The sequence below is a fragment of the Podarcis vaucheri genome (assembly GCF_965113315.1).
Source record: "Podarcis vaucheri genome assembly, chromosome: 4".
Lineage (NCBI taxonomy): Eukaryota > Metazoa > Chordata > Lepidosauria > Squamata > Lacertidae > Podarcis > Podarcis vaucheri.
In genome coordinates this window covers 91,001,561-92,154,993 of record NC_138762.1, presented here as the reverse complement: position 1 = coordinate 92,154,993, position 1,153,433 = coordinate 91,001,561, and the positions used below count along the sequence as shown (strand labels likewise).

The 1,153,433-nt window shown below is 42.6% G+C and overlaps 4 protein-coding genes and 2 long non-coding RNA genes across 8 annotated transcripts; 2 read left to right on the top strand and 4 right to left on the bottom strand.

Annotated features, from left to right (window-relative positions):
- Positions 1 to 80,301: 80,301 nt before the first annotated feature.
- On the bottom strand, positions 80,302 to 85,284 carry LOC309531583 (uncharacterized protein; the record flags this gene model as incomplete). The annotated part of the gene is made up of 2 exons (XM_082221173.1): positions 80,302 to 81,233; positions 84,615 to 85,284. The coding sequence occupies 2 exons, from the start codon at positions 85,282 to 85,284 to the stop codon at positions 80,659 to 80,661; spliced, it is 1,245 nt and encodes a 414-aa protein (XP_082077299.1). The 3' UTR covers positions 80,302 to 80,658.
- An 11,084-nt stretch (positions 85,285 to 96,368) lies between these two features.
- Positions 96,369 to 100,719, bottom strand: LOC309530223. The gene is made up of 3 exons (XR_014218697.1): positions 100,630 to 100,719; positions 97,563 to 97,673; positions 96,369 to 96,626 (listed from the first exon to the last, which is right to left on the bottom strand). It is a non-coding gene; the product is annotated as an uncharacterized lncRNA (long non-coding RNA).
- Positions 100,720 to 219,699: 118,980 nt separating this feature from the next.
- On the bottom strand, positions 219,700 to 223,397 carry LOC309530173 (uncharacterized protein). Its single transcript, XM_082218881.1, has 10 exons — positions 223,228 to 223,397; positions 221,625 to 221,701; positions 221,305 to 221,336; positions 221,054 to 221,170; positions 220,847 to 220,926; positions 220,608 to 220,701; positions 220,418 to 220,501; positions 220,225 to 220,329; positions 220,043 to 220,094; positions 219,700 to 219,827 (listed from the first exon to the last, which is right to left on the bottom strand). Exons 1-10 carry the CDS (start codon positions 223,236 to 223,238, stop codon positions 219,802 to 219,804), a joined length of 678 nt encoding a protein of 225 aa, XP_082075007.1. The 5' UTR covers positions 223,239 to 223,397; the 3' UTR covers positions 219,700 to 219,801.
- A 112,423-nt stretch (positions 223,398 to 335,820) lies between these two features.
- Positions 335,821 to 345,754, bottom strand: LOC309530172 (uncharacterized protein). Its single transcript, XM_082218880.1, has 10 exons — positions 345,584 to 345,754; positions 338,483 to 338,559; positions 338,055 to 338,086; positions 337,804 to 337,920; positions 337,596 to 337,675; positions 337,358 to 337,451; positions 337,168 to 337,251; positions 336,975 to 337,079; positions 336,531 to 336,582; positions 335,821 to 336,315 (listed from the first exon to the last, which is right to left on the bottom strand). The coding sequence occupies exons 1-10, from the start codon at positions 345,592 to 345,594 to the stop codon at positions 336,290 to 336,292; spliced, it is 678 nt and encodes a 225-aa protein (XP_082075006.1). The 5' UTR covers positions 345,595 to 345,754; the 3' UTR covers positions 335,821 to 336,289.
- A 406,403-nt stretch (positions 345,755 to 752,157) lies between these two features.
- SLITRK1 (SLIT and NTRK like family member 1) lies at positions 752,158 to 759,098 on the top strand. Of its 2 annotated transcripts, none has more exons than XM_082221272.1 (2): positions 752,158 to 752,778; positions 753,478 to 759,098. In XM_082221272.1, the coding sequence occupies exon 2, from the start codon at positions 754,536 to 754,538 to the stop codon at positions 756,609 to 756,611; it is 2,076 nt and encodes a 691-aa protein (XP_082077398.1). In that variant the 5' UTR covers positions 752,158 to 752,778; positions 753,478 to 754,535; the 3' UTR covers positions 756,612 to 759,098. The 2 variants fall into 2 exon arrangements, with proteins under 2 accessions (XP_082077398.1, XP_082077397.1); XM_082221271.1 differs by having other exon boundaries at positions 752,896 to 759,098.
- Positions 759,099 to 772,823: 13,725 nt separating this feature from the next.
- Positions 772,824 to 773,434, top strand: LOC309531205. 2 transcript variants are annotated; one of them, XR_014219138.1, is made up of 2 exons: positions 772,824 to 772,910; positions 773,218 to 773,434. It is a non-coding gene; the product is annotated as an uncharacterized lncRNA (long non-coding RNA). The 2 variants fall into 2 exon arrangements; XR_014219139.1 differs by having other exon boundaries at positions 772,825 to 772,995.
- The last annotated feature ends 379,999 nt before the right edge of the window (positions 773,435 to 1,153,433 follow it).

Sequence of the window (1,153,433 nt, the reverse complement as noted above, 5' to 3'; positions counted from 1 at the left end):
GGCTTACATGTTTTCAGCTGTGTTTTCTTAAACAAGATTTAATAAAACGGTCTTAGTTATTTAGCCTGCATTCCTAACAGAGAAGACATCAGTGGGACTTACTCCCACTTACTCCAAGGTAAGTGGACTTATGATTGCAACTGAGTAAGTTGTTCATTTATTGCATCTTACCACTTTTACCAGGGTGGATATGTTTTAGTCTTATTGCTAGTTCTTCCTTCTAATTCCTTTTTGTGTTATGGTTTTATTGTGCTGAAGCTTATGGTTCTTTATATTGTGTATTGATTATTTGAAGCCACCTTGGGAGTGTTCTGTTTGTTTGTTTTTTAACATTTGCAAACAGTTGATAAATAAATGTTACAGAAAGGGATTAATCTCCACCAGTACTGTGGTCCTTATCCGATCACCCACATCCCTTTGGCTCATTGTGAATCTTCGTTGTCTCCTCTAGCTTGCAATCTTGAAGGAGATAAAGAACTATTATATTAGCATTACAGCTAAACTGGACATGAAGCTAAATGCATGGAAGGTAGAATTCCATTTGCGTGTGATTCAAACTTTAATAATAATAATAATAATAATAATAATAATAATAATAATAATAATATCTTTATTGTCATTGCCCCCTTCGGGGACAACGAAATTATTTGACTGCTCCATAAAAACACTAATTAAACAATACAATATAATACAGCAAGGGAGATTAGATGACTTTCAAAGTCCGGGCTTCCCATTCAGGGCCGAGATCGCTCTGGAGAAGAAGCTGTTCTTAAGATGGCTCGTTCTTGTCTTCATCGTCCTGTATCTCCGTCCCGACGGCAAGAGCTCGAAGAGACAGTGACCAGGATGCGATGGATCTTTCACTATGTCCAGTGCCTTCCTATGGCACCTTGTGGCATAAATCCTCTCTAAGGTGGAGAGTGGGCAGCCAACAATGCTCTCTGCTGCCTTAACAACCCTGCACAACCCCATCCTGTCCTAGGTAGTACAGCTTCCATACCACACACATAAGCCATAAGTGAGCACGCTCTCAATGGCACAGTGATAGAAGGCAAGCAGCAGTTTCTGCGGAAGATGGTTTTTCCTTAGTATTCTCAAAAAGTACAGTCTCTGCTGCGCCTTCTTCACAAGCCCCCTTGTGTTGACACTCCAGGACAGATCCTCTTGTAATTCAATGCCCAAAAATCTGAACGTTGTTACCCTCTCCACACAGACCCCAACATGGAGGTTGCCAAATAGCCAACATGGAGGTTGGATGAGTGAACGGGGTCAGTAGCACAAGATCAGTACCACAAAACACAAGGAATTAAGCACACACACACACACACACAAACCAATGTCAATGAACCTGCTTACCCTCATAAACTTCAGGAGGAAAGTTCCCTTTGGTGACAGTGAGAGCTGAACTTCCCTCTAATAGTTCTTATTGCTCTTCCAGGACCATGCTGGGTGAGAAAGAGTTAATTGCCCACACAGGATAGTCCTGCACCTTGCAGGTTAATTGCTCGTACACAATTAATGTCACATCTAGTTTGCCTCTTAAGTAGTCAAAATGTCTCACTTGACATGGCATTACACTTTGTTTCCCTTTTCTTTTCTTTATGTCTTTTCTTTTCACTGCTGGAATACTCCAGGCCACAGAAGTGACAGCTTGCAGCAGGTTGTTTCAGGCCTTTTTTCTCCCAACGCTCATTTGGATCAGCTACTTCAAAGCAAGGGGCGAAATGAGGGGAAGACACGGTGTCTTTTTCATTTCCAAGTCGGGGAATGCCATATCACATGCACAAACGCACACACCACAACTCTGTCAGCAATCTTTGCTGCCCCTGTCATTCAAGGAAGTTGCCAACTCAGTTTCAGAAAGCCTCTCCTGAATATGAAGAGAATGTAATGAATGATAGATTTTTTTCCCCCACTCAGATGGTACTGGAGAGGGGCAGACCTTTTGCCTTTCCATTTCCATGATAATGAGTGAGTGGATGCCCCACTGAATAAAGACATTTGCTCATAAATCGGGTCCTTCCTTAAAGAGGGCACGTATTGCGGTGAGACCTGGACACCCTGTGTTGTGGGTGGGTACGATTGGTCAGCCGCAACACCCAATTGGCAGGTCCCTCATAGCTGGGTGCAATCTGGCCAATGGGACGCAGTCCAAACGGTTTGAGGGACCTATTTATACCCAAGCATGTGACTCAGAGCTTCCTCTTTCGGCGCATGCATTCGGAACACCCGCCCCCCCCCTCTCCCTACTTTTAGGGCTTTGCCCTTGACCTTGCTATGCTGTCATGTGTCCTCTGTCGCTGGGACAGGGGCATGACAGGAATTTTCCCCACTTGACTGATTGGCCGTTGCCATTTGGGTTTCGCCTGCCGCATAGCAAATCGTCACAACTTGTAAGGTTGTGGATAGGCTCTGGTTCAGGTGATAGTGATGGGAAAATGCTCTCGCCATCCCTATGTGAAGGGTATTCTGTTAAAGGAATCCAGGGACTTGATGGTTTGGTCAACCCTGTGGGGGGGTTTTGCCATGCCTGAGTCCAGGGGGACATTTGGGTGGCAGAGATAGCCTGTTCCTGGCTTTCCGCTTATCCAGGTGTTCACCCTTGGCTGACCTATGCTGGAACCCTGGGTCAGCGCTATCTGCATGGCAGGGAACTAGTCGAACCAGAGCCTATGCAACCAGTCACTTTCTGTAATCAATAAAGATAGGTAGCCGTATTGGTCTGCCATAGTCAAAATAAAAAAAATCCTTCCAGTAGCACCTTAAAGACCAACTAAGTTAAGGTGCTACTGGAAGGAATTTTTTTATTTTGACTATGGCAGACCAACACGGCTACCTATCTGTAACTGGAACCATGGAAGGCACCACATTGAGCCGCATGAAATGGAAGTCCATCAACCTCACCAAGAAACTTAGTTGGTCTTTAAGGTGCTACTGGAAGGAATTTTTTTATTGTAATCAATAAAGTTGTGGCCTAAATTCTGTCAAAAATCAAACCAAAATTTGAGTCATGTGTGAATTTATTTAGGGGGAAGGTTTCTGGGTCTGAACACGCAATTGCTGTCTGGTGTCCTGGCGAACTCATCGTGTAAGTATCTCCAAACACCTTGAATCCTGTGTGTTGTCTGCACCAACCCTGGCCGAAATACCCTGCCTCCCTGCCTGCCCGCCTGCCCGCTTTTTAACATCTGCTTAAATCCAATACATCTCCTACCGTCCACAGATTTCTGGACCAGACAGGTTTGCATATTTTATACTTCCCTCGAGCCATTTGCAGGATGTACAGAGGTAGGGCGGAGGTGAGGGGGAGGGAGAGGGAACTTTCTGTTTGCATAAGCCTGACATGGTTTTAAATAGAATCCTGTTTCTTTCTCATCCTCTCCAAAAGCAATAAACTAGAATGCATTAAAACACTTGATGTTAATTATTTCAATATCCTTAATAATTCTCCTCATTCTGCAGATATACTAAAGGTCTATTAATCAAAATTTACGGTAATTATGCCTACCCAGGCTATCCATTAAATCTCAAAGAGGAACTTAAAGAAAACCAAGCAGACCTTTTTTATATATAGCTCTTTTTTTTTTACTTTCGTGAGTAATGTTGTGGACATTTTAATGCGTAGTTTAGAAGCTATTAACGGTATATTTAAAAATGAGTCCCTAACAGCAGATTTATGAGATGCCAATTATCTGATTTGGGTGAAGCCTCCGGCTGATTGCACCCCCCACCCTTTCTAAAGCCATCACAAAATTAAGCATTTATTTTTTTTTTTAACTACAGTAGATATGCTATGCCAGGTTGAGCATCTTGGCTCTTTTACTCTAAAGACTGCAGATAAGAGGCAGCAAGAGCCTACTGATGCCCTTTGGAATAAATTCAGGGGAAAATGCAGCCTCTTGTTTGCCTTGTTAGCCTGGCAGGCAATTGGATGTGGAGTTATTAAGTCACTCAGGCAGGATCACCCAGAATACCAATGCCAAGAACTATTAGCCTTGTCTCAACCTATTTTATTTTCCTAGGATGAGATGTAGAATTTGAGGTAATGAGTCAAACAAGACAAGAGTGAGTACTGCTTTGAGAATTCTCTGCTCACTTCTTATTTTAAGCATAGCACTTTGGAAAGAAAATGATGGTTGTAGCACACACCTCAGTTTTGACTACAGTAGACAGGAATATGGAACATGGCTTATTTTGTGGCCAAAATGATTGGGAAGGTATTGATATTAGAAAGATGCCTTCACTGTTTTGTTTTTGATGCCTGCTCAAAATTATTATTAATTATTATTATTATTGGGACGCGGGTGGTGCTCTGGGTAAAACCTCAGTGCCTAGGACTTGCTGATCGTAAGGTCGGAGGTTCGAATCCCTGCGACGGGGTGAGCTCCCGTCGTTCGGTCCCAGCTCCTGCCAACCTAGCAGTTTGAAAGCACCCCTAAGTGCAAGTAGATAAATAGGGACCGCTTTATAGTGGGAAGGTAAACAGCGTTTCCGTGTGCTGCGCTGGTGCTGGCTCGCCAGAATGCAGCTTCGTCATGCTGGCCACGTGACCCGGAAGTGTCTTCGGACAACGCCGGCTCCCGGCCTCTTGAGCGAGATGAGCGCGCCACCCTAGAGTCGGTCACGACTGGCCCTGACGGGCAGGGGTACCTTTACCATTATTATTATTATTATTATTATTATTATTATTATTATTATTATTACCACCAAAACATGTTAACCTGACTGTCAGGGACTGACAGGATGAGGAAGAGTGGTGGAAGCCCCCCCCCCCGAGCCCCCCAAGGAAGGCACAGAAGAAGATGACTTAGATCCCAGGTCCTGGTGGTTAGACACAGGCCACACATCAGAGGAGTGGACAAGCTGGGAGGTACTAGAAGAAGAAGCTTGAGGGATAGTGTGGCGTTCATACGGAGCCCCCGGTCATCTCATGGACTATTGACCCATACACCACTAATCCGCTGCCACCAACCAGGACCTCCCCGATAAATCATTTAGTCTCAGTCAGGTTCTCAAGTTAACAAAGAAGAGTGTAGTTTATTGCAGACACAAACAAACTTTAACTGCATTCCAAACATTGTTACTCTTTACCAACTTAGTCTTATTTTATCCTGCCTCTATCTCTTCTACCTCCCCTCACACAAGAACCCACTGCACTGTCTCTCTATTTCCAATTGCCTGCCAACTGCTTTTCCAACTGCCTTTCCCAACCAACCAACCCACTAAAACCAACCAATTACGCACACCCAAACCTTGGGCTAAGCCCTTTTATAAACAGGTAGGCTCCACCTCCGGCTTTCCTATTGGTCTACATTTTAACCCTTTCTCTTCCCCACCCCATACAGACATTTTCTAATGAACGGGCAAATGCCACAGATAGCGAAGAGGCAGAAGTAGGAAGAAGAAGAAGAAGAGTTTGGATTTGATATCCCGCCTTTCACTCCCCTTCAGGAGTCTCAAAGTGGCTAACATTCTCCTTTCCCTTCCTTCCCTACAACAAACAGTCTGTGAGGTGAGTGGGGCTGAGAGACTTCAAAGAAGTGTGACTGGCCCAAGGTCACCCAGCAGCTGCATGTGGAGGAGCGGAGACGCGAACCCGGTTCCCCAGATTATGAGACTACCGCTCTTAACCACTACACCACATAGGGCAGAGTGATGAGGTTTCCAATTCAAATGCAGAAATGACAGAGGTGAGCCAGATCCTGCATCTCTCCCACAGCTTCTCTGTTGATGGATCTCTGGCCCCACTTACTCCTAGAACGTGAAGGATGTTACGTGTTGTCAAGCAACGAGCCAGACAGGCACAGAGAGAAACACCTGGGGCTCCCCGTAGCAGAAGATTACAGGGGAGGAGCCCTGACTCAGAAGGCTAGAGAGTGAAGGGGCTGCACAGTAGAAGAGTCTGCCTTTATTAGCCTCCTTGTATTTCCCCCCTTAATAAAGAAACCAACTGCAAGTTAGCCTCACATCTCTCTCTCTCTCTGTCCTGTGAATGACCTGCTCTTCCTTTCATCCCTGTGACATTGACCATGTACTTTAACATGTAACTTAATTCTATTATTGATATAAAACTGGTGCTTTTTTGGGGTGGGGGACTAGATCAACTTTTTCAACTTCTTATTTTATCAGCATTTTCGAGGCATGCTTTATGTATACTGCTTAGAGGTTGTGATGATTAAGCAGTATATAAATCCCGTTCAAGAAGATAAGTAAATGTTACATTGATGTTCATCCCTAGGGTTGATTCTTGATTTAGTTTGCAGCTTATTTGTCAGCAGCATCTCAGAGTCAAGTACTTGCGTGTTGAGTCCCACAGTTGCCACCCCCAAATAATTCACACTTCACACATCAATTTTTGTTTGGGTTTTTGGCATAATTTTTGGCCACAACTTTATTCAATACAAAATATGTGAGTGGTTGCTTAGGCACTGGTTATGACTATCTTTCCATGCCCTCAGGGACAGAGCTGGCATTCCGGACACCAGTGGAAGCCAGAGGCATTCCGGACACCAGCGGAAGCCTTAGTGGGAAACAAGTATTGGGTGAGAAAATGAAGCTGGGCATCAGTCCCTCAATTCTCACCCTCATGTTCCTTTGGGGCTTGCACGGCCCAAGTCCGATGCCAGGGACAAGGACGAAAAGAATGGCAAGCCCCTGGATTCCTTTAACGGAATTCCCTTCGCATCATTTGGAGGGGTAGGCACTTACCCCTCCAAGAACCACCTTAACCAGTGCCTAACCGCCAACCTTACAAGTTGTGACGATTTGCTACGCAGTAGGCAAAAACCAAATGGCACCAGCCAATCAGCCAGATGGCAAAATTCCTACTGTGCCCCCGCACCAAGGCGGACGACACCATGACAGGCATAGCAATGTCAAGCGCTCAGGAAAAACCCTCCATTAAAGGGAGGGAGGGCGGGTGATCCGAAGCAAACGGCCAAGAGGAAGTCCAACCCCTGGCTCCCTATATTTATAGACTCTAACCCCTCCCCTGAATTTAGCAACATACAAAACTCCCCGGCAACCCAATATTAACCTTTTAGCAGGCTTGGGGTTTTTCCTCAAAACTGCCTAATCATGGCAAGGTGGCATGTTTCCCCAACCGCAACACGTGCTCTCTGGTTAGGGAGAACACGCTATACGGGATGCTGCCAGATCTAACTGTTTAGGACACTGTTACTTCTGTGCCAGTCTTTGATAGGAGGCAAAAGGTTATTTAGACACTAACCATTCCTTTGTTTCAGCAGATACATCTGCTGTCTCTTTCACTACCCTTCTCCGTGAGTGTTATTGTGTTAAGCAGCTGTGTGCCTTTGTATTGTACCAAACCAAAGCCACCTCCTTATTTCTTTGGTTCCTTTCTCAGCCTTCAGTGTTCAACATCACTTACTCATTCACCATACAAAACAAATCAAGTCACTCATTGCTGCTGCTTTCAATTCTTCTTTTCAACAGAATATCCATCTGTTCAGGTTTCCTCTCCCCAATGTTCTATATTCTTCAGAGCCTTGGGGATTCTGCTTTTATTTTTTATTTTGCCGAAAAAGTCCATTGCCATGATTTCATTAACTTCTATGCAAAGTTCAAGTTCTGTAGGCAAACTATTCTAACACTATGGTTATGTTTAACTTTACATAACAGTGGGGTGGTTTTTTGTTTTTGTTTTTGCTGGGCCATGAAGGATGGAGGAAATCTGAGAGCAAATTCTAGCTGTTGTGGGTGCCTTCTTATTAGAAACTAAAGTGCAATGACTTTTAATGAGACTTCATTATTCCACAACAACAGTTTCCAAAACTAAAAGCTAGCTGCTTTTCTTTTGATCAGTTGGCGGGGGATCTAAATAGTTTTCAGTAACTTGTGGCATTGAAGAATGGAGGAAAGTTTGTTTTGCATCTATTAAATGGTATGTATATAAATTACTGGAGGGAATTGTTTTCTTTGTTGATGGTGAAAAAAATAAGAACAAAGTAGTTCCTTCAGAGACGGAGACGTGATTGAAAGGCTATCCCAAAGCTTTATTCTTTAGATCCTGATTAGGATTTAAACAGAGATGCCAATGGTATGCAGTTGAATTGCAATTAAATTACATGGAATTTATGTTTCAGTGGCAACTTGGTATATGGGCCCTCATTTACAAATTGTTGTCTGTGCTCATTAGGCAAACATCAGGCAGCTGATTGCTTCTAATCAAGGAAAAACAAGGCAACTTGCTGATTGTTCCTTTCAGTTTGAAGAAAAGTGTGCTAGCATAATTAAAAATCTTTAATTTTTTCAAGACATCATGGAAGAGCTGGGCAGATGACTTCTGGTCCTGAAGAATAGCTCAGAGTACTTGAAATAGTATAAATATAATATGGGGAACATGATTTCCTGACTCCTTAGTTGGTCACAATGAGTAATTTTGGTAATGTGGGAGTAGGGATCTGGAATATGAGAAATTCCAAGGGAATGTGTGAGTGGGAAGGATTGGTTTGACATACCTATGGCTGTAGAGTAAGGTTGTGAATCAGCATGGTGTAGGGGCTAAATAACATGGGTGATTTGTCAAGGACACCTCCTGAGGTCAAGAACACCTCCTGAAGTATGATCAGGGACCTCACAAAGCCTTGGGTCACTTTGTCATTCCATTTTATTTATTTATTTTGTCCCTTGATATTTCTCTAGGCCCGTGGACTTTACAAGAAGTGAAATTGTAAAAAAAAAAGTTCCCTTGGGCGCACCGTTTTCTTTTTGTACAGCAGGGTTTCACCATCAACAAAGAAAACAATTCCCTCCAGTAATTTATATACATGAGGGTAGACTGTGGAAACTTAAGGGGTGGCACCCCCACAGACGTCCTACCCATCTCCACTGGGGAAGTGAAGCGAGGTGGTAGCAACTTCTGGCAAGGTCTTGCTAGACCTGCTGGAGCTATTGCAAGATCTTGCAGAGGTCATGTGAAATCTCACTGCCACTTGTCCTCCCTTCTCTGGCAATGATGGGCAGGACACCCACAGGGATGTCACCCCTTGGGTTTCTGCAGTCCACCTAGTCTGTATCTCGCAGCCAGACTTACCATATAGGCTTGTTCTGAATATAAAATGAGTGAGATGATGATGATGATGATGATTAAAATTTGCATACCACACTATGCCTGCAGGTCTCAGGGCGGTTCAAATGACAATCATGTATTACACGTTCGAGACTCAATCTATTAAATATATAAACATGTCACTATTGCCTCATTTATTATTGCTTCATTTAAGAGGACTGATACCATGTTGGTATCCTGGAAGACCTGCTCCCTGGCCTGGAAGGGCAGGGCGCTGACTGACTCCGAGGCCGAGGCTGTTGAAAATATTTTGGGACAGAGGTATTGTTTAAGGGGAGGGAGTTGTTGCTATTAATGTTAATTTTTGCTTTTTCATCTTTTTATGATTTATGTGGAAATCATTCAGTTTGGTTGTGTACTTTTTTGATGTTTTACTTATAATTTATTACTATAGTTATATTTTCAATTATGTTTCTTTTCATGTTGTAAGTTGCATTGAGCATGGTTTTGGTTATGGAAAGGTGGCATACAAATAAAATGATGTATGTATGTACTATGGAAGTGAAAGCTGGACCATAAAGAAGGCTGATCGCCGAAGAATTGATGCTTTTGAATTATGGTGCTGGAGGAGATTCTTGAGAGTCCCATGGAATGCAAGAAGATCAAACCTATCCATTCTTAAGGGAATCAGCCCTGAGTGCTCACTGGAAGGACAGATCGTGAAGCTGAGGCTCCAATATACTTTGGCCACCTCATGAGAAGAGAAGACTCCTTGGAAAAGACCCTGATGTTGGGAAATATGGAGGGCACAAGGAGAAGGGGATGACAGAGGACGAGATGGTTGGATAGTGTTATTGAAGCTACCAGCATGAGTTTGACCAAACTGCGGGAGGCAGTGGAAGACAGAAGTGCCTGGCATGCTCTGGTCCATGGGGTCACGACGAGTCGGACAGAACTAAACGACTAAACAACAACAACAACAATGTATGTACTAAAGGCTGGCATTAGGGCCAATGTGACCTTTCGGGGGGGGCATTCTGAACTGTTTCCAGTAACTAAAATCACTATTAAAATTTGGTACACCAATTAAGGAACATGTGTCTGCATATTTCATGATTTTCACATACATTTCTCTATAACTGACAAGCTTTCCATATGGAAAATAGTAGGAAGAGCCTTTTGCTACATAGACGTGTGAGTTTTATAGAGCAAGCTGCATGAATTAATAAAGCAAACCACTGAACTAAGGAACACCTCTACATTGTGGAATTAAAAACTTTTGATGGAAATAGTATTATTTATACTGCAGTCCCTCTGTTGTGTGCTATGTCACTCACTAAATAAAATCCTGGATCTCTTAGTCCTTGGTATCCGTCTGTCCTGAGAAGTTTGGAACTCTGATGAGCTGTACTTTAGTAGCCTTTTGTACTCCTAGACAGAGAACATGCAAGAATCCAGCCACAAGCTCTGTGAATCTAGAAGACTTAAGGTTAAAGAAAAGGTTAAGGGGGGGGGGAGCTTTAAAAGAATTGTCTCCATGAATCAGACCAAGGTGTATCGAATACAAAATTCTGTTTCCGATGACATTTGTTTATGGAAGTTCACAAGGAACGTATGAAGGTCATGGTCATCTCTTTTGTGGCCCCAGCAATGTACTTACTGTGAACACAGAGAACTTGTGACTAATAGCCATTCGCTGTTATCTGCCATGAACTTGTATTTTGATTTTTAAGACATGTCTAAGGTTTTGCTGGCCACACTAGGCTAACACTAAGAAAGGCAGGCATTTCCTCAAATCTCAGACCCTCCAACATTTCTCTGATGAAAATAGGGATGTCCTATTTTCCATCATCATCATCATCATCATCATCATCATTTTATTATTATTTGTACCCCACCTATCTGACTGGGATGCCTCAGCCACTCTGGATAGCTTCCAACATATATAAAAACATAATAAAACATTAAACATTAAAACTTCCCTATAGAGGGCTTCCTTCAGATGCCTTCTGAAGGTTGTATAGTTACTTATCTCCTTGGCACAGGAGTCACATAACTCCATACCTCCAACTTTTCTCTGATGAAAATAAGGACATCCTAAGGAAAAGTGGGACATTCCAGGATCAAATCAGAAACCAGGGGGGATTCTGGAAAATAGGGCCATCAAGTTTTGTGATCACCTTAGTGTTCCTTTTGTTGTTTAGTCGTCTTAGTTGTGTTCAACTCTCCATGACCCCATGAACCAGAGCATGCCTTGGAAACTCTCACTTTCTTCTCAAAGCTTCTCCTTTTTATGTCCATGGAGTTTTCTTGGCAAAATACTGGAGTGGTTTGCCAGTTCCTTCTCAAGATGGATCCCATTTAGTCTAAACTCTCGGTTATGACCTGTGCATCTTGGGTGGCCCTGCATGGCATAGCTCATAATTTCTTGGAGTTATTCAAACCCCTTTGCCATGACAAGGCAGTGATCCATGAACGGGAGTGTTCCTTTTAGATCCCCCCAAAAAGCTCAACAACTCTTGGCAATGACAATGGGTAGATCACAGTCAGTCTTTTTATACTGTGAGGAGCTCACAGTGTCTTGGGAGTTGGACAATTCTAGTCCAACCCACTGCAATGCAATGCAGGAATATGCAGCTGTCCCATATGGGGATCAAGCCTGAGTCCTTGGCAATGTCAACACCATGTTCTAGCCAACTGAGCTATGCAGAAGACATTGGAGGGTCTGAAATCTTCAAAGGCCCTTCACATCAAAACAAGACAGGAACAAGTCAGCTATATTCACAATTGCTCAAAAACACAACTGCAGAAAAAACACAGTCCAGGGCTGTGTTCAACTAAATCACTATTGAGTCTTGTTTTCTTCCTCACAACCTTAAGCCAGCTCAGCCAACAGTTGCCCTGCTTCTGAACAGAGTTGGGATCTGGTGTAACTTTACACTGGCTTGACTTACACTGGCTTGCTTTATGCCAACTTTTTGTGCACATGATTGCTCCCTAACCTGACCATGCTGGCTGGAGCAACTTCTGGAAGGAACCAGGTTTCCAATCTGTGTCTTAATCAAAGATTGACTTGACCGAGCACTTCTGAAATTAGCCCTTAGTCTCATACCATATGGAAAAGTCCTATAAAGCTACTTTATTGCTTACTTCCTGGTAATGAAACATTGAGCATTATACACATTAACACATACCAACAAGACTGTGGAAAGGATCAAAAGTTGTTTGGAAAACAGTAACGTTGTGCCTGCTTTGTTTTCTTCTCAAGCAACGCCTCACATATATTTGAGAATGCAAACCAAATTCAGACTGACATGGCCTATCTTTTAAACTCTGTGAATTTCTCACCCGCTCTCTCACTCTCCGGAGAATGCTTTTATTCATTGATATGCCAGAGTATTGATATGCCAGAAGTATCAAGAGGAGCATACAGTAACGGAATAGTTATTAGCCATCTCTGACACCAAGAAGAGTGGGATATTTTTCAGTTCTTCACCTCTGCTATTACAGATATGCAAAACACTTTGTTTCACTTGTCTTGAAGTTTGAAAAGGACACTCGGGTTTTGTTGGCCAAGTACGATGCCTGAATATTAGACTGTTCACAAAACTCTGCCCTCTGCATTCTTTCATATTTGTTGATAGCGTTATATAAGAATTTGGAGAGGGGAACAAATGCCAAAAATTACAGGCCTATATCATGAAAAATGATTAGATGTCTTGTATAGCCTCCAAGTATCCTGATTTTCCAGGGACAGTCCTGGAATTGTGAAAGTCACCCCAGCTTTTGATTTGATCCCAGAATGTGTGGTGGAGCCTCCTACTTTGGAGGTCTTTAAGCAGAGGCTTGACAACCATATGGCAGGAGTGCTCTGATGGTGTTTCCTGCTTGGCAGGGGGTTGGACTCGATGGCCCTTGTGGTCTCTTCCAACTCTATGATTCTATGATTCTATGATTCTATGTCCCTATTTTCTTCTCTAGCACCACGAGTGCCAAGCTTGGGGAGGAGGATGAGATGGCACTTGTGCCGTGCGGCAGTGGCAGCAGCAGTGGTGGCAGCAGTGGTGGCAGCAGTGGCAGGGTGCATATCAGCCCCATGATTTACCTTGTATCTATAGCTGCATTTTTTTTATAAAAAAATCTGTTCGGTTTCCAAGTTGCTCTGTTGATTCTTTACTTCAATCCCTACCCAGCCAATATAATAATGAATTTTAAAGTGGTCGAATTGGATGAAACACACAGGAACAAGAGCTCCATACAGAGTAGATTCAGCCAGTAGACAACTTGCAGGCAAAGCGGTTCAGAGGTGTTTGTTTGTTTGTTTTTTCGTGGGGGAAGTAAGAGGAATTCAACTTCCTAATGACCCATATTAGGGTAATGCATTAGTTGGACCAAATCAAAAACCCCAAATTCATAAGTTTGATATTGTGGGGTGGAATCTGTCTCCTGCTTAAAATAATCAAGAAGTGGCCATTTTTGTATATTCTTCCTTGTACACTTGTTTGAGCTTTGCAGCTTAGCATTGGCCTTTCCACTGGTCATTTGTGTCCTCCCAAAAGCCCTATTGATATCTAATAAGCCTGACAACAATAGGGTGTCTGTCAGCCTGCACAGTACAGAAGACCTCTTTTGCTTTCAGTTAAAGCTTTTTTGTTTGTTTGTTTTAATTTCAATGTTAACCGTTCTAACACACACACACACACACACACACACACACACACACACACTGCTACCTATTACTCAAGACTATTAATTTCAGTGGGTCTACTCTGAGACAAACTTACATGGAACACAACCCACAGGGTGGTATGTAATGAAACAGTTGCACTGGCGCAAGGGTATTCACCCCATCTTCCCCTGCACGTGCCTCATACCATCCCCAAATCTGTTCCTGTAACAGATTTAGGAGACGTGCAAGGGAAAGAACGGAACAAAATATTATGTTATGCAAGGACAGATCCTTGTACTAATGGAACCTTGGTGCCACATTGCATACAACACGCAGGTAAGGGGTCAAAAGAACCACATACGCAAAGATTCTTCATGCTGTGCTTTTCAAACAAGAAGCCTGCCCTTCTCTGCAAAGAAGGATGTTTCCAAATGGGGCGTGTGTATATATTTCAAAAGGAGTTTCTGATGGAACCAGAAAAGTGTCCTTGGACATGACTAAAGTAACTTGGACTACACATTGTACCTTTTTTAATGGATTACTCCTTTGAAAGAGATAATTTAACATAAACAAGCAAAACCACTGAAGGCAGTGATTTTTCAATGTCATTGTGACACGAGCTTTATTCAGATGTTCCACTTTTTCATTGCGAGAAGAGCTGTATTAAGTTGCTCCTCTAATGTGTCACTTCACTCCCGTTAGCTCCATCCCTCGGTTAGTTCAGGGTAATAATTCTGAGGCAAGGAGCCCCGTGTCCTCATGGAAGATCCACATATGATTCAAAATGCTAAATTGTGTGGGAAGCCTCAGGCTGCGCTCACATGATGGTTTATTCCTTTTTCTACCTTTCCTTAACTGTAAAGTTCCACATTGTATTTGAACTTTCACATGACAAAAAAAGCCACTACTGGAATTTGTGTAATATGGTGCATGTTTAGTGCTCATTTCAGTGTTATTTGCTTCTAGGTAAAATCCGTTTGCAAATAATAAGAAAATGAGTGCATTAACACAAGCTTGGCACCATAGTCTGTGGATCTTTCTTGGTTGGAGGCAACAGAATTACTGCTGAAAAGTCACTGTATTTGGGGCAGGATATCTTATATGTAAGCCATACCTCCTCCCCATGAAGGTCATGAGCAGAGCATGACGGAACAGCTATGTTTCCCTCAATTGGTGTTCCAGTGTGTACTGGCTCTAATCAGGGAAGGGTATAACTCTAGATCATTAATCTATGACTGTATTGAATGGTGTGTGTGTGTGTGTGTGTGTGTGTGTGTGTGTGTTTAGACAATGCTACCCAAGCAAATAGTCATATGGGCAAGCGGTGACTAACTTTAAAAGAAAGGGAAGCCAATCCTGAGTATGTTTACTCGGGAAAAAATGCCAGTTTTTGCAGTCATTTCGGTCTATTAGGATTGTAGCTTTAAAAGTGGGGTTGGCCCTGGGTGCCACTCCATGGTATTTCCTACGCATTCTCAATTTGTTAGTCCTTCTGTTAACAACTGATAATGCTTCTGACCTCTACCACCATTGATTAGGAGTATAGATGTATGGTAACTCATGGAATATTTCCCACATAAGACTGAGTAAACAAGGTTGTTGGGCTACCTCCAACCTCTACAGCAGATGTTGGGAACCTTTGGCCCTTCAGAGGTGGCCAGTGACCAGGGATGGTGGGATCTGAAGTTCAGCAATATCTGCAAGACCAAAGGTTTTCCACACCTACTCTAGAGAACATCAGCACCATCTCATTATCCAACAGGTCTCCAGAGATGTACCTACAATATCCATTTTTGTGGCTTCCCCTATTCTTCTCAGTGAAAAGGACATCCTAAAATTGCTTCGGATTGTCCTCTAAGCAAAACTCTGGCGATAATTTCAAAGCTTGAGGTGGCAGGGGTGGGGGAACTCTACAATGTGGCCTAGTCCCGATCTCTAAAATGCAGAAATCAACTCCTAAGAAAAAAAGCAGCCATTGCCTAAAACTTGGCTGTAGGCTAGAGGGCTGCACTTGCAGTTCAGCAAGACATAAGTCCCTTATTGCCAAATTACACTGTGTGGTACTGCAATGACCGCTCCCCGCTTAAAATGGGGGGGGCGCCCTTTGCATGGACGCGTGCAGCCCCTAGATCTGGAGCGGCTCCAACAGCATAGGCTTGGCTTTGCCTTCCCTCAGGTGGGATACCTGGAGGTCTCCGCCTACCTCAGTCAGTTGTCCAATCCCACCTGGGGGAAGCGTTGCCAAGGAGACCAGGCCAGGTAGGGGAGGGATTACCTGCCCACACAATAGAGGGAGGATCTTACCTAGGAATCCTCACTTGGCTCCAGAGCTTCTCCCACCCTACCCACCCTCAGTTAAGGTCTTATTTTGCAGGTTAACTTTTCTTCACAGGTTTTGCAGGTTAACTTTTCTTCACAGGTATGCGGGCGCTGCTACGTTAAGGTCGCTGTTAAAGGGCCGGAAAGGAATTTCCCTGCATTGGCATGTTTCGCCTTTCCCGTAGCAAAACGTCACAACTTTGGCGGTATCAGGCCTTGGGCGGAATCCTTTTGTCCATCTTCCTCTTGCGGCGGCGATACCAGGGTTCCCCGTTAAAGGAGTTTTCTGAAGGGAGGCTTTGGCCATACACCGAAAGGTCGTCATTGCTCCCTCCTGCGGCAGCGGCGTTACGGGGGCGGCCATCTCTGCTTGAACATATGTTCTCCAGAGCCGGCCCATCCCCCCCCCCACACACTGGATAACCCTGATGCTCCCTAGGTCCCCGACTGGGGACCGGGGAGGGAGAACGCCCAATGCCTGAGCCAAGGTCTACCCACATTTGAAATTTAATAAAGTTGTGGCCAATTTAATCCCATAGCACGTTGTCTTGAGTCGTTATTCACATGACGGGGGGACCATGCAGGATCTGGGGACTCCGCCTGTCCACGCAATGCAAATGGTACTTCTTCCCTCAATAGTGAGAACTATTGGGAGTCCAAAGTAGTGAGATTCTGAACTGTAAGGATGAAAACTAGGAAATATTAGTTTTGATTTCTCTTAGTGTCTCATTTTTTCAGTCTTGAGTTTCTCATGAATATTCACCAGCATTTTAAGGCACATTTCTCCCAATATACACATTTCTGTGTGCAATTCTGCCTAATATAATGCATTTTTGTTTGTTATTTTAATTAATATATGCATTTTCATGCATGTTATTTATCTGCATCAGGAAATTCAGGGAAGTGCAGATTTCAAAGGATAGCTATGTTTCAGCTTGCATATTGTTTTGGGAAGAGTGAATTCTGCTTGGCGTGTGTGTGTGTGTGTGTGTGTGTGTGTGTGTATACACATCTATACTTAACCAGATAGATCTCTTAGTGACACTGTCTGAAGAAAAAGTATGATTGAGAAGATCAAGTACCATTTTTTTTAAGGTGCTACAGCTTAGCAAAGTTGTACATTACTAGAACATTACTAAGAACATTACTAAGTGAGAAAGAGTTCAGTTTGCAAATGATGATCTCCTAACATATTATGTAAAACACTGTCAGGGAGATCATCTATTAAAGAAAAAAAGAAAATGCATTCCCTATATAGCAGGAGTGGATTAGAAAGAAGAGGTTTATTTAAGGGATTATTTGGGGAACATGATGAGCACAGAGAAAATATATTTTAGTACATCAGTAATTCCAGTGGAGATTATACCTGTTTTATTATGAAGTGCGGGATAAACTTTGCTGAAAAGATCAAGTAAATGTATGCACGAGAGGCACGGTGAAGTTTATGACAAAGGATAATAAAGAAAATGGGTACCAAAATGCCAGTAAAATGTCACCCTGCAACTTCTAAATGTTATGTATCTGAATGGAATGGAACACTTATGTTTTTTCTTGCCCATATTTTATTAAGATTCTTATGATTCTCTTTTGCTAGGTAATGCTGAAAACAACACCTGCTTTTCACACTCTGTTTTGTATGCATATTCTTTCCTGGAATCAAGACTAAACCCATGCTGCGAAATAATTAAATCTGCAAGCATTATTTTTTTTTCTTTTCTGAAGAGAGGCAGGAGAGGATTTTATTTTTAGGCAGTGACGCTTCTTGAGGAGATCTTCCTGCCTTAAAGGCCTTGCCTCTCTATCTAGAAGCACTGCAGCAAAGAGCCTCAGAATGGGAGCCAGGTTACCAGACACTGGCATCAGCCTCATGTTCTATTAAAACCAGTATGCCCAGCAGACAGACTGGAGGTTTTCCTCCTATTTCAATATATGTATTCTAGTCCTCATCTGCTCCCTAAAAGGTAAAGTTAAAGGACCCCTGGCAATTAAGTCCAGTCACAAACGACTTTGGGGTTGCGGCACTCATCTCGCTTTACTGGCCAAGGGAGCCGACATTTGTCCGCAGACAGTTTTTCCGGGTCATGTGGCTAGCAGGACCAGATCAGTGCATGGAAACGCCATTTACCTTCCCGTCAAAGTGGTACCTATTTATCTACTTGCACATTGACGTCCTTTCGAACTGCTAGGTGGCAGGAGCTGGGACCGAGCAACGGGAGCTCACCCCGTCGTGGGGATTCGAACTGCTGACCTTCTGATCAGCAAGCCCAAGAGGCTCAGCGGTTTAGACCACAGCACCACCCGCATCCCTGATCCCACCTGCTCCCTCCCTACACCCACATCTATAAGCACATGAATCCACTTGGCTGTATCTTGATAATAATGATAATAATACATATACAGCCCTTCAAAAGAAATTAACTGTGTAGGTTTCATAAACTAAAATAAAAATCCCAATTAAAATACAGGTAAAATAATTCAGAAAAATAATGAAACACACAGTCTAAAAAGGCAGCAAGATCTTAAAATGGAGATGGTTTCAAAGCACTTGTCTGAGTTTGATCGTGGACAGAGACTTTACCACTTTTACCTATCTGAAAAAGTGCTTCCGTTGAAGCTTAAATATAATATTTGTTAGGAAAAATAAATTAATTGTTCGCATTGAATTATGTGTGTGTTCTGATGTTTTCTTATTCTCCTTAAATATATTTTATAAGACCAGCATTCAAAATTCTGAAGGCTGGGAGCAAATTCCAAGGGTCACTTGAATGAATTGTGAATTAAACTAGAATGGGGCCAGTTCCTTTTTGGAAGGGGTGAACTTGAACTGAAATGAATTCTTTTGTGCACTGAACTTCCCCAGCACTGAACTGGGGAAGAAGGTAGTCCACTGGTCATCTGCTGTGGGTGGGTAGGAGAGGATCTGAGCTGGAGAAGGGACGGAATTCTGTCTCTATATAAACCAATGATTGGCAGTAGTTAAAAAAATCTGATTGATGATGTGCGTACAATAGTGACTCAGATCAGGCAGAGGACCTTCTCGGTAGTGGTGCCTTCCGTGTGGAACACCCTCCCACCAGATGTCAACGAGAACAACAACTACCAGGCTTTTAGAAGACATCTGAAGGCAGCCCTGTTTCGGGAAGCTTTTAATGTTTGATATAGTATTTTAATATTCTTTTGGAAGCCGCCCAGAGTGGCTGGGGAGGCCCAGCCAGATGGGCGGGGTATAAATAATAAATTATTATTATTATTATTATTATTATTATTATTATTATTATTATTATTATTATCATCTACATTTTCTGCACTGTACTGCTTAGAAATATGCCTGTGCTTTTGAATGATGATGATGATGATGATGATGCACAATTAGATGATTGTGGATAACAATATATATACAATTACTCGGGTCTGCATTGTGAAAACTGCTCATCTGCCTTTTTGCATAAGCATAACTGAGCATGCAATTCCAGTATGTTGGAAAGTCCCACACTTTGGTTAGTTGCATCAGCAGCTGATAAAGAGAAAGAAATGAGAAAGAAGCCCCTTCTGAGGCAGAAGTTGCATCCCCGAAACAAAGGTGAAAATTATCTTCTATGTTCTCTGTACTATGGGGTTTAGGAACCACTGATCAAGACCTTTGATTGCAGAGACTTAAAAAACACCTTTTGTTTCTTTGTTTGCATGCAAGCAGACTAAAGAATTGCTACAGCCAACTTCAGCATTGCAGTCATAAAAATGTTAAGGGGATATTTTTCTTTTCATTTTTGGTGGCCATAGAATAACAGTTACAAAAAAGGAGAATACATCAAATATAATTCACATACTGATATTATTTTGAGAAAACACTCGTTATTTCAACTTTGGGATATTACAAAACTACCAAGGTGACCTGGATAGCACCAAAATATCCATTTATCTTCTTGGCTACCCTTTTATTTTCTGAGTCGGAGACGATTGCATCTCATATATTTTGTTGTTTTTGTTCCTCTTAAATGCAGGCTCATAAATGGAATAATGTAAGTGAAGAGGTTGTTCTGGTTAGGCACTTTGCTCACTGCTTCCAGTTAGAACCTTGAAATTTATTTTTCTTCCTTCCTTCCTTCCTTCCTTTCCTTTCTATTCTTTTTGCTTTTCTTTTTAGTGCTTGATTAATGCATTGTCAGGGTTGGGGTCACATTGTTTGTGAATCTTACGCTCGGGATCATGAATCATGGTTCCTGATAAAATTTATGCATCCAGACAGGACTTCTCTTTGCTTCTGTTTTAAGAGGAAGGACGCTAAAACATTTATCTAAGTACCACATAGATATCTTAGCCCACTTCATTAAATGGGAAGAATGTGTGAGCAGAAAAGAAAAAGAGTTACTTTTGTGACACCCAAGATAAGCACCTAAATGAAATGGTGATGGATTGAAGCTTCCCTGATAACAAGGTTTGACTGATTCTTGGGGCATATGTGTGTGTGTGTGTGTGTGTGTGTGTGCGCGCGCACACACACACACACACACACACACTATGGGCCATTGAGAAATTCCACACTTTCCTGGCCAGAGGAATTTCTAAAATAAAGGTGTTCAATAACTAGGCATTGATTTTCCTCGTCGATTTCATAACTGCATGGACCAGGGAATGCATGGCCTCTCTTGATTCAGCTGTTATGGAGAACTAGAGCTGGATATCATCAGCATACTGATAGCACCTTGCCCCCAAATCCCTAATGACCACTCTCTGTGGCGTCATATAGATATTAAATAGCACGGGAGATAAGATAGTGCCCTGCGGCACTGTCCCAATGCTACTGTCTCGGATCAAACTCAAAAGTAGGATTGGAATAACTGTAATACAGTGCCCTCAATTCCCATTTCCTGGAACTGGTCCATGGTAGATGGTGCCAAAAGCCAATGAGAGACCAAGAAGCAGGAGCAAGTTAGACCGTCCTCTGTCCCATTCTCTGCAAAGGTCATCCGTCAGGCTGACTCAGTTTCACATTGGAATGGATCTAAATAATTTTTGTCATCCAGCTGCTGCACCACAACCCTCTCCACCACATTCTCCCCAGGGGTATTTGTGACTGGTCAATAGTTGTTCCAATCAAAAGGGCCCAGATCCAGTTTCTTTAGAAGTGATCACACCACTGCCACTTTTAATGCAGCAGGGACCAGCCCCTTACTCAAAGAAGCATTAGCCGTGCTCTGAACCCAACCAGTCATCTCCCCTCTGGTAGATTGAATAAGCCAGGAAGAACAGGGGTCAAGAGGGCACATGGTCGGATGTATTGCCACCAGCACCTTGTTCACATAAGCTCTTTGCATAAGCTGAAATTGATCGCACAATACATCCTCAATAAGGTCACTTGGTACTTGGACTGGAGAGGCAATGAGTGCAGAGTCAATATTACTCCAAAGTTGAGAGCTTTATCCTCAAACTGTGTGGCCAGTTGGCCATAGTGGATTGTCAATGCCTGGTTGGATGAGGAGGAGAGCCTCTGTTAAGTTAAGATGAACCTGGGACATTGCTGTATAATCATACCTTGGGTTACAGACGCTTCAGGTTGCGTGTTTTTGGGTTGCGCACTGCACCGCACCCGGAAGTACCAGAAGTGCCAAATCCCGACCCACACATGCGCAGATGTGGCACTGTGGGTTGTGAACATTGCAGGTTGCAAATGTGCCTCCCGCACAGATCACATTCACAACCCGAGCATCCACTGTATTGCTATTTTCTGCTAATAAAAAACTAATTGCATTCCATGCCTTCTCTGTGTGTGCCTGCCCTGTGGATGACCTGCTTCACTGACAGCTCCTTGACATATATCTTCAAATGCTCCAAAACTCCCTCCCCCACAATGGGTGTCAGTAACCTCCAGACCATCCAAAATAACTCTGCCGGCTGGCTAACAGAGGATGCAATACAAATGAGCCTTTTTCTGCAGTCTGCACTTCCACATGGCAGGGCACAATAATGTGCTCTAACCAGTATTTGGTCAGCTTCAGAGTGAAAATTGTGCCACTTGTTTCATAATCTGGAGTTCCTCAGAATACTGAGGGATCACTTGGGCTCTATGACACCAGAGAGGGTGCTCAGGAGCGGTCATGTGAAGCACCCATTCATCATGCTGTTCCATAGTGAGACCAGGGCTTTGACAGGATCACCAATTTTCTTCACTGAAAAATACCCCTAGAACATCTGGAATGCATCATGTTCCATTAGTCTCCAAGGGCAGACCATCCAAATGGGTCCATCACCATTACAGGAGGGAATTTCCATTGCCTGTCCAAACCAGACCAAATTAGGTTCAATCACGTTTAAATGTTAAATGAATTGAATTTCTCCCCCATCCCTACCACCAGGGTGCTCAACTAGGCAGAGAGGTTTCATCCTTCTTAACACCTTATCACTCTGTCTATTTCCCCTCCCTCATTTTTGCAAAATCAGTGGAGGGAGGGCTAAGAATTAGCTTGGAGGGCTATCTGGGGTTAGCCAATTTCAGAAGTGAACAGGCCTCATGAACTTTTAAAATACACTGACTCATTCTCTATCCCTTCTGTCTTTCCTTCTGACTAAAGCTTTCAAGGCCAATGATATGTTTACATGGATTCTCTATTGCATTCACAGTATCCACTTAATTCCTGTAAACCCTAGATTAATTATACACGGAGAGAAAATTAATCACATATAAAAAAGTGTACATGAGGATAAATACCAGGTTTTGACATACAACCTTCAAAAACATACTTGCCCATTCACTCCATGCTGTTTTCCAACAGACATTTCTGTTGTTGTTTTTCTCAGAAGCACCGTTTTACTCTGAAAACCATTCCCTGTACTCATATATGGGAACAGATTTCCTTGCAACCTTTCTAATCCCTGAAAGAAAGAGAATCTTAGGCCCTCAAAACAGACACTCATCAAAGTGGAGAAAACCATTTAAACAAAATGGCTGCCACTTTCCAGAATTCTGCACACATGGCTTCAGATTCTGGCATTCATTATTGCACATCCATTCTTGGCAGGGTTCATATGTTACTCCATTTTGTAGAAACAAAACTAATTCTGCTTTTAAATCTGGGCCGGATTTCCCCTCATAGCAAACTACAAGAGTGGCGGAAATAAGGCTTTATCATTTACAGTCTCTGAATTAAGATACTTTTTTGCTTCTTTCCCATTTGATATTTTTTTAATGTTATATGTAACAGATGGTGTTGGGTTTTTTTTTTTTTGTTTTTTAAAACCATTAACACACAACTTCTCTTGACTTAGAATAATATAAAGAAGCAAGCAAAGCTTTCGAAGCAAGTTTGAACAGATTATTTCCATTATATGATCCAATGGCAATGTGGCAGCTTGCTTGAAACATTCCTACAGAAAACCACTGGGAGAAAAATTTCCTGCACGTACCAACAATTCCTTGTTATTTCTAAGGACTGGTGTCAAATATTGCATATGCAGCCTCTCTCATAAAAGTGTTTTCGGAGAACATGTGACACCTACTATTACGGGATGCATAGTTGAAATAGATGAGAGCACGTTTCCTAAAGGGTGCCGTTTAGCAAGCTACCATCTCACAGACATGTCAGCAAGAAACAGTAAGGAATACAGAGCCAGGCTTATTCAGCTGATTATCTGGGCAGCTGCTTTCTAGGTAGATAAATCACAGAGTTAATTACGTACAAACAATTTCTCTTATACACTTGAGGCTAGGGGTCAAATGTAATGAAATTGTAAGCTATTATTCTTGTGCAAAATCTGCAAAATGTTCTGTGATTCTTGGGCAATGACCCTAAGCATAGGTACTATCCCATTTTATCCACACAAAAATCCTATGAGGTAGACTTAGAGAGATAACTGGCCAAAGGCCACTCAGAAGGTTTCCTGACTGACAACTAGACAATTGTTGCATGTCGGAGTCCAATACTTGGTGGGTGCTGGCTCACTTTTCTACAGGGAACTTGTTTTGTTTCCTGAGGAAACTAAAGTGCAGAAAAACAGAAAACAGAATTCCAGTTGTGGATTTTGCAATGCCTGCTTTTGTCATTCAGAATGCCATAATCCAGCAAATTAGTTTTTGTAACCAAGGTTCCATATATGGCGAAACAATCTTAAAATGTCTCTCTCTCTCTGTGTAGCAATTGCAGTGTGCTTCAAAAAAATATTCTCTTCGGACTGAGAGAGTGTTGCATCTTTAAATACAAAACTCCAGCCTCTCAGATTGTATTCAGAATCCATGTCACTGGTTAGACAAAGGCTCAGCTAAACAGCCACAGTGTACTGGAAGCTGGCCTTTGTATGAGTGTCACTGAAAATGAAGAATGGACACAGATTTTCCAGAAAATGGAATGCAACCTGCCCAGGGAAACAGTTAAGTATAATTGATCTTGAAGATTGTAACCACCACAGAGAGATGTGAGGAGGCACATTGTCCTTCAGATATATTCAGGCTCCAAGATAATGCACTTGGTTAGTGATTTCGAGCACAAATATAAAATGCATGAGATACCTGATGGTGCAGTGATGTAGAAAGGTCTTATCGGCAATAGCTTGTGATGGTTCTATCACACATGAGCAGGAACTGCTTAAGCACAGCTTTTCAGCCTTCTCAACTCACCTTGGGTGAAAAGCTATGACTTTGACATTCAAGTGACCCACTGCTTGCCTTTACCCAGGGTAGTACTTGAGGAATTAAAAAAGAAGAATAGCTGCTGAAGTAAAAAGAAAGGTATGGAGAAGGGACAAAAATGTGTTAATTGTATGTGATAATTATCAGAACTGTGAAGGCAGAACTGACGAACTGTGTGATATAAAGTGTGTTCTCTTTCATGGAGAGCACGTGTTGCGGTGGGGGCCGCCAGGACACTCCAAAGTTGGGGGCGGGCTAATTGATCGTTGGCCACTGATGCGATTGGGGCTTCCCTTGTTGTTGGGAAGAAGTTAATGTTGCCATTTGTTGATTGACAGCCAGAAATGCTAAAACTCCTTGCACGAGGCTAGGGCTTCCTCTTTTCGCCCGTGCATCGGATTGCCTGTCCCCCCCCCTAGAATTAGGGTTGTTCGCTTTGACCTTACTATGCCTGTCATGGGGTCGTCTGCTCTTGGGGCAGGGGCCCGGTAGGAATGTTGTCCATCTGGCTGATTGGCTGGGGCCATTTGGTTTTTGGCTACTGCATAGCAAATCGTCACAACTTGTAAGGTTCGCGGTTAGGCATTGGTTTATGGTTTGGTTGGTTGAGGGGCATGGATTGGCTGTGCCTGCCCCTCTAATGCTGCTGCTGCAAGGGATTCCGTTAAAGGAAATCAGGGGCTAACTATTGCTTGTCCACTCCGACAAGGGGGCTTGGGCCATAGCAATGAGCTCCTGGTTGCATATGGGGTGAGGGCAGGTTCCCTGCTCTGTCGCTACCCCCAAGTGTATTCCCCTATTCTGACTTTCGCACCGTGCGGAATGTCAGTCTGTCCCCCACGGTGGGGGCAGATAGTCACAACCAATGCCTAAGCAACCACTCACAAATTTGTATTTTAATAAAGTTGTGGCCAAAACTATGCCAAAAATCTTAAACAAAAAATTCTGTGTGATGTGTGAGTTATTAGGGTGGCCCTGGGGGCCTCGACAATCAATGGATGAACCTGGGGAGGGACCACTGACCCCTTAAGCTAGGTGGGTTATCATGATCCAGTCTCAGCTTAACCTACTTCGCAAGGTAGGCATGTGGATAAAATGAACAGAAGCAGTGCTATTTTTCTTTTTTTCTTTTTTAAAGTTTTTTATTAACAATTTCAACATAACAAATTATCAAAAAAAATCATCTTCATTATTTCCCCCCTTTTCCCCCTCCCCAAGGAACCCACCCTCCCTCAAAAAAACTTCCCTCAGCTCCTCTCTCTGATTTCTCAACTCATGTTATTCTCTGCATACTGTAAAATTGTATATATCCTTTTATTATCCGTCTACTATATTAACTCTCAATAAATTTGTGTATGTTTATTCAAAACCTGCCAAGGAGTCCAATTCCTTTTGTTGTCTTTTTAAATAGTTTGTAAAAAGTCCCCATTCTTCTTTCAAGTCACTGTTCTCCTTATCTCACAATTTGTATGTCAGTTTCGCCAGTTCTGCATAGTTCATCAGTTTCTCTTGCCACTGTTTGGGGTTTCCTCATTCTTCCATCCTTGTGCTATCAAGACTCTTGCCGCTGTTGTAGCATATATAAATAAGTTCTTTATTTTCCTTGGCAGGTCTTGTCCTACAATCCCTAACAAAAATGAGAAGCAGTGCTATTTTTCTTTAAAAAAGGGGTGCCAGAACTCACCATGAACACCTCCCTCGTTCTCTTAGAATGGTAATGGTGCCCATCTAAGAGGTGACATTACTAAGTTCCTGCAAGTTCCAACTGGGGGGGAAAGCCCCAGGCAGAAAAGAACTCAAGTTTCTTGAGGTAATGGTGAGAAAACGATGCAACAAACAAGCAAATGAACAAATATTCCTACTTCCAAGAAGAAGATGACTTAGGGCTACCTCACACCTGTGTGATAGTTGCTTGGTGATATTAAGTGATAACTGGAAAACTTGTGACTAACCAATTTTGGAGAGCAATTTTTCTAATGTCCTAGGAACTGCAGCAAGGAAGAGGCTCTCTCCGTACAAAGGACCATTGAGACGTCAGCAGCCAGCAGATCAATCCTCCTGCCTGCTCATCTATTTGCCTCTTTGAACATTCTGATCTATAAATGGCAATCTTGAACAGTGCTTCAGATTTGCCATTTTGTCATAACCTCCTAGTGACCAATAATTCTCATTTGAACTGCAAAGTGTGGATGAAGGTCTTCTGTTTTCGAGTGCAAAATTATATGTAATTGATTTGCCTGGGAATAGAATGCTGGTCATTTCAGAGCTAAAGAATTCATTGAGCTAGCAAACTGCCCAAATCTGCACTCCATTTAAAGTACACATTAGATAATTAAGAAATGTGCAAAAAATGTGTGATGAACATGAAGAGGATGTGGGAAAGCAGAGGGTGTGAGAAAGGGAGGAACAGAAGGAATTGCAAGATTAATTTAGTAACATGTAAATAAATAGTACCAGGAGAACATGTAAAAGAGCTTGCCAATACTCCTTCAGTTTCTTCTTCATTTGCCTTACTTTCTGTGCCTGGCAGGGATGAAACTAGAGAGTACAATTCAAATTCATTCATCACATTTGTATAGCTGATTTACCTTTAATGAATATTCAAATGTGAATATCTATGACAAGTTCAACTTTGAATGATGTGTTAATACTGTTGCACAAATGTCAAAGAAGAAGGCATGCTTCCGTGAGCATGAAAAATCCAGCTAACCAACCAGCCCTGCGTTATAGAAATCAAGAGTGGCAAATTTAGAATTACTCATTGAGACAGTCCCTATAGCCATGTCTTCAAAGGAAGTCAAAAAATACAGACAGCTGTTTTGATCCAATCTCTCTCTCTCACTCTCTCTCTCTGACACACACACACACAGACAGTGATGTTTAACTATTTGCTCATCGTAAAGCCAATGAAATTAATGAACATGGTGTGAAGGAAAGTTGGTTGTTTCAGTGGGCCTCCTCTGCTTAGTTTAATATCACCCATTGAACTATACAAAAAATAATAATAATAATTTAGCAACTTTTATCTTTTAACTAGAAATGCAAACGATCTTGCGAAGTGTTATCACTAAAATTGCTGGTGTTAAGCATAAGCTGTTTCAAATAAAAGTATCCAGCCTCTGCCTGGCTATTTTTCTCATTCCTTGACTTTCTCTTTGCTAACTTGTCACAAACCTGAATGTCTTCTTATGACCTCATTCATTTGCCAGAGCAAAGAGGGTCCATCAGTTCTAGCAAATGGCATCATTGCTCATGCTCATAAAGGAAATTAAGGTCTTCAGGAAAAGGGTCTCCCACATCTGAGAAAAGGAGGATGACTAACAGGACAGGGACTTTCTTGGTGGTGGCGCACCTGATGCTATCAATTTCCCCAGTTGAGGAAGGCTGTCATTTGAAACTGCATGGGAACAATCGCTTCTGTGGTTGGTTCAGTGATGAGCCCGCTCACACTGGGATCTTATTCAGGAGCGGAAAACTCTTGGCTCTCAGCCAGGATAGGATCAGACTAGGTGCTTCCATGCACTTCCTTCTTTTCCCAAATAGCATCAAGTGCTGCTAGCCAGATATTACAGTGATGGTCCTGAAGATCCTACCTGGATCACTGTCACTTCTTCCTATGGCTCTGGGGGAAATGGGAATGGGTCAAGCCTCAGAGCTGGCCCAGTAGTCAGGCAGCTGATGTGGCAGGAGATCTGCTTGGGTATCCTGCTAATCCTCTGAGGAGACTTCAGGTTTCAATGCCAGGCAGGGCTAAACACTGGTAGGCACCTTCTTTATTATCATTTAGGTGCCAGGCAGAGAACATTAGTGAGCCTTATAATCTTGTATGGGCTCTCTCGCTGTTTGTTCTGCTTGAATTTTACTATTGTTCTTCTTAGTTATTCTTTTGTAACTGTTCCGTTTGCTAAACTTTTGCTAAACTGAATTTTGTTGTTAACTGTCCTGAAGAGAATTTTATTCAAGAGCAGTTCTATTCAACTAAATCAAGGTTTCCCAAACTTGGGTCTTCCGCTGTTTTTGGACTACAGTTCCTACCCTCCCTGACCACTGGTCCCGCTAGCTAGAAATGATGGGAGTTGTAGTCCAACAGCAGCTGGAGACCCAGGTTTGGTAAACATGGAACTAAATAGATAAAGCCCTCAAATTTCCATATTTTAAGGCACTAATATGGGGCATAAGAACCCTCCTGGTCCTCAAACAATCTACATAACGTCCCCCTAATTATTACGCTCATCTGTCTGGCTACATTTGCAATTAGATGGGATCTTCACAAGGAGAAAGATCTGGTGCTTGTAAACATAAGTGGATGGCATCATTGCACATGGGAGGTCCCATGGCTTTTCTCTTTCTCAGTGTGTGTATGTGTAGCAGTAGCACTTTCTTCTCATGGAACTGAAGTCCATGTGAAAATGGCTTACATCCTAATATTTACACTGGTTGAAAGCAGACCGCGGCAAAGAGTGATGGGCTCTCACAAGCCGACAACTCCAAAATCGCGAATCTGTTTAGACTAAAAGACCAAAGGGTTTAGGTTTAGTCTGGGATGCCTTACATTTACAGAACCAGCAATATGATAACAGGCAACCAGCAAACACTCTTCTATTCTTGCATACCCAGTCTGCATCTGCAATTCCTACATTACTTGTCTTTGGCACATATCTAATGTTATGACAAGAACAGTCAGGAATGATTTCCTGGTGCAGAAACAAACCTGCATTGCCCTTCTTTTGCTTTCCTCCAAAAGCAGAAGCTAACATGGCAGTTACAGTAGAATATATAGCACATCTTAACATGTTGTGTATTAAAAATTGTTAGCATTGTTAAAGTCGGGGGAGTGGAGTTAAAACAAGCACCTGTGTTTTGCAGCTTCTAATGTGCATACTGCATTTTTGCCATATATATAGTCTAATGCATAGCCAATTTATCCCCTTTTTTGTATTTGGTAAAAAAAAAAATGCAACATTTATTTATTAGTGATTTAATGTATTTATGGACTGCACTTTCATTTTTTAAAAAAATACAGCGAGGCTGTATAAATCATGCAAATTAACAGCTACAGCATTAAAAGCATCCGTAAATGCTTTCAAAGAACTTCACACTGTAAAGACCTGTCTCAAAAACACAATTTTAGCAGACATTTAAAAGAAGGCAAGTAGCTTCTATTGGCAGGGAGTTTCACAGGGCAGGGGCTGCCACATTAAAGGCTTGATTCCTAAGTAAAGACCTAATCAGAAGAGTTTGGAACAACAATCAGCTTTTCTCAGTGATCTGGGTACACCATAAGGGGTCATAGAGTTCTGTTGCAGAACACGCATGAGAATGAGTTTCTTCCTGTCTTGAGTTATGAGTACTTTGTAGAAGTTCCTGTACATCCAGTTGCCACTTCAGAAATATGTCACAGTACATATGCAGTTATGATTCATGTCACCGGAGCCAATGGATGCAATCCTCCTTTCCCCCTCTATAAATCAGAGAAAGGGAGAGTTTCTCTGTGAATAATCTGACTCTTACACTGAGCGCAGTTTTTATTGAACCTTTACAGTTCAATCCTGTGTAGAGTAAGTTCCACTTAGTTCAAGCAAGACTTACTCCCAAGTACACAATCATAGCATTTAGTCCTTAAACATGAATTTGGAAAACATTGCATCAAAGGTGATATGAAAGATCTATCTGTGAGCTGTGTGTGACCCAGGATTCATCATCCACACATGCAAGTCTCCACTTGGCGCTGCAGCCACCCAGCCGTAAACATGAAAATGGGAACCTGCCCAAGCTATAGAACACACCTTTCTCATCATCATAAATTACAATCCTCACTGCGTTGGGTTTTTTTTTTAATGCACCTAATGCTATGAGGTGTGCCACAATAATTACAAAACCGCAGAGCATTGCTCCACAGGCTTATAAGCTAATCGAAAATGGCCATACGTGTTGTCATTCTTTTAATGATAACAGTCCATTAGCTCTTCAAGTAGGAACTTGTTCAGTTGCATACTTTTGCTTTGGGGATCTCAAAGTACAGAGTTTGTGCTTGTCAGCCAAGCTTCTACTGCATCCTGCTGTCAGTATTGAAGCAAAGAACATCTCTTTGAAGGGGTGCTCGTTTTTTCCCCGTTTAAAAAAAAGAAGAGAGGCTTAATAAGGTCTCCCTGGATCCTCCGGCTAAAACATGCCAAAAAATGTGTAGCAACTTCAGATTTAAGCTAGATTACTCCCTTTCTGTTGCAAGGAGTAATACGCTACTGGGGAAACTTTCAATTATTTTGGACATTTTGTTTTTAAACTAAATTCTGATTAACATCAAAAGAAACACTTCCAACGTTGTTTCTTAAGTTAATTTCCATTTATAAAATGTTTTCTGAGGATAGCCCTATGTGCATTTTCCCACAAGGTCGTGACTTTATAATTACTGCTCAAGCATAACATATTTTCTTAAAGTATGCTAATGATGGGTTCCCTTAAGGGACAAATTGAAAGGGTTGTGCAGTTAATTTTTCTTGACATATCTTAGATCTTAGATTTGCAGCAGTTTGAAAGCTAGTAAAGCGCAACCTGAAATATTCTGATTTGTCCCACTGCTAGGACTAGTTTCTTTCCGGATCCTCAGCTTTCTCTAAAATTCAAGCCTTTTAAGAGATATGCCACCCCAAAGCTCACTTATAGAGAAATCCTGCGCATGCCTGTTCAGAAGTAAATCCCGGATGAGTTCAATGAAATTTACTTCCAAGTGTGTGGGTACAATTTTTAGTTTTATGCTGAGTATCCTGGTTATACCTCATTTTGGTTTTGGGGAGAAAAATTACAGAGAAAGCTGGCACATTTACACGGGACTTCAGAAAGTCTGGTTATATTTACTGGTTATAGTTAGTTTCTTTCAAAACTTTAAACTCCTTGCAAATACATCCCATTCTTCAGAAGCAGAGTATGTACATGCATAAAACCCAATGTGTAATATGCAGACCCTTTGAGTTTGAAAGATCTAGGGAGCAGGATGGCCAATCACAGACAGAAAACTGTGCTAGGTGGACTAATGAACTGAATCAATATAAGACATATACTTGCTGGGTCATTTCTACCTTTCATCATTTAAACAGGGGGACTGTATTAACCTTAAAACAGAAATCAGCTTCTGAGTGGGGGATTTCTCTTAAAATAAAACTGCAGACTGGTTTAAGACGGTATTCAAGTAGTGTATCTTGTCAGCGCAAGGATTTCTGCTTGTACAACAGAACTTTTCTCCTTCCCTCTGTGTGCCCTCACCCAAATCTGCCCTAGGGTTTCCTCCAACCCTCCAGAGCAGATTGGGGGAGGGCAGGAAGCACATGGGGAGAGAAGTGTGGAGAAAACTGTGTTGCACGTGTGCAAATCCTTGCACTGATTGGACATATTGGTTGGATATTACCCATAGCAATTATTCCCTTAGTTTTCAACTGTAGCTACTCACCATTAGCTACTCACAATACGGCTGTCATATCTTTAGATACATACCCTTTAGGGAAGGGTTTGGCATTTCCCAGCATATAACAACTGTCATTCCTTCCTGCCTTGAAGATTCACATCTGGATGGCTTGATCCGCATAGAGAGGCTTTAATGAAAATACACAGTTCTTGCACAGTCCCTCATCCTCCCCCAGAGTTTTACATGGCCAAGACCAATCTGCAATTGGCATAAATAAGCTCACTCCTGCCATTGAAAGTTTTCTCCGTGTTAGGACAAAGCATAGCTATTGATACCCTTGGTGTGTATCCTAGAACATACCTGAGAACCCTTTTTTTTGTAATACCCAAGCTTTCTATAACCTAGAGGTCCATAAGGAGAGAGGGCATCTTGTAGGCAGAAAGCTTGAAAAACCATTGCCATACTGCACCATTCGTGTGTGTGTGTGTGTGTGTGTGCAGAAGTTCATACCCTCCAGCATTCCACCAATGAAAATAAGGACATCCTATTTTATTTTGATGATAGTGGTGATAATTTATACCCCACCCATCTGACTGGGTTGCCCCAGCCACTATAGGCAGCTTCCAATGTAAAAAAACAACAACCCACAATTAAGCATTAAGCATTAAAAAACTTCACAGGGCAGCCTTCAGGTGTCTTCTAAAGGTTGCATAGTTACTTATCTCCTGGGCTCGGGGAGGGGGGTGTTGCATAATTCCATACCCTTCAATGAAAATAGGGACATCCTACCATACCCTCTAACATTTCTCTGATGAAAATAGAGACAACCTAAGGAAATGTGGGACATTCCAGAATCAAATCAGAAACCGGGATATCTTTTGTAAATCAGGCACTGACCCTGGTCTGGAAGTTGAATTCTAGAATTAAAATCCACTAGGCCCAATATGTCTCCTCTTCATCTTTACTGGGAACCCATATTCCTTCCTGTACTTGTATACCACATAGTTAATCTACAGTCATTATACTTAAGGCCATTCAAGCTGAACTAGCAACAAGAGACTGCTTGTTTACTGATTTTACTTCACTCGTTACTATTCCCCTCCCCATTGATTTAAAGTTTTCTGTTTGCATGGATCAATGGCTGTAAAACACTAGCCATAATCAAAAGCCTTATTCTTCCAGTCGATGAAAGCAATGAGATAAGTTTCACTACCCCTACGGGGGGGGAGGGGGGAGAGGAGACCCAATTACATAATAAGAGAGGGAGACAGCCCAATTGTTTGATAAAACACAGAGAACCCCAATCATGCTAACCATCTCTTCTTTTGACATCTAGAAGTCAGTATTGTGTGCTCGAGACTGCTCACTTCAAACTGCTGGAAGTGAAGGCATTTGCCATTTTGATACTTATGCAGACTCACACAAAACCCCTTCTGTTGTTCAGCAGCCAAAGATCTGTACAGCTCATCTTACTATGGAAATCCTTTGCCAGACCATCGGCACAACATCTCTCTTTTCCTAACAATGCTTATTCGATTATCAAAGCTGGGAAGGGATGTGGCATTCATAATCAAATTCATGCTCATTCTTTTCTACATGCTACATGGTATCTGATGCTGTGGGGAGGGCAGAGGCTACACATCATGTTTAGTCTAAGGGTGGGGGGGATGACATACCTTCCAACAATTCTCTAATGAAAATACAGTGGTATCTCGGGTTAAGTACCGTACTTTTCGCTCTACAAGATGCACCAGACCACAAGATGCACCTAGTTTTTGGAGGAGGAAAGCAAGAAAAAAAATATTCTGAATCTCAGAAGCCAGAACAGCAAGAGGGATCACTGCGCAGTGAAAGCAGCAATCCCTCTTGCTGTTCTGGCTTCTGGGATAGCTGCGCAGCCTGCATTCTCTCCATAAGATGCACACACATTTCCCCTTACTTTTTAGGAGGGAAAAAAGTGAGTCTTATAGAGCAAAAAATATGGTACTCGTTCCAGAGGTCCATTCTTAACCTGAAACTGTTCTTAACCTGAAGCACCACTTTAGCTAATGGGGCCTCCTGCTGCTGCCACAATGCCGGAGCATGATTTCTGTTCTCATCCTGAAGCAAAGTTCTTGACCTGAAGCACTATTTCTGGGTTAGCGGAGTCTGTAACCTGAAGCGTATGTAACCTGAAGCGTATGTAACCTGAGGTACCACTGTAGTGTCGTCCTATTCTATTATTATTATTATTATTATTATTATTATTATTATTATTATTATTATTATTATTTCGTCACTATTTATACCCCACCCATCTGACTGGGTTGCCCCAGTCACTCTGGGTGGCTTGCAACATATATAAGAAAATAATAAAACATTAAACAATAAGAAAAAAAATCCCTACGCATGGCTGCCTTTAGATGGCTCAGAGGTCAGATACACGTCAACATTTCTCTAATGAAAATAGTGACATCCTAAGGAAAAGTGGGACATTCCAGTATCAAATCAGAAACCAGGCAGGATTCTGGAAAATAGGGCCATTTGGAGGGTCTGGGATGGTTATTTTCTTGTGGAGTATAAGAACCTAAGAAGATTGCTGCTGTATCACACCGCAAGTCAGTCAGGTCCAGGATTTTGCTTTGAGCTGTGGCTACCATATGTGTCTGTGAAATCGTCTGGGAAACCCCCCAAAATAGCCCAAAAAGGACTGAGCATGCTCTGTGGCCATGGAATACTGACTGACTGTTGAGGAAGAGAAAACTGGGAGGTGGAGTTGAGTGGAATGGAATGGAATATTATGGGAAAGGATGAAGTGACTGGGACCCTGAACAGGAACAGTTCACAATGTAGAATTTGGTCACAGATAGAAGAAGAAGAAGAAGAAGAAGAAGAAGAAGAAGAAGAGGAACCCTCCACCCCAAAGAGGGGCAATTAAACCAATCAAGTCAGCAGAACTGCTTAAAGGTTTTGAATATGGCCTTAAAGCTCATATGCAACACAATCCTATGCATGTTTACTTAGAGGTAAATCCCAGTGGGATTTAGGCTGCAACTCTATATGCATCTACCTGGGAATAAGCATAGTGAATTAAAATTAAAACTGGCCTTCCAGGTGTTATTGGATGACAACTCCCATTATTTCTGACCATTGACCATTCCAGTTTGAGCTGATAGGAGCTAATGTTGAAAACATCTGGAAGGCTGCATTTCCCTCTTCTTTGTTTTATAACATCAAAACTTTCAGACTCGTTTTCTGCCATTTGTGTATTTCCCCCTTCTCTTTAATTAATGTCAGATGCTAGCAAGGGACTGTATCAGAAGGTCTGACTCTAATCTGGTGCGTGATTACTCAGAAGTAAGTCCAGTTGCATTTGATGGCAATTTCTCCCAAATATTTGTGCAGAGCAGTATACAAAGCACTCTGTGACCCGAGATTGATGTATTTTGTAATGGATTGAAATTTTGATGAACGTTAATTGCTTTGTGTGTGAATTGCTAAACATTCAGAACCAGATGTAATGTGTTTTTCTTTGTTATGTGTTTTGTTATGTCTTTTTTGTGATAAACGTGGAAAATCAATATTTTTTTTGAAAAAAACAAAGAACAAAACCAGAGCTGAAAAGAATTGAGGGGGAAAGGGGGATTTTCACACTTCCAATTATGCATGTGGAAATCTATGTCTATAAATATAAACGTCGTATTTTGAAAATCTACCAGATTGAAGACATAAAGTATTAACATTTGGTTATTTGTCTGCTTTGACTGTAGCTTCATTCTAAAGGTGTTACGAATATGCAACTTTGGAGTCCAACACAAACATCTCCTCAGGAATTAGCAAGTTGTTAGTCATTGCCAGTAAATGTAATGGTTTAATCAATAATTATTTGCATGCAGGAATCTTCCCTGATGAGAAGGTTTTCGGGCCTATCATCTCTGACAGAGTTGATCACCAGTTTGAGACAGTGGGGGACGGATGCCTGAATTTTGTTCTTTTCCACCCTAAAATGGTTGTGCAAAACCTGCTTGCTGCTTGAGTAGATGCAATATGGTGAAAGGGAGGTATGCTTTGCAGGGGGGAACTACTGGCATCAGAACAGTTCTTGTTGGACATCAAATTCAGAAGAACAATAAGTGTGCAGATTAGCTTGTACCTTGACTGCACACTACCAGATTTAGAAACCATTGGTGAACGCTCAAAATCAGACCTTGTTAATAAAAGGAAATATAAAAATACCTCTTCTTTCCTATGTTTTACCCTTCCAAGCCACAGTCTTAACTGGTTAAAGCTGTAAATTAAGCTTCCCATACATTTGCTGGGGGGGGGAGCCCCATTTTCTGGACCACCGGCAAGGCATTTCCTCAAAGCAGTTAAATTTAAATAATGTCAAGAAAAGGTTTTCTTCCCCCATCCCAAATCTTTTGTATGTCAAAGTGTTGCCAAAAGTGATTGGTATTCAAGGCACAAAATGTTAAATAGGAGTTTTTAAAGAGAATTGCTGACGGATCCTTAACAAGAATAGGTCAATTAAGTCTTACTTCCTTTAAGGGGAAAAAAGTAAAGGAATAGCTTTTGGAAAGTTAGCATTTTATATTGCACCACCTAGCAGGTCTCACTTTAAGAAATGTTTCTTGCAGAATATCTAAAATCTACTTTTGTACTTTGCAGATCAAGATGATCATCTGCACAGTACCAAACAAGTCATCAGTTTACTGATCACCTTTCTTATATGTTACTGTTTGAACTAAACAAAACTCCAAAGAGAGGCTGTTCCTGGGATGTTCCACTTTCCCTTTGGGTGTCCCTATTTTCATTGGAGAAATGTTAGAGGGTATGCAACTCTACCATGCAGCAATACAATGTAGGCTGTTTCAGGTGGCAAACTTTAGGGGAATGGTATCTGAATGGTTGCGGGTGGCGCTGTGAGTTAAACCACAGAGCCTAGGACTTGAAGATCAAAAGGTTGGCGGTTCAAATCCCCGCGACGGGGTGAGCTCCCATTGCTCGGTCCCTGCTCCTGCCAACCTAGCAGTTCGAAAGTACATCAGAGTGCAAGTAGATAAATAGGTACCGCTCCAGCAGGAAGGTAAACGGCGTTTCCGTGTGCTGCTCTGGTTCACCAGAAGCGGCTTAGTCATGCTGGCCACATGACCCGGAAGCTGTACACTGGCTCCCTCGGCCAATAAAGCGAGATGAGTGCCACAACCCCAGAGTCTGTCACGACTGGACCTAATGCTCAGGGGTCCCTTTACCTTTATCTGAATGGTCAAATGTTTTTAAAGTGTTGATGTAAGCATGGTGGGGAAGGAATGCTTGGTGCTCTGCTTCACACAGCAAAATATTCCAACACTGGGCCGGATGGCAACAGGTATGTGATCCTCAACAAATTTTGACCCGAGGAAAGTTATTCCAGGGATAGCTAGTATGATTGAATTTTTTAATTCATTTGTTTCTTCTGAACAGAAAATTTTAGCTTGCGAGTCAAGGCCCTGAACCCTCCCCCATTTGTGGGAATAAATCACAATGACACCAGTAATTTAGGTTAATGGGCTAAAAAAGGCCACAACTTTATTGGTTATAGAATGTGAGTGGTATTGGCTTTAGGCATTGGATCTGAACCGACTATATCTGACTCCTGACCTCCTGCAGGAAGTCTCACAAGGGTTAACCACCAGTAAGGGGAGTCCTGTTGATGTACATCAATTTGGAGCTCCCCCAAGGGTCACCGGGGGTCATGCCATGGCCCTAGTCTCCACCCGGGCTTCAGACAGGAGCCATGACCCCTGGATTCCTTTAATGGAATATCCTTAAAGGGGAGGGGGTAGGTGATGGCCACAACCTCCCCTCCCATAAACCAGATTCTCCAGTGCCTAACCACCCAACCTTACAAAGTTGTGACGATTTGCTACGAGGTAGGCAAAAAACCAAATGGCTGGTGGGTGCCTATTTGCCAAGTGGAAAAAAGTCCTACCAGGCCCCTTCGACAGGTGACCAACCAATGTCCATAGCAAGGTCAAGGTGTCAAACACAAAAAAATAGGGCGGGAGGGCAGGAGATCCAAGGAAACATGAAGAGAAGAGCGAACTCCCTGCCACACGGCTGTTTAAATGCAGCAAGCCACGCCCCTAGCCAACTGGATTGGTTGGCTGTGGCGGTGATGCGACCAGGATTCCCCCTATGGTACGGGGGACTAGCCATGTCCCCCGCTGGATGTGGGAAGAGTCCAAGGCCTGACCACAACCTCGCCTGCCTCGGAAGGCGACTGGCTTTGTCACATTCATAGGTGTTTCCTTCCATCCCTCAAACACACATTCTGTTGACCTTTTCTCCCAGATAATGCTGTTGGAATCTTGCACATAATTACTGTGTATACACTCACAGAAGTTAATTGCCATCTTAATACACCGTATTATTCCATTTGTTAACCTAAATAGCTAAGCATAAGTTAAATTGATTGGTAAATAGCAGCAATTTCTTCTTCAAATTATAGGTTGCCAAATACTACTCCATTAAGCATGTAATTGACATACAACACTAAAATAGATGTGTGTTTGGTTTGGTTCCTTTGCAAAGATAGTCTGAAACACTTTGATTTAAGGGGATTTAAGTCCCAGTTCCCCCAATAATGAGAGAGGTACTTCTTCACACTGCTTTGGTTGTTGCTGTTGCCATCCATTTGTCTCTGGAGACAATGGAAGCATGCACCTTTGGGAATGAAGTCAAACTTTGGGAAGGTTACAGTGCCTGCTGTGGCTGTAGAGACCGATGCAAGAGAGACATGTTTTGTTGCAGCTGGGGCAGATGAAGGAGTCCAGTTATGCAGATATACCATGACGTTCCTTCTCTCTGCACTCCTTCCAATGGTACAAGTAAAGTTATGGCTTCAGTAGTCCAAATCTTCAAGTCTGAAGCTTTGAAACATCACAGTTCAAGAAGTTTAATGTGTGCATGAAATTCATCCACAGTTTTCCCAGACAGATCTATTGTTCTGAGTGAATCTAGTCACAGAATCCTAGTTCCTGAAGGATCTGAAATGTCTTAGAGTTGAACAGTTGCTGTGGGACAGGACCATCCATACTATGGGTTGAAAAATCTGCTGTTCCAAATAGAGTTTGCCGCTTGTTTGGGGTACGGTTTCATTCCTCCTTAAGGACCATGTACCTGTTTAGGAATCCTCCTAGACTCTGCACTGTTGCTGAAGGAGCAAATGGGATCAATGGCTAGGAATGCCCCTTTTCAAGTTAATCTGGTCCATCTTCTGGAATTCTTATCCGCAGAAAGCAGTAAAAACAAGGAGAGCCCTGAGTCCTCCCCTCTACACATTCAATAAATGCATTAAAGGGGATTAAGCGAGGGAAATGACAGAGCAGAAGGCTGATGGACATTGTGTTCAATCCAGAGTAGAGTTGACCTTGCCTGATTGGCAGTCGTGTTGGCAACTGGCATGAGGAAGCTGCCCCATGAGCTCTGTGTCCTGATTGGCAAGTGAATGCCAGCATCATCAAGAGAGTGGTGATGAAGATGCTGACGAACAAGCCAGCTGTAGCCTTCCTGGGGAACTTAACAGAGCTGCCCAGTTACAAACATATCCAGGCAGCCATTTCCAGGAAGTGGTGGCTCCCAAGGATGTATAGGCTCTTCCATTAACAAACCCTCTCGGATCCACTTGTTGAGACTGGTGGTTTCCCTGCTAAAGCCGCTTCCATGTATATGTGAGCCCAGGAGAGGCAGCTTTGTGCAGGCTCTCCAGACACCTTCGTGACTTTGAAAGAAGCACTCTGGGAATGTCAACTCAAGCACCTTTGGCCCTGGAAAGAGGGTCTTCTTAAGTTTACTAAGCAAGCAGCAAAACATGCACTGGTGAAAAGATAGCAGGAAAAGCTGCCCACAGAGGAACAACCTACTAATTTGAAACCTGATTTTGTATGTGTTGGAAGCCGCCCAAAGTGGCTGCGGCAAATCAGTCAGATGGGTGGGGTATAAATAATTATCATTATTATGTGATGAAAGCTAAAGTAGGGGCTCTAGGTCCAGTGGTACCTCGGGTTAAGAACTTAATTCGTTCTGGAGGTCCGTTCTTAACCTAAAACTGTTCTTAACCTGAAGACCACTTTAGCTAATGGGGCCTCCTGCTGCCACTGCGCCGCTGCTGCACAATTTCTGTTCTCATCCTGAAGCAAAGTTCTTAACCCGAGGTACTATTTCTGGGTTAGCGGAGTCTGTAACCTGAGGCGTATGTAACCCGAGATACCACTGTCCTGGATACTTTGGGCTGACAACACTAACTAGGAATTACTATACTAGGTCAAGGGTCTAAGTTCCATATAGTATCCCTAAGTGCTGAGTTCTTTTACATACATCTGTCATATCAGTTTGGTAAATATTCAACACTGATCCACGTTCTCTCATACACCCCCATTTGATTTCCAATTATTCATTATCTAATCACTGAATCAGAAATCCTCTTGTACAGATTTCAGTTCACTGGCTTTAATTAAACAAATTAAAATGAGTCCACCAACCCCCCCAGCTGTTCTTGCATCTTTCCAAATAATTTTAAACTAGTTCAGCAAGTAATTTGCATCGGCACCCTAACAACTGTGCCACCAGCAAGCTTAATATTGAAGTTATCTCACCTCAGGTTGAGCATTATTAAACTTATTGTCAAGCAGTTCTTTAATATTCTGCTCTGAGTTGAGGCAAAAATTCCTTTTCCAGTTCATTAGGTGTCATATTTCATTAGCACAACTAGATACACAATAATGGCTCATTCCCAAAACGCGGGGGACATGAAGACAAATATTTGTCTTGCATTACACATTCAGATAGATGGCACTGAACTCCCTTGCTGAAACTAAAATATATAAAGACTGAATCCCTCTCCTTTTACACAAGTGGGAGATTTTTGTCAATAGCAACATATATATGTATATATATAGGTTCCAAAATACGTTTGCATGCCTTTCTGGGAATTGAGAAGGCAGCTGGGGCCTCTGGCAAATGTGGCTGTTCTTGCCTGCCATTGAGGGTTTATAAGCATCTGTACTGCCACAGGCAACAATTTTTCTGACTGAAGAACCCCAAGAGAAATATTAACTAACTCCAGTTTCCTTAACGTAGACCAGGGAATCTTTCCTCATTTGAAAACTTTTACCGTCATAGCTTTGAAATGAAGCAGGAGTTGAAAGCAGCAGGGACCAACAAAATTATACACACACTTTCTGTCATTGCTCATGCCACGGTTTATTTGTGTGGCAGTATTGTGAGTGTATCAAAAACCAGCTAGTGTGTGCTAATAAAACGTCTGGGTACTGGAAGCAACAAATACAAAATTCAGAATGAGGTAGTGTAATAAAAGGTAAAGGACCTCTGGAGGGTTAAGTCCAAAGGAGACCAGGGTGTGTGGGGCTCATCTTGCTTTTCAGGCTGAAGGAGCCAGCGTTTGTCCACAGACAACCTTTGGGGTAATGTGGGCAGCATGACTGAACTGCTTCTGGCACAACGGGACACCGTGATGAGTACCAGAGCTCACAGCAATGCAGTTTACCTTCCCACCGCAGCGGTACTTACTTATTTACTTGCACTGGTGTGCTTTCAAACTGCTAGGTTGGCAGGAGCTGGGACAGAGCAATGGGAGCTCACCACCATTACACAGATTTGAACCACCAACTTCTGATTGGCAAGCCCAAGAGGCTTAGTGGTTTAGACCACAGTGCCACCCGCATCCCTTGGTAGTATAATAATTCCAAAGGTGAGGTAGAGAATTTTTTCACAGAGAAGACCTCAAGAGAAATCACTAGATCTGATTTTTCAGACCGTTAAGAAGGGCAATGCAAGCATAATAATTTTGCTGGATATTTGAGCTGGGACCCGATGAGAGCCCAACAGCCCAACTGCCTCACAGGGGTGCTCCATTGCATTAATTAGACTTAAGTATGTTGGTTATATGAGAATGATTATGCCGCACAAGGGTGAGGGAGTTAATCTGGGATAGCCAAGCTTCATCAGGAACTTTGTGGCTTAGATAGAGATCTATTGGCTCTTGACTTGCTCATCCTGGTGGAGATTGCTATAGAGTTGCTCCCCAAGTAGTATATTTCTGCTGGTGAAATGTTTTGTGCTAGTGGAAATTGTTAGGCAGGAATATGTCAAATTGGTTTGCTGGTAACTTTGTTGTTCAGCAGTCATATTGGATTCCTCTGTTGCGCAGCATTAAAACTCTCCCATTTGCTAGCAGAAAGAGAACAGATATAGCCTATGATTTTTTACTTCATTGTTACTTGTCATTGTTCGTTAGCCAATACAGTGGTACCACGGGTTACTGCGAGATTTCACCAGCTCCGGCCCATCTGGAGCTGATACAGGCTCGTCTTATCTTGAGCCCAAGCAGAGCGTAGTCACGCAGACGAAAGGATAAGCAGGTAATGTGCTACATGCTGAAGTTTATTTACAAGCTATGCTGAGAGCATACAAGCATACATCTTGCCTCTGTGAGAGCAGAGAAGCAACTCCCCTCGACACAAAGAAATGGAGAGAACAGTGAAAAACAGGAAACCAGTGTACGTCACATCCAGTCTCCCATTCCTGTGGGAACCCAACAGTAACTCTGACTGTGGAATGCAAAACAATGTCTTGTGACATGCATTCGCTGCTCAGTGAGGAAGAAGAAACCAACAGTTACATACACTTCAGGTTACAGACTCCGCTAACCCAGAAATAGTGCTTCAGGTTAAGAACTTTGCTTCAGGATGCAAACAGAAATTGTGCTCCGGCAGCACGGCAGCAGCAGGAGGCCCCATTAGCTAAAGTGGTGCTTCAGGTTAAGAACAGTTTCAGGTTAAGAACAGACTTCCGGAATGAATTAAGTACTTAACCCGAGGTATGACTGTAATGGCTGCCCAAGTGCTATGTAAGATCATATTTGGGTCTCATATAGCATGATGTTGTTATATTCAGTTTTGGAATGAATATACATTAAAGTTTTAATAAAACTTTAATATACATTAATGTTTTCAACACAATTCATAATGTCAGCACAGTGCCTCCTAAATTCTTATTCATTTCCAGCATAAAAGCATATTGCTTCTGTAATAGTTTGCAGTTAACATTGATTGATTCTTCTCCAATACTTAAGGGATAATATGAAGGTTACAGGAAGTCAACATTCTTTATTTCTATTTTAATCTTCTGTGTGTCTCATGGATGTTGGATACCAAAATGTGTTGGTACTCCAGGAGAAAATGAGTTCTTTAATTCTACTGTTTTCCATTATCTTTCAGTCTTACTGCTGTACAAATATTGATGACCGAGGAGACGAATCTTCAATAGCCCAAATTCATATTTAAAACTCTGATGTGAAATTAAAGTTGCTGATATAATTCATGGGCTTATTGAATATTTTGAACATCAATATTTTCCTCTTATTCCTCTAACTAGGAAGTGAACCTAGAGATTTAGTAAAGATTGTGCTGAATGGTAGTGTTTTCCAATAAAACTCTCAACAGTGTCAAAAAGCTTGCATGCCTTTCAGCAATTTTTCAGCACTTGCTCTGAAAGTAGGCAAAAGTCATAGCTAGTTCAGAGTTGGCAGGGGAGGGGGAGAGAAGGGAGGAAGCCTCAGATGTACAGAAATATGTTTACTGAGCTCAACAGCTATTGAATATGAGTGGCCGCTGAGACCACATAACACCAGTCTTGAAAGACCTACATTGGCTCCCAGTACGTTTCTGAGCACAATTTAAAGTGTTGGTGCTGACCTTTAAAGCCCTAAACGGCCTCAGTCCAGTATACCTGAAGGAGTGTCTCCACCCCCATCATTCTGCCTGGACACTGAGGCCCAGCTCCGAGGGCCTTCTGGCGGTTCCCTCACTGTGAGAGGCCAAGTAACAGGGAACCAGGCAGAGGGCCTTCTCACTAGTGGCACTCGCCCTGTGGAACGCCCTCCCACCGGATGTCAAAGAGAAAAACAACTACCAGACTTTTAGAAGACATCTGAAGGCAGCCCTGTTTAGGAAAGCTTTTAATGTTTAACAGATTATTGTATTTTAATATTTTGTTGGAAGCTGCCCAGAGTGGCTGGGGAAACCCAGCCAGATAGGTGGGGGATAAATAATAAATTATTATTATTATTATTATTATTATTATTATTATTATTATTATTACTACTACTACTACTACTACTACTTTGGTCTTCAACTCTTGTTTGGCTCCGTAAATATGTCAGTTCACCTTTCTTTTCCTGCATTTGGTTTGGTGCTTTCCCATTTTTCTTGTTCATTTTTTGTTTTCAGTTCAGAGTAAAGGTCACAGTGGATCAGTGAGAATTGCCCTCATTCTCAGTGGGCTTTATTCTTCTTTTTTACTTTTTTAAAAAGTCATTGACGACAACAACAACAACAACAACAACAACAACAACAACAACAACAACAAAGATTAAAATACAGTGGTATCTCAGGTTACATACGCTTCAGGTAACATACGCTTCAGGTTACAGACTCTGTTAACCCAGAAATAGTGCTTCAGATTAAGAACTTTGCTTCAGGATGAGAACAGAAATCACACGGAGGTGACGCAGCAGCAGCAGGAGGCCCTATTAGCTAAAGTGGTCTTCAGGTTAAGAACAGTTTCAGATTAAGAACCAACCTCCGGAATGAATTAAGTATTTAACCCGAGGTACTACTGTACATTAGACTGAAACCCCAACACTGAAACCCCAACAGAAAACAAAGTGAACATATGATGGGAAGTGTTGTGGAAATATCCCGCTGTGTGCTTCCTAACTGGGGGAATAAGAAAATTGCTACTCTAACACCTCAAAATGAAAAGAAAAAGTGAATATTTGATGCAGTCATAGTAAATAACTGGGAGGCATTTGTGTGTGGGTGTGTGTAGGACGAACTATGAAATCTGAGGAAGTAGAAATTCTTTGGCGATCAACAGATGTTTCTTTATGTGTGGTTCAAGCGGGGGGGGAGCCTCATTAGAATTCAAGCCATATGCAAATAATATTATATGCATCTACCATATAAAGGACTGAGTTGTTTATTTACAAGCAAATTCTTTTCAGTTAGCCTTGGTTTTCTGTTTCAGTACAGTACTAAAAGAAAGGGTCAGTTTTAAGCCACTGCATTCCTGCAGAAGAAATAATGAGTTAAAATGAGCAGTTTTAGCAAACTGGGCATGGCATTACTATAAAAAAGAAAGACACAATGGTCCTCTTGAAACAAGGATATGGTAGAAAAAAAATAGCAGTGGGGGTGGGGAGAATGGTAAGTCATGAAATGACTCACCTACAGGCTATGCCAATTTTTTTGCCAGCATAAATCCAGCTATGTTGACATAATATGGCTATATCATATTATTGTGTACGCTGTGCAACTGCAATACTTCATGCTAGGCTTTTAAGAAATGGGACCAATAGAATGAATGTGTGTGATTTGTGTGTGAAGTGCAAGGACTCCTGGGGTGCCACAACAAAGATGCTGAATGGACCACAAGAGGTGGAGGGCACCAAATTTTGCACTGCAATTTGAGAGCCCAAAATCTGCCACTTTTCTTCTTTTGTTTTCCTTTGTGTCCTCTGTGCTGGACCATTATTGGGGTCCAAAGAAAGTGGAATGGATTGTTGATGAAGGACCCTGAGTGAGATGCTGGGAAGGAAATATCTCCCAGGGTAAGATACTGAGAGAAGAAAAGAAAGCTCCCCAAGTAAGAGCAGAGAGGGTCCACCTCATTGTGTGGACAGGCAGAGCCCCCAGATCCTGAGGGGTCCCCCCCTGTCATGTGGAATAACGACTCAAGACAACGTGCTATGGGATTAAATTGGCCACAACTTTATTAACTTTCAAATGTGGGTAGACCTTGGCTCAGGCATTGGGCGTTCTCCCTCCCCAGTCCCCAGCCGGGGACCTAGGGAGCATCAGGGTTATCCAGTGTGTGTGTGGGGGGGGGGGATGGGCTGGCTCTGGAGAACATATGTTCAAGCAGAGATAGCCGCCCCCGTTACACCGCCGCCGCACGGGAGAGCAATGACGACCTTTCGGCATACGGTCAAAGCCTCCCATCAGAAACCCCTTTAACGGGGAACCCTGGTATCACCGCTGCAAAGAGGAAGATGGACTAAAGGATTCCGCCCAAGGCCTGATACCGCCAAAGTTGTGACGTTTTGCTACGGGAAAGGCGAAACCTGCCAATGCAGGGAAATTCCTTTCCGGCCCTTCAACAGAGACCTTAACGTAGCAGCGCCCGCATACCTGTGAAGGAAAGTTAACCTGCAAAATAAGACATTACTGAGGGTGGGTAGGGTGGGAGAAGCTCTGGAGCCAAGTGAGGATTCCCAGGTAAGATCCTCCCTCTATTGTGTGGGCAGGTAATCCCTCCCCTACCCGGCCTGGTCTCCTTGGCAACGCTTCCCCCAGGTGGGATTGGACAACTGACTGAGGTAGGCGGAGACCTCCAGGTATCCCACCTGAGGGAAGGCAAAGCCAAGCCTATGCTGATGGAGCCGCTCCAGATCCAGGGGCTGTGCACGTCCACGCAAAGTGTGCCCCCCGTTTTAAGCGGGGAGCGGTCATTATCTGCAGGAAGAGCTACCGTTGAGGGAGGACTCTGCATTCTCCTTTCTTTTTCTGTTTTCCTTTTTATTTAGATTAATTTATTTTAGTGTATTGTGTTATGAAATTGCTTTAATATAATCTGATGGGGGGAAATTCCAGTAAAATGCACATTTCTGAGCCAAGGTGATAATACGAGAACACAAAATGGAGGTGTGTTGGCGCTTTTAGACAACACCTCACTAGACGCTGTACAAAAACAAGAGCTCCCTGTACTATCAAATCAAACTAAAACCTGGAACACAGGCGAAAATCAAATTTATATACGAGCTTGTCAGTGGTAGAAAGTTCAGTTAGTGTGATTTTATGTAATGTAAGGAAATTTTATCTCTGCCTAGTTTCAGCACATCTTTATGCTGGTGGAAAGACACCACTGAAAAATAAATAAAAGGGTCATAGAACCTGCATTCATTTGAGGATAGTCTCTCCAATTCCACTGCTACTCTTTACAATGTAGCAGAATTCACACTTCATTCCGCAAAAGAGAACAAAATCTCTGTGGCACAATTGCAGTTCAGTTTATCACAGAGTGGATGAGAAATAGCTGGTTTTTTTCAGACTACCATTGAAAGGCAGATGCTAGAAAGACTAACTTGTTTCCTGAAGCAGCACAATTTTTAAAAAAATGTACAAGTAAAATAACATTTTTGCGTGCTTTTTGACGGAGTCTTCTGTGGGAGGATGGGGATGTGGGACATTTTCTTCTCATTAACAATGTTCACGAAATAGCCCACTGAAATAAAAAAAAAATCAGAATAGCTATGCTTGTCAGAGGGGTAGAATGGGCTTTGACTAACATAATGGTCTTGGCCATGTGGGAAATTATTTGACCATGAAGATCATTTGGGCGCAAGAGCATCCGATTTCACAGGAAGGCTGTGACAAGGCAAAATATAAATGTAACAAGCAAAGCACTCCAGATACTCAGTTAACTTTTACTCAGAGTAAACCAGGCATAGGCAAACTCGGCCCTCCAGATGTTTTGGGACTACAACTCCCATCATCCCTGACCACTGGTCCTGTTAGCTAGGGATGATGGGAGTTGTAGTCCCAAAACATCTGGAGGGCCGAGTTTGCCTATGCCTGCAGTGAACCTATTGAAATTAACAAATATGGCTAAGTTAGGTCTATTAATTTCAGTTGATCTAACCTGAGTAAACCATAGCTAAATACCACTCTTTGTCCTCATCCCTAGCAACTCTGCAGGAACCTGTCAACACCAGTCCCTACCCAGAATCTGAGTGAATAATGTTTTAAGGGGGCCTTGGAAGTGACAGAAACATCTGGGAGATTTTGAAAGCAGTTACAGTATTGTGAGATAGGTTGGCATTTGGGAATTTTCCTCCAAACTATAACGTTTAGCCATTTTGGGCATGCCGTCTTAAGGCAAAAGTAGTTGTTGTGGTTTAGTTTCACTTTCCTTGCTGCTTGTTAGTAGTTGTCAGTTATGTTGAAGCAAGCAGTAAAAGAAATCTCTGATAAAGTTCTCAACACCTCATCCATTGGGGATTTGTGGAATTATTATCTGGCCAGTGAGAATGAATAAACTTTTGTTAACACTTCTCAAATTTCTCCAGAGAGCAGAAAGACATTTGTACTGGAAATTTAAGCCACTCTTTGTGAAACAGCTAAGGAATTTTGAAGGGGAGAAAAAAGGATGCCTGCTCCAAACCATCATTCAAAACTTCCCTGTCAGAGGCAACATGATGCAATATAGTTCCTATGCTTTGTACTTTTATGAGCTTCGGTCTAAACTACAGAGCCTAGGGCTTGCCGATCTGAAGGTCGGCGGTTCGAATCCCCGCAACAGGGTGAGCTCCCATTGCTCTGTCCCAGCTCCTGCCCACCTAGCAGTTTGAAAGCACGTCAAAGTGCAAGTAGATAAATAGGTACCGCTCCGGTGGAAAAGTAAACGGTGTTTCCTAGCCACTCTGGGCATCTTACAGCACATAAAAGATTATAAAACATTAGACATTAAAAAGTTCCTGATACAGGGTTGCCTTCAGATGTCTTCTAAAAGTCATATAGTTGTTTATTTCCTCTGATGGGAGGGTGTTCAACAGGGTGGGCACCACTACCGAGAAGACCCTCTGCAATAATAATAATAATAATAATAATAATAATAATAATAATAATAGTTTTTAGTTATGTGGAATGAGTTGCAAGTGAAATTGAGTGAGTGGTTGTGTGGATAATGTTGGTTATGTTGTCTGAAAGTTTACATTAATAATAATATATAATATATAATATAATTATAATATAATATAATATAATATAATATAATATAATATAATATAATATAATATAATATAATATAATATAATATAATATATAATATAATATAATATAATATAATATAATATAATATAATATAATATAATATAATATAATATAATATAATATAATAATATAATATAATATAATATAATATAATAATATTATTTATTATTTATACCCCACCCATCTGGGTGGGTTTCCCCAGCCACTCTGGGCAGCTCCCAACAGAATTGAAAGCACAATAAACCATTAAACATTAAAAACTTCCCTAAACTGACCCCTAAGGCCATCTGACTTTTTACTGATATTGTGTTTATGTGTATTAATATTGTTTATTAATGGCTTTGTTTTCATGTAAATAATATGACATTTTCTGTACGAAATATATATTATTATATATCAGCTAAACAAGTATCCTCTAGGAATAACATTTGTTGCAAAAAAGCATTTAAAGTTGGCAGTGACAGAATGTCCAGATTGAATGTGGGCAGATATGTCTCTGATGGAAAAGTTACCAACAGAGCCTCCATAAGGCAACCACTCTGAGCCAGAAGATATGTATAGCTGACTGGTAACTGGTGTGTTGACACTGTTACAGGTGCATCATATGTAGTCTTTAGAACAGACTCCTAATCTCAAAACCCTACTGCAGGGATGGGGAATTTGTGGTCCTTCAGCTGCTATCAGATTGCATCTCCCATTGGCCCCAGTCAGTATGACACTAACAATCAGGGAAAATGGCAGCTGCAGTTCAACAACAGCTATTTTACTGAAACACTGAAGTACACATAAGTGAACTAATCACACATTATTATCCCTGTTTGCCCCTGTTTTGCATGTTGAGGTCCCCAAGCCACCCCCTAAATAAATCACAATTCACACAGAATTTTTGTTTAAGGTTTTGGGCATAATTTTGGCCACAACTTTATTAAAATACATAAATGTGAGTGGTTGCTTAAGCATTGGTTATAACTATCTGTCCCCCCCCCCACCCGGGGACAGAACTGACTTCTGGATTGCAGTGAAAGTCAGTAAGGGAAAACAATATTGGGGAGAAATGGGGCTGAGCCACAGGCCACCCCTCCCCACATGCTCCCATGCTCCCTTGCTGGGGATACGGACAAATGTATGGCAAGCCTCTGGATTCCTTTAACAGAATTCCCTTGCAGCAGCAGCATTGGAGGGGCAGGCACAGCCAACCCTTACCCCTCCACCAACCAAATTTTAACCAATGCCTAACCGCAACCTTACAAGTTGTGACGATTTGCTACGCAGTAGGCAAAAACCAAATGGCACCAGCCACTCTGCCAAATGGACAAAATCCCTACCAGGCCCCTGCCCCAAAAGCAGACAGCCCCATGACAGGCAGAGCAATGTCAAACGCAACAGCCCTAAATTAGGGAGGGTGTGTTGGCGATCTCATGCACGCAGCAAAAGAGGCCGCACCATGCTGCGTGCCAAGAATATATAACCTTCGGGCCAACCCTCTAAATGGTAACATTAAAATCTCCCCAACAACCAAAATTGGCCTAATCACAGTCATGGCCATCCAAATGGTCCTGCCCAGTAACCAAGAGGGGGTGTCCTGTTAGACCCCACCACAACACGTGCTCTCCATGAAGAAGAACACGCTTTGTGTCCATCTCTACATTGTAATCTCCTTGGGAGAGGGACTTGTCAAACCTGTTCTTTGGAAAGCATCGTCCCTTGTAGAAATAATACTATATTTTGCATTGTAACCAATGGGAACCTTCCACCAGCGGAACAGGAAGGGAAGCAATTTTCAGCAAACCCCCCCCCCCACAACTCCAGCCCCCTAAATCTGCTCCAGAGAGTATCTCAATCTTCTGAGGCTGATTTGGTGGGCTGCAGGAAAGCAGAAATCAGGGGAAATGGCTGCTTGAAGTTTTCTGTCAGCAGAGTGACACTTGGTTACAACCCAACCATAACATAAGTTCCCCATATTAGACTCATAAGGTTGTTGTTGTTGTTTAATCATCTAGTTGTGTCCGACTCTTCTTGACCCCATGGACCAGAGCATGCCAGGCACTCCTGTCTTCCACTGCCTCCCGCAGTCAAACTCATGCTGGTAGCTTCGAGAACACTGTCCAACCATCTCGTCCTCTGTTGCCCCCTTCTCCTTGTGCCCTTCATCTTTCCCTACATCAGGGTCTTTTCCAGGGAGTCTTCCTTTCTCATGAGGTGACCAAAGTATTGGAGCCTCAGCTTCACGATCTGTCCTTCCAGTGAGCACTCAGGGCTGATTTCCTTAAGAATGGATGCGTTTGATCTTCTTGCAGTCCATGGGACTCTCAAGAGTCTCCTCCAGCACCATAATTCAAAAGCATAAATTCTTCAGCGATCAGCCTTCTTTATGATCCAGCTCTCACTTCCATACATCACTACTGGGAAAACCATGGCTCATAATATTAGTTCTTCTAAATGCCATTAGCTTACTGTCATTTGATAGGTGTACAGATGGGACTTGAAACAAACCCAGTTAGGGCTGGACTCTGTAGATGTATGAATCAAATAAATGTCAGTGGCACAGGAAAAATATTCATTGAGAAGTATGTTTACTTTGCAAACGTTAACCTTCTACATCAAGCTGTTTTGAACCGGATCTAATGGATGTCTCCTGACTTGCTGTGTCACAGTCTACCCCCCCCCATGCTATTAAAGGACAGCAGGTTTTTGAATAAAGGCCACATGTGTCTGTCATAATGAACATAATTCATCTGGCTTTGTTCAAGCTTCTGAAGTGGATGCAGATGTTCTTGTTCCAATTTTAAGTCACCTTTCTAATAAAAACAGTGCACAAAAATGGTTAATTCTTATGGCAGAGCCATCATGTGGGAAAATGGACATGATTTCTATGCACCTCTGCAAATGGTTTTTAGGAGTCGTCACAATATCCATCTTAAAATAAGGTGACAATATCTTGACAACTTTTATTTGTTAATGCTCTTAAGTTGTGTTCCTGGGAACTCTGGGGTTTGGTGAAAGTTTTTTACGTTCTTCTCTGTAAGCCAAGGTGGCTCAATGATAGAGCAGAGAATTTGTATTGCATCTCTAGGTAAGGCTGAGGACGTCACCTGTCTGAAACCCTGGGCAGGGGGATGCTGCCAGTCGTTGTAGGAGATATTGAGTCTTTGACAGGGATGTAGAGAAATTCAATTCCATTTGCATTTACCTAATGTTCACTTTTTGAAACAATATGCGAACCCAAACACAGCCACTCTTTGAAATTCACACTTCCAAGTCTTGCAGTTATCCTGCCAAATAATGTGCACATATACGCTAGAGCAATGTGTGTTTACATGTGTATATTAATGAATACAGTATACAAAATGCATTATATTTGGGGAAATGGCTGGGCAAAAAATGTGTATATTAGACAAAATTGCATACAAAAAGGAGTTCATTTGGAGGGGAAATTGCACCGCAATGCTGATGAATTTTAATGAGAACCCTAAAAAAAAAATCACAAACTGATGTGGAAATGTGAAGAATTGAACTTAATAATGGAGAAATGGAGAGAAACCAATATTGCACTTCATTTGCCTGGGACCCTGAAGTGAGGAACAATGCGTAGACTACAGAAGAAAAATTCTACCTTTCCACTGTGTGCCACCCACATTATAACATTATTTTGCTAGTTGCTTAATCAGCAGTGTGCTATATATAACTTGCATACTTCCCTGTCTTAATTCTTTATTTCTCTTTCCCCTCCCATGTTTTCCCACATAAACACAGATGACAAAATAAAACCCAAGAGGAGAAACTAATTTCATTTCTTTGAAAACATATAACCATCTAGTCTGCATTAAGCTAATCCATCTCTCAGTTCTATACTACTTTGTTATCAATCCTTTGGCCTCTTCAAATGCATATATCTTGTTTGCCTCCCCTGTTTCAAACACTAAACGCACACACTGTTCCCTTGGCACCATTTTGAAAGCCTATAATAGGTTCTTATAATACAGATTACTTTAACCATAATAGCTAATAATTCCTTTTTCACTCCCAGTGGTCTTAAACTCTGTTCTGCTTTTGCAAATGTGTTATTTCTTTTGTCGTCGGAGTCTATTTTAAGCAGGGTTTGGAAGAGAAACCTGTTTCTTCACATTTATAATCCTCTAGCACCAATTGTACCTGAACAACAACTTTGTAATCTTATTTCGTTCCCCCTGTTGCAAGTTGTCATGCATAATTATGCAAAGACTTTTTTTCTCCACAGGGGGGGGGGGAGTTGTTGAGCTGCACTTTTATTATTTCTAAGTCGCAGGCTGTGCAGCTCTCTGTAGCTTTCTGTCACTGTTCAATATGTCTCAAGCAAGAAACTAAATTCACAGTACAATCCAGGTACCTTTGTTTTGTTTTTTAATGGACCTCAGCCTCAGAGAGTCAGAACACATGTAGAAAAGCTCATGGAGGTGGTTTATGGTGATGACTTATCTGTGCCCCCATTGCCAAAACATGCTGGGCCAGAAACTGCATATAAGGCGCACCTGACCATAAGGCGCACCTAGTTTTTAGAGGGGGAATTCAAGAAAAACAATATTATTTAAAGCGAGCATTGAACAGAGCCTGTATGCATCCCAGGCTCTGCTCAGCGCTCCCTTTCATGAGCCGCATGGAGCCTGTGTGCAGCGCTTGCAGGCTTTTCCCCAAGGAGGAAAAGCCCCCAAGAGCCACACACACACTCTGCGTGACTCTTTAAAGGGAGCGCGGCTCTTGGGGGCTTTTGTGGGAGGTGGGGGAAGTGAGAGAGCCTCGCTCTGTCACTTCCCCCACTCCTGCAAGAGCCGTGCACTCTTTGAAGGGAGCGTGGCTATCCCTGGCTTTTGCGGGAGGTGGGGGAAGGGACGGGACAGAGCCGATCTTTGTCCCTTCTCCCACCTCCCACAAAAGCCAGGGATAGCCGCACAAAGCTTCCACAGGGCAGTGGGATGAAGGCTCCCCGCTGCCCTGCAGAGGCTTCGCGGGCTACCCCAGAGCTGTTCAGGAGCTTGTGGGGCTGGTGGGGGAAGCCCGGATTTTCCCCCACCCCCCAAAAGCAGCTCAGGGAGCAGCGGACAGGCTGTGTGCAGCTTTCCCACTGCTCCCAGAGCTTGTGGGGCTGGCGAGGGAAGCCCGCCCCCCCCAGCCCCAGGGACCACACATTCGCTCCATAAGACGCACAGACATTTCCCCTTAGTTTTTAAGAGGAAAAAAGTGTGTCTTATGGAGCGAAAAATACGGTAATTCTGCCTGCCTGTGTTACGGAAAAGGAGCAATGCAGCAGCGAGCTGCAGCTGGCTGGAAAGCAAAACAGGATGTGAATGTTTGGGACTGTACCGTGAGAACAAAGGGGCAGTCTATTCACTGTGCTGAGCACCGGGTGTTAGCTCAGAGTGTCATTTGACCTGTACAGGAAGTACAGGAGGTGGAGTTCGTCTCTCTGCTGTTGGTGTCTGAAGAGAGCAGACACGTTTCTCTGTGATGCTGCAAAGACAGAAATAAAGGCATGTAAATACATTTCTGTCTATCTCTTTCCCCTCCCTGGAGGAGGCAGGGAGCAGGGAAGAGTGGTGTGTTCTTCTCACGCTTGAGGAGGATCGCCGATAGTGACCTAGCCTGTATCTTGCCGGGAGACGCAGACGGGGAGGTCAACAAGGAGATCAAGCCGGGTGCCTGGAGAGTGGCCAGTTCCTCTGATAAGGCTTGAAATCTGACAGCCTGCACCTGCATCTTTGATATAATGAACACTTGCCAATCATTGAAAAGAGGAAACACACACACACACACACACACACACACACACACACATTAAAATGCTTCCCTATACAGGGCTGTCTAGATGTCTTCTAAAGATTATATACAGTGGTACCTCTAGTTACGAACTTAATCCGTTCCGGAGGTCTGTTCTTAACCTGAAACTGTTCTTAACTAGAGGCGTGCTTTCGCTAATGGGGCCTCTTGCTGCTGCTGCACCGCCAGCACACGGTTTTCGTTCTCATCCTGGGGCAAAGTTCTCAACTCGAGGTAACTCTTCCAGGTTAGCGGAGTTTGTAACCTGAAGCATTTGTAACCTGAGGTGTTTGTAGCTCAAGGTCCACTGTATTTACTTGTCTCCTTGACATCTGACATTCCACAGGGTGGGTGCCACTACCAAGAAGGCCCTCTACCTGGTTCCCTGTAGCTTCACTTCTCACAATGAGAGAACCACTAGAAAGCCCTCAGAGTCAGATCTCAGTGTCCAGCCTGAACCATGGGGTTGGAAATGGTCCTTCAGGTATAAAGGACCAAGTCTGTTTATACACGGGTGCCCAAACTTGATCTTTTCTAGGGACTGAAGTTGTTGAGCCGAGACAAACTTTGGACATGCCTGGTTTAGGGCTTTAAAGGTCAACGCCAAGACTTTGAATTGTGCTTGGAAATGTACTGTGAACCAATCACAGTCAGGGCCAAATGAGGATGGTTGCTTTCATTAGATATTGGAAATGTTCCAGAAACTAATTCTGTTTTGCTATACATGGTCCATCACATGCCTACCTGCTGCCATGGGTTCTCTTAGTTTAAGCCAGCTTTGCTTCCTCTGTTATTTTGCAGCAGCACCATACCTATTGCTCAGAGCAAAACCAAACTACTCATTTAGTTTAAGGTCACATACAGATTTCCAGCTGAATTGAGCTTCTCAGTAACAGGTTAGAATATCAGACGAGGACTAGGAAAGTCCAGGTTCAAGTCTTCACTCAGACATGGACCTTACTAGGTGATCTTGGTCCACTCACTCACACACTCCCTGCCTTACCTTTCTCACAGGGTTGTTGTGATGATAACAGGGAGAGAACTGTCTAAGTCAGTCCCGTTGGAGGAAAAGTGAGATAGAAAATGTAACAAAGGTCCAGAGGTAGCATAATTATCAATTTATGATGGGGTGGGATGTTCACAGGCTATGAAGGACTTGCTCACAAATTTATTGACAGCTGCTCAAATTATTATAGCTAGGAGGTAGAAGAGGCGAGCAGAATATAAAATGGAAGAATGGTATAAAGAGGTGTGGGATATAGGTATCGATGATAACATGTGCCATTAAGGTAAGACAGGGAATATGTAGGAGAAATTATTTTGAGGAAATATGGAGGGTGTTTGTAGAATTTGTAGTGTTAAAACAGAAAGGGGTCAACCCATTGCAAGAGGTGTTGAAATTTGGGAAGGTTGGATACTTATAATGGAATAATGCCACTCTGGGCAGCTTTCAACAGAGCATTAAAAACAGAATAAAACTTCAAACATTAAAAACTTCCATAAACAGGACTGCCTTCAGATGTCTTCTAAAAGTCAGATAGTTGTTTATTTCCTTGACATCTGATAGAGGGCGTTCCACAGGGCAGGTGCCACTACCGAGAAAGCCCTCTGCCTAGTTCCCTGTAACTTCGCTTCTCACAGTGAGGGAACCACCAGAAGGCCCTCAGCGCTGGACATCAGTATCAAGGATGAACAGTGGGGTTGGAGACGCTCCTTCAGGTATACTGGACCGAGGCCGTTTAGGGCTTTAAAGGTCAGCACCAACACTTTGAATTGTGCCTGGAAATGTACTGGGAGCCAGTGTAGGTCTTTCAGGCCCAGTCTCGGTAGTAGGGTGCACATTTTTATTCTTATTTATTTATGATTATTACTTTGTAAAAACAAATGTATAAAATGTAAATAAATGTATAAAATATAAATAAAAGAATGAAAAAAATGTAACAAATGAATTAATATTCCCTGCAAACTCTGAACTTGCTGTGATCATTCCAAGCACACATATAGAAACCGATTTCCAGTTCTAACTGTGAAGTTTAAAGTCCTTTCACTTTAGGAGTCTCCATCACCCCCCCCCCATCCCTTGACTCCTAACAAAGGTTTAACCTGTGTCTTGCCTTCTGTTTCCTTGATCCCCATCTGGTATTCTGACACCTCAAATTACAACTCAATTCTGTCCCGAAGGCGCCACTGCTTAGATTCAGAGTCGGATTGGTATAGCCATCTGGCTGTAGGCCTCTCTGTCAAGATGCTCTGCTAATGACAATTGCAATGATGATTTTTGCAATTTTGTAATTGCCTTCTAGGAAATAGACTATGAGAATTCAGTTTGCTTCATCATGGCTATGACATAAGAATTTTGTACTTTGAGGCCAACCTGGAGAAAGTTCAGATTTCCTACAAATAAATGTTTTCTCCAATTTTATGATTGTATTCTTGACCTGCTCTGTAATTGTATATACTAATAAAAGAGCATTTTCCCCTTCTGCCCTTCTGATCCTCATGCAACACTAAACAGCCCATTCACAATGAATTAATTGCCTTCCCTGTGCCATGGACTTCCCCTCTGCACGTTAGCCTCGGGCATCATGTCTGCAACTCATTAAATCTGAACTATATTGTTACCCTATTAGACCAGCCATCACAGAGGCAGCCAAACAATCTTAGAGGGCCAATGGCTGAGCCAACAAAGAGGAAACGGCTCAAAACAGTTTTTTTTTTTAATTTAGAGATTATTTTTAGAAACCAAACTTTCTCTGACAAATGAGTTTTTTAAACTTTATATATTCCCTTTTTTAAAAAAAGAAATATCAGATGATATCTGACAGCAAGACTTGCAAACCCATAACTGATGGGAAATTTTCTGGTATGAATTTCCAAATTTGACTATCAAATTTCACCTGAGAAAGAAAGAAAGAAAGAAAGAAAGAAAGAAAGAGAAAATGATATATTTTTTTAAAAAATAAAGCTTTGAACTTCAAATCCTAATTTGCAGTTCGCATAATGAGTAGGTATGATTACTGACTGTACCACTTCATAAAGCTGATAAGGTTTCATATTTTGAAATTGTTCCCACCTGCAGAACTCTTTACATGGTTGAACATTCCAAAATATAACATCTAAACTGGAGTATGAATTGCCACAGTCCAGAATTTGATCACCTCAAACTACAGCCACAAGCCCTCTTCTCCCTTTCTTTTTACTATTTCTTTAACACAAGCAATATCATGGCAAGAATATGTATGGTATATGAAATATTCAGATTTGGATAGAGGGTTACAAACAATGTCCTTATAAATATTTACCCATCATCCCACCATAGCTTGCTCCATGTGGAAAGGGTGCTAGAGTTCTGTTTGCCCACTGAATAAAGCACTACCACTGGCCCATAGCTCAGCCTTCTCATATCAGCATAAAAAACTGTATCACAGCTATGGGGCACCCAAAGAGCCCATTCCCACATTAAGTCAGCATTCTGGAAACCACGACTCCTTCCTGTGCCATTGTTAAAAAACGAGGTACATGGGTCTGTTTGGAGGAAGGAACCCATAATGCAGGTTCTTAGCCACACTAGTGTTAAAGGTAAAGGTAAAGGGGCCCCTGACCATTAGGTCCAGTCGTGGCCGACTCTGGGGTTGCGCCGCTCATCTTGCTTTATTGGCCAAGGGAGCCGGCATACAGCTTCCGGGTCATGTGGCCAGCATGACTACGCTGCTTCTGGCGAACCAGAGCAGCGCACGGAAACGCCGTTTACCTTGCTGCCGGAGTGGTACCTATTTATCTACTTGCACTTTGACACGCTTTCAAACTGCTAGGTTGGCAGGAGCAGGGACCGAGCAATGGGAGCTCACCTCGTTCCGGGAATTTGAACCATCAACCTTCTGATCAGAAAGTCCTAGGCTCTGTGGTTTAACCCACAGCGCCACCTGCAACCTTTGATATGTGTAAGTAAATTACATATGATGTTATTTGTGTTGTTTGCCATTTTTTTGCTGTAGAAGTAGCCATTGTATGAGCTATTCAAATTTTAGGTGTAAGTCCCCAGATGATGACTGAACGTGGCTGAATGTAAATGTACAACCCGCAGGGTAAAATTCGTTTGTAATGCGTCTAATCACTACTGCCTGGTTGGCGTTGACCAATGACAGGGCCTTCCTCTTTTGTGGAAAGCGCCCCCCCCAGTTAAGCTACATTTGTCTCTCCTGTTACTAAGACCCGAGATGCATTAAAAAAAAATCCCTGCTCACTCAGGCATTTAATGACTGAAAGATGCCGCTTCTGGCTATTTTCAAATGTTCTTAATCAGATTTTTTAAAGGTATTAAATATTTTACAGTATATATAATGTAGAATTATTATTTTTAAAGGATATTGTTGTAAAATGGTTTAGATGTTTTTTTATTTTATGTCTTTATTGTCTTATTTTGTGTTAACTTCTTTGTGTTTGATGCCCTGGACTTCTTTCGGAGGAGTGGTGGGAGCTACATTTTAATATATAGCAACAACACACCTCTTCTCTTCACCCCTCAGATCCCAACACAGGTGCCCCCTCCCCCAGCTGCATGTTGCCCATTTCTGCAAGAAAAGTCACACACTCAAGAGAAAAGGCTTCCCCAAAGGCAGAAAGTTTGAAGAGCACTGCTGTAAAATGGCCACACACTTACCAATCCCCCGCTCAGTGTTAATCTTCCCATGTTACAGCTAAATGTATTTTCAACTTCTCTGTGTTAGGTTCTGCACAACATATGACTCACTAAGCTGAGCAGAACCTGTGCTGATTTTGCCATATATCTCCCTCCTTCCACTCACCCTGCAAAAAAATAAATAAATTGTTGGGTCCCATGTAAACTGCCTGTCATACAGTTTTTAATTTCTAGTCAGCAGACAGCAACTTGACCAGGTCTGATATGGAACACAGAGGCAATTAAAGAGCTTAGATCTACTACATCCAGAATAAATGGAAACTAAAATAATTTGTGCTTTGGTGTGAAACAGTATAGAGGGTGACTCCTGTGACCTTTTCTCTAAAAATGTCACTTTGCAACCCCATAGATATGAAAAAAGCATCCATGTTTCCCCACATGTTTATCTTTCCCAGCAAGGAGTGAGGATAAGAAACAGTGAGGTGAGCAACACTTGTCATTTCTCGGCAGTTTCATTTGCGGTTGCCCTTTAACGGATTCGTAATGAGACATTTCAAAGACGGTTGAGCCAAATCGTTTCTTTCTTTTTTAAGGAATAATATAGAGCCATTGGTGAACTGATAATAATGTGCATGAAAGGAAAGCTTCGCTGTTGCCAGTCGACGTAACGAGCTAGTGAGAAGACTAAAGTGAAAACTGACACGATGCTAACTTCAATTCCCTGCATCTGTCAGCTGACACCATGTAGAACGCATACGCTTATAAAAACCCATAGGGCTCCTCTCTTCCCAATCCTACTGTTTATTATCTCCATCTACAGCACACATGAAGAATTTGTGACTCTATGAATCTCAATATAGCCATGCTGGCTGGAATGGATGAGAAGTTGGAGTCAACTACATCTGAATAGCCACAGGCTCCCTATCCCTGGTCTACAACTCAGCATCCACACAAGAAGATACAGCAACCTGAACAATGGGGAAAATTGTGGAAAGAAGATATGAAATCCACTATGTGTTATATATTGAAAGAAAATTACCTTAAAATGCAACATAGATGGTATTTAACACTGGAAAGAATAGCAAAAATGAATAAAAATTGTAGCGATGTCTGCTGGCGGTGCAACACTGGAAAAGGTACTATGATACAAATATGGTGGAATTGTTTAGACATCAAACAATTTTGGGAAACAATATATAACGAAATGAAAAAAAATATGTTTAGATATTCATTTAGGAAGACACCAGAAGCTTTTCTATTGGGAATAGTACCAGGGAGTCTAAAGGAAGAAGACAAGACATTATATTTGTATGCAACAGTAGCCCCAAGGCTACTGATTGCGAAAAATTGGAAAAGTGGTATTATACCGACAAAAATAGAGTGGCTTGCCAAATTATCGGAGTACTACAATATATCCAAAACAATGGGAGAAATTGGAAGGACCTCAAAAGAGAAGATAGACAGGGATTGAAAGGTGTTTAAAGGATACTTGCAAAACCATATTGAAAATTCTGAACTCCTATTAGAATAAACAAGTTCCATTTTAAATACTGAAATACTAAATAAGATGGATAACAATGTGTAATAGAAAAAGAAGCATGCAATTAGGTTAAAGGTGTGTGAAAGAAAGTAATAGAAGTGGAAAGAAATTGCAATTGAGTAGATTGGAAGTCTAACAGAAAGGTGGGGTGAGGGTGGTGGATGGTGTTGGGAAAAGGAATTATCTGTGGGACTGAATGTAGGTATGTTTGAATATTTTTAAGGATTGTAAGAAATGTATGTTTTTATGCTTGTATATTTGCAATATGTGTGTATTAATGCTGAATTATTTTAACAATAAAAACTTTTCAAAAAAGAAAAAGAAAGAAAAAGAAAAGAAGATACAGCAACCAGCAGAGCTTATAACAGCAACACCAAGTGTACAGATTATTTATTGTGCCTCAAATCTTTGGATTTTCTCTTTTTCTAGTTCAGAGATCACCAATGTGGTACCTTTGGGCACAACGGTGCCCTTTTGGTCTTCCCCAGCAACCATGAAGCTTCTCAAAATTCTTTAATATGAATGGGGGGGGATTTGATTCAGTTTGCATTTAAATGTGAATCTATAAGATTCACACTTTCGGACACAATATGTGAACCAAAACACAGCTGTCTTTTGAAATTTGCACTTATCTGAATTTTGCAATGCAGTTCTTCAACCAACCAATGCTCTCAAAAATGCATACCTCAGTGGAAAGTGTACATAAGAGTAAAGGCATTTGTGAAAATAACATACAGAAACACATTGCATTAGGGGAAATTGCTTGCAGAACATGGGTTCATTAGCCGAAACTGCAGACAGGTGGCGACCATTTTGTTTGCATCTGATAGCTGTGCAACCGCTGACATGCACAACACAACCCCTTTGCTGATGGGGAGCTGCCTGTATCAAAGTGTGTTATTATTAAGAGTGTGTTTATTCCAGTTCACACTAAATTATAATGGAGTTTTTTATTTTTATTTTTTAAAGAGTTGCAAATGGCTACAGAAATGTGGAGAACTGAATTTAAGTTTGGAAAAATTAGAAACTGAGAAAACAATAATTGACAGATCCTTCCATCGGTACTTGAGGTAGTGAAGAAAACATAGAGCTGGAGGAGGAAACTGGAATAACGACTCTCTTTCCAACTTCCTCTAATAGCTCCGTGTGCTTTTAGGTCTATCGAATAAGGTCTCTTGGGAAAATGACATGGGTCTTAGAATGGGGGAGGTTCATCGAAACAGGACCAAAGGGGACATTGCCCACAGCAGTCACTCAAAAATCTAAATGTGTTCACAGGCTTAAAAATGCAGGTAACTTCCAATTAATAAGTATATTTGTATGTCCAAAACCCTATAGACATAATGTATATCAAACCTGGGTCTCCAACTGTTTGTTGGACTACAACTCCCATCATCCCTAGCTGACAAGGCAAGTGGACAGGGATGCTGGGAGTTATAGCCCAACAAACAGTTGGAGACCCAAGTTTGAGAAGCACTGAAGAGTCGCCACCAGTCAGTATAGTACTGAGCTAGCGGGACCAATGACCTGATTTTCTATGAGGCAGCTTCCTATGATTTGTGTTCCTATGTTCTACTCAGGAAAAAAAATCCCCTTTGAGTTCAATAGAACACACATTAAGTGTATATAATATCGTAGCCTAAAGCTTGAACGTGGTATTTTGTCAAAGAGGGATTCTAGTTCTTTGCTGCAGCTTCTCTTCTCCTTGCTATTGTGCACCTAAAATTCACATTTCTTTCAAGGGAGAAGAAAATAATTACCAAACTCGTCATCTCATATCCTCAATGGAAACTGACATCCTGTGTATGTCATGTGGAGAGCTCTCTCTCTCTCTTTCTCTCCTCTCTCTACTCTCACATCCTTGACATTTGAACTGGCTCCAGAACAAACAGATGGAATTTCTATAGCGTTACTTACAGATTACCAGATGTTTACATTGCAGTCTTCAGTGCAAACAGGGCAGGTCAGTTGTGTGTTACATTTACTTAACATTGCCTCAGGCTTGCAATAAAACTCTGGCACAGGCAACTCTCATTATTCATGGTCATCCATTTGATTAGATGCTCAAACCAGCTTGCAAGGGCTAGGACCATGGACATTCCCCTCACCTGTCAGGTATATTAAGTTGGGAATACTTCTATAGAGGTATTGGGGGTGTCTAGCTTTTGAAGTGATGCTTCTGGATTATGGTGCTGGAGGAATCTCTTGAGAGTCCCATGGACTGCAAGAAGATCAAACCTATCCATTCTTAAGGAAATCAGCCCGGAGTGCTCACTGGAAGGACAGATCCTGAAGCTGAGGCTCCAATACTTTGGCTACCTCATGAGAAGAAAGGACTCCCTGGAAAAGACCCTGATGTAGGGAAAGATGGAGGGCACAAGGAGAAGGGGGCAACAGAGGACGAGGTGGTTGGACAGTGTTCTCTAAGCTACGAACATGAGTTTGACCAAATTGCAGGAGGCAGTGGAAGACAGGAGTGCCTGGCGTGCTGTGGTCCATGGGGTCACGAAGAGGCAGATACAAACAAATGACTAAACAACAAGAAGCTTCTATTTTGTAAACTTGTGAATCCTTAATAGGGTGGGGGCAGTTTAAGTCTCTGTAATTTCTCAATAAATTTTAGTTTGCAACCCAAACACTCTCTCTCTCTCTCTCTCTCTCTCTCTCTCTCTCTCTCTCTCTCTGCAGTAGGCATTTTATGTACATGTCTCATTTCTTTGTTACAGTTATTAGGCATAGGCCCCATTTGCACTATACATTTAACACAGTATTACACCGAGGACTTTTTTTCAGCCGGAACTCAGTTCCAGCACCTCTCAGGTGGCCACCATTCCCATTCTAAGAATATGAGGTAGGTGTTTGTGGTGAGTTCCGGCACCTCTTTTTCTAGAATTATAACACTGATTATACCACTTTAAAAATTGTTAGGAGTCCCCTATCACCGTTTTAGAGCTACACTTCCCAGAATTCCCTGGGACTGTTTAACTACTCTGGGAATTGGAGCCCTGTGCTGTGAATAGGGGTCTCTTAGCAGATCTCAATGGGACACGGGTGGCGCTGTGGTCTAAACCACTGAGCCTACGGCTTGCCGATCAGATAGTCAGTCTTTTGAATCCCTGCGACGGGGTGAGCTCCCATTGCTTGGTCCCAGCTCTTGCCAACCTAGCAGTTCGAAAGAACATCAAAGTGCAAGTAGATAAATACTGTAAGTACCACTCTGGCAGGAAGGCAAACGGTTTTTCCGTGCGCTGCTCTGGTTTTACCAGAAGCGGCTTAGTCATGTTGGCCACATGACCCGGAAAAACTGTCTGCGGACAAACATCGGCTCCCTTGTCCAGTAAAGTAAGATGAGCGCCGCAACCCCAGAGAAAGTCCGTGACTGGACTTAACTGTCAGAGGTCCTTTACCTTTACCTTTTAGCAGATCTCAGCATCCTTAACAATCAACAGGATTGCCACAGCTGCTTAAAGCAGAGCATATATAAGCCCACTGTTACGTCCCATTCTTCTCCTTTTTCCTGCCACTTCTGGGGTCACAGAGATGCGTGCAGGCACAGTCACATGTGTTTTGAATGTGTGTATAATGGCCATTTCCTATATAAGGTTTATTTCATCCATGTTCTAAAAATTAGTGAATTCATCTTCTTGGCAGATAGTATGTTTTCCTAATATTATTTTTAATATGCTAGATTAAATCTTCTATTGATTAACTTCAGCATTATGCACTCCAATTGTATCATTGGAGGCCAAGTCTAATGAAAGCTTCATTTTCTCTTTTTAATCATCTCTCAAATTAATCAGTGAATTTCACCATTAGCAGAATATGTCATACTTTTTAACTGCTACATTTTCAATGAAGTTGCCTCTCTCACACACACTTTTCCATCTGTTAATTCCATACCAGTTCCTGATTCTCCAAATGCAGAGGATTGTATCCAGTGCGGTTTGCACATGGAAATGTCAGAGAATTCAGTGGAAAACAGAAACATGAGCGGAAATTACAGGTGTTCACTTATTTGTCCCATGTCTGGAACAGAAATCAATCCAGCAAAGAATTTTTCTTTTTTTGCTGTTGCTTTCAGTCTGCAAAGGATCCCTGATTGGTTATGCTGCCTCAGTTCGTATTGTGTTTCATTTGCATTAAAATGCCTTGGATGGAATAACAAAGTGGCAGTGTAGCTTATGCGATTTGCATAATTAATTATGTCAGTTACACAAGTTATATAATTTTGCCACCACGGACAGTGAGACAAATGACAGCAGAACAGAAACCAAGTTGCATGCAACGAATGCAAGGTGGAAGAGAAAACATTGCCACTGTATGACGGGAAGTGCTTTCACATAGTGCTCACAGAAACATTTAGATATTTTTGCATGACGCCCCAATCACCAAGCAGTGTGTCCAGGGGTTCCAGGATTTGTGTTTCCTTTAGAATGAGGTACAGGCAACATTGTGGTTTCTTTATAATATATGCTTTATTTACACATATATACATAACCTGAGCCTATGATGGAGGGTTTCATAGCATTAACACCCCAAGAGGGTCTTGCATCAGCCTGCTCTTTCCTCCAGCTTCTAGCTTATGCTCACAGAACTCAGCTCTGACTTATGGGAGCAGGGCCTACTTCTTTACTATCTGGCACACACTGGTGGAGGAAGAGGGGGGGCAGGGAGAGTGCACTGCCACCGGCAGCATGATCTCAATGGGGTGTCATGGCGGCTGTCCACCTCCCCCCCTGCGCTGGGCACCACACCCCCGCAGGTATCACGCCATGCCTCCGGGACACACGCCAGCCACACCCCCACCTGCTGTCCGCCTCCTGGTGCCGGGGCATGAAGCTCCGCCACTGCTGGCACAGAGCCGCTTCCTTTCTTACTTTAACAACCCATTTAGAGGGTCACACCAGGAAGCTAGCTTGGCTATTTCAGGAATTTGAATCATGGTACTTGCTGTACCCAGGAATTAGAAGGGTCTCTGCATACAGCCTTCTCCCCAAATTTCCACCCCGAACACATAACAATATCCTAACAGGACAAAGCAGACTTGTATATCTTAACATTAAGGCAGCAATCCTCTTACCTCTTACCTGGGAGAAGGGATCCGGGAACAGGGGGTGGGATTCAATTCAATTCACATTTAAGGATGGAACCTTCTAATTTGTGCTTTCTGAAACAATACGTGAACTGAAACAAAGCCATTTTTCAAAACTTCTCGGATTTTTTTTTTGATGCTGCTCCCCAAGCAAACAATCTTTATAAACATTAGGAGGAAGTATGCATAAGCTTCCATGTATTAATGAAGATAACACATAAAACTTTGAGAAGAAATTAGCGTGCAAAAAATGTGTTCAGTAAGCCCACAGCTTGCGCAAATTTAACTTGTACACATTCCACTTTGTATGTGTGGTGGTAATAATAATAATAATAGGGAGTGAGAAAGGGGTTGGGTTCTCAGGAAACTGACTTTGGCAACCCCATCTACCACTGAACCATAGCTGTCAACGTTTCCCCTTTTTAAGGGAAATTCCCTTATTCTGAATAGGATTCCTCGCAAGAAAAGGGAAAAGTTGACAGCTATGCATTGAACACAATCAGTTTTGACTATATACAATTTTGGTTTTAGGCCCGATCTCTGGAACCTAACCCCTATGAATGTTGGTGGCCTACTGTGTAGTATTCATAATTACGTACAAAAATGTGTATATTAGGGGAAACGCTGATAAATTTTCAAGATGTCTTTTTTGCAAAAATGGCCAACTGAGGAGAACTGAATTTAAGATTGCAAAAATGAGTAACTGAGAGAAACTGGAAATTGCTAGTTCACTCATCTCTACCTCGGAGTAAGCATCATAGGAGTTTATGCATAAACTTACGAAAGCCAAAGATAATATCTGATAGATGAGCATCAAAAATGCTGCTGCTGTGAGTCACAAGTCCCATTTCTTCTATTCACTTTTCCACAGTGGGCTTACATGAGAGTCATACACTGAACATTGTAGGAGCATTTGAAGTTTGTATGCAATGGTTTCTGCTAAAAAATGCAAAATTTTGATGTTGCTGTAGCCATCAGCATTGCTTGCATCCTTTCCCAAATTTGCTCTAAAAAGATCCAAGCAAACTACACATAGCAAGCTTGGTGTATTTTCTATGTTGAATAAAACTCCTTGAAATGGGGAACATATTGTACTTCATATGGTTTTACTCCCCCCCCCCAAAAAAAAACACAACAACAGCTTTTGCAGAATCAACATCTGATTTTTTGAAAGGACCAAGATTGAAACATTGAAGCTGCAAACTAAAAAGCCTTATAGTTTAAAGAAATACTCTGGGACTTATTATATTTCAGAGTGTTTGTTTAATATCCTTTTCATAGTAAAAAAATAAGTAGAAGAAGCATGTGTTTAAAGGTGTAATAAAGAAGTATCAACAAAGCTTCTTCAAGTATTGGAGTCTCTGCTACATCAGGAAGGAAATAAAAATATAGGTCTGCTTTGCTGAAATGTCACTTCAGAGTCAAGAGTCAGTAAATAAGTTTTGCAAAAGCAGAAAAAAAATGCTTCAATTTTCTTCAAGGAATCTTCTTAAAAATTGTATTCTTGTTTGGCCACTTCCTTCCAATTTAATGAATAAGGTGGTAGATGACTTTGTCTATTTGGGTTCCACCATAACCAGCAACATCTCCATTGATGTTGAGCTGTACAAGTGGATTGGCAAGGGAGCTATGTCAATAGCTTGTGTCTCCAAAATTGTATGGGAAAATGTGAAGATGAAGGTCTTGGTATTGGATTTTGAGCATGCTGCTTTATGGAAGTGAGTTGTGGGCAACTTACAGCTGTCATCAGCTGAGGTGACTGGTACCACTGAGAGACATGGTGAAACATTGTATTGGCTGTGTATGAATGTTCCCAGCAGAGACCAGATTCACACAGCCAAGGCAGCAGGCTTTACTCTCCATCCATCAGCTGATGAGCAGGAGTTAAATCCTGCTCAATTCAAGCAGGCCAGCATTCCTGTCTCAGCCTCTGGAAATCAGGCTCAAGCAACAGCAGGGGAGTTATCTAAAAGCTCTCTGTGAAAGGGCTTTAAAGCTGCCCAGGATTTCTGGCTGGAGGCTGAAACAGAAGGTGGAGGTTTGTTTGAAAGCCCTTTGCAAAAGGGCTTCCAACTAGTCCTGCACTACACGTTGAAGTCCTGACTATTGGAACTTCAAAGCTCAACATCACCTGATGAGAGATAACACTAGTGGGGAGAGAATGATCTGGCCAGAAGAGGTTCCCCAACTCTGCAATACGGAGTTAAATAAACACTTGGGAGAACACTTGTCAAACTTACAGTTCAGGATATGAGAGGCAATTGATATTTTCTGCTGGCAACAAGGAAATTTTGAGTAAGCTCAGTGTCTAATATTAAACCCATCACCCTTAAGGCTTTGAAAGAAGTAGATTTAAAATGTGAACAACAGCTGGCTGAAAGCTACAGCTGTTCCACTAAATGACACTGAAGACCTCATTAGCAGCATATTTATGAACCAAATGCCATTCACTTAATCTTAAAAGTGTAGCTAACAGTTAATAGCTTCAAGTCACTGCCTAATAACCAAAGGCATTCAAAATATTTACACTATAAGCTAATCAAACAGCATTTTCCCCACAGCAAAGGACCCTATCTTTCATGTTCTTAAAAGAAACATTGCTAATTTTGATGTTGAGGCATTTAAAGCTTGGCCAGAATGAAAGCTTACACTCTGTGGCTTGCAAGAAGAAAGAAAGAAAATGGCATAATACAAATCTGTTGAGGAAATGAAATAGTGTATTCTTGAATTTTAGGCCTTTAAAATATCAACAGTAAATGTATTTACTCCCTTATATAGCCTTCCCTACCTATGGAGAAAAGAAACTATTGTATGCATAAATTACATGAAATAAATGAGGTATGAATATTACATTGTTAAGAGACCCCATTCCCCTCACAGAGCTAAAATTACCAGAGCTCACTGGGAAGAGGGATTGATCCTTAAACCACTCTGGGAATTGTAGTCCTGTGAGCGGAAAAGCAGTCTCCGAACAACTCCCATCACTTATAACAAACTACAGTTCCTAGGCATCTTTGGAGAAACTCATGACAGTTAAAAGCGGTTTAATAGTGCTTTAAATTTATAGTGCAGATGGGGCTTAAGTTGCAACAACTGTAAACACAGATCTTCCAAGTGTCCCTATTTTCCAGGGACAGCCCCAGATTTACAGAAACTGACCCAGTTTCTGATTTGATGCCACAACACCCAGCTTTTCCTTGGGAAGTACCTATTTTCATCAGATAAATGTTGGAGGGTATGGAGTTATGCCAACCCTGAGCCAAGGAAACATATGAATCTATAGAAGGCAGCCCTCTATAGGGAAGGTTAATGTTCAATGCTTTATTATGTTTTTATAGCTGTTGGAAGCCACCCAGAGTGGCTGGGGCAACCCAGTCAGATGGGCAGGATATTATTATTATTATTGAATAGCACATCCCTGTTTTCATTGGAGGGTATGTAAACAACAAGACCATCTTAATCATAGGACAGCTGAGTAGGCAGATAATGGAAATAAGCAGCTGAGGTTGAAATCCTATACACACTTACCCATGAATGAGTCCACATGTATAGCAGTATATGCTAATACATATTGGCCACTTATTAATATGTCAGCTACTACTCACACCAGATTGTTAACTGTCCCATCTTTTTTATGGCAGTTTGCTAAGAAATACCACAAGTCTTTAGACAGTTTGGGCAATACAAAATGAGGTACTGTAAATGCAATATTATTATTATTTTATAACAGTGATAATTGTCAAGGATAAATTGGCATGTGCTGGTGTTCAGGAAAAGAAAAACAGCAACCCCCAAACCTTGCAGATGAAATTAAATCCTTCATATGAAGAGGAGAGAGAGAGAGAGACAGAGAGAGAGAGTCATATCTGCTCCACTGAGTTGAACAGTTTCAGTTTCTTACATGGCTAACATCATTAATGAATGTTTCCACTCTACCAAATGTTTTAAAACTCTGTTTAAAAAATGACAACCCACATATACAGTGAACCATGAAATAGGGGATAGCTTGCTCTAAGCATTAGGAGGTGATTTGAAGGTCACCTGAAAAAGTAGTGGATTACTTAATTGGTGGGGGAAATGCAGTTTGGGGGCAGGCGACTCTGTCATGAACGGTAGAGGGGGTGGAAATAATGTTTGGGAAATATATTTCATTCAGACATGCTGTTATGACGCATCTTCCTTTCAACTGTATTAATGTGTACAGTGGTACCTTGGGTTAAGAACTTAATTTGTTCTGGAGGTCCGTTCTTAACCTGAAACTGTTCTTAACCTGAAGCACCACTTTAGCTAATGGGGCCTCCTGCTGCCGTTTCGCCGCCACTGCACGATTTCTGTTTTCATCCTGAAGCAAAGTTCTTAACCTGAGGTACTATTTCTGGGTTAGTGGAGTCTATAACCTGAAGCGTCTGTAACCTGAAACATCTGTAACCCAAGGTACCACTGTATTATGATCTTCCTTTCAACTGTATTAATGTGATTGCCATGAAGAACATATTTAGAGATTCATATGAGAGCCACTGAATAGGTCAGGGGTCGGCAAGGTGATCTGGCCATGGGCTGGATCACTCCCGTGGAGCTTCTCCATGGGCTGGACCGGCGCAGTGCGATGCTGCAAATCACTTCTGTGCATACCCAGATGGCGAAAATTGCGCCTACGCAGAAGCGATTTTCTGCCTCTGGGCATGCACAGAAGTGATTTTCGGAGCCGCAGAAAAGAATCCCCATGCTGTGCTGTGCCGGTTTAGCGCAGCTCGCAGGGACTTGCCGAGCAGGCAGCTCGGCTCGGGGGCGGCTCGGGGGCCAGTTAAATGGCCTCTGTGGGCTGCTTCTGGTCCATGGACCTTAGGTTGCCAACCCCTGGAATAGGTGAACCCAGGGCTTTTTTTCAGCCAGGACTCAGTTCTGGTGCCTCTCAGGTGTGTGCCATTGCTATTATAAGAGAACAAGGGAGGCGTTCCTGGTGAGTTCCATCACCTCTTTTTCTAGAAAATAGCACTGAGTGAATCCCTGAAACAAAATGGAAGGAAAGTGGCCTGGATGAGAGCCAATAAACATAGCTTAAATCCTAGCAAGATGGAGGCCCTGTGGATGAATGGTTCCTATGTCTGGGAGAGATGCTCCTCCCTGAAAGAGAGGGGAGTGGTTGTGGGCGGGAGCCCGAGCACCGCCCAGCAGGGGGCATTTCCCCCTGCCTCCAGCTCACCTGGCTGGTGCTCAGGCCCCCCCCAGTGGCCACCCAACCTGGTGCTACGGAGGGGGCGTGTTCAGCAGTCTTTTGCTGCAGCACCAGCCTTTCCCCGGCCTCATTCCTCGTCGTCGTCCTGTCGCGAGTCACCCACTCCACTACCTTTTTGTTAGGGCTTAGGTCATTAGCTTTGCTATGGACCTTAGGTTGGTTGCCCTGGTTGCCCGGGGGGCCTAGTAGGAGTTTTTCCATTTGGCATTAGGCTTTTTGGTTTTTTCGCCTACCTCGTAGCAATCGTCACAACTTTTGTGGTATTGGTGGGTAGGTTAGGCATTGGAATAATGTGTTGTGGTGTGTCGAAGTGCTAGGTGTGGCCATCGCCTATGCCTTCAATTTTTAGGGGTATTCCGTTAAAGGAATCTGGCGGTCGTGTATTCCGTCCGAAGCCTACTTGGCGGGAGGCCATGGCACGACCCTCGGTGACATCAGGGGTGAGCCTATAGTTGGATTAGCATCAACAGGCTCCACCTACTGGTGAATAAACCCCCCTGTTTCGATCCAATGCCTAAGCCAATACCTTTTCATTGCTGTAATCAATAAAGTTGTGGCCTTTTCTAGCCCATCAACCTCATATCACGTGTCCTTGTGTTTTCATTTCACTTCGCGGGGGTCGGGTCCTCGAACCACAATTACCTCTTCTGCACTGCCTCCAAAGGAAAAGGTATAAGGAACAGGTATAAGGAACAGTCTGTTGGTGTTCTGTGTCACCTGATGTCCCTCTGCAGATCACCATATTGGCTACCCCTGAGGCAGCGTATTGTATTTGTACCTTGGCAAGTGTTTTCTTTTCTTTTGAAAAACTTATTATCATGTGAAGTAATGTGGTATAATCAAAAGGCAGAAATTGATTGAAGGATTTTGATTTTCTATATCCCTGTCCCACAAGAGATGTTCTCTTAATTGCAAACATGCAACCACCAAAGAAAAATACCCAAATAGAATAGAACCATTTGTAATGTTGATCTGCTGCAAGATCAATATACAGACGTATTCCTTTACAGCCTCATTCTGAGAAAGGTTTGTACTGCTGTTAAAGCGTGTTCTCCAATAAATGAGAGCACGTGTTGCGGTGTGGGCCACTGGGCCAGGCCTCTTGTTGCCAGGCAGGTTAATAGTTGTTGCCTGGCATTGTGATTGGATAACCGGGTTGCTGGGGCAAATTGTATGTTGCAAATTGGGTGGGTGGGACCATAGTCTTTAAATATTGGTGCACTCTGGTTTCTCTTTCTCTTTGCAGAGTGCATTGGATCACCCGCCCGCCCGCCCTCTTTTCCAGTTGACCTTGCTTTGCCTGTCATGGGGTCGTCTGCCTTGGCGCAGGGGTCTAGTAGGAATTTTGCCATTTGGTGATTGGCTGTGCCATTTGGTTTTTGCCTACTACTCAGCAATTTGTCACAACTTGTAAGGTTGCGGTTAGGCATTGGTTATAATATGCTGGTGGTGGAGGGGTCAGGATAGGCTGTGCCTGCCCCTCCCATTGCGCTGAAGGGAATTCCGTTAAAGGAATCCTGGGGCTTGCCATGATTTCGTCCAATCCCTGTCATGGGACCAGGGCCGCCCAATCCCTTGTCATGGGAATCCTTGTCATAGGATCTGGGCCGGCAAGCTTTCGGGGAGCTGCTGGGGTGAGCGGCGTGGGTCCGATGCTTAGCTCAAATGACCCCCAAGTATGACTTTCCTTTCTACTGGCTACTGATCGGACCTCGGGATGTCAGTTCTGCCCCAGGCAGGGGGACAGATAGTCATAACCAATGTCTAAACAACCACTCACTGATTTTGTATTTTAATAAAGTTGTGGCCAAAATAGTGCCCAAAAACCTAAACTAAAATTACGTGTTATGTGTGAAGTTATTTGAGGGGTGGCCTGGGGACCTACACACACAAAACTATTTGTGTGGAAGTGTTAAAACAGAGTTGGCTTTAGTGACCTAATTCTAAATAGTGTGTTTTTTTTAAAGCCTGAATAAGAAAAGCTCCCTCACAAATAGTTTCTTATATATGTAGCTTCTCTGAAAATGGTTGGCTTACTGTGTAGAATATATGATGTATTATTCATATAGCACATTTTCCTGAAGTTTCCTTACCCGTTAATTTATATGGTTTATGTGATCCTTTACACAATATAAAAGCCACTTCTGGAAATCTAGTGGAGTCTAGCAGAAGTTTAGCACTCATTTCCTCATTTAATGTTTCCAGAAAATATCCATTTGCAAACACATTAACCAAGAAATTTATTGGAGTTTGGTGCTGCAATTTCCCTGACGTTTTCATTGGTTGTACTACGACCACTCACATGGTGAAATTTGGGGTGGTATTCTGGTGAGCAGCTTTTGCACACCATCTTCATGGGGGAATAATAGGAGAACAGAAATCTGCATGCACATAAAGGGGGGCGACATGTCTGATGACTTTGGCGGCTGCATCACACTATGCCCACAGATTTGAATGAAATGTAGCATTACATGGCAGTATATCAATCAAAATACCGCATTCCACAACACAATAGGTGATGCTGTTGTGGAAAGGAATGTTAGGAACCAGAAGAAGACATCTTAACCAGGAAAACTAAGGCAATAACCCACATACAGTGGAACCTCTACTCACGACCACAATCTGTTCCAGAGGCCTATCCTTATGGTGAAACGGGTCGCTGGGAGAAGCGCCGCTGTGCGCAGGTGTGGGCAGTGATTGCCTGCATGTGTGAACGGCAGCAAACCCGCCGGTTACTTCTGGGTTTGCCGTGGTCGCAACTTGGAACGTCCGCGAGTGGAGGCAGTTGTAAATAGAGGTTCTACTGTACTAGAATGTACCCATATTGTCTCGGTAAGATATTATTTTATTTCCAAAATTCTTTTTAGTACAGTATCAAAATTAGTTGGGCTTGTTCCCACACATTTGGAGTTAATAGGGCTCCCCCCCCCCGCCGCCACCTAAATAAGTTTGCTAAACCAGCTGATAAGAAATGGAGATGATTTCACCAGCTAATAATAATTTGAAAGACAAAAACAGATTGCCTACTGTTCTTTGGCATGAATGTCAGGAAATGTCACACAAAGGCTGGCTAGCATAATTTGATATATACTTGCATTGTGATATGGTTATACAGATTTATTTCAATGGCTAAACTCTCAGACTACAGACTGTTGAATTTGATTGACAATATGATGTCCTGGCCCAATTATCTGAGTATGCTAAAAGTATTGGAGAAAAGAAAGAAGGAAGGAGCCTTAGCAGGTAAGATAAAAAGACTAAATACATGTCTATGAAAATAGATGATGTTCTCCAAACTTCAGTAAGCCAGTCTTTTCTATAAGTGGAGATGACTCAGGACATTTTGGTGCTGGGTCTGATCTTCTGTCAAATCCTGGCCAAAATATCACGTCTGAAGCAACTGATGCCTTCATGTAAGGCAGAGAGAAGGGCATTCCCAGTATAGGAACAGCAGCTGAAAATGCCCATTTTAGGGTCACTACTCAATGATATTTTGTAGGGTGTAGTGTCATGAGAAGTATTTCCTCAAATGCTCTAATGGGTCTATACAAGGGCATGCAATCTTTCAGATAACCTGGTCTTGAGTTGTTCAGAGCTTTATATACAGCAAGACCTTGAACATGTCCCAGCAGCTGATTGGCAGCCATTGCCAATCCCTCAGCACAGGAGCGATATGGCTGAATCAAGGTGCTCCAGTTAAAAACCTGGTTACAGCATTCTGCACCAGTTGTAACTTCTGGACCAGTCCCAAGGGAGGCCTCACATAGAGTGCATTGTTGTTGTTTAGTCATTTAGTCGTGTCCGAATCTTCGTGACCCCATGGATCAGAGCACGCCAGGCACTCCTGTCTTCCACTGCCTCCCACAGTTTGGTCAAACTGATGCTGGTAGCTTCGAGAACAATGTCCAACCATCTCGTCATCTGTCGTCCCCTTCTCCGTGTGCCCTCAGGGAAAGATAGAGTGCATTACAGTAGTCCAAATACACTAAATAGTTGGCAATCTGCTCCCCACAAAAGGTACACACAATCTGCTGCCTACTTGAGCACAAGACACCTCATCTTATTAGCAAAGTCAGTCTTGTCTATACTAAAATCATAGACTGCTAGCTTTTGGGTGGGGTGACAGAGGAACACCACACACACCTTACCTGAAATATCATTGCTATGAAGCCACAAATGCACTTGCTAGGACGCATGCCCCTTGCTTTCTGGTGATAATATCCAGCAACACAAAAGTCCTTATTTAGGTATGAATAGCAAAGAACTTGGGGAGAAATTTTAACAGACATAACTTTGAACAGGGATTTCCTAGGCTGCCCTAGGTGGTATTTTTCATGGTGAAATTTTGGGTGGTTTTCCAGTGAACAGCATATCTCCACCATTTTCAAGGGGCGGGGGGAGACAGTAACCTCCAACAGCAACAGGCTAGCTTAGGGAGTGTAGAACAGGCTTTGTGGTGTAGGCATCTCTGTTCTTCAATATCTTACCATTTCTGGTTTCCCTCCAGCACCATATGCCACCTGAGTCAGCTGCCTCACTCTGCCTAACAGCCCTCAAGCATCCATGTCATCTGAATATCTCATTTCACAAAGGGTTTGGCAAGGATCTCCAAGGGGTCCCTGGTAGCTTTGTGTCCTGGGAATATATCCCTGGCATTATTAAATAACGATGGATGCAGGTGTTCACATATGTGAGCATAACATGAGCCTCAACCCTGGAGCTGCAGGAAGAAAAGGAAGTGACATGCAATATACAGCCTAATAAAACCAGTGATGGAGCTGAAATGTGTTCGTAGCACTGGGTTTTTATTTCCAGAGGTTGCAGAGCTTGAAGGATGAGGTTATGGTAAAACAAATGCAGAGTGTGTTATATAGCAGCCAAGAGTGATCATAGTGTTCAAACAAATATGAAGCAGTGGTGTGTGTTTTTAAGGACCTTTGCTTGGGTCTTTCCTTACTGAGTAATTCAAGAAACACACCTGCCTTTAGAAAGTTTTCCTCATCTGCTAATTGGCAGAAGCAGAGTGTGAACCCAGGAAAACATAGTGTTATCCAAATTCTATTGCATATTTTTTCCCCTGAAACATTTGGTAATAGTTACTCCGGTCATAGCTAAGATAGAGGGGATGGCGCAGCTGTCCAAAATGTGAGTCTTTATGGTAGAAAAGTTGTTTGCGATTTTGATCAGTGTAGGCCATGCCCTGTTTACAGACAAGCTATAAACAGAGCATGACCTATGCTGGCCAAAAGTACAAACAACGTTTTTCTTCCATGGAGACCTGCCTCCCCTTTCCATGGGGTTTTAAACAACAGAATTTTCTAAATGTCTTGAACTTCATGCATGCAACAAAGGACCCCCAATTGCAGTGTTCTGGAGATGTAGCTGTAATATTTGCTAAAGAACTGAGCAAAAAGAGGGGAGGGGAGATATTTTTATTGCCTTGTGTTGCTGTTGCATTGCTGTTGTGTTTGTTCTTATGTTAGGGTTTTTTTGCGGGTGACGCTGTGGGTTAAAACACAGAGCCTAGGACTTGCCAATCAGAAGGTCAGTGGTTCGAATCCCCGTGACGGGGTGAGCTCCTGTTGCTCAGTCCCAGCTCCTGCCAACCTAGCAGTTCGAAAGCACGTCAAAGTGCAAGTAGATAAATCGGTACCGCTCTGGCGGGAAGGTAAACGGTGTTTACGTGCACTGCTCTGATTTGCCAGAAGAGGCTTAGTCATGCTGGCCACATGACCCGGAAGCTGTACACCGGCTCCCTCGGCCAATAAAGCAAGATGAGCTCCACAACCCGAGTCGGCCACGACTGGACCTAACGGTCAGGGGTGGTCCCTTTGCCTTTACCTTTATATTGAAACCACCCTGTGATCCTCGGATGAAGGGTGGTACATAAATTAAAATAAATGCAGAAGTCTGTCCACATTCCAGTGTAAACATAGGTAGATATTGTCAGGAGGAGGGATACTGGATTATATTAGTCTTCTACAGGGAAGTACTACTTTGGATAAAGACAACAAGGCAAGAGTTCTGTGTAGCATATGCTTCAAAACAAATCCATGTCAAGGTAATTCACCTTCTGCACCTAGAAAAAAAAAGTGTATTAATAAATTGCATAAACTAAGAAAATGTCCATGGCTGGTTGCAAAAGTGCTGTTGTAGCCATGCTCTCATACCTAGTGGAATTTTTGCCTTTCCTCCTCAATGTCTTTGCTTTACAGAGGCAAGTTCAGTGTTTGAAGGGCTAGGAACTTAGGCGTCGGATCACTGATCCATAGAGCTCAGTATTTTCTACACTAGCAGTGGTTCAAGGGTTTCAGGCAAGGGACATTGCCAGCCCTACAGTACCTGAAAATCCTAGAAACTGAACCTGGGACTGAATAATAATAATAACAATTTATTTATACCCCGCCCATCTGGCTGGGTTTCCCCAGCCACTCTGGGCAGCTTCCAACCAAATATTAAAATACAGTAATATATCAAACATTAAAAGGTTCCCTAAACAGGGCTGCCTTCAGATGTCTTCTAAAAGTTTGGTAGTTGTTCTCTTTGACATCTGGTGGGAGGACATTCCACAGGGCGGGCGCCACTAGCAAGAAGGCCCTCTGCCTGGTTCCCTGTAACTTGACTTCTTGCAGTGAGGGAACCACCAGAAAGCCCTCAGCGCTGGACCACAGTGTCCGGGTAGAATGATGGGGTTGGAGACGCTCCTTCAGGTATACTGGACCGAGGCCATTTAGGGCTTTAAAGATCAGCACCAACACTTTGAATTGTGCTCGGAAACGGACTGAATCTTCTGCATACAAGGCAGTTAAGAACATTAGAAGAGCCTGCTGGATGAAGCCAATTGCCCATTAGTCCAGCCTCCTATTCTCGCTGTGGTCAACCAGATGCATGTCGAGAGTTTGCAAGTAGGACCCAAACACAACAGCACTCTCTCCTCCTGTGGTTCCTAGCAAATGGTGTTCAGAAGCATTTCTGCCTCTGACCAATCCCTGCCTCCTGTGAGAGCAAGGTCCATAGTTTAACCATGTACTGTACCACTAAGATCTAGCACTGAGCTATGATTCTTCCCCTTGGAAGCAAAAGTTGTCAGCATCGCCCTAGAGCCAGTGCACCAACTGGACTCTTGCACCTCAACCCCGACTGGGCTGGGCGAGCTGGGTAGCACCGCCAGAGACCTCCTTTCTCACAGGAACAGGTCACAGTGCTGTGGACTCACACCTTAGAGCTGAGAGCACCGGATTCACTGTCTCAATACTACAGTTGTTGCGCAGCAGAGTTTTGCAGAGTCTTGCAGAGTATAAACCACTCGGAGAGCAGCTCTGTAGAATATCTTCCTTTTATTCTGTAACTACAACTATGATACAAAACTATATACAGAGCTGAATATTCTAAGCATAAATCAATGCTACACTGAGAGTCTGCAGCTGCTCTTAGCAGCAATCTTATCTCTAGGATCTCTAACACTCTCACTTTCTCTCCGATACACTGACTGACTGACTCTCTCTCACACACACAGATATGTTGCTGGGCAGAATAAGTAGATAGGCAGGACACACCTCCTACTCTCTGGAGAGTCAGTAGAGACCATCAGGAGATGATCAGGAGATTCTTGAGTATGGGAGGGGTGAAATCTCCTCAAAAGTGTTGTATTTAAATAAGTCCCACTCAGAGTCGGCCCACTGAAATTAATGAACCTAAGCTAGCCATGCACATTAACTTCAGTGGGCCTACTCTGAGTAGGACTAGCACTGAATGCCATCCAGAGAATCACAAAAAGAGGAAGCAGAGGCCTTGAAGTTGTCAATCAACAGTTAGCACCCAGTCACAGTCTTGTACTGCATTTCTATTTAAATTATAGTGAATCTTTCTAAATTTGCATCTGGATATATAAATTGCGTGTTGAGTTCCACAGTGCCACCCCCCAAAAAATTCACACTTCACACCAATTTTTTGTTTAAGGTTTTTGGCATAATTTTGTTTTTTTTTTTATAATAATTTTTATTACATTTTTCCAAATTACAGATAAGAAAAGACAGAATAAAAGAAAAGAAAAGAAAAAAGAACAAAAAGTCACATCCATTTCAATAACTTATTTCAAATTTCCATTGGACTTCCCCACATCTCCCGCATAATGCATTCTTGATAATAAAGTCATCAGCAAATTATACCCTTATTTCGTGTATTTCTTTATATTTTCAATTGCAATTTAAGTTTAAATCTCTTGTTCTCCGTTTACTCTAAAAATATAACCTGATATCGTTTTAACCCATTTAAACTTTGGTTCTTTCACGAATGTTAACAATTTCATAAATAATTAAACTTCATTGCTGGGGCTAACGTTCTAAATCATACGACATCTTATGTTTCATACAACTTGTAATACTTTTGCAAATAGTCTTTGAATTTTTTCCAATCCTCCTCCATTGCCTCTTCTCCCAGGTCCCGGATTCTTGCAGTCATCTCAGCCAGTTCCATGTAGTTCATCAGTTGCGTCTGCCACTCCTCCAGTGTGGGCAAATCTTGGGTCTTCCAATACTTAGCGATAAGAATTCTTGCTGCAGTTGTAGCATACATAAAAAAAGTTCTATCCTTTTTTAACACCTTCTGGCCGACAATGCCCAGAAGGAAGGCCTCTGGTTTCTTGGGAAAGGTGTACTTAAACACCTTCTTTAACTCATTATAGATCATTTCCCAAAAGGCCTTCAATCTTGGGCACGTCCACCAGAGGTGAAAGAATGTCCCTTCAGCCTCCTTACATTTCCAACATTTATTATCAGACAAATGGTATATCTTAGCGAGTTTGACTGGGGTCATGTACCACCTGTATACCATTTTCATAATGTTTTCTTTCAAGGCATTACATGCCGTAAACTTCATACCGGTGGTCCATAACTTTTCCCAGTCTTCTGACATGATATTGTAACCAATGTCTTGAGCCCATTTTATCATGGCTGATTTAACTGTTTCATCCTGAGTGTTCCATTTAAGCAGCAAGTTGTACATTCTCGATATTACCTTGGTCTTTGGTTCTAGCAACTCTGTCTCAAGTTTCGATTTTTCCACCTGGAAGGTTTTTGGCATAATTTTGGCCACAACTTTATTCAAATACAAAAATTGTGAGTGGTTGCTTAGGCACTGGTTTGACTATCTGTCCTTGCCCCCACAGGACAGTGCTGGCACTTCCGGACTCCACCGGAAGCCAGCGTGGGAAACAAGTATTGGGTGAGAAATGAGGCTGGGAATCAATCCAACACTTCTCACCCTCATGTTCCGGTGGGGCTTGCACGGCCCAAGCCCGGCTCCACGGACAGGACGAAAGAATGGCAAGCCCCTGGATTCCTTTAACGGAATTCCCTTTCCGCATCATTTGGAGGGATAGGCACTTATCCCTCCAAGAACCAATTTAACCAGTGCCTAACCGCCAAGGAGCACACAGCTCACCGCCAAACCACTCACAGCCCCAACCAAGACCTCAGCTTGGCCACCACCGCACCTATCCATGCCTCATTACCAGAAGCAGAAAGGTGTACGCCATCAACTCGGAAAAAGGATGGCTCCTGAGAAGAAATCTCAGGATGAAAAATCACATCTCCGCCCATCTCGAGGATTCTTAGAGACACTGCAGAGTTAATACGTCGTCTGGCTCTCTCCGTGGCGGCTGGGCAACGACTGCCCCTCCAAGCACGCCGTTGTAGCCACCTGGACCAAAATAATTTAGCTGACGGCACCATTGCCCGCAGCTCCTCCAAGTCCGCCAAAATTGCAGCACGCAGGGAAAAACAGTCCGAAAAAACCAGGTCGTTCTCACCCAACTGCACCACAATGGCCGAGGGGGGTTCTTCCACCAGCAGCTGCCTCCGAATCATCGGCAGAAGCTCCGACCACCGCATTCCCCTTCTGGACAACCAAGAAAGCTGAACATGCCGAGGAAGGCCGAGACCAGGACCCATTCCCGACTGCCGTGCTGCGACACAAGCCCAGTGAACAATGCTGTGTCCGACCATCCAAATGCGGACATCCGCAGAACCTGGGATGAATAAACAATACAATTGTAAAAAACTGTGCTAACGAACATAACGTTTAAACACATCCGATTTCCAGCGGCCCAAATCCTTTATTCTGGCTGCTGACAATCCCCAATGTGCTGCCGTCGTGGCAGCCCCAATCCTGAACGAGTGGGGGGCAAAGTCAGTTGCTACGCCGCCACCCGCCAGAATCGCCTTTCTCATAACCTTCGCAAATTGTTGCCTAGACAGGGGCAACCCATCCTCATGCCTAAACAATGGCCCATCTCCATGGGAGCGCAAAGCCAGGTACCTCCTGACATCTTTCACAGGGCAGGGGCCCGATTCCCCCGTAGCCGGGAGACGAATGAGGGCACCCTTGCCCTTCTGATCTGTCTTGGAACGCCTAATTGTGATACGAAGTTCCACAGGAGACAACTGCACATCCTGCATCAGAAGGCCCCGAGGACACCCAGTCCCCTGATTTTCTACCACTATTTCACCCACTCTTAGGGCGCCAAAAAAGGCGATCGAGAAGGCAGCCGAGAACAGGCGAGCCTCATACCCAGACCAACACACCACCCGCAGCTTTTTGCGCATACTGCACAACATGTCAAAAGTTATGGGATGCCTATTTGCAGGCCGAGAAGGGGAGATTCTACTCCAACCTTCCAAGGCTTTGCGAACGATGAATTTCGAACAAGGGTCCTTATTAAAAAATACCTTACAGAAAAATGCTATAGCGGCAGCTTGCACCCTGATTGTCCTAGCTGCCCTACCCAGTTGGAACAACTGTGCTAAATATTGTAGCACCTGAGACGATGTGGGCGGAAACCCCCTTACATCGCCGGCAGACTGCCGCAAAAATGCTACAAAATCAACCCAGGCTTTTGTGTATGATCTTAAAGTAGAAGGGGAGACCGATGCCGCTACTCCCTGTAAAACTAATTGCTGCCAAGGTTCCAAAGATGATCCGGGAAATATTCCGGACGTATCCGAGCTTCTGGAACCAGGAGTCTGAACCGCTCCATCTGAAAACGGGACAGAGCATCAGCAATTTCGTTAGACACCCCTGGGATAAAACGAGCTGAAAAAACTATATTATAACGTAAGCAATGTAAGACAAAAACTCGCAATAAGGCCGACACCCGGGGGGAGCGTGACGACAACTTGGCCAACACTGCCACCACAGCCTGGTTATCGGTCCAGAAGCAGGCACGACGGTTCCTGAACTCCTCGACCCACAAATGCACTGCCACTGCAATGGGAAAAAACTCGAGAAAAGTTAGGTCCCGCATAATGTCTCCTCCCAGCCATTCCGTCGGCCAACGCTTTGCACACCAACGGCCCTTCCAATACAGCCCAAAACCTAGCGACCCAGCAGCGTCTGACTGCACCTGGAAATCGTTATGCAAGTTCAAGGTATCTTGCCATAACGACACACCATTGAAGTCTGTAAGGAATTCCAACCAAATAGACAGGTCGGTTTTTACCTCCTTAGAGAGGCGCACCCTATGATGCGGGGCCTTCAGCCCTGCCGTGAGCCTAGCCAGACGAGAACAGAAAGGGCGCCCCGGCGCCACTACTCTACAGGCGAAATTCAAGTGTCCCAACAGCGATTGTAGCTGCCTAAGAGACACCTTCCTCAACGGGAGTAGTTCCTCTATCACCTTCCTCAAAGCTACCAGCTTGTCTCTTGGCAGGCTGGAAGTCTGAGAGACAGTATCCAAAAGGATACCCAGGTAAGTAAGCCGAGTCGAGGGACCCTCGGTCTTGTCTGCGGCCAGAGGGACCCCCAGCTCCTGGGTGAGGTCGGCGAAAGCCTGGAGGAGTACCGAGCACTCCCCCGTGTCACACGCCGAGGCCAATAAAAAATCATCCAAATAATGAGTGACCCCGCCCAAGCCAGTTTTTTCTTTGAGGGCCCACTCCAAAAAGGTACTAAAGGATTCGAAGGCGGCACAAGCAATCGAACATCCCATAGGCATGGCCTTGTCGAAATAATACTTGCCCTCAAACTGAAAACCTAACAACCAAAAATCCTCCGGGTGAATTGGCAACAAACGAAATGCCGACTCAATGTCGCATTTCGCCAACAAGGCAGCATGGCCAAATTTCCGAATCATCTTGATCGCTTGATCAAGAGATGCGTATTTCACGGAGCATAGCTCCGGGGGAATCACATCATTGACTGATGTGCCCAGGGGATGTGACAAATTATGAATCAAACGAAATTCGCCCGGCGCTTTCTTCGGCACGATACCCAGAGGGGATACATGCAGATTATGAAAAGGGGGGGTGTCAAAAGGTCCTGCCATACGCTGCATGGCCACTTCCTTTGTTATCTTTTTGCGGGCTACCTGAGGTAACTCACGAACTGATTTTTGGTTATCGGGATTCCGCGCTACCGGATTCCCCGTTACCGGAATGCGGAAACCGAATGAAAAACCATCATTCAAATAACAAGCAGCCTCCCTATTGGGGTAAGACTGCAGCCAAGACTGTAACTTCTGCAGGAGGACAGGAGTATAGGCTAACGAGGTCAAAGTGCTATTTTCCCGCCCCTGCAGCTGCGGAGGGAGGTGTGGGCTTAGGGGCCTGCTGAGGGCCCCCTTTTCCCCCACGAAAGGGCCGCCGACCCGCATAACAAGAGGAGGCGGGGTGCAAACCATTACACCTCTCACACATGTGTGCAAATTTGCAACCCGGACGCTGACAGGATCCCTTGTTGAAGTCCCAACATAACAGGCGACGGCCGGCTCTTGGAGCCCCTAGCCTAGCCTTCTGTTGCTCCGGCAACTTCTTCTCGATAAGTGGGGCCACATATGTGGTCCACACGTCGAGATCTTTTCGATCCCAACGGGCAGAGGGAATCTTGGCCGCTCGTCGCCTAAAGTTCTCATCATATTTTATCGCGGCTTTTTCACCAGCACTGGTGAATGCAGCCCGAACAATAGACTGGTAAACCATTAAATGAAGAGATCTCCGAGGGTAAGCTGCCATAACCACACCGGCAAAAACCTGGAAACAATCAAGCCAAAGCTCAAAAGTTCTGTCTGCAGTGGAAGTGCCTTGGCGTTTTTTGGCAGAGCTACCCTTCTCCCGGTCCTCCGAAGGAGGAGCCAACTTAAACATATCTACATAACGGCCGTTCAGTATTCTAGACCGTAACTTTGATGGCAAGTGCAAACCTGGAATAACATCTCTAGCGGAATTGGTAGAGACCTTAACGTCGGGTATCAAAACACCGTCTCTACACTCTTGAACGGCGCCATATCTGGCCCGATGAGAATTGGACCTACGCTCCCAAGCCCACCTTGGGAGCCCTGAAGCCGTCTCTCCAAAACCCCAGTAAAGCTCCAGCGAACTACCCACCTCATCGTCGGAGCTAGAAGATGACGTACCGGTATAGGAGCTAGAAGAGTCATCCTTCCTACGTTTTGCACGCTTCCGGGAAGATCTCTTGCGGCGACGCTTTCCGCCCGCGGACTTCTTGGCTGGGACTGGTAAGCTGTCCTCGAGAGAAGACTCAGAATCACCATCCGGCCGCGAAGGACCTGGGGCTGACGGGGAGGAAACGACACGTGAGCGGCCTGCAACAGACTGCGCTACCGCTGGAGGCAGGACATTCCCCCCCTGGCTGGTGGAAGGCGCCGCAGGGGCCCCTCTTCCAGAGGCCCTCCGGGAGGAGAAACGCGACCTCCGCGTCCGACCATGGACGGCAGGTAAGTAATGGGGCTGGGTTAACGTGGGATCGTTGTCCACTCCTTCAGCCGACAATCCCTCTCTCCCATCCTCACTAGAAGACGATACAATTGGCGACGACGCCCCCATTGGAGGAGGCGGCCCTGCAGACGTGGACGGCTGACTGGAACATTGTTGTAGAAAACCGTCCATCTGAGCCGCGAAGCGAGACAAGGCTGCCGGATCTCCGGCCATGCTGGCCACCAAGGACTGCATCCGTCCCACTGGCTGACTGGAAGCAGGTGAGCGAAGCGCCTGAGAAGGGCCCCTAATAGGCCGTTTTGCGGTTGAAGACATGCCGGGGCGAGCTGAGGCCTTCTTTGGAGCCATACCTGCTAGGTCAGAGACAGAGACAAGTCACGTACCACCCTGATAGCACCGATTTTAAAGAATGTTATGCCTTGCGAGGGTGTTGGAGAAAGCCGGCCGGGAAAAAACCCTCCAACAGAAGCGATGTTATTTCTTGTGTAACACAGGAAATATCCAAATGACCAACAATTAACCAGTAAGTGCCGAAAAGGCACTAAAATACCAACACAATTAACACCAACTATAAGCTAATAATAATAAATTCAATGCACTTCCACAGGCTGGACTACAGAGGCAGAAAAAACAGAACAGGCCCACGTAGCCGAAGCTCCTCTTTGATTAAACTGCTGTCGAATCAAAAGGCCCCTCAGGTAGAATCAGGGAAAAAACAAACCTTAATGAATTATTTCAAATTAAATAATGTTGGTGCAGTACACAGGCCAGCCAGCAGGTGGCGCCAATCAGGCCCAGCCACTGTAGGACAAGGAGGCTGCAATACCGGCTTGGCCACCGGGGGAGCTCGTGAGCAAGCAGCTGCACTGACTCGCAGCAGCCACTAGAGAGCCAACAGTGGATACTCCAAGACACTCCACTTCAGTGAAGGTCTTGTTTCCTTCCTCTCCCCTCCCCAGGAGAGGACCAGGCACACCGCGGTAGGCTCCACGGACCACCAGAGCCACCGCAACGCGCCCCCCGCCGGGACAGCCCCCGAAGACCGGCGTACAGGTAAGCCGGTTGCCTTTCTAAGGGGGTGGGGGGCGGGAAGGTGGGGGGGGCCCAGCCGGGCTCCGCGTCCGCGGAGGCCGCGCACCCAACACCCCTTAAGGGAGGAGCAGGCCCGGCCGCGCTCCGCAACAGCGGAGATCGCGGCAAGGCCAAGGAGGAAGCGCCCAGGCCGCGCTCCGCAACGGTGGAGGCCGCGGCCCAGACCAGAGGTGGGGGGGGGAGACGGGAGGGAAGAAAGGCCCCGGCCGCGCTCCGCAGCAGCGGAGGCCGCGGCAAGGACCGGGGGGAGCGCCCGGCTGCGCTCCGCAACAGCGGAGGCCGCGGCCCAGGCGGCGAAACGGGGGTGAGGAGGGGGAAAGTCCCGGCCGCGCCCCGCAGCAGCGGAGGCCGCGGCGAACGAGGAGGCAGGGGGGAAGCGCCCGGCCGCGCTCCGCAGCAGCGGAGGCCGCGGCCCAGCTCAAAACGTGGGGAGGGGGGAGGCGGGAAGGGTAGAAGAAGAAAGGCCCGGCCTCGCTCAGTAGTGCGGAGACCGCGGCTAAGCCGACGGGGAAGGTGGGGGGGGAGGCGAAAGGGGGCAGGAGCGGCCGGCTGCGCTCTGCCGCCGCCGAGGCTGTAGCCCCTCAAGAAGAATTCGGGGGGGCCTCTAACCGAATAGGCAAAGCCTCCCCCTGACTAGGGGGGTCGCCCCGCTCAGCCCTGCCCTCCCCCAAGAGGGGTTTAGTAGATAGTAGCAAGGATCAGGGAGAAAAAACCAGTAAAATCAGAATAGGGCGAAATGCAAAAATTGACCCAGAAAAAGGGGATAGCCAAGGCTCAATACAACCGTCTCGAGCGTAGCTGCTCCTTCTCCTTGATCCGATGCAAAACGGCCAAGAGGACGGCCCATCGTCTTGGCACCTATATTTATATACTCTGACTCCTCCTCCGAATTAGCAACACTCAAAAATCCCCAGCAACCCAATTAACCCTTTAAGGGTTTGGGTTCCACCAAAATTTGCCTAGTCATGAAGCAGTGGCCTGTTCCCCAACCGCAACACGTGCTCTCTCCTAGTGAGAACACGCTTTAGCATATGGACATTTCATGCAAATATGAATCCTCCATCATCTTCTCTGTGAACGGTGCATTTTCAGTGCATTGCCATTGCAAATGGCTTCTTTTTAAATGTATTTTCTCACAAAATGCAAATAACTAAACATATTTTGGCTTAATTTATGCAAGCGAGATAGATTTTGTTACATTTTCTGAGCTAAGCACTGTATCAGAAAATTTGGAGAAGGGCATCATCTGAAGGATCAATGTATTCTGATCTTCACATAATTCAAGATGTGTGGTTCAGATTAGTTCATATTGAAATGCAAAAAACAATTAAAATTATTCAAACATCCCAACCATCAAAATTTAGTAAACTCATCTGCTTTGGTTAGAAAAAGAATTTTATACATCTCAACTTTGTAGTATTTAGGGCAATTTTAAATGTTTAAGCAAGTTTTGTTACAGAAGAGAATAAAGAAAGGTTATTTAATGATTTAAGTGCTGAGAGCCCACACAATCTCCTAAGGCTGCATAATATTTAGTAAATAAATCACGAGCCAACATTTTCTGCCTTTACAGAAAGATGCTCAGAGGTTTGGGAAATCAAAGGGCCATATACACACAAAAACATCATATGGTTTTACCAGCTTTGGCCAAGTTATTTAATTAAGTCCCTCCTTCTGCATATTTCATTGCTGGCTCTGGAAGGTTATAGATTAGAATTAAGATGTGATAAAGTGCATACTTTAGGAAAGGTGTAACATCCTTAACTCATTGCTGGTCAATTTATAAATGGAATGATGTGGCAAGTAGCAATTTTCAGTATTCAGATGAGTGTCAAGTATCAGGTTATATAAACAATATACGTGGCTCCAAAATCCTTTTGTAAGATTTCTCAATAGCTGCAGGTTTAGATCACACATGCATAAGCTCAAAAAGCTGTGGATTATGTTGAGAAGGTGCCAATTTGACACTGACTGCATGTTAAAATTCAGTGGGGACTTTAGTATAATGCTTTACTTGGCCATTGTCCCTCCCAATTTCAGTATAGCTATGAAACTAGAATATTTCTTTGTTGATAACCTCCTGTCTCGAGAGACAATGGAGTGCACCTCCCAGGGTGAAGTCAAACCACTACATTCCACTTAAACAGGCTTTCTTATATCCAACAGAGTATAACAATAAAACAATGAACAGGTAGTGATACAATGACTACTGCAATCAACATAAGATAATATCACTAAGGCAACTATCTGTAAACAAACAATAAACGTACATAAAAATGGCAAAAGTAGTTTCTTTCCCAAATAGGTTTTAGCTTAAACAATAGCAAACACAGTAAATCAATTGTTCACTTGTAATATATCAGTGGTTCAATGCTCAGTCCTTCTCTTTCCAAAATAGATTTTATCTTGAACAATTGCAAACACAGTAACAAAGGGCCCACTTCTGATATACAGTGGTGCCCCGCAAGACGAATGCCTTGCAAGACGGAAAACTCGCTAGACGAAAGAGTTTTCCGTTTTGGAGGTGCTTCACAAAACGAATTTCCTATGGGCTTGCTTCGCAAGACGACAATGTCTTGCGAGTTCCTGCTGTGTGTTTTTTTCCCTTCCCCCCCTTTTCTAAGCCACTAAGCCGCTTATCAGCTGATCCGATCAGCAGATAAGCCGCTAAAAGCCGTTAATAGCGCTAATCCACTAATCCGTCAATGGGCTTGCTTCGCAAGACGAAAAAACCGCTAGACGAAGAGAATCACAGAACGGATTCTTTTCGTCTTGCGAGGCACCACTGTACCAGTGGTTCAGTGCTTGGATGCTGTTCCGATAATCCAACGTTTCGTTGCTAAAAAGCTTAGTCATCAAGCTGTCAAAATCGGTTGTAACAGAATTGCACTGAACTAACAAGTAGAATAAGGAAAATTGAAATGAAAAGTATTCCTGGCCAGGCACAGTTCTGGATGAATTTACCTAATTTTCTCAACTCCTGATATTCTGTTCTCACATTTTATCCATAGGATAATACAATTTAGCCCTAGTATAATCCCACAAAACAAGTGATACGGTGCTGAGAGCTAGGATTGGTATTAAATGGTTTCTATTACTGGGCATAGGGACATGGGTGGCACTGTGGGTTAAACCACAGAGCCTAGGACTTGCCGATCAGAAGGTCGGCAGTTCCAATCCCCCCGACGGGGTGAGCTCCCATTGCTCAGTCCCTGCTCCTGCCAACCTAGCAGTTCAAAAGCACATCAAAGTGCAAGTAGATAAATAGTTACCGCTCCGGCGGGAAGGTAAATGGCTTTTCCGTGCGCTGCTCTGGTTCGCCAGAAGCGGCTTAGTCATGCTGGCCACATGATCCGGAAGTTGTACGCCGGCTCCTTCAGCCAATAAAGCGAGATGAGCTCCACAACCCCAGAGTCGGTCACGACTGGACCTAATGGTCAGGGGTCCCTTTACCTTTACTATTACCAGGCATCTGCTGACGCCTGAACAAATTCAGGAGTTCCATTGCCACTGCTGAGCCTGAAGATTATGGATACTGCTGTTTCTCCTTCTCTTATTTATCTATCTATTTATTTATTTTGCCTCTGCTTGGTTACATGCCCTCTCCAAGCATTGGCATGAGTGAGAAGATGAATCATCCTTGCCTTTCCTCCTCCTTCTTCTTCTCCTCCTCCTCCTCTTCTTTTTTTTACTTTTCCTATGCTGATTGGGGCCAGTGGAAGGGGCATGTTAAGTGGTGAGAAAAAAAGTGGACATGGGAGCCCAAAACCAGGAGACCGCACTGCCCTGCGCCCAAAAGGAAAAGTGTCTTAAAATGGAGCAGGGAGCAAGCCCAGGTTCTGTGAACCACAGGTAGCACTTAGGGCCCACTTTCAGGCTCCCACTGTGAGCAAAGAGGGCTGGACTACATTGGCCTTTGGTCTGATCTAGCAGCGCACTTTTTACGGTAAGTTTTGGTTCCATTCTATTTCTTACAGCAGGAACTAAAACTCTTGAAATGTGTCAGGGAACTGCCATCACAGTCAGGAGTGGAGGAAGGGCTCCCGAGCGATGCCGGAGAAGGTCCCAGCAGGAAAGGAGGGGACTCAGCGACCGGGGAAGGAAATCAGCGTTACACCAGGGAGAAAGGCAGGCAGAGGCGGGCTTCGGAGGGATGGCTCCAGGACTCTTCACCAGAGACCAGCGGGGAGAGCATTGGTCCTCCACTGCCCACACCCACCCTGCGCAGAAGACTTCCGCGCAGGGAGGCTAGGCGGAGACTATCCGTCAAGGAACTTTTATGTTGGAAGAAGTTCAGGAAACGCCCACTGACGGATTCTGCCAGTGACTGAAACAGACGCGGAATCAGGACTGTCCAGCCAGGGAAAGGTTTATCCAGGCAACCTCACTGAGAGTGGCGGCAACTTACGCATGAGCAACCCCCAATTCCCATTACAAAATGGTATGTATTTTTGAAGGGGACAAGAGCTCAAAAAACGCTTCAACACTTGATGCAGTACATGTATCTGTGTGTAAGTCTATTCATCAGTTGGTTCTTAGTATGCAGTGGAATTCAGACAAATGTAAGATAGCCTTCCTTATGTTTACCCAGTTTTCTTTCTCTTTTTTTGTATTGAACCCTGCTGGAAACTTGCCAATAAAGGTTTGAGAATCTGATCTGATGTATCACTCCTTCTACCTGAGCATGGGATTCCAAACATGACAGAGCTAGCTTATCACATTTCAAAGAAAGGGAAGAAGTATACATTATTGCTCTCTAAACAGTGGACCCCCCTGTGTGGCCATTGTCCAGACAAAATTGCCTAACTTCACCAATTGAGTAACTGTTCTATTCCCTATACAATATTTCTGGCCCTCATGGCCAGAAGAAGACATTGCAAATTTGATGATGATTGAATAGTTATATAATTGTGGCATAGCTATATAGCAGTGGTTCTGGGGAACCCTGGAGCTCTTTGGAAACTTATCAGGGATTCCTCAATGACAAGATGACTAACAGTGGGCAAAACTCCCAGAAAAACAGCTTGCCTAGCATCACCAATCTTCTCCTACAATGTGTTGAGTGTTGTTTCAGTGTGTACAACAGACCTGGCCATCACCCCATGTGAACAGAGTGTTAAACCTAGCAAACTCCCAAAAACTATCTGTTCTGTGGTAGACATGCAGGGAAGTCCTGCAAAACAAGTTCGTTTGGAAAAGAGTTCTCCGCAGGTGGAAAGTTTGAAAAACAACCACTATACAGATTTGTCAGCCAGAGTCTCCAAATGTCCTTGTAATGAGTGGTTATTGTGATGTGTCCTCTTCTCTGTCTGTTGTTCATGGATGTAGGTGTATAACATCCCCAGTTACAGCATATCAGAGTGGTTTATCTATGTGTACCAACTCTACCTTGGTTTCCAGTACTGAGACTATTTACTGAGACACTTCCAAATGCAAGCTCCAGTGGTACCGTAGCTGGGATGTTGGCCAGCATATCTAATTGGCCAGCAAGCTTCCAGCAGGATGATATTATGTCAACAAATGTGTTAGAATCCAAAGGAGAACTCAGCTGCAGTCTCCTTGAATTTGCCAATGAACAGTGAAGGACAACACATCCCCATATAATTTCTTGGTGGGAAACTTGGGTGAATTTCAATTAGAAATTGTGCTGTTTTGTGGAAATAACAATGGTCAGGAAGAAGAGCAGTTGGTATTGTGTACCAAACTCCAACAAGCCAAGTAATCAAATTGCACCTTTATTCTACTTCCCACAAAATCTTGGTGGTTGGTCTTTGGGAGAAGGAGCATCCCAGAGCCTGGGAGGGGAAATCTAGTTAGCTCCTGGGGAAAGCTTCAGAGACACCATCACTACTACACCTGGGACTGATGTAGAGGCAGGGAAGCTGTGGCCCTTCAAATGTGCTGGACTGCAACTTGCATCATCTCTGGCCACTGGTGATGCTGGTTGGGGCTGACTGGGCTGACTGGACCAGAGGGCTGCAGGTTCCCCAACCCTGGGCTAAACTTTGCTCTTTATCTACCACGTCCAGCATACTCTTCAACATCTCTTCTGATGGAGTGCAAGAGATAACTGTCTGAAAAATCAGAATACTGGCATGGACCCAATGCTAGCCATATTCAGAGCAGGTCCACTGAAATCAATAGACATGGCTCCAACCCAATATTCTTTTTGGACCTTTTGGACTGAGTATTCTGCAGTGGTTTATTTTCTTTCTTAAAAAGAAATCTTATGTTTGCAATGTCTTTAAAAATATATTTTGCTATTTCACCCCCCTATCTATCTATTGATCATGAGCCCCTTGGGGACAGAACTACTAACATTTAGAGGTGGGGAAAAACTGTTGTGAGCTGCTTTGAGTTCATAGTTTCAATGGATAGAAAAGCAGACAAACCACCTCCATTGGCCACCTTGTAATGACAAAGTAAACTCATTCCTGTACCTAGGAAATTCTAAAGAAATTCTGTAGTCACCATGGCCAGCAGTCAGGGTTAATGGGAGTGATAGTAGGCAATATCTGGGAGACCACAGAATTCCCATCATTGAAGTTTTTGATTTAATCCAATTAACATGTATGTGTAAGTGAAAAGTAAGGAAGGGCAGATTTCTCTGCTTCCTGTATTGTTGCTCTGCATTCCTCCTGAATTCTGGTTTAAGTAGGACAATTTCTAAAACTATTGCTGGAATTGGAGCATGCTGCAGCTTTCATTAAAAAACAACAACCCCAAAATATGCCATAGCAAGAACAAAAAACCCCTCTTTTGATTTGGCTTTAGGATGCTATCACATTGCCAGATCCCATTGGCTAGGTGGTGTCATCAAGAAGCCAAATAAAAGGGAAAGCTTGCTTTTCAAAGCAGCCTCAAGGAGTTGGTACCCCAAGCCTTGCTCTTCAGTTGGGCCCCGTCCACAGCCCACCCCTTGTGAAACACTGCTGAAGGTGGAGGGTCTGTTTGCATTTTGGTCCCATTATATTATTGATGCCATATGTCACAAGCCAAACGCAGCTTCTCAGCCACACATGGCCGCCCACCAAGTGCTCAACGTATAAGCCTCCAGTTTTTGCTGCCAGTTTGGGATTGCTATTTGTGGGCAATTTTGGCTCAGCCCTGAGCCAGACTTTTGGAGAGCTTCTGGGACAGCTGCCTCCTTGTGATATCTGGCAGTGAACCCCGCAGCGTTCTATTCCGACAGGGGACTCTCAGCAGACTCCTCCAGTGGTGCGGCTGCAGGGATCAATCTTTACTTTACTCAAATTATTGACATCCCGCTTCGAAAACCAATTATCAAAGTTCTTTGAGCTGGCCTGGAGTCCAAGACGCCAGCCCCCGCTACACACAACAGCGGTGCTCAAGCTTGCAGAACACCCAATCTTTTCCAGCCGTACGTTTTCTATGAGCATAATCCAGAAAGCTCCGGCACAAATTAATGAAAAGCAACTTAGTTCCATCTATTTCCCACTCGCCTGTGCTGTTTTCACCGGGAAGCTGTCACATCGCAGTGAAGCTGTTACACACGCAGATGGCTGGGCTTCCTTGTAGGCATGGACATCTGCACCCATCCCTGGTAATCAGATCAGCACTTTCTACTAATTACCCTTTCAATGCACTCTGATTATCCTCAATTGTTCCCACTAGAAAGCCACTGGGGTTTGTGTTGCATTAGCTTTCACAAAACTGGGAGTGGGGAGACGGAGGATGTATGGACACGCAGCAGGAGCCATCTAAACATTCACATATATATCCCAATCCAGTGATTACAAGGGACATGAGGACTATTTGTCGAATTGTTACTTCAATCTCACTGAGCAAGGCATCTTGAGGAGTCACAACACAGTCGTGTCCTAACGTTCTCCCAAAGAACACCACCATTAAGAAGAAGAAAAATCATGGGGTCATAATCGTGATGACAGTCCGTGCCCCCAACCACAATTATAGCAGCAATTACCATAAAGCGAACCCAAACAACAGCAACAACAGCAGGAAAAAAAGGAGATACCTTGAACTGAGCTGAAAGCAAAGCGGATAAGAAAGACACCTTATTATCACGCTGAGCTGCTGGAAACGATAACCAGATCTCGCTTATTATCAAAACTGAGCAGCTGCTCTGCCAGGATACTTTTGCTTACCCTTCCTATCCGGTGCCATGCCCACTGTTTAGATCTGCTTTGGGGATTTGGTGACAGCTCAGTGTTGGGAGGAAAGATGCTGAGATGAATCGGACAGCCGTGTTGCGGCTCCATCTGGCAAATGCAAATGTTTCTGTGCCTCTGTAAGAATTCCTCGGGACCTTTGACTGACCCTGTGTCTGCACAAGCCATACTGAACCTCTAGAGGGGCCACATGGTGCTCTCTGCAGGTGGAGAACATCAGACTGGGGGCCGAATGCAGCCCTCCATGATTCCCTGTCTCTCCTCCTCCTTCTTCAACCCTGCTCCTCTTCAAGTGCTTTTGACTGGCTGGAATGTGTCCTTGAACTCTTGCTTCCCTGGATGGAGGATGGGAAAACGTGTGTGCTTTCGCACAGCTGGAATGTCATCTACTGTAAAAAGACAAGAGAGGTCATCCAACCAACCAGCTTTCTAGTTGAGGAAGGGACTAACTACTACAATGTCTCTCAGCATCAACCTGCTTCTTCCTCTGTTCTAAGAAGTACTGGGATATTGTTATACTTTACTAGCTCCAAGACAAATAGCAGATGGATGGGCAATTTTCAGCAATGCAGAAACAATAAAGAATCCTCTTCTTATACCATGGTTTTAAAATTAGTTTTAAAAGCCTGAAAGAGTCTGAAGCACAAGATTTAAAAATGACATAGCATAATGCTTATTTTGAACCTTGGTTCATGATAGGCATATCTTTTTTTACAGTCCCCCCCCCTTCCTGCCTGCCTGATGCTACAGCCTCTGAGAGCTCCAGTTAAGTGCCAGAGTAAACCCTAGGCAGTCAAAATCTCAGGGTCCTCCTTGCAAACCCTAGTATGTTTTTTGTAATTTTATTTCAAGATCAAATCAATATTATTTTTATCTGTTGTTGTAGGGTCCCTAAAAGGCATGGGGGGCATAGGCAGGTGCCAACTCTGACTACTTGGTAATCCAGCACCGACCCAGATCACACTGGGCTGCCCAAGGTGACCCACAACAGTCCAGGAGTAACTCAACCTGACTTGACCATGGCCCTGAATTAGCCCAAATCAGCTCAGGTCTTGGACCTTGACCAAATCTGGGGCACAACCTGCTCCTCTTCAAGTGCTTTTGACTGGCTGGAATGTGTCCTTGAACTCTTGCTTCCCTGGATGGAGGATGGGAAAACGTGTGTGCTTTCGCACAGCTGGAATGTCATCTACTGTAAAAAGACAAGAGAGGTCATCCAACCAACCAGCTTTCTAGTTGAGGAAGGGACTAACTACTACAATGTCTCTCAGCATCAACCTGCTTCTTCCTCTGTTCTAAGAAGTACTGGGATATTGTTATACTTTACTAGCTCCAAGACAAATAGCAGATGGATGGGCAATTTTCAGCAATGCAGAAACAATAAAGAATCCTCTTCTTATACCATGGTTTTAAAATTAGTTTTAAAAGCCTGAAAGAGTCTGAAGCACAAGATTTAAAAATGACATAGCATAATGCTTATTTTGAACCTTGGTTCATGATAGGCATATCTTTTTTTACAGTCCCCCCCCTTCCTGCCTGCCTGATGCTACAGCCTCTGAGAGCTCCAGTTAAGTGCCAGAGTAAACCCTAGGCAGTCAAAATCTCAGGGTCCTCCTTGCAAACCCTAGTATGTTTTTTGTAATTTTATTTCAAGATCAAATCAATATTATTTTTATCTGTTGTTGTAGGGTCCCTAAAAGGCATGGGGGGCATAGGCAGGTGCCAACTCTGACTACTTGGTAATCCAGCACCGACCCAGATCACACTGGGCTGCCCAAGGTGACCCACAACAGTCCAGGAGTAACTCAACCTGACTTGACCATGGCCCTGAATTAGCCCAAATCAGCTCAGGTCTTGGACCTTGACCAAATCTGGGGCACAACCATATTAAATAAAGGTGTAGATTGTTGTTTTTCTCTGTACAAAGTCACCACCAGACAGTTGTATCCAACAAACTCATCCCATGACTTCTCTTTGGCCAACAGAACTCACCCTCCTTGTACTTCCCTGGGGAGCCCCTGCCCCAATCTGCTTCAGAGGGTTGGGAGAACACATGGGGTAGGAAAAAGAGTTCCATTTCCCAAGCAGATATACTTGTATGAATGGGATGCAGCCCCTCCAAAAGAGTCTATTTTCCAGGGACTTTTCCTTAGGACACTTCCACTTTTCCTGTTTTCATCAGAGCTCAGAGTTATGTAATTGCAGCCAAACTTTATAAGAAGTTCTCCAAATAGTTTCACCCATTCAAACATTTTCCCCCTTTTAGCCAAATTTTGTAGCACATAGCTCCAGACTGGGCTGATGGTAAAGAGCCATTTGTCCGCTCTGCAGTTATCGTTTTGCTTGAAAGAATTGTTCTGCCTTTAAAGAACACCAAGTCTTTCTCCTGCATCTCCAAGCCGTTATTCACTGCAATCGGCATTCACAGAAAGAGTACTTTCTTTACATCTAACAAAGAGAGCAACTTGTGTCAATTCTTGCACACCAGTGTACGTCGGCATCTGGCATTGATATTAATTTCTTCCTCTGATCTATCATTTTAGGCAGCCACAAAGTTGTCCCCGCAGATCAAAGAGGCAGCAGAGATCCAACTGACAAAAAGTTGAAATGGGACTTCAGAGCAGCAGCAGAGAATCATTCCCTTTAATCATAGAGTGAGTCCAAGCCCAGACTGTGAGGAAGAAGAAGCCCAGAGATCAGGAGATTCTCTGCCAGTTTTTCAAAGTTATGCTAGAACATCAAGGCAGAGGACACATGTACTGGTGTGCAAGCAGAGATAGGGGCCAAGGGCCAAGTAAAGGGGGAAGTATCAAAAACCAGAGGAAGGGACATGTACATCTTATCTAGGGTTGAACAGAAAGTTAGAGTATTGGACTTTTTGCTCAGCTTTTTTCAGGGCAGGGGAGGTGTACCTAAAACTGGAAGGGGAAGAGACAGTATTAGAGAGGATTTAAAAGTATCAGGGATGCTACTTATAAACTGTGCTGGCTTCGCACATCTCAGCAGTTGTCAATGGTCGCATCTCCCTTACCCTAAATTCTGCAGGAATTATGCCATGTCATGATATAGCATTGTTCTGAAAGAAATTGAGGGACAGAAATGGCTACTCCATTTCCTCTCCTTAGAAGCCCTCTTGGAGCAGTGGTTTGCCTAACATTGTACCAAGAGAAATGCCATCCAACACAACACTACCATCAAAGATAAGTGCCCCTTGAAATGTTACAACCCCACTCCCAGCCATTTCTGAATTATACAATCATATTTATATGCAGCTATATACATGACACTCTGGGTCTGATCCGTAACATTTCCAGTTAAGTAGAATTTAACTTAGGGATAGGGAGCAAGTTGTTATTCCAGATGTTATTAGAAAAGAACTCTCACCTTGACTATTGGCATCCTGGCTGGGGTGATGTGTGTTGAGTCCACCAACATCTGGCAGGCCAAAGGTTTGCCATATCTGTTACAACTAATTTTGCTAGGGAATAATTCTGCCTGAAAACACAAAGGCTGGAATCAAAATATGCTTGTGCGTGGATCTGCTTTCAAATGTTTGGTCGGGTTCACTTGAGCATTCACAAGGTACTCTCATGATTACTCCATCGCTTCTCTGAAGAATTCACTGGCTTTTCAGTGGCCAGCTTTTCAGCAGCGTTGGCTGGATACATTTGCTCCCTGAGAAGAACAGCAAATGGATCTCTGCATCCTTGTCAAGATGCAAAATATCAAGGGGCAAGCCAAGTTATTTTTGGCGCGTTGAGTGAGAAAATCACAGGAAATTAACCAGGTGGTGACTTGGAAGCCCTGGTTAGCATTGAAAAAGGTCCCACCCATATATTTCATCTGGGGCAACATCAATGGTCTCCAGAGGTCCAGTTTGGTTTATTACAATACCTCATATGGAAATATATAAACAGAAAATTATTGAGCTGTCTTTGTGGAAGGATGGAATTAAAAATTGAGAGGAGAGGGGCACGTCAAAGGATCTGGGAAAATGTGTTCACTTACTAAGAAGCAATATCTTTCTGATACTGGATTTCTTAGCCTTTGACTAAAAAACTTCAAGTCCATCACTTTTTTGCTATTTATTTTCTGAAGGCAAAGCATACCCATTGAACAATACTTCCTTAACAGTTTCCCCAACCTGAAAATAGAAGCTGTGCTACCAAGAAGAAGCTAAGGCTTTTGGCATGTGGGGGATGCAGGTTGCTGTAGGGTATAGAAAGAGTCAGGAAATTTCCAGTAATTTATACTAATTTATTTCTTTTAAAATTTATTATTACATTTATATCCCAGCTTTGCTCCATGGAGCTCAAGGCAGTGCATATAGTTCTCCCTCTCTTCATTTCATCCTCAAAACCCTATGAAGTAGGTTAGGTTGGGAGACCGTGACTAGCTCAAGGCCATATAGTGAGCTTCATGTGTGTAGATTTGAACCCTGGTCTCCCAACTCCTAGCCCAACTCTCTAACGCTGTCAATAGTCTCAGTATGCATTTCCTGGACATCTTACCCCAGGAACACTGAGCTAACATTATACCTTATATCTGTAAGACTTGTATCCCAGTGCATGACTTGTGCCATATAGGACTGCTTAGTTGAACTGGGTTGGTAGGTAGGGATGAACAAACATGTCAGTTTTGGTTTCTCTCTATATCTCAATTCCCCCCAATCTTAAATTCATCCCTACACCAGTTTGCATTTTTTTTACAGGGTCCTTATGAAAATTTATTAGCATTTTAGTGCAAATTTATCATAATACACACATTTTTCTATGTGGTTTTTCTTAATCTACACATTTTCGCAAAGCATTTCCCCACAATATATGTATTTTAGTATGCTATTTTCACAAATATATGCATTTCTAGAAACACATTACACTGGTATATTGCTTCTTCTTCTTCTTTGGCAATCATTAGTAGCTGAGTAAGATTGTCTTCCATGAACACTGTCTTAACACTGAGTCCGTAAGTGACTGTGGACGCCAGTTCTGGATCCACACATCTTTCCACAGTGGGGACATAGTTTTTTGGGCAGGAGTTGAGCATGGTGAGGGTTTGCCAAGTGTGCCTTCCTTTTAGCACATTTCTCCCTTTTGTCCTGAGTTGGAGCATCTTCAAAGTCCATGACACCTTTGGTAAAGGCTGTTCTCCAATTGGAAAGCTCGTAGGCCAGTGTTTCCAAGTTGTTGGTGTTTAAACTACTTTTTTTTAAGATTTGCTTTGAGAGAGTCTTTAAACCTCTTTTGTTGACCACCAGCATTATGCTTTCCATTTTTAAGTTGGGAATCGAGTAGTGGCTTTGGAAGACGATCATGAGGCATCCAAACAACATGTCCAATGAAGTTGATGTTGAAGAATCATTGCTTCAACATTGGTGATCTTTGCTTTTTCCAGGACACTGACATTGTTTGCCTATCTTCCTAAGTGATGTGTATTTTTTTTTTCAGAAACACCATGGATGGAATCTTTCAAGGAGTTGGATATGGTGTTTATAAGTGGTCCATATTCCACAAGCATACAGTAAGGTTGGTAGTACAATAGCTTTGTAAACAAGCATTTTGGTTTCCCTGTGAATGTCCTGGTCTTCAAACACTCTGCACTTCAGTCAGGAGAAAGCTAAACTTGGAGAGCTCAGGCAATGCTGGATTTCGGCATCATTGTCAGCCCTTGTGGAAAGATAACTGCCATAGTAGGAGAAGTGATCAACACCTTCCAACATTACAAAGGGGTTGTTTTGTGCTTGTTAGTGCAGCACTTTGGTTTTTTGGATGTTGAGCGATAGGCCAAGCTTTCTGTAAGCTTCTACGAAGATATTTATGATGTTTTGGAGATCATCCTCTGAGCGTGCACACACTACGTTGTCATCACCATATTGAACTCTATCACGGAAGTTATGGTAACCTTACTCTTTGCTTCCAGCCTGCCCAAGTTAAAAGCTTTCCATCTGTTCAATATATGATTTCTACTCCGGTGGGGAGTTTCCCTTCCACATTGTGTAGGATCATGGCAATGAAAATAATAAATATGCATGGCTTGACTGCACTGCAAAATTAAAATAAGTGCAGATTACAACACCCTGCTGTGTTTCAGTTTGCACATTGCTTCAAAGAGTGCAAATTCAGCAAGTTCACCTTTAAATGTGAACTGAATCAAATTTACCCCCCATTCCTTTGGTAGGACACCATTTGCGCAGACTTATTTGCTATTTATGATGGCCAATCTGGGGCTTGCTTTTATTATTGTTTGAGACAAAACAGCAACAAGAGGATTGTGTGGGATGTTGACAAGACGCAGGATGTAGCAACTGGGTGGCATTCAGGTTGTTGGGCTCTGCTACCCTGTCCTAAACTTGCATGTTTCTGTAGAAGAAATAAATAACTCCTTTCCTGGGGACAACTATTATATAAGTGGTTTTTGCACATTCAGAAAATGGAGAAAATTTTGTTTGCACCTTGTCTTATTGGTTGGACTGGTGGCTTGTCAAGAGTACAGAATTATGGAATCAGTATATCACTGTAGCTCCCCTAATGCCTGAGACATAATGGAAACTTGGAGTCAGAGCCAAACATGTCATCTCCAGTTTGGGTGCTTCAGCAACACAGCTGGCCTTCATCCTTGTAGAATTTGGCTCTTTGGAACGAACAAGCAGCAACAAATAAAAATGGAAAAGAAACATGATACAGAGATAGATAATAAGACAATGAAAAACGAGACAAATTAGTGTATGTTACAATATGATCTTCATCCCTCTTCCCACAAAAAAAGACAGAAAGAACAACCTCAGGTTTGGGAAATAAAGATTCTATGAAGAGAACAAGGAATAGACAGACAGACAGACATATAGCAATCACAATTACTGGGAGATTCAAATCTGAAACGAGGGCAAAGAATCATGGCCAATTATCTTACTCTTTTAAGAATTTTAGAATAAAATGAAAGCCTCCATGTTTTTTAAAATTGTGAGAAAGATGCACACGGAGAACAGAGCAGAAAACAGGACAAGTCTGGCTGAAATTACCGTATTTTTCGCTCTATAGGACGCACCAGATGATAAGATGCACCTAGTTTGGGGGGGAGGAAAACAATGAAAAAAAGGAGGAATCTTGTGGCTGTTCTGGCTTCTGGGATGACCGCGCCAAGCCTCTTCAGGGCAGCAGGATGAAGGCTCCCCCTGCCCGGAAGAGGCTGCACGGGGCGTAGCGATCCCTCTTGCTGTCCTGGCTTATAGGATAGCCGCACGCAGCCTCTCTCGGGCAGAAGCCAGGGCAGGCACGTTGCTGAAGGGGCGCTGCACAGTTCTCCCTCTCTGCGCAAAGCCTCTCCTGTGAAGGAGAGGTGCTGCACAGAAAGGTAGAGCTTCAGCGAAGCGGGAGGAGGAACAGAAGGGGCTCCGTTCTTCCTCCCGCTTCGCTGAAGGGGCGCTGCGCAGCTCTACCTCTCTGTGCAGCGCCATTCACCCCATAAGACGCACTAACATTTCCCCTTACTTTATAGGAGGAAAAAAGTGTGTCTTATGGAGCGAAAAATACGGTACTTGATTTAAGAATGGAATATTTCTCTCTCTCTTTTTGCAAGTTTCCTCAGAAGTTGTTGTTTTGTTTTGTTTTTAAGGCACTGGAATCCAAATCAAGTTGGCAAGAATGTATTGGCTGAGGCTTTGAAAGAAGTATTTTTATCCTTTGCTTTCTTGAGAAAACTCAAGTGAAAGTTAGGAAATATGATTTTGATTATTTTAAATAAGCAGTGTACAAAAGACAGAAGCAACAGCAGGCAGCTTAAACAAAATATTTCAAAATTCGGTCATGTATAAAAATGTTACATTCATACAAAGTAATCATTACCTGGACATGGGATCTATGTCTGATTTCTACATTTACCTACCTGCTGCAAAAAAGAAAAAGAAAAAAAATTGTTTGCCATAATAAAGCTTTAAAGGTAAAGGGACCCCTGACCGTTAGGTCCAGGCGTGACCAACTCTGGGGTTGCGGTGCTCATCTCGCTTTACTGGCCAAGGGAGCCGGCGTACAGCTTCTGGGTCATGTGGCCAGCAAGACTAAGCCGCTTCTGGCGAACCAGAGCAGCACACAGAAACGCCGTTTACCTTCCCGAAGCTTTAGGCATCATCAAAATAACCACTACATGAGCAAATCAAGCCACTTTCGCATTCATAGCCTTGGTTCATGGCTTGGTACATGGCTCTATTGGCATCTGCTTTAGCAGCAGACAATTTCACACTCACTTTTGCCCAAGAGAGTTGATTTTTCAAGGATGACAGAGATAGCTGCAAATAAATGCCAAGTCTGCATGGAACGATTAGAAAACAGCTGTACTCATGTTCTGAAAACCCAAGCTGTTCAGGATGCAAATCCATTAACTTCTTTCCATCTTCAGAATTTGTCTCCTGAATTCGTATGTTATGCACCAGGGAGAAAATATTGTCCATTTGATGTCTTTTAGCATTTAGGATCTCACTTTCATATAAAAAGTGGACAGTGCTGATATTTAAGTCTGTTATTTAATAAAAAGCCCTGTTAATTCAATGTTAAGTAAAGTATAGTCCAAACAGTGAAATAATAGATGTCATCCTAGTCTTCTGTAATAGGAAGCAGATTAAAGTGTGTGGCAATTACATCACTAAACCACTGTAATAAACAGGACAATGACTCAATCAAGACTGCCATTTTGCAGATATGAACATCACAACTCTTTCTGATTTGCCATAAGGGAACATTACATAATGTTCCTGTAAATAAAGGTGCGAAACTGATCCCCCCAATCCACACCACTGGAGAGGATTAGGATACATTGAAGGTAACAATCGGCCAGTCTCTACTGGCCTTTTTTAATGGGGTGGTCTTAGCCACTATGGAGGCCCCTACCACACTCAGAATTGCAGGACGCTATTGCAGAGAAGCCCATAAATGGAAAATTTCAGACTGGGCTGCCAGTAGGGATGAATAATAATAATAATAATAATAATAATAATAATAATAATAATAATAATAATTTATTATTTATAGCCCGCCCATCTGGCTGGGTTTCCCCAGCCACCCAAGGCAGCTTCCAGCAAAGTATTAAAATACAATAATTCAAATATTAATCGCTTCCCTAAACAGGGCTGCCTTCAGATTTCTTCTGGAAGAAGGCATCAATTCCTGTTCTGACCTGTGTTCATCCCATGCAGCGTTCTTTCTGTTCTGCTACGGTTCAGTTTCCAGCAAAAACTAGATTATCTACTACCCATGTACAAAAGAAGCAACAGATTTTGTGTTTAGCTTTTGTGGATCGGGGGCGGGGGGAGCAACAGCGTCAGTTCACAAGTGGCTGTATTCATTTAAACAGTTGTCCAACAGTGATGTAGCACAGCAATGATTTAGATTCTGCTTTTTAGTGAGAGTATTTTTGAACTATTTATTGAATTTCCCTTCAAGAATTTTTCCCTATATCGGCATACAAAAAAGTTAACAATAATAGACATTGATATAAGTATTTAAACATCACACAGATGCCTGTTTCTCAAGTATTATATTTACTTCAGTTGGAACCAGAAGGTTCCCTTTTCCAGAAACATATCCAGCCTTTTTATATTATTGAATCTCTGCTCTCTTCAATTTTGCTATTTTCCCCATGTTCCATGTTTTTTCTCAAAATACTTTTTTTGTATTCTTGTCTAGAGCTGATGCTGAAAGCTCTCCCCCCCCCAGCAAGTTTTTTCTTTTCCAGTTCTTCCCCTGCTTTCAAACATTCTTATTCATTTATAGACTCTCTCTTTTTAAAAAAGGAGAAGTTTAAATTGTATTTTTTATGCCCCCAGAGTTGTGCAATGACCCTTTGGAAATACTCCATAGAATTCCATTCACTAACAAAATATGTTCAGTGTGCCTCAGAAATCATTATGAGGTGCATTCTACTGCTTCAATAGTACCTGATACTGGGAGAGAGAAAAATTAAATGGCGGCTATCTCAAAACCTATATCTGCATTCACAATATACGGGGTTTTTTGTGCAGGCAATATGTGCTCTGAAAGCCTTACAATCTGATATTTTCTACTTCTCTCCATAAAATATTTGACACCAGACAGCCATACAATAGAACATTCTCTCCCTTTAATCCATATTGCTAGAACTCAACTTTCTGCCTCAAATAACTTTTTGGAAATGTATTTTCAAATCTGCTTAGTGCCTAAGGAGAAATATCACAGATAAGCAATGTGGTACCCTCCAGATATTGCTGGACATCCAGTCCCATCAGCCTCAACCAGTACAACCAATGACAGGGATGATGGGAGTTATAGTTCTGCAACCTCTTGAGGGCATCTTGCTTGCTACTCCTGCATTACATATTTAAAAAATTAGAAACTGCAGTCCTGCACCCAGTATCCTGGAAGTACATAGGAGTAGACATGTTGAATGCTACAACCTGATTGGCCTACAGGAGGAGCCCAATCAGACCCCAGGAGGAAGTTAATCAGCCTATTAGGTCGGTAGGATACTAGGATGCAACAACTGATTGGCCTGCAGCAGCAGCCCAATCAGGCTCCAGGAGGGAAAACATAATCAACCAGTCTGTCGGTTCTAATTGTGTAAATAATGTATATAACGCCTGAGGTTCGGGGGGGGGGGGACAATCACTGTTCCTGTGAGCTGAAACAAAGAGCATGAAATTACTACTTGGCTCTGAGTATATTTCAAGAAGATTTCTTCCCTATGTTTTACAGCTGCCATGCTGAGTAGCTTCATGGAACTGATGACTCTGCCGACAATGTCCCAACTTTGTGACATGTCTATCTACCACTGCACTTTGAAAACACATGTCCCTACTTACATATGCTGTATGGTGGCACTCACCTGCTGAGTTGATGTTGCTTGTTGAGAAGGAGAGCAGGAGCATCAAGGTGGCGGAGAGGTCGGTGTGGTGCAAACACGCTAGCAGAAACACCAGATTGGCTCTGCCGGTGTGTTTGCACTATGCTGATCTCCATGAGATCTTGCTCCTCTCCTTCCTGGTAAGCAACATACCCTCCAACTTTTCTCCAATGATGCGGGTGGCGCTGTGGGTTAAACCACAGAGCCTAGGACTTGTCGATCAGAAGATTGGTGGTTCGAATCCCCGTGACGGGATGAGCTCCCGTTGCTCGGTCCCAGCTCCTGCCAACCTAGCAGTTCGAAAGCACGTCAAAGTGCAAGTAGATAAATAGGTACCGCTCCAGTGGGAAGGTAAACGGCATTTCCGTGCGCTGCTCTGGTTCGCCAGAAGCGGCTTAATCATGCTGGCCACATGACCCGGAAGCTGTATGCCAGCTCCCTTGGCCAATAAAGCAAGATGAGTGCCGCAACCCCAGAGTCGGCCACAACTGGACCTAATGGTCAGGGGTCCCTTTACCTTATTCCATAATAATATTCCAGCACCGAGGGCCTTCTGGCGGTTCCCTCATTGTGAGAAGTGAGGTTACAGTGAACCAGACAGAGGGCCTTCTCAGTAGTGGCACCCGCCCTGTGGAACGCCCTCCCTTCAGATGCGAAAGAAATAAGCAGCTATCTTCTTTTTAAAAGACATCTGAAGGCAGCCCTGTTTAGGGAAGTTTTTAAATATTTAATGCTGTGTTGTTTTTAACACTTGATTAGAAGCCATCCAAAGTGGCTGGGGAAACTCAACCAGATGGGCGGGGTATAAATAATGAATTATTATTATTATTATTATTATTATTATTATTATTATTATTATTATTATTATTATTATTTGTGTGTATATACATTACACACACACACACACACACACTGCCTGTCTAACTGGGTTGCCTTAGCTACTCTGGGCGGCTTCCAACATATATAAAAACATAATAAAACATTAAACATTACTAAACTTCCCTATACAGCCTTCAGGTGTCTTCTAAAGGTCAAATAGTTACTTATCTCCTTGGCTCAGGGATTGCATAACTCCATACCCTCCAACATTTATCCAATGTAAATATGGACATCCTAAGGAAAAGCGGGACATTCCGGAATCAAATCAGAAACTGAGATAGCTTCTGTAAATCCGGGAGTGTCCCTGGAAATTAGGGATACTTGGAGGGTCTGAAGCAGCAATGACTCAAGAGTTTAGGAGGACAGATGAGCACCTGCCCCTCCCATGTGCTCTCCGCTGTTGCCTATTTAAATCCATTGTTGCAAGGCATCATATTAAAATAACAAGAAAGAGGCTTTGCCACACCTCAGACATTAGCCCCACTTAGTTTAATAGCATTATTCCCAGGTAAGTCTATGTAAGATTGCAGTCTAAAAATATTTATACCATATAAAGCACCTGGCTTTTCTGTCCAATGAGAATAGTTGTTAAGAATGTCTGTGGAGCTTTGTTGCTATGGTAACAAGCAATTATACTCTCATGTCAGTTCAAGGGTTTATATCTTCTCTTCCAGATTTTCAGACATTTGGAAATAGCCATTTCCCCCTCTCATATTTCTTATATTTAGCAAAATGTGCCACATAGCTCCAGCATCTTAAAAGTTTTACTTACTGAGATCCTTTTAGTATGTTCTTTGTCAAGCCAATTAATGTGATAAGAGGCATGGCATTGTGGCAGGAAATTCTGCCCCCAACTGATGTGTGGTCCTTTGTCGGTAAGATGTGAAAATGCGCTTTTCCTTGGTTTTTCAACATTCCCTCCCCATGATCAACTGTAGGCATGGAGGTCTTTTCAGAGTCTTCGATGAAAGCATTCGGGTCAAGGTAAAGCCTGCCATTTATGTACTGCAAACACACACACACTTATTGTATACAGTAGGTTATGAACCACTGAAACCCATGTCATGAACCCATTGAATGCATTCATTTAAGATGTCATTTATAAAAGTCGATTCTAAGCTATACTTCCAAAGAAGTTCAAAATTGAACCAACCCATTGAACCAGCCGTTCATGCTACAATAACAGCTTGTCACTTGGAGGAAATTCCTGTTTAACATAGGTGACTAGTTGATTATCTACTTGCAAGACTTCTGGATAATGAACATGGCACTTTTAGGTTATACAGAGAGCTGAAATCACAATATAAATACGATGTAGTAGAAGTAATACTAGTAGCAACAGCACACATCCAGCTTAATACATATCTGCTTACTCTGCCCATTGATATACAGTGGTTTCTCGGTTTAAGAAAAGTCTGGCTTAAGAACGATTTGGTTTACAAACTCCGCAAAATCGGAAGTAGTGTCTTGGTTTGAGAATTTTACCCCAGTCTAAGAATGGAATCTGAATGGTGGAAGGGCACCGGCAGCGGGAGGCATCATTAAGGAAAGCATGCCTCAGTTTAAGAACAATTTTGGTTTAAGAACGGACTTCCGGAATGGATTAAGTTCATAAACCGAGGTACCACTGTAATTAATATAGGTGTCCTTGGACATTTTGATAATTTTACTAGTAATTGTTGATTTTATTGGCCAGTGTTGTGCTTTATTATATGGTGATCCAAACTGGCATTTATTTTTGTAAAAGAAAAGTGGTATAGAATAATAATAATAATAATAATAATAATAATAATAATAATAATAATAATAATAATGGCAACATTAATTAACAGTCTAAACTCATTATCCTGTCTCAGTGCTTCCCTTGTAGAGTGAGTAAGGAAGAGGACAGGAAAAAAACTAAAATGAATGGCCTCTGACCTTTAGTATCTCTGGCTCCACCCATTGGGGTCTCAGGCTTCTGGAAGGGACAACAGGGGCTTTGAAAAAGAATGGGAACCTTTTATGATATATTTGCAGAAACACACAAACACAAAATGGACTCGTTGGCAGGATTTATATAAATATTTAAAATTTTATTTACATAAAACAAGGACTATAACACTGTGATAACATAGTATTGTATATAAACAGCAGAATGTATCGTTTGATGTAATAAACCAGAAATGGAAGCAGAGGGAAGTCAACGGGGGGGGGGTATGTGTGTGGAAAACGTGAGGCACGTTTGCAACCCGCATCATTCACAACCTGCAGTGCCGCGTCTGCTCACATGCAGGTCATGATTCGGCGCTTCTGCGCATGCGCAAAGCGTGATTTAGTGCTTCTGCACATGTGCAAGTGCCGAAACCCGGAAATAACCCTTCTGGTACTTCCGAGTTTGGCGTGGTGTGCGACCTGAAAATGTGCAACCTGAAGCGTCTGTAACCCAAGGTATGACTGTATGCAAAATGCTACTGGGAGTAATCATATCCAATTGTCAGGCTTCAGGGGAATCTGATCCCTCCCACAGTGGCAGCGAAGAAGCAGATAAAAAAGAAGAGCTCTTACCAAGTATTTTATTCAATATTTACAGAGAGAACATAGAAATGCCGTCTCTCCTAGATAATGGCGTTGCTCCGAGCAAAGTCCCACCCCTCCTTCTTGCCTATTCTACATTATCCCTGCAACGGCAGATTTGTGCTCTTTGCCTCTGAGCTTCCTGTTCTACTACTCTCAATGCACGCCAGGTCCTAGGAGAAGGGGGGTCAGGAATGCTTTCTAATGATAATGTGTCAGCCAGCTCTGCTGTTCCCCCCCTCCCCTTCCATTATTTCACAGCTTTCCCCCTCTTCTTTCTCAGAGTCAGGACCTTCAGCAAACCACTGTTGTAATTCTATACTGCCCTCCTGTTCTTGGGAAAGTTCAGGAGAAGGAGAGGGGCTGTCTCCACCATTGCTCCTCCAATGTCCAGTTCCTGACACCAATTGGTGTAGGTGCACATGGATATAGATGGAAATAAAAACAAATAGACACTTGATGATATTTTATATTTTTCATAAAATTGTGCCTAAACATAGCTTGAGTCTTCTCTGATGCATCCATGCCCTGAAAATACACCCCATGTTTAAATTAAAGTTAAATGACTTGTTGAGCGGGGAAGTAGATTAAATATGCAAAAGTTTAGGGATCACATAAATGAGATTCCATTTCCCACTTTGTTGTCTTAGGGATCTGCTGGGCAGCAATTCTTTGCAGCCCTCCATTCTCCTTTATTCATTAGGAGCAAAGAAATTGAATCAAGGAAAACAACAACATATGCCTCTGAAGCCAAGTTTTTAATTATTGATGGTCAATTTGAGGATGAAAATCTTTGGGGAGGTGGGGGAGGGTTGTTGTTGTTGGCATAGCCTGCAAAATAATCTGAGAAATTTCAAGCTATATATTCTAAACAAAATGGCCGGATCTGAAAAATCTTAGTTGGCTACTGTAGTTATTTTAGCACAATTTTGTTCTTGGTTTACATAGCCAAAGATCCTACCTGGGACTATTAGCAAATATGAGTTTCTCACCTAAAAATGCAGGCTTTGTGAGCCTCTGGTGATTTTCATCCAGGATGGGAAATCTATTTCCTGTCTATGCCACTTTCCTTTGAATTCAATTCCCTTTCTGCATTAATGAGCACATTTTCTTTTTTTAAAAAAAAAACCAACAACTTTCAAATTACATCCCTAAATACATATTTATATCATTTATTTATTGTATTTATGCATCGTTCTTTCCTGAACATCGCTGAAACGAAGAACAGACAAGAAAATTAGATCAGTGATTAAAATGATTAAAACAAATGCAAACCTAAAATATTTATAATGGTCATTAAAAACGCAGTCCACATTCTGCCGTTTCAGAGTAAACATTGACATAACAGTCTGAAAAGACCTGAGTAAACAGAAATGTCTTTAGCTGATATATAAATCCCAACAATGAAGAGGACAGATGCCACTCTGAGGGGAGTGAAAGCCCCATCAGAAGTTGTCCACCCAATCCAGTTCTCATGGGAACTACAAGCAGAGCTCTCCTCCTCCTCTAGTGGCTTGGTACTGGAAGAAACACTCCTGCGGACGCATGGGCCCTGAGGTATTTAGGGCTTTAGAGACTATTACTTTGAATTGGACCTGTTAGTTTACCACAGCAAGTGCATAACATTTCTTCTTCTTTCTTCTTTGACAATCACTCGTAGCTGAGTAAGATTGTCTTCCATAAACCTGGTTTTAACTGTGAGTCCATAAGCGACTGTGGAGGCCAATTCTGGATCCACACGTCCTTCCACAGTGGGGACATAGGTTTCCAGGTGGGAGTTGATCACGGTGAGGGTTTGCAAGCATGTCTTCCTCTTAGCACACATCTTCCTTTCGTCCTGAGTTTGAGCTTCTTCAAAGCCCATGACACCTTTGGTAAAGGCTGTTCTCCAACTGGAGCACTCACAGGCCAGTGTTTCCCAGTTGTCAGTGTTTATACTACATTTTTTTTTTTTAGATTTGCATCACATTAAGGAGTGGTGATGGTCCATGGGGTCACGAAGAGTCGGACACGACTAAACGACTAAACAACAACAACAAGACTAAACAATAACAAGAAGAAGGAGTGGTGATATCCAAAGTCCTGAACAACTCAGGCCCAAGGTACCTTTATTAATAATAATAATAATAATAATAATAATAATAATAATAATAATAATAATAATAATAGAATTTATACCTATACCTGGAGGTCTCAGGGCGGTTCATAATAAAGATCAACACAAAAACTGTTGGGATTTTGCCTACCTGCAGCTTCCCACAGAGGCAATTAAGAGTTGGCCAAAGGCCAAGAAGACTGAGCAGAGGGAGTTATTCTGCCTCAAGATATGGGACCTTGGATACAACTCTGCTATTGGTTGAGGTCTCCACAGAGGCATGATGACTCATGACCTTCCTGGATGGATAAGTGGTTGGTCAGTGTTGTGTTCTGAGAGTCATTTGGAGTTTGTTCCGTGAGAGAGAGTTAAGATCCGTATCTGTGTCCTGTATATAGTAACTTGTAGAGTCTGTTGTAAATAATACACACCTCTAAGAAACCAAGTTACTGGTAGCAGCGTCTTGTTCCTGCTTCATCCTTCCTTCCTGCAATTGATTGCTTCTGGAAGTCTGTGTATGCTCTGCTATATTCAACTGGGTCTGGCTAAGATCCTGCAACAGATTGAAGTTGTGAAACACTAATAAAAACTGCAACACACACACACACACACACACACACACACACACACACAAAACAATCCAGTAACCCCCCCCCCCAAAAAAAAGAGTCATGTTTTAAAAGGGCATAGGATGCCAGGCAAACTTCCACCTGAGCCATTATATTTCAGCTCAGTCACTGAGATCATCTGGAGGAGCTGCTGTTAGATGTCCCTTGAGTCACAGAGGCCCAAACAGTCCTCAGGTAAAACACAGCATTAAGTATCACTGATCCCATTCTGCGGAACACTCTTCCAACTGAGATTCAGCAGGCATCCTCAGGGGCTACTATGAAACTACGCTACAGTGCCCCTAATCCGGGAGAGGGCCCAGTTGTGATTTTAGTCCATATTACTTAAAATTTTGGGGTCTAGTAGACCGGATTTGACTAGCAGGATTCAAATCATTCTATGATGTGTCATGCATGTATATAACATTTCCCCCTTAAATGACTCAAAAGCATAGGAAATTTGTATTTGCGTCACTGACTTTGACATGTCAGGTAATCCCATACAGTACAGCAATTTTATGAAAAATCTGAGGTGTAGTAGTTACAGTGATACCTCGGGTTAAGTACTTAATTTGTTCCGGAGGTCCGTTCTTAACCTGAAACTGTTCTTAACCTGAAGCACCACTTTAGCTAATGGGGCCTCCTGCTGCTGCCGTGCCACTGGAGCATGATTTCTGTTCTCATCCTGAAGCAAAGTTCTTAACCTGAGGTACTATTTCTGGGTTAGTGGAGTCTGTAACCTGAAGCGTATATAACCTGAGGTACCACTGTATTCTTTTTTTATTAAAAAAAAAACACAAAAACACAATTATGGTGATCTGTTAAGGAATAACCAAATTGAAAAAAGATAACAGTGGTTACCCAGACCTTGTTGCTAGTCGTGAAGGGGCCCCCATGGCAGTTCAAAAATGCAAATCTGTCAGTGGGCATCCTTGCATTGGACTGCCTGGCATCCTTTGAATACTTATTTAAAAGGCCTTTGCAGCTGGTTAATTCTGATTAGCCAGTTATTGATTATCTGTTCCTTCAAAATGTAATTTATTTATTATGTTTTAGTAGTGTGCATATTGATATAGAAATAATTTCATAAACAAACAAACAAAGAAATACTATACTCACTCCAGGAACAATGTCAGCAGGTGAAGTGACAATAGCTGGAAAGAGATACTATTTGTCACCCAATAATCTATCTAATTTATGATTTGCATGCCCCTTGTTCATGAGTTCATACATTGAATTCTTGGGGGTACATAAGTGGCTTTTATGTCCTTAGGTTTACATGGTTTTCCCATTATGACATTACTGCCTCATGCCCCATTTCAGAATTCACATGACATTCAGAAAGCTGCAATGAGTTAAAAGCAACAAAGGTCTGAAAAGAGGAAGACTCACAATTATTCTCTTAAAATCCGACTCGCAGAGATACATGTAAATCAAACAAGCAGCCACTCTCCACCAAATATCAGTGACTGAGATCAGTTTTCTAAGTGCCCTAGGGATAAATCAGCATTGAATCAGAATGTATGTCAGAACTCATGTGATTTATGAAGCTGTTTACTAAACTATATTGAACTGATTGTGCTCCACTGATGCCAGGTATGGGGGAAACTCATGCATGACAAGTAGAGAATATTATGTGTGCTCCCCACTTAGATGATTTTTGCCTTGTGTGACTTTCCAAAATGTGTGTTCTGGGGAAATAGGTTCTTGCAGTGGAGGACTGCTTTTGCATACAAAAAAAGGTAGATTGTTAAAAAAGAAAAGAAAACCGAAACTCTTAGCATATAGCCCTGAATTCCAGTTTCACAGTGCAAACTAGATCATATTAGCATTTGGCCTAGGGCATCATTTAGAAGAAATGATAACAAAAAGTCACTATCTCCTCACATCTCCCATAAAACATCAAGTGCTGCTTGTGAAGGTTCATTGCTGCAATGAAAGTAGTTCAAAATGAGGAGAAATTCCAAATACTTGTATATGCTTTGAGAGCTGATGAATTAGTCCCAGACATTTTGCCCTCTCATATTTTTCACCTAGAATATATTGGACTTCACTAGCCAACCCCTGCTTCATCTAGGGATAATTTAGTCCTGTTGAACACATTCCCTCGCACTTAACACCTGCTATGAAAACTTTATCTGCTGTTCTAATAGAGGACTATTTTGTTCTTAGCTACCCATGAGATGATTAACATACAAGCCATTAAAAAAAATACCAAGGGGAAGGGGACACAATAGAACAATTTACATGGGGGGGGGGGGTCCCATTGGCACCTGGTTAGTCCTTTTGACTGACTACCTCAAGCTGAGTTTGGCCCTTTCCTGGCACATTTATGTCTAAGCAGACCTGCATAAAAGTAGGAATTTAATGTGAGGTAGTTGTGGTGTAAAATGGAAGCAAGAAGATCTGTATGCTAGATTAGGTAATCCAGATCCCTTTTATCTTTGACCCCTGCCTATCATGAGTTCTGATCCCACCTACTGCTGGCGTGCAGGTCCTGACAGATTGCTCTCAAAGGAACATGACACTCAACAGGAAAAAATTGTAAGTGAAAGATACTACAGTGGTGCCTCGCAAGACGAAAAGAATCGGTTCTGTGATTCTCTTCGTCTAGCGGTTTTTTCGTCTTGCGAAGCAAGCCCATTGACGGATTAGCGGATTAGCGCTATTAGCGGCTTTTAGCGGCTTATCGACTTATCGGATCAGCTGATAAGCGGCTTAGCGGCTTAGAAAAAGGGGGGGAGGAAAAAAAAACCCCAGCAGGAACTTGCAAGACATTTTCGTCTTGCGAAGCAAGCCCATAGGAGATTCGTTTTGTGAAGCACCTCCAAAACGGAAAACTCTTTCGTCTAGCGAGTTTTCCGTCTTGTGAGGCATTCGTCTTGCGGGGCACCACTGTATTCTTGAATGTTCTCCTCCACTTTTTTTAAAAAAAAATCCCTATAATAAGAAAACTAGGAGTTAGGAAAAAAAATAGCCAAGTTCTTTTATTGTTCTGCTGGTTTCCTGTTTGCAGTGAGATATTAATATATTAATATTAAATAAATATTAATATGTGAAGACCTGCAATCTCAGAAATTGTTCTGGCCATTCTACCATCTCATCATTTTCCCCATCTTACTTTGCTGTGTGTACAGATGAGGTCTAGGACAAGAAGCTAGGCTACTTCCTGCCTAGGTTGTATATTCCAATTGGGAAGCATAAGGGTGACTCATCTGCATGCATGTCCAATTCCCATACTATTTTCAAGGAACACCTAATGAACCCTATCCGTGGAAGCCCTGCAAAAGGGCTTCCACTTGTGAAACATGGTTTCTGTCCTCTCTTCTCCCTGCACACCTCCTATGCCCTCTGAAGTTGACTTTGCAGGAAGAAAAAGAAGAGGAGGAGGAGTTTGGATTTGATATCCCGCTTTATCACTACCCGAAGGAGTCTCAAAGCAGCCAGTGTGGTGTAGTGGTTAAGAGCGGTAGTCTCGTAATCTGGGGAACCGGGTTCGCGTCTCCGCTCCTCCACATGCAGCTGCTGGGTGACCTTGGGCTAGTCACACTTCTCTGAAGTCTCTCAGCCCCACTCACCTCACAGAGTGTTTGTTGTGGGGGAGGAAGGGAAAGGAGAATGTTAGCCGCTTTGAGACTCCTTAAAGGGAGTGAAAGGCGGGATATCAAATCCAAACTCTTCTTCTTCTTCTTCTTCTTCCCCCACAACAAACACTCTGTGGGGTGAGTGGGGCTGAGAGACTTCAAAGAAGTGCGACTAGCCCAAGGTCACCCATCAGCTGCATGTGGAGGAGCGGAGACGCAAACCCAGTTCCCCAGATTACGAATATTCCGCTCTTAACCACTACACCACACTGGCTCCCGAGAGAAGGGGAGAGAAGGGGCTTAGGAGAATTTCCAGAACAGTAGTGGGAGGGGACATTTCACCTGGCAAGCCCCAGTGCTTGTGCAGACAGAACATTTGTAACACTGTGACATTGAATTCTACCCACAAGGTACTACGATAGACAATAAGGTCATCCTAATGGACATGCCATGGATTCTATGCACAAGAACCTATGGAAGCCAAACTTCCTGGAAAGCCATAAGCCCTATATATGAGAGTGAAGCCAGAGAATTAGAAAGTTATCTGAAAATTGGCCCTGCTTGCATTTAAAGCTGAATCAGTCAAATTCACACTTTCTGAAACAATGTTAACTGAAACACAAGCATCCTGCAAAATACACACTTATCTGAATTTTGTGAAGCAGTTCTTCAGCTAAGCAATGTTTGCAAAAATGAATATTTTAGAGGAGGGCGTACAGATATGTGAAAATATTAGTGAGACTGAAAATTGCATTCTGTTAGGAGACATTGCTGCAAAAATATGGACATCAGCCAAAACTCAATACAAAAATTTGTTTCTTATTTAAATGTGCAAATACAAAAATGTTATTACAATAAAATACTGAACAATTTCCATAATTATTATTTTTTTAAAAAAAAATATGCAAATAGCTGCAGAACTGTGGAGAATTGAATTTAAGATTAGAAAAATAAGAAACAGAGAAGTGAAATGAACAGATCCTTCCATCAGCACCTGGTTCATAATTTAATTTACTATTGTTTAGTAACCATAGAACTATCAGATGAAAAAAAAAAATTTCATAGCTTATAACCGCAATGAGTTTCTGCCTTGATGTATAATCCACTATTAAACTTTCTTCTTTTTCATTTTTTTCCTTTTTATAAAAAAGGGGCATCGTCTCCCATCCAAGTACTAACCAGGCCTGACCCTGCTTAGGGAGACCAGGGAGAAGAGTTGGTGAAAGAAGACTGGAAGAAATTTAAAGACTATTTACAGAAATATTGTAAAATTAATGAATGTTAGAAGGATGTTGGATAGAAACTAAGTGGTTTCCAGTTGTAATGCTTTAGGAGATACGAAAAAAAGGTTTACAAATGGGTTAAAGCTTAATGGTAAGGATTTGCTGAACTAACAAATTGAAGTGGAATACAAAGAAGGGAGGTATGAGGAGGTCTGGGGAAATAAGCGTAAGGAAGATATGTTATGGAAAATTATTTGTTTTTTAACTGTTTTTATATTGTATTTTGTTTCTTTTTATTTTTCATTTTCACTGTTATACTTTAAAAACTTTAATAAAAAAAATGAAATAAAAAAGGGGCATCGTCATGTGGGGCAGTTTCAGGCCACTTTGTAGCCAGATGGTTAAAGGTTGTCATTAAATTAGCAGAGAACAGCCAACTTCTCATCAATTCAATGTATATGTACCATAAATGGCAGATGAGTTTTCTTTGCACTGATTATGCAACTCACAACATCTGCCCATTTTCTGCTTCATTGGGTCCTGTCTGAAATAGTCATTCCCCAAACCTGCCACAGCCCAATTGAAAACCTGCTAGTTCTCGAACAAGCTTTCACGCACACAACTATTCAGCCTCTGCTTCCATCACAGCTTATCTTGTATCTTTAACAATATGTGATGAGCTGTGTAAAAGTAAACCATTAAATGCTAGGTGGCAAATAAGCACAGAAATTATATTTAACATTGCCCTGTTGCAGGAATCTTTATTGTTCTCCATTGGGGCTGCTGTTGTATGAATGAAAACTAGGTTTAAATTTTTTTCCCTCAGTCTTGATATACAGGACAGTGGCTATTCTGAACCAGTGTTTCATCTCACAACAACCCTGCGAGGTAAGTCATATGAAGAGATAGCTTCTGTGGCAATGCATACCTGCAAGATGCATTTTATTGGTTTAGTAGAGTATCTCTAGAAGATACTATATCCCACACTACAAATCCCAAGGCTGCACCCTCATCAGTTCCAAAATATGCATAGTGCTGTGGTACATTGTTGAAAATGTGTCTGCTCATGAACTATAGGTGTGCTCACAATTCTCTTCCAGCAGCCTAGTGTACTGGTGGAAATCTCAAAATGGTAATGAGTGATCCCGCCCCCCTCATTCTTCAGCCTGCTGTTCCAAATTCAGATAAGAAATTTGACCTCTCATATCATTCAGTCTTTCTGTAATGCCACTAAAAAAACAACAACCCCTCTGCTGTGGTGAGTAGGAATGAGGAACAAATCCAATTTAGGCAAACATGCACTTTCTGGAACAATATGTAAACCGAAACACAGCCAGCCTTTGAAATTTGCCCTTCTCTGAATTTTGCAATGCAGTTCTCCAATTGAGTAATGCATACAAGAATTCATATACTAGGATAAAGCATGCATTCAAATTAATATATATTGCTCAAAACAGCATATATTAGAGAAAGCTACCTTGCAAAAATGTGAATATGAGAAGAGGAATTACTCCCACTCTGTAACCCATCCTGGAAGCTCAACTGATTTTGAGCTTGCAATCTGTACATTTTCCTTCCATGTTTACGTTTATATTCAGTCAGAAAAATAAAAATACTCTTCTCTAATGTATCTTAGGACCTGAGATGACTGCTTCAACCACTTGTTGCTTGCTATATAAGCTCGGGGGGGGGGGACACCTTACACAAGTGTTTTACCAATAGAGTTGGGTTCTATTATGCCTTGTTCCATGCCCAACAAGCATTATATGCCTTTGCCCGGTGGTGCTGCGGTCCATAGATTGCAGCAAAATACTGGGCAAAGTTTTGCCCAGTATCCTCTATGTGTGATGGGCTCATGGGAAAAGCAGTCCCATGAGCCCTTGCTGAAGAGGGGAGGAGAAAGCCTCTATAAGGCTGCTTCCCCTGGAGCTCACAGCCATTTTGCTTTGAAAGCCTCCATCCACCACCCACCCCCAGGTTAGAGCCTTCACTGAACAATTTTGGGTTGCTGGGTGACAGGGCCAGAAATCTATTTTTTTCCTCTCAACCTGATTGGCACTTGGTTGTTTCCCCCGCTCCTTTCCCTCAGTGAAATTATGGCCTTCCTTTGTTATGCAGATAATGTTGTTTGTATGAGGGTGGAAATGGCATTGGGTAGGATCAACATAGTATACCCCGCCCTCGTAAGGAGTTGAGTCCCCATGGCAAACCCAAGTGTGGGTTTTGTATTTGCGTGTTCAGACCCAGAAACCTCCCCCCCCCCCTAAATAAATTCAGACAAGATTCAAATTTTGGTTTTGGTTTTTGGAAGAATTTAGGCCACAACTTTATTGATTACAGAAAGTTACTGGTTGCATAGGCTCTGGTTCGACTAACTCCCTGGCGTGCAGGTAGCACTCACCCAGGGTTCCAGCATAGGTCAGCCAAGGGTGGACACCTGGATAAGCGGAAAGCCGGGAACGGGCTAACTCTGCCACCCAAATGTCCCCCTGGACTCAGGCACGGACACAACCCCCTCTCAGGGGTTGACCAAACCATCAAGTCTTTGGATTCCTTTAATGGAATACCCTTCACATAAGGATGGTGAGAGTGTTCCCCCATCCCTATCACCTGAACCAGAGCCTATCCTCAAACTTACAAGTTGTGACAATTTGCTACGCGGCCGGCGAAGCCAAACAGCAACAGCCAATCAGCCAAGTGGGGAAAATTCCTGCCGTGCTCTTGTCCTACGACAGACAACACATAACGGCGTAGCAAGGTCAAGCGCAAACCCTAAATATAGCGAGAGGTGGGCGGGTGTTCCGAATGCATGCACCAAAAGAGGAAGCTCTGGGTCACATGCACGGGCATAAATAGGTCCCTCGAACCGTTTGGACTGCGTCCCTGCTGCTGTCAATAAAGATTTGGCCTGATTTTATCAGTGTACAGTCTTGTTATTTTGCTGCTCTCATGGGTCACATAATGTGCCTTCCTGGGCAACATATTTTTGCCTCTTGACTCACCCAAACATAAAGTAACTTCATACCCAAACCTACACCCAGAGATCTGGCAAAGGACATTGAAAGTATGGCATCCATCTTTAGGAGAGGGAAATGATTGCACTTCAAAATAACTAAAATCAAAAGCATCCAAATACACCAAATAAGTGCCACAAGGACTTAGAAGATGCACTCTTGTGAAGTCTGGCTTCAATTAAGTTGGTGAATTATTTATCGGTGCTTTTTGTTGCTGTCACAAGTAAAATTCACAAATACCTCAGGAGTTGCGAAAGTTGCATCAATAATAAATGCTACCAAGAAAAAGAAAAGAAAAGAAACTAATAGATTAAAGAGATAAGAAAGAGAGCAATAAAGAGCTGCTTATTTACTCGGTATTCAAATCAACCCGGATTAACCCCTCTGTCAAACTTTGCTCTTGATGTAATTGATTTCCAAAGAGGCCATAGAGTAATATTTAAGCTTTGTACATTTTGTGGCACTTTTGATATGTGGATACGCTACTTGATTAACCCTTGGTAGCACTTTATTTTAGAATTTATGTTTGTGCGTATTGAAGCACATATGAATGGCAGTGTAGCAGTTATAAGCATTTGATCCAGACTGAAATTTCTAGGATAAATTCTTGGGAGGAGAAACATTCTGACCCCAAATTAACTTTACTTGAAAGCTGTTTTCAGAGCCAATATCTGAATCTGAATCAACTTTATTACAGTCACAGACCAGCATAAGAAAAACATATAAATAAAATAGCAGTTAGGATTTAAACAGGTAATTTTTAAAGCAAATAAGAACAAAGAAACGAGCACTGGATAAAACATGTGCATGGAATATGAGATTAAACACGGATAATGGATGGATAAGAACTGATAATTAAAACAGGTAAGTACTAAAAGACACACAGTTAAAACAACTGTAAGAGGTGAAACTTAAGGGAATACAGGTCTTGGACTGTGTTAGCAGCATGTGACAAAACAAATGTTCTTGTGTCATTGTGATGCTAGAATTGTAACTAGCCCTAGCAGAACTTTTTTTTTTTTGGGGGGGGGGGAATACAGTATGCCAACCTGTGAGCAGCTTTACTTAGGTCAAAGGTACTCATTCCTATTTAACATTAAAATAATGAGTCTGAAACTGTGCAGCAGCAGCTGGTTGTGCACAGGGTTGATTGGCTGTTAACTGTGATGTTACTGAGAATCAGCCCTCCAGCTTTTGCTGGCTGTTTACATAATAAACATTGATTGATTGAGCCCTCCAATTTTGAATAAGTTTTGAAGTTTTTTAAAGAGTTTTATTTTTATTAATAAGGCTAAAAGTTAACAGAACATCTGTTAAATTTAATAAATACATATTTTAAATTATATATACATACAGTGGTACCTTGGGTTAAGTACTTAATTCATTCCGGAGGTCCGTACTTAACCTGAAACTGTTCTTAACCTGAAGCACCACTTTAGCTAATGGGGCTTCCTGCTGCTGCCGCGCCACCGGAGCACGATTTCTGTTCTCAACCTGAAGCAAAATTCTTAACCTGAAACACTATTTCTGGGTTAGCAGAGTATGTAACCTGAAGCGTATGTAACCTGAGGTACCACTGCGTATATATATGACCTATGACCTATCAAAGAAATGCAAGGAAGGACACTACTGTAACTGATGAAGTGTTTGAGTTATTAGTATGCATGCAATGAAATGTTAAATCATTTCTGTTGTGAATTTAGGAGGTAACTTCTCATCCCATGGCAAAGGGAAGTACTGTGAGCTCTCTTTTTGCATCAGAAACCACCCTGAGATACTAATTGTAGTATTGTTGTACTGCAGTGCTAGACATATTGCTAGGATCCATGTCAGTCTAGATATATGAAAGTGTTTGACATTCCTGAACAGCAGATTAGCCGATCTCGCAGTATATTAATTTGCTATATGACTAACTGATGAATATAATTATACACCAGGTTAATTCTCTTTAAATTACATTGCAGTGGATGATACTTATGTAAATATGGCATCCTCTCAAGAAGAGGAGAAGAACTCTAAAGGAAATCATTAACAAGAATTGTGAGTGCTTACCAGCTAGAGAAGACATTAAATTAGCAAACTGCTGCCTGTTGACAGGAGTGTTACCTTGGAGCGCCAAATGAATTCTTGCTGCCAAATTTAACGGCTCATTCCAAGAACCTCTTTATGCTGACATGTTCCTTGGAAGAATGATGGGGATTTAGTATGTAGGTCACAGGTAAATCAACAGAATATGTTCCTGTGAATGACTCCAGTTGTGGAAATCACAACACAAAAGCTACATTGGAGGGTTTCCTTAGAGAACTTTAAGCTCAAATTTAGGGATTTTAGGTGCAAGTTCCTGCCACTGGAACTAAAGTTGAACCTATGCCCATTTTGTATATGTCTGCCCTGTCTCATTTATGCATTGATTTGATTTTTTTTTTAAAGTCTGATAAAAATGTGGTATTTAAATGCATATATTCGATAAAAAAATACACATTTCTAAAAGCATGTTATTCTAAAATACACATTTCATGAACATTTGAGTGAGCTGGGAATTGCATCTTTCCCAGGGTTGGATTAGATGGTTCTCAGGATCCCTCCCTAAACTACATTTCTATGATTCAGAAAATCTGGAGAAGTGTGAAATCTGTAAGAAAACTGCATACTAATCCACACAATACTTCAGGCTGAGGAGATTCATATTAGAATTTGCGAATAAGTCACCTAGCCACCCACAAATTGGAGTCCATTTCATCCTCAAATATTTCTGAACTTTGCCTGTGAGGACGTAGGTTTGATTGTGTCTGTTCGATCTGAGGCCACAAGATGAAGCAACTTTAATGAAGCAAAAATAATAACGATTATTTTTATTTTTTGCGAGAAGTGAAATTACAGGGAACCGGGCAGAAGACATTTCAGTAGTCACACCCACCCTGTGGAACACTCTCCCAGAAGACGTCAAAGAGTTAAACAACTATTTCATAGACATTTGAAGGCAGCTGTGTTACAGGAATGTTTAATGATTGATTTCTTTTTCTTTTTCTTGTTTTCTTTCCCATTGTATTTTTATCGGAAGCCTCCCAAAGTGTCTGGGGCAACCCAATCAGGTGGGTGGGGTATAAGGAAGAAGAAGAAGAAGAAGAAGAAGAAGAAGAAGAAGAAGAAGAAGAAGAAGAAGAAGAAGAAGAAGGAGGAGGAGGAGGAGGTGGTGGTGTGGGTCAAATGAGTACCTCAGTAGGGGACTACCTGGTGAAGGTAAAGGACACCTGACAGTTAAGTCCAGTCGCGAACGACTCTGGGGTTGCAGAACTCATCTCGCTTTACTGGCCGAGGGAGCCGACGTTTGTCTGTAGACAGCTTCCAGGACATGTGGCCAGCATGACTAAGCTGCTTCTGGCGAACCAGAGCAGTGTACGGAAACAGAGCAGTACCTATTTATGACTTGCACTTTGACGTGCTTTCGAACTGCTAGGATGGCAGGAGCTGAGACCGAGCAATGGGAGCTCACCCTGTTACACTGATTCGATCCGCCAACCTTCCAATCGGCAAGTCCTAGGCCCAGTGGTTTAGACCACAGTGCCACCCGTGAGGTGACTACCTGAGAACCCCACTATTGTCAGCCTGAGTTCCATGATGGGAGAAAGAGGATAAATAAAGGTACAATATTAAAGTATTTTACAAACGAGCCTAGAAATGAAAGGCTATGCCATTTGTAGCGCAAGGAAAATATATATTAGATAGATGATAGATAGATAGATATAGATAGATAGATAGATAGATAGATAGATAGATAGATAGATGATAGATGATAGATAGATAGATAGTCTACATAGGTATCTTAAGTGTAGACTTATAAGCTGAGTTTAATACTCCCCCATTGCTGCCTAGCTTGTGAACAGTTTGCAAAGAAGATGAGAGAAGCAGCCATACATTCTCTCACTGAGTTAACATATCAAAATATAATTCCAAATCAATGAAGGTTTTGACAAAGGTCAGAATTATCTATTCTACTGCCATGGACTGATTGTTAGGATAGCTAGACACCTGGCTAATCAGTGTGTCTGATTTCAGTTCCTGAAAGGATAGCATTGAAATATGCTGCCGCTGTTTTATGCACACAGCTTAGACTAGAAAAAGAACAACATGTTGAAAGAAATTATTATTGTTATGAAGTGCTGCAGAACCAATAATGAATGAACCTATTCTCTGGCTCAATTCATGGTTTGAGGAAGCTGAGTTTTTTCCTCCCCTTCCAAATTATTCCAAGGACAATCTAAATTGAACCCTGTTGCATTCTGAGGATGCCCCTGAGAGAGCAGCACAGTTCAGGTCTTCACCCTAACCTCTTGACATCTATGAAGCCACAGTACTCTGAAGTGGCTGCTGCTGTATGGAGAAGGAGGAGGCAATGGCTAGCGCTGCTGTAATGACTGGCACAAAGGCACTCTAGGGACCGAGGAAGGTGAGACCTCCAACTGCTAAAGGAGCAGCAGCAAGAACCAGAGTATAGCCTGGTAAGTGAGTGAATAGCTGTGAGAGAGAAGTACTCCATCTCATATTAGAATCTGTTATGGGAAATAATCCAGGGCTGAAGTTCATTTTCCAAGTAATTGTGAAGTCTTTTGACATTATCACTTACAACTCTTTTCAAAATGATTTTTTTTAAAAAAAATGTCCTGGAGATACCATGTGTGCAATGCTTCAACCTGTTTTAGAAATGATCCTTTGTCCTATTTAGAAGGAAAATGTTTTATTTCAATATTTTTATTGCAGACTTTTACAAATGAAAACCACAACTACAGGTTTTTTTTCTTCTGTTTTATAAACGCTTCAGCAATGTCTATTTTCCTGGTACACATCCATGCTCAACATTACTTGACTTCTAGCTAATTATTCAGGGGTTCAGTATATTTTCCCCCCATATAAACTGCAGCTAGTCCATCTCTTTATCTGCATGTTACACAGCTAAATTCAGAGTCATTTTCCTGCCTTCTTAGGAATCTGTTGTATATCACATTCTCAACTCTTCTGCTAGTCAGTTGTGCTAACAAGGAATCCAAGTAATGTTTTCCAAGTCACTGCAAGCCATTTATTATTGTATTACATTAAAGTCTTTTGTATTGACTGGATAAAATAGGATTGGTTTACTTCCTTCCTGTCTGTCAAAAGCATAAGATGATAACATCCCCTTTCCCTCTCCTCTCAAGGCATCTATTGTCTATGTTTGACAAAGTGTGACTATTCACATAGGTTTCCTGGTAGAGCAATTCACTCTGGAAAACACATCACTGCACCAGCAGTTTTACTGTCTGTGGGTTTTGTTTTGTTTTTAATTGTTTTGTGAATCCAATAGTTTATCCAGTTGCACAATAGAGGATTATTTAAAGAATAAAACAGCCATTGGGTCAAAGCAGATGGATGAAAATAGGTTTTATCTAGGAAACATGCACTTGGGCTCATCCACACTCACCTATGCCCAAACCTTCTTGGCAGAGATCTGGGCTTCCCAATTCCCTTTTTTATTTACTACTGAATTGGAAGAAATAGCAATGAGTGGAAAATCCAATTGCCATTTGCTCTGATCCATTGATAAAACATAGGTTTTCCCAAGGAAAGAGCTGGGACAAAACAACAACCACAACTCAGTTCTGAACAGCTCAGAAACATGACACAAAAGGAAGTGTGGCATAGGAATGATGCAGCTTCACAAGCTACCATGGATTCCATCATCTGGCGGACAATTATGTATGCCTAATGAGGAAGGTGACAGAGCTCCAAAGAACGCCTCTTCACAGTTCAGCACAGTTCTGCAGACATTCGACCCCACACCACCTCCATCCTCTGGTTTCTAACCATTTTGCATACTCCACAAATGTTTACAATACAGTGGTAAAGGTAAAGGTAAAGGTACCCCTGCCCGAGCGGGCCAGTCTTGACAGACTCTGGGGTTTGTGCGCCCATCTCACATCTATAGGCCGGGGGCCAGCGCTGTCCGGAGACACTTCCGGGTCACGTGGCCAGCGTGACAAAGCTGCATCTGGCGAGCCAGCGCAGCACACGGAACGCCGTTTACCTTCCCGCTGGTAAGCGGTACCTATTTATCTACTTGCACCCGGGGGTGCTTTCGAACTGCTAGGTTGGCAGGCGCTGGGACCGAGCAGCGGGAGCGCACCCCGCCGCGGGGATTCGAACCGCCGACCTTTCAATCGGCAAGCCCTAGGCGCTGAGGCTTTTACCCACAGCGCCACCCGCGTCCCTGCAAATACAGTGGTACCTCAGGTTAAGAACTTAATTCATTCTGGAAGTCCGTTCTTAACCTGAAACTGTTCTTAACCTGAAGCACCACTTTAACTAATGGGGCCTCCCAATGCTGCTGCGCCGCCGCCACGTGATTTCTGTTCTCATCCTGAAGCAAAGTTCTTAACCTGAAGCACTATTTCTGGGTTAGCGGAGTCTGTAACCTGAAGCGTATGTAACCTGAAGCGTCTGTAACCCGAGGTACCACTGTATTTCTCAGCCATTATGAAGAGCAGAAAATACTACGGAGTTTAAATAAACCACTAAGCAATTCTTTCATTCCCTACATCAATAGTGTCCCTTGAATCCAAGCTACTGTATAGGACCAGGGATTAGGCTTTCACAGCTTGGAGTCTTGTCATGTAGCCTATTAAGCACCAGCACATGTGCTGGTTTCCACCCAACTTGGGGGGGGGGCACATGGTTGCATGTATGTGACGTGTGGCAGGAGGAGGCCCAACGGGGCCCATCATGGCTGCAAGAAGGACTGACGGGGACTGCTGCAGGCTGCAGAATATTGAGGGGGCCCAGACCTTGAGGGGGGTCCCGCAACCTCCCCTCTAGATTGTGCCCATGAGCAACAGTTTTTATTCAATGCCACATTGAATAAAAGTAAACCACATTAACTATGTTTATTCATGATAAGATTAGCCATTGTGTTGGACTTGATGGGGAACAATTTGATGTCATGTGTAAGCATGTTGTTTAGCCATTGGTTGTCACCAAGAGATAATAGTTAGCAGTCTAACTAGGACTAGTGATTTATGGGAAATCCCAGAATATATCTTGGGGAAAGTATAACATGAGGATGGAAGGCAAAAACAGCCAACTGCACATGCACATAAAATGCATTACTGGTTAAAGAAGAAAGGGCTTAATTTTATGCAACTTGATCTGGTGTTTGATTACCACCAGTCACCAATTTGTACAGAAGTCCTGTACCTCTAGTATTTAGCACTCAGAGATTAACATCAGCCAAATATATCGTCTGAAAGAACTGGTTAACAATAATAATAATAATAATAATAATAATAATAATAATAATAATAATAATAATAATAATAATAATAATAATAATTTATTTATACCCCGCCCATCTGGCTGAGTTTCCCCAGCCACTCTGGGCAGCTTCCAATCAAGTGTTAAAAACAATACAGCATTAAATATTAAAAACTTCCCTAAAGAGGGCTGCCTTCAGATGTCTTTTAAAGATAAGATAGCTGCTTATTTCCTTCACATCTGAAGGGAGGGTGTTCCACAGGGCGAGCGCCACTACCGAGAGGGCCCTCTGCCTGGTTCCCTGTAACCTCACTTCTCACAATGAGGGAACCACCAGAAGGTCCTCGGTGCTGGATCTCAGTGTCTGGGCTGAACAATGGGGGTGGAGATGCTCCTTCAGGTATACAGGACCGAGGCCGTTTAGGGCTTTAAAGGTCAGCACCAACACTTTGAATTGTGCTTGGAAGCGTATTGGGCTACAAAGTAGCCAAGAAAGCTGTTAAAAGAATAAACAATGCAATAAACTGTTAAAATCTACATAAGCAGAGAGGGGAAGAAAATAATAATAGAAGCTGTGTGCAATTGATGTATTTGTGCCATTGTTGTGGGACGAGCCAAAGACGTTACCGTAAGAAAAAAGAACATAGATTTATGCAGGGCTTTTTTCCTGGGGGGACGCAGGGGAACGCATACCCCTAAACATTTTGTGACTCTAGGTCTGGCCTCATTGATGGGCAGTATTTCACTATGAGTAGGAAAATGAGAGTACCCCTAAACATTTTTTTTTTTTTTTAAGAAAAAGGCACTGGGTTTATGCTACTGAGTAGTTTATATTCTTTCCCCCCATTGAGATAAAAGAGCATTATGATGCTGTATTTGATTCATCATGTGGTTGCTCTGCTGCCTCATTGTGCATTGGCTATTTTAAAATTGCCTATGCAATTTATAGAACATTTCTGGGAACTCGCAAAATCACAGATATTTCCAATTAAAAATGCTCCGTGAGAGGTGCTAAAGCATTGCTCATTTTTGGCACTCTGTAGGGAAATCAATATATTGTCTCCACCCACCTTAGAGGAGGATGAAGCTGAACCTTGCCGAACAATTATGCACAACAGTCAAGCATGAAGAACTACTGCTGTGGATATGCTATCTAAGAAATGAGCAGAAATACCAAATATATTTTAAAAAGAGCCCCAACTTTTCTGGAGGCAATTAAATGCCAACCGCAGGGATGTAAGTAACAGCAAGGCCATGGCACAAACAGATAAGACAGGAAATTAGAATTCTTAACTTTCACTGTGAGGTTAAAAAACAAAACCAAAAAGCCAAACGCAGACACAATGGGGGTGATTATGAAAAGCCGTAAAAAGTTTTAATATTGGATTTCTGGCCCAAATATTTCTTTAAATGAGTGCATGTAAAAGTTGCTGTGGATGAAATAGTGGAAGCTTCAATGAACTTCTGTTCTGTGCTTGTTTAGCAGTAAAATGACCACCAGAACACACTTAAACATTGGAACGACTACTGGGCTCTGGGCAGGGAAACCATTAAGAAGGAAAAGAAGACTAAAGAAAAAGAAGTCCTTTTTAGGCATTTGCTTTTAGAGTGCATGGAGCAAGAAATGTCCTCCCCTCCCAACACCTTCATCCCCACAAGCTGCAGCCTCAGGGTGATATCAAACAAAGATTGCAATCAAGGATTGATTGAAGGACAGCTGGGAGGGCACAAAGAAAAGGAAGGAAGAGGTTGCTAGCTGCGAGAGAACTCAAAGCTAGGTCCAAGTTTGATGGAAGTGTGTTTGGCAATAGCCTCTCCTCCCTGTGATGTTCTGAACTTCAGTGATTACAGTTTCTAATCTGAGGAGAAGAGGTGTTCTCAGCTTTATCTGTGTCCAGCACCTCCAATTGGGGACATTTTCCTGAAAGGCTTACCATCTCTTCAGAGGCGCTATGCAAATATATGAGGATGGATTTCTGGTTGTTGTGCTTGTTAGACCTGTGGGGGGGTGTGGTGTGGTGGAATCTAGCATGTAATACCCAATAACAAGGTGTGAAAAGCCATAAAATTCAGAGACAAGTTGATGCTGCCTCTTATCCTGCCATTTGCTCTTTCAAAAAGTAATGAAATATACAGGAACATGTGTGCTCTGTCAATTTCCTTTACATTTACATCCTGCAGAGATATGCCTCACTGTGGGAACCTGCTTTCCCTTCATGTTGTTGTCTTGTTTCATTCTCAGACACCATGAGTCTATTTTGTTGCCTTTGCATCTCTCTGTCTGTCACAAGAAAGATAATTACATTTGATGATAAGTTACAACGGAGAATAGGGAAACATGTAAGGGACTTTCTCTCGTTGCCTCCTCCAGTTTTTGCTTTGGAACGGGAGGAAAGTGACAGCTGCCTAGATTTTCATGAACACACAGCTACAAAGATTCCAGCCACTGATTTTCTCCATAGTAGGGTAATTGTATGTTTTGAAATGGTATGTTCTCCCTCACTATCCTTTAATCTTCATAACCAAATACATGGAATCCGTAACACACCAGGGGTGTATTTGCCTGGGCAGGAGCATTAATGTGACCCATGCGAACAGCAAAATAACCAGACTGTACAATGGTGATGGGATAAACGCAGACTAAATTTTTATTGACAGCAGCAGACAGGGTAAGAGTTTGCATGACACTGGGTCCCAGGATTAGTTCATTATTCCACAAGTCCCATGTTGATGGAATGTATGAACCACCCCAAACATGTTCTATGGGAGTCAGCCAGTGTTGAACCCTGTCGTGGTGCAAACCAAGTAAACAAGGACTCCCTGGGCAATTACAGTACAGATTCCAACCAGGCAAATATCCCAACCTGAGCTTGGGGGTGCTGTGGTCATTCACCCCCTCATGCCCCTTATGTGAGACTCCCTATACTATGTTGTTCCCGCCCAATGCCATTTCTGTCCTCATACAAGCAACATTCTTCTACTAACAAAAGAAACCCAGCCAAGTGCCAATCAGGTTGAGAGGAAAAAACTTCATTTCCGGCCCTGTCAACCAGAGCCCTAAAACTGTTTAGTGAAGGCTCTAACCTGAGGGTGGGCGGGAAGCTCTCAAGGCAAAATGGCCCTAAGCTCCAGAGGAAGCTGCCTTATATAGGCTTTTCCCTTCCCCTCTGCAGCAAGGGCACATGGGCAGTTTTTTTCCCATGAGCCCATCACACAAACAAGATACTGGGCAAAACCTTGCCCAGTATTTTTTATGCAATCTATGGGCAACAGCATCACCGGGCAAAGGCATCACACACTTTTTGGGCATGGAATGAGGCTTACGTAACCACAGGCATCTTCCGCAAGTCCAGGCATAAATTTCTCAATCTTGTCCTGATGGATGACCTTGCTATGGTTGTGATGAAGTAAGACTAATCTTAAAATAGACTTGTTTACCACTTTTGGCAGCCCAGGAAAGGAAATCCAAAAGAGGAGCCAAGCCAACACTGGTGGTCACTTTGCCCTCTACCAGCCAAATGTCTCCATTATTTCTGCTGCCCAGGGCAGCAGTGACGTGTGACTGAATGTGTACTAGCAATGTCATTCCTCTATAATTGTTGCATATCTAGTCCCTGACCATGCAGCTGTTTCTCCATTTATGCCTATCTCTCCTGGATGTCCTCTGCATTCACATTGTCTTTTGACACCTTTTATCTTCTCTTTCTCCTCTCAATCTTTTTCTAGTAGAAGGTGCTAGGCATTCTGGAAAAAGAATCTCTATTTGTGGAAGCCAACCTTCACTTGCAGTGCTCTTCCCTTAGGAAACCATGTGCAGCAAACCATTCCATGAAATCTTTGCCTGTCTATTGTGCTTTCCTTTGCCGGTGGTCCAAGGCAAAGTACCTTCTTCAAGGACATTCTTCAGCTGAAAAAGGAAGAAACACTGCCATTAATTTAGTGAATTTTTTTCTATGCAAATTGGAGGCCAGCTATTGCCACTTTGATGAACAAAGGGACATTTGTCAGACTTTGACAAACGTGTCTCTAAATAACACCTGTTTGTTACCCAAATAAAATGTGACCGATGATTTTTTTTGTGGTGGATAGAGTAGTAATTTGCAAACAGTGTTTCAGCAGGGCACACTGGTACGCCACAATAAAACTGGTAGTATGCTCTGAGGGGAAGAAATGAATTAACTAATTAAACCTCCCCTCTTGCAATCCCAAACCACTCATGAAGGAGACTGTTATCACAACTGTTCTGTCGTGAAATTTTACTCAGTATTGATCCAGAGTAGATTCCAATGTATAGTGAGCAGAGTAACAACTTAAACACTTCTGAAGAAGTGTGCATGCACACGAAAGCTCACACAAATAACAAACTTCGTTGGTCTCTAAGGTGCCACTGGAAGGAATTATTTTATTTTGTTTCAACTTAAACATGTTGTAGGATTCCCAAAAAAATAGACCAGAGGCAATTGTATTTCATCCAGCAGAACTTTACTGATACTGAAGGCAAATGAGCATAATGGTCACAAATCCAATACATTCAGGATTGACACTGTCCATAAGAAATCCAGTTGCAGCAGACTTAACTTAAACTTACAATAATATATAATAAGTCTAAACACTATCTATGTAAGAACACCACACCGGAAGGAAAAGAGATAGAAAGAGACAGTGTGAAACCCCGGCTTCTTCTGGACTTACTTTTAGTCAGCATGACCTTGACTGAAAAAGATAACAGAACTAGTTTAAACCAGTTGTACTCAGCTTCTCTCAAGGAATAACCCAAACATCATAAACCTTCTGCTTGTTTCTTTCGCACAGATAAGCTTCCAGAAGCTTCCAGAACCCCCTTGAATTAAGCAGAATAGGAAAGATCAGATCTACACATCAGATCAATACTTTCTGCACTAAGAAATGCAAACTGACATGTCCTTCCTGTGTCTCATAGGAACACAGACCCCTGGGTTCATTTAGATCAGCAATGTCTATGCTAACTGACAGAACCTGTCCAGGATTTCAGACAGATAGTCTTTCCTACCCTACCTGCAAATGCCACTGAGCTATGGTGTCACAGGAAGCTGTCTTCCTTTTTTTGTTTTTGTTTAACAGGATTTATTTATATAGTGCTTAATCATTCATAACCTCTAAGCAGTTTACATAGTATAATGTTCCTAAAAAGTTATACCACGCCAGACCCTTGGTCCACTTTGTTCAGTATTATCGCTCCAGGGCTTCAAACCCTACTTGGAGATACTGGTGTGTGATGTGCCACAGAACCACTATGTCCTTCCTCTCCGTCTCTGCAGGAAAAAGTAGTTTCTGCAGCATTGGATATGATTGGCCTAATCAACCATTCTTGAGAAAGAGATGCAGCTGAAATTACCTGTGTGACAGTGGTTCCCTGTAAAGTTCTCTTGTTTGTTAGCCACATCGCCATTGCAGACCCAACAACGAGGCATGGAGCACATTGCAGACCTCTTAGTTTACGAACCTAAGAACCTAATAAGAGTTCCAAAAGATCAGGCTAAAGGCCCGTCAAGTCCAGCAGACCTTTCTCACAACAGCCAACCAGATGTGCTTATGGAAAGCCCACAAGCAGAATCTGAGTATAACAGAATTCTCCCTGCATGCTGTCTGTAGCATCTAGTGAAAAAAGCTCATTCCTGACTAATTTTCTTTTTTGGTTGAATAGACAGACACACACACACACACACACACACAGAGAGAGAGAGAGAGAGAGAGAGAGAGAGAGAGCCATCTCAGGGGTTGAATGGTGGGGTTCCAATCATTTGTTGGAAATTGATCTGAAGGCTGAGCTTCAGTGACCTTAAGCCCCTGAATTTTGCTACCTGGAAAACAATGAAGACCTGAGAAGGACAAACCTGGATCCATCTTCATTACACCTAGGGTCAGAGTTGCAAGTTGCTATTTTTGGTCTGCCCTATCTTGTACAGGACAAAGTCGAATTTCTAAGCAAATATACATTTAGTTTGAATTGTATTCTTTACGTAGAATTGTTGGCTGATTCCACCGCACTCCATGTTTCCTGGCATGGTACCCCTTATACTCAAAATTGTATGAGACAAAGTAATGACATTGCTATTGGAGATGAAAGCTACTTTACTTCCCGCCCCCCCCCTCTCATCTGAACTCTCTCCATTCCAAATAATCATAGGTTACAAGTGAAACCGGAATTGAGCTTTATATCTTTATTATTCACTAAATTATTATGGTGAGTACACTTCCCTGTATACATAATTCATCTGCTATGTTTGAAGGGGGTTCGTTTAATCTGGATAATGGACTTATCTTCAGTTTTCAGACAGTCCAGACTGCATTATTCAAATGACTTGGCGCAGGCATTGCAGAAACAGCAGGGCCTCTCTACATTTCCCCTTCTACCCGAAGCCTTTAAAGAACTCCAACCCCACAGAAAGCTAGTCACAATTTGATGTGAAATACTAAGACTCTGTGTGCTTCTGCACATCACAAACACCTCCCTTGATCAGCACAACAATGAGGTTGTGATGTGTGGAAGGAATAAATGGGGAGCTAAGTTGCTAAGGGGCAACGAGGCATAAGAAAAACAAAAAGCAGATTACATGCACACAGAGAGAAAGCAAACAAAGCATACGGCAGCCATGCTTCACGGGAGGAAATGGCACATGTACGCACATGTTGTACGCAAGTGTGTATCTATCCCCTGAACAATCACTGCCTAAGCGGCCTGTTTTGATGAAATATTGTGAAAATGATGATATAATAATTGAAAATATATCAAAAGATGAGTCCTGCTGGATCAGACCAGATGCCCAGCTAGTCCAGCTTTGTGCTTTCATATCCAGTTGGTCACTGTGGTAAAATAATTCTGGACAAGATGGGCCTTTGGTCTGACCCAGCAGGGAAGAGATATATCCATCTATTTTCTTATTGATTTTCTTCACAATCGCACCCCCTCAGCAAAACAGTACAGTTCTTAACAAACTGTTCAGATCAGTCGACCGGTGAATTCCATCTCACATGCTGACAGAGTTTGATTCTTCTGCTTTTTTTCAGTAAAGCTGAAACAAAATGGTTGTTACAGAAATATTTTACATTTTCAGTAACAATTACCTTCAACCCTAAAGATGTAGTCTTTAGCCTTTGGCTAGAAGATCGGCACTACAACTGTAGGTCAGTAGATTCAAGTACTCCTTCTTGTCTTCTAGATACCTCCACTTCTGTTACATTTGTGGCATTCAAAGCAACCATGTGGTCAATAGTCACACAATGACTTCTCCCCGCATCAAATTGGGGGGGGCATTTTGTGTGTGGTTGCATGCAGCTCCCCCCACCCGATCCTATGTGGCTCCCTAAAATACAACCTGGCTTTGCCCCCTCCCACCACTTAACCTCAGACAGTTAACCAATCCCAGGGGGGGGGGGTGTTGCCAGGGGAATTGGCCAGGTAGGGTGGGACCGCCCTGCCCACACAACAGAGGGTGGAACTTACCTGGGAGTCCTCAGTCGGCTCCAGAACTTCTCCCACCCTGCCCTCCCTCAGTTATGCCTTCTTCTGCAAGTTAGCCTCTTCTCCACAGGTATGTGAGAGCTGCTATGTCATTGGTTGCTGTTAAAGGCCCAGCAAGGAATTCCTCTGCATTGGCAGGTTTGCCTTCCCCGTAACAAAACGTCACAACTTTGGCGGTTTCAGGCCTTGGGCAGAATCCTTTAGTCTATCTTCCCTAAATGGGGGGGGGGGGGCGTGAAGCAGTGACCCATTGCTGATAGGTTGTCAGTGGCCTCCCGTGCGTTGCGGCAAAATGGGGGGCAAGCTCTCTGCTTAAACATACGTTTTCCAGAGTCAGCTCAGTCCGCACACATTTTGGATAACCCTGATGTTCCCCAAATCCCCGGCTGAGGACTAGGAGGGATAAACGCCCAATGCCTAAGCCTATGTCTCCCTACATCGGAATCTTTAATAAAGTTGTGGCCAATTTTAATCCCATAACACGTTGTCATGAGTCATTATTCCACTAGGGAGTCGTCTGGGGTTGGGTGGGGGGGTGTCTCTGCCTGTCCACGCAAACACACATTACTGAACCATAATTTGCTTTATTCTAGCCATCAAGGATCAAACAGGTAAATTGCCTATCAGTATTGTTATTATTATCATCATTATTCACAGTATAAAATCTCATTTTCAAACACCACATCCAGTAAATGTCCGCCAACACCTGCTCTACTGAGAGATATGCAACCTGAATGTAATGACTGAACTGTGACAATGCCTTGCTTATTTGCAGAGGGACAGAAAATAGAATCTATGGCATAAGTGTACTGAGCAACCTTTCTGCCAATGGCATCTTGCTGGTATTTGCTGATGTCAAGAATTTCAAAGAAAAATTATTGTCATCCCAAAAGTCTTTGGAATCTTGCTTGAAACTTTCACTTGGTTTAGAAACTGCTTTCCTTCCGCTTTCCTAAATTTTGCACTTGAAATAACCTGCCTAACTGTACTCACCTCATAATTAAGTTGAATGTTGCCTAAATCTTGCAGAAATATATTAATATCAAAATAGGGAGCACATTGATCTCTCGCTCTCTGTTTCTCTCTCGGTATAGGGGACCCTTTTCTTCCTGAGGGCAGCATTCTGTAACAGGCAACCTTTTGAGGGGCAACATGCCTTTGGCGAGTGGGAAGGGCATGGCTGTGACTCTTAACTTCGTACCATAGGCTATGTTCAGCTGTGCAAAAGTAAGAGGCTTCCACACAAATACCCTTGCATCTTCCTTCCAGGTAAGCAAAAGGCATTAAGACAGTTCAGTGACACATTCCAACTAATGAGGGAAAGAAGAGTCCTGAGGGTCAAATAAAGAAACCTAGAGGACTGCATTTGGCTCCCAAATCTGATGTTCCCTATCATGGAGATTTGCCCCCTTCCCACAATACACTGCAGACTCCATGGTATCCTCAAGTAGCACTTGTGCCCCCATTTTCAAAGTGTGTGGCAGCTGTCATGCGCTACCAAGCAGGCAGCTTAGCCCCAGGATTTAAAGGGTGCAGGAATGGGGGGGGAAAGGGGGGGATCCTCCAGACCATACCCATATAGTTGTTAGGAGCTCAGCCTACACTTGAGTAGGACCCTGGCAGAGACACATGCCCAACTGGCATGTTCCCTCCCTCCTGGTCAATTGTTCAGGAGCTTCATAAGCTTTCTTCAGCCCAAACACCACAGCGACTGATGCCAACAGACACTGGCACACTTAGGGATCTGCAGAGTTTGTGCAACTTCCATAACAGACCTCAGCAACTCAGCATTTCGGCTAATCTACTTTATTTACATATAAACACACAAGGAGCACTGCAATATGGCTCCCTCTCTCTCTAGCAACAGGCAGCAAAGAGAAGAAACAAAGAACAATAGTCCCACTTCACAGAACACAAACGTTCTGTCTCTGTCACTTCCCACTTTGTGGAGTCAAAACATACCACGTCATGTGATAGACAAAAATCCCATGACTGCAATCATGGAGCAGGAATTCTAACATCAAAACCCTAAGAACTTGAATTCTACCCAAAAGTCAAAGTACAGTGGTGCCTCACAAGACGAAAAGAATCCGTTCTGTGATTCTCTTCGTCTAGCGGTTTTTTCGTCTTGCGAAGCAAGCCCATTGATGGATTAGTGGATTAGCGCTATTAGCGGCTTTTAGTGACTTATCGGCTTATCAGATCAGCTGATAAGCGGCTTAGCGGCTTAGAAAAAGGGGGGAAGGGGAAAAACCCGCAGGAACTCGCAAGACATTTTCATCTTGCGAAGCAAGCCCATAGGAGATTCGTTTTGCGAAGCACCTCCAAAACAGAAAACTCTTTCTTCTAGCGAGTTTTCCGTTTTGCGAGGCATTCGTCTTGCGGGGCACCACTGTATTTATGTGCATCATGGATGCTCCTGAACTCCCACCTGCATCCCCAACACACACCTTTGCTGGGGAAAGGAAGGAACTGTCTATCTTCTACCTGCAACCAGAAAAAGGCAATTTAAAAACAGCAACACAAGTAAAGCAGAGGCGGGCGTCTTTCTCCCTCCTCACTAATTCCACACCTGAAACTTGCCACAGTAGAGAGGGAAGTGGGCCATTCTGATCCTCATGCTCAGCTGAGTAGAAGGATTCTTCATTTCTCACAACTGATGAAGGTGGATGCGATGAACGAAAAGAACAATCTCCCAGGCTGAAAGGGGCTATACAATTAGTCCGGATAGGAGGAGGACAAACATTTTCTCCCTATGGAGGACGTTACCAAAAATTGCAGTAAATCAGAGAGCATAATCTGAGCATCCTTGGAAAGATGGCTATTTCATCTCCCAGGGCAACATCTTTAGCACTCACTATCCTAGGACAATTACTTTCTGATGACTCTATAAGTAATCAACATTCATAACCAGACAAACCTCTGTTGGAAGACAATGACAAATGTTCCTGGGCTATGTATGGTGATTAGTCAGCTACTTACCCATCACGATTTCCAGAGGAATCTTTACTATAAAAATGTGTGCTTTGTTCTTAATGGGAATATTATTTTAGAAGAAATAATATTTGCGTGATTTGTGACATTTAGTCTTCAATATATCTAGAGAATGGCATTCGTTCAGCATGCCGCTTGCCATAAGATAAAAAACTGCACAGGGTGTCTATTTATGCATAACAGCTTCTATATGCATCTCAAGTGGATATGTTTTAAAGAATTAATTGCCTTAATTAAAATGCTGGCTTTGTATGTAGCATAGAGCCAGCATTACCATATACATTAAGAAATAAAATAACTAAAGCCAATATAAAAGATCTACTGCCTCCTCAATGTAAAATTCATCTTTGTCAACCAAGGCCAATGATCTGGAGGAAGAGATTCTTGGATGTGCAATTCCATTTTTGCCTACTCAATGTACTCAACAACTCTGGGCCATCTCCCCACATTTTCTAAAATTTGAGTCCCCCAAAATAGGGGTAGTCCTATACACGGGGGGGGGGGTGTTATACAGGAATAAAAATGGTATATTTAGAAACCTTTACGCAGTTTAGTAAAGGTAAAAGGTAAAGGGACCCCTGACCATTAGGTCCAGTCGTGGCCGACTCTGGGGTTGTGTCGCTCATCTCACTTTATTGGCTGAGGGAGCCGGCGTACAGCTTCCGGGTCATGTGACCAGCATGACTAAGCCGCTTCTGGTGAACCAGAGCAGCACACGGAAAGCCGTTTACCTTCCCGCCAGAGCGGTACCTATTTATCTATTTGCACTTTGACGTGCTTTCAAACTGCTAGGTGGGGGGAGCAGGGACCGAGCAATGGGAGCTCACCCCGTTGCAGGGGTTCCAACTGCTGACCTTCTGATCGGCAAGCCCTAGGCTCTGTGGTTTAACCCACAGCACCACCTGCATACCTTAAGCAGTTTACTATGTCATTAAAAATCATAGAGATCAGTATAAAATAATGCAGTTCTCATGACTTATTGTGCTCTACATGTTCTATTAGTTTAATTGGAAGTCTCCTTGAAGATCAGACCATTGGTCTGTTTAGTTTGGTGCTACTATACTCTGTCAGTGGCGTCCCAAAGTCTCAGGCAGGTGTCTTCATCAGTTGCTCTCTTGATCTGGAGATCCCAAGGTCAGAACCAAAGGTATTCTGCATTCAAAACATGTATCTCACCATTGCCCTATGCAGCTTTCCTACAGTATATGAGCTTAAAATGTCACCTTAGCAGATTCAAGACTAATATTTGCAAACCTCTATGAATTGTTTTTGAACGCATTCACCACTTTTCACAGAAAGCATCAAATTGACTTCCAAAATTTAAAATAATACACAGTACAAAATGCTTAAAAACCAGCTATAGCAATACTAAAAGCAATACAAACAAACAAACAAATCTTCCCTTCTCAACATATGCCTGACTACAAAACCAACCAGCTAAAACACCATCAGCTTCTGCAGGAATGAACACTCAGAGGCCTTGGCTGCATTTCTGTGACAGTGAATGAGCTATTTTACCGATCAAGGGAAAACAAATATTCACAGCATTACTTGTGATTTGCTGAATGTCACTCAGGGGCTTAATGGCTCGGCTCAGATACTAGATCTCTAAGCATACTTTTAACTTAGTGGTTGTGTCCTGCTGCGTAGATATCTAATTTTTTAAAAAATTTCCCAAGTAAAAAAGAGAGAGAACTATTAGGTTCACTGTAGTGAAGACTACAGAGAGCTAGAGGAAAGCCAGTTAATTAGCACTGTCGTGATTGAGTCTATCACAGAACTTAAAACTGTGAGAAGTCAAAATATACATTCATTTCCAAGGCACTGAGTCTGGTGGTAACCTTAACCATTTAGGAAAACCTACTTCATAAATTGGCATGGGGATAACTTTAGAAGCTATAAAATGATATTCATCTCAAAGGCTAGATATGATATTGCCTTCAAGGGGCTCAGAGTCCCATTTTCTGCAAAGTTATATATCTTTGTATACATTTAAATTTAATGTAGCCCAGAGAGGGGGAAAGGCGAACTTGGGTTCTCCTCTCACCCGCCTTTTTTTTCTTTTTTAAAGCACAGGGAAACTTATCTTGCAAATGAAAAATGACTGCTCAAAGTGACTCATTAAATCTTCTCAGTAGAGCATCCCAAGAGGCATGATTTGGATGTTCCCAATGATCAAACTCTACAGATGTAAAGCTCACTCAAGATGTACTGCTTAGTTTATGCTTTTGATAACAGAAGCATTTCGTACACTGTATTGTAGAACATTGCATCTTATTTTTGTCTTCTTTGACAAAGCCCAAAGCTATGAATATACATAATCAAAAACACAGACCTAGATTAGATCTAATTTAGCTTGTTCTCTCTGAGGGCTTTTTCAAAACGAATTCTACATCAGTCAAAAAACACTGCATTCTCTCTTTTTTGTGTGTGTCTTCCACAGTCCCTTACATACCACTGCCTCGGGCAAAACCCATCTTCATTTTCCTGTATATGATTTCCAATGAACAGGAGCTGTGCAACTGCTCTAGGTCCCATTCATTTCAATGGGATTTGTGCAGGGGAACTTTCCCTCCCTAAAAACAACACACACACAAACAAGAGCTCCGCTGGATCACATATCAACACAATTGATATGGCAGTGTAGTCAAGCATCATTGAATGGCCTCGAGGATGGGTTAAATCAGCATTTTAATTTATTTTGGCATTTCACATGCCAGTAAATCCCGTGAAATAGTTATGTTCACAAGATAGTTATGTATAACTTGGTAGCTCAGCTGGTAGAACATGAGGGTTGTGGGTTTGAGTCTCATGTTGGGCAAAAAAGTCCTGCATAGCAGAGGGTTGAACTAGATGACTTTTGGCATCCCTTCCAACTCTATGATAAAGCATGTTCTCCAATAAATGAGAGCACGTGTTGCGGTGTGGGCCACCGGGCCAGGCCTCTTGTTGCCAGGCAGGTTAATAGTTGTTGCCTGGCATCGTGATTGGATAACCGGGTTGCTGGGGCAAATTGTATGTTGCAAATTGGGTGGGTGGGACCATAGTCTTTAAATATTGGTGCACTCCAGTTTCTCTTTCTCTTTGCAGAGTGCATCGGATCACCCCCCCGCCTGCCCTCTTTTCCGGTTGACCTTGCTTTGCCTGTCATGGGGTCGTCTGCCTTGGCGCAGGGGCCTAGTAGGAATTTTGCCATTTGGTGATTGGCTGTGCCATTTGGTTTTTGCCTACTACTCAGCAATTTGTCACAACTTGTAAGGTTGCGGTTAGGCATTGGTTATAATATGCTGGTGGTGGAGGGGTCAGGATAGGCTGTGCCTGCCCCTCCTATTGTGCTGAAGGGAATTCTGTTATAGGACTCCTGGGGCTTCCCATGATTTCGTCCTATCCCTGTCATGGGACCAGGGCCGCCCAATCCCTTGTCATAGGAATCCTTGTCATAGGACCAGGGCCGGCAAGCTTTCGGGGAGCTGCTGGGGTGAGCGGCGTGGGTCTGACGCTTAGCTCAAATGACCCCCAAGTTTGACTTTCCCTTCTACTGGCTGCCGATCGGACCTCGGGATGTCAGTTCTGTCCCATGCGGGGGGACAGACAGTCATAACCAATGTCTAAACAACCACTCACTAATTTTGTATTTTAATAAAGTTGTGGCCAAAATAGTGCCCCAAAACCAAAACTAAATTACAGTGGTGCCTCGCAAGACGAAATTAATTCGTTCCGCAAGGTTTTTCTTCTTGCGAGTTTTTCGTCTTGCGAAGCACGGTTTCCCATAGGAAAGCATTGAAAATCAATTAATGTGTTCCTATGGAAACCGCTTGCCAGGCTGGCGGTGCGGAGAAGGGCTTTTCTCCCCACCGCAAGCCTTCAGGACAGGTACGGGAACAGAGGGGAAGGGGCGCAGCGCTTCTCCTATGTTCCCGGGGCTTGCGGTGGGAGGAGGGTTTTTCCTCCCCCACCGCCAACATTCAGAACAGCATTCTGAATGTTGGCGGTGGGAAGGAAAACCCTCCTCCCACCGCAAGTCTTCAGGACAGCCTTCTGAAGGCTGGCGATGGGGCGGAAAGACCTCCTCCCGCCGCCAGCCTTCGGAAGGATGCTCCGAAGGCTGGCGGCGGGAGGAGGTCTTTCCGCCCCACTGCCAGGCTTTGGAGCAGGCTTCCGAAGGCTGGCGGCGGGAGGAGGTCTCTCTGCCCCACCGCCAGCCTTCGGAGGAGGTCCGAGGACAGTGGGGAAGACGCGCTGCGCTTCCCCACTGTCCCGGAGATTTCCCTATGGGCTTTCGTCTTGCGAAGCAAGCCCATAGGGAAATTCGTTTTGCGAAGTGCCTCCAAAACGGAAAACCCTTTCGTCTAGTGGGTTTTCCATCTTGCGAGGCGTTCGTCTTGCGGGGTACCACTGTACGTGTTATGTGTGAAGTTATTTGAGGGGTGGCCTGGGGACCTACACACGCAAACTTAATTTTACACATACACAATCGATTTCAATGGGTCTACTCTGAGTGTGACCCAGTTGGATATCACCTTTTGTATTTATATATTAAATGTTCCTTTGTGATTTAAGTGCTGCTTCCTTATTTTCCCTTCACTTATGTTTGTTTGTTGAGTGTGAGGACATCTCCTTTTTTAACTTTATGCATCGTTTGAAAACAACATGGAAGTAGGAGAAGACAATCTGATTTCCACTCACAGTCCTAGGCAAAAACAAAAGGGAAACATTTACAGTAAGTTTGCATGAATTTGCAAATGGAGTGAGAAGTTGGAAGAAGAAAGAGGACTAGGCCAGTGACACATTTGTCACACTTATCTTTATAAAGTGTTTCCAAGAAGCAAAACTCGCTCGTGACTGGATTCTGCAGGAAGCTGAATGAACCGATTGTAATGTTTATTTATAAAAACAAGACACATGGGGAAAATACATTATGTGGTAGCAACTAAGCCTTCCAGCCTTGGGAGAGTAATAGGTAAAGGTAAAGGGACCCCTGACCATTAGGTCCAGTTGTGACCGACTCTGGGGTTGCGGCGCTCATCTCGCTTTATTGGCCAAGGGAGCCAACATTTGTCTGCAGACAGCTTCCGGATCATGTGGCCAGCATGACTAAGCCGCTTCTGGCAAACCAGAGCAGTGCACGGAAACACAGTTTACCTTCCCGCTAGAGCGGTACCTATTTATCTACTTGCACTTTGTGCTTTCAAACTGCTAGGTTGGCAGGAGCTGGGACCGAGCAACGGGAGCTCACCCCGTCGTGGGGATTCGAACCGCTGACCTTCTGATTGGCAAGTCCTAGGCTCTGTGGTTTAACTCACAGCGCCACGTGGCCCCTGGTTGGGAGGGTAATAGGCAGTGCTATTTTTCTAGAAAAAGAGGTGCTGGAATGCACCACGAACACTTCCCTTGATCTCTTAGAATGGCAATGGCGCCCACCTTAACCAACTACATTCTTTCTGTGACACCCCTGTGGAACTCAGTAGCCCAGTTACGTCACCCCTTGCCTGCAGAGCTGACAGCCTCTCACCCTTTTTTGAACACCCTCCCTTGTTCCTCGGGGCTACCATATTTTGAAGAGCAAAAAAAGAAGAAAAAGGACACATTTGCTGACTTCAACTTTTAACTACAGTGCTCTATGACAACTCTCATGATGAAAAAGGGGAGGTGCCTTGGAAACACAGGACATATGGCGACCCTAGTTTCCCTCAGCCTCCTCGCCTCTTCCCTCTCCTTGGGAATCCTCTAGGCAGCTGGTGCTGCCATCCCTGGCCTTTGAGCTGCCCCCACTCCATGTCATGCGACAAAGCTTTTGGAGAGCAGAAGCAGTAAAGGACGCAGTAAAGCAGTCTGGAAATGTTGGGAAATGCTGTAAAGCTGCAAATTCACTCTGTATGCTGAATCACTGTGACTAATCTCGAGGATGACTCATTCTCTGTATAAATGTATCTGTTTGCAGGCAGAGTCGGTCAGACAGTTTGGAGCCTGTTAGTTTGGAGCTTGTGAGCTGTGGAGCCATGAGTCAGGGTGGAGTCAGTGTGTGTATGGAGCCTGACTCAGAAGTGAAGCCTGTACTCTTGTGTATGCTCTGAAGCTAGTTTAAATCTTCTGTTCACTATGCTGTTTATTTGCAAACAAGTTTTAACTCAGTAAAGCTTTTATTCTTTTACTGAAGAAGACTCTGTATTACTAATTTACACTGCACGTCACTCCACCCCAAACTAGAGGCAAAATTCGCCTGGAGCACTTATAGCCAGGGCTGCTGCAACAAGCAGCTGTGCTAGCCTTTGGAAGGCAGAGATATGAAAGGGTATAGGAAGGGAGGGAAGGAAAGAGGGAAAGAGACCAATGTTGCCTGCGGCATCCCGGACTATCATTCGAGGCACCTCAGGGTGCCACGGCACACTGGTTGAAAACCACTGATTTAAGGCAACAATTTGAGATATGAAACAAGTTTCTCTATGCACCTGATTCAAGAAATGGACACAAAAAATGTTTCTTCAAGGAGTCTAAGGACAAGCAAGTACAAAAAGGGAGATCATTTGGCTTCTTGGGCTTAAAATCAGAGGGGGAAAATCATTTATTTTTAGATTTGTATTTATTGATATAAGCTGTCTTTCCACATATGCCCAAGTATAAATATAAAAAACCCAAATAAAAAACAAAAGTGAGACATCAAAACTTGGATGGAGGCAGGATCCCTCTAGGATTTTGAATCATAGTTCAGAGGGATAATTCAAAGCCCATGAAGTGTTCTAAAGTAAGAAGTGTGCAGAGAGAAGAGAACATGTATGTATACAGCTCAGTATACATTATACAGCATCCTTCCAAACAATGGTTTGGAAAAAATCTGAGGTAGTGGGTTCTGGATGCAGCCAATATCTGTGTAATAAAATATACAGAATCCTTCCTCCAAGACATACTAATACAGTTTAGATTATTTTGTGCACTGTAATTCTGCTTGACAAATGAGCATATTTGTATTTTGAATGACAGATTGATTTTAAAAAAGGAAAAGAACTTGGGATGTGTGATCAATATGTTTCCATTTATTTCTCAGCAAGACTTGATCATAACCTCTAGCCACAGTCTCTTATCTTCTTTTGGATTACAATAGTTAAATCAGAGTGGACCAAGGCTTTCCATCCCATTACTTGCAAGGTTTACAGCAGTTGCATGTCGAGGTCCCCAATATACCCCAAAGGAAAACACAATTGACACTTAATTTTTGTTTAATTTTTTTGGCATAATTTTGGCCACAACTTTATTCAAGTACAGCAATGTGAGTGGTTGCTTAGGCATTGGTAGCAGTAACTGCCCCCGCACAGGGACAGCTCTGACATTCGCACCCCCCGCGAAGTCAGGAAGGGTAAGTCACCTGGGGAGAGAGACGGGACTGGGAACCATGCCTCACTTCTCCCCAGCATGCTCCCAGGGGCTTGCGTGGCCCTAGCCCCTTGCCAGGGGGTTTCGGACAAAAGAATGGGGAGCCCCTGGGTTCCTTTAATGGTAAAATCCTTCAGCAGCAGCAGCAGCATTTTAGAGGGGCAGGCACAGCCGAATCCATACCCCTCAACCAGCAGCAGCATTTTGGGAGGCAAGCACAGCCGAATCCATACCCCTCCAGCAACCAATTCCGGACCAATGCCTAACCACAAACCTTACAAGTCGTGACGATTTGCTACACGGTAGGTGAAAACCAAGTGGCACACACTAATAAGCCAAATGGCAAAATTCCTACCGGGCCCCTGCCCCAAAGCAGACGACCCCATGACAGGCAATAGCAAGGTCAAGCAAACAGCCTAACATTAGGGAAGGGAGGGCGGGTGATCATAAGCACGCAGCGAAAGAGGACGTCTGTTGCTGCGTGCCTTGTATTTAACAAATAGGGCTGTCAATCACTAAATGGCAACATCTAATTTCCCCCAGTAACAGCCCACCCCTGCTTACGAGTTGGCCAAACCATCTGCCCAGAAACAGCAAGGTGTCTTGGAATGCCCAACCGCAACATGTGCTCTCCGTGATGGAGAACACGCTATGTTCCACAGTAACAATCTCCATGATTGCAACATCAGCAGCAAATGATTCCTGTCCTGGCTGCATTTAAAATCTCATATAAGCTCAGTAGACCAGGGGAGCGATCATATAGCAAGTTCTGTCAGGCTGAGTGGGTTAGTATCCAGCTGCTTGAGATGGGAGATTTTCGGTGCAGCCAGGATGCCCTTCATCCTTGGCTCAGGGAGAGATATGCCAATGTATCTCTCCAATCACACCTCGCCAGTGGATCTTCAGCCAATGTAACACTTGATTAAAGGGGTGTTCCAGTGGCGTGGCAGGGGAGGGACCAGAGGGGAGGGAATTATGCTGGTTCCTACACCCATTCAACTTTGTCACATGACCTGGCAACCCAGCATAAGTTGGCAAAAAAGGTGGCGATACTGAACACTTCAATTTCCCCTCTGCCAGGCTTTCGCTGAGTTGTTTTCCCGCTGCTGGTTCTAGGCTGGCTCAGCAGCAGTAGCTCCACTACTGAATGGAGTTTGGACCCGCTGTAGCTCTATGCTGTTTTAATTCACTCTAGCTTGCTTTGCGTGTGAAGACCTCCAAAACCACCTCCAAAATAAATACACAATAGACACAGAATTTTAGTTTAAGGTTTTTGGCAATAATTTGGCCACAACTTTATTGAATTACAACATGTGAGTGGTTGCTTAGGCATGGTTCCAGACTACCTGACCCTGCACCATGGCAAGACAGGACTGACAACTGGACTCCACCAGAGGTCAGCAAGGGAAAACATACTAGGGGAGCACGGAGTTGAGTGCAGGCTCCAGTTCACCCCAAATGTTCCCAGGGACTCTGGCGTGGCCCTAACCCTTGAAAGGGGATTGGACAAAAGCAAGGCAAGTCCCTGGATTTCTTTAAGGGAATTCCTTAGCAGCAGCAATGGAGGGGCAGGCACAGCTAACCACTTCCCCTCTGAAAGAGTTTGGATTTGATATCCCGCTTTATCACTATCCAAAGGAGTCTCAAAGCGGCTAACATTCTCCTTTCCCTTCCTCCCCCATAACAAACACTCTGTGAGGTGAGTGAGGCTGAGAGACTTCAGAGAAGTGTGACTAGCCCAAGGTCACCCAGCAGCTGCATGCGGAGGAGCGGGGACGCGAACCCGGTTCCCCAGATTACGAGTCTACCGCTCTTAACCACTACACCACACTGGCTCTCTGAAAAACATCGAACCAATGCCTAACCATCAACTTTGCAAAGTTATGACAATTTGCTACACGGTAGGCAAAAACAAAATGGCAAGAGCCAATCAGCCAAATTGCAAAATTCCTGCCGGGCCCCTGCTCCAAAACAGACGACCCCTAGACAGGCATAGCAAGGCCAAAGAACAGCCCTAAATATAGGGCAGGAGGGCAGGTGATCTGATGCATATCGCAGGAAAGAGAAAGCTCCTAGCGACGTGCAGCAGCATAAATAGCCCCTCAGTAGCCAAAAGACAACCCAACGGGCCAAATTTCTGCCCAACAACCGAGGGGCAACCAATGGGGTGTTATGGCTATCCAAACGGTCCCACGCCACAACAGGGTGAGCATCGTGCTCTCTACAATGAAGGACACGTTTATGACAGCTTATTGTGTAGAGGATTTCTCCCTGGGTTCCAAGCCCAGCTAAGGGTATCCGGATCAAACCTAGAGTTTCTGAACAGGATATCTATTCTGATGGTACAGCTCCTGGTATTTCTAATCCCAACCGTGATTGCAAGGCATTCAGCAGCACCGTTTAATAAAAGTGTGTTGTTTAACATAAAGGTGTTGCAATCTGGGATTTGTGGGGATCAATACCTTTGTACATTGCATCTTAAATTCTACTTATTATAGCCTTGCTAATAGCCTCATTGATTCCTGACTGCCAATAATGGGGGGGGGGGTACTAAGGAAGAAGATACATTGAACAGACATTTAAGGAGCCTTAATTTATAATTGTTACCCATCCACATATCAGGCTCTTCATTTGTCACTTAGAAAATAAATGAAAACTAAAACCTTCCCAGCCTAGTAGCTCCTTGCACTGGCTTTGCGCTTAGACATGAAGATATTTCCATTTCCCTTTGGCAAGATTACATTCCTGTTTCTAATCAATCTGATTGCAAACTCAGAAAATCAATAAAAGTAACTATTGTTTGATAGTTTAAGGTGCTGACCTTAAAAGCCCTGAACAGTTTAAGCCCAGTATACCTGAAGGAGCGTCTCCACCCCCATTGTTCAGCCCAGACAATGAGGTCCAGTTCTGAGGGCCTTCTGGTGGTTCCCACACTATGAGAAGTGAGGTTACAGGGAACCAGGCAAAGGGCCTTCTCGGTAGTGGCACCTGCCCTGTGGAATGCCTTCCCATCAGATGTCAAGGAAATAAACAACTGTCTGACCTTTAGAAGACATCTGAAAGCTGCCCTGTTTAGGAAGTTTTTAATATTTGATATTTTGTCGTGTTTCTGTTGGGAGCTGCCCAGAGTGGCTGATGGGTGGGGGAAGAAGAAGAAGAAGAAGAAGAAGAAGAAGAAGAAGAAGAAGAAGAAGAAGAAGAAGAAGAAGAATTTATTATTTGTACCCCGCCCATCTGGCTGGGTTTCCCCAGCCACTCTGGGCGGCTTCCATAGAAACCAAAAAACACTAAAATATCATACATTAAAAACTTCCCTGAACAGGGCTGCCTTAAGATGTCTTCTGAATGTCAGGTAGTTGTTTATCGTTTTGACATCTGATGGGAGGGCGTTCCACAGGGCGAAGAAGAAGAAGGAGGAGGAGGAGGAGGAGAAGTGCTGTCATTTAATTGGACAAATGTGACAAACAGAAACTTTGTGTGTAAGATCTTGATGTCATAAAGGGCCCCGGTACATATTCTGTTTAAAAGATGAGCTGTACCAGTTTGTGAGTTTCATATGGACCTTTATCGTGGTTTTTCTTATTTTCTTGTGGCATCTTTGGATGTTGTACAAACGTTACAACAGGGGCAACCATTAAAGCAAGTTGAGGACTTGAGTGTGGTCAAGAAGAACTTGCCTTTGGATCAGGGAAAGGCAAAGGCAGTGGTGTCAGCAAAGACCTGCTGTGTTATCTTTTGCCATCAAGGTTGTGGCAAGTAGCCTCAGAATTCCTATCAGGAAAATGGTGACAGCTGTGTAATTTCTGCCACCTAAATATGTCTGGGTGACTCCCAGGTCCCATCTGCAGCAGAAAAAAGAGGTGTCTTCTTCTGCCATTTCCCCCAAATGCAATTTTTTGGGGGAAGCAGAAGTGGCAGAGCCAACGTGTGCACCTCTGAGCCTTTTGCAAGTGCTCAAACCAGGTGCTGTCAAGAGCTTAACCATATCTCAATCATACTATCAGATGTTCATGCATCCCTAGCAAAATCATTTAAGCAATGATTCAGTTCATTCTTTAGCAGCTGCAAAAAAGAAATATTATCTATCCCTATCAAATTTTACTAACTTCTTGAGCCTCTCATATTATGACAATGGATACATCCCATTTAATTGAATCCTTGCTGTGAAAGTATGTTGCCGTTTTGTGCTCTGTTTCTTCCATACATACTCTACTGAATCTATTTAATTTATCTAATCTGTATTCCAAGCAAGGATCTATTGAAACGGGACAATATCTAGCTTACTTTGAATTATTATGACCTACTTAAGAGTTTCATTGCAATGATACCCTATTTAGTCCTGTAATTTATAGCCAATTATGAAAGGCAAGATTATTAGGTTATTGTTATTATATGCATTATAGATTTTTAAAGGAAGTTGTCATGTCTAACAAATGTCATCATTTGTGGGATGTGGCCTATGTTCATGGAATGTTGATACTAGCAAAGATTGGTTTGCCATTTATTCAGCAGACTTTGAAAGGTGATCATGGTCCCTTCCTTTGTTCCAACCTTTCTTTCCTTTGACCACTGATTTCCTGCCTCTGCTTATCCCTGAGATTCTCACATCTGTCTGGTGATTCAGCTGAATACTTACCCGAGACTGCTCATTGATTCTTCTCTTTTGTTGAGTTCCTGAACCACTCAGAAGCAATGTCACCAATGTTGCTGTTGTTTTCCCCCTAAATATTTTTTTTATTAAAGATTTTCTTGGTTTACAAAAGCACGTGCATTGTCTCTTTTTCAGATTGTAAAGTCTTTTCTACAGATCAGAACATTTGATATGAGATATTTGTGTTGTATATAGTACAATGTCGGGGGAGAGGAGCGGTAGGGTGGTGAAACTTATATAATTTTATGTAGTGTACGTGTGGGGTTTTATGTCAGCGTCAACTGGGTAGGTTCTCTTTTCTTTTCGCTTATTTCCTTGTTAGTGGGCCCAGTGTGTGGTTGGTTGTCTGTAGTTGGCTGCAGTGAGATTGATCTGTATTTGTGAAGGGGAGAGGAATTGTTGTGTCATGTAAGCCCTATCAATTTGTATGCTGTCAATGAGTTCTTCTTGTTGTCTTGTTGGGCTGTGTATGTGTGGCGTTAAAATGTCTGTAAAGGGGGAGACAAAAAGTTAATAGGTAGACCAATAGAAAAGCCAGAGGCGGAGCCTATCTGTTTATAAAAGGGCTTAGCCCGAGGTATAGTTGGTTAGTTGGTTGGTTGGGAAAAGGCAGTTGGGAAAGCAGTGGGCAGACAGTTGGAAATAGAGAAACGGTTAGTGCAGTTGGTTCTTGTGTGAGGGTGTAGCCTTATGAGGCTTTGCCCTCTGGTGGGAAAAATATTGCGCCCGGGAAAGGGAAGTGGGAGTCAACAGACACTCAAGGAATAGTTTCGGAGAAAAGGCTTTTATTTCTACCATCCATGAACTGGTAGAAGGAGCAAGTGTGATAACTCACAAAAGCATGCACGAGTTCACAATCATGTGTACAAGCATATATACCCCTTTCCAGTTCCCTCCTCCTTTCTCCTCCCTCAGGAGTCCTGCCCATGAGTTCCTCTGAGCATGAACAGAAAGCTGTCTTGGGACTATTGGACTCTTGGCGCCCTTCCCAGGAAAGGGGTTTCAGAGTGTTCAGATATGTTTCAATCTCTTGTTCATGGTTCCCGGACAGAAAGTAAGTTGCAATGTGGTTCTTTAGCAAGGCCAGAAGGCATGAGAAAGGCCTGAGAAACAATGGACTGTTCTCTACCTTTGTTACAGCAGAGCAGAATGTTTCTGATGCTTAGCTGCTGAGAAAATGATTTTGAAAAGCTTTGAGAAGCTTTGAGCCTGCTTTGGTGGGGGGTGACTTCGGGCCTAGGTGGGGTCACCTGTTCTCACCTCCTACAAGGGTGAGAGACAGGATAAAAATAAGACTAAGTAGGTAAAGAGTAACAACGTTTGGAATGCAGTTAAAGTTTGTGTCTGCAATAAACTACACTCTTCTTTGTTAACTTAAGAACCTGACTGAGACTAAGAGTGATTTACTGGAGAGGACCTGGTTGGTGGCAGCGGATTAGTGGTGTACGGGTCAATAGTCTGTGAGACGACTGGGGGCTCCGTACGAACGCCACAGTATGTGATAAAGGGGAGCCATAACGGGGTGAAGGCATCCTCTTCTGTTCGTCCCTGTATCAGTTTCAGTCTGTTGATTAGCTTTTCTAGTAAGGCTGTTTCCCATACGATTTGGTACTACTGGTCCATGTCCACCCCTGACAGGTCTTCCCAATGTCTGGCTATGATGCTTCTAGCCGCTGAGAGTAGGTGGGTTGTAAGCTCTTTATAATGGGACGCAGGTGGTGCTGTGGTCTAAACCACTGAGCCTAGGGCTTGCCGATCGGAAGGTCGGCGGTTCAAATCCCCATGGTGGGGTGAGCTCCCATTGCTCAGTCCCAGCTCCTGCCAACCTAGCAGTTTGAAAGCACGTCAAAATGCAAGTAAATAAATAGGTACCCCTCCAGCGGGAAGGTAAGTGGCATTTCCGTGCACTGCTCCAGTTTCTCCAGAAGCGGCTTAGTCACTCTGGCCACATGACCTGGAAAAACTCTCTGTGGACAAATGCTGGTTCCTTTGGCCAATAAAGCGAGATGAGCGCCACAACCCCAGAGTCATTCATGACTGGACTTAACTGTCAGGGGTCCTTTACCTTTTTTTTTTTAAAAAAAAGCCCTTTATAATGTGAGTGGGCTCTTTCATGAACCGAGAAACCAATATCTATCACTTATTTGTAGCCAATGTATGACACCTTCCTAGTTTTTGACACGATATATACAAGCCTACATTATTGGAAATACAAAAGTTTTTATTAGGCAGAGTCATTAGATGAATAGGTATAATTAAGGGGTTTTTTAATGGCATATTATATAATAGTTCAATTTACATTTTGCAGAGGATATTAGTTTTCCCCCTCTCCTTTGTGTGTGTGTTGCGGGGGTGGGGGTGGTTAGCAGCTGAATTGCAGGAGTAAACCCCATATTCTATATATCTAAATCTAAGTATATAAAAGCAGCACTGCACACATGGGGAAATTGTTGATTAACTACCATAGAAGTACGATGAAGCTCAGATGCTAATATTTACTAAGAGATTTCATCCACAGTTTCATATTTTCCCTCTCCCAGTTGGGCAGGGAGGAACACAGAGAAATTGCAAACTGTGGGACTTCATTATGCCATTGCAGAACTGGGATAAAGTTTCATGATACAACTTTTCCTTTGATTCCCATTTAGGTCACAAGTAAGGCCAAATTCCAAAGGGAAACTGTGGGGCCTGCCTGGTGTTTTTACATGATGAGAATGTGTCCTTTTATTTGAAGTGCATCTCTGGGTTATTCGTTCATTATTATTTTCCCCAAAATATAGTCCAACCCACCACATGGTCTGAAGGATGGAGGACTGGCCCATAGCTGAAAAAGTTTGCTGATCCCTCTATTTGCGCCTCTGCACAATCTTAAAAATGCCATGATTGTGGTGGCAACACACTAAAAGGTAAAGAACGACTGGATGGTTAACAGTCCAGTCAAAGGTGACTATGGGGTTGTGGCACTCATCTCACTTTCAGGCTGAGGGAGCCAGTGTTTGTCCATAGACAGCTTTCTGGGTCATGTGGCCAGCATGACTAAATTGCTTCTGGCACAAAGGAACACAGTGACGGAAACCAGAGTGCACAGAAATGCTGTTTATCTTTCTGCTACAGTGGTGCCTATTTATCTATTTGCACTGGTGTGCTTTTGAACTGCTAGGTTGGCAGGAGCTGGGACAGAGCAACAGGAACTCACTCTGTCGCTGGTATTCGAACCGCTGACCTTCTGATTGTCAAGCCCAAGAGGCTCAGTGGTTTAGACCACAGTGTCACCCATGTCTGGCAACATACCCAGCAGTGACCACAACAGGGAAACACCTAATATGCAGGTTTATGGGATGCGTATCCAGGTAATATTTTTCAATACATGCTTGAAGCACCTCAGATTGGTACTCTCCAAAACAATGTCTCTGGCATAAGACTAAATTCTCTTCTGAGCTGGCATAGTGAATTAAATATGCTATTCGAAATACAAATAGTTCCGCTATGTGACATCTCTATAATATATGCTACTGTTGCCTGCTTGATTTTTTTCATACAAAGCACCATCATGACAAATACCTTACTTGGCTTTTTGTGTTTCATAATCTGTGGCCATTTCGATTGTTATGCGTGCAACCACTGTTTTTTTTCTTCCTGGAACCAAAAACATAAATCACGCCTTAATTTATGTACGCATTTACTGGAAAATTGTTTTCAAGGGCAATTCACTTTGACTGTCTTATTTGCAAGGCTCCTCTTCTAAACAAGCTTGAAAACCTAACAGCAAATCCCAAATTGCCCAAGATGAAAATAATGCTTCAGAGCATGAGATAAAAAGGATGCCTTGAAACATCTTCACTAAACTCTTCATTGTTTAAGCAATTTAATGGAGCATACTTTAGTGCCACAGGATATTATATGTGCTCATTAGCGAGCATGAGCCGTTGTCCCACAAAAGGTAATATTCAGGGAAGGATGAGAGGTCACTGTTTTGCATGTATTAAGGTCCTGGGTTATTTGCCATCACCACTGAAAGGATTATCTGAGACCTGATCTGTGCTTTGTCTGACTACATCACAGGAACATCTCCCTTGACAGCCATCTTAGAACCTGCTTTTTTGCTGCACTTGACTACAAGTATGAGAACCCGACTCCTGTTTTGCTGACCTCACTTTCAAGATCAGACCTTGACCATAGGACCCTGGATGTGGGTTTGGTCTGCATTTCACTCCCCTTGAACCTGAGCCCAGATACGTTCTACCTAGGGTAGACCTCCCAACCCCTTGCCCCACAGCAGGACATATTCCTTGAAGCAGAACAGCTGTTTGTGCATGTGTGTGTGTGTACCCTTCACTAGCTTCAGCCAAACCCATTGGGAAATCCTAGTTTCTTGACCCTTTCCTCAATTCCAAGACCTCTTCAGCATTATTTTAACAGTAAACAACTGAAGGAGGAGAGTGCTGACCATCCCAATCACCCCTCCATCACCCAGCATAAAATTTGTCTTGGCACCGAGGCAGGAGTGTACGTACACCTCTCTTATATTTGGCAAGATCTGAAAATACTGGGGGTTTGCATATGAGTTCGTTGCAGCATGTGCCGATTTACCAGTCAAGTGCTATTTCATGATGTTGTTGCTTTGAGAAGATTCTGGCTGATAGTTTTGCTCTGGAGTTGATAGTGCGAGATCACATTAAATAGTCAAGTTGAGGAAGCAGGGGAGCTATGAGGGTGAAACAAAGATATATTTAAAGCAGCACTTTAAATTGTTTTGGCTTTCCCCAAAGATTTCTGAGAACCGCAGTTTGTTAAGGGTACTGGCAGCACACCCCCCCCCCAATTTATGCAGGGGTTATGTCCCACGGCACTGCACACATTAGTGAAATTGCGCAGAATTGAAACCCATTGAAAAAGCCTGCAAACATCCCATTTTGCCCCCACCCCACCGCGTTCCACCCTTTTAGTGAAATTTCAGTGTCATCTTTATGACATTTCTGAGTCACTTCCAGGTTCAGCATGATGCACGTATACACAATCACGCACATATTGAAGAAGCGCAAATGGAGGATTGCCTGTACTAAGAGTTGTGAGGCACCCCCTATTCCCTGTTCACCGTAAAGAGATTGTTGAACTCCCTTGGGAACTTTACTACTATGGTGAGATTTTATATATATATATATATATATATATGCAGGTTTTGGTGTCTTCGGGTGTCTTCCCGTGTAAGAGTCGGGGTGTCTGGGCGACGTTTCGACGAGGTCTCACTCGTCATCTTCAGGCTGGTGCTTTCCGAAAGCACCAGCCTGAAGATGACAAGTGAGACCTCGTCGAAACGTCGCCCAGACACCCCGACTCTTACACGGGAAGACACCCGAAGACACCAAAACCTGCATTCCTGTACCCGTGAAAATCTACGAAAGCAATATATATATATATATATATATATATATATATATATATATATATATAATGTTTATTAAAGTTTCACAAATTATATAACCGAACACAACAATACAGACAAACACAAACAAGAAAAAACACGTATAATTTCAAATCCTTATTTTCTTAAAACTTACTTCACCGACCTCCTCATACCTCCCCTTTCTGCATTCCAATTTCAAATATTTAGTTCAGCAAATCCTCACCCTTAATTTTGTCTAATTGTTAACCTTTCTTTTCTTTTAACTTAATCTTTACAGCTGTAATCCACTTACTTACTAAAGCCGCATCATTTTAACACTCATTAATTTTACAATGTTTCTTAAGATAGTTCTTAAATTTCTTCCAATCTTCTTCCGCCGTCTCTTTTCCCTGGTCTCGGATTCTGCCAGTCATTTCTGCCAGTCCCATATAGTCTATCACCTTCATCTGCCATTCTTCCAAGGTGGGTAGATCTTGTGTCTTCCAATACTTTGCGATAAGTATTCTTGCTGCTGTTGTAGCATACATAAAGAATGTTCTGTCTTTCTTTGGCACCAATTGGCCGACAATGTCCAGGAGAAACTACTACGGTGAGAACTGGGCTCTCCTAACAGCTTTCAGAACCCTTAACAATTTATGTTTCCCAGGATTCTTAAGGAAAACATGGTTGTTTGGAGTGGTGTGATACTGCTTTAAATGTACACTGCAGAAGGGCCAAAGTGTGCTTTCAGGCTAAGTGTTTATTGTAGAATCAGTCTTCTATATGCATACAAGCTTTTTGTAGTATCCACACGTCATAACTATCATCAAAATGGCAGCTCATACTTCCACACCATTTAATCCAGATTTATTCCTTCTAGAGAAAATTTAAGAAGCAAACAAGCAAAAAACAAAAACTGTTGCTTGTGACCCATTTCCAGTATCTCAACAATTCATTTAAAATATTAAACCAGTGTTTGGAAACACCCAGATATACAAGAATGTGATTTTTTTCCAGTTAAAAATGAGTAACTAAATGCCACCTATTTCTGTGAGTAAATCTTTTTGCATAAATAAACAGCATCTCTATATGAGCACAACATTGCACATTTGAAGGAATGTGCAATGACCATTTCATGGTCAGTGTAAAGATGATCACATTCATAAGCCCTAACAAAAGCTGAGAAAGAATACTTGGAATAAATCTTATTTCTTTTTGAGGGTAGAGAGAAGATGACACAAAAATGAAAATATAGTTTCTCTGGTTCTCTTAGTGATGGGCCTGAACTTGACAACCTCTTGGTTTTGAAATGATCAAAATATTAAGTCAACTATGAAGTGTCTAGATAGAACCTGTGACCTTTCCAAAGCAGACTGGGTAAAATTTTTCTGACAGGCTCAGATTAGAAAAAGCTGAAAATCACTGAGAAGCATAAATAGGCGCAGAAGCTAGTACAAACATAGCTAAAATATGGACAGTCATTCATCCCAAGAGAAAGGCGATCAACCAGTTCCATAATGTGCTTGTTCTGTGTTTCTTTCACATGAAAGAATCACTGGACAGAACGAAGGCATTTTAAATATTTGAAGTAGACATCTATGCCTTTGTGCAACAATGGGGGAAGAAAAAAGTTCACAACCAAGTGAGCTGATATTTTCAAATAAGTCAATATCCTGCACTTTAAAAATGAATTTCTCCAAAGATGTTTGATAAGGAATTTACATAAGGCAGCATTTAGAACAGTTCCTCTGTCTGGTGACCCATGAAAGATTATCTTACTCAATGATAGGATATATATATATATAAATGATATTTCTTAGCAGTTGCATACTTTTAAATATCTTGTTGGAGGTTGTATACTTGCCATCTATATTCTGTTTCATGGTGATAAAAGAAACTGTTCTTCCGTACTTATATAAAAAAATGGGACTACATTTTCTGTCTGGGTTATAAGCAGGCATTTATGACTTGTACTCTATAATGCTGCTAACTTTATATTCTTCTGGGGTGAAGGCTATTTGTTTATGTATTTAAAAGGCATCTACCCCTCGTTCTGATCAGATGTGCTTCAAGGGAGCTTATGAGATCATTTAAATCAGTATCTACATAAAATGAATAAGATTATTAAAAAGTATAAAAACTCTTAGACAGAGCACATTGAAGTAAATGTCAGCAACACGATCCTAGGGGCAACCCAATTGGACAATCCTAAATTTGCTTGTGGATTGGAAAACAACAACAACACACTTCTGCAGATTTTGCGAAACAGCCTTGGTGCACGAAAAGCATGTAGAAAAATACTACTTCATTGTAAAAATGTATGCAAAATACGTATCTTACAAGGGGGAAATGAATTTGAAAGAATGCATATAATAATATGTACAATTTAAATGTGTGTTCTTTAAAAAAAAAATCTGCACAAAGCAGGGCATGACAGAATTATGACTGTATGTTGGGGGATAAAATAAACTGAAACAGGATGGACTTATGTGGCCATGACAGAATTACTTCTATACTATCAGCAGAATTAAACAGAGCAAAACTGCTGGATTGTACCACTTCAGACTACAAGTGAGGGATGGGAATACCATTCCCATTAGTTTTATCCTTCCTTACAGGCAGGCAGAAAGCGTATCAAACCACTACTGGAAATGAGATTCTTTGCAACACACACAGCTGAAAATGTATGCATGCACCCTGATACCATTTTTTAATCCAGTAAGTGAACCCTCCACTTAGGACCTTAGGGAGAATAATATGTTCCATGGGAGACTGAGGGTCTGTTTCAAACTGTGCAAACCACATTCCCACGGGGAGAAGCCGTGTGCAGTTGTTAATGGGCTAACAGAGTTACACATTCATTGCTTCAGTGCCTAAATGTTTAGTGCCTCATTAGCTGGAACTTTTAAGAGCTTAAACAGTCAGATTTAAAAGGACATCAAGTGTGCATTGAAGCCAGGCATCTGCTGATGGATCGATGCAGTGCAGCACACAGTAGCAAACTGGATTTCCCTTAAACCAGAAGGATGGGTTTGGATCTTGGATTCCTGAGGTCAGGTATCTTCTTTACAATAGTGGTGAAGCAATAAAACTGCTAGCACATTTGCAAAGCTAAGCAGGGTCTGAGCTGGTTTCAAATTGGATGGGAGACTGTATGTTGAGATTCCTGCATTGCAGGATGTTGAACTAGATCACCCACCATTTTGAGGACAGGCTGTGAATGTGCTCAGCCTGGAATCCTCAAGGGCTACTGGCAGTCAGAGCAGAAATGGCTGTGCTAGATGGATGAATAGTCTGACTGAGGATGAATTCAGACAAATGTTTATTCAATTTCCCTAGTGTTTCCTTACCCCAAAATTCCCATGGTTTATGTGATCTTTCAAATAAAATCTGTTTGCAGAACTCCATTAAACTAGAAAACCCACAAGAGTTTTGCATTGTAATTTTGTGTGGTGATATTTGGGCTTGTATTCCAGCATACAGTTTTTTCCATTGCTTAAAATTTAGTGGGACGTGGTGGTGCAAAAAACCACGGTTCCATAATGGAACAGGTAAGCTGTGTAAAAGGAATGTTAGAATCTGGGATAAAAGTGCTAGCATTAATTGGGAAAGCTAACGCAACAATGCCACTTCTGTGCCCCCCCCCAGTATAAGGTAGCTTCCAGTGTCCCCACATTCAAAATTATCACATGCTTTTTTGACTGGTTGGAGGCCACACATGACATAGGACTATTTTCTATAAAAACCATGTTCAGTTATCAGTACAGATGAATGGAGAGTCTCTAAGAAGGTTCTGCTAGTGAGATGATTCACGCTGTCTCAAGTACTAAATAGGTTGGATTTCCATGGATATAAATATGGACTATCATTTTATATATGAGGCAAATCAGAAGTGTAGACATTTATGTCATTTATGTCATTACCTAGTGTCTCATTCAAATTATGGAGTCCTACATTCCCCCACCCCAAAACAGACCAACTATTGGCTCACTATTTCAACCTGTTTACTTTCTTAAACCTTACAAATGAGATTGAATAGGCCTCAGATTCAAACCGAATATTCACTTATCACACACATCTTCAAACTTATCACACACAGGTTTCAATGTGTATTTGGTTCTCTAGGAGTGATCTGGACTGTGAACAGCTGAACTGATTGATCTCCAGATCTGAAGAGCCCAATTTATTTTCCATAGCTGACCAGTGAAAAGCAAACCTATTTCTCCAAAATTATATTCCCTTTGAAACACCATGAAGGTGATAAGATATTTTTTTAAAAAATGCTATGGTGAATGGTTTTTTTAAAACTAGAACTACAAATCACATTAGCTAGACAGCTTTTACCTAAATTGAGTTCTTGCCGAAGATTCATTCAGTGATACAAAAGTGGTACAACTTCATATAATTCCTGAGGATGTTATAAACTAATACTAAAACAGGAAGGGCAGGGAAGTTGCCCTTCCTCCTTTTACCCCTTTTCTGTAATGTCTGAAAAGGAAATGCCTGCATTTTCCTCACATTTCCAAGCCTATGCCCCAGGTTTATAGAAAGAGAGAGGTGGCCTAAGGAGGAGTTTGCATCAAGCAAAACTTAATGGGGTTGATAGGTTGGGACACTGTGATCTTCACAGACAGAGGCTTAGAGGCATTGTGTTGTGGTAAGAACCAACAACTGGGGAGAGAAAAATAATCTGTCATGTATGCCATGCCTGACATGAACATAAGAATCAGGCCCATGTCCCAGCTAGTTCAAAATCCTGTTCTCACAGTGGCTGAGTTTGGCAACAGTATCATGAGAGGCACCTGAACCTATGCAAAAAACAAAAGGTCAGGTCTTACCAAAGTCACGGTTTGGTCTTCCATCTTGATTCAAAATGGTGGCTAGCACTGAAACATTGACCAAGAGCACCACCTCCACCTCAGGAATACTCCTGCTAAGTTTAGTGATGATATCACAAGTTGTGTCTCCTAACATTCAGAAAAAGAACAATGGACAAACAGACAAACGAACCACTTTCCAAAATATGTAGCAGATAGTCTAGCATACTGTATTAATTACTTGTATATTTTTGTTGAGAACAGTAACAGATAGAAAACAGAACCATGGTGACTTGGTTCTCATGGTGTACTGTAGCTGTCCACTCAATGTATGGGACTCTGTTATTACACGTTGATTCCTTTTTTGCCGTGGTAGCAGCCTTTCTCCTCCTGGAAAAAATTCAATTTGTGCTCTATAGAAATCATTGCATTCTGAAGAATGTGACCAATTTGCAGTTTAGTGTCATTTAGCCATCTGCTAAACACAGCTCCTAATTGAAGTCTTCTTACTGAAAGTTATACTGGCTTCCTTTCAATACTTATAGGCAACAGTAAACATAGGACAGCATCTTTTACAGATACTAAGATATATATTACAATATGTGGTTGATTAGGCCTTTGTATTTGTGTGCAGAACATTCCCGAGAAGGAAGCCAATTATCTAAGCTTCAACTGTGTCATACAGTTTGCAATTCAAATTCAACCCATTCCCTCTCCTCTGTGTTGGCCCACGTCAGTGTAATTCTAGGTAAATGGCAGGTCCTTTTCTTCAAATATTTGAAATGAGTCTTTCTGGAAATCATTTGTTACAGCATAGCATTACCTGGAAAAGCAGTTGTAAGATGCAAAGATGGTACTGTTCAGGGAAGTTATTAATGTGTGACATTTTAGTGTATTTTTGGTCTTTGTTGGAAGCCGCCCAGAGTGGCTGGGGAAACCCAGCCAGATGGGCGGGGTACAAATAAATAATAATAATAATAATAATAATAATAATAATAATAATAATAATAATAATAATTATTATTATTATTATTATTATTATTATTATTATTATAGCAGCATGTTAGATAGCTCAAGGTTGACAGCTGTCGGTGTAGCACAGCATAAAGGGTATCTCATGTAAACCAACATTTGGTATATTTACCTGTTCCCGGACTGGCTATCTAATGAATGCTAATGAACAAAATTTATCATTTCAGGCATCCACCCTTATTTACCTAAATAAATATGGGCCTATGAGGTCCATAATGAAAAACTATTAATCAATCAAGTAAGAAGAGTCTGTGGATGTCAAATTCATGTAAATGTATGCACATTTAACAAAGCAAATTGACATTGAACTCATTGGGAATTTGCCCAAGTAAACATGGTTAGGCTCAGGCTGTGACTCATTTCAATCCGCACAACTAGACACCTTGCTAAATGTGTGGTTTGTGCTGAAAATGGTAGTTGTGCGCCTAGATTTCTCTCCATCAACTACATCAACAACAATTTACCCATCTCCTGGTTTTGCAGTATTTCTCCGCCCCCGGCAATGACAATCACCAAAGGAGTGGGAACAAAGGACACATCATAATAGAATCATAGAATCATAGAATCATAGAGTTGGAAGAGACCACAAGGGCCATCGAGTCCAACCCCCTGCCAAGCAGGAAACACCATCAGAGCACTCCTGACATATGGTTGTCAAGCCTCTGCTTAAAGACCTCCAAAGCAGGAGACTCCACCACACTCCTTGACAGCAAATTCCACTGTCGAACAGCTCTTACTGTCAGGAAGTTCTTCCTAATGTTTAGGTGGAATCTTCTTTCTTGTAGTTTGGATCCGTTGCTCTGTGTCCGCTTCTCTGGAGCAGCAGAAAACAACCTTTCTCCCTCCTCTATGTGACATCCTTTTATATATTTGAACATGGCTATCATATCACCCCTTAACCTCCTCTTCTCCAGGCTAAACATGTCCAGCTCCCTTAGCCGTTCCTCATAAGGCATCGTTTCCAGGCCTTTGACCATTTTGGTTGCCCTCCTCTGGACACGTTCCAGTTTGTCAGTGTCCTTCTTGAACTGTGGTGCCCAGAACTGGACACAGTACTCCAGGTGAGGTCTGACCAGAGCAGAATACAGTGGCACTATTACTTCCCTTGATCTAGATGCTATACTCCTATTGATGAGGCCCAGAATTGCATTGGCTATGTCTGGGCAGAGGTAGATTTTTCTAGATCTCTGCAGTGGAAGGGAAACTGCATGATGATTGCAGCTGCTCCACCCCCTTGGTCACAATGGTTGTCCTTTTCTGAACCTTTTCTAACTCTAAGAGAGTTGAGAGAGCCAGTGTGGTGTAGTGATTAAGAGCGGTGGTCTTGTAATCTGGTGAAGCAGGTTCATGTCTCCGCAGCTGCTGGGTGACCTTGAGCTAGTCCCACTTCTCTGAAGTCTCTCAGCCCCACTCACCTCACAGAGTGTTTGTTGTGGGGGAGGAAGGGAGAGGAGAATGTTAGCTGCTTTGAGACTCCTTCGGGTAGTGATAAAACGGGATATCAAATCCAAACTCATCCTCCTACTCTTCTTCTTCGGCCTGAAGTAACAGAGCAAGGCCTGAAGTAAGACCAAATCTTTATTTTCCTTTCTCCTTAAATTATACACCGTCCCCCATCCCCCGTTTGCTTTGTAAAGTGTTTTCAGGACTTCTTTTCTCTCTGGACTCTATTTGTTTTATATAAGTGCTACGTGCTACAGCTTGCCCTGCACATCAGCCATAATAATAATAATAATAATAATAATAATAATAATAATAATAATATATTACTTATACCCCGTCCATCTGGCTAGGCCTCCATAGTCACTCTGGGCAGCTCCCAACAGAATATTAAAAACACAATACAACATCAAATATGAAATGTACCCTCCAACATTTCTCTGATGAAAATAGGGATGTCTTTTTCCAATAATAATAATGATAACAACAACAACCCAATCCATCTGACTGGGTTACCTCAGCCACTCTGGGTGGCTTCCAACATATAACAGTAAACATCAAAAATATTCCCTATACAGGGCTGCCTTCAGCTGTTTTCTAAAAGTTGTATAGTTACTTTTCTCCTTGGCTCAGGGGTCGTATATCTCTGTACCCTCCAACGTCTCTCTGATGAAAATAGGGATGTCCTACCATACCCTCCAACATTGCTCCGATGCAAATAGGGGCATCCTAAGGAAAAGTGGGACACCCTAGGATCAAATCATAAACCAGGATGGCTTCTATAAATCCGGGACTGTCCCTGGGAAATAGTGACACTAGGAGGATCTGCGTCAACTAGTGAGTGATGGTGGTAGGGGAGCACCAGACCACTGGGAAGACCATGCCTAAATGTGGACCCATAGTACAGGTGGTTGGCGATGGACTGCAGTAATGTATCACTTGATGAATTAAGCTCTGTTTTGATCCTGAGCATTTGATATAACGTTTGAGCTTACTCAGCTATAACCCAGGGAACAAGTCCCAGTTCACCGTCTGGTGCTGTAATTCAAAACTTATTATTTCCCCATGCAAGGATGGAGCGAACTGGAAATTATTCAGTGGCAAAAGGGATTATCTTCCAGACTGTTATCTTGAAATAACATTCACTAACATCACTTTCTCTTATATGCTTTCAAGCATTTCAAGTGTGCTTATTGTTTAGAAAGCATATCCTATCATTTTTCCTCCCATCATTTTTATATCTTGTCCTGCTAGCTAATTGTTTCTGTTCGCCATGTGGTCAAAGACTCTGAGTATCAACAGAGGACAAAGCGATAGCGCAGACCTATTTTACAACCTCCCAACTCTGCCAACCAGCTGGACTGTACTTGGCAATCAGTAGGTGCAATTAATATATGAAAATGTAACACACAACCTGAAGTGCATTATTGATGTTTTAGCAAAATTGACTAATTTTCAGCCTGTTTAAATATTCAGCATATCTGAATCCATTATGTGAAAAAGAAAACATAATTAATATGGAAATTATATTTGGAGAGCATTTGATGGAAGATGTTTATTTTCCAAGACTTGGTTATAAATTGCATAAATATACGCATGCATATCATTTTATGCAGTTAGAGAATCAAGTTTTGCCTCATTGTCCACAGGTAGTGATTACATTTTTGTATTTGTATGCAGTGTTATTTTTCTAGAAAAAGAGGTGAACACTGTGACTATGGTGCCCACTTGAGAGGTGCTGGAACTGAGTCCCGGAAAATTCCATCTGGGGGGAAAAAGCCCTTCGCCTATCCAATACCTTTCCTAAACCAAAAATGATGTAATTGCATTGAAAGCTAAATATTCCACCTGTCTCTTGACTTCTAACCCCTGCTTGGTGCACAGCTTCTGCAATACAATTTATGGTTTCATTTCTCTCAATCATCCTTTACCATGAGATGAGGTTTCAATTCACTGATTTGTAGTTACTAGTGCCCTATTTAGTTCAAAGGAGCACTGAAAAATAGCTTTTGGGCTTCTCCACATCACACATCAGCTCTGTTGGGTAACTGTTGATTATATTTCATTCCTTGGAAACGTTTGATGGTGCTTAGCTCCTAAAGATATTCTCTGGGTTGGGGGTTGGACACACTGTTTTTCAGTGGTTCTGCTCATATCTGGAGAGCTGACTTCAAAAGATGCTATTGGACAACACTACTTTTGCCCTGTGGCCTTTTGTTTTCGGAGTTCCCCCAAGAACCAATTCTGTCCCCCATGTTGTTCAGCTTTATTTGTAGCCACTGAATGAGACCATCTGATGCTGATGTTGGGTGTCACCAATATGCTGATGACGTCCAGGTCCATCTGCCTTTTCCAGCTGAGTCAGAAGTGGTGCTTGGAAGCAATAATAGACTGCATGATGTTCGATAAATTTAAACTGAATCCTGATAAGATGGAGGTGCAATCAGTAGGCAGTTTGCATGCACGAGGATGTGATGCCCTACTGCCTCTGGAGGGAACAAGCACTCACACTTTACATTGTGGGTGCCCTTTGCAGGATCACTGGGTTTCTGAGCTTAATTCAAAACTGATTTTTTTGTTTGTTTCCTCTGTACTGCATTGTAGGTTGTAAGCTCCATCAAGCAGGGGCCAGTCGTCTTCAATTCTGCACACTGATGGCATGGTTTGTATAAAGAAATTCATACATACATAAAGAAATCATATGCGAGTTGTCTTGTGAAATGGAAAGCCACTTTGTAAGAATGGCCCAAGGAGTATATTCACAATTTGACACCTATCGCAAAGTTTTTTCACCCCACACTCCTGGTGGCAGGCTGCTAGCAGCTTCATAAATATCCTGTTTTTGCTGACTCCCGGCAAAAAGACTGTCAAACGTCATACAAAGCGACAACACTTGGATTTTCACAAGTGCCACATAAACCAACAAATCAATACAAGTGTGATTGACGGAGTTTGGTTCATTAAGTAGCAATTTATGCAGGCTTGCTGCTGCAATCTTTTCATCCTGAAAATGGGTTAAACATATTTAAAAGAACATGCTGAAATAATATATTAAGGATAGAATAACAAATAAAGTTAAAAATGTAACAATAACAAAAATAATAGTAGGTAAAGAAGATCACACACAGGTGGAGGGAAGTACTGGGCTGTGGGGGAGGGAGGTATAGGATTTAAGAGATTTAAATTTTTATTTTTATTATTATTATTATTAGATTCTAGAAGGAAAGCAGAAAGCAGCAAGAAATATCAAGTAAAGGTATCAGGGAGATCAGTGTAAATGAAAACATGAGACTTATGGTTTTGTTACGTATGATTTTATTTTGGAGTTGTCTGTTTATTTTGGAGTTGTTTGTTGTAAAGAATGTATATTATGTGAATAAAATAATAAAGGATTTGGAAAATAAATAAATAAAAGAACATGCTGAAATTGTAACTAGACTAGGGTTAGTCATAGGTCAGTTTATGGCTACATGGGCCTTGTAAACAGTGTCCAAGTGGAAATTGCTGAAATGGTAGCCTATGTCAGAGATTTTTTTGGGGGGAGGGGGGAAAGCTCAACAACTAACTAGACCAGTAGGTGATGGCTCTGGTTGCCTGCACTACTGCTGCTTACTGGGAGGTAGAGAGGGAGAGGTATGTTGACAATGGGATGATTGTCATGCAAACACACTGTGCCAACCTTGCCCCTCGTGGCAAGACGCAATGACACAACCAACCAGAAGTATGGTGAGCGGCGGCACCCCACCCCACAATCCCCTATTGACCTAGACTACATGTTTGCCTTTGTGGCTCTCTGACAGAAGGGATCATGCATAGGGATTAGAGCAGTCTGTGATAGCTACGGGAGCTAAAAACATTGGCTCTCTCATAATCTGTCGTGTAATGCAGACACAGCCGACATATCTTTTCTGCATTTGTGCACTTCTACACTTGTCCACAAAAACATTTATGATTCTTTCCTCCACCTGCCCCCTTGCATTTTTTTTATTAAAAAATATATATAAATAAGCAAAATCGTTGGTAATAATCCAGGCTTACTTTGCCTGTGGGGCACAATATGATTTTGCAATTGCATCCCGATCGCACCTGTTACTGCGCTTCCAAATGCATTTTTAACTACCTGTGATGGGGAAAAACAACAGGGGCGTCCCTCTTATCTGGAAATAACAGGTGCTGTCTCCTTCGAAAAAGGCCGCTTTGCCTTCTGTTTACCATTTGTTTCATTAAGAAACAATGCTTTCCTGCTACCTCAAGCTGGCACAATGCTGGTATCCTACATCTTCTGAGAGATTATGTGCCACTGTCAACGTATCTGAGTAGCTCCCCTTTCATCATAAATATTGAAGGAAACAGATGTCAGCTGTTTAAAACCATCCTCAACTTTAACAAGGAAAGCCTGAGTCACCACCTCTGAAACTAGCATTAGCAATTCTTATCTGTTTGCAGACAGTTTTCCATGGCTGCTTATTTAACCCTTTATGGTTAGGTTGTCCTGTACCAGTTGAAATAAACTCGCAGAAATAATACACCCATGTTTTATCTATTGATTCACAATGGAAATCCCCTTTTTCTTCTCCTTCCAAAAATATTATCCCTTTTTTTCATCCAACACAAACTTTTCCAGCTGGTATATAGAACAAAAACTCGATTATTAACTTCTGCCTTCTGTGCAACGTCTGGTATTTCCATCCACCTTACAGGTAGCTCCTTCTGGTTCCCACCTGTGTCGGACTAGGGTACGGAGATGAGACCTTTCATTAGAGCAACTTCTGTTGGGGAGATTGCAATCTGATTTTGGAAAGAAATGAATAAATAAAGAATGTTCTTTAGCACAAAAGTGATCAAAGCAACGTTAGGATGGTTTTCAGTGACTCAGGTGGGAAGTTTTGGAAAATTAAAGAGCAATGGACACGAGCATATCAAAGGAGCAGAAGTGTTTTTAAAAAGACAAATTAGCATTTCCATTTAGCTGGGAAACAGAAATAATAATAATGTAGGTTTTCTCATGGGCTGTTAGAGTCTCACTGTGGGTAAACAAAAACCTTTGCAAGCAAAGTAATGGCACTGGGAGTGCATTGAAAACCTCACAATGAGTAGGGATGCCAGTGAAGTCAGTTGAAAATGGCAGTGGAGATTGCCACAATTTGCATGTTCTCCCAAGGTCAGGAACATTTACCACACAGATAACAAGAGTGGTGTATGCTATAGTTAAGAGACGCGGGTGGCGCTGTGGGTTAAACCACAGAGCCTAGGACTTGCCAATCAGAAGGTCAGCGGTTCGAATCTTCCTGACAGTAAGAGCTGTTCGACAGTGGAATTTGCTGCCAAGGAGTGTGGTGGAGTCTCCTTCTTTGAAGGTCTTTAAGCAGAGGCTTGACAACCATATGTCAGGAGTGCTCTGATGGTGTTTCCTGCTTGGCAGGGGGTTGGACTTGATGGCCCTTGTGGTCTCTTCCAACTCTATGATTCTATGATTCTATGAATCCCCGAGACAGGGTAAGCTCCCATTGCTCAGTCCCTGCTCCTGCCAACCTAGCAGTTCGAAAGCACATCAAAGTGCAAATAGATAAATAGGTACTGCTTCGGCGGGAGGGTAAACAGCGTATCTGTGCACTGCTCTGGTTTGCCAGAAGCGGCTTAGTCATGCTGGCCACATGACCCGGAAGCTGTACACCAGCTCCCTCGGCCAATAAAGCAAGATGAGCGTCACAACCCCAGTCAGCCACGACTGGACCGAATGGTCAGGGGGCCCTTTACCTTTGCCTATGCTGTAGTTACGTAATGTTAAAAAATTGTTTTATGTTATTTTCTTCATTGTTTTTCAAGTTAAATGCTTGGACCTGGTAGCTCAGTGACAACCAGTGCAGTTGTCTCAATATTGCAGCACTGTCCTCTCCTCAGCAGCTGAGTTGTCACACTCTGCACCAGCTGAGGTAACCAGACTGTTTTCAGGGCCCAAACACAGGGTGAATTTCCTTACCATTGACCTATCTCAGTGATAGCTAGAAAACCAAGTATCCCTTCTCTGGTCCTGCACACCCCCAGATACCCACTATGCCCTTTTGGGGGGGGGTGCTTACAACAGCCTCAGCTTACCCGGATTTGTCTTAGCTGGCTGAGGCACAGATCAGCCAGGAAGAACAAGTTGATTCAGTGTGTGATTAGCTGACCCCATGGAGGAGACTCAATGCTGGCTGAGCCAGAGATCCACTGAGCCGCTCACAGATCTTGCCATGGGATTTCCCTCTAAGGCAGCTAGCTTCCTATGTTTCTAGGATTGCAGCTGTAGGGTATAATGCAAGCACATTTAAGCACTTCAGTGTGCAAGTCCAGACAGGCACGTGTTTAAATCTCTCTCAATGAAAACAAAGGACCTAAAAAAGTGGTTAATTTTCAATGAATTGTGAGCCGGTTAATAATATGCTATACAGTGATATACTATTGTTTATATCAGCAGAATACAATGTTCTGCTCTTTGTGTATTAATGCAAATACATTTTTTCCCCCTAGAAGGGTATGATTACCATTCAGACATGTACAAAAGCACATGGAGCTGTAAGATAAAAATGTGTTCAGGCTTTTATATAAAAGCGTACATTTGTACAGTGCTAAAATTCAATTAGCTGCTTGAAAGCATTGTTTGCGCAATCAGAGACATGCCCTTCTAAGCAACTCCAAGTCATTTCACATCTAAGCTATTCCAAGCTGATCTTGAGAGCCCTCATGCATTAAAAAAAGAAAGAAAGAAAGAAAAGAAAACAGCGACAACAGCAATTACTGTTAAAAGGAAGAAATGTTAGAGTGCTACCTTTTTGGAGACCCGACTTCTGTTTTACATCAACAGCAGTTTTACATTTTATTCCCTTTCTTAAGAAACACATTTAGAAGACAAGCACCTTCAAAAAGCTCCTGTTTCATCTGATGAAATAAACATGCTGCCTTTTTCTATGGGTTGCAAGGGCAGAGAGAGTTTGAATGTGTCTACAGTTTCATTCCAGGTTAGAGGAGAAACTCAGAGGGCACATGCCAGAGTGGTGGCCTTCAGTGAGATTTCAGGATGCAGCCAGTTTCTGACCAGATGGTCAGGATAGCATTGACGTAAAGCGGCTTCGCTTAAGTTTTCACAGCATATGTATTTCCCCCCTGACAACTGGTCCAGTTAAATGTTCCACATGAAAAGAGGGAAAGTGTTATGTAACCATCTGAACAGGAAGGCGTTAGTGAGTGGAGAATACCAACTGCCCCATGCCCAAGAATAACACTTAGCTGTGTTAACAAGCTAAGCAGAAGGTGTAGATGTATTGATTGCTAAATATCTTGCTGTACTAAAGACTTTAGTATACTAGCGTTCCTCTTCTGGATCAAAAGGCGCTTTTGCTTACTATTGCAATGCAGGGCAGGAGATGCAAAAGATCACAGGGTAAGCTGAAATCCATATTTCACAGAGGAAAAGCAGCAGCTGCTGCCATTTGATTACAGAATACAGAGACATAACGACATTTCCAGTGGGGTTCCTTACGTTACGCTACTAGCAAAGTGATTATTAGCATTTTGTAAGCGCAGCTATGACATAAGTATCATTATCACACAGCCAAACAAAATTAAGGGTTAGCACATGCACACCCTTCCAGTGACAAGCTCTTTTGCAGTTAGCAGCTGCAAGATCAACAAAGATTCAGCAGATTTCTTTTTTCCAGCGAAAGGAACGTCTTCCCTTTACTCTGCACACATTTAAAGGTGGAAAGCTGGCAATCCTAATTTTTGCCAGGCTCAGATATATTTTAATTCATACAAATAAATATCCTCACTCTCTTTGTCGCTGAATAAACTGATGTCATATGAGAATGTGACTCCAATGTGAGACTCCCCCCCCCCGCCTTTCCCCCCTTCAACCCAGAAACTCTTTGAGTCTTTCCATGAAGCTCATTTGATTGTGGAGATGCTGTATATTCATTTATTTTAATGCAACTTTATTCGTGTTGCAACTGAACCAAGTTATACTATTTATACTATATATTGTATGTGTGTCTACACGTATACAGCTGTACCCATATCTGTGTTAGTGACTAGATGTAACTTACAAAAATAAATGCACAAGTAGAACTATTAACACTGCTGTGGATGACAGGTGACTATTATAAAAGGGTTTGTTCTAAGGAAACTGAGAGCTGGAAGATATGATCTAGTTTTGACACTTTTTCAGACTCCATTAGACACCATGTTTTTGGCTAAGTGTCAGAGAGTAACAAGATGTCAGCACAGATTTTTGAGCCTCACATCCCCTGGAATAAAATGTCAGATGAAAGTTACCAACAGCCCTAGCAACATCCACACCCCCATCTTGGGTGGCTTTGAAAGGGAAATGGTAAATTCATGGAGGATGATGCTATCAATCGCTATTAATCCTGTTGGTTTGTTCTGCCTCCTCCATCAGAGACAGTATGCTTCAGAATACTGGTTGTTGGAAACCACAGGAAGGCAGAGTTTTTCTTCACTCAGGTTCTGCTGGAGGAATTCCCACAGGCATCTGGTTAGCCACCATGAAAACAGGATACTGAATTGGATGGTCCACTAGCCTGTGTTATTATCCCACACAAAACTCTTCCAGTAGCTCTGGGAGAAAAACATCTTGGGATCTGAAGTGTAAAGCCTCTCCTCCTACAAGAGGGGAGGTGTGGGCGGGACACAATGTCTGCGTCACGCAGGGGGCGTCATGCCCCCTGCCCCACTCACCTGGCTGGCGCCCCATGCCCCACAGGTAAGCGCCCAACCAGGCGGCTTTAGGGGGCATGGTTTGCAGTTTAAGTTATTGCTGCGCCAGCCATTCTGCCTCATTCTCTGCCTTCTCGTCGCGAGTCACCCACCCTCCACTCCCTTTGAGCTTAGGGCTTAGTTTTCTCTTGACCTTGCTATGGATCTTAGGTTGGTCGCCCAGGTTGCCCAGGGGGCCTGGTAGGAATTTTTCCAATTGGCATTAGGCCTTTTGGATTTTTCGCCTACCTCGTAGCAATCGTCACAACTTCATTGGTATTGGCGGTTAGGTTAGGCATTGGAATGTGTTGTTGGTGTGTGAAAGGGCAAGGTGTGGCCATCGCCTACCCCTTCAAATTTGGGTATTCCGTTAAAGGAATCCGGCGGTCGTGGATCCTGTCCGATGCCTGTGTGGCGGGGGGCCATGGCACGACCTTCGGTGACATCAGGGGAGAGCTTATAGTTGTATTAGCATCAACAGGCTCCACCTTCTGGTGAATAAACCCCCTTTGGGCTCACCCCTTTCCGGGTGGGTGGAGTCAATCTGTAGTGGTCCAATGCCTAAGCCAATACCTTCTCACTCATCATAGAATCATAGAATCATAGAGTTGGAAGAGACCACAAGGCCATCGAGTCCAACCCCCTGCCAAGCAGGAAACACCATCAGAGCACTCCTGACATATGGTTGTCAAGCCTCTGCTTAAAGACCTCCAAAGTAGGAGACTCCACCACACTCCTTGGCAGCAAATTCCACTGTTGAACAGCTCTTACTGTCAGGATGTTCTTCCTAATGTTTAGGTGGAATCTTCTTTCTTGTAGTTTGGATCCATTGCTTCGTGTCCGCTTCTCTGGAGCAGCAGAAAACAACCTTTCTCACTCGCTGTAACCAATAAAGTTTGTGGCCTTTTCTTGCCCATTAACCTTATACTCTGTGTCTGTGTGTCTTCATTCCACAAAGCAGGGATCGGGTCCTCGAACCACAAGTGGGTTCCCACGAGGCAAGACACAGTGATAACAGCAAGAACCTTTACTGAACGAACAGAACTGGACAACAGGGGCAAAGCAACCGCTTATATACATTTCTGAAGGCCTGCGCCACTCCCAACTTGATTGGCTGTCTAAACTTCCAAGCTGCGAATCATAACTCAGAGTTTAAGGGCCAGTGGCAGAGGCCCAAACCTTGAAATGTTCTGTGATTGGATATCATGTATCAAATCAGAACACAGGGGCTAAGAATCCTAAGTCCGTACTCAAGCTCGGGCAAGCACAGATCACTGAATACATAACAGGATCCAGGCACAAATCATTTACAGTCTGCAGCTTCATGCTTCCATTTGCATGGTGGTTTCCATATTGTCTGATATGAAGAAGAAGCAAAACCCTTTATACTTTTCATTTGTGAGTCATTGTAAGATGGGTTTAGGGGAGAAATTAGTATTTCAAGCAGCCTGAATCACATTCCTGTTAGAATTGTAGCAAGGCAGGCCACCTCAAGCAGTTCTGAACATCTCAGTTCTGTTACTGTCATGTCTTCCTTCCACCAAGAATAACAACAAAACAACAACACATCTGCTTGGGAAATGTGAATTGGGTAGCAGACTATGAAGAGCTCCAGAGGGTCAGTCCTGCCACCAAGCATCACACTGAATGCAAATACTCTTGGGGGTGAGCATGAGGCTGAATGACAATCTTTAGATGGTTTATCAACCAATCCTTATTCTATTTACTATAAATTTGGCTGTACTTGAACCTGAAGCGCTACAGTCCTGGAATACCATAACCCCTTAATTCTGCTTATGGTATGAAGTTGCCCTCTAAATCTGGCTGTTAAGAACATATCACTTCAGTCAGTTCTAAGAATGGGACTTTTTTCCCATTGGGAGGAGATTTCACAATTCATTATACTCCATTTGCCAGGTCATATTCAGAATATTTGGTAACAAAACCAAACAGGAAGCAAGCATTCTGCTTCTAAAGCATTTATTAAAGGTCACATTGAATTTTGGCTCATTGATCGGTTCTGCAGTGGGGAGGCCAAAGTGTACACAGGAGCTGTACTTCTTTGAAACTATAAAAAGTTATGTTATTTCAGAACAACCCACACGTTTGGAAGGAAACCAAGATTCAAGTCCAGCTGTTCAGACAGCAAGATATTTTATTGTCTTTCTTCTTCTCCATCTTCTCTTTCTTCCTTGTAAACCCTCCATGTTCTAAAACCTGCCTTCATTTAATTAAGCCAAATTACAAAGAAACATATCATTTGAGTAGTGATATTATTTTTAATTATATGCTTTAAAGAACGCCTTTAGTTTTATAGCACAGACTAGTGTGCTGCATTTGTCTGTCCTATGTACAAAAATGGATGTGTTATATTTCGTTGCCAAGACTTGCCATATTTTTATAAGCTCTTAGAGCCACTCAGTTTGCAAAGGAAACTGGTGTCTCTCTCTCAAAAACAAATGTTGTTCTGATTATTGTCTGCAGGATACAAGGATTGTCATATAACAGTACATGTTTATATCATGTTTTAGTCATTTGAAGATATCATACAGAAATGCAGATTTATTGCTTGAATGGTTTTTAAAAGGCAGTTTGTCTTTTCTTCTTCTTCTCCTCCTCCTCCTCCTCCTCCCCCCCTCCTCCTCCTCCTCCTCCTCCTCCAAGGAAAGCCCAGCTTATTTATCACATCCACAAAATCTTACAAGACACGTAATTTCCAGGTCATGTTAATAGCAAGTGCAGCAGGCTAGACATTAAGTTGCAAAGGTGCTGTACCCCCTAAAAAAAATAATACTTATTCCAAAAACGTTTCTGTGAATTGTTCCTAACAAACATGCCTGTTAAGTTTCAAACTCAAAACCATGCTTTGCTCCGCAGTTAAATACACTGCACATTGTCCATCTTTGCAAATTTAGCCGAAGGGACAAATTCTTTACGTGGGATAGATAACAAAATGTGCAACAGATATATACTGCTATTCAGGTCTGCAGTCAACCAGCTCTGTACTCCTGGTTACTGTAAGAACGTAAGGAAACCAATTCACTCTCCCGTCACATTCCCCCCCCCCCCCATTTCCAGAGGTCAAAGAACATTCCATAGTTCCCTCTTACTGATCACTGGCCTGCTCAGACCTTTCTGGGCTGCTTGGGTTTTGTTTTCTGTTTAGGACAGAAAGTTATCTGTTTTGTTTTGCTTAAAATGTTAAATAGTGGGTAGACATACCAGACAACGCAGCGATTCTTCCAAAGCAGCTCTTTGTTTGCATGTCGAGGTCCCCAAGCCACACCCCCCCCAATAACTCACACATCACACATCAATTTCGGTTTGGGTTTTTGGCACGATTTTGGCCGCAACTTTATTTAAATACATCCAAGTGAGTGGTTGCTTAGGCATTGGTTCAGACTTTCTATCCTTGCCTAGGGGACAGAGCTGACTTCCGGATTCCAGTGGAAGCCAGCGTGGGAAACAAGTATTGGGTGAGAAAATGAAGCTGGGCATCAGTCCCTCACTTCTCACCCTCATGTTCCTGTGGGGCTTGCACGGCCCAAGTCTGATGCCAGGGACTAGGACGAAAGGGATGGCAAGCCCCTGGATTCCTTTAACGGAATTCGCTTTCCACAGCACCAATGGAGGGGTAGGCACTTACCCCTCCACCAACCAATTTGAACCAGTGCCTAACCGCCAACCTTACAAGTTGTGACTATTTGCTACGCAGTAGGCAAAACCAAATGGCACCAGCCAAACAGCAAAATGGACAAATTCCTACCAGGCCCCTGCCTCAAAGCAGACAACCCCATGACAGGCATAGCAAGGTCAAGTGAACAACCCCCCCAATACAGGGAGGGTGGGCGGGTGATCCGGTGCAAGCAGCCAAGAGAACGCTCAAAGTTGGCAACCAGTATTTAAAACCTCTGACCCATCCTTCAAAATTGGCAACAAGCAGTTCTCCCCAGCGACCCGATTAACCAATACACTGCCTGGGTCTCTCCACAAATCCGCCCAGCAACAATGGGGTGGCTTGTATCCCCCACCGCAACACGTGCTCTCTGCTAGGGAGAATACGTTTTGTAAGATGGAACAGAACTGAACTTAAGGGTTCAGCCAGCCTGCTTATATAGAGCTCCAGTACAACGTAACTGTAACAACTTTCTGTAACTATCCAATCACTGAACGTCACTTTCAATCCCTTATTTGCATATGTGGAGCTGAACTATCTACAGTATCCCCCTGCTGGCCCAAGGTGAGAACTTCAGTACATAACATAAAAAATGAGACTTATCTGCACATTTTGGGGGTTCTCCATAAATGCCGATACTTTCCTCTTGTTTCATGGTGGCCTCATTCTGACTCCACTTCTGTTGACACAGAGATCCTAGAAGGGAGTGATAGCATTTCATTAAATGCAAAAAAGTAAGGAAAATTCTGTGGTCAGTTCACTAACTGCTTCAGAAGACTACAGAACATTGGTCTAGTCCTATTGAACTTGGCTTCCATGAAATTAGTGAAGCCAAGTTAGGACATGACTAACACTGATTTCAATAGGACATAACTTCAGTTATTTTAGTCTCCATTCATCATGTTGCAGATCAAATTAATACAGCATGGAATTGGATTTCATCTTAACAGGAACTCATTTCCCATCAATGTGTTGAACTTTCTACTGGCTCACATTTGAAGTATTCTCCTTCTCAAGGAATCTATTTAATCCACCTTTTCCCCCTTATGCCTCCAAAATCAAGCAAAGAAAAAAATGATTTATTCTTATTCCATACTCATAGATTTGCCATAAATTCATATTTATAGTATAGACAACTAAATACATAATAATTCTCTGAGAAAGAGGAGCGCACAGCTGCATAAGACCATCATATTTCTATCAGAAGGCTTAAGCTGAATATTTATGCAGCTGAATTGTTTTGCTTTTGAATCAAATAACTCTGCACAACTATTACCAGTCTTCAAAAGCTCAAAACAGCCTGTTAGCTGATGTTGCCTTCCTTAGTCCGTTCCACCACTCAAATCCAGAGGGAGACTGGGGGTGAAAGTTTACGATCGAAGAATCCTTCCTATATGGCAAAATGACACCTCCTAGTAGACCGCTTGATAGAAAAAGAAAAATCACACCTGAGACAGCAGATGGTCAAAGAGACAGGGCAGGACTAGCACAGCTGATGCCAAAAAAGATGAAATGAAGACGAAAGAATACTGGATATAGGCAATAAAAGCCAGAGCATACTAGGAAATCACTTTGGATGCTAATGATATGCACAGAGGAAACACGACTGAGACATAGTTCCCGCTTTTGTGTATACCTTAAAGATCAGAAGTGGGGAGTTGTGCAAGGAGTGAGCTGCAAAAAAAGGTTCCTTCCTTCATAAACCACTTAGAGAAAGATTCAACCCCAGGAATGTGACAGCACCTGAGCAGGTTTAGATGAGAACCCAATCAGAAGAGTATTACCGTATTTAAAGGTAAAGGACCCCTGAGAGTTAAGTCCAGTCTTGAATGACTCTGGGGTTGAGGCGCTCATCTCACTTTACTGGCCGAGGGAACTGTTTGTCCGCAGTTTTTCCGGGTCATGTGGCCAGCATGACTAAGCCGCTTCTGGCGAAACCAGAGCAGCACACAGAAATGCCGTTTACCTTCCCACTGGAGCGGTACCTATTTATCTACTTGCACTTTGACGTGCTTTCAAACTGCTAGGTTGGCAGGAACTGGGACTGAACAACAGGAGTTCACCCCGTCACGGAGATTCGAACCGCCGACCTTCTGATCAGCAAGTCCTAGGCTCAGGGGTTTACACCACAGCGCCACCCACACCCCTCTATTACCGTATTTACTCAAATGTAATGCACACATTTTGGGGGCCAAGCCAAGTTACATCGGGAAAATTAGGATGCACATTAGATTTGATGGAATCAGCAAATACTTTCCTGGCTTCAAGGTTTTGAAAATTGAGGTGTACATTAGATTTGATGGCACATTAGATTTGCTTAAATTCAGAATATTTTACATTGAGTAACAGTATAAAAAGAATACTTAGCAATTTTATCACATTTTCACATACAGACAGCAACCAATTTGCACAGGGGTTACACCCCACCCCATCCCGTTACACTCCTTTTTGTGACATTTTCAGGTCACTTCCAGGTTCAGCGTGATGCACTCGTTCATATCAGTCATTGCCTGAACTTAAAACAATTCAAATAGATCTTCTTCTGATTATGACAAAAACCCTCTATACGTCAACAGGCTTGGTCCCGTATTACAGACAGATTGATGAGGATAAGAGATATGGTTTTCCTAAAATCACCTAGTGGCAAAGGCCAAACGAGATAATTTTCTGATTTGTAGCTTGCTTTCTTAGTTGCTAATCGACAACATTTTCTACAGTCAGTCCATATGGTACAGCACAGCCATTGCCAATCTGTTATTCTCCAGATGTTTTGACTACAATTCCCATAATTTCTGATTGCTGGCTGTGCTGGATGGGGCTGATGTGAATCCAAAACATCTGGATTACAAATGACTGCCAATGGCTGATAAAGGTAAAGGGACCCCTGACCATTAGGTCCAGTCGTGACCGACTCCGGGGTTGCAGCGCTCATCTCGCTTTATTGGCCGAGGGAGCTGGTGTACAGCTTCCGGGTCATGTGGCCAGCATGACTAAGCCACTTCTGGAGAACCAGAGCAGCACACAGAAATGCCGTTTACCTTCCCACTGGAGCGGTACCTATTGATCTACTTGCACTTGGACGTGCTTTCGAACTGCTAGGTTGGCAGGAGCAGGGACCAAGCAACGGGAGCTCACCCCGTCACGGGGATTTGAACCGCTGACCTTCTGATCGGCAAGTCCTAGGCTCTGTGGTTTAACCCACAGCACGACCCGCTGTGACTGATACAATGGATAAAATGCTTAACATGGACCAGGGTGTCCTGGGTTAGTCATGTTGTGTGTCACACACCCACAGCCACCCACACATATGAAGTGTAAAAGAAAAACACATGGATGATTTTCTTCCGCTGAATCAGTGAAACTTAAAAGTGTAACTTTAAACAGATTGCTTCGAAAGGACAAGCGCGTGAACTGAGGTAGTTGCCATTCCCATTTTCATATATTATGGAAAGCGCCAACATCCCTGCTGCAGGTATATATTTAAAATAAATATATATAAGTGGGCCATGTATTTTATGAGACTTCAGGAGCTCATTATTAAATTAAATTAAACAGCTAATCTCTTTAGAATGTCAGCTTATGAGTTCTACTGGGGACATTTAGCATGAAGAATGTAATTCCGAAGACAGAATGGAAGAACTTGGAAAAAGGGTTTGATGAATGATAGTCAGGCATTTTGCTCTAAACCGAATTATGGTAGACATAAATTTGGAGATGCATTTGTCCTGCTCATGTGAAGCAGCAGCATGCTTTGCATGCTTTCACACAAGAAGGTGTAACCACAAAACAGTCCAGTCAGCTGTTAAGTTGTTGTGTTTTTTTGTGGCAGAGGGAAGTGATACGTAGAGTCAACTCTAGCTGTGCACTAAAGCTTGTCTCCATGCACATCTTTTGCCAGGAAAGGAGCGACTGCTTTCAAGGAGCAAAGATTTCTGCAAGAAAAAATGAATTCCGATAGTTACCCCATGGGACTGAATGTGGCAGGTTATTGTAATTGAAATATAGAAATGGAAGAAATGGACGTGCCTTAGCAGGCTTCTGTTTTGGACTTCTGAATCAAATATATGTACATGGCCTTTTTTGTCACTTCTGTGACTTAGTACCAGTAGGACTGGGAGATCTGAAGTGCTGTTAAGGAATGGCACACAATCTTAAGCGGGCAGGGAGGGCAGTGAATCACAACCCTGACGCAGATACCATTGGCCGCATGTCAAGATAGCATCAATCCACAAAACAATCTAGCAAAAAGAAACCCCAATATGCTGCCAGGATCCTTCTGCAGTTTGTCAGGACAAATTAGACATAGAGTTGATTGTATGGTTGCTTTTGCATCCAGCATATTGACATTTAAAAATGTAAAAAAAATAGAAGCTGTTTGGAGCGGGTGGTGATCAGAATCGAAATCTCGGTTTGTGGGATCAAACTGGTTGCCCCATTTGCCGATGAAAATCAACCCATCCCAACCTCTGTTGACTTTGGGAAGGAGGTTCCTGTTAACATCAGTGAGAGCTTCCCTAATACAGAACAAAAGCAGTCTTGCAGTTGGTGGGATAATTTTTCATATGGACCACATTGTGAGGAGCGAAGGTTAGCAAGCTCCCTGCACATTACAGTCCTGATCCAAAATGCCCCAGTCCCCTAAGACTACTGTCAGGGCTGCCTCAGGTCTCAGCTCACAAAAGACCAACGCCAAGTTCTTCTTATATACAAAGGTGTTTATTGCAGTTCATTGTTTGCTTTACAACCGAGGCGCGCAGCCCCACGTCTGTTACGCTTAGACCGTTGAAGTCCCCTCTGAGTCAGTCCCTCCCCTGCACCAGTTTAAGAGGCTTGCGCTGCTCCACCTCTTCCTTTCTTTCCTTTTCCGCAGGGTCTTCCTGCCTGCTGGGGTTTCGCCCCTCCTGGATTCCCCTGACAGGGAATCCCCAGACTGCTCTTCCCCCCTCCTGCGGGCTTTGGGACCTGGCTCCTCCTCCGGGCTCCCTGTACTTCCGCGCGCCTCCACATTTGAACTTGGCGCGCGCGTCCAACCTCTAACCTTCCTTTTGACAGTTACACTACTCCCTTCACTACTCCCCTCCCCTTCCGGGAGGGTGGCTTGCTCCGACCTCCCTTCCCTCTCTGCTGCCAGAGCTGCTTCTCCTGATACACTGGAACCTCCACCCCCTTCGCTGCACTCTGGCGGGGAGGCTGGTCCTGACTCCCAGCTCCCACTTTGGGATCCCCTGCTGGCCCCCTGCTCCTGACGAGTCCCCCCTGAGACTCCCCTGGCCTTGACCACCGGTGCCCCCTTCTGGGAATCCTCTGATTCGCTGGAAAGACTCATGGAATCCCTTGAGTCATTGTCATCCTCTTCCTCGCTGTCCTGGGATTCATCCCCATCGCTCTCCATCTCCTGCCTCCCCTGTGCCTCTGTCCCTGAACCCCTGACAACTACGATTTTAAAATTCAAAAGTAGATAATGGGCTACATCTAATGTTAGACCTTCTGATCAGCAAGCCCTAGGCTCTGTGGTTTAACCCACAGCACCTCCCGCGTCCCACATACCAACACACACACACACACACACACAGAGAGAGAGAGAGAGAGAGTTCCAGTACAGATACAGCCTGCAATAAAGATTTCAAAGGCTTCATTAAAGATGAAGATCTTCAGTAGATTCCCAAATGACAACGGAGTCTGATATGTAATGGGAGGAAATTTCAGTATGTAGGTGCCTCCACACTGAAGACCCTCTTGTTGAGATGTCTACACACCAACCAGTCTGTATACAACAAATGCAAGCAGGGTGGGTTGGTACTGTGCCCATCCCCATTCATCCCAAATCATTAGCATATATTTTGAAAAGGTTCTGCTTACCAAAAAAAGGTCCCCCTCTCCCCCTCTCTCCTCATGGATAGGACAAAAATTGATTACAGTACATGGACAGAGCTTTCTGAACGAAAAAAAAATAGTGGTTTAGTACTGGGAAGGGAACAAAAAGTATCTCCTGGAGAAAGTTTTGGAAACTATTTGTTATCCTTCAAATGTGCCACTACTCTATATATTTTAGTTTTCAAAGTTAAGATTGGAATCTTCGTCTAGACCCAGGGGAAAGTGGCAAATCTCAGACTTGTTATGGTGCCTTCCATGGTTCCAGTTACAGATAGGTAGCCGTGTTGGTCTGCCATAGTCAAAAAAAAAAATTCCTTCCTGTAGCACCTTAAAGACCAACCAACTGTATCTGAAGAAGTGTGCATGCACACGAAAGCTTATACCAAGAACTAACTTAGTTGGTCTTTAAGGTGCTACAGGAAGGAATTTTTTTTATTTTGACTCAGACTTGTTAGTCTACATAAGAAGTGACATTAACAATTATTAACTTTAGGCTCTTTTCAACAATACTTTTGAGTATACATGTATAAGATTGCATTGTTAAAGTGGCAAAACTAAAGTTGCCTAATGTTCTTTGTTTCATTTTGACTGTTCTCCATTTATCTTGGAAAACCCAGCACAACAGTCTTTGAAATTGATTCCATGGGGTTGCAGCCCCCAGAAGTCAACTTATCAATCATTTCATTGGAAAACTGGACCAAGAACGTAAGGACAAATAGAAACACACCACTGATTTAAGTTCCTAATGTGAAAACGAAGGACACAATCCATCAGGAGGTCCTCATCTCCAAGCCCCATTTAAATGTTTTGGAAGTATGCACTCTGCACTATTTAAGAAAAATATATAGCATGCATAATGGATGGCTAATGTCCATGCACTGGTAGTTCATTAAAGTTCGAAACCCCTCATATTGATTAACAGACCATTAAAATTCAAAGAACACTGGGAACAAACAGAGCTCCTATTACAGCTTAGTTAATTAAATAAGGATGCAATCAAATTAAATGCATAGGCCACTGTCCAAAGACGTCATAGGTGGGTGATGTTGCCCATGCCATTGGTGCCAAAGAGCTTCCTTTGAAGGTTGCCCTGTAGCGGCTTCCACTCCCAAAAAACTCAGCTTACTTTTGGCCTTAGAGACAACTTGGCTTTTGGTGAGTAGGAGCTGCTGTGGGCAAAACTTCAAAGTGACTTCAGGAGTGAGACAGTCTGCCTAGCTGGGTGGAAATAACTGCTTTGGGTCATGGCTGTAGGCTCTGTGCTAGCTCGAGCACTCTCTGTTTACTCATTGTAGGAAGCTCATAAAGTCCCCTCAGAAAGACTTGCAACTTCAGGATGTCCTAAAATAGACCCTAGCCTGTGCCCCTGCTACTCACAGTACTTTGAGATAGTCACATTCAAAGTTGAACAGCCATAGTATTTCCTCTTTAGTTAAATGCCACTGAAACATCTGCTCCCGACAGTGTATATGAAACAGCTGCCACAGTCTGCCTGTTTCTTCGAACACCCAAACATCCCTTCAGTAAATAAATCCTTGATGCTTAACCTTTTTCGGATTCAGGGTCAGCTTTGCAAATTCCTTCCATGTAAAACTTTGCACGCTACTGGGACTGAGAGTGATAGCTTTCTAGCAGCCCTATCCTAGCTAGGTTGACTAAGAAGTGTGCTCTGCACAGGGCTGGACTAGATGATCCTCAGGGTCCCTTCCAACTCTGCAATTCAATGATTCTATGAGTGGGCAGTGGGATGCAGCAGCAACAAAAGAAAGAAAAAGAAAAAGCTAACACTGTCCTAGGCTTCATCAACAGAAGTATAGTGTCCTGAACAAGAGAAGTAATAGTCTCCCTCTATTCTGCCTTGGTGAGACCACATCTAGAATACAGTGGTACCTCGGGTTACAGACGCTTCAGGTTACATACGCTTCAGGTTAAAGACTCCGCTAACTCAGAAATAGTACCTCGAGTTAGAACTTTGCTCCGGGATGAGAACAGATATCGTGCAGCGGTGGCACGGCAGCAGCGGGAGGCCCCATTAGCTAAAGTGGTTCCTCAGGTTAAGAACAGTTTCAGGTTAAGAACAGACCTCCGGAAAGAATTAAATTCTTAACCCGAGGTACCACTGTACTTTGTCCAGTTCTGGGCACCACCATTTAAGAAGGGTGTTGACAAGCTTCCATGTGTGTAGAGGAGTGCAACCAGAATGATTAAGGGTTTGCAAACCAAGCTTGATGAAGGACAGTTGAGGGAACTGGGCATGTTTAGCCTGGTAAAGAGGAGACTGAGAGGAGATAGGATAGCCATCTTCAAATATCTAAAGGGCTGTTGCTTGAAGGATGGAGCAAACTTGTTTTCTCCTGCTCTGGAGGGTAGGACCACAACCAATTGATTCAGGTTACAAGAAAGGAGATTCCAACTAAGCATCAGGAAGAACTTTCTGACAGTGAGAGCTGTTTGACGGTGGAACAGACTCCCTCAGAAGGTGGTGGACCCTCCTTGGAGGTTTTTAAGCCAAGGTTGGGTGGCTATCTGTCCTTTGTGATGTAGTTGAGATACCTGCATTGCAGGGGGTTGGACTAGATGACCCTTGGGATCCCTTCCAACTCAGCAATTCTATGATTCAGAGAGAGAGAGAGAGAGAGAGAGAGAGAGAGAGTGTTTAATGTTACTGTAACTATATGCAATTACCGTTTTACAGCTCGTTGGCAAACCTTTTCCAGACATTATTATATGCCAGACAGCAGGCTTAAGTTCCATTTCAAATGGATTTCCCTCATCTTTTGAGGAATACCATTATAAAAAGATCGAAATGGATAAATTAGAACCTGTACATCAATGAGAATAACTTATGCAAGTTTATAATAAAGGCGAAAGATTCCCCCACTCTGATCCCAAGAATGAATTTGATGAAATTGTGACTAGAAGAACTGGAAGAATCATGTTATTGAAATCTAAGGTAAGGTCATTCACTTTTGTAGGCCCAGAACAAGAGGCTGGAATTCACTGATTGACACAACTCCATAGGAAAATGAAAGAGCAAGCTAAAGAGTGGAGCCTTCCCTCCAACCCATAATAACAGGAGACCATATTTAACTCTATAACTACTAATTCTGATAAAAGGCGGCTTCCTATGTTCCCATTAGCTTGCAGATGTTCTCCAGTGTCTCAGCTTGGCCTAGAGGCTTCCTTTGTTGCCTGGGAAACAGTCCCTGGGACTTCCCATGTCAGATCCTGGCATGGGAATGACAGCCCATAATGGCACTCACCAGAGAAGGTGAACGGACTTCCCACACCTGTTGCCTGACCCTTTTTAACTAGCGATGTCAGGAATTGAACCTGAGACTGTATGTCAAGAATGGCTCCACCACGAAGCTATGGACCTTACCCAAATGGTCCTATCAATTCTGAAACTCAGCAACATGACTAGGGGGGACTGTCACGGTCACCTTAAGCAACATTTGGTAGATAGGCCAGATAGAAATTTCGCAAATAATAGCTAAATTTTAAATGCTGCCGTTTGGCTGGAACATTTTTTTTAAAAAGCTTTGGGTCTCGGGGGTTTTCCCTCCAGCGTACAGAAGTGTGAGTAACTGCACTGGGGGGTAAAGTCAATCTTATAAAACCTACTCTAGACTTGCCTCAAAGTTGCCACAGTCCAAACCTCTTAAAATTCATCTAAACTTCACTTGAACTGAAATTTGATGGCAACGCTACTGTAGCACATCGTTCACTTGTTTAATGCTCATTGTTGCTTTATGCTTGAGCAATTTGCAATACAAGATTCTGAACACAGCCCACTAGTTTAGTATCCAGCCCTGCTTGGAACAGGGTGGTTGTGTTTGTGGCACCTGGTAGGTAGTGGGAATAAGCAAAATGCCATTTTCCAAGCTATATGCCAAGAATGTTAAGGATATTACATTAATGGTTTCTTCTTTTTTTGCAAAATAGTTTGTAATGAGCGAATAACTACAATGTACATTACATTTCTTTATAGCACGTTATCGCTTCCTGAAATGTCTTTAAACCTTCTTTAAAGACTGGGGTTCTTTTTATTCATAGGTTCAGCAGCAATGGCAAGTGTTTTACAGAGAAAACCTATGCATATCTCATCAGATAAAAGTCCCAAGGAATTCAGTGAGATTCACTCACAAGTAAGTGTTTATAGGATTGCAGTCTGAGCCCATAGCTGGCAGAGTGATTGAGCCAGCTAGGATATGCTAGGATATAAAATTGTCATTATTTTCCAAAGTATGATAATCTGTGCCATAACATTTTCCAGAAATGGAAATGATTATTTCTTTCAGCTGCATTTTATACAAACTTATGGACTTCATATTACCTCTTAACTTGTTTGATGAATAACTGGAGAAATGTCTGCTTAGCAGAGCATGCTTGATACATAGTAAATCTTTAGTTAAGCCCATTAGTTCATGGTCAGATGCTCTGAAGCCACTTGAAAGATCCTTAACATGGGGGTGAAGGTAAGTTACTGACCAGGCTTCACACACACACACACAAACCCCCCACCTTTAATTTTACCATTATTAAACTGCCTCACAGCCAGAAGCTACCAAAGCAGTGCACAAGACAAAATGGGTCATAATACCAAAGATAAAAACTTTTTTTAAAAAATAAAGATAAAATCAACAACATACAGAGTCTAAAAATACTAAAAACCATTATGTGAGCAACTTCCAGGAATGGGATGATTTTAAATGGAACACTGCATTGCATTTTCATGACACATTAACATATTTAAAGAACGTATTTTCCTTTTTCTCACAATTCTCTCGCTTGCCATGTGTGAAACACTTTAAACCAACCATTTAAGCACAAGGTGTTGCATCCAAGGGAATAACACCAGTAGCTGTTACCTGGGGTGGGTGGGCATGTGCCAGGTGGGAAGGATGCCAGTCCAGCTCTTGCTGCTGCTGCCAGAGTGACCCCACCCCCACCAGAGCAAAGCGGGGTGGTGTTGAGTCACCTGCCAGACCATGCGGTGGGGAGCCCAGCCTGCCAATGTGGCCCTTGGGCAGAGAGGAATGCCGGGCTGGAGGCTCCTCCATTGGGGTACCAGCAACCCTCAAAAATTGTGCGTCCAGGACCACGGCCCCTCTGGCACACACACCCATGCTATGCCCCTGGTTGCATCCAATAAAGTTGTGCAAGCAGAACAACATCCACTTGCTGACTGGGACTTGGTCTTCTTCACACACACACACACACACACACACACACACACACACACACACATGTTCCCCCACCTGGCTCTGCTCTGTGGGTTCCACCAAGCTGATTTGGTGGGGATACTGGGAAGCCTGGGGAGAGGAGGCATAGAGGAAATTCCATTGCACAAGTAGAAGTCATTCCACTGATGTTAGATTTTGAGTGAATCTATGGGGTGTTGTTGAGTGTTAGTTATAGTAGATCCATCAATGGACTTAAATTATCTAAATCCATTGCTTTCAATAGGCCTCCTCAGAGTACAGTTCACGCTGGAATTCACCTTAGGTTTTTGATCCAGCTAAAATATTGAAAGGACCACCTTAGAATCTCTGGTTGTTCCATCCTTCAGACATTTGAATCCTATCCAGACAGAAGAGAATTATTTTGAAAGCAATTACCAGCAATCAGACTGGGGTGTTAAAAATGCTCAGTGTAAGCAAATCCAAAGAGACTTTCTTCTATGTATTGGGGATGACACATGGCAAAGGAAATCGAACCTTGACACTGACATAGTAATAGGGGTTGGCAGTGAAAACCTAGGACACAATGTTTTATGGGAAACGCAAAAATAAATATTTCTGAAAATTGGCACCTCTAATTACTAACGGAAAAAGTCAATCGATTACCCCAGAGATTACAGAGATACCTTTTGCATACCCACCGCAAAGCCACCGCCCCTGGGAGTAGGACTACTAAGGGTAGAATGACTAGACGTGATACCATTCTGGGATTAAATGGCCACAGCTTTATTGATTTCAGATATAGGTAAGTCTTGGCATAGGCATTGGGTGTGTATTCATCTCACCGCCCTGCTGGAGGTCTAGGGCATGACAGGGTCAAATTTGGGGGAGATGAGTCCATTGCAAGACACAGGTCTACGCAGCCCATTGAGCTGCGAGGTGCAGCGTCGGCCAGAATTTATGTCCTGAGTGAAGACTGCTACCCTCAGATCTGTTCGCTAAGGCCTGCCCCCAGGTGACTGCTGATTGGCTAGGATTCAAAATGGGTCTGGTGGGAACCTGTGATGTTCTGCGGTGGCCAGGGGAACACCCAACAGCCAAAAGGAGCATGGCACAGCTCCAGAGGGTGGTGAAGCAGCCACAGTGGGTCACAACAGCTGCCCACCCTTTAACTGGGTAAGCGTCCATTTCATGCTGGAGCTTCAAGATGAACATATTGATCTAGAATGCTTAAAGGGCTTTCCATTTGCTGCAGTGTTGAGGACATGTTTTCACCTACTTTCACCATTGTCCTTCTAGAACTGTCCCTGCAAACAGCCCTTGTCATTGCAGGGAGCAGAGAAGCCTATATTTACAGAAACGTCATTCATTCACAGGCATCTCAGGTTGCTACTAAATGATACCCTTTCCCTATTCACTGTATGCAAATGGTGTGGCAAATCAGCATGGAGCAAATCTATCATGTACACCACCATGCAAATATTCATTTTTCATCCATCTTCTCTTGTAGTTAAGTCTCTTCCTCCATCTCTCTGCCATTCTTTCCCCATTTCTCATATTCAGTCCTCCCAAACACTTTCTTCTTCTTCTTCTTCTTCTTCTTCTTCTTCTTCTTCTTCTTCTTCTTCTTCTTCTTCTCCTACTCTATTTCTCAGTATTGCATCCAGGAAACTGTTGCTCTTAATAAATGTGTCAAATAGTAAGCAGCTGCAATAAAGAGCCAGAAACATTTCTGAAAGGCTTCAGTTAGCAGTTGCTGGTAGCTTTGAGTGATTTCAGCTAATTAAAACTACCCACCCCCTCCGTTTCTAGTGCGGAAACAGTTGAACGAGCTTGCCTAAAATATATCCTCGACGTACGTTTGGATTCCTTTAAGGTTGTAAAAATGTCATCCCCAAAGGAAAATTGATCTTACCCTTTCAGAAACTGAGTAATGAAAATAAGAGGGGGTTTTTGGAACTGTGTTTGCAACTTTAATAGCCTCCACTGCTGCTAACACCATAACATTTGGAAGGAAAACATTGGAAAAGGAAGGGCAGCTGTACTCTCTGCACCTATTTCCTAGAGGCAAAGATATTATTAGCCGTTGCTCATTCACATTGATTTGAAGCCAGTTGATCAGCATATGCGAGCCTCGCAGGGACAATGTTTGTACCGCACTCTCAAATGTAGAAGATTTATTCTCAAGCTTCATCATATAAATTGACCCCAGGCTCTCTTATGAATGAGATATGGCATATCTCCAAAAGGATATGTTAAATTCATTTGTACAGTGGGTGTCTGGATAGAACATCAGCTGCCTGCACTGGACTTCTTGCTCACCTTAGGCTTCCATCGCCTGATATTTTCAGTTCTATGCAGTATCTCGAGCAGTGATAACCTCATTCCATTCAGACAGTCGGTGACTGCATGCCTCATATATCATTCTGTCCATGATCTGTCCAAAGTAAAACACTTCGGATTGGATACAGTCTTTTTCAGCTGAGCCAAGGTTGGGGACTCAGAACCAACTGAGCCCACCTGAACTGCTAATTGGCTGTCTGAGCTGGAGATCTGTTGCATCTCAAGGTGCTGATCCCAACAGATTTGCCATAGAACTGCCTTCTGTATGATAGATATTTTACCTGTCCAACCCTTAAAGCTGCAGTCCCTCAGGTAACCAGAAAACCCAGTTCATTGCATAACTTTTCACACTTCACCCAACACGACTTGTTGGATTTCACCAGTTTCTACCTATACATTGTCCAGACTGCCCTGTTTTGTTCCCTGATCTACGAGATTCCTCCAGGTCTCTGTTGAAATAATGGTAGGAAGGAATCGTGCCAAATCTACAAAACAGATGCAATTTGCACAAAGGCAGAGCTATAAACCCCTGAGGGGACAATTTGCAAAGAGTACCACCATTATTGGTTTGATAAATCGTGGTCATTTTCTGCCTGTAAAATATAAGCTGTAAAGAGCAGACATAAGAATCATTACTGATTCTCTGGAATCATTCTAGCCATGTTTCTTAGGATAGGGAGCTACTGTCATCTCCAAGTAGCAATCTGCTTCCATTTTGCAGTTAGATCTTCACAGTTACAACACATAGCATGGCATACAAATAGGACCATATCTCCATTTACAAACAGGAAAAAAAAAGAAAGTTAATAGTGGGTGGCATCCAATTGTGGTGCCTCTCTTACGCAATGGACTTCCTTTGCACAAATGGGAATTACCCTTCCTCGTTAACTCCTTCAGTCTGCTTGCATGCTGGTGGTCTCCCCCCCCACCCCACCCTCCAAAAAAATCTACTCCAGAGGGATGAGCAAAAAGTGAGGGTGCAAATTTGTCAGAGTAAAGGAGGAGAAGGGGGATGCTGTTGTATCTTCTGTTGCAATGTCAGATCTCAACCATTGAACTTTAGGTCCATTAAGTTGAAAAGATTTTTAGTAGGGCCCAGAAAGGGGGAAAAGGGAAGAGAGAGAAAAAGATAAATACTGTTGTGACTCACATAGCAACCATAGACCACCAATTGGCCATTTCAATTTCGCATAAGTCTGTTCCATGTGATTTCCATATTAATCTGTGCTTATTATTGTTCTAAAAATCAGCAAAAATGTGAACTTAATTACACTTTAAAAACTCCTTTTAGCGCAACAGTATGTGTTGATAGTGTAAGCATGTGTTATAAAAGTATTTTCTTCTAAAATACACATTTTCTTTCTTTTTAGCTGAGAAGTCTGTTGCAAATTTCAGAAAAAGTTGAATCCAGAAGATAACTATAATCTGAATAGCACACTCATTAACACTGGAATTTACAGAAATCAAATTTCTCAACCGTCCCCTTTTATAGCGTATGTGAGCAAACCTTTCATTCCTTCTCCCCAATTTAGTAGAATTGCAGAGTGGAAGTTCAGTGGTAAATCAGTTAAATATGCTTGCCTCCCATGGAGCAGCTTGCAATTAAATAAACATCTTCACCGCTCTATGGTGTACTTATTCTCGGATTCGTCTCCATCAATCCCCCACCCCCAAAGCAGGGACGTGAAAAGAAAATTAGGGTTAGAAATATGTATCAGTTGCTTCTCTTTAAGCTTTCCATGGAGAAAGTATCTGTTCCTTCTCTTTCTCCCCATCCTGAAATGTCCTCTTTGACCAACAAGTTGACTTGACTCTTAAAACATGTGATGTCAGCAGTAGAGGAGTATGGCCAATTGGGGAAATAAACAGAAGAAGCAGATGAACTCTTATGAAACAATGATTTCTGTTTTCATAAAAATGTCTTTGTTAATAAGAAGCAAGATGAGAAAAGCAGAAAAGATATGACATATTTAGGTTGACTATTTTTCCCAAGCAAACAAACAAATAAAAAAATCCAAGCTCTGTTCAAAGTCTTACTTTCTTTTATTTTCTTTTTAAAAAATAATAATACAGCAGCTACCACTAATTTCAGATCTTCCTTTCCAATGAACTTCATTTGTTTTTTCAGATATTTGTTTGGCTATCTCTACTGGATCAGATAAAAACCCATCTACTCCAACTCCTTGCTTCCTACCGAGGCAAAACAGAAATGCCAGATAAATCCATCAGGAGGATGTGAAGGTAACAGGCACCTCTCACTGGTGCTCCCGAGCAAATGGTATGCAGAAACATGCTGACTATGCCTCCCAGGGTCCATAGAATTAAATCTTTACAGAGCAATCCTAACTACAGGAAGTCAGTGTCGCTTACAAGCATGGGTTACTCCTATTCCGAACCCCATTCAATATCTTCTGGGAGGGGCCACTGGCCGCTTAGCCAGCAGGTGAACATGGGCCTGTGTTTTGAGGATTGGGCCCTAGGTCACAGGACCAGGATTTGTGATAGGTGAAAGCCTTTCCTTGCCCTATTCTGCACCTGCCATTCCCCTGGCATGTCCATTTTGGGGGACTTACGTCAGCATAAATTACACCAGTTTAAGTTCCCCTTACTGATCCCGGTGAGGGATTTATGCCAGTATAGCCACAGCTCAGCTGGGAAATCTCAAGATCCACCGGGTATCCAAACTCTCTCATCCTTCTGGCACATTTAGCAAAATGACCTGGCATATTAAAATATAATTTAAGAAGAAAATGGAGACAATAAAGGGAAGAAGTGTTTAAAATATTTTTGCACATATTTATTTCAACATTGAGAGAGCTCTATCCCAAGGGCTCACTTACAAGAGCCTCACTCCAGAAATAATTAATTATGTTCTTATCAGGCGCACAATATAATTTATTTGATATTTTATTTATTCAGTGAAATTTATATACCACTTCATTGGAGAAAAACCTCTAATGTTTTTCAGTAATGTTAAAATCAAGTAATTAAAAACATTTTTTAAAATGAAAGTAGTAAAGAGATTAAATCCTGCCTGTGTCTTCTATGTTGTTTGCATAGGCTTGTCTAAAGAAATAAAAAATTAAGCAGGCACTCAAAAGAAAATAGTGAAGTTGCCTGCTGAATGCCAATAGGGAGGAAGTTCCAAAGAAAGATGAATAAGATAGAATTCATTTGTTCTCTTGCTGAGCAGGGAGATTTCCACCTTAACTGAGCTATGCTTCTCATCTTTTGCACAGCTGAAGGTGCATCATTGTATTTTCCCCATCCTGGCTCAGCTGAGACCCAACTGGCTGAGCGTGACAGATCTTAAGCCAGGGAAATAGGGGAGTGGTGAGGGCAATATGGGGTGGGGAATGAAGCTGGATCCTAAGCCCGTTCAGCTTGGCCCCATGACCTGGTAACCAGTTTAAGTGAAGCTAGCAAAAATGGCTGCTTTCCTTCTACCAGACTTAGGATGGCTCAAGCAGCAGTAGCCCTGATGCTGAGCAGAGTTTGGATCTGGTGTAACTTTGAGCTGGTTTAATTTACACCAGTTTATGGCATATAGAAGCATTATCTGTCACCTGCATTAGTGCCAGTTCACAGTTTATAGTTAATATAAGTAAGCATAGAATTTAAGGAATAAAAAAGGCCAAGCCGAGAAAAAAACTATATTTTGGAGGGAGAAATCACATGTGGTTAAAATGATTAATCCTATCCCACATTCTCTTGTCCTGTGTTGTCTTCCCTACACACACACACACACACACACACACACACACTAATTTTCCCTATTAGTAAAATCCTGGTTGAATCTAGACACATCAAAGAAGCATCTCAGTTGAAAGCATTGTAAATTTAAACAGGGAAAACAGGTAGAGAAAAACAGGACTCCACATCACCCTCTGGTAGCACAATGTTATATCACACATACAACTCATATAAATCACTTTTTCTTTACCAGTCTAGCTGAGAACCCTGTCTCATCTAGTTTCCAAATCTCCCCAAACTCATTGAATACAAGTGAAAGATGGAGAAGAAAATAAAAACAGCAGATATCTCTCCAATTTGTCACTGACAAATATTCAGGATTATAGGGCACAATTGCGATAAGCGACAGAGGGGGGAATGACTTTTAAAGTCTGCTAAATTCAAAAAGCATTTTGGGATGTGAAACTTTTAGCAAAAAAGATAAACAAGTGCTGATGTATGTCCATTATTTTCCCTGAAAATTTCCCTTCAGAAATGTGGTACACATCTGAGGAATGCAGCTGGTATTCCCTCTCCCCTAATGATAAATCAGCTGCCCTGTGAAGTTGTTATGATGACATATGACAGTTGGAATAGTAATGAAGTGTGAATTGATGTAGATGAAACACTTTCATTGTGATATCAATCATAAGGTCAGGAGAAGATGAGCTATTCAGTACCAAGAGAAACAAACTTTTACTGGCAGTTTCAGAACAAAGCATATGAAAGCAATCAAACAAATAGTGAATTTCACAGTGTTGGAGCTAGACTGTCTATTAAACTTATTTCCCAGTGATATCAATGAGACTCATGCTAATTTGTACCACGGATTTCAATTAGAACTAAATTAAACTAACTTAACTTAACCTGGAATTTGGATTCAACCCCCCCCCCCCACTGATTTATTTTAAAAGATCCTAAAACTGCCAGGTGCTGTAAAAATCAAATAAAAAAGGACAGAGGCAGTAATGATTTCCGGTGAAGCCGGTGTAAAGTTACACTGGACCCAGACTTTATTCAGTAGCAAGGCTTAATTTCAAACCTTCGGGTTTTACCATGGGTTTCCATTTGTTCTGCTTTTGCGCTAAAGATTGGGTTTTCCAGGGGAAAGCAACAGAGCAAAGGCCACACCACTTGGAATGTGCATTCTAGGAATGGAACAAGCAGACGTGTGGATGAAGTCTGAGCTGGTCTAAGCCCAGACCCTCTAAGTATCTTTATTTTCCAGGGGCAGTCCCAGATTTTCAGAAGCTGCTCCAGTTTCTCATTTGCTCCTGAAATGTCCTGCTTTTCTTTAGGACATCACTATTTCCACTGGAGAAATGCTGGAGGGTATAGAGTTATGTGACCAACCCCAAACCAAGGAGAGAAATAATTATACGACCTTTAGAAGACATCCAAAGGCAGCCCTGTATGGGGAAGCTTTTTTTAAAAAAAAATGTTTAATGTTTTATTATGTTTTTATAAATGTTGCAAGCAACCCAGTAAGATGGCCTGGGTATAAATAATAAAAAATTTGTTGTTGTTGAATAGGACATCCCTATTTTCATTGGATAAATGTGTGGGAATGTTCAGGGAGGCAGGAGAGAATATATTGTTTAATGAAATCCTTCCTAACTTGCATTAGCAAATTCTATCTCTAAGCAGAGTTTAAACATTCCCCTTTAAACACACAGCGGTTTGCTTGTTGCATGGTAGTTTTAGCCTCTAAATATAGGATTCCTGGTAAGATCCCTTCTTGTCCCTCTTAAAAAGAATAAACACGACAATCTTATTAAAGTCAATATAAAAGTAGTTTACTCACATTCATTCAGTTCACAGTTGGATCCCTGAAGGCAGACTTATGTTACAAAAGTATATACACATGTTGAACTATTTCATAAGGGAGTTAGATCCTAAGTGACTGCGAGCAAGCAGTCACTTCTCACACATAGAAAAACAAAATGGAGAAGATCAGAAAGAGAGAGAGGTGTGCTCCCTGCCTTGCTCTTGTTTCTGGGGCAGAGAGAGGGCCAGATTAGACCACACCCACCTCTAGTCACATGCAGAGGAAGCTTGTCCCAGCTCAGGAGGAAACAGGAAGTTTTCTCCTGGCTGGTACACAGCATCCCCTAGCATGTCCACTCTAGGAATGTTGTACTTGACTGCTATGTGTTTCACATCCCACAAAATGTTGGAAGGTATGTAAGCCTGGAAGAGGGAAAGCAAGCCTTTAAAATAGTGTTTTAATTGCAACATCATCCCTTTTGCTGGCTTAGTTTGCACTGGGTTGACAGGTCATGTGACAAAGCTGAATGGGATGAATGTCCTTTTCACATTTCACTGTGGCTACCATAAGTACTGCTGCCACTCTACAAAGCCCCACTAGTGGGAGTTAGATTACTCCCTAACTTTGGATTGGACCTGATTCGTAAAACTAATCAACTAAATCTGCAATCCTATACCTAATAACATTGTGATAAATCCCATTGACTTACTTTTGCATAGACATGCATGGAATTGCTCTGTAACATTTCTTTAATTGACTGTGAGCCCTAGTTTTAAATTTTATATTATTTTGCGATATTCCATGCATACAATGAAAAGCATGGGTGTTTTTTCCCTTCTTCTACAGGCCGTTAATCTGGGTGTTATATACACATCAGTGCACATAATGTAACCGGAGGGATCACGGAATCAGTACCATAACTGAAATGAATTGAATGATTTATTGTGACACAGCACTCAACATTAAAAAGCATGGAATATAACACAAAATAGAAAATGAAGGTTGTGGTGCAGTTCTGATCTCCCCAAGCTGTCTCCTCAATCTTGCTTAGTCTCTCCTTGCCTCACTCTCCATCATCTGTAAATGGAGGAATCACGCCAAAGAGCTCAGGGAAGGCAGCTATTCTCCACCTTGATGGCCTATCTGCTGCCTATTTCTACTTGGGCGGACCATTTCCAACCCATTTCCACTTTGATTGTTTCAGTCCCTAGCCTCTGGCTATGTGTCAGCCTTGTGATTGACATCTGCCATTGTCCAACCAATCAAGGCCAACATTCTGAAAGGTGACGTGTTGCCACACAGTCATTTGATCCTCAACCTACCTCAGCTTACCATCAACTCTGCAACATTTGAGGAGGGCAGGAGCCTGTTTCTAAGTACAGTGGTGCCTCGCAAGAAGAAAAGAATCCGGGGAGGGGAAAAAACCAGCAAGAACTCGCAAGACATTGTCGTCTTGCGAAGCAAGCCCATAGGAGATTCATTTTGCGAAATACCTCCAAAACGGAAAACCCTTTCGTCTAGCGGGTTTTCCGTCTTGCGAGGCATTCGTTTTGCGGGGCACCACTGTAAATAGGTACCGCTCCACTGTAGCTGCAGTAAGATAGACTTCAGCTGAATTGCGTCCTTCCTTTTTACACTACCACTCTGTGTTTCCATTTGTCCTCTTGTCTTTTTTAAAAAGATCTGACTAAATTTCCTTTTTTATATAATTTTAATTTTTTATTGAAATTTTATTTACAACATAACATAAACCCCCACCCCCCAATGCACAAATCCACCCTCATTAAACATGAACATAACATACAGTGAGCATAACATACAATATACAAACAACCAAATAAAAGACTTTCTTTATCCTGTATCTGGCCTCATTTACTTCTTATAAACTGTTTCCTTTATGAATAATTATTAAGATTTTTCTAATTATAACTTAAATATCCACAAAGTCTCCTGCAGACATTAATCGAAAGAAGTCAAGGTATGTATTTTAGGGCACTCTTTTTAGGGCACTGTTTTGTGAAGTATTCTCTGCATCTTCCCCATGCTTTTTGAAACGCTTGTCTAGTGTGATCTCTAATTGCCTCTGTTAATCTAGCCAGTTCAATATACTCTTAACAGTTTGTCTTGCCATTCCTTTTTTGTTGGCATAGTTTCACAGCCGTAAGCGGCTCCTGCCGGTGGTGGAGGGATCCAACCACTGTCCGTACGGCGCTCCAGCGGTGCTGGTGGCAAACTGCTATGTACAGCGCATGTGCAGCGTCACTATGCACAGCGCATGCGTTCAACACCGGATATGTGTTGTACGTAGTGGCTTGCCGGGATCCTCTGCTCACAGCTGCAGCAGTGGTGGAGGGATCCTCCACTTACAGCTGTAGCAGCAATGGAGGCAACCCACTGCTGTCCGTGCAGTGCTCAGGTGGCACCGGCAGCAAACCACTATGTACAGTGAATGTGCAGCATCGCTACGCACAACACATGCATGCAACACCGCACATGCATTGTACATAGCGGTTTACCGCCGACGCTGCTCAAACGCCGTACGGACAGTAGCAGGATCCTCTTCTCATGGCTGCAACGGCGAATGGAAGATCTTCCACATGCAGCTGCAGCGGTGCGATGGCTGCTCGTGCTACCGTGCCCAGGCTGGGCCGGGCCAAGATGGCAGGGCAAGCACCCCACAGGGTGCCTTCCTTGTCACCCTCCTAGACATGGAACCCGGGGCGGAACCGCCCCCTCCCGCCCCCACCTTGCGATGCCACTGAACGCAGTCAGATGGGCAGGGTGCAAATAATTTATCATCCACCTCCTCCTTGCACTCCTTTTGCCTCTTGGGAGTCAACTGGTTTCGCTTTGGACCTCAGATGGCTGATCCCTACAGCAGATTTCCTTTTAGCCAACATAAGCAAAAATATTAATCTCAATAAGCCCTTTGACAATCACATTTTAAAAAAACTTGGAAACATTTACCAATGCCCGATGTCAAGTTTTGAAATATTAGCTTTTTGAACATAACAGGAGGTAAGAAGAAATAGTACGCGAAATTAATGTTTTCAGAAGAATCGCCAGGGACTTAAAATGTAAGGCTGCCTTGCCACGCTATTTAACACAAATGTCACTCCTGTTTTGCCAAATAGCTGGGGAGCCATTCTCCTCTGTTTTCTATTTCCTCCAACTCTTGTTGAACTGGACTGTTTGATGTTCTCTCTGCCTTGATAGATTATCTATTTCCTAACATGAAGAGGAACCATGGGAAGGGATTGAGGTCTCCACATCTGTCTAACAATCAAAAACTGCAGTGGGATAGAATCGAGAGGTGGAAGTGTTAAAAAGCTGCACAGTTATCTCCCGCTATCTCGGGAACATATGTACTTTGCAACATAAAAAAAAGGAGTCTAGGAAGTTCAGTCAAGTAATGAGCATGATCCAAAAAGCTACTTTAGGCTAGCCCAAAGGGCAAAAGTAACTAATCCAATTCTTGACTTGTCTTTGAGCAGCAAATTCTTATTCCAAGGCTGCGTAGCACAACCCCATAATTTCAAGCATACTCTGGAATGTCACATAATGCACTTCAGGGAGAGTTGGGGCACATGTCCAATTTCCGCTCTTTCACTGCATCACCTTATTTTCATCAATCTTTTCCAAGTTGGAAGCTGACCTTCTGAAGTAGGGAGTCTCCTCTACTCAAGAAGCTGCCATGGAGGATTTGAACCCCGGTTATGCAGGGAGGGTTCAAAATTGCAAATGGGGTCTCCACAAGTACAAGAGTTGGAGCTGACCCTCCCATCGGGGAGGGCTGGCCACATGCTGGAGGGAGGAGGTCTTGATAGTGTGCCTCCACTCTTTATCTCCTAATTTTCATCTCCTGTAAACACTGAAGACCTGAAGACGGCCAGAGAAGAAGATGAAAGAGTCCATAAATCTTCTTCCTTATGTACCTTGTGGAGCCAGTCTTAGCCAATCTGTGATAGCTTGAAGAGATGACCTGTTGGTAATGAAGACATTGCCCTCCTCCAAACCTGTGCACTTTTGGCTACAGAGGTTCTTTAAGATTATGTTGGTTAAGGAAGCCTTAGCAAACTTTGTCTCATTGGTTTGAGAAGCATTTAGAAGAAAGTTTGTTTGCATTCCACAACTATACCACAAAGAAAGAGAGTTGCAAAAGCTAGAGCACCTAAATCCAATAAAGAGTAAAAAGAGCAAATTCTGAAAGCTGGCAGTAAGCTCCCTTTAGCCTCCAGAAAAGCGCTGCAAGCATTAAGGCCCTGAAAAATGTGCTATTCGCACATAAGAAAAAACTGCTTCCATGTGTGAATTTATGTCTGCATGAATTCAGATACACAGAAGGAAATGAAAACCATTTTGCTTTCTGGATGGTTTTCAACAGCTAATTCATATTTACATCTCACGAAATCTACTTTCAGAAAGAAAAAGTAAATAGGAGTTCCTCTCTTAACTACCTAGGGGGAGAAATAATTCTGGACAGAACATAACCATGTAGCTGCAGAACCAAAGTTGCAACCTGATATTTAAAAAAGAAAAAAGAAAAAGCTAAATTATGCTTCATGTTTTCTCTCAGACTTTTTAAAGCATGTAGATGTGACAGCAAGGAGACTTTTTAATTAGTGTGTTATGGTTGAATTGAATTCAATGAATTACTTCATTTGCAGATATAACACTGATATAATTGGAAATGGCAATCAGAGGAATAATCAGTGATGGATCAAGAGTACAGAAGGAGCAATCCTATCCACAAGAAGTTGACAAAATACAAGCTGGTGTACGTTAAGCCAGTGGTTACACAAGATCCAAACCCTGTTCAGCATTGGGATTGGTGCTCAGCCTATGCCTGTCAGAGGAAAAACAAGTCTTTAAAACAGGGTTTTATTCCAGGTTGCCAGGTCACATTACTGAGCTGAATGGGTTTATGATACAACCTAAGTCCCCCTATTCTGGTCATGCCACACACCCAGAACGCCCCCTTTGGGGGACTTACAAAAGCAGAGCCAGCTTTGGCTCAGTTGGGATGAGCAAATCACACCAAAATAATATTCAGCTGAGCCAGGATTGGGGATTTAATGCCTGCTGAGTTTGATAGAGGGAGGAATCACCCACCTGAACTGGAGATCTGCTACCTCATGGGTAGGCAACCTAAGGCCCAGGGGCCAGATCCGACCCAATCGCCTTCTAAATCCGGCCCACGGATGGTCCAGGAATCAGCGTGTTTTTACTTGAGTAGAATGTGTCATCATCATCATCATCATCATCATCATCATCATCATCATAAATTACTATTTGTACCCCTCCCATCTGGCTGGGTTTCCCCAGCCACTCTGGGCGGCTTCCAACAAAATATTAAAAGACAGTGGTCTGTTAAACATTAAAAGCTTCCCTAAACAGGGCTGCCTTCAGATGTCTTCTAAAAGTCTGGTAGTTGTTCTTCTATTTGACATCTGGTGAGAGACCGTTCCACAGGGCTGGTGCCATTAGTGAGAAGGCCCTCTGCCTGGTTCCCTGTAGCTTTACTTCTCGCAGTGAGGGAACCACCAGAAGGCCCTCGGCCCTGGACCTCAGTGTCCAGGCAGAACGATGGGGATGGAGACGCTCCTTCTGGTATACTGGACTGAGGCCGTTTAGGGCTTTAAAGGTCAGCACCAGCACTTTGAATTGTGCTTGGAAACGTACTGGAAATGCATCTCTGGGTTATTTGTGGGGCATAGGAATTTGTTCATTTTTATTTATTTTTCAAAATATAGTCCGGCCCCCCACAAGGTCTGAGGGACAGTGAACCGGCCCCCTGCTGAAAAAGTTTGCTGACCCCTGTGCTTCATCCTAAGCTGCTCATCCTGGTGAATCTTTTCTTAGGATTGCTCTCTTAGTATCAGAAGGTTGTGGTAGAGTTAGCTGGGTGGCGTCACTCTTTTTATGAAGTGTGCCCAGAAATACATGTTGACATGACCATAGCCTTATCTGATGAAGACTTCACTGTCCTATAGCCACTTGACATTATACATATCTGGGCATATATCAAAGAAACAATTCCTATACATGAATAGATTTCAAAAATTGTGATGTGTTTAAAGCACCAAATAATGTCACCAGAAGAAAACCAAGATCTCTATTTTAACTGATGACATTTTGATTAATCTTAGTCCACACTAGAAGTGCTTGACAAAGACATTTTGCACTTCTAAATGTAACATACTTATCAATGTTTTTTCAGTAGGACCGGCATTTTGTCTTGGGATGATAAATACCATTTTGGGAGTTAGCAACAAATATATTATTTAATATGAAAACCATTATCCTCCTCACACTCAAGTATAAAGTGAATGAGATCTTCAGCCATCTGATGATTACAGGAACAGACTTGATTTGGTTATTTAAATAAATGTGTGTTAAATTATTTTAAATGAAAATTTAAAATATCCTTCTGCACTCTGCATTTTAAAAATGCAGTTTTGAGTTTAACCCTACCCCGTGTTAAAATTCCTTTTTTAAAAGCCCTTAGCAGTTTGACATGATTTTATGTTACACATAAATAATCAACCTTTCTGGTCTCTTATACCATCTGAATATAAATTTGTTTGGGGGAAAAGGCAAATAATTGTGTAGATTTGTATATACTCATATATTCAATTAAATTGTGTTCTTTATTTACCCTGACCTTATATTTTCCTCATTTGAATCCATATAGTATGTATCTTTTCTGCATAATAAAATTTTGCACTTAAAAACAGTTATAAGATTTGTTCATCTTATTAAGAAGAAATCTTTTCTGATGTCATATATATATATATATATATATATATATATATCGGCTAACGTAAGCCATTCATGCTAAGGATAGTCAGAATGGATAAAAATTAAAATCCCCTAAGGCTTTGAAGCATACTAATAGGTATATTTTTGCAGAAGGGTATTTGTTTTAAAGGCTTGTGGGCAACTTGGCGATGTAAAGAACATAAACCCTCAAATGCCATTGTGCGAGTTCATTCAAGGTTTTTCCAATCCACAATAAAAGACTGCAGATCAAGTCAAGTTTGTCTGGGTTCTATATCCAAGAAGAGCATCTTGCAATGCATATAGCCAAAGGAGAAATCATTTTTTAAGTGCGATGTACTGCCATCCTTCTCTAAGCCTGCACTGGAAATTTATGCAGAAGTCTCAACGTTCTACCCAATAAAGGATGATATGAGGTTGAGGCTAAAACTGTAAGAGCTCCACAGCAGAAATATATGTAGAGGTAACTTTGCGGTTAGATCCTCCTTCCCCTCAGCTGCCCAACCGCCAATATTTCCATGTCAGGTCACATTATTGCATCCTTAGTGGTCTAGCATCAGCTGTAAGGTAAATACATTTACAAGATATTGGGTGTCATTACGAGTCATTGACAATACGCCACCAAACAACAAGAATAGAAATATCTCACTAGAATTTCCTGTGGACTTGTAAAAAGAAAATAATTGTCTTGTAACATTCCACCCTGGAAAGGAGTTAGAGCGAACAAATATACAGCCTTAGTATTAGTTTATTGGTGTCCTATACCTGTCTGTACATCACACGCAAAACTCAAGAGTCAAAGTTTCAAGTTCCTGATTTGGGATTTATAAAGGTTTGATCTTCTTGCAGTCCATGGGACTCGCAAGAGTCTCCTCCAGGGCCATAATTCAAAAGCATCATTCTTCGGTGATCAGCCTTCTTTATGGTCCAGCTCTCACTTCCACACATCACTACTGGGAAAACCATAGCTTTAACTATATGGACCTTTGTTGGCAAGGTGATGTCTCTGCTTTTTAAGGTGCTGTCTAGATTTGTCATTGCTTTTGTCCCAAGAAGCAGGCGTCTTTTAATTTCGTGACTGGTGTCACCATCTGCAGTGATCATGGAGCCCAAGAAAGTAAAATCTCTCACTGCCTCCATTTCTTCCCCTTCTATTTGCCAGGAGCTGATGGGACCAGTGGCCATGATCTTAGTTTTTTTGATGTTGAGCTTCAGACCATATATTGCGTTTTCCTCTTTCACCCTCATTAAAAGGTTCTTTAATTCCTTTTCACTTTCTGACATCAAGGTTGTGTCTTATGAACCCTATAGCACAGCCAAAACCTAATCAGAGCAAGGGAGAACATCATTCGCAAAATGTCCATAGAATCATAGAATTGTAGACCTGGAAGGGAATCCAAGGGTCATCTAGCTTTACAACTATCATGTTTGCTTCCCTAACTGTTTAGGGAGGCATCCCAAGGATTCCCTCCACCCCCTGTGTGAACAGTCTGTCCTAAGACATCTCTTTCTGGCCCTCCAGAAAGTGCTGGACTCCAAACCCCATTAGCTCCAGCCAGCATCACCAGTGGTCCATGATGGTGGCAGTTGCAGTCTAGCAACATGTGGAGGGCCACATGTTCCCCATCTCCAACATATGTAGGTACAGTGGTGCCTCGCAAGACAAAATTAATTCATTCCGCGAGTTTTGTCGTCTTGCGGTTTTTTTCGTCTTGCGAAGCACGGTGTCGGAAAAGTTTTGGAAAAGCTTCAAAAATCACCAAAGTCTTCAAAAAAGGCTACCACACTGTGTGCTATGAGTTGCTCCTCGAAGTCAAGTCACAACTGTATTAACGATTTTAAGAAAAAGGAAACAAACTTGCAAGACGTTTCCGTCTTGCAAAGCAAGCCCATAGGGAAAATCGTCTTGCGAAGCAACTCAAAAAACCAAAAACCCTTTCGTTTTGCGAGTTTTCCGTCTTGCGAGGCATTCGTCTTGCGAGGTACCACTGTATGTCTTTTGCTGCATTCTGTTACCTCCTCAAAAATATTCCCATTCCCATTCTTCCTCAGCCATTCCCCGCTCCGCCGCCAGTCCAGATAACCACAAGTTTAGCCTCTATAGTATATTTAAACTACAGCAGGATATATCATTACCCTTGCCAACACAAATGAGACAAAATCACCGAGTCATACTGACGCATTTCCCTCCTGACCATATTTTTTAATATTAAGGTTGTTTTCTCCCTGGAATCATTAGGACATGACACAGAATAGGCTCGAGCTACTTCATAGCATCAAATATTTCCCTGCGTTGCTATTGAAACAGATCGTTCTTAGTAAAAATGAACCTCAAATGCAATTATGGGAACACCCTAGGCTATGTCAGCACTTCCATTAGAAACTCCTTGTTTCAAGGATTTATATCGTGGCAATAAAAATTGGCTTTGGGCTGGAATTTACTGTAGAAATTCAACATCAAGGGTGTTGTTTCTCTCACTAATTTTTCCCCCCCTCTCGCTAATTTTCAAGAACGTCTCATCATTTAAAAAAAAAGAAAAAAAGTGAAAGAAATGAGCAAGTAATAATGATGGGTGTTTGTTCTTCTTCCTGGAACAAATTGCTTCCTTCCAATCTCCAAATTAAGAGCGCCCACTGCTTTATTCATGGAAATTCAGCCACCTCAAAAATGCTGGGCAAAGCACTTTAATCCATTCTAGATTCCTACCATAGAGTATTTCATAAGTCTGCCTTGATCTACTCTACTGCATCATAGGTGGAGGATCTCAGGTTCAGGGACTGAATGAGGACTTCCTGGCTACTCTTTCTAGTCCTTGAAGGTCCCCCCCAGGCCACACTTCTCATTTCTGCCTAGCTGGAATCTGTCCTTGATACTGAATAATGGTTCCGATGGAAGACAAGAGACTGGGCCTTGAGTGTGTGCAGGGAGTAGCCTTCTGGGCTTGTTTCTCTACCCATTTTGGCATCTACTCCTGTCTACCCATGCATGAGGCCCTCAGGCCCAGAAAGGTTTCCTACACAGTTGAGTTTGGGGCTCACCAGTGTTTACGGTGACAGAGGTCTACACAGATTGCAACGCACTGCTAAAGAACCATGATCAATCAAATAGCATGGCCTATTTTGCCTAACAAAACTGTCACCTATCGAACCGGCTCTTCTTTTGGTGTTTGTTTGGTCTGAAACTCTGAAAGAACAGGACCAAATTGCCATTATTCTGAGTTATCTACGAGGCATTGCAGCACGCTGAACATTTACAGTAGTGAAGATTGTCTTGTAGAGATCGTGGAGCAATTGAGGTATTTTTTGGCATGAACGTGTGGACACAGAACTACAATGCTTAGAGTTTTCTGGGAAGAGGGATCAATTGTTAAACTACCCTGGGGTTTGTAGCTCAGTGAGCACCCTTAACTCATAGCACCCTTAACAAACTACATTTCCCAGGATTCTTTGCAGGAAACTATGACTGTTAAAACGGTATCATAGTGCTTTAAATGAAGAGTGCCTCTGTGGCCTTAGTCCCGGGCTTTATCCAATTTGCCTACTATATAGAGAAGGTCCCAGTACCTTCACTCTCTAAACAAGATACTCTACAATGTTAAAGGAAACAATATTCCTAGCACAGCCTGATGAATGTGCAAATGAATGCTGAATTTTGTATTTGTGTGGACATCAGTTGCCAGATGAGGGTTAGAAGTGCTTATGTTCTGGAGATATTGCCCATCTTTTTCTTTTCGTTCAGTATGGATTTTATTATACGTTTTTTTTAAAATCCTGGCAGGAAAAGACCACCTGATAAATCTGGAATTATTATTATTTCATTTTTCAGAACGAAAGTGGGAATATTCCACACTGTAACGCGCGCGCGCGCACACACACACACACCACTTATTTCCACTGGTTAAATTGGTTAGAATTTATAACTGAGTTTTATCAGATTTTATATATTTTATGTTTGGTCCCCGCATTTGTATCTGGATCCAATGAGATGAAGGGTGGGCTATAATTATTCCTCACAAAATGATGAAATGAAAGATTGAGGTGCTAAATTAAATATGGATTAATTTGCTAGCCTTTTTATGGTTAGTGAACAACAACCAGGCAGCTCTGTCAACTAAATCCAGAAGTCTGGCATTGTGTTACATTTAACAAAAATAAATCCTGGTATCTTTCAAATGGGATGTAATGGCTTAGCCAGTAATGGGGAAAATACACCTGTTTGAAATTTGTGCAGTATATGCGGGGGGGGGGGGAGGCAGAATTAAACCTTAACAGTCTAATTTATAGGTGGCAAAGCACACATTTTCTCCCAAGCTGTGCACGGTAGACCGTTTGAATGCATTCCTATATATTAAGATCGACAGTTGTACACATGGTTTACATTCAACTGCAAAGCATATAATCACCTGTTTTCAACCATTCTAAATTTGGTTCAAAAGTACCCCAAATACCAATTTACTCCCAAAGGACATTTAAATTTCCTTTATGTTAACTCTGGGTCACGTACTTCAAAGGAGGCAAACTGACAGCTTTTATTACACGTTACACATTCCATTCTTTTCTGTGTTAAATACTTTAATGGCTGACCTGGATTTGCTTTATAAGTAGCCTGACGAGATGTGCTGAAATGTTGCCTCCCCCCACCCCACAGCTGTTACTAGTCTTTCAGCAATATTTAAAGATACGTGAATTTTAATTCCTTATTTACTACCCCAAAGGGTAACTTCTAGGCAGCAATCCTATGACAAGATCTGAGAGGTTGAGCATCCCAGGATACAGCAGATCTCTGACTCAGCTAGCTGAGGTCACCTGAAGTCACCCTGCATGATGACTGAGGGACACGGGTGGTGCTCTGGTCTAAACCACTGAGCCACTTGGACTTGCCAATCGGAAGGTCGGCGGTTCGAATCCTCAAGACGAAGTGAGCTCCCATTGCTCTGCCCCAGCTCCTGCCAACTTATCAGTTTGAAAGCATGCCAGTGTGAGTAGATAAATAGGTATCACTGTGGCAGGAAGGTAAATAGTGTTTCCATGTGCTCTGACACTCATCATGGAGTCCTGTTGTGCCAGAAGCAGTTTAGTCATGCTGGCCACATGACCCAGAAAGCTGTCTATGGACAAACACCAGCTCCCTCGGCCTGAAAGCAAGATGAGCGCCACAACCCCATAGTCACCTTTGACTGGACTTAACCATCCAGGGGTCCTTTACCTTTTACCTTGCATGATAACCTTTGCCAAGAGAGAGAGAGGGAAAATATGTCCTTGTTAATTCTCCTCGACATCTCAGTGGCTTTTGATACCATCAACCATGGTGTCCTTCTGGAGCAGCTGTCTGTGTTAGGGTGTTAGGTAACACCAGTGATTTTTTTCTAGAAAAATATGTGCCATTACTCACCATTAGGTTTCCATTTCATGCGGCTCAATGTGGTGCCTTCCATGGTTCCAGTAGTAGATAGGTAGCCGTGTTGGTCTGCCATAGTCAAAATAAAAAAAATTCCTTCCAGTAGCACCTTAAAGACCAACTAAGTTAGTTCTTGGTATGAGCTTTCGTGTGCATGCACACTTCTTCAGATACACAGGTTGTTACAGTAAGCGCCACACTTTTTAACAATGAAAAAAGTCGCACTAAGTATCCTTATGTATACTCTGGGGGAAAAGCACTGGGTAGCACTGCTTTGTGGTGGTTCTAGTCCTTGCATTGTAGGATTCACTGAGGTAAATTGTGTTTTGAAGTAGCTTGACTGAATTCATGCTTCTTTTTTCACACTTTCAGTATCGCACAGCGGATAAAATACTGAACTGGATCTGGGAGATAAGAGTTGAAGTCTCGACCCAGGGCTGAAGTCCCGACTAGGCGACTTTGGGTCAATCACTGTCTCTCAGCTTAACTTCCTCACAAGAAGGGCTTTTTGCCAGCCGGAACTCGCCGGAACTCAGTCCTGGCATCTCTCAGGTGGGTGCCATTGACACTCTAAGAATGAGGGAGGTGTTCATGGTGAGTTCCAGCACCTCTTTTTCTAGAAAAATAGGAGTGCTCACAAGGTTGTTGTGAGAATAACACAGGGAAGGATCAAAGCATGTATGCCACAGATGAAGTGCAGAAATGGATTTATGAATAAACACATGCAAACTGTCATGTACCAGAAATACACTGATCCACCTGTATCTCTGCCTCCATGGAGAATGTTGCACGTGACTCAGTACATATGTTGAATTCAGAATGTGAATTTGTGTGAGAGACGCATAACCATTGCCTTCAAAGGAACACACACTTGAATGCACTTCAAAAGATAGGTGTCGTCAGAGAAGGTGCAGATTAACAATGTCACACTCAAAAATGCACTTGGATTTACGTCTGAGCATAGATGCTTCCTATCAACACTGCGTTGCCATAAATGGAATACAAATGTGACTATGGATGCCATTTATTTATTTATTTTTCAAATGATATTTATTGGAATTTTACAGACAATAAAATGTTACAAGCTTAAAAATAAGAAATAAAAAAGAATAACAATAATAAAAGAAAAAGAGATACAAAAATACAAAAACAAAACACATAAAAAGTAAGAAAAAATTAAAAAGAAATCAATATTTTCATGTCTTATATTTCATTTACATTTTACAGTATTTCTGCAAGTAGTCTTTAAATTTTTTCCAGTCTTCTTCCACCACCTCTTCTCCCTGATCTCGGATTCTGCCAGTCATTTCTGCAAGTTCCATGTGAATATGGATGCCATTTACAGTATCCACACTGGAATTGGATTACTGCAATGGGGATGATATGAGGAAACATATCATCAAGACACATATGGAGAATAATAAATAAAGTCCATTTGGCTAGAAGGTAAAGGTAAAAGGTAAAGGATTCCTGGACGGTTAAGTCCAGTCAAAGGTGACTATGGGGTGCAGCACTGATTTCGCTTTCAGGCCGAGAGAGCCAGTGTTTGTCCACAGACAGCTTTCCGGGTCATGTGGCCAGTATGACTAAACTGCTTCTGGCACAATATAACATCGTGACAAAAGAAAGAGCATATGGAAACACTGCTTACCTTTCTGTCACAACAGTACCTATTTATCTACTCACACTGGCATGCTTTCAAACTGCTGGATTGGCAGAAGATGGGGCAGAGCTACGGGAGCTCACCCCACTGCATAAATTCAAACCACTGACCTTCTGATTAGCAAGCCCAAGAGGCTCAGTGGTTTACACCACAGCGCCACCCAAGTCCCATTTGGCTAAAATAGCTACCTGGACCATGAAAATGTGACAAATCTACCTGTCTTTAAAATTATTGGAAATTAGATTGCATAAGTTCCCAAAAGCTGATTTGGGGGAGAAGATATCCACCTCCACCATTTTAAAATGGCTCAAGGAGACCATTACCCAGACTTGTCAAGTTTTGGGGAAGTCCCACTTTCATACACAAAACAATGTGGTTATGAACTCATATCTGAATACACACCTGCATGAACAGTGAACTATGTAGCATTGCCTTGAGGTGCACATAGAGATCTTTATCCCTGTCCAAGGCCACCAGCTGTGTGCAGTTAAGGGTCAGCCTTCAGTTTATATAATCTGCAGGAACGCCTTTGGGAACCATTCGATGCACAGGAATTTGGCATGAAGCAACCTGGTGTGAGTTAAGCAAGTGTAAAGTTACACCAGATCCAAACCCCATTCAGCAGTGGGGCTCCTGCTGCTTCTCTGCCTACACCTGGCAAAGGGGAAACAAGCCTTTTAAAAGTGCTTTGGGCTGGGTTTCTAGACCATGTGAGTAAACTGAAGGGGTTGGGATCCAGCCTAAGTCTCTCCTCTGTGGTCATACCCCCAGAACATTGCTTTTGGGGGAAGTAACACTGGCATTGGCTCAGCTGGCTGAGGCAAGATGCAGTAGTTATGCTGGCATTGGGGATAAGACGAGATGAGCTAGGAATCAGTTGGTAATGCTAGAGATCTGTTGTGCCCTAAGTTGCCTGCCGTAGTGGATCTTGCCATAGGAATGTGCCCTTAGACAAGAACTCAGTTTCACTTTGTCCTGGATCTGAGTTTGACAAAAACAGAAAACTGAATCTTCGGACCTGCAGCTGTGGGAAACAGTAGATGTCTGCTGATGTACTTAATATTTCTTGTGTTCTGTTAACTCAAGGATTTTTTAGAAAGTATTTGTATTCCCATGAATCTATAATTGGATGCAGTTGGTAACTGTCGTATTTTAATTAAAAAGAAGCATTAAGTCATGCTGAGAATAGAAACACAGTGAAGTCATGGCATGTAAACAGTCCTTAAATCCAAAACTTCATTATATTCCGTAATTTGTTGAAAATATTTTCTCTAACGTGTGGCCAAAAGCGCTGAAAAGATGTGTTGCCTCCAAGTTCCATATTACTCAAAAAAATGATAATCATGGGATCTAAAATATTTTTAAGGCAGATTGCCCCCTTGCCTTTCTGAAACATTCTTCTGGGTGAAATATTAAGGTTGCAATCCTAAACATGCTTTCTAAGTCATCACTGGGGAACTTGTGGCTTTCCAGGTCTTGTTGCACTATAATTCCCATCATCCTTGACCATTGGTCATGCTGGCTGGGGCTGATAGGAGTTGGAGTCCAAGAACATCCCTCATAGAGGGTGGCTTTGCATGTCAGCTAGCTCATTTAGTACACTGGTACCTCGGGTTACAGACGCTTCAGCTTATAGACGCTTCAGGTTACAGACTCTGCTAACCCAGAAATAGTACCTCGGGTTAAGAACTTTGCTTCAGGATGAGAACAGAAATTGTGTGGCGGCGGTGCAGCAGCAGCGGGAGGCCCCATTAGCTAAGATGGTACCTCAGGTTAAGAACAGTTTCAGGTTAAGAACGGACCTCCGGAACGAATTAACGAGGTACCACTGTAGCTGCTCTTTCTTTCTTTCTTTCTTTCTTTCTTTCTTTCTTTCTTTCTTTCTTTCTTTCTTTTAAAATCAGGATCAAGCAAGATCTAGAGGGCAAACCTGTTCTTCAGCTGTCAATTTGTTCCTTACTTCAAACATTAGTTCCATGATCTGGTGAGGATTTCCATGTAAGATCTGAGACATATTCTTTCTCTCCTTGAAGCCAGCAGGAAAATGGTAATTGACGTCAACAGGAAGTAGAAATAGCTGCTATTTGAGAGAGCCAGGCAACAACAAAACCAGCATCATTTCCCTAAACATTATGCTTGGCTAATTAAATCAGCATGCACATTGAATTTTGAACTTTTGCCATTTTTTGCAGGAGTGTATCCCCAAGGGAGTTCTAAATACTGCCTAATCAAAGGCATTTCCCCTCACTCTGGGGAAAGCAGATAGAAGTTAATTTCTGTCAGTTTGGGAATGTGTCTCAGAGCCAAGATCTGTTTGCCATCTGTGGCTAGGGGCCATAATAAACAAGCCTCAAACTAAGTTTCAGATCCCAAATCTCTCAAAAGGTGCCCATTGTGATTAAGAGCAGAACATGCACATCTCATTTCCCACACAAGACAATATGTATTCTGCTTAGTTGAGATGGGATGGTAATTTTGTTTCTCATATTTTGATATTACATGTCTCACTGGAGAATATACTTTTCCTCAGCTTGCTTAACTCGGATGGCAGTTTTGGCCTAGAAACATTATTTTGGCGGCTTACAAAACATTTGTCTCCGGCATCCAAATCTCTCTGAAGTGAAAATGAACTCGATATAAAGAACAGGCAGCACACGGGAGTTGAATTCATTTGTAAGACCTCTTGATTTGAAAAGCGGAGAGTCAAAAAGGTGGAGAAGTTTAAATATTGTGGGGTGCGCGCGCGCACACACACACACACACACACACACACACACACAGTGTTTGAAGAGAATTAAACGGTTTGGTGTGAAGAGACAATGGCAGCATTCTAGGTATACGTATCTTGACAGCAGAAAGCAATTAACATCGCTGCCATCGCTGTTCTGCAGGTGCATGAAATTTAGAGTACACCATCAGATTAGGTTTAATGTCCACTTTTGGAAGATGGTCATAAACACAAAGCGTGTTCTCCCTAAAATGAGAGCACGGGTTGTGGTGTGGGCTGCCAGGCCAGCCCTCTGTTGCCAGGCAGGTTAATTGGTTATTGCCTGGTGCAACGATTGGCTGACCGGGCTGCTGGGGCAAATTGCATGTAGCAAATTGGTGGGTGGGACTATAGTCTTTAAATATTGGGGCACTCTGCCTTTTGCTTTCTCTCTAGCAGAGTGCATTGGATCACCCGCCCGCCCTGCGTTCCGGTTGACCTTGCTTTGCCTGTCATGGGGTCGTCTGCCATGGAACAGGGGCCTAGTAGGAATTTTGCCATTTGGCTGATTGGCTGGTGCCACTTGGTTTTTGCCTACTACTTAGCAATTCGTCACAACTTGTAAGGTTGCAGTTAGGCATTGTTTATAAAAAGCTGGTGGTGGAGGAGTCAGGATAGGCTGTGCCTGCCCCTCCAATGGTGCTGGAAGGGAATTCCATTAAAGGAATTCTGGGGCTTGCCACGATTTCGTCCAATCCCTGAAATGGGACCAGGGCCGGCAAGCCTTGGGGAGCTGGTTCGGTGAGCAGTGAGGGTCTCATGCTCAGCTCAACTGATCCCCAACATTGTCTTTCCCTTCACTGGCTTCCGATGGAGTTCAGAATGTTAGTTCTGTCCCAGGCCGGGGGGGGGGGGACAGATAGTCATAACCAATGCCTAAGCAACCACTCACAGATTTTGTATATTAATAAAGTTGTGGCCAAAATAGTGCCCAAAAACCTAAAACTTAAATTACGTGTGTTTTGTGAATTATTTTGAGGGGTGGCTTGGGGACCTACACACGCAACAAACCATTGTTATAGTTGTTTCAGTTGTTTTCTTTTGAATGAAAAAGCATGTATGCTCCGCTCGCTCTCCCTTGCAAGAAATTGCCTTCCATTATAATGGACTGTGCATACGGCTGAAGGGAGAATGTGCAAATATTGCAGATATACCACAAGGGGATGGATACAGCACCTCTCTTGGTGATGTGCAGATTTGTAAAGGCACATTGCCCTTCACCCATGGGGCCTGTGTCAGCCAGAGCCTGGTGACCAAAGAGTCAGGCTGGATAAAGCCTGAGTCAACATGGCCCACCTCAGGGAGCCCAGCATGGATGAGATCCCACCTGGTCTCATCCTCTCACGTGGCCACAAATTGTGCTCAGTTGCTTTCCATGAGATGTCTTGCCACTGCTGCCCTGTGCCATAAATGGCACTCCTTGGTGAATCAGGGAATGGGGAATCTCATGAGAAACTAGGCATATAACAGTGCAATCCTATGTATGCACTAAATTAAGTAGGGATTACTCCAAGGAAGATGTGTTCAGAATGCAGTTTAAATAGATGAAACAAAGATTATAGATGAAGATAGATAGATTGATTGATAGATAGATGATAGATGATAGATGATGATAGATGAAATAAAAAAAATCCTTCCAGTAGCACCTTAAAGACCAACTAAGTTAGTTCTTGGTATGAGCTTTCGTGTGCATGCACACTTCTTCAGATACACTGAAACTTCAGTGTATCTTCGGTGTATTTGAAGAAGTGTGCATGCACACGAAAGCTCATACCAAGAACTAACTTAGTTGGTCTTTAAGGTGCTACTGGGAGGATTTTTTTTATTTTGACTATGGCAGACCAACACGGCTACCTATCTGTAGATGACAGATGATAGATAGATGATAGATGTTAATAATAATAATAATAATAATAATAATAATAATAATAATAATAATAGATATGCTTTAAAATATACAATACTAAAACCCCATATCCATTGCGATTTCATCTCAGATGCATATATTAAATGGTAAAAACAATCAATATCTAAATTATGTCCATTTAAAAAAAACACTTTTATTTTGCTTTAAACAAATACAAATAAATATAGACAACCAAAATTACAAAATTCCATAATAATAATGAAAAAAGCTTTAAAAAAAACTACAAAAAATATCAAACTACATGGCATAAAACCTAAGCCATTATGGGAAAGAAAAAAGAAAAAGGAAAGAAAGCTATGTCTATTTTTCATAAAGCCTGTAAAAGGAAAGCATATATTGAGAAACATTCCCAAATGTTTCCTCCCTCGGTGCAAGGCATTTAATTATTTTGGACACTTCTGCAGCATGTCATATTTTAACTAGCCGTTGTTCTAATGGCAGGACAGTATCTTTTGAGCAATTGCTAATGACAACTTTCTTTCTCATCTTTTCCCACTGCTGCTGAGAGTACATTCCAAACAAATACAACTTTGATAGTAAATTCCATCCTAGTTTTTTAAAGAGTGTTGGCATAAGTCGTGTTGCATTGTGTATGTCTCCTGCCTCCTAATGCAGATCTCATTTAGCTGATTCTGGGTATTTTCTGGTCTTCTTTTTGCTTGTTAAAACGTAATTCTTTATTTTTCTCACATGTGTTCAAATAATGAATTCCTCCTGCAACATAGTGGGAGAAATGATATTCAGAGTGAATGGTTTTACTCCGCCTTTGACAAAATTAAAGAGATTCATCCAGTGGAGGAGATAAGGGGGTTCCTTTCAATGTTTTGAAGAAGTAAATGTGAGGGAGTGACACTTCTGGCATAATGAAAGATGACAACAAATGTGGAGCATAATGAGCAAGTACCAGAAACAGGGTTCTACATTGAATTTCACAAGCTCTTTTGTTGAATATTGCAATGGAAGTGTGGGGTGAAAAAGTGAAATCTATGTGTGCTTCCATTTCTTCCTTCAGAATAAGGCTGCATAGACAACATCACAGGCCTGACTTTGCAAGCAGGTAGGGATGGGGCAGGGGAAGAAATTAGATTCATTTTGCACTTAAAGGTGAAGCAACCTAAATCACACTTTCGAATTAGGTTCTCCAGTCAAGTAATCTGTACAAAATGGTATAATTATTGACAATAATTATAGGGAGATAATTCAGGTAGATAACCGTGTTGGTCTGACACAGTCGAAATAAAAGATTAAAAAGTAGTCCAGTAGCACCTTAGAGACCAGCTTAGTTTTTTCTGGGTATAAGCTTTCGTGTGCATGCACACTTCTTCAGATAGCTTCAGATAGCACACGAAAGCTTATACCCAGAACAAACTAAGCTGGTCTCTAAGGTGCTACTGGACTACTTTTTAATCTTTTATTTCGACTGCATCAGACCAACACGGTTATCTACCTGAATCTAGATTTTTTTTCCCAGTTGGTGTATTGTTTCAGGAGGTAAGATTAGTGAATTTCATATTTAAACATAAACCAAACCAAATTTATCCCCACCTGTAGCCAAGTTAGAGCTATAGAGTAGTGCAACAGAGGTATAAGCTGTGGGTTTGCAAATAAAAAAACTTTGAAATTTCACCTCTGCTTCAGGTATGAAATATGGTCATTTACCAGTATGTTCTATTATCTCCATTTACTTATTGCAACGTAAGAGGCACCAACTTTGCAGTTACTGTTCTGGAGACAAAAGAAAAACTGTGAATGGCACCTGCAAAATATCAGGGTTTCATTGAGACAACAACATTATGACAGACAATATAAAAGAGCAGAGTTCTCCATAACATCCCTTCAACATTGTATAGTTGCCAAGCATAGGCTGCATAGTTTTCTTGCTAAATCCTTACACGTAACTTGGGTGTTTTCTAAATTAAAGGAGTTGGAATAACATTATTTAAACACAGATAAGAAACATGTTTACATCAGTCTGGTTTCTATATACACTGAAATATTGAAAACGATTACTTTTTTTTTTTAAGAAACAAACAAACCAGTAAACCCTTTCCTTGGCTGAGAGCATAGTTCTGGGTTCAGAAAAAGCATCTCACTAGCAAGTTTTTACCAGCATTCAGGCAAACTTTTCCATTTCAGAGCAGAGCTCAGGAATAATGTTTATATACACAGAGAGCATCGGAAGGGTTCAATTTAATCACTCAGATAAATCCTTCTTGGTCAACAGCTGACTTGTTTACCTCAAGTAAAGTCCAACTCAGTTTCCAGCTCTTAGCAGAGAAAGCCTTTTCTAGCTGACAGGTTTTTCCTCCAGCTTCAAGTCAGATTGAGATCATCCAAGTCATGAAGTTCACATGCCTTTAATGTCAAGTATGATATCAGTATGGCAAAAAAATTAATCCAGACCAGTCCTGCAAAACCTGTCACCCACCAAGCTAAATGCTTCTCCTTCCTCTTTTTTTTTTAAAAAAATGCCAGCATGGTGCTTTTCAAATGTTGTTGGACTCCAAGTCCCATCAGCCTAAGGCAGCATGGCCAATGGTGATGGATGATGCGAATTGTAGTCCAGCAACATCTCGCGGTGACCACATTGGCTACCCCAGTGTAAATAATGCCTTTATATGGTTTGCTCCATTAATGTGGAACCTGTGACACCCTGATGCTGTTGGACTACAGATCCCATCATCACTAAGCATTGGCCATGCTGGCTTGGGCTAACGGCATATAAGGAGGCTCTCCATCACTGGTTCAACCACTAGGTGGCCCCGGACTTAATAGTAGCTGGGTTGATAGGTGCTGTTTCCTGTTGCTGTTCTTCTCTTGCCAGGAAGAGAGGTCTTTTGCCACCTAACAATCAGATACAAGACTTGTCATTGCAAATCCATCACAATATGCCCATCACTACCTCCCATGGTGCCCAAGAAAGGTGTCAGTAGATATCTCCACAAAAATTTGCTCTTTCTTTTTGCCCCGTTTCAACTTTTTCTGCAGAGAACACATCTGCTAACATGCTCAAATTTCATTGGGTGCCATGTTTGGACATCCATGCTATTCTCCCATCCTTTTTTTTTTTTTTTTTGGAAAATAATATTTATTACTTTTCCAACAATTTAAACACTACAAAACAAACAAACAATACAATACAATACAAAAACACTACATAACACTAACACATTAAACTAACAAAACCAAACAAAAACAGTTTAAAACACATCAAACAATTTCAATATCTTATATTTCATTCACTTATTTCCACGACCCCCTCACACCTCCCTTTTTGTATTCCACTTCTGTTAATTGTTTCAGCAATTCCTTTCCATCTCCCTCTGTTTTCTATCCTATAATTATCTTAACACATTCTAAGCTTATTTTTCCTTTAATATTCTATTAAGCTATTTATACTTAATTCCTTATAACATTTCTACTAAAGCCATATAACTTCATTCCAACATTCTTCTAACATTCATTAATTTTACAGTATTTCTGTAAATAGTCTTTAAACTTTTTCCAGTCTTCTTCCACCGACTCTTCTCCCTGGTCTCGGATTCTGCCAGTCATTTCCACCAATTCCATGTAGTCCATCAACTTCATCTGCCATTCTTCCCGGGTGGGTAAATCTTGTGTCTTCCAATACTTCACAATGAGTATTCTTGCTGCTGTGGTTGCATACATAAAAAAGTTCTATCCTTCTTTAGCACCAATTGGCCGACCACGCCCAGGAGAAAGGCCTCTGGTTTCTTCAGGAAGGTATATTTGACTACCTTTTTCATTTCGTTATAAATCATCTCCCAGAATGTCTTAATCCTTGGGCATGTCCACCAAAGCTGAAAGAATGTACCTTCAGTTTCATTACATTTCCAACATTTATTATTGGGCAAATGGTAAATTTTTGCAAGCTTGAATGGTGTCATGTACCACCTATAAATCATTTTCATTAAATTTTCTCTTGGGGCATTACATGCCGTGAATTTCATACCTGTGGTCCATAACTGTTCCCAGTCAGCCATCATTATGTTATGTCCAACATCTTGTGCTCATTTAATCATAGCTGATTTCACCATTTCATCCTGAGTGTTCCATTTCAACAGCAAGTTATACATTCTTGACAAATTCTTGATTTTGGGATCTAACAATTCTGTTTCCAATTTTGATTTTTCCACCTGGAAACCAACTTTTTTGTCCAAATTGTATGCCTCCATTATTTGGTAATAGTGGAGCCAATCTCACACTTTGTTTTTCAGTTTTTCAAAGCTCTGCAATTTTATTCTGTCTCCATCTTGTTCCAGAATTTCCCAACATTTCGGCCATTTGGCCTCCATATTGAGTTTTTTCTGTGCCTTCGCTTCCATTGGCGACAACCATAGTCAGTAATGTCCTCTTTTAAACACAGTTCAAACAATCCAAAGTTAGTTTCAGTTTTCGGTTACTTTTACTCCTTTTTAAAGGCAGCCGGAGACAGTAGAAACAATGTATTTCTCTTATGCTAGCTGTCAATGAACGTTCTAAACACTGTCAATGAACATTCCAAAAGACGTCAGTCCTGCTAGCAGCCTGTTCCCAGGGTCAGAGCGGTGGTATTTTAACTCTCTTCGCTCTCTCCTGCAGGCATACTCAGTCCACGACTTCCCCCCCTCTTCTCCTGCCTCCAAGGGGGGGGGGGGTTTAATGTTCTTTAAGGATGGAAATTTAGTCTTTTACAAAAGGCTTTCCAAGACTTCAGCTTGCAGCCTCATTGCTTCAGTCTATTTACAAAAGGGGAAGGCGTACTTCCTGTTTTGAACCTCCCCGTTACGATACCAAATTAAACGTTAAAAAATCCAATTCTCCCGCTTCAGCTCTACTCACGGGTAATTACTTTAAAGTCAAATTGTCCACAGGAAAAAGTCAGCGCTCTCCGACAACAGCTATGCGGTTTCGCTCCGTGGAAGAAGTAGACGATTCAAAGCACCGCGCCGCTCACCCCACGTCGTTCCGGACCCCCGAAACCGGGTTTCCCTGTGAGTAGGGGAAGTGCAAAAGGTGCCCGCCGAATCCTACGCTCACAGGCTTCTCCCACCTGTGATTTTTTGTGGGTCTCCGCCTTTGCCGTGGCGGCCAGACCCAGGTTCCCATGGGGCAAATTCCTCCCGATCAGAGGAATTCCGCCATTACCGGAGGCACCACCCCGGAAGTCCCTCTCCCATCCATTTTGAATAGAGAAGCCCCTGTCTCCTTTTCTGTTCCTTTGGATGTGACCCCCTTTTTGTCTTAGGCCACACCCCACAGCAGCCATTTTGTCTTCACAGCAGGTATTTTGTGACTGGCAACCACAAAAATTCCTCAACATTTCAAATGTTCCCACTAGCCCCAAATGATTGGTGGCCTATTAGTTAGTGTGTAGGGCTAATATCTCTCTCTCTCTCTCTCTCTCTCTCTCTCTCTCTCTCTCTCTCTCTCTCTCACACACACACACACACACACACACACACACACACTAAGTTAAGTGTTTTTAATGTCAGGCATACTAAATTTCTTATGTATGTTCCAAATACTTCTATTCTTCCATTCTTTTCCCCATTATGTATTTCCCATATTTACAAGCAGGCTACCAATACAATGGATTCATATTGCCCATATAGGAGATGGGATCTAGTTAGCTTGATGAATCACAAACAATGTTGAGCTAATCCAGATCTTATACCCATGCTTGCAGTTTGCGTAGGGTGGTGGAGTGTGATTGCTTTCTATAGGTCCCATCTTTATACATCCATAAGTTGGCAAGCATCTAATTATTTGAAGAGTGGAGTTGAACAGCTGCATCTTACAATCTAAGAATAAATAGTTTCCTGGGTACAAACCGAAGACCATGTGTTTTTAATAACCGTACAGCTTACAAGCAGTAAAAGAGGAAAAGTGCCACAGACAGAAAAGTTCACTAGTGTGCTTTGCAAATTGTCACGTTCAGTACCAGGAAAAATGGGGCACATGAGGAAGATGGGGGTGGGGGTGACTGATCCAGTTATAGCACTTAATCACAAAAAACCCTGTCAGTGGGCTAAATACCTCTGGCAAAGTTAAGTTAATTAAAAGTGGATTTGTACTTCATCTTTTAAGTTAATTAAAGGTGAAGTTGCACTGTGTCTTTTACAGATGATGGTGTCATCACTCTAGCTCACGCAACTACAAATTGTATTCTTCTTAATGAAAATCTCTTCATAACACTTCCATCTGGGGCTGTTTAAGATGCTGTTGTTTTCGTTACACTGCTTCAGAAATACCGCATGGTTATCCAAGTATCTGAGACCACATGAAGCTTGGGGGTTATCCATGTTTTATTGAAATACTTTCTGTTTCGGGGGAATCTATGGAGATTAGTGTTGTGATCTGATTGTGGTTCTGATATGCATTCAGGTGAGCCATTGGTCAGATCCAGCAGGGCTCTTATACTCGTTTAGATGATTCACATACATGAGTCCAGGAAGCTTCCAAGTTGTTACAACACTTGTTTGCTCAGTGTTAACATCTTCCTGCAAGGCATCAGAGGTTGAGGATCAGAGTTTTCCCTCTCCTAGATTTGCTACTTTAGGGTTACCGGACGTCCCCAGTTCCCGGGGACAGTCCCCGGATATGCAAATCTGCCCCGGACAAATTCCGTCCCTGGAATATCCCCAGATTTGCAAATCTGTCCCCAGGAAATGTGGCAGCGGCAGCATCAGCAGAGCCAGCCTGTTAACGCAGTTGGCTCTGGCTGGCTTCAGGAGCTGCTTGATGCTATGACGCAGGAAAAATGGTGGATGCCATGGCAGCGAGCAGCTCCCGAAGCCAGCCAGAGCCAACTGCACTACCAGGCTGGCCCCTCCTGGGCAACAGCCACCCATCCGTGACTCCTCATCTGTCAAAACAAAGGGGGAAGGGGGTAGGAGATCGGGGAAGGCTCGGGAGTCACTGGCGGGTGGTTCACCATTGCCCAGTTTTTTAAAAAAACCTCTGTGCATTTATGTTTCACTGGGTGCAAGAGAAGGGCTTTGCACCTTTATGTAATATGTATGCCTGCTTGGGCCCGGGGTCTTTTGCCTCACCACCCCCAATACTGGCTCTCTGTTGCTACTCAACTTAAAAAAAAAAAGTGGCCCCGGATTTGTTGAAAAGAATCTGGTAGCCATACGCTACCTTCCTAGGGTCACCAGCCCCCTAACTTGCTTCTACAACATGTACAGAAACTACCTTCTTGACTGTTGGACACATTATTGGTCTCACCCACTCAATCTGCCAGAGCCTGTCTTCACATGCAAGGGCAGCTGGAGAGATGCAAAATGGAGCCAGGCAGAGGTGTAGTGGTTGGAGGGCTGGACTAGGAGGACCTAACAATTGGTGGCAGGGAGAACCATGAAGGCCACCTTGAGCTCCTGGGAGGAAAGTGGCCTAGGACTGTCCTATTAAATGTAAATGATGAGAGGGGAGAGAAAAGGGGGAGGCAGGGGAAGAGTGTGGAGGAGCTGAGCTCTCTGGAGAAGACTGGCCGGGTCAATTTCCAGAGAGCCATGGCTGTGCAGGGGACCCCAGGACTCACCCCCAGGAGACCAAGAGAAAGCAAAGGAATGCACATTTTGTTCATGAAGAATTCCCACCCTCCTCTCTAAACTAGCCTGATTCACTGCAGGACAGTTTGGGGGGAGAAGGGGAGACAAGCTGCCACATCATACAACTGTATGTCTGGCAATAAAAATCCACCTCTTTATTTTATATCTATTAAAATTTTATATTTAATTCTCAGTTTCTTCCCTTGCCAGACAAGGCCACTCTGAGCCTGGTTTTGGTCGGGGAGAGCAGGGTATAAATAAAAAGTTGTTGTTGTTGTTGTTGTTGTTGTTGTTGTTGTTGTTGTTATTATTATTAAACCTAGAAACATATTTTTGCCATTCTTTGAAGCATCTTGTTCTGCCTACTATTGGAGTGATTTGAAATAAAAATAGAATTTTGGGCAAAATGGCAAAATATATTCATTTTTATAATCAAAATTCTTCCCATTAGAGAGAGTTTCATTCTTCCTCATAACTCAAGGTTTTTTCCTATATCTTTTCATGTCTTTACATAATTGTCTTGAAATATATTGGAGTTTTTCGCTGTTAACCATATTTCCATATACTTCACCTTTTTCTCAGTTGTCAGCCCACTGGCCATCTGCCAATCTTTTTTTGCCTGTGCATCCATATTTTTCACCAAAACCTTAGTTTTAGTTGTTTTAAGACCTTCAACTAATTCCTTATTTCCTCCAATAACTTAGGTACACTTTTTTATAAGATTTTTTATTAGGAATTATAACATAACATTTTATCAATAAAACATATCCTCATTTCCCCCCTCCGTTTTTTCCCTTCCTCTTCCCCAAAATAAATCATCTGTCCCCCTCCTGATTCTCAGTGCCTCTTCTTCTGCCAGTCTTTGGCCAGTTGAGATGTCCAAATAGAGCAGCAATTCCTTCAAGGAGGAAAATCACAGCTCCTCGATGATGATGTCATCTGGATGGAAAAGAATGAAAAAGAGAGGAAAACTGTTCAGTCCTCTCCGCTTCTTGTAGCTGGAGTCAGTCTGGATGCTGCCCTCCCAGGTCAGGTGGGAAAGGCCTGCCAGGCAGGGAGCAGATCCTGCAGGACTCCCAGCAAGAAGACCTGGGAGGTGTGTCTTGGGCAAACAAGGGACAGGGAGTTCACTGTCCCCAAGGTGTGGGGCTTACCTTCTTTCAGATTATTTCTGAAGCACGCCAGCTCCGGCCGAATTACTGTGTACTGCAGAGGAAAGACAAATATGAGTCAGTTGACACTATTACCCCACCCTGGATGGGTGTAAGAGAAGCAGCCCCACCCAGGAAGGATGGAAACAACCAAAGAACTGAATACAGGAAGGCAAAATACTTACTCTTAGGTTCGGGAATCTTCGTGAAAGGGCCAGCAGCAGGGATATACTGCTGGCCCCTAATTTCCTTTGGTCTTCACTCCCCAAAAGGGCGTGATATCGGAGGTCCTGCGGGATGAAAGAAATGGGACAGTCCGTTGGGTAAGGGACAGGGGGGCAACCCTAAAAACACTCCTGATGCTATCAGGATACTTACGGTAAGCAACTGGAGAAGGGTGCCAGTATTGGGGGCTTCTAGGAGGAGACCACCCAGCAGGCTCTGGAATGGCCTCTTCAGTTCCTGTGGGAAAAGAGAGAAGAGAGGTTGAGTGCTGCTGGGTTAAATTTTGTAAGAGTGTGGGAAGAAGAAAGAGCTGTGCAAAGAGAAGTTAAAGCAGAGGACAGACCTCTTTGTCCTCCTCTGCGGTCCCCAGAACTGCCTCTGTTGTTCTATGGAGGATAGCACTGACCATAGAGGGACTGAAGTGGGGTCTCATAAAACTAGAGAGAGAAAGGGAAGGGGTTAGACACTGCCTCCTCCAAGTCTCCCTTGTCCCCTTCTCCCTCCTGCCTGACTTGCCCACCCAAAGCTCCCCCTGGAGTTCTGTCCCCCTGCAGCCCCGCCCACCCCAAAGACCCCACTCACCTCAACTGCTGGAGGGCCTCGAAGGCCAGGGCCAGGCTCAGGGGGCGATCCCTGAAGTACTCCAAGTGGCCGAGGATGTCCTGGAAGAGAGAAGAGGAGGAAAGTCAGCTCCTTCCGGGAGTCTCCAGAGGACGGCTCCAACCCCAAACACCAGCCCCTCTCTGCCCCTCCCTCCCCATGGGGTCCCTCACACCACACATCACTCACCAGAATGGCTTTGGCCATCTCCTGCTTGGAGTATGTCAGGGTTCGGAGACCCCTGAGCCGAGCTGCCTGGCAGTCCTGGATGATGCCCAGGAGATAAAGCTGATCTTTGTCCAGCAGCTGAAAGGCAAAAGTCAGGCTGTCAGTTCCTTGTGGGGGGAGGGCTCCTCCACATCTGAGAGTGCAGAGTGGAGTGCAAGAGGGGGGCAGGTCTGAGGGACCCCCTCCCTGCTCTTGTTTTATCCAATACTCACCGCAACGGAAGGGATGTGGATTCCCAGCACATCTGCAAAGTGAAGGACATGGGGTCAGGTGAGTTCCTCCCTGAGCCCCTTGCAATGCTTTTCTAAGAGTTTTCTCATTGCACCCTGCCTTGCCCCACAGCCCAGCCCCCTGCTTCCTCCAACAGACCCCACAAAACAGGGTGGTTCCTCGGGGGGGGGGGGGTGTTTCCAGATGCTGTTGCAGATAGGCGGGTTGGATCCAGCCATCTGGCTCTGTGAATCTTTTTACTAGATGCCCCCCAGCCCATTCCTGCCCTCCTCCGTCCCCAAAAGGAGGGCCACTTGCTCACCCGACACCGCGGGCTGCTCCAGGACTTCCAAGGGGGCCACCTTGTTGCAGCTGATCAGCCACCTTAAGCACCTGAACCTAGAAGAGATGAGCAGAAAGAGCGACTCAAAAGCTGGCAGCCCCAATTCGTGTGTGTGTGTGTGTGTGTGTGTGTGTGTGAGAGAGAGAGAGAGAGAGAGATAGAGAGAGAGGAGGGGCATCTGGCCCAATTCCTGCCATCTCTGTGCAGTTCTGCGACCTGAAAGGGCATCGCCAAAGCTGGAAAGAGGCAGCCCAGAGCATGAATGGCTGGCAGAGAGAGAAAGGAGGCCCCAAGTGCTATGGGTTCAAGAGCTCCAGCCCAAAGGAAAGACAAGCATTTCCAGCTGTTAAAGGGCTACTCTGCCTCGTCTTCTTAGGACAGCCCTGCCCTTCCTGGAGAGGGAGGAGACCCCTAGGAGGGTCCTCCAAGCATCAAGGTGTCCCAGAAAAGGAGCAGAACATGAGGAAGAGGGTGGAGTCTTCCTTGGAGCCAGGAAGGGGGAGAAGGCCAATATTGTAGGACAGCTGGAGAGATGTAAAATGGAACCAGACAGAGTTGTAGTGGTTGGAGGGCTGGACTGGGAGGACCTGGGAGAGCAGGGTTCAAATCTCCACTCAGCCATGAAGCTCCCTGGTGGACCAGAGAGCTAAAGCTGTAGAGGGGACCCCGGGACTCACACCCCACCCCCAGGAGACCAAGAGAAAGCAATGACCGCTCCCCGCTTAAAATGGGGGGCGCCCTTTGCGTGGACGCGTGCAGCCCCTAGATCTGGAGTGGCTCCAACAGCATAGGCTTGGCTTTGCCTTCCCTCAGGTGGGATACCTGGAGGTCTCCACCTACCTCAGTCAGTTGTCCAATCCCACCTGGGGGAAGCGTTGCCAAGGAGACCAGGCCAGGTAGGGGAGGGATTACCTGCCCACACAATAGAGGGAGGATCTTACCTGGGAATCCACACTTGGCTCCAGAGCTTCTCCCACCCTACCCACCCCCAGTTAAGGTCTTATTTGCAGGTTAACTTTTCTTCACAGGTTTTGCAGGTTAACTTTTCTTCACAGGTATGCGGGCGCTGCTACGTTAAGGTCGCTGTTAAAGGGCCGGAAAGGAATTTCCCTGCATTGGCAGGTTTCGCCTTTCCCGTAGCAAAACGTCACAACTTTGGCAGTATCAGGCCTTGGGCGGAATCCTTTTGTCCATCTTCCTCTTGCGGCGGCGATACCAGGGTTCCCCGTTAAAGGGGTTTTCTGGAGGGAGGCTTTGGCCGTACACCGAAAGGTCGTCATTGCTCCCTCCTGCGGCGGCGGCGTTACGGGGGCGGCCATCTCTGCTTGAACATATGTTCTCCAGAGCCGGCCCATCCCCCCCCCACACACTGGATAACCCTGATGCTCCCTAGGCCCCCGACTGGGGACCGGGGAGGGAGAACGCCCAATGCCTGAGCCAAGGTCTACCCACATTTGAAATTTAATAAAGTTGTGGCCAATTTAATCCCATAGCACGTTGTCTTGAGTCGTTATTCACATGACGGGGGGACCGTGCAGGATCTGGGGGACTCCGCCTGTCCACGCAAAGGAATGGTACTTACAATCTGCACATCTTCTTTATGAAAAATCCCCCCCCTTTCTAAGCTAACTACCTATCTAAAATTCCCACCCAAGCCTGATCCCAAACTCTGATCCCACCCCCAAACCCAGCCCTAAGCCCAAACCTAACCCCCACCCTAACCCTACACTTACCCCTAACTATTCCTCTATAAACAAAATAAATGTATACAAAATGCGCACAAATATGCAAAAAATAAAAATAAGCGCCGAGCGCCTTCTGCTGTTTCCTCACTGCGAGAAGTGAGGTTACAGGAAACCAGGCAGAGGGCCTTCTCGGTAGTGGCGCCCACCCTGTGGAATGCCCTCCCATCAGATGTCAAGGAAATAAACAACTACCTGACTTTTAGAAGACATCTGGAGGCAGAGGCATAGGAAGGAGTATGTGGTTGGGGCCGTTTGCCCCAGGTGTCATTACTGAGGGGAGTGACAAAATGGCAAAAAGATGTGTTTTTAAAATAAATCCCCCCCCCCAAAGTAAGATAAGCCATGCCACTCCTGCCTGGGCAGCTGCCTCAGAGCGACTTAGGGAGATGCTGCTGTCGGCACTGCTGCGATTGCAGCAGGAAGAGGAGGAAGAAAAGTGATCCCTCCCTGAATGCCTCTGTTCATTTCACCACTATGTGCTTGTCCTTTTCCTCTGGACCCAAATTACATGCAGGGCTTGATGGACATGAAGTTGGAAGCAAATCCTGTCACTGGTCCCCCACTTAAAAGATGGCAGCGAAATTTAGGCAGCGTATATTTAAAACACATTGCTTCTCCCTGAGGATTCTTGGAACTGCAGTTTACCATTCAAAAAGCTACAGTTCCAACTGCCTTAACAGACTACATTTCCCATGATTCTTAGGGTAAAGTCATGTCCTTTACATTTATGGCATTTACCTCACAAAGGGAGCAAGGCCATGGGTATCCATGTTTGGCATTGATCCCAATGATGATACATAGACCTTGGCAGTTGCTCAGCTATGTTGACCCCCAAGCACTCCAATTGGAGAACAGCCTTTACCGAAGGTGTCATGGGCTTTGAAGACTCTCAAACTCAGGACGAAAGGGAGAAACATGCTGAGAGGAAGGCACGTTTGGCAAGCCCTCACTGTGATCAACTTCCACCTGGAAACCAATGTCCCCACTGTGGAAGGAAGTGTGGATCCAGAATTGGCCTCCACAGATGCTACAACAGCAGCAAGAATACTCATTGCAAAGTATTGGAAGACACAAGATCTACCCACTCTGGAAGAATGGCAGATGAAGGTGATAGACTACATGGGACTGGCTGAATTGACTGGCAGAATCCGTGACCAGGGGAAAGAGATGGCAGATGAAGACTGGAAGAAATTTAAAATTTATCTTAAGAAACATTGCAAAATTAATGAATGCTAAAATGTGGAGGTTTTAGAAAAAAGGGGATTACAGCAGTAAAAGATTAAGTAAAAGAAAAGAATAAGGGAAAAATTTGATAAAACCAAGGGGCAGGATTTGCTGAAACAATTTGGAAATTGGGATGCAGGGGAGGTATGGAGAAGTCAGTGAAGTAAGGTTAAAGAAAAAAGGATTTGAAATTATACATGTTTGTTTATGTGTTTGTTTGTTTGTATCATGTAATGTTTGTGTTTATAAAAATTGTGGAAAACTAATAAAAATTTTATTAAAAAAAAAAACAAAAAACAGAATTGGCCTCCACAGTCACTCACTGTTAAAATCATGTTCATGGAAGGCAATCTTACTCGGCTACAAGTGATCGATCGCCAGAGAAGAAGACAGAGTACAACGTATTCCCTCCACTGCTCCACGCACTTCCCTCCAAAATTCAATTACCAGGGAAGCTAATAGTGTTTTAATAATAATAATAATAATAATAATAATAATAATAATAATAATAATAATGCTTTGCTTATACTAGCAAAATTGCAGGTATTCGTATTAGGACTAGGGCCCTGCGGGACTTGACATCTTTCCGCAGGGCCTGCAAGACAGAGCTGTTTCGCCTGGCCTTTGGTTTGGACTCAGTCTGACCCTTATGTTTCCCTCCCCTTATGGTTTTGATCTATGGGCTACTTTTAAAATAAGGCTGCATTTTAAATTGCATTTTAACCTGTATTTAAAATTGGGTTTTTCCCCCTATTATGTTTTTACTATAATTTTACTGGTGTTAGGCATCCTGAGCCCAGCTCTGGCCAGGGAGGGCAGGGTATAAATAAAATGTATTATTATTTATTATTAGGAAGCCCAGTAGAATATTCCCAGTGCCCAAACCTATGTGCATCTTCTACACAAGGGCAGTTAGGGATTCTTCGGGCCAAGCAGTTCACCTTTATGATTTTTGGGGACTTGTAGCCATTTGGACTTGAAAATGGTTTGATCTTTTTAAAAAAAAACACACAAAAGCACATCACCTAAAAAAGGAATTGCATTATAGCTGGCATCAGGTCACGGAGGCCATGTCATTATGAAGCTAATGAATTGTGACTTCATGCCACCTGAAATGTTCAATGAACAGAGCCCCTTGTCTCAAAGCCTCAGTGTCAATTCTTCCTCTCTGTGGCTTGTTAAAAAAAGGGGGGGGGGTCTAAAGGTCCTAAAAGCTAAAAATGAAAATGGTGGAAGGATCATGAACTCTGAGCGATAAAGAGAGAGAGAGATATCACTTCTGATCACCCCCTAACCGAAGTTTTTCAACAGGTTTAAAAGCTCATTCAGGGAGGTATGGTGGGGAAATGGAACTCTGGAAGAGACCAGCCTCATTCCAGAAAATGCCAGCTTCTTAAATTGGTTCTAAAATTAATTATGTTATGGTCTGCTGCAGACAATTGCCAATTGGTGACAAGATCTGGAAACCATCAGGGTATAACTGAAGCTCTGACTTCTGTTATAAAGATGTATGTTATATAAGTAAGCTGGCATCATCAGATCGCTGGCCAGAATATCTTTTCACATTTTTTCTCCTGGCTTTTTTCCCTAGCTAGAATTTGCGTTATGCATAATAATTTCATTTCTATTTTATTTTACTGTACAGTTTTATGCGTGATTGTTGTAAACCACTCTGATCTTCCTTTATGAATAGTGGTATATAACTTTACAGTACAGTATATAAATAATGACAACTACAATAATGCCAATAAAGGAGATACGATTACAAATAGACCCAGAAGAAGAAGAAAAACTTGGCATTTTAAGAGACAGCTATATCATCCCCTCGGAAGGCACAAAACTCTCAGGAAGAAAAGAGTCTCCTAGCAATTAAATGGTGTTCCTGTATAGCCACGGGGCTGTTTGAAGTTATTGAAAATGCAGCCTCCTATTTTCCTCTAAGTAAGTAGGGAATGAGATGGAAGAAGATAAAAAGGGAGCAAAAGGTGAGAAGAGATTATTTGCTTTTAAGGAGGGGGGAGCTATACTACAGCAGTTTTTTATTTTCAAGTGAAAATTCAAGAGAAGGTTGCAACCAGCCACAAGTCATCTCCACTCCTATGCCAGACCCTAGCCCCAGAACATATGACCATCACCAGCTGTGGACAACAGATTGCATTCTGGGTGCTACTGCTTAAGCGCTGCCACTGTTGATGGAAACCAGTCCCTATTTTCCAGGGATGGTCCTGGATTTACAGAAGTCATCCCAGTTTCTGATTTGATCTCGGAATATCCCACTTCTCCTTAGGATGTCCCTATTTTCATCGGAGAAATGGTGGAGGGTATGGAATTATGTGACTCCCTGAGCCAAGGAGAAAAGTAACTATACAACCTGCAGAATACATCTGAAGGCAGCCCTGTATAGGAAAGTTTTTAAATGTTTAATGTTTTGTTGTGTTTTTATGCATGTTTAAAGCCTCCCAGAATGGCTGGGGCAACCCAGTCAGATGAGCGGAGTATAAATAAAAATAAAAATACAGTGGTACCTCGGGTTAAGAACTTAATTCGTTCTGGAGGTCGGTTCTTAACCTGAAACCGTTCTTAACCTGAAGCACCACTTTAGCTAATGGGGCCTCCTGCTGCCGCTGCGCTGCCACTGCACGATTTCTGTTTTCATCCTGAAGCAAAGTTCTTAACCCGAGGTAATATTTCTGGGTTAGTGGAGTCTGTAACCTGAAGCGTATGTAACCTGAAGCATATGTAACCTCAGGTACCATGTAATAGCTGTTGTTGTTGTTGTTGAATAGAACACCCCCATTTTCATTGGAAGCATGTTGGAGGGTATGTAATGGAGGACAGGAAAAGGGCATGGAACATCTTGCCCACCAAAACTTAAAGTGCCTTTTTCCTTCCAGGTTGGGGGCAGAGAGCAAAGACATGATGCAGCAGCCAAAGGGAAGTGGAGGGAATGAATCCAATGCACAGCTAGTCCCAGGAAGTGAAAGGTACTAACCCGGCTCAGAGAAAAGTAAGATCCTTAGAGTTTTGCTGGGTCCACCATCACGTTGACAGGGCCAATCTGGTGTTTTGCATTTGCACCAGCTAGCTAGCCAGCCAGCCAGCCAGCCTTCTCTCCCTCTCCATCTCTCTCTGCCTCTCAGTAAGTAGCAGCAATTTGAGTGATTGGAGGTCAAGCGAGCATCAACACCCAGCACACTGTCTGCTACTGACCAGATAACTGTCTACTTCTCTGAGTTGGTTGGCATCTGACCAGCTCCTGTCTTGGCTGCTGGAGAGAACCACTGTGATGGCGGACCCAGCAAATCTCTGCAGAGTGTGGAAATGAGGGGTGGGACACCTCTCTTAAAGCTTTTCCTATTATGTTAGACTCGGTGCTTTTTTCTGAGGAGACGCAGGGGTACGCCTATCCCTAAACATTTTGTGTATCTAAGTTTGGCCTCATTGAGGGTCAGTATTTCAATATGAGTAGGAAAATGAAAGTACAGTGGTACCTTGGGTTACATACGCTTCAGGTTACAGACTCTGCTAACCCAGAAACAGTACCTCAGGTTAAGAACTGTGCTTCAGGATGAGAACAGAAATTGTGCTCCAGTGGTGTGGCAGCATCATGAGGCCCCATTAGCTAAAGTGGTGCTTCAGGTTAAGAACAGTTTCAGGTTAAGAATGGACCTCTGCAATGAATTAAGTACTTAACCTGAGGTACCACTGTACCACTAAACATTAGTTTAGAGAGAGAGAAAGCACTGGTTATACTGAAAGCCCCTGGGGTGAGTGAAAGGTATGGCCAGTTATTCTTTCCTTGCCTCTGTCATAATACTGTCTCTTGTGCTTGTTTCAGTTTATTTGGGGTTTGATGTTTTTAATGTACAGTCATACCTCGGGTTACAGACGCTTCAGGTTATGCGTTTTCAGGTTACGGATGCGCTGAAACCCGGAAGTACCAGAACGGGTTAGTTCCGGGTTTTGGCACTTGCGCATGCACAGAAGCACTAAATTGCACTTTGCACATGTGTAGAAGTGCTGAATTGCGACCCTTGCATGCGCAGATGTGGTGCTGCGGGTTGCGAATGCTGTGGGTTGTGAACGTGTCTCCCGCATGGATCACGTTTGCAACCCGAGCATCCACTGCATAGGAATGTTCTGGATCATAATGTTATCTTATTATTGCAAGCTGTCTTGTGTGCATACTGGATGAAAAGGCAATGTGTCAATCAATAAACAAGCAATAACAAAGGCAATGGGATGGTGTTGTTCAATGGCACGTGATGTTACGCCATCTCTAAGATGGAGTGAATAAAATCACATGGACCAGCACAGCCAAACAGATGCAACATCGCACATGGGGTGACATTTTTTTTAGTGATGAACTATGTGTTGATTTCACTGAGCTGTGAAATATGCATAATAATAATAATAATAATAATAATAATAATAATAATTTGAGAAGTAGCTGGGAAAAATTTGGTGTGGTGGAAGTTAGACTAGTGAGAAATATTGGTTCAGTCCAACTCTTTTCGAACCTGGAACATAAATAATGATGGAAAGGCAATTCATAGAGAATGGTCAGTCTTTGAAGAAATCTGTCCACTATAGGATGAACAAGATCAAGGGCTCATCTAGACTTCTGCTTTCACCTGTGGAAAACCTCATCTTTACTGCTGAATCGGAGCAAACATTAATCAGGTTTACAACAGTTAGACATTTGCTCTGATTCAGCACTAAAGAGCGGGTTTTCCCAGGGAAAGTGGTGGGATAAACAGAAAACCACTCAGCAAGTTAAAAAAAAAACAAGTGGAAAACAGCTTGGACTCATGCTTTTTAGGCACAGGACAAACAGAAATGTGGGCAAGTCCCTAGTCTGGCCGGTCAGAATTTAGGAAAGACCACTGGACAGGCAAGTGAATTGTGAGGACATAAGTTATTTGCCTTGCCCCACTGTATATTTATTTAATTGAATAACTAATCTTCCCCCAAAACAGATTATTACTTTCACCGCCTATTGGCATAGTGTCAGTTGCTGATTTTAGCTACTCCAGTGCGGCTGTTGCTTTTTTACTTTCATGCCAGTGTGGCTGGGAGTGGAGTTTCCATCCCAGAATGCTTCTAAAGCATGGAAACACAGGAATAAATTAACAGCAAACAAGAAAGAGCCTGATGCATTTTAGCCTCTGACATGCACCTCCTTAATTCACAAATTACTCTTGATTACCAAAGTGGGCAGTCCAAAAATAGCCACAAATGTACAGCTATTCTTCAACTTGGTCATTATTGGAACTGGGTTAACTACACATACATTCCTCATTCACTTTGCTATGTTGATCCTTCCTGCTACTATTTTAGTTGACCTGACCTTAAACTCTCGCAAGGCTGCAGGGCTTTAGAGAATGATCTGGTGACCTGACCCTAAAATAAAACTCCATCTCTGTTTGTAGAATGCTTTAAATTCTGATTGACAGTCGCTGATAACTCTGCCAAAGGAGGTGTTTGTTTCCTCAGACTTAGGTGTTAAAGCCATAATTATAACTGAATCTGTCATAAGCCTTTGTATTTTCAAAAATTTAGTAGCTGTCCAGTTGTTATTATCACTGGCAATAAACCCATAGACATTAAGAACACAGAAATCAATGTCAGGCTAGGGTCTCTATTGCTGATGCACTAGTTTCTCTGCCTAATAATAATAATAATAGGAAAACTGATGTGTGTATCACAGTCTGTCCAGTTCACAAGTTACTTGTCCTTTCTTTTAAAGTCCTAGTTAGAGACAGGGAGAATGAAAACTTAACCAGGTCTCTGTGGGGCTGATGGGACACATCTGGTACAGCTCTTTTTATGCCAGCCTATCTTAATTTCTATCTGCATCTTGTCTCCTTAAAGTACAGTGCACCGAATATATATCTTAGCATCCAAAATAATTCTCATATGATATCACTTAATTACCCCTTAAAATGAACAAAATATATTCTTTCAAATGCATGCAAATGAATGCCATTTTTTCATATTTCTAGACCATCTTTTAACTAGAATGTATTGCACACATTAAGAATAGTGCATAAGAATGGTTATATTAGCATTATTTGAAAAGATGGGATCATTCCCATAAGTAATTCACCTGCATACAGATGAGGATAAAAATTTACTCTGCAAGCAAATGTATGAACACTTGGTTGATGGCTAGGGATGGGGTGAATTTTGATTCCGCTCACATTTGAAAGTGAACCTACATAATTTGCACTTTTTGAAACAATCTGTGCACTGAAATGCAAGTATCCTTCGAAATGCATTTTGCAATGCAGTTCTTTAGCCAAAAAAATGTGTACAAATGTGCACATATTAGGTTAAAGTATGCATAGAGTAGTGGAACATAATATGAAGCGCATTATATTTGGAGACATTGTTTTGCAGAAAAATGTGTACATTAGGCAAAACTGCATACAAAAATGGGTATATTAGGAGAAATTTGCACTGAATTGTAATGAAATGTCACAGGGTCTTTTTCACCATAATGATTCAAAAGTGAATAAATAAGCAAACTAAAATGGAGACCCGAACTTAAGTATGGAGAAAAAAGAAAGAGAAATGGAGAAAAAGTAAAACTGTCAAAATCCACCATTTCCTACTGGTGGCTCGCATATCTTTTGCGGAGTCACTTGAATGTCTGTTAAATCTTTCATTAGAAATGTTTTTTCCCCATGAGATGGCACAGCAATGAAAAGCAGCCCTCAGGCATCAGAGTGTCAAAGAGTTCCCTCTGCATCCCTCTTGGAGTGCAATTCTGTGTGACATTGCCAGAACCCCAAAAAAGACGAGTTTGATCACCTTCACTTGGTGAATAATACAAACCTGGAAGTACTTCTGCTGTCATATACATTCCACAAGAATAAACTCTATGTTCACTTTTGAAGTAACAAAGTTTTATTGGGTTTTTCTTTTTCATTTTTTTCATCTGTTATTTTCCCCTGTTCTGGACGTCCCCACTTCATTTTAGCTGCTAACCCACATAACAAAATGCCAGTTGCTTGAGCTTCATTAGACAATTTATGGTCCTAAATGCTGATGGATTTCATTATACAACTACAGATCATTCAGGTTTGAAGGTTGTTTGTTTCCCTCATTGCTGCATATGGCTTCAGGAATAATAATAAGAATTATTATTAAATAAGATTCTTTTTATCATATGTGGTGGTCTTGTAGTAAGGTTAAAGCTTACTGGGAAATGATATACAATGAATTGAAAAGGATGTTCAAAATAACTTTTGTAAAAAAACAATGACCAGAAGCTTTTCTTTTGGGAATTAGAAGGACAGAACTACCCAAATTGTATAGAAATTTGTTTATGTATACTACTGCAGCAGCAAGAATGCTACTTGCCCAAAAGAGGAAAGAAGCAGAAGTCCCAGCAAAGGAAGAATGGATACAAAAACTTATGGAATATGCAGAAATGGTGAAACCAAAATAACAAACTTTTTATTAAAAAATAGAAATGGTTTATTGAATATTTACAGATAAATTGCAAACAGATGCAAACAATAGCAGGATTATTGTAACAACCTGCAGTCTCATAAAAGTATATATTTAAAGTAGATAATTAAATGAATTTGGATATTAAAAAATAAATGTAAGTAACCACAGAAAGAGGGGGAAGGAAGTCAAACTTTGAAATGTATAAATTTGAAAAGTATAAATAAAAACTTTTAAAAGAATTATTATTATTATTATTATTATTATTATTATTATTATTATTATTATTATTATTTCTTCATTATTTTTTTACTTGCAGGAGAAGAAAGTCTGACAGCTTTCTTCCAAATCTTTTTGATGCTAACTTTATTGGTTACAGATGTGAGTGGTTTGGCTTAACATTAGGTGAAGCCAGGCTTTAACTCGACTCCCACCCATCTGCAGGGAGTCCATATAAGGGTAAACCACCAATAGGGGGAGCCCTATGACTTGCATCAAATAGGGGCACTCCGATGAGGGTGTCAACTTTCTGCCCCCCACACCAGATCACTGTAGATTTCCAGATACCAGCCGCAACACCGCCCACCGGGAAAGGTAAGCGGACTTAAAAGACTCAGGGTAAAGGTCCATGACACAAAACATAACATCTCTGTACTCTGATTTATATGTATATATACACATTTATGTTTTCTCAAAACATCAGGGTGCTGTACAGAACTGTAAAAACAAAACAAAACAAAACACCTCCTTAAATAACATTCATTAAAATGACTGGCTAATCAAGAAAGAATTAAACCACTGTCTTGGCCTTCCAGCATAACAAAGTCTTCAAGAGATTCCTGAAGATCACTTTTGATGCCTGTTTAATCTCTGCTGGAAGAGTGTTCCACAGCATGGGACTTTTGATAATAACAGCTCTACTTCTAGTGGAGCCAGTTGGGTGGCTGTAACGGGGGGGGGGGGATAACTGATATACAATTGGATATCTGACCTCCAATCCACCCCCTACCATATCTCCTGCTTTTGGCCCATTGGACTAGCAACAGCATGTGTCGGACCCTGCTGCTCCTAACACTTCACCCTGAAAATTTCTTGATCACCCATAATGGGTGTATCGTCTGATGCTCTGCACTTTACCAGTGTGGCACTTCCTTAATCCTTTTCTTGTCAATATCGGGGACATAATGATTCTCTTGGTGGCAGATACCGTCCCATTTCAGAACATCAGAGCTTTCTTGCGGCAGCCAGTTTCGAAAGTACTCTCATTTCTGTGCTGCACTGGAAGCACAAATGAGGGCAATCCAACTTCTTTATCAGCTCACATCAATATACCCAGCTCGAGAATGACCAAGACCTTGGAGGCATTTTTGCTTGGTGAATATTAATGCCATTTTTCATTGCAACAATATTTCTGTATTTATAAACTGGATTTAGAGCAAAATAGTGTTGCTGCTAGATAATAGAATTTACTGGTGCATGAAGCCAAGTTTGTTGCATAATAGATAACTAAAAATAAAAGCCAAGTTTTAAAACCTCCCAGTTCCACTGCATGGATGAATTATGTCCCGGCTGAATATATTACATGACACAATGCAAGTTTTTTCGCATGCGTTTCCTCCAATGGCTTGACCCTAGAGCTCAAGCTCTTTAAAAACCATGAACACACTTAGCAAAAGCTTTAATGTGTTTGACTCAGTCACATTATTTCTTGCAAGTGTGTTGGGAAGAACCTGTTTCAAAAGGGAGAGAAAGGGAGGGGAATGTTTCATATGATTGAAGTAAGATGTGCTAGTTCAAGAAAGCAAGATGCAGTTTCAATGAAGCTGTATTTTAGCAATATCAGAAAGAGGCAGAGGTTATATTGTGATATAACCTAAACCTCAGCTGACTGAAACAATATAGCTCAGTGCTATTTTTTCTTGAAAAAGAGGTGGCATAACGCCTTTGTTTTCTTAGAATGGCAATGGCACCTACCGTATTTTTCACTCCATAGGGCACACCAGACCATAGGCCGCACCTAGTTTTTAGAGGGGGAAATCAAGAAAAAAAATCTTATTTCCCCCCCAGCCCCCAAAAGCAGCATACAGACTTCACGCAAACTCTCCCTGCCGGAGGGGTTGCGCACGGCTATGGCACAAGCCAAGACAGCGAGCGGGATAGATCCAGCTTGCTGTTTTGGCTTCCTCTTTAGCCCCGCGCAACCTCTCCCTGCTTGAGTCCCTTCTGTTCCTCCTCCAGCTTCCAGGCAGAACTGTGCAGTGCCCCTTCAAGCGAAGCTGGAGAAGGAACCCTTCTGTTCCTCCTCTGGCTTCGCAGGACAGGTGCATCACTGCGAAGCTGGAGGAGGAGCAGAAGGAGACCCTCCGGCTTCCAGGCAGGTGCGTGGCTGAAGCCTTTGGAGCGCAGTGGGACCTCGTGGCTATCCCTGAAGCCTGGAGAGTGGCTATCCCTGAAGCCTGGAAAGCGAGAGGGGTCGGTGCACACCAACCCTTCTCACTCTCCAGGCTTCAGCGAAAGCAACGCGAAGCCTCCGGAGCGCAGAAGGAGCGCTCCCTCTGTGCTTCGGAGGCTTCGCGTTGCTATCGCTGAAGCCAAGGAACCTGCATTCGCTCCATAGGACGCACACACATTTCCCCTTAATTTTTGGAGGGGAAAAAGTGTGTCCTATAGAGCGAAAAAATAGGGTACCTGAGAGGTGCCGGAACTGGGTTCCAGTGAGTTCTGACTGAAAAAGAAGCTCTGATATAGCCTAAGAAAAAGGAACTGAATTTTGAGGTGCTGGGGGAATTTAACCTTCTTAATTCCATTCTGAACTGACTACTGCTCCCAGGCCCAGCCTTAAAAGAGGTCTGGGGAGAGGACATTTGTAGGCCCCACACAACTCCTTAGTTGAGACTTGTCCTCTTCTGTGGCAGGTGTGGGTGGAGGGAAAGGGAAAAGGGCTGAACAATTGGTGAGTATGCCACTCGTCACTCATAGTCACTCTAATGTCCAGTGCTCTGCAATTTGCCAGTATGGTACTTCCTTAATCGCTTTCTTGAAAATATTGGGAAGATGTCAGTACGTCTGGCTCCTTGTACCGATTTTCTTTGAGGCAGATGCTGCCTGGTGATTAGTAATTCCAGAGACGTGCGCAAAGGGCTCTGCAATCCCTAGGGCCAGATGTGGATCACTGTTGAAGTTTACCTGTGTGACATACTAGGAATTGTGTGCCCCAAAGGAGGTGTAAATCTGGAAAACCATCCTCCTCACCTGTAAGGGTGTGGCAGGGGGGAAGTGGTAGAGTTTAACACCACCTTTTCACCTCTGCAGAGTAGGCTCACCTGATCATGGCCAGCAGAGTACTGAATATTTCCCACAGATAGTAGCCCCACCATGTAATTGAGCTGGGTGATATATTGATATATAATCCCAAGCTGGTTAGAAGTCCATATCATGATATCGGTTTCATATTTTTTGGCCTGGCTATATATTGTGAATCATGATGTGTGTGGGTGTGTGCATGTGTGCGCTACATAGTTCCATCCTTATTTCAGGCATCGTGATATATCAATGTATCACAATGTTTAGCTGGTGATATATCATGATGCTGAAAACCAAATATCACCCAACCCTAGTTTAGAGGTTCTTAATATTGTAGTTTAATAAACGTCCCCTATTGATACCCCATACCTTTTATCTTGCCTTCTTACTTCTGGTCTCCTAAAGCAAGTGATATGAATCTACAGGGCAAATGGGGTAAATTTATTTATTTCATAAAAATCTATATGCCACTTTGCTGTGAAGAGAAGCCGCAAAGCCATTTACAAACATAACTATGCATTAAAGTCCACATTTCTCTGAATGTTGCAACAATGGAAAATGAGCCTCAAAATCCATCTGAAATATATATTCTAAGAGGAAATCCATTTAGAAAGGCATATTTTGAGTGAAAATGCCTAGCACAGAAATTGAATCTAGGACCTTCCTCTGTATGTGAAGTAGATGTTCTACCACTAAACTACACCCCCTTCCCGGTCTCTCTGAATATTTTTAATGGGGGGGGGTAGTCATTCTTATTCTGGCTGTGAGCTTTCTAACAATACCTGCAAAATGCTACAGAGTCGATTCAAGTCCTGAAGAAATTTCCACATTGTTCTAAGTCTTAACCTGACACGCAAACATTAGCATTATGTGTTTCAGGCTACACTATTAGAAATTCGAGGTCTTTTCTTTTGAAGTTGGAGAGCACAAGAATATATTGGTTCACTTTGTGATCTTCTGCCAAAATAAACTGCCAAGATTTTATTTATGCTCTTGTCAACAAGGCTTTTTAAAAACATGGCATCATGCTCTCTTCCTTTCCAGGTTGCCAATGAAAAGTTCATTAAGGAGATGGAGCCAATCGCCCTAGAAATTTACAGAGGCAACACACAGCCGCTTCTAATAATTGCTACAGAGCACTTAGCATTACAGCAGCTTTCAGTGGTCCAAGAGCTTCACATTTTATGTGTATTGTTACACTTAGAATAGAAATGCGTTTTTTTCTGAGGGAAACATTGGCTTCCCTGTCACACATTTACCTCATGCTGGAAATTCATGGGTGTAGGTCTGCAGGAAATCAATAGGTTGGATGGAGTGCATAACTCAAATAACTAATGGTCTGTACATCTTTTTTTATAAAGAAGAAATAAAAATAATCCACACAGAGCCCACAAAAAATTATCCTCTTCAAATGATCTACCAATCATCTACCATGATTTTTAATCATGTTTCCTCAGATAGACTCCAGAATCATAAGTCCCGTATTTTTCGCTCCATAAGACGCACCAGACCATAAGACGCACATAGTTTTTGGAGGAGGAAAACAAGAAGAAATATATTCTGGATCTCAGAAGCCAGAACAACAAGAGGGATCGCTGCTTTGCTGCACAGTGATCCCTCTGGCTGTTCTGGCTTCTGGGATAGCTGTGCAGCCTGCACTCGCTCCATAAGACGCACACACATTTCCCCTTACTTTTTAGGAGGGGAAAAGTGAGTTATAGAGCAAAAAATATGGTAAATCTGACACCCATGGGAAAACAGAAAACAAATACACACACACACACACACACAGAGAGAGAGAGAGAGAGAGAGAGAGAGAGAGAGAGAGAGAGAGAGAACACAGTAGTATTTTGAGGCAAGAACATGTATATGCAGGTACAGCCCTGGAATTTTGTTCTAGTCGCATCCTAAACTCATGGTACTTTCCTTAAAATCCCATGGATGCTCCATTTGAATTCAAATCTCCAAATTCAGCTCAAATTTTGCTTTACAAAAAAATTGGTGGCAACTTAAAAAAAAAAAACTGACCTGCCTCCCTGCACTATCAGTATAAAATTGCACCTATATGATACGTGGCTTTTGTCACAAACATTCTCTCCACTGTGCTGGGCAGTCGAATGATATCTGCCAGTTTTAACTGCAACCCAGGGTTGATTTTTCTGAACAGGCCCTTTCTGCAATCTGTTATCTAGTCCATTCCAAGCTGCTTTTGCAGCACAGATTGGCAAATCAGTCTGCTTTGGTCCACTTCACTCGCACACATAGGGAACAATCCTATACACAAGAATCTGGCATAAATAAGCCCAGCATAAAATGTAAAGTAGAGTGGTACCTCGATTTAAGAACAGTCCTGTTTACAAACGATTCAGTTTACTAGCTATGCAATACCGGAAGTAGTGTTCTGGTTTGTGAACTTTACCTCGGTCTACAAATGGAAACCGAACAGTGGAAGGCAGTGGTAGGCCTCATTAGGGAAGGCATGCCTCGGTTTAAGAATGGATTCAGTTTAAGAACAGACTTCAGGAACGGATTAAGTTTGTAAACTGAGGTACCACTGTACACCAGATCCATCTCTGCTCAGGAATGGGGCAGGTGCTGGCTGAGCTATTCTAAGGCTAGCAGAGGGAAAACAAGCCTTTAAAGAGTGTTTTTGTTACACCACCCTTTTAGTTGGCTTAATTTATACCATGTTGCCAGGTCATGTGACCAAACTGAACAAGCCTAGGTTCCAGCCTAAGTCTCCCCTCTCTGGTCCTTCCCCCAGAATGCCACTCTTCACCGGCTTAAAATTCAATTGATTCAGCTCAGCTTTCTGTGTCCCAACCGAGCCAGGATCCTGGACCTCCTGGCTCAGCTGGAGACCGACTGGATACTAATCCTGAGCATCCCAGTGGCTCTTGCTCTCATAATTGTCTGTAAATCCATTGTCCTTTCTCTGCATTCATTTGTGATTTAAAAAAATAAATAAATCTGCGCATAAACTTGCATTCAAATAGGCATTTTCTCCCCAAACCCATTTCCAAATTTACTTCCTTCCAAAATACACCAATTTAAATATATTTCCTCTCAAGAGAAAGTGTATTTTGATACTTACTTTCTTTAACACCTGAAAATTGTATTAGAAAATTCAGGAAGTGTGAAATCCAGCAAGTAGCTACTTTGCATTGTGGCACACTAGTTTGGGAGGTGCAGTTGAGGTCTGTTCATATCAGAATTTGGCACCCCTGTTTAAAGCAGGGCTGCATCTCAGCTTCTTGCTGATGGTATATAAAAAAAATTAACATCAGCTACATTTAGAAGGGGGAAAGTTCTAAGCAAACAACAAGGGCTTTTGCCATTGGCTGTCCTTCACCATATGAAGCCTTTTCTCCCAAGAGAGGTGACTGTGACAACAGCTGTTTCCATTCTCTGCCCTTTCAACTGTTAGGAAGATGCTGCCATTGCTTGTCATTTTTACTTTGTCACTTGATGTCTCAGGCTCTACCTGTCAAGCTGAATTAGCCTCGGGTGGTACTTGGGTCAATGTGCTTGGACAGAAGTGTGTAATGCACAAGCCCGCACAAACTAGGAGAAGGGATGTTGACACTCAGGTTCACAGGATCAAGCAGCAATTATTTGGGATTTCTTTGGGACAGGGGTTATGAGAAAATACAAAGGCCTAGCTAGAGAAGCGTTAGGGTGCTAGCTGTCAGCTTAGAGGTCACGCCTGTACAATTCAAAGCTCTGGGTGAAAGCGCCAGTTCCTCCATTCCTGAAGGCCAATGCTCAGACTGCATGGTAGAAGGCTGGCGTGAGGGCCTCCATCATCACATAACATTTAATGTGAACTGAGGGCAAAAGCAGGCATGTCTTTTAAGTGTGGCACAACAAGCAATCTGAAGAATGAGGCCTGCTGTATTTGGAGGCATTTGTTTTCAGGGCAGACAAAGTGTGTTGAAAGCATTTCCATTGCACTTAGGAGGTCCGCCTATCTCCACCCAGAGCTTCTGTGTGATTGGAGGCCTGGACATGTTCTTCATCTTAACAAAGGTGTGTGTATGGGGAAGGGTGATTGCATGAACTCCGTGCTCTCAGGCATTTGTGCAGAGTTTTGAGTACAGACTCTTTCACTGCAAACACAGTCTAGAGAAATATGAGCCTGGGGGCTGAAGAGTTGTTTCAGTTACTCCATGTCCTACCTTTCTTCTCTACTGCAACCTTCCCCTCAAAGTAGAGCAGGATGGGCAAAAGAATCTCAGAACCCTCACTTTGAATCCTGGCATGGCATTGTGTAATCAAACAGCACCATGAGGCAGTGGCATAACGTGGGTTGCCAGTGCCCGGGACTGTGTGGAGGGAGGGAAATGGAAACTATGCATGCATATTCAACTGCCTAACAGCGTCCATGACACTCAGGAGATTACCGGCACAGAGATAAGAAGAGACATTCTTTTGTCTGGAGAGGTAACTCCCAGGTTTGCACAGAGAAACCGTTTCAACACAGCCTATCAACAGAAGTGTGCAGAGAAATTGAGACAGCACTTGATGTTGAAATTTTGCACCCCTAACAATTTTGCACCTGGGGCAACCGCCCCTGGAGCACCCCCCCACACTGCACTACTGTCTTGAAGCCAGTCCCACAAATGCTTATTGCTCTCACATTTGAGGACTTCTTTTTTGAGGAAGCCACTAGTTGGGCCTGCCCCTTTTGCTGTCCCTCCCCCAAGTTACTGTAATAAGACCTCACCAACTATGCAGCATGTTAAAAGGGTGTTGAAGCTGAGGGGGGCATTTTGCATCATCTCTAATTGCCCAATGGTTACATCATCTCTGGGCAAGGATGGGCCTTGGTCTTTCAAATTTCAGCAGCACCCTGTGCGAGGCCAAAATTCAGCACCCGTGTCCACTTTCCTTTCTGCTCAACTCACTGCATCACAATTGTGGCATCTCCCTAGGCCTGGTGACCAGTGTGGCGAAACTTATCACACCACCCTAAACTGTCTTTGCTCTGGGTGATAGAAGGGGAAACTGTCTCAGGTCTGCTGAGCCTGTAAGTATGTCGGGTGACCCAGTGAATCAATGACATGATACATTGCACCCTATAAATCACATGACCATACTTCTGCTCTATAGCCTGATCAACTCAATCACCAAGTAGTTTTACAGAGCCAACCTGTCCCTGACTAACCTGCTGGCTGATCCTCCCTGTCCCCCTTGCCTTAATAAAGGGAAATCTTATTAATAATAATATTTATGATTTTCAATTTTATACATTTCAATAATTTTACAATCATTTTAACATTTTGAAACTCAATTTCCTCCCCCCTCTTTCTGCGGTTCCTTAATATTTTTTTAAAATATTTTCTGCATATTCCAAATTAACTTAACTCATTCATTTATTAATCTGCTTTAACTATATACTCTTATAAAACTTCAGGTTATTACAATAATCCTGCCAATGTTCTTATCTGCTTACAGTTAATTTGTAAATATTCCATAAACCATTTCCATTCTTTTATATATATAAAAATTGTTATCTTGATTTCTTATTGTTCTGGTAAGTTTCGCCATTTCTGCATATTCCATAAGTTTTTGTATCCATTCTTCTTTTGCTGGGACCTTTTCCTCTTTCTATTTTTGGGCAAGTAACGTTCTTGCCACTGTAGCTGCATACATGAATAAATTTCTATACAGTTTGGGTAGTTCTGTCCAACTCAATCTCTCCAGTTGGGACCAAGCTGTGTTACAGAGCCAACCTCTCCCAGCTGGCTGGTCCTCCCTGTCACCCTTGCCATAATGAAGGGAAATATGTTTGCCTCCTGGGGTGGAAGAACGTGATCTCCAATTTTCCACTGTAGCTGAAGACATCCATGGTTAAGCCCATCTTCTTAATAACATACTACAAATGGGGGATTTCATAAGCCACCACAGCACAGTTCCAGGAAGGAAGCAATTTGATAAAGTGTTCAATTTAGTCCCATCAAACAATTTGTATATGCCATGACAAAGAAATGCCTCTGCCATTCTGCTCATTCAACATCATTGTTACCGCAATCACATTCATAGGGAAATTAAATTCATTAAAATGCATAATGCTTATAAGTAGATTACATAAAGGCACACCTGGGAGAAAAGACGACTGATTGGAATTAAGCGATAAGAAGAAAACAGATTTTAAGAAGAAAAGAAAAGGAACCTGCTCATACGGTGAATATCCGAGACAGATCCTGAATTTTTAGAGAGGCATTGTAATATTGATTAAGTAATAAATATATAACATTGATTACATCAGCCAGAAGCACAAGAACAAAATTCATTGATTCAGTTCTAAATGCAATGTAAGATCTGAATTAGCAGTGGTGCTGAATCCAAGCAGCTCTGTTTTAAGTCAATGCCCAGCTGGAAGTAACCATGTACAAGTCTGCCAGTTTCACTTTCTCTGGGCTTCACCTTTTTGGGGTCTTAAGTTCAGTTCTCCATATTTCTGCATCAGTTTGTGATTGATTGAAATCACTGAAATCTGGTCAACATTCTAGCTTGTTCATATGATGTGTGGCAGGGTACAAATAGCCAAAAGAAATATAATTTCTGCAAACAATTTGCCCTAATATTTTTGTACACATTATTATATCTTTGGAGAACTGCATGGAAAAAAAAATTCTTTCCTACACAGCCATAAAGGGCATGAAAGAACACAACAGATAAGAATGCATTGGCTTCAAGGATGGCCTTTCATTATTTCAGTTTCTGGAGCAATAAGCCAACTTTTTCAAAAGCAAACAGCATTTGTTAAACGTTGTCTTAAATGAGGAGCCAGCATTGCCCTGCTAGAAAGGAAACAAGCGCAGATGCTTATGAGTTCTCCATCTCTTCAAAGCCAGCGTATTTGTCACAATATCTTTGGAAGGCAGATGACATAAATACTCATTCTTCGTACATAATTCAACTGAGTATATATCCCATGTAAAATTAGAAATCATTGGGCTTTCCTGTGCATGAAGCAAGAAGCAAATTAAGGAGCTTTCACTGAGATGAGAAGCTATGCCCTTTGCTTCTGCCGACATGGAATAGCTGGCATGACCTCCAATTTGGCAGACTTCAAAATGCAAACAAGATTATAGTTCTAATGTTGACTTTGAAAGGGTTTTTTTTTCTTCCTTTTGCAACTTAGAAAATACATTTATTCCAGCGTATTGGTCTATTTAAAAGAGACATAGTGGATGTCACAAAAAAGGTGTCTCAACTTAAAATTGTAGTGTATTTTAATGATTTAATTTTAATTCTTGCCATTTTCAGATTGTCACTCCTTATGGGATTTAATCACATCCTGACAAGTTCAGGTTGTGTGGTTAAAATTGATCTGGAGCACTTGCCCAACCCCACCCCCAATGAACTTTTTGGCGATAAGAAAAGGGAAAATGCAGTGGAAAGTGTAGGATCACATCATATAACATCTTTGCAAAAAAACAACAACCTGCGTGTATGCTAATATATAGCTGATATTGTAGAATCTCCCCACAGATAAATCAGGATGAATGCTCAGTCTGGAAATGACCTGTATCAGTTTGAGATACAGTTGCATGATCACAATGAATCACACACACACACACACACACACACACACACACACCACACTCACAGTCAGGCTTCAGGGAATCGGTTTCCTCCCCCGAAGCAGTAGATAAGCAGAACAAAGGAAAAAGAGTCTTCTTACCATTTAAAAACTTTAATAATCACAGTAAGAGAACAAAGAACACATCTCCTAGAAATGGCGGTGCTCCCAATTAAGGATAACACCCCCTATTAATCTACGTCACTCCTACGTCTTGTAATCAGAGCTTGTACCTTCTGTGCATTCTGTTCCACCACTTTCTGAGCTCTCTATGACTTTGAAGAAGGGGAGTGAATGTCCAGAGACTGTGGATCTGTTAACCCTCACTCTCCCAGTGTTTCTTCTCCTAGCTGTTCCCCATCCAGTATTTCCCAGCTTCTGCCTTCTGAACTATGTCCCTCTGCAAACCAATGTTCCAAATCTATACTGACCTCCTGCTTCTGGGAAGATTCAGGATCCGGATCAGGAGCAGGGGGGGTGGGAGGCTCCCACCATTCCTCCTCAGTGCAGGTCTCCTCAGCACGGTCCCTCACACACACACAATGGCAATACAATAGCTACAGTACATAAAATAATACAATACACATTGAGAAGCAGAGACTAGAGGGTAGAGCAAGGCAGGTGGAAGGAGGCCTTGCCTGACAAAGTCTCTCCCCTCACTGTTCTTCCTTCAGGAACATCTCCCTTATGAGGACTCCTAGGGTCGGAGGATGAGGCCAGGCAGGTGGAAGGAGGTCTTGCCTGATGTTCAACAACATCTGGAGGACCATAGGTCTCCCAGCCCTGCTTTGCTGTTAAGTTTTATAAAAAGAAAATAATGCTATAATATTGACTGCAACTCTTCCTTGGAAAAAATTAAACACCTACTCCGTAGCTGATTTTTATTGTTTTCCAATAAGCAGTAACATAAAATGCTAACAAGGCAAAGTACATACGAATGATGATTCCATACAGCACCCATATATTGTAAGTTTATATCCTGTTCTACTGCTGCCCATGCCCCACTCCCAACAACATTAGTTAGATCATACAACAGGTCCAAGGGAGACATTCAGCTTTGCTTGTATTTTAATTATACCTAATTTTCACTTCTTGAACCAATATATGGAATGAAAGACATAGCTATCTGTTGAAATTCACACTCCTCCAAATTCAGTGGTTCAGTTCTCCAAGAAAACAATGGAGGTTTGAGACATATAAGTGAAACAGCTGTATTGTACACAGTCAGTGTTATACAGTGTTTACAAGACCGGTGTTCACTGAGAAATTATAGAATTTCCATTTTGCTCCCTGCATAACTTAAAAGCACCCCCACCCACTTTCTAACCTACGGATGTAACCTCAACATTGTCAGCTGCAAATAACATTTCCGAATTGATTTGGTGGTCAAGTGTCCAAATGGGCAATTATTATTATTGCAAAGATGAGAGACAGAGGAGTGGGGCGCGGCAAAGGAGTGAAGAGGAATAGAACTGTAGGACAGCAAATGGAAAAACAGCTATTCTACTAACATTTTATTGCAAGAGCAGCTTTTGGCTCAATTTGCAGTGTCCTAGTTTAGCATTTTGCCTCAGTAAGTGTCACAGTATTTTTCATGGTTGCGCCAGAGATCTCATCTAATGGGCACTTATATTTTTCCAATGACTTGACCTTGGGTTTAATTAGGACCTCTGACTTTTACTTATACAATTTCACTTTTAAGGTTTGGGGGGTTTGGGGTTTTATTTTATTTTATTTTTAAAAAAGTTTTATTCTGCTGTGCATTGGTCATATTCCCCTCCCCTGCCCTCTGGTTTCCTACATTCCAGAATTTAAAATCATATTGTGGGGAGGTTCCTCTTTGAATAGTAAGAATGCATATCGAAACTAGTCCTAAAGACAACCTGTGGGCAGTCTGCAGCTTCTCTATACCTCTCGATTTCCACAGGGCTACTTCCGCCTAAGGAGGAGGTGGGGTTGCGGGCTTCATGGCCCCTCCATGTGTGTGGCGGGTGGAGCCTGCCCCGCACAATTAGGGGGGATTCCCGGCCGCGTCAGTCCCTGGCCAGCCAATCGGCTGGCTCGAGGGGCGTGGTCTGCCCTATTTAAGGCATGACGTGGCTGGGGATGTCCCTCTTTGCTGCCCGCCAGCTGTTCCTGTTTTTCCCCACCCTCCCGCCCTATTAGGTTTCCGTTACTTGACCTTGCTATGGACTTTGGTTGGTTGCCATTGAGGGGCCTGGTAGGAATTTTTCCACTTGGCAATTGGCACCAGCCACTTGGCTTTCACCTAAAGGTGACCATTAAGTCCAGTCGTGACCGACTCTGGGGTTGCGGCGCTCATCTCGCTTTATTGGCCGAGGGAGCCAGCGTATAGCTTCCAGGTCATGTGGCCAGCATGACTAAGCCTCTTCTGACCTCTTCTGGTGAACCAGAGCAGCACACGGAAATGCCATTTACCTTCCCGCTGGAGCGGTACCTATTTATCTACTTGTACTTTGAGGTGCTTTCAAACTGCTAGGTTGGCAGGAGCTGGGACCGAGCAATGGGAGCTCACCCCGTTGCGGGAATTCGAACCACTGACCTTCTGATCAGCAAGCCCTAGGCTCTGTGGTTTAACCCACAGCGCCACCCGCGTCCCTACAGTGCCACCTCTTGGTTTTCACCTACCTCGTAGCAAATCACCACAACTTTCTGGGTATTGGTGGTTAGGCATTGGTATTGTTCTGTAGATGGAAGAGGGGAGGTAGCGCCATCACCTGCCGCACATATTGAAGGGTAGTCTGTTAATGGATTCCAAGGGCATGGCCCTGTCCAAAGCCTAAGTGGGTTAGGGTCCAAGGCACGCCCCCAGCAGTGACCCCGGGGGAGCTCCTAGTTGATGTGCGTCAGCAGGACTCCCCCTACTGGTGGTTAACCCTTCCTGGACTTCAAGCAGACAGGATGGAGCCGGATATAGTAAGTTAGGACCAATGCCTAACCCAATACTGCTCTTCACCTATAACCAATAAAGTTGTGGCCATTTTTTAGTCCATTAACCTTAATAATTGTGTCATGTGGCATTATTTCCACCTTGGGGGGGGGGTCGGGAATTCGCCATGCAATGTTTCTTTTGCTTGCCTTAGTAGTGGAGTGTGTTGCTTAAGGCTTTTGCCTGGGATGGGAGTGTGGCCTGCAGAGAGTCTCTGGGGCTAGACAATAGCAACTTGGAGAGCTGCATTTGAATCCTGGACCTGAGATTTCCCAGCCCTGGGAAAACAAGAGCCCCATTGTCGATGTCCAAAAAGGGTGTTGTGTGGAGCAAAAGAATTGCTCAAGCAACCAAGCTGCACAACTGATTCTCTGTGTTGGAACATACATATGTGTGCATCCCCTATTGCATCCCAGCCAAGAAAATAAGATGTGGTTGAGTGTGAGAGGAGCAGGAAGAAGACAACTATATCAAAAATGTTTCCAGCCCTGCTTCTCTGTCTGGGAGAGATAGTGCCCCCTCGGAATACAGAAGTTAGTCGCCTTGCTTAGACATCCACTGCATGTTGTGGCAGGTTTGTAATCATTATGAAAACAAGCCTACATATCTGAAGGAAATGGGTAGGACATGTGGAATGTGGCATGAAGTAAGGATATTCTACATTGACTGAAAGGCTGCAGTTTCGCAGTAATCTCTTTTGTGTGTGCTGGTTTTAAACCAACTTTAATTATTTCCCTGGGGAGGACAAATACTGGACCATTAAGGTGTTGTGATTGCAGAGCGTGGCAAATGTATTCTTTCTGACACAAAAGCTCTGTTTTCTTAATTTATCTTTAAGGCAAAAGCAATATTCTGATCCTAATCCTTCTGGGAGCGCTCATTTGCCTAAATTTGAAAAGAAAGGCAGTTTGGATCGCGTGGGATATGAGCCTGAGCATCTAATTCTTCCCTGCTCTTCAGTAAGTTGAGGATAAATAAGCCAGCATTCAGCATCTCTCAGGAGGGAACAGGAGGATCCTGCTGACACAAATGCTACCCAAGCATTTTCAATTCATCAGTGCACAAGTTGAAGCAAAAAAAGGGGGGATCCATAAAAAATGAAAGTTGAGCAGAAGGAAAGCTGTGAAAGTATGTAAAACAGCCTTTATACCTTTTGGAAATATTGCAAAATCTATGCCAGTTCTCAGCCAATAAGGTTCCTCTTCCAGGCGGATACTTGTGGCAGAAGGTGTTTCTCAACTGATTTCCCACAGCACCCCCCAAAAATGGAACATCTTGTTGCACAAAGGGGAGCCTATGTGTCATAAAATATATTCATGTTTTTATTATTAGCTTTAGCATTACATCTAAACCTGGGCCTGTGGAATGTCTCACTCCAGACAAATCAGGAGCTGAGGCCAGTGTTTGTTCTTGGCTCTCTGCTTGTAGTACATTTGGAGGATACAGTAGATGGTAATATCAAGCCAAACCAGAGTTTAGCTTTGGGTGGTTTGGCAGCAGGGTGACCAGGGGAGGAGTGAAGCGCCAATATTTTTACTGTGTGTAATTTTATACATGCATGTTCACACTGAACTGGGCTCATAGTCCTACAAAGATGGTGCATAATGGGAAAATGTGAAGCATCGTAAGTGACCCCACCTCACTGATGCACACAGAACCCCCTTAACTACCTTGTGATGCTTCCTGGTAAGTGTCAGAAAGTGATAACAATAATAAAAAACAACCCAGACTTCCCATCAGCTCAAAGGGAAATTTCCCTTTTTTAAAGTTTTGTTTTGTTTTGTTTTATGAAATCTCCAAAATTGTTGATTTTTTTAAATCGAAAACCCAAAAAACGCAATGGAAGCTCTAGAACAGGAAGGAGATACTTATGTGTTTTTTACACAATCCCCAGAACCAATCCAGCTTGCTTCGACTTCCAGGGCACAGCTTTTTGCGCTCCCAAACCTCCAGACATTTTGGCATTTTTTAAAAAAATCCCCTCCCCTTCCCCGACACTATTTTTGCCATTTGAATCCCGGACTTGTCCAGGAAAATCCAGATGTACAGCAACTCTATCCTCATTGCAAGGACAGCCCAATACATTTTACTTTATTTTATTATTGGTCCGTCTATATATTTACTTAATTTTCAGATTTTGAAATTTATACACAATCGTCAAACAACCAAAACCAAAAGAGAATTCCATAAATCCCCCTGGACTTCCCTCCTCCCCTTTGCGGGTCCTTATGTTAACTTTTTCCCTCCTGCATCTTCTCTAGAAGAAAAAGAAGAGTTTGGATTTGATATCCCGCTTTATCACTACCCGAAGGAGTCTCAAAGCGGCTAACATTCTCCTTTCCCTTCCTCCCCCACAACAAACACTCTGTGAGGTGAGTGGGGCTGAGAGACTTCAGAGAAGTGTGACTAGCCCAAGGTCACCCAGCAGCTGCATGTGGAGGAGTGGAGAAGCGAACCTGGTTCACCAGATTACGAGTCTACCACTCTTAACCACTACACCACACTGGCTCCCTATTAATCCAATTCTATTAAATCTCCATTACAACCATAATCCAAGTATCATTCCAATCCTACTAATATTTTTAATTGTTTACAACATTTTTTTAAAAGATAAATTATATATTCCCCCCAATACATTTTGATGCCTGAGGTGAACCACAAAATGGCACACACAACCCACCAGGGAAGGAGTGAATGAAGATCTTAAATCAGGGGATAGGGTGGGAGGGAGAAAGATCTGTTGATTCTGCTACCTCAGGTGGTCTCCTCACCTTGCCTCAGGGGTAGGCAGGCCCTACCTCATTGTACAAAGTTGTTGTTTTTTCCTGAGAGTATACACTGAGTATATAGAGCTCTCAGGCTTGAAAGTGACCTGCCTGGTTTTACTCTATGCCCACAGTACAACTCAAAATAAAGCTTGTATTTTAAAGAGACAAATCAATAGATTACTGGAGAGATGCTAGGCAATGTTTTAAAGATCCCTTACATAATACTTGACGTTGGAAGGATATATGTGTCCACTCAATCCTATGAAATGTGTGTTCTGCTTTAGGCAGGATGTAGTGAACTGAAACTTAAGAATTTATCCTATGAGAAGTACAAGAGATTGGAGGCATGTCCCAGCAAGAGAAGTTCACAAGCGGAAGGGATGCTGCAAGCTATGACTCAGGAAACAACTAAATGTACCACAGCCAGTAGTAGGATTCCTTTGTAGTTTTGGGGATTTGTATTGCAGTCAAACTTTCCAGTTGACAGAGTGCAGAAAAATGGATACGAGAGTAGGCAAGCACTGAGAAAGTAAAGTGATTGAAACTTCAAATGACCAGGCTCCCGTGTGATTTGCAGTTGCCATTTAAGAAACCCATTTTACTAATTGTCTTTTCTGGTGCAGGATGTTTAAGAAGTAATCCTGTAGCAAGAACCACTGGTATCAGTGAGGTGACTGCAGTGGGTGGTCCCTGGTGCACTGAGCTATGCCAGCTTAACTCCCTCATCCTCAGCTCACCCAGAGATAAGAGGTAAAGGGACCCCTGACCATTAGGTCCAGTCGTGGTCGATTCTGGGGTTGCAGCGCTCATCTCGCTTTATTGGCCAAGGGAGTTGGTGTACAGCTTCCGGGTCATGTGGCCAGCATGACAAAGCCACTTCTGGCGAACCAGAGCAGCGCACAGAAACACCGTTTACCTTCCCGCTGGAGCGGTACCTATTTATCTACTTGCACTTTGATGTGCTTTCAAACTGCTAGGTTGGCAGGAGCAGGAATCGAGCAACGGGAGCTCACCCCGTCGCAGGGACTTGAACCGCTGACCTTCTGATCGGCAAGTCCTAGGCTCAGTGGTTTAACCAACAGTGCCACCCGCATCCCATCACCCAGAGATACACAGGCATATATCCCACATCCTTGCTCAGCAGGGACCAAGCTGGCTGAGCTAAGTGTGATGGATCTTAAGGTAGGGCAAACCCTGAAAAACGGGTATTCTGGGGACATGGCAAAGATCGGAGAGCAGCAACTTACCCTGGTTCCTGGTCCATTCAGCTCAGCCTTGTGACTGGCAATCTAGTATAAATTAATCCAGCACAAAGAATGGTGTAAATTAGACATTCTTTGAAAGGCTCCCTGCCCCCTCTGCCAGGCTCAGCCAGCAAAGCCATTTCCGACTATAGGGAGGAGAGGGTGTTGCGGTCTAGCCCCTCCTCCCCAAGCGCGGGGGCTAACCTTGGCCCCCGCGAGAGTTGGGGGAATCCCTGGGCGTGCTCGCGACCCCGCCCGCCTATCGGCGGGCCGGGGGGAGGCGTGGCTTAAGGTATTTTAAGCCGGGCACGCCCAGGGTCCGCCCTCTTCACTCCCGACCAGCTGATTGGGGAGGTGGAAATCTAACGCGTACAAGGCCTATGTGAGAAGCAACTTGTGACTGCGTGCTGCACCCCTGACCTCCGCCCACTTTTCTATTTGCCTTTCAGAACCCACGAGATTGCGCATTTGGTTGGTGGGCCACAGCATCGTGCACTGGGCCAAGATTCATGCCTTGAGAAGCAGTCTGGGCGGCAACCTGAGTTTACATCCCAGGATGGAGCTGGTTTGAATAGCGCGTAGAGGGATGCGCTGGAGTGAAAGCAAACCGGCTGTGATGGCCAGGGCTGCGGCCGAGGGTCCGCCTGACGCCCTAGTGATTCAATTGGGGAAAACGATCTCGCTTATCGCAAGGCGATCGATCTGAGGTGGTAATAGCAAACCCACTTATCACAATAATTTGGTCCTCGTTGTTTGCGAGAAGGACATGGAGAGATGGCGTGAGCCCAGTAGGAGTCAACAAGGCGAGAAAGGTTTCGGAACGAGCGGTGGAACGTAGAGTGGCAGCTCTGGGGCGGGTTTGTCATCAGACACCCGGGCATCCAGTTCAGCAACGAGGCCCTCTACAGAAGGGATGGCGTGCATCTGTCAGATGCAGGGAACGACCTATGGTTGGGTGATATCAGAACGGGGATTAGGTCCTGGGTTCAGGGGTTTTCCATAGCAGGGCATAGGAGTTGGTTACAGGTTTGAAGGTATTGGCGGCGAGCTTTGCTCGAGTGGCGGTTAGGCATTGGCTGGGGTACAATTGTTATGCAAATGGATGGGGGGAAGGAACGCCATCACCTTCCCCCAGGAAATGGGGTAGTCCGGTACAGGACTCCGAGGGGCGTTGTCTTGTCCGAAACCTACCTAGGTAAGGGCCCCCGGCACGCCCCAAGCGGTGACACCCGTGGGATCCTAGTTGGCGTACTCCAACGGGGGCCTCCCACGGTTAGTGTTAACCCTTCCCGGACATCATGCCGGGTAGCGGATAGGAGCCAATGCCTAGGGCCAATACCTTCAATTCTCTAATCAATAAAGTTGTGGCCATTTCATGCCCATTAAACTTAAACATTGTGTCCTGTGTCTTTCTTTCTGGGGGAGGGGTTTTGACACGCAAAGCCATTTCCGACTATAGGGAGGAGAGGGTGTTGCGGTCTAGCCCCTCCTCCCCAAGCGCGGGGGCTAACCTTGGCCCCCGCGAGAGTTGGGGGAATCCCTGGGCGTGCTCGCGACCCCGCCCGCCTATCGGCGGGCCGGGGGGAGGCGTGGCTTAAGGTATTTTAAGCCGGGCACGCCCAGGGTCCGCCCTCTTCACTCCCGACCAGCTGAGAGGTTTTCCCATCCCACCCACCCTTAGACGTTTAGGTAGCCGTAGGTAGTCATGACCTTGCTATGGACTTCGGTTGGTCGCCGCAAGGGGCCTGGTAGGAATTTTTCCAAGTTGGCGATCTTCCGCCATTTGGTTTTTTCGCCTACCTCGTAGCAAACCGTCACAACTTTCCCTGTATTGGCGGTTAGGCATTGGCTGGGGTACAATTGTTATGCAAATGGATGGGGGGAAGGAACGCCATCACCTTCCCCCAGGAAATGGGGTAGTCCGGTACAGGACTCCGAGGGGCGTTGTCTTGTCCGAAACCTACCTAGGTAAGGGCCCCCGGCACGCCCCAAGCGGTGACACCCGTGGGATCCTAGTTGGCGTACTCCAACGGGGGCCTCCCACGGTTAGTGTTAACCCTTCCCGGACATCATGCCGGGTAGCGGATAGGAGCCAATGCCTAGGGCCAATACCTTCAATTCTCTAATCAATAAAGTTGTGGCCATTTCATGCCCATTAAACTTAAACATTGTGTCCTGTGTCTTTCTTTCTGGGGGAGGGGTTTTGACACGCAATAGCTGCACTGCTGAAGTTGGCATAACTTTACGCAGGCTTAAACTTGTCCCTGGATTTATCATAGGCTTTTAAATGCATAAGACCACAAAGGTTAGAAGCAATTGGTTTAAGAACTTTGACAGCCACATTGTTGCATGCACACATCATGATGGTCCAAAGCACTTTGTTGTTCCGCGTCAAGTGGCCTCTTTCCAGTATGGCCTCACTGGTGTGGGAACATCCCACATAATGAGGAACCAGTAACCGGATGCCATTGGCCTCCATCGGATGTGGATATACAGTAAGATGTAGACTGGCTCTGACTGATGATACACAGTTAAAGAAGTCTGCTCATCCTTTTAGGTGCGGCAGCGTTGCGGGACGGCAGAGGTTCCTCCAAGGACCCAATGAGGTGGTAGCATTTTTGGAGCTCCATCTAAAGAGGCTGAATAGGCCTGCATTCCAGATGGGCAAACACCTGACCATTTCGTCTTGTTTTTTCTGTTGTTTTAGATATGGTAGCCTTTTTGTGCTACAGGCAGATCCCTGCTTATGTGGGCAATTCTGTTCCACACCTTTTCAGCACCAGAAATGGCACATGTGTCGCACACATGCTGATTGTTCACAAGTGAGGAGATGCCTGTACCACATTCCTGTGACAGCCATTTTGTGACTGGTACCTATAGCACTTCCTCAGAACTCCAAATGTGTCCACTGTCCCAGAAAGGTTTATGACCTCTTCTTTCTTTCTTTATAATGTTATACACTCCTTCATCATATTTTATTCTAGGGCAGTTATATAGATAATCTATTGCCCATAAATATGACTCCATCTTGGAATAACTGATAACTAAGATAACATTTATGAGTCCTTTGATATAGAATTAAGCAGAATACCGTAATGAATTTTACACATATCCACTGAAAGGGCAATCCAATAGTCTACTCAATACCACTAAGAAGCCATGTTGGGATATTAGCAGTATATGCATCAATAAATGATAATGTTAAATATTGTCTCAAATGGCTGAAGAGAAAGTTCTGTTTCTTGAGCGAAGCAGTATGAAAGTAAACAGATCTTCTGTGGATATATTATCATGCCAAGGTGTTGCCACTCTCATGGTATGAATGTATTAAGTCACCAGAATGCACCATATGTTGCCTCAGCACGATATTCTGAATTTAGAGAAGGACTAGTTGCATTGTGGAGTGTTTCTTGGCTTCTGTTAAAAAGAGAGGAAAAATCTGGCGATGGCTTACAAAATTTAACCTGACAAGTGCATAGCAAGAACACCATAGTAAAGGACTTTGCTAGTCCTACAGAGTAGATGAACCTCATATGGCTTTTGTTGGAGCATTCCAGTGTAGTTTTAGCACAAGTGGTTTTCTGTTGTTAGTGTTGCTGGGATAGCTGATTGCAATGCCCATCAAGAATGTTGATGCTAAACTCCAGAGATACAGAATAGGCACACTGAAATGGGGGGGGGGGGTGTTGCATTGGAACGGGGTGCATTATCTATTGATTTGCAGTAATTTGCCTTGTATAAAAAGGTAAGAGAGATGCATTGGTCCATAAGAAAAATTAAAAAAATCTATAACAGGGCAATGTCTGTATAACCCCTAAAATAATTTTCCAACTTTGGTAACATAAGGACTGCCATTTTTCTCTTGATTCCTGTTTGCTACAAGGAAGTTCTGTGTTTTCCATTAGAATGGAGATGGATCCTAACCCTAACACCAAAGTCCTTTGAGCCCAAGTTCATAGTTGGCCCTAGGACCAGAATAACAATAACTACTACTACTACTACTACTACTACTACTACTACCACCATTACTACTACTACTACTACTACTATTCTCCAGCCACTCTGGGTGTCTTCCAAGACATAAAAAACATAATAAGGTTGAATCCTGACAAGACAGAACTACTGTTTTTGGGGTACAGGAAGCAAGCAGGTGTGGAGGTCTCACTGGTCCTGAATGGGGTAACTGTGCCCCTGAAGGACCAGGTGTGCAGCCTGGGAGTCATTTTGGACTCACAGTTGTCCATGGAGGCGCAGGTCAACTCTGTGTCCATGGCAGCTGTTTATCAGCGCCATCTGGTACACAGGCTGAGACCCTACCTGCACCCAGACTGTCTCGCTCGAGTGGTGCATGCTCTAGTTATCTCTCACTTGGACTACTGCAATGTGCTCTATGTGGGGCTACCTTTGAAGGTGACCCAGAAACTACAACTAATCCAGAATGCAGCAGCTAGACTGGTGACTGGGAGCGAGACCACATAATACCAGTCTTGAAAGACCTACATTGGCTCCCAGTACGTTTCTGAGCACAATTCAAAGTGTTGGTGCTGACCTTTAAAGCCCTAAACGGCCTCGGTCCTGTATACCTGAAGGAGCGTCTCCACCCCCATCGTTCTGCCCGGACACTGAGGTCCAGTGCCGAGGGCCTTCTGGCAGTTCCCTCACTGCAAGAAGCCAAGTTACAGGGAACCAGGCAGAGGGCCTTCTCAGTAGTGGCACCTGCCCTGTGGAACACCCTCCCACCAGATGTCAAAGAGACAAACAACTACCAGACTTTTAGAAGACATCTGAAGGCAGCCCTGTTTAGGGAAGCTTTTAATGTTTAATAAACTATTGTATTTTAATATTCTGTTGGAAGCTGCCCAGAGTGGCTGGGGAAACCCAGCCAGATGGGTGGGGTATTAATAATAATAATAATAATAATAATAATAATAATAATAATAATAATTATTATTATTATTAAATGGACAGATTTAGAGAGTCTGTAGTTTATGGATTATTCAATTTCAGATTGGTCTTTGCCACAATCAGGGTCTGCTGCAGTCTGAAATGGCCACATTGGCCACTAATTCTTTCTCTGGAAGCTTCTGGTGCTTGGTGCAATGATAATGGTCCCATTACTCTGTGCTGGGATTTAGAAGTCTGCAGTCTTACTGTGGCCTCCAGGCCATAAATCAGTTCCTCACCAAATAGGTCCAATTGGGCTTGGGATTTGAGCATCAGCTGATGCCAGTACACAGCCTTGGTGTATGTATGTGTGGTGCATTTTGGAATGCTGGGAACTCTGGTAAATGCATGAGTTTAGTGATGTATCAGCCTTCTTAACTTTGTCATCATCAGCAGGTTTAATTGAAATGCTCTTCCGTTCATCTGCAAGGTCACTAGCAAAAAGAGGCTTGATACTGGTGTTTCGGGAAATGCACAGGTTACTCTTCCCCAACCTGAAAGTTAATGAACATCTTTCTAATTTAAATAGCTATTTCCTGTGGGGTACTCGATCATTATTAGTCTTTCCACTATAACTCCAGATCCTCCTCATCTCTTTCCCCTCCATTCCCTTTAGCCACAGTCTTCTGAATATTTCCTAATGTTCAGGAAATGGTGATTATGCCCATGATAAATGTGTCATCTCCAGCTCTGGAGAGGCAAAGTCTCTGCTTCACCATAATTACAACCGATACAGTTTCCCCATCATTAAAAAAAAATTGAGTTTGGTATCTCATACAGGTACCTTAAGCAGTGTTATAAGAATTCTCTTCTTTGATGAAATATTCTCTTGATGCAATTTATGCACCAACTTGAGAACACTTATTATACCAGAGTTTAAAGTGCCATTAAAAAGTAATGGGGAAGAAACACCATGGAATTTTAATGGCTGATAGGTCATCCAGAGTAGGAAGAAAGAAGAAAGAAACGTATATGAGATGAGTTGAAGACCTTCACTATGGGCCCAGAGGAATGGTGTTCCCATTTCAGATATATATATTCTACAAAAAGAATTAATGTATAACCATGTTTGAAACTGCAGGGAATTTGTACCAACTAATACATCTGAAACTAGATGAACTCGTTCTGGAATCCATAGGCAACCTAAAATGGTATGCCTTTCACTAAGTCAGTTTAACCCAGGGTGGGGGATTTTTCTGGGATTTTTCACATTCTAATAGTGGCTGTGGCCAGACAGAAAAGTATATGGGGCCAGACTCACTCACTCAGCCTTAAATCTCACACAAACACACACAGCAATTTCTCATGGAAACAGATGCAATCTCACTTCATTTTTAATTCTTAGTAATTCCAGTTACATTTCTCACCTGTAATTCTCTCCACAGATTCCCCCTCTGCTAAATATGTAAAACAAACCCTCCAACACCCTTTACTCTGTCCTGACTGTGGAAAAGGCAAAAAAATAGAACTCTGTAATCGCAAGTGAAGAATGCAAATAAGGTTAATACACAGCTGAATCGAAAGCCCTGTCTTCAAAGCCTCAAAGTTCAAAATGCAATTGCGTCTCAAAAATATGCATGCATGTATTTGCAAAATGCAGCAACACTGTTTGCATTTTTTATGTTTTAAAATTAATTTTCAAAAATAAGGTTATACAAGGTTTTGCAAGATACAGTGTTATCAAACGAGATCTGACGGCAATATAGTCCACATACAATTATAGATCATGGGTGAAAAAGGCACACATAAAATAAAACTAAAGTAAATAAACCACAGGTATGGGAATGCATGGAAAGTAGTTTAGAACTTTTAGACATAATGGCACAGTCACAATGGTTAAACAACAGAGAGTTACAAAACATAAACCAATTATTAAAAAGGAAAGTAATTAAAGTATTCACATGCTCTTAGCCTTTGCATCAGCCATATTCACTTGTAGAGTGAGGTTGGTCCTCAGCCAAGTTCCTCCTTCCTTACAAAAGAAGTAAAATCAGACCAGACAGGTCATCCCTTTTTCTTTGGCCCCTCAAGACTTTCAGTCTCAGTCGGGTGCCATTTTGAATCTAGATGGCAGACCAAAATACGACTTCAGCAAATTGGACACATCTGAATATATTGCCGACCAGTTTGGTGGGACATCACCAAATTTAGCAGCACAGGTCCAACTTGTGCCAGTGTGAATACCTCTGAGGATATCACAATATTTGTGAGATTTTTACAATTGCTGAGTCCTTTCAGCTGGCACTCAATAAACAGGTTATCTGGAAGTGCGCCTTCTCGCTCCTCATTCTTGTGGAAGTCCAATTTCCTGAATACAAACCCTAATTTACTCCTCTCTCTCTCTTTTTGGGGGGACATTTGGAATAGGCTGTGTAAGACGACAGTGAAGAAGGAGTATTATTTGTCCAAGTTTGTTTGCAAAACAATAATTGCAATGTAGGCAGATCATTTTTTTCTGAATGTAATTTTACAAAACAATGCTAGTTCTGATTAATCTGCCCCATCCCAAACTCTTCCATTCTTTCAAAGATTGTGCTTATTATCTCCCCCCCCCAATTTAAGCTCATTTGCATTATTTCCTGTTAATTTACATTTGCAACAAACAGATGTTTCGGAAATGTGTTTCTTCTGTTTTACTGTGCCACCACCAGCAGAAAGCGTACACAAATTAATTGTCTGTTTGCTCTTGTTTTAGTAACTGCTCTTGTGGCTTGTATTAATAGATTTTTATGATGTACTGCAATGTGATTTTGTACATGCTCATAGTAATTTTAACATTTTGGATGCTTATTGCAAACTTCTCAGAAGTCTATTAAAGTAAAAGAAATAAATGCATGAGTCTGTTCTTAGCAACTAGCAATTAAAAAGAAGAGAAATAGAAAGTGCAAAATGCAATCTATATCTAAGGATTTTCATCTTCCTGCACTGTTCATAAGAACTTGGGATGTGGTGAAATTCAGTTAAGTTTGCCTTTACAGGTGAACCTATCAAAACTGCACTTTTTGAAACAAGGTGTGGACCAAGATGCACCCATCCTTCGAAATTCCCACTTCTCTGAATTTTGCAATGCAAAATTCTCCAGCCAAGGAATATGTGCCTGCAATTTGCATATACCAGAGCAAAATGTGCATAGAAATGGAACCCGAGAGAGACCAGAATTGACAGATTGACCCATTCGTACTAAGAACTGTGATGATTGTGATACATGTTAGGAAACAAAAGTCTTCCACTAGGGGTTGCAGTTAAATGTAGCTCTGGTAACCCCAAACAAAAAAGTTACAGAACTGGTAACCCGTTTATTGTTAAGTGTCATGTTCCATTGCTGCATATGCTAGACTTCTGTTCTCAGTATCTATAAGGTCTGCTGCAGCAAATGTTATGAGATAGCTCAGTTGGTTAGAGCATGGTGCTGATGATGCCAAGGTTGCAGTTTCGATCCTCCTTTGGGAGAGCTGCATATTCCTGCATTGCAAGGGCTTGGACTAGATCTTCAGGATTTTATGAATTGCCTTGCAGAGAATTGGCCCATTTGTGTTCACACTGAGTGACAGCAGCTGTCTAAGGAGAAGGTCTTTCCAAGCTCAACCTGAAGATGCTGGGAATGGAAAGTGGAAATTTCTACGTACAATGCATGTTCTCCACTACTACTCCACTCTTGCCAAAGTCATATCCCACATATGGGGGCTTTTAACTGTGTCAGACAAGACCTGAACAGGATAAATTTTGTGCAGCAATAGCTCTGAATCAGCAGTTTAGAATCCTTTGCTGGCTGAGATAGCCATAGCTGCTTCTCTTAGATGAAGAAATTCCACTCTGGTTCCTTTGATAACTTGAATGTCAATGCATTCTGACATATGCCACCTAAAGTAAGTATGTTTTTTATGGAAACTCCAGCCCAATTTCTGCAGACACTGGATGATTTATTAATGAATGATCCGGTGTGCGGGAACATAATTTATGATGACATAACTGAAATAACTATAATATTATGGCCTAATCTGCATACATGTATAAGAATACCTAGCTTTGGCATTTCATGGCCATCACTTTAAAAAACAACTGTCATTTTTATAAACTCAGCAACTGCAACTCACAACACTAAAAAAATAGTCACTGAAAAGGGCTTAGACAAGGAATGGAGAGCTTGTGGCACTCCAGATGTTGTGGGATTCCAACTTCCATCAGCCCCAGCTAAGTATTGCCAATGGTAAAGGATGGAAGACATTGCAATATCACAACATCTGGAAGGCCACAGGTTCCCCATCCTTGGCATAGGCCAGGCATGGGCAAACTTGGCCCTCCAGATGTTTTGGGACTACAATTGCTATCATCCCTGACCACTGGTCCTGTTAGCTAGGGATGATGGGAGTTGTAGTCCCAATATATCCGGAGGGCCAAGTTTGCCTATGCCTGCCATAGGCTCTGGCATGGTAGCAAAGGACAGGAGCCCATCAGAGCTTAGTTATGTCTGCATAACTTCCTTTCCCAACCTGATGCTGCCCAAACATTTTAGACTACAACTCCTGTTGTCCCCGAGCATCAACCATATTACCTGGGGCTGATGCGTGTTGCAGTGCAAAAACATCTGAATGGCACCAGCTTGGGGAAGGCTGCCCTACAGCCAATGCAGAAGTGGCTCACCCTGTGGAGTGCAGCAGCAAACACTAGTGTCCCGGTAATGGAGGTACTGCCACTAATTGAGAGAGGATGGGACAAAACAGCGGGGGGGGGGGCACAATGGCAGAACAAATCTGGATCGTCTACTGATGCACTCACAGTGTGTTGACTTCCCTGCTGCATTGATTGTCCTGTAAAGGTAAAGGTCCCCTGGATGGTTAAGTCCAGTCAAAGGCGACTAATGGGGGTTGCGGCGCTCAACTCGCTTTTAGGCCACAGACAGCTTTCCAGGTCATGTGGCCAGCATGACTAAACTGCTTCTGGCACAATGGGACACCATGACAGAAACCAGAGCACACGGAATCACCGTTTACCTTCCCGTCACAGCAATACCTACTTATCTACTTGCACTGGTGTGCTTTCGAACGTCTAGGTTGGCAGGAGCTGGGACAGAGCAATGGGAGCTCACCCCGTTGTGGGGATTCGAACCACCAACCTTTTGATCGGCAAGTCCAAGACAGTGGTTTAGACTACAGCACCACCCGCCTCCCCCTAAGCCCTGTAAGCAACAGTGGTCACATGGTGAGATACTTTTTATTTTTTATTTTTTAAGTTGCAAAATGCTCAGCAGTAACTGATAAGAGAATCAACCATGATCTCCATTTGCCTTCTTATTTTAGCTAAGCAAAGCTAGGATTATTGAAGTTAGGCAACTGTGGGCTCTCTCTTGTCTTTTTAACATTCTCCATCTATGCTCCAAAGATTTCTAAAAGCTGAAAGGTACACGGAGAGATGGGAAGATTTTGCTTTTTTACAAAACAAAAAAGGACATCATCTGTGTTGCTCTTGTTCTTTCTAGTACGTGCGTGAGGGAGAAAGAGTTGTGCCTCCTCCAGCTGCATGGTAACAATGGGAGCTGATTACAAAATTATTTCTGAAAGGCCCAATTGTTGCTGGAATTGTTCTCAGCGAACTACAGGAAATAATGTATGTTATTTGCAGCACCAAATGCCGCAGAAGAATAAAAGCACCTAGTACTCGTGACTTTTCATAGAGCCAAACAGATATTCATGATAACAGTAGGAACGAACCTGAGTATTATGCACATGCAAAGGTTTTAGCGATAACAGATAACTATTTGGATGCACGAAGTGGCTCTTTAATGAATCAGGTCATTGGTTCATCCAAACCAGTATGCTCTACTCTATCACACGGGTGGCGCTGTGTTCTAAACCACGGAGCCTCTTGGGCTTGCTGATCAGAAGGTCGGTGGTTTGAATCCCTGCAACAGAGTGAGCTTCCGTTGCTCTGCCCCAGCTCTTGCCAACCTAGCAGTTCAAAAGCACACCAGTGCAAGTAGATAAATAGGTACTGCAGTGACGGGAAGGTAAACAGTGTTTCTGTATGCTCTGGTTTCTGCCACAGTGTTCCGTTGTGCCAGAAGCAGTTTAGTCATGCTAGCTACATAACCCGGAAAGCTGTCTGTGAACAAATGCCGGCTCCCTTGGCCTGGAAGCAAGATGAGCACCACAACCCCGTAGTCACCTTTGACTGGACTTATCCATCCAGGGGTCCATTACCTTTTCACTCTATCCAGTAGTGGTTTTCCAAGATCTTAGGTACAGGTTCGGTTTGTGGCCCGTCTACTTGAGATACTTTTAGTTAGAGATGCCAGGAACTGAATATGGGAGCATCTCCTCAAAAGAATTGCACTCCATCTATGAGCCATGTGTCCGTACATTGTTTTCCTCACATTTATGGGCAATCTCTCAATCTCAATGTCTACAAAAGATGTTGCCATGTTTCTGCTCAGCATTCAGTGCCTCTCAGGAAGGCTCAGGCTCTCTTCACCCTGTTTGGGTAGGGTTGCCATATTTCAAAAAGTGAAAATCCAGACTCCATCACTGGTGGCCGGTGGGAGATTGCCTTAGCTGGGAAAACTGGGCAGAGCAATACCTCCAGCTAGTCCAGCCCACTCCCCTCCTCAGCCCATTCAGAGGGTTTCAATTGTTCGGCTAGAATCAGAAGGGAAGATATGGAAAACCTGCTTCCTCTTTACCTGGAGAAGGTTGGTATTCAGATTCCCTCTCTCCCTCTCTTTTTCAGTTTGTGTGGGTGTGGGTGTGTACACTGCATAGGTTGTTCTAAAGGACTGAGCATAAAGAAGTATTATTTATCAAATGAATAGGGATTGGGGAATCAAATTGTTTTACAGAAAGAAATTTTAGCTTCTTCCACAATGGATGTCTTTGAAACCAGTCCTTGCTTACAGCGCTCAAGGAGATGGCTAAGCTGCTCCATTGTTTTCAAGAACTGCGAGTTAAGTGTACAGTCATTATAATCCTTTCAAGGAGATTGCAGCAATTCCTTTCCCAAACTACCCTCTCTCTTGCAACATATTATCAGTGATACAGTATATGAAATATATATTTAAAGATGCAATTAAGGCATGCCGTCTGCCTCTGGTGATTGGCCTTGTGAGCAAATTTGCGGCTAGTCAAGTCCTGAACACACTTAAACTTCTGGTTCAAACCCTGTTTCTGCCACAGAATGAATGGGAAACCATAAATGTGTTGCTTGGGGTCAAAGGCTTTGAGGGGTAGGAGATTATTAATCAGATTGTTTAGAAGTTTAAAGCAGCTGTAAAAGGATCCAGTTTTGGAAAAGGCTGTGGTACTGGGAGGGAGGGAGGGAGGGAAGGAAGGAAGGAAGGAAGGAAGGAAGGAAGGAAGGAGGAAGGAAGAAGAAGAAGAAGAAGAAGAAGAAGAAGAAGAAGAAGAAGAAGAAGAAGAAGAAGAACCACCATTTATTTGTACCCTGCCCATCTGACTGGGTTGCGCCAGCCACTCTGGGCGACTTCCAGCATATATAAAAACATAATAAAAATGGAATGTACATATTGTGGCCTTGAGGTTGTTTCTAATGCTGCCTAGGAATTTATGCAAACATCATGTTTTCTTGTTGGTGAGTCTGTTAATCTGGGTTCCACAATAAGGACAAATTTAGTCCCCCTAGAAGAGAAAATCGTATCTATTTTTTTCTTGCTCACTATGGCATCCCGTATCACATACCAGCAGATTGATTTGAGTATCAAACCTCTGAATTAGAGGGGGAAAACAAAGCAAGTTTAAAAGTTTGGATGTTAGTGATAAAAGACATTATCCTGCACCTCATCCATAAGAAACAGGGGAGGGAGGGAGATAGAGTTATCCTTGCCCTTGGCAAATATGCAGAAAGGGTTTTGGGATGCTTCACACCCTAATGGAGGGACTAAGGGATTTCAAACTGCTAGTCTATTACAAGGTTTGGCATACTGCAACAAGACCAGCATGACAGAACCTTTGATACATTTGATACGCTGGACTCCACATCATGAAAACAGGATTTCACCTCAGGGCACAATTGCTGTATACTTGCCTCTGCCGCAAATATGTTCTGTTCAGTTTTTAAAAACCTGAACGCCGCAGATTAATATGGAAAGAGACAGAACAGATAATCTCTGTGTGTGTCTCAACCTGCTGAGAAACTAGCAGTGCAATTCTGCACCACCGGGCAAGCAACTTTTGAAAAGATCTCTGAACGCATGGGAAATCGGTACGCACCAAAAATAAGACAGATCAGTCCATCCCTAGGAAAGAGTTCAATTCCCATTGTTGCCCCCATCCAACCTCTTGCCTCTGAAGAATTGAATTTTACAAAAATCCCGTGTGGCATCTGATCAATGATTTGCCTTCTTCTCTAGTTGTACTCTTAAACTGATGCACAATTCATGTTTCCTTAGTGGAAATAAAATACAGGAAGTACATTTGTCATGAATGATTGAATGGTACTTATGTTTCCTCAATCATACAGTTCGTCTCTGCCAACTGTGTCTCCTACTGCCACTAATTATGAAGAATCTGTTTTGTTCCTGATTAGACCACCATGCTAGGTAAGGATAAAAGTTGAATATGGCAGAGGTGGTGTTCTTTTTGTTTTGTTTAACAAATGAACAAAAAGCATTGGAGGGCAGCACTAAAGACCAAACGCCAGATGGGATAAATCCTAAACAGAGGAAATGGATGGATTGGAATGGTGACAAAACAGGCTGTAGCCTGTGCTGTGTGAGGGAAGGGAAGGAAAAAACCAATACTTGTTTTTAAGGGTGCTTGAGCTTGACATAGCAAAGAAATGACCTATGGACCTGGATGTCATGCTTAGGGCTTTTTTCTGGGGGTACGCAGGAGTACGTGTACCCCTAAACATTTTGTGAATCTTTGTGCTTTTGTCCATTTGCTGTATTTATTTTCCCTGATTTGAACTATAAAATGATGATTTTCTTGAGTCAAAATAAGAGTACCCCTAAACATTTTTTTAAAGGAAAAAAAAGCATTGGTCATGCTACAATTTCCACAGATACAGAGTGCTACCCCATTTAACTTATTGCGTTTAACAGGAGTGGTGTCCTCCTCTGTTATTTCCAGATACATATCCAAATGGATGGGATAAAAGGAGACGAGAAATAATTATTTGTATAGCATCCCTTGGACAGTGAAACGCGCCAAGGTTAATAGAATTAAAGCATGGATTAAATTCATGAAGTGAGATGCGGCTGCTGACATTCACAGAGGATATGCTTAGTCTTTTAGTGACACCTCTGCATTCAATACAATTAAGGCTGGAGGAGATGAAAATGTGGTGAGTTGCAGTAAAACAGAGGAGTTGCAAGAGGGGAAAGAATGCTCTCATAAGTCATTGTAAACTTGAAAGGTGGGGAGCAGCCTCCACTGACACATGGTTGTGGCTAATGACAACAATGGACCTTCTGGTTATCACATTCCTAATATGTGCAGTGTGTTCTTCTCAAAGCCACATAGATCAAGTTAGAATACTTAACAAGTTGTGATGTGTTTTTCTGGGCAGGGAGGGCTGAGCAGTGAACTCCATCCTGTTTCAAACAAACACACACACACACACACACACACAGACACACAATTTATTTATGATTTTCAGTTTTATGCATTTCAATAATTTTACAATCATTTTAACATTTCAAAACTTGACTTCCTTCCCCCTTTTTCTGTGGTTCCTTAAATTTATTTTTAATAGTTTCTGCATATTCAACTTAACTTAATTTGCTCATTTGTTCATCTACTTTAAATATATACTCTTACAAAATGGCAGGCTACTGCAATAATCCTGCCATTGTTCTTATCTGTTTACAATTTGTTTGTAAATATTCAATAAACCATTTCCATTCTTTTATAAAAAGTTTTTTATCTTGGTTTCTTATTTTTCCTGTAAGTTTCATCATTTCTGCATATTCCACAAGTTTTTGTAACCATTCTTCTTTCTCTGGCACTTCTTCTTATTTCCATTTTTTTTGCCTCTGTAGTCACATACATGAATAAATTTCTATACAGTTTATGTAGTTCTGTCCCTATAATTCCCAAAGGAAAGCTGCTGAGTTGTGGGGGTTTTTTTTACAAACGTTGTTTTAAACATATTTTTCCGTTCATTATATATCATTTCCCAGTAAGCTTTAACATTACTACAAGACCACCACATATGATAAAAATAACCTTCTTTCTCTTTACATTCCCAACACTTATTTGATTTGGATTTATACATTTTTACCAATTTACTCGGTGTTAGGTACCTTCGATATATCATTTTCATATAATTTTCTCTTAGACCATAACATGATGTAAATTTTATATCCTTATTTTAAGGAGTTTTCTCTACATTTAATGGATGAGAATTTTGAAAGCAGCATGTATTTTTTCACAGCTCTCATTGATTTCAATGGCTGTAAATTTTATATTCTATCCTGTTTCAAACTCACTGGCACTCAATCTTTGGACTCAGCTATACAGCCACAAATATAGCATTTTCCGTGTGTTTTAAGTACATTGTACAAATATGACACTAGATGGCAATGGTGAGCTAATGGGAAATTCAATATATATATATATATATATATATATATATATATATATATATGTGTGTGTGTGTGTGTGTGTGTGTGTGTATATATATATATGCTTTCGTAGATTTTCACGGGTACAGGAATGCAGGTTTTGGTGTCTTCGGGTGTCTTCCCGTGTAAGAGTCGGGGTGTCTGTGCGACGTTTCGACGAGGTCTCACTCGTCATCTTCAGGCTGGTGCTTTCGGCTTCTTGTTACTGGAACAGAGCAGAATCTGGTGTTTGAGTTCCTATAAATACTGTTGAGGGGTGTGGTGTATAGCCTCCAACGTTCTGGGCAGAGAGGAAGTTCCTAGATTAGTGTGCCTTTTCTTCTTTTGTTCCTTAATTACTTGAGGGATATCTTGAGTGATTTCATGAGTGATATTCTGAATACCACTGGGTGGGTCATTAAGTGTAGATTAGTTGCTAAAGCTTTCGTGTCTTGACCTCTTGAGCTTGTGAAGAGTTTTTCTGAGAAGATGGCTGTGCTGCATTTAGTTGTGCTCTGGCTTGGCTTCGTGTATAGGGGCGAGCTGTGGTTTTGTGCCTTGTGCCAGCCAGATCTGTGTAGGGATTGCAGGGGGGTGCAGCATCCGGAGGTGCCACTATAGTTTGGCTACTGGATGGAGTCTGTAATATGTCTGTGGAGAGGGTCTGGGTTTGGGTCTGGTGTGGTTGATTGGTGACGGCGTTCTGTGTGCCTCTGGTTCTGGTGTCGGTTTTTGTGGGGAGGGCTAATTTCCAGATGTCTGGCAGGCGGGACGTGTCGTCACGCTTGTTCATGTTGTGAGGGTGTTTCTCTATCTCGATGGCTTCCATGATTATTCTCTTGTGGTGATGTTCCATGTTAAAGAGCAATTTGGAATCTGCAAAATTAATTTCGTGTCCTGTTTCATTCATGTGTTGGAAAAGAGAGGAAGTTTTTTCTTCTTTTTTGACGGCATTCTTGTGTTCTGCGATACGTGCATTTATTCGTCTGTTTGTTTGTCCAATGTACGTGGCTGGGCAGACTTTGCAGGGTATTTCATAGACCCCTTGGTTTTCCAGCTGGATTTTGTCTTTTGGGTTTCTGAGGATATTGGCTATTTTTTGGTTGGTGCAGAAGGCTGTTTTGATATTGTGTTTATGGAGGATTTTGCTGATTTTGTCTGTAGTGCCCTTGATATAAGGAAGGAGGGCCATGCCATTGTTTTCTTCTGTGTCTTGGTTTTTGGGGGGTGTTTCTTTTTGGTGTTTCTCCTTTTTCCAAAAAGAAACACCCCCCAAAAACCAAGACACAGAAGAAAACAATGGCATGGCCCTCCTTCCTTATATCAAGGGCACTACAGACAAAATCAGCAAAATCCTCCATAAACACAATATCAAAACAGCCTTCTGCACCAACCAAAAAATAGCCAATATCCTCAGAAACCCAAAAGACAAAATCCAGCTGGAAAACCAAGGGGTCTATGAAATACCCTGCAAAGTCTGCCCAGCCACGTACATTGGACAAACAAACAGATGAATAAATGCACGTATCGCAGAACACAAGAATGCCGTCAAAAAAGAAGAAAAAACTTCCTCTCTTTTCCAACACATGAATGAAACAGGACACGAAATTAATTTTGCAGATTCCAAATTGCTCTTTAACATGGAACATCACCACAAGAGAATAATCATGGAAGCCATCGAGATAGAGAAACACCCTCACAACATGAACAAGCGTGACGACACGTCCCGCCTGCCAGACATCTGGAAATTAGCCCTCCCCACAAAAACCGACACCAGAACCAGAGGCACACAGAACGCCGTCACCAATCAACCACACCAGACCCAAACCCAGACCCTCTCCACAGACATATTACAGACTCCATCCAGTAGCCAAACTATAGTGGCACCTCCGGATGCTGCACCCCCCTGCAATCCCTACACAGATCTGGCTGGCACAAGGCACAAAACCACAGCTCGCCCCTATACACGAAGCCAAGCCAGAGCACAACTAAATGCAGCACAGCCATCTTCTCAGAAAAACTCTTCACAAGCTCAAGAGGTCAAGACACGAAAGCTTTAGCAACTAATCTACACTTAATGACCCACCCAGTGGTATTCAGAATATCACTCATGAAATCACTCAAGATATCCCTCAAGTAATTAAGGAACAAAAGAAGAAAAGGCACACTAATCTAGGAACTTCCTCTCTGCCCAGAACGTTGGAGGCTATACACCACACCCCTCAACAGTATTTATAGGAACTCAAACACCAGATTCTGCTCTGTTCCAGTAACAAGAAGCCGAAAGCACCAGCCTGAAGATGACGAGTGAGACCTCGTCGAAACGTCGCACAGACACCCCGACTCTTACACGGGAAGACACCCGAAGACACCAAAACCTGCATTCCTGTACCCGTGAAAATCTACGAAAGCATATATATATATATATATATATATATATATATAATTTTTTAAAAAGCATTTTCACAGCGCTTTTTATATATGTCTAGATTCAGCCATAGGTCTGTTCTATTTGTTTGTATCCCACTTCATTGCATTCTGTGCATTTTGTGTGCATTTTTAATATATGTGTGCAAAACACACACTTTTCTGTGCTTTTCAATACATTTACCTGTAACGTAAGCACCTTTCTGTAAAATACAAGTTTTGACACACACTGTGGAACACACAAAAATGCACTGCAAAATCCAGAGAAGTGTGTGATCCAACTAGGAGCTGTGTTCTCATCTGCAAGAAAGTTCAGGAATGTCAGTTGTGTCAGTCAATTGCTTCCAAACTCAATGAATAGAGCTGACAAACATTAGGAGCTGCACTTTTTATGCTCCCAGGAAGAAGAAGAAGAAGAAAGGTTTGGATTTGATATCCTGCTTTTCACTCCCTTTAAGGAGTCTCAAAGCGGCTAACATTCTCCTTTCCCTTCCTCCCCCACAACAAACACTCTGTGAGGTGAGTGGGGCTGAGAGACTTCAAAGAAATGTGACTAGCCCAAGGTCACCCAGCAGCTGCATGTGGAGGAGCAGGGAAGCGAACCCAGTTCCCCAGATTACGAGTCTACCGCTCTTAATCACTACACCACACTGGCTCTCAGGAGCTCCCAGGACTTAGTATAGACATCTGTATGGTACCTATGTGCTTTGGGAAACAGGAAAAAATGACACAAGGGAAAAGTGCTCAACACTCCCGACCCCAACTCTATCTTACTTTAATTTTAGCCCCTTCCCATGACTGCTATTCAATTAAAACAATAACAACACACAGGAGATCTTGTTCTCTGCATTTTCCTATAGCCTATCTACTTGTGTACTTAATCAGTAATATGTAAGCATACAGACATAGTATTTTCACTTTCACTTAAAAGCAGTACCAGTCCTAGAAGCTTCACATTAGAATGTGCATTGCAATGTAATGTAATGAACGTGGTATCCATTCATAATGCAGAATTTGTTGCAATGCAAATGGGAACATGCACTCCAATCCACAGTTCTGAGGCAGTAGTCATGTGGAACAGCTTATTATGCCCAATTATAGCTTGGTCAATGCCTTGTCTTCGAGGCAAAATTATATATTTGACATAATTATCATGTCCTTCATTACCGTGTTTTCTGAAATTGCCATTCATATTAACAGCATTCTTATATTTCCACCGTTAAGGTGAACCTGATGTACGGCAGATAGAAGTTAAATGTTGAGCTTCCATGTTTAAACGATGTGCTTATTTTTTTATTTATACATCATATTTTGGCCGGCAGGCACACAAGGTTCACTTTCTAATAATCTAACAGAAAACAGCTACCTGCAAGTAAAGCAAATTTAAAACAAGGATAAGCTATATAAATCACTGAACTTCAGCACCCTGAAACACTGAAATGGCAAACGTGCATACTTGTATGCAATGCCTGAGTAGAAGATGCTATTTTATTTTTGCATGGCTCCATTTACTTCCAACTGACAGGCACTCAGCCACTTGAGTTCATTGTTGGAAGGAATTATTTGGGACCACGATTATAGGATTTCCGATTGGGATTATGAGTTTTGAGGGTGTTCCAAAATCTATCCCTCTGAGCCAGCCAGGAGTCATACATTCGCAAGAGTCAAACATTCACAGTCTGAAGTGGATTAAAAATTCTCTGTGTGTCATTCCTCTCTCTGATCCAACTTCCAGCCTTTGGAGATGGACCTTCTTCAAACAGCAGTAACTGGCTGTTTAAAAGGGAGAAGGAGAGGCTGGATTCAGTTCTCCTTGCTCTCCATAATCCACCAAACAGCCGATTACCGTATTTTTCGCTCTATAGGACACACTGTTTCCCCTCCAAAAATGAAGGGGAAATGTGTGTGCGTCCTATGGAGTGAATGCAGGCTCCTTGGCTTCAGCGATAGCAACAGGAAGCCTCCCTCTGCGCTCTGGAGGCTTTGTGTTGCTTTCACTGAAGCATGGAGAGTGAGAGGGGTCGATGCGCACCGACCCCTCTCGCTCTCCAGGCTTCAGGCAGCTATCCGCAAGCCTTTGGAGCACAGCAGGAGTCCCTCCGCACTCCGAAGGCTTGCGGATAACAGCCTGCAGCCTGAAGCCCGGGGAGCACAGCACCAACTCCCGCTGCATTCCCTGGGCTTCAGGCAACTATCCGCAAGGCTTCGCATGCCCCAGCCCCGCAAGCTCCGGGAGCGGCGGCAAGGCTGTGCGCAACCTTGCTGCTGCTCCTGGACCTGTTCTAGGGGCTGGGGTCGGGGGAAGCTCCGGCTTCCCACGCCCTAGCCCCGCAGCTAGAAACAAAGCCAAGACGAAGTGGGATCCATCCCGCTGTCTTGGCTTCTGCCAAAGCCGCGCACAGCCTCTCCCGGCTGGAGAGGTTGCGTGCTTTTTGGGGCTGGGGGGGTGAATTTTTTTCCTTTATTTCCCCCCCCCAAAAAAAAACTAGGTGCACCCTATGGAGCGAAAAATACGGTATTAGCATGGTTCCTGCTTTTCGAAGAGTATATAATACATGCTATGCTGCATGGGCATGTTTCCACTGAATTCTGGGCATGTTAAATTAGTTATATGGTGATATTATCTGAGCTTTAGAAATTTATAGTTAGAAATCCAAGTACTGTACTATTTTAAAATGTTCAAAATGTTATGCATTTGATACAAAATTCAGTTCCATTTTTGTTATTACAAAACACAGACTATACACTTTTTTATTATCATTACAAATCAGTTTCATATGGGCTATTCTTGTGTTTGATCAATAAGTAAATATAAAATCCTAACTCGGCTGACAGGCTTCATTGAATGTAAATATCTGGTTTTTCTGTATGACACAGAGATTTTTGGAGTATAAAGGCTGCACATGCCTGCAGCTGTATAAATGGGTGTGATGGGGCTTGTATAAATTAAAATAACTGCTAGCCAGCCTGTGGTGTTGCCATAAAACTGGATCCTGCTAAAGTATGTGCATCTAGAGCATGGGGTTATTAGCAGATGAATTATTCCAGGTGAAGGCAGTCATTTGACAGACATTAACAAAGGACTACTGCCTTTTTTGTCACTTTCACATTAGGCGAATATAGTTTATGCCAACAACTCACATTATGTGAAGGGCCCTTCTGTAAAATATTTAGCTGTTGGGAACACATTCTTATTGCACTTAAATCATCATTATTTCTATTGCATTATTTCTCAGTGGTACAAGTCAGCAGAAAGAAAAGAAGAGAGCAATTCAAATTGCTTGCTGAGACTCTGCAAAGTGGAAGAGCTGCTACCATAACTATAGACCAGATACTGACAGCGTCAGAAGAGTGAGCAGGCAGATCAGGTCTGATCCTTGTACCAGATTCAGACTACCAAAGCGATTTAGCCCAGATCAGACCTGATGCTGGCCGGTGTCAACTTTGAGAACAGCTTGGGATCCAGCAGATTCTGTGTTGGCTAATCCCTTGCCTCAGTATGTCCCATTTCTATTGCAGAATATGTTCCTTATAGTTTCATTTGTTTCATGTTCAGTAATTTCTTCTTTGGAAAGGTGGACATTCATAAAGTCCTCCCAGTTGGGAAAACTGCTATCAGGCCTTGGGGGGGAATTGAGCTGCTGAGATTTCGGTCAGCATGTTGATGCCTCCCTTAGCTACTAATCGCATTGGTCGTATGAATGTTTATCAGTTCCTCTTGGGAAATATTTATTGCAGTTTTGATCTGCGGAAGACCTTTGAAAGAGGACCCTTTTCTGGAAGCCTGCCTGTTGTCACTTGCTTACAGCAGTCTTCAATATTCTCATTATTACTAGTTCAGTTCATTATTACTATATGCCATATAGTTCCTTGAAAAAAAATATGTTGTGATTTACACTTTGTAATTGCAATGATATTTTGACTTCTCTTTATTGTAAATTTCTCCTTACTGATATATTGTTGTTGCATCTGTGTGCCTTGTAGCACTTTTGTGGTTGTAATATACTGTCGAACTGTGCCCTTGTATGTCATTTGACAGGAATGCTACTAACAGGCCTTTCACCTTCACCTGCTCATTGGCAGACAGTGGGAGGCTGACTGAGGTGGCAGAAGCAAGCAAAGGATTGCTTCTGCTCAACCCACCTCCCATTTTCATTGTAGCTTAAGTAGTATTTCTCTTAAGCAACTGCAGCAAACCCTCAAAAAGGTATTAAGAACATAGAAAGCTGCCTAATGTCGACACAAACCACTGCTCCATCCAACTCACAATCATCTATGCTGACTGGCAATGGCTTTCCAGGGTTTCAGGTACCAAACTGTATCCGGAAATGTCAAGTATTGAACCCAGGGCCTTCTTAGGGAGTGAAGCAGCAGTCTTGGGCGGCAGAAGCACAAATTTCTAGTGAGATCTCGCCAAAGCCTGCTGCTGTCCTTGCCACCATACAACCTATAGTAGGGAAGTGGCAGGGCGTGGTGACACGTCCCATTTTGCCTCCAGCGGCAAAATGGGATGCACCACTCCTAGGCCTTCTGGATGCAAAGCAGAGAGTATAACTGAGCTATGGTCCTTTCTTTCCCATTGACCCTCACTAAGCCCTTAGATATTTTCTTTGGGTCTTACTACTATAGAAATCCCTAGTTCCAAAGAATTTACTAGAATCTTCAGAAAGCCATCTACTCAGCACCTAAAACAGGTTCCTCATTATTTAAAGGAGGAAGCAGATCCCATTTATCAGCTAATCACTGGGCATGGAGTTTTCCCACATAACTTTAGTCTTCTTGTTTCTCATCCTGAACCTCACTAGGCCATCACTTGTGAAGATCGATCACCATCTGCTTACCATCTGAACCAGGGGTCAGCAAACTTTTTCAGCAGGGAGCTGGTCTGCTGTCCCTCAGACCTTGTGGACTATATTTTGAAGGGGGGGGGATGAACGAATTCCTATGCCCCACAAATAATCCAGAGATGCATTTTTAATAAAAGGATACATTCTACTCATGTAAAAACACGCTGATTCCCGGACCATCTGTGGGCCAGATTTAGAAGGCGATTGGGCCGGATCTGCCCCCAAGCCTTAATTTGCCTACCCATGATCTGAACTAACATTGTTCTCTTCTTTTCCTCTCTTTTGTATTCCCCTGAGTTCTGAGACTGTACTATTCTCCACAACCACTGCTTTTGAATTCTGTAATCCCAAGACCCCCCCATTTCACTACATTGTATATGACAGCCATACAGAATTTTATGTACTGTGCTTTTGATATGGTACCTCTTATCCACCTGTGTAACATCCGCAAAGCATTTCCAAAACATTGTTGGCATGGTGTGGAGGGAACACATATGGGGGGGGGGAGGAATAGATTGTGTGTTTCTGGTGATGCACTCTAGAGCTAAACAGTACATTTAAGTTCTATTGATTTGGGGAAAGAGTTTTACAAACCTTGTGTTTTGAAAAGAGAAACAAAGACAACAAGGAAGCAAGAGAGTCAACACCACTCCTTTCTTCACCGAAAAGAGAGATGGATTTTGACATAATATATTTAGTGCAAAGCAGATCCAGAAGTAAAACACCCCAGAAGTGTCATGCAATATGGATGTATATGGATGTATATATAATGCCAGAGGATTGAGGTGGAAAATCAATCATTCCCTTGGAGAAGTGAAGCAATTTACCATTCAGCCTTGGCAGAATATCTATCTAAGGAGAAGAAATTAGAAATTTCTGTGTGTATAACTCCACGCCCAAGCTTCCTCGTCTGCTGTTGCTCAGGATTTCATGACTACAATATCTATCCTACCTTTTTATCAGATCAACAGAACAATTCTTCATCTGGTTTTGGTCCAAATGGGATGGTGGTGATCTGGAAATGCTAATTCCCTTGTCATTGTCACACCATTTACTGGTAAGCATTAAGGTTATAGTAGCATCATCATGCCTTCGTGCCTGATTAGGATGGTTGGTCCTTTAAGGCTGATGGATTCCTGAGGCCCCTGTTGACTTGACTAACCCTCTTGTTGAAGCTCTACTGGTGCCAAATATTTCATATATATATTGGACCATTCATTGGTTGGTTCTTTCTCTGAGACTGGTACTTCAACTCGGCTTGCATCCATGAAACTCAGCCTAGCATTATCTAAGTCTGAATGTCACTTTCTATACCGATGGAAAATAGTGTCTGATCTGACTCCAGATGTAATAAACTCAGTAGCAAGAGAACAGTTTCTTCCTAGGTGTGAAGCCAAGTATCATAAGGAGACATGGAAAGAGCATGGCATATTCTTCTCCTGCAAGGTTCTGCATTATGTGTATGTGTTTGTGTTATTTGTTATACTAACTCTCACCCATTTATATAGCTCTGTGTTCAGTCTTCAAAATGTAGGTATTACAAATACAGCTTCCATAGTACTTTCAAATTCTGCAGTTTATGTTTGTGAGATGGTGTATCTAATTTATTTTTTATTTATTCTTCTTTCGTACACTTTGCTCACAGCTATTCCTACTGGTATAAAGAAAAATACCCCCAATGTTTTATACATTATCATGTAAAGGTCACATGACTGATAAGATGTTATAGAAAATCTGATACAATGGTATTTTGGGTTAAGAACTTAATTTGTTCTGGAGGTCCCTTCTTAACCTGAAACTGTTCTTAACCTGAGGTAACACTTTAGCTAATGGGGCCTCCTGCCACCGCCGCACGATTTCTGTTCTCATCCTGAAGCAAAGTTCTTAACCTGAGGTACTATTTCTGGCTTAGCGGAGTCTGTAACCTGAAGCATCTGTAACCTGAAGCATCTGTAACCTGAGGTACCACTGTACCTTGCTTTTACATTAATGATGGAAAATATATCAGGGTGGAGCTTATTGAACACAAGTCAATTCAAATGAAATAGTTCACTTAATAATGAGGGGGAAATGTGCTCAAAATGTAAACTTGGAATGAGCAACCTTACTTTGGGGAGAGCTCAGATCTAGAAGCATAACTGTAGACTCATTATTTAGGAAGTAAATATATTAAAATTTATGAGCATCAGAAAAAAGAAAACCTCAAACTAATGGTGTTTTTCCCCCTCTCTCTCTATCCTTTTAAAAATCCATGTCTTCAAGCAGAAAACCTGCAGGGAAATAAAATAGTCAGTAGGGATGGTCTGTTCTGCGCAGCATCAATGAAGAAGGTTATAAAGGTAAAGGTACCCCTGCCCGTACGGGCCAGTCTTGCCAGACTCTAGGGTTGTGCGCCCATCTCACTCAAGAGGCCGGGGGCCAGCGCTGTCCGAAGACACTTCCGGGTCACGTGGCCAGCGTGACAACGCTGCTCTGGCGAACCAGAGCCGCACACGGAAACGCCGTTTACCTTCCCGCTTGTAAGCGGTCCCTATTTATCTACTTGCACCCGGGGGTGCTTTCGAACTGCTAGGTGGGCAGGCGCTGGGACCGAACGACGGGAGCGCACCCCACCGCAGGGATTCGAACCGCCGACCTTTCGATCGGCAAGCCCTAGGTGCTGAGGCTTTTACCCACAGCGCCACCTGCGTCCCTGAAGAAGGTTATAAATAGAACCTAATAAAGCATAAATAGGAAGATAGGAAACAAAAGTCAATTCATGAATTGTCAATAATGTAAGTTATGAAGTTGGCAACACCTTCTTTTCCCAGTAGTAGGAATAAATTCAAAGCAGGGAATATATAGTTAAGCACTGTATTTACATAGAATTACAGAGAAAGTTGCCTTTGAACGGGATGTCTGGGCTGCAAATTCACTACTCAGAGATAATAGATGGGTGTGATTAGAGTGGTAAGTTATAACAAATCAAACATTGGCAGGCTACTTTGGGAAATTTTACCCTCACAGCTAAATAATCTCAAGTTTGCCATGAACAATATATTTTAGCCAACAAGTACCTGGGGGAACATGAATATTTTAAAGCTTTGCCTACATGCTAATTATGAGGTGGATTGGCATACCTCAAAAGGGAGGGCATTCCATAATTAAGGAACTGCTACTGAGAAGATCCTAGCATGCAGTGGTGCCAAGTAGGGGGCCCCAGGGGGCAGCCCCCCCAAAAAAATAGTGAAGGGGTTGGGTCCCCTCAGAGTTCTGCGGCATATGCACACCATGCAGAGTGTGCTTGCACAACACAAGCAAACCAAAGGGTGTCTGCACAACACATTTGCAGAATGCACAAGAGACATCAGCACGCCCTGGGATATGTGTGCACAGTGCATGCACGACATGGGGAGCACTGATGTTGCATGATCCAGAGTAAGTCTTTATCCTCATGCTGTTGTTGTTTAGTCATTTAGTCGTGTCCGACTCTTCGTGACCCCATGGACCAGAGCACGCCAGGCACTCCTGTCTTCCACTTCCTCCCGCAGTTTGGTCAAACTCATGTTGGTAGTTTTGAGAACACTGTCCAACCATCTCGTCCTCTGTCGTCCCCTTCTCCTTGTGCCCTCCATCTTTCCCAACATCAGGGTCTTTTCCAGGGAGTCTTCTCTTCTCATGAGGTGGCTAAAGTATTGGAGCCTAAGCTTCATGATCTGTCCTTCCAGTGAGCACTCAGGGCTGATTTCCTTCAGAATGGATAGGTTTGATCTTCTTGCAGTCCATGGGACTCTCAAGGTCTCCTCCAGCACCATAATTCAAAGCATCAATTCTTCAGCAATCAGCCTTCTTTATGGTCCAGCTCTCACTTCCATACATCACTACTGGGAAAACCATAGCTTTTACTATACGGGCCTTTGTTGGCAAAGTGATGCCTCTACTTTTTAAGATGCTGTCTAGGTTTGTCATTGCTTTTCTCCCAAGAAACAGGTGTCTTTTCATTTCGTGGCTGCTGTCACCATCTGCAATAATCATGGAGCCCAAGAAAGTAAAATCTCTCACTGCCTCCATTTTTCCCCCTTCTATTTGCCAGGAGGTGATGGGACCAGTGGCCATGATCTTTTTCTTTCTTTCTTTCTTTCTTTCTTTCTTTCTTTCTTTCTTTCTTTTTTTTTTTTGGATGTTGAGCTTCAAACCATATTTTGCGCCTTTATCCTCAAAGCTCATAGCAAAAAGGGCACAAAGGGTACTTGAAAATTGGGGAAATTGTGTGTGTTTTTTTCAATCATGTTTGACAAATACATATGCAAAGCCCTGCAACACAGGAGTGTCTCCACATCAGGGCAACATTCATAAGGATCTGGGAAATGAAGTCTCCCACCCCCTCCCCATAAATGTCCAGAAGATAGCATTTATTACTGTAGTTCTACAGCCTCAATGCGAAATTCTACAGTCCAGGGCAGCTCTTTACATGCATAGCTGGATTCTCTTTGTAGTTTTCAGCACTGCATCTCTCACCATGACATGGCTACCTGCTTCTAAACCTGAACAGCAGCTTGCTAGAGCAAACGTAGAAAATAAAAGCTAGGAAACTGCATGGAAATTCCCAGGGATGTGTGCAGCTCAGGATGGGATAACCTGTCCATTTTAGCTTCTCATTTTTCCCATTTCAAATTCAGATCGCCACATTTCCAAATCAAGTTTGCACCCTTATGGAAATTTATCTGTATTTTAATGTGCATTTCCCTGGCTATACAAGTTTAGCGCCACATCCAGGCTGAAAACGCAACACAACATGGGTGTAGCCGGGGGGGGGGGCAGAAAGGGGCAGCTGCCCTCCTAAATCAATAAAAATCAATATAAACACATAGCTAACTGAGCTTCTGCCACTCCAACAAAAGGCCTGCCCCCTAACAAAAATCCTAGTTATTCCCATGCAATACAACAGAACAGAAATTGGCAGCCCTAGTCACTTTCACCTGAATCTAGGAAGGTGCCTCTTTACAGACTCCACCTGAATAGTTAGGCATTGAGAGTACAGTGGTACCTTGGGTTAAGAACTTAATTCGTTCTGTAGGTCCGTTCTTAACCTGAAACTGTTCTTAACCTGAGGTACCACTTTTGCTAATAGGGCCTCCCGCTGCTGCCGTGCCACTGCTACGTGATATCTGTTCTCATCCTGAAGCAAAGTTCTTAACCTCAGGTACTATTTCTTGGTTAGCGGAGTCTGTAACCTGAAGTGTCTGTAACCTGAAGCTTCTGTCACCCGAGGTACCACTGTATGAAGGCATAGGGGCATGTGATAACGGGATTCAAGTTCAGTGGAACAGAGTAGGTGATGTGCAAGCACTGTACCCATGTCTCTCATGCTGGATCAGATCATATAGTTTTTATTATTTCCCCCAGTGTAGTATTACCTAAGCAATTACTACTGATGAATAAGCACCATTCACAGTGCAACTTTATTATGGAGACATGGGAGCAATTCTTATAGTTTTTACAAATTGAAATAGTGAGTAGATTTGCCAACATTCTTACTCCCACTGATCCTGCACTCCTGATATTGGGTCGATCTGCAGACAATAGCATGGGACAATACTTGTCTTTACCCTCTGAAAATCTGTCAGTTCCTGCATGTCAGCTTCTTTCAAAGGCACAGGAGTAGGTCAGGTTTTCAACTCACTTCTGGTCCATCTTCACAGTAAACACTTCTGTCTCTGGTAGTATAGCCATATGCAGATTCTTGATCTCTCATATACTGAAGACGAGGCATTTTTATTTCCTCTTTTTCCCAGGATTCTTCAGTGTGTTTAGATGTGTTCCTTACTGTGTTGGCTTTCAGGAAATGAGTATATTCTGGTTGGACAGTTCCATCAGACTGAGTCATATTTTCCCCACATCTGTTTGTGCAGTCCTCCATCATATGTCACTGAATTATGAATGTTGGTTTTCGAAAGAAGTCTTCCAAAATGTCAAAAGCCATGTATATACATTTTGGTATACAGTCTTTTGGTTTTTGTTTAACTCGCTTTAGAATCACCACAAAATCACTACACAGCTGTTTTCCCTGTATCATCACTGACTTCATTGTTTCATCTAAAGCTTGTTAGTCACCTTGAAGACTAGCGGACTGGTAATCTATACAATGGAACATCTCAGGCCAAACAAATACCCCCCCACACACACTTTTTGTGCCTCATTCACAGGGAAATGGAACGTGGGTGGCGCTGTGGGTTAAACCGCTGAGCCTAGGGCTTGCCGATAAGAAGGTCAGTGGTTCGGATCCCCGTAACGGGGTGAGCTCCCATTGCTTGGTCCCTGCTCCTGCCAACCTAGCAGTTCAAAAGCACGTCAAAGTTCAAGTAGGTACCGCTCCAGCGGGAAGGTAAACGCCGTTTCCGTGTGCTGCTCTGGTTCGCCAGAAGTGGCTTAGTCATGCTGGCCACATGACCTGGAAGCTGTATGTCGGCTCCCTCAGCCAATAAAGCGAGATGAGTGCTGCAACCCCAGAGTCAGCCTGGGGACCTAATAGTCAGGGGTCCCTTTACCTTTACACAGGGAAATAGGGGGTGAAATATATAAGAGGTCAGTTAGTGAAATCAGTGGCGTAGCGTGGGGGGTGCCAGGGGTGCCGGCCGCACCGGGCGCAACATCTGGGGGGGCGCTCGCCGCCTCCGGAGTCGCCGAAGAGCCTCCTGCCGCTGAGGAGCCAGAGCATCGTCCCCGGGAGGAGAGGAGGAGCGGTGGCGGCGGCGGCGGCTGCTACTGCAAAGCAGGGAGAGAAGGAGGCGGCGGCGGCGGGGAGCCGGGCAGGGAAGTTGCTGCTGGGGATGAAGAGGCGGCGGCGGCGGCGGGAGGCGGACTTCTCTCCCTCTCTGGTGCTGCTGGCGTGAGGCGCTCGCCAGCCCACCGGCCCCTCCTGAGCGGGATATGGGTGGGCGGACGGGGTGGGTGGGGGAGAGGCGCCGGGCCAGCCTCGTGCCCTGACAGGAGCCGCCGCTGCGCCCGCGGGCGCCCTTGACGCGGCGCCCCTCATGCCCCCTCGAGAGGCGTTGGGGGGCAGCGAGACTCCGCCGGGCCCCGCCCCTCACTCCGCGCTCGGCTTCAGGGCTGTCTTGCGAGGGGGCGGCGGGAAAAGGCTCTGAGGAGAACCTCGCTGGCTGTCCCGTCGCGTCGCTTTTCCTCACGTCGTTTTTCCATTCCCTTGAGGGGACGGGGAGGTGAAGGGAGCCCGCACGTGGCGAGTCGTCGGTGGAGGTAGAGAAACCACGCACATTAGATATTAATAATAATAATAATCATAATAATAATGCTTCTTTGAAATTTAAGACTCCCCCCCCCAAGGAAAAGGCACTTTATTGCCCTGCCCGTGGACCAGGAGGTCGCGGCGGGCGAGGCCTTCAGCAGCGGGGCCCTTATTTGCGCTGCCAGCCTGACCTTCACTCTCTTACATATAGAGAGGAAAGGAGACGCGGAGGTGCAAAGGCTTACGGGGCAGAAGTAAGCCCCGCTGAGTTCATCAGGGGTGCCAACGTGAATACAGTATGATATTGGGGGGGGGGAGGCAAGTAAACCCCGCCCTGCATAGTTGATCACATTGGCAATGCCCATCAACTGGGGGACTGGCCCCCTCAAATGTTTTATTGGGGGGCCTGAAGCAGCGGCGTAGCGTGGGGGTGCAGGGGGGGCCGGGCGCAACATCTTGGGGGGGGCGCGCTCGCACTCAAGTGCTAAAATCCACGGGTTAGGGGGCGCAAATTACTTGCCTTGCCCCGGGTGCTGACAACCCACGCTACGCCACTGAGTGAAATTAGAAGTGGAGGCAGCGATGCTGGGGAATTCTGATGAAAACAGAAAAGAATGGAAATTGCTGGTGTCTTCCTATTCATCCCATATCCAGAACAGAAATCAGTACAGGAAAAATGATTGGTAGGCACTGTTGTTGTTGCTTTCGGTTCACAAACAATACATAATTGATTTTGGCCCCACCCACCCCCACTTTGCTCTGTGTTTCTTTTGCATTGAAATGAATGGGGTGGAATAACAATGCTAATGTAACTTATGCAATTCATCTTAGGAAGATCTTTGAAACAGGACCTTATGTCTGTCATCAACTGCTTAGAACATTCTTAAATAAAATAATAATTTTTATGCCACATGGTTCTTTGTAAGCCTCGCTGAAATGTATAATTTGCAGTTGTAATGAAATGTTGCCTACTTTATTGTAAACTGAAAAAGGTAAAGGTAAAGGGACCCCTGACCATTAGGTCCATTCGTGGCCGACTCTGGGGTTGCGGCGCTCATCTCGCTTTGTTGGCCGAGGGAGCCGGCGTACAGCTTCCAGGTCATGTGGCATGACTAAGCCGCTTCTGGCGAATCAGAGCAGCGCATGGAAACACCATTTACCTTCCTGCCAGAGCGGTACCTATTTATCTACTTGCACTTTGACGTGCTTTCGAACTGCTAGGTGGGCAGGAGCAGGGACCGAGCAATGGGAGCTCACCCTGTTTCGGGGATTCGAACCGCTGACCTTCTGATCGGCAAGCCCTAGGCTCTGTGGTTTAACCCACAGCACCACCCGCGTCCCTTATTGTAAACTACTTCCTATTAATTTATTGTTGCCGAGTCCAGGACCTTTCAGCACTTTTTGTTGTTGGAAGATGAACAGCAGCAGAACAGAAACAGTGTTCAATGTGTTGTGCAGTGGGAAATGATGCCTTTGTACATCCTTGGGGAAACAAAAACTCTCTGCCACAGGCAGAGTTCCTCCCTCAGAAGGCATTGCTTTCTTTCCCAAATGCCCACATTCAACATCAGATGTGAGGAATCTCTTCTGGGCAATCTTCTGAGAGCTGGACTACTGTACATGTTTTCACACTGTTTTCAAAGCTCACCTGGGAGGATGCAATGTCCAGCAGAGAAACAAGCCAGGACTTCAAGATTCCTAGCTACTTTGTACTATTTATCCAGCTAGACCACTGTCTATTCTGACTGCTCTGACTGGCAGCCCTTCTCCTGATTCTTTCTATTCCCTGAACAAAGTGTTCATGTCATGGCATTCTAGTTATCACTTCCTAATTCAATTAAACAAAACCCATTGAGAAGCTCACTGTGTTCATCAAGCTGCTATCTCAAAGGACAAAAGAATGCTTCATTGTCTTTCTCTTTAGTTTTGTTCAGGGGAATGTCTGTCCCTGAACCAAACTTCACCACATTTAAGAGTGCAAATAGAGTGGTACCTCAGGTTACAGACACTTCAGGTTACAGACTCCGCTAATCCAGAAATAGTGCTTCAGGTTAAGAACAGTTTCAGGTTAAGAACGGACCTCCAGAACGAATTAAGTTCTTAACCCGAGGTACCACTGTATTCTGATTATGTTGAAAGGAACTTGGGAATGGAAAAATACTTTCACTTCTGGGCTGAACTAAGAAACGCAAGTGTGACCTATTTTTGTCCTATTTCGTTGGTTGAATCCATGCATTGGTCTTTATTACTACATTATGTACCTGCACAGAAATGTGTCAAGGCAGCCAGGGTCTTTGCGCGCACGTGTGTGTGTGTCTTTACAAATAAGCATTAAGTTTGGATTCATGCTTGCTCACTACACACACGCACACACACATGCATACTGAAAAGTTATAAAAATTATAAAAATAAGAATATAATTTTCCAGTATGTTAGAAAACTATTCAGAGCGGACAATAATCAGCTGAATATTGCAAATCAGCCAAATTCCAACTTTTGCTTTAAAAACTTTCTCTACAATATCCTTATCACCTCTTTATATATATCATTCTTCCCAATGTTCATAATTCTGTTTATCTATAATTCTATAGATCTATAACTATCTATAATTCTGTTTGTTACTCTGTCTAATTTTGCTCTTCTCCTGTGTGTGGAGACCTCGAACCAGCAATGCTATGTCACAATTTGCAGGGCAGGGAAGAGATTTTAGTAGAGAAAAACTGAAAGCCCCATTAAGTCCAGTACTGTGAGAGCTTGAGGCTTGAGGAAGCTGGCAAAGGCAGGTCAAAGCAGAGGGCAGACAGGACTAGGACCATGGACAGCTCCAACAACCTTGCAGACTGGAGCATTCTGCTCCCAAGGCATTCAGTTATAGTAAGATGATGTCTCAGCAGAGAGCTAAAGCCAACAGAAGCCTTATACACACTGGCAAGTCTTGCAGGCTTCACATAGCTTCAGGAACTGGCTTGATGGTGTACTGTGGGGAAACTTTTTCAGCCCAAGGGCTGCATTCCCTTATGGGTAACCTGCTGAGATGTGCATGTCAGTCTCCATAGGGATAAATGCAAAAGTGGGCAAGGTAGTTGTAAAGGGAATTGGGGGTTGCTTGTGCGTAGAGGGTGCTGATGCTCTAGGCAACGTTCCCTGGCTAAACCTTTCCCTGGCTGAACAGCCTTTACTCCGTGGCTGTGTCAGTCGCTGGCAGAATCCGTCAGTGGGCGTTTCCTGAACTTCTTCCAACATAAAAACTCCTTGACACCAAGTCTCCGCCTAGACTCCCTGCGCGGAAGTCTCCTGCACAGAGTGGGCGTGGCCAGTGGAGGTCCTGGACTCTCCCCGCTGGTCTCTGTGGAAGAGTCCTGGAGCCCTCTCTCCGAAGTCCCTCCCTGCTCCCCTTTCTCCCAGGTGTCACGCTGATTTCCTTCCCCAATGGAAGTGTTCTCTCTCCCTCTGCTGGTCCCTTCTCCCGCATCGTTGGGGAGCCTTACCTCCACTCTTGGCTCCGATTGCAGTTCCCTGACAGTAGTATAGGAGTGGATTTAGACACTAGGAGATGAAATATTATTTAGTTGTTATTCTTCCTTGCTCACGTGATATTAGTAGAGTATCATCCTTTGCAGCTTAAACTTGGTAGCTAAGCCAAGGTTGATTTAACCTTCTAGAACAGGCATCCCCAACCTGCGGCCCTCCAGATGTTTTGGCCTACAACTCCCATGATCCCTAGCTAACAGGGCCAGTGGTCAGGGATGATGGGAATTGTAGTTCAAAACATCTGGAGGGCTGAAGGTTGGGGGTGCCTGTTCTAGAAAGAATAATCCAAGATGCTTTAAGGCACACCTCCTTTCTCTCACTTAAAAGCCACAATCACACGTACATTGCTTTGTGAAGAAATAAAAGTGGTATTTACTCACATAATCTAGGTCTTGAAATAGCAGTTACAGCAGCAAAATGAAGGTAGGTTTATAACTAAGTTACGAAAGTGCAAAATGTAAGTTCAAAAATGGGGTCTGAGCTGCACACACACTTGTGGTCAGCTTGGAAGCATGATGAAGGAAGAGGAGACTGCCCAGGCAGGAAGTGCATAGCATTACAGCTTCCTCCCAAAGCAGACAAAGGAAGTGACCTCACAAAGTTCCCTCTGGCAAATTTTATAGGAAAGCTCTGTGCCTATCTAGCAAAACCTGACTTGTTGATTTGACTGCACTAATATCCTACAGGTAGTAGATGCAAGTCTTACCTTTGTTTGATAGGATATACTTCAGCCACACCAAAGCCAGAGGTTTCTACACACATATATCTCTGCATTCTACATCTGATGAAGCAAGAGGCATTATCACAGTTCAAGGACACATCCAACCAGGAAAAAGCACATGAGTAGGATGTGGATCCACACGAAAGTGCTTGAGTGTGGTGTGTGAGTGCCTGGGGTAAGTCTCAAAAACTCAACAGGGAGTCCTGGAGGCTGCAGTCCACCATCTGGCCTGAGGTTTCCCATTTCTGTTGTGCAGTGGCCAAGACACAATTCAATACTGAATTGTGCAGAAAAAGGATTGGCACTATATAGATAGGTCCAGGGATAGGGAGCAAGGGCAGATGTCCTGCTCATTCTGTCCTTGAGTCTATTCCTCTGTTTCTTCAATACATGTGAATACCGTCATTCATTCCTAGAGATAAAATCAAATGCTGCACTCAGGAGAACCACTGAAATGTGGATAAAACTCCCCCCCCCATCACAGGTTGGCCTAGCAGTTCCTGAGAGAGATCTCACAGGATGGTGAAAAAAATGTGCAGAGTGTACAGGGGCACACTGGACACGCTAGAAATCCTTGTGATATATAGGACTCCCCTCAAACACATCCTGCTCACCATAGTAGGTATTTTCTGATTTACAGAATTGAAGAGAAGCTCTACTTATCCATACTGATGCACAAGATTAGAGTGCAGCTTTTAAAGGGTGTGTGTAAATAGCATGAGCCTTTAGTATTCATAAAGTATAAAGCTGTTTATTCTGTTCAGAGCATTTTAATCCTATTGTTGTGAAGGTTAAGTGGATTTATAAGCTAAATATACCTCTCCAACTCCTGCTATCTAAATTATTATTATTATTATTATTATTATTATTTATATCCCGCCCACCCCAGCCATAACCGGGCTCAGGGTGGCTAACATCAAAATATAATACATTAAAACATAAAATTCAGCAATCGACTGAAATACAGCTTTAAATCGGTTTAAAATCAAGTAAGATCAGAAGGCAACTGGCAAATTATGATTATAGGGGTTGGGAATCTTAGGTACTCACCAGGCTCAGCTATTTATATGAGCCAGTGAGAGGAGTTAGAGAGGCCTCTTATATATAGGGTCTTGTAGGAGGAGAGGGGTCAAACTGGGCCCCGCCCAAAGGCCTGGCGGAACACAGTGGCGTAGCGTGGGGGGTGTAGGGGGGGCCGGCCGCACCGGGCGCAACATCTGGGGGTTAGGATTAGGGGGCGCAAATCCATGGGTTAGGGGGCGCAAATCCACAGGTTAGGGGGCGCAAATTACTTGCCTTGCCCCGGGTGCTGACAACCCACGCTACGCCACTGGCGGAACAGCTCTGTCTTGCAGGCCCTGCAGAAAGATGCCAAGTCCTGCAGGGCCCTGGTCTCTTGCAGCAGGGCATTCCACCAGGCTGGGGCCAGGGCTGAAAAGGCCCTGGCTCTGGTCAAGGCTAATCTAACCTCCTTGAGGCCCAGGACCTCCAAGATGTTATTGTTTGTGGACTGTAGGATCCTCTGCAGGGCATACCAGGAGAGGTGGCCCCATAGGTACAAGGGTCCCAGGTCATATAAGGCTTTAAAAAGTTAGAACCAGCACATTAAACCTGACCCTGTACTCCACTGGGAGCCAGTACAGCTGATATAGCACTGGTTGGATGTGGTCCCGTGGCGAAGACCCTGTAAGTAGTCTCACCGTGGCATTCAGTGTCTAAGTTTTAAGTGTAGATATGTCAAGGCTTCCATATATTTACTTTTCCTTGTGTGATGAACCGATCTGCCACATCTGCCGCAGCCAAAGCATTTAAAGCCCTCTTATGCCACTTCAACAGTCAGGCTGGGAAAATGTAGTTGGTTAAGGGAGCTGGGAGTTGTCAGGAGCCCTCTGTTCCCCACACAAAGCTACAATTCCCAGAGTGCCCTGGTGATACGGAAGGGGGGGCATGTCTTCTTCACCTCCTTCTTCGCTACAATATATCCATTTATTTCCAATTGTCAATGTCAAAAGGGACTAAAATCTATAAAATTCATAGAAAATCAACGTGCCAATTTGCTCAATTTCTCTAGGACCCCATGACACCTCCCCTCTCCTCCATAATCCCTCAAACAAGGTGTCAAGACCCTAATCCAGTCAAATCGCTCTGCCAAGCCCTTCCTCCGGGTGATGCCAGGTGACAGACTATGCATACATGGACCATTGTTTTCTCAGGATGTGCTTATCTGCGCATATCTCCAGCTCTGCATATTCCCCCCTCCCTCCTCCATATGTTAATCCGGTGTTACCCAACCTCTTCCTAATGTATTTGTGATGTAATCTGTGTAACCCAACCTCTCCTTAATGTATTCATGATGTAACTGGGATGTATTTTGCACTGTATTCTGGGATATGGAGGGAAATTTCAAAAGTTCATGTCACCCCTTTCTTGCTGTTCAATCTCGCCTTGAACCTGTTGCGCAATAAACTTGGATCTTCTGCAGTTTGCTCCTATCTCTGGCTGAGTTCATTTTCTTCCGCAGGGACCCGCGGACTTAGTCCGACGAGCTGGGTGGCAGAGTAACCCTGCACCCAGATTTTTCCGTAACACCTGGGAAGAAGGATTGATTGTTAAACCACTCAGGAACTGTAGCATTGTGGTGTAAACTGGGGTCTTCTAACAACTCTCAGCACCCATAATGAACTGCAAGGATTCTTTAGGGGCAGCAGTAACTGTTAAAAGTGATATAATAGCACTTTAAACATATGGTGTGGATGTGATCTTTGAAAGGTTTTGGAGCTATGATCTCCTTTCATCAGGTCCACGGTATCAAAGGTCAATGAGAATCTCTGTTAGGGTCATTTAAAAACTATTTTCTGGGCCATTTTAAAAGGACACACCTGCCCCTACTTTGAATTAAAAATGTTGACACCGAAGCCCCATAATAAGGACGTGTATCAATGTCTGGACCATGTTTGTGATCACCAGCTGTGGTCTTCCCCGGCTACACTTACAGGTGTAACCATGTGATGTTCCCCACACTCTGAAGATGCAGTCCCGTTAGGTAAGATACTAACAGATGCACCACTTGCTTCTAATATACCGTACCTCTCAGGAAATGGCGGTCACTTTGGGTTGGGTGAACTGTCTATCGACTGTTTGTCTGTTGACTCTTCCGTCAGGGACTGGGAACAGATAAAAGTGTATTATCAATTAATTCCAAAGGGGACCTTTTGCTTTCTCTTCTTTTTTGACAGCAAGAGAGGAAAGAGAAAGAGAGAGAATGTAATAAATCATTACTGTCTTACAATGAGATCCCCAGATATTTATACCATCTGGTGCATTGGCTTGGTTTCATGTTAGAGGGTCTCCTAAACCCGTTTCCCTTATCTAGAACAATTCTTCAGTCTCCTTTGTTTGCCTGGTGTGAGTTAGTCGCTTCTTGTTTATCTGTTTTGTCTATGCTGCAGAACTGCCTTTTTTGAGAAGCATTGTTTTATGTGTTTGTGAAGTACTGAATATGGGGGTCTTATCTTGCTGAAGGAAGACAGTTCTTGGTACAGGAAAGCACCAACACTTGGTTGCAAAACTCAAGGAGCTTATTCATCTTAGGTATTTAAGTATCCTTGAGGCTCATGGCATTTCCAGTGCATATTGAGAGAGAGATAGGAGGTCTGTGGCACCCATAAACCCAGATAACCAGCTGTTTTCCCCAGTCAAATGCTTAAAACAAGGGAAAGATACAATTGTTATTTTTTATTTACTCTTTCTATTTGCACCCAACCCTTCATCAATTCAGGCAACATTAAAATAAGACATCAAAAATATGGCATCTATAAAAACATAACTACCAACAAAGCAAGCAGCTTAACCATCTGTTAAACTAAAAATACAATACAATGCAAAAAATACAAAACATATTTACAGAGTAGACATGCTCCATTATTCTGCAGTGGGCCAAACTAATCCAAGCACCAGTAATAATCTGGACAAAGAAGGTGTGTCATGTCATCAACTGCCCCCACCAAAGTAAACAACACAGCCAGGGCACCACAACAAGAAGTTTCTATCCTCAGTATTTAATGTACCATGAAATGTGTAATGAACCTGGATGCATCTTCATAGCTGAACTTTTTGAGAAAGTTAGTTGGGGAGCATTTCAATTAGATGAGTGAAACTTCTCGGTTTTTGCATATTGCTATTAAGTGTAGGAGAGGAATATGAAGCAATAGGGGGTGGTAAATAAGGAATCTAGCTTAAAAAAAAAAAAAAAAAAAGAATGACCATACACAGACACCCATGAAATTCTGATGCCCTTCAAAGTTTGTCCCAGACATTTGACTGTTGCTTCTCTGGGAATGGATTCCATACAGCTGGAGTGACCCAATCCCAAGGACGGGGCAAATTTCAGAATCTTCCTTATGTAGGAGGGGGGTGTTAATTCCATCAAATTGCTTTCTTCTTCTTCTTCTTCTTCTTCTTCTTCTTCTTCTTCTTCTCCCTCCTCCTCCTCCTCCTCCTCCTCTTCTTCTTCTTCTTCTTCTTCTTCTTCTTCCAATTTGTATTCTAAATGGCCGTGGATTAAATATTTGTGAAGGGGGGCATAAGGTTCATAAGAAATAAACACTCGCTTTGGCCCAACTCTTTCCTTGGCGGCCTTCTCCTCCTCATGATATAATGACTTGAAACATGAAATAACAGTTTTGTTGTTCTAAGCCAGTGGCGGTGAGCTTTCTCCAGTCCGAGGTCCACATTTGCTTTCCAGCAACCATCTGGGGGCCACACAGCAGTAGCGGGCAGTGCCAGAGCAAAACTGTGTGGAACAATTAATGTATAGTAGGCTAGTGTCCAAATACACTCACACACCCCTCTCTATCCCCTATTGAGGCAAGTGAGAAGCATGATCCAAATTCAAGGATCACATTCCAGCCAGGCAAAATACACTCAAGGAGGATGCAAAGCAAGGGTAGGAAGTAATGTGGACAGGGGAGAAGGGGCTGCAGCCAGGGAGGAGGCGAAACTTGGGAGGCTTGTGGGAGGGGCCCAGCATCCCTACCCACCTTTAAGTATATGTGCCTTTAGTTTGACTGGAGCATGAATACAAACATACATTTCAGTATCCCTTGATTTGTGACCCAACAAAGAGGCAGAACAGAAAATCAGTTGAGTGACTCTGCATCTTCGGGCAACAAGAGATGGCTTGACAATGTAAAAGGCTAATATTAGAAGTGTTAGAGGAAATTGGTAAATTTGGGGAAGTGGCAGGCTTCACATTAAATAGGAAAAAAAACTAAAATTATAACTAAAAATATGGAGCAATCAATGATTGAAGAGTTCCAACAACAAATGGGAATTGAAGTTGTTAAAAAGGTTAAATATCTCGGAATTTGGATTACACCAAAAAATATTGATCTGTACCAGAATAATTATGTTATGATATGGAAAGGAATTAAGAAGGACCTGGAAGGATGGGGAAGGTTAAAACTATCCTTTTGGGGTAGAATAGCAATGATCAAGATGAACGTGCTACCCAAATTACTATTTTTATTTCAGACGATCCCAATATTAAGAGGAGTTAAAATCTTTAAGGAGTGGCAGAGATCGATTTCAAGATATATCTGGCAGGGCAAAAAACCGAGAATTAAATATAAACTGCTAACAGATGCAAAAGAGAGAGGAGGATTTGCCCTGCCAGACTTGAAGTTGTATTACGAGGCATCATGTCTTTGCTGGGTAAGAGATTGGATAAAGCTCAAAAACACGAAACTATTGGACTTAGAGGGATTTGACAATAGGTTCGGGTGGCACGCTTATTTATGGCAGGAGGGTAAAAAAGGTCATCAATCTTTTGGAAATCATATATTCCGGAAATCGCTAATCGAAGTATGGATCAGATATAAAAATATATTAGAAAGGGGGGTACCACATTGGCTATCCCCTTTAGAAATGATGGGAATTAAGCAACTCAATATGAGAAGTAACTGGGTCACATATGGAGACCTGGTATTCAAAGAAGGGGACAAATGGACAGTTAAACCATATGAACAAGTGAAAGAACATGTACGGGACTGGTTGCACTATTGGCAGATAAGTAATATGTTTAAAAAGGAGGTGAAAGAAAAAGGGTATGAGGAAAAGGATTCGAAGTTCCAAACAGAAATTGTTAATAATGATCGTAAAATCATATCAAAAATGTATAAAATCCTACTAGAATGGCATACGATGGATGAGGAGGTGAAAGAGGTAATGATCCACTGGGCCAGAGATCTAGGGTACAGTATAGAGCTGGAAGAGTGGCAAAAGATATGGAATCAAAATCTGAAATTCACAGCATGCATAACACTAAAAGAAAATGCCATGAAGATGGTATATAGATGGTACTTAACACCGGTTAAATTGGCCAAAATGTATAAGATCTGTAATAAATGCTGGAGGTGTAGAGAGAAAGAGGGCACGTTTATGCATATGTGGTGGGAATGCGAGAAAGTGAAGGGTTTCTGGGGAAAAATATATGATGAAGTAAGGAAAATGCTACAATATAGCTTTGTTAAGAAACCAGAGACCTTTCTACTAGGGATAACCAGAAGGGAAATTAAAAGGAAGGATTTCAAACTTTTCCAATATGCAATAACTGCCGCAAGGTCGCTGATAGCTCAAAGGTGGAAACAAGAACAAGTACCGACTCTGGACGAATGGAGAAATAAACTAATTGATTATGCGGAATTAGACAAACTAACAGGGAAAATTAGACTTCAAAGAGACCATAAGTTTTTGGAGGATTGGGGAAAATTTAGAGAGTATTTGAAAACTATATGTGAGGAGAATACAACGCTAGTGTGTTTTAAAGAGGTTTTGTGAAAAGTGAGGAATATCGCAAAAATGTAAATAAGGATATAAAGAAATTACTTAAAGGTGATACTATATATTAAGAAATGTGTAAATAGGAGAATTATTATGGATGACTGTCAGAGGAGTGGAGGGAAGTTCAACAAACTAAAATACGTGATGTGGAAAATGGAAAGATGGAAGTTTTTATAGAAAATGTAATAAAAAATATTTGCCAAAAAAAAGGCTAATATTTTAAGTGTTTGTGTTGTGTATTGGCATTATCACAGCATACCCTATTTAAAAGATATCGCCGTAGGATTCACCAGCACAAGTATTTTTAAGATCTGTTTATGCTTGGCACATGAAAATCCATTTAAATATAAATACTGGAGGCATGTCTACTGGACATCTTAGGGCATGATGGATGCAAACGGTAAATCTTAATGATAGCTTAAACCAAAGGTCGTGCAAGATTGGCAATCACATACTATTTTAGTAGCAAGCGGGTGAAAACAAAAAAAGGACCTAGGATGTCCAGCACGGTTGTGCTTAATTTCAAAAGGAGAAAGTTGTCAAAAGTGAAAGCAGATAAACATTTATTTATTTTTTACAGAGAAAGTGTGAAGGTTATAACTAAGGATAGATGGATCCCTTCAGTGAGATTGATTGGAACTATCAGAGAGGCTCAAACAAATTGTATCCACGACATCCAAACTGATGCCAACATGTATAACTATTGAAGAGAAAATCAACAAGGACATTTTTAAAAAGTGAAAATCTTCTTGTAACAGACATCCAAAATAGGAACTTCCTCTATTCCCTACACATTCTCTTCATACTCATGGCTATGCCTTTACACTTTGATCATCAGACCTCTTGGTGATGCAAGACCTCCCTGTCATCAACACCACACATTTGTATCCCAACACCACAGCTAACAAACTCTGATGTTCCAAGGATCCTTCATAAGGTCTTGTCATCATCATCATCAAACCTTTTACTGGCATCACATACAAACATCCATAGCAAATCAATACAGAATTCCCGCCTTCCCAGTGACACAAAACATTTGTCAAATGAAAGAGGCAAAGCAGTCTAATATTACATCTCTAGGTCTCCAGGGAGATCAGATGTCTGCAAATTAAATTTGTTTTTAATATTTTCTGCCTATCTAAATTAACTTCATTTGCTCATTTGTTCATCTTCTTTAAATATATTATCTTATGAAACTGCAGGTTGTTGCAATAATCCTGCCAATGCTTTTATCTGTTTATAATTTTTCTGTAACTATTCGATAAACCATTTCCATTCATGTGTGTGTGTTATCTTGATTTCTTATTCTTCTGGTAAGTTTTGCCATTTCTGCATATGCCACAAGTTTTTATATCCATCCTTCCTTCTCTGGGACTTCTGCTTCTTTCCATTTTGGGGCAAATATCATTCCTGCCACTGTAGTAGCATACATAAATAAGTTTTATAAAATGAAGGTTCTTTTTTATCATATGTGTAGTAACGTTAAAGCTTACTGGGAAATGATATGTAATGAAATGAAAAGGATGTTTAAAATAACCTTTATAAAAAAAGAAAAAAACAGAAGTTTTCTTTTAGGAATTATAGGGACAGAACTACCTAAAATGTATAAATAATCCATCAAATCCTGACTTCTCTTTAAACTGGCGCCAAGCAGAGTGGGGACCACCTTCCGCGATGCTGGCTGGCTTCCCATTGGCTGCAGGAAGCTCCTGCAGCCAATGGGAAGCTGTGCGTGCCTCCTCCAGGCCGGAAGGAGCGCCAGAAATAGTGTTTGCGCATGCGTGTGCACGCACACACACTCTGGCCCAACGCGGTGTCTGCAGGACCGTGAAGCGGCCCAAGCCACAAAAACTTTGCCAACCCCTCCTTTAAAGTATTTGCTGCTGCCAAGACCTGACCTGGAGAGTGCAGAACTCTCCTTCTGCAGTATTACACATGTACACTTTGTGCCATATAGATGGAGCAGCTGATATATATGGGCACCTTTCTTTTCATTGCTGGGGGCAGATGGGATGGGGAAAAGCCCTGCACCATTTTGCCACAATGTCTTTTTCTGCTCTTTTAGATGTGGCAGCCATTTTGTTTCATGCCATTTCTCCCCACCATTTCTGACTGGCACCCATGTCACATTTTTGCCCACTGGTTCAAAAAAGAAAAGGAAAAAGGATGGCGACTTCTAGACTAGAATCATAGAATCATAGAGTTGGAAGAGACCACAAGGGCCATCGAGTCCAACCCCCTGCCAAGCAGGAAACACCATCAGAGCACTCCTGACATGGTTGTCAAGCCTCTGCTTAAAGACCTCCAAAGAAGGAGACTCCACCACACTCCTTGGCAGCAAATTCCACTGTCGAACAGCTCTTACTGTCAGGAATCGTCTTTCTTGTAGTTTGGATCCATTGCTCCATGTCCGCTTCTCTGGAGCAGCAGAAAACAACCTTTCTCCCTCCTCTATGTGACATCCTTTTATATATTTGAACATGGCTATCATATCACCCCTTAACCTCCTCTTCTCCAGGCTAAACATGCCCAGCTCCCTTAGCCGTTCCTCATAAGGCATCGTTTGCAGGCCTTTGACCATTTTGGTTGCCCTCCTCTGGACACGTTCCAGTTTGTCAGTGTCCTTCTTGAACTGTGGTGCCCAGATCTGGACACATTACTCCAGGTGAGGTCTGACCAGAGCAGAATACAGTGGCACTATTACTTCCCTTGATCTAGATGCTATACTCCTATTGATGCGGCCCAGAATTGCATTGGCTTTTTTAGCTGCCGCGTCACACTGTTGGCTCATGTCAAGTTTGTGGTCAACCAAGACTCCTAGATCCTTTTCACATGTACTGCTCTCAAGCCAGGTGTCACCCATCTAATGCAGACTGGCAATGGCTCTCCATTATTTCAGACTGTACCTGGGACCTTTGCATGAAAATCCAATGCTCTCCCAGTGAGCTGTGATCCTTCAGTCCTTCATTGGTGCTCCCATGCACCCAAAGAACCTCTAGGTGGGATCACATCTTTCTTTTGAGTTTTTGCTATTTATTTATTTTTCCACTTGAACATTTCTAAAGCTGATGTGGTTCTTTTTTGTGTAACATCAACCCAAATGTGCCCATCATATAGTTCAATAACTTCAATGACAGACCTAAAAAAAAAGGGTGGGTTATCCACAGAGTTGAATGATGTTAGCTGAATATGATACAATGGAGGGAATATAGGATTCATAGCAAAAGCGAGAGAATAGCTTATCTCTTCAGGCTGTGCCAATTTTCAAAGCAGCTGGTTTCTTTTTTTGGATTCCTAGATCAGCACACAGTGAGCTGCTTTGTGAGTTTCAGAACATTCTTCGGAATATATATATATATATATAAAACACACCACATTGGTTGACCCAAACCTTGCTACCCACTTGCTTTTTGAAAGAATAAAATATGATATGACTCAGATTTCTTCCTTATAATTCTTTAAAGGTCTATATTCTACTATAGTGAGGGGGCACAAAAAGTTTTTGGTTGGTTTACCAAAAAACAACAAAACAGCCCCAAAGGTAAGGCTGTGCAACAGGAGAAAAACACACACAAAGCCATTTTTGTACATGAGAGTCTAATTTGAAGGAGACTGATAACGGCGCACAATGGTTTCTATAGCATTCTCATACAGTGCTGATTGTTCTCTTTCTCGTTGTATAGTTACCAACTTGGTGAAAAACAGTACTTTGAGGGCATTCTAGGATAGCTTGAGCTATTGATTGTGACTGTCAACATCACAGAGAAACTACATTTATTGTCCTCTTAATCAAAACTTAACAGTAAGCTTGAAAGACTGTAAAGTGCCTGGCCAGTTTTGCAAAGCCATGTTCAGCTATGAACTGTAGTGGGATTTACGTCATTTCATAAATTGCATGCTCAGAGCTTGTAAAAGTTTCCTTTAACACTGCATTGAAATGTGACATCTCTGTGAGTTTGCCTCTAGTCTAGACTATTTCTCCCCATCCCTTGGTATCATGGGCCTTGCCAGCCATATACACAATATGGATGATTAAATGCTGCAAGTCATATAGGAATGGCACCAGTGGTGTTGTTTTTCCCACCGATTGCATATATCTTTTAAGAGTATAAACTTCAGAGATCTGTAACTCTAGCTACTGCTGGAGATATTTCAGCTCAGTTCAGTTTTATTTTTCATTTTAGCCATTGGCCTATTGAAGCCAAGGATCCAACTTGTAAAATGGTTAACAGCAAAATCTGTAACTTTCAGCTGAACAAAGTGTACAGAAAACAGGCCGGCTAAAACAGTGGTCATTACGACAATCACAACCACAAGAATATCTTTGTTGATAATCTGAGGAAATGTTTCGGACATTCTACAAAACTGGAATTGGTACGAAAGACACTACAACAAGGCTTAATTTATGCAATGCCTCATTGAAGCTCCGCCTTGACATCAGGAACCACAGAATCAATTTTGCTGCCTGAATAATACCCACTCTAAGTGTGGGTGCATGAACCTGCATTCACACACACACTGAGGTCAACATCGCAAAAGCTCTTGCTCTCCCTCTGAGCATCAATACCGGTCTTCATCCATCTCGCTTCTTTTGTGTCTCCACGTTGGCTGACCTGACATTACTTTTTTTGTATGCCAAAGTTCAATCCTAGATATAGGAAAGAAAATACATTGGTACCTTGGTTCCCAAACGCCTTGGTTCCCAAACGCCAGAAGCCCAGAAGTAGGTGTTTCCAAACGTTTTTTGGAGGCCAAATGTCTGATGTGGCTGTCGGCTATTGTTTCTGGGGCGCCTGCACCAATCAGAAGCTATGTCTTGGTTTTTGAACATTTCAGAAGTCAAACAGACTTCCAGAATGGATTAAGTTTGGCGCTTTTGTTTTTGCCATTTATTTTGCATTTTTGTTTGTAAGGCTTTTTTGGTTAATTTGTTTTTGTGACTGTGTGGAACCCAGTTCAGCTACTGGGTTCAACTATTGATTGTGTGACTGTGGAAATGGATAAAAGCCCCTCCCCTCAGCCAAACAATGACTATCATCAGTGGGGGTAAGATATTTTTTTAAAAAAATTAATTTTTATCATCTACAATACTGTCTTATTTATTTTATAGTACAGTACATTGATTATTGCTTTCATTTTATGGATCAATGGTCTCATTAGGTAGTAAAATTCATGTGAAATTGCTGTTTTAGGGATTGTTTTTAATTGTCTGGAACAGATTAATCCGTTTTGCATTACTTTCTATGGGAAAGCAAGCCTTGGTTTTGGAATGCTTTGGATATGGAACAGACTTCAGGAACAGATTAAGTTTGAGAACCAAGGTACCACTGTAAACCATATTTCTTAAAGACTCTGGCCTCCACTGTGCTTTGATTCCCCCAACAGAAACACAACCACAACCACAGGAAGTGCCTAGAACCCCTGTAATTTTGCAAAGGTTGTGGAGACTGGGGAGGTGTGTAACAGTATTGAACAGAACATTTTCATTTCTTAATTTTGATATGGCAATCCCTGAAAATAAGTGTTAAAAACCACTCAGGATTGCACACAATTCTTGTGTTTTATTCAGTTTTCTGACTTTTACTTTTCTATATATATATATGGAAAATAGGTTGTTTTATTGTAATGTGAAAGAGGATTTGAAAAACTGTAAAATGCTCATGGGAGTGGGGGGAAATAAATAAACTAAATGTCATTGGTTTTCAATTTCCTTAAACTAAATTTCACACAAATTACAGTTATCTGCATAATAAGTACTTGAGAATACAGTATCTCTGAAGCTTGTCAGATTAAGCACTAAAAGCTTTTGTTACTCTTTGTGGGGCCCACCATTACAGCCCATCAGCTAACCTCATTTTTAACATGTTTCATTTACCTTGGCTTCCAACTCTAGCCGAGTTTTAGGTTCATGCGAGCAGCTTAGAAGGCAAATAATTGAAGAGCGCAGCCCCAAATCACCAACAGCCTCTCCATTAGTTTGTCAAGGAGGCTCTTCGGAACAAAAGCCAATCGTCTCTCCTCCGCCTCAAAATAGTAATCAGCATGCATTGCGGGGCTGAAGTGTAATAATAGCTGCACAAAAGTAGATGTTGCTCTTCTTCTGATTTTTTACAAAGTAGCCAACATTGCAGGATGCGCTAAAGCCCTGGGAACAAAGCCTGTCGAGGAGAGGAGAATGTAATAGGATGTCACTGTTTATAAGCCTGTAGACAGCACTGTGCTCCATCACGTTGCCATGTGGAATGGCGAAATTTACGAGCTGTCAGACTGACGCAGCCCAAATCAAGCCTGCAGTTCACATGAGAGACAGGGGATAGAAATAGTGTGTGGGAAAATGTGCTTCCTGCATGCATCTGCGGGGGTAATAAGACAATAGACATGCCTCTCTTTTCCTTGAGCATATCACATTATTTCAGGACAATTTTCTGACCCCTAATCTGATCTATAAACCACTTGAGCTGACTTAGGCCTCGTGGCTTTCAGATGGAATTTTGTGCCTCACGGTGGCTTCAACATGGCAAAATAAGACATAGACGGTTCCTTGTGTCATAGGGCAGCCTCCGGAAATGGCAAATGTGTGTCTCGCCATTTTCCTTCCCCCACCCCATAACATTTAGCACCTTGTGTAACAACATCATGATGGTCTGTCTCCCAGTCATGGTCCCCATCATTGGCTGTAGCCAGCAGCAAGAGGGAAATGGAAAGTCTTCTGATCCACCTGTGTCTCAGATAGTGTGAGGTTCAAACTCACAAATTTATTTTACGCTTGCAAATCCCTTTCCATGTCCAGCTGTTGAAGACTTGGAGCTAGTAGCCAATTTAGCCATTGAGGGTTTATTTTTGAGCAAAAACTACTGGAGAATTTACTCCCCACCATCCCCCCAAAATGTTGGTATAGGAAAAACAAAACAAAAAACACTGCCTCCATTTTACTTCCCACAAATAACTTGGAGAATTTTGGGAGGAATTGTGGAACCTTCCTATGAAATACTGTTAGATTCCTTGCACTCTTTTTGGTTTCTTTTAAAATTACCCAATTTTTTTACCTGGTAAAGAACCCCAAAATTAGTTTTGAATAACACTTTAGCTGGCAATTCTAACCCTAATCTCATAGATTCGGGGTCTGTAAAATGCTCTGGTGCTCATAAGGAGATCTGTAAAAAAGTGGGGGGGGGGGCGCTTCTCTATTTCAAGGAATGTTCTGCTCATGGGACCACAGGCATGGCACATTATTCAAACATTATTCAATGTGTTTATAACATTATTCAGTGTGTATGCTGAAGCCCTGCAGGCGTTCAACATTCTTTGATCCGGGTAATTTTAATTACAGCGAAGCAAAAGTTGCAAGCATTTTGGACCCAATGGGCAACATTTGGAAATTTTAGGAAATGCCACGGGTGCTAGTCACAAAATGGCTGCCACAGGGAGCATGGCGCAGCATACAGTGGTTGGAGTGTAGTGTGGCAAAACGGCTGTCATATTTGAAACAGCAGGCAGGGTTAAAATTGTGCAGTCATGTCCCTAAAAGCCACTCTGTCAAGGTGCATATAGCAGACACCACCACATTTGCTAGCAGAGAAAACTATTTGCACCACTCTTGGGTTTAGAACAGATGGATGCTCAGGCATCCAATCCCAGACTCCAATGGAATATGGTCATGTTTAAAGGGGTGTGTTCAATATAGACAAGACAGAGCCACTGCGATCAGGAAAAGCAAATAACCTCTCAGGTATACAGTCGGACCTTGGAAGTCAAATGCCTTGCAAAATAATAATAATAATAATAATAATAATAATAATAATAATAATAATAATTTATTATTACCCCACCCATCTGGCTGTGTCTCCCCAGCCACCCTGGGCAGCTTTCAACAAAGTATTAAAATACAGTGGCCTGTTAAACATTAAAAGCTTCCCTAAACAGGGCTGCCTTCAGATGTCTTCTAAAAGTCTTGGTAGTTGTTCTTCTCTTTGACATCTGGTGGGAGGGCGTCCCACAGGGCGGGTGCCATTACTACTTGAATGCTTTGGCTCCCAAACACCACAAACCCGGAAGTGAGTGTTCTGGTTTGCAAATGTTCTTTGGAACCTGAACATCTGGAAGTGAGTGTTCTGGTTTGCAAACGTTCTTTGGAACCTGAACATCTGGAAGTGAGTGTTCTGGTTTGCAAACATTCTTTGGAACCTGAACATCTGACATGGCTTCCACGGCTTCCGATTGGCTGCAGGAGTTCCTTCAGCCAATCGGAAGCCACATCTTAGTTTTGGAAGTCGAGCGGACTTCCAGAATGGATTCCATTCAACTTTCGATGTACGACTGTACTGGATTTTTGAAGGGTTATTTACTGAGCAAGAATGTTTGTCGGATATGTCATCCCCTCAGAAGCAAAACCTGCCAAACTCCGTGGGATTAACCCTCAGAAAGAATTGCAGCTTTAGGCTCAAATCCTAAGCATGCTTAAGATTCATTGTTAAACATATGCAAGATTGTACTGTAAATTCACAGGCAATGTAGTTCCGGAACTGCTGACTGTGTTTAAATCTTCGATCCAATGTTTAGTCATTTTTCTCATCTGCCTTCAGAAGCTTCCTTTTTCAAATACCAATGCTGAATAAATTTGATTTCACTTATACATCATTAGGCTTGACTGCTGCATACTCTCAAAGAAAATATTGATCTTCTGTTATGCTTGAGGTTAAAATAGACGGCAGTGGTGATGGTTAAAATAATGATTTCATCATTCCTATTTACACACAATATAATAGTATAATAGTATATGTTGAGGTCCCCCCCCCATTCTATTCCTACTTTAGATTGGAGCCTAGGCATTTAACTTTAAATATACAGTACTTAAATGAGTTGAAATTAGTGCAAACCATAGTTTGTGTAGGAGAGCCATTGTAAATAATTAGTGGGCCACTCTAGCCTTCATTTCAGTTGGCACAGATACTCTGACCTTTTGGAATAGCTTTGGAATAGCAATCCATATTACCCAGGAAATATAGTTCCCGACAGAACCTGTTCCTCCTAGGAAATTTGATTTATACATCTCTTTGACCTGAAGCTCTCCAAAGGGCATGCATAAGATTTGATAGGTGCCAGCAGCTTCCGACAGACAGCTTTTTGGGATTTAGAACTGATCCTTTTTAGATGAAGTGGTAAGTCCTAACCGAGATTAAGGAATACTGCCATATATTTCACACTTTCCTGGGGGGTCGAATGATTATAGAATCATGGAATTGTAGAGTTGGAAAGTACCCCAAGGGTCATCTAGTCCAAGCCCCTGCAATGCAGAAAACTCAGCTATAGCATCCATGACAGATGGTCATCCAAGCTCTGCTTAAAAATCTCCAAGGAAGAAGAGTCGACAGCCTCATGAGGGAGACCGTTCCACTGTTGAACAGCTCTTACTGTCAGATTCTCATGTTTAATCAGAATCTCCTTTCTTGTAACTTGAAGCCATTGTTCGAGTCCTACCCTCCAGAACAGGAGAAAACAAACTTACTCCATCTTTCATGTGATAGTCCTTGAGATAGTTGAAGATGGCTATCATATCTCCTCTCAGTCTCCTCTTTTTCAGGCTAAACATACCCAGCTCCTCATAATGCTTGGCTTCTAGACCCTTGATTATCTTAGTTGCTCTCCTCTGCACACATTCGAGCTTGTCAGCATCCTTCATAAATTGTGGCACCCAGAATTCGACACAGTATTTCAGATGTGGTCTGACCAAGGCAGAATAGAGTGGAACTATTACTTCCCTTGATCTGGATACTATACTATAGAGTACACTGACAATAGGTAGTTGTTTTGATCCTGCTGCTACATTTTCTAAGTCTGTGAACTCTGTATTCATATATTTCAGTCATGATAAGAAATTTGCCACAGCTTGGCATGTATCTTATATATCCTAGTCAAATGAACTGAAATGTCACTCTCAGCCTTGTTTTGCTGATGACATGGCCCTCCTATCACATACATGTCAGGGACTGGGCAGAGGAGGAATAGTGGAAGAGGAAGACAGTTTAGATTTACAACAGGGGTTTGAAGGAGGTCACAGCTCAGAGGAAAATGAAGGGAAAAGTTAGGAAATAATGGGAGAGGAGGAGGAGGAAGAGGAAGAACCAGAGGGGTGACAGCTGATGGACACAGCCTCCTTAGAAAGCATTCTAGACCCACCATCTCCCAGAACCCGGCGAGCCTTGAAAGTAGGAGAGCAAAGAGCTCAAAGACAGAGGGTACTTAGCAGCACCAGTAGAGGAATTGATGGTGATGGCAAATGAGGAAGTGGGAGAGAAGGGGGGTGGAGATTCACTCGGAACAACGCCATTATCCAAGAGGCTGGGTTCTATAGCCTCTCTCTGTAAATATAGTGGTACCTCAGGTTAACAACTTAATTCGTTCCGGAGGTCCGTTCTTAACCTGAAACTGTTCTTAACCTGAAGCACCACTTTAGCTAATGGGGCCTCCCGCTGCTGCCACGCTGCCACTGCACGATTTCTGTTCTCATCCTGAAGCAAAGTTCTTAACCCAAGGTACTATTTCTGGGTTAGCGGAGTCTGTAACCTGAAGCGTATGTAACCTGAAGCGTATGCAACCCGAGGTACCACTGTACTGAATGAAAAGTGTATGGTAATAAACATTTCCTTGGTTTTGTATGCTTCTGGGCAACCAGCCAGGAGTCGCTGGTAGCAGCCTGACTATACATGTGGTGGATTGCAGAGAGCTTTTTGTAGAAGGGTTCTAACAACAACAACAACAACAACAACAACAACAACAACAACAACACAATAGGATGCCACTAGTTAGGATGAACCTCTTGCCAGGAGTGACTGGTGGGAAGAAATAGTGCTGTGGAACTGATCCCCTACTTTGGTGTGCCTGCAGGATCCTGGGAGGGTAAGGGAGAGAGGTAGGACAGTAGTGAGGTCAGTGTCATGGACTGGTTGGACACATAGGAAATGGTGGGAGGAACCAGCTGGGGAACCACCAAGAGAAGAAGGCTCAGGGCCTGGCAAGTGGTGGTGGGACAACAATGAGTGGTCAGAGGGAGAAGACTGGGAAAAGGAGGTGTCAGAAGCTTAGGTGGTAACAGGGCTTAGGGAGCCTGCGGCAGAGAGAAATCTAGAAAAAGAGGCAGAAGCTGGAGCAGGAGGGTGGGAGGAGAGAGGCCAAGAGGCAGAAAATGCTTCATGGGGATAAGACCTACCGGAGATGAGTTGCTGTGCTCATTAGGTCTGACGCTCTTGTGCAGATCGTGTTTTTGCTAATAAAGAGTTAACTTTAACTTACACAGTGTGATTTACTGCTGGGTTGCTCCTGCCAGTGATGCTTGGACACCACAGTGTGAGTGGTGGATTGGCCTTGCCACCACTTCTGCCCCGTTACTGTCATGGAATATGGCAGCAGCCCTGCCACTGTGAAGCTATATCCCTCACCACCAGCTACTGCCTCTTGCCACACCCAGATCTGTCCAGCTGCTCTGAGTTTCTTTGCCTTGTTGGCCAGTAAACCTCTCATTAGCCTAGCAAGAGGAAAAAAATGGAGGAACTTTGGAATAAGATTTACAAAGTCCAGTGGGTGAAGAACCTAACAACATCTTGTGTGACATGCTTCCAATACAAGGAATAGAATTTAACAACCTTGTGGTCTTGCATGTGGGGAAATTCAAGAGACTTGCCTTTTAAACCATGAAGCCAAGTGTAAAAATATAAAGAATTTTATTTGGGAAAATGAAAGAAGAGGGGAGTTAACAATTGCACACAGAGACTTGCAGATAAAATCAAGAAAGTCAGCCCAACTTAGCTAGTTGCATTTTACCTGCTTCAGCAAAGTCTTGGTTTTTGGAGCATGTGTAGAGTTCCTTTCAGAGAGAGAGAGAATCTTAGCAATCCTAATTATATGTTCCCAAGAAATCAAAACCTGAGGGCAAAGCGTCATGTATTAGGTGCATCAGAGGCCAGTAACAGCCAGCCTTCTTACTAAAATGGATTGTTGTTTTGCCAAATCAATTAATCTACTCCATCTCTGATGTCAGTGGTCATTCTGTTCAAACAGAAAATGAACAAGAAGCTAGTTTCACCTCACTAATGACTCTGAACTTACATAGCAAAAGGCCTGGGTGGTTCAGACCTGTCAAGCCATTTCCCAGAAAGGCTTAACTGGAGGGTGTGTATTTGAAGACAATAGAGTGGATTGTTGTCTGTTGGAGGTTAATGCCAGAGAGGCAAGACATCTCAGGTGCTTTAGGTGGTACTACATCAGAATATAGATGTTCTGAAGAGGCAATTTCTGTTTCAGTGCAGATAGAGAATTCTGAGGATGAGCAGCTGTACACAGACAAAAAAAGGAGGAATGCAGTCTTCTTTTGGAAATAGATTTAGAAATCAGAATGTATATTCTGATTGGAGGCGCAGATTACAGCTATAACAAAGGCGGCATTTTTTCAACTCTGCCAAGCTAAGCAGTTGGCTCCTTACCTCTCTTGCCCTGACCTAGCCACTGTGATCCATGTGACGGTCACCTCCAGACTGGATTCTTGTAACTCTCTCTACGGGGGCTGCCCTTGAGACTGACCCAGAAACTCCAGCGGGTGCAGAATGCCACGGTGAGACTCCTTAAGGGGTCTTCACTGCGAGATCACATTCACCCGGTGCTATACCAGCTGCACTGGCTCCCGGTTGAGTACAGGATCAGGTTTAAGGTGCTGGTTTTAACCTTTAAAGCCCTATATGGCTTAGGACCCTCGTACCTACGGGACCGCCTCTCCTGGTATGTCCCACAGAGGAACTTACGGTCTTCTAATAAAAACATCCTGAAGGTCCCAAGCCACAGAGAGGTTAGGCTGGCCTCAACTAGAGCCAGGGCATTTTTGGCTGTGGCTCCAATCTGGTGGAACACTCTGTCACAAGAGACTAGGGCCCTGCGGTACTTGACATCTTTCCCCAGGGCCTGCAAGACAGAGCTGTTCCACCAGGCCTTTGGTCAGGGGGCAGCCTGACTCCCTCCTTTGGCAATCTTCACAGAACTTTAGCTTAATGGTTGCCATCAATTTGATTTTAATTATTTTTTATAATGAAATGTTTTTAGAATGTTGCACTATTTTATTGTTGTTAGCCGCCCTGAGCCTAGCTTTGGCTGGGGAGGGCGGGATATAAATAAAATTATTATTATTATTATTATTATTATTATTATTATTATTATGCCTGGAGTAGTCACAATGGAAAGACTTGGCCACTGAATCAACTTTATACTTGAAATGTGGTGATGTGACTCTTGCACAAGCAAATATTTCCCATTGGTTGGCATGCCAGTATAGGAATAACTGTTACAGGGAGAGCGTTGTTATTCTTTAAAGCAGTCATGTTTGCTTTAATGGAAAATGAAGTCAAACACAATTGTAAAGAGATTAACGCAGCAAACTGCCAAGTATCGTGCTATTATTATTATGACTTTGGAATATTTGAGTGTTATGATTCTAATGCCATTACGGACTATGGCTGCAACGGTTAATAAATTATCTGTTTGACTGTACACATATGTGTAAAAGCCAAACATATGACTTCATTGTTAACCATTTCCAGTTGGCTAGAACTAATAATTAGGAGTATACTTGCATTCCAACCAGTCCTTCACACACTAGGCTTAGTTCAAATTCATTAGTGCTGGTCTAGAAAGAAAAAAAATACCACTGTATAGCAACATTGCTCACTTTGTTAGAGTTTGACCAATACAAGTAACAACAAAACAACAAAACGAGGAAAAATCAGGATGTCCTTCATCATGAAGCTCTTAATCCATCAAAGCTTCTACCGAAAAGAACAAGAGGTTTGCCTGATTAAAAGCAGAATAATAAGAAAAAGGCCTTGAACTACAATTTTCTATGGATTGGGGGGTATGGGAGGGAGTCAGTTCACTTGAGGAAAAATGGATTCTCTTTCTCTGTGCTGCGTGTGTGTGAACTATGTCTCTGAGGCTTAATAATGTATTAAAAATCCAAATTCAAAGAAATGAGAGCACTCATTTATTTCTGAAGGTTATAAATGTCTCTCAGCAAAATGCTGCCAAGGGGTTTAATAATGACACGGCTTAAATGCAATAAAACCACAAGCAAACATTTCAAAATGACGTGTATAGTCATAACTGACAGACACGAGTAGCAAATATGTAACATTCTGAAGGCAAAAACCTTCAGAAACGAGCTGTTTCTACACAGCTCCCGAAAATACAGGTGGAATGGAAGAGGTGGGGACTTCAAATCATAGAAATCCATTGAAGTACACAAAACATGACATGGTTTCAGGAGAGGTTCCTTGGAATGCAGGAAGGAAAGCAACAGAAGGAAGGAGGTGTTTCTTCAGGTAATTTTTACTTGCCTGAAGTTTCTTAAAACTTTCAGGTGTTATGCTTGAACAAGAAATATTGAGCCATGGAGGAGAAATGGAGCTATGTACAGTGGTACCTCGGGTTACATACACTTCAGGTTACATACGCTTCAGGTTACACACTCTGCTAACCCAGAAATAGTGCTTCAGGTTAAGAACTTTGCTTCAGGATAAGAACAGAAATTGTGCTCCGGCAGCGCGGCGGCAGCAGGAGGCCCCATTAGCTAAAGTGGTGCTTCAGGTTAAGAACAGTTTCAGGTTAAGTATGGACCTCCAGAACGAATTAAGTACTTAACCCGAGGTACCACTGTAACAATGCATTCAAAGTAGCTCACAATTGCTATGTTCCGACAACACTTTGTTTTGTTTGATGGACATTTCTTTACACATTTTATGCAATCTTTCACACTAGGTGAAAGCTACTTCTGGAGATTTAGCAGAATCTAGCAGAAGCTCAGTGCTCATTGCTTCCAGAAAAAAATATCTGGTTGCAACACATTTAATTCCAAAAATTGCAGCAGTTTTGTACAGTTAATTTCCCTGTAGTTTTCATGGAAGACACCATGTGATGAAATTTGGGGTGGAGTTCCACCATACAGTTCTTTCCCACTGTTTTCTTGGGGGAACAGCAGCACACATGAGTGGCGACATGTCCAATTGAGTTCGCTGCTGTGTCATGTCATGCCCACTGGTGTGAATGAAATTAAACATGATACGGTGGTATGTTGATCAAAAAGCCACTGTTCCGTAATGCAAAGCAAAATGAACATTAGAAACCAGGAGAGAAGTTCTAGCATTATAACTAGGAAAACCAATGCAACAATCCCAGTGTATGAATGAACCCTCAGTGTAGAATTGCCTTCGGTCCGACCTTTGTGTCAGACAGCCAATCAGGAATAAAGGTTGTGATGTGGTCCCAATTAAGGAAAAAGAGGCAGGGCCTGAAATTGCTTTAGGGTTTATGGTTTTCCATACTAAACAGTTGATTATTCAGCAGGCATGTGAACAAATCAAGTTTCCACTATTACAGCTGCCACCGCATAATTCTGCTGGGAGTAGAATCTAGTTTGAACCCCAAGGTTCACTCTCACTCAGGCCAGTATTTTTAAAACAATTACCATATTTTTCTGTGTATGAGACTTGGGTTTTCCCCCCTTAAAAATAATGTCAAAAAGTAGGGGGCATTTTATACATGGATAGTGCCGAGGGTGGACTGGCGATTGGTTTTGCCGCAAAAATAGGGGCGTCTTATACACGGGCGTGTCTTATAGATGGAAAAATACAATAATTCAAATAGAATATTAGGATCCAGAGAAACAGGTTGTCCTTTTCCCCAGGACGTGGGTGGCACTGTGGTCTAAACCACTGAGCCTCTTGGGCTTGCTGATTGGAAGGTCAGCGGTTCAAATCCCCATGACGGGGTGAGCTCCTGTTGCTCTGTCTCAGCTTCTGCCAACCTAGCAGTTTGAAAGTATACCAGCGCGAGTAGATAAATAGGTAAGGTAAACAGCATTTTCGTGTGCTCTGGCTTCTGTCATGGTGTTCCGTTGTGCCAGAAGTGGTTTAGTCATGCTGGCCACATGACCTGGAAAGCTGTCTGCAGACAAAACACTGGCTCCCTTGGCCTGAAAGAGGAAATGAGTGTCGTACCCCATAGTCGAATTTGATTGGAGTCTGCAGTCCAGGGGTCCTTTACCTTTCCCTACCTTCTCCCCACCCAGCACAATGAACTGGGAAGCATAAACTCAGGTTGGATAAGGATTCACCATGCCCATCCAAAGCCTGCCATTTTGGAAGGGGATCTAAGTATTCCCTTGTGTTCCTCAAATAAGTGTCTATCAATGAGGCTATATTGATGCCATTTGGGTAGTTAAGCCTGGTGCTTCTGAGGTCAAATGCTGGTTTCAGTAATAAGCACAAAGAGCTTACCGTAAGCCTGCTGATAAAAGAAAAGACAAAACAAAACAATTTCATTGTGTTATAGCATAGGTAGCTCCTGACCTTTTTATTTAGGAGTGAGGATTACAGGATTAAAGGTTTAAGGCAGTAGGTCTCCCCAAATCCCTTCCTTATCAGGTCTAAATTTATCACTTTGATGAAAACTGATTACAAAACTCGCCATACTTAACTTTAACAAATGGATATTCATTTTTATGAGTTCCGACAGTTTAATTACACTGCACGATGCTTAACCCTAACTTATGATAGCCCACTTGCAGGAAGCCTCTGCAGAAAAATTCTTAGTAAAATATGATATTTATACTTACCAGGTACTTTTTCTGGCAACTTTTCTTTCTTTCTTTCTTTCTTTCTTGAATGGTATTTTTCCATTAGGATAGGTTATTCTGGAGGAATGTTGCCAAAAGCTATTCTCGGCGAAGATGGAACTATGTATGCAGGGCTCTTATGTCTAACCTTACAGGTAAAGGTAAAGGGACCCCTGACCATTAGGTCCAGTCATGCCCGACTCTGGGGTTGCAGCGCTCATCTCGCTTTATTGGCCGAGGGAGCCGGCGTACAGCTTCTGGGTCATGGGGCCAGCATGACAAAGCCACTTCTGGCTAACCAGAGCAGCGCACGGAAACGCCGTTTACCTTCCCGCTGGAGCGGTCCCTATTTATCTACTTGCACTTTGATGTCCTTTCGAACTGCTAGGTTGGCAGGAGCAGGGGCCAAGCAACGGGAGCTCACCCCATAGCGGGGATTCGAACCGCTGACCTTCTGATCGGCAAGTCCTAGCCTCTGTGGTTTAACCCACAGCGCCACCTGCGTCCCATGTCTAACCTTACTTAGTGTAAATAAAGAAACAGAAGGAGCATTTGTAGGCGTTAGGCATCAGAGGATCCAAACCCCACGGTAGGTTTCCCAGGAATGGCTAAGACAAGGAAAGTTCTTACCAACAGTTATTTATGTTTATGGAAGCTTTTAATGTTTGATGTTTTATCATGTTTTTAATATTCTGTTGGGAGCCGCCCAGAGTGGCTGCGGAAACCCAGCCAGATGGGTGGGGTGAAATAAAATAAATAAAAATTATTATTATTATTCAATATTCACAGAGGAAGGCTTAGAAATGCAGCCTCTTGGAATAATGGCATTGCTCCAAGTAAATCTCCACCCCCATTTTCTCCCACTTCCTTATTCATCAACTGCACCCGCCTTACGGTTGCTGCTTAGGACCCTCTGTCTCTGAGTCCTTTGCTCTCCTACTTTTAAGGCTTGCCGGGTTCTGGGAGATGGTGGGTCTGGAATGTTTTCTAGTGATAACATGTCAGCCAGCTGCTCTGGCTCTGCCTGCTCCTCCTCTCCCATTATTTCCCAACTTTTCCCCTCATCTTCCTATGAGCTGTGACCTCCCTCAAACCCCTGCTGTAATTCTGAACTGTCTTCTTCTACTCCGTAAGGGTCAGGCTGGGGAGGTGGTTTCCACCATTCTTCCTCTGCCCAGTCCCTGACCTCAGGGGAGAATCGGTGAGTGGCAGAGTGCTGAGATGTAACTCTTACCTTCATACAATAGACTACATTCTAGCCACACAAAAGGTCAAAGATTTTTATGTGCATATGTATCTCTTCCATCATAGGGATGCGGGTGGCGCTGTGGGTTAAACCACAGAGCCTAGGACTTGCTGATCAGAAGGTTGGCGGTTCGAATCCCCGCGATGGGGTGACCTCCCGTTGCTCTGTCCCTGCTCCTGCCCACCTAGCAGCTCAAAAGCACATCAAAGTGCAAGTAGATAAATAGGTACTGCTCCAGCGGGAAGGTAAACGGCATTTCCGTGCGCTGCTCTGGTTTGCCAGAAGCGGCTTAGTCATGCTGGCCACATGACCCGGAAGCTGTACACCAGCTCCCTCGGCCAATAAAGCGAGATGAGCACCGCAACCCCAGAGTCGGTCACAACTGGACCTAATGGTCAGGGGTCCCTTTACCTTTACCTATCTCTTCCATCGTGGGACGCGGGTGGCGCTGTGGGTTAAAGCCTCAGCGCCTAGGGCTTGCCGATCGAAAGGTCGGCAGTTCGAATCCCCGCGGCGGGGTGCGCTCCCGTCGTTCGGTCCCAGCGCCTGCCAACCTAGCAGTTCGAAAGCACCCCCGGGTGCAAGTAGATAAATAGGTACCGCTTACCAGCGGGAAGGTAAACAGCGTTCCGTGCGCTGCGCTGGCTCGCCAGATGCAGCTTTGTCACGCTGGCCACGTGACCCGGAAGTGTCTCCGGACAGCGCTGGCCCCCGGCCAATAGATGTGAGATGGGCGCACAAACCCCAGAGTCTGTCAAGACTGGCCCGTTCGGGCAGGGGTACCTTTACCTTTACCTTTACCTTTATCTCTTCCATCAGGGCAAGTAAAGAGAATTATTACCTGACATACCCCAGGTATGAGGAACGTGCGGTGAAGGGCCAGTGACCCATGCACACTGGGAGAAGAGGCATGGTCTGGGAAGAAATTTCAGGGGCCAGAGACACTACAGTAAGATAATTGTATAACACTTGATTAAAACAAACAAAAAACCCTGTGACACCTCCTTTTTTATTTTATTTTGGCTTTGATAAACCTACACAAACATGCAATTGAATCCAGTAATTTTTTTTTTAAGTCCAACGCCTATTTATAGATGTAAAAGAATAGAGAGTTAAGTGTTATCCTAATTTTGTTCCAGAAACTGTTGATTTTATCCATATTGCACACCCCCACAATATCTTACTGGTGAGAGATCCCGGGGGACCTAGCTCTTAGCCAGGGTTGTTTCCTTGAATTTTATTGTATACTGTATTTGTTTATGTAAACTACTTAGTGGGGTTTTTTTTAAAAAAAGAAATGAAACAGTATATAAATCTTGCTAATTGAAAATATATAGAATACAAAAGATGCAAGAGCATAAAGTAACACATACGATCAAAGAAACTACAAACACCCTGAAGAAATGGTAGCAATGAAAAAGTCTTACCAGTTCAGCTTGGGAAGTGATAAACATGTTTGCATTAACCAGCCAACAAAATGAGTCTTTAAAAGGTCTAATCTCTTTTTTAAATTATGCAGCAGCTACATTAGCTCAGCCATATTAGAGTGTCAGCTTTCATATCCAATAACATCATTTCATCATTATTAATTTGTTCTGTTTATCTGAGATAAGCATGTTTGACATTCTTTAAATGTGTTACTCTTTTTAGTGTTTACATTTTGTTTTGATAGGCAGAGATTCCCCCCCCCAAAAAAGTAATGAATGTAACAAAGCATATGTATTCAAATGAAAGCAAAGTGTTTACCAGACCAGTTTAAAAAATCAGATAGAACTCTTTTCTATCACATAACGGACATCACTTTTTATGCATAGTAATAACATTCAAGTTCTATGACATATATTTGAATTACTGCACTCTCCAATAACTTTAATGAGATCCTGGGAATCTACTAAAATAAAGCTAGTTTCCTTTGGAGTTACACAAATTAAAGTATTTTGAAGTTTAAGATGGTAGATAACAGTTAAATAGGTAATATCTAAACACTGTTTTTGGACTTTAATTAACCTCAGAACAATTTTTGCTCTATTTTTGTAAAAAAAATAATAATTCTATTATTAGAAATGTTGAATATTGTATATCACTTTTTCTGTGATAAGAAACCCAAACTTGCAATAACAACATTAAAATGACTTTAAAAATGACTACACAAACAAACATATCAAACAATCAGCACCACAAAACACACACCCCTCCCCAATTTACGTCCTTCATTCTGGTCTTCAGATAGTTATATAACAGTGCAGTCCTATACATGTTTTCGCTTGTCAGCCATGGCCAAAATTGGCCCTCCAGCTGTTGTGGGACTACAATTCCTATCATCCCTTGCTAACAGGACCAGTGGTCAGGGATGCTGAGAATTGTAGTCCCAAAATAGCTGGAGGGCCATGTTTGGTCATGCCTGACTTAAGTATTATCCATTGACTTCAATGGGACTTGCATCCAGACAAGATGTAGGGCACTCTCATCATCCCTGACCATTAGTTATGCTTGTTAGGGCTGATGGGAGTTGTAGTTCCTCAGCCCTGTAGGTCCCCCAGCCCCGGTGTATAGGGATCCCAGCCTAAGGCACTTTATTTATTGCCCTGCATTGACAAAATAACCGCAATTAGCCGCTCACTTGAAATCCAGGCTCAATTCGCAATCACATATTGCTTTCCACAGTATTTTTTCAAATGGGTCACATATGTATATTTCTACCCAAGATTTGCAAAACTACAAATGTTCATATTGGGGGGTTGTTGTTGTTTAGTTGTTTAGTCATGTCCAACTCTTCGTGACCCCATGGACCAGAGCACGCCAGGCACTCCTGTCTTCCTCTGCCTCTTGCAGTTTGGTCAAACTCTTCGAGGAGGTGATGGGCCCAGTGGCCATGATCTTAGTTTTTTTGAGATCCTTCATGGATCACTGCCTTGTCATGACGATGGGGCTTGAACAACTCAGAGAAGCTATGAGCTATGCCATGCAGGGCCACCCAAATGGACAGGTCATAGTGGAGAGTTTTGAGTAAACGTGATACACCTGGAGCAGGAACCGGCAAGCCACTCCAGTATCCCAGCCAAGAAGAAAGACAACAGGCATATATTGGAGGGTGGGACCCCCCCAAAACTGTTCACCAAGGACTGAGCATGCTCTTCAGGTTGGTAGGCTGTGTATGTGAAATGAGGGTGTGGCAGGTTGGAAAAGGAATCATGTAAAGATGTGGCATCTGAATATAGACTGCATTTTTAATCAAGGCATATATTGGCTTATATCTTGATCAGGTTCCTAAATTAAATGGGCTTAGATTTTCAAATGTTTCATGCCAGCTGTTTAGAGAACCTTGGCAATGTTTTCCTCCTAGACAAGGGGCCCCTTGATTTATAGCAGAAAACAATTCTCAAAGTCGTAAAAGCTGGAATTACAGACTGAGAGTGAGGACACTGACCCTACATGTTACAGAAGATAAAAAAGGCAGAGATAAACATAATTAAGAGTTGGTAAATAGTAAAATAAAACCGTTAAACTTGAGCCACAGGACAAAAGGCCAAGAGCACATGGAAAACAAAGCAACTGGCTGGAGAAGGGGGGGAGTGTAAACAGGGGAAGAGGCTTTTTTTCCTATTTTATTTTGAGGCTGTAAACTGTTCCTTCCTTTTACTTTGAGGAAGTTTATCCTTCTAAAAAGCTATCTATGATAATGTATGAAATATGCTGGCTTAAATGTAATTATGCAAAGGATTTAAGAAATGCTAGATTCTTATTTCATATAGTTGTAAGAGTTGTATTTATCCTGAAATTAAGTCAGCCACCAGCCTAGCCCCCTGCCAGACAGGAGACGCCAATCGAGCACTTATGACAAATGGTTGTCAGGCCTTTGTTTAAAGACCTCCAAAAGGAGATATTTCATTGATGATGCATGAGAATATGAACCCAAGGTCTCTGACATCTGTTCAAGATAAAAATTTAAAATTATTAACCATTTGTTTTAGAAGGCAATAGGGCAAGGAGGGCAAGAGGTGAGCTGGTAATTAAGATTCCTTGTTGAGACACATGTAAGATATAATACTACATATTTGTCATTTATAGATGTAACAATATATAGCTCTTTGTGTTCCATATAAGGACAGGAGGATATGGGTGTATCTTTTAGGATTGGTTATAGCAATCAGCCAATAGGAATTTCAACCAGGCTGATTGACAGAGGCAGCCACAGGAGGAGCAAAGGGGGCTGGATTAAGGGAATATAAGTGCTGGCCATAATGGCAGGAGGCCAGGCCAGAGCTTGGTAACCATATACCACTGTGCCTCTCATTTATTTGTCTGACAAATAAATTATTATTTTAATTTCTCTGTTGCTGCGTTGAATATTTCATTCCAGCTAAGCGTTAACCACAAGCAGGGTGCTACATTGGAACATTCCATACCGCAACGTTTTCCTTTTTTCTTTTTTGCAGGTCCCGCATGTACTAGGATCCTAAGCCAAGTCCTCAATTTTATTAAAGTGCTCTTTTTTTAATGCAAGCTTGACTAACCAGGGTGTTTCTGCTTCTTGCTGTAGGTAATTATACTCAAAATGTTCAAGTGTATTTCTATTTTTGTCAAAACGACATGGTTTGCTAGAGGAGTCTTGCCCATTAAAGTTACACCTGTCATTCTAACAGCTCGCTGCCAAGGAAGATTGACAAAAAATACCCTCTACGGCCTGTCAGAATGGGAAAAAAGTGGGGAGGGTGGAAGTAATGAAGCTAATATGGAATAGTGATTAATCCTGCATATGGAGTCAACCAGTGGCGAACAAGGATTAGTCCGGAACACATGGCAACATATTTGGAGTATGAACCAGAGAGTAACGCATATATCATCATAAGCTCTTTCATTTAATGTTATTTTTTCTGACAAATATGCAGAGGGGCTGTGGGGTTTTATTCTCAGTAGGTGGGGGGAAGAATAAACAGAATTTCATTCTCCTGTGTCAGATAGCTGCAAGGATGGAATCGAGGTGTGTTGATTCAGCGAGATCCATAGGTTTCTTTGGAGGGTTATGGGCATGTCTAGAAGCCAGCAACTAGGGCTCTGCTATTTTGCTGGCGGGCTGGATATGAAATGTATTTAAGGCACTCTGGTCTCACCAACCTAGTGGCTTGCCCGAGACAGTCCAGTTAGATTTAGCCCGTGTATATTTCTGTGCCTCATTTTTTTATTAACTACTTCACCTGCAAAGTGGAGAAGACCACAGCAGAGATTTAGAACTCTAGGTTACGCCCCTGAGCTATGATGTCATCATTGCGCACCAGAGTCTAATAGGCTTCATCTGGACCCCAGATGGTGGTGACGATTAGTTTGATTTGTTAGCTGTTTTCCTCGCAAAAGAGACCCAAAGCAACTTACATTACAGCCAATTTAAAATAAGCGCAACCGAAAAAAGTAAAAAACCACATCTATACAGATACAAAGTTGGCTCTTACAGATCCCGTGCCATCAAAAGAGGCCAGAAATCCTTCAACTTAAGGCCCAAAAGCCTGGCCAAAGAGGAAAGTATTTGCCTAAAAATAGATAAAAGCGGGTACATTGATAAGGGGTCTCAGATGATGATTGCAGAGTTCAGATGGGTTTATGTGAGGATAAGCACTGGAACTGCAGGTATTAGCAAAGCAAATTGGTGGTGCTAATACTGGCACGTTTGAACCATGACATACTATAGTTCATTTTAATACATATAATTAAACATCTGCTATCATGCCTCGCCTTTTCTCTTTCTGTGTGTACTCTGTGCCGAATCTGGTGGATTTTCCCTTCTGTACATTGCAGTATTTAATTCCACATTAAAGACCATCGTAGCTCAAAAGCCTATGAAAAAGCCCTGTCAGTACAGATAACTCTTGAGATTATTTGTTCCCTTATATCATCGCCAAGACATTTGGGAACTCTGCCACCAGTCTGCACGAAAGCAGCCTCTAACCCACGTCGTGGGTTTTGTGGTTAGGGAGAGCAAATTGCACATAATTACACTTTGGAAATAAGCAGCTGTTGTTCAATCTGTGATTCCTCTGGTGTTTAGGCATGTTTTGTGATTCCGTGATCTAGCGCCTCTCTTGCAATCTCTCTCTCCCCTTTAAAAACTGGACAGCAGTTGGCAATCATTGTGACTTAATGACAGAGCGCAGAGCAACAATACACAAAGGGAAATATTGTTGAAGAATGATTTGAGTTTTTCCCATTTTAAAAAATGGGGAACAAATGTATGATAGAACCTGCCGTCCAAAACATGTGAAGGTATTCAGGTTGGAGAAGACTGGTGTTCATGTCCACAGACCAAATAGGGAATCTACTTCTGAACAACCTCAAAATGAGACTTATTTTTGAATAATACAGTACTTCTGAACAGAGACATGGGAGATACCAATGTAATTCACTTGTCATTCAAATAACTTTACCGGAATCCCTTTCCTACCTCCCCTTCTGAGAGACTCTAGAAGTTTCCCACTGAATTCTGCCTGCCAAACGCTGAACAACTTTGCTTGTTTTTATATGCCGGCGTTTATGTCAGAAATTTAATTTGAATTTGAGTGCCACAACGTTTTTATAGCCCATCAGATCACCTTTTATGCACTCTTAGGGTAAATCAATAATTCCATCACTTTTTTATTTTTAAGAACAGCATTTTATGGACTTTATGAATTATCTCTCAATGAGCCACAAAAGCAGAAATATTATAGGACAATTAGAGCAAAATGTGAGCAATGACAAATTAGAAGCATTTGCATGGCCCATTAACTAGCAGCAACAATCATGTTAGGATGACAGCTTCTGGGATTCTCTATTTAATCTTCTCATCATTGGAGACAATTATGGGTACATATACACAGTGTATGTAAAAGTGGTAAAAATAATAAAGCGTATGCCATTTCTGCACCTCACTTTATGGCAACAGACACAGTGAACTGGCAATATTAAAAGGAATGGCCAAAATTAAGGAGACTTAGTAAAATCAGGAGGTCGTGTGGTAGGATATTTAAGCCAGACTGCCATCTAGTGAAACTATTTGGTGTACAGAAATAGCCAGCACATCCAGAAAGAAACATTCTGCTTTAAAGATTAAGAGTCTTCCAAAGTTTGTGGGATTGCAATAATTACAGTCCAGAAAAAAAAAATCCTGCTCACAACTAGGTCTCATTGAAATGAAAGGGATTCAACAGCATCATCTTACGTTAGGCTACGCAAGTCCCATTGAGTTCAGCGACATACTCCCAAGTAAGTGTGCATAACAGCATCACCCAAACTATTGCCTGTCTGGCATTTTGGACTACAGTCCCCATCATCCTTTAACGTATAATTTATCTAATTGACCCTGAAATGAAAATGCCTGTATATTAATGAAGGTTAAAAATGGGAAAATAGATAAACTGGGGATTTTCCAATGTTGTCGGGGTTTTTCCAATGTTGTTTCCTAAAGGACTCTAATCTCCTTAATGGGTTCTAACTGTTGATTGTTTTCTTCTCTGTGCTGAGAGTGAACCTTTGATCATGTGGTGAAGGTATTGAGTTGCAAATCTCCATTTTGAAAGGGAGTTGCCTTTAGACTTTTGTCTCCCAAACTCTATGGAGTGATGATGTAAATGAAGCTCTTCTGAAGGGAGAGTCAACAGCCTAAGGCCAACGAAGACTGGAAAGCAGGCTGTGGGGAGAGACAGACATTTGCTTCTAGGTCTGTTTGGATTCTTTTATATTTTCTAAGATGCTGAGCCTGTGCTGGACAGCACAAGCCCTTGTATGGATATTTTGGGTGTATCTTTAATGCTTCTGTTTCATTTTAAAGAGTTCTACCAGTAAAAGTTTGAATAATATTTTAATGGGCCTGGACAATGATTTCTTCCAAAAGCAGTCAGTTCCTATGCTTCCTGACACTTCAAGAGAGCCAATGTGGTGTAGTGGTTAAGAGCGGTAGACTTGTAATCAGGGGAACCAGGTTCGTGTCTTGACTCCTCCACATGCAGCTGCTGGGTGACCTTGGGCTAGTCACACTTCTTTGAAGTCTCTCAACTCCACTCACCTCACAGAGTGTTTGTTGTGGGGGAGGAAGGGAAAGGAGAATGTTAGCCACTTTAAGACTCCATCGGGTAGTGATAAAGCGGGATATCAAATCCAAACTACTACTACTACTACTACTACTCTTCTTCTTCTTCTTCTTCTTCTTCTTCTTCTTCTTCTTCTTCTTCTTCTTCTTCTTCTTCCTAACTGTGCAATATTAATATCTGCAACATGCCCATGATGGCTGGGACTGTCATCCAGGAAGGCACCGGTTTTTGGAAGGCTGGTTTATAGATTTGCATGGTGCCTAAGTTAGTCACCATAGCTTTCAATGGGAACTGGTTGCGACTTTTGATGAATTGTCCCCTTTTTTGTAATGTGTAATGTCCCCTATTTTGTAATGTCCCATCAGCCCCAGACAACATGATCAGTAGTACCTGGAGGACCGCAGTTTCACCACCCCTGGATGAGTGGACTATTGACACTATTCAGAGGTATTCCAGACAGCAACTTTGCCTTGATGTAGCATGAGAACAAGCATGTTTTGTGACACATAACCTACACACACACCTGAAGGGGAGTTTGCGAAAGCAGCATTCATGTAAAACAACTCTGCGACTATAATATGGTCTCTGAAACTCTGCTTAAACTCACTTTTGTCCTCTATCTAAAAATAAAGCAATCAATACTTCTTCTTTTTTGGCAAGGCATTTCTGGCATTCACAAAGCTGTCATTCCTCACAAAATGAGGATTGTGAATATATCTCACAAAGCGAACATCTCAAAATAAACTGCAGATAAGTTCCAACTAATAAAGCATTTTTCACCAGTCAGGTTTTTTTGTTTTGTTTAATAAAGAAAGATGCAATAGCCATTAAGTAGATGATGACAAGTTAAGTGTAAGTTCTTTTCCATCTCATTTTTAAGAGGCACGGCATAAGCTTTCTTGCGTGTCAAGACCCCAAGGCTTCCCCCTTATGTTGAATAATCACACGTGGACACCAAATATTAGGTTAATGGGCAAAATTGAGGTCACAACTTTATTGGTTACAGAATGTGAGAGGTATTGGCTTAGGCACTGGAATTGAACTGACTATATCTGACTCCCGCCCTCCTGCAGGAAGTCTCACAAGGGTTAGCAACTTGTAGGGGGAGCCCTGCTGATGTACATCAACCTCCCCCAGGGTCACCGGAAGGTCGTGCAAAGGCCCTAGCCACCACCCAGGCTTCGGACAGGAACCACGACCCCCGGATTCCTTTAATAGAATACCCTTTAAAATGGAGAGGCAGGTGATAGCCACACCTCCCCTCGCCCAAACCAGATTTTACCAATGCCTAACCACCAAACCTTACAAAAGTTGTGACGATAGCTACGAGGTAGGTGGAAACCAAATGGCCGGTGCCAATTTGCCAAGTGGAAAAATTCCTACCAGGCCCCTCAATGGTGAGGTCCATAGCAAGGCCAATATGACAATGCATGAAAAAGAGGGCGGGAGATCCATGGAAGCCGGAACAATAAAGGAGATTCCCAGCCGTGCAGCTGTTTAAAAAGGGGTAAGCCACGCCCCCGACCAACCGGATTGGCTGGTCGGGGCCATGATGTGGCCAGGGACTCCCTGATGACATGGGGGCTTAGCCCCACCCCAGCTGTGTGCGGAGGCCAAGTGGCCTGACCGCAACACCGCCCCACCTGGAAGTGGAGCAGCCTTATTAGGAGAAAAGGTGAAAGTTGCCTGTCCCCCTTCCATCAGTGAGAGTGTAACATAAACATAAACTCCATTCACAGGATGCCCCACAAGCAGGCACAGAATTGGGATCTAGGCCATATCAGCAGAAATCTCACAGACACCTTTCCTAAAGCAACTTTCCACACAAAGACTTTTCAAGGAAATATAAAAGAAATAACAAGGAGTCTGGTTAAATTACTCAGGGGGTTTCATGCACACATGCCTGTGCTGTTGTCAGGTTTTATCCAGAGCAAAACTCAAGGCAAATTAGGAGCTTCCTTGTCAGGGGGGAGAAAAAAAAACCCCACAAAACAATTTTGGGAGAACAGCCCAAAGAATTACAGTAAGATTACAGAACTTCCCGGCGGTAGGATAATATGTCTCTCTTACTCATAAATTCATTTGAAAATACTTTGGGCGAAATTATTTTTCTGACATAGAGGTAATAGATCTTTATATGCAGCAAATAACTGCTGTATTTTTCGCTTTATAAGACACACCAGACCACAAGATGCACCTAGTTTTTGGAGGAGGAAAACAAGAAAAAAAAATATTCTGAATCTCAGAAGCCAGAACAGCAAGAGGGATCACTATGCAGTGAAAGCAGCAATCCCTCTTGCTGTTCTGGCTTCTGGGATAGCTGTGCAGCCTGCATCCGCTCCATAAGACGCACACACATTTCCCCTTACTTTTTAGGAGGGAAAAAGTGAGTCTTATAGAGCAAAAAATATGGTAAATGCTAGCACTGTCCCCATCCAGCCATGAAACACACATGGATGACTGTAGGCCAGTAATTCACTCTCTCAGTCTAACCTACATCCCAGGTGGTTGATGTATGGACATAATGGCAGAGGGAGCATGTTTGCTTTCCTGAGCTCCTTGGAAGAAGGATGGACTACAAATGCAATAAATAAGTAAATAAGTGTGTGTGTGTGTGTGTGTGTGTGTGTGTGTGTGTGTGTGTGTAAAAAACTCCCTTCAGCTAAATAGCTCCCAGGGCAGTGCACAATAAAATACTCTAGATGAGGGATGGAGAACTTATAGCCTTCCAGATGTTGCTGAACTACAGCTCAGATCATCCCTGTCCATTGACCATGCTAGCTGGGGCTGATGCTGATGGAAGGCCACAAGGTCCTCACCACTCCTATAAGCAAATGAATAGACTTCAAAATCTCTCCTAAAAACAAGCATCACTCGGGTTTTATCCCTTTCATTCTCAATGGCTTAACTTGGAGTCTCTATTTCTATGTCCAAGCACGATCCAAGATGGGATGACAATTTTCTTCTCATGTGACCAATCTGTAGAAGTGGCAATACGAACCAGATTTCCTGGCTCCCCGTCTCGTATTTATAATTATCTATTTTGACAGTGACTGTAACTTCGTGCTCAGTCGGTTTGCAAAACAGGATAATTGCAACACTGAAACATTACTCTTTTTTTTTTTTTTGAAGCCCAAAGCATTTACTGTAGTTGCTCATGCTTGTAATGTACTTGTTAAGCTATGTGGAAAGAAAAATACTTCTTAGCACTGTTAGTTCCCACCCACCTACCAGAAATATCAATGATATTGATGAGCCATTAATTTCTCAATAAAATTGGTGCAAGGAGACAATATGAAGTTGTATATACATGGCTCATATTTGCTGTTTTGTCTTGCCCTTTTCACCATATGGACATTGCAAGACACCTCTGCTTCATCAGTGCTTTGTTCTTTGCAAATGTAATGGCCCATCACTCAGCCTTTATCTATGATACAATTGTAAGGTGGCCAAAATGCAGAAAGCCTTGCTGACGTTTGTCACAGAACTCCATATGGCGGCTTAGCCGCTAGGTCCTTTAATCGTGTCTGATGGTGTTGCCTTCAAAGAAAGCTGAGCAAAGCTAAACAGGAGGCTTGTTTTCTTATCCCGCATGTTTGATAACAAAGGATCCATCTCACTGCAGGATAGGATGTCGGCTGCTCACAGAGAAACCAACACCGCTGAAGGACAAATGCATTGTATGCTCTGGTCCAAGCAAATAAGAATGGCAGAGGGGTCCAATGATAAGATCTGAGGTTGAGGTTCACCTAGAATAATTACCAAGGCTATCCAATATTTAAACATACTCTGTTGATTTGTCAGGCCCTCGTGACATGTGGCAAGCTGTTATTGAGACAAAGGAGTTCAAAAGAAACACACACAGCACAGGAGTCGGCTATTCAATGAGTTGGGAGAAGGAAATCTCACCGAACTAGCAAAAGTGCCTTGGGTGAGTTTTTTTCCCATCCTGGCCAGTATATTGCCTAGGGATTCTTCCCACAACAAACCAACCCACAGGTTGCCCCTCAGATTGAAGGTGTCTGGCCCACATATGTGACGCGTAACGTCATGCACATCTCCTGACATCATGCAGGCTGGTGCAGCCTTCCACCAGGCCATGTCAGTCCCTGCAGTGTTGGGAGACATGGCACAGGCCAATGCAATCTTGTGCAAGGCATGCTAGTCCCCACGGTGTCTTCCAACGCCCCACAGGCTGGTGCAGCCTTCCTTTAGCTGTGGGAAGGTCTGGCGGGGCCAGCCACATCTGCAGGTAGGTCCAGCAGGGCCCACTACAAGCCACAGGAAGGCCTAACCATAGACTGTGTAATATTGAGGGGGGTCACCACCCTCTTTGAATTTTTTGGTGGGATCCTTGGCCCCACCAAGATGGCCACCCTGAGCCACCCTACTTTTCCCAGACCACATGCCTCACTGGCCTTGCTGTGCGCCTTCTTTAAGTGTCTGAAATAAATCCTTAAGCTCTGATAATGCCTTTTGCTTGCTTGAACAGAGGATCAAGGTGTGTGTGTGTGTGTGTGTGTAGAAACCAGCCCATTGTAGAAAGGTGCTTTCATTCTTCCATCCCACTTTTGCCTCTGACCCCACACAGCAACTGCACGTGGTCCCCAGAATGTGTCCCAGGAAGAAATGCTGGAAAAGGTCCCCCACAAAGGTCCCCCCCTCCCGCATCAGACATGACTAAAAGTCTTGGTAACCTTACGTGGAACATTCTTCATAAGAATTCCATATCTGCTTCTTCATCACCTCTTATACTAATTTCAATATAATTGCCTGGTTTATGACTTCTTGAATACTGCACCTCAAGGAATAAGCAGAGGGATGGCCATGCCTTTTCTTGTACTTCTTGCTTGAGAGCATGAGAAATACTTAAGAGTGGTTAGCAATTATGTTTCCCATCAGATTTCTACAGATCATTAAACCTGGGATTTTGTAGGGCAAAATAATTAGTGCAAGGAAGAAAGCAAGGATAACCTGTTCTTTTTTTTCTTTTTTCACAAAGAGAGAAGGTGGATTGCACGGCGAATGGCTCCCCCACAGCTGAATAACCTACTGGAAGGGGAAGAACCCCATAATTTACTAAGCAACTATTAAAAATAGGCATAAGTTACTCCTATTCCAAACGCCACTCAGGAAAACTGTGACATACAGCATTCTTCTTGCCAGTTAAGTTCTGCTGGGTTGCTAGGTCATGTGACAGAACTGAAAAGGGTTTGGAATAGGTTTAAATCTCTGCTTACTCTACCCTGTTTCCCACAACATCCCAGTAATTATTAAGTAGAGGGCAAAAATCACCAAAATAGTTTCATTGTGGAATAGGACTCAGTTGGCATTTATGTTGCTATGTTGTTGACTGTGTGGGTAAGCTAAATATCGAGCTGTTTCCATTCTGCTGCAGTTTGGTTTCTGCCAAATACTAGGTCATTCATCTCGCTGTCTGCTATTTAACACAGTTTATGTAATTATTTACATAATTTATCTGAATTGGTAACTTTGACACAATCAATGATGTCATTATTTCCACACGATTAATTTCAACGTGAAGGAAATATCAATGTTAAAAAGTCATTAATTAAGTATTGCATGAGGGCTTCAAAAAAGGAACAAACCCAACAATGTCATGAGGAAATACTGATCATATTTGCTGAACTGACTTTTGCACCAGACCTTTGGTGAAAACAGCAGCAATTTCATTGAAATTCTTCAGCATTCACACTAATTCATTTTGAGGAAGCTGTAGTGACAAAACAAACAAACAAACAAACAACAACACACCAATTAAACTTGGGTTGATGAAGAGCTAGCTTCAAAGAAGAGAGCATTGGGAATAATGCAACAAAACAAGGCTATTGTTGGCACCCAAAAGTTCAGATCCCCACTTTCTCCTACATCTATAACTTTGGCACACATTCATACTCCCTGATCACTCAGACTGTTTGTGAATAATCTATGACATTGCAACAGATCACAGCTGCCTGATGGTTTTTAATTTACTGTATATGAAAAGCATTCTCAAGGAGCTACATGAAAGGTACTTAAATAAATTGAATCAGCTGAACCCTGCAGACCTTTTCTGTATTATCCAGAAGAAACAAAGCACTGAGCTAAAAGCATTCAGCACGCAGGCCTCCTAAGATTGTTTTAAATATATAACTAATTACACATGAATTTCCACAATTATCGAAGTAGAATAAATATTTGCTGATTTTCCTTGAGGAAATGGATGCTTTAAAAAAAAAAATGCAAAGCAAGCCGAGAGGTTTGATTAACCTATTAAACTAATCCAGAAGACTCAAAAGCCAGCACTACAACAAATGCATTAAACATTAGTGTGTGGTAGACTTGCAAAACGTGCTTTTAGGTTCATTTACAAGCAGCTTTCAAAGGTAATCCTGATGCCTACACTGCCAGAAGCGTTCTCTCAAGCATGCTATAATATAGATTGTACCCACTTAACCTACAGACTATAAATGTCAACAGAAAACATTTACTAAAGATCTGTTACCCATTCGGTATCCATTTGCTTGTGATGACGCTCTAGACTCAGAAGTGTCTCCATTCTTGTTTAAAACATGTAACCGAAGATTTTCCTTTCAAAATAAACATTGTGATGCTTGTGGAAAGCTTTCAGTTCTTCCTCCTACCCGAAAATATATATTAGGGCTTTTAAAGAGGAATTTTAAAAAATTGAGACAACATTCCTACCTGCTGGAGGGATCGGAAATGCTCCTTGCAGGAGGCGATCCTTTTTGCGTGTTCAGACCTTTAAACCTCTCCTTTAAATAAACTCAGACAAGACTCAAATTTTGGTTTGGTTTTTGGCAGAAGTTAGGCCACAACTTTATTGATTACAGAAAGTGACTGGTTGCATAGGCTCTGGTTCGACTAGCTCCCTGCACTGTTGCAGGTAGCACTGACCCAGGGTTCCAGCATAGGTTAGCCAAAGGTGAACACCCGGACTGGCAGAAAGCCGGGAACAGACTATGTCCATCACCCAGATGTCCCCCTGGATTCAGGCAGGGTCACAACCCCCTCACAGGGTTGACCAAACCATCGAGTCCCTGGATTCCTTTAACGGAATACCCTTCACATGGGGATGGCGAGAGCGTTCCCCCATCCCTATCTCCTGAACCAGAGCCTATCCGCAACCTTACAAGTTGTGATGATTTGTTATGCAGCAGGCGAAACCCAAATGACACCAGCCAATTACTCAAGTGGGGAAAATTCCTGCTGTGCCCCTGTCCCAACAATAGACGACACACGACTGCATAGCAAGGTCAAGCGCACAGCCCTAAAAGTAGGGAGAGGAGGGTGGGTGTTCCGATGCACGCACTGAAAGAGGAAGCTCTGGGTCACGTACATAGGTATATATAGGTCCCTTGATCTGTTTAGCCTGCGTCCCATTGGTCTGATTAAACCCTGCATCAAGGGACCTACCAATTGAGTGTTGTGGCTATCCAATCATACCCTTCCACAACATAGGGTTTGGTTGCCAGGTCTCACCGGAAGATACACCTTCTTTGAGGGAGGACCCAATTAATGTAGATACAGTCAAAACTCGGTTGTTGAATGCAATCTGTTCCAGAAGCCCGTTGGGCTTCCGAAATGCTCGGCAATTGAGGCGCAGCTTCTGATTGGTTGCAAGAGCTTCCTGCACTCAACTGGAAGCCGCGTCCAATGTTCAGCTTCCGAAAAACGTTCGAAAACCAGAGCATTTACTTCTGGGTTTTCGGCATATGGGAGCCAAAACGTTCTAAAACGGAGGCATTAGGGATCTGAGGTTTGACTGGAAATCCCTTTCTGTCTGTAAAGATGCAGAAGAGCATGTGTGAAAGCCAGCCTCAATTTGCTGCCCTCTTGCTTGTGACAGGGATCAGACTTTGCTCTCTGAGGGCAGGAGATTTCAGGGGAAGCAGATTCCATCTACATGCTGGAGAAACGTGACATAAGGTGCTTTATATATTGGCCCAATGAGTTCTGCATTGCTTGCAGCTCTCCAGGGTTTCAGAAAGATTTTCCTTGGTGCCCCTTATCAACCAAGGCCTTGCTGATACTTTGGCTTGTGGGATTCTTGCAAGGAGCAGAACTTGCATCTCACAAGACTCAACGCAGCTGCCGCCCTCCAAACCCGCCCAAGGCCTTATGGATGGGGTCTCTGATTAAGCCACAGTCAGAGGGATGGCTAACACAGGTTCTGTTGATTTCAACATTGCACTCAGTGGGTTCAACTCTGTATATTTAATCACATATTTAAATGCATTTTTTCAGATGTAACAGTAAGCAGAAAACAGCTGGTGCCTCCATGCCTAGTGCAAAAGGAGACTCACTTTATGGAAATGGGGAACATTTTTCTACAATGTAACAACTGTGGATAGGCCTTTAAAAAAAGAAGAAAAAGCCAAAGGCAGTTTCATACTGTGCTTAATTTTTCTTCAATATTTTGTTTTTGCAAGAATTGGCTCACTCATTCTCCTATACTTCCCCCCCCCCTTAGCATTCTCATAACCCTGGCATGGAATCCTCTTTCCTCTAGTGACATTTCATATCTTATTGTGTGTGTTTTGCATTCAATTAACTTCAACATGCTTTTGCACTGCAGTGTGTGTGTGTTTAAAAAAACCCTTGACATGCATTATTAATGTTACCTCATCAAAGGCTCCTAGAGAGATCTTTTTATTTTTAAAGAATAAGCAATAGTTATTGCAATTTAAATTGAAATAGAATGGACTGCGGGGGGGGGGGGGGAGAGAGAGAGAGATGATTGCAAATAAATCCAGAGGCTAACTGCGTCAGGAAACAAAAGGCAATTGTTCATGGCAACTAAGAATTCTGAAATTCAATTCTTTTCATGGTGGGAATCCATGGTTTAATTAATGGCTACCAGTTATCTTCTGCAAAGAGACAGGATGGATAACCATTTCAGGTAGTAGTTTCAAGACAATGGCCTATTCGTTTTCCTGCCCTGCTGTTCAGAAGCAATGCTGAGCAGGTTATTCATGTGTACAATCATTATATATGAAACAACCACCAATATTTCTGTTTCATCCTGCTGAGCAGGTTATTCATGTGTACAATCATTACACATGGAACAACCACCAGTATTTCTGTTTCATCCAGAAATGCCTGCCATAGATAAACAAATATCAGCCAAACAACCATTTTGGTCAGATGTGGTATGTCTGAAAGGAATATAGGGTGAGAGAGATTTTGAAATCTCTTTAGAGCAGTTCAATGAGTTGTTTATGTTCATGTAACTGATGGCTAACGTGTGTAACCAAGTATGCACACCTCAAGAATGTGCACATCAGCTGAGCATGAAGAGAGAATTGTGTCCATTTCTCAGTCAGTAGTGGTTATAGTTTCTTCACAAACTAATTGTTGTGTGGAGAAAAGGGCAAGGGGAGAGGTTGCTCAAAGCTGTGACAGGAAATGAAATGATTTAACCATTGCAGTCAAGGACCCCACAGTCAAGGACCTCAGACAGAGCTGCATGTACGTAGCACGCAGCTTGACCCTTACATGTTAAAACAGGTGTGTGGAAAGACTTGCAAGAGTTGTTGCAAGTAGCCAAAGAGGCCATAGCAGCTTGAAACAAGATTAGTCTTCACCCTTGTCGGTCACCAATATTAGCAGGCTGCTTAATTTCAATTCCAATCTATCACCCTGCTATCTTCATCAGCAGACTAGCATTCGAGCAGGAAAAGTGCATGAAAATGGCAACAGGGATGGCTAAGCACCAATCTCATGGACTTGAATTCAGCAAGAAAAGAGATGTTGTTGTTTAGTCGTATAGTCGTGCCCGACTCTTTGTGACCCCATGGACCAGAGCACTCCAGGCACTCCTGTCTTCTACTGCCTCCTGCAGTTTGGTCAGACTCATGTTAGTAGCTTCGAGAACACTGTCCAACCATCTCGTCCTCTGTCGTCCCCTTCTCTTTGTGCCCTCAATCTTTCCCAACATCAGGGTCTTTTCCAGGGAGTCTTCTCTTCTCATGAGGTGGCCAAAGTATTGGAGCCTCAGCTTCAGGATCTGTCCTTCCAATGAGCACTCAGGGCTGATTTCCTTCAGAATGGATAGGTTTGATCTTCTTGCAGTCCATGGGACTCTTGCAGTCCATGGGACTACTGGGAAAACCATGCCTTTAACTATACATACCTTTGTCAGCAAGATGATGTCTCTGCTTTTTAAGATGCTGTCTAGGTTTGTCATTGCTTTTCTCCCAAGAAGCAGGTGTCTTTTAATTTCGTGACTGCTGTCACCATCGGCAGTGATCATGGAACCCAAGAAAGTAAAATATCTCACTGCCTCTATTTCTTCCCCTTCTATTTGCCAGGAGGTGATGGGACCAATGTCCACGATCTTAGTTCTTTTGATGTTGAGCTTCAGAGCATATTTTGCGCTCTCCTCTTTCACCCTCATTAAAAGGTTCTTTAATTCCTCCTCACTTGCTGCCATCAGGGTTGTGTCATCTGCATATCTGAGGTTGTTGATATTTCTTGTGGCTATCTTAATTCTGGCTTGGGATTCATCCAGTCCAGCCTTTCACATGATGAATCTGCATATAAGTTCAATAAGCAGGGAGACAATATACAGCCTTGTCTTATTCCTTTTCCCAATTTTGAACCAATTAGTTGTTCCGTATCCAGTTCTAACTGTAGCTTCTTATCCCGCATAGAGATTTCTCAGGAGACAGATGAGGTGATCAGGCACTCCCATTTCTTTAAGAACTTGCCATAGTTTGCTGTGGTCAACACAGTCAAAGGCTTTTGCGTAGTCAATGAAGCAGAAGAAGATTTTTTTTCCCCTGGAAGAAAGGAGTTCTTACTTCACAAATGGATCAAACACTATATATTGGAGGTGATTGGAAGCCCTTGCATAGACAGAGCTTTGGAATGTACCCAGTGCCTTCCAATATGAATGCAACATTAATCAACCCATGCAGACATTAAATCACAAAGGCACAAAGGTCTTTATTATGAATGATAGAAGACAGCACATCCTGCCTTGCCTATAACCAGAAATGATCTTCTTAAGATATAATCAAGCTCTTCTCAGGTTTTCTAACCCCCTACGGAAAATCAGTTGGGGGAGAGCACCCCATCCTCCAGTTACATTACTTGTCACTCTTCACAAGTCAGAGAAAATAGTTTCTAACAGGGCACTTTATTTACTTCTGCAATATCCTGATGGGATTTGAAAGCCCCAGAAGATCAGGGTTCTAAAAACACGTGAAGTTATCTATTGTGGAAGATGATAGGAGATAGGGTGGTGATGCCCATTTTCCCTCAGGTCAGGGATGAAAACAGCTGAATGACCACTCTGTATAAATAACAGAGGGGAGACTTATTTGCACTTCAACTGGTCTGACCCAAAATGGCCTCCCAAAATTCATTCACCTATTTGTAGGCAGCAAAATTGGACGGTGGGATGAGAGAAGGATTTTGCTATTATTATTATTATTATTATTATTATTATTATTATTATTATTATTATTCTGCACCTGCAGAATTTCTGTAAGGTACAACTGTTTTCAAAATTTTCATCCCAAATGACGTTTTCTCTTAACATAGTGTAAAGTTACCAGATGCCCCTGTTTCCCGGGGACAGTCCCCGGATTTACAAATCAGTCCCCTGACAAAAATCCATCTATTTAGAAGGAAGTTGAAAAGTGTCCCTGGATCACTTCTGGAGGCGGCGCGAAACAGCAATGGCGGTCCTCTTCGTGCTCTGAAGAGGGGCTCCGCAGGAAAGGGTCGTTCGTTGCGGCAAAGCGGTGACCCACCAAGAAAAACCACGGGCAGAGTGAGCCCGTGGCCGTGGGACTCGGCGGGCACCAGAAGCCCCCCCAGAAGCGAAGAGGGAACCCCGTAAGGGACTCCGGAACGTGGAAGGGGGAGCGGTGCTGTGAGTTCATCGCTCTTTCTGCGGAAGCAAAGCCGCGCGGCTGCTGCTGATGAGCGCTGACCTTTCTTCTTGGAACATCAGATTTTAAACTACAAACCCGTGAGTAGGGACCTTTAAAATTACCGGGACTAAAGGGATTAAATTTGGCTGAAAACGGGAGACGCAACCAGGAAGTCCGTCTCCCGATCGTGCTTAAGGGATCAAAGCAAAAATTTGACAAGCGGGAAGCGCTTTGAAAAAGACTGTTAAAGGTTTGGATTACCGTGCAACAATTGAACTTGTTCCTGAGAAACTAAAAGAGACAATTCTGCTTTATTGATATTGGACCTTTGTTTAGACTTTTCCTCTCCCTTTTGGATTTATAAGTGATTAAGAAACCCAAACCCCGGACTGCCAGGTTAAAGAAGAACTGTCAAATTGCGGAAACTGTATCTAATTTTGAAAGTGCAACAAGTAAGTGCTACAGTTTGGATACAAACAGGGAAACTGTTTCTTGCACCTTTTCTGAGACTTTGTTTTAACTAGGGAATAGCTCTACGTGCCAAAAAGAAAGTTGAAGGTTCCTTTGTACTTCGTTTTGGTCTGCAGGGATTTAATGGCGGAAAAACCCCTTTCTTTCCTCTGAATCACGGTGGTACTCCCCCTAGAGGATTTTGGATTTATAAATGTCTGGGAACTGTATTTTGTTTTGACTCTCTGCTGCCTTGTTGTTTACACTCTGGAGCTGCCTTTCCCATGGGACTGCTTACAGTTTGACCTTGACACATAGACAGGTTTGGAATGAGTGGCACAGGAAAAGCAAGATTGGCTAAAACGATAGCAAGACAATTGGTGCAAACAACTTTGACTTCTCAATCACGCAGATCATCTGTTCCAGCTGTTTTAGGAATACAAGAAGGAGAAGCTGAGCAGACACCATCAGAGGATATGGCTTCAGGAGGATCTGAAACAGTCCTAAATCAAATTTTGGAACAACTGGCAATCTTAAACAAAAAAGCTGATGAACATTCGACTAAAATTGATCAAGCCACTGCTTCTATTAGCAAACTGACCGATCAAGTCGCTCAACATACACAAGCAATTGGGAACCTACAGGAAGCAACTGCAGAAACCCGCAAACTGGCTGAGAAAGCCAATCAGAAAGCAGAGGAAGCCAATCAGAAGGCCGAGGCGATAAAAGTGGAAGTAAAGCCGCTACACAAACAGATCAGTGAACAGCAGGCCTACCTGTCTATGGTTGAACTGAGAAACCGGGAAAACAACCTCAGATTAAGAGCTATTCCAGAACTTGAACAGGGTGATTTGATTGGTTTTCTGACATCAGAACTTTCAAAGTTCTGGGGTATAGAAGAAGATAAGGACTTTAAAATCGAAACTGCTTTCAGACTGGGAAGAGTGGTGAAGAAGGACAGATCCAGAGACTGTTTGATCATTTTGAGATCTAAGCAAGAGAGAGATAAAATACTAGGCCTTCATTTTGGAAAATCATTGGTTATTCAAGGCAACAAAGCAGAAATCTACAGAGACATACCGAAACAACTTTTGGACCTCAGAGCTACATATACAGAATTGGCAAGACTTTTGAGAGGCAACTCAATTCCTTATAGGTGGGAGTTCCCCCAAGGATTATCTTTTAACTTCAAAGGAAAGAAAGTTAAAATTAAAACAGCAGAAGACCAACAAAAGTTCTTGAACGACTACGAAGAGGATCTCCAAAAGGGAGCAGCAATGAGTTAAAAGGGATCTACAATGAGTTAAAAAAGGTATTTAAGTATACCTTTCCCAAGAAACCAGAGGCCTTCCTCTTGGGCATTGTTGGCCAGAAAGTGCTAAAGAAGGATAGAACTTTTTTTATGTATGCAACTACAGCAGCAAGAATACTCATCGCAAAATACTGGAAGACACAAGATCTACCCACACTGGAAGAGTGGCAGATGCAATTGATGGACTACATGGAACTGGCTGAAATGACTGGCAGAATCCGAGATTTGGGAGAAGAAACAATGGAAGAGGACTGGAAAAAATTTAAGGACTATTTACAAAAACAATATAAGTTGTATGAATGTTAAAATGTTACACGATTCGGAAATTATAGCTTCAGCAATTAGATTTGGGCAACTGGAAATTATGTTTTATGAAAGAAAAGATTAAAATCTAAGGTAATGCTATGTTTAATTCAAGATATAAGCATCTGATGAAAGTATCTTAAATTTAGAGGTATAGTATTTGAAAAGTACAAAATAAGATATGAAACAAGGCAATAATTTGCTGATATATTTATTATAAAGAATGCAGGGTAAGGGAGATGTGAGGAAGTCCGGTTAGTTATATAAAGAATGTTATGAAAGATGAGGTTTTTTCTTTTTTCTTCTTTTCTTTTTCTTTCTTGTTTTTCTACCTTCTTCTTCAATGTATGCTTCTAAATTTGTATCTGGAAATTTAATAAAAAAAAATTTTTAAAAAAAAGAAAGAAAGAAAAGTGTCCCTGGATTCACTGAAAAAAAAATCTGGTAACCTTAAATAGTGGGCTACACCAAGGTTTTTTCTCAAAAGCTCCATATTTTATGTAAAACATAGGTGATCACTATCACAGCAAAGTATTTGGTGAGGGGGGAGGCCTAAGTTAAGGTTACAGTGGTCTAAGAAGGGAAATGGATTGTTAAGAAAGGTGAGGTCTTACCAGCAGGAAAGATGGACAGCCATATCAGCAGGACACTTCAAATAGTCTGACTGAATTGTGTCTCAAAATCACTTTGATTTAATATTCTAGCACATTGTGGTTTTGGAGTATACGTCACTGTCCCAGGGGGTCACTTTTGTTTTGTTTTATTTAAAAGAAACCCTTACACTGGCTATTTTAGGAAGCAGCCATATTGGGTTCATGTGCACACAGCAAGTAATTGTTTATTTCATTTGCAATCTAACTCATTTTTTAATCTTGCACAGATGCCTTCAAAATAACATATGAGCATCGTTAAAATCCCGCCAGGAGTTACAAGATCAACTACCAGTGTTGATAACAGTGTGGTAGCCACCTTAATAAAATTGTCCCTAAATGACATGAAGAAGAACACTTCAAAATATTGGCTGGAGAAGTTCTGAGTGTGAAACAATATTTCCTAACAATAAATCACTTTTACTAATAAAGCCATACTACAACAGTTTAGCAAGGTTCTTAGAAACTCTAGCAGATATTTAAATGCCCATGTATGCCTTTTCACATATGTTCAATATGGCTTAGCAATTCATTATACTCAAAAACAATATATATTTATTGTTATCCTTGTTTAACCAGTTCAAGTTTCAGTTTACTTTAGTCATCTAATAACTGTTGACTCAACAACGTAGCTGTCATAAATCTAATTTTTCTCTAAACATCTAAAATATTTTCTCAAGTTAGCTTCCAGTGCCTTATAATTGCAATAAAATGAAAAGTTTCAATCACTTCAAAAAGTTCATAACATTGTTCACAGTGTCCCAAAAGTAGTTCATAGGACTCATTAAGCTCATACATTTTTAATTCAGCCAAATTAGATTTAGTTCATTTAATATCACCCTGGTTTCAACAGAAGTCCAACAACAGTCAAGGCATTTAAAAACTACTGTACTTTTGAAGTACAAAAAGCAACTTGGTTTTATGGTACAGAAATCCTCTAGTTAGTTCCAGCAAATCATGCACGTTTACGCTTGCAATTTAGTTTCATAATTTGGTTTACCTCCTGCTCTTTATAGGCAATAAAATAATTCAACTGCACTCCATTTTCAATATTAGGTTGTTGTTTTTTTGAGTGGAGGAGTATCAAGATCCAAAATTTTTGCCATCACTTACTATTATATAATATTCATAGTTGTCAACATTTCCATTTTTTAAAGGGCTATTCCCTTATTTTGAATAGGATTCCTTGCAAGAAAAGGGAAAAGGTGACAGCTATGATCATATTTCTGAAAAATTCAGGCCTCACACCAAAACAATATGCCACCATTTTTTTTCATCCGGGCCTCAGGCCTGCTGGGTAAGACCACACTGCTTTAGGAAACTGATAGGAAACTACCATGCTCAGATAACTGGGGCTCTTCACCTCTTCTTTCCCTCTTTTTTTTTTTAAAAAAAATATATTAAAGGGGGTGGGAATGTGTTCCCACAAAAAAGGCTCAAATGCTTTTCCAGGAAACTGGAAGGTGTTCCTTAAACCATCCTGCCTCTTGACACTGCCTCTTGTTATGTTGCACACCTGCTAAAAGACATACGCAAGCTCCCTGATGCCCAACTCAAACCTCTTGAGGCGTGGTCAAGAACTTTGAATGCCTCAATGCACCACAATCTTGTTCCTATTGGCCCAGAGTTAGTGGTTGAAGACTGTGTTAAAGAGGTTAGAGATTTAGCCTGTTCAGAATCATTCAGGTTTTAAGAGAGACCAATAACAGTCCTCGCCAAATAAGTCCAGGCCTTTCAAGGCTAGTTCTCCGAGGTGCAAGCAAGGTCTTTGGATGCCCTGATGCTCTACAACAGGCATCCCCACACTTGGCCCTCCAGCTGTTTTGGGACTACAATTCCCATCATCCCTGAAAACTGGTCCTGTTAGCTAGGGATGATGGAAGTTGTAGTCCCAAAACAGCTGGAGGGCCAAATTTGGGGATGCCTGCTCTACAACCTTGCTCCTTTGTCAGCCAGAAACTAAAGGCACTAAAGAGCTTCCACATCAGCCTAGCCTTGCTGAGAATTAGCAGCCACACAGTACAATGTTACCTCGGGTTAAGAACTCAATTCGTTCCGGAGGTCCATACTTAACCTGAAACTGTTCTTAACCTGAGGTACCACTTTAGCTAATAGGGCCTCCCGCTGCCTCCGTGCCACCGCTGCACGATTTCTCTTCATCCTGAAGCAAAGTTCTTAACCCGAGGTACTATTTCTGGGTTAGTGGAGTCTGTAACCTGAAGCGTCTGTCACCCGAGGAACCACTATATGTGCATGCGCATAATGCCACTCTCTCAGCCTCTCCCTCTGCCCCCACCCGTAAATGAAATCCTACTCATTTATGGTGGCTGGGGAAACCCAGCCAGATGGGTGAGGTATAAAGAAATTATTATTATTATTATTATTATTATTATTATTATTATTATTACTACTACTACTACTACTACTGAGATCTCCTCAAGGCCAGGTGGGAATAGCAATGCTTCCAGTACCCGCAGAGACAGTTGTTTTTCGTTTAAAAATATATATAATTGTATAAATTTACAGATAGCACCAGTAACATAAATAGATGTCTTTAAAGCCTAATATTTTCTGTATTTGAATTACAATATTACAAACAGTATCTCTTCCTGCCAACCCCCCTCTTTGCGGCTCCTGCCCTCAACCACACATCCTCCTGGCTCATCTTTTGATCTTTTTAAGATCCCAGTGTTTCCAATGAGCCATGTCTCCTCTTGACCAGCCACCAAGCCAGACACAATTTGCAGCCATTTGCTTCCTGATGCTATATATCATTTGTGGGTGCTATCCTTTCTCCCCTTCACATCTTTTCTGGGAACTCAGGTGAAAGCATGAGGTCGCAGCCCAAAGCCAGGCTTCTCAGTACCATTAGCCTGTGTGGAACTGTTGTGCAAGGCCCTCAGTGAACTGCTCTGAATCAGCTGGTGGGCAGGGGTTAGGAATAGACACGCATTCCAGGTGTGCTGGGTGTGGCCAGGCACACCTCAAGGTCTCAAAGAAGAAGAAGAAGCGGTTTTGAGTTTTAATTTAATTGCGTGATATGCTGATTTGCGTACCAAGCCTCTATGAAATCATCTGTGTGTGCTGAATTATCTTGACAATCCACTCCAATTTATTTCTCTCCTTAATAAAGGGAGATCGGGTGAGAGATAAGAGGGAGGAGCAAGAATTTGGTATTTTGTGTCTTATTTGTGTAAAGTTTGTTCATGTGAAAAGATTAGCTTGATTAATAAAAGTCGTAATAATGTTCACCTTTAAAATAAAATTAAAAGGTGCACTTCAGGTAAACTCAAAACAGGAACAGATTTATTTAAGTTTAGATAATATTTAGTAGGAACATAAGAGTCCATCTGTATGGACCAATGCTGCATCTAGCCCAGTATCCCACAGAGCAAGGGGAGCGCACCCCGCCACGGGGATTCAAACCACCGACCTTTTGATCGGCAAGTCCTAGGCACTGAGGCTTTAACCCACTGTGTGGAGCCTCTCTGCTGCCTCCCCATCGGTTGTAGGGCGGCTGAGGGAGAGGCGGAGGGCAGATGCAAGTCCCACACTGCCGTTTCAGGCAGCGCGGAGCCTGCAGGCCCCCAAGCCACCATGTCACTCCCAGGAGAGACGTGTGGCTCAGGCATGCTGCAGGCCCCATGGTAAGTGCCGGCCGTGTTTCATTACATTTGTTGACTGAACTAAAAAGTTTTGTGAGCTCAATTTTTTAAAAAAACATAACCCCCTCTTATTTTTTTATTTTGTCACCCCCCTCGGTGATGACACCCCAACCCCTTTCCTCCGCCACTGGCTCTTCTTGGTTTCTAGGTAAGCTCTTTAAGAGTGAGGGAGTATCCGCACTGGTGGTTGTTTCTTGCAGTTCCACTCACACAGCACCTCAGCATCCTGCACTCCACATCAACAGCAGGCTGCAAAATAGCGAAACGAAGTAAACAATTTCATTCATAAGCAATTCCCACCGTGAAAAAAAGGTTTTAAGTGCTTATGCTCACAATGTTAAGTAAATAAACCAGAAAATAACACTTGCAGCTGTAAGTATCTTATTTTTCCTTCTTTTAATAATTTCAATGGGGGGGGGGGGGCTGACAAGAAATTTTCCACATCGGGTACCACCTAACCTTGCTATGCCATTGCCCCCCCCCCTCAGCTTATCAGTCAGGCTCTGAGTCCAAAGCCAGCCCCTCTCCTTGCCCCTTTTCAATGGAAGACAATAACACAATGAAATTCAGAACAATAACAATTTATTGCATGTTTATTCAAAATCAATTAAAAACTATTTCGTTTAAGTAATGCAAGAAAATCGATCAGCTTGATCCAGTGACACCAGAGAGAGCCATTTTCACTTGGAAGATGCAGCGAGCTTTTTTTTCTCCTGCTCTGGATGGTAGGACTCGAACCAATGGCTTCAGGATACAACAAAGGAGATTCCGACTGAACATTGTTCAACAGAGGAATGGACTCCCCTGTAAGGTGATGCACTCTCCTTCCTTGCAGAGATTAGATGGCCATCTGTCATGGATTCTTTCTTTCTTTCTTCCTTCCTTCCTTCCTTCCTTCCTTCCTTCCTTTCTTCCTTGTTCTGCCCAATCTCAGTCCATATTTCATGGCTGCTTAAATCATCTGTCCCCCTCCTGATTCTTAGCGCCTCTTCTTCTCCCAGTCTTTAGCCAGTTGATTCCTTCAAGGAGGAAAATCATAATTCTTCAATGATGATGTCATCTGGATGGAAAAGAATGAAAAAGAGAGAAAATCTGTTCAGTTCTCTCCGCTTCTTGTAGCTGGAGTCAGTCTGGGTGCTGCCCTCCCAGGGCAGGTGGGAAAGGCCTCCCAGGCAGGGAGCAGATCCTGCAGGACTCCCAGCAAGAAGACCTGGGAGGTGTGTCTTGGGCAAACAAGGGACAGGGAGTTCACTGTCCCCAAGGTGTGGGGATTACCTTCTTTCAGATTATTTCTGAAGCACGCCAGCTCCGGCCGAATCACTTTGTTCTGCAGAGGAAAGACAAATCTGAGTCAGTTGACATTATGAACCCCACCCTGGATGGGTGTAAGAGAAGCAGCCCCACCCAGGAAGGATGGAAGCAACCAATGAACTAGATAAATAGGTACCACTCCGGTGGGAAGGTAAACGGCGTTTCCATGCGCTGCTCTGGTTTGCCAGGAGCAGCTTAGTCATGCTGGCCACATGACCCGGAAGCTGTATGCTGGCTCCCTCGGCCAATAAAGCGAGATGAGCACCGCGACCCCAGAGTCGGTCACGACTGGACCTAATGGTCAGGGGTCCCTTTACCTTTAGGGGGTTGGACTCGATGGCCCTTCTGGTCTCTTCCAACTCTGTGATTCTATGATTCTAACTGAATACAGGAAGGCAAAATACTTACTCTTAGGTTTGGGAATCTTCGTGAAAGGGCCAGCAGCAGGGATATACTGCTGGCCCCTAATTTCCTTTGCTCTTCATTCCCCAAAAGGGCATAATATCGGAGGTCCTGCAGGATGAAAGAAATGGGACAGTTAGTTGGGTAAGGGACAGGGGGGCAACCCTAAAACCACTCCTGATGCTATCAGGATACCTACGGTAAGCAATTGGAGAAAGGTTCTAGTATTCGGGGCTTCTAGGAGGAGACCCCCCAGCAGGCTTTGAAATGGCCTCTTCAGTTCCTGTGGGAAAAGAGAGAAGAGAGGTTGAGTGCTACTGGGTTAAATTTTGGAAGAGTGTAAAAAGAAGAAAGAGCTGTGCAAAGAGAAGTTAAAGCAGAGGACATACCTCTTTGTCCTCCTCTGCACTCCCCAGAACTGCCTCCGCTGTTCTATGGAGGATTTCACTCACCATAGAGAGACTGAAGTGGGGTCTCATAAAACTGGAGAGAGAAAGGGAAGGGGTTAGACATTGCCTCCTCCAAGTCTCCCTTGACCCTTCTCCCTCCTGCCAGACTTGCCCAACCAAAGCTCCCCCTGGAGTTCTGTCCCCTTGCAGCCCTGCCCACCCCAAAGATCCCACTCACCTCAATTGCAGGAGGGCCTCGAAGGCCAGGGCCAGGCTCAGGGGGCGATCCCTGAAGTACTCCAAGTGCCCGAGGATGTTCTAGAAGAGAGCAGAGGAGGAAAGTCAGCTCCTTCCGGGAGTCTCCAGAAGATGGCTCCAACCCCAAATGCCAGCCCCCTCTCTGCCCCTCCCTCCCCATGGGGTCCCTCACATCACCCATCACTCACCAGAATGGCTTTGGCAGTCTCCTCCTTGGAGTACTTCAGGGTTCGGAGCCCCCTGAGCCGAGCTGCCTGGCAGTCCTGGATGATGCCCAGAAGCTGGAGCTGATCTTTGTCAAGCAGCTGAAAGGCAAAAGTCAGGCTGTCAGTTCCTTGTGGGGGAAGGGCTCCTCCACATCTGAGAGTACAGAGTGGAGTGCAAGAGGGGGGCAGGTCTGAGGGATCCTCTCCCTGCTCTCGTTTTATCCAATACTCACCGCAACGGAAGGGATGTGGATTCCCAGCACATCTGCAAAGTGAAGGACATGGGGATTGGTGAGTTCCTCCCTGAGCCCCTTGCAAGGCTTTCCCAAGAGTTTTCTCCTGGATTCCAAGTCCTACTACAAGAGAAGGACACCCCAGGCCTTGGGGGCCAATCCTAACCTCCTGCCCCCAGAACATGGCTCCCCAGGGAAGGTGCCCCTCCCGCTGACAACTGTCCCCCTGCCTTGCCCTGCAGCCCAACCCCCTGCTTCCTCCAACAGACCCCACAAAATGGGGTGGTTGCTGGGGGGGGTTGGGTTTCCAGATGCTGTCAGATAGGCGGGTTGGATCCAGCCATCTGGCTCTGTGAATCTTTTTACTAGATGCCCCCCTAGCCCATTGCTGCCCTCCTCCATCCCCAAGAGGAGGGCCACTTGCTCACCCGACACCGCGGGCTGCTCCAGGACTTCCAAGGGGGCCACCTTCTTGCAGCTGATCAGCCGCCTTAAGCGCCTGAACCTAGAAGAGACGAGCAGAGAGCGACTCAGAAGCTGGCAGCCCCAATTTGTGTGTGTGAGAGAGAGGAGGGGCGCCTGGCCCAATTCCTGCAATCTCTCTGCAGTTCTGTGACCTGAAAGGGCATCGGCAGAGCTGGAAAGAGGCAGTCCAGAGCACAAATGGCTGGCAGAGAGAGAAAGGAGGCCCCAAGTGCTATGGGTTCAAGAGCTCCAACCCAAAGGAAAGACAAGCATTGCCAGCTGTTAAAGGGCTGCTCTGCCTCGTCTTCTTAGGACTGTCGCAGGAACCAGCCCCCCCCATCATTCATTTTGTACAAACTTCACACTCATACACTACATATGCTACGCTTCTGTTATAAATCCATAGAAAATCAACCATACATCGGATTTGCACTGTTCCACTTTTATTTTACTCCATGAAGGAAGGACTACAAAATGGGGAAGGTTTGATACAGGGCAGCCATAATCCCTTGAGCATACCAGTACATACACAGGAGCCCTGCCCAGTTGCTATGCCATCCCTGATGGTCCTAGACAGAAGACCATCAAGATCACAAAGAACCTGCATATGGGAGTGGATTCAACACGGACTGGAACAAAGGACAATGATCAGCTCTTCCCTCTGGGGGCAGGAAACTGCAAACTCCCCTCTGTTACCTGGAAAGTACTCATGGGGAGGGGGAAAGGGGGAACCAGCCAGGTGACAGGACACTCAGGTTACCACCACAACTCCTCCCTCAACCCCTCCTTTCTGTGATGTAGGTGTGATGTATCTGAGGGGTGGTCTTAGGTTACACCCCTTCTGTGATGTATGTATGATGTTTCTGGGGGTGATCTTGATCTACAGGGTGGCAATTCCAAAAGTCTTTATAAGGCCTTGCACACCATTTTTCTGGGTCCCTCCTCTCTCCCGAAGGTGAGGGGAGCACCCTGTTGCAACAGATCAATAAAGGCCAAGCCTACAGGCTGCTGTTTTGCTCCACGTTATCCTGGTTGGTGTCTTTTTGTCCAAGGGAGCCCTCGGATTTTTCCGTTAACAGTTTGCCGACCATGCTCAGGGACTCTTGGTTCTCCTGTGAAGGTGAGGGGGGAGATAGAGGGGATCGGGCGCCACTGGGCAACCTTAGCCCAGGGATCCTTTTTCCTCTCCCTGCCTCCTCTTTGCGGGCGGTAATCAATCGTCACCAGAAAGCTGGTGAGTAAAGGCAAGTTCAAGCTGGCCAAAGAAAAGGATCCCGGGATCCACGAGGGACATTCAAGGACGTGAGTATGGTTTGAAGTTAGTACATTGGGAGGGGGTGGAAGAATAATTTCTCCACAGCAGCTGAACTTTTCTTTTTTCATCTCCTTGACGTCTTCTCTCGGAGCGTGGCCGGAAGAGTCTTGGAAGTCCTTCTCTCTCTCTCCTGATTCCCTTCTTCGGAGCGTGACCAAAGGGATCATGGAAAATCTCTTTTTTTCTCTCCTTGACATCTTCTCTCGGAGCGTGGCTGGAAGCGTCCTGAAAGTCCTTCTCTCTCCCTCTCCTGATTCCCTTCTTCGGAGTGTGGCCAAAGGGATCGTGGAAAATCTCTTTTCTCTCTCCTTGACGCCTTCTCTCGGAGCATGGCTGGAAGGATTGTGGAAAATCTCTCTCTTTCTCTCTCTCATTTGCTTCCTTTCAAACCTTTGTCTTCTCAGACCCCAATCTGGCACTGCACTGTGCAAGCGCCCAATAGGCAATTCGGACATAGTTCTAAGGTCAGGCAGGAGGCTGTCGTGGATGGTAGAGCAGGAGGTTCAGGAAGAAGACGGGGCCCCACACTAGGATTAGTTTTGTGAGCAGCACTGAGTGAATTCCGGATCCGTGGTTTTTCTGGGTTAAGAGACCCGTGGTTTCCAGGCTAGTTGCCTGTGGTTTTAGCTGTAGGCAGGGATTGCCTTTGGATTTCTACTAGCCTTCTCCGGTCCGATCCGTCAGAGTTTTGCCCAGAAAGGGCCGAGAGGGGCACTTGAGCGTTAGACTGAATAATACTGATAGGATATTCTTTTCTCTTCCCCTCCCTCTTTGTCCCTCTCTTGTATCTCTGTTTATGTATCTCCTTGTATAGCTTGTTATCGAGCAACCCCCCCCCCTCGGTATTAGGGAAATGGGAGCTCACTCTTCTAAACACCCTAGCTGGACTCCTTCTGGCAACAAAGCTTCCGTGAAGCCTTTTTGCCCCAGAGAGGATTCTGATACGCCCCTCCAGTTTGTCATCTCCAACTGGGCAAATAAAATAAAATAAAATAAAATAAAATAAAATAAAGGGACAAAATGGTCTTTCCAAGTACAAATTGCGAGACCGTTGTAACTTTTAGTGGGTGGCTTAGGCCCACCACCTGGAACCCAGGGCACAGCGGCCACCTCAGGGATCCTTCAACAAACTTAGGGTGTGAACCCTTAAGGAGAACTGAGCACATCAAATTTGTGTTGTTAAACTATAACCTAAAGCTAGAACATGAAACCGTAAACTTAATGGTGCTCAGAAGGCAGTAGATATAATCATAACCCAGCCTGAGAGCCCACACATTAGAATCTTAGTTTCTCTAAAAATGAATAAGAGATGTACTCAAATATTTAAAGGGTTTGTGTTTACATTGGCTTTGGCATCCACAGATTGTTCTTAAGTGCACATAGTTTTTAAATTGCAAGCTTGCTTCAAAAAATTTAAATCTATGGAAGCCATGGTGGGCCTTATCAATCTTAAACAGGACAAAAATGAGAATGAAGTGTGCAAATGTTTGTTATTTGAGAGAGGCTCCAAAGAGAGTCTTCCTCCGAGTGGTAAAAAGAAAAAAAGAGAGAAAATCCTGTATATGTGCTTACTTGTGTTCTGAAAGGAGAATTACCCCACCTCTTCCCTCTATAGCTTAAGTGAGGAGGATGATTTTAAGTTGATGGTAAATGATGTTTTGTTGCAACTTTTGAGTTTGTGAGTCTACATCCGTGTTCCAGTTTTTTTGTTCCAGTATTTTGGAATGTGCTGTGAAGAAACTAATGTTTCTGCTGCAAAAGCCTAGTTGAGCACAACTGCTCTCTCAAGCTAAAATGCAGTGTCTGTATTTCATTAAGCATATGCCTAATTTTTTTAAAAAAAATTGTGTTTCTTCTAAGAAAATTTGTTATTAAAAGGTAGAAGCTCCCATAGTCAGTGATTGTCTATCTGAGTCCTGATATCAGTCTCTATAAGACTTCCTGGCCTCTTTTCTTGGAAAATCCCCCCCCCCCCCGTTTCAGTCTTTTTCAGTCCTCCCCCCTTCTTACTTCTGTGCCAGGTAAATTTACTCCCGAGTAAGCTTCATTTAAAAGGAAACTGCGGGGAGGGGGGGCAATCTTTGCTAAAGGTACCCTGCATCTCAATTTCCTATGTGTGGTAATTTTAAAATCCTTATTAGGCTTACTATTCCTATGCAAGTTCAGAAAAAATTGTTCACTTTTGTATTCCTTTTAAATCAAATCTATGGCTGTTTTATTATTTGTGAGTGGTTATATCAATTGAATTAACCCTATGGTTATAAAATATTCTCTCCCTGATTCTCTCCCTATCTTATCTTAGGAAAACTGTTCTTCCTTTAAAGATCATTTCTCCAGGAACTTGCACTCTTTCGTCTAAGGAAGTAAACTCTCACTCAAATTAGCTTCAAGATCTGTTAAAAGGGTTCTGTATAAAGTTGGGTACTTTTATTTTCCTCTTCCTTAGTACATGTGTGTGCTTGCTGTGTTTTCTTTCCCAGTTGCGCACCTATACTTAAATGTGTGTCTTTTTGGTAGTACAAATCTTGCTGTGAAATCTTGCTGTGAACCCTATATTTTGGAGGGTTGGACTAGATGACCCCAGGGTCCCTTTCACCTCTCCCAATTTGTGGCTGTGTGGAAGGTCATGTGTCTGCCTGCAAGCATTGGAGGGTAATTCCTAAATTCTGATGAGTTGAAATTCAGCCCAGCTTTGCTCTTTGTTTCTAAAAGGTGAGAGGTGAAAGCCGTGATGTTTTGAAGCAGAACTGGTAATATCAAGCATTTGAGTGATTACAGTGTTTATCATTTTGTCTATTATTTACAAAAATCAGACTTAAAAGTCTATTCAAAGGTTAAGCACATACAAATTCATAATCAAGTAGAATGAGCCTTGACCATCCTGTAAATAAAGGGCAGAAAATTTTGTCTGCAAATGGTAAGGCTGAAATGACTGAGAATGTTAAAGATCCTATGAATTCTGACTCTCTGGCCATTTTTACTCATAAATAAGAGAACGGTTGATTGTTCCGCGAATGACCAGAGGGGCAGCACAAAATAATGATAGCCCTTTCCTGTACATAAAGAAAGCACTCCCTTTGCTTGGGCTGAGGGAAACATGATCCCTTAGAACTGAGTTAACAGAAATTTAATTTGACCAACTTCTATTGTTAGCTAAGTTTCTTGTTTTGTTTTAAATCTAAATCTATTTTTTTAAATCTACTCCTTACCCTTCCCTTCCTTTATTCTAATTTAGCCAAAAGATGCAACACTTTCAATGGTATAAAAGGTTTGCTGAAATATGAACTCTGCACATGCACAGAGGCTAGGTAAAAGGTAAAGGTACCCCTGCCCGTACAGGCCAGTCTTGACAGACTCTAGGGTTGTGCGCCCATCTCACTATAGAGGCCAGGGTCCAGCGCTGTCCGGAGACACTTCCGGGTCACGTGGCCAGCGTGACATCGCTGCTCTGGCGAGCCAGAGCCGCACACGGAAACACCGTTTACCTTCCCGCTAGTAAGCGGTCCCTATTTATCTACTTGCACTTTGACATGCTTTCGAACTGCTAGGTTGGTAGGCGCTGGGACCGAACAACAGGAGCGCACCCCGCCGCGGGGATTCGAACCGCCGACCTTTCGATCGGCAAGCCCTAGGCACTGAGGATTTTACCCACAGCGCAACCCGCGTCCCTAAAGGTAAAGCGACCGCTGACCATTAGATTCAGTCGCGGACGACTCTGGGGTTGCGGCGCTCATCTCGCTTTATTGGGCGAGGGAGCCTAGATCAGCTAAAAAAAAAACAAAAAAAGTAGGGGAAAGAAGGTTTGAAGAGCGTGGGCTGCAGGGAGAAACTTATCCAAATTTCCTTATGTGAACTTGGAACCATTGAGGGAAATCACCCTTAATGTCTCCTTTGCTCCAGGGGCTACGTAAGACAAAAGGGTTAAGTACTGGACCATCAAAAGTCAAGAGGTTGCCAAGTTTCAAATCTTAACATGCCAAATTCTTTTCACAGGTAAATATCAAAGCACTCCCACTTTGAGTTCCTCTCTTGAGTAGTCCCCCCCCCATGGGATTTAAATTTTATAACAGGTTTTGTTTGTGTGCATTTTAGGAACAGCATTTCCTGACAGACTTCTCACATGAAAATAATTTTCCCTTTTAACAGGATATGGGAACCTCTAACAAAGTGTTTGTCCCTTCTTTTCTCCCACAAAAAAAACAAACAAAAAACTGGGGGGGATACAAACAGTAATTTAAATACAGTGGTGCCCCGCAAGACAAACGCCTCGCAAGACGGAAAACCCGCTAGACGAAAGGGTTTTCCGTTTTGGAGGCACTTCGCAAAACGAATTTCCCTATGGGCTTCCTTCACAAGACGAAAGCCCATAGGGAAATCTCCGGGACAGCGGGGAAGCGCAGCGCGTCTTCCCCACTGTCCTCGGACCTCCTCCCGCCGCCAGTCTTCGGAAGGCTGCTCCGAAGCCTGGCGGGGGGGGGGCGGAGAGACCTTCTCCCCGCGCCAGGCTTCGGAAGGCTGCTCTGAAGCCTGGCAGGGGGCGGAGAGGTTTTTTAAAAACCCCGGGACAGCGGGGGACTTCTCCGCTGTCCGGGGCAATTTTAAAATGCTGCCGGGCGGCAGCGCTGCCGCCCGGCAGCATTTAAAAAAACCCAGGACAGCGGGTTTAAAATCGCCCCGGGCGGCGTGTTTCTCCGCTGTCCCGGAGGGCTTTTGAAGGCAGGCGGGGGGAGCAAAGACTTTCGCCCCCCGCCCGCCTTCAGAAGAGGTCCTGGACCTCTTCTGAAGGCGGGCGGGGGGCAAAAGGCTTTGCTCCCCCCTGCCTGCCTTCCCAGGGGCTTTTAAATCGCCCCGGACAGCGGAGAAGTCCTCCAATGTCTCGGGGCGATCTTAAAATGCCGCCCGCCAGCATTTTAAGATCGCCCCGGACAGCGGAGAAGCCCTCCCCTGTCCCGGGGTTTTTTAAAATGCTGGGGGTGGGAAGAAAAGCCCTTGTGTCCCCCCCCAGCCTTCAGAAGAGGTCGGGGGACAGACTGTCCCCGGACCTGGTCTGAAGTCGGTTTCCATAGGAACGCATTAATTGATTTTCAATGCATTCCTATGGGAAACCGTGCTTCGCAAGACGAAAAACTCGCAAGAAGAAAAAACTTGCGGAACGAATGAATTTCGTCTTGCGAGGCACCACTGTATTCTGTATCCAAGATTCTCAGAAAAGTCATTGCCTTTGTATTTCTTTTCGTCTTTCTTCCCTTTCAGCCAAACAGTCACTTTCTTTCTGTTCTGCGAAACAAATCAGAATCCCTAGTATATTAGTTGACTTTCCTCTATTTCTTTATGGCTTTGACACCTTTTAAGTTACAAATAATCTGTTTTCATTTATTAAATCAGTTTTTCCATGATGTCTATGAAATTAATCGAAGCACAAACAAACATTGTTTGTGGAATGGTATTTGTTTACCTTTTTATCAGATAGCACAAGGTGAATTTTAAGCTTTTTTTCCCATTATTTTCCCATTTTTTCGGTCCAGTAGTAATCTGTGCGGTTTTGATAATATCTTTGTATTATTGGTTGGTGTCTTTGTTTTTGTCCAAGGGAGCCCCGGATTTTTCCTTTAACAGGACAGCCCTGCCATTCCTGGTGAGGGAGGAGACTCTGGTCCCTGGTGGACCAGAGAGCTAAAGCTGTAGAGGGGACCCAGGAATCACACCCCGCCCCCAGGAGACCAAGAGAAAGCAAAGGAATGGTACTTACAGCCGGCACATCTTCTTGATGAAAAATCACCCCCCCCCTATCTAAGCTAACTACCTATCTAAAATTCCCACCCAAGCCTGATCCCAAACTCTGATCCCACCCCCACCCCCAAACCCAGCCCTAACCCTGAACCTAACCCCCACCCTAAGCCTACACTTACCCCTAACTATTCTTCTGTAAACAAAAGAAATATATTCAAAAATGTGCACAAATACGTGCAAATACGTGCAAATGCACGCAAATACGTGTAAATGCACGCAAATGCACACAAATATGTGCAAATACGCACAAAAATGTGCAAATGAGCACAAATACGCGCAAATACGCGCAAATGCACGCAAATGCACGCAAATGCACACAAATATGTGCAAATACGCACAAAAATGTGCAAATGCGCACAAATACGCGCAAATACGCGCAAATGCACGCAAATGCGCGCAAGTATGCGCAAGTATACGTGCAAATGTGCACAAATATGCGCAAATACGCACCAATACGCACAAATATGCGAAAAACGCACAAATGCACGCAAATGCACGCAAATACGCGCAAATGCGCGCAAATGCGCGCAAATATGCAAAATAAAAATAAAAAACAAATAGAAAATAAAAAATAGAAAATAAAAAATAAAAAATAAAAAATAAAAAATAAAAAATAAAAAATAAAAAGTAAAAAGTAAAAAGTAAAAAGTAAAAAGTAAAAAGTAAAATAAAAGTGTTAAAATAAAAAAGGTAAAATAAAAAATAAAATAAAAATAAATCAAATAAAATGAATCAAATAAAAGTAATAAATAAAAGAAAAAGAAAAATATCAAGCAAACCTCTCCTCTTCTACAATCACCACCACCACCACCACTACCTCTCTCTCCTGACTCTCCTCACTAACCCACAATGGCTGCCTGCAAGTCAGAGGCTTTTAAGGGAAGAGCAAGAGATGTCACAAAGGAGGGCAGGTCCTTGTCACCACGGCAACCCCTCCACCTGGACCTGGCCCCTCCTGAGAGGTGATGCTTCTCTGTCAGAACTTGGAGGCACCTTCTGTTCTGCCTGCAGCTGGGCTGTATCTTCTATCCACAGATTCACATCAGCATTTCACGTCCTTCTTGCTGCAGCCCCATTTGCGTGTTGAGTCACAGTAGCCCCCCAATAATTCACACTTCACACATCAATTTTTGTTTAAGGTTTTTGGCATAATTTTGGCCACAACTTTATTCAAATACAAAAATGTGAGTGGTTGCTTAGGCAATGGTTCCGACTATCTGTCCTTGCCCTCAGGGACAGAGCTGGCCTTCCGGATTCCAGCGGAAGCCAGTGTGGGAAACAAGTATTGGGTGAGAAATAAAGCTGGGCACCAGACCATTACTTCTCACCCTCATGTTCCTGTGGGGCTTGCACGGCCCAAGTCCGACTCCGGGGACAAGGACGAAAGAATGGCAAGCCCCTGGATTTCCTTTAACGGAATTCCCATTCGCATCATTTGGAGGGGTAGGCACTTACCCCTCCAAGCACCAATTTAACCAGTGCCTAACCACCAACCTTACAAGTTGTGACGATTTGCTACGCAGTAGGCAAAAACCAAATGGCACCAGCCAATCAGCCAGATGGCAAAATTCCTACCAGGCCCTCGCACCAAGGCGAACGACCCCATGACAGGCATAGCAAGGTCAAGCAATCCTTCAATACCCCCCTTAAACAAGGGAGGGAGGGCGGGTGATCCGATGCAAAACGGCCAAGAGGCCGTGCCAACGTCTGGCCCCTGTATATATAGACTCTGACCCCTCCTCTGAATTGGCAACAATCAAAACACCCCAGCAACCCAGTTTAACCATTTAAATGGTCAGGATTCAACTAAATTTGCCTAGTCACTGGAGGGTGGCCTGTTCCCAACCGCAACACGTGCTCTCTGCTAGGGAGAACACGCTTTCCAAAGGGAGACCACCCCCACATCCTTCAAAGCAGGCTAGGGGTCTCCATAGCGCAGCATTGGACCATCTGCTTTGCATGCAGGCCTTCTGTCCTGGGAATGTCCCCCCCCCCCATTCAAAACCCTGGATAGCTGCTGCCAGTCAGCGCAGGCTAGTTGAAGAAGGATATTGAGCAGCTGGAAGGTGAGCAGAGGAGGGCGACCAGGATGGTGAAGGGTCTGGAAACCAAGCCTGATGAGGAACAGTTGAGACAGCTGGGTATGTTTAGCCTGGAGAAGAGGAGAGAGGAGAGCCATCTTCCAATATCTGAGGGCTGCAAGAGGGAGCAAGCTTGTTTTCTGCTGCTCCCAAGGGGAGGGCAGGAGAGGACATTCGGACTAAACATTAGCAATAACTTTTTGACGGTAAGACTATCTGGGACGGTGGTGGACTCTCCTTCCTTGGAGGCTTTTAAGCAGAGGCTGGATGCCAATCTGCGAGGGATTCAGCTGCAATATGGGGAGCACATGGCACTGGCCTACTTTACAGGGTTGTTGTAACCACACAAGGCTGCTGAGCATCTGAAAGTGCCTAACAAATGTTGAGCCTTCCATTTCATTGTGGGGAACAGCACGTCAGGAGGCGTCCCTCAACTTCTGTTTCTTCTCTCTCCTGCAGCCAAAGGGGCCGGGCTAGATTACCAAATAGGCAGAGTAGGCACTGGCCTATGGGCCCCACACTTTTTAGGGGTCCCGTGACAATGGATCAAAATAAGATTGATTTGATCTTGAAAGAAAACAACAATCAAGCTTTCTTAGTTCAAGGTTATTCCAGTATGTGCACGAGGCCTGCCCCCCTGCCCAGATTTTGGCTGCCAAGGGGCCTCCACAGAGTTTAATCCAGCAGGGCACTGCCCCACAAACAGCCCAGTATATCTGAAGGAGCGTCACCACCCCCATCGTTCAGCTCCATCTCCACCCACTGAGGTCCAGCTCCGAGGGCCTTTTGGCAGTTCCCTCACTGTGAGAAGTATTCCCTGGTTACAGGGAACCAGACAGAGGGCCTTCTCGGTAGTGGCACCCATCCTGTGGAACGCCCTCCCATCAGATGTCAAGGAAATAAACAACTGTCTGACTTTTAGAAAAACATCTGAAGCAATTTCCCCAAATACTTTTGTATGCTATTTTCACTAACCAATACAACACTAGGCACATTTTACTTGGAAAACTGCACTGAAAAACCTGAAGACGTGCAAGTTATGAAGTATAGCTGCTTTGGAGCTTGCACTTTGGTGAGAAGTACGTATTAGGCACTTTCTCATTGAAAGGCAATCAAAGTTGAGTTCTCCCTCCATGATAAGGTGGTATGAACACTATAATTATATCTCCCAATTTCAGTCTCATGAAAAAATATTTCAGGCCATATACAGCCATGATGGGCAAGAGAAAGAATGGTTAATATAATATAATATAGTACATAATATATAATATAATACAGTGGCGTAGCGTGGGTTGTCAGCACCCGGGGCAAGGCAAGTAATTTGCACCCCCTAACCCGTGGATTTGCGCCCCCTAACCCGTGGATTTGCCCTAACCCCCAGATGTTGCGCCTGGTGTGGCCGGCCCCCCATGCACCCCCCACGCTACGCCACTGATTAATATAATATAATATAATATAATATAATATAATATAATATAATATAATATAATATAATTAATATAATATAGCAGTCATCTGAACCTGTCTCTGGCAGTAATCAGGACTCACAGACACCTTGTAAGGCAGGGAACAGAAGTAAAGAAAAACATCGCAGTAAATATGTCAGCCAAGCAGTTTGGACTCCTAAAGTTTATGTTGCCATGGAAGCCAAATGCAACATTTGGTATATCCAAACTGGCTTTTGGCAGCCAACGCAGCCAGAAGCACAATAAACCTGTAATTCCTCAGGATGTCTGCCTTCACTAGGTGCATCGCAACAGCTTCTGAGCTACAAATCTCCCTCTTTGGATGTTTGCGCTTCTTCCTGAGAGAGGGGGGGGGGTCTTACAGTTAATTTCAAAGGCAATTAAAGTTCAAAGATTTACCGTGGAGATGGGGGTCTCCTCCAGATGTTGCCAGCTTACTACTAGCATCAGTCCCAGCTGGCATGGCCAACAGACAGGGATGATGGAAACTATGGTCCCAAGCAACCAGAAAACCAAGGAGACAGCACTGACAGTAAAAGATGCTAGCTGCTTGAGGAAAGATTCCATTCAGGCCTGACACATTTCAGAGTACGGTCAAACCTTGGCTCCCAAACGGCTTAGTTGCCGAACAAATCGCCTCCCGAATGCAGCAAACCTGGAAGTAAGTGTTCCGGTTTGTGAGCTTTTTTTGGGAAGCCAAACGTCCGACGCAGTTTCCGCTTGAGTGCAGGAAGCTCCTGCAGCCAATTGGAAGCTGCGCCTTGGTTTTCGAATGGTTTCGGGAGTCGAACGGACTCCCGGAACGGATTAAGTTCAAGAGCCAAGGTACCACTGTCATCATCATAAACTTTATTGCACTAGCCAAAGGCCATGGCATCATTCACAAAGGAAACAAAAAGAAAAACAACAATAACCATAAAAACACGAGGCACTGCAAATATAATAAACCACGGTCACGTCTCCTAGAAATTATTTGTTGCATACGATAGAATAGCAGGGGGTTCTCAGATAGAATGTGCCAGCTTAAATGTCTGAATCACCTTTGCAATTGGCCGCTATTTTATCTAGTTCTTTTCTCCGAATCTACGTGAGGGAAATGTACAGGTATGTTGTAATGTGGGGAGTCCTAAATTTCCCCTTAAAAAGTCCCACAAGTGATATATGCATTAGCCCCACAAGGCTGCATTCTTGCTTATGAGTAAGCCACACTGAACAGGATCAGGCTCGCTTCTGAGAAAATATGCAGGGAATTTCAATCACATGATTATATCTGGGCTTTACATATAAGGTTTGTGTTGCAGCATTAAATTTTAACTCACTCTGGCTCCATGAGAAAGAATCAAAGGTTTCCCCTCTCATTTCAAAACTATAAATGCACATTACTGAATACTGGCTGACATCTTCTGGTAAACTTGGGGAATACTTTCCAAACATTAAAAGTAAAGCAAAAAATGTGAGCTGTATATTATTTTACTGACCTAGTCATTGCTCGAAAGGTGGGGGGAACCATTAAGTCCAATGGGGCTTATTCCCAAGTGGAACTGTATAGGATTGTAGCATTGGTATATATTATGACAGTACCTTATTGCTAAGCTTTTCCAGGCATTATGTGTTCAAGATAGCTTCCCTAACTGCTAAAACACTAACACGATACCAGAAGCGTTTTAGAACAACTTCATTTTCAATTTAATTTGAATTGGCACTGTTTATAAATCTTCAGCATTTGATTCTCCATAGTGTAAACCAGTCCTTAGTTGCAACTGAAGCATGGGTCCAAGAGATTCCTATACAGTGGTACCTCGGGTTACATATGCTTCAGGTTACATACGCTTTAGGTTACAGACTCCACTAACCCAGAAGTGGTACCTAGGGTTAAGAACTTTACCTCAGGATGAGAACAGAAATTGTGTGCCTGCGGAGCAGCAGCAGCGGGAGGCCCCATTAGCTAAAGTGGTACCTCAGATTAAGTATGGTTTCAGGTTAAGAACGGACCTCCGGAACGAATTAAGTTCTTAACCAGAGGTACGTCCGGAACGAATTAAGTTCTTAACCAGAGGTACCACTGTAAATGTCAGGAAGTGAGCGAGTGAGAGGCAATGTAGGAGAAACTTCAGCACTACTTTCAAACAGTGCAGGAAGAGGAGTATTTAAAACTGAAAACTCAAATATTTCATTGAAGGAAATGAAGATGCACATTATTATTGCACTTGCCACTTCCCTTATTACACATTGCTAGAGGCTTCTACCTGCTAGGTGTGCTGAATAGTTGTTGCTCAGTAAAAGGCTGGCCTTGTTGTTTAGTCGTTTAGTCGTGTCCGACTCTTTGTGACCCCATGGACCAGAGCACGCCAGGCACTCCTGTCTTCCACTGCCTCCCGCAGTTTGTTCAAACTCATGTTAGTGAACACTGTCCAACCATCTCATCCTCTGTCGTCCCCTTCTTCTTGTGCCCTCCATCTTTCCCAACATCAGGGTCTTTTCCAGGGAGTCTTCTCTTCTCATGAGGTGACCAAAATATTGGAGCCTCAGGAACCGGCAAGCCACTCCAGTGTCCCTGCCAAGAAAACACCATTGACAAAGGCTGACCTATACTGGCTTTATTGAGGTAAATTAGATGGTAGGATGCCATGTCATACTAGGGTGTGTGTGTTCATGTGCATCCTTCCCCTCAAAAACAAAAACAAAACACTTTCCCCAGAAGTTTCCCCATGTGTTTAGTACAAAATGTGTTTAGTACATATTTTAGTACAAAATGGATTATTTATGGGGGAAATTTATTATATAGCCTGTTACATTTGTCTTCTCCTTTTCTCTCCTGTTTCTGCTATCTCCTGCAGTGTGGAAATCTAAACTGTAATCCCCTCGGGGTTTTTCTGTAGTAGAATGATGTGTCTTAGATGAAATAACAAGAACAAATATAATTTACAGGTAACATGTATATTTTCATACATCTCAAGATGGCACACAGCTCTCAGAACAGTGGAACAGGCCTTCTCAATTCGCTTTTAGACGTGTGAACCCTTTGCCCCATGAATGAATGGTTTGCCCTCACCCCTTACTGGTCTCCCCCCCATTGCTTATTTTAATTTTAATTCCATCAGGCTTTTATTTTACACACTAGGCTGTGCTTTTCCGCTCGGCTTTAACTTCAGATCCTATCTCCTTGATCAATGATTAATATATATATTAATTATTATAATTATTTAAAATGCTAATTTTAAATGAATCATAGCCCAGTATTTTTTTAACCCGGTTTCACCTAGAAATGCCCTTGGAAACCGCGCCCTATCCTAAACTGACAGACAGCGATGCTTGAGAGTTTCCTGCATGCACTTATTTACACAACCTTGACCATTATAAAATCTCTACGCAGATTGATGGGATCTGTTGTGCTCCTGTTTGCTGCAGTTTAATTAATCACTCCGTTCTCTCCGAGGCCTGAGATTCAGATCATTGTGCCAAGGTTTGTTTTAAAGTTGCAGTACTGCTTGGGCGTCTGTGGCTCGTTTCTTTCAATTAATTCAGTTGCCGTGCAGGCCTTGCACTCTGTCATCTGCATTACAATAAGAGAAAGTGACTTGCTAGCGTGCATTGGCAAGGAGCCAGGCAGACAGCATAGCCTGTGTGTGTGTGTGTGTCTGTGTGTGTGTGTGTGTTTGGACTATTTCTGTATGCAGGAAAAAAGTGCAATCAGGTGAAGCTGTTTCCTTCATTTGGAAATCCCTAGGAGAGAATTAAAGGAGTGTTTTAATATTTTACTATGGGCCAGGAACATCTGTGAAGATCCAATTTGATGACTGCTGGACCAACGGAGTGGAAATGTGTTTTGTCAGTACCTGCCGGCTAGGATAGTTTTCTCAGCTGCTTTTCCCATTGTTAATCTTTTGGCAATCACGTTCTGTGTCACTGAGTGGTCAGGTCACAACTCAGAGTTTCTCCTTTCGATTTAATAAGCATATAAGACATGCGTGGCAACAAGGAAATCCTGCCTAAAGACCCAGCTGGAAAGAGTCAAGAAAGGGAAATGGATTTGCTTAGCTGAAAGCTAATTCCCAAAAGGTGTGTCACAGCAGCACTAGAAACGCAAAAAGAGAGAAGAGGCTTTTTGTAATACTCCTACTATAATGAATGTAACATTACGTGGACCACCTATCTTGCAGTATCATAGCCAGTATCACCCAAAAATGTATAGGCAGTACACATATAAGAGTAATTATTAGTGTACTAAAAAGGTGACCAGGATATGTCTGGACCTTCTTTTCTGTGTCTCAGGGATCTTGGACCACAGGAAATTCTTGGGCTGGAGGATGATTATATATCGTGTTAAGGGGGAGGAAGGGACCATTTTTGATATTTAGTAAATTTTTGGAATGTATTTGGTAAAATGTGGCAGAATCCTTGAAACTCTATCTGTCCTCTGGCCACCATTTTGGATCCCCCTCAATTCCCCATTCAAAATGTCGGTTTGAGAAAAACAAAAACAAAAACCCCCTGGTATCTCCTAGTGGTAGCCACTCCTGTGTGTGTGTGTGTGTGTGTGTGTGTGTGTGTGTGTGTATAGCATCACCATTTCCCCCTTCATAATGGCATATTTGGGAACATCTAAAATTGGAGCTGCCAGTCTGTTGATGCTCTGGTATATTTCAGTACCTGAAGGAGACCTTATGTAAAATATGAAAGGTGGAAGGCTGCTGGTTTCCGCTTCTTCCTCAACCTCTTATTCTGTCCAGTGGCTTGAAAGTTCATCCAAGCTATAATTTGGGTTCCTTTTGCAATGACACAAGCACAAGAACATGCCTTGATGGAACAGATGAAAGGCCCATCTAACCCAAATTTATGTGTAAAGTAATATAAAATCAGACCATAACATGATGAAGAACATTTCTTTTTTTTTTATAAATCACATTTATTAAAGTTTCCAAAACATAAAAAATAAAAATACAAAGAAAAAATAAAAATAAAATACACTTAAAACCTTACTTTCATTGCCAACTTTCTGGGACTCCCCCATCCCCCTCCCAATTGTATTCCCCTTTCATTAATTTGGTTCTACAAGCTCTCACTCCCAATTTAAAACTTAATTTGTTTAACCCACTATTCAATTTAAATTATACAATCATTCCATCATCCCTCATCATTAACAGAAAGAAAAAAAAAGTTTTTTCCCCAAGGTCCGCCCCAGTTTCCTTTTTTAATAAACACGTCCAGTCAAAATAAAATGATATACAAGAAGTTATATAAAGATATAGAAGATAAAGAATATAAAAAGAGATTCAAAAAATAGTTGCACAGCCTTTGGATTCCAGGTCTTCCCCCCCCTCCCCCGGTTTGAATTCCCCATATCCATCAGTCTGTCTATTGTCAGCCTGGAGATCTCAATCCATGGCCAGATTTTTCCCCAGTTCCACCTTGCCAGTTTTTTTAAAAAAAATTATTTATTTTTATAATATTTAACTTCAAACATCCAGTCTATAAGAGGCCCCAAAGGGCCTTTAGTTTCCTTGGTCTTTAACGCTCCCCCCGTTGTTCTTTCCATGTCGTAATCAGTCCTTTGTTCTTTTTTCTCACTTTCTCAGGTTTCTTGTCCTGTTCCACTGCCAAAATGTTCTAATTCAGAAATTTGGTACCTCTACAGGGGTTATTGTTGTTCAGGAACAAAAACTTACGTCCAGTCCCTTCCTTTCTTCAATAGAAAAATTCTATTGTCTCCTTTAATATAAACACCTCTGTAGACGAAATACGGTTTCAGTTTTGCAGCTTTCCCAGGAGATAACAAGTCCTGTGCGATTCCAAGAGTATTTTTCCACTTGCGACCGTTCTTGTAGTGTCCCAAAACTCCTCTAGGGGGATTGTAGTAACTTTGTTTCCTCTGATCCAAAAGTCAAATTGTTATTCCTTATTTTCAACAGTTTATATCCAAATTGTAACAAATTGTAACAAATTTAACCAGCAAAGTCCTCATGGCAAAGTCCTCTTTATATTCTCCGAACTTTGACAGCTACTTTGACAGCTGTCAAAGTCTCCGTCTCTCTTCACCAGGCTCTCTCACGAATCTCCCCGGTTCTCGGGGGGGGGGGTTACATTTTCCTTCTCACCCTCCACTCTTCTCCTCCAGCACAGTTCTTATAATTTCTCATCGTGGAATTAATAATTTTTATCCAAAATACGCTTCCCTCTCGTCCTTGGTTACCCAGTCCTTGTTTTAGAATGTTTACAATAGGGGGGGTGACTGACTTCCTTTTTGGATCTCCCCCGCTCGTGCCAAATCCGAAAAAAAATTCTTTTTTTCTCCTTTTAAACCCGGTTTCCAAATTACTCACGGGTTGTTGTTGAAAGTCCGAATTTTCAATAGAAGAAGTCAGCGCTCTCCGTCGAATGGCATGCGGCTTCACTCGGCAGGGAAAGCAGAGGACTCACAGCACCACGCCACTCCCCGGCACCCGATCCGTAGCCTTTAAAAAGGCTCCTTCACAAGTCGGGAGGGCGCTAACGGTGCCAGCCGAGTCACCCATGTCCACGGACTCCGTGCCCGTGGTTTTTAAGGGTCCCCGAATCGCCGGCGCGGTAGGACCCAGCCCCTGCCGAGCAGGCGCCCTCCGGAGCTCGGAGGGAGTCCGCCATTCGGCGATGGCGCCAACCCGGAAGTCCCATGATGAAGAACATTTCATTAGCCATTCCTTTCTAAGATGCCTCACAGATTACCTAGCTTTTCTACTGGAGGATACAGATTAATTGTCTGTTAATAGTATAAGACAATATGTGACTGGCCACTTCCAGAGGAAGATTCAGTTTCAGTCAGAATGTAATGAATGGAGAAATGTGCTTTCCAAGCACGGCAAAAGCTAGATTGTCAGTGGCCACAACTACTGACAGCTCACTGTGGGACCAACTTAAAAATCAGGTTGGATAAAGTCAGGCTGGATCTTCGGTAATATCCTCAAGCTTTGTCCCCTCAGAAGAAAGCTGCTTGGACTTGGAGGAGCTATGATCAAATCCACAGACTGGCTCTAGGGGTCCTGGGGGGCTTGTTGCCCCTGGACATGGCAATTGATAGTGACTGGAACACATTGAAAATAATTCTGGAGATGAGCCCTCGAAATTAGAGGAGGGGTTGGGGCTACCACCTCAGGGAGAGGTGAGGACTCATTGGCTCTTGAAGCACAAGTGTTGCTCCAGAAATTCTTCTTTGGGTTGGTCCCTGAACCCGTTATTTCTCTATCTTCTGTCCTATCCTCAGACTTTAGGGTATGTTTGTGTCTGTATCCATCCATCTTGAGTTATGGCAAGTCTAGAGTAGATGGGTCTTGGGTCTACTTTCTGGTCCTTCATACACCCTACATCAGGCATAGGCAAACTCCGGCCCTCCACAAGTTTGGGACTAGAATTCCCATCATCTCTGGCCACTGCTCCTGTTAGCTAGGGATGATGGGAGTTGTAGTCCCAAACATCTGGAGGGCCAGAGTTTGCCTATGCCTGCTCTACATGTATAGGTCTACAACAAAGATATTCTCACACCATCCACTCCTATGGGTCATCAGAAAACTTTACTCTTTATTTCTCCTCCAGTGCCCAAACTGATTCTTCAGTAAGATGCTATTTATATACGGGCATCTAGGACTATGTCATTTCAGGCTATGCTTCTATTCAGGTCTCACTTACTTTTCCTGACACACTGTTGTGGTTCATAAGTTATATCTCATTTGCATAGCATCTGGATCATAATGCGGGGGGGGGCATATTGCATGCATTGATTTGGCATCTGTGTCCTACCATGAAAATCTGCAACAAGGACTATGCCTTTTGAGAAACAAAATCTCACTGTTCTTTGTTGCAATAATACATCAGAGTATATCGGTCTATCTAGATAGTTTTCTCACATGACATTTAACAAACTTCCATGACATATTGCTTGCTGCTAAACAGAAGCATCTCAGATCATAGAAAGTATTTTTTTTATTAAAAAAAACCCCAAACCTTTAAGATGACAGCTCTGATACAGTTAAGAAGTCTCTAAGAAACTAATTATCATTATTACAGAGAATTGTAAATGGTAACTAACAATTAAACTGAACCTTCCAATAGAAATGCTAGTGATCTCATGGGGCAATTATTATAGCTGAAAGGAAACTAATGAACATTTCTTCATCACATTGTAGTGACATAATTATGTGCCTTAGTGTAGCTCTAAGAATTGAGAGCACCAGTACTTTCATTGGAATGTTTTCATATATTTAAATCTTCTATATAAAAGTTATTCATTGGTGTATATACCATTTTTTTTTTTTTGCTCTATAGGATGCACCCAACTATAAGACGCAACTTGTTTTAGCGGGGGAGAACAAGAAAAAAAAATTCTCCCCCTCTCTGCTCAGCGCCCCTTCAGCGAAGCGGCAGGAGAAACGGAGCCCCTTCCATTTCTCCTCTCGCTTCGCTGAAGGGGCGCTGCTCTCCCTCTCTGCTGAAGCCAGGAGAGTCTTGCTCTCCTGGCTTCAGCAAAAGGAACCCGAAGCCTCCACAGTGCTCTGGAGGCTTCAATGGCTATCCCTGAAGCCTGGAGAGTGAGAGGGGTGAGTGTGCACCGACCCCTCTCGCTCTCCAGGCTTCAGCGAAAGCAACGCGAAGCCAAGGAGCGTGGAGGGAGCGCTCCCTCTGCGCTTTGGAGGCTTTGCATTGCTATCGCTGAAGACAAGGAGCCTGCATTCGCTCCATAGGATGCACACACATTTCCCCTTAATTTTTGGAGAGGAAAAAGTGCGTCCTATAGAGTGAAAAATACGGTAAGTATTTGGAAACTTCATAGAATCATAGAACTGTAGATTTGGAAGGGATTGAAGGAATCAGTTAGTCCAACCCCTGAAATGCGGGAATCTCAACTAAAGCATCCAGGATAGATGGCTATACAACCTTTGCTTAAAAACATCACCTATCTTTAGAAATCTGGTGCACTTCAAAGCACCAGCGTGGGCACTCATCCCAGCAGACCTTATCACAGGAATGCCCCTGCAAGAAAATGTGAACGAAAGAAAAAGAAACGAGCGTTTCTGGAAGCTCTGTGTTTTGCCATTTATCATTGTGAAACCAAATATTTCTTCTGCACTAGCAGGTGCATCTGCCGTGGCTGACAGTTTGAGTTCCTTGTTGATTGAGGAGAAGGCTGGTTTCGTCCTTGCCTTTCACCTAGGACTGACACAGATCAATCTCTCCAGTGTACAGGCAGTCCAGGAGAATCTCACTCCACAGCAAATAATGATTTACATAATCAGAATGAATGTGCCACACTTCACGATTTAGGGTAAGTTAGCTGTGCTTGGTTCCCATTGAAATCAGCAGTTGCTCCATTGATTTCAACAGGACCCAGGTTCAACAATCTGGATCCAAGCCTTAGGATACAAAAGTATTTTAAATTGTCTAGTGTGAACTGCTCTAAACCTTCCTCCCAGGTACCAAAGATCACAAGGAAGTCTTTTATCTTCAAAGACTCCAGGTGAGTAGAGCATCTAGACCAAGATTAGAGATTTTCTCATCATGGTATCCCCTCTGTAGCAAGGATTTATAAAATCTTCACTGGGCAATATCGCATGAAAGTTCTGTGTTCGGTGTCCATGCCAATACCAGCTTTCCTGCTAAGGTAATATCTCACAGCCCTTCTTTTCATCTATCTCACCTTTCGTGGCTCCTTAGGGAAGATGCTTGCCCATTCCTTTTCTCCTTCCCACGCTGTCCTCCCTGTTTTCTCTCTTCACTTTCCTTGTCCCCTTCCACCATATGCATGCCTCCCTTTCTAAGAGCCTCTCTCACCAGCAAGTCTACTTATCTCCACTCCTTTTCCTCTAACCTCCCCCTCTCCAGTACCTCTCCCAGGCACACTAACAGTTGACTTTTTAATCTGCTTCTGATTGTGTACCTCTCTTTCCTCCTGGGACCTTGCTGCACCCATTCTGGCACATCCCACTTTCTCGGAGCAAAATATGAAGCTCTCAGAGTGCCTGGCATGCCCTGGTAGTTCCTTACATTGTTTAGTTTAGTGGGTCTATATAGGAAGGAAGGAAGGAAGGAAGGAAGGAAGGAAGGAAGGAAGGAAGGAAGGAAGGAAACATTTTCACAACTTGAGAAGATACCTGGTTGATCAGACCAAAAATCACTTGGGTAGCAATTTGTTTTCAACAGTGGCCTTAATGCCTCTAATCAGGGCATTAAGGCAATCGTTCTATTCTTTTATTTTTGCCCAGAATCTGGTATTCAAAGGCACACTACTTCTCAACATGGAGTTTTCATTTAGTTAGTATTTCTGATAGTTGTTGATAGGTAGCCTCCATGAATAGCCACTAGAAGCTATCATGTATTGAATACAAGCATCCCACAAACAGAAGACCCCATTTTCAATCCCCATCACCTCCAGGTAGGGCTGAGAGACATTCCTGTCTGAAATCTTGGAGAGCCACTGTCACTTTATAATGAGCTACATGGACCAATGGTCTAATTCAGCATCAGATAGCTCCCTATGTTTCTATCTATGGTCATCTCTTGAACACAGGGATTGCTGTTGGCCGGTAACTGCCATGTGGTCCACCACTTGTAAATCCAGATTTCACAAAGTAATAGTATTGGTTTGCTGATTTTATTGAATGACCTTACAATCAATGGTTGTGCACCTGACAACATTTGCATAAATGTATATGTGGATTCAAAAGGCAGTTTAGATCTAGAAGCAGTTGCATGCATTAATGCAAAGCACCATGTTTAGCATTGTGATATTTAGTTATTTTTTATTCAGCTTTTAAACAAATTTGTATCCTGCTTTTCACTATTATTGTTATTATTTCTTAAATTTGTTGGTCTCTTTATCTTGCCTGAGGGAACCCAAAACAATTAACAAACAAACAAACAAACAAACAAACAAAAACAGATCTCAAAGTTTTTTATTTGGAATAAAGGTAAAGCACTCTTGACAGTTAAGTCCAGTCACGAACGACTCTGGGGTTGCGACGCTCATCTCGCTTTACTAGCCGAGGGAGCCAACATTTGTCCACAGACAGTTTTTCTGGGTCATGTGGCCAGCATGACTAAGACGCTTCTGGCGAAACCAGAGCAGTGCACGGAAACGCCATTTACCTTCCCGCCAAAGCAGTGCCTATTTATCTACTTGCTCTTTGACGTGCTTTCGAACTGCTAGGATAGCAGGAGCTGGGACCGAACAATGGGAGCTCACCCCGTCATGGGGATTTGAACCGCCGACCTTCTGATCGGCAAGCCCTAGGCTCAGTGGTTTAGACCACAACACCACCCACATCCCGGGAATAAAGTAGTTCACTTTAAAAGAGTACATATCCTAGCCCTTTTTGCAGAGTACTAAATTTCTTATTAGGGGTTGATTCCTTCATTCCTTTTGTGATAAGTTGAACCAATAACTTTCTTTAAAAAAATGTTGTTTTTAATGTATGTGCTTTGATAGAGTATAGCAAACCAAATGTTAAACCAAGGTCTTCCTTTAGATGTCTTATTGTGAATTCCAAGCCCTGATAACTGATCCAATGGTTTGTGTTAAATTGACCTGATTGCTAGAAAGATTTGCCTTTCAGTGTTTTCCCATCATAGTCTCTGTCTGACAGGAAGTGTAAATCATGGTACAGCATATGGTTCTTTGCAATAAGCTAGTGCCTTGTTCTGTACTATAAGTGCAACTGAGGCTAATGAGACTTCATCAAAGTTTGTGCCGGTGTCTTTCGTGACATTTCTTTCAGCATCCTGTTTTTCACAGCAGCCAACCAGGTACCTCCGAAAAGGCTAACAGCAGGACATGAATACAACAACTTTTTCTCACAACTGTTTCCCAGTGACTTTATTCACTGGTGCACGCTTTTATCCTACAATCACAAGTAACCACCATTTAACAGCATGGTTTTCCCAGTAGTGATGCATGAAAGTGAGAGCTGGACCATAAAGAAGGCTTATCACCGAAGAATTGATGCTTTTGAATTATGGTGCTGGAGGAGACTCTTGAGAGTCCCATGGACTGCAAGAAGATCAAACGTATCCGTTCTTAAGGAAATCAGCCCTGAGTGCTCACTGGAAGGACAAATCGTGAAGCTGGGGACGACAGAGGACAAGATAGTTGGATAGTGTTCTCAAAGCTACCAGCATGAGTTTAACCAAACTGCGGGAGGCAGTGGAAGACAGGAGTGCCTGGTGTTCTATGGCCAATGAGGTCACGAAGAGTCAGACACGACTAAATGACTAAACAACAACAAACAGCAGTCCAGGGGTTGAGAACATTTGAACCTTATCTCAGGCAGGGTCCACATGCCAGTTTGGGGTTGGGCCAGAAGGAAAAAAGGTGGAACAACAGATGTGACTCTTTGTACAGAAGGCCACACAAAAGCCAGAGGTTGCTAAACTTACCATCTTTCAAACACAACATACAACTCTCAGTCCATCATCAAGAGACAATGTCACAATCAAAGGGCATAGTCCATGCAGGTCAAAGCATATGAGGGGCTGGTCAGGGCATGGTCTGGGCTGCATGTGTCTCATGGCTGACCTAAGGTTCTTCACTCCTGATCTAGCCCCACATCATGGGCTATCGGTGGCACTGTGGTCTAAACCACTGAGCCTCTTGGGCTTGCTGATCAGAAGGTCGGCAGTTGGAATCCTCATGATGGGGTGACCTCCTGTTGCTCTGCCCCAGCTCCTAGCAATTGGAAATATAATAATAATAATAATAATAATAATAATAATAATAATAATAATAATTTATTTGTACCCCGCCCATCTGGCTGGGTTTCCCCAGTTTCTGGCTGGGTTTCCCCAGCTTCCAGCAAAGATTAAAAATAACTTAAAGCATGGAAAGCATACTAGTGCATGTAGAAAAATAGATATCGCTGCGACGGGAAGGTAAACAGCTTTTCCGTGTGCTCTGACTTCATCACAGTGCTCCGTTGCACCAGAAGCAGTTTAGTCATGTTGGCCACATGACCTGGAAAGCTGTCTGTGGACAAACACCGGCTGCCTTGGCCTGAAAGTGAGATGAGTGCTGCAACCTCATAGTCGCCTTTGACTGGACTTTACCATCCAGGGGTCCTTTAACTTTACCTTTTTACCATAGGCTATCATGCTGGCAGTAAACTGCTGATAATCCTCTTTTCTATGGCCATCTTTCACATTGACTTCCTAAAATGTGGTGTTTGATCATATCAAATTATCTCTAATAACATTGTTCTTATCGCATCAGCATCTGCAGCTAAGCTTAGCTTTTGGGGCAGGTGTTTTTTTCTTCTTCTTTTTTCTGTTTATCACTTCCCATGCCACCACAATAATAGGCGGATTTCAACTTCTTTAAACCCTGAAAAAGTAGCATTTCCTTTCCAGGTAGGACCCATCACTCAATGCACAAGATAGCAGATTCAAACCCTGCTCTCTCTCAAAGGAGCAAGTATGGAAACAATCTACGTCTGAAACTTTGGCGAGCCACTTTGAGTTCTGCTAGTAAATTTAAAATAGTATTTTTATGGGTCTGGATAATGCTTCATTTCCAAATGGAGCCAGTTTTTATGCATTCAGCTGCTTCAAACTGCACAATATTAATATTTGCAACAGTTCCAAGGTGCCACAATGCTTAAGGCATGATTCCTATACAATTGTCCCTTGGATCCTGAACGCCTTGGTACTCAGATGTTTTGGCTCCCGAATGCCACAAACCCAGAAGTGAGTGTTCAGGTTTGCAAATGTTCTTTTGAACCCAAAAGTCTGACAGGGCTTCTGCAGCTTCCAATTGGCTGCAGAAGCTTCCTGCAGCTACTCAGAAGCCGCGCTTTGGTTTCTGAATGTTTTGGAAGTCGAATAGACTTCCGGAACGGATTCTGTTCGACTCCCAAGGTATGACTATATTGTACCAAACAGACTTTCTAATGAGATGATACCTGAAATAGCCAAACGCAGGGATCAGTTGGGAATTTAAGGGATGAGACCATCTTTTTGGTAAAATGGTATTTGCTTCTTTTTAACTATGCACAGGATAGCGCTCCACATGTGCACGACTTCCCCCGATACATGAAGCCATTTATGAAACTTCCCCAGCTGCTCCACGATTCTGTGCTTTGTGGGGAGACCATTCTCACCACAAATGACAATTGTCTAAAAATAGAAATCTCCTGTACTGAGGGAAAGCAGACTTTCCGCATATGAAGCTGAAGGTAAAATTTCACAAGGATAATAGTAACGAGAATTCAATACTACTGCTCTGGAGAACCCCACGTATAAACTCAGCCTAGTCAAAGAGCTCTCTGATCAATGAGATCAAATACTGGAAAAGATATAAATGGCCAAGCAGCTCATCAACTTACTCATGTCAGCAGCCATCAGTGTGTCTTTTGTGACCTCCAAACAAAGCCACATCTGTACTGAGAGATTATTTAAATCAAGAAGCCATGTTAAACATCCATGGCAGAAACGTGAGAGCTCCGAAGCCTCTCTTAAACAAAGCTGGCCTGGAAAGCAAAGGTAAGCAAAGAGCTGGGTATTAACTCCAGGTGATTTTCTTTTTCAAAACACTGAAAGGGACAAAGGCCTGTGCAAAGGGGTGACTTTCCACAGCGCAAAACGAGATATGTCATCAGATCGGTCCAGCCATACACTTTGCTTAGATTTCTGTGTCATGGTTTGTGCTCAGAAGGGAGCTTGGTCTCCCATCATTATTGCTCCAAGCCAAGGAAGCTGAATCACTGACAGCTTTAATGAGTAGGAAATTTGCAGAGCTCTGTTGGAGTGGAGCTGCCTGCTTTGAAATAAAATAGTCAGGAAATGGAATGCTAACTTTTAAAAAAAATCTAAGGCAACAAGAGAGTCTATGCAAGGAAACAATGCTGATTGGGAAGATTTTTTGGGGGGTGCGTGGGTGGGAGAGGGTTGAGGTTACAACCCAGCCAAAGCAAAACTCTTTTAAGTCCATAGAGTTCCGTGCGATAGACATGCCAGCATGCCTACCTCTCCCATTGAACTCAGTATGGCAGGGTTGTACATGAAACCTTTTTTTAAAAAAATGATATTTATTAAAAGTTTAAAGATTACAGAAAAAAGAAAAAAAGACAACAATAAAAAAGAAAAAGAAAACATAGAAAAGCAATTCAACAATACAACAAAAAGAAACAAGAAAAAAGAAAAAAGAAAAAACTAAAACACACATCCAATATTCCATATCTTTACCTTTCCTTTACTTGTTTCATCAACCTCCTCACACCTCCCTTTTTTTGTATTCTAGTTCAATTCACTATTTCAGCAAATTCTTTCCATCTTTCTCAATTTTTGTTCTATAATTTATCTTAATGGTCTAACCTTAAATTTTTTCATTTTGGCCCATTATCAATCAGCTTTTACTTAATTCTTTGTTACATTTCTACTAAAACCATATAGCTTCTTTCCAGCATCCTTCTAACACTCATTAATTTTACAATGTTTCTGTAAATATACTTTAAATTTTTTCCAATCTTCTTCCACCGACTCTTCTCCCTGGTCTCGGATGAAATGTGCTGATGTACATGAAACCTTTTAATCCATGCCCTGATGTTCATGAGATCTTCTTGTCATGGAAAGTTTACAGGATAAATCAGTCAAGTCAAACAAGAAAATTAAACCATGTGAGCTGCAAAATCACAAATCCACCCAGATACAACTAAAGCTTTCTAAAGCTATTCAGCATTGCTGGTTTCATTGCCCTCTACACATCAGTGGCCGAATCTCTATAGAGAGGAACTTTCTCAACTCATCTAGGCTTCCCATGCAACTTAGAAACTGATCTTCCAGGCTTCTGACTTGTACCAGGCACCTACGTGAGTACAGAACAGGGATATAAAAAGGCATTGATTTATGTTCCAACCCATGGTTGTCGCACAAAGCACTGCTTCTGTTCCACTGCAGTTCAGCTTTGAGAGGAAAATGGTATAATTAGGCTTGTTCACTGTGACAGAATTTTATGTAATTAAAATTGTGTCATTTGACACCTTTCATTTCAATGCAGAGGGCATTCATTTAAGTGCAAAGAAAACACCATACAAATAAAGATGAAATGCAGTACTTTTTTCTGGTGCAGGGGTACGCATACCACTAAACATTTTGTGAATCTAGGTTTGGCCTCATTGAGGGGCAGTATTTCAGTATGAGTAGGAAAATGAGAGTACCCCTAAACATTTTTAGGGAAAAAACACCTGGTGAGATGAAATCAGTTTTGTGTTGTTTGCAGACTGAAAACAACAATTAACGTATTTTTCGCTCTATAAGACGTACCAGACCACAAGACGCACCTAGTTTTTGGAGGAGGAAAACAAGAAAAAAATAATTCTGAATCTCAGAAGCCAGAACAGCAAGAGGGATCGCTGCGCAGTGCAAGAAGAAGAAGAAGAAGAGTTTGGATTTGATATCCCGCCTTTCACTCCCTTTAAGGAGTCTCAAAGCGGCTAGCATTCTCCTTTCCCTTCCTCCCCCACAACAAACACTCTGTGAGGTGAGTGGGGCTGAGAGACTTCAAAGAAGTGTGACTGGCCCAAGGTCACCCAGCAGCTGCATGTGGAGGAGCGGAGACGCGAACCCGGTTCCCCAGATTACGAGACTACCGCTCTTAACCACTACACCACACTGGCAAGCAGCAATCCCTCTTGCTGTTCTGGCTTCTGTGATAGCTGTGCAGCCTGCATTCGCTCCATAAGACACCCTTACTTTTTAGAGGGAAAAAGTGAGTCTTATAGAACAAAAAATACGGTATTTGAATTTTGTTCGAGACATGAGTGAACCAGCAAATATTGGCAATTTGTACTCCTGTTTCTGTTTTGTCAGAATTCTTCAAAATCCCTAGAAGAGAAGCTTTTGCCCTGCAGAAGTTGTTGTTGAATCAACACAGGGGGCAGACCCAGAAATCACCCGCCTACACTGTGTTACATTCCTACCCATGTCTACTGAGAAGTTCTAATGAATTCAGTGGAGCCTCCTCACAGGTAACTGGTTAGGTTAGTTATTGTCTATTGTGCAAGAAACATTTCCTGAAAAAACAAGATGGAGATTGCCTCCAGTGTAATTTTTATCCCACGTATGCATTCAGAGGTGATTCTTCCTGTAGGAGAGGCATTACACTTAAACCATCTATTGATGGAGCACCAATTTATTTGAAAGCCATCCAAAGTATATGAGCAAGTAAAAGTGTTTCTAATATTCTTCCCATAATTTAAGAAGGGCACAGGCAAATTATGTCAGGGCAGCGAATAACTGTGCTTAGCTAGGATTTCATTTGCTGCTGCTGTTTCCTTCCCTTCCCTGCCTTCTCCTTTAGTGCTTTGCACTGCTGAAAGGCAAACTATTACACAGTTTTAAAATAGCAGCTTCTTTGTTCAATTCAATTCATCTTATTTCTTTCAAACCATAGGCCAGAACTAGTTTCAACAGTAAGAACAGATCCGGAAAACCTTATTTGGATCCTAGTCCTATAACCTTGAATATGTTAAGCTGACTTAAATTCTATTAAATCCTTGTCATTATTAAATTCCGACTCTGGATTATTCCCTAAAGCCATAATCTGACAAACATTTGTGCACATTCAACTGCTATTGAAATCAGTTCTATGTAGACACATATGGCGGATAGTGAATTTTTTGAAAATTAACAATAAATCATGGTCCTGTGGTCTCAATCACACAGATATTTATTTTTGCAGTTTCTCTGTAGATCCCTGCCCCTAGTCAAGTTTATCAACAAATCCTTAGGGACTAGAAACATATCCCTTTTAAAGATGAAAGTCAAGCTTAAAGGATGCAGAATTCGGCGGTAGAAAAATTGCACACATTTCTTTGTTACCTAATGCTGGTCGATTTCACAGTATCCAGACAGAATGGTTTTCTTTATTCTGCACAGGAAAGTTGACCTACTTGTGTTTTATTATTTTAGCACCAAAGTGGAGATATAGAGGATGTTCACAAACGTAGACAACATGCTACAGAAAAACAATGAATCCAAAGTGAATATAAGGACGTAATAGGTTCCTTTGCTCCTAGACAGGGATCATCAACTTTCACAATTGCTGCAGCTTCTGGTGATCAAAATGCATTGGACGTGCCATCCAAACCCAGCAAAAAGTCCCAGTGTTGTTACAGAGATAGTGCAACACGGTAATGAATAGATTAAGACTGCGGCCGTATAAACACATGACGACTCTTAAAAGACTGCAATAGGTCTTACAGGAAAAGGCAAGGAGTGAGAAGGTGAAAAATGGCTTAGTCATGTATAATGAGATAAGAATCCAATGTCTTTGTTCAGACCAGGTCTCTCCATGGTTTTAAGTTTGGTAATGAGTTGCAATTCAGCAGCTTCTCTTTCCAGTCTATTTCTGAAATTCCTTTGTAGTAAAACAGCCCTTGCCTTTTCCTGTAAGACTTATTGCAGTCGTTAAGAGTCGTCAACAGGCTCATCTCAGCTATCTGCCAATCTCCCATTCCCACCACCCTTCTGAGTAATACCCCTCCCCACCTTCTCACTATATAGAAGGATCTGGCAACTTCTGTTTCAGTGTATCTGAAGAAGTGTGCACGCACACGAAAGCTCATACCAAGAACTAACTTAGTTGGTCTTTAAGGTGCTACTGGAAGGAATTTTTTTATTTTGACTATGGCAGACCAACATGGCTACCTATCTGTAACTGTAATCAAGAAAGTTGTGGTGAAAAATTTAATGCCAAAAACCTTAAACTAAAATCTGTGTCTATTGTGTCTTCATTTGGGGGTAGTTTTGGGGGTATTAACATGCAAATGTATAGAACAAGTACAAATACCTCCCAGAAATGAAAGAAAAAGAAAGCACCTTTTACTGTATGTGGTGGTCATGTAAGGTGATAAAAAACTTTGGGGAGATGATATACAATGAAATGAAGGGGGGGGGGAATGTTTAATATAGCCACGTCAGAACTTTGGCTTCCAAACAACATTTGCAAACTGGAACACTTATTTCCAGGTTTGCAACATTTGGAAGCCAAAATGTACGCATACCAAGGCATTCGAAAACCAAGGTATGACTGTATTGCAATGACTGTTTCCTTGCATTGGTTCACAGCGAGTTGCAACCATTGCTGACAAGCTGATCTGCAGCATGCAATCAAAATGCAAGAAGGAAGGTTGGCACAAAGGATCTCCCCTTCCTTCTTTATCTTCTTTCCAAGAAGCCTTGTTGTACTTAAGAGGTGACAAATGCCAGGGTTAAATGTTACAGCACAAGCCTAACCATGGCTACTCGGAATGAAAGCCGATTGAATTCAGCATGGGGGTGCTTACCCTCCAGGTAATTGGGGTTAGGACTCCAGGCTTAATCTTGAAGCAGACTGGGTGACCTTGATCCAGTTTCTCTTTCTCAAGACTGACCTTATGCACTGCCTTAAGCTCCTTAGAGGAAAAACAGGATAAAAAGATAATAAATAGATCTGTTTGCAACAAGACGTGCTGTGTCCTGGCAAGTTGCTTGTTTTTCTCACAAGCTTTTTGTGGCCTTAAGGGCTGCATGGAAAACAAATCTAACAGGCAAAGCTTCCCTCTTACTTGTAGTATTTCCACTGTAAAAATAAACTATACTTGTTGAATTATATGCCTCTCTTGCAGATCTTAAACGTTGTCTGGTTATTTCCTGCTTGGACTACTGCATTACACTCTACGTGGGGCTACCTTAAAAGGTGACTTAGAAACTGCAACTATTCCAGAATGCGGCTGCCAGACTGGTGACTGGGAGCGGCTGCCGGGACTATATAACACTGGCTTCCAGCACATTTCCAAGCACAATGCAAAGGGTTGATGCTGACCTTTAAAGCAGTTTTGGCCCTGTATACTTGAGGGTATAGTACATTACTTAAATTCAGCCTGCACACTGAGTTCCAGCTCTGAAATATACTCAGAGTCGCAAAGTGATTTCATGCTCTTTATTCAGCTCATAGTGGTGAGGAGGAATTAATGAAAGTCCCCTCACAGTATCTGCTTTATATACATTATTTACACAATGGGCTGCACATGATTGGCTAATTCCGGAATTCTACTGTAAGCCAATCAGGTTGTGGATTCACTTTTATCTGGAGCAGGATTGGGTGGTTCCTGCCAACCAATCATACTGCTGCATTGTTCTAGGACCAAGCAGACTGCTGCAGTTTGGATCCTATTCAACTCAGTACATAACAAGCTCGAAGGGCCTTTTGGCGGTTCCCTGCAAGAAGTGAGGTTACAAGGAGCCAGGCACAGGGCCTTCTTGGTAGTGACACCCACTTCCCATGAGATTTCAAAGAGATAAACAACAAAGCAACTTTTAGAAGACATCTGAAGGCAGCCCTGTATAGGGAAGCTTTTAATGTTCGATGTTTTGCTGCAATTAATGCTTTTAATTTGTTGGAAGTTGCCCAGAGTGGCTGGGGAAACCCAGTCAGATGGGCGGCATATAAATTGTTATTATTATGACTCTGACTATGGTTTAGCTGGATGTAACCACTATTTTGTAATGTAATGTAATGTAATTTTTTGTGTACATTGATGGACTTGAAACATCAGAGTGTTTCAAGCAACACTTGAGAGACACTTGGCTAGCAAAAGGTGGCATAATTGTTATAGACTATGGAGCAGCATCATATTTCTTTACATAAAAGGCAGTTTGCATGCATGTTTTCTGTTTAAAAAGGAAAATGATTTCTTCTTTTGTAGGGTTAGAGCTCCCTCCAGTGGCTAATTTGTAGGAGTTGAGCAAGTAAGATTTTACAGTACAAAATAATGACATAAGCATATACTGGGCAAGTTTCAGAACACACAAACACTGCTAACAGAAGCTTCTTTGTAAAATTTGTTTTGTGTGCATTGCCTTGAAGTTTCCCTTGCAGAATGCTGTGTAAATTGGATCATTTTGAAATGCATGGGAAAGACTGATAACCTCACTGATCTTCTTCTTTTTGACACATTGAACTGTTTTTAAAAGTTTTCATTTAAAGATTTCCCCCCTCAAAGCACTGATGATAATAACAATAATATTAATGTTGGTTTGGTTATTATTTATTGGATTCCAGGGTACATACACAATATAAAATGCATATCCTAATATGAGAGAGGTAGCCCTGAAGAGGCCAAAGTAGTTAAATGGTTTAGTTAAGTTGTCTTGAAGAGAAACGGCTAGGTGGAAAGAAAACAAAGTCATGTTTGACGTGATCGAAAGGGAGTGAGCAAGCTATGCCACAGATAAGAAAAAAACTGGAGATATCAGGAGATAGAGAAGGAAACGAATCATGCCATAGATGCTTTGAACAGAATTGCAGATTAAGCACTTACACAATAAAACATGTCTTCTCCTCCTCCTCCTCCTCCTCCTCCTCCTCCTCCTCCTCCTCCTTCTTCTTCTTTCTTCGCCGCTGTTTCATTTTAATCTTGATTAGCTAGTCCTCTTTACTATGGCCTGTTCTGTATTTGTATCTTATTTAATGGTGTTGTTGTGTTTTGACATTGTAAACTGCTGTGATATGATTTGGGAGTATAGAAACACTTTTATTCATAAAGGAAATCTTGGAAAAGCAAGATGGAAGAGATTGCTACTGAGATGTCATTTCCTTCCTTTCCTTTCCCAATTACCAGCCTTTCCTAGGTAGCTCTGACCAAACAGATAGCTTTAGTAGCTTTTCTTAACCAGCTACCAGTTATTTCTTACAAAGGAAATTCTAGGGACCACCCCATCCCATATGAACCGGATAGCTCAGATGGTTACAGCATGGTGTTGACAATGCCAAGGTTGCAGGTTCGATACCCTTATGGGACAGCTGCATATTCCTGCATTGCAGGTGGTTGAACTCGATGGTGTTCAGGGTCCTGTCCAATTCCACAATTCTCTGATTCTATGAACTGGCCCAGAACCTATGAGCATCATCTGAGACCCTCCTTTGTTTGCTCTTCCACAAGAGTTCTGGAGGGTGGCAACATGAGAAAAGGCCTTTTCTGCAGTGGCTCCACATTTATGGAATGCTCTCACCAGCGAGGCTTGTCAGACACCTTTGTAACATATTTTCAGGCAAAAAAATTCACCTTCTCCCAGGCCTTTGGCTAATTAAACAAATCATGGCCTTTTAAATTTGGGGTGGGGGCTACTGTTTCCATTTGCTACTATGGTATGTATTTTTGTGTTTTTATACTGCACACCTCCCTGTGAAGCTTGGATGGGCAGCATCAAAATAAAATAAAATAATAACACAGTGGTACCTCAGGTTACAGACTCCACTAACCCAGAAATAGTGTTTCAGGTTAAGAACTTTGCTTCAGGATGAGAACAGAAATCGTGCTCCGGCGGCGCGGCAGCAGTAGGAGGCCCCATTAGCTAAAGTGGTGCTTCAGGTTAAGAACAGTTTCAGGTTAAGAACGGACCTCCGGAACGAATTAAGTACTTAACCTGAGGTACCACTGTAATAAATTTTCTGAATTCAGGGGAGGGGATTCTAAATCTCCACGCAAGCTGAACAAATCCTGCTCTTAGCCCAGGCTTCCTCAACCTCAGCCCTCCAGATGTTTTTGGCCTACAACTCCCATGACCCCTAGCTAGCAGGACCAGTGGTCAGGGATGATGGGAACTGTAGTCTCAAAACATCTGGAGGGCTGAGGTTGAGGAAGCCTATCTTAGCCCATGTCTGCCTAATTTCATAAGGAAAGTCATTTCAGCCGTTCTTGCGCACTTTTCAGCTTCACAACTCTTATTCGAGCAATAGTTTTTGAAGTCAAATGAAGGTCCTCCACAGACTGTTTATCTCTATGGTGTAGCAGTTTTTGGACAGGTATTTAACAGTAAGAAATATAAGCGGCTAAAGGTCAGGTGTCCACAGTCTTATGAGCTTTCATAAAAGTTGCTTAAAATGGATAATTCAGCTATAATCTAATACCTTGGGTAGCTTCCGAGCTATATACAGTAACTGCAAAACAAGGAATTGTGTTCTAAAAATTCTACAGCCACCCGCTTGATTTATTACTTCTTTGATAAGACACAGCCATTTGGATGGAAAATATACATTGGGAGTTACTCAGCAAGTCAAGGAGCTAGTGCAGTACTTCTGAAAGCCGTTCATGATTTATTGCTTTCACATTCGCACGGAATATCCATACACTTGGTGTATTTACTCTCCTAAACATTTACCCTTTAAGAGGCAATTTGTCAATTTAAGTGAAGAACAAAGTGGTTTTGCTCTAAACCAAATGAAAGACAAATATCTCCCCCCCCCCACCCCCAGTTTGGCTTTACTGAAGACTGTCTTGCATATTTGTATGATCACTAGGTATATTTCCCTTCTTGGTCAGTGATTCTGTGTGCTCTGGCTTCCATCATGGCATCCCATTGCATCTGAGGTGGTTTAGTCATGATGGCCACATGACCCAGAAAAGCTATCTGTGGACAAACGCCGGTTCCCTCAGCCTGAAAGCGAGATGAGCGCCACACCCCATAGTCGCCTTTGACTAGACTTAACCATTCATGGGTCCTTCCCCACCACCTTACCAAGATTTGGTTGGTAGAAAGAAGCTGTCATTGGCTATTGGTTCTGGTTGCCACTGACCACACAAAAGAATTAGACTCCAGTAATGGCCTTTGCCAGAGTCAAAACATAAGGAGGGTTTTCTCTTTACCGCTAAACAGCTGCTGCTTCTTCTTCTTCTTCTTCTTCTTCTTCTTCTTCTTCTTCTTCTTCTTCTTCTTCTATCGTAGCCGAGTAAGCCGAGTAAGATTGTCTTCCATGAACATGGTCTTAACAGTGAGTCCGTATGTGACTGTGGAGGCCAGTTCTGGATCCACAGGTCCTTCCATAGTGGGGACATAGGTTTCCAGGCTGGAGTTGATCATGGTGAGGGTTTGCCAAGCATGCTTTCCTCTTAGCATGTTTCTCCCTTTTGTCCCAAGTTCGAGCATCTTCAAAACCCATGGTAAAGGCTGTTCTCCAATTGGAGTGCTCGCAGGCCAGTGTTTCCCAGAACAAGCCCATTAAATATGTGGGCAGGGGGCTTTCCTAGGAAATGTTAAAATTTCACCTCTGTCTCATTGGCAGAGCAGCTCAGCTCTCTGCATTGGGAGTTGTAATTCTGCATGGAGAAATGAGACAGTTCTCTCCCGTAGGCTTTGGTACGAGAAGCACGGCTGTTTTGAGTGAGATAATAGCTTCAGTCATGAACACTTACTCCATATCATGTGCAAGTCAGATTATTGTTCTGCAGAGGAGCTGGGCGCAGGGAAAATTTCCTCCAAGCATAGCCAGTGTGATATAGTGGTTAAGAGTGGTAGACTCGTAATCTGGTGAGCTGGGTTCGCTTCCCCGCTCCTCCACATGCAGCTGCTGGGAGACCTTGGGCTAGTCACACTTCTCTGAAGCCTCTCAGCCTTATTCACCTCACAGAGTGTTTCTTGTGGGGGAGGAAGGGAAAGGAGATTGTTAGTCACTTTGAGCCTCCTTAAAGGTAAAGGTACCCCTGAGCGTTAGGTCCCGTCATGGACGACTCTGGGGTTGCAGCGCTCATCTCGCCTTATTGGCTGAGGGAGCCGGCGGACAGCTTCCGGGTCATGTGGCCAGCATGACTAAGCCACTACTGGCGAACCAGAGCAGTGCATGGAAACGCCGTTTACCTTCCCGCAGGAGCGGTACCTATTTATCTACTTGCACTTTGACATGCTTTCAAACTGCTAGGTAGGCAGGAGCAGGGACTGAACAACGGGAACTCACCCCATCGCAGAGATTTGAACCGCTGACCTCCTCCCCCTCCCTCTTCCTCCTCCTGATCAAGGTTGAAAACTGGGTTCAGAGCCAAGATGCCAAACTCTTATTTAAAAAAAACAACAATGTTATTAAACTAGATTTCCAAGATAGCCTACAAGAGAGAACCATAAAACAAATATAAAACAGATCTAAAACATCAGAAACAAAATTTCAATACTATCTCCCTCCCCTCCTCCAGGAGTTGCTTTGCGAATGAATGAAAGTGGCATTCCATTCTTAATCCCTTAAGAAAGGAGACATGACACTCTGTCTCTAGACCCAATTTTCACCATCATTATCAGGGTTGAGCCCTGCCCATTCCTGAACTTGGGGGGGGGGTCGGGTTTCCACAAATAATAATAATAATAATAATAATAATAACAATAACAACAACAACAACAACAACAACAACAACAACAACAACAACAACAATTTATTATTTATACCCCGCCCATCTGGCTGAGTTTCCCCAGCCACTCTGGGCGGCTCCCAATCAAGTGTTAAAAACAGTACAGCATTAAATATTAAAAACCTCCCTAAACAGCGCTGCCTTCAGATGTCTTTTAAAGATAGGATAGCTGCTTATTTCCTTCACATCTGAAGGGAAGGTGTTCCACAGGGTGGGCGACACTACCGAGAAGGCCCTCTGTCTGGTTCCCTGTAACCTCACTTCTCACAATGAGGGAACCGCCAGAAGGCCCTCGGCACTGGATCTCAGTGTCCGGGCTGAACGATGGGGGTGGAGACGCTCCTTCAGGTATACAGGATCGAGGCTGTTTAGGGCTTTGAAGGTCAGCACCAACACTTTGAATTGTGCTCGGAAACGTACTGGGAGCCAATGTAGGTCTTTCAAGACCGGTGTTATGTGGTCCCGGCAGCCAGTCCCAGTCACCAGTCTAGCTGCTGCATTCTGGAGTAATTGCAGTTTCCGGGACACCTTCAAAGGTAGCCCCACATAGAGCGCATTGCAGTAGTCCAAGCGGGAGATAACTAGAGCATGCACCACTCTGGCAAGACAGTCCGCAGGCAGGTAGGGTCTTAGCCTGCGTACCAGGTGGAGCTGGTAGACAGCCGCCCTGGACACAGAATTAACCTGCGCCTCCATGGACAGCTATGAGTCCAAAATAACACCCAGGCTGCGCTCCTGGTCCTTCAGGGGCACAGTTACCCCATTCAGGACCAAGGAATACCCCACACCTGCCCATAAAGAGCAAGCTGAGCAAGACTGCCTTCATGTGTCTTCCAAAAGGCACATAGACATTGTCTGTTTTGGGGAGGAAGGCACCAGCTGCTCATAACCACGAGTGACATTGTGATAAAGCCGTATTTTCCAGAACAATTCCATTTTAAAGGTGGTAAGTGAACCTGCAGGTTTTCTCTGCAGGGCTCAAGTCAAGATCTGTAGCCTGTACTGTTTTGGAGGCAATTCTTTTGGAGGTTATTTACAATGCTGTTTCATCAGTGATGCCCAAATGGATCTGTGAATTGTACTGTTCAGAATTTATCCATAAAATATTTAAAGTGACTTGTGAATCCAGCAACATATAAATGAGAAGCAGCGGGGTGAGGGTGTTTGATGCCCCCAAGTGTGTAGGGAAAACCGCATTTAAAACAGGAATTTGAAAATGGCTCAAGCAGGAATTTGAAAATGATGACTCATGTCTACTTTTTTCTCTGTCTGTCTGAGAATTCTCACACTTCTGCCCCATTTTCTTAATGGAGTTAGTGTCCAAACAAATTTTCACTTTATTACATGATTTTAGTAAATAGGACAGAAGACGATGATGGGGAAAAAAGAGAACTGCACTGACTGGGAATGGTTATTATAGAGTTGCAGGGTTCATAAGAGAGCAGATGTTGCAATTAAGCATGTTTTCCTTCAAAGCCATAATAAAATACTCTGCAACAGCTGATACTCTCCAGTACTTCATTTTCAGAAATTGTAATCCCATAGCTATAGAATGCCACATTTCAAAGAATAATCTGTGGGGTTCAGCACATTAAAGGGGTCATGTTCCAAGCATGTTGATTACATGGGGCAGTGATCAGATGAAGGAATACACGCCAATCAACAATCCATTTGGACATATTTTCAGTGGACCAGCTGTGCTCAGCCAAGCTACTGCAAAATTGCTGTCACCAGGAGACTGTAATCACATCTGTTTGTGGAAGTCAGCATTTTGGAGTAGATCCAGACTGGAAGCCAAGTATGCTTTTCTAAAACCTGTATGTCTTACTTTAACTCCATTCTTAAGTAAGACTTTGGCTTTTAACTATGCATGGGCTTTTTGTGTGGGTGATATTTTTTAATGTAGGGCTTTTTATGCTGGTTTTATGTTTGTGTTGGTTTTTTTGTTTTTGTTTTTTGTTTGCTTAAAATACTGTAAGTCACTTTGAGTTGCCATGGCCAAAATGTGACGACAACAACAACAACAACAATAATGTTTAAAAGGTTAGGTGCCCCAAGCGGTTCCAGGAACACACCTGGGGTCTGGGGTCCTTCGGAGAATTGAGACATGGCGGAGACTGTTTTAACTTTATGAAATATGGTTTATTCACCCATTTACACCTATTATACAAATAATCCTACACATATTTGATTTTAAAGATGCTTTCACATACAGTGGTACCTTGGTTCTCAAACTTAATCTGTTCCGGAAGTCCATTTCAAAACCAAAACATTCCAAAACCAAGACACGCTTCCCCATAGAAAGTAATGCAAAATGGATTAATCCGTTCCAGGCTGTTGAAAAACTACCCCTAAAACATTTCTCCCCATCGCCCCAATCAGTACGATCTTTCAGAATTCTCTCTCTCTCTCTCATGTCAGAGCGGCGGGCTGCAAAGCGCTGCCAGGGTGCTTCTCCTCAATGGCCTAATCAGCGCGATCTCTGTAAAAACAGAAGCGCGACACAAAAAACAGAAGCACAGGAGTCAGGAAACGTTCGACTTCCAATATATATATATATAATAAAAAATACATAAATAAATAAATAAAATAAAAATACAAAATTGAGAACTAGGCCCAATAGGTGCAATCTCTGTAAAAATGGAAGCGCAACACTAAAAATGGAAGCTCAGGACATGTTTAGCTTCCCCCCCAAAAAAATGAGAACCAGGCCCAAAATGGTCAAAGTCCTGGAAACGATGCCTTATGAGGAACGGCTAAGGGAGCTGGGCATGTTTAGCCTGGAGAAGAGGAGGTTAAGGGGTGATATGATAGCCATGTTCAAATATATAAAAGGATGTCACATAGAGGAGGGAGAAAGGTTGTTTTCTGCTGCTCCAGAGAAGCGGACACGGAGCAATGGATCCAAACTACAAGAAGGAAGATTCCACCTAAACATTAGGAAGAACTTCCTGACAGTAAGAGCTGTTCGACAGTGGAATTTGCTGCCAAGGAGTGTGGTGGAGTCTCCTTCTTTGGAGGTCTTTAAGCAGAGGTTTGACATCTATATGTCAGGAGTGCTCTGATGGTGTTTCCTGCTTGGCAGGGGGTTGGACTCGATGGCCCTTGTGGTCTCTTCCAACTCTATGATTCTATGATTCTATGATTTTAAACATTTTCTTTTCCCAATTTGTTATATGTCATTTCCCAGAATGCTTTTGTTACCTTACACATCCACCACATACAGTAAAAGTGCCTTCTTTTTCTTCACATTTCCAACAGATATTTGTACCTGTCTTATGCACTTTGGCCAACTTACTAGGAGTTAAGTACCAATGGTACGTCATTTCCATATAATTTTCTGTCAACGTACAGCAATTCTGCATATTCTGAAGTGGACCATTGATCCGATTCAGGTCATGGCCCACCTGTTTTGGAGCAGGTGAGTCCTCAGTATTGTGGATTCATCCTCCCTCCCTCATCACATAAACACCTAGTATGGAAGCACCCTTGGTTAAAAGGAGGAGGAAACATTTATACGAGCTTTCCTCAGTAATACTGACTTTGGAGTATGGTAGAATTTAGAGAACTTCTGGTATTCCAGATGTTGGACTCGATACTCCCACTGATCCTATCCAGCATGGCTAATAGTAAAGGACTATGACAGCTGTGATTCAGTAACATTTGGAAGGCCACAGGTTTCTGGCTGCTGGGTAAGAGGTTCCCGGTTCAAAGGCTGGCTTTCCCCCATGCCAGCAACCTCTCATGCCGTTGGCCTTATTGTCACATGTTTACCGAACCTTCTGTCATAAAAGCATTAATTCTGTTTGAAAGGAGTCAAACAATTGACATACAAGACAGCCTCTCATTGATCTGTGTGTTTAATAAAGCTAAATGTTAGGGAGACTAATGTACCATGCTGATGTTTTAGGAATTTCATTAACGTAGTTGAAAGACTGTCATAATTCACTCACCTCAGCTAGTTTATGAGCCATGGGTTTTCTGCAGCTCATAAAATCAGCTTGCTTAACGCAACACACTGACTAATAGTACCAAAGATGACACTTTTTCACTTTAGAAAACAAGGTGACTTTTAAAAAGATGCATGTAAGCTTTCTAAGGCAAGATACAGAATTGCTGTTAAAAATCTAATAAAAATATGATTGTTCTAGAACGACAGCTTTGTTATAAATAAACTTTTGTTTTCTCCAGGCACCCATAATTTAAAAACCCATCCTAACACTCAAAGTTATATATTTAGAATAAATTGATTTTGTCCTTGTAGGTTTAAAATGGTGTAAAGCTGATTAGAACATTAACATTACAAATATTTATATCCCTATCTCTTGTTCCAGTGGTTGAACCCCTCTGATGCCTTCATTCAACAAATCTCAAAGCAGCGAAATACATCAATGAATCTGACATCTGAAGACCTCATTCAGTTTCAGTACCTTGCCAACAGGACTGACTCCAAGGTTATCGCTCCCTCCGTTCTGAGTCTGCAAATTAATGTTATTAATGTCACATGTCACATCTGAATTCTTCTTACCTAAGATAAATATAGTTCTAGCGAGATCTTCAAAGGTTGCTTTCTCTTTGAAAAATAACTTGGGGGGAAAAAACCCGTTATCCTCACTATCACCTTGCCAGTTTCCAAAGTCATACATTATGTTGAAAGGCACATGATGCACCTCCTTATCTATAAAAGTCACTTGTGGCCACTCCCATGTCAATCCACTGTGTTACATTTTTCACTCTCCATTCCCAGTTGTATAAAACTACCAACTAAGGCCCTAAGCAAATTTATAAGGTGTTACGTTCCACTGGGGTATAGCATCATAGCTTGTATTCTTTTGATTTAGAATAGATGTTCCACATGTCTAACTTGATTTATATTCCATTCATGGGGGGCTTTACAAATACAATGCAAAACTGGTTTAAAAATGATAGTAGTTTGGGGTTTTTAGAGAGGGCAGATCAATGGTAGAGTACATGACCTAAGATTTAGTTCCAGGTATCTCAAGGACTGTGTGAATGTCTGGAGGCGGTTGGAGGATGGATAGCGGCTAACAGATTGAAGTTGAATCTTGACAAGACAGAAGTCCTGTTTTTTGGGGGGATGCAGTGGGGGACTCCCTGGTCCTGAATGGGGTAACTGTGCCCCTGAAGGACCAGGTATGCAGCCTGGGAGTCATTTTGGACTCACAGCTGTCCATGGAGGCACAGGTCAATTCTGTGTCCAGGGCAGCTGTCTACCATCTCCATCTGGTACGCAGGCTGAGACGATACCTGCCCCCAGACTGTCTCACTAGAGTGGTGCATGCTCTAGTTCAGTGTTTCCCAACCTTGGGCCTCCAGCTGTTTTTGAACTACAATTCCCATCATCCCTGATCACTGGTCTTGCTAGCTAGGGATGATGGGAGTTGTAGTCCAAAAACAGCTGGAGGCCCAAGGTTGAGAAACACTGCTCTAGTTATCTCCTGCTTGGACTACTGCAATGCACTCTATGTGGGGCTACCTTTGAAGGTGACCTGGAAACTACAATTAATTTAGAATGCAGCAGCTAGACTGGTGACTGGGAGTGGCCATTGAGACCATATAACATCGATCCTGAAAGACCTACATTGACTCCCAGTACATTTCTGAGCACAATTCAAAGTGTTGGTGCTGACCTTTAAAGCCCTAAATGACCTTGGCCCAGTATACCTGTAGAAGCGTCTCCACCCCCATCATTCAGCCCGGCCGCTGAGGTCCAGCTCCGAGCGCCTTCTGGCAGTTCCCTCACTGCAAGAAGTGAGGCTACAGGGAACCAAGCAGAGGGCCTTCTTGGTAGTGGTGCCCACCCGGTGTAATGCCCCCCCCCCCATCAAGGAAATAAACAAATATCTGACTTTTAGCAGACATCTGAGGGCAGCCCTGTTTAGGGATGTTTTGAATGTTTTATGTTTTATGGTGTTTTTAATATTCTGTTGGGAACCACCTAGAGTGGCTAGGGAAACCTAGCCAGATGGGTGCGGTATAAATAATAAATTATTATTTGGAAATAGCAGGGCCTTTGCTTGCCCCTTTGTCCAGAGGAACCTGGGGACTTCCTTTGCTAAGAAGAAGAAGAAGAAGAAGAAGAAGAAGAAGAAGAAGAAGAAGAAGAGGAGGAGGAGGAGGAGGAGTTTGGATTTGATATCCCGCTTTATCAGTACCCTAAGGAGTCTCAAAGCGGCTAACATTCTCCTTTCCCTTCCTCCCCCACAACAAACACTCTGTGAGGTGAGTGGGGCTGAGAGACTTCAAAGAAGTGTGACTGGCCCAAGGTCACCCAGCAGCTGCATGTGGAGGAGCGGAGACGCGAACCCAGTTCCCCAGATTACGAGTCTACCGCTCTTAACCACTACACCACACTGGCTCTTACAGTGTTGTTGAACCTCAGTGGTCTAACGAGGTCTATCCCCATTGGGAGTTGGAAGCTCAGCCCAGCCTCATAAACTGACCACCCTCATAAGAACTGATATAATGCCTTTATTACACTCTGACCCTTCCATTGCCTTGAATCCAGAGGGATCCTGCAACACACTGTATTTTATATTAGCAACAGACATAATCCAATTTATTATGCCATAGTATAGGGCCAAGGGACTTACTGGAGAGAACTATGAGAAGAACACTTAGGTACCATCTGTTGTTGTTGTTTTTTAAAAAAGTGAATTATTTAGACAAAAATGCCTGACAACAGATGCGGTACAAAAGAAACTGCTGCATCAGCTGCACACCGATGAGTGTCTCAAAGCTCCTCTCCAAGCTTTCTTAGTACTATATAGGGGGATTTTTGAAGCACATGTAGCAGGTCTCTGACTTTTCTCAAGTGATTGACTGTACAAGCTTGTTCCATGGCAGGTGGATGCCGGCAGAATGGGATCACACAATTTGTTGGTGGCCCGTCTTTGCCATGAGTGAGAGAGTGTGACACCCTTGGGAAACAGCCTGTGGCTTGCAGCAGGGGTAGAGAACCTCAGCCTTGAGGGCCAAATGTGGCCCGTGACACTCTTTCCAGGCCTTGGCCTTCATTAGCCCTGTTCTACACCATCCTTGGGGGGACGCGGGTGGTGCTGTGGTCGACTCTAAACCACAGAGCCTAGGGCTTGCCGATCAGAAGGTCAGCGGTTCAAATCCCTGTGATGGGGTGAGCTTCCATTGCTTGGTCCCTGCTCCTGCCAACCTAGCATTTCAAAAGCACATCAAAGTGCAAGTGGATAAATAGGTACCGCTCCTGCAGGAAGGTAAACAGCGTTTCTGTGTGCTGCTTTGGTTTCACCAGAAGCAGCTTAGTCATGCTGGCCACATGACCTGGAAGCTGTCTGCGGACAAACACTGGCTCCCTCGGCCTATAGAACGGGATGAGCGCCGCAACCCCAGAGTCATCTGCGACTGGACCTAACGGTCCGTGGTACCTTTACCTTTACCATTTTACACCATCCCTGAATCCTTTTGTGTAACTGGAATGTATCCTTGAACTGTGTTAATACTTCCTGCTTGCCTGGATGGAAGATGAAGAGATGTTTATCTGTGTAGAAACATCTGTCTTTTGTGCGCCTGGAATGTAGGCCACTGTGCAAAGCCATGAGTCACACCTGTTGTTCCACACACTTTTTGGCTGCATTGCCACTCACCACAATGGCATGTGGCCTCCAGAAGGTGGTCCACAAGAGAAGGTAGCCCTCATACTGTGAAAGGTTCACTGGTCAAGCCTACACTTTTGTCTTCATTGTTGCAACTATACTTACTCCCCAGCTTAGTAGGCTTGAGGGGAAAAAATAGGCCTAGAGTATTAAATATCTAAAGGGAAGTTCTCTTTCTGCACATAACTGTTGCATTATGGGGAAGCATTGCTTTTTTCTCTTGCATTCTGGGAAGTCTTGCTTATAAGCTTTTCTCTGCTTCTGCACACACTGTACAACCTGTTCTAAATACCAAGACATTCCCTCATTGCTAAGTTCATGAAAAACACTATGACCTGTACTTAATACACAGCTGACCACATCTATGGAATTCAATTATTATATTCTTTCATGTTATGATCAATCATTAGTAATGGTTTTAGTCATGCTATATCAATCTTTAGTTATAATTTAATTAGGAGGTTTCATGCCTGTCTAGTTCCACCTTCGTTTCCCAGCCTTTAATCTATCGGTGATTAATGTTCACATGTAATTCCCGCCTTGTACTTATGTTAACCAATCAGCAACAAGTTGCTTTGTGTTTGCATCAACCAATAAGCCACAAGCACACCTGTGGCAATGTTTGTAATATTCAATAAAAGAGAGTTCCCGGGGCTCACCCCGGCAGACGCCTCTCACATGACACCTGCTACTCGTCTGTCGTGGTTTCATTCCAACAAATATCCTCCAACATTTCTCCAATGAAAAAGGAGACATTCTGGGATCAAATCATGAACCGGGAAGGTGTCTGTAAATCCAAGACCATCCCTGGAAAAGAGGGTCTGAGAATTAGGGCTATACACTGGATTCAGGAGAGGCTCGAATCCTGAGCCAAATTGTGCCTGCTTAGTTGGAGGAGTCTGGGCTGAGTGGCCCACAGCCACCCATAGCTGTCCAGAAGCAAGAAACAAAGCAGCATGGAAAGGCAGGTGTGAGTGACATATTATTATTTTGTTTATGATTTTCAGTTTTATACACTTCAATAATTTTACAATCATTTTAACATTCCCAAACTCAACTTCCTTCCTCCTTTTTCTGTGGTTCCTTCAATTTTAAGAAAATATATATTTTCTGCATATTCCAAATTAACTTAATTTGCTCATTTATTCACCTACTTTAAATATATAAAATGGCAGGCTATTACAATAATCCTGCCAATGTTCTTATCTGTTTACAGGTTATTTGTAAATACAGTGGTACTTCGGGTTACATATGCTTCAGGTTACATACGCTTCAGCTTACAGACTCCACTAACCCAGAAATATTACCTCGGGTTAAGAATTTTGCTTGAGGATGAGAACAGAAATCGTGCTCCGGTGGCGCAGTGTCAGCAGGAGGCCCCATTAGCTAAAGTGGTGCTTCAAGTTAAGAACAGTTTCAGGTTAAGAACGGATCTCCGGAACGAATTAAGTACTTAACCCGAGGTACCACTGTGTTCAATAAACCATTTCCATTCTTTTATAAAAAGTTTGCTGTCTTTATTTCTCATTTTTCTGATAAATTTCACCATTCTGCATATTCCATAAGTTTTTGTATCCATTCTTCTTTCGCTGGGACTTCTTCTTCTTTCCATTTTTGAACAAGTAACATTCTTGCCTCTTCTGGTGTGTGTGGTCCCCCCTCCCAAATGTTACTTTAAACATCTTTTCCAATTCATTACCAGTATATATATCATTTCCCAGTAAGCATTAACCTTACATATGATAAAAAGAACCTTCTTTCTCTTTACTTTTCCAACACTTATTTGAGGGACTGCAGCCTTAAGAAAGACTCTCTCCGTTGACAGCATGGGAATCCTATCACTGGTCTACTTTACAGAATTGTCTAAGCATTACTGACATAATGTGTGTGAAGTGTTTTCACCACTCAAAAAGCACTATGCATCCTTTTTTATTTGGTATGTTTTACAGGTAGAGTGCAGATTAGGGGCTGTAAATGTTTTATCCGGAGTCATCCTGGTCTGCAATGCAGAAACCTCAGTACAGGGCAAGGCTGAAACAGCTGCGACCCTCTATGATCTAACAGAACCCTTCTCTGAATGCTAAAATAATTTCAACACTCCCCCCCCACCCGAAAGCAATACTACCTGATAGGAACAATGCCCCACTCACTTCATGGTGTGAGAGCAGTAAATGCATGTTTAGTTATTTATGCCTCACTTCTGACTCAACCATTTTAACTGCTGCCAAACATGTCCATCTCATATTCTGGTTATGAACCTGAAGCAGATGGTTGAAAGGTATTTAACACAGTGTGCTTACAGACATAACATTTCTGCCAATAATGCCTTTACTGTATCATAATGTTTGTGCTCAGCTGAGAATAAGCCAGAAGTAATCCATCAATAAATGTTGATTGGGAAGTGAAAGCAATTCTTAAGGGAGATCCATAAGATAGAGAGTAGCAATAGTTATTCAGAAGTTTGATCAGAGGGCAAAAATCTCTCACATATCACATATTAATACAGAACCTGTGCTTTTTAGTGTGGATTTATACATAGGGAATGGGCACTACCCATTCACAAAATGGAGGTATTGCCAGGCCCAGGAGCACCTCAATATTTGCAGAATATTGTAAAACAAGAGACAGGGGGGTAGATATTGTGAAAAACCACCTGAAATAAACTGTTCTCTGACTTTTGAGAGTGGGGAATACAGACCCTCCAAGTGTCCCTATTTTCCAGGGACAGTCCTGGATTCACAGAAGCTGTCCAGTTTCTGATTTGATCCCAGAATGTCTTGCTTTTCCTTAAAGGTAAAGGTAAAGGGACCCCTGACCATTAGGTCCAGTTGTGGCCGACTCTGGGGTTGTGGCGCTCATCTCACTTTATTGGCCGATGGAGCCAGCGTACAGCTTCCGGGTCATGTGGCCAGCATGACTAAGCTGCTTCTGGTGAACCAGAGCAGTGCATGCAAACTCTGTTTACCTTTCCACCGGAGCGGTACCTATTTATCTATTTGCACTTTGATGTGCTTTCGAACTGCTAGGTTGACTGGAGCAGGGACCGAGCAACGGGAGCTCACCCCATTGCGGGGATTTGAACCGCCGACTTTCTGATCGGCAAGTCCTAGGCTCTGTAGTTTAACCCACAGTGCCTCCTTAGGACATCCCTATTTCCATCCAGAAAAATGTTGGAGGGGAAAGAGTTGGAGGGGATGTTGGAGGGGATGGAGAGGAACAATCTGGCTCCTCCCCTAACTTCTCAATGTCTATGCCCTCATGACAGCATAGCAACAGCACTAAAAGCAGGGGGCACTGTCCGTCACTGAATTTCCACATCTGCATAGTGGATGAGACCTAATCTAAATTAGGACAAACAAGAGTAGGCATGTATATAGAACAAAGCATGTGTGGAAAACAAACCCTGTAATTACATGAAGGAGAAACTATATAAACTTATTACAGGATCCAGATTTACAATTTGGAAAATCCTACTTCCGTTTTATATATATCTTCTCCAAAGGAGAAGTGCTCTGGAAACACAAGGTCAATTTTTGATATATCAAAATCATACATTCCTAATTTGGATTCCATGAGATAAGACAGTGGCTGCCAAGCTCCATTATCCAATTTTCTTAAAACCAAATTAGACTTGATCTTAATTGTGTGAACGCAATTAATGTCCATATTTCTTGCATCTGCATAATTGACATCGCATCTCGCTTGGCCCTCTGCCCTTACGCCGAACAGGACATCAGGATGCGGAGAAGACAGAGCAATCTGTACACCATTTGAACTTGCATGACTACTGAATGAAGGCGTTGGAGTCTTTCTTATTGTATCTCTACCAATGAATTTACATAAAAAATAGAGATTAATTTTGAGATGAACCATTTTTTGCAAGCAACAGCCTCGTCTTGGAAGGTAAAAGCCCGTTACCTTTGCTCGGTCAGTAAAACGAGCACAAAATCTTTAAACACATCACTTATCTTGTATTCAGCTTGAAATAAAGCACGGGCATATTGTTTGAGATTCGGTGAAATTGTGTAGAGAAGGCTATTTGTACTAGAAACTTTTATTTCTTTGTAAAGTATGTATTTAATTATTTCAGTGTATTGACTCAGCCTCGATCAACCTTCCAAAGGGAGGGAAAAAAGTACAAATTCCATTTTCTCTGCACCTTTTGTTAACTCGGCAGATTGCAGACTGTCCTAGATGGCTTTAAATTAGTGTACTGGAAGGCTTTGAGGTGAACGATAATGGAATAATTGTCCCATTTTAAAGCAAATGATAATCTTCCCCTTATGTCACGGTTGCATTTTCTATGATTGCAGGAGGGGGAAGCACATAATCACACATGCCTCTTGAGAATATTGAGGTGGGGGAGAAGGAGAAGACCAAGGAAATAGAGAAATACAGGATGAAAGATTTCAGGGTGTGAGTGGGAACTAAGAGTGGTATCCAGTGCACTTGTTCCATTAGTGCAAGAATTTCCATTTGCACAATGGAATGTCCACCATCTCCTCCCTCTTCACCCTCCCCAGATCTGCTTCAGAGGGTTGGGAGAACACCCAGAACAAATTCAGAAGGTATGGTGGGGTATGGGGAGAGATCAAGGGGAGCATTTATGTTGCACATCTAAAAGTTATTGAGCTGATTGGACAAGTGCACTAAATACTTCCCTTATAGATTGTCATCATCATCTTGGCTCCAAAGATTCCCACTGACGTACCTACAATTGACTACAGGTGAAACTCAGAAAATTAGAATATTGTCGGAAAGTTCATTTATTTCAGTAATTCAACTTAAAAGGTGAAACTAATATACAGTGGCACCTCGGGTTAAGTACTTAATTCGTTCTGGAGGTCCGTTCTTAACCTGAAACTGTTCTTAACCTGAAGCACCACTTCAGCTAATGGGGCGTCCTGCAGCCACGGCACCACCGGAGCACGATTTCTGTTCTTATCCTGAAGCAAAGTTCTTAACCTGAAGAATTATTTCTGGGTTAGCGGAGTCTGTAACCTGAAGCATATGTAACCTGAAGCATATGTAACCTGAGGTACCACTGTATGAGATAGACTCATGACATGCAAAGCGAGATATGTCAAGCCTTTATTTGTTATAATTGTAATGATTATGGTGAACAGCTGATGAAAACCCCAAATTAACAATCTCAGAAAATTAGAATAATAAATGAAATCAGAAAAACAAGGACTTCAAATAGAGCAATACTGGACCTCTGAGAAGTAGAAGCATGCATATGTACTCAGTACTTGGTTTGGGCCCCTTTTGCATCAATTACTGCTTCAATGAGGCGTGGCATGGATGCTATCAGCCTGTAGCACTGCTGAGGTGTTATGGAAGACCAGGAAGCTTCAGTAGCAGCCTTCAGCTCTTCCGCATTGCTCGGTCTCATGTCTCTCATCTTTCTCTTGGCAATGCCCCATAGATTCTCTAAGGGGGTCAGGTCAGGCAGTTTGCTGACAATCAAGCACAGTAATCCCATGGGCATTGAAACAGGTTTTGGTACTTTTGGCAGTGGGGGAAGGTACCAAAGTCCTGCTGGAAAATGAAGTCAGCATCCCCATAAAGCTCGTCTGCGGAAGGAAGCATGAAGTGCTCCAAAATCTCCTGGTAGACGGCTGCGCTGACCCTGGACTTAATGAAGCACAGTGGACCAACACCAGCTGATGACATGGCTCCCCAAATCTCTTTTCTGATGAGAGCAGCTTTTGCATCTCATTTGGAAATCAAGGACCCAGAGTCTGGAGGAAGAATGGGGAGGCACACAATGCCAGATGCTTGAAGTCCAGTGTGAAGTTTCCACAATTATAACAAATAAAGGCTTGACATATCTTGCTTTGCATGTCATGAGTCTATCTCATATATTAGTTTCACCTTTTAAGTTGAATTGCTTAAATAAATGAACTTTTCCGTGATATTCTAATTTTCCGAGTTTTACCAGTACATGGGTTCCACCACCACCACCCTGCTTTTGAATCCAACTGCATCTCCCTGTGAGGATTCAAATTGTGTATTAGATGCTGACGGAGATCTTTTTGCAAGCTGCACTGAGCTGCTGTGGAGAGGTGGGGATTGAACACTTCTTTCTTCTTCTTTGGGGATCACTTGTAGCCAGGTACAGTGGTACCTTGGGTTACAGATGCTTCAGGTTACAGACTCTGCTAACCCAGAAATAGTACCTCAGGTTAAGAACTTTACTTCAGGATAAGAACAAAAATCACATGGCGGCAGTGGGAGACTGCATTAGCTAAAGTGGTACTTCAGGTTAAGAACAGTTTCAGGTTAAGAACGGACCCCCAGAACGAATTAAGTTCTTAACCCGAGGTACCACTGTAAGATTGTCTTCCATGAGCATGGTCCTCCCAGTGAGACCGTAAATCACTGTGGAGGCCAATTCTGGATCCACATGTCCTTTCATAGCGGGGACATAGGTTTCCAGGTGGGAGTTGATCACAGTTAGGATTTGCCAAACATGCCTTCCTCTTAACGCATTTCTCCTTTTCCCCTTGAGTTTGTGCTTCTTCGAAGTCCATGACGCCTTTGGTAAAAGTTGTTCTCTAATTGGAGCACTCACAGGCCAATGTTTCCCAGTTATCAGTGCTTACACTACATTTTTAAAGATTTGCATTGAGAGCATCTTTCAACTGGTATTTTGCTTTCCATTCTTAAGTTGGGAATAGAGTACTTGCTTTGGAAGATGACAATCAGGCATCTGAACATGACCAGTCTAATGAAGTTGATGTTGAAGAATCATTGCTTTGACACCGGTGATCTTTGCTTCTGCCAGTACACTGACATTAATTCGCTTGTCTTCCCAACTGATGTGTAAAAAATTTCGGAGACACCATTGAAGGAATCTTTTGTGGAGGTGGAGATGGTGTTTATAAGTGGTCCATGTTTCACAAGCGTACAGTAAAGTTGGTAGTACGATAGCTTTGTAAACAAGTATTTTGGTTTCCCTGTGAATTTCCTGGTCCTCAATCTCTTTGCGCTTCAGCTGGGAGAAAGCTGCGCTCGCAGAGCTCAGGTGATGCAGGATTTCAGCATCAGTGTCGGCCCTTGTGAAAAGATAACTGCCCAGGTAGGAAAAGTGATTGACATTTTCCAACATTACAAGATTAAGTTGTATTACGCCATTAAGTTGAACAGTTCCAGTGTCCATGCAGAGGTGTAGTAGTTGAACATCAAAAGTTGCCGTTCAACTAGTACCATTTGTAGGTTCCAGTAAACTGCCACCTCCCTCAGAGGAAGCGTTCATCATCATATGGAGTTGTCCATCATCAGAGGCAGAAGCTATTTTGAATCAACTCATTAGCAGGGCACAGAGGACAAGAAATATATAGAAATGGTCACCCCAAAAGTCCCTATAGAGGGACAGAAACCCCAATAAGTCATTGGGCAATAATTTTGCCCCCCATACACCAAAACCTGACTGCACCTGGTGTTGAGAGCAAGGAAAGCAACGGAGAAAAATGGTGGGGAAAGCAACAGATAGAAAAGAGCAATTTTTAAACTCTATGAGAAAAGAGCACTGTTAAAGACCACAAAGGGGACCAAAGACATGGAGAAAGAATATCCGGGAGAAAGGCTAAGGCACACCAGGGAGAAACTGACAGGGGAAAGGCAACAAACACTGGAAGAAAGCCATGGCAGCAAGTCATAGGGATGGGAGAAGATGGAGCTAAGGCACTAAGACAACAGCAACAAAACCACAGGGGGGGAAACCCAAGAACTACAAACAGGAGCAGGATTTTAACGGCAAATATGTGCAAGATTAAAACACCACACAGCCACCAACCACAGAGAAAGAACACAAGTCAGGGGATAAAAAGCTAAGTATCCTGACAAGGGGGGACGGGACCAATGAACACACCCAGTCACTCAGAAGGACTGACCCAAGATGCATAGAACAAGGAATAGGACAGGAGAAAAAGAAAGCCCAGAAAAATGGTGAAGCTAGGAATAAACTCGGGGAGGGGGAATCACCTGGATGAGAAGCAGGAAAATGGATTGGAGGATATCTTGCAAGCCTTGCTACTTCCTCAACATCGATTTTGCTTCCTTTGGATGATAGGTGGCAGTATCATCATGCATCCAGTGGGCTGCCCTCCAGAGAGAAATATCAGATTACATATATAGCATACAATGCCTTTACAGTATCACAGTTAAAGATTTAAGGGTTTTGTTTTGGTGTGCCCCCCCTTCTTGTTCTCTTTATTGATTGCTTCTGTTTTATCGTACATATCCTCAATAATTATTTTCTTCATATTTTCATTCTTTGTATCAATGCATATTTAAACAAAAATAGAAAAATAAAAAGAAAAAGAAAAAGAATGAACATAATGACCAGTGTCATAGCAAATGAATTTGCACATCTCAGAAAATCTAACCACTATTAAAAAATAATAATAATACTGTACCCTTCCTATAACTGAAAAGACAAATTTCAGTCAAACTCTGATATTGTGATGGGGAGCAAAAATATATGATCTGTATTATTGTCCTTTCATTCTTCTTGTTGCATTGTTTGGAAAATCAAAGCAGAACTTGGAGGGAGGGAGGGAGAGAGAGAGAGGGAGAGAGATGGGAGAAAATGAAAGAGAAAGAGATGGAGAGGGGAGGAAAGAATTCATGCAAGAACTAATATTCCTAGATTTGCTGATAAGGATATGACCTTATTATAAGAGACAACAGTGGAAAAATTAAAGGCAACAAGTTCAAAATCTAAAAGGTTTTCCAGCACTTGGGGCAGTTGGGTTCACCAGTGAATTTTGGAAGCAGTATTTTTGTTTTGTTTTTTAGTTTATTGGTAGGACATTTATTAAAAAACTGTTAATGAAATTATGTAAAAGTAAAACTTCCCAGGAGCATAGCTAAGATGATAGCAGTAGGCAAACCAGGGGAAGACAACTCAAAACAGATACCTTAAGGACCTTAATTTTATTGCTATTGTTGTTGTTAAATTGTCTGTTGGAATAAAATAAGGTCTTCAGTAGGCATTAAAATCCATTAAAGATTTTAAAATTTGGACCAGTGTTCTAGATAATCAACTGAACACAGTGGCGGGTAAATATATATTGAGAGACTTGCAGTCGTTCCAGAAGAGTAAGGCTGGTTGACGTTGCTGAATATCTGCCTAATGGAATAATAAAACATTTGTAAGCCAGATGAAATTTTCCCAAATGATAATGATATTTCAAAGTATATAGATTTGCTAATCTTTTGATTCATACTAAAATCAAGTTTGTTAAGCGTGGAAGAAAAAGAAGTGTTGCTTACTCCTGGTCAGGTGGCAAAGCTGGATCAGGACAGAGATTTCTTCAGAGTTTATGATTGTGCTTGAGCTCTGACCTCCATGTTCCCTGGGCTCCAGAAGAGGAAGCACTTCTGGAGCCAGGCAGAAAGTTGTTTGACTCGATTACCTTCAACCTTCCTCCAATTCAGAAAATTCTGCGTAGCACCATGTTCATGTTTTTGTAGGATGTAATCCATTGGAACAGTCAAGTGCAACATTCCTTATTTCCCTAGAGTGGCCACAGGCAGGAGGACATCCAATCAGTGTAATTTCCTGTTCCACTGGTCTGGAGCTTCCTCCCCCTGTGTGTGATCTGGGAGATGGGCGTGGCTCTGGCTGACTCCATAAAAGAGCGGAGTCATGAAGCCATTGTCTCTCTCTTGCTACCATGCTGCTCTCCTGCAGGCATTTTCTTCTCTTGGTGGTGTTCTCTTAACAGTATTTTTGCTGTCTGCTGGCTCTCAGCCAGCAGGACATGAGCTCAATCTCCATACGAGATCAAACTGAACTGAATGTGAATAAACTTCTTGTTACTTTTAAGGAAAAACTCTTGTGTCTTTATTCTTTTAAGAGGGATAAAAGGGGACACCAGAAATAATCCATCTGGGCAATCCAGATTGGATTACGTAACTAAAGAGATTCAAACAAATATTCAAACTAGCTTCCTGCTATATTGAGGGGAATCTTCTCTGCTACATCAGTCACTAACGTGAGTGAAGGAAGGATAATACTTAATCAATATATCCTTTCCTACTATCCTTAACATTCCCACAGTTTTAAGATGCTTTCCCCACATCTCAACGGCTCCAGTGGATAATTCTTTCTCGATTTCCCTCTCTTTATTGTCTCTTTGTGAATATGTTTTCTTTGAATGTGTGTGTTTGTGTTTAATGAGAAAGTTCTGGGACTGGGACTTTAGAGGATGCTGTCAACACGTGTCTCTTGAGCCAACATAAACTGTCACCAAGCTCCTTTAAGACCCCAATATATGCGCATCTCGGGTTAAGAACTTAATTAGTTCCAGAGGTCTATACTTAACCTGAAACTGTTCTTAACCTGAAGCACCACTTTAGCTAATGGCGCTGCGCCGCCGCTGCACAATTTCTGTTCTCATCCTGAAGCAAAGTTCTTAACCTGAGGTAATATTTCTGGGTTAGCGGAGTCTGTAACCTGAAGCGTATGTAACCCGAGGTACCACTGTATTCTCTAACGTATATACAGTAGTATTCCTTTAATTAAACAACCACCTTAGTTTAAAATTCATCCTGTCCAGTGTTGCTGTCCATTTTACACCTAAACCTAATATATCAGATACCAGGAGGTTTTGTAAGCATTCTGACGTAACTGATGGCAGCAGAGCAGAAAACTAAAGAAACACAGATACCTAAACCTGTCTTTATACAAAGTTGGGCTGAAGAAACCAGGTATGCCTGACAGACTGATAGACAGTAATATCCCTAAAAATTGTCTAGCAACCTCCATGCCCAAGACTTCAGAACAGTTTATGTGCTTGCTTATTATATTTGTCTAACACCTGATAGTAGAACTCTCAAGGCGTATGCTATTTCAAAAGCAATATGATGTTATCCACGTTTGCAGAAGCTAGTTCAGGTGCACATTTGCTATCAAAAGTTTGTTTCAGGAATGTGAGGAATGATAAGGAAAAAGGAGATGTCATTTGAAGGCTTGTGAGAGGTGAATGGACTACTACAGGCAAAAGGAAAGACCTTAGACTAGAGCCAGTGGAGTAATTACTTCAAATGCTCTCATGGTGGGAGTCTTTACTCTGCCTGTTTGTATATTTAGCAAATGCAAAGTCCTATGTTGTGATGGTTTTCTCCACAAATAAGGACTCACAGAGTATGATTTTTGTGTGGGGGTGGGCTGGGGAGTGGAGTGGAGTGGGAACATCAATAATGAAGCTAAAATCTTCAGGATCTGTTTCTGGAACTGCTGGAAATGAAGTTATGTGATCCTCTCTGCTGTTTTGGCTACGCAGATTTCAGAAGTGTTGTCACTTACCCAGTGTGGTGTAAAAAAAAAAAAAAAAAAATCCTTCCAGTAGCACCTTAAAGACCAACTAAGTTAGTTCTTGGTATGAGCTTTCGAGTGCATGCACACTTCTTCAGATACTTCTTCAGATACTTCTTCTTCAAAAGTGTGCATGCACACGAAAGCTCATACCAAGAACTAACTTAGTTGGTCTTTAAGATGCTACTGGAAGGAATTTTTTTTATTTTGACTATGGCAGACCAACACGGCTACCTATCTGTAACCAGTGTGGTGTAGTGGGTAAGAGCGGTGGACTCGTAATCTGGTGAACCGGGTTTGATTCCCCGCTCCTCCACATGCAGCTGCTGGGTGACCTTGGGCTAGTCACACTTCTCTGAAGTCTCTCAGCCTCACTCACCTCACAGAGTGTTTGATGTGGGGGAGGAAGGGAAAGGAGATTGTTAGCTGCTTTGAGACTCCTTCGGGTAGTGATAAAGTGGGATATCAAATCCAAACTCTTCTTCTTCTTCTTCTTTTTAACAAAGCGTCCCATGCTGCGTTCTGCCTGTCTTGCACTCTGGCTGACAACTGGCTGCAGGTCGTTGGACAGCCTTGTTAACATTGCTCCCAAATGGAGCACTTCATTGATTTCCTGTGAAAGCAAACAAAAACAAAGGAGAAATTCAAACATTAAAGGCGGTTGTGGCCTGGTAACATTTGGAGGTCCAATGGTTCCCCACCCTTGCTGTCAGCTAAAAAGTCAACAAACAGATGTTTAATTGGTTCATGGGGGCTTTCAACCCCAAGAGGGTGATATACCAGTACTTAAAATAACCAGGCTGCTCTTTCGGCCATAATTCTTTTTCTGTGTTTTCTGGGCAGTCGTTAGTTATGTTGGGGCAGCTGTGTGTCCACCTTGCAAGGAAAAAGCAACACCAAAGAGGAAGCTGATGCTCTTGCCAACTTGGGTGTGTGTGTTTTTTAACAAAAAAATTTTGTAACAGTGCAACCCAATCTGCATGCAAGTCAATGAAAGATGAGGCAACTGAAGCACCTCAAAACTGAGCCATGCCACTATTCTTGGTGCAAAAGATTCACATCGTTCAAAGCTTAAAAGTATGTAAAAGAGGTTCAGTGCCAATGAGTTGGTCCTTTGGGAGAATGTCGCCATCCATTCTGGAAATTATTTGCTCATAACAGTGTAGGATAGGGACGCTGGGGTCTAAACCACTGAGCCTCTTGGCTTGTGGATCAGAAGGTTGGTGGTTTGAATCCCTGTGATGGGGTGATCTCCCATTGCTTGGTCCCAGCTGTTGCCAACCTAGCAGTTCAAAAGCACACCAAAAAGTGCAAGTAAATAGGTACCACTCCAGCGGGAAGGTAAACAGTGTTTCCGTGCGCTGCTCTGGTTTTGGTGTTCCATTGCACCAGAAGCGGCTTAGTCATGCTGGCCACATGATCCGAAAAAACTTTCTGCAGACAAATGCTGGCTCCCTCGGCCTGTAAAGCGAGATGAGCGCTGCAACCCCAGAGTCGTCTGTGACTGAACTTAACTGTCAGGGGTCCTTTACCTTTTTTTTAACAGTGGAGAATGGTGTCTGGCTGGTTATAGAACTGGTGAAAAGACATAAAAGGGTGTAAGAAAAGAGTTGCTAAGAGTAAAAGAGTTGCTGAGAACCTTGTCCAAATTTTGTAGCATGCCTTAATTAGTAAAAGTGAGTTATTATTGGAAACATTGTCTCACACTCAGAACTTCTACTAGTTTAAATAGCATTTTTGCCACCATCTGGTGGCATTGACAGCAACAGAACTCTTTTTGGTAAGCACCAGCTGCCAGCCACAATTGCTCCCCTCCTTCCTGCAAGCCTATGCAATGATGCTATGGCATGGCATGGATTTCAAGTTTGACATGGGATAGCAGCTTCTGAAAAGAGTTCCTTTCCTGCCATTGACAGAAATGGCAGCAAACAATACAATGTAAATGAAACAAAATAAAAAAAATTCCTTCCATTAGCACCTTAGAGACCAACTAAGTTTGCTATTGGTATGAGCTTTCGTGTGCATGCACACTTCTTCAGATACCAATACAATGTAAAGATAAGGATAGATAAAAGACAAACTTTCACATAAGCCAAATAACAAAATCATTGCAGGTTTGTCACCGACTACTACCGTGAATTTGTACCACATGTTAGAGGCATGCCCAGTGAACTGTCAGTGTACAGTGGTACCTCAGGTTACAAACACTTTGGGTTACAAACTCTGCTAACCTGGAAGTAGTACCTTAGGTTGAGAACTTTGCCCCAGGATGGGAACGGAAATCGTGCGGCGGTGGCACAGCAGCAGCGGGAGGCCCCATTAGTGAAAGCGCGCCTCAGGTTAAGAACAGCTTCGGGTTAAGAACGGACATCCAGAACGAATTAAGTTTGTAACCCAAGGTAACACTGTAGTTCCAAGCAGTGCAGTTCCCCCGTTGTGATAACCTTGGAATCAGACAGAAATCAAGCTTGGCTCTCACTCTCTGGCTTCTGCTTGCAGCCTGCTTCCAGCTCAGCTCTTGTACAACTGCCCTGGTTTCTGTCTTTTTACTGCCTGCCAGGTGAGGGGGCAAAGGCTCACTCATTTGCCCTCTGGCACAGAACAACTTCCTTTTGTTATACTAATGATGGTGCTTAGGTGTGATATTATCTCACAAAGAAACTTGCCTGACTAGTTCAACAATGGACTTCTCCATTAGATGTTAACCTTTGCTAGATTCAGGACCCCAGGAGTAGAAGGGTCTTGAGGCACAAATACAAGATGGGTGACACCTGGCTTGAGAGCAGTACATGTAAAAAGGATCTAGGAGTCTTGGTTGACCACAAACTTGACATGAGCCAACAGTGTGACGCGGCAGCTAAAAAGCCAATGCAATTCTGGGCTGTATCAATAGGAGTATAGCATCTAGATCAAGGGAAGTAATAGTGCCACTGTATTCTGCTCTGGTCAGACCTCACCTGGAGTACTGTGTCCAGTTCTGGGCACCACAGTTCAAGAAGGACACTGACAAACTGGAACGTGTCCAGAGGAGGGCAACCAAAATGGTCAAACGTCTGGAAACGATGCCTTATGAGGAACGGCTAAGGGAGCTGGGCATGTTTAGCCTGGAGAAGAGGAGGTTAAGGGGTGATATGATAGCCATGTTCAAATATATAAAAGGATGTCACATAGAGGAGGGAGAAAGGTTGTTTTCTGCTGCTCCAGAGAAGCAGACACGGAGCAATGGATCAAAACTACAAGAAAGAAGATTCCACCTTAAACATTAGGAAGAACTTCCTGACAGTAAGAGCTGTTCGACAATGGAATTTGCTGCCAAGGAGTGTGGTGGAGTCTCCTACTTTGGAGGTCTTTAAGCAGAGGCTTGACAACCATATGTCAGGAGTGCTCTGAAGGTGTTTCCTGCTTGGCAGGGGGTTGGACTCGATGGCCCTTGTGGTCTATTCCAACTCTATGATTCCATGATTCTATGATCATGCAGACTAACTCTTCAAACTCACAGCACTATATATTTGCAGCATATTTTAGTTATGTGTTATATTAATCCATACACACATATACATATATGTATGATTACTCTGTAATTATACTCTTCTGAAAACTTTTTATTTTATTTTTATGCCAGATACTGGCCAGTGTCCATTTAGCCCTGGTGAGCATGAGAGAGACAATATGCTGAGTTAAGTGGGCTGTTGGTCAGAATAACTATCACAATTAAAAGCTTATGATGTCTATCTATTTACAGGCTGTGTAGCATTTGACAGATGCATAGTTCTCCCATCTGTGCAGCTATTTTTGGCCAAATGCTTAGTCTTCCCGTTCAGGGTTTTCTCATTCTCACTCTAAGGTCATACAGGTTCTTTAGTTTGACATATCATCTCACTTTCCCTAGCTGAGTGGTGGGACCATGCTCCTGCAGACCAAATCTGGCCCTGCAGGGGTCCCAATTTTGCCCACCAGGTCTTTCCTGATATACTATACTAACCTGGTCCACACCTGACATCAAAGAGGTTTCATAGGTTGTTGCTTTGCTGGAGCAAGGCACTCTTCCACCCATCAGCTGGTGGGTGTGCACCTTGACCCAGGATCAATATTCTAGATACGTAATTTATATAATTATAGATACAAATTGTCAACCTAGCAGCTCAAAAGCATACCAGCTCGAGTAGATAATACTATCAGCCATCGATCCATCCATCTATCATCTATATCTATCTATCATCTATCTATCTATCATCTATCTATCTATCTATCTATCTATCTATCTATCTATCTATCATGTATCTCTCTATCTCTCTTTTCTCTCTCTATCTATCTATCCATCTATCATCTATCATCTATCTATCTATCTATCTATCTATCTATCTATCTATCTATCTATCTATCATCTATCATCTATCTATCTATATCTATCTATCTATCTATCTATCTATCTATCTATCTATCTATCTATCTATCATCTATCTATCTATCTATCTATCTATCTATCTATCTATCATGTATCTCTCTATCTCTCTTTTCTCTCTCTCTCTATCTATCTATCCATCTATCATCTATCATCTATCTATCTATCTATCTATCTATCTATCATCTATCTATCTATCTATCTATCATCTATCTATCATCTATCATCTATCATCTATCATCTATCATCTATCATCTATCATCTATCATCATCTTTCATCTATCATCTTTCATCTTTCTTTCATCTTTCTGAATGGGGTTGTCTCTACTTTAATGGATAAGTCACAGAACCAGAATTTGACCAAAGATGGAAGACTACCAAAAACTTTTTTCGAATTAACTGACAATATGGATTTAATTGATTTATGGAGGACGAGAAACCCCCTTGGTAAAGAAGGAACTTTCTTTTCTGAGGCCCATCTGTCATGGACAAGAATCGACCAAATTTGGACAACTAGAGGGCTGGCACCTAAGACTACAAAAATAGAAATCTGCCCAAAGACATGCTCCGACCATAACGCTTTGAAAATGGAAATGAGACTAACTACTGCCGACTCCTTCAGATGGAAAATGAATGACAATTTATTAAGAGATCAAGAGATTGTAAAGAAGGCCCAAAAAGCTTTAAAGGACTATTTTGAAATTAATTTGAATACCTCGGTGGAAAAAAGAATAATCTGGGACGCGAGTAAAGCTGTTATGAGAGGGTTTCTGATACAACAGAATACGATTAAGAAAAAGTTCTGGAATGGTAAAAAGGATAAGATATTGGAGAAGATAAGGGATGGTGAGAAAAAATTAAGATTAAACCCAAAATCAAAGGAGACTTTAAGAGAAATTAAATTCCACCAGTCACAATATGCGAAACTGATCAATCAAGAAGTGGAATGGAAGATTAAACAAATGAAACAAAGATCCTTTGAGTCGGCGAATAAATGTGGGAAACTGCTAGCTTGGCAGTTGAAAAAGAGACAAAAATTAAATTACGTTACCAATCTAGAAGTTGAAGGAAAGAACATTCAGAAACCGGGAGAAATTAGAAAGTGTTTCCAGAAATATTTTAAAAAATTGTATACACAAGGATCCGAGGATGCGACTGAGATAGAACAATTTTTGAAAGAAAACGGCCTTCCAGAAATATCACAAGAAAAGAGATCAATCTTGAACTGTAAAATAACACAACAGGAAATTGAGGATGCCATTCAGAATATGCAGCTAGGCAAATCTCCAGGCCCTGATGGACTCACCTCCAAATATTATAAGATTTTAAAAGACTACTTGATACAACCATTAATGGAGGTTTGTAACCAGATTATGGGGGGAGGGAGGGCACCAGATACGTGGAAAGAAGCATTCATCACATTGATACCTAAAGTGGAAACTGAAAAGACTCAACTTAAGAACTACCGACCCATCTCACTCCTAAATGTGGATTATAAAATATTTGCGGATGTTTTAGCAAATAGATTTAAAAAAGTATTAAATGAAGTAATTCATAAGGACCAAGCAGGCTTTCTCCCAGGTAGACATTTGTTTGACAACACTAGGAACATTATCGATATTTTGGAACTTTTACAAACAAATATTAATACCAAAGCAGTGTTAATTTTTATTGATGCGGAGAAGGCCTTTGACAACATTTCTTGGAAATTTATGAAGAAAAACTTGGAAGGGATGGGAGTGGGAAGGGGGTTTGAGAATGGAATAGAGGCAATCTATTCAGAACAAAAAGCTAAGTTGATAGTGAACAATGTGGTGACAGAAGAACTTCATATTGAAAAAGGAACACGCCAGGGGTGCCCCCTATCCCCTCTGTTGTTTATTTCGGTTCTGGAGGTTTTGCTGAATATGATAAGGGAGGATCGGCAGGTACAAGGAATACGGGTCGGAGCGAAACAATATAAACTGAAAGCATTTGCAGATGACTTGGTTTTAACATTACAGGAGCCAGAACCTAGTACAAAAAGAGTTTTGGAATTGATTCAGAAATTTGGTCGGGTGGCGGGTTTTAAGTTGAACAAACAAAAAACCAAAGTGTTAGGGAAAAATTTGACGGTTACTGAAACAGAGGGGTTCCAGAGGGAAACGGAACTAAACATTGTTAAAAAAGTGAAATACCTGGGGGTCAATCTGTCTTCTAAGAATTTGAATCTATTTAAAGATAATTATGAAAAATGTTGGTCAGAGGTTAAAAAAGACTTTGAAATTTGGTCAAGACTGAAATTATCCTTGTTAGGCCGAATTGCAGTTATAAAAATGAACGTTTTGCCAAAAATGTTGTTTCTGTTTCAAGCCTTGCAGGTCGTGGACAGAGTGGAATGTTTTGGAAAGTGGCAGAGGGATATCTCTAGGTTCGTCTGGCAGGGCAAAAAGCCCCGAATAAAGTTTAAAATATTAACTGATGCAAAGGAGAGAGGGGGGTTTGCCCTGCCGGACTTAAGGTTATATTATGAAGCTGCGGCCTTCTGCTGGATGAAGGATTGGATCTTATTGGAAAACACTGATGTCCTAGATCTGGAAGGCTTTAACAATTCGTTAGGTTGGCATGCGTATTTGTGGTATGACAAGGGGAAAACATATGGAATGTTCAAAAACCATATTGTCAGGAAAGCAATATATATGGTCTGGAAAAAATACAAAGACTTATTGGAAAGTAAAACTCCGAGGTGGATTTCACCAATAGAGGCCAAAGCTCGGAAAACAGCCAATATGGAGGCACATTGGCCAAAATATTGGGAAATAATAGAAAACATTGGAGGTAATTGGAAGTTGCAGAGCTTTGAAAAACTAAAGGATAAGGTGCAAAATTGGCTACACTATGCCCAAATTAATGAGGTTTTTAAGCTAGATAAAAAGGTAGGATTCCAGGTGGAAAAATCGAAACTTGAGACAGAGTTGTTAGAACCAAAGACCAAGGTATTATCGAGAATGTACAACTTGCTGCTTAAATGGAACACTCAGGATGAGACAGTTAAGTCAGCCATGATAAAATGGGCTCAAGACATTGGTTACAATATTATGTCCGAAGACTGGGAAAGGTTATGGACCACCGGTATGAAATTTACGGCATGTAGTGCCTTGAAAGAAAACATTATGAAAATGGTATACCGGTGGTACATGACCCCAGTCAAACTTGCCAAGATATACCATTTGTCTGACAATAAATGTTGGAAATGTAAGGAGGCTGAAGGGACATTCTTTCACCTCTGGTGGACTTGTCCAAGATTGAAGGCCTTTTGGGAAATGATTTATAACGAGTTAAAAAAGGTGTTTAAGTACACCTTCCCCAAGAAACCAGAGGCCTTCCTTCTGGGCATTGTCGGCCAGAAGGTGTTAAAAAAGGATAGAACTTTTTTTATGTATGCTACAACAGCAGCAAGAATCCTTATTGCTAAGCACTGGAAGACCCAAGATTTGCCCACACTGGAGGACTGGCAGACGCAATTGATGAACTACATGGAACTGGCCGAGATGACTGCAAGGATCCGAGACATGGGAGAAGAGGCAATGGAGGAGGAATGGAAAAAATTTAAAGACTATTTGCAGAAGTATTATAAGTTGTATGAAACATAAGACGTCGTATGATTGGGAACGTTAGCCCCAGCAATGAAATTTTATTATCTATGAAACTGACAATATTCATGAAAGAATCAAAGTTTAAACGGGTAAAAAGGATATTATGTTATATTTTTAGAGTAATTGGAGAATAAGAGATTTAAACTTAAATTGCAACTGAAAATGTAAAGAAACACATGAAATAAGGGTATAATTTGCTGGCAAATTTCATTATCAAGAATGCACTCATGTGGGAGATGTGGGGAAGTCCAAAGGAAATTTGAAATAAGTTGTCGAAATGGTTGAGATTTTCTGTTTTTTCTTTCTTTTTGTCTTTAGCTCTGTCTTTTTTTTGTTCTCTATGTAATTTGGAAAAAATGTAATAAAAATTATTATAAAAAAAAAAAAATATCATCTTTCATCTTTCATCTATCTATCATCTATCTATATCTATATCTATATCTATCATCTATCTATCTTATCTGGGACGTGGGTGGCACTGTGATCTAAACCACTGAGCCTAGGGCTTGCCGATCGGAAGGTCGGTGGTTTGAATCCCCGCAATGGGGTGAGCTCCTCTTGCTCGGTCCCAGCTCCTGCCAACCTAGCAGTTCAAAAGCACAGCCAAAAGTGCAAGTAGATAAATAGGTATCACTCTGGTGTGAAGGTAAATGGCATTTCAGTGCGCTGCTCTGGTTTAGCCAGAAGCGGTTTAGTCATGCAGGTCACATGACCTGGAAAAACTGTCTGCGGACAAATGTCGGCTCCCTCCGCCAGTAAAGCAAGATGAGTGCTGCAACCCCAGAGTCGTTCGCGACTGGACTTAACTGTCAGGGGTCCTTTACCTCTATCTATCTATCTATCTATCTATCTATCTATCTATCTATCTAGAAATCTTCCAAAATTGTTCATCAAGTGCATATAGTTCTCTTCAAACAAAACAAGCCCTTAATCCTACCTTCTACACTTAGACTATGATAGACTCTCCCAGTTCTCTGCACAGTAGCAGCTAATTAACACTGTCCTGTGCTCCAAATTGCTGGGGAAATAATCTCTTTGCGAGCCTTGTAGCCTCAGCTGCAAAGGACAGGGAGTCAGAGCTTTGAAGCTCATCTCCCTTCTCTTAATAATCTGACTGCCAACACCTTCATTGTTTCTGCCAAGGTGCTTCTCTGACACTGGTTTTAGCTCTCTGCGTCCTGGTGAGGTCCAGCTGGCCCCGCTTTCCAGGGTGACAGTTAATTAACACTCTCCCATGCACCAAATTGTTGGTAAGTTTGTGCAAAGAATGTGTCTTGCATAGTAGCTGAAGCAGTGAAAGTGAGGCTAGAGAGTGTCTGCAATTGTGTCATGAACCTGCTGGCTGCAAGTGATATTTTAAAAGATGAAATGAAATTAAGATATAAAAAGTATTGTACTTTGGCATGCTTTCATATTTCTGGACACAATTCCAAGGTCTGCTGCAAACAGATCACACTTCACATCTGCGTTTGGTATGTGTATAGTGCTTATGACACTCAGACATCTTCTAGGGACAGCAAACCTTAAATATGTAGAACAATACAGTCCAATTTCCACTTTGGGATAAAAATGTAAATGTAGCTGTTTTGCAAAAATCATACAGTGTTCATTTAATGTTTTGAGATTGTCAGTGTAGAAAACCTGTGTGCATGTGTGTTAAAATTAATTTATAAATAAGGGGAGTATGGGAGGCAGCTTCCCTGCTAAAAGCTACTATATATTAAAAGCCCCAATATCCAACCATATCTAGAAGGCTTCTTGCCTCTTCCATTATGATAATATTTCACAGGAAGCTACCTGTCAGGGACTGGCTGGACACTGAGGAGTGGTGGCTGGATTCTGCTGAGTGGGCACCGGGAGATGTGGGGTTTGAGATCGACATTTGAAGAAGGCATGAGTGAACTGGGGGAATTTGTAACAGAGAGTCGGAGGCTGGAGTAGCTGCAGAACTGGAGTGCGAATAACTGTCAGGAACAGGATTTAGGAGGAAATGTTGGAGCCCCCCCCCCCCGCTCCCATTTTTTCGAAACTTTCCCAAGTGCAAGACAGTATTGATTTTGAAGAGTGGTTTGCAGAAGGGCATCGTTCAGGGGGGAAAGCTGGGAAATACTGGGTGAGGAGCAGTTAGAAGAGCATATACTAGGAGGCAGTGAGCTGAATCAGTGTCTTTGGACAGCATTCCTGAAGCTCCTCCCTTCCCCTAAGACTAGACAGGATTGGAAAGTGATGGAACAGAAAGCAATGGCAATAAGATCAGATTACCCAATGTAGGAGTGACGTAGATGAATGGGGACGGAGGGGGTGAACCTTTACTGGGAGCAACACCATTTTTTAGCGTGATATGCCTTCCTTTGTCTCTTGCTGTGATTATTAAAAAAAAACTTATCTGGTAAGAATGCCCCTTTCATTTGATCTGCTTAATTACTTCCACTGGGGGACGGATCTGTTCACCAAAGCCTGACAATAACAGGTGCAGGAGGAGGGAGAGATGATTCAGGCTGGTGGAGAGTCACGGACTTCCACACATTACCCTTCTCCTGCTCCCACTTCTCCTGCTCCACTGGCTCCCAGGACCAGAAGAGGATTGAAGCAGGAGGAGCAGAAGGTTACACACAGGGAGAGTCTTCACCTGCTTGCGCACAGCTCAGATACATGTCTTGCAAACACATCTAACAGAAGCAACATCAATGAGGATATACCCCACATATCTTGTAGAATGTTTTCCTTGGACTGAGCCATTCAAAAATATTTCTGGAGCTTTTAAGTCCAATTACAGTACAGACAGAAAGGGTCTTGGTTACTCCTTCCTGGCTTGGAAACTGTTTCACAAAGTCCCGACTATATAAAGTCCTTTAGGTTAATTCACACATACCCCTTCATCACCCAATAGACCACACATTACTCAGAAACAGCCATGAGGCTTCAGAACTTCACTGTTATACTCCCATCAAGCCCCATGGGTAGTTTGATTTTGATTACTTAGGACACCTTGGAGCCATGTATTGTAGCTGTGTTTATTAGTTCTTGGTAGGTACAGAGGTTTTTCAGAGCTTTGATGGATTATTCCCACCTACAACTATGCAACGTGTATCCATTTATTGCAGTGTGTTGGAAATGTGGCTTCTTGGAAGAACCAAAGCCATCTCACATTTGTCATCACCATTGCGCTACTAGGGAAGCATCAGCTACCATCAGAAACAATGTAAAACAAATGAGTACCCAGCGTTAAAGTAAGGCCCATCTGTTTGATACAGACAGTAGGATGGTGTTGTAGATAGACAGTAGTCTGTTCTGGAGCTGTGCAACTATAATCACACAGTGTCTGGTTGTGCAGCAAATCAGATAGTCACAATAGCACCGAAGCGCTATTCATAAAATAGGAGAGGAAAACTCCCTGGGGTACTCCTGCAGCCCCCAAACTCCAAGCATCCTCCAGTATGCGCAGCTCTGGAAAAGGCATTTCCCTTCTTCTCCAGTGCACTTCAGTGACATATATCAAATGATACGTGCAAACGAATCTTCTAGCATAACACAGCAAGAAGCGTGAGACATTGTAGAGCTAATCTACGTTTTTATTTACACACTATGTACAGGCAAAGGAGTCATGGTGTCCTCTCTGTCCCCCTCCAAGAGAAGAACCAGGCAGAACTAAAAGCAAAAGTACAGTACAGTAAGTACATACAGCGGAAGAGTTAAGACTGCCTTCTGTTCCCACACTCTTCCCAGACAGGCATGTGATTTACTGTACACCAATCTCATCTGCAGCATCAGAGGCATGAAATACTAACAGGACTGAATCAGGGGATTTAGTCTGAAGACTCATGAAGCTAAGGAAGCCTGGGTCTGGTTAGCTCCTGGAGATCCATCGATCGATTGATCAATCAATCAAACAATCAATCAACAGATAAATAATGAATCTAGCCATAAGATCCTCATTTTGAATAGTTGCCTGACACTACTGTGAATGTCTTGCTGGGCTATGCTTGCATGACCTTGCCTAGATCACTGGGCTGGGGAATTGGGCATGTAGAACCTATTTGTATATAAATAGCTCATCAACCTCAAGACACACCTCTAGGTGAGTTGGGGTGAATGCATTTTTTTGTTTTTGTTAACAGCATTTGGTTTCTTTTATGCAAGGCTCCCCACCCCCTGCCTTGCCCCGATTGATATTTTTCGGTTTTTTAAGATGACCTTGCTTCACTTTCCTACCAGACATGATAATTTCTTTGTCTGGTTCTGAATCACTAAATATACACTTGGCATTTTCTACAGGTCTGTTATTTTCCTTATCCTTGACAAGAGGCCTGCTCATAACATCATAATGCCAGTTTAAAACAACAACAACATGACGTGCTGATATAATCAATATTCAGTTTGCCTAGGTTATCTCAAACAATTTAATGAGGTCTGAAAAAATATTCTTAAATCAAATGGGCTTGTAAATCCGTGCTGCAGTAAAGCAAATAAAATTATGTACTATAATGTACTAGAAGTCTTTTTGTATGTGTGTGGGATGAGCATTCCCACCCTTCCCAAATAAAGTTAAAGCAAATTATATAAGTACATTCATTCATTTACATTATGTGTCATATCGTCTGTTTCCATTAAATTAGAAACCAGTAGTGTCTTCAATCATGCGTACTCTTAGGAACAAACTAGGTAGCCTAGAAGAATAATCTGTAAGAATATATTAAGAGCTGAAAACACATTAGATCTGCAAGTTGCAAAGAACTGTGAATACCAACATACCTTATGCACATTTTTTCGAGGGTACAATAACATTAGACATTCTGATTCTGAAACTGAATAATAAATATTAAGTACGGAAGAAATGTATGTGGGTATGGTGGGAGAGTAGCTGTATATTGCAAGTGAAAACAAAATAGCTGGCTTTCCAAGGATCACTTTGCTATACAATATTTACATGGCAGATGCTTTGTTTCCCATATTTAGAATTGCGGGCTTCTCAGACATTCCGATTCAGAAGCTGAACAATAAATATTCAGTGTTTGCTCAATAAATGGAAAGAAGATTATACACAAAGATGTGGATTTTAATTTTAGCATTGTATGGTCTCTAGCCTGGCAAGCTTATAAAAACCAAAGTATTCAATTGTAACAAAATTAGACCCATTTATTTAAATGGGAATGAAATAATCCAAATATATCTAGTGCCAGATTTATTTATGGAAAGTCACAATAAATCATCACAAGTTCCTTTCAGCAAAGAGTGGCTCTTGCAGATTTTGGATATGATGAAACTTGTCAAAGTTACTAGCTGAAGGGGAGCAAAATTCAAGTTATTAAGCAAACCTCTACACAATAATGTATTGTAAAGTGCATGAACTTAATGATAGGTTTTTACAGGGGGCTCACTTTTTAATATGTTAAGGTATAAGTTTTAAACGCAGCTGAGTTTGGCAAAACTGAAGTGCCATTTAGAATTTTTAGTTGTGTATAGGTGTTCTGGCACCATTTAACGTTGTACCTATTACCTGTGGTTATTGTTGTTTTGGGAAAGAAAGAGATGTATCCAGAAATTGATGGGACTGAGAGGCTGCTATCTTATTCACACTTTCCTGGACGTTGGACCAATTTAATTCAATAAAACTCACTTTTTACATCCATAGGATTGTTCTGTGATTAACTGAAATGAGGGTTTGGGATACAGTTCACCAAGTTGTGAAGCTTCTCCATTTCAGATGAAAATTTACATTTTTGTTCATCCCACTAAGGAGTGTGACATGGTGTGCTTAATGTCTGAACAACGTACAGCATACATAAAAAGAGGAGTCATAGACTCTGAACATGTGCTCACCATATTCTTTTTCATGCATACCTAATGCTCTGCATACTAAATATTCTAGTTTGCAACAGGCAGTTCCACAATATGCTGATTAGCTGACATTTGGAAAATCATGCATCCTTCCTCCTCAAATGCAGTTACGTAGCATTTAGAAAGTGATGCTTTTCATCGTAGGTTTGCCATACGTCCAGAATCTCCTGGACATAGTTGGTGTTTGGACTTTGTGAACAGCGTCCGGCCGGGAATCACTTAAATGTCCTGGAAAACTGGTTGTATGGCAGCCCATGCTGGAGTGTAGACTTTGGCTCTTTTTTCTTTCTTTTTTTGAGACTTTGCTTAACCAATTTGGTTCCTAGCTGCAATTTAGCAAACTCAGCCAACATTCCCAGCCCTACCTAAGCATGCCAAGCATTGAACCTGAAATCATCTGCATGCAAAGCTGATGGTCTGCCTTCATGGTTCTTCTGTTGCCTCCTCTTCCCCCAGTTTCAGGAAACCCAACCATGAGTTCCATGTGATTTGCACCTTTGTAGGCAGAAAACAGGAATGCGGGTGGCGCTGTGGGTTAAAGCACAGAGCCTAGGGCTTGCCGATCAGAAGCTTGGCAGTATGAATCCCCGCAACAGGGTGAGCTCCCATTGCTCTGTCCCAGCTCCTGCTAACCTAGCAGTTCGAAAGCACATCAAAGTGCAAGTAAATAAATAGGTACTGCTCTGGCAGGAACGTAAACGGCATTTCTGTGTGCTGTTCTGGTTCACCAGAAGCGGCTTAGTCATGCTGGCCGCATGACCCAGAAGTTATACGCCGGCTCCCTCGGCCAATAAAGCAAGATGAGTGCCGCAACCACAGAGACATCCACTACTGGACCTAATGGTCAGGGGTACCATTACCTTTTTTAGGTATAAATCAGGTGAACCATACCTGATCCAAGCTAGGATCAAATGGGCAAAAACAATACCACAGATTCTGGTCTGTGCGGCACCGTGCATACGTTTAATTTCTGCCACCGTCCCAAATAAAACATCTGATAGATTCCAGTTAAATTTTAAGTTGGTGGTGAAATGTTTGTCCCTGTTTTAACCTGGGTTAGTTACATGCCAGTGATGGTGTGGTGGTGGGGGAAAGATTTGTTGTGCTTGGCCTTGTGAAAGCTTAAGGAGAAAACAGTGCAGTGTAAACCCACATTTTTTGTTGTTTAGTCGTTTAGTCGTGTCCGACTCTTCGTGACCCCATTGACAAGAGCACGCCAGGCACTCCTGTCTTCCACTGCCTCCCACAGTTTGGTCAAACTCATGCTGGTAGCTTCGAGAACACTATCGAACCATCTCGTCCTCTGTCATCCCCTTCTCCTTGTGCCCTCAATCTTTCCCAACATCAGGGTCTTTTCCAGGGAGTCTTCTCTTCTCATGAGGTGGCCAAAGTATTGGAGCCTCAGCTTCAGGACCTGTCCTTCCAGTGAGCACTCAGGGCTGATTTACTTAAGAATGGATAGGTTTGATCTTCTTGCAGTCCATGGGACTCTCAAGAGTCTCCTCCAGCACCACAATTCAAAAGCATCAATTCTTTGGCGATCAGCCTTCTTTATGGTCCAGCTCTCACTTCCATACATCACTACGGGGAAAACCATAGCCTTAACTACACGGATCATTGTTGGTAAGGTGATGTCTCTGCTTTTTAAGATGCTGTCTAGGTTTAGCATTGCTTTACTCCCAAGAAGAAGGAGTCTTTTGATTTCATGACTGCTGTCTGGTCCCCAAATTATTAGTTGATAATTTTCAGCAGATACCAGATCAGATCATATAAATCGCCATAGTTCAGTGGCAGAGCATCTGTTTTACAAGCGGAATGTCCCAGGTTCAAACCTCAACACTTCCAGGTGGGAGAGACCAATGTCTGAAACCCTAGACAGCCACTGTGAGTCAATGAATCCTGAACTAGATGGGTTAATTTGGTCTGATTTGGTAAAAGGCAGTTTCCTATGTTCTTATACCATATTTTTCACTCCATAAGACACACTTTTTCTCTCCTAAAAAGTAAGGGGAAGTGTGTGTGCGTCTTATGGAGCGAATGCAGGGGGGAGGCAGGCAGGGAAAGCCCCCAAGAGCCACACACAAGTTCTGCATGGCTCTTGCGGGCTTTTTCCCAGGAGGGAGAAGGGACTGACACAGCCAGTAGCCGTGCGCATCCTCTCCGAGCCAGTCTGCTGCTCTTTGGGGCTGGGCTGGGGTGAGGAAATAATATTTTTTTCCTTAATTTCCCCCTCTAAAAACTAGGTGCGCCTTATGGTCAGGTGCGCCTTATGGTCATGTGCGCCTTATGGAGCGAAAAATATGGTAGTTTGTCCCTGTAATTACAGTTAAGATTCTCATTAGGGATTTGTTGCTTCCTTTGTCCCTCTGTTGCAATTTGCAATTTGTAGGTGGCCAGATGATCCTACCAGTCAATTACCTGTAGCGTTTATAACATTGGTGGCGTGTCCCCATCTCTGAACATTACAAAGCCAGAAGCATTATTAGAGTATCCTCCGAGTACCACATGGTTTTTCTGTTCTCGTTTAGTCACTAATTTATGTATGGAATAATTTTTTGATTGAGATGAAAGCATGTATCTGAAACCGTGACAATGTTGATTCAGTAGCCCCGCTTAAAGTGGCTGTAGCTTTCTAATTGCCAAATTGCCTCAGGCCCAATATGTACGACATTTACCCATCTGCCGACCACTTATCCGTACTCGGCCGTATCCTTCCTGCTTTTTGCCATTTGGAATGCGATAGCAAAACCAGCCACCACAGCAGGGGCAACATATTTCCATCAGAACAGCCATTCTCTAAATTGCTACACTCCTGCTACAAGTCCCTCAGTAAACAAAGACCTAATTAATCAGTGAATCATTGGAAATTGTCTGAGAGCCTTGTGTGGGTAAGCATTTGTTTCCGCTGACATCTTAGGAACTGTCGGCATAGACAAGTAGGATTCGGCTTCTAAATAAAAACTGGGGTGAGATAAAGCCGCTCAGTGGATTCATCATGAGATGTGCCATGGTGAAACAGAAGTGTTTTAAGAGGAGAGGTGCTCATTTATTTAACCACAGTTAAGGCATTGTGCCTGAGTGGGGAATAGGGACATAGATATGGAGTTACAGGCCACTGCATACCCCCACCTGACCCCGAATGTACATAGAATAATAGAACTGTAGAGTTGGAAAGGAATGCAAGGGTCATTGAGTCCAACCCCTTGCAATGTAGGAATCTGTCACCCAATGTGGGGCTTGAACCCACAATTTGGAGAGTCTAATGCTCTACTAACTGAGCTATCCATATTTGTGCCTGCATAGTGAATCTTTTTGAGGTTTAATGTTTTACTGTGTTTTTATATTTGCTGGAAGCCGCCCAAAGTGCCTATTTTACAGGAATAATGTGTAATCCTAGAATAACTGGTTTTTGTTGTTGTTTACACATGCTTTTGACTCTCTGACAAACCTGTGCTTAACTTATTCTGCAGTGTTGTGTGTTTCCTCTAATAAGTTTTGTACTTGATCAGGAGGAAATGTTCAAGCAGCGTTACTGATATGGAATTGAATGTTCCCATTTTCATCTCAGGAATATTGGAGGGTGTGATGGGCAAGCAGGCTAGGAAAATTGTTGTTAGCTTGCAACTCTTGCGGACTTATTTGCAAAGCTAATAAAGGGCAATGCAAGATGGATACACAAGTGGTGTAATTCTATATACGTCTACTTGGATATAATGCAGAACCCTGCAGATTTGCAGGAGGCATAAAATCAAATATTGCAAGGGAAAAGGCTCTACATTGGTGGGGATTTTATAGGTGATGTAGTTATGGAGCAGCCTTGCCAAACAAAGGTAGCCTCCCTAACAGAAAAGGGTCTCAGGGCATCACAGGCTTGACTAGAAGGCAGAAACTAGGCAGCACCAAGTTCCACCACTATCATTCCTTTGTGGAAGACATGGTGGAGGGTTACAGCTGTGTATCCTATGGAAAGTGAAGAGTAAGCAATATTCAAGAGTGGCTTGGCAATACACTGAAGAGGACAGTGCTTCATTCAGGACTGCAAGCGACAGATGATATTTACAGCCAGAGATCGCATGCCCATTAAAATGCACTTAGGTGGGACATCTGTGAATGCACAGCTTGACAGAGGGCAGCAAAGCCAACTTTGCGAAAAAGCAGCGCTTGAAGTTTCAAACTCACTTATCACCAAAGAACATCATTATCCAGTTAAAAACCTATTAAGAAGAGAAAGGGCCTGTCTTCATAAAGACTCCCTGTAAATATAAAAGGCAGTCAGCAAGGCTCCTTGTGGCACACAGTAAAAGAAATAGACGGACTTTATTGCACAGAAAGGAGAGAGCATCTGTTGCCTAAAACTCTAGAGAGGAAACTGGAATGGTGTATCACTCCCCCATTCCATGTTGGCATTTTTAATTCCAAAAATGTTAGCCACATAGTCTACCATTGGTGTCTTGAGTCTCAGACTGGTGGGGTGGAAGACAAGAAAGCCAAGAGTAGGTAGAGCCAGAGCCAAGGGCAAATGGAGCCAGAGACAATGATTTATGGAAACTACATGGGTCATAACATTATGTTTGCTGACTGGGAACAGTTGTGGACCACCGGTATAAAATTTACGGCATGTAATGCCTTAAGAGAGAATATTATGAAAATGATTTACAGGTGGTACATGACCCCAGTCAAGCTAGCAAAAATCTACCATTTGCCTTACAATAAGTGTTGGAAATGTAAAGAAACTGAAGGTACCTTTTTTCACCTTTGGTGGACGTGCCCGAAGATTAAGGCTTTCTGGGAAATGATATATAATGAAATGAAAAAGGTACTTAAATGTACTTTCCCTAAGAAACCAGAAGCCTTTCTCTTGGGCATTGTCGGCCAATTGGTGTCAAAGAAAGACAGGACTTTTTTATGTATGCTACTACAGCAGCAAGAATTCTCATCGCAAAGTATTGGAAGACACAGGATCTACCCACTCTGGAAGAATGGCAGATGAAGCTGATAGACTATATGGGACTGGCTGAAATGACTGGCAGAATCCGAGACCAGGGGAAAGAGACGGCGGAAGAAGATTGGAAGAAATTCAAAATTTACCTTAAGAAATACTGTAAAATTAATGAGTGCTAAAATGTTGAGGTTATAGAAAAAAGGGGACTACAGCTGTAAAAGATTAAGTAAAAGAAAAGAACAAGGGAAAATTAGATAAAATCAAGGGGGGATTTGCTGAAACAAATTTGGGAATTGGGATGCAGAAAGATGAGGTATGGGGAAGTCGGTGAAGTAAGGTTTAAGAAAAAAGGATTCGAAATTATGCATGTTTGTTTATGTGTTTGTATGTTTGTATTGTGTAGTGTTTGTGTTTATATAAATTGTGGAAAACCAATAATTTTTTTTTTAAAAAAAATGATTTATGGAAACTATTTATGGTTTTGTCCCCATCCTCCTCCCTGCTGATTTCAACAAATACAATACTGAGATTAAGGAGGAGGTTGACAGCCGCTACTACCACCTGCATCGGCAAGCAGGTGATGATTGTTTCTTTCAAACTTAAAAATAAAATAAAATAAAATGCATTTAAGTTATACAGTGGTACCTCGGGTTAAGAACTTAATTTGTTCTGGCGGTCCGTTCTTAACCTGAAACTGTTCTTAACCTGAGGTACCACTTTAGCTAATGGGGCCTCTGCTGCCGCCTCCACCGCGCAATTTCTGTTCTCATCCTGAAGCAAAGTTCTTAGCTCGAGGTATTATTTCTGGGTTAGCGGAGTCTGTAACTTGAAGCGTATGTAACCTAAAGCGTCTGTAACCTGAGGTACCACTGTACACATTTTGTGCACATATTTTATGCATTCTTCCCCCAGTTTCCCCTCTCCCTGCATGCTTTCCAATTTGTTAGTGTGCATGGATTTGTTGTTGTTTTTTAAAACCAAAACTGCATTATAAACTGCAGTGGCAGAAGCGCGTAATCCAACCGATATAGTGGTGCCTCGTAAGACGAAAAGAATCCGTTCCGCGAGTCTCTTCGTCTTGCGGTTTTTTCATCTTGTGAAGCAAGCCCATTAGCGGCTTAGCGGCTTAGCGCTATTAGCGGCTTAGCGGGCTTAGCGGATCAGCTGATAAGCGGTTCAGCGGCTTAGCGGATCAGCTGTTAAGCAGCTTATCGGATCAGCCAATAAGCGGCTTAGCGGATCAGCTGATAAGCGGCTTAGCGGATCAGCTGATAAGCGGCTTAGCGGATCAGCTGTTAAGTGGCTTAGCGGCCTGGGAAAAAGGGGGGGAGGAAAAAAACCCCGCAGGAACTTGCAAGACATTTTCATCTTGCGAAGCAAGCCCATAGCAAATTTGTTTTGCGAAGCACCTCCAAAACGGAAAACCCTTTCATCTAGCGGGTTTTCCGTCTTGCGAGGCATTCGTCTTGCGGGGCACCACTGTAGCTGTGTTTTGATCCAGATATGTCCAGCACTGGCAAATTAGGTCAGTACACTTCAAGTGGCAGACTGAACAAATTTATCCTCCATCTCTTTATGACTCCAGAATCATTTGGATCTCCCCCCCCCCAATATAAATCACTGATTTCCACAGAAGTCACTGAGAAAAGGTTTGCTCTTCCCTCATAGCTATGCTCTCCAGCTTCAGGGTTATAGTAAAGTGAGTGTAAGAAGGAACAGAGCCGCTCCAATCATGTATTGCATCTTATGCAGGGGTTAGGTACAAAAGTCAGGACATAAGGCAAAAGTTACCTATAGTCATAGAATCATGGAAGGGACTCTGAGGATCATCTGTGCAATGCAGGAAGAGGCAGCTGCTCCATACAAGTATCAAACTGTTAGAAGCGTCCTACTCTAATGTAGGACCCTGGTAGAGACACATGCCCGACTGGCATGTTCTCTCCCTCCTGGTCGATCATTTGGGAGCTTCGAAAGCTTTCTTCAGCCTGAACATCACAGTGACTGACACCAAGAGGCATCAGCACACTCAGGGATCCGCAGAGTATTTGCAGTTTGCGTAACAGAACCAATAGCACAGCATTTTGGCTAATCTACTTTATTTACATATAGTACACTCGGAGCATTCTGACTTAGCTCCCTCCTCTTTCTCATCAGACAGGAAAGAGAGAAAGAACAAAGGACAATAGTCCCACTTCACAGAACAAAGTAATACCAAAACATCCTGTTTCTGTCACTTCCCACACTGTGGAATGAATACATACACTGTCATGTGATAGACAACAATCCCATGACTGCAGACACGGGGAATGAATCTCCAACATACTCCCTCGATTTATGAACTGTGTTGCAGTCATCAGTGTAATTTCAACATACAGATGTCATACACACAGTATACCCCTGTATCACCTGTTCCACCTTTGGAACTACCTGCAACTGGATTAGCCTTGGGCCTTACCATCTTGCACTTCTGACTAGTCTTGGCGTCATAGCTCTCCTGACGTGGTGTTATCAGCGCCATGCTCTAACCAAATTACCTTAAATTGTCCATAAAGTACACTCCTCCTTCTGAATGGCCTGTAGTCAGGGAAGGGAACCTGGGCTTCAAGGAGCCTTCCGACTCACGCTGCTTACCTGTCTGCCTGTGAAGTTTGATGTTTGCTCCGATTTGGCAGAAAGAGTGGGTTTTCCTGGGGGAAGTAGGAGGGCAAATGGAAAACCGCTCAGATCCACACCCATGGGACGAGTGGAAAACTGCTCAGAGCCGTGCTTTCTTGGCATGACACAAGAGGAAGTGTGGATGAGCCCTTAGAGATAGAATAAAAAACAAAACAAAACATGTACTTAAAAGGCTTGTTCAAAAAGGAAAGTCTTTAATACTTGCCAAGAATACAGTAAAGGATATGCCAATCCAATATGAAACAGCACAGGGTTCTAAAGGCCGGATTGCTTCTCCAAATGGAACTGACCTGCTGAGCAGATGGTATCTGTAGGATGCCTTCTGAAGAATGCAGTGATCAGCTGCATATATCAGGGGTGAGTTTATCTGTTACGTATCCTGGTCCCGAGCTGTTCATGGCTTTGTGCAGCGGGTTCAGCACCTCGAACTTGGCCCAGTAGTTAATTGGTCGCGGTGATACTTTGCCCCAGTGAAAATCCCCGGCGATGTGCTTGACTTTTCCCCATAGATTGAATAATGTCATAGGCTAGAGCTGAGCACAATAAAGCGATAATGATATCTATAGCTGGGCTTTTGTGAAAAGCCGTGTAATTTACAGATGCTAAGTATTATTCCAACTATTATTATTATGCTGCTTAATAATACAATTTGTTGCAGGGTAGCATTATTTATAGCCATTCCTCTGTCTAATTAGTGGCTTTTCATCTCCCAACCCCATGTTTAAGGGGCAATTGTGGGGCTATATTTGTCGTCATCACAATTAAGTTGTACTTTTATGATTCAAGCAGCTCTGCGGTTGTAGGTGTTTTGAAAGAACAAACAGTCACTTTCCAAGGGTTGTGTGGGAATCACAACCACCTTCTTTGTTCATCGTGCAGCCTTGATCTGTCACCCATATACACACAAAAGAGAACTTTATATTATGATAAGGCCTACCTAACTCCCACACACTGTTTTGGGGGATTAAGAAAATGCTTTCATCCTAAGTAGTCCACCTAAGTTGAATTTAAAATCTACTTCACTAAATCTAGGACTTGCCAAACAAAAGGATTCTTGCACGCAAACACCATTTTGTTCTGTGCTGCAACAAAAAGAAAGGGAGAAATCCTGCCTCAAGATCTGCTGGGATGTGTGAGGTTTGATTCTAGGAGATCCCTGACTGAACTGGAAGGTTCCCAGTGCAGCTGGGCTATGCTAGCTTAACTCTCTCATCTTCTACTCAGCCTGAGATCCTCTGGATTCTAAGCCGCTCATCTTGGTGGATATAGAAGATTGCTCCTTAAGTCTGTCAAACTATTTCTGTTGCTTTATGTACCGCCACAGATTGTCTTTGATGTGCTTCGCAGTTCTCATTTCAAGCAGCATCCATAATCAGGAACGCAAACTCCTGCTTAACTTCAGAGGTGGAGAAGGATGTTGAATGGTTGCTTTGCTGATAAAAAGGACACAATTTCAACACAAACTGTAGCAATGAGGCTTCAAATGTAGACCATAGCTCAGTGGAAGTTGCCCAGAAAAAGGTCTCTCCAGCATCTCTTGTAAGAAAGTGCAGTCTTAAAGCATGGATGGGTGCAGTACTGAGTGAGGTGAACCAATGTTCTGACTCTGTATAAGGCAGAGTCCAATCTTCTTAAAGCGAACCTCTGTTGAAATTTTTGCTGCTGTTTGCTTAGGAAACAGCATAGCTACGTTTCTCTAGTCCAAATGTGTTTGATGGTGGGAAGTGACACAGATTAGATATGCAACTTATTTATTGATATAATCAAAGGAATATAACAGAGTTTACTGTCTCCACCTTCCGCCCAGCAATAATTAAGGGATGAATTGTGCAGGTATCTCTTTCCTATTGAATTGCAAAAATAGTAATCTGAACAAATGTAAAAATAGCTTTGTCAACTTTTGTGCATGTGTAGTGATACATCCTGTTTTACATCCAAGTATAAGAAATCAATACCCATTTAACACATAGCTGGGGAACCTGTGTCTGTGACCATTGGGCATGCTGCCTGATGGGAGTTGGAGTCCAACAATATTCAGAGGGACACAGGTTGGTCTCCCAAGCAAGCACCTGGATCTTATTCAAACTTCACAGTGGTTTTTTTCTTGGTTTTGTTTTTGATCTTCGCCCAGTCTATTGTGCTGGACCCCAGCAAAGCATCTTGGTTTCTCATCCAGATATTCTGCACTCCCTCCTTTGTTCTTTATGCTTTCTAACCTCACTCTAGGGCAAGGATGAGAAATTTCAGACCCAGGGACCAAATATGGCCCTCTACACTTCACTACCTGGCCCATTCCCAGCCCATGCTTCTTCTCCCCAGGCCAGGCCCATCATCAAACACGCTCTGTGCCCCCTTTGCATGGTTTTTCCTGGCTGTAATCTGCCTTTGCACTATGATAATGTTTCATTGCTTGCCTGAATGGATGATGAACAGGGTTGTGTGCTGGGCCTGGGCGATGTATTGATACCACCTGGCAGTATATTGCGGGTGGAGCTTGCCTGCTGTCCATCACATTACCTTACTTCTCAGGCTGCCTCCTTCCTCCCTGTGCCAAGTGCTGGTGGTGGCAGGAGAGGCAGCGGTTTCACACGACCCCTTGTGGGGCAGGGACCAAATGATGCTCCTTCCTTTTTCAACATCGCAATGTATCACTATATTGTGATATTTAGCCGGTGAAACACCGCGATGTTGAAAAAGCTGGTATCGCCCAGCTCTCCTGTGTCCCTGTCTAGAAATCTGCCTTTTGCATAGCTTGAATGTAGCCTATTGTACAAAGGTAAGAGTCACCTTTCGCCTCTTTTAATTGGTCTGTTGCAGAGTCAGCTAGAGGGAAGGGTGCAAAATGCTCTAAATAAATAAATAGCACGGCACCTTTGTCCATGCTGACACCAGACAGTACCAATGGCCTGCCACAGAAAGCTGTCCTTTCCCTGTGCTAGCAGCTTCAGTGTGAGGCTGTTCCAGCTGTTGGTAATGGTGATAGATATGGATGGCTCTTGAAATTACCATAAGGATTGCATTGAAATTGCATTTGGAAGCCAACCCCGCAGCATTTTTATGTATGATCATCGTAACAAAAACATAAGTGTGAACCTCTATAACCTCCGCAATTGCCGAGAATGATCTGTTACTGAAAAGAGCAATACTCGGACCAATTTGGAATCCATTCCAATACATACTGCAATATGTCATGCCTGAATTAACAACAAAACCAAACCGCCTATTTAATGAACTCTGAAAACCTGCAATCTCCTTCATCTCCCAGCTTAATAGAAATCAGATATAGTGATGTTGTTGAGTTGTAAACTGGAAATTCGAGAACATAAAGCAAAGCTGTAAATTTCTTTTCAGCAGCATGCTACCATCAGGGTAGTCAATAATAATTGTTTGTAGAAAATTGCTCAGCCTTTCTTCAGCTTCTGCTTAGGAAGTGATTTCATCTGAGTGCATTAGATTTTATCTGACATCGAGGAATCTGAACAGGAAAGCCGTACTAGATCTATAAAGTGCAAAGGCATTTACATCCAAGGCATTTTGCAAAACAAAACGGTGATTGGAAAGTTTACATCGCCAGAGTGTCAGCTGTGCACGTTAACAAGTGGACTGTTTCTGCTCTTGTTTATCTGTGGCCTGGAACATATCATGTGGCAAAGCACCATGTAATGAGATGTGCAATTGGACATTATGCTCAGGAGCATGAAAGGACAAAGAAGGAGATCTCAGGAGAGGGATAGAAACTGTAGTAAGTTCCTATGGAAGATTACTTCCCTGCCCACCTCCTTCCCAAGCAGCCCCCCGTATCCTCTCTGAAGAGTCTCCCCTGATATACAAAGTGCGACCAGAAAGTTTGGTGAATGGTCACAGAAATTGGACAGTGAGAAATATTTGAACTTGCATACCTTACAGGCCTTCAAAGTAGCCCCCCTCTGATACAATGCACTGCTGACAACATTCGTAAAACTGTTGGAAACTTCTGGAGAAGTCCCCTTTTCATACTGCTTTCAATTCCCTCATCACAGCAGCTTGGACATGTGAAATCTGTGCCGTTTCAGTGAAGATTTCAGTTTTGGAAAAAGAAAGAAATTTGGTGGGGCCAGATCGGGAGAATATGGAGGGTGGGACAACTCAGTAACCTCAGTAACGACTTCATGTGGAATATGCAATTCTTCTGCCATCATTTGGACGGACAAATGCCAATCCCGCATCAATAACTCATGAACTCCGTCAACATTTGCCGCCGTTCTGCTCGTCGATGATCTGCCAGACTGAGGGTCGTATTTGATGGTTTGCTGCCCTTCACGAAAACACTTAAACCACTCTTACACTTTTGAGTTACAGCTTCATCTCTGTACAAAATTGTGAGCATTTCATGGGTTTCTGATGCCGATTGTATGTTTGAATATTTCTCGCTGTCCGATTTCTGTGACCATTCACTGAACTTTCCCGACACACCTTGTATGAAGGATGCTGCTAACTGCAGAATATTGGTGGGATGCACTTTCCGTAAATGGAATCTTACAGAATTCACTCACTTCAAAACAATGTTGTCACATGTCTCTGATGTTTGTTTGGTGGGTTTTCTTGTACAGAGAAGGTGCCTCATTCTGATATTTAGCAATCCCCCAACGCAGCGCAGACCATTCAGGACATTTCCCTGACCCTCAGAAGGAGCTTTATGAGGGTTGAGGAGCTACTGAGGGGGAACAGGATGTGTGAAACTCCTTTCTGCTAACTTGCTTCTTTGGATTTATAGATTCTTCCATACACAGCCCTATCCCAAGGAGTGTGTGCGTGCCTTACATCTACTGCGCAATGGCCATGTAAATGAGATCTGAATTAAAAAGTCTTCAGGAACGTGCAAATCCTACAATGTTCTCCATCACCAATTCCTTATTTGCTGAATTCACTGGAAGGCGAAAAACCCTACGAACAGTGCCTGGAACTTTTTTTGAAAGGTTTTTGGCAACATATGCTACAATATGTTTGTACCTATTGCGCACCATCTGCTGTCTGGGCTTAAATGCACATTCATTTTACTTATAATTCATAAAGAAAAAACGAAGAATGGAAAGTGACCCACATACAACAATTTGGCTGAGATATAAGCAGGTGCAGCTTTAAACATAAAGCATATTTGTGACTATGAAATGACTGTTCACTTGTTCCCATGTGGGTATCTGGCTGTTACTAACAAACAAATGCATGCCAGCTCCTTATGTTCTCACCCAGTGTGCTGGGAAGAAAACCAAGCAAAACTATATCCATTTTGTTACACAGTGTTAAAGTTGTGTTTTGATGTGAATTTTGCAAACAAAAACACAGGAAAAAAAGAATGATATATTGATTTTGAGCATAAAAGGACACACCAATGTCTTTAATATAGGCTTAGGAAATTAATAAAATCCATTACGATACCAGTATTTTAACATTCATCTTGTTAGGTATGGATGGTATGTTGAAGTCATTTGTTGGGGTTTTTAAATAGAGGAAGCATAACAATGATTTCATCAGATATTTTAATTTTCCTGCATTGATATACGTGCAATGATTTGCTTCTCTGTGCAGATCTTGATCGTTATTATACATTCCTGCTTTGTATACACACAACATATGTACCTATATAAATATTTAGGAAATGATTGTGCATTGGCTTATGGCTGCAGAATATTTCCTATGCACAACTCTATAATGAATACATGGCTACATACAGAGGGATGTGTCATCTGTTCCACTATTAGTTGGCACGTCGGCCAGATATTTCCTGCTCTGCTGCAACTGTACAAGTCTTTCTTCCATTTTATAGTCCACTAGTGTGGAAAAAACATGTCATGTTGTTGTTACATTTATCATAGTGCATGGCAGACACACAAATCTCAGCCACCAACAGATATTTGCAAAACAGTTATCTTCCGTGTGAGTTTCCTATAGAAGTTAATGAATTTCCAGAGTTTCCCAGTTTGTCTTTTGCACTGGCTGGATGGGAAGGAGCGATGGGAGCCTCCCATCCAGGAGTTCCTCAGGGAAGTCGGAGAAGATGAGGACTTAGACCCCGGGTCCTGTTGGTGGTGCAATGAGGAAGGGTTGAGCTGTGAGGTGCTGGAAGCAGGAGGGTGGAACGATCAAGGGGTTCAGAGGAAGAAGGGCCTTCCAGGACAGGACTGGAGGTTGAGTATCTCAGGGTGAGCGCAGACAGAGACAGGGAGGAATCAGAGGCTACATCTGCCATCCCACAACAGGGCAGTCTTAGGGCCGGCTCTCTCCTCACACTCCAAGCTAGGAGAGCCTTGCACATCACCGAGTGATACGTAAGGGGGGGGCATGTCTTCTTCACCTCCTTCTTCGCTACAATATATCCATTTATTTCCAATTGTCAATGTCAAAAGGGACTAAAATCTATAAAATTCATAGAAAATCAACGTGCCAATTTGCTCAATTTCTCTAGGACTCCATGACACCTCCCCTGTCCTCCATAATCCCTCAAGCAAGGTGTCAAGACCCTAGTCCTGTCAAATCACTCTCCCAAGCCTTTCCTCTGGGCAAGGCCAGGTGGCAGACCATGCATACATGGACCATTGTCTTCTCATCAGGTACTCAGGATGTGCTTATCTGTGCATATCTCCAGCTCTGCATATTCCCCCTCCCTCCTCCATATGTTAATCCTGTGTAACCCAACCTCTTCTTAATGTATTCATGATGTAATCTGTGTAACCCAACCTCTTCTTAATGTATTCATGATGTAACTGGGATGTACTTTGCACTGTATTCTGGGACATGGAGGGAAATTTCAAAAGTTAATGTCACCCCTTTCTCGCTGTTCAATCTGATCTTGAACCTGTTGCGCAATAAACTTGGGTCTTCTACAGTTTGCTCCTGTCTCCGGCTGAGCTCATTTTCTTCCGCAGGGACCCGCGGACCTAGTCCGACGAGCTGGGTGGCTGAGTAGCCCCGCACCCAGATTTTTCCGTAACACTGAGCAATGAGCCAGACAGATATAGAGGAGGAGCTCACACACCCCACACATGTTGCAGTCTCCATCTTTTGGGGGGAGCTTTAGATTCCTGCAACTTTCTGAGCTGAAGGAGTCAAGCCGGGGAGACCTCGCAGTGTTACTTTCTTTGAATAAAAAAGTTGATTGCATTCTAAGCCTCTGGCCTCTTCTTGACCTGAGGGGGTCTGGCATTTCCCTGCCAGTCCTCGTGACACAATGACTGTTGAAGTGGTATATGCATACATGTGGATGTGGCCTATGAGTAGTGATTATTTGAATTTCAGGCCATTGAGTAGCAAAGTTCAGCAACATCACCAGTTGTTACACTTGTGGATCAAACCGCTGTCAAAGGGACAGATGCAGGGGGTCTTGAACAGCAGCAAACATATGAACTCTCTGCTCACCTTTCTGTGGAGCAAAACCCCATCACCTTTCTAAATTAATAATAAGAAGCAGCCTTCTCATACAAGAAATGTCAAGAGAGAACTAGGTCGCAGCTAGCAAGTTTGCAGAGAAATCTTTATCACAGTGGTTATCAGCATCCTTGAGAGCAAACAATTTAGAATACAATGGGCCTAATCAGGTCAATTCTGAAAGGACTCTTATCTAACACAATGTTCTAATGGCAACTACATGGATGAATCCAGACAGCCCTTGACATCTCAACTGAACTCTCACAGAAGCACTTTTCCTCCGGTGAACATTTATCCCACCAGGACCACTCCTCCTTTGACCTCCTTGCTGTAAAAATAAACTTGTCCAATGCCACTACAGTATGTACAGCAGCAAGTGCCTTACAGTTAAAATGTTCAATAAGAAAGACAGCTGATTCTTTGGAGGTCTTTAAGCAGAGGCTTGACAACCATATGTCAGGAGTGCTCTGATGGTGTTTCCTGCTTGGCAGGGGGTTGGACTCGATGGCCCTTGTGGTCTCTTCCAACTCTATGATTCTATGATTAATATAAATCTGAGGCCAGTGAGACTGACGCTTGCTGTTAGTTCATTATACTCTGTCATATGGTTGGAATGCCAAGAGTGGGAATATTAAGGCAGTGGTGGCTGCTGCCCATTTGGACTGGTGTGGTGGATGTCAGGGACCCCAAGAGTAGGCAGAGCAAGAACCAATGGCAGGTGGAGACAGAGCCAATGGCAGGCAATGCCAACTAATTCTATTCCAATTCTGGGCACCACAGTTTTGAAGGACATTGACATGCTGGAATGTGTGCAGAGGAGGGAAGCTAGGATGATCAAGGGCCTGGAAACTAAGACTTATGAGGAATGGTTGAGGTAGCTGGGTATATTTAGCTGGAAAAGAGGAGACTGAGAGGAGATGATAGCCACCTTCAAAGATCTCAAGGGCTGTCACATGGAAGAGGGAACAAGCTTGTTTTCTCCTGCTCTGGAGGGTAAGGACTCGAACCAATGGCTTCATAGTTACAAGAAAGGAGATTCCGACTAAACATCAGGAAGAACTTTCTGGAGGTAAGAGCTGTTTAAAAGTTGAATAGGTGGTTGTGGAGTCTCCTTCCTTGGAGGTTTTTAAGCAGAGGTTGGATGGCCATCTGTCCTGGATGCTTTAGCTGAGATTCCTGCAGTGCAGGTGTTAGTCTTGGGTTAATAATAATAATAATAATAATAATAATAATAATAATTTATTATTTATACCCCCGCCCATCTGGCTGGGTTTCCCCAGCCACTCTGGGTGGCTTCCAACAAAACACTAAAATACAATAACCTATTACACATTAAAAGCTTCCCTAAACAGGGCTGCCTTTAGATGTCTTCTAACAGTTTGGTAGTTATTTTTCTCTTTGACATCTGGTGGGAGGGCGTTCCACAGGGCAGGTACCACTACCGAGAAGGCCCTCTGTATCTTGGCTTCTCACAGTGAGGGAACCGCCAGAAGACCCTCGGCACTGGACCTCAGTGTCCAGGCAGAACGATGGAGGTGGAGACGCTCCTTCAGGTATACCGGACCGAGGCCCCTTTAGGGCTTTAAAGGTCAGCACCAACACTTTGAATTGTGCTCGGAAACGTACTGGGAGCCAGTGTGGGTCTTTCAAGACCGGTGTTATATGGTCTCAGCAGCCGCTCCCAGTCACCAGTCTAGCAGCCACGTTCTGGATTAGTTGTAGTTTCCGGGTCACCTTCAAAGGTAGCCCCACATAGAGTGCATTGCAGTAGTCCACTGTGGGTTAGCATACACATTAACTGACTGTGGATCCTGCATACATGGAAGAGAACATGTGACTCCTTCATATACAGGACATTACACATGCTATAGGGTCAGACATCAATAGATGCATGTATGTCCAATTTGCATGAGTCTTTGTTTTGTTTTGTTTTTTAAAAAATAGATGTTATGAGGTCCTGGGTTCAATCCCCAGCATCTCCACCAATAATAATATATTTTTTTAAAAAATAAATAGATGAAATATATATATGAAAAATAGATGAAACGAGATGGGAAAGATTGCATAGATGAAGAAGTTGGCTACATGCAAGCTTCCTCATAACTGAAAACACATGACAGTGATCTCACCATGTTTAAATGATGCCCAGCCAGTGAATCAACCACCCATGACTTATTTATTGAATGCTTCTTCTGACTGTCACCATATCACAAAACCAATTTGACAGCAGCGAAAGTACTACCTCACAACATAACAGCTTAGTTGAATGGTCAGCTTGGCTATTGTCACTTTTCCATACAGTTATAACTGTAGCTGCCATTTCCAGTGTTATCTCTGTAGGCTTTACAGATTAATTCTCTTCCTCTCTATATCTTGTTTCTGCATGAAGGATCAGTGTCATATTGAACTTCACCCAATGTAGGATTTTCAGCTGTCTCTACAGGATGGCATAGACAGGCCCATGAAAGGTAAATGACAGCTGCATGGTGAGATGTAGTATTCCTTTGAATGGGAAACAAAAACTGGAAGAGGGCTGTGTTGCCTTCATCTCTTGCTTGTGAGGTTACTGGAAGGATATTTGAAAGAGGAGGCTCAACTTACGTTTAGTTTGGGATTGGGAAGCCTATGTTGTTGGACTTCAATGAAGCCCAGACAGAATGGCCAATGGTCAGAAAGTTTGCAGTTGCGATCTCTGGAGGGCCACTCTCTTGCCAAGTGCAAGAAGGTTCTTTTAAAATGAGATTCAGAAGTAATACAAAACACAAGTGAGTGAGAAGATTAAAGATTTTATTCTAAACAGCAAGCAATATATACATACCAAGCATGCACTTCAATCTGCCACTTGGAAGCCCTCAAGAAGTGGTGAAGTGACTCCCCCAGGTAGTGATATAAGTAAAAAAAAACCTGCTCCTTTTCCCTTATGGGGTACCTAAGAGCCCATATAGAGTCCTTTTGTAGGTTCTCTATCGGTAGGAGAAAATAACAGAGACCTACCAGAGAATACTGAGAAGCAAAGCAGCTAGTAAGCCTGATCATTATTAACTGTTGCAACAGGCTGCTACCCCACACACAGGAGAGAGGACGAGGACCCAGAGCCATGCGTGTAAGCCCTTATATAGACATTTTAAATTGCTCCCCTGGAAACCAAGACCAACCCCAAAAACATCATACATACATCACAGAAGGGGTATAGCCCAAGACCACCCCCCAGATCCATTATACCTACATCACAGAAAAGGCGGTCTACAACAGAAATCTGAGTGTGTTGTTTATCTCATAGAATCATAGAATCATAGAATCATAGAGTTGGAAGAGACCACAAGGGCCATCGAGTCCAACCCCCTGCCAAGCAGGAAACACCATCAGAGCACTCCTGACATATGGTTGTCAAGCCTCTGCTTAAAGACCTCCAAAGTAGGAGACTCCACCACACTCCTTGGCAGCAAATTCCACTGTCGAACAGCTCTTACTGTCAGGAAGTTCTTCCTAATGTTTAGGTGGAATCTTCTTTCTTGTAGTTTGGATCCATTGCTCCGTGTCCGCTTCTCTGGAGCAGCAGAAAACAACCTTTCTCCTTCCTCTATGTGACATCCTTTTATATATTTGAACATGGCTATCATATCACCCCTTAACCTCCTCTTCTCTAGGCTAAACATGCCCAGCTCCCTTAGCCGTTCCTCATAAGGCATCGTTTCCAGACCTTTGACCATTTTGGTTGCCCTCCTCTGGACACGTTCCAGTTTGTCCGTGTCCTTCTTGAATTGTGGTGCCCAGAACTGGACACAGTACTCCAGGTGTGGTCTGACCAGAGCAGAATACAGTGGCACTATTACTTCCCTTGATCTAGATGCTATACTCCTATTGATGCAGCCCAGAATTGCATTGGCTTTTTTAGCTGCCGCGTCACACTGTTGGCTCATGTCAAGTTTGTGGTCAACCAAGACTCCTAGATCCTTTTCACATGTACTGCTCTCAAGCCAGGTGTCACCCATCTTGTATTTGTGCCTCTCATTTTTTTTGCCCAAGTGCAATACTTTACATTTCTCCCTGTTAAAATTCATTTTGTTTGTTTTTGCCCAGTTCTCTAATCTGTCAAGGTCATTTTGAAGTGTGATCCTGTCCTTTGGGGTGTTAGCCACCCCTCCCAGTTTGGTGTCATCTGCAAATTTGATCAGGATGCCCTTGAGTCCATCATCCAAGTCGTTGATAAAGATGTTGAATAAGACCGGGCCCAAGACAGAACCCTGTGGCACCCCACTAGTCACTGTTCTCCAGGATGAAGAGGAACCATTGATGAGCACCCTTTGGGTTCGGTCAGTCAGCCAGTTACAAATCCACTGAGTGGTAGCAGAGTCAAGACCGCATTTTACCAGCTTCTTTACAAGAATATCATGGGGCACCTTCTCAAATGCCTTGCTGAAATCAAGGTAGGCTACATCCACTGCGTTCCCTTCATCTACCAGGCTTGTAATTCTGTCAAAAAACGAGATCAGGTTAGTCTGACATGACTTATTTTTCAGAAATCCATGCTGACTATTGGTGATCACAGCATTCCTTTCTAGGTGCTCACAGACTGTTTGCTTAATGATCTGCTCCAGAATCTTCCCTGCTATTGATGTCAGACTGACTGGGCGGTAATTATTTGGGTCCTCTCTTTTCCCCTTTTTGAAAATAGGGACAACATTTGCCCTCCTCCAGTCTGCCGGGACTTCGCCTGTTCTCCAGGAATTCTCAAAGATGACTGCCAGTGGTTCTGAGATCACATCTGCCAGTTCTTTTAATACTCTTGGATGCAGTTCATCTGGCCCTGGAGACTTGAATACATCTAAACTAGCCAAATATTCTTGTACTATCTCCTTAGTTATTCTGGGCTGTGTTTCCTTTGCTGAATCATTTGCTCCAAATTCTTCAGGTCGGGCATTGTTTTCTTTATCGGAGAAGACTGAGGCAAAGAAGGCATTTAGGAGTTCAGCCCTTTCTGTGTCCCCTGTTTGCATTTCACCATCTTCTCCTCTGAGTGACCCCACTGTTTCTTTGTTCTTCCTTTTGCTACGAACATACCCATAAAAGCCTTTTTTGTTGCTTTTAACCTCTCTAGCAAGCCTGAGTTCATTCTGTGCTTTAGCTTTTCTGACTTTGTATCTACACGTGCTGGCTATTTGTTTGAATTCCTCTTTGGTGGTTTCCCCCCTTTTCCATTTTTTGTACACATCCTTTTTTAATCTTAATTCAGTTAAACGTTCTTTAGATAGCCACCCTGGCTTCTTTAGGCACCTTCCATGTTTCCGTCTCATTGGTATTGCCTGACGTTGTGCTTTTACTATCTCCTTCTTAACAAACTCCCAGCCATCATGAACTCCCTTTCCTTTTAGTATTGCTGTCCATGGGATCTCACCCAGCACTTCCCTAAGTTTTATGAAGTCGGCTTTCTTAAAGTCAAGAAATTGAGTCCTAGTATGCTTGGCTGCTCCTTTCCGCTGTATAATAAACTTCAGAAGAGCATGATCACTCGCGCCTAATGATCCATCCACATCTACCCCACTAACCAGGTCATCAACATTGGTTAGGACCAGATCTAAAATGGCTGTTCCTCTTGTTGCTTCTCCCACTTTCTGGACAATGAAGTTGTCTGCAAGGCCAGTGAGGAATCTGTTTGACCTTATGCTCTTGGCTGAGTTTGACGTCCAACAAATATCCGGGTAATTGAAGTCCCCCATTACTACTATCTCCCTTCCTTTTGCATGCTTGGCCATCTGTTCCAGGAAGGCATCATCTATGTCCTCCGTTTGGCTTGGGGATCTATAGTAAACTCCCACAATGAGGTCTCTGTTATTCTTCTCTCCCTTAATTTTGACCCAAATGCTCTCACTTTGGCTTTGAGGTTCTAAATCTTGGATCTCTTCACAGGTATACACATCCCTGACATATAACACCACTCCTCCTCCTTTCTTGTCTGGTCTGTTTCTCTGAAATAGATTGTATCCCCCCATTATTACATTCCAATCGTGGGACTTATCCCACCAGGTTTCAGTGATGCCTATTATGTCATATTTAGTTTGCTGTACCAAGAGCTCAAGCTCATCTTGTTTATTTCCCATGCTTTGTGCATTAGTGTACAGACATTGAAGTCCATTAATCATTCCCCCGTGTCTCTTATTTAAGGATTTTTTCCTCCCACCACTAGGTCTGCGTGCTGTTTGCTCCATTTGGTCTATGACATTTGGATGATCATCTTCATTAATTGATAGACTCCTACCTTCAGGAGCACTGTCTCCCTCCCCCACATTAGTCAGTTTAAAGCCCTCCTGATGAGGTTTCTGAGGTTTTTGGCAAAAACATTTCTCCCAACCGTTGTGAGGTGCAGCCCATCACTTGCCAGAAGTCCATCTTCAAGAAACTGCAGTCCGTGATCTAAGAATCCAAACCGTTCCTGTTTACACCATTTGCGAAGCCAGCTGTTCACTTCCACTATTTTCCCCTCTCTCCCTGGGCCGCGTCGTTCAACTGGGAGGACAGACGAGATGACAATTTGTGCATTTAGTTGCTTCAATTTCCTGCCGAGAGCCTCGTAGTCTCTTTTGATCTTCTGGAGGCTATTGCTTGCAGTGTCATTGGTTCCCACATGAACCAAGAGGAAGGGGTATTTGTCAGTGGGTTTTATGATTCCTTGCAGTCGTTCAGTTACATCTTGGATCTTAGCCCCGGGGAGACAGCACACTTCCCGAGACATCTTGTCAGGCCCACAGATCACTGCTTCTGTTCCCCTCAGTAGGGAATCCCCTATCACCACTACACGCCTCCTCTTGGGTTTGGTCGGGGTTCTTCCGTGAGCTGTCCGTTCCAAGGTCGCCTGCACATTCCCTGAGGACTGACTTTGCTGCTCGTCTTCATATACCTGATCGACTGTAATGAGGGAGAGATCCTCAAATGGAGTCTGCTCTTCGTCTTCCATGCTAGGGGAGAGGACCTCAAAGCGATTGTGTATTTCTAAACAATCAGAGTGAACCCTGGGCCTCCTACTTCTTTGAGTCACGTTTCTCCATATATCTGGCTCCTGTGTTGATGAACTAGCCTCCTTCTCAGGGGAGTCCCCTGTCTCCTCCTTGGTGGGGACGGTGTGCTCTGTTGCTTCCAAGAAGAGCTCCAGTTCTCTAATTCTTTGGAGCGTAGCTACACGTTCCTCCAGTTGCTGGACTTTGTCTTTTAAAAGGGCAATCAACATGCAATTGCTGCAGGTAAAGCTGCCTGCAACCTTTGGCAAGATGGCAAACATTGCGCAGGAATCGCAGGCGACTGCAGCTGTTCCCTCCCCTTCCATCTTGAGATCGTGTCGTTGGGGGTGGCTACAGAGGTCCTCCATCATAAAAAAGCTTGAAGACAGGACAAATAACTTCCCCCATAAAAAAACCTAGGTCTCCCCCAACAAACATTTGAGACTAGCTCCCCTAAATCTAAAAAATGGGTATAATTGCACGCGCCGCTAGGCGCGCGCCGCTGCCCTGCAAACTCTGATAAGCTCCTCCCACAGCTAATCCCCTGCCTCAACAAAAACCCTGCCCCCTCTGACCTTTACACAGGGAAAACAGCTAATCAGCCAGAAAGAAACACACACACACAAGAAAACCCTTTTTGCTCCTTCTTCAACTGCTGCCCTGCAAACTCTGATAAGCTCCTCCCACAGCTAATCCCCTGCCTCAACAGAAACCCTGCCCCCTCTGACTTTTACACAGGGAAAACAGCTAATCAGCCACAAAGAAACACACACACACAAGAAAACCCTTTTTGCTCCTTCTTCAACTGCTGCCCTGCAAACTCTGATAAGCTCCTCCCACAGCTAATCCCCTGCCTCAACAGAAACCCTGCCCCCTCTGACCTTTACACAGGGAAAACAGCTAATCAGCCAGAAAGAAACACACACACACACACAAGAAAACCCTTTTTGCTCCTTCTTCAACTGCTGCCCTGCAAACTCTGATAAGCTCCTCCCACAGCTAATCCCCTGCCTCAACAGAAACCCTGCCCCCTCTGACCTTTACACAGGGAAAACAGCTAATCAGCCACAAGGAAACACACACACACAAGAAAACCCTTTTTGCTCCTTCTTCAACTGCTGCCCTGCAAACTCTGATAAGCTCCTCCCACAGCTAATCCCCTGCCTCAACAGAAACCCTGCCCCCTCTGACCTTTACACAGGGAAAACAGCTAATCAGCCAGAAAGAAACACACACACACAAGAAAACCCTTTTTGCTCCTTCTTCAACTGCTGCCCTGCAAACTCCTGTCTGGCGAGTTACCTGATTGCATTATCTGGGTTTTGGCCACTCTTTTGTTATCATAACTACTTAATTCCTGAATCTAGGTCACAGGTCATGTGCTTTCACCCTGTTCATATCTTGAATGTGCCCTTAAGACAGGATTTGTGAGGGCAAGATTTGTGAGGAAGGAGACAATGGGGAGGTTTCCCACTTTGACCTTGCAGACAAATATTTGAGGTCAATTTGTTCAGGACCTAATCTGTGGGGTGATGAATTTCTGACATGTGGCGTGATGAATTTCAGACATGTGGTTTATATATACAGTTATGAACAATTATTATTATTTATATATGACCTTAAAATTCTTATAACAGTAGCCTCAGGTTGCAATGTCCTGCGGCCGGACCAGTTCATGCACCAACGTCTCCAAAACCCTGCCCCAAACCATCTGATTTATAGCTAGCTAGCCCGTGTGGCTTGCCTGACTGGCTACATGTAGTCATACATTACTGGCTAGTGCAGATTATTAATTAGCCACCCTCTCCCAATGCCTCACTTTCTCCAAACAATGTCCAACATCACTATCTCTTCCTTCCAACATTAAAGGCAATATCCTTTAATCAGCCATCAAAGAGCTTAACAAAAGATGGGGAAAAGGAAGAAACAGGGGGCAGGAAGGATAACCATGTCAGATCACTAACTCCCAAAATACAAATATCTTCTGGATAGATTGCCGTTGTTGTTGTTGTTGTTGTTGTTGTTATTGTTGTATAGTCGTTTAGTCGTGTCCGACTCTTCGTGACCCCTTGGACCAGAGCACGCCAGGCACTACTGTCTTCCACTGCCTCCCACAGTTTGGTCAAACTCATGCTGGTAGCTTTGAAAACACTGTCCAACCATCTCGTCCTCTGTCGTCCCCTTCTCCTTGTGCCCTCCATCTTTGCCAACACCAGGGTCTTTTCCAGGGAGTCTTCTCTTCTCATGAGGTGGCCAAAGTATCTGTCCTTCCAGTGAGCACTCAGGGCTGATTTCCTTAAGAATGGATAGGTTTGTTCTTCTTGCAGTCCATGGGACTCTCAAGAGTCTCCTCCAGCACCATAATTCAAAAGCATCAATTCTTCGGCGATCAGCCTTCTTGATGGTCCAGCTCTCACTTCCATACATCACTACTGGGAAAACCATAGCTTTTACTATACGGACCTTTGTTGGCAAGGTGTTGTCTCTACTTTTTAAGATGCTCTCTAGGTTTGTCACTGCTTTTCTCCCAAGAAGAAGGAGTCTTTTGATTTCATGACTGCTGTCTGGTCCCCAAATTATTAGCTGATAATTTTCAGATGCTCTCTAGGTTTGTCACTACTTTTCTCCTAAGAAGCAGGTGTATTTTAATTTCATAGCTGCTTTCACCATTTGCAGTGATCATGGAACCCAAGAAAGTAAAATCTCTCACTGCCTCCATTTCTTCCCCTTCTATTTGCCAGGAGGTGATGGGACCAGTGGCCATGATCTTCGGTTTTTTTTTGATGTTGTGCTTCAGACCGTAAGATTGTCAATACAGCCATGTATCTCTCACCTCTGCTCTAGAATCCCCCCTCCCCCTGCTTGCAGGGCAGTTTTTACTTCCTTAATGTGTATTTTGCAACTTTTCCATTGCAACCCACAAGTACAGATCTTGCTGTGGAATGCAGAAATTCATCACCCTGGGAAATTCAGCTTTCAGGTTTATACAGAAATATGAGAAGAGGCTGGTGGCAACCTGTTCTCACAGTAGCCTACCAGATGCCTGTGAGAAACCCGAAAGCAGGACCAGAGCAGAAGATTACTCTCCCCTTTCCTGTGGTTTGCAGTAACTGGTGTTCAGAAGCGTTACTGCCCCTGACCATATTGAAGATGGTTTTTGGCTGTGAGATAAATGTGGAAAGACTGTCTTGAACATGCCAACAAAATTGCTGAAGCTGAGGGTGGGTTGCTGAGCAAAACTTTCAGCAGTTGCGGGTGCATTTTAGTGTTTCATAAAATGTGCTTGATGCTCTTCAGTCCTAGTTAAAAAACTAAAAATCAAAATATGCAAAGCACTCAGAGGTAGGCAAATTCTCAGTGTAATCAGTGTATCCAAGTTGCAACATTTGGCTTTCCTGAGTGCATAATTTAGATCACGCCTGTGAAATGTGTATGTGTGCATACACAGACACAATCAAACCACTTACACTTACTCTTAAATGTTATTTTTCTTGCATGCATTAATCAGGTTCTATTGTACAGAACGGTAGTGTATCCACCCAGGAATGACCTGAAAAGCACTTGGAATATTTATTTTCTATTTAGCAATGCAGTTATGTTAATATAATGCATATACTTGCAGCTGATTCCTCTCTTCAGATTTAAACCTTTGCTCCTTGCTGAAGCCGGAATCCTGCTCATAGCTACCTACTCAAGTCCCATTTACTTCAATGGGGATTTAAGCAGTCAAAAATGTGAGCAGGATTTCAACCTTGGTGTCTGAATACCAAAACAAAACTAATTGAAAATATGGTCTTCTCATCCCAGGTCGTCAAAACAGCATCATTTTTAGGAGCTTGTTATGAGATCACAGTTGTTTATCTGCCCATGTTTGAGGTATATGATGACTTTACTTCTAAAAAGGAATAACAAAAACAGATTTTCTTTCTGAGTTCTTCTCTACTTCCTTTAACATATGATTTGGCCAATGCACCACAAAGCTTGTCAAGTTACCTTGGGGACAGTCACTATACCTCAAACCTGTAAGGTTGTTAGGAGGGCTGAATGGCAACAGAAGAAACAACCATATACAGTTTTGAGTTCCTTGAGAGAAAGCAATAATTTTGTTATGTCAAGCTGTAGATAAAGGCACAATTAAAATGGCTAGCAATAAACGTTGATTTATTTCTATTTGTTGCATATGGGTTGTATTCAGTGTAGCATTATGTAAACGTTCCACCAGGTCAATGAATTCTGCTTGCACAGTGGAAAATTCTATCCCTCTCCTCTCCCCATGTGCCCCCTAAATGTGTTCTACAGGTTTTCCCAACCCCCAGAGCAGATTTGGAGAGGATGTGGAACATGCAGTTGGCAGTGGGGGGGACCCTATTATGCGAGCAGTAGTTGAATACCACCCTATATGCATAACTGGGCAGGAAGGCACAAGCTAAGTAGTAGCCACCTGAAGGTAGAAGCTTGGCTTTTGCTTGCAAATTTACCTCAAGGACAGCTAAATTTGCATACAAAAGAGTCACTGGGGCTGGGTTAAAGGTAAATGTAAAGGACCCCTGACAGTTAAGTCCAGTCACAGACAACTCTGGGGTTGTGGCGCTCATCTCGCTTTACAGGCCAAGGGAGTCAGTGTTTGTCCACAGACAGTTTTTCCGGGTCATGTGGCCAGCATGACTAAGCTGCTTCTGGTGCAATGGAACACCAAAACCAGAGCAGACATGGAATCGCGGTTTACCTTTCCACCAGAGCAGTACCTATTTATCTACTTGCACTTTTTGGTGTGCTTTCAAACTGCTAGGTTGGCAGGAGCTGGGACCAAGCAACGGGAGCTCACCCATCGTGGGGATTCGAACCGCCAACCTTCTGATTGGCAAGCCCAAGAGGCTCAGTGGTTTAGACCACAGCACCACCTGAGTCCCTGGGGCTGGGTTAGGTAGAAGCAAACTGCCTGATAAGCACTGGTTGTAAAGGGCTGAGTGAAGATTACTCCTTTTCTTGGTGGGATACAAAATAGAGATGAGGCATTTTGTTGAATGCTCTTGGAGGGAAGTACAATTTTTCAACAGGGTTAAAAAATATCAAATATGTGAAGTTTCTGCTCACTTGAGCCCCCTTAAGGCATTTGTCTAAACACGCAAGAGATAGTTAGCAGGCGTGCATGTGCAAGCCTTGCTCGCAATGCCTCTGTGACTGAAGGCCCCACTCAGCTCTTCGCCCATGAGACTTTTTAAAATAATAATAATAATAATTTTTATTAACAGCCCAATCACATCACATTATCCAAATCACATTAGTTCCAAATTATACAGCCAAATTTTAAATTTTGTTGGGGGTACCCATACATCAAGATCCGCATGAGTCCAAAACTCCGGACGAGTCCAAACATCATTTATATTACTGCTTTAATTAGACAGTTCTATCCAGTTCAATCCAGATAGTCCTTTATTACTTTCTTTCTCTTCTTGTTGTTATCGTAAAAGGTAAAGGTAAAGGTACCCCTGCCCGAACGGGCCAGTCTTGACAGACTGTGGGGTTTGTGCGCCCATCTCACATTTATTGGCCGGGGGCCAGCGCTGTCCGGGGACACTTCCGGGTCACGTGGCCAGCGTGACATCGCTGCTCTGGCGCGCCAGAGCCGCACACGGAACGCCGTTTACCTTCCCGCTGGTAAGCGGTACCTATTTATCTACTTGCCCCCGGGGGTGCTTTCGAACTGCTAGGTGGGCAGGCGTTGGGACCGAACAGCGGGAGCGCACCCCGCCGCGGGGATTCGAACCGCCGACCTTTCGATCGGCAAGCCCTAGGCGCTGAGGCTTTAGCCCACAGCGCCACCCGCGTTCCTGTTGTTATCATATATTCCTTTATTTGCGATCTCTGACAATTTTCACAAGCAGATTAGCAGGCATCCTCTGTGTGGGTTTTGTACTCTTCAAAGATCATATCGCTCAGGGACAGCCTCTGTTCAACGCTTCCATAAAAAAATAATAATCTTCGGTCTGTCCTTTACTTTTCTCAGGCTTGCCAAATAAATCAAATGAGTCAGGAGGCTCTGTCAGGTTAAGCTTGCGTTCCAACATTCCTTCTCTTTCGAACGATCCTGATTCTCCTCCCCCTGTCCTTCTTTCTCCGGCAAGCCTGTCTTGGCGAGACGCCATTTTTTAACTGCATCATAAAAAATTTCGTCATTCTCACCATTCACCAATCCTCTCTCCTGTTATAATCCATCCCACACAGTTCTTAAATTCCTGCTTGTGATTAATAAAAACGCAACGATCTTATTTCTATCTGGGGTGAAGGGTTATTAATATCACATCATGCAAAGAAAAAAAAAAGTTTTTTCCTCCACCCCCCCTTCATTCCAAACATACAGTCTCCTAGTGGTGATTCATCAGAAGATTTACTTGTCCATCCATCACTCCCGGTCACAGAGATCCATAAATCAGCAGTCTTATCTCTTGAACATTTCTTGATGTATGTGCTTCAGCTTCAATCCAATCATATGTTTCCAATTATAATTCCGAGCTGAAGCTAACCAGCACGCGCTAATTGGAATCGGTGTCAGGAAGATCTGACTTCACCGAGGGCTCGTGCCAAGTGTTCGGCACCCCCATCTCTCGGATCAGGGGGTGCATTGTGAACACCACTGGCAAGGCAGTGCCCCCCCGTCTCCTGGGGGGGTAGGAAGACTGCATACTTCCCATAGCAGCCCCTTAATTACCTCATATGGGTCAGAGAGATGTTATTGTCGGCCATCTTCCAACGCGCCGCCTGGTGGCCCCCCTCGCCCACAAGACTTCTGAAGGGGGCTTCTGGCAGTGTTCAGATTAACATGGTTAGAAAGCTCCTGAAGATTCGGGATTTTGATCAGGTCGGTTTCTAGTTGGATGGAGGCTTCTAACCACATTCAACTGGCTGGAATGAGAAGGTCCCTTCAGACCTTGACGTGCTAAACACCTGAACTTTGTTGGGAAAGAAGATGTGCCCAGATGTTGGAGGCAGAGTTGCATCCACCCAAACCTCCTGCATGCATTTAGCCTTCCATGATCAGGTTTAATACCTGCATAGCACTTTGACGAAAAAAGATTGCTAGCACATGATGGTGAATGAAGCAAGCAATGAGCTAAGAGATTTGTACAGGAAGGTGTAAGCAGACTAGCTGTCTGCTTCCTTCAAGAATGTTAAAATAATACTGAGCAATGTTAAATTTTGATCCATTGGCACGCCCCAAATTGTCCACCCTCTTAAGAGGTGGTGAAAGGGCCTCCTGGGGAGGTCGTTTTGCCAAATATTCTTCCAGTGAGGAATGAAAATCTCAAACAGTTCATGAGCAACTTGCAAAACAAAAGGGGAAGAAACAGAATGTGTCAGAAAACATGACTCAGTTTTATGGGAGGGTTCTGCGTGTGAAAAGCATAAACTACCTCCTCAATATCTATGCCAAGCCTGGGGATGTGTTCTTGGAAGTTTATTAAGGGGCTGAGGGCTTTTTGGTTGCTAGGGCGGCAATGTGACCTACTTTATGGATGACTAACCTCTATGTGAAGGGGGAGTCAAGCTTAAAGATATAGAACCAAAAGGAGAGGGGGTAGCAGACTGAGTAAGCCACCTGATCCCATTCTGCCTCACTAAGCTGAGATGTTTTTTTTCTATTTCAATTATAGTCATTATTTCTAAATTTGCATCTCAGTTAATTTATTCATTTATTTCCATTTTGTGCATCTCCTCCTATAAAATATATGGAAGCAATTTAACAACAAAAGAATCAACAGTAATAAAAGAATCAACAATAAAAACAAAGATGCATATAAAAACAATTTCATACATTAGAAAAAAAATTAAATCCAATACAGAAAAAGACTGCGATAATATGAAAAATCCAGTTAAAAGGCTTGTTGAAAAAGGAAGGACTTCCATAGGCATCAAAAGACAATAGAGATGGCACTTGACTTATACTTAATGGGAGCCTGTTCCTAAAGGTATGTTTTGGCATTGTGTCTGGCATCCATCTGTCAAGAGACAATGGAGGAGTGTGTTTTTGGGGGTGAAGTCAAAGTGTTGGAAGGTTGCAGCGCCTGCTGTGGTTGTAGAGACATGTTTTGTTGCAGCTGGGGCAGATGAAGGAGTCCAGTTGCGCTGCTGCAGATTCATCAAGGCATCCCACCCCCCCCACCCCCGCGATCCCTCAGCAGTCATCCTGCCTCTGTTCACTGCTATGGATGCACAACCTGACTGTCTCCAGGCACTGCGGTCGTCGGAAGGGTTGATGTTGCTAGCCTTCATGTCGTGTTTGCAGACTACAGATCTGCGTCATCTTCTATCTTCTATTTTGGCAATGAATAAGCAACTACCCTACTCGATGGACTGGCTGAAATCTCAAAGCTACTGATTGAAGAAGGCTAGAAGAATCACTGGGCTGAGAAGTGGATCACACATCAGGGAAGACTCAGCATGCTGCCACCCAGTTTGTCAGCACACATAAGCCAAAGCTGGGGAAAGTATCTACAGAGAGAAGTCAACAGGTGCATGGAAAACTCAAGTCAAATTTTCTCTCTACACAACTACAGAAGGACATACTGATAGCCTGACTTGGCAGCCATTTCAAAGATCCATGTTGCATTCCAGTGCTGTGCTTTCAAACATATTGTAGATTTGCTAAATCAGAACTTGGAGGACAGGAACTCCCAGGGTGCTGAGTTTCCCCCTTGGATTTCTGGATTTGCTCACACAGAAGAAAAAACAACTTAGCATACTATGAGACATTGAAGAATGGAAACGTATTGATCTTTGTATTCTAATGTTATCATCTTTTTCCTGGTTATTAAATATATTGTTGATGTTAGGGTTAGGGTTGATGTTATACTCCTGAAGTTACCTGGACAAAATTTCCACATCAGCTTGCAATTTTATATACGCAATTAATAAATGAATTTTATGCACGTGACTTAGATGGACCTGGGTGGAGGAATTCAGAAAAGTGTGAATTTGGAAGGATGGCTGTGCTTCAGTTTGTGTATTATTTAGGAAAGTGTGAATTTGATAGGCTCACCTTTAAATGTGAGATGAAACATATTTCTCCCCCAACTCTACTGTGAGGCAGTGTGGAAGTGGGAGATGGCCTAGCCAGCACCATGCTCATGTGGGTTGCTGAGTGGATGGTCACCATAGGACCTTGTCTGCCTCTGGCATATGGACCCCAAGAGCACTTCCAGGAGGCAATGTGACCCTTAGACTGCAGTGACGTATTGTGTGTGTGAAAGCCATGGTCCCAGGTACACAATTTTGAGTGGACACAAACCAGGCACCCGCATGCAGGAATCCCTGTCCCACCCTGCCTGCTACCAGGGGTCTTTGGGCCCCAGAACCCACCCTGGTCTTGCTGCCATGTCCCCAGTCCCCTTGCTGAGCCAGCGCCCAGTCAGCGCTCACTCCTTCCCTGCTCAGACAGCAAGGGAGGCACACAAATGGTGACTCCAGCATGGCTGGCTGGCACTCCTCTTCATAGGCATCAGGGGAATTTGTCCACCAAGGGCTGTGCTGGCTGGCTTGGCTCCCCGCTGTGCAAGCAGGTAGGTGGTGCAGAGCACTCCCACTTGGCCTCATCAGCGAGGGCTAGGCTGTTCACTCTCCACGCCCCGCTCCTCCCGGTGCACGTGCCCCGGGCACTGTCAAACAATGCTACAACACTGTTAGACTGTAAAATTTCCTTCCTTTCAATGTTCCCCCCATATATTGTACTTAGAATAAAAGCCAAAAGGAGGAGTTACAATTTAAAAAATAGATCTCAGCAGGAAAATATGTGAAGCTGCCTGCCATAGCATTCAAAGACGATAAGTGCTACAAAATTTAGTATAATAAAACTTGGTAATTGCTTGAAATGGGCTTAAAATAATAAGCTGTCACACAACATTTCATTTATGACTTAGATTTCTTCCTTTGGTTGCTAATGTCTGCTGTCCTACAGTGGCATAGAGATAGGAGCAGACCATGAGTATTTTATCAAAGACAGGAGCAGTAGTGGTCAAGTTTACTTCTTGCTTTGGCTGTTGCCCAGAGTGTGGTAGACCTCCTTTCATGCTTTATGCAATGATATGCAATGAAGCAAGTTGCACGTCTCCCTTGCAGAGAGATCAGTGAGGAAGAGTACACAAATCTGGTACTCATACAACCTTCCTCTTCAGAAGAAACTTCAGGTTCAAGACAGCAGGTGCAGGACTCTGAAGCTACTCTGAATATAAGAGCAATGCTTTGAAGACGTGTTTCCGCTTGTCTGGCTCAACTGAATGGTAGGAGTAAAATATTCTGTTTGGGCAACAGCTCCGCAACATTTTATGCTAGTGAAAGAGGTACACATGCAATTTTTTTGAGAAAATGCTCATGTTCAGACTTGGTGGACTTGTCAGGAGAAGACGACTCCATCATAAATGGGCCCATCATCAGCTGTTGCATGTATAGCTGTAGCTGGCAGCTCATACCAGGTTCAAGGTTTGTCCAAGACAGAGACAAAGCCACACCAGAAGGTTGCAAGACACAACATGGTTTTCCGAAACCAAGGTAGAGCAGAAGCTCTAGTCCCATGGAAGACAGGTAACCAGAGGTTTGAACTGGTGGAACCAGCTGCAGGTAGTTCCAAAGATGGAACTGGTACATCAGGGGTTTACTGTGTGTATAACAACTGTTTGTTTTTGTCTCTTGATGCTGCACTTGTTTTCGCAGCTAGTGTTACCTAAAAATGGGGGAGTATGTTGGGATTTTTATTTCTCACCAACTGCGAGGAGCAGCACAATGGTTGTTGACATCATGTGATGTCTGTGAGCATGAGACAGGAAGTCTCTGCTTGTTCTCAAGTAACTGGAGAGTTACTTTTGCTTCTGAGTGAAGTGAGTATCAAGTCGTACTTCTGTACTTGCTGCTCAGGAGAGCAGACATGTCGGATGTGAGCTGCGTGTACAGTCTGTAAATAAAGTAGTGTGTAGACTACTGCCTGTCTCTTTCTTCTGTGATGGGATACCAGAAGACGCGTGTGCTCCTCTCAGGATGGAGGGGGTCGCTTATTACCGGTCTCTCTGGACTGAGGGCAATTTCCAGCCAGAGAGTGACCACCGAAGAGACGCCTCGGTGTCTTGGGAAGGTGGCACCCTTCCCTGGGGTGTTTTTCCAACACCCTTATGACTGTTTCACCCAAATGTATAAGACCTGCTTTCTAACCTTGATGTCGATTTCACCTTGACCAACCCTTTGGGAGTTGTGTTCAAGTGGTGAATGGCATTGGGGCAAGAGTGGGCATGGGCAAAATGGACATGGGATTCACACACACGTGCACATATTCAGCACATGTCTTCATGGAGATTTGCAGCTGGGGAAGGGAGGGTTAACTGCTGTGAATGCACAGGGATGCTCTCTTATCAGATCAAACTGTGAACACCCATTAAGCTCATTATCATCTACACTGCTTGGCAATTGTTCTCCAGGATTTCAGAAAAGGGTTTCTTCCAGGGTCTCTTGGTTCTACCTGGGATTGATCCTGGAACCTGAATCATAGCTCAGTTGGTAGAGCATGAGACACTTACTTTCAGGTTCATGGGTTTGAGCCCCACATTGGGCAAAAGATACCTGCATTGAAAGGGGTTGGGATCGATGGCCCTCACGGTCCCTTCAAAATCTACAATTCTAGGACTCTGCATCCAAAGCACATGCTCCAGCACTGAGCTAGACATTGTTATGTACTGCATGTATGGGGAAAGAGCATTTTATGTACACCCTCAGGGCTTGATACAGTATTCTCTCAAACTGTGTTCCTTGTTTGTTTGTTTGTTTGTTTGTTTGCTGCCTTGTTTTGTTTCAGTTTTGGTGCTAGCAGCAGATACTGGAACAGGAAACAAATTCACAGAAGATATCAGCAGAGGAAAGTTGCTTCAGAATGTTCCTTCTCTTAAATGTCCTAAATGTCCCATATGTACTTGTGGCTATTTCTGAGGCTATAGAGCAGGGATGGTGAGCAAGCAATCCGTAGGATGGATCAATACACAATATCATGCTTGCAGTGGGAAACCCAAGTAGGATAAATTTGGAGTATCTGGCAATAACATTACACATTGCAACAACATTACTACATGCAACAGTAGTCATACTCCGAGCACATCCACTGAAGCCAATGGACACAGGTAATCCAAGTCCACTGATTTCAATGGATCTGCTCTAAGTATTTTGTTGGAATCTGTCTGTCTTCAGAGACAATGGAGTGCATCTCCAGGGCTTTAGTCAAACTGATGTGTTAGCAGCACCGACGTGGTATCCTCGGGGTGTAAGCCTGGGCAGTGTATATGGAGGTCCTGGGCTACCCAGATGCCAGGTCCCACTTCTTAGCCTTGCTGATATGGTCCAAAGGAAAGCATAACAATACATTTGGCACCAGTGTGGTTGCAGGAGTTGCTGGAAGGAGGCATACAAGTCCCTATCCAACTCTCTTAGGGACTCCACTCTGGATTTGTGTAGGGTTTACTCCTTAGTCTTTTCTTCTCCTGAACATATCCCACACAGCAGTGGAGGTTCTGTGGCTGCTGGGCATTCCATGGCTGGCTTCCCCTGCTGCTGCTGCTAACCAAGGTCTGAAGAGGCCCTGGTTCCTGTTGACATCGTACTGAGCGCAGAGTGCGATGCATGTGAACTCTTTCTCCATAAAGCTCAGGTGTAAATATGGGTGAATATACCATATTTATTAAAGACACTACCTTCTTCGCTGTGCCTCATTCCAAGGGAACACACATCCTGGTTCAGTGCCAAGACCTCTGGACCTTTCTCACTACCACACGGCAGAGCTTGGGTTGGCCTGTAATAATACATTGTGGTCTCAGGGTGGGGGACAGAATTTGGGCATGGAGAGGGGAGATATTGCTGGGAAACTCTGGTTAAGGGAAGACTGAGGTAGGGGTATGGGAGACTTTGGGGTCCCGAGGGGAAACTGAGGCAGGGTAGGACAAAATATTGTCACCCTGGAGAGGCAATGAAAAGTTGTGGTCCTGAGGCAGGGAGAGATTTTGTAATCCTGCAGAAGGAAGTTATGGGGAAGGGAAATTAAGGTGGAGAGGGGTTTGGAGAGCAGGGAAATATCTCCTACTGAAAAAATAAATAAAGTGGTCAGTTTTGATTAGAAGGGGTGGGGAAAGCAGTCATAGGTTTCTGACCCAGATTAGAAATTTCGTTCTGGTTTCCTCCTGGAAAAATCCTGCATCCACTGCTTGTCACAAATAGTTCCTTCTGGGGGAACCAGCAGCCACAAAGGAGACAGTTTTCAGTTAGAAACTGGTAAGGGCCTCAATGTGAAGGTGTTCTGGATTGGGGCCTCAGAACTGCTTCCCCCCAATAATTAATTAATTAATTAATTAATTAAAGGTGGTCTGTTTGACCGCCTATAAAGTGTGATCACCATTGCATACAATTTGTCCCTAAGCACATTTTGGAGGCTAAGAAACGAAAGGTTATTCTCTGACACAAAGGCTGCCCCATTTTAAAATGTGTACAGTGGTACCTCGGGTTAAGTACTTAATTCATTCCAGAAGTCTGTACTTAACCTGAAACTGTTCTTAACCTGAAGCACCACTTTAGCCAATGGGGCCTCCTGCTGCTGCCGCACCACTGGAGCGTGATTTCTGTTCTCATCCTGAAGCAAAGTTCTTAACCTGAAGCACTATTTCTGGGTTAGTGGAGTGTGTAACCTGAAGCATATGTAACCTGAAGCGTATGTGACCCGAGGTACCACTGTACCCCATAACAACTAGCCTTGCACGCATGAGAACACAGTAAGAACAATAGCAGCATTTGTTACCTGGTAATAAGTAAGCTTCTGTTTTGTTTTGTTTTTGCAAACGGTCACTCACAACTTTTGTGCACTCATCTCTCAGCCAGAAAGCTTCATATATAGGGAAGGCTTTCTGAACAATGAGCCTGTGGGGGCAGAAGGGGGGAAACGTAGAGAGACCGAATCTAGAAGCAGAAGGAGGGCAAAGTATACAAAGAAGGGTTCAGCTAAAAATATTGTGAGTGGTACCAGGGCGCTGATTCCTTCTTTAATACTGGATGATGTCTTCTTTGGTTTCCATTGTGCTATGTCAAGATTGTTACCTTTTCCCGAGAAACATCTTTATGAAAAATTCACAAAAACAGGCTTCCAGCAGCCTTATTCATACTGCATCATGTACAGTTACCTCGTGCTGAGAATGAGTTATTATTCTGAAATTTGATACTATTTATGTGTGTGTGTGTGCACACACACAAACACACACTCACACAGGCGTGTATATATAGCCAAAGAAAAAAGTAAAACTGCGGCAACTTTTTAAACACACCTGTAGATTAGCATCCTATTGCATTCCCTGTGAGTTTGGTGATAGGCAAGGCAGGATCAGCAAAGGGGGAAGTGGGGTAATGACATGAACTTGTAATAAACTAATCCAGTACAGGAAAATGAATTCTTTCTAGGAATGGGCAAATGAGTCAATTTTGACTTGTCTCTGTTTCTCATTTTCCCACTCTTAAGTTCACATGCCTCATCAGTCTGTGTTTTCTTCTTCTTTTAAAGGCATCATGAAAAGTCACCAGCGTTTTAGTGCAAATTTCTCCTAACGTACCACATTTTAACACACCTTCTGCCGAATGTGTGATATTTGGCAAGCAAGGCCCTCTATTATAATGCATCTTTGCATATTTTTCACTGATATGTGCATTTCCGTGCACATTTTACCATAGTAAATACATTTTTTAAAATCACATCACTTGATTCCAAAATCCTATGGAATATGTAATTCTCACGATTGGCTGCTTTAATTGCAACAGGGGAAAGTTTCCTGCACTGGCTCAATTCCATATTTTACAATTTTCCCAGCCTAGATGGCAAATACCTTCTTCCTTAGAATACCTGCAAAAGCTACGGCATGACAAAGCAAAGCCATCCTATCAACAAAGTAGGGACTTTGTAATTAATTTTCCTTAATAAACTCAAGATAGCTATCTTGCTTCTGTGATTTCAACACAAAGGTTCTGTTATTTAATTTAAAAGTTGTGCAACACCATTAATATGAGCTCAAGCAAAAGAGCACGTTCCAATTAATTCCACTTAGGTTATTGATTTTTTTTGCAGGCTTTTAAGTCATGTCATTGCTCAGGTTAAGCAAAAACTAATAAGCTACTGGTTCTTTCACTGTCTTGTTAATAGGCAACATATGCCTTAAGATAGTAACTTACAAAATGGTAATTAAGAGCCTAGACTCAACAAATAACATAATTTTGCAGAGTGAATAGAAGCTCGGTTCCAGCCCGATGAGCAAAGTGTAGTTCTTTGGTATCACTTTGTCTTGATAAAAGAAAAAGCTGAAATGAGGAAACATTCTCTTACTATATTTTCAGCAAGGGAACTGAGGATTAGAATTGGAATTCCAAAAAGGAAGTACTTTATGGTGGAGAAACAGCTAAAGAAGCCTTTTTCATACAACCTTAGCAATGGACATAAAGGCATGAAGGGAAGAGCAGGATTATGCCTTCATACTCCAACTTGACACCAAACTTTGATCAAAAGATCATGTAATATACCCTAAATCAGTGGTGTCCAAACTTTTTTCAAAGAGGGCTAGATTTGATGAAGTGAAAGGCCGTGAGGGTTAACCAAAAGGCCAACCAGAGTTATTGACCTGTTTTTACGTTTAAAGTTGTTGAGCTTTTTCTAGGGTTTTACCCCAGGAAGTAAACTGCCATAAGGAGCTGGATTAAACCAACTGGCAGGCCGAATTAGGCCCCCGAAACAGACTTTGGACATGCAAGCCCTACATGAATGCAGTTTGCATGGACCAAGGCAGGCATCCCCAAACTCATCCCTCCAGCTGTTTTGGGACTACAATTCCCATCATCTCTGATCACTGGTCCTGTTAGCTAGGGATGATGGGAGTTGTAGTCCCAACACATCTGGAAGGCTGAGTTTGGGGGTGCCTGACCAAGTCCTGCACATTAAATCAAGAAGGGGGGGGTGTTACTTGGAGAGACCTATTAAAAACCCACCTTCACCACACCACTAATTATAAGCTTCTCCTCCATAAAACCTGAACTCCCACATACCCTCCAACATTTCTCTGATGGAAATAGGGACGTCCTAAAGAAAAGCGGGACATTCTGGGGTCAAACCCGATTATACAGGGTGCCTTCTGTATAATCCAGGACTGCCCCTGGAAAATAGGGACACTTGAGGAGTCTGCTGCCAATGAAATCACCAAACTGCCCTCTCCAAATTTGCTGCCTGCCAATGGGGCAGCAGTTTTCCTTCAGTGCTAATTTAAACTACTGTTTGCCTCTGCAATATTAAAGGTAAAGGGACCCCTGACCATTAGGTCCAGTCGTGGCCGACTCTGGGGTTGCGGCTCTCATCTCACTTTATTGGCCGAGGGAGCCGGCGTACAGCTTCCGGGTCATGTGGCCAGCATGACTAAGCCACTTCTGGCGAACCAGAGCAGCACACGGAAACACCGTTTACCTCCCTGCCAGAGTGGTGCCTATTTATCTACTTGCACTTTGACGTGCTTTCGAACTGCTAGGTTGGCAGGAACAGGGACCGAGCAACGGGAGCTCACCCCGTCGCAGGGATTCTGCAGTATTAGAGGCCCTGTTAACAACTCTGGGAAAGAATCCTCTTCCCATTCCAGCAGTGAGTCTACTACACTGATGTACTGCTTTATTAGGAATTGCTTTATTCTATATATTGAAATGCAGTTGGCAGGCAATATATAAATAAAATTAACACTGGCACATTGGCATTCACAGGTCTACAGTTTATCAGTGGAGTGAAGCAGGAAGAGCTCAAGGTTGCCTTACATTCAGCTACCTAATAATAATAATATTAACATTTTTTATTATTTATCAACTTCACAAAATTTATACACCACTTGATTGTAAAAACAAAACAAAACAAAACCTCAGAGCAGCTTACAGAGAAAACAATAAAACAGAGAAAAAAATTGCAACCCTACTTTAAAATATGAAAAAGTTAAAATGCTAAAGCACTAAAATCAACTCAACTTTTTAAATATCTGGTAAGAATTGTCTAAACAAGGATGGTTTTAGCAGGCGATGAAAGGAGTACCTTGAAGGCACCTGCTTGAGTTCCAGAATGCAGGTGCTGCCACACTAAACACCATTCCTGATATTTTTTGCTTTTTTAAAAAACATCAATATTTTCATGCCTTTGGGTATACTGCCCTATAAGTGCATATACAGTGGTGCCCCGCAAGACGAATGCCTCGCAAGACGAAAAACTCGCTAGACGAAAGGGTCTTGCATTTTTTAGCTGCTTCACAAGACGAATTTCCCTATGGGCTTGCTTTGCAAGACAAAAACGTCTTGCAAGTTTGTTTCCTTTTTCTTAAAACAGTAATACAGGGTGCATTGCTGGAAGAGGTGCAGTTGCGACACATAGGTGTGGTAGCCTTTTTTGAGGTTTTTGAAGACTTTGGTGATTTTTGAAGCTTTTCCAAAACTTCTTTTGCAGCCATTTGGTAAGTTAAACTTTTAAAACTTTTTTGGGGGTTTTTGGATTTTGGGTTGGGGTGTTTGGAATTCAAGGACTTGGTGTTGGGGAGGGGTTTGCAAGAATCTGGAAGCTTGTGTGTTTTTTTTCTGCATTTTTATGATTTTCTGTGACCATTGGGCCACTCTGCTGTTTTTTTTAAAAAAAATTCTGGATTTGAATTTCTGTGTGGTGGGTGGCTGGGGGAACAGTTGAGGAGGGGTTTGCAAGAATCTTGAAGCTTGTGTGGTTTTTTTCTGCATTTTTATTATTTTTATTGTTCCTTCAATTTTTGAAATGCTCTTTACAGTATGTGTGACTTTAAAGAGCACTTAATAAACTCTTGTTGTACCAAATTTGGCTTTGTTTGGACTTTTTTTGACCATAGGAACGCATTAATTGAATTTCAGTGCATTCCTATGGGATTTCGTGCTTCGCAAGACGAAAAATTCGCTAGACGAAAAAACTCGCGGAACGAATTAATTTCATCTTGCGAGGCACCACTGTATTGAAGATGCATTCAGAATCCAACACGTATTTTTAATGTCGGCTTGCTGCTTCCTTCCGTAGTTTATGATGCGGGTGGCGCTGTGGGTTAAACCACAGAGCCTAGGGCTTGCCGATCAGAAGGTCGGTGGCTCGAATCCCCGCGACGGGGTGAGCTCCCATTGCTTGGTCCCAGCTCCTGCCAACCTAGCAGTTCGAAAGCCCATCAAAGTGCAAGTAGATAAATAGGTACCACTCCGGCGGGAAGGTAAACGGCGTTTCCGTGTGCTGCTCTGGTTTGCCAGAAGTGGCTTAGACATGCTGGCCACATGACCCGGCAGCTGTATTCTGGCTCCCTCGGCCAATAAAGCGAGATGAGTGCCGCAACCCCAGAGTCGGTCATGACTGGACCTAATGGTCAGGGATCCCTTTACCTTTACCTTACAGAAATGAGCAATGAAGCCCTGTACCTAGATTCCTGGTTCTAGAAGTAAGCCCCATCAAGTTCAATGGGATTTACTCCCTGGTGAGTATGTGCAGAGTTGCAGCCTCAAAGTGAAATCCTATACATGCATATTCAGAAATATGTACAATTGAGTTCAATGGGGCCTACATAAGGAAAGTAGGTGCAGAATGGCAGCTGTAAATGCCTACATAGAAAGCATCTTTATTTGGTTCTCAAGTTACTGAAGTGCAGATCCGAGTCTCACTCAGATATGAAATCTACTCTTTCAGCAATTTTACTGGGCACTAGATGGCACTGCTAAATTTAAACTTTAACTTCTCTCTTCTTCTGTCTCTCTTTCCATACCTCTGCTGCATAATCAAGACTCACCAAACAACCGAGTGAGCAATTTGTAAATGGTGGAATGTTTTCTGAAGCCTATGAAAATGCTATAAAATAATAATAATTAATAATAATTATTATTGAAAAGCATGTCTGGAAGCCTTAGTGACACCAACATGGTTGGCATTTCAACACCTAGTAAAATTCTACATTTTTTTGCCCAGCTTTTTGTGAGATGTAAATACTCATTTGTGGGCAGTGTGGGTGGTTTCCACAGCAGTATTTAACTGATTTTTGGATATGTTATGTTGTTGTTGTTTAGTCGTTTAGTCATGTCTGACTCTTCATGACCCTATGGACCAGAACACGCTAGGCACCCCTGTCCTCCACTGCCTCCCGCAGTTTGGTCAAACTCATGCTGGTAGCTTCGAGAACACCGTCCAACCATCTCGTCCTCTGTCGTCCCCTTCTCCTTGTGCCCTCCATCTTTCCCAACATCAGGGTCTTTTCCAGGGAGTCTTTTCTTCTCATGAGGTGGCCAAAGTATTGGAGCCTCAGCTTCAGGATCTGTCCTTCCAGTGAGCACTCAGGGCTGATTTCCTTCAGAATGGATAGGTTTGTTCTTCTTGCAGTCCATGGGATTCTCAAGAGTCTCCTCCAGCACCTTAATTCAAAAGCATCAGTTCTTGGGCGATCAGCCTTCTTTATGGTCCAGCTCTCACTTCCATACATCACTACTGGGAAAACCATAGCTTTAATGGATATGTTATAGAATAATAGAATTGGAAGGGGCCACAAGGATCATCTAGTCCAATCCAACCCCCTGCAATGCAGGAATCTTTTGCTCAATGTGGGGCTCAAACCCATGACCCTGAGATTAAGGGGTCTCATTCTATACCAACTGAGCTACCTGTGCTTTATCTCTTCTTCTTTGGAATGACTTTATGCTTTAATGGAATTTTAAGCTGATTGTTTGATGGCGGCCTGGTTAAAAATATACCAAAAACCCCAGTAAATTTAAAATGTAGGATCAAACCACACCAGTGAGAAAAATCCCTTTAGAATAACACAACCCTAGAAACCAGAGGCCTTTCTCCTGGGCATGGTTGGCCAATTGGTGCTAAAGAAGGATAGAACTTTCTTTACGTATGCTACAACAGCAGCAAGAATACTTATTGCAAAGTATTGGAAGACACAAGATCTACCCACCCTGGAAGAATGGCAGGTGAAGGTGATGGACTATATGGAATTGGCGGAAATGACTGGCAGAATCCGAGACCAGGGAGAAGAGTCGGTGGAAGAAGACTGGAAGAAATTTAAAGATTATTTACAGAAATACTGCAAAATTAATGAATGTTAGAATGATGTCGGAATGAAGTTAAGTGGTTTTAGCAGCAATGTTACAAAGGAGTATTTAAAAATGGATTGTTAACAGGTGAGAAAAGATTTGCTGAATTAACTAACTGAACTGGAATACAAAAAAGGGAGGTGTGAGGAGGTCAGGGAAACAAGTAAATGAAAGACAAGACATGGAAAGATTGATTTCTTTTTAATTGTTTTTACTTTTCTGTATTTTGTATCTTCTTTTTTCCTTTTTCCTTTTTCTTATTTTTGTAATCTTTTCTGAAACTTTAATAAATATCATTTTTAAAAAATAATAAAATAAAATAAAATAACACAACCCTATATTAGTGGTGTTTTCTGTTGTTTGTATCTGTTGAAAGCATGCTTTCTCACCAATTTTAGGGTGAGATTCTATGCAACTTATCAGGGACTAGCCCATTAGGGAATCAACTGAATCTGTTAACATCACAGCAACACATATACAATTAGATGCAGTAGCTAGTTGCGGCTACTGAGGAGGAGGAGGGAAGAAAGCCCTCTTATTGTTGTCTCTTTGAATGTGAAGATGAGGAAATATGTATTTGCTGCCCAAACAATTGAGGGCGACTCTCCATTCGACACTAATAGTTTTATTGCCTGCTAGCCCCAAAGAGCAAAACTTTCCCTTCAGTCCAGCTCATCTGATGTATATGCAAAGCTCTGTATTAAACTGTTTTGCATACTAATAGGTTGTTAACTGTGTTAGTACAAAAACACACATTTTAAAATCTTGTAAAGCATTTTTTTTTAATTGACCTTAGTCTTCATACCTGCCCTTGACACATCAGTAGCAGTGACTCCAAGGAAAAGGAGTGCTGTGCCAGTATTATTAGCTCTACTTTAACCACAGTTTTAAGCCATTTGTTTTGACTGCCATCTACGGCTGAGATTCCTTCAATGTTTAGCAACAGCATTTCTTTACAACACATTGGAAAGCATGTGGCTTAGCCATTTTGCTTCACCAAATCTGAAGCACATATTAAAGGATGCATGCCCATCTTTGTAATATGACAAATGGTATTCGTTTCCTGATGAAGAATACTCTGAATGCTGACATATCTAGAGGGGGGCAAGTTACATACATGCATACATAATTTTATTTGTATGCCACCTTTCCACAGTTCAAACCATGCTCAAGAGGGCTTACAAGGAGTTTAGAGATTTTGTTAAAAATACATTTATAAGTTGTGTGTCTTTGTTTCTCAGTTTGATCCTTTTGCATGGTTTTGTATGTATTGCAGTATTTTATGCATTGTGACTTGCAGTTATTTTTATTGATCATATTTTAGTTAACAACAACAACAACAACAACAACAACAACAACAACAACAACATATTTATACCCCACCCATCTGGCTGGGTTTCCCCAGCCACTCTGATGTTGGTTTCTGTTTCCCTCACTGAGCAGCTGCTGGTAGTCACAGGACTATGTTTTCATAGAATCATAGAGTTGGAATAGACCACAAGGGCCATCAAGTCCAAGTTCATTCCACAGTCCAGATACTGTTGGACTCCCACGGGAAAGGGAGATGGGATGTGACATTTACTGGTTTCCTGTTTCCTTTGTACTGTCGTTTCTTTGTTGGAGTTGCTCTCTGCTTCTCACAGAGACAAGATGTATATTTGTATGCTCTCAGCATAGCTTAGAAATAAAGCATAGCAATGTAGTCATACCTGCCTCATCCTTCTGTTGCAGACTCTGGGTTATACTCTGCTGGGCTCAAGCCAAGATGAGCCGTATCAGCTCGCAGGACCGGAGCTGACTTTATCTAACATCTGGCCGACTTCCAGCCGAATATTAAAAACACAATACAGTCATAACTCGGGTTACAGACACTTCAGGTTGTGTTTTTTCGGGTTGCTGACCGCCGAAACCCAGAAGTACCAGGACGGGTTACTTCCAGGTTTCAGCAGCTGTGCATGCACAAAAGTGCTAAGTGGCACTTTGCGCATGCGCAGAAGCACCGAATCACAACCCGCGTGCGCACATGCGCCGCTGCGGGTTGCGAACTCTGTGGGTTGTGAACGTGCATCCCGCACGGATCACATTCGCAAGCCGAGCGTCCACTGTACAGCATTTTACTGTAAATGTGAGTGAATGACTGTTTAATTTTTATTTGCTGATGTTTTGAGAGATAATTTTATTGTGTACTATTATCAGGGCTTTCCCCCCTAAAAAAATTTAGGGGTTTTGACTCATTTTGACTCAAGAAAATCACCATTTTATAGTTCAAATCGGGGGGGGGGATACAGCAAATGGACAAAAGTACGAAGATGCACAAAATGTTTAGCGGTATGCGTACCCCTGTGTCCCCCCAGAAAAAAGCACTGACTATTATATTCTAATGGACTATTGGATATTTATTTGATATAAGTCATTCCATGTTGAATTTATGTTTTCTTATAACTTTTTGTATTGGATCATATTATTATAAGATGATTCTCTATCACTGAGTTACAGCATTATTATTCTTAATGTTACTCACCTTCACCAGATGGTCCCAGAGTGGGAAATTGCAATATAAAATCCAGCATTAAAAACAGCTTAAAATATAATAGTTTTTGCAGGCTGGAAGCTGATAGCTGAAATCACTGGTGGAGAGATGAACTGTTTTCAGAATGTTTTAAAAATTATTATTATTACCGATGTGATTGCTGCCCTCAATTTCTTTGGGAGGAAATCCAGGTTATTAATTAATCAATGAATTAATGCCTCTGGCTTTCCTCAACAGAGGTGGGGTGGGGTGGCCGTCTGTGAAAAAAGCTTTGAGTTTTGCATGGGTGTATGGTAGTGTATCGTATAACTGTAAGGCTGCATTGAGACAAAACTTCATTTAATTTCCCTGACAATTCCTTATCTGATAACTCCTGCATTTTATGTAATCCTTCACATGACATTCTGGAAATTGAGTAGAATCTAGTAGAAGTTTAGCGCTAATTTCCGTGCATTTTCTAGGGGGGGAAATCCATTCGCAACCCCATTAAACCAGAAAATTGTGGGACTCTTGTGTTGTAATTTCATGTCAGGGAATTTGGAGTAGCATCCTTGTATACAGTTATTTACCACTGTTTAAAATTTAGTGAGATGTAGCAGTATATGAGTCAAGAAGCCGCAGGTTACATAAGGGAACAAGGTACTGACTGCAGTGTAATAGAATGTTAGAAATCAGGACAGACATGCTAGTATTATAAAATAATAAACCCAATGTCTGCATCTGTTGTTCCAAGCATTTTTTTGCTTTTGCCCTCATCCACCATTGCTCGTGATGCAATGCAGTCCTTGAACTGGAAAAACACCATCACCATGTTACAGTAAGAGTAGCAAAATTGCAGCTAATAAGCTAAAATCATATATATGGCTGACACTCTTCTTTGGAAATTAAACCATTTTCCATACGTTAACATTCAAAAACTTTGCTTGTAAAACATAATATTTACAGTCACATGCTTATGAAAGCATGAGACTACAGTCTCTTCTTCCAAAACAACTGTATTTTCCTCTTTTCAGTGCTTAGCACTCAATCTTCTGTACAGTGGTGCCTCGCAAGACGAAAAGAATCCGTTCTGTGATTCTCTTCGTCTAGCGGTTTTTTTCGTCTTGCGAAGCAAGCCCATTGAAGGATTAGCAGATTAGCGCTATTAGAGGCTTTTAGAGGCTTTTAGCGGCTTATCTGCTTATCGGATCAGCTGATAAGTGGCTTAGCGCTATTAGTGCTATTAGCGGCTTATCTGCTGATCGGATCAGCTGATAAGCGGCTTAGCAGCTTAGAAAAAGGTGGGGAAAAGGAAAAAAACCAGCAGGAACTCGCAGGACATTGTCGTCTTGTGAAGCAAGCCCATAGGAGATTTGTTTTGCGAAGCACCTCCAAAACGGAAAACTCTTTCGTCTAGCGAGTTTTCCGTCTTGCGAAGCATTCGTCTAGCGGGGCACCACTGTATCTCAATTAGACCATTCCTTGCAGATCCTATAAGAGATTTCCACTTTTACCCTCTCTTGCATCATTGCTCTCTTTCTTTCAAGCAGAGAACAATCAGTCCAACACTCTATTCAACTTAGCAGTGTTCACAGTGGATTTTAAAAACACACTCATCTTGCTTCACATTAAAAGGATTCTCTCCTTCACTAGATACCTCCCATGCGACCAATGTTAGCCAATCATATGAGAACTACTAGAGAACCCTCTGGAATTCAGTTACCAACCAGTCAAATTTAAACACAAATTAATGCATACAAGCATTTTTAATTCCAGTGAATTAAATTACTATACTGAACACAACCTTGGTTGATTACCTCAGCCAATGGCAATTATAAGCGTCTCTTTACGGCAGGGGTAGTTATCATGGTGTGTTCCAGTTACTGCTGTACCACAACTCCAATAATCCCTGATAATTGGCTCTGCTTACTAGGGTTGATTAAAAGGGACGTGGGTGGCGCTGTGGGTTAAACCACAGAGCGTAGGACTTGCCGATCAGAAGGTCGGAGGTTCGAATCCCCACGACGGGGTGAGCTCCCGTTGCTCCTGCCAACCTAGCAGTTTGAAAGCATGTCAAAGTGCAAGTAGATAAATAGGTACCACTCTGGTGGGAAGGTAAATGGTGTTTCCGTGCGCTGCTCTGGTTCGCCAGAAGCAGCTTAGTCATGCTGGCCACATGACCCGGAAGCTGTACGCCGGCTCCCTCGGCCAATAAAGTGAGATGAGCGCCGCAACCCCAGAATCGGCCATGACTGGACCTAATGGTCAGGGGTCCCTTTACCTTTACCTTACTAGGGTTGATTGGAGATGTTGTCCAATAACATCTGGAGAGCAGTACATTAACTAAACCTGCTCTGTAGTGTGCTTTTTTTAATTAAAAAAGAGACAAGTGTGATGGGTGGTTGGGGTATTAAGCACGCCAGTGCAAGTAGATAAATAGGTACCGCTGTGGCGGGAAGGTAAATTGTGTTTCTGTGCTCTCTGGTTTCCGTTGTGGTGTCCCATTGCACCAGTAGCGGTTTAGTCATGCTGGCCACATGACGCAGAAAGCTGTCTGTGGACAATGCCGGCTCCCTCAGCCTGCAAGCGAAATGAGCGCTGCACCCCATAGTCGCCTTGGACTGGACTTAACCATCCGGGGTCCTTTACTTTTACCTTTACAACATTTGTTTAACTGGTTTTATTTGCCTTCGTAAAGGCGGTAAAACTCAGAACCCAGCAAGAGCTGACACGCCTAGTCTTTTGGAGACACCTATAATAGTACCCTTCAATAAACATTTGATTTCCTATTTTAAACGATTTAAAATGCAAATCTTGCAGCATGGGAGGTTTACAATGTTCCAGCATGTGTACTGTTTTATTTCGTTTACATTCTTTTTTTTGGGGGGGGGGAGGGATGCAATAAAAATAATGCTGTTGAGGAGGACTATGACTGGATCAAGGAATATTGTTTTGCTGTTTTATTTTAGAGTGGGCTACAGATGTTCAAAACCTTTCCAAAGGTTGCTAATGAGTAATATGTTAATTATATTAACAGCTGCGATACTGAGTGACTGAAATGAAGAGTGGGTTCTTTGTTTTTCTCTCTTGGTATTTCGAAAGTTAACTTAATTCACTCAACTTTAATAAAATGCCATTTGCAAATAAACTACCTTTTTTTCGTTCAAGTATAATACGAAGTAATTAGAGTGGTTCTGCAGAGAAGTTTGCTTTTCTAAATGCAAATAATGATTAAAATACATATGGATGATTAACTCCCTCTTCCTTTTTTTTTTTTTTAAAAAGAAATGTTTACTAATTAAGAAGAAGCAAACCATATTGCTTAGGGACTGGTGCTGCACTCAGGTGTTAATGGCAAAGATAACTGCACCATTTAGAGATAACCTTGAAAGAACTTTAGGATTTTGTGATTTATTTATTTTTTAAGAATTATTAGCATATATTAGCACTTATTTATTTATTTAGTTATTTATTTGGTGCAGAGGACACATAAAAACAAAGAATCTGTCATGATGCACAGCAGCAGATGTCTGAAAAGCCTCTTAGGCAGCCTCTACTCTAGCCTAACCCCAATCTGATGCCCTCCCGATGTTCATAGAATCATAGAATCATAGAGTTGGAAGAGGCCACAAGGGCCATCGAGTCCAACCCCCTGCCAAGCAGGAAACACCATCAGAGCACTCCTGACATATGGTTGTCAAGCCTCTGCTTAAAGACCTCCAAAGCAGGAGACTCCACCACACTCCTTGGCAGCAAATTCCACTCTCGAACAGCTCTTACTGTCAGGAAGTTCTTCCTAATGTTTAGGTGGAATCTTCTTTCTTGTAGTTTGGATCCACTGCTCCGTGTCCGCTTCTCTGGAGCAGCAGAAAACAACCTTTCTCCCTCCTCTATGTGACATCCTTTTATATATTTGAACATGGCTATCATATCACCCCTTAACCTCCTCTTCTCCAGGCTAAACATGCCCAGCTCCCTTAGCCGTTCCTCATAAGGCATCGTTTCCAGGCCTTTGACCATTTTGGTTGCCCTCCTCTGGACACGTTCCAGTTTGTCAGTGTCCTTCTTGAATTGTGGTGCCCAGAACTGGACACAGTACTCCAGGTGAGGCCTGACCAGAGCAGAATACAGTGGCACTATTACTTCCCTTGATCTAGATGCTATACTCCTATTGATGCAGCCCAGGTGTTGTATTTGCTTAAATACAACTCCCATCATCCCTTACCATAGTCTGCACTGGCTTGGGGCTGATGGGAGTTGTAGTCCGGATCATCTGGAGGGCAGATTGTTGAGAAAGGCTGCTCTGCAATCTTTACAAGTAAGATTTATGGGTAGAGTAGGACCTATCTCTTGATGCTGCAACTTCCCAAGCAATAGCCTGAAGGAACGCTTGAGACTGCTGGTAGCCTTGCAGCCTGGCTGTGTGGATGTGCTGCATCAATAAGCTTGGACTTTCACATGGGGCTTATATATACAGCCGCCACACTCTGTGCTCACAATTTGCTGCAGCCAAATGCAGACCATCCAAGGGTCCCTATTTCCCAGGGACAGTCCTGGATTTACCAAAGTTGTCCCAGTTACTGATTTGATCCTCGGAGATCCAGCTTTTCCTTTGGACACCACTATTTTCATCGGAGAAATGATGGAAGCCATGCCCTCCAACATTTCTCCTATGAAAATAGGGATGTCCCATTCCGTAATAATAGTTTTACTATTTATACCCCACACACCTGACTGGGTTCCCCAGCTACTCTGGGCGGCTTCCAACATATCTACAAATGTAATAAAACATTAAACTTTTTTTTAAAAAAACCACCTTCCCTAAACAGGATTACCTTCAGATGGCCCAGGGGCTGGATAATTCCATACCCTCCAACATTTCTCCAATGGATATAGGGATGTCCTAAGGAAAAGCGGGACATTCTGGTGTCAAATCCGAAACCGGGATGCCTTCTGGGAAATAGGGACACTTGGAGGGTCTGAGAGTGTATGGCAGGACATCCCTATTTTCACTGGAGAAATGTTGGAGGGTATGGAGCCATGTGACCTTCGAGCCAAGGAGATATACAACATTTAGAAGACATCTGAAGGCAGCCCTATACAGTGGTACCTCAGGTTACATACGCTTCAGGTTACAGACTCCGCTAACCCAGAAATAGTACCTCGGGTTAAGAACTTTGCTTCAGGATGAGAACAGAATTTGTGCTCTGGCGGCGCAGCAGCAGCAGGAGGCCCCATTGGCTAAAGTGGTGCTTCAGGTTAAGAACAGTTTCAGGTTAAGAATGGACCTCCGGAACGAATTAAGTACTTAACCTGAGGTACCACTGTATAGGGGAGTTTAATGTTTAATGTTTTGCGTGGACAGGCGGAGTCCCCAGATCCTGCACGGTCCCCCCGTCATGTGAATAACGACCCAAGACAACGTGCTATGGGATTAAATTGGCCACAACTTTATTAAATTTCAAATGTGGGTAGACCTTGGCTCAGGCATTGGGCGTTCTCCCTCCCCGGTCCCCAGCCGGGGACCTAGGGAGCATCAGAGTTATCCAGTGTGTGTGTGGGGGATGGGCTGGCTCTGGAGAACATATGTTCAAGCAGAGATGGCCGCCCCCGTAACGCCGCCGCCGCAGGAGGGAGCAATTACGACCTTTCGGTGTACGGCCAAAGCCTCCCTTCAGAAAACCCCTTTAACGGGGAAACCTGGTATCGCCGCCGCAAGAGGAAGATGGACAAAAGGATTCCGCCCAAGGCCTGATACCGCCAAAGTTGTGACGTTTTGCTACGGGAAAGGCGAAACCTGCCAATGCAGGGAAATTCCTTTCCGGCCCTTTAACAGCGACCTTAACGTAGCAGCGCCCACATACCTGTGAAGAAAAGTTAACCAGCAAAACCTGTGAAGAAAAGTTAACCTGCAAAATAAGACCTTAACTGAGGGTGGGTAGGGTGGGAGAAGCTCTGGAGCCAAGTGAGGATTCCTAGGTAAGATCCTCCCTCTATTGTGTGGGCAGGTAATCCCTCCCCTACCTGGCCTGGTCTCCTTGGCAACGCTTCCCCCAGGTGGGATTGGGCAACTGGCTGAGGTAGGCGGAGACCTCCAGGTATCCCACCTGAGGGAAGGCAAAGCCAAGCCTATGCTGTTGGAGCCGCTCCAGATCTAGGGGCTGCACGCGTCCACGCAAAGGGCGCCCCCCATTTTAAGCGGGGAGCGGTCATTGTTGTGTTTTTATATATGTTGGAAACCACCCAGAGTGGCTGGGGCAACTCAGTCAGATGGGCAGGTGAAGAAGAAGAAGAAGAAGAAGAAGAAGAAGAAGAAGAAGAAGAAGAAGACACCCCTCTTTTCATTGGAGAAATGTTGGATGGCATGCAAATGTGTAGGACCACAAAGAAGTCTCAGTCCATAGATTCACGATCTCCATGTTCCTATAGGTGGCTGCTGGTGTGAACTAGGTCAAATCAATAATGCATCAAGGTTGTGCTTCATTGCCAGGGTGTGAGGAAAATATAGCTCTGGTTTTGGCTGCAGCAACCGCCATGCCATCAGCCCTCTCAGACTCCCTCTCTCTCTAATGACAATGCCACCAGGGCATGCGGGTGGGCTGGCCTCCTAATTTTCCAGCTCCTTAGGTCTTTGCATTCTGTTGTTGTTGTTGTTTAGTCGTGTCTGACTCTTCGTGACCCCATGGACCAGAGCACGCCAGGCACTCCTGTCTTTTACTGCCTCCCGCAGTTTGGTCAAACTCATGTTAGTAGCTTTGAGAACACTGTCCAACTATCTTGTCCTCTGTCGTCCCCTTCTCCTTGTGCCCTCCATCTTCCCCAACATCAGGGTCTTTTCCAGGGAGTCTTCTCTTCTCGTGAGGTGGCCAAAGTTAGAACTGCATTCTGTTACAATTCTTATATTTTCATGGTGTTTCCTTCTATCCTCTATGTCTTTGAACGCCTGATGCTGGATTGGTTATACAAGTGGGATATTAATATCCACCCACTTGCTTAGAGTAAGCATTTTGCTGCAGTTTGCGTCTTAAAAGTGTGAATGAAATAATTAAATGTTTTTATGGCCTGATATCAGCAATTTGCTTAGTCAGATCTCCATGAAGATGAAAGCTGTTTGGGAACCTAAACATAATTATTTTATAATACAAAACAGAATCTCTCCAATCTTAGTAAAACATAGCAATTTTGTGTACTCTCTGCTAAACTCTGATGTTCTGCTAATCACTTCATAAATATTTAGCTTTGGGAAATAGCCTTAAAAAACCCAACAACAACAAGGAGTTGGTACTTGCAACCAGGGTTTTTAATAGCTCATTAAAGAATGAAAAGAAATAAAATGGAAAGAGAATAGGAGAATACAATGTTTTCCTTTATTAGGTTCCACTTGTAAACATTTACTTTTCCATACTGTGAAATGATCATCGCAGTTTGCATATGTTTTGGGTCTACACCGACACTGGTTTCATAAATTGTATGGATGCAGGCAGGCATAGATATCAAACTCTTTGTTTTGTCAAAAAAGTAGTAAATATATGGAAACAAATAGTTCCAAGCAGATTCAATATAAATAAAATATATCAAAAACATTCTTAAAGCATACAAAGCAATGTGAAAGGCGGGATATCAAATCCAAACTCTTCTTCTTCTTCTTCTAAATGGGCACGTAGAGTAACAGCTTAACAAAAGACACGGAGAAAGAGTTAATAAAAAGCAAACAGAATAAATTTTCACTGACTCAAAATATTACTTGTATCTGCTTCAGGAAATGAAATGATAGCCAATGTTCAAATTGCTATTAACTGGAGATGTAAGATTGCTCATTAACATGATGTGCTTGTCTAAACCAGCTGGTGGATATCCCATTTTGATACACTTTGAAATTCAACAGCAGTGAGAAATAACTCCTGATAGTGGAGTGGTTTAATACATGGCATCATCATCATCATCATCATCATCATAAACAACAACAACCAAGGACCCAGTGGAATAATATAATAAGTGATATCTTGAATATATAGCATATCCAGAACCGCTGGATCTGTGGAAAAGAGCACCAGAGATGGGGAAAGGACCATTTATGCCCATGCTTATTTCCAGTATACTTGAAGGAGTGTCTCCACCCCCATTGTTCAGCTAGGGCACTGAAGTCCAGTGCTGAGGGCCTTCTGGTGGTTCCCTCACTGCAAGAAGTGAAGCTACAGGGAACCAGGCAAAGGGCCTTCTCGGTAGTGGCACCTGCCATATGGAACACCCTCCCATCAGATGCCAAGGAAATAAACAACACTCTGACTTTTAGAAGACATCTGTAGGCAGCCCTGTTTAGGGAAGTTTTTAACTTTTGATTCTATTTTTAAATACTCTGTTGGGAGCCACCCAGAGTGGCTGGGGAAACCCAGCCAGATGGGCAGGGTATAAAGAATAAAATATTATTATATTATTATTCCCCCCAGTAAAGATTGAAGTAGAATTCAGTAATATGTCTCAGCATGGTAGGAGTGTTATATGCAAAGACCTCATTTTTATATAACAAGATCCTAAACTGCTACATGAGCAATATAGATTGCTGCCATCATCTGCTTTTGCTCTTTTTTATTTCATATGTGATCGTCTTTCCAGTATTTATGCAGCTAAGGCTTAATCATTCTTGGAAGCAAGTCTTGTAGTGGGCTTACTCCCAGGTAAGGATGTGAGATAAGTTAGTGGGACGAGTAAGGCAAACAGATGAAAAACATTTTTGGTAGTAATGTGATTGTTAGTGCTCCGAGAGAGTTACTTTGATTCACCATTCCCAAACTCTCTTTTTAAAAAAACATTGAACATAATGTATTTGTCTTTTAAAGGATACTATAAATTGTGATCAACAATCCCAAGTAATTCCATTTTGATGGAAGGCGTTGGTCAAAAGTAACAGTTTTTTAAATTGTTGACAACAGAATGAGAACATGTCAAGCAAAGCTAGTTCTGGTTTCTGGAACAAACTTTAAACTCGAAATAGCAATACACTTGGGTTTTCACTGCTTGCAAAGAAGTTTCAGTTGATGAAAAGTGTGTGTGTCATTAGCAAAGGTGCTAATCCTATGCTGCAAGTGATCCACACCTGATCTGTACTAAATGGAAAGGGCAATCTGTTATTTTTCTGTCTTGGGATTTTTTTGCTGGAGAGTTTCTGCAAATGGCAGAGCAAAGAGGAGAAGAAAAAGAGGCATCTTGGTTTCCCTTTGAATTGGAAAATCCTCAGATCTAAAATTATTTACCTTGATATGTGCTTTAGAATTTTTATAAATGGCTTTGATTGCCCTAAAGGAACATGGTCTCGGTTGCATAACTTTCAACATTTCAAGAAGAAAAGTTCCCTCTAGGCAGTTGAAGGTCTTCTTAGCATCTAAGGAAAGAATTGCCAGAGGGGTGTGAGTGTGTGTGTGTGTGTGCGCGCGCACACAAACATCATTTACATTAACGAACTAATCTGAGAACTCTTTACACGTTGTCAGCTATTTGGCGGGACGGCTGATCTTCTTTTGCATAAAGTGCAAAAAAATGTATCAAGTGTTTGAGGGATGTTAAAAAATGTTGCAATTCTCATTAAGGAAGGAAATGGGATGAGAGGAACTTTAAAGTAATGTCCTTCCATGTTTGATATTAGAATGTTTCTAGCTTCCTTCCATGGATCAAGTGTGGTATTGTACCGCTGAACTAATTCTCTAACCAGTGAATCAAAATGCTGGCATCAAAGCCAACCTCTGATAGGGGAGTATTTTTCACAGACATAGGCAAATCATTCTGTTGTTTCTGATCTGTGTCAGTTTCACATAGATCTCTTGGGTTCTCTTTCCACATTGATCTGCCATTTCTTTTAAACCCACACAAAAGTTCACATTTCAATTTATGTTTCTAAATGGAATTCCTTTCCAAATGCTCACTCTCTGAATACACACACACACACACACACACACATGTGTGTGTGTGTGTGTGTGTGTCAAAATACACAAAATATATTTTGATCACTTTAGGGAGTAATTCTATAGCAAGATCCATCGGAATGAGCTGGTTAGGATCCAGTAGCTCTCCAGCTGAGCCAGGAAATTCCCAGTACAGTCAAGCTATGATAGCTTAACTCCTTCATCTTTGGTTTATCCAGATATATGCCAGCATTTCTCCACATCTTAGCTTAGCCAGAACCCAGTGGCGTAGCGTGGGGGGTGCCAGGGGTGCCGGCCGCACCGGGCGCAACATTTGGGGGGGCGCGTTTGGCCGGCCCCCCTCGAGGAAGCGGGAACCTCTCCAAGGCGGGAGAGACCTCCTCCCGCCGCCAGGCTTTGGAAGGATGCTACGAAGGCTGGCGGCGGGAGGAGGGCTCTCCGCCCCACCGCCAGGCTTTGGAAGGCTCCTCCGAAGCCTGGCGGTGGGGCGGAGAGACCTTCTCCCCGTCCCAGCCTTCGGATGGCTGTCCTGAAGACTTGTGGTGGGAGCAGTGGCGTAGCGTGGGGGGTGCAGGGGGGCTGCCGCACCTGGCGCAACATCTGGGGGGGCGCGGAAGAGACTCGAGTGCTAAAATCCACGGGTTAGGGGGCGCAAATTACTTGCCTTGCCCCGGGTGCTGAGAACCCACGCTACGCCACTGGCAGAACCCAACTAGTTGAACTTAGTGGATCTGAAACTGGCCTAAATCCTGAAAAGGGAGTATTCCGAGGACATAGTGGGGACAGGACCAGAGAAGGGGAACCTAGGCTGGATCCTAAGCCTGTTCCAATTGGTCATGTGGTCTGGCAACCTGGTAATAAAACACTATTTTAAATGCTTGTTTCCCCCCTCAGAGCAGTAGCAGCCCCACTGCTGAATGGGGTTTGTATCTGGTTAAGCTTATTCTGGCTGAATTTATGCCAAGTTCTGGTACATGGAATTGTTTCCTTAAGTTGCTGAGAATTGTCTGCAACACTCCACCTGGAAAGCAGGTAGGGTAGTGATGGGTAAGCTGGAGAGGTCACTCTCAGAGCTGCCCTACCCATTACACGGGGTGAACACCCTGCCCAACTGCTGCCACAGAAGCAACCCAGGTAAGAATTGCTCCCTCTGCACACTAATGCACTACACACGAGTAACACATGCACTTTTTTCACTGAAAAGTACTTTGCAGTATAGCCTGGGTGCATTTCAAGACTAGTTGACCAAAATTCTCAACGCTCTGCCACAATGTTTTGATCTATGACTTTGCAGCCTACATGCCAACAGAGGACCATTTTTTAAATCCCTCTTTCATAACATGCACATTTTAAGTAAGTTAAAGCTTGTTGAACTGTCTGGGTTCCCCACTGTTCTAGTTAATGTTTAGCTTCAAGTAATTTCCCATATATATCTTCAGCATTAGTACATTTATATTAGGTTTGAAATGTAAAATTTCCCCAAGAATACTTTTCCTCTCCCTCGTTTTATTGCAGCTGCTTCTCTTATTAAACTATCTCTGCTAAAAGCCTTAAGCAGACCCCAGACCATTTGAATTCTTACTGCAGGGGTAATATTTTTAAATGTCTTGAATTTTAAACGTCTTGAATTCTCCTTTAAGTGTCTCAACAGCACTTAGTCATTGCTTTCATAGACCAGTCTTGATCATCAATATCACAATGCACCTATGTGGAATTTGACTCTACTATTTTCATACTCCAGTCTCAAAACACAAAGACAGCGGTTCTCACTTGAAAGCAAGGAAGAAATCTTTATTCAGACTAAGAATATATATATATATATCCTTTTTATTAATTTTTCATTTCACATAAACAAACAAAATACAATAATACTCCATAATCATATAAATTCTTTCTTGACGCTCTACCGAGCGCTGACTTCCCTCCCTCCCTTCAGCAGGTTTTCTTACTTCAATTCCCTTTCCACAGTTCCTTAGTAATATCCAGTCCACGTCATAAGATTTATTTCAGTCCTGCTAACGTCTTCAAATTTCTACAGTTATTACTTATATAGTCCACAAATTTACTCTGATCCCTTTGGACCCTTGTTTCCTCCTGGTTGCGGATCCTATAGGTCAGTTTTGCTAATTCCACATAATCTACCATTTTCGTCTGCCACTCCTCCACTGTTGGTAATTCCTGTACTTTCCATTTTGGGGCTAACAAGTTCTAGCAGCAGTCATGGCATACATAAATATTCTTTGGTCTGTTTTTTCTATTTCCTCTCTCATCAAGCCCAGCAAAAAAGCTTCTGGCTTTTTTGGGAAGGTATATTTGAAACATCTTTTTCAGTTCGTTCAGACTATTATATAGGCTCAGCAGCAAGTATAGGATCCAACTGTTGTCATACAACCCCTGCTAAGCTTTTAAAGATTAGTTGGGGTGAATGCACTCGTGGAGCTCTGTCACCTATTCTGTCTTGATCAGACCACATCTGGAGTACTGTGTCCAGTTCTGAGCACCACAGTTTAAGAAAGATATCGAGAAGCTGGAATGTGTGCAGAGAAGGGCAACCAAGATGATAAAGGGTCTGGAAACCAAGTCTTATAAGGAACATTGGAGGGAGTTGGATATGTTTAGTCTGTAGAAGAGAAGGCTGATTGGTGACATGATAGCCCTCTTGAAATATCTGAAGGACTGTCACATAGAAGATGGAGCAAGCTTGTTTTCTGCTGCTTCAGAGGACAGCACCCAAACCAATGGGATCAAATTACCAGAAAGGAGAAAAGAGCTGTTTGACAGTGGAATGGACTACCTCAGAATGAGGTGGACTCTCCTTCATTGAAGGAGGCTGTATGGCCATCTGTCAGAGGTTCCTTAGCTGTGATACATACATTGCAGGGGTTCAAACTAAAGGGCTCTTAAGATTCCTTCCAACTCAACAATTCTTTGATTCTATGATGGTTGCATGTGTAAATGCACACTCCATCTGGGTTGGTGCATCTGATCCCAACTTCAGAGGTCTTGTTCTCAGTGACAACACTGTGTCCTGATCCTCTGAGTCTACATCCTTTGCCACCTCTTTCTGCTTAGCTCCTCCTCTGGCTTGTCAAAGTCCTACCCCTTCCCAAATGAGACTCTGTGCTCCTCAGGAAGGATGGCATATCTTCTCCCTCTCTAACATTTAGATTCACAAGGGGAGAACCTCTATCCCTGGGTGGCAGTCTTCAAGCCTCCTTGCTGCTGCTGCTGCTGCTGCTGCTGCTGCTGCTGCTTCTTCTTCTTCTTCTTCTTCTTCTTCTTCTTCTTCTTCTTCTTCGTCTTCTTCGTCTTCTTCGTCTTCTTTGTCTTCTTCTCCTTCTCCTTCTCCTTCTCCTTCCTCTTCCTTTTCTGCCTGCTGCTGCCAACTTATGCCAGATCCTGATGAAACAGAGGGACCCATGACAACTGTGGGACTAATATTTCCGTTATGCTAGAGCAGTTATAGCTTTAATCCATGCAAGGGTAATGTTTGCTTCTTTGAGAAAAGAATACATACTTTCAGTTCTTTTGGTGTTGTACATTCCATACACACACACACACACACACACACACACACACACACAAGTTGTATGTTCTTTACATGAGCATTTAATGAAGCCCTGGCTATTTCTTTGATCTGTACATTTCCTTGACCTATCTGGTTCAGCTTTAAGGACACACAGTTTCAATCATCTTCAGTTCAAATATATCATCAAGCTATACTGTATGTTTCCCATATGAAGCTCCAATGAAGCCTTCAGATCATTTCTTTGATTAGTCAATTTCCCTGTCCTATTTAATTCAACTTCAAGTACCCCTTCCAAACACCATCAGTCAAAACACTGTTTGCACAAAAGAACTCATTTTTATAAGAACTCCACCTCTTATTGTTTAGATGCATACACCGAGCCCATTGCCTAGGTGTGATTGTCTAGTCACAGTATATTCAATTAGGGAAACGTGTTGAATTTTGCATTATAGAACTATTGTCACTCCACATTTTGAAGACCCTGGAGCTATGGATATATTTATGAGCTGCAACCCTTAAGGGGGAAAGCCACAGGTAGAACATCTGCTCTGCCTGTTGAAGGCTCCAAGTTCAGTCCTCAACAACTCCTGGTAGAACTCCGAGAGACACCCTACTTGATATCATGGAGAGCATCTGCCGATAATACTAAGCAGGTAATATAAGGCAGTTTTCTAGCAATGGTATGAAAAGCCTCTTTTAATAACTGCTGATAATGGAATGTTGGCCCAAGGCTGAGATCAGTGATTAGGATTTGGGTGGTATGAATAGATTTTCCTTTTGTGCTCATTATATCTTTTCTATTGGTATTATTTCTATTGCTAGGCAGGTGTAACATGGTACCCTTTGAGATTCTGCCCATCAGCCTGGTTGATGTGACACATGAATATTTCTTCTGGACAGCCCCTCTGGATAGTTGTACATTTGGTCCTTGGCCTTCAGACCTTTATCACTTTGGCACAAATGAATTCTGATATATATATATATATATATATATATATAATCACACAAAACAGACCATCTCCTGTGAACTCTTACAGACATACAACATTTTCTGCAGAAGGGTTCTGCTAGTTTAATGCAAAGCTCTCTTGTGGGATACAATCGACATTATTGGCATAGCTTCGAAGAGCTGATATGAAGAACTTTATTTCCACTCCCCAGCTACTCTTTTGGCCTATGTCTCAAGGCTATCTGTGTTTTCAACCTGTAGTTGTATTTGCTCTGACATTTCCTCTCCTTGCTTATCTTTTTGGTTTCATCTCCCAGCATAGTTGAGCATCCTTTCTGTCTCAGAGGTAATTTCTACTGGTTTGAAGCCTTGGCTCATCTAGTGTACTGTCTGTTTTTGTTTCTTGCTCTGTAAATGTTGAGTGCTAGATTTTTCTAAGGCACAGGGAAATATTATGTTGCCCCCCTGCCCAGAATAAGGGCTCTTTCTTCCAGTAGAATTAATTTATTTATTCAGTATTGTGGAACTCTGTTGAAAATAATAATAATAATCCTTAAAAAAAGAATTAGTTTTGAAGCTGGCATGTGGTTCATCCAGTGATGCCTTCTAAATTCTAGGCAGATGTTTTCCCAACCCTGAAACCTGAGATCCTTAATTGAAGTGTCAGGATTTGAACTTGTAGCCTTGAATAAAGTCTGTTCTCTACCAAAGCTATGACCTGAGCTGTCTCCAAAATGTTTACTACCTTCCTAATCTCAGGATTTAAGTTTCTGGTGGGTCTTGATCTTCTGTTGGATTGGGACCAGGCTGCATAAGACCACCATGTTCTAATATTCAGCTCTCATATTCTGAGCATTAAATTTTTCCCTTTTTGTGTTCTTTAACAATAACTTTGGACTGTTCACTACTGGAATGTCCAGAGCAACCAAGCCCGCAAAACTTGTGAACCAGCCCAGCATGTTGATCATGCATTGGCACCTTCTGACTGTTTGTCAGTCCCACTATTTATTTGGCCCACAGCAGGGAGGGGAAACTAATTACCAGGTGTATCAAGCCCTTGATGAACCACCTAATCAATCTTTCCTGATCACTTTTAGTGTGTTATGTAGGTGGTAAGCCAACTTAGGTTTACAGTAGAACTAAAAGATATGATATAAATGGCTAGGCCTACAAGAAAATGTTGATCCAGCTTTTAGAGAACTGTGAAAATATCCTCACAAAGATGGGGATGGTATTAATTCAGCCCACTCATTGGCCTCTGTGTGCTCACTGAGATCTCCCCAAGAACAGCAGTAGAGTTTGCTGGATCACACCAAAGGTCTAACTATAGTGGTGCCTCGCAAGACAAAAAGAAACCGTTCTATGATTCTCTTCGTCTAGCGGTTTTTTCGTCTTGCGAAGCAAGCCCATTGACGGATTAGTGGATTAGCGCTATTAGCGCTATTAGCGGCTTATCGGATCAGCTGATAAGCGGCTTAGAAAAAGGGGGGAAGGAAAAAAAACCCCGCAGGAACTCACAAGACATTTTTGTCTTGCGAAGCAAGCCCATAGGAGAATTGTTTTGCGAAGCACCTCCAAACGGAAAACTCTTTCGTCTAGCGAGTTTTCCGTCTTGCGAGGCATTCGTCTTGCAGGGCACCACTGTATATTCTAAACCACCCTGGAACCTTAGGGAGTCCTGCATCCTATTTCCAGGTAGACCTGGAGAGCTTACTGTACACAACCACAACTAACCCAAGCAGATGATCTGGCACTTATCTTTCTTTCCCCCTTGGGTTCTTTGGATGCATTTAGCACATACTGCAAGCAGAAGTTTATCTAAAAATTATTCCAATACTAAGATTGTTATTTTTTTGGCAGACACAGCCCTAGGTATAAATGTACTTTTGATCAGCAAGTTATAGAATAAGCTCATTCATTTAAATATTTGGGTGTTCTGTTCAGCAAATCTATTTCAATGAAATAGCATATTTAGACAGTGCTTTGTTTCCACACTAAATCACAGAAAACTATAGGGGTATTGATGAAGTTTATATATATATATATATATATAACAAGGGAGGACAGCTGACTGAATCCACCCTAAAGTTTTTCCATAGCAAAGTGATCACTCAAATTCTCTACGTTGCTGAAATTTGGAAATATGACCAGTTTCATTAAAGCTTGGAAATTGTGCATAATATTTTGTTCCTGAAAACTGTACTCCCTCCCATCAGGAATTTCCACAGAATCTGGTTGGTAAGGAGTTAAGTGTGAGCTCATTTAAATTACATCAGACAAAGTGCAACTCTGTCAACTGATGGTTTTCCTGCATTGTGCTATATGGAATGGGTAACAACAAATTTTGGAAATCAGTTCTTCAAAATCTTTTAGACAGTTATTATTTCCGAGAGGTGAATGTTGCCTTGGGCCTGGACAAGATACATTTTAAGAGGCTGTTTTAAAAAGAAGAAGATGACTCCAGAAGGTACTTGCATCAAATTAGGAATGCCAAATATTCTCTGTGATGTTCTCTTTTGAAAACAGAAATTTTAGAGCTAGTTATCTAATGAAGCTCATGCCTGTTTCCTTATGAAATGCTTTTATTGAGCTGTGATTTCAAGTGATGCCAACTACTGTCCTCAACAGTCGCTATAACAATAATGCTTGCAGATTCTGTATTTGTGGCCAATATCAGGTGTAAGACATTATTCACTATCTGTTAATCTGTCCTTTGTATAGTGATCCAAGAGAGATTTTCGAAACCTTTGTTGACATATGGAAGCAGGAATACCTTCATAGAAACAGTTGTTTCTTTTGAGTGACACTAACAGCTTTGTGACACATAATGCTCTTTTTGCACTGGCTGAAAAAAAAAAGTTTAGAGAGAGTTAGATAGTATTACTATAAATGGTTTTGGAGAGTCTCAGGTTAAATCAGGGTTAGCTCAATCCACGTCTGATTTTTCTTCTTTTATATTTTTCTTCTTTTTATATTATTGATGTTATATTATTACAGTCATACCTCGGGTTACAGACGCTTCAGGTTGCGTTTTTTCAGGTTACGGACCCGCCAAAACCCGGAAGTACCGGAATGGGTTACTTACGGGTTTCGGTGGTCACGCATGCGCATAAGTGCTAAATTGCGCTTTGCACATGCGCAGAAGCACTGAATTATAGCCTGCGTGGGTTGCGAATACTGCAAGTTGCGAACGTGCATCCTGCACGCATCACGTTCGCAACACGAGCGTCCACTGTACTATGTTTGTATTTTCTGCATTATAATTGTTATAATTGTCATGTAGTGGTACCCGCCCTGTGGAACGCCCTCGCACCAGATGTCAAAGAGAAAACCAACTACCAGACTTCTAGAAGACATCTGAAGGCAGCCCTGTTTAGGGAAGTTTTTAATGTTTAATAGACTATTGTATTTTAATATTTTGTTGGAAGACGCCCAGAGTGTCTGGGGAAACACAGCCAGATGGGCGGGGTATAAATAATAAATTATTATTATTATGACCTTTTGCTAGCACAATAAACCCACTGAATGAATGAAATAGCATCCTTTTCTCCTGAGAATGCAGCACACCAGGTCAATGGTGAATGGGTAGGCAACAGCATCAGCCTTGATGTCTTTCTGTGACATCTGTATGCCCTAGTAGTCTATGCCTCTGCCAGCACCTGAAAGGCTCAGATATTATTGTGCTGGGGGACAGAGCCAGTACCTTGCACATAATCCTATGCATTTTTATTTGAGACTGAGGTCTCTGAAATCTATTTGTAGTAAATAGTCAAGTTTTTGGGATGTTAGCTGTTCAGGCATTCCCTACATTCCCTACTCTCAAATGTCATCAAGAATTATAGACGGGAGTGAGGAAAGCAGCGGACTGGCTGAAAAGCTATGCTAGCTCTGACAACACAGGGTTAGAAGCCCTGGGTTGTCTCCAGCAAAGTCAGAAATAAATGTACCAGACACAGCAATCCCTTGTCAGCCTTTCCTGGCTTCAATGGTGAGGCGCACCCAAACATGAACCCCAGTGATTAGGTGGAAGCTATCTCTTCCACCATAGCCAACAAGAAGCCCACAAAATAGCATGTTTGATGGATGACAAAGGGTGGGTCAGAACTGGCAGCAGATTCACTGACCATAGTTTAGGATGGCAACCTAAGTTAATCATGCCCATTTCTTTCATTGACTCTGCTCCGAGTAGGATTGGTGCTGGATACAATCCAATGATTTGATTCTTCCACCTATACCAAAGCTATAAGGCCACAAATCTGTGTATTCAAACTTTCCAGATCTTGAAATAAAATAAAATCTAGTATGTGGTGGAAGAACTCAGTGCAGAAACTGATTTTCACCCAAGTAGTGCAGCCAAAGGAAGAAAAATATCATGTAGTCTTGACAGCAAAATAGCCAAACCAAGTTTGTTTTTTGAGGAAAAAAATGGTTGGTTGGCAGTCCTATGTATTTCTAACTTGTTCCTGCAGCTGGAAGGATCCCTTGACATGTACATCTATGCTCAAGGCCAATTTTGTAACTGATGTCTAAAAACACTTGTTCCTTTTATAGGGGAAGAGTCAGTAGTTTCTGAGCAATAGCTCCGAACAAAATGTGAAGGGAAATCCCTGGGCAAATTAAGTAGCCTTTTGTGTGTATGTCAACAAGGAAGCACTACCAGACATTGCAAAAACAACGCCAGAGCAATTCCATGTTTTGACAACTAAGTTGTTAAACATGGAGCTGCTCTGTTACTCGCTGTTTGTGGCTTTGTTGGTTTGCTGCATTAATAGAATAGGGAGTGCTCTACCTAGTCGTTATAAACTGCACACATTGTGCTAGAAAAGGCACTAGAGAAAGTTGGCTACTCCTTTCAAAGTAGGCATTGTGGGCTAATCCTAACATTCAGATCATACTGTGAATCAGAAAAATAGGTGCCGGAACTTGCCCTGAAGTTCTAGTTACAGGTAGGTAGCCATGTTGGTCTGCCGTAGTCAAAACAAAATAAAAAAAATCCTTCCAGTAGCACCTTAGAGACCAACTAAGTTTGTTATTGGTGTGAGCTTTTGTGTGCATGCAGACGAAAGCTCATACCAATAACAAACTAAGTTGGTCTCTAAGGTGCTACTGGAAGGATTTTTGTTTTTGTTTTGTGTCACCGTGAAATTATTACAGTAATTCGTCGGGTGACTCGGGGCAGCCCTGAACACATGCCAGTTTGACAACAGCCACGTTCACCACTTGTGGAGGTGCTAAAGACTATGGACACTGAGGTCCAGCGCCGAGGGCCTTCTGGCGGTTCCCTCACTGCGAGAAGCCAAGTTACAAGGAACCAGGCAGAGGGCCTTCTCAGTAGTGGCATCCCCCCTGTGGAAGACCCTCCCACCAGATGTCAAAGAGAAAAACAACTACCAGTCTTTTAGAAGACATCTGAAGGCAGCCCTGTTTAGGGAAGCTTTTAATATTTCATGCATTACTGTATTTTAATATTTTGTTGGAAGCCGCCCAGAGTGGCTGGGGAAGCCCAGCCAGATGGGCGGGGTATAAATAAAATATTCTTATTCTTATTCTTATTCTTATTCTTATTCTTATTCTTATTCTTATTCTTATTCTTACTACTACTACTATTACTACTACTACTACTACGGCAAACTGTCTCCCTAGATAGTTTGGGGGTCACCCCTGGTTCTGGTGAAGGTCAAATAAATGTGTTGCCACCTCCTTCATTCTCTTAGTTTCAGGAGGATGGCTAGGGCAGCTCAAAAGGGTCCTCATGCAAACATGCACATGTTCAAGGGTAGAGGCCTAGCTGGAATGCTTAAAGTCCACTGCTGCTACACAGAAGACAGAATGAAGAAAGGAAAAAACAAATTGGCCCTGCCCAATAGCTTGGCCCATTCCAACTAGGAGTGGCTAGGAACTAGGTGGAGTCATAGATCTAAAAAAGTGCAGACTCACTCATGCTGGCCAGATTCTGTTTTGACTTGAAATGTTTGCTTGGGGCTTCTCAGAAGTGCGCAAAGGCAAAAAGGGGGCAGGGGGACCGACAGCCTGCAATGGCACCTAACTGCTAGGTGCTGGAGCTGCACTCCGGCACACTCGGGCTGGGGGGGGGAGCACTGCTTTGAATTATCATATGAACTCATCTTCTGAAATTCTGCGAGAAACGAGCTGTAATGTTACCATTCCAGGCAGAATGAATGCAAGCAAAAAAAAAAAAAAAATCTCCTTGCATTCATTCTGCCTTGAATGGCAACATGAAATCTTGTTTCTCGCAGAATTTTAAAAGATGAGTGAAAAAAGGTCTATGCAAAGGTGATCAACTAAAAGCTTGCAGCTGGCAGGGGGCTGGCTAATAGAGTGAGGAAGCATTAGGTAGAGAAGATATAATGGATAAATGTTAGTGGCTGCCAAATGTTTTGTTACCTATCTTCCTTTGTATAACAATGCTGTTTTATACCTGCTGGGTTAGTGCTCTATGGAAATCTTACAAAAGAGCCTGGAGGGGGTGGAAATCAAGAGATGGAACAAGTACAGCCAAACTGCTTTGCTCAGCTGGAGAAGAAGGAATTTTTTTTATTTTAAAAAAAAATCTGTTTTTTGGTGTTGTTGTCATTGTCACTAAGCTTGGTCGCCTTTAAGTACTCAGTACACAGCTGTCGATTTGCACTGACTGTCATCACTGCAGCCCAAAGCATCAAGGTTTTTTCTCCCTGAATATTGCTGCATTTTTGCCAAGCGGAAAAAACAACAGCAGCGAACCATGCTGATTCGTACATGTTCAGAAAAGGCCTTTCTTCTGTGAACCCAGAACTGAAACTTCAGGGCAAATGTTTTGTTTAAAAACTTTGATAAAAACCCATTATGAACGTTTATTTTGTATTGCGCATGGCATATATTTTATATCATGCTTCATTACCAAAGCCTTGTGGCCACTAACAACCATATACAGTGGTACTTCTGGTTATGAACGGGATCCGTTCCAGAGGCCCGGCTGCATCCTGAAAACTTCATAACTGGAGGCACCCTTCTGCGCATGCATGCAGCGTGACTGAACACTTCTGTGCATGCACACTGCGGGCAGGGCACTTCTACACATGCGCGCACGGCGAAACCCAGAAGTATACCCTTCCAGATTTGCCATGTTCGCAACCCAAAGTTTACATATCCAGAGGGATACGTAAGCAGAGGTAAAGCTAAAGGTAAAGGTACCCCTGACCAACGGTCCAGTCGTGCCCAACTCTGGGGTTGCGCGCTCATCTCGCTCAAGAGGCCGGGAGCCGGCGCTTGTCCAAAGACAGCTTCTGGGTCACGTGGCCAGCGTGACTAAGCCGCAGCTGGCGAGCCAGCACCAGCGCAGCACACAGAAACGCTGTTTACCTTCCCACTGGAGAGCAGTTCCTATTTATCTACTCGCACTTTGAGGTGCTTTCGAACTGCTAGGTGGGCAGGAGCTGGGACTGAGCAACGGGAGCTCACCCTGTCACGGGGATTTGAACCGCCGACCTTTCGATCAGCAAGTCCTAGGCTCTGTGGTTTAACCCACAGTGCCACCCACGTCCCTGTAAGCAGAGGTACAACTGTATATATGCCAGGGACTGGGCAAAGGTGGAATGGTGGAGACCGCCTCCCCAGCCTGACCCTTCCAGAGGAGAAGAAGACAGTTCAGAATTACAACAGGGGTTTGCGGGAGATCACCGTTCAGAGGCAGATGAGGGAGAAAGCTGGGAAATAATGGGAGAGGAGGAAGAAGCAGCACCAGGGGAGAGACAGCTGACAGACTCAGTGTCTTTAGAAAGTATTCCAGACCCCCCCCTTCCAGAACCCAGCGAGCCTTGAAAGTAGGAGAGCAGAGAGCTCAGAGGCAGAGGGCACATCTCAGCACCCGTAGTGATGGAGCAATGCCATTATTCCAAGAGGCTGCATTTCCAAGCCTCTCTGTGAATATTGAGTAAAAAGCAGTAGGTAAGAACTTTTCCTTGTCTTATCCTTTCCTGGCGACCTGCCGTGGGGTTGGTTCCTCGGCTGCCTGACAATATAGCTCTGTTATAGATGTCCATTTTGTATAATTCTATTTCTTTTATTTTTTGTGATGTTTAAAAATACTTTTTCGACTAGCAGAAGCCATTAGTTGACTCCAGTCCTGAATTATTATATCAATAATAAGAAGAATATAAAATGCATAAAAAACAAACTACAGGTTTAAAAAACAGCTAAAACAGGAGAAGTATTACCAGTATTATGTAAAAGCAGCTGAGAGAGTAATTCTGGAGGAGAACAAAACCATAAGAGCAACCAGGGCTGAATCCAAATGGAAATAAAAAAACGATGTGAAGATGGGTTTTTTAAAAAAATAAAAAATGGAAAGTATATATAGAATTTGCCATTAGCTCATCAGCGCCATCTAGTGTCACATTTGTATAATGCACTTAAAACACAGCTGTATAGCTGAGTCTCAGGTGCCATTCATAGCTCCAGAGAACAAGATGAACTTTGCATGATGCCTAAAAGGTTAAAAGAAGGTACCTGGTGAGCATTGACTTTGGTGGAAGTTCCACAAGATGGGCATCAGTTCGACAGGTAGCTAACCACTGTTAACAGGTAGCTAACCACTGGGGACAATTGGAGAATACATTCCAAAGAATCTCTTCTCAAGCAGTCAGGTTCATATAGAAGAAAACAGCTCTTCAGCTATCTGGATCATTCATGGCTTTGAAGTACAGTGACCATGTGTCCTTTTTTGGCAATGCACAACTGGCCACCCTGCTTTAGTCAGAACCAAGCTCTGTTCAGTTCAAAGGAGCTTACTCCCAGGAAATTAACCACAGGATTGCAACCATGCTGAGCTTGATAAACTGGGTATCAAGAGATACACTATTGCTCTTTGGGGTATGTGTAGTAATGGATCAACATAGCAATATAATTTGGAGGAGCTGTTTTTTTGGAACATGGCTATGGATTTGTCTTGGGAGGGTGACAATGGTGGCTGTCGCAATGAGCTCTTGTAAGCAGAGGTAGGATAGCCATTCATCGTGGATGCTTCAGTTGAGATTCCTGCATTGCGAGAGATTGAACTAGACGACCCTTGGAGTCCCTTCCAAGTCTACATTTCTACGATTCTACATTTACTGTGGATCTGCCATTTGTCAAATTGCATCATTATGGTTGGCCTGTTCTATGTGCAGTTGTTAGCTGTTATCCACAAGCAACATAGCAAATCATAACAAAGCTGCAAAGATGCTAATTATGTTATCGGGGTTAATGTCCCAGTTGCTACATTTATTCTACTTTGAACATTGTTAAGTAAGTCGCTGGATTGCTGCTGAGCAGGAACGAGATACTGACTAGCTTGTGTGAATGAGAGCAGCAGTGTCACGGTGACCATCTTAGCAGGGCTATAATTGCATGTCACTTTGTATTTGTCCGCAAATTATTTTTTAAATATTTTTTTGCCAGAGTTCTTCTTATCTCATGCTGGTGTTTTTGTCGGATCACAAATGAACGGCTCAGGTTTTGAGATGAAAAGCTCTTTTCATCTATTTCCCCTGACAGCGAGTATACAGCTCCATTCTGTCGTCTCCAAATTAAATGTTTACTTGAGACAATTTTTTAAAAAGTGTTTTGATTTCCTCTCATTTCCCCATTGAAACCCTAATCATGCAGGCACATCCAGAACTTCTATGCTGCTAATATTCCTCTTGTTAGAAGGGAAGTGATCCAACTGAAAGAAGCAGAAGAAGAGGAAACACAATTAATTCAGAATGGAAGAGATGTGCCAATGAATAGAAACTCCTTCTCTGCATAAGCTTATAGATACATTAAACATAAGAAAGAGTTTAGGTGCTCCTGCCAACTTGCAGGCATCTGGCTGGCCACAGAGAGAACAGGATACTGGACTAAGGTAAAGGTAAAGGGACCCCTGACCATTAGGTCCAGTCGTGACCGACTCTGGGGTTGGGGCGCTCATCTCGCTTTACTGGCTGAGGGAGCCGGTGTACGTCTTCCAGGTCATGTGGCCAGCATGACTAAGCCGCTTCTGGCGAACCAGAGCAGCACACGGAAACGCCGTTTACCTTCCCGCTAGAGCGGTACCTATTTATCTACTTGCACTTTGACGTGCTTTCGAACTGCTAGGTTGGCAGGAGCAGGGACCGAGCACACCTGCTCCCCAGAGCCGACTTCCTTCCTTCCCTCTTCTTGCCTTTTATATCACATCTAACTTTTTCACATTGTCTTCATCCATTTTGTATATTATTGTTCATCTTTCGTATTTGTCCATAGAGTGCCTACAGTCAAATAAATCCTTCTGTATATACAATTCTTATTGTCTGTCTATATTCATTTACCACTACCATCAGTTACATTAATCACATTGTACAGTTTACTTTTTGTTATTTTCTTTATCCAGAAATTTTCTTTGTATTTCACATTCTGAGGTTTATTTCAGTTCTACTGGTTTCACTATTTCACCTTATCCTTCCTATGTATGACACAATTTTTCCCCATTCTTTTTGAAATGTTTCATCGCCCTGTTGTTGAATTTTCCCCATTAATCTAGCTATTTCTGCACATTCCATTACCTTCTGTCGCCATTCTTCTGCTGTTGGTACTTGCTGTTCTTTCCAAATCTTGTGACAAATGTCTAGCTGCGCCAATCGTTCGATTTCTTTAGTCTGTTCTTATGGCATAACATGCTCAAACCTGGGGAACCAGGGCAAATTTATAGCAAAGTTGGAAACATACAGTACATGTTCCAGTGGCGTGATTTTTTTTTTTGGTAGGGGAACAGTTAGGACCAGAGGCATCAGCTTTTGAGAGTGATGTTGGGCTGGGAAGGGTACTGATGTTGCATGTGTGAGCATCACACCTCCCTCCATAGCTGGGCAGAAGCTTCCCGGGCTTTAGGAAGGAGGCGCCAGGCCTCTGACAGGAGACTGGAGCTCTCCTGCCTCCTTACCAAAGCCAGGTAGGCTTTGGGAAGGTGGCGGAAGGACCCTTGGACCCATCAGAGCATTGTGCCTCCCACCCTAAGCCGAGCAGAAGCTTCTTGGTCTTTTGCAAGGAGGCACCAAGGGAACATTTAGGGTATTAGTCTAGTTGCCCCAGTCTGCTGACTGCATGCCACTGTCACGTTCCATATTCAGAATTTGAGGAATTAATATAATTTTCAAGAGAGCTAAATGGGAGAAAACACACAAACAACGGAAGTATCTTGACAGTATTCTACTGTGACATACATTTTGGTCTTTGGAAGTACAGGACTGGAGGGCAAGAGCCAGGGATGGAGAACTTTGTATGGTTCACATTTTAAAATGAACCAGCTTAATCCTCAGTTCCCAGACTTATATGCAGATCTCAGCACTGTCTATCTGCACTAGGCTTCTAATGGGTGCTGAGAGCTGTTACAAGACTCCCCCTTATTCCCCTCACAGAACTACAATTCCCAGAGTTCCTTGAGAGAGGGATTGATGGGAATGAATGGAACTAGTGCTGCAGCACCAATTTCCGCACACACACTCCAATAGTTTTAAGGCACTTATTCTGTGTAAAGCGCCTGTCAAATGCACTCTCCTCTCTTGTCTGCTTTAAAATATTCATTATACATTGAAGAAAATGTTACATGACTCAAATGCTATGGTGGTATTCAAATCAAGGGAGATCTCATTCGGCTCAGCTTTCTGCATATACTTTTAACCTCAATGCCTTTCTATCGCTTCTGCACATGATTTATTAAGTGCCTGTATTATCACCTTCAAATAACTCCTGTGACCCTCCTAGGTGGCATAGCATCGATCACTTGTCAACAGAACTGCAGCTGTGTGCACAATGGTTCTTATTTGCCCTTATTACCAAAATATATTGCTGCCTACAGGGTTTTCTTATTATTAAAATAAAGCCACTAGCATCTCCTTCTGCTGCTACTAATCTCAATGTTAATGTATGGGTGGAAGTACCAAATGATAGCCCTTCTAGCAGTGACTCATAATTTGAGATGCCTTGCCTTGCTTCAAGGTAACATCCCACCATCTTCTTTTCTTCTTCTTCCTGGTGCTCTGACCTGAAGGCAAGGATAAAGACTGATGTTTAAATTCAAGTATTTACATATTGTAAATAATTGAAAGGGGGTTCTGTGATGCTAAAAGCTGAAAACTGCTCTACATCATAAAAGTGCTAACTTGAGAATTAACAGCATACGAAATAACTGGATGCAGAAATAGAAATGATGTTTATAATTCCCCTTTCACTGTTTGTTGCTTTTTCTGGATAGATATTCTTCCAGCATGATGCTGCTTTCATATAAGCTTAGATTTCTTCCTCTTTTGGGTCTTAAAGAGGAACACGAGTTTATTTCCCGCTACAGAGAAATTAACGCAGGATAGCTAGAAAGATTGCATTCTAGTTGTGAATATGTCACTTTCTGACTTTTAAAAGGATGTAGAAATATCCCTGCGCTTGCCCCCCCCCCCATGTAAGTTATGTAAACAGTCATGCAACTCACATAACTTAAGTAAATTAGTGGACAGCAAAACAGATAATGTTGTATCTGATGGCAACTGAGTTGCAGTGGAATGGAAACAGTGCTGATTGTAGCAAAAGCAGTCCGGAACAGAAATTGCTGCCTTCTTACATCCCAAGCACCATGGCAATGTTTACAGTGCCTTCTAACTTGTTGTTGCTTTTGCTGCAATAGCCTGACATGGTTGGCCCTCTGGAATTCCCTTTAAGCTTGTTAGTAATGGTTGGCAAAAGTCTTTGTGGGAAATCCTGAAGTCAGTCACAGTTTTTCAGCACTGCCTTTTGAAAACTGAAATGGTAGAAATACCACCCACCTCTCTTCTTTTTCCCCAAACGAAATCTTTAAAAAGTGCTGTTTTATGTGATTCTCCGCACGGCAGAGATGAATCTTGGATTGAAACAAATGCACAGCATGCCACCCAAACCAGGAAGTAGGTAAGTCAAAATAAAGGGAAAACAAGAGAGGTAAGACTGAAGCACTCAAAGAGACAATCACGTCTCTGCAGAGAAACTACCATGCCTTTGGGAAAGCAGAAGACTGTTTTGTTTGAACTCTTTGTTTGAGTGACAGAGTTGGAGGTGTGCATTTGCAAAAATTACCACAAAGGAGACTTGTAAATGTTAGAAGCCTCTTTGTCATGTCTGCGAGTCCAAATCAGATTTTGAAGGCTGAGTTAGTTGTTCCCCCTCTTTCCTCCTGTCTTCCTTCTTTTGCGGTTTGTAGTCACTAAAGGCAATTGCTTCCCACTGAGAAATGTTGCTTTTCTCTTGCAATGGAATGTAAGTTCATAGCTGATCCCAGTGGATGGTGCATTGAGCTTGGATTGAGGAAATTAAATCCTAGGCTTGCCATAGAGTTGTTAGGTGCTTGTAGGTGAATAAATCACACGTCATCTATTTTCCAATTGTGACAGGGTGGATAAAAATAGTCACGTTTTTAAAACCAAAACAATAGCTTTTTAAAAAAAATTGAATCATCTATTTTTATCCACCAGGAGTATGATTAGATGGTTCCAGCTATACTGAATAATAGTTTATAAGTGCAGAATGAAGAAACAAAGAGGACTACTGCCTTAGGCAGTTTTGCTCATTACTGGTACAAGCAAATAATAAAAATATAAACAGTTCTGAAACTCTTATTCCATGGCCCAATTTATGTGTGCAAGGGCTGCTGAGATGGAACCTTGAAATTCAAGCTATGCTAGTAAAACCACTCCTCATATTGCTTTAGCATTTTATTTGGGATAATGGAATTATCAAAACAAACCAGGTATGTGCTCCACACGCAAAGCTTACTGACTGCCAAGGCGTTCGGAGACAGAGAAGAATCCAATTCTCTCTAGAAAGGAAGAAAAAGAAAATCCATACTTCCAGTTGATGACCTTTTTCTGCTAGACTATGAAAGGTGATTTAATAAATTTTGGCCTAAGTTCAAGGTTCTTTCTGTGTTTTTATATGTGCTGGTAGCTGCCCAGAGTGGCTGGAGCTGAAGGATACCAGGATATAAAAGGGACCTTGTGAAGACTACGCCCTTGGCAGTTATGGGGAAAGAACAGGGAGGGGTTGAGAGTGAAGGAGGAAACAAGTTATGCAAGTATGTTGCATGAGTCAAGCTTAAGGATGAGTCAAGCTTAAGGATGAGTCGTGCTTAAGCTTAAGGATGAGTCGTGCTTAAGGATGAGTCGTGCTTAAGGGAGCATGCGTGGAAGAGGAAGAAGCAGGAACCAATGAGAAAATGCCAACAGAACATTGAGCGAGCCATATAAGGGAATAAATGAAAAGGCGTTATGTGACTGGATGAAGGAGGTGGGATGACACGAGGGATGGGATAATGAGAAGGGTATAAAAGTGCTTGCCTGTTTGCTGTAAATGCCGCCAGCCTTTGGAAGCAATTCCGCTGGCCGCCTCTGCGCAGAACTGAATAAACTCTTTCTCCGTGAACCACGCCCTGGTGTTCTTTGACTCCTCTATCTTCCCCCGTGGGGGTACGTGCTCCAGTGGACAAGGTAAAAGGCTTCATAGCAACCCAGTCAGATGTGCAGGGTGCAAATAATAAATTATTATAATTATTATTATAGAGTTGCATTTCAGGCATTAGACATGCTAGGCTTAGTATATATGAAATGGACCTGGGCATTCCCTATCACCTTCCTAACCACCAAAAACCAATTTTATTTTATTTTTAATGGATTTGTTGTGCTAGGGTGACAGAGCATATTAATTCATTTTAATTAAGTTGGGTGGGGGAAGGGGGTTATTGGTTTGTTGTTGCTGCTGCTGCTGTGTATTTTGTGTGTTTTTATGTTGTATTTTTATGTTGTGAACTACCCTGAGATCTGTGGAGGATAGCTCAGTCCATAGAGCATAGGACTCTTAATCTCAAGGTCAAGGATTCCAGCCCCATATTGGGCAAAATATTTCTGCACTGCAGAGAGTTGAACTTGTGGTTTCTTCCATCTCAACAATTCTATGATTCTATAGATGGAGGGTGGTACACAAATTTAATAACTGTACAAGCCATCTTTTCTGGTATGCACTTGAATCCCCACCACAGAAATAGTGCTATTCTGGCTGCACCCAAAAATAAGTAAGCTTTAACAAAATAAATATGCTTCAGCCCCACCTACAGTTGGGGCAGACTAACTACACCTTCAGCAGGTAACACATAGGTAACACTGCACTTGCCTCCAGAAGGAAGAACATTGCTGCCCTCACTCCAGTTTTGCTGTCCCTCCCCCCTCCCCACTGAGCTGGGGATGATCTGAATGTTGAGAAGCTACTGTCAGCAGACTAGGGGAAAGAGCTCTGGCTTGTGGATTTCTAGCCATAGACCCATCAGAGCAGTACAGGATCATTCTCAACTCCTGAAGAAATTTATCTAGTGCACATGTTGTTCAACATGCTCAATAATTTCTCAGATATTTATAAAAAAATCAAATGAGCATCTAGATATGTCGAAGGCCTAGGGAGTGGCAACTAACAGATGAGGGCCTGGGAAATGCAGCAATGTCTGGGTTGCGTGTCGAGGTCCCCAGGGCCACCCCAATAACTCACACATCACACCAATATCTTTGTTTAAGGTTTTTGGCATAATTTTGGCCACAACTTTATTAAAATACAAACATGTGAGTGGTTGCTTAGGCATTGGTTGCGACTAGCTGCCCCCACCATGGGGGACAGACTGACATTCCGCACGATGCAAAAGTCAGAAAAGGGGAATACACTTGGGGCTAGTGACGGAGCAGGGAACCTGCCCTCAGCCCTCCCCAAATGCAGCCAGGAGCTCTTGCAGTGGCCCGAGCCCCCTTGACAGGGTGGACAAGCAATAGTTAGCCCATGATTTCCTTTAACGGAATCCCTTGCAGCAGCAGCATTAGAGGGGCAGGCACAGCCAATCCAAGCCCCTCAACCAACCAAACCATAAACCAATGCCTAACCACAACCTTACAAGTTGTGACGATTTGCTACGCAGTAGGCAAAAACCAAATGGCCCCAGCCAATCAGCCAGATGGACAAAATTCCTACCGGGCCCCTGCCCCAAGAGCAGACGGCCCCATGACAGGCATAGCAAGGTCAAAGCAAACAACCCTAATTCTAGGGAGGGGGGATGGGCAATCTGATGTGCACGGGCGAAAAGAGGAAGCCCTAGCCTCATGCAATGAGTTTTAGCATTTCTGGCTGCCAATCAACAAATGGCAACATTAACTTCATCCCAACAACAAGGGAAGCCCCAATCGCATCAGTGGCCAACGATCAATTAGCCCGCCCCCAACTTTGGAGTGTCCTGGCGGCCCCCACCGCAACACGTGCTCTCCATGAAGGAGAACACACTTTATAAAAAATCAAATGGGCATTTAGATATGCCAAAGGCCTAGGGAGTGGCGACTAACAGACGAGGGCCTGGGAAATTCAGCAATGTCTGGGTTCTCCAGAGAATTATACCTGAGATAGAGTAGAATTCTGTAGCATTGCACATGCACAATACGATGTTTAGATAGCTTTTGCTCCCCAAGATGGTTGCTCAAAAACAATGACCTCTTTGCCTCATTTTCTTTTAAACACACAGGGATTTGATGGTTTTCCTATTCAGTCTGTCACTTCTGTATCTTGAGTGTTGGAGGGAAGTGTAGCATAGCTTCCTGGAACAAAGCCTGGATTTCAATGGTGAAAGCAAACAAAATTATATGGATCAAGAATGAAATGATGTATTAATTGCATTCTACCTACAGCTGACATGGTGCAGCTAAAGAAACATGGAATTATCCTCCTCGGTATTTAGCAAATGCCATTTTAACCTAAAAAGGATCATTATTTAAAATTCACATTGCTGCCTTACATTTACAAATTAAAGAAATTGAATCGTGATGTAATTGTACTGTTGCTTCTATTCATTGATTACACCCTTTGGTATGTTTCATTTATCCAACTGTTTTATTTCAACATATGTTGTATTTAAACCTTTGGACCAGCTTTATTCACTTTTGATATGTAGGATTTTGCTCCCCTTTTCACAACTGGAATAAACCAATTAGCCTTTGCTGTCCTTTCAGATTAGACATATAAAGTATCTGCTGTGAGCAGCTCATTGCTTTCCTAATAATAATAATAATAATAATAATAATAATAATAATAATAATAAATGTGCTGCATAATGAAGCAACAGTAACCTTGGATTATCTATCTGCACTGTCTTTGTGTGGCAAATGATGGGACCCAGATGCAAAGCACAGTGTAACAGAAAATTCATTTTAAGAAAGAACTAGTTCTAGTTCGTCATGTCAGTTCCAGTTTGTCATTTTACTAAACAAACTAATTCAAGTTCACCCAAATGAACTGTTTTGTTCACAAAAAGTCCATCATTGGCAAATATTCTTCACAATTCAGAATGTAACAAATCGCTGCACTGAAGTATGTCATTCAAAAGTTAATCAGGGGCCACACATGAGCCAACAGGTGAAAATTTTCCCCATCATTATATTTTCATACAGTCATACCTCATGTTGTGTCTGCTTCAGGTTACGTCTTTTCAAGTTGCATCCCGCGGCAACCTGGAAGTCTGCAACTCAAGGTTCCACTGTACTAGAAAAGTTTTAATCTATTTAATAGATCAGGACACAGGACATCATTCTCTTTATTCCTTGCATCTGTAGTTCTTTCTCTAAGCTGCTATTGTTGGAAAAGAGCATATATTGTCATCAGGGAAGACACATGAAATATTATTTCCCTCTGATTACTTGGCAATAATTATTAAGTGACGAAGCATCCTTCAAAATAGCACCACATCTTTATCTGCCTAATATGCCTTAGAACCTTACCTCCACAGCTTGCTTTCTAACTTTATAGATGTCAAACTATCTTTCTTTCTTTTTTAAAAAAATGAAAGTTAAGAGTCTAGATCTTACATTTGTGGTGGCTGACTGGAATGAATGTGAAGATGAGCTAGAAATCATTCAGATGAACTTAATTCACCTTTAGTTCACCCACTACCCTTTCAGGTATAGTTCTGAAATTCAACTGAACTAGGTAATTGAAAGCACTGGATGGATGAGATAGCCTGACTGCAGTTAGCTTTCTTCTGGAGACTTCTCATTTGCATTACTGCAATGTATGGTATGCAGGTTGCCTTTGAACATGATCTGGAAACTTCAGTTTGTCCAAAATAGCGCTGCAGGATTGTTATCTGGAACTAGAAGTTTTGATCATATTACACCAGTGCTTTACTCTCTGCTGGTTTCCAGTCTGCTTCTCTGCCCAATTCAGACTGAGTGTTCATCTGGGAGGAACCATTAAGGGTTTATCAGCTATGCCATAGATATAGGATGCTATTAGATGCAAAGAAAAGCCATAAGATTCAACAAAGAGCCTTTTCTACAACCAGTTGTCTGCACAGTAGAACAGAACATCATGGGAAATGGCATGCACAGAACTCTGCTTATGTTATGATTTAGCATGCTGGGAATGGATGTTTTCAAGGACCTGCCAAAGATTGATGTACAAGGTATTTCTCATACGTGGCACCTAGCACACAAGCAACTAGGTATGAAAATGCCAAACCTTCAGCCAGTTTCAATTCTAAATTTCTTAAATACTGTGGACCAAAACATATCTACAGATCTGAATGATGAGTTGAACCTCAAAACCTGGCAGCAACTACCACCAGGTCGGAAGGGGGTGGTCAAAGATTGCCTGGATCTATTTACTGATGGGACACGGGTGGCGCTGCGGGTTAAACCACAGAGCCTAGGGCTTGCTGATCAGAAGGTCGGCAGTTTGTTGTTGTTTTTTTTGTTTTTTTGTTTTTTTTAAAATAGTTTTTATTGCATTTTTTCGGACACAGACAGAAGACATAAGAAGAAAAAAAAAAGAAAGAAAAATGTAAAAGAAAATAGAAAAAAGATCATACCCCTTCAACAGCTTATTTCAACTTTCCATCGAACTTCCCCACATCTCCCGCACAATGCATTCTTAATAATAAATTTATCAGCAAATTATAACCTTGTTTCATGTGTTTCTTTGGTACTTTCCATTACAATTTAAGTTTAAATCCCTTATTGTCCATTTACTCTAAAAACAGAATATGTTATCCTTTTTAACATTTAAACTTTGATCCCTTCAATATTATTTTCCAATTTCATAAATATTGCACTCTCATTGCTGGGGCTAGCGTTTCAAATTATACGTCATTTTATAGTTCATACAACTTATAAAATTTTTGCAAATAATTCTTGAATTTTTTCCAGTCCTCCTCCGTTGCTTCTTCTCCCAGGTCTCGGATTCTGGCAGTCATTTCGGCCAACTCCATGTAGTCAATCAGTTGCGTTTGCCACTCTTCCAGTGTGGGTAAATCTTGAGTCTTCCAATATTTGGCAATCAGAATTCTTGCTGCAGTGGTTGCATACATAAAAAAACGTTCTATCCTTCTTTAACACCTTTTGGCCGACAATACCCAAGAGGAAGGCCTCCGGTTTCTTGGGAAAGGTGTACTTAAACACCTTTTTTAACTCATTATAGATCATTTCCCAGAAGGCCTTCACTCTTGGACAGGTCCACCAAAGGTGAAAGAATGTCCCCTCAGCCTCCTTACACTTCCAACATTTATTATCGGACAGATGGTATATCTTTGCAAGCTTGACTGGTGTCATGTACCACCTATATATCATTTTCATAATATTTTCTTTCAAGGCGTTACATGCCGTAAATTTAATACCAGTGGTACATAACTTTTCCCAGTCATCAGACATAATGTTGTACCCAATGTCTTGAGCCCACTTTATCATGGCTGACTTAACTGTCTCATCCTGAGTGTTCCATTTAAGCAGCAAGTTATACATTCTCGATAAAACCTTGGTCTTTGGTTCTAACAACTCTGTCTCAAGTTTCAATTTTTCCACCTGGAAACCTGTTTTTTTGTCCAGCTTAACCACCTCATTAATTTGGGCATAGTGAAACCAGTCTTGCACCTTATCCTTTAATTTTTCAAAGCTCTGCAACCTCCAATTATCTCCGATTTTTTCTATTATTTCCCAATATTTCGGCCATCCGGCCTCCATATTGGGTTTTTCCCGAGCCTTGGCCTCTATTGGTGACAACCACCTCGGGGTCTTACTTTCCAATAAGTCTTTGTATTTCATCCAGACCATAAAAATTGCTTTCCTGACAATATGGTTTTTGAACATTCCATGTGTTTTTACCTTGCCATACCACAAATACGCATGCCAACCTAACGAGTTATTAAAACCTTCCAGATCTAGGACATCTGTGTTCTCTAATAAAATCCAATCTTTCATCCAGCAGAAGGCTGCAGCTTCGTAGTATAACCTTAAGTCTGGCAGGGCAAACCCCCCTCTCTCTTTTGCATCAGTTAGTATTTTAAACTTAATTTGGGGCTTTTTGCCCTGCCAAACAAACTTTGAAATATCCTTCTGCCACTTTCTAAAACATTCCACTCTGTCCACGATCTGCAAGGTTTGAAACAAAAACAACATCTTTGGCAAAACGTTCATTTTTACAGCCGCAATTCGGCCCAGCAAGGAAAGCTTCAATCGTGACCAAGTTTCTAAATCTTTCTTAATTTCTAACCAGCATTTCTCATAGTTATCCTTAAACAAGTTCAAATTTTTAGGCGTCAAGTTTACCCCCAGGTATTTCACCTTCTTAACCACAGCTAACTCTGTTTCCTTCTGAAACCCCTCTATTTCTAAAGGCGTCAAGTTTTTCCCCAAAACTTTAGTTTTTTGTTTGTTCAACTTAAATCCTGCCACCCGACCAAATTCTTGTATCAGTTCCAAAACTCTTTTTGTACTAGATTCTGGCTCCTGTAATGTTATTACTAAGTCATCTGCAAATGCTTTCAGTTTATATTGTTTCACTCCGACCGTAATCCCCTGTATTTGCCGGTCCCTCCTAATCATGTTCAGCAGAACCTCCAGGACTGATATAAATAGTAGGGGGGATAGGGGGCACCCCTGGCGTGTTCCTTTTTCAATATGGAACTCCTCTGTCACCACATTGTTCACTATCAACTTAGCTTTTTGTTCTGAATAAATTGCTTCTATACCATTTTCAAACCCTCGTCCCACTCCCATCCCTTCCAAGTTTTTCTTCATAAATTTCCAAGAAATATTGTCAAAGGCCTTCTCAGCATCAATAAAGATTAACACTGCTTTGGTGTTAATATTTGTTTGTAAAAGTTCCAGAATATCGATAATATTCCGAGTATTGTCAAACAAATGCCTGCCAGGAAGAAAGCCTGCTTGGTCCTTATGAATTACTTCATTTAAAACCTTTTTCAGTCTACTTGCCAAGATGTCTGCAAATATTTTATAATCCACATTTAGGAGTGAGATGGGACGGTAGTTCCTAAGTTGAGTCTTTTCAGTTTCCACTTTGGGTATCAATGTGATGAAAGCTTCCGGTGCCCTTCCTCCCCCCATAATCTGATTGCAAACCTCCATTAGTGGTAGGGTCAAATAGTCTTTTAATATCTTATAATATTTGGAGGTAAGCCCATTTGGGCCTGGAGATTTGCCCAGCTGCATATTCTGAATGGCATCCTCAATTTCCTGTTGTGTTATTTTACAGTTCAAGATTGATCTCTTCTCCTGGGACAGTTCTGGTAAACCATTGAGTTTCAAAAATTGTTCCATCTCAGACATTTCCTCAGGCCCTTGTGTGTACAGCTTTTTGAAATATTTCTGGAAACACTTTCTAATTTCACCTGGTTTCTGGATATTTTTCCCTTCCACCTCTAGATTGGTAATATAATTAAGTTTCTGTCTTTTTTTCAACTGCCATGCCAGCAGTTTCCCACATTTGTTTGCTGACTCAAAGGATCTTTGTCTCATTTGTTTAATTTTCCATTCCACTTCTTGATTTATCAATTTCAAATATTGTGCCTGATGGAATTTAATTTCTCGCAAGATCTCTTTGGATTTTGGTTTAGATCTCAACCTTTTCTCTCCATCTCTTATCTTCTCTAATATTTTATCCTTTTTCCCATTCCAGAGTTTCTTCTTAATTGTATTTTGTTGTATCAGAAACCCCCTCATTACAGCTTTGCTGGCGTCCCAGATTGTTCTTTTTTCCACTGAAGTGTTCAAGTTAATTTCAAAATAGTCCTTTAAAGTTTTTTGGGCCTTCTTTACGATCTCTTGATCTCTAAAGAGGGTGTCATTCATTTTCCATCTGAAGCAACCGGCTGGAGTAAGTCTCAATTCCATTTTCAGGGCGTTATGGTCGGAGCAAGTCTTTGGGCAGATTTCCACTCTTGTAGTCCTCGGTGCCAGCCCTCTAGTTGTCCAAATTTGGTCGATTCTCGTCCATGATGAGTGGGCCTCAGAAAAGAAAGTTCCCTCTCTACCTAGGGGGTTCCTTGTCCGCCAAGTGTCAATCAAATCCATATTGTCTGTCAGTTCAAAAAAGGTTTTCGGTAGTCTGCCGTCCTTAGTTATTTGATTTTGTGACTTATCCATCAAAGTGGAGACCACCCCATTCATGTCTCCCATCATAATGATGTTCGAATAGTCCAGATAGTCCAGTAGTGTCTCATGTAGCTTCTTGTAAAATTCTGCTTTCCCCTCATTTGGGGCATAAATTCCTAATATCAAAACTTTTTCTCCTTGAGATTGTATTTCAATTGCCAAGATTCTCCCTTGTTCATCTTTAAACAAAAATTTCGGTGCTAGGTTCTCCTTTGCGTAGATCACCAGGCCCCTCTTTTTTACTTTGTCTGATGAAATAAATTCTTGGCCTAATCTTTTGTTAATTAATACTTTCCTATGGAGCCTAGTCACGTGCGTTTCTTGCAAGCAGATTATATCCAAATTTTCCTTTTTCAAAATATGAAAGATCCTTTTTCGTTTTTCCGGGGAATTTGCGCCATTAATGTTCCAACTGTACAGCTGCAGAGACATCCTGTACCAATCTGTTGTTGCTCTTTATGGGGTATCCTCCTTTTTGTCCGGGTCCGAGGGAGATGATGTTGGATCCAGTCCAGGCTGTGGTGGAGGCCAAGGAACTGCTATTCCCTTCTGAAGATCTTCTCCGTTGTCGTGCAGGAACTTCTGGTTGTCCTCTTTTGACTTAATTCTAACCTTCTTTCCTTTGTATTTAAATGATAAGCCTTGTGGGAACTCCCACCTGTAAGGTATTCCGTTGCCTCTCAAAAGTCTTGCTAGGTCAGTGTAGATGGCTCTGAGATCCAGTAGTTGTTTTGGTATATCCTTATAAATTTCCGCTCTTCTATCCTGGATCTCAAGTGATTTGTTAAAATGAAGGTCAAGTATTTTGTCTCTCTCCTGTTTAGTCCTTAGGATGATCAGGCAGTCTCTGGGTCTGTCCTTTCTGGTAACACTTCCCAGTCTAAATGCCGTTGTTATTTTAAAGTCTTCGTCTTCCTTTATTCCCCAGAATTTGGAGAATTCTACTGTCAAAAAGCCAGTCAAATCTTCTTTTTCAATCTCTGGGATAGAGCGTAATCTTAAATTATTTTCCCTGTTTCTCAACTCCACCATAGACAGGTAGGCCTGCTGGTCACTGATGTGCTTATGTAGTGGCCTTACCTCTCCTTTCAGTTCATCCACTTTTTGAATTGCTTGGTCAGCTTTTTCGTTCGCAGCTTCGGCCAGTTTCCGGTTCTCAGACGTAGCGTCTTTTAGATTCCCAATTGTTTGTGAGTGCTGTGCCACTTGTTCAGATAGCTTTGTAATGGAGGATGTGGCTAAGTCAATTTTTGCTGTTTGGTCATCAACCTTCTTATTTAGAATTGCAAATTGTTGTAGCATCTCCTTCAGAAGTGCATCGGATCCACCTGCAGCCATATCCTCTGTTGCTGGTTGTTCAGCTTCCTTAAGTTCAGCTGTTGCTGAAGGTTCAGTTCCCTTCAATTCAGCTACTGTTGGAAGTTCAATTCCCTTCAGTACAGCGGGGACTGATGATCTACGTGACTGAGAAGTCAGAGTTGTTTGCACAAGCTGGCCTTTTGTTGCTTTCGCTTTTGCAGCCCTTGTTTTCGGTTGGCCACTCATTCCCCACCTGTCTATGAGTCAAGGTCAAGCTATCAAAAGTTCCATGAGAAGGACAGGCCTCAGTGTAGATAACAACGGCGGAGAGACAAAACAAAGTTAGTTCCCAAGGAATTGTAAATCCCAATCTCCACTAGAGGGAGTACAGTTGGAGGGAGTGCAGTTGGAGTTCAGGAAGGAAGGAAAAAAGTTATGGTCGCCATTAAAGTTCCTGCAGCTAAATAGTTTTCCAATAGTCCTTAAAACTTTTTCCACTGGCAGAGCCCTTCCAAAGTTGCCACAAGTATCACCTCTCAAGGCGCAGGATACAGTTACTTAATTATATAGTCCAAAATTGCCTCTATGTATCTGTTTCAGTTTTATAAATTGTATCAGCAAAAGACATTCTTTTCCCCTGCCACCCCGAGGCTGGGTCTTGAACTTTACAGTCCGCCAAAGGAGAAGGTTCCCAAATTACTTCCACACTATAGAGTAAACTAGTAAAAAAGACTTGCCTTTCATTTCAATCCTCAGTACTGTCAGACGCATAATACTTCCACTTTAAAAATCTTTTTTCACTGCGTCCAGCCTGTCAGTTCCTTTGCCTTTGATCTGCAAGCTTTGCCGGAAGACGGACTTCCTGTTTCTCGTCACTCCGCTTTCAGCCGAATTTAAGATCTTAAAAATCTTAGAGGTCTTAAAATTGTAAAGTCCCAATTACTCACGGATTGTGATTTTCCAAATTTGAAGGTTTCAGGAAGAAAGGTCAGCGCTGATCGGCAACAGCAGCGCGGCTTCGCTCCGCTGACTGCGAAACGACCCTCAGTGCCGCTACCCCCTCCGCGATCCGGAGCCCCGTTACGGGGTCCCTTCAACGTTTTAGGGGCTGCTTCTGGCACCCGCCAGGTCTCGGGACCACAGGCTTCTACCACCTGTGGTTTTCCTAAGTGGGTCTCCGCTTCGCCGTAGCGGACGACCCGTTTTCAGCGGAGCTCCCCTCTCCTTACAAGGAGCAGGCAGCCATTACCGAGCGCGCCGCCTCCGGAAGTGCAGAAGGTCGGCAGTTTGAATCCCCGCAATGGGGTGAGCTCCCGTTGCTCAGTCCCTGCTCCTGCCAGCCTAGCAGTTTGAAAGCACGTCAAAGCGCAAGTAGATAAATAGGTACCGCTCCGGCGGGAAGGTCAACGGCGTTTCCGTGCGCTGCTCTGGTTTGCCAGAAGGGGCTTAGTCATGCTGGCCACATGACCTGGAAGCTGTACACCGGCTCCCTCAGCCAATAAAGCGCCGCAACCCCAGAGTCATCCGCGACTGGACCTAATGGTCAGGGGTCCCTTTGCCTTATTTACTGATAAGCAGCTGTTTATAGATGTGTTAGATGAGCTGGGAGCAAACATATGCTCTGTGGACCAGTGTGAAGTTGAATATGGTGATGTATGGATGCAGCCTTGGTTTCCTATACTGTTTCCTGCAGCCAGCAATTGCTCCTTCCAGCAAAAAAAATATAGCAGTTGCCTGTTATCATAGCAGAACTGCTGGCATTTCCATCCCAAACCCAGTACACTTAGGAGATGCTAACTGTAGTGTTTCTGTATCTTTTCAAGTTGAGTTGATATTTTGAGGGTACCTGCAGGTGTCAAAGGATACTTAGATTCAGTGCTTCGTGGGGTGGGGTGGTTACGAACAATAGGATCACACTCCAAGTGAATGCGCACCCAGCTTATCTCAAACAACATTCATGTAGGAACTGCATTTATCTATGCAGTCCTCAATATTCCCAGCTAAGTTGTGCTTCAGGGCAGACCGAGTGAACAAAAAAGCCAGAAATCTGTACCTGTTTGCATGCAGACATAAACACAAAGGAAGGCTTTTCACCCCTAACGTGCAACCATGCTGGCAAGATTCGTGTAGGACCGTGGAGCTAAGTTTTGATATTGATATGTAGCCTCTGGTAAGTCTTGGAAGGATAATAAGCTTTGAAGCATGTCCTGTCCTCTCTTTAACAGTTTTAATCCTTCGTCATTGTTTCCTGGTGTAGAATGTCCATTGAAGCAACAGATGGAGGAATGAAGCATTCAGTATTAAAGAGTTTTATTCTCTCCCATTGTTTCTAAGATCACACCTTAAACCAACAGGATGCCAAGTTACTCACTGAATTTTGCTTTGTTTTCACTCTAACCTTTCCGAGTCTGGTGTCCTCGGAGATGGGTATTTAAACACATTGCTAGTTGCAAGGATGAAAAGTTTGAAAGTTTACAACCACCAAGCTTCTTAATATAGGCCAGGGGGCACATCTGTAATTTTTCTCCTGTTGTTTCAAGACATTGTCACTTTCAAAGTAATGGTAAGCTGGCATATGGAAACACGGCTGGAAGGATTCCCCCCTCCCTTAATTTAAGACACCTCAGTACCAGCTTTATCAACACCAGAAACTGCCATTCAGCTTTGTCACTCTGAGTCACCCCAGCCTGACAAACAAGTTCCCCATGATGTGCTGTAAAGGAAAGCGTTTTCAGTGCACGCTCTTGGAAATGGTTAGCTCCTTAGAGACCCCACCCCAGAACAAGAGAGGAAATGCCTCACTAAAACAGAGGGCAAAAGAGGAGACAGGTCTACACGATATTTGCAGATGCTGCTTTGGGTGTGTAGACACTAATTTAGAAATAATTGCTATTCTTCAGATAGAAATACAAAGCCGAGCCGGTCCGCTCATGACACAAGGTGAAGCACCCAACTCAGGCAGCAGAAGGGCAAAAGGCTGTGCCCCACCACTTCCACAACCTAGAGAGGGTGCAGTGTTACTTCTCATCTTCCCCAGCTCTGGGCAGTGAAGTTTGGTGAGAGCTGGAGTGTTCCTGTATGCCGGTTGCCACTCGACTTCCCCTCTTTTTTTGGAGGGGGGGAGCCAATTGGCAACACTCTGAACAGTGTCCTGGCTTCCATGGAGTTCAGTGAGAGCAGTGGCGCAGTAGCAGAAGTGTGGCATAGTGCATAGCTGTCAACTTTTCCCTTTTCTTGCGAGGAATCCTATTCGGAATAAGGAATTTCCTTTTAAAAAAGGGAAACATTGACAGCCATAGCATAGTGTGGTGTGCCAGGAGGCAACAGTTCCTGTTTCACCTCAGGTGCAGTGGTGTAGCGTGGGGGGTGCAGGGGGGGTCGGCCGCACCGGGCGCAACATCTGGGGGTTAGGGTTAGAGGGCGCAAATCCACGGGTTAGGGGGTGCAAATTACTTGCCTTGCCCCGGGTGCTGACAACCCACGCTACGCCACTGCTCAGGTGGCAAATCAGGGCTGGCTGCCCCTCTATACAAAGCATGCCACTTTTGGGGATACAGAAATACTTGTATATAAACATGTGCTGTTGTTAAAAAAAAATTCTACTTTCTCACAGTGTGTGTGTGTGTGTATGTGTAAATTCAGGGTTGTATCCAGTGCTCCATGACCAGAACTCCACTTGTGACCAATTCACTTCCCCCACACCCCTCAAATCTTCTCTGGAGGGTCCATGCTGGCAGTCCTCCATAGCTGAGTTTGAGGGCATTTGCAAGGCTGCAAGGGAGAGGAGAGGAGGGGAAGATTCCCTAAGTGGAAGCCTCATGCACCAGTGGAAAAGGAGCGTTGGATATTGCCCTCAAAGTAAGCATTTATGAATGGAATTCATTGACAAATTAACATTGGCATTGGCATTCTAACATCCACCCCACCCCACCCCGGGCCAAGAACTGCATCACAAAATTTGGAGAAGTATGAAACAGCCAACTCTGTGCATTTGCCATTTCTCATTTTCGACCCCCAAACAACTCCAATGCTACCACCTGAAAGACTAGTCCTGTGTTGAGGCTCACCAGTCCTGAGATCACTTGGATATGAACCTCTCACAGCAGTGGCAGCCCTGGTGTGACCAAGGAGGAGTGATGACTATAATTTAAAAAAAGGAAAACCACCCACGCCCACCTCCCATTGATTAGGCTGCATTAGGCTTCTTCTGATGACCTGGCACTGCCTCCAAGCCTCACACTCCATTTTGCAGGCTGGGTAACGTTTTCACAGTGCAACTTTCCCAACCACTTTGAAAACTATGACCTATATCAACAAGATGGACAAAGCAGAATTTCTGAAGTGTCAAGAATTTTAATCTGCATGTACATTTTTCAGCAGTATGATTATATGGCTTCAAAAGGTCTCACCATTAATTTGCTTTTAATTCCTTCCTCCCTTCATCTAAAGTAATGGAACAGCAAGGGATATAGGAGCTGATGCCAAAAACGCACGCACACACACACACAAAAAAAACCAACCACATGTAATTTGTAGGGCCAGTAAGTGCTGAAAATTGCTGCACTTCATCATTGTGCTTTCCTCAAAAAAAAAGAAAAAAAAAAAAAAGAATAGATGCTTATGTAGTTGGAGAAAAAGGAGGGGGGCGAGAAAAGCAAGCTATATAATTTATACATGAGAAGCAAAAGCCACCAGGGAAAATGCTCACACTGCTCCCAACATATTGTACACATAAGAAATGAAGGGTTTTTTTTTTTAAATGTATGTATGCAGTTCTTAGAGGCAGCCAGTGGCGTAGCGTGGGGGGTGCAGGGGGGGCAGCCACACCGGGCGCAACATCTGGGGGGGCGCACGCTCACACTCGCAGCTCTCTGCCCCCTGCTAAAATCCACGGGCTAGGGGGCACAAATTACTTGCCTTGCCCCGGGTGCTGACAACCCATGCTACGCCACTGGAGGCAGCCATATTAAAAAATAAAGAAAACTAAGAGAGTCTGCAGTCCGGTGATAGACATATTAACTCTGAAGTAAGTCTGTGTTCAGTGGGGCTGATTCCTGGTAGGTCTAGGTGATATCAGCTTTTCAACATCATGATGTAGTCACGGGAGAGACGGTGATTTCCACCTGGTACCTTGCGGGGCAAGGGCAAAAGCAGCTTGATCCTCCCTCTGCATGCCAGGCACTGGTGGTGGAGGGGCTCAGGAGTGGCAGAGGTTTCACTCGTGGCATACCACTGTGGCATGTATCAGCACATGGCCCAGGCCTAATTCCTGGTTAGAGGTCTACGACATTACACATGGTTTTCTCTCTGTGCATTCAGTGTTGGTTTGCAAGCCCCCTCCATAGAGGCTGGCCCCTCTCACGGTCCTCGGAGCTTGCATACCGATAACCTCCTCTGGCTGATATCCAGACAGACCAGGGAGATTTTGATAGGCGACATTTTCCCAAGCGTCGGTAAAATGCACAACCCCTCTCCCCTGCTTCCGCAGGGGAAAGAAGTCAGAAATCTATTTACATGATGTTTATTTCTGACATTACAGCACTAGAGAAAAACACGTCCTTTCAGTTCAGTTCTTCTAGCAAGTCTGACAAACTTCCTCAACATGCGCAAATGGAAGGTTTCAGATTAGCAACAAACAATATGCCCAGTTTTGTGATTTCATAGAATCATAGAATCATAGAATCATAGAGTTGGAAGAGACCATAAGGGCCATCGAGTCCAACCCCCTGCCAAGCAGGAAACACCATCAGAGCACTCCTGACATATGGTTGTCAAGCCTCTGCTTAAAGACCTCCAAAGTAGGAGACTCCACCACACTCCTTGGCAGCAAATTCCACTGTCAAACAGCTCTTACTGTCAGGAAGTTCTTCCTAATGTTTAGGTGGAATCTTCTTTCTTGTAGTTTGGATCCATTGCTCCGTGTCCGCTTCAATGGAGCAGCAGAAAACTACCTTTCTCCCTCCTCTATGTGACATCCTTTTATATATTTGAACATGGCTATCATATCACCCCTTAACCTCCTCTTCTCCAGGCTAAACATGCCCAGCTCCCTTAGCCGTTCCTCATAAGGCATCGTTTCCAGGACTTTGACCATTTTGGTTGCCCTCCTCTGGACACGTTCCAGTTTGTCAGTGTCCTTCTTGAATTGTGGTGCCCAGATTTGATTTCCATTGTTGTTGTTTACCAGGTTGCTTGCGTTTGTGCTAAGTTTTGAGTATAGTATTATATTCCTTTCTTAGTTGTGGTTCAGAGTCCCCCCCCCTTTAAATATTTCTTGCTTATCCCTCCACCCCACCTGCAATCAGCTTTACAGACTCCATACACAAGGCCTTCTGAATGGACCTGTTTGTCTGAAATTTGCCAGCTTTGCTTCCCAGTGCCATCTCTCATGCATCAGCAGTGTTCAGAATGATTGAAGCAAAACACTAGTGGGAGTTAAGTGCTTCCTATTTTACCTACCCCAAAGCTGTAAAGTCTGTTATCGCGTCAGAATCCTAGAAAGCCACTGTCTGCCTTGAGAAACCTCCAGGGGTGAAGTCAAACTGCTGTGTTAGCAGCACCAAAGTGATCTCCTTGGACGCAAGTCTGGGCAGTGTATGGAGGTCCTGGGCTGCCCTGATGACAAAGCCCCCCACTCTCGGCCTCACAGATGTGGTCCAAAGGAAAGCAGATACATTTGACACCTGCAGGAGTTGCCAGAGGCATACAACTGACATTGTAGACCAGGCTTCCTCAACCTCGGCCCTCCAGATGTTCTTGGCCTACAACTCCCATGATCCCTAGCTAGCAGGACCAGTGGTCAGGGATGATGGGAATTGTAGCCTCAAAACATTTGGAGGGCCAAGGTTGAGGAAGCCTGTTGTAGAAAATAGTGAATTAGTCTGACTGGTGTAAGGCAGCTTCATAAATTCCTTCCACATGAGATCCACTAGGTTCATTCTACTGGTGGGTAAGGATTGTAGCTAGATAAGCTGTCCTACATGCAGAAAATCCTATGTTCAAACCCTGGTGCTTCCAGGTAGGACTGGGGGAAGCACCTGCCTGAAACCCTGGAGAGTTTCTATCAGTGTAGACAATACAGTGGTACCTCGGATTACATATGCTTCAGGTTACATACGCTTCAGGTTACAGACTCCACTAACCCAGAAATAGTGCTTCAGGTTAAGAACTTTGCTTCAGGATGAGAACAGAAATCGTGCTCTGGCAGCGCGGCAGCAGCGGGAGGCCCCATTAACTAAAGTGGTGCTTCAGGTTAAGAACAGTTTCAGGTTAAGTACGGACCTCTGGAATGAATTAAGTACTTAACCCGAGGTAAAGGTAAAGGGACTCCTGACCATTAGGTCCAGTCGTGACCGACTCTGGGGTTGCGGCGCTCATCTCGCTTTACTGGCTGAGGGAGCCGGCGTACATCTTCCAGGTCATGTGACCAGCATGACTAAGCCGCTTCTGGTGAACCAGAGCAGCACACGGAAACACTGTTTACCTTCCCGCTGGAGCGGTACCTATTTATCTACTTGCACTTTGATGTGCTTTTGAACTGCTAGGTTGGCAGGAGCAGGGACCGAGCAACGGGAGCTCACCCCGTGGTGGGGATTCAAACCGCCGACCTTCTGATCGGCAAGTCCTAGGCTCTGTGGTTTAACCCACAGCGCCACCCGCATCCTAACCCGAGGTACCACTGTACTAAAATAGATGGTTTGCTTCAGTATAAGGTAGCTTTTATTTGCAAACATAGGGAGACCCATGGCCTGCCTGCTATACAGCATTACCTGGAAAAAAAGTGCAGACATTCAGCTGATTTCCTCAATTCATTATTTTAACATTCGCTTACTTAAAATGGGGAATATAATATTCCAATTGTGAAAAGGGGCGGGGAGGACACACACAACTAGGACAATCTGCTTAATCCATTTAATTTCTTTCAGGAATAAGGACATTAGGGATGGTGCCAGATGTTCCCTAATCCAATTATCTATTGAGAAAGAAGATGCATTGTTACGGAAAGAAAGAGAAGGAAATACTTACACAAACTCACACTTTTTGTGAAAGGGAAATAATAGAGCAGAGTCATCACTGGTCTTTGGATGTACAAGAGGGCAACTAAATGCTAATTAAACAAAATAAGAATAGTTCACAATTAAAACCATCTTAAATATGTACACTGAAAGCCTATCTACACAGGAGCTTTCTAAAAATTAATACAGATTGTGGGTGTGCAATTTTCATCAGGACTGCTGCATCTTGGGAGGAGAGGATTAACTCTTTGCTCCACATCCATGCTCCTCATGACTTTGTTTACTGGGCTTTTTCTCTCTTTCTGTCCTGACTCTCTAACTTTGTTCCAATTGGGCAAATTCATTGGGCTAAACTGTTACAGATGTCTTCAAGACCATTATTCAAGATTGCTTCCTATTCTCATTCAAGGAAATATTAGTCATTAAATCCCACCTCCTGTTCTCTTAAACACTCCATATTTGCTGTGAGCACCGAAGGAATAGCAGCTAATCCCCATTTCTGATTCTCTCTGAACAAAAATGATTCCTCTTCTACTTTTTTACCTGGTAAATCTGCCATCAGATGAGTCACTCTATACTCTAAATCTTTGGCACATTCAGTTGTACTGCAAGAAGAAAATGATTCACCCACCAAGGTCAATAATATTGATGGTTTGAGGCTACTTAGGGGGGCACATCCACAGTCATTGGAGTCATCTTCAATCCTCATCATGCCATGCTTATCTCCTAAGAGCTATTATAGTGACAGAGACACATAGTGGTCCAACTTGAATACCAAACAATTTAGAGCAAGTAGGACAAGGATAAGCGAGATAGAAATAAGCATGGCAGAGCTGACTTTGCTTGCTGCAACGAAAGCCCGAAATACTATTACGCGTGCTCACACACTTACGCCTGTACAGATGAGACAATTTAGGTGAGTTCAAGCGTGTCGTGCATTCAATTAATGTCACCCATGGAATTCATTCACAAGCTCAAAAGCAATTCTGACATCATGATCAGAGAGAATGACAAGGGAGAGAGAACCTTTGTCATAATGAACAAGTCAATTTGCATACTAGATGCTGAGAAATAGCTATTTTTTTAGGTTAATACCATCAGAAGTGGTGGTCACGTCATGCTCCTTCTCTGGTAGGCTTGCCATAGTGAAAATCCGGACACAAAAGTTGTTGAACTCTCTCTTTTTTTGGCCAGTTGTTCAGCATTTTTATTTCTTGCAAAATCACAAAAAGTTAAGTTTTAGAGGATTTTTTTTAGGGAATTCACCCAAAAAATCTATACTTCTGTATCTTTGGATTGTCAAGACACCCTGGTCCAATTCATGCTGCCTTGTATAAATCCCACTTCATATCAGACAAAATCCTTGTCTTAGCTTGGGATTCAGAATCCAATTGCAGTTCACATCCCTAAAACACACCACTCTGGAAAGCATCCTCAGCAAATGTCCTAATGAATATTATCCATGATGGTACCACTGGACATTCTTTCTTTTGAGCTCTTGCATTTGGCTGTACATAGAATGAATGGGGCTGTGGCACCAAGTGATCTGTGTTATGCCACATTGTGAATTGAAAGTATGCCATATTAAGGAATCACTCAGGTACACAATGTGAGAAGCCACTGCTATGCTTTCTGTCCACTCTATGTGAAGTCAACACTATGTGGGCGGAATTCATATCACCTATATTTTAATATCTCAAAGACTTGACACCTCTCTGAATTCATATCCTGGGATAAATTACATGAGCATCTAATAAAAATAGCATAGTAGTTAAATGTTCACTTCTGATGCTAGAGTGTAGTACATAATAAAAGCAATTAAAATGCATCCCCTGCAATGTTCAAGTGTTACTTTTCCTACAGTGCATTGTGAAAGAACCAGACAGGCTCACAATAGAGCCATTGCAGATGGAAAGAGCATATTAAGTCACCTCGCACAACTTATTTTTCTCAGAGATTTTCTGTTTTGTATCATACATTTTTTAAGCCTGTAGGGTGGGGGGCAGACACCAGGAGACCTCCACATGTTGCTGGACTACCACTCTGAACATCCCTGAACATTGGCCATAATTGGTGGAGCTGATGCTAGTTGTGGTTCAACAAAATCTAGAAGCATCAGGTTCCCTAGCCTCTGATGCAGGGGGACCTAAGGGCTTAGTTTCTTCAATGGGTCCAATGGTGGAAGGCTACATGTGACCAAACAACAGTTTGTAACTGTATGAGGAAGTGAGACTCTTCAAGTTCAAACCATAAACTGAAAGAAACTGACAGAGTTTAGACATTTCCTGACATTTGTCATGCTGTGTGTATGTGTATCCCTCCCTTCAACCTTGTTGACTCTTTTCCCCAGCCTTCCCACATTAAGGGGGAGAATCTGAAGTGAAATTCTTTGCATATTCAGCTGAATGCACAACGAATCCTACTGGAAAGTCTGAGAATCATACAAGCATAGAATTGTAGAGTTGGGCATCTAGTTCAACCCTCTGCAATGCAGGAATCTCAGCTAAAGCATCCATGACGGATGGCAATCCAATCTCTGCTTCAAAAACTCCAGTGAAGTAGAGTCCACAAATCTTCCCCTGTTGAACAGCTAACCCTCAAATTCTACATTCCAGTCATGAGTCTTAACCGACCAGGTTTAAACAATGCCTATTAGGGAATATTTGCTACCCTGTATTAAGAGCTCAAATTTGTCTTGCTTGTTTCCCACACTCTGTGCATTAGTATAGATGCTACTGAAACAAGTCATGCCCTCCAGCTGCTTTCTTCCTGCCTTTTACCAGGTTTCTATAGCACCATCTCAGTTTCCTGTGCATCAGTGAAGCTATAACCTCAGGTGTTCCCATGTCTTCTGCAATATTGTGTCCCTCCCCCTCAGAATTTAAAGCTTTCCTGAACAGTTTTGCAAGACAAGAGTACAAGAGCAAGTACATTACAGTGGTACCTCGGGTTAAGTACTTAATTCGTTCCAGAGGTCCGTACTTAACCTGAAACTGTGCTTAACCTGAAGCACCACTTTAGCTAATGGGGCCTCCTGCCGCCGCAGTGCTGCCACAGCACAATTTCTGTTCTCATCCTGAAGCAAAGTTCTTAACCTGAAGCACTATTTCTGGGTTAGTGGAGTCTGTAACCTGAAGCATATGTAACCTGAAGCGTATGTAACCTGAGGTACCACTGTATTACCAACTGCTGTAAGGTACAAACCACCTCTTGCCAAAAGTCCTTCCTCAAATACACAAGAGACCATGGTCCATGAGCCCAAACCTTTCCTGATGACAGCATCTGTGCAGCCTGTGGTTTACTTCCAGTATTGTTCTCTCTCTTCCTGGACCATGACCTTCAACAGAAGTGTTGGGGGGGGGGACACCTGTGTCCCAAGGCCTTTCAGCTTCCTACCCAGAGTCTCATAGTCCCGTGCTATATGTGTCTAGCAGTATCATTTCTACCTGCTCAAATAAGAAAGAAGGGGTTGTGGTTAGTAGGCTTTGCGTGGCAATTCCCGCCCCCTCCCACAGATGGAATAAATAAAGACGCCGGACACCAGAATTTAGGTTAATATGCCAAAAATGGCCACAACTTTATTGATTACAGGTAAGAGCGGTATTGGCTTAGGCATTGGCCCTATCAGACTATCCAGTATAACCGGGAAGGGTTAAGCACCAACAGGGGGAGCCCCCGAGATGCACATCCCTAGGGGCTCCCCAAGGGGTTACTGCTCGGGAGCGCGCTTTAGGCCCTAGCCTCCATAGGTTTCGGACGAGGCGATGCCCCCCAGAGTCCTTTAACAAACTACCCTTCAAGATTTGGGGGAGGTGATGGCATTCCTCCCCTCCAACTCATTTGCATAACAATACCCCTGCCAATGCCTAACCACCCAAGCCAAAGGTGTTGTGACGTTTTGCTACGAGGTAGGCAAAAAAACCAAGTGGCTTTTAAAATACAGCCAATTAGCCAAATGGAAAAACTCCTACCAGGCCCCTTGCGGCGACCAGCCGAAGCCCATAGCAAAGTCCAAATACCAACCTAGAGGGTGGGTGGGAAACTGCAGCTGCTGAAAGGAAAGAAAAGGGGCGAGCCAGGGCTGCCCTGACCTTAAATGCCCCTAGTAATCCTGCCCCTACCACCAGCCGATTGGCTGGCGCGGTGAGTGATGAATAATAACGAGCCCGGGAATCCCTGAGTCCCGCGGGGCTGCAGCCAGCCCCGCGAGAGTATAGATGGGGGCGCGAGCCCGCAACCCCCCCTCCTTATGTCGGGAGTGGCTTTATAAAACTTGGGAACTTCTCTATCATCTTTCAAATCTTTTCACCTGGAACACATTACACCTCCCAGGACATCCAGTTTCCTCCACACACTACTGTCTCTGTCCCCCTCAGTAGGGAGTCACCTACCATCACCACATATCTCTATCTCTTCTGGGGAGTGGCAGGAATAGTTCTGTAAGCTATATGTTCCACAGTCACCCTGGTGTGTTCTGATATCTGCAACTGCTTTCCTTGCTCCTCTGGCCCAGAATCAGTGTCCAAGGTGACCGCATGGAATCAGTTTTGCAGCTCTAGTGACACAGCATGGCTCCTGACAGACACCGGTATTCAAAGGCATCATATTCATATCCAGCATGAGTAGTAGCCACTGGATTTTTCGAATTCCCTTTTAAAGTTATCCAAGTTTGTGACCATAGCTAGTGCTGTGCTGAAAATTTATCCTGTGGTTTCCACACAACAGTTCTCCATCAAATTATGGAGAAAGGAATTCAGGTGAAAAATTATCAAAAGGGAAGGGACTTCTTGGTGAAATTCTCAAGAGAGAGGTGCTTTGCTTAGTGTCAAGGTCGCCAAGGGGTGCTTGTGAGTGGCTTTCCTTTGATATCCAGGGGTCAGCCTTCCTGGGTTCCCACATTTCTTGAAACCCTCAAGATGTCCATTATCTGAGTCCTCTTGTAAGCACATGGCAGAGCAGTCTGTGCTTACTGTGCACCTAGCTGATAGCTCTTTCTTGTTGTTGTTGTTGTTTTGTTGTTTTAAAATAAAAGTTTTCAAAGAATTGAGTGTGGAAAGTTTGTGTGGTTTTTTTTAAAAAAAAAAGTAAAAGAAAGAACTTCTTTTAAAACTAAAAGTCAGCACACCAATCTCTGGCACTCAATAGCCAATTTCCCTGTATCCCCATACTTAAATTAAAGATCAGAACAAGACATCATGTGGTACCTTCTCCCACGGGTCCTTTAGACATCACAGAGCACTGGTGGCCAAGGGGGTTACAGATGCTTAATGGGAAGAAAACATGGAGATCACTCACAGTCACTTCACAATGGTACAGGAAGCTCACACCCACCAAAAATATAAAGACTAAGCATCTTAAGAAAGAGGCAGAAGTATGGAAGCTTCTTAGGTGTCATCTACAGTATATATTTTAAGCACTATGCTAACACTTTAAACCATCACAACATCCCCCAAAGGATCCTGAGTTTGCTAAGGGTACTGAGAATTGTTAGGAGACCCCCTATTCCCCTTACATGGCTACTGCTTCCAGAACTCCCTGGGAAGAGGGATTGCTTGCTAAGCTACTCTGAGAATTGTAGCTCCACGAGGTGAACAGAAGTACAACAGTGCTTTAAACGGATGTGGCCTAGATAAAGGAAAAAATTCTTTTCGAGAAAGGACTATTTCCAGCCCTATGCTACTCACTATTTACCTTGTTTACCTTGGCTTTTTCCATGTAAGAGATATCTTTTTAAGACTTCTGATTGTGAAGTCTTGAAATCTGGTTCAACTGATTTTAATTTGACACTGCTATATTATTAAAATGACAGTCTAGCAGTTCGAAAGCATACCAGTGTGAGCAGATAAATAGGTACCGCTGCAGCGGGAAGGTAAAAAGCATTTCCATGCACTCACGGTGTCCTGTTGTGCCAGAAGAGGTTTAGTCATGCTGGCTACATGATCCAGAAAAGCTGTCTCTGAACAAATGCCGGCTCCCTCAGCCTGAAAGCTGAGATGGGCATCACATCCTATAGTCAAATTCGACAGGACTTAACCATCCAGGGGTCCTTTATCTTTTACTTTTACAGTACCTACTGAAATGTGCCCTGGGACCTTATGGTTAAGGATGGGTAAGAAATCCAATCAATAATTACTGATAATACTAATAAAAACTGTGTGCTGTCTGAAGAATGACTTCCTTTTTGTTCAGTTTCTGTTAATTGATTCTCATGAAAACTTACAGATTCTGGCTTCACACAATTAACTCAAGGCAGTGTCAATTTACTCTTGGCAGAAAGCCAAGGTCTGCTTGACCTAGAAACTTTTTACACTGATTGGTTAACGACCAGCACTCAACTCTGTTATCTAGGAATGCTAGCACAGTTTGGTGTGGTAGGTGTGTTGAAGGAGTAGGAGTGCTGTGTATGGTTAAGAGAGAGAGAAAGAAAGGTTTTATTTGCTTTGTTTTGTATGCAGAAATTCTGCTGTTTTTTTTCTTTTAATAAATCTTGTAAATAGTTATTCTGAGTCTAGCTGACTAGTCATTTCCACCTCAACTAGCTTCTTCGCTGTGCAGGAAAACTCTGCTATGTTTGGGCTAAAGCCATTAGGGCTATGCCTGACACTTCAAAGTTCCATGACTTTTGTCTTGAATCTCCTGCCATTCAATTTCAGCGGGTGACCTTGGGTTCCTATGCCCGTTTTCTCCACATCATGTATCCTCTTACTTTTCTCTAAAGTGATGTGCACGCCCCTCTAAAAAACACCACCTTTCTAAACTTTCCTTTTAGTGGACTTGCTCCAGACCTTTTATCAATTTGTTACATCTCTCTGTGTGAAAAATCCTGCTTCAGGGAAGCTCGGAGGTTGTGGAGGTGGCAGATTTGGGGGCACTGCATCTACAGGATCACTGATTTGCTTGGTTCTTTCACACTTCATGTTCACATGCATTGTTTGAATGCATGGATGGGGCTGTATTTCTGAGTAAATGTGTTTCCATTGTTATTTTTCTAGTGTTCCACAGCATGCAGTTTAAAAATTAAAAGTCTGGCTCCGCAGTGCTGATTTTGACGAACCTACGAAAATGATAAGCAAACATTGTCATGTTCATCAGTATGTAAAAGGAAGAGTTAGCAATCCACACCTTCGACAAGGGCCAGTCTTTTGCAATTCATTTGTCTGTCTGTTTGTTTGGGTAGATTAAATAATTGTCTTCAGGTGCTGTTCTGATGCACCTCTATGAATATAAATGGCAGAAATCTGAATATAGATTGTAATCATTTTTTATGGTCAAATTGTGCAACTAAACATCATAATGGCTTGGCTTCCTTTCCTACACAGAGCTTACGTTCAAACAGTACCCAGAGGTTATGGATCTAATTAACAAAATCCACAGCTTGAAGAAATTCCACATTGCCATAAAACATCTTGATTATTCCCGTCTCAATCTGAAGGAAAGCTAATTCACAAGCTTGATAGAGACATGCCTTTTGCAACTATAGAGGTAGTGATAACACACTGTCACTCAGGATTTTCACACATTCTGAGTTTTCACAAAGAACAAGCCATCTTTGTGATCACTGATACATTTTTGAAGTCACAAGGTTTTTCACAAGCACTTAGTACTCCTCCTCACCAGAGTGGAACAAGTGAAAGGCTCAGGCTGTTGACATGATCACCCCTGAGCACCCTCTCCTGCTTTGTTGAGTCCGTTTGGCTCCCTGGTATACTCCAGAGCATAGGGCGAGGGAACAACTGGGAGATGGCTCAAATACGAGTGGAGGAAAAATCTGGTTGAATGCAATGGAACACTGGTGAGGTATCATCAAGCCTACCTAGTGACAGTGAAGGATGCAAAGAAGGCTTACTTTGCTGCCTCTGTTGAATTCTCATTGTGGCATCCGGCAGAGCTTTTCCAAGTAGTGCAAAGAACAGAAGGAGGTGGCAGAGCTGACAGCAGCTCTCTGTGACTTTTTTGCAAAGCATTTTGAGGATAAAATCGCTTGTCTCCACCGGGATCTTGACTCCACTGTTACAGCAGATGAATCTCAAGGTGTGTCCGTGATGAGTTGGATGAGTTTCAGTTGGTATATTTCATTGTGTTGGATGAGTTTCAGTTGGTATGGCTTGAGGATGTGGACAAGGTGCTCAGATCGGTCAGGGTAACTACTTGTGTCATGGCTGATAAAAAAGGGCCAGGGAGGTGATTAATGCTAGACTGGTGTCTTGCCTAGATAACAGACTGGATGAGTGCCAACAAACTGAAACCCAATCCAGATAAGATTGAGGCATTGTTGGTGGGTGGTTCCCTAGACTGGATGGCTGGGAGGTTTCCTGCCCTTCCTCCAAAGGAGCGGGTACGTAGCTTGGGGGTATTATTATACCCTTTGCTGTTGATTGAGGCTCTGGTGGCCTCAGTGGCACAGAGTGCCCTCCATCAGCTTCAGCTGGTGGCCCAGCTGCAGGGATAGGCTTGTTAGAATTCCTGCTCCATGATTGCAGCCATGGGATTTTTGTCTTTCACATGACGGTGTATGTTTTGACTCCACAGAGAGGGATGTGACGGAGACAGGATGTTTGTGTTGCTGTGTTCCATGAAGTGGGACTATTGTCCTTTGTTCTTTTTCTCTTTGCTGTCTGATGCTGGAGAGAGAAGGAGCCATGTTGCAGTGCTCCGTGTGTGTTTATATGTAAATAAACACAGATTAGCCAAAATATTGAGTTGCTGAGGTCTGTTACGGAACTATGGAAACTCTGCGGATCCCTAAGTGTGCTGATGTCAGTTGGCATTGGTCGCTGTGATGTTCGGGATGAAGAAAGCTTCTGAACATAGCCGTCAACGTTTCCCTTTTTAAAAGGGAATTTCCCTTATTCCGAATAGGATTCCTCACAAGAAAGGGGAAAAGTTGACAGCTATGCTTCTGAAGCTCCCAAATGATCGACCAGGAGGGAGAGAACATGCCAGTTGGGCATGTGTCTCTGCCAGGGTCCTACTTGAGTGTAGGACAAGCCTGACAAACCTAACGTCTGTTGTCTACGCTCAGGTAACCTCCAGGTTAGTTTACTGCAGCACGTTCTATGTAGGCCTACCTCTGAAGATGGTATGGAAACTTCAACTGATCCAGAATTTGGTTGTCAGGATACTGACTGGGGCAAGACTGTTTGAGCATATTACACCGATCCTGGTCTAACTGCACTGGCTGCCAATTAGCTTCTGTGCCCTATTCATAGTGCTGGTTTTGACCTATAAAGCCTCAAATGACTCAGGACTGTCTCTCATATAAACCAACCTGGGCTCTGTGATCACCAGAGGTTCGGAGGGTGGCAACATGAGAATGGGCCTTTTCTGCAGTGGCTTCCCATTGGTGGAATGCTCTTCCAAGGGAGGTTTGTCTGGCATCTTCATTATACATCTTTAAGTGCCAGACAGAAATGTTCCACTTCAACCAGGCCTTTGGCTCCTTAATATTCTAATGACTTTAAAATGTGCTTGTGGGAGGGTTTTCTTTAGTTTTGGTTTTGGTTTGTTTTAACTATTCATAACCTTTTTCCTGTATTTTTATCTTGTGAACTGTCCAGAGATCTTCTGATGAAAGGTGGTTTATAAATTCAATTAATAATAATAATAGCTTTTAATCTGTTGCTTTCCTGACCCTTTTTTATAACAGGAGTGCACACTGCTCTCCACTTTCATTCATACATCTTTCCAATGTAAGGCTGGTAATATCATTGAATATGTAACTTAGTGTGTGTACAAATCATGCAGCCCCAGCCTGTTCTCCATATTCCTAACTCATGGCACATAATTCCTTAGTCTGACAGCTCCAAAGCAACCCTGGAGGCCAATATTCTTGCTCCTTTGCCATTCTAGTGTCTCTGCAGCAAATTTGTAAGTGGCAGAGAAACAGAAGATTTTGATATATGCCAAGACCTTTCCTGATAATGTGATAGCTACCCCAGCTCCCTCTCCACAAAAAAATATAATAGGCCTATCAATTTATGTAAGACAAGCAGAGGTACTCGGTTATTTAGAAATTAGTAGAACAAAACATGTGGCTTCCTTCTGAGAGCAGAGGATGTACGTTACTCCTCTCTTGTTCCTTACAGCAGATGAGAATCTCTTTCTCCTCCTCTCCTCTTCTGATTCTAAAATGAGGCAAATAGTTTGGCATCTCACTCCAGTTTAGCTGGGATGAAACAGCTTAAATTCATTGTTGTTGTGTTGTAGCACCCTGCTTGTGGTTAACGCTTAGCTGGAATGAAATATTCAACGCAGCAATAGAGAAATTAAAATAATAATTTATTTGTCAGACAAATAAATGAGAGACACAGTGGTATATGGTTACCAAAGCTCTGCCCACTCCAACCCTGATGGCCAGCACTTATATTTCCTCAGCCCAGCCCCCTTGCTCCTCCTCTGGCTGCCTCTGTCCAATCAGCCTGGTTGAAATTCCTATTGGCTGTTTGCTAGAACCAATCATAAAAGATACACCCATTTCCTATTACCTTTTATGGGAGACAAAGAGCTATATTTCCTTCTATCCATAAATGGCAGACAAGTAGCCATATATCTTACATTTGCCTCGACAAGGCACCTTAATCACCAGATCATCTTTGCCCTATTGCCCTATTCACTCCAAAACAGATGGCTAAAACAGATGGCTCATGGTAACAGAGATCTTGGGTTCACCTTCTCACACACCATCAATGAAATAAGAATCTAACATAAGAATCTAACATTTCTTACTTTCTAAATCCTTTGCAAACTTACATTTAAGCCAATATATTTCATACATTAACATATATAGCTTTTTAGAAGAAAAGGAACTTAGTAAAAAGGAAACAGCTTCAGAGAGAAGCCTCTTCGGTTTACAACCCCCCTTTCCCCAGCCAGCTGCTGTTCCTATTAGCTCTTGCCCTTTAACCTTATGAAAATATGGCTCAAGTCTAATGGGAGGCACCTAGTATTATTTTCTGTTAAACAATAAATCTCACTATTTACCAACTCCTAATTGTGTTTTTGCAGCTTGATTGTATTCTGTAATATGTATGGTCAGTATGACCTTTTGCTCCCAGCCTGTAATTTCCTTTTACAACTTTGAGAAACGTGTCTCCTGCTACTGCTATAAATCAGAGGAGCCTCTGAGCAGGAAGACAAACAACTGCCAAAGCACCCAGCCCGCTGCTTTATGCCTGGCATGAAACACATAAGCATCTGCAAATATATCTTTTAAGCTCATTTTAAAATACAAGCCTTGATCAGATGCCTCAGTGTGAGCAAACATTATAACAATCTTGTTGTTTTAGTGTGGCAATTCAAATCTGGACATTCATGAATAGTTGTGCCTGTTGAACTGTAGCTCATTTGAGAGCTGTATTACTGAATCCCAACTCCCTGAACAGGTGCATAGCCCTCCACCCCATCACATGGCATAATGGGATGATGCTTGATTATCAAATACCTTTCAGCCACTGCTATGCTAGATGTCCCCAACTAGCTAAGAAGGAAGAACAATAGCAGAACAAGTTGCACAAGCAGCGCGTCCTCTTTTCCATCTGAAAAATGACCATCTGTGATCCACACGATGGTCACCTCCAGACTTGATTATTGTAACTCACTTTACATGGGGCTGCCCTTGAGACTGACCCAGAAACTCCAGCGGGTGCAGAATGCCGTGGTTAGACTCCTTATGGGGTCCTCACCGTGGGATCACATTCACCCAGTGCTATACCAGCTGTACTGGCTCCCGGTGGAATACAGGATCAGGTTTAAGGTGCTGGTTTTAACCTTTAAAGCCTTATATGGCCTAGAACCGTAATACCTATAGGACCGCTTCTCCTTGTATGTTCCACAGAGGTCTTACAGTTTTCAAATAAAAACATCTTGGAGGTCCCGGGCCACAGGGAGGTTAGGCTGGCCTCAACCAGGGCCAGGGCTTTTTCGGGACTTGACATCTTTCCGCAGGGCCTGCAAGATAGAGCTGGTACATCAGGCCTTTGGCCAAGGCACAGTCTGACCCCCTCCTTCTGTAATTCTCATAGAACTCTAGCCCAATGGTTGCCATTAATTTGACTCTGAATTGATTTTAGAATGAATTGACTTTAGAATGCATTTAAATTAATTGATTGAGATTTTATGTAACCTGTGCTATTTTTACTGTTGTTAGCCACTCTGAGACCAGCTTCGGCTGGGGAGGGCAGGATATAAATAAAATTATTATTATTATTATTATTATTATTATTATTATTATTATTATTATTATTATTTCTACTACCCTCTGACTGTAAGCAATTAGCTTTACTTTCTGGCCTATGGATCACATAACCCTGAATGCATCATCATTCATAGCTGGTGCTTGGACTGAAACTGCTGGTGGCATATCGCGCAGTAAGGCCTCCCAAACACAATGCTCCAATTGCATTGAACATCCACATGTGAGAAGTTGTTTTTGCTTAAGCACCCATGCTTGAAGTGGGAAAGCTATATATTGGTGGCATGCACAACACTGACCAACTACCTGTTATCCATGCATACCTAGGGTTGCCATACATCCAGAATTTCCCAGACATACCTGGAATACTGCAGTTGGAAGCAGTGCCATTTTTGCCAATTTCCCTTAAAGGTAAAGGTACCCCTGCCCGTACAGGCCAGTCGTGTCCGACTCTAGGGTTGTGCGCCCATCTCACTTAAGAGGCCGGGGGCCAGCGCTGTCTGGAGACACTTCCGGGTCACGTGGCCAGCGTGACGAAGCTGCTCTGGCGAGCCAGCACCAGCGCAGCACATGGAAACGCCGTTTACCTTCCCGCTATAAAGCGGTACCTATTTATCTACTTGCACTTAGGGGTGCTTTCGACCTGCTAGGTGGGCAGGAGCTGGGACCGAAAGACGGGAGCTCACCCCGCCGCGGGGATTCGAACCGCCGACCATGCGATCAGCAAGCCCTAGGCACTGAGGTTTTACCCACAGCGCCACCCGCGTCCCATTTTCCCTTAAAAATAGCTAAAAGAAAAAAGCTCAACAACGTTTGTGTATGTATGCATACTTTGTGCATCTGGATCACACTTAGTTATCTATTGGCTTGATGGCTCATTGTTCCTCTTCTTATAAATAAAAACATATATTTAAAAATTCCACTTTCTTTCCTTTGAATACATTTGACACTGCTCAAACTGTCCAAGGCTCTGTAGAGGAAGGTGAAACACAATCCGCTCCTTGCATCAGCTGGCAATTGCTGAGTCAGGAAGCAGAAGGACCTGCTTCCAGCCAGGTGCATGGATGAGGCCCAAGGACAACAGATAGCAAGCCAGAGGCTCTCTTTCATGGTGTGGGTGATGCAGGAAGTAAAATGGTAGCTGCTAAAATCCTGCCTCAGAATCCCAGGTGCCTGCACTTTGCCTATATTATTGGTACCAAAAAAGTACCAAAAGAAAGAAATAGGTGTTCTGTAAATTGACCCTTAGGTAAAGGGACCCCTGACCGTTAGGTCCAGTCGCAGACGACTCTGGGGTTGCGGTGCTCATCTCACTTTACTGGCTGAGGGAGCCGGCATACAGCTTCCAGGCAAACCAGAGCAGCGCACGGAAATGCCATTTACCTTCCCACCGGAGTGGTACCTATTTATCTACTTGCACTTTGATGTGCTTTCGAACTGCTAGGTTGGCAGGAGCAGGGACTGAGCAACAGGAGCTCACCCCGTCGCAGGGATTCGAACCGCCAACCTTCTGATCGGCAAGCCATAGGCTCTGTGGTGTAGAGCACAGTGCCATCCGTGTCCCATAGTATAGTATAGTATAGTATAGTATAGTATAGTATAGTATAGTACTGGATTATTTTTCAGCTACCACCTCAGCTCCCTTTTTGTATACAAGCACAATGCCATTTGCACTCTAGTCATTTCTGAATGGCTGGTAGAGCAAGAATGCTGCTGAACTTTGAACTCCCATCATCCTTGACTAATGGGCACGACGGCTGGGGCTGATGGATCTAATTTGGCCAACACTGGCAACCCATGCTTTGTTTCATCCACTTTTTTGCTTACAGTAGCCTTTGCCAATCTGATGCCCTCCAGATGTTCATGCTGGCTGAGGCTCATGGGAGTTGTATTCCCAAACATATGGACAACCAGGATGGAGAAGAATGGCTTATACTATTAGAGGAAGCAACCAGGCCAAAAATAATAGCTGTTCACAATTCTGGAATCTGGTCCAGAGGCCATTAATTCAGGCAGGCCATTTCTTCCCCATAGGTTAGCAATCCTATGTGGTGGAACTAAGGGAGAGATAAAGGATATCAGACAGGGGGAATATATCAGTGGCACAGAGAGGAGGCATAGGTTGAAAGAACAGCAACCAGGAAATGACTCAGCAGACAGAACAAAAAAGGACATAGAGTAGAGAAGATTTACAAAGTTTGTTGAATGATTTTTTTAAATGACTGTTTTATGCAACTCTTCCCTAACTTCTGACTGGTAGCGAACACTTCTGCTAACATTTATGTCTAATGGTAGAAACCTAGTCCAAATCCATATCCTAGTGTAAAAACAAAACCTTCAGCAGTAATCATGGCCCATATCACAAATCACACCCGGCCCAGTATTTCCAGAAAACAATATACCAATCCAAACTGTGCATATATCCTAGCAATGGGGAAATGTATGCTCTCTGTGCCTGCTTTCATTTTTCACTTTTTGTGTTTGTGTAAGGCGAGTTATTCCATAGCTTCGAGGGCATCGTCTTAAAAAAAACCATATTGAATTAAATTGTGTAGAATAAGCACCTCATTTTACATCCTCTATTCTCTTCTACAAGGTTCTTCCCTAAAGAAGAATGGTAGTGCCTGGGGCATGATCTTGCTCCAATCTAGATTAGTGTCACTAGTAAATAATCACTAGTTTTAATGAGAGCAGTTAGATCCTGAGGGATTTACTGTAAGTCAAACATTATTCAGTGATTTTCAAAACATGTCATAAAAAATCCTTATTGGCAATATTACCACCCATTATTGCTGCTGAAGATCTTTTCACTCCTGTGAAAGGGGAGACTGCCTGTTCAGCTCTGTAAAGCTTATTTGGTGCTCCCTTTAGCCATGGATTTCAACTTTTTTTTCTTACATAGACCCCAAGTCTCTTCCAACTCTATGATTCTATGATTCTATGATTCTATGATTCTAAGTATATGGTGGGTTAACATAGAAAATGTGTGCTGAGTTGGCAATCCACATGGACCTACTGTATACCCCATTGCTTGAACATATAGCAGACTGGATGATTTTTAATACTTATAGCTGACCTGATATTATATTTGCTGTCTCATATGGTATAGAAGATAAAGGGTTGTTAAGTGTAATTGTTTAACTGCACACTGAAATTGATAAATGTCTGTACGTGTATTGCTGAAGGGTTTAACAGTGGAAAATTCCATTGGAGTATACTAAGCTAGAAGAGAGCTCTCTGAGTTTATATCTGGGTTGATAATTAACTGTTGGTGTTCTCTGCTAGCACTCATTTGAGTGTTTAACCTTAGATCACATGAGGGTATTCAGTTGCAAATCTCCATCTTGAAGGGAGTAGCCTGTTAGTCTTTCTCTTGACTTCACAGAGGCAACAAAGGATGTGATAGTGAAGCGTGTCCAGGAGCTGCATAGCCTTAGGCTGGATGTGAAGGACAGAACAGTGACTTCTGCTCTGATCGTAATTAGGTTATATATTTAAGAAGAAGAGACTACACTTGGATGTGACCTGCTTTGTAGAACTTTCTGGATGTAGCATTGTAGGTTTTGGTACCTGTTGTGATGACATTCTGGTTAGTAAAGCTTTGAAACATCATTATGGGTCTGGAGAATTTTTATTCCAAAAGAGGTCAACTTTTATGCATCCAATTGCTTATTGCTTTACAATATTAATATCTGTAAAAAGGGCCACAATAAACTGTGGTTGAATCTAATTGCATCTAGCAGAAACATCATTGCTTCTGATCAGCCTCATCCATTTTTGGACTTTACACTAGTCATCACCTGTGGAAATGCAACCAGAAGTAATGTCCACTGTTCTCTGTTTTTGGCATCTACAGCTGCGGAGGGCTCTGAGGCCTAGTGGAAGGATACTACTGCTGCCTCCTAACCCCTGCTGCCAGATTATGCTTCTGATCTAAAATCTGTTTGCTTCCCAATGGGAAGAAGCCCCAATAATCTCAGGTTACTAAGAACTCTTAGGATTATCATCTCTATTACATTGTTCAGGAGCTTTTCCAGATACTTGTACCAAAATGCATTCAAAATGGTGTGGGTTTTAGATAGGTTTTTATTAAAAGCATTGAGTAAAGAGAGAGAGATCAAACCTCCAAAATACAAACCTGTCTGCCTCTCCACAAATTCCTGCCCCATTCTCACATTATCAAGGGCCAATTTCAATGGGTCTTCTTTGAAGGTGATTATTATATACGGTATGTAAATGCAATGGAACTTCAGGAGTTACGCCCCCCGTTGGCTATTAACAACCCTATAATGTTTATTCTTTAACGATTTTCATTTTGACACATGGTGCTTGCATGACATTTTGAGACACCAATATCTGCCATGGAAACATTCTCAAAAGTGCACATTTTAACAATATTACTAATGCTGATCCTAATCTCCGAAAGACCATTAAAAGGGCAAAATAATTATGTCAACAAAACTGCTGCTGTAGAGCTTGTATTTTAGTTTTCCTTTTTATTGTATTTTTCTTTTTAATATCTGCTTTGCATGTTCCCAGGATTGATCAAAACCATTATTGCTTTTTCATCACAAAGGTAGTCAAATGAATACATTTCCATTAATTAAGCTGCTTTATGAAAATGACTAAATGCTTTATAAACCTTTCTGCATAGATTGTTTTTGGTTTTTTCTTTCTTTCCTGAGGCACCTGTAGTGAAAATTCTGCGTTGTGAAATGGCGCATCATATTTTGCACACACACAAAGTGTTCTTTGTGAACAATTTAGCTTTCCAACGAAAAGAATACAATTATGGTATTAGTTTTATTTCTTCCTAATTATACCTTTGAGTTTGCATTTGTAGCAGTTCTGTACCTTGGACTTGAAAAGCAATACTGTGTTGGGAGGAAAGCCACCAGGAGACCGCTTAATCCACGAAGACTGCAATCCCATACCTACTTACCTGGAAATATGCCCTCCTGATCTCAACAGGATTTACTGCTGAGTAGACATGAACAGAATTGCACTGTAAAAGATGTAACGTAGAATAATTGAAACTGTAATCTCTTTTAAAATCCTTTTTTGTTGTTGTTAAAAAAATCTGTTAAGTGGAACGTCTTTGTGTCATGGCAAATCTTCTATAGCTTCTCTAAGCAAGTGCAGTGAGGTGTGTTGTGATGAAATATTAAATCTGAAGTCAGTTGCCTTTTTCCATTGGAGAAATCTTTTGAGTATTTGCCATCTGTGTGTGACATCTACATATGGCAGCAATGCCAGATCTAGAATTTTTGGAACTTTTACCTTGGCGAGACACTATCAGTCGACTCACTTCACTTGCAAATGGCCGAGTACTCATATTGAGAATTCGTTTGTGCTGTTTTCAACTTTCTCTGTTGCCAAGTGCAAAGTTGGGAAGAACAATGCTGTTTTGAATGTGGACTATTTCCCCCTCTTATGTAGTTGCTACATGCCCAGCCTTGCCACTTTTGGGGGCCAAGCACAGGACAATCCTTGACAATTCACAGCATTGGTGGCTCAGCTGTGATCTATTTTGTTCTTCCCTGGTTTTTAGCACCAGCCTCCTCATCCTGAGAATGTACCCAACCGTCGTAACCTGGACAACCATATTTCTAGGGTGTAACTCTTCCTAGCCACTATTCCTTTCTTCTTAAATTACTGATTATAGTGACCAAGTCCCTTTCCATATGCAGCGGTAGAGAACTTAATTCGTTCTGGAGGTCCGTTCTTAACCACTTTAGCTAATGGGGCTTCCCGCTGCCACTGCGCCGCCACTGCACGATTTCTGTTCTCATCCTGAAGCAAAGTTCATAACCCGAGGTACTATTTCTGGATTAGTGGAGTCTGTAACCTGAAGCATTTGTAACCCAAGGTATCACTGTAAACTACCAGGACCCTGTGATTATCATGTGAGGCCCTTCTCTGGGTCCCCCCCCCCAAGAAAAGTCTGGAGGGTGGCAACACAAGTACAGCGGTACCTTGGTTGTCGAACAGCTTAGTTGTCGAGCAAATCGGCTCCCAAACGTCGCAAACCCGGAAGTGAGTGTTCTGGTTTAGGAACATTTTTGGGAAGCTGTACGTCCGACGTGGCTTCTGCAGCTTCTGAGTTACCAGGCTCAGGACTGCAGTACCCCAAGGACTGCCTCTCTACAGATGAACTTACCCAGACCCTGAGATCATCCTCTGAAGCCCTTCGTTGTGTGCCTCCTTCACAAGAGGTATGGAGGGTGTCAACACAAGAGCAGGCCTTTTCTGCAGTGGCTCCCCGTTTGTGGAATGTTCTCCCCAGGGAGGTTTACCTGGTGCCTTCATTGTACATCTTTAGGCTGCAACTTTAGGCTGGTTTAGCCCAACCAGATCTTGGGCTGGTAAGCATCTTATGTAGTGATATTTTTGTAGAAAAAGAGGTGCTGGAACTCACCATGAACACCTCCCTGAGAGGTTAAGGGAGCTGGGCATGTTTAGCCTGGAGAAGAGGAGGTTAAGGGGTGATATGATAGCCATGTTCAAATATATAAAAGGATGTCACATAGAGGAGGGAGAAAGGTTGTTTTCTGCTGCTCCAGAGAAGCGGACACGGAGCAATGGATCCAAACTACAAGAAAGAAGATTCCACCTAAACATTAGGAAGAACTTCCTGACAGTAAGAGCTGTTTGACAGTGGAATTTGCTGCCAAGGAGTGTGGTGGAGTCTCCTACTTTGGAGGTCTTTAAGCAGAGGCTTGACAACCAGGAGTGCTCTGATGGTGTGCTCTGATGGAGTGCTCTGATGGTGTTTCCTGCTTGGCAGGGGGTTGGACTCGATGGCCCTTGTGGTCTCCTCCAACTCTATGATTCTATGATTCTATGATTCTAGGTGCCAGAACTTAGTTCCGGTGAGTTCCAGCTGAAACCCCTCCCCCCATTTTATGTCCTTTTAAGTGTATTTGTGAGGGGCGGGTGGGGAGTGTCATTGGTTTGTTCTCTTCTTGGTTCTATTATGCATTTTGTGCTTTATATTGTATTTTTATGCTGTGAACTGCCCTGAGAACTATAGATGAAGGGTGGTGCACAAATTTTAATCATCATCATCATCAGACCATGTGAGTGTATATCTAGACTGCTCTGCTGCTGTGGATAAAATAGGTGCTATGGGAACCAGCCCAAATACATGTTTTCTGTGAAAACATCTTAGCAGTAGTTATTTTTAGGGGGCAAACAATTTAATGTATTTTAATGGGCTTAATAGTGCATGTTATTTATAGCAGAGCTAAACTATGCAAGCAGCCAGTGGAAAATGGAATCCAAATTAGAAAATGAAAGAATTAGAGAACAAAAGGACAATCAACCGTGCTTTTAAAACTGACCTGATAGTGGGAAAAATAAGACAGAAAATAATAACTTTTCCTCCCTCCCCATACTCCTGCTCCTGTCTCCCCAAAACAAAACAAAACAAAACATTGTTTATTTGTCTGTGAAAACCCAGGATAAATAAACTGTAGCCCTGTTTATATAAAAAAATGTAGGGGGAACGAATAATGTGTGGAGGGTGCACTAATTAATAATAATAATAATAATAATAATAATAATAATAATAATAATAATAATTTATTTATACCCTGCCCATCTGGCTGGGTTTCCCCAGCCACTCTGGGCGGCTTCCAACAAAATATTAAAATACAATAGACCATCAAACATTAAAAGCTTCCCTAAACAGGGCTGCCTTCAGATGTCTTCTAAAAGACTGGTAGTTGTTTTCTCTTTGACATCTGGTGGGAGGGCGTTCCACATAAAAAATATGGGGAGGAGACAATAATGTGTGGACGGTGTACATGGCCAGATGTGCCCTCATCTTTGCATTCTACGCTTGTTTAATTTTTTTAAAAAAGATATTTATTGAAAGTTTTTAAGATATAACAAAAAAAGAAAAATAAACATACAAAATAAAAAACAGTTAAAAACACACATTAATTTTCAATAACATAACTTCCATACACTTATTTCCTCGAACCTCCTCATACCTCCCTTCTTTGTATTCCAGTTCGATTTGTTAGTTCAGCAAATCCTTACCATTAAACTTTTACCCATTTGTGAAACCTTTTTTTCTCTTCATATCTCTTAAAGCATTACAGCTGGAAACCGCTTAGTTTCTATCCAACATCCTTCTAACATTCATTAATTTTACAATGTTTCTGTAAATAGTCTTTAAATTTCTTCCAGTCTTCTTTCACCAACTTTTCTCCCTGGTCTCGGATTCTGCCAGTCATTTCTGCCAATTCCATGTAGTCAATCACCTTCATCTGCCATTCTTCCAGGGTGGGTAGATCTTGTGTCTTCCAATACTTTGCAATAAGTATTCTTGCTGCTGTTGTTGCATACATAAAAAAAGTTCTGTCCTTCTTTGGCACCAATTGGCCGACAATGCCCAGGAGAAAGGCCTCTGGTTTCTTCGGAAAGGTATACTTAAATACCTTTTTCAATTCATTATATATCATTTCCCAGGAGGCCTTAATCTTTGGTCACGTCCACCAAAGGTGAAAAAATGTACCTTCAGTTTCTTCATTCTACACTTGTTTAAAAGGAAGTTATTTGCACATTCACTTGAGCATTCAAAAAAATACTCCTTCATGAAAGTTTGGTGGATGCAGTGGGGCAAAGGCATTTGAGGTAATGCTAGTACACGCAGTGCAAAGGTTGCCATATTTTAAGAGGTAAACATTTGGAAATAAAAATTGCCTAATAGCCCTGCTGCCAAGCTCACGCCAGAGCCAGAGTCTGAACGAGAGCCTGGGTCATCCGTGCCAGTGCTAGAGCCTGGGTAACCCATGCCTGCAAATCAAAAAAGTTTAAAAATATATATATAAAACCTCCAAATCCAGGACATTTGTATTAAAATGTAAAATTCCCCCAATGGCCATGTAGGACCCCCAAAAGAGGACATGTCCAGGAATTCCAGGACATATGGCAACCCTAGAATGCACCCCTCCACACTTCATTCCCACATGCATATGTTGAGTGCCTGAATACAGCCAGTGTCTTTCATAACTCACCTCCACTGTGTCATGTACTATAATATGGAAGGAGACTGGTAAGTTCCTCAATGCCTTAGTTACACTGAAATCAATGGGGCAGGTTAGGGCTCACCCATATTTCCTCTAGTCCTACTGCTTTCTCCCAGGGAAAACTGTTCTTTAGTGCTCAGTTAGAACAAATGGCGATTTACATTTTCTCTGGGTTGACATTTGTTCCGATTTGGCCCCAGAGAGCAGGTTTTCCCTGGGAAAGGAGCAGGGCAAAAGGGAAACTGCTTGGACCCATGCTTTCTAAGCATGGGACAAGCAAAAGTGTGTACAAGCCGTTAATCAAGATTTAATTGAGTCTGTCTGATTTCAAAAGGATTAATGGATGTCTTTGTCTGAGCCCAACCCATATAACAGAACTTGTGTTTTTCATAATGTGAGGATTTAGTGTCTCAAGTACTCCTGCCCTAATTCCAACACAACGGCAATTTTCAGTTGTACATAGAATTCTCCAGGTCTGCTACAGAGCCTTTTTCATAAGTCTGCACCACCCTTTAAAGTTACCTATCTGCATCCTAAAGAGATCTCAATGTGCTGCGCTTAATTGTAAAGGTTTCAGTGATAAGAGTGCACTAAAAGTCTCTTGCAGCTCTGTGAATCATTTTACAATTATTCTGCTTTCCAAAACAAGACATGAATAAAAATGGACATCTATCAGTGTGTTCAAGGATCTCTGTGGAGATCAATCCAAGCACAAATATACTCTATCCATTGTTTATCATCAAACATGGGTTTCAAATGGTTTCTATCTCATTCAGGACTATCAAGGTACTGGGAGAATAAAAACCAGAATGGTTCAATTGTAAACAGTATAGAACTGAAGTCTGGACTAAAACAGTGCATGCAAAGTATTTGATGCACCTGTGGTCTCAGTGCCCTTAGGATTGTAAAACCGAAGAACATTCAGCAAAGGGCCTCTTTATTATTTATTTGTTGTGTTCATCATGTGCCTCGTGAAATGAGCTTCTAGGCATCACACAATGCAATATAAAACCAGCATTAAAATGTATCAAGGTACCTGAAATTAAAATGCAAGTCATTTAAAATAATGCAGCCAATTATCAGTTAAAAAAAAGAAAACAAGTATCAACCCTGGGACAATCATAGTAAAGCTGAAACCCTAAATGCAAGGTAAAACTAATGTCCATCTGATTAAAAAGAGACTAAAATTAGGTATGTTGCAATAAAATGTAAATATCAAATGGCTTGGTAGATCAAAGAAGATCTTTGCACAGCCCCAAAAAGACATTAAAGTTGTCCATCTCAAATGGCTTTCTAAATAGGAAGGGATGCTATTCTAATAAGGTAAAGGTAAAGGTAAAGGTAAAGGTACCCCTGCCCGTATGGGCCAGTCTTGACAGACTCTAGGGTTGTGCGCTCATCTCACTCTAGAGGCCGGGAGCCAACGCTGTCCACAGACACTTCCGGGTCACGTGGCCAGCGTGATGAAGCTACTCTGGCGAGCCAGAGCCGCACACGGAAATGCCATTTACCTTCCCGCTAGTAAGTGGTCCCTATTTATCTACTTGCACCCGGGGGTGCTTTCGAACTGCTAGGTTGGCAGGCGCTGGGACCGAGCAATGGGAGCGCACCCCGCCGCGGGGATTCGAACCGCCGACCATGCGATCGGCAAGTCCTAGGCGCTGAGGTTTTACCCACAGCGCCACCCGCATCCCCGCTATTCTAATAGTTTGGTATAATTGGATGTTGAAACTGGTACCTGAGCAAAAGGGCCAAACTAGGTTGTTGATGGCCAACGCAATGGAGCTGGCTAAAACTTACCACAGTATGAGACCCAGTTTGAGACCCTAAGCGGCTATTTTTATATTTGTCTATTTTGCCTCCATAGTGTGTTGGTTTTATTTGCGTCTAAACTTCTTTTCTGAAACTTTTAAGAGAGGAAGAATGATAGCAAATGCCATTCGGCGCCTGCATTTTTAAGGTAAGCTTTCCACAAGGAATACAAAATATGTGGCACTTGTTGAGGTAATGTAAGAAATGTTCCAAGTACTCCAGATGGCAACTCTCTGATTTCTTCCTTTAACAATCTTATTAGTCAGATCCAAATCTGTTCTCGGAAGCATCGCTGCAGAGCCTTGTTGACATTAGAGGCCCATTGGGTTAATCTTACATATATTAAGGAAACCTGGAGCAGATCCATACTCGGTTTCTGTTCAAAAGTGCCATTAGAATGGAGCGAGTGTTCTTGAAACAGAGGGATTTCAGGATTTTCACCTAGTATTTATTTCTGTGACTCATGAACATCCTTAAACCCTCCCATCTGCTTGATGTTTGTTGGAATAATGAATATTTAACTGACATTTTGGTTGTAGCCGATCCTGCTGGTGCCCTCTGAAACTTGAGCATGCATTTCTTGAAAAAGAGGTGGGAAAAACTTTGTAGTCTGAAGGCTGTGTCCCCTCATGTGGCTAGAGACATCACATGGCAGTGGTGGGTGTGGCTAGAGATGAAAGTGGGTAGGGCAACTGGGAGGGCTCCTATTGTTGTACAGTAAGCTATATTTCAGTAACAAAAAGGGTACAAGAACGCAAGAGCCATGTTGGATCACATAAAAACAGATCTAGTTCATCCTGTTGTGATAGGGGCCGACTAGATGGCTATGGTTCATATAGCCATGGTTTTCCCAGTAGTGATGTATGGAAGTGAGAGCTGGACCATAAAAAAGGATGATCGCCAAAGAATTGATGCTTTTGAATTATGGTGCTGGAGGAGACTCTTGAGAGTCCCATGGACTGCAAGAAGATAAAACGTATCCATTCTTAAGGAAATCAGCCCTGAGTGCTCACTGGAAGGACAGATCCTGAAGCTGAGACTCCAATACTTTGGCGACCTCATGAGAAGAGAAGACTCCCTGGAAAAGACCCTGATGTTGGGAAAGATGGAGGGCACAAGGAGAAGGGGATGACAGAGGACTAGATGGTTGGACAGTGTTCTCGAAGCTACCAACATGAATTTGACCAAACTGCGGGAGGCAATGGAAGACAGGAGTGCCTGGTATGCTCTGGTCCATGGGGTCACAAAGAGTCGGACACAACTAAACATCTAAACAACAACAACAACAGATGGCTATGGGAAGCCTAAAAGCAGGACATGACACAGCAGCAGTCTTCTGATTTCTGCTCTGTTGCAGTTGTTTTTATTTAACATGAGATAGCTCCTTCTTAACACCACACCTTATTATATAAGAAAATAATACTGTGCCTGTGACGGACCACTAGTGACCTCTAAAAACACCAGTTTTGCAGTAGCTGGGCGCATTCTAGAGACCGATCTAGCCAGTTAATTGAGCCACATTGACTGGTAGAAATAAGTACCTCTGGGACGTGAGAAAAGGATGAGCGAACTAATTTTGAACAGCAGTAACATAACCTGGTGAAGGACTACTGCTTATTTAGAAGCATTGGGACTTGTTGATCTTTAAATAAACATTTTCTTCACCTTTTCAGCTCCTGTGCTGTCATGTTTTAGTTCTTACAGGGTTTTGGTACAGAATGTGACATCCTGGAAAAACCCCACTTGAAATTTAAGAGAGAGCAAGAAGGAGCAAAAGAGAGAGATTTCAAGCAGGGATGGATATGCAGGTCTTCAGTTCTTATGGTTAGCAAGAAATGTGAACATGAGCAAGTTCATAATTCAAAAAGGTTTTCCTGGTCAAGGAGTAGTGATGTGTTCTCTACAATTTTATGATATCTTCCTTCCTTCCACAAGTATATCAGTGGAACCATCTGCCACTTATCTAACTCCTTATCAATTGCAGTTCACACTTCAGACCTGCTGTTTCCAATGGTCAAATTCCAAATTATGATCCAAAAGTTATTGGCTTTTTTTAAAAAAATTAAAAGCTAATAACATAATTCTCTTGGTATGTTCTTTTTGTAATGTTCAAGTCTGAAGGACCTTGTTTACCTCCATTAGTAATCCTCTGTTTGTCAACTTACCCTTTGCCAAGATAAAATTTCTCTTTTAAGATTTAAAAGCTGGGACAATCTTTATGTATCCAGCCACTTATGTCTTGGCAGAGAAATACTATTGCCTGTGAAAATATTTTGAGTACTCTAAGATGAAAGTGGGAAAGGATTTAGGCTCACATTTTCGAGCTTAAAAAACAAAGCAATGCAGACTGCATTGTATAATTCTGGACTGGAAAGACAGCTGGGAATAATACAGGAGCATAATTTGTTAACTCACAAAATGTAAAGCCTCCCTCTTCCTGCCAATGATACCCGAACATTGTGTACCCTTTCTGAATTGATTACCCATAATATTGTGGGCTCATTTTATCGTAATGTGATGTGTCTTCCATATTTGTTCGGGGACCACATTATGTACTGATATCACTCTATGGGAGCTTATCTCTAACCTGTCAGGAAAGGTAATAAAACAGCTAATACTGGGTGCTTTTGGAAATTATGAGCTTTTAGAGAAAATGCTAAGAAATAATTGCCCATTCACAAGAGCTTAGAGCACCAATAACTATTTACATTTGTAGAACCACAACAATCTCCCCCGCCGCACCCCATAGGTTAGAGAAGGTGAAATTCACCAAATAGAGTAGCTGATCATTTTAATAACTCACTGTTGCTCTAGCAGCTTTGAGTCTCTAACTTTCTCCACCCAGATCTCCTGCTGCTTACAATTTCAGTTCTCCATGTGAAAGGCTTAAAAATGGTCTTTGTAATCTGAAAAAATATTATCACACACAAAGGGACAGTTCTTATGAAATGATAAATGCAATATCTGTATTTCCCGGTGAAGTCAACCAGGGCTGGCTGTGCTCATTATCATGCCAGAAGCCCAAGCCATCTTAAAGGGTGAATTCTAAAAGAGTTTCATCCATTGTCTAGACGGATGTTTTCTCTTTCTCTCTTTTTTCTTTAGGTAGGACCCCTTAATAAATTACTCTACCCATCTCTCTCATTATTAATTGTACTTTCCATTGCTGTGCATTGTGGCGAATGGATTTCAAAGACCGGCAGTATATCCACTAATTAGTGGAAACTTGCAATACGCAAGTATGAAAAGGGAAAAAAGAAGGTATCCCATACTTTGCTACAGTCAATTTACTTGAAGCAGTGTACCTTGTGTGAATGGAGTGGTGTATTCGTTCCCATGACCCATAGGTACCATCTACGCAGGGCCTTGTGTGCCAAGGTACCCACACAATTTTCACTGGGGTGGCCCAGGCAGGCAGCCCAAACTGTCACATGTGTCATGTCACATGGTGCAACAAGGCCCAATGGGGCCCATTGCACCCTCTGAAAGGGCTGTCGGGAGGGTGCGACAGACCCCCGCCGGCCCTCGTTGCACCACATAATGGCATGAGCACGAGGTGTCGGGCCTCGTCACGCATAATGGGCACCCCGAACTTGGGGCAGAACCTGGCACACCTGCCATGACCTGACTGGCTCTGACCCCTTTGCTCAAGTTCTGTCAGATATACAGGCCACAGACTTTGGATGGTGTCTATCTTTTGTCTAGGAACACTGCCAGAAAGTTGAAGACAGTGTGCAAATACCATGTGTTTTGTGAGGATTTGGGCGGTGGTTCTGACACTCTGGTTTATTGAATGATTTTGAAGAAGGAGACATAAATCACATTCTGTGGTGTAGTGGTTAAGAGCGGTAGATTTGTAATCTGGGGAACTGGGTTCGTGTCTCTGCTCCTCCACATGCAGCTGCTGGGTGACCTTGGGCTAGTCACACTTCTTTGAAGTCTCTCAGCCTCACTCACCTCACAGAGTGTTTGTTGTGGGGGAGGAAGAGAAAGGAGAATGTTAGCCGCTTTGAGATTCCTTCGTGTAGTGATAAAGCGGGATATCAAATCCAAACTACTACTACTACTACTACTACTACTCTTCTTCTTCTTCTTCTTCTTCTTCTTCTTCTTCTTCTTCTTCTTCTTCTTCTTCTTTTATAAAGCCTGCCCCACATTTCACGCCTATGTGTACATACAAACCTTGGATGTAACTAACAGCAATACACAGATGCATTTCATAACCGAAGTTATTATTTCAGTAATTAATGTCATGGGCAGTTGCTATTTTTAGGATGCTATACTGACAGAAGAATGAATTTATACCATCAATGGACTTTGGAAATGTGCAAGTACTGCTGCAGAAAAGAGAATCACTTCTCGCACCCTTTAAATCAGGGGTGGGAAACCTGTAGCCAGCCAAAATATTTTTGGATTCCAAATGCCACCAATCCCAGCTAGCATATACGCAGGAAAGAGGAGAGGCCTGGTGGAAAAGGCCTCCATGTAGATGGAACTGCCCAGTAGGTCCCTCTTTTTCTCAGTTTATTTCTCTTTTTTCTCACGTGTTCCTCTCATTTCTGCCCTACACCCTGCCCCCTGACAATCCCAGATGGCTCTGGTCTGCTCAACCCAAACTGCAGAAATCTGGGGCTCTCAACCCAACTTGAACAAGGCCTGGATCGCTCCAAATAGGTCTGATTTGGCTCAGGATTTGGGCCACAGTCAAATCCTGAGCACAGCTGTAATACATACTTAAGTACAGTCAGAACTGTATGCAAATGCCCTTTTATTTGGTGGACTTGTAAAAGGGCAAAAGAGCATTGGGAAATGATATATAATGAATTTTTGAAAAATGTTTAAAAGTACCTTTCCAGAAAAAAACCCAACAACAACAATCAGAGTCCTTTTTGTTGGAGATAATTCAGAGGGAAATTTCTAGGGGTCCAAAAACTAGGTGCGCCCTATGGTCCGGTGCGCCCTATGGTGCGAAAAATACGGTACTTATGTATGCCACTACAGTGGTACCTCGGGTTAAGAACTTAATTCATTCTGGAGGCCCGTTCTTAACCTGAAACTGTTCTTAACCTGAGGGACCACTTTAGCTAATGGGGCCTCCCGCTGCTGCTGCGCCGCCACCACGTGATTTCTGTTCTCATCCTGAAGCAAAGTTATTAACCCAAGGTACTATTTTTGGGTTAGTGGAGTCTGTAACCCAAGGTACCACTGTACTGTGGCCTATGTTTTGCTAGCTCCCAAATGGAAATCGAGCGAGGTCCCAACCAAAGAAGAATGGCAACTTAAACTGATGGAATACACGCAGCTTGCAGGTTTAACACATAGAATAAGAGAACAAGAAGAACAAATGTTTAAAGAAGACTGGAAAATGTTGACTGAATATATGGGTGAAAATTGTGTACATTTAAAAACGCTGGTAGCATTGAGAGAAATTCAACAGTGTAAATAAGTTTTGATGGATGTAACAATGGAATACTGAATGGTTTAGTTCATATCAAATGTTCAAGGATGTATGGTATGCAAAATGAACCACAGGAAGAGAAGGAGGAAAGTCATTGATTTAAGTTGTTTAAATGAATATTTTGAAATGTAAATTAGAAAAATAATAATAATTATTATATAAAAAGACTGTATGCAGATGTGCTATACAAACAAGAAATCCACAGTACATTGGTGCCTCGCAAGACGAAAAGAATCCGTTCTGTGATTCTCTTCGTCTAGCGGTTTTTTCGTCTTGTGAAGCAAGCCCATTGACGGATTAGCGGATTAGCGCTATTAGCACTATTAGCGGCTTTTAGCGGCTTTTAGCGGCTTATCTGTTGATCGGATCAGCTGATAAGCGGCTTAGCGGCTTAGAAAAAGGGGGGAGGGGAAAAAACCAGCAGGAACTCGCAAGACATTGTCATCTTGCGAAGCAAGCCCATAGGAAATTTGTTTTGCGAAGCACCTCCAAAACGGAAAACTCTTTCGTCTAGCGAGTTTTCCGTCTTGCGAGGCATTCGACTTGCGGGGCACCACTGTACGAGCTATTGTCCTAGGTTGACTGCATACACACAAAACTCTAATATGTACATTTAAGTTTTGGCATACACTAATTTTTTACATTCCAATTATGGGCAGTTTTTCTTTTTCTTTTAGTCTGTCCAAATTTCAAAAACTTTTTTTCAGGACAAGAAAAGGATTCTTGCAAGCACCTTTCAAAACAAAGGGGCAAAGATATGTGCAACTGTAAAAGAGATCACTCAGCTTCTCACATCTTCTTGGATAAAAGACACTGGACACTGTAGTCAAAGGAAGCTTTGTATCTGTGAAGATTCTCTATATTAACGTCAAAGAGAAAATGTGTGTAAACGATGCAAATATGTCTGTGTGTGATGTGTGCATTTAAAGGAGGGCTGAGGAAACGGTTGCCCTACAAATGTTGTTAGGCCATACCTTCCATCACTCCTGACCATTGGTCAGAGGGAATGGTATTATCAGTTCTCTCTAATCTTAGTTCTTGGGGGGGGGGGGCAAATGGCTTTCCAAAAGTGAAGCTTGTTGTCTCAAAGCTGAAAGGAAGATGCCAGGATAGCATCTTTCTCTCCAACATTTATCTGATGAAAATATGGATGTCCTATTCAAGAACTGGATCAGCCTTCTGGACCATAAAGAAGGCTGATCGCTGAAGAATTGATGCTTTTGAATTATGGTGCTGGAGGAGACTCTTGAGAGTCCCATGGACTGCAAGAAGTTCAAACCTCTCCATTCTGAAGGAAATCAGCCCTGAGTGTTCACTGGAAGGACAGATCCAGAAGCTGAGACTCCAATACTTTGGCCACCTCATGAGAAGAGAAGACTCCCTGGAAAAGACCCTGATGTTGGGAAAGATGGAGGGCACAAGGAGAAGGAGACGACAGAGGACGAGATGGTTGGATAGTGTTCTCGAAGCTACCAGCATGAGTTTGACAAACTGCAGGAGGCAGTGGAGGACAGAAGTGCCTGGCGTGCTCTGGTCCATGGGGTCACGAAGAGTCGGACACGACTAAACAACAAAAAATCAAGAACTAATAATAACAGTAACAATAATAAATAAATATAAATATCCTATCATGTGTGCAACCAACACGCTGGGTCTCCAAGCAATCCATTCTATAGTAACATTTGGAGCCATACTGAATGCCAAGCGTTTATGCTTATTTTTGAGATACACACACACACACACACACACACACACACTAATTATCTCTGTGGGGTAATGTTTTCTATTTTTTTTCTTTTTAATCTTTTAAAATCATCTCCTTATGACACTTGGCAACATTTATGCAGCAGTTCACTCTATGTGTCCTTAGGTCTTGGCTGCCTAACAAATCAGTTTGTGCCAATTTCTGGTTGTCAGTTGATGAACTAAAAAATTATATTAACGAGCACAGGCATTGTTTCCTTTTGATATATATTTTCCGCAACTGGTATTGAGAGCTTCTTTTTCAGTGCATCTTGTGCCTTCCAGATGTCAAACTGTGTTTTAAATCAACCCTCTTGTGGGTCTGCACTCACAGTAAACAGTTCTAATTACTGAAAATTTTAAGAGCCCTCTTTGTCCTGTCAGTTATGAATACAAGAATTCTGCAGAGTGCTGTTGTACTTCTGTTTTCTGGCTCTTGTTCTGTATTCTTTTTCTCACAACCCAACCCAAATAAAATGATTTTTCAGTATAGTTCTCTGCAGTGCATCAGATGGTGGCATTAATAGTCTATTAACACCTGTGTTTCTCTGGTAGATTATCTGTTTGCTGTGGTAAGCATTTTAAGCAAATACTTCTTCTGATATCTGCAAAAAGCTAAGTGGTGTGGTCTGTATTTACATGTATTAAAGCTAAATCAGGGGTAACCAGTTTCCATGGGAATTTTGGGAAGGTGCTATGGGTGCTACACACAAAATGCCTTTTGGAGAGCCAGTGTGGTGTAGTGGTTAAGAGCAGTGGACTTGTAATCTGGTGAACAGGGTTCGATTCCCTGCTCCTCCACATGCAGCCGCTGGGTGACTTTGGGCTAGTCACACTTCTTTGAAGTCTCTCAGCCCCACTCACCTCACAGAGTGTTTGTTGTGGGGGAGGAAGGGAAAGGAGAATGTTAGCCGCTTTGAGACTCCTTTGGGTAGTGATAAAGTGGGATATCAAATCCAAAAACTCACTCAAACTCTTTTGTTGGGGTTTGGCTTGACACCAAATGGCTGCTAAATTTAAAAGAGCAGGAAAAAGCTCAGTAACTTGGAGTGGACTCTTATCAGATCCCCATAACTGGGAAAGGGGAACCTACGTAAACACTCACTCACAAATGTAAGATTTCTGCAGTTCTCCTCTGTTCAGAACAGAAGGTTGCCTGAGTGTTCAATACTGGAATGTGGATGTGTTTAAGGGGACTGTGTATAATTTAGGAGAAGCCAAGCCAGTGCAAACAGGAAATAAGCAGGAAGTGGCAATAGAAATATTTTGAGGAAATATTTTGAGAGACCTTCTGCAGGTGCCGTAGAAAGTACTGGTAGGCACACTATTACCCATGGGCACCATGTTGGCAACGCTACTCCAAGATCACCATACAGAATTTCCCTAGGGCACTTCTACATGTAGAGTGTTGCTCTACTATAAATCTGCAAGTGAAGTCAGATGTTATGCTGAAGACATCATCAGCGGGGACAAGATTTTGGGGGCAAGGCTAGATATGTGGTCCCACAGTCTGTTTCACCACACTTGTCTGCTGCATTCAAGTAACAGGTGAAGAGGACTGTGTTGATTCCTCTGTATCAGTGATGTGTAATTTGAATCACCTGTCACGAAACATCACGCTTTCTTAGTTTATTCACGCACCCTGCCAACACAACATTGATGTGAACTGGGAAGATAAACACACACATGCACCATGTTACAGATCACAGACTAGGTAACTGAGATAATAATAGGTAAGTGAAATAATAATACAATAATTCTGCAGAGTGCTGTTGTACTTCTGTTTTCTGGCTCTTGTTCTGTATTCTTTTTCTCACCACCCAACCCAAATAAAATGATTTTTCAATATAGTTCTCTGCAGTGCATCAGATGGCGGCATTAATAGTTTATTAACACGCGTGTTTCTCTGGTAGATTCCCAATGGTTCAGAGTTTATGGAAGTCATTTAGAGGGCACCAGATTAAGGAAAGCTTTGTCACAGGGAGGTAAGATGTAGTGCAATACATACTACTGTAGCCCTAAGATGACGATGAAAATGTAGCTTGAATTCTTGCTTCCCAGCTGGGAATCTAAGCAGACTAGATTTCATCCTACATCTTATGTGCTGTTTTAAAACCTTTTAAAAAGTCCTCCCTCTGAAACAATGAACAAATGAGTGACTTTTCAGCTCCTAAATACCATTTATACGTGCATCTCCTGTTGTCTGTGGGCAGGTAGTAGGTGTTTTGAAGTTGGCTAGCCTGTGGTTAAAGTAACTATTAGAGGCTTCCCAAGTGTTCTTCACTTTGCAATTTCCACCCTTGGAATCTTGGCCCTGCTTGCAAGTACAGTGGTACCTCGGGTTAAGAACTTAATTCGTTCTGGAGGTCCATTCTTAACCTGAAACTGTCTTAACCTGAGGTACCACTTTAGCTAATGTGGCCTCCTGCTGCCACCGCTGCGCAATTTCTGTTCTCATGCTGAAGCAAATTTCTTAACCCGAGGTACTATTTCTGGGTTAGAGGAGTCTGTAACCTGAAGCGTCTGTAACCTGAAGCATCTGTAAGCCAAGGTACCACTGTACAAAAGTATCAAGACAGTTGCCATGGTGCACACCAACTGCTTTTATTTTCTTATTTTCCAGCTTGATGTGTCATAGTGCACAAGTTGTACATTGGTGTGCATTGCTTATAAAATCACTTGGGAGGCAGAAATTTCCTAATGAAAGAAGGGTGGTTATGCAGAAGGGGGGGGGACCATATTAGTATTAAATGGCGTTGCTCATCTAATAGTGGGTCATCTCACTACAGTCCCTCTAAACCATCTTTAGAATTTGAGGGGACTTTCCAGAGCAGATTTAGAGGAACACATGGGGGGAAGAGGTTCACTGAAAATGCTTCTCTTTTCATTCCATGAAGACTTTCCATCAGATGAGTTACATTACTGGATATAAACCATTGCTCAGAGTTATTAAAACCTCATAGCAGTCCAACCTTTTAGGATACATTTTTAATCTGGAGAAACTGTGGCAAGCATCATGCACACAAGGCAATCAAGTGTGCACTCAACCTATTCTACTGGCTACATGAGGATGCTTCTTTCAAGCCTAATTTCAGGGGAGGAAGAAGACTCTGTGGGTACCAAGAAAATCCTCTGTGGTGGCAACACCTGAAATAAATGAAGTCCCAGATTGATCAGTCCCTTGCAGATTGGTCCGCCAGATACAGAAATGATTCAAATTCCATTCAATAATTTATTGCTGCGGGCAGTTCCTCTGCTATTTCTTGTGTAGTGGTGATAAGAACGTGGAGGGGGGGAGGGAGAGAGAGAGAGAGAGAGAGAGTGAGGTCAAATAGATGGTGGAGGTTTCATAGATTCCCTAACTGTAGTGATATGCATAACATTCACATTGTGTGTGTGTGTGTGTGCACGCGTGTACACACACCCCCTACCTGGAATTTTACATGTCTTATTTAAATGTTTTACTTCTCAGAATCCCTCAAATATTCTCAGTCCATGAGCCTCCCAGTTTTCCCTTAAGTGCAGTTTAAAAGCGTGTGCGGGACCCCAATGAAAAATTCCACTAGCCTTATTAATGTTGGTTCTTGTTTCCAACTGATTAAATTTTTCTTTGCTTTAGGTGCAATCCCATATAAAATCTACTTGAGCAGCATAGCAGGTTTTTTTCTAGTAATATTGAGAATTGAGCGACCACTTGCGAACTTGGGAAACCTGTATGTTGTGGAATGGAATCACATCACCAATCCCTTCCATGTGGTCTCTCCATTACATATATTGCCAGAGCAATGGGCAGAACAGCTGCAACTATGTTGCTCAGGCAATGTAGCAATGGGCTCTCTTTGATACAACAGTGATTACAAAAAGTGAGGAAAGGAAGAAAGCAAGATACAGTGGTACCTTGGACTGGTTCTCAAACTTAATCCGTTTGGAAGTCCGTTCCAAAACCAAAGCGTTCCAAAACCAAGGTGTGCTTTCCCATTGAAAGTTATGGAAATTGGATTAATCCGTTCCAGACTTTTAAAAACAACCCCTAAAACAGCAATTTAACATGGATTTTATAATCTAACGGGACCATTGATCCATAAAATGAAAGCAATAAACAATGTGCTGCAGTCACAAATCAATCAATCAATCAGCAGCTGGAATGGGTTCCACACAGTCACAAAAACAGAACAAAAAAGCCGCAAAAACAAAAAACGCAAAGTAAATAGCAAAAACAGATGTAACACTCAGTGTAACACTCAAAATAGGAAGGAAGTGTGGCACTCAAAATGGAAGCGTAACACTCAAAATGGAGCATGTTCGGCTTCTGAAAAAAGTTCGCAAACTGAAACACTTACTTCTGGGTTTGCAGTGTTTGGGTTCCAAGTTGTTTGAGTACCGAGGCATTTGAGAAGCAAGGTACCACTGTACAACTAAGTCAACAAAGACCTCCCTGTAGTCTTTGCAGCAGAAGAGAGAAATCTAGTAGCTGTTACTGTTACAATTTTCTTCATGCTAGCCAAATATCATTCAAAAGCCCTCCCAGGTATTTAGTAGGATGGGTGTGTATCTATTTCATTTATTTCTGTAAAAGCTGAATACAAAAAAATATACCCCTAACAAAACACATATTAATGTTTCTATTGCTCCGTCCTCACAAGGCCAGAGCCATTTGTTACACGCAGTACTCAAAAAGTAATCATCCAGTACTGCAGAAAGAAAGCAATTAAATGTGGCCCTGGAAAAGATCAGTCAGTATTTTGGAATGCTCAGGTGAGGGGCCACTAGGGGCGCATCGGAAGATGGCTGACAATAACATCTCTCCGACCCACACGAGGTGATTAGGAGGCTGTGATGGGAGTAAATAGCCTCCCTACCCCCCCAAGGTTGTGGGGGGGCTGCCCTTGTCTGCTGTGCCCTTTACCACCCCCGAATTTGTGGGGATGGGGACACTAGGCAGAATGCCCTCCTGTGGATCTCGGCGCTCCTGGACGCTGTCTCTGATTTGCACCACTAGCTGCAAGAACTTCAAAAGAAACAATTAGGAGGAAGCGAATGCACATATTTCAAGGAAGGAGGGGGAGTAAAGACTGCTAACTGAAGATATCTCTGATAAACAAGACGGGTCGGAGGAATAAGATAAATCATGAGAAGAAACACCAAGGCTCGGTACGGCAAAGGGCTGGAGGGGGGAGGGGGAAAAACTTTCCTTTTTTCTCCTCTATGTGATTAACCAAGAATCCCTCCCCCCCACCACAAGTCAGAAATGTTGTTTTAATGACTTAAGATGTGGATTTACGACTGTGTGGAGATAACTTTTCTAACCAAAGCATGTTTTAAGAAGATTGTGCAAAGTATAAGAGCTTTAGAATGACGCAGTTAAAAATACCGTCGCCATGTTGGCAAGTTCTGTCGGAGGACTTAAGCCTGGAAGGAGGAACAGAGCTGCTTTTATATTGTGGGTGTGACTCCTCAGAGGGACTTAAGAGTGACAGTTTTGCAAGATTAATGATGGAAAGAGCGATGTTATTTATGAAAGTGATGATATATGGAAACCATCTTGATATGAGGATTGGACGAACGGAAAAATTCACACAGGATTATAATTCGTGTTTATCAGCTTAAGGAGATTCTTTTTTCATAAAGAAAAAAGGAAAAAAATACACGAACAAGATGAGATGTGGAAACAGCAAGATAAGATTGGATAGAATTATGAACTTTATGAACTTTATTTGGACTGATTTGGATTTTAACGCAGTAGCAAGATGATGATCGGAATCCCCATTCAGAACTTGAAATATGGGTCCCCTCAACAAAAATTTAAAATTCGGCTTTGTAATTCAGAATTTATGTGATGTGATTTAATTTGATTTGATTGGTCGGTTAATAAAAATTATTTTTTTTAAAAAAGCAATGCTCAGGTGACCCACATAATTGGCATGACCCTAAGGAAAAGTCCAAAGGCAAATCAAGATAAATTGGAAAACTTGCTGCAACAATGGCAAACATAAGAATGAGCAATGTTGCCATCTGGATGGTCTATACTTTGCAGTAAGAACCTGAGCTGCATGACAGGGCCACATGGAAAGCTGAAGGAACTTGATCTATGAGAATTATGATTTTATCTGCACCTATCAGACTAATGTATTGATCAGAACACAGCTTTGCACTTTTCTGAACATCGCAACATAGTTCTCAGCTAAAAAAAAGGGGGGGAGTCCTGCACAAAATTTGATTGCTGTGGTTTACAATAGCTCTTTTATGCTGGCTGTTTTATCTTTTAAAATTGTGTGGCTATATTTGAATTTTATAATTTTAAGAGTTTTCATAATTTTATGTTAATTCTGTTTTGTGGCTTGCATTATTGTACAGTGGTACCTTGGGTTACATATGCTTCAGGTTACATACGCTTCAGGTTACATATGCTTCAGGTTACACACTCCGCTAACCCAGAAATAGTGCTTCAGGTTAAGAACTTTGCTTCAGGATAAGAACAGAAATCGGGCTCTGGCGGCGCAGCGGCAGCAGGAGGCTCCATTAGCTAAAGTGGTGCTTCAGGTTAAGAACAGTTTCAGGTTAAGAACGGACCTCCGGAACGAATTAAGGTACCACTGTACGCTGCCTTGAAATGACTTTGTCCAGAAAGGTGGCCTAAAATGCTTTAAATAAATGTGTTGTGTTGTGTTGTGTGAGCTTCGTACACACAAATACGTGGGCAAAGCCATCACATTGCACTTTGCCATAGGTCAGGAAAGGAGGACCCATTTTCCTCCAGGTGTTGCTGAACTGCAATTCCCATCATCCCTGAACATTGGCCATACTTATTGGGGCTAATAGGAATTGGAGTTTTGGGGTACAGTTTTCCCATCCTTGCTATAAGGATGACGGTCTTCCTCAGCTGCTCCTCTGCTGCAATGGAACAGTGGCCAACCCAGCTGAATATATATCCTGGCCCTATCTTTACATTTTTTACCCATTCTTCAAGAATGAAAATGCTTTCTCCATCTTATTACTCAGCCTGTCCAACTATTTTCTCTTATAGCCCTTTGGTAAAAGGCCAGTTGGATAGAGCTAGACTTTATGCTGCACCATTCTGATGATAATAACTTGCTATAAACATTTTAGATCGGTGCATCAAATAGAAATGGTTCTCAGGGGGTTATAAAACGGTAACTTGTACAAGGATTCATTTGTTTTCTGTTTATCTTAGCACAATGCCACTGTCGTGGAATGGTCAGAGATCCAGAATATAAACTATTTATGGTGTTCTTTTAGTTCTCTTTTGCGGGAGAAAAAGCTTCCCCTTTCACATGTTTATCACAGTGGTGCCATCAGGGTAGGACTTGAGGGTACAGGACCCCAAGCTTGCTACAATTTTAAGCAATTGAACTAATGCATGTTTTCATTTAAAGATGGTTTGTTCCTAAGACCATCAAGTCAAGAGTCCAAAATTATATCACTTCACCACTCATTCAACAAGAGATATAAAGGGACAAAAGTAATATTTGAACAGCTTAAAAATAAAAAAATACACCCTTGAAAACCAAGAGCTTTATATCTTGGTTTTTCGTATTTCTTTTATTTCGTTCTCTATTGAGCCAATAAAATTGTAATGCTCCATGGAACTACAAATTCTTCTATAGATTTTGAAAACCTGGTATGGCATGAACGCAACTAACCTTTTGGGATTCTCAATAGAATCTGGGTACTAAAACTATCTGTACCTTCAAAACTTGCTTTCTATATTTTATGTACCAGCAACTTCCTGAAACAATGGATTTGTTCCTCTAATTATGAGTTGACTGCTTCAGAACACTGAAGTGAAAATCTCCCCACCCACTTCCAACATTGAATTCACAAATTTAAAAGTCTACTCAATTCATTCAAAATATTTTATTTTACGTTGTTTGGATTGAAAGTGTGCTGCAAATAATCAACCTACCCTTATTATCCATTTATTTGCAAGCACCATTACCATCTGTATATATGGAAGATCCTGCTACACAGAGATCAACAGCCTAGAGTTTCAAAACAAACAGGTTAGCAGTTTATTTTTAGCTTTACAAATTTACATTGCACAGCTAGAACTTCTTGTACAAGCAGAACTGTTTAGCTGAATTCCCTACTGAGTTTTCCTATAATAGAGAATCAACAAGTGATTTGTCATAACCAAGTATTGCTTTTAATGATTATGGAGTAGCTAATGTGTAAAATATGGTTTGCATCTGGGACAAATCAAGAAAACCGTTTTGTAAAGGTTTGACAAAGTTTTTATTTTTATATATAAATGATGCTAAAAACGTCTAGACTGTTCCATCAAGCTATACCAACATTTGGAAATTATTTATGCCTGTCAACTAACACTGGTGACTGATGATGAAACTTTGGATCCTGGACCCCCTGTATAAAATCTAAAGAGGAAGATGAAAAAGTTCAAATTTATGATACAGTCGTCTTTTTCTCTCTCTGACAGGGTAGTAACTGTTCTCTTTCTCTGTGTGTCATTTTATTTTGGTTATAAATGTGTGTTTGTGTAAAAATATATATAAAAAATTTATTTCTTTATCATCTATCATCTATCATCTATCTATCATCTATCTATCATCTATCTATCTATCTATCATCTATCATCTATCTATCTCTCTATCTATCATCTATCTATATTTTCTATCTATTTTATTCCAGGACCCATGAAAGTTTTAGTCTGAATCATCTGCAGGATGTTTATGGATTCCCCATGATGGTGAATGCAGCTATAGGTAAATTCATAGGTTTCAGATGTAGGGCACATAGTAGAATGCAAATTATGCATCGTATAGAGAAGTTCTTCAAGCAGGTAAATCTTTAATCCAGCTTCTTAGATCTAGCAAAAAGGTGCTTTACTCATTCCAATCTAGAGAACAACTGAAGTTCCACCCACTCATTATTGATGTCTCTTAAGATTTCCAGTTTTGTTTTCAGCAATAGTTATACAGAGCACCTCCGAGGTTATCTAACAGAACATATTTTAACTGTCTTTCCTGAAGGGCTAACCCACCTGGAAAGCTGTGTGGTGACTCACTGTTCTTTCTTCTCCTTCAACCTCTCTCCATTTGTTCCCCTGCTTTCTGAAGGCAGGCATGCTGCAGTAGTGCCTCACTCATGACGGTCTTTTCCTGAGCTACAAAATGTATATGTAAAGCCAATGTGGTCCCTCCGAGATGTCTTGGCCTCTAACTCCCATCATTCCTGGGCATTTACCATGATGACTGATTCACACACCCCTCCTTACAATGGAACTGAAATCCAACAATTTATGGGGGCACCAAATTGGCTATCACTGATCTATGTACTTTATCTGGTCAGAACTGTCCTGAAATAAGGGCAGCACGTTTGCCCTTGGACCTTAACAGGACACCCACAATGGCAGCCCACCCTACAGTTTGGGAGGCTGGGCAGGACCTGGGTGAATGTGATCCAGTAGATGTTGACTGAAAGGTGATTTTTTTATCAAATCACAGAGCAACTATGGCCAATACATGGATTTGATGGGAAAATGCCTTTGGAACCAACATGCAAATAGGTAGAGCTGAAGAGTTGTGACACACAAACTGCGTTCTCACAATACTGCACTCCATTCCCCCAGTGTTTTCTTACCTGTTAATTTTTACATGTTGTGTGATTTCGACACAATGTAAAAGCCACTGCGGGAAATCTAGTGGAATCTTGCAGAAGTCGGGAGTTCATTTCTGTGTTAATAGTTTTCAGGATTATTAACCCCATTAATTCAGAGAATCACAGTTTAGCACTGTCAGTTTCCAGCTGTTTTCTTCATCATGCTCACAGGACGAAATATGGGGTGGTATTCCAGAATACAGTTCTTTCCTGCCAGTTAAAATTGAGTGTATCATAGTGGTATAAATAGGCGAAGGGTAAAGGACTCCTGGACAGTTAAGTCCAGTCAAAGGAGACTATGGGGTGTGGCACTCATCTTGCTTTTCAGGCTGAGGGAGCTGGTGTTTGTCCACAGACTGCATCCTGGATCATGTGACCAGCATGATTAAACTGCTACTGGTGCATGGAGGACCGTGATGAGTGCCAGAGCACATGGAGACTCCGTTTACCTTCCCACCACAGTGGTACCTATTTATCTACTTTCACTGGTATGCTTTCAAATTGCTTGGCTGGTAGGAACTGGGACAAAGCAATGGGAGCTCACCCCCTTGCACAAATTCAAACTGCCTACCTTCTGATGGGTAACCCCAAGAGGCTCAGTGGTTTAGACCACAGCGCCACTTGCCACCTGCAGGGCAAAAGGTATGCTAGACATTGGGGCAAAAGTTTTAGTATTAAAACCAGTAAAACTAACTCAATAAACTCTGCATCTGAATGCAGAATACTCAGTTTCAATATGTCTGAATTTTGGAAGTGTTGTTCCACTAGTTTTGATAGGTAGCAGGAATTTGAATTTCCGGTACTTTTAAGAGTCCTAAAAGCTCGCCACTTTGCTTTTCTTTTTTTAAAAATGCAGGCTTCCAGTTCTTGAGACAATCTTAACATTTCTGATAAAGAACTGCATCTTGCTCAACATGAGGGATAACACAGAGATAAGTTTTCTGCTCATGCCTGTGGTCAAGAGACGATGGCATTGTGCCTGCTGCCAAGAGCTACCAAACAAAATAAAGTTAAGTTCTCTTGAAAACTCAAACCCCAGGGGAGATTTGCATTCTTACACAAAATCTGTGGTGGGGCAATTAATGGGATGGCCAGAGGCAAATTTTCAGCATTTGTGAGGGAGTTTGTGAGATTGGCAAAGCCAGACGTATTAAGATGTATCCAGGTGAAAGCGGACATGTTGAAACTCTTGCCAAACAATTAGGGTTTGAGACATTCCGAGCTGAGTGGATTTTCTGCTTTGGGGGTTGTTCTTGCCGTAATAACATGGCACCGTTTCTGGGGACAAAACACCTGCTGTCCAAGGTACTTGTTTTCTCTTGAGCAGATGGTTCTGTGTATACAACATGCATATGCTGGCACCAGCACTACCCTAATAAGCAATACGAGAAATATCCGCCACTTTCCTGTCTTGTTAATGCCACGGGATGTTGAATTGAGAGGAATAATGCAGCACACCGAAGGGAAGAAAAGCAATCGAGCCATTGGGAATACAATAAACTGACAATGTGATCATTTACAGCATATTCACCACCTTCCCATTGTCGCTGGTGGAATATCTAAGGCTCTGTTTTTCTTCTCCCCGGTATATCATTTTGTCAGGGTACCGTTCTTGTTTATGTACATCTAAGGAAATAAAATAAGAGCTTTGTTATTGTACAGCTTACATCCAGGGTACAGAGAAATTCAGCCTAATTGTACGAATGTTTACTCTGAAATAAGTCTCACTGAAATCAGTGGTATTTAGTGCCAGCAAAGTGCACAGGATTTCAGCCTAAGTCACTTATCCTGAAAGCATTTGACAATTCAGTTGTGTTTTATAGAGGTGTGTGGTTTATCATTGCCACATAAAAACAGGGTTATTCAATCAAGATAAATGTGGGGAGAAGGTAATAAAGCTTCACATAATGCAAAGCTAAACTGTGGAGTACGTCTTGATGGTCACCTATTGAAATGGTTTTACAGACAAATTCATGGAGGATAAGGCTGCTAGTGGCTAGAACTATATCTTCAAACTGCCTGCATCATGGGGAAAACATCATCCTAAATACCAGCTGATGGAAAACAATAGCAGGAAAGGGCTAGATCCAGCCTGCTGCCCAAATCTAGTACCCCACCAGTGCTATATTGGAATTTTCCAGAAAAGGCTGGAAAATGATCAAAATGCTGAAGGAACTGCACCTTTCAGATTTGTGTTGTGCTTTGTTTTGCTCATATGATAATTCCCCTAATGTATAAATTCATCAATAAATCAGTGTCAATAAGCATTCACTGCAATTGGAGAATTCCCTACAGAATCAAGAAGTGAAATGAACTGATGAAGTATTCCTTTTCCTGCTGGAAAGAAAGGCCATTTTGCCTTCTTTGTTTTATCTGACGTAGGCTGAAATCCTATAGCCACTTTGTAGGGATTACTTCGGAGTAAATGTGTATAGAAAGGCACTGTTAGGGATACAAATGAATGGAGCCATTGATTTTCCTGTATGACCACGATAGCAAGGAAAGCAATGTCAGTGTTTAGAATGACAGCAGAAACCCAGTGAACTTCAACACCAGTCCAGTGGAGATTGAACCCCATCTCCAGAGCTATTAGCTATCTTCCCATACCCATCAGTTTCTGTTGACACCACAGCTGGAGGAAAGTTGTTGTTGTTTTAATGAGGATAAAGGTAAAGGTAAAGGTACCCCTGCCCGAAGGGGCCAGTCTTGACAGACTGTGGGGTTTGTGCGCCCATCTCACATTTATTGGCCGGGGGCCAGCGCTGTCCGGGGACACTTCCGGGTCACGTGGCCAGCGTGACATCGCTGCTCTGGCGAGCCAGAGCCGCACACGGAACGCCGTTTACCTTCCCGCTGGTAAGCGGTACCTATTTATCTACTTGCACCCGGGGGTGCTTTCGAACTGCTAGGTGGGCAGGCGCTGGGACCGAACAGCGGGAGCGCACCCCGCCGCGGGGATTCGAACCGCCGACCTTTCGATCGGCAAGCCCTAGGCGTTGAGGCTTTAGCCCACAGCGCCACCCGCGTCCCTTTAATGAGGATAAGATACACCTAAGCGCTCCAGAATGCTACCACCTACTGGCAGCTAAGGAACTGAGAAGCTTTCCAGGCATAACAACAGTCTTACCCCTTGCTGTGCTTTTATTTATATTTGTCCATCACTACCTCTCATCATAGCTGTCAACTTTTCCCTTTTCTTGAGAGGAATCCTATTCGGAATAAGGGAATTTCCCTTAAAGAAAAGGGATACGTTGACAACTATGCCTCTCATTTACCGTACATGCCTCTGCTCCTGTGTACTCAAGTGAACATAAGGGTTTAATCAGGGGGAGGGAAGGTTCACAGAAACTACAGTGGTACCTCGGGTTACATACGCTTCAGGTTACATATGCTTCAGGTTACAGACTCTGCTAACCCAGAAATAGTACCTTGGGTTAAGAACTTTGCTTCAGGATGAGAACAGAAATCGTGCAATGGCAGCAGGAGGCCCCATTGGCTAAAGTGGTGCTTCAGGTTAAGAACAGTTTCAGGTTAAAAACAGACCTCCCGAACAAATTAAGTTCTTAACCTGAGGTACCACTGTACTCCCAATTTCTCTATGCATGCTTGGGCCACTTAAGACCTTCAAGAATTCAGGAGGGTCCTAAATGGACTTCAAACTCCATTCATCTGATGTGGTGGAGCCAGTATGTACATATTAGGGACAAGGCTTTCATGCACAACTTCTTCCTAATTTAAACTCTTTAATGACTGCATGAACACACACACGTCTAAGAACAATTAGGATTCCAAATGCTCTCCCAAACAACGGCAGAATTTCAGAGTTCAATAGTACAGCAAAAAGTGTGGCGGGGGTTCGGTTCTCAGCAAGCTCCAAAGGTCCCCAGCCCAGTGTGTGTTTGAGAACATCTGTTTGGTTTACTTTTATGCTGTGAAATAGCTTTAAAAATGTCTGTGCTCTTAGGGAATGAGCACATGTGGCATAAAGCATCCTGGTGGGGGTTTCTCTCCATGCACCCTAAATGGCTTGCAGTTATTCCACAGGATGGACCAATCTCTACATCTCTCTCTCTCTCTCTCTCTCTCTCTCTCACACACACACACACACACACACACATGCATATGTAGAACAGAGATGAACCTTCCTCGGTGCAAGCTCTTCTGAGCAAAAGGCAAGCTGAAAGTTTTCCTAGACCAATTAAGCCTTCAAAGTGAAATGGATGTGGCACATAAGGTGCTTGCTGTACTCTTCTGAACAAAAGGTACTCCTTGTTAGCCATATTCCCTTTATGGTGATATCAGAGCACTAAGAGAGCAGCTCGATGTGAGTTTTTTTATGCTCTCTCGGTAAGTATGTTGCAGGCTGTGTAAATAGTGCTTTCCCCTGATTGCTCCTTTAATTATATTATGTCAAATTAGAGATAATAGAAAGAGTCAGATCTGGAAGCACTGTAGGCTGCAGTTCCCCGTTGAACTAAAGAATAGGTAGTGCAGAGCTTTTGGCTCTGAATAGCTTCCTGACAGTACGCTGTCAATGCCTCTCTGCCCTGAAGGATAACCGTGTTAGATCTACTGTCTGATTTAGACTATGTTTCTGTGAGCTTTCTCCCCCGTCTTCTTTTACATTTCTTTTTTCATTCTTCTTCTCCCCAGGATGCTGTAGCCACAAGACACTTGTAGAAGCCGGCACACCCTCCAGGATATCCCTTGCCCTTTCTCTGAATTTTCAGCTTTCAGTCGAAGAGTAAGTCCCCCAGCCCTTATGCTTTTAAGGAGTTATAAGGAAAAGCATTCAGGCAGCACATAGAAGCAGACTTCACTCCTTTTGGGGGGCTGTTCTGAAACGCTACCCTGCCACCTTAGCACAAAGCTCTTGGCTATAGTCCAGCTTCTCCTATTGACAAGGAGTGTTGGCGGTGTCACCAGCGACTCGAATGTTCTGACACAGCTTCAGCGAATGTTCTGACACAGCGTTCAAAGTCATTGGCTCATTGTCTGGCAATCCGCTAGGCATTGCTCCTTGCCTTTCTCATTGCAGCAAGCATCTTCTTGCGGGGTGCTCACTTCTAGTTCACAAGAGCCTTGCACTTTGCAGTGATAACAGACACCATGTCCTTAATGCTGGCCTCAAACCAGTCAGGGCTCTGTTGCTCTCTTTTCCCAAATGAGGACATAGCAGTGCTTCTAGAGGGACACGGGTGGCGCTGTGGTCTAAACCACAGAGCCTAGGGCTTGCCGATCAGAAGGTCAGTGGTTCGAATCCCCTGCGACGGGGTGAGCTCCCATTGCTCCTGCCAACCTAGCAGTTCAAGAGCACGTCAAAGTGTAAGTAGATAAATAGGTACTGCTCTGGCGGGAAGGTAAACGGTGCTTCTGTGCACTGCTCTGGTTCACCAGAAGCGGCTTATTCATGCTGGCCACATGACCCAGAAGCTGTATTGGCTCTCTCAGCCAATAAAGCGAGATGAGCGCCGCAACCCCAGAGTTGGTCACAACTGGACTTAACGGTCAGGGGTTCCTTTACCTTAGTGCTTCTAGGTTGCCTCTTTGATGCAGTTCCACATTGCTTCAACACTATCTCTGGGGCAGTTCAGTAGAGCTCGTTTGAGGGAATCAGAGAAGCATTCACAAAGTTCAGGTATAGGCATATATGGCAGTTTTGTTTCATGGTCACACCACAAGGATGGGCCACTTCTGTATGTAGCTCTCCATCCAGAGGCATATAGGTTTGGGGGCTTCTTACACCCCCCTCCTCTCTCCTTTCATCTCCTAACCCCCTGCTGGAAACAAAGTGCACTGGCTGCACTTTGAAACTGGCTGCACTTTGAAACAAAGTTTTCTAGCGGCATTCAAAGCATTTTGAGAAGGACTCATTAGTGAAAAGCATTCTGCCTGTGTTAATTCTGCTCTGGTCAGACCTCACCTGGAGTACTGTGTCCAGTTCTGGGCACCACAGTTCAAGAAGGACACTGACAAACTGGAACATGTCCAGAGGAGGGCAACCAAAATGGTCAAAGGCCTGGAAACGATGCCTTATGAGGAACGGCTAAGGGAGCTGGGCATGTTTAGCCTGGAGAAGAGGAGGTTAAGGGGTGATATGATAGCCATGTTCAAATATATAAAAGGATGTCATATAGAGGAGGGAGAAAGGTTGTTTTCTGCTGCTCCAGAGAAGCGGACACGGAGCAATGGATCCAAACTACAAGAAAGAAGATTCCACCTAAACATTAGGAAGAACTTCCTGATAGTAAGAGCTGTTCGACAGTGGAATTTGCTGCCAAGGAGTGTGGTGGAGTCTCCTACTTTGGAGGTCTTTAAGCAGAGGCTTGACAACCATATGTCAGGAGTGCTCTGATGGTGTTTCCTGCTTGGCAGGAGGTTGGACTCGATGGCCCTTGTGGTCTATTCCATCTATGATTCTATGATTCTATGAATGTTAAAAGTTTTCAAGTGATTTGCACCCGCAGAGTACAGTACTTTCCATATGAACACCATTGTACTTCAATAGTAATGGGCAAAATGCTTAAATGAGGTATTTCCAACTGTGGTTCCCTATCTACTGCAAGGGGTTTGAGAATTAATATATGCAAGGCACTTTGAAGAGCCTAGCTTTAAAAAATCCTAAGTCCCAAAATGAGTTGGGCTGTCTTGAGTACTACAGTGGTACCTCGGGTTACAGACGCTTCAGGTTACAGATGCTTCATGTTACAGACTCCGCTAACCCAGAAATAGTACCTCGGGTAAAGAACCTTGCTTTAGGATGAGAACAAAAATCACTTAGCGGCGGCACGGTGGCAGCAGGAGGCCCCATTAGCTAAAGTGGTGCTTCAGGTTAAGAACAGTTTCAGGTTAAGAACGGACCTCCAGAATGAATTAAGTTCTTAACCCGAGGTACCACTGTATGAACATCATAAAAGACATCTGAAGGCAGCCCTGTTTAGGGAAGTTTTTAATATTTAATGCTGTATTACTTTTAACACTTGATTGGGAACCGCCCAGAGTGGCTGGGGAGGCTCAGCCAGATTGGTGGGGTGTAAATAATAATTTTATTATTATTATTATTATTTGAACAGATCTAGCAACTATGGGTGATCAGTGGCTTTATTAAAGGACTGAAGGTTCCTTAAAGACTTTTAAAAAAAATCTCCCCTACCTTTCAGCTAGTAGGAAGGATTTTTTTTAAAAAAAACAACAACAACAGCAACCAGTCAATTTAATTTGGAAAAGAGACAGAAGTTTAGCTAAAAACTGAAATGCAGTTTTGGGAAGCAATAGCAGTGGCTCTCCGGAATCCGATATAGAATTGGTGGTTATGCTGCCTGATGTGGAAGTTTATTTATTTCCGGTATGCTCTGCTTCTCCGGGCTACTATCTCTGACATTCCATCCACCTTGGGGGAGTGTGGCATATGTAACAGTATTAGAAAAAATGTTTTATATAGAGTCACTCCATTGCCTTGTCTAGCCCAGTATTGTCAACTCTTTCTGGGATGAAGATGACAGTATCTCCCTAGGCTTATCTGGGAGATGCTGGCAATGGAATCTAGTCCCTAGGTATTAAGTCCCACTGAATACCTAGGGATGTCAGATAACTCCAGAGGAAACAGGAACAGAAATTAAAGGTGTTTGCTTATTAATCTCATGTTCAGAATGGGAATCAATCGAGCATACGTAATTGGTGTTTGTTGTTGTTTTATACAATCTACAAACGACACCCTCCCCTTTTGCATTGCATTTCCTTTGGATTGAAGTGAATGGTGTGCAATAATGTAATAATAACACAATTAATTACATAGGATTCAGCCACAGTGGACAACAAGACCGATAATGTAGGTTTTGTTGGAAGTTGAACTGCAGTGGAACAGAAACATGGCTGCATGCATGGAACATGGGTCAGAACAGAAACGGATGCCTTATTGCATTCCTACTAGGGTGTAAATCTCATGTAATACAAAATGGTTTACTTCTGAGTGAATAGGCCAAGGATTATGCTGCTGTATTATTATGATTATGATTATGATTATTATTATTATTCCTGCTTTGCAGGGAGTTAGAGTAGATGGCCCTTGGGGACCCTTCCAAATCAACAATTCTATGATCATTGTTGTTGTAATTTTATCATTATTATTACCTTCATGAGATCAAGGAGCAATATACTTGTGAAAATGATGAGCTACTTACTTTCCATTGCATTGTTCTTACTATACAGGTGATGGGTGAATCAGTCTATTAGGGATGGACAAATAATCGATTTCTGGTTCATATCACTTGACATGTGTTCACTCAAAATATAAGTCTGTGTTGTTCCTGTTTTTTTAAACACACACACAAAACCAAAACTCTACAATAAAAGCTACATTTCAATTTAAATGTATTTTCTATCTGAATGTATATTTTATTATTTTTTCTGAGCTGAGGATTGTATCAGAATATTCAGAAAGTGTGAAAGCCAATAGATTACTAAATTCTATTAAACACAATAGTTCAGGAGGTGCAGATCAAATTGTATCAAACTTCACAAAGATCTATTTCCTCAGGCATTCCTAAATGTAAGAGGAATTTGGCTGTACATCACAAGACTTATTTATCAGTATTTACCCATCAAAGTGATTAATGAATGTTAAGATTGAGCTGGAAGATGGAGATAGCTTTCCCTTCTCTCGCATACCCCCTGCAAATCATTGCAGTAAATAAAAAATCATTGCAGTAAAAGTATGGGTTGCCACTTGCGATCCATCTGGCCTCGACTATCTGGTTAGATAGAGGGATATGATATGATAGCCATGTTCAAATATATAAAAGGATGTCACATAGAGGAGGGAGAAAGGTTGTTTTCTGCTGCTCCAGAGAAGCGGACACGGAGCAATGGATCCAAACTACAAGAAAGAAGATTCCACCTAAACATTAGGAAGAACTTCCTGACAGTAAGAGCTGTTTGACAGTAGAATTTGCTGCCAAGGAGTGTGGTGGAGTCTCCTACTTTGGAGGTCTTTAAGCAGAGGCTTGACAACCATATGTCAGGAGTGCTCTGATGGTGTTTCCTGCTTGGCAGGGGGTTGGACTCGATGGCCCTTGTGGTCTATTCCAACTCTATGATTCTATGATTCTATGAGTACTGTCAGTTTTTGGTTCAAAATGACAGGTCAGTGTGAAATGCCGGGAAGGAATTTCACACCATTCCTCTCAGTCGTTCGGTAAACGAAGGAGACTGAACAGAACTGCCAACACTGCTGTCACTTTTTGCCTAACTAAATGATAGGGAAAGGAGTGGGGGGAAAAATAGTACATGCAGAGAATGTATAAATGCACTGCAGACAGAAACCTTGGATTCTGGAAGACTGCACATTGTTATCCTGATTGCTAAAGATGATGTTTCATTGTATTTGTGTATGCATTTTCCCTCAGATCTAAGCAATGACTCTCATAGGATGTAGCTGGCTAGGCTTTCGTTTTGTAAGTGCTAGCGAAAGGATGTAAGGATGAAATGCTGCTGATGTAAATACTCAAATCCCTCCCCTCCTCCAGTACTTGCACACAGCACAGACTTTCCTATTTGCTGCAGTGTATGAATAAAGAAGGCAATGTTTTAGTCCCTGCAAGCACGCAGTTGAAAATTACCAGCACAGATAACTACTTAGATTTCTTCACTTAATGAAATGCAAAGAATAAAATGCACTGAGCCTTGATTTATATCAGTTGCAACGATTTAAGTAAATGTGCCAGTATTCCTCCTTCCTCTCATTTGTCCAGATACTTTCTGTATATTGACTGTGTGAGGATCACGCTGTGTCATCTCTCATAACACATTGATATGATTTGCTTCTAACCTGCTGCCATCACATTAGAAACGCCTAAACAGTTAAGATGTTCTTTATTTCAAATAGTAGCCATGCAATCCTATGCACATTTACTTTGAAATAGGTTTAAGTTTTATTTAGCAAGGCTTATTCCATAGCAATGATGTGTAGCATTGTAGCCTTAGGGTGTCGTCTGACATTTGCAGTGTTGGAGCACCTTGCAGCACACACTCATCCAGAATGCTCTCCTCAACTCCTTTGCCTGCAAAGTATAGTATCTTTTATTCACTCTTCTCGTGCAGTGTTACACTGCGTAGAGATGATGGTGGAATCTGGTGAGTTCTGGTTTCCCAAGTGGAATTATCTAATCTTATCCACCTGGGTTACTGTGTGGGTCAGATCAGGAACCCCAAGGTATCACATGAAATTGACAATTCACATCCCTTTGGGGGCATATTTGTAATGGCACATGGAAAAAAATGACACAATCATTACAGTAAGCCACTGTGGAAAAATTGCTGAATCGAAATAGCTGCAGTGTGAAGGGATCTGGAGGAATGCACCATGGGTTGGTTGAATATTAAAACGTTAACAGTTGTCTCTGTTAATGGGAAGCTCTGCCCATTGGGTTCTGCTCATGAGGAGATTCTGTTTGCAGGAAGAGTTGTGCTCTTCTCTTTGGCAATCACATGTAGCCCAGTAAGATCGTCTTCCATTAATATAGTCTTAGCAGTGTGTCTGTATGTGGCTGTGGAGACCAATTCTGGATCCATAAGTCCTTCCACAGTGGAGACATACATTTCCAGGTGGGAGTTGATCACAGTGAGGATTTGCCAAATGTGCCTTCCTCTTAGCTCTTTTCTCCCTTTCATCTTGAGTTTGTGCTTTTTCAAAGTTCATGATGTCTTGGGTGAAGGTTGTTCTCCAATTGGAGCACTTGCAAACCAGTGATTCCCAGTTGCCAGTGTTTAAACTACATTTTTTAAGATTTGCCTTGAGAGTGTCTATAAACCTCATTTGTTGTCCACCGGCATGACGCTTACCATTTAAAAATTTGGAATAGAGTAGCTGCTTTGGAAGGTGATAATCAGGCATCCGAACATCACCAACCCAACAACGTTAATGTTGAAGAATAATTGGTTTCCCACTGGTGATCTTTGCTTCTTCCAGCACACTAACATTAGTTTGCCTGTCTTCCCAACTGATTGGCATATATGTGACTGCCACACTTTCCTTGATGGCAATAGTACTTACGGAGTTGTTTCCTATGAAGAAATAATGATGGCAATGTATATTGCACCCCTGTAATGCCTCTGGTTCACACATACTGTATGGCATGGCCATATAAACCTGACCTGGCCACTTTGCATGTCTGAGTTGAAGAACCACCAACATAGATGAAGGAAAACCATGTAGAGGCTAGGATGCCCTTGGTAGCTTGCAAGTTTGTGTGAAGCTGAGAAAACATTGGAATTCCTTGCCAATTCAGGCAAGGGCTGCTGTCTTATTTCTCACTGCAGTAGTAAAACAGCCTCTTACTCCTTTCTTTTCCTCATCCATGCTTTATTGGGGTTTTTACAATATTATCCTTCTTTTTATAAACCTATCAGTATATGAGCTCAATATACTATGAGCAATATCACTCTCAGCCCCCTTCACCAAGGCGAGAAGAATGTGAAATGCCTCTTCAAAGAGAGCCTTGGGGTTGGATTGGGGGAAACATATTGTGAAAGTTAACAGAAGCAAAAGTAGAGAAGTTTAAGAGGGCAAGGAGTAGGGAAAAGGCAGCTGTTGCTGGCCTACTTTTGCATTCTGAACCTGACTTGCCCACATTAGTAAGTTGGTTCTAAGTGGGTATTTAGCACTGCAGCTGGCATTGTTGCTGATTAAAGAACCCTCCTCATGGCCATGAGTGCCTAATTTTCCTGAACATGTATCTGAAAGCTTCCTACTTGAGACATCCCTCCTCCACACAAATACAAGTTTCTCCTTTAGCTTCCCATTTTTATTATTCCTAAGGCGGCTGTGGTGGTAAGATATTGAACATTCAGAATTCGACAACACCTCTTGTTTCAGCATTTTTTCAAAAAAAATATTTCACAAGGTTTTTATCCGGCTTGATGGGGGGAGAGAAACAACCCTCAAACTGTTTTACAAGAAGAGTAAAATGATCAGCAAAAATAAAAGTTTGAAACAACTAGGGAAAACATTAAAAACTAATTGGAAATCAGTGATGAGCTTAAAACCAGATTAAGACACACGACAACATTCTGCATTGCTGGGTAGGCTTGTCTAAACAAATAATGATTTTAGCCAGTGTCAAAAAGAGTATAGTGAAGGCACCTACCTCATGTCAGTGGCAATGGAGTTACAAAGTTTGGATGCTGCTGCACCAAAAGATTGCATACCTTCCAAGTGTCTTGATTTTCTAAGGACAGTCCCAGAATTACACAAGCCATCCTGGTTTCTGATTTGATCCCAGAATATCCCTATTTTCCTAGCTGCCACCACTGCCACCAAGCGTGGGGAGAAGGAGGAAGCGACACTTCTCCCAACAACAAGGGTTGAGGCAGTGCCAGTGAGGGAGCATCCCATTGCCTCTGCATGGCCACTGCTGCCGGCCTCCTCCCTTGGGAAGTTTGTAGCAGCTGCTGGAGTGCAGATGAGGAAGAGGAAAGGTTGCAGCCACTAAGGTTCAGCCTTGTATGATGTGCCAACTGTGAGGTGCAGGAAGAGGGCAAGGCTGCCCTGGGTGGGAAGAAAGGGGGAGTGGAGTGGAGTGGAACGTGAGAAGTCTTATTTTATTTTATTTTAAAATTATTTGTGCATTTGCATCTAACCTTGCCCCTTTCTGAAATTTATTTTTTTATTTTTATTATTTTATTGCATTAGCCGTGTGGCCATAGCATGATATACATTAAGATAACAACATAAAATAGGGGTGGGGAGGTAAAGGTAGATATCGTCCTGGGCGATTACTTAAACAAAGAAAAAAAAACTGCTGAGGCTGGAGGAGGACCGTTAAAGGGTCCTTCAGCTCCTCAGATATGTCCTAGCTCGGTTGTCCTTGTACAATAAGGCTACTTGGAACTTCATTTGGTTGTGCGGCATATCGACTGCAGCTGTGGTGTTAAAGAAGAAGTTGGTGCCGCTTTCCTCTTCATCACACTAAGCAGGAAGTTTGCTGTCATCTCGGTAATCCAACAATCAGAATCCTGCAGAAAGAGGGACACTATCCAAGGCTGGATTGGGAGATGAAGCTTATTCACAAGGGGAGTTAAAAACCGAGATCTTTCATCTGTCCAGTTGGGACAGAGGAGCATTACATGTTCCATAGTCTCCAGGGCCGTGTCATTACAAGAGCATGTTCTATTTGCAATGGGAACTCTGGAATAACGACCCGACAGAACTGCTGTAGGAAAACAGTTGAGACGGGCACAGGTAAAGGCCCTACGCTTAGCCTCCGAAGAAATTGTGAAGCAGTATAGAGGGATCCCTTCAGGGGGTGGAATAGCTAGGGCTAGGCCTGAACACGGTCCTCTTGCATAGGAAGCTGTGTTAGAAAAGTCAAGTTGCTGTAGTTTCTTTTTAATTAGAGGTAGGGCCACCGGGCTGATACACTCTATGTTAAGGACAGTTTTACAGTTCAAATTGAGAAGAGAGCGGAATTTGAGGTTAATTGTAGTTTTCCAAGGGGAATTATGAATATCTCTTAGGATCAGATTGGAAAAACCACCTCTAATTCGAGCATCCGATGTTAGTAGGTAGAAGCTGTAGGAAATGGCTCGGCTCCATGCTCGTTTAACAATTGAGGACTGGGCAAACTCGAGTCGTAGGGCTGCACCTGAGACACATCTCGGGATGCCGGAAAGAGATCTCAGAAACATATGAAGTGGGCGATCCAAGTTACCTGATATTGCTGTAGTCCATACTTCGCATCCATATAATAATTTAGGGACAACTTTGGCATTAAATATTTGAATTGCTGCTGGAAGGTGTTTGCCGCCCTTCTGGTGGTAAAATCGGACAATGGTGTTAGAGGTCGTGGTTGCAGCAAGAAAGGCAGATTGTAGATGGGTGGTCCAGGAGAGATTATAAGTGAATATTACGCCTAGATATTTAAAGGCTTTTACCTTTTCTAAGTAGCCACCTGTGATCTTAAGCGGCTCCAATTTGAGTTTGTGGGAACGAGTGAAGTGGAGGACTTTCGATTTTTTATAATTAATATTAAGAGCTTCCGCCTTACAATAGGCGGTAAATGCATTAACTGCGTTTGCTAGGTCCGCAGCTGTTCTGGATAAGATGACGGCATCATCAGCATAGAAAAGGGAAGCAACGGGGTGGCCTGCTAAGTGAGGAGGATACTTAGATGCTAGCTTCAAAGTGGAAATTGCATCGTGAAGATAGAGATTAAACAATAAAGGGGCCAAGAGACAGCCTTGTCGGACGCCCTTGGCTGTTGGAAATGGAGTAGTGAGGGAACCGTTGGGACCACTTCGGACGCGGGCTGTGGTGTTTGAATAAAGGGAAATAATTAGGGAGAGAGAGGTGCAAATCAATTCACAGATGGGCAAGTTTGGACCATAATCTCTGCCTAGGAATGGAATCAAAGGCGGCCTCCAGGTCCATGAAAGCGGCAAATAGGTGGCCTTGCCTTGGTGCAGTGTATTTACTGGCAAGGTGATAGAGAGTTAGACAGTGGTCCATGGTTGACGCTGACTTTCGGAAACCAATCTGTTCCAGCGGTAGAATGTTCCTCTCCTGGACCCATGATAGAAGTTCCTCCAATAAAACAGCGGCAAATATTTTCCCCGGGATGGATAATAAACTGATGGGGCGATAGTTCCTAGGGATGTTTGGCTGGCCGCCTTTGAAGATCGGAACTATTATAGCTTCTCTCCAGGAGTCGGGGATGTCTAGGGCGGAGGAGATAGCGGTGAATACAGGAGTCAGGTGTTCGCTCCACCAAAGAGGATCAGTCAGGAAAAGGTCTAACGGGACCATGTCTGGGCCGGGTGCCTTATTCCTTCGCATTGACATTATGATGTTGAAAATGCGAGTTGAGGTAAAGTTTATTGAGGAAGTGGGACTAAGAGAGCAGGAACAGGGGTCCGACGGGGATTGGGGGAGATCTGTACGATGATTTGGAGAAGCGAAACTGGTTGAAAAATAGGCAATCCATTCATCAGCGGAAATCTGGGTAGCTGGATTGAATGGTGCCGAAGGTCTAACTAAGCGCCAGAAATTTATTTATTGCTCTGTGTTTTTTTCTTTTTGTAAATCTACCATCAAATCAGGATTAAGGGTTTTTCTCAGGATGGCTGTGTCCTGTTGGTTTAGTGGCACAGTGGTCTAAACCACTGAGCCTCTTGGGCTTTCTGATCAGAAGGTTGGCGGTTCAAATCTGCACGATGGGGTGAGCTCCCCTTGCTCTGTCCCAGCTCCTGCCAACCTAGCAGTTCGAAAGCACACCAGTGCAAGTAGATAAATAGGTACCGCTGTGCCGGGAAGGTAAACAATGTTTCTGTGTGCTCTGATTTCCGTTACGGTGTTCCATTGCACCAGAAGCTGTTTAGTCATGCTGGCCACAGGACCCGGAAAGCTGTCTGTGGACAAATGCCAGCTCCCTTGACCTGAAAGCAAGATGAGTGCTGCAACCCCATAGTTGCCTCTGACTGGACTTAACCATCCAGGGGTCCTTTACCCTTTTTACCTAGTATTGGTGGCACTCACGCTTCTTCAGATAAGAAATGCTGTGGGGGGGATGACACCAGAAACGGGGTGTCCAGGTGGGTCAGTTGTAGGATACTGAGAAATGTCACTATTTCCATCTGAGGAATGTTGGAGGGTATGGGTTTGTTTTCTCACAAATCAGAACAAGTATTATGTAACACCTGTAACTGTTGTGCTGGTGGACATGCATGGAGTATCTTACGCCAGGTAAGCAGACCCCAAGCTGTTAAGGGCTTTATATACCAACATTAACACCTTGAACATGGCCCAATAGCAAATCAGTAACCAGTGCAGATCTCTGCGCAGAGGTGTTATGTGGTGACAGGGTCTCATGCCTGTCAGCCATTGTGCTGCAGGATTCTACATTAACTGCTGTTTCCTGGTCAGGTTTAAGGGAATCCCCACATAAAGTGCATTGCTGTAATGCAGTACTGAAGGAGCGAATTACAGTGGTACCTCGGGTTACATACGCTTCAGGTTACAGACTCCGCTAACCCAGAAATGGTGCTTCAGGATAAGAACAGAAATCTTGCTCCGGCGGCATGACAGCAGCAGGAGGACCCATTAGCTAAAGTGGTGCTTCAGGTTAAGAACAGTTTCAGGATAAGAACGGACCTCCGGAATGGATTAAGTACTTAACCCGAGGTACCACTGTACTACTGTGGCCAAGTTTTCCAGCTCCAAGATTGGCCATAGCCGTAATATCAGTTGCAGCTGCTAAAAGCTGCTTTCAGCCACTGAGGTTACCTGAGCTTCCAGTAACTACACTGAATTCAGAAACACACCAGCCTGTGAACCTCACACAGAATAGGCAATTTCTTGGACACAGAAATCACTCATTCACAGTGCCTCTGTCCTTCCAGGATTCAAGCTCTGCTTGCTTTCTGTCTACCATCCTTCTACTGCATAATAATAATAATAATAATAATAATAATAATAATAATAATAATAATAATATCTTTATTGTCATTGCCCCCTTCGGGGACAACGAAATTACTTGACTGCTCCATAAAAACACTAATTAAACAATACAGTATAATACAGCAAGGGAGATTAGATGACTTTCAAAGTCTGGGCTTCCCATTCAGGGCCAAGATCACTCTGGAGAAGAAGCTGTTCTTAAGACGGCTCGTTCTTGTCTTCATTGTCCTGTATCTCCGTCCCGACGGCAAGAGCTTGAAGAGACAGTGACCAGGATGCGATGGATCTTTTACTATGTCCAGTGCCTTCCTATGGCACCTTGTGGCATAAATCTGCTCTAAGGTGGAGAGTGGGCAGCCAACAATGCTCTCTGCTGCCTTAACAACCCTGCACAACCCCATCCTGTCCTGGGTAGCACAGCTTCCGTACCACACACATAAGCCATAAGTGAGCACGCTCTCAATGGCACAGTGATAGAAGGCAAGCAGCAGTTTCTGCGGAAGATGGTTTTTCCTTAGTATTCTCAAAAAGTACAGTCTCTGCTGCGCCTTCTTCACAAGCCCCCTTGTGTTGACACTGCAGGACAGATCCTCTTGTAATTCAGTGCCCAAAAATCTGAACGTTGTTACCCTCTCCACATAGACCCCATCAATCAAAAGTGGCTGGACGTTGCTCTTCTGTCTCCTGAAGTCCACCACAAGCTCCTTTGTCTTCCTTGTATTTATGAGCAAGTTGTTAGCTCTGCACCACTCTATCAGCCAATCTAGGTATTGGTCCAAGGACTACACAGCCTCTCCTGATTCAGATGCTATGAAGGATTAGAACTGCATTCAGTGCCGTAATTACACAGCTGATGAATTGCATAGAATTGTGCCACGTTGTCTATAAGTCATGGCCTTGGATATTTTTTAAAAAAATAAATCAATAAATTAAAGAGTTATAACTATAGCTTCTTCTGAAATATATGTTAAAGTGAAACTCTGAAAGGTGAATATTTTGAAATTCAAAACTTTCCACACTCTTTTGAAATACCCAGCACATGAATTTCTTTCCAATACTTGAATATGAAATCCATTCTATGATTCCCAGTGTCCTGAAGGTTGAAAATACATACTTCTGAGGAAGGAGAATACCTGTGGGAACCTAGACAGCCTTTGGAAACTCTGTTCACAAAATGCATTTTTTACAATTGATCTTTTTCAACTCTCAGGTTTTCGAAATGACTGAAATGCAAATCTTGTCAGTATTCTCTCATACCTTTTTTTTTTGGGGGGGAGCCTAATGTTTTGTGATTTTTATGCGCTGTAAGCTGCCATGAGTGGCTGGGGAAACCCAGCCAGATGGGCAGGGTATAAATAATAAAATTATTATTATTATAGCTCATCCAGCAGAGCTGAAGAATGAAATGTACAGCCCACTGAACCACTCAAAGCTGTAATATTGTTCTCTCGGTATCATCAGTACTATGAGGGGTAAATTAAGGCATTAAAATTAACACATATTCATTCATAAATGCATGAATGAACCAAAAATAAGAATAAAGTAGCATGAGTTGCGTGTTTTCTTGACTGCTTTTCATATTAGTGATTATGATTTCCTTGGAGGTTTATAAGCAGAGGATGGCGGGGGGCATCTGTCATGTATGGTGTAGTTGTGATTCCTGCATTGAACTAAATGACCCTTCTATGAAACAATGAGAAAATAATTTTGCTAACCATTTGAAGGTGTGACAGCTCATCTAACATCTTCGTATTCTATCTATGAAGCAATAATGCCTCCAGAGATCTATGAATATTCGTAAAGATCTTTGTTAATAATGAAAAGGTAAAATTGTGATGACTCTGACATGGAAGCTTTAAATTTCATCTGTAATAACCTAGTGATAAAAAATGTATACTGTTACATATAGCAGCTTTGTTAAGTGAAGACTGTGGCCAATTTTCACTGATCTTAGCATACTACAAAAATGCACAATGACACAATATAAACAAATTATTTATTATTACGGTACTTCAAATCTAAGGACAATTTTGACTTTGGTTTTCAATACGGTATGTGATATGCAACTTGCTTACACTTCCATTCTATAAATATTATCTCTAAATAGCTATCAAAAGCATACATCTGTTTATATGTGTATCTATCTATCTATCTATCTATCTATCTATCGTTTATCGTCTATCTGTCTATCTTATTTTTGATTTGTGCCAAAGCAGAAGCAGTAGAATTCTATCCCATACCAAAAGCTGCTTCACATTCTGAGATGAAATCAGACAGCACAAAATTATTGGGTGTGTTTGGGATTGTATTGTACATTCAGGACAAATTGTCATTCACCCATTATGAGGAATAATAGACTAAGCTCCAGTTTTGTTTTCATTCCTATATAATGCTAATATCTAGGATGCTTGAGCACAAAATATTTATTGCTCATGTATTGCAAAGTGAACATAAAAAGAGGATCTCATTCCAAAACAATTTAATTTGGTCCATCTTTTTCTAGAAGTTATTGCCACACTTCTGTTCCCATAACAAGGCTCTGTTAGGAACACCATCTGACGGTTCATATCTTTTGCCTTGTATTTTGTCATGAATAGATTAATTCTAAATTTGAGGCAACAGAACTATTTTTAAAAAATGGAGAGAGAGAGAGAGAGAATGAGATTGGTAGACAGCACATCATATTCTGCAAAGAGTTTAGTTGGCAAGGATCATTTGTACTTAATATGATTGCAAAGTAAGGGCATATATGTTAATTCTGGAGTGGACTGTTTGGCTTTGTTAACTCTAGTAAGTATGGAATAGCAAATATGAAAGAAAAATGAGGCTAGTGATAAAATGGTTAGTGTTCTGGCCAGCCAACTGTTCTGTGTTTCAGGATATTTAGTTATTTTCTGCATTCTTTTGTGAGGAATTGTGGGGTACAGTGGAACCTCGGGTTGCGAACATGATCCGTGCGGGAGGCACGTTCGCAACCCACAGAGTTTGCAACCCACAGCGTCGCGTCTGTGCAGGCGCGGGTCACGATTCAGCACTTCTGCGCATGCACAAAGCGTGATTTAGTGTTTCTGCGCATGTACGAGCGCCGAAACCTGGAAGTAACCTGTTCCGGTACTTCCGGGTTCGGCATGGTGCGCAACCCGGAAACATGTAACCTGAAGCGTCTGTAACCTGAGGTACCACTGCATACATTTAATAAATAACTAAACAAATACGGAAATTTCCATGGTTTTCTGTCACCCAGCTGGGCTTTGACAGCTAGCCTATATTCTGCAATCACTGACAATTTAGCTGGCTTTTTTACTGCAGTTGTTCCCCATCCTTAGGTTTTAAATAAATAAATAAATATGCAGAGCCAGAGGTTCTCCCCAAGCTTTCTGATACCCCTCCTCTTGCTAATGGATTCAGAGCTCTGAGTTTCTTCTTCAGATCTGCAGGTGTGGATGTGCTAGATGGATGTATCGCTGTGATGCTAGACAGGATGCGAGCCAATTAATTTGAACTCAATCCAGATAAGACCGAGGCACTGTTTGTGAGTGGTTGTCTAGACCAGATGGGTGGGATTTGACCCGTTCAGGAAGGATTTGCCCTTCCAACTCTACAATTTTATTATTGAAATATATTCTTGGGGCGGGGGGAGAGAGTCTGTGTTTTGGAGTTCTAGTAAGATATAGGCTGGACGAGTTGCAAACTTTGTATGAGAAATCAGGTAAGCAAAAACAGAATTCCACATCGCCATCTGGCGTCACATTGTTAGAATGCATAAACAATACATATAAAGTGAGATTCAGGTAGGTAGCCGTGTTGGTCTGACACAGTCGGAATTAAAAAATTAAAAAATTGTCCAGTAGCACCTTAGAGACCAACTAAGTTTGTTCTGAGTATAAGCTTTTGTGTGCATGAACACTTCTTCAGATATAAAGTGGTTTTTTTCTTTGCCAATGTAACTGGGCTCATGGTGGCCATTACTTAACCACTAGTCAAATTCTAAAATCTTTAGATGCTTTGGGGGTTTTTTCTATCACTCTTAAAGGAATTCAATTAATGCTGCGTAGAGAAGGGACATCATTTTGTGGTTGTTCTTTTGCCCCTGCAGAGTCACTGATATTGGCAACCATCTAATTAGTCTAATTGATAGGTTGGTCTTGCTCTGGTATTAGAGGCAGTCCATCCAGTAACGAAGAGCAAGCCGAATGAACATTTGCATTTAATTACAGCAAATCCTGATTTTTTGTGTGTGGTGGGACTTGATGTTCTTTCCAACCTCGTGGATCGATGACTTATTCAGACACCCTGTACAATATGAATGAGCGAGTGCAGGTGACAAGTCCAGTGGCTTGGATTCAGTTCTTGAAACGAGCACTGTGAGAATTCCCTGCAGTCTTGCGGCTTTTTCAAGTCTGAAAGAACTCCAGACACCAAAGGATCTTCCTTGACATGAGATGAAATAAATGATCGTGACACGAGGCAGACCAAAACGGCTTCAAAAATAGCGGGTGTCGGTATGGTGTCTTCATTAGGTATGAATGGCATCCATGCAGTGTAACCCATTGGAACTCTGGAAAAAAAGTTTGAAAAAGACAAGTATCATTGAATTGTACCCCACCCAAATTCCAAAGTGACTTGTTGACTCCTGCTACTAGTATATGTAAGTCAGCATGTAAGTGTGTAAATACATATCATATCCATACTTGCTTATACAGTGGTACCTCTGGTTACGAACTGAAACCGTTCTGGTGGTCCGTTCATAACCGGAAACCATTCTTATCCTGAAGTGCGCTTTTGCGAATGGTGCTTCCTGCTGCGCACGTGCCCCCGGCGCGTGATTTTCGCTCACAGCAAAGATCGCAACCAGGAGCAGCTACTTCCGGGTTAGCAGAGCTTGTAACCCAAACCATGCATAACCAGAAGCATTCGTAACCAGAGGTACCATTGCATGGTTGAAACTACTCTCTCCCATTGATTTCCATCAGCTCAGAATAATATCTCAACATCCCTGATGAGCAAAGGGTCGTTCCTTTGCCTTTTCTCTTTCCTAATTAACTGAGGGTCAATAAAGTATAGGGTCAATACAAGTATAGGTAGTTCAAAGTAAATGAGGAAATTATGAGAATCACAAGCGGGAAGAGCAATGTTGTGCTCATGTCCTGCTTGAGTGCTTTCCATAAAAAGGTAAAGGGACCCCTGACCATTAGGTCCAGTCGTGGCTGACTCTGGGGTTGCGGTGCTCATCTCGCTTTATTGGCCGAGGGAGCCGGCGTACAGCTTCCGGGTCGTGTGGCCAGCATGACTAAGCCGCTTCTGGCGAACCAGAGCAGCACACGGAAACACCGTTTACCTTCCCACTGGATTTATTCCACCTATTTATCTACTTGCACTTTGATGTGCTTTCAAACTGCTAGGTTGGCAGGAGCAGGGACCGAGCAATGGGAGCTCACCCTGTCGCGGGGATTCGAACCGCCGATCTTCTGATTGGCAAGTCCTAGGATCTGTGGTTCAACCCACAGCCCCACCCGTGTCCCGTGCTTTCCATAGGCTTCTGCTTATCCAGTGTAGTAATAGGGTGCTGGACTGGGTGGGGCTTTCATATTCTTTCACTGCTCACCACAAACAAGAGACAATTCCAATAAAACAAATAGTTAAAATATTTCCTTGGGTCTCAGTGACATCTGCTCTTCACTCTATTCAAATCTCTGCCATTTTTTTTTAAAATCACCACTTTCCACCTCTCAGGTTCTCTCCATCCCTGCTTTATTCAAACTGCTGCTATGGCTTTAAACCAATCCCCCCCCCCCCACACACACTGTGTCCCTCCATCCCTTTACTCATACTTCTTCCATTGTTTCAAACCACCACTTTCCCTCTGTCAGTGTCTCCCAATTGGGGATGCATTGCAAGGATCAATGCAGGCCTCCTTTCAGCCTTTCTGCTAGATCTACTATTTTCTGTGCATGTACATCAGCAAAAGATTTGGAGTGCACAATATTTTACTTTGCAATGACTCGAGTTGTGTTTTCCTTGGAGTTCCATTGCACACAACAGAGCTTGGGCATCCTTTTCCTGAAACTGAAGCACCATGTGTTTTTAGTGCTCCTAAATGATTGGCTTTAGAGCATACAGAACAGCAGCTCATTGGTGCTCTCCCAATACACCTTCTCTAGAGTGACCCTAGGAGCCAATCCTCAGTGGCTGACTCACCTCCTTTCAGTTTGATTGGCTCCAGTCACCTTCTTCTTCCCTTTCATGGTGACTGTACAATTATAGGATGCTGGAGACAGGCAACCTGATGCGAAGTAGCTGCAGAAATAGTAATGGGTCCTTGACCTCCATGACCCTGGACCACTGCACTGCTGGTGTTGAGCAACCTGCTTTGTCTTTTGTTCCCTTTCCCCACCCTTACCAGGCAAATATAGAATTGTGTGCAGTGCTACAAATCCTCAAAAGAGAGCTGTGTGATGACAAGCCTTAGTTTTTAATATTTATTGGAGGGGAGGAATGCAAAATTATGCTGAATAGGGAAATGTTGTGAAGTCAAGTGGGGAGGCAGTGGAGAAGTGTTGGGATCTCTTGTGTAGACAGATAGGTCAATCACAGCAAATTATTTCCCCAGGGCATTCCAATTATAGCAACTTGGGGTTGAGATTTCTGGAAACTTTTAGGAGAGCTCAATCAGGTTCCTCTCAGTTCTGCTGAAAGTTTTTTCGTGTGATTAATTAGTCCCTTTCTATTCTAATTCCTTTCTGTTTTCCAGCAAACAACACTGACCTTGATAATTGCATTTTTCATTGCATTTGTTTTCTCTCCCCCCTTACATTTATGCAAACTTCTGTTAGAGTTTTCCCTCCTCCCCATTGTTTGTGTTGCTTTCTATTCATTTTCACACACACCCTGCCATTTTCAGTTTGCTTGTTTAATGTTTCATCCCTCTCTCTTCAGTCTTAGGGTACCTGTGATTTCATTGCATTGAGTTCTTGCTGTCCAGTACTATTAGTAATTTTATTAAAGTTTTCTCCCTTGAGCACCTCTAGGTTTGCTAATTTCCCCCCTGCCACTCAACTAAGTCCTCTTGTCCCTCAAGTCAGCTTCCAGTTGTGCTGCTCATTGCCGGCCTATTATTACCGACTTATTGAGGGGCACCACCCTCATGTCAAACTGATTGTCCACAAAATGCAATGGGAGGTTTAGCAATTTGTATTTCACCCACCTCAAAAAGGTAATCATTCTGAAAGTTGGCAGGCTTCATTTCCCAAGAAGAGACAGTTTTGACAGTAAATTGCAACCGATTCTGGCAGAAAATAAAAATGTTATAGACTTTTTCTTTACCTTCTTTTTCTAAAGAAATTAAACTTGAAAGTTTCCCTTCATGAAAACCCCTACATGGATCTGTTTGAAAATGGGCAGGCTTAATCCACTGGGCCCACAAACTTTATCCACTTCTGTGAAATGGGTTGGAGGGGGACAAACATCAGGAAGAGCTTTCTGAGACAGTAAGAGCTGTTAGTGGAATGGATTCCCTTGAGGGTGGGTAAGTTGTGGACTCTCTTTCACTGGAGGTTTTAAAGCAGACATTGGATGGCAATCTGTCATGGATGCTTTAATTGAGATTCCTGCATTGCAAGGGGTTGGACTAGATGGTACCCCTTCCAACTCTACAATACTATGAACTGAATGCACATACATTGGTGAGTGTCTAAATCTGGTCAGAGAGTGAGTTATTTCCTTTAGGGAACCATAAGAACTGGGGTCTACCCAGAATGCAGCAGCCAGACTGGTGACTGGGAGCGGCCGCCGAGACCATATAACACCGGTCTTGAAAGACCTACATTGGCTCCCAGTACGTTTCCGAGCACAATTCAAAGTGTTGGTGCTGACCTTTAAAGCCCTAAATGGCCTTGGTCCAGTATACCTGAAGGAGCATCTCCACCTCCATCATTCTACCCGGACACTGAGGTCCAGCACCGAGGGCCTTCTGGCGGTTCCCTCACTGTGAGAAGCCAAGTTACAGGGAAGTAGGCAGAGGGCCTTCTCGGTAGTGGCGCCCTCCCTGTGGAGCGCCCTCCCACCAGATGTCAAATAGAACAACAACTACCAGACTTTTAGAAGACATCTGAAGGCAGCCCTGTTTAGGGAAGCTTTTAATGTTTGATGTATCACAGCATTTTAATATTCTTTTGGAAGCCGCCCAGAGTGGCTGGGAAAGCCCAGCCAGATGGGCGGGGTATAAATAAATTATTATTATTATTATTATTATTATTATTATTATTATTATTATTATTATTATTATATTACTTTAATAAGAACAAATAGGTTACATTTTCCAGTATGTGCTTCTGGGGCCACATAAAGACCATTGATGACTATGCAATGAGTGATACATATCATTGTCAAAGGTGGGGAATTATAGCCATTTCTGATTTCCTACTAGTGATACGATACGATGCAATACGATAATCTTTATTGTCATTGTCCCATACAGAACAATGAAATTGAAAAATCTACATCAGACATTCAAAAGCCAACAAGTCTGCTATCCCAACTATCCCAGCCTGGTTAGCCCCTAAAAAACTCTGATATCCCATAATTAAATAAAATATAGTCCCATAGAGATTACCTTACACTGCGTTTAAAACCAAAATCACATTTGGATAGAAACTGTTTCTCAGGCGGCTAGTCCTAGTCTTTATAACCCTGTACGTTCTTCCAGAAGGCAGAAACTGAAAGAGATCATTTCCAGGGTGCGCACTATCCTGCACTATGTCTGCAGCTTTCATATGGCACCTGGAAGCATAGATTTGATCCAAGGTGGGAAGAGTGCCCCCAATTATTCTCTCCGCAGTCTTTACAACCTTGGACAGCATTGTGAGTGTGGTGGGGGGAACAAAGACAGCCTCAGACTGGTTCAAGCAGAATAGGGCTGTTTTACAAAATGCCAAATTGGGATCTGAACCAGATCTTCTTATTGGTAAAGGTAAAGGTAAAGGTACCCCTGCCCGAGCGGGCCAGTCTTGACAGACTCTGGGGTTTGTGCGCCCATCTCACATCTATTGGCCGGGGGCCAGCGCTGTCCGGGGACACTTCCGGGTCACGTGGCCAGCGTGACAACGCTGCTCTGGCGAGCCAGAGCCGCACACGGAACGCCGTTTACCTTCCCGCTGGTAAGCGGTACCTATTTATCTACTTGCCCCCGGGGGTGCTTTCGAACTGCTAGGTGGGCAGACGCTGGGACCGAGCAGCGGGAGCGCACCCCGCCACGGGGATTCGAACCGCCGACCTTTCAATCGGCAAGCCCTAGGCCTTGAGGCTTTAGCCCACAGCGCCACCCGCGTCCCCTCTTCTTATTGGTAAACACCCCTAAATTCAGCCATGTTGAGAGCAACAGTGGGGAACTTCCAAACTGTAGGCCTCTGAGGTTGATTTGCCAAACACCCACCTTCCCTGCATCTGACGTCATATGATGCAGGCACAGTGCAAGCCAAGAAAACTAAAAAAGAAAAAAAAAGGAATTTAAGCCAGGACAGGAAAGAGAGAATCTGCACCTGGGAATTTCCATCACCTGTCAAAAAATCATAGAGTTGGAAGGGACCACAAGGGTCATCGAGTCCACTCCTGTGCAAGGCAGGAATCTTTTGCCCAACATCGGGCTCAAACTCACAACCCTTAGATTAAGAGTCTCATGCTTTACCGAATGAGCTATCCCTGAGTGGAGGGCTGGCCATTTCTAGATCTGGCCCTCCCTGGTTTGGAATAACGTTATATCGCCTGTGATGAAGGAACTGCTACATCGCTGCAAAAATGTTATTTTGATGCTTCTTTCACCCACTCCTGTTTTTGGCACTTATACATTACACAGCCTTAGCCTTAGTTTGTGAGATTGCCCACACACTTGTAGGAATGACTTGTCAGAGCAAGATGATGACAAGGCACTAGGAGAAAGGATGTTTTCACTGCCAGAATCTTCAGCAAACATCACCACCCACCCAGTTCCTCCTGGAGGCCATTTTGATACTTGTTTATGAATGTATATGCCAGTACAGTCTAGTGGGTAGACTATTGCAAACCATTATTCTTTGGAAAATGCATATTCTCCGTAATCAGAAGAATGAAATAAAAGTGACCTGGCGCGCGCGCGCGCGCACACACACACACACACACACACGTGTGTGTGTGTGTGTGTGTGTATATATTTGCAATGCAGAAACTATAAAGCATGCATTCACTTATGCATGTTATGCAAGCAAATATTAATGCATATTGTTATCTCTTTCTCTATCCCCCTCACACACATACTACAGTAATCAAGACTCCATTATTCATTATTTGTATAACATCTACGAGTGACGGGTAAGAGACAGGGAGCTTTCATGTTGCTTGGTGTGTGTTTGGCCAAACTGGACTTTGAAAAGGTTTAGGAATCTTCTTTCAGCATTTTGTTATGTAGTTAGTTGTGGCCCTGTTTATTGTTTGATGTTTAGTGCTTCATTTAACCATTTAGTAAATGGTTTTTGTTGTCATCCATTTCTTCTGACTTAGAGCCACAGGTTGTAGAATCAGTATACCCTTTGCATAAGGGCTTCCTTAACCAAGCTGGCTGTGTCCGACCTCTGCAGTTCATACCTGCAATATCAAAGTGAGTACAATTTTCCCCTCTGCTCTTCAGACCCAATTTAACTCCCCTCTCTGTCTGTTCACTGGAAAGCCTAATCATTACACGAGAGACCTCATAATGGCCACCACACATTTTATTTGTCCAGAGCAGCAAGGATCATTACTGATGAAGACAGAGAATGACTGCATCAAAATCAACATTTCCATGGGCGCCAGCATCAATTACCATCAACTGTTACCTTACTTGTCAGAGAAATGATACTTGTCTGTTTTACATGCCAGTGTAGACAAAACCACTATCTTTTCCAGGATAAAAATATCCCAACAACCATGAAAATAAAAGTTACAACATAAACCATGGTCATCTATGGACAACTGTTACTATGTGTTCCCCGTTTTGCACTAGACATGGGGGAGAAATGTTATTTGGCTCACATATAAAGGCAAGCCTACATAATTTGCGTTTTTCAAAACAATATGTGAATTTGAAGCACAACCTTCCTTTGAAATTCACACTTCTCTGAATTTTGCAATGTGCCTCGCCAGCCAAGTAATGTATACAAACTTGCATTTTCAGGTTAAGGGGTGCACTGTAATACATACATGACTGAAAATAACAAAAAAATGAATAGCTAGCAAAAAGGTGTATATTAGGAAATTTTCATGAGAAAATGCATGTATTAGAAGAAATACACACTAAAATTTTATTAGGCCTTTTTTAATATAGGAAAAGGGTTAGCAAAATGATGTGGAAATGTGGAGAGCTGAACCTATATTGAAATATAAATATAAACAATCCCTGGAGATGTATCGTTTTCCTTGTAATATCTTTTGGTTTGTAAGTTTCCATTTTCAGCATGGAGGATCATGTAGATACCCTGGGGGACAGTGCTAAATTGTAAAGCTTTATTTGTTCCACAAAGCTACAGGCATGTCTGCATGGCTCCCCTGTACTAGGTAGCTGCAAACAAAACAAAACCAGACATGTCTCCTTTTGCTGCCCACACTCTGGCCTACACTGTTTTTTCCTGGGTCAGGACTACGAATCCCATTATTCATGACTATTGGCTATGTTGGCAGGGATGATGAGAGCTGCAGTCCAATAATGTCTGGAAGCCCAGTGTTGAAGGACTGTGACCTACTCTATTTTTCTGAATAAAAAAAATCCTTCCAGTAGCACCTTAAAGACCAACTAAGTTAGTTCTTGGTATGAGCTTTCGTGTGCATGCACACTTCTTCAGATACACTGAAACAGAAGTTGTCAGATCCTTCTATATAGTGAGAAGGTGGGGAGGGGTATTACTCAGAAGGGTGGTGGGAATGGGAGATTGGCAGATAGCTGAGATGAGCCTGTTGACGACTCTTAACGACTGTAGTAGGTCTTACAGGAAAAGGCAAGGGGTGAGAAGGTGAGAAATGGCTTAGTCATGTATAATGGGATAATGGGATTTCTGGCTATACTGGCTGGAGCTGACGTCTGCCTTGGGTGCTTTTAGCAGGAGGGTTGAGATATAAACTTAATAAATAAACAAACCAGGTTTGAGAAGGCTTAGCAAAGGAAGGCTGCAGAGGATGTTGACTTGAGATGTTGAGATGATTTGTAGAATGAGAAAAAGGACATTCACAAATATTCACCAGCCACCTTCAAAAGTAAGGTAAAAGCAACGAATTCCTACACATGAAAAGTTCACCAAAATTTCCGCTCTCCTCCCTTTGATAATTTTAAAATGCAATTTCATTAATCGATGGAGAACGGTTGGCAGGGGAAAGACACAGGAGATTTTTTTTGGGGGGGGCACAACAGTAATTTATAATGTGCTATGTGATTTTAAGGCATTTTAAGTAAATAATGTGTGGTATGAGAAATGCTAGAATGGCCTAATTGCAAGACAGCTGTGCCAATCTGCCATGAAGGTTCCCAATTTCAAAACCTAAATAGAAATCCGTTTTTCAATTATTTTTAGTAATTACCGTGCATGTGCATACACCTCCATAAACATAGACAACTATTTAAATCTCCACACGAAAGCTCAGAAGTGAATAGCAAATACTACTATATATGAGGTGGAGGAAAAAAAGCTGTTTCCTAAAGCTCAAGTGAGATGGAAACATCCTTACGCAGGGGAAATAATGTAGATGCTGCAACAAGAATGAGTCATTTATGTGTTGTATTTGGTTCTGGAAACTGCTCTGGAAACTTTGTAGTAGGACATGTATAAATCGTTGAAATAAACAAATAAATGAAACGAAGGCACTGGAATCAGTATTAATTGAAGTAGAAAATCTTTCTCTCTCTCTCTCTCTCTCTCTCTCTCTCTCTCTCTGTGTGTGTGTGTGTGTGTGTGTGTGTTTGCTAGTTTTTCCAAATACCCAGCCACTAAAGAGGATCTGGTCTTCAAACTGAAGACTAGCTGTATGAGGAAACTGCAGAGGAAACAAGGTTAAATATGTTCTGGGCCCCCATTTCTGCATTTTCCACCTATGGCACCCTTGGAATATCCCAGGGCTTCCCAGCGGGCCATATGGGAAATACTTATCTAGACCGCACTGTATTTCTTTTTTGAACTTATACCCTGTCCAAATTATTAGCATCCCCAAAGCCAGTATGAACAGAATGTGTTGCACCCTATTCACAGAAAATACAGGTGGCCAGCTTACCATTTGGTAGGGTTTTCTATCACATGGCTGTTTGGGCATTGACATTACTCTCTGTGTGGTGTAGCGATTTTCTGTTTATGCTTGGTGAAGTATGTAGCCTTTACATCAGGTAAGACTTCCCCGGTTGGATGGTGTTGCTGAGTAGGGAAGTTATTTCTCCGAGCAACAGAGTTTCGTGCCTAGAGTCATTCTTCTAGGACCAGTTTGCCTCACTTGTTTTTCATCCATGGTTTTCAGATATCACGCTCCAAGAATTCCTTTTATGCATTGGTATTGATTTAAAATGCTCACAGATTTTTTTGTGGCATTCGACTTCTCCTTTTGATTTGTTTTCTTTTGGTGTGGGAGCTATCTTCCCCTGACTCTAATATCTCTGAAGTTACATTTGTATATGTTTAGATGTGCATCAAATGTACCAGACATGCAGGAAAAGAAAGAAAAAAGTATAGTCTAGGCTTCTGAAATCTGAGGTAAATCTAAAATAGCAGTTTAACCATTGTGTCTCGCAGAATGCCATGGCAAGGCTCCTTATGGGGTCCTTGCCGAGGGATTACATTCATCCAGTGCTTTACTAGCTGCACTGGCTCCCAGTGGAGTACAGGGTCAGGTTTAAGGTGCTGGTTTTGACCCTTAAAGCCCTATGTTGCCTAGGACCCTCATACCCACGGGACAGCCTTGCCTGGTATGCCCCACGGAGGACCTTAAGGTCCACAAATGACAACATTTTGGAAGTCCCAAGTCACATGGTGGTTAGATTGGTCTCAACTAGGGCCAGGGCCTTTTCAGTACTGGCCCCGATTTAGTGGAACACTCTGCCACAAGAAACTAGGGCCCTGTGGGACTTGACATCTTTCTGCAGGGCCTGCAAGACAGAGCTGTTCCGCCTGGCCTTTGGTTTGGACTCAGTCTGACCCTTATGTTTCCCTCCCCTTATGGTTTTGATCTATGGGCTACTTTTAAAATGAGGCTGCATTTAAAATTTCATTTTAACCTGTATTTTGAATTGGTTCCCCCCCCCTATTATGTTTTCACTGAAATTTTATCGGTGTTAGCCGCCCTGAGCCCGGCTCTGGCCGGGAAGGGCGGGGTATAAATAAATTATTACTATTATTATTATTATTATTATTATTCCCAATTCCTGTGAATTGTGCTTAGAATTCTTAGTTCCCTTCGAAGACTTATAGTTCCCAGGGTTTTAGGATGAGGGAAAATTGTTCCACTAGTTTACTGTAGATATGACCGTAGAATCTGACTAGCACTATAAGAGGGAGAAAAAGATGACTATTACATAGAATGTCAGATTTGCTACAATCAGTACTGAACAGAAATCTTCAGTGTATTTTATTGCCGTGAAAGTTTGTGTGGGCAAAGTTTTGGGATGAGTTTTCTGTTTTGCTTTGGAAATAAGCCATGGAATCCAGCTGCTTACTGAATCTCAACAGCTGTCCATAGGGTAAAGTTGTTTTCTGTGTATGGAAGAAGTGTGAAACTCATCTTTTAGGAGCTTAGGTAATGCCAGTGCATGTAAACTTGGAGGTGAGAGTAAGACTCTAGGGAATGTCATTCCATTTTTAATCTGTGAGTTGGACTTCTGGTCAGCCAGATGAGGTGTGATCATAGTTTACCCTTCATGGCAGGTGCTGGTCAGTCTTTGCAAGGAATAGGAACTACTAATATGACAGCCATTTTATGAAGTGGTAGATGCAAGTTGACACGAAATCTGGGTGGAAGAAAATACGTTGGTTAAGGGATGAAAAACGTTGGATACTTTACTTTCCATAAGCAGCAGTTTTGAAAAATAAATAAATAAAATACAGCCATCGGAGATAACCATATCTCCTCAGTATGTCATTATGATCATTATGTAAAATTAATCAAATGCAAAACCAAAACAAAGTAATGACGAACAAGGCTTGGTTTTGCTCTGAAAGAGCAGCCAATTGCTTCTGGATATATTAGTGTTTATTGGTATTGTGCAGATGTGTATAATCACTCCTTTGCCCTGCTTGAATGGGAGCCATCTGTTTATCTTCAGATGATTGCAACGTTTAATAAATGCACTTCAGTCAGTAGAGCTTAGAATCAGACCTCTGACAAAAGCGAGCTTCTGGCAGGATGTGATATTGTTAGAAGTCTCTAGAGATCTGTGGAACCACACTCTTAACCATGGGCCTTTTCTTCTCTGTGACACGGCAAAAAAACTTATTATGTGGTAACTTCTACAATGGAGCTTGTCTCTGTGTTAGAAGGGCAATTTCTGCACTGTTGGGGGATCCCAAAATGGCAGCAGCTGCCCGGAGCAAGCAAACAGCACCAGCCGACATTACCCATCCCCAGTAGGATGACTTGGAAAGTTGATAGAACAGAGCAGATGGTAACACATAGGAAATGGAATGGTGAGGATTGGCAATGGTACGTTGGTCTAAAATGTCCGGATTCTAGACAATGAGAAACTATAAAGCTTGGTTTTAAATATACTGCAATCCACTCTGAGAACCAATAGCCCTTGATGCTAAACAAGGGCACCCTTCAAGCGACCTGTTTAAAGGAAGGTACATTGCACAGTCGGACACAACTACAAACCCTATAGGAACTCAAGTTGCAGTTAAATGTAAGACTCAAAACAGAAGCCTGCTATTTCAATGAATCCATAAGGGTCAAAAGGAAGAACAAGATGTTCCTCACCTGTTGCACAGGGGGCATCCAAAAATAAAATAAGTGTGCAATCCAACACACACACCGCTTTGGTGGGACTTCACAAAGTAGAAGGGCAATAATGGCATTTGCAGGCCAGCTGCTCACAGTAGCATTGGTGGAAGGTGGGGAACAGGGTTATAGAGTCTGATCTGGGCCCCATGCCATTGCAAGATGGCAGTGAGACCAGCTGAGGATCCAGCTGGTCCTGGGCTAACTCAGCTCCACCCTCTCTCAACCCTTGGAACACACCATTTGGAGGCTCACCAGAGGACCTCCTGCCCACTCGCATGTTTGATGGGTGGAAGGAAGAGTCCCTTATGATGCAGACAACCTCTATTGGTGGTGGCCAGTGGGAGGCTGTCTGAGCTAAGGGAGATGGGCAGATAGAACGTCTACCTAATAATCCAGATATTGCTTTCCAGCCCAATGTAAATGGGTCTTTGTTTGCTCTGCCCACATCCATCAACCTGAAAAGGTGTACTTGACTTAGTGCTGAACTGGGGACATTGCTACAGTCTAATGTGTTGCATAGCCTGTAACGGTACCACATGGTCTTAGGTTACAGAAAAGTAATGGCATTATAGTATGTCTATGCATGGAAAAGAAGCAGGAATTGTTATGGTAGGTGTTTTGTGTGGCCACATCTGTGTTCATAGACCTTTCACATCATCATCATTAATATCCCACCTTTTTCCCTGACAGGGACTTAGTGTGGCTCAAACATGTGCAGTAGCTTCTCAGAATGCAGCCAACATGCACAAATTTTATTCCATTATTATGACTCTTAACTGCTCAGATTCTTAATGCTAAATAATGCTTCATAAGCATGAGTAAGACTAACCCCTGGTGAAAAATGTATTAAAGAGGCGGTAGAAAGGGCATGTAATCCTTAACGATTCTTCTTGAAGGCAGAAGTCTATATAGATGAGAAAACGGCTGCCTACATGATTCCCTCTGATTTCCCCTGCAATGCGAAAGTGCAGGAATTGACAAGCATAATTGGTGTGAGACATCAGACTATCATTTGGAAAGTTTGCTGGGTCAACAGGGAAACAGTGGGAGAGAATTCCATTTGAATTAATTTTGTGGGGGGAATCTGGAGGACGGTGAGTGTTGCAAATTAGTTCTTTTAAAATATATGATATATTGTAGCCAATAGCCTGCAATGCGTACCTAGTTGCAGTGTGTTTGTGTGTATGTGTATAGCACCCACAACAGTTGCTCCTGTTTGGAAATGTGTCCTTAGGCCCCAAAAGTTTGGCAACCCCTGTGCCAAGCCCAGCCATTGCTTAGCTGCTTAGTGATGTCCAGCAGCAAAATGACCAGGGAGGAGCAAAGCAGCCACAATTTTCTGGAGACCCTGCCCACTCAACACTAAGCCATGGTTTGGTCCAGTGTGAAAGATGAACCAGACTGTAGAGTATAAGAGTAGAACCATCCAAGCTGACCAGAAGTCACACTCATCTAGACCACGACCTGAACACTGAAGTCTAATACTAACTAACTGCAACTGCCAATTCAGAATACAGTGGTACCTCAGGTTACATACGCTTCAGGTTACATACACTTCAGGTTACAGACTCCGCTGACCCAGAAATATTACCTCGGATTAAGAACTTTGCTTCAGGATAAGAACAGAAATTGTGCTCCAGCGGCGCGGCAGCAGCAGGAGGCCCCATTAGCTAAGGTGGTGCTTCAGGTTAAGTACAGTTTCAGGTTAAGAACGGACCTACGGAACAATCTAAGTACTTAACCCGAGGTACCACTGTATTCTTCTGATCTCCTTGTGGCCATGCCCAGTGGAACAGTGATGTCAAGGAACTGTCAACAAGCCAGGTCATCCACAGGGCAGATACATACACAGAAGGCACAGGATGCAATTAGCTTTTATTAGCAGAAAACCACAACATAGCAATGTCCCTGGTTCATCTAGTCTTTCACTCTGGATCCCTATCAAGCGGACAAAGCATGTGTCAAAGAGGTGAGCTCCTCTTCTGGACTTGTTCCTTGAGCTGGGAGATAAGGGGAAGGAGAATCAACAGGACTGGGATTGTTTCTATGCACCCTGTGACTTTCAGCTTCTAATCCTGTCCTGAAAAGCCCTCCTTCTCCTGACACCCCACCCCTTGATCATTCAAGTCTCCTGCTTCTATCAGGTCCCAGCTCATAACTAATGCTGACTGCTCCTCAGAGTCCCATCACCAGACTCTGGGACCAAAGGTGTCATTTTCAGAGCTCTCCCTGGGGGAGGGGGGGTTCTTGGGAGGAAGGCTCATACTACTCTTCTTCATCCAGCCAGTCTGAGCCCTTCCTGTGGGGCTCATGGACTTCTGGCTCCCAGCTCTTCTCCTCATCTAACCAGGCCCTGACAGGTGAGCAGGTTTATCCATTAAACACTAAACTGTTCAAATTGAGCCCCTCAGAGAAAACAAAACCGCCACAGGAGAGTCCTGCCAAGGAGAGTCAGGTCAGCTCAACCTAGGATCACTTTATGTGACCACTGAAGCTTTAGTTACTGATGTTAAAAGCATGATAATTCCACAGCATTGAATCAGGGGTGTATGCATTTTGCCCATTAGTCACTTGGAGGAAGTGGTAAGGCTTCAATTTTGAAATGAATTGCAATTGTTGATGTGAGTCCAGCTGTGAAGGAGCAAAAGTACGGAGAAGTATAATATCTTGGCCTATTTCAGAGGACAGTTCACAAATCTGTGTACAGCAAAGCCTTCTTAGACCATCTACGATTGTAGCAGGCTCTCATCCTCGGTGGTCAAAATCCAAAATGGGTTTAAATGAAGTCTAGCAACAAGTGTGGATGATATTACACGTAGACAATATTTCACTTAAAGTTGTTGTAATGTGATAGTTTCCATGGCTTTTAAAAAAATATGCATGATTGTGTATGTGTGTACTAACATTTGAACTAACATTACAGGTAGGTAGCCGTGTTGGTCTGCCATAGTCGAAACAAACAAACAAACAAACAAACAAACAAACAAACAAACAAACAAATTCCTTCCAGTAGCATCTTAGAGACCAGCTAAGTTTGTTATTGGTATGAGCTTTCGTGTTCATGCACACTTCTTCAGATACATTGAAACAGATGTCACCAGACCCTTATATATAGTGAGAGGGTGGGGAGGGGTATTACTCAGAAGGGTGGTGGGAATGGGTGATTGGCTGATAGGTGTGGTAAACCTGTTGACGACTGTTAACGACTCCAATTGGTCTTACAGGAAAAAGCAAGGGGTGAGATGGCTAAAAATAGCTTTATCATGTATAATGAGATAAGAATCCAATGTCTCTATTCAGACCAGGTCTCTCCATGGTTTTAAGTTTGGTAATAAGTTGCAATTCAGCAACTTCTCTTTCCAGTCCATTTCTGAAATTCTTTTGTAATAAGACAGCTACTTTGAGATCTTGTATAGAATGTCCTGGGAGATTGAAGTGTTCTCCTACTGGTTTCTCTGTCCTGTGATTCCTGATATCAGATTCATGTCCAGTGTGGTGTAGTGGTTAAGAGCGGTAGTCACGTAATCTGGGAAACCGGGTTCGTGTCTCCGCTCCTCCACATGCAGCTGCTGGGTGACCTTGGGCCAGTCACACTTCTGTGAAGTCTCTCAGCCCCACTCACCTCACAGAGTGTTTGTTGTGGGGGAGGAAGGGAAAGGAGAATGTTAGCCGCTTTGAGACTCCTGAAGGGGAGTGAAAGGCGGGATATCAAATCCAAACTCTTCTTCTTCTTCTTCTTCTTCTTCTTCTTCTTCTTCTTCTTCTTCTTCTTCTTCTTATCCTTTGGCACAAGTTATGCACAAGACCTAATATAAAAATAATCAGGAAAAACACATCAATCTAACCTAGACTAGAAATATCCTTAAGCAGCCCAATATTTATCCATATCCAGCTGTCAGTTCAGCTTCTGAATCCCTCTGCTGTCCTCACTCATGGCTTCTTTCTCCTTCTCCAGCCATGCTTTCAAACATTCAGTGTTCCAGCTCTCTTGTAGTGCTCTCTGTGCTCTCACAACCAACATTTTTGGGGTTCATTTATCCATAAGTAGCAGCTTCTTGTGCTGGTTCATTGAACCTCCTGGTCAGGAAAGCCACTATACAGAAGCCAACCACTTTTCTCAGTCAAACAGAATGCAAAATGGTGAGCAGTTACATTCCTGTACAATGTGTTTTTAACACATCATGCTTCCAGTGGGAGTTTGATTAGCATTGCAGCGATGGGAGTCCCCTGGGGTACATGGGGAAAAACTAATCAGCCCAGAAAATATGGTCAGTGTTTACAGTCCTCTGAACAATGTACTTGGGAAGACCTATCCTGGAAAACATATTTCCTACTGCAAATATTCTCTCACAGTGATCTAAATATTTCAACTTGGCAATTTTCTGCTATGAAACATAGAAGCTAGACAAACAAATAACCAAAGAACGGGGAAGAGAAAGACATACCTAAAACTAAAAACAAAAAAAACCCAACCAGGTGGAATTTCCAGTGCTTGTTAGAGATGCAATAGGTATATCAAATGAGCATTGCAATTCTTCTATGGTTCAGAAATCAATTTGAATTGGCTCAGAAGTAAGCCAATCTATTTTCTGGTATAACTTGAGAAGTAGCATACCTGATTCCAAGCCAATCTGATCTGAGCTGGGATGTACTCTTCCTTCCCTGCATTCTAGTCACAACAAAACACAACAACAAAACACAAATAAGGAAAGAAACAAATGCAAGAGGGAGGGGGAGACAAAAGGAATGTACCATTAAATGGAAGAAATGGTCACTGTTTGAAATGCTATGATAAGAGCCACACCAAAGGCAACAAGTAGCTACGACAAGGATGAACACATACATGTTCAATGGTCATAGGAAGCTGTGACTTTCTGCTCCTCTAGATGGCGGTCAGTTAGCTGGTCATGTCATTGTCACCTGGAGGTTGAAGGGAGCTGATATGGTTGGAGACAGAAATGAGGGTATTGCACAAAATGCTTCATCGGCTTGGGCATGCTGTAGATGTCACGGATAAGAACATAGCAGGTGAACCAAGACGACTCCACAATAGCCAGTGAAGATGACACATTTAGGGTTCAAGAGGGTGCCACAGTTGGCAATTTTAGAAACAGGGGGATCCAGTGGGAGAAATGATGGCCTTTGAAAGACAGAACAATGAAACAGCACCAGTTTCAGAATTCTGAGTTCATATCTACCGAAATTTTACCCTGAAACCATATATTTTGCCTTAGATAATTAATGCCACAGTATCTAACTTCTGGTCTACCACATTCCATCTCCGTCTTGCCACATTCTTAGTATGGGAGCCTGTGTGGTCAGCGAAATGGGATCAGCACATTTTAAGGAGTCCATTTTTGTAGTTCCTGTCTGTGCTGGCATCGTCCACTTCAAAAACAGGGAAAATGCTGTCATGGGAATGAGCTATAGTTTGTGTTGTGTGTTTCCTACATCTCCACAATGTAGGAAAGAGCAGCACTGCATGGTGGCAACTCTATTGAAGTGTTCTGTTAAAAGGGGGCTTTAGCTCTGTTGTCAGTCCGAACTATTCACAATATAGTAATTGGCTGGTCATATGCCTGTAACCTACCTGTGAATGAAATCTTGGCTGTGCAGAAAAAAATGGAAGCATCCACACAGCAAGGCCAGAAAGTGCTTCTGTGGGTGGCGGCAGCTTCTGCAGGGGAGCAGCCAACTTGCCCTGGAGGAAGTGAAGGCTACAGCAAAAGCACTTTGTCATCCGCTGACAAGCCAAGCTTCCTTCAACTTGGGCTTGCTAGTTCCAGAGTCATTTAGCAAAGTGTACATATGCTAAGAAAATACAAAAGAAAAACTCAATTCATTAAAACCCCATTGAGGATTTCCTTAGAGAAACGAAGAAAGATGGGAAACATTGAAATGTTAGGTTGATCAATGAACCTCATTAGATTTTTTTTTTAAAAAAAACTGATCTCAGTGAATTTATAAGGAGTACTGTGTACTGAATATTAATCTGGGGTTTTGGCTACATGCTTTGGAATGACCCCCACCCACCCTCCCACTTCCACATATTGCAAGGTAAAAGGGAAGCAGGATATTGGAAAGGGAGAATCAGGCTAAGTATGTGTGTTTTTTCTCCTTTGGGGCAAGTCAATTAGAGGTTCATGTGTTTAGAATCAGTGTTACAAGATAAAAATGTTTTCCATTTATAGAACCAACTTCGACTAGGATTTAGCCTAGAATGTCACCAGTTCTTGGCTATGGGGTATACTTTTTCATCAGAGATTGGGCAGACATCTTCATAGAATCATAGAATCATAGAGTTGGAAGAGACCACAAGGGCCATCGAGTCCAACCCCCTGCCAAGCAGGAAACACCATCAGAGCACTCCTGACATATGGTTGTCAAGCCTCTGCTTAAAGACCTCCAAAGAAGGAGACTCCACCACACTCCTTGGCAGCAAATTCCACTGTCGAACAGCTCTTACTGTCAGGAAGTTCTTCCTAATGTTTAGGTGGAATCTTCACTATTAATTTTCATCTGTTTGCATCCCATCCCTTGAATTTCTGCCTAAGTAAAGAAGACTTCCACTTGTGGGCCCTCTAATGTTATTGTTGGCCACTCTCATGCTACGTTTTGTGTTATGGGAACCACTGCAACAGGACGTTTTGTGTTATGGGAACCACTGCAACAGGACATCGTTCAATGCCACTTGCTAATGTTAAATGTCACATAGGAGGAGTTCAAATGGTGTTGCCTTCCCATGGCAACATTGCTCCAGTTTTGAGGAAAAGCAATGCTAGTATTGGGAGGAACTTAAGAAGGTATATGCTGGTTAGGCCATGGCACAACTCATGTGGAGAGGTTGTGGAGCATTCATCACACTGGCAATTGATTAGAAGGACCTGTATTAGGGAATGGTTATGACTAATGAGGTTTCCAAATCCATTCCTGAAACCCCAAACTTCATTTGCCTGTTCAAAGGCTTAGTGAAGTCAGATATGGCCACCAGTACCAAAGTTCCATTGAGACAATTGGTTGTTGATCTCAAGGAAATCTGGCTATGACACATAGCCCTTAAATGCATAGAGAGAGACCATGGGATCTTTAAATAGCATTCTGAGTTTAGTTTTGTTTTAATATATTTTTCTTAAGAATTTCTTAGTTTACAAAAATATGTGCATTGTCTCTTTTTCAAGTTGTGTTTTCTACAGATCAGTTTCATTTGCTGTGAGACTTTAGTAATGCATACAATACTAAAGGAAGAAAAGGGGGGAGAGGGAATGCTGGAGCGGATGCACATCCACAGGCACATACCTCCACATGTGGTGGGAATGTCCCAACATCCAACTCTTCTGGACATCAATCATACAAGAAATATGCAAAATAACTAAACAAGTATTAGAAGTTACCGCAGAACTGGCTCTACTAAACTTCTTCCGTGATAATAATGCCCACTCACATCATAAAGAGCTCATAACCCACCTACTCTCAGCAGCCAGAAGCATCATAGCCAGACATTGGAGAGACCTGTCAGGAAGAAGCATGGAGCAATGGTATCAAATAGTATGGGAAACAGCCTCATTAGGAAAACCAACAAATAAACTGAAACTTTATCCCTTTATCAAGTACATAGACCAACAAGACAACAAGAACCCGCTGACAGCAAATGACTCAATATGGCTAACCTAATCCAAAAACACACACACACCCCACTCTCACACAAAAACAAACCTCACTACAGCCAACCAAAGACAACCAACCACACCCTAGGCCACCCTCAACCTTTCTCACCACCAAAGAAATACAAGCATTCTGTGTTTTTGAAATTTTATTATTCTTACCACACAATTCTGTGCATGCCTACTCAAATGTGTGCCCCATGTGTAACAGACTTCTTGTCTTCATAGTAACCCTTTGAAGATTTACGTGGAAATCAGAAGACTTCGCATTGGAGTAAACATCTTCAATACAGTCATGCCTCGGGTTGAAGTAGCTTCGGGATAAGTATTTTCGCGTTGTGCGCTGCAGCGACCCAGAAGTAACGGAGCACGTTACTTCCAGGTTTTGCTGCTTGCGCATGTACAGACTGTCAAAATGATGTCATGCGCATGCGTGGAAGAGGTGAATCGCGTCCCGCGCATGCGCAGACGCGCTGACGTGGATTGCGTTCGCTTCTGGATGCGAACGGGGCTCCGGAACTGATCCCGTTCGCATCCAGAGTTACCACTGTATTGCATTGTAGAAGAGCAGTTGTAAAAATTCCCATTGAAATGATAATTTGTTCACTACAGAACTAAGTGCTGCTGGAAAGTGTAAGAAGAAATACACAAGGGGCACACATCCAAAACAAATTTTGGGTTTTTTTGAAAAATGGCAAGAATCTGACTCTTGTTCTAGTGTTTTGAGAGAAGGTTAGCGTTACAAGCTGTGGAATAAACAAATTGCTTGATCAGCGTCTAATGTTTTATCTGTAATGTTCACCAGCATCTTCCTTCCTACACTTTATTGCACCATATTTGGTTCTTGTTGACTAAAACAGAGGTTTCTGTCAGTCATTAGTGTTTATGGGTCATTGAGGTATGTTAATATGCCATTTTCCCATCTGTTCTGTTTCCGTCTGGTGTTTTTCAAAGGAATACACAACGAGGCAGACACTGACAATCCTTTGAATGATTTCAGACCCATTTTATGTTTTAACTTTCAACCATGGTTAAAAATACAAAAAAGAAGAGCATTTATTCAATGCAGTTTCATGCTTCATAGAAGAACACATGAAATCAAGTTGTTTTCAGTCTTAGAAAGCATAACACATGCATACATGCTTTGAGAAATTTGCTTGACTCATTCAAATACTTTTTGTTTTCTTCAGATTGCCATGGTTTAGTCATGCTGGCTACATGACCCAGGAAGCTGTCTGTGGACAAACGTTGGCTCCCTCAGCCTGACAGTGAGATGAGTGCTACACTCCATAGTTGCCTTTCACTGTACATAACTGTCCAGGGGTCCTTTACCTTTCCCCCCTCTTTCTTTTACCTTTTAGTTCTTTTACCCAATAAAAAACCTCAAAATTTGTGTCAAATTTTGCAGGAGATAGATGTGCGAACCCCCCTTGATAAAACCACAGCCATAATTCTGTTTCCTGTTCTCTGAGAGAGGGCTGGGGAACCTGTTGCTCTCCAAATTTCATCAGACTACAACTCCCATCATCCATGGTCACTGGTCCTTTTGGCTGGGGCTGATGGGAGTTGAAGTCCAATTATATCTGGTGGGGGGCACAGGTTTCCCACACCTGCTCTAAAAGAAGGAAGGGACTAGCTAATTGAACAACTCTGGGCTGGGAAAAATAATCCCAGAAGGGGAATGCTAGTGTTGAGAAGGCTCTGAAACAAATTGAATGAAATACTACTGAAATTACATCTTTCCATATACCGTATTCTGAGGTGATGGTCATTATCCAGTAAACTGATGGCTCTGGAAGTAGAATAAATTCTTCTGTAAGTGAATGCTTGGGTAGGGATCACCAAACCTTTTGTTCTATGGGTACATTTGCAGGCCTAATAAACTGCAGTGGGTACCCCATATGTGTCATAATTCTCCCCTTCCCATCTGTAAGCAACGCTGGCCATCCCACAAAAATAATAATCTCAGCCCTTATTATTTCAAGCCTAATTTTGGGAGGGGAATAGGACGCAGCTAACATCAAATTTTGAAGGTGCAGGAATGCCTACACAGATGGTGCTGATGATGAATACACTAAGGAATAGGAAGTTACTTTAAAGCAGAATATATTATTTGTCATTCTAACTCTGTCTGGCAGCAGCTCTTCAATGCCACAAATTTTATTTTTCCCATTACCTGTTAAGCAAATAGATTTATTTGGCTGGGGATGTCTAAAGTTGAACCTGACATTGCCTACCTGAAAAAAGTGTGGCCCACTACAGAGCAATGGTCTCCTCATGCAAGGAAAGGAGTGGGAAAGAACAACCACTGTTGTTATTTCATTTTCACTAGTTAAGCCTGGTTTTCATTTTTCTTTAAAACTCTGCTCAAATGTTCCACATCCATCACTTTAACTTACTACCCTGCCACTAATCTTCTCTTTAGCTGGTTTTAGGCATTTTTAATTACTCCAGAAGTATAGCTGGAAATACTGAGCACACTGATTAAAAGAGAGAGAGGAAAGTAGCTTGATTAAACTAATCGGGATTCCTTCTTCTTTGCCTGCTGATATAATCCGGCATTGTCTGTGTGTTTTCAGGGAATGAGACTTGCAAACGAATGCTCAACTTTAAATTGTTTTGAGGTAGCTGTCAATCTCCCTACAATATAGTTAAGCACTAGCAAACACACATACTGATAAGATAATTGCCCTTCAGTTTGTAGTGGGCTAAAAACTGAATAAATTATAATGTTCAGAAAACTCAGCGGATGCATGATGACTCAACTTTCCCCCCTTTTTTCTCCCTTTTTTCTCCCTTTTTGCTACTGTCTTTCCAGTATTTCAGGTATTAAAAGGTACAAGATTATAACAGCCTTTAAAGAGTCGGATGTAATGTAACAACTTTCTGAACTAGTAGCATCAGTGACTATGTTTTCCTTATACCTCAGAGAAAAGATTAATGGGATGTCCAAGCACTCATGTTTATCTGGATGTCAAAATACTATGCATTGGCTTAGAAAGTCCATTTCCACTCTCATGTGCTATCAACTCGAATGGCCCCCTTGTAAAGATCTTGGGCATTTTCTAGGTCCTCTTCTTAGGTTACACTTCTAGCGTGAGGACCTCTTCAGGGTGGTTCCTTCCTCTGTGTTGCTAGGGTCACACATTACCGGTAGTTCTTGGCCATAGAAGAAGCCAGTGTTGCAGTTCTTCCCACCACGCACATTTTCCCTCCAAAAATTATGACAATACAGATAGGGGAATGAGCTACAGCTTGGGTAGGCAAACTAAGGCCCGGGGGCTGGATCTGGCTGTATCACCTTCTAAATCTGGCCTGCAGATGGTCTGGGAATCAGTGTGTTTTTACATGAGTAGAATGTGTTCTTTTATTTAAAATACATCTCTGGGTTATTTGTGGGGCATAGGAATTCATTCATCCCCCGACCCCAAATATAGTCCAGCCCCCCACAAGGTCTGAGGGACAGTGGACCGGCCCCCTGCTTAAAAAGTTTGTGGACCCTTGGGCTGCAGTATGGGCTCCTCCCATTCTGCCTGAGGCTTCTCGTATTAGACTAGTTGTATGGCAATGAGATGTCTGGCAGCATCTGATTATGCTCATCATCATCATCATCATCATCATCATTCATCATCATTTTATTTGTATGCCACCTTTCCATAGTTAAAACAATGCTCACGGAGGCTTACGACATGACAAGATTTCCATAAATTACCAACATAACAAAAGTCATAAACAATAAATAAAACACATCAAAAGGTACACAACCAAATGGAAAACAATTTCCACACAAATCATAAAATCTAAAAATACAACATTAATATCAACAACAGTTTAAAATGACATAGATAAGGAATAAAAACAATATTTATGGGGTGTTGTTGAGTGTTAGTTATAGTAGATCCATCAATGGACTTAAATTATCTAAATCCATTGCTTTCAATAGGTCTCCTCAGAGTACAGTTCACGCTGGATTTCACCTTAGGTTTTTGATCCAGCTAAAATATTGAAAGGACCACCTTAGAATCTCTGGTTGTTCCATCCTTCAGACATTTGAAGGATGGAACAACAATATTTAAAAAGGAGCTCTCTCTGTTGAACAGCAGCAGTCCTTTATGGAGCCTGTCAGGCTCCGCCCCAAGCCAGGTGGAGAGAGGAAGGGCTGGACCCTTCAGCCTCCCAGCAGGTCAGTCCTGGGCAGCAAGAGATCCCTAGCCTTCATGGCATATTTATTTTGTGATTCCGTAACAGGGGGTATATACAAAAAAACACTGAAGTAATATACAGTACCAGGCGTTCAATAAAACCATTATAAAATTGATCCTTTTGTTAAAACCAATCTACATCCATGGTGAAGGTTTTGGCTTGCCCAGTTCTTTAAAATGTATGATTAAGGCACGTGTGTTACTTTCCAAGCAATTTATTTTATTTTAATTTAACTTTTTTTAAACAAAAGAATTGTTCCATTCTTCTTCCTTAGTTTATAAGGAAGGCATGTGCCTTATTCATTTAAACTATTTTTGTGGGTATAAATCAAGCACTACTTTAAGTGTCACAGAAACCTATTTGTCAGAAGAAGACATTTGTCTCCCTGGTAATATACATGTAAAATATTGGAATGAGTACTATTTCATTTTTATCATTTTCCCAGAAACTCTCTTTTCCTTTGTGGTGAGTAATTGCAGTTCTCAACCTTTGCCTGGTACCATACACAAACTCACCTGTGCTTCTTAACTGCCCCCCCCCCAAAAAAAACCCCACAACAACCCAGAAGCATTTGCACATTGGCTATTCCTTCATGCCTGTAAATATCTAAAGTACCTATATGAGGCCCAGATCTGAATCTAAGTAGGGGGGTGGGTGCAATTCATTGCTTTGCTTCAATATGAGAAGCCACCTCTATAAAGGGGAAGAAGTGCATATAAACTCTGCTTAGGTATTTAACTGAATCTAGAATTACTTGCATGCATTGGGAAAGTATGGAAAATCTATTTTGGAGGTAGCGAACATCGTGTTATGAGTTTGTGGGTGCCAGACCTCTCTAAATTCCTGGATCCAGTAAGTGTTAGAATTTAATCAAGGCTTGGGGTGTTAAACTGGGTGCCAGACTTCTAATCTCTCTGGATCTGGCAAGTGTTAAATGGTAATCAAGATAGGCTAGCTACCTGGGTGTTGGGCCATTAAGAGAACAAATGAAATGTGATTGGCCATTAAGAAAACAAAGGAAAGGGGGCTCTGTCCTAGATGCCAAATGGTTAGGGTCCCTCCTACAGCTCTGAAAGCCTTTCTTAAAAAATGGTTGAAGGGTAGGAAAGAACTAGAAATGAATAAATAAATACACATTTTGGTATGTTTTGAGCGGAGAACTGCATTGCAAGATTCAGAGAAGAGCAGAATTTGGAAGATGATTGTGTTCTGAGCCAGACATTTATCCAGGAGATGCAGACTAGGTCGGCTTGTCTCATAATTCACAAAGTAAAAAATTTTAAATCCTGAAGCATGCTTAGGCGTAGAGGCATGAACATGGACTCACAGTCTTGAAGAACAGCTAGGTCTAATAGCTTGCTCTCTAATGCCTTTCCCTCTTTCTTTGTGCTGGATTCTTTCCTATAGCTGCTTGTGAGATGGAGCCTGGAGAGTCTTGGGGACCCTGCAATCAGTACCATCTTAATCTCTTTGAAATGGTCTGAACAAAGGACTTCCAGAACCTAAGTTTGTTGAGTCTTGGTTGCTAATTCTCCCTTAGGGAATTGGCAAAGAAGTACATCAGCCTAATTAATCCCTCTTTTGCTTCATTTTATGGTACCTCTCTCACTTCTTTTCTATAATAAAAGGCTTTTATTTAAGATGAGCTCTGCTGAAAATAGTATCACCCACATCGCACATGAGAAGCTGCCTAGTTGCCTAGTTTGCTTAGCTAGATCATATTGGCTCTTAAAAGTGGTTATACCCAAATGAGCCCCAGAGAATCCCAACTGCACTCACCTCCCCATAGTATATGATTGCTCCTGGCTATTAGATAGTCCTGTTTTCAATACAGCAGTACTTCGGGTTACATACACTTCAGGTTACATACGCTTCAGGTTACAAACTCCACTAACCCAGAAATATTGCCTCGGGTTAAGAACTTTGCTTCAGGATGAGGACAGAAATCATGCTCCAGCGGTGCGGCGGCAGCAGGAGGCCCCATTAGCTAAAGTGGTGCTTCAGGTTAAGAACAGTTTCAGGTTAAGAACAGACCTCCGGAATGAATTGAGTATTTAACCCGAGGTACCACTGTATTCTGAATCTAGTGTTGCGTCCCCTTCCAACAGAAGTAGCTGTTGGTGATTAAATAATCAGTGTTGCAGGCTGAAATTTAATGTCTTAGTCCTCTGCCAATAGGCCATGGAAGGAAAAACTATATAATTGATGATCCTGGATTGAGGACGAAGGGAGAGGACTGAATCCAGGTTGTCACCCCATATTCCCCATTCTGGATCTGACTATCATCTTGAGAAAATGGAATGCAGCCTGTCTTTAACATGCACATTTTCTTCTGTTGAATGCGGTTGCATCTGGCATATAAGAAGGCATCGATTTCCATTCCTCCCCATGTCCATTATATGCAGCGCTGTTTCCTTTCCACTGCAGTTTGGCTTCCGGTAAAAACTACATTATTCATTCCTCCATCTTCTATGGTGACATTTTAAATAGTTAATTGCATAACTAATTATGTCATCATTACATTATTCTGACCTGTTCATTTCAATGCAAAACAAACATTGAAAATTGATGGTGGTGGTGGAGCGGTCATCAAGTTTGAAAACTGAAACCACAATTGTGAATGTCAATCTTATTCACTGGATTGATTCGCATTCAGGATATGGGATGAGCCTGTGGGCAATTTCTGCTCCTGTTTTCATAAGAAGTCTCCCTATATGGGAATTCTGCTAATACAGCGGTACCTCGGGTTACAGGCACTTCAGGTTACAGACGCTTCAGGTTACACACTCTGCTAACCCAGAAATAATACCCCGGGTTAAGAACTTTGCTTCAGGATGAGAACAGAAATCGTGTAGCGGCGGCTCAGCGTCAGCGGGAGGCCCCATTAACTAAAGTGGTACCTCAGGTTAAGAAAAGTTTCAGGTTAAGAACGGACCTCCAGAACGAATTAAGTTCTTAACCCGAGGTACCACTGTAATTAAGAATATAAGAAGAGCCAGTTGGATTAGAATAATGGCCCATCTAATCCAGAATTCTGTTCTCACAGTAGCCTGTAATAATAATGTCTCTGAGCCAGGGCTGTAGCTAGGGGGTGGTGAGGTGGACCCCTGCAAGGGGCGGAGGCAATGGGAGGGGCACACAAAATCAGCTAAAAACTATCACCTAGCCATGGCTCTGCTCTGAGCTCTCTCTTGACATCAGACACTTCTTGTGACCCCAATTCCACCATCCCTATCCAACTGAGACTTTCCATAGGATACTCTAGCTTCAACTCCCTGTGATTGTCTCGCTCCCCTTCTAAATCAGACCACCTGCTCCATGACATCTTCATATAGCTCTTAACAAAGACCACGCATGAATGGAATGACTTCATTGGATGCAAGTCAGTATGTGCAGAAATGTAGGTGTTTTTCCTTCTTCCTCTGCACTCTTCCTACGTTTAATTTCTCTCTTCGGGACTGGTGTCGGCAAATCAGCTCGCATTCTCATCAAATACTTTGACATTGACTTTTTCTTCCCCACAAAGCTATCTCAGAAATGCACCCTGAGGATGTGTTTGAAATGTCCATGCAACATGTCCAGTGATGTCGGTTTACTGTAATGTTGTCCTTGCCTGCTTCAGTAAACCTTGGCGAGAATGTCAACCATTTTTAGCAAAAAGTCATCTCATGCCTGGTAGACCTCAATGTTCAGTGTATACCACCTATTGCGTCACCGGCTACTTCTTATCTACAGTGTTAGATAACATTTTTATTTTATTTTTTAAATGTATCACTAAAGCAATTTCTAAACATAAACAGCTTACGGATGGATGAAGCTGTCCTACAAGGGTGTCAGTTCTGAGTTTGGGTAGCTTACCAGTAGAGAGAATTTTGATTAAAATTGGATTGTAGCTTTAGTAGGGAAGGAAGGAGAGGAATTTGGGGTGGTTGGGATGGGCAGATGAAGAAAGGAAAGAACATCTATAATGGAAAGATCATGATAGGGACAGAGGAATCACGTGTTCCTAGAACATATCATATTTCCATCTATGTCAAGGGCAGAATTGAAAACTTAAGGGTAGCTTGAAGAAATGATGGTATTCTAAATAAGTTTGTACCCCACAAGTTTGTACCCCACGTAATACTGATTTTTACTTTCAAAACCCTCCTTATTTTGTTTAGTGCTTAACACTGTAATTGGCTTTTGCAATGGTCATATCACAGTAAGTCAGAATTTTCTTGATATATTTGCCTATAACTCTTGCCTGGATAGTCAGTTAATCCCCATTGTGTATGAAGCCAGGGTTTTATGTTGGGGTCCAGTTTCTACTTACTTAAGCTGAATCTGACCCTCAAGTTTAGATATAGAGAACCTTCTGGACTTCTGCATGGCCTCCACAGTCACATACAGACACATTGTTAAGTGCGGAAGGCAATCATACTCAGCCACGAGTAATCATCAAAGACAGAAGAAGTCACTTACGCCACCAGATGTTCCCTAGAAACCCACAGAAAGCTCTGCTGGAAATGTGGGATGAAAGAAGGTAGTTTCTTTCACATGTGGTGGTCATGTGAAAAGGTGAAAGTGTATTGGGAAAACATATACATTGAACTAAAGAAGATCTTTAGATATACATTTTTTTGGGAAAAACAAGAGGCATTCTTGTTGGGGATGGTAGGAGAGGATATTGTTAAGAATGATCAGAAACTATTCCTATATGCAACAACAGTGGCGAGGTTATTATTAGCCCAGGTTTGGAAACAGTAGCAGTTGCCAACAGTAGAAGAATGGCAACAGAAGGTAATGAAATATGCAGAAATAGCTAAATTAAAATTCTACAGCAGGGCAAGGAAACATTTCAAAAAGAATGGAAAAAAATTATGTCGTACATAGGAAAGGTAAAGTGAAATAGAGAAAAAAGTAGAATTGAAATAAACCTCATAATGTGTAATACAAAGAATTTATTGAAAAACAAATACAATAAGAAACAAAATGTACAATGTGATCAATGTAATTAATAGTAGTTGTAAATGATATATAGACAGACAACAGAAATTGTATATATAGAAGGTTTTATTTGTTTACAGACACTTTATGGACAAACGCGGAAAAAGAACAACAATATACAAAATGGACAAAGACAATACAGAAAAATTTAAGGCGATATAAAAAAGCCAGAAGAAGGAAGGAGGGAAGTCAGCTCCTAGGAGCAAGCATAACTGTAAAATGTAATACAACATGTGTATGTGTAGTATGTAACTGCAAAACCAATAAAGATGAAAGAAAGAAAGAAAGAAAGAAAGAAAGAAAGAAAGAAAGAAAGAAAGAAAGAAAGCTCTGGTGGCATGAATATCCTGCTGTCAGTCTTCTATTGCCACTAGAAGCCCAAAACAATGCGTTCCAGGGGCATGGGTATCTGCATAATACTAAGCTACTTGCATAGAAGCCAATTCCTAGGGACCAAGGGGTCTTTGCCCCCCCAATAAAATATTTGAAGGGGCTGCCCCCAAAGTTGATGGGCATTGCCATTCAATTGATTATGAGGGGTGGGGCTTACCTGCTCCCCCTCCAGATATTTTATTCAAGTTTGCACCCCTGGCTACTTTTTGTCACCTCCCTCACCCTAAATTTTGAAGTTGACATATTTTCTCTTCCATTGGAGTCAAAGGAAGGGAATAGATGATTGATTGATTGATTGATCAATTGCCTCTGACCCTGATTGCAGTGAGCTGTCAGCACTATTGACGTGATTATTGCTCCACAACAGAATCTCTACCCACCATAAGCACACCCCACACGCAATAGGATTGCACTGTTAATCTGCAAAACCTCACTGTGAGCATTCAGAAGTGATGTCTGTTTTTATGAACAACACATCAAACCATGATTTAGTTTTAACCAGTGCTTTATTCTCTGGGGGTACGCAGGGGTATGCATACCCCTAAACATTTTGTGAATCTTTGTACCTTTGTCCATTTGCTGTATTTATTTCCCCCGATTTGAACTATAAAATGGTGATTTTCTTGAGTCAAAATGAGAGTACCCCTAAACATTTTTTTTAAGAAAAAAACAACCACTGATTTCAACAATGTGAATGCAGATGGTGTGGAAGAGGGGAGATCTCTCAAATCTCATTTTGCCAATCTTAAATTTTCTACATTTCCACATCACTTTGTTATTTAGTTATTTATTAAAGACTGTAAACTTGATGTAGAACCGCAGTTCCCAACCCAATTGGGTTTGCGTACCCCAGAGTGTCCACATAACCGACCCAGGGGTCTGTAGCACCATCCATATAACAAAAACTACCATAGAGATATCATAATTTTCAAAAGTAGGGAGTGCATGTCTTGGTTTTTGAAACACAGGGTGTTTGCAGTACTTAACTACTGTATTTGGGAACCACTGATGTATAGAACTGAACTTAAGTGTTGAAAAATGAGAACCTGAGAAATGGAAAGATTCACCCATCCATAGGGATGAGAACAAAGCAATCTAGATATGCCTAGAACAACTCTTTCTATTATTATTATAACAAGGATCTCAGAGCACAGAAAAGATATTCTGAAACATGAGATAGATGAAAACGCTCCACATATTGACTTTAAGCTTGTAAAATTGGTCAGGTATGCAAACTGAGAATATTTGGTTTTGTTGTAAACTAGGAAGAGGGGGAGGAAAAAGGATAAGAGCTGTGAGTGCAAATATTATGGAAGTGAAAACTGATAATTAGGTTCCAAAGGTTCCTGTTTTAAGATGGGATGAAATTGGTTATTAAAACGGAAAGTCATGTGGTGGCAAATTGCAAATTATTTTACAGCTGAAGGGTTGGCCAGCAGTGGTTACACTTCCAGAAGAAAAGCTCTGTGCTGCATTCTTTAAAAACCTAACACTTAAGCCCCTAATGAGCCGCATGATGTGTCCTTGAAGAACCTTTAACATTTTTTGAGTAGCTGGTGTCATGAGACAATGGTAACAAATTGCCATCATTCCATTTCTCACCCTGAACAAGACACTTAGAATAAGAAAATGTGTATTAGTCTGTTCATTTCTCTCTCCCTGCTTGGCTGAAGATTCTGAATAGCTCTTTTGTATGGTCTATAGAAAATGGGCTCCTTTCGATGGCCCTTCGTTAGCTTTCAGCTAAGGTTTTTTGATAAGGGAATCTGCAACTGATTTTTTTCCCCTCCATCCCCTCCTGCATGTTCTGTATAAATTATCTGTAAAAAAATAACAACTGAGGTGTGATAGATGTGTGACTACAGCATCCAGAAAATTCCTTGCTGTTTGGCTAAATTTGTTCACCTTTTCACTATGAGCATTTTAAACAAAATATATGACCATAAATGTAGGATATAGGGAGTAGAAGCTTCAATGTCCTGTTGATTTTAATGAGGCTCTCAGTATACCTACAGCTCCCTGCCCCAGAGTTGAGCCAAAATGAAGGGGGCCATGATTCATAAATATATTCTGCCACTGTCAGATGTGCCCCCTTCTTTTCAGCAATTTTACCCATACTTCTGCAAAAGCATGTGAAACTCTCTTGTCACAGAGGGGCTAGAGGGGAAAAGGGGGGGGGGTCATGTTAACTCTCTTTCACCTTGAGAAAGCTGCACACAATTGAATTGATGGGGCACCATGCAGACATCAATGAGTATTCAGGCGCATATTCAGATTCTCACGCCATTGAAAGGAATGTTACCAGATGTGCCAACACCTGCAACAAGGTGCATATCTGAATGAAGATTTTTTTTTTCTACCCACACTGCATTGTACAGTGGTACCTCAGGTTAAGAACTTAATTCGTTCCGGAGGCCTGTTCTTAACCTGAAACTGTTCTTAACCTGAAGCACCACTTTAGCTAATGGGGCCTCCTGCTGCCACCGTGCCGCCGGAACACGATTTCTGTTCTCATCCTGAAGCAAAGTTCTTAACCCAAGGTAATATTTCTGGGTTAGTAGAGTCTGTAACCTGAAGCCTATGTAACCTGAAGCGTATGTAACCCAAGATACCACTGAATTCAATAGCATAAGTTCTTGGGTGATCATCACATTGTTCATTCCTATCCACGTTTTGCCCAACTACTCAAGTGTTACTACAGGCAATCAAAGCTGGATCATAATGAACATCTTGTTGCACAATGGTGGCAAGCAAAGAAACTGACATCGAAGGGCAAGAGGGGTTAGCCCAGTTCTCTGGGTATTGGGAAAGTATTTCTTCTTATTCCACAAAGTGAGGGCAATGGAAGAGCTTCATTATGTCCTGAATGATATTATCACATGACCAGTTATAATTTTGTCATGTGGCACCCTGAGATCATCACTGGAAGGTCTTTAGCCTGAAAGGAAACGTATAAATTCAAAATTATATCTATATCTATATCTCAATTGGTTAAAGCGTGGTACCAATGTTCTCAAAGCTACCAACATGAGTTTGACCAAACTGTGGGAGGCAATGGAAGACAGGAATGCCTGGTGTGCTCTGGTCCATGGGGTCAGGAAGAGTCGGACACTACTAAACGACTAAACAACAACAGCTGATAATGCCAGGGTAGTAGGTTTGATCCCCATATGGGATAGCTGCATATTCCCGCACCACAGGGAGTTGGACTTGATGCTTCTCACGGTCCCTTCCAACTCTACAATTATATGATTCTATATCTATATCTCTCTATATTTTATTCATTAGATGATCCCTGATGGGCTGGGATCATACAGTGAATAAGTCCATTGAAGTAAAAATGAGGTACCCAAGGAGCAGCTCATTGGGGAAACCATGGTTGTAACCAGGCATAAAATAGCATATGATAGAGAGGAAGGATTCTAGCCCCCAAAGATCCTTTTATGAACACAGTCTAGAAAATTGCATTTTAATTTTTTTGCACCGGAAACCAAAATTCAGTTCAGCACTATCACTCTTTAATGTCTCTATTGCAGTAAATCATGTCCTCCTCCCACGCATTGCGGTGAGACCACCAAGACTGACCTCACTGATGTTGTGGGTGGGAGCGATTGGATAGCCACAACAACCCGATAGGTGGTCCCTCGGTTGCTGGGGTAATTCTGGCCAATGGGATCATTTCATGCATTAACCGAGGGGCCTATATGTACCGCTGCACGTTGCGTTGGGCTTCCTCCTTCCGCCTTGTGCTCTGGATCACTTGCCCACCCTCTCTATATTTAGGGTTCATTATGACCTTGCTATGCCGTCGTGGGTCGTCTGTTCTTGGGACAGGGGCCCTGTAGGAATTTTCCCATTTGGCTGATTGGCTGGGTGCCACTTGGGTTTTGCCTGCTGCATAGCAAATCGTCACAACTTTGTAAGGTTTGGCGGTTGGGGATTGGTTCAGTGGTGGTGGAGGGGCTGTGGATAGGCTGTGCATGCCCCTCCAATGCTAGGGTATTCCATTAAAGGAATCCAGGAGCTCGCCTTGCTTTTGTCCGATCCCCTTCCAGGGGTTAGGGCCATGCCAGAGCTCCTGGGAGCATTTGGGGTGAGCTTGAGTCTGAACCTGGGCTAATGGTCCCCCAGGATGTTTTCCCTTACTGACCTCTGCTGGAGTCAAGGAGTCAGGTGCAGCTAGTCAGGAACCAATGCCTAAGCAAACCACTCACAATCTGTAATCAATAAAGTTGTGGCCAAAATTATGCCAATAACCTTAAACTAAATTCCGTGTCAATTGTGTCTTTATTTATTGGGGGAAGTCTTGGGATCTTAACACGCAAACACACACAGAGAGAGAGACTGAATATTTCATCTCTTATTCCAGTACCTCCTGCATTCCTTGTTGGACCTTTGGTAATTTTTATTCCTCTGGAAGAAGAAGGCCCTTTAAAATAAGCTCCATGTATCTTTTTAAATGTGTATGGGTCATATTTTTTACCCTTAATACTGCTATATAGTGATAAGACAAATAATGGCTTTCAGTAAGGAGAACAAATTGTGATAGATGAAACATTTTACTCCCTCAAGTATTCCCAATGTCTCATTATTTTAATTTACCATTATGCACTTATTTATTTAAATTCCCACCAGCAATTTAACAGTTCAGCATTATATGTATATGGAGAGAGGGAGAGAAAGAGAGGGTGGGAGGGAGAGAGTAACCCACATTGCTGCAGAAAGCCTCTGTATTTCAGATACTCCATAATATGCTTTGCAAGGAGTAGATCAGCACAGTACCATATATTTACTGTGTTGGAAATAAGGTTCTGTGCAATTGCCCCAAACTTGTCTTACTTATTAGATGGCACTAGCCGAAAAGGACGCAGGGCAAAGTGCCACATCTGTGCACATGCACGGAGCGGTTTGTGCTTCTGCGCATGCACGAAGCACAATTTAGCACTTCTGTGCCTGCGCGAGCGGCAAACCTGGAAGTACCCATTCCAGTACTTCTGGGTTTGCTGCGGACGTTCGCCAAAGGAGATGCTAGACGAGGCAGACGTTTGCGGAGGTATTACTGTACTGGTTTGTGCGTCTTCCCCTTTAATAGCAAGGTGAGAGTATTGTCCATGTTGATCAGTGCTAGTTCCAGTAGCTTGCATAATTTCTTCTACCCCAAGATGCAGTAGTAGTAGCAGTAGCAGTAGCAGCAGCAATAATAATAATAATAATAATAATAATAATAATAATAATAATAATAATAATAATATGTTCATTATACCCTGCCCATCTGGCTGGGTTTCCACAGCCACTCTGGGTGGCTCAGCAGAAATAATAAGAATAAAGTGATAAAACATCAAACATTTAAAACTTCCCTAAACAGAGCTGCCTTCAGATGTCTTCAAAAAGTCAGATAGTTGTTTATTTCTTTGACATCTGATGGGAGGGCATTCCACAGGGCGGGCGCCACTACTGAGAATGCCCTCTGCCTGGTTCCCTGTAACCTCACTTCTCACAGTGAGGGAACCACTAGAAGGCCCTCAGAGCTGGACCTCAGTGTCCGGGCAGAACGATGGGGGTGGAGACGCTCCTTCAGGTATACAGGACAGAGGCCATTTAGGGCTTTAAATGTCAGCAGCAACACTTTGAATTGTGCTATGAAATGTACTGGGAGCCAATGTAGGTCTTTCAGGACTGGTGTTATGTGGTCTCAGCAGCCATTCCCAGTCACCAGTCTAGCTGCTGCATTCTGGATGAGTTGTAGTTTCCAGGTCACCTTCAAAGGTAGCACCACGTAGAGTGCATTGCAGTAATTACAGATTATTAAGTAATTATATCTACAGGTGATGATTGCTCCAGTTTTTCACCCACTAATGTAGCAATCAGCATCCCCAGGTACAGATGGCAGAGCTATGAATCCACAACAGCCTTTCCCAGCCTGGCCTCCAAATGTTTGGACAACAAGTCCCACCATATGGTTATGCTGGCTGGGATGAATGGGAAATGTAGTTCAAAATGTAGTGTTGAATTCCACTACCATCAGCCCCAGTCAGCATCATCAATAGTCAGGGATGGTGAGACTTGTAGTTCAAAAACATCTGGAGGACCACAAGTTGCCCACACTTGTTCTAGAGCAGCTTTGAAGAGCATTGAATCTCTTAGGCTCTTTTGGAGTAAATAAAACATGCCCTGATGTCTTTGTTGCAGAACTCAGAGCTGACTCTAGCAGCTAACTCTTATGCTCTATTTCTTACAAGTCTCCAGACATAGTATTTGCCACAAATTTTCACCTTATTTTCTCAACCTTCCATACCCAAATGCAGAACATCCCCCAAAGATGTAGAGAGTGAAGACCACAGAAGACCACTCTTGATTCGCTGCTGCTGCTGGTGAACTATGTCACAAGTCATCTTTCCCACCTCTTTTGGGCGAAATATCACTTTCACACCATTCAATCCATCATCTTTAGCTCTTCTACTCCTGACATCTTGTTTCATAATTAGGTAAAGCCTTCTGTTGTTTCTAGGCTTTAGAAGGATTCCTGGTGAGTGTTCTCCTAATGAGGGCAGTGTTGGTCTCTCACAAACACACACATATATATTCAGTTCAAGTGGGCAGCATCGTATTATTAAGTGCTTAGCACATTGTGAAAACAGAAAGGTTGGGACTGCCAACTGGTTTAACTAATGAATGCCATGTGCTTATGGGAATTGTGGTGTGTTTCAGAACAAAGGTATATCTAGTTTCTATTGATGGCCTTTAAGCCAAAAAGCCCCAGATTGAATGTATTCAGATTCAATTCACAAACAAAGGTGGCTTTGGAAATTAAAGAGGAAACAATAGGTTGAGTGTGCCAAAGGAGAAACTTGCATATCTCTCCCATGCTAAGGCATTGAACAGTATCAGTTTCTGGAGCACATATATCCTACCCCATAGGAAAGAGACATGTATGTCCCTTTTAAATATTCCAACGCATAAGATGTGTGTAAGATATGTGAGATATCCTCAAACCCTAACTCTTTTTGAGTTCATTGGAAGTCAAAGGGAAAATGAGAAACAGAAGAAGTCTGCAGAGAAAACCTTTCTAGCTTTCCACCCACTGGAAAACATGACAAAGAAACCTTTAGACAGTATCACCAGCCCCTTGGGGTTGATTGGAGTGAAGAGGTTTCTGAAGTGATTTTTTCCCCTATCAGTCACTGGCAAACAGGGCTTTAAGAGCATTGGCAGGGCTCTCCTTAGAATGTCTCTGCCTGCTGAAATTTGGAGGGAGCCTTTTGATGACCCTTTTGATGGTGCCTCCCAGCTTCTCCTTTGGCCCATTGCTCAGCAAAATGCAGGACTTTCCTAGAGTGGGGTGTCAGAGAAGGAGGAGTATCAGCAGGACTGGGACTGTCCTGCTGCAGAATAGCAAGGGCAACCTCTGTCTTCTCTCTGTCTGTGCCTGTGCTCACACTGCGACTCTCAGTCTCTAACCCTGACCTGGAAGGGCTTCCTTCTTCTGACCCCCCCTCCCTTGATCACACAAACCTCCTGCTTCCAGCATCTCCCAGCATGTCCCTTCCCAAGATTGCTTTTCAATGTCCCACCAACACCATCCAGGGTTTAACTCATCTTCTGTGTCATCCCTGGGGGGCTCTAGGGCAGGTGGCACCCACCACTCTTCCTCATCAAACCAGTCCCAGATAATTGTATTTCACCAATGTACAGTTACGTCCAGTCAACTGTGACTATTGGTTTGCAGTGCTCATCTTGCTTTCAGGGTGAGGGAACCAGTGTTTGTCCATGGACAGCTTTCCGGGTCATGTGGCCAGCATGACTAAACCGCTTCTGGCACAATGGAGCATCGTGGCAGAAATCAGAGTGCATGGAAACATTGTTTACCTTCCCACCACAACAATACTTATTTATCTACTTGCACTGGTGTGCTTTCGAACTGCTAGGTTGGCAGGAGCTGGGACAGAACAACAGGAGATCACCCTGTTGTGCGGATTCAAACCGCCAACCTTCTGATCAGCACGCCTAAGAGGCTCAGTGGTTTAGACCACAGCTCCACCCATGTACATAGCCTAGAAGTACGTTTTGCATAGACAGCACTTTGCGTGTCGAGGTCCCCAAGCCACCCCCCAAATAACTCACAACGCACACTTAATTTTTGTTTAAGGTTTTTGGCATAATTTTGGCCACAACTTTATTTAAATACAAAACCGTGAGTGGTTGTTTAGGCATTGGTTAAGACTATCTGTCCCCCCACCTGGGGACAGAACTGACTTCCGGGCACCACCGTAAGACAGTGTGGGGGAAAGCAAGTCGGGGAGAAATGGAGCTGAGTCACAGACCCTCAATTCTCACCTGCATGCTCCCCGAAGGCTTGCCGGCCCTAGTCCCATTCCAGGGATTGGACGAAAAGATGGCAAGCCCCAGGATTCCTTTAACGGAATTCCCTTTCCGCAGCAACCATGGAGGGGCAGGCCCAGCCTATCCTAACCCCTCCTCCACCAATTTATAACCAATGCCTAACTGCAACCTTACAAGTTGTGACGATTTGCTACACAGTAAGCAAAACCAAATGGCCCAGCCAATCAGCCAGATGGACAAAATTCCTACCAGGCCCCTGCCCCAACGGCAGACGACCCCATGACAGGCATAGCAAGGTCTATGCAACAACCCCTTACTCAAGGGCGGGTGGGCGGGTGATCCGTTGCACGCAGCAAAGAGAAAGCTCCAGGCTGCGTGCAGAGTATTTAAACATTTTACCCCTCCCACCAAAATTGCAACATAACTTTTAGCCCAGCAACCCAGTGAACCAATCGCTGTCCCAGGCCATCTTTAGAGACCCTGCCTGGTAACAGAGGGGTGGCTCGGCAGACCCCACCACAACACGTGCTCTCCATGAAGGAGAACACGCTTTATAAATACATTAATTATTTTCTTACAATTCACTCATTTTGCCAGCTCTAGGTGAAGATGCAAGGCCTGCCACCCCTTAGATTGCTGACTCACTAACCTGTCAAGCTGTCATACTCATGTATTCATGCGCTCCAAGTAGCATCCAAAGTTTGTAAGCAAAGTTGGTAGATTGGAAACTATATGATGAAATTCAATTTTGATTCAAACCCCCCCCCCGCTTCAGTAAAACCAGAGTGTTTAAAATTAACTTTTATGAATATGATCAATTTTTTTTCTTTTTTTCAAAACTGTATATATACTAGACAGTTGGAGTCAGAAGCAAGCATTTATTTACTTATCTTCCCTATCCATAAAACTTTACAGAGTTGATGAAAAATAAGTAAGTATCTTCTATAAATTCATAAAATTCAACCTGTATGGTATATAAGATAAAATATTGGATCATTGGGTCCAATTTCCATGGAAGTCATTCTAGTTCTTGAGTGGCTCATTTGGGACTTAGCCAAAGCGAACTCCAAATGTTTTTGAGAAGATAAATTATGAGTTCCTTGGAGGAAGGATACAAAATTAAATGATTTTGGAAGCTCTGTTCTGTAATTAGAAGCCCTCCATGATGAATTATAGCAATGACTGAACCGCTGTGGATGCTTCTTTTGGTGAATAATTTCTATATTTCTAACTGAAAATGTTGAGCATAGGAGGAGACATCCTTTCATGTTCATTTGAAATAGTTTATGACATCCATTTTATTGTGTGGAGACTTCAACTGTTAATTTTTTAAAAAAATAATAATTTCACTTATTAAAAATAAGAAGGTGGTTACTTTTGATAAGGTGGTCCTTTCCCACAATCTTTAAAAGGTAAAGAGACCCCTGACCATTAGGTCCAGTCGCGGACGACTCTGGGGTTGCGGCGCTCATCTCGCTTTAATGGCCGAGGGAGCCAGTGTACAGCTTCTGGGTCATGTGGCCAGCATGACTAAGCCGCTTCTGGTGAACCAGAGCAGCTTATGGAAATGTCATTTACCTTCCCGCTGGAGCGGTACCTATTTATCTAATTGCACTTTGACGTGCTTTCGAACTGCTAGGTTGGCAGGAGCAGGGACCGAGCAATGGGAGCTCAACTCGTCGCAGGGATTCGAACCGCCGACCTTCTGATCGGCAAGTCCTAGGCTCTGTGGTTTAACCCACAGAGCCACCTGTGTCCCCCCCCCCAATCTTTAGTCCAACATTAAGAAGATGGATTTTGTGGATATTTAAAACATGCCGAAGAAATAAACAAACTATTAGTATAGTTAAAGTACTCTCCATTTCACTTACAAAAATAGAATAGTTTCACTGCTCACAAACAAAGAGAACATAGATTCTTTGAAATCTTTCTTGTAGTAATAATTGTATATACTAGCCATCCATCCATCCATCTATCTGTGCAGTTGTCCTAGTGTTAAAATGTGCACTACGCTACACAATACTAATTATGTGCTGCACTGCACATAGGCACATGCCTAGAAGCCAACTCCTAGGGGGTCAAAGTCCCTTCACTCTCCAATAAAATATTTGAGCAGGCTGCCCCCCCCCAAGTTGATGGGCTTTGCCATTCAAATGGTGTGCATGTGCCATGTCTTGTGGTTGATTATGTGGGGCAGGACTTACCTGACCCCCCTCTCTCAATATTTTATTCAAGTTGGCACCCCTGGGTGCATGAATTCCTATTGAGTATGCACAGAATTCCTCTCCATGCAAAAGAAAATGACATTTTGGTATGTGTGTCACTCACCCCATAAATATCAGAGGAGCAGATATGTGACTGTAATATTTTAAATGGCTTGCTTATGAGGTTACATGTGAGAAGACTCCATCCAACATGTTGGCATAGTTTCTGAGTAACCAAGGCGAATTAGCAATTGACCCAAGGTACTATCTTAGAGTCTCTCACATCCCATCAGTACAAAAGGGATGATCATGGGATCTTCAGAAACTGGCGGCTGTGTGCTGTGGCAGAGAGAAACCCTTTTCACACTAGTCCTTCTCTAAGTAAAAACGCCATTTAAAAAGATTATCCCCACTTTCTCTGTATAGCGTTTGGCTTGATTCACCCTGGCAAGATGAAATAAAATCAAAACCATAAGGCTTAAAATGCTCTATAAATAGGAGAAGGTGTAAACAGTCCTGCCAACTGGCACTTCTGGACCTTGAAAGAGACAGTTTACATTAAAGTGAGGACCTCTGGACACCATAAAGACTGCCTGGGGAAGTACATGTCAGGATGTGACTCACATGAGAGTCCTACTCAGTGATACTGGGAGGGCAGCTCATATCGCAGAGAAACACCGGGGGACCAGCCGAATAATGCGAGTGACTTCAATAAAGGTCAGAACATAAGTTGTACATTTTTCCTGGGAGGGAAGAAGTTACCAAGGCAGCCATTATCCTAAACAGTGAACTACAAAATTCTGGAGTGTATGTATGCTTTTGTGCAGATGCCCTTTGATAAGAGACCATTTGAGAATATTCCCAAGTCTGAGAAATCTTTCAAGCTGCATAAGACTTAACTGAGAGAGAACAGTCAAAGCCATAACAAACTGTATTATATATGAAAGCTGCACAGCACCACACAAATTACTGCAGGGTGGTACTTTTGTAGTTGTTCTCATCCTTGTTGTGCACATAAACAAGTTTGCAAATGAATTTTCCATGTTTAGATAATGATTCCTCCTGGAACATGGATAACGAGGGGGAAAGAATGCCAAAGGGATCTATTTTCCATGTCAAACTTGTCTCTGTTTGGCTGGATTTATGAATTCACGGGAAGTGAGACCTATGTCACAAAAACAACAATATTAATCAAGGTATACAGAAGCAGTGGCGGAGCTTCATGCTCCGGCACCGGGGGGCGGAGAACAGCTGGCGCACGTCCTGGGGGCATGGCACCCCACCTGTGGGGGCGTAGTGTCCAGCGTGAGCGGGGGGCAGCCGCGGTGGCACCCCACCAGGATTGCACTGCTGGGGGCGGTGCGCTCCCCCCGCACTCCGCCACTGTACAGAAGCACAGAATAAATAACTCTGGGTCAAACTCTGAATAGTGGAGTGCTCCTGCAAGATCCTTTGGGGGGGACACACATGAGTTGTGAGATCCGTTCTGTTCCAGAGATTAAGTTGTATCGAGAAAATAAACCAAATGGAAGTTCGTTGGCTGACCACTGAAGGCTGTTCCAGAGATGCGAAGGAGACACAATAATGAGGAGATGGCTGACAGACACAGAGGCTGCATGGTGAAAGGGGAAAGGGAGAGGGAACACTGTGGGAAAGGAAAGGCTGGCAAGAGAAATAAGGAGAGAATGAGCACTCACATTTTACACTGTGGGTGCCCTTTGCGGGATCGCGCATGGGGCTACAGTTCCCAGGGAGCTTACTGGCAAACAGGGCTGGCTTGTCCCTCAGTGTTAATTTTTGGAGGTTCACACCCAGCCTCAGTAAGCAAGTTTCTTGCTAGGAGGTGGGGCCAGCCCCATTTATAAATAGGGGCGGAGCCAACAATAGCTAGGCCAGGGGTGTCAAACTCAAATTCATCGGGGGCCGCATCAGCAGTTTGGTCACCCTCAAAGGGCCGGTTGTAACAAGTGGAGGTTTCCTGAATGCATGTAAAGTGGAGGTTTCCTGTGTAGAACGGCCGGCGCCGCTAGAGGGCAGACGTTCTCTGGCTTGTAGGCTGCCGTGCATGCGCTGAAGAGGCGGCTTTCTTGTGTCAAAAAAAACAAACCAGAATAAAAGGTGAAGGCTGGCGGCCGGCGGCGGCTACACAGGCCACATGACGAGGTCTGGCGGGCCGGATTCGGCCCGCGGGCCTTGTGTTTGACACCCGTGAGCTAGGCAGTCAGCTATGGAGATTCATCCTCCCTACCCTCCCTTTGTGTAATGTTTTCTTGTTTGCAGGTTAACTTTTTCTTCCTGTTTAGCGGGCACTGCTACGGTCTTTGACTGATTGCTCTTGAAGGACTGGGAAGAAATGTTTCTGCATTGGCAGTTTTTATCTTCCCCATAGCAATTTGTCACAACTTTGGTGGTTATGGCCTTGGGTGGAATCCTTTAGTCTTTTCTTCCCTATATGGGGGGGGCGTGAAGTGGTGACTCACCCCCCTGCGGCACAGATCCCAGGGTCCCCTCTTAAAGGGATTATATGTATGGGTGTCACTGGCCATAAACCGAAAGGTCGTCAGTGAACTACCTTGCGTGTGAGGATATGGGCTGTGCTGCCTGCTACACTTATGTCTTGTAGAGTACCCTCATATCCTATTTACCCTGATGAGGTTCCGCCTGGCTGGGGGGCTGGGAGGGATACACGCCCAGGGCCTAAGCCAAGGTCTTCCTACATTACTACATTTGGAAGTTTAATAAAGTTGGGGCCTGATTTTAATTCCATAACACGTTGTCAGAGTCTTTATTCCTTCCTTATGATCCCTGAGGGCTGAGGCTGCCGCTGCCTGGTTACGCAAAGTTATAGCCTTATCTTCAGTAACAGACAGTGCAATAGGGTAGAAACCACTTGCCTGACCTCCCTCTGGCCGATACCAGGATACAGGGGGAGGTAGTAAGATGGGTATAGTGCAAACGCAGGAAGTTAAAATTAGCTATGCTCTCATTAAAATGGTAACTGATCTAAATTTGCATCATCCCCACCTCCAGACATACATTGAATTTTGTCTTACGGGGTGCAGATAGCTCACAATTAGTATATTCATTCCATGCAGAGTGTTTAATGATTTTGTTCTCCCCTAACCATAATACTGTTATAGATTTGGGAGGGGGACCTAACCCCCCTAAACCCTAGTAATTAATAAACAGTAGGATTTTGATTATTTGGGGTGTGAAGGGAGAAATATGACCTGGCCAAGACGGGGCCATTAAGAAACAATACAGGGTCACTGAGGGCCATTGCGTGTTGAGTCCCACAGTTGCCACCCCCCAATAATTCACACTTCACACATCAATTTTTGTTTGGGTTTTTTGGCATAATTTTGGCCACAACTTTATTTAAATACAAAATATGTGAGTGGTTGCTTAGGCACTGGTTATGACTATCTGTCCATGCCCTCAGGGACAGAGCTGGCATTCCGGACACCAGCGGAAGCCAGAGGCATTCCGGACACCAGCGGAAGCCTTAGTGGGAAACAAGTATTGGGTGAGCAAATGAAGCTGGGCATCAGTCCCTCACTACTCACCCTCATGTTCCTTTGGGGCTTGCACGGCCCAAGTCCGATGCCAGGGACAAGGACGAAAAGAATGGCAAGCCCCTGGATTCCTTTAACGGAATTCCCTTCGCATCATTTGGAGGGGTAGGCACTTACCCCTCCAAGAACCACCTTAACCAATGCCTAACCGCCAACCTTACAAGTTGTGACGATTTGCTACGCAGTAGGCGAAAACCAATGGCACCAGCCAATCAGCCAATGGCAAAATTCCTACTGTGCCCCCGCACCAAGGCGGACGACACCATGACAGGCAATAGCAAGGTCAAGCGATCAGGAAAACCTCCTATTAAAGGGAGGGAGGGCGGGTGATCCGAAAGCAAAACGGCCAAGAGGAAGTCCAACCCCTGGCTCCCTATATTTATAGACTCTACCCCTCCTCTGAATTTAGCAACATACAGAACTCCCCAGCAACCCAATTCCTTTCACAGGCTTGGATTTTCTCAAATCCCAAACCCTTTCACAGGCTTGGATTTTCTCAAATCTGCCTAGTCATGGCAAGGTGGCATGTTTCCCCAACCGCAACCCGTGCTCTCTGGTTATGGAGAACACGCTTTGCGTGTTGAGTCCCACAGTTGCCACCCCCCAATAATTCACACTTCACACATCAATTTTTGTTTGGGTTTTTTGGCATAATTTTGGCCACAACTTTATTTAAATACAAAATATGTGAGTGGTTGCTTAGGCACTGGTTATGACTATCTGTCCATGCCCTCAGGGACAGAGCTGGCATTCCGGACACCAGCGGAAGCCAGAGGCATTCCGGACACCAGCGGAAGCCTTAGTGGGAAACAAGTATTGGGTGAGCAAATGAAGCTGGGCATCAGTCCCTCACTACTCACCCTCATGTTCCTTTGGGGCTTGCACGGCCCAAGTCCGATGCCAGGGACAAGGACGAAAAGAATGGCAAGCCCCTGGATTCCTTTAACGGAATTCCCTTCGCATCATTTGGAGGGGTAGGCACTTACCCCTCCAAGAACCACCTTAACCAATGCCTAACCGCCATGGAGCCTCAAGCTCACCGCCAAACCACTCACAGCCCCAGCCAAGCCCTTAGCTTAGCCACCACTGCACCTAGCCAAGCCTCGTTCCCAGAGGCAGAAAGATGCACCCCATCAGCCCTAAAAAGGGGCGTAGCTTGAAACAGTATTGCCGGATGGGAAATCACATCACCATCCAACTCAAAAATCTTCTTAGCCACCGCAGAATTGATGCGTTTCCTGGCCCTTTCTGTGGCTGCCGGGCAACGACTGCCCAACCAAATGCGGCGTTGCAATAGCTTAGACCAAAATATCTTAGCTGACGGCACCAATGTTCGCAGCATCTCCAAGTCACTCAAAATTGCAGCACGAAGTGAAAGACAGTCCACGGATACCAGGTCGTTCTCACCCAGCTGCACCACGATAGCCGTGGGCGGCCCTTCCAGCAGCACCTGCCTCCGAATCCTTGGCAGGAACTCAGACCAGCGCATTCCCCGCCTGGACAGCCACGACAGCTGCACATGTGGAGGGAAGCCGAGACCTGGACCCAGCCAGGACTGCCGTGCTGCGACACCAGCCCAATGGATGATGCTGTGCCCTACCAACCAGATGCGAACAGCCGCCAGACCTGAGATAAACAAAAACAAACAGTATAAGAGTCCGAGAGTACTAACAAACATAGCCCCGAAAGGCATTCGACTTCCAGCGCCCCAAATCCTTTATCCTGGCGGCCGACAAACCCCAATGAGCAGCCGTTGTTGCAGCCCCAATCCTAAAGGAGTGAGGGGCGAAACCATCTGACGTGCCGTCACAAGCGAGAATCGCTTTACGCATCACCTGTGCAAACTGGCGTCTCGTTAGGGGCGACCCATTTTCATGTCTAAGCAGAGGCCCATCACCCGTGACGCGTACTGCTAAGTACTTACTGACATCCTTCACAGGGCAAGGGCCTGCCTCTCCCGTAGCAGGGAGACGAATGACGGCACCCCTACCCTTCTGATCAGTCTTAGAAGTTCTGACTGTGACTCTCAATTCTGCGGGGGTTAGCTGCACATCCCTGAGCAAAAGGCCCCTGGAACGACCATCTCTGTTGTCTTCAAATACCAGTTCACCCACTCTCATAGCTCCAAAAAAGGCAATAGAAAAGGCAGCCGAGAAAAGGCGAGCCTCGTACCCCGACCAGCACACCACCCTCAGCCTCTTGCGCATCCTGCTCAACAAATCAAAGGAAATGGGGCACCGAGAGGCTGGCTGGGATGGACGAAGTCTGCCCCAGCCTTCGAGGGCCCTGCGCACAATAAACCTCGCACATGGGTCCTTATCATAAAATGTCTTACAGAAAAAGGCAATGGCAGCCGCCTGTATCTTAATAGTTCTTGCTGCCCACCCCAATTGAAATAAATGTGCTAAATAACTCAACACCTGTGAGGAGGTGGGGGGAACACCTTCTAAATTAGAGGTTGTCTGGCGCGAAAATGTCAAAAAATCGGTCCAAGCCTTTTTGTAAGATCTAAGGGTAGAAGGGGAAACCGAAGCCGCTACTCCCTGCAAAACTAATTGCTGCCAAGGTTCCAGAGATGATCCGGGAAATATTCCGGACGTATCCGTGCCTCTGGAACCAGAAGTCTGAACCGCTCCATCTGAAAACGGGACAGAGCATCAGCAATTTCGTTAGACACCCCAGGAATAAAACGTACAATGCTGTGGCTCAAATGTGCACAGCTGCTCCTATGAGAAAAGGAAATAACAGACAAGCATCAGCACAGACATCATTGTGACACTTCCTGATATAACCCTTGTCAGCGTCAGACTTCCAATGACCCGTATTCACAATCCTGTCTACTGACAGGCCCCCAGTGTGCAGCCTTTGCAGCAGCACCTAATCGTAAGGAATGAGGAGTGTTCAGCGGTAAGCAAGCCGCAGGCTGTAATAACTGGTGCACGACGTAAGCACATTGATGCCGGGCTAACGGGAACCCATTTTCATGCACTAGGAGTGGGCCAGCCCCCAGGGAATAAAAAGCCAAATATTCTGTTATCCATAACGGGGCAAGGGCCCTCCTCACCTGTGGCGGGAAGCCTGATTATGGCACTCCTGCCCACTAAGTCTGTTTTAGAGTTACCAACTCTAATGACAAGCTCCAAAGGATAAGGAAAAGTCCTGAAGCAATAAGCCTCCAGACTCTCAGCCCCGTGCTGGCTCCAACAACCATTTTCCCAACCCTCAGTGCGAAAATGCAGTGGACTACTGAAAGGAGTCTCACCTTGATCTTTAACCCGCAGACAAGTTTTAACTTGTTGCAGATACTGCATAGGTAAAAATTGACCGACTTCCTGCCCACTGTCCTATGAGGTTGGAGCCTATTCCAACCTTCCAAGGCCCTGCGCACTGCAAACTTTATACAAGGGTCTCTGAAAAATAAAGCTTCAATGTAACAGACATTGCAGCGGACTGAATTCGGATAGTTATAACCGCATGCCCAATCTGCAGCAGGTGGACCAAATACTGGAGGATCTGCTCAGAGGATGGGGGCCAATTTTCCTGAATGGCCGAGAACTGCCAGCTTAAGGCTAAGAAATCCATCCAGGCCTTCCCATAAGAGGTAAAAGCAGAAGGGGAAACGGAAGCTGCCGCTCTCTGAAATTACTAATTGTTGTCAAAATGCCACAGGTCTGGAAAAGTCTGGCAATAGCTGAGTCTGGAGCCCAAGATCTGAAGCGCTTCATCTGAAAATCGGATAGTGTCAGCGTAATTTGGAGAGTAGAAAGCACAATATTAAACCTTAAGTGGCGCAGCTCGAAAGCATGAGCGGAGGAGCAGAGACTGTGCTACAGCATGAGGACTGTTTTGCCAAGACGCTCACCACTACCTGGTTATCAGACCAAAAGCAGATCTGATGGTCACTGAACTCCTCGGGCCACATGTGAACTGCTACTACAATGGGGAAAACTCAAGAAAAGTTATGTCACATGATTGCCTCACCACACCAGGCTTGAGGCCATAGCTTTGCACACCAGCAGCCCTTGAAATAAAAACCAAAGGGCAAAGATCCAGCAGCACCAGCATGAACCTGAAAATCCCTGAGCGGGTTCAAGGTATCCTGCCATGGCGAACTACTATTGCATACATTCAGGAATTGCTACCATCGCCTGATATCTGCCTTCACCACACTTGGTAGGCATACACAAAGGTAAGGGGACCTCTGTCAGCATCGCCCTTGAGCCAGTGCCACCAACTGGACTCATCCACTTTAGCCCCAACTGGGCTAGGCGAGCTGGGTAGCACTTCCAGAGACCACCTTCTGCACAGGAACAGGTCAAAGTGCTGTGGACTCACAGCTTAGAGTTGTGAGCACCAGATTCACTCCAACAAAAAGACAGTCGTCGCACAGTAGAGTCTAGCAGAGTATATAAACAACTCGGAGAGCAGCTCTGTAGAATATCTTCTTTATTCTATCTACAACTATACAAACTATATACAGAGCTTAATAGGTCTAAGTATAAATAAATGCTGCACTGCACTGAGTGTCTGCAGCTGCCCTTAGCAGCAACCTTATCTCTACACATGATCTCTAAGACTCAGTCTCTCTCCCTCTCCGACACTGACTGACTGACTGACTTGGTGCTGAAGCAGAATAAGTAGAGACCAGAACATGCCTCCTCCTCTCTGGAGAATCAGCAGACTCCTCAGGAGATTCTTGGATATGGGAGGGGTGAAATCTAGGCAGCCTGGCCTAGTGGGAAGATTAGTTAAGTGACCCAGCAAGATCGGATCTGGTGAAGCATCACTTGCTACAGAGGAAGTATTACAAATTAACTTCCTTCAAGGCAGACAGCTTCTCCATAGCCAAGTGGTATGTTTTAGCAACGATATCCAACTGGATCCCTAAATAAAATGGGACTATGGGCAAAAGGTATTGAGCTATTGCTTGCCAGCTTCCAGCCCCCGCTTGGGCAGGGGGCATCTTGTGCTGCCATCATGATATGTAAATTTACAGGGCCGACGCTGGCCAGAACCCCTAAAGAAGTCCCAACCAAGCTGCCGCCAAGCCAGCTTCCTTTTCAGACACACACTCTGTGCAATGCAAAAAACACACTCCGTGCAGAGCACACACTCTCCATGCAATGCAACTACACACTCCGTGCAATGCAAAAAGCACGTTCTGTGCAATGCAACTACACACTCCGTGCAATGCACACACAAACCCTCCGTGCACTGCAACTACACACCCCGTGCAATGCAAAACACACTCCCTGCAATGCACACACCCTTCGTGCAATGAACTACACTCCATGCAATGCAACTACACACTCCGTGCACTGCACACCCTCTGTTCAATGCAACTACATACTCTGTGCAATGCACACACACTCCGTGCAATGCAAAAAACAACAACAACACACTCTGTGCAATAGAACTACACCCTCCATGCAATGCACACGCCCTTCATGCAATGCAACTACACTCCATGCAATGCAACTACACACTCCGTGCACTGCACACCCTCTCTTCAATGCAACAACAAACTCTGTGCAATGCAACTACACGCTCCGTGCAATGCAACTACACACTCCGTGCAATGCACACACACACTCCATGCAATGCACACACCCTCCGTGCAATGCAACTGCAAATCTCCTAGCAATGCAATGCAATTGCAGCCCGTGCAGCGCCGTGCTCTGCAACACACAGAGCAAACTGCAATGCGGGCACGCAAAGGTGCTTTCTCCCAGTTGCATATTGCAAACATGGCGCCCGTTACATCCCTCGCAGTGAGGTAACCACCAAAAGGACTTAAGTGTCCAGGTTAAGCAATTGGGGAGCATGCAGCTGTCCCATACAGGGACCAATCCTGCAACCTAGGCATTACTGGCACTATCCGCTGACCCAGTGAAACCAATGCTTCATGGACCACATGGGGACACTATTGAGGCCAGAAACGCTTCCAGGCCATTGAATTATAGGGCAAAGCCCTAGGATCACCTGCTAGGCCAGGCATAAATGTTTCCAGTGAAATAGCAGAGTTGAGGTAGCCCGCAGCTTGTCCAGGTACCCCTGCTTGCCCTTTTAGAGGGAAGCACCCCTTCAAGAAACCCAAACTTCTTTTTTCACAAATGGGCCGAACTACCCAGCAACAGAATAGCCCCTAAGGAGCAGTTTGGTTTGTTTTGTTATAACAATGGCTAAGAGGGGTATATGAACCCTGTCTCCCAGGTCCTAGTCCTGCACTTTAGCCACTAAGCCACAATGGCTCATCTCCAAAATGGCAGTCGCCACTATCAGGGCAAAACAAACTTAAAGAAATTAAACTTGTTCAGAAACAGCATAGTTCAAGAGCATATACAGAGTGCTCATAGTCCTTGGAGGCACAGGGAGCCATAAAGCCAACCTTCGGGGATACTATAAACGAAAGTGATACCAGCTAAGCTGGGAACAGCCCTGACTAGCCCCACAATTTCAACAAGAGAAATGGGGGAAACCTTTTTGCAAAAGAAAGCCCCTAACGGGGGCTCTCTCCCTATTGGGAAAGGCAAGCCACAGATACAGGGAGAATCTTCCCACAGGGCAGGGTAAGGGGTGGGGTGGGAAATTGAACAGGAAAAGGGGGGAATTAAATTATTTAAGGGACTAGAGAGGATTAAAAAGAAGGGGAAAATAAAGAAATAAAGGAATGTAACCAGACAATGAGAAGATTGTCCAAGTGCTCCATGTGATCCGAAAGCAAAACGGCCAAGAGGAAGTCCAACCCCTGGCTCCCTATATTTATAGACTCTACCCCTCCTCTGAATTTAGCAACATACAGAACTCCCCAGCAACCCAATATTAACCCTTTAACAGGCTTGGATTTTCTCAAATCTGCCTAGTCATGGCAAGGTGGCATGTTTCCCCAACCGCAACCCGTGCTCTCTGGTTATGGAGAACACGCTTTGGCAATGCAAAAGAACTGCCCTCTCTCTTGTCTTGAGGTGTGAACAGAGACTGGGGATTTGGAAGGGTGTGAGTGGACAGGAAAAGAGAGTATCTTGAGCAAGGGTTGCTGAGAAGAAGGTCTGGGATCCATCTTGGGCAGGCTGGCTGCAGAAGAGATGCCTTGGACTCCATGGCTACACTGCTGTGGCGGGCAAGCCCCTCTTGAAATGACTATACTGCAAGATATGGACTCCCTTCATGCAGACTGAAAGTGTCAGCTTCTGGAGATATAGATAGATAGATGATAGATAGATGATATAGATGATAGATAGATGATATAGATGATAGATAGATGATAGATAGATGATATAGATGATAGATAGATGATAGATAGATAGATAGATAGATAGATAGATAGATAGATAGATAGACAGATATAGATGATAGATAGATGATAGATAGATAGATGATAGATAGATAGATAGATAGATAGATAGATAGATAGATAGATGATAGATAGATAGATAGATGATAGATAGCTTGGGAACACAATTTAACTCTGAATTGTGAGACTTCTAAAAGCAGTTCCCCAAAGTTCTCCTAACTGTTCCCATGTTTTCATCAAACATGAATTTCCTTGTCTGAACAATCTGCAACACACTGTTCAGTGTGTCCTGGTTCAATCAAATTTTAAAAGATTTCCTCCCCAGAACATTGTGATCAGGACATATGTTACAACTTTGGAATTGAAAAGTCCTTAGCTGGCATCAAATCCCATGCAGTGCATTTCACAGTTAGCAGCAAGTTGCAAGCAAATGCAGTGACAATCCCACCAAAACCCTCATGCGGTTTGTAGAATTAACTGGAAAGCAATTAGCTTCCCCACTTGGCTTGACTTGCAATAGCTTGTGCAATAAAGGAAGATGAATAGATGGGGCCACGAATAGAAATTACTGATTGAGGAACAATGCGGCACATAGAATTTTACCAGTTTTTAAAAAACTATTCTCATCATTTTCTTCTGAACCCTCTATCTGCTCCCTGCTGCCCCATGCTAGTTTTGCAAGTGTCCTTTCTGCCCTATTACTGTATATTTTGCTCCATAAGACGCACCAGACCATAAGACGCACTTAGTTTTTGGAAGGAAAACAAGAAAGAAAAAATTCTGAATCCCAGAAGCCAGGACAGCAAGTAGGATTGCAGCAATCCTGTTTGCTGTCCTGGTTTCTGGGATAATAATAATAATAATAATAATAATAATAATAATTATTATTATTATTATTATTATTATTATTATTTGTACCCCGCCCATCTGGCTGGGTTTCCCCAGCCACTCTGGGCAGCTTCCATAGAAACCAAAAATACAGTAAAATATCACAGATTAAAAACTTCCCTGAACAGGGCTGCCTTAAGATGTCTTCTAAATGTCAGGTAGTTATTTTTCACTTTGACATCTGATGGGAGGGCGTTCCACAGGGCGGGCGCCACTACCGAGAAGGCCCTCTGCCTGGTTCCCTGTAGCTTTGCTTCTCACAATGAGGGAACTGCCAGAAGGCACTGGACCTCAGCGTCCGGGCAGAACGATGGGGGTGGAGACGCTCCTTCAGGTATACTGGGCCGAGGCCGTTTAGGGCTTTAAAGGTCAACACCAGCACTTTGAATTGTGCTTGGAAACGTACTGGGAGCCAATGTAGGTCTTTCAAGACCGGTGTTATGTGGTCTCGGCAGCCTCTCCCCGGCAGCGGGATGAAGGCCCCTGTTGCCTGGGAGAGGCTGTGCGAGGCTAAGGCTCCCCCAAGAGCTGCGCTCCCTTTAAAGAGCGTGCAGAGTGTGTGTGCAGCTCTTGGGGACTTTTCCCCGAGGAGAGAGAAGGGCAGCCCTCCTCCCTGCTCAAGGAAAAGCCCCCAAGAGCCGCACACACGCTCCATGCAGCTCTTTAAAGGGAGTGCTGAGCAGAGCCTCCCACCTGCATTCACTTCAAAGGCACAAACACATTTCCCCTTACTTTTTAGGAGGGGAAAAGTGCATCTTATAGAGCGAAAAATACGGTAATTAATCTGCATTTTTAAACACACACAAACAAAAGTTCACAGTTAAATAGATATTTTGCATGTATTTTTATTTGAAAACATGTGTTTCTAAATATATTTTCACTCCCAAGAAAAGTTTAGAAAAGCATATTTTGAGAGGGAGTACATTTTAAAATGCATATATTTGGAGATAAAATACATTCCAAATATATTTTTTAAAAGTGAACTTACATCTTTTACAATAGATTTCTGTTGTCCAATGCCTTCCTTCCATTAGCACAACAATTTAAGCCTGAGCAACAGAACTCCCCTCCCCTCTTGCCATGTACCCTATGCTCTCCTGAAATCTGCTCTGAAGGGTTGGGAACCCCCAGAACAGACCTGGGGGGTAGTGGGGGGAGTTCCATAGCGGAAGCAGAAATCCTTGCAGTAAGGGAGCTGCTTTCAGTGGTACTTTGGATACAAACCTGTTATCCAAAAATATTCATGCAGTGTTGTTATTTTAAAGTGTTTCATTTCAAAATACACAATTTAAATCTCTTGAGTGCTTTAAAATAATAATAATAGTAATAATAATAATAATAATAATAATAATAATAATAATAATAATAATAATGTGACTCAAAAATCAGCATGCAGAATCTGAAGGATAGCTTTATTCCAAGCCACACATAACTCTCTCTCTCTTTTTAAAAAATGCAGAATTTTTAAAATTTCTTGTTGGGGGTACCCATGCTTCGAGCTCAGTAAGGGTCCAGTCATCTCATATTTCTGCTGCTTTGATGTTCACAAGTCCCATCTTCCAATCTTCTTGTTGTTATCATTTTTCTTCTTAATAACCTCTGAGTTGTTTCCACAAGCGAGTTGAAGCAAACATTATTATGCTTCTGTGTGGATTTTCACGCTGATCCAAAAGTCCTATTCGGGCAGCCCAAACCACACATAACTCTCAGAGGTTTATATCAGAATACACAAAGCTCAAGTTCCATAAATGTCTCTGCATCCCTGACCTCCACCTGCTATGGCCTATGTACAAAACATACAGACACCGGCATCATCACCATCATTATCATTCATTTACAGGGCTTAAAGCAACTCAAGAGGAGTGAGTTTGCTTGGCAAAGTGGTTTACATGGAACAGGTTCATTCCTCTTCCTTTCCTTATTTCTCAGGAGGTGTCATGGACATGGCAGCCCAAAACCGAGAAGGGCAGTCTGAGCTACATGGCAGGCAGGCAGAAGGAGAAGAGGGAGACTTGCAGATTTCTCAGACAGCTGGAACCAGTGGGCTGTCACCTCCTCCCTCTGTAGCTGGAAGGAATGTGGCTTATCAACACAGGAAAGGCGGGCTGGATGAGAGCTAGCTCTCTGAGGAATCACAGTCACTCATGGCACAGGGGAGGGAGAGAGATTCCCCAGCGGAAGAGGAGGTAGTTGACCCCGTCAGTCCCAGAACTAGACGAATGGAAAAGTCCAAGACAGACAACCCTAGAAATGTAAGAGTAGGAGGTTCAGGATATTCTGCAGTAGCAGGAAGTCTTCTTCAGATGGGTCAACATAATTGTGATAGATGGTCGTTCGGGAAGAGCGGTCAGAGGCTAATTGCTTGTATGCAATAAATCTTCTGTTAATTACCTCTTGCATGCTGCTTTACTCAAGCTGGCAGCCAGCCAGCTCCTGACAGCAGGGTTGGGGCTGGAGGCAGCTTCCAGACCCTCCAAGTATCCCTGTTTTCCAGGGACAGTCCTGGATTTACAGGAGCCGTCCAGGTTTCTGATTTGATCCTGGAATATCCCACTATTCCTTAGAACATTCCTATTTTCATTGGAGAAATTTTGGAGTGTATGGAGCAAAATTAAGAGAAGCTAATGATGCATGTTTTATGGAAGAATGGAGGGTTTTTTCGGACTAGTTTAAGAAATATTATAGCATAGGAGCCAACTCCAAGGGGCCAAGGGGGCTTTGGCCCCCACAATAAAATATTTGAGGCGGCTGGGGCCCCACAGAGTTGATGGGCATTCCCATTCAAATGGAGTTTGTACATTGTGTCATGTGATCTATTATGCAGCCTTACCTGGGCCCCCACAGTATGTTATTCAAGTTGGCACCCCTGTATGAACCCATGAGTGGGATTTGAGTTATGAGTAACAGAGGTAAGTAGATTATAATATAATGGTTATGGTTTAACAGATAGAAGATAGGGTGCAGCAGAAGGGGAGACACAACAACTCCATGGAAAACTGGGTGACAAGTAAATAAAAATAAGATAAAAGATGAAATTGTCTTTTGATTGTACAGTCATACCTTGGGTTATTGACGCTTCAGGTTGCACGTTTTCGGGTTGCGCACCCCGCTGAACCTGGAAGTAACGGAATGGGTTACTTCCAGGTTTTGGAGCTCGCGCATGTGCAGAAACACTAAATCATGCTTTGCTCATGCACAGAAGTGCCAAATTGTGACCCGCGTGCGCACAGACGCGGCACTGCGGGTTGCGAACGCTGCGGGTTGTGAACGTGCCTCCTGCACAGATTACGTTCGCAACCTGAGCGTCCACTGTATATGTTTTAAATGTTGAAAATTAATAAAATATAATTGAAAAAACATGTTGAAGCATGTGGAACAGGACATCCTTATTTTCATCGTAGAAATGTCGGAGGGTGCATGGCTGCTTTTCAGGATAACAAGAAGGTGATCCATGCAACTTCTTTGCAATACACAGTTTGATGCTTACCATCATGAGCTCCAGGATTCTTAAGACACGACCACTTGCATCTTACTTACAGACATTTCTCCAGTGAAAATAAGGACATCCTAAACAACAACAACAACAACAACATTACTATTAATAATAATAATAATAATACCTCACCCATTTAACTCTGTTGCTCCAGCCACTCTGGGCGGCTTCCAACATATATAAAAACATAATACTGTGGTACCTTGGGATACATACGCTTCAGGTTACATATGCTTCAGGTTACAGACTCCGCTAACCCAGAAATAGTGCTTCAGGTTAATAACTTTGCTTCAGTATGAGATCAGAAATCGTGCTCTGGTGGCGTGGCAGCAGCAGGAGGCCCCATTAGCTAAAGTGGTGCTTCAGGTTAAGAACAGTTCCAGGTTAAGTACGGACCTCCAGAACGAATTAAGTACTTAACCCAAGGTACCACTGTAAAGAATTAAACATTTAAAAAATGTCCCCAAACAGGCCTGCCTTCAGATGACTCAGGGGTCAGATAACTCATCACAATTCTCTGATGAAAATAGGGACATCCTAAGGAAAAGTGGGACATTCTGGGATCAAATCAGAAACTGGGATGGCTTCTGCAAATCCAGAACTGTTCCTGGAAAATAGGGACCTTTTGTCTGGGACTGGGCAGAGGAGGAATGGTGGAGACCGCCTCCCCAGCCTGACCTCCCCAGCTTCCCTAGCCTTCCAGAGAAGAGGAAGACAGTTCAGAATTACAACAGGGGTTTGAGGGAGGTCACAGCTCAGAGGCAGATGAGGGGGAAAGCTGGGAAATATCAAATAAATAGTAGATGGTAAGGAATTTTCCTTGTCTTATTTGTTCCTGGCAACCTGCTGTGTGGGTTGTTTCCTCTACCACCTGAGACCTTTGGAGGGTCTGGGCTTATGGTCCAGCATCTTCCACTGGAAAGAAGGAGGCAACTTACATATATGTTTAGGACCACAAAGGAGAGGGCTCATCCACACTTACCATTTGTGCTTTCAAGGCGCAGCTCTGCACTTTCCTGGTTTGTGTTGGAGCACTTTCTCCCCCCGTCCCTTCTCTGCTTTCTCCAGGAAAACATGCTCTTTAACTCTGAATCAGAACAAACAGCAATGTTTTTGCGGATTGCTGAAAAAGTCAGAGAATGGGTTTTCGCTGGGAAAGCAGAGTGGGGGAGAGCACTCAGACACCCTTGCCAAGGTGCCTGTCTTTCTCATCAGACTGTTAGCCTGCTCAAATTCTCTGGCTTTATGTCTGCTTGCATATATATATATATATATATATTTCTCTGAATTACAGCCATAGGCATCTAAACAGAAAATTGATATTCATTCTCAATGCCTTGTATCTGCGCACACTCACCTCCTGCCATTACACTGCACTTAACCATTTTTTATGTCATTGGAGTCAATGTGCATAAGCCAGTTTAAGTGCAGTGCACAATTTGAATAATAATTTTCCAATTTCACAACGCCTAGAACATGCAAACCAAGGAGAGGCAAAGGCAGCAGGAGTGTTTTATGGAGAGAGCGAACCGCCAAATCGCTGCTCTCGGATAATTCCAGGAAGTCCTTTCAGCCAATTTTGAATATGCATCAATTTAAAAAAGAAGAAGAAAAGCTTATTTTTTTTTAAAAAAAATGTCCTTATCTTGAACGTAAAACTGAAGCGCTCATGTTTCTTGGCAACAGGACTTCACATTTATGCTTACCTCAGTCCTGGCAATTAGAAGTAACTGTGTGCCCTATTCTCAGGAGCAGGGTGGGCACCTCTCTCCCTCCCCAACTGATGTCCATATGTCATGAGGTAACACCTGCCCAGCATCTTTTTCAGGTCAGGAAGTATGGGAAGCTGAGGAGGTTGCAGAGCATTTGAAAACAAACACACACACCCTCCACCCTCAGCCATCTCACAACAATAAGGTAAGCCAATGCTTTAGTTGAGATTCCTTCACTGCAGGAGGTTTAACTAGATCATGAGTAGGCAAACTAAGGCCCGGGGGCCGGATCTGGCCCAATCGCCTTCTAAATCTGGCCCATGGACAGTCCGGGAATTATAATAATAATAATAATAATAATAATAATAATAATAATAATATCTTTATTGTCATTGCCCCCTTCGGGGACAACGAAATTACTTGACTGCTCCATAAAAACACTAATTAAACAATACAATATAATACAGCAAGGGAGATTAGATGACATTCAAAGTCCGGGCTTCCCATTCAGGGCCGAGATCGCTCTGGAGAAGAAGCTGTTCTTAAGACGGCTCGTTCTTGTCTTCATCGTCCTGTATCTCCGTCCTGACGGCAGGAGCTCGAAGAGACAGTGACCAGGATGCGATGGATCTTTTACTATGTCCAGTGCCTTCCTATGGCACCTTGTGGCATAAATCTGCTCTAAGGTGGAGAGTGGGCAGCCAACAATGCTCTCTGCTGCCTTAACAACTCTGCACAACCCCATCCTGTCCTGGGTAGTGCAGCTTCTGTACCACACACATAAGCCATAAGTGAGCACGCTCTCAATGGCACAGTGATAGAAGGCAAGCAGCAGTTTCTGTGGAAGATGGTTTTTCCTTCGTATTCTCAAAAAGTACAGTCTCTGCTGCGCCTTCTTCACAAGCCCCCTTGTGCTGACACTCCAGGACAGATCCTCTTGTAATTCAATGCCCAAAAATCTGAACGTTGTTACCCTCTCCACACAGACCCCATCAATCAAAAGTGGCTGGACGTTGCTCTTCTGTCTCCTGAAGTCCACCACAAGCTCCTTTGTCTTCCTTGTATTTATGAGCAAGTTGTTAGCTCTGCACCACTCTGTCAGCCGCTCCACCTCATCTCTATAATCCGTTTCACCCTCCCTTTCAGGGATGAGCCCAATCACAGTTGTGTGTTTTTATATGATTAGCGTGTTTTTATATGAGTAGGATGTATGCTTTATTTTAAATGCATCTCTGGGTTATTTGTGGGGTACAGGAATTCGTTCATTTATTTATTTTTTTCAAAATATAGTCCGCCCCCCACAAGATCTGCTGACCCCTGAACTAGATTATTCTCAGGGTCCCTCCCAACTCTACAGCTCTAGGTTTCTATGATTTATCTAGCCCTCCATTTTCTCAAAGACTTTCTTTTCCCATGAAGGTGTCTTCTGTTTTCTGTCTCATTTGTGGGACACTTTAAAAGTGGAGTTTACCTGATCCACTCCTCTGTTCAGAAGCAGAATGCAGCACAGTGAAAAACAAGAAGGGAATCAAAATGGGGAGGGAAAATTATTCCATTGCTGCAGTAGACTCCTCCATCCTGATCCCTGTTGAGGGCACATAGCGGATGAAGTAATATCATAAAAGGCCCTTCATAGTTTTCTTTTGATTTCTCTCTCACTTTGGCTTATACTATGGCTAACTGCAAGGTGCCTTGTTGTCAGGTGGGCTATATGGAGAAAGAGAGGCAGGAACTAGCAACAGTGAGATATGGGTATTTCATAAATGGGTTTGGTTTGGAAAAAAAGAGAAAGGTTCCATTTGGGGATTTTCCTCTGGTAAAGTCTCATGTCTTAGCTTGAATCCAACTCAATAGACCCAGAGGGAGCTGTAAAAAGCTTCAAATGTGGCCTAAAATAGCTTTTTGAGACATAAAAATGCCACAGCTTTTATCGTCCAATATCTCAGTATCTCCAGGCCTGCGGGGAGGGAAGCAAGTGCTGGTCTCAGGGTGAAGCAGGTGGAATCTAGTAGTAGAAAGAATGAGTCATTCTTTCTGGTATCTGGAGACATTGGACTTTTGAAGTACAAGACAAATGGCTGGAAAATTGGGTTTGCTTGGCTTGAATTTTATGTAAGCATAACTCCATAAATATTTGACAAAGAGGTATTTGTGGAGGTGGAAAATAGATCTGACCCACGTGCGGATAATTAACAAAAGAATCGGCTGGGGACCTTGATTCAAAACATGGAGCTTTGCACACACTCCAGCGGGGGAGAGAGCCTCCAGCAGAGTTAAAAACACTCTCAGAGTTAACCAGCAGCATAGTGTGGAATATAGGTTGTTAAACCCTTTTGTATATCCCATTTAGTCTGCCTTAAAACACTTGCCTCCTCTCTCTAACCTACAAAAATAAATAAATCACACACTGTTACATAGGTTTAGGTGCTGTACTTACTAAATCCAAAGGTCTGGTTCATATGTTATCCCATGCAGCAGAAAAGAGCGCACAGGTAGAATACTTGGGTACAATATACAGAACAGAGTTTCCACAGAGGCCAATCAAATGCCAATGAGAAGCCACCAAGTGCAGTAGCCCTCTCCCACCCAGGTTCCTCCCAGCAACTGATATCCAGAGGCATACTGCAGGCTTCATACAGCCATCATTACCAGGTACCACTGATAGCTCTATCCTCTTTGTGTTTTGTTTTGTTTTGATGATAAAAAACACTACTACTGTTTCAGCAGTAGTGGAACAGCCCAGCAGCATTCAATCTTAATTTGGAGCTGAATGCCACAACAGGAACAATGATACATCATGAGACAGCATCATTCCCATTGGGACATTCTATTAAAAATGAAGATGGAACTCAGCCAGGCTGTTCCACCACAGCTTGAGGCAGCAACATTGCTTTTGTTGTTGTTATTGTGAAGGAAAATACAGGGTGGAGGGGGTGCCTAAACTTCGGCTGCCTTTTTGGAAAGAAAGAAGTATACAATTATGACAAGTTCTTCAAAAACCTTCATGTTTTGTGGATAATATAATAATTTATTTATACCCCACCCATCTGGCTGGGTTCCCCCAGCCTCTCTGGGCAGCTCCCAACAGAATATTAAAAATACAATAAAACATCAAACATTAAAAGCTTCCCTAAACAGAACTGCCTGCAGATGTCTTCTAAAAGTCAGATGGTTGTTTATTTCCTTGACATCTGATGGGAGGACATTCCACAGGGTGGGTGTCACTACCGAGAAGGGAACCGCCAGAAGGCCCTCGGAGCTGGACCTCAGTGTCCAGGCTGAATGATGGGGGTGGAGACGCTCCTTCAGGTATACTGGACCGAGGCTGTTTAGGGCTATAAAGGTCAGCACCAACACTTTGAATTGTGCTCGGAAACGTACTGGGAACCAATGTAAGTGTTTCAGGGCAGGTATTATATGGTCGCGGCAGCCACAACGTATGTTGGGTTATGTAAAGTGTTGAATCTGAAATACTAAGTATCCACTGGTGGATACTTATTTTGTCACTTAATCCTGGTGGGGGGAAACCAAGTTATTTTAAATAATGAGAGACATGAATGTAAAATGAGACACCAGTACTTCCCCAGACTGGGTGGTGACTCCCCCTCTGATTCTGTACAGGGGCGCTCTGTGTCTTGTGGAGGAGATTAAAATGTCCTGCCCCCTGACAGCTCTCAACCTCTCTGTTGCATTTCACTGTTCATTGACACAGCCTGCTACTCAGTAATGTTTGCTTTTATGAGTCAGGTCCTACTCCAAAGAGAATTCCTTCAGCAGGAGCATGATGGTTATGCTATCTTAGGAGGTGACCAAGTCAGTGTAGTTTTGAAAGGTTCAACCTGCCATCTTGATTCAAAATGGCACCTGAAGGTATCCAAACATGGATCAAAACCTGCTCCTCTTTCTCAGGAACCATCTCACCAAATTTGCTTATGAAATCTCAAGAGGTAACTGAATGCGTAGAGAAGAGACAAACAGCAACAACAACAACAAGGCTGACAAAGAACTTTCCAAAATATAGATACAGAAGATTTAATTTTTGCTTTTGATTCTGGCACCAGTTGACCCTTGACCATGTACAAAGCTGACACATAATACATTTACCCTGTAGTAGACTGTACAGAGCCTTACCCTTCTTCCCCCAATTAATCTCTTCAGTCCTTCTTACAAAGTGACTCCTCTACCAAATCTCAATTTTCACACCATTTCCCCTGGCAAGCAATGTTTGGGTCTTGGAGAAGAAAACAAGAGGGGATGCTTTTGAGTTTCACCTGGAGTGCAGAAGGAATAACCATGATGGTTGTCCTTTATTTCCTTCCCTGGGTATGATGCAGTGTAGTTCTTTTGCTTGTTACCACCCTGACTCAGTCAAGAGTTCAATTCTTGCAATTTGCCCCTCTTGCAGCGATATGATGCCTTTAAAAATGGGAATCAATATTGCCCTTTGGTTCTTTTACATCAATCTTAGCGTGCCTGTCAGAGCGGGTTTTTAACACCAGTAGAGGAGCTCAAGTTGATGCCTTAGGCTGTGATCAGGCAAGACAGCTCTGAAGCAGGCACAAAGCTCAGCAACTATTGGAAGTGTGATCCTCAGGGTACTTGCTGGATCGCAACGCCTGTCTAGAGGGTTGATTCCCAAAGCCTTCCTTCTCCAGTGGAAGATGCTCTCTTTCTGTTGGCTGACCCCATTGTTGCAAGCAAGACAGCCTAAAAGAGAGCTTGGAGCAAATAAGTGCAGCGAACAGAGACTAACAAGGGCAGAGGAGTGGAAAACATACACAAGTAAGAAGCCTGGCAAGACAGAACTTGTGTGTGTCTTGGTACTGAACGGTGGGAAGCTTTGCCTCATGAACAGTAGGCTCCCTGCAGTGAGAAGTTTCAAAAATAACAGGAGAGGAGAACAAACTTTTCCTAACTATATAGTTTATATAAATAACAGAGTAGAAAAGAAGTCTGAAGAGTGGATGCTAGGGCTTCAGGCAGGATAGCAAGAAGGTATGTTCTGCTTTCACACAGCGAGTACCTACTTTGACATAGTACTTGCTTTTTTGTATATATATATATATTTTGCTACGCCTCCTCTCCCCCATGCCCCCTTCCATTTTAGACTTCTAAGCTAGACTGCACAGAGGAAAATGCGCCCAGACATCTGAAACGTCCTCTTTTCTGTGCCACAAGAACCCCTGAGAACGCTGAAGAGAGTGGGTGTGCATGGCGGAGTCTCCCATAAAGTGATTAGCAGGTGGTAACGTTTGTCTCTGTGCAGTGAAAAGCTTCACCTGATATAATTACCTGTTATAGGCACAACCACAAAATCCCCCCAATCCAAAAAATAAAAAGCCCTGCCAGGAGCCAGATAAAACTGAAAACCAACAGGAGGCCAGGATGCTATTGGACCAGTAGATGGACAGAGTTTGATTTCAGGGGCTTTGTTGAGTCTTCTTGTGATCGCCATTGCCTTTCCAGGTATTGGATCCTTTATAAGGAACTGATCAATTTAGGATATCAGTATGTAGCTTAGTGTTCTGTGTGAAGAAGGTCCCAGGTTTCATCAATAGCATCTTAGGGCTTTGAGAGCCAATAACAGTCAGTGTAGACAGTACTGACCTAGATGGACTATTGATCTGACTTAAAGCAGTTTCCTAGGTATAAAGCAGTTTCCTAGGTTTCTAGTGCTTCTTAAGAAAGTCTGTTCTTCACTTTCTCAAGCTTCTCCAGTGTCTTTACCAGTGTCCAGAAAAAAAAGGCTTCAGTTTTTCTACCTCATCCCCACACTTTCTGGCCGAATAATGCCCCATGGGAGAAATTACTTTATGATTTCTTCTCCTGGGCTTTAACTGAAGTGAAGGCACCCAGGGAGGCTGCAGAGTGCAGATCACTGGTGAGATGATTTGTGGAATGAAAGAAAGGAGACTCATAGAAACCCTTGGGCCTCCTGGAAAGTAACTAAGTACCTGAAAAGCACATTAAAAATCCTGCACCCCACTCATGAGAATTTCACTGAACAAGTCTCCCCCTTTCATAATTTTCAAAAGCAATTCCATTGCTCATTAATTAATGGAGAATGGTTGAGGGGGAACATGGGGTACATTTTTGGCACGGCAGTAATTTTGCATTAACACCCAAAGCTGTTTTCCCCTCCAAAAGTCCTTGTTCCTTACAGGACCCTATGAAGTTCTTATTCCTTGAGGAATGAGAAAATGTTTGTGAAATAATTTTAACTGGAAACTTTTGTTTTCTACCCTCAGTTGGGTCTAGTTTTTGTTTAAAATTCCTATTGCTTGGTTAATTAAATATGGCCATAATGCCATGTATCCTAATAGGCATGCATAGTGTTTCTACAAATAACCAGAGCCTTAATTTCATGATGCTAATTAAGAAAGCTCCAAACATATGGACAACATGACATTTTGAGGCACAGAACTACTGGTATCATTTGTGAACTTTTAACATTTTTGGCTGCTAAGCTCTGGTTACAAGTGACAAGCTTGAGTAATGCTCTAATTGGTAATATTACTTAGCTTAATCTGGCATGTATCCAGTCCATGTCTTACCCCAATTTTCATTATTTTTGTAGCTGACCAGGGACTTTCTTAATATTTGTGTCCTTATGGGCTCATTTCCCAAGGTCACTCACTTTGTTCTGTTCTCTATAGATAGCTGCCAGTTGTCTTCCTCCCCCCCCTTTATACTTTCACTTGTTTGAAACATGCAGAAGATTTCCATCCTTTGAAATCAATATCTGTCACTGAGGCTAAGGTACTTTAAAGTGCACGGTAAGCTATAGACAGATCTTTCCAAAAAAGTCTTTTTCATAAAGGCTCTTTTGAAAATAGAAACCAAGTGCCATTTATCTAGCACGGGGAAAGCTTTGCGGTTTCATTATAAGTAAACAAGTTACATTTCCCCGATTGAAAAATAGTTTTGAGAAGTGCTAGGGGACGTAAGTGCATCTGAATGTCCATTTAAGTGTGCTAACTCTAACACCCAGGCAGTCACTGAAGAGTTTCCTCAAAGCCCTCCTGCATTTATGAATGTAAAATAATAACACCAAACACTGTTTTATCCTATCTTCCACTTTGTTCACCACCTGTTATGGTTGTGCTATAAAAAAGGTAAAGGGACCCCTGACCATTAGGTCCAGTTGCGGATGACTCTAGGGTTGCAGCACTCATCTTGCTTTATGGGCTGAGGGAGCCGGCGTACAGCTTCTGGGTCATGTGGCCAGCATGACTAAGCCACTTCTGGCGAACCAGAGCAGCGCGCAGAAACGCCGTTTACCTTCCGGCCAGAGCACTACCTATTTACCTACTTGTACTTTGATGTGCTTTCGAACTGCTAGGTTGGCAGGAGCAGGGACCAAGCAATGGGAGCTCACCCCGTCGCGGGGATTCGGACCACCAACCTTCTGATCAGCAAGTCCTAGGCTCTGTGGTTTAACCCACAGCGCCACCCGTGTCCCAATGGTTGTGCTATATCCCCCCTTTAAAAAAAAAAGGTGCAGGGCGGGGGGAGACAAGGAGCAAACTAAGTTTCTGCAGGTGAGCCAAGTGGTTAAAAAGCAATGTTTCCATTTATTTATTTTATCCATTGTAATATTATCAAAGGGGGAGGAAAAAAAGGTTTAAATTCTCATGGGTGGAGTGCAAGTTTTGCTTTATTTTTGCCACGCTTACTTTGCTTTTCAGGTGACCAAGAATCAGGTGGGTAAATCTGTCAAGTTTCATAAATTCCAGTTTTTCTCAATTTTTCATTCTTCTAATCTTAAATTCACTTCATTTCCACCTCTATTTGCAATTTTCAAAAATAAAGTCCTCACTAAAGTTCATCAGCATGTTAGCATGAATTTCTCCTAATATACACATATTTTGTGTGCAAGTCTACGTCACATACAGTTTTGCAAAGTGGTTTCCCCTATAATCCATTCATGTCTGTTATTCTCACTAATGTCTGCACTTTCATGCACATATTAGTTTATGCATTTTTGTACATATTACTTGGTTGGACAACTGTGTTGCAACATTCGGAGAAGTGCAAATTTCTCAGGATATATACAATTTGTGTATTGTTCCAGTAAATGTAAATTGGGTAGATTTACCTTTAAATGCAAGCTGAACCTAGTTTTCCCCCTCCATCCATACTGAGGGGTGTTTGTGAGTGCCCTTTCATTCTACAAAGAGTTTCTCTAGTGGTCCACACTCTTCAGCCTTCAGACGTTCCTGTGCTTCTGTAGAAGTCCAGCACAAATACAATCCTCAGCCACCTCACAATAATAAATTAAGCTCAAAGCCCAGCATCTGCTGAAATTCTCAAGTGCAGAAAAATGGATGCCTCTTTCACAGGGGAAGGAAACTTTTGAGAAACTGGATGAAAGATTTTGGCCCAGGACAATTTAATATACTATGTGTTTCAATACCTTCTAACTAAATGATCAAACTGTCCCTCAAAACATTCTCTGTGAGAAACAAACAGAATAATCTTTTGCCACCATTGTATAAGACAAAATCACCTTTCTGCCTCTGGAAATAGGCCATTGCAGGGGTTGGCAATTTTTTCTAAGCCATGGGCCGGTCCACTGCCCCTCAAACCTTGTGGCGGGCCAGAGACGTGCCAGGGAAGAAGTTGGAAGAAGAGGCGAGGGGGGCAAGTAGTCCTCCTCCCCACCCCCCAGCCCCAGCCTCTGCGCTAACCTTCCCTGGGGCTGCCACCACCATCACTTCCGCTGCTTCTGCTTCTCGTGAGTAGGCAGAGCGAGCTTGTCTGCTCCACAGGAGCACCAGGGCAGCTGCGGAGGAGTTAAAATGAGCGGTGCAAAAGGGCGGGCTCCGAAGAGGGGCTGCTTAAAATGGCGCTCAGCCAGCTCAGCCCAGCCCAGCCCCCTTCCTCCTCTAGGCAGGGCAGGGAGAAGCCAGGAGGAGGGAGGGAGGAGGCGCTGCTGCGGTGTGTGTGAGGGAGAGGGCGGGGGAATGGAATGACACAGGGCGGGGGAAACGGTGCAGCCTGATTGAACAGAATCCCCACACTGATCCACGGACAGTCCGCAAGCCTGATCCTGAAGGCAATTGGGCCTGATCCATCCTGCAGACCTTAGTTTGCTGACCCCTGGGCTATTGCATACTCCCGGTGTTATGTATTGAAGTTCTCACCCTGGCCACCAGGGGGTAGTGTGTATATAGTTTTCACTCAGGTCCACGTAAGTTAATTACGTGGGCTGTTGTTGTTACAATGTTGACAGCTGGCTGCCTATAAAAGCAGGCCGGCTGAGCTGTTTGCTGTTCAGTTCAGTTCCAGCTTACTTATAAAGAACTACTTGGAGAAATCTCTGTGTCGTCTGCTATGTCCACCCACTACTTAATACCCGGGGGTACATTAGTGTTATATAAATTATGGAAATAATAAAATCAAAAATGGAAATGTGTGTGAGAAAGGCTGTGGAAGTTGAAGGTTGTGTTTGCAAGAGAACCATGGGAGAAGGATTGAACAACACGTTTGCCGAAGCTGTTGCTAAAACTGGTGAGGACAAATGATGGAAAGATAAGAAAGCCCCCCCCCCCCCCCGTGATGAAACCAGTAGAAGAAAGTACTGCCATAACTTCCCCTTTGCTTCCCTTTGCTTATAAGCGTATAAATGTGCGTGCATTTTTCATATTCATTGTGCCACCTCACTGTTACTTACTGAGTGAGGTTGTGCCCCACTGGCCTTGCAATGCCTCAAGAAATGTCCTGTTTTTGGCAAAGTTGACTGGAAAACTCAGGAACCAAGAGGATAAAAACTTTATAAAAGAATGGGGGAAATTTATAAATTATTTAAAAGACCACTGTAAGCAGATGGAAACATTGGCAGGATTCTGATTTCACTTGAAGTGTAACAATTACCATGGAAAATATGGATAAATATAATAGAGTATGCAAGAAGATGCAGTTTTATTGTTTAAAATGAGACCCGAGGGAGGGGGTGGGGGGAAGTCCTGGGATTCATAGTAATCTCTGTATATGGTTATGTATTTGAATTCTTTCTCTTTTTTCAAATTTGTATTGTAAAATATAATAAAAATGATTTGAAAGAAGAAGAAAGAAATGTCCTGTTTTGTTGATGTCTGGAATCTTGATCTTATTGGTCATTCAGGCTGAAACAACTAGATATTGGGTTTTGAACCCCAATGTTTACCCAACAGGAGTTAAGGCCCTGTTCCTTCACAGCCAATAATGTAATTTCCTAAAATGAGGCATAGAGGCCAGGCCTCAAATAGCTCGGGGCCTGTACGGGAAGAGACAACCACTAAGGATGAGGAGAAACTCCATCCTTGAACCCTCAACAGGTCTTGAACGGCACACAAGGATGCAACTTTGTGCTTTGCAATTCAGTCAGAGGAGGGAACTGCTGTGAGAATAGTTCCTGCTAAGTTATATAGGTTGCCTTCAGCCACTTGCCTTCCTCTCTTCTTTGGCCTTTGTGTCACTCTGCCTTCAACTGCAAAGGAACTGTGTCTACCAGCTGTTCACCTGGAGGGCAAATAGCAAAGACTGCTAGAGAGCATGACACTCTGCACTGAACACCGCTGACCGATGAGACGCAATGGAAGAGGATTGTCCGAGGAAGATCTGTGGAAGGAGTGATGCTGTGGCCACAGGAGAGCACAACCACAGTTGGCATAGCCCTTGTAGATGAATATAGTTCCCACTGACCAGCACTGACCTCTTCGCAGCATCTTCACCTGGGTAAGGCAAATGCAAAAGTAAAAAGGGAGGAAGGAGGAAGTGATTTATCTACCCAAAGAAAAGCAGAGGAGATGCTGAGACCAGCAAGCAAGCCTCACCCAGAAGTTTTCACAGGGGCCAGGGAGTCCCACGTGGCCTCAACCTTCAGCTAATCCAGGCATAGGCAACTTGGGTGTCCAGTTGTTTTGGGACTACAATTCCCATCATCCCTAGCTAACAGGACGAGTGGTCAGGGATGATGGGAGTTGTAGTCCCCAAAGAGCTGGAGGGCCAAGTTTGCCTATGCCTGAACTAATCTCTCCAAATGCCACTTCTTTCACCATAGCTAAGAGGGAGGGGATGCATATTGAAGCCCTGCCTGACCTTCCTCAACCCACCAGCTCTCAATTTGCTCAAGGCTCAAGGCCTGATGCTACAAAGCCAGTGCTGTGGACTTTGGATCTCTGGTGCAAAAGGCCCAGTTCTCAAACTAGTGAGGTCCACTGTCTTCATGTCCTGGTAGTGGATGCAGGTGGCGCTGTGGTCTAAACTACTGAGCCTTTGGGGCTTGCCAATCAGAAGGTTGGTGGTTCGAATCCCTGTGACGGGGTGAGCTCCCGTTGCTGTCCCAGCTTCTGCCAACCTAGCATTTCAAAAGCACACCAGTGCAAGTAGATAAACAGGTACCATTTCAGCGGGAAGGTAAACTGTGTTTCCGTGCGCTCTGGCACTCGTCACAGTGTCCCATTGTGCCAGAAGCAGTTTAGTCATGCTGGCCACATGACCCAGAAAACTGTCTGTGGACAAGCACTGGCTTTCTTGGCCTGAAAAGCGAGATGAGCCTCACACTCCATAGTCCTTGACTTTTACATTTCTTTTTGCCCATTTCTAACAGGTAAAGCTCCGCAGTTCTGTTCTCTGCTACCAATGGAGAGGATAGATTAAATGGGAGAGATTGTGCATGCTGCAATCCTTCTGCCAATTTGCTATCTCTCATAATCTTTCATGATGACAGTCTATAATGACACACACTGTGAAGTTGCCAGCTCTTATTAGGGCATGCTAGCAGAACCGGCAGTGCTGTCATTTCCTTAAGCTCCCCTGTCTCTGCTATCGCATGGTGTTACAGGCTTGCTTTAAATCAGACATCTGCTCTTTGTGTTTATAGCTATATAGCAGAATGCCAGCTTTATGTAGCAAGTAAAAGCCAGGGCTTGCTATTTACATGAGAAGATGTTGAATCAAAACAGTTTTTCCAGGCCGTAGGCCTCACATTGCTTTCTCCAGAGTAGCTCATTTATGTCCCATCCAAGGCTTGAGGATTCCTGCTGCAGTGTAAAATCACATTAAGTTCAGTTCAGTGTTATGAAAACACTGATCATTAATTACTGCACATTATAACAAAAAATTAAGCTCACTTTTGGCAGTTTTCACTTATTAACTCCAGTCCAAACATCCTTCATGCATAATATTAGCCTGGTTCTCAGTAATGTGAATTTCAATATCTCATGACATTGACTTCCAGGAAATAAATGAAGATGAATATGACTCATTTTTCTAATTAGCCAAGTAGCTTGAAGAGGAAACCTAATTCTGGAGCTCCACAGACAAGAAATTAAAAAATGGTGCTACCTCTTATTTTGCTGAAACATGAATCATATACTATCAAGACAAATAAAAGCTACTGATCTTCAATTGTGGGGAGAGCTGGAGGGGGATCTCCTATGTGGGAACATTGGGGTAAGTCAGAAGTGCAATTTGGTTTTGCACTTTCCAGAACAATAATGAACTGAATCACATCAATCCTTCAAAATGCATTCCTCTGGATTTTGCACTGTAGTTCTCTAACCAACTAATATGTATAAAAATGCATGTATCAGTGGAAAGAAACCACACAGGTAAACTATGTTGGGGAGGGATTTGCATAAAAACGTATATTATCAGGAGAAACTCACACTAAAATATTGGTGAATTTTCTTGAGGACCTTTGAAAAATGTATATTGCAAACTGATCTGGAAATTTTGGAGAGTGGAATTTAAGATTAGGAAAAGGAGAAACTGAGAGAAACAGATATTTGTTTGCCATGAGGGGTTAGCACTTCAGGTGTGTGCATGCAACCAAAATGAGCTCCTCAAGTGCAATAGACTACATCTTCAGGGTACAGTTCTGTTCTTGAATCTAACACTTCAAACATCATAGCAGCAAGAAGGTAGATGAGACTGAAGTTCTATAAAACTGATATACCGGTAATGTGGGGTGGTTCTTTTAAAGATCCCTTTGGAATGGAGTGGGTGGGGTGGTTCTTTAAAAAGATCCCTTTGGAATATTATTATTATTATTATTATTATTATTATTATTATTATTATTAACACCCCACCCATCTGGCTGGGTTTCCCCAGCCACTCTGGGTGGCTCCCAACAGAATTAAAAGCACAATGGAACACCAAACATTAAAAATTTCCCTAAACAGGGCTGCCTTCAGATGTCTTCTAAAAGTCAGATAGTTGTTTATTTCCTTGACATCTGATGGCAGGGCGTTCCACTTAGGAAAGAAAGACCAGTGGTGATCAGGAGAAGATGATGATGATTAGACAGCCCTAAGGGGAACTGCATTTATCAGCTTGAACAGGGATGGCAACAAATCCCACTGTGTCTATTAGTCCCCGAGTTTTCACTTTCCCCCTGAGATATTTAGAAATCAGTAGCATGACTGTAGCAGACCCCCATCCCTGTTTTTTAAATCCCTCCTTCTCCTTGCAAATGGGGGGGCGCATGCTTCCCCCATCCCAACATCACCTGTTTCTCTTTCACCATAACCCACAGCTTAATAGCATCTAGGGACACAAAGACCATTGGCCGATAATAATAATAAATTTTATTTATATCCCACCCTCCCCAGCCGAAGGCGGGCTCAGAGCAGCTAACAACAGTAAAACGATAAAACATTTTAAAATCATTTCATTATAAAATTAATTCCAATCAAATTAATGGCAACCATTGGGCTAGAAGTTCTGTGAGAATTGCCAAAGGAGGGAGTCAAGCTGTGCCCTGACCAAATGCCTGGTGGAACAGCTCTGTCTTGCAGGCCCTGTGGAAAGATGTCAAGTCCCACAGGGCCCTGGTCTCTTGTGACAGAGCCTTCCACCAGATTGGAGCTACAGCCGAAAAAGCCCTGGCTCTGGTTGAGGCCAGCCTAACCTCTATGTGGCCTGGGACCTTCAAGATGTTTTTGTTTGAAGATCGTAAGTTCCTCTGTGGGACATACCAGGAGAAGTGGTCCCGTAGGTACGGGGGTCCTAGGCCGTATAGGGCTTTAAAGGTTAAAACCAGCACCTTAAACCTGATCCAGTACTCCACCGGGAACCAGTGCAGCTGGTATAGCACCGGGTGAATGTGATCTCGCAGCGAGGACCCCATAAGGAGTCTCGCTGCGGCATTCTGCACCTGCTGGAGTTTCTGGGTCAGTCTCAAGGGCAGCCCCACGTAGAGCGAGTTACAATAATCCAGTCTGGAGGTGACAGTTGTGTGGATCACAGAGGCTAGGTCAGGGCGAGAGAGATGGGAGATATAACTGCCTCAAGGGTTGTAGTCCCTTCTAGTACCTCAGCATCTACTGCTTCAATGGGTTGCATGTGCAAAACAGGCTTTACTTACACAGAAAGTCCATTGTGTGAGAGGTCAGTGGCTGTCAGGAGGCTGTCAGTGGCTTCCAGCTGGTTGCCCAGGAAATTATAAGACAACGAAAAGTTTCTTACAGTCCTTTTTTAGTTCAATATTTACAGAGAGAGGCTATAGAATCCAGCCTTTTGAATAATGGTATTGTCCCGAGTGAATCTCCACCTCCGTCTCTCCCATTTCCTCATTCGTCATCATCGTCATCTCCTCTATGGGTGCTGCTATGTGCCCTCTGTCATTGAGCTCTTTGTTTTCCTACTTTTAAGGCTCACCGTGTTCTGGGAGATGGAGGGTCTGGGATGCTTTCTAGTGACAACATGTCAGCTGGGTGTTGCTCAGGTTCTCGCACGATTTCCCAACTTCTCCCCTCATCTGCCTCTGAGCTGCGACCTCCCTCAACCCTCTGTTGTAAATCTATACTGTCTTCCTCTTTCTCTTCCCTGGAAGGGTCTGGATGGAGAGGCAGTCTCCACCAGTCCTCCTCTGCCCAGTCCCTGACAGTGGCCGATGCCAATATCTACAGGTCCACCTGTGCTGATATCCATGTGGTACCAGTTCCATTTTATCTGGATGTGAACATGTTCAGGGTGGTAGTGATGCTGCAGAATTTCAACTAGCCACAGCTTGCATCCATACTTCCTGTTTACAGGAGCAAGGGATTCAATAGGTCTTCTCAATTGATGTAGGAGTTTTGGGTCTCTGAGGGAATTCCACTGCTCAACTACTAAACCATGAGACTCTTTAACAAGGGTCTGGCAGTCATTTGATTTAATCCTCCCATCCTTAAAATTCTGAACTTTTATTTGTGAGCCACCCCTGAGCTAACCTTTAACAGGGCAAGGAAAGGTGAAGGAAGCTGCCATTATGCAAGCGCTGAACATAGAAATGGCGCTGGAATGAGCACAGCTTCTGTTGACTTCTACTCTCGTCTTGCTTACTCAGTGAACCGGGAACAGAAAAGTAAAGCCAGAGGAAAAAAGCAGCTATGTTGGGGGTGGAGGGAGGAAGTAACTAAAATGGTAAATGACTAGAGTTTTTAACTAAGCAGATAAGAGAAGCTTTGAAATATTAATAGGGAGGCTTCAAATGATATAAGAAAGGAAGCAACACAGAAAATGAGCTACGGTCATTTAAAAGCAAACATGCACTGCTGGCTACAAATAAAACCCATTTAGGAGAAGCTTGAATTTACCAGGTTGCCTTGAAATTAAAGAGGCAGAGATAATAGGTGTACATTTAATTAAGCCCCAGGGTGGCCCTCAATATTTTCCTCGCTTTTTATTCCCTGCGCTATTTCTGAGCCACGTCTCCAAGGAATAAATGGTGTGTTTTCTTTGAGCTGAAAAATGAGCATCCGAGTGGGGATTTCAGCTTGAAGTCTGAATGCTTCTTTAAATGGAAACGAAATTTTATTCAGAATCCTGTATGCATCATTTGCAGGAGTAGGGATTCATATTTTTAAAATATGTTAATATAGAGATGAGATTTGTCTTTGGCATGAGCTACAGCCTTTAGGTCAGGGATAAAAAGCCTGTGTTGGGATGTTGTTGGACTACAACTTCCAGCTTCGCTAGCCATTGGCCATGTTGATTGGGACAGGTGAGAGTTGGAGTCCAACAACATTTCAAGAGCCACAGATTCACCGTCTCTGGCATACATTCCTCAGGTCAATTGTTCATGCAAACATTTGTGACCAACCCAACCTCATCTGCTAAATGGTGGAACTTTATTATGCACACTAATCAAGCAGAACTAAAATATACATTACCGGCAGCATTGTTACAAATCTGAATTTCATGACTCCTGCTATTTACCTGTTAATTTTAATGAGGATATTGTCACTCTGTTTTATATTGGAATGCTGTGGGTTAGAGCATTGTTTATGCCCTTTCAGATTTATACAGTATGTGCTGGTAGCTTCTTGAAGATTGTTACTGTTGCTCGGTTATGAGATGACCATTTTCATTCTTTTTCCTCTTTGTACTTCACATGCTTAAAACCCTTTTTTGTTTTTTTGTTTTAAAATATGTCTTCCTGTTTGGAGAACACCTGTTTGCCCAGTGTGTCAAAGCCACACAAATTTTCCTGTCCCACAAACATGTTATACCTTTGTTTGAATTCAGAGCACTGCAAATATTTTTGTCAATTTTGTTCCACTTTTCCTTAGAGTATCCCTACTTTCATCGGAGAAATGTTGGAAGGTATGGTAGGACATCCATGTTTTCATTGGAGAAATGTTGGAGGGTACAGTAGGACATCTGTTTTCATTGAAGAAATGTTGGGCGGTATCCAACCTCTGAGCCATCTGAAGGCAGCCCTGTACAGGGAAGTTTTTAAATGTTTAATATTTTAGTATGTTTTTATATATGTTGGAAGCCACCCAGAGTGGCTGGGGCAACCCAGTTAGATGAGCAGGGTATAAATAATAAAATCATCACCATATGTCTCTTGACTCCCCATTCTCTCATATGCATTACAACTTATTCTTCCTTTTCACTACAACACCTGAATCAGGATTTCATAAGCCAAAGGAGGCAGTACAAATGTCAATGACGTCTCAGTTCCTCTGGTTAATTCTGGCCCATTCTGTAGCTGGTACAGCAAGATATCTGTAGGTGTGCAATCATTGCTCTGTACAGATCATTCAAGTTCTCATGTATTAACAGCAGCAGATGCTGAAATGACTTCAGTTCTACATAGTGGAAAAAGAGAAACCCCAAATAATAAAACAAATCTGAGTTGTGGCATCTAGCCAAGATAGGCCACAGTCCCATCTGCTAAATAAGTTTGCATATGTTGAAGCTAAAATTGAATCTCACTTAAAAACAGCAATGAGAATAACATGTTATGCCAAAAGCCTTGTCTTCTTCCTACCACTTTACAAGATAGGTGGGCCAAGCATTTTGACCTCCGTATATAATCTTAAATAGAGGTATCCTGAACATTCCAGTGGGGACACTTGCATACATGAATGACATGCCTTAATGCTGCTGAACAGGATGAAGTTGAACATCAAAGGTGTTTCTAACCTGTGAAAACCTACCTCATCTTCCTGTGCCCCTATTCTATAAATAGATGAAATAATTAAATACGAACATACAGTCATACCTCGGGTTGAAGACGCTTCGAGTTGCGCTCCTCGGCAACCCGGAAGTAACAGAACGCGTTACTTCAGGGTTTTGCCGCTTGCGCATGCGCAGATGCTCAAAATGACTTCACGTGCATGTGCAGAAGCGGCGGAAAGCAATGTGCATGTGCGCAGACACACCGTCGCTAGTTACGTTTACTTCTAGATACGAACGGGGCTCTGGAACGGATCCTGTTCATACCTAGAGGTACCACTGTACATACAATTTGAGGAATACTCCTATGAAATTTTTGGTTAGCAAACTGGATAACTGTGATTTAGAAGACCAGTTCAGTCAGACGGCTTCACAGCTGGTTGAAAAACCCTAATCAATGGATCTGCATCAAACTGGAGAGAGCTTTTGAACTGAGTGTCTTCAATTCTTCAAAATTTTATCAGTAACTTAGATGAGGGTATAGAGGGGATCCTTGTCAAACTTGCATGTGACTCAAAACTGGTAGGGGCAGCTTAACTGGTAGGGGCAGCCATTGTGGTGCCTTCCAAATATTGTAAACTACAGTTCCCATCAGTGCCTGCCAAGGAGAAGGATGATGACGCAGTCCAGATTAACACTTCATAAAACAGGAATAAAATCAAAATAACCTTGAACGTAGAATGTAAAATTGTGTTGAAACTAGTAAAAGGACTTCAAGAGACACAAAATTCTGCAAATCAAGAGCCCAGGTTATAAGGTGAGGCATGTCTTAACTCAGCAGCGGTATATGTGAAAAGGTTATTTGAACTGTGGTCAGTCATGAGCCAAGGCACAATGTTCAGCAGCTGCAAAAATGCTAATTTGATTTTAATATGATTAGCATATATATATATACTAATATGGTATTTATAGTATCACAGTTTCTCTTGGGCATTGTCGGCCAATTGGTGCCAAAGAAGGACAGAACTTTTTTTATGTATGCAACAACAGCAGCAAGAATACTCATTGCAAAGTATTGGAAGACACAAGATCTACCCACCCTGGAAGAATGGCAGATGAAAGTGATCGACTATATGACATTGGCTGAGATGACTGGCAGAATCCGTGACCAGGGAAGAGAGACGGCGGAAGAAGAATGGAAGAAATTTAAAATCTATCTTAAGGACTATTATAAACTTGATGAATGTTAGAATGTCAAAGTTTTGAGAAAGAAAGGGTTGCAGCGATATAAGATTAGATTGAAAGGAAAATTAAGGAGACAGAGGCTAGACGGAAATATTTAAAAGTTGCTAAAAAAATTTGGACATTGGGATGCAGAAAGGGGAGGTATGGGGAAGTCGGAGAAAAGATGCTTATGAAAAGAAAGGTTAAGAAATTATACATGTTTGATTGTTTGCTTGTTGTATGTTTGTTTTGTTTGTTAAAAAACTTTTGTAAAAACCAATAAAAATTTTATAAAAAAATATATACAGTGGTACCTCGGGTTACATATGCTTCAGGTTACATACGCTTCAGGTTACAGACTCCGCTAACCCAGAAATACTGCTTCAGGTTAAGAACTTTGCTTCAGGATAAGAACAGAAATCGTGCTCCAGCGGCGTGGCGGCATCAGGAGGCCACATTAGCTGAAGTGGTGCTTCAGGTTAAGAACAGTTTCAGGTTAAGTACGGACCTCCGGAACGAATTAAGTACTTAACCTGAGGTACCACTGTATCCAGTTCAAAGGGCTGAGCTTTCAGAAGAATGTAGACAAAAAGGAAAAGAAAAGGGCACTGAGAATGGTCAGAGGCATAGAAACCTTTCTATAAAAGAAAAGTTGAAGAAATTAGTGTTTAGGCTGGGGAGGTGTCAACTAAGGGGAGGGCATAGTGATAGTAGTTTGAATCCAACAACAGGTTGGTCACAGGTTCCCTATCCTGTTCCATTGCATGCCCTCTTCCATATTATGCATTGTATTTTTACAGAAGCCGCCACAGCTGTTTGCAAATTTATTTTATGGTTTGCTGATAATTTGCAAATATTTTCTTACAATTCTGCAGACAAAATGTTACATTCTGAATTATTACAGCGATGTGATCTTTGTTGTATGCTTTCTCATTTCTAATGGATTGCAAACCACCTTGACTATAGCAAAGTAGAAATGCAGTATGCATTTTAAAAAAAATGAAATGAAGAAAATCATCATAATCATCATCTATGGGCACATAAGATGTTTGAGTGTGCACTGGCTGCTTAAAAGGTAAAGGTAAAGGTCCCCTGACCGTTAGGTCCAGTCGTGAACGACTCGACTCTGGGGTTGCGGTGCTCATCTCGCTTTACTGGCTGAGGGAGCCAGTGTACAGCTTCCGGTCATGTGGCCAGCATGACTAAGCCGCTTCTGGTGAACCAGAGCAGTGTACGGAAACACTGTTTACCTTTCCACCAGAGTGGTATCTATTTATCTACTTGCACTTTGACGTGCTTTCGAACTGCTAGGTTGGCAGGAGCACAGGGACGCGGACTTATAAAAAATATTGGGGGGGCCCGGGAAAGCTCATGAATAATAAATAAGCTCATGAATATGCAAATACAGTGGCGCCACATCCTCATGAGCGAATAGGGGAGCTCCAAAGGAAATTGGGTGGAGCTTTTGCTCGGGAGGGAGGGCAGGAGGCATGCAGGCAGCCCGACCCTGTGCATTTTGGGCTGGGGGAGGGGCGGCGATGGCGCTCTGCTGGAGGAGCGCCGGAGATTATTGGGGGGGCAGAGCCCCCCCAAACGAATTTTTGAGGGGGCTCGGGCCCCCTCAAGCCCCATGGAGTCGGCGCCTATGCAGGAGCAGGGACCGAACAACGGGAACTCACCCTGTCATGGGGATTTGAACCATCGACCTTCTGATCGGCAAGCCCTAGGCTCTGTGGTTTAGACCACAGTGCCACCTGCGTCCCTGGCTGCCTACATGGAGATAAATGCAGTCATTTTCTTTCCATGCTCTTTTTCAAGATACCATGTGTATAAGAATGACTGGGGCTATCTCCAAGTAAGCCGATGTCTTTTATGAAGCAGGGCTAGCTAATATGGTAGGTTCCAGGTGTTTCTGAATGCAACACCCCTTATTCCTGACCTTTGGCCATGCTGCCTGGGGTTGATGGGATACGTAATGTAGCAACTTCTGGAGAGCACTATGTCGGCTATCCCTGTATTAAAGTTTCTCCTCACAGCCATGTACCTGAGGGACTAATTGCTTTGTTTGTGTGAACCTAATGTGCAGGCATGAAGGTAAATTGCAGTCTGCCCTTCTACCTTTATGAATAAAGGAGGAATATTTTAAAGATTTGCATATCTGCCTTTGCTGTCTCTCTCTCTTCCCAAAGGTCAGGTATAATTGCACTTGTTGTGTTTTCAGACCTCATAGTCTGTCAGAAAATGCAGGGGGGGGGGATAGTTTGTGTGATACAAACATGGCAGTGGTATCAATTTCTTTGTAAGGTCATGCAGATTACAGATTTGCATGGTGGGAGAGACACAACCTTGGCTGAGCAGAGACACTAAAAAAAAGAGTGTTCCATGATGATATGTTTCATTAAACGACATGCTGTATTATACTAAAGTGCAGGTTTTGTGCCTTCAAATGCTGCAACGAAGTGGAATAGTGTGTAAGAATTTTGGTGTGAAAAATCACTATTATTGAGTGTAAAACATTATTTATGCTATGAGTGTTCTGCAAAGGTGTCAGGGACTGGACATTGGAGAAGGAATGAACCTTCCAGAGAAGAGGAAGACAGTATAAATTTACAACAGTGGTTAGCGGAAGGTCATAGGTCATAGAGGCTGAAGAGGGATAAAGCTGGGTAAGAACTCTCCTTGTTTATTTATTCCTGGCAGCCTATTGTGTGTGGGGGGGGGATCGGATTCCCCGAAGGCTGACAATAGGTGACTATGGCATTAACATGTACTCACATCCCTCTACCATTGCTGTCAGACTTGACAGCATCTTAAAAAGCAGAGACATCACTTTGCCGACAAAGGTCCGTATAGTTAAAGCTATGGTTTTCCCAATTGTGATGTATGGAAGTGGGAGCTGGACCATAAAGAAGACTGATCGCCAAAGAATTGATGCTTTTGAATTATGGTGCTGGAGGAGACTCTTGAGAGTCCCATGGACTGCAAGAAGATCAAACCTATCCATTCTGAAGGAAATCAGTCCTGAGTGCTCACTGGAAGGACAGATCGTGAAGCTGAGGCTCCAATACTTTGTCCACCTCATGAGAAGAGAAGACTCCCTGGAAAAGACCCTGATGTTGGGAAAGATGGAGGGCACAAGGAGAAGGGGACAACAGAGGACGAGATGGTTGGATATTGTTCTCGAAGCTACCAGCATGAGTTTGACTAAACTGCGGGAGGCAGTGGAAGACAGGAGTGCCTGGCGTGCTCTGGTCCATGGGATCACGAAGAGTCAGACACGACTAAACAACTAAACAACAACAACAACAAGGAAAAGTGGAACATTCCAGGATCAAATTAAAAACCAGGACGGCTTCTCTAAATCGGGGGTGTCCCTGGAAAATAGGGACTCTTGGAGGATCTGTGGTAGGGCAGAGGTGAAAGAGGAAGTGTTGTGCTTTGGTTTTGTTGCTTCATTCTCTTTCTGGGAAAGGGAATTTCCATGAATCCTGGAGCACTGAGCAACAGTCCTTGCAAACGTCCTTTCTGTTGTGCATTCTTGACGATTGGTCTCATGAGGATATCAGGTAGTTCATAACCCCTTATGAAAAGACCCTTATGCTGAGAAAGATTGAGGGCACAAGGAGAAGGGGATGACAGAGGACGAGATGGCTGAATAGTGTTCTCGAAGCTACTAACATGAGTTTGACCAAACTGCAGGAGGCAGTGGAAGACAGGAGTGCCTGGCGTGCTCTGGTCCATGGGGTCACGAAGAGTCGGACACGACTAAACAACTAAATAACAACAATCTGAATGATAACTCATTATTGTAAACATCATGTCTGACCTAGATGTTGCAGATTTGGTTTGGGAGGGTATAAGAGACACTTAGTCTTAACCCCACAAACATGGGAATTGACGGGGTTAAGATTTCACTGCTACATCTCGTGTACTGGACGAATGGATGAAGTCAGTAGTGGGATAGACACCATGGAGCCCGACACCCCAACACTGCAAGCTTCTTCTGCATGGTCTAGTTATAATGTACTTAAGAGGAAAAAATGCCATTAGACTTTGATTGTTGGTCCTGAATCCAGCATTGCCTGTTGATAGGTCAACACAACTTGCATTTGCATAACTGAACACTGCAAGAGATGCAGCCATTAGCACACTCTATGAACCATTCAAGCCACATGGCTTGGAAAGGTCAACAGAAAAAAATGGATTCTTAAAGCAGACGATCTGCACATCACCATTTCTCAATTACAATGATTGGTTCTTGCAGACAAGTGAGTGATTGTTCCAGAATTGTGGGTGGAATGTCATTTGTATGGGCCAGCAACTACCAGACAGATGCTGGAAGGGAAGCACATTCAAAGGGCAATAGAAGCCCACATCATAACTGTGTCAGCACTTTATAGTCTGCTTCAAGATGAATTCACTTTAGAAAACCTTGGAACAGTGAAAAAAATATGTTGCCAGGCATATGAAAACTGCAAGATACTCTGGCTGTGAGCAATGATGGAAGCACATTCCTTACTCGTATCCACACAGAAGGAAATGATACTTTTGAAGCCATGAATCATTAAAAAAAAATCAGAAGGAAGAAAATGAACCTTTATTCCAAGTCACATGCACCTATATGGGTATCTTGAGAATACTGGTGCTATTTCTGCAATCAGTCAGGACATCAAACTGAGATCCTAATCTGACAGCTCTTCAAGCCTTTAACAATTGCTGTTTGCCATAGATTCGTCAGAACTAGTTTCATATGATGTAAGTATCAGGGATACACTATTTACATCTTCAGTTCCATTTTGTTGAGCACTCCATGCAAGGGAAATGGGGCGTGAACAATCATAGAATCATAGAATTGGAAGGTACCTGGGGGGGTCATCTAGTCTGACCCCCTGCAATGCAGGAATCTCCTAGTACGACTTAGTTGAATTCAGCCCTAACGGTGCAGTGTTGACTTGTAGGGATAGTTGCATGTTCAGACCCAGAGACCTCCCCCCTAAATAAAGACACATTTGACTCAAATTTTAGTTTTGGTTTCTGGCAGAATTTAGGCCACAACTTTATTGATTACAGCAAGTGAGTGGTTGCATGGGCTCTGGTTCGACTAGCTCCCTGCACCCTTGCAGGTAGCGCTGACCCAGAGCTCTATCATAGGTCAGCCAAGGGTGAACACCTGAGGTCGGTGGAAAGCCTGGGAACGAACTATGTCCACTCCCCAGATGTTCCCCTGGACTCAGGCACGGGCACAACCCCTTCTCAGGGGTTCACCAAACCAAGTTGAGTCCCTGGATTCCATTAACCCTTCACATAGCGATGGCGAGACCATTTTCCCATCCCTATCACATGAACCAGTGCCTATCCGCAACCTTACAAGTTGTGACAATTTGCTATGCGGCAGGTGAAACCCAAATGGCAACAGCCAATCAGCCAAGTGGGGGGAATTCCTGCCATGCCCCTGTCCCAATGACAGACGACACACAACGGCATAGCAAGGTCAATTGCAAAAATACCCTAAATATAGGGAGAGGTGGGCGGGTGTTCCGGTGCACGAGCCGAAAGAGTAAGATCTGGGTCACATGCATAGGTATATTTAGGTACCCTGGCACATTTAGACAGCTCCCCATTGGCCAGATTAAACCCAGCAACAAGGGACCTACCAATCAGGTTTTGTGGCTGTCCAATATACCCACCCACAACCAGAAGGTCAGTCTCCAGGTCTCACCGCAACATGTGCCCTTTTTAGGGAGGACACGCTCTCTCAATGGGAGATCACAGTTCTTTCTCACAAATTCAAAACTAACAAGGATAGCTGTTGTGTCAGAGAACATGTTGAGAATAGCCATTCCAGTCAAAGTGTAAGGGATATTCTAGGAACATGGTGAAGATGAAGGAAGCTTTCAGTTAAACTATCAGCCCATTTTGATGCAATATCAATGAATTGTTCAGAACTCCCCCCACCATGTTTTCCTTCAGGAAGTGAAAAAGGTGATATGCTGACTGAAGGATGTTAATTAAAACAACTTTCTGTATTCATAAAGCAATGCATTGTGACAAATGCTGTACAATTCTGGTCACCAATAGAACAAAATGAAATTGGTAAATTGTAGTTCAGCACGTCAAGAAGTGACGGTTAATCTGAAAGACAAGGTGATGATGAAGATGATTGCAGATGTGTCACTGTTTCCAGATTTGTGATTTCTTCTAGAGCCAGACCAAAAATAGATTTTAAATCATACTTAAGCAAGTATGGATTTGCTGCACCATCTCATTCACTCTTTGCCCCTGAAAGACACAAGAACAAGCCAACAGGAAACATAATCCAGCAAGACTCCCTGGAAGATACTGTTATAATTTCATTGGAAAAGCAGTGCATAGAGATGGACCAATAGCAGCTGCAGATGATATTGCAAAATTGCACTGTACGGTTATACCTTGGTTCTCAAATGCTTTGGTACTTGTACATTTTGGTTCCTGAACCCTGAAAACCTGGAAGTAAGTGTTCTGGTTTTCGAATGTTCTTGGGAAGCTGAATGTCCAACACAGTTTCTGCAGCTTCCGATTGAGTTCAGGAAGCTCCTGCGGTCAATCGGAAGCCACGACTTGGTTTTCAAACAGTTTCGGGAGTCAAATGGACTCCCAGAACAGATTAAGTTTGCCAGCCAAGGTACCACTGTATCAGTAAACCTGGAAGCAGAAAGAAGCAAATTCCACCATCCACATTTGACAAGCACTCCATCTTTGGAAACATCTGACAAAGCCAGTTGGTATTTATTGCCACACACTTTGCTAAGTGTGGAAATGGATACCTAAATGAATGCAAATAACGTCTTCCCTCTGTACTTGCATCCAGAAGCGAGATTACACAGCAGATGAAATCACCGTTCTGCACAGGTTCCGTCTTCTGCCCTCACTTGTAATTATTGTTGTGTTGTTGTTTTTAAGATCAGTGGGTTGCAGCAAGCCGGCAGTAAAGGATGAAGAATGTGTGCTACTAAACAGAGCTGGATGTTAATTGTAGAATCCCATTGGCACTTGGAGAAAAGCCACTGTTAATTTCCCCAGTATAAAGCCAAGATGAATTAAGTCAACAGCAGCCATGGCATCGCTCAGTCGTGTGGGACTGCTTTTAGTAACACAGAATGGACAAGAACGGATGCTGTTGGCAGCCTGCATTTCCCAACTTCACAGTAAATGCATACAGCGATTTTTTTTTTGCAAAGGCTTAGCACAACTAGTTGCTTTTGGTCTTGTCACGACACCCCCTACCCAGCCATTTAACACTGTTGATTTGGTACTGTGCCACCAAAAATTACATGGGAAATGACTGCATCCACCCAAACCAATAAACTTTCAATTCCACAATGAATGTTTAACATGGCCTTTGTTCACTTGTTCACGTCCTGATGTAAAAGAAAAAAGGGGAGATTAGCTGAGTAATATGCTGAATAGTTTTAAACAATTCTGGTTGCCCCAAACCTGGATGTCTTCCAGGATAAAAGCAATGTTTGTGCTTACTCTAGCTTCTCTGCTTCACTTAATCAAATAGATCCAAACTGGGATTTTGGAGAGATATTTTCCCCCATCTGATGCTCCGGGAATTAGCAGAACTGGTTCTTTTGGCAACAGGAAGGGTTGTATACTGAATTCCTAGTCAGAACTCAAAATGAATTAAGTTTTAAGCAAATCTGACATTGGTGCACATCAGCAGGTTAACAGCAATACTATTTCTCATATTGACAAAGGTAGCAATACTACTTACTCCATACACCCGTATTGCCTTTTGCTCCCCTATTACACCCAACTCAGCAGTCCTCTGTGTTGTTTACAGGCAAATGACTTACTTCAAGCTATGGATGGGGAATGATTTCATTTCAAGGCCCAGGGGCACAGGGTGTGGGAGAAAGAAATGAAGACATGACACAATCTTAGGAAGAACCGCTTTGCAAAAATGTGTATATTGGGCAAAATGGCAAACAAGCATTTGTATAATACGAGAAATTCACACAGAGTATTGATGAATTTTCACAAGGACTTCTTAGGGACAAACTGATTTGGAAAGCTGGGGGAGTGGATGGGTTTCAATAGGGGACAATGTAAGGTTGTGTACTTGGGCAGGAATAACCAGCTCCACAAATATAAGATGGGGGACACATGGCTTGCTAGTAGTACATGTGGAAAGGCTCTAGAGGTCTTAAAGGTAAAGGTAAAGGTACCCCTGACCGTTAGGTCCAGTCGTAGACGACTCTGGGGTTGCGCGCTCATCTTGCTCTATAGGCCAAGGGAGCCGGCGTTTGTCCGCAGACAGCTTCTGGGTCATGTGGCCAGCATGACTAAGCTGCTTCTAGCAAACCAGCACAGCACACGGAAATGTCGTTTACCTTCCCACTGGAGCTGTACCTATTTATCTACTTGCACTTTGACGTGCTTTTGAACTGCTAGGTGGGCAGGAGCTAGGTGGGACCAAACAATAGGAGCTCACCCCGTCGCGGGGATTCAAACCGCCGACCTTCTGATCGGCAAGCCCAAGGCTCAGTGGTTTAGACCACAGTGCCACCCGCGTCCCTCCTAGAGGTCTTAGCAGACCACAAAACAATGGTCTAGACCAATTGTTGTCTAGAGGTCTTAGCAGACCACAATACAGCAGCAAAATAAAGCTAATGCTATTCTAGTATAGCGTCCCAGTCAAGGAAAGTGATAGTCCCACTCTATTCTGCTTTAGTCAGATCACATCTGGAGTATGGTTTTCTGGGTACCACAATTTAAGAAGTCTATTAACAAGCTGGAACGTGTGCAAAGGAAGATGATCAATGATCTGGAAACCACGCCTTATGAGGAATGCTTGAGGGAGTTGGATATGTTTATCTTGGAAAAGAAGAGACTGAGAGGAGATACGATAGCCATCTTCAACTATCTAAAAGGCTGTCACATGGAAGATGGAGCAAGCTTGTTTTCTCTTGCTCCAGAGGGTAGGATGTGAACCAACAGATTCAAGTTACAAGAAAGCAAATTCTGACTAAACATAGGGAAAACTTTCTGACAAGAGCTGTTCAGCAGTGGAACAGCCTCCCTCAGAAGGTTGTGGTCTCTCCTTCATTAGAGCTTTTAAAGCCGAGACTGGATGGCCATCTGTCATGGATGCCTTGGTGAAGGTTCCTGCAATTCTATGATACTATTAACACCTGGAGAGCCATCAGTTGCTGGAAACCATCCTCAACTCTTGGAACTATTAGGTGTGCCTTTTTTCAAAAACTGCCCACAGCAAGGTAATCTTCCCCACCCCTATTGCACATGTATCTTGATTGGCTTAATTCCCAATTAATATGAAACAAATTATGGATGTAAATGATACTTTATCTTTCTAAATTGGAGGCTAGCTATTGCATGTTTTCACATTTGTTTTCTTTCTAACTAAGCTGTAAACTGGGCTGTTCTTTCTTCCATAGAACTAATGTTGTGTCCCAAGACTCTTTTTGCTGATTACTTGCTCTTTTATGCACTGCCCATTTGCCTTTGCAAGTGAAAATCTACTATTCCTCTTGAGTACAGCTGCAGTAAAATCACTTTGGTTCTAATTAAATGGAAATAAGATATTTGAGGAGAGCCATTTTGCAGCCTGATCTTCAGCTGACTTAAGCTGGAGTACTTAGAATTAAGCTAATTTTGCTCCACTGGTTTCAATGGGACTAAAGCTACTCAAATCCGAAATACTTAAGTGTAACGGGATTTTGGAAGGGAAGCTTAAGAACTTGCATTCGTGCATGATAATTTTGTTTGCATTCCACCTTGCTTTTTATTTTAGTTAACTGCTGTTCTCCTGAATGTGAAAATGTGTGTTACTCCAGCAGGTCCATTGGTTCTGAAGCTCCATGCCCATATTCACATACTCAGGGCTCAGTCAAAACCTCCTCCCCATCCCTCACCAGGAAGTCTGTATGGAGCAACAGAACCACCATTGCATCCACAGTCCTCATTGCTGTGGCTCAGGCTAAAGCCAGTGGTGGGGAGAAAATTGTTCCTAGAGCTGGCTCAAAGGACAGTCCCAGATTGGGCTCAATGATAGCAGGGAGTCCTGCTAAGGATCTATTCTAGCAGATCCTAGCTTGACTTAGCCACTTCCCTCCTCTCCTCTGGAACATACCATTTCAGGACTTTCTTTGGGGTCACTTCATCAGCGGTGGCTGGCAGGAGAGCAGTTTAGACTTCCACACAGTCTAATCCCTAGCTAACAAATTGTTGGTTAAGACTGTAGCCTTCATTAAGAGGAGGGGAATTCAGTGATGCTTGCTGAGAGAGATACAGGCTTGCACTGTGAGAATTCTGGGAGCTGCGGGTTCATTTGTGACCCTCCTATCTCGGGGCACCCTGTGTGAATTTAATATTTCTTTCTTTGTTCGAGAACACTGTCAGTGTTGATGAGGTCCTTTCAAGTTTGTGGCCTAGGGCAACTGCTTCCACCCAAAACGGTATGGGATGGATACCAGATCTTTACATAACGTTGAAATTTGAAGTGGCTAAAAGATGACCCTCTCCTCTGCAGGCTTGCCACTTTTTTTGCTGGTTCTTCCCCTACATCTTTCAGAGCAGTGTAACATACATGTTTCCTAGTTCTGCTTAAAAGTGTGCCACTTACTGTATCAACTTCATGGTGACTACTGTCACCTTTTTTTTCTAGAAGAAAAGATGTCTGTCTGCCTGTCTGTCTGTCTGTCTGTCTGTCTCTCTCTCTCTCTCTGTGTGTGTGTGTGTGTGTGTGTGTGTGTGTGTGTGATAGGAAAAGATACATGGCTAGATGTACGTATATCAGACATCTGTTAAAGGTGCAAGAGCAGAACCACTAAAAAACAGGTAAGGCCCAGCTTCAGCTCTGCCGGACAACACTTGACGTGTGGATATTTATTTAACTTAATTTATTAGTCACTTCTCACAAAAAGGTTCAAAGCAACTTACAGAAATATGTGTTGCCATACTGCTATAAGGCCTTCAGAAGGCTCTCATGCAAAGTGTGTGAAACAATCATACGCTTTGCCTGCATTGACCTTCCACATGCTACATTCCATTTCCACCAGCACCTGTCAATCAGTAGTTCATGCCCACAGAGCACGCTCAGTCCTCATTTGATTATTTAGAGTTCTGGATCCCCCCCCCCCCGATTTTCTTCTTGTTGTTGTTCATACTTCTGAAAACCTTTGGGTTCTCTGAAGCCTTGTTTGTGGAAGGTGTATTTTTTAATCTACAAGGACCCATACTTTGAGAATGGGTTTGGTTTTATTTAGTACATAGGATAAGGATGAGAAGGTATCGTATTTTTCAGCATTTGCTGAAAACAAGACTGCTGGGGCCAGACGGTGGCATATGAATGTGTTACTCATTAATAATGTGTTCCCAAGAGTTTTTCTGAATACATTTTAAAAGTAGGATTAGAGCAGAGAGCCATGCTTATTTGAATCAGGACTGGCACAGCTTGAGTATCTGAGTGGAGAGCAGCAGTTAAAATCATGGTTATGAATGTTATTTTAAGTGACTGCTATTCAGGTTTGTTCATTCTTTGTCTGCCACCTCATTTCTACCCTTTCAACCACTGCAGGATAAGGCATTTGCAAAGGTTTCTAAATTAAAACTTCACTGCTGCATCTATCAGCTGTTGGCTGAAGTCCAACAGAGTTGCATGGGCTCATTTGCCCAGTTAGCAAGGCAACATAAGGTCAGTGCTTACAATGCAGAAGAGGCAAGCTGTTTTTTTTTATCTTAGATTGAAGAGTGGATTACTTCTTCAGTATATGATGGAAACCTTAAAGAAGGCTTTGGCACTTTATATGAACTTTTCATAAAATCCATCTGCTGAGTCAAACATTACTGCAGAGGCATAAGCACCAGCCTGGATGAAATGCACCCTGTCTTTCTGTTTGTCATATCCATATCCAATCCTACATCCAAGGAACATCAACCTGGGGTTATCCCATTTTATCCTCACATCCTTTTTATGTAGGCTGCCAAGAGATAGTGACTAGACCAAGTGAGATTTGGGAACGAGCAGGGATTTCTCTCATCTAAATCCAACTCTCTTTATGTGCAAGATCACACTAGATCTCTGCATGAACTAGCTCTAAGTAAAGCGTAGCCCAGTGATATGAGCACAAAGGCAAAGAAAGTATGCATGAATTTGCTAGGAAATGGTGTTGTAAAGCACCAAGTTTCACAGCATTCTCTTGCAACTCACAGCCAGAAAGAGAAAAGCATTGTGGTTATAAATTAATAGTATTCATCATCCCCGTTCCTGTGCTTTTTAATTATTCAAAGCACCAGCATGTATGATTTTTGAGGTAATTTGGAAGAATAATCTACTAGTACTGATAGAAAAGAGCATCAATGTTTTATTTTTAAAATAGATTTGCGCACTTCAAATGGCATTCATCATTTCTGAAATATAGTCTAAGGTCAGAATTATTCTAGAAAGCACAGAGATTTTCACGTACTTCCCATTGTGGATTAGAGTGAATTAGAGACACTCACCAAGTGGAGAAGAGGGTTTTCCACCTGTGGAAACCCTTGCCTCTCACCATGAAAATTATGCTTTCTCTAGCAGGGAGAAAGACCCACAGCTACAGCCCCATCCACATGTTTGCAGAGTTCCCACATAAACCACAGTAGCTTGGGGGTGGGGCAGAAAGTTGGAGGGAGAAATGCAGGAAAGGAGGGAGATGGGAATAAAATAACCTGCAGCTTTCTTTCCTCTAGAATAGCAGTTTTTTTAAGGGGTGGGATTTCATCAAAGCCACAGCATGACAAGAAGAAGAAGAGTTTGGATTTGATATCCCGCTTTATCACTACCCGAAGGAGTCTCAAAGCAGCTAACATTCTCCTTTCCCTTCCTCCCCCACAACAAACACTCTGTGAGGTGAGTGAGGCTGAGAGACTTCAAAGAAGTGTGACTAGCCCAAGGCCACCCAGCAGCTGCATGTGGAGAAACGGAGATGTGAACCCGGTTCCCCAAATTATGAGTCTACCGCTCTTAACCACTACACCACACTGGCAGAAGTGTTCAAATCTCCCCTGCTCCCCATTAGTCATGGCTGCAAAGGATGGGCTCAACCAAATGACATAATAACTTATTTACTAAAAATGTCACCACTCACACACTGGAGTGGCTTGGGAAAATGCCTCGGTTTGCAGAAATACAAAGCGAAAGAAAGGAAACTTTAGAAAAAGGACCCTAAATCAGAGGTGGGAGAAGGATGAAATTGAGTATCCTGAACCCTGAAACAGAAACATTCCAACATGGCAGCATTAATGTTGAAGATCTCACTTGCGAGCTAATTTTAGTTATCCTCTGAGTTACCCTGAGTGTTGGAATATGAGAAAGGGAAAAACCTCTCCCTATGAACAGCACCACCACCACTGATAATTGTTTAATTGTCACATATCATCTCTGTAATCTCCCTCCCCCATCTAAAAAGCCTCAGTTGTCCAGCCCTTCATTCTACAGAAGCAATAATAAATAAAAATGAATAATAACTCCAGCAACTTGGTTTGCTCCCCCTTCTTTAGTACATCTTCCAGTTACGTGGGATCTTTTTTTTAAAAAATGGGTTATCAGAATGGCATGTGGGCAATACAAAATGTCAAAAAAATGCAGGCACCACATGGATTTCTGATAAGATGAAAGTCATATTCTTTGGGTGTTTGCTAAAGTGACCTCTCACCTTTGGCACAAGGAAGGGAAGGGAAGAAAAGAAAAGAGTAAACCACTCTTCCTTTCTTAGTTCCTTTCTCTCTCTTTTTCTGCACCATGCTTCTTTTCTTTTTTGAGTGATTCAGAAACTCGCTGTAAATCTTTGAGAGGCAAAGGCAAATTATCCAAAGCTGTGCCGTATGAGTGCATGATAGGAAAGCTCCACTAAATTGTCTCTCTCCCTGGTAGTTCTTCAAATCTGTCACGCTGTAGGGTTTCCCCCCCTCTCTATGTTTTCCTTTCCTCCAGTTTTCTTTCATGCTGGGTTTGACCCCTCTTCACATTAGGAAATCCATATCAGTTTTCACTAAATGTGAAAGCCCCGGTATATTAATCTGCCGATGAAAATCAAAAGAATAGCAGGTTACGTCCCAATGTCTGGAGAGTTGTGGCAGAAATATTGAAGCCTATTTTGTATCTCCAAAGGTATTTTTCATATACTTGGTGGTAGTCCAGTTTGAAATAGTTTGAACAGAATTACATTTGCACTGTGAGTTTCCAATATTTTCTCTAACATTTCTGCAGTTGTTTGTTCAATTTGTGTGATATATGGCAGACTGTAGATCACCAATTCCCTGTTGGAACCAAACACTGGAACCAATGTCAAGTGTTGACACATGAGTTCTGTTTCACAATAGTTAGGTTCTGATCTTCTCCACGCTCTTACAGAACAATCCTATACATATGCTCAGAAGTAAGCTCCACTTTCCCCCCATTAAAACATAAAAAGAGCTCGGCTGGATCAGACCAAAGGCCCATTTGCCCCACCATATTTTTCTCACAGTGGCCAATCAGATGCTTATGGGAAAACTGAAAGTGAGACCTGAGTGCAACAGTGATCTTCCCATTTGTGATGCTCATTAACTGGTATTCAGAGATATACACTCTCCAGCAGTGGAGGAAGAACATCACCATCATGACTAGTAGCCTGTCAGGCTTCAGGAGATAAACAGAACAAAGCAAAAGGAGTCTCTTACCAGTTGGAGATTTTAATGATCACAGCAAGAGAACAAAGAAACCATTCCAAGGAATGAAGGTGCTCCCAGTTAAGGATTCCACCCCCTTCCTCCCTTGTCACCCACATCACTTCCGCGTCCTGCAACCTGATCTCGCAACCACTGTGCTTTCTGTGCTTCCACCTTATCTGCTCTCCTTGACCTTGGGCTGAGCAGATGGACAATTTCCAAAGAAAGTGAGTCTGTTAACTCTCTCTCTCTCTCCCAGTGCTTATTCTCCTAGCTGTTCACCAACCAGTTCTTCCCAGCTTCTGTCTTCTGAACTATGTCCCTCTGCAAACCACTGTTCCAAATCTATACTGTCCTCCTGCTCCTGAGAAGATTCAGGATCCTGCTCAGGAGCAGGGGGAGAGGAAGTTTCCCACCATTCCTCCTCAGTGCAGCCCTCATCACCATGATTCCTGACATCTCCATGAAAGCTGTTAGCCAACCTGATATCAGCTATATTATCTTTTAGGTTATGGTCAGTATCCTAAGAGACCGTCTTCATGGAAGCATTTCCTTATGTCTAACAGGGCTTCATAAGAGTTATTCCTACAATGCCAATTGTTTGGAGGGGGGAAGAGACTTAGATATTTCTCAAAAGCAGTTTGTGATTCAGCATGGCGGTCCACTCTTTAAAGGAAATAGTAAAGGTAAAGGTAAAGGTACCCCTGCCCGAGCGGGCCAGTCTTGACAGACTCTGGGGTTTGTGCGCCCATCTCACATCTATTGGCCGGGGGCCAGCGCTGTCCGGGGACACTTCCGGGTCACGTGGCCAGCGTGACAACGCTGCTCTGGCGAGCCAGAGCCGCACACGGAACGCCGTTTACCTTCCCGCTGGTAAGCGGTACCTATTTATCTACTTGCCCCCGGGGGTGCTTTCGAACTGCTAGGTGGGCAGGCGCTGGGACCGAGCAGCGGGAGCGCACCCCGCCGCGGGGATTCGAACCGCCGACCTTTCGATCGGCAAGCCCTAGGCGCTGAGGCTTTAGGAAATAGAAGTCATAAATTCTACTTGGCACTAGCAGACCCCTGGCGAGACCTAAATCATTTCTTGGATTCATGCCCTATATGCAAGAGAAGGTTCCAACTTTGAGTGGGAAACTAGGAATATCTGGTCCCAGTTATAATACTTCTTTATGATGCGCTCCTGCAGAAACAGCAGCCAAAAAGGGAAACTGCCTTAGGGTAAAGGGCAGAGCCTGTGATTTGGAGTCATTTTTTATTAGGACATTAGCACAGCTACCACATTCCTCATGGATTTCCCTTTATAACTTGAGGCAACTGGGACTCAGACGCACATGCTGTCCCTCACACCTAAGTTTAGGATTTCCCCTTTCCTTGCTCCTTTGTGGTTCCCAGAACCTTTCCTCATTTTCCCAGATCAGGGAACAGTTCCAATGTATCTGGGAAGACTGTGACATGGCTCCCCAAATCTCTTTTCTGATGAGAGCAGCTTTTGCATCTCACTTGGAAACGAAGGACCCAGAGTCTGGAGGAACCTGGAATGCCAGGTGCTTGAAGTCCAATGTGAAGTTTCCACAGTCTGTGTTGATTTGGGGAGCTATGTCATCAGCTGGTGTTGGTCCACTGTGCTTCATTAAGTCCAGGGTCAACGCAGCCATCTACCAAGAGATTTTGGAGCAGACGAGCTTTATGGGGATGCTGATTTCATTTTCCAGCAGGACTTTGTCACCTGCCCACAGTGCCAAAAGTACCAAAACCTGGTTCAATGCCCATGGGATTACTGTGCTTGATTGGCCAGCAAACTTGCCTGACCTGAACCCCATAGAGAATCTATGGGGCATTGCCAAGAAAAGGTGAGAGACATGAGACCGAGCAATGTAGAAGAGCTGAAGGCTGCTATTGAAGCTTCCTGGTCTTCCATAACACCTCAGCAGTGCCACAAGCTGATAGCATCCATGCCACGCTGCATTGAGGCAGTATTTGATGCAAAAGGGGCCCAAACCAAGTACTGAGTCCATATGCATGCTTCTACTTCTCAGAGGTCCAATATTGCTCTATTTACAGTCCTTGTTTTGCTGATTTCATTTAATAGTCTAATTTTATGAGATTGTTAATTTGGGGTTTTCATCAGCTGTACACCATAAACATCACAATTGTAACAAATAAAGGCTTAACATATCTCGCTTTGCATGTCATGAGTCTATCTCATATATTAGTTTCACCTTTTGAGTTGAATTCCTGAAATAAATGAACTTTTCCACAATATTCTAATTTTTTGAGTTTCACCTGTATAAACAACTGGGTATAAGGAAACATCTGCACTGTGGAACGCCCTCCCATCAGATGTCAAGGAAATAAACAACTATCTGACTTTCAGATAGAAGAAATCTGACTATAGTCAGGAAATTTTTAATGTCTAGTGTTTTACAATTTTTTATGTACTGTAAGCTGCCCAGAGTATACCCTGTATACCCTGCCCAGAGCTAGATGGGCATGGGCAGGGTATAAATAAAATAATAATAATAATTAGTAATCCTAAGTGGTGTGGAAAAGCTTTGGGTGTTATCCAACAGAACAGTTCTGGTAGAACAACAACAACAACAATTTATTTATACCCCACCCATCTGTCTGGGTTTCCCCAGCCACTCTGGGTGGCTTCCAACAAAAGATAAAAAATACATTAAAACATCAATCATTAAAAACAAGGACTTTTAGCTGCACCATGGAACTTTCCTGTCTCCTCCTCTCCCCACACCACCCTTAAATCTGCTCTGGGTGGTTAGGAGAAATTCCAGATCAGATGTAGAGATTGCAAGGGCAGTGGGTGGGACAGAAGAGAGGGCAGGGAATTCTGCTGTGCAGCTAAAAGTTCTTGTGCTAGCAGTGTTGTTTAATTGGACACCACCCGTATTATCTTTGGGAGACTTGAGTGCACCATAGCGATCCATAGCACACACAGTGCTTAAAACGAACCCCCTTGCATTGTTTTTATACATACTCATTTGTTTCTTCATTGCTCACTTAGCTTCAGTGTGACAAACGTTTTCTCAGTTGCAATTCCTGAATCATTTCCCTACCCAGAAGAGCATCTGTCTTTCCATTTACTAGCCATTTTCTCCAATTGTCTTTTTAGAAGCCTTGTCCAGCTGAATTACTTTTACTTCCTCTTGGCTCAGAATTGTTGTGCTAGCTGGCTTTTGTCAAGTATCTCTCATTCAATTGTTTAGGAGAATATCTCCCCTCTCCCTTTGGCAATTTCATATAAACTCCATCGTCGCTGAACACACTCAGAAGCTAAAAGGTCTTTTCTTTTTTTAGCTTTCATAGCCTCTCATCCTAAAAATAATAGCACTTTAGTTTGTTTCTTCTGAAATTGAGATTTTTAAACAATCTGTGATGAACTAAAGGAATGGAGAGATCACTGTCCCCAGAGCATAAACTGAGGATGGCAGTGTGTATCTGTGGCTATTTCATCTCCATTTTATTGTCTGTCTCTGAAGCTGACCCATATTAGACCTTGGAAAGAATTTCTTGCTATCACAGCTTCTTTCACATCCCTTCAAGTTATGTGTGCTCTTATTTGGCTTCCTGCTAACACAACCCTCACAATTCTCCCTTTTCTCAAAGCTATCATCTCTTCTGGTTGTGCAAATGCTAGGATTCTGATCTAGGAAGGTTGTTGATTTCATTTTATCAACAGCTTTGTTCGAATTTCAGAATGTTTTTGGCAGGGTGCAGAAGGAATCCATTCCCACAGCTCCAAAATTGCAGAATCTGGAATTGGTTCCACAAATTGTTCTGGTCCAGGAGCAGTGGAGCAGTGGAGCAGTGCTTCCCAGCCAACCTCGCGACACTGAGCTTGTTACCACTTACCAGGATGTTTTGTGCTAAAAAAAGGAGTTATCTTTCTACAAGGGCTGACACTGATGCCAAAATCCAGCATCGTCTGAGCTATGCAAGTGCAGCTTTCTCCCAAATGAAGTGTGGAGTGTTTGAGGACCAGGACATTTGCAGGGAAACCAGAATATTTGTTTACAAAGCTCTTGTACTACCAACCTTACTGTGTGCTTGTGAAACATGGACCACTTATGAACGGCATCTCCAACTTGAAAGATTCCATCAACGGTGTCTCTGAAAAATTTTACACATCACTTGGGAAGACAGGCAAACTAATGCCAGTGGACTGGAAGAAGCAAAGATCACCAGTATTGAAGCAACTATTCTTCAACATCAACTTCGTTGGACTGCTCATGTTGTGCAGGTGCCTGATTATCATCTTCCAAAGCAACTACTCTATACAGAACTTAAAAATGGAAGTGTAATGCTGGTGATCAACGAAAGGGGATTAAAGACTCTCTCAAAGCAAATCTAATAAAAAAATAAAAAATACCGTAGTATAAACACTGACAACTGGGAAACACTGGCCTGTGAATGCTTCAGTTGGAGAACAGCCTTTACCAAAGGTGTCATGGGCTTTGAAGACACTCAAACTCAGGACAAAAGAGAGAAACATGCGAAGAGGAAGGTCTGCTTGACAAACCCTCACCATGATCAACTCCCACCCGGAAACCTATATCCCCACTGTGGAAGGATGTGAAGATTCCAGAATTGGCCTCCACAGACACTTGTGGACTCACTGCTAAAATTGTGTTTTATGGAAGACAATGTTACTCAGCTATGAGCAATCGCCAAATAAGACCAGGAAGGAGTTCAGCGTTATCCAGGCTCACTGGCAAGATGCCAGATTGCCTCCACTGGGGTGTTCATGTTCATCTTAACCTCATTGCTTCCCTGCCCTAATCCTGGAAGCTACCAAAGTGACAGCGACACCATCGTCGGGCGGGTGGCTCTGTGGCACAGTCACTCATGCTCTGGGCATATTCAGAAGCTCACCACAGCCTTGGAGCATGGGAGCTGGGCTCCAGCAAAGTTGGCTAATTTCACCATTCAGCCACTGTGCCCAAGCGTGTGACTTCAGGGAATAATTTGATGCCATGCTAAGGAATCAACACAAGCATTTCCTCTTGCAAGTTGAAACCATCTCCCCTCTCCTCTCTCTCTCTCTCTCTCTCTCTCTCTCTCTCTCTCTCTGTGTGTGTGTGTGTGTGTTGGGGTGTGTGTGTGCCAATCATCTTCTAAGGGCATTTTGGGGAGGAGAGGGGACAAAAGCCCCATTGTGCTAGCAGAAGACTTTAAACAGGTTTCTGATAGCCGTACTCAGTTGAATCCAGCCCCCAGAATGCTAAGCAAGCGGTGAAATTGAAGGGATCACCTCTTTCATATTTCCTGAACGGTGAATTGCAGGATCCATTCATTTCAAAAGGACGTTAAGTCTGTTCAACTTCTAAGGTGGATGGTTTTGTATCCAGCCTACAGCATGCTGGTGATCTGGGTGCCAGGAGGGGCTTCCTGCTGGTGATTTGGCCAATGCTAGCAGGTAAACTGTAGGTGTTCCTCAGGGGGTGAGTCCAATTAGCACTGGAGTAAATTGCTGCCCACCTTAGCTCTCCTCCTCAGGCACCTCTGTTCACCAGACAAGGGTCAGGAGCGAGCCAGCAGTAAATCACATGGAGCAAGTGAAGTTAACTCTTTATTAGGGGGAGAAACAAAGAAACAGGATCAGCACGGAGTGCCAGACCTAATGAACACACATTTCTCTAGACCTAAACAATTACCTGGCACTAACTCTCCTAGAAACAGATTTCTTGTTAGAGGGTTATTTTCTCTACTTGACCACCTGATAGCAAAGATTTTTGTACAAAGAGGCTCATGGATCTCCATGACAACACACAGCATCCACAACCCACCTTATGTTTAGAATAGCTCCCATGTTTTTCTGACAATAGCCTCTTGCAGCTAATCAGTATGAAACAGTTTGACGGAAACTTTACCCTAAAATTCTATATGCTTTTTTATGCTTTACATTCAGTTCCTTGCGCTTTCAGCTGCAGGGGCGCTCTTCATTTGTACATCAGAGTTCATAAATAGAAGACATAGGAATGTGTTTTCTGGCTCCACCCTGTATTCCTATTTTGAGGAAAGTTTGAAAGAGATTTGCTTATGATTTGCCTGGCTCCCAGTAAGTTTCCGAGCACAATCCAAAGTGTTGGTGCTGACCTTTAAAGCCCTAAGCGGCCTCGGCCCAGTAAACCTGGAGGAGCATCTCCACCCCGATTGTTCAGCCCAGACACTGAGGTCCAGCTCTGAGGGCCTTCTGGTGGTTCCCTTACTGCGAGAAGTGAGGTTACAGGGAACCAAGCAGAGGGCCTTCTCAGCAGTGGTGCCCTCTCTGTGGAATGCCCTCCCATCAGATGTCAAGGAGATGAAGAACTACACAACTGTCAGAAGGCAGCTGAATGCAGCCCTGTATCAGGAAGTTTTAAATGTTTGATGTCTTATTATGCTTTAATATGTCCTGGAAGCTTCTGAGAGTGGCTTGGGAAACCCAGCCCGATGGGTGGGGTGGTATTATTAACTAATTAATTAATTAACATTTATGGTTCTTTACACTTCTGTCTCTGTCCCTGCCAAACACCACCAGTGTGTGGCCCTAGGAAAGTTTCCCACAGGCTGGAAGAATTTTCCCATCCCTGATCAACTGCGCCCAGTGGCGTAGCGTGGGGGGTGCCAGGGGTGCCGGCTGCACCGGGCGCAACATTTGGGGGGGCGCGTTTGGCCGGCCCTGCTCGAGGAAGCAGGAACCCCACTGTCCTCGGACCTCCTCCGAAGCCTGGCGGTGGGGCGGAGAGACCTCCTCCCGCCGCCAGGCTTCGGAAGGATGCTCCGAAGCCTGGCGGTGGGGCGGAGAGACCTTCTCCCCGCGCCAGCCTTCGGAAGGCTGCTCCGAAGCCTGGCGGTGGGGCGGAGAGACCTCCTCCCGCCGCCAGGCTTTGGAAGGATGCTCTGAAGCCTGGCGGTGGGGCGGAGAGACCTTCTCCCCGCGCCAGCCTTCAGAAGGCTGCTCCAAAGCCTGGCAGTGGGGCGGAGAGACCTTCTCCCCGCGCCAGCCTTCGGATGGCTGTTCTGAAGCCTGGCGGTGGGGCGGAGAGACCTTCTCCCCGCGCCAGCCTTCGGAAGGATGCTCCGAAGCCTGGCGGTGGGGCGGAGAGACCTTCTCCCCGCGCCAGCCTTCGGATGGCTGTCCTGAAGACTTGTGGTGGGAGCAGTGGCGTAGCGTGGGGGGTGCAGGGGGGCCTGCTGCACCTGGCGCAACATCTGGTGGGGCGCGGAAGAGACTCGAGTGCTAAAATCCACGGGTTAGGGGGCGCAAATTACTTGCCTTGCCCCGGGTTAGGGGGCGCAAATTACTTGCCTTGCCCCGGGTGCTGAGAACCCACGCCACGCCACTGACTGCGCCTTCAGACTGACCTTTGTTGGTGCTGACCTTTAAAGCCCTAAACGGCCTCGGTCCAGTATACCTGAAGGAGCGTCTCCACCTCCATCGTTCTACCCGGACACTGAGGTCCAGCACCGAGGGCCTTCTGGTGGTTCCCTCACTGCGAGAAGCCAAGTTACAGGGAACCAGGCAGAGGGCCTTCTCGGTAGTGGCGCCCTCCCTGTGGAACGCCCTCCCACCAGATGTCAAAGAGAACAACAACTACCAGACTTTTAAAAGACATCTGAAGGCAGCCCTGTTTAGGGAAGCTTTTAATGTTTGATGTATCATAGTATTTTAATATTCTTTTGGAAGCCGCCCAGAGTGGCTGGGGAAACCCAGCCAGATGGGCGGGGTATAAATAATAAATTATTATTATTATTATTATTATTATTATTATTATTATTATTATTCAGACTGTTGCTGTAGAGCTGTACTGTATAAACTCACAGGAGTGGTCGGCATTGTTCTGTCTCTGAAATAGTCACTGGCCAAGTTGATGTCACTTTAGCAAAATAATAAAATGCCCCCACCCCCCAAAAAACAGCAAGTACCTGGTGTGCTTTACTTATTAAATACGAACTTGGGTACCAATACATACAGTGCCACAGTCAGATTCATTGTCGTTATTATAAGTCTATTCAACGCAAGAGCTGGGAAGCCCAAGTGATAAATGCATATGCGTTGATATATTCAAAGAGCTATGCTTACATGCAAAAGCCCTCCATCAGATTTTTACATTTACTATCTGCCACAACATCTTGCCAAGCCAAGAGAGATGGAATCTTAATAGAGAATGGGATTTATCCAAGCAATATAATGCAGCATAACATTTCATAACAACAACAGGAACAAAAACCTTCAAGGAACATGAACTTTAAATGTGAAATACCATCTCTGAGCTTTGCATTTCAATGCCTTTCCCCAAAGCTTATCAACAATGAGATGTTACCTTATTAAATGCAATTACCATTGGCTTGAAATTAAAACGGATAGAGCCCATTCTGGCAATGCAAATTCCAGGCATGGGGGATGTGATCCACATGGGGATAATGGAGGTGGAGGTTAAAGCCTATATGTCCTCTTGTCAGGGTCCCAATCCAGACTGGACCCTAGCACCTGAAATATGCCACTTGTAAGGAACTTGAGGAGATATGGTCAAGGCCAAGTATGAAAGACCATGAGGGTTGTTTGGGGAGCATCCAGGGGGTGCATCTGGTCCCAGGGCCAGAGATTTCTGCACACTGATATAAATGATAGATTTTGTGCACAAGTATATTTACTGTCATGTCCACTGTGTGTTTACTCCTGATATCGGTGCCAAAGAGTTGGACAGTTGTGAGCAGTCAAGGAGCAAGAACATTGTTGTTGTTTAGTCGTTTAGTCGTGTCCGACTCTTCGTGACCCCCATGGACCATAGCATGCCAGGCACTCCTGTCTTCCACTGCCTCCCGCAGTTTGGTCAAACTCATGCTGGTAGCTTCGAGAACACTATCCAACCATCTCGTCCTCTGTCGTCCCTTTCTCCTTGTGCCCTCCATCTTTCCCAACACCAGGGTCTTTTCCAGGGAGTCTTCTCTTCTCATGAGGTGGCCAAAGTATTGGAGCCTCAGCTTCAGGATCTTTCCTTCCAGTGAGCACTCAGGGCTGATTTCCTTAAGAATGGATAGGTTTGATCTTCTTGCAGTCTGCTGGATTCTCAAGAGTCTCCTCCAGCACCATAATTCAAAAGCATCAATTCTTTGGCAATCAGCCTTCTTTATGGTCCAGCTCTCACTTCCATACATCACGACTGGGAAAACCATAGCATTTACTATATGTACTTTTGTTGGCAAGGTGATGTCTCTACTTTTTAAGATGCTGTCTAGGTTTGTCATTGCTTTTCTCCCAAGAAGCAGGCGTCTTTTTTTTTTATGCAAGAACATAGCACTATTAATTAATCAGTCTATGCCATGTGCAATCAGATGATGGGTACGGAGTAACCTCACCTTTGAAGTTTGTTTGCAGGCAGATTATATTGAAACCACTTGCAAATGGACTTCAAAGGTCACCTCCTTTCAAAATGCCCTGCCCACCTGTGAAACCTGGCCCATGGAAAGCCAGGGAAACTGCAGAGTGCTTTATTGGGAAGAAAGGAAAAACACATACACTACCCTCGGCCACCTCACTACAAAATGGTAAGCTCGAAATCCCACATGAACTGAAATTCTAAAGAAATTCTTAAGTGCTCTGAGGACATGGCAGAAAAATAGAAACCTCCTTCACAGGAGAATAAAACTTTTTGAGAAATTGGAGGACTGATTTCAGCACAACATTATTTGAAACTCCCTTCTCATAGTGGCTGAAAGTCAGTCTTGACAGATCTGGGAAATCAGACAAAGCATTAGCAAAGTAGGGAGAAAGTATAATGGGTTTAGTCATTACACAAAATGTTACACGCACACACACAAAACCCTACATTGTCTTACACAGTGCTTTTTTTCTAAAAACAACAACACAAAATGTAAGATTTTGTGTTCTTACATGCAGCTCCCATTGATCTAAGTTGCTGACCATACCTTTCCTGCTTCACCAATGCAGCAACATCATATATTTTCAGACCACTAGCCAGCCTCCTCCCTTTAATTTCTTAATATTTCCACCTTTACTTCAAGGAGCTCAAGGTATCATACATGGTCTCTTTCTCCGCATTTTATCCTCACAGCAGCCCTGTGAAGTAGGTTAGTCTGAGAGACAGTGCCTGCCCCAAGGTCATCACAGCTGAGCAAGGATATGAGCCCTGGGCTCCCAGCCTAGTCCAAAACTTTAACCACTACAGCACAATTTTGAGGCATGCTAATGTTCCAAGCTTCTTCTGTGAATTGTACGCAGCCTGAACTGACTTGATTGCTCTGTGCAATTTCATACCACCTGCAGTTTTTATTATTTCACTGTATACATGGTCAGTAATAACAGATGGCAGAGGACATTGCATGATAAATGCCATGGGAATAGGAGCAGACACTGCAAATTTGAACATAAGAAGGTGATGTATTCATGACAGATCTCTGAAGAAGACTCAGGAGCATATTTTATTAGGCATGACAATGATGTGCCACCGAACACAACAGATAGTCATCTTTTACCCATCCTGCACTTTCTGTGTCTTGAATTTGAATATGGTAGAATAGAAAAGTAAATCCAAGGATTTAAGCCAATTTCCCCACAAAAAGAATGTGCCTTTGTCAGGGCAGTTCACAGAATAAAATGCAGGGTAAAAATAGGTAAACAATTAAAAACAAAATAGCAAACAACATACCCCCATCCCACAGAAACATTTAAAAGGCTGTAGAATATTAATATGCCAAAGACCTGGTTGAAGAATTTTTCAAAAGTGATTCCAATAAGTTGAAAGATGGACCAGGATGCACAGAAGTTAGCATTTTGGAGCAAAACATTATATCCGGGCTAAGAAGCTGAATATAGCAGTTGTCATTTATTAAGGGACGTGGTGGCACTGTGGTCTAAACCACAGAGCTTAGGGTTTGCTGATAGGAAGGTTGGCGGTTCGAATCCCCACAATGGGGGTGAGCTTCCATTGTTCGGTCCCTGCTTCTGCCAACCTAGCAGTTTGAAAGCACATCAAAGTGCAAGTAGATAAATAGGTACCACTCTGGCAGGAAGGTAAATGGTGTTTCCATGTGCTGCTCTGGTTCGCCAGAAGTGGCTTAGTTATGCTGGCCACATGACCCGGAAGCTGTCTGCGGACAAATGCCAGAACCCTCGGCCAGTCAAGCGAGATGAGTGCCACAACCCCAGAGTCATCCGCAACTGGACCTAATGGTCAGGGGTACCTTTACCTTTACTTTTACTTGCTTTTCTGAGCCCAAGAGCTGCAATGAGGGTCAGTCCTTAGTCCCAGAGCCACTGTGCATGTGCTTACCACATATAGTCCATAGTTAGGAACACAGAAGGCTCCTTTACACCAAGTAAGACAATTGGCACATTTACCGTAGCATTGTCTACACTGATTGGCAATGGTTCTCCAGGGTTTCAAGAAGGGGTCCTGCATGCAACCCCTGTGCTCTACCATTGAGTGTTGGCCATGAGATCATGTCATAGAATCATAGAATCATAGAATCATAGAATCATAGAATCATAGAATCATAGAATCATAGAGTTGGAATAGACCACAAGGGCCATCGAGTCCAACCCCCTGCCAAGCAGGCAACACCATCAGAGCACTCCTGACATATGGTTATCAAGCCTCTGCTTAAAGACCTCCAAAGTAGGAGACTCCACCACACTCCTTGGCAGCAAATTCCACTGTCAAACAGCTCTTACTGTCAGGAAGTTCTTCCTAATGTTTAGGTGGAATCTTCTTTCTTGTAGTTTGGATCCATTGCTCCGTGTCCGCTTCTCTGGAGCAGCAGAAAACAACCTTTCTCCCTCCTCTATGTGACATCCTTTTATATATTTGAACATGGCTATCATATCACCCCTTAACCTCCTCTTCTCCAGGCTAAACATGCCCAGCTCCCTTAGCCGTTCCTCATAAGGCATCGTTTCCAGGCCTTTGACCATTTTGGTTGTCCTCCTCTGGACACGTTCCAGTTTATCAGTGTCCTTCTGCCTGCCTGCCTGCCTGTTTCTTCTCTCCCTCTCTCCTTCTCTCCCAAGGCATGAGAAATAATCTTACAAAATCACCTCCACTGCAGGAGCTGTGGGGTGGAGGAGTAACAATATCTGTTGCTCTTCAAAGAATAATCCTGTTCTCCACACCGAGTGTGTGGTACATTGTCAGAAGAACCCTTTTAACTCTTCTCTAGATTCCTCCAACATTTCTTCAAAGAAGGAGCAATCAAGTTTGCTTCAAGTTTCCCACTGGGTAAAATCTGATGGGAACCTAGAAACTTTATGGAATATTCCTGTGAAATTCACCAGCTGCTATGAAGTTCCCCTGGTATTTCATTGAACAAATGACCTCCAAATTCTCCTTGAACTTTGCTGCAAGGATCACACATGAGGATTTTTACATATTGGACATCTCACACACCCAGTGATTACTGAGCGATGCTTTGGATCTCACCAAGGAATTTCATTAGTCTCATTGAACTACTTGACAGTGAACACATGCAAGGTAAAGGTAAAGGTAAAGGGACCCCTGACCATTAGGTCCAGTCGTGACCGACTCTGGGGTTGCAGCGCTCATCTCACTTTATTGGCCGAGGGAGCCAGCGTACAACTTCCAGGTCATGTGGCCAGCATGACTAAGCCGCTTCTGGCGAACCAGAGCAGCACATGGAAACGCTGTTTACCTTCCTGCTGGAGCAGTACCTATTTATCTACTTGCACTTTGAGGTGCTTTCGAACTGCTAGGTTGGCAGGAGCAGGGACTGAGCAATGGGAGCTCATCCCATCGCAGGGATTCGAACCGCCGACCTTCTGATTGGCAAGTCCTAGGCTCTGTGGTTTAACCCACAGCGGCACCTGGTTCCCCGAACACATGCAAACACATCCCCAATTTTCTTTCAGGTGCTGCTTTGGAGAAAACTTTGTTGCCAACTAAGCATGGTCAAGGTATGTCAACAAATGGAAATGTGGCCAGGCAAAAGAAGTGGAAGCAAAACTCTCTGTCCCAACTTCAACATGGAAGTTGCATTATCCTTAATGGAATTCTACATTAATTCAGGACGTCTGTTCTTTAAAAATGTCATTCATTTATACACAACTAGCTCCTCTAATTGGCTAGTCTAAGAACACTGCATGGCTCAGCTTCAGGCATAAGTTTGTCCTAGAAACGGGGAAGAAGCTGATGCAAACTGATATGTGCACAACTCTGCCTCTTCTACTGATAATAGTTCCCAATTTCCTTCTCTTATCCCTAAACTCCGCAGTGCTGTAGTTGTGGGATGTCAGATCTGATACATGTTTTATTCAGGGGAGCATATCCGTTGGATTGTTTGTTTCCATTTTGAGGAAGGAAAACAAAATTAGATCCTATAATAGCCATATCTTGGTGTTATTTGCCCGGACGGCATTGAACCGAATGGAACGACTTTCATTTTGCACATTTTTAGAGAGCTGTTCTTACAGGTCCCAGAGAATTCGCCTGCATTCCCCTTTGGCTACCCTTGCATTGCAGCCCCTGCTCCAAGATCACAGGAGCCTGCCCTTCTGGGCTGGGCTGCCTTTCGCTTCCTCCATCGAACAAGGCATGGCATCCATTATGGATGTAGCTTTCTGGGCAATATATATTTTAAAGAATTTAAACAACGCTGCTTCCACCCCCCCCCCACGTTAACCCTTAGCGCTTCCCCTTCACACCTCATGTAACTACTAAGCTCTTTTTGCGCCTTCCCAGCCCCATTTCTGAAACCACTTCTCTATTCTGTTCTCCAGCACTTGGCACCCCTGTTTTCAACTTCACCACCTCCTTTTGTGCTACCCTCCTGGCACACAAGCCACCCTCATAGTAACTTCCAGCATCTTCCTCCTCTCACATATTGAAACTGTTAAGCACTCTTCTACCCAATTATGAAGTCAGCATCCCCTTTGTATTCTTCAGAAGCTTTCATGCTCCTGCTTTCGTTTTCAACCCTTCCCATGCCTCCTAATCCCTTTGTTGCAACCGCATATGCACCCCCATTTTCACTCCCTCCCCCACCCTCCTCTTTTAGTTTTCTCAGCTCTCTGCTGCACACAGTTCACCCCCATTTCCATGCCTTATATCTCCTATTCTGTACCCCCACTGTGCGCACACAACTATTTGCACACATATGCACCATTAGGGATGCGGGTGGTGCTGTGGGTTAAACCACAGAGCCTAGGACTTGCCAATCAGAAGGTCGGTGGTTCGAATCCCTGCCACAGGGTGAGCTCCCGTTGCTCAGTCCCTGCTCCTGCCAACCTAGCAGTTTGAAAGCACATCAAAGTGCAAGTAGATAAATAGGTACTGCTCTGGCGGGAAGGTAAACGGCGTTTCCATGTGCTGCTCTGGTTCGCCAGAAGCCGCTTAGTCTTGCTGGCCACATGACCTGGAAGCTGTACACCGGCTCCCTCGGCCAATAAAGCGAGAAGAGCGCTGCAACCCCAGAGTCAGTCACGACTGGACCTAATGGTCAGGGGTCTATTTACCTTTACCTTTATGTACCATTATCACATTCACCCCCTTTTCCTACCTCCTCTTTCCTCCTCTTTCCAACTCTCTCATGCATGCAGACCACCCCAATTCCCATGCCTTCTCCTCTCTCTTATTCTGTACCTGCTTTGTGCAGACATCACAAGCTGCTATATCTTACTGCATCTTTAAGGTGTAAAGAATCCTAAGAGCAAGCAAGTCAGTTACCATGTTCAGTTAGATAAGGTTAAGTTCATTCGATGGACGTTGAACATATACAGGTGTTTTCTTGTTAATAAAGTATCTCTTCCAAATTGTTGCATGGAATCTGGGCTTTCCTGTTGAAGACAACACATGTACCAGGAGTAAAATACATTGTGGGAAGGTACTGTGCAATATTGGAGGGCCCCACCTCCTTTATCTCTATCAGAGCAGGCAGCTGAGGAATGTAAGAGGGAGAAATGTAAAACAACCATTTTCTTAAGTGCTCCTCCCTTCTTGTTGTATTTAAACAACAGCATTGGGTTGAGTGCAGCAGGGGCAGAGGAACACCGAGAGGGAAATTGTTTAAAATTGCCACTCCCCCCTCTTAGTTTTCCTCCATCCCTGCTATATGCAAACCTCTGCTGCTGTTGGAAACCACTATTTTCTTCTTAGTATTTCACCACCCTGACTTTTCTCAGATTGCTGCCATTGTTTAAACCAGCTACTCTTTCTTTTCCATTTAGAGTTCCTCTCTTCTCATTGTACTCAGTATTCCCCCTCTTCCATTCCTTAGATAACTCCTGTAAGAGAGATAAAGGATGTGGTCTCCTCAAATATTCCACTGTAAAAAGGCACTTTACTGAAACCTCTGCCTTTCTTTAAACTGCCATTTTCCTTTCAGTTCCCTCCATTCCTGTTTTACTCAAATTTCTGCCATTGATTTACGCCCCCACTTTCTCCCTCTCAGTCTTTCTCACTTCTTGTTCGCATGTCATGCTCACTGCTGTCTTCTCTTTTGCTCTCCTACCCCACTCTGACTTCATGAAAATCCAGGATTGTGATGAGGCACTGCAAATTCTCCAGTGAATGAGGCGTGATAACAGCCTTACATTTTTATGTATATAGGAAGATATATCAAGGCCCTTCCCCAGATGGATTGATGGTTCATAGCCAACACAATGGTCTCATCCATGATCAGTTGGCAGAAGGAATAGGTAGCAGACCATAGTACCTTCTGTCGAAGCCTAATGAAACTAGTCACCTCCTTCAACTGGCTAATGGCTAGTCCATGTTCAGACTCAATCCAATGCATATGGGCTATTTCAGGGCATTTGGGGGCTAGTTTGCCATGTTGCTTTTCCCCACACTCGTGCAGTGCCTTTCCTGAGCTACAGTTGCTCATACATAGATAATGCAAATGCCTTTCATGATTTGTTTAGTTGTGCTTCATTTTCAGGATTTTAAACATACTTGGATAAAAAGAGTTAATTCAAGACTTACATGCTGTGCATAATCTTAAATTGTAGAAAGAAAGATACAACTAATTTGTCCTGCTATTCAAATCAGTGGGAGGTGTGGTATATTAACCAGTGGAAAATCATGGGATATTATTTTTTCTTCTCCCTCACTCTTGCTTTCAAAGCCTAGATGCATTATGTGGAATTTCTGTACACCTCCCCATCCTGTCAGATATCTTTTCATTTTTTTCTCCTTTTCAGTCCACAGACTATTTCCACAATTCTTAGCCCATTATTACTTTCCCTCTATGCTCTCATCATTTTTCTTCTTCTTTTTCTGGATTTACAAAAGCAAGGTGCTTGCAAAGAACGAAGCAGAAGGCTTCTAGGGATTGAAGAACTCATTTTTGGGGGGGGCGGGGTACAGAAATATAATTTTTGAATCTGTGTAGTGATGGTTAATGCATAATGAGCACCATGATCACAAAATGTAGACTGCTCTATAAAATCTTTTCTGAATATGCATAATGGCACTATCTCCCCCTCCCCCTTTCCCTTTTAAAGACCAAAATAGCAAAAGGGGGAAAAGCACATTGATTTCATTGCAGAAAGAATGCAATCCACATCTAAACCACACTATATTTGTAGTCCATGCCCCAATCACTGTCAAATAAATTCCATTTATCTCTGTATATGCAGCTGTGTTCTCTATTCTGTCTGCTACAGTGTTTTGTTCGACATCAGTTTCCTGAAAGCCTGCTATATTTTCTGTTCTCCAAGGGTTGGTTTACATTTCCACATTCCAGTTTAAGGCTACAACATCATGCGACATCTTTCACACATGAATCTTGCCACCAGAGAAGTGTTTGTGAATGAGCCAACGTGACAGACAAAATGCCCAGATTGGGGGGGTTCACACAAACAACACTCACACATTGAAGAGGGAGCAGGCTGTGGTCACCCTGCCCCCCATAATCTGCACATTTGGCATGCATCACCAAGAACCCTACTTGCCAGATGCATGCCTAGGGGTTGAGCAGGTTGGCCCCTGCCAAGGACTCAGGCCCAGGGGGTACAAAAATCATGCCTCTCCACTCTGGCTTGGAGTGACTAGGTGTCTGTCTGCTGACCCACACACTCCCCGGGTTGCTCCTGTACTGTCCAAGGAATTGGGGGTGGGCACATCTCATTGCCAAGGGAACTATAGCTGTCAACTTACAGATTTGAAAATAAGGGACCAGCAGCCTCGAAAATAAGGGATCAGCAGCCAAAATAAGGGATTTTCCGAACACAGGTATGCTCAACTTCTGAGCCCCTCCGAACCAAAGACAGAAAGCCCAGCCAGCAGCCAAACGAAGCCTCAAGCAGTGGTTCCCACAGTGCAGCAACCCAGCAAAGGGGATGCAGCAAGGAAAACCACCATCACCTCTCCGCTGGGAAGTGCTGAGCAAAGGCGAGTCCCCAGGCAACGTGGCCGATTTGATTGGCACAAGGCATGCAAGCTCCACCCCCAGTCATTCTTAGACTCCTCATTGGGTGAGCAACGCAGCCAAGCAACACAGTTGGAGACTCCCTCCTCCCTGGCCAGCAGGCAGGGAGGGCGAGGAGCTGCTTCCTTTGAAACCCGAGAAATTTACCGGATATCATCAATCCGGGACAGCAGCAGGAAACGGCGCTGGGATAAGGGACTTTCCCACCAAATAAGGGACGGTTGCCAGCTATGAATGGAACAAGTGAGCCCAGGTATGCCTCTGCATTCTAACATACCAGCAGAAAGGTTCTCCCTGTGAGACAGGATCTCATACCCTCCAACATTTCTCCCATTCCATAATGACTATTTTACTATTTATAGCTCACAAATCTTACTGCGTTGCCCCAGCCACTATGGGCAGCTTCCAACATATATATAAAAACATAATAAAACATTAAACATTTTTTTTTAAAAAAATCCTATACAGGGCTGCTTTCAGACGGCTCGGGGGGCAGATAATTCCGTACTCTCCAACATTTCTCCAGTGAAAATAGGGGCTTCCTAAGGGAAAGTGGGACATCAGGATCAAATCAGAAACCGGGACAACTTCTTTAAATCAGGGACGTCCCTGGAAAAGAGGGACTCTTGGAGGATCTGGGGTCCTGAGCACTCAGTGCATAGAGTACATAAGAGGGAGAATAGGTGATGAGTGTCCCTACCATTTCCAACATAATGCATTTTATTTAATAAGTTCACACATGCATGCTCAACACTTAATTGCTCTATACTTGATTTATGCATGCTTGATTACTGGAATTTGAATGTGTTAACAGTGGCGGACTTGTGCAACACCTAAATCTAGTAGTAGTAGTAGTAGTAGTAGTAGTAGTAATAATAATAATAATAATAATAATAATAATACTGCCCTCTCCCACCGCTCACCTCGTATTTGATTTTTTGCACATTGCATTCCCCCCGCCAAAAAAAGGTGCAGATTTGGGTAACTTTGTGAACTTAAATGTGAAATGAATCTAATTTCTCCCCCTATTGACTTACCAAATTCCTCTAGCATGTACTGTAAAGGACCTTTTTCACTTGCCATACCAGGAAGTTCTCAGGCTTATGATTCTGGTTCAGTCCCTGCCAACAGCAAACTGGCAGCAGGGGTTTCTAATTCAAGCCTCTCGATAAATATGATTGCTAGCCAGTTCTTCAGCCTCTGCGTGCCTTCCTCTTGATGATACATAACGCTCTCCCTAATACATTATGCCCTGGTGACAGGGACTGGCTGGTGGAGGAGTGGTAGAAGCCGCCTGACCAAGAAACCCCCAGGGAAAGAACAGAGGGCGAGGATATGGATCCTGGTGGTGGGAAACCAGCCACAACCCAGAGGGGAAGAGTTGGGGAGTACTGGAGGCTTGGAGGAGTATGAAGAGGAGTAAAAAGGCAGGTACCCCAGCACAGCGCAGGGACAGGAATCAGACAGCAGCTCCACCACAGAGTCACTCTGCCAGCTTCTCTGCTTAAAGCCTGAAAGCATCACCCATCCTAGAATGAGGCGTCAGTTGCATATTGCCAAGCAGAGAGTCAGGCAAACACAAAAAGAGTCTCTTGGGGCTCACCATAGAAATAGGGAGAGGCCTGACACAAAGGGATAGGGAGTAGAGGGGGAGTAACAAGCCAGTCTGGGCAACTGCTTCATCCAGACAGGAGCAACACTTGGAAGTTTCTCTGTTCTGCTTCTTTAATAAAGAAACTAACTGTAAGTTAGCCAGTGTTTCTGAAATATACACGGAGTCCTGCAGTGATTTCATGCTCTTTACTGCAGCTTGTAAAACAGTGATTAAATTTCCCCCCAAACCTCAGCCTTTTTTATATACATTATTTACACAATGAGTGTCGTCTGATTGGCTGATTCAGCTTCCCTCCTGGAGCCTGATTGGTCTTCTCCTGCAAGCCAGTCAGTTGCGTGTCGAGGTCCCCAAGCCACCCCCCAAATAACTCACAACGCACACTTAATTTTTGTTTAAGGTTTTTGGCACAATTTTGGCCACAACTTCATTTAAATACAAAACCGTGAGTGGTTGTTTAGGCATTGGTTAAGACTACCTGTCCCCCCACCTGGGGACAGAACTGACTTCCGGGCACCACCGAAAGACAGTGTGGGGGAAAGCAAGTCGGGGAGCAATGGAGCTGAGTCACAGACCCTCAATTCTCACCCGCATGCTCCCCGAAGGCTTGCCGGCCCTAGTCCCATTCCAGGGATTGGACGAAAAGATGGCAAGCCCCAGGATTCCTTTAACGGAATTCCCTTTCTGCAGCAACCATGGAGGGGCAGGCCCAGCCTATCCTAACCTCTCCTCCACCAATTTATAACCAATGCCTAACCACAACCTTACAAGTTGTGACGATTTGCTACGCAGTAGGCAAAAACCAAATGGCCCAGCCAATCAGCCAGATGGACAAAATTCCTACCAGGCCCTTGCCCCAATGGCAGACGACCCCATGACAGGCATAGCAAGGTCAATGCAACAACCCCTTACTCAAGGGCGGGTGGGCGGGTGATCCGTTGCACGCAGCAAAGAGAAAGCTCCAGGCTGCGTGCAGAGTATTTAAACATTTTACCCCTCCCACCAAAATTGCAACATAACTTTTACCCCAGCAACCCAGTGAACCAATCACTGCCCCAGGCCATCTTTAGAGACCCTGCCTGGTAACAGAGGGGTGGCTCAGCAGACCCCACCACAACACGTGCTCTCCATGAAGGAGAACACGCTTTGTTGCATTCTAGGATCCTACCTGCCTATTGTTCTAGGATCCAAGCTTAGTACATAACAGTTTCACTTTCTTTCTCTGATCTGCGAATGACCTGTTCTCCTTGTCGGCTCCCTGACACCTGGCCTTGCCCTGGTCACTATGTTTGGTTTTGGCTCTGTCTAACCTGTCTAACCAACTGTTATGGTTGGTGTTATCAGTATTATACACTGAATGTGGAAATTGCAAGTAAATTGCCAGTACTGCTATTATTATTATTATTATTATTATTATTATTATTATTATTATTAACCCACCTTTTTCCCCAAGATGTGATTCAAGGCAGCTAACAGATAAAAACAAGAACCACTTGGGTCATCTCTCTGCAGTAGCTTATCTTAAAGTTTTAAGTGTCTATATGCTTATCACATTTATAAATTTTAAATTTATTGTTGTACATTGTTTTAAATGTTTGTTTTCCTTCTGGGATTGTACCCCCAAGTGTGTTTTATAAACTGGTCTCCAACTGTAATAAATTATCTTTCTATCATCTATCTATCTATCTATCTTTCCACAAGAACCACTAAATACCTAGAAAAATATTTTTTAAAAAAAGAAAAAGAAAAGAAAAATCAAGTGCTACACATAGATGAAGTTTGAAAGCAGAGGTGTGTATGTGCCAGATAGTTTTTTTAGTACCTTGTCCAAGACTGAAAAATAGTGTGCAATTAAGTGCTAGGCAGCTGCTGCTTGGAATAAGAAACAGAAGTCCTACGATATATGAAGGTATATTTGGTATTGCTGCAGTGATCTCTATCATTAATTAGGCCAATTACCTTGTAGCATTTTCCCAGAATGTTGCCTTAACTCTTTCATCCCCATGATTTGCATCTGATCTAGTATCCATCATTTCTCAGTATTTTTTGAAATCCGATGCCAGGGGAAATGTTTAAACATCCAGAACATCTAGGCTCTCTGTCATTTTACACACCACGTAAAGTGTCCCTACCAAGTGTCACAAATACACTATTTTTAAAAAGTATAAAAACAGAAGTGAAATACTTCCCACAGTGTTCCTAAGACCATCTGTTGGCTAATCCAGGCCTAATTACACCTGTTTTAAATAGAGACAGTCAAATGCTACAAAAATAAGCATGCAATCGCAGTGGGGTTTCAAGTTGCTGTTTGCGTTTTTGTTTTTCATTATTAATTACTATTACTATTACACCGAAGCAGCTGTGTGGGACATGGATGTTAAAGCTAGGATTATCAGCAGTTAAGTCACTCTTGCTAACTGGGAAGAAGAGGGGAAAGCAGGGAGGTGGCAGAGAGATTGACATGATGCAAACATACAAGTGGCGCTAATCCAGTATTCCTGTTAGTGTGTTTGCATGTGCTGACCTCCTCACTTTCTTGAACTCCAGGACTTGTAACACACACATGTTGAATGGTTTCTTTAAATGTAAAGGTTCATCATTGTTCCACTCCATGTGTATGTCTTTAAGGGGCCGGAGCAAGGGCCAGAGCAAGATAACGAGACCCAGCTTTACAGCTGTGAAACATAGCAGGTGCTGCTGAGTTGTATTTGATTAAGGCGTGTCAGCATTTGGGTAGAGTATATAAGGAGCAGCACCTAGCTCTCCCATTACCCTGGGGGATGGGTTGGTGGTTGGGTCTGGTTTGTTAATGTATTTAGTGTAAATGGAGTTTTTGTTTTCCTTATTAAAACCTTTAAGTTATTTTTGAGTCCTTTCTTTTTAATGCATGATCTCCCCAGCAAGCTCTCTGCAGCGTTACTATACTGCAAAAAGCCAACATCTTTGGTTATGGGCCCAGCTGCTGAGTGGATGACTGCATATTTTTGGACTCTGAGAAAGGTTTGAAAACTCCTTCTCCTGTTAGCGTAGTTTTTGTGGGTCTGGAAGAGTTCCAGAATGGTTGACCGGGTTCCTGAAGCTGAGAAGGCTCTGGTCTTCCCACAGCTAACAGATGAGAACTATAGTTTATGGTCTTTTCGGGTGGAGGCGCTTTTGACCTCTAGAGAAGTATGGACCTATGTAACTGATGACCCTCCTGACCCTGTAACTAATGCTTGGTCGAAAGGAGATGCAAAAGCCAGGGCAATAATTAATTTGGCAGCCAGCGACCAGCAAGTAGTCTATATAAGAAATAAGAAAACTGCCAAAGAAATGTGGGACAGTCTTGCAGCAGTGCATGTTAGAAAAGAGTCAGCGTCTGCATTGACGTTTTTCAAGCAGCTGTACCAGACGAAGCTGCAGCCTGGTGGTGATTTGGCAGCACACTTGAGACGTCTGGAGGCAATACGCGGCGAATTAATTCGAAGGGACATGGAGGTACCTGATATTCAGTATGTTTTTATCATCCTTTGTTCCCTTAATGAGGACTTTGATGGTATAGCTAGCCAGATATCTGCTGTTCCACCAGCACAATTAACTGTGGAAGGGGTAACGGCAGGATTAATGGGCGAGTTGGATAGAAGGGAGGCTTGTGCCATAAGCACTCCTGTTTCCAGAAAAAATGAGGAACCCCATATGCAAACCTGTGGTGATACAACTGCATTTAAAGCTGCAAAGAGTTGTTGGTTCTGCAATAAGCAAGGACATTTTGCAAGGGACTGCAGATCCAAAAGAAAGCAAAGTACTCCCAAGCCTGTTTCTGTTCGTCAGTCACGGTCGTCAGCCCAGCAGCCAGCATCGTATAGTAGAGACAGAAACGAGCCGCGAGCTTTTCACGCTCGGACTACAGATTATAAAAGAATTAAAGGTGCCAAGTGGAATTCTTTTACTGTGGACTCAGGAGCATCGCAGCACGTTTGCAATGATCGAAGCTTGTTTATTTCTTTCGAAGAGGAAATTGGTAATGTACATTTAGCCAATTCACAAGTCTTGCAGTCGCTTGGCAGGGGTACTGTTAAACTTGACTCTTTAAACATTACAATAGCGAACTGCATTTACTGCCCGTCAATGGACAATTTATTATCAGTAAGGTGTTTTGCTCGTCAAGGCATAACTGTGCGTTTCTTAAAGTCAATGTGTGAGTTTTTCGAGGGGAACAAACGTCTATTGTATGCCTGGGAATCTGATGGTTTATATAGACTGTATTTTCGCACCTACTCCCAATCGCCTATAAGTTGCAGAGCAGCACAGTCAAGCCAGGGGTTGAGGAATGTAAGACCACATTCTGGGTGTGTCCACATGGCGCACAGAATTCTGGGACACCTGAATTTTGCTGATGTAATTAAGACACAGAATATTGTCAATGGCCTCAACTTAAAACCATGCAAATTCTTTATGCAATATCTGTCCTGTTGCAAGAATAAGATTAAGGTTGCACGCAAGGGTAGGTGCTCAGATAGGAAAGTAACTGAGCCATTTGAGCGTGTACATTGTGATTTAGTTGGGCCACTCCCACCATCATTAGGAGGTTCTAAGTACTGGCTTACCCTGATAGACCAGTATAGTAGATATTGTTGGACTTATGCAATAGCTGAGAAGTCCCAAGCATTTGAGAAGTACAAGGTTTTTTGCAACTGGGTAAAAACGCACTTTAACAAACCAATTAAGAATCTGTTTTCTGACCGGGGCGGGGAATTTGTTTCTGAGGATTTTGAGAAATTCCTGGAAGCGCAGGGGACTACTCATGAGTTATCTTGCCCCCGAAGTCCCTGGCAAAATGGGCTTGTTGAAGTTGTGCAGCGGTACTTACAGGCAGGGGTTAAAACTTATCTACATGATGCTAATCTGCCCAAATCGTTTTGGGCTGAAGCGCTCCATGCCTTTTGTTATGTTAGAAATCGCAGTTATCATTCTGGTTTAGATGTCACCCCCTATGAGAAGTTGTTTAAAAAACGCCCTAATCTGAAATACCTACGTATTTGGGGTTCAGATGTAATTATGCATTATCCTGCTAAGCAGAAATTGGGTGAGCGTAGTGTCCAGGGAAAATTAATGGGCTACCAGCAGGGGGCGTACAGAATTTACGTCCCCGCAACTGGTAAATTTCATATTACCAGAAGCATGATAGAAACTGTAAATTGGAATGGAGTTGCTGTTTTCCAAGATACTGATGGTATAAATGATACTGAGGTAGAAGAGGAAGAAGCAGCAGCAGCAGCAGGAGAAAATGGTGCTTCTGAATTAATGGGGAAAGACGAAAAGCCTGTTGAATCTAATTTGTTTGAGGATTTAAAGTCACAGGCCCCCGAGGGGAGGTTAGATTCTCTTGAGTTTTCTGACCGTGAGCTTAGCCTACAGGCACCTCTTCAGTCTGACAATGATGATTTACAACCTGAAACTAGTAGTTCACTTAGTCCCATTAAGTCTGAGGAGTCTGACTCTCCTTCCGGACTGAGACGTTCAGATAGAAAGAGGCAGAAGCCACAACGATTTGCAGATGAACATTTTAATACTGTGTATGCCAATAAGGCGGTTTTTGAGCCAAAAAGCTACAATGATGTTCAGAATTTACCTAAGCACCAAGCTGCAAATTGGTATAAAGCTATGAACTCTGAGATAGCTTCTTTAAAAGAGCATAACACTTGGTCTCTTGTACCACAAACCCCAGATATGAGAGTTATTGATTCAAAATGGGTTTATAGAGTTAAAATGAATGACAAAAATGAAGTTGTAAGGTACAAGGCAAGACTAGTTGCTAAGGGCTTTCAACAAATTCCAGGCGAAGATTATGATTTGTGTTATTCACCAAGTGTAAAATATGAAACAGTTAAGCTTTTGTTAAAAGATGCTTCACAGTGTGGAAAAGCCCACTATGCAATGTTTCTCTGCTCTTAAAGTGGTAATGTACCTTAAACATACTAAACATTATAGGTTGCAGTTTACATCAAGTAACAAAGGTTACACATGAAAAACATGTACAAAGTATGCTTTATGTTTTTGTTCCACAATGATGAACCGCAGGGGAAATGTTGAATGGTTTCTTTAAATGTAAAGGTTCATCATTGTTCCACTCCATGTGTATGTCTTTAAGGGGCCGGAGCAAGGGCCAGAGCAAGATAACGAGACCCAGCTTTACAGCTGTGAAACATAGCAGGTGCTGCTGAGTTGTATTTGATTAAGGCGTGTCAGCATTTGGGTAGAGTATATAAGGAGCAGCACCTAGCTCTCCCATTACCCTGGGGGATGGGTTGGTGGTTGGGTCTGGTTTGTTAATGTATTTAGTGTAAATGGAGTTTTTGTTTTCCTTATTAAAACCTTTAAGTTATTTTTGAGTCCTTTCTTTTTAATGCATGATCTCCCCAGCAAGCTCTCTGCAGCGTTACTATACTGCAAAAAGCCAACAACACACCCCCCCACACACACCAACTGAGATGTGCATTTTGCAAAAAAAGACCACCATTTTTTCTCTGATACAGATTTAAAAAATTAAGCCAGAGAAGAATGATCAGCTCTCCCACCCCCACCTATGTACAGTGGTACCTTGGGTTAAGTACTTAATTCGTTCTGGAGGTCTGTACTTAACCTGAAACTGTTCTTAACCTGAAGCACCACTTTAGCTAATGGGGCCTCCTACTGCTGCTGCAACGCCGGAGCATGATTTCTGTTCTCAACCTGAAGCAAAGTTCTTAACCTGAAGCACTATTTCTGGGTTAGCGGAGTATGTAACCTGAAGCGTATGTAACCTGAAGTGTATGTAACCTGAGGTACCACTATACTTCTCTGCTACTCTTTTCCATCTCCCAAACACAGACCTCAAACACACACTCTCTTTCCTGATACTTAAGTAGTGATGGTGGCATACCCTCCAACATTTCTCGGATAATAATAGGGACAACCCAGTCCACAATGATAATTTTACTATTTATACACCACACATCTGACTGGGTTGCCCCAGCCACTCTGGGCAGCTTCCAACACATATAAAAACATAATAAAACATTAAACATGTTAAAAAACCTTCCCTACATTGGGTTGCCTTCAGACGGCTCAGGGGTCAGCTAACTCCATACCCTCCAACATTTCTCCATTGAAAATAGAGACATCCTAAGGAAAAGTGCCTTGCTTGGCATAGTTTATAGCTTCTCTGAGTTATTCAAGCCTCTTCGCCATTGATGCTTTTGAATTATGGTGCTGGAGGAGACTCTTGAGACTCCCATGGACTGCAAGAAGATCAAAACTATCCATTCTGAAGGAGATCAGCCCTGAGTGCTCACTGGAAGGACAGCTCCTGAAGCTGAGGCTCCAATACTTTGACCACCTCATGAGAAGAGACTTCCGGGTTAGTGCCTCCAGCAATGGTGGATTTCCTCTGATCGGGAGGAATCCACTTCGTGGGAATTAGAGTCTGGACCGCCACGGCGAGGCGGAGACCCACCAAAAACCACAGGCAGGAGAAGTCTGTGGACGTGGGATTCGGCTGGCACCTTTTGCGCCTCCCCTACTCGTGGGGAAACCCGGTTTCGGGGATCCGGAGCGACATGGGGTGAGCGGTGCGGTGCTTCGAATCGACTGCTCTTTTCACGGATCGAAGCCGCATTGCTGTTGCCGGAGAGCGCTGACTTTTTCCTGTGGACAATTGGACTTTAAACAACTACCCGTGAGTAGAACGGAAAATTGGACTATGAAACATCTTAATTTGGCACCGAAGCAGGAAGGTCTAAACAGGAAGTCCGCCCTCCGCTTTTGTAAATAGATTGAAGCAAAGACATTACAAGCTAAAGTCTGGAAAGTCATTTGTAAAGGACTAAATTTCCATCAGTTAAAACTACCAAACCTCCCTTGGAAGCAGGAGAAGAGGGGGGAAATCTTAGACTGTTTAAACCTGCAGGAGAGAGAGTAAAGAAAGATAAATTTCCACCATCTTGAACCTGGGAACAGGGTGTCAGAGACAGACGCTTTGGGGAAGTTCATTGACTGTGAATAAAACATTTTTTGACAGATAGTTTAAAAAGAGAAACATATTGATTCCAATGTTTCCTTTTGCATTTAAAAGGAACAAAATATCTGAAAAGGATTTTTGTTGCTGGATCTGCTTTTTTAAAAAAAAAGACGGATACAAACAGAAATTGTTTCCTCTAGAGGGAGCTTGTGAAACTGTTGCTGGAGTCGATCTGGGGAATTCTACAGCTGTAGAGATTAAAGATCGTGAGAACCAGATATTGACCTTGAACAAGAATGTGCCCAGAAGAACCCTTAGTGCTTGCTTTTTGCAAGACAAGCGCTTTACTGGAACAGCTACATGAGAAGATGGATTTGATGACTGTTGCAGTTAGCAATTTTGGACAAACAGTGAATAACTATATAGAAACCACTCAGGAACCAACCCAGGAATTTGCTTTGACAGGGCAAGTTGTGCAGAAGACAAAGGAAGAGGTTGTTGCTGAACCTCAAGTAATAGAAATGGAGAGAGTCGCGGCCTTGCAGGAACATAAGTTGTTGTTTCTGACGATTGAACCTGGAGAAAGTCAGATTTGGAGAGATGGAGTACTGTTTGGTTTGGAGATGGATAGATCCCCCTATGCAGGGATGTTTTGACTTTTGGGATCTGGTTTTGGGCCAGGGGGAGTTTGGAGTTGTGGGGGCCCTTAACCTTGGAGGGACTTTGAAACATGCCTTCAAATATCTTTTGGATTTCAGTGCTGACTATGGAGAATGGGCTGACCTGTTGAGAAGGGATAAAGATATTGTCAAGTTGGAGTCTCCCCGAGATCTACCCCTCAGTGAGAAAGGAAGCAAATTAAGAATAAGATCAGCAGAAGACAAAATAAAGTGCAGGTATAAACATGAAGAAGACCTGCAGAAGGGACATGGAAAAGACTTAAGAGCCTCGGATAGAAGGTCACCAGGTTGATGGACTAGATGGAATGGATAGAAAGGACTGACAAAACCCGAGACCAGGAAGAAGAGACGATGGATGAAGATTGGAAGAAAGTTTAAAAATTCATTTAGAGAATTATTGTAAAATTAATGAGTGTTAGAAAAAATGTTGGAAACTATTTGGCTTTAGTAGAAATGCTAAAAGGAATTATGTATAAATAAGTTTTAAGCTTTAAGCTTTAGGGCTTTTTATGGTAAGATAAGGTTAAAACAAATTAAGGTAATTTAATGACAGAATATAGTGAAAGATGGAAAGGATTTGCTGAGATAATTAATAACTAGAATACAAAAAAGGGAGGTGTGAGGAGGTCAATGAAACAAGTTAACGAAAGATAAAGATTTGGGAATATTGGATTTGTTTTTTAAAAAATTGTTTGTTTTTGTTTTTGGTTTTGATGCATTGTGTGTTTTGTTTTTTGTTTTTTGTTTTTATTGACTTGTATTGTTTAATTTCTTTTTTTGTCTATCTTTTTTCCTTTTCCTTTTTTTCTCTGTAATTTTAAATTCTCAATAAATATCATTAAAAAGAGAGAGAGAGAGAGAGAAGAGAAGACTCCCTGAAAAAGACCCTAATGTTGGGAAAGATGGAGGGCACAAGGAGAAGGGGAGGACAGAGGACGAGATGGTTGGACAGTGTTCTTGAAGCTACCAGCATGAGTTTGACCAAACTGCGGGAGGCAGTGGAAGACAGGAGTGCCTGGCGTGCTCTGGTCCATGGGGTCACGAAGAGTTGGACACGACTAAACGATTAAACAACAACAACAACAAGGAAAAGTGGAACATCCCAGGATCAAATTAAAAACCAGGACGGCTTCTCTAAATCAGGGATGTCCCTGGAAAATAGGGACTCTTGGAGGATCTGTGGTAGGGCAGAGGTGAAAGAGGAAGTGTTGTGCTTTGGTTTTGTTGCTTCTTTCTATTTCTGGGAAAGGGAATTTCCATGAATCCTGGAGCACTGAGCAACAGTCCTTGCAAACATCCTTTCTGTTGTGCATTCATGATGATTGGTGCTTATGAGGGTATAAGGTAGTTCATAACCTCCAGCAGTTCTCTGATGAAAATAGGGACATCCTATTACATACCCTCCAACATTTATCCGATGAGAATAGGGACATTCTATTTATATCTTCCAACATTTCTCCAATGAAAATCAGGATGTCCTAAGGAAAGGTGGTAGATTCCAGGATCAAATCAGAAACCAGGAGGGCTTCTGGAAATCTGGGAATGTCCCTGGAAAATAGGTAGATGATCCCTCTTTCAGTTCTGTTTGGACCTGCAAAGGCCCCAGGGCAGGCAAACTGCTTCATTTCCAATCAGTGTGTGTCCCATAACTTCCTGCTGTCAGCCCCTGTCCATCTCCCAAAGTCAGTGATGTGATAATATTGGGGAACCATTTGCCTGTTTTTTTATAATATTATTAAAGAATAAAATGAGAATTCCCTGGATGCCTGGATCCAGGTTTGGGGCAAGTCCTCTGCTTAAAGAACCCCAGCAGAGATTTAAAATTATAAAACATACAGCATATTTAAACGTACAGCAAAGTAAAGGTGCATGCAGAGATTTCTTGACAGCCAAGTTTGGATAGAAAGATGGTCAATTAAATATTATTTATTTCTGTTTAAAAATTCCAATAAAGATAAAAATTATAAAACTTTTTATGAAACGTTTTATTAAAAAATCATGATGCCACATACCTTCCTTGCTTCCTAAGTTAGTATTACCATAGCGCCAGTCCTGAAGCTTGTTTGGCTGATTGGATGTAACTTGACATTGGCTTGACCCCAGTTTGCTATGCCTAATTCGTTGAGCAGTAAACTATGGTTGTCAGCTGATTTTAAATTGATTAACTGCCTGGCTTTTAACCAATTAATCAACTCAATTTAATTAAATTTACATATTGCAAAAACATCACTGCAGGTATCTTATTGAGAATCCTACAGGATAAAGAACAGCTTCTGTTACATGTGAGAGAGGCTACTGCTTTCTCTGAACTAGATGATGATGATGATGATGATCATCATCATCATCATCTCTATCTATAGCTGTGTTTATTTTAAAAAAAAAACCTGATCCATTTCTGAGTTGCTCTGTGTTCACTTTGCTTTGAGCTATGATTTGACTTCTGAGCTACTCTTGGTTAAATGAATATCTGTGTTCCCAATTCACTATAATAGAGGATCGTCAAAATGACTATAACTTCCCTCCCTACTTTGGCCAAAGTGGATGAAACTTGCAGGCACAGCAGCACATCCAGAGTGGATTAAGCCTGCACAATTACAGGTAGGTAGGTCCAGGATTTGTATAAAAAAGGTAAAGGTACCCCTGACCATTAGGTCCAGTCGTGACCGACTCTGGGGTTGCGGCGCTCATCTCGCTCTATGGGCTGAGGGAGCCGGCATTTGTCCGCAGACAGCTTCCGGGTCATGTGGCCAGCATGACTAAGCCGCTTCTGGTGAACCAGAGCAGCACACGGAAACGCTGTTTACCTTCCCGCCGGAGCAGTACCTATTTATCTACTTTCACTTGGACGTGCTTTCGAACTGCTAGGTTGGCAGGAGCTGGGACTGAGCAACGGGAGCTCACCCCGTTGCAGGGATTCGAACCACCAACCTTCTGATCAGCAAGTCCTAGGCTCTGTGGTTTAACCCACAGTGCCACCCGCGTCCCTTTCAGGACTTGTATAGGATACCTTTAAAGTTTGATTTTAAAAGATAAAGGAAAGGTCTGTAACATCTTCATTTTCTCCAAGAATTGGATGCCTTTTGCATCCCATTCTGGGGGCATGATGTTTATCAAATTTCAGATGCATCTCTGCAGTAGTTTCCCCTCTGGGGCATGGAGTGGCTAAAATACTAGGAATCCCACTCTATCCTTTTCTAGGCAGTCAATCTGAAAATTGTTGACACGAGAGAAATACCCCATGCAAAAAATAAAATAAAAACAAACCTGCCACAACACAGAGTAAGTAAAAGAGATGCACTTTGCTCCATAGCCCATATTAGACCATTTATATGGCCAACTAATATTAGTTGCAGATTTTCCATGGGAGGAAGAAGTGAAGACTTGTCTTATGTTCCTTCTTATCATGCAATGATTAGGAGAGGAATCCTACAACAAAAACCACTGGGGTGGGTGAGTTAGAATCCAGTGGCTCTCCAGCTGAGCCAGGAAGGTCTTGGCATAGCCAGATAAATTGGTTTACTTCCCTCACCATTTGCTTAGCTGGAGATGCACCAACTTACATCTTCCACTCAGCAGAGCTGAGTCCAAAGGATCTTACCTGGTGTAAACCCAGAAAAGCCACGTGGAGAGGGTGGGACCAGAGAGGGGAAACATAGGCTGGATCCTGAGCCCAGTCAGCTCGGTCACAGGACCTGGCATTGTGGCATATGTTCAGCCAGCAAAAGGAGTGGTTTAACTCAAACACTATTTAAAAAACTTGTTTTCTCTCTGCCAGGCTTGGGTTGGCTCAGTTAACAGTAGCCATGGTGCTGAGCAGAGTTTGGATATGGTGTAACTTTACACAAGCTTGTGCCAGCTCCTTGTGTATGGGATTGCTCCCCGAGAGGTGACCCAGTAAGTGTGTATTCTCACTTTGACATTTTTTTAAAAAAAGAAACTTAGCACCACACTAGACTATCAAATGTGCTCACTGGAAGGACAGATCCTGAAGCTGAGACTCCAGTACTTTGGCCACCTCATGAGAAGAGAAGACTCCCTGGAAAAGACCCTGATGTTGGGAAAGATGGAGGGCACAAGGAGAAGGTGATGACAGAGGAGGAGATGGTTGGGTAGTGTTCCCGAAGCTACCAGCTTGAGTTTGACCAAACTGCGGGAGGCAGTGGAAGACTGAAGTGTCTGGCGTGCTCTGGTCCATGGGGTCACGAGGAGTCGGACACGGCTAAACGACTAAACAACAACAGACTGTCAAATGCTTGTTTGTGGCCTCACATTGTAAGGACTCTCTAGAAAGTTGCCTGCAGAGTTCTAAGTAGCTTGTTTTGTTTTGTTTTGTTTTCATCAAAGTGGAGCAAAGTAGAATTTTTTGGTGTTTTTTTTAATGAAGCATTCTCAAACAAAAAACATTATGGGCTGCTGGTTTTAACACACACACACACACACACACACACACACACACACACACACACACACACAGTTCCAGATCCCTTCAACACACTGAAGGCAACATTTTTGGCAGCCTCACTTATTGCAAAACCCATGGCCCTAGAGAAAAGTAGGGATATAGAAAAACATAAAGCTATAAGGGACAGAAAAGTATAGAAACAACCAGGGCTTTTTTCAGCCAGAACTCACAATAACTCAGTTCTGGCCCCTCTCGGGTGGGCTCCATTGCCCTTGAAGAGAACAAGGGAGGAGTTCATGGTGAGTTCCAGCACCAATTTTTCTAGAAAAAGACAGCACTGGAAACAATAGAGTTACAGGAGGTATTGTGGTACCCCAATCCTACTGAGGATGTTTTACTGACATCATATTTCAGTTTGGGGAGGGTAGAAAGCACCCCAAATCTCCCCAATTTACCTCATTATTCAGCCCCCCACAGAGCCACTGCACATCTCTATTAGGTAACTGGCTTACCTGAAAAGAAGAGCACTCAGCAAGGGGCTGCTAATGTTTTAATAAGTAGCGCTTGCTACCTTTCTTCATTTGGCGGCTGTCGGAAGTTCATCGTTAATCTTTGGAAACGAGATGCCTTTTTAGTTTACCCTAGAATTGAGGCAACAGCACCAGGTAGTCTTTTAAATAAGCCAAGACAAATCTATGAAAGACCATTGTCTTTCAGACAGACATGTGCTTTGACAGAGAGGCTTATATTTTGTTGTCCCCCAAAAAATCAAAAATCTCCAAATTGAATTGTGCATAAAAGCAGCATTGCTCTGGGAACTTGTTCATGCAACTTAGGGAATGACACTGGAGCACATTATAGGGCTTTCTGGGGCATTCATATGTGTCAGTGATTTCCAGCTGTCTCACCAGTCTAGAATACTTTTAGGACGGCTAATCTGACAGGAATGATTGTGCAGTGTCAAGGGAAAAGGGTGAATCCATCACAAGCACAGAAACACATCCTAACCTTCTGGCACAGAAATCTTAACAAGGTGCTCCCAGGAGCCTGCCTCAAGCACCTCACAGAGCTGAACAGATAGATCAGATCTGCTACATTGTGTACCTACATTTTCAAGTCAGGGATTAAATTGAGTTTTGTTTAGGAACACATTTTTTTGCATGTAAATAAAAACTACTTGTTTTATTTGCAGGGTGACATATTGGGTGTAATCCGAAAGGAATTGAAAAAAGAAGTCTTCATCTAAGCTGGAGGATGACTCCACCAATGGTAGCTCTGGAGACAGCAGCTGCTTCCTTTCTGAAATGCTGGCCTGCTGGCAGGGATGCCAACTTGAATGAAATATTGTGGGGGCCCTGGTAAGCACTGGCCCACATAATTGATCACAGGATACACACACACCACTGGAATGGCAATGCCCATCAACTTTGTGGGGGCCCTTCCTCCTCAAATATTTTATTGTGGGGGCCAAAGCCCCCAAGCCCCTAGGAGTTGGCTCCTATGCCTGCTGGCCTAGTTAGAGTTACAAAGCAGCAGTTGCAGTTTCCCTAGCAGTAGCTGATAACAGGGGGAAATGCAGCAGGATGCAGTGATCTACAGTGGTAACTTGGGGTAAATACTTAATTCGTTCTGGAGGTCTGTACTTAACCTGAAACTGTTCTTAACCTGAAGCACTACTTTAGCTAATGGGGCCTCCTGCTGCTGCTGTGCCGCCAGAGCACAATTTCAGTTCTCATCGTGAAGCAAAGTTCTTAACCTGAAGCACTATTTCTGGGTTAGTGGAGTCTGTAACCTGAAGCATATGTAACCTGAAACATATGTAACCCGAGGTACCACTGTAACACTAAACTTTTGCCGCATGATTCTGCAGAAGGTACGCATTGGATCAAAGCAACAGAGCAGGGCAGAACCACCCATGAGGTGAACTGAGGCAGTTGCCTTGGGTGGCAGAATCTCATGGGGGTATGAATGCCCCACTCAGGCCTGCTGCTGCCAGAGAATTGAAGAGAAGCAGTGGCAGTAGCTTCCAGCAATATCTCACAAAATATCTCACCGATGCTTTTCTTTACTTCTTCTGTGGCGGGGGATGCCCTGACCACCTCCACCACTGCCACTGGAGAAGCAAGGAGGAGTGGCTGTGGCTTCCGTGTTCCAACAAGATCTTAAGGACCTCTCATGAGATCTCAGTGAAACCTAGAAGCCATGGCGGCAACCACATGACCCTGGTAAGTGAGGCACTCATCTCGCTTTACTGGCCGAGGGAGCTGACGTTTGTCTGCAGACAGTTTTTCTGGGTCATGTGGCCAGCATGACTAAGCCGCTTCTGGTGAAACCAGAGCAGTGCACAGAAACGCCATTTACCTTCTGCCAGAGTGGTACCTACTTATCTACTTGCACTTTGATGTGCTTTCGAACTGCTAGGTGGACAGGAGCAGGGACCAAACAACGGGAGCTCACCTCGTTGTGGGGATTCAAACCACTGACCTTCTGATCAGAAGCCCAAGGCTCAGTGGTTTAGAGTACAGCACAACCCATCTCCCTAATTAAAGCAGGTTGCAAAAATGTCCATTCTATCATACAAACAATGTGACCAATATTATCAGTATAGTAAGAATTCTTTACTCCACAGATTTTTGCACTGGGGGGTTGAAAAGAAAGAACACTTTAACAATGCCAGTGGGATTTGGGAATGCAACTAGATTTTCATTCTCAGAGGTTGTCCATAGGCCTACAAATTTGCAAATCGAGCCTCTGCAGTTTGTGAGCCACCAAGCAGAATGCTTCCTACCAGCTATATATAGCAATTTTTCAAGGGCTTGATAAGCCTTCTGTGTTTGCCACTGTTTCTGATGTAAATAAGGAGTGGGGGGGTCAAACACTGGCTGACAACGATATATGGCTAGTGGGTTGTTTTTGGCTTGGTGGGTCACAAATCGTCCAAGCTGGTTAATCATTCCTAGTCAGAAGTGCCCTGTTTCAATCCAATGGCAATGGCAATGTCCCTTGCCATTTGTTATAATTTTGTGCTTACAGGCAGCTGGTGCTTATGTGTGGGTGTGCCTGCATCTACACACAAAGAAACTAGTATATGAATCTGTTTGCTTCCCCAACTACCCCCCTGGTTCTAAACAAGAGTTACGGTGTGGCTGGGTACTCCGTAACAGGGTTAACAAGAAGCTAGCTTTAATCAAATCATTCCTCTGTTGGTTGTATGGTATGAATTTCTGAGCCAGATGAGCACATGGCTGTAAAGGCACTCATGTTCTCCTCAGTCGCCAGTTCTGCCCTCATTTTTGCATTCACTGATGAAGCACACAGGGCATTTTTCTGGTGTCCTAAAAGGAATATAAGTGGCCACAAGTTCAGTCAGATTCTAATTTCAAGGCAGAAGTAAGATATCAAAAAATTAAAAAATAAAATTAGTGACCATTTGAAATTATCATATCAATTAACAAATGCAAGAAAAATAGAAATCTGCCCATACAGCAACATTGTATAATGCAACACTCATAAGCTAACCAAATGTAACAGCTTAAAATGTATCAGGAGAGAGAATAATAAAACGTTTAAAACAAGCTTTGTTAAAAAACCAGAAGCTTTTTTATTTGGAATTGTAGGTACCCACATTCCAAAGCAGCAGAAAAGACTTTTTTAATGTATGCAACAACAGCCACATGGATGCTTCTAGCCCAGAGATGGGAAGAAGAAAAGTCCCTACCAGAGAGGAATGGCAAACTAAGCTGATGGACTATGCCGAAATGGCAAAGCTGACCGGAAAGCTCAGGAACCAAGAAGAAGAAAAAAATCAAGAAAGAATGGGGGGGGGGATATAATTTATTTAGGAGACCACTATAAGCTGATGAAAACAGCAGGATTATTATAACACTTGTAGTGTAACAGATATGATGGATAATATGGATAGATATAAAACATGGATGCAGTTGAAAATGTTGACATTAGGACCCACTGGGTACAATGGGGAGGAAGACATGAGATGATGCACTTATATCTAATGGGTTGGATCACAGGCACAATCTTCAAACATTCGGGGGGATCATCCCGTCTCTCACCTGGGGTATTACAGAGACTGTAATCCAAGGGTCTTTATGCCCACCCTTATTGTGGACTCTCAACGCACATGGTAGTCAGTAATTTTAATTCCACACTCCATCACCAGCCACCAAACATTCATCTAGTATGGGGGCCATAAGCAAGTCTGGGTGTGTGCGACCACTACAAAGTGGTTACATTTATAGTCCTTTCTCCACCTGAAAGATAAGGGTAATGGGAGAAACGTAAGTTTTAAAATACATTTAATATTTATATTTTGTGAGAAATACACCTGGAAATAATTATATTGAAAGCAGTGCGTATTTTGAGGAAATGTTTAAAATTTGTATTTTTAAAAATGTATTTGTATTTTGTGAATTTTTAGTTTTCATTTTTTGCACATTGTTGCAGAAATGGAATGGGATAGACTCGACCTGAACACATGCAAAAGTGGCTCAGGCTTGAAGTAGGCTGACTTGTCCATTACAACCTCTGCTCAATTTCTCCCTGGATTTTGGGTTTTGTATTGCTGGAAGTGTTTACTGTAGTAAAATGCAAAACAACAGAATCTAGGGATTTTTAAAGCTGCATTTCGGGAATTCATGCATAAAAATCACAAGCATCTTTTTGTTGTAGACAGAGCGTTGTGAGTACATGAAACAACACATTGTCTATCAGACAAAAAGTGGATCAGTATTTGCTCATTTGTATTAAACAGATTAGATTTGTGAATTATTTAGTGCAGTACATAAGCTAATATAGGATTCAGGTTTTGCTGCCAAAAGATGTAGTCAGTTTGCAAATAAAAGATTCACTGTATCATTCGACAAGAACACAGGAGGCATGGAAAAATATTGCAGATTTTGCATTCTGGAGAGTAGTGAACATTGTATCAAATGCTGAATTTAAACAATGACTTTTTAAAAACGATGAAAAGATTTTGGTGTGTGATTCAAGGTTTGTTTGGTGGTTTTGCTTTGTTGTTGTTGTTGTTGTTTTGGTCCCACCCAGCGATAGGTTTCAGGGAAAACTTTCCAAACACCTTACAATGTAAAATTACAATGAAAGATTGTGGAATGCAGCTAGGTAAAGAATTCTTACCTCAGGGCAACTAACCAAGTGAGAATCTGCTGTTATTGCCTCTACCAGTCTGCTGATGAAATTTTGTCTTTGCCTGGACTTGTCACTGAATTATGCCCGCAGCATAGATGGATATGAATTTGAAGCTACCTGTCCTAGCAAAGGAATTTCAGTGGTTATTAAAAGTGTTTTGATAGAGGTATCAAAATGTTCTTGCGTGGGAATCTTGTGCATGTCTACTAAGAGGTAAAGCTGTTGATTTTAGTAGGACTTACCACCACACAAGTATAGTAGAATTGAATAGTAGAATGATATGGAAGTATATATATTTGACTGGCTTGTTTTTCCTCAGTTGGCATTACTATGCTATACTATGCACTGAAATTAAGCATATCTGATTAGCTCAAACTGCAACATTTCTCCAGTTTATCAGTTAACTATTGAAACAGTAAAAGTCTGGGGCAAATGAGATAAAAATAAGATTAACAAAATTGAGAGAGTAACAATAAATACTTTGTCAGTCTAGTGATCCCATAGACCTGTGTATTTGGTTGATCATTATTATGCATTATGCCCATCACTGATAATCCCCAATTTTACTGATAATTCCAACGATAATTCATAGTATGCAAAATATTTCTGCAGTAATTTTAGATGGTTTTAATTTACAAATGAAAGCTGCTCACAATAAAACAATGGAAAACAAATAATGCTAACACAATTATGGTAGGTCACTGAGGGAGGCAAGATGCTAGATAAGTTGGACCTTTGGTCTGATGCAGCAGGACTCTTCTAAATAATGCAACAGCAGTGTTTTTTTAAAAAAGGATCAAATCAAAGCACACAGGATGAAACCTCAGCATACGGCTGTCTTCATAGAACCCCTAAATAAATAAAGCAAATGTCTGAACAGTTTGTACATTTTTTTTTAATGAAACAAAGAAGCCACATGTTTTGCCATCTTCATTTTTTTGTAAACAAATGGAAGATAGAAATAATGAAAGGCAGATGGTGGAAGAAAGAAGAAAGGGAAAGGGGGAAAAAAGGCTGAAGTAGCAAAAGGGAGATTATTAAACTGCTATAAAATAACACAGTGGGGGTTTATTCTGCAGTTTATTGGCCTTTCAGACACTTAACTTACATTCTAAATTGGATGCCGTTCAATAGTCTACATTATTTATTACAAAGGAAACTGAGTAATAGAAAGAGGCTGTTAGGCCTGAATTGGTTGTTGTTGAATGGGAAGCAGCCCAACTCTCCAGGGAGAGGCAGCGGGAGAAAATCCTATCAGAATCAGTGGGAGAGCCTCACACAGGTAGAGCATCACCAGCTCCTTGGGTGGGCATTGAGTGCAAGGTGGGGGTGCTCAGCACGTCAGTTGCTTCTGCATTTCCAAGATGGGTTGATGGGGTGGAATGTCAAAACGTTTACTTTTGATCATAGCAAAATGATTTGGAATGCATCTGATAAACACTTCGTCTTGACATTACCATCCACACAGTAGGTCTCCGTCTTCTTGCACCATCCTTGCAATCTGTAAAAAAAAGGACCCATTCGTTCAAACTGGAGAAATCAAACCTTCACACACCAGTTTTTGGGGCATCATGGGGTGTGAAGATTCGATTTCTCCAGTTTGAATGAATTTGTCCTTTCTACAGATTGCAAGGATGGTGCAAGAAATCTGGGACCTATTGTGTTCAATGGTAATGTCATGGGTCCTGAATTTTAGAAGAGATCTCAGGGTGAAAGTAATAATAATATTTTAGTCAAAGTGGTGTGAGGCTCTCCAGCATCTCTAAAACCTCCAAACTGAATACACATTCCTGAAATGTATATGGAAGGACAAGTCCCTCATTGCAAGGAAACACCTGGAATTGCCCATCATTTGCATGTTCAGACCCAGAGACCTTCCCCTAAATAAAGACACATTTGACTCGAATTTTAGTTTTGTTTTTTGGCAGAATTTAGGCCACAACTTTATTGATTATAGAAAAGTGAGTGGTTGCATAGGCTCTGGTTCAACTAGCTCCCTACACCCTTGCACTGACCCAGAGCTCTATCATAGGTCAGCCAAGGGTGAACACCTGAGGCAGGTGAAAAGCCTGGGAACAGACTCTGTTCACTCCCCGGATGCTCCCCTGGACTCAGGCATGGGCACAACCTCCTCTCGGGGGGTTGACCAAACCAAGTTGAGTCCCTGGAATCCTTTAATGGAATACCCTTCTCATAGGGATAGCGAGACCATTCTCCCATCTCTATCACATGAACCAGTGCCTAGCTGAACCAGTGCCTAGCTGCAACCTTGCAAGTTGTGACAAATTGCTACATGGCAGGTGAAACCCAAATGGCTACAGCCGATCAGCCAAGTGGGGAAAATTCCTGCTGTGCCCCTGTCCCAACAACAGAAGACACACGACGGTATAGCAAAGTCAATCGCAAAATGCCCTAAAATTAGGGACAGGTGGGCAGGTGCATGAGCCAAAAGAGAAAGCTCTGGGACACGTGCAAAGGTGCCAGATTAAACCCAGCAAGGAGCGACCTCCCAATCTGGTGTTGTGGCCATCCAATAGACCCACCCACAACCAGGAGGTCAGTCTCCAGGTCTTACTGCAACACGTGCCCTCTTTTAGGGAGGACACAATTCAGAAACTGGAGTGGAGTTACCAAAAAACCACAGGGACTATCTTCCTTAACATTTTCAGGATCCACCAGAATTGATGCAGCCTTCCTTTTCAATATGATGTATTTAATTACATCATATTGTAATATAATGTGTCCTCACAAGCCAAAATAGTTGACTACATAGGAGGACAACAAAGCAAATACACTTAAAACTTCCCACCGTACAGTAATAATTTGGTTCATGTGCTACAATAAAATTAATACAATGAATAGGAACACTCTTCCTTGATGACATGGAACTTTAAATGATCTATTTCTCCTTTAATTATGAAATGATCCACGGAGCTCCCAATTCCTCTCCTTCAGAATTGCACACATTTACAGATGTATACAACTAGATCACACTGTAAAATAAATCAGATTCATTGTTGTGTCCTTGAGTCTCTCCCCCCCTGCTCCCTGCCACTGACACAGCCTATTCTGTACTTCATCCATGTGACAGCACAGTGCTGTTTCACTGCACCGCTGGCTAGAACTGAGCAGAGGCTTATCACTCTAATGAACTAGTAAAGAGTTTGGGGATCCCAAAGGAAACTGTCTTGAGCTTTGGCAGCAAAGGACATTCAGCATGAAGCAGGCTTTGCAGAAAGCTACTGATGCAATTGCATCAAGTGGTATAATATAAGTTTCAGCACAGCTGAGATCTCTTATCAAGGCCTCCCGTATCATAGATCGCTCTGACATGTAGACATGCTAAATATGTCATCAGGGAATAAGCCACTTAGAGATAGCCTTCGGTAAAGAAAGACTAGTAATTTGTGGTTATAAGCAACTGGGTTAGCAAACTGAGCAGAGAAAGTTAGCACTGTACCAGCATCTCAGTGTCCTCTTCAGCCTTGTGAATTTTTTCGTAGGGGAACAGTTAGGGCCAGAGGTACCAGCTTGAAAGGGCGAAGGGGCGGGGGGATGTTACACACACGGCTCCCAATGCTGCATGTGTGAGCATCATGTCTCCCTCCCAAAACTGAACAGAAGCTTCTTGCGCTTTGGGAAGGAGGTGCCAGACTTTAATACTTTAATCAACTGGGAACATTTAAAGGACTAGCCTAGCCCCCCCCATGTCCACCAAAGCCACTTCCGACATCCGGAGGAGGTGGTGTTGCAGGCTTCACGCCCCCAACACGAGCATGGGGGCTGGCCTTCCAGCCCCCGCGTGATCAGGGGAATCCTCGGGCCACATCATCTCCTGAGCCAGCCAATCGGCTGGCTCGGGGTATGTGGCTCGCCTCATTTAAGGCGAGCGCAGCCCCGGGATCTCCCTGTTTGACTGGTGCAGCTGTTTGTGTTTTCCACCTGCCCGCTCCTTTTTAGGTTTCCTTCTGACCTTGCTATGGACCTCAGTTGGTTAAGGGGCCTGGTAGGAATTTTTTCCACTTGGCAAATTGGCACCGGCCATTTGGTTTTTCATCTACCTCATAGCAAATCATCACAACTTCAGTGGTGCCCCGCAAGACGAATGCCTCGCAAGACAAAAAACTCGCTAGACGAAAGGGTTTTTGTGGTTTTTGAGCTGCTTCGCAAGACGAATTTCCCTACGAAAACGTCTTGCAAGTTTGTTTCCTTTTTCTTAACACCGTTAATACAGTTGCGACTTGACTTCGAGGAGCAACTCATAGAACACGGTGTGGTAGCCTTTTTTGAGGTTTTTGAAGACTTTGGTGATTTTTGAAGCTTTTCCAACACCGTGCTTCGCAAGATGAAAAATTCGCTAGACAAAAAAAACTCGCAGAACGAATTAATTTCGTCTTGCGAGGCACCACTGTTCTTTGGTCTTGGCGGTTAGGCATTGGTAGGGGTATTGTTATTTAGATGTGTTGGGGGGGAGGGCCATGACCTCCCCCAAATATTGAAGGGTAGTCCGTTAAAGGATTCCGGGAGGCGTCGCCTCGTCCGAAGCCTATGGAGGCCAGGGCCTAAAGCATGCCCCCGAGCGGTGACTCCGGGAGAGTACCTAGTTGATGTGCATCAGCAGGGCTCCCCCTGCTGGTGTTAACCCTTCCCGGTCTTCAAGAAAACAGGCTGAAGCCAGATAGTCGGATAGGACCAATGCCTAAGCCAATACTGCTCTTACCTGTAACCAATAAAGTTGTGGCCAATTTTAGCCCATTAACCTTAATCATTGGTGTCATGTGTCTTTATTTCTACTGGGGGAGGTGGAAACTTGCCACGCAACCACAGCCATCTCACAACAATAAGGTAAGCAGAACCCCACACCCACCAACATCCTAAATTCACAAGGGCCTGGAGAAAGGGGCAGAAACATGGAAGTCGCTTTCACAGATGTACAATCCCACACCCATCTCCATGCTGTCACTGAAGTCTGAAAAGGTCTCCTGTTCTGCCCCTCTAGTGCAGTGAATACCTGCAGTAGATCATGGCCTGCTAGGTTAAAAAATGACTGGAGCGTCAGCAGGTTTCGTGCACACATCGTTCTAGATAGCAGCATAGTAGGAATGATAGAATCCCTTTCAGCTCTGTTACAATCCTATGGCATTCCCTGTCTCCACCACCATCGCTTCACAACACTTGGCAACTTTCCCAGTGGGGAAAGGAAAGCCCACACACCGGGTCTTCTTCAAAGAAACACTGATGAGCTCATGGGGCTGTGTTTACATTAACCATGCAAATTTGCAACTCCAAGCTATCGCCTAGTGTTTAATCTTGCAAGTCGATTTGTTTCCAAGACCAGGGTGTTTAGCAGCTCTGCGGCATTTCATTACCGTTTACCAATCAGGAAAAGGTTATGTTTCTTGTTCCTTTTTTATTTTTTATTTATTTCAAACCACAGTAGAATAAACAATAAAAAAGCAGATCCTAGACACATCAGGTATCCAGAGGAGGTAATTAAGTACCCTGAACAGTCGCAGCCAACCTACTTCCAGTTATAATTGAGAGGATAAAATGTACTTGTCAGATATTTCATTCTCTAGCTTCCTTCTCCCCCTCCCACCTCATTCTCTGTGCTGGACCATATGTGAAGCCAGCTTTCCCAGGCTACTTTGAATATGTTTTAGTAAGCAATTTGCCTCCTTTCACCCACCCCATGAAAACACTTGTGCACAACATCAACACTGACTGCTTCATTTTTATTTTTTATTTGTATTTATTTTTTGCTATTAATAATGTTGCCAAGAATTTATTTTGAAACATCTGCTACTGGCAGATTTTTTTTGGGGGGGGCAGAATAGAGAGGGAAAAGGGTGGGTGGAGGGGAAATCTCACTCTGCTTCTCTTAGAAGAAAGCACTGAGGATAAAAATGAATCTGCTGCTGTGATGACTAAAATGGACAGTGTCTCTAAAATGCCTCTGAGCTTGACTTTCTAAGTGCACAAGGCTGGATCCCACTTTTTAAAATCCCCCTGTCGCTCTTCTCTCACTGTTTTTGCAAAAGATGAAAATTAAGACTCTGTACAGCAGATATTTCAAGACAGTGATCTTCTATGCTGGAACTTGGAGTCACTCCAGCATCTGTTACAGAACTGTGTACACTAAGCTTTCCTATTTATTCTGTGTACAAGGATAGGAACTCAAGTTCCAGACTCATCCTATGTATGTATGTATGTATGTATGTATGCATGCATGCAGTGCTTTTTTCTTTTAAAAAAATGTTTAGGGTACTCTCGTTTTCCTACCCATATTGAAGTACTGCCCCTCAATGAGGCCAAACTTAGATTCACAAAATGTTTAGGGGTATGAGTACCCCCAGGAAAAAGCACTCTATCTATCATCTATCTATCTATCTATCTATCATCTATCTATCTATCTATCTATCTATCTATCATCTATCTATCTATTATCTATCTATCTATCTATCTATCATCTATCTATCATCTATCTATCATCTATCTATCTTCTATCATCTATCTATCATCTATCTATCTATCATCTATCTATCTATCTATCTATCTATCTATCATCTATCTATCTATTATCTATCTATCTATCTATCTATCTATCTATCTATCTATCTATCTATCATCTATCTAATCTATCTATCTATCTATCCATCTATCTATGTCAAGCACCCATTTTCATTTAACTGGCAAATACATTAATTTTATTTATTTGTTTGTTCATTTATTTAATCCATCAGAGGCACTAACTTGCACCGAAGATTGAGATGGTCTGGTGCCGTGTGTGTGACATTGCATGTGCAACTTGTGCGTGTGATGTCACACGCCTGACATCACATCGTCGGAAGAAGGACAAGTATGGAGCCAAGTGCAGCATGGCTTCAATAGCAGGCAGGTCCTTGTCTCTTGCGCTGAGCATCATTTTATGGCAGAAGGAGGAGGAGCTGGCTATTGAAGCCACACTGTGCTCAACCTCCTCCATCCCCTCACCATTGAGGTGGGGGAAGCCAAAGATATTGTGGTGCCCCAAACAGCTTGGCACTCATGAGTTGGCAACCCTGTAATACATTTATATCCCGCCTTTCCTTCTGAAGGAGCTCAGGGTGACAAACACATCCAATATATATATATATATAGAGAGAGAGAGAGAGAGAGAGAGATATTCTAAAATAGTGTCTGTGTGTTTAAGTGTGATCTTACTTGAGACTGCAGGTGGGCATGGAAGGTTAATTCTTGCCTTCCTAGCTGAACCCTCTATTGAGATCACCTCCACCTAAAGCCCCAAACACTTTCTTCAAGCTTAATTTAAGTGGAGTGGAGTGTGTGTACATGTCCAGCTGTCACCAGACAGTGGGAATGTTCGGGGAGGTGGGACAGGATATATTGCTTAATAATATCTTTCCTAACTTGTGTTAGCAAGTCCCTTAGCACAGTGCATTCCCCTTTTAAACACATAGCGGTTAGCTTGTTCCAAGCTTACTTAAACTTCTCAATATAGGATTCCTGGTAATCCCCCTTTCCCCCCCTTAAAAAGAATAGACACGAGACAACCTTGTGTAAAGTATTATAAAAGAGGTTTACTCACGCATTCAGTTCACAGATGGATCCCTGAAGGCAGACTTACGTTACAAAGTATATACACGTGGAACTACCCCATATGGGAGTTAGTCCCAGTGACTGCAGACAGGCAGTAACTGCTGCTCACTCAACAAAAGCAAGATGGAGGAGAGAGAGAGTGGCACCAGCCTTGCCCCTTTGGGTACCTGAGCAGGTAAGGTCACACCCACCTCTAGTCAAATGCAGAGGAAGTTAGTCCTGGCTCAGGAGGAAACAGGAAGTTTTCTACTGATTGGAGCAAACATCCCCTTTCATGTCCACTCTAGGAATGTTGTACTTGAATGCTATCTATGTGTAACATCACACACAAACAGCCTACTGGGTAAGGAGTAAAAGAGAAGTGGGTGGGAGTGAAGGGTTGGCAGAGAGAAGGAAAAGAGGTGAAATAATTATCATCCCACCAATTTTCAATTCTGGCTCTACTCACTGGAAGCATATTCCCCAACACAGATTATATCTAAGGGTATGTGGCCCTCAACAACAATAGAAAATGTTTCCTACTCGTGAATGCAGAATATAAACTTGGGGGATAGTTTATTAACCAATACCTATTCAGACATGTGCACAAACATTAATTTTCCTTGGGGGAAAATAAAAATAGCCCAGAGATTGAATTATTGATGTCCTTTCCAAAATTATAAGCTGCTTTGTAGCTGTTCCTATTTATTTATATTCAGAAGCTGAAGTTCACTCTGATATAGAACTTGTTCTCCCGTCTAAAGTAAACGAAATATTACAGTTAGGAATAAATCAATAACATCAAGAAATGAAGAGAAACGGCCTGTTTAGTTGCGTTTAATTTGAAATGAATAATTGAAAGGCTATTGCAGAAAATATTTAGGCACAAAATTAAAACAGGAAATGACTTGGCAGGCATCCGTCTTCCCTTTTGCATTTTGCAGGCATTCTGGAAAAAGACACACAGATCAGGTAGCAGATGATCAGTTTTGCAAGTAGGTCTAGGCTTGTACAAGTAGAAGACCCCACTGGTTGGAATGCATCTTGCCAGTCATGCAATCTTTGCAATTCTGACTCTACAACTCTTTAGGTTTCCTGCTTCCTCCAAACCTTTCCTGCTCTTGTAGATTTTTGCTGTGCATCACTCTGATAGTCTGTATGGCTCTATGCATATTTTAATAACTGAAATTATAAATAAAAATTTAATGCTCTGCCTTCAACTGTATCAACTGATTGTTGAGATAAGCCAAGACCAGGGGTCTGCAACCCGTGGCTCCGGAGCCGCATGTGGCTCTTTTACACCTTTGGCGCGGCTCCGGGGCGGATACTAGCGAGGGGAGGAGGCGCATTGTGCGCCCCGACACTCCCCACTGTGGCGGGTGCTGTACTGGCTGTGACGTCGCATGGGGGCGGTGCGTGCATTAGTCACGCACTGTCCCGACGTCACCTTCCCGCCCGCTGTCAGATCGCGGCTCCGGAGATATATTTGTTTTAAATGTCGCAATGGTTTTGCGGCTCCCAGTTGTTGTTTTTCTTCGAAAATGGGTCCAAGTGGCTCTTTTTGTCTTAAAGGTTGCAGACCCCTGGCCAAGACTGACACAATTTTAAGACACAGTAACATATGCTTTTGACCAAATTCAGAAAAAGAAACCATGATTCATAAAAGTGCCTGGGCTGATGCTTTTTTTTATTTTACCTTAGTTGTTAAATAGGTTGGGCTTATCAGCAAAATGTCACGAACTGGGTTTGAGAAATGTTGAAGAAGAAAAAACAGGTTACATGAAAAAATGCTTGCTTTTAGGTAATTGTTGAAAGCTGCACTTTAAACTACTTATTTCTAGAATGGATAGTCCATAAAAGCAATTTATTGTAGAAGCCTTTCCATCATTCACCAAATAATTGTTTGGAATGGTTCAAAACTTTCTAAGCCATGTGAAAGATTTGTACAGATGACAACCTGGAAATAAAGAAAAAAGGGTTACTTTGACAGTTGAAACTGGGGTGAAATTCAATCTGCCATGCCTTTAGAATGGAACATTACCTGAGCTTTCTGATGCCTTTTAGAAAAGAAGGCGAGAGAACGTCATTTAAGGCTGTCATCCTAACATTCTTAAAAGTTAAATGATAACAAAATCTACTTCAAAATAAATGTTTCCAAGACCAAATTCTAAGTTTATTTGGTAACTAGAAAAATCCTCATCATAATTATATTTTCCCAGTGAGTGATTGGCAACTTCTCAACTGTATGGAAGAACATTTGCGGGCATCATGGGAGGGAGGCTAAAAGTACTTCTGCTCATTTCAGTAATCCAGACCTGGATCGAACACAGTGTGCTACATTTCCATAACCTTTCCCAGATACAGTGATTCTTTGCACATGATGGCATGTGTGACCAGAGCTCCTGTGTCCACATATCTCTTATTAACTTAAAGCAAGGTTGCCAATGCATAGCTGTCAAGCGTCCCTTATTTGGCGGGACAGTCCCTTAACCCAGCGCCATGTCCTGCTGCTGTCCCTTATTGATGATGTCCCTTAAATAAGCTACTGAAGGTAATGGGGCCCTTTCTATGTCCAGCTGTCCTTTGTCAATAACAAATTGTTGCTGTTTTTTGTGTTGAATATGTGCTATATGGTAATTTATGGACCTAATAGGTATCTAAAGCCATTTGCACGCAACAAAATATGTATTTTATCAAAGTAATTGTTGATCCCTTATTTTGGCTGCTGGTCCCTTATTTTCAAATCTGTAAGTTGACAGCTATGTGCCAATGTGGTGCCCTTCAGTTACTCTCAGCCCCTGCCAACATCACCAATGCTGGGAGCTGGAGTCCAGCAGGTTTCTGACACCACACTCACTAACCCTTACTTAAGGTGAGAGGTCAACTTCATGCACACAGCACATCCCTTTGCCCCCTGTCCATTTAACAACACTCAAATAGGAATGTGTTTGCATGTTCTGACACTCATGTGGAGCTCAGGACTGGAAGCAATGTGTGCAATCAAGAGGAAGTTACATGCACATAGATTTCATGAAAATCAGTGAATCTTAATAATGCCATTCATTTCAAAGATACTCGTATTCACTGAAGGAATGGTTCACAAACTTCTTTGCCCATGGACCCCTTTAAAATTGGTGGACCTGCTGCTGTAGCAATTGTAATGTGATGTGCTAGAATCTCAGGGGTCAGCAAACTTTCTGCAGGGGGGTGGTCCACTGTCCCTCAGACATTGGGGGGGGGACTATATTTTTTGGGGAGATGGAATGAACAAATTCCTATGCCCCATAAATAACCCAGAGATGCATTTGAAATAAAAGGACAGATTCTACTCATGTGAAAACACGCTGGTTCCCGGACTGTCTGCGGGCCGGATTTAGAAGGCGATTAGGCCAGATCTAGCCCCCAGGCCTTAGTTTTCCTACCCATGTGCTAGATGCTATATGGCTTTTATTTGTACCTTTATTATTGTTTATTTTCTTTTTATATTGTATTACAATTTGCCTTCCATAGAGTTTGAACTGTAAAACGATAAAATCCAATATAAGTAATAAAAGCGGCAAAAAGTGCAACTCAAGATCTGTATGAATATTTAATTGAAGGGATGTGCCATTTCCCATCTTCAACCACAAATCCACAGCTGCATCTTGGGCCAACGACTGAACCCTGTGGACCACTGGTGGTGGTCTGCAGACTCCATTTGAGGAATGCTTGCACTAAAGATCAGTTATATGGTCAAATTGGCCAAGCAGTAAATCTACACAGATGTTTCATATATCAGAAAAGAACCATAGAATATTTGCATTAGTCTAAATCCCCTTGGTCTGGATATTTATTTACAGGCATATTCAAGCATGCAACGTGTGAGGTTTTTGTAATTTCATCTTCTTCTTTTTTGGAAGTTTTGGTGTCATGTAAAATGACTATCTTATTCTATAATAAATTTGGTGTTTTGAGAGACATACGTGAAACCACAAAATCTCTAGTTCTGAAATACTGACCATTATTTTCTACCTAGTTCATAGAAATTACAGCTACCATGGATATCCTTGTGGTTTATCAGCCTTCTCCCAAATGTTATCTTTATGAGGAAAGTTCATGAATGAGTGCCATAAATTATGGTACTGGCTTGAGTTAGGTGTCCTTGTGAATGCAATTGTCCCAAACATTGCAATTTCAAACAAGCTATTAGTCTAACATACTGCATTTGGTGTGAAGAATCAATCTTTCAACAACAATCATTGCCCTTAGAACCCTAACTTGTCCAAGGTTGGACTCAAGAAACAGAATCTGACTTCTCAAACTCAAGGATATGATACAGTGAAAGTTAATGAATTTACCAGGGCAGGTTTAGTCAAATGTAAGTTCCAGTTAGTTCAGTTAGATTCATTCCTCAGTAAATGTGCTTGGGATTGTATCATATAATTGCATTAACCTCATTGGATGCAAAGGAATTTGCTTCTAAGTAAAAAAATAGGATTGTGGAGCATGCCCCTTAGTTTTGACAGGAGAGATTTAAGCAAGTGCTTTGAAGTGTTTTGTGTCACGGTTCCTGGGGCAGCAACCAGAAGAGATCTATCAGAAGGGAAGGGCATTAGAAATCCACTTGGAAAAGACCTTGTGCCACCATTCAAGAAGTGTAGGAAGAGTCACCTCAGCCAGCCTTGGCCTCAACTCTGCTGCCAGAAGTTGCATTGACAGCCAAAGACCCAAATAACCAACCAACAGGTTCTGTGGAGCTTGGGACCACAAGCAGGGTGAAGTAGCCGGACATGCCTCTGTCTCCATGGTAGTGTTAAGTGAATGTGCAGGTGCAAACAGACTGAGTCCCTCCAGAGGAGCACTTGGTTGCAGATGCAAACCAAGTAGCACTTCACAGAAGGAGAGTGAGGGATATGTCAGTTGTTAGGACAACATCTTAGCCCATGCCTAGTCATGTACCCTAGAACTCTGCTTATGTATCTGAGAACTGTGTAACCTATAGTCTGAGCTGATGTGTAGATCATGTACTGAAGATAAATTCTATTGTTTTCTTTTAATAATAATAATAAAAATAATAAAAATAAAAAATTATTATTTATACCCCGCCCATCTGGCTGGGTTTCCCCAGCCACTCTGGGCGGCTTCCAATAAAACACTAAAATACAATAACCTATTAAACATTAAAAGCTTCCCTAAACATTTTAAAGATAAATCTATCAAATACAAACTTTCCAAAACAATAAGCAAACAAACACAGGTATCCGTCAAAATTCATACTTATCCAAATTTTGTGATGTACGTCTCCAACCAGTGTCTACAAAAATGCATATATTAGGTGAAAGTGTGCATAAGAATGAATATATTAGAGAACATGGCACACAAAAATGCATTACATTAGGAGAAATTGTTTGCAAAAAAAAGTGTACTTGAGGTAAAATTGCGTTCGGAAATGTGTTTATTAGGGGAAATCCACACCAAAATGCTGATGAATTTTCATGAGAAATTTTATATATATATATATATATATATATATATATATATATATATATATATATTTGCTTTCGTAGATTTTCGTAGATTTATATATATATATATATATATAAACCCATAAACTTCTGCAGAAATTTGGAGAATTGAATATAAGATTGGAAAAATGGGAATCTGAGGGAAGTGAAACTGACAGATTCTCCCACCTCTACTAAGCATTTCTCTCTCTAGGCCTTTGCCTATATTACACACTGGAGGATGTCTTCACCACCCATTGTATACTGTATTCAGCAGAGCCAGTGTGGTGTAGTGGTTAAGAGCGGTAGTCTCTTAATCTGGGGAACTGGGTTCGCGTCTCTGCTCCTCCACATGCAGCTGCTGGGTGACCTTGGGCCAGTCACACTTCTCTGAAGTCTCTCAGCCTCACTCATCTCACAGAGTGTTGGTTGTGGGGGAGGAAGGGAAAGGAGATTGTTAGCTGCTTTGAGACTCCTGAAGGGGAGTGAAAGGCGGGATATCAAATGCAAACTACTCCTCCTCCTCCTCCTCCTCCTCTTCTTCTTCTTCTTCTTCTTCTTCTTCTTCTTCTTCTTCTATTCATTTACTTTGCTGTAGCATGATAGGAAACTCAGCACAACACACCACCGGTGACTTTTACCATGTTCAATATTAATGTGGAAATCCAATTTTAGGAGCAGAATCAATCCCCACCCCACGCCAGCCTTCATAATTTCTATAAAGCAAAATGAGAATTGGCACAATTGCATCTGCCAATAGGTTACATTTTGCCTATGGAATGCTCCATTAAAAACACACACACAACGACAACAACTGCATAATGCAGTATGTGGGCAAAAACATACAAACCGAGTAATTGCATATGCAATTTATATGCCAACATGGTAGTATATGTAGAGTAACCTCTCTTCTATCATTTCTTTTGTAGTGCAATTTTTTTTAAAAAAATGGTGGCTGCAATCCTGCACACACACACACACACACACACACACACACACTGGCTGCTTAATCTCCATGCAATACAGTGGCACAGAAGATTTGTTTAATTAACCAAGACCTCAGTAATTGTTGGAACAAAAAAAGGAATAAAACTATGGTAATTTGGGAACTGCTAATTTGTGCAAGCTTTCCTTTTCCAGTGTTCAGTGTTACAGTTCTTCTTTTCCCTTGTCCTTTCTGCAGTTAATTATAGATCTCACACAAAGTGGTAGCTAGAAACTGGATAGGGAAAGCAAATACGCACCACTTATATTTTCTTGCCACCAACTTCCTGGTTAGAGTCACAGCTTGAGAAGCTTCAGCTCAGCGGGGAAGGAACGCTTGTGCCCATTGATGTATTTAGGTTACAGAAACTCCTGTAGAGAGAGCTAGTAAGTATCTCTCTGAATTACATGCAAGCCGAGAAAATAATTACAACTATATTTTTTGTGTGGAAAATCATCCTAGGATGTAATTCAAGCTGCTGTTGAGAGTACACAACTGTCTTCCCTCCCTCGCTTCCTTCCGCCAGTAAGCCTTGATATTTCAAATTGCAACAGTGATCAGCATAGTCAGACTCATGCCCTGGTAGCAGGAACACCTGAGGTGATGTCCTAACGCAGCCATTGACATCACTGGTATTTACTGGAATAAGGAGGGACAGGTGACAGCAAGCCCAGGGCTTTGTGGGCACCCCATTGAGAAGACTGGATTCACTGCACCCAGGCAGCCCTGACCTCACCGCCGCTACCCAGTCCATGCTCCAACCCAAACCATGTTAGCTGCTGCTGCCCAGTAGAAGGCACATTGCCAGGCCCTGGAGCCTCAAGGTTTGCCACCAAATCCTCTTTGCATACCCTCCAAGTGTCCCGATTTTCCAGGGACAGTCCTGGAATTACGAAAGCCATCCCGGCTTCTGAATTGATCCTCGAATGTCCCAATTTTCCCTGCCAGTGCTTCTGTCACCAAACTCAGGGAGGACGATGAACCAGAGCTTGTGCTGAGCAGCAGCAGTGGTGAGGGAGCATCCCATTGCCTCTCTATGGCCGCCCTACTAGCCTTCTCTCTAGGGTAGCTTGTAGCAGCTGCTGGAGAGTGGGCAAGGAGGAGGCAAGGTGTTAAGAGTCCAGGTTCCCGGCTTGATAACACAGCCTGCTGTTCATGGTCAGGAGGAGGCAAAGCCTGCAGCTGTCAGCTCTCCTCTGCCTGAGTAAAATCCAAGCCTCCCTGTTCTTGGCTGCTTTCTGCAGCCAGCTGCAAACCTTTGCTTGGAGCTGGCGTATTCATGACACCAGGCTGCTGCCACAGTGCCACCAAGACCCAGCCCCGTGTGACATGCCGGCTCTGATGAACAGGCAGAATGCAGGGCCACCCTGGGCAGGAAAAACGTGGGAGTGAAGAGGAGCACAAAGTGTCTTGGTTTTTTTTTTAAAAAAAAAAAACTTAGTGTGTCCTCATCTAATCTTGCCCCTTTTACAATTTATTTATTGATGCATGTTTTTCTACCAAAGAATAGAATAGAATCAGTATTAAGGGGTTTTCTCAGGGTGGCGGAGGGCATGTTTGCTGTGTTCCAAGGACGGAGTGATGGTGGCACTTGATAGGAAATGCTCTGCTAAGAGGAACAAAAATGGGGGATCAAGGAGGGTCAGCTGCAGGGCAGTGAGAAATGTCCCTATTTTCACGTGAGGAATGTTTGAGGATATGCCTTTGCTGTTGCTCACTTATTTACATGCCTTTTCCAAGTGAGCTGGGAGTGGTGGAGCAATCGGCTCCATGCTCCTTATCCTCTCCTTTTGGGGGGGAGTGCATAGTGGCCCAGAGGGAGAGGTCAGTGGGGAGAGCTAACTGTACTGAGGAAATGACCCCGCTGAGAACATCTTACTCAATGGCCCTCCCAAATCTGCAGTAGTGTATAAGCTGGGCAGCATTATATGAGGAAAGCTGTTCTCAGATGGGTGGCTGTTTATAATGGGGAAATGGATGCATACATATTTTGAAAATGTTACTTTTATTTTATTTACTGCCCTGAATTTGCATAGCCTGTAAATTTGGAGATAATTATGTGGTGCATGACTGCACCACAAAAGCATACCCTCCAAGATTTCTCCAATGACAATAGGGGCATCCGCAACAACATCAACAACAGCAACAACAACTTTATTATTTGAATTCCGCCCATCAGACGGTGTTGCCCCAGCCACTCTGTGTGGCTTCCAACAAAAATAAGAGGCCAAATTCTGTTCCACAGAATCTTCTGGGGGCCACATGCCGGTGATCGATGGGGCCTAAGGCAAAAGTGGGCGGAAGAAGAAATGTAAAATTTACCTTTGTAAATTTCTACTAGCACTCCTCTATCCTCCATCCAAGCAAGCAAAAGGCATTACCAGTGCATACCCTCCAACATTTCTCTGATGAAAATAGGGACATCCTATTTCATAATAGGGACGCGGGTGGCGCTGTGGGTAAAACCTCAGCGCCTAGGGCTTGCCGATTGCCTGGTTGGCGGTTCGAATCCCCGCGGCGGGGTGAGCTCCCATCGTTCAGTCCCAGCTCCTGCCCACCTAGCAGTTCGAAAGCACCCTTAAGTGCAAGTAGATAAATAGGTACAGCTTTATAGCGGGAAGGTAAATGGCGTTTCCGTGTGCTGCTCTGGTGCCAGTTCGCCAGAACAGCTTCGTCACACTGGCCACGTGACCCGGAAGTGTCTGCGGACAGCGCTGGCTCCCGGCCTCTAGAGTGAGATGAGCGCACAACCCTAGAGTCTGCCAAGACTGGCCCGTACGGGCAGGGGTACCTTTACCTTTACCTATTTCATAATAATAACAATAAGAATTTTACGATTTATAATCCACACATCTGACTGGGTTGCCACTCTGGGCAGCTTCCAACATGCATAAAAACTTAATAAAGCACCAAACATTTTAAACTTCCCTTTACAGGGCTACCTTCAGATGGCTCAGGGGTTGGATAACTGCATACCCTCCAACATTTCTCCAATGACAATAAGGAGAAAGCAGGATATTATGGGATCAAATCAGAACCCGAGACGGCTCCTGTAAATCTGGAACATCTCTGGAAAATAGGGACACTGCAAGTGTTCAATGGCCCTTTCCAGCCAGGGGTTTGACAGGGTTTTTTGGGGGAGGAGAGCTGTAAGGGAATGGGATGTGCGGGTGAGATGTAAAGGGAGGAGGAGCTTGGGGGAGGTGTGTAGGGAGAGCAGCTTGGGCAAGTTGCAAAGGGAAGGGTTGACAAAGGTGGGGTTGGGGTTGGCAGATAGGCAGGGCTGGTGAGCAATACAAGCAGGGGTATCAATCCTCTGTAGAAAATCCTGACAATTCTGAATTTGATTTGAGTACCAGAATTGAACTGAGCTTACAGCCCTTCCACTACTGTTTGTTTCCACCACCACCTTGGGTTCTTAATTTCAGCAGTATAATGAGGCGTTCATTTTTTGGCTGCCATTGTTCCAAAAATAAGGAATAAAAAAATTCTTGCCAATTTGGCCTTCCAACTCTGGGCCATCTAAGCTAATGTGTAGTGATCAATGGCTGTCTGTACCTTACCTTTCACCTCTGAATATGACCAATTTAACTTGACCCTCAGCTGGATTCACTGTAAAGCCCCCCCCCAATATTTTTGTTACAGTTTTCTTTTTGAAAATGATTGCATCCAAAATGTTGGCACTCATTAGCTCCCCAGAGGTGCTTTATTTCAAACTGACAGTATTATTGCTTCAGTGATCTACTGGTACCTACAGAAGGCTTACTATTACAGCGACCTATCATTGTCACTTACATCCCATCCCCTGCTGAGTATAGCCTGCAGAGTCTTCTCTCTCTCTCTCTCTCTCTCTCTCTCTCTCTCTCTCTCTCTCTCCCCACACACACACACACAGCACACACAGAGAGAGACCATGATCTAATGTGTCTCCTTCAAATCCTACACCTGCCTCACACAATGCCATTTTTTGCTGGAATATTACTCAATAATTGAAAATTCATAACCCTGTTTTTATACATGACTTAATTACTGCAATGGGACCCAGGTGGCGCTGTTGGTTAAACCACAGAGCTTAGGACTTGCCGATCAGAAGGTCGGCGGTTCGAATCCCCGCGACGGGGTGAGCTCCCATTGCTCAGTCCCTGCTCCTGCCAACCTAGCAGTTCGAAAGCATGTCAAAGTACAAGTACAGTGGTGCCCCGCAAGACGAATGCCTCGCAAGATGGAAAACTCGCTGGACGAAAGAGTTTTCTGTTTTGGAGGTGCTTCGCAAAACGAATTTCCTATGGGCTTGCTTCACAAGACGACAATGTCTTGCGAGTTCCTGCTGGTTTTTTTCCCTCCCCGCCCCTTTTTCTAAGCCGCTAAGCCGCTTATCAGATGATCCGATCAGCAGATAAGCCGCTAAAAGCCACTAAAAGCCGCTAATAGCGCTAATAGCGCTAATCCGCTAATCTGTCAATGGGCTTGCTTCGCAAGATGAAAAAACCACTAGACGAAGAGAATCACAGAACGGATTATTTTCGTCTTGCGAGGCACCACTGTAGATAAATAGGTACTGCTCCGGTGGAAAGGTAAACGGTGTTTCCGTGCGCTGCTCTGGTTCACCAGAAGCTGCTTAGTCCTGCTGGCCACATGACCTGGAAGCTGTACGCCGGCTCCCTTGGCCAATAAAGCGAGATGAGCGCCGCAACACCAGAGTCGGTCACGACTGGACCTAATGGTCAGGGGTCCCTTTACCTTTACCTTTAATTACTGCAATATAAGTTATTTTAAGAGGACAACACCTCCGCTACTTAAAAATAAAATATGATTTATGTATGTATGGTGGTTTCAATAAAAAAGCAAGAAAAAGGACAAATAATGTAGAAAGACTACTTAACCAGGCCCCATTTCTTTTGATTTGAAGCCACTGTGGGTGATGCTTGATTTACCACTTTTCCACTTTCCCCATGTTTTATTCCACTTGTCTCATGCTTTCTAGGCACAGGTGGTAAACCCACTGTTTACCACTGAAATGGATCAAATATCAGTCCGTAGAAAACCCAACTTGACGTTTGTTACAATTCAATGGCAAGCAGTGAGTTTTCCCATGGAAAACTGGCAGAGCAGATGAGAAACCTCTTGGACCCACACCTAGAAATCATGGGGCAAGTTGAAGGGTGGGTGCACACTTGTTCAGAGATGAGGCACATTCACAAATTCCACTGAAGTCTTTTCGCTGGAAGACTCGAGTTGAGAATGTAGCATCATGCCTTATAATGGGTCTGATATTGTTGCCTGAACCCTTTCCTTTCCTCAAATTTCCTCAGTCTTCTATACCTCTTACTATGTCCCTAGATCCATATTTTCAAAAATTTTGAAACCTGGGGCACCGTTTCCTCTGGGTTAAAACACCCATAGCTGAGTTTGGACTTGAACCTGGCTCTTTTTCCCATTCAAAGCTATCCATAAACTTCACTGGACCTTCCTTTTGGGAGAGATGACAACCAAGATGGCTGCCAAGTGCTTGAAGCAGGATTTTGAGCTCTAAGGCCAACTCTAAGGCAAGTTTCAGTTCTATAACCAACCCTTTGTGCATGTTTTTATTCTCTTCTGTTTTACTTCTTAACTCCTTTTAGTGCTTCGTTTTATTGTTTTAATTTATTGTTTTATCTCATTGTTTTATAGTTCTAACTCCCCTTAAACTGCGAGGCTGCATGAAGCTGAGCTGGACTGAACGCTTTGCCAGGCAGTGCCGAATGCAAGGACGTGTCAAAGTTTACAAATACTAGTTATAAATTAAGGAAGATAAACACCCTAATTATCAGAGCTGCTGGTGAGCCCAAGTCAGCGAGTCTCCAAAATGTTTGCTTCTGCTGGATGGCATTGACCCGTAAATTCAAGGCCTCCATATTTGGAGATAACTGACTTCAGTAAACTACTGACAAATAACTATAATTGCTGTGGTACTTACTAGAAAGAACTGCAAAGATCTAGGAATCATGCCAGTCCTGTTAATCAGCTCCCCAGAATCCCGAAGGAGACAGAGTAAAATTATTCATTCTTTTCTCCAAAAGGAAGAGAGTAAGAGGGAGCTGAATGAGTTAATTCTAGATGAGGCTGTTCCTCCTCCTTCCACTGTTCTGGATTGGTCAACTCATCTTAAAGGGCTCTTCACTGGCTCTCTACAACTGCCCCATCTTGTACAATTACTGCTAGCATCCATCTGTCTCAAAAAACAATGGAAAGCAACTGCGGGAGTGAAGCCAAACTACTACATCAGCATCACTGAAGTGGCTTCCATGGGTTGCATGCCTGGGCAGTGTGTATGGACATCCTGGGATGCCATGGTGACAAGACTCCCCTCTCAGTCTTGCTGATGTGGTCCAAAGGAAAGCAGGGCAATACGTTTGGCACCAGCTTGGCTGCAAGAGTTGCCGGAAGGAGGAGTACAAGGTGCCATCCAATCATCTTAGGGACTCGACTCTGGATTTGTGTAGGGTTTGCTCCTTAGCCTTTTGTTCTCCTGAAATTTATTGCCACTAATAATCACATGCTTTCCAGTACTGCTGCCCTTTGAATTAACAGATACTGCTGGGGGGCATGTTGGAAAAAGTACCTGCAATTTAGTAATAGAAAGAAAGAGACAAGTGTTTGGCAGGTCTAAAGGAAATTTACTAAATCCTATATATGGATGCCCTCCAGAAAATAGCATTATCTACTTTCTGCTGAAAGTACTAAGGGATCTAATACTGTCATGTTCTAACTTAATTCCCAGCTAAACCTCTCAATCTTATTAAAAGATTGCCTTTTATTGCTTGGTGGGTTTTTTGTTGTTGTTAAATCTCCCTTAAGAATGCAGCTTTGATAGACCTTTCAAACTCTACAAAAACTGCTTTATCATTTATTAGTCAGTATAACTGCTCATGGCCTAATCAATCCTCAGATGAATAATATTCATCTACAAGGTAAGAACTCCAAGGCTAGTGCAAGATTGGGAATAACATTTGGGCTCTGTTGTCAGGGCCTGTTATGTAAAAATCAGATTTTAATAATCTGGCTGTTTTCAGTATGAGTCTGTTGTATATTCCATATAAATGAGACATCAGGTCAGCACAATTTGTATGAAACAGAAAGTGTTTCAGAGTTTGAGTTGCAAGTTTCTAAGTGTTCATGAAGGGTGGGGGGCTGTGAGGAGGAGAACCATTTAACTGTTATATAGGAGATATTTATCATCTGATTTGCCTTGCTCTTTTCTACCCAGGTTTTGCAGCCTTCTTTGGATAATAGGAAAGTTCTCAAATTCCATTTTAAAACAGATTGGACTAGATTTATGAATTCCTCCCTTGAGTAAAAAAAAAAAAAAATGGAGGGTGAGGAATTAATTTTGGAAACCTATACTGGATTCCACTAGTTACACTCCATGACATGCTTGGAAAAGTGTGGGCCTCTAGATGTTGTTGGACTACAACTCCCATAGTCCTGCCATTGGCCTATGTCACTCAGGGCTTATGGGAGTTGAAGTCCAAAAATGTCCCTATCCCTGGGTTGAGCCCCACTTTGCCTTGCCAGATGTGTCTGCCATTGGGTAGGTTGTTGGGCATATGACAGCAGAGGCCTCAGCAATGCCTCACTTTGCAGAGAATGTGTTATCTATGCTGTTTGGAGGGTGATGAGAATGTCCCATGCATGTCACACTATTTGCAGAGCTCTGAATGCATATAGAATTCCATAGCCAATCATAAATATGGTGCTGAAAACAGGAACGGAAAATGGATCTAGCTAGGGTTTAGGTTGTTTGACAGAAATCCAAGACCCATCTCACAAACACTACAAAATTCTTCCTCCCGGTTTTGTCTATCCAGTGCTTTTTTTCTAGAAAAAGAGGTAATGGAACTCACCATGAACACCTCCCTTGTTCTCTTCTAATGGCAATGGTGCCCACCTGAGACGTGCCGGAACTAAGTTCTGGCAAGTTCCTGTTGGAAAAAGCCCTTTGTCTAGCCAAAGTGGAAAGTAAATGTTATTCTAAACAGATCATACTTCAGTCCTGTCCTTAAACAATGATCCTAAGCACCTCCTTGGGTTAGGAGTAAACTGAAACCAATAAACCCTACTCCTCACTAAAATTATTGGACTTGCCAGTTTATCTGCATTTGGTTTGCTTGGGTTATTAAAGGCAACATACAATAGATAAAGATAATGTGTGTGGCCTCTTACAAGGGCTTGTGCATTGTGCTATATTCCAAATGGAAACTGCTAAGGCTATTGCAAGAGAATTTGATTGCCAAGCTGAAATGTGCCAGAGTTGCTGCTGAGATTGCTGATAGTAGCTTGGCACAACCATAGGAACTGCTAATGGTTGCCCATTAAAGAAAGGCAAATGCCAGCAGATCCCCTGAGTTGCTTCATCTTCTATTCATAATTCTATTCTGATTGTAGACCTGCTTTGGTAAATGTGAGCATGTCGTCCCTCCACTCCCGCCCCCCACCTACCATGAAAATGGAGTACCTGAGAATTGCAGGTACTGCTTGATAATCTGAATATCCCCTACCAATTTTCATTTTTGCTTCATATATCACATTGTCTTTCAAGCACAGGCAAGCCTCCCCAACTGGCAGTCAAGCTGACTGGTGTGGAGGGGCAATTTTATCTGTTGATTCGCTGCATTTGGTGCTAGTAGTTTGAAAATAGGCACAGGAAAGACATTAGTTCCCCCAAAGTGAGGCCGAGACAAATAGGACTGCCATATTTTGAATAGAGAGAGAGAGAAAGAAAGAACACATTTGCTGACTTCTGCTTTCACCTATGGATCTCTATGGACAACTACAGACAACTCTACCCATGAAAAAGAGGACATATCCTGGAAAAAGAGGACATATGACAACCACACTCCATGCATGCTTGTTTTGAAAGTTTGTTTAATGTGCAGCTACCTTCCCTTAGTACTTGTATTAATTACAGGCTTCCTAGGAATGTGGATGGGGGAACATTACCAGAAATGGAGAGTGCATGGAGGGGAGATTTATCCCCTCCTCCTCTGGAGATTTAAAATTGCCCACCTCCATATGCACTGCTAGAGCATGTAGGAAAGACTTCCTTTTGGCATCAATATAATGGCTTCCTTTTGACATCGATTGGTGTAGGCACTACACCAATATACAGTTATCTTATTTCTTGCATTTATATCCCACCTTTTTATTTAAGGAGCACCCCCCCATTTAATCCCCAAAACCACCTTGAGAGATAGGTTAGGCTGAGAGACAGTGGCTGGCCCAGGGAGCTTCATTGCTGAGTGGGGATTCGAACCCTTGTCTCCCAGGTCCTAGTTTGACACTCTAATCACTACATGACACCTGCTTTCTTTATGCATTTATGCACACCTGAGAGGTTTCCTCACAGAGGATATTGCCCTCCATGTGTCCAAGGGAAACCCAGAAGTTGTGGGCTTTGTAAATAAGTGGTTCTACTACAACCTGGGAGGTATAACTTTATAAGGGTGACAAGTTGGGTTAGGTGGGATGCTTGCTTTCATTATGACAGAAGAAAGAAGTTGTAAATCTCCTAAGTGTGTCAGGTTAGGCAGGAATATGCATGTATATGTGTGAAGGTCCTCAGCTTGAAGACACTGGTGGGGATGCCAAAGGAAGAAGCTACTCAGCCCATGTGGTATCAGCCCTGTCTTGTTCCCAAGTTGTCCTGACTAAAGAGAGCTTACACTGTCATAATACACAAAGAGCTTCTCAGGCATTCCCTCTACATGTAGACTGCATTTGTGGGGAGGTGATCACCTCACTCTGCTCTAACCTTGAACTATTTAGCAGAAAGACCTGAAAGGGACAGGGGAGAAATTTGATTCAGTTCACATTCAAAGCTGAATCTATCAAAAAGATAATGGGAACTGAAGCGCAGCAATTCTGCAAAGTTTGTACTTATCTGAAATTTGCGATGCAATAGCCCAACCAGTTCCCCATTCAGGGCATATTCCCCTTATCAACCCCCTGCCGCCAGATCTCACAATGCACCCCTGGCACACCACAGTTACTTGAAAAGAGCAGTCATTTGGCTATGAGAGGCTCCTTTCAAGCCTTTTTCAGCAGGAAGATGGAGGTGAGCCTAAAAGCACCAGGATGGCCTCTGTTGGTGCATGTGGTACCTCCCAGTGGTATCACTATAGTCATCAGTTTAGGTAACAGTGGAAAATTTGAGGGAGCTTCAAGTTGGCAGCAGTGATGGCCCTGCAAGTACACAATCCCACTGCCTCACCTTGCCCCATCTCCATCCAGAAAGGTGCAATGCAGTTGGTGTTGCTGCCAGGGTGACCCTACTGCTGCTCCAACCCTCTCCCATGAGCCACCACTGCTTGGAAGGAGCCATTGCTCAGTGGTAGATGACATGCTTTGTACATCAAAGACCAGATTCAATCCCTGGCATCTCCAGTTAGAAACACTGCTCTTAATCTGATGAGAAATACCTCTTGGCGAGCCAACTGGAGAAGACTTTAATGGGCTCCATAGACAAGTAGTCATAGATGGTTGTGAGACAACTTCCCATATTACCTCTGTTCCCATAGTACCTTGTACAAAATATCTATCAATTTCAGCTCTGTCATTTCAGATTGTTTACTGAAAGCACCAGAGATTGGACTCGGAACTTCAGATTTAAAAATGTGTGCTCTTCCAGAAAGCTTTTGCCTACACGTTAGCTATACATCATGTTTCTAATTCTCCAAGCTATCATGGAGAAGTATTTTAATTAATTTGTGGTTCACAGCATGCATTTATAGCTTAGTCATATTTTAGGTGGAAAGTGTGCTCCAGAGTTGTACTATTTATATGCCTCCATTTAAAAGGTTTTGTGCTTCAAGCACTGAAGGAATTTTGTTCTGCCATTAAATCGGCTTCTTTGAAGGAATGTTAATTTGATTTGCTGCATTATTAAAGGAAAGAAAAACAGGTGGCAGAAGCTTTTATAAGGCAAATCAAATGCGGATAAACTGAAAGGATAAACGGCTATCTTAAAATAATAGTGATTAGCATACTAAGACTAATTTGTTGAAGAATTAGTGACAACAAATTAGACTGATAGTAAATTGAACAGGAACTGCACACACTCCTGGGAGAAGGGAGAATTTTATACGGTTCTTTTCACTAAGGGGTTGCACCTGTGATATTTATAAGGAAATAGTTTTCTCAGAAAAATAATAATACTTCTGTGTGAGGGACGGAATATCTGTCTGTCCAAAATCTTGACTCAGTCCACTTGCTTAAATCATTTCCAGACCATTTATCTGGCTGTATTCCCTATTTGTGGATCCAGTGACACCATTCGTTGTCCTGAAATGCTCACACCTTATTACTGCACAGTCCTGTATGCCGGCAAGTTTGCTGAAGGGAATAGGAAGCACAATGGAGATTTCTTCCTCATATCCAGCACCTGTCAAATATTTGATAATAAATATTGAATGCCCTCCAGTGGTATAGCAGCTGGGAACCAATGACACTGTTTGACTTTCAGGATTTAATATTCAGTATCTTATAACCAATGGACTATTACGTTCTTTATATTAAATACAAATTGATACTTGCTCTGGGTGGAATTTAGTGCCACACCAGGACAAATGTTCCAAATGCATAAGCACAGCAACTTGCTAGACAACATGATTTCCTCCTCTCACCTCTCTGCATGTTGTTTTGGGGATACTCATGTCAACCCTCCAAGCCAATATGGCGGTTGCAGAGGTGCATGGGAGGAGGAGAGGAGGGATGCACTATTGCACAAATGGATGTCCTAGCACAGGGCGTCTGCTGCTGGGACTTGTTAGGTGAATCCTGCCCTATATCATTGCTTTTTTATTATGTATGCTCCTGTATTCATTCACTAGCCTTCTTGATGTACCTTCTGCCATACATTCAATCAATGTGTGGAGGAATAGGCAGGATTGCAGTTACTGCTCCTGCCCTCAAAAACTCCACACATTGGAAGGCTGTTCACAGATTAGGTTCAAGGAGTGTAAGTCTGTATATATGTGCACTTGATTGTTGATCGGTGTATATATATAACGAATTAATTTCGTCTTGCGGGGCACCACTGTATATATATATATATATATATATATATATATATATATATACAGTGGTGCCCCGCAAGACGAAATTAATTCGTTCCGCAATTTTTGTCGTCTAACGAATTTTTCGTCTTGCGAAGCACGAAATCCCATAGGAATGCATTGAAAATCAATTAATGCGTTCCTATGGTCAAAAAAAGTCCAAACAAAGCCAAATTTGGTACAACAACAGTTTATTAACTGCTCTTTAAAGTCACACATACTGTAAAGAGCAGTTCAAAAATTTAAGGGAAAATAAATTAACTTTATAAACAAAACATGTCTTTGTTTTTAGTCAAAGAAAAAAAGTCGCGAGACGTTTTCGTCTTGCGAAGCAAGCCCATAGGGGAAATTCGTCTTGCGAGGCAAATCGCGAACGGAAAAACCTTTCGTCTAGCGAGTTTTTTGTCTTGCGAGGCATTCGTCTTGCGGGGCACCACTGTGTATATATATATATATATATATATATATATATATATATATATATATATATATGCTTTCGTAGATTTTCACGGGTACAGGAATGCAGGTTTTGGTGTCTTCGGGTGTCTTCCCGTGTAAGAGTCGGGGTGTCTGTGCGACGTTTCGACGAGGTCTCACTCGTCATCTTCAGGCTGGTGCTTTCGGCTTCTTGTTACTGGAACAGAGCAGAGTCTGGTGTTTGAGTTCCTATAAATACTGTTGAGGGGTGTGGTGTATAGCCTCCAACGTATCGCAGAACACAAGAATGCCGTCAAAAAAGAAGAAAAAACTTCCTCTCTTTTCCAACACATGAAAGAAACAGGACATGAAATTAATTTTGCAGATTCCAAATTGCTCTTTAACATGGAACATCACCACAAGAGAATAATCATGGAAGCCATCGAGATAGAGAAACACCCTCACAACATGAACAAGCGTGACGACACGTCCCGCCTGCCAGACATCTGGAAATTAGCCCTCCCCACAAAAACCGACACCAGAACCAGAGGCACACAGAACGCCGTCACCAATCAACCACACCAGACCCAAACCCAGACCCTCTCCACAGACATATTACAGACTCCATCCAGTAGCCAAACTATAGTGGCACCTCCGGATGCTGCACCCCCCTGCAAAACCATAGCTCGCCCCTATACACGAAGCCAAGCCAGAGCACAACTAAATGCAGCACAGCCATCTTCTCAGAAAAACTCTTCACAAGCTCAAGAGGTCAAGACACGAAAGCTTTAGCAACTAATCTACACTTAATGACCCACCCAGTGATATTCTGAATATCACTCATGAAATCACCCAAGATATCCCTCAAGTAATTAAGGAACAAAAGAAGAAAAGGCACACTAATCTAGGAACTTCCTCTTTGCCCAGAACGTTGGAGGCTATACACCACACCCCTCAACAGTATTTATAGGAACTCAAACACCAGACTCTGCTCTGTTCCAGTAACAAGAAGCCGAAAGCACCAGCCTGAAGATGACGAGTGAGACCTCGTCGAAACGTCGCACAGACACCCCGACTCTTACACGGGAAGACACCCGAAGACACCAAAACCATATATATATATATATATATATATATATATATATATATATATGCAGGTTTTGGTGTCTTCAGGTGTCTTCCCTCAACAGTATTTATAGGAACTCAAACACCAGACTCTGCTCTGTTCCAGTAACAAGAAGCCGAAAGCACCAGCCTGAAGATGACGAGTGAGACCTCGTCGAAACGTCGCACAGACACCCCGACTCTTACACGGGAAGACACCCGAAGACACCAAAACCTGCATTCCTGTACCCGTGAAAATCTACGAAAGCATATATATATATATATATATATATATATATATATATATGCAGGTTTTGGTGTCTTCGGGTGTCTTCCCGTGTAAGAGTCGGGGTGTCTGTGCGACGTTTCGACGAGGTCTCACTCGTCATCTTCAGGCTGGTGCTTTCGGCTTCTTGTTACTGGAACAGAGCAGAGTCTGGTGTTTGAGTTCCTATAAATACTGTTGAGGGGTGTGGTGTATAGCCTCCAACGTTCTGGGTAGAGAGGAAGTTCCTAGATTAGTGTGCCTTTTCTTCTTTTGTTCCTTAATTACTTGAGGGATATCTTGGGTGATTTCATGAGTGATATTCTGAATATCACTGGGTGGGTCATTAATTACTTGAGGGATATCTTGGGTGATTTCATGAGTGATATTCTGAATATCACTGGGTGGGTCATTAAGTGTAGATTAGTTGCTAAAGCTCTCGTGTCTTGACCTCTTGAGCTTGTGAAGAGTTTTTCTGAGAAGATGGCTGTGCTGCATTTAGTTGTGCTCTGGCTTGGCTTCGTGTATAGGGGCGAGCTAATCCAAAAAGAAACACCCCCCAAAAACCAAGACACAGAAGAAAACAATGGCATGGCCCTCCTTCCTTATATCAAGGGCACTACAGACAAAATCAGCAAAATCCTCCATAAACACAATATCAAAACAGCCTTCTGCACCAACCAAAAAATAGCCAATATCCTCAGAAACCCAAAAGACAAAATCCAGCTGGAAAACCAAGGGGTCTATGAAATACCCTGCAAAGTCTGCCCAGCCACGTACATTGGACAAACAAACAGACGAATAAATGCACGTATCGCAGAACACAAGAATGCCGTCAAAAAAGAAGAAAAAACTTCCTCTCTTTTCCAACACATGAAAGAAACAGGACACGAAATTAATTTTGCAGATTCCAAATTGCTCTTTAACATGGAACATCACCACAAGAGAATAATCATGGAAGCCATCGAGATAGAGAAACACCCTCACAACATGAACAAGCGTGACGACACGTCCCGCCTGCCAGACATCTGGAAATTAGCCCTCCCCACAAAAACCGACACCAGAACCAGAGGCACACAGAACGCCGTCACCAATCAACCACACCAGACCCAAACCCAGACCCTCTCCACAGACATATTACAGACTCCATCCAGCAACCAAACTATAGTGGCACCTCCGGATGCTGCACCCCCCTGCAATCCCTACATAGATCTGGCTGGCACAAGGCACAAAACCATAGCTCGCCCCTATACACGAAGCCAAGCCAGAGCACAACTAAATGCAGCACAGCCATCTTCTCAGAAAAACTCTTCACAAGCTCAAGAGGTCAAGACACGAGAGCTTTAGCAACTAATCTACACTTAATGACCCACCCAGTGATATTCAGAATATCACTCATGAAATCACCCAAGATATCCCTCAAGTAATTAAGGAACAAAAGAAGAAAAGGCACACTAATCTAGGAACTTCCTCTTTGCCCAGAACGTTGGAGGCTATACACCACACCCCTCAACAGTATTTATAGGAACTCAAACACCAGACTCTGCTCTGTTCCAGTAACAAGAAGCCGAAAGCACCAGCCTGAAGATGACGAGTGAGACCTCGTCGAAACGTCGCACAGACACCCCGACTCTTACACGGGAAGACACCCGAAGACACCAAAACCATATATATATATATATATATATATATATATATATATATATATATATATATATGCAGGTTTTGGTGTCTTCAGGTGTCTTCCCTCAACAGTATTTATAGGAACTCAAACACCAGACTCTGCTCTGTTCCAGTAACAAGAAGCCGAAAGCACCAGCCTGAAGATGACGAGTGAGACCTCGTCGAAACGTCGCACAGACACCCCGACTCTTACACGGGAAGACACCCGAAGACACCAAAACCTGCATTCCTGTACCCGTGAAAATCTACGAAAGCATATATATATATATATATATATATATATATATATATATGCAGGTTTTGGTGTCTTCGGGTGTCTTCCCGTGTAAGAGTCGGGGTGTCTGTGCGACGTTTCGACGAGGTCTCACTCGTCATCTTCAGGCTGGTGCTTTCGGCTTCTTGTTACTGGAACAGAGCAGAGTCTGGTGTTTGAGTTCCTATAAATACTGTTGAGGGGTGTGGTGTATAGCCTCCAACGTTCTGGGTAGAGAGGAAGTTCCTAGATTAGTGTGCCTTTTCTTCTTTTGTTCCTTAATTACTTGAGGGATATCTTGGGTGATTTCATGAGTGATATTCTGAATATCACTGGGTGGGTCATTAATTACTTGAGGGATATCTTGGGTGATTTCATGAGTGATATTCTGAATATCACTGGGTGGGTCATTAAGTGTAGATTAGTTGCTAAAGCTCTCGTGTCTTGACCTCTTGAGCTTGTGAAGAGTTTTTCTGAGAAGATGGCTGTGCTGCATTTAGTTGTGCTCTGGCTTGGCTTCGTGTATAGGGGCGAGCTAATCCAAAAAGAAACACCCCCCAAAAACCAAGACACAGAAGAAAACAATGGCATGGCCCTCCTTCCTTATATCAAGGGCACTACAGACAAAATCAGCAAAATCCTCCATAAACACAATATCAAAACAGCCTTCTGCACCAACCAAAAAATAGCCAATATCCTCAGAAACCCAAAAGACAAAATCCAGCTGGAAAACCAAGGGGTCTATGAAATACCCTGCAAAGTCTGCCCAGCCACGTACATTGGACAAACAAACAGACGAATAAATGCACGTATCGCAGAACACAAGAATGCCGTCAAAAAAGAAGAAAAAACTTCCTCTCTTTTCCAACACATGAAAGAAACAGGACACGAAATTAATTTTGCAGATTCCAAATTGCTCTTTAACATGGAACATCACCACAAGAGAATAATCATGGAAGCCATCGAGATAGAGAAACACCCTCACAACATGAACAAGCGTGACGACACGTCCCGCCTGCCAGACATCTGGAAATTAGCCCTCCCCACAAAAACCGACACCAGAACCAGAGGCACACAGAACGCCGTCACCAATCAACCACACCAGACCCAAACCCAGACCCTCTCCACAGACATATTACAGACTCCATCCAGCAACCAAACTATAGTGGCACCTCCGGATGCTGCACCCCCCTGCAATCCCTACATAGATCTGGCTGGCACAAGGCACAAAACCATAGCTCGCCCCTATACACGAAGCCAAGCCAGAGCACAACTAAATGCAGCACAGCCATCTTCTCAGAAAAACTCTTCACAAGCTCAAGAGGTCAAGACACGAGAGCTTTAGCAACTAATCTACACTTAATGACCCACCCAGTGATATTCAGAATATCACTCATGAAATCACCCAAGATATCCCTCAAGTAATTAATGACCCACCCAGTGATATTCAGAATATCACTCATGAAATCACCCAAGATATCCCTCAAGTAATTAAGGAACAAAAGAAGAAAAGGCACACTAATCTAGGAACTTCCTCTCTACCCAGAACGTTGGAGGCTATACACCACACCCCTCAACAGTATTTATAGGAACTCAAACACCAGACTCTGCTCTGTTCCAGTAACAAGAAGCCGAAAGCACCAGCCTGAAGATGACGAGTGAGACCTCGTCGAAACGTCGCACAGACACCCCGACTCTTACACGGGAAGACACCCGAAGACACCAAAACCTGCATTCCTATACCCGTGAAAATCTACGAAAGCAAATATATATATATATATATATATATATATATATATATATATATATATATATATTCAAATATAACAGAGTCTACATATTTTCTTAGAGGGAGTCCTGGATGATACTCCTGTATCCTTTTCTTCACTGAAGGGGTATTATTTCATCTGGAAGAATGTGTGACAGCCAGCTGTGATGGACATCAACATGGATGGCTTTCAAAGAGGATTAGAAAAATCCATGGAACATAAAGCTATCCATGGTTGCAAGCTATGGATGGCTATGCTGTTCCTCCACAACTCAAGGCAGCAATGATTCTGAATACCTATTTCTGGAAACCACTGGAGGTCAAAAACACTCTTGTGTCTGGGTCTCACTTGCAGATTTCCCACAGTCATCTGGTTGGCCACTGTGAGTGCGTCAATTGTATATCTGTGTAAATAATCATATCCAACTCAATGGTGTGACGCTGAAAAATGTCGATCACTTCTTGTACCTAGGCAGTTATCTTTCCACTAGGGTCAACATTGATGCCGAAATCCAGCATCGCCTGAGCTCTGCAGGTGAGGCTTTCTCCTGAATGAAGTGTAGAGTGTCTGAGGACCAGACATTCACAGGGAAACAAAAATGCTGGTTTACAAAGTTATTGTACTACCAACCTTACTGTATGCTTGTGAAACATGAACCACTTATAAACGCCATCTTCAACTTCTCAAAAAATTCCATCAACGGTGTCTCCAAAAAATCTTACACATCACTTCGGAAGACAGGCAAACTAATATCAGTGTACTGGGGGAAGCAAAGATTACCAGTGTTGAAGCAATGATTCGTCAACATCAACTTCATTGGACTGGCCATGTTGTGCGGATGCCTGATTATCGTCTTCCAAAGCAACTACTCTATTCTGAACTTAAAAATGGAAAGTGTAATGCTGGTGGTCAACAAAAGAGGTTTAAAGACTCTCTCAAAGCAAATCTTAAAAAAGTAGTTTAAATACCGACAACTGGGAAACACTGGCCTGCGAGTGTTCCAGTTGGAGAACAGCCTTTACCAAAGGTGCAATGGACTTTGAAGACACTCAGAATGCAAGGGAGAAACGTGCTAAGAGGAAGGCATGCTTGGCAAATCCACACTGTGATCAACTCCCACCCGGGAACCAATGTCCCCACTGTGGAAGGATGCACGGGTCCAGAATTGGCCTCCACAATCAGTTACAGACTCATTGTTAAAACCGTGTTTATGGAAGACAATCTTACTCGGCTATGAGTGATCGCCAAACAAGAAGATACCATTAAGGCACCACAGTCTTTGTTGCCCCCTGTTCCAAAGGAAACACAAACCCTGCATAAGTATGGAGTCCCTGGAATCTTGACCGTTTGGAGATTTTATGTGCATGTGACCTTATATATGCATTGTTTGTATACATTACTTGGCTAGTGAACTACACTGCAATATTCAGAGAAGTGTGGCTTGTAAAGGATTGACTGTAAACTAAATTGAATTTGTTCTCCATCCCAAAATGAATATATAGAAGGCCAAGGAAAGTCCTTAATTAAGATTTGAGTTAAACAGACAATCTTTGACTTCAGCTCTTCAGAAACAATTAATCATGGTACTCATTGTCAGCCAGATAGTATGAAAAGATTTTACATTGTTTGCAAACATAGGAACCAAAGTTTCTCACTCTAAATTAACATTCTGAGCTCACAGTGATATACAAGCAGGGTATTTGTAATTAGCTAAAGTCTTCAATAGCTTCTATTCAAAATTCTGTAGCTTTTGGTGTGTTTCCTCGTCAAGTAGTGATGAGATCTGATGAGCTTCTGGGAGAAAGTTATTGCAGATGGAAATGAGCCCTAAAATTATAGAGGAAGGGATGTAACTATAATTACACTATTTTTAATATAATTTTTTTGGGTTGTTGTTAAAATGTGCACGTAAGAGCACACTTTTAGTATAAAAGAAAGAAACTGGTCTGTAAACCCAGCTACAAAAATAAAATAGCAACCACACAATTGCATTTTGGATATTGGGAATGGAATTATTTAAATACTGAAGAATAAGAAAAACAAAGAATTTTGTGGTACCTTACAGACCTATTTATATGGAATGAACTTTCATGGAATGGCAGATGCATAAAATGCATTTTAAAAAAATAATAATAGCAGAGATCCTCAGTACATTGTGCTCTCCACAAATGAATTATTTCCCTTTCACTATTTAGCACCACTTCCATCCTTAACCCCATGTTCTTCATTGTCATGCTCATTCCTGCCTTAGTATTGATTTAGATCAGTGGTTCCCAAACTTGTAGTAGTTGTAGTCCAGCTGTTTTTGGACTACAAATCCCATCAACCCAAGTTAGCCAGATTAGTGGTCAGGGATGGAGACTCAAGTGTGAGAAACACTGATTTAGATGCTACCTATATATGAACTGAAGGGCGGTGCTGTGGGTTAAACCACAGAACCTAGGACTTGCCGATCTGAAGGTCGTGGTTCAAATCCCTGTGACGGGGTGAGCTCCCGTTGCTCAGTCCCTGCTCCTGCCAACCTAGCAGTTCGAAAGCATGACAAAGTGCAAGTACATAAATAGGTACCGCTCCAACAGGAGGGTAAACGGCATTTCTGTGCGCTGCTCTGGTTCACCAGAAGTGGCTTAGTCATGCTGGCCACATGACCAGCCAATAAAGCGAGATGAGCGCCGCAACCCCAGAGTCGGTCACGACTGGACCTAATGGACCTTTACCTTTACTATATATGAACTGTGCTCACCACCCTGTCTGCCTCACAGTAGTCTTCACCCATTGACAGCAGTACCCTATTAAAACAGATTGTGGGAAGGAGGGGGCTTCCAAACCACAGAATCAAGGTGGTACCATGAATCAAGGATAGATGGCAGGAATTCGCATCTGAAAGGTGCAGCAAAACTCTTTTTTTAGAAGTGGGGATTTGTATTGCCTACAATCATGGCCCAGCACTGAGTAGAAACACAAAGTTTCCCCCTTATTAGAAGGAGGAACTGCAGCAAAATTTCACAGCATGGAGTGCTCCCATTCAGGATTCCGGCCAGCCAACAGTGCCCCCTTTCCCAGGATGCTCCATTCCATCCCTGCCTCCCTCTATATTTACATTTCCGCCCTTCCAATAATGTCAGCATTCTGTGCCACTGAGCATGCTGAATCCTCTTTGAGCCTGGGTGAAGACAGTTTCTTGACATTCCAGACTGTTCATGTGTCATTTGTCTCCAAACAAACAACACTTACCTTGATAATATATATTTTTAAAAAATGTTTAAGATAATAAATGTAGCATGAGAAAAAAGCACAGGCTGCTCTTTGTGACTTGTGTTGAAGAAGGCAACAGTATAAACATTGCTAACATCTTGACAGAACAACAGATTGCAATCTGTTCATCAGAAGATGTGAGGCAGCGAAGCCTTGGAAATTGATAGTAAGTGAATTATCACCCAAATTTGAACAAATGCCATTTCCTAAACCTTTGTAAAGGTTAATGTACCATACCAAAGCATTTTTCCGATGGATTCTCTTTATGGGCACCTATAAAGAAATGAAGTACTATAGTTTTCTGATGACACAGGGGAAAAATGAGTAAGAATGCAAACATTTCCCACCCACAAAAACAAATTTAAAATGTAAGTAGAAGTCATGCTGTTTTGTTTATAGAATCATTAATGCAAGACTGGAATTCTCTCTCTCTCTCTCTCTCTCTCTCTCTCTCTCTCTCTCTCTCTCTCTTTCGGTTTTGGTTAAGGCTAAAAAAAAGCCTAGATTCCTTAGAAAATAGAAGATAGTTTGTTCTATAAGGCCATGCTAGTATTTCTAAGCACATCACCTCCTTCTATGTGGTAACAATAACATTTGTGCCCTTTTATATTTTAAAGAAAGATATTGCTGAAGGACCTTGAGTCTGTTTCCCCCCCAAATCTTCTCTCCCTCTCCACATAAAACAGACTTTTAGCTGCAAAGCTTAACAGTCTTGCACCCATCCAGTAAGGCTGATAAGTGCTTATGTGTACACAGAGAATAAAACTCTCTCTTTACCTTAATGTCTGTCTGTCTGTGTGTCTGTCTGTCTGTCTGTCTGTCTGTCTATCTATCTATCTATCTATCTATCTATCTATCTATCTATCTATCTTTCTATCTATCTATCTATCATCTATCTATCATCTATCATCTATCTATCATCTATCTATCATCTATCTATCTATCTATCTATCTATCTATCTATCATCTATCTATCATCTATCTATATCTATCATCTATCATCTCTCTCTCTCTCTCTCTCTCTCTCTCTCTATCATCTATCTATCTATCTATCTATCTATCTATCTATCTATCTATCATCATCATCATCATCATCTATCTATTATCTATTATCAGTGTACTGGGCACTCTACAAGTACACTATTATGAAGCAAACATGGAAACAATAACACCCCACCATTTGAAAACTGGATGCCTCACATGTGGATACTAGTGTCATGCAAATAATAATAATAATAATAATCTCCTGCATTTCCTCCCTAACCAATTCTCCATCCATTTATGGCAAAAAAACCACAACCCAAAACAAGTTTCTGAAATATTCATGGGTGGGATGCAGAGCTTTTGTTGTGCTTAACAGGCCCTCTCAGAGTTCAAAAGAAGCCTAGGCCACTTCCAGATTTTTGAGGCTCCTAGCCATAATCACAACTAGTCGTGGTTTGCTTATGAAATCAGCTAATGTGAGAGGATGTGTTCATCATGGTCTAATCTCATGCCTACAGAACCAATATATTTTTCATCAATATTTATGAACATTTTTAACTCCTCAAAATGAAAACATCTCTATTCATTCTATCTATATCTATCTATCTATCATCTATCTATCTATCTATCTATCTATCTATCTATCTATCTATCATCTATCTATCTATCTATCTATCTATCCATCTATATCCCAAATATTTTACCAAATTGCATCTCTTATTTGCTTAAATTAGAATCTCTAAGATGAGTGTGTGTGTCACATTTTGCTAAACCTATCAAATGCCAAGAAATCAACAAGTGTCTACATTTGAATCGCATGTTGAGCCTGAGGTCCAGGCCAAATAGCTCTGCTGCTCTTTATCCGCTCTGGTTGGCCTGGTGCTTACCTTACTTTTGTGGTGACAAAATGGTGTTTGCGAGCGTCCTTTCTTGCATCCTGCAAATAGCATTACCAGTGGTTTGCACTTGGCAGCCTTCCTAGAGGTCTGTGCTTCCTGAGCTGTGCTTTTCTGTAGGTATGGGAAGGTCTGAGAGACTTCCTACTGTGCATCAGACAGCTGTTCATTTTTTAAAAAGCTAAAGTGAAGTCTTTTTCAAAGAAATACGTGTGGAAAATAGAGAGGTAGACATAGGTAGGTAGGTATGGTAAAAGGAAGAATTTGCATTGAAAGCAAAATCAGGAATTGCACTGACTTTGATACTCAGCTTCCCATGCCTTAATTAAAGTTTGTGAGAAAACATCACACAGTGACTGTTGGGATGTGTCTGGGGAGACGGGGGCAATTGGCAGGCCCCCAGCTGGCTCCAGCCCACCGGCTGGCAGCCAGGCAAACTCTGGTTCTCGGAACTGCGACTCAAGCCTCAGAGACCTTTAGAGATTGAGCACGCAAGCCAGCAGAGATAAGAACTCTTTGCAACAGAAGTAGCAGACCAAGGCATATGTAAGCATATTTACAAGCATTTATTCAACATCAGGACAAACGAAAAACATGTCTGCTTCCCTTCGTGTCTAAGCAAAGAGCATAGGCAAAAGCTATATGCAACAGAAGTTCCCAGCAGACTATGCTGGAAGTAAACAGACACATGTGACATACAACAACTCCACATGCCGGTTCTAAAGGTGGAATGGAACTATATCCTGACAGTGACCTCTGGAGAAAGGCGCGAAAGGAGGTCTCACCAGCCATGCCACAGTTTACATTTTCCACAGCCACTCCTCCTGCCAGTGCCAGTTGGACAGCAGAGCCATCCCTGAGTGGGGCCCTGCCCAGCACCGGTGTCATGGTCTGGACGGTGATGAGGGGGGCCTTAATCTCTGCCCCCCACCAGATCACTTCAGCGTCCCCAATGCCTGGCTGCAGTGCCACCCACCCAAAAAGGTGAGTGGTCCTCTCCCATGTGGCTTTTCAGATCTGGAAGTGTAGGCAGATGGAGATGTTGCAGAGTGCTGGAGGAATGGTTAAGCACCAGACTCTATAATGATGAGAATTCTCACGAAAAGTATGTAAGATAGGCAATAGTACATGAAGGATGAGGGGAATCAGGTAGTCAAAGATGAAGGATACAAAACTGGAAAAGGAAGAAAGATGGAATACATTTTACATCTAAGAAGGGAAATGAGGTAGTGGCAAATAGAAAAGCATAGATACAGTAAGTATCTCCAATTTAGGAGAGCAGCAGTGAGCAATGCTGAAAATAAAATAAATAGTTGGAAACAAAATGAGGAAGAAATGACTACACGTGGTAACACACGAACCCCATGAGGATGAATTGTCAATAGAAGTGTAAACAATCTAAGGGGGGGGGAGTGGAATGAGCAGATGAGTGAGAGTATAAAATATATTAATTGGAAATAATTGTTTTGTAAAAATTGGTACATTTCTGTGAGGGGTTGAAATGTAGTCTATGCCTCTGTTCCTAAAAATGAACACCTAGCAATTTACCAATTTAATAGGATCAACTTTCTCGATGAGTGGAAGAATAAGGTAAGTACAATTTATTTTTATGAAAACGGAAGCCTTTCAAAGAGCATGTTCTCACATACACCCCTGAAAATGTCAGGGATGGGCAGGAAAGGTAGGTATAATAGAAAATATTAGCAGAGGAATCCGAATTATAGGAATCTAGCATAGTTATGTTGTGGTAAGTTATTCTCTTGTAACTTATCCCTATTCCAAACCCATGAATGGAAACTCTGTCTCTGGTTGCTGGGAGTCCTTATGGAGCCAAAATGGTACGACCCCCCCCCCAAGGAGAGGCATCAGAATGCTCCAGGGGTACTCTGAGGCTAGCAGAGATGTACACACACACAAAAAAAGCATTTAAAAGAAGCAAGATGAGAAAGAACCACTCCCACTCAAATTATTCCATTGTGGAATGAAGATGTTCAGTAGATACGGAATGCTGATTATTTGGGGAAGCGGATAGGGGGGAAAAACTGGAGTGGGATTGGAATGGATTGGCTGAAATTTTGAAACAGGGAGCCATCTATACCCCACTTTCTTCTTGTGTGGGCTATTCAGTCTGGATAGAGAGCTCTTCCAGCTTTCTACTGTAGACCTTTGCTAGCAACAACCTGAAACTAAAAGACTTATTGCAGACCACTTGTAGCAACAATAGAGACTCATACTTACAATATATCTTTCACGGACACAATTGTGTTTTAATATCTTTATTATGGCATTTGATTTTAGTATTACACTGTTGGAAGCCTTTGGGGATTAATATTTTTGTCAAGTCCTTTCATTTTAATGTTGCTGTGAGGGACTTCCCTTAATCAAGCCACAGAAATCCTTTTCCCTACAAAAGCTTCATTTTCACAGAATAATATGACATCCTCAACTTTTGGCCCCAAGCATTAATTTCTCTGCCGTTTCTAAACACTCTTCTCTCTACTCAATAAATGCTTCTGGGACTTTGGAGATAACAGTCAGCAGGAAACAAGATGGCTGAATAAGAACGATAACTAGAGCCTGCCCTACGAAAGGGCCTCAAAGTTAAACCCGCCTTGATATCAACACTCCAAATTGACAATTAGTTTTACTTAGTTAACCTTCTGTTTTTAATTAAAGTACAGTTAGGTCAACACTTAATTAAACATGTAGTGAAATATATTGAGCTGGATAGAATCGTGTCTTCCCTTCCCTTGTGACTTCGGAGCACATATAAGGACATCAGAGAATACAACACTCTGTTCCTGCCAAAGCTGTTGTCCAATATTCACAAAGTCTTGAAAATAATGGCAAAATGTTATCTACACAGTCTGAATGGTGTCCAGTCTTAACTGGAACAGTAGTATTAGTATGGGAAAACTGATGACCTCAATTTGGGACCTAGCTTAGCAGTCTTTTTAAGAGTCTATGTTTTGTTTTGGCCTAGGATCAGTTATGAGGAATCTGCAGACCTCAAGATGTTGGATTTACAACTCCCGCTATGACTACTCTCATTTTACATACACCTGAAAAAGTGGATGTTTCCTGGAAGAAGAAGACATATGGTAACACTAAAAGGAGGGTGTGAAGCAAGACCTATGAGGGTTGTGGCCTGGGGAGTGCCTTGGGATCCATCTAACGAGAGCTCTCAGGTGCCATATTTGATTGGCATTTGTCTGTCTTGGGAGACAATGAAAAAGTGTACCTTCAGGGATGAAGTCAAATCATTGAAGAGTTACAGTGCCTGTTGTGACTTTAGAGACAGTTATGGGGGAGAAAGCATGTTTTATTTCAGCTGGGACTGATGGAGATGGCACATTTGACTCCCATGTTTTAAGATTCCCTATCCCTGTACTTGAATTATGGTGCTGGAGGAGACTCTTGAGAGTCCCATGGACTCCAAGAAGATCCAACCTATCCATTCTTAAGGAAATCAGCCCTGAGTGCTCACTGGAAGGACAGATCGTGAAGCTGAGGCTCCAATACTTTGGCCACCTCATGAGAAGAGAAGACTCCCTGGAAAAGACCCTGATGTTGGGAAAGATGGAGGGCACAAGGAGAAGGGGATGACAGAGGACGAGATGGTTGGATAGTGTTTTCGAAGCTACCAGCATGAGTTTGACCAAACTGCGGGAGGCAGTGGAAGACAGAAGTGCCTGGCGTGCTCTGGTCCATGGGGTCACGAGGAGTCGGACACGACTGAACGACTAAACAACAACATCCCTGTACTATAGAATTAAAACATTTGGGGGAGGGAATGTTCTTATTCCATCTTAACCTATCCTTCTCTTAAAGAGCCATCAGTGTAGCAAATCAACTCCTACATTCAATTAAAGTAAATGGTGTGATTCCATTTGTCATGCAGCTGTTTTCTGTATGTTGGAGGGAGCTGGTGGATTTTGCTATAAGCATCCATGTTCCTGGTGGTTTTGCTTTTTTCAGATGTCGTCCTCATCATTTCTCTCTTGCAGAGATTGGAGATGAAAGCTTTCTTATTCTTTATGATAGTTGTATAAAAGTTGGGTCAGATCAAGGCATGGTCTCCAACATTTATGATTTCTCTAAGACAAACATACAGTTTATCTACACGGCTGGATAACTGGCTGACTTTATACATTTTAAATCTGAGCTGTTCTTGCTCCTGCAGAATTCAATCTCTTGCTTATTTCTCTCTTTTTTTTTTCCCTGGGGAAAGCATCAGGCGGAGCTATTTGCACGAAAGGAGTTTATTTAATGAGACCAATTGAAGTCAATGCATAATTTCATTCTAATATAGGGTTTTTTTCTCTAATCCCACAAAAAAGCACTTACATGCTTGATTTGTGTTAATTCTTCAGATTTCATCACAAATGCAGATAGATATAATCCTGTAAATCCATAATTCCACAAGGAAGTGAACAGTTTTAGTTTTTAGAAAGATTTGTCTTTGCCCAAGGAATAATTGCAATGCAATTCCCTTGCCTTTAGGTGATCCACAACCAATCCACAAAAATAGAGGAAGGGTTTCCAGGGGAGATGGGTGACTTTCAGTGTCAATCAAGGCTCTTTTCAGATATATGGCTACAATGAAAAAGCATCAGTTTGACGTGCCCCATCCAAACGCAGACACTTTACTGTGTGCATAGAATTCAGGATAGATGTATGAAGACATATTTATCTATATTTGGGAACACTGTTTTTCGGGTTCCTAAATACCTGAACAAAACCCCCTCCACACATCAAGTTGCACAGGGGGTGATATCTCTTAAGGAAGTGCATTTTTTTTGCTTATTGCCATACCTCTCTGTGTGTGGTTCATTAAATAGGCATAAAATCACTTAGGACAACCTCCCTAAGCCTGGTGCCCCAGCTAGCATAGCCGTTGGTTATAATATCTGGAGGGCATCAGGCGGAGGAAGGCTGACTTGGGGCCTAGGATGTGATGATAAGAAATTTGTGATCATACATTATTTTTCTTTAAAGTTTAGCAAAGAGCAACAATTTCCTTGTGATAAACTTACCTCCTCTCCAGCTGCTATTTGCCATTAGGTGCATCTTAGTGTTGGTCATATATTTGCATTTCCCCCACTACTACCAGCATCATGGCCTAATGGGAGGACCTTGGATGCACAAGATCACACACATTTGTTTGTTTTTCTTTTTAAATCAAACAAACCCAAATCCAAATCTAAAGGTTTGCAAGATATTATGGTACCACAAGAGGGATCCTAACTTTCCAAGGAGAGCAGATCAGGGACCATTGATGCTGTGGACCTCCCTCTCTGACCATGAAGAGAAGGTGGTGACGTCTCCCACTGGTTGAAATTGGTGGTTGAAAATTTCCCACTGATGTTGATCTGCCATCTTTTCCAACAATGTGCCCTCAAACAGGACCTGTTGGTGAGGTGTCAGAAGATGTCACTGGTCCTCAGGATACTAACCCTGCTCACTCCTTGAGCACCACCTCTGAAAAATGACCCTAAACTATATCAGTGGTACAGCTGAAATGGTTAATTCTCATCCACTGGAGTCGATGGAAGGGGTTAAAACAAAACACTCTTGATGAAGGTGAGGGGAGAGAGAGAAAATGTCAGTGCTCTCCACTTCGTGCCTTAGCTGTCATGATCCAACACAGCTTTGGATCTGGTTACAGATCCACCACAGAATCCCACACCCCCATTAAGATTGTTCTGACAATTATCCCTGATTTGTATTTATTTTTATAATAATAAAAATAATTTATTATTTATACCCTGCCCATCTGGCTGGCCTTCCCCAGTCATTCTGGGCGGCTTCCAACAAAATACTAAAATACAATGGTCCTTCAAACATTAAAAGCTTCCCTAAACAGGGCTGCCTTCAGATGTCTTCTCAAAGTCTGGTAGTTGTTGTTCTCTTTGACATCTGGTGGGAGGGCATTCCACAGGGCAGGAAGCCACTACCGAGAAGGCCCTCTGCCTGGTCCCCTGTAACTTGGCTTCTCGCAGTGAGGCAACCACCAGAAGGCCCTCGGAGCTGGACCTCAATTTCCGGGTAGAACGATGGGGGTGTAAAGTGTGTGTAAAATGTGAAAGCACACCCCTATTCTTATAGCATGAAAGGAAAATAACAACCCAGTGTTTTGACTCTGAGCAATCAGTATACAAGAAGTACTGCCTTCATAGATTTCTTCTTAAACTAAAAGTTGGTAGAGAGAGAGAAATTCCTTTCATCTGTCAGTTTCAGGATGTATAAAAAAGACCACACGACCATAGCTAATTAGAGCTTTTTATTTTTTAAAAAAGTGTGTTTAATTTCTCTGGAATAATTCCATAAATGACCAAGGAAGTAATGATGGGTTTGCTAAAGGTCCTCAGTTACTGCTGCAGCAAGGAAGAAATTAAGCACAGAGAACAGGAGGCAAGCAGCACCAAAGCAGCTTAGATAATAGACCCAGAGGCGAGTGAAGAAAAGCTATACAGATGCCCGTGGAGTGCTCCGTGAAGCCAGATGCTTTTGCTCAGATATCCTCTAGAGGCTGACAAGCAAATCCAGTGACGGCTAAGTGAAAAGAAGTAGACAAGGTGAAGGAAAAAGGAAGAGGCAAATGTTTTCCATGCTTATTTTTAAACCGATTACAGCTGCAGTGTCCGTTCTGCAGCTCAGGGGTCACTTGTGTTCCCTGGAGAGTGACTGGGAAGCCTATCTTTGTGCCTTCTGGTTTCAGAGCAGAATATCTGCTGCCTTCAGTTTTAAGGTGGTGATGTTTTAATCACTCTTGCTTCTCTTTTGTCTAGCAACCCAGCACATCCACCTTCAGTTCCTCTCCCCACTTCCCCTGTGGCCCCCTCTGACAGTGTTTTAATGGAAGGAGAGAAGACTCCTGAAGTAGCTGCGGGTCATAAGACTTGCTCCAACTTAGGAACATGTTGGAGGATGTGTCCTAAGGTGAATGAATAAATGAGGAGGGCATTTGTGCTATACATTTGCTTTCAGGGTATCACAAAAAGACAAGATTAATGCCATGCTGTAATTGTCCTGGGCTCAAGGAGGCTAAACCACAGCTAATGATCAGTGACTTGTGATGCCATATGGTTCAATGGGTGACATGAACATTATGGAGTTAAAATAAGCTCCACCTATAATTCTGTCATATTTGGGGAGCTAGATTCTGAAAATAATGGGTTCCCGAGAGACTTCTGTGCCTGGTGTGCCCCTCCATATATTACTCTGTTGAGTACAGTGGTACCTCAGGTTAAGAACTTAATTTGTTCCGGAGGTCGGTTCTTAACCTGAAACTGTTCTCAACCTGAAGCACCACTTTAGCTAATGGGGCCTCCTGCTGCTGCCACGCCGCCGCTGCATGATTTCTGTTCTTAACCCGAGGTACTATTTATGGGTTAGCGGAGTCTGTAACCTGAAGCGTCTATAACCTGAAGTGTCTGTAACCCGAGGTACCACTGTATGGAGCAGGTGAGTTGGGGACAGCAGCGAGGATCTGATTCATGCTTGATTGGGTACAGAAGGGTCAAAGCACCTTAAGATGGCATTAGGGGCATAATGGAGCCTCCGAGCAAGATTCAGATAAGGAATCAATTTGGGAACTCTGGATTAATTTCAGTGGGGACTGGTCCATTAGGGCAAGTGGAACACTCCCGTCAGCCAGCACCTTCTTACTTACAGTCTCTCTGGGTCTTAGTACCCTCTTCCTCCTCATCCATGTTGCCTTTGTAGAACTCAGCTGGGAGGATGATGGAGACAAAAGCAGAATTAGCTGGCTCCACCTCTCATGGGCTGTAACACTGCTAGCCATTTGCTCTAGCTCCACCTACTGTTGACCTCCCTGCATTCTAACCCTACCAATGTTAATGGGTAACATCTTCCATTGGCTGGCAGCCTTCAGAAATAACTTTGGCAGCTATCTAATTTCAGACATCAGACTTCATCCAGCACATAAAATGACATGCCAGGGCAAAAGCAATATTTAACTATTCTTCTTGATGTGCTGTTTTTTGTATGCTCGGGCATTCTTCGTTTTAAGATGAAAGAAACATGTAGACGTGCAGTATCCGGCCTGTAGTGTGAATTAGTGTGATTTACTTGCAGTTCCCAGTTTGACCTCTTGGACACATAAACTGGCCACAATATATGGCTGCTGACCAGTTCTAACTCCCTTATAGCTCTGGCTCAAAGTCTTCTGTTGTGTTTAATGTATTTATTAATTTCAGAGCCAGGAATGATAGATCACTTTTTACAGTATATGAAAAAATAGCTTTATATTATGAATGGGTTAATATTTAGAGTGTATATTTAAAACTCTGCTGCTTTGTTATACTGCCAGATAGGATTCTTTATTGCTTATATAAGACAGATCATGAACTAATCGCTTTTCCTCCCCACCTCTCTTTATATATACATATACAGTACACACACACACAATCTATACAAAAAAGGATCATATTCATACTTTGAAAAATACATCTGCGTGGTATTACTGGGTGATACATCAGAATTATATGGCTTATTATCTTTCTCAGTGTACTCAAGCAGGATTTTTTTCTAAAAAACCAAGCAAAAATAAATGAGATATCAAATTGTATGTACTAAGGTGTCCTGTTGAGGGCAGCAAAACATTCAACATGCATAATCAGGCTGGCGTTGTTCATTGCCGTCTTGTACATTATGTTGTAAGCAACCTGGAATTAGGTTTGGTTGAACATACTCTTACATGGAAGAAAGCTTTGTTGTAATCACATGGATCTTAACATCCAAATGAATATGTTTTTACGGTTGGAACTGCTAGATAGTAAAGGTGTAGAGAAGTTACATTTTACTCCTCATGAGCTCAAGATGTGAGTCAGAGAATGCTGTTTGCCATCATTTTATTTTATTTTAACTCTCTGAGTTCTCACATAAAAGTTGAACATGACTAAAAACTATAACCAAAAGGCAGGCAATTTGCTCAGCAACACCCAGAGCTAACGGAAGGGACAGGAAAGGGAGTGGGGGCATTTGGGAGGTTCAATCTAATACAGATAGTTCATAAGGTGCCTGATCATCATATCAGTATTTTACAACTCTCTAAAGGTTTCCTCCAGATGGGTGTTTTATTGAGGGTGTATGCTGAAACAAGCTGTTGACACAACCATAATGCATTAGTTCTGGATTGATTATGCTTCAGTTTGTTCTTCAATGCTTGAACATTGCAGAGTTCTGAATTGCCTGAGCTGGAAATGCATAGGAACCTAGGAAGCTTCCTTATATCAGAACAAGCCATTGGTCTATCTAGTTCAGGCTTCCTCAACTTTGGCCCTCCATATGTTTTGAGACTACAATTTCCATCTTCCCTGACCACTGGTCCTGCTAGCTAGGGATCATGGGAGTTGTAGGCCAAAAACATATGGAGGGCCGAGGTCGAGGACGCCTGATCTAGTTCAAAGCTAACTTCACTGACTGGCAGGAGCTGTGTAGCATTTAAGACAGGGTAACAGGAATGCCATCTTGGCCCCACAACCATGGGTGCCCAGGGTCATGGGTACCATGCAGCATGTATGGCCCTGGCACTGAAATTTGTGGGTGCCCAGCCCCTTCATGGGAAATTTTGTGTGTGTTTGGGCACCCAGGGAGTTGGTACCTATGCAGGGTAGATTCCCAGTCCTGCCTAGAGATGCTATGGATTGATTCTGTATGCTTCTGTATGCAAAGCAGATGCTTCACCAGTGCTATTTTTCTCGAAAAAGAGGTGCTGGAACTCACCATGAACCTCTCCTCTTAGAATGACAATGGTGCCCAGCTGAGAGATGCAGGAACTGAGTTCCGGCGAGTTCCGGCTGAAAAACAAAAGGCTTGGGTACAGTCCTTTCCCTGAATAAATCAATTTATTTCTGAGGCATATCGTAGGAACATAGGAAGTTGACTTTTTTTCTGAAATGGTCCATCTAGGTCAGTGAATGGCAGGAGGTCTCCAAGATTTCAGATAGTGAGGGTCTCTCCAAGTCCTGCCTTGGAGATGCTGTAGATTAAACCTAGAATCTTATATTTATTTATTTTTTCAAAAAAATTATTGATTTTTACAATATTAACGACAAACAAAAACACGAAACAACAAACATAGCAAACATAAATCATAACCTTATTGAAAATAACAGTTATTAACTTTGTAAAGCGACTTCCTCGTTTCCCCTTAGTTGAATTTCATTGCAAATCCTTATAACGGTTTTCCAATTTTTATACACTTTAAATTGAACATTAACATCTTTAAATCTTCTCCTTATAGTATTAAACACATTATTTTATCAGTTAACATAAATACAATCCTAAGCCCATTAAATATCTGGAAGCTATTTCCGATTAGTTTAGCTTAACACATTTAACTAAATAATCATTAAATTTCTTCCATTCTTTGTGGCGTTCCTCCTCCTTCTGGTCGCGGACTCTTCCGGTTAGGTCGGTTAGTTCCAAAAAGTCCATCATCTTCATCTGCCATTCTTCAACTGTTGGTATTTTTTGGGTTTTCCACTTTTTAGCTAACAAAATACGAGCCGTAGTTGTGGCATACAAAAATAGTTTAACATCTTTCAAACCTAGAATTTTCTAGGCAGATGCTCCACTATTGAGCTGGAAAACACCTGTAAGTCGACAACAAACAAACAGAAACAAGTATGTGAGTAACATATTGCTAAAAACCTTCAACAAACTCTTTAAATATATCAGAAGAAGGGAAACAATATGAGAGTTGCATGGCTGTTAGAAGATTGTGAGGGAGGGAGGCACAGACAATATCAGGGACTGCTTGAGTCAGCCTCCCCACATTTTACATGTTATATCATTTGTCTGGCTGATTGAATGGACGAGACTGGTGGTGGGTCTAACAGTCAAGAAGGCAATTTATGCATGTGCTGCAGAGGGAAATGAGGGGCAAATGCAGCTCATCAGTCTGGGAAGTTAGCCTGCCTAGGAGAAGGTAAACTCTGATCCTAAACCACCACTGCCTTGAGGCTATACTCATTCGTGGGAAAGGCTCTGGGAATAAACCCTGAGGAAAGTCTGCTGGCTTGAGGGACAGCAGGTCAGGAGACCAAGTTGGCTGCATAGAGTCTTATGTCTCCTTCCAGCAGCTCCAGCAGCCAAGCTGGTGCCAAGGAGATAAGTACCTAATTTTAGAAGGAATTTTAGCACCAAATCATGTACTATCAGTACCACAGACCCTCCAAGTTTCCCTATTTTCCAGGGACAGTTCCAGATTTACAAATGTCATCCTGGTTTCTGATTTGACCCTGAAATCTCCCACTTTCCCCTAAGTTAAAGTTAAAGGGACCCCTGACCGTTAGGTCCAGGCGTGGACGACTCTGGGGTTGCGGTGCTCATCTTGCTTTAGTGGCCGAGGAGCTGGCGTACAGCTTCTGGGTTATGTGGCCAGCATGACTAAGCCGCTTCTGGCAAAACCCGAGCAGTGCATGGAAACACTGTTTACCTTCCCACCGGAGCGGTACCTATTTATCTACTTGCACTCTGACTTGCTTTCAAACTGCTAGGTGGGCAGGAGCAGGGGCAGAGCAACTGAAGCTCACCCCGTCGCAGGGATTCGAACCACCAACCTTCTGATCAGCAAGCCCTAGGCTCTGTGGTTTATGTTTGAGCGTATGGTAGGACGTCCCTATTTTCATCGGAGTGTATGGAGTTATGTGACCCCCCGTGCCAAGAAAATAAGTAACTATGCCACCTTTAGAAGGCATCTGAAGGCAACCCTGTATAGGGAAATTTATAATCTTTAATGTTTTATCATGTTTTTATATAGGCTGAAAGCTGCCCAGGGTGGCTGGAGCAAAAGGAATCATCATCATCATCATCATCATCCCTTCCTGTGTGTAATCACCTGAACTGATGCAGTGTGAAAGAGTTTCTTTTTTTCTTTTTTCCCCAAAACTGGATTTAAACATATATAAAAACCAACCAACCAACCTGGATTTCTTGCTCTAGGGCAACAGAGATTTAATCCATTTTAATTGTGCTAACCTATATTTACAACATGCACCTGAATTCCTCGCCCCACAAAAAAACCCTGACAGTCTCTAGGCGACCTATGTCCCTATCTCAAAATGTAAAAAGCACCAAATATAATAGAGGTCAAACAATGGGTAGCATAGAACACACTAGTCTGTATAGGACTAGCCCCATCCACAAGAACAAAGAGAGTTTGATTGATTTAGCATACCTACCTGGTATCACAATATTTATATCTTCCTCTTTCTTTTTATTTGCCCTGTAGTGACAGTGACAGTGATGGAAGCACAGCTGGCAAACAAACGGTTTATTTTAATTTTTCTTTTTTTCTTTTCAAGTGTCAAAATAATGCCTGTGTCTCATGCTGAGCCCAGAACAGGAGAGGCTTGTCTTGACTGCACGTACACTGTAATTATTGTTATATGTGTATGCAGTGTGATGTTGGAGAAATGACTTTAGAGCTTAAGTTGAAAGCTGACCTTGAATGTGAACTATGATTCAGAATACAGGCTTTGCTCTCTACTGATGCTGTACACTTAACAAAAAAAGGCTTCAACTTGTAGGTGTTTGCTATATAGATAACACCCCCAGATTTATGAAACCGTTGAAGCATCTGCAAACAGAGTCTTCCTTTTGTGACAAGTTAACAGCAGTAACTTTGCCAATTAACCATCCAATTGTTTAGTCCTTCACATATAATTAGAGAAAAAAATGCTTGAAGCCTTCCTGGTTTGGAAGAACATCACACCTTTCTTTTTGTTTCTTTTTAAAGTTCTCTTACAAAGTCCTCTCTTAACATAAAACGCCTGATTATTCTGATCCTAAGAGTGGCCCTGGCCATCATATTTTGTACATTACTGGATATTCCAGAGTTCTTGAAAAGTTTAATAGCAGCCCAACGTGGCGGGAAAGACATCTACTTAGAGTTTTTTTGTAAGCTGCTTTGGGAAATATTTTGATTAAAAGTGCTCTCTAATTTGTAAATCAATATGTAGGGATGAACCCATTTGCCTAAATTTTCCTGATGAAAATTGTCCCTTCACAAAGCTGATGTTTGCTGTACTGTATGACTCATATGGAATAGATACTGTAGGGGCTTTGGAAAGTGATGTTCATTGGGAGAAACTGAAATATTGGTGGGTTAACTCACAGCTGAGCATCTTTGCTGTAACACTTTGACTAAGCCTGTGCTTTGCATGTAGAAGATCCTTGGTTCAACCCCTGCTATCATAGGGATAGATAAGCCTTGGACCCTCTGTTATTCTTGGACGACAACTACTATAACACCCATCATTCTTGACATTCTTGACTGTGGTGGTTGGGCCTGGTGGTAGTTTGGGGTTCTAGAACAGGTCCCTCATTGCTGAATTCCATTACCTCAGGACTGGGAAGGACCACCACTGGAGAATTTGGAGAGCTTCTTCCTGCCACAATTGCCAATACTCTCAGGGGGAAAGGTGAGGTATCAATAACAACAGCAGCAGCAGCAGCAATAATGCTGGATAAGATTTCATTTTGTCCCTGTCTTCAGCAGGCGATATATAACCTACAGTATATTTAGGTACCTATTAGCATCCGTTGGACTCTGAATATTCCTGACCAGTTTGATTAAGTTCCACTTGTTTTCTTCATTCAAATAGTTATTCAGAATTGCCCAGCTTAATTTTGATAAGACCATATGCTTTACAGTTCAGTACCTGGTTATTCATAAGAAGTGTTTTTTCTCCTGTATTCTTCAGTAAATGGATATATACCGGTTTCAGTTAAGTATTTGTATACTGTACTGAATCTGGAACCTGAACTAACAGCATTTTTATTCATTCAGGATCATTAACAAAACATTTTCTATAAACGGTAGCATAATGTTGTTCTTGTCTTTTGTGGATGAAGCAGAAATTGATTAAGGAAAAACTGAGGGCTATAGAGACGGAGAGGGGGTGAAAACGATTCCCAGAATTGTGTGATATTTACCCAGTGCCATGAAAACTTTTGATTTGTATACATTTTTGAAACTTCTATAAATATTAAGATGAATGGAAAGCACAGAATGTGTACAGTTCCAAAGTATAAGGCTACATTTTGTTGCTGTGGTTGTCATGGTAGGACAGTGGATTCAGATGTTAGGTTTCCTAGCAACATTGGTCCTCACCATGTACCATTTCTACTGTTAAGCAAAAATGATCCTTTAAAGGAGGAAGAGCAGGAGGCAAAGAGGCCTGAGTGAAAATTACATTCATTGAGATTGTGGAAAGACTTCTTCAGCATTCCAATATTCCTTAAGTCAGTTTCTTGTTTTGCATGTAGGTATTCAGCCATTGGGACGCGGGTGGCGCTGCGGGCTAAAGCCTCAGCGCCTAGGGCTTGCCGATCGAAAGGTCGGCGGTTCGAATCCCCGCGGCGGGGTGCGCTCCCGCTGCTCGGTCCCAGCGCCTGCCCACCTAGCAGTTCGAAAGCACCCCCGGGTGCAAGTAGATAAATAGGTACCGCTTACCAGCGGGAAGGTAAACGGCGTTCCGTGTGCGGCTCTGGCTCGCTAGAGCAGCTTTGTCACGCTGGCCACGTGACCCGGAAGTGTCTGCGGACAGCGCTGGCCCCCGGCCAATAGATGTGAGATGGGCGCACAAACCCCAGAGTCTGTCAAGACTGGCCCGTTCGGGCAGGGGTACCTTTACCTTTACCTTATTCAGCCATTGGAAACTTGAGGCAATATTGATCCTGTGTCAAAACTCATAAGTAAAATTATTATTGATGGTAGTACCATAAAAGGTAGTGATGGCAGGGACTGGGAAGAAGAGGGGGACACTGGAAAGGGGGGTGATGTCAGGGGCAGAGGAGGAGGAGTGGTGGAAACTGCCTTCCCATCCTGGCCCTTCCAGGGAGGAGGAAGAGGAAGACAGTATAGATTTACAACAGTGGCTTGCAGTAGGTTACAGCTCAGAGGCAGATGGGGGGTGGGGAGTTGGGAAATAATGGGAGAGGAGGAGCAGGCAGAGCCAGAGCAGCAACTGGCTGACACGTTGTCACTAAAAGCATTCCAGACCCACCATCTCCCAGAACCCGGTGAGCCTTAAAAGTAGGAGAGCAAAGAGCTTGAAAACAGAAGGCACTTAGCAGCACCTGACAAGGAGATGATGATGACAAATGAGGAAGCAGGAGAGAGGGGGGTGGATATTCACTTGGGACAACACTATTATCCAACAGGCTGCGTTCTATAGCCTCTCTCTGAAAAGTTTGAAATAAAAAAGGATTGTAATAAACTTTTCCTTGTCTTTATAATTTCCCGGGCAACCATTCGGGAGCCACTGACAGCACCCTGACAAGCATATTTGGTTGTATTCATCTATGTTACACTTGGAGTAGACTCACTGAAATCAACAAAATTAAGTTAGTCATGACTAACTTCATTGATTGCAATATTCTTCTCTGAGTATGGCTTGGTTAGATAACCCCATGTTGTCTGTATTCCATATACAAAGAGAGAATGAATGACATAGATGAGCAAGGATGGTATTTACAAGAAAATTATCTAGGTGTACAAAATTATATATACAGAATAGCTGAATTGTATTTTATTCTGTACAGGATTGTCCACCCTGTTTTTTTAGAAATTGATTATGCAGTTAGGAAGGAGAGAGCATGGATACACAGTGATTTGCAAATGTGAGTTGCCTCCACCACATGATTTTGGGGGGTCCTCTGTCAGACTGCAACTGCCCCCTGGCTGGTGCAATCTCCTCTGAGGGGTCCCTAATCACTCAGAGTTTTGGAGGGGGCATAGCGGCCTGTAGGAAGGAGGGTTGCACAGGAAGTCCCCTTTCATAAACTTTATTTTATTCATAGATTTATTCATAGTAAAGCCTATTTGTTTAGATTCTTTCTAAACTTTCACACACAGAGAATCAATTCCGAATGTCATCAAAGGATAACAGTTAACAATTTTTTAATCAATCAAAGCAATTGTTGCCGAGAACATGTTATTACTGAACCTGTTCACCAAACATGGTTGTAATCTGCTCATTCAGAATATCCCCAACACATCTTGAGATCAATTAAGTGAATTTCTCAAGTCAGAGAAATAAGTTCTTAAATTATCATCGTGCAAAGCTGACTCCAAAGGAGATGGTGAGGCACTCACTATATTGTAACCTTTTTCCAGGCTCTCAAGACTGAATATGCTAAACAGCTCTCAGGCTTGGATGTTCATTTAAGGAAATTCACATAAGAAAAATGTGCCATCTCCATGCAGCCATCTATGGCTCTCTCCTCGCCAAACCACTCTGGAGGTTTGTGGATAAGACTTTATGAGCAATGAGGGTATAGGAAAATCATGAGGAAAGGAGTGAAAAGCAGGGCAGGCATAGCCAATGTGGGTCCTTCCTCTGTGCTTCCTTTCTGTGTGGATGAAGGATGAGGGTGTTGGTCACCTTGTCAGTGAGGAATGACTAGGGGCCAAGCCTGTAGCCAGACAAAACATGCCATTTCTCCTCCCTGCAGTGGGGAGATGGGGAGAGACATTACCCTGGCATAGACTGTACAATAGCCAGGAACAGGGAGTTGGAGATGTCATTTTCTAATTTGACAGACTGGGTTGTCCTGCTTGAAGTGTCACTCTGACATTGGACAAGCTGAACAGCACAAAACCACTCAACACATTGCAGAAGAAGGCACAGCACTTTATCAGAAAGTCCCTGGCAAGAAAATCAGACTTGTTTTTTAAAAAATAAAAAATGACAGTTTGGAGTGATTTCAGCTCACATTCTTGTTAAATCTCCCCTAGCCAAACCAAAAAAAACAACAAAAAACAACAACAACACACACACAAAACACACACCAACAATTCACATTTGTTCACGTTGAGGATCTAGATTCTAGAGACAGTACACTGAAACTCAAATAGTTTTTGTATTTAAATGCAAATAGCATGACTTGATTCCAGCTTATTGGAGAGTCCCATACGCCTTGTACACTTGAGTGAAGGAGCGAGCAGGTCAGGTTGTGTTGACTGTGTGTAGAAATATAAGAAGGCATCAATATCTATTCTTTGCATGCAGCACTGTTTCTCTTCCACTACAGTTTGGCTTCCTCAAAACCTCTGTGATGGAATTGTTAATAATAATAATAATAATAATAATAATAATAATAATAATAATAATAATTTATTTATACCCCACCCATCTGGCTGGCTTTCCCCAGCCACTCTGGGCTGCTTCCAACAAAATATTAAAATACAATAGTCCTTCAAACATTAAAAGCTTCCCTAAACAGGGCTGCCTTTAGATGTCTTCGCAAAGTCTGGTAGTTGTTTTTCTCTTTGACATCTGGTGGAAGGGCGTTCCACAAGGTGGGTGCCACTACCGAGAAGGCCCTCTGCCTGTTTCCCTGTAACTTGGCTTCTCTCAGTGAGGGAACCACCAGAAAGCCTCGGCACTGGACCTCAGTGTCCGGGCAGATCGATGGGGGTGGAGAATAATTCCATTATTCCACACCATTCATTTAAATCCAAAGGCCATTCAATTCAATGCAAATAGAAAAGAAACATAGAATCATAGAATTGTAGAGTTGGAAAGGACTGCATGGGTCATCTAGTCCAACCCTCTGCAATACAGGAATCTCAACTAAATCATCCATGACAGATGGCCGTCCTACCTTTGCTTAAAAACCTCCAAAGAAGGAGAATTCACAACCTCCACTGTTCCTCTGTTGAACATCTTTTGCTCCTGCAGTGTTACAGAAAGGTTACTAGGTTCATGGAGGTTAGGAGAAAGATGTGTTCCTCGTAACATTCAATCCTCTTTGAGTTAGAGATAGGAACCTATTTCAGAAGGAAGGGGCCGTATCATTTTTCACTTGTCAGATGCTGCACAGGATTTCATCAAAAGCAAGAGAAAGTTTCATTTTCTTTTAGAACAGGAGAGCAATGGCATGGCTGACATATGGCTTGCAAACTACAAGTAAGACCCAAGGCATATTAATACATACTACAAACAGGTTTTCTTAGAACCTGGGAATCTCACCTGAATATTACAGACAAAATTGCAATAGATTTTAAAAGGAGACGGTGACTTAGAAAACAACTCATCATAGTTTTTCAACTCTCAAAATAAGTTGCGGAGGGAAGCCTCAAGAGCTTTCAGTGTATGACCTAGATTTCTTTTTTATTTTCCAATAGCATTTTCAGAAGTTTATTGTATGAGAAATGAAATCTGTGCACTCAGTACAGATTGATCAAAGTGATGAGTAATTACGTTAACTGCATGCAAGTGAAATTTGCATATTAGGGGAGGAGCTAGACTCTATGATATTTATTGTATGAAGGTACAGTCACACACCAGATTATGCCGTTTTGGGGTAGTATCTGAAGCCCATTTCATCACTCGGCTACATCTGCTAAATATCCCCTCCCCTCTCCTAGGTGCTGAACAGAACGGTACAGATCAGGGCTGGGTACCTTATTTATCTGATGGCTCTATATCCGACCCTTCTTCACACCTGAACTTGGGATGGATCACAGCAATTTAAACCACAATACATGTGCTTTGTTTTTTTGTTTTTTAATGGGAATGATGTTTTAAATTTTCCTCTCCTCCCAGGTTTTTTGTTGTTGCATGTCGAGGTCCCCAAGCCACCCCCAATAACTCACACATCACACATAATTTTTGTTTAAGGTTTTTGGCATGATTTTGGCCTCAACTTTATTTAAATACACACCATGTGAGTGGTTGCTTAGGCACTGGTTACGACTATCTGTCCTTGCCCAGGGACAGAACTGACTTCCGGATTCCAGCGGAAGCCAGTCAGGAAAACAATGTTGGGAAGAAATGAAGCTGGGCATCAGTCCCTCACTTCTCACCCGCATGCTCCTGGGGGCTTGCACGGCCCAAGTCCGATGCCAGGGACAAGGACGAAAAGAATGGCAAGCCCCTGGATTCCTTTAACGGAATTCCCTTTCCGCACCACCATTGGAGGGGTAGGCACTTACCCTTCCACCAACCAATTTGAACCAATGCCTAACCACCAACCTTACAAGTTGTGACGATTTGCTACGCAATAGGCAAAAACCAAATAGCACCAGCCAATCAGCCAGATGGACAACGCCCCCAATACAGGGAGGGTGGGTGGGTGATCCGGTGCAAGCAGCCAAGAGGACGCCCAAAGCTGGGTGTCCAGCATTTAAAACCTCTGACCCCTCCTTCAAAATGGGCAACAAGCAAATCTCCCCAGCGACCCAATTAACCAGTTCACTGCCTGTGTCTCTCCAAACATCCACCCAGCAACAATGGGGTGGCCTGTATCCCCCACCGCAACACGTGCTCTCTGCTAGGGAGAACACGTTTTGTTGTTTTGTGGGGCAGAGGGATTGGCATTTGTTCAAAAATCTGGATTACCTATGAGAACTCAAATGGAGTGAAATTAAAAGCTTACTGAAATAAAAGGTTACTGAGATGTAAGAGCTATAGAGGAACAGAATGGAGGGAAGCAGTTCATTCCTATTTACAGACTGGAATGTTCTTCTCCTGTTGTTCAGAGCCAGAGAGCTACATTTAAAAAATGGTTTTGTCTGAGAGATGTCTGGTTCATTTTGACCCTTTTGCAAATGTTATTTACTCAGTGGCATAACAATCATTTGAGTATTTCTTTTCAACAGGAGCCTTAGCTTGGCCAATAGTGGCACAATATAGCAGTTGTATAAATCTTTAATCTCTGTGCTTATACTTGTTTATGCTGCCTTCATTTATGATACGGAGAACATTTGTGTAAGCTCTTGATTTGTGTGTCTACAGGAGTACTGCAGGCTATCACTTTGAATACCTTTACTTCATACTGACTATTTAATATATAGTATATGTTGCATCCTCCTGCCTTTCATATGATATAGATGTGTCTGTGGTTTGTTTGTTTTTTAATCTATCAAGTACTAAATCTACCTCCTACAAACTATTATTTAAAACTGCATTTCAGTGACACTTTTTTTGGTTGCCGTCTCTTACTATCAAGAGCAAAGATCTATATAAAAACTGTTTCAAGAGTCGTTGGAGCAGCTGAAAAAATGTGGGCCATAAACCACTAAGATAACTTGACTTTAAATTGTGCAGCTCAATCCTATGTCAGTTTACTCAGAAGCAAGTCCTGCTGAGTTCAGTGTGAACACAAGAAGCAAGCCAGACCATTTTTCTATCTTGTTTGGCATTGTCTACATTAGCAGCAATTCTCTAGGATTTTACACAGTGTTCCCTTCCAGCCCTGCCTGGAGATACCAGGGCTTGAACCTGTGACCTTCTGCAGGCAAAGCAGATGCTCCATGACTAAGCCAGTGTTTCCCAACTGGTGTTCCGCGGCACACTAGTGTGCCGCGAGACGTTGCCTGGTGTGCCGTGGGAGGGAGGCGGGCGAGTCGGGCGGCGAGAGGCGGGGCGGCGGCGGCGAGGAGAGGCCGCCCAGCGCGGGGCTCTCGCCGTCTGCCTGCCTGGCTGCCTGCGTGGCGCTGACGTCACGGGGCTGTAACGTACCCCACATAGGCACACGCGGGGCAGCGAGCGAGCGAGCTCCCACATCCCATCGCCGCTCGCTTCGGCCGGCCTACTGGGCTGTCGCAGGCGGAATGCCTGCGCATGCACGAGGTTTTCGCGCCTTCGGGATTCCCTTCACGCCTTCCTCCTCCCGGGTCCTTGAGAGCGCAGGAAGTGGCAGCGCGAGACCGGCGTTGAGCCTGGTAGGTATTGCGCTTGCCAAGGCAGTCATTTGGGAAATGAAAACTTGCAAAGCAAGCAACCAGTTCAATCTGAAGTACGTGTATGCTTAATATCCTGTATCTGAAACCTGTTCTGCCCCCTCCCCCACACTTGGTGCCATTTTCATCTACACATGCAGCAGAGTAAGTTGACCCAGAATAGTACCAATTCAGATGGCAGATGGGAGAATGACAGTGCTGAATGCTTTCCCATGTAGAACAGTCCCTGCAAATAAACACCTAGCATATTTGGAAGAGGGATGCTAGCCTAACCATTACCTTCTATGCTGTTACTATTTTTTTTTTTTTTTTTTTTACATAAGTAAAAAGTGACCTTTCCCCATCTGGCATGGTGGTGTGCCTCGAGATTTTTTTCATGGAACAAGTGTGCCTTTGCCCAAAAAAGGTTGGGAAACACTGGACTAAGCTACAGCCCAAGGAGGTATGCACAGGATTTTGGCCTTTAGACTCCTTGTGAACAAACCCATTTCTTACCAGAAGAATGTTAAGCATAGTACTTTAATTCACTGAAATTATAAATGCTTGTTTGCATTACTATATGTTTACATTTGATTAGCAGGTAACTGAATTCTAGAGAGTTCTCTAGTAGTTCTCATGTTGATTGGCTGATGCTGGTCACGTGGAAGGTATCTAGTGAAGGAGAGACTCCGTTTTATGTGAAGCAAGATGACTGTCTTTTAGAATCCACTGTGAACACTGCTAAGTTGAATAGAGGGTTGGAGCGCTTCTGTGCTTGAAAGACAGCAAAGCTGAAGAAGGTAGTAAAAGTGGAAATCTCTCATAAGAGCTGCAAGGCATGGCCTAACTGAGATGCAGAAGGCTGAGCTCTGAGCTCTGGAAAGAGGAAAATACAGTTGTTTGGAAGTTAGATGAAGAGACTATAAGCCCATGCTTAGAGAAGCATGTGACTGTAAATATTATATTTCAATTCATCTGTAAGTTTCTGCAAGCAAAGTTTTTGAATGTTCAAGTCTGGACACTGGTTTAATATCCAAAGAAGGTTGTCAGTTATATATATGACTTGAGCTTCTTAGCTGCGATTTTGCTATTCTTGCTTCAGCAAAGAAGGAGAGAGGAAATGCTTCAAAGGTTTCCCCTCCTTGTCCCATGAAGTTCCTTGTATAATAGTTTACAAGCAAAGGAATCCACTCCCCTTTTCTCCACTGGCATATATTTTAATATGAATGCCTCATAAGCAAACAATCAATGGGGAAGGAAGGACGATTCCCTGTGCATTTTCTTCTTTCCTGCCCCACAATTTCTGAGAAAACTTGTCTTTGATGGCAGGTCATAATTAAGAGCATTTTATGATTGACAAGTGATGTGCTACAATCTTTTGGATCAGCAGGCATTTCACATGTCATGTAACATTATTTAACAGTGCCTGTGTTTGTGGTAATGTTAGCACCTGTGGTGTTAACAGCTGTGATGGGATTTAGCATTTGATACCTGAAAAACCCAAATAAATAAGAGATATTAATCATGCAATTGAAGCTTATGTTGTCATGAGCATTTGGCTTTGGTATTTGGAAATATGGGGTGTGGGAGATGAAAATTTTAGGGGGAAATATACATTTCAGGGGGTGGCAGAAAAAATTCTTCAAGACAACAGCATATCAGGGCATATTAGGGTCCAAATCAGAAAGCTTTCCAGAATCCCACCATCTGGATGATTCCTTTATACTGTTGTCTCCTCCAAGGATCACTCACCTTTGGCCTGGAAGCCTTCTTCACTCCCTCAAGGAGGTTTTGGTGGCAGCAGCAAAAAGAGAAGAATAAAGTAGGCACAAAGGACTGAGGCCCTCTGCCTAGCCCAAGGTCTGATATTGATGCTAATTGTCCTATCCTGGCCATCAGTTTGATTATTTTACGAGGAAAGTGGTGTCAATTCTCCCTTGATTCAGGGGAGCCTCTGGCAAGGGCTGACTATACCATCCTCAGAGTGTTGAGTAATGGTGAATACAGCCTGTGGGCCGAAAAAAGGTTAGCCAGCCCTGTTATGTAGGCTGGTCAGGCAACAGAATGCTAGCAACCTCTCCTTTGAAAGTGAATTTTAAGCAATAAGCTCTTTAGTTCTGCTTTCTGTCAGCTCTCTGATGGCAGCTAGGTCACAGAAGGAAATTATAAATCTCTACAGGCTTGGGTTTGAGAGTTGAGGAAATACACAGTCTTAGCAACAGAAGCTTATTCTTGACATCACCCTTGTCATTCCGTTTGTACAAGAGCAGTTTAATAGCCTTAATTCACAGTTCAGCTTCTCCCACTTAAAAATATGCATTCATATGAAATTAATTTCCCACAAAAGGGATTGATTTCCATAACCTCAATAGAGTGATAATAAAATCTAAATTGCACATTCCGATGCAAATCAGATTACCAAAAAGACAAAACTCTTCTACTTTTGAAAACTCAACAAGAATTACGACTAGTAAACAAACCCTTCGTCAAGCATGAAATTTCCCATTCCCTGTTGCACTGAGAGCAGCATCTGCTTGCCTTATGGGGTCTGGGCCTATATTGAAATACATAACATATCTAATGATTAAAATCCATACACTGCACACACGAGTTGTCACACTTTTGCATGAGTGTAGACAGAAAGGTAGATTTATATAGATAAATAGATAGATTTCCTGCCACTTCTTACCTGTGAGTACCTAAACACATATTTTGTGCCCTTTGAAAGTGTAAATTGTGACAAAAATAGCTGTTCATCTAGCCATCCTTCAACAGATTGTTGAAATGCAGGTGACTGAGAACATTAACTATTATTTATTCCAGTTTTGTTTCTGGTTATGCTCTTTAAGGCCTTATAACTTAAGGATGCAGAATTTCTATCAGTCTCTTAATATACTGAACAGACAGAGAATTATCATATGGTGGCAGAAAAAGTGGGCAATAAAGGGTAGTATAAGGGAGATACTCCACATTTGCATAGGATTTTCCCAGACATATACGGCATACTGCAGTCGGCAACAGTGTCCAGGCAAAAATCAGGCAAATGTCTGGGGAGCCCATGTTGGCAGTGTTTTGGTTTTTTTGTCGTTTTCCCATAAAAATTGCTCAAAAACGGCATTTTCAAAAGTGATTTTGCCTAAAAAGCTCAACAACTTTTCTGTCCAGGTTTCCATTGTTTGAAATATGACATCCCTATGTAGGAATATAGGTAGGCAGCTGCCTTATACTGAGTCAGACCACCTGGTTCACGTTTTCCTACACTGACTGTCAGTAGCTCTCCAGGGTTCCAGAGAAGAGGCATTTCCAGTCATACCTAGAGATGCTGGGAATTAAATACAAAGCAGATGCTATACTACTGAGCCCTTCCTCCAGGTACCCTGGGGTATATGTATATGGTATCCTGATGCTCCCTCTCTTTGGGTTGTTCCTAAGGATCCTCAGAAGCCCAGAGAGTCTCTTGCTTTCAGAGGCAATCTGACAGACCACATTCCATATTTTTTGCTCTATAGGACACACTTTTTCCCCTCCAAAAATTAAGGGGAAATGTGTGTGCTTCCTATGGAGTGAATGCAGGCTCCTTGGCTTCAGCGATAGCAACACGAAGCCTCCGAAGCGCAGAGGGAACGCTCCCTCCGCGCTGCTTTCGCTGAAGCCTGGAGAGCTCTCCCAGCTTCAGCGAAAGCAACGCAAAGCCTCTGGAGGGCAGCGGGAGACCCTGCTGCACTCTGGAGGTTTTGCATTGCTATCGCTGAAGCCAGGAGAGCAAGACTCTCCTGGCTTCAGCGAGAGGAACCTAAAGCCCCCAGAGCGCAGCGGGAACTCGTGCTGCGCTCCGAAGGCTTCAGGGATAGCTGCCTGAAGCCTCTGGAGCACAGCGGGAGGTCCCGCTGCACTCTGGAGGCTTCAGGTTCCTTTTGCTGAAGCTGGGAGAGCAAGATTCTCCTGGCTTCAGCAGAGAGGGAGAGCTGTGCAGCGCCCCTTCAGCGAAGCAAGAGGAGAAATGGAAGGGGCTCGGTTTCTCCTGCCGCTTCGCTGAAGGGGCACTGAGCAGAGAGGGGGAGATTTGTTTTTCTTGTTCTCCCCCTCTAAAACAAGGTGCACCCTATGGTCGGGTGCGTTCTATAGAGCGAAAAATACGGTACTAAAGATGTATTTATTTGCCGTCTCCTACAAGGAAGACATGTGCTACTCATAGAGTCTTATCAAATCTTTTACAAAGTCCTGGATGACTTAGATACCCTTTACGTTTTGCCTCTCCCAATACATATCCCTGCCCTATTTTAAGCAGAGGTCAGACGGCCATCTGTCACGGATGCTTCAGTTGAGATTTCTGCATTGCAGACTAGATGACCCAACTCTACAATTCTATGATTCTATCTGTGGTGGGTCCCTACCAATATGAGTTCATGTCAAGATTACTGCCCATGTAACTCTTACTGATGGCCATGTTTTAACTGATATTTACTAAATGAAGTCATTACCTGAGAGTTCCTCCACATATCTCCAGTGCCTCTGAAGCAAAGCTAAAGAAAACCACAGATCCTCTTTATTAGAAACTGCACTTTTCTATATTGAACACATTATATAGGGATTACTAGAGAATCAATGCATGACTCAGCTCTCCAGCTGAAGGTAAGGGTGGATTCAGAAAATCATTTGCTTTCCCATCATACTGTGACTTTGGCAGATAGGTCCTCATGGTATTAGAATTCTTTTTTTAATCTTGTGAAAAGCATTGTGGCACTGGGACCCATCATGCAGTAGAACTGTCTGGAGAGAAGCAATTTCACGCAGTGCCTGTACAAAGGTCACATTAGAATATGAGGAAAAAGTAATCTGAATCCATCCCAATAGAACTAAGTTGAAGAGAACTCCTGAAACTGCAGTGGTGGATAAGATCAACCCCCTGCTTGATTAATAAAGCAGCAATCCAGGCCATTTATTCTCCCTTTCCTCTCTTTTCCTTGTCTGCAGCTTGAACTAATTAAAATTAAGGTCAGTGTTCTAACCAGTACTAAATGTGAGCCACTTTCCATAATATATGTTATATAAGGCTGTACGCCAAATTTGGCCAAATCGGGACAATTTGTATCCCGAAGCAGCTACAAATGACTACAGAACAGATCTAGATTTCCTGAATCAATTTGCAGAGATTTGTACAGATCTGTACCCCGAAACAGTCTCCCAGAAAGCCAGGCAGAGTGTCTCCAACACCATATTAGAACACCAGGGTGGGGAGAGGAGCAGAGGGAATGTGGAGGGATGCTAACATGACCGCGCTCGCCCAACATCATCCAATCACAGTGCTTGAGGGGAGGAGCCAGACTTCACTTAATGAGAGCTGCAGGGATAGCATAGACCATGGGTAGGCAAACTAAGGCCTGGGGGCTGGATCCAGCCCAATCGCCTTCTGAATCCGGCCTGTGGACGGTCTGAGAATCAGCATATTTTTACATGAGTAGAATGTGCCCTTTTATTTAAAATGCATCTCTGGGTTATTTGTGGGGATAGGAATTGGTTCTTTTTTCCTCCAAAAATATAGTCCGGCCCCCCACAAGGTCTGAGGGACAGTGGACCGGCCCCCTGCTGAAAAGGTTTGCTGACCCCTGGCATAGACATTATCAGGATCACTTCACTCAACAATATCTCCAACCACAGTGATATTATTAACATTAAATAATGCTTTTATGTTCCCATCTATCATTCCTGCTGCTGGCAATCTGCCCCCCAATAAGACAGTATCTTTTGTGTGGGTGGACCTTCTTTGGAAAAAGCAAACTCGTGAAGATCCTTGGAGCTACCCACCTGAAGTTGGACCGGGTTACTTTATCTAAAGACCTCTATAGGAGCTACCATGTTCCCAAATCTGGAGGATGGGAGGAGGCAGAGATGTCACTCCCCTCAACTTTGCTTAGTTCTGTGAGCCTCTCTCATCAGCTGTGCTGTTGATTGGGGAGCCAAATAGTGGGCAGATGGGAGACATTTCTGCCACTGATAGCCAATAGGATTCCCTAAGTGGAGCTTTCCTTGACTGGGAAGGGTGGAGATGGATGCTGTGCTGATTCTGCTGCCATCACATAATGGCAGTGGGTCCAGTATGGGTCTCAGCACTGTGTCAGCCTGGGAGCTGATAGAGTCTGTCCCCTCCCCTTTTACCCTGGCCAGTGCAAGCAGGTTAGCTGTGGAAGTGGAAGTGGCTCCATAGCTCCACCAGCCCCATCACTGAGTACCAGGGCTTGGACTGATGATTTAGAAAGATGGCCCTTGTTTCATGCTAGAAGGCTAGATTTCCACCAGTGCTTAATTCTGCAACCTGGGTGCCACCACTTCTAAAGCCTTGTCCCACCTCCCCACCTCCCTTAAAGGGCAAGATAGGGTTCTACTTTGCCCATAAAACCTCATGCTATTGTCTAGACCAGAATGAGCTATGCACATTGCTTAAGTGAAAAAACAAATCTTTTCCCAGACTGTACTTAGCTGCTTGCTTTGCCTCCAGCTGAACAGCCTAGGAAGAAAAGTGTTATGCAAGTTTTAAAAAGAAACCAGTGTTCTGTGGAAAAAGTACTAGATCTATGCCTGTCTGCAGTTCTTTGTCACATTACTGCAGCTTTTAAATTGAGAAATCCTTTCTCAATGTATTAATACTTATGTGAGAAAAGGGCAGCATGAATTTTTACCTACCACGTGCCCACTAAGGGTGCTGTGCTGGAAATGCTTTGATCAATTTAATATTCTCTTCTATAACTTGTTGGCTGCCTCATTGCCCTTCTGGTTTCCAGCGTCAAATGTGTCAAGACAGGGAAAGGAATTTACTCAGCAAAAAGGTCAAATTAGTAAAAGTGCAGCACTATATTGTATATTGATCACACCTGCTAATTTTTGGTAGTCCAGAATTGTTATAACAATTGCGTTTTATGGAGCCATTGAAATTCATTCTGGCAGCAAAGTTAATGCTGAGTTTGGAAGGAAAGCAGTGCTCGTTCTTGGACAAATTTGATCACCTTCTTGAGGTTATTTTGAGCAGGTTCCTTTTATATATTAAGGATTCTTCCAAACTGACTGCCTGGTACCTGCATATAATGGGTTGGATCCAGACTAAGAAAACTGAACTAGGCTCCCATTGAAATCAAAGGGAGTTAAGTCATGTCTAACTTGTCCTGTTGATTTCTATGGGATTCAGACATAATTCTGCCCAACTTAGTATGGATTTGATCACAAACTATATTTCCAGTTCAACCAGAGCAGATATAAGAATATATTTGCTGTAACAGATGAGGATCCACTTGTTCATTGATCTCTATTGAGATATATATAACACAGAAAATCTCTCTTTGTTTCCAATGTTTTGGTCAATCAGATGTCTGTGGGAGTTTATATCTGGAGTATAAACAGAATATTATTAATACTTTCATCCCTAGGCTAGTACACTACACATCAGTATTGCATAGCCTTTTGTGGACTCCTATCTACTTCATCAGATGCATGGAGGTTTGTCCTGATTTATACAGGTGTGTGTAGATATATTTAGGTGGGTTTCTTTTGATCACCATGGCTAAAAGCAAACTGCTGTTGATCGTTCTCCCCGAGGTTGCCTGTTTTTAAAGCCACCTAAACGAGGGCCCATTATTCCACAGTGAAGACAGTCAAATCCCTTTCCTGATTCAATAGATTTCTTTTCTCACTATGCCAATCTGCTACTGGTGGCACTGAAGTTTTCCTGTGGTGTTGGTGGCAAAACCGATTGGGCCACCCCTACTGAGCTCAATGGGATTTACTCCTTTGTAAGTGTGAAGGGACGCGGGTGGCACTATGAGTTAAGCCACAGAGCCTAGGACTTGCTGATCAGAAGGTTGGTGGTTTGAATCCCAGTGATGGGGTGAGCTCCCGTTGCTCTGTCCCAGCTCCTGCCAACCTAGCAGTTCGAAAGCACGCCAAAGTGCAAGTAGATAAATAGGTACCGCTCCGGCGGGAAGGTAAACGGCGTTTCCGTGCACTGCTCTGGTTCGCCAGAAGCAGCGTAGTCATGCTGGTCACATGACGCGGAAGCTGTATGCCGGCTCCCTTGGCCAGTAAAGCGAGATGGGCGCCACAACCCCGGAGTCATCCGCGACTGGACCTAATGGTCAGGGGTCCCTTTACCTTTACATAAGTGTGAAGCAAGGAAGTTGCTGTCTGGCTGTATTACCACCACCTCCTCTCCAGTGCAGTGGGCGGGGTGCCTGACGGTGGGGAGATGTTATCCAAGGCAGCTACCTCAGTGTGTTTTGTGGGCAGGCCAGCACTGGCTCTCACTCTCACGTGGACATGTGCATTCCCTCAGAAGATGGTGGACTCTCCTTTACTTGAAGTTTTAAAGAAGTTGATGGTGGCCATCTGTCATGGATGCTTTACTTGAGATTCCTGCATTGCGGGGGTTGAACTAGATGACCATCAGTGTCCCTTCCAACTCTACAGTTCTATGATTCCATAACTCTATGGAACCTCATGCTCTTTCCCTGGTCTCAGCATTGTAGCAAAGCCCCCCAGCAAGACTGCTAGAGAAAAGTCAAATAGCTCAGGGATTTAGCTCAGGCAAATGATGGTGCCTCCCCTTGCCTCTGTTTGTGTGGTGCATGTTTAATGCCCTCTTGGCTCCTATCTCCCTTTCTGCCCCCCTTTCAAAATTATTTATTCAGGCTTCCCACTCACCCCACCCATCTTACACCCCTCTAAGCTTTCCATAGGTTTCCAGAGCGTCTTTTGTCTAAACCTCTCTGGAAAAGTAAATATACCCTTCCACCCCCTCCAAAAATAAAATAAAATAAATAACCCATACCAAGCCAAACCCTTATCCAGACTCGAGAGCACTGAAACGAAGTCAGATAAATTATGGCGAGCAAAGAAAATGACTTGATGGCCTTACCGCGATGCCAGATTCTCTTCTCTTTATTTAAAGCTGCTTTAATGGTCTCATTTACATGCAGTGATCCCTTCTTTGCCTGGTTTTCTTTTTTTTGGGGGGGGGGGGAACGGCTTGTTTATTTACAGGGGGCTGGGGGTGGGGGGAGCTCTTGCCCGTCTCCTTGTCGTTCCTAATTTCATGTTTCCTCCCACATCGACTCTAGTTTGGAATGGTGTCAGGCAGTCCTATTGGAAAATGCATTCTGGTGAGCTAAAGGGTGGTGGGCGTCTGACTTGAAGTACCGCTCAGAAAGGCTCAGCTCGACAGGGAGGAAGGATTCTGATGGCTCCCTGAGCCTTTCCTCATCCACAGACCCTGCATCTCCCCACCCCATCTTTCGGATTCTCTGCATCTCCATCACCACCGCCACCGCACCGGTCCTGCCAGTTGGATGCAAAGTTCACCAATGGAGCCAACGCAATTATGGGACGGCAGATGCGCAAAACCCGGGAGAGGATCCAGCCGCGGACGGGAAGGCATGTTAGCACAGCAGCCCCGGGTATCCTTTGGCGCAAAGCGATTCGGGAACTGGGATTCCTCTATGCACCATCAGAGATGCAACTGGTTATTTAATTGAGGACATCGTATTTTTTTTTTTTTAAAAAAAGAATTCTCCAGATTATGCAAACACCCCTGGTTTGAACAAGCCCCCGGCAACACTTTTAAAGTCTTTTTAAAATATATGTATTTTCACACCAGCACACAGGCAAGACGCTACTTCGGGCGGAATTCTATAAGGTAAGCAAGGTGTTTTTTTTAAAAAAAATATTTTTTTTAAGTGCAAAGAGGGGCAGCAGCAACCTCCATAGAAGTCAGTTTTGGGGTGGAAATCATTTTTTCCCCTTTCCCTTCTAGACCAAAAGGGAAGAGGGTCCTAAGGTGCAGGAAGGAACTCGGAATCTCTGTGAAATATCGCTCCACAGCAACAGCCCCTCCAAAAAAAGAAAGGAAGAGGGTGACGGAGAAAGAAAGAAGGAAAGACGCCACAAAGATGCCAAATGCAGCGTGAAAACCTCTCTGCTGCAGGGAGGGCGGAAGCAATGCCTTGAAAAATGGCGTGCGGCATAATTACCTCCGATCGCTAGTCGCTTGACACCCTGACACTAATTCGAGTCAAGCCACGCTGGGAGCATAGCGGAGGCTCTCTCCGGCTCTCCCCTGCCCTTTCCCAGAGAGAAAGAACATCGGATCCAGGTGTGACGCCCGCCTGGCGGGCAGATGGAGAGCGAAACAGGAAATGTTCAACTTTCCAGTATTAAAAGGCAGACATGAAAGAATCCATTTAAGGAAGGAGCCCTTAGAAGCGATGGACGGCTCGCACGCCAGAATTTCTTTGACGCTTGCCCTGGACCTGGATTGATTTTTCTTTCTTTCTTTCTACATCTCTCCCCACTCCTCTCTCCCCACCCCGTCTCCCTGCGCCCCCTCTTTCTCCAGCATTCCCTCAGCAGATGGATTTTTGCCACTGCGGCTCAGCAGAGGGTGTCAGATCTTTCCGAGTGCACCAGGCTGGAAAGAGCAGAACCTCTTAGCAACTCCTGCCTTATGTGCGTGAATGAGTGAGTAACTGTGCAGCTCGGAAGACGGGAGAGGGGGGAGGAGAGAGCGAGCGCGCAGGGGAAGACAGGAGAAGCCGAGAGAGAGAGAGAGAGAACGCGAGGGAACGCGGTAAGGGGGAGAAATGGACAGACCAAAAACGCAGCGATTGCAGAATTTTTGCAGCGCCATTGGTTCGGCAGCCAGTCGTTAGGCTGGGGCGTGATTTCAGCACCAAGAGGGACTGGACAGCACCCAGAGTGGGGTCTCCTGGGCATCCAGCGGCGACGGCAGCAACAGCAGCAGGGATCCCGGAGGCCGGCTTTGCAGGAGAGAATAAAGCAAGGTCAGTCCGAAGCCAAAGCCATGCACACGGGCCGCTCCTGCCGCTGCGCTCCCGGCTCCTCCGCGCTCCTCCTGCCTATGCAGCGGCTGCTGCTGCCAATTGCTAGCCAAATCGTTCCTTAACGCCGAGGCGGCCGGAGATCGACTTCGCTTTCTTCTTCTTTGGGGGCGGGGGGCCCCCCTCTGAGGGTGGAGGTTATGAAGGGGGGGTCTTCTACTTCCCCCCCTTCCTGTGCCTCGCAGTACGTGCCTGGATAGTTTGTGGATATGATCGCTGACTGGAGTCCGGGCTGTTGCAGTGTTTTGGGGGGGAGAGAAGGCTAAGAGGAGACCAGGCAGCGCCCCCCACATCCTCCGATTCTCTCCCCTCCCCATTTCATTCCTCCCTACCCAGCACACTCTCTCTCTCTCTCTCTCTCTCTCTCTCTCTCTCTCTTTCTGGCTTTTGCCCCCTATCCTCCCCCTCCCCCTCTTTTCTTTCTTTTTTTTTTTTTTTTGGCATCGGTTCGGACACTCCATGCCTGGAAGGAACTTGACGGCGTGAGAGGGGAGAATTTCCGCCTTGCCGTTTCCTCTGTGTGCTCCAGCTCGGGGATGACTCGCTCGGTTTAAAAATGCTGCTTTGGATTCTGCTGCTGGAGACGTCTCTTTGTTTCGCTGCCGGGAATGTTACAGGGGACGTTTGCAAAGAGAAGATCTGCTTGTGCACCGAGATCGAGGGCGACTTGCACGTCGACTGCGAGAAGAAAGGCTTCACCAGCCTGCAACGCTTCTCGGCCCCCACTTCCCAGTTCTACCATTTGTTCCTGCACGGCAATTCCCTCACTCGCCTTTTCCCCAATGAGTTCGCTAACTTTTACAATGCAGTCAGCTTGCACATGGAAAACAACGGCTTGCACGAGATCGTGCCGGGGGCTTTCCTGGGGCTGCAGCTGGTGAAGCGGCTGCACATCAACAACAACAAGATCAAATCGTTTCGCAAGCAGACCTTCCTGGGCTTGGACGATCTGGAATACCTCCAGGCTGATTTTAATTTATTGAGGGATATTGACCCGGGGGCCTTTCGGGACTTAAACAAGCTGGAGGTGCTGATTTTAAACGACAACCTCATCAGCGTTTTGCCTGCCAACGTGTTCCAGTACGTGCCCATCACCCACCTGGACCTGCGGGGCAACCGCCTGAAAACCTTGCCTTACGAGGACGTTCTGGAGCAGATCCCGGGCATTGCTGAGATTCTGCTGGAGGATAACCCTTGGGACTGCACGTGCGACCTGCTCTCGTTGAAAGAATGGCTGGAGAACATCCCCAAGAACGCCCTGATCGGCCGGGTGATTTGTGAAGCCCCTACGAGGTTGCAGGGCAAGGATCTAAACGAGACCACGGAGCAGGAGCTGTGCAGGAAAAACCGAGTGGATTCCAGCCTGGCTGCTCCTCCGGCGGAAGAGGAGACGTGCGATCCCGGGCCCATCCCGACCCCCTTTAAGATCCATGGCAAGGAGGACCCTGCCACCCCGGGCTCTGCTCCTCACGGGGGTACAAAGATCCCGGTGAACTGGCAGATTAAGACTAGACCTACGGCTGCCGGCTCGACCATCAACGTGAAAGGCAAGTCCTCCAGCAGTACACCTTGTCCTGCCACCTGCGTCTGCCACCAGATCCCAGGAGGATTCAAGGTGAATTGCAACGATGGCAACGTCAGCAGCCTGGTGGATCTGAAACCCAAGCCGTCCAGCGTGCACGAGCTCTTCTTGAGGGGCAACAAAATCCACACCATTCGAAAATCCCATTTTGTGGATTACCGCAAACTCAACCTGTTGGACTTGGGCAACAACAACATCGCCACCATGGAGAACAACACCTTCAAGAACCTTTTGGAGCTGGTGTGGCTCTACATGGACAATAACTATTTGGACACACTCTCTCGGGAGAAGTTCAATGGATTGCAGAACCTGAAATACCTAAACATGGAATTTAATGTCATCCAGCTCATCATGCCAGGGACATTTAATGCCATGCCCAAGCTGAGGGTTCTCATCTTGAATAACAACCTTCTGAGGTCCCTCCCTGTTGATGTCTTTGCTGGGGTCTCCCTCTCCAAACTCAGCATCCACAACAACTATTTCCCTTACCTGCCAGTGGCAGGGGTGCTGGACCAGCTCACCTCCATCACCCAAATAGACCTGCATGACAACCCATGGGACTGTAAGTGCCCCATTGTCCCTTTCAAACAGTGGGTGGAGATGTTGCGACCCAAGGTGATGATGAGTGACTTGAGATGTGAGACTCCAGAAGAATTCTTCAAGGAGGACTTTGAATCCCTCTCCAATGAGGCCATTTGCCCTCAGCTCAAGGTCTTGCCCACCTTGACTTCCTCCCATAAGAACAGCACTGGCTTGGCCGAGACTGGGACACATTCCAACTCCTACCTGGAGACTAGCAGGGTCTCCATCTCGGTGCTGGTGCCTGGCCTTTTGCTGGTCTTCGTCACCTCTGCATTCACAGTGGTGGGCATGCTGGTCTTTATCTTGAGGAACCGGAAGCGCTCAAAGAGGAGGGATGCCAACTCCTCAGCCTCGGAGATCAACTCCTTACAGACAGTCTGCGACTCCTCCTACTGGCATAATGGACCCTACAATGCAGATGGAGCCCATCGAGTATACGACTGTGGCTCTCACTCCCTATCAGACTGAGACAACAGACTGGGGAAATACAAAACAAAAAAAACCATTAAAATTTTAAATCATATTATGGGCAATCAGTTCAAGTTCAGCAGCTAGCAACCTCAACTTCCCTCCGGTGGCTCAAAGCTCCCTTTTCCTGATCTGTGCATTGCTGTCTCGTCCGCTGATGTGAATGGACCACAACATGGGATGGGGCTTTGCCCACCTTAAAGCTACCTTCTGGTGAAAAAACACCTACCCACTCACTCACCAAACTGGGGAGAAATGCTGTGAGTGGAGGCCTGCTCCCCCCCCCACCCTTTGGCCAAGCCTCCAACTTGAGGCTGTGCTTGGTGTAAAAAATGTGCACCGCAAAGCCAGTGGCAAGGAAAGAAAGATAGAAAGTTCCAGTCATGGTTCAACTTAGGGGTTAAAGAGAGAGAGAGTAAATATGAACGCACTCTCCTGCAAGGTGACCTATGACCAGGTGGATCTATGGGCCCTGTGTGTGTATGTATGTGCTGGGGAGACGAGGGCTCCCCCTGGCGCCCTCCCCATTGCAAACAAAGCAAGAGTGTCCAGTTGCACGAAGGCATGAATGTATTGTAAATAAATGACTCTGATCTAAACAGACAAACAAACCCAAGTTGCTGCATGGTTCGCATGGATACAAACCACCCAGGGACGCTTCAGCCCCCATTGGAAGCAGCGTCCAGTTCACCTCGTCCTCCCTCTTACCTGATAAGTTCCATCATATCAAACTTTCTATATAAAAAAATACAGTATAATAAGAATAAAAAGTGCCATTTTGCCATTATTTTTGTGTGATTGCTAGGCAGTAGAGATCGTCCTTTTACTGTGAAACAAACAAGGAAAAAATGTAAAGATTTTATTTAAGACATGTTTGCATGGCTATACTCTCATGGGTTTCAGGTTTTGCGTTTGGAGGTGTAGGAAAATGAATTACTTTGTTGGGTGGGTTTTCTCTCTGTTTGGGGGAGGGAGGAGGGGGCCAGTTTGCTTCTGGTTATTTTTGAGTTTCCTTTGGAAATTAACATCTCCAATAATGCCTTTCCATCTGAATGTAAAAAAAAAAACCCTCAGCATTTTCTCTGATGATTAAAAGTGTTAAACTATTTTTTAAACAAACAAAGACATCCCAAGCAGTTAAGCATGTTCAATTAATGCCACTTGAGTGCTTAAGCTGCAAAGTTGAATGGGAGTAATAATTTTTTCTTTGTTTTGTGCTCTTGTAAATCACACTCTTAAAAACTGGAGGGAGGAAAAAAAAACTGAGCTGAGGAGAAAGCAAGCGAGACTTAATTAATTATATTCGAGGATTTTATAATGGCATATTTTTTCAGTATTAAAGTGAAAATGTTTTCAAAGCTCGAGTCATTCCAATTTTTTTAACGCCCCCCCCCCACTATCACTTTCTGAACACAAGTGGTATTCCCACCCTTTTCATTTTTAAAAAAGTTGGGGGGGGAATAAATGAAAAAAGCCTCTTTGCTTTCACTCCAGTGTGAAAGCTGCAGTGTGTTTCTCTCTGGTTCTGAACCATGTCAATTTCACTCAGCAATTCTTGCTGCCTCCCCCTTCCTCCCCCTGCTTTGAATGCAGCACTGAAAACCTTTATTAATACTGGGGATGCCTTTGGTGCCAATACTGCTGCTGTGGCTGCACACTGCAGATAGACTAGGGAGGTGGGTGGGAATTTGATTTAATTGACTCTGCCTTAGATCTCTCTCATTAATACGATACGGTGACCAGGCTTCATTGGGCAGCAATTCTTTAAACCCGATGATTGGCAGGCTAGGATGCTGGTGGCAATTGGGCATCAGCATCTGTTAGGGATGGAGATGGGGGGGAAGTTGAAACCACCTCAAACTAATTAGTGGTGGAATTTCCTAACCCCAGCCCCTCTCCCTCCAGATCTGCACCTTTCAGACTTGTAATAAATCTCTCTCCTTTCTGCCATTCGACTTCAACTCCATCTACTTTGATTTCCCTTGCACAGTAGGCTGGCCCTTAACTAGATAATACAAGCAGAGGCAGAAAGCCCCCCTGCAAATCAATTGCAGCTTCCTAGCTGAAGTCCCAGTGGAGAAATGAAAGATTTCAGTCACGTTGCTCCTGGCTTTCTGCAGGCAGAGAATCCTTTTAAAGAGGAAAACACTGGAAGGGACTAAGCACAACTTCAGAAAGAACAGATGGGGAAGCTGCGTTTAAAAAGGCAAGAGAGGGGAAGAGAGAAAACACAAATCAGTAATAATGATATGTCCATTTTGTGCATAGGTGGTTTGGGGGGTGGGAAGGAAGAGGAGAAAGACAGAGAGAGGAGAACAAGGTTCTCAAAACTGAGTTGGGGGGGGGGACCTTCAGCTGAAGTGTACAAGGACCTTTGCAGAGGTGGGAACTCAATGATACACCTAGAGCATTTGGGAACTTCTTAAACTTTGTCTTGCTATTTCATATTGTTTGTATAACTTTTTGGTAATAAAAAAAATACCTGCTGCTTTGTACAAACTATGGCTACTTAAAAAGACCCTTCGCAATTTATTTTTTTTATTACTTGGGGGCTGTGATCCAGAATATTCTGTGGGTGAGAGGGGTAAAAATAGTAATTAGTTGGCTCCAGTGAGTTGCTCCTTAAAAAACAAAATCTTCAGCAAACACTCCTTCCTCACCCCATCCAGAGATCAATTAAAAAAATGTGTAAGAAACTATTTTATTAATGAAGAAATCATTTTCTTAATTTAAATATAGTCTCTATGGCTGTCTAGCAACCTTAGAGTTTTAGCAACCAAACCAGCTATGAATATACAGCAGAGGTAGAAGTGGAGGTAAAAATAATAACACAGCTTATGGAGGGAAGTTCTTATAAGATCTAATCCATACAATTTTATGAACTATAAAACTTAACAGGGTACCAATTGCTTTGCAATTTTACATGACAACAGCATTACGTTGTATTTATCTCTTCCTCTTTTATGCCTAAAATGAAATGAAGCATCATAAGCACGGGTTCATCTCTTCTAATTATAAGTTAATTTTAAAAAAACCCTACAGGTATAATGTATTTTAATCATCCTGTAGCATATGCTGACTATTTTCAGTAAAAAGTATGAATAGCACCAAGTTATTATATAGATTACCAACCGAAGAAAAATAGAGCTTTCTGTGGTTCAGAATCTGCTTGTTCTATAATTGACTTTTGAAGTTCTTACACTCTTTTTTAAGGGCACTTAAGTGAAACTCTAAATACCAAAACTCATGGGTGGCTAACTTGCAAAATGCCATAAATATTTTTTTGGATTTTCTCAAGATGGTTTTTCTTTTCTTTTGCCATATATGGTCAACACATCTGTGGAACGTGTATAAAATTATAACAGGAGGCAGATATATGGAATAATTCCAGCAAATGAGTAATGAAGGGAGATATTTCAATAGATCTCATTCACATCAATTATTCAATCCCACAAAATGTTTTATTCATCCTGATAAAGTATAACTGCCTCCATAATATTTATGCAACTGGGAACATACGATATAAGTGCCACAACCTGATTAGTCATTTATGTATGCATACATGTTGCACAGTCTTCTGTGTTTCAACTGTTAAGAGCCACCGTGAAGCTATAAATATTGTGTTTGCAATGCGAAGGATGCTGCTTCCAGTTGAATCAGTCTTCAATTCGTCAAACTTAAAAGAGATTTCAGTAATACCAGGTACGAAAGCAAGGAGGAAAAAGAGATTGCTTATTTACTTCCATAGCTTGAAACGGAGTGTTTTCTGTGATACTGTGAAGCTAAGAATAGGCCATAACTTCATCTGTTGCCATAGGAATGTATGCTTGAATGTATATGGGCATCTCACATGCGTATTTATTAGAAAGCTGAATGGGATTTATTCTGTGCAATGTTACAATTTGAATTGACTAAGATATGAATTAGAGGTTCGTTTTTGAGAAGAGCACTGCTGTCCAAGCTTATTTCGGTGCATATCCTACATTCTTATTTTAGTGTTGCGTTCTGCTTATAGCAGCAGCATGATGGATGGGTTATATATATTTGGTTGTGGAATGGACAACAATATGATCGCATTGGAAACAGTTGAGCATGGGTGGTATTTGGAGCTTTATGATGAATGGATGGGGGAAAGGACACAGTGTGGAAGTAAAATATCGTGAAAATGTTGTGTTTTGGGTATTGAAATAAATAGGTAACTTGAAAAGAAAAATCAGCACTGGCCAAACTCTTCTCCCAAGCAAGAAATAAATCACCTTGTTTTCTTTAAACCTTGGTCCAGATAGACATCATTAATGCTAAAATGCTTAATGAGAGCTTAATGAGAGTCTCATTGGTTAAAATACTGGCCGGCTGTTGCCATTCCATCTGACTAGTCTCTTTGATGAAGAAGCACCCTTGTGGTTCATGTTAATTATATCAGCTTTCAGGACACTCTTCATTTTCAAGCGGTTCCCCAGTAGTGGTTTTACCTAGCCTGAACCATTTTGTTACATGTTCATAGAAGGAGAGAGGCCCTCACATAGGTGGGGCTTGTAGGGCCAGCTGGAATGCCAGTTTTACTTGTAAACTTGGCCTTACAGTGAGATGTGGAATCTGTGGACCTCTGTATGTTATTGGACTCCAGCTCCTACTAGCCCTAGAAGCAAGGCCATTGGTCAAGGATGATGGGAGTTGTGGTCCAACAGCATTTGGAGGGCTTTTTGTTGCTGCTGTTTAGTCGTTTAGTTGTGTCCGACTCTTTGTGACCCCATGGACCAGAGCACGTCAGGCACTTCTGTCTTCCACTGCCTCCCGCAGTTTGGTCAGACTCATGTTTGTAGCTTCAAAGACACTATCCAACCATCTCATCCTCTGTCATCCCCTTCTCCTTGTAGCTTCAAAGACACTATCCAACCATCTCATCCTCTGTCGTCCCCTTCTCCTTGTGCCCTCCATCTTTCCCAACATCAGGGTCTTTTCCAGGGAGTCTTCTCTTCTCATGAGGTGGCCAAAGTACAGATTCCCAATCTTTGCCTTGGAGAAGACCCAGGCTAAATTCCTGTGCACAATATCACTTCAGGTTCAGTCTTCCTAGAAACCTCAAAACATCTAAGTTTGTTAATTTGTTTGGTCATCAGGCAAAGCAAGGATATGCAAATCTGTGTCAAGTTTTGATATGGGACTAAGTGCAGTCTTAATGCACACATTGCTGTTGTTGACTGGGGTGGTATGATCATGCTTAGTTGCATCTTCACCCGCCTACATCAGCAGAGAGATGTGGCACCAGTTGCGGGCTCTTCCTAGGTGGGTGGAAAACTATCTCCCACCCTAGTTCTCTCAACAGTGGCAGAAGTAACAAATCTGCAAAATGTGGCATTTTTGGTTGGGGTGTTGGCAGATTTGGATCCAAATGATCCAAAACTCTGTCTGTTTGGATTTTCCAAAGGAGGACCTCATCTACAGGAGCTGGTATACTGAAAAATTGGAAGAAACCTCCTCTACCTCCTGCCCTGGCCAGGGCAAGCTTGCAGGACCTGCAGCGTAGCAGTAGATCCACCACATCATTCTCCCTGACCCTACTTCAGTAGCTTCCTCCACCCAGTTTCCCAGGGTGTTTCAGTAGTTACCTTCAAAGGCATGAGGAGTCAATGTGGTGCCCACCAGATATTGCTGAATCATAACTCCCATCATCCTGGACCATTGGTTGTGGTATTTGGGGCTGATGGGAATCGTAGTCCAACAACATTTGGAGGGTACCATGTCGGTTATCCAACCTGGAATAGCTTTTCCCTCCCTTATCTCTTCAATTAATCTTCCTTCTGTCTGAGAGTCAGAATTGGGTTTAATGGACTCAGTCTGATGATCAGGCTTTTCTTATATTCCCTCTGCTCAGCATAAGAACTGGATCAGCTGAAATGGGGCATGTGGCCTACAATGTTATGATGAGAAAGGATGAAGGATGGTCAAGCTGCCATTTGCTACAGTTATTGTTTTGAGAATGCAGTAGCAGCAGCCAGACATGAGATGCAATGCTGATCCTCAGGCTGTTCTATGCCGTCCTCCCCTCAGCCCCCACCCCCAAGTATTTGCAACAAGCAATCGTGTTTGATTTTCTCAATTTATTGCCAAAGCAGGGACCACTATCATCAGTGGATCTTATACTTTCAGCTCTGTCTGTGGAATCTCAGAGATTAGGCGGTAGTAATATTATTCCAATGTGATCACCTACTGACCTTTAAAGCCCTAAACGGCCTCGGTCCAGTATACCTGAAGGAGCGTCTCCACCTCCATCATTCTGCCTGGACACTGAAGTCCAGAGCCGAGGGCCTTCTGGCGGTTCCCTCTCTACGAGAAGCCAAGTTACAGGGAACCAGGGAGAGGGCCTTCTCGGTAGTGGCACCCGCCCTGTGGAATGCCCTCCCACCAGATGTCAAAGAGAAAAATAACTACCAAACTTTTAGAAGATATCTGAAGGCAGCCATGTTTAGGGAAGCTTTTTAATGTTTAATAGATTATTGTATTTTAGTGTTCTGTTGGAAGCTGCCCAGAGTGGCTGGGGAAACCCAGCCAGATGGGCGGGGTATAAATAATAAATAATAAATTATTATTATTATATTATTATTACTGGGAAGCATGGATCAGCCAGAGGGCTCAAAACCTGGAAAGGATTCACATTGAGGCACAACTTGTGTGAAACGGAGCCTTCATATGTGGCCTATATAAGTAGCTAGGATGACCTATGTATATGATTTTGGGCGCTATGGGTGCTCCATATGTAGGCCCAATCCATATGGCGCCAATTCAGGTTGCCTAATTGATGAACTAGTCATATCCTATTTGGAGAAGGGCCACCGTTTAGTGGTAGAGCATCCTAGGTTCAATCTTTGGCACCACCAGGTAGGACTGGGAATGTATGTTGTCTGAAACTCTGGAGAGCCATGTCGAGTCAAAGTGGATAATACTGAGCGAAATGAACCAATGGTCTGGCTTGGTCTAAAGTAGTCTCCTATGTTTCTACTGCTGTTTTATCTAACATTAAAATAAAAGGGACTTAAAACTTTGCTTACATTGGGCCTCTTCCAACGAACAGTTGTACTAGCCTAGGCCAGTTCAATGAGTCCCACTGGTGCAACTGGGCTGTTCTTTCCTCTCCACCCCCTGTGCCCTCTGTGCTCTCTCCAATCAGCTCTGTGGGCTTGGGAGAACCCCCCCCCCCAGAACAGTGTATAGGGGTGGAGAAGGGAGATTCTTCAATCTGGCAAGCAGAACAATTGTAATAGTGCAACATTTAATTCTACCCTCTATATTCAGGGTGGCTGGGAAGTTCTTCATCCATTTGTGTGCCATTTATTTGAGCCTCAAGATGTTTATGGGCAGCTGTAAACCAGCTCAGTTCAAACTGCAACCTTCCATTTATGCTGTTTCCTCATGAAAAGAGTGGCTCCATCAGTAGTGTAAGCCTTGAATGAGTGGCACTTGTCCATGTTATGGACTTATCACAGTGGAGCAGAGCAGTTATATATGCTGACAATTCTTTGCTCAAAGTTGGTCCCTTTGAGAGGCTAATACAGTGCTCTAGGCTAAACTGTGCTAGGTCTAGCATCAACACTGATTCTAAATAACTCACTATTTCTCTTCTACCAAGTGGATAAAATAAAAGTGCCTGCAAGGGGGGAAATGTGCTAAAAAGGTGGTAGCATAGTACACGTCTTATATAAGATATCCGCAATACCTTTATTAGGGACAATCAAAATGTCACAAAATAATGGAAAGCTTTCATGTTCTCCAGAAGTCTTCATGAGGCAAAATGTTTTGCAAAGCAGAGAATGGGGAGGAGAATAATAATAATAACAAATGGGAGGGGCTTTAATAGCACAGTCACTTACTAGGGAATAAGCTGTACTGAACTCAATGGGACTTAGTTCTGGGCAGATGTGTACAGGATTGTGCTGCAAGATCCCATGGAGTTCCAATTCTCCTTTGCTTCTCCCAGTTTGCCCACTGTGCTCTCCTCAAATGAGCTATGGAGGGTCAGGGAAAACAGAAGAGCAGATTTAGGCTGTGCATATGGACTGCGTGAGAGAAGGGAGTGGTAGTTCTGTTGCACAGCCAAAATTCACTAGTGGAAGCAGTTCACTGGATTCTGCATTCAGTCAGTCTCATTGAACGCAATAGAATGTGTATAGGGGTTTACTATAAAGTTGCCTTTGACATTTGACATATGGAGTGCTGGGATTCATGTCCCAATGTCCCGGTTAGCTTGATTCAAAGCATTGGGTGCTATCTGGGTTTTGAAGCATTTTGTTTATATACCAAGGTGGATAACTTGGAGCATTGGTGTTCCACTTCTGACATACCATGGGCAGGGTCATTGTGGTTGCTATGGAACTGGATTTGAATCTGATGGATCAGTGATAAATGCTGGGTGAAATTCTTGCTTTGCAAGCTGAGTCTGACCATTATTTTTCTCCTGCCATTGTATGCTATTATGCACTAACAGTGCACTGCTATGTGCAGCATCAATGTGTGGTAATGGGTAGAGTTGCCTAGGTCAGGAAGAGGAAACCTTTGACCCTCCAAAATTTGTTGGACTACAACTTCCATCATTGATGGCCATTGGCCATGCTGGGTGGAGCTAGGGTTGATGGAAATGGGAGTCCAACCACTTTTAAAGAGCCACAGCTTCCCCATCTCTGACCTAGGGAGACCTGAAGAAGTGTGTATCTGAAGAAGTGTGCATGCACACGAAAGCTCATACCAAGAACTAACTTAGTTGGTCTTTAAGGTGCTACTGGAAGGAATTTTTTTTATTTTGACTAGGGAGACCTGGTGTTCAAATTCAAGCTCATTGTTGAGGATCACTGGGTTCAGTCATTGCCTTTTAGCTCAAGCCAGCTCACTTTGAGAAAGGGAGGGGATACAAATAAGGTTAGTAAATGAACCTTCTGGATCCCAGCAGGGGGGGAGCCACCAGAGATTTGATTTGCGCTGGATAAGCTGTGGAAGGAGAAAGGATTCATGCTGAGTGTAACGTGAGAAAATGTGCTGCTTTGTAATATGTGAAATGGTCTCATAAGGCAGTTCCATAGATCTAAATCAGAGCCTGTTTTCATAAATGATGCTAAGGATGGGTATTTTTGGTATGAGATGCATTACTTCTGAATGCTTTTAATGCAGCTGAGTGAGCAGAAGGGAGTCACTTGGAAATAATAAAAAGGAAATGTTCATTCTAGCCACTTTAAGATTTTCAGTCAAATTATAAATATGAAAAATGCACCGGGGTGTGGGGGAGAATTTAGTCATCATTGTGTCCATAGCCGCAGGACAAGAAAAGACTTGATCTCACTTGTCTCTGAGTAAATGGGGAGTTTCATAGGACAGAGTTCCCTGCTGGGCATGGAAGTCCACAAAAATTAAACAGTCCTGTACCTAACTAGTGAGCCCAGTGACTAACCCTCGCCAGACTTGTTGGATCAGAGCAGACCTATACACAGGGGGCTGGGGATAAACAGGTGCTAGATGCTCGTAGGTATAGCAGAAGAGGATTGGCAATCACATGAGCATATGTGGCCTACAGGACCATCTTAGCGGGGGAGACATAGCCACTATGTGTAGCTTCCTTGCACCCTGCCATCTATGGACTGGATTTTGGGAAGGATTTCAGGTAGATGTTTTGATAAGATTCTAGGTTTCTATTTGGCTTCTCCAGAGAAATAGTGTCTAGTAACTGTGCTGAGAAAGATCTTTGTTTGGGGCACTGAAGAATCACTGCTGGTGCCAGTTATCATTCATTAACCTGCTCAGTGGACCAATGGTCTGAATAAATATACAAGGCAACTTCATATGCTCACTCACTGCATTGCACCAAGACAGTGAATTAGATTTCATCCCGTGTGTTGATTATTATCTTATTGTGTAGCTTTGATTCAGCTCTTGTTCGAGGAACCCTCCTACTTTTTACAATTTAAAAAAAATGCTTCCATCACTGAGATGAAAAATCCAGAATCTACGTGTGAACAACTCATATACGAAAGCTGTAACTTCAGGCACATAATTTTGCTGCTTTCAGTAAGAATTTGGATATGTGGAAATGTTGTGTCAACAGCAAGGAATTTGTGATGATAGCCGATAATGAAAAGGATTCGGTTTCCATTTCGGCTGTATTAACGTTGTAGCAGCTTGTCAGAATTGTAGAACAGACCTCTTATTACACATTGGCCAGCCATACAGAGGGGGAAAAGATGATATGCCAACATCTTCAACAGTCAATTTCTGAAGATGTGAAAAGCGGCGCTGAAATTTGGAGGGGCTAAAGCAGAAAGTATTGGTAAGGATCCTGATAATATTTAGTAGGTATATAAGAGCCCATCTGAATGGACCAATGCTGCATCTAGCCCAGTATCCCACAGTGTCTAGCTAGAAATTGCTGGGATGCTCGCAAGCAGCACTCCTTCTCATGGCCCTTAGCATCTGGTTTTCAGGACCACCATTTCTTTTTCTTTCTTTATACATTTCTTTCTTTCTTTATACATTTTCTACATTTCCGTATCAGTTTGCAACTATAATAATAATAATAATAATAAATTTTATTTATATCCCGCCCTCCCCAGCCGAAGCCGGGCTCAGGGCGGCTAACAACACTAAAATAGTGCAACATTATAAAAACATCATAAGAATTAATTAAAATCAGAATTGATAAAAAAAGTCTACATGAAAATTCACCGTTATTTTAGTGCAAATTTCAATTGCTGTGTGTGTGTGTCAGAAAAGTGCAAATTTCAAAGGATGGTTGTGTTTCGGTTCACATATTGTTTAGTAGAATGTGAATTAGGCAGGTTCAATGATTGAAGCGTGAGCTGAATCAAATTTCAACTCCTTCCTTATCAGCAGACCCACTCTAATTAATTGTCCCAAATTAACCATGTCCATTCATTTTAGTGGATTTGCTTTATGACTAACATTGGATACAACCCACTGCCTCTTAACAGTGGCATAGTGGAGAGGGAACACAGGGGACAGGGATGGCCCAATACATTTTGGAACCTGAGACAAAGTGCCCCACTGCCCCCCTTGTGCTGGGGGGAGGCAGCATGAATCCTTGCAAAGCCTTGTCATTTTGCAGGGAGTGGGCAAACTCCTCAAGAGTTTTCTGAATGTCACCCCTCACCAAATTTAGGCAAGTGAGAGAGGTGTTCCATAAGACTTTGCTCTTGGTCTCCTTCCTCCCTAGGGGCAGAGGAAACCAGTAGCTAGTTATGTGTTCCTTCTCCAGTGGTGGCAAAAATGGTGATGTGGGAACCTGTGGGGATGATAGGAGCTGTAGACCAAAAATCTGGAGAGGAAATATTTGCTTCCTGACTCAGAAACCAGCTGTTACTCCCTGACTAGGCAAAGGCAACATTTAATTACCCAAGTAGCCAAGGAATTGCTGTTTTTAAAAAGTTGTTGCTTTGAAAGTGATACTTGTTGAGTGTGATTCCAAAGCCTCTCCTGTCTCAACTAACTCTTCTGAATAATGGTGAATGGACAGCCTTTTCTTACAGTTATGAACAAACAGAGGAAGACTCTCAGTGAATACAGCTGTGGTGTTTGCATATCCCATTTAAATCAATCTCTAGAATTTACATGAATGAAATTGAAATCACATTTGTGCTTTACATTTGATTAAATCCCACAGGGAATTCCAGACTTCCCTTTTCATTATGTTCTATGAAGAGTGTTGATTTGCCATGGACAAAAATAATTCAAATTTCCATTCCAAATGGATCTCATTCCTTCACAAATAGCGAGTTTTAATTACTTTCCACTGTTTTTTTCTTTTTCCTTTTGTTTTTTTTTAATGCTATGAGTCAGCCACACTGCTTGAATATCATTTTCGTCATCATGCAATTGTGCTCGTAAGTTTCTGTACATTTATTAACATTCTCATGGAGTTATTCTCCCAAATGGTAAAATAGTTTCAGTTCATTAACTTCCCTCTGAGTTTGCCAACCAGCAGCAAGCAGAGTTTGCAAGCTTGAGCTGTATTGTATAATTTGCGGAACAAGCCATTTGTCAATGATTGCATAAACCCGGTTGGGGGAAAAATTCTCTGAACCACTATGATATATTTTTTTAGCAATTTCTCTGACTTGTTAAATGGACACGCAGAAAATAAATTACATTATGGAGATAGGTTTCTGGAAACTATGAAGCGGAGTGTGTCCTCTCCCCTACCATGTTGAGAAAACTATCTAACAGAAGCATACATCATAATGTAAGACGGTACAGATGAATGTATGTATAAGAAGTTTCAAGCATGAGTTCACTAAACTTGCTCAACTTCAATGCCATACTTATATCAATCATAGTAATTATTATTACTTTATTTTTTTCCAAGAGACAGAAACATTTAAGTGTACAAAAATCTGGAGCAAATTAAGTGGAAAAAGACCAAAAAGTGAAGATGTTTGGCATGGTATATAAAAAACTGCCTTTTTCTGGGCTTGACATTTGGGCTATATAGCTCAGTATTGCCTCAGACAGGCAGGAGAAATAAAAATTCTTAGCCTAAGCTGTGATTCAGGATGAACAAATCTGTCAATTTTAGTTTCTCATTCTTCCTCTCTTATCCTTCATCTAGTGTTGTGGAGGGGATCATTTCGGGGGGGGGGGGAGTCTGACAATGTCTGGAGTACAGTGTTGGCTTCCCCCAGTGAGATTTCCAATGCGGGTGTGTGTGTTAATGTAGATCCCAGATAATGTTTGTGCCTGTGGTGTCAGATGAAGTGTGCTTGACAGTACCCAAACCAGGGAAGACTCCAGTCTTTCAAAGTTCAGCAGCACCTTGTGTGAGCCCAAAATTTCACAACTTCAGTTAGGTTATATAATTTAAGATAATGTTATCTTCTTGAATTTTTAACTCTTTCCCCATAATAATATTTATATAGCCGTGTGTGTGTGTGTGTGTGTGTGTGTGTGTGTTTACCAACACTGGACACTGTATAAACATAGGCAATGTGGCAATACAGACCAATTTCAGCAAATACACCCAAAATAGTACAGTAGTATCTTGGGGATTAATAGATCGATGGAAGTAGCTGGAGATGGATGGAATGAGCTGTGTGTGGTTTATCTTCACCTCTGCGTTCCTCCCCTCATTCTGTTGTGCCTCCTGTGTTGAATTTTAGATTGTAAATGTATCAGATGAGGGACCTGCTACTTTGTTGTTATACTGTAAAACTGGGGGAAGCCAACATTGTGCACTCCAGACGTTGTCAGGCTCCTTTCAGGCCCCACTCAGCATGACCAATGGCCAGGTATGATGGGAATTTTAGTCTAGCAATAAATGGAGAGCATCATGTTGGCTACTCCTGTAGTAAAGCGTCATAATCAAGCATGGTGCCTTGTTGTGGTTGTCAGGTTGATTGTAGATGCCTTGTCTTTTAGGTTTAGCAGCTGCTCCATCATTATATGCATACTTCAGAAATGCTAATATGTGCATATGGAGTTTTGAATACCAGCTGAAACAAAGCCCACTTTGATACAGTGAGTTGCTGCTTGGTGATCTCCTGGCAAGTTGCACATGGTTTCAAGGTACCCAGGTAACCTGTTTGCAACATGCATCACCAGCTGGTGAGTGTCTGGGGAGAAATTACTCCCACACAGAGCTGTCATGAGGACACACTGCAGTTTAGCAAGCTAGAAATATCTGCTTCTACAACACTTCCCTTTGCTGGTTGAATGCTGCACTTCTCTCTTTTAAACTGAAAGCTGATCCTATAAACTGGGGGTGCCAAATTACCAGCTGAACTGTGGAAGGAATCCTGTCACAGCTGGCAGCACCTTGACGTTTCATCGCCAATTGCTGTGGATCAAGCTACCCTTTGTTATTGAGTCTAATACTGTTGTGGGCAATTATCACCCCATTCGTTTGTATTTAATTACAGAATAACCCAAGTGTAATTGAGAGAAAAAATTAACCTGTCACTTCTTAACATCTCTGTAATGTATGTATTGGGGAAATGCTGAAATGAATATTTGAAAGGTTTCAGCCACTATCTTGTATCCAAAACGAGTTTAGCTTTGGGACTGGGAGGAATTACCGTATTTTTTGCACCATAACACTCACTTTTTTCCTCCTAGAAAGTAAGGGGAAATGTCTGTGCGTGTTATGGAGGGAATGCCTACGGGTGGCATGCCTACAGATTTTCCTCCTCTAAAAACTATGTGTGTGTTATGGTCGGGTGCGTGTTATAGAGCGAAAAATACGGTAAGTCCTCAAAGTTTTCCAAAAAAGGTGCTCAGGTTTACGGTGCTTCAGAGCAGTGGAGGGAATTAAAGCATTGTTGCCTGGCATGGGCATGGAAGCAGCCAATGCCCTTTCCAGCCAGCAGACTACTGCACATCCAGTGGGACCTCAGATTGGCCCATTTGAAGTTGGGTTCAGATGGGAAGTCCCGCCCTGAGATTGCTCCAGTTGGGGAATTCCCAAACGCCCAGAAAACATGGGATGGTGACGGAGGGCAAGGGGCAGCAACTACCACCCACCTGGCAAGGGTGAGCATCTATTATCTGAACTCTTTGGATATATTTGCTCTTGTTTAGTCGTTCACTCGTGTCCGACTCTTCGTGACCCCGTGGACCAGAGCACGCCAGGCACTCCTGTCTTCCACTGCCTCCTGCAGTTTGGTCAAACTCATGTTAGTAGCTTTGAGAACACTGTCCAACCATCTCGTCCTCTGTCGTCCCCTTCTCCTTGTGCCCTCCATCTTTCCCAACATCAGGGTCTTTTCCAGGGAGCTTCTCTTCTCATGAGGTGGCCAAAGTATTGGAGCCTCAGTTTCAGGATCTGTCCTTCCAGTGAGCACAGTCCAGGTCAATTGAGAATGGGTCACACCTTTGACCTGATCCTTCCCATCCAGTCAAGAATGAATGAAGTACAAATGCTGCTCTAGAAAGGATGATCCATACACAAATGTGGATTACTGGGATGGATGTGTACTGATCAGCAAATAGTGCAGTGTGACTAAATGATACAGCCTGTGGTAAAGATCTTTGTTAGAAACAGATTACTAGTCTGATTTTTATGCCTGCCTGCCAAATGACACTCGAGGTGGTTCATGTGCCATTAAATAAAATAAGAACAACACATTAAATTACATTTTTGAAATAACTACACTGTAAGCATAACATAACAACCATTACACGGAACTATATAATCTATCTGTCTGGATATATACATGGAGATATGGCATAAAATACGAGTTATAAGGGCAGCCAAGTTGTTCCCCATGCAACCCCCCCCCCCCAAGAATGATAGCACTTCAACAAGTCCCATCAGTCCCAAGGAGACTTGCTGCAACTACTTTGATTTCGATATACAGTGGTACCTTGGTTTGCAACCGCTTTGGATTACAACTGTTTTGAATTACAACCACATCAAACCCGGAAATGCATGTCCCTTTTTTTGGATTACAACTCATTTGTTTTAATTACAACCAATTTTTGTGGGGGAGGCCCCATTTGCAAAAGTGCACCTTGGGTTACAACCTCTTTTGGTTTACACCCGGACCTCCAGAATGAATTATGGTTGTAAACCAAGGTACCACTGTATGCAATGGCAGGAGATGCTCAGGCCGGCTAGCTGCTATTAGGTGACTGTCAGGGGCACCTGCTCCTGGGGGCTGATCCCTTTTGACCCCCTTATATTTTGAGGGTAGGAGCTACCCCCCATGTCCAAAAAATGTGGAAGTGAAGCACGGAGCTGACCACAGTGTGCTGCAGCTTCAGTGGCAACCTCCTTCTCCTGCTGCCATGGAGGGGAAGAAGGGTCAAAGTAGCCTCCCACTGGTGTTGGTGGCAAGAGGAGACAGAGGAAGAGCCACTGGCCACTGAATTCAGCTCTGTCCTTTGCTTCTCCTGACATCCTGATGTCACATATATGACGTTGTGATGTCATGATGTCACACGGGTAACCTTGGCTCCCCAATTGCCCTCGCAAGCTGGTGTCTCTGGTGGCTGTAATTACTTTTGAGAAACAACCAAGAGAAGAACACCCTCGAACCACCTCATTATAAGATATTTATAAGATATGTATGCTTACTAAGCATACATCTTATAATGAGGTGGTTCGAGGGTGTTCTTCTCTTGGTAGTTTCTCAAAAGTAATTCAGCCACCAGAGACACCAGCTTGAAAGGGCAATTGGTGAGCCAAGGTTACATGTGTGACATCATGACATCACAACGTCATATGCTTACTAGGAAATGTGGCAACTAGCAGATACTGGAGCAGACTGCTGATCTGATCTGCACATTTGTCTGGGTGGATTGGATCAGGTGATTCCCCTTCAGAAACTGAGTTCACCAGATTCCTTCCTCATTCCTAGATTTGCATGTGATTAAAACTATGGGGAGCAGAGAGGTGAGAGATGGTAGCCTTTTCTGGTTTTGTTATTTACAGTGGAATCCTCAGCATGTCTACTCAAAACTAAGTTCCAAAATGGGTTTTGCTCCTGGCAGAAGGTATAGGAGTGGAGCCTAATTATCTCTAGAGCAATTTATGGCTATGCTCTAAATCAGTTGCTAAAGATGCCATGCTCCCCTGATATGCCCAAAATTCAAACACTGCTCTGTTTTCTGTCAGGTAAACCACTACTGGAATGTGAAACCTCAGTAGACTCCAGATTCTTCCAGGCTCTGTCCATGACCAGCCTCATGCCACCACTTTCCATCCACAAACCATCAAGCTCTCCATGGCTTCACCCTTGTCCCAACCAGATTCTGTGATGGCCCTATATGTTCTGAGTCTGTCATCTGGCCCTTCTCAGAAGATCAGTACTTAATGAAATCAAATGTCAACAGCTGTTGTTCTTTTTTCTGAGTCAACCAAAATCAGGGTTTAGCAGTGAACTGATGCATTTCAGAAGGCTTTCATGCCAATATGATAAACTGGAGACCGACAGGGGTTTACTACAGGTCTATAGCATTGTAGTTTCTCTTGCAACAATAGGCAGGAAACCTTTCTAAAGACCTCAGTAATATCCTCACCACCTCCACCAGGCAGTTTAAAAAGGCAGGTTGGCAAAGTATGTGGGTTAAATAATGAATGAAATTAACATAGTTCTTTGTTTTAATTATGCACTCATAACTGATGAGAAAACAAGGTCTTTTGTCTCAAAGCTCTTAAATATGTAATAGCCTCAGCCTTCCTTAACCATCTCTTTCAGACTATTGAAATATGAATGCTATTACTCTAGAAACTCTTTTTGGGGTTGTTCTTGTTCCTCAGTAGGTATGTTAATTACTTTTTAAAAGTTCTAATGAAATAAAGAAAATCACTACATTTTGGGAATGCTCCATGAATGCCAAGTTTCTAGTATATGTAGAATTGCTATATTTTTTTCCAAAAGTTTCAATTATACTTTTTTTAATAATAAAAAAACCAGTGACTTTAGTTGAAGGGATAAGGAGATTAGAGTAAATGGAAAATATGAACTTCTGAAACTAATTTCCAGACCTAGCTGGTGCAGAATCTAACTTCAGATGCCTTTATATACACCTTTCTGTTTCTCTCAAGGGGAGCAGTGGAATTCTGCCCATTCCCTTTCTTTTCAAAACTACCTGCTTATTAAATACCAGACCTTCTTTTGAGATTCTAATTTAAAGCACTCCATGTCTCCAATTCTTATCCCATTGAAGTTTATGGAGGAAAAGCTATTGATTTGATGATCAAAGTACCCATTTGGTACTGTCTTTCTTGAGCCTCGTAAATGTTCTGATCTGCATATGAAATGTCTGCAAGATCAGAATTTCCACACACACACACACTTCAGTAACCAAACAGGATGTAGCCAATTCACTCTCATATATATATATATATATATATATATATATATATATATATATATATATGCTTTCGTAGATTTTCACGGGTACAGGAATGCAGGTTTTGGTGTCTTCGGGTGTCTTCCCGTGTAAGAGTCGGGGTGTCTGGGCGACGTTTCGACGAGGTCTCACTCGTCATCTTCAGGCTGGTGCTTTCGGCTTCTTGTTACTGGAACAGAGCAGAATCTGGTGTTTGAGTTCCTATAAATACTGTTGAGGGGTGTGGTGTATAGCCTCCAACGTTCTGGGCAGAGAGGAAGTTCCTAGATTAGTGTGCCTTTTCTTCTTTTGTTCCTTAATTACTTGAGGGATATCTTGAGTGATTTCATGAGTGATATTCTGAATACCACTGGGTGGGTCATTAAGTGTAGATTAGTTGCTAAAGCTTTCGTGTCTTGACCTCTTGAGCTTGTGAAGAGTTTTTCTGAGAAGATGGCTGTGCTGCATTTAGTTGTGCTCTGGCTTGGCTTCGTGTATAGGGGCGAGCTGTGATTTTGTGCCTTGTGCCAGCCAGATCTGTGTAGGGATTGCAGGGGGGTGCAGCATCAGGAGGTGCCACTATAGTTTGGCTACTGGATGGAGTCTGTAATATGTCTGTGGAGAGGGTCTGGCACAAGGCACAAAATCACAGCTCGCCCCTATACACGAAGCCAAGCCAGAGCACAACTAAATGCAGCACAGCCATCTTCTCAGAAAAACTCTTCACAAGCTCAAGAGGTCAAGACACGAAAGCTTTAGCAACTAATCTACACTTAATGACCCACCCAGTGGTATTCAGAATATCACTCATGAAATCACTCAAGATATCCCTCAAGTAATTAAGGAACAAAAGAAGAAAAGGCACACTAATCTAGGAACTTCCTCTCTGCCCAGAACGTTGGAGGCTATACACCACACCCCTCAACAGTATTTATAGGAACTCAAACACCAGATTCTGCTCTGTTCCAGTAACAAGAAGCCGAAAGCACCAGCCTGAAGATGACGAGTGAGACCTCGTCGAAACGTCGCCCAGACACCCCGACTCTTACACGGGAAGACACCCGAAGACACCAAAACCTGCATATATATATATATATATATATATATATATATATATGTGAATTAGCTACATCCTTTTTTTATAATCATATTTATTAAAATTTCCAATAATAACAGAATAAGAAAAATAAGAAAGATAAAGAAAAGAAAGAAAAAAAAGAAACTAGTTTAGACCCTTCTTTTCATAGCCTTCTTTCTGGGACTTCCTCCTTCCCCTCCCGACTGTATTCCCCTTTCCCTAAGTTGGTTCCACAAGTTCTCATCCCCAATTTAAGCCTAATATATTTTACTCATAAACCAATTTAAATTTACACAATCTTAACGTCACTCCTCGTCTTATAATAGAACAAAATTTCCCCCCCAAGATCAGCTCTCATTCCTTCCACGAGTTCCCCCTTTCTAAAAAAAGAAAAAACAAAAACATATGAGATCAAAGTTATAAAGAATATAAGATAGAAAATATAGAAAAGTTCAAAAAGTTGGTTACAAAGCCTTTGGATTCTAGGATTCCCCCTCCCTTCCCCGGTTTTGATTCCCCATGTCCATTTGTCTGTATGTTGTCGGCCTGGAGATCTTAAGTCCACAGCCAAATTTTTCTCAGTCCATCTTGCCGGTTTCTTCAAATTTGGTTGTTTTAATAATATTTAACTTCCAAAATCCAGTCTAATAGAGGCCTTTAATTTTCCTTAATCTTTTGTTGCTCCTCCCGTTGTTCTTTCCGTGTCGTATTTAGTCATTTGCTCTTTTATTTCTTGGTTTCTCAGGTTTCTGTCTTGTTCAGCTGTCAAAACATTCTTGTTCCATAATTTTAATGTCTCTACAGAGGTTTGTTATTCAGGGACAAAGACTTACGTCCAGTTCCTTTCTTGCTTCAATAGAAGATTCTATTGTATTATAGTCACCTCTGTAGACAAAATAATATTTCAGTTCTGCAGCTTTCCCAGGAGATAAGACCTGTGCACATCCCAGAGTAGTTTTCCACATACGACACTTGTAATGTCCCGAAACCCCTCTAGGGGGATTGCAGTAACTTTGTATCCTCTAATCCAAAAGTCAATTTGTTGTTTCTTTTTCCCCGACAGTTTATATCCATATTTATATCAAATTGTAACAAAATTAACCAGCAAAGAACTTGTAGCAAAGTCCTCTTTATATTCTCCAGCTTTGACAGCTCCTTTGACAGCTGTCAAATTCTCCATCTCTCTTCGCCAGGCTCTCCGAATCGCCCCGGTTCCCGGGGGGGGGGGTTGCCTTTTTCCTCTCACCCTCGACTCTTCTCCTCCAGCACAGTTCTTATAATTCACATCGTGGAGTTAGTAATTTTTGTCATCAATAAACTTCTGAATCGATCTTGGTTTCTCAGTCCTTGTTTTAGCATGTTTACAATCAGGGAGGGGACTGACTTCCTTTTTGGATCCCCTCCCGCTCGTGCCAAATCCGGAAAAAAATTTCTTTTTTCCTCCTTTTATACCCGGTTGCCCAATTACTCACGAGTTGTTGTTAATTGTCCGAATTTCCTTTGGAAGAAGCCAGCGCTCTCCGCCGGATGGCATGCGGCTGCGCCCGGCAGGGGAAGCGGAGGACTCAAAGCACCACGCCACTCCCCGGCGCCCGATCCGTAGCCTTTAAAAAGGCTCCTTCACGAGCCGGGAGGGCGATAACGGTGCCAGCCGAGTCACCATGTCCACGGGATCCGTTCCCGTGGTTTTTAAGGGTCCCCGCGTCGCCGGCGCGGTAGGACCCAGCCCCTGCCGAGCCGACTCCCTCCGGAGCTCGGAGGGAGTCCGCCATTCGGCGATGGCGCTAACCCGGAAGTGAATTAGCTACATCCTGCTTGGTTACTGAATCATTCATTAATGGGCAATTTCAAGTGTCCCACAGGCTCTTTGAATCTTGTATAGACATTATTCATTTTCAGAGCTAACTAGTGTTGCATGTACAATCAGGGGTTGTGCAAACCATAGTTTGCTCTAACCATCACTGCAAACCAGCTTCTAATTGCATTTGCAAACTGTAATAAAGTGCTAATTACAGATGGCAGAAAAGCTGGCACACACACAGCACCAACTGTTTATGCTGACTCCGTAAAAAAAAAAAGCCTGTTCCCCTGTCTCTTTTATGTATTTTGTGTCTTTATATTACAGTTTTGCATTTGATTTGTTTTTTTAAAAATGTTCCTAGCCACCTTTAGCGCTCTGTTTTTAACATAATAGAAGCAGAATAGCAGGATAAAAATGATGCTAACTAAATAAACCACAATGAGATCCAAAATGGAAAGGAGTTGTCTACACAAGAGGAGGGAAGGGGAGGAGGACATAAGCCTGCTAACTACCAACTCCCATCAGCCCCAAGCCAATGGTAAGGGGTTATGTGAACTGCAGTTCACCAACTTCTGGAGGGCCACAGGTTATCCACCCCTGCATTAAAGTGAAAGGTATAGCATGAGAGCCAGTGTGATGTAGTGGTTAAGAGCGGTAGACTCATAATCTGGTGAACCGGGTTCGCTTCCCCACTCCTCCACATGCAGCTGCTGGGTGACCTTGGGCTAGTCACACTTCTTTGAAGTCTCTCAGCCTCACTCACCTCACAGAGTGTTTGTTGTGGGGGATGAAGGGAAAGGAGATTGTTAGCCGCTTTGAGACTCCTTAAGGGGAGTGAAAGGCGGGATATCAAATCCAAACTCTTCTCTTCTCTTCTCTTCTATGAATGGTATACTATATAGTATATAAGGAACAGCTAGATGAGGACAATTGTTAAGAAAGCTCTGTTTGCTTGAAAGCACAGAACCCATGAGATGTATAACAGTTCCTCTTCTGCAGACAAAATAATAGCTTCTGTATTGGTCAGCCTTTACAGAAGAACAATAGATGACTCTTGGTTCCTTGAATGAAGGACTCAATTGAAGGGGAATAATAAAAAAGGGCTACCAGCATGAGTTTGATCAAACTGCGGGAGGCAGTGGAGGACAGAAGTGCCTGGCGTGCTCTGGTCCATGGGGTCACGAAGAGTCGGACACGACTAAACGACTAAACAACAACAACAATAAAAAAGGTCCTATTTTCAGGGTCACTGTGAAGTACTGAATCAAAGTCATGGAGAAGACTTCAGAAGGAAATCAGAAATATTTCAGAAAGAAAATCTCAAGGGCTGTCACCTTGAAGAGGGAACAAGCTTGTTTTCTCCTGCTCTGGAGACTGGACTCAAACCAATGGTTTCAAGTTACAAGAAAGGAGATTCTGATTAAACATACAGAAAACCTTTCTGACAGTAAGAGCTGTTTGACAGTGGAACAGCTTTCCTCGGGAGGTTGTGGACTCTCCTTCCTTGGAGGTTTTTAAGCAGAGGTTGGATGGTTAACTGTCATGGATGCTTTAGCTGAGATTCCTGCAGTGCAGAGGGTTGGAGTAGATGACCCTTGGGGTCCCTTCCAACTCCACGATTCCATGAAATAGTGGATTATCTGGCCCCAGTCTAATAATGGAAGACAATAATGCATAGCAACAGCTTTCCAAACACAAATTCTCCGTAATACAAGCACAGAAGGCTCTTGCGTACATGGCAGGGGAATCATTCATATCCCGCCTCTAGGACTGCACATATGGCACTTTTGCAACATTCACACATTGCTAAACACATGGTCAGCTCTGTCACCCATTGACAATCATAGCTATCCATCTGCTAAGAGGAGAAGTTTTATGTCTGTTCATCAGCAAGTGGCACAGAGATATTCTGCCCTGACAGTTCTGTAGATTGGGGTGCCTGCATTCATAGGTTGTAGAGACTGAGGACTGAATACATGTCCTAATGGAACACAGGGCTTCTTCCAAAGAAGACAGGCTGCTATTAAGGCTCCCCTCCACCTCCATAAAATGGAGTGCAACTTTATATTTAAAGTTTCCATATCTATATAGAAATTTGTGTCTGCCCATTGAGTGCCTGTGAACCACTCAGGGTAGCTTACAACAATACCATGGAATAAAATAAAACAAAAGCAGAGATTGTAAATGAAATATGACCTTTACATCACAGACAGCAGCCTGCTGGAATAAAAATAGTACAAGAAATACAGATGGGACCAGCCACAGTTCACTGAGCAAGTTGGTCCAAAATACTGGTGCAGCTACTGAGAAGACCCTATCTCTTGCTACCGTTAACCATGCCTCCATACTAGATGGGACAGAGAAAACTCTCGTGTTTCTGATCTTAGGGAAAGGGTAGAATGGTATAGGAAGAAGCAATCTTCCAGGTGTCCTGGGTTTGAATAGTAATCACACTAAGTTGTTCTTTGATATTAAATTTGTATTCTGACATCAGTACACTTTTCATTCCTCCCCATCCCCATTTCATATTATTAGCTAATGCTGATGTATTTTGTGTGTGTGTGTGTGTGTGTGTGTGTGTGTGTAATTCCCATAAAAATATAAAGACACTGAGTATATGGTAAGGCACGTTCCACTGTAGGAGGAGAATGTGACATGACAACATTCATATCAATGGTACCCCTGTGCTTCTTATGAATATGTAGTTTGACCCTAAATGGGGTATCTGTTGGGGAATTTATGTCTTAGAAAGAAGGAACCCATTTCCGTAAAGCAGTGGATTACGCCTGAGTTATATTCCACTTCCACCATTTTATCGTGGAAATTATCCATTTTATGGTATGCTAGAGAACTTTCTGGGGTTTAACCAGGCAGCAGTTGTCTGGTAATAGGGGGAAAGAGAGAGTGAGAGGAGATATGCACCAGAAGGAGGCAGTGGAGATGAGGAAAAAAATAAAATATTTCACAGGAACAAGGAGAGGGTTATTCTGGCTGCCTTCCAGAATAAAATCTTTCTAAATTGGCACTGTTTAATTGAAATGTTCTCCAACACTTATATCCTGATTATATGCATTTAGTGGGAAATCAAAACAAAAGGCCGGGCTGATATTTCACTGAGCACTGACCATACGCAGGGAGGAAAGGGCAAAAAGAAAATGTGGCAAAGAATGGCATAGGCCAGTAGAAATTTCTGAGGATTTCAGGATATGAGGGTTGGCTTGCCGTACTTATAGATATGGTGGCCGAGGGTAGAGTTTTCTCTTTTCTTTTTATGCATTTTAAAAAGAAAAGCAATGTGAGGCATGATCAGTGGCTGGTGAGTCTTTCAAACTCTCTGAAATATTCTGACTTCTTTCTAGCCCACTCACCAGTAAAAGGACATGAATTATTTCTCTGTTTTGACCAGGGGAAGGTGATGGGGAAGATGGAAATGGAAATTTATCCCAGTAGTAATCCCCCACCCCCGTCTCATGAAAGCAAATAAGGTTTGGGTTTTGTGACTGTGGTGTATATCTCTGTGTATAGATATGTATTCAATGGATGTAAACACATTTTTCCTGCTATAGCAACAACAAGAAGAAATGTCCAAACAGGGTTTGCTGTTCAGAGACCTTATGCATTTGAGTGACTGGATGTATTGATCCCTCCTGTCAGTTACAAAGAAGTGGATTCCACTAGAATGAGAATCATAGTCCTCCGTGTTTCAAAACACAGTTGAAATATCAGACTACTGAAATATGTCCTAAAATGTGTCCCAAATCTTATCCCTATGCTGGCAACATTCAGGATGTGGCAAACAGAACGAGCTAAGCCATTTCATACTGAATCCTATTTTAAGATGTATATTGCAGAGCGAAAGAGAGATCATAATTTGGAATGTAGCAATTCTCAGAATGCCAAGGAAAGCATTGGCCAGTTCATGGGATGTTCCTAGATCATGACCAACCTGGGGTTGTGCAGAACTATTATTTCTGTCTGTGTGTGTGTCACACACAACTACTGCAAGTATACACAATTGGTATGTGATAGGCCATACCTTGGTTGCAGGCCACCTGCTTTGCATGCAGAAGGTCCTAGATTTAATACCTGACATCTCCAGGTAGATCTAGGAGAGACTTCTGTCTGGAACCCTGAAGAGCCACTACCAGTCATCACAGACTATACAGAGCTAGATGGATCAATGGTTTGACAAAGTGGAAGAGAGTTTCTTGCATTCCTAAACAGAGTATATTTCAGAATGTAGAGGTAATGCAAATCACAGCAGCCATATATCTACATTCATGTGAAGGCATAGGTCCATACATCCATATTTCCATCTGATTCCAAATGCCTGCAAACCTGCCTTCGCCTATCCTCCTCTCCATCATCTTGGGAATCATGATCTAGGGGCATCCTACTGTGGTTGTCTAAAGCTATTTGAAAACATATTTGTGGGCTTAGGTTTTTCCTTTCTTTATTAGTTTCCTTTATTCTTCTAGTGCCACTAGCACTAGAAGCATGAGCCATCAGAAAGTCAAATCTAACTCTGTGAGTCTGATGCACCAGAGCTGAGCAAATGCAGATGTCATCTTTTCTGAACTTCAGAACTTCGTTAGCAAGTAATGCACTGCTTGACTGAGCAAACCTCCAGCTGATTTCAATGACACTTTTGTTTGATTAAAGACTTCAGATTTTGTCTCTGAGAAGGAGGGATGAATGGAGAACTCCTTCAAAGGGAAGATGTGGTTCGGTGCCAGAAGCCAGCTGGGTATGTTTATAGAGAGGGAAGGATGTTGTAGAATGTTGGTTGCCTAGAGCGGGGGAAGCATTCAGGGGAAGGGAAGCCCAGAGGGTCTCTCAAGTGGCAGGGTTCTGTTTGGCTCCACCTGGAAATGCTCCAATATTAGCCAACACGTCATCTTCCCCAGCTAATTGCATTCAGATGGTGTTGAAAATTAGGTTTTCCTGCTTCAACCTGCAGTGGGTACAAAAATCGTATCTTACATGTGTTATGCATATGCACATGTTAGCAGAATGCATTTAGAAATGGAGAATAGGCTCTATCGGTTTAAGCAGTGGTAAACTAATGAGCACGACAAGTGACACTGGCCACATTCACACAGCATGGCAAAACCAAAGTTAATGGTTTACCATTTAAGTGCCAATCTTGGCCATTTTGTTCCCAGGTTGACAATCTCCATCTGCCCCTCACTTCCCTCTATTGGAGCCTTTCTTCACATGCAGGAGAAGTCCCTAACTCTCAAGGGTTTGAGACCCATCAGCTACCCTCACCTGTTTCAGCTGGCCAGTCAAAGCTATTCCACTGTTACATCACATATAATGAACGGGCTGCTTATAAATCTTTTGTCAATAGCAGATGGTGGTGTGAGGTGGAGGCACTTGTCTGATCTGGCAAGTGAGTCACTGCTCCTTACCAGGAGGGGGAGAGGAGAGGCAACAGAGAGGCATGGTGCAAAAGCACCCGCAGAGTCCTGCACCACCCTCGCCCTTCCTTATCCTGGTAAGCAGCAGTGACTCACCTGCCAGGAGGTCATGTCTCTGCTCCAACTCACGATTTGCTACTGTCTTCTATGTAGATCAGGAAGAAACTCATTTGATTAAGAAATCAGCAACGTGTGCCTAGTCTATGAAGATTTGCTACTGGTGGTCATACAAACCGACACCCATGCTCATTTTGGCAGTACCATATACCTTGAAAAGCTTTTGCAGTAAGGGTGACTTTCTGAGAGTTCCACTACCATTGCTTTTGCTGTTGCCATGAGATGTACTTCCACGAGGGACAAATGAGCTCAGAATTCCTCATTCTGCCCTGAACCCGTGCACCCCTGTTTCTACCTTATCCTCCTCCATAAACCCAACATTGAATAACTAGTTCATGCACTTTAGATTTCTAAGCACATACACATAGTCTTTATAAAATAAGTACTTTTTTAATGTCAAGGATTTAAAATGGTACATTGCTTAGAAAATGCACAGGCTACAAGGTCGTGAACCTGCACTAAGGAGAAAAGAAAGACTGTGACTGAAATAGAAATGTGTCTTGCAGACAGGAGAGGGATATTATCGTGGCTGTTTTCCAAATGTGAGTCACTGAGGCAAGAAGGGATTAGGCCACAACATATTTCTGTTATTTCTGTACAGGTGTCTTTTGACATTCTGCAACATGTTACATTTGCATCTCATCCATCTGGGATGAGACGTGCTGCGTTGAGAGACAAGCTCAGGATTTAGACATTGAGCTGAAGAGTACTTTCCCTTCCCTTTTATACCTGATGCCAAATATACATATATTATATCTAAAAATATTGTATTTTATATACAGGTTACTTTGACAACCCACTTTGATTAGCCACCAGAGACATAATTATGTTGCATGAGCATAACATGTACAAAATATGTCACATTGCTGCTCTGCTCCAAGACAGCGTGTTGAATTCTTGACGTTGATGGTGGACTTGTCTCAAGTTTGGAATCACACATGTAGTAAGCTCTTGTTGCAAATTAGTGAGATCCGGTGAGGTCTCTGTAAGTGTTTACTTGGCACAGACAGGTGAATACTGTGCTGGCTTCAGAGAATGGGGCATAGACCAAGGAAGGTGTTAGAATAATGAGGTATGGGTGAGTGACAGTGCAATTCCTCAGGCTTACAAACTAAAAAGGAATACTGTGGCCAAGATGTCCTCAGCGAGTTCTCTCATCCACATTGCCCTTGCTGTTGTCTGTTTGCTTGGAGGAGCCATATGTCCCACTTTACAGAAGGCAGCCATCTATTTGAAAGGCTGTCTGGTCTAAGTCCCACTGAAGAGAAAGGACCGTAAGATGGGAGCAGAGGGACCTTGAAATTGCCCATCAGCAGTTAGCAGTACCTCGACATAGAAGACTGAAAACAGGTCACTTGGTTGCAGTCTTCCCCACTAGGGCAAGACATACTGCATTGTAATTTAAATCATTATTTATAAAGGTACACCTTTCAATGAAATTAGCATATGCAAATCTATACCCTTTCTTGTGTCCTTTTTTGGGTGATGCATTTTCTCTGTTTTGGTGATGCTTTAGTGGCCAAAACTTTACCCAGTTTAACAGCACTATTCACTAAGAGGGGGCAAGGCAGGCAAGTGAGCCTAATACACCTCCTTTTGGTGCTCACTGGTTTAGAGAGGGCAAGTCAATAGGCAGCAACAGCAAAGAAGAGTCCAGGGTCTATGGTGGTCAGCAATGGGGCATGGTAGGAGCCTGATGAAGCCAAAACCTGACACTAGCCAAGTAAAAAGATCAGACACACATGGGGAGTGGAGCAAAAAGGGAGATGAAAATCAATTTGGCAATGCCAGAATGATATGCAGAGATGTAAACAGGAAATGTTATATTTGGGACCAGGGGCTGATCTTCCCTTATCATGCTGAATGGATGCTTCATTTAAATGCTTTGTAAACATCACTGTATTTACTTGGAAGGAAAGCTCTATTCATTCCTACATACATGCCCTTCACAGACTCTGTCTGCACTTGATTGCTGTATATGTGTCCTGGGTTCACCCACAAACAGTCATTACTTAGGGAGCAACCCAAACCCAAGATTCACCAGGATCGGTAGAGTTTGAAATTGGTGGATCTCTGGTTGAGCCAGCTAAACCTGGGTTCAGTCAGGGCTATGCTAGCTGAAGTCCTTCATTCCAGCTCATACCAGCATAAGTCCTCTAACTCATCTTAGGCTGAAATAAGTCCCTCACAAAGGAATGAGACAGGAGGAGACCTACCCCATTCCAAACTCCATTCAGCTTGGTCACATGACCTCGTAGCCCAGCAGGAGTTACAGTGGCAAAAAGGGTGGTTTTATTTTAAGGGCTTATTTTCCCTCTGCTAGGCTCCAGGCCAGCTTAGCAGTAGCCCCACTCCTGAACTGAGTCTGGAATCAGGGATAGCTACACCACCATAATCCACCCCCATACATGTCACACTGGCTTTGTATCATTTGGATCTGCCCAGGGGCTCTTTGGATGATTTCAGAATTCTGTTTAACCACTTCCTGCCACTGGCAATGCCTGCCTATAGGCCCACCAGATGTAGTCGAGTGGGTGTCTCGTTTGCACACTGATTCCCAGGTTTTATGTTGTATATGGAATGTGCTGCTCTATACGACAGACATTGAACTTACTGTGTGTGTGTTATGCAGATGGGATGCCCACACATGTACATCGGTTGGATCTAGATATTGGACAGGTAGACATGCATGGCCCTGCTCCACAGCCAAGTGTTATCTTGTAAGTTTCTACCAGCCCATGATGACCACCATACCTTGTGATTCCTTGCACGTGTGGAAGAATCATCCACCGTATAACACCATGGAGAGAACTGTCACATCCTTCCCCATACAGCATTTTGCAGTGGAATCAGTTCACACATTCAGTTGCCAGTCATTACACATAGCGATTTAGTGTAGTGAAATCAAGCGATGATCATGCATATGTGAAACAGCCATCTGTTTCATTGGTTTCAGTAGAAAGCACTTCCAAGTAATTGTGCTGAAGATTGCAGTCTTGATGGCCTAATAAAACTTTAAGCCCTTTAGAATTGACCTGTAGAGCTTTCCAGAGCATTGCAATGACCCAGATAAACAAGTTCTCATTATTCAACACACAGACCCTTGCATTTCTTACTGTAGTTTGACCCGAAGCAATGATTGGCCTCCAAGATGCAAATGTTGCAAATCTTAGTCAGGACTAACCACATGGGAGTGCATTCAGAAGATGTCTAGCATGCAGAAATAACAGGGAAATACTATCTTGGGGTGCTTTACTAGGCTCAGATATTACTGTGGGAACTGAGACATTGCAGTGGAATCCTGAGCATATTTATTCAGAAGTAAATCACACTGAAGTCAATGGTGCTTGCAAAACTGTGTGCGTTAGTCAAAACTGCATACAAAAATGTGTATATCTGCATGGAAATGTTTCCGCCACTGCAAAAGGAAGAGGAGCCCATCATTAACTGGCATGGCAGAGACATCTAGCTAAACCTCATTTGGGGCACACCCACCTCATTGTGAAACAAGTGAGCATGCCTTCAGAGTAACACAGTTACTAATAAATTAACTGATAGCTGCTAAAATATAGGTAGGATCATATAGACAGTGATCCTATCTACAGGAGAGTGGCTCAATGGGATCTGATGCACAGCACTTATTTAAATATGAACTTATTCTATGGGGAATTGCACTGGATCATATACAAATAAATGAGAACTGGAAATTTTAATGCAGTGGAATACTGTAGTGGTAGCAGCAGAAACAAATAAATAAACAACTTCAGACAAAAGGCTATGTTGGTCCTTTACAACGTAACTAAGATGCAAGTCTTGCTACTCTAAATGGGGCTCACTCTCTAGTAAGTGCATTTAGAATGGCAATAGTAAGCAGGCAACTGAGCTTCCTGGGGCAAAGTGTCCCAAAATAATGCCCTTTCTCTGTTTCCCATCAGTCAAGCCTCCACCATAGCTGAGATGTAGTGCTTACCCACACTTACCTTTTGCCCCACTCTTTCTAGGCACAGGCCTGTGCCTCAAAGCTCCATATCCAAGTGTGGGGTTTTCCTGAAAAAACCCACTTGGAGAAAATGTCTAATTGGATTGAGCTTTAAAGGGTGTGTTTTCATCAGGAAAGCTCTGAGGCAAAAAAAGGAAGCATGTTTGGGCGTGGAGAACAGATCATGCCCGGAAAAAGCAAAGAAGAAACTAGCCTAGCTCAGATGGTAGAACATGAGACTCATAATCTCAGGATTGTGGGTTTGAGCCCCACATTGGACAGAGGATTGGACTACAGTGGTGCCCCGCAAGACGAATGCCTTGCAAGACGAAAAACTCGCTAGACGAAAGGGTTTTGCTGTTCTTGAGCTGCTTCGCAAGACGACTTTCCCTATGGGCTTGCTTCGCAAGACGAAAACGTCTTGCGTTTTTTGCAAGTTTGTTTCCTTTTTCTTAACACCGTTAATACAGTTGTGACTTGACTTTGAGGAGCAAGTCATAGAACGTGGTGTGGTAGCCTTTTATGAGGTTTTTGGCAATTTTTGAAGCTTTTCCAAAACTTTTCCGACACCGTGCTTCGCAAGACGAAAAATTTGCTAGACGAAAAAACTCGTGGAACGAATTAATTTCGTCTTGTGAGGAACCACTGTAGATGATCCTTATGGTCCATTCCAGCTCTACAGTTCTATAATTGTAAGGGTCTGTGTGTCAGAATGCAGGGCACAGTTAGGCTGACATGGACAAGGTGGCCCCTAAAATATCCTGGGCCTAAACCATTTAGAGCTTTAAAGGTAATCACTAGCATTCTGCCTAGAAACAAACTGGTGACAGTGTAATCCTTGAAGGACAGGTATAATATGCTCCTGCATGTGAACACCAACCACCAACCACCATCCATCCTTGCATTCTGGGCACAACTGATGTTTCCAGAGATTTTTCAAGATAGCCGCATATTGAGCATATTGCAATAATTCAATCTAGATCAGAGGTTGGCAACCTAAGACCCATGGGCTGGAAGCAGCCCATGAGTGTCGCTTAACCGGCCCATGACCTGCCCCTGAACCAAGCCGCCTGCTCAGCGAGCCCCTGCGTGCTGTGCTAAACCAGCGCAGCACAGCACAGGGACTCTCTTATGTGGCTCCTGAAACCGCTTCTTCAGATATCCAGACTCCAGAAATTGGGTCTGTGCATGCCTGTGGCAGGACGCGGGTGGCGCTGTGGTCTAAACCACAGAGCCTATGGCTTGCTGATCAGAAGGTCGGCAGTTCGAATCCCCGCGACGGGGTGAGCTCCCATTGCTCGGTCCCTGCTCCTGGCAACCTAGCAGTTCAAAAGCACACCAGTGCAAGTAGATAAATAGGTACCGCTCCAGCGGGCAGGTAAACGGCATTTCTGTGCACTGCTCTGGTTCGCCAGAAGCGGCTTAGTCCTGCTGGCCACATGACCCGGAAGCTGTATCCCTCGGCCGATAAAGCGAGATGAGCGCCGCAGCCCCAGAGTCGGTCACGACTGGACCTAATCGTCAGGGATCCCTTTACCTTTTATGTCTGTGGCACCGGAAATTGCTTCTGTACATGCCCAGATGCTGAAAATCACTTCTACACAGGCATGATTTTCAGAGTCTGGGCATGTGCAGAAGCAATTTCCTGCACTGTGGACATGCACAGACATGATTTCCGGTTTCACGCTGAGCCGGTCTGGCCCATGGTGGATCTCTACAAGAGTGATCTGGCCCATGCCTGATCTAGGTGAAACTAAGGCATCTGTCACTGTGGCAAGGCCTGTAATTGTCAGAAACAAATGAAGTTGGTGCAGAGCAACCTCAGCAGAGCAAAGGGACTCATGAGTACAGCTACTACCTGAGCACCCAGGTTTAAAGCTGTGTCCAGAAACACCTTAAATAATACTTTTTATCTAATCTGTGCAGGTGACCAGACTATCCTCAGATTATAAAACTACTCAATTTTGGGGATATTGCCCTTCAAAAGAAGGAAGGAAAACTTCACCATATTCCAGGTGCAGATATTATCAAGTGTTTGGATCCATGCTTCAGTAACATGAAAGGGCAAGCACCATATGGCGAAGTAGACTTAAGCTTGGGTTTCAGGATACAGATATATCATGAACCCTTACATCATTGCTGGAGACTAGGGGCTTTGAAGGTCTATCTTATTCCATCTTATCTTAGCACTTTTATGGTTTATGGGATGCACTGTCTCTTCATCTCATTATTAATAGGCTAGCTGAGGTTGAATACCAGCATCCCATCTTGAGAGGCTGGTGGATCACAGTGGTTCTTGTCTATACAGCTCTGTATGAATAGTGCTGGCAAGTAAATTACATTTTCAGCATTTCAGGAAAAAAAAGTATGGATTTTATCTCTCTGTTTTCAGACTGTCAATTAGCCCTGCTTTTATCAAAGGCATGCTAGATGGAAACATGTTTATCATTATAATTGTGAATTAGAAAAGATGTTAGTAACATATAATTAGGAACACTCTAGGAATGCCATTTATGATGGTATGTTAGTAGCTACTTTAGCCTGGTGTTTGGTGGCTTTGTTGTTGTTTGTTTCACTGTACTTGCTGTTTAAAGGACAAAAGAAAAACAACCACCATTCCAGGTGCAGCCAGCTACATACACATTTTAAGTCACACTGCTTTTGAGGGGAGTGTAAATCAAGTATGTACTCAAACTGAACACATTGAATCAGTGTGACTCAAAAATGCTCCTTTGACAAGACTGTATGTCCCAATCTTTTATCATTTGAACTTGCATTTCAAAAGGGCTATGAAGCTGAGTAGCCTCGCAAACCCATATACAAGCTGAAGATTGCAATAATGGGTTAAAACACACCTTGTTTTGTACTGGATTGTGAGCTCCATGGGAGAAGACCACAATCCTACTCACATTCAGACAAGCACGAATGGTGCTCACACTTCTTTCTGGAAGAAGAGAGCCATTCAGGACCTTAAGCATGCACAGGACAGTCGCAACACCAAAGGAGATAGTATGTATTGCCAAGAATATGTCTTAAGCCTAAATTACATGAGATTTCAAGCTGACGGATATGACAGCATTGGTGGAGAATTCTTGTCTCCCACCCCTACCCCATAGGCACGTCAAGCTTTCTTCATCGCTCTTTCTTTAAAAAGAAAGGAGAATTGGGTCTTCAAGCAGCTGCTTCCTGTTCATGCATGTGCATTGCTCTGCAGGGTCATACGGTTTTGCAGTCTTTAAAGACATAATCAGATACACACAGAGGAAGAGAGAGGGAGAGAGAGAGAGAGAGAGGCACAAACACATACATGGAGCCGGGAGACATTGGCTAAGCAGGTGAATGGAAAGGTCCTGCCCAGAACATTTAGGGGTCTAGGCTAGTCCCACTGGTCCACAGACCACACACCTATGATAATTTTTATTATTATTTTGGACAGTAGGCCAGTTCTTACATACACTTACTCCTAACAACCAAGAGGCAATACAGTCGTACCTTATTTCTCAAACTTAATCTATTCTGGAAGTCTGTTCGACTCCCGAAACTGTTTGAAAACCAAGGCATGGCTTCCGATTGGTTGCAGGAGCTTCCTGCACTCATGCAGAAGCCATGTAGGATGTTCGGCTTCCGAAAAAAATGTTTGCAAACCAGAACACTCACTTCAGGGTTTGCGGCATCTGGGAGCAGATTTGTTCGGCAACTAAGCCGTTCCCGAAAAAAATGTTTGCAAACCAGAACACTCACTTCAGGGTTTGCGGCATCTGGGAGCAGATTTGTTCGGCAACTAAGCCGTTCGGGAACCAAGGTATCACTGTATCAGAGTTCAAAGACAGATTCTGTCCAGGCAAAACACTTGGGGTACAAGGGTAGTGATTGGTGTGGCCTGGGAAAAGTTCTGAGGGTCAGATGGAGAGTCTTGGAGGGCCTCATTTGGCCACTGGACCTGAGACTCCCTCGTCCCCCTGATGTACATGGACTGGAGCTCCTTCAAGCCCCAGGCTCCTTTGGGAAGAAAGGTGGGTTATACAATTAATAAACCAGCAATTAAATAAAAAATGGGATACATTATTATTCATGGCCATTTTTGTGCTTCCACAACCACCATCACACCTGTTATGTTTCAGCTCCCAGTCTGCCAATTCAATCCTGTTATCAGTAAGGTTATCACAGGGAAGTTTTCCTCCCAATCAACAAGATACTGTTTGCACAGAGAGTGCAAACAACTCTATGAGATAATTCGCTCATGCATATTCATCACTTGATGACTGCAGCATCAAAGGTTTGTGACTTGCATGTGTGAATGAGCCACCACAGATCGATCTTCAGAGTCAGTTCGCACATTTAGCTGCATAACATCAAGCATTAAATAATTAAATATGAGAAATCAAGTGGTATACATGCATGTGGGAAACTCCCTTATAATGCAATAATTGAAACCAACATGTGATATACACGTGTGATGTTTTATGTGGGGTGGATGGAATAACAGATGCTGGAATCCTATGAACACCCACCTGGAAGTGAGTCCCATTGAATTCAGTAAATATTACTTCTGTGTAGAGATATGCATGCCAAAAAGCAGTTTGGCTGCTATTCTGACTAACTGTTTCCATTGAAATTGATGCAATTTTATTTTGCAAAAAGTAATGAGCCATACCTAAAATTGATTCATTTCAGTGTGAGAAACGTGCAGCCTAACTCCTGTGTATATTTCCACACCAGCGAAGCTGTGTACACACTCTGCATTTGGAAAGCGGTGTGCACAGGACATTAGTCACAATCTGTATCGTTCCTTTAACTATCCTTAATTTCTTGTGAAACGATGCATTTTGATGTGGTTTCCCCAGTCTCGACCTGAATTGAGAAAAAGAATGACCTAACTGCATTTTAAGCCAATAATGTGTATACAGCCTAGGTCTGACAGTTTGGCTTGCCACCAACTAGGTGTGCATAGGTTTGCCGCCTCCTGCAAATTCAGGCTCTCTCGCTGAAATCAATGACATTTAAATATGTTTCTCTCTCGATTGGCTCAGGCCCAGAATTCTGAAATCTGTAAAGGCTCCTACGAATGAGAATGAATAGGAAAAAAAGGAGCTTGTGATTTCCTCCATCGCTACCTGTAGGTGACCTAGAAATGTAGCAATTTTATTCTAGTTTGTTGCAGATGATGGTTAGAATGTAGGCATATCTTCTCCCTTCTCGTCATTATCTATAAGAAACAGCTATTCCTATATGAAATAAAAACAGACAGCTCCCTGTCCTGGAGGCTCGCAGTCTAAAATGGGAAAAGTGAATGGAGAGACGAAGGGACACGGAAACAAAAACAAGATGCCATAAACATGAATATAAGTCCCTAATCAAATCCCCTCGTTTATTCTCAGTCTGCCTTCTCTATCCAGCTGCCCTCCAGATGTTCCAGCTGCAGCTCCCATCAATCCAAAGCCTACACAGTACAAAACATCTGGAAAACACTGGGCTGGGGTCAGCTGACCTAGGCCTTTCTCTGTACGAAAATTCACAATTCATATCCTCAGATGTCTTACAAAGATGCAGCCAGAAGGGCTTGGCTGAAGTTAGCAAAGGAGAGCTTGCATCTCCCTACACAAAAGGTATGGGGGAAAGTTTGGGAGCGTAAGAAGTCCCTACTGGATGAGGGCAATGGCCCGACTAGTCCCACATCCTGTCCTCACCGTGGCCTGTGGGAAATCCAGAAGTAGTCCCATATTTATCTAACAAAATGTCTCCACGGAACTAAATAAAGAAGCCGAGAACCGTCAAAAGGTGAATTTTAATAGACCAACCTGATTATGTTACACAACTACACCACTAAATCATTTGTGGCAAGTATGCAAAACATAGGAATGATAATTTGCCAGGTGCTGAAGAGAAACACAAAGCTGTAGATTTGTCAGGGTTTGAATACATGAAAATTATTCAGGAAAAAGATTCGAGGACATCATTCCTAAAGGATTATTTTTCTCCATTGCATTTATTCTTTTATAATAACATTGTTTTCCTGCCTTCAGTTTTCTCGCAGTCAGCCAATTCTTACAGTTCCATGAAGGTGGAACAAGTTTGTTTCAGAAGTGGAGGAGGTGTCACAGACCAATGTTTGTTTGATAAGCTCCAATTGCCTGGTTGTGATGGACCCCTTCAACTAGGCCCAGATTATAATGGTCTTCTTAATGCAGCAAAAAGGTGCGTCTATTATACAGATTGATAGGATGTTCCATGCCAATAGATCAATAGGTGTCTGCCATTGTTGTTGATTTTGTATTGTTTTTAAATTCCTCTTCTGCTATTTTTAACCATTTTCCAACTGTTTCTGTTATATTTCGCACATTGCCTTGGGACATAAGTGGAAGATGATTCAACACCCAATCAAGAGGAAAGCAGCCAGCCAATGCAATCTCTATTCCCTTTTAAAAGAGGTGATATTGGGGACCTTCAAATGGGCAAGATCTCACATGGAACACCCAGTTTATGAATAACATAATCTACACAATGGAAATGTTGAACATCTACACCCATGCAAATACTGGCACCACTCCCAGTTCATCAGAAGCGACACCCAGCTCTTCATTTTCAGTCACCTAGTGAAAAAAGGACAGGAAAGATTGGCTTTCATTAAGATAACATTATCTGTCTGACTCTACCCATTGTTGGATAAAACTAGGGAAGAGCTAGTTTTGCTTGACAAGCTGTTTTGCTTGACAACTTTTAACAACAAACAACAACGTATAAAAAAGTAAGAATAGTATGGCAACATAGGATGCTTCAAGACTACTGCTTCTTTGGTCAGCTCAAAAAAGGAGTCTGGGTAGGAGCACATTTCTGGTAGGGGCTGGAAGCCTGGCTAGGAACCACTTCTGGTGTACCACTAAGCAGCCACCAGCTCTGAGGAGTGTGTGTGTGTGTGTGTGTGTGTGTGTGTGTGTGTGTGTGTGAGAGAGAGAGAGAGAGAGAGAGAGAGAGAGAGAGAGAGAGATCACTCTCACACACTCTCCTGGTATACAGTGTGATATTAGCTGCACATCATAGATAGGGCAAAGTAGAATTCTTTTGTCCTCTTCTGCAATTGGCTATCAGAACCAAAAAAAAAAATTCGCCCACCTCATACTACAGAGTTGGGTAGCAGCAATTAGTGGTGGGAGCTAAATAATTAGTGATTCCACAGACTTATTCACAGAACTGGGAGGCCCAAGGTGCGAGGTATGGGTCGCTTTTGAGGTTAACCTGTGACACTCATTCAATCAATCAATCAATCAATCAATCAATGTTTATTACAGCAAACAGTCAGCATATTAAATCAGATTTTCTGCATAATTCTCTATGTAAGCTATAAAAAAGATAGATACAGCATTTAACAATCAATATACTAACTGAATGTTCTTACAACACATTTCCAGGGGAATAAAACACTATGAAAGTTTAAAATAACAAGAGATTTAACTAAGAACAGTATCATCAAATATCTGGGAAGTGATGACACACATTTGGATTTGTGAAGCTCCAAGGTGGCGTGAGTCAGGAAAACCTATCTCCTCACCTGAAGGGGTGCGGCAGAGGGAAAGAGGTAGATTTTTTTACCCCTGCAGAATAGGCTCACCCATTCACATCAGGTTTAGGAGCCTGTTAGAGGATTTAGTGTTCCCCACACATGGTCTCCTTTCCCTTATGCAGTTCATAATTTCTCAAGCTGCAGTTAATAAAGTAGCCCTAGTTAAATCCAAATGTTACGTGTTGCCTCTTTACTTCCAGTCTCACAATGAAATGTCTCTATTTTCAGGTGGGATTCCATCACATATTGGCAGATTCAGGCTGTGTAATAAAAGCTGATTTGACAGTCTCAAATGTATTTGCCCCCCAAACGAGAAAAGGATAAGAGAAAGCAGTTGAAAGTGTGGGGCAGTGTTTGCTTGCTGCAAGGCAAATTAAATGGTCCGGAATGAATGCTCAAGAAGCAGCTGACATTGTCTAACCTCCCCGTGAACTTTGTGGAAACAAATCAGGATGAGTGCTCAATAAACAGGTCATCTGGAATTGATTTTAGTTAGTCTAATCTAGTCTTGTCTAAAATGTGTTACATTATTATTGCTATCATCATCATCATCATTTATTGCTCCACACCCATCCAACAAAGTATAGAATCATAGAATTTAAAGGGACCCCAATGGTCATTTAGGTCAACCTCCTGCATTGCAGGAATCTTTTGCCCAACATGGGGCTTGAACCATGATCCTGAAACTAAGAGCCTTATGCTCTACTGACTGAGCTATCTCTACTCCTGGGATCACAGGAGAAGCTAATAAAGGAACACACCAAAACATCAAATATTAAAACATCAAAAGCACAAACATTCTAGTGTTGTCTAGAGTGTTATATCCTACTTCTTCCAATGAAAAAAGATTCAGGGTACAAATGTGTTCGATCAGAGGCAAATTGTTAAAATACTTGTAAATTCTCTTGCTCTCTCCCTATAAATAAGGTAAAGTTAGCAATGAACTGTGTAGGAAATATAGACCGTAAATTCCGGTAACAATGAAGTTTGGATAACTAGAGAGAGTTTTATTGCAGATAATCTGGAATTTATAATTTATTGTGTATCACCAGACTCTTGATACTTTGACATCTGCCCTTATCTGCTAGCTCTTTTAGCATTTGTCATGCTCCTCTGTAAATGTATGCATATTAGACTGATGTCAAAATGGGTGACCTATTTCACAGTTAGTCGTGAGCTGACATCCTACAAACTGACACTCCAGGTGGCATTTAGGTATACACCTACCAGTTTGCAATAATTGACTTCTGATGTGAGAATCCTCATTAGTCATATGCATGTGTTTGTACAGTATATGGCACATACAGAAAGGTATTGCTGGACCCTGCAAATGATAAACTGGCACACAGACAATGGTCCATTTTTGATGTTGAATTGGATGGCAATAACCAGTGCTATTTTTCTAGAAAAAAAGAGGTGCCAGAATTTACCATGAACACTTCCCTCATTCTCTTGGAATGGCAATGGCACCTACCTGAGAGGAGCTGGAACTGAGTTCTGGTGAGGTCCAGCGGGAAAAAAAATTGTTGCATTCTAACAACAACATCAGAATAAAGACCGAAAACATTGTAGATATATTGAACTAAGCAGGGCCTGCTCCATAATATCCCCTGGGCCCTTTCCTTGACTGGTGGGGTTACATGATCATGGTGAGAACACTCCAAGTAGAGTGGGTGGCTGGGTCTAGCCACCCTTTTTCATTCTTCTCAATGCTCCAGAGAGAAGCTATATCAGATACATTGCCTTCACAGGACATAATGAAGACACCTGACCCACCAGTTCCTCAACTGTGTCACCACTTTTATTTATCTGTCATCAAGGATCTGCAATGGAACAGCTCATAACCTAACCTTATACCTGTGGGAATAATAAGCAGGATGAAAACAGTGGCTGCAGCTTCCAAAGGTTGCTCATCTTGGCTTAAAGACTTCATATGCATCTATGTCTTTCATCACTGGCCCACATAGAATTGGAACCAGGGGGATCACTGGCCACTCCATCCTATGCCTGCTGGCCTGCATTCAAACCAAAGAAGTCTCCCAGCCACAAGAAGAAGAAGAGTTTGGATTTGATACCCCGCCTTTCACTCCCTTTAAGGAGTCTCAAAGCGGCTAACATTCTCCTTTCCCTTCCTCCCCCACAACAAACACTCTGTGAGGTGAGTGGGGCTGAGAGACTTCAAAGAAGTGTGACTGGCCCAAGGTCACCCAGCAGCTGCATGTGGAGGAGCGGAGACGCGAACCCGGTTCCCCAGCTTACAAGACTACCACTCTTAACCACTACACCACACTGGCTCTCAAAGGATCCACCCCTTGCTACTTGGTAGGCTGGACCCATGTACACGATAGGGACCAGCCAAAGATGCTCCCAAGGAGATTGAGTCTAGCTAAGTGGCAGCAGGGCGGGGAGATATTGGTCTCTGAGGAACAGCTGGAGGAACAACACTATGGGGAATTTAATGTGTGGCTAGATCCAGAGGGAAAGAAGCAGCTGCTTCATATGCAAAGTGATGATGCCATTACAGGAGCTAAAAGTTTATCATTGTTGTTTTCTGATCATCACAAGCATTCTGGGAAGTAACTGGAAGTTATTTTGAAGCTAATGTAGCTAGGGATAGGGGTGTCTTGGGTTTTTAATCCATTTATGCCTCCTTCACTGTTTTGTTGGATGCTTTCCACCCACCCAAAATGCTTTCATTCCCACTGTGGTTTTTTGAACTCATTCCTAAGCAACGAAGCAGTACTGGGTAGTTAGTTCTAGTTAACTTTAATAAGAATTGGGTGCTCAAGTGCCTCAGGCGGCATTACAAGCCTCCCACTTTCTATCTACGTCTGACATCTGACGAACCGTAATATGAGAGCACACACACAAATCTGCCTCGCTGCTGGTAACAATTTCCTCGGCATTTATCACTTTAATATTCAAGTTCAACAACCTGGCAAGTCTAGGGTTGCGCTGTTAGGAAGATGCATTCATCTGGCAAAGTACTGCACAGCCCCGATTGAATACAATACAATGTTTTCAGTCATCTCTTTGGAGGGAACAAGGGGAGGGGAGCAGAGGGGTGAATTTAGATCTCCCTTCCAAACAGATGATTAATAGTGCTGGATACAATGTGTCCAGGATCAGGAATTTTAGCACCAAAACATGTACAATCAGTACCGCAGACCCTCCAAGTGTCCCTATTTTCCAGGGACAGTCCCAGATTTACAGAAGCCGTTCTGGTTTCTGACATTCCAGAATGTCCCACTTTTCCTTAGGAGGTCCCTATTTTCATCAGAAAAATATTGGAGGGTGTCCCAATTTTCATCGGAGGGTATGGAGTTATGCGACCCCCGAATCAAGGAGATAAGTAACTATAGCACCTTTAGAAGAAGTCTGAAGGCCTGTATAGGGAAGTCTTTAAATGTTTAATGTTTTATATATGTTGGAAGCTGCCTAGAGTAGCAGGGGCAACTGATTATTAGAGAATAGGACGTCCCTATTTTCATCTGAGAAATGTTGGAGGGTATGGTACCGTTCTGTCTGTCTGTTTCTTAGGCCACATTCATACCATATTTGAAACACTGTGATATCACTTTAAACAGTTGTGGCTTCCCCCAAATAATTCTGGGAGCTGTAGTTTGTTAAGGGTGCAGAGAGTTCTTAGAAGATATTTATTCCCTTCAGAAACCTAGCATTGCCAGAGTTCCCTGTGAAGAGGGGATGACTGTTAAACCACTCTGAGAATTGTACCTCTGTCAGGTCTCCTAATCACTCTCAGCACCCTTAACGAACCACAGCTGCCAGAATACTTGGGGGGAAGCCACAACTGTTTAAAGTGATATCACAGTGCTTCAAATATATGGTGTGATTTTGGTTTGAATTATTTTGCTTTCAGAGTTTCCATTGTGCCAGTGTATTAAGATCAAATTCAGTTTTGCAAGGAAGGAAAACAACCATTTTGAATCTGAGTGGTTGACATTTTCTAGAATATTCAGCTATGTCCTCTTTGGTTGGCATTTATCATTAGAAACTCATTTTTTTTATTAAAAAAAAGGTTCATTGATATCATTCAACACAAATGAATTCATGTCAACATCCCCTGCCTGGGAAAGATATTGGGGTCACTGATCCATGTTCTGCTCTTCATATACTGTAGAGCAATCAGAGCTACGTGCATAGAGTCCTATTCCAGGTGCAGCAATGCACCTAAGGGAAGAGTTGAGAGAGGGAAGTCATCTTCCTATTCTTATCCCTGCCAAACAAACAAACAGGCACGGCTATTGCTTTATGAGAAAAGCTGTCATGTGGATCGCTCCATTTGCACACATCATTCCTAATCTGGTTAAGAATACATGTGCAAAAGATTTCTGCAAAGCCAGACTTAGGGTGGCGCTGTGGTCAAAACCACTGAGCCTTGGGCTTGCCAATCAGAAGGTTGGCAGTTTGAATCCCCGCAATGGGGTGAGCTCTTGTTGCTCTGTCCCAGCTCCTGCCATCCTAGCAGAGTGAAACCATGCCAGTGCAAGTAGATAAATAGGTACCACTGTGGTGGGAAGCTAAACGGCATTTCTGTGCACTCTGGCTTCCATCATGGTGTTCCGTTGCACCAGAAGCAGTTTAGTCATGCTGGCCACATGACCCAGAAAGCTGTCTGTGGACAAGGCTCGCTTTCAGCCTGAAAGTGAGATGAGCACTGCAACCCAATAGTCGCCTTTGACTTGACTTAACCGTCCAGGGTTCCTTTACCTTTTTAGGGTGGCTAAAGGTAAAGGTAAAGGGACCCCTGACCATTAGGTCCAGTCGTGGCCGACTCTGAGGTTGCAGAGCTCATCTTGCTTTATTGGCTGAGGGAGCCAGTGTACAGCTTCCGGGTCATGTGGCCAGCATGACTAAGCTGCTTCTGGTGAACCAGAGCAGTGCATGGAAATGCCGTTTACCTTCCCGCCACAGCAGTACCTATTTATCTACCTGCACTTTGAGGTGCTTTCGAACTGCTAGGTTGGCAGGAGCAGGGACCGAGCAATGGGAGCTCACCCCGTCATGAGGATTCGAACCACCGACCTTCTGATCAGCAAGTCCTAGGCTCTGTGGTTTAATCCACAGAGCCACCCGCGTCCTTTTAGGATGGCTAACACCCTTCTAAATGCCTCCCCCAAAGCAGCAGGCAATGTGGACCCAGCTTAACCTCAATACAACAATGTATGTCTCTAGATGGCACTGGTGCCAACTACAGGGAGCCCTGAGGGGTTGTGGGTAATTGTGGGTACTTGGCACCCACACCTCGGGGCCTCCAATACAACTTCCAGGTCCTTCCAGACTTCTGGAAGTCATGTCTGAGGTCTCGTGGGGCCTTGGAGGTGTGTCTGAGCTTTCACAAGGCCTCAGACATGACTTCTGGGGCTCCCGGGTGTCGCTGGCACCCATAGTCTGGGGCCCAAGTCAGCATCCCTGCTAGATGGTGATATGTACCTGATATATGTACTAGCAGCTGATTCAGTTGGGCTCAAATGTGCCTGATCAGTGTGCCAATTGTGTTGACATCCACTGAATTAGTGGAAGCTTGTCTCCCCACACAGATCTCTAGTTAAGGTGTGCCATCTTCCACTGCTCTTTTTTGGACAGGGAAACTTCCAGTTAATGTGCTCATGTTCCAGGAGTGTTTTTTGTTGTTGTTTAGCTAGAGCTTCATTATTTCTGACTTGCATCCGTGCATCTGTGAATACTTGTCTGCCTCATTTATTTTCAGAGAGTTCAGCATTTTGAAAGTAATCAATATTGCCATTATTAGCAAGTCCCTGTGAAATCCACACAGATCTGAATGGAAATTCACAACACTGCCTTGAAACCTCAGAAAGGAGAATTGCTCCTGGGCCTTCCTTGTAGCCGTGATGAAGAAGGAAGCCCCCAAATGCATGAAGCGATCATGATCTATGTAAGCCAAATCTGAGCATGTCCATGCCAATTCTTCAAATTCATCCAATATAAAATATCAGGCAATTAATACTGTAGGTTAAGAAACTAGATTTGGCCGCTTGCCAGCAAGCCAACACTCCAGGTCTTGAATGAGCTGTTGTGATGTCTTGTGATTTCACAGAATATTCACAATGCATTCAGGAAGGGTTAGCTGCTGCTGCTGCTGCTGCTGCTGCTGCTACTGCTACTGTTGCTGCTGCTGCTGCTGCTGCTGCTGCTACTACTACTACTACTACTACTACTTATTAACATTTGCATACCACCCTATACCCACAGGTCTCGGGGTGATGCATAACATAAAATCACAATATAAAAACACAAAATAGTAAAAACAAGAACAACCCAATAATTTCCCCCCTCCCCAACACATTTTAAAAGGGCAATGGATGTCAATTAGTCCAAGGCCTGGTTAAAGAGGAACATTTTTGCCTGGTGCCTAAAGGTGCCAGCCAAACCAACCTGGGAGTAAGCTACGTAAACTTACAGATAGTGCAGCTTCCATATGCCAGTGGTGGTTGAATCAGGGACAAAAGTGAGCAGGACAATGCAGGCATGCCAAAGTCAGAGGTTTGTACACAGACACCCCAACTTTCCATCAGGTAAGCAAGGGGCATGGTCACAGTTCAACAACACTTTCAATATGGTCAGTAACATTTGAGCAGGGCAACGTGTTTCTGGCAGATGGGCATGGCATGAGAAGAGACACAAGGGCCAGTTAGAAATAGTAGTAGTAGTAGTAGTAGTAGTAGTAGTAGTAGTAGTACTCCATCCATCTGGCTGGGTTACCCCAGCCACTCTAGGCAGCTTCCAATGTATATAAAAACATAGGGCTGCCTTCAGATGTCTTTTAAAGGTTATACAGTGGTACCTCGGGTTAAGTACTTAATTCGTTCCGGAGGTCCGTACTTAACCTGCTGCTGCTGCCACGCCGCCAGAGCACGATTTCTGTTCTCATGCTGAAGCAAAGTTTTTAACCTGAAGCACTATTTCTGGGTTAGCGGAGTCTGTAACCTGAAGCATATGTAACCTGAAGCGTATGTAACCTGAGGTACCACTGTATAGTTAACTTCTGATGGGAGGGCATTCCACAGGGTGGGCGTCACAACCAAGAAGGCCCTCTCTGCTTGGTTCCCTGTATCTTCACTTCTCAGAGTGAGGGAACTGTCAGAAGAGTCCCAGTGCTGGATCTTGGTGTCTGGGCTGAACAATGGGGATGGAGGTACACAGAAATGCCCGGAGGGTAGGGTTGCTGGGAAAATCACTGAAATGTCTGGGGAAATCTGGATGTATGCCAGCCCATCTCAGAAGTGTAGATTTTGGTGAATTTCCTTTAAAATAGCCCCCCAAAAACCTTTTTATTTTTTATTTTTATTTTTGCATATAAAGCTCAACAACTAAAAACCCACATTTGCATCTGGATTTTAACTTTTTGAAATATGGCAACCCTACCAGAGGGCCACATTCGGTCCAATGGGCCTAAGGATTCTCACCCTTGGTGTATGAGAAGGCCAATGAGGAAGTTGTCAACACACTGAGGTGATGCTGTCACAACCTGCCTTGGGATAATTGGGAAGAGTTAAGTAAGTGAGGTCAGGAAGGCCAAAGAAATATCGTGTGGGTGGGTCTGAATTCCACACATGGCTGTCAAGTACTGGTAATAGAAGTTACTAATAGAAGGGAATTGCTAATAAATAAATAAATAAAAGAAATGTAAGTATGTAGTAGCTCTAGCGTTATTGTGCCCAAAGAGCCAATGAGGAGTGCACTCTCACCCTTCCTCCCAGAATAAAGTCTTCCTCCTGAGGGAAGGGAAGATGAAAACTGGCCAGGGGCAGGCTCTAGCTGTCAGACAGGAGCTGAGAGTGATTTCATGCATCTGTGCAATCCATGGAAATTTGAATTTTACAGTGCAGTACTCTGCAGAAGAGATAACAGGGAAAGGTTTTGGATTGGGAAAAGGGAGAGAGAGAGAAATCCATTAGAAAATGTAGCTGTCCCTTTCTGTATTATCATCTTCTCTCACACACATACACACACTCCAGTGTTGTAGCTCTTTGCACGGAAATGCCCTGAGCCAACATGAAGCATGTTTTGTGGCCTGCAAGCAATGTATCCAGATTCACATCTCCATAAGAAACAGCCAATATCTGGAGAGTCACTGGTTAGCCATCCCCTCTTCTAGTAGTTTTGGAAGGGGGAAAGATGGACAAACTGATTTCAGGTCAGGGGAATGCACCAATCTGTGTCCTTTACTGTTGCCACACAACCCTCCCACATGCCTAGTTTACCACAAACAGGGACAGACGAGGATGAGAGTTTGGCAGAAGGGAATCCTGCACATGGGAATAGAATGTGCTGGATAGGAGGATACAGTGGAGCACTGGAGGGCATCTTACAAAGCTATTCAGGCATCCAATTTGGGTGTAAACTCAATAATAATAATAATAATAATAATAATAATAATAATAATAATAAAACATCAAACATTAAAAACTTCCCTAAACTTCAGATGTCTTCTAAAAGTCAGGTAGATGTTTATTTCCTTCACATCTGATGGGAGGGCTTTCCACAGGGTGGGCACCACTACCGAGAAGGCCCTCTGCCTGGTTCCCTGCAGCTTCCCTTCTCACAATGAGGGAACTGCCAGAAGGCACTGGACCTCAGCGTCCGGGCAGAACGATGGGGGTGGAGACGCTCCTTCAGGTATACTGGGCCAAGGCCATTTAGGGCTTTAAAGGTCAGCACCAACACTTTGAATTGTGCTCAAAAACGCAATGGGAGCCAATGTAGGTCTTTCAGGACCGGTGTTATATGGTCTCGGCGGCCACTCCCAGTCACCAGTCTAGCTGCTGCATAATGGATTAGTTGGAGTTTCTGGGTCACCTTCAAAGGTAGCCCCACGTAGAGTGCATTGCAGTAGTCCAAGAGAGAGTGGTGCGGTCCCCTGACGATTAGGTCCAGTTGTGACCGATTCTGGGGTTGCGCACTCATGATGAGAGTTTGGCAGAAGGGAATCCTGCACATGGGAATAGGATGTGCTGGATAGGAGGATACAGTGGAGCACTGGAGGGCATCTTAAAAACCTATTCAGACATCCAATTTGGGTGTAAACTCTAAATAAATAAAATAATAATAATAATAATAATAATAATAATAATAATAATAATATAAAACATCAAACATTAAAAACTTCCCTAAACTTCAGATGTCTTCTAAAAGTCAGGTAGATGTTTATTTCCTTCACATCTGATGGGAGGGCTTTCCACAGGGTGGGCACCACTACTGAGAAGGCCCTCTGCCTGGTTCCCTGCAGCTTCCCTTCTCGCAGTGAGATCACTTTATCCACACCAAGTATCTCATGTTCCAGAGCAGCTCAGTGTCTTGCAATGTACCTACTGGTGGAAATCTTGACAGAGTAGTGAATAAATATTTTTTTCTCTTATTCTCCAAGTTTAATTCCAAATCCTGTCATTCAATATTACTGTAGCAACCACAAAACCTCCTCTGTAGCAAACAGTGAAGGGTCCACTCCCTCTTTGTAACCCGTCCTGCCAATTACTGGTGTAAGCTACACCCGGATATGGGTCAGCTCATAAGAGGATTCCCCCTGAATAAGGCTCAGGTCCTTCATAAGGCAACACAGGACAATGAAAACACGTGGCCACTTTGCTGTTCCAAGACACTCCATCTTCCTCATCTGAATTTGGGACTAAAGGGTGAAAGGAAAGTATGGGTGTATCAAGAGTAAGTTATATCCACAGTTTGTGTCATTGCACATGATTGCAGATCACGCGGCACACAAGTTAGGGCATCAAGCATACGTGGAATCGAGACACATATAAAAAAAACTCTGTGAAAATGATTTTTTTAAAAAAACAACAACACACATTTTAAATATATATATTGACTTTGCCATTAGCACACCATCACCATCTAGTGTCACATTTGTATAACTTAAAATGCTATATTTGCAGATGTATAGCTTTTTTTGTTTTTTATTAAAGATTTTCTTGATTTACAAAAGTGTTTGCAATGTCTTTCTCGTATTATTTTTTTCCATGTAAGAGGTGGAGGGGGGAAAGATGGGTGGGGGTGGGGTCGGGTGACGATGTTTCTATTTTACTTACTATATGTAGGGTTTGGTGTCAGCGTTGCTGGTGCAGGTTCTTTGTTGTTCGCCTATGTTCCTTTGGTGGTGAGAGAGGTTGGGGTTGGCCTAGGGTGTGGTTGTTCATTTGTGGTTGGCTGTGGTGGTCTTTGTTTTCATGTGTGAGTGGGGTGGGTGGGTGTTTTGGATCTTGCAGATGTATAGCTGAGTCCTTAGCTTCCTGTTCCTGAGGTTTCTGTAGCTTGGGCCAACATGAGGTAACTTTGTAACATTTACCTTAAATCAGGATGTTTATTTGATCATTGAGCTATTAGTTGTTTTACTCAGCTAGTTTGCTAGCCTATATCCCAGGCTTCCTCAGTCTCGGCCCTCCAGATGTTTTGAGACTACATTCCCATCACCCCTGACCACTGGTCCTGATAGCTAGGAATCATGGGAGTTGTAGGCCAAAAACATCTGGAAGGCCGAGGTTGAGGAAGCCTGCTATAGCCCATCTTCAGGAAAGCTAGAAACATTGTAGGAGAAAATCTCTTTGGGGGTTCAGTATGAAGGTTCACACCAAATTCCCCATTAGTCCCACTTTATTCAGTAATACAATACTAGACCGAGTCCAAAAGAGTCTGTGAGCGAATATACATTAGCACACACCTCTTGAAGACAATACAAAGCATCTTGGCTGTTTATTCTCCAACCATCCCCCTTCCGCCATCTTCTTCCTCCTGAGCATTTCACCACCTCTTCATACAAACACAATCCTTGAAAACACTTATTTCCCCCAAGTTTTTTTGCTGTAGGTGCAGAGCCTTCCCTGCACCTTACCTAGTATTCGGCATTAAAGGTAAAGGGACCCCTGACGATTAGGTCCAGTCGTGACCGATTCTGGGGTTGCGGCGCTCATCTCGCTTTATTGGCCAAGGGAGCTGGTGTACAGCTTATGGGTTATGTGGCCAGCATGACTAAGCTGCTTCTGGCAAACCAGAGCAGCGCACGGAAACACCGTTTACCTTCCCGCCGGAGTGGTACCTATTTATCTACTTGCACTTTGATATGCTTTCGAACTGCTAGGTTGGCAGGAGCAGGGACCGAACAATGGGAGCTCACCCCGTTGTGGGGATTCGAACCGCCGACCTTCTGATCAGCAAGACCTAGGCTCTGTGGTTTAACCCACAGTGCCACCCGCGTCCCTACATATTCGGCATTAGGTTCCTCCTAAACTGCTTCTTATCAGTTTTGCGGTCAGGCCACACTCCTCTGTAATGACACTGGCCTTACTGATAATGGGTTTTGCTCAATTTCTACCTCATCTCCAAAGGGTATGTAGTCAAAGGGCTGAGTCAGGGGGCAGATCTTCCAAAGGTTATGTCATTCGAAACATTATGGGTAAACAAAACACACTTTATGAACTGGCTTACCTTCATGATTATCTCTGCCTCCTATCTGTTCATGAAATACAGTGATTTGAGCAGGTCAGGTTGCTAGAGAAATTTTCAGTATTTTCAGCAGCAGCACCATTTAGAGGACGGGGGAGATGAAGCATAGCTTGGGGGAATTCAGCTCCCTCTCCCATCGACACCACCCTCCTGTGTGAACTGTGTGGGTGTCATGGCACAATTCTATAAAATCCCCAGGAAAATTCAATATTTGCTCTCTTAAAGCAGTTTTTATTGCATGGTCTGTGCCCACGAAAGGTGATTACTAGACCAGGAAAATGCAGAGCTTTCACCCTTAATATGGCAATATCATTTCTCAAGAGTAAAAAGGCAGTTCATTCTCCTTCTCTTGCTTTTTAGTCCTGCCCCCCACTGCACCAACCCCCAACCCCCCAAGCTCATTCTAATTGTAATTTAGGTATGCCAGAGAACAGCAGGTTTGTGTGTGCTTGTGGGGGGGAGGGGAATAACTTAAGCCATTTATTTTTCCTGGCACTTTTCTGCCTCTCATTTATAGCCCACCTTATCACAAAGGCAGGCTGCAATGCAATTCAGTATACACATAGAGCACCCAATTACACTTCAGTTAAGAAAGCCAGTGAAAAGCATCTTTTCTTCTGGTATTCCTTGAAGAAACCAAATGACAGTTTTAAGCCACACATATTCTGATAGAATGATTCTCTGACGTTATAGCTATTGTTTGCTTGAAAGCAATTAAGTACATAGAACCCTGGACATATGCCAAATTTGTGGGAATGGCTAACTTGAAACACCACCTTTCTGGCAAGCAACCATAATGGCCATTTCTATGTTTCTGTGAAAACCTACCATTATGAAGACACACAATGCATTAATTGAGATGTAAACAAGGTGAGTCTCATATTAAATACACCATGCAAAAAGAGCAGGGACATTAATTGGCTTCTGATGCTAATAAAGGTTTGATGAAGATGATGATGATGATTAATTGGCTTGTTTGATCAGATGCCTATCCACTGGTACCCAAGTCAGCTTGCAAAGTGTTTGAGAGAAGGAATATCACAAACACAAATCAACTCACTGAAAATGTTATAGTTTTTAGAAATGACAGGCACAGGTACTTTGGCTCCACACTATGTGCCTGACGTCATAGCATTCAGTATATGGTAGAACGGGCACATTCTACTTATATCCAAGATCCATTATCAGTAGAATTGGGTGGTGCAGCCAAGTGGAATTCATCTCTTAACACTACTTGGGGAAGACATATATCTCAAAACTGCACAATATAAAAGGGGGGAAAAGAAGGCTAGTATTTCAGATAAAACAATTCTATTCCAGTCCCTACCCCCACCCCTTGTGTGCAACTTTTCATGAGTTGCATGTTTCGTTTGGGAGGAGTATTAAGATATGTTTTTCCCAGGGGCTGGATTATATGATTTTACATTTCATTCTTTTTTTGTCTTACTTCTCAAAATGTATTTTTTTTGTTAAATCATTTTTATTAATTTTCCAATAAAAACATTCAATTAACATATCAAATCATAATCCAATAAAAATAAAATAAAATAATAAAATAAAAAGGTCAAATTGTCTTCCAAATTGTAATTATTAATTTTTGGGACTTCCCATAGTCTGGACCTTGAAGTATATCTCCAAATCTCAATCCTGCCTTTCATCATTGTTTCCATATTTCCACATCTCTATTTTAACACTCTGAACTTCACTTCTCAAAATGTATTAACTCGTTTACTCGTAATGAATTTTATTCATATGTACCGTATTTTTCGCTCTATAACACACACCTGACCATAACACGCACATTGTTTTTAGAGGAGGAAAACAAGGGAAAAAACATTCTGAATGAAACATTGGATGTATCATTTTTGTGCTTCATGCTGTGGCCACAGACATGTGATCTGATGGTGAATTTGGGCTGACGCAATGCAAAGATCCTGAGGATCCATGTGGATCCATGCTTTGTAACCACGTTTTTGCACCATTGCAGCCCCAGACAACAGTGGGTGCATGATTTTTGGGGGGCAGGCTGTAGCCATGGACATGCTATGTGCTCTGATGGTGAATTTGGGGTGACCCAGTGCAAAAATCCTGAGGATCCATGTGGATCCATGCTTTTTAACCACATTTTAAGTGGGGAGGGAAGGAAAAACACAGAAGGGCTAAGAATGCAGGAGTGGGGTATAACGGGAGGGAGGAAAGGAAGGCAAAAGTTTCCCCCACGCACCCACCCAAGCCAGCCAGCTCGCGCTCTCTCTCTCTCTCTCTCTCTCTCTCTCCCACCTGCATGTTTTCAGCAGCACCGGAGCACAGAGAGGAAAGAACGACATTCTGCTCTCTCTCTCTCGCTCTCTCTCTCTCTCTCTCTCTCTCTCCCTCCCACCTGCATGTTTTCAGCAGCACCGGAGCACAGAGAGGAAGGAGCGGAGCACAGAGAGGAAGGAACGACACTCTGCTTTCCCCTCTTCTTGCCTGGAGGGGAGGGGCTTTCCCTGCTCTTTGTTCCGTTTCAGCAAACACAGCAACGAAACAGAAGAGGGTGGGCAGTAAGACCCTGAGGCAGAATGCAGGAAAGCACCCACTTCCTCTTTTCAAGGCTTCCCTTCTCCCTGAAGCACGGTTTGATTTTTGCCCGATTTTTTGGCTCCAGGGACCACACATTCGCTCCATAACACGCACAGACATTTCCCCTTCCTTTTTAGGAGAAAAAATCTGCGTGTTATAGAGCGAAAAATACGGTATCTTACTCATCCTGTGAAACTTATGCCAATGGCACTTAACCTGTTTTACTTCTACCTGCCCTTTACACATTGTTTCATGTTGGGAATATCCTGTAAGATGACATTTGGGAGTGGCTGACCCTGTGGTCTAAACCACTGAGCCTCTTGGGGTTGCCAATCAGAAGGTCGGCACTTTGAGTTCGTGTGACAGGGTGAGCTCCCATTGCTCTGCCCCAGCTCCTGCCAACCTAGCAGTTTGAAAGCATGCCAGTGCAAGTAGATAAATAGGTACCGCTGTGGAGGAAAGGTAAACAGTGTTACCTCGTCACGGTGTTCCATTGCACCAGAAGCGGTTTAGTCATGCTGGCCACTTAACCCGGAAAGCTGTCTGTGGACAAACGCCGGCTCCCTTGGCCTGAAGCAAGATGAGAGCTACACCCCATAGTCAAGTTCAACTGGACTTAAAACTCCAAGGGTCCTTATGGTGATCTTAAAGGATAGGAGAGGGAAATCTCTGCTGCAGGGTAACTACTTGAGAGCAGTCCTTAAATCACTAGGACATGTTCAAAGCAAAGACAAAGTAGTATGGCAAAGGCCTGGGACCCTGAACAACAACCTTTCGCACCGAAGCAGTTTCTTGCATTTTCTTAACTTTCTACTATGAGCGCAACCATGTCGTGAGGTAACTTGAAGGCTGGAATGGACAAGCAATGGTTTGAGTCTCATCCTTCACAACACAATATTGCTTGCCCATCCTCTTACCCGGGGTGTTTCTATGCAGAACAAGGGGTACAAGTGTGCATTTCTAAAGGACCAAAGAACACAGAACCTTGTATACCTGAAGGAGCGTCTCCACCCCCATCGTTCTGCCCGGACGCTGAGGTCCAGCGCCGAGGGCCTTCTGGCGGTTCCCTCATTGTGAGAAGCAAAGCTACAGGGAACCAGGCAGAGGGCCTTCTCGGTAGTGGCGCCCGCCCTGTGGAACACCCTCCCACCAGATGTCAAAACGATAAACAACTACCTGACATTCAGAAGACATCTTAAGGCAGCCCTGTTCAGGGAAGTTTTTAATGTATGATATTTTAGTGTTTTTTTGGTTTCTATGGAAGCCGCCCAGAGTGGCTGGGGAAACCCAGCCAGATGGGCGGGGTACAAATAATAAATTATTATTATTATTATTATTATTATTATTATTATTATTATTATTATTATGCTCTCACAGAAGTGTGCCCTTCTGACAGAAAATCCCCACCCCTCAAACAAAATACACACACAATTAAAAAAAGGAAAAAACTTGGGGGAAACAGAAATCGAATTTCCATGCCCAGCGAAAAACAGAATGCATATGCTTTGTTGATAAAGAAAAGCAAAGGAACAAAAGAGACATGCATGGCTGACATTGAAATGAAATACAGATCCATTTTATACATAATACATTGATGACATTTTCAAAGAGCTGTTCATCCTCTACTCATCCCAGTGCAGATATAGTCAATGTGACCTTGAGTGCTGCATATATTTCATACACATTAGCAAAGAAGACTGCCCAGGTGCAATTTGTTCTCAGTGTTATCGTGTGTGTGTGTCCCTCTGAATTTTCCTGGGTTATCATTTCTGCATGCGTTGGGAACTTCTTCCCTCCAAATGCCACTCTTTGAATTGCTCTCCAAGTGTACTTGCACAAGGAACGAATGACCCCTTTGTACTTGGGCAAATGATTATAAATGCAAACAAGGAATGTGCTTCGTTAAGTTTCAACAAAGGCTACAATACTAAGTACACTCGCCAGAGTGGTGCATGCTCTAGTTATCTCCCATTTGGACTACTGCAAAACACTTTACGTGGGTCTACCTTTGAAGGTGACCTGGAAACTGCAATTAATCCAGAATGCAGCAACCAGACTGGTGACTGGGAGTGGCCGCTGGAACCACATAACTGTTAGGATATTTCCGTTCCACCTTAAAAGGGAGCAGGCTTTGTGAGTTACAGAGTCTGTGTATTTCCTGTTCACAGGAAGTTTATGTTTTCTGTTGCTTTCGTTTCTCTCTCGGTGCCTGAACACTGAAGCAGGCGGTCATGTTTTTTCTTTGTTCTGACCAACGCTGAATAAACTTAAATAATGCTCTCCTGCGTGCATCTTTCGCTGTGCATTATCTGCTGATAAGAGCGTGCATCAGCTCTGGAATGTGGCAAGCTATTTCTGGAGCTCGTGTCGCTAATTGCTGATACTGCATGTCTACAGGAGATCGATGGACGTCTGGAATCGACGTGGGGCCATGATGGACTTTGTCTCCCTGGCAGTATCCCAACAATAACACCAGTCCTGAGAGATCTACATTGGCTCCCAGTACGTTTTCGAGCACAATTCAAAGTGTTGGTACTGACCTTTAAAGCCCTAAGCGGCCTCGGTCCCATATACCTGAAGGAGTGTCTCCACCCCCATTGTTCAGCCCGGACACTGAGATCCAGCGCCAAGGGCCTTCTGGCTGTTCCCTCATTGCGAGAAGTGAGGTTGCAGGGAACCAGACAGAGGGCCTTCTTGGTAGTGGCACCTGCCCTGTAGAACGCCCTCCCTTCAGATGTGAAGGAAATAAGCCTTTAAAAGACATCTGAAGTCAGCCCTGTTTAGGGAAGTTTTTAATATTTAATGTTGTATTGTTTTTAACACTTGATTGGGAGCCGCCCAGAGTGGCTGGGGAAACTCAGCCAGATGGGCGGGGTATAAATAATAAATTATACTTATTCTTATTCTTATTCTTATTTTTATTCCTACATTTCATTGGGACTAAGTGTCATTGAACCCAGGGAGGGTTACTCCTGAGTATCCATGCAAGGATTAATCCTTATTGTCTAAATATGTTGCGCAACCAGCTTGTAAATTTACCCATTAACTAACTTTACCTTTTCATTCCAAATAGATCCTACTGACAATTTTTAAATATGCTACATGCTACATGCTATCTATATATATATACTCCATTCTTGTTTAAATGGATTAAGGTTGAAATCCTAGGCACACTTCCTTGATTTCACTGGGATTTATTTCTAAGGAAACCTACATAGGATGAGGTTGCACAGTAGAAATTGATGTAATTTCCCTTTACAAGCATATTGGCCTTGAATGACGCACAGAATATTTGTGTTAAAACCAAAGGAAAAAATTAGTTGTGATTAACTTGTGCCTTGTTGCTTTCAGTGGCGTTTAGTAATCTAGAACTCCACAAATATGTATTAATAGAAATAGCATTATCAACACTGATTGGTGCTGGCTCTCAAAGGTTTCAGACAGAAGTCTTCCTCAGACCTATTTGGAGATGCTGGCAATTGAATCAAGGACCTTCTGCATGCAAGAAACATGGTCTATTCCTGTGAACTATGGCCCTTTCCTTTTGAAGGCTTTGGCATTAAAATCCTGCCATTCTTCATACCCTCCAACATTTCTCCAATGAAAATAGGGATGTCCTATGGAAAAGTGTGATATTCAAGGATCAAATCAGAAACCGGGATGGCTTCTATACATCCAGGGCTGTCCCTGGAAAACAGGGACACTTGGAAGGTCTGAATTTTTATTGGCAAAGCAACTGCTAGAATAATGGGTGATATTCACATTTTACCTCTTAGTAGACCTATTAAAATTAGTGATACTAATTTGGGGCTAATCTAAACTTCCCTTTGTCTTGTGATTTCTAATGGATCTGAGATGTTTTTCTTTTGTCCTGTCACTTTCCCCAGAAAAAACTGATGGTTTCCTGCTGAATTGGAACAAACGTCACGAGGGTTTTTGACAGATTGACATTTATTCTGATTCAGCAGTAAGCCACAAGTTTTCCTGGGGAAAGAGGAAAGGCAAAAGAAAAATGTGTTCCTAGAAATCAAGGGACAAACGAAAAAAAATATGGGACAAAGGGAAGTGTGGCTGAGTCTTTAGTTGTATTTATTAATTCCAGGGGCTCTAATCTGAGTAAAACTTAGCTGAGTACTACTCAATGCTTCTTTCTCTGTTATATATATATATATATATATATATATATATATATATATATATATGAAATCTCCTTAGCATGATTTGAACAAATTTCCTTTTAATTGCAGGATATTTGGTGATAAAATCATGCTCTTTGATTGACAAGGCACTTGTTAGGGAGGACATTATCTACCTGTCTGTCTTTGTGTATCAAAAAAGAGAAGCGGGGAGCATCACCTTCACATTATTTGAGTCGCTTCCCTTTGTATTGCAATGCACTTTCTCTTTCCTCTTCTAGAGGCCTCCTCATTCTCGCATCTCCACCAAAAGGCTAGATTGTTCCAGACAGATCCTGGCACTCCTACTGGCAGAGGCCTGCTGAGCACATGCATTTGTTTTGCATTTATTAGAGTCACTAAGGACATTTGTTTATTTGGAGTTATTTAAGGGAGACTCATTCCCCCTCTCTGCCTGTTGTTTTCCATGGATTCCAATCCGCATTTGCCTAATCCGGTAACAATCAGGCAATCATCCTCACATGCAGCCCATCAGCATCATCCCCTTAGCAAAACACACACACACACACACACACACCAGAGGCTGAATTGGAATAGGCTCGATAACAAGGAACAGTTCATTGATCCTGGCTAGAATTTGAATATTCTGTCTCCTTGCCCCTGTGAAGTATGTGCAGGAGTGGGGTGGTGGCGGGGCATGTGGCTAGGCTGAAATTGCTTCATTCCTTTGCGGTATAATTGCTAAAAAGCCTGACGTCCACTTTACAGCATTAAACAGTTTTGTTTTATGGTGCATAATGGCTTTTTTTTTTTAAAGCAAAGGGTTATTTAGGAGTTTCTTCTATAGCGGAGTTGAGTAGTCACAAAACATTTCTCAGCATTCTGGCACCTGCATGAGGCCGTGACTTATGAATATGCTAATGAGACTGCAACCAGAACTGGCACCCATTCAGCCCCTGCACACAATTAGTGTGTGAGCTACCAGCAGCGCTATAAGACCTAATACATGAAGTCATATTTAGAGTGGTTTGTTTAATTCCAGGACTATTCTCCTTTTCAAAAAGAAAAGAAAAGGCCCCTGGATATGATATGCATACAGAAATGCTTGCCCAAATGTAAACTAATAAGATATATAAGCACAACCTCATATTTAAGGCTTATTCATCAACATTATCTGACTCTTTAAGAAGAAATCCTTAGTGATAAATAAATTTACTTGACATTAACAGTTGACGTATCTTCATCACTAGATGACCACAACAGTATCATGCGGTGCCTTCCATGCAGACATGATTTCCATATATAAATGTGTCATCATTGATATAAGCCTACAAATTAAAATGTTCAGAATACCCTGGATCATTCATACATTTGTGTCCCTCAAAGCACACACAAAGAAATGGGCATTCACCATGCTGTGCTGGTGTGAGTGTATGAAGTGGGCCCTATTACATCATTTCATCTGATTTTTACAGGAAAGGGGTGGAAATTTTCAGAGAAGGCTGCCCCTTCTGAAGTCATGAACACTACCAAATTTGAGAAGGAGAGCTGCAATGGTTATCCTAAAAGCACAGCCATTACAGTTTTGTGGTGTGTGAAAAATGAATCACTTAATCTCCCTAGTGCTTTGTGGGCAATTGGTCTGAAAAATTGTGGACACAAGGACGTTTTCCCTTGGTAAGAAAGCTGAGAAATTGCAGACAAATAGATCTTGAGGCTTTAAAGTTGTTTTGGGGAGGGGAAGAACTAAAAGGAATTTATTTATCACATAAAATAATCCCCTCTGCTTACAAGCTAGGTAAAGGACCCTGGAGGGTTAAGTCCAGTCAAAGGTGACTATGGGGTGCAGCACTCATCTTGCTTCAGGCCGAGGGAGCCGGCGTTTGTCCAGAGACAGCTTTCTGGGTCATGTGGCCAGCATGACTAAACCGCTTCTGGCACAACGGAACACCATGATGGAAGCCAGAGTGCACAGAAACACTGTTTACCTTCCCACCACAGTGGTACCTGTTTATCTACTTGCACTAGTGAGTTTTCAAACTGCTAGGTTGGCAGAAGCTGGGACAGAGCAACAGGAGCTCATCCATTGTGCAGATTCGAACTGTTGACCTTCTGATTGGCAAGCCCAAGAGGCTCAGTGGTTTAGACCACAGCGCCACCCTGCCAACCAGAAAGGGGCTCTCTCTTTCTCCTCTCCATCTGGATGCCTTTCTTAAATACAGAACAACAGTTTTGTTCTCACAAAGCTGCTTTCTCCCCATAAGCACTAGAACTGGCAAGCACTACCAAATTTGCCCCTCTGATTGCATGATTGCCCTCTCAATCACAACGCAGTTCTTTCTCCACACCCTCTCAATGTTTTGCTATTTGCTCTCCCTTCCAGCATTCTACCCTAGTGTTATAGAATTATGATGTCCCTAAAAACATTATTTTAAAAAACACCAGATGTTTGTCCACAGGATTATTTCTTTAAAGAATGTTTGCATCACCAAGGCACCACAAAGTGCTGAAGGGTTCCTGTTTTGACTTAGGTGACCTCACAGCAATCCTGTTTTGTCAAGCCCAATATATCTCTTTACTGCAATCAGGAGACAGGGAGTTGCTTTACAACCAGAGTAGGGTCTGACACAATTTTCATACGCAGAGTGAACTCCCATTACCCAGATAACACATGTAGGTGCTAATGCTGAAAATTAAACCAACCCAATAAAGAAAGAGATCAAAGCAAAAGAATCAGTAAAAGCCATAAGAGCAATGGGAATAGGTATCAACAGATGCCTTCCTGGAAGACCTGGGCAAATAAAATGGTCTCATCCTGGTGCAAAAAGGATGTCCTATATGGTGCCAGGTAACCCTCCCTTAGGAAGGAATTTCACATACAGGATGCCCTGTCTATCGTCTCAAGGATTCAGAATATTAGGAGGGCTGGGTCTCTATAATTAATTGTAGCATTTGTGTTCTTGCTAGTTTTCTGTACAGCATCTATGTGCAGGGATTTTGCTTTAGTTTAGAGGAACATGCATCATTTGAATTGTCAGCTGCAGCCTGAAGTGGTACAGCGCAGACACATTTTTATTGACCCACTGAGGACTAGCTTAGGTCTCATGGGAATATTAACAATTGGGGGATGGGAGACAGGGCCAGCTCCTTAAAATCCGCATATTAGATCTAAGGATTGGGGCGATGAAGCAGCCTAGCAACTAGAACTGGCCAATTAAAGGGTTTATCATTTTCCAAATTATATCCAACATCCCATCATATATAGCCAGATTTTCAGTTTCTGAATGCTTTGCAAGGTGTTTCTGCTCTATTTGGAGTCCCGTTCATTTGGCTTCGTTTAATTAATTTCATCTGACTTGTTTAAATTTGCTAAGTTTAATGGGGCACAGCTTAATTGAAATTTAATTTGGCTGTGCTTAATAATAGCAGCACTCAACCCATAAGTGGGGCACTATGAAGAATGAGCACATGAGAGGTGGAGAGGAGAAGGGCATATGAACAAGGTGAGACAGAATGACATACTTCAAAGCACAAAACACAATCGGATATGGTTGTGTAAGCAGAACAACAGAATGCAGGTGTTAACAATAATGCTGACATCTTAAGGTCCAGTAGTGTATATTTAAGCTACTGTGGGTCATGAAATAAGAGGCACTGCAGACAGACAGAAATAACCCTTCTCTGTGCAGTTGTAAGGAAGTGGGCAAGACTTGTTGATTTTAGGTGCGCTTGGGTTCTCAGGAACATAATGCTCGTGACATGTCTTTGTTTATGTATTTCAGGGATGGCGAACCAGTTGCACTCTGCATGTTGTTGAATTACAAGTCCCATAATCATCCTTGACACTTTGTATAAGCTGGAAAGCATTCCAGTTTTGCTTGTATTCCATTAATTAAAGGTTCAGAAATAACCACAAGATGCCCATTACATATCCTGTTTTAATCCACACATATGCTTCGTAGATTGTATTTACAGACCATGGTAGTAACAATACTTATAGGCAACTGCAGTGATTGCACTGAGAATTCAGGGCATTTTGCAACTTGACTTCTAATATGTCTATAGCTCAGGGGTGCGTGATTTTCTTATGAATGGTCCCAGCTTGAATTCCTGATTTCTCCACTTGATAGGAATCTGAATAGCAGGTCATAGGAAAGACCTCTGCAGGAGACTTTGGAAAGTTTCTACCACTCAAAGTAGACAATGCCCATTAGACTTACCAGATTACCAAAACATAATAAATACTGTCTTATATATTCTGGTTAGGTTGATCAGCTTTTATTAAAGGGCGGTGGTAGGGTGGTGGTTACCTTTTATATATATATATTTAAAAAATGTAACTCATTTCTAGAAGCAACCCACAATCAATAGAAGACAGCTGCATGGTGTCTAATGGGCAATTTTAAATTATCAGCTGCAAGATTAATGGAATAAGATCCACTGCTCATCCAATATAGCAAACCTTATCTGTCTTTCCAACATGATGGAACTAATAGAAGGTGTTTCTAAAATGTCAATTAGGTCAACATATTTTTAGCTATTGTGGAATCATTTTTTAATATGTATTACTTGACAGGTTTTCAATAGCTCACTTCTTTCAAGGCTGGGGAAATATTTGATCACGTGGAATTAGATTAAATTGGAACTTGTGCATGAAGCACTCATGAGATCATTGAACAAATTTTCATATGTTGCTGTTGTTATCATTACCAATAATGTTATTTTAGGTATCTTAGGTATGCAACAATAAATCAGTGAAAGTGAAGTAAAGCAAGAAACTCACTATCAAATTATTCTAAAGTGCAACCAATAATATCAATTAACAAATAAGAATAAAATGGCTGCAGTAATCCTAGTTTTCACCAAAGAGAAACAAAGAAACATTTTAGCTGATTACTGAAAAGCTCTAGAAATGGGGCCAAGAGGATCTCTTTTGAAAGAGTACTCCAGACATCAGGCACGGTAGGACCCTCTTTTCATTCAATTTCATTCTTAAATGGTGCAACTGAAAAATTCAGCAAAGTGTTATAGTGCACCTAGCCAGTCATTTTCCTTTCCCAGGATACTCTGTTCCATTACCCCCTCAATGGTTTTTCATTCCATGCCCATCCAATTAGCCCTACTTGGGTGTTCACCCTAATGAGATTACAATTACTGTTGCATTGCCCAGACCACTCTCCACACATTGGAGGTGGAAGATACGAAGCAAAGAGCTGTCTCTACTTTTGTAGGCTCCCCATGTGATGTTGAACCTTGATTTCAATCACATCAGTGTGAACATCCAGAATTCTGGGAAGACCCAGCATACTCAGCCCCCATGGTGTGGATTTTGGTGGATTCCACCCTCCTTATAGCTCCTCCCTCTGGTTTTTGTTTCCCCCTTCTGCAAAACTTGGGAGTTCCTCGAACTTGCTGATTCCCCCCCCCCAGCAGCATAAGGATCCATACTTAGAAAATGAGTTCACTATTAGTATCTGACATTGCTTTGGGAACTCGAATGAAAAAGAACACACTCATTAGAAGGAACCTACAAAGTAGGTTAAGAGCAAGTGACTGGTCAAATGTAAGCCAGGGAGATTCATGACTGATCAGGGAATCAAATCCATATCCCCCTTATTTAATTCCGGAATCTTTTCAAAACGATTTTGGGTGTCTGAAGTCTTCTTCACGTGTTCAAAGTGCTCAGATGTGAACAGACCCTCCAAGTATATAAACTGAAAGTGTATTTATATTGATTGTGTGTTAAAATCTTTTGTACAAAAGAAGAAGGGTTTCTCCTTATGTGGAGAGAGGATATGCACATGCAGTTCACACTGGGTGAATTTACACCCCATATTGAATGTGTATTGGTTGGGGTTAGGGTTAGCCCCCGTCTCCCTGTCCCACATGTGTATTTAGCCTATGTTATGTTCTTGGAAGATGTGAATTGGGACTGGGTGCTTAGAAAAAGTATGGTGTGTGTGTGTGTGTGTGTGTGTGTGTGTGTGTGTAATCCCTCCCTCTCACATCAGACCCTCAATGTCATTTTATCATGTGGACACTAAACATCAAATGCATAGGCTCCTAAGGCTTTCTTTGAGAATGCAGTTGCCAGAGAGAAATATGTGATTGCCAGATCCATGCTGTTTATTATCACAATTGTCCTAATCCTCTTGGGCTGTCACAATCCAGCAGCTAGCAGAATTTGCATGTGTAGAGGCATAAAGGTATGATGTAATATATGTAGATATAAAAAACTGCATCTTCAGGTTTCAACTGCCATAGAAGAAGAGAATGATTCATCTCACATCAGCTCCATATATTTACATTTTCATTTCAGCATTTGCTTTTGGCATTATTTGGTCTGCTTCCAAGGTTGCTGGATGACTTGTGGAGCTATAAATGAAGGAACACAGGATGCAAGTAAAAGGCAGCTACACAGATCCTTCCAGTCCTAAGTGCCTGCACATAAAATGAACATCATGTTTTATTGTTATAGGTTATTCAAAGGATCAAAAGCTGGAGAATTCAATACATTGCACCACAAAAAGTCTACCCCTTTAGTAAATCAAAAGTTCACTGCTTATTTGAATAACATTTACATAGTCACAATAGAGGACAACTAATTACAACAGTTTGGTACACTATATGCCTTATGTGAAACCATCACATTGCAACTGACAGCAACAAACTTCAATTCAGGGATCCAGAAACCATGGTGAGCTCTATTCTGCATAGGGAAAAGAAACCACCTCTTGTAATTCTAGGAATTCGAACAAAAGGAAATCGGGTCTGATTCTCACCAGTACTTTAGACTGCATCACTGAAGACAACAGGTAGGGACTCGTATGGCTGGATGCTCTTTGAATGATTGATTTGTGTCAAATCCAGAGGAAGCTGTATCCGTGGATGGGCAAGAAGGAAGTAAACCAGGAACTGACTCAGAGTAAGAAGCAGATGGGAAGAAAGAATCGAATCCACAATCAAGATCCAAGAGTGGGGGTGTAGTGCAAGAAGCAAACAGGCAGAAAGGATGAAGACAAAATCCTGATTCTGGAGATCAAAGGCAGGCAGGTTCGGGTATTTCAGGACCATAGACAGGTCACTGAGAGCTCGGTACTTGTTCCAATTGAGTTTGATTTCTTTTCACCCTCCTGGCCCCGAGATTGCCGGTTTTCAGGATAAGCAATGAAGAGGAACTTGAATAGCCTCCGCAACTCCAAACCCTGGATGCAATGTATTTAGCTTCCTTCCAGCCACAAATAAGGGCTCATCCACACTTTCTTTTGTGCCATGTTTCTTGGCGCAGGGCTACACTCTGAACACCCAGCTACACCCAGCAGAGAAAGAGCCCATGTTTTACTGCTGAATGTGAACAAACAGCAATTTGGGGTGCATTGACCGAAGGCAGTATTCCCATGCATTAAACAAACAAACATGCAGGGCAAACTGTATCTACCTCCAATGCATGTTTGAAGGAGAAGAAGAGCTTGCCGGATCAGCCCATCTTGTGTCATCTTTTGCCCACAGTTTTTCAGACCAATTATGCACCATGCATTGTGAAGATTAGGTGATTTGTTTTTTACACACCACAAAACTGTAATGGTTGTGCTTTTCTTCCTGATGTTTAGTTGGAATCTCCTTTCCCTAAACGGCTTCGGCCCAGTATACCTGAAGGAGCGTCTCCACCCCCATCGTTCTGCCCGGACACTGAGGTCCAGCGCCGAGGGCCTTCTGGCGGTTCCCTCATTGCGAGAAGCGAAGCTACAGGGAACCAGGCAGAGGGCCTTTTCGGTGGTGGCGCCCGCCCTGTGGAATGCCCTCCCATCGGATGTCAAGGTGATGGAAAACTACCTGACATTCAGAAAACATCTTAAGGCGGCCCTATTCAGGGAAGCTTTTAATGTATGATATTTTAGTGTTTTTTGGTTTCTGTGGAAGCCGCCCAGAGTGGCTGGGGAAACCCAGCCAGATGGGCGGGGTACAAATAATAAATTATTATTATTATTATTACTTGTAACTTAAAGCTATTGGTTTGTTTCCTACCCTCCAGGGAAAAAACAATCTTGTTCCATCTTCCACGTGGCAGCCCTTGGGATATTTGAAGATGGCTATCCTATTTCCTTTCAGTATTCTCTTATCCAGGCTAAACATGCCCAACTCCTTCAACTGTTCCTCATAAGGCCTGGTTTCCAGATGCTTGATCATCTTGCTTGCACTCCTCTACACATGTACTACCTTGTTAATATTCTTCTTAAATTGTGGTTCCAGAACTGGAAACAGTATTTCAGATGTGGTCTGACCAATGTAGAATAGAGTGGTACTATTACGTCCCTTGATTGGAACACTATACTTCCGTAGATGCAGCCTAGAATAGCATTCACTTTTTTTGCTGCTGTATCACACTGCTCACTCATGTTAAGCTTGAATTCTGAAGTATACTGCCTCTGAATGTGAAGGCAGTGCATAGCTCTCAAGGTAGGTTTTAAATAATTTCAGTATTAGTATTAAATAATTCATAGGCATATCATATTAAGTCATAGTTAATCTTCATTTCCACACTGGATCTTGTACCCATAGTAGTAATGTTTTGCACTAATAGCTCCACATTTCCAACAACATGGCCCCACCCGCAGATGTGACATTTCATCTTTATGAGACTGAAAACTATTTTAAAATAACTCCATATCAATTCAATTTCACTCTGCACAGAGTAGCATATTTAGTTCCATTACTGGAACTAAATTTCTACTGATTGTATATAATTGTTGACTGCAAATCTCTCTCCCATTTTTCTTTTCTATATCCCAGAGGATCTGTCATTTGTGGAGACAATCAAATATTACAAATCGAACTCAGCAACCATTTTGTTCCATTATAGTTTTCCCTTATTAACTCCTTTTTTTCCTTAATAGGATATCTCTCTGGAGTAACATAGTAAATGCTTTGTTTTCAGGTATTGGGAGAAAGGAGCTGAGCATTGCAACCTTACCTGTTATAACTGCATATGACACAACACTTACATCTCTATTAGGGATGGGCCAATCTGTCAATTTTGGTTTCTCTCACTTTATCATTTTGTTCAATATTTTCCAGGTCAGTTCTCCACTTTACCACAAAGTCCTCATAAAAAATCCTATCAGTATTTTACTGAAAATATTTCCCAATATACACTCAATTTCCCCCCTGAATATTCATATTTAAAATAGCATTCTATCCTGGGTTTCTAAGTCATGTGACTGAACTGACCTAGGATCCAGGCTAACCCCATGCCTCCCCACTTTTGTCATGCCTCTACTGCACCCCCAGAATGCCCCTTTTTTGAACTTACACTGGTCTCAGCTCAGCTGGCTCAGCCCTGGTTGAGGCAGGGTAAGCAAGTTTTGATGGTGTATATTTGGTTGTGCTGAGCTGCTTGTCCTGGTGGATCTTTCCATAACATTGCCTCTATATGTCTGTCTATGCATCTTCTTGATATATTCAGAGTCATCCGAGTAGATGGGTGGCGCTGTGGTCTAAACCACAGCTGCTCTTGGGATTGCTGAGTGAAAGGTTAGCAGTTTGAATCCATGTGACGGGGTGAGCTCCTGTTGCTCTGTCCCAGCTACTGCCAACCTAGCAGTTCAAAAACTATGTGATTGATTGATTGATTGATTGATTTTAGAACATTGGTCATGTTTGCTGGAATTCAAATAAACAGAAATGGGCTGAAATAGAATTGATGAAAAGGGAAAGGAGAATGTGATGTATTGCACAAATGAAATATTCCAAGGTTGATTTGAATGAGATTAGCAAGAGTTTTGTTGTTGTTGTTGTTTGTTGTTTTACTGGCAGTTTAAAAGTAAGCAACAACTAACAGGCACTTCTTTTTTTGCAGGGGAAGGGGAGTCTAAATTAAGTTACTGAAGCTAAGTTTTAGGGGGGGGGGGTTGAACTGAGTTTTTGTGTGTTGGGACTGTGAGTTCTGTTCTGATACTGGAAACAAATCCTTGGCTTGAGCACATGCTCAAAGCCACCCTCCCTTAATTCTAATTCTCATGATCAATTGTTTTGCAGCCAGCTCTGGTTGCTGGAGCTCTAAAATTTGAAAATCTAAAATGCAGGGGCTTATTCGAAAGATAGACTTTTGGGAAGTGCATTGTCTCAATCTAATGATTGCCGTCTATTTTCAGTATACCTCTGAATACAAGTAGATAAACAGGTACCACTGCAGTGGGAAGGTAAACAGTGTTTGTGTGCCCTCTGGCTTCCATCATGGTGTTCCGTTGTGCCAGAAGCGGTTTAGTCATGCTGGCTACATGACCTGGAAAGCTTTCTGTGGACAAATGCTGGCTCCTTTGGCCTGAAAGCAAGATGAGTTCCACACCCCATTGTCACTTTTGACTAGACTCAACTGTTCAGGGGTCATTTACTTACTGTTTAATTGCAGAGTCATCCATTCTGATTTCAGAGCGTTAATTTTATATTCTGACATTTCACTGTATTTTTCAGTCAGACGAAATCTCTGTTGATGCTATTTCAGGATTAGTCATAAAAAATGACCATATTGCTGGCATGTTCCCCTATACACAGTCCCAGATATTACCCTAGATCTTACAGAAGCATTTCTAATTACTACTGCCAGGGACTCAATACACAAGGAAAAAAATAATTAATGGAAGAGGATATTCTTGATGGATTAATACTAATAATATTAATAATAATAATTTATGAGTATCCCTCATTTATTGTGATATTAGCCTTGGGTTGATTGTAAATTAAAGAATGTCAATGCTTAAATTGTTAACCAAATATTATGAACTAGATACCAGACTAATCTCTAACATGTATATATATTATATGTCTTTTCAGTGATGGAGGTTTGGTTTGCAATCTACAGGTAAATTACTTGTTCCTGGAGGCATAATCCAAGATGTGGATTTTTGCTTTCTTCTTTTCCTTTGTGTTCTCTATGTTTCACAAGGTCCCCCCCCTTCTTTTTATAAGAAAAACATCAAAATGCAGGAATCAATTTGTACTTCAGTAAACTAAATGTAGCTCAAACACTCTGTGATTCAAAAAGAAACACTTTGCTTGAAACCACTGGTTCTTTTAAAATGCAGAAAAAACTCAGAAACAAAGTGCTTTTTTGAGGCATGGGGGGGGAGTTAAAAGATGACTTCCAAAATCAAAACAAAAACCTCAGATTTTATTTCTTAGCAGAGGGCATATTTACTTCCAAATTTACATATTCAGCCTCCTAGGCCTGAAGTTCTCATCCCCTGTCCTACATGAACCTGCCCATATATTTCGTTAATATCTGGAGGACCATCTGACGTTTGGGTGATGGCTTTGAGCAATAAAGGCTTCTCTACAAAGGCCTAGGGACGCGGGTGGCACTGTGGGTTAAACCACAGAGCCTAGGACTTGCCGATCAGAAGTTCGGCGGTTTGAATCCCCACGACGGGGTGAGCTCCCGTTGTTCGGTCCCAGCTCCTGCCCACCTGGCACTTCAAAAGCACGTCAATGTGCAAGTAGATAAATAGGTACAGCTCCAGTGGGAAGGTAAACGACATTTCCGTGCGCTGCTCTGGTTCGCCAGACGCAGCTTAGTCATGCTGGCCACATGACCCGGAAGCTGTACGCTGGCTCCCTCGGCCAATAAAGCGAGATGAGCGTCGCAACCCCAGAGTCGGCCACGACTGGACCTAGTGGTCAGGGGTTCCTTTCCCTTCACCTTTACAGAGGCCTATTGTGCTTGGTCTTTTAAGCCAGAGTTTCCCAAACTTGGGTCTCCAGCTGTTTTGGAGTACAATTCCCATCATCCCTGACCACTGGTTCTTCTAGCTAGTGATGATGGGAGTTGTAGTCCAAAACAACTGGAGATCCGAGTTTGGTAAACCCTGTTTTAAGCTTTGGTCATTTTGATGAGCAACTCTATTGCTCTTGATAACCACATTTCCTTGAAGGTAAACTTATCCAGGCACCACATGCCAGATGTAGGTGTGACTGAAAACAGTGACTGGGAGGGGCGGAGGCAAAAGTAGGTCCACGTCTCTCTTTCTGCCACCCAAGTTTCTTACTTTTTGTCTCTCCCTCCCTCTTTCTCCCTAACTGGGTGATGGGAAAGACACAGAGTGCTCTTGCTGGAGGTCTGAACTGATCACTAGCGCCTAGTTTTTGAAATCAGTACATGGGCTGCATAACATTCAGCTGAGCGCTGCATTAAGCCCTGGGGCTGTAGGTTGAGCACCCCTCAAAATGGACTATTTACTAGATTAATAGGCTTGCTATACTCTGCTTTTTCAGTGTGTTTTCCCTTGTTTAGGTCCTTTTGTTTTGTTTTATTGCTGATTAATTTTGATTTAAATGTGTTTTTTAAAGAGGATATAAATTAAAATAAAATCATATCACAACAATGATTGTTGGCTCCTGGTTATACTCACTGAATACTGCAGAGGTCTGCCTCCGAGTAGCCCTTGCTGGGCAGTGATAGTGGGAGAGTGTTGTTACGCACACATCCTGTGTGGATACTTCCCATAAACATCAGATTGGCCAGTGAGAAACAGGATGGAGTCCTAGATAGGTCTTTGGGTTGATCCATCAGTGTTCTTCTTATGTTCAATCAGGGCAGCATAGCACCTCTAAGTGCATCCTAAATTATGTGGTTAAGAGATGCTATTTTAACCTACTTGAGTCAGACTTTGTCATCAGTGGGACACCTGAAGTTGGATCAAGACTTGGGTTTGGGCTCATCCACACTTCCATTTCTGCTCCAATTTGTGTTCCATTTCTAGGCATAGGTCTGTGATTTGTAGGCATGGGTCCGAATGGTTTATGCCCCATCCCTTCCCCTGGGAAGACTCTGAAATGGAACAAACATCAATCCAGTGAAAACCTGACTGGCATCTGTTCCAATTCAATGGAAAACAGTGGGTTTTCCTGGGGAAAGCAGCAGGGCAAAAGCAAACCAAAAAATGTGCCTATAAATCACGGACTTTTGCCTAGAAATTGCAGCAAGAAATGGGAAAGTGGATGAGCCCTCTTTCTGTGCACTCAGGTGCATTTTGCCATTAAAACAGTGATTGCATACACACACACACACACACGAATGAAACCAAGTTGTTTATGGTAATGTCTTGAGCTCAAGTGGAGGGGGGAGGGAGGGGCTGGAGAGGTAGAAGGAATCTTTCATTTCTGATCAACAGATCTATATCTTAATCACAGTGAATTATTTTCTCAGGGCACTCCAATCACAGTGATTAGGGGAAGGGCTACTGAAATAAATAAAAAGGTGTTATTTTTATTGCATTACGTAGGTTAATTACGGTTTCTATAAAGAAGCACTTTTTCATAACACTGTTCAGTCATTTAACAAAATTAATTGGCCACAGGTTCAGAAGAGGCAAAAATAGAGTCAAATGACATTATTCCCCCACTCTCTGCATGTTACCAATAATTTTATAAGTCTGATTCATGTGTCCCAGCAGTCATTTTTCTTCCTAAACTGCAAAGGCCCCAAATACTTCACCCAAGGATGGGGAACCTGTGGCCTTCCATCAATCCCAACTAGTATAGCCGGTGGTCAAGGATGATGGGAGTTGTAGTTCAGAAACTTATGGAGGGCCACATACCCTACCCTCCTACTTTAGCTTAACTTCGTATAGATTATGCTCCTACCCCTTTATCATATTATGTTACTTTTTCAGTTCCAAACATGGAGAAATCTGGTGATATACACAAACACATAATATTGCTGTTGGAACTAGTATTGACAGAAGGTTGACCTGGGTGACAATTATTGTTTTCTGCTGACTGAGCTATGTGTAAGCCTTTGGAAAGATGACTGTGCATGTCCTCATGTCCTTAGAGAAGTGAGTAATTGAATTCCTGGCAGCAAGTCTATCCTAAAGGAGAGAAGTGGAGGGTGAGGACTACTAATTTAAGGAATTTATAGTACAGTGCCAACTAGCAAAAACATGCATATGCTTTAAGCCAAATGTTAAAAGGTAAAGGTAAAGGGACCCCTGACCATTAGGTCCAGTCGTGGCTGACTCTGGGGTTGCGGCACTCATCACGCTTTATTGGCTGAGGGAGCCGGCGTTTGTCCGCAGACAGCTTCTGGGTCATGTGGCCAGCATGACTAAGCTGCTTCTAGCGAACCAGAGCAGCACACGAAAACGCCGTTTACCTTCCCGCTGGAGCGGTACCTATTTATCTACTTGCACTTTGACGTGCTTTTGAACTGCTAGGTGGGCAAGAGCAGGGACCGAGCAACGGGAGCTCACCCCATCGTGGGGATTCGAACCGCCGACCTTCTGATCGGCAAGTCCTAGGCTCTGTGGTTTAACCCACAGCGCCACCCATGTCCCTGTTACTTGACCACAACTGTTACTTGACCACAACTGCCATAATCCTTTACCATTGGTCACACTGCTGTGAGTTGCAGTCTAAGAACAACTTGAAGTCCACAGCTTTCCCACCCCAACATTAAGCAGCTCTGTCTAATTTTGCAGCCCATTCAAGCATCGTAATGCTAAGATTGTCAAGTGTTTAAGTAAAAGATATGGCATGAGTACTAAGCAACTTGGAGGAAGGATACTTAGTTACGAGTCACTGCCCACCCAACTCCACAGAGGGTAAACACGTACCTATTCAGTAGCTTTGTTGAGAAGATCAAGGAAAGGTTGTAGTTAGTTCTCTACTTTGAGGAACGTGCCTGTGAAATTGACATAAGAGCCTGTGAAAGAAAAAGTGTTTGACTGTAATATTGACACAGGATATTATGTGGAAGGAAGCAAAGGTCAACATGTTCAGTTCACACTCAAGGTGGGAGACAAAAAGGCCGGAGGGAGAATTGAGGTCTCAATGTAGCAAAAGGTCAGATCTACACATGTGTATGATTATTTATTATTTAACCTCTAATTTCTCACTATAGTATTACATAATACTTTCCAATATAGTAAAGGTAAAAGGTAAAGGAACCCTGGACACTTAAGTGCTCATCTCGCTTTCAGGCCAAGAGAGCCGGTGTTTGTCCACAGACAGATTTCCAGTTCATGTGGCCAGCATGACTAAACCGCTTCTGGTGCAACAGGACACTATGACAGAAACCAGAGAGCACAGAAACACTGTTAACCTCCTGCCACCTATTTATCTACTTGTGCTGGAATGCTTTCAAACTGCTAGGTGGGCAGGAGCTGGGACCAAGCAATGGGAGCTCACCCCATCACAGGGATTTGAACCACCGGCCTTCCGATCAGCAAGCCCAAGAGGCTCAGTGGTTTAGACCACAGCACCACCCATGTCCCTATTTTCCTTGTAAAATAATTTTTATTAACAAACCAATCAAATCAAATCACATTAATACCAAATTACAGAGCCAAATTTTAATTTTTTGTTGGGGGTACCCATATTTCAAGTTCTGAAAGGGATCCAATAATCTTGTTGCTGCTGCTTTAATGTCCACAAATCTGCTTTAATGTCCAATGATGTTCACAATTCTATCCAATCCTTTCTTGTTGTTTTCCACATCTCTTATTATTATTTTCATATATTTTTCCTTTCTCTTTGTGACCTCTGATAGTCTCCACAAGCGAGTTGAAACAAATTGTAATCCTGTGTGGGTTTTTCCATTCTTCCAAAAGTCATATTCAGATGGCTGCCGCTTTTCATCGCTTCCATAAAGAAAAACACTCTTACCGTCTACTCGTTAATCTTCACAGGTCTGTCACTCCTTTTCTCAGTCTTCTGAGGAGGTTCTGCCAGGAATCCAATATAAAAACAAATCCATAGCTTCCTCCTCCTCGATCATCAATCTTTCGACAAAACCTGCCAACATGGCGACTCTCATTTTATTACTGCGTCATTCCAAAACCCCTTGTTCTTTTCCAGATCTCCATAAGCCAAACCTTTGGTTAATAATTCATTTCCACACAGTTTTTAGTCATCCCGCTTAGGTCAGTTATGTGACGGTTCTTTCTTGAAGAGGGGTTATTGGGTAATCACATAGAAGAAAAGAAAAAGGGTTCCCCCCCATCCAGTCCCGTTACGACATACCGAGCCTTTGATGTATCTTCTTCATGATATCTTTCTGTTAAATCCAACCCGTCGCTCTACTTCACAGAGGTCACTTCAATTAGCAGTCTTCACTCCCGTTCTTCACTTGAAATATTTGCATTTGCTTCTCTCTAATTGTTTATTTCAAGCTCCTGCAGCCAGTTCGCACTATCAGAGACAGCGTCCGGGAGAGCCGGCCCCCACGGGGGCTAAGCGCCTAGTGCCTTCACCCCCTTCTTTTGAACTCGGGGGTGATTTATGGCAACAGCAGGCGAGACAGTGTTTCCCATTCCCTGGGGCAAACAAGGGAGGCTGCATACTCCCATATCAGCCTCTTAATTACCCTGTGTGAGCCGGAGAGATGACATTGTCAGCCATCTTCCAATGCGCCCCTGGTGCCTCCCCCCATGTCCCTATTTTCCAATATAGTATCTAGTATTATATAATACACTCCTTTGGGCGACATGAGTGAGGACAAGACTTGTCATCTGGGAAGCCCAGGACCTCCATACACACAGCACAGGCTTGCACCCCAGAGAGGTCGCTTTGGTGCTGCTAACACAGTAGCTTGACTTCACCCCTCGAGCAGCACTCCATTGTTTCTTGAGACAGATGCCAACAATACTCTCCAATATCCATTGTGGTTGGTGAGACTCTATAAGGAAAATCATGGCACATGGCAACAAGGTATTGTATATTAAATGTGTGCCTCTCCACCAAATGGTTTCGAGGTGGCTAACAGCAAAATGCAATGTGAAATACAAAATACCAATAATCAATCAAGCAATAAGAAGTGAAGCTATGGGTGGTATTCAACTAAGTTTTACTCACAGTAAACCTATTGAAATTAAGGCTCTAACTTAGTCATGGTTATTAATTTTAGTGGATCTACTCTGACTAAAACATGGTTAATATGACCTTACATTTTGGGCAACCTTGCCCTTATAATCCAGTGGATTTACCCTCCAGCCCTCATGGGTTCCCCATATGCAGCTTAGATGTGGGGAGGGAAAATCTGCTGGCCTGGAAAGCACTGTTCTGAGCACCAACACCTCTGTGTAAGAACATAATAATTGCTTTGCTGAATCAGCCCAAGGTGCATCTAACTGAGCATTTTGTTTCCAACAGAAGCTAGTAAGACACCACTGGAAACTCATAACTGAAAATAATACCCCTTCTCCATTTTTAGTTCCCAGCACCTACGTAGTATTCAGAGGTATACTGAAAATAGACGGCAATCATTAGATTGAGACAATGCACTTCCCAAAAGTCTATCCTTCAAAATAAGCCCCTGCATTTTAGATTTCCAAAGTATTTGGAGTTGTTCCAGTCCAGAACCATGCAGAATTCAGACTGGCAGAATATACGTTTTTCCAGGGGGTTTGTTTTGTTTGTTTGTTTGTTTGTTTGCAACAGGTTAGAGCTCCAGCAACCAGAGCTGGCTGCAAAACAATTGATCATGAGAATTAGAATTAAGGGAGGGTGGCTTTGAGCATGCAATCAAGCCAAGGATTTGTTTCCAGTACCAGAACAGAACTCACAGTTCCAGCACACAAAAACTCAGTTCAACTCCCCCACTAAAGCTTAGTTTCAGTAACTTAATTTAGACTACCCTTTCCCTGAAAAAAAGAAGTGCCTGTTAGTTGTTGCTTGCTTTTAAACTGCCAGTAAAACAGCAAACAACAACAACAACAACAAAAAACTCTTGCTAATCTCATTCAAATCAACCTTGGAATATTTCATTTGTGCAATACATCACATTCCCTTTTCCCTTTTCGTCAATTCTATTTCAGCCCATCTCTGTTTATTTTAATTCCAGCAAATATGACCAATGTTCTAAAATCAATCAATCAATCAATCAATCAATCAATCACATATTTCATACTGTTCCTGAAACCAAAGTATCTCACAGAGCAGTGGTCCATGATATAAAGAAACTGAAATCTGTAGTTATTCATAAAGACTACTAAAAAAAAAAACCCTGGGAGATTGGAGTTCAAATCCCTACTCAACCACGAAGCTTACTGGATGACCTTACCTTACTCAGTTTTTAAAGGATAAAATGAAGATGTGGAGAATCATGCACACCACTTTGAGTTCTTAGGAAGAAAGATGGGATATAAGTGTAATACTAAATAAAAGAAATAAAGGGTTTATGAAATATAGCTGAACCCAGCTTGAAAACCTATTTGCATTAATACTTTAAACATTTTACCTGAGAATTTGCTGGATAGATAGATGATAGAGATAGATAGATAGATAGATAGATAGATAGATAGATAGATAGATATAGATATAGATATAGATTAGATAGATAGATGATAGATAGATGGATGGATACTAGGAACAGGAAGAATGAAATCAGTGATTTCATTCACTGAAATAAATCACATGTTTGAGACATCAACTGATCGAAGATTTCAGCCATGGGGATCAGAAATTATGAGTAAGATGTTCTTTATGTCTAGGCAGTTTCCTGACAACACCCTCGCTTTTCAGAAATTCTCCGCAGCAGGAATTGTATTCCATTTCCTTTGGAGGCTTTGATTTTTAATGGAAATGATGTTTACTGTCAAACAAAGGGCAGCTGGGTTATTCTAACCATTCATCTTCCCTGCTCTTGTTTCAATGTTCTTTGGCTGTCAAAGACTGTGGACAAATGCTTTGGTGGTAGATTCATTTAAAGCTTAGTACTATACACTGCCTTTGTGTGGTAGTACAGGACTTTAACAAAGAAGACACCATCTCATTATTATTTTGCTTCTGTTTTATGCCACATTTTTTGAAAACTGCCTTCTTCTTTAGGATTTCAGTCCAGTATCTAGTTTTTCATAGGGATTACTACTCCCATACTTAGAGTAGACCCACTGAAACCAATAAACTTAAGTCAAGTCCATTGATTTCTGTGTGTTTCCTCTGAGTGTCAGTTAATTAGAATCAATAATAATAATAATAATAATAATAAAAATTTATATCCCCCCCAGCCAAAGCCAGGCTCAGAGCAGCTAGCAACAGCAAAAATAGCACAGTTTACATAAAATCACAGTCAATTAATTGAAATACATTCTAGAATCAGTTCAGAATCAAATTAATGGCAACCATTGGGCTAGAGTTCCATGAAGATTACAGAAGGAGAGAGGGGGTCAGACTGTGCCTTGGACAAAGGCCTGGTGGAACAGCTCTGTCTTGCAGGCCCTGAGGAAAGATGTCAAGTCCCACAGGGCCCTAGTCTCTTGTTACAGAGCGTTCCACCAGATTGGGGCCACGGCTGAAAAGCCCTGGCTCTGGTTGAGGCCAGCCTAACCTCCCTGTAGCCCGGGATCTCAAAGATGTTTTTATTTGAAGACCATAAGGTCCTCTGTGGGACATACCAGGAGAGTCGGTCCCATAGGTACGAAGATCCTAGGCTGTATAGGGCTTTAAAGGTTCAAACCAGCACCTTCAACCTGATCCTGTACTCCACCGGGAGCCAGTGCAGCTGGTATAGCACCGGGTGAAGGTGATCCCGCAGCGAGGGTCCCGTAAGGAGTGCATTCTGCACCTGCTGGGGTTTCTGGGTCAGCTTCAGGGGCAGCCCTGCATAGAGTGAGTTACAATAATCAAGCCTGGAGGTGACCATCACGTGGATCAATCCTTAAAGATCATTGTAGAAACCAACCACATTTACATTTAAATTGTTTTATACTTTTTCTGAACTGCCTTGAGAATATATTTGAAGAAAGGAGCACAGAAAGAAGAAATAGAGTGTTATACCTGCATCAGCACAACCAGACACTTTCATCAGCCCCAGCTGCAACAAAACATGCCTCTTCCATATCAGTCTCCAAAGACACAGAAGGCCCTCTCCAGCAGTTTGACTTCACTCCAGAAGGTGCACTCTCCCACTGTCTCCCAAGATTTGCAGAAGGCATAAGCCAAACAGAAGAGAATGTGGGTGGATATTGGAAAGTTGTGGTTGATAAGGAAGAGGGTCAAGGATTGGGTTCTTATCCATTGCATATTAAAATCTGAGTCAGAGAAGAACATCAAATGTTTGCTTAATAATCAATGCTTAAATCCTGAGCAAATATTTCTGGATTGGGAGCAGATGAGAGATGGAAAAGGAGGCCAACTTGATCATATAACAAATCTAGCTATTTGCTTCATTGGTAATATTTTTAGGCATACCAGTGAAATACTGTGCAATGCGAGAGGTGTGGTCCAGAATCTTCTTTTATTTTGTAAGCTTTTCTATAAACCTGAAAAGAACTTCTTATTCTTCACCTTCCCATCTTCCAATTGTCTTCCTCTTCCTTGCTGTCTTCATTATTTGACTTTCTACTCCCTCTGCATAATTTGCTTCTGCCAAGCTCAGCTTTTTGGCAAACAGAAAAGGAGGATTTGGCTTACTGCCTTTAAAAAATAAAAAATGAATGTGTCGAAACGATGTAGAATGGCAGCTTTTATTTTCCCCACTCCCTATTAAAGCTGAGAGAGAGAGAGAGAGAGAGAGAGATGGACAAGCCTCTGTAGTTCGTCACATTGTGATTGAATCCCATTGGTGTTGTGGTCATCTATGTCTCTAAGGTGAGAGGATTCCATAACTGTTGTGCCACTACAGATAAGGATCTACTACGGATCACCACTCAGCAACCTATGCCCATTGGTGGTACTGGAAGCCCCCACGAACCTCAGTATGTGGGCTGGTTGGTATGGGGAGAGGCATTCCAACAAATACCTATGGTACTCCCTTATTTCAGACTCTGCAGTTTGATGGGTTTGCCTGTAATTTTGGACTAAAACCAATTCATATTATTGGTGGGGTGAGCAATATGCCTAACCGAGGGACTTAAATATTATAATTTAAGTTAATTGTTTAAAATACTTGGCCATGTTCATCAAACAGAACGGGGGGGGGGACACTTTGTTCTTCCTCCTGGAATATAACCATGGCAACCAACTTAAATCTAAACAAATGAATAACTCTGAGTCAATATAAAACTATCACACAACATTAGTTGGATAAGAACTAAGATTATTTGAAGTCAATCTGCTCTGATCACTTACTGCAACTGAAGAAGCCAGCCATTAAAATAAATTAGACTTCAGTGAGTATATTAATTATGTTTTGAACTGGAGGAAAAATAGAGGTAAGTCAATACTTCCTATTGGGTCATATTTTATTCCTTTGTAAAAATGTTTGAGCTTTGCAATATGACATGTAATTTGATATGCAAAGCACCAAAGGGCTTTTCATGAAGAGTTCTCCAACCATTCGAGGGCAATAAATCCTTTAGAAGTGTCTTTATGTGTGTATTTTATGTCTGCATGGATGAGTGTGTCTGCATTGCTCCTAGTATGAGAGAGAAGTGTGGTCACACAGGACAAAGACAAACAACCATGTACATCAGGGAACCATTTTCAGTCCAAGGGACAAATTCCATTTGAGCAACTTTCTGGGGTGTCCCTGAAGGCGACCCTTCTATGTCAGTACTGTCTACACTGACTAGTATTTCCTCTCTAGGCTTTCAGACAGGAATCTTTCTAAGTTCTACATGGAGATGGCAGGGATTGAACTTTGGACCTTCTGCATGGTCAAAAGGTAAAAAGGTAAATGACCCCTGGATGGGTAAGTCCAGTCAAAGGTGACTATGGCGTTGCGGCGCTCATCTTGCTTTTCAGGGAGCCGGCGTTCGTCCACAGACAGCTTTCCAGGACTTGTTGATTGCCGGTGGCGCTGTGGTCTAAACCACTGAGCCTCTTGGGCTTGCCGATCAGAAGGTTGGTGGTTCAAATCCCCCGCAATGGGAGCTCCTATTGCTCTGTTCCAGCTTCTGCCAACCTTGCAGTTTGAAAGCATATTAGTGCAAGTAGATAATAGGCACCGCAGTAGCAGGAAGGTAAATGGCATTTTTGTGCGCTCTGGTTTCAATCATGCTGTTCTGTTGCACCACAAGCAGTTTAGTCATGCTGGCCACATGACTCAGAAAGCTGTCTGTCAACAAACGCCAGCTCCCTTGGCCTGAAAGCAAGATGAGCACTGCAACCCCATAGTCACCTTTGACTGGACTTAACCATCCAGGATCCTTTACCTGTAACTTTAACTTTGTGTGTGTGTCTATGTGTGTGCAAATATTTTTCTTAAAAGTTTTCAACATAGCATACACTAAAAGGCAAACTAATCTAAAGAAAAAGAACCTAGAAACACCTATAAAAATAGTTTTTATGTAACAAGAAACTCTGGTTAGTTTAAAAATAGTAGTGAAATTTTCCAATCTACTCATAACTACACCATGTCTCATGCTGGTTTGCATAGACAAAACTAAACCTTATTTTAATGTTACATCTAAAATTGCCCAAAATGATTACTTGCACCTGCTTAAAAAGCAATTGCAGATCAAACAGCATAGCCTGAGGTTACACATCAGTTTGACATAATTTCCATTGGAGAAAGTTTTAATAATCCATTATTAGTCATCAAACAAGCCAGTCGTCAAACAAGCCAGATGTTGTAGAAGCATGTTAGAAGTAAATCAGAGATCAAATGTTCACTCACCCATAAAGCTTGCTAGGTGACATGGGGTTCCTTCCCAGACTAGCCTGTTGCACAGGATTATTCTGAACATAAAATAAAGATAGTGAGAATGAAATATACTCAGAGTCCTGTAGTGATTTCATGCTCTTTGTTGCAGCTTGTAAAACAGTGGTTGAATTGCCCCCCAAACCTCAGGCTTTTATATACATTATTTACACAATGAGTCCCATCTGATTGGCTGATTCTGCTTCCCTCTTGGAGCCTGATTGGTCTTTTCCTGCAGGCCAATCAGTTGTGGCATTCAATGATCCTACTTGCCTATTGTTGTAGGATCCAAGCTTAGTACATAACAGAGAACCATGTTTGCTACCCTCAGCTAAAAGAAGAAAAAGAAGAAGAGTTTGGATTTGATATTCCGCTTTATCACTACCCGAAGGAGTATCAAAGCAGCTAACATTCTCCCTTCCCTTCCTCCCCCACAACAAACACTCTGTGAGGTGAGTGGAGCTGAGAGACTTCAGAGAAGTGTGACTGGTCCAAGGTCACCCAACAGCTGCATGTGGAGGAGCGAGGAATTGAACCCGGTTCACCAGATTATGAGTCTACCACTCTTAACCACTACACCACACTGGTGGCGTAGGAATAACAATGAAAGAAATGTAATCAAATGGTTAGGCATCAAGTGATGTACATGCATCTTATTTATTTAGAGTTCTAAATATTTCTAGACTCAGAAGCCCTCAAAATTCCCCTCTTCAGGCATGATAGATAAAAGGAGGAAGAGAGGGAGCATGTTTCCTGGCCTTGCCTCCTCCATCACAGTAACTCATGGGTAGGCAAACTAAGGCCCAGGGCAAGATCCGGCCCAATTGCCTTCTAAATCCGGTCCGTGGATGGTCTGGGAATCAACATGTTTTTACATGAGTAGAATGAGTCCTTTTATTTAAAATGCATCTCTGGGTTATTTGTGGGGCCTGCCTAGTGTTTTTACATGAGTAGAATGTGTGCTTTTCTTTAAAATGCATCTCTGGGTTATTTGTGGGGCATAGGAATTTGTTCATTATTATTTTTCCCAAAATATAGTGCGGCCCCCCACAATAACTAAGGGACAGTGGATCGGCCCCCTGCTGAAAAAGTTTGCTGACCCCTGCAGTAACTTTTGCCACTTTCCATAGCCTTCCACACGTTGCTGACTAAATTTTTGCAGTCATTTCAACTCCATGTGCAATTTCAAATACAGATTTTCCCATGGCTCTCAAACATACAAAGGTCAGTCCCTAACATGTGGAGTGATGGGGGAGCAGTGACAGTTATGGAAGGAGGGGAGCTTGCCTGCCTCTTTCCCCTATCCGCAATGGCAATGGTGTGTGTATGGGGTCAAGAGGAAGACTCCAATGGAATGTATTGTAGACTAGAAATCAAGATTTAAATCATCTTCTAGATGATTAACTCCACCTGCTGTTTTTCCCCACTTCCTTCCTGGGGCTCCAAGGTCACACTTACATTCTACTGTGTTGTGCAATCAGGCTAGACAAAGCGAATGGCAATCACCTGGAGTGGAGTCATCATACTTATCATGTATGTAATGCTATTTCCCCCTTCCTTCAATTCCTGATTGTGTTTATCTCCTACCACTATCACAGGAAGATGGGACCAGAACATGAAATGAGTTACAGTAGCTGGTAAAAAATAAAAAAGGACAAGAAAACATATAGCTGTCACATTTCTAATTTCTTGATCTCATAAGAACATAGGAAGATCCTGTTGAATCAGACGAGTGACACTTCCAGCCAGCATCCTGCTCTAACCAGCCCCAGTGAACTGCATATGCGAAGCCCAAACGCAGGAGCTGAGCACAGCAACACACTCTCAACTTGTGATTCTCAGTCAATCTATTGAAATTGAAGTACTTTATTGTCACTTGTACAACTTGTAGATAGTGAGATTACACGAGCTCTCTTAGTCTTAATTCCCCTTGTTTACTGATGCACACCCACCAAACCCGAAAGTCAGTTGCCCTGTTGTTATCTTTTCATTCAGCAGCCTGACAGCCCACGGATAGAAGCTGTTCTTTACCCTGTTGGTGCGACTAATCATGCTTCTATATCTTCTGCCCAAGGGCAGGATATCAAGAAAGTGCCGGCCAGGGTGTGAATCATCCCTGAGAATTTTCCTCACTCTCCTGAGGCAACGTTCTTCCGTGATGTCATCCAGCAGATTCACGGGACAGCCCATAATATCTTGTGCTGTATTCACCACCCTCTGTAGGATGTCAAACCAGCGTACCACACAGTGATGCAGTATGAAAGGACATTTTCTATTGTTGACCGGTAGAAGGAGATCATCAAATGTTGATTGACATCGTTCTTCTGCAATACTAAAATCTAGAACAGCATTTCAACAGAAGGTGTGTGTGTTTTTTCAAAAAATAATAAAAAACCATTCATAAATTCAACAATAACCATAAATTACTTTCAGCCAGATACTCAGGACCTCTTTGGGACAAGTCCAGGGGTGTATCCAGCAGAATCAGCAGGGGCACGCCCAAACACAACAGGGATGGATTACAGCCAAACCTCGGTTGTCAAACGTAATCTGTTCCAGAAGACCATTCAACTTCTGAAACGTTCGATAACTGAAAACTGAAAGTGGAAGCCTCAATACAATAGGGAAATTTAAAATGAAGGCCATGTAGCACATTTGTCTTCCAAAAATCCTTCAAAAACCAGAACAGTCATTTCCGGGTTTTCAGCGTTTGGGAGCTGAAGCGTTCCAAAATGGAGGCTTTTGGGAACTGACGTGTGACTATACTGCATTTTGGGGGAAGTGAACCAAGGCACAGAACCATCGAAATATTCCGCCCCCCGCCCCCCAGTAAGGCCACCATCTGGAGTCTTAAGGAACCTAACTAGTGACACTATGAACACCTCTGTTTTTCTTTAAACATATTGCCTTACCGCAAAAACCAGAAACACCTCTCTGTGCAGGCTGCCTCTGGTTCATGTGAGGCATTTAGGAAAGTTGATGCTGAAGCTTTATGACTTGAATGGAGTCAACACTCTTCACCACCCACCTTTTAACATGTGTCACGTCTATCACTTTCCCTTACTTCACTTGTTGACGATGATGAGCCAGGATGCCTTAGATCCAAACATAGCTGAGGCTCTGTCTGTTGTTATAGAAACAACTTTCATCATTGTTGCTTCATATTTAGAGAACATATTTGTTGAAGTTATCATAAAAAAGCTTCTTTCCTGCTTGATATCCCTGTCATTGGAGCTGCCATTAAAATACCACCATTTGTCATGCACCTTTCAAACATCCACTATATGAAGGTCCCCCGCTGAGTCACGCCAATGATGTATTCAGATTCACATTCTCAGTGGATGACAAATGGCTTCTGACGATGACTTTCTTAAACGTGACACCGTGTCTATGTTTTCGCTCTTGTCCTTTGTTCTTAACATCATTTCCTCCTTCTCTTGGAAGGTTTATCCTTTGGGTAAGAACCCTTTCAGTCATTGCTTGGTTTTATGCTGCTCCATAAGCACATGTTTTTCAAATAAACAAACAAATCACAGAATCCTGGATTCATCAAATAAAAGCACTGGGGAAAACCTGAAGACCTGGTTCAGCTCCTAAATTTCCACTTTAAAGATTAGGTGCTTCATGTGCCAGTACACATCTATGCCACTATATATTAAGCACTGCACATTATTTTACAGCATTGTATTAATTAAGTTTGAGATAGTTGCCATGGCAATGCTATATGACAGCTTTGCTTCATTGTGATATGTTGGGGGTGGTGGTTTGCACTGGATTCAAGAGAAGTCCCAAGTGACATGCGGTACCTCAGAGGGATTTTGGTCTTGTCCAAGGTGAAAGGGGGATCTGTGTGAGGCTACATGAAACAAAGCAGAGACTCCTGAACCATCTCATGGTGTCTTTGCAATGTGGGGAGATTAGGGAGAGGAAGCAGCCTTGCAAAATACAAATTTAGCTCATTGGCTTAAGGAAAATGCCAGGAACGGGAGAGAAGGCGGAGCTCCTTTGTGACTGGCAGGTCTAGCTTTTAATCAGGCGAAATGTGTTACCAGTGTTTTTCAGTTCCAGTGTTTTGAGGGAGGAAGCAGTTTTGCAAGAATGGGAGACTAGCCTCTATTACACTTAAAGGGGATGCTAGAATAGTGATGGGAGAGTTATGTTTGGACTATGTTAAACTGTTTCTTACAAGGTATTTTAATTGCTACAACCAGCTTAGGATGGTTAATAAATTAAAACAACAAATTTAAGCTTGTAAGTGCCTAGTTAAAAAAATGAAAGTCATAAAGATCTATTTGTCTGTAATTGTTCCTTTAAAAATAAAAATAAAATTTCAGAAATAACTAGCCAAATAGCTAGACTGCATGATAGGTCAACCATTTATATGCCTGTAATTTGACAGGATTTATCCACCCTGAAGGCTCTACTAAGCATGCAAATTTCATCCACTTCTGTCAAAAGGGGGGGGGGAGTCATTGTTGATTTCCCAATAGTGAATGAGCTTGGGGTAATGAGGTGGATTTCAACCCATGAGCCAAATCAAGCAATTTCTGACACAACACCCCAGCTGATTTGGGCTGTTTTATAAAACATCACATTGAGGTCCAAACTGAATCTGACCCCTAGCATCAATGTATACAATTGCAACAAATTGTGTTCCCCTCCTCCTAATAAATATTTTTATCAAGTGTTTATGCATAAGGAAACAAAACAAAGGAAATATACTACAGCAAAACCACAAAAAAGATAGAGTGGGACATAAACCAAATATATGTGTACAATTCGATCCCATGGATGCATAATCAGAAGTAATCTATATTGCATTTTAGTTATGCATTTCAAATTTCCAAGGATACTGCAAGCAACTGTTGAAGAAGGTTTGCCTAGCTGAATATAGAAGAAAATTCAAAAAACATCCAAAGTATCAATTCCCTGTAGAGATTGCAAATTCTGAGTGTGTGTTCTCTCCTAAAATGTCAATATTCCACCAAATTACAAATTTCAGCCTATGCAACGTTTCCCATCTTTGGGCAATAGTCTTTCTTACAGCAACCAGTAAAAATATTGCAAGATCCTTAGATTTAACTGATGTGTTTTCTGTTCAAATAGAGATTTTATTTTATTTTATTTTTAAGGTATGGAGTACACTGTAGAGGTTCTTGAATAATATTACTGATTTCCTTCAACATCTTCTCCTGGAACTGCTGTATTGGAAGACACTTCCACCAAAGCTGATAATAAGTGCTCTAGCACAGCATCTACCCCTGTATATTGGTGCCCTGTTAGCTATCATATGATAAGGTGCAATGGCACTTCTCCCATTTAACTTGCTTAAGAAACTGACTGAAATTAAGCCCTTCTAGCAGGTGGCACTGTGGGTTAAACCACAGAGCCTAGGACTTGCCGATCAGAAGGTCGGTGGTTCAAATCCCTGTGATGGGGTGAGCTCCCGTTGCTCGGTCCCTGCTCCTGCCAACCTAGCAGTTCGAAAGCACGTCAAAGTGCAAGTAGATAAATAGGTACCGCTCCAGCGGGAAGGTAAATGGCATTTCCATGCGCTGCTCTGGTTTGCCAGAAGCAGCTTAGTCATGTTGGCCACATGACCCCGAAGCTGTACGCCAGCTCCCTCTGCCAATAAAGCGAGATGAGCGCCGCAACCCCAGAGTCATCCGTGACTGGACCTAATGGTTAGGGGTTCCCTTTACCTTTACCTAGAATAATGTTACTTTCATTCCCTCTTCTCCCCCTCTATGCCCCACAAATTGGCTTTGTGGAGGTCAAGAGAACCCCCACAGCATCGCATGCCAGGAGGAGAGGGGATATAATTTAGTTTGGTAAACAAAAATGTTTGCACTAACAGAATGGCCATGATAGTGCTACACTGAATTCCGCCCAGTTTCCAATTTGTTTTTCATTTTCTTGATTAATTCAGAGTAGGCCCTATTAGATCCAGTCAATTTGTGTTTAGCCTCCAGTTTTTCAATAGCTTGTACTAATCGTTGTTAATTGGGGAGACCATTTTTTATTTAAGTCTTTTGGCCATAAATATCTCTCAAATTGTTATTTTCATAAGATCAGTGGAAATTTGCCTAAGTAATAAAAAAGTGTCCAGTCTCCAAACCAGAGTGCTGATGTCATGGTCCTGCACCCTTAAAGAATTTTCTACCATTGAATGATCGGCTACTGTGTGTTGATGAATGGGTGTCAATATCAGCTCTGGGAATAGGGACTCAGATATCAGCACATTATCAAACTTAGAGCATAGCTGTGTGTGTGTTTAATTACCCCCCTCCCAGGTATGATCTCTGGTTTTCTGTTTCAATTCCCCCTATGCATCAAGCAAATTATATATATTTAATTAGGAAGCAACACTTTTAATACCATAGCTTCTATGAGAACAAATTGATCCCCCCCCCAAACTAGTCCCCCCCACACAAATTGAGTTAAAATCTCCTGCAGTTGTGTCAATCTAAATAACAATCTAAATGTTTTAGCTATGAAAGAAAATAGGAACAAATGTAATTGGCCGATTACCCAACATTCCAGTTAAAAATACATAGCTAACCTCTAGGTCATATTTAATTTTCTGTACCTGAAGATTCAAAGATTTACCCAATATGATGGCAACCTCTCTTGAGTTCTTGCTGCCCATCATCATATATGGATGCATTAGCAATTTGTCCTATTTGAAGTCAAGATACATTTCTTGAAAGAAAGAAAAAAAATCTTATTGATATTTCTCATTTCTGATGTAACAACTTCACAATTTCCAGGCTTGTAACATCATGCATGGTGACCTATAATGTTCACCTTTGATACAAGGCAATTGCTGAAGCCATTGAGTTCATTTCCACTTAAGGTTAGTTTCAATGATGAAAGACTGCTCATGCCTCTTCATGTACCTGTGCTGGTGATGGAGGTGTAAGGACATGAGGCCTGAGTAGAGGAGGCTCAAATGAAGCCTCCATCTCTTGAACTCAGAAAATTTCTACAGAAGTGTCCCAGGCACTAGGAAGTTTGGAAAATGTAGTTTCCCAAGGCTGTCCATGTTCATGTTTTTGCATCGATGCCATGTTAAACCTTAAGGTCCATAAATAACCATAGTTTAGAGGTCCTGGGCCCTAAGGAAGTCAGACTATTCTCCACCAGGGCCAGGGCCTTTTCAGTGACAGCTCCGACCTGGTGGAATGCTCTGTCCATTGAGACTAGGGGCCTTCAGGATTTAACCTCCTTCTGTCAGGCCTGTAAGACAGAGCTATTCCGCCTGGTCTTTAATTTGAATTCAGCCTGATCTTTTATTTCCCTTCCCTTCTCTTCCCTCCCCCCTCCCCTTTTATGAAGATTACCTGCTCTGAGACCCCACAGCTAATTCTGCTCTGGCCTCCTCGCTGGCCCAAGTAGGACCAATTCAGCCAGCTAGCCCTGGGGATTATCTAATGCTTATTGGATGGACTTCCCCCAAATTGATTTTTGAACTTTGAATTTTATTGTTATTTATGTTTTTATACTGTATTTTATGCTGCTTCTATGTTGTATTACAATTAAGTGTTTTAAATTTGTTGTTAGCTGCCCTGAGCCTGGTCTTCTGGGTATAATTATTATTATTATTATTATTATTATTATTATTATTATTACATAAAAGAATTTCTTATTTGTTTGTTTGTTTTTGGTGGGTGTGAATGGGCACTGGATGCTTGTAAAACTGATATGCCAAATCTATTTCCAAACTTAGATCGGGTGGGTGGGGTTTGCCCCTAATTAACAACTTATCTGTGATTATATTTGGAGACCACACCATTGAGCAGAATTTGGACGGTGCAACTTTGGTCTGATTTCATAACCCCATGACACCAAGATCATTCATATCCATAATGGTTTTGAAAACTCTGGCTACACTCTAATATCCTAGATATGGTGTGTGTGTGGATGGGAGGGGGGATGTTTTGAAAATGCTTATGGACAGAAGGACCTTTAAACAAAAGAAGCAGTGAGATGTAATGTGGGAGATTCATGATTAGGATCTTCTCCCGACCAGTTTTTAAAACATAGCTGCCACATGTGCACACGGGTGGCTATGTTAATTGGAGTAATTCCACAACACTGAGGGATATAACAGCTTTCCAGGGGTCTCAAATCAGAGTAGGACCACAGCACGGAGTGAGCTCCCCTGCACAATTTCTTTTCCAAACAAAATCACTCTCCCGGCCCAAAATGTGATATGTCCCACAAAGAGGAAAGTTCTTCAGCAAAAAATGAGGGCTTGGTTCTTCTTCAGCCTTAGTCATCAAATGCTCCCTGAGCTCCCTGTCCTGCTATCCCTCACACATACCATAAACTGATCACAAAATAAATTATTATTATTATTATTATTATTATTATTATTATTATTATTATACCCCGCCCTCCCTGGCCAGAGCCGGGCTCAGGGCAGCTAACACTAATAAAATACAGTAAAAACATAATGGGGGTGTGTCAGGGAACTGCCATCAGAGGGAAGAGGAGAGGAAAGTCGCTCCAGTGATGCAGGGGAGGGAACTAGCAAGGAGAGAGAGAGGGTTCCCACAGGGGAAAGAAATCCAGGGGACACCAGGGAGAAAGGGGAAGCCGGGAGCAAGGCAGAGGGGAGGCTCCGAGACTCTTCCAGTGAAATCAGCGGAGAGAGCACAGGACCACCGCTTGGCACGCCCACGCTGCGCAGAAGGCTTCCACGCAGGGAATCTAGGTGGAGACTTGGAGTCAAACAACTCCTATGTTGGCGCAAATTTAGGTCCCGCCCACTGACGGATTCTGCCAGTGACTAAGACAGTCGCGTTTCAAGGGCTGTCAACCGGGGAAAGTTTTAGCTGCACGGCTAGCTTGGAGCAGTTTGCAGTTTACGCACAAGCAACCCCAATTCCCATCACAGGGTGGAATTAAAATACAGGTTAAAATGCAATTTAAAATGCAGCCTCATTTTAAAAGTAGCTGATAAATCAAGACCATGAGGGGAGGGAAACATAAGGGTCAGACTGAGTCCAAACCAAAGGCCAGGCAGAACAGCCCTGTCTTGCAGGCCCTGCGGAAGGATGTCAAGTCCCGCAGTGCTCTAGTCTCTTGTGACAGAGTGTTCCACCAAGTGGGGGCCAGTACTGAAAAGGCCCTTGCCCTAGTTGAGATGAATCTTTTTTTTTATATATAATAATTTTTATTACATTTTTCCAAATTACAGATAAGAAAAGACAGAATAAAAGAAAAGAAAAGAAAAAAGAACAGAAAGTCACATCCATTTCAATAACTTATTTCAAATTTCCATTGGACTTCCCCACATCTCCCGCATAGTGCATTCTTGATAATAAAGTCATCAGCAAATTATACCCTTATTTCGTGTTTTTCTTTATATTTTCAATTGCAATTTAAGTTTAAATCTCTTGTTCTCCGTTTACTCTAAAAATATAACCTGATATCGTTTAACCCATTTAAACTTTGGTTCTTTCACGAATGTTAACAATTTCCTAAATAATTAAACTTCATTGCTGGGGCTAACGTTCTAAATCATACGACATCTTATGTTTCATACAACTTGTAATACTTTTGCAAATAGTCTTTGAATTTTTTCCAATCCTCCTCCATTGCCTCTTCTCCCAGGTCCCGGATTCTTGCAGTCATCTCAGCCAGTTCCATGTAGTTCATCAGTTGCGTCTGCCACTCCTCCAGTGTGGGCAAATCTTGGGTCTTCCAATACTTGGCGATAAGAATTCTTGCTGCAGTTGTAGCATACATAAAGAAAGTTCTATCCTTTTTTAACACCTTCTGGCCGACAATGCCCAGAAGGAAGGCCTCTGGTTTCTTGGGAAAGGTGTACCTAAACACCTTCTTTAACTCATTATAAATCATTTCCCAAAAGGCCTTCAATCTTGGGCACGTCCACCAGAGGTGAAAGAATGTCCCTTCAGCCTCCTTACATTTCCAACATTTATTATCAGACAAATGGTATATCTTAGCGAGTTTGACTGGGGTCATGTACCACCTGTATACCATTTTCATAATGTTTTCTTTCAAGGCATTACATGCCGTAAACTTCATACCGGTGGTCCATAACTTTTCCCAGTCTTCTGACATGATATTGTAACCAATGTCTTGAGCCCATTTTATCATGGCTGTTTTAACTGTTTCATCCTGAGTGTTCCATTTAAGCAGCAAGTTGTACATTCTCGAAATTACCTTGGTCTTTGGTTCTAGCAACTCTGTCTCAAGTTTCGATTTTTCCACCTGGAATCCTATTTTTTTGTCTTGCTTAAAAACCTCATTAATTTGGGCATAATGTAACCAGTTTTGCACCTTATCCTTTAATTTTTCAAAGCTCTGCAACCTCCAATTACCTCCAATGTTTTCTATTATTTCCCAATATTTCGGCCAATATGCCTCCATATTGGATGTTTTCCGAGCTTTGGCCTCTATTGGTGAAATCCACCTCGGAGTTTTGCTTTCCAATAAGTCTTTGTATTTTTTCCAGACCATAAATATTGCTTTTCTGACAATATGGTTTTTAAACATTCCATGTGTTTTCCCCTTGTCATACCACAAATACGCATGCCAACCTAACGAATTGTTAAAGCCTTCCAGATCTAGGACATCAGTATTTTCCAATAAAATCCAATCTTTCATCCAGCAGAAGGCCGCAGCTTCATAGTATAACCTTAAGTCCGGCAGGGCAAACCCCCCTCTCTCCTTTGCATCAGTTAATATTTTAAACTTTATTCGGGGCTTTTTGCCCTGCCAGACAAATTTAGAAATATCCTTCTGCCACTTTCCAAAACAATCCACTCTGTCCACGATCTGCAAAGCCTGAAACAAGAACAACATTTTTGGCAAAACGTTCATTTTTATAGCTGCAATTCGGCCTAACAAGGATAGTTTCAATCTTGACCAGATTTCTAGATCTTTTTTAACTTCTGACCAACATTTTTCATAATTGTCTTTAAATAAATTCAAGTTCTTGGAGGACAGATTGACCCCCAGGTATTTCACTTTTTTAACAATGTTTAGTTCTGTTTCCCTCTGAAACCCCTCTGTTTCAGTAACCGTCAAGTTTTTCCCTAACACCTTAGTTTTTTGTTTATTCAGCTTAAAACCCGCCACCCGACCAAATTTCTGAATCAATTCCAAAACTCTTTTTGTGCTAGATTCTGGCTCCTGTAATGTTAAAACTAAGTCATCTGCAAATGCTTTCAGTTTATATTGTTTCGCTCCGACCCGTATTCCTTGTACTTGCCGATCCTCCCTTATCATTTTCAGCAAAACCTCCAGGACTGAAATAAACAACAGAGGGGATAGGGGGCACCCCTGGCGTGTTCCTTTTTCAATATGAAGTTCTTCTGTCACCACATTGTTCACTATCAACTTAGCTTTTTGTTCAGAATAGATTGCCTCTATTCCATTCTCGAACCCCCTTCCCACTCCCATCCCTTCCAAGTTTTTCTTCATAAATTTCCAAGAAATGTTGTCAAAGGCCTTCTCCGCGTCAATAAAAATTAACACCGCTTTGGTGTTAATATTTGTTTGTAAAAGTTCCAAAATATCGATAATGTTCCTGGTATTATCATACAAATGTCTACCTGGGAGAAAGCCTGCTTGGTCCTTATGGATTACTACATTTAATACCTTTTTAAATCTGTTAGCCAAAACATCCGCAAATATTTTGTAATCCACATTTAGGAGTGAGATGGGGCGATAGTTCTTAAGTTGAGTCTTTTCAGTTTCCACTTTAGGTATCAATGTGATGAATGCTTCTTTCCACGTATCTGGTGCCCTCCCTCCCCCCATAATCTGGTTGCAAACCTCCATTAATGGTTGTATCAAATAGTCTTTTAAAGTCCTGTAGTATTTGGAGGTAAGTCCATCGGGGCCCGGAGATTTGCCTAGTTGCATATTCTGAATGGCATCCTCGATTTCCTGTTGTGTTATTTTACAATTCAAGATTGATCTCTTCTCTTGAGATAATTTTGGTAGGCCATTATCTTTCAAGAATTGTTCTATCTCAGTTGCCTCCTCGGGTTCTTGTGTGTACAATTTTTTAAAATATTTCTGGAAACACTTTCTAATTTCTCCCGGTTTCTGAAAGTTTTTCCCTTCAACTTCTAAGTTGGTAACATAGTTTAATTTTTGTCTCTTTTTCAACTGCCAAGCGAGCAGTTTCCCACATTTGTTCGCAGATTCAAAAGATCTTTGTTTCATTTGTTTGATTTTCCATTCCACTTCTTGGTTAATCAATTTCGCATATTGTGACTGGTGAAATTTGATTTCTCTTAAAGTCTCTTTTGATTTTGGATTCACTCTTAATTTTTTCTCTCCATCACTTATCTTCTCCAATATCTTATCTTTTTTACTATTCCAAAGTTTTTTCTTGATTGTATTCTGTTGTATCAGAAACCCTCTCATAACAGCTTTACTTGCGTCCCAGATAATTCTTTTTTCCACCGAGGTATTCAAGTTAATTTCAAAATAGTCCTTTAAAGTTTTTTTGGGCCTTCTTTACGATCTCTTGATCTCTTAACAGGTTGTCATTCATTTTCCATCTGAAGGAGTCGGCAGTAGTAAATCTCATTTCCATTTTCAAAGCGTTATGGTCGGAGCAAGTCTTTGGGCAGATTTCTATTTTTGTAGTCTTAGGTGCCAGCCCTCTAGTTGCCCAAATTTGGTCGATTCTTGTCCATGACAGGTGGGCCTCAGAAAAAAAGGTTCCTTCTTTACCTAGGGGGTTTCTCGTCCTCCATAAATCAATTAGGTCCATATTGTCAGTTAGTTCAAAGAAAGTTTTTGGTAGTCTTCCATCTTTAGTCAAATTCTGATTCTGTGACTTATCCATCAAAGTAGAGACGACCCCATTCATATCTCCCATCATAATGATGTTGGAGTAGTCCAGATAGTCCAGTAATGTCTCATGCAGCTTCTTATAAAATTCTGATTTCCCCTCGTTTGGTGCATAGATTCCTAATATCAAAACTTTTTCTCCTTGGGTCAGAATTTCAATAGCCAGGATTCTTCCTTGTTCATCTTTAAACAAAAATTTTGGTGATAGATTCTCTTTGGCGTAAATCACCACGCCTCTCTTCTTAACTCTATCTGATGAAATAAATTCTTGGCCTAATCTTTTATTTGTTAACACCTTCCTGTGTAGCCTGGTCACATGAGTTTCTTGCAAACAAATTATGTCCAAATTCTCTTTCTTTAATATATGGAAAATCCTTTTGCGTTTTTCTGGGGAATTCGCGCCATTAATGTTCCAACTATAGAGCTGCAGAGACATCCTGTATCAATCTGTTGTTACTCTTGTTGGGTGTCTTCTTTTTTGTCCAAATCCGAGGGTGGTGGCTCTTTTCCTAGCTCTGGTGGTGGCCAAATAGCTACCGCTCCTTTCTGCAAATCTTCTCCGTGGTCGTGTAGGAACTTCTGGCTATCCTCTTTCGTTTTGATTTTTATCTTCTTTCCTTTGTATTTGAACGAAAGGCCTTGTGGAAACTCCCACCTGTAAGGTATTCCGTTGCCTCTCAAAAGTCCAGTTAGGTCAGTGTAGTTAGATCTTAGATCCAGTAATTGTTTAGGTATGTCCTTGTAGATTTGTGCTCTTCTGTCCTGGATCTCAAGTGCTTTATTGAAATGTAGGTCGAGTAGCTTGTCTCTCTCCTGCTTAGTCCTTAAGATAATCAAACAGTCTCTAGGTCTGTCCTTCCCAGCAGCCCTTCCCAATCTAAATGCAGTTGTTATTTTAAAGTCTGTATCTTCGTTTATACCCCAGAATTTAGAGAATTCTTCTGTCAAAAAGCCAGTCAAGTCCTCTTTCTCGATCTCTGGGATAGAGCGTAATCTCAAATTATTTTCCCTGTTTCGCAGTTCCACCAAAGACAGATAGGCCTGCTGGTCGGTAATATGTTTATGGAGTGGCCTTACCTCTCCTTTCAGTTCCTCCACTTCTTTAGTTACTGCTTCTACTTTCTCATTCGCAGCCTCGGCCAATTTTCGATTTTCAGATACAACGTCCTTTAGGTTTCCAATATCTTGTGAATGCTTAGCCACCTGTTCAGAGAGTTTGTTAATTGAAGATGTGGCTAAGTCAATTTTTGCAGTTTGATCATCCACTTTTTTGTTCAAAATTGCAAATTGTTGTAGCATTTCCTCTAGAAGAATGTTGGATCCCCCAGCTGCCATATCTTCACTTGTTAATTGTTCTAGTTCTTCAGCTGGGGTTGTTGGTAATGGTACAGCCTGTAATACCGCAGGGACTGAAGATCTACGGCCCTGGGAAACCAAAGTTGTTTGTACCAATTTGCCTTTCCCTGCTTTCGACGCAGCTCTTGTTTTTGGTTTACCACTCATTCCACACTCATTCCACACCTGTCTTTGGATTCAAGGTCAAGCTGTCAAAAGTTCCATGGGAAAGACAGGCCTCAGAGTGAGTCACCAGACCACAGAGAGACAAAACAAAGTCAGTTCTCAGGAAATTGTAAATCCCAAACTCCACTAGAGGGAGTATTGTTCAGTTCATGAAAGAAGAAACAAAGTTTCAGTCGCCATTAAAGTTCCTACAGTTAGTTAAATTAATGAATGTCTTTAGAGAAGAACTTTTCCTTCTTGCAGAGCCCTCTCAATTTTGCCACAATAGTTTCTTAAAAGGTGCAAAATACAGTTGCTTAATTGTATCCACCGGTAGTGCCTCTAAATATCTGTTTCAACTTTGTAAGTGTATCCGCAACACAACTTTTTGCCCGCTGGAAAGTCCGGGACTAGGGATTTTCAAGTCTTTAAAGTTTTGAAAGTTTTAGCGGAGAAGAAACCCCAAGTAAAATAGACACAGTCACAGAAAAATAAAGATAACTTGCCTTTCCCTTCAATTTCCAAACTTCTCCAGACGTATGCTGTCTCTCATTTAAAAACCCTTTTGTACTGCTTCCAGCTTGTCAGTTTCTTTGCCTTTGATCCTTAAGCACCTCCGGGAGACGGACTTCCTTTTTCTCGTCTCCCGCTTTCAGCCGAATTCACGAATTTGTAATCCAATCTCAAATAAATCCTACTCACGAGTAGTTACTTTGTAATCCAATGTAAAGGAAGAAAGGTCGGCGCTCATCGGTAACAGCCGCGCGGCTTCACTCCCGCAGAAAGAGCGATGAATCCACAGCACCGCTTCCCCTCCGCGCTTCCGGAGCCCCTTACGGGGTCCCTTCTTCGTTTTGGGGGTCGCTCTCGGTGCCCGCCGGATCCCACGGCCACGAGCTCGCTCTGCTCGTGGTTTAACTTAATGGGTCGTCGCTTCGCCGTAGCGAACAACCCTTTTCTGCGGAGCCCCTCTTTGCTGCGCAAAGAGGACCGCCATTACACGTTTCGCGCCGCCTCCGGAAGTCCGCCTAGTTGAGATGAATCTAACCACTTTGTGACCTGGGACCTCCAAAATGTTGTCATTTGTGGAGCTTAAGGTCCTCTGTGGGGCATACCATGTCCCGTAGGTACGTGGGTCCTAGGCGGCATAGCGCTTTAAAGGTCAAAACCAGCACCTTAAACCTGACCCTGTGTGAAACCTGAATGTGATCCTGTGGCAAGGACCCCGTAAGGATCCTCGCCGGGGCATTCTGCACCCGCTGGAGTTTCTGGGTCAGCTTCAAGGGCAGCCCCACATAGAGCGAGTTACAATAATCAAGCCTGGAGGTGACCGTCACATGGATCACTGTGGACAGATCAGGGTGAGAAAGGTATGAAATGACACACTTCACTGTCTTGTTAGCTAGCTACTGTCCACTTTTGTACATTTCAACACTATTGATCACAGTGTACATGGAGCTGTGTGTGACAGTGCTGGTAATCATCACCATGCCCAAGCAGAACTTTGGGAGATAAGAAGGAAAGCATCTTAGAACATATGTTGTTTGCAAATCACATTTTGCCAGTTTATCAGATCAGTCATGTTTACCAAACTCCAAAAGTGTGCCTACCGAATCTGCATGGAAATGAAATCATACAGCACTTTCTAACAAACCATTTAATCCCATTGCCCTTTGTCCACAACACACAAGGTCAAGGTGCGGCATTACAGCTATAGGTCTTTGAATGCTACGGGTTTCTTAAACATGAAATGTAATGCTATGAAAATGGAGAGAGAGAGAGAGAGAGAATACCTTAAACCTTCAGATCCGATAAGCAGATTAGCATTCCCCAAAAGTCAGCTACTAAATGCATGTTTGTGTCCACAAAAAGAGAGAAAAAAAATGCCACAATATCTATTGGGCTTTCAACCAAATCAGCAAAAACTGTGGCTCATTAGCATGGGAAAAAAAGAGCCAGTGTAGTATACACAGATTTGCATAAATAGTGTTTTTTTTTTTTTTACCCAGTTTTATGTTTTGTTAAATATAACAAAATGTATGATTAGAACCTTTGGGCCTTTCTCAAAAGACTTAAAAAAGAGAGAGAGCTTAGACTTGGTTTATTTTTTGTTACGCTGATATGTACCATGCTGATAAGAACGACAGCTTCTACATCTTCCTGAGCCTCAGCTATGATGTAGCTCATTACATTAGCACAAAGAAAGCAGGAAATAAATTACCAAAGTGTATTCAGGCATGGCTACAGATTTGACAGCACCTACCCTGTAGAAGATCCATCATTCTGGAAAGGTCCTGCATTCTGAAGGGACAAGCTTCAATGAAATTGAATTCCTAAAATAGAGGCACTCTGTTTGCAGACTGTTAATATCAGATGCAAGGAGGTCTGTCATAAACACAAAACGTTATTGGATGGAGCCATTTTCTTTTCTTGGCAATCAGTACCCTTAATTTGTGCCTCATAAATGAAGCAAGTTAGCAAGAATAAGGAAGTGGTATTTCACGCTTTAGGGCCTATTGAGGCAGCTTCTACAGAGCACTAAATCTGTTGACTTGCCGATCTGGGTAAGTCTGAGTGGACAATGTGAACTGAAATTCACCATTGATCAAAGTCAGTTTCACAAATTTGCTGCACAGATTATTAACTAACTTTTCAATAAATGTTCATGGTGCAGATTAATACACTGCCTATTACTGTCCACCAACCTGGCACGCTTGCCAAAATAACAGGCATGCAAAAGGATATCTATCATTCTAAAATACCAATACAAATTAATATTTTTCCTCGCAATGAAGTAATATTTTCCAGTGGAGCAGTTGCATTGCACAAAACAATGAAAAGGGGTAATGGTCCAGTTGCAAACAGAAAATAACACTGCAAAAAGTGTAAATTAGATAGGCATTCTTCATTCTTTTGCAGTGTACTGTTGTTTAGAAAGCAGATGGAAAACGCAATGTGACTACATACGATGCCCTTTCAGTATATTGATTAATGACTGGCAAAATATTCCATTGTGAAGAAGTTCATTTGGAGGGAGATGAAGTGAATGCTGCTTAATCAAGCTGCTGCTCTCTTTTTAAAAAATGTTTGGACTATGTGGAGGATACAAAAAGAGCTAGAGAAAACCATAAAATATCTGGTTTCAGCTAAATGATTTCGGTTCCATAAAACTGGGTCCAGTAGATCAACTCTGAGTAAAATGTAGTTGAATACCATCCGCAATGTATTGCTACTGCCTAACAATATACAAAATGCGAAGCAAGCCCATAAATGTTACTCCAGCCTTCCCTTTCTTGTAAAAAGTTGTGAAAAGATTGCTAGTATCCTCGGTATAGGAACATGGCCCACAAGAAGGGGCAGACATTTGTGTGATAGGCATGTGCAAAGGGAGATAAGCTCTTGTACAACAATGTCTACAGAAGTTCCTGCTGTATGGACAAGACCTGGGCTTCAACACCAACATCCTCAAACTATGATCTGACATGTGGTGAACAGCTCATCAGAACAGCTGAAATGAGGCTGTAAAAAGCCTACATTGTCACCAGATTTTTTTCAATTAATCCGTGGACCCCCTTTTTTCCTTTTTCTTTTTTGAAGCTGAGTAGGAACAGGGAGTCAGTAGTGGGGATGGAACGACCCTGGGCCCCAAGCACACATGCATATTTTATAAAGGTGCAAAGCCCTTGTTTCACACCCTGTGAAACATAAATGGGCAGAAATTTTAAAAAACTGGGCAACAGTGCACCGTGTGCCCATGACTCCTGAGCCTTCCCCGATCTCCTACCCCCTTCCCCCTTTGTTTTGACAGATTGGGAGTCGTGGGCGGGCGGCCATTGCCCAGGAGGGACTCAAGGCACGCGGTTTCTCTGCCAGGCAAGGTGCAAAACCCTTCTTTCGCACCTTGTGAAAGATAAATGCACAGAGGTTTTTTTAAAAAACTGGGCAACGGCCGGCCACCCACAACTCCCTAGCCTCCCCCAATCAGTCAAAACAAAAGGGGAAGGGGCGTCCCTGGGTCCTCTTCAGCAGTGGTGGTGGCAGTGGCCACATCATATGGGGACTTCCACCAAGGAAAAATGGCGGGCTCCACGGCAGCAAGTAGCTCCTGAAGCCAGCCAGAGCCAACTGCGCTACCAGGCTGGCTCCGGGCTGCTGAGGCTGCCGCTGCCACATTTCCCGGGGACAGATTTGCAAATCTGGGGACATTCCAGGGACAGAATTTGTCCGGGGACAGATTTGCATATCCGGGGACTGTCCCTGGGAACCAGGGAAGTCTGGTAACCCTAGATTATGGCATGTAGAATAATCTGGAAACAAAGCAGAATAACCTAGAAAATAATAATGAAAGAACATCATATTTACGGTCCATTGTTATGTGCGGTTAAACTCAGTTTTCCTATCATTTTCAGCATGGGTTGGTTATTATCAGACAAAATGAAGGAGGCTTGATAACAGCAGCTGTCAGCCACTTTAAGAACTGGTAGCTGCTCACCATCTGTCTTTGAACCATCTGACTGGAATGCAATTGATTAAATTTAAATATATTTGCACATTATAAAATCCTATATATATATATATATATATATATATATATATATATATATATATATATGCTTTTGTAGATTTTCACGGGTACAGGAATGCAGGTTTTGGTGTCTTCGGGTGTCTTCCCGTGTAAGAGTCGGGGTGTCTGTGCGACGTTTCGACGAGGTCTCACTCGCCATCTTCAGGCTGGTGCTTTCGGCTTCTTGTTACTGGAACAGAGCAGAGTCTGGTGTTTGAGTTCCTATAAATACTGTTGAGGGGTGTGGTGTATAGCCTCCAACGTTCTGGGCAGAGAGGAAGTTCCTAGATTAGTGTGCCTTTTCTTCTTTTGTTCCTTAATTACTTGAGGGATATCTTGGGTGGTATTCAGAATATCACTCATGAAATCACCCAAGATATCCCTCAAGTAATTAAGGAACAAAAGAAGAAAAGGCACACTAATCTAGGAACTTCCTCTCTGCCCAGAACGTTGGAGGCTATACACCACACCCCTCAACAGTATTTATAGGAACTCAAACACCAGACTCTGCTCTGTTCCAGTAACAAGAAGCCGAAAGCACCAGCCTGAAGATGACGAGTGAGACCTCGTCGAAACGTCGCACAGACACCCCGACTCTTACACGGGAAGACACCCGAAGACACCAAAACCTGCATATATATATATATATATATATATATATATATATATATATATATGAAGAAATGTACTTTCTAAATTAATAAACGTGTGGTATCATCATCAACAGTTTTGAAAGAAAGGCATCACCAGTATTATCATTTCCATTCCTTGCTAAAGTGCCAACAGAACCAAAATACACTAAACAAACATAAGCAATGTTTCTCAATTAAACTTGGTTCCACTGACAAACCAACAGAAATGTTGGCAATTGAAATATATGATTAATCACTTAAATAATTAAGGGTGTGATCCCATGACCCACGGGACAGCTCCAACACGGATGAGAGAGATCAGATGCAGGACTTCTCTTTCCTTTTGTTGCAGAAGGCTCCAATGCCCTGGCCCAAGGGACAATAGGGACAAAAGTGAGGTATGTTGGGAATGCTTCTGGGATCTGAAGGGCTGAAAGCCATCCCAGTACCCTGACATGCTCCTAACCTGTTCACTCTTTCTGGAGGCTTGTGAGGAGGAAAGAGGCACTTTGGATTCAGCAGATGCAGCCCCCATTTATGGCTTTACTACCATTGAAGTACTATCAGCACAGGTGGCACTGCGGTCTAAACCACTGAGCCTCTTGGTTTTGCCAATTGGAAGGTCAGCAGCTCAAATTTGTGTGACAGGGTGAGGTCCCGTTGCTCTGTCCCAGCTTCTGCCAACCTAGCAGTTTGAAAGTGTACCAGTGTGAGTAGATCAACAGGTACCCCTATGGCGGGAAGGTAAATGGCATTCCTGTGTGTTTTGGCACACATCACAGTCCTCCATGCACCAGAAGAGGTTTAGTCATGCTGGCCACATGAATCGGAAAGCTGTCTATGGAAAAACGCCAACTCCCTCAGGCTGAAAGCGAGATGAGCGCCACAACCCCATGGTCGCCTTTGACTGGACTTAACTGTCCAGGGGTCCTTTACCTTTCTACCAGTAGTAGAGCTTCAGTGGCAGAGCTTTCCACCACTACATCAGGGAGTCCTTTTCATGCAGACCTCCTTTTTCACCTGTGGAGATGAATGTTCATGACATCCCATCATTCACCTCCTTAGAGGAGCATAATTACTTCCTGAAGCTCATAGCCCTTATATTAAAGCACATTATGAAAATGCTATTAGGTTGTTTGTATAAGAACTTTTTCAATCAATATTGAAGTATGGAAATATACACTTTTTAAAATGTGTCAGGAAAAGCACAGCAGGAGAAAGGCTTCAAAGGATGTGAATAAAATTTGTCTGGAAATTATTTTTTTTCGGGGGAGGGAGGTGACAAAACTAAAACAGCACAGAAATTGAAGCTGTGGCTAAAAATAAAAATATATATCTTATTATTTTTTTTAGAAGTTTCCAGGGAGCTGAAGGGAGCTAAGAAAAGACAGTTGTAATTTAAAGGAGTTATGGTAGTTCAGAGAAAATCTCTCTTGAAATAAGTAACTACTAGAAGTTGTAGTGATGGGGCAGACAGAGATCAGGGAATGAATTATCAGGAAAAAACAAAAGCAAAGAAGAGGTGTGTGAAACTCTCCGCTTTGTAAATTTTTCATGAGCATGCACAGTACCTTCCTATGAATGCAACCATTCACCAGCTTTTAAATAATTACATCATCACCATCGTCACTTAAATTTCTGTCCCAGTCTTCCTCCAAATGGAACCCAGGCCAACAAACACCAAAATGTTAAAACAATAATATTAGTGTGTTTTTTTCTTTTTAAAAAACAACAACATAGAAAAACATTTTTTAAAAAATATATATACATGAATGCCTAAAAACATTTAAAACAGCGACATACAGTACAATCGGGTCTTACATACATTTAACTTGCATAATTTCAACCATAAGCGATTGAAGGCAGGCTGGTTGGAATGCCGCAAGTTAAATACAAGGGATGTAGAGAGCTTAAATCTCGTTTTGCGGGACAGCTGCTTGGGGTTACACAGTACATAACAAGCTTTTAAGTTCTCTGCCTTGCTTGGGAGGCAAGATCTGCTCAACATTACTGTAGGTAAATGGAGATGCTTACACGAAATTTTGCAGGTCGCCTTGCAAGATCTTGTGTTAGCATCCCAGAACCAATGTGCTGAGCAGGCCTGGACAGGTGAAGAAGAAAATAATATGGCTGGTTATGAAACCATGGAGATGGCACCCAATCTCAAAAAAGATGGAATGTTAAATGTGGCAGAGTGGCTGAGGAAAGCCAGTCAAATGTGCCTATGCAGGTTTCAGATTGTACCCAACACTGCTGAGGACATCTAATGGTTGACCCCACATGCATGTGAGAGTGCTCACTTGGACAGCCTTATTGCTTATTACTCTTGCTTGAAACTTTTGGACAAGTTGGCAATGATTACTGAACACACTGGAGAAGGAAAAAAGAATATGCTGGTAACCCATAACGTGGATGCCACATGCTATGGCTTGCCAAACTGCAGAATAAATATCTCAGGTCACTTCTAGACAACCTGTTTATTGAGCATTTATCCAGATTTGTTTGTAGGGAGGTAAAACAAGTCAGCTGTTTATTGAGCAGTCATTATCTCACACTTTCCAGTGCGTTTCCCCATCTCTTTCCTTATTGCAAAAATAAAAAAGAATCCAATTTGGTTTTGACAGGGTAGGTTTTTATGCAAGACCACCAAATCAACTCTAATTGCACAACTTGAAGTGGCTGAAATGAAACTGGATCCCACCTGAAAATGGTGATAGTCTGGAAATATCCTTAGTCTCAATACAGATTTGGTGTATGCTTGTTCAAATAAATGCTGCACACGGTAAAATAGGGAAATTAAATTTGGGACAAGGGAAAAGAAGATAACATACCAGTACATATAAAATTCTATGCAGTATACTCTTCCAGGAACCAAATGCATTGAGGAGTTGTTTTCAAAAATTATTGAAACCATTAATCCAGTATATTGCTGTAGTTAAGAAACAGCAAAGAGGCTCATAGGCTGTATAGACAGAGTGAGATAATACAAATTAAAAGAAATACTATACTTAAAAAGAAATTGCCTGTGTTTTACCTCTAATTTGGAATAGGAATTCTTTGTTCCTTTCAGTCACTCACTATTCTTTCTTTTCTTTATTTTTCATTTAATAAACAAAAAAGAGCTGTCTTGCACTAAGGCAGCAGACACAGTAGAGAGAATATATTTCAGGAATGTTACGAGACAAACAAGTTAAGTTTATTCATTGTGGGTGACCTAAATGAAGGCTTTTTTCTGAATTGTGAAGTGTTGAGAAAGTGAGATAAGGCTGAAGAAAATCCAAAGTATAGAGGATAATCCCAAGAAAGAAAGAGGGAAAGAGGAAGGGAGGAAATTTAGACAGAAAGTAATTACTGTGTTTGAGGTAAACACCAACTGAGATGCCAAATACAGGAAGTAATGCAAATAATATAAATGTATAGTAAAGTAACAGCCAGAACAACCACCACCACTGCCACAGCCAAAGACATGGAGCTTCTTGCCTGGAAGACAAGATGAATCCTGTGTGGTATCATTCCCACCTTCCCAAGGCATTATAGTTCTGCAAACAGGAGGAGGGAATATTTTAGAGATTTTTGGTAGAGAATTTGCAATCCTTTACCAAATTACATTTCTCAATGTAGACATTAAGGGACATGCTGTAAAACATTTTACAATTAAAGTGTTATAAAAGTAATATAGATATTCAATTAACAACAGCAGCAACAGCAACTTTGTTTAACGTTGATTTCCATGTTAAAACTCAAAAATGTTGAGATATGCTACACCCACAACAGACATTATATTTAGGAAATATGGATAAGGTATCCAATGTTGGATTTGTTCTTGGGCTTCATGGTTGCATTCAATTTGAATGTCAATTAGGAGTAGATGGGTGGACCTAAATTCCAGATTTAGTCTGTTCAAATTCAGGCACCAGCTCTTAAATTTATGGACTTCTTAGAACAACCAGCTGGATCAAAATCCTAGTGCCAGAGGGCATGTAAGCCTTTCCCTCTTGCTGAGCTCCCAATGTAGACCCTTGTCCTCTATGAAGCTTTGATTTGCCTAATAAGTAAAATAGGTTGAGGGATTTACATCAGGAAAAGAGCACAGCGGACAGGTTTAGCCCCCATAACAATATGGTCCTGGTACAGTTCAAGATGACCCCTTATTGATTCCTTTAAAAGAATTTTGAAGAGGCAATATTTCTAATCACAAATCTTAAACACATTACCCATATGGGCCTTCAATGATGCATTTCAAAGTAAGAACTTTTAAATGGGATGAGGGTGTTCATTATAAAAGTTATTTCTTTGAAATACGTTGTTGCAGGCAAATTGAGATAAGATGTAGAAGATACTTCAAAGAAAGACATTTCAAAGAACTGGCCAGACCAATCTATGAACTGCCTATTTAAGGATCGTGGGAGACTTGGTGCTGGAGAATTCTGCAGCTGCTCAGGTTCCAGAAATGCAATATGTTGCTTGCTATAATTTCCTTTGGTGGCAACAATGATGGCTCCATGGCTGAACATAATCTCTGCCACTGGAGTGAAGACAGCAATGCTACAACCTCTGAGATACCAAGGTCAATAGGATGTAGGTCAATCCCACCCCCTGCCTTGGTGACTATTTCCATATCTGCAACTTCTGCGATCTGTGCACCTGACCCAATGGCATTTCACAACTTTATCTAGTTTCAATGTGCCATTACAAGCACAGAAAGCCAGTGATTCACAATATTCCCGCTTACAGAAATTAAAGAAGGAATCTGTATGACTATCTTACTAAGTTGTGTTAGTCTGATGTCTAACTGACATTGGACCAATGACTCAACATTAAATCACGATTAGGCAAAACAGCCTTTATTTTGTTTTTAAAAAGAAAGCACTGGGAATATTTTCAAAGGAGACCAGGTCTGCTTCCCAAACAATAATTGCTTAACGTTCCTTCAATACTGCTGCCCTCAGTGCCAGAGCAAAAGCTGTCCATCTTTCTTCTTCAATTACTGATGGGGCTTTGATGTCCTCACTAAAGTCACAAACATCATGCTGCAGCCTGAGGAAGGAAAAAGGATTTTGGAACCCAGTGGAAGGAATTACTAAAAAAAACAAACAAAAAAAACCTGATTGATTTGCTAATCTAGGGTGCAAGTTGCCAATCACTTTGCTGTTGCAAGCCCACATGCTGCATGCTTGGAAATGACAAGGGCTGCCCTTTTAGTTGGTTAAAAATCAGACTAAAGAACTCTGTACAGGGATTGTTAAGAAATCCAGTCTTTGCAGACACTGATTTGAACCATGTACTCTTATGTACTCTTAGGCAACTGTGCAGAATGGAACTTAGCTACCCACTGGCTTTCACACTTAACAATAAGCTCTCCATAATGCAAATATATCAAAACATGCATTTCAATATGCATTTTTAGGAGAACATACACATTAATATGCATTTGGAGAGAAAATGCAACCTGCCGCTGCGGTTGTTTCAGGGCCAGCTTACTAGAAGTGTATCACATCCTACGAAAATTCAGGGCAAGGCTAGAGGTTTGAGGGGTAAAAATTATCTCAATTCTCATGTACCTTAGTTGAATCTTTACATCTGTAGGTTTGACACAATGATCTGAACCACTACATTCTTCTTGTGATGCAGCTCAGGACCAGAAGATAGTGAGCAGTTCTGGGATGAAGTTTTAGCCAAGACTTTTCATTACTTTTTGGGGGTAGAATAACAAGAACTATCCAGAGTGTTTTAAGGAAAACCCACCCAGTTTGCACACCCCCAAATAAAGAGCGCTAAAATGTAATTTGTCTTGAAATGCTGCTGAATTTTCATGACAACTTTTTAAAAATAATAATAATAATAATCACACATGGAAATGTGGAAAGCTGAACTTCAGAGTGGAAAAAAGAGAGTGAAATGGATACTGACAAAGTGAAATGGATAAGATCTGTCCATTTCCATGCACCACATGATATCTAACTTGTAGTGGCCTTTTGAAGTAGGAAATCCATGGTTATTTGGCAAATCTCTGAAATCAGCAGTCTTAGATTTGATATGCTTAACAAGGGACTCTGATTTGAAAGCTTGTACACCACTGCATTAAAAGAAACTGGCATCACTTTGACAACTTTCATAACAATCTGTGAAGTGGAGCCGCAGAACGACAGGCCTTGTTGTCCTAGTAACAGTTCCTGGAAGCTAGGGAGAGATATCAAGAATCAAGTTGCTCAATTCCAAACTCCCTCCACATACCAAAAAAAAAAAAAAAGTATGTCTGTGTCCTCCTTTTGCTTTGAACCATCATAAACATAATGATGCAATCAACTAAAGTATATTAGCTACCTAATCATTTATTTTGTGAGCTGCTTGGAGAATCTCCTGCTAATCAGTAATATTATTACAGGTTTCAAGGCATTCTGCCTACTGCATCCAATGGCTTGCTTACTCACCACATGCTTCTCCAACAATAAAATCAACAATAAAATCTGGAGGATATTTCTTAAAGGGCCTGTAAACTTGGAAGCTATTTACTAGTCAAGGTGAAATTGAAGCAAGTGCTCAGAAATGTGCAAAGGGTGTGGAAAGGCAGATAGATACCATTCCTTCAGCACCAGAAACAGAGATGGACCTGACTGCATCAGAGGGCAAGGTCAGTCAGCAGGGACCCTGGTATTGTGCTTCCTGGGACTCAGGGATTTTTTTGAGCTGGAACTTGCTGGAACACAGTTCCAGCACTTCTCAGGTGGGTGCCACTGCCATGATAAGAGAACAAGGGAGGTGTTCATGGTGAGTTCCAGCACCTCTTTTTCTAGACTGTAGACCAACTGTAGGGTTGCCATATTTCAACAAGTAAAAACCAGAACACCCCCAAAAAGTTTTGTTTTGTTTTTTACTTTTTTTACAATATTTGCACAGTGAGCAGTCCACTGCTCCTCTACCAGTCATTGCATGCAAGCATGTCCTCTCTCTCCCTCTCCTACACAATAGTGGCGGATGCCCCCACCCCTGGATGCCCCTACTCAATTCTCCAGCCAACCCTGCCTACTTGCAAACCACTTTGCCAACCCCTTCCTCCACACATTATCAGTGCCTCCTCCCTTTACACCTGACCAGCCCCTCTCCTTCTAACTTCACCTATCCCCTCACAACTCACAAGGGGGGCAGGCGCCTTGCAGTGTTGCTTGCCAAGCTGCTCTGTGAAGTACCACCCACCTGCTGCCGTATTTCTGTCATCCTACTGGACTTGGACAGGAGTGCCTGGCATGCTCTAGTCCATGGGGTCACGAAGAGTCGGACACGACTAAACAACAACACTGGATTTGGTGCGGCCACCTGTTGGTAGCCATGCAAACTGCAGCATGATGACACCCGTTTTTATTTATATAAGAAGATACACACACACACACACACACACACACACACACACAAAACAACCAACCAACAAGCAAGCAAACGCAATCAGCACAAGCCCTTTTAGCATGTTGCATGCCTCCAGTTTTGCTCCAAATTTGACTCAGAATGTGGGGAATTGGCCTCCACTGGTGGGAAAATGGAGGGAACATTTGCAGTAGAAAGTTTGCAGGTTAGAAAAGAGCTTGCCCACCAAATTCATCCCCTCTTGCTCCTTCTGCATTAATGCCTACCCCAAAGGAAACAGAAGCCTTGAGATGCTCCTTGAATTTCTTACAACTTGAAGAAGTCAGGAACACACAGTATTACATCACTACTTTTTCTTGGATTTTTGCTATACTATATGTCATAGTTTGGATGTTTTGTTAGACGCTGAACAAGTTAATAATGTACAGATTTGTATTTCAAGAGATTTTCATTGTGTGTACTTTCTACAACCGCCAATGGAGTGAGACCTGCTGTTGTGGAGCGGCAAAAGAAATATAGCCCCCCCTCCTTTTTCTTATTATTATTCAACTTTAACAGCCAATTTGGCTCCGGTTATAGAGGAAGCCGTTTTGCATATATATATATATATATTTGTGTTCTGGATCCAAGCCAGACCGAGATATTTCACAGCAAAAGACTTATTAGCTAACCTGCGTGCGCAATTTAATCAGAAAGAGTACCAACATAAACATGGATCTTTGAACAGCTGGCAACACCCCAGACTTTGCCAGCATAAGTGATGATCTATATCCAGCGTCTTCCTTCTTACTAACTTAGGGATATTAGCGGGAGATTAAGCATTACTGTGGCACTTATACAATTTGGAGCTCTCACTGGAACAGTGGCAAATGAAGCTGGTTTTATGCATTTTGGCACTGGGAAGAAACTCAGCTCAGAAAAGTCGAGACTATACTTCAGTGATAGATGCATGAAATCTATAGGAGCTGTTCTCACATGTTTTTTTCCACTCTTTCCCCCTTCTTTCTTCTGGGTCCCTTCTCAATCTAAACTAATCTTTACAAAAGTTTGCATTTGAACTGTGATTCATAAAGATTCCAGGTTTTATTTAATGCCCTTTAGGAGCCAGTGTGGTGTAGTGGTTAAGAGCGGTAGTCACGTAATCTGGGGAACCGGGTTCACGTCTCCACTCCTCCACATGTAGCTGCTGGGTGACCTTGGGCCAGTCACACTTCTCTGAAGTCTCTCAGCCCCACTCACCTCACAGAGTGTTTGTTGTGGGGGAGGAAGGGAAAGGAGAATGTTAGCTGCTTTGAGACTCCTTAAAGGGAGTGAAAGGCAGGATATCAAATCCAAACTCTTCTTCTTCTTCTTCTTCTTTTGACTTGAGGCAGACAAAATCCTCAGAGTGTAGTGGGCTCTGCTTCATTGGAGGTCTTTAAACAGAAAATGGATGGTCTAGGTGTCCCTTGGTATCCCTTCCAACTACAGTGGACCTCGGGTTAATTACTTAATTCATTCCAGAGGTACGTTCTTAACCTGAAACTGTTCTTAACCTGAAGCACCACTTTAGCTAATGGGGCCTCCTGCTGCCACCGTGCCACCGGAGCATGATTTCTGTTCTCATCCTGAAGCAAAGTTCTTAACCCAAGGTACTATTTCTGGGTTAGCGGAGTCTGTAACCTGAAGCATATGTAACCTGAAGCGTATGTAACCCGAGGTATCACTGTATATATTTCTATGATTCTAGGAAATCCTAGTAGTCCATCAAGATGTTCACCGCACACAATTTCCCCCATTTTGCCGTGATGTTGTGGTTTTGTTCTCCGTGTGTCAAAAGCTGGTTAGAATGTGGGGTATTGTTCTTCAAAATGTTTTAGGGTGATTGCTTTTATGAAATTTGAACACTGCTTTGAGAGGGCAATTGACCCAAAAGGTGGTCTATAAATCAGGTAATACCATTAGTAGCAGTAGCAATCTGCAATAAAATGCTTGCATCCAATATACTGGTAGGTAACCATTCCAATAGTGTAAGGATTAATGTTTGCACAAAGAGACTTCTGTTCCAGAGGGTTAGGGGGAATTTGAGAATAGTTTTGGGGCACATGGCTGAGAAGGGGGAGGGAATCCCGTTGTACAAGCATAAATCCTTGTGGTAGTGGGAAAGCACTGCATTGGATACAAGCCAACAAGAAGAACACAACTGTTAAGTTGTGGGTAAACATATCAGATGACACAGCGATTCTTCCAAGCAGCTCTTTATTTGTAAGCTGAAACAGAACTGAACTGAAGAGCTCAGTCAGCCTGCTTATATAAAGCTCCAGAACAATGTAACTGTAGCAACTTTCTAAAACTATCCAATCACTGAACGTCACTTTCGATCCTTCATTCGCATAACTATCTACAGTATCCCCCTGCTGGCCCAGGGTGAGAACTTCAATACATAACACCAACATGCACAAGTTTCATTATTGTTCTGCAGCATTTTTTGTAAGGACAGAAGAGCTTTGCCCCTCCAGCGTTGGACTGCAACGCTCATCATCCCAGGTCATTGTCCATGCTTGTTGGGGCTGTTGGGAGCTAGAGTGCAACATCTGGAAAGCCATCACTACATCATCCTTCAGCTAAATAACATACAATTACCATTTAAAATGTCAAACAAGGCTCAAATCACCGGACCTATTGCACATATAAAATGCCAACATGCATAGACCAACACTTCAGATTACTTTAGATTATGTAAACTTTCTATGAAAACCAAGAACATCGGGTAGGAGCATGGAAAACTGAAATAAAATGACTGGTTTTCCATTTCTAACACAAATGGAAACAAAGTTCTATATTCCTTTTGTCTCAGAACAGCAAGAAAGCCTTTTACAGTGGTACCTGAGGTTACATACGCTTCAAGTTACATACGCTTCAGGTTACAGACTCCACTAACCCAGAAATAGTGCTTCAGGTTAAGAACTTTGCTTCAGGATGAGAACAGAAATTGTGCTCTGGCGGCGCAGCAGCAACAGGAGGCCCCATTAGCTAAGGTGGTGCTTCAGGTTAAGAACAGTTTCAGGTTAAGTTCGGACCTCCGGAACGAATTAAGTACGTAACCTGAGGTACCACTGTATAGGTGTCAGTAGACTCTAATCTACTGGCATGGTCACTATGGCCGTTCTCAATGTGGTTCAGTGCTGGAGCCAAATCCAACTTGATCTGCACAGGTTGAAAGCCCACCTGACCTTAGTTAGATCACAACCTGCTTCAGTCATGGCACAGAAATCACTGCATATGAAAAAGTGCTTCAATTTTTAGGAGGAGGGGTGTTTTGGCTCTGACATATTTCACATGACCTGAAAATTGTTGTTTCTAATCCCAGAAATATCGCGCTGGTTGCTGCAGCCAGCCACTCAGCAATGAAAGATTGGTGCTGTTCCTTTCAATTGAGTGGTGTATATTTAAAATGTTGGTGGAATCTTTAGGCTGCAACCGTATTTCTCACTTACCATCATCAACTTCTATCTTTTAAACCAAGAGTGTCTCATGAAGGCACCTATAAATAAATGCACATTTCTTCTAATCCTACCAGGTTTCAATCAATTAGATAAAGCACTGACAAAATGCAATCTTGCTTCCAAACAGTTCGCTCCATAAATAGATAAATTGTGTTGGCAAATAACTCCTAATTTTTGATCTGTTCTCTTTTAAGGAATCTCTCTAGATAAATGATCTTCACACTAAAGTAAAGATTACTCTTCAGAGAAGAGAGGCGTGGGATAAGACATGAAATATTTCTCCCAAGAGAAACATTCATTTTTCTCCATAAAAACAATGAAGGCAGCCCTTCTCCTATTCTAATTGTTTAATAGAAATAGAACTGGCCCTTTAAATTTCCCATGTGCTTTATATATTTCCAGTACAATTATCTACATTATTAAATATTGTATTTCTAGAGAAGTTTGTACTATATTTATTTGATAAAGAAGCCCATTGATACACCTTTGAGGCACTAGTAAGGGAGCGATTTTTTACAACAAAGAAAACTTCTTTCTCCCATGTACAACAATATAAAACATATACTGAAGAACAGAAGATCCAAGCTGATCATTGCTTATTCTCATGCCTGGCCCATCTTATCCTCACAATTCAGAGTAAGTCACAACCATCTGATTTCAATACAAAATGGCAGATTTAACAGACCTACATTCTGCCACTTTGCAAACTTTGAGGCAGCTTAAAACAAACAATAACAATCACACATTCTAGTCATCAGTAGCCACAGAAGGCTGGCTGATTGGTGGGGATGGGGAAGGGAAACTAGAGGGAGGGAATGGAATGGAGTAGCACAGGGCAATATTAATCTATCATGTCACATCAATGCAAGTCTTTCTGCTTGTGCAATGGGACTTTCTCCTCATCCTCCTCTATACCACACCCTCCTCACAATTTTCACTGGAGGGTGTGTGTGGGGGGGACCTTCTAGCACAGATTTAGAGGGTACACAGGGGAAGAAGAGGAGGACCACATTTTGTTGCAAAGGCAGAAATCCTTATGGAAGTGGATTGCTTGCATAGTGCTACATTAGATACAAGCCTGAAATCTTATTGCAGGTCCTGCTTTTAAAATATAACACTCTGAACATTCAGAACTGAGAGTCCATTGAGTTTATTAAAGAATCAGTAGCAGAAACTACTATAAAATGTGCCACAGTTCAGTAACAGCCACAGAGCAGAACGTAACAGGATCCAAAAACAGTCATCACTGTTCAAAAGCCTGATAAATGTTATAGGCCGCATTAGATATAGCTCTGGTCCATGGGGTCACGAAGAGTCGGACATGACTAAATGACTAAACAACAACAAGACCATTTCAAACCATTGGATTTAAGTCCATTGATCACAGTGGGTATACTCAAACGCTAGTGTTTTTCCCTCTTAAACAATCAGTAATGATGTGCAAGTCCACCATGTGGATTTGCAAAGTCACAGATAGGTTTTTATTCCAAAATGGACGCACAATCTAAGGCTATGATCTCATGTCTGCTTGAGAATGAAACGTGCATTGCATTGTGCTATAACTAATATAAGGAGAAGAGCAAAAATCAAGGGAAGGCAATTTCTCCCATCTCTTGGGAATCATGTCAGCGACTGCCAAATAATATAAACACAAAATGTTTAATAGTAAATAAGGGTAGTGAACCTGATTCACTGCCTATAAACCAGTGATGACCAAATAGAGTCAAGCCACTGTTATCTATAAATAGTGGGTATACCTTGCATTGCTACACTACTGTTTGTTTCTGAGCTTTATGGCAATCTATTCTTCAATAATCTCTTGAATTTCATGAGATTTTTGCAGTAACGAAACTACCAGGAATGCTGCCCAAAGAACACACTCTACTTCATTGCATTGTATCTTAGGTTTGGGGAATGACTACAGGAGAAAGAGAGGAGATCTAATACAAGTTTTAACTCTGAAAAAAAAGCATGAAAAAATAGGAACTATTTTAAATCAGCAAACCCACCAGGAATCCCATGAGCCAAGTATGATACAGGCAACAGCTCTTTCCTGCTATATGCCCTCATATTCTGGCATTCGGGGGTAGGCTGACTCTTTAAGTGGAGGTTTCATGTCAGTGTCATGGAATAGCTATCAATAGACATATCATCCATTAATTAGTCTAAAATATTGTTGTTGTTTTTTAAAATAAAATAACTATACAGGCTGATAGGCATCATTACATCTGGTAGTAAAAAGAAGTAGTTGACTACCACTACAGATCAGGCCTAAAGACTATATAAAGCATGGAGGTCTTTCCCTTATTCAGTGCAATAATAAGATGCGTAAAATGTCATCCTCTCTTCATAATAATATGGTGCAAGATTACCACTCAGAACCACCAAAGTATATATGCAGCATCAGCAGAGGTGCTCAGAAAATTGTGCAGCCTGAAAAGCCTGGCCTGATTCCAGGAATGCTTTCTCACCAACAAGTAGCTCATTTTAGCATGCTGGACAAAACACTTCTTTCACCGAGAAGCAGCCTGTTACTCCCTTCCTGGCTTTCCCTTTAACATTCCCCAAGACATCATTTTCACTTACCGCTTCAACTTTCTGATGCACCATGACGGCTGCTGGGAAGCCACTGCAGCCTCACCAAGCCTTTTGAATTCAAGTCGGCTGTTTGTCAGCACAGCAGGCTGCCAAGACTTATCTTGCCTTTTTGATTATTGTGACAAATGGAAGGGACAAAGGGCTAATTAGAGAATCGTAGCTTCTTGAATTGGTAAGTCCTGGACAAATGCCAAGCAATTCTTGCTTGGTGTGTGTGTGTGTGTGTGTGTGTGTGTGTGTGTATCCCATTCATAAATTGCTTCCTATCAAGTACCTTGAAGCGATCTCACTGTGAAATAACATCCATGATAAAAAATACAACAAAGTACAATTTCATGCACCAAACATGAGAAAGCAATTCCACATACAAACACAATTAAAAATAATCTCATATCTAAAAAACAATTTTGAATCTGATCCAGATATAGATATAGGCTAAACTAAAGATCTCCGCTTAAAAGGCTTTTTGGAAAAAGAAGTTCTTCAACAATGCTGAAAAGACAATAGAAGCGGCACTTGCCTGGTATATAGTGCTATATTTCTGAGTTCCTGCGAGGTCCCCTTGAAAAAAAGCCCTGTTGTTATGTAATATGAAGGAGTTTTGTAACAAATGTGCTCCCACACTCAAGGTCCAGGGTTGCATTCAAGCGCAGAATCATAGATTTACAGAGTTGGAAGGGACCAAAAGGGTCATCTAATCCAACCCCCTGAAATGCAGGAATCTTTTGCCCTACGTGGGGCTTGAACCTACGACCTCTCCCAACATAGCTATCCCAGCAGATACATTGAAATTCACGACCATAACTGTGGGCTGTCCACATGTCCTCCTGATGAATCAGAAGAAATGCAAATTTCTGCAGATTGACGTTTGTTCTGATTCAGTGGTAAACAGTGAGTTTTCCCTGGGGAAAGTGGTGGAACAAATGGAAATTGTCCTGACCTTTGTCTATAAACCACAGGACAAGCGGAAAACCTCTTGGGTCAGTGCTTTCTAGGCACATGGCAAGGTGGAGTGTGGGTGAGCAATCCTGTGTGAGCAATCTTAGGCACAAGAAGCTGGCATGAAGCAAGTCAGTGCAAGTTAAGCCAGTGCAAATTTGTGCCAGATCCAAACCCTGTTCAGCAGAGGGGCAGCTGCTGCTGTTCTGACAAAGCCTGGCAGAGGGGGGGAAAGCCAGTATTATGTTGGCTTGCTAGGTCACATGACCAAGCTGAATGGGCTTTGAATCCAACCTAAGTCCCACCCCACCCTGACACTGGTCTCACTATGCTTCCAGAATGCCCCAATCTTGACTCAGCACGCTGAGCCTCAGCTAAGCAGGGATAAGCAAGTTACAATGACATATACAGTGGTACCTCGGGTTACAGATGCTTCAGGTTACAGACGCTTCAGGTTACAGACTCCACTAACCCAGAAATAGTACCTCAGGTTAAGAACTTTGCTTCAGGATGAGAACAGAAATCGTGCTCCAGCGGCAGCACCAGGAGGCCCCATTAGCTAAAGTGGTGCTTCAGGTTAAGAACAGTTTCAGGTTAAGAACGGACCTCCAGAACGAATTAAGTTCTCAACCAGAGGTACCACTGTATTTGGTTGAGCTGAGGCTGAGGATTTAACAACAGCTGGTCCAGAGATCTGGTGCATCCTTAGCAGGTGGCTACCTTGAACTTGATCTGACTATAGAACCATAGAATTGTAGAGTTGGAAAGGACCCCAAGGTCAGAATCCTAAATCTAAATGTCATGTAAAGCAAGTATACATTTCCAAGGAAACTTTTAGCAACCCAATTAAGTGATTCCAATTCTAATTTCTTCTCCGTTTCAAATGGAATTAGATTCTTATGGACATTCTCCTCATTAAACATTACTATAAGTGCTATGATTAATACAGAGGCACCAAACTATATGATTAATATTTTTAAAATATATATATGCTGAGACATAAAATATAGACCTTTGCACATAGGTGCATCTGGGCAAAACTTGCTATTAAGAAAAACACACATTTTCAAAAAGTAGAAAAAAATGCAGGGGGCGGGGATCTATACCAAGAGATTGAATAAATAACCAACAAATAAAATATGGAGAACATAGAATTAACATTAAAAAGAAATATAGGATGTGATCTTTTTCCTTCCAAATGTTAGAAGAGTAAGTGAAAGTTTCATTGTTTTTCACATAAATCATGCTCATAAAAATGGACTGTAACAATATTGCATCACAGGATAACTTATCACACAGATCAATGCATTAAATTACCCTGATGCTGTTTCATGAGGGTCATCAACAGAGAGATAAATGCTTCTGTCTGCTCACACTTCAGGTATTCCCTTCACACAGTAAATCCTCTTTACCTTTTCATTAAAAAATAGTAAACTGGGGGCATATTGATATGTATATTTTTTGGCCAGATTCCATTCTCATCCTGCAATTTTTGAAATTAAATAGTCATATCATAAGATCTCACACTAACAGAACAATCTAGCACATGTTCAGAGAGTTCAGCTAGCATAGCCTGGCTGTAATGGGAGTCTCCCAGCTCATATGGAGATCTGCTGGATCCTCACCTTCTCATCCAGGCAAATATTGCCATGGGATTGCTCCCTAAGTCATGCCACACTAGGAAATAAGTAGTTAGGCATGGATGCAGTGTTTGAACAGATATGCCAGGGTGATATTTAACTAAGTTGCACTCAGAGTAGGCCATTGATTTCCACTATGACTATAGTACACAACATACATTACATCAAAATTGCAGCAGCATTATAGCAGGGCTGACCCACCCCAAATGTTACACCACTAAGCAGAACAACCAAACATTCCCTCTCTCACCTGCTCTTAAGTTGTGGAATTTGTCCTACAAAACTGAATCCAAATCTATGATACTTTCCATATGACAAGTGCAAAGAAGTAATTTACACTTTTTGTCAGAGCATTATCAGAGCTTGGATTTAGGTTAGATGATAAAAGACAACCAAGGGAGACAAATCAAGATGTTAAATGGGGAAATAAACAAGTAATAGAAACATAGAGTTGTAGAGGACCCTGAGAGTCATCTAGTCCAAATACTTGCAATGCAAGAATCCTGCCCACAGCCATTCCTGGGTGGGCTTGAACCACCAACCTTCTGGTTAACAGCCAGACAAACTGACCCATTACACCAAAGAGGGTATCCCCAGATTGCAATAGTACAGGGCTTTTCTCTTTATTACTTTTGTATACTTCTTATGCTTTTTGACATTCACATATAATATGCTTAATGATTCACTCCAAAACTCCTAGAAGTGTTCTAAAAGAGGCTGGTAAGTTTTACTGTTATTGGAAGGAAGGAAAAGCAATCAATATGCTAAGTGCCTTTGTCCTCTGTAAGTGAATGATTGTAGTCTGGAGCAAGATGAAAAAAATTAAAATACTTACCTGCCGAGTTGATTCCAGAGAATGTCCTCTGGAGTAAGTCATTTGAGATTTTGAGGCGATGTCATTATCAAATTTAAAGTGTTTTTGCATAAACACTTGCAATCTGTTTGGGGAAGAATTATGTAATTACGTAAATATGATACAAACATGCCAACTAGAATACTATTGTGAGAATAATGAAGCTCCTTTCTTCCTATTTCTACATACCATCCTGTCTTGGTCGCCATCTGCACTTTAATGCAGTATCAAACCACTTTGAACAGTGATTTCCTCCAAATAATCCTGGGACCTGTGGTTTGATAAAGGTACTGAGAGTTGTTTAGAGGCCCCATTCCCCTTAAAGAGCTATGGTTTAAAGCAGGCATGGCCAAACTTGGCCCTCCAGATGTCTTGGAACTACAATTCCCATCATCCCTTACCATTGGTCCTGTTAGCTAGGGATGATGGGAGTTGTAATCCCAAGACATCTGGAGGGCCAAGTTTGGCCATGCCTGGTTTAAAGTTATTCCCTCTTCCTGAGGAACTCTGAGAATTGCAGCTGTGTCAGGGGAATAGGAGTCTCCTAACAACTCTTAGCACCCTTAACAAACTACAGCTCCCAGGATTCTTCAAGGGAAGCCATAACTGTTTAAAGTAGTAGTACAGATGGGATCCCTCCCTGCAATCCAGGGAGGTGATGATTCAGAGAAGTGGACAAGAAGTATGGCAGTTAGCAGGAGCTAACATGGAGCAGGGGAGGTTCAGGACCCTGGACAGTACTGCAGGTACTGGTCATTGGCACATGTTCGGGACTATGACTAGCAATCCTGGTAAAGGGACCCCTGACAGTTAAGTCCAGTCGTGAAGGACTCTGGGGTTGCGGTGCTCATTTCACGCTACAGGCCAAGGGAGCCGGCATTTGTCCACTCCGCAGACAGTTTTTCCAGATCATGTGGCCAGCATGACTAGGCAAACCAGAGCAGTACACGGAAATGCCATTTACCTTCCCGCCAGAGTGGTACCTATTAATCTACTTGAACTTTTTGGTGTGCTTTTGAACTGCTAGGTTGGCAGGAGCTGGGATTGAGCAATGGGAGCTCACCCCGTCATGGGGATTCGAACCGCGACCTTTTGATCAGCAAGCCCAAGGCTCAGTGGTTTAGACCACAGCTCCACCCACGTCCCTTTTTAGCAATCCTGGAACTAAGTTAAAATACCAGTTGCCTTTGCACCAACTCACAATTGCTAAGGTTTGATAGCCTAGCCAGAAGAGTCCTTCTGGAAGCTCCATCCCTCCGTACTGAATCTAGCTATATTGAAGGACTTGCAACTTGTTTGGCAGTTACCAAGCTGTCTCTCAGAGGTAAAGGCTGTTGCAGCGATCTGGTTGAGAAACATGCCCCAGGAAATTTCCTGATCACTCAGTCAAATGTCAGTGTTATTTCCCTGGATTTTAGTGGATGGAGTGCAGGATCAAAGGTGGAGAAACCTATCTGGGAAGGACTGGTGAGTGTGCTTGACTCCTCCTCTTAGCTGCTGCAGTTGGAGAGCTCGGTCTTAAATGTTTTTGGCTCAGTGTCATGAAACACCTATAGGCAAATATCTGAGTGCTGATGAAGCCAAGTATTTCTGTTTTTTCTGTCTGATTCTTACTATTTTGGTTGCCCCAATGGATATTACCTTCAAGTAAATGTGAGTGATTTTATAGTATTTGGCTGTGTAGCTATGGTTGATTGATGCAATCCATTACTTCAAGGATGGAGTGTTATTTAACAGATATCATTATTATAGAATACAATACAGTACAACAACATATAATTGTATATGTAGGACAGGAAAAAAGGACTGCAATTGAAGGATACACTGCTATTATTTTACCTTGTGCACCTGTATGATTGCTGAACTCGTCCGTTCCAAAGAAATAATAATAAGATATCACTGAGAAGAATGATTTTGTACTCTTTAGGAAATACAAAGAATATAATATGTCTCAGCCAACTGCTCTGAAGTCCCATTGATTCAGTAGGAAAGTCAAGCACTTGGTTAAATTTGTTCCATTGAAATCAATAACACTTTCAAGTGTTCAAATTTGACTAGCTCCTGCCCAGATTATTATAATTTTTATTTTATTTTTAAAGCTCAGAATCAGTCTTATTTATTCTGTATAATGACACTGTCGAACAACTGTGTTTCATCCTTGCATTTTTTTATTCTCTTTTAAAAATAAATCTATTTGAAATTATAAATACTTCAAAGTCACAAGTTTAGATAAAGATTTCAAAAACAACAACAACACAACAACTGCAGGAGGAAAAAAGTGGTAGATGTATTGAAGAAACACACCCTTTTTTCTATTTCTTGTTCAGAAGTGTGCAATCAGCTCTTATCAGAATGCTTTTGTCCTAATTCCTCAGTTTACATGGCCCAAAACATATCCTCCCAGAAAGAAAGAAAGAAAGAAAGAAAGAAAGAAAGAAAGAAAGAAAGAAAGAAAGAAAGAAGGTATGGGAGCATATTAAGTAATTGAACATTAACTAATATATTAAATAATTTATATCCTTCACTTCTTTTAAATGAACCCCCTTTTTCAGTCCAGTTCCCTTTTAACCACTCTTAACTGTTCCAGTCAGCTGAGCAGCACAAAGGAGACTTAAGAGAGAGGGACAGTTTACACTTTTCCGCCCCTTTCCACAATGCTGATGGAACCCACCCTCTTACGTCTATTAATCTTAGGAGAAAGCATAATAGCCCAATGATCATAGGAGTAGCAGAGGAGGGAAGGGCCTGGGAGAGACAGAGTGTGAAGTTCCCCTGATCTTGTTGTTGTTTAGAAGAAGAAGAAGAAGAGTTTGGATTTGATATCCCGCTTTATCACTACCCTAAGGAGTCTCAAAGCGGCTAACATTCTCCTTTCCCTTCCTCCCCCACAACAAATACTCTGTGAGGTGAGTGGGGCTGAGAGACTTCAAAGAAGTGTGACTGGCCCAAGGTCACCCAGCAGCTGCATGTGGAGGAGCAGAGACGCGAACCCGGTTCCCCAGATTGCAAGACTACCGCTCATAACCACTACACCACACTGGTTTAGTCGTTTAGTCATGTCTGACTCTTCGTGACACCATGGATCAGAGCACGCCAGGCACTCCTGTCTTCCACTGCCTCCCGCAGTTTGGTCAAACTCATGCTGGTAGCTTCGAGAACACTATCCAACCATTTCGTCCTCTGTCGTCCTCTTCTCCTGGTGCCCTCCATCTTTCCCAGCTTCAGGGTCTTTTCCAGGGAGTCTTCTCTTCTCATGAGGTGGCCAAAGTATTGGAGTCTCAGCTTCAGGATCTGTCCTTCCACTGAGCACTCAGGACTGATTTCCTTAAGAATGGAGAGGTTTGATCTTCTTGCAGTCCATGGGACTCTCAAGAGTCTCCTCCAGCACCATTCAAAAGCATCAATTCTTCGGCAAATAGCCTTCTTTATGGTCCAGCTCTCACTTCCATACATCACTACTGGGAAAACCATAGCTTTAACTATATTGCCCCGATCTTACTCAGTGCCTTTTCTGGCCTCACCCATGGCAGGGAGGCAAAGTTAGTATGGGCTTGCATGCCTGGCTTCCAAATGCTGAGTATCAATGCTGAGAGCAGGGCAATGTGGCACAGGGAGATCAGCGGAGTGCAAGCATGGCAGCAGGAACTTTAGATTTGCTCTGTCATGAAGATCCCCACACCTTGCTCTTTCAGCCCTCCATTCTTGATAACTGCAGGTAGCCCGACTGCCCTGTTAAGCCCAGAAGCTCCTCAGCCGAGGGTTTGGATTGCAGTATCCAGAAATGGCACAGGCCATATGGATAGTCTCTGAAATTACGTCAGTCAGCATGAGAATCTATCTAACCCCACAAAGCGTGTTCTCCCTAAAATGAGAGCACGTGTTGTGGGGGGGGGGGTCTCCTGAGCCACCCCTCTGTTGCCAGGTCAGGGTTGCTAAGTGATTGGTTGACTGGGTTGCTGGGGGAATTTCATGTTGCAGTTTTGTGGGTGGGATCTAACATGTTTAAATTCTGGGCACGCAGCTTGCTGCTTTCTCTTTCACTGCGTGCACCGGATCACCTGCTCACCCGCCCTCAGTTTAATGGTTTCATGTTGACCTTGCTATTCCTGTCATGGAGTCGTCTGCCTTTGGGGCAGGGGCTCAGTAGGAATTTTGTCCAACTGGCTGGGCCTTTTGGTTTTTGCCTACTGCGACAAGTGATTCCCCCCCAAATGTTAGCATAACTGAGGACATTTCATGCTCACTGGGGTGAAAGGCAGGGTTAAAAAATTGCCAGCGGTGGCTGAGCCTCAGTTAAGCTGGGTTGAGGAAGTTAAGCCAGCATATCTTTGGCCGAACTGAGGTTGGGAGCTTAATGCTATCTGAGGCCAGCTGAGCTGGAAATCAGGAAGATGAGCTAGGAAAATGCTGCATCCTAAACTGCTCGTCCTGGTGGATGTTCTCATAGGATTGCACTCTAAAAATATGAAGTGAATATGTAATATGAGATGTATTGCTTTAGAGTCTTTGTCCAATGAGGGCTTGAATATTTCAAGCGTACTTTCGAGTAGCTTCATTTGGGAACCACTGCTCTATAGCAGCATATCACGTTGCCATGGTAAATAAAATGACTACAACTTTGTGTGGGCGTTTGCATAAGTGTATTGAAAAGATTTGATAGGAAAAGAGTTATTATGTATGTGGGAATATTTTCATTAGCTTTATATTTTTAGATATGACACACCTCATTAACACCTTCATGAGGCAGCATTCTTTATCACAAGCAAAGTGATGTGTTGAATGCACCAGTGCAAAGAATAACCTCCTGGGCAGGAGAAGGGATGGATCTCATCAATCACTGAGAAACAAAATTAAGGGAGAAATCCTATACACAAGTAGTTGGCATAAATAATAATAATAATTTATTATTTATACCCCGCCCATCTGGCTGAGTTTCCCCAGCCACTCTGGGCGGCTCCCAATCAAGTGTTAAAAACAGTACAGCATTAAATATTGAAAACTTCCCTGAACAGGGCTGCCTTCAGATGTCTTTTAAAGATAGGATAGCTGCTTATTTCCTTCACATCTGAAGGGAGGGTGTTCCACAGGGTGGCTGCCACTACAGAGAAGGCCCTCTGTCTGGTTCCCTGTAACCTCACTTCTCGCAATGAGGGAATCGCCAGAAGAAGCAAGCTGGTGTAAATTAAGCTGGCATAAAGTTAACCCAGATCCAAACCTTGTTTGTAAGAGAGACTGCTGCTCTGGCTAAGCATGGCAGAGGTAAAACAAACATTTCCAACAGCTCTCTCCCAGGTTGCTGGGTCAAGTGACCAAAATGAATGGAATTAACATACAGCCTAAGTCTTCCCTCTTTAGTCTTGACATGACACACCCTGGTAAGTCCCCATTTTGACTGAGTGCTAAGCCCCAGATGACTGAGTTATGACAGCATGATGATGATGATTTCATTATTTGTACTCTGCCCATCTGACTGGGTTGCCCCAGCCACTCTGGGTGGCTTCCTGCATATACAAAAACATAATAAAACATTAATCCTTAAAAACTTCCCAATACAAGGATGCCTTCAGATGGTCTTTAAAGACGAGGGCGTTCTACAGGGTGGGTACCACTACCGAGAAGGCCCTCTGCCAGGTTCCCTGTAACCTCACTTCTTGCAGTGAGGGAACCACCAGAAGGCTGAATGATATATCTTCACCTGAGCTAGCCTTGGAAACTTAACACTGGCTGAATCTGGCTAAACCAGGAATCATGTGCACTAAATCTCTCAATGGAATACGTACTGTGACTCAAAATAATACAAATTTCAGGCATATACATAAGATCTCAAGGATGTTAAAAAAGATCTATACAGTCTTACACTGCTGTGCAATGCACTGAGTTCAAGAGTTCTAAAGTTCAATTGTGGTGTAATGAAGACCAGAGTGTCAATCCTCTTTGCTGAATCTTGTAGTAAATCATGTAGATAGGACTGATGATGAGACAGCTGGATAAGTCTCAAATTTGTGTCCCTTCTTCAGGTCAGTCCAGGTATAGTAATACAATGGTAAAAAGGTATTTTAGTGCTCATAATAGAATCATTACCTGTCTCACATAGGCTCTGAGCTCCTAGTAAACGGTGCACATCATACTTTTATCTTGCATACAGAGTTGTGTTTGATGAGGTTCTATCCTCTGTATTCCTTTGTTGTGTACTAAACCAGGAATCAGCCAGCTGAGCTGGAAATCCACAGTATCCCAATGTGTCTTCCTGTAGGATTGCTACCTAAATTGTTTCCTCCTCTGTTTCCAATATAATTCAACATTATAAGAGTATTCTTCCCAGGGCAGTTTGGGTGTGGCAAATTCACCTCCACTTCAGGGTGAAAGCAGCATGCTCACAAGCCAATTATAGCTAACCAAGTTTGATTGCAAAAGATCACAGCAAAGGTTTCAGCAGTGTCGCTGTAGGCATTTTCATGTAAACCAACATTTCACCTCTAAACCCTTTTCTCCAGTGAACAAAGAGAGAACCTGCAGCCCATTGTTAGCTATTTTACTTGCATCATTAAAAAAGGGCATTAAACCAAATCATCAAGAATAATTTCTTTAAAGTTAGGGATACGTTTTCCTTAAATGTAGACACCTTTTAATTTTATGATCATTCCATCACTAATGGAGTGATCTGAAGGTCATTTGATTTGCAAAGCTGCACAAGATTAGTCTATGCCGTTTTCCTCTCGAGCTCTTTATTCTTTCTTGCAATGGTATGTTTTGGTGCGAATTGCATCTAATCATACTGACACACAATAACAGAGGTTGGAAAGGGGAACTGCAAAGGGAAGAAAGTCCTAGCTATATGCATACATCATGAATCCATCAGAATTCCCCCACCACTAAGACTACTTGCTGCCAAAGTAGATGAGCATGTACCATGTATACTTAAGATCAATGCCTGAATAACAAAGATTAATAATTCATCATTTAATAATGACTTAAGGGAGACTACTTCCTTTTTATGAAATGGCTAACTGCAGTGTTTCAGAGCCTGAGGCAATCATGGAGCTTGAAAATGATCTGGCCTATTGATCATTGTTACTGTTAGCTACCATTACCACATAATTTGTGAAGAAGAATAGCCATGAGAAGGGAGCATAAATTCAGAGCTTAACCAAGCACAGAACCAGACACAGCATACTGCTTCTCAGACTAGTGGCGTCTCCTCAACAGTTAAAAAGCCAAAATTATAATCAGCAATGAGAACAAAGCAATATTTTGTCTTCCACCTTCCAGATACTTCACGTCCCAGCTGTGGCACAAGAAGGCCTGAGAAGTGTGTTTCCAGGTCACCTGATGTGGTCACATGATGTCCACAGTAGGGGTTCAGGTGTCCAGGAGAACTACATTTCCCAGGCTCCCTGCTGCCAGAGATGTTGCCTTTGCATCATTTTAGGGTCCAGGGAGGGGAAACGAAATGGAGGACTCACACAAAGTCCTTTCTAATGCTGTCAATCCTGATTAAGTTTTGAGAGAGGAAAGGGGCTTGTTTGGGGCATGTGTTTTATACTCCATTGCCCTCCCAATGATATAAACAGGAGTCTCACAGCAAGAGTTCAGAAAAGAAGCATTGTTTTCTGATTGATTGATTGATTAGAAAAAATGTCATATGCAATGTCAAAGAAAGCCAATGAGAGTTCATCTATCACTAGAATCAATACCATCTTTGTGCTACTTGTACATCTTTGTAAGGATTTTGTTTGTTTGTTTAATGATGTTTCATTGCTGTAAAACACCCTGATATTACAGCATATAAATGATGGTATATCTGTACATTTACAGATAGAATAATCAAATCTTCTGGGCTGCTATTCAAATCACCTGCATAGAAGCAGTTCCTAGAGAAACCTGATCATCGCTACCAGCACTGCCATTGCTTCCAACTCAAAGATCTCCTGAAGTGCTAGCTTTTCATGATACTTGGAACGAGAGGATGAAATGGCAGGCTACCTTCTTTTCTTTGCAGTCAAAGCACAGGAAACGTTCTAAGACTCTGCAGTTCATACTTTTGCTGTTCCCCTTTCTCTCCCCTAAATGATGCCTCCAGTGCATTAGAAACATGTTTAGCTACAAGCTGCTTAGCTGGGAAGGGTTAGGGAATGGTTGGACTTGATGCCTCAATAGATTTCTGAAAGGCTCAAAGATAAAAAGATTATCAGTAGTACAGATGGACAAATCAGTCTCTTTCTGGTCTGTGCCAATTTCCTGTATGCTCGTTCATAAGTCTGTTCTGTCCCACCTGTTTTAGAGAGAAATCCTATAGGAAGAACTCCCATGGTGAGCAAAGTTAGGATCCAGCAGAAACTCCAGTTGACCTGGACTATGCTGGCTTAATTCCTCATCCTTAGCTCAGCTGAAGATATGCTAGCGTATCTCCCCCATCACCCAGCTGACTGAGCATAGCTTGGCAGATATTAAGTCAGTGTAAGCTCTGAAAGAGGGTTGTGGTGGGGGCCAGGCCACAGAGGAGGAACTTAGATGGGTTCCTAAGCCTCTTCAGCTCTATCACATGACCTGGCAGCCCAGTGTAAGGTAAGCTGGCAAAAAGGTTGCTATAACTCAAACATTATTTTAACGGCTTATTTTACCTCTGCCAAGCTTAGGACTTTCTCAGCAGCAGTAGCTCCACTGCTGAACAGAGTTTGGATCTGGTGTAACTTTACACTGGCTTAATTTATATCAGCTTGCTTTATGCCAGCTATTTGTATATATGATTGCTCCCTTGATTGATCTATTGGTCTACTGATATCAACCTATCTTCTATAAAATCTTGAAAAATAGTATTTAGGAATCTACTTATTTTCTCAAAAATACTTATTATTAAACATATTTCCTTGCAAAGTTGCATTTATAAGGTATTCTAAAATACACATTTGGATACATTTTTTGAGCCAAGAACTGCACCACAAAATTCAGAGAAGTGTGAAATACAAAGAATAACCCTGTTCCAAATTGACAACATTGTTTATCAGGTTTATGTTTTCAAACTTACACAGGTGTCACTGGAAAATACATGGTGTGTTTGTTTGTTTGTTTGTTTGTTTGTTTGTTTGACAGTTTACCATAGCTCTAATGGCTGCCAAGAAGCACAATTTTTCATGGCATCAGTTGGTTTGCCTTGTGAAACACAAAACTTGGGCTGCAATCCCTTGGTTGCCTAGGAGGTCACCCCAGGATCCAAAGGATGTTTTATGTCCACCTTTCAGACAGTGCAGAGAGAGGGGTCCTCTGAGCAGGATACCCAACCCTACAAGGCCACTCTCTGCTGCTTTAGCAAAGGCTTACCCAATGCCTAACCTTACAAAGTTGTGGTGATTGCTACAAGACAGGCAAAACCAAAGGACTGGTGCCAATTTGCCAAGTGGAAAAAAATCCTTGTTGTTGTTTAGTCGTTTAGTCATGTCCGACTCTTCGTGACACCATGGACCAGAGCACGCCAGGCACTTCTGTCTTCCACTGCCTCCCGCAGTTAATCAAACTCATGCTGGTAGCTTCGAGAACACTGTCCAACCGTCTTTTCCTCTGTCCCCTTCTCCTTGTGCCCTCCATCTTTCCCAACATCAGGGTCTTTTCCAGGGACTCTTCTCTTCTCATGAGGTGGCCAAAGTATTGGAGTCTCAGCTTCAGGATCTGTCCTTCCAGTGAGCACTCAGGGCTGATTTCCTTAAGAATGGAGAGGTTTGATCTTCTTGCAGTCCATGGGACTCTCAAGAGACTCCTCCAGCACCATAATTCAAAAGCATCAATTCTTCGGCGATCAGCCTTCTTTATGGTCCAGCTTTCATTTCCATACATCACTACTGGGAAAACCATAGCTTTTACCATACGGGCCTTTGTTGGCAAGGTGATGTCTCTACTTTTAAAGATGCTGTCTAGGTTTGTCATTGCTTTTCTCTCAAGAAGCAGGCGTCTTTTAATTTCGTGGCTGCTGTCACCATCTGCAGTGATCATTGAGCCCAAGAAAGTAACATCTCTCACTGCCTCCATTTCTTCCCCTTCTTTTTGCCAGGAGGTGACGGGACCAGTGGGACCAGTGGAAAAAAATCCTACCTGACCCCAACAATACGGCAACCGACAGTTGTCCATAGCAAGGTCATAAACGAACAACAATTAAAAAGAGGGTGGGGGTGGGGAGATGCGGCAAAGGAGCAAGAGAGGAACGTGCCTGTCAGTAAATCTCAGATGCTGACTGGAGGAGGAGAAGCAGGCACAGGGAGAGGACAGTTAACAGCGGAAAGCAGAGAGGAGGGGAGAGCAGCTGTAATCTGAGCTCTGACCAAAGGGACAGACAGATGTGTGAGAACTCCGATAGTGGGCAAGACATTGGAATTCAGGAAACACTCTCTGTTAAATCTCGTAGGATTTCAAAAGTGGCAGAGATGCGGAAAAGATACCGGAAGAGAAGGTGGGGGCTTCCATGATGGGGAAGGGGGAGGAGCTCAGTCCGGGCAACTTCACCTTCTGCGGAGGACAATGAGTAGAGGAGCTCCGTCCTAGTTTGTTGTTGTGGGAATGTTCAGGGTTGCAGGAGAGGATATATTGTCTGATTATATTCTTATCCAACTTGTGTTAACAAGTTCCACAATTTCAGCAGAGTAACATTCCACTTATTTTAAACTTTGCAACAGATGCGTTTGCTCAGGCTCGCTAAAGCCTCTATAATAACTATTCTGGTAATTTCCCCTTATTCCCTCACAAATAATAAGAGATGACACAGTCTTTTACAAAAGTATAATAAGAGTTTACTCACATTCTGTTCACAATCAGATCCAAGAAGGCAGGCTTAGCTTAATGAAGTAACATGCACTTGGAATCTATCTCATAAGAAGACAGTCCCTTTGTCCTCTCTTGGCTGGAAGCCAAGAGGGCATCTTTGGCTTAGCAGATGTTGTTTCTTCGATGCATGTGGTGAAAGAGAGAGAGATGGCTGCCCTGCCATGTGCTTTTCTCATTACCTGCACAGGTGAGGCCACACCCACCTCTAGTCACATGCAGAGGAAGTGTGTCCCAGCCCAGAAGGAAACAGGAAATTTACCTGCTGGCTGGACAAACATTCCTCCCCATGTGCAAACATGTTCACTCTAGGAATGTTGTACTTGACTGCTCTTGTGTTTTACATCCTACAGTTGTTTTAGCAATAAATCTGAAATAATTAACAGCCAAAGTCGTCTCACGTTTGTGAGAGAGACCAAGCCATAACAGCGCCCTGGCTGTGCCACGGTTAAATCTCCTGCAGCCATGCCCATTACCAGTGCTGATTGGCTGATGGGACCATGCAAGGCGTGGCCCCACCCAGCGCTGGTGACATGGCTGGGGATACATGCTAAGGAGGTGTAGATCTCTGCCCCTGCACTAGAGCACTATTGGGTCCCAGATGCCCAGAAGCAATGGCACCCACTGGAAAAGGTGAGCAGTCCTCTCTGCTGTTTTAGCAATGTTGGAGCTCTGATGTTGGTAGAGCCAAAACAGGGACGTGCCTATTTCCTGAGATGTCCCCCAAACAGGTGGAAACATACAGCAGTCGTGAGCCGGCATACACAGAAGAGTCTGACCTTCACCCCCTTAACCCAAAATAAAACAGTCTGGAAAGAACAGTGCTGGTTTGCCCTCACATATACCCTGGCACTACAGCTACCCCTCCCCACCCCTTGCCCCCGCTTGGATTGCTGTGTTAACTATACTCAATCAAGAATTACAGAAGATTCATTGTGTCTGAATGACCTACTCAAAAGGCTTCTTCATTTCTGAGAGCATTACACATCTGTTATCCCTGGAATACCTTCAGGGCTTTGTTATTACTTTTTAAAGAAACTAATTATGACTTCGTTTAGAATCATGTTTCTAACACATTAGCTTTTGTTAGTTGAAAGCAATTTATTATTATAATAGGACGCAGGGTAAGCCTGCATTTTCCACACACACCATCGCCTAGCATAATGCCTCTGTCTCTTAGTCTTATCAGTACATATCAGCCCTCATCTAAAAGCAGATGGGTGTTTTCTTTCTTCTTTTTTGGCACAGGAAACAGCAGCCCGCTAAACAAAGTAGTCATTGCCCTAAGTAGCATACCGAAATGCTCTCACAGGCTGTTGAAATAGTAGTGTAAGGAATTGTGATATGAATATAGCAAGGAACAGCCCCACAACTGGGACTCAAATTCAACAAGATTTTAATCCATTTTACCAACTGCAAATTGAAACAGAAATTCGATGAAAGAAACCCCAGACCATCCACTAAATAAACCTCAAACCGTCCACTAAATAAATTCCTATTATATAATGAAGATATATAATGAAGGCGCCAGGCAAACCTCCCTGGGAAGAGCATTTCACAAAGGGGGGCCACTACAGAGAAGACCCGTTCTCATGTTGCCACCCTTGAGATTTCATGTGGAGTAGGGCACACGAAGAAGGGCCTCAGATGATGAGTCCAGGACAGTTTATATATTCCCGTGATGAAGCAAACTCCAGCTCATAAAAGTCCATGTCATAATAAGTTGGAGTTACAGGTAGGTAGCCGTGTTGGTCTGCCATAGTCAAAATAAAAAAAATTCCTTCCAGTAGCACCTTAAAGACCAACTAAGTTAGTTCTTGGTATGAGCTTTCGTGTGCATGCACTGAAACCTGGTGGGATAAGTCCCACGATTGGAATGTAATAATGGGGGGATACAATCTATTTCAGAGAAACAGACCAGACAAGAAAGGAGGAGGAGTGGCGTTATATGTCAGGGATGTGTATACCTGTGAAGAGTTCCAAGATTTAGAACCTCAAAGCCAAAGTGAGAGCATTTGGGTCAAAATTAAGGGAGAGAAGAATAACAGAGACCTCATTGTGGGAGTTTACTATAGATCCCCAAGCCAAACGGAGGACATAGATGATGCCTTCCTGGAACAGATGGCCAAGCATGCAAAAGGAAGGGAGATAGTAGTAATGGGGGACTTCAATTACCCGGATATTTGTTGGACGTCAAACTCAGCCAAGAGCATAAGGTCAAACAGATTCCTCACTGGCCTTGCAGACAACTTCATTGTCCAGAAAGTGGGAGAAGCAACAAGAGGAACAGCCATTTTAGATCTGGTCCTAACCAATGTTGATGACCTGGTTAGTGGGGTAGATGTGGAAGGATCATTAGGCGCGAGTGATCATGCTCTTCTGAAGTTTACTATACAGCGGAAAGGAGCAGCCAAGCATACTAGGACTCAATTTCTTGACTTTAAGAAAGCCGACTTCATAAAACTTAGGGAAGTGCTGGGTGAGATCCCATGGACAGCAATACTAAAAGGAAAGGGAGTTCATGATGGCTGGGAGTTTGTTAAGAGGGAGATAGTAAAAGCACAACGACAGGCAATACCAATGAGACGGAAACGTGGAAGGTGCCTAAAGAAGCCAGGGTGGCTATCTAAAGAACTTTTAACTGAATTAAGATTAAAAAAGGATGTGTACAAAAAATGGAAAAGGGGGGAAACCACCAAAGAGGAATTCAAACAAATAGCCAGCACGTGTAGACACAAAGTCAGAAAAGCTAAAGCACAGAATGAACTCAGGCTTGCTAGAGAGGTTAAAAGCAACAAAAAAGGCTTTTATGGGTATGTTCGTAGCAAAAGGAAGAACAAAGAAACAGTGGGGTCACTCAGAGGAGAAGATGGTGAAATGCAAACAGGGGACACAGAAAGGGCTGAACTCCTCAATGCCTTCTTTGCCTCAGTCTTCTCCGATAAAGAAAACAATGCCCGACCTGAAGAATTTGGAGCAAATGATTCAGCAAAGGAAACACAGCCCAGAATAACTAAGGAGATAGTACAAGAATATTTGGCTAGTTTAGATGTATTCAAGTCTCCAGGGCCAGATGAACTGCATCCAAGAGTATTAAAAGAACTGGCAGATGTGATCTCAGAACCACTGGCAGTCATCTTTGAGAATTCCTGGAGAACAGGCGAAGTCCCGGCAGACTGGAGGAGGGCAAATGTTGTCCCTATTTTCAAAAAGGGGAAAAGAGAGGACCCAAATAATTACCGCCCAGTCAGTCTGACATCAATAGCAGGGAAGATTCTGGAGCAGATCATTAAGCAAACAGTCTGTGAGCACCTAGAAAGGAATGCTGTGATCACCAATAGTCAGCATGGATTTCTGAAAAATAAGTCATGTCAGACTAACCTGATCTCGTTTTTTGACAGAATTACAAGCCTGGTAGATGAAGGGAACGCAGTGGATGTAGCCTACCTTGATTTCAGCAAGGCATTTGACAAGGTGCCCCATGATATTCTTGTAAAGAAGCTGGTAAAATGCGGTCTTGACTATGCTACCACTCAGTGGATTTGTAACTGGCTGACTGACCGAACCCAAAGGGTGCTCATCAATGGTTCCTCTTCATCCTGGAGAAGAGTGACTAGTGGGGTGCCACAGGGTTCTGTCTTGGGCCCGGTCTTATTCAACATCTTTATCAACGACTTGGATGATGGACTCAAGGGCATCCTGATCAAATTTGCAGATGACACCAAACTGGGAGGGGTGGCTAACACCCCAGAGGACAGGATCACACTTCAAAACGACCTTGACAGATTAGAGAACTGGGCCAAAACAAACAAGATGAATTTTAACAGGGAGAAATGTAAAGTATTGCACTTGGGGAAAAAAAATGAGAGGCACAAATACAAGATGGGTGACACCTGGCTTGAGAGCAGTACATGTGAAAAGGATCTAGGAGTCTTGGTTGACCACAAACTTGACATGAGCCAACAGTGTGACGCGGCAGCTAAAAAAGCCAATGCAATTCTGGGCCTCATCAATAGGAGTATAGCATCTAGATCAAGGGAAGTAATAGTGCCACTGTATTCTGCTCTGGTCAGACCACACCTGGAGTACTGTGTCCAGTTCTGGGCACCACAATTCAAGAAGGACACTGACAAACTGGAACGTGTCCAGAGGAGGGCAACCAAAATGGTCAAAGGCCTGGAAACGATGCCTTATGAGGAACGGCTAAGGGAGCTGGGCATGTTTAGCCTGGAGAAGAGGAGGTTAAGGGGTGATATGATAGCCATGTTCAAATATATAAAAGGATGTCACATAGAGGAGGGAGAAAGGTTGTTTTCTGCTGCTCCAGAGAAGCGGACACGGAGCAATGGATCCAAACTACAAGAAAGAAGATTCCACCTAAACATTCGGAAGAACTTCCTGACAGTAAGAGCTGTTCGACAGTGGAATTTGCTGCCAAGGAGTGTGGTGGAGTCTCCTACTTTGGAGGTCTTTAAGCAGAGGCTTGACAACCATATGTCAGGAGTGCTCTGATGGTGTTTCCTGCTTGGCAGGGGGTTGGACTCGATGGCCCTTGTGGTCTCTTCCAACTCTATGATTCTATGATTCTATGATTCTATGATTCTATGACTTTTTTTATAATAAGTTGGCTAGTCTATAAGGTACCACAAGATTCTTTTCTTTTCCTTTTCTTTTGCCCCTGACTTGTTTTTGCTTCAATCGACTAGCACACTTCAGAAGTAGTTGGGGTGGACTATCTCATATTAGGGGGGAAATGGTGAGTAAAAATTACTTTCAAAAATTCAGCCATATGGGTGGAACATGTATGACATTTTTTTAAAAAAATCTGTTGTTGTTGCTGGCCTGAATCAAGAACTAGTGAAAGGAAAAGGGAGTGGTTCTTGAAGCACATGTGGTGATGTAATCCATTTCTTCCTTCAAAAACCAAGCACCTTCAATGTCAAGCTCAAATATTTCCAGTGGATCCAACACCTCATCAAGCACTCCATAACCATTGGATTAAAAATTGAGTAATCCGCAGGTATATGAGAAATAAGAGTGGACTACTTTTTGGGGCTTCTCATAGGTATTCATTCATATTTTTTTGTTGTAATTCTGCATTCACTTTTTTATTTTTAAAGCCTGTATAACCTTTGTATCTAATAGCGTAAATGCAATTGTATATGTATTTATGTATTTTATCATAATGTACACATTTCAAAATGTATTCCATTTTATAAGCCCTCTTCCATGCCCAATAAGCATGGGATGCCTTTGCCAGCAGCGCTGTATCCCATAGATTGCAGCAAAATACTGGGCAAGGTTTTGCCCAGTATTTTCTCTGTGTGACGGGCTCATGGAAAAAGCTGTCCCATGAGCCCTTGCTGCAGAGGGGAGTGAAAGCCTATATAGGTCTGCTTCCCCTGGAACTCACAACCATTTTTCTTTGCTTCCTGCCCTCCCACCCTCAGGTTAGAGCCTTCACTAAGCAATTTTGGGTCATTGGTTGACAGGGCCAGAAATAAATTTTCCCCCATCTCAACCTGATTGGCACTTGGTTGTTTTTTTCTCCTTCTGCCTTTCCCTCAGTCAAATTATGGCTATCCTTTCTTTGTATGAGGGTGGAACAACAACAACAACAACAACAACAACAACAACAACAACAACAACAACAATTTATTTGTACCCCGATGGTTTCCCCAGCCACTCTGGGCAGCTTCCAACAAAGATTAAAAATACATTAAAATGTCACACATTAAAAACTTCCCTGAACAGGGCTGCCTTCAGATGTCTTCTAAAAGTCAGGTAGTTGTTTATCTCTTTGACATCTGACGGGAGGGCGTTGCACAGGCAGGTGCCACTACATGCCTGGTTCCATGTAGCTTTGCTACTCGCAGTGAGGGAACAGCCAGAAGGCCCTCGGCGCTGGACCTCAGCATCCGGGCAGAACGGTGGGTGTGGAGACGCTCCTTCAGGTATACTGGGTCGAGGCCGTTTAGGGCTTTAAAGGTCAGCACCAACACTTTGAATTATGATTGGAAACATACTGGGAGTCAATGTAGGCCTTTCAAGACCGGTGTTATGTGGTCTCGGCGGCTGCCCCCGGTCACCAGTCTAGCTGCTGCATTCTGGATTAGTTGTAGTTTCTGGGTCACCTTCAAAGATAGTGCCATGTAGAGTGCATTGGTCAGGATCAACATAGTATAGGAGACCCCATATAAAGGGCTGAGGGGAGGATTGACCACGGCAAACCCAAGCATGGGTTCGGTATTTGCCTGGTTAGAATCTGCACCCTGGTCCCCCAGTGAGACTTTGCTTGCACCATGGCGAGGTTCAACACAGGCTGACTCCCATTGAACAGGTTTGGAGTGATCCAAACCCATCGGATCCATTCCATCAACATGGGGCTTGGGGCATGATGAACTGATCCTGGGACCTAACGCCATACCAACCCCTGCCCTGCCTGCTGCTGTCAATAAAGATTTGGCCTGATTTTATCCCGTCACCATTGTACAGTCTGGTGATTTTGCTGCTCTTGTGGGTCACATAAAACACATTTTTCTTCCTGAAGAGTGTATGGTGAAATTCAGAGAAGAGTGAAATCTGAAGGAAAGCCATGTTCCAATCAACGCATGAATCCAGGAAGTGGAGATTCCATCAGCTCACATCAGAATTCACAAAATAAACAAATAAACAATACATCTCAAACATCCCTAGAGTGAACTGGCCCTTCTTTTCATGCTGAGAGTTGAGGCTGGTCCACACATACACGAGAGAGAGAGAGAGAGAGAGAGAGAGAGAGAGAGAGACACTACTTTGATGGCTGCAACATCAAACAACATCAACAAGAAGGGACTGTGAATTAGCTATCACTAGTCAAACACAAAATGCAGAACTTTTGGCTTGCAAAGACAACACTTTGCAATAGGGTCAGTTCACACATTCATCTGTGTGCTAGGCAGCAAAATCTGAGCAGGCAAGAGATAAAAAATTACATTTTGTGATTGCTTGCGGGAAAAGAAAATGTGTGCAACAGAAACACTGTTGCAGGTACAGTGATACCTTGTGTTACGTACCGTCCCCCTTACGAATGCTGCGGGTTACGCGCTCCGCTAACCCGGAAGTAGAAGCCCCTTGTTGTGACCTTTGCCCTGGGATATGAGCGGAAGTTGCACTCTGGCAGCAGCGGGAGGCACCATTAGAGAAAATGCGCCTCATGTTACGAGCGGTTTCCTGTTACGAACGGACCTCTGGAACAGATTAAGTACATAACACGAAGTACCACTGTAATTTTAGACTCAAAGAATAAAGGCAGAAATTATTTATAGTGTAAAGGGCCTAGTAGTGCAACTGTCATTGAGCCAAATAATAGTCCATATAATCGGGGGGGGGGGGGTTAGCCAGAACTCACCAGAACTCAGTTCTGGCACTTCTTGGGTGTGTTCTGATACCTCTCAGATGGGCACCATTGCCATTCTAAGAGAATGAGGGAGGCATTTATTGTGAGTTCTGGCCCCTCTTTTTCTTGAAAAATAGAACTGCAGAGAATTTTAATTTTTCTCCTCCTTTACAGGTTCAGCAAGAAAGCCTCAGTTTGTTTACCATCTTCTTGATTAGCTCCTGAACTCTCTTCTCAGATCTATTCCTAAATTGCAGTCTGGAGTTCTCGGGCTCAAATAGGAGCAGTGCAATCCAGTATCTGTGTCTATTTGGAAATAAGTCACATTGGTTTTAGTGGCTCCTACTCTCTAGTCAATGTGGTTATCATAGCGGCAGGTTCATACTTTTCATACAAAGTACCAGAAATACTGCATAGCTTCAGAGCCTTTTGTATAAATTTTCCTCCAAAAACATTCCTCTCCCATGACTAGGATTTCAATGGACTACATCTTCTGTATAGTGCCTCGATAGTTCCCCAAATGTTTTGTTTTCGTATTTGTAACCCAAGTTGAAACACAATGGTACAAAGAGCATTCAGCCATTGTCTTCACATGTCCTTAAACTTCATGTATACTCCAGTGCTGTGGTTGCTATGGAAACCATGACAGTTTGCTCTCCATTATTACTATTATTATTATTAAAAGACATCATAACGGTACATGACCCAAATGTAGGAAGCAAATTGTTCCTGTGTGTTTGATGCGTAGTTCTTATGACATTATGGAAGATGCTTTGTGATTGGTGGGATGGCGTTCAATGAAACTTTGGAGCAGCAGCTCAGGAACTCCACAAATGTGTAAAATATTTAATATGATTTAAAATGTCTATTGTTGGTTTTTTCCTAACTGTACGAAAAGCATGAGGCTTTTCTTTCTTCTGAAGTGGCCTTTCAATTCCATCATCATAACAGGAGGAATATAAAAACTACAATATTTTTATTACTTTTCTAAGCACCCAAAGCACTTGACACATATTACGGAGTAATAACACATAAGCTGGGTATTCTCCCTTCAAGGTAAGCTAGTATTATAATTACAGATGGGGAGATAGATAGATGATAGATAGATAGATAGATAGATAGATAGATAGATAGATAGACTAACAGATAGTAACTGTTTCTCTTCCAAAGTACACCATAAACATTTAAATAGTTGCTAAGAGATATGATGCACAAAGGGAAAAGGTACCAGCGAGAAGAGCATTAAGGTTGCATTGTTGAACATCAATGGCAATAACACACCAACTTTCCATAGATATGATATTTAAATGTCCTAATAATCTGCATTAAAACTACATTTGTAGCAATATACAGTTAGCTTCCAGTATTTAAAATTACCCCATCAGACTCTTTCAGTGAAGAGTGGATTCAGTTGCTTATAAACAGCTTGCATTGAATTGCTGCAAAGCTCACAGGGCCATATACAGTATTACACCAAAATCCTATCAATTCAAACTATATTCCCAGTTGCAATATAAACACTCCACCTCCCATACAAATACAAAGCATTGTAGGATTCCTAACACACACACCAGACCTGTAAGAATCCCTTTGTGTATTATGAATATTCAGCCGTGAACATAGGAAAACAAAGGTACATAAGAAAAAAGCTAAAATGCAAATCATCGAACAAGAAAAATGTGTGCAGTGCAGAAATGGGCATATAGCTACACGGGATAATATTTAACACAGGAGAATGGATAGGATGAAGCTATATTGCAATAGGGGCTGGTTTGTGGTTTGTTTTCAACCTTTTTGGAAGGAGAAGGTTTTTCCTGTTCAATATGTAGTTTAGATTGCTTGTTAAATCAATGTGTTTTTGATTCAGATCTATTTGTTTGTTGCTGCTGCTTCTGAAAGGGATGGAAATGCTCATAGAGTTTATTTAACATTGCTTGTAGGGTTACAAGAAAGATTTTATAAATCATTGTGAAAAGGAACGAGATTAGTTGATGAAGGATTGGACTTATAACAATAAGCATAGTAATAAAAAGCAAAACTAGAAAGAAATTTGGTAAGCCATTAGAAGGGGTAGAAGGAAGTCGTAGGCTGTGATAGCCAAAGATTTGTCATGTTGTTTTGGAGTTGATATGTTGGAAAATTTGTGCAAAAATTAATAAAAGATATATTTTTTAAAAAGGAAATGCTTATAGAGTTATTGTGAATGAATGACTACAGCTATAGGAACTATGGCATTGAGGAAAGGGTCTCAGCTGAAACATCCATAAGCAGGACCAATGATATCTCTCCAACTAGCACATTCCTGGACCCTCAGACCAGGAACAGCCTTGACAGAGAGGCGAGATTATGATGCGAGTGCTCATTTATCTTGCTCTCGAGCAAGCGGTGCATAAAGAGCAATACCACGAGTTGACACTACGGCTTATGACCTCCATGCGCCACAAATTCCTATTAGCAGAGTACAGGCAGTCGTGACGGTCTACCATAAGTCAATTGAAGAGAGCAACTTCGGTGCTGCAGCGACTAGGTTTCGGGAAGATCACAGGACACTGCGTGTCAGTGGCGCAATCTTTTCAATTAAAAATGCTAATTATATTGTCATTATTGGTGGTCTACTAACAATGCTGAAGCAGCCTGCCAGGGATAGAAGTGACTAAACTGAATGAAAGAAAAAGAGAATGGACAGATGCATGAAGTCATGTGTAGAGAAAAGTCCAGCAGCCCTGGGTATCACAGCTCCCACCAGAACTTCAGCATCACCTTAATACATCTGATACTTATCTAGGACACATCACTGCAGGTCAATGAGAGTAGGTGTTCTTCTGTGGACTTCTGTACCATATATTTCATTGTGCTTCATATTAGAGCAATGCAAATGTCAAGTGCTGCATTGCATTTTTGCTTTGAGGGCATATATGTAGAATTTTGCCTTGGGTTTCATGATCCCTCCATTTTTATTGTCTTAATTTCAATTTCCACTCCCAATACATCATGACTTCTGCTGCTTGGACCATTGCTGCTTCCTGTCAGGCATAGCGATCCAAACTACAGGGAGCTGGTTTAAATTATTTCAGTGTAACTTACCTTTATTCCAAGCTCTGTTCAGGATTAGAGCCACTACTTGCTGAGCTGGACAGAGCCCAGCAGATGGGGAACTAGCTAAGATAAGGTTTGACTTAAACCACTCTCTTAGCCAGGGCAAGTTCCTCTTAGTTGCTAGGTCGCATGATGAGGCTGCATGGAGCTTTGAGGAGGATATGCCTCCTACTGCCCTGTCCCCACCCTTTCCACTTCTTATTTTTTTTAGGGGGTGGGACTTAGGCTGGTCTTGGCTCAGCTGGCTTAGGTCTGGCTGAGCTGCAGTGGAGGGCTTATGCCAGAACGTCTCTGGCTGAGCCAGGATGAGGTATAAGCTACACGAATCCAGGCTCAGCTGACTCAACTAGAGATCTGCCCATTCCATAGTCTGTTCATCTCAGCAGATTTTGGGTTTGGATTGCGTCCTGAATGTCATAACATTTGTTGGCATTCATCATCATCAACCTTTTATTCGACCGTCAGTCAGAAAAAAAGTACATTTGTCAATACACAGTTAAAAGCTCCAGGAAGATTTTAGAACTCATTTAATAAACACATTTATTGTTTATTTTTTGTATTTGTTTGTTCTTCATAAATCTTGAATAAAAATTTAATGGAAAAAAAGGAAGATTTTAGAACTTAGCCAACACTAAAATGGGCTAAACAGATAGCCGCATATCAATACAATCAATTAAAGTCTTGTGACGCTTAAAAGCTAAAAAAAGAAATTTGGCCACCAAGGAAGGTATAGCTCTAGTGATGTTATTCAGCAAGTGCAAAACCTGGTTTTCTCCGGATAGGAAGCTAGATTGACATAGGAGTGGGTCTATAAAATTTTGTCTAAGCTCTGCATAAGAAGGGCAAGTCAAGAGAATGTGTTCGGTGGACTCAACCACACCCATAGCACAATGACAGGTTCTCTGGGCGTATGGTACTCCCCTGTACCTTCCCCACAATATCGCAGAGTCAAGGACATTTAATCTAGCCGCTGTAAGAAGTCTACGGTATTCCACATAATTTCTGCAAGGTAGGGGGCTGGTATGGTCCGATAAATCCGGTCCCCTAGGAACATCCCTGGTTTTACCTGGGCTATGTCCTCTTGTCTGGCAATGCATTTGCTGGCATTCCAATACTTCACCAAAGCAGCAGGCCTACCAAAATGAGTGGTTTTTGGAAGCGATTCAGAGTGAAGAGATGTGAGTTTTCCATACTTCAGTGAAGTCTTACAGAACAAAATATAAACTCTCTGCTGCCATTGCTGCAGTAGCAGCAAAGGAATGGGATGCAAGTTTGGGGAGGCGGCAAGGTGTCTGCTGCGGGTGCCAAAACTGGACAGTCCAGATGTGCAAATGGGAATTCTTGCACTGATAGGAGGTGCTTTTTGGATACCACCCACCGAAAGTAACAGGCTCAACTTACTTAAATTCAATTATTTCAATGGGTCTGTCCTGAGTATGACTGACATTGGATTTCACCCTATTAGATTCTAAAATACAGTGCAATAAAACAGAGGAGAGTGCAGCAGATAGTGTGTGACTCTATCCAGATCTGTGATGTGAGATTACATGCAGGGAAGGACATGCCAAGCTCTGGTGGAAGCTTGTGTGTAAATGGGGCTTTGTTTAATGTAGTGGAACTCATAGGAAGCGAAGTTATTTGAAGCTGTACAATTTTTGCGCTACCATATATTTTGTGGTTTCATAATCCTGCTTTTAGTGTGATTGGGTCAGAGTCCATCACACAACAGATCAGGATACTTTGTTCCCTGTGTGTCTTATAACGAAATGGCTGGAAAATCGCACATGGGAAAAGTGGTTTTCTGAGTGTGCCAATAACATTGGATGAGAGGAGATTGCAATGCATAGCGACATCTCAATGTTAGAGAAACTATATTTTCAATGGCCATATTAGCAATGGGAAAACGAAGAACAGGATCAGAAAATATAACAGAAAATAGGAGCAGAGAATAGAACAGGAGCAGAAAGTTTATCTTAATGTTGTATAATTTGGCTTTGGAAGGTAAATGAAAGCGTGGCTTTGCCTTTTAGCCATATACATCCACTGTTTCATTCGTCACATATACTCTTTAATTAATTTGCTCTTCTACAACAGATTTCTAAACCTGTCAGAGCAGCTCTATGCAATGATATTTACAGAGCTTAACATCTTAGAGATGTATGACGTTCAAAACATTGATATGACTCAAAAGAGATAATCCGGATTATTATGTGTGGTAGGGAAATGTGCCACCATTGCTTCAAATTGCCTGAGTACATGTAGGGCTTGGGTCAAGGTGTAAGGAGTAGTTATTCCTTGACTGTAGAAGGGCAAAGTACAGCAGATGTTGAATGGAATAACAAGGTGATCCACCAAGTTTTAAGGTAAAATAAATCATGCACATGTCTGAGGATTTGGGTAAGGGTCTGAGGTATTTGAAAAGAGAGACAAATAAACAGGTACTTCCTTTCCCCCGGGCTCCAATATATAGTGTCTTTTTTCTGGAAAAAGAAGTGCTGGAAGTCACCATGAAGACCTTCCTTGTTCTCTTCTAATGGCAATAGTGCCCACCTAAGAGGTGCCGGAACTGACTTCTGGCTGAAAAAAAAAAGGCCCTGGTGTCTCCTAAAATGGTAAGTGTGCTGGTAGAGACCCATAACTAAGTGGAAAATGCATCCTTTTCATGGAGAACATATATACCACATATACCAGGGCCAGGGTACCTCACAACCAGGGGCTTGGTCTCTGGACCTCTCTGTCTAGCCTCAGGGCTCTCCTAGGCCACACCCTTTCACCATCTCCACTCCTCTCTACAGGCCACAACCCTGACCAGCCCTGCATGGCACCCCACTTGAGTGTTTCCTCTTGGTTGGGATGTGTTCCTAAACTTCAACAGTGCTCCTTGCATGCTAGGATGGAGAATACAGAAGGATGTGTTAGAATGGGAGAAGCAAGTCTACTGTACATACATCAAATTTAAGTTGATTGCATTTTCCACTTTTATCTTTGACCATGCCTGCTCACTTTGCTGCCTCCATCTAGCACTGGAATGTAGCCCTTCAAAGGTTACCCCAAACCAAAAGTGTTTTCGCTCATGTGTTGAAAAACTTCCCACACACCCTGTATATACAGGTGCCAGGTTAAATCTGGCTGTGTGCAAAATCCCATGTGGAAAATTCACTAAGTCATAGCAAGGACAACCGCAAAACTATTTGGCTTTTATCAAAAGACAAAATTTGCCCAAGGAACTTCCAGATATGATTTACATGTAATTTCAGGGGATATTCCAATGGTAACCTAGAGAAATGGTTCCCAAACTGCCTCCTTCCCCGGCACCACTTGAAATTTTTTGAGGGTTTTGGTGGACCACTCAATCACTTTTCTGCCACACACACATAAGCCGACAACTCTCACTCTAACTCACCCTCTTTCTCTTGTTTGCATTCTCTCTTAGCTTCTTCCTCTCCTCCTTGCTTTTTCTTTCAATCCCTTTCAGGTGCCTTGCCAGCCTCTTTTCCCTACTCAGGACTTCAGCCTTTCTTGCCACCAGATGTGGCTTTATTTCTCTAAGGGAAGCAGAGTTTCCTGCTGTCACTTCTGGTCTGTCCTGCTCACTTTCCAGATGGTTCTAAGAAGGACAGAACAGCCATTGTGCCCACACACACACTGCACTCACCATTCTTTGCAAACACCATTCTTCGCAAACACACCATTCTTCGCAAACACACATACTGTCAAGCTACAGTGGTACCTTGAGTTACATACACTTCAGGTTACATATGCTTCAGGTTACAGACTCTGCTAACCCAGAAATAGTGCTTCAGGTTAAGAACTTTGCTTCAGGATGAGAACAGAAATCATGTTCCGGCAGTGTGGCGGCAGCGGGAGGCCCCATTGGCTAGAGTGGTGCTTCAGGTTAAGAACAGTTTCAGGTTAAGTAGGGACGTCCGGATTGAATTAAGTACTTAACCCAAGGTACCACTGTATGCTGCTTTGGAGAGTCACTGCCATGCAAGCTCATAGATCACTGGTGGACCGCCAAACACATTTTAGGAACCCATAACCTAGGGATATGCAGAACACTCCCTTCCAATTTCCCATAACCTTTATGAATTACTTTGGAACCCTGTTCGGTTGCTCCCACAACTTTTCCAGCATTTTGCCCATAACGAAGTTCCAAAATTTGCTTGAAATAGTGTGCTAAATGAAATTTTAGTATCTAAATCTCTGGCACTGAGGGGTGGGGAGAGCAGTGCATCTTAATGCCAAATGTGTGTTATGTGTTTATGGCTATTCAGAATAAAGGAAAGACATTCAACATGATACTATTTATTTCTAGTATTCTTGAACTGAGTCCTGACATTAAATAGAAGTTCCAAGGTTAGGGTTACCATCTTAAATACATTTACCAGGGCATAAGCCATAGTGAAGATAATTGGACTTACTTCTGTGTAAAATTGCATAAGACGGTATTATGACTCCAAATGAGTGAACTCTGACTCAGGTGAAATCTGTAAACCATATACAAACGGAGAAAGGAACAATTTGTGATTTCATTATGAAAATATCTAAATGTCATTTTCTGATTTTATTTGAATATCAAGTATACACTTAAAATAAAGAGGATGAGAATTAGAGAGCTATCTCAATCATTTTCAGAAGCAACATTCCAGTTGGCAATCACAGAAATGCCTTAATGAGGGGGAAGGACAACACGTTTTTGTTTTGTTTTTTTTAAAAAAAGAATATTCATAAATATCATTTTGGATCATCTTAGCTTTATTAAGACGGAAAAAGTATGTTTCATTTTGGCCAGTATCACAATGATATTAAGTGGCCACTAGTGAAGAAAAAGAGAACACTATTATGATGCGCCATAACTGCAAGTATAATTGTTAATATTTTGCTCGCATGTTAGTATAAAAGCAAGATAAAATAAAATAATGATTATTAATATTAGTCATAGTAGCTGTAATACTAGTACCAGGTGAATTCATTTTGAAGAAGGAAAAGTTATTTCTGCATTACTAAATTTTTCAGATACAACTGAAAATAAAAAATACAGGATCTGTGCTCTTATGTCAAATTAAATAGAGTGTTGCATTACTAACATGACTGCAAAAGGAAGAGAATGTACAGGAAAAGTATAATTTAATTATCATGAAATGTCTAATTTTAATGAAAACAAAGGCGGTGCTGACTTCAAGGTATGTGAAGAAAGTAATGAACAAACTGGAAAATTGAGGCAAACTGTTGCCTTGCTTTACTTTCTCCCACCCTCACTCCATCCCCCAAATAAATTAAATGAACCAAGGTTCAATCCTACTAAATCTTATTATGGAGTAAGCCCCATTGAGCTCAGTGGACACTATGTCTGTCTAAGAAAACAGGCATAGCATTGGGCTGCATGGAACCAGTTGCTCTTGGATAAACGTGTTGTTGTTGTTTAGTTGTTTAGTCATGTCCAACCCCATGACCCCATGGACCCAGGCATGCCAAGCACTCCTGTCTTCTACTGCCTTCCACAGTTTGGTCAAACTCATGTTAGTAGCTTCAAGAACACTGTCCAACCATCTCGTCCTCTGTCATCCCCTTCTCCTTGTGCCCTCCATCTTCCCCAACATCAGGGTCTTTTGCAAGGAGTCTTCTCTTCTCACTAGGTGGCCAAAGTATTGGAGCCTCAGCTTCAGGATCTGTCCTTCCAGTGAGCACTCAGGGCGGATTTCCTTCAGAATGGATAGGTTTGATCTTCTTGCAGTCCACAAGACTCTCAAGAGTCTCCTCCAGCACCATAATTCAAATGCATCAATTATTTGGCGATCAGCCTTCTTCATGGTCCAGCTCTGACTTCCATACATTACTCCTGGGAAAACCATAGACTGATTAATAACATGATTGACCAAGGATAGCCAATTTTCAGGGTTCGTTAATCTGCTCTTGTATATTTGTCAAAGGGAAATGAATCCAGATCAACTCACAGTACTTTTGGATTTACAAAGAGGAAGCCAGTAGTTTCTAAACTAAGTTTGCAAAACATCAGATATATAATGCGATATATAATATTACATCTGAACAAACATGTATAGCATTGACTTAACTGTAGCCCAGCAACATCCTCTAAGCCAGGTCTACTAATTTATTCATTTTTTAATGTCAGCTCTTATAAGTCACTTTTCCATCCCAAAAGCATACAATTGTTATAACTTATTTTGTGTGTGCTTTATGATAGCTAAGTCACAGTTCCTATTAGACATTACAGCCATCAAAGCAGTGTCCGTGTAGAAATTGTGTTTTCCTGTAATACAGCTATGTTGGCATGGGACACAGGGAACACACACTATCCAAATCAGAATAAACAATGCAAAAAAATGCACGAAACATAACCATATCAACTTGGAAATAAATCCCATCAGTTCCAGTAGGTCAAAGGAATTGTGCTTGGATTTTCTACCTACATTTGGGATAGGTTCATGGGTATGCACTTTAGCTGTGTGAGAGAAAGCCAAGATTTCGCAACTCTGCTGCACATTAGTTACTACCAAAGATGCCTGCTAAAATATAGCTCCACATCCACAAAAACTGTACAGAATATTTTTACTTCGTGCCATTAAAGGTGCTAAATTATTTAATTTTGAGATATCAATGCTTATTAAAATCTCTCACAACTTAACACACCTTGCACGGCTAATTGTCTGCAGACTGCTGGCTAATAAATTATGTTTGACTTCATTTTTTTCCCCCTCAAGCAATGCAATTAAAATGATCCTTAATCAAAGTTAGTATAAATACATCCATACTTATTTAGAGTTATAAGGGGGGGGGGAATAATGCCTCTTTCTTTTCAGACATCATTAACAAGTGATGAAGAGAGGGGCAGGAGAACTACTGAATTTATATTAAAGCACTGATGTATATAGCCTGTGGTTCTCCATATGTTGTTGGACTCAGCTGTAATCCTTGTGGACAATGATGCGGTATAATGGCATTTATAGTCCACCAATATTTGGAGGGCCATCGATTTCTCACCCATGTATGAACTCATTTTTCTTTCATGACAGGAAGTCCCAGACAGATCCTCAGTACTCTACCTTACCACCATTACTTCAAGCACTCTTGACCCTCTTTCATATCCCTTCTGCACTCATCTGCTGCAACCCTGAACAACTCTAGATCATTTCACTGGTACATACACTAAATTTCCCCCTGTTGTTGGGCATTCCTTGACCAGATAGTGGAGCATTTATGTGTGGGATGGAGGTAGACTATCTCATGATATGATTGGCAACAGGGGTGCCAACTTGAATAAAATATTGTGGGGGCCCAGGTAAGCACCGCTCAGCACCATTGATCACAAGACACAGCACACCCACCCCATGTGAATGGCAATGCCCATCGACTTTGTGGGGCCCAGCTCCCTCAAATATTTAATGAGGGACGGACAAAAGTACCCCAGCCCCTTGGAGTTGACTCTTATGATTGGCAACAACTTTTAAACCATTCACTGCCTCATGTAAGGGTTAGTGGTGTATCATCTAATGAGCTTCATTTTCAGCAGTCATGAAGCTAGTGTTGGAAAACTAGCCCCCTCGGGAGAGGCTGGCCCCTCTCCCAGGCTCCCGGGGCTTGTTTGCCGGTGATCTCCTCTGGCTGGCATCCTCGCAGTCCAGGAAGATCTTGATAGGCAACATCTCCCTGTGTGGAAGATGCACTTCCCCCAGCATACCAGCAGGAGAAAGAAGAAAATCAGAAAGTCTACATTTCTAGTTTGTTTCTGTCTGTACATCTGTACAAAAACATGTCTGTTCAGTTCAGTCTCCTCCAAGCAACTGACTGAGACTTCCTTCACAAAAGCAACAGGAAGGTCTCAAATTACACAAAAAACAAATCCCTGTGAATCGCCCTGTGAACTCCCTGGAACATCCGGTCCCACGGTCAGGGCCATCATGTGATGTAAACACCAAGCTGGTGGTTTGCAGCTGCATAGTACTCATATCCCAACAGCTAGTACCTTGATATTTTGCATAACAGTTCAGCTAGCTATGGCTCTATGTCACATTGATAAACATTCAAATAAATACTTCAAAAAAACAACAACAAAGCTTATATGTTAACACACAACTAAAGCATATTAAAAAAATAAAATACAGTGGGTTTGGGAAGCTATGGCCCTGAATTTGTTGAGTTGTGATGTTGTTCACCACTGACCACCAGTCGGGCTGGCTGGGGCCATTGGGAGCTGGAATCCAACAAAACCTGGAGAGCCTCAGGGTTCCTAAACCTTTTATAAATGTAAAGTTATTAAAATGTCTAGTAAATATTACCATAAGTATATTTTTTTAACCTAAAACATCAATCCACATATTATACTTTAACAGTATAGGAGAGACATATTTCTACTTTCAGCCTAATCTTTTTATAGGTCACACTGCACTTAATTTGGACTCATATTTCCTGGTAAAGTGTGCTAAAGACTACAGCTTTAATCGCCTTAAATTCATGGCGCTTTGTGACATATTTACAGAACGGTAGCCACTGTTCTTTCGCCAACCTTCAGCCACTGTCTTGAAGGGAAATGTTCACATCTGTGCCATACAAGCTGACCAACAATTGATTAATCCTAAAGGTGGTGAAGTTTTTTGTTTTAAGGGATTTCACTAAGTCAGCCCACAAAAGTTATTTTTGAGACTGTATGTCATTGTGAATATATCTATGTGGCACAAGCAATGATAACTCGAAAATTATACCTTAGTGAACATAAGTGTAAGATGACAACTGGAACACTTGAAGCTCCATTAGTTCCATGTTTATTGGATAACAATTATACAGCTGAGCATTTTAAGATGCTGCAGTTGAGCAAGTTCATATATCAACACAGAAGGGACAAGAGCCATCCATCCACCCATCCGTCCATCCATCAATCAATCTCTTTTACATCCTATCTTTCATCTAAGGAGCTCAAGGGTGGCATATATGGTTTCACCCCTCTCCATTATATCTGCACAACAAACCTGTTTACTTTCTGGGTGAGAAGTGTATGGGATTTAGATAGTTATCCCTAATGGTCAAATGAATTTCACAGTATTTCTGTCATAAAGTTAATTTTATAATGTCTGCTTCCACTTTGGATATATGTTTGAATCCAAAATGGCACACACACACACACACACACACACACACACACACACACACACCACTGTTCATTAGTGATGAATTTATATTAAATGGTCCACACACCACACCACTTTATCAGTTGCTCTGTGATGTTTCTCCAATGTTACCACATTATTTCTGTCTGTAAGGACATCCTTGGGGGTTATCCACACTTAGCTTTTGCACCACTCTTTCCAGGAACACTTCCACACTTAAAAGCTCTGTGTCCAAACGTGTGTGTGTGTGTGTGCTTGCCGCAGAGCTTTCTCCACAAAAGTCTGTGCTTTAGTGCTCACTTGGAGCAAATGACAATTTGGGGGTTTTGTGGATTGCTGTTTGCGTGACCAGCCCCAGCCCCGAGGGATCATAAGAGAGGAATAAAGACTCTGACAACGTGTTAAGGAATTAAATTAGGCCACAACTTTATTAAACTTCTGAGGGTAGGAAGATCTTGGCTTAGGCCTTGGGCGTGTACCCCTCCCAGCCCCCCAGCCGGGGGAACTGGGGAACATCAAGGTAAATGGAATATGGGGGTGCACTGCGAGACGTGTGTATAACAGCAACCAGTCAAAGACCATAGCAGCGCCCACTAAAAAGGAAGAAAAAGTTAACCTACAAAAAGAAAACATTAAAGTAAGGGAGGGGAGGGTGGGTGAATCTCCTGAGCCGACTGCCTGGCTACTGTCGGCACCACCCTCTATATATAATTGGGACTGGCCCCACCTCCCAGCAATGAAACTTAACTACTGAGGCTGGGTGTGAACCTCCAAATAATATCACTGAGAGGCAGGCCAGTCCCTGTTTGCCATTAAGTTCCCTGGGAACTGTAGCACCGTGCGCGATCCCGCAAAGGGCTTTTGTTGTTTGGTCATTTAGTCGTGTCCATCTCTTCATGACCCCATGGACCAGAGCACGCCAGGCACTCCTGTCTCCCACTGCCTCCCACAGTTTGGTCAAACTCATGCTGGTAGCTTCAAGAACACTATCCAAACATCTCGTCCTCTGTCGTCCCCTTCTCCTTGTGCCCTCCATCTTTCCCAACATCAGGGTCTTTTCCAAGGAGTCTTCTCTTCTCATGAGGTGGCCAAAGTATTGGAGCCTCAGCTTCAGGATTTGTCCTTCCAGTGAGCACTCAGGGCTGATTTCCTTAAGAATGGAGAGGTTTGATCTTCTTGCAGTCCACGGGACACTCAAGAGTCTCATCCAGCACCATAATTCAAAAGCATCAATTCTTCGGCAGTCAGCCTTCTTTATGGTCCAGCTCTCACTTCCATACATCAATACTGGGAAAACCACAGCTTTAACTATATGGACCTTTGTTGGCAAGGTGATGTCTCTACTTTTTAAGATGCTGTCCAGGTTTGTCATTGCTTTTCTCCCAAGAAGCAGGCGTCCACAATGTAAAGTGTGAGTGCTCATTACTGCAATTTAGCTTTAAAGAGTAGGTTTTTGTGAGGAAGCAAAAAAACAAAACAAAACAAGAACAGGTGCTTGGACATTTAAAGTGTAGGCTGTGCCTGGAAAGAGTGAAGGAAAGAGAAGTGTGGATAAGCCCTTATACTATAGCACGGCATACCATAAGTGGGGCAATGAACAAAAATGGAATGTTTGTGGCATAAAAAACATAACAATTTCAACAGGAAGCTAGGAGACATGCGTTGATTGCAAAGAAAGCATTATGTCTGCCCTGAAACCTTTGTAGGTGTGAAAAATATTGAAAGTGGAGATTGCCTATAACTTCCCAGATACAATCATGCGTGCAGATCATTATGAATGCACAATAAAAAGGGTCCAGAGAAGAACTGTTGTGTGAGATTTCTTTCCTTGGGCTAGTAGAGTTACAATAGTACTTTAGACAGCTTGCTTTGTTTACTGAAGCACATTTGGGACCCAGTAAGTGTGAATAATTTTGTTTTGATGTCTTTTCATGTCACACAGTACAGGATGATGCAGAGAATTATGTATATCTTGTAGGAAGTAATTTTCCTCTAAAAGAAGATGCATCAAGTTGGAAGTATTATGTCTAACGTGGAAAAATTCAGAAAGGCTAGTGCCTAAAGTTTTCCCCTAAAGGACTTAGAATTGATTGTTCGCCTATAAGAATCTGAAAACAGCAGTTGAATCTGATGTTTATTGGTGAGCTGTAACATTTACTATGTACATTTTTGTACATGGCTGAAAACTTATTCATGCAATGCAGGTACTGTCCTGAGAACTCTTTAGGGTGAACAGACAGGACTTAATTTAACTAACAAAGAAAGGAATATTTGGATATAATTTGGGTCTCTTTATTTATTGTGCAGACTATCGTTATAGGTCTATTGTTGCCAAACTCAACACTTGCCACTTGCCAGCCTCCTCCTCTCCTTCTGTATTAGGCTGTGAGTCAGCTATCTAAATTGCTAAGGTGATCTGCCTTAATCACCCATTACTTGTCACTCAGTCTTGGTGACTGAGTCAGGCAAAAGCTAATGGTATGCTCTGAACAGCAAGACTGCTTAACTATATCAAATGAAGGAGATATGATATTGGTACTAGGGATGGAAAAGATCTGTCAGTTTCACTTCTTTCAGTCTTTCAGTTTTCCAGTATTAAATTCAGTTCTTTTTTAAAAAAACAAACACCATGAAAATTATTCAGCAAGATTTTTGCAACAAACCAACAAACAAATTTTTCTAGGCAGTTTTGACTAGTATACACATTTTTTGCAAGTCATTTTTCCTAATGCATTTCTGCAGGCCATTTTCACTAATATATTCATTTTTACACACACTTTTAACTAATTGGATGCATTTCTGTGAACATTGGTTACTTGCAGAACTGTATCACAAAATCTGGGTATATGTGAATTTCAAAGGCTGGCCATGTTTTGGTTCTCATATTGTTTGTCTGAAATTGGTATGTCCAGCTTTAAATGTGAACTGAACTGAATTTCTTCCCTAACCCTGTTTGGGAATTGTCTATCGATGCATTTGAATGAGGTGGTGGTGTCCTGAATTGTTAGAGCACAGCAGACTTTTTCACCTAAGACAGCCTTCTGCTGAAGTGGTGCAGGCCAAAATTCTACCAGCTCATAATTCAGTCCTACACATGTCTAACCAGAAGCTAAGTCCCAATAGTTCAGGTCTGCAGGCTCAGTCCACCATCTAATTCGTCAGGATCATTTCTGCCTGAGATATATTATGCACCTTTCACACATGACTGTGAAAACCACCTCTCAGATATGAATACAGTGGGCTTCTAAATGTTTCTTGAAGTGAATTGTGTTTGTTCTCATGATCATGCACTATGATTCAACCACTCAAACAACACACAATGTTGTGTAGCCTTTCACATTTGCATGGACAGGCGGAGACCCCCCAAACCCAGGCAACCCCCGGGTGGAATAATGACACCCGACAACGTGTTATGGGATTAAAATTGGCCACAACTTTATTAAACTTTCAGATGTAGGAGGACCTTGGCTCAGGCATTGGGCGTTTATCCCTCCCAGTCCCCAGCCGGGAATCTGGGGAACATCAGGGTTATCCAAAGTGTGTGGGGATTGGGCTGACTCTGGAGAACATCTGTTCAAGTAGAGAGACCACTCCCCATTTCGCCGCGTCATAGGGGAGAACACTGAAAACCCATTGGCATATGGCCAATGCCTCTCCTCAAAATACCCATTTAATGGGGAACCCTGGGATTGCCGCTGCGGGGGGGGGGGTCACCGCTTCACCCCCCCCCCATTGAGGGAAGATAGACTAAAGAATTCCACCAAAGGCCTAAAAACTGCTAAAGTTGTTTGATGTTTTGCTACAGGGAAGGCGAAACCTGCCAATGCAGGGAAATTCCTTCCCGGTCCTTCAATGGCAACCATCAAAGACCTCAGCAGTGCCCTCAGAGCTGTAAAGAAGAAGGTTAAACTGCAAAAGGAATCCATAAACTGAGGGAGGGCAGGGTGGGGGTAGTTCTGGAGCCAACTGAGGACTAACAGGTAAGTTACACCCTCTATTATGAGTGTGGGGTGGTCCTAACTCTACCTGGCCAACCCCCCTTGGCAACGCCCCCCCTTCCAGCTGGTATTGGCTAATTGTGGCGGCTGGGTGGGAACCTCCAGGTATCCAGCTCAGGGGAGGGGGGGCGAAGCCAGCTACCTTACTGGGAGTCTCGTAGTCCCGGGGGGGCTGCCTATGACCACACAAAAGCTGCCCCCCAGTTAATGCGGGGAGCAGTCATTGTTGTCCTTTGGCATGAAATGACTGTGACACTGTATTATCAATATGCTTGATTACCTTTCCCTACTATGTTTTATAACCATTTCTAGGAAGCACTCCTAATATGAAATAATTAGTTTCGAAGGCACAGCAATAATTCTCTTTCCAGGCTGCCCTCATCAGTTCCACTTGGCGGATAATGACCACTGACATGAGTAATTGTTCAATGCATGATTTTGGTTACATGGTCCTGAAATAAGTTTGCTACGAGAAGGCTAAAAAAAATAAAATATAGGATTCATCTTCTGATATATCTCCTTCCACTCTGTTTATTAGCCAGTTATTGGGGTGGGGAGAGAATCATATAAACCACAGCTACTCAGCTGCTTACTGCATCAAAGGCAATTTGGTCAATTTAACACACTGTCGGGCTGATTTGAATGCATTTCATTTGACTGAACCCAAGAAGTATCACACTAGGGCCAGAATTCTTGAATGAATGAGCTTCTCCAGTCACTTCAGTGGAGGGGAAATCTCCCTATGAATGTCCCTTTGCACTTGCAGAGCTATTGAAGTAAGTGGGGGAGACTTTGGGGAAGGGATCAGCTGTGTTCCTGTCCCTTCCAGGAATTATATAAAGCTGCTTTTGTACACAATCAGACCAGGGGCCCAGTATGGTCTACACAAGGGGTCACCAATGTGCTGCTCTCCAGAGGTTGTAGACTAAAGCATCCATCAGCCATATCGCTGATCTTGCTGGCAAGGGACTTGTAGTCCACATCATCTGAAGGGCACCATGTTGCCAACCCTGGATTTACAGGAAAAGGCAGCAGGCCTCCAGCTTCCCCCAGGTTTACCTGGAAGTTCTAGGGCTGAACTTGGGATCACCTGTGCACAAAATTGCCCTTTGACGATTTTGCTGGATTACGTTAAACATTAACTTGGGCTACTGCTTTATCTGCCTTTAAAGAATCATGGGGGATCTTCTCTCTCAGGTGTCCCCTGGAAGCAGCCACTCCATCAGGTGGCAGCAAAGGAAGAGATGGGAAGCAGGGCCTTTCCTGAACCAACAAGTTCCTCTGACAACTGTCTCCCAGCCATTTCATCAGGCTGTAGTGCAGTACTGTAAGAGGAGCAAATCACAGACACACCATTGGCTCTGCTGATACAATAGCCACATTTGGCTCCTCCTCCCTCTGAACTTTTTCCATTCTAGAAGGCATGCAAGTGGAACTGCTATGTATTGTTAAAAATGCTGGTTTTCCTTTATCTGCTATCCCCTTTTCCTTTTGTGTTATCATTATCCTTTTTTAAGATAGTAGCTAGGGACTGCCTTGTTTTTATTTATTATAACTAAGCCACTCTAGTAGCCTTTCAGCAGAAGAGTGGGGTTAAGATGCTTCATGACATTAGTCCTGTTATGTTGTGGGTGAACATGTCAGACGACACAGCGATTCTTCAAACAGCTCTTGTTTATTCAGAGGCCAGAACAGAACTGAACTGAAGAGCTCAGTGAGCCTGCTTATATAGAGCTCCAGAACAACATAACTGTAGCAACTTTCTAAAACTATCCAATCACTGAACGTCACTTTCGATCCTTCATTTGCATACAAATTATCCAATCACTGAACGTCACTTTCAATCCTTCATTTGCATAACTATCTACAGTATCCCCCTGCTGGCCCAGGGTGAGAACTTCAGTACATAACAAGTCCAGTGATATTTTTCTGACTAGCAGAGTCCCAGGAAGAGGCCTTTTCCCCTTTAGCTGGAAACATCAAGGATTAAACCCAGATTTTTCTGTGAAGGAGACATGTGCCCTGCTGCTACATGGTCATCCTTTACTGTTCAGTAGTAATTCAACCTCCCCCGCCACCTTTTAATTTGAATATTATTGGGGAGGGAAAGCCAGGTTCAAAACAGCAGATACAACCACGAGACAATAGAATGAGAAGATAAAATCTTTTTCAGCACAACCACCCACCTTCCCCTTTAAACTAACATCCCACTCAACCGGCACAGTTGTAAAGTGAATTTAATATAAGCATATGCAGTTGATCACAGTAAATAAATGCTTTTATTTACTGGCTTTAGAACTGTTTGTGCGTGTGTGAGAGTGTGAGCATCAAATATGAAATGAATAAGAGCCAAGCTTCAAGAGCATTTTATCCTCTCTCTTTTTTATTATTATTCTTCAGCCAGCCAAGTTTGTTCTATTAACTTGCCTGTGATTGCAAAATACCAAAATCTATATAGCCAGTGGGTTGATGTTGGCACTGTAGGTGATTTTCAACACTGAACAATACTTAATTTAGCAGCTGCAGGTAGATATCTAGTTAAGCCTTCAGGTGTCAAAAAGGGAACCTTCCAGTCCCCATTACAAAAGAATTAACTGAGGGTGAACTTCATGCCAAGTGATTTCCTCAATCAGTCCTACTCTTTCTTTTCAAAGAGCTAGTATATAGGTGCAAAGACTCCCACAATAGAACTTGTCCTCCGAAACAGGACCAGAAACAGTCTTAAGGATTTGTAGAGGAGTGTACACCATCTGGGATGGTGTACACTCCTCTACTAAAACACAGGACAGTGTTTCTACGGGGGAGGCAAGTGAGTCATGCTACCTCACTTTGTGTCCACCATTGCACTCCACCTTGGACCTTCCCCAATGCTGAGCATGTCTGGCATAGGGCAGTTTCCTAAATGGAACCTGGCTGGAACCAGGTTATGAGAAATAGGGTCACAACATTGGGCTCTTTTTGTGTGTTTGTGTGTACCTCAACATCTGCATTACTCACCTTGCTAATAACAGTGTACATAAATTAACATATGCAAACATTTAGGAAGAAGCAAAGGCTTCAGACAAGTGAGCTGCAGACAACCACAGAGCATGGCATATTACATCCAAATCTGCAAGGAAATCACCCTTGTTTAAAGCTCTGGTCCATTTGATGTACAAGATTTTTGCTGAAGCTGGTCTTCTAAGAGTTCTCATGGGCACTAATAGGCTGAGAGATGCCTTTTGAAGTGCCCATTTTATAGCAGCAACACTCTCTGTTCACAAGTCAAGGTGTTCTAAAAAGACTGCTAGAAACTCCAGGCACACATTCCTTCTTTCTCTCTTATAGCCCAATTGACAGACCCTTTTTATGATCTCAGCTTCTTAATGTTGCGGAACATCATTTGCCAGTAACTTTTTGTGTGTGTGGTACATCTGCCCTCAGTTCCCCCCTCCCATTTGTGTTCCCTCCCTAAAACTCTTTCAACCCTGCATGCACATTTCAAAGCAATTCTCCTTACATCTTGTATGTATCTCTTTGAGGCAGTCATAAATGGAGTGACCTAGAGGTTTTGTGGTTCACTGAAAATCTTTGGATGGGCTGGCGAGCTCCTTCATGTCCTCTGATAAAATAAAAAGGTGCTGCCCAGAGTCAGCCGCAGAAGGTCACCTGTCAGCAATTGTTATGAGCTGCATAAAAAATTGGAAGCATGTAATTCTTTTATCTCCTGCAGAAGGTTTGACAGCACAGGTGAATTCTCTGTTAGGTAATTCATTGCCTTTTGCTGGAAACACCAACGACAAAGGCCCAGGAGATGTAGAAAATAGCATCTCATGTAATTTGAATGCTTTTAAGAAGAAGGCAGGTTATGAGAAGCTTTTACTTCCAAAAGTTCCAGTCAATAAATCAGTCCCCATGAATACTGCATATAAAAAGATGCAATGCTCTAGGGATAATTCAGGTGCTCAGGACAGAGGACGGGCAAGTATTTGGGGGCAGGAGTTCAATAAACAAGCAGGCAGAAATCCAAAGTTGCCAGGCTGAAGGTCTAGTTGCAAAGCAGTCTCTATCAGTGATAAAATGCTCAGGCTGAGTGAAGTCAGAAGGTCTGGAACATTTTTAACAGGTTGACTTGCAAGGCCAGGAACTGTGGTGTGAATGTCCCAGTTAGAACTGTCTGTAATACCTTCATGTATTCAGCCAGTCCAAAGGGACAAGGTGCTAAAGAAGGTGGCTGCACTTCAGCATCAGACTCTAATGGAGGATACTGATTATCTAGTTCTATTTCAGTCTGGATTCACATCCAGTTTGGGCACAGACTCAGCCTTGATCACTCTGCTTAGTTTCCCAGTGGCGCTTGATACCATCAAAAATGGTATCATCCCGGAACATCTCTGTTGGCTGAGAATCAGAGTCATTGTGTTACATATGTTCCACTCCTATCTATGGGGGCCATCTCAAGAAGATCAGGGAACCATTTTGTCCCAAACGTCATTCAACATCTATATGAACCCACTGAGAGTCATATGGGGATTTGAGGTATGATGACTTCAGTGTGCTGATACTAGCCAGCTCTGTCCAGCATCCTTTTCTCAGAGTGGTCAACCAGATGTCTATGGGAAGAAATTGGCATCTTGTGCAATATCATGTTCTAGTGCAATATCCTGTTCTAGTGCAATATCCTGTTCTTGCAGTGGTCCAACACATGTCTATGGGAAGCCCCCCAGAAAGGACCTGAGCACAGTAGCACTCTTCCCACTTGTGATTCCCACCAGCTGGCATCCACAGGCATACTGCCTCTCTCAATGGAGGTAGAACATAGTTTGCATGGTTAGTACAATTAATAGCCTTCTACTCCATGGGTTTTGCTGGCAGAAGTTGTCATATGAATCCTCTGGGACCAGTAGGATGGGGCAAGGGAGGTGGCCCTGTCATCCATTGGTGGCAAATACAAAGTTTATCTCCTTTCCATGTAACTGGGCATCAAATCACATCTTGTGGTAGTGAATTATGTAAGTTAATTATACAATGCATTAGGATGTACTTTATTTTATCTATCCTGAAGCTACGACTAGTCAATATAATTTGACAGCTGATTGTTGATACAGTGCTGCGCAGGAGGGAGAAAAAGAATAGATTCATTGTCTCCACACCAGCTATAATTTAACGAACTCTCTATCACATGTCCCTTTAGTTACCCACACGGAAGATAAAATAAAAATCCAATGCTTAAGACTTTCCTTGTAGGGAAGGTACTCCAACTGTTTGATCATTTTGCTTGCCTTTTCCATCACAAAATGTGCACAGTTGGTGATCAAAATCAGCTTAAAATATATTATTTTGACTTAACGCTGCAGTGGATTAGGCTGTAAAACACCATCCCTGGAGGCTATAAATGAGGTGCCATTTACTGGAACTGAATAAAAGGGCTGGCAAGGTTTGAGTTTATTATTATGAAAGTATTGATTGTACAACACACAGTCTTCTTGGGATTCACTTCAAAGCATAAATTATATGGAAGAGAAATTAGGAGCAAGACCAAAAAAAGAAGGATGGAGTAGTGGAGGGCTGACAAATCAATGTTTCTGGACTTCATCTTCCATCAGCCCCAGAAGGTGGAGACCAGCAGCATCTGAAGAACCACAAAGTCCCCGTCCCTAAAGTTGAGGTACTGAAAGTTTGAGACTAGGCTTCAAACTACCGTATTTTTTGCTCTATAAGACTCACTTTTTCCCTCCTAAAAAGTAAGGGGAAATGTGTGTGCGTCTTATGGAGCGAATGCAGGCTGTGCAGCTATCCCAGAAGCCAGAACAGCAAGAGGGATTGCTGCTTTCACTGCGCAGCGATCCCTCTTGCTGTTCTGGCTTCTGAGATTCAGAATATTTTTTTTCTTGTTTTCCTCCTTCAAAAATTAGGTGCGTCTTGTGGTCTGGTGCGTCTTATAGAGCGAAAAATACGGTAATTTATGCTTGAAGCTAATTCATGCTTGCGTTCTATTGCATCTGACCCACAAGTACAGTATACACACATAATTTAGGACTATGTTCCCTCGAAAAGAAAAGAAATCATATATAGCTATTCTAGTCTTCAGAGGGAAGGTGCTCATTAATTTTTGGAAGAATGGCACCACTTAGCTATAAGAGGGAGACATCAGTGGGCTTCCAGGGTAGGGAGCAGACATCAGGATCTCTCTCTCTCTCTCTCTCTCTCTCTCTCTCTCTCTCTCTCTCACACACACACACACACACACACACACACACACTATATGGGCAGAACACCTCCACAATCAGCCCAATGGAATGGAAAGAAATACAGAGCATTCTGCACTGTGTTCTACGAAGCTCACTAGGTGACCTTGGATAAATCATTGACTCTCAACCTAGCCAACCTCACAGGGGTGTTGTGAGAATTAAACAAAGGTGTGTGACCATCTTGATAACCTTGGAGGAAAACTGGGATACAAATGTAATAAATGAAAAATAAATTGTTGCATTTGTAGAAATGTAAACCTTGCAAAAACTGAAACTGGCCTTAATCTCGGACACAGAAATCAAAGGGAAAAGTAAAGTCTTTTCAGCACTTCAGAAAGATATTCCAGTTCATTGCCATCCCCATGGGCATGCTGCCTCAGGCAGATTTGACACATATGCATGGAAACATGCAGATGCTCCTGCCACATGGTATATCTAGACATTTAAAATCACAGCTTTGTGTGGCGGTGCTATTCATGCTTGCTGGAGCAAAAGGGGAATGACCTGTCTGTGTTTCACTGTGAATTTCCCCACCAAAATTATTGATGCAGAAATGGTACAACAAGGCAACTTATTTCTGCCACGTATGACAGTGCTATAAACCTTCCAGCGGCCAAAACAGCTACTGTTCTTGTCTCTTCTTTCTCTGCCCTATGTGATAAGAGATTCAATCTATAGGCAGTTATTGTTGTAATGGAGATACTATGTCAGGTGAAATTAACAAATAAAAGTACACACATATAGAACAGATAGTAATATGCACACAAATGTAAAATAAGTTGTCATCCCTCCTGGAGTACTAAATACTAGGTAGTTAAAGATAGGTTCCACCTTAGAGATCTCCTGAAACACTGGTTTCTTTAAATAATAATAATAATAATTTTTATTAAAGATTTTCATGGTTGCTGGAGAGGCTGTTCCTCTACAGGCACATTATCTCCATATGTGGTGGGATTGTCCCTGAACCCATACAAGAAATATGTAAAATAACTGAACAGGTATTGGAACCCACCCCAGAACTGACCCTATTGAATATTTTCCAAGACAGTAATGCTCACTCACAGTATAAAGAGCTGAAGTATTGGTTTCTGAATGTTAGTGAAATGAGTCCACTAGCCAAATATTGGTTGAATTGCTGTGGGGACATGGAATGTTCATGAACCTCCTAGGTGCCAAAACTTTAGGACAGAGGAAAAACAAACAAACAAACAAACAAACAAACAAAAACAGGTTTGTGAGCCTTCTATGGAAAGAGTGATGGTCTAGGTCTCCTAGAAATTTGGGTCTGTCTGATAAGAGTCTGGTTATGAGAGGTGAACTATCAGATGCTCTCTGTGCACCTAATGTGGCAAAAGGACTTCCTAAGAGGATCAGGACTTCCACAGGACTCAACATTTGCTGATGTGATAGGACAAGTGTGTGTGTGTGTGTGTGTGTGTGTGTGTGTGTGTGCGTGCGTGTATAAAACCACTAATGACATAGGCAGAAGGTCACAGACATGAGCATTAAGACAAGGGCTCAAAGGCACAGCCCATGTGAAGAACAGCAAGACACAACATGGGAAGAAGTGATTTAGGGTGATTTAAGGTGTCTCTTACATTCTAAACATAATCCCATAGTGGTTGGAACCTTGTGAGCAGATGTATTATAGTGGAACCTTGGCATCAAAGTTACTGTACTAGTACAATATAGTACAATACAGTTGTTTTGCAATTGTTTTTTGTTGAATAAATCTGAATTTTACCTTTTCTCATTTGTGGTCTGGATTCCTATTCCTAATTGTGTGGTCTGGTTAGCTGTTAACCTGAATTATGTTAGTGCTTATAAAGACTGTAGAGAAATTAAGGCACATTGTGCAGTAATGAGAGGTGGATGATCAGTTACAATGAGTTATAGTATTCATGGAACAAACAGAAAAGGGACTACACTGAGTTGCTGAAAAATCTCCATTAAACACATACACTTCAGAGAACAGAAGCAGAAGGGAAGAAAGGACTGGTTTGAGTCCCCAACTCTAGTGTATTAGAAAGAAGTGAATTAACCACTTCAAGGGCCACAGATACATTTTCTTCTCATTGCCTTCCCACTGACAGCAGCAGAATACTATGGCCTTCTTTCATCTTTCATTTCAAATCATCCCCAAGGGGTTGGTCTTGATGCTTGAGAGATCACTTCTCTCCTTTGAAATCTCAACTTCAGATAAAAAGGTACATTTCACCATAGTCACATCTAATTGAAATTCTCTCATTTTTGACCTTGCAGAAAACATAATGCAGCTATTGTAGGATGAGGCAATATGACTTTAAGATACTTCAGAGTGAATCCACATTGCAGTGCTGATGTACCCACCTGGAATTTTGAAGGGAGGTGAAACCTCTTACACAAGGTAGTCAGGGGGATGGCCAGGATGAGATTATTGTTTATAGTCGCCTGTTATTCTCTCACCTCACCTTCCCATATTTCCTGTAAATAAACCACTAATTGTTGGATCTTCCTCAATCTGGCTTCACTTGTTATTCAACAGACACACTGCCCTTCTAAAGACATGGTCTACCTATTCCATACAAGCAAGGAGAACACAGCCATACTGCTTGCCTCATGTCCTGAACACTGCTGGCCTTATTCCTTTGATGTATGCACATCTACAAGTGTGACATATAGAAATGTCTCAGATGCAATTGCATATGCAGATCAGGATCACAAAGGGTGCATAATTATCACACCCTCCAACATTTCTCCAATGAAAATATGGACATCCTATTCCATACCCTCCAACATTTCTCCCAAGAAAATAGGGACATCCTAAGGAAAAGTAGGACATTCTGTTGTTGTTGTTTGTCGTTTAGTCGTGTCCGACTCTTCATGACCCCATGGACCAGAGCACGCCAGGCACTCCTGTCTTCCACTGCCTCCCACAGTTTGGTCAAACTCATGCTGGTAGCTTCGAGAACACTAGGACATTCTAGGATCAAATAAAAAACCAGGGCGGCTTCTGTAAAGTTGGGACTGCCCCTGAAAAATAGAAACACTTGGGGGTTCTGGTCCAATATTTCAAATATAAGCTCTGATATGGGAGGTATTTCTTAGATCTTCGCAGCATTTTTAAAAAATAATATTTCATTAATTTTCCAGAAATAACAAACTTATACAGTAACAATATATCTTCATGTCCAAATATTTGAAAAATTGACTTCCCCCTAAACCAGTGATGGCCAAACTTGGCCCTCCAACTGTTTTGGGACTACAATTCCCATCATCACTGACCACTGGTCCTGTTAGCTAGGAATGATGGGAGTTGTAGTCCAAAAACAGCTGGAGGGCCAAGTTTGGCCATCACTGCCATAAACCCTTCCTTGGTTACATTGTGTTTCTTCACACCGCATGTCCTCTGTAGTCGGAAAGTCATTATTTTTTACTTATTATCTTCTTCATAATCACATTACAAGTACTTCAAAATCATGTCAATGTATTGACCTTTGTACAATGCTTTTGTATACAGTGGTACCTCGGGTTAAGTACTTAATTCGTTCCGGAGGTCCGTTCTTAACCTGAAACTGTTCTTAACCTGAAGCACCACTTTAGCTAAAGGGGCCTCCTGCTGCCGCTGCGCCACCAAAGAACAATTTCTGTTCTCATCCTGAAGCAAAGTTCTTAACCTGAAGCACTATTTCTGTGTTAGCGGAGTCTGTAACCTGAAGCGTATGTAACCTGAAGCGTATGTAACCTGAGGTACCACTGTATATGCAATAAAGTCCTTCCATTCTTCTTTAACTTTGTTGTCATCTCTTCTTAGTTTTAATGTCAATTTAGGCATTTCAGCAAGATCTTAGCATCATTCTTTCTTGTTTTCTGGGAAATCCCATGGGTATTTGATCCAAGCAGGAACCCCCAAGTATACATTGAAATTTTACTCCTCACAGACCCCCATATACTTGAGAAATTTCTGTTGTCTCATCAAAACCGCTTTTGCTTCTCTCAAAATGCCTTGCTTGCTTCGCCTGAGGAAAACCTTCAAATCTGACTCAGAATTTCACACTAGGTAACATTTGGTGACAACTCTGCTTAACATTTCTGCAAAGAATGACTACCAGTGGCATGTGCATGATATGTAGCAGTATCATTTCCGTAATACATAGATGTCCTCATTAAAATATTTAATAAAAAGTGCATGGTACTATTCATGACGTTCCATTCTTTCAAAGGTTTGCTCATGGATTTGATAGATAGATAGATAGATTCTTTATTGTCATTACACAAGTGCAACATTGCACAAAGTGCAACGAAATTAGATGCCATCCCTTAAAACAACAAAAGCAAGACAACAACAACAACCAAACAAACCACATTCCAGCCACACCCACACCACACCCATCAAACTCCCAGGTCACACTAACGAGTTACAGCATTCAAAAGGGCCACAGCTCTTGGATAGAAACTGTTTTTCAGTCTATTTGTCTTTGACTTGATGTTTCTATATCTTCTGCCAGAAGGCAGTAGTGCAAACAGACAGTGTCCCGGGTGAGATGAATCCTGCAGGATGTTATTTGCTTTCCTAAGACAACGGGAACCGTACAGTTCTTCCAAAGATGGGAGAGGATGATCAATAATCCTTTGGGCTGTGGTTATGACCTTCTGGAGCACCTTCCTCTCCCTAGCTGTACAACTGGAGAACCAAGCACAAATACAGTATGTAAGAATGCTCTCTATGGAGCCTCGGTAGAAGGACACCAGCAGTCTCTCACTCAGATTGTTCTTCTTTAAAAGTCTGAGGAAATAAATTCTCTGCTGGGCCTTCTTCACCAGAGCAGTGGTATGTGCGCTCCAAGTCATGCCCTGATCGATAGCTACTCCCAAAAACCTGAATTCCGCCACCCTCTCCACCCGTTCCCCGTTGATATACAAGGGCTGAATGTCCGCCTTTTTTCCCCTGTAATCCACCACCAATTCCTTGGTCTTAGCCGTATTAAGAGCCAGATTGTTCTCTCCACACCAAACACAGAGCCGCTCCACCTCGTCCCGATAGGCGGACTCATCCCCTCCTGAAATAAGCCCTACCACCGTAGTGTCATCAGCAAACTTGATGATTTTGTTGCTGGAATTTGCACTGTGTTTATGACATAAATCATCCATTTACTGTATGTTATAAAGGGAAAGAAAAGTACACCTAAAATGGATTGAATGCAGGGTGTCAGAGTATGGTGGAACAATTAGTGGCTTCTTTAGGTTAGAGACCATAGAAAGAAATATTCTCTCTTTTTAAAAAAATGATATTTATTAATGTTTCACAAACAATAAAAACAAATTCCAGCATTTAAGCTACAAAAACAAGACAAATAAAAGATACACAGTAGAAAAACAGTTGATAGAAGAAAAAAGAAAAAAAGAAAGAATAAAGAATAAAAACAAAGAGAAAAGCCAAAAATCAAAACTAAAAATAGATTAATATTTTCAAATCTTATATTTTCTTCACTAGTTTCTTGACCTCCTCACACCTCCCATTTTGTATTCCAGTTCAAATATTAGATTCAGCAAATCCTTACCCTCTAACATTTATCCTTACTCCATATATTAACCTATTATTATAAATATCCGTTTCCAATTATCAATCCCTATTTACATTTTCTTAAGCATCTCTTTGCCAGTACCACTTATTTTCAATAGAAAGAAATATTCTCATTAAATCGAGATGGCATGAACTTGGAAGTGTGACAACTGAGTCTGCATTGACACCTTATTTTTGTCCACCGTGATATTGAAAGCAGAGTTCCCAGAGAGCTTCACAGATCTGCAGGAAAAGTTTAATGTCAGTACATCATTTGATAGGTAGTCATGGAGATCACACAAAGCCATACCACTGAGATTTAATCTTGCTCTGATTTAATCGTGTGCTAGTCTAATTTCAAGCCGCAGCATTTCTGTATAGCCTGAAGTCTTGGAATGGCTGATAAAAAGGAAATGATCATCAGCCATATATTACAATAGTAAATAGCTGCTCTGATGGAGGCTTGAATCCAAGATTATGTAGCTGTTGTGGGATGAAGACACTGCATTTGGATAAAGTATTGTTAAGATGATATGAAGGTGATTTTTTTTTTTAAGTGATAGGCATTAGCTCATTTTTTCTTAAGCGTATGAGCAAAGGACCATCAAACCAATAAAAGCATATGAATGACAGAACTGGGACTCCCCTTTATATTCTCCAGACTTGCTCATCAGATTTCATCAACTCAGAAATGTTTCTGAAGCCCCAAAAGAACAGCAGTACCCTGCATAAGCCAGCTGGCAGAGGGGATCAATACTTTCAAGACCTAATGCAATAGTTCAGTGGACGACAAGGCACAACAAAAATTTAAGTTAAATTAAGTATTTGTTTTAGGAGAGCATGACTATCCTTCTTCCATACTTATGATGTGAGGAGATAGCCATGGTTAACTTCAAATGCTAGGAAACCTTGGAAGGTGAATTCAATCCACCACATACTGACACTTTTATTGAGGTTTTGCAGTTGCCTATGTTATGGGATCTAGGGATGCCAGTGGTGCTGTGGGTAAAACCTCAGCACCTAGGACTTGCCGATCACATGGTCACCGGTTCGAATCCCCGCAGCGGGGTGCGCTCCCGTTGCTTGGTCCCAGTGCCTGCCAACCTAGCAGTTCGAAAGCACCCCCGGGTGCAAGTGGATAAATAGGGACCGCTTACTAGCGGGAAGGTAAACGGCGTTTCCGTGTGCTGCGTTGGCTCGCCAGAGCAGCTTTGTCACGCTGGCCACGTGACCCGGAAGTGTCTGCGGACAGCGCTGGCTCCCGGCCTATAGAGTGAGATGAGCGCACAACCCTAGAGTCTGTCAAGACTGGCCCGTACAGGCAGGGGTACCTTTACCTTTACCTATGTTATGGGATAACCATAAAACAATGAACAGGGTGGTGATAAAATGACTACTGCAACTGACACAAGATAAAACCATTAAGGCAACTATTGGTAAATGAACAATAAGCATCCATAAAAATGGCAAAAGTAGTTTCTTTCCAAAATATGTTTTATCTTAAACAATTGCTCATGCAGTAAATAAAGAGTACACTTGTAATATATCAGTGGCTCAGTGCTCATTTCTTCTCTTTCCAAAATAAATTTTATATTGAACAATTGCAAGCACAGTAACAAAGAGCCCACTTGTGATATACCAGTGGTTCACTCCTTGGATGTCATTCTGGTAATCAGATGTTTCATTGCTAAATAGCTTAGTCATCGAGCTGTCAAAATAAATTGTAACAGAATTGCACTGAATTAACAAGTAGAATAAGGAAAATTAAAATTAAAAATACGTTGAGAATGCACAATAAAGACATACCTTTGTAGTAAATAATATACAAGAAAAGACAGTATGTAAATGACATAAAGCAGTGGTATATCTACAAGAATAAAGGTGAGACAATAACTAGTCTATTCACACATACATAGTTAATACCTCCAGTCCCACTAATACAGAAAACCTTGATAGAAATTTACCTATCCTCATCTGCATGTTTCCACCAAGAGGAGGATAGAAAGAGGATGATGTCATTCAGTTTGTTAAACCACCTTAGGAAACATGGGTGGGGCTCACAAATTTAAAGACATAGCAATAGAAAGTCCACAAACACAGCTAAATGTAATTACATGAATCCTACGAACTCTAATGTTGAATTTTGGAAAGAAACTACTTTTACCATTTCTATGGACATTTCTTGTTCAGTTACAGATAGTTGCCTTGGTGATATTATCTTGGTGATTGCAGTATGTTATGGGATGGCAGAATTAGAAGACAATCCTAACTCCCTCTGTATGTGGGAGATGGAGGGAGGGAGAGGGAGAGGGAGAGGGAGAGAGAGAGAAGAGACAGAGAATATTTCAGCCCAAAGTTTTGTAAAGAGCAAAAACAAATGTTATCCAAATCTTCAGAGAGTGAATGAGATTTAGTTATATGGTGACCTCATGGAGGAGGGGGAAATGTATTCTGTTAATCATTTTTCCCCTCAAAATAGCTGGTTTCCAAGTTTAAAAAGGTAAAGGACCCCTGACAGTTTAAGACCATTCACAAACGACTCTGGGGTTGCAGTGCTCCTCTCGCTTTACAGGCAGAGGGAGCCAGCATTTGTCCACAGACACTTTTTATGGGTCATATGCCCATCATGACTAAGCCTTATTTTCGACAATTTCTGTCTGTAAGCAAAGAGAAGGGATCTGCCAAAAATCCACTTTCCACCAGGGACAAGTCTGCAAGGTGATGATTTAAATGAATTATGCAAAGGGTGGTGGTAAATGAAGAGAGTTGTGCCAGATATTTGTTGAAAGAGGAAGAAAGTAAGTTAGTTTGATATGGTGTGAAACAAAATTACTAGCAGACTTTAGTTACTCAAACGGTTCAAAATGAAGTCAATTGATATTGCTTCTGCAACTGTACTCAAACCTTACTCCTTATATGTAAAATCAATACCCATATAGTTTAAGTCGGTGGTTCTCTGGAAATGTAAAGGCCAATTCAATCTATAGAACAAAAAACCAAACAAACATACAAATGTACAGTGCTACTTGCTTATTATAGCTCTTAGACAGAGATAAGAAGGGCAACATTGGACTTACTTGTTACTATTCATGTTTCCAACAGGATAACAAGAAAATTACTTTGCCTGCCCTCAGTGGATATATGTACCACACATAATTATTTAGTATGGTCTTCAGATTGCCTTAAGGAACAGACGTGTAAGTTAGTTGATTATACCAATACAAAGATAATGTAAGTTGCTTTCTGGATACGATAAAGGAAATGTTATCAGAAGAGAACACTGTGCTGAGAATACAAGGCTAGAAAATGTGGAAGTAAGTGTGGTTGATTGTAATCATGAGTCAACAAGTTGGCAGTCAGTATAGAATGCATTTTTTAAAACACTAACAGGAATGAAACAAACACTTTTCTTTTCATTCAACATTTATTAATAGTTGAAGAGGTTTTTGGTAAGACAAATTTTGTCCTTATCTAGTAATATTTACATCCCCATTGCTAACCAGAATGTAAGCGGGGATGCACATCATCTCCCCACCACCACAATATACCAGAAAAGCAGCAGGTTTCTTGTTTTGTTTTGTTTTGTTACATTTCCACTGTTTGTGCCAGACACCAACAGCAGCCCACTGGGGGGGACCTCCTCACTGTAGGAAGTAAGGGGCAAGGTGTTAGATGGTATCCAGCAAAACTTCACCACACAGGTTAAACTGACCCTCAACACAATGTGCTTCACTACGTTCACAGTGGGGCCACACACAATTTTACACTGGATCCACCCCCTTATCATATTGTCCATGGGTCAGGAAAATGTAAGTTAAACTGGGACAGACTGCCACTTGGATGAGGATAATATCATGTGAACATCATTCATACCTGATATTTATCCAATCAGTGTGTGTACACGGCCAAAGTGAGCATGGTGTTAGTGTTTAGACTGGGGAGACCCAGGTACAAATCTTCATTCACTGGGTAGCTTTGGGCTGGTGCTCCTTAACCTAGTTTACCATACCCTCCAACATTTCTCCAATGAAAATAGGGATGTCCTATTCCATAATAACAAAACAACAACAACAAATTTACTGTTTATACCCTGCCCATGGGTTGCCCCAGCCACTCTGGGAGGCTTCCAACATATATAAAAAATAATAAAACAGTAAACAGTAAAATAAAAACCTTCCCTATACAGTGCTGCCTTCAGATGTCTTCTAAAGGTTGTATAGCTACTTATCTCCTTGGCTCAGGGGTTGCATAACTCCATCCCTTCCTACATTTCTCTGATGAAAACAGGGACGTCCTAAGGAAAAGTGAGACATTCCAGGATCAGATCAGAAACTGGGATGGCTTCTGTAAATTTGGGACTGTCCCTTGGAAAATAGGGACACTTGGAGGGTCTGGTCTACTTCATATACAGCATGGGTAGGCAAACTAAGGCCCGGGGGCCGGATCTGGCCCAATCGCCACCTAAATTCAGCCCACGGATGGTCCAGGAATCAGCGTTGTTTTTACATGAGTAGAATGTGCACTTTTATTTAACATGCATCTCTGGGTTATTTGTGGGGCATAGAAATTTGTTCCTTTCCCCCCAAAAAAATCCCCGCAAGGTCTGAGGGACTGTGGACCAGGCCCCTGCTGAAAAAGTTTGCCGACCCCTGAATACAGGATTGTTGTGTTGTGAAAACAACAGGAACTGTGTTTTCACAACACAACAATCCTGTATTCAGGGGTCGGCAAATGTGGTGGTTGTAACATTCACTCAGAACTACCAATCACACATAAATCTGTGTGAATTTGAAGGAAGCCATGGTCTATTATTTTGTGGTATAAAGTTCTGAATTGCCAGATGTTGAGGTGTTCTAGCACCATTGTTTGACCTGGCACGCTAATTCACAGGTTTCCGACACTAAAGATGTGTGCCGTCAGTTTCCTGTTAAGTTAAAAATCTACTTTTCAGTTCTCAGAAACAGGGAAGTTGTTAATGTGAGTAAGCTTTGAATCTTTGTGCCGGAGGTCTGAGCAGTTCTTGGCGCTGTGGCCTTGCGCCACCTCCCTGTTAGCTTATCAGGCAACAGTGGCTCATATTTCATTGTAAGACAGGGCCTTGATTAAACAAAAATACTGCACATGAAACTCAGCCAGTGCTGCTTGAATTTACAACATGCTGTGCTGAAGCTAAGGGCATATTCCTAAAACCTCAGGGTCATTTCCTCCCTGCATGAGGTATACTCATGGGGGAAAGGCAAGGGATTTCACTAGTGTGAAATTCCCACAAGCCTCAATTTGGCTGCTCCTCAATAGATTTAATATGAAATTGGAGGAGGGGGGATGCTATGTATGTTAAGAGCACTCTTGCTTCTCTTTTTGTATCTCTTAATCACAATGGTCAACTCTACATAGCTCAGTGGTAGAAGAATGCATGCTTTGTACATGCACAAGAGTCCTGGTTCAATTGCTGGAATCTCAGCAGGGTTGGAAAGGACCACAGGCTATGAAGGACTTGCTCACAAATTTATTGACAGCTGCACAAATTATTATAGCTAGGAAGTGGAAGGGGCAAGCAGAACATAAAATGGAAGAATGGTATAAAGAGGTGTGGGATATAGATATTAATGACAAATTAACATGTGCCATTAAGGTAAGACGGGGAATATGCAGGAGAAATGATTTTGAGGAGATATGGAGGGTGTTTGTAGAATTAGTACTGTTAAAATGGAGAGGGGTCAAACCATCGAAAGAGGTGTTGAAATTTTGGGAGGTTGGATAGTTGAAATGGAATGGTTTCAGTGGTGGGGTGTACATTTTTATTCTTATTTATTTATGATTATTACTTTGTCAAAATAAAAAAGGAAGGAAGGAAGGAAGGACTATTAAGGGCAGATGGCACACGGCTGCATTAGACCTGTAGGTTATCCTTCTCCCACAGCCCTCTCAATCCAAAAATGAGAAAGAGGCCATGAGATGACCCTTTTTGTGGTGGCCCAGTGGCTATGAAATGACCTATTCAGAAAAGCTTCCCTGGCACCACAGTGCAGCCTTTTGCTAGGCCGTGCCAATCCTTGCAGCATTGGAAGACACTGTGCAGGCCAGTAAGATTTCACTCCAGGCGCTCCGGTCCCTGCTATGTCTCCCAACACCGCTGGTGCAACCTTCCACTAGCCACGGGAAGGCCCAGTAGGGACCTGCAGGCCACAGAATATTGAGAGGGGCAGTTCCCTCCTTAGAAATGGGGAGGGGGCTTTGCCCTTCCTAGGTCATGCCCCTGCCTGGCACTCACACAGTTGTGCTTTAAATTTAAAGCTAACTTTTCTGTTTTCCAAAACCATTTTAGTCCCAATGGTATGGCTGATCGTTTTAGCTGCTGAATTTTGTGTTTATTTTTCTCTCCTGTGATTTTCATTGGTTTTGTGTGTTTGTGTGTATGTGTAAATTGGTCTTTTGCATTTGGCCTTATGCTGGGTTGGATTCTTTTATCATCGCTTTGAATTTTTTATATATTATTATGTTTTAATTCATTTGTATTGTGACTAAAGAACTTGTTTATGAGGGATGCAGGTAGTGCTGTGATCTAAACCACTGAGCCTCATGGGCTTGCTGATTGGAAGGTCAGTGGTTTGAATTCCTGAAATGGAGTGAGCTCCCGTTGCTCTGTCCCAGCTCCTGCAGTTTGAAAGCATGCCAGTGCAAATAGATAAATATGTACCACTGTGGCAGGAAGGTAAACGGCATTTCCATGTGCTCTGGTTTCCATCACAGTGTCCTGTTGCACAAGAAGTGGTTTAGTCATGCTGGCCACATGACCTGGAAAGCTGTCTGTGGACAAACGCTGGCTCCCTCGGCCTGAAAGCGAGATGAGTGCTGCAACCCCATAGTCTCCTTTGACTGGACTTAACCTTTATATGAGGTGTCTAGCAAGCAAAACTAAATAAACTTGATGGCTTGATGGTCTGAATCTTATCAATACAGGCCAAACAATTTCATTTCCCCTTTGCACAGATGCATAGTATAGGTAAGTCCTTCCCCCTCTGTTTTATCATAATAGTTGGTATATAGAACTGCTGATATCATGAATCCATCATAGGGATACAATCTCCCCCAGTACAGAAGATCTTTGCCTCAGTAAGAGTCTTCAAGCTTGGGTCCCACTCAAAGTGGGGCCCACACTAGTCAGTAATCTCAGCTCTTCCACTTCACATGAACTTATCCTCACACACATGAAAAGGAGAAGGGAAATTCAGAGATACGCAAGGCTTACTGGGAAGAGAACGAGAGGAGCCTAGTCTTTAAACGGAGATGAACTTTTCAACACTTCAAGGAGCATTGTTGTTTGCTGGGAAGCCTTGGGGTTTTTGCTTCCTCTACCTCCTCATTCAGTTCAAGATCCCCCCCAGCAGGAATGTTTGCCCCTGAGCATAATTAGGCACACCATTTCCAGAAAGCCTCTTTCTGTCTCTAGTATGAACCTGATGGCAGTTACCGCCTCCTCTTTCCTGACAGTAGTTTTGTTTGTTTGTTTGTTTCAACTGAGAATGTGATAATGGAGCTGGCAAACAGGGAGTTACAGTAACTTGAGGCTTTTTCACAGCTTCTCATTAAAAGGTTTGAGGTTGCAACGGGTGTGTAGGGGGGGGAGCCTAAGGTTTTGTTTATTAAAAGGTTATTTTTCCTCCAATAAAGCTTGGGAGAATGAATGGGTCCCTAGGCAAAATGAGGGCAGTGAATCAATCACTGCATAGGAGCTGTGAGCTGGCCAGTATAATGTGTGAGTGACCCTCACTAAAAGGAGGCCCTGATTCAAAGCCAACTAAAAGTAAAAAATGATTTGATATCTAGGTGGCGCTGTGGGTTAAACCACAGAGCCTAGGACTTGCCAATCAGAAGGTTGGTGGTTCGAATCCCCGCAAAGGGGTGAGCTCCCGTTGCTCGGTCCCTGCTCCTGCCAACCTAGCAGTTCGAAAGCATGTCAAAGTGCAAGTTGATAAATAGGTACCACTCCGGCGGGAAGGTAAACGGTGTTTCTGTGCGCTGCTCTGGTTCACCAGAAGCGGCTTAGTCATGCTGGCCACATGACCCGGAAGCTGCACGCCGGCTCCCTCGGCCAATAAAGCGAGATGAGCGCTGCAACCCCAGAGTCGGCCACGACTGGACCTAATGGTCAGGTTACCTTAAGTTGAAAAGAGCTAATTTGTCTCCTAAAAATCATGGAATGTCATCCCTACAGAGGTGCATCCAGCAGCAGCATTGTATAGCTTCTGCCATATGCCAGAAATGTACTTTTGACACCCTGCTGGTGGTAAATTGTTTTCACCAGTTCTAATGTACATATGCAGTGCTATTATTTAAAATCGAAAAAGAGGTGCTGGAATTCACCATGAACTCCCTTGTTCTCTTATAATGGCAATGGTGTCTACCAGAGAAGTGCCGGAACTGAGTTCCAGTAAGTTTTGGCTTTAAAAAAAGTCCTGTACATATGTATATATATATTGTTCTAACCCAATTTGGGACCCTATGATGTAGAGTGAGTAAGAAATATAATAATAATAATAATAATAATAATAATAATAATAATACCCATTACAATCACATATGGCCCTCACTAAATGGAGTCCCTAATTTGAACAAAAATGGTTCTTCCAGAAAATGTAATATGCCTGCAATCTACAGCATCATCAAAGCTCAACCATTTGCTCTGGCTCCTTCACATGAACACATTTAAACTAAATCATTTTTAATTCAAAGATTCAGTCGCTTCCTCAACTTAGCATGCATGACCCTTCAAGCCACATCTAAATGTTGCAATATTTGGGGAAATTAAGCTCAACAGTCCTGATTGAAACAAGCCCATAATCACAAATGCTTGAATTCACTGTACATTATTTGGCATTAAATGTGTTTTTCCTAAGCAGGGCTGCTGCATCCCAGAATAGTCTCTCCAACTGACCTGAGTGGCATCAGGAACTGAAGTAGATATTTGCAGGAATCATGGCCACAGCTGTCTTTACATAATCTCTTGTGCTGGCAGCTTCCAGAGTTCCTAAATGGCTTTTAGCAGCCAGAAATGGCTCCACTGGCCCTCAGCCACATCCTGCAATTCCCACAATGCCAGCAACCTCTAGCTGGCTTTCAGATATGCCATAATTAACCAGCAGTCACATTTGGCACTTGCTTATTTTTAGCAAGGCCACAAAGCAGCAACCTCTATCGAAAGCTTCAGCTGCCCTTATCATTTCAGCTTCCTTTGTTTCCCGCCTTTCAACCCAAGCACATTTCATCCAAGAAAACGTTGATAGCTTTCTTCCGTCCATTGCGAGTGTCTCTTCCCCCTGGTCTATAACGTGTTTCTGCTTCTTCCAGACAATTGTTTTTCCTGCATACCGTATTTTCCCATGTATAAGACTAGGGTTTTTTCCTATAAAATAATGTCCAAAATCTTATATACAGCGGCCATCTTCCCCCATTTTCTTAAATTGGAGTCCCCCAAAATAGGGGGTGTCTTATACATGGGGGCGTCTTATAGACAGGAAAATACAATAATTATGGCAGCATAGGATTCTATCTGTTGCTTATTTGGTCCTTATTCGGAGTTAACATATAGCATTAATGAAGAAGGAACCATTCCATAGAATAAGGGACAGGCTGTAAGACTAAACCTGAGGTGACCTTGTGAGGATACTGCTCTTAACCTGGAGGAATTTCTTATGCATTGTGCCATTTTGATCACTACAGAGAGCACACTGTTGATTCATGATTAGTAATTACTTATTGTGAATGTCTGTTTAGTTATTATTTGCTGATGTCTTGAGAGTGAATTTTATTGTGTACTATTATTTCTAAAATATTATTATTACTTTATTCAATATAAGTCGTTCCATTTTAAAGTCATGTTTGATTATGACACTTTGTATTGGATCAGATTATAATAAGGTGTGTGTGTGTGTGTGTGTGTGTGTGTGCATTCTTTGTTGTATATTTTGTTGTTGTAAACTGCCTTGTATATGGTAATATATAAAAGCAGTGGGAGAGGGCATATGCTTGTTTTCTCCTGCTCTGGAGGGTAGGACTCGAACCAATGGCTTCAAGTTACAAGAAAGGAGATTCCGACTAAACATTCGAAAAAAAACTTTATGACAGTAAGAGCTGTTCGGCAGTGGAACACACTCCCATGAGAGGTGGTTGATTCTCCTTCTTTTGGGGTTTTCTAAGCAGAGGTGGAATGTGTGGGATGTAAACACAGGAGCAGTCAATGACAACATTCCTAGAGTGTACATGTTAGAACATGGGGAGGGATGTCTGTCCAGCAAGCAGGTAAACTTCCTGGGGACGGACTTCCTCTGCATGTGACCAGAGGTGGGTGTGGCCTCACCTGTGCAGGTAATGACAAAAGCACAGGGCAGGCAGCCATCTCTCTCTCTCTGCCATTTTCCTTCGATGAGGAAGCATCTAAAGATGCCCTCTTGGCTCTCAGCCAAGAGAGGAGATAAGGTCTATCTTGCAACAAGATAGATTCTAAGTATATGTAACCTTTTTAAGCCTGTCTGCCTTCTGGGATCATGTTGTGAACAGAACGTGAGTAAACTCTTTTATACTTTTATAAAGACTGTGTTGTGTCTTGTATTTTAAGAGGGAACAAAGGGGAAATTACCAGAGTAATTATTATAGAGGTTCTAGCGAACCTGTGCACACGTTACCGTTGCGAACTTAAAGGGGAATGTCTATAAACTCTGCTGATATTTTGGGAACTTGTTAGCACAAGTTGGATAAGGATATAATTAGTCAATATATCCTCTCCTGCACCCCAGAACATTCCCACAGAATGGTCATCTGTCATTTTAGACAAGATTCCTTCATTGCTGGGGGTTGGTCTAGATGACCCTTGGGTCCCTTCCAGCTCTGTGAAATGAAATATACACTTTTCAGTTGCCACTGCTTCATAGGTTAGCCTTAACTCAAAAGTCCTGGCTTCTAGCCCCATTCCTGATTTCAACAGCTACCTTGCTGAGTGCATTTGAAGAAGTTACCATCTCTCAATCTCAGGTCTATGCTAATAAAATGGAAACATTGCACCTCACTGTTTGGAGTGAGCTTTTTCTGTGCATGGAACTGCCTGCCACAAGAGGCAAGTCTCTTTGACTGTGCTCCACCAGCAAATGAACATTCCCCTTTTAAAAGGAAGCTTTTGAATCTGTTTCTACTTATGACTCATCCATACTTCCTTTCCACAGATGTGAAACAGATAAACAGCTATGTGATTTTTAAAAGACATCTGAAGGCAACCTAGTCAGATAGGCGGCATATAAAATAAAATAAAATAATTCCTCTTATCCCATTGCTTTCCCCCAGGGAAACCCACTCCTTAGTGCACATTCAGAGCAAACAGCAACTTGGGTTTTCCCCGGATTAACATTGGTTCTGATCTATTGCTAAAGAGCAGTTTTTCCCTTGAAAAGAAGTGGGATAAGGAGAAAACCATTTGGACCCATGCCTAGAAAACCACGGCTCAAGTGGAACTGTATGTGAGCCCTAAGGAAACTTTGGCATTTATTCTTAGTGCTGCTTTTTGTATTTTGGCCGCTATTTTAAGTTTTAATGATTGGGCTATTGCTGATTCTGGGGACTCGGGTGCCGCTGTGGGTTAAACCACAGAGCCTAGGGCTGGCTTGCTGATCAGAAGGTCGGCGGTTCGAATCCCCGCGATGGGGTGAGCTCCCGTTGCTTGGTCCCAGCTCCTGCCCACCTAGCAGTTCGAAAGCACATCAAAGTGCAAGTAGATAAATAGGGACCACTCTGGCGGGAAGGTAAACGGTGTTTCCGTGCGCTGCTCTGGTTCGCCAGAAGTGGCTTAGTCATGCTGGCCACATGTCCCAGAAGCTGTACACCGGCTCCCTCGGCCAATAAAGTGTGATGAGCGCCACAACCCCAGAGTCGGCCACGACTGGACCTAATGGTCAGGGGTCACTTTACCTTTACCTATTGCTGATTCTACATTTCCTCTTTATTTGTAATCTGCTTTGAACAACTCATTTGTGGAGATGGAAAAGCAAGACATAAATCTTTCAAATAAAGCATGTATGTGTGCCTTTCTGACATGCAAGCAGATATTTTATTCCAATCTGTATCTGTACTGGATACAGACATTTTTATTTGTTTGTTTTGGAATGAATTGCTTGCATACATGCAATTATTATTTTTTTAAAAAAAGTTTCTACATACGAACTTGTTTTTAATTTTTGATATTTTTACTGTAAAATCCCTTTGAGATATTTTACGTATTTTTAAAATGCTTTTCTAAGATGCACGTTCATTTGTTTTTGAAATGAGAACTGCACCACAAGAGTCAGAGATCTGTAAATACTGATGGATAATTACAGTAAATTCTGGTCTTTGCTTTTAAATTAGTACTAATTAGTTTAATTTATTTAAAATGTGAACGAAAAAAAATACTCTCCTCTATGTGTAATGTTAGTGTAATGTCATCCAGTGCATTTTCTACGGGGAAAGTATTCTTTGGACTAAGTGGGTATTTTCAGAAACACCCAGCTTTGCATCTTAGCAGCAGTTTCCAAAATATTCATCCTATTGCCGCTATAAAAATACTACAATGTGGGTTTTTTGGTTTTTTTAAAATGAGTTTTCACTCTGTTCAGGTGGCTGAAATAAAAACCACACACTTTGAACTGCCACTGAATCACAAGGTCTAGCACAGGGTCACATATGATATTATGCCGTTTGCCTCCTTTTTTAGGCACAGTGTCTTAATGATAAACCAAGTAAACAACTTCAAAAAGCAAATAAATGCCAGGGGACATGCCTCTGGATATGGGAGTTGCTGAAGAGGATTATGTGGGAAAAGAAACAATAGCAAGGTCAGAGGGAAAGCATACAAAGCCAACTAATTAGCCACACAAGAGAACATATATCTCAGAGTGGAGAGCGTTAAGCATACTTTGACCAATGCTGAAAACGGAATAATGTGGCTTCTCTCTGACAAGAAATCATAGAAAATTGAGGACGTTTTTGAGACCAACATCTATTAGCTTCAGCCAGATGCAAGCTACTTGTGCTAGGACAATCACTGGCAAATTGACTCCTCCATACAGAGGATACATCTGTATTGTCACTTAAGGCAGAACAACATATTATCTTCTCCAAAACATATCACACAAATGCCGTGACATGGGGGCATTTGGGAAGGGGCAATTTTTAAGTGGGTGAGAAGGGTGCTGTCTGGTGGTTGCCAATTCTGCAGTGCAATTTTCACATAGTCACAATCATTCCTCGCAGCTGAGACTGACTTCCAGATTATTTGGAAGGGAGAAATAATAATAAAATGGGAAAGGGCATCTGCTTTTCATGCAAAGGTCTCAGGTACAATCCCAGAATCTCTGGGTAGGTCTGGGGGGATATTCCCTTCCTGAAAATCTTGGAAAGCCACCACCACTCAAGTGCTGACAAAAATGAGCTAGACAGACTAATGGGCTGACTCAAAATTACAGTAACTTTCTATGTTATCATAGGTAAAGGTAAAGGGACCCCTGACCATTAGGTCCAGGCGTGGACGACTCCAGGGTTGTGGTGCTCATCTCACTTTATTGGCCGAGGGAGCCGACGTACAGCTTCTGGGTCATGTGGCCAGCATGACTAAGCCACTTCTGGCGAACCAGAGCAGCATACGGAAACACCGTTTACCTTCCCACCGGAACGGTACCTATTTATCTACTTGCACTTTGACGTACTTTCGAACTGCTAGGTTGGCAGGAGCCGAGCAATGGGAGCTCACCCTGTCGCGGAGATTTGAACCGCTGACCTTCTGATCAGCAAGTCCTAGGCTCTGTGGTTTAACCCACAGTGCCACCCGCGTCCCTTATGTTATCATAGACAGCGCTATTTTTCTAGAAAAAGAGGTACTGGAACTCACCATGAATTCCTCCCTTGTTCTAATTCCACTGGTGCCCACCTGAGAGGAGTTCTGGCAGGTTCCAACTGGGGAAAAAGCCCTGATCATAGCCATGTTTACTCAAAAGTAAACAAGACACCACCCCGTAAACAGACTATAGATATGGAGAGGGGATTTCAGTTATTTTCCTTGGAGCGATAAATTCTTGAAGGAATGTGTGTATGCATGGGTCTGTGAGAGCCTTGTGGCAGTGATGAAGATGATGCTGACCACTTTTCTCCCCAGAATCCCTTGCAGCAATGCTATATTTGGACTATTATGGGCAGAAATGACAGTGACTAGAAGGAGATCCATCGTTCTTCATCCCAGGGAGAATATTTTCTTCTCTCTCTGTTGCCAAGGCTTAGTATGTAAGGTTTAGCTACTGTCTTTCCCCACCACGTGTAGAAGATTATTTCCCTTCTACTGTAACTATCTATCATTTGGCACATTTTTCTCTCTCTAAAAGGCCATATCCTTTACTATTCAAATGGAATGCAAAATTTCCTCCATTATCTCTCTCCAGATAATATTGATCTTCTGCAAAGAAGAAAAAGTGATAATAAATTTCCTGTGCCACAATATTAGTTTTCTATTCATTTCTCCTTTCTCTTTAATATTTTGCAAAAACAACATCACAACATCACAATGTAATTTAGGTGTTCCATAATAAGAAGCAATTCTGGGGGTGGGGGGTGTATGCATGCATGTGCATGCAAGGTGGGACTGTTCAATCCCAGCTATGTGTATTTTACAATATTCCAGGGAACATATATATATATTCAAATAGCCCATGTTGTGTTTCTGTGCTTAGACCTTTATTTTCCTTTCTGTTATGTAACTGAACTACTTAAAGCAGTATTTCCATGAACGGTGAAGCAATTTTAAAGGAGGCTCAATAGCTGAAAAATTTAAACAGACAATTCAGCAGCAAATATATTTATGGAAAGAACAATAAAACACACAAACAGGATAATGCACAAATTTTTCTTCCAGAAAACATCCCAAGGAATTGTCAGGAGCTTGTCCTACACTTGAGTAGGACCCTGGCAGAGACACATGCCCGACTGGCATGTTCTCTCCCTCTTGCTCAATTGTTCAGGAGCTTCAAAAGCTTTCTTCTCCTTGAACATCACAGCGACCGATGCCAAAAGACACAGGCACACTTAGGGATCTGCAGAGTCTTCGCAGCTTGCATAACAGACCTCAGCAACTCAGCATTTTGGCTAATCTACTTTATTTACATATAAACACACATGGAGCACTGCAACGTGCCCCCCCCCAGCATCAGACAGCAGAAAGAAAAAGGACAAAGGACAATAGTTCCACTTCACAGAACACAGTAACACAAACATCCTGTCTCCATCACTTCCCACTCTGTGGAGTGAAAACATACACCATCATGTGATAGACAACAATCCCATGACTGCAATCATGGAGCAGGAATTCTAACAGGAATCTGGTCTTAGCAAATGTGTAGATTTCAGCTACATGAGGTTCAAAATAGGGTACGTATCAGCAATCCAGAGCCTAATTAGACATGTGACCAGTTGTGAGAATGCAATGAACATGCATGTTTTAAAAAATGTAAACAGCAGCTTGACAGGGACTGGCTAGAAGACGAAGAGTGTTGAGAGACACCAGCCCAATAACTCCCCAGGGATGACACAAAGGAAGAAGACTTAGATCCAGGACAGCAGTAGTGGGACACTGAGGTCCGGTCTGCAAAAGGGACAAGCTGGGAGGTGGTAGAAGCAGGAGGTCTGAGTAAACATGGGGGTCAGAAGAAGAAAGCTGTTCCAAGACAGGGCTGGGAGCAAGGGTTGCAGTGTAAGCACAGATCCTGACAGAAAGGAGCCAGACGCTACTTCAGTTGTCCAGAAGCTGGACAGCCCCTCTTCAGCTACCTTTCCTCCTCTGCTGACACCCAGATCCTGAACAGCCTTGCACATTGCTGAGCAATGGCCCATACAGGCCCAGAGGGGAATCCTTCCTCCTTGCCGGAGTTTATGGCTGCTTGGGAGCAGTCCAGAGGGAGAGGAGTCTAGACACCAGTTCCAGCAATATCTTCAACTAGGGCAGAGTAGCCTATCTGAACTCTATTGTCTTTTTAGCTTTTTGAATAAAAGCTGATTGCACTTTGTTTCTGGAGTTCTCTTCCTCATCTCTTCTTCATCTCTAGGAATGGGAGGAGACCAGTAGCACCTCCTATTCATCAAGAGACCAGTGAGGAGGTGGTGGGGAGGCTGCTGAGGAACTGGGAGATCTGGGCTCCATGATGCACACCACAGCTGTTGATGCCATCATGGCAGCAGCCACAGCAATGAGTGCTGCATTACTTGGAGGCCAGATCTGCTGTCCCGTGGATCCTGCCACCTGAGGCAGTTGCCTCACCTTGCCTCATGGGTGGGCTGGCCCTGCATGTGAGCATAAGCATAACAAGTTAATCCTTAAACTGAGCAATGCATCAGTCTTATCTTTTCTGTGGCAGAGGTGACAAAAAGTCATCTTTGTCCTCCCATTTAAAAAAAAAAAAAAAACTAACCTCCACCCTGTACAATTTCTGGCTGCTCCAATGTAATATCCACTGTGGTGCCATGGTACCAAATGGTTTTTGTGCCCTCCTAAATTCCCTCTTCTATATTTGTCAATAATAATAATAATAATAATAATAATAATAATAATATGTTTAAAACAGTTTGCATAAAGTTTAGAACACTGGCAAAAAAAACAGCATTGATCAATATTAGAATATTAGAAAAGGATTCTCATGCCTAAGAAAAGCAAGGACAGATTATGAAAGATACTGCAATATTTGTAAGTTAGAATAAATGAGGTGCTTACTTTACTGGACCAACCACAAAATGCCTTACATATCTACTTTGAAGTAGGTCTTTTTGAGTTCAGTTGGACTTATTCTTAGCAAAATGTGCACAGGTTTTCAGCTGTAGACTTCTTACTATACTTAATTTATCAATGCTCCAGATGATTCAAATAATTAGCAAATGATTTACATAATATCCTGATTAGACTGACCAGATATGGGGGTATGGGATATGGCAATCCTAACTACATCCCATTCAAGGTTCCTTTCAGTGCTTGCACATTTTAAGAAATGTTTTCTTTCACCCGTTTGAAAAGTAAAACACTTAATTCATTTCTGTACCATAGAGGCTCCATTTAACTATCCTATTTGACTGAATATTTGACTTTTCCAGTACTTTGTGAACCTTTTAGGTTCAAAGCACTTCTCTTCCACCAGAGAGGTCTGTCATTTTTCAAATGACATTCACAATTAACAAGTACCTTTTTTCAAATGTCATTTTAGAGCAGATGGAAAGAATTCATGGCAAACTAGAAGGATGGACAAATCAGGCTGTATGAGAGCTACCCAATGCTTAAATGCTTGAATTTTGCCTTAAAGTGTTTACTAAAAGACTTCATGTCCTGTGGCATTTCAGCATGAAATGATGTACTGTGAATCCTGCAAAAATGTAATCTGTGGACTTGTTTGCACTTGCATACAGCAAAAGACTGAAAAGAAAAAGCTCATTCTTTGCCAGCTAAGAGTGCTTGTGTTTTCATTTATACTATTTTACAGCATGCAAAACAATAGCATGCTACAAATGAAGAATCCAAAACAAATTGTTCAATTATAAGCAACTAATTATAGCCATATGTATGAAAATGTACTACTCAGAGAAAAGGGTGAATATAGTGTTACAACAGAAAACCTTTGGAAATTATTATTTTTTTTAAAAAAAATCCAAATGTATATTCCAGAAAAAAAGCAATTCCACTCCTGAATACAATTGTTCCATCATCTGCTATTAAGAGATGGTGTCATATATCTGGAAAGGTCAGATGCACAGGGTATTAATGATAAAACTATTACAGTGGTACCTCAGGTTACATATGTTTCAGGTTACAATCACTTCAGGTTACAGACTCCACTAACCCAGAAATAGTACCTTGGGTCAAGAGCTTTGCTTCAGGATGAGAACAGAAATCGTGCTCCAGCAGCACGGCAGCAGCAGGAGGCCCCATTAGCTAAAGTGGTGCTTCAGGTTAAGAACAGTTTCAGGTTAAGAACGGACCTCCGGAACGAATTGAGTACTTAACCTGAGGTACCACTGTATTATTATTGAATAAGATGTCCCTATTTTTGTTGGAGAAATGTTGGAGGATATGCAGCCAAGTCATGACTGCCTCTAAAGCCCTCAAAATTGGAAGATAAACGGGCTGTCAGAAATGGTCTGGTGACCAGGCCAGTCCCCGCCCCCCCCCCATTTGAGCATCAAGGTATATTATTCTGGTTCAAATGTAACATTGCACTTCTACTTTGTTAAAAACAAGAGAATTGGAGGGGAGCAGGAGTGACCCTGGAAAAAAGGGGACACAAAGGGGTGATGAGGTAGAGGAACAAGGGTTTTGCCAGAGATTTTTTATAAGCAGTGTGACCAGTTTGGCCACACTGGGTAACATGCTTTAGGAGGCACAACAACCATTCTGTAGAATGCAGCGCGAGAGGCAGGGGCGCTGAATTTTAGCATCACACAGGGTGCCGCTGAAATTTGAGAGCCCGAAGTTCACCACTGCTTTTGCTATAATAATAATAATAATAATTTATAATAATTTATTACTTATACTCCGCCCATCTGACTGGGTCTCCCCATGAGATTAAAAACAGGAGATTAAAAATGCATTAAAACATCGGTCATTAAAAAACTTCCCTAAACAAGGCTGCCTTCAGATGTCTTCTAAAAGTCAGATAGTTGTTTATTCCTTTGACATCTGGTGGGAGAGCATTCCACAGGGTGGGAGCCACTACCAAGAAGGCCCTCTGCCTGTTTCCTTGTAACTTTGCTTCTTGCAGTGAGGGAACAACCAGAGGGTCCTCAGCACAGGACATCAGTGTACATGTGGGGTCACTCAGAGGAGAAGATGGTGAAATGCAAACAGGGGACACAGAAAGGGCTGAACTCCTCAATGCCTTCTTTGCCTCAGTCTTCTCCGATAAAGAAAACAATGCCCGACCTGAAGAATTTGGAGCAAATGATTCAGCAAAGGAAACACAGCCCAGAATAACTAAGGAGATAGTACAAGAATATTTGGCTAGTTTAGATGTATTCAAGTCTCTAGGGCCAGATGAACTGCATCCAAGAGTATTAAAAGAACTGGCAGATGTGATCTCAGAACCACTGGCAGTCATCTTTGAGAATTCCTGGAGAACAGGCGAAGTCCCGGCAGACTGGAGGAGGGCAAATGTTGTCCCTATTTTCAAAAAGGGGAAAAGAGAGGACCCAAATAATTACCGCCCAGTCAGTCTGACATCAATAGCAGGGAAGATTCTGGAGCAGATCATTAAGCAAACAGTCTGTGAGCACCTAGAAAGGAATGCTGTGATCACCAATACTCAGCATGGATTTCTGAAAAAATAAGTCATGTCAGACTAACCTGATCTCATTTTTTGACAGAATTACAAGCCTGGTAGATGAAGGGAACGCAGTGGATGTAGCCTACCTTGATTTCAGCAAGGCATTTGACAAGGTGCCCCATGATATTCTTGTAAAGAAGCTGGTAAAATGCGGTCTTGACTCTGCTACCACTCAGTGGATTTGTAACTGGCTGACTGACCGAACCCAAAGGGTGCTCATCAATGGTTCCTCTTCATCCTGGAGAAGAGTGACTAGTGAGGTGCCACAGGGTTCTGTCTTGGGCCCGGTCTTATTCAACATCTTTATCAACGACTTGGATGATGGACTCAAGGGCATCCTGATCAAATTTGCAGATGGCACCAAACTGGGAGGGGTGGCTAACACCCCAGAGGACAGGATCACACTTCAAAACGACCTTGACAGATTAGAGAACTGGGCAAAAACAAACAAGATGAATTTTAACAGGGAGAAATGTAAAGTATTGCACTTGGGCAAAAAAAATGAGAGGCACAAATACAAGATGGGTGACACCTGGCTTGAGAGCAGTACATGTGAAAAGGATCTAGGAGTCTTGGTTGACCACAAACTTGACATGAGCCAACAGTGTGACACGGCAGCTAAAAAAGCCAGTGCAATTCTGGGCTGCATCAATAGGAGTATAGCATCTAGATCAAGGGAAGTAATAGTGCCACTGTATTCTGCTCTGGTCAGACCACACCTGGAGTACTGTGTCCAGTTCTGGGCACCACAATTCAAGAAGGACACTGACAAACTGGAACGTGTCCAGAGGAGGGCAACCAAAATGGTCAAAGGCCTGGAAACGATGCCTTATGAGGAACGGCTAAGGGAGCTGGGCATGTTTAGCCTGGAGAAGAGGAGGTTAAGGGGTGATATGATAGCCATGTTCAAATATATAAAAGGATGTCACATAGAGGAGGGAGAAAGGTTGTTTTCTGCTGCTCCAGAGAAGCGGACATGGAGCAATGGATCCAAACTACAAGAAAGAAGATTCCACCTAAACATTAGGAAGAACTTCCTGACAGTAAGAGCTATTCGACAGTGGAATTTGCTGCCAAGGGGTGTGGTGGAGTCTCCTACTTTGGAGGTCTTTAAGCAGAGGCTTGACAACCATATGTCAGGAGTGCTCTGATGGTGTTTCCTGCTTGGCAGGGGGTTGGGACTCGATGGCCCTTGTGGTCTCTTCCAACTCTATGATTCTATGATTCTATGATGTACAAATTTTTCTGTCTTCTGAAATTACGAGAACAAATGGTTTAGTGGTATATAACTTGGGGGAGTGTCCACTTTCCCTTCCTACCCCTGGGAGTCATCCTTTGGGTGGGGTGGGGGGGGAGAGAGAGCCCCTAATAGGTGCAAGAAATGTTAAATATTGGTATTTTATGTGAATCATTGTTAATTATTTTATTATGTTTCACACTTCCTTTTGTTGTACACCACCCTGACTGTTGTGGCAAAGGGTGCTACGAAAACCTTAATAAATAATATGTATTAAAATTTTAATACAACATTATTTAGTGGTCCCAATGCACTCCAAGTTAAAATAGCTCCCCGTCGGGGAACATTATTGTGAATTAATGAACTGTATACATGCTTTTCCATTAGATATGCTGAAATATGGCTCTTTGGGGAAGATGTATAGGCAGATTTTCTTTTGCAATGTTTCTCCAGTGAAGCATTATTTCGGCTCAAAATACGCTGGGAGTCATTGAGCAGTGTTGCATTAAAGAACTATTTCCCGCACTCGTTTGGATAGCTTTCTGCTCTGTTGGTCCTATGAATGTCATCAGCAGCATTGGTGAGATGAGTGAAAAGTGCATTCTCCTCTCCTTTTATGGTAAAGACAATGAATGGCATATATCTCTTCCTCAGGTTTCAGGAATCCATCTTTTCTCCAAGAGAAAATCTTGGAAATATCATCTTCTTCAGTCCCAACACAGAATTTACAACCTTGGGAAATTCTCCTATACTTGTGGATATTTCCTGCATGTTTTTGAACCTTGACTTTTCAGGGTTTTAAACAGGCTGAGGATCTTCCATGGGTACAGGAGTTTCCCATCTTAAAATAATGGCCCTCCAGTTGCTTATATTTAACATATTAACCTGAAAAACAGATGATTAACAAAGTTTAAGAATATTTAATGAGTTATTCCTACCCTTAGCAGGGGGAAAAACCCATTTCTCTATATAGTTAAAGCTATGGTTTTCCCAGTAGTGATGTATGGAAGTCAGAGCTGGACCATAAAGAAGGCTGATCGCCGAAGAATTGATGCTTTTGAATTATGGTGCTGGAGGAGACTCTTGAGAGTCCCATGGACTGCAAGAAGGTCAAACCTATCCATTCTGAAGAAAATCAGCCCTGAGTGCTCATTGGAAGGACAGATCCTGAAGCTGAGGCTCCAATACTTTGCCCACCTCATGAGAAGAGAAGACTCCCTGGAAAAGACCCTGATGTTGGGAAAGATGGAGGGCACAAGGAGAAGGGGACGACAGAGGACGAGATGGTTGGATAGTGTTCTCGAAGCTACCAGCATGAGTTTGACCAAACTGCGGGAGGCAGTGGAAGACAGGAGTGCAAACATATATATATTGAAAGTAAGCTTTAGACCACAAGCCCTACTATTTTGCAAATATCTGCTCTAAAATTGCTCAATATTTGAAACAGAAACAGGGAAGTGCAATGCTGAACAGAAGGATTTCTTTTCTTTTCTTTTCTTTTCTTTTTTTGAAGCACATAGTTAAGGAGAAAGCCTTCACACCAGTCAGAAGCTCCATTCTTTTCCCAATCTGTTTTGCTCAGCTATAGGGCTCCTTCCTCTCAAAGAGGTGGGTGGGGAAAGTGACTCTGTCTGCACTACTGCTCAATAGCAGTTCATCATGAAGAACTGACGAATCGATAGCATCTTGTCAGACAGAGATAAGACCAAGAAACAAAAGCCGTAGGGATGTTGTGAGGAGACATCTTTCTCCATTAGACAACAGAGCCAGGATTAGGCAGCAGCAACTGAGCCCCATTCATTGATCCCACGCAATTTGCCTTTGCAATGCAGAATGGTTATAACCGTACTTACTGTGCTATGTAATTGTGAATCACATGGAGCCTGTACACCATTACTGAGTTTATAGAGGTGGGAGAGCTCTTATGTCCTTGGAGTAGACAAAATGAGGTAGGAGTGAAAATGAAGCTTGTCTATCAATTGTAAAGGGGTGTGGGGTTTGGTGTTTTGGGGATTTTTATTTTAATTTTTGCCTTCAAGTAGAATCCCAAGGCAAATTTTGCCTTCCCTGAACAGGCAGAACATTCTGATGAAAGCCAAAACCCAGCAAAATTTATCAGTGAAGGTTCAGGTATCCCCATTTAAACTATTGCTTAATTAAACTAAAATGCAGTTTTCCTAAATTACTAAAATTTTGCAATATGCATCCTTGATGTATTCTGAAGGCTGCTTAAAGAAACAGAAGCTACATTCACTGCTCATCCCCCTTTGCAGTGTCACACAAGAACCAAAATAGCCTCCAAAAAGAAACAAATGTGCAGCCTTACCAATTAAAAAAATGTCCTTCCTGATTAAAACTGATCTCCACTAATTCTACCATTAAAGCTTTAGTTGAACTAATTTAATGATTTAGGGAGCATTCCTATGTACAAGAATCTGGCATGAAGCAAGCCAACGTAAATTAAGCATAAAGTTACACCAAACCCATTCAGCATCAGAAGGAAAACAAGCTTTTAAAATAGTGTTCAGTGCCAGATAACCAGGTCTTGCAACAAAATTGGATAGGATTAGGATACAACCCATCCTCTTCGCTGGTCTGCATCCCACCTATCCACCCACCCCAAACACCCATTTGGGGGGACTGACACCAGTATTGGGTCAGTCAGCTTTGACCAAGTTATGTCTGTGCATCTTTGACTGAGCTGTGGTTGGGGAATTAACACTGGCTGACCTTGGCTGCTTTTGGATTCACCCAGCTGATCCACTACAGCCTAAACTTCTCATTCCAGTGGATCTTATATACCTGCTGTTATATTAATCATCAACATCACCACCACCATCATCTTGGCATAGGATTTCTCCCTTAATGAAGTTTGCAGGCTTAGTACAAACATTAAAGAATTTTTCATTCTAAACATTACTTATTGCACAGCACTATATAGTATGTGACCTCTAGCAATGTGCTGAATCTTCCTTCTTTTTCCTCCCTTTTCTAGCCAGTTTAGGAAATGGCATTAATAGTCCAATCCTGTGGAAATTTACTTGGAAGTAGGCCCTATTGCCATCAGTGGGTCATGTTTCCAATTAAGTATATTTAGGATTTGAACCTCAGTACCAACGACGTATGTTATTAAGGATGAAGGACTGTACTGCAGAACTTTTCACACACTGTTCTATACAGATAATACATACCCCAAAGCTCTTCATAGGGATTTTAATGATCAATGAAACCCCAGAGGGAATACCCCAGAGTCCTCTGCTCTGCTTTCAAGAGGATTGTTCTGCCTTCTTTCTTAAGAAACAGTCCCTGTTGAGTCTTCTTCTCAAGATCGTGACTCACAATATCGTCTTTCGACCTACTTTTCAAAGGTTTTTCAGCACATGATGGGTCACAGTCCCAGCAAGTATTACAACATTCTGATAATCATTCACATGCTCCTCAAGATTTCCATGTGCATCGGCTGTCCAAGAAAACAGAAGAAAAGTTGAGGTGTGCTAAGGACAAGTCAAAATATTAACTGTGCCCCTTTCTCAAAGCATTCACAGCAGAAAAGGCTAAATTTCCATTGCACTGAAATCCCACCAACTCATGAACACTTCACCATGAGCCCATAAGCTCAGAATAAACTTGTAGGGCTCAGCCTTGGTGTTTTGTTGAGTCTCCAGTGATCTAATTGTGTGTGTGTGTGTGTGTGTGAGAGAGAGAGAGAGAGAGAGAGAGAGAGAGAGAGAGAGAGAGAGATCTCAGCAACCACCCTACCTTCTCAACATTTTCAACTTTATAAGCTAAGGATATGGAATCTGTGGTTATCCAGATGATGTTGGATGAGTTGTCACCATCCCCAACTAAAGGTAAAAGGTAAAGGACCCCTGGATGGTTTAAGTCCAGTCACACATGACTATTGGATGTGGTATTCATCTTGCTTCAGGCTGAAGGAGCTGGTATTTGTCCACAGACAGCTTTCTGGGTCATGTGGTCAGCATGACTAAACTGTCTCTGTTGAAACAGGGCACCATGATGAGTGCCAGACCACACGGAAATGCCATTTACCTTCCTACCACAGCGGTACTTATTTATCTACTGGCATTGGTATACTTTAAAGCTGCTAGGTTAGCAGGAGCTGGGACAGAGCATTCCACTGCTTAAAAACAAACAAACACAACTTTTAGCCTATGCATAATTATTGATATTACTATTTATTAAATTTGTATATCTCGAGGCACATTCCACTGTCAGGACCAGGTTTCAGAGGGTCCTTGAAAAACAGTTTGTTGCTGGTGCCCCCTCTCACATCAACAGTGCTTTCACAGAGCCTCCATGTTAACTCCTCATAATATCCCTGACATAGCATTATTCAGTGCTTTTTTGTGGATATGCATACCCCTAGACATTTTGTGAATCTTTGTACTTTTTTTCATTTCTTGTATTTATTTTTCCTGATTTGAACTATAAAATGGTGATTTTCTTGAGTCAAAATGCGAGTACAGTCGTACCTCTTGTTACGTCAGTCTCCTGTTGCGTTTTTCCAGGATACGAATGCGGCAAACCCGGACGTGTATATTTCTGGGTTTTGCTGTGCACACGTGCAGAAGCGCTCTATCGTGCTGCACGGGTGTGCAGAAGTGGCACTCTAGTTGCAGACTTTTCGGGGTGCAAATGGACCCTGGAACGGATCGAGTCCATAGCTAGAGGTACCACTGTACCCCTAAACATTTTTTTTTAAAAAAGCAAAAAAACAAAACAAAACACTGGCATTATTCCAGGACACTGCAGAAAATGAAAAAGGTGTCTACAGGCTGCAAAAAAAAAAAAAAAATGTTTAAAGAGGGACCCCAGGAAGGATGCTTGAGGATGCCATGCACTTACTTTTAAGTAACGGTACCCAGAATTGCAGTCAAAGCCATATCTAACCCAGTGATTTCACTGTGAAATCATATAAACAAAGGCTATATAACTGAAGCCATGAGACAAGTGTAATGTGTTACTGTACACAGGTGCTCCATTGTTTAATCACTAATACTGCTTGAGATGCTGTTTTCCACATGGCAACATGCCTTAAGTGAGTAATGCAGACTGTCTAGAAACATTTGTCTTCCTCTGGCCAATTTACTAGTGTGAGTGGTTGACATTATTCATCCTTTTATTTATTTATTGGTGTGATGCAAAGCGTCATCAGAAATCTTTATTTTCCCCAGGTTGCTGGTGCTGTGAGGTAAAAGAGGAATAAATCCACAATACTGCTCAGTGTTTGCATTTCAAAATTTAAGGAGCTCCAGCAATAAACTTTCCATCTTAGGCTTAAACTTTTATTTTATTTGTTATAGGTGCGTAGAGGCTACCATATTTTTCGCTCTATAACACGAACCCGACCGTAACACGCACGTAGTTTTTAGAGGAGGAAAATCCATAGGCATGCCACCTGTAGGCATTCCCTCCATAACACACACAGACATTTCCCCTTACTTTCTAGGAGGAAAAAAGTGAGTGTTATGGTGCAAAAAATACGGTACTTTCTCAACTCAAAATATGAGTATTAGGAACTTACTATGCCAGAGGTCCCCAAACTAAGGCCCGCGGGCCAGATAAGGCCTGAGGGACTCGTTTTTCCGGCCGTGGCAACCCCCGCCACCTGCTGCCACCGCCCATTCTTACCCATGCTGCGCTGCGCGGCTGCCCACTTCCGGGTTGGAGGAACACCGAAAATAGCTTGTGCACATGCGCAAGCATTATTTCCAGGTCAGAGGAGGCCCGTGCACATGCACACAAGCTATTTCCAGTGCTCATCTGACTCAGATGTGCGCCAGAAATAACGTGTGCACATGCATATGGGCACACGCTCCCCCACCCTCCAGCCCACCATGCGATCGGCACTGGAGACACCGGCCCAAGGCGCGGTAAGTTTGCTGACAGCTATTATACCAACATCCAATTTCATTTCTGGCGTGGCTATTAAAGCAGGGAAGGCTCACACTAGTCAATGTTGTTGAAACCTTCATACTCCTGATGCCCTTTTCCTGTTGTAATCTGTTTTTTATTAGTTAACTTTTGCATTCTTTCAGTTAAGCACTTTTTAGTATTTACAGGAACTGAGTGGGAAATAGGCCAGTTCTAGGCAATACTGTAACTGTTTGGTGGGCCTAACAAAAGTCCTGGGAAAAGTGCTATTTTTCTAGAAAAAGAGGTGCTAGAACTCACCATGAACACCTCCCTTGTTCTCTTTTAATGGCAATGGTGCCCACCTGAGAGGTGCTGGGTCGGATGTCCTAAACCCCTGGCCTACTTGGTAGCAAGTCCCCAGTCCAGGATCAGATCATGTGTCCAGTGTCCCAAGTCCTGCAGAGATTCTGGAGCATCCAAGCTGAGGTTCATCAGCATGGACTGTTGAGCAGATACAGAACATCAGCTCTGCTGCCCTTTTATACTTTGCTTGCTGATTGTAGCATCTGGGCTGGATGAGGCATGTGACCTTCACCTCCAAGGGCGGTTCCAAGGTTCCAAGCCTACTCCAGTTGAGGAATCACCCACCACTTCCCAGAACTAGCGAGCCCCACCTGGCCAGCTAGGAAGCTGGGCTGTGGGCCCTTATCTGCCTCAGCCTCCTGGGGCACTCTGCCCACAGCTCCCTATGCCTCAGAGTTCATGGTGACAGAGGCCCCTCTGGGATTTGGTGATGGGGCCTGGTGCTCTGGTTCCTGTGCACTCACCTCCATCCCCTTGTCATCCTCTATCACCCTGTGAGTACTTCCTAAACCAACCTCTCCTTCCCCATGCTCAGGTGTGTTCCAGCCCCAGCTACACCCTCACTGGAACCTCTTTCTCCTCCCTGTTGTCCTGCCAGTTCATGACAACTGAGTTCCAGTGAGTTCTGGCTGAAATAAGCCCTACCTGGGAGTCCCACATGCTTCATGCCTCAATGTTCCTCCTTTGTACCCTCTTTGAGTGCTGTTTGCCTGGTTGGAATGTGTCCATGAACTCAGATAATGCAGCTTGCTTATCTGGATGGAGGGTAGAGAGTAGGGATATGTGTGTTGAAACTAGTTTACTATACAAAGATAAAATTCACATTTGCTGCCCTGCCCATTTTAGCTGTGCCCACTAATGCCAGGTGGCCCCTAGAAGATCACCCAGAAGGGAATGTAGCCCTTAAGATGAAATTGGTTTCCTACCCTGGGCCAGATGGACACATAATTTAATCTAGCATAAAGCAAGCTCCTACATTGGCTTTGAAAGCACAGCTTCTGAAGAATCTCTCCACACAATATGCAAAGCTTTTTAAAACCAGGAATGGCCATTTCCTGGGAATTTCACTGGAAGCAGAATGTTGACACAAATCTAGATGGTCCCACTGGAGAAATATTAGCAGAATTCTGAGGGAAGCAAATGAAAATAACAACAACCACCCAATAAGACTAGCAGAATTTCTCATGGGGTTCTGCATATCCCTTGCTGCAATAGTTTTCTCACACGACATGCACATCGCTCCTGGGTGTTTTCTTCCTCTGTACTGAGAGTCTGCCTAAGCCAAATTCACCATTGATTTGCTCAGACCATCATCTCAACACAGCAACAGAGTCACATGACCCATCCCCTTGGAGACACATAAAGGCAATACACTCTAAGATTGGCCATAATCCTGCATGCTTTAATTATTTTTATATTCCGTATTTAGACGTGCCTCTTTTCTTGCCACGATTGTATTTTTGGCTACGGTACAGTATTGGATTCAGGCCAAATATCCATTTGCTGAATTGCAACACATAAACTAAAGTCTGATGTAAAATGAGTTGCTTCCACGTTGTGCACTGTAAATTCAACAGGACTCTGCCTAGGAAGGCCAAGCACAGGAGACCATATACTGCATAATTCCCTCCAGATTATGTACCTAAATTATTAGATATAGATACAGCTATATGCAGTTGCTTTGTTTTCCCAGAAATGTCCAGTCCTGTAACTCACAGTTTCACACTAACTGACATCCATGCAGTTATTTCTAATGTAAAGTAGCAGAATCAATATACTACTACTCCACATCCTGTGATCTTTTATAATAATTATTTGATTGATCCACTTCAAAGAACACATTTTAGGATAAATCATTGCTTTTCAAATCACCATATGTCTCCTTTTGCAATTGCCTTTCAGTGGAGATTCTGGTCGTAAGAGAACAACGACATGGGATTAGAGATGGGCGATGAGCTGTGTGTTCATTCCAGAAAACCCTTGTGCCCCTCCAGCATTAAATCTGAAGGCTTAGAAAAACTTTGTGGGCTCCCTGATTGTTGAGTTTAATCATGCTCAGAGGGTGCAAATGCCATTTCCTTTGGTGACCATTCTGTCCCTTCTCAAGGTCAACAAGGTACAGGCTGGGGAGATGAGATTATAGCTGGCAAAGGCTTCAATCAAGATGGGTGGGTTGACAACTTTCCTATGCTACTTTACACTCTACTTTCTCAAGCTGCACACATTTACACAACGTCTTAATCAACCATGAGTCATGCAATTCAAATCAGCAGCCAAGGCAGTTCCAGACAAACACCATTCCACAATTACAAAATGGGCCTCTTGCCATCTGTCACTCTCTCCCCATCCATATTAATCTGTCAAGAACCCCATGTCTAGATTACGCTGAAAGTGTGACTGCCCCAAGGTAACCTGGGCAACTTCCTAGCTTAATAGAGATCTGACCCTGCTTCTCCCAAGTCCTGCCCCGACAAGCTGAACACTATACTACTTCATTACTCAGAGCTGACACATTTCAAAGCTTGAAAAGCAAACTACCAAAATCTTTAATAAAGCTTGCAATCAAAAATCACCAACTAGGAAGAGCAATTCAGTCTCATACTGACATCCAAGGCTAATCATGACATCAATTCACATAGCCTGGGCTCAACTGTCATCTCAGTTGTCACTGGGAAAAGACAAATACATGCCAATGCTATCTTCTTCTCAGAAGGAAACAAATGCAGAAATGTATGGGACAGTGAACCCACACTGATATGCAGGGGACTATTTCACAGGGGTAGTTGGTGGGCCCAAATATAAGGTGGTATGAGGCCCAAATGTGGAAGGGGATTTTGTTGAACTAACATTCACTTAACATTTCCCCCTGAATACACATCCCTTCTGATTCATGTTCTTGCATGCGTATTTTGGCTGGAGGATCTCTACATCTTCTCCAGATCATTTTGAATTTTCCATAGTTTAACAGATCCAAAGGGCCCCCAGTTAGGATATTGACCAGAACTGTGTCCTAGACTATATTCACAACCCCATGAGAAATATAAAAATCCTTGGGCAAATCTTTCAGAGCTGCTGATTGGTTTAAATTATTTATGTTTTGACCAATAACAGAAGTGTATCCTTACTGGCTTTTAAATGTCTCCTGTACAGTGGGGATCTCTCATCAACAAACCAGGGGGGTAACCACCTGACACTTTAGGGTGGCTAGATATGCAACATTTCCTAGGAGGTTTCCTCAGCTTGTCATTGAGCAATACACATGTTATTTTCTGGGTTAACATGGTTGTGATTTTCCTCTCCCCCTGAAAGCAAATAACACAGAAATAAGCCCTAAATGTCTGCTAGATTCTGCCAGTTTTCTATAAGTGGCTTTTGCATAGTATGAAAGACTGAAGGAAATCTGAAGGTAAGGAAATGTTGGGAATATTGAATTAAGAATTTGCTGTGTGAATGCAGCCCCAGTAATACTCAGTAGTCTACAAAACCTTGGTCAGAACCCAGTGAAATTCACATGTCATGGTAAGGTTGATTGTACCAAAAGATGAGCCATTACCTACTGGATGAAATTACATTGTCAATTTGCTTTGAGATGGATCATAAATGAAATTAATAGCAATCAACATCATCATCCAAATAAGGCTCTTCCAATCCAGTTACCACTTCACTAAATTGCAAACTTTCCCATGCCATATTCTGTTACAATTAAGGTTCCAATCCTCCAGCAATTTGCTTCAGAGGAGTCTCATTCACAGCCTGAATCCTGTCAGCCATGATTAGCAGGAGTCCAACTCTGCTCATTATCAGCAAAGAAACTTGCAGACAATTTTTCATATCGAGTTGAGCACATTCTTTGTTGTTGTTTTCATCCTTCTGTCAATTTATGCTGTCCCCCTCGACTCCCTAAGACAGTCACTGAGATCTTGCCTGACAGCAGTGATATGTGCTTTTCATGCCACATGCTGCAACTTCCAAGACGTTGCACCTTAGGGCAGGTCTCTGGTGTTCTTTGCAGAAATGTTGGGAATCAATCCAAGGAAGAAGGGGGTGGAATCTCATTTCCATGAGATGAAATCCCCAATGCAATCCGCTGCTTTGCAGCAATCAGGCTATGAAGACTCCTTTTGACTTGATCGTGTGTTTTTTAAAAAATATAATTTCAATAAAAAACACTGCAAGATTGATAGCTTCCCTCTATCCTCAAACTGTACCTCAACATTTCTTTACAAGAAAATGTCTACCGGATTGGTTACCTTAGTGGTATACAGGCATCATGTGAACTTGACAATCTCATAACCCAGGTTTGAATCCTGACTGGTGAATGTCTTTCATCATATTTTGAGTATGATATAGCTCAGTTTTGGAGGCACATGGCTTGTTTATCAAAGCTGGATGTTCAGATCCTGGCATTTTCAGTTTGAGCTGGAACGGTTTCATTATGAAACCATGGAAGCCATTGCCAGCCAGTGTAGACATGAGGCACCAGCACCTAACCTGGTCAGGCCCAGTTCTAGTTTGGCACTTTAAGATGATGCCACACTAATTCTACAATACCTAAACATTTCTCTATTGTAGTTCAGTCTAAACTATATCTTATCAAATGTCTGCAAAACAGATTGACTCTACATGAGAACCTTAAATATTTCTATTTTATAAGAAGATAGTTTAAAAGATTGAAGTCTAATCCCCTGCTCCTGCTATAATTTTCTATTAATTCCAAGATTTCCATCCTGCATGGGTTATACAGTGATCATAAAGGAAACCAGCAAAAGAAAAGTAAAGCTCAAATTAAAAGCAGCTGAAAAGAAAAATAATCCATTCCCAGAGAATCTGAAAGGGGGGAAAGGGGGATAAGGAAAAAAATATTAGTCATCTGGTTTCAAGCTGCCATTACTGAAAACTTTAGATCAGAGTCATCTAACTAACTCTAATTTAATTCAGTTCCATATTTCATTAACAAGCTCACAAAACTTCAAATTAAAACAAACAAGCTAGCAAAATAAAAACATGTTCCGTTCCATCCAATGAGGGGAAAGGAAACTCAGAATAAAAGAAAGCACTCTAACAATGCAATTCTCATTCTTAAACAAAAAAGATTATGTAAATCACTTGGACATTTCTTGAACAATAAGGTAGCATACAAGCTCAATACATAAGAAAAGATTGGGGCAAAATTAAAATCATCAGCACCCATTGGTAATTCTGCAAAAGTCACTTCCAAATCTTTATAGTTTGTAATACAAATGTATCAATTGACCCAGTTACATAATTCAGTGTGATGGCTGCAGTGTTAGGCTTTTAATTGTATGCCAGTGATATGTTGTACTTTGCTTAGTTGTTACATTGTTTTGATCCACCCTATGATCACTTGCAATGAGGAGCAGGACGTAAATCTCTTGCAACCTTTTGGATCTTCATGACCTTGCTGGCAAGATGGTCAAGCACAGAGAAACCAATGACAATATTATGAATATCAAGTAAGGGAGATGTTTCCCAGTGTCCTTTGCCACAGCCATGTTCGGTTCACTCCTGAGCACAAAAAGGAGGCTGATACCAAAAGTCTCATAACACAGTCCATTTAACAAGGTTAATGTCTGCATTTTTCCATCTCCCACACTGGCCAGGTGCTGCCAGGAATATTATGGTCAGTGCCTTTCCACTCTATTGTATTTACTGCCTCTTACTGCCAGCCTGGAACTATAAAGTATTCAGTCAGCACCTCGGCAATGTCACAGAGCCTTCAGTTATAGGCATGCAACGAAAAAGTAAGTTTGTAGATCTTTTATAGCAGCCAGCTATATACAAACATGTGAAAGAGAGATCTTGATCTCTCCCACTGACTTGCTGGTCTTTGACTGGTGAGTCATCATTACATATGCACACTGAGTTCTGGCCTGACCTATGCTAGGTTGCACCAGGAGCATGACAACCCTCTTTTATTGAGAGAAGGGGAAAGGTGGAGAAAGAAAAAGAAGGTGAAAAAACAGGCAATAGCTATTGTTTTGCACAGGGTGTACAGGGTGTTAGCTTTTGCTAATCTATTGTTCTTCTGCCCACATGGAAGAACTGCCATCAGCAGCATGTAGGGATGTGAGAGAAATTTAATTCATTTTGCATTCAGAAGTGAACCTACCTAAATTTATACTTTTCGGAACAATACACAAACCAAAACACAGCCATCCTTAAAAGAAATTGCACTTCTCTGAATTTTGCAATGTAGCCATCTCGCTAAGAAATGTACATAATATGTGCAAATATTAGCAAAAATAACAGACATAAACATGGATTATATTTGGGGGAATTTCTTTGAGAAATGGGCAAAAGTGCATACAAAAGTGCACCTATTAGAAATTCATACTGCAGTGCTGGTGAATTTGCACGCAGACTTTTGTGAATGGGGACCTTGAAAGTAGAAGTACAAATGTAGAGAACTAAACAAAAGACTGGGAGAAATGAGAAACTGAGAGAAAACGACATGGGTAGATTCCCCCAGCCCTACTAGCAAGTCACTGATTTCCTTGCTAACTTAAATTGCTGGGCAAGTGCAAGTGTGAGGCTAGCAAGTACAACTTCTGGGCTTGCTGTGGGCATAGCTGTCAACTGTCTCTTATTTGGTGGGAAACTCCCTTATCCCAGCACCGTGTCCCGCTGCTGTCCCTTATTGATGATGTCCCTTAAATTTCCCGGGTTTCAAAGGAAGCAGCTCCTCTCCCTCCCTCTCTGCCGGCCAGGAAACTGAGAGCTGCAGATGGAGCATGAGAGAAAAGATACAGAAGTGCAGCAACATCTGTGTAGCTTGGACTTCGTTTTGCATGAAAAAGTGGTTGCTGCTTGTAGTTATTTAATTGCAGTGTTTCATCAGCTGGTGTCTTGAGCAGCAACCTCTGGAAATGAAGGGCTAAAAACCGGCGCTGCTCTCCCAAATTATCTGGTCCCTTTTAACTTCATATTTCAGCTGGTTGGCTAAAATCCCTTATTTTGGCTGCTGATCCCTTATTTTCGAGGCTGCTGGTCCCTTATTTTCAAATCTGTAAGTTGACAGCTATGGGTGTAGGTGGTTGTGGAAATACCACACAGGAGGCTGCATTTTAGCTGACCAGGCCAGATTCATCATAATTCCACCCCACTGTTGTCTACTTCAGCCTGCAGTCACCCTCCAGGGTCACAGGCAGAGGTCTTTCCCATTAACTGCCACCTGATCCTTTGAACTTGAGGTGCCGGGAATTCAAACTGGGAAATGCTGCATGGTCTACCACCAAGCTATGGTCTGTCCCACAATATGACAGCACTCCCTCCCTCACCAACCTATTCTGCTTTTAATGCATAGAAAAACAAAGATCTTCTCCTCCATTTTGTCCCCAGAAGGATGTGTATGGCCCACAGCTGCAGCATTGCAACGGCATGGTTTTCCCCTGGCAACAATCTGGGGAAAATATTTTTAGTATTGTGTTTTCATTTGGGGTGTGCAATGGATCCAACCGCATCCCAAATCTCAAGGTAAAGTGCAGTTTTCTGGGCTTGTCTGAATTGAAGCAGTGACACATTTGGCCCAAGTGTTTTGTCGTGCTGTACTGATTTGGACAGGGACGCGGGTGGCGCTGTGGGTTAAACCACAGAGCCTAGGACTTGCCGATCAGAAGGTTGGTGGTTTGAATCCCCGCAATGGGGTGAGCTCCCGTTGCTTGGTCCCTGCTCCTGCAGTTCCTTGGTCCCTGAACCTAGCAGTTCAAAAGCAAGTCAAAGTTGTTGTTGTTGTTTAGTCGTTTAGTCGTGTCCGACTCTTCGTGACCCCATGGACCAGAGCACGCCAGGCACTTCTGTCCTCCACTGCCTCCCGCAGTTTGATCAAACTCATGCTAGTAGCTTCAAGAACACCATCCAACCATCTCATTCTCTGTTGTCCCCTTCTCCTTGTGCCCTCCATCTTTCCCAACATCAGGGTCTTTTCCAGGGAGTCCTCTCTTCTCATGAGGTGGCCAAAGTATTGGAGCCTCAGCTTCACGATCTGTCCTTCCAGTGAGCACTCAGGGCTGATTTCCTTCAGAATGGAGAGGTTTGATCTTCTTGCAGTCCATGGGACTCTCAAGAGTCTCCTCCAGCACCATAATTCAAAAGCATCAATTCTTCGGCGATCAGCCTTCTTTATGGTCCAGCTCTCACTTCCATACATCACTACTGGGAAAACCATGGCTTTTACTATACGGACCTTTGTTGGCAAGGTGATGTCTCTGCTTTTTAAGATGTTGTCTAGGTTTGCCATCGCCTTTCTCCCAAGGAGCAGGCGTCTTTTAATTTCGTGACTGCTGTCACCATCTGCAGTGATCATGGAGCCCAAGAAAGTAAAATCTCTCACTGCCTCCATTTCTTCCCCATCTATTTGCCAGGAGGTGATGGGCCCAGTGGCCATGATCTTCGTTTTTTTTGATGTTGAGCTTCAGACCATATTTTGCGCTCTCCTCTTTCACCCTCATTAAAAGGTTCTTTAATTCCTCTTCACTTTCTGCCATCAAGGTTGTGTCATCTGCATATCTGAGGTTGTTGATATTTCTTCCGGCAATCTTAATTCCGGCTTGGGATTCATCCAGCCCAGCCTTTCGCATGATGAATTCTGCATATAAGTTAAATAAGCAGGGAGACAATATACAGCCTTGCCGTACTCCTTTCCCAATTTGGAACCAATCAGTTGTTCCATATCCAGTTCTAACTGTAGCTTCTTGTCCCACATAGAGATTTTGCAGGAGACAGATGAGGTGATCAGGCACTCCCATTTCTTTAAGAACTTGCCATAGTTTGCTGTGGTCAACACAGTCAAAGGCTTTTGCATAGTCAATGAAGCAGAAGTAGATGTCTTTCTGGAACTCTCTGGCTTTCTCCATAATCCAGCGCATGTTTGCAATTTGGTCTCTGGTTCCTCTGCCTCTTCTAAATCCAGCTTGCACTTCTGGGAGTTCTCGGTCCACATACTGCTTGAGCCTTCCTTGTAGAATTTTAAGCATAACCTTGCTAGCATGTGAAATGAGTGAAATTGTGCGGTAGTTGGAGCATTCTTTGGCACTGCCCTTCTTTGGGATTGGGATGTAGACTGATCTTCTCCAATCCTCTGGCCACTGCTGAGTTTTCCAAACTTGCTGGCATATTGAGTGTAGCACCTTAACAGCATCATCTTTTAAAATTTTAAACAGTTCAGCTGGAATACCATCACTTCCACTGGCCTTGTTATTTGCAGTGCTTTCTAAGGCCCATTTGACTTCACTCTCCAGGATGTCTGGCTCAAGGTCAGCAACCACACTACCTGGGGTGTACGAGACATCCATATCTTTCTGGTATAATTCCTCTGTGTATTCTTGCCACCTCTTCTTGATGTCTTCTGCTTCAGTTAGATCTTTACCACTTTTGTCCTTTATTATGGTAATCTTTGTACGAAATGTTCCTTTCATATTTCCGATTTTCTTGAACAGATCTCTGGTTCTTCCCATTCTGTTGCTTTCCTCTATTTCTTTGCATTGCTCGTTTAAGAAGGCCTTCTTGTCTCTCCTTGCTGTTCTTTGGAAATCTGCATTCAATTTCCTGTATCTTTCACTATCTCCCTTGCATTTTGCTTGCCTTCTCTCCTCCGCTATTTGTAAGGCCTCGTTGGACAGCCACTTTGCTTTCTTGCATTTCTTTTTCATTGGGATGGTTTTAGTTGCTGCCTCCTGTATAATGTTGCGAGCCTCCATCCATAGTTCTTCAGGCACTCTGTCCAGCAAATCTAAATCCTTAAACCTGTTCCTCACTTCCACTGTGTATTCATAAGGGATTTGGTTTAGATTGTATCTTACCTGTCCAGTGGTTTTTCCTACTTTCTTCAGTTTAAGCTTGAATTTTGCTATAAGGAGCTGATGATCTGAGCCACAGTCAGCTCCAGGTCTTGTTTTTGCTGACTGTATAGAGCTTCTCCATCTTTGGCTGCAGAGAATATAATCAATCTGATTTCGATTGACTACTTGACTACTTGACTACTTCCAAGTCAAAGTGCAAGTAGATAAATAGGTACTGCTCTGGCGGTAAGGTAAACGGCGTTTCTGTGCGCTGCTCTGGTTTGCCAGAAGCGGCTTAGTCATGCTGGCCACATGACCCAGAAGCTGTACCCTGGCTCCCTCGGCCAATAAAGCAAGATGAGCGCCGCAACCCCAGAGTCGGCCATGACTGGACCTAATGTTCAGGGATCCCTTTACCTTTACTGATTTAGACATTAACAAGATTCTGCATGCCAATGTCTACACTGGGCTGGGCTGGATGACAGAGGAAAACCTGGTATTTAAAATGCAGACGTTCTTCTGTTTCTTGCCACAGTGCTGGTGGCAGAAGAAAGGGGGGGTGTTAGAAAAGAGAAATATTTTTTTTCTTTCCTTTGTCCTCCCCTATTGCTGCTGCCACTATTGCTGCTGGGGTAAGTGAGCTGAGAGGGGAAAGTTCCATCAAATAGCATCCCCCTCTTTAAGCAAGGCATCACCCGGCAGCTGATGGGCAGTGGGGACCATATCTGTTCCAGAGCTAAGGAGCAATCAAGAGCTCACTTTAAGTTCCTAAGCAAAGTCCTGCTCTAATCTTCCTTCTCACCTGATGTGATGTCAGGTGAAGGGGAGATGGCTGAGACTTCTCCAAAATGGACTCATGGGCCAAACAGGGATGTCTGGCAGGACAGTGTTCCTAGACTGGAGGTCCCCACATTCCCACCTGCTTAGAAGCATGAAAAATCAGGGTTCTAAACCAGGCATCCCCAACCTGCAGCTCTCCAGATGTTTTGGCCTACAACTCCCATGATCCCTAGCTAACAGGACCAGTGGTCAGGGATGATGGGAATTGTAGTCCAAAACATCTGGAGGGCCGAAGGTTGGGGATGCCTGTTCAGGGTGCTTTCACAAGTAGAATAGAGTTAATCAGTCAAGCTGGAGAGTGACATGGATGGTGATTAGGGGTGGGGTACAACTAGATGTCTCAGCCCTGCATGCACACACACACCCCTCACATGCTTAGCTAGCACTAATGTGCACCCCTGAAGTGGACTAGCATACACAGAATACCTAAACAGCAAGTTTATCCAGAATGCCCATTTTATCAGGCCAGAATGCACTGTTACAATTGAAGAACCCCAGAAATAAAACTGGGTTTTGTGGAAGTAGCAGAAAACAGCCCCATCAATGAAAGCCACACCTGAATAATTGATAGAACAGTCCCTTCCTGGGTAGTTTATCAACCAACCACAGAATATATGCTGCAGTATCATCTCCTTGCCTCTGTGCAACCATTGCAATTGACTTCCTCCAATTGGATTGTTGCCACAGTTCTGCTCCACATAAGCAGTGAAAGTGAGAAAGAGATGAGCCATTTATACTAGCTCAGTACCTAGCTCTGAGTATATGTGTTGTGTGTCAGACAGCTTTTAACAGAAACCGGAACAAATCCTTTTTTTTTCTTTTCTTTTTTTAATAGTGAAGGGGGTGGGGGGCAGAAATGCCTGCTTTAGCTGATTTAGTGCACAGAAATGGTGACACAGCTGGACGGGGTGACACAGCTGGACAATCAATTTCTACCATTATTCATAAAATATGCAGCGAGAAACAGCCCAAGTCCCCCTTTTCGTCACTTACAGGGGGGGAAACTGCCGGGAATGAAAACCAGCTGAGTGGCCGAAGGGAAACAGAGCCAAGTTGGCACTACTGTAGAGGAGAATCTGAGATCAGGGCGGGCTGGATGGGACTGAAGCAAACTTGAATTTTCCTGCAAAGACTGGAATTTATATTCTCCTCCGGATACTAACTAAAACTAGACTTGTAGCTTCGGTAAGGAGACTACATCATGTGCTCTCAGACAACGGCAGGTTGTGTTGCATTCTGCCCTGCATCAGGCAGCATGTATACACAGGAACAGAGTATGCCTTCTGCCTATAACAGGACCGTAGCTCAGTGGCGTAGCGTGGGTTGTCAGCACCCGGGGCAAGGCAAGTAATTTGCGCCCCCTAACCCGTGGATTTGTGCCCCCTAACCCATGGATTTGCGCCCCCTAACCCTAACCCCCAGATGTTGCGCCCGGTGCGGCCAGCCCCCCTTCACCCCCCACGCTACGCCGCTGCCGTAGCTCACTGGTAGAGCATCTGCTTTCTATACAGAGGGTCCCTGGTTCAGTTCTTGGCATCTCCAGGTATGGCTGGGAGAGACTCCTGCCGGAAACCCTGGCTGGCCACTGCCATTCAACGTGGACAATACTCATTTTGATGGACCAATGGTGTGACTGAGGATAAGGAATCTTCCCATGAAATGTGGACAGCCATAGAAAGATATGAATGAGTGTCAAATCTTAGATACATTTGAAAGGAGCCATCTTCGGGGGGGAATCTCGTGTGGTTGCTGTCTTGTGACAGGCTATGTCACATTAGTTTTTCCATGTAAACCACTTAGGGGCTTTCTGTCAAGTAACCAGGGTATAAATTTTGTAAAAGGAATAATACAAAATAGTTAGGATGTGTCCTAAAAATCAATTAAGTAAAAAGAGGACCTTTAACATGGATATTAGAACCTTCATTTTTCAAATGTAGGTATGTTTCCAGGTATTGGCTCTTAAATTTCAAATAAGGCATTTGCTTATTTACTTTATTTACTTCTGAATATCCTGGAGACAGGATGTTGTGAAAAATCTCTCTCTCTCTCTCAGATAACTTAGATGCAATTGTATGTGTGTGTATACACACACACACACACAAAAAAAAAAAAAATTGCATCTAAGCTATCTCACACATGGCACAATTTATATGGCTCTATGCTCAACTGTTCCACTACTTTACCTATTTATTAATTAATAAGCCTTCCAGTTTATTACAAGTTGTGTTGAGGCTATATAACAAAGGTTTACAATGGAAGATTTGTTATCCAGCATTCAGAGATTCTTAACTGATAGAGAATTCTTTAATATATTTTCTGTGTAGGTGTCTTTCTTCACAACAGATATTAACATTCCTATGTACTGCAAATTTTAGAAGGATGATGACTGCATTGCATCAACATATTTTGCGTGAGATAATGACAGAACTCTATAGGGGGAGCATACATCAAAGAAATCTGCAATAATCCATAAGTGAAAATGTATCATATGGCAAAAGCAGTTTCAGTGTGGGAATATTAGCATGGCGATTGGAAGAAATGAATTGCCTTAAAAAGTCATATACACACCCACAGAAAAAACCAAAAGAGCATAAATTAATGCTGTTACACCAGGTTGGAAGCTGAATAATGTTGGGCATTATCATTGAACTTGTTGCTCCAAAACTTTCCAAAGAATACCCATTTCCCCATAAGCCTGTCAGGCTAGTTTATATATATCATAAGTGCCAACTCCCTAGGGCCCTGGGTGCCCGATCACCCACAAAATTCCCCATGAAGGGGCTGGGCACTCACAAATTTCAGTGCCAGGGCCATGCACGTTGCATGGCACCCACAACCCCAGTCACCATAGTCACGGGTTCAAGCTGGCATTCCTGATATGTATCATTTTGTAATAATTGTGCTTAATCATAGTTGCTATGTACATAATTTTCTCAGTCTACTGAGCTATAAGAGAAGATATCCTCCCCCCACCAATTTGTAGCTATTATAATCCTAGAAGCTGTTGTAAGGTTGAATACGATTTCTTCATCATTTTCAGGAAAAACATCTTTTTGATAACCAAACATAGGTCCCAAGGGTATATTATATCCTAACATATCAGAGATATTGGCCTGAATGGATTTCCAAAATATTTCTATTTTAGAACAATTCCAAAAAATATGTATGTGATCTGCTTTATTTAACCCACATCTCCAACCTTTGCCCTATCTTATATGTTAAACTAAATTTATAAGGCATTGAAAGAAGGTTTTAAAATTGGCCCCTTTCTGAGTTATGGAGATGAGATATGGATCTGGATAGGTCTGAGGGCCCAAAACAATGCCTATACTGACTGGCAACATCTCTCCAGGGTTTCAAACATATCCCTTCCCCAGCCCTACCTGAAGAACAACCATACCTGAAGAAACTGAGAACATCTTGGATGGTTAGCTATGCGCTGCCGAAAAAGAGGCTACCAGTTTGCATAAAGACTGCATGTGGTAATTTATATATATATAGATGCAGTTTTAGAAATAATTACTATAATTTAAAAAGAAATACAACACTTCTCAGCAGTGTGGGGAAGAAACCAGGTGACTTCATGTGCCTCCTCAATCTGATAACCAAATGTCCTTCCTTGTTGACAGACAACTTCATGGCTCCTGCTATTCCATTTTATGATCCTATATCTCTATACTGGACTCTGTTTGAATCCAACAGAGGAAACCTTCAAAACCGAGGGCTGTCCTCTGCCAAGTAGGACACATGGCCACATGCTACAGCCGTGGCCAGTGCTGTTTTTCTAGAAAAAGAGGTCCCAGAACTCACAATGAACACCTTCCTTGTTCTCTTAGAATGGCAGCGGTGCCCACCTGAGAGGGGCCGGAACTGAGTTCCAGAAAGTTCCAGCGGAAAAGTAAAAACTAACAAACCCTGGCTGTGGCCCCTTTCCTAAAAAATAATTCTTGTTTTAAAAAAGCAGGCTGCTACATCCTTCTACAAAGAGCAGATCTACACTCTCTCGCACACATTAGTCCATGCAATGGATTCAGGCACTTCTGGAGAAGGCCTACGCATGATCTATAGTACACTTTGATGTGGCACTGTTTATTTTAAACAGCCAGCATATGGAAGTCCTCTCACAGGGGCAGATAGTGCATGAAAAGTGCCTTAAAGAATTTAAGCTGTGTTCAGCCAGACTGTGAAGAGAGAGCGTAAGAGAGAAGATTAAGCTCAACAGGATTATAATGTGGCTTTGGGTAGAAAGCTTTCTGAGAAGTAATAATAAAAGAAGTCTATTCATTATTCAAACAGTGGAATTTATGTATTGCACATTTTCTTCAGCTCTATCTGTAGCTTCTTTGGAGAAGGAAAATATATAGTAATAGATTATCTAAGATTTGGCAGACACAGATGTTCCACATGGAGGGTGCTATCTTTGCAAATCATGGTACGGGGAGGATAGTTTCTCCCTGGACAGCTATTGTTCCTTCTCCCTGCCCACCAAAGAGTGCAGCAACCCAGTCAACTCAAGAGTCACATGAAAATGAAGACGTCTAAACAGTTACTTTACATTTAGGCTCTCTGTTACTGTCCATCATCCCCCTGCCCACAAAAGATATGGCATTCTCTAAAGACCTATGAGAATATGAATTTTTTATTATTATTATTATTATTATTATTATTATTATTATTATTATTATTCCACCACCCATCTGACTGGCTTGCACAAGTCATTTGGGGCACCCCCTGCAAAATATTTAAAAACACAATAAAAAAAACCCAGTAAGATGGGTGGCATATAAATAATAAAATTATATTCCTATTCTCAAAGTTCTTATCAACTGATCAAGGAGAGGAATGGCTGTATTTGTATGTATATGCATGTGCTTTTGTGCCCTCTTCTCCATCTCTCTTTTCTAATAATAATAATAATAATAAATATCCTGCCCATCTGGCTGGGTTTCCCCAGCCACTCTGGGCAGTTTCCATAAAACATCAAACATTAAAAACTCCCCGATACAGGGCTGCCTTCAGATGTCTTCTAAAAATTGTGTAGTTCTTTATCTCCTTGACATCTGATGTGAGGGCGTTCCACAGGGAGAGCACAACCGCCGAGAAGGCCCTCTGCCTGCTTCCCTGTAACTTCACTTCTCGCAGTTAGGGTACCACTAGAAGACCCTTGGAGGTAGACCTCAGTGTCAGAGCTGAATTATGGGGGTGGAGATGCTCCTTCAGGTATATGTTCTGAACATCTCTCTGTGTAGGTTGTGTGTATACAAACTGCAGTGTGTCTGAAAGAGTATGCGGTGGCCCATTCTGCCAACACCCACAACTGGCATATAGTAACCAGAGGAATGGTCAAGGGTGAATGGAGCCCTTCGGACCCCAAAATATTAACCACCCCATCCTAGATCTTAAAACCTAGGAATCACCTCCTGACTTGTTTTTCATATTTCCTTCTTTATTATAACCATGTCCCAGAAGATGCCATTTTAGTTACCTCAGTGCAGTCAGACTTAACATATTCTCTGACCCACATTTCCTCCAGTTCCACAAGAGAATGAGGTGTTGATAGCTTATTAGGAACTCTTCATGCTTCACCATTTTTCCTAAATAACTTGGTCAAAGTGCTCTCCATTCTCACACCTACAGTATGTGCTAATAAAACCCAGGCCCAAGGTTTTAGAGTGAGATGTTGTATATGTTAAGTGTTTGCTCCATTTTTTCTTTCACTTCCCACCATTTCAGGTCTAAGTAAGTGATGAAGCTGAAATTTGCATGAGCACCAAGCCTGTTCAGCAATGAAGTCCATTAAGGTGAAAAGGCATTAATCTTCTTAACTGCTACAGAATATATGTGTAGCCATTGCTAACTTGGCACCACATCGCACCATTCACTTTTCAAAGTCTGATGCCTTGTGTTGTCCTGTGGAACCAGATTGGACGGGGTCAATGGGAGGCTTTGCTGGTTTCCTGTGGGGTTAAAGATGCTGCTTCCAGACTCAGCATTGCTCAGATAGTTGAGTGGCATGATAGATTACAGGAAGCTAAACTCAGCAGGTTTCAGATTGCATTTTTTGATTTAGCATTTTAAGAGCCCAGCAAGTCACTAGTCTGCAGCTCGCTGTGAGACTCTCTAATTTGTTCCAAATTATCACGATTAAGGAGATCGCTTTAAAGTGCACATAATTGCACAAAGGATGCATTTGGGTCCATAGTAATCTGTCCTGGCACTTTTAAATGAGTTTGCTTTTAGGGTATTTCTTTTCCTCTGAAGTGGTAAATCTCTGCGGTAAGTGAGCAGTGTTTTGCTATCAATCCATTAGGGGTGTGTGTCCATGTGCATTTAATTGTACAATTTAGCCACGCAATTTTGCTCTGGGCTAAATCTCGACATCCAGATCATGTATGTTCATCTTCTATTAAATGAGACCAAGGAGAACAAAGGCAAACTTTTTGATTTTAATGCAATTTTATAGTTTTGATACAGTTATAGTTTTGATACCAATGCCTAAGTCAATACCAGTCACATTTGTGTATTTAATAAAGTTGTGGCCAAAATTTGCCCATTAACTTTTAAACTAAATTCTGTCTCCACTGTGTCTTTATTTCCATGGAGGATGGGTTTTGGGGCTCGGACCACAACTGAATACTGAAGGGACATCTATCATTTTGCAAAGAGGGAGACAGAATGCAAGCAGGAAAATTAACAGAGGGTCTTCTCGGTAGCGGTGCCCACCCTGTGGAATGCCCTCCCGAATGTCAAAGAGATAAGTAACTCTATAGGAAAGCATTTTTAATGTTTGATATTTTATTATGTTCCTGTATATGTTGGAAGCCGCATATACAGAATTGATGCTTTTGAATTTTGGTGCTGGAGGAGACTCTTGAGAGTCCCATGGACTGCAAGAAGATCAAACGTATCCATTCTTCAGGAAATCAGCCCTGAGTGCTCACTGGAAGGACAGATCGTGAAGCTGAGGCTCCAGTACTTTGGCCACCTCATGAGAAGAGCAGACTCCCTGGAAAAGACCCTGATGTTGGGAAAGATGGAGGCACAAGGAAAAGGGGATGACAGAGGACGAGATGGTTGGGCAGTGTTCTTGAAGCTACCAGCATGAGTCTGACTAAACTGTGGGAAGCAGTGGAAGAAAGAAGTGCCTGGCATGCTCTGGTCCATGGGGTCACAAAGAGTCGGACATGATTAAATGACTAAACAACAACAACATATGTTGGAAGCCACACAGAGTGGCTGGGGTAACCCTGTTAGATAGGAGGGGTACTACTACTACTACTACTACTACTACTACTACTACTAATGTATCCCAAATATATTGCTGCACTTAGCCAGTTAAAATGGTACAACTTGGTAGACATGAAAATACAGTGTCCATAGCATGTTCTGTTTACTTTGCTACAGAGATACGGTAAATGTTTGAATTTTCCACAATTTGCCAGGTCAAAAGGTGCAACCATAATCTAATATTATGGTTTCAAACAAGTCAATATAACTAAATGTTTGTGACTGATGTCCCCTTTGGAGCTCTGAATATATTCTTACAAACAAAAGACTATCCTCCAATTTCCTTTATATTTATTGCTCTGAAAAACACAACCAGCAGAGCAGCTGCATGTTCGGCATATTAATAAAAGAAATAATCTAAAAACTCAAAAGTTAAGCATTTTGCCAAGGAATTTGTAATAGTTCACAATGAACAAAATGCATATAATCAGACTGCTTTTACAATGTTTCCACAACAGAGAGCTGATCAGACAAACATGTAATTAGGAAGCTATTAATTTTAGCAAGACACGGCCATTAAAGACTGTGTGCCTAGCCTTTTCTTTAAAGGAAATTTCTGCTTCAGCCAGATAAACTGAAGCAGCTCCTTCAGAATATATGCCTGAAAGCATCAATAATAAGATGTGCTAAAAGTAACACTAAGTTCTCATCAAAATGTTAAATATTTGCCATTCCTCCTCTTCAAGACATTGTAGACACTAGAATTCATCTTACTTTTTTATTTTTAGATGGAGGGAGGGCGGAGATTGTATGCATTTTTCTGAGAGAATAACCATTCAACCCCACAAGGAACCATTTCAAGGATTTTGAAGATGAAAAGGGCAACTGCTTCATTACATTTTTTTAAGTGTGTGTTTGCAATAAGTAGTACATTATTACTGGGAGCCGTATGTAGGTCGTTTTACATATTACATTTTTAGGTGAACTTCATCTAAGATGCTTCAAGCGTACATGTATATCATACTGGTTTACTAATTGAGTCATAACTGTGCACTCTGAGTTTGTCTCTGCATAATGTTTGAAATTACCATTGAATTATTAGGGTTTTTTACCTGTTTGTTAAGAAGTAGCATATATAAAATGCTAGAAGCAGCATATATAAAAAACATACATAATAAGTAGCATATAAATCAGGCTGATGCTGTTTAATAATAATAATAATAATAATAATAATAATAATAATAATAATAATTTATTTATACCCCACCCATCTGGCTGGGTTTCCACAGCCACTCTGGGCAGCTCCCAACAGAATTAAAAGCACAATAAAACAATAAAAACTTCTCTAAACTAAGGTTACCAGATGTCCCCATTTCCCAGGGACAGTCCCCAGATTTCCAAATCAGTCCCCTGACAAAATCCATCCATTTAGTAGGAAGTTGAAAAGTGTCCCCAGATTCATTGAAAAAAATCTGGTAACCTTACTCTAAACAGGGCTGCCTTCAGATGTCTTCTAAAAGTCAGATAGTTGTTTATTTCCTTGACGTCCAATGGGAGGGTGTTCCACAGGGCAAGCACCACTACCAAGAAGGCCCACTGCTTGGTTCCCTGTAACTTCACTTCTTGCAGTGGGGAAACTGCCAGAAAGGCCTCAGAGCTGTACCTCAGTGTTTGAGCAGAATGATGGGGTGGAGACGCTCCTTCAGGTATACTGGGCCGAGGCCATTTAGGGATTTGAAGGTCAGCACCAACACTTTTAAATGTGCTTGGAAACATACTGAGAGCCAATGTAGGTCTTTCAGGGTGGTGTTATATGGTCTCGGCGGCCACTCCCAGTCACCAGTCTAGCTGCCGCATTCTGGCTTAGTTGCAATTTCTGGGTCACCTTCAAAGGTAGCCCCATGTAGAGCGCATTGCAGTAGTCCAAGCAGGAGATAACCAGAGCATGCACCACTCTGGAGAAACAGTCCGTGGGCAGGTAGAGTCTCAGCCTGCATACCAGATGGAGCTGGTAGACATCTGCCTTGGACACAAAATTGACCTGCGCCTCCATGGACAGCTGTGAGTCCAAAATGACTTCAGGCTTCAGGGGCACAGTTACCCCATTCAGGACCAGGGAGTCCTCCACACCAGTCTGCCCCCTGTCCCTCAAAACAGTACTTCTGAAGACACTATGAAGTGTCTAATGTGAGCCATGAGATCCCTTAACATATAAAGATAACTTTGAATCAGACTGTTGGTCCAACCATATTGATATGATATACTCTGGCTGGCAGCAGCCATCCAGGAGTCTGCCCTCTTCTGCCTGCAGTACTTGGGGGTGAAAATACCCAGGACTGTATCTAGGAAAAGGTTGCCATTGCCTTGTAAATGATGCTGCAAATGGGACTCAAACCATCATCTGTTTCCATTTGCCTTGCTCATTCCCACCAGGCAACTTACATCTTTATTGTAACTGGCAATATATAGTTACTTCTATCCCTCTCCCCCCCACCAGGCATCATATAACTTTCTTCTGATAATATCAAACTGGCAGGGGAGTTGTAATGGATGTCTTAATATTAATTAATATTAATCTGCCGATGAGTCAGGAGTCACCTCTTTTCAATTCTGTGAATTTCGTTGGAATCCTGGGAATATTGCTTTTCATAGAAGTTAGAATACAGTGGTACCTTTGGTTATGAACTTAATTCGTTCCGGAGGTCCGTTCTTAACCTGAAAGTGTTCTTAACCTGAAGTACCACTTTAGCTAATGGGGATTCCCACTGCCGCTGCACCGCCGCCACGCAATTTCTGTTCTCATCCTGAAGCAAAGTTCTTAACCCGAGGTACTATTTCTGGGTTAGCGGAGTCTGTAAGCTGAGGTACCACTGTATTTCTTTTCATAGAACACAAACAAACATGTGTCTAGTCCTCCAAGGTGTGAACATGTAATGGCAACAATCCCTTTCTTTGCAACATTGCAAATAATCCAGTCCTTAAGCGAAGGCTGAACAAACACGTGAGCACCTTTCAAAACCTGTTGATTCTCATACCATCCCCATGCTCTCATGATCACCATCATATGGTTACACTTTGAGTTGCAAAAAAGGTGACTAATAAATTTAATAAATATAACAGCAACAAAAACAACAGAACATTTACTGGGCAGTGTCACAAAACTGGGCTGTAAACATACCACAGTTTGTAACTCAGAAAGCTCTACAATGTTATGCAAAAAAAGAGGGAAAACACCCACAAATGGGGGGGGGGGTCATATGGCTTTAAGCCCACTCATGGGCTGAATCGTAATTATTAAACATTTGTATGATGCAAAAAATGTCCACTTATTAGCACTCCCCCCCCCAAAAAAACCATCGTCATTTGAATGTGTCCTTCCAGCCCAGCACTCATAAATGCCAGAGAAATGTTAACATAATGCTAAGCAATGTTATGTGCTCACCTCCTAAGTGAGCTCTAAAGGGTATTAAGTGTGAAAATCTGCAGATACTCGAAGGACCCTACACCCTACAGAAGACAGGATTAGCAATTACCATCATCTGGTTGTACTAAATGTGTGCTAAAACAGATTTAAATAGAAAAGGCATACTGCCACTGAAAAGAGAGTTGTTAACAATTTTATTTATACTGTAGCACACATTTCTGATGTTCCTCCCCCTTTCCCATGACTCGTCCTCAGAAAGAAAAAATAAAAGCTGCAAATTATGAATCTTCTGCTCAGTCCATATGCACTTATCATTGCAGGGTGAACTTGTGATTATTTCCCCCCCTGGATCAAATATTTACTGGTGTATTTACTGGTGTCAACACTCAGCAATCTTGGATGGAGAATGTGGTTCAAGTGCCCTGGCATTACACACCAAACCTCTGTGTTTGGGCTCCCGGCTCACCTGGTCACTTGGACACAAACCTAAGATGAGATTGGTAAGAAAGATGCCCACTGGTTTTATTCTCCCACCATAACAAAGAAACAAATAAAGGCTGTGGTGAGCTTGTGTCAAGAAGAAGCAATGTCACACAAACAAAGAGGTGATGCTAGGGTAACCATCTCTGATAACAGCATCTCACAGGATCCAGAAGTTGCCAATTTATTGTGTGCCTTAATCAAACGTTTAAAAAGCTTTCAACCACAGCAAACACAAAGACAAAGCATCTTTGTCTTCTACTGTTCTGTCAACCAGCTGCGGAAAGCATGGTGAGGTTCGATGGTATTTTTATAGAAAAAGAGGTGCCAGAACTCATCATGAACGCCTTCCTTGTTCTCTTATAAAGGCAATGTTGCTAACCTGAGAGGTGCTGGGACTGAGTTCTGGTGAGTTCTGGCTGAAAAAAACCCTGCAGGGTAGAAAGCAAGGAAAACAGTGCTGTTGAAAAATACCAGCTTCACTGCTGCTGACGGTTATAATCTTCTTTTCTCTTATGACCAGTAAAGGTAAAGGTAAAGGTACCCCTGCCCGAACGGGCCAGTCTTGACAGACTCTGGGGTTTGTGCGCCCATCTCACTCAAGAGGCCGGGGGCCAGCGCTGTCCGGAGACACTTCCGGGTCACGTGGCCAGCGTGACAAAGCTGCATTGGCGAGCCAGCGCAGCACACGGAACGCCGTTTACCTTCCCGCTGGTAAGCGGTACCTATTTATCTACTTGCACCCGGGGGTGCTTTCGAACTGCTAGGTTGGCAGGCACTGGGACCGAGCAGCGGGAGCGCACCCCGCTGCGGGGATTCGAACCACCGACCTTTCGATCGGCAACCCCTAGGCGCTGAGGCTTTTACCCACAGCGCCACCCGCGTCCCTCTTATGACCAGTAGACACCCGTAAATAATATTGACGTCATTCTCTTAATAATATTTAAGGAAATGTACTCTATAGCTGCTCAGGAGCACTGTCACCAAAGCTTCATTTAATCCCCCCCCCCAAAGGATGGAAAGAAGTGATACATTTGAGCACCAGTAAGCCTTGGCCGAAATCAATCAATGATGGTTGATTAAATTTAATGCAACCTTTATGAACCAGTATGTCCATAGGGTGGCTTACAACTATAAGAAAACAAGAAATGGCAACATTTAGATCCAGCCAAATAAATCATTATCATTTTAAAACCTGCAACAGTTTGGGAAACAACATACAAACAGACTATAGAATTTCGTATAGAAAGGAAGGTCAGTGCCAGCCATCTAAATACGACAACAGATTTCATATGACAAGATTCCCTATAGGAAGTGGGTGCCACTGCTAAAAAGTTCCTGTCATCATAATTTTTTTTGGGGGGGACACCTCTAAAGGGACAGCTTCTAAGGTCTCCCTTGTTGAACTTATCAATCAAGGTGATCATTTACAAGACCCTTACAATTCAATTACTGTGACCATTCATATGAGCATGGATCACACACACACTTAAAGTTGCACACAGAGAAAGAATTTATGAGCAGTATTGAGTGTTTCACTGAGATGCCATTGCCAAGAGTCATTATAAGAAAAAATGCCAGAGCAACATTTCGAAACTACTGGCAGGTACAACAAAACTAAAAGGTATTAATTATGACTGGAGACTAACTAAAAGCAGCAGTCACAGGAGAGGTCCCTCTCACTTCCACCAAATGGAAAAAGGAGTAAATAATATGTGAATCCTCTGCAATATTTTTTGGAACAGCAGGCATTAAAAGCCTCAAGTTGCTTGCCAAAATACCTATTCTTTACCAGACATTAAACGCCTTCCAGTTTGCACTTTAAACGATTCCCCCCTCTCCCTTAGCAAATATTGTTCCAAAGGCTTGATAGTGATAGTAAAAACTACAAACATTTCACACTCCTTTGGTGTTGATCTTGAAATTCTTCCAATAATTTCAGCTTTTGCATCCAGAGAAGCTAGAGGTGAAGTAAGATTTCTATTGATGTGAACAGGAATATCATCATGACTAATTTTAGTGCAGTAGACTAGAGTATTCTTTCACAATGTTGCCACATTGATCACTAGCTAACTTGCACCTATGCAATGAAATTAAGAGAGAGTCCCAGGGTTCCACACACCATTATCACATTTCCCCTTTTTGCTCAAAAACCATTCTCTGGGAGGAATTCTATTCACTTTAAGGATGTCCACTGAAGGAAAGTCTCCCATCCCTTCTTAATTTCTGTAGCCATCTGCACCTCCCAAAAAACTGCAGCCTTCCTGAATAAAACAGGGTGGTGTGCAGGGGCTGCTAATGGAGGAATCATTCAAAACTGGTATGGGATCCTAAGGTAACTTTAACTTAAGGAAGTTAATGGAAGGAAATGCTCCTTCTTTCCTTCATCTCAGCTCCCTCCCCATGGTTTGGGAGGCCCTGTGGTACCTTGGATTCACTTTTTAAGCAGGCAGTGGGCTTCAGCAGAGAGGAAAGGGTAGGGAATTATCATCCCCTGAATTTGTAGTTAGAAGGAACCCTGAGGTTCATATAGTCCAACGCCCTGCAATGGAGAAATATGCAGCTGTCCCATATGGGTACTGAAGCTGCAACCTTGGCATTATAAGAACCACGCTCTTCTTTAAGTTAGCTTGCTCTAGGTGCCAAGCCTCTTGCAGTACCCTAGTCTCTCAGAAGACAAAGACTGCAAAATAGGGCAAAAGCCCTCTAACCACCCTGTCAGTTCCTCCTTCCTACTACACTGTAGGTCTCCTCAGCCTATATAAAACTCCAGTTGTCAGCATCTTCCTGTAGGAACCTTAAGAGCAGGCATAGGCAAACTTCGGCCCTCCAGATGTTTTGGACTACAATTCCCATCATCCCTAACCACTGGTCCTGTTAGCTCGGGATCATGGGAGTTGCAGGCCAAAACATTTGGAAGGCCAAAGTTTGCCTATGCCTGCTTAAGAGGAAAACAGTTCAGCCGGCAGCATTCCTGTGGAGCTCTCCAAGGTCCTGTCCTTGTCTGTTCTCTGCTTTGACCTGTCTTGACTCCGCAGTGCACTTTCCCTGCAAGGAAAAACCTAGGGTTAGGGGTTAGGCGTTAGGGGTTAGGGGTTAGGGGTTAGGGGTTAGGGGTTAGGGGTTAGGGGTAGGGGTAGGGGTAGGGGTAGGGGTAGGGTTAGGGGTTAGGGGTTAGGGGTTAGGGTTTCCTCTTAAGCAGGCATAGGCAAACTTTGGCCCTCCAGATGTTTTGGCCTACAACTCCCATGATCCCTAGCTAACTGGACCAGTGGTCAGGGATGATGGGAATTGTAGTCCAAAACATCTGGAGGGCCAAGGTTTGCCTATGCCTGCTTAAGAGGAAAACAGTTCAGCCAGCAGCATTCCTGTGGAGCTCTCCAAGGTCCTGTCCTTGTCTATTCTCTGCTTTGACCTGTCTTGACTCTGCGGTGCACTTTCCCTGCAAGTCTCCAGCTGCCATGAAACAGGGGTCCTTTCATCTGTGTATTCAGCAGAAGGTCCCAATGATTAGGTGCATTTATTTTAGGAGTCTTTATCCTGCCCCTAATCAAATCCAATCAAATAAAAATTCAAAGACAGAAACATTAAAGGTAACACAACTTGAAATGACAGCATAAAAGCAACCAGAAGAGGCAAAACTAATATGTAGCAGCATAAAAATGCTCCGCATTGGCAAACGGATCAGATTAGACAGCCTGGGAGAAATTGCAGCCTCTTGCTGAAATGATATTAAAGGAGGTGCCCCATTAGTCCCCAAGGAGAAAGCATTTCACAGAAGGGGCACCACCACCACAAAGGCCATCCACTGGAACAACAACTGGAAGCCCTCCACTGCAACAACAATTTTTTTTCTGATATTATTTCTGAAGGTGTATACACCATCTTTCAGAGAGCCCCAAAAGAGTCCCTGTTGAAGATATTACTGTAGAGACAGGGTAATGAAAAGACAATGTATATTATTGTTTCTTTGGAGAGGAGCAGAGTTTGAAAGCAGAGGTGAAACTAGCTTCTCTTTTATTTTGTTTACTGCAACCATCAAAGTTATGCTGGCAGTCGTCTTCATAGCCACAAGCTAAAGAAATCGTTATCCACCCCCCTCTAAAATAAATAAATATTTGAGAGACTTCCGGGTTAGCGCCTCTGGCAATGGCGGATTTCCTCTGATCGGGAGTAATCCGCTCCGTGGAAATTAGGGTCTGGACCGCCACGGCGAGGTGGAGACCCATTAAAAACCACAGGCGGGAGAAGCCTGTGGACGTGGGATTCGGCTGGCACCTTTTGCACCTCCCCTACTCGCGGGGAAACCCGGTTTCAGGGATCCAGAGCGACGTGGGGTGAGTGGTGCGGTGCTTCAAATCGACTGCTTCTTTCACGGAGTGAAGCCGCATTGCTGTTGCCGGAGAGCGCCAACTTTTTCCTGTGGACAACTGGACTCTAAACAACTACCCGTGAGTAGAATGAAAAATTGGATCTCTAAACATCTTAATTTGGCATCGAAACAGGAAGGTTTCAAACAGGAAGTCCGCCTTCCTCTTTTGTAAATAGATTAAAGCAAAGACGTTGCAAGCTAAAGTCTGGAAAGTCTTTTGTAAAATTACTAAACCCCCCTTGGAAGCAGGAGAAGAGGGGGGAAATTTTAGATCGTTTATGCCTGCAGGAGAGAGAGTGAAGAAAGATAAATTACCACCGTTTTGAACCTGGGAACGGGCTGCCAGTAAGATTGACGTTTTGGGAAAGTTCATTGACTGTGAATAAAACGTATGTTGACAGATAGTTTAAAAAGAGAAATATATTGTTTCCATTGTTTCCTTTTGCACTTAAAAAGGAGCAAAAAAATAACTGAAAGGATCTGCGCTTAAAAGGATGGATACAAATAGAAATTGTTTGCTCTAGAGGGAGCTTTTGAAACTGTTGCAGGAGTGGAACTGGGGAATTTTCCAGCTGCAGAGATTAAAGACCGTGAGAATCAGAAATTGACCTTGGACAAGAATGTTGACAGAAGAAGCCTTAGTGATTGCATTTTGCAAGGCAAGTGCTTTATTGGAACAGCTTCATGAGAAGACGGATGTGATGATTACTAAAATTGACTATTTGGGACAAAAAATGACTGATTTGGGACAAAAAGTGAATACCTTTACAGAAACTACTCATGAATTGATTCAGGAATCTGTTTTGACATGGCAAGCTGTGGAGAAGACGAAGGAGAAAGTTGTTGTTGAACCTCAAGTAATACAAGTGGAGAGAGCCCCGGCCTTACAGAGGCAATTTGATGAACATAAGCTGTTGCCTTTTACGATCAAATCTAGATGCCAGATTTGGTGGGATGGAGCCCCGCTTGGATTGGAGAAGGAAAGTTGGATAGATCCCCTTATGCAGGGATGTTCTGGCCTTTGGGATCTGGATTTGGGTTAGGGGGAGATTGGAGTTGTGGGGGCCTCTAGCTTTGGAGGGAATCTGAAACACGCTCTGAAATATCTTTTGGACTTTAGTTCCGACTATGGAGAATGGACAGACCTTTCGAGAAGGAATAAAGACATTGTTAGGTTGGAGTTTCCACGAGAACTACTCCTCAGTTCCAAAGGAAGGAAATTAAGAATAAGATCAGCAGAAGACAAAGTAAAGTGCATGTATAAATATGAAGAAGATCTGCAGAAGGGACATGGAAGAGAGTTAAGAGCCTCGGACAGAAGGTCACCAGGTTGATGGACCATACGGAATTGATAGAAAGGACTGACAGAATCCAAGACCAGGGAGAAGAGACGGTGGAAGAAAATTGGAGAAAAAAAAGTTTTTTAAAAATTATTTAGAGAAATGTTGCAAAATTAATGAGTGTTAGAAAAATGTTGGAATGAAATTATATGGCTTTAGTAGAAATGTTATAAGGAGTTAAGTATAAATAAGTTTTAGGGTTTTAATGGTAAGATAAGGTTAAAATAAATTAAGATAATTAAATGACAGAAAACAGTGAAAGTTGGAAAGGATTTGCTGAAATAATTATTAACTAGAACACAAAAAGGGAGGTGTGAGGAGGTCGATGAAACAAGTTAATGAAAGATAAAGATATGGAAATGTTGGATGTGCTTTTAATTGTTTTTGCTTTTGTTTTTGTTTTGATGTATCGTGTTTTTTGCTTTTTTATATATGTACTGTAATTTGTATTGTTTTCTTTTTCTTTTTCTTTTTCTTTTTCTTTTTTACTTCTTTCTTTAATTCTTAAACTTTTAATAAATATTATTTAATAAAATAAATAAATATTTGGGAGCAAAACAACATGATAACGTAACATAACATATCTCCTTCACTATTATAGAATGAAAAATTGTGTCTGCCACTGGAAAAGACTGCCACCAACCCTAGAAAGCCCTGCTATTTTTACCCCTTTACCTCATTTTGCACCCCACCCAGAAGTAACCAAAATATCCAATTTGCACCATCTGTGAATAGGGCAGTAAAAATGTGTAGCACTGACACATTTCAGATCAAACCTAAATAAACCCTACTAGATTATTTATTAAGTGCCACTTCGTATTGACTTTGTTGTTTTTCTGCTTTAAATTGTTCCAAGAACCGAGGCTTAATTTTTGAAATAAAATATTAACTGATGATGCTGAAGGGAAAATGTGTTTGTGTGTGTGTGTGTGTGTGTGTGTGTGAGAGAGAGAGAGAGAGAGAGAGAGAGAGAGAGAGAATTAACTTGCCCTGTAATCACCTTGATGTGAGAAGCTGAAAGAGAATTGTAGTGAGAGGTTTTATTAATGGTTTTTCCAGCCATCCATTTTGTGAGCTTTACCATCTAGAGAAATCAGTAAACTGGCCAACTGCAAAAAGGACCAGCACTCACCAGTAATAAAGCTGGAAATGTTCCAACAGCCGTCTTTAATCAGAATGCCTGAAGGAATGCAGGTCAAGAGGTGAGTTTACTGCTTATTGAATCTATAAATAACTAGGCTTTCACTTCACTAAACATATACAACACGCCTATAATAGAATATATTAAATGTAATAAACCACATTAATGTGACATTAAGGTTGCAAAATTATACAGTTAGGAAATCATGAAACATGAAGTTAAGGTTGAGCATATAATTTTATCTCTATTTTGTTGGGAACATAAATCACAGAGCTGCCCTTATTTGCAATCTACCACTCCTGCCACACATATACATATATGCTCCTTCCCAGGGAAGGAAGCAAGGAATAGGAAACAGGGAATAGGAAACATATATAATGAAATATCTTAGAACTTGCTTAGAAATCCAAAGGATGACAGTTTTGAGCATGCACGCTTTTTCAGGATAGTTTACACTGACAAGACAATGTTTGAACTAATAGTTTTAAAAATTCAATGATGCTTAATAAATAATTGGCAAGCTGTACTACCAACACATTTCATTTCCACAAATATGGGTGGGTTTTTTTCATGCATAGACTATGATTTTGGACAGCCATTTGAGATTTAATTGAATTATGAACCTGACAGAGGGACACTTTAAGGGCATTTGTGGTGCCGAAACACAGAACACTTCATTACTGGAAGGAAAAGTCTAACTGCTCCCCAATTATACAGTGGACAGAGGACATAACTCAACTGACTGTGTATGAGAAGGTCATCTTCCATAAACATAAAGAAGAGGGTGAGTTCTCTGATATATAGATTCCTTATACAGATCTATTCACTTGAATGTCTGAAAACTGGTTTAGTCTCGGCCGTCAGCTACCCCTCCTCCACTTTACATGTACACACAAAACACTATTTTGATTTATTATGATTTAATTTGTATTGTTTGTATTTGTTTTGATCTCTATTTAGAGAACCATGTATGGTTGAAATCACACAATTTAAACATGTATGAGATGTGATTGTACTGCCTACGTACAAGCATTACATAGGCTGTAAGCTAGAGGCACCTGTTTGAGGAGATTCTATAATGGGCCATCTAAGCAACAAATAGTATCAGCGTATCAGCAACACTGCATGGCTGCTGTTCACACACCCAGAACATCAGATCTAATTTTCAACCATGTGTGAATTGTTGTGATCAAAACCCATGTACGCCCATTTTTCATCTCCTCGATCAGATTTTCTTAAAAAGGTACATGGAAGCTATGCATTAAAATAGTTAATTGGTGTCTAAAAGCAAAACATAAGGGTTGACCATTGGAACAGAACTCCAAGTGCAACAGCCCAGGGATCCCCAATTAATGCTAGACAGTGAGGGAAAGATGATAGAGCCATGGTGGCAATCAATAACTCACTGTGCCCAGCTGAGGTTCCAGCTGCCCACCACGGGGTGTCCAAAGGCACTTCACCCAGAGCTTCTTAGGATCTGGCAGCAACATCATAGTAAGAAGCTGAAAAGATAGGGGCAGAATTCCTGCCCCATTTTCCATTTACATATTTGTGTTAAATGTGAATGGACTGCCTGGATAGAGTTCCTGAATGGAATTTAGTCAACGAGTCCAACAGCAGGCCAAGTGCTCTGGTGCTCACACAGTTATGGATGATTATTTGGAGCAGAATGTGGATGGGATCTATACTTTGATATGCATCCCACTGGGAAAGTATTTGTAATGACAAGATGGTGGTGGTGGTGATAATTTGATTCATATGGTGTCCAAAAAGAAACATACTGATGCTTGGAATGTCTTGCAACTAGGTATGTTAAGATATTTAGCAGTCTTACTGAACATTTTCAATTTCTGAAATATATCAACATGGATTTCACCTTGCCAATATCCTCCAAACTCATCATATTCACTTCTGGAAATTCCCGTGGAGAAATGTCATCAATGATTTCCCTTGTAATCCATAAAGGATACCAGAACAAGCAGCAGCTTTAACTTATTCTGAAATATGTAGCTGGGCATCTGTTACAAGAAAGAACATAGGTAAGTAACCCATCTTTACGCACCTCTGGTGTTGGTAGTAACAGTGGTGAACTCTCACTTCAATGGAACGGGTGAAAATCTTCAGACTGTTGCAAACCCGATGTGGCTGGCTTGATCTCAGGCGTTTGTGAGAATACAGTGGCACACGATAAATATTACATTAAGATGAAATCCGTGCTGTCTCTCTGCTCTTGGTAATTGTATAGTGGTGTTCCAAGTTTCAACTTAATTAGAAACTATGGAGATATTAAAACCTGAAAATAAATCCAATGTCAGCTATCTTGCACTATATTCACAATACGGAGCAATGTCAAATGATTATATTGTTACAGAACATGATGCTATGCTATTCAAAGTCACCCTTCAGCTCTGGCATGGTGTGGTCAATAGCAATGAGTTAATTAATTAACTGGCAAGAACAGCTAGTGACTTCATATATCCTGGCCAGACAAGTCCATGTGATAGTGTTGACTCCAGGTTTGAAGGAGCCATCAGAATAGTCCCATCTGGGTGGGTTACACCCTACTTCAGTAGACCACCATGAGCTCTGGGAAGATTAACTTGTGGTAGACAATAACAGTTTAGGAGCTCTGATAAGGGTGAGGTTCGTTGAGCTGCCACCATTTATATTTCCTACAGTGCCTTAGATTGCCTCCAATGAAAAACATATATAGGATTAGCTACCTTCTGAGAAAACTTTGGTGAACTTTTCCTTGGGCTGAGAGGGAAATTTGTGCTGCCCCAATTAAATTGCACTTCCCAAACAAATACAGAAACCAAAACTTATATATCCTTTGATTCTGCATTTCTCTGAATTTTGTGCAGTTCACCATGGGAGGATGAAGGTACAAAAAGGTGTGTATTAGGGAAAGGGTGCACACACCAAAAACACTACGTACATGTGTACACAAAGGCATGTATTCATGGAAATAACATGCCGTATGCATTATATTAAGGAGATTTCATACAAAAATGAGTATATTATGAGACACACACTAAGAAATGTGCACAACTTTTGTATTGCTTCTTTTTTAAAAAAGAAAGTGATGCATAAATTTTGTGAACTGGACCTAAGCTTGGGGAAATTAGAAATGGAAGAAAATCAAAATCGACAGGTTCATGCATCCCTAACCTTTGTTTGCTACTTAGGTGAGGCAATAGCATCAACCATGCCTTTTCTCATCAAGGCACTGTAGTGAACTGCCCCTTATGGAATACTCCTCTCTCTATATATATATACAACTATATATAAAACAGCCCAGTGAAAATCTGGACCTGAAAACCCCAACTTCTGGCTGATAAACTATGTAGCTTGGTTGATGTTTCTTTGTGGTAAAGACAGCTCTGCTCTTGAGAGACAATCAGGAGAGAGATTTTCATCAAAATAATTGATCCAGGTTGTGGAATGTAAGAATAAAGGCATAGGAAATGCAAGATCAAAGAATGTTGCAGAGATTTACATGACGTGAAAGTGAATTAGCAATGCATCCTATTTTTTTTCTGTCAAAGCAGAGGAAGGAGAGAGAGAAACAAGGGAGAAACAATACACTGCAGAAAGAAGGTCTTTGAAAATAGGTGTGCCATTTATCAGAATTTATTTATTTTTTCATTTGCCAAGAAAATGACCTGCATAACAACTGTTCGGCAACTAAGCGTAGATGCATATTTGGAAATTTAGAACAAGGCTGCTTCGACTCCTCTTTGCTTTTAGCAGCCAAAAAGTGCAGTCTATTCCGTTTTTTAAAAAGTAAGGATGATAAATAAGACAGACCAAAATAGCCAATCTGAAAGTTCTTGGAATAGGAGCAAAGCCGTTACTGAGCCAGTCCTGGGATACATCAATAATAAGAAAAGTTTCAAAGGAAGTAGAATGAAGTAATTGAAAATGGTTCGGAACAATGACATATCTCACCTTTTGTGACCTTATAATTCAGAGCTAATCATTACAGTATTAGCTGAAAGTGACATGTTAATTAGGATATTAAAGCATACCAGGCCCTTTGTGCTAAGATAATTAAGGTAGGTTGTTTTAACATTTCCATTATAAAGCCCATTTGCTATAGGGATTAGAATTTACATGGGAGCGGGGGTCTGGGTAGAAGGATAGATTCAGTTCACTCACTCTGGACAAATGTGTGCGTATCATTCTATTTAAATAAATAAGTGGCAGAATGAAAGGTCTTGCAACCAAAGTTCTGCTCTTTATATTTACTTACTTATTATTTTAGGCTAATATTATTTTCTACCTATGGTAGAAAATATTCTTTCTACCATCTTACAGATGTCAGTAAGATTTAGCACCTACTTGGTTAAGGGGCCCACTGCAGATAACCAGTGCCACCCATTTGATGCAAGTTATGAGCAGATCAGAGGCAGTATGCACTGCCTATGCTTCCAGAGTCTCATGTAAACTGCACCATAGGAACTAATGTGATGGTGGTACTAAGGCCTTCAGAGGTACTAGAGTGGACAGCTGTCCTCTTTCCTATCAGCCCAGTATTTCAGAGGTTGCCTGCAAAGCTTTCCATAATGGGCATATCAGATGGGACAAAGTGGCTGCTCACCCATCCACCCACCTCCCTCCCTCCCTTCCTATAGATCAGCCTTTCTCAAGCTGTGGGTTCCCTGATGTTGTTGAACTACAACTCCCATCACCCCTAGCTAGCAAGGCCAGAGCTCAGGGATGATGGGAGTTGTGGTCCAATAACATCTGGGGACCCACAGGTTAAGAACTGCTGCTATAGAACAACAGCTGAGCTATCAGTATCGCACCAGCAAGCTCAGTATCTTACTTTGGGAAGAGAAATGATATCATTTCCATTTCCTTTCCAAAGACACTGAAAAGGAAATGGCTGCCCCTAGACCAGTGTAATTATGTGCAGATTTCCAACTGCATTCTTCCAATGTGCCATCGTGCTTATAAAATGCCACCAGAAGTGTTGTCCAATTGCCATGACCACATTGTAGCCTACTAGGCATGGGCCATGAAAGCAATATTTTAATGATGTTAACCTTGTAATGGAAACGAAGACTTGTGAACAACCTGGGTTGGATCCAGGAGGTTTCTTCATTGGTGTAAGCTGTTTCTACCCAATAAGAAGCACTGTCCCTCTGTTAAAATAAGATCCTCCTCAGAAGAAACTCTTCTGAATCCAACTATCTGTCCTGAAGGTAGCTATACTATTCTCCATAAGTAAATATATTGTGCAATTCTCTTTCTAGTCTCAAATCATTCTTTAGACATCTATGGAATTGTTAAAGGCTTCAGAAATATGATAATTTACTTCTTCATTCACGCTGAGCATTTTTTTTTACCCATGTTCAAAATATAACTCACGTCACCAAAAAGGCTGATGTTTCTGTTGATCATTTACAATATGGTTAAGCATAGCCTTAGATGCTCATTTGAAAAGTAATTAAAATAAATCCAATATATCTATCTGTCTGATACCTACAGATGAAACATGAAAGTACAAATCTACTGTTGCCAACTTTCTTGGACATAAAAAGAAATTATAATTACAGTAACTACTCTTCAACAGCTTACCATATATCAGAGCTAAGCATTTGATTACTTACATGGCTTTCCCAATCTTGCTTACATCTCTCTTTCAATATGAATGAGCTGAGGAAGCTCCAGCCAGAGCTAAATATTACTACTGGAGTAAAATATAGGATTTTACATTATTCACTGTCCTTGGATTGTATTGGATCCCCATTAAATTACAGAAAAGATTAGACCTGATATTTCATCTTTCTGCCAAAGATATAAAACCGGGATAGATTCTGTTATACAAATGAAGCAGAAATACATTAAAATAAAATTGCTTTGCTCTGAAGTATTCAAGAGAATTTTTTATGTTGTCAATGGAAAAAAAGAAGAAAAAGATTAACCACAGTACAGGAAGCTAGTCCTAAGGGGGATGTCCATACCAGGAAGCAGTTTTTTATGACTATGCCACAGTAGGATTATCTGAAAGAAAGTGTTAAGTGTATGAGATGGAATAGGCACTACTTAAAGAATATAATTACTATAGCCTTCTTTGAATCAGGATTTTACTGCATTTCTCTCTCTCTCTCTAGCCCAATAGCATCACATACAGTTGTGCTGTGTGAAGCCAGGAAATGCCCAGGACCACATCTCAAATTTCCTACTAAAAATGTCCAGACGTTTTAGGGAGTCTACTGTCATTAGTAGATGGCATGGTGGGGCATCACCATTCTCCTGACCTTACATCAAGAGCATTGCACCTGCTTTCTGGGTGCTAGAGGGGGAGGTTCGAGGTGGCAACAAAGTTGACATGGTGTAAACGCACTGGCAGAGCCAAGCCGGTGCTCTTGTTGGTCCATTTGCACCATGCCAAACCCCTTACTGCCCCTTCCCTCCCTCTCAACCTCTGTCAGGCTGCTGCCAGTGACTCCACTATATACAATATACTATTCCACAACCCTGCAATCTCACTTGACACAATTAAAAAACGATGGGTGCATGATATAGGTTACGAAATAAACTCAGACCAGTGGAGCACAATGTGGCTCAAACCACCCTTTAAATCCATCTCTGTCAGGCTACTCCCACGGCTAGTTGTCCAGGAACGTACAAAGACAAGGAAATGCTTCTTACTGACCGTCCACTTTTTATTCACTATTTACAGAGAGACTCTATAGAACCCAGCCTCTTGGATAATGGCATTGTCTCAAGTGAATCTCCACCCCCCGCCCATCTCTTCCACTTCCTCATTCGTCAATCTCATTGTCTCTTCTACAGGTGCTGATAAGTGGCCCCTGTCTTAGAGCTCTTTGCTCTCCTACTTTCAAGGCTCACAGGGTTCTGGGAGAGGGAGGTCTGGAACGCTTTCTAAAGACACTGTGTCCATCAGCTGTCACCCCCTGGTGCTTCCTCCTCCTCCTCCTCCTCCTTTCCCATTATTTCCAAACTTTCCCCCTCCTCTGCCTCTGAGCTGTGACCTCCCTCAAGCCCCTGTTGTAAAACTAAGCTGTCTTTCTCTTCTCTGGAAGGGTCAGGCTGGGGGTGCAGTCTCTACCATTCCTCCTCTGCCCAGTCCCTGACAACCTCCCACTAGTAGCAGCAATTTTGGAGATGAGGTACTGTACATGGTTGTGTTCTACCATATTGTCCACTACTGCTTATTGACCAACCCGGTCGTACATTAAAAAATAATAATTGAAGTCTATGTTACCCCAGGGATGACTTTGATACCTTCACTGAAATCTGTGTTTTTGTGCATAAATGCAGCAGCAGCAGCAGTAACAACAACAACAACAACAACAACAACAACAACAACAACAAACTTGCTGACATCTATGCATCACCTTAGCCCTCTATTCATATGCTGTTACTTGCACTGTCTACAGATCCCAGCCATCTAATCTCCTCATCTATAGAAAACCACCACATACTTTCCTCTGCTACAAATACTGACAATTCCCAAATCCACACTGCTCTGCTCTTCCCCACTGCACTCTCCTGTACTCTTCTTATATTTGTGCTGCTAGTTTATAGAAGATTAATACAGTATATCAAAGTCCTCAACGTGGAACAACATTTTGTTAGAAGTTTGCCATGGCATGGACCAAATCTGTGGCTCTGGGCCTGCATGAAATGTCTAAGATATTTACCAAGGTTTTTATGTTCTAGAACTGAATTTTCTCCATATCTTCTGCAGTGTGTGTGTGTGCGTGCGTGCAACAGCCACAACACATACACAGTGCTCAGGAATTATAAATATGCACATTGTGGAAGATGCAAAATGGCTGCCAGACTGTCAGCAGAGTTTTTGTGGTTGGTGTTGAAAAAGGAAGAAAGGAGCTGTGCTATCATTGCTGCCGATGGTAATACCTACCCATCTGGGAGCTTGTCCTTCTTCTGGAAGAATTCAATCAAATTTACATCAAATTTTCTTCTTCCCGCAAGTAGCGTATAGAATTTTGAGAAGCTTTTGGCCATTAGGATTAGTACACCAACATTAATCCTGGACCCCAAATTTCTGGAGCATGTGAAGATGTTATCAGTCTGGTTTTACACATATTGTGGCCTTACAAAATAGATTTCATTTCTACATTTAAATTAGTCTTCCCTCCTGGGCAGGATCCGCTTATTCCAGTGCATATTCAGGTGTGCTGTAGCCATCATGAGCACTACTACCTTCTTAATTTACCTCCCCTTTCCATGCGACTTTCTCTCTTTCTCTGGCTCCATTCCTGTCTTCAAACAGTTACCACCACCCCTCCCCAGGTACTGATGAGTTCCACCAGTAACCAAAAGAGTGTTCAGACAACCTCCCTCCCCACAGCTGAAGCATACATAAGAGTGGGGGAACCCTGCCCCAAGTTTCTGATGTTCCTGCTGACCATGTTCCCTGTGGGGCACACATTTTGACAAACACCTACAGTATGTACAGAAGGCTCTTGCATGTGGGTGAGATCCTGATTGAGTAACTGGTTGGAATTCTGAATGGTTCACTGAAACAAATAAACAGCTGGAAGGGGGCATAACTAGCAAACACATCATCAGTGGGGATGGTGCTGCCATGACCCCACAACTCCCATCTGTGTTTTCTATATGCGAGGGGGTTTGTCATGTAAATGCAGTAGCTCTTAAAATGGAGATATTATTATAATACTGTTGTGCCTTCTCCAGCTGTGCAAGAACAATATTTTAAAAGCAAAAATGTTGAATTTGCTATATGCAAGATACTGGAGATGAAAGCGTTTAGCTGGCTGTTTGTGTTCTGACCTGATTTTATTATTTTAATGAAAGCCTATAATGAGGCGTTATGTTATTATTATAATATATATATTTTTAAAAGATTCTGTTGGATATACTGCTAGAGATAAACTGAGTAGAAAAGTATCCATTCCTTTCTGGTACCTAAGGGATCTTTTCACGTATGTAGATGCCAAATGGTTGTGCTATGATGTCAATCCCAGCTGCCTTGGGCATGCCAAATTACTAGACTATGATACCTTTTGCAAATACCAAAGGACATTCCATATTTGCCTGATTTGATAACATTCCCAGATACTTAAAGACTTGCCAATCTTTGCGAGTTACAATGTCTTCTCTTGGTGATAATAATATGGCCGGGGTGGGAAAGAGGAAATAAAAGCATTGGCAGGTTTTTGCTTCTAAGTAAATTCCACCAAAAACTAAATACCGCCCTCTCCCCCATCAGCTCAGCTAAAGAGGTATTTCTGCATGATATGCTTTCTATACTTCTGTATTTTAATTACACACTGATGAAGTGTTTCCCAGATTACAGGATGTGGTACACTAAAAAGCCACACAAACTTCATAGCAGTGAAACACTATGTTGTCAGATTCCTGGCAATGCAACACAGGGGACCCAAACAGCTTGACTTCTAAGTCAAGGGTAGACCAAGAGATGAAATCTAGGGGTTCATTAAATATTCTCCGATGTCAGTATTTCACTTCAAAGTTCGGAATGAAATTCATGCAATTTTGAAGCTGTTCTAAACCATTTTATTCCCCCAACTGCTGCTTACTGCTGGCACTTTCCACATTCTTTACATTCACTACTGCTTAATCTGATAGCGATTTTCTTTCAGAGCATGTATGATGTTATCATGTGACATGTGGCCACATGACACGTTAACTAAATCACACAGGTCGCAACAACCAATCAGGTTAATGGCAGAGAAGGCTGGCAGAGCCGAGAACACTGGTGCTGAGGAAAACGGTACAGAAAAGAAGCAATATGCATGCAAACAAAAGAACAAGGAAGCGCATCAAAGCAACATGAGGGAGATCTTTCTGGCAACATGAACCAACATGAAATTAGGTAAGCTGTTTTAGCACAGTCCTTCCTGTAAAGCCTGGAAATTCCATTCCTTGCCCCTATGCGAAGGGACACATTTGCCACGCTCTTCTCCCCTGCAATAAGAGGAGAGATGGGCTCACCCACAGGTGTAATGTGGACAGCCACATGGGGAGATTTGTCCTATAGGACAGGAGCGCCATCTAGAGGGGGTTGGGGACTGGGGGGCATTTTCAAGGAATAGGCCAGGCCCCCTCAAAATTCCTCAGCGGGTGTGCTTACATCATGCATGCACACCGTAGAGTGTGCTGATGTCACACACACACAACTCGCAGTGCGCATGCAGTGTTCTGGTGTTCCTGGCCCCCTCAATTGTAGGAGCAAGGTGGCAAACTTGCTACAGGGAGATCAGGCTATTTAAGCCCACCCCACCCTCTTCCCTCTTCTCACTGAGACACCCACGCTCCCACCCCTTTTCCAACGTAGGCTCTGCTAGTTGCCTCCTTTGAGGGGACTGAGTTGGAATTTGGGGGGTGCCACTAATTGGCTTGCACGGAATAGTTCATAGCTTCTCTGAGTTATTCAAGCCCCTTCACCACGGCAAGGCAGTGATCCATGAAGGGGAGAAAACCAATGACAAACCTAGACCGCATCTTAAAAAGCAGAGACATCACCTTGCCAACAAAGGTCCGTACTATGGCTTTCCCAGTAGTGATGTATGGAAGTGAGAGCTGGACCATAAAGAAGGCTGATCACTGAAGAATTGATGCTTTTGAATTATGGTGCTGGAGGAGACTCTTGAGACTGCAAGAAGATCAAACCTCTCCATTCTGAAGGAAATCAGCCCTGAGTGCTCACTGGAAGGACAGATCCTGAAGCTGAGGCTCCAATACTTTGGCCACCTCATGAGAAGAGAAGACTCCCTGGAAAAGACCCTGATGTTGGGCAAGATGGAGGGCACAAGGAGAAGGGGACGACAGATGATGAGATGGTTGGATAGTTTTCTCAAGGCTACCAGCATGAGTTTGACCAAAGTGTGGGAGGCAGTGGAAGACAGGAGTGCCTGGCGTGCTCTGGTCCATGGGGTCACGAAGAGTCAGACACAACTAAACGACTAAACAACAACAGCACTAATTGGCCGGTGTCATGTCTTCTTCACCTATTTCACACAGTTGGGTGTTGTTTGCGTGACTGGAGTTGTGGTTTGGTTTGGATTTGGCTAATTGGCATTCAGTCCAGGTGAGTGAGTGGATTTTGGAAAATATCTGAATCATATCGGAGCCAGATTGGTGTTTGGGCCTGTCAGGTGCAACCAGGTGAATGTTGGCCATTAGAGCCACAGTGTGCATGTCAGGTGCACATACCCAAGGAGCCTGTAGTAAGGGGGGGAGATGAGAAAATCGAAATCCTCCCATCTCTCCACCTCACTGCCCAGACCTTGTTGGTTCTAGTTAATTTGGTTGAATCATTACTTGTTAGATTTTAATAAATATAGCCTGTTTACCCATCTTTCTTGTCTCGAGTCTTCTTTGGAGTGTTGGCAATTTTTTATTTTTTTTTAAAGATCACTGGTCGTTTTGCTTTGTAATGATACTTTAGAGCCAAACATCAAAATATAAACAGCATATTACAGTGTGTCTTCTTTTAGAAAAACCTAAAACGTTAACATTTACCATCTTAGAGAACAGTGTAAATGCAAAAAGGGGGGATGGGCAAGGAAAGACTTACACTTATTCCAAACCCTCTTCAGCTTGATCCTGTGACCTATCAACCCAGCATAATTTAGCCAGCAAAAATGAAGATGTAACTCCACCCCTCCCCCAATTTCCTCCTGAATGGAGTTTGGCATGGGGTACCATGCTGACTTTCTATAGTTAGGATTGCTTTGCTAGTCTGCTTCTCTTTAGACCTGGTTTATATCTTTCTAAAGTTCGTCTTTAAGGGAGAACACACACAAGAGAACTAGGCTCTTATTAATCTTGTTGCATCAAGTGTTATTGGAATGCACTGGAAGCTTGTCCAACATTAAGAAAATTGCATCCTTATGTGCAACTCTTTTGCTCACAATTAAGGGAATACGCAACTCTATCATTAACGTAGGTGAATTAAAAATGCAAATCCAGCTATAGCTTTTACAGGCATGCAAAATGACTTTTTGGCTCAAGTTAATGGGGAACATTTTTTCCAAAGGGATGCCATTGCCCTGAAAAGAGAGCTCAATTCCCTGCTATGACATTACAGCTGAATTATGTTCATATTAATTATTTAAAGAAAGCTGCAATGGAAAAAAAGGAAAGGAAAAATAGCTATCATACATGGACTCAATAGGACTCTTTTCTGTTTACTGCAATTTGTGTCCCTCCTAAATATCACATTTATCTTAAACAATTGATTAACTTCTTGCTTTTCAGCCTCCAAAGGAAATTCTTAAAAGTTTGTCTCTGTGGATAATCTCACAGCTCAATATTAACCTAAACTCTAGAGGGATATGTTGTATTTTTTTTTAATAAATCCACTTTTTTGTATACTCATTAATGCAGACCGCAAAGAAAGCAGAGTCCGTTAATTTCTCGGAATGTACAGCTGTTTCATTGCCTTGACATAGTTATTGTTTTTAATTGCACTATTCAGTGATCATGTATGAACTAATTTTCTTATTTGCACTTTCCATGTTAGCTCTTTGAACCATGAAGAACTAAATGCACATTGAGAAACAATAATAATTCTTTCAGGGTTTATTCATGCATTATAGTGTTCAAAAGACTGACTGCTGCAGGAGTCACTGTCAGCCCCACCCCTCACAAAAAAGAATGCAAGGAACAATAAATCTCGCCCACCCACAATTTCATCATACATTAAAAAAAAAAAAAAATGGAGAAGTGTGAGGGAGAACTATCAGAGGAACACAGGGAGCTGGCTCATACCTGGTCAGACTATTTGTCAGTCCAGGCTAGTGTCAGAGAGAAGACTGCAAATAATCTGCTACCTGAACAGGTAGCAGTGGGTGGGTGGGTGGGTGTGTAGTTCAACAGCAGCAGCAGCAATAAACAATAACAGCATTCCTAAAACTTCAACACAAGGCAAAAACTCGAGCTCTACAGCAACAGCGTAGGAAGTCAGCTTGAGAAGTGTGCCACTAAATTAACAGTTATCATTTCAAGCTTACGCCAGCTTTATGGTCAGTAGTTTTACCAACTATTTATACTCAAAACTGAGTCCTGAAAATTATGGTGAACAAATCTTACAAACCATGGTTGTGTGATGGAGTAGAATGGACACCCACTCCTCCACCTCCCCAGTACAGCAGTTCCCAAGATGGTCTGGAATTGGGGTGGGCAACCTGAAGCCATTCAGATGGATGCACTGAATAGTTAGCTCCCTAACATAGTTATACCTTTGGGATAGCTGAACCTCTCCATTTCATTATATCCTGCTGGAGCTTAATGCATGGTTTTTCCTCCATCCATTTATCTTCACAACAACCTTGAGAGGTAAATAGTGTGTCCATGGCCTGGTAGAGATATGAAGCTAGATCTCCTCATTTATTTGTCAATACCAGTGCTATTATTTGAGAAAAATAGGTGCTGGAACTCACCATGAACACCTCTCTCATTCTCTTAGAATGGCAATGGCACCCACCTGAGAGGTGCCAGAATTGAGTTCCAGCTGAAAAACAGCCCTGATCTAACCACTACATTGCTGGTAATATCATTTGCTGGATTCCTTCAAGTTCATTATCATATATTACTTCAGGCTACGACTGCAAAGAATTTGCTGCAGAGTCAGTCAAGTTATATGTCAACAGATTTTTTTATTATTATTTAATGGAAACACAGAACATAATGACTTGCTGAGAGAAACATTTCCACTTATGATTAAAAAAAAAAAACCCTAGGTGTTTTATTTCGCACTCTCTTGTGACAGTTCCATTAGTTTATGAGGTCATTTCCAAAACCAAAGAAGACTGTGAGTTTTATTCATTGTGTCTATCAGTAAGTAATGTTTTGCCTGTGCAATGACTGGGTATGTTGCGTGCTGAGGTCCCCCAAAACACCCCTACCCCAATAACTCACACATCACTCATAAATTTTTGTTTAAGGTTTTTGGCATAATTTTGGCCACAACTTTATTAAACATACAAATTGTGAGTGGTTGCTTAGGCATTGGTTATGACTAGCTGTCCCCCCCCCCCGCCTTGGGGGACAGCACTGACTCCCGGATTCCAGCGAGAGTCAGTGTGGAGGAACAAGATCAGGGCAACTGGGGCTGCGATACAGACCCTTCAGTTCCTCCCCGCATGCTCCTTGGGGTCTTACGCGGCCCGCACCCGATTCCAGGGGTTTGGACAAGGGGATGGTAAGCCCCAGAATTCCTTTAATGGAATTCTCATGCAGCAGCAGCATTGGAGGGGTAGGCACAGCCAATCCATACCCCTCCACCAACCAATTTAAACCAATGCCTAACCGCCAACCTTACAAGTTGTGACGATTTGCTACGCAGTAGGCAAAAACCAAATGGCACACACTAATCAGCCAAATGGAAAAATTCCTACCAGGCCCCCGCACCAAGGCGGACGACCCCATAACAGGCATAGCAAGGTCAAAGCACAAGCCGAAAAGGGGGGGCGGGCGGGTGATCCGGTTCCCATATCGAAAGAGAAAGCAGCTTGCTGTGAACCTTGTTTAAATAACCTCTGTTCCCACCCCCAAACATCAATTTTACCCCAGCAACACAAACAGCCAATCCTTGCCAGGCCCCTCTATCTTATCCTGCCTGGCAACTATGGGGTGTCTTGCTAGGCCCCATCCGCAACACGTGCTCTCCTTTAGTGAGAACACGCTTTATCAATCAGGATTGCTGGTTAGGTGTTGCTGGTTATGTTCTTTTGTAAATACATCTGTACACTTTGGGTCCATTAACCTCCCCCCATACTTTTCAACATTAAAATAAATCTTAACACTATTAAAATGAGGGAGCATTAAAAAAAAAAACATTTTTTTTAAAAAAATAGTCCATCGCCAGCAAAAATAAAATTAGAAGCAGCTCACCAGTTTCCTGCCAGATGGGTTGATATTGTTTACTGGGAGGGGGAGTTGGCGCAGTGTTGACACCATCCAGCACTCCTGCCAGCACATTTGCACTGTGCTGACCTTACCACCATCTTGCCCACCTGCCTGTCTCTCCTAGTGAGCAACCGTAATTCACTTGCTCAGAAGCTGGCCTAACAGCTCCACCCAACATGGGAAGCTGCTTCCGATTGAAATAAATCAAAAGTGTTGTGGAATGAAAATGTTTTTATTGCCAACGTAAAATACAGTGAATAAGGGGGCAGACTAAACTCCTCTAGAATGTTCCATAACTGGTCAAGTTCCAGAATGGGCAACTGCCACTGAAAAGGCCTTTGGCGCAGAGCCTCCAAACATGGTTCCACCTGTTGGTTAGCTAGAGCATCATTAAGCAGCAACCAACACTGTGAATTGGCCTACAAATTAATCTTCTTTTATCCTTCCCAAGATCCCAGTTCAATTGACGTTTCTCCAGTTCAGCATCCTCCCATCTTCCCTTTTGCAGCACAGTTCCCTCTTTCTCCAAGTTCTCATTTTCACACAGTGCAGCTTGCAGTGAGTCAACAGTTTGTTTCGTATCCTCTTTTGTTTTAAAGGTATTTTATTTCAAAATAAAAACAGAGAGGCAATAAATGGAAGCACACACAATAGTGCAGCCAGATCAGTAACGAAGGGGATGGGGAGAGGGAAATGGAACAGTTGTAGTCCTTAGACTACCACAGGTATGGCTGTGGGATGAAAGAGTTTAAGGAGATGCTCACTAAAGGTTGCATCCAACTAAACTGCCCTATTGAAAGGCCTGCATAAAGGATCTCTCTCTCTCTCTCTCTCATGCTTCCCTACATAGGTGCCAGCTCCCCGGGGCCCTGGGTACCCAAGCAGCCACAAAATTTCCCATGAAGGGGCTGTTGTTGTTGTTGTTTAGTCGTTTAGTCGTGTCCGACTCTTCGTGACCCCATGGACCAGAGCACGCCAGGCACTCCTGTCCTCCACTGCCTCCCGCAGTTTAGTCAAACTCATGCTGGTAGCTTCGAGAACACTATCCAACCATCTCAACCTCTGTCGTCCCCTTCTCCTTGTGCCCTCCATCTTTCCCAACATGAAGGTGCTGGGCACCCGCAAATTTTGGTGCCAAGACCATGCATGCTGCATGGGACCCATGGCCCTCGGCACCCACTGTCATGGGGCCAAGCTGGCACTCCCTGTGTGCCCCCTGTCCTCCCACCAAGTCCTTGCTCAAATAGAACGACTTCATTTGCAGCAACCCTAACTGTTAAAGGACTTTGGAAATTTAAATCAGGGGCTTATTTCCTTCCCATCTTCCCAGATGAAATCAAACTCCCCACAAAGAAGAAAGTTCAGAAGGAGTTACCGAGTGAATATATGTGATGTGCTTTGAGAAAATGTGAAACGTGCTGTTTAAATGCTAAAGTATTATTATCTATGGCCCAGGTCTTTTCTGGACCTGTTAAATAGGCAACAGGGGTGAGGTTGCATTGCCTCCAGACTGAATTGGAAAAAGCCTCTTGCCAGCAGAGGCTATAATTGATAGCATAGCACTATTGAGAGGGGCTAGGGGAGCACTGTGTAAATGATTCCTCTGGGCTCAATGAGTCAAGCCACAGCCTGAATTGTAGTGGCCCAAGCCGAACTGCTTTAAAAACCACATGCCTGAAAGTACTTTGAAGAGAGATAAACAATAATTACCTCAATAGCCTTTTGCTTCTGTTAAGTAGAAAGGAAAATTAGCAGATAACATACAGCAAAAGCAGGGGCGATGCATTAAGATGCTGAGTGAGAAGCTTCAAGAAAACGCCTGATTCACTATTAAAAATTGTGGGAGAATATAGGAAGCGTAGCTCGTGTCCCCTGCTTGGACATTTCAGAAGCCTCTCCTTTTTCTGCCTTTTCGGTCTGTTTCTTTTGCTCCGTCCCCACAGAGCTCTCCTACTTATTAACACTCGTGATGGATAAGGCAGCATTAGAACACAAACCCTTGACATGAAATCGATATGTACTAAAAGTTAATTCTAAAAGGTTAGTTTCCCTCCTCAATATATCTTTACAAAAAATAAAATAGAAACCCTCTGTGCCTGAGGTGTTCTGATTTCAGGCCGAGGTGAGTCCCTCTGATACAGAACCCAAAGGGAGAATTGGGGGAGGGTGTAGAATGGACATTAAAACACACTTTCCCCCCCCCCCCCACTTGCCGGACTTCCAGAAACAACTAAGGAGATATTTGCATGGAGAGTTTTCAGGGAAATGTAGTAGACAAACATTTTGCTATTGGCCTAATGTGCACAGAACAGTAGGGAACTGAGAATCTACAAGGCATTATTTTTGCTGTTGCTTGAGTGCCAGTTCTTGGGGCATGTTTACATGCTCAGGGATATTCATCCAGCTGTTTAATTTCGTAGTTCAGCTTTCTTGTATTGGGATTATTTACATTGGTAGGGAATCAGAGTCTGTTTCTCTCTCCTCCCAACATGTGCTTGCTGAAGTAAACCTTGCATTGCTATTTGTCATCTTGCCCTGAGCATCTTTTCTTTGTTTTTACATCTTTCTATTCAGAAACACAGCCCCTTTGCTACTTACATAAACCCAAAAAGTCAAGGCAGTCAGAGCTGTACTGGTCCTGTGAAAGACACCAGGGAGGAACGAGGTCAATATGAACTTTGTGAACAGCCTTAGGTGAGATATTATCTGTCAGCCTAGTGACTCAAGTTAAGAGGTTGTTGTAGGGTTTGGGCTTTGTTTTATTTATTAGATGCATTTATATACCTGAACCATAACAATAGTTGTCTGGGCAGATTGTGAAACATAACATTCTCCAACTTTACAATTCTATGATGCCCCAATGCCAGCTCTTGAAAGATACCACACTACACTGGCAATCTTCATTCTGGTGAGTTGCAAGACTTAGTTGGGTTCTCAGTCCTGCTATTGCATTTCTCCTTGTCCATTGGCTCCTTCCACTGACACTATCCATGTACTCAGGACTGGGAGTGGCTGGCGAGCATGTTTCTCATCCTCTTTCTCATCTAGCACTGCCTTGCGTGGCCAGTAAAAATTAGGGTTCCATTTCTCTCCCCCTTCAAAAAGAAATTGGTTCTCATCAATGTACTAGTGTTGTGGGCTGGCTTGCAAACTCAATTTACAAATTCATTTTACATTACTTTGTGATGCATATAATCAAATGTGTAGATGAGATTTGGTTTTGGTTTTCAGTTCAAGGACCATATTCACTTCTGGGCAATCTCCTCTCTCAAATTGCATTTACAACAATTATGAGTCAAGAATTGCACTGAAACAGTGAGAAAGCTAGTGGATAAGAAAGTTCCAATCTGCACATTACTCCAGGAGATCTAGATCAGGTTATTATGTTGGAATAAACATACTGAATTCTTCAAGCGACCTGAGTTTGTTCTTAGCGGTTGCCATCAATGTTTAGACTACAGCCTAAAAGGGATTAAACCTAATCTCAACAAATGTTTTTTTCTTGATAGGTCTGAAGAGTGTCGGATCATCCCCACTGTTTCCAATGTTCATTCCCACTGTTTTCAGTGATGCTGTTTATCTCCAACACAAGTGGAAAGTATCAGTAGGCTTGGGGAAACCTCAAGCTTTGCAGAAGTCAAGATATTTTTAGGAAGAAAGCATAAACCATAAGCTTTCTTATGGAATTGGAAAAATAGGTCAATGAGGACTAGGGATGGGAGAGAAATTACATCCAGTTTGCATTTAAGTAACTAATTTGTACTTTCCACAACAATATGTGAATTGAAACACAGCAAGCCTTGAAAATTCACATTCTTTGAATTTACAATGCAGTTTTCCAACCAAGTAATAGGTGCAGAAATGCATGTTATTGGACAAAGTGTGCAAAAACAATAACAACCCACAATATATTAATGAAAAAAGCAAGCAAAAATGCATTGTATTATGGGGAATTGATTTGCAAAAATATGTATATTAGGCAAAAATTCATACAAGGAAGTGTACATTAGGATAAATCTGCCTTGAAACACTGGTGAATTTTCATGAGGACTTTTTAAAAAATAGAAAAATAGCAAACGGGAGTGGGACTATGGAGAAATGAACTTAAGACTGGGGAAAAAGGTGGAACTATATGAAGCTAAATTTGACATCATCATCATCTGTGAGGATGGAATGCTGACAGTTGAAGTTGGGACAGAAATCTAGGTGGGAGAGAGAAACTGGTTGGTGTTCTGAATAGGAGTTGTTCCATACTGAAACATTTTGTTGAAGATACCACTTGTGAATGTCTATAAGTAATTGTAAAAGGTGTCATGTAACATACGTGTGTAATGCTATGTCTATCAAAACAGTTCATTCTGGACATAAATGTAGCAGAATATTGTACCTTTCTATCAACCCCACCTCTCCCCCCCAAAAAACATTCTGAAAGTATGACTGGAAATATATATATATATATAGCACAAGGCACAAAACCACAGCTCGCCCCTATACACGAAGCCAAGCCAGAGCACAACTAAATGCAGCACAGCCATCTTCTCAGAAAAACTCTTCACAAGCTCAAGAGGTCAAGACACGAAAGCTTTAGCAACTAATCTACACTTAATGACCCACCCAGTGGTATTCAGAATATCACTCATGAAATCACTCAAGATATCCCTCAAGTAATTAAGGAACAAAAGAAGAAAAGGCACACTAATCTAGGAACTTCCTCTCTGCCCAGAACGTTGGAGGCTATACACCACACCCCTCAACAGTATTTATAGGAACTCAAACACCAGATTCTGCTCTGTTCCAGTAACAAGAAGCCGAAAGCACCAGCCTGAAGATGACGAGTGAGACCTCGTCGAAACGTCGCCCAGACACCCCGACTCTTACACGGGAAGACACCCGAAGACACCAAAACCTGCATTCCTGTACCCGTGAAAATCTACGAAAGCATATATATATATATATACCCCGACTCTTACACGGGAAGACACCCGAAGACACCAAAACCTGCATTCCTGTACCCGTGAAAATCTACGAAAGCATATATATATATATATATATATATATATATATATATATATTTGAATGAGTCAAAATCTATCATAAAAGGTAAAAGGGTATTTCTGACACACAGGTTCCGAGAAGGAGTCTCAAAAAGATGGATGTTCATAATCTTCAGCTTCTGTAACTTAAAGAAGGCTGGCTATGCTGCAGGGTCTGTACAATATCGATTGAAATCTCCTCTGCTGTGCCTTTCCCGTGTCTTACGTCATCTTAACAGATCATTGGGCAAATAAATGGCTTTTGCGAAAGCCTGAAGGAGATAAAGAAATGTTAGAAAATAAAGAAATGGAAAATTCATTTAAATAAATAGATACATGCATACTACTGGATTCATTAAGCTGCCTACAGGTTCATGTATGACATTTTAGACGGTAAGCTATCAAAGGAAGCAATCACATTGGCCTGACAAGAAAGAATTAAAAATGTTATTCATCAATGTGCTGTTGCCTTTCAGGACTTTCTGATATTAGTTTACTTTATATCTCAGCTGTTAAATTTCTGGAAGCTGGGCTGCTCCCATACTATTGTTCAGAATTAAGAGCAGGGTGGCATTGAAAGCCACAGTGGTGCATGAATAATTCCAGGAAGTACATTTATGAAGTTAGTGGTACCTCGGGTTAAGAACTTAATTCATTCTGGAGGTCTGTTCTTAACCTGAAACTGTTCTTAACCTGAGGTACCACTTTAGCTAATGGGGCCTCCTGCTGCCAGTGTGCCACCGCCGCATGATTTCTGTTCTCATCCTGAAGCAAATTCTTAACCCGAGGTACTATTTATGGGTTAGTGGAGTCTGTAACCTGAAGCGTCTGTAACCCAAGGTACCACTGTACCTAAATACAATGTGATGAAAAAAATATGTTGAAGGTATTGCATTGTATCTTGACTTTGCTCTGAGATGCTCAAAATGTCATATATGATACGCCAGCTCCTCAGTCAATAAAACGAGATGAGCGCCGCAACCCCAGAGTCAGCCACGACTGGACCTAATGGTCAGGGGTCACTTTACCTTTAACACACAACCCATCACCCATTTAGTTTCAGATATGGTAAGCTAAAGCATGGTGACTGATGCAACTTCACCCAGTGACCTTCAAGGCAGACGGGTATTCCTAGCCCATCACTCTTAACTATTAGATCACATAGTTGCTTATCATATTGAACTGGAAACTGTACTACTACTACTACTACCACTACCACCACCACTACCACTACCACTACCACTACCACTACCACTACCACTACTACTACGAATAATAAGAATAAGAATAAACCACACAGGATAGTTAAACTGCTATTATTTATGACACTCTGGGGTTGCCCGGAGGCCCCCTCAGTCTCCCTGACCTTTCCGAGCGCCCTCCTGGTAAGCACAACTCTGAAATGGCATGTCCCTTCATTCCAGTGTGCCCTTCAGCAACATCTCCCAGATGAAAGATGCACACTAATCTTCTGGCATTGCACAGCAAGAAGAACGAACCATCCGTAGATCTAAACAACGTATTTATGTACACTATATACAGACACAGAATCATGACGCTCTCTCTCATTCAGCTCCGAGAGAGAACAGGCAGGCAAAAGTGAAAGTGCCTTGCAAAGTACATACAGATAGGACTGTATCCGGTTCTCATGCTTCGTCTCAGACATGGATGCAAATGACACCAATCATAAAATGCAGCCTCAGAGGCAAAAGAACAATTAAGAAATTGTTCGGAAAGAATCTGCGGAGAAGTTGGAAGGCTGATTTTAGCACAGCTCTAGTTTCTGCTGTACGGCAAGGCTGTATATTGTCCCCCTGCTTACTTAACTTATATGCAGAATTCATCATGAGAAAGGCTGGGCTGGATGAATCCCTAGCCGGAATTAAGATCGCCGGAAGAAATATCAACAACCTCAGATATGCAGATGACACAACCTTGATGGCAGAAAGTGAGGAGGAATTAAAGAACCTTTTAATGAGGGTGAAAGAGGAGAGCGCAAAATATGGTCTGAAGCTCAACATCAAAAAAACGAAGATCATGGCCACTGGTCCCATCAGCTCCTGGCAAATAGAAGGGGAAGAAATGGAGGCAGTGAGAGATTTTACTTTCTTGGGCTCCATGATGACTGCAGATGGTGACAGCAGTCATGAAATTAAAAGACACCTGCTCCTTGGGAGAAAGGTGATGGCAAACCTAGACAGCATCTTAAAAAGCAGAGACATTACCTTACCAACAAAGGTCCGTATAGTTAAAGCCATGGTTTTCCCAGTAGTGATGTATGGAAGTAAGAGCTGGACCATAAAGAAGGCTGATCACCGAAGAATTTATGCTTTTGAATTTTGGTGCTGGAGGAGACTCTTGAGAGTCCCATGGTCTGCAAGAAGATCAAACGTATCCATTCTTAAGGAAATCAGCCATGAGTGCTCACTGGAAGAACAGATCGTGAAGCTGAGGCTCCAATACTTTGGCCACCTCATGAGAAGAGAAGACTCCCTGGAAAAGCCCCTGATGTTGGGAAAGATGGAGGGCACAAGGAGAAGGGGATGACAGAGGACGAGATGGTTGGACAGTGTTCTCGAAGCTACAAACATGAATCTGACCAAACTGTGGGAGGCAGTGGAAGACAGGAGTGCCTGGCGTGCTCTGGTCCATGGGGTCACGAAGAGTCGGACACACCTAAACGACTAAACAACAACTGTTTCTGCTAACACAGCCATTGAAACAGCAGGAGGCAGATTATCCTTTGGATGCCTGTAGAGATTATTACCATCAGTTGTGCTAGACAGAACTATGAAGTGTAGGATTTCCCTACAGTCTCGCTCTCTCCTGCCTGTTGACCAAGTCAGGGCCCCTTAACCATGCCATTTTGATAGTAAGTGGTCCACAAGTTCATCTCTGCTACCCTGTGGTATGCAACCCGAGGACATGAATGTTTGTGAAGTGTTGACATCTGTGTGCTTGCCTAGTGAACTTTCCAGCACATTTTATTTTGCTTCCTTTTTCTTTTTGCATCTAACTTTTCCAGTGCTGAACATTGTTTAGCCAACTGTTAAACTATCAAGGGCTGAGGTCTTTCCAGTGCTTGGATATAATCTCTGGAGCACCTGATAGATGATGGCTAACAAGTTCTCTAAGAGACAGAATAAACATTTATAGGAGGAAAACAGCATAGCTATTAAGCTCTAAGGCAAGCTAAAAGGAACAACACCTGTTTCTGGCACAGGCCAGATGTGTGAACAGGCAGGACATCAGGTGGGAATATTCGTATTAAAATGGTTCAGTACCAGATCATCAAGGGGATTTTACAAAATCCAGCAATCTAATCAAGCTATTTCCTACACAGTATCTTTCTTGGGAGAGAGAATAGGAACTGGCTGTTATCTCTCTATTTCTATTTCTCTCTCACTCTCCGTACACAAGTATCATATATTTTTATGCACTTGGCGCCACTTCCCTGCGCTGTAGCAAGTTGGAAGAAAAGTGGTACTGCGTTTTGATTTCCTTTGCGGTGCAATGACAATATTTGCTTTATTCTTAAGAATACAAGCAGAATCGAAATGAAGGCAAGGGAAGATTTCCCGAAGACCAAAGATCTATGAGAACAGGCCAACAAAACACACTCTGCATTCCCAAACTGCAGAAGGAACTTGTTCTGTTGTGGTGTCCTGGTGGTGAAACACCTTTCTTATAGAGTTACGGCTTATTATGGCTCAGGACCATGATACCCCAAGGACCGCCTCTTTCCATATGAACCTACCCGGACCCTGAGATCATCTTCTGAGGCCCTTCTTTGTGTGCTGCTGCCTCCTCATCCAGAGGGTGGCAACACGAGAATGGGCCTTTTCTGCAGTGGCTCCCCATCTGTGGAATGCTGTTTCCAGGGAGGTTCAGCTGATGCCTTCATTATACACCTTTAGGCACCAGGTGAAAATGTTCCTCTTTAACCAGGCCTTTGGTTGATTTGATTGACATCCTATGCCCTTTAAAAATGTCTTGAGGGAGGGGGTTATTGATGTCTTCATTTTGATTATTTATTTTGTGCTTTTATATTCTGAGTTTATTCTATGAGCCACCCAGAGACCTGCGGGTATGGGTTGGTAAATAATAATAATAATAATAATAATAATAATAATAATAATAATACATGGCACAAATTCTTTCTGAACCACCAGGTGTGCCAGCTTGCCTCAGTGATTGAGGGGGCTGCCGGCACCGCATGACATGCTTGTTTCAGGCGTACACACTGTGCAATGTGCTGATAAGTTGCATGCCCACTGTGAGTCTTGTGTGCATGACACGAGCATGTCACATGGCATGCCCATACGATGTGCGCATGTCAACACAGAATATTGAAGGGGCCTGGTCCCCTCCTTGAAAATTTATTGGGGAGCCCTCAGCCCCCTCAGGTGACGCCCCTGAGCACCAAAAACAAAATCAAAACTACCCTTCACAACTCCCTTTCTGTATATATCAGACATATGCTATCTCCATTGCCTTTTCAACATTAATTGAAGAACCTCCTTTTTCAACAAGCCTTTTAAGTGGGGATTCTTATTCTAGTATGTTTTCGTATTGGGGTGTTTCATTGCAAGCAGGTCATAAATATATACATACATACATACATACATACATTCCCCCCATCCCTAGGAAAGGGGGTGTTTCTCTAATAAGTATGTGTGGTGTGGAAATGTATTAACTGTCAGTCAAAAGACACTAAAATTGGCAACACATACGTTTACTTTTCTACTAATCGTGACTATTAACCACATTTTGAAAGCAACATCATCAATGTTAATAATAAAATGCAGGGCAGGAAGTTAGTCCTTCATGCTATCAAACTGATTGGCTGAACTGCGGGTTTGTTTGTTTTTTGTTTTCTACTCCCAGCATGCTCCTTAGAATACACAGAGCACTTTGCACATGGAACATGTTTTAGTTCTTCATTCCTGCTCCCTTTCTCTTTTATTTCCTGAAGAGAACAGCACCCTAGAAACAACTTCCTTCCTTCTTCTTTAAATATTTATAAATCACACTTTCATATAAAACATCACATGGCAGTGTATAACCCCCCCCAAAAAAAAACACAAAGTAAAAACAACTGAAAAATGTCAAACATATCAGTAAAAACTGGTTGGCAAAGAATTTCAGGTTTGAAAGGCCTTTCTGAAAAATATAACTTTTAGAAGACATCTAAAGATGAGTTGCCACACCTGTACAGTGGTACCTCGGTTAAGAACTTAATTTGTTCTAGAGGTCCGTTCTTAACCTGAAACTGTTCTTAACCTGAGGTACCACTTTAGCTAACGGGGCCTCCTGCTGCCGCTGCGCCACTGTGACATAATTTCTCTTCCCATCCTGAAGCAAAGTTCTTAACCTGAGGTACTATTTCTGGGTTAGTGGAGTCTGTAACCTGAAGTGTCTGTAACTTGAAGCATCTGTAACCCAAGGTACCACTGTATTGGCAAGGAGTTTGGCATTGCAGGGCCTGCCACACTAAAACCCTGGGAAAGGCCATCCGAACTTCAGGGGCCTCATCAGAAGACCTCAGCAATCGAGGTGGCACATAAGGAATCAGGTGGTCCTTAAGGTACTTTGGGCCTAAGTTGTTTAGGCTTTTGTGAATTCACATGGACAGGTAACAAACAGGTAAGCAGTGCAGCTCCCTCAGCAGCTGAGTAATATGTTTCTAGCAATCAGCTCTGGTGAGCAGTCAATATTTCTCACAAATATAACTAAACCAACTATCCAGGTTTCTGGTCCTGTGAACATTTCATTTTCTTACCCAGATGCCAACCACCAGCAGACGTGAGCTCTCTCATTAAGATTTGTTTCTACAGTGGTACCTTGGTTCTCAAACTTAATCTGCTCCGGAAGTCTGTTCCAAAACCAAAGCATTCCAAAACCAAGGCGTGCTTTCCCATAGAAAGTAATGCAAAATGGATTCATCCTTTCCAGACTTTTAAAAACAACCCCTAAAACAGCAATTTAACATGAATTTTACTCTCCAACGAGACCACTGATCTATAAAATGAAAGCAATAATCAATGTACTGTACTATAAAATAAATAAGACAGTATTGTAGATTATGAAAATTAAAATTAATTTTTTTCTTACTTGCTCTGATGATAGTCATTGTTTGGATGGGGGATTTTTATCCATTTCCACAGTCACACAATCAATCAATCAATCAATCAGCTGAACTGGGTTCCACACAGTCACAAAAAAAAATTAACTGAAAAAGCCTTAAAAAGGCAAAATAAATAGCAAAACCAAAAGCGCCAAATACAGTGGTACCTTGACTCTCGAACTTAATCCATTCTGGAAGTCCATTTGACTTCTGAAATGTTCAAAAACCAAGGTACAGCTTCTGATTGGTGCAGGCGCCCCAGAAACAATAGCCAACAGCCACATTGGACATTTGGCTTCTGAAAAACTTTTGAAAACCAGAACACTTAATTCTGGGTTTTCGTGTTTGGGAACCAAGGTGTTTGGGAACCAAGGCGTTTGAGAACCAAGGTACCACTGTATTGTACTTGTAAAGGCATGGAATGTAGTATTTGAAAAATGTTGGATTACTTTCCCTCTTGTTTTAACTAATAATAATAATGATAATAATAAATTTTATTTATATCCCGTCCTCCCCAGCCGAAGCTGGGCTCAGGGCGGCTAACAACAATAAAACAGTACAAAAGTACAGCATAAACAACATGCTAAAATCATTCATTATAAAATTAAAACTAGAACAACAACTTTCGGAGGGAATGGGAAGTCACTTGTCTCCACAGGATTTATTTATTTTTACGCCTCTGATTCTTGTGGAAAGGAGCAACAGTTTCCCTATGTTTTTAATCCCCCCATATCTCCCCCGTCGGTCATTTTTCATGTTCCACTCCAACAACAGGACTTTGAGTGACATAAATCCCTAATCTGGATGGCTGAACTTTGTCAGGTTCTGCCTGCATTTTTCTGGGATCCTCGTGAACTTGGGTGTATAGATGTACTAGATCGAAAAGAGTACATGTGAAAAGGAGCTAGGCATCTCCGTTGATAAACTGATCATGAGTCAGCAGTGTGATGCAGCTGCTTAACAAAGCTAACAAAATCTTTGGCCCCATTAACAGAAGCATAGCATTCAGACCACAGAAAGTAATAGATGCACTCTTGCCTTCACTGGTCAGGCCAGATTTGGAGTACTTTGAACAGAGGAGAGCCGCCCATTTGGTAAGAAGCCTCAGAACAAAGCCTTATGAGGAAGAGTTGAAGGTCCTATGGCTCAACAACTTTGCCAACAACTTTTGTGTCAGGATTTTCACTTTTTGAAGTATGGCAAGACTAGTTAAGAAAAGGCGTAGCAGTAGTCTGCCATGCATAAGTTGCAGAAGACTTGTTCTCCCTCAAACATATGTTTGTAAAGTGTTCTATACTGACTAGGTTATGGGAGAAAGTGCTGGAATGTGTAAGTATGACTGTGCAGAAAAAGTTAAATCTTTCAGGGGAGAATATTCTATTGAACTATATACCTGAAGTATGGGAATTATCAACGAGGCAACAGAAATGGATTTTGCGGGCCCTAATGGTGGCCAAGAGACTGATATTGATGAACTACAAAAATAAGGATATGATACCCTTTAATCAATGGATTGGCAATATGACATCACTCGCAACCTGTGAACGGACTGCTTACAGGTACAGACTTTGCCTGGATAAATTTGATAATATATGGAAGGACTTTATACAAAATGAAGCTATTAACATTTATATAAGTATTAGGATAATAACACTATATCAATTTATATAAATGTATGGGACTATTGTAGGTTGCATTTTTGCGCGCACACACACACACACACACACACACACATATATATATATATATATATATATATATATATATGCTTTCGTAGATTTTCACGGGTACAGGAATGCAGGTTTTGGTGTCTTCGGGTGTCTTCCCGTGTAAGAGTCGGGGTGTCTGTGCGACGTTTCGACGAGGTCTCACTCGTCATCTTCAGGCTGGTGCTTTCGGCTTCTTGTTACTGGAACAGAGCTCTGTTCCAGTAACAAGAAGCCGAAAGCACCAGCCTGAAGATGACGAGTGAGACCTCGTCGAAACGTCGCACAGACACCCCGACTCTTACACGGGAAGACACCCGAAGACACCAAAACCTGCATATATATATATATATATATATATATATATATATATATATATATTCTTTTTTATATTTATATTTGTTATTCTTTCCCCCTTACTTTCCCTTCTTTTTTCTGTATGACTTTTATTTCTTTCAATTGAAATGACTTCAATAAAATATAAATAATAACAGCAACAAAAGAGAATTGTTCTCTGTTGATCCAGAGGAGGCAGGAACTGAACCAATGAGTGAAAATAGCAAAGAAGCAGATTTCAACTAAATTGAGGGTATCATGTTGCCTACTCCTGATTTAGGGCTTTAACTGCCCTAGGATGTAATGGTGGTCATTCAGATAGCCTTTAAAAAATATAAACTAATGGATGGTAGGGGTATTAGATGTCGCTGTTAAAGGTAAAGGGACCCCTGACCATTAGGTCCAGTTGTGACCGACTCTGGGGTTGTGACGCTCATCTTGCTTTATTGGCCGAGGGAGCCGGCGTACAGCTTCCGGGTCATGTGGCCAGCATGACTAAGCCACTTCTGGTGAACCAGAGCAGTGCACGGAAACACCGTTTTACCTTCCCGCCGGAGCGGTACCTATTTATCTACTTGCACTTTGATGTGCTTTCGAACTGCTAGGTTGGCAGGAGCAGGGACCGAGCAACGGGAGCTCACCCCATCGAGGGGATTCGAACCACTGACCGTCTGATCGGCAACACCTAGGCTCTGTGGTTTAACCCACAGCACCACCCGCGTCCCTGTTAGCAGTGCTATATCAATGTTAGCAGTGCTATTTTTCTAGAAAAGGAGGTGCCAGAACTCACAATGAACGCCTCCCTAGTTCTCTTAGAAAGGCAATGGCACCATCTGAGAGGTGAAAGAACTGAGTTCCAGAGAGTTCTAACTGAAAAAAAGCCCTGGGTATTAGCCATGTGGGCAAAATATAATATCCGTGCTGAGAGACCCTATACCACAGAGTGTTCCAGATGCTGATAGCAAACAGCAAGCTTCCTTTGAGCTTCCAGAGGCAGATGGCTGGCTGCTGTGGAAACAAAGTTCGGGACCAGATAAGCCTTGGTCTGATTCAGCAAGGCAATTCTCATGTTCTTAAGATCATTCTCCATCCCCTGTTCACTTGTTAAACCTGACAATATACTGTTGCAATAGCTACATGGATAACCTAAAGGCATCCTTGCAAGCAAATTATTTATTCAGAAACTACCTTTGAGAAGGCAAAGGATAAGTGAATTATTCATTATCATTATGCAAGGGAAAATTCAACCTCAGAACCTATTGTACAAAGCTTGTCAGGCTCTGTCTGCAGAAGTATGCTGATTTTAAGGCAGAAACATCCATGGAAAACATATAGGTTCCATTTCATACCCTCCAACATTTTTTCTGATGAAAATAGGGACATTCCATTCCATAATGATAATCTTACTATTTATACCCCACACATCTTATTGGGTTGCCCCAGCACTCTGGGCAGCTTCCAACATCTATAAAAACATAATAGAATATTAAACTTTTTTTTTTGGGGGGGGGACTTCCCTTCAGTTGGCTTGAGGATCAGACAACTCCATACCCTCCAACATTTCTCCAATAAAAATAGGGACATCCTATGGAAAAGTGGGACATTCCAGGATGAAATCAGAAACTAGGTTGGCTACTACTACAGGTTCCACATCTGTACTGCATTGTTTACTGTGACAGCACCTGCACTTAGGAACCCTGCCTATTGCAACAAAGCATGTGCCTTTGCTATACTCTTTTCATGCACTTGCTAAAAGCATTCTTCTTTAGGCAAGCGTACCTAGATGCTTAGGAAGTTGAAGTAATTTTAATCTTAATATTTTAGCTTTTGTATGTTTTAAGGTAGGATTGTTAATTTTTCTTGATTTTACTTCTGTGGTGTTTTTTTGTTTTGGTAAACCACTTTGCAGGTTTTTTAAAAATAAATTTTATTAAATAAATAAATATAAATAAAATAACATAACATAAGCCAAAACACAATCCATCCTGTAGATTTAAATATCTGTCCACTTGTTATCAGAGGCCCAGAATCCACATTCCTTTGTAAGAAAATATGAAATTTTGTGTGTGTGTTTTGTGTGTGTGTGTGTGTGTGTGTGTGTGTGTACTATTTATATCTACCCACTCCATCACCTGCTATGGAAGCAGTGCACTAAGCTGAACCACTACTCTCTTTTCTGCTAATACACAGACTCTGGAGGGGAAATTGAATGATGATCAAATCTAATGGAACAAAGCATGCCTGGCTCTTTCTCGCGGCAGGCTGAGTGCTGGTAGGGAAAAATTTCAGAAGACGTTTTCCTGGTGAGCACCTTGAGACCTTATAGTGAAGGACACTTTTCTGACTGAACGGTCACAGGTACCTTTGCTTTTCGGCAGTCAAAAGCTGCTCAACCATGGAACAATCAGGTGCCTTCTCCAGAACATGAGAAGGTGAAGCCAAACCGAGCCTGCTCAGCTGGCTGGTCTGGCTCTCAAAGGTAGGCTGAAGTCTCCCATTTCAATCTGACAGCGGAAGAAATAGTCTCCTAGCACTCACCCGAGACTTTCTTAGCCTGCTGCAAACAGGTTTTCACCCATTGCAGATCTTTGCAAATTAGTACGGCTGCTTCTTATTTATCTCTTACAACGTTTCACATCTTCATTCTTCTTTTTGGGTGGAAGGGAAAACAATTGTACTAAGTGTCTCAAAAACAGTGGCACCATTAATTTATATAACAGAGTGAAGATACTTGCCATTTTTATTATCAGCCTCTTGCCTAATTATTACTAACACTAATCTACAATGGACCATAAAGAAGGCTGGACCATAAAGAAGGCTGATCGCCGAAGAATTGATGCTTTTGAATTATGGTGCTGGAGGAGACTCTTGAGAGTCCCATGGACTGCAAGAAGATCAAACCTCTCCATTCTGAAGGAAATCAGCCCTGAGCGCTCACTGGAAGGACAGATCGTGAAGCTGAGGCTCCAATACTTTGGCCACCTCATGAGAAGAGAAGACTCCCTGGAAAAGACCCTGATGTTGGGAAAGATGGAGGGCACAAGGAGAAGGGGACGACAGAGAATGAGATGGTTGGATGGTGTTCTTGAAGCTACCAGCATGAGTCTGATCAAACTGCGGGAGGCAGTGGAGGACAGAAGTGCCTGGCGTGCTCTGGTCCATGGGGTCACGAAGAGTCGGACACGACTAAACGACTAAACAACAATCTACAATCTGTTGTGTTTTACTGCACGCTGAAGGAATGCTTTCAGTGAACTTTCTACTATAAACCAAAGGGTTCCACCCACTTTGGTTTTCAGAACCCAGACAGTGTATAAAAACTATGGTGAACAGTGTACATGCAAAGTTATGATCATGACCAAGGATTTAATGGGGTCTTTTGCCACAAGCATATATATGGCATACATCAGGAGTGTGTTGGTGTACTCCAGATGTTGAAGAACTACAACTGTCCCAGTTGCATACATCCTCTATATATGATCCTTTTGTACCACGAGAAACAATAATGTAAGCACTTGAATGCAGAACCACAACAAACAAACAAAGGTAGTGGGGCTACCTTTGAAGGTGACCCGGAAACTACAACTAAGCCAGAATGCGGCAGCTAGACTGGTGACTGGGAGCGGCCACCAAGACCATATAACACCGGTCTTGAAAGACCTACACTGGCTCCCAGTACGTTTCTGAGCACAATTCAAAGTGTTGGTGCTGACCTTTAAAGCCCTAAATGGCCTCGGTCCAGTATACCTGAAGGAGCATCTCCACCTCCATCATTCTGCCCGGACACTGAGGTCCAGCACTGAGGGCCTTCTGGCGGTTCCCTCACTGTGAGAAGTCAAGTTACAGGGAACCAGGCAGAGGGCCTTCTCGGTAGTGGCACCCGCCCTGTGGAACGCCCTCCCACCAGATGTAAAAGAGAAAAATAAATACCAAACTTTTAGAAGACATCTGAAGGCAGCCCTGTTTAGGGAAGCTTTTAATGTTTAATAGGTTATTGTACTTTAGTGTTTTGTTGGAAGCCGCCCAGGGTGGCTGGGGAAACCCAGCCAAATGGGCGGGGTATAAATAATAAATTGTTGTTGTTGTTGTTGTTGTTGTTGTTGTTAACATTTACAAGATGTCCGGATACTCAGTTGTGGAGCATTTGGCAATAATCTTAACTATTACACTTGGGGGGAAAGAATTCTTTAAAGTATTTACAATTCTTGGTGTGAATTCTTTTAGAAGTTAAGAGTGGATGATGCATGATTACTTCTTTATGAGTCATGGCACGGGTACAGGACAGTTTTCTGTTTCTATTTAGTGGTGTTTATTTATACAAGGTGTTTGCTTTGTTGGAAAATGCTAAGAAAAGTTGTTTTTGAACGTTTAAAATAGCAAGGTATGGGTGGATAAATTTATAGCTCAGAATCAGTAACTGAGACTAGGTTGCTGAACTCTCACCCCCAACTGAGGTTTTTTTCTTACTGTGGGGATCTCACAGAAGATGTCAGTAGTGGGGAAATGCCGTCCAAATTGCATGGCCAGATCCTGAGCCCTCCCCCATGGTAGAATAAAGACACTTGATACCAGAATTTAGGTTAATGGGCTGAAAAAGGCCACAATTTTATTGATTACAGAATGTGAGTGGTATTGGCTTAGGCATTGGAACCAATGACTATATCTGACTCCTGCCGGGAGTCTAGTAAGAGTTAACCACCGATAGGGGGATCCTTGTTAATGCACATCAACTAGGAATTCCCCCAGGGTCACGGTTAGGGGTTGTGCTATGGCCCTGGCCCCCGTCTGGGCTTTGGACAGAGGACACCCCCCCCCCCAGATTCCTTTAATGGAACACCCTTGAAATAGGAGGGGTAGGTGATGGCCGCCACCTCCCCTCACCTCCAACCGAATACTCCAATGCCTAACCACCGAACCTTACAAAGTTCTGATGATTTGCTATGAGGTAGGCGGAAAACCAAGTGGCTGGTGCCAATTTGCCAAGTGGAAAAAATTCCTACCAGGCCCCCTGACAACCAGGGCAACCAACCGAAGTCCATAGCCTTAGGAAGACCTAACCTTAGGGAGGGAGGGAGAACTGCGCAAGCAGGAGGGAGGTAAAAGAGGGTGTGAGCCTGGTCGCGGCTTGTTTAAATGGGCTAAGCCACACCCCCTTCAGCCAATCGGACTGAAATGACTTCCAGGGACTACCTGTGGCGCGGAGCTACCTAAGCCCCATGTGCACGGGTCGGGCTCATGATCTGCCTGCAACGTTGACTCCCTGTGAGGGGAATTAGCATTGCCAGAGCAGGGAATATGTAGAAATACCACAGTCACTTAATTTGCACCTGGGGTCTTTGGCCTTGTAGAAAACTCTACATCATTATACTCATTCGCTTCTGGTGTCACAGGTTCTGTTCTCCTGTGGCACAGAGTTAACAAATTTACACCCCATTATCAATGTGCTTTATATATTTTTGGGGGGGTCTGGAAATCCATAACTGTAGGTCAAGTGGCGCAAGTGTGAGACAGCAAGCGTGAGACTACCGCATCAACTGCTATGTGCCAGCCGCTCTAGATTTCTAGAGAAGATTTGCATTTTTATTAGCATCCCGAGTGCCAAGTCGCACAATGAAGCTGGCAAAGACTCTGACTTTTGACAGACTGCCAGGGCTTTGGAGGAACAGAAGGCACCTGCTCTGATACTAAGTCGCTTGCTCTTCAAATATTTACTTGCATATATATATTACCTAATTGTTTCTACTCTGCAATTTACTGGTGCAGAATACACTGGTGTATCTATAGATAGAAACAGTTCTAGATAAATATTTAGATGTAGAGCCAAACACTGTCATTATAACAATCAGAGTCATAACTCTAATAGCTCCCTGGGTGTAGAAATCTTAGTAACCAAGAAACTATGGGGAGCGGGAATGTGCTTTTGACTTGCATAGCTTTCAGTTTAGGGGCCAGCAGAACAAAAGTCTATACCTTCCAACAATCCTCTGATGAAAATAGGGATGTCCTCTCCCGTAATAATAATAATTTTAGTATTGATACCCCACCCATCTGACTGGGTTGCCCCAGCCACTCTGAGCTGCTTCCAACATATATAAAAAACATAATAAAACATTAAACATTAAAAAATGTCCCTATACAGGGCTGCTTTCAGATGTCTTCTAAAGGGTGTATAGTTACTTGTCTCCTTGGCTCAGGGTTAGCATAACTCCATACCCTCCAATATTTTTCAGATGAAAATAGGGATGTCCTAAGGAAAAGGGACGCGGGTGGCGCTGTGGGTAAAACTTCAGTGCCTAGGGCTTGCCGATCGAAAGGTCGACGGTTCAAATCCCCGCGGCGGGGTGCGCTCCCGTCGTTCAGTCCCAGCACCTGCCAACCTAGCAGTTTGAAAGCACCTCCGGGTGCAAGTAGATAAATAGGGACCGCTTACCAGCGGGAAGGTAAATGGCATTCCGCGTGCTGCGTTGGCTCGCCAGATGCAGCTTGTCACGCTGGCCATGTGACCCAGAAGTGTCTGTGGACAGCGCTGGCTCCCGGCCTATAGAGTGAGATGAGCGCACAACCCTAGAGTCTGGCAAGACTGGCCCGAACGGTCAGGGGTACCTTTACCTTTAAGGAAAAGGGAAGTGGGAGCCTAGGGCTTGCCGATCAGAAGGTCAGCAATTCAAATCCCCGTGATGGGGTGCGCTCCCATTGCTCGGTCCCTACTCCTGCCAACCTAGCAGTTTGAAAGCACGTCAAAGTGCAAGTAGATAAACAGGTACCACTCCAGCGGGAAGGTAAACGGTGTTTCCGTGCACTGCTCTGGTTCGCCAGAAGCGGTTTAGTCATGCTGGCCACATGACCCAGAAGCTGTCTGTGGACAAATGCCAGCTCCCTTGGCCTATAGAGCGAGATGAGCGTGCAACCCCAGAGTCATCCGTGGCTGGACCTAATGGTCAGGTGTGCCAGCCACGGATGACTCTGGGGTTGCACGCTCATCTCGCTTTGGTCTTTGTGGTCATTGTGATGCATAGATTATATTTACTAACATAAAAATGTCCTCCTGGGGGTTTATTAAAACAAATTAATGTTGATTATGAAAATGGGCAACAATGATGATTGTCCCTTAGGATTAATCTATTTGGAATAATATACCAGCAGCCAGCAGCTATGGGCAGGTTTACAGTCAAATGTGGGTTGAGCTATATCAGAGGTAGGTGGGGATACTGTATTTTCCCTCTTTTTCTCCTTTCTCCTTTCTCCTTCCTCTTTCAACTTCCTCCCTTTCCCCTATTTCTTCCCCTCTTTGCCACCTGTTGAGTTGTGGGTGAACATATCAGATGACACAGTGATTCTTCAAACAGCTCTTGTTTATTCACAGGCCAGAACAGAACTGAACTGAAGGGTTCAGCCAGCCTGCTTATATAGAGCGCCACTACAACGCAACTGTAACACCTTTCTGTAACTATTCAAACACTGAACGTCACTTTCAATCCCTTATTTCCATATGTGGACCTGAGTGAAAACTATCTGCAGTATCCCCCTGCTGGCCCAGGGTGAGAACGTCAGTACATAACACCACCTGTGTGAATTTAGACCAAAGGCCACGTATTAGGAACTCAGGTTACACACATGTGTTGAAAGATTTGTAATGAGCAGTGAATTATTACTGTAAAATAAACCAAAAAAAATGCAGTTCGTTATAATGCATGCCATGGAAAAAAATGCACATTGCAGGAAATGGGATCCAGTAATTTTACTGAAACATTGTGCCTCCCCTGTGAGCTTCTAGAAGTGAGAGCTATGTGTGGGGGAGAAATTACAGAGCAGTCCTAAGTATGGAAAGCCAGCATAAAGCAAGCCAGTGTAAATTAAGCCAACATAAAGTAAGCCAGATCCAAACTCTGTTCAGCAGAATGGCTAATGTCGGCTGACTCACTCTACATCTGGCAGATAGTAAGCAAGCCTTCAGTTGATTAGTATCATCCTTTTTGCCAGTGTAAATTCTGCCAGGTTGCCTGGTTATTTGAACAAGTTGTGTGCAGTTAGGATCCAGTGTTTGTCCCCCCTACTCAGTCCTGCCACACCTGCAGAAGGCCCATTTTTCAGGGCTTACAATGAGGTAAGTTCTGTCCGGCTTGGCTCAGTCAGCAATAAATCACAGCATTGCCTTTATACTGTGTCCATGCACTTGAGGAAAATGTATTGTCACATGCAAGCTGTGTCTATAGTGAGCAGTGTGCTTCATATGCATTAGCTCTGTAATACTTTCAACTGACCAGCAAAGTAAGCTAATATTATTATCCTCATATTAGCAATGGACAGAAATAATAATAATAATAATAATAATAATAATAATAATAATAATAATAATAATAAATAAATAAATAAATCAGGATTTACTTAGCCCTCATCAAAACCTCTACATGACATCTCTAACTATTATTATTACTGTTACATTATTTATTTTATTATTATTATTATACAAAGCGTGTTCTCATTAAAAGAGAACACGTGTTGCGGTGGGGCCAGCCAAGACACCCCTCTGTTGCCAGGCAGTTTGGGATGGTATGGCCCTGGCAGGGATTGGTAGCCTGAGTTGCTGGGGTAATTTTGATGCTGCCAATTTGGGAGTGGGAACAGAGGTTTTTTAAGCAGTGCACACAGTGATCTGCTTTCTCTTTCGCTGCGTGCACCGGATCACCCGCCCTCCCTCCCTTAATTAGGGTCTTGTGTGTTGACCTTGCTTTGCCTGTCATGGGGTCATCTGCCATTGGGGCAGGGGCCTGGTAGGAATTTTGTCCATTTGGCTGATTAGCTGCTGCCATTTGGTTTTTGCCTACTGCGTAGCAAATCATCACAACTTGTAAGTTTGCAGTTAGGCATTGGTTAAAATTGGTTGGAGGAGGGGTAAGGATTGGCTGGGCCTGCCCCTCCAATGCTGCTGCTGCAAGGGAATTCCATTAAAGGAATTCAGGAGCTTGCCATCCCTTCGTCCAAACCCCTGGAATCGGGTTTGGACCGTGTAAGCCCCTGGGAGCATGCGGGGAGAAGCTGAGGGTCTGTGGCGGAGCTCCAGTTCTCCCCAACATTGTTTCCCCTCACTGACTTTCACTGGAATCCGGAAGTCAGTTCTGTCCCCAGGCGGGGAGACAGATAGTCCTAACCAATGCCTAAGCAGCCACTCACATCCATGTATGTTAATAAAGTTGTGGCCAAAATTATGCCAAAAACCTTAAACAAAAATTCTGTGTGAAGCGTGTGTTATTGGGGTGGGGGTGTCTTGGGGACCTTGACACACAATCTAAAATTCAGTATGCCTCATGTCTGCATCAGTTCAGCTTTTTTCTATTTTTCTGAATGAGTTAATAGGCTTTTGTTTAAGGCAATATATAGACACCTCAAGAGAAAAGGGGCCAGCAGGTGTTGTGATGAAGTGTTAAGAGTCTTAAGACGGTGCCCCAATAATTCACCAGCCTTCCAACCCCTTTCCTGGTGCTCAGTGCCTGCTAAGAATGATAAGAAAGAGTCTCATTGCCCTCTGACTTTTCAGCTATTAACAAAAGAGAAAGTGTCATTTGTTAAGCCCTGAGGGGGAATCTAGTGTAAAACAATGTGACGGACGCCCCCCTCCTACGGAGAGCACTCTCACCATTGCACACTTTTCATTTCACAGTTTAAGCTTGCCATCTGCTCCCTCCAAACACATGGATGTTGACACACAGAGCAAGCTAAAAGCCAGAGGAGTCCTTGGAAGACTTTATGAAAACAGCCACAATACCACCCTGAACATCTTGAACAATGGCATCTGCTTCATGGCGAGTCCTTCGATTAACTCGGGAACAAAACACAGCTATATTACCTAGGAAATTGCAACTTCTTCTGTCCAGGGTTGCTTTTCATGAGGATCATGTCAGGCTTGAAAAGGCAGTGTTTTCTCCCAGTTCCTGGAAGCCCAGCCGAGGGCTTGGATTTGGGCCACAACCATGGATCTGTCAGCCAGAGAAGCAGATGGCATTTACAACAGACAGGCCCCTCTTTACTGGTCGGGAACTCTCTGGGGCTACATGAGACCTTCATTATGCTTTGTTGTGCTAAGATTATATTGCCTAACATAGCGTTGCTTGCATCATGATAGTCTCTTCAGTCTCTCTTTCCTACTTGCAAGGCAGCTGATGGTTGCCAGTCTGATAAGGCCTTGTATCCTTGAACGCAAGACATGTGGAATCTCTGTCTCTCACCCAAGCTTAAGCCGTTCTCATGAGGGATGGGATTTTCTGAAAATCTTGTTGTCAACCTAGTGTGCTCCAAAATTCCCCTGTCCCATTGCCATCTTGCTCTGTAATCTCAGCTGGAATAAAGTCCATTTTCTGGTTCTGTTTAATATACAAACAATATGCATTACTATATATAGAATATTATATGCATATTGTGTGTACATACAATCTAGGTTTTCTAAAGTAACCACCACACAGACATATACAACAATTGATCTAGGTATTAAAAATACATATGTATTAATTTGCTTATAAATTTGTGCCAGAGAAATACAGAAAAAACATAGGCTCAACTCATATACATACTACACAAATATGTAATTTTTTGCATGTAATTTTCATATAATTAGTCAGGCTTCTTTTACTTTTTTTTAGGCAATGCATGAACAGCTTGGGCAGTTGTGGGTGCCTGATACGAGAATAGCCCAATGTGAACAAATTAATTGGGTCAGACCACCAAATTCCATGTTGTGTTGTTGTTGTTGTTGTTGTTGTTTTAATTAAATAACTTTGTATATCACCCTTTTTCTGAAGACCACAGAGTACTTTGTATAAAAATATAATATAAAAATACAAATATAAACAAAGTAAGAACACAAAATATATAATAAAACAAAAACAAATCAACAACCCCAGCTCCCATAAACCCCATGGCATAAACACATTTTAAAGACCATAGACTGTTAATCAGCCCAAAGCCTGGTTATAAAGAAGTGTTTTCACTTGGCACCTAAATATATATAATGAAGGTGTCAAACAAGCTTCCCAAGGGAAAGCAAATGGGGAGCCACCACAGAAAAGACCGGTTCTCGTGTTGCCACCCACTGGACATCTTGTGGAGGACTGCTTTCCTCTGCAGAAGAAATATACAATATAAGAAATGTAGAGGCAAGATGAATATGTTTTGGCAAGACTAGTACAGTTCTGTTTAAACCAAGGTGGCTACTGGATTCCAGCAACATCAGGAGTCTGATGTGGGGATGTGGAACCCAGATGCTGTTGGGCTGCAACTCCCATCATCCCTGGACTTTTCCATTTGCCATGGGACTGATAGGAATTGTAGTCCAACAATTTCTGGAGGGCCACATGTTCCTCATCCCTGGCCTCAAGGGATTTCAGAAGATTTCAAAGGGGGTCAAGAGTTTTTGATAAGACTGGTGGCATTTCTTTTGGTAAGTTCTGCACATCCTGATTTTCCAGCACATTCTCAGTGCTGCGTTTATGATTGGATTCACAAATGCGGCAGTGTAATATCATTCCTGAGGGTTCACTAGGTGATTCATAATCAGTCATGCATCGCCATTAAGACATGAAACATAAGTTGGCTTTTGGGTGTTCTGAAGGAGCAGTAAGAGAGAATTGCAAGAATAAATTGCACATTCAGTGCAATTCTTTGAAGAGGGAAATGACATTCCCCCAAAGGATACATAAATAACAGATGTAGGCCCATCTCACACATCTCACAGCAAAGTTCCACCTTTGTCCAAAAGTGCTAAAAGCAGATACGGGAGTCACCAGCGCATCCGTTCTCTCTGTCACATCCAAAGTCAGCCTTGATGATCTCTGTAATATCATAAACATTGTGAAACATGGCCTTTTTTTAACAGAGCTTTCTCCTATGCCCTTTCCTTCAAGACAACTGTTCAAAGAAATCTATGTAACCTAACTCTTTAGTAGCACAGAAAATAAGGGAAATCACATTGTAGATAATACTAGACTAGATGGACCAATATTCTACGTCAGGCAGCTTCATGTGTCCAATTCTGAACTGAATTAGAAGGCTGAACAAAGGGATTGTGTCAGCAGTAAGTTATATCAGTTCTTATGAAATGGTTTGGATTTGAGCCAAAGTTGAGCATTTATAAGCCCTACTGATTTCAATGGGTTTTTATGGGTCCAGGAACGCCAAGTTCAAATCCCCACACAGCCACAAAGCTCACTGAGTAACCTTGAATCAATCACTCTCTAATTCTAATCCAGGGATAGCCAACGTGGCAATCCTTTAGATGAAGGGTCATGTGGCTCGTTGATCCTGTGAATTTCCAAATGTTGTTGTGCTCTAACTGCCACCAGAATGGCCAATGGTCAGGAATTATGGGAGTCGTAGCCCAGCAAAATCTGAAATTCCCTATCTCTGCTCTAGATGGTGTTAGACTATAGCTCCCATCATCCCTGACCATTGAAAAATATATCATGTGAATAAAAATTATGATTTGGTCAATTTGAGAATACTGTAAGGGGATATATTATCCCCCTCTTCCAGAGAAAAACACACCATTTCTTCTTGACAACCTGTAAAGTTGTAGGTGAACAATACTTGTTCCTTTTATGGCTACTAATGTGGGGCTTGAATTTTTGAAACGTGGTGCTTTGTCTTGCAATTTTATTTTATTTTTTGGCTCAGCAACTTTTGGGGTGTCCTGGTTTTTACTTTTTGAAATATGGCGGCCCTATTAGTGTCTCACCAGGTTAGGGTCTTTGTTGTTGTTGTTGTTGCTTTTTAAATGAAAAGCCAATTGTGGAGTAAAGCCACATCTTTGCAATTTTGAATTTGAACATAGTATAGAGGTAGCTGGGGAAATTGCTGGGAGATTTCTGGATAATTGATTAATGGTGGGCGGGGGAAGAGATTTTGGGATAATGGGCTGAATTTAGTATGTAAACTGCTTGCTTGTATGACTGCTTGCTTCCCACCAGCTCAGCATGTTGTTGTTGTTGTTTAGTCGTTTAGTCATGTCCGACTCTTCGTGACCCCATGGACCAGAGCACGCCAGGCACGTCTGTCTTCCACTGCCTCCCGCAGTTTGATCAAACTCATGCTAGTAGCTTCAAGAACACCATCCAACCATCTCATTCTCTGTCGTCCCCTTCTCCTTGTGCCCTCCATCTTTCCCAACATCAGGGTCTTTTCCAGGGAGTCTTCTCTTCTCATGAGGTGGCCAAAGTATTGGAGCCTCAGCTTCACGATCTGTCCTTCCAGTGATCGTTCAGGGCTGATTTCCTTCAGAATGGAGAGGTTTGATCTTCCAGCTCAGCATACATATGTGGTAAATGCACTGGCATTACAAAAACAAAAATCTCCGGTATTCTCTGCTCACAAAGAAACTGATGTTTTGAAACTGTTCTGAAATGTCTTCCAATCAACTGGATGAGCAGAAAGCAATAAAAGGCAAAGGAAATAGGTTTGCAGAAGAAATGCATTTCATGAAAGCACTGTAGTGCGACAGTTCCAAAGGTGGTATACAAATGAACTGCTTTCTATTTATTTACATTTTAATCTGAGATGGCTCCATTTAATATTTAACACACTTTTTGTATTTCCATAAACGGATCACCCATAATCGCTTCCTGTATAGATTGTATCAGCAGTTCTGCCATTTGCCTGCTTGCTTCTGTATGTTTATGCCTGGAAAATTCAGAACTGAGATTATAAAGCGAAACAATATTTGATGTAAACAAGCTGTTCCATAAAAATGAGTAGCTTTTTCCAGATTCTGGCAGTGGCCAGAATTTTGCATGTGATATTACCCTTCTCTAGGAAGAACTGCACTCTTTGCCATTTTACTTCTAAACCCAGTTCAAGGTGTCCATTTTAGCTCTCAGCAGTCTAAATGGCATGAGTTCAGAGTTCTGTATATAAAGATATAGCTCAGACAATATCCTCTTAGGATCGTCTGAGGATGACCTCAATATGTTTCCGCTCATTTGGAGTTAGACTTCAGACCACTGCACTTGTGGAAACTGTTCTCCAGGGAGCCATGTGTGCCTGGTTCTCTCATGATTTTTAAAAAGCCGCTAAGACCTTGGTTTTTTTTAGGAGGTCCTTTAAGTCCCTGTAGGGTGTAGACAAAAGGAAACTGTTTCTCCTCAGTTCTTCTGTTGCTTTACACTACAGCTGGCCATTTTATTTGCTCAATATATACTGTTAATTGCAGACCCTCCAAGTGCCCCCATTTTCCAGGGACAGTCCTAGATTTACAGAAGACGTCCCGGTTTCTAATTTGATCCTGGAATGTCCCACTTTTCCTCAGGACACCCCTATTTTCATTGGAGAAATGTTGGAGGGTACAGAGTTATGTGAGCCAAGGAGATAAGTAACTGTACTTCTTTTAGAAGACATCTGAAGGCAGCCCTGTATAGGGAAGTTTTTCAAATGTTTAATGTTTTATCATGGGAGCCAGTGTGGTGTAGTGGTTAAGAGCGGTAGTATCGTAATCTGGTGAACCGGGTTCACGTCTCCGCTCCTCCACATGCAGCTGCTGGGTGACCTTGGGCTTGTCACACTTCTTTGAAGTCTCTCAGCCCCACTCACCTCACAGAGTGTTTGTTGTGGGGGAGGAAGGGAAAGGAGATTGTTAGCCGCTTTGAGACTCCTTAGGGTAGTGATAAAACGGAATATCAAATCCAAAACTCTTCTTCTTCTACTTCTTCATGTTTTGATATATGTTGGAAGCTATCCAGAGTGTATGGGGTGGGGTATAAATAAAGCAATAATAGTGGTTGATGTTGGAAGATGTTGTTGTGGAATAGGGTATGTAATTGTCCTGCATTTTTATTGTTCTATAAACAGTGGCTGGAGAACTTCAGGGACTAAATGGAACTCTTGAGATCTCTCATGCCTGCATTCAGGCATCTCCATAAGCCACATCACCCCTTCTTATGCTATACTTCCTACCAGCCCTGCCCTGTACCATCTCTGGGGGCTTTTGCCTGGTTGGAATTTGTCCTTGATCTGTTATAATGACCTTTGCTTGCCTAGGTGGAGTCTGTATGGAACTGTGTATGAAGAAACCTCTGCTTTTTGAGTGGTTGGCATAGCCTCCAACATTTTTCCAATGAATATATGGATGTCCTGCCAAATCCTCCATCATTTCTCTGATGAAAACATGAACGTCCTACAGAAAAGTGGGACATTCCGGGATCAAATCAGAAACTGGGATAGACCCTAAATTCGGGACTGTCCCTGGAAAATAGGGACACTTGGAGGGTCTGAAGGCTAGGTAAAGAAAGAGTCACATTCAATACTCTACTCACATTTTGCCTCTTGTATCACCCATTACTGGTGTGTGGCCCTCAAAAGTTTGCCTATGAGGGAACCAGGAAGAAGGCCTTCTCAGTAGTGGTGCCTGCCCTGTGGAACACCTTCCTATCAGATGTCAAGGAAATAAAAAAAACTATCTGACTTTTAGAAGACATCTGAAGGTAGCCCAATTTAGGAAAGTTTTTAATGTTTTTTGTGTTTTTAATATTCTGTTGGGAGCCACCCAGAGTGGCTGGGGAAACCCAGCCAGATGGGTGGGGTATAAATAATACATTATTAAAAGAAGAAGAAGAAGAAGAAGAAGAAGAAGAAGAAGAAGAAGAAGAAGAAGAAGACGGCCCTCAGGACTGCTAAATTCCACCACATTTGCTATGAACAATAACCAAGTTTTGGACAAGTACTTTAGAGGATCAAAGTATAGTAGGAAAATTATTATCCTCTTCTATTAAGATAATGTTTTATATATAAAACTGTCAGTCTGCTTTAATGCAAAGAGCTTAATAGACACTTGCACTTCATTCTGCCTTCTAAACCTAACGACAAAAATATCCTAATTGATAAAGTATACGTTGCATGCTGGACTCACTGACACAGAATAAGTGAGATGCAATCCATAGCTTGAAGACAGAGAATGAAAGAAGAAAACACATTTTTATTTTCTTCTGCCCTTGACATCTGAAGACAGCAGGGGGGGGGATCAACTAAATTATCAAATGCCTACGAGCTTTTTCAGATGAGTTTCTGCTGGGAATTTCTCCATGTTATTTCCTCATTGCTTTTATGCTGTAATTCTATTAGGCAGGTATTTGCATCACTGAATTTGGTTACCTTCATGTTTACGGAGGGGTAAAAAATCTAAATCATTTGCTAATTGTTTTACTAATCTCTTCCTACTGCTAGTGCAGCCTTCCCCATGCAGTTTGCAGATTCATGACTATGTGGGAAGAAGTTAACATGTTTCATAAAAAGAGTAATCAATAGCCAGTTGCAACTCGGCTTTCGTAAATGTATATCCTTCCAAGCTGATTACTGCAGTCAGCCAATAAACTAAACTTTGGCTCTTCTTCAGAGCCAAAAAAGGAGGGGGGGGGAATGGAGAAACCTAGTCCAGAAAATAAATATCTATAGATAAAGCAGTATTGAGCAGGCATCAAAAAAATGAAAGGAACGTTTATCAATCCTGCTGCACCTCTACGCATAGATTGTTGGCTGTGGGCAGACTTGTGGCTCAGAAGTTATGCAGGCCTAATATCCCTCCCCTTTTGATAAATAATAAAGTAGGCAATATCCATCTTGTATTTAATGCCAATGTCTTCTCTGCTTCTGCTGCAAGGAGCCTGCTGAGTTTGGTGGTGGTACACAATATTAATATATATATACCTGATATACTGGATATTGTTATATCCAGTGGAGTGTGTGAAGAGTGGGTGTGCTCTCTGCTATTGCTGTGCATGTCTGGGCTTTTCATGCATTCGCTAAAGACTTTGTCCATATGTGATTGGGTGCTTCTTTGGGATACATGACATATGGGTTCAAGGAGAAGAGGCGTGAGGTTGAAGTGTGATGGTGTGAGGTTGTGGTGTGGTGGGGCTCCAACTGCTGTGCAGTTGTGCCCACTTGTGTTTGTTTATAGTGTTGCCCAAGGAGGTATGAGTTGTGCATGTATGCTGGAGATTGACTGACCATGTTTTAGGTGGACATGGCTGTTTAGTCTTCAAACTGGTTGAGCTTGTAAGATTTTCCCTAGCCATTGATGCACCTGTTTTTGTGCTGGCAGCCACACCTCCTGGCACATCCCTCTCGTCTGCACATCATATTCAGAGAAGATTCCTCTGCACATCATACTTAGAGAAGATCCCCATATAACTCCTATTTATTTTAAAAATAGGTCTGTTCTAACCATGACTAAGTCTGGATCCAACTCAGTATCTTGATTTTATGTGTATGTATGTGCAATTCACTACAGACATTGCCTAACAGCTAATAATATATGTACATTTTGAGCATCAAAATAGGCTTGCCATACGTCAGGAAAATTCGTGACACGTCCTAGTTTGGGGTGTAAAATGGCATTGGGGAAATTTTGCTGAATCAGCAAAATGTCAGGGAAAACCTGTATGTATGGAAAAAGCAGCGTAAACAACTTTAAAAATTGCTATTTATGGGTTTGGTTTCCTCAAAAAACTCAGCGATTTTGGCGATCTCTTAAGAAAAGCTCAACAATTTGGGGGTCTTCTTAAGAAAGCTAAACAACTTTGCGGGTGTCAGGGATTTTACTTTTTTGAAATATGGCCACCCTAGATTCACATACAGATCACTTTTCCCAGTCAGAACTATCTGTACCGTAGAACTCCAGAATCCAGATAGCACAAGAGATGTAATATCAGTCCACAATAGTGGTTGTACAAAAAGAAATATAAGAAATACCCAATGTGTCCAAGGAGAATATGGGAGTCCTAGGCTAAACTGATGTTGTGTTGCACTGTATAATACAGGAAAGATTTAGGCGTATGCTAAAGTTTAGAGCAGACATGTAGTCAGACACACACATTTGTAAATTGATTGCAACCTTCTGGTTACTACTGTTCCTCGTATAATTTTGCTACTTGCTGTTAAATTCTGGCTTTATGAGTATTATTAGGTTTGCAAATGTTAATGTTTGCTTTGCATGCCACTTTGGGACTACATGTTGATTAGGCAACATATATTTATATTATAAATTTATGAGTGTTTAGAGTAGAAATGAGTGAGTGAGTGAATGAATAAAAATAGCTGTCTATAGCATTGCAAAGGATTGCCAGTATTTCCATCTTCTCCCTTCCAGTCTTTCTATGCCCTTTCTGCTAATTCAAATATGTAGACAGCACCTATGATTATGTCCACACGAAGGAGACTAGGACTGCCCTGTAGCCAGGATGAGGCAAATGGGTGCACCACCATCATGATTTTCATTTTATTTTTGGAAAATTGTATTTTTAATTTGTGACATGACAGACAATGGCAACCCCCATTTAAGAATGACTGCTTGTTTTAAGAACAGGACCAATTTAATACAGTGGTACCTCGGTTAAAAACAGTCTGGTTTAAGAATGATTTGGTTTACAAACTCCACAAAACCGGAAATAGTGTCTTGGTTTGAGAACTTTATCTCGGTCTAAGAATGGAATCTGAATGGTGGAAGGGCACCGGCGGTGGGAGGCCTCATTAGGGAAAATACACCTTGGTTTAAGAATGGCTTTGGTTTAAGAATGGACTTCCGGGTCGAATTAAGTTTGTAAACCAAGGTACCACTGTAATAGGGTCCTCTGAAAAAAATCAGTAAATAAGGCAGGGTGAGTGCACAAGAAATGCCTCAACTGGAAAAGTCCTCAAAAGTCTCCTCACTCAAGTGTGGCTGAGGGTGGGCTTCTTACGTACACTTACTTAGGTACCCCTGCCCGTACGGGCCAGTCTTGCCAGACTCTAGGGTTGTGCGCTCATCTCACTCTATAGGCCGGGAGCCAACGCTGTCCGCAGACATTTCCGGGTCACGTGGCCAGCGTGACAAGCTGCATCTGGTGAGCCAGCGCAGCACACGGAACGCTGTTTATCTTCCCGCTGGTAAGCGGTCCCTATTTATCTTCTTGCACCCGGGGGTGCTTTCGAACTGCTAGGTTGGCAGGCGCTGGGACCGAACGACGGGAGCGCACCCCGCCGTGGGGATTCGAACCGCAGTCCATGCGATCGGCAAGTCCCAGGCACTGAGGTTTTACCCACAGCGCCACCGGCGTCCCACATACTTACCTAAGAGAGCCTTTAAAAAAGAAAGAAAAAGTCTGTACTTTAACATGACCTTTACAAAGTTAAATATTGAAACTTATCATGGGTTAGAGTTTAGCTCCACCCCTTGGACTTTCCTTTTCAGTTTCAGTTGTGTTCTCTACAGGCTACCATGTTTGTTTGCCAGTGTTGGGAAGTAACAGTTTGTTTATTCTGCAATTATGGTGATGAGTAGAGTGGGATTGGGCGCTTATTGCTAAAGGGGGAAATGGAGAACTTAAAGTGATCTGGGGGGGGAAAGGAATCTACCTTGTGTTACCCTTTAATATTTTAAAGTCCTCACTATACTCACCACCATACTGGCTTTTACGGCAAATGATGAAAGCAGAGCCCAAGAAATAGAAACACTGTCATTAGCTGGCTGGCCACCTAGGCTGTAATTTGGGTAACATGTACACTGATGATCCACAAGTGCGCTGGAAAAAGCCCTTTAGATACAGTTCCTTGTCAGCATCTCAGTATCTCCCCCTCTTTCTTTGAGCCCTAGTATCATTTGCGATCGTAAAATGCAATGCTATTTGTAGCATTGCAGGTTTTTCTACCCTAGCAAATGCAGCTTATAAAGCTGAGCAGAGGCAGCGAACACTCAATAATGAGAAAAATTAGTGTCACTCATTTTTGCAGCAATAGACTATATAGGAGAGAGAGGAGGAGTGATATGGGTCATCTCCTTTCATTAGAAGACATGCGTGCACAACAGTCCCAGCACCAAACTATTTCCTTTGCTCCTTAGGAATTAAACACTCTACCTTACACTGGCTATCGGGCATCTCTCTAGAACCAGTCCCTAAATCAGCATGCAGAGTTGTCTCAAGAAAGAGATGGCTTAGAATCAGATACCAAAGCTAACTTCATCATCTGCTAATTTTCTTCCCTGTTCACACAAGCTTCTGGTTTTACCATAGGTTTACAAATTGCAGTAACTGGATCCAAGTTCCATTTGGCCAGTTAAGCATTAACTTCAGGTATGTGAAATTAACCCTTTCCCCCTTCTTTCCCTGTGATGATCTCAGGTTGAAATAAGGAACATGTGTGTGTGTGTGTGTGTGTGTGTGTGTGTGTGTGTGAGAGAGAGAGAGAGAGAGAGAGAGAGAGAGAGAGAGAGAGAGGAGATGGCTTTACACTATATGATACCATCAGGATTTTCCTCCCATCCTATCACAACTCCTCCACAAGGTCAACTCTCAGTGTGACAACACAGAAAATGCAGGTGCTGTTATACAGATATAAATCCTGAAAGGAAATGGGTGGATAATTTCATTGCAGGTTTGCAGTCATAAATTCAGACTAAATATTTGCTATTAGAATGACTACCGAGTATATGACCTTTTTCTTTAAAATGCTGTATCATATTTGCGGCGAAGGAAAACAAGATTGTGTGACCCGACTCCTAACAAGAAGAGCACGATTTTAGATCAAATATGACTGTCATTTGGGAAGATAGTATTACGCTTTCGCTCTGCCTACCTAAATAACCGAGAAAAGAAAATGGTATAATGATAGAGAAAATAATATATACTATTGTGTGTCAGGACTCACATAAACAAATTGCTCGTTGAAATATGTGGTAGCATATTCACACCCTCAAGAGATTGCACTTCTATCATTTATAAAAGTAAATTGGAATGGCCATACTCAGGCAATAAATAAAGTGAAGACATGAGTCAATAATCAAAAGCATGCAAGGTTTGCATTTCTACTCCTGTAATAAAATTTAGCAGCAGACAAGGGAAAATGACTTTTTTATGACTGTGTATTTTTGAGTAAGCCTTTGTTGTCTTTGGATTATTCAGACCATGGAAAGCCAATCCAGATGGCTTCTCATTGCCCTCCCAGGGGTCATGGGACTGCATATTCAGGAATCCCTCCTCCCCTGACAACCTCAGAGTTCCCCCAAGCCTGCTGGCACCTCTGTTTTGTGGGTGGGTACTGTAATGTTATGTTGCTCCCTGAACATTGAAAATGGAGGGATGATTAAAACCAATAGAGCACAGCACATTGTTTATTTTTTTATTTAATGGAGATACAGTGGTACTTCGGGTTAAGAACTTAATTCATTCTGGAGGTCCGTTCTTAACCTGAAACTGTTCTTAACCTGAAGCACCACTTAAGCTAATCGCCGCCGCACGATTTCTGTTCTCATCCTGAAGCAAAGTTCTTAACCCAAGGTACTATTTCTGGGTTAGCGGAGTCTGTAACCTGAAGCGTATGTAACCTGAAGTGTATGTAACCCGAGGTACCACTGTACGGTTAACCAGCAGCTTTGACTTCCAAGAGACTCCACTTTCAAAGCCTGGTGGAAAAGGAACTGTATCGTAGCCTGTCTCCAAGGGCCAATAGGTTCCAAATGTTGTATCTTCCTTGGGAAATAATTACACAAACAAGAGGTCATTTCTAAAATAAGCCTTTTGTCTAATGTTTCCAGTATCTCTCTCTCCCTCCCTCCCTCTCTCCCCCCCTCTCCCGTGTGTGTGTGTGTGTGTGTGTGTGTGTGTGTGTGAGAGAGAGAGAGAGAGAGAGAGAGAGAGAGAGAGAGATTCATTGCCATTTCAGTTTCAGCATTCATCAATGTTTTTTATGATGGAGACCACTGATGTCAAAAGGCACAGAACATACACACACACCCCTACACAGATGAAGATCAATACTTTGGTCTTCATTAATACTGCCAGCACTCAGGTCAACTTCTAACAGTGCCTACACAGCTATGCTCATTAATGTATTTTTTAATAATGGGCACCTGGGGAAAATGTTAAAAGGTACAAATTATAGGTATGAATAATGAAAACATCCAGTAAATATGCAGTTTATTTCCTCCTTTTTGGCCTATTCTGCTTTGATTATTCTAAAATCTAATTGACCATTCTTCTGTATCCTTTGGCTTTGTGCACAATCGCATTCCATCGTGCAGTTCTGTGTTCAGAGCGGAGATCTCCAATGAATTCTTTTTCAACTCCTGAACTTGCTTCACTGGGGAAGAGGGAGTGCTGCTGCTCTGGCAGGTGTTTAGCAGTCCCACTGGTCATTACCATCAGCAAAGGCAGAAATAGCCCGCATGCTATGAAACTGGAGAAGAACAGGGTGATATGTCAATGAGGCACATGGTTGCATCTGACTAAGGTTACAGTCACACCATGCATTTAGAGCACTATCACAACGATTTAAACAGTCATGGCTTACTGCAAATAATTCTGGGGGCTGTCATTTGTTAAGGATACTGAGACTTGTTAGGAGATAGCTATTCCCCTCACAGAGCTACAATTTCCAAATTGGTTTAAAAACCAACTCTTTCTTTACAGGGAACCCTGGAAATTGTAGCTTAGGGAGAAGAATAGGAATCTCCTAATAACTCTCGCCAGCATTTACAAGCAACAGCCAATGTGGCCTATGTCATACTCAGGGTAGATCCATTGAAATCAACTGACTTAAGTCAGTCGTGTGATGTCTCTTGATGTCAGCGCATCTGCTCTTAGCTGGATACAACCCACACCTTATTTGTGAATGTGCACGGTGGTTTCATCAAAATAATAGCTGTCATGCCCAGCTGAGGTCTGGTATGAAAAAGGACATGGCAATAAGATTCTCTTTTGGAATGCCCTATATCCAGTATGGAAGTGAAAGCTGGACCATAAAGAAGGCTGATCGCTGAAGAATTGATGCTTTTGAATTCTGGTGTTGGAGGAGACTCTTGAGAGTCCCACGGACTGCAAGAAGATCAAACCTATCCATTCTTAAGGAAATCAGCGCTGAGTGCTCACTGGAAGGACAGATCGTGAAGCTGAGGCTCCAATACTTTGGCCACCTCATGAGAAGAGAAGACTCCCTGGAAAAGACCCTGATGTTGGGAAAGATGGAGGGTACAAGGAGAAGGGGATGACAGAGGACGAGATGGTTGGATAGTGTTCTCGAAGCTACCAGCATGAGTTTGACCAAACTGTGGAAGGCAGTAGAAGACAGAAATGCCTGGCGTGCTCTGGTCCATGGGATCACGAAGAGTCGGACACGACTAAATGACTAAACAACAACATATCCAGGCACAGTAGGTGGTTGGTCATATTGCTTGTCACTATTGCTTGCCGGTCTGCCTTGGGTTTCCTATTTGTTTAAAGTGTGTTTAGCACTTTATCTGTGTGGATAGAAGCAAATGAAGGTACATGATATGCTTTGTGACAAGCACCCAGAGCAATCCCTTTAATGGACTACCTAATGCCACTGTTCCTGATGAACTGTCACCATTCAATAAAAGACTCATGATGAAATATTATTAATGACTCCAGCATATAAGAAGCCCTGGCTCGTTTCCCCCATCTTTATAGAGTTGTTGTCATCGTAACTGCCCGAAGTTTAGAGACTTTCATTAGATAAAAGTGAACTTTGTGTAAATAAAAATTAGAGTGAACTTCATGTAAATAAAACCTTCCTGCCCATACTGCTTTGGATAAGTTATGCATGGCTTTTTGTCTTCCTTTTAGCAATTTGTTGGAACAAATTACTACCTGAGCTCTTCCCACGAGCTTGAAACTTGATATTAACCACATTACCGTGCATAAAAAAACATGAAGAGTTTTGCAGAGCAGCCTCTGGAGTCTCATATATGATGTGCCTTAGTTTAATCTAAACACTTTTTTTTCTTTCCATTAAAAAGGAAGAAATGGGGAAGGAAGAAAATGACTTTAAGAGCATCTATGCAAATAGGATGCACAGAAAGGTAGAGTGTGGGGGGAGGAGAAGTAAATGTGTTGCATTTATGAAATATCTATTAAATAAATAAGTTAGTAAAACCTGGATCCAAGGAAGTTCCACTTTTCTCCCAAGCCTGAAGTTACCGCGAGAGTGGAGATGGCTTGCAGGGTGAACTGGAGTGAAGACTTCGTCCCCTTGGCTTCACTCTGATCTGCCCCTCAAGCATTTAAGTGGGCTGTGTCCAGATTTTCCAGATCAGTTGTTGCTGGATTTCCCACCCTATACAGCATGTTTGACTTGGCCCAAAGGTGAGCAGGAGTGCATGCCTGCAACCTTGCTATGGGAGTATTTGATTGCCGTATTCGGGACCAGAAAGGAATTCACTTGCAGACACATTGGATCTGTCTTGGGGTTTTGACTACCTCGTAGCAATTGTCGCAACTTGTTAGTGGACAAAGCATTGGGTTGTATCCTTAGTCTAGGCAGGGGGGATGTTGGGACTCCCACCAGCTGCTTCAGGGAATTGGGGTACCCCATTAAAAGGGTCTCGGGGAGGTGCTCCTGTCCAAATGGCCAGATGGAGGACTATGGGCCATAGCACCCCCCCCCAAAGTGGCAATCTTGAAGGGAGTGCCCCAATTTTATGTACATCATAGGATGATCTGTAACACAGGATTAACCCTGCTAAAAAATCAATTAGCAATCAGATATGTTGAATGGTACAACACCCAATGCCTACACCAAAAGCTACTGAAATCTGTAATCAATAAAGTTGTGGCCTATTTGATCCCAATATGTTGTTCTTATTCTCATGCCATCACCCCCTTCTGCAGCTACAGGCTCACTCTGCCTGGTCTCGCAAAATATGTAAAGCTTGATTGCAATGCATTAAAAAAAACACAACTTAGTTTCCAAGCATAAAAAAGACTTGGATGTTATAAAGAAGCTCAAAAAAAAAAATGTTTTGTGGCTTTATGTAGCAAAATTCTAAGCTATTGACAAGGTATTCAGGAACCTTTGGACAGCATCGAAGTCAATAAAAGTGTTAGCAATCTAGCCCCTAAAATGATCCTGAGCACTTTAATGGACTGAGTCCCTATTGAACCACTACTGTAAGTTATGTACAAAAGAAGCCACAGATATTAACCAGATTCAATTTAAAGAAGACATAAAGGTAAAGGTAAAGGTACCCCTGCCCGAACGGGCCAGTCTTGCCAGACTCTGGGGTTTGTGCGCCCATCTCACATCTATTGGCCGGGGGCCAGCGCTGTCCGGAGACACTTCCGGGTCACGTGGCCAGCGTGACAACGCTGCTCTGGCGAGCCAGAGCCGCACACGGAACGCCGTTTATCTTCCCGCTGGTAAGCGGTACCTATTTATCTACTTGCCCCTGGGGGTGCTTTCGAACTGCTAGGTTGGCAGGCGCTGGGACCGAGCAGCGGGAGCGCACCCCGCCGCGGGGATTCGAACCGCCGACCTTTCGATCGGCAAGCCCTAGGCGCTGAGGCTTTAGCCCACAGCGCCACCCGCGTCCCTTAAAGAAGACATAGTCACAGCTAATTCAAAAGGAAATGGTCAAGTATCACTCATGCCTCCACCTGACATGCTAAAAAGACTTGCCCTCTCAATTTAAAACCTTCATGTAACAAGAAATAAGTGTCTTGGCTGATGGTCTGTGGACCAAGTTTCACCTGATGCAATTTCATATGGTCAAATTATTATTAACCCCTGCAAATAATTCTTTCTGACAAATTATAGCAGAAGCCAAATGATAGACCCACTGACACCACTCCACAATAAGATTGCCCTGTGCTGTAACTTTAATTCAGACAGGCCCTAACTGCTGCCTTTTCACTAAGGCTATTTGTACATTGTAAAATCATCTCGCTGAGTTGTGTTGTTAAAAGAAGCACTGGATACCTGCGTTAGTCATTCAACCTTTTATCATGCCACTGTGAGGAAGTTTTCCAGAAGCTTGCTCAATTCCAAGTCACAAAATTATAGCTGCAGCATACTGAACCTTTGGTACAAATGTGACCTGCAACTAAGTGTTGAAATTTAATTTGCATTGTAGAAGGACTATACCTACTTAGGGGTCCAACCAGCCATTCTCTCCAAGCAGGAAATTCCACTCCCCCTCCCCTTTTCTATTTTTCTTTTCCAACTGCACCTATGAAACACCTACAAAACAATCCTTACTATAGAAAACTAGCATAATTTATGCCAGTGTGGTGTAGTGGTTAGGGGCGGTGGACTCGTAATCTGGGGAACTGGGTTCACGTCTCCGCTCCTCCACATGCAGCTGCTGGGTGACCTTGGGCTAGTCACACTTCTCTGAAGTCTCTCAGCCTCACTCACCTCACAGAGTGTTTGTTGTGGGGGAGGAAGGGAAAGGAGAATGTTAGCTGCTTTGAGACTCCTTCGGGTAGTGATAAAGCGGGATATCAAATCCAAACTCCTCCTCCTCTTCTTCTTCTTCTTCTTCTTCTTCTTCTTCTTCTTCTTCTTCTACAGTGATATAAATTATTTCATATTCAACACTCCACTCAAGAAGAATTTGCAGGGATTCCCATTTTGCAGGCTAAGTTCCACTAGGCTGTTTGGTCATTAACCAAGTTGAAAAGTATTTCGAATAGGCATAGTCCCTCCCCTCCCCCTCCCTTTTTTGCTTATGTAGGCAAATGGCACCATCCACACACAGGAGGTGTGGGGGAATGTTAGGGATAGGTGACTATCAGTTTCAGTGTCTTCCAGATTTTCTTTCCCCCATTTGTAACCTCAGCTCTCTGAGGGTTTTTAAGTCCTCAGAAAGATTTATCAACACTTGTGTGCAAATTTCTTGTATGCAATTTTGCCTAATACACTTTTAAAAAAAATGGTTTCCCCAAATATATTGCATTTTTATGCTATTTTCACTGATATATGCACTGTTTAGCATCAACATGTGTGGACACATTACCTGTCAGAAGACTGCACAGCAAAATTTGGAGAGGTGCAAATTTCAAAGGGTGACTATCTTTCATTTCACTTATCTGCCATATGCTAAATGCAAATGGAATTGATTTTCTCCCCCATACCCAGGGACCACCAAAGTTCCATAAGTTGGGGGTGCCATATTCCAAATCGTGAAAATCCAGACAGCAAAGTTATTGACACTTTTGAGCTCATTTTAAGGAAAATCGAAAACCATACATCCAGATTTTCCCAGACATTTTGCTGATTTCTGCCCAGACACTGCTTTCAACTGTGGTATTCCGGTTATGTCTGGAAAATTCAAGACGTATGACAACACTACATAAGTACAAAATACTTTGAGGGACAAAAGGGGCACAACAAACCCATCCCAACAGTGATCACTGACCATTAAAGGCATACATACTGTTGGAGGAAGCGTAATGGAGTCGAGTTGCTGGAATGGAGTTGAGTTCCTGGAATCCTAAACATCAACATCCCATGCTGCCACATTTTATTACAGGTCCCACGTCTTTCTTTCTATTTTCATTCTACATTAACACTTCTTCAGGTACTGCAGCTTCAGAATTACCATGTTTATTTGATCATAGCAAATTAGCACAGCATCTGCTAAATGCTGAAGTGTGATGGACAACTTACTGCAACAATTAGTCCCAACTTTTGGATGTGTTTCTAGCTCCATAGCAACATTACTGAAATCTGATGTAGGCGCCAGAAGCCATGGACATTCAATTTCATATTGCCTTCTCTTGTGCGTGTTAATTTTAGCATCCCTAAATCTAAGTCAGAGGTTAGATTATTGATGCATCTAATTTTGGTATGTGGATAAATGTGGTACCCTGGCGCTTGCTATAAACATGTCATGAGCTACAAGCTACAACTCAGAAAAAGTGGTGTTCTTTAATTTCAACTGGGCAACAGCCATAGCTTAGGAGTAGAGCATCAGGAATTTTCAGGACCATGGGAAGCCACTATCATTTAGTGTGGACAATATTGCATGGATGAATGTTCTGATTCTATATAAGGCAGCTTTCTTTATTCACCTAGGTTTCTAACTGATGCATGGTACCAACTCATGTTACTTGCTATGTGACACACATTTATCCTTACACTTGCGTACTGTTTCAGAGGTCATATTCACAACATACATTTAAAGCACTCATATGCCACTCTGTAGTTTGTTAAGGATGCTAAGAATTATTGCTCTGTGAGGGATTTCCTACCAACTCCCAGCATCCTTTAAAAAAAAAAAACAGCTCCCAGAATTCATAGCGGGGAAGTCATGACTGTTAAAGCTGCATGAACATTCTTTAAATGTATGGTATGGATGTTGCCTGCCTGCCATGTTAGCCTGACGCTCCATTGGAGCTGCAGAGTGAGAAATCCAGACGATCAAATGGGCAACGTCTGCATAAATTACTGTTGCAAAATGGGTGGCAAGCCAACCAAGTAGGCTTTTGGACTATACTCACATTTCAGCAGGCACTGTATGAATCAAACCTGAGCCCACTGAAGGTAGCCTAGATTGTGAATCCGAAATTCTGGGGAGAAGATCCAGAATTCTGCAAACTGAATAACAAATTCTGGTAAGTGGAATAACTGGTTCCAGCCAGCACAAATCAAATTCATTTATTTATTAAATTTATACCCCACCCTTCCTGAGGAGCTCAGGGTAGCATGTGTTTATCTTTGCACTTTCTTTGTTTTCAGGTGTTTAATTCCCCCTCTAGTTCAGTTCATTACAGTGGTGCCCCGCAAGACGAATGCCTCGCAAGACGAAAAACTCGCTAGATGAAAGGGTTTTACATTTTTTTAGTCGTTCCACAAGACGAATTTCCCTATGGGCTTGTTTCGCAAGACGAAACGTCTTGTGAGTTCTTGCGAGTTTGTTTCCTTTTTCTTAAAGCCGCTAAGCCGTTAATAGCCGCTAAGCCGCTAATAGCCGCTAAGCCGCTAATAGCCGTGCTTCGCAAGACGAAAAAACCGCAAGACGAAGAGACTCGTGGAACGGATTAATTTCGTCTTGCGAGGCACCACTGTATTGAAGATGCACTAAATATTCTAAAGTTTTGAGCTTTGTGTAGAACTAGCCTTTTAACCAAGGTGGAAATGTGCTTCCTAAAACACTTTTTCTAGTGGTTCTCCACCATTGCTCACTCTCATCATAACTTTTCTCCCTACACATTTTCTTCCAGCCCTTGTTCAGTGCTGCTTCATGTTTTATGTACATGTCACCTAGATCATCAGGGATGTACAATGACAGGAATGATGCCACAGTGCTATGTATCCAGTTGGGCCAGGCTACATTATGTTGCCATGAGGACAACTAGGAATGTAGGCAATGTACATGTGTAAGCAAACATTTGTGGGGGAAATGCTACGGAAGGGAGCTGGTCCCCCCCTTGCACTATAAAAAAATATTCTATGGAAATATAGAAAAGCAGGGTCAGAATAAACATATGATCGAAACTGAGGTGGCATTGGAGTCACTGTACAACATACCCAGAAACTGCTGTTAACAAGGAACATTTTCACTGTGACAAACTGGGCACAGCTAAATGGCTGGCAATCATGATATGTGCTGTGTGGCAAGACATTTGTGTGGCTATTTGTGCCACAGCAGCTAAAGCAGCAATATCATAAACAATGACAGAGGCTTCAGTATCAGATAAAATGGCCAGAAGCACCACTTACTTGACCAATCAATAGCATCACTGCTGCTTTCTAAGAGTTGGAGACAGAGGACAGTAGGTAGGTCAGTGTGATGCAAATGCATTGGCAGAGCAAATTGGTGCTCCTGACAGTGTGTTTGCATGGTGCCAACCTCACCATAACCTTGCCTCTGTCTCTCTCCCTCTCAGTAAGCATCAGCTTACTGGCATGACTGGCCAGAGGTCTAGTGAGCAGTAGTGCCCAGTCACACTATCAGCTATTGGGAATGCAAGAACTCCACTATACCTACAGTGACCTATTGAGCTGATAAGAGTGGCTGGATAAAATAGATGGAAGGCAGAAAATGTGTTTGCGAAATTGAGTGGGAGGCATTGTTCTGAAACCATAAAATCAGAGTTACCACAAATGCTTGAAAACAACAACAAACTCACAGATGTATTCTGTTCCCATCGATTTCCAACTTGAAGAAGTGCTCAGATAAATATATTTATATATTTTGATAGCAGTTCAGAGGCCAGACTTTTGCACGTGTCTTGTTCTGATTGCATACAATATGTACTCTGCTGTGTACTGACATGGTAGTGCTGCCAGCTTCAATTTATTAATTCAATTTAACCTGCTGCTACCAAGCTGCTGCAGTGCACTGTCCAAGAGTGATTATTATAATTTATCAATCACGGAACACTTGGAGGGGCACGCAAAATTGTCCATTCCTTAAGATGTCACATTTGGCTCTGTTTTGGTACTAAACATTTCTAAGCATACATGGCATGGATTTTCAAGTGAGTATGACATCTTGTAAGCAAAAAAAGTTAAGGGCGGTATAACAGCAAAGCTTTCAGCCCACTCTCGAGGCCTATATTTATCTGTGCCTTCTGTTTAACAGGGAATTAGTTTGTGGGCTGCATATTTATGCCACAATTATCAACACATTTACACATCAATAAGTCTCACTTCCTGTACATAGGAACCTCAGATGATGCCTTACATTAAGTCTGCACTGCTGTCCCAACTAGTTTTGTACAGGGAGTGGCTTCCCAGGGTTCGGACAGGAGTCTTTACAAGGTCTACCTGGAGTTGCTGGGGATTGAACCTGAGAGCTTTTGCATGCAATACCTATTAAACACCAACAATGAAATCGCCCTAGTAGTAACATACATAATACCGATTTGGCGTTAAGCCAATTTAACATTCAAAATCATGAAAGAATACAACTGCCATAGTCTCATTGCTGAGCAAAAACATGCAGCTCTCACTGGTGTGGGAGACCAGCCAACCAGAAGTAGTTTTGGGCTGCATTTGCCTGGAAGCATCCAAAGTCGGGTACAGACCTAGGGTCAGGAAAACAGCAATCCATGTGGTCAGACAGTCCAGGGGTCAGGGAATCTGATGATCATGGGGTCAAGGGCCAAGATGAGCAGGAATCAGCAAGCGTTATTTCCAGCATCTGACTGCTGATGGAAGCTCTGCTTAAGAAGGCTGAAGCCAGCTGGTTCTCATCATTGCCTTCTCCACTGTGTCCTTGAAGGCTGACCAGCTGCAGGTAGAGTCACTCTGCCTTCTCTCCATTCAGGCTGCTGTTCAGCAGGCGAAGCTGACTCCTGGCCCATAACAACAAACAAATCAAACTACAGATAATATGTACTACTAAACCACAATACACTTGTAAAACCAAACCAAATGGCTGCTTCTCGGATTTCTTCCTAAAGCAGAAGCAGGACATCATCCTGCAGATGTTAGTTGCAACTAAACACTCTTTACTTGTTGCTTTCTATTTCTCCCAAATTATTGCTGAGACCAAGACTAGGGCCAAACTAGAAGATCTGCCAGGAGTCTCCAATGTGGTGACCATGAGTGAACCTGTGCCCACAGTCCTCTGAACCTTTGTCTCACTGAAATTAGGCTTGGAAGAAGCATTCTGTTGTTGCCAGTAGTGTAAATTTCTCCTAATATGTGCGTGTATTTATTTATTGCAAAACAATACTCTCTAATGCAGTGTATTTTGTATGTTGTATTCACTAATTGGTGTGGTTTTATGGGCACTTTTATGCATTTTTCTCCACATTTCTTTGCTTGGAAACTGCATTGCAAAATTCGGAGAAGTGAGCATTTTCAAAGAATAGCTGTGTATCAGTTCACATGTTGCTTTGGAAAGCACAAATTTGGTGCATTGACTTTGAAATGTGAACTGAGTCTAATTATGCTGCTGTCCCTAGTGAACTATGGAGGGAAAGTACATTCTACAGCAGGGAAAGATCATGAGGGTGTGCAGTAATTTTTGTTGGGACCATGGCAGAGGGCAAAGCCTTAAGCCCCACTTCCCTGTGTGTCTGCCTCCCCAAGCTATTTAATAAACATGCAAAAAAGAAACAGTAAATCTGATCACACCTTTCGCAAGTAAATTGTCTTAGCTATCAGATACTAATCCATTTAGTTTAATATAGTCCCAGATTGGAAACTCTGTTGACAGGAAGTTCTGCCTTAGAAATCAGACCCAATGTGTCAGCCTAGAGCAGGGGTCTGCAACCTTTAAGACAAAAAGAGCCACTTGGACCCGTTTCTGAAGAAAAAACAACAACTGGGAGCCGCAAAACCATTGCGACATTTAAAACAAATATATCTCTGGAGCCACGATCTGACAGTGGGCGGGAAGGTGACGTCGGGACGGTGCGTGACTAACGCACGCACCGCCCCCATGCAACATCACAGCCAGTACAGCGCCTGCCACAGTGGGGAGTGTCGGGGCGCACAATGCGCCTCCTCCCCTCGCTAGTATCCGCCCCGGAGCCGCAACAAAGATGTAAAAGAGCCACATGCGGCTCCGGAGCCACAGGTTGCAGACCCCTGGCCTAGAGAATGGAGAGCAGTGGATTTTTCAAATATTTTGATCACACAATAGGACTTGTGTCAGGTCTGAGGCTTTGGCACAGAGCGCCACTGATACCATATTTCCTCTTGTCAGCATAATTACAGTTCATATTTATTAGAACGTGGCCCAACCATTTTTAATTAGTGTCAAACAACACGGAAGGGAGAGTGAGATAAAAGAACAGGTCGGACTGATGTACGGTCTTACAAGCTCTCTTCATCATTATAGCTTATGTGCATAAAGAGAGAGATAAGAGAAGCAGGACTGCCAGGTTCAGAATGAAACATTATAATGAATACTGACGCCTCGTTGTGGAGTGTTCCATCATCTATCATGAATTCCGACGTTAAAGGATGGTTTTACTGGATACCTTCAATCTCCGCACATTGTTTAACCTCCAGAGAAGGCAGATGGGATATTTGCTCACTCAGACAGGCAGCCCAATCAGGCATTTAGTACTTTGGCAACTGTGTGATATTTCCTCTGGCAGGTCACGCCTCCCCATAAATCCCCTTGTTCGGTACAATTGCGATGAGGTTTCCTTGTGTGCGACAAAATATCACATTGGAGCTCTGTGCTACTTACATGATATCCAGTTGATGCCCAAGTCAGACTCCTAGTCAATCATGCCCAAATTTTTAATTGTTTAAAGGTTTGTTTTACAGTGCAAGCACAGCATTGTTTAGTTAACAATGGATAATGTGTGGTAATGGAATATTAATAATTCAGTTCAATTTTCAGGCATTAGATGAGATAGGACAACAATCTGTGCTGAAGTTAACAGTTTTCCTCACTGTTCTTCCCACTATCCCCCTCCCTATTGCTTTTCAATTTGCTAAGACTTTATTGTTAACTCTTATAGTTCACACCTCAAGCTCTGATGACCTGTGGATATTAGAGAACCAAATCCACAATTAAGCAACCTATTTGGGATGTTGAATTGCAATGCCATGTGAGTGAAATGACCAGGTACCCAGAAATCAAAGATACTGGGAGGGGGTTTACTTCTGCAAGGTATTTATCCAAGCTAGAAATACCTGTATTTAGAAGATATTTTACCCTTGTCAGATTCATTGTCCTACTATCTGCATTACTACAGGGCAGATTTGAAGGTAAACTGTATTCAGAGCGAATATACCTATGTGGTTTGAAGGAAGTTCAAACTGTTATTCATGTCCTATCATATTGTCATTACAATAGGCACATATGTTCAATATTTATCACTCCAAACATGCAACCAACCCCAAGCAGATCTAATGACCACTACAGGGAACCAGAAATTACCTTAAAGGTTAAGGGACCCCTGACCATTAGGTCCAGTCGTGGCCGACTCTGGGGTTGCGGCACTCATCTCGCTTTATTGGCCGAGGGAGCTTCCGCGTCATGTGGTCAGCATGACTAAGCCACTTCTGGCAAACCAGAGCAGCACACAGAAATGCCATTTACCTTCCCGCCGGAGCTGTACCTAGTTATCTACTTGCACTTTGACGTGCTTTCGAACTGCTAGGTTGGCAGGATCAGGGACCGAGCAACGGGAGCTCACCCCCTTGTGGGGATTCGAACCACCGACCTTCTGATCGACAAGCCCTAGGCTCTGTGGTTTAACCCACAGTGCCACCCGCGTCCCAGAAATTACCTTAAAAGTGGCCAAATTCTGTGCTGCTGCTATAAAACTAAGGAGGCATGTTCTTAATGAATCTAATGGCCAATGTCTTAACCTGCATGTTTTAAATTGGCGGTTAAGGTCTTACCCTACATATTTTAATTGTTTTATATATGTATCATTTACCATGCTCTACCTTATAGAGCTTGATTTTAACCCATGTATATTTACATGTTCTCTATTGCTGTATATGTCTGTATTTCTGGTCTGTGACCATAATAAATCGAGTCATTCATTCATTCAACTCTTATAGGTACTTTGATTGGCTTGAACCCAGAGCTGCTTGAGCAGTGTTCCATTCATACCACAGGACTTCTCCTTCCTCTTTTCTCCCTGCATGATCCCAAAATCTGCCATATACTATAGGAGCCAACTCCTAGGGGCTGAGGTCTCCTTGACCACCCCATAAAATATTTGAGGGGCCTGCCCTCCCCCAAGTTGATGGGCATTGCCATTCAAATGCTGTGTGTGACCACATCTTGTGGTCGATTATGCAGGACGGGGTTTACCTGGGCACCCCCAATATTTTTTTCAAGTCGGCACCCTTGTTCCATAGTTTCTCCCAGTTGTTTTTTTTTAAACTGCTTTTGAAAGCACACAATGGACTTCAAGGAGAGGTTCTATTGCACAAGCAGATTTCCTTTTTTGTGAGCATTAGATACAACTCACTGTATGCTCAAATTTATATTCCTCTTTTCACCACACCAGTAGGTTACGACCTACATCATGCATGTACACATCAAAGTATTTATAAATGTGTCTGTTCCTTTTGAAGATTATGGCATGTGATGTGCGTGAAGAGATCAGCAGAGAGAAAGTGTGTGGGAGTTATAATATGAAAAATGCACACTTTAAAACATTCTTGAAAATTGTAAGATATACATACATCCATAACTGAATACTGCAGAAACCAACACACCAACAGGGTTTTTGTATTCCAATGATCCCAATCTGTTTCTGCAATAAACTATGTTTCTCGATTGTTTTAGTCAATGCACATCCTTCTTTATACCCTTTATAGTAAGTAAGCTTAGTAAACAGGGGTGTGCAGGTGAGTGAGCTGTCTCCCAGATATGCTTATTCTATTGCAGACTTAGTAAAGGCTTGGCAGATTTCCAGTTTGTAGCAATTAATAACTGCAGTAGTGTTGTGCGGAGAACACCACATTTAAATATGTCTTTTTAAATGTACTGCCTTAAAAAATACAATTTTCTAGACGAATTTTCTTTAGAAATGCACATTAACTTTATTATTATTTTTTGAGCAGAGAGCTGTGCCACAGTATTTGAAGAAACGGAAAGTCAAATGGGTAGCTCTGTTTGGATGTGCACTTTAGGATGTGCACGTGTGTGGATCAGGTCAGTTTATATCAGAATTTACAAAGATCAAATTCCTTTATAATGCTTAATAGGAAGGAGAATAAATTCACAATAGACTTTTCAATTATGCTTTGGAGAAAGGCATACACATCTAAACATCCTCCCCACTACCACGCATTCAGGCAAAATACCCTTAAGAGATTATCTCACACAAGCCTGTCAGTTATATTATCTTGCCTCACTCATTGCTGTAAGAGAAAATCTTCCATTCTCTTAAGATGTCATGTTTTTTTATTCTAAATATAGGAACTGCACAGCTTTGGTTTAAGTTCTGAGAGTGGCTTTTGCTAAATCTTTAGCTAGGGGGGGGAAATGAAAGAAATATAAAATTAATGGTAACAGTGTCGCTTTAATTATACATCAAAAACACCCATGAGCGCACGTGCTTTGGAATTGGTTCACGTTTTACATAATACATGTGACTGCATTGACATACTTAAGAATTCTGGAGAACATTGTGAACTTGAACCTTGCAACTTAAGGGAAAATATCAACATGCAAGGGAAGAAGAACCATTTTGGGGCTCTCTCCCCAATAACACTGCTGGTAGATGGGGATAGAATAATAATAATAATAATAATAATAATAATAATAATAATAATAGTAGTAGTAGTAGTAGTATTAATAATAATATATGGTGGAGAGGGCCACATGCTTCACCTCCTGGCAGATGAGTCATTGCTGCCTAATGGGAGAGAGAAGAGTAAAGAATGATGAGATTAGCACAGTGCAATTGCCTCAACTGATACAACTTTGAACCTTTTCATAAATTAACATGCATTTGTGCTCCTTGAGTACACTATAAACTGAAGGAAGTGTGCAATACTTCATTCATTTCAGCTGAAATGATTACAGTTTGGAGGTTCTTAAAGAAACACATTGCAATATGGCATTTCTTCACCATATTAATCCTGCCAATTGATGAATGAATCCCACCTGACCATGGAGGTCTGTTGTATATATGGACTTTATATTTATGTCATTTCAACCATGTTCCAAATTTTACTTAACCATTCAGCAACAAGTGGTCCAATTAAAGTCTTCTGATGTCTCACCCATAACATTTTTGAAACAGTCCATATACTTACCAGCAAAATTGTTTATTCCCCTTTCCTCCTACTTTATCGATTTTTTAAAAAATACACACAACACATTGCAATTATCCTATAAGCAGATTTTATAGACATAAACATGAAAATGCGGAAACACCATAAGGTCTATAAAAAGAAACAAGAAGAAAACAGTGTCCTGAATCAGTAATTTCACTACCAAAGGGATCAGTCCTATGCAGAAGAAGCTGACATAAAGCAAGCCAGTGGAACTCAACCAGCATGAAGTTGCACCAGATCCAAACCGTGTTCAGTGGTGGAGCTGCTGCTAGCAGATGGGAAGGAAGCCAGGTTGTCAGGTCATGTGACAAAGTTGTCAGGTCATGTGACCAAGCTGAATGAGTTTAGGATCCAGCCTAAGTCCTCTCCACTTTGGTCAAACCCCTGCCATGCCCCTGGGATGTTAAGTATAATGCTTTAATTCACACAGAAATAAAAAATATATGTGCATTAATGAAGGTTAAAAATGGAAAATGGCTAAAAGTGTGTTGCTGAAGGATTGCTAACACTGGATTTTTTTCTACAAGAGTTTTTCTAAAGGAATCTGAGCAGTAACTAGTTAATTATTACCTGTTGGTTGTTTTTCTGTTCCTTTGATCATGTGATGAAAATTCACCATCTTGAAAGGGTGGAGGCTGCTACTCTTTCTCTGAACTTGGCAGAGAACAAAGTACAGTATGTGAAAATGGCTTTCCTAAAGGGAGGGCAAACAGCCTGGAGGTTGGAAAGCAGGTTGTGGAGAGAGAGAGAGAGAGAGAGAGAGAGAGAGAGAGACCTTTGCTTATAGGTCCAGTTGGATTATTTCATATTTTGTAAGAGACAGTAGTGATGTATGGAAGTGAGAGCTGGACCATAAAGAAGGCTGATCGCCAAAGAATTGATGCTTTTGAATTATGGTGTTGGAGGAGACTCTTGAGAGTCCCATGGACTCCGAGAAGATCAAACCTATCCATTCTGAAGGAAATCAGCCCTGAGTGCTCACTGGAAGGACAGATCCTGAAGCTGAGACCCCAATACTTTGGCCACCTCATGAGAAGAGAAGACTCCCTGGAAAAGATCCTGATGTTGGGAAAGATGGAGGGCACAAGGAGAAGGGGACGACAGAAGACGAGATGGTTGGATAGTGTTCTTGAAGCTACCAGCATGAGTTTGACCAAACTGCAGGAGGCAGTGGAAGACAGGGGTGCCTGGCATGCTCTGGTCCATGGGGTCACGAAGAGTTGGACACGACTAAACGACTAAACAACAACAAGATACTGAGTCTGTGCTGGACAGCACATGATAGTGTATGGATATTTTTGATGTTTTAATTCTGCTTTAAATAACGTTCAGCCAGTAAAAGTTTAAATAATATTTTTATGGGTCTGCACAATGTTTCATTTCCAAAGGAGTCATTTCTTATGTTTCCAGTTGCTTCAAACTGCATGATATTTAATATCTGCAACATGAAACGGCCCTTTTTGTGGACTTACACTGGCCTTGGTTCAACCAGCCTCAGCTCAAGTGGCTGAGCCAGGATAATAAAATTCTGCTGTCATATATTTGCTGAGCCAGTGTTGGCAACTTGACATTGCCTGAGCCAGGAATTGGCCTGCCAAGCTGGAGATCTGCTGCATCCTAAGCTGCTCATCCTGGCTCATCTTGCCATAGGACAGCCCCCTTGGTCCCAAAGTGATGAAATATCCAATCTCATAGGTAAATGCCCATTGATAAATACAAAATGTATAGTGTTATATTGACAAATTGACAACTTGCAAGGCTGAATCACGGACATAACTTCCAAATGGAAACCATGCTTCTACAAACACCTCTAGCTTATTTTTCACAAAGCTAATGCTTTTAGTCTCTAATGGAGTCCCTTTTCTATAATAAAAATAAAATGTTTCACTCCTTTGCCAGCCGCTAGATTTCTGATGGGAGTTTTAGGGCACCATTTGCAGGCAGGAGAACTGTGTTGGCCACCATAAAAATCTCTATAACCTGCATTGAAGAGGAGATAGTCAAACAGTTTAATAAAGTCACTGTTTTCTAGAAACCAATACTATAAAGTGGCTGCACACAAATAAAGTGGTGGTGATGGTGGGGATATTGTATTAATCTTATCCAGAAGTTATCTCCAGAAAGCTTCTCACAAACCCATTCCCAACATACTACCACATGTTGTGCAGTTCTAGTGGTTCTCCCTACCCAAGGCAATTTTTTGAGGGGTGTGTGACAAAGAGGGATGGAAGCTTCCTTGCACAAGTAGAAGTCCTTGCACAAGGCTTCTACTCACAGGTTTTATTAGGTGATCTGGCCCCTGAAGCCAGGATGGTTTTGTCCTGGTGAAAGAGAGGGGATATTTCATTAGGCTGTCCTCTCTTGTCATATTATCCTGCTTCTCATATTAGACTCCATTAGGCTGTTCGCTCTAGTGATGTTGTTTTTGTTGTTTAGTCGTATCCGACTCTTCATGAACCCATGGACCAGAGCATGACAGGCACTCCTGTCTTCCACTGCCTCCCACAGTTTGGTCAAACTCATGCTAGTAGCTTCAAGAACACTATCCAACCATTTCGTTCTCTGTCGTCCCCTTCTCCTTGTGCCCTCCATCTTTCCCAACATCAGGGGCTTTTCCAGAGAGTCTTCTCTTCTCATGAGGTGGCCAAAGAATTGGAGTCTCAGCTTTAGGATCTGTCCTTCCAGTAAGCACTCAGGGCTGATTTCCTTAAGAATGGAGAGGTTTGATATTCTTGCAGTCCATGGGACTCTCAAGAGTCTCCTCCAGCACCATAGCATATAATACAAAACTCCTAAAATGGACATTCAATAACACAATAAGGACAAGAGTCTCCTCCTTCACCCCTTCATGGATCACTGCCTTGCCGTGGCGAAATGGCTTGAATAACTCAGAAAAGCTATGAACTATTCTGAGCAGGGCACCCAATATGGACAGAGTTTTGACCAAACGTGATCCACCTGGAGGAGGAACCGGCAAGCTACTCCAGTATCCCTGCCAAGAAAACTCCATGGACAAAGACAACACGCTCTTGTGATATTAGCCTCCAATTCTTGCAATTCCTTAAAATTAATAAAGTTGTGGCATTATTATTATTATTATTATTATTATTATTATTATTATTATTATTATTACTTATAGTAGTATTTGCATTTGTTAGTTGTTGTTTTTAAGTCTCTGTTCTTCTCATAAGCAAGATAAGATAAATAAAATAAATGCCAGATTAAAAACAGCATATAATACAAAACTCCTAAAATGGACATCCAATAACACAATAAGAAGGACAAATCGTACTCTACCTCACCTCACTAAAAGATGAGCTGTCTGAAATCCATTTCCTCTCACATTGCCATTGTGGGTGTGGAGGCAATAACCCATTGTCTCTCAATGCCCATTTAATATTGTAAACACATTTTCCAACCATAAACTTTCTATTACACGATGATTGGTGTCCAGTTACACCATCCATGCAAACAACCAGCCAATTAAAACGATTTTCTGTGGTTTCCAGATAGAGGCACAAAAACCAGTTCTCAGAAATTCACTCTAAAAAGCAAGCATAAAAAGAATGCATTATTTTTATGCACACATAGTAGTCGATGGGAACAGCATGAATCAGTTTAAAGATGTAGACTGGTAGAATGAAACAGCATACTAGATATCAATATATTTATACTCACATCACATGTTACTTTGTACAGTAATTTAACGTATTCATATAACATCAAAAGGACATTAGGCTTGCTGTGAAAGATCTTTAATAAAGCGCCAATATGCTTCTTACTTTCAATGTTACCCATCAATTTGGAAAGAAAAACAAATTTTCTCTTTTTAAATTCTGCTTAACTTTATTTTTTCAAAGTGTTGTTGCTGACCTTTAAAGTTCTAAACGACCTTGGTCCTGTATACCTGAAGGAGCGCCTCCACCCCCATCGTTCTGCCTGGACACTAAGATCCAGTGCCGAGGGCCTTCTGGCAGTTCCCTCTCTGTGAGAAGTGTGGTTACAGGCAACCAGGCAGAGGGCCTTCTTGTAGTGGCACCTGCCCTATGCAATACCCTCCCACCAGATGTGAAGGAAACAAACAACTATCTGACTCTTAGAAGACATCTGAAGGCAGCCCTGTTTAGGGAAATTTTTAATATTTATATGCTGTATTGTTTTTAACACTTGATTGGGAGCCGCCCAGAGTGGCTGGGGAAACTCAGCCAGATGGGTGGGGTATTATTATTATTATTATTATTATTATTATTATTATTATTATTTCCCAGTTTCTAAAAATACATATAACAAATCCCATATCCCCCCTACAATGAAACATTCCACGCATATACAATGTAAATAATGCAGACAAACATTAGGTTTGTAAATACTCTATAACTGATTATATCGGTTAGGTCTTTTCTACCCTCTTGTCTTAACAGGTTGTCCCAGAGTGAGCCATGGGAAGTGAGAAGGTGCACTGAATATACATGTACAATATAGTCCCAAAATTTTCTTTGGTTTTTGTGTTCCTGAACTCTCTAACATGCTTCATTAGTTTATGCAGAATGGCTATATTCCTTATTCTATCCCACTATGTCTCCAAAGTTAACTTAGTAGCTGTTTTCCAATGTTGTGTTACAATATTTCTGAGAGGTGCTACATCTCCTTCTTCCTTAAAATTTCCAAGACTCAGTGGAGAATGCTGGTGTATCCCATAATCCTCATTCCCAGCTGTTACCAGATTTATTTATTTTTATGAGCAATTTTTTGATTTTATAATAACAAAGAAAAGACAAAAAAGAAGAATAACATCATAAACAAATTTTTAAACCATATTTTTTTTGCTTGACTTCACTCCCCCTCTTGGTTCCATCTTTTTATGCTTATTCATGCACGTCTATAAAACCTTATATTCTTAACAGTCCAATTTTAAAACCTTCTTCATCTTATTACAAGGGACTTTAAAAACTTATACTAATGTAGAAATCTATACACAAAGCTTTAAAAATATGCATTATACATTTACCCTTAAAAAAAGTCAAAGTCCTCTTTCTTTCTTGGGTTTCAAATTATCTAATTTGTTCTGCATAGTTCAATAATTTATTTTGCCAATCTTCTTTATCTTCTTTGGCAGAGTCTTCTTGCATCTGTATCCTGCAACCAGATTTAAATGCACACACCTTACCTTTTCCTTCCTTCATTCTGCTGTTTTCCTCCCTGGTGGTTTTGAATTGTTTATGCTGTAATAATAATAATAATAATAATAATAATAATAATAATAATAATAATAATAATAATATATTATTTATACCCCGCCCATCTGTCTGGGTTTCCCTAGCCACTCTGGGCGGCTTCCAACAAAACACTAAAATACAATAACCTATTAAACATTAAAAGTTTCCCTAAACAGGGCTGCCTTCAGATGTCTTCTAAAAGTCTGGTAGTAGTTGTTCTCTTTGACATCTGATGGGAGGACGTTCCACAGGGCGGGTGCCACTACCGAGAAAGCCCTCTGCCTGGTTCCTTATAACTTTGCTTCTCACATAGAGGGAACCACCAGAAGGCTCTCGGCGCTGGACCTCAGTGTCCAGGCAGAACGATGGAGGTGGAGACGCTCCTTCAGGTATACTGGACTGAGGGCGTTTAGAGCTTTAAAGGTCAGCACCAACACTCTTTGTTTTCAGGGAGTCTATCTATCTTGTCATTGCTGGCCTTGCAATACTGCTACTGCTATCACCACTAATAGGTAAAAGGTAAAGAAACTCTGGACGGTTAAGTCCAGTCAAAGGCAACTATGGAGTGCCACACGCATTTGGCTTCTCAGGCTGAGGGAGCTGGTGTTTGTCCACAGACAGCTTTCTGGGTCATGTGGCCAGCATGACTAAACCACTACTGGCACAACGGGACTCAGTGACAGAAGCCAGAGTGCATGGAAATGCCATTTACCTTCCTGCCACAGCAGTACCTATTTATCTACTCATATGCTGGTATGCTTTCAAACTGCTAGGTTGGCAGAGCAACAGGAGCTCATCCCGTTGCATGGATTTGAACCACCAACCTTCCAATCAGCAAGCCCAAGAGGCTCAGTGGTTTAGACCACAGCGCCACCCGTATCCTATATCGCCACTAATAACAGTACAGTGGAACCTCAGTTTTTGAATGTAATCCAGTCTGGAAGTCTGTTTGACTTCCAAAACCGAAAAACAAAGGGCTGTCGGCAAAGTGAACAGAGAAAATTGAGAAACACACTTCGGAATCCGTTTGACTTCTGAGGCGCGTTCAAAAACAGAAGCATCCACTTCCGAGTTTTCGGCGTTCGGCTTGCGAAACGTTCAGCACCCAAGATGTTCAAAAACCGAGGTTCCACTGTAGTTGCATTGTATTGGCTTTCTCTTTTTGCTAGTCCAGTGTTGTTTATTGTGCATTGTTTACCTGACTTCTCAACATGGAGGTTATTGTCAGTGAGGAGGAGGGGAGTTGATGTCAACACAGTATGGGAGCAGTATTCAACACATATGATTGGCTCTGCTGCTCCACTCTATTGTTTGCTACTGTGCTATCCACCTTATGCACCTTTTTTATGGAAAGGAGAGGTATCAGGTTAACAAATCAATAAAAATAATTTGCTACTATGATGACGACTAGGATCTATTCTGTGCTCATGGATCCCATCAGCACATTAAATTTTAATTTTCCATTTATAAATATACTACGGAGAAATGCATGATAAATGATAACAGTGGTCTCATGGAACAATGCCTCGCTATGTGACGTACCTCATTAACGTTGGCCAAGAACAGATTATTCATAGGTCTACAGCAGCAAAGTAGAGAAGAAGAGATTTTACCGGTTGTTATACGTGCAAATAAGAATAATCTAGTGACAAAAATGGATCTCATTCTGAACCAATGACATCTCTGTGCTGTATGTAAAGTAATTCAAATAATTCTTCCCCTGCAAATGATACAAAACAATTTATTATTTTAAAAGATTTTTAAAATATTTTGGTTTGCTTCAAACTTATTAGCTCTTTCCCATAAATTGTTAGCCACAGTATTATCCTTATTTCTTTTTCCAACATATCTATCTATCATCTATCTATCTAACATCTCACAAGCAATTAAATAAAAATGTTTTTTCTTTTTCTTTTTGAAGCGCACATACATAGAGAAGCAGTTTTCTTAGTTCCTTGAACTATTCTTTATACTGCCATAGTTTGTTGACTAGCAAAGTGCATGCCATTCTACTGTAATTTCTTAGGATTAAGATGGAATGTGTGAAAGGCTTTATTGACTTTTTTTTACTAGTATTATCAAAAGCCTCTTGACTTTGTTCAAAATTACTCAGATGCTTCACTGTGGCATCTGAATATAGACTGCATTTTTAATCAAGGCATATATTGGCTTATATCTTGATCAGGTTCCTAAATTAAATGGGCTTAGATTTTCAAAAGTATTCAAGCCAGGCAGAAGACCAGCAGTTTACAACCTTGGTAATGTTTATTCTCCTAGACAAGGGCCCCTTTTGATTGATAGCAGAAAACAATTCTCAAAGTCGTAAAAGCTGAAATTACAGGACACTGACCCTACATGTTACAGAAGATAAAAAAGGCAGAGATAAACATAATTAATAGTTGGTAAATAGTAAAATAATATCAATGTGCCTCCCAGTAAAATGACCCAGATCTTCTTTCTAAGGTTAAAAGGCCAAGACCAAATGGGGAAGCATCTAGCTGGCAAGTCTTTTTTTCTAATGGGAAAAGCAGCTGGCTGAAGGAGGGGTTGTAAACTGGAGAGGCTTCTTTTGAAGCTGTTTTTTTACTGAGTTCCTTTTTACTTTACAAAGGCCTTATTCCTTTTAAAAGGCTACCTATGTTATGTATTAAATATATTGTCTTAAATGTAATTATGCAAAGGATTTAAGAAATGCTAGATTTCATATAGTTTTAAGAGTTGTATTTTGAAATTAAGTCAACCACCAGTCTTGCCCCCCTTGCTAGACAAGAGACGCCGTCCTGAGCAGTCCTGATTTATTAGTTGTCAAACATTTGTTTAGAAACCTTCAAATGAAGGAGATCTTTCAATGTTGATGTGAAACTCAAGATCCTTGACATATGTTTAAGATAAAAATTAAATTATTAACCATCTGTTTTGGAGGGCAAGGAAGGCAAGAGGTGAGCTGGTAATTAAGATGCCTTGTTGAGACACATGTAAGATATATTACTACTTATTTGTCATTTATAGATGTAACAATATATAGCTCTTTGTGTTCCATATAAGGACAGAAGGATATGGGTGTATCTCTTAGAATTAATTATAGCAATCAGCCAATAGGAAATCCAACCAGGCTGATTGAACAGAGGCAGCCACAGGAGAAGCAAAGGGGGGCTGGATTAAGGGAATATAAGTGCTGGCCATAATGGCAGGAGGCCAGGCCAGAGCTTGGTAACTATATACCACTGTGCCTCTTATTTATTTGTCTGACAAATAAATTATTTTTTAAATTTCTCTGTTGCTGCGTTGAATATTTCATTCCAGCTAAGCGTTAACCACAAGCAGGATGCTACATTTTATGGTGCCTGCGACTCGGATAAGTGGTCTGCTGGAACGCAGCCCCTTCGCCTTACTGGACGGGGTACAAGAGAGAGGACAACTGATTGCCTACCCAGCGCGCACTGGAAAATTTTTTTCCAGGGGAACGCAGCAGTCTCGTCTGTCTGATACCCTGCCCACTGACGGCGACGGACCGGGGGGGACCAGAGAAATAAACAGGGAACCAGCTAAGGGTAAGTGCACTAAGGGGTTTTGGCCCTCCAATTAATTGGGAGGAAGAGAAGTCCTGATCAAACTTCTGTGTCTCAGTAAAGGGGAACTGAGTACGCTAGGTGGCTGGGTACATCAGATGGTGGTCTGGTGGGGGAAAAGGGAAGAATGGGAGGTAGAGTGTGTGGTGAAGTATCTGGCGCATTGTATGTGTGAGAAAGTACAGAGCAATGTGTAGCTGACCTAAGTGTGGAGTGAGTACTACTTCGTTTCCCAGTAAGGTGTGTGTGTGAGTGACTGAGTGGATACTTCACAGGGCCATACAATGGGAGTTGGGGGTTCAAAGGGGGGAAATACACCTTTTAAATGTATGTTAAATAATTTTAAGAAAGCCTTCTCAGGGGCATATGGAGTCAAAATGACGCCAGAGCGCCTGTGAACGTTATGTGAATTAGAGTGGCCGAAACAAAATACTGGATGGCCATCTCAAGGAACCTTTGATATAAATTTAGTAAGCAAACTTTGGCCTAACATCGCCAAAGAAACTGGAGGGTGCCCAGAACAATTTTCATATATAGATTCCTGGCTGAGCACATTAAATAAAAATCCTCCATGGATAAGGGAATGCAAAGTCCAATGATGCAAATTATTGGCTGTAAAAGCCGAAGCTAGGAAAGGAATCTTGCCAAATAAATTCAAACCCATTTTTGAGGGACCAGAGGAAGAGGTGCTTCTATCTCCACCCTATGCTCCACATCGAAGGGAGCCTAATTCAAACCCTCCACCAGTTGTAACCCCAAGGCAAGAAAGTGGAATGAATAATGGGGGTGGAGTCACAGAACTTGATTCCTTGATAGATTATGATAAATATCTTCAGGAGGCATTGGAGGCCTATAATAAAGCCCAAGCAGAAGTGGTTATTCCACCTGTGAGTCCCAGTAGAACTCCATCTACAGTCTCTTTTAGTGGAATAACTGATTGCCTACCCCAAACCCCTGTATATCCAAGTCCTAGAGAATTATTACAGAAGTTACAGGGAGACCTTAATCGGTCAGCAAGCAATACAGCCAGGCGTATAAAGCTGCTAAAAGAACGCCTTGGGACAAATACCATCCCCTATGATTTGAGGCCCCTAGAGCAAAGCGAAGAGAAAGGTCACGTCGTAGCCCCTCTTAGAAGAGTATTTGATGCACTTGAGGAGCCTGTGCTGGTTAATGGGCAACCCGGACGACGGCCACCTCGAACTTCGATCCTCCAGTACATTCCATTCACAACTACGGATCTGATGAATTGGAAAACACCCTATCTTTCGCAGAAAAACCTCGGGCTATGATGGACTTGGTGACTTCAATAGTAAATACTCATAGTCCTACTTGGACAGATTGTCGCCAGCTCCTGAATACTCTCTTCACCACTGAGGAAAGGAGAGACATAATTGAAAAGGCACAGATATATTTGCGTGAGCAGGCCAGAGTGGGAAATATTTATAATATTGACCGTCATCTCCAGGACAACTTTCCCTTGGAAGATCCTAATTGGGATCCAAACAATGCAATTCACCTGGCCAGGCTTACCACTTACTGCCAGATGCTTGTGCAAGGTATCTGCAGGGCATGCCAGAAGCCCACTAATCTGTCTAAAGTCTCAGGAGGGTAGACGTGTTACCCATAACACTGTTTCGTGTTCGGTGCACACCCACAAAAAGACTTAAGTTGTCACCTTTTGAGCTCCTGTATGGGAGGCCGCCCTCCTTTGTTCAGGATATTCCAACTGACCTCAAACAAATAGGAGACCATGCGACACAGGGACAAGTGCAATCTCTCTCCCGTGTTTTTGTCTCTCTCCCGTGTTTGTTTGTTTGTTTGTTTTATCTTAACAGGTGGGCCCTCGAGCGCACGCCGTGCAGCATTGCCGTGCCGATTCATCAGCTCCAGGCTGGCATAGCATATGGGTGAAAGAGTGGAAACGTGATCCACTTGCACCTAAGTGGCGTGGACCTTACACCGTCTTGCTCTCTACTCCAACAGCGGTGAAGGTAGCTGAGGTGACCCCCCTGGATTCATCACTCCCGTTTGAAGAAGTCCGAAGGCAGTTGGACGTGTAAAGGTGACCCCTCTAATCCTTTAAAACTGACTCTCTCCAAAAACCCCTGTATCTAGCCCTACGGGGAACGGGCTGGGTCACGGGCGACATTAGACGACCGGCCTGCTGCAGCCACAACACTGGAAGCTGGCTGACCTGCGCACGCCTGAAGCTTGAGGAGCGTCTGAACCAGAGACTGTGAGCGGAAAGATTCTCTTATACAATTGATTGACTGCCCCCTTGTGGAACAATTATCAGAGATATTACACATTGGGGATCCTTGGGATATATGTTTTGGTCTTGGTGGTTCCCCATTTCTGTCACTGGGGGAATTATATTGGGACTGATATTTATTTGCTATCACAATAAGGTAATCTTTTGTGAAAGGAATGCATATGCTAGACATCAACATGATTTTATTATTAATCCTGATCCCTTGGGAAGGGGAAGGGTCCTTGAATCTGACCAAATTTGCTAAATATGGATTCCGCTATGACCACAATATGTGGGTAGGTTTAGCTGAAATGGTAGCCAATGTTGCAAATAGGACCAATTGCCTTGTTTGCTCTCTTGGGCCAGATGATTCAGAGGGAGGTATGCCCTTATTACCGATACCATTAAATGCCATTGGTAGGGTAAGCGAAATGCCACACCACACAGAAGTACAGAATTTCCCCGGATGGAACTCAACTAAACCATTACGAGTTATACCTGTACAAGGGGAATTCTGTGTACATAAATCATCAGATGCAGCTGATTCTACCATGATAGGCTCTTCTCATTGTCACTATACCTGGGATAATATTAAGAATACCTGGGCAAACGGTACTACCTATCGAATTCGGAATGCCTTGCCCTGTGCACCTCCTTTTATTCATGCATGGAAAGTGGTATGAAACATAACTGTGACAGAAAAAGGCAATCTAACATACTGCACTGTGAACTCTATACCCCTTGTGATACTTTGCCTTATGCACTCCACATACCAAAACCCTCAGACCCGATGGTTGTGGTGGATATGTGGAGAATGGGCATACAAGAAACTCCCCTCCAAATGGAGTGGGACTTGTTTCCTGGGGTATTACCACCAATGTGGATTATGCCCACTAATTTGGCCAAGCGTACACGAAGAAACGCTGATATTTCTCATATAGCAGGAGGAAGTACCCAAAGTTGGAGCGGTACTGATGATTGGCCACCAGAGCGCATTATAGCCTATTATGATCCTGTCTCCTGGAATCCTGGTGAGCTCATACAAGGGGCACGGGATCCTATTTATAATCTAAAGAGAATAATTCGATTGCAAGCAGTAGTGGAACTTGTAACCAATGTAACGGCCCAGAGTTTGAGACATTGCATAACAGCTGGATGAAAGTAGAGCCGTCATTTTGCAGCTGTAAATGGGAATGGATTATGTACTTGCCAAGCAGGGAGCCCTATGTGGAGTCTTGAACTTGACAGGGAATGCCTGTTGCTTTAACATTTCAGATAATGGTGAGGCAATCCGTGTGTTGGCCACAAAGATGGAGAATATAGCACATGTCCCAGTACAAACATGGGAAGGATGGGATATGGGATGGCTCACCAATTGGTTACCTAAAAGGGATACTATTGTCTTGCTTGTTTTTCTTGACAGTAGTAGTGATGGTTTTATGTTTGATGCCATGTATCATTTCATGTTTTAGAAGTACAATTAGCAAGATGATTTCGAATGAAACTCTACCTCATATCATGGCCCTATACAGAGCTTTAACTCAGGAATATGATGAAGTTCAAGCTATCAAGGACTCTTGGTGGCAAGGTCCTTGAGCTTGAAAGGGGGGAATGTGGCATCTGAATATAGACTGCATTTTTAATCAAGGCATATATTGGCTTATATCTTGATCAGGTTCCTAAATTAAATGGGCTTAGATTTTCAAAAGTATTCAAGCCAGGCAGAAGACCAGCAGTTTACAACCTTGGTAATGTTTATTCTCCTAGACAAGGGCCCCTTTTGATTGATAGCAGAAAACAATTCTCAAAGTCGTAAAAGCTGAAATTACAGGACACTGACCCTACATGTTACAGAAGATAAAAAAGGCAGAGATAAACATAATTAATAGTTGGTAAATAGTAAAATAATATCAATGTGCCTCCCAGTAAAATGACCCAGATCTTCTTTCTAAGGTTAAAAGGCCAAGACCAAATGGGGAAGCATCTAGCTGGCAAGTCTTTTTTTCTAATGGGAAAAGCAGCTGGCTGAAGGAGGGGTTGTAAACTGGAGAGGCTTCTTTTGAAGCTGTTTTTTTACTGAGTTCCTTTTTACTTTACAAAGGCCTTATTCCTTTTAAAAGGCTACCTATGTTATGTATTAAATATATTGTCTTAAATGTAATTATGCAAAGGATTTAAGAAATGCTAGATTTCATATAGTTTTAAGAGTTGTATTTTGAAATTAAGTCAACCACCAGTCTTGCCCCCCTTGCTAGACAAGAGACGCCGTCCTGAGCAGTCCTGATTTATTAGTTGTCAAACATTTGTTTAGAAACCTTCAAATGAAGGAGATCTTTCAATGTTGATGTGAAACTCAAGATCCTTGACATATGTTTAAGATAAAAATTAAATTATTAACCATCTGTTTTGGAGGGCAAGGAAGGCAAGAGGTGAGCTGGTAATTAAGATGCCTTGTTGAGACACATGTAAGATATATTACTACTTATTTGTCATTTATAGATGTAACAATATATAGCTCTTTGTGTTCCATATAAGGACAGAAGGATATGGGTGTATCTCTTAGAATTAATTATAGCAATCAGCCAATAGGAAATCCAACCAGGCTGATTGAACAGAGGCAGCCACAGGAGAAGCAAAGGGGGGCTGGATTAAGGGAATATAAGTGCTGGCCATAATGGCAGGAGGCCAGGCCAGAGCTTGGTAACTATATACCACTGTGCCTCTTATTTATTTGTCTGACAAATAAATTATTTTTTAAATTTCTCTGTTGCTGCGTTGAATATTTCATTCCAGCTAAGCGTTAACCACAAGCAGGATGCTACATCACCTTAGGGAGAACATCCATATTCTTTTCAAAATTCACTTGAGGCAAAATCTAGCATAGGAGTGCAATGGAAAACAAACCCTGAGAATATTCAATAGTCTTTAAAAACTCCTTTGGCTTCTTTCAAAATCCCTCCATGTTTCACTGGAGGAGAGGGCCTTGAAATGCGCTTTGAATTTCATTGTAGGTGAAATGGCAGTGGCAACTCTAATTAGAACTCTTTGGCATGGAACACCACCCCAGTCCTTATCTTTTAGCCATGCCTGTACTGTATGTACTATGTTTGTAAGAAAGCACATTGAAAACTACCTTATGCTGTTGCTTCCCATTGTGCTGAATCTGTTAGAACAGTAATGACTAGAGGGCTGTTGTGAATACGGGCCCTTCGTGGTCAAGCACTTTAAATGCACATGAGAAAACCTTAGCACGCAAAAGTCAACACTTCAATCCTGAGGAATTCATACAGGTACATTTTCTTTTTCCTGTGAGATGAACAAATGGCTATGCAGGAAAAAAACAAGCCAGGCCATAAGAACATTCTACAATTGCTGTAAAGGCTAAATATAACCTTGGGAGTTATAGGGAAACTTGGATGGAATATAAAACAGCTTCTAATCTTTTGATCTAATCTAAGGCATGACTGAATCACTACCAATTATGTCTTAGAAATGCCCTACAACATAAAAAATAGTTTTGAAATAATGAAGCTGGAGATACACAGAACAGCAGGAAGAGTTGGAGTTTGGCACAAACATTCATCAAACATACATGCACATTCTGAATCCTGCCATCCTTCGTGTGTTCAGTGGAACTGATGCAAGAGCGTGCATTTTCTTCAACATCCCCCACCCCTCAAACATCTGACTGTTTGAATGTTTGTGCCACTAGATCACCAGTCGCACTGAAACCCCATATGCACTATACATTGAAAGCAATAGCATGTTAGAGTCTGTACAACGGAATCCCTAATCTGGACCTTGTGCAGAGTAGAATTGAATTTGCTCTTCACCCCGAAGAACGAGTTTCAAAGCTTTTCTGGAAACAGTCTTAAAATAGTGATAAATAAACGTTACAAGGTGCAAAGTACAGTGGTACCTCGGGTTAAGTACTTAATTCGTTCTGGGCTTCCGTTCTTAACCTGAAACTGTTCTTAACCTGAACCACCACTTTAGCTAATGGGGCCTCCTGCTGCTGCCACACCTCCGGAGCATGCTTTCTGTTCTCATCCTGAAGCCAAGTTCTTAACCTGAAGCACTATTTCTGGGTTAGCGGAATCTGTAACCTGAAGCGTATGTAACCCGAGGTACCACTGTAACACATTGTTAGTAAACAAGCAAGCAACGTAATTCACTCTTCTTTTTTAGTTCTTAATGCAGTTCAGCAAACTTTCCTCTCTCTAGTTCCAAACAGAGAGCCTACGGAACTTGCCTGTTCATCATCATCACAGAAATTACCGTAGTCATAACTGCTGGCTCCATTGCTGACGAAAATGCTGAGGTTGGAGGGAATCAAAAAGAGGTTTTTAAATATAATGCTAGTGAATTTGCTTAGAGGCGTCACACACACACACCTACCCAAGGCTCCATAATTGTTAATTGGCTGTGAGTCCTGGAAGACCTGCTCCCTGCCTTGCTGCTCTTCTTTCCACCCGGCATGAAAGGGGAGGGCACTGATGGACTGACTCCAGCTACAAATACTGAGGCTGCCAAACAAACTCTGGGGTACTGTTTTGGGTTTTGTTGTTGCTGTTATTAATACTATTTTTTTGTGTCTTTATAATCTGGACTGCAAGTGTTTTATTCCATATGACTGTTTGATAGCACCTCACCAGCTCTGTCAAATGTTTCAGAGCAACAAGCACAAACCAATATAAATAATTCAAAATAGTCCTAGAACCAGTTGTTGAACAGACCTCTATTAAGTGCCTGTTCTGTTTTCTAGGCTGGCAAAGCCTCTAATTTAAAAGAGGAGTAAACCTGACATTCAAAGACACTTTTCATACAGAGGAACATTATGGAGTTTGTATGTGCCTTTGTCTTTCCAATGTGACAGAACTTTCACACAGTTCCATGAAATAAGGGTTAATTTATTTTTAATTAAGTTTATTTAATTAAGCTTCACCCTGTTTTTTAATAATTGAATCTCTAATGGAACTCAAAGCTGCAGGGAACCAAATCATCATCACTACATGAAGTGCTTAATTGGAAATGATATAACTTCACAAAATGAATCATTGTTACAGGGGATAAGATCAAATGCTTTGTGAAACACCTCTTAGATCCAATATCTGGGGTATCAAGATAAATAGTCCCAGAAAGATTTGGATACAGACACCTCTTCATTATTGAACAATTACTAAAGATACAAACTGCCTAGCAAGAAGAGGGATAGTGGCAATAAGAATATTCAGAAATGGAAAACAGTGCCAACAGCAGTCTAATGATACACAAATAGCATTACTGCACCATTCCCCAGATGAGACTGGGGAGAAGGGTGAATATGTTACATCTCCAAGATAACTTCTGTCTTTTTAAGTGCTTTGAAAAAGACAGATATCCCTGCTAGAGTGATTTTTCACATTTGCACTACTTGATTATTGTCCTTTTTGGATGTTTTGGCATGGATTGAATGTGGCCAATGTCTTCTGGCATTTTATGGTCAACATATCAAGAAAACCCCTATGCTCTAAAGCATGATTAAAAAGTTCGTTGGGTCCTCCAAGTATTTAAATGAAGCAGAACTTGTACATGTTGAGCTGGAATGGATTACGGCGATTCAGAGCCGTGAAGACCAACTCATGGAAAGTTTAGAGTTGAATGTTGCTCATCAAATGTGCAGATGGCACCAAACTGGGAGGCGCAGCCAGAATAGGGATTCAAGATGACCTTAACAGATTGGAGAAACTCGCCCCAAAATAACAAAACGAAGTTATATGGGGGAAATGTAAGGTTCTGCACTTAGGAAGAGAAAAATCAGCTGCACAAGTATAACATGGGGAACACCTGGATTAACAGTAGAACTTGTGAAAGTGATCTAGGGGTCTTAGTAGACCATAGGCTTAGCATGAGTCAACAGTGTGATGCAGCAGCAAAAAAGCTAATGCTATTGGAGGCTGCATCAACAGAAGTGTAGTCCCAGATCAAGGGAAGTAATAGTACCACTCTGGAATACTGTGTCCTGTTCTGGACACCACAGGTTAAGGATCTTGGCAAGCTGGAACAAGTGCAGAGGAGGACAACCAAGATGATGAAGGGTCTGGAAACCAAGCCTTGTGAGGGACAGTTGAGGGAACTGGGTATATTTAGCCTGGTAAAGAGGAGGCTGAGAGGAGATGTTTCAACCATCTTCAAATATATAAAGGGCTGTCACACAGAGGATGGAGAAAGCTTGTAGTCTTTTGTTTTGGAGGGTAGGACCTCCAATGGCTGTACCAATGGCTTCAAGTTACAAGAAAATAGATTTGGACTAAACATCAGGAAGAATTTTCTGATGGTAAGAGCTGTTCAGCAATGGAACAGACTCCCACAAGAGGTTGCGAACTCTGCTTCATTGGAGTTTTTTTAAGCAGAGGTTGGATGGCTATAGGCCATGGATGCTCTAGCTGAGATTCCTGCAGTGCAAGGGGTTGGACTAGACAACCCTCGAGGTTCCTTCCCCCTCTACCATTTTCTGATTCTCTGATTCTCTGTTCAATGTGATATATAATATGTCAGGCTGCTTCAGGTAAAAAGGGAGCATCACAGACAAGCTCTAGGCTATTCCCCTTCAATAAGAGAATATTTGATTAATTTGACAAGGGTTTGGGGGCAGCAAAATGAAAACTGAAAGGTGAAATTCAGCAGCAGCACCAGGGTATCTGGCAGCCAACAGCTGGAAGCCAAGCCTCCAGAATGATGAGATATGATTACAAATGTTCACTTTGACTTTGGAGAAAATTGGTGACCCCCCCCCCCCACTTATAGTTAGCACCTCCCCATAAACTCCCATTAAGAGCAGTGGTTTTCCATTATGTAGTACCATTCTGGGGGCTTTGGAGGTGGCAGCCACCCAGAGGAGCTACAGTGATGGAAATGAGTTTGGCCAACACACACACACACGTTTGAAATTGGGCTGCAAAATTGAATATTCCATTTTAGGTCAATTCTATGAATACCACTTGAATATATCCATGATAAAATATTCTCTTGAACACTTTCAAGACTAGGGTTTTCCTTGGGTGTGTGTGTGTGTGTGTGTGTGTGTGTATAGTTTTCTTAATCTTGCACCCCTTCCAAATCTCTCTCTCTCAGTGTGTGTGTGTGTGTGTGTGTGTGTGTGGATAGATAGATAGATAGATAGATAGATAGATAGATGATAGATAGATAGATAGATAGATATAGATAGATAGATAGATAGATAGATAGATAGATAGATAGATAGATAGATAGATGATAGATAGATATAGATAGATAGATAGATAGATAGATAGATAGATGATAGATAGAATAGAAACCACAGGTTCCTTCTAGACTTAACATTAACATTGCCCTTTGTGACTTAACATTAATACCTGAAGGCAAGGAAATCTGAGTGAGCGAAGTGTGCTTTGTGGTTTGATTGAAAAAAATCCATACATCCCATAATCTTCAAGAAAAGGGAAGGACCAGATCACAGCTGCCGTATCGTGCCCAGCTTGATTGTTATGAACTCTTTGCAAGATGTCACAAAACTGCCTTGCTTTGATAATAATTGCTCAACGAAATAAGAGCCAGAGCAAACTGCTTGTCATGATTTTTCAAAAATCTCTTAAACAGTTGCCTGCCTTCTAGAGCAATCAGCCTTGATTAACAAGTAGATGGATTTTATCACTTAAAGGTATTTTTCCCCTTTTAAAGAGAAACACATACTGAAAAAAAACACCTTCCTCATGATGTCAGAAGCTCATTCTTCTTTCAGAACACTTGTCAGTCTTTCAGAATATTCCAACTGACCTCACCAGAACTGTACTGGAGTAGGGAAATCAAATAAAGGAGAAGAAAAGATTACACCAAGGTTTCCAAGAAACGAATCCATTATGTGAGTGTTTCCTAACCTTGGGTCTCCAGTTGTTTTTGGACTACAACTCCCATCATCCCTAGATAACAAGACCAGTGGTCAGGGATGATGGGGAATGTAGTCCAAAAACAGCTGGAGGGCCAAGTTTGGGAAACACTGCATTATGTTTATTCTTCATTTCTAGAACTTCATATCAACAATAATTCATTTTTCTTAGGTGCAAAGAGGTAAACAAGAACTTTAATACAATGCACACCTGATAGATTTTCTAGTCTCATGGTTTCATGAAAATTCGGAACTTTCTAATAAGGGTTTAAAATGGTCAAATTTCGTTGCTTAAACAGATTTCTTTGAGGGAAAATGTTCCAAGGTAATCTTGAATATTTACTTACATACCTTGCTAGATGCCAATAGCAAATTCTGTCCATGTGCCATACAAAAGGAAGAAAATATTGAAACAGAATAAAATATTCAACCAACAGCAATAAAAAGCAGAAGTTAAAGCAGTCATAATTTAGTGTTCTGGTGGTGTGATGACTGGAGTAAAGGATCAGCCTGTGAAAGCCATGTTCTCTAAAATCACACAGGATTGTTCTCCCTCAGGCAAAACACTGGAGGAATTTCAAGGACTATTCCAGCAATATAATGACTGATGGCTTCTCACATTCAAGTATTAGTCGTCTGGTAGAGTTTGCCCTTCCATCTTGAATTTTAATAATGATCTTTAATTAGCTGTAGGCAAAACTGCATAGTGAGTATTAGTTTCTGCTGGTGAGATATCAGCCATAGAAAGGGAAAACTTTCCTGACGAAATATTAGTAAACTTCACTCAATTATATTAAGAAATGAGGAAACATACAAAAATTGTTTTAAATGAACAAAGGTAATATATACTAGGAAGTAAGTTTCTATGCACAATTTCCAAGCATCCATCAAGATCAAGTGCAGATTATGAGCATCTGAGTACACAACATTTTGCACAGAAATGTATTCTGCCATGTTTGTTTTCAACACTTCTCTCAGATACACCAATTATCCTAACACTCTGGAAAAAAGACATGATATAGTATATAGGTTAAAGATCCACAGCCTTATTTAGACTAAACTGCTTCTGGCGCAAGAGGACACTGTGACAAGTGCCAGAGCACACAGAAACGGCACTTACCTTCCCGCTGCAGTGGTACCTATTTATCTACTCGTGTTGGTATGCTTTCAAATTGCTAGGTTGGCAGGTATGCATGAGAATGTAACCTTTGCATGAAAATGCCAGCAAGCAGAGCTGAGCATATCAACTACAGGAAGTGAAGAGATACATTCACCGTATTCTAGCATCTCTAGTGTGGCACTGTATGATATAGATTGGGATGAGTAGACAGATCCATCTTTGGTTGTGGATGGGAAAATGTACACTACCCAGAGTGACCCTGGGCTTTCTGAGGTAAAGAAGGATCTCCATGAGGCACCCTAAATTGCAGTAGGGACTCCTGAAAGCACATCATATATCTGGAATTTTGCAGACATATCTGGAATTCATCCTTTGGAAATAGCGTCCGGGCAGAATTTCCAAAAATCAGTAAAAATGTTTGTGAAAACCTCAGTGGTTCAGACAAAGAGAAAAATGGTATAAGCAAGTGTTTGCTAAAAGCAAAACTAATGTATTTAACCTTACCATATAATGAAATTACCAGAAAGGGGAATATGTATGAGTAAAAGGTAAAGGTACCCCTGCCCATACGGGCCAGTCGTGTCCGACTCTAGGGTTGTGCGCCCATCTCACTTAAGAGGCCGGGGGCCAGCGCTGTCCGGAGACACTTCCGGGTCACGTGGCCAGCGTGACAAAACTGCATCCGGCGAGCCAGCACAGCACACGGAAACGCCGTTTACCTTTCCTCCAGTAAGCGGTCCCTATTTATCTACTTGCACCCGAGGGTGCTTTCGAACTGCTAGGTTGGCAGGCGCTGGGACCGAGCAACGGGAGCGCACCCCGCCGCGGGGATTCGAACCGCCGACCTTTCGATCGACAAGTCCAAGGCACTGAGGTGTTAACCCACAGCGCCACCCGCGTCCCCTATGCATGAGTAAGGGAAAGCAAATTCCAGTGTGGGGAGAGGAGAGGAGAGGAGAGACTCCATTTTGATTGACAACTCAGGCTTATTAGCAGACAAAATTATTTATCACCCAAACTTTTCAGTTGGTGCTTTGTGAAAATAAATAGATTTAATTTCCCAACAGTGGGTGCATCCCCCCCCCCGAAGCAGACTTGGACCCACAGCTTTGGATGAGGCAGGCTGTATCGTTGTTTAGTCATTTAGTCGTGTCCGACTCTTCGTGACCCCATGGACCAGAGCACGCCAGGCATGCCTGTCTTCCACTGCCTCCTGCAGTTTGGTCAGACTCATGTTTGTAGCTTCAAGAACACTGTCCAACCATCTCGTCCTCTGTCGTCCCCTTCTTCTTGTGCCCTCCATCTTTCCCAACATCAGGGTCTTTTCCAGGGAGTCTTCTCTTCTCATGAGGTGGCCAAAGTATTGGAGCCTCAGCTTCAGGATCTGTCCTTCCAGTGAGCACTCAGGGCTGATTTCCTTAAGAATGGATAGGTTTGATCTTCTTGCAGTCCATGGGACTCTCAAGAGTCTCAAGGCTGAATACTGAAGCACTGATTTGGAGTCCAAACTGAATCTTGTGATCAGTGCATACCCCTAGCTTCAGACTGTAATTCCTATGGGAACGTTGGTAATATGCATCCAGAAACTAATCAAATCAGTCTTAAAGAACCAAGTTTCAACTGAGCCTTCCTGTTACATCCATGCAGGAAACATGGGTTCAATCATTACATTTGTGACTCTTGCAGGCACTTTTTAATGTTGCACTGCAAAAGAAAAACTTTTGAACTTTTTGGTAAGAGTCTCCCATTTTTATTCAGAAGAAATAAGTTCTTCTCAGAACCGTTGACTTAGAGGGATCTGCCCAACTTCTGAATTCCATAATGTCTGGAGATCAGATCAGAAGAATCTTTATTTGCATCAGCCACTAACCATAGCAATAATATAAAATAAAATACACTGAAGATAGATTATGCATGGTGTATGAATAATCAATACTAAATTAGCCTCCTTCATCTATGTTTGTCGTCAACCTTTGACTGAGGCCTTGTTGGTAGATTGGTTGACTGATCTTGGAAAAGGCTTGAGAACAGAACATATGTGATGCATCTCTTAACTGCAGTAAGTTTCTAACATAACGTCCATCTCTTAAATTTGGCATAATGAATATTACAATGTCAAGGAGGCTTTTTAATTTTTTATTGAAGCAAAGTCCTCTCTTAATCTCATTTACAGAAGAAAAAGAGTCAACACCAAGACAAAGAGTAAGAATAAAGAGCCAGCTTGGTTGGCTTCCATATTTATCTTTCATGCATCACTTCCCTACAAAAAAGAGCAAATGTTTTAATTAAATGTTTAATTAAAATGAGACAAAACCTAATTAGAGCTGGAAAATAAAAATTTCAGAATAGAATTAGAGTGTCATGTAAAATAATTGGCTAATTAAAGTAGAACTGATTAATTTTTGCCTACTTCTGATTGGTAGCGACACAAAGTTGTTATCTAAAAGGATCTTACTGTCCTGATCTCATCATTTAGTTAATGGCTTCAACCAACATTAACGGACAAATGTAATGGACAGTAATGGTGATCCTAGCTTACACATTTGGGTCAAGAACTGTCCATCCTAATATACCCTTACTCAGTGCTTTTTTCTGGGGTACACAGGGGTATACATAGCCCTAACTATTTTGTGAATCTAAGTTTGGCCTCACTGAGGGGCAGTATTTCAATATGAGTAGGAAAACGAGAGTACCCTTAAACATTTTTTTAAGAGAGAAAAAAAGCACTGCCCTGAGGAAAAGAATTCCATATGTCAAAAGTTGTGGTGTTTCCAAGGCTTTGCCATGAAGCCTGCTTTGGTAGTAATCTTATTCATAGTTAAATTCTGTTGTTTGCCTTTTTAGGACATGATTCATTAAACCTGCTTGATGAGATGGCAAGTGGGCAGATACGATACTCCTATACTTCAGGGAAAGAAAACCAGTGTCAATGGCAGAAGAGTATTAGCACCATTTCTCCTCCCATCCATTATCGTTTCAATGTACACAAAGGCACAAGGATTGCATCCCTCATGCTTTATGCACTGCTCACCCCTGTGAAAAGGATGCACACATTCATCTCTGGCCAGCATACTAATTTGGACACTAATGCTGCACTCCTGTACATGCTTACCTAAGACGAAGTCCAAGTCAGCTCAGTGGAGTCTAATTCTGAGTGGACATGCATAAGATCATGCTGCAAAGTGGGTATTGCTTTAAACAATTGAATGGGTCATTGTCGCAAGCATGCATACCAGTGACACAAATCCATTGGCTTTCCCCTAAAGATGACTGGTCTGTTTATCAGTTTGTCTATGGGGCGATCAGTTGCTCGGTGACCTTGGGCTAGTCACACTTCTCTGAAGTCTCTCAGCCTCACTCACCTCACAGAGTGTTTGTTGTGGGGGAGGAGGCGAAAGGAGATTGTTAGCCGCTTTGAGATATCAAGGAGGGATATCAAGTCCAAACTCCTCCTCCTCCTCCTCCTCCTCCTCCTCCTCCTCCTCCTCCTCTTCTTTTTTAGAAGAACCAAATTCATAGAGTTGCCATATTTCAAAAAGTGAGCTTTTTGTATGTGTGAAATCTACCCCCACATGAAGTTTTTGAGCTATTTCTTAGGAAATTTACAAAAACAAACAAACAAACAATCCCACTTCCAACATGGGCTGCCATATGTACAGGTTTTCCCAGACATTTTCAGCAATTTTTGGAAATTTTGCCCAGACACAATTTCCGACGGATGAATTGAACATGTGGCAGCCCTATCATAGAATCAGGAATGTATGGGGCTCTCTCACACTCCAATTGTGTTGTTTTACATTCAGCAGCAAAGGTTTTCTCCCTGACCTCATCCGCAATTTGCCGTATTAAAGTAGATTTCTGTGTCAATTTCTGGGTGGTTTCTGTGTTGGTGTTCACCTTTTGTCCCAAATTATTTAAACTTTCTACAATTAAATCAATTTTATTATTTGCAGCGTCCGCTTCCACATTCATCGCTTCTGTTTTCTTGTGAAGCTGTTCCAGCGAGTCATTTATTTTCAATAATGCGACCACTAAGGCCTCTTCTGTTGGCATTTCATCTGTTCTTTCCTTTCCATTCACCATAACACTTAAGAGATTCAAGGTCAATCCCAGAGTCACACAGTTTTTATCTTGCAGCTGGGAACTCCCCTAGCCCAGCTCTTATAAAGTAACCAATTTCAGAAACTTCCACTAAGGGGAAACAGTTTCTATTTATAATAGTAAAAAATGTCACCTTTAAGCACAACTCGTACAATCCAAAGTTAGTTTCAGTTTTCAGTTACTTTATTACTCCTTTTTAGAAGCAACCGAAGACAGTAGAAACAATATATCTCTCTTATTCTGCTAGCTGTCAAGGAACGTTCTAAGTGCTGTCAATGGACATTCCAAAACGTCCGTCCACTAGCAGCCCATTTCCAGGGTCAGAGCGGCAGTATTTCAACTCTCTTTACTCTCTCCTGCAGGCATACTCAGTCCACAGCTCCCCCCCTTCTCCTGCCTCCAAGGGGGATTTTATACTCTTTACTGATGGAACTTTAATCTTTTACAAAAGGCTTTCCAAGACTTCAGCTTACCGACTCCTTGCCTCAGTCTATTTACAAATAGGGAAGGCGGACTTCCTGTTTTGAACCTCCCCATTTCGATGCCAAATTAAATGTTTAAAATCTGATTCTCCCGTATCAGCTCTACTCATGGGTAATTACTTTGGATTCAAATTGTCCACAGGAAAAAGTCAGTGCTCTCCAGCAACAGCTATGCGGCTTCGCTCCGTGGAAGAAGCAGACGATTCGAAGCACTGCGCCACTCACCCCACGTCGCTCCGGATCCCCGAAATCGGGTTGCCCCGTGAGTAGGGGAGGCACAGAAGGTGTCCGCCAAATCCCACATTCACAGGCTTCTTCCGCCTGTGATTTTTATGGGTCTCCGCCTTCGCCGTGGTGGTACAGACCCAAATTCCCACGGGGCAAGTTCCTCCCAATCAGAGGAACTCCGCTATTGCCGGAGGCACCAACCCGGAAGTCTCAATACCTCCAGTTTTGAACTCATATACTTTAAAGGGTATATTTAAATTTATATTTTATATTGATGCTTTTGAATTATGGTGCTGGAAGAGACTCTTGAGAGTCCCATGGACTGCAAGAAGATCAAACCTATCCATTCTTAAGGAAATCAGCCCTGAGTGCTCACTGGAAGGACAGATCCTGAAGCTGAGGCTCCAATACTTTGACCACCTCATGAGAAGAGAAGACTCCCTGGAAAAAACCCTGATGTTGGGAAAGATGGAGGGCACAAGGAGAAGGGGATGACAGAGGATGAGATGGTTGGACAATGTTCTCGAAGCTACAAATATGAGTCTGACCAAACTGCGGGAGGCAGTGGAAGACAGGAATGCCTGGCATGCTCTGGTCCATGGGGTCACGAAGAATCGGACACGACTAAATGACTAAACAACAACAACAACTTTAAAGGGAATTATTAGGTACTAATAGTTAAATACAGATAGGTGTAAGTCCTTAAGGGAAAATAATTCTCTCTAAAAAAACCCAACCCTTTTCTAAAATGCATGCTAAGGATTAACAACGTTTATGTCTTTCTTTTGGCGCCACTATCTGGAATTCATCATTTATCCTCTTGGATGCCAAACACATAATAGGAAGTGAGAAAATGTATAAGTTGTGATTATCCTGAGAAAGTGTGCATTGCTTATTTGTGGAGAATTGAAATCAGTTCCATGGTGGCAGTAGCTGAAGGCATTGAATGTATGGACAACGTCAAAATCACTTTAGCTATGGTTCATCTGAAGCCAACAAATTTCCGTGCATATGTTATGTTTGCATTGAAAAACATGCATAATATGGCAAATGGAAATTTCTGAAATTATAGCAGCATTTTCCCCAGCCACCTTGATCTCATGGCACTGGTATTTCACTTTGCTTTCTCACGCAGTTATGGCTGTATTATCCAGCTTCTTATAAATCAGTCCTAAAGAGATTCCATTGCATCGATTGCCTTTTGTCTGTACTTCAAATGTAAGCACTTTCTGTGATGGAACAATGCTTTCCTATTTACATATTATTGGCACTTGAAATTGCATGGATTGTTCCTTTCCCTTGTTAAATGATTGCTAGTTAAAAAAAAAACAAAACTTTTGTTCTGCCCATTTTTAAAAACATTTATTTATTTCCCAATTTGAAGATAGCACTAGATCTTGCAAAATGGAGAAAATTGGCCAGTTTACTGGACAACGAGGAGAAAATAATATTCAAATGCATGCTTCCTTTCCAAAATTCAGCGAATCTTAAATTATAGATATTTAACTTGGGTTATATCTAATTTAGTTTGAAACATAGTCAACTAAGCATAATTTATTTATTCAACCATTCAATGTGTGCAGTAGTTTGTTCTGTGTTTGAGTGTCTCTAATACGACTGAATAGTTTTTGCATGTTATAGTTACATTCATGTTTTTTATTCTATGCCATTTTTCTCTTAGGGTTAGAGAAGAATTCCACACCAATTGATATTACTGATCCTTCTGAGTGAAAATGACATGAGAACATATTGTCATTCAGTACCCCATGAGTTACTGAAATACCCATGAGTGCTGAAAGGGTGAAGGAGCCCTTAAGAAAGTGCTGGCTAGCCCATTTCTTAGATGCCAAAGTGTGTGTTGGCCACACACTCTGACTAACATGAGGTTGTTATAACTGTGAAGGGAACCTATGAACTTGGGGATGTACACACGTAGGGAATGGGGAGCCTGATCAAGTAATCTGTATGTGTCTACATCTCTCCATACCTAGTCCCTTTTCAGACTTAGGCCAATCATTTGTCAGCTAGGTACATAGTGTGTAGGCAGACTGGCATTTAAGAGGCAGGATTCTAGAGAGCCCCATCACATGTTTGGTACCTACAAGACCTGAACATCTGAAGAGCACTGATATATGACCTGGGTGTGCATCAGCTCTGGGTACTTCCTGAATTAGTAGCCAAATAGAAATGATTCAAGCAAGTCCCTCCCCCCTCCCCCATATTCCAGAGGTAGACTGCACTACTAACAAGGTGTCTCAAGTCAGATCAGGGACTCCTTGAAGTCCTGAGTTGTTCTGTGGACTCAGGTGCCTGCCCCAACAGCAATTTAAAAGCAGTCCCTGCATATGTTTTTTCCAAAGCAAAACCAAGCTGGCTAGAAAAATGCCCTGAACTTGAATGCGGAGAGGATGGAGAGAATGGGATTCTCATGGACTGGTCTAAGTCTTTATCACAAAACGTGCTCCAGAGGGCTGGTGCAGCCTTCAGAGCAGATTTTGATCTATTGAAGGGAAAGAAGGGGAGGGCTTCCTACATGTGTGGAATGCCGTACATGCTGGATTGGATACAACCAAAAATAATTTGTTTGTCTGTGTCAGAGGCCACTCCCGAATTCCTCAGAGTTTCAGCTCCCCTTCAAAGATGCATGCACACGTGTGCTTTGTGGTGTGATTTTGTGCTGCTGTAAGTGTGTGGGGGGGGGAATATACCATTGCCACATGAATAGGTCAGCTATGTGTTTCCACCTGATGGTTGTTGTTGTTATTATTATTTATACCCCGCCCATCTGGCTGGGTTTCTCCAGCCACTCTGGGCAGCCTACAGCATATATAAAATCATAGTAAAACATCGAACACTGAAAGCTTCCCGATACAGGGCTGCCTTCAGATGTCTTCTAAAAGTTATGTAGTTCTTTATCTCCTTGACATCTGGTGGGAGGGAGTTCCACAGGGAGGGCACCACCACCGAGGTGGCCCTCTGCCTGGTTCCCTGTAACTTTGCTTCTCACAGTGAGTGAACCAGCAGAAGACCTTAGGAGGAGGACCTCAGTGTCTGGGCTGAACGATGGGTGTTGGAGATGCTCCTTCAGGTATACTTCTCTCCCAAGACATCTTGCAGTTACATAGGAGCACTCAAATGTGAAGCGGACCCCTTGTTAGCAATATGAGTGTGCAAAGGGTGAAGGGTTGGAGCAGCTTGTAAGCTCAAGAGTCCCCCTTCAGAGATGGAAAATCTAAGAATCCTCACTGCGGAGCTTATATTGCATTACAGTGCTTGCCCCTAAGCAGCAACTAAACAAGAAATGAAAACATGCTCACAAAGAGTTACTTTGGATAGTAAGTAGAGTAATCCTGAACATAATACAAACAAGAATTTGTTTTCATGAATGTATTTACCCAGTTGTACTCTTTAGGTTAAATAGACAGAACTGTGACCTTAAAGCCTCACTGAATTGTTGCACAAGTTAACAACAACTTGTGATAAAGCAACTTCATTGTTGCAATTATATTTACACCAGCTAAACAAACTGTGTACTCAAAGGATCAATTTGTACCTGTTTACTTAATTGCAGCTGCACGTATTGCCATTTGTGTGAGTTCCCTGAAGAACACATAAGGGATATATACCAATTAACAAATTACAGTGATACAGCATAAACTTAATTGATGTTTAAAGAACAAACATTTTAATTCACGGCTACAGCGAAGATAGGAATGTTATACCATTGTAGTTGTATATATGCTAGACTAATTTGCAAAGTTCAAACACACACGATATGTATCAATATTTTATATTAATTCTCCAGCTACTTTGCTTCATTCTCATTATACATTTCCCTCTTAAATACTCTCTTCTTGATAGCAGTGTAATAAATAACACTAAAAATTTGTCGAATGCTTTCACCAGGAGCTCAAGGAGTTGTATACAGTTAAGCCTTACTCAGAGTAGACCCACTGAGCTCACTATACATGGTTAACTTTAATTCATTGAGTTCAATAATTTTAGATGACATGCAATGAAACCTCATATCTAGCTATTTAAGAGGTCTAAAGTCTCCAAAAAGGGCAAGAGGGAGCCATTTTTTAAAACTCAGTGAACAATGAAGCTAGTTTTGCCAACAGTAAACAGCACTCTGTTTCCATGGATATGTTTTATTAGAACTTGGAGTGATACACAACTAACCCCACTTGATCTTGTTGACATGGTTGAGTTCCTGAAGGAGACATTACAGACAAGTAACCCTAAGGTCTTCTCGCTGGCTGGGGAAGAGCAAGAAGAGTTTAGAAATATGTGACTCGTGCTCTGAAGAGATGTAGATTTGCCCTCTTTAAGATCAGGATGGTGGAGCTTATATAGGGAAGGAAAATAAATTGAATTAATTTTTATCCATCCTTATTTTTGACCTTTCTAATCCATCCTGCTTTATTAATATACAAAAGTATATATTTCTCTAACAAAAAAGGCTGAAAATAAGGAAGAACTGCCCTGTTCTTATTTGTCAAAGCAAGGTTATGTTATAGAGGTAGCTTGAAGGATAATTGAAATAATTCCTAATCACCCTCCATCAAAGGCTGCATCCATTTAAGGTGACCAGATGCAAGACTAGATCGTGTTGTACATAGTGAAAGTCAATTCACGTCTCTTAATGTGGATCGTTGGGTAGCCAAAATGGTACTATCCAGGCACAAGAGAGAGAGATAATATCAGGCTTTGAGGAGTCCCAATAAATTAACCCCCCACTTTTTAAGATGGCTGTATGTGAGCTCAATGAGGACTGAGAATATTCAGTGGCTACAGAACGTATGTTGATTCTTGAAGAAGGGAAAGAAAAGACCAAGGGAGTGGGGAATAGAATGGAGTATCCTGGAAAAGGGTGGCTGGTGGACCTCAGTCAAAGGGAAGACTACAAGGGCATTCAGTTGCATGTGATTGCAGTGCCCTTTCAGACCTTCCCATTCAATCCAGGGAGGTCAGAGGGGAGACCATGTAGCCTCATGCCCCCTCCACAAACTCCATTTATGAATGCCTCTCTAGTGAATAGAGCCACTGTTGTAGGTTCTAATTGTACATTTAATATCGTCCACATCACTTTTCATATAAAAGTGCCATGAGAAATTCTGATAGGCCTAGCAGAATATAGCTAACCCCTCCTTCATAACTCATCAAATGTATCCTAGGGCCTAGGTTTCTGTTCCAAATGTAGTAGTTTACTGGATGCAATTAAACAAAAAATGCACCAGCATATATTTACAGTTATCCCCATTTACTTGTTAAAGAAGACTTTCTTCTAGTGTAATATCAGTGGCACACAGTATCTCTTTCCACCTCTCTCTTTAATGGAATTTAGTATTTTAATTATTGCACAGTGATCACTCCCTCTGCTCCATCATTTAAATATGACTTTCTTTCCTGGAGCTGTGCCTGGAGCACTTAAAAAAGGACCATTGGCTTTGCCTTCCCACATGATGCACTCATGCTGAGCTGTGAAATCATCCAGCAGAGATTTATGGGCTCACCAGCTTTCTAGAGAGCTAAAGAGGAAACATTAAAGAGATTTTCTAACCTTATGGCTATAGCATGCTTCAGTTTTCTGGCAATAAAAAGGTAGCAACAAAAAGTAGGGGAAGCCTAAATCATTGATTTAATCTGCTTCCATAAAGGGTATTAGTGGAACAGGCTCTCCATGTCTCCTGTACTTTAAGTCCCTCTGAAACATTCTCCCTTATAATGGCAATGCCTTGTACATGAGGTTTGGGGGAAAGGTTGATTCCGGAATGGAATCCTTCAATTTATTTACTTCTCTCCAATCTGGTACCCTCCCGATGTTCGTTGACTATAGCATCCTTGACCATCAGCCATACTGTCTGGGATGGATGGGAACTGGAATCCAAGAATAGCTGCAAGGAATAGCTGATGGAGAAACTTTGTGGGGAGGGTGCCACAGCAATCACAGAGACCATCACTCTTTCATTATAAAATCAGATCTTTATGTGGAACTCTTGGAGTGATTTGCATACAGGAGGTCTCATGGTTCCGTCTCGGCACCTGCAGATTAAAATGATTTTGGAAAATAGGGTTAATAAACTCTGTCTGAGAACCTGGGGAGCCACTGCCAATCAGAATACAGCGGTACTTCGGGTTAAGAACTTAATTCGTTCTGGAGGTCTGTTCTTAACCTGAAACTGTTCTTGACCTAAGCACCACTTTGGCTAATGGGGCCTCCTTTTGCCGCCTCGCCGCCACTGCACTATTTCTGTTCTTATCCTGAAGCAACATTCTTAACCCGAGGTAATATTTCTGGGTTAGCAGAGTCTGTAACCTGAAGTGTATGTAACCTGAAGTGTATGTAACCCGAGGTACCACTGTACATCAAACTGGGCTTGATGGATCAGTGGTCTGATTCAGAAGGATAAGACTGTAGTAGTTTATGCAGATGCCAACTAATAAAGACTGTTCCAGCACTATGTTTTCTCATGTCTGCATGCAACCTATGCACAAAACTTTCCTTCCTTCCTTCTTTCCTTCCTTTCTTCCTTCTCTCTCTCTCTCTCTCTCTCTCTCTCTCTCTCTCTCTCTCTCTCTCTCTCTCACACACACACACACACACACACACACAGGAGCTTTGGGGGTCTAAAATTCAGATAACCATGTCAGTAATTCCATGCATCCATCAGGGCTTTGCATTTGCAGTATCATGCACTAGTAAAAGAAGGGGGAAATGTCAACATTCTCCCTGAAAGCACACAAATCCTTAGTCATCCCTAAATAACTCTGGGTTGCTGCCCATGTGTCAGGCACATAGGAATAGATTTGACAATAGGGATAGCCAAATCTGTCATATTTCTGGTCCATGTTACTTCAGCATGTTTTAACCATAACATTCTATTCCCCCCTACATTGGTTGGGTTTGCAATTTTTTTTAAAAAAAAATAACAAATAAAACCTTGCAAAATATGTATTTAAGTTGTCATGTTCATAATATTTAAAAGTGTATTTCCACTCAATATACTTGCCATGTTCCTAACTGCTGAAATGTTCAGACTACTGCAAAATCCAGTCAATAGCTAATTTCTGATCTACGCTTTACTCTGAGAGGTGTGGATCTGGTATATTTGTATAGGAATTGGCAAATACTGAATTTGTCAAGCGTCACTGCTCTGCAATCTCTTTTCTTCCAAGTTCACAACAGTGTGACATTAGTCTGATTGCCAGTGTTACCACTGGAGAACAATTCTTCTTCCCCAGAGGTAGATCCCATGTCCCTAGGTGCTGCTCCTTATATACTCTACCCAAATGCTGACACGCCTTAATCAAATACAACTCAGCAGCACCTGCTATGTTTCACAGCTGTAAAGCTGGGTCTCGTTATCTTGCTCTGGCCCTTGCTCCGGCCCCTTAAAGACATACACATGGAGTGGAACAATGATGAACCTTTACATTTAAAGAAACCATTCAACATTTCCCCTGCGGTTCATCATTGTGGAACAAAAACATAAAGCATACTTTGTACATGTTTTTCATGTGTAACCTTTGTCAATACTTGATGTAAACTGCAACCTATAATGTTTGGTATGTTTAAGGTACATCACCACTCTCTTAAGAGCAGAGAAACATTGCATAGTGGGCTTTTCCACACTGTGAAGCATCTTTTAACAAAAGCTTAACTGTTTCATATTTTACACTTTGTGAATAACACAAATCATAATCTTCGCCTGGAATTTGTTGAAAGCCCCTAGCAACTAGTCTTGCCTTGTACCTTACAACTTCATTTTTATCATTCATTTTAACTCTATAAACCCATTTTGAATCAATAAGTCTCATATCTGGGGTTTGTGGTACAAGAGACCAAGTGTTATGCTCTTTTAAAGAAGCTATCTCAGAGTCCATAGCTTTATACCAATTTACAGCTTGGTGCTTAGGTAAATTCTGAACATCATTGTAGCTTTTTGGCTCAAAAACTGCCTTATTGGCATACACAGTATTAAAATGTTCATCTGCAAATCGTTGTGGTTTCTGCCTCTTTCTATCTGAACGTCTCAGTCCGGAAGGAGAGTCAAACTCCTCAGACTTAATGGGACTCAATGAACTACTAGTTTCAGGTTGTAAATCTTCATTGTCAGACTGAAGAGGTGCCTGTAGGCTAAGCTCACGGTCAGAAAACTCAAGAGAATCTAACCTCCCCTCGGGTGCCTGTGACTTTAAATCCTCAAACAAATTATCAGGTTCAACAGGCTTTTTGACTTCTTCCATTAATTCAGAAGCACCATTTTCTCCTGCTGCTGCTGCTTCCTCTTCTTCCTCAGTATCATTTATACCATCAGTATCTTGGAAAACAGCAACTCCATTCCAATTTACAGTTTGTATCATGCTTCTGGTAATATGAAATTTGCCAGTTGCTGGTATGTAAATTCTGTACGCCCCCTGCTGGTAGCCCATTAATTTTCCCTGGACACTACGCTCACCCAATTTCTGCTTAGCAGGATAATGCATAATTACATCTGAACCCCAAATGCGTAGGTATTTCAGATTAGGGCGTTTTTTAAACAGCTTCTCATAGGGGGTGACATCTAAACCAGAATGATAACTGCGATTTCTAACATAACAAGAGGCATTAAGCGCTTCAGCCCAGAAGTCTTTGGGCAGATTAGCATCATGCAGATAAGTTTTAACCCCTGCCTGCAGGTCACGCTGCACAACTTCAACAAGCCCATTTTGTCAGGGACTTCGGGGGCAAGATAACTCATGAGTAGTCCCCTGCGCTTCCAGGAATTTCTCAAAATCCTCAGAAACAAATTCCCCGCCCTGATCAGAAAACAGATTCTTAATTGGTTTGTTAAAGTGTGTTTTTACCCAGTTGCAAAAAACCTTGTACTTCTCAAATGCTTGGGACTTCTCAGCTATTGCATAAGTCCAACAATATCTACTATACTGGTCTATCAGGGTAAGCCAGTACTTCGAACCTCCTAATGATGGTGGGAGTGGCCCAACTAAATCACAATGTACACGCTCAAATGGCTCAGTTACTTTCCTATCTGAGCACCTACCCTTGCGTGCAACCTTAATCTTATTCTTGCAACAGGATAGACATTGCATAAAGAATTTGCATGGTTTTAAGTTGAGGCCATTGACAATATTCTTTGTCTTAATTACATCAGCAAAATTCAGGTGTCCCAGAATTCTGTGCGCCTCGTGGACACACCCAGAATGTGGCCTTACATTCCTCAACCCCTGGCTTGACTGTGCTGCTCTGCAATTTATAGACGATTGGGAGTAGGTGCGAAAATACAGTCTATATAAACCATCAGATTCCCGGGCATACAATAGACGTTTGTTCCCCTCAAAAAACTCACACATTGACTTTAAGAAACGCACAGTTATCCCTTGATGAGCAAAGCACCTTACTGATAATAAATTGTCCACTGATGGGCAGTAAATGCAGTTCTCTATTGTAATGTTTAAAGAGTCAAGTTTAACGGTACCCCTGCCAAGCGACTGCAGGACTTGTGAATTGGCTAAATGTACATTACCAATTTCCTCTTCGAAAGAAATAAATAAGCTTTGATCACTGCAGACGTGCTGAGATGCACCTGAGTCGATAACAAAAGACTTCCACTTGGCACCTTTAGGTCTTTTTCGATCTGTAGTCCGAGCATGAAAAGCTCGCGGCTCGTTTCTGTCTCTACTATACGATGCCGGCTGCTGGGCTGACGACCGTGTTTGACGAACAGAAACAGGCTTGGGAGTACTTTGCTTTCTTTTGGATCTGCAGTCCCTTGCAAAATGTCCTTGCTTATTGCAGAACCAACAACGCTTTGCAGCTTTAAATGCAGTTGTATCACCACAGGTTTGCATATGGTGTTCCTCATTTTTTCTGGAAACAGGAGTGCTTATGGCACAAGCCTCCCTTCTATCCAACTCGCCCACTAATCTTGCCGTTACCCCTTCCACAGTTAATTGTGCTGGTGGAACGGCAGATATCTGGCTAGCTATACCATCAAAGTCCTCATTAAGGGAACACAGGATGATAAAAACATACTGAATATCAGGTACCTCCATGTCCCTTCGAATTAACTCGCCGCGTATTGCCTCCAGACGTCTCAAGTGTGCTGCCAAATCACCACCAGGCTGCAACTTCGTCTGGTACAACTGCTTGAAAAACGTCAATGCAGACGCTGACTCTTTTCTAACATGCACTGCTGCAAGACTGTCCCACATTTCTTTGGCAGTTTTCTTATTTCTTATATAGACTACTTGCTGGTCGCTGACTGCCAAATTAATTATCGCCCTGGCTTTTGCATCTCCTTTCGACCAAGCATTAGTTACAGGGTTAGGAGGGTCATCAGTTACATAGGTCCATACTTCTCTAGAGGTCAAAAGCGCCTCCACCCGAAAAGACCATAAACTATAGTTCTCATCTGTTAGCTGTGGGAAGACCAGAACCTTCTCAGCTTCAGGAACCCGGTCAACCATTCTGGATATCTTCCAGACCCACAAAAACTACGCTAACAGGAGAAGGAGTTTTCAAACCTCTCTCAGAGTCCAAAAATATGCAGTCATCCACTCAGCATCTGGGCCCATAACCAAAGATGTTGGCTTTTTGCAGTATAGTAACGCTGCAGAGAGCTTGCTGGGGAGATCATGCATTAAAAAGAAAGGACTCAAAAAGTACTTAAAGAAGGTTTTAATAAGGAAAAACAAAAACTCCATTAACACTAAATATATTAACAAACAAACATGACCCAACCACCAACCCATCCCCCAGGGTAATGGGAGAGCTAGGTGCTGCTCCTTATATACTCTACCCAAATGCTGACACGCCTTAATCAAATACAACTCAGCAGCACCTGCTATGTTTCACAGCTGTAAAGCTGGGTCTCGTTATCTTGCTCTGGCCCTTGCTCCGGCCCCTTAAAGACATACACATGGAGTGGAACAATGATGAACCTTTACATTTAAAGAAACCATTCAACAGTCCCTTCAGTAACATTTAAATAATAGAATCATGTGGATTGATGGCCACTTAGAAAATTATCATGTCATGGCTGAACACCTCTGGCTAGATTCCATTCATTTCTGGTGAAATGTGAATAATGGAATCTCACAGGACATGTGGATTATGCCGGAAAGGAGGCAAGCCATGATACGAACACTTTCCAAGTGGTCATCAATATAACAATATAAAATTTGTTATATTATTCCAACCCCCAACCCCCTAAAAACAAACAACAACAACGCTGAACTTGAAGTGGGAAAAAATCAACTGTCTATATCTTTTGTGTTCTCTAAGCAATTTGCAGAGGAATTATAGGAGCAATCTTCAACTTGTTTCTGATCTGGATTCAAACCCAAATGTTCAACCTTTGAACTATTTTTAACATATATATTTCCCTGTCTGTCTGTCATTCCATCATATTCCATTCTTCTTTCTTCCTCTTTCATATATATATATGTAAAGGGACCCCTGACCATTAGGTCCAGTCGTGGCCGACTCTGGGGTTGTGGCACTCATCTCGCTTTATTGGCTGAGGGAGCCAGCGTACAGCTTCTGGGTCATGTGGCCAGCATGACTAAGCCGCTTCTGGCGAACCAGAGCAGCGCAGGGAAACGCCGTTTACTTTCCTGCCAGAGAGGTACCTATTTATCTACTTGCACTTTGACGTGCTTTCGAACTGCTAGGTTGGCAGGAGCAGGGCACGGAAACGCCGTTTACCTTCCCGCCAGAGTGGTACCTATTTATCTACTTGCACTTTGATGTGCTTTCGGACTGCTAGGTTGGCAGGAGCAGGGACCGAGCAATGGGAGCTCACCCCGTTGCGGGGATTCAAACCGCCGACCTTCTGATCAGCAAGTCCTAGGCTCTATGGTTTAACCCACAGGGCCACCCACGTCCCTTATATATATATACATATATGCAAAATAAGGAAATATTGATACCACCAATTGTAACCATTAGATAAAGACTGAAAGTTAAAATACTATCAAACTGAGGGATGTGCCATACATTTATGTTTACATAATGAGTCTCTTAAGTCTGTTCTGGAACTTTCCTCTGTTCTCTCCTGACTGTAGGGTGCCAGACATGCTGAGGAATGGTGATAAATAGCATTTTGGAGCATGATAACATTCAACAATAATTATATTTCAGTGGGGAAAGCTTCTGCATGTGAAAGCAGGCAGTGACTTTTTGAAGGGAATTTTTAATCAATAATGTATAATAATAAGGAATTGGTTTTTTTCTACTGGCATACCAGTGTCAGACCACAGGTTGGGAAGAAATTAATGATTTTTTTCTTTTCTTTTTACCTTGTTGTCATGGGAAAATATTTCATTATTTTGCAGGGCTGGGTCAAAATATATGTATGAAATAAGACCATTAACTTGAAAATATATAAACTAGATGTCCTAAATTATTATTTTAAGGAATTGACCTAATTTTGAATACATGTTTTCTTCAACTCAAAGGAAAGAAATAAATAAATTTGTGTTGCATGCATTGGTTTGAGTGAGTATATGTGTCAGAGTTTGGCGGGGGGGGGGGGGTCGAGCTGTGGCATGATCTTCATCCCTTTCTCTAGTAGTGGCGCATTGCAGGTTTTCCTTCTTGCATTCAGAAAGACAAAAGACCGAGCATCTTAACTGAACATGAAGAAGAAGAAGAAGAGTTTGGATTTGATGTCCCACTTTATCACTACCCGAAGGAGTCTCAAAGCAGCTAACATTCTCCTTCCCCTTCCTCCCCCACAACAAACACTCTGTGAGGTGAGTGGGGCTGAGAGACTTCAAAGAAATGTGACTGGCCCAAGGTCACCCAGCAGCTGCATGTGGAGGAGCGGAGACGCAAACCCGGTTCCCCAGATTACGAGACTACTGCTCTTAACCACTACACCACACTGGCTCTCACACCATGGACATATTACTGAGAGATCTGAGATCTGGTCTACTTGAGAACATAATGGCCAGACCTGTACGTTGCAGCTTGCTTATTCAGGGGATTTGACATCTTCACTTAGGCCATTTTTGTTCAAACTCAGATTTCTGCTTTCTAATTTTATGTGGCAAGTTAACAGCATTGTGAATCAAGTATCACATAGATCTCACAAATGCATTGTGTTTGGTCATTGTAACATGGAAGTCATATTGCAGAGTGAAGTACTGCCCTGAGGCATCTTTCAGTACTGCTTCTGAAATACGGTCTTCTGCATCCTTCCGGTACAACATTTTTGGTCTAGCTGAAATGACGGGCACTGTTTTCCCCAAGAACATTGTTCTTATAATTGCTTTCCCCCTTCAAAAGTATATAGATATTAGAAGTAATTCAGCTGCTGCACTTCAGAAATAGATATATACCATTTCTGGTTACATATCCACTTACCCTTTTGATACCTGGTGTGGACTATGACCCCCTTATCCTTTAAAATTATTGACTTCCGAGGAAACATCCAAAGAATCATTTCAGCCCATTGTGATTGTTTTTTCACTTGCGCCTCAAGGACCCCAGGACACCCCCCCCCCCAATAAATGCCTTATGAGGAACGGCTAAGGGAGCTGGGCATGTTTAGCCTGGAGAAGAGGAGGTTAAGGGGTGATATGATAGCCATGTTCAAATATATAAAAGGACGTCACATAGAGGAGGGAGAAAGGTTGTTTTCTGCTGCTCCAGAGAAGCGGACACGGAGCAATGGATCCAAACTACAAGAAAGAAGATTTCACCTAAACATTAGGAAGAACTTCCTGACAGTGAGAGCTGTTCGACAGTGGAATTTGCTGCCAAGGAGTGTGATGGAGTCTCCTTCTTTGGAGGTCTTTAAGCAGAGGCTTGACAACCATATGTCAGGAGTGCTCTGATGGTGTTTCCTGCTTGGCAGGGGGGGTTGGACTCGATGGCCCTTGTGGTCTCTTCCAACTCTATGATTCTATGATTCTATGATAAATAAATTCACAGAGACACATATTTTAGTTTAAGGTTGGTGGGCAAATTTAGGTCACAAGTTTATTGATTACACAATGTGAGTGGTATTGGTTTAGGCATTGGCAAGACTATAACTGCCTCCTGTCCTCTCAACAGGAAGTCTGGAAGGATAAACACCAAATGAGGGAGCAACATCGATGAAAATCAATTGAAGCTCACCCTTCGGGGTTCCTGTGGTCCTGGCATGGCCCTAGCCCTGGAAGCAGACTTCAGACAAGATCCAGGACCCCCAGATTCCTTTAACAGAATACCCTTCTCATTGAGAGGCAGGTGATGGCCACACCTCCCCTCCATCATCCAAAATAAGCCAATGCCTAACCACCAAACCTCACAAAGTTGTGACTGTTGCTGAGAGGTAGGCGAAAACCCCAATGACCAGTGCTAATCTGTCAAATGGGAAAAATTCCTACCAGGCCCCCGACACAAGAGAGGCAACCAACCAAAGTCCTAAGCAAGGCCAGAGCACCAAACCAAAGAGAGGGTGGGTGAGTGGGTGTTCGGCAGTGCGAAGCAAGTGATGGGTCACGTCGCGCTGCTGCTTATATACCCTGCGATCATGCCATTCAAACCTGATTGGTTAATAAGCCTGGTGCGACCACGGGGCCAACTGGATTGGACTGGGCAAAGCCTAGCCCTGTAAGGTGGGAGGTGCCTCAGGATCCCAGGTGCAAGCAGGTCCCCCGTTAATGAGGATCCCATTTCCCCTAAGCACCAGTTTCACTGACTGTGGATGCTAATGGACTAATACTCAGAATCCTTCAAAGTGGCGTATTAAAAATTCTAAATAAATCTACATAGGACTAGGGGAAAAAAGTTGAAAAAGATCTCAGTAGTCAAAAGAGATCGATGAAAGAAGAATTGCTGCTGGACAGAAACTGTAATACTATGCTAGACAGGGAGCCAATGTGGGAAGTCCCAGGGATAGTTTCCCAGGCAGCAAAGGAAGCTTCTGGGTTGAGCTTGCTGCCTGGGCAACTGGTCCTGCCCACTCACCTAATCAGAGAAATCATGAGTGGGCATGGACCACCAAGGGGGCAGGATGAGTTCGCTCTTTCAGTATATTGTTCAGCCCAGACCCTGAGGTCCAGCACTGAGGGCCTTCTGGCAGTTCCCTCACTGTGAGAAGTGAGGTTACATGGAACCAGGCAGAGGGCCTTCTTGATAGTGGTGCCCTCCCATCAGATGTCGAGGAAATGAACAACTATCTGACTTTTAGATGACATCTGAAGGCAGCCCTGTTTAGGGAAGTTTTAAATGTTTGATGTTTGATTGTGTTTTTAATATTCTGTTGGGAGCTGCCCAGAGGAGCTGGTGAGGCCCGTCCAGATGGGTAGGGTATACGTAATATATTATTATTATTATTATTATTATTATTATTATTATTATTATTATTATTATTATTATTATTATTATTATTATTATATTATTATTATTATTATTATTATTATTATTATTATTATTATTATTATATAATAGACACGTCCAACAGGTAGATTGTGATGTGATCTACTGGTAGATCACCGGACATCCGGATATCTGTGGTAGATCACTGGTAGATCACTGGTTCCCCCCAAAGAAGCTCAACAACTTTGGCTCCCCTTAAAAAAGCTCATTTTTTTGTCATGCACCCCACAAAAACGGGGCTTTCCTTCTCCCCCCAAAAAGCTCAAAGCTCAAAAACAACTTTGATCTGAATGCCTAAAAAATGGGCCTTCCTACTCCCCCCAAAAACTCAACAACTTTGACCTGAACCCCCCAAAAGGGGGTAGATCACTGCCAGTTTTTAACTCTGTAAGTAGATCACAGGCTCTTTTAAATTCACCCAGGTTGATGGCCACCACTGTATCTACCATGCTATTTTAACTATTTATGTTGGAACATATTGATTGGCTTTCTGAAGGGCCTGCTGTTGCTTTAAAATTACACCCTTCTCCCCATTTTAAGAGTATTCTTTCCCCCATATTCATTTGGAGATTATTACTTTTTAAACAACAACAACAACAACGCTCATATAGGTCCAGTGTTTAATGATTTTGAAGTTTGAGAGGGGTTTTCATTTGTTCATGTTGCTATTTTGTGATTTATTTATTTATCAGACAATTGCATGTTGCCTTGAGTGCCCATGTGATGAAAAGGCAAGTGGTGACATTTGGAAGTCAATAAATTAAAGCAGAATAACAAGATTACACGGAGCAGGCAGCAAGGACTTTCCTAAACAGGTGGTGAATGGCTCCACCGGTAACCATCACCAGTTGTAAGTTGAATGAGATTAATATGCCTTCCTTTACATAATTGCATCAATTAATATAAATAAAATTTCATAGCTTGGGTCATAATATGTTATCATGCTCATTTGAGTCACTGAAATTACCAGTATGAGCAACTGCCACTCATTAGTACAAGCAAAATGGAATCCCAAGAACCACTTTGTAAACAGACCTGTTTTCTTCTCATTGTCACAAGGTGTTGCCAGTGAGTATTAAGCAAGTGTCTACTTGAGCATATTAAAATGGGCTGCAGAGGAAAACAAGGGGAACAATTTCTATACTGAGGAAACCTGGAAAATAAACTTCATTCCTCTTCAAAAATAATAAAAAATTGTGCTGATATTGAGTGCCATGAAATGGCTACTGTGGGAGGAATGGCGTAACGGGAAATTAGAGAGAGTATAGGCATTTTCCTTCAAAATTATAGAAAGGGTTTCATATGCCAGCTTCAACATTTCCTTCATTTGGTTCAAGAATTTTATTTTCATTATAAACAGGACACTGTTTTTGTACCTATGCACATACACCCCACTTTTAATTGTTCTCCAAGAAGTGGAAGGGAGGGAAAAGGAATACTGGGACATTTGAGGATCAAATCAGAAACCGGGACGGCTTCTGTAATTCCAGGACTGATCCTGGAAAATAGGGACACCTTAAGCGTATGTGAAAATGAGGCTAGTCTTCATAAAAGGAGAAAATGTTGCACTGATTTCCTTCCCTCCATTAAAAACCTTTTCCCCCATATTTCTCCTTCTTTCAGTTCTGATAACATATGTTTACTTTAGAGAAGCTGGTGAGAAAAAATCAAAACACCAAAGTGCTTTTTCCTGGATGATCTTTTGCCTTCCCAGTAATGCTGGTTAGCAATGTTGTTGCTTTTTAGACAAAATTTTATTGTTGTAATAGGTGATGCAGAAATCTGTCTCAGACAGCTCAACAAGGGTATTGATTTACTCCTCCATTAAAAAATAAGACGAGACAATGGACAGGAAAGGAAATCATTCTCCAGGGTGGAAAGGATTCGAGGTGAAAATGTATTTAAGTGTAACCTTAATACACCGAGAAGCAGGGAGGAATTTCTGCTGCCTACGAGGCCTCCGACTCCTTTCACGTTTATTTTCCACCTCTCCCGCCTTGTTCACTCCTGCATACAAAAGTCAAATACAAGTGTGTGTGTGTCTGTGGAGGGGAATTGCCGTGGAAAGTGTCAATTGTTTTTGCTAGGTACATAAATAAGTTAAATGTGCAATCTCTGACATGTCTACTCAGATCCAATCTCATTGAGTTCTGTGGGGATTATGCAGCCAATATGTGGATATGATTGAGCTGTGAAAGTTCTGCTTCCTCTACAGAATCTGAGATCAACAGCAGTGATCTTTATCTGAGTGGCCCAACCTCCTCCTGCTGCTTTTAAGGATACATGCATTTTTTATTTTTAATAATTAGACAATTGCAATAACCCATCAAAATGATATCTTAATTGGAAAGGTGTTTTTGAGGGTTATTGTGGAGGAGGCCTGGTCAGCCTCTCTTGATGTGACAGTCATCATGCACGAGACACAAGACACATGTGACGTCACACGCATGTGACACGCATTGTGTGTGTGACATCAACCTCCCACCCCAATGTTGGGCACAACTCTGTGCCTCTGAACTGAAACATGTGGAAAAGAAATGTATATTATGTGAAAGCCTGCATAAAATGCATACACTAAAGAAACACTTTAAAACATTACATTATATTAGGGCAATTGGCTTGCCAAAAATACTGTATTGGGCAAAATTGAATACCAAAATACTTATACTGAGAAAAACATGAAGAGATGGTTCTTAAAATGGTTCATAACACCATGCAGATTATCCTATATAAATTCTAGACTATCACCATATTGTTAGAGGGGATGCCAGCTGGTTGGGTATTTACACACATTGCTTGTGGGATTGTGGGAAAGCGTTATGGCTTTCTGTCTTTCAAGAGATTAATGCAATTAGAAATTGTAAAATAACACCCAAACCAAAACTGACTCTTCTAAACATCTTTGAAGAGAATGATCAACTATTACACTATAAGGAGTTGATTATCCATATGCTAATTGTGTCACAATAAGCCAATTTTGGAGGGATCTAGCCAGAACAGATATTTATTACTGGTACATGAAGGTATGGGAATCAACCTTACTAGAAAAAAATGACATGTAAACATTTAGGGGTCAAAAAAGAAAAGGGAAAAACCTTCTGTTTGTTATGATCTTACTGGTCACATTAATAACGCAGAACATAACCAATCTCTCTTTCTCCCCAGCCTATAAATGGCTGTGAAGAATACAATAAAACAGCAATACATGCAGAACTTTAGAAGACAAGGTTAGTGTGAAATGCAGCTCATCTGTCTGGACAATAAGGGATATCCATGTTTTTATTTTTATAGACATGTTATAATTTCTAATAGACCAAAAATTTGGAATGCATTACTCATGTCTCTGCACCCTTTGTTGTTTCTGCTTCAATATTTTATACCTGTTTTCTGTGATGATTTTGTTTTATACCTGAGAGAGGGTGTGGGTGTGTGTGGGTGTGTGTGTGTGTGTGTGTGTGTATATGTGTGTATATATATATATATATTTGCTTTCGTAGATTTTCACGGGTACAGGAATGCAGGTTTTGGTGTCTTCGGGTGTCTTCCCGTGTAAGAGTCGGGGTGTCTGTGCGACGTTTCGACGAGGTCTCACTCGTCATCTTCAGGCTGGTGCTTTCGGCTTCTTGTTACTGGAACAGAGCAGAGTCTGGTGTTTGAGTTCCTATAAATACTGTTGAGGGGTGTGGTGTATAGCCTCCAACGTTCTGGGCAGAGAGGAAGTTCCTAGATTAGTGTGCCTTTTCTTCTTTTGTTCCTTAATTACTTGAGGGATATCTTGGGTGATTTCATGAGTGATATTCTGGATATCACTGGGTGGGTCATTAAGTGTAGATTAGTTGCTAAAGCTTTCGTGTCTTGACCTCTTGAGCTTGTGAAGAGTTTTTCTGAGAAGATGGCTGTGCTGCATTTAGTTGTGATCTGGCTTGGCTTCGTGTATAGGGGCGAGCTATGGTTTTGTGCCTTGTGCCAGCCAGATCTGTGTAGGGATTGCAGGGGGGTGCAGCATCCGGAGGTGCCACTATAGTTTGGCTACTGGATGGAGTCTGTAATATGTCTGTGGAGAGGGTCTGGGTTTGGGTCTGGTGTGGTTGATTGGTGACGGCGTTCTGTGTGCCTCTGGTTCTGGTGTCGGTTTTTGTGGGGAGGGCTAATTTCCAGATGTCTGGCAGGCGGGACGTGTCGTCTCGCTTGTTCATGTTGTGAGGGTGTTTCTCTATCTCGATGGCTTCCATGATTATTCTCTTGTGGTGATGTTCCATGTTAAAGAGCAATTTGGAATCTGCAAAATTAATTTCATGTCCTGTTTCTTTCATGTGTTGGAAAAGAGAGGAAGTTTTTTCTTCTTTTTTGACGGCATTCTTGTGTTCTGCGATACGTGCATTTATTCGTCTGTTTGTTTGTCCAATGTACGTGGCTGGGCAGACTTTGCAGGGTATTTCATAGACCCCTTGGTTTTCCAGCTGGATTTTGTCTTTTGGGTTTCTGAGGATATTGGCTATTTTTTGGTTGGTGCAGAAGGCTGTTTTGATATTGTGTTTATGGAGGATTTTGCTGATTTTGTCTGTAGTGCCCTTGATATAAGGAAGGAGGGCCATGCCATTGTTTTCTTCTGTGTCTTGGTTTTTGGGGGGTGTTTCTTTTTGGATTAGCTTCGTAACCCTGTTTTTCTGGTATCCATTGGCGATTAACACATTTGAGAGATTCTGTAACTCAGTTGTCAAGTGGTCTTTGTCAGCCAGGCGTTTGGTTCTGGAGATGAGAGTCTTGGCTACGGAGTTTATTTGTGCAGGGTGGTGGTGTGATTGTGCATGTAAGTAGCGGTTGGTGTGTGTTTTTTTCCGGTAGATAGTGTGTCCTAGGGAGCCATCAGGTTTTTTGTAGATTAGGACGTCAAGAAAGGGGAGTTGGTTGTTGTCTTCTATTTCCATAGTGAATTGTATTTTGGGGTGTAGGCTGTTGAGATGTGTGAGGAAGCTATCTAGTTTTTCTTTCCCGTGTGGCCATGGAACATCACCACAAGATCACCACAAGAGAATAATCATGGAAGCCATCGAGATAGAGAAACACCCTCACAACATGAACAAGCGAGACGACACGTCCCGCCTGCCAGACATCTGGAAATTAGCCCTCCCCACAAAAACCGACACCAGAACCAGAGGCACACAGAACGCCGTCACCAATCAACCACACCAGACCCAAACCCAGACCCTCTCCACAGACATATTACAGACTCCATCCAGTAGCCAAACTATAGTGGCACCTCCGGATGCTGCACCCCCCTGCAATCCCTACACAGATCTGGCTGGCACAAGGCACAAAACCATAGCTCGCCCCTATACACGAAGCCAAGCCAGATCACAACTAAATGCAGCACAGCCATCTTCTCAGAAAAACTCTTCACAAGCTCAAGAGGTCAAGACACGAAAGCTTTAGCAACTAATCTACACTTAATGACCCACCCAGTGATATCCAGAATATCACTCATGAAATCACCCAAGATATCCCTCAAGTAATTAAGGAACAAAAGAAGAAAAGGCACACTAATCTAGGAACTTCCTCTCTGCCCAGAACGTTGGAGGCTATACACCACACCCCTCAACAGTATTTATAGGAACTCAAACACCAGACTCTGCTCTGTTCCAGTAACAAGAAGCCGAAAGCACCAGCCTGAAGATGACGAGTGAGACCTCGTCGAAACGTCGCACAGACACCCCGACTCTTACACGGGAAGACACCCGAAGACACCAAAACCTGCATTCCTGTACCCGTGAAAATCTACGAAAGCAAATATATATATATATATATATATATATATATATATATATATATATATATCACCACCACCATGGCAGGGTGAAAGAGAAAATTCAATATTGCCTTTTTCTCCTTCTGACAGCAGGAAAATCCCTTGCATGGAGTTCCACTCAGAGGATCTCATGGTCCAAGTTTTTGTATTTAGACAGGCTTTTCATGAACTATCACTGCTGTTTTAAATTCTGTTTGCTGCTTGACTTTTGTGTGGGTTTCCATTTAGTATTGCTATCCAACTTGCTTGGACAGTCTTATTTGGGCTACATTTTGGTATGACATTTTGTAAAGTTTTTAATTGCACCATGTGCTAACACTGTAGGACTAGCAGGTGGTGGGCTGTTTCTATAACAAACAAGCAAGCAAAATTAGAAATATATAGAACCTGGTTATTAAGCAAAGATAGATCAGCAAAATTTCTCCTCACAAGGAGTTGCATTTGATATATTTATGATGCAAACGCTCAGTGTTTTCTTTATTTTTGTCCTGTCCCTCCATGCTAGGCCAAACCATTCTGTCTAATATGTTATTTTTCTCTATATAAGGGTATTTTTAAAAAGGGATAAAACATACAGCCTCCCCCCTCTTAGCTTCCCTCAGATTTCGTCATTCATTTTATAATTTTCAATATCAATCAAAATCCGCTTTGCTCTACAATAAATATACTTTCCCAAATGTGATTGGAATTAGTGTGGGTCCATTGAAATGCCTAAAGATGTCTAAGGAAAACAAATCATTGTGCATCACAGTCACAATCCACTTCAGCCAAAATTTGATATGGCAACTCTATGTTTTAAAATAATGAAAAGTTGATTCTGTTGATAATATAAACTGAAGCTAGTTCTTGGTGTATTGAGGGTGCCAGGTTGACATGGTGTGCAACTCACATAACACACACAGTTGTTCCTTGCCTTCTGTCCCTAGAATATAAGCTGAGATGGGTTTTCTCCCCTGCAAATGTGGTAATCAACAATGCTGTAACTTTTCCTTTAATGAAAGGCTGAGGACAGCCATACTTGTTCTTTTCATAAGATCACATTATATTTGCCACTTGCCTTTTCACAAAGACATCACTTCAATGCAAAACACTGTCTTTTGCATTTCAAGAAGAACCCTTCATGTAATGATTTATTCTACATCCTAGATTGGATCTTGAGATATATGTCTTTAACAAGAATGATATTCTCTTAACAAATTAACTATCACTTATATGCTGAAGGGAAACTGCTGTTTGAATCATGGAGGGAGCATTTATTATAAATCTCATTCGGCTAAACACAAAAGACCTGCTCTCAAATGAGTAAAGATTCAGAGAACATAACTGTTCTCTCTTCAATGCTCTCAACATCCCTCTTGTCAGCACACGATGAGCTGTTTTCTTTAATCTGCTAAAGGTAGAATTATTCTGGTCCTTGCACAGAGATAGCCTTTGTCAGGGACACAGAGTTTGAGGACTCTGGGCCAGAAGTGAAGGGCATTCACAGCAGATAAGCCTACAGGGTCAGTTCCCCTCTGGCCTGAGGATGTGGCAATGTGGTGCATGGAGGGTTCAAGTGTAGAAGACTCATTGAGACCAGAGATTCCGCCACTTCATCGTATTAGAAGAAGACTGGACCCCTGGTTAGTGTAGCTAACATAACTCCTGCTGTTATGTAGGTTTAGTCTCAGCATGGTGCTGAAGCAACATCTGAGGTCCACCACACCTTGCCATAGAACAGGACAGCCTTCAAACAAAGTTTCCAGGAGTATATTATGGACTTGTTGTTTCTGATATTTGCATATATCCAGTGCTATTTTTCTAGAAAAAGACGTTCTGGAATTCTCCATGAACACCACTCTCGTTCTCTTAGAATGGCAATGGCGCCTATCTGAGAGGTGCCAGAACTCACTGGAGATGTGAGTTCCTGTGAGTTCCCCTGCGTACATCTATCTGCATTGTTATATGAAATTGCAGAAGGAGCAGATACTTGAGCTCTCTTCAGTCTCTCCTTTGATATCCCTGCCACCTAGACTCACACCCATCCACGTGTTTGAGGATAAAGTTTGAAGCAGGCAATGTGCTCTGTGCACATTAGGTTTCCTTGTGTGGTCTAAATAATGGGTGGCTTCGTGATTCAGATCTTCTCACCCAAAGCATGGGTGGTGAGGCCAGAGAATGGGAATGTGGTGGAGGGTCTGGGTACTCTCTCCTTTGTGAAAATTTAATCACATGAGAAACTGAATATCCAAATAGGGCTGTGATGGCCTGGGAATCAGATTCAGAGACTTAACGTGAGGAATCCCAGCCTGCACAGGAGTTCCCGCCTCCAGAACCAGCTGAGCTGGGGCTGGGGCATGAGCCTGAAGGGTCCTCACCTGTGCTGGATCCTCAGGTGCAGGCACCAGCTGAGTCTGCTCTGGCTCCGGAGGTGATGGAGGACCTATTGCCTGCAGGTGCTCCACTCTCAGCCCTGTCAGGGGAAGGTGAGGTTGCCTCTGGGTCCAGTAACCCTCCAGCCTCTCCTGAGCTGCAGAGGCTCAGGGCAGAAAGGCGGAGGGAACTAAGTTCTCTCAGGAGGAGTGCTCGCCTCCAGGCCAGGGGAGGCGAGTCACCTGTGGACCGGGGCTGCCCTATGCCTCGGAGGAGATAAAGGCCAGCCTGCCCAGTCCCAGGTTGCAGGAGCAACATCGTTGGTAACCTGTTCCTGCTGGCACCCTGACCTGCTCTCCTGAGTTCCTGACAACGCCCTACTCCTCGCTTTGGACCTCGCTTCACCCCTGACGGACAGCCTCCTTACCCTCGACCTAGGACCGGACCTAGACCACGCCTCACGGTAACCCCCCCCCCCAAGACCCACACAAGGGCTCTGTAATGTGTTGGGTTTGATTCGCCCTCATTTGGAGGAGTCCTACATCATTATGCAAATAGCACTCCCTCATACCTTTCCTGAACATACAAATTACTGGGGAGGGCATGACCAGGACATGTAACAAGGTGGATTCATACAACTCTTTAGGACGATGGCCTGCTGTAACTCTACCCTATGATGATAACAAAATGTGAGGCAGAGGGCAGGACTATGTAAAGCAAGTAACATTGGGCTTCTGTCAAAAATGACACCCCCTTATCTAGTTCCATTTTGAAACATCTCAATCAACTTCTTCATGTGTCCTAAGTATTGACGTCAGTGCAACATTCATTTCCCAACATTATCGTCTTTGCTGGTAGAGTTATGTAAAAGCCACACTGTAATTATGTTGGAACACTTTGGATTACAATGTTAAATAGACTTGCATTCATCACAGGACTAGTTCAGATAAGGTCCTAATGGTCTGCAAAATCAGTAACCACATGCTAAAATTAAGGCCTCGGGACGGTCGATAAGTGAATTTCTCCTCCAAACACTATCTTGCTAAACAGTTTGCAGGCTAGTTTTGTCATGCTTGGATGAATGAGAATTAATCCATTGATAGAACTGGGTCATGTAGCTAAGTTTTAACAGTCCAGAAGAAAATTTAATAGGCTATTTTTACGTGTGTGTGTGTGTGTGTGTGTGTGTGTGTGAAAAGTTATATTCTATACCTTTCAAAGCAGGGGAAAAAGTCACCCAACTAATAGCTATCTAAAAGACGGTCTCAGAATTCTTCAAAGGCTGTATTATTAGCTTTGGGTCAGCAGTATTTGTGGTATTGACTTGTGCTGTAAGTTCTAGGAAGAGTACAAACCTTGTCTGAAATCTATAAGAGGCATAACAATTCACTGAGGCAGTGTTACTTGCTGTTCATTTGGGTCTTCGTAGCCTATAGGTCCTGTAAAGGCCAGTTCCAACATGCAACTAACCACCTCTAATTGCAAAGGAAGAAATAAGGATTTGCTGGGAAGTGGAGCAAAAGAATAGTGAGGTGTTCTTCAACCCCGAGGCTTAAATATCTAGATATATATCACACTTGAATAATTATTCAGTGACACACTTTGCTAACTGAATACACTTTACCACCTGGCTGTGTTAGTAGCTAACTACTTGTTTCAAACAAAAATATATAACAGAACTTCAGCCTCAGTGTGTATTGCCTTTGTTTGACTATAATTCCCATCTGCTCTGGTCAGCATGGCCAATGGTCGGGAATGTTGGAAGTTCAGCTCCAACAACATCTGAAAGGGCCACCATTGGCTTGCCCTGCTCCAGGAGGAAATTGATTTATATAGTGGTACCTCGGGTTACGAGCTTAATTCGTTCTGGAGGTCCCTTCTTAACCCGAAACTGTTCTTAACCTGAGGTGTGTTTTCACTAATGGGGCCTCCTGCTGCCGCTGCGCCGTCGGCATGCGATTTCCATACTTAACCTGCGGAAAAGTTCATAATCCAGGTGCTACTTCTGGGTTAGCGGAGTTTGTAACCCGAAGCATTTGTAACCCAAGGTACCACTATATACTCTTTTGCTAAGTGCTCCTGGAAATGCCATCTTTGAGTTGGGCATTAGGGTGGTTCATAAAAAACTTTTTTTTTTGAAAATGCCTGCTCCAAAGGTTTTATCTTACTACACTAGGGATTATATAGCTATATCTGAAATTCCATGCATATCAGTTAATATCTTGACCCTGCTCCACTGAATTGAAATTTCAGCCTTCATGACATAGGGAAACGGCCAAGTAAACCGCTATTTTCATGGAGGAGGGTCAAGATATTAACTGATAAGCATGAAATTTCAGATATAGCTGTATAATCCCTAGTGTAGTAAGATAAGACCTTTGGAGCAGGCATTTTTTTTTAAAAAGGTTTTGCCTTATTGGGCAGTCCAAATCAGAATATGGGCACGATGCAAAAGTCTTTATTAAACAAAAATATGTCATATTTAACCAATATAATTATCAGCAGCCTCCAAAAGGAAACCAACTTCTTTTACAGTATGAGCTATGCTTTTGACTGACAGCAAGGGCGTCTAAGCCTCCGTTAGTATCATAGCTAAGGTTGTGGGTGACATTGCTTGCATATGTAGCCAAAGTTGCCCCCCCCCTCAGTAGTTTTAGTGAAATCCTGAGATTTGGAGGTGGGAGAGGACGACCCCCCCCCCATCCACAAAAATACAATCCCAGTTGAACTGAGCATGCCGAGTGGCTGTGAAATGCTGATCGACTGTTGGGGATGAGTACATGACAAGGTCTTTCATAAGGTCTTTCATAAGCAGCACTAAGGAAAATGGGGAAGGAACAGTACCCATATCTTTCTCATGTCATTGGGGGCTGAATATAATAAGACTATCACCCTCCCCTTCACAAAAGGCAAAACAGGAACAGGAAGTGAGAGGGACAGAGTTTCCCTGATAAACAGGAACCACAGAAGCATTCAATATATTTTCTGAAAAAAACAGTGTGAATACAAAGTGTTTGCATCATAAAAATATATATATATATATTTTCCTCTCCCTACACAGATAACAGGAAAGTTTATTATTATTATTATATTGAATGGCTTCTGTCTGTACACAATTATGTTAGAATGTTGAGCTTCTTTTCTTTTAATATGTGCCGCTTACCAGCGGGAAGGTAAACGGCGTTCCGTGTGCTGCGCTGGCTCGCCAGATGCAGCTTTGTCACGCTGGCCACGTGACCCGGAAGTGTCTCCGGACAGCGCTGGCCCCCGGCCTATAGATGTGAGATGGGCGCACAAACCCCAGAGTCTGTCAAGACTGGCCCGTTCGGGCAGGGGTACCTTTACCTTTACCTAAAGTTTAGTCAATTGCTGACTAATTAAAAATAATAATTTGACTTGTCAGTCTGCAGATTAATCATCAGCCTCACAGAGTGGAATTGTTTAATTGAGACAAATGCCTCTGTGATTTATTGGATGTTCCTGGCCTTTTCTTGAAAATCACAGCAATATCACAGTGTTACCTACACTTTACAACACAACAGCCATATAACTCTGGTATTTACTGTTTGTTCATTTTTACCCTTAAGTAGTCATAAATTGCCAGTCAAAACAATGGCTTTGTCCTAGAGATTTCTCCCTCAAATAAAAAACAAATACCTGCCTGCTTTCTCTCAGGGTCTAATGTCCTACATTGTTGACATTCTGCATCTTTGGGTATAAATATAGATGTCAAAACAGATGCTACTTATAATTGATCTTGACTTTAGATTCAGTAGGCCACCGTCTGCATCAGAGATAAGAACTGTAATGTCTGTGTATCTCAGATTGCTGCCTCACATCTCATCAATCACCTATGTGTCCTTGCAGCCATCTGATAGGATGCCAGCATTCAATCTAAGTGTAGGTGTTAACACTCCTATCACTTTTTTTTGATTTCCATCTCAGCTTTGTCTCTTTTGTTTCCAAACAGTTGTCTACATTTTCAATAAGCCACTTTACCATTTTGATCCTTTGCAACCTTAGTCATAAGCTATTTCAGCGCAACAGACATACCCTATGGATTGTACCCAATACTGTAGGGACAGAGTACCATTCATGCAGTGGGATTTCTGCTTCCTTTTCTCTACTCGTGCATGCCCAAAATCTGATTTGGAGCATCCCTCAACCCCCTAGAGCAGATTTTGAGGGTGTGCAGGAGACAGCAGAGGAGGGGATGGAGAAGTTTCATTGCAGGAAGAGAAGTCTGCTAAGTGTATGGAACAGCAGTGTTGGATACAATCCAATGGTCAACAAACAGAAGTGTGTTAAATGTGGTTCCACTCTTAAGGGTACCTAATTTAGGGGGTGAAATTAGGGATGATGCTCCAAATAATTGTAGGTTAACTTTCTTTATTTTGTAGCACAGAGCTGGGGAATCTCAGAATAAGGAGCCAAATGTAGATATCTAAACCACTCTATATGACCCTTAGGATACTTCCCAGACTATACCATGCACTGCCCCTACTCCATGCCATTCTGATTGCCCCCCCCCCCAAGCTGGAATATGTCATTGAAATGTGATATTTTCTTCTTTGCCTAGAAAGGGGATGGAGAAGTGTATATGCAGAGGCTCCTGATTTTGAATGTTTGCAGTGCAGCCTATTGAACAAGAGCAAGATTCCTATTATAGTCTCTGTGGTTTATATATTTGCCTCTGTTCCCGCACACCTTCTTCGTCTTTGGCAATGACTCATAGCTCAGTAAGATTGTCTTCCATGAACAGGGTCTTAACAGTGAGTTCATAAGTTGAGTCCATAAGTGGAGGCCAATTCTTCCACAGTGGGGACATATGTTTCCGGGCGGGAATTGATTACAGAGAGGGTTTGCTAATCATGACTTCCTCTTAACACATTTCTCTCCTTCATATTGAGTTTGAACGTTTTCAAAGCCCATGACACCTTTGTTAAAGGCTGTTCTCCAACTGGAGTGCTTGCAGACCAGTGTTTCCCAGTTGTTGGTGTTTATACTATTTTTCCCCCGATTTGCCTTGACAGAGTCTCTTGTTGACCACCAGCATTATGCTTTTCATTTTTAAGTTGGGAATAGAGTAGTTGCTTTGGAAGACAATAATCAGGCAACCACGCAACATGACCAGTCCAACAAAGTTGATGTTGAAGAATCATTGCTTTGACACTGGTGATATTTGCTTCTTCCAGTACACTGGCATTAGTTCACCTATCTACCCAAGTGATGTGTAAAAATTTTCGGTGACACCATTGATGGGATCTTTCAAGGAGTTGGAGATGGCGTTTATAAGTGGTCCGTGTTTCACAAGGATACAGTAAGGTTGCTAGTACAATAGCTGTGTCCCCCAAAAAGCTGTCCACAAGGGAATGTGGCATTTCGACAGGGTGTGGTGGCGGAGAATGAAACTATTAGTGGTTGTAATTGTCAGCATCGCCCTAGAGCCAGTGCGATGACTGGACTCATGTACCTCAACCCCGACTGGGCTAGGCGAGCTGGGTAGCACCGCCAGAGACCTCCTTTCTCACAGGAACAGGTCACAGTGCTGTGGACTCACAGCTTAGAGCTGAGAGCACCAGATTCACTGTCTCAATAATACAGTCGTTGCGCAGCAGAGTTTTGCAGAGTCTTGCAGAGTATAAACCACTCGGAGAGCAGCTCTGTAGAATATCTTCCTTTTATTCTATAACTACAACTATGATGCAAAACTATATACAGAGCTGAATATTCTAAGCATAAATCAATGCTACACTGAGAGTCTGCAGCTGCTCTTAGCAGCAATCTTATCTCTAGGATCTCCAACACTCTCACTTTCTCCGATACACTGACTGACTGACTCTCTCTCTCTCACACACACACACACACAGAGATGTTGCTGGGCAGAATAAGTAGATAGGCAGGACACGCCTCCTTCTCTCTGGAGAGTCAGCAGAGACCATCAGGAGATCATCAGGAGATTCTTGGGTATGGGAGGGGTGAAATCTCCTCAGTAATATTTGTTCTGGTACATGGAAAAGACATTTCAAGAGACTACAGCTAAACAGGGACTTTGCTGTTTTCAATGGACTAGGACCATTGGTAATACTTATTCAATCTGAAAATTGTTTGTCCTCACCTGTGATGCACAATGAGGGGTGAATAGAAGGGGTGAGATGATCTTTTGGTTATCCTGGTCCCAAGCCTTATGTCAAATTCTATTTTATAGATAGAACTCTACTTAGGAGAATATGATTTTCAGCTACCACAATTTCCTTTATTTCTGTTTTCTGTCTTACAGGAGGCCGATGATTTCCAATTAGTGCTAGGGAGAATGTCCATTGCTCCTTTCACACCAGGCACAAACTAAACTAATTAGTCTGGAAAGACCTTCCCACTTTCCCATTTTAGGACTCTGGCATATTGCTGATGGGACTTTGATAATACTTTCTGGCAGCAATATCTTGTTTTCTTTTTGACCACACATATACACACAATTCCGTTACCCTCTGTTATACTGATCTTGAGGAAGATGTCTGTCAAATTCAAAAATTAGTTCAGTACTTTGTGACTTGGATTTGGTCCTCATAAAGGCAGTAGGATACCATGTTTCCATATTTTCTATCATTTGTGTTCTGTGTATTGAACAAAATGAGTCCAATAGCTACAAAGTTTATAGAAAGTAATGTTTAATGTGTTTATGAAAGATAAAGGTGAAGGGACCCCTGACCGTAAGGTCCAGTCGCGGACGACTCTGGGGTTGCAGTGCTCATCTCGCTTTACTGGCTGAGGGAGCTGGCGTACAGCTTCTTGGTTATGTGGCCAGTTTGACTAAGTCACTTCTGGCAAAACCAGAGCAGCACACAGAAACACCGTTTACCTTCCCGCCAGAGCGGTACCTATTTATCTACTTGCACTTGATGTGCTTTTGAACTGCTGGGTTGGCAGGAGCAGGGACAAAGCAATGGGAGCTCACCCCATTGCGGGGATTCAAACCGCTGACCTTCCGATCGGCAAGTCCTAGGCTCTGTGGTTTAGACCACAGCACCATCCTGTGCTATACTGATTGTGTGAAAAATATAATGTGTGATTCAGAGAATATGCATATGTGCCTACAACCATTTTTCTGGGTTTTTTTAAGATTTTTAAGGACTATGGGACTCAGGCAGATATTGGTGCACAAATGTGCAAACTTTTGTCCAGTATCAACCAGTGAGGCACATGCATGCATTTAACAATTTAATGCATATACATTTTTTTAAAATAAATGGTGAGTGATGACCTAGCCCTCCACATTTTAATGAAAATGGGTTCATTTATATAACTGGAGAGTTAGCTTGAATGATTCAATTGTTTAATAGCTACTTCTTTTCAGAAATGTTTGCTCTCGTTCAGATGCATTCATACCCATATAAGCTAATGCAGTTTAAAGTATTCAGACTACTGTATGAGGAAATGTTGAATAAGTGCTTGCATTTGTCTAATGGAGCTTCAAAGCTCGGTCATTTTTATAGCAAAATGTGCAGGGTAAACACTACGGAGACTGTTATGATAATTAATTTTTCAAAGTGTTCTAAGAAGTCTATGTTTAACCATTTAAGTAATTAGCTGCTATGCCACACACACAAAAATCCAATCACTTTACTGGAAAGTGAACCACTCCTTTTCAACTTTGGGAACATCTTTGGAAGGTATTAACATAGTTTGACTGGTGCAGCGTTAAAACTGCCAGCAGGCTCCAGTATGGTTTCAAATTGGATGGGGGTCCATATGTTGAGATGGACATGCAGTGCAGGGGAAAACAGGATCAGTCCCCAGCAACCTTAGATAGAACTGGGGGAAATCCCTGGATGAAAATCTTTTCACCAGCATAGACAATGCTGACGTGACAGATGAACGGTTTGTTTGCTCCCATCCTTCAAATCCACAGGCAGGGAAGCAAAGTGGGTTGACTTAAAAGGGGGCTTCAAGAATGTCGGATCACCCCAAGAATGACCATGTTAAAAAAAATGTTCATTAGCCTGTATTGCGTGCCAAGACCCTGTGACCCTAAAATTCCCTAAGGGAAATGAATAACCACACAGAACAACAACATGTTGGGTTGGGAGCTTGAATATGGCCAGAACTTTATTGGTTATTGGTGTAGGCATTGGGTGAAGCTGTGGCTGTTCCACTCCAGCCCATCTGCTGGCAGCACATCTAAGGGTAAACTAGAACCATGGGTTGGAATGACACCAAATTGAGGTCCCTGTTCGAAAAGTGGTATGCCCCCACCTGGACATCAGACAGAAGCCACTCCTCCCAGATCCTTTTAAAAGGATACCCTTTCTCAAATAGGCACAGGGTGAGGGACCAACTACCAGGCAGACCACAATTTAAAGACCCCTGGGTGTGGGCCCAAGCATCCCCATTGGCTGGCTGGGCCCGCCACCAGGGGAACGCCCGTCCAAGGACTGCCAACATTGGTCAATGTCTTGGAGCTGGGTGATTAGGCCTTCTATTAGCCAGATCACTTTCATAGTCTGGGGCCTGGCTGCAACACCAAGGAAGAAGAGTGGACTTATATCACAACTCTTGTTATAGTTTCTGTGGCTTGTTTTAGGATTTTAATATTATTAAGAATAATACTAATATGCACACCTGCTGAACTCCACTTTTCACCCAGTACACAGAAAGAGTGTTAGCTGTGCATAATCAGAACCATATTTTTTTTCTGGATTGAAATGTTCAGCTAATAAAAAGTGCTGCCTGCAAGCCAAGCCTTCAAAGTGGTTCAAGATTTCATTGTGAGTGTGTTGAATGGCAATAACAGTGGGCAGACGCCGTTGCACTGAATCCAGCAATGTAGTGTATTACCATATGCAATCAATGATGGCAACAGGATGTTTCCTACTGGTAGGTAATGAAAAAGGAATGCAGACAAATTGGATGTGAATTGCCTGATTTTAATGCCATTGTCTCTGATGCTCACCTCAGTATCTGGCATTACCGTTGTTCAAAAATCTAATGGGGAAGAGAAATCTAACGAGGAAGAGGGAAAGCATTATGGTTGTTTTTCTTTTCTGCTTTTGTGGCTGAGTGGGAAAGCATTGTACATGACCAATCAACTGACAAAGATTAATATGCACATTCATGACATTCTTTTGAATATCTTCTTTTGCCAACAAAGGTCCGTATAGTAAAAGCTATGGTTTTCCCAGTAGTCGTGTATGGAAGTGAAAGCTGGACCATAAAGAAGGCTGATCACCGAAGAATTGATGCTTTCGAATTATGGTGCTGAAGGAGACTCTTGAGAGTCCCATGAACTGCAAGAAGATCAAACCTCTCCATTCTGAAGGAAATCAGCCCTGAGTGCTCACTGCAAGGACAGATCCTGAAGCTGAGACACCAATACTTTGGCCACCTCATGAGAAGAGAAGACTCCATGGAAAAGCCCCTGATGTTGGGAAAGATGGAGGGCACAAGGAGAAGGGGACGACAGAGGACGAGATGGTTGGATAGTGTTCGCGAAGCTACCAGCATGAGTTTGGCCAAACTGCGGGAGGCAGTGGAAGACAGAAGTGCTGGCGTGCTCTGGTCCATGGGGTCACGAAGAGTCGGACATGACTAAACAACAAGAACAGAACTCCTGCAGAAATGAGATTTCTATCTTAGCAGAACTCCTGCAGAAACCTTATGGCATGCTCTAGTTTTTGCTAATAACACAATGCCAGGATCCCGAAGCTTTGCAGCCAGATGCATCTACATAACAGAATTAATGTCCAGATGAAAAGAAGGACCACAATCAACACGTTAGATGCATCCTCCACCCCCAATTTTGTATTGGACACCATTGTTTCCCTAGGTGGCTGCTACACTGGTGCCATTTTAATTTTCTGGCAGATGCTTCTTTCTCTTTCCTGAATTAAACACAATGGCCATCCTATACAGTCAGGGGCCACATAATGAATAGGAGGGAATTCACCATCAGCTGTCCACTCACCCCAAACTAGAGCTCTTGCTGATGAGCAAATAGATTCACTATTCTATATTACCCCACCCCATGCTACATAAATAAAAAAAGGTAAATTTGCAGACTCAAACATTAAACAGGAGGATCCTGAAAGTCACTGTCCCACTTCAGAGTGCCAGATTCATTGCCCCTTGTCCCTCACCAATCACCCTTAAATTAAATTAAGTCAGCCTTTAATCCACCCTGCGCTCTCAAGAGAAGGAAACAGAGAGCAATGTGTTTTTGCATGTTTTCATTGTTATGTCTCTTCTTTTCTTTTCCTTTTTGCTTATTTTCAAAGATTGCATTTAATTTGTATGCATTTTATACATACTTTATTTGCTCTTTATTTGGGACGCGGGTGGCGCTGTGGGTAAAAGCCTCAGCGCCTAGGGCTTGCCGATCGAAAGGTCGGCGGTTCGAATCCCCGCGGCGGGGTGCGCTCCCGCTGCCCGGTCCCAGCGCCTGCCAACCTAGCAGTTCAAAAGCACCCCCGGGTGCAAGTAGATAAATAGGGACCGCTTACCAGCGGGAAGGTAAACGGCGTTCCGTGTGCTGCGCTGGCTCACCAGATGCAGCTTTGTCACGCTGGCCATGTGACCCGGAAGTGTCTCCGGACAGCGCTGGCCCCTGGCCTCTTGAGTGAGATGGGCGCACAAACCCCAGAGTCTGTCAAGACTGGCCCGTTCGGGCAGGGGTACCTTTACCTTTACCTTTACCTTTATTTGCTCTTATCTGCATTCTTCCATTAAAATACACATTTTGCATGTTTTTCAATGCACCTTTTTCACGCCTTTGCAAAATGTTCATTGTTGTGCAAGTCCCCCCCCCCCCCAGATTGATAGCTGCATTCTGATCTGCATATATGTTCAGAGCCAGGGAATTAGATTGGTTTGCTTTAAAATGCAGGCAGAATTAATTTCTCCTCCATCCCTAGAACAAACCACCTTTATTCATCATTTATTTTGTTGATCTTGGTACAGAAACCCTGCCTAATGCCTGCATTGTTGTTATTGCCATACAATAAAAAGATTAACTATATGTTTCTTCCATTAAATAAACCTATTATAGAAAGCTGGGTTCATTAGCATAATTGCTGAGTCTGCAGGAAGACACCAAAGGTGTTTGCAGTGGTGGAAAAATGATTCTTTCATCTCTCGACAGCTGCTCCTGGGATTTAATAGAGATTCTGGTTGTCTCACTGGTGACAGCTAAAGCCACATAAATCCCATTTGTTCAGCACAAGACATTTTAATAGCATTCTTGCAATTGTTTCTGAGCACCTCATTTATAAAAAAAAAGTTAGAATAAAACTTCCGGCGTGTAGCTCTTGTCAACGAGAAAGATTGGTTGGAAGAGGAAACACAATTGAAATGTAGGATTTCAAATGTGGCCCCAGAAATATTTAATTTATTTGAAATATGAAATTGAAAATAAAAATAGGCATCTGGAAGGTTTAGTTTCTTAACGAAGCTCTGGTATCCTACATTGTGATTCCATTAAAAACAATAACAACACAACGCCTTTCGTATCTAGCTGATATTATATGCAGTACACATTGTGGACACCCAGAGGTAAGACGTACAGACAAACTAATTGCAAGGAAAAGAAAAAGGAAATCAAATCTTGTTTAAATGGCTGTGGATTTTTTGGTATTGAAAACGGAATAAGAACAAACATTTGTATATGGGCATTACACAACAGAGCTCATTGTTCTGGACTCAGCAATTTTAGCATAATCATCTGGGACATACGTTCTGCCAAAGCCATCAATCACGCCACATTTATGCTGCTGCCTCAATCTGCTCAGTTCCTGCTCCTTCTGTTGTTTGCTTTTTAAAAAAGAAATAGTCAGGGAGCAATGACTGCCCTCTCCCAAAGAAAGTTCAGACTTGCTTTTAAGGGGCAATACCCTTTTGTAGTTTATCGATGACTTGCCTGCTGAAAGCACAAACTAGATACACATCTGAAATAAGTGAGTGCTAAATCCCATGTGTTACACATGTATCTAGAAACGTCTTCAGGCATGCCATGCATCCAAAGATCCTTTCAACGAGACTCTGATGAAGGTTAGGCCAATAGTGGTGATTGGCCCATGGTCACCAGTGAGTTTCATGGCTGAATGAGGATTTGAAACCTGGTGCCTCATGTCCTAGTCTGCCACTCTAGTCACCACCCCATATTCCCTCCAGACCAGAGTATACTGAGGATAAATTAGACAAGACACAAAAAATGTGATAACGATATTTCTCCTTCCGTTCCTTAAAAATTAAACACAATGGCTGGGAGCTATAAATTTGATCAAAGCAATAGTGGGGAAAGGACCCTTTCATGCTGTCATCTTGTATTTTTCCAGTCAAAATACATGTGATTTCATGCACATATAAGCCTTCTTCCTAGTCAAAAATTGGCTTGGGACACCTTTGCCAAGAGGTGTGACTTAGAAAAGCTGCAGCTGAGGTCAAAGCTCTTCCCATGTCACCCTCCCACAGGGAGTCGGAGGGAGAAACTCTCTCATGGGTCACCACGGGATGGGGAGGGGGGGTATAAGGCCTATTTAAAGGTAAAGGACTGCTGACAGTTAAGTCCAGTCGCGAACAACTCTGGGGTTGCGGCGCACAACTCGCTTTACTGGCCAAGGGAGCTGACGTTTGTCCGCAGACAGTTTTTCCGGGTCATGTGGCCAGCATGACTAAGCCGCTTCTGGTGAAACCAGAGCAGTGCACGGAAACACCGTTTACCTTTCTGCCGGAGGGGTACCTATTTATCTACTTGCACTTTGACGTGCTTTCAAACTGCTAGGTTGGCAGGAGCTGGAACCGAACAACGGGAGCTCACCCCGTCGTGGGGATTCAAACCGCTGACCTTCCAATCAGCAAGCCCTAGACTCAGTTGTTTTATACCACAGCGCCACCCACGTCCCTATAAGACCTATTTAGTTTAGTATAAGACATATTTAGTTATTTATTTTTTTATTCAATTTATATACCACCCCTTATCAAAGATCTCAGGGCAGTATACAACATGAGAAACAGATTACAAAACATCAATGATATTGCCATGTCAACTCTTATCTTCTTTTTTAAAAGACATCTGAAGGCAGCCCTGTTTAGGGAAGTTTTTAATATTTAATGCTGAATAGTTTTTAACACTTGATTGGAAGCCGCCTAGAGTGGCTGGGGAAACTCAGCCAGATGGGCAGGGTATAAATAAATAACAATAACAATAACAATAACAATAACAATAATAATAATAATAATAATAATAATAATTTTATTTTACCCTGCCTGCTGCAGTCAATAAAGATGTGTCCTGGTTTTTGTTTTTTTTAACCCCAGTAGGTGGTGTCTTGTCTGATTACGAGTCCTTATGAGTCACATAATGTGCTTGCCAGGGCAAATATCTGGGAATAGTTGGAAATAATCTGGGAATAGTTGGAAATAATTTCAATTCTTATAATACCTGGAAAGACCTGGGAATAATTTCTGATTAAAAAATGGCACATATTGTCAAAGGGCTAAACAACCCTACCATGTCACTTGAACACACCCACACATCTTTTGCAGTTTTCAAATTCAGAGTCTACTCTATTTCAGTAAACAAACAGTCAAGTGATTACTCACAGATCTCCCACATACATTCTAATTTGTCCTAAGACTGGCTTTAATCAACAGGACTTACGGAGGTGAAAGTTGGTCTTAATTAAAGTTAATGCCTTCTGCTCTGCCAGATGGTTTACTGTGTTTCCCCAAATTCCCCATTTCAGCAACCAAGCATGAGGTGAATGTCCCTCAAGTGATGGAGAGGGCATTGGATGGGGCGTGCCTGAAAGAAAATTTCCGCTTAATGTAAGAACATAAGATAAGCATGGTGAATCAGGCCAATGGCCCATCTAGTCCAGCTTCCTGTTCTCAAGCAGATGTCAGCGTGAAGCCTGAAAACCGCACTTGAGAGTCCTTAAGATACTTAGAATCATAGAATCATGGAATTGTATAGTTGGAAGGCACTGCAAGGGTTATCTAGTCCAACCCCCTGCAATGCAGGAATCAACTAAAGGATCCATGACAGGTGACCATCCAACCTCTGCCTAAAAACCTCCAAGGAAGGAGAGTCCACAACCTCCTGAGGGAGACCGTTCCACTGTTGAACATCTCTTACTGTCAGAAATTTCTTCCTGGTGTTTAGTTCGAATCGCATTCCTTGTACAGTGGTACCTCAGTTTAAGAACAGCCCTGTTTACGACCTATTCGGTTTACGAACTCCGCAAAACTGGAAGTAGTGTCCCGGTTTGTGAACTTTACCTCAGTCTAAGAACGGAATCCAAACGGTGGAAGGGCACCAACAACGGGAGGCCTGATTAGGGAAAGCGTGCCTCAGTTTAATAATGGTTTCCGTTTAAGAACGGACTTTGTAAACTGAGGTACCACTGTAATTTGAAATCATTGGTTTGAGTCCTACCCTCCAGAGCAGAAGAAAACATGTTTGTTTCGGGGCCACCAGGGGGTGCATGGGAAGATGGCCGACAATAACATCTCTCTGACCCACTCGAGGTAATTAAGAGGCTGTGATGGGAGTATGCAGCCTCCCTCCCCCCCCAGGGAATGGGGGGCTGCCTTGCCAGCTGTGTCCATAATTCACCCCCGGATTCGAAAGAAGGGGGTGAGGACACTTGGCACGAAGCCCTCGGGCGAGGTCGGCTCTCCCTGACGCTGTCTCTAATCACGCACTGGTTCGCATTAGCTCGAAATATATAATTGGAAATATATAATTGGAAAGAAGCTACATACATCAAGTGAAGAACGGGAGTAAAGACTGCTGATTAATGGGATCTCTGTGAGCGGAGCGATGGGCTGGACAAATAAATCAAGTGAAGAATCATCATTAAAAGACTGGTAGGTTGGAGTGAAACGGAAAGGAGGGGGAGGAAAAAACTTTTCTTATTTTGAAATTATGTGAGTACCAATAACTCTCCCCTCCAGAGAGAAGAATCGTTGCTAATTACTAATCACAAGCAGGAGTTAAGAACTGTGTGGAAATGAATTACTGGTCAAAGAGAGGACTGGTGGAAATATTGGGGAATGGAAAGAAAGTTTTATGACGCAGTTACAAATGGACTTTCGTTAAGACAGGCTTGCCCAAAGGAGGACGGGGGGGGGGGGAAGACCAGGGTCATAGGAATGTGAATGTATGGTGATCAGAATGTGATCTTGACCAGGCAGGTCCCCCGATATAGATTGGCAAGCCTGTAGAAATCAACAGACAGACTGTGGGAATTTTTTTACAGGTCTGTCCTTTATGTGATATGACTCTTGGAGAGTGTAAAACCCACACAGAATATGTTTGTTTGCAACCCGCTTGTGAAGATTATCAGAGATCACAAAGAAAGGAATATATGATAACAACAAGAAGATGAGGAAAATAACAAAGAGACTATCTGGACAGAACTGGATAGAACTGTTTAATTAAAGCAGCAGCAGCAAGAGTGAAATTTGGATCCCTTTCAGAGCTTAAAGTATGGGTACCCCCAACAAAAAAATTAAAAATTTGGCTGCATAATTTGGAACTAATGTGATTTGGAATTAATGTGATTTGATTGGCCTGTTAATAAAAATTATATTTAAAAAAGAAAAAGAAAACATGTTTGTTTCATCTTCCATGTGGAAGCTTTTGAGATATTTGATGATTTCTATCATGTCTCCTCTCAGACTCCTCTTTTCCAGGCTAAAAATATCCAGCTTCTTCAACTATTCCTCATCAGGCTTGGTTTTAAATAATCCCTGATTGGTATCCATATCATCTCCTCTTAAAAGCTTTCAAGAAAGAAGCCTTCCTTTTCATACTTACATTAGCAAATATATTCCACTTCACCAACAATCTGAGAGAACTCTCTCACACCTACCTAACTTTATTCTTATACATGTAGCAAACTGCAGATGCATAAAATTTGCATGTCAACAGTCTCTGGCCCTAGAAATACCAACATTGTTTTGCCAACACTGCAGCTGCGTGGACCACTGCATGAGATATATGCTGGCCAGGGTGGGGGGTGCCTACCCAAGAAAGTTGAAACATCACTTAAACTAGGTTTGACAAAATGCACATATTGAAGAGTGTGCATCAAACAAATTTATGGAAAAAAGTATGTTTGTTTATTAATTATTGGAATGCAAAATTCCAAGACAATGTTCAACTTTGCATATTATTCTCACTATTATAATGTGACATTCTGCCTAAAATATAATTGCAACCAGGGACACCTAAACTGCATAGCACTTCTTAAAGTATAATCAACATTTTGCACCTGGAACCACAAGATTAAGAAATTATATATAGATGAAATATTTTATTTATTTCGTGAGGATTTTGTTTTTTCAATATTTGGGTATTTTAAAAAAACAATTGAATCCTTCCCATAATACAGATTTTTACAGAGGGCTTGTCTTGCAGGGATTATGAGTTTCCCATGATGGAAAATCATAATTCAGATAGCAAGCGTTGGAGAGCATACTATATCTGAAGCCACTGGCTTTTTGGATGTGTGATATTCAGCAGGAAGCATACAAAGGCATGGCTGAAAGGAGCTCTTCCAATAACATGCCACAGGCTTCTCTTTCAATTTTACATTGTCTCTCAATGCGCTGCCCGAAGTGCAACTTTTAGATATGCTTTTGCTAAGCTTTGTTGAGCCAATCATTTATTTATTTTTAAAGGAAGTATGAAATGATCAGCTAATGGAACTGAAAAATCATAACTGAGAATGATTTTATTCTTTATATTGATACCAAGAATTGCTCCAATATTCATGCACTTTTCATCTAATGAAGTTACCCTGCAGCTAGGCATACATACCCTCAGCTGGTATAAAGGACTGTAATGTCTGAAAAAGAACGGAGCTATGCTAACTTAAGCATCCAAAGGACTGGAAAGGAATAGAATTTGCTTTCTTAAATCTTCAGATCTCTGCAGCCCAAGGGGTGCAATTTTGTGTGCATATATATATATATATATATATATATATATATAAAAATATAGATATAGATATATATAGATATATATATAGATATATATATTGAAGGTAAAAGTTATCCGTTATAGTAGAGGGACTGTTACATTTTATTAAATCCACGAAAGCCAAGAAATTAAGTTGTGATTCTGTAGCGAGTGACCACAATTAAATTATCTTGCCTTTATGAGATCGTCATGGTTCTTACTGTATAAATATGCATCAGCCCTATTTCTGAGAGAGAAATGTGGAGAGGATTTACACAATGAGGTGTAATATCACAGTGACTGCAAGTTCTCTTCAAAGTCTCACATATGGCTCCATATATTTGCTGCAAATTGCTAGTGGTGGAACTACTAACTGGGCTCAGAGAGGAGCAGACCGCTGAATCCACCAGCTAGTGTTGACAAGGGTTAGCACACTTTGGATCAGTAGCTTCTTGCTTCTAAAACTCATTTGAAGCAACTCCATAAATTATAGCTTGTCTGTCCTCACCAACTCCTCCAGGCAGTGTGTTCTTGGATGTCTCCACACTCCCATGTTCCAGGTCAGTGAAACCTCCAACAAGACCATAAACAGGCTTTTCAACTCCCACCCTTCCTATCATTACTGCACACACACACACATACACTTAATTTTAAAGGGAGTTAACCAATTAACAAAGCAATGCTTCAGCGTTTCTGTGACCTTAACTGGAGTCACAAGATTTTGCAGCTGTTACATTACATTACACTACACAGGTTTTCTTTTCCACAGTACAATTTATTCTTTGTAAATTACATTTTCTCACAAATACAGTACAAATACTAACAGAGGTCAGGTTGTCCTTCTCTACTGTGTTTATTGGTGACCATAAACTCGGAATTCCTACTGAAGAAAAGATCAGAATTCCATGTAATATTTGCTGCACAATGTTTATAATCAGCGAGCAAATGGGAGGAACTTGGTAGTCTGCTTCTGTTTGTAAAATATTGCTAATGCTAAGTAGCCTTCCATAATGACTCAATACAACGAACTGTAACAATGAAAGAATGCTCATGATGGATTCCGAAAGCAACCCTGTCTTTGGCTGAACAGAATTAATCTGCTTTGTTCAGTGACAGTTTTGTGACAGAAATAAATTGTATACAATGTGCAGTCCTAAGGTCACATATAATAAAGCAGTTGCACTGAGCACCAAAAGCAAAACTTTAGATAGATAGATAGATAGATAGATAGATAGATAGATAGATAGATAGATTCTTTATTGTCATTACACTAGTGCAACATTGCACAAGTGCAACGAAATTGGATGCCAACCCTTAAAAACAACAAAAGCAAAACAACAGCAACAACCAAACAAACCACCTTCCAACCACACCCACACCCACACCCATCAAACTCCCAGGTCTCACTATCGAGTTACAGCATTCAAAAAGGCCACAGCTCTTGGATAGAAACTGTTTTTCAGTCTATTTGTCCTAGACTTGATGTTTCTATACCTCCTGCCAGAAGGCAGTAGTGCAAACAGACTGTATCCTGGGTGAGATGGATCCCGCAGGATGTTGTTTGCGGAGTCTCCAAAAGAAAAGGAAAAAAACGAAGAGGAATTACAAATTATTGCCTAGGCAACTCACTTTTGGAAATTGTTAACACATGTCCTTGAACAGCCATGCACCTGTTCATGTCACTGATGTCATTTCCAAGATCATGGGCAGAGGGTTGCAGCTCACCACAGGGATGTTGTTTTGCTCACCTATTCTGGAAGTGGGTGGAAAAGTAATAACAGAGCACGGACTCCAATGAGCATGCAAAATCAAGGATTGATTTTATTATGGAGTTGGAAAGTGATTAATGGATACAGACAGAAATGCAAAAGTTATTTAGGCACAACACTTCCTGGACGAAAGCTTAACTTAGCAAAATGGAGAGTGTGTGTGCGGGAGGGGGGAGAGACAGGCAGTCACAGAGACAGACTAGAGGGACAAGAATAGATGGAAAATTGCACATCTCCAAATATCATGATTTTTAAAAAAAGGTTACGAAAAGCGCATATTGAGGAAACATGCAAAAGAAGAGAATGTATATTGCTGAAAGTAATGTACAAAAATGCACTATATTAGGAGAAATCGCTTGCAAATATGCACACAGAAATGTGTGTGACTTTTTTCGCTGAGGGGAGGAGGTTGGCACAATGCAAATGCATCAGCAGATGAGATCCACAAGCGCATTTGCACCACACTGACCTTCCTGCTGCCTCACCTAAGAAGTGCAAGAAGGTTCTGTGAGCATACCTAGAGTAAAATAGCCTAACATACAATTGGGCATGTGAATGGATGGTTGATTGACCAATAGAGAAGTACACATGGAGAACACAGCTCCAGGGCTCCCCACCGCCCGCCCGCCCCGAGCAGGAGAAATGATGCCATCTGCCAGAGCAAGTAATTGGCAAGTGAATGAGGTGATATTGAGGCTCTGTTGGTGACAGAGAAGCCAGAGAATGGGGGAAATAACCAAGAGGAGGCCAAATACTTCCTTCCTTTTCTTTGATGGGGTTCCTACTTCGTCCAAGCAGTTTTTAAATGGTAGCACTTTTCTGCAGGACTGTTTCTCATTAAAAGCTACATTTTCAGTTCAACCTGTCAAAGACTTTTTGTAAAACCTCAATGTGTTTTAAAACACATGTTACAAACATCTATTCTTTTATTATCAGTTGATCCTAAGAAATCGGGTTTTGCACTATATAATGCTGCTATTATAGAGTCACATGGACTGCAAGAAGATCAAACCTATCCATTCTTAAGGAAATTAGCCCTGAGTGTTCACTGGAAGGACAGATCCTGAAGCTGAGGCTCCAATACTTTGGCCACCTCATGAGAATAGAAGACTCTCCCTAGAAAAGACCCTGATGTTGGGAAAGATGGAGGGCACAAGGAGAAGAGGACGACAGAGGACGAGATGGTTGGACAGTGTTCTCGGAGCTACAAACATGAGTCTGACCAAACTGCAGGAGGCAGTGGAAGACAGGAGTGCCTGGCGTGCTCTGGTCCATGGGGTCACGAAGAGTCGGACACGACTAAATGACTAAACAACAGCAACAACAATGCTGCTATTTGGAGAGTGTATGTATTTATATGTATATCAGTACAGCTGTCTGACTCTCCTTGAGGACATGGCTATCATGAACTCTTGAACTCCAGAGTTTAATATTACACCACTGTTAATCAGCAATGACAATTAGCACTGTCCTCAACATTTCTGTACTGTTCTAGGAACTCTATAATGGCAGGGGTAGCTCCTTAATGCATCCCTTTCTATGAATGTCAGTTCGGCTCATTGAAGTGAATGGGAGAGCCCATGGAACAAGGGAATTCCCTGAATGCACCTGAGAGTCCAAGGCAGCAAAGAATAGCTGGATCAAAGCAATCGCATGGAAGAGAAAGTCCCACTGATTTCAAGACAATGGCCAACTAAATCTGTTTAACATCACAGCCTTAGCCCCCTATTTTTTGTGGCTTCATGTAGAGCAGCAGGAGGGTGAACTTCCCCTCTTACAGTGGAAAAACACCGATCTATGGAGCACTACTCTAGAGAATAGAACATCACAGTTCTATTTTAACTCTTATTTTAGATCTCCCAATCCTACAAAGAAAGCCAAAGCTTTCTTGGGTGCTTAGAAGCCAGGACAATGACAAGAATAACATGACATTTTTTTCCCCTCTGTACAGTGTCTTTTTTTAAAAAAGGGGGGGGAGCTCAAACTCTGCTCTCAAGTTTAGGGACTGCCATGAAGGGAGTAGAGTTTGAAATCTCTCAAGTAGACAAAAACCGGCTAAGTTTTGAAGGAACTTTGTTTCAGCTGCAGCCTGGAGTTGAGAACTTCCTGAACTACAGTGGTACCTCGGGTTACAGACGCTTCAGGTTACAGAAGCTGCTAACCCAGAAATAGTACCTTGGGTTAAGAACTTTGCTTCAGGATGAGAAGAGAAATCGCTCAGCAAAGGCGCGGCAGCAGCGGGAGGCCCCATTAGCTAAAGTGGTACCTCAGGTTAAGAACAGTTTCAGGTTAAGAATGGACCTCCAGAACGAATTAAGTTCTTAACCTGAGGTATCACTGTAAACGGAAAATGGATCAATAGTAGAGTTTGGGCAACATACTGCTGCTACAGGATTGAATGTGATGGTGAGTTGAATACCATAGTTCTGTCCCCTCCAAGCCTATTTCTGTAGCATGTGATTCTGTGGAAGAAACACTGCCAAAATGGTGAATCCAGTCTTTGACCCCTGAAAAGGTTTGGTATAGAGGCAGAGGAGTCATGATCATAGCTGTCAATGTTTCCCTTTTTAAAAGGGAAATTCCCTTATTCAGAATAGGATTCCTCTCCTCTCAAGAAAAGGGAAAAGTTCAAAACTCCTTCCGCTATTTTTTGTGGAAGAAAAATTACATTCCATTTTCTTCCCTTCCCCTTCCCAGTATGATCAATGGCAAAGCTGGAACAGACATGTTCAGACATCCTTTGATGCCTTCCAATTTTTTCTTCCTCTCCACTTCTTCTCCTATGAAGATACAAACAACCAACCCCCTCCTCAAAATAATAATGATGATGATGATGTGATACTTCAAGAAACCCTACTCTGAATTCTGGCACAGGAATGAAAATAGTCAGCATTTTCTAGCTTCACCAGTTAACCTGAACGGAGGAACAGAATTTTCTAACAATATCTTCAAAATTTAGCATGACCCTGAGCAAAACAGCAAAATGTATCCTATGGGCTCCTAGCCCACCTTCAAGCTTACCTGATATTCCATACCCTGTTGTAATCATTATGGGGGGAATAGGGTAACCCTCAAACTACAAGGAGTGGGAAACAACCTATAAATAATAAGGCGAAATATTAAAATAAGACATTACATTTTGAAATCCTCCTGAAATTTGGTACCACTCATCATGTCTCTGGAGAATAGAGGAAGCCTTGCATTATTGAAACATTTTTTTTCTGTGAAGATTCTCCCCCCTCCCTGAATCTGCAGATAGAGAGATAAATTATGCAAGCAGAAACAGAGATGTTTGGCAAAGAGCTTGTTATTATTATTATTATGTTTTTAAATCCAGTTCTACCCACTTTTAGCAACTCCAATATGGCAAGGCCACCAAATCATTTTCTAATCAAACTTTGGCATTTTAGTAATTGGATGTTTGCTGCCCAGCCTGCTACTTAGTAAACATCAGCCAGCGATGTCAGATTTGTTAACGCTGCCAAAGCATTCCTATTCAGAAATGATATTTCCCTGCTTCTTCATAGCTTCTAAAAATGGTCTCTCATCTCTCTCTCACACACACACTGAAGCCCACCGCCAGACACTGCTGACAGGAAAAAAACCCAGAACATTCAGAATTAAACCTCTATCTTTTTTTTTTAAAAAAAAAAATCAAGTCCGTGCCATCCGTATTAAGAAATAAATCACCAACACTATTTCCTGCTGCACAAAAAATATGTGCATAATTATGAGAGACAGTGCAATTTTCTTGTCGGAAGACTTACTTCTTGGATCTTCCCCTCAAAACATGCTCTCAAGGCGAAACAGAGCTGTCTCTGTATTCCACAGAGAGCTTCGTTTCAGCTTCTGCTGACACCTTTCCAGTGCCTCTCCACATGCTGCTAATAAGAGAGGTCAGCCACACCAAAGTCAGATTATTTATCATTTCACTGTGGGCACTACTGGGAAGGAAGGAAGAAAAAACCCGTCATTTCAGCATGATGCTGTAGTGGTAACACCTGTAACCCATCGGGAGTCATTAAGGAAGATCATATGAGAAGTCTTCATGACACCATCCTTCAGGGGGGTTGGCACGGCATCCAAACATGCTTTTGTGGTCTTCTGGTGGAAACCCTACTATGACAATAATATTACATTCTGGCTTGAGAAACCAGCCATAGTAGCCAACTCCCAGGGGCCAAGGTCACTTTGGCCCACCCAATTAAATATTTGAGGAGGCTGCCCCCCAAAAAATAATAATGGGCAAATGGTGTGTGCATGCCACATGATGTGATCAATTATGTGGGAAGGGACTTATCTGGGCATCCCCAGTATTCTGTTCAAGTTAGCACCCCTGGAAGCAGCATATATTGTATATCTGAATTAGTTGGGTGGGGTCTTTTTGGTTTGTTTCACATTCTCCCTCAAGAGCCATTGTGGCACAGATGCAATGGAAGATTGGGATTAAAATCCTTGCAATAAAGAAGCAAATGCATAGAATGCATGCTAGCTTGCTGCAAAATAGAAACCACTTCTCAAATCCTGGAGTGCAGAATTTAAATCCGAAAGGAAAAACATTCCTACCCGAAGAAGTCACAGCCATAATAACATTCAGCTCAATAGGCTTAAATTCTGCCACATGAGGTGATTTATAATTATAATTGATTTTAAAAGCACATGTTTAATTATCTTCCTATTTGGTCAATGGAGTAGAAACTGACTTAGCTCGGACTGGATCAAGCCCTTGCTCACTGTTGCATGTCATTCCCCCCCCATAAAAAAAAACAACACACAGGTAATTTAATAAAATCCTAGCTCAAAAAGGTACACATTTCCTTCATAGTCTTACCTTAGCAACAACATTCATGGCTGCTGCTGATCTCTGCCCTGATTTCTCTGGGTCACAGAGTTGCTAAGAAGGCCTCCTCTCGACTCATTTTTGTAGGTATCTGAATTCTTGTTATCAGCAGCAGACTTTAAACTATTTTGCCAGCTTCTAATGGGCTGAAATGGCTGGCTGTTGCACTAGCTTATTTTGTCACATAATGCCTTTGCCGTGTGTTTGTGCGGCAAGCCCCCAAACCCACCCCATGGAAATAAAGACACAGTGGAGACAGAATTTAGTTTAAAGGTTAATGGGCACATTTAGGCCACAACTTTATTGAATACACAAGTGTGACTGGTATTGGCTTAGGCATTGGTATTCAATGATTATAACTGGCACCTGCCCACCCTGCAGGGAGCTTGCAAAGGATAAACTCCATCAATGTCTATTGACTGGTGATAGGTAGGTAGCCGTGTTGGTCTGCTGTAGTTGAAGCAAAATAATAATAATAAATCCTTCCAATAGCACCTTAGAGACCAATAGTAGTGTCCAAGAAATGTATTTCTTGCATAGATTGGTTCATTGTTAGGTTGATGGTGGGGTGAAAGTCATTGAATGTTTGGTGGAAGGTGTCCAGGGTCTGTTGACTATGTGTCCAGATAATAAAAATATTATCAGTGTATTGCAGGTACAAGAGAGGTTTGAGTGGGTAGGAGTTTAGAAAACGTTCTAAATCTGCCATGAAGATGTTGGCATACTGTGGGGCCATGTGAGTGCCCATTGCTGTGCCACTGATCTGAAGGAACAGGTCATCACCAAATTTGAAGTTGTTGTGAGCAAGGACAAAATGGCAGAGTTCGGTAGCAAAGCCCGCTGTGATTTTATCTGAAATGGGGTTCCTTATAGCTTGTAAACCATTGTTGTGTGGGATGTTGGTACACAGAGATTCCACATCCATAGTGGAATAGAGTATAGTATTGTTAGGAAGATTATTCAAAGATTGTATTTTCCTCAGAAAATCTGTGTTGTCACGTATGTAGCTGGGAGCACTTATGGCATATGGTTTCAGAACAGAGTCCATATAACCGGAAACACCCACTGTAATAGTGTCAACACCTGAGATGATGGTATCTGAAGAAGTGTGCATGCACATGAAAGCTCAAACCAATAACAAACTTGGTTTGTATCTAAGGTGCTACTGGAATTATTTTTTTATTGACTGGTGCTCACCCCTGGGGTTCCCAGGGGTACTGGCATGGCCCTAGCCCCTCCCTGGGCTTCAGACAAGATCCAGACCCCCGGATTCCTTTAATAGAATACCCTATCAAAATGGAGGGGCAGGTGATGGCCACACCTCACCTCACCGCATTCCCCTAAACCAATGCCTAACCGCCACATGAGCCCCACGCTCGCCGCCAATACCATCACACCTGCAGCCATTCCTTCAAGCCATCTGCAATCTCTGCCAGCCATACATCATTCCCAGAGTCAGAGAGATGCACGCCATCAACAACATGCTAGTACTGAATATTACCCTTTAAAGTACCTCCTAAAATCAGCCCTATCCATATTCTTAAAATGTCACACTCTTGCCTGCAAAAGGAGATGTTTTATCAGGCATGCTTGAATTAAGTAGCTGCCTTCCACATACAGTGGTACCTCGGGATGCGAACGGGATCCTTTCCGGAGCCCCGCTCGCATCCCAAATGGAATGCAAGACACGATGGTGTGTCTGCACATGCGCGGATCGCGTTTCGGTGCTTCTGCGCATGCTCGTGACGTCATTTTGATGGTCTGCGCGTGCGCGCATGGCGAAACCCGGAAGTAACATGCTCCGTTACTTCCGGGTCGCCGCGGAGTGCAACCCAAATTTGCCTAACCTGAAACGTATTAATCCCGAGGTATGACTGTATTTCACAAGGCAATGTACAAAGTATCAAAAAACAACTAAAACATAGTTGCAAAATAGTTAAGGAAAGAGAATATGACGGGGTTTTTTCTTTTTTAAAAGAAAACCCTTCATACTTTTAAAACATTTATTTTCTTAGCTTACTATTTAATGGGCATTTATTATGCAAACTTATAATATGAATAAATAAATTACTCTGGCAGCATAAAGCATATTAAAAAATCAGGGTACATTATTTGATTCACTCCTTGAATGTTAAACACTTAGCAGGGATGAACAAAACAACAACTTGTCATTTGAGTTCTTTGGCAGTCTTCTGACACTGTTTTCTTTAATGTATAAAAAGAATTGTAGGAACCGTCAACAGAGGATGGTTAGCTGTATGATAGCTCTATACAGCTTTCAAGTCTTCCTATATACATAAGAATGGGAAATGTTGTCACACGCTGCAGTTAACATGGCTGCCATTAGGAAGCCATGTCAACTGTGGAATGAGCAAAAGCAAGCCAGTCACGGCAAGCTGTTTAGTGGGGATGGAGTGGGAGCAAAGTGCACTAAGTGCTCCTGAAGTATGGTTTAATGGAAGGGTGAGGAGCCGCTTCATCCAGCAGCTGAACAACTCACTGGGCAGAACACACACATCTGTTAAACTTGCCTGGGAGTGGGGAGAAGGGAGAGGCACTTAGAATCATAGAATCATAGAATCATAGAATCATAGAATCATAGAGTTGGAAGAGACCACAAGGGCCATCGAGTCCAACCCCCTGCCAAGCAGGAAACACCATCAGAGCACTCCTGACATATGGTTGTCAAGCCTCTGCTTAAAGACCTCCAAAGAAGGAGACTCCACCACACTCCTTGGCAGCAAATTCCACTGTCGAACAGCTCTTACTGTCAGGAAGTTCTTCCTAATGTTTAGGTGGAATCTTCTTTCTTGTAGTTTGGATCCATTGCTCCGTGTCCGCTTCTCCGGAGCAGCAGAAAACAACCTTTCTCCCTCCTCTATGTGACATCCTTTTATATATTTGAACATGGCTATCATATCACCCCTTAACCTCCTCTTCTCCAGGCTAAACATGCCCAGCTCCCTTAGCCGTTCCTCATAAGGCATCGTTTCCAGGCCTTTGACCATTTTGGTTGCCCTCCTCTGGACACGTTCCAGTTTGTCAGTGTCCTTCTTGAATTGTGGTGCCCAGAACTGGACACAGTTTAGTAAGCTGCTCTGTGAAGCCCTCCCCCCAAGTACTGTGGAACCCTCCACCAAGTTTTGAAAGCCTCGCGATTCACAATGAGATTCCAAAAGCTGAGGCTTCAAAGAAGAGGATCAGTTGAGGTTACTATGACTCCAGGTTCTTCTTTCTTCTTCTTTGGTGATCACGTGTAGCCGAGTGAAATTGTCTTCCATAAACATGGTTTTAACAGTGAGTCCGTAAGTGACTGTGGAGGCCAATTCTGGATCCACACATCCTTCCACAGTGGCGCCATAGGTTTCCAGGCAGGAGTTGATCATGGTGGGAGTTTGCAATATGTGCCTTCCTCTTAACACATTTCTCCCTTTTGTTCTGAGTTTGAGCGTCTTCAAAGCCCATGACACCTTTGGTAAAGGCTGTTCTCCAATTGGAGGGCCAGTGTTTCCCAGTTGTCAGTGTTTATACTACCTTTTTAAGATTTGCCTTGAGAGTGTCTTTAAACCTCTTTTGTTGTCCTCTGGTATGTCACTTTCCATTCTTGAGTTGGCGATGCGAGGAACTGTGGGGTTTGGGTGAAATGTAAAAAGGTGGGGAGTTTGCAAGGGCTTGTTGATCCTGTTAGTGAGTGGAGCAAGCAGGGGCAGAGCCCTAATAAAAAAGGAACACAAGAAAAGCTTCCTGGACCAGGCCAATGGCCCATCTAATCCTGTTCTCCCAGTGGCCAACCATGAACAATTTACATTCAAGATCTGACCACAAGAGCACTCTTCCCTCCTATGGTTTCAGCAACTTGTATTAAGACATCAAATACAGTATACCAAATAATTTTGGACTGTACTCTCTTCAACACCTTTTGGAGAGACCTACTGGTGACTCCTTTGAAGCTCAAAGCATTTGCTTCCAAATAATCTGTAATCCAATATCTGGTGAGGGATGATGTTCCTGAAACCACTGACATTGTTTCAGGATTTTTACATAGCTGAGATTTTTTAAAGTCAGATTTAAAGCTACTTAATTTGTTTCATGGTGGATACTGAGTCTTTTATATGTTTTATGTATTTAACATGTCTAGATTACCAATGTTTTATGGATGTTTTTATGATTTTATTGTCGAACCCATGCCAATAAAGGCTGAATGAATGAACTAGTATTCAGAAATATACCACCTCCAACTCTGGAGGCTGTTCTCCTCTGAGCTGGAGACATCCAATGGAAATGAACTATTTTTTTTTTACCGCTATTTTTTATTTTATTATTATTTTTTATCATTAATACACATATACAAGCATACAAACATACATTTCATACAATCTTTAAAAATATTCAAACATACTTACACTCAATCCCACAAATAGTTCCTTTCCCCATCACCATCCACCGACCCTTCACCCCACCTTTGTGTTGACTTCCAATCTACTCAATTACAATATCTTTCCACTTCTATTGCTTTCTTTCACACACCTTTACCCTAATTTCATGCTTCTTTTTCTAATACACATTGTTTTCCATCTTATTTGATATTTCAGTATTTGAAACGGAACTTGTTTATTCTAATAGGAGTTCTGATTTTTCGATATGATTTTGCAAATATCTTTTAAACACCTTCCAGTCCCTATGTGTCTTTTCTTTTGAAATCCTTCCAATTTCTTCCATTGTTTTGGATATATTGTAATACTCCAATAATTTGGCAAGCCACTCTGTTTTTGTCGGTATTATACCACTTTTCCAGTTTTTCGCAATCAATAGCCTTGCTGCTACTGTTGCGTATAAATATAAGGTCTTATCTTCTTCCTTTACGCTTCCTGGTACTATTCCCAGTAGAAAACCTTCTGGTGTTTTCCTAAATGAGTATCTAAACATTTTTTTCATTTCATTATATATTATTTCCCAAAATTGTTTGATGTTTAAACAACTCCACCATATATGTATCATAGTACCTTTTCCCGTGTTGCATCACCAGCAGATATCGCTACAGTTTTTATTCATTTTTGCTATTCTTTCAGGTGTTAAATACCATCTATGTTGCATTTTAAGGTAATTTTCTTTCAGTATATAACACATAGTGAATTTCATATCTTCTTTCCACAATTTTTCCCATTGTTCAAACATAATATTTTTCCCAATATCTTGCGCCCATTTTATCATTGATGCTTTAACCAATTCATCCTTTGTTTCCCACTCTGAAATCAGATTATACAATTTAGATATATTTTTTGATTTTTCTTGTATTAAATATTTATCGAATTTTGATATTTCTTTTTCAAATCCTAACTTTTTGTCTTTTGCTAATCTATACTTAATTTGAATATATTGAAACCAATCACTAATATGAGCTTTAATTTGTGTGTAGTCCTTTAATTCCAATTCCCCGTTTTCTTCCTTTAATACAGTTTTATAGGTAGCCCAATTTTCTTTCATATTTAATTTTTTCACTGCGACAATCTCTGCTGGCGATGCCCACCAGGGAGTTTTCGGTTCTAAAAGTCTTTTATATTTCTCCCATATTTTGTATATAGATTTTCTGATTATATGCCCTAGGAAGCCTTTATGCACTCTCACTTTTTCATCTATTAAATAGGCATGCCATCCAAATCTCGTCTCTACTCCTAAATCCAATACATCCGAGTCATCTAATTTGATCCATTCCTTTAGCCAGGTCAGACCCACCGCATCGTGATATAACTCCATATCTGGGAGACCAAATCCTCCTCTCTCCTTCTTATCTATCATTATTTTGTGTTTTATTCTTGGTTTTTTTCCTGACCATATGAATTTAGCCAAATCTCTTTTCCAGTTATTAAAACATTTATCTCCTCCTAGTATTGGGATACTTTGAAATAAAAACATCATCCTTGGTAATATGTTCATCTTTATTACCGATATTTTCCCTAGTAAGGAAAGATTTAATTTTCCCCATACTTGCAAGTCATTTTTTATTTCATTCCATGTTTTCCCATAGTTCTCATTACTTAAGTCTATAGTATTTGTTGTTAAATTTATTCCAAGATACCTTATTTTCTTTTTAATTTCCAATCCTGTAATTTCTTGTAATTTCACTTTATCTTTTTCTTCCATATTTTTCACTAGTATTTTGGTTTTCCCATAGTTTAATTTGAATCCTGCTAATCTGCCATATTCGTTTATGCATTCCAATATTCTAGGTGTACATTGTAGGGGATTTTCTGTTGTGATCATAACATCGTCTGCAAAGGCTCTTAACTTATATCTTTTTTCACCAACTGCTATTCCTCTTATTTGGTTGTCCTGCCTTATTTTCTTTAATAGAACCTCTAATACTATTATAAATAACATTGGGGATAGGGGGCATCCTTGTCTTGTACCTTTAAAGATGTTGATTTCTTCTCCAAACTCTCCATTAATAATATTTTTTGCTTTCTGTTGGTTATATATTGCATTTATACCTTTTTGGAATTTTTCACCTAAACACAACTCTTTTAATAGTTTTTTTCATAAATTCCCATGAGATTTTGTCGAAAGCCTTCTCCGCATCGATTGAAATCAGGGCTGCTTGTTTGTCTCTTCTTACTTGTAGATATTCCATTATGTCTATTATATTTCTGATATTATCCTTTATTTGTCTACCTTCCACAAATCCAGCCTGATTTTTATGTACTATTTTTCCTATAATTTTTTTCAACCTATTAGCCAGTAATCCTGCGTAAATTTTATAATCGGAATTTAACAATGAAATGGGTCTATAATTTGAGACCAATTCCAAATCCGTACCTTGTTTTGGCAGGAGCGTTATATACCCTTGAGTCCAAGAGTCTGGAACATTCCCCTTCTCTACTGCTTCCTCTATTACTTCTTTTAGTGGGTCAATTAATTCATTTAACATTTCTTTGTAGTATTCTGCTGGTATGCCATCTGGACCTGGGGATTTCCCTATTTTTAATTTTTGAATTGATTCCTTAATTTCTATGGTTGATATTGGTTCATTTAATAATTTATGGTCTTCTTCTGCTATCTCTATTAATTTATTTTTCTTTATATATTCCTCTATTTCTTCTATTGGCACTTCATCTTTTTGATATAATTTTTTGTAATATTTTTCAAATTCTTTTTTGATTTCTGTCATATCCCTTATTGTCCTCTCTTCCACTTTTATTTTATTTATTAATTTTTCATTTCTTTGTTTCTTTAGTTGCCAGGCAAGGATCTTGCCTGGCTTGTTTGCCCATTCAAAATTTTTATATTTCCAGAATTTGATTTGTTGTTCTACCTCCTGTTCTATAATTTTATTGTATTCTACTCTCAGTAATTTAATTTCTTGAGTTAATCTCTCTTTATTTTTGCTTGCATAGGCCAATTTTTCCTTCCTTTTAATTTCTTCTAAAAGCCCCCTTTTCTTTTTTCTTTATTCTTATATGCTATTGAGTTTTGTTGTATGAAATATCCCCTAACAACCGCCTTCCCAGCATCCCACACTGTTTTAACATCTGTCCCTTTCCTCCAATTGTTTTCAAAATATTCCTTCATCAACTTTCTGGCTCCTTGCATTACTTTTTCGTTTTTTAATAAGAAAACATTCATTCTCCACCTTTTCTTCCCTTTCTCCTCTTTTCCTTTAAGAGTTAATGATACTGGATTGTGATCCGTAAGTGTTTTTGGCAATATTTCGGCATTCTCTGCTTCAATTGTCATATCCTTAGTAATCCATATACTGTCAATTCGACTATACGAATTTTTTGGTTCTGAGAAATATGTGAACTCCTTTTCGACAGGATGTTTATATCTCCATATATCCACTAAATCAAAAATCTTTACCATTTCCATAAAGCTTTTTGGCAACTTCCCTTCATTTTCCCCCCTCTTCTTCTGTGATCTATCCAATTCTGGTTCCATTACTCCATTTAAATCCCCTAACACAATAATTCTCATATCTATATATTCCATTAATAATTATCTTACTTTAACATAGAATTCTGATTTTCTTTTATTTGATCCATAGATTCCCGCTACTACAATTGGTTCCCCCTCTATTGATATTTTGACTATTATAATCCTCCCCTCTTTGTCTTCATATAACAATTCCGGTTCATATTTGCTTTTAACATACATTACAACCCCCCTCTTTTTTCTTACATCAGATGCGATGAATTCTTCCCCTAACTTTGGTTTTACCAATAGTCTTTTATGCTTAGTATTGATGTGGGTTTCTTGTAAGCAAGCAAGGTCCCACTTCTGCCTCTCTAAGATACTGAATGAATGAACTAGTATTCAGAAATATACCACCTCCAACTCTGGAGGCTGTTCTCCTCTGAGCTGGAGACATCCAATGGAAATGAACTATTGTCTTCAGGTCCTGCTTGTGACCTTTCCAGAGGCAGTCAGGTGGTCACTGTGAGCAATAGCCATCTGGGAATAGATTAGGTGAGGAGAACCTATGGCCTCCCCTCTCAATGTTTCTGGAGAACAACTCCCATAATTCCCAGCCAATTGGGCCAATTGTCAGGGATGATGGGAATGTTAATGTAACAGCATCTGGAAGTGCAGAGGTTTCCCACTTCTGAACTAGATGGATCCAGCAGGGCACTTTTTATGTTTTATGTTTTACTTTTTATGTTCTTGACTGATTAAGATCAATAACATATTTCAAGTAGGTATCAATTTGGATGTGCGAAAAGACAAGATAATCTCTTCTTCTGTTTTTTTCTTTCTCATTGTTATCTGTCTACTATGGGGTAATTAGATCAGGAACTAATTGTATCAGGGACTAATTAATTTCAGCAATTGTTATTTATATGAAACCATCGTCTTTTCCTGACAAATTCCGTCTCATGTGGCAAAGGGAAGTGCTTGACATTTTGCTACTGAAAGTTAATTGCTCTCCATCTCCAATTTGAGTGACCCATAAAAAGAACTGAATTGCTTAATACACTATTTGGAAGAAACGTAGGTAAGGGAGAGAGAGGATGAGAGAGAGAGAGAGAGAGAGAGAGAGAGAAGGGGGGAGGAATCATTTAACTGAAAGCATGGATTGCTTCATTAGGCAAATGTGTTGCCACCAAACAGTTCAGAAAAAGGATCAGGGCTGAAATAAATTTGGAATCAGAATCTTTGAAATATGAAAAATCTATTAAGACACATTAACGTATTTGCAATCAAGTTGCTAGACCTTAAACATTTTTTTTTTTTTGCATTGGCATACTAACCTGAAAAATGAAATTTAGTGGTCAAAGCATATCTTTTGAGTTGGCTGGTGAATGCAAAATTGATATTACAATGCAGGTGCTTAAAACCTGTAGTTATGCATATGATATAGGCAATCAATACAAAGTTGTCTAGGGCCCCTTTTTCTGTATGTAATGCATACATAAAGGTAAAAGTAAAGGGACTCCTGACCATTAGGTCCAGTCGTGACCAACTCTGGGGTTGCGGCGCTCATCTCGCTTTATTGGCCAAGGGAGCTTCCGGGTCATGTGGCCAGCAGGACTAAGCCGCTTCTGGTGAACCAGAGCAGAACACAAAAACGCTGTTTACCTTCCCGCCTATTTATTTACTTGCACCTTGACATGCTTTCGAACTGCTAGGTTGGCAGGACCAGGGACCGAACAACGGGAGCTCACCCCGTCACGGGGATTCGAACCGCCAACTTTCTGATCGGCAAGTCCTAGGCTCTGTGGTTTAACCCACAGCGCCACCCGCATCCCCAATGCATACATAGAACTCTGAAAAAGCAAAGGTTCCTCATTAACACTAAAATAGGAAACCTGCAACAGAGCTTTGGATTGAGAAAACTTTACTGGAGAAGAATTTCAAAGAAACATATACTGAGTTGTCCCATTGGTCCTTCTAGCCAACACTGAGTGGCAGCAACTCTCCATATTATTCCAGCTCTATTTATGGATACCAGTGTTGAACCTTGGACCATTTTCAATGCAAAATATGTGTTACACCACTGAGCTATGGGTCTTCCCTAATTATATGCCAAAGATCTTAGGATCAGTTTTTACATGAGGCCTGAATTACAGATGTGATAGATCAACTGGGGAAACCATCATGTTTGTATGTTCTCCCCACCATGAGCGTTAATGTGAAATCAGATATTGACTTCCAGGGAGAAATCATGGCAGATTAGATGTCTCCTGTCAACATTCCCTTAACAGTGATAATTATGTGGTAATTAATGATAGGTAAAGGTAAAGGTAAAGGTACCCCTGCCCGAGCGGGCCAGTCTTGACAGACTCTGGGGTTTGTGCGCCCATCTCACATCTATAGGCCGGGGGCCAGCGCTGTCCGGAGACACTTCCGGGTCACGTGGCCAGCGTGACAAAGCTGCATCTGGCGAGCCAGCGCAGCACACGGAACGCCGTTTACCTTCCCGCTGGTAAGCGGTACCTATTTATCTACTTGCCCCCGGGGGTGCTTTCGAACTGCTAGGTTGGCAGGCGCTGGGACCGAGCAGCGGGAGCGCACCCCGCCGCGGGGATTCGAACCGCCGACCTTTCGATCGGCAAGCCCTAGGCGCTGAGGCTTTTACCCACATAGCCAAGCCATAAATCTTGGTTATCACATTATCTCTGGGGGAACAGAGATAACAGGGATTGACAGGGATAAAATGGCTACTTTCTTGCTGAGGGACCAAGAAACTTTCAATGGCTTTAGATCCATTTCAGTCCAGTTTCCGTCCTGGTTTTGGGACCGAGACGGCTCTGGTTGCCCTAACAGACGATATCCGTAGAAAGCTGGATCGAGGCGGGTCAGGACTGGTGATCCTTTTAGATTTGTCAGCAGCCTTTGACATGGTTGATCATGATCTTCTGGACCACCGCCTCGCAGACGTGGGGATACAGGGCATAGCCCGTAACTGGCTGTGCTCTCTTATCTCTGGTCGGGGACAGAGGGTGGCACTTGGGAGGGAAATGTCGTCGCGCCACTCCTTGGTGTGTGGAGTGCCGCAGGGCGCAATCCTCTCCCCAATGCTTTTTAACATCTTTATGCGCCCCCTTGCCCAGATTATCTGGAGCTTTGGGCTGGGCTGTCACCAATATGCTGATGACACTCAGCTCTATCTGCTGATGGATGGCCACACCGACTCGGCCCTGAACACACTGACCAGATGCTTGGAAGCTGTGGCTGGATAGTTTCGTGGGAGCCGAGTGAAACTAAATCCTTTGAAGACAGAGGTCCTATGGCTGGGTCGGGATGGCATGGGGATGAGGGACCAACTCCTTTCTCTTGCGGGGGCCCAATTAGTGCCATTGCCTTCCGTTAAGAGTTTGGGTGTAATCCTTGACGCCTCCCTTTCCATGGAGGTGCAAGTTACAGCAACAGCCAAGGCGACATTTTTCCACCTTCGCCGCATCAAGCAGTTGGTCCCTTACCTTTCCCGCCCCGACCTGGCCACAGTGATCCATGCGACGGTCATCTCCAGGCTTGACTACTGTAATTCGCTCTACACGGGGCTGCCCTTGAAGCTGTCCCAGAAACTGCAGCGGGTGCAGAATGCTGCAGCGAGGCTCCTCACGGGGTCTCTGCCATGGGAGCATATTCATCCAGTGCTTTTCCAGCTGCACTGGCTTCCGGTGGAGCACAGGATCAGATTTAAGGTGCTGCTTTTGACTTTTAAGGCCCTTCATGGCCTAGGACCCTCGTACCTACAGGACCGCCTCTCCCGGTATGCCCCACGGAGAGCCTCAAGGTCCATAAATAGCAACACTCTTGTGGTCCTGGGCCCTAAGGAAGTTAGATTGGCTTCACCCAGAGCCAGGGCAACTCTGGCTCCTGTCTGGTGGAACGCTCTGCCTCACGAGACCAGGGCCCTGCAGGATCTGATTTCTTTCCGCAGGGCCTGTAAGACAGAGTTGTTCTGCCTGGCCTTTGGCTTGGAGCCAATTTGATTCCCTGCCTCTCTTTCTTTTTTCTTTTCCTTCTCCTTTTGCGATGAGGCCACATTTTAATATTTTAATGTTTCAGTATTTTAATGTTGTATTTTTTAATTTTGTTTTTAAGTTGTAATCATTTAAGTTGTTTTTATTATTGCTTGTAAGCCGCATTGAGCCCAGCCTTGGCTGGGGAGGGCAGGGTATAAATAAAAATTATTATTATTATTATTAAGGGACCTGGACAGGGTGAGTGACTGAGATGGAAGAACTGCAATCTTGCCCAAACACTACATAATAGCCCTAGGGGTCAGTCCTTAGGCTAAATCTCCCTTTCTTCAAAACTGAGCCTGCAACTGGAGCTTTGAACATTTTCAGTTACAGCTCTCATTTTTGTGTGTGGAAGGAAGAATAAATGTATTTCTGATGCCTGAGCCTGAAGACAGGAAAACAATGCCTAGCAGAAGGAGAAACAGCTGGGTACCACCTTGGAGTGAGCATTTAGAATATTTTGAATAACTTTTCTATATACAACTGACAGGTGAAGAATTGGAAGTGCTTATTTATTTATTTTTCCTGATCATCTTTTCTTTTTAATTATTCCGTTATTATTTTCTTATTTCTTTCTGTTATCTTTTCTTCCCCGTTTTTGCTTTGCTTCTGATTCTGGTGTTTTGTTTCGTTTTTATAGCCTCTGCTCTGTGTCAATGAGGTGGTTGGTGAAGGACTCTGTGTGAGAAGCAGCGAAGGGAAAATCTAGGGTGGGAGCATAGGAGAAGAAAGGGAAGCTTCCTGGTGACAGATGGGAGGGTCCACCTCGCCCTGTGTGAGACAAGAGTTAAGATCTATATACCTGTGAGATCTCTCTCTCTCTCTTTGTTGAGATCTACCTGTGAGAGACCTTTTTCTCTCTTTTTTGTTTTTGTTTTCATTAGCTTGCTTTTTATTGTAATATATTATTAAAGGTCTTAATAAAATCTTACTTTAAAAAGGTTGAAGAAACTCCAGACACACACACAAAAAAAATTGAACTGAGATATCATGCATGCAGATGGGAATTTCCCTTCCTTCCTTCCTTCCTTCCTTCCTTCCTTCCTTCCTTCCTTCCTTCCTTCCCCACTCCCACAAATAATTACCATTGACTGTCACCAAAGATGAAGAAACTGTTGACACACCCTAGTCTATTTAGATGTCTGGTGAATTTTTGGGGTCTTCAGCCAAGTAAATTTCCCTTCAGCCCTGTTGTAGGGGAAAATATATCTTAGTATAAGATCTTAGTATAAATAATTAGTGAGAAATAACTAGTGCTGTACAAAATTTGTCCTCCAGTTTCTTGAAAATGTTCTTTCTCTGTTGTTGTTGTTGTTGTTGTTTTAAAAAAGCTTAATTTTTTTCTCCCTAACTCATTCTCAGAACACTTAGGAATTTCTTTAGAATTTCTTTAGAACTATACTGGGTGCATGCAGGATTTTGAGCTTATTTTTGTGAAGTGACTGAAGGTGGTGTGTGCTTTCCTTTCAACATTTCTGAGTGCTCTGAAACCTTCTCTGCTCCTCACACATCCTTCAAGCTGGGAGAAAAAAGCCCATGGGAGGATTCACCCCATCATGTCTTCCCTAGGGCTTGAACAAAAGTGCAGTCGCCTGAAAAGGTGGCAAAATGCAGAACACCAGAGAGCTGATTTGCAGACTGATACAAAAGACAGTCACAAGCACCCCTTCGCCACCTCAAAAGGAAAATAATAATAAGAAAACCCCTTTCGCACACCCTGCAAAAAAATCACTAAAATGTTTTCTCCTCTTTGATACTATCTAAATACTATGTCATTTCTTTTCTTATTAACAGACAGACAATGGACTGGTGGAAATGGAATATCCATCTATGTGTGTATGTATGTAGGTAGTGGTTTTTTTCTAAAAAAAGAAGTTTAGGGGTACTCTCATTTTCTTACTCATACAGTGGTACCTCTGGATACGAACGGGTTCTGTTCGCATCCTGAAGCGAACGTAACCTTCGTCTGTGCATGCACGTGTCACGATTCGCCACTTCCATGAATGCACGTGACATCACTTTGACTGCGCATGCGTGAGCGGCGAAACCCGGAAGTAACGCATTCTGTTACTTCCAGGTCGCCGCAGAGCGCAATCTGAAAGCGCTCAACCTAAAGCATATTTAACCCAAGGTATGACTGTATTGAAATACTGTCCCTCAATGCAGCCAAACTTAGATTCACAAAATGTTTAGGGGTATGCTTCCCCCTGTGTTCCCCCAGAAAAAGCACTCTATCTATCTATCTGTCTGTCTGTCTGTCTATCGAGAAGCATATCAGTAGAAATAACCTTGCAACAAAAAGTGGTAGCTTGAGGAATGGTCTTTGTTACCATTTACCATCAGATGTCAAGGAGATGGGTAACTAGAAGACATGTGAAGAAGTCCGGTATAGGGAAGCCTTCTAAGAGCCAGTGTGGTGTAGTGATTAAGAGCAGTAGACTCGTAATCTGGGGAACCGGGTTCGCGTCTCCGCTCCTCCACATGCAGCTGCTGGGTGACCATGGGCCAGTTACACTTCTTTGAAGTCTCTCAGCCCCACTCACCTCACAGAGTGTTTGTTGTGGGGGAGGAAGGGAAAGGAGATTGTTAGCCGCTTTGAGACTCCTGAAGGGGAGTGAAAGGCGGGATATCAAATCCAAACTCTTCTTCTAATGTGTAATGCTTTATTATCTTTTTATATATGTTGGAAGCTGGCCAGAGTGGCCGGAGCAACCCAGTCAGATGAGTTAATAATAATAATAAGAGTGCAGGCACACTTAATATCTGCACTGCAAATCCATTCTCATGTTGGCTGATTTCATGCCACAATGGCCACATTTGCTCTCATACAACCTGAGTCCTGCCTCACCGGCTGCCCTTTCTGTACTTCCAAATTCATTGCTAAGAAGTTAACAATGTACTGTGTTAGGTATGGGTGGAGCACTTCCAGCCAGAAGCAGAAATGATTTAGAATGACTTGCCTGCTTCTGTTGAACAGAAATCAGGCTGCGCCATGTTTTGTTTTGTTTTTTTGCCTAGTATAGTTTCCTAGAGTTATTTAGCCTACCGTCCCCTTTTCAGGTTATAAAATAAAATACTCGGTGTCCCCCTGCAAATCTACCTTCTTTAAGCGAACAAGTAGAAAGATACAGTGACAAATTTGAATTATTTTATGTATCTATATTTCTACCTACATCCTACAACATAGTAAAGAAAGATGCTGTTGTAAATAAGACACCTTGAAGCTTGAAGTTATAAAATCAGTAATAACTTGCGTTTTGTGTGTTTATTTGGAAAATAAAGTAATCACTACGACTTTATGCCACATTGGTAAGTGTCATTACACAACAGACAAAACATGTACGAATGGTTTTTCAAAACTGGATGAGGAGGTGGACTGAATAAGATTAAAAACCCAAGGTGCAGACTGGAGTGAAGCCTGCAAGCTCTGTCTGACCTGCTCCAGGGGTGGAGCAGACCTGCCATTGGCCAAATGGGCAGGCAAGCTGCGATCCACTTCCTGGGCTTGGGTGTAGCTGAAAAGTGTTGACCCAAGTTTGGGAAAACCCCTTGCCTCTAGCATGATCGCCAGATGCAGGGGAGGCATTGTCGCTGTCCCACAGCGGCATCTGACTTGGTGGTAAGCATCATTACACAACAGATACAATATCTTTATTGTCATTGTCCCATACAGAACAATGAAATTGAAATGATGAAACATGCATGAATGGTTTTTCAAATTTCTCTTCTCTTCTCTTCTTTCTTTATGCTTCCACCTTCCTCTTATTTTTATGCAACACCTCCCCAAATTCACCTGAGGCTCGACCCAGCATCCCACAGCAGGCAATATCGCCCACTTTGGGAAACACTGCCTAGTGCTTGAAACTCCTTTGGATTCACTCCTTCGTAAGTAGGTATAGGAACATAGCTTAAGGCTAGCTGTGTTGCCTTGCCAATGATAATGGTTACTCATCAAAACATTTTCCTACTACCCAGGCCTGGAAAATAGAGCATCTTCACTACATCTGCAGTAGGGAAGTTTTTAATGTTTGATGTTTGATTGTGTTTTTAATATTCTGTTGGGAGCTGTCCAGAGTGTCCAGTTGGGTGGGGTTTAAATAACAACAACAACAACAACAACAACTCTACCTGTTGTCAACCTACACATTATCAGTGCAGTACATGTTGCATTAGGAGTTTAGCAGTACCATGTAACTTATTACATCACTGTGCATTTAAAATCTCATGTAGCTTTGTGACACATGGCATAGCTAGCTACAGAGCTAAAGTGTCGCCACAACAGGTACATTATTCTCTTCTTTTAAAGTACCAAACTTGTTTTGCTTTAGCAAGATGTGGGGAAGGAGGGAGAAAGCCGCAAATGGCTGCTAATGCTCCAACTTTACATTCACACTTGTGCTTCAAATCATTGGCTAATGTGCTTCTCTTATTCTTTGAAGGTAGCTTCTCTGCTAGAGATCATTTTCTGGGTATGGTAAATTATTTGCCATGGGAGTATACTGTGAAGGGGAGAGAAATTGGGAGGGGGGAAGGAAGGAGGGAGTTTTCAAGCACCTCAAGGACTTCATTCTCTAGTAGCAATGAGATCAACCCAATTTTCTTGGAGAGGAAAGGAGGCAACACTCACATCCCAGGAGAATGCAAAGTAATTACAAAGCAATTAAAACATATAATGTATAATGGATGACCTCAAAGGCAATGGCAACATAAAGTTAGAGTGGAATTTCTTAAGTGAATAAAAAAAGCCACTGTAAAGCACCAGTGAAAGGTTTCGGGTCGAATCAGCTGAATCGTTAAGTAGAGTATTATTGTTTGCTGACATTCAGGTTAGTCACATGACCAGTTGACTGGATTCAGCTGAGAACACCCACACAGTGCATGCACTATGCATTTACATGAAGAGATTAATTTTTGCATGAAGCATGCACTTTGTGCCCATCAGACACAATGAAGATCAAAACTGCTAAACTGTATTGTCAGTCTAGCACATTGAGACCATGCGTTCATTGTACATTTTTTATCAAAATCCAGTGTGAAGAGCCGAAGGCAGGACCTTAAGCACCACAAATGGAATGTAGAGGCTTCCACAAATGCAAATCGTATCTAGGTAGAAAATGAAATTCTGCCATTGCTGCCTCTTTTCAGCCTCCAAGGGCAACGATGGACTCCAGCTCAGTCGTAGAGCATCTGCTTTGCATACCGCAGCCATGATATGTGAGTACATTTAAAGCAACCCATGGCATGGCAATGGCATTTCCATTTGCCTACCACTAATCCTCCCTTAATCACTCAATGGCCTGGAATTAGCTATGGTAAAGTTCTTGTAAGCTCTTCCTTGGTTGGAGTATGTTGGAGATACTGCCGGAGCAGATGGCATGGCGAGGCCCCGGACCGCCCAGCTCCCACCGAAATAAATACACCAGCACAAGTATATTAGGTTAATGGGATAAATAAGGCCGCAACTTTATTGGTTGCAGATGTGAGAGGTTTCGCTTAGGCAATTGGGTGAAGCAAGACTATATCCTGACTCCTGACTGACTGCAGGAAGTCTCTTTACGGGTCAACCACTGGAAGGGGAGAGCCCTATGATGTACATAAATTGAGGGGCCCCCCGGGTCACCGTTGGGGTCATGGCATGGCCCTAGCCCACGCTTGGACAGGAACCATACCCCAGAATCCCTTTAATGGGATACCCTTAACGTGGAGGGGCAGGCGGAGGCAACAGCCTCCCTTCCCATGATAAGGCTTACCCAATGCCTAACCTTACAAAGTTGTGACGATTGCTACTAGGTAGGCGAAAACCAAATGGCTAGTGCCAACTTTTGTGAAGTGGAAAAATTCCTACCCAGCCCTGGCAACCAGGTGACTGACATAAGTCATAGCACGGCCATAGTCAAAATACGCAAGAAAAGAGGGTGGGTGGGCTGGGAGATCCTGAAATGGAGGCAAAGGAGACTGCCTCCCCAGCCACGCCATGCCCCCAGGTAAACTTGATTGCCTGGCCGGGGGCATGACGCAGCCGGGGATGCCACTGACTTGGGCGGCATTCCTCTGCCCATTACCGGATCACTGAGAGGACCCGGATTCCCTTCCAAAAACAGCCCTCTGAAAAGGGAGGGCTGACTTGCAAGTGGGGAATAATGCCAGATGGAAATTGACCCAGGAGATGCCTTAAGGGGCATTCTATACTGGATACACCTGGAAGGAGCCAATGAAATTCCTAGGGAGATTGACTTGGGTCTCATTTCATTCATTTCCTCAGGTTAGGCAATGGAAACAAGAGTATTTGAGTGGGTGGGGACACTTGCTGAGGACACCATCATGAATATATGGTTGAGGATGAAGAAGAGAGGGGAGACAGACTGGATGATCAAATAGCCCTATAAAAGCAATTAGATTATCACAATAGTACTAAATGAGGACTTTAAAAATAAAAACGAGGATTGTTGCCAAACCATCAATTTGAAGTAAACAAGGAAGAAAAGGACTGCGAGGGTATTTTTCAATTACTAGGTAATTATGAGCTACAAATGTACTGTGACAAAACAGAAGGAAGAAAGGACTGTGGGGACTTCCCTCTATTCAGAATAAACCACTTCAGGAAAGGAAGCAAAGGAACAGTGGTAGGAAGACAGCTCAATCCTTTCCCTTCCTAAACTGTAACACAGCTATTACCCCACACAACTGTTTCCCACCCCACAGATGAGGTTTTTGAGGATTTGAATTTGGAGGAAGATATCTAGGAGTGAGAGCTGGACCATAAAGAAGGCTGACTGCCGAAGAATTGATGCTTTTGAATTATGGTGCTGGAGGAGACTCTTGAGAGTCCCATGGACTGCAAGAAGATCAAACCTATCCATTCTGAAGGAAATCAGCCCTGAGTGCTCACTGGAAGGACAGATCATGAAGCTGAGGCTCCAATACTTTGGCCACCTCATGAGAAGAGAAGACTCCCTGGGAAAGACTCTGATGTTGGGAAAGATGGAGGGCACAAGGAGAAGGGGATGACAGAGGACGAGATGGTTGGATAGTGTTCTCGAAGCTACCAACATGAGTTTGACTAAACTGTGGGAGACAGTGGAAGACAGAAGTGCCTGGTGTGCTCTGGTCCATGGGGTCACGAAGAGTCGGACATGACTAAACGACTAAACAACAACAACAATCTAGGAGTGGGTGAGAGTTGGAACCAAAGAATCAAAAGAAAGAAAAAAGGGATAAGCACAGCATTTTTCAGACTGTCAAAAAAATCTTCCTCCCGAGTTTTTATTAAATTAAAAATAACAAACTAACCATGTGGAAGGCTGTAAGTAATACAAGTTTCCTACATAGCCATGGTTTTCTTACATGTTTCCCCCCCTGCTTCTAACTTTAAAAGAGAATTTTTCTTTTTAAGTTACTTCAATGAAGAAAACACACACTTATATTACTAAAATGCCAGGGTTTTTATCTTTCTGCAACTTGGGGTTTATCAGAACCTGAGAAGATAGCATTTGTTGTATGCTGAAAAGTATATTTATAATTTTCTATACACAAAGGGCAGAGGAGGTTAGTCAAAATTATGTGGGCTAATAACTCTTGTGTGTTGATTTTTTCCAGCTGCACAATTGCTTCATTATACATTTCTGGTTGCTAATGGAGCAAATCTTGCTATTGTCAAGTAGGGTAATTTCTTCTGCCCACATTGTACACCAAACAGATGAGTTATTTCTCCATTGTGAATATGTTTTCTTAAAAGATGCGCTGTTGCACCTTAATATATGCAACTAGACAGTGTTTAAATGTAAAATGTGTCTGAGTACTGGAGAGAGCACTCTTAAATAAGAATTCCTAAGTGCAGTTACTTCTGAAATAAACATTGATTTGCTTGACCTACAAGACTGATAAATTGTGGCAGGGCGGGAGCTTATCTATTTCAAATACAGAAGGTTGCTCTGCTATTGCATTTGGATTTCTTTAATGAACATGAAAAACAATCTGTATTGCAATTTATAAATGTTACAAAGGCTTCTTTGGTTTATATAATGCCAGATGTTTAAGCTCATCTGAAGCAGATGCTCTCAGTTCATTAATAGGATACCATAATGGATTGGTCCCAAAGGAACAGCTTTCATAGGCTCAATAATGAATCTAAATAATGTATCTAAGAAATATCATGCCTAGGGATGTAAGAAGGCATCATTTTCCATTCCACCCTGTATTTGTTGCAAGCAAAACTATTTCCATTCTGCTTCAGTTCTTCGTCTTTCACCAGAAACTACACTACTCGTTTTGCTGTCTGCTGTGGTGAAATGGCGTAGCTTAAGAAACTTATGCAATTAATTAAGTAAATTACGTTTTCCTTACATTATTCCACTCCATTCATTTCATTGCAAAAGAACAATGTAAATGTGGGTGGGTGAATAATCAATTGTGTATCATTTGCAGACTGAAAGTATCAACAACAGTGAAAACAAATGATATTTTCTGGATTGATTTCCATTCCAGAGATGGGAAGAAAAAGTAAACACTAGCAGTTCCCACTCTCATTTCTGTTTTCTTCAGAATTCTCCAGCACCCCTAATCATTCCCCCAATTTATCACTGTTAATAAAGAGGCATGATTTAGGAACACAAAGGGCCACAGCAGTCAGATCCTTTTTTTTATCCAAATAATTTTTATTGGTTTTCATGTAAATACAAGAACAACATGTCCAGTGGTACATTCTTATTAAGTTTCATGTGCAGTACACAGGAAACAAGCAATACATTTATTTATGCATTGTCAATTCAAGTATCCTCTCCGCAGAGATTCTTGTGTTGTGGGTGGAATAAAAGTATCTTCTGTCTCATTTATAAAGGGAAAAAATGGAAGCCAGGTCTTGCCAAAAGTGTCTATCTTTGAAGTGCCTTTAATTAGCCTTCTGTGGCGAGTAAGGCATTCCAATATAGCCACACTGCAAATATTATTTACCCAGATTTCAATGGGGATTTCTATAGGTTGTTTTCAGTATTATTATTTTTTTGCCAAATAATTTTTTATTGTTTTCAACATGTAATTCTTTTTCCAACAATCCTTACTGTCACATTATAATCCCTTTGACTCTGCCTAGTCCTGGCTTCCCTCCCTCCCGACCACTGGTATATACATCACATACTTTTTGCGTAGATTATTGTCATAATCCTACTGTTTTACATTGGAGGTGTTATTCCAGTCCTGCTAGTGTCTTAATATTTTTGTTGTTCACCTTTATATATTCAATAAATTTATTCCAATTGTTATTGTATCTCTGGTCCTCTTGGTCCCAGATCCTTCCTGTCAATTTGGCAAGTTCCACAAAATCTATCATCTTCACCTGCCACTCCTGGATGCTTGGTAAATCTTGTGTTTTCCATCTTTGGGCCAGTAAAGTTATTGCGGCGGCTGTGGCATACATGAACAAGTTCTGGTCTTTTATTTTAATTTATTTTCCCACCAGACCTAGCAAAAATTCCTCTGGTCTTTTAGGAAAAGTATACTTAAATATCTTTTTAAGTTCATTATAGTTTAACTCCCAGAATCTTTTTACCTTGCCACAAGTCCACCACATATGAAAGTAATCTCCGTCTATTTCCCTACATTTCCAGCATTTTCTGTCTCTTTTCCTATACATTTTAGCTAATTTTATTGGTGTCAAATGCCATCTATTTCAGTATCAGGCTATTGTTAATCAGGCTGCTGATCACATTAGCATTAGGGTATTCTCGGGATCAGGGAATTGGACCTTCTGAAAGAAATGCTAAAGCCTATCATTTTCATCCAGCTCCAGTTAGAAAACTTTAGGTCTTTTTGTGAGTATACGTTGCATCAGAATGTGGATGGGCTACATCTTCAAATGCACATCCAAATATGCATGCAATTGAAAGTAAAATGGTATGGATAGATGGACATTTCATCTATCCATCTAAATGCTCATCCGATGGCTGCCTGCACATCTCAAAAAGTACAAATGGTAACATAGTTGTTACTATTTGGAAGCCACTGTGGAAATGTCACTTGGCAGCAAATGCTCATTACTTACTTTTAATGTGTATCAATATTGTAATGCAGCTAGGATTTGAATAACTGCACTTCTCTGCCAAAGCAATCATACGCAACTCCAAATCAATATAAACTTTGCATTTTTAAAATAAAAAAACTCAGAACAAAAAGTTAAAGTTCAGATCGTTATTTTAATGGAAGCAATTATTGTTTCTTAAATGAAGTTATTATTGCTGTAGAAATTAGAATCCTTTCTCCATTACCACTAGCTCTATGTAGGACATGTTTTTTTTTTTTTTTAAAAAAAAGAAGAAGCATAGTGCCATATATAAATGGTTACCAATATAAAGCATAAATATGCAATTACTTCAAAATTAAATGTGTATTGGAGGGGACTTTGTGTATATTTAATATATTTTATAATGCACCAAATGAAGTGGCACAAAAAGCTTGTCGCTTTAGTAACTACCATGCGGATGGGCAAATTACCATAAAATGCTAAAGCTGCAATTGAGAACTCATCAGCGGCCCCAGAAAAACCAGGACATCCCTTTTTCCCTGTAAGAGCCCAGTGACCATTTTGGGTGCTTTGCTCTCATGGGATTTCAGGCCCTGAAAAGAAGTTTTTTGGGTCTGCAGTCTTGCATGGGTCACTTGACTTGTGCTGGATTTTGGACCCAGAAGATGGGTCCCACATTTGCGCTGCGCTGCGTTGCGTCTACACTTAATAAGGAGTAAAACCCACTGAATTCATTGGGCTTCCTTCTAAGTAAACAAGCAAATAATGGGGCTACAAGAATGCTTTTGTTTATTATAATTAGGGCCGTGCACCAGATCTGCCTGAATCTCAGATCCTGAACTGACTCAATCCAGTTTGGGTTGACCCAAAGTTCAGCCTGACTGGGTTGAACCAGCTCCAGATAACTCTGCATTGGATTGGGTGTACCTGGACCAGTTTTGGAGTGTCTATAGTGGAGGTGGTCTAATGGCAAGGGGAGAGGCACAGAGTCTAACTCCTGATTAAATATACAGCAGGGTTTCCCAAACTTGGTCTCCAGCTGTTTTGGGAATACAACTCCCATGATCCCTAGCTAGCAGGACCAGTGGTCAGGGCTGATGGGGATTGTAGTCCAGAAACAGCTAGAGAAACCCCGATATACAGTTAGGATGGCTGGAGTAGGAGAGGACTGATTAATAGAGTTTGTGCTGAAGTTAATTGGGGTGGCACTCTAAAATATATGCCCCCCAGACACACATATACATTGCTTTCCTTGTCTTTATGAATTTTAATCTACCTCCTACTTAAATTGTTTCCCCTTTAGGTATATGAAACTGGTCCCATTTGAATGTACACGGGCAGTAGTATCTTATAGCACCACAAGCTCCTCGGAGGAGAAATGATATTGAAACGGAGACATAAACAAATAAATCAGGAGTCCAGCCTGCTGCTATAATGTCACTACCTCTTCTCATCTGCCAATCCCAAATTTGAGTTTGTTGTACAAACAAGGAACATCTTGAAATAATGTGTGATTTTTTAAAAAAGTAGGATTCATTGATGCTGTATCTAACATCCACAACATGGATATTATCCATGGAAAGCCAATTGTAACACTCATGTTACAAGACACTCTATTTTGGATTGCCAAAGGCTGGGGCCAAACACTGAGCAATTGCTTTCACTCTGCATGTGAGCTTTCAAGAGGTATCTGACTGGCCACTGCTGGAAATAGCCTTCTGCTACTGCATGGCAGTTTTTACATTCATTTAATATGCTGGATAAATCTGTCCAATTTGGAGTAAAATTCCTCTGATACCCCCCTCCCTCTTCTTTATAAGAGATTCTTGTGGTGTGTCTTCAAGCTCATTCCACTGACCTAACTGGGACTTGTTTCTTTTAAAATGTGCATAACAAAGAAGGAAACCCAATTCTTTGCTTGCAGGAAAGCAACCCTTAACAAACATCAAGCCGGGCCATTATCTGTACACATGGCAGGCTGTATGGTGAGCATCTGCAGTCTCTCTGATGAATTTAGCTTGTTATCTCTCCTGCAAATAACAGCAACATAAAATGACAACCGAGGTGTTGCTGTGCTAACGAGCAGATATTATCTCTTGAAAGGTTGTCACACATTACGGCCATATGACTCTCAACAAAGCCCCGGAGTAATGAAACACCTTTGATTCTATAGTTTGATCTTTTCAGCCACCTCCTTTATTGTGGGAAGGAAGGAAGGAGGGAAGGAAGGAAGCAAGGAAGGGAGGAAGGAAGGAAGAGCTCCCAAACCCAGAAGCAGCATTTCCCCCCTATTAAACTATTTAAATGCCATTTAGCTCCACTTTATTTCTGACTGAGAGGCCCTATACATTTGATCTGTTGCCCCTCTGAGCTCCAATCTGGATGGTTTTTCCATTTTCTCCAAATGGAATTGTGATGAACTTATACACACTTCCCTGCTTGGGCTATATGCTAATTCATTGTCAGAGAGTTTAATTAGCCTTTTGGCCTTCCACTGATTAAGATGAACTCTGGTTCACCCCAAAGCCATGTCCTCCTGCTTTTAGATGAGGGTCAGCAATGTTGCCAGGCTGTCAGCTGGAAACTTGCACAAGGGTAACCTTAAAAAATAACAGTCATGGGTTTTGCTCCATTTATTGTACATACATTACTTCGTGTGTTTTTTGCGGGGGTGGGGTGGGGAGGGTCTGTTTGTGTAAGCCATCCTGGTAACTTTTTTGAATACTTAAATACTTTTTCTTCTTCTTTGGCGATTACTCATAGCCAAGTAAGATTGTCTTCCATAAACACAGTTGAAACAAAAGCCTCCCACTCACTCCTAGAAAATACTGAGACACATGCTTGATAAAAGGGGTGTTGCAGCATAAATTTCCTCCCTTGGTCTACTCATGCCCGTAAGAATGTATAAAGAGAGCCCTGGTGTGTACAATTGTATCCATGGAGGGGTATTATCTCTTTGCGTGTGATCAGGAAGCCCACTCAATTTCTGTAGAACACCTATCGTGTAAAGAAAGCTGTCCAAAAATATGCCTGCATAGATGGGGGTCCAAGTCTCACATTCTAAAAAATAAATATATCATATGCTCTAAGTGTCCCAGTTTTCCAGGGACAGTTCATCAGTTATGAAAGTCATCCTAGCTTCTGCTTTGATCCCAGAATGTCCAGTGCTGGAATTATGCATAGGCTAAGTAGGCTGAAGCCTAAGGCCTCTAAATCTAGGGGGCTTTGCCAGCCCTCCCGATCCCCAGTGGGGAGTCTCCCCTCTCCCAAAATTGCAAACCCAAGACTTCATGCGAGGGCAGGGTAACTCGGGCCTCTAAGTCTAGGGGGCCTCATCAGCCTGCCCGCTCCCCAGTGCCACAGTCTCACCTCTCCCAAAATTGTAAAGCCAATTCTTCATGCAAGGGCAGAGCAACTCAGGCCCAGCAACTATTAGACTCGGGGCTAGCCAGTGGAGCCCAATTTGAAGCACTGGGGCGCAACTTGAATATATTTATTTTTTGGTAGGGCCCCAGTTCACAGCCAAAGTCTGCAAGATCTTATAGATATAAATAAAATCCATCTAGATTGCCCTGGTGCAGGGGCCCCCTTAGGAGCAGCCCATGGGGCCCATGTTGGCCCAATTACTCCAATTGCCTTAAGGTCAGCCCTGATAAGACTGTGCAGGGGTTGGACTGACAAGCCCTGCACCTTCTAGGTCCCTGGTGTCACCATTCAGAGTACAGACTCAAGGACTTGTTATGGAACCCACCTTTTATTCACAGTCGCATAAGCACTACACTACAGCATGGCCATAAACTTGTACATTCAACCACTGAAATATACACCCAATATGTATCAGTGAAGATTTATGTTACTGCTTTATGAATGAACACTGTGTTTTATGAATGGACTCTGTATTTTGTGAATTACCTAAGAGCCACCAATAGGGAGCTCTAGAATCTGACAGCTAACCAACTGGGTGCTACCAAACAGCGACCCCTATTGCAGAAAGCAGGTAACCAACGGGGAATGTTTCAGCTCAGCCTTTGCACTGTTGACTGAACACCCCTTGATGTGCAGATAATGGAGATGGCTTGTAAATTGTATTCCTTCTGGCATCCTGGCCAACTCTATTACGCTGGTGTAAACCCTGATGCAACTGACTTGTCCACCATTTCTTCCAAAGTCTTCCTAAATTATAAAGCTCCAAAATACAGGCCAAAAGAGAGCAGGTCTGGGAAGAACGAGGCATACAATGGGCACCACCAGTGAAAAGGCCCTGCTCCATGTAACTCCTGCCCTGTCATTTGATAGACTGCCCACTTGCCCTCCTTCTTGACATGGAATGTTCTCTATTGTAGCCTCAAGGTCCAGTACAAAGACCATAAGAAGGGAGAGCAAGGGCCTTGAAGTTCCCAACAGCTGTTAATCAAGCAAGCAAGCGCACAGGTCACCTTTGTCACAGTCAGGACACCTATGTCCTGGCCAAGCCTGCACCCAATCTTGTTTTTGTACAATCTTGTTTGTCCTCAGTAACCAAAATTATATTATCAACATATACAAGCAGAAAAGTGGTTTTCCTTTATTTGCAAGGATTCATACAAAACAAAGTGGCACTATTAAAGAAAAGTTCCAGGGTGGCTACAAAAAGCAAACTAAAAATGCTTTTGCAGTTCATCAAAACTATCCATCAATATCAAATTATAGGAAAACTGGTGCTATTAACAGTAATCCTTCTAGTAGGTTAATTCGTTCGGCAACTTCCACGCACATGATGTGTGATGCTAATTATTTCCCCCAAGAGTTAAATGATAACTAATCAGAGGCAGCTACAGGAGAGCTATGAGAGTCAGGTGAGGATCAGATGCCTTGTTAATCCCAGCAGGTATATAAATCACGTGGCAGCAGGAGACCCCATTAGCTAAAGTGGTGCTTCAGGTTAAGAACAGTTTCAGGTTAAGAACGGACCTCCAGAACAAATTAAGTTCTTAACCTGAGGTACCACTGTATTAAAAATACAATCAAACATTAAAAACTTCCCTAAAGAGGGCTGCCTTCAGATACTTCTAAAAGTCAGATAGTTGTTTGTTTCCTTGACATCTGGTGGGAGGGCATTCCACAGGGTGGGCGCCACTACCGAGAAGGCCCTCAGTGCTGGATCCCTGTAACCTCACTTCTCGCCAGTGAGGGAACTGCCAGAAGGCCCTCAGTGCTGGACCTCAGTATCTGGGCAGAACGATGGGGGTGGAGAAGCTCCTTCAGGTATACTGGGCCAAGGCTGTTTAGGGCTTTAAAGGTCAGCACCAAGACTTTGAATGGTGCTCGGAAATGTACTGGGAGCCAATGTAGGTCTTCATAACTCCTTCCCAAATCCCAACTCTTACTAGGCTTTGGAAAGGGAGCAGGAAGGCACCATCTTGGCCCCTGCACCCTGGTTTGGGAACCAGTCTCACTGCTTCAAATCCACCTCTGCACTTTTCTAATCTTGTTCATAACTGCCTCTTGGGCAAGTGTCACACAACCCAGTTATACTGCTAGCAAGAAGAGCTTGGTGGCACACTCTCTGGTGGACAAGGAGGAGGATGTCTTGCAACCCTTTGGTCTACTGAGCAGTCTGCAGCCAGGTGTAGCATTACCTGGCCAAGGAATTCTTGCCTGGTCCACCAACCAGTAATCCAATTGAGTGGGCCAGGAGAACCTGCTCAGGGCAGAACTTGATTGAGCATAGGGACATACATCTCCTAGTCATTTGTGAACATAAAGTCTCACTTGGTCAATGATTGTCTGTATTCACTCTTGGTGGCTGCTCAAGTTGCCTCACCAGTAAAGCCAGCAGCATGGCCTATTGTTTGGGCTGTTGATGAAAAGTGAGAAGGAAAATATGCAATGTGAGATAAGCTCTGTGGATGGAATGGAATTTAAATTTAATAAACAGAATGATGGGAACTATAATGCTTGCACACTCTGATGTGATATGGCTATAGAGAGTAAGGGACAGGGCAATTGCAGGGTGCCGGGTGCAGTCAGTCTTTGCAGGCATACCAGGAAATGCCTGTCAATTTCCCCCTTTAGAAATGCATGCCATACACTGATAGATAAGTCAAATATCCGTATTTATGAATGCTCGAAGTTACTATATCATGAGAACAATGTTTAGTGACAAGAACCTAAAAAGTAATATATCAGCTCTCTGCAATCATTTCCTTTAAAGGTCCGTGAGAGGAATGTCCCAGGTAGCTCACAGAGCTGGCATACTGCAGATATGAAATTCATGGGCCTTCTTTCAAGTTGAAGGCCAGTAAATGTAAATTATAGCCTTGACAAAGCAAGAAATATTGAGTTTTCATTTAAGAGAGGCATAAAAAGGTGTAGTGCCTGATCAGCCACACTAATATGTAATAAAACAGTGCTTGCCCTATAGTGATCAATAGTTTACTGTTAGACTCTTGTCATGTGCATTAACTACAACTAATACCATCATAATTGGATCACTAGGAAAACCAAGATGGTTGGTACAGTGTTTTTCTACTCAAAATATGCCATGCTATTTGACTAATTATGTAGAACAGAGACCAGTAGAGGAAAAATCTGTTTGGAAGCATGAATAAATTTTATGTTTAAATACACACACAAACACACACACAAAATCTCACAGAAAGTTTAGGTTTCTATTAGAGTAAACTGGTGTTCTGTGTTGTTTTTCAACTTTTGGAAGCCACACATGTCTGACAAATGGTGTCTCTAAGCTTTCTCCTAAAGGAAAAAGGTTAGAAATTTAAGAAAGCAATGCAGTCATTCCAAAAAGGCAAAGTTCAGATAACCTCCTCATTTCCAGGGAAGGACCAGTGCTATTTTTCTAGAAAAAGAGGTGCCAGAACTCACTATGAACACTTCCCTCATTCTCTTATACAGTGGTACCTCGGGTTAAGTACTTAATTCGTTCCGGAGGTCCGTTCTTAACCCAAAACTGTTCTTAACCTGAAGACCACTTTAGCTAACGGGGCCTCCCACTGCCGCCGCACCGCCGGAGCACAATTTCTGTTCTCATCCTGAAGCAAAGTTCTTAACCCGAGGTGCTATTTCTGGGTTAGTGGAGTCTGTAACCTGAAGCATCTGTAACCTGAGGTACCACTGTATTCTGTTGGAAGCCACATAGAGTGGCTGGGGAGGCCCAGCCAGATGTGTGGGGTATAAGTAATAAGTAGTAGTAGTAGTTGTAGTAGTAGTCATTAGCTCTGACCAGGTCAGAGAGTCCTCCTGCCTCCTTCCCAAAGCCTAGTCAGTGCCTGCCGAGCTTTGGGAAGGAAGAGGGAGAGCTCTAGGACCCTGCCAGAGCTTCATGCTTTCTTTGCAAAGCCCAGCACTTCTTTTGTGCAGGTGACTTTGGGCTGCATGTGTGTGTCAAATTTTGGCCTCTCACAGGGTGCCATATTAACCAGGACCACCCCTGCACTAGAGTAACTATTTAGATTCATGCTGCCCATAGTGTGACCTCAATCTAGGGCTCCGATGGCTTTACAAGCAGGGAGCATATTTTTACAATGTTTGCTGCACATTGTAAGAGACTGTGTTTCTGTATGGGTGTGCATTGGCACATAATGAGCCTTGGATCATTTGCCACAGGGGGCAGTGTATGCATGGAAACCATGGAGCCAAAGGTACTCACATTTGGCCCTGAAACTAGGAGCAAAGATCAGATCAGACTGTGACTTGTGGGTGGATGTGGCATGAGTTTCATGCCCTTTTGGTCCCATCACTCATTTATTTCACGGTTATGCTAAAATATGACTTCTCATCTAAGCTGACTTCCAAAAAGGGGAGGGGGGAGCTGGAACATGCCATCACCTTTTCCTCCTAATCAAGAGCTGAAATATTTAAGAGTTGCCATCTGAAGTCAAAATGTTTAAGGCTGTGAAATGACTGTAACAAGATATATGCTCTGTAAATAATTAATTATGCATCTTCTTGAAGTCTGGTGCTATGACTCAAGTCAGGACATGATCCAATTAAATCAAGCTTCTCCTGACTAGGAGGGGAATGGAGAGTAAAACTTATTATTTCACCCACACAAATCTGCTCCAGCATCAAATGGGAAGCAGATCTTAAAAATTAAAACTTCCATCTTCAAGTTAATCAGCCTGACCTTGCAAGAACAAAAAGGGCATTGTTGGCTCCCAGCTGGCCTAGAGGAAAGCGAACACAGTTTCCTTAGAGAGGAATCAACCATATGCTAGCAAGGCATTATCTTGGCTCTTTACACTGTTGATATTTTCCTTGCCTTTTTATGCTTCTATCAATATTAATTCTTTGTTTAAGAGCAAAGAAGACCTAAAGGGATACAGTGTCAATAGCAATTGCTGTATCTAATTTCCGCCATCTTCTCTGAAATCCCAAATGAAATAAAGGGAATATGACATATTCTGACTGATTAGACGATTCAGCCCTTTTTAGAGTGATCCAGTTGCAGGGGAAGAGCGCTACATAACTGAACGCTCTGCCTGTCAGATGTTGTTGAACTACAGCTCCCAGCATTGATTACTATTTAAGAACAGGCCAGTGGATCAGGCCAATGGCCCATCTAGTCCACTATTTTGTTCTTAGAGTAGTCAGCCTATGGGAAGCCCACATGCAAAAACTGAGTGCAACAGCACACACTCCACTTGTGATTCTCAGTAACTAGCATTCAGAGGCATACTGCCTCCAAACCATTGTGGCTAGTAGCCATTGATAGCCTTAACCTCCATAAATTTGCTTAATCCCCTTTTATAGAAACATACTGTGGAAGCAAAGTCAATAATTTTTCTTTCCACATTCAGATTCATAAAGGTAAAGGTAAAGGGATCCCTGACAATTAGGTCCAGTCGTGACCGACTCTGGGGTTGCGGCACTCATCTCGCTTTACTGGCCGAGGGAGCCGGTGTACAGCTTCCAGGTCATGTGGCCAGCATGACCAAGCCGCTTCTGACGAACCAGAGCAGCGCACGGAAACACCGTTTACCTTCCCGCTGGGGCGGTACCTATTTATCTACTTGCACTTTGACGTGCTTTCGAACTGCTAGGTTGGCAGGAGTAGGGACCGAGCAATGGGAGCTCACCCCATCGTGGGGATTCGAACCACCAACCTTCTGATTGGCGAGGCCTAGGCTCTGTGGTTTAACCCACAGCGCCACCCACGTCCCTCTCTCAGATTCATTAGACAACCCTAAATTCTAGTGTTATAAGAGAAGGACAAAATCCTCTCCCCAGTGGCGTAGCATGCTGGGGGGGGGCAGGGGTGGTTGCCTCGAGTGCAAAATTGTTAGGGGCACAAAATGTCAACACCCGGACCAGCCTCGATACAGCTGTGCTCTTCTCTTACTGTGCTGTGTTGAAAACAGCTTCTACGTGCAAACCAGGAAGTGACCTCTCCAGACAACAGAACAACTCTTCCTATCTCTGTGGCTGTGATCTCCTGGATGACGTGGATGCCATTAGACAGTTGAATACACATGCATACTACATCCATTTTGCTGCCTCCCACCAACTCCTCCACGTGTTTCTGGGCACTGACAACCTCTGCTACACCACTGCCTCTCCCTATCCACTTTCTCTATAATATGCAGAATCTTAAGCACCTCTGCCATTTCACCCCTTCCTTTTTGTTTTTTTTTTTCTGAAGTAGAAATCTCCAAATGTTTTTTGCAGATAAAATCGCTCAGATTCGGGAAGAAGTAGACTCCACCGTGGGAGCAGGGCCAGGGCGGGAGAGTCCTAGAGTCCTGTCTAGTCAAGTTGTGTGGGATCAATTCCAATCTGTTACCTCCGAGGATGTGGACAGGCTGCTTGGACAAGTGAAGCCAACCACCTGCCTCCTGGATCCTTGCCCATCCTGGCTTATAAAAGCTAGCCGGGAAGGACTGGGCGATGGGCTTTGTGGGGTGGTGAATGCTTCCCTCTGTGAGGGAGCCTTCCCAGACCCGCTGAAAGAGGCGGTTATTAAACCGCTTCTTAAAAAACCATCTTTAGATGCGGCCACGATGGCCAATTATCGCCCAGTCTCAAATCTTCCATTCTTGGGCAAGGTGATTGAGCGAGTGGTTGCTGAACAACTCCAGGCACGCCTGGAAGAAGCGGACCATTTGGATCCCTTCCAGTCAGGATTCAGGGCTCATCATGGGACTGAAACTGCCTTGGTCACACTGGTTGATGATCTCCGGTGGGCTAGGGACAAAGGTGACAGCTGTTTCCTAGTTCTGCTGGATCTCTCAGCGGCGTTTGATACCATCAACCATAACATCCTTCTGGACCGTCTTGAGGGGCTGGGAGCTGGGGGCACTGTCATACAGTGGTTCCGCTCCTTCCTCCTGGGCCGTGTTCAGAAAGTGGTGGTGGGGGATGAGTGTTCAGACCCCTGGGCTCTCACTTGTGGGTGCCTCAGGGTTCTGTCCTCTCCCCCATGCTTTTCAACATTTACATGCAGCCACTGGAAGAGATCATCAGGAGGTTGGGACTGGGTGTTCATCAGTATGTGGATGATACCCAGCTCTACCTCTCTTTTAAATCAGAACCAGTAAAGGCGGTGAAGGTCCTGTGTGAGTGCCTGGAGGCGGTTGGAGGATGGATGGCGGCTAACAGATTGAGGTTGAATCCTGACAAGACAGAAGTACTGTTCTTGGGGGACAGGAGGTGGGCAGGTGTGGAGGATTCCCTGGTCCTGAATGGGGTAACTGTGCCCCTGAAGGACCAGGTGTGCAGCCTGGGAGTCATTTTGGACTCACAGCTGTCCATGGAGGCACAGGTCAAATCTGTATCCAGGGCAGCTGTTTACCAGCTCCATCTGGTATGTAGGCTGAGACCCTATCTGCCTGCAGACTGTCTCGCCAGAGTGGTGCATGCTCTGGTTATCTCCCGCTTGAACTACTGCAATGCGCTCTACGTGGGGCTACCGTTGAAGGTTACCTGGAAACTACAACTAATCCAGAATGTGGCAGCTAGACTGGTGACTGGGAGCAGCCGCCGAGACCATATAACACTGGTCTTGAAAGACCTACATTGGCTCCCAGTACGTTTCCGAGCACAATTCAAAGTGTTGGTGCTGACCTTTAAAGCCCTAAACGGCCTCAGTCCAGTATATCTGAAGGAGCGTCTCCTCCCCCATCGTTCTGCCCGGACACTGAGGCCCAGCTCCGAGGGCCTTCTGGCGGTTCCCTCACTGTGAGAGGCCAAGTAACAGGGAACCAGGCAGAGGGCCTTCTCGGTAGTGGCGCCCTCCCTGTGGAATGCCCTCCCAACAGATGTCAAAGTGATAAACAACTACCTGACATTCAGAAGACATCTGAAGGCAGCCCTGTTCAGGGAAGTTTTTAATATGTGACAATTTAGTGTATTTTTCATCTTTGTTGGAAGCCGCCCAGAGTGGCTGGGGAAACACAGCCAGATGGGCGGGGTACAAATAATAAAATATTGTTGTTGTTATTTTGTTGTTGTTGTTGTTGTTGTTGTTGTTGTTGTTGTTGTTGTTATATAAATGTTGTAACCATTACTGATAGGAAGCTTACTCCAATCCATTGATCCTTTGGGATGTTCTTGTGGTAAGAATTCACCTCTAAACCACCTTGTTTGTTTCCCAGGTGAAGAACAACTACTTTTTGAATAAACCACAGAACCAAGGAGGCACCTAGAATTTATTATAGCTATTGCAATAGGAAAGAGCTTACGCAACTCAGAATTCTTACCACACTCTTTTCTGAACCAGCTCTACAAAAGTTGAAGTCACCAGAACTGTACACAGTATTCCAAGTGCAGTTTCACCATTGATTTGTCTAACGGCATTATCATATTGGTTATTTCATTTTCAATCCCTTTCCTAATGAACCCTAACATGGAATTTACCCTTTTCACAGCTGCTGCACACCGTGTTGACATCTTCATCGAATTATCCACTACATCCCCTAGATCTCGTACAATCACGATCAGTTCAGATCCCACGAGCACACAGTTCTATACAATTCCTTATCATAAAAAGGTGACCTGTCTCACAAAGCCCTTCATTACTAACTGCATGTCTTTTAGATCTACTCTAGTGCTACTCTAAACAAGTAATTCAGCGGTAAATCTCATTGACTCTTGTAAAGGGGTATAGGATTGCAGCCTCATCTTGCTTCTGAGTAAACCTTCATTGGATTGCACTGTTAGTCTTTTACTGTTTCTAACCAATCTCTTGGTTTTAATAATCTTCCCGGATGTTAATGTTCATTCTTATTTCATGATTCAGTATGCTCTAGAAATTCTCAGACTGAAAAACAGGTACAAAATCAACTGTAAATAAAGAAACAAAATTGTGGTCTCTCACACAAACACCTCCTCCTTAAATAGCTATTTTTTCTAGAAAAAGAAGTGCAGGAACTCATCACGAACATCTCCCTTGTTCTCTTATAATGGCAATGATGCCCACCTGAGAGCTGCTGGAACTGAGTTCCACTGAGTTCCAATTGGGGGAAAAAAGCCCTGGGCACCTCCCATGGAGACTATAGTCCAGGAAGTCCCAGGTTCAAGCTCTGCCATCCCAAATTAACAAGATGCCTAGGGTAACAGGTGCTGGCTTGAGACCATGGAGATCTGCTACCAGCTGGAGCAAACCACATTGGACTAGAGGGTGAAATAATCTGCCCTCGCTAGGCAGCTTTCTGCTTTCCTTGTTTCTGATACAGCAGCAGCCATGTGCACACAAATGCTGCAAATATGGTTTCCTTGGCTGCAGATCCTTTCTTCCAGCACAGTTTCATGTGCCGTACCCAAACTTCAATTGTGCAAATTTAATTAAAGGTTTTTTTTAAAAAAAGGTAAAGGACCCCTGGATGGTTAAGTCCAGTCACAGGCGACTGTGGAGTTGTAGCGCTTATCTCACTTTCAGGCTGAGGGAGCCAGCTTCTGGTGTTAAGAAACACCGTGACAGAAACCAGAGCGCACTGAAATGCTATTTGCTCCTTTGGTAAAGCAGATTGGGGGTTGAATCCAGCCCCCATCCCATTATTCCTGCTGCTAAAGTGATGGCAGCTCACCAGATAAGTGAGTTAGCATGTACAATTACATGCATGTAGTAATTATGCCTGTTGTTTTTGTTGGAGAGTCATTCCCCATGTTTGCAGTCATGAGATTGTTGTCTATCACATGACTGTGTATGTTTTCATTCCACAGTGTGGGAAGTGATGGAGACAGGATGTTTTGTACTACTGTGTTTCTTGAAGTGGGACTATTGTCCTTTGTTATTTCTCTTTGCTATCTGATGAGAAAGAGGAAGGAGCTAAAGCAGAATGCTCCAAGTGTATTATATGTAAATAAAAGTAGATTAGCCAAAATGCTGTGCTACTGAGTTCTGTTACGCAAACTGCAAATACTCTGAAGGATCCCTAAGCATGCTAATGTCTTTTGGTATCAGTCACTGTGATGTTCGGGCTGAAGAAAGCTTTTGAAGCTCCTGAACAACCGACCAGGAGGGAGAGAACATGCCAGTCAGGCATGTGTCTCTACCAGGATCCTACACAAGAGTAGGATGCTCCTAACAGTTTCTGTCCATGGAGTTTTCTTGGCAGGGATACTGGAGTGGCTTGCCAGTTCCTGCTCCAGGTGGATCACGTTTAGTCAAAACTCTCCACTATGACCTGTCCATCTTGGGTGGCCTTGCACGGCATAGCTCATAGCTTCTCTGAGTTATTCAAGCCTCTTCACCACAACAAGGAGACTTTTGAATTATGGTGCTGGAGGAAACTCTTGAGAGTCCCATGGACTGCAAGAAGATCAAACCTATCCATTCTTAAGGAAATCAGCCCTGAGTGCTCACTGGAAGGACAGATAGTGAAGCTGAGGCCACCTCAAGAGAAGAGAAGACTCCCTGGAAAAGACCCTGATGTTGGGAAAGATTGAGGGCGCAAGGAGAAGGGGACGACAGAGGACGAGATGGTTGGACAGTGTTCTCAAAGCTACTAACATGAGTTTGACCAAACTGCAGGAGGCAGTGAAAGACAGGAGTGCCTGGAGTGCTCTGGTCCATGGGGTCACAAAGAATCGGAAACGACTAAATGACTAAACAACAACAAAGCAATGATGCATGTAGTTATCTCTGGGATAGGGCCATCATCTGTGCTCACTGGAGGCTTCAGTGAAAACTTTATTATTTAAAAAGAAAAGAATGTTTTGCAGAAAACATGCAACCTTCACTTTTTATTTACTAGATGGCTTTGCGATTCTATCTACCCATACATCTCTTTGTAATTAGATTCATAATTTTTAATGCAAACACCTTGTGAACCCAATTCCTGAACCAAGGTAAATACATTTTGGAGATGGCATTTTGAAAATGAAAGTTGGCATATCTAGTAAACACAAAACAGAAATTTTATTCAGAGAATTAACTGTCAAGTAAAAATTGGATCGAATTAGGCCTAGTGTTCACTGAGGCAGTGATTCTGTGTCTACTTCAAAGTCAGGCTGAAGATAAGGATTCACATGAAGCTTCCTCATTTCCTGCACAACCCCGTAAAACATGGGACTCAGCTATAAAGCTGCAAATATAACATTTTGAGTGTGTTTTAAGTGCCTTATACAACTGTGACACTAGATGGCTCTGGTGAGCCAATGGCAAATTTCATATATATTTAATTTTTTTTTTTATGTGTGTAGATTCAGCCTTGGTGTATTTAACCAAGAACAAAATCACTGTGTGTGTGTGTGTGTGTGTGTGTGTGTGTGTGTGTGTGTGTAACCAGCCAGAGCCAATTGAGCAAAGGAGCAAACCATTCATCCTTCACCCTGAAGCAACCAGTATCCTAAGGCAAGAACACCAGAACTGCGACAGAGCATCAGGAGTGGGGTCCAGAGGGTGGAGTGGACTTTTATCAACCACCATGATTCACACACCCTGATCCCACACGGCTGATATGCAGAAGCCACGGAACTTCCAAATTCATCTCCACCAGCTCAGCTTGTAGGCCTCAAATGACCGCACCAGCTTCTTTTTTACACACTGGGGAAGAGAAACAGGGTCTTTGAACATATATTTATACTATTTGAAGCAATGGAAGTGCTATAATGATGCATTGGTATGCGACATCATTCACGAACAACTATTTTTTTAAGAGGCATTTGCTTAATATATTACTGCTTAAAGCAGCCCAGACTGGCAGGATGCAGTTTCAGGAGATTAAGTTCAGTAACATTATCTTAAAGGACATTTCCTATATATATATTTAATTCTTATGTGAAACTTCAAGATGCTATTATGTGCATATCAAGATGCTATTAGCTCTCTATAGCTTTTAAAAATTGAACGTTTAAGAGAAAGGTCTGGAAGCACAGATAAAATGTTATAAAATAGTAGAGGATGGGGAAAAACAATGTCTCTCTGAAAGTGTGTCAATGAAGGCCTGATTGAGGACATTTTCTTGATGTCATTTCTAATGACAAGCCATCCAATAACACATAAAATATGAATAGCTGAACTCTCATCCTCAACCGGATTCAAGCATTTTTGAGAAACAGATACAAGGATGGAGAAATGCCATTGTGAAATATTTGCTTTAGAGAGGCTCAAAAGGCGCCTTTCAAATAATTCTTCTCTCTCCCCCCGACCCGTAAAAATAAAGTACAAAATAAAAATCAGTATTCACAGTCTATCCTGCTGATACTCTTCGGCAGACTTTTTACTGCAGCTATTCTAGTATGATGTAGTCATTCTAAGGATGCTTCAGTGCTACATATACTGAATCACATTTAGCCATATAGCAACATCTCAGAGGGAAAGCAGAGACTTAACAGGACACTTATGATGAATGTGAGAGAACAAAGAAACCATCCTCATTTTCAACATGTTGTCCCTGTCTCACCAAACTGGAGCAGCATTTTGTAGGTCTTTCTTCTTGTGAACACCTACATATATTTTTGACATCCCCTCACCCCCGAAAAAAAACCAAGGGAAGGTTTTCTGGGGCATTAAAACATTCACTAAAATTATCTTCCACTTTAGTCCAAGCCTAATTTTAAACTCTTTTAACATAATGTGAGAGAGAAACTCACATTTACATTACAATATGTCAAACCGGTATGTTATCCCAAGCTATTAAACAGTGGCATTTAACTAATTAATTGGGTAGGAGAAACTTACGATTCATTAGGCACCATTGAGTCAAGTTTTGCACAAAAAATATAAAAATCTTTCTAACCTAATGGCCATCACTCGAGATTTCTCTGCAATTAGCATTACCTTAAAGTGGATACACAGTTAACAACAAGGAGCATAGTAAAAACTAAAGAGACAAAAAAGGTTAACATTTTATGTGTGACATCTTAGAAGTGTTGCTGGATGACACTGCTTGTACATGCAATCTTGATGTAAATTGAATAGGGCCCTGGGGTATTATAATCCTCAAATGTTAATTCAAAGTAGGATTATGCATATTGCTCCCAAAGGGCAAATGAACATATAAAAACGAAGGAAGGTCATCTAGTCCAACCATATGCAAATACCAAAGTAGAAAGCACTCCTGAGATCCCCAAATAGATTACTTAAGACCTGCTCTGCACAAATGCAGGTGGTGTGGTTAAACCATTGCTGAGTTCAGAAGCTTATATACATACTAGAAATGTGCGTTTTTTCAGTGTATATTCCAAATAAAGAGGTGGGTTGCGGTGGTTTGGGGTAGATTTTTTTGTGTTTCTGTGTCAGATTAGGAACATAGGAAGTTGCTTTACACTGAGAGTCAGACCACTGGTCTATTTAGCTCAGTGTTGCCTAAGCTGACTGGCAAAGACTCTCTAAGGCAGGCCTGTCTGAAGTCTGTTTTGGGGGCCTAATCCGGTTTGTTAATCTGGCCCCTGTGGGAGTTTATTTCCTAAAAAAACCCTCCATCCTAAAAAAAAGCTCACAACTTGAATCCTAAAAAAAGCTCAATAATTTTGGTTGGCCCTTTGGGCGGCCCTCACTTCATCAAATATGGCCCTCTTTGAAAAAAGTTTGGACACCACTGCTAAGGTTTCAGGCAGGAGACATTCTCAGCCCTATTTGCAAATGCCGGATGTTGAATCTGGGACCTTCTTCATGATAAGCAGATGTTCTATCACTGAGCTACAAGCCTTGCCCAAACTGTGCCTCAAGATCTCACGAAATACAGGGTAACCACTGCATACCCCTAGCATCCATGCAGCAAGGGATATATTTTATCAAGCAGGTAGTCAGATTAGAATACCTACGAGACCTGCTCCAGCTCTATGATTTTATCAAGAAATCAGCACATATAGAAATTAGCATTCAGAAAGAAGAAGAAAGAACGAATAAGGTTCTTTGTTTAAGTGGGCTGTAGTTTGGAGCACAGAGTTGCCCTCTAAATACAGGCAACAGCTGCTGCTTTTCTGGATATCATCATCAAACCTTTTATTGGCATCAAATACAAACATCCAAAACAAATCAATACAGAATTACCACTTCCCCAGTGGCACAAAACATTTGCTAAAAGAAAGGAGGCAGAGCAGTCTATCGTCACATCTTTTGGTCTCCAGGGAGATCAGACGTCTGCAGTGTATTTCGACGACAAAAAACCAAATAGAGATATTTAGCCACTAACTTGGTGAGCTCCTGATCATTCCCCAGTAATAGAAAATGTATGACCTCCAACTCTGGTTTCCATTTGGGGATACAGAATTGCTGATGGAGATCAGCATATAGTTTACAATTAAGAACCATATGTGTAAGGGTTTCCACCAGGTGGTCTTCACATGGGCAAGTTCTTTCCTGGATAGGGTGGAGCAGGAGTGGAGGGAGGTTGGGTTGATGGTGAATGTCCCACTATTTCATTCATGTTGCCAGAAGCTTGCTGCAACCTTATGCCAGCCCATTCATGTCCTGGTAAGTGACTGTGACACTATTTTTGGAAGGACACCTCTACAGATTACTTGACTGCATGCACCACGATTTCCCATTCTGCCAAAGTTCTAGCATTGGATTGCAGTATCTGGACTGGCTTCTGCAACTCACTCCACAAATGATACCATGGAATTTATCTAAGATTGCTAGATGTTTCAGCACCATCAAGGAACTGACTTAGATTTTTTTTTCCCAAAGGGGGTGGGTTTCCTAACCTTCCCATATCTGACGATCTGTGACTCAGACAGCAAGTGTTTTGTTTTGGCTTTCTCTCCTGGGGTTCTTTCTTTGCAGAACTGAACACAGAGATGCATCAGAGAAAGTAATGCCTCCCGGGTCTGAATCTTAACTTGTCTTGAAGTGGGAGGGGCGGCATCTCACACAGATATCTGACACTCTGAGATGAAGGCATGGAAGTATTTCCATTCACCTCTTCAGAATGCTTCTCCGAAGACATGGGGAAGTGCTCTGATGAGAGAATGTGTGTGTGTGTGGGGGGATCACATCACATACTCAAAGGAGAAGAAGACAAAAACAAAATCCTGACTGTTCAGCAGAGGGCTCTGTGTTGTTCTGGACTGGACAGAAACTTGTCAGAAATGTGAACAAGACTGTGGTGCAATGTTGCAAGCACCTACTGCCACCCCTAGGTAAAGGTAAAGGGACCATTAGGTCCAGTTGCGGACAACTCTGGGGTTGTGGCACTCATCTTGTTTTACTGGCCAAGGGAGCCAGTGTACAGCTTCCGGGTCATGTGGCCAGCATGACTAAGCCATTTCTGGTGAACCAGAGCAGCGCACGGAAATGCCGTTTACCTTCCCGCCAGAGCGGTACCTATTTATCTACTTGCGCTTTGATGTGCTTTTGAACTGCTAGGTTGGCAGGAGCTGGGACAGAGCAATGGGAGCTCACCCCATCACAGGGATTCGAACCACCGACCTTCTGATCGGCAAGCCCTAGTCTCTACCCCTACATATTCCTTCTTCTCTCCTTCCCTCCCCCCATCCTCCTCCTTTTGATAGCCCTGGATTGTTCTGGGTGGACTTCAATCCACTCAGAAGAAATTATCCTGATCCTGTGCCTGGATTTACCCAAATCAGTTCGGAATCCAAGATTTATCCTTTGCTGTCTTTTAAGAAGAGTTTGGATTTGATATCCCGCTTTATCACTACCCGAAGGAGTCTCAAAGCGGCTAACATTCTCCTTTCCCTTCCTCCCCCACAACAAACACTCTGTGAGGTGAGTGGGGCTGAGAGACTTCAAAGAAGTGTGACTAGCCGAAGGTCACCCAGCAGCTGCATGTGGAGGAGCGGAGACGCGAACCCGGTTCACCAGATTACTAGTCTATCACTCTTGACCACTACACCACACTGGCTCTACTGAAGTGTCTATTCCTCTTTCCAAAAGCCTTTTTAAGTAGATTTTGATCACAGCCTTTATCTGCATTGGTCCAGAAACTGTATTTATATATCTTTTATTGCATTGCATTGTTAAATTGCTTTATCATTAAATCACTTTATTGTTAAATTGGGATGTTTCACGCGAAGCAATAGGTTGGTGGCTGTGGTACCCAAAATTAGAAGAGAAGACAGAGTTCTGTTTTTGTGTGTGTGTAAAAGGCAAATGCAAGACCTGTGAAACAATAGAGTCCTTCAAACAGGATTTTAGTGGAAATGAACTCAACTAGCCTTATATGTCACAGTACGCTGAGGATTTGTGCACTGTACTAAAAATGTTAGTGATCTTCCCTGTCATGGTGTATAGCACAGAAGACACAGTTCCTGTCACTATACATTCTGTCAGTCATTGGACAAGGTTGATACCCAGGACAATTCTCTAAGAAGAATCATTATAACTGACCTACCCACAGGAGCTGTGTTGTCAACAAAGGGGATACAAAAATATAGCTGCTTAAAATGGACCCTTAAAATGAACAAAACCATCTTAAAAGTTGTCTCTGCAAAGTGGTTTTCTCAGGACCACATGGCCCATGGAAGTATGATTGTATCATCAGTAATAAGAGAGAAAGAGAGAGATTCCTCCCATTCTCTTACTTACCTTATTCAATACATTTGAAGATCGTTGCTTACCAAACTTACGTACTGGGTACGCGCTCTTCTCCAGAACCTAAACAGACCCCCAGTGGCAAATCAGAACAGATTAGTAGTTTGAAAGCATTTAAACCATTGGCTTACTTAGCTAGATGGAATAATCTGTACTGATATGTAATACAGTATTGCCAATAATTTGCGGAATAAAATTGAGAATCAGTAAGGATTGGGGAAAAGACCAAGGGAACATACCATGTTTCCCTAGAGGTTTTCTAAATCTGTGTGGTTGGCAGTGGGGAGCATTACATATAAAGAAATGAGAAACATAGTAAACCTACATGGGACTGCGCACAGAAATATAGTTACCAACTGCAGATGACTTTATGTATCTTGCAATTTGTGAGATGATTTATAAGAGAACTAAATGAATGCACTCTTCCACTGAATTCAGAATCTGTAATTTAAAATGCCAGATCATCGCTGCCTTTTTCAGAATCTTGAATTATCTGCACATATTCTTTAATGGGATTTAATTATTGTTTATATTTGACGGCAACAGCAAACACCATTTCAAAGGCTTGTTTTCCCTCTGCTAGGCTCTGGGGTGGCTCAGCTTGCAGTAGCCCTGTTACTGAACAGAGTTTGGATCATGTATAACTTTACACCTGTTTAACTTGCACAAGCTTCCTTATTCCAGCTTCTTGTTTGTATAATGTATCCCTTAATCTCTCATCTCCTTCCACCCATCTCTGCTACCCTTAGCATCACAGCTAACTTTGTGGTTAGGCAATACTCCTCAGAACAGGGGCAAACACACACACATCCTATATTCCCAGGCAAAATTAAAAGTTTAATACAAACTAATTATTAAGAGAAAACTAAGGAAACCAAAACAGATGGTGAAGATACATTTACTTCCCACACATTGCCATAAGTTAAATCATATAAAATTTGGCCAAGATATATATTGGTATGTGTGATATTGCTCATTAATGTTCCCAACTTGCTTCTAGGTCAATCCATGTGGGTAACATTGGTCTTTCTGGAGATGGAGGTATCTTGTTGATTCCAGGTAAATGCTGCAAGATAGTCACAAATTCTTAATTGATAGTTGCTTGAAGAAAGGACAATAAACAATTCCTTAACATGAATTTTTTTTTAGCACATGATGCAAGCAGTACGCAACTGTGACATCACACAAAAGAATTAGGATTTCTGACCAATCCTAACCACAATCCCTTGGATTGGTTTTGACAAATTGGACCTAATCAATACCAAGAAAGAATATTTTGGCTAGTCCCATGAAAAGTGTTAGGCTCTGTTAGCATTGGATTTCTTCATATGGACCAACACAGCTACTCCAGAATACTGAATCTTGCTGTTCAAGGTGGGATCTGCAACCAAAAGGAAAGGGTTTTTTTTAACCACCTGAAGATAGACTTTGCAGTTTGTGGATTACATCCCCTTCAGCCTCTAGGTAATGCTGTACCTTTTGACCCCTTTAACTAGCACTATTCCAAAATATTCCCCAAATAACCCCGGGATTTGCAAGATACAGACTGCTTTTACTTTCACCCAGGATCCTGCATGCTTTATTTAAGGTGCGGGACTGAACTGGGTTCCAAGCTAGACACAAACACACACACACACACACAGAGAGAGAGAGAGAGAGAGAGAGAGAGAGAGAGAGAGATAAGAAGTAATTGCTTCTTTGTCCCAGGATCCAAGGCATGCAACCTGATAACTTAGCACCTGGCTAGTGCAATTCA

Coding starts and splice junctions, on each gene's coding strand:
- SLITRK1 (XM_082221272.1), top strand. CDS start 754,536: ATGCTGCTTTGGATTCTGCTGCTGGAGACGTCTCTTTGTTTCGCTGCC.
- LOC309530173 (XM_082218881.1), bottom strand. Junction 220,702..220,846: donor GAGGCCCTCCAGCAGTTGAG/GTGAGTGGGGTC, acceptor TTCTCTCTCTAG/TTTTATGAGACCCCACTTCA. Junction 220,095..220,224: donor GAAGATTCCCGAACCTAAGA/GTAAGTATTTTG, acceptor TTTCCTCTGCAG/TACACAGTAATTCGGCCGGA.
- LOC309530172 (XM_082218880.1), bottom strand. Junction 337,921..338,054: donor TCCACATCCCTTCCGTTGCG/GTGAGTATTGGA, acceptor TTTGCCTTTCAG/CTGCTTGACAAAGATCAGCT. Junction 337,676..337,803: donor AGACTGCCAAAGCCATTCTG/GTGAGTGATGGG, acceptor GCTCTCTTCTAG/AACATCCTCGGGCACTTGGA.